Source organism: Equus caballus, chromosome 7 (genome assembly GCF_041296265.1).
Source record: "Equus caballus isolate H_3958 breed thoroughbred chromosome 7, TB-T2T, whole genome shotgun sequence".
Lineage (NCBI taxonomy): Eukaryota > Metazoa > Chordata > Mammalia > Perissodactyla > Equidae > Equus > Equus caballus.
The window spans coordinates 35358035-36511467 of NC_091690.1; the positions used below are offsets into that span (position 1 = coordinate 35358035).

General features: G+C 46.7%; 10 protein-coding genes, 7 long non-coding RNA genes and 1 other non-coding gene across 69 annotated transcripts; 11 read left to right on the forward strand and 7 right to left on the reverse strand.

Annotated features, from left to right (window-relative positions):
- The first annotated feature begins 2673 nt into the window (after positions 1-2673).
- VSIG10L2 (V-set and immunoglobulin domain containing 10 like 2) lies at positions 2674-13033 on the forward strand. Its single transcript, XM_070273522.1, has 12 exons — positions 2674-2740; positions 4329-4679; positions 4953-5228; positions 6883-7158; positions 7699-7947; positions 8641-8901; positions 10232-10522; positions 10970-11266; positions 11959-12081; positions 12364-12388; positions 12494-12546; positions 12687-13033. Exons 1-12 carry the CDS (start codon positions 2674-2676, stop codon positions 12782-12784), a joined length of 2367 nt encoding a protein of 788 aa, XP_070129623.1. The 3' UTR covers positions 12785-13033.
- Positions 13034-14513: 1480 nt separating this feature from the next.
- CDON (cell adhesion associated, oncogene regulated) lies at positions 14514-108312 on the reverse strand. Of its 7 annotated transcripts, XR_011440556.1 has the most exons (23): positions 108016-108312; positions 72622-72758; positions 70791-71063; positions 69370-69516; positions 68344-68487; positions 67087-67374; positions 65523-65792; positions 59413-59766; positions 54365-54654; positions 52777-52951; positions 50620-50748; positions 46886-47089; positions 44937-45118; positions 43569-43674; positions 38893-39015; positions 35625-35846; positions 33304-33584; positions 30548-30627; positions 23701-23765; positions 23581-23607; positions 23296-23494; positions 20261-20292; positions 19092-20174 (listed from the first exon to the last, which is right to left on the reverse strand). XR_011440556.1 is itself a non-coding variant. In XM_023645103.2 (20 exons), the coding sequence occupies exons 2-20, from the start codon at positions 72695-72697 to the stop codon at positions 17556-17558; spliced, it is 3783 nt and encodes a 1260-aa protein (XP_023500871.1). In that variant the 5' UTR covers positions 72698-72758; positions 108016-108312; the 3' UTR covers positions 14514-17555. The 7 variants fall into 7 exon arrangements, 4 of the variants coding, with proteins under 4 accessions (XP_023500871.1, XP_023500872.1, XP_001505145.2 ...); XR_002809120.2 differs by having other exon boundaries at positions 20261-23494; XR_002809121.2 differs by having other exon boundaries at positions 23581-23765.
- A 31678-nt stretch (positions 108313-139990) lies between these two features.
- LOC138925119 (uncharacterized) lies at positions 139991-141314 on the reverse strand. Its single transcript, XR_011440894.1, has 2 exons — positions 140535-141314; positions 139991-140267 (listed from the first exon to the last, which is right to left on the reverse strand). It is a non-coding gene; the product is annotated as an uncharacterized lncRNA (long non-coding RNA).
- A 3021-nt stretch (positions 141315-144335) lies between these two features.
- On the reverse strand, positions 144336-217959 carry LOC111774249 (uncharacterized). 2 transcript variants are annotated; one of them, XR_002809124.2, is made up of 6 exons: positions 217576-217929; positions 168471-168615; positions 166819-167018; positions 162025-162261; positions 160575-161897; positions 144336-144833 (listed from the first exon to the last, which is right to left on the reverse strand). It is a non-coding gene; the product is annotated as an uncharacterized lncRNA (long non-coding RNA). The 2 variants fall into 2 exon arrangements; XR_002809123.2 differs by lacking the exon at positions 144336-144833 and adding an exon at positions 164151-164224 and having other exon boundaries at positions 160819-161897; positions 217576-217959.
- On the forward strand, positions 155632-164249 carry LOC138925118 (uncharacterized). The gene is made up of 2 exons (XR_011440893.1): positions 155632-155766; positions 163847-164249. It is a non-coding gene; the product is annotated as an uncharacterized lncRNA (long non-coding RNA).
- LOC138925120 (uncharacterized) lies at positions 170369-181895 on the forward strand. Its single transcript, XR_011440895.1, has 4 exons — positions 170369-172556; positions 176372-176541; positions 177777-178131; positions 180561-181895. It is a non-coding gene; the product is annotated as an uncharacterized lncRNA (long non-coding RNA).
- A 9308-nt stretch (positions 217960-227267) lies between the features above and the next one.
- Positions 227268-235668, reverse strand: RPUSD4 (RNA pseudouridine synthase D4). Its single transcript, XM_001502365.6, has 7 exons — positions 235472-235668; positions 234931-235096; positions 233452-233653; positions 230074-230167; positions 229856-230000; positions 228387-228484; positions 227268-227846 (listed from the first exon to the last, which is right to left on the reverse strand). Exons 1-7 carry the CDS (start codon positions 235658-235660, stop codon positions 227607-227609), a joined length of 1134 nt encoding a protein of 377 aa, XP_001502415.3. The 5' UTR covers positions 235661-235668; the 3' UTR covers positions 227268-227606.
- A 15-nt stretch (positions 235669-235683) lies between these two features.
- On the forward strand, positions 235684-278142 carry FAM118B (family with sequence similarity 118 member B). Of its 8 annotated transcripts, none has more exons than XM_070273905.1 (9): positions 235773-235851; positions 240788-241023; positions 256072-256164; positions 260087-260339; positions 269660-269887; positions 272971-273099; positions 274656-274941; positions 277285-277341; positions 277618-278142. In XM_070273905.1, exons 3-9 carry the CDS (start codon positions 256079-256081, stop codon positions 277629-277631), a joined length of 1053 nt encoding a protein of 350 aa, XP_070130006.1. In that variant the 5' UTR covers positions 235773-235851; positions 240788-241023; positions 256072-256078; the 3' UTR covers positions 277632-278142. The 8 variants fall into 8 exon arrangements, with proteins under 8 accessions (XP_023500877.1, XP_023500876.1, XP_070130006.1 ...); XM_023645107.2 differs by having other exon boundaries at positions 235804-235851; positions 277282-277341; XM_023645109.2 differs by lacking the exon at positions 240788-241023 and having other exon boundaries at positions 235684-235851; positions 277282-277341.
- A 296-nt stretch (positions 278143-278438) lies between these two features.
- SRPRA (SRP receptor subunit alpha) lies at positions 278439-284518 on the reverse strand. Its single transcript, XM_001505096.7, has 14 exons — positions 284221-284518; positions 283518-283601; positions 283059-283222; positions 282718-282881; positions 282318-282474; positions 282028-282181; positions 281722-281813; positions 281498-281616; positions 281275-281361; positions 280771-280943; positions 280460-280673; positions 279883-280046; positions 279697-279795; positions 278439-279540 (listed from the first exon to the last, which is right to left on the reverse strand). Exons 1-14 carry the CDS (start codon positions 284335-284337, stop codon positions 279412-279414), a joined length of 1917 nt encoding a protein of 638 aa, XP_001505146.3. The 5' UTR covers positions 284338-284518; the 3' UTR covers positions 278439-279411.
- Positions 284519-284520: 2 nt separating this feature from the next.
- Positions 284521-292322, forward strand: FOXRED1 (FAD dependent oxidoreductase domain containing 1). 14 transcript variants are annotated; one of them, XM_001502385.6, is made up of 12 exons: positions 284521-284825; positions 286775-286995; positions 287726-287836; positions 288090-288208; positions 289533-289627; positions 289897-289998; positions 290369-290445; positions 290611-290771; positions 290904-291033; positions 291249-291353; positions 291582-291840; positions 291979-292322. In XM_001502385.6, the coding sequence occupies exons 1-11, from the start codon at positions 284537-284539 to the stop codon at positions 291834-291836; spliced, it is 1665 nt and encodes a 554-aa protein (XP_001502435.3). In that variant the 5' UTR covers positions 284521-284536; the 3' UTR covers positions 291837-291840; positions 291979-292322. The 14 variants fall into 14 exon arrangements, with proteins under 14 accessions (XP_001502435.3, XP_070129975.1, XP_005611751.1 ...); XM_070273874.1 differs by having other exon boundaries at positions 284562-284825; positions 289537-289627; XM_005611694.4 differs by having other exon boundaries at positions 284567-284825; positions 291237-291353.
- A 3397-nt stretch (positions 292323-295719) lies between these two features.
- On the forward strand, positions 295720-309633 carry TIRAP (TIR domain containing adaptor protein). 11 transcript variants are annotated; one of them, XM_070273915.1, is made up of 9 exons: positions 295744-295859; positions 296375-296466; positions 300719-301489; positions 302053-302233; positions 302617-302851; positions 303503-303626; positions 303817-303975; positions 305167-305754; positions 306311-309633. In XM_070273915.1, exons 7-9 carry the CDS (start codon positions 303909-303911, stop codon positions 306328-306330), a joined length of 675 nt encoding a protein of 224 aa, XP_070130016.1. In that variant the 5' UTR covers positions 295744-295859; positions 296375-296466; positions 300719-301489; positions 302053-302233; positions 302617-302851; positions 303503-303626; positions 303817-303908; the 3' UTR covers positions 306331-309633. The 11 variants fall into 11 exon arrangements, with proteins under 11 accessions (XP_070130013.1, XP_070130021.1, XP_070130020.1 ...); XM_070273916.1 differs by having other exon boundaries at positions 301414-301489; XM_070273913.1 differs by lacking the exon at positions 300719-301489 and having other exon boundaries at positions 295736-295859.
- A 2028-nt stretch (positions 309634-311661) lies between these two features.
- Positions 311662-311765, reverse strand: LOC111774493 (U6 spliceosomal RNA). Its single transcript, XR_002809496.1, has one exon. It is a non-coding gene; the product is annotated as a U6 spliceosomal RNA (small nuclear RNA).
- A 4521-nt stretch (positions 311766-316286) lies between these two features.
- On the forward strand, positions 316287-352300 carry DCPS (decapping enzyme, scavenger). 2 transcript variants are annotated; one of them, XM_001505098.5, is made up of 6 exons: positions 316287-316583; positions 317854-318028; positions 339207-339352; positions 344836-344949; positions 349874-349984; positions 351893-352300. In XM_001505098.5, the coding sequence occupies exons 1-6, from the start codon at positions 316383-316385 to the stop codon at positions 352157-352159; spliced, it is 1014 nt and encodes a 337-aa protein (XP_001505148.1). In that variant the 5' UTR covers positions 316287-316382; the 3' UTR covers positions 352160-352300. The 2 variants fall into 2 exon arrangements, with proteins under 2 accessions (XP_001505148.1, XP_005611752.1); XM_005611695.4 differs by lacking the exon at positions 349874-349984 and having other exon boundaries at positions 316345-316583.
- On the forward strand, positions 331542-335918 carry LOC138925121 (uncharacterized). Its single transcript, XR_011440896.1, has 2 exons — positions 331542-331655; positions 335751-335918. It is a non-coding gene; the product is annotated as an uncharacterized lncRNA (long non-coding RNA).
- Positions 352301-358142: 5842 nt separating the features above from the next.
- Positions 358143-392769, forward strand: ST3GAL4 (ST3 beta-galactoside alpha-2,3-sialyltransferase 4). 13 transcript variants are annotated; one of them, XM_023645111.2, is made up of 13 exons: positions 358143-358787; positions 366408-366495; positions 367731-367800; positions 384986-385061; positions 385353-385461; positions 385859-385939; positions 386179-386276; positions 386496-386556; positions 387102-387197; positions 387295-387484; positions 388121-388264; positions 391684-391827; positions 392138-392769. In XM_023645111.2, the coding sequence occupies exons 2-13, from the start codon at positions 366443-366445 to the stop codon at positions 392222-392224; spliced, it is 1209 nt and encodes a 402-aa protein (XP_023500879.1). In that variant the 5' UTR covers positions 358143-358787; positions 366408-366442; the 3' UTR covers positions 392225-392769. The 13 variants fall into 13 exon arrangements, with proteins under 13 accessions (XP_023500879.1, XP_023500882.1, XP_023500883.1 ...); XM_023645112.2 differs by having other exon boundaries at positions 358205-358787; positions 385377-385461; XM_023645115.2 differs by lacking the exon at positions 367731-367800 and having other exon boundaries at positions 358203-358787; positions 385377-385461.
- Positions 392770-398921: 6152 nt separating this feature from the next.
- Positions 398922-934136, reverse strand: KIRREL3 (kirre like nephrin family adhesion molecule 3). Of its 2 annotated transcripts, XM_023645117.2 has the most exons (18): positions 933678-934118; positions 930893-931312; positions 524958-525035; positions 495036-495185; positions 490124-490273; positions 443800-443957; positions 433801-433951; positions 427382-427487; positions 421909-422057; positions 420380-420507; positions 419138-419264; positions 415253-415353; positions 413070-413268; positions 411542-411577; positions 408120-408227; positions 406506-406615; positions 403447-403533; positions 398922-402868 (listed from the first exon to the last, which is right to left on the reverse strand). In XM_023645117.2, exons 2-18 carry the CDS (start codon positions 930945-930947, stop codon positions 402425-402427), a joined length of 2337 nt encoding a protein of 778 aa, XP_023500885.1. In that variant the 5' UTR covers positions 930948-931312; positions 933678-934118; the 3' UTR covers positions 398922-402424. The 2 variants fall into 2 exon arrangements, with proteins under 2 accessions (XP_023500885.1, XP_023500887.1); XM_023645119.2 differs by lacking the exon at positions 411542-411577 and having other exon boundaries at positions 933678-934136.
- On the forward strand, positions 438116-446058 carry LOC111774252 (uncharacterized). The gene is made up of 3 exons (XR_002809129.2): positions 438116-438251; positions 442629-442698; positions 445928-446058. It is a non-coding gene; the product is annotated as an uncharacterized lncRNA (long non-coding RNA).
- Positions 693307-715793, forward strand: LOC138925283 (uncharacterized). Its single transcript, XR_011441212.1, has 2 exons — positions 693307-693422; positions 715562-715793. It is a non-coding gene; the product is annotated as an uncharacterized lncRNA (long non-coding RNA).
- Positions 934137-1153433: the final 219297 nt, after the last annotated feature.

Sequence of the window (1153433 nt, forward strand, 5' to 3'; positions counted from 1 at the left end):
ACCATATACAGCACAGTGCCTTACCTTAGTAGATGCTCAAGAAATGTGTGTTGAATTAATTGTTTACATTCTTCGGGTCAAGGGGCATAAGTAATTTTAATAGGTATGTGCTATATGTACATAAACTCATTTATTCTTCTCAGGAAAATGATTATAGAAATGAAGAAACTTAAGCTCAGAGGGGATAAGCAACATGCTAAGATCCACAGTAATAAAGAGGCAAAGCTGTGTTCTGACCGCTGTGCTCTCTAGTCTCTCAAAAGTGAAAGTCCCCTCACCTTGTCTCCCCTGACCACTGAGCTCCCACAGCAGCAGAGACAGCAGCCCGAGCCAGCAATCCCACTCCAGTCCTGCCTCCTGGTCCCTTCCAGACAGGGGCTGCAGCTCTGCCCTGGGGGGCCTGGTCTGGCAGAGCCAGGGCATAGGATGCAGGACACACTTCGCCTCTGTGATGGTTAACTTTATATCAACTTCTCTGGGCCACGGGGTACTCAGATATTTGGACAAACATTATTCTGGATGTGTCTGTGAGGATGTCTCTGGATGAGACTAACGTTTGAATCAGTGGACTGAGTAAAACAGATCGCTCCCTCGACTCGTGAGGGTGGGCCTCATCAATCAGTTGAAGGCCTGGATAGAACAAAAAGGTTGACCTTCCCCAAAATAAGAGGGAACCCCTCCTGCCTGACTGCTTTGAGCTAGGATTTCGGTCTTTTTCTGCCTTTGGACTCGAACTGAAACATCAGCTCTTCTTGGGTCTCCGGCTTGCCAGCCTTCAGACCCGAACTTATGCCATGGGCTCTCCCAGGTCTCCAGCTTGCCAACTGAAGATCTCGGGACTTGCCAGCCCCCATGATCATGTGAGCCAATTCCTTATAATGAATCTCTTTCTATATATACACACATCCTATTCGTTCTGTTTCTCTGGAGAATCCTGGGTAATACACCTTATTCCCTGACTCCTCCTTCCAGGGTCTCCCTTACTAAGGGGACAGAGTGGGTTGTGGAGAACCCCCCAAGTCATCCATGACCTGATGGCTCTGAGTGAGAAAGAAAAAGAGGCTAATCCCACAAGCAGAATAGAGAACTTCAGGTGCACACAAGCCCTCGCTGCCGGCCAGAGCATCCTTCAAAGGCTTCCCGACTCGCCCTGCGGGATTCTCACATTTTCTCCAGAGCCAGGGCCTGCTGCCCACTCTGAGGCAGATGGCAGTCCCAGATCCCCATTCTTTGCTCCCAAAGGAAGGTCTAATGGAGTGCTGAAAACATTCCCAGTTTGGGGTGAGGGGATCAAAAGGAGTGTGCCGTATGGACTGGTCAGTAGGGTCAGGGGAACATGTGACATCTTCACCACATGGGAGCCCGACTCTCAGGGACCATCTACCATTCGGCTCAAAGCTGAGTTAGAAGGGACTGGGGGCTCAAGACCCAAGGAGGGCATGGAGGGACCTTGGCCATGGGTTGAATGAGAGTAGAACAGGGTCTGTCCACTGTTCCAGGGCAAGTGAAGGGCCGAGAGTGCCATGGTGAGCATCTCTGGGCCCAGGAGGAGCTTGCCTGGCACTCAGTTCTGACAGCTCCTGTCCCAGCTGAGCCGTGACGAACCTGACACCAGATATCAGATCCCCCGTCTCACTGGGGTTCAGGAATCTTACCCTGCCCCCAACCCTGCCCCCAGAGGATGGAAAACTCTGACCTTATCTCAGGCTTCACTCAAAGACAGCTAGGGCAGCAGGACATGCTGAGAGAAAGAGGGAGAGTGCCAGGATTCAGAGAGCCCTGACCAGCAGGAAAGCTGCTCTCCATTCCAGCTGCAGGGTGTAGACTTTGTAGGTCAGATCTAACCAGGAGCATGACTGATGGTGTACTGCCTACATGCTGGACACTTCATCCGTGTGCGTGTGCGTGCGTGCATGTGTGTGAATTTTATCAAGTGTATATAAAAGTATATAAAACATGAATGTGCAGCTTGATGAACTGTGACCCAAGTCAAGAAATAGGACTGTACTAGTACCCAAGAAGACCCCTGATGCTAATATAAGTTTTTTCATTCAATATTCACAATAATCTTTACAAGAAAGAAAGTGTTATCATCCCCATTTGTCTGTGAAGAAGCCAAAGCTCAGAGAGGCTCAGAAATTTCCTAACATTTCGCAGTTTGTCAGTTAGACCCAAACCCTGGGGGTGTTTGACTCCAGAGCTCCTTCCACCACTCCAGCAGCTTCTCCCAACAAAACACGAAGAACAGGGAGGGGCCAGAGGGCATTGAAAGGTGCGTCCGAATCTCCTGACCCCTGTGGTCTGGAGGGCTGCAGGCAGGAGGCCTGCGCTGGGCAGATGGTTGGGCTGGATGAGGTTGGGGCCTTTTCCAGCCCTTTGCTCTGTGACTCTCTAATTTGATCATATCATTAAAATGAAAATGCAGGGAGCTCAGGGTCCTCCCCTTGGTCTGCCCCAGCCTGGTCTTGCCCTCCCCAACTCTGCAATGGATGGAATGAATCGTCTGGTAAATAATTCACCCCTAATCGGAGCAGAGAGGGTAACAGGAGAGCGGGGGTGGAAGTGTCAGAAGGGCTGAGGTTGGCAACCTGAGTCCTTCCAGGGCTGGGCTTTGCCCTGGGGAGAGGGAGCCTGAGAGTCAGACAGGCCTCAGACAGGAGGCCACCCAGGGAGATGGGGCCCTGGTGGGTCAGTCTCCTGCTGCTGACACCCCTCTGCCTTCTGTATCGAGGGGTCTCAGGTGAGTGATACTCAGACCACCTCTCCACGGTGGCCCATTCCCCACTCACCTCTCATTATTTCTTCCTCTTTTTTCCTCGGGATCCTCCTTTTGCACTTGAGTAGCCACTCAATGAAGTCCATTAACTTTGTTCATCTGCTAGACATTAGCCAGCATGCTCTGAGCAACCACTATATGCCAGGTGGGGGAGGCAGGGCTGGAACACAGAGGGCATCCCACATTAATCACCTGAAAAAGCTGGAAGCTATCCCGAGGGCCACTGTCAGGTTGGACGCATGGAGTGATGTGGTCAGGTCTGGGTTTCAGAAAGTTTCCTCCAAGCCAGATGGTTTTCAGGAGCTGAGAGCAGCTGAGAGAGCATCGCAACAGTCTAGGTGAGAGATGCTGGTAGTTGGGCCAAATCAGCATCCACGGGGTTGCAAAGAATCGGTGTCTGGGTAATTGAACACTGGAATTTTGCCTTTGTCCCTTCCTCCGACTCCATGCCTGTCTTCTCCTTGTCTCTCTCTGGAGAAGCTGGTAGCAGTGGGAAGCGTCTGAGACTGGAGCTTCAACGGGGCTCCAATGCCAGCTCCACCTCCTACTGTGTGGTTTTAGACAAAGGGATTTCATGTTTCAGAGTCTCAGGGGGTGTTACCGCAATTAAGGTCAGTAGGCGATGCACGTGAAGAGTCCAGGACAGGGCACCGCACAAAGGAGGCACTTGGCAAGTGGAAGCCGTGTGAATTACTCCTGTAGCTCTATCGTCCTCCGAGATTTATTTTCATAAGTTTGCTGAGGCTCTTTATAGTCTCCTGGCCACAAGGGGCAGCAGACCATGGTGCTCGGGCAGACACTGTGCTTTGTGCTAGGCCCTGAGCAGAAAAGAGCACCTCTTGCCTGCCTCACCCCATAATGACTTTCAATGTCTGACAGACTGAAAGCTCCGTGAGAGCAGGGATGGGGCGTCTCATTGTCACTGTAACCTGGGCGCCTGGCATGGAGCAGGCCCTCCGTAATGAACAGTTGATGAATGAATGAGTGCTGGATGGGCTGATGGCAGGCTGGGGTCGTCCTCCCTTTGCTGCCGTGGGTCTGGAATCCCCCCAGAATCCTTACGCAGAAACCTCCAGAGCCTGAAGTGCCTGAGGCCGTGTAGATCTCCTGAGTCTCAGGGGTCACCATCTGGCTGATCATCAGATTGACTTCTGGATGCATGTTAAAATTACAGATTCCTGACCCCCAGCCCCCTGCCCCGGGGATTCTGACTCAGTAGTCTGGGATGAGCCCCAGGAATCTATATTTTTCTCAAGCTTTCCACGTGGTCTGATGACCCACGAGGATGGGAACCTCTACTCCAGTCCCTTCCCTGGTCTCAGTCAAGGATTCTCCCACCCAGCCCACTCCTACAGCACATCCAAACAGGAAACTCGCAGGCTCCCTCAGAAACTCTCTTGCCCACCAGCTGCAAAAGGGCTTATGCCGTCTTCATCAAGCCCTGTCCTGTTGGCCGGGTCTGCAGAACAATAAAACAGAAGTTCTGGGTGAGGAGGAGGAGCAGGAGAACCCAGAACAGCCCAGACGTCCTGCCTTGCCACTCTGTCCCCAGGGCAGCCCCATCCGACCCTCGGAGCCAGTGCAGAGGAGGCCGCATCCATCCAAGGAGTGAGGGGCAGCTCTGTGGAGCTGGCCTGTGGCTCCCGGCCTGCCCCTCTGGTGGTCTTCTGGAGCTTCACGCCCCTAGGCTCACTGATTCCCCATCCTGTGGCCGTCACCAATGGAGCAGAGTCCAAGGTGGAGGCCGGGGCCTCGGCTCTGGGGGCCGTGAGTCTGCAGAACAGCAGCCTGGTGCTGAGGGAGCTGCGGGAGGGTGCCCGCGGCCACTTCCTGTGCCAGGCCCTGCACGTGGCCGGCGGCCAGCTCCACGCCACCTACTCCTACCTCGCTCTGGCCGTGCTGGGTGAGGAGCCTTGCCGGGACCCTGGCTGACTGGAGCTGCTTTGCATGCTGCTTTGCTTCTATTTGCGTGTGCTTCCCAGTGTATTCTTCTGGGCCCAGGTTCTACAGGGCCCTGCCTCCAGGGAGAGAGGAAACCTGGGATCACGAGGAGGGGATATTTCAGGGCATAGGGGGCAGGCCAGCCCCCAGCCAGCAAGGGTTGGGCAGCTGCACCCAGCCCGGCACAGCCTGGGTCTGCTATAACAAACACAGGGCCTCTCCTTCCTCTGGCCAGTGCCTGTTTCGAAGCCTCAGGTGCGGCTGAGTGACCCGTCCCCAGTGGAGGGGACCTCCGTGGTGGCCACGTGTGCAGTGCGGGAGGGCACCGAGCCCGTGACCTTTGCCTGGCAGCATCAGGCACCCCAAGGCTCTTGGGAAGCGCTGGTGGGGGTCACGAAGAGACTTCTCCACCTGGACCCAGTCAACAGGACACACCTGGGCTGGTACATGTGCAGTGCCCACAACGCTGTCAACCGGCTGAACAGTGAAGGAGCCTTCCTGGATGTCATCTGTGAGTCAGACTGGGGGTGGGGGTCAGGGCTGGCACCCCCCTACCCACCCACCCTCAGCTTCCTGACACACCTCAGGATCCCCAGGAGGGCCCCAGATCTCCAAGAGGCTCCAACAGGCAAGAGCCTCAGGGCACTGTACCTAGGGCACAGGGGCCCAAAAGGCTCCAGTACAAGGGGATTGAAGTTTTTTAAGGTCATGGTCTCCTCTTCTCAGGAACATGCATACATTTATAGTCACAATTTTACCCATAATTTTAGGTGTGGCCCAGAAATTCCGTCTTTGGGTTGAGCCCGAATGACTTTCAGGGACCAAGTGAACCCTGAGGAAATGGGGTGGAAGGCCCCTGGTGGGAAGAGAGGGCAGCAAGTTGGTCGCAAGTCTGAGGCTGAGAGCCTGAAGGTAGAAATCAGAAGTTTGTCTTTAGATCACCTGTAGCAAAGGATTACTTTTTAGACCATGCAAAGAACCAAAACAACCAATGAGGAAGAAGCGGCAACCTCATATAAAAGTGGATGAAAGACCAGACCTGTTATTTCAGTAAAGAGGAGAACATGTAATGCTAATGAACTTCTGAAAATTAAAAAACAAAATTAACTTTACAAATAAAAAGAAATCAGAAGTTTGTGTGAAAGAGGAGGCTAGGACGGTCTAGAGCCACACTGTCCAGCGCGGTAGACACTCGCATGGCTTCGAGCACTTGAGACGTGGCTGGTCAAACTTGAGACAGGCTCAAGTGTGAAACGCACACTGGACTTTCAAGAGCATCTAAAAAATATATAGAAAATAGTTTGTCAATAACTTTATATTGATTATACATTGAAATGACAATATTCTGGGTATTTGGTTAAATAAAATATATTATTAAAACCTACTAGTGTTTTTTGGCTTGGTTGGGTTTGCTTATTTTTCCTCTTTAAGATTTGGCTACTGGAAAATTTAAAACCTCTGTGGCTCGTATATATCTCTTGGACAGTGTCGGTCTGGAGGATTTAAGGAGCAAGGACTAACGGCGTCCTGTCTGTCTTGTCGCAGGCGGTTTGTGGGAATTGTAAACTGAGGGCTGGGGAGCAGACAGTTGAGCAGTTCTTGGGAAAGAGGTGGGAGCAGAATGGAAGCAGGCAGGGAATTCAGTCCTCTCTGGGAGTCAGGGGGAGTGGGGGCTTAGGAGAGAGGGAAAGGTCGGGACTCAAGGAGCTGCGAAGGGCTGGCTGCTGGGATCATGCTCAGGGTACCTTCCCACTCTGTTTTCTTCCCTCTCCAGTCTAGGAGCACCAACCAGCCCAGTTCCAGGAAACCCCTCAATTGCGGGCAAACTGGGAGGGTTGGGCTCCCTGCCGCTCCTCTGCTTAGCCAACTCTGGCCCGTCCCCCTACCTCAGCCCAGCCCGCCAGTCCCTCAGGGAAGCCTCCCAGAGTCACAGCTGCCCTCCTGAGCTCCCACAGCCTATGGTGCTCACCTCCCCGGACTCTGATCACCTACTTAGACTGTGCTCTGGCCACTGGGCTCTGAGTTCCTTGGGGGCTAGCATAATGGTTGGCACAGTTGGTGCATAATACATGCTTGTTGAATGGTGGATGAATTCAGTAGTGATTATATGAGTGAATGAAGGAATGAAGATTGGAGCGGTGTGACAAGACTTCCTTGCCCTCCAGATGGTCCAGACAATCCTGTGATCACCGTAGAGCCGCCGGGCTTCATTGAGGAAGGCTTTTGGGCCAGTGAGAGGGAAGAGGTGACCCTGAACTGCCTGGCTGCATCCAACCCGCCTAGTCACTATGCGTGGCTCCGTGACCACACTCAGGTCCACGCTGGGCCTACCTACATCATCGCCAGCGCTGGCCGCACCCACACAGGCCTATACACCTGCCTGGCCCACAACAGCCGCCTGGACAGCCGCACACAGACCACTGTCCGGCTCACCATCTACTGTGAGTGTGTGGGTAGGGGCCACCACAGGCCTGTGCTCTGGCAGACCCCAGGTGCCTTGTGGAAAGTGGTGTCAAAATTGGTGGGGGAGGGAGGTCTGGGGAACCAAACAGAGTTGCAGAGCCCCGGGGGAGAGGCTAAGAAATCCACAGGAAGGGGTAGGGAGACGGGAAGCCCCAAACCCTATATAGCTCCCTCCCCAAGTAATTATTCCCATAGCCCTGGGGGCTGAACTGAGGCACAGAGAAGGGCAGAGTAATGACAGGGAGGCATAGTGTCCAGGGGCAATGAAGAGAACAGGAGATGGGGGCTTCCCTGGGCGGGGGCGGGGGGGGGGGGGCGGGGGGGGGGCGGCGTGTTCTCTGGGATTCTCCAGGGACTCTGAACTCCTGCCTACCCCATAATCCCCTCCCCTTGACTCAGCCTTTTCCTCACCAGTCCCTCAGAGGGATCAATCTTTCCCCACTCGCCACTTGTCCCTACTTCCCTTACCCTTAACAGCCCCGGCCTCCAGCCCCATCCTCACTCACTTCCCCATGCAGATCCCCCTGAGGGGCGGCCCTCCTGTGCTGTGCTCCCCACCCTTGGGGCTGTGACTTTTGTCTGTGCCTGGCCTGGGGGGCTTCCAGCTGCCCAGCTGCAGTGGGAAGGGCCCCAGGGAACTGGCCCCACTGCCCCCAGCAATGTCACCTGGAGTCGTGCAGCCACAGAGCTCCCCAACAGCAGTGTCTTCACCTGCACTGGCCAGCACCCAGCCCTGGCACTGCCCGCCCTCTGCAGGATCACGCTCTGTGAGTGGACACAGGAAGCAGCAGGTCTCTGACACTCCAGGCAGAGGGGTCGTGGGGGCCAGAGGAGACACCTAGAGGGGCCCTCAGATCTGGGGTGAAGCTCCAGACCACAAACTCTCTGAGACTTGCCATGTTAACAAGGAGGTGGGCAGCACTGAGCTCAGACCTTACCTCCCACCTTCTCTCCACTCCAGCCCTGGTCTCCATCTGCACTGTGCCCTGTCCTCCTCAATTCGGGCTTGGAGCCCTGTGATGCCCTACCTGTCTCCCAGCCTCCAGGGTCAGCAGTCTCTCCTCAACCTCGCACTGTACTTCTACGGCTCGATTGCATGTTGGTCTTGAAATGTGCCTTTAGCTTTATCTCTGCCTTGGAAACTCCCTCCCATCTACCAAGACCAAGTTCAAATGTCATCCTGTCTGCAAAGTCCTCCTCCTCTAGAGTCTGTCTTTCTACCGATACTCTAGCACTCATCAAATTATGTTGTAATTGTTTGCTTAGTGTCTGTTCCCACTGTTTCTCTGGTACGTGATCAGCCCTCAATACATGATGAGTGAGTGAATGAATGAATGAATGAATGAGTACAGGGATGAATGAGTTAGTGAAGCAATAAATTAAGGAGCGAGATATGCGGTAGGCCTGCCAAGCCATTCCTCCACCTGTTGGGTCATGCCGAACCATCATTTCCTATCCAGGGGAACCCCTCTTGAGCCCCACCTGCTGGACCACAGGCACAATCAGAGACCAGTTCATCATGCTGAGGTGTGAGTGGCCTGGAGGTGAGCCCCCTGCCGTGCTGAGCTGGCTTGATGGACAGCAGCAGCCCCTGGGCGGCAGCAGCTCCTCGCTGGCCGTCCACCTCCTGCAGGCCCAGGAAGATCTGACTGGCAGAGAGTTCACCTGCCGAGGCACTCACCCACTCAGGGTCCCTGACCCTCACTGCCGGCTCCAGCTGGGTGAGTGGGGGATGGTGACTCGGTTCTGCGGCTGGTGTGGGAGGAGCAGCCCTTTGGAAGCAGGATGACGGGCTCTGGGGGGCGGCTGTGCTAGAATGCAAAGTGAGTCAAGAGACTGAGTCACCTCACCTCCCAGGGACTCAAGTTTTTTTGATCCGTAAGATCAGGGAGTTTGGACTAGGTCTGTGTTGTCCAGTAAAAATATAAGGTGAACCATATATATAATTTTAAATTTTCTAGTAGCCACATTAAAAAAAGTAAAAAGAAATAAGTGAAACATTTTATTTAACTCAATATTTTCCATATATTATCATTTCAAGATGTAATAAAAAATTATTCATGAGATATTTATATTCTTTTTTTTCACACTGTTTTCAAAATCTGGTGTATTTGCAATTACAGCTCATCTCAGTGTAGACTGGCCACATTTCCAGTGCTCCACAGACACATGCGGCTGGGGGCTTTCATTATTGGATGGTGCCCATCTAGACAATGACAGATTCTGACTGCCGCATTTGCATCACCTTGCTTGAGATGCCTGGTTCTATTCCTGACTTGTGTTAGTGTTTCAGGTGTCAGAGGTGTCTCTCTACCTCTCTCACTCCCTCTATTTGTTTTTGGTCTGGTTTCTTTCCCTGTCTCCATCTGGCCCTGCCAGTCCTATTTATTGCCCACTCAAGAAAAAAAAAGAGTTAAATATTGAAGGAAAAAAATGTGAGAAAAGCAAACAGAGGAGCCGTCGCGTATAACAGATCTCACGAAATGATTTACATCTTGGTCTCCAAAGGCTTGGTGACCAGCATGTTTCCAGCGGCTTTAGGGAGGCCCTCAACCCGAAATATTTCCCTGCCTTATTACTCAGTCTCAGGGCTGGAAATTCCATCCCAGGAGATTCACTGATACCTGAAACTCTGGGTCTTTAGAAGTCAGTCCGTAAAAACTGAGCACCTGCTATGGGCCCACCCTGTGCCCAGGGTGGGGAGGTGAGGGCCATTAGGGAGAAGGAGGTCCTGTGCCAGGGGCTGTGTGGGAGGTGCTTAATGCAGAGGTGAATGAGGCAGGAGCCCTGTCTGTAGGAGCTGAGACTGCGGTGAGGTGGGAGAGGAGCCTGGAGGAACACTGCTATTATCAGTAAACCATGGAGCAGATTGTGACAGGACTCTGGCATAGAATGAGAGCCTGAAAGAGGAGGCTGACTGGCCCAGCCCCTCAGCTGCCCCCCACTCCCCTTCCCATCCGCTCCACCGCTGGCCAGCACCTTACCTCTAAGCCTTCCCCGGAGCCTGGGCGCAGGGGACATCTTCCAGCCTCACTCTCTCTGTCCCTGCAGAAGCTCCACAGCTGGCAGTGGCTGAGCCCCAGGTGTCAGTGCTGGAGGGGGGAGAGGCCTGGCTGGGGTGTGCCCTCCTGGGGGGCATGCCACCTGCCCAGCTCCTCTGGCTGGGCCCCCAGCGACGGCAGGTGGAATCAGGCACTTCTGGATACACGCTGCACCCTGAGGGTGCCCAGCTCCACCTTAGAATCCGGGACGCAGACCCAGCACGCCACAGGGGCACCTACCAGTGCGTAGCCCTCAACGCCTTGGGCAACAGCAGTCAGAGTGTCCTGTTGGAGGTCCTGAGTGAGTGAGGGGTTGTGTGCGTGTGTGTGGTGAGGGAGAGGGGAAACCTTCAGCCACGGCCCTTTAGGCACAGGAATTCCCTGCTCCAAAATTTGGACACGTCAGCTCCCTCAGGCACAGACAGGCCCTCAAAGCAGGAACCCAGATGGTCTGTGTGAGCAGGAATGTGATGCTCTCTTGAATACAGGCAAACGTTACTCCATGCAGTCAGAATAATCTCCTTTCCTCAGTTTATAGATAAGGAAACTGAGGCCCGGAAGTGTAAGTCTAGGGCAAAATAGACCAGAACTACACAGAACTGATCAAGTCTACAAAGCCCAGTCTAGAGCCTTTTCCACACTACCGGCTCTCTCTCAACAAAATTGGAACAGATGCGGGTGCACAGGCACACATCCACGCATGGTTGTAGGTACGCATGAGCCCACGTGTGTCCCCACCCCACCCCAGGGTATCCAGCTCCTCCCAACGTCACCATCAGCCGCCTGACCTACGGGAGACACCGGAGGGAGGTGCAGCTGCAGTGGGCCATCGACGGCCCTGGGAACTGGACGGGCTTCCTGGTGCAGCGGAGGGCCAGGGTCCCAGGCCCAGGAGCTGGGGCTTGGGAGACGGCAGCTAGTGACATCGAGCCAGAGAGCAGAGGCCGGCGGCTGGGGGGCTTGGACCCAGGGGTCCTTTATGCCTTCCGCATCCTAGCTCTGAATCACCGCACAGCCGGATATCCCTCTGAGGTGAAGATACCAGGTGCTGGGGCTAGCGCCACGGAGGGACTCACCCCTTCTCCGCGAAACTGAACCTGGTCATCTTCCTCTTCACAGGGCATCCCCTACTTTGTTCCTTTGCTTCCTTCCTACTGAATTCCTCCATCCCCAGTCTCTGTCCTCTCCTCCACCCTCTCCTCGGGGTCCTCAGGTAATCTCCACTGCTGTCTTTCCATCACTCCCTGGGAGGCTCCGGAGGCCCCAGGTCTAAAGGTAGGAGCCATAGTTCAGCTTGAAGCAGAAGAAACAGGAAGAGGCAGGAACAAGGGGCTGGTGATTAAATAAGGGTAGGGGCCCAACCCTGTGCCTCAGTCTCACTTCCTGGGGCACAGGTGGGTTCTGGGCTTCCTGCTGCTCTCTCTCCATCCTGGGATTTCCTTCATTTATGGCATTCTTCCCTTCAGCCCCATGCTGCCAAGATAACTGGTCTGGGCCAGAAATATGGGACTTGGCAGGGGACTCGGAACCTCAAGAGCACCAGGCATGCAGAGAGCTCTTTCCCTGAGAGACCTGCTCCCCAGATGCTCTGGGTCAAGCCTTGCTCTTGATGGCCCACCTCAGGTGGAGGGGGAACCGGATGAGCAGGATAGCCTGCTTAGGACCTAAAAGCCGCTACTGCCAGGTTCCGGGGCGCCTCTAAACCTACCCCATGCAAGCAGCGTTCTCCCCTCCTAGCGGACCCCCCCTTCAGTGCCTATCCAGCAGTGCTGGGTGCAGCAGGCACGGGAATGGTGGTGGCAACGGTGGCCTCTCTCCTGGTGTTCCAGTATGCTGCCCGGCACCCAGAGACTTTCCCCCGTGAGTGGCAAGCTGCAGGGTGGGGTTGCTGACCCTATAAGGTGGCCAGTTCTAGATCTACCCCAAGGTGAGATGTGGCCTCCCCTAGGCAAGGAACGTGGGCTCTTCCCTCACCGTGACCTCTCCCCAGTGCTAGATGTCTGTTGGGGCTCCAACCCCCAACCAGGCATCTGGCGTCCGCCATTCTGGCTTTCTGAGTCTCTAGTTCAGAGCCTGTCAGAGAAGGGAGGGTTATTCTCCTGGGTTGCTCAAGTAATGTGCCTTTTCCTTTTCTGCTTACAGGCCTTGGTCAGCTGCTTGTTCCCACGTGAGTGTGGAACCCGTCATTTTAGGGGTCACGATCCTCCTCTAACTGGAAAGGAAGGCTGGGAAAGAATAGTTGTCACTAACTACTCTCCCACTTCACCCTCAGGGAGCAAAGTCATCAAATTAGGGCTTTAAGGGAAGGTCCCGAGGCACAGGCAGGTAAGCTGGATTTTATCCCAAAGAAATTACTCCTGTATCAGAACAGTTTTATGTGTGATCCTCAGTCTCTCTTGTCCTCTGAGAACAATCTGAGACACCCCAAGGCGTCGCTCTCCTTTGCTCATGTCTGTTCTTTGCAGGCATTGAAACAGCACCCACCACCCCAAGTTCGGGTCCTGCACAAGAATCCACGGATGCTCCAGTCAACGTCACCACCACAGTGACTGCAACACCATGAGGCCCTAAGACGATGGTGCAATATGCTTGAGGGAGTCAGGTAGGGGACAGAAAGGTCCCCTCTGTCACACTTGGTCTTAAAACTAAGGTAGGTAAGACACCAACTACCCCTCCCCACTTCCTACCCAGCCTTTACGACCAGGGAAGGCTCAGCTGCAGTGCCTCTAAATGACTTGGCTGCAAGAGAAGTCTCAGCCCAGCTTGTGGAAGTTAGAGGTGCAAGGATGAGGAAGACACACCACTGGGGAAAAGACTGGCCGGGTGTCTCAGGGACGATGAAAACAAGGACACTGGGAAGCGCGCCTGGGGCTATGGCAGCACGAGCAAGGCAGCTGCTTCCAGACGAAGCCTGTGAATTGAGCAATTTCGAAATAAATCACACTTGATGTTCTCACTAGCAGAGAGTTATCTCAATTCCAGCTCCTACAGGGAGAGGTTGATCGCAGGTTCAGCTGGGCCCCAGGTTTTCCTACTGGGAGGAAGCTAGGAGATGGGAAGCAAGATATGTCAGCACATGTTCCCCTCATTCAACTGTAGCAAGTGATGTGCTCTTCTAGGAGTTCTTTACTTTCCAAATCTCTAATTCCTTCCCCAAGAACACACTTCCATTCTAGGACCAGGTTAATCACAGGTGGTAGCAGAGCCGGTGCAGATCGCAGGGGCTTCGTCTCTCTTCTACCTTTGGTGGGTCTGCAAGGGTCAAAGGGACGCACGGTGTGCCAGACTCCAGGAGTCTGTGCAACAAGACACGGCAGAGGTGTCCAGACGCAGCTGCTTGCCACCAGGCCTGTGGGGTCTGGCCGACAGGGGACGGGGCTGTTCCCAAGTCATACTCTGTGGGCTGCCAGCATGACTCACTGGCTCCTAGCGTGTGTCTGAAAGCTGGGTAAAACACAAACAGACGTTTGTTCAATTGACTAGAAGAGTCAGGACGCAGAGCTGCCTCTGCAGCGGACTCTGGGGAGAAGGAAAGGCAAGAGAGCCAAGGGACGGTCTTGCCAGGAACAAGGAGAGTGGCGCCTGAGAGGAGACGGAAAGCTGACAGAGACTTAAACTGCTTCTTAGGCTCTCAGAGATTTAGACTTTATTAGGAAAGGGGTTTCAAGTTCCCTCAAAGCTCTCAGGACTGGGGCTAAGGTTTAATGAAGGCTTATTTAAATATGGGGAAGAAAATATAACAAGGCCCCACCCCATGCAAAAGACCCTGTTGGCTTTCTGGTCAAAGCAGCACGTGCACTTTGATTTTTTAGGGCAGTAAAACAAAGCTGCCTCTTGAGGAGGCTGAAGTCCTACGCTGGGGTGCACACAGGTGCTGCACCTGGTCAACAGTAAAACAGACGACGTGCGAGAAGCGACCAGTCCTCCCCATTCTCCTCATCCTTCCCTCCCATCCTCTTCCCTTCCCTCCAAAGAAATCCCGGAAGAATCCCTAAGGGGGTCTGCCTGCTTCCGCACAGCTCCTTGGCTCAGGCTTTTTCCCAGCCTCCCCCTAAGACTTGTCCTAGATCCTGTTCCTTCAGGACTAGGATCTCTGGAGGCAGAACAGAAGGGACTAACTCTCTTGGCTCTTGGGCATGCATAGGGGACTTTCAGGGGACAACAGGGGTGGAGGTTCCAAAGAACTTCAGAGTGAGACACACACCCATCCCCATCTCAAGCCATGAGCAGCTTTAGACAGCCAGGGAGTATCTGAGCATCCCCATCTTCCCACCCTCACGGGCTACTCCACATGAAAGCAGCATTCTCTTTTAATATAAAATCATACAAACCAAATAAAAGCTGTCAGAGCTACATCATTTAAAATATGTACAATTTCAAAACATAATATTACAACTTTACGGGAAACAAAACATACTTTTCAATATGATACAAGAACATGCATCTTTTCAAAGTTATTGCTTTAAAAGAGAGCAACACAGGTGAAATTCAATGACAAAACGAACTTCGTGGCAGTACTGTAGCTGCAGTGAGATCTGCGACATCAGCAGCCTAATATGGATGTATTAGTCTTCACTGACTCAATCCACAAATACAAAACCCAGAGAGAAAGGCTTTTTTAAAAGGTACAAAACACTGCAACTTCACTTACATCCTGTACGGCACCTAGCACCAGACTATCAGTGCATAAGCGAAAGGAGGACAGAAAGCAGAGAGTGACAGGATATCACAGGAGTGGGGGAAGCGCAACGCTAAAACCATCACAGAGAATTCCAAGGCGAGAAGGAACATGAAGGGGCCTGACCAACTACATGATCACTAAGCCGAGAGATCAAATTCCCAGGCGGGGGTGGTGGTGAGGACGGTCACAGGGAGAAATGCGGACTCCGGGAAGACCAGTAATAAGCACAGAGTCCTGTCCACGTAGGACAGAAGGCGGTTCCTCTAGTTGTCGAGTTAGCACGTCAGAGGAATCACGCAGCAGGGTGGACAGGAGCATGTGGAACTGGACTGGCTCCATCCAAACAGCAAACCACAGTGCTCAGGGAAAGCAGTACGGAAAAATGGAAGGAGCTCGGATTATGGCTCCCAATAAACTGGGTTCCAATTCATGCTTTGAGGCTGTGTGACTTTGACACCTACTTTGTAGATCTGCTGTGCGGGTTAATGAGATGGCAGTAACATGCACGGAGCACGGTGCCTGGTACACAGCACTGACCCCACACGTTAGTGCTATCTCCCACACTGTACTATGTCCTCTGACTTTCTGGTGAAGAGACATTAGGCAGGACTGTTTCTGGTGACTGTGCAGGAAACAAAAGTTCAGAACAACTCACGGTTAGGGAGAACTCATAACTCCTACACACAAAGGTAATTATATATATATATTTATATTTATATATCTCAATATATAAAGGCTTTTTTTATAAATAAAATACAATAAAAGGGATAACACTTAAAACAGCGTTACTAATAATATAAATAAAGCAGTCCACAATGAGATTGCCCTAAAGGTAAAGTTGTTTTCTCTTCCTAGTGGACAAATCCCACATTCAAACTCAGTCTTTAAAAGCAGTTTATGACCTAAGGCTCATGCTAATACACCTCTGTTTCCTGAATGAAAATGACTGCCTACGAACATTTACGCCCCAGTTTTCTAAAACTCCCTTTGTGACAGCATTGCCGTGACTTGACTGGCAAACACGGGGCATGTTTTCATATTCTGTGTCCACGGACTTTGTCCTTTGCTAGTCACAGAAGCAAGGGATGCAGCAATCCCCTCCAGAGTTAATTGCATCTAAGCCACATGAAGCATAAATCCAGTATAGCAGAGGCTTGGACATCTGGGATGTGGACCTTGATTCTACAGCATCCCTAACACCCGACTATGAAACGACATTCACTGCATCCTACTCAAGTCATTCTTGCATAGTGACCCAGAATAAACAGCGCATTTCACTAAGAGTTCTATTTATAAAATATATAGACATATGTAAGGGAATACTGATGCATTTATATAGAAAGTTGATTAACATAGTATCACAGTCTATTTCACTGCAATTTCTGGCAAACTGTAAAATTTTTTCATTTATGCTGGAACTGCTTGACTCTACATAAGGAGAATCATTTTGTTTCTTTTCTAAAGGGGATGCACAATCCAAAAGAGAGCAGTGATCCACTAAAGCTGGACTCAAGCTATTAAACACATGGATAGCGTGGGGAAGAAAAGCCTTCCAAAGCAGCTGCAAATGTCCTTGTCACTCAGAGGCAGCAGTACCTGACTGACGAGCTCTGCTAACCAAAGCTTTAGGGGCCTGTTTACAATGAGGACATTCTCAAAAAATCGTCAAGACATTTCAAACCATACCTCTTTCCCTCTAAATTAAGTCTTTTCTAACACTAACATCTTCCAGGTATTGCCCATGTTGGAAGTTAGAAACTGATGCTTTTTGGGTGGTGTGGCACCACGAGCACCGTCCTATACTAATGGGAGAGCTCCTGCCAACAAGGGCTCCCTGGAACCCTCTCTCTTCTTCAAATGTGGATCTTTCTTCTCAAGTCACCACTTCAGTCTTATTTTGTTCCTCCTCTTAGAAACAGTCAAAAAGAGCCCCATGCTGACCATTTTATAAACCAATGCAATTTCGAATTAGTAGGACTTGAAGGCATTCTTTTTCTCTCTGGCCTTGGCTCCCTCTCTGCATACTGCAATGACCCAACTAGACCTTAACCTCCCCCTTGTCCATGACAATGTTTATGATTAGCATCTAGAAAACTGAACATAACTCGTGCCCACACAGAGACAGAGAGTGAGTCAATAGGTCAACTATCACTTTTGTGGAAGGCACTCATAAAACTCATGAGATCTGCTATTATAAACATCAGGTTACAACTGTGGTTGGTTTCAAAATGTTCTCAGAAGGTATAACATGATATTGAAAGGCAGCTTTCATCTGAAAACTTCAAATGGCGTGTGCAGTTCCCTCTCAGCGGAATGAGCCAATAGGCTGGATCCCTGCAGGAGGAGCTCTTACTGTCACTGAGGTTCTTGGAAAACATGGAATGATCTCACTGCTCTCAGATGGTTGAAAACTATGCAAAACTAGGTTGTTTCCTACTGAGTGGGAGGAAGGAATAGGGAGGGAAAATTTTAACGCATAAATAATATAAAAGGGCACACATTTTAAGATACATTCATATGACATTACTACTACAAAAAAATAAATAATGATTTTGTCTGATTTGAATTAATGTCCTTCACATAGTCCGTTCCCAGGCCTGTTTTGTGCAGTTACTGGCTTGAAGCGGGAACACGACTAGTGATTTGCACACCCTCAGGATTCCGGGGGCTGCTGAAGGACCCCTGAAGGGCTGTCTAAAGGAATGCCAGGAGGAGACCATGTTGTCTTTTCAGTACAGTCCTTTGATACAGGTGGCAGAATAAGAGGATTCCAACTTAAAATTCTGTTCTCTGTTTCTGAATGGACACAGCTGTCTCCTGAAAAACACAAAGGTTTTGGAGCATTATGAAATGATAAAGGCTGATTTTTACAAAGCAGTGTAAAAACATTGAGCAATAAAGAAAGAATAATAAGTAAAAGTAGAGCCCAGTTATGTCTGGTGTGGATTTGAGGGAGACAGTTAGGTTTAAAAGGCTTAAAGTAAAACGGAGCTCTCGTGAACAGTTACACAGTTCATCTGAGGGTGCAAGCAAACCCCTGAAGAGCCCCAAAACCTTCAAGCAAGGCTGCAACTCCAGAATCAACTCAAATGAACAAGAGGCCTATGACCACAAAATGCATTCTTCTAGCAAGTCTACTGTTCAGGCACAAACTCACTCAAAGCCTACTTGGACTTATTTTCCCAAAATCTAATGGGATTAACAGCCTGAGATGAAGCATATGAATAATAACAGAATTTCAAAGAATCCTTTATTTAGTCAACTTTTTGGGAAGTATCTAATACCCCTCACCCCGTGTCTAAGAAATACTTGAGCTGATCAGAGAGAGAGCACTCTGAAAGCATCACCTTCGCTTATACAGGTCTTCGATAACTGAAGACTATCCTGAAACTTAAGATTTATAATGTCTCCCTGTACCTCGGTTGAACTCTGCTGTGTCTTCCGTGCAGCCAGAGTTGATCTCATTTCTATCGTCCTGACAGCAAGTGTGCTGAGCAGGTCTTGGTGCCACATCATCCCTGATGCTCTCCTTAGGTGACTGGCTGCAGTCGGGGAGTGTGGAAGCCAGACACACAGGTATCTTCATGTGACTGAGGGGTTTCATTTCCAAACCATCCTGAGGATAAGGTGCTACCACTGGAACCACAGGAAGGGAGCTGCTGCTGAAAGTGCTGTTGGCTTTGGTGAAACACCTACAAAGTGTAAATCAAAAGAAAAGAACTGTGTCTAGAGAGATCAATAATTAGAATACGCTTATTTTGAAATATCATTCGGTATTTTGTATTCAGATTCTTAAGATTGGTGCTTAAAAATAACTAAATGATTCACTATGATTGGAAATATCAAGAACTCAAAAATTACAGTGAAACTGGAATACAACAGGAGAATGCATCACAAGGCAAACCACTTAAAAATGGAACTGTATATGACGACCATCCCACATGCTTCCTTTGCCTTAGTCCACTGTCAGAAGTTGTCTCCCATTCCATCATTAACTGGCGCCTGAACACAGCACACAGAAGGAAAAGGCCATTAGCCCCTGGAAGGAATGAGGGAGAAAAAGAAGAAGACTGAAAGCTAAGAGTCTTACAGCCACTTGACAGAAACGGCCTTATGAAGACCAACAAAAACAATGCTTTGAAATCAGATAATACATCCTGTCCCACCCTTGGAAGAAACACTACAAGGATTAGACATTCAAAATCCAGGTTTTATTTATTTTTCAATTTTTTCTTTGCAAAATTAATTGCTAGAATTTATTAGCACTGAGCATTCACTTCAATTCTGCCCTACTTTTATTTCCTGCCTTCACCCAAGATATGTGTTTTCTTTCATTCTTTTCTTTCTGTTCTTCAGATTGGATAATTTCTATTGATCTTCCTGTTCATTGCCTCTCTTCTGTTGTCTCCAATCTGCTGTTAAGCCCATCCAGTAAATTGTCCATTCCAGTTATCATGCTTGCAGCTTTGGAATTTCCATTTGGTCTTTTTTATAGTTCCTATTTCTCAGCTGAAATTTCCCACTATGTGAATTCAATGTGTGCATATCTTCCTTTAAGTCTTTGAACATATTTATAAAAGCTGTTTTAAAGTCAACGTCTGCTAATTGTGACATCTGGGTCATCTCAGAGTCTGTTTCTATTGACTTTTTTTCCCTTAAGTATCACATTTTCCTATTTCTTCAGATGTATAGTCATTCCTTTACTAGATTTTTCCCTCTAATTTTCCGGGTGTTCTATTGGCTTCAAACTCCATCCTCTGACACCTTTGGTTTGGGTACTTGACCCAAGATTGGAGAATGCCCTCAGGCACAAATCTATAAACAAATGTCACCCAACGTCTTTCAAGGTTAGATTTATTCAGTTTCTTCCTGCTTTTGGTTATTCTCCAATACTTTCAAATTGTCCAGATTTCATCATTATTACCTGTAAATGATCAAGCTATTTATTCCACCATTAACAGAAACTGAAATCTCAGAAATATATTTTTTATTTCTAAAATTAGGAGTAAGAAAGTCTGGAGAAAACATTTCATTTGGCTTTGATTTTGGCATGTTAGGAAACACATAGGACTGACCAGCAGTATTGCTGGAGATAGGCAATGTTAGGGAATAAAGATAAGAATTCTTTGGATTTCTATCCTTCTAACATGGAATAGTATGTTTCTAGGGCATATGAAAGTTAGTAAAAGGTGTCCATGCATCTGTTATTAGCATCTCTGTTGGTTCAAGTTATTGGAAATACCAAATGCTAAGCATGAAGAAAGATCTGAACCTGAAAGAGAGTAAGATATCTGTCAGTAAATCAAATCCTTAATTAAATAAGTCCAACTTTAATTTCAAATAGAGAAATATACTCACTATACATTTAGTGGAATTCAGATACCAGTCATCTGGAATAAAAGCAAAGTATGTCAGGTATTCGTTTGTACCAAATAATTTGAGTACAGTATTATCTAACATGACTGTAATTTTAACTTTTAATAATATAGCAAAAAAACATAAACCTGATTCAAATAAAACCTAAGTATTCACACGCCACTTAACGTCTTAAGCCAATAAAAAGTGAAGGAGGCACTGGTATAGAAGGAAGATTGTTGAAGTCAGAATCAGAGCACTGGGCTGGATGGATCATGACTCCAGGAGAGTATGGCATCCCTTATGTGTTCTGTTGTACATTTTATTCAACTCTGAACTTAAAAAACTTTTCTAGGATGCTGGCAAGGGGTAGCACTAATCTCCTGACAGCCATTTAAAAATGTCCATGTTATCAGTCTCTTCCCTTCTTATATTTTGTCATTAGTCTCTTTCACTGTCTCAATAGCCAGGGAACCTGAAAATCTGCATGTATTCAATTTATGAGAATCAGACTCTAAATGGGGTATTCATCCAAAATGTGGGGCAAGGTCAGAGGCAAAAAAAGAACTTTTCTGAATTCAAACTACTACCAATGAGAATTTAATGGATGTTATCCAGCTCTATAAATAACCTTACTCAGAAGAACCGTCTATTTTAAAAGCATTTGCTGAATATCTTCTAAATGTCAGACACTGTGGTAAGCACTGAAAATATAAAGGTAAATACAGCAGCGTTCCAGCTCCCAGTCCAGCAGAGGAGATGGACAAGTAAGCAAATGGTTACAACATAATGCAGTAAGTGTTATAAAAGAAGATACAAAAGACACTGGGAGCATCCAACTTTGAGATGTATGGCCGAAGAGAATAGGGTGCTTGCCACATTACCAACTACAGACCAGTGTATATTCTTCCATACTATTTCAGACTCAACTGTCTCATAATTGAGGAAATTATACTAGACAACAACTGTGGAATTAGAGAGTAAAAAGAATTCTGATTTCAACAAACCAGAAGTATCTCTGGTCAGGGGAATCTATATGGCTACCCTGACTTGTTGGAAATAATACTTAAAAATTAAATTCCTGGCTCTGGCGATGATTGATTAGTTTGTATCAGCACAACTCTCCTGCCAAGAACAACTGAAAAAGATGGAGGAGTTTTATTTTAAATCTGTTGAAGTCATCAGACAGCTATCAAAGCACTTGTGCGGCTGAGAGTCCAGAGAGAAGGTAAGTGTGAACCTGAGTTTCAGCACCACTCTCCTCTTGAGGCATCTGCCCAATTGAGAGCGGGATGAGACGTTGAGACGTCAAGCAGAAAGTGCTAAGCTAAAGCAGCTCAGCAGAACTTTTGGCAGTTTTCTGGGGCTGAAAGACAGAAATTGGAGTTCACAGCCTACCAAAGAGATAGTAAACACCCCAGGCCTTTAACTTGGACCCCAGAAGGGTTACTTTGTAAAAACAATGGTGAAGCAGGAACAGACAAAGACCAAAACTCAGCACTAAATCAGCTCAATTCCCAATTGGGTTACAGTAATCTGCCTCTTGCCTAATGGTCTGCCCAAAGCAAAAGTCAATCCTTTCTGGAGGAAAAAGCAGCTTCCAGAGCTTCTACGGGGTTTTACATGCAACGTCCAGAATTCAGTTAAAAATTACGAGGCACATCAGGAGAGAGGAACAAGAGAAAAACAGTGATGGAGATATTGCGTTCGGAGACAAAGACTTTAAAAGAGTGGGATGAATATATTCAAGAAAATAGATAAGATGGAGAAATTTAGCAGAGACTTAGAATCTTATAATAATTATTATTTGGAATTTCTAAACTAAAAAGTAGAATAGCTGAAATTAAGAACCCAATACATGGGGTTAAGAGCAAATTGGGCACAGATGGGCAGAGGTTTACTGAACATGAAGCTTGTACAGGATTGCACAGGATTCAGACTGAAGCAGAGAGACAAAAGGATGGAAAATATAGGAATAAGCTTAAAAGACATATGAGGTATAGTGAAAAGTTCAACAATAAGTACAGCTAGAGTCTCTCTGAGGGAGAGAAAAGGGGGAACGGGACAGAAGCCATATTTGGAGAGATAAAGGCTAGGAATTCCCTAAAATGGAGGAAAACTAAAGCCATGGATTCAAGAAGTTCTATGAGCCCCAAGCAGAATAAATACAAAGAAAATTACACTTTCAGATGTGAATAATTAACATGATGGAAGCAAAACACAAAGTGAAAATCATAAAAGCATCCAGGAAAAAAAAGGCATTATTATCTTGAAAAAGCACTAATAACTGTACAGATGATTTGTCAACAGAAATGACAGAAGCAATAAAATAATGGAATGACATCTTTAAAGTACAAAAAGAAAGTAAGTGGCAAAGTAGAATTCAATAAACAGTGATAAATATCCTTCAAAAAGGAAGATGAATTGAAGACATTTTCAGACCAAAAAACTGAGAGGATCTGTCCCTCAGACCTGTACTACAAGAAATACTAAAGGGAGCTCAAGGTGAAGGAAAATGAGGAGCCACAGACAGAAGAAAGGAAATGGAAAAGAAAACTAGCAGCAACAAAAAAAGGTAATTTCAGGAATTCTGAATAATTATTGACTGCAAAAAATGGTAATTGGAATGTCGTAGAGGATTTTAAATATTTGTAGAAAACATATGTAAAAATAACACAAAACACTGGAGACGGAAACGGAGTTAAACCGTTCCAAAGTCTTTTGTCTAGGAAGTGGTAGAAGTACTAATGTAGATTAGACCCTAATTAAAGTCATAATGCCCAGCAGCAAGCGCATAGTAAATGGCATAGAGTAGGACCTCAAAAATACTGAATAAATAAATAATAAACATTAGAACATCAGACCTTTGTTATACGTTTTCTCTTAAGCAAGTAATTATCAGGGAGCAACAGTTAAACTAATTAGCCAAAATACCTTACAAGAGACCATACCCAATACCAAGATAAGACACGTGTATCCCAGTGAGGATGAACTGGTACACCTACTCCTTGAGATTTTTGTATCACAGTAGTTGTTACCTTTGTCCTCGTTCAATATTGGCTCTGCTGTCTGGCTCTTCTTGAATCTGTTGGCTTCCAAGTCGTCTGATGCTTCACTTTCCTGGAGGACAGGCAATGCCTGTCCCGTGGCAGAGGAAGCTCTTAGAACAGTGGGATGTATTATAGCACAGCCAGGCCCTTAATAAAAATCTAGACGTAATTCAGAGATACTGGAAACCTAAAAGACAAAAAAGCATCAGGTCAGAAAGGAAACTTTTCATTTAAAAGAACTGAAGTTAAGCTCTAGAAAAAAAAAATACTTGCCAGGATTTGAAAAACCAAGGCTGTTCCCTAAAAAGAAAATATTCTAAATTAATCATTTGTTTATAAAGATCTAACGTGAGTGAAATTTCATAATGTTGACATAAAATAACGAGGACTTACCAGATAATAAGATGCCTTAAATTCTTCTGTTTCTTTCCTCTTAGTTTCTTTTTCTCTGCTCATTTCTTTAATTTAAAGCAAAGAATGAGATTTTAAAATGAAGTAAGAGGGCAGTCTAACAGTGTGGGTGTGACACACTTTTGTGAAAGTGACAGTGAAGGTGGATCATACGGCTGGGGCAGGATGGAAGGAACGGTCAAGACAGGGCCAGGGCCAACCACAGCGGACAGTAAGGAGCGGACACTGTCACCTGGTTTCATGTGCAGGGAGTCAACAAGCCGATTAAATACACACGTTTTAAAAGAAATTACAGACAACTAAGAAGACAAAAGTACCAACTGTTATTACCTATTCTTCAGCATCTATGTTTCAGATAAGTGAGACAGAAAGCCACAGCAGTGTTTACCTTTATTCTGAAATGAGACGCAATTAGCAGAGGGGTGCTGGTAGTGAGATCACAATTTGAGTTAGACTGTTGCAGTGACGGTAACCCAAATTTCAACACAACAAACCAAACTGACTTACAATGTTCTAGCACACTGATTCCTAAGTCATGATCATCAGGGATTAACCATGTAAATAACCGAATGTCACTAATTCAGTCATATAGTGCAGTTCCAGATGTCTATGTGTCAGCATAAAAAATGGCTTTAAGTTGGGGGTTACATGCTAAGAGATAAGCATAAAGGACACAGTCTATAAAAAAGGAAGATAACACCTGTTCTGAACGTAATTAGGTATATAGCATGTAAAAATAATTTTACTGATAAAGCTTTAATTAAAATTTCTGAAGCCATCAGATAATCACAAAAATAATATCTGTATATCACAAACGTAAGAGAGCCAAATCTACAGGTAGCAAAAGAGAACAGGACAAATGTCCACATCTGCAAATAGATGACGTTCACTGAGACGCTCTTACAATGCACGTTTTACAGTTGATACAATACAGAGTTTGTAATTTCACTTTCTTAGGTTCTCAAACAATCTTTCAGTTGTAGTTAATACTGGCTTAAGGTGGACTGAAAGTTTTCACAGAGTTGTCTCTGGCTCAGTGAAACTACTTTTCTTAATTTTAAAGACACTCAGTAAATAGAACTCCGTGCATCTTGCCACATGCAAAAATTTGTGCTGTTTTCCAAGAATTCAGGTGGTCTGGGACCTGTTAGTTTACAAAGATCTTTTAGTCAACAGGAGAGGCCTGTCTGACCAACCTGTAAGACAGGAAAATGACTGTTACAGTGCCATAAAAAAGACTAAAATAATCTTTGACCAACAATCTGAACAGCACAGACTAGGAAATAAGAGACTGGGACGCTAGCAGAGGATTGTGCTGGGAAGAGCGCTCTATTTAACTCAACACATTTTGGACCTTCCAGTAAAACTATACAGCATCTCTGAAATATTTTCTAGAGAAGTATTCCGTTTCTGATTGCACAACTGAATATTTATTAAGCATGATTATGTAAAGATTTACTCTGATTAGATGATTATATGAATTTTGCATTAAGTTTCCTCTTTTAATTATCCCTGGAGGGCAAGGAGTAACTATTCACGAATCTCTTGCATCTGTGACACTTAAGGTCACGAATATGTTTTTGAGACTTCTGAAACAGTGACATCTTGGTGCCGGGTTGTGTTAACGTTCGGCTCACCTCTGCTGTTTCCTCTCGTCACTGTGTCTCCGTCATTTTGCTGACTTGGCCCTTATTTTTGGGAATTCATCAGTTATTATGCAACAGAACCCTGGTGACCTTCCTCTAGGGCCATGGCTGTCCTCTATTCTCATTGCACATCTTTGTTGGATATTGCAATGACCCCAGCCTGAGAGCGGGAGCTTCCTTTTGGGAATTAGTTTATTGGTGACTGTCACATTATAGGTGATAATAAATGCCGGGTGACAATAAACAACTGAGTACATTACTGAACACGGCAAGCTAACACACACAATCTTACAAACAAAAGACCAAAAGCACTACCCTAACCGCCTGACTCCCAGCAACAGACCCACAGTTACCATGTTATAAGTAGGAGATAGACAACTTCCCCTAAAGGAAGGCACTGATCAATTTAAAAAATTAGACAGTGTTTTGAACTTTTTTCTTAGGGAATTATGCAGATCACCACAGACGGAAGAGAAACCGAATCTTTGGTTTTGTGTGTTTTCTTCCTTTGGCTTTATGGCTGGTTCTGAAGTAGCTAGGTGATCAGGAACAGGAGAGGGCCTGAATCGTAACAGACTGATGGCTGGAGGAGAGTTGAGGTGTCCTAGACAAGTAGTTGTTTTCATACTTAAACCAACTGAGTAGACAGATCAAACCCTAGCCCTACAGAACTACTACTATAATGAAACGTTTTCACGTTCATCTCTACACACTATTGTTATCTCAGTATATCTGACACCAGTAGAAGGTTTCAAGTTGGTGAAAAAGCATCCCAAACCCAACAGTACACAGACTTTTAAGGTTATCATTATGCAAAAACTTAGAGATCATTTGTAATATCTGTGTTTTCTAAGGCACTATTTCCAATAATTTTTCTTCTCTTGACTCTCAGCCATGTATATAGCCTGTGCTTTTTTCCCAGATGGATTATATACATTCTTCCAAGCTGATTTTTACTTGGCTACTTCCTGCCCATTTCCAATCTCTCTAAGACCCTTACAGTTAATTTCTTGTTCCTTCCTGATGGGATCTCCCAGTTCGTTCATCTGTGAATTTCATCAGTGTCCTCTTGACTCTTTTACAAATTATCAAGACTGATGGTAAACAGACCAGATTTAATGTCAATCCCTTCCCATTAAACTAGCCAAGCAACTGAGAAACCACATTTGATTACATATCCAGAACTGCGCCACTGCTTTCTGAATCGAGGAGATGAGAAGAGGAGGGAAAAGATTTTGATTTATTTGATTAAAATCTGTTTAACTCTTGAAATGCCCAAATTGCACAAGGATTTTTCAAATAAGTCTATAGTTAGGGGACAAGCTCTCTGCAAAGCTGCGTTAAATGTGCTCCTGTCTAGCTGTTCATAGTTAGCTATTACACATTACTCTTAAACCTGAAAAGGGTTCAAATTAACTGAACACCGTGAAGCAGACAGTCATTTATAACACGCCACAAAAGCACTTAGAATCACATAAAACTCCAGAGACTGCTACAGTGTGCATTCATTCCCCCTTACCTACTCTCAAGTTTTCATATCGCTACCTCAGTTTCAACAATAAAGGCAAAATTTTCTTTCCAGATAGTTATTACTAAAATAGAGGGATGACAAAAGGGTCTAAGGTCGGCAATGACTCGTTTCTTAAAAGCCCACTCCAAGAAACACATTTAAGTTTAACCCTAAGAAGGCAGAGAAGAAAGAATCCGAGCAGCAGGACTCAGTGTGGGTAAGATTCCCTATGGAAGAGGTCTGAAGCAAGACCTCTTCAGTTTTCAGTCACCTGTGGAATATCCAACTGGCAATCAAAACTCTAAATGCCCCAAACCAAATTTATCACTTTTCCTCAAGGTATCACTTTACTAGGTTTCTTATTTCTGTGACAATCACCACTGCAGTTACCAAGTCATCCACATTTGAAACTTTCTATTCATTTTGAACCTTCCTTTTTTCTAGATCCCTGCCAGTCAATGGTCAAATCCTAAAGATTTCAACTCTAGAATCCCATTCATCTCTTCCTTTCTACCCCCATCCCCATGCAAGAAGGCTAAGGCCTTCACCACAGCAATCATCTAAGTGGCCTCTGTCCTCCGACCCCACCTGTGTAATGCTATCATGAACCAAACCTAAGTACATCTCTGAATCGATGCTGCCCTTCTCAAAAACCTTTGGAAGAATCATGATGCTACTAGCCCAGTGTTTCTCAACATTTAACCCATATCTCCCTCTTTTGATTATGTAAAAATCTCATATCCCTCATAACTGTACTTTATATTACACAAACAACAGGGATTTTTTCCCATTCCTTAAACATAAAATTATATGCTTCAATGGTGTTTCTTAAAACTCTACTCACTATATTCTGAGCTCTGCCTGTGTTATTAGACTGTGGGCTCTGTGGAGGGAGTACTTGGGCCAGGACCTAGGACATGGTAGGCTCTCGATAAATCATTATTAAATACATGATTAAACCGTGACATTCAGGATCATCCATCATATAAACTCAGTCTGGTTTTCCAGTTGTATATCCTACTATTCTACCTGTATTTCACCAACCAGATTATTCCAGTGGTTCTCAAAGCAGCGTCCCAGGACCAGAAGCACCAGCATCACTGGGTACTCACTAGAAATGCACATTCTCAGGCGCCACCCCAGACCTGCTGAATCAGAAACTCTAGGAGTAACGCCTAGTAATTTGTGTTTTCACAAGCGCCCCAAGTGATTCTAGTGAAGGCTGAAGTTTGATAACCACGAACTGTTTACCACTAGGTAAACATTATCCTTTCTACTGCCAGGACTTCTCACAATTCCTCCTGCCTGGAAACACCTCAGAACCTGTTCCAGGACCCGACTAGTGCGCAGCAAATGTTTTTTTGACCGAATAGCCAAAAACTCTAAAATGCTCGCCTGACAGCCCTCATGTAACTTAATTGAAATTAGGCCTCATTTTGTGTACACACTATCTCAGGTGGCATTAGGAAAAGAAAATTCATTCTTAGTAATAATGTTGATATTCTAAAAGTATAAATTGACTAAAATTGTGCATGTTTTGGGGTAAATTGTATATCATCTACCTCTAAGTATTTGAAGCTTATTACAAATTTTGCCATTTTGGGGGATCTTGAAAGTAGACACGTATTCAATTTCAAAGTTAAAAGAGTTAGAAACTTTAAATTGAATGACTCCAATTTTCCAGAGTTGAAGTTGGTACTTATTGACATTTACCAAAATCACACAGTGGCTCCTGGGGGCAGGGAGGCAGGGCAGCAAGTAGACACCACCCTAAACAGGTCTACTCGCATGTCAGAGGAAGGGTTGCGCCAGGGAGAAACAGAAGCTGATTTTCTTGGGCTGAAGAGAATTCACCTATGTTCTCACATAAAAGCAAAACCCCCAAACATAAAATGCAAGAAGTCATTGACTTTAAAATTAAGTGAAATACAATTGTCCATTGTCTTAAAGCAAAAAATTATGTATAATAGAAAACCTCAAATATTATACACACACACTCACTCACACACATACAAATGGCCATGAATGATGATGGTAGAGGTCATTTAAATTCTTTTAAGGAAATGGGATGCGTTTTTGATTCTGGGACGATATCTCACCATGAAGATGTGATTAGCAGCAAATTTCCAAAATCTATAAACAGAGTATGTTGGAGGTGATTTTACATGACCTAGGAAAATTTTCCATTTTTCATATAAGGAAATAGCCTCAGAGAGATTATATAACTTTCCCAAAATCACAGATTTAAGCAGTGACAAAGTCTACAGCTACTTATCCTTAGACCAGCGGTTCTCTCATAACATCATTTGAATGTCTAGGTTGAGTCAAGATCTGCTGACGGCCACAAGAACCACAAAGGAAAACACATCACGTATTTAGGCAATGCCATTTGTTTAATTAAGTCCATCTGATTACTTCCCAGGTGTATGAAGCATCTTTACCAGTTATTTAGCATTTCCCAACAAATTTTGATAAAGCCTTTGACAAGCTCAGGACAGAAATGTAGCTTCAATGTTATGAAGATCTTAAAATTCAGCTAGAGTCATACAGAATTTTAAAATGTAAAATGCACATCTTAGTATACAAAACAGGCAGATGTCTCTTGCTAATACAGAAACCCTAAGATGGGTTAAGTAAACGACAATGAAAAATCTCCAGGAAGCTTTGTGGCTTTTGTTCCGCAGCTCTCAAAACACACGCGGAGAGAAGGTACTTTCAATTCTACGGTTGGCCAGATCCTGCCTCCAGTTCTGGTTTTGATAACTCCCAGACACAACTCCTAATCTTATCATTCATTTTAAAAACATAAATCAAATCTCACTTCAATAATGAAATGTCCAAACTCCAGTTATTTTACGTACTAACTATAACACAATTTTGAAATTGTAGAGTTTTAGAGCTGGAAAGGACTTTTGAGACCATGTAGCCCAAAACCATCATTAAATAAAAGCAAGATCTAAGATTTCTGACAGACACAATTTTAACACAACAGAAAAATGGATAATCCTTTGGAATTGATACACAGAGGGGCAGCATGAAAGCTTTCTGAATGTTGTCAAAATTTAAACGCATATGTTACTCCACATAGTTCTCTATTGTTTGAAATACTGTGAGTACACATTACTTTTGAAATTAAAAACAAAAAATTAAAAGAAAATGAGATTTTCCTACTTAATTATCTTAAGGTTTTAAGAATTTTCAAAAAACAAAAAAACCTGAAAAATGTGGTAAGAAAATTTCAGTAACATTACTATGGAAAAACATTACCGTATACACAGGTCTTTTTCCTAGCCTTCAAATATGCTCTCATTCACAACGCAGATTAGGAAATATCACATAACATAGAGTAGAAAATAACAGGTGAGGAAAGATAAAGTCTGTTATACAGACTGAGTCTAATTTATAGACTTCAAAAACAACAAACCTTTTAATGACATCTCAGTGAGAAACAAAGTCTTTAATATTGCCATTATATAGCTAAAGAAAGCAAAGTACAGAAAGATAAAAATTGTAAAGCAGGGGCAAAAAATTAGTAATGGCCTTAAAATTAAGACTCTGTATTCTGAGATTTATATCTTAGGTAAATCCCAAGAACTTCCTTTGCTAAAGGGAAAGAATAATAGGAGTCATATACCTTACTCACAACAACCTGTGCAAATACATATCAACATACCTATTGTTGTTCCGGCAATTTCGACAGTTAATGCACTCCAACGGGTCAGTCTGAGGTACTGCTGTGTACATTCCACCACCCTTGTCAGGAAGGACATACAGGGAAAGAGAGAAGAAGAAAGAGTGCTGAAGGTGCCAGAGCAGTAACCAAAGACTTTTGAGTGTAAGAACCATGTCAGTAATCAGTGGATACACGGTACCTTTTAACCACCTCCCTGAGCAATGATATGCTTGTCATTATTTACCTGTCTTCACAAATGAGTTCTGAACAATATTAAAACTGTACTTTAAAAACTTAACTGCCATGTTTTTCCATGTATTTTTGTACTGGAAAGAGGCAAATAAATGAAGGGAGAAGTTTAGTCACTTCCCTTCAGTGTTTCAAATCTAATGGACCCAAAATACACTACACATTATAACCTCCTATTCATTTTGACTTTTATAGCAGTCGTGGAAGAATTTTCTGTGATGCCAGTTGGAGAAAAAGGGTGGAAATCTGTTTCAATTATGTCACAAGATAAACCCATCTTCATTTTCCTGTAATTATTTCGATTAGGTCTGTTCACTTGACTACACTAAGTTTTAAAACATGTTATATTTTTCCAGATGGAGTCGATTCTCAGCCAGCAATGACTTGGAGGGGAGTATTAATATTTGGATGTTGCTTTTGGCGGAAACTGCCCAGCAATTAAGAAAAATGCCCAGATTAACACATACCTCATTGTAAAATGTTCACTTGACATATACAATGGCAAGAGTTCTTCAAAATTGAAGTTGGGAATTGAACTAGCCTTATGTCAGAGTCAGAATTCTGCTTTCGGATGAAAAACAGCAGAACTGAACTTGATAAGGGTGGGAGAGGCTGTCACACTATACCCAACCCAGAGCAGGCCCTCAAGGTTAGCAAAAGTTCAGGCAATTGTTTTTCCCAGAATACTTTCCATTTCCATTCATCTCATAACAACAGCCAGAATCTAAGCAAACCAAAAGTACCGAAAATTTCTCTCAACATTCTTGATCCAACTAGCGACAGGAATTTTAAAGAAAACATTGAGAGAAAGAATATTCCTGTACTATACTCAATCCATGAGGGTAAACACCAAAGCTTCAGAAGACGAAGTTAACAACCTACAGGGTGACGCACTTATTTGAATCACTAAACATATTACCATTAATTCAATGATTTTTATGATCACCAGCATTTAAAAAATTTCCCTATTTCCTCCCACCCAGAAGAGGAAGTAAACTAATGAGCTAAAACCACAGATAACATCTAAAATTGTACACCTAACAGGCAACTAGTATTTAAATAGCAATTCATTGTTCAAAAAACCCAAAGTACTATGTTCAAATAGCACGGCAAACATCAGACTTAATTTTTACTTCTTATGTTAACAGCATGTGCTATTCAAACTTTAACGCTCTCTCCTTCAGTTTCTTGGACAATGCTGGCAGTCTAGACTAGGGATGGCGACAAAAAACGTTTAGGAAGTCTGAATATAAGCCACGTCTTTCCACACAAAATAATGAAATCCTTATTCTCTTTTGGTAATGAGATGCACCAAACCAAATTAAAGATTTTTTCCTCAACATACTAAAGCTAGGTCACAAGAAAGCCATTAGGATTTCTAGCTTGAGGACACAAATATATAGTTTTGTTCTCCACGTGTAATATTTTAATAAATCTTATTAAAGTCGAAGATGAAAACAATTCTAAACTTCTTCAAAGTTTAGCACACGGTGGGTTATGGCAAATTTATTTGTAATCAGAACAGTGACAAAAACTAAATGAGTGCTTAATTTGCTCAACTAAACAAATTATCCCTTTGATTAAAAAATAATGTGGCTGCATATCCACACGATGTAATAAATCAGACTTCCCAGTTGCAGGGAACCTCTCTAAGCAGCATAAATCTAAACTACGCTAGTCATTCTATTCTCGTTTCAAAAATTTAACTATATCAGCGAGCTATCCCCCAATAAAGTAGTTGTAAAGGTTTTATCACTCCTTCTGGCTGAAGAATACTAATATTGTAAAATGCAAAAAAATCTTACAGGCAACAACAACACCCATTGGACAAAACAGAAAGAAACTCAGGGAAGGGCAGAAGCCACAATCTGGCAGCCTACGGATATGTTCTGCACGGCCGACGCAATGCTTTCAAAAGTCGGAATTAGTGGTCAACATGTAAAAAATCTGGCGATTTCATGTAGATTTACAGATGTTTTGAAATATCAGAAAACCTGGCCACATGGGCCCCCAGTCCTGCATGCCACCAAGAGGTGAATTCCGGCAGCTGCTCTAAGAGCACGCCGGCCCTCCAGGCTGCTCCCGCCACCTCCACTGTCTCATTGCCAACTCACTTCACTCCATTTCATGATCTGCCTGACTCCTCTAGGCATAGGGGTTTTTAGACTCTACTCTAAACACATCAAATTTAAAGTATCTGGTCTGGTCCACACCCAACGGTATTTCCGTTTCATCTCAAGAATAACTTCCAGTCAGTTTGTTACTGGTGTTCTACTGTCAGTGCTAAATAATTTTTTTCTAAAAAAACCAAATTGATGAATATAACTATTACCCAATAACAGAAAGCTTACAATGATTACTCTGGATCATACCGTGATATATACTATTTCCATTCCAGAGAACCTCTGAGCTTTCTAGATTGAAAAAAGCCAAGCATGGCAACCCTGTTCTTGTAGCTGGCACTGCGGGCCATGGGGAAGGCTTTTATTCATAATTAGGTCTCTTACATTCATTAGATGACGAGGATGTTCAAAATCCACACGTGTCCTGGTTAGAGAGCTCGTGTGCCCAGAGTAAAGGCCTCCATTTAAGCTCCCATTCACAATTCCATTGACTCCGTTAGGGACCTTATGGTGAAGATGGGAGCAGCCATTGCTGAGACCCCCATTGCTTATGAAACTTCCATGAACATTTCCATTTATCCGGTTGGTGCCAGGCAGAGTGGCGTATTCCACCATCTGCCCATTAATATCTGGTCCTTGGCAGAGATACCCCGGTGGGTCATATTCTGTTAAGAGAGAAGAAAAAAAAAAAGAAAAAAAAAAAAAAGAAAAAAAGTAAGAAACTGAAAAGGACAATCTCCTTTCTCAGGCAGTTTTATGAATGAAACCTCCACAACACACTAAAATATAACACTCTGACGGTGTTCACTTACTGCCTACTCGTGAGACGTGCTGTAACAAAGTTACTGCTGTCATTTCCCTTACAGTGTGGAGGGAGCTAGGAAATTTGAGTTAATTATGACTCTGTTAACGGGAAGAGAAATTAACCAGAGAGAAATTACTCAAAAGAGAATTAATAAACTGTGCAAGTCGAAACTATCAAAGTACTGACAACACTTAGAAAAAGTGTTCAAACTCCCACACTTCAAATTGCCAAAAGAAACCATATAAAGCAACAACAACAAAAGGCAAACTTCAGGTAGGATATTCCAAGTAGCAATACACAACACTTGAGTAAAAGGATGGAGTTGTGTATACGTTCACTGACTACTCACATAGTCCCTTGGTTATTACAGCCAATTTGGAAGTTGAGGAGTATTAAAGGCAAAAGTCTAATTATTCCATTTCCTTTTATTAAAGGCATTTAAACAGCTGCCTCAAAATTCTGATTTCCAGAGGTACATCTACCAGATATACTGAGAAAAAGTGAGATATTCCTTAGAAAGTACAGCATCTAAACTGTATGAGATTTGTTGTCAGAGTTTTGATAAATTCTTCAAAGGTATTAGCAAGGTGTATTAGAGCACGCCAAGGTGGGTGAGGTGTCCCCAGCCTGGTTACTGAACCTCTCGCACAGGTGTGTTACTGCCAGTATGTCTGCTCATCTTCTTCACTAAACTATAAACAGAGAGGGCAGAGACCCTGGCACCTTATTTCCCATTGCATCTCCACTGTCTCCCACAGTGCCTGGCACACAGAAGAGAGTCCATGAGGCCCTTTTGAATGAATCACTGAATGAGCACTACTGTGATAAATTTCCATTTTAAAATATACTATCAAGTCACAAAGGAAAATGACTTCAACCAGACTAATCTTGCTCAACCAGATTAAAACCTTTCTTTTAATGATTCAGCATACACTCACAGAATCAACTCATCAACATTGAAATGGTTTAGGAAAGAAAAGATCCAATCAAATGATTTCCAACCGCTTCAGCTGGTGGCACCACCGCACTCCCCCTGCCTATCTCCTGGAAGGCACCAAGTCGACACAGTAAGTCATTTTCCCCCCTGAGCTAATAACTAAAAAGGGACCAAACGTGGGAACCAGCTGCCAGCTGCTGGAAGCGCCTGTCACTGCTGGTGTCTTCCTTTGCTTTCCTTTCATTCCCTTATTCTGGGGGCAAAGGGGAAAGAAAAAACTTCCTCCCACCTGAGACCACAGCCCCTGCTGGCTCTGATTATCCTACTTTATAACAGCTGGAGGAATGGGAAAGGGACGCAGTGAGGGGGAGAGAACTGAGGGAGAAGCAAAAGGAAAAGCAGTCTAGGCTCTTTGTTCCAAAGCAGCGCCATCACTGGCAGCTCAGGTGCGCCTCGTCTAGATGCGGGGGGAAGCTGACGCCGCCCCAGAGCAGTTTGGGGACATCAGGCACCGAACCAGGACCGTGATATCTTCATTTGCGTCATTCAGGGACAGAAACTTAGAAAAGTCTTCACGACCTTCCTTCCCATCATGGCTTTTCTCTTCCCCGTGGACCAGACTGTAGAGTGGAAGGTGTTCCCACAGCAAGTCCAGAGCTCATGCTTGCAGTATCCGTCCTCTTTGGTGGTCCGACAAAGCCCGTTTCCCAGCACCAAGTCAGCTATTTATTTAGAGAGCCGCCTGGTTTTGGCTTTGTTGTTTAGTTCTACTGGGCAATTTAATTTGATGCTCCACTTACTTTGGCTGACAGCTAGAACAGTCTTAAAGTCACCTCCTCTGAATGGAGAGTATCTAATGTGTTTTATACCATGACACCAAAGGTTTGGAAATCAATATTTATTCTGACAATATTTTTCTACCCATCTTTAGAAAAAGAGAAGGAAATGTTCCGAATGACTTACTCTGTATGGTATTCTGCTGGCGATTCTTCCACAGGCACATTGCAATGAAAACCATGAGAATGAGGACCATGACACCTAGCACACAGCCAACTATCAGATACAACATATCGCTGCTTCTGGTGGGGCTGGTTGCAGGCCCAACATTTCCCCCGTTTCCTGAAGAACTGGGAGGGGTACTCAGGTCTCTGACAGGGTACTCAGAAGCTCCAGGAACACGTTTCACTAGTTGAAATATAAAGCAAAACATGATGTCAGAGTGAACGCAGACCCTATGAAATGGTTTACTCTCTGAAGGAGGTCTGGTTAGGAATGCAAGCCAGTCTGTTTACACTTGTTACTGAGATGATCTGACCACCAATGAGTAACAAAGAGGGCTCGAAAGTTGAAAAATCTGATGTGCCAAAGTTTTAGTCCACAAATTCTAGAGAAATCCTAAGAACAGAGAAACATATAGTCTAACCCAAACTGCTGTAGGATTATCTGCTCAATTGTACTTGGAGAAGACTCCCAAAGAGGTGAATTAAAAGTATGTCAGCTTATGTATGGGACAAAAACTCCTTTCTATCTGATACACTTTGAGCTGAATAAGACTTGAAATTACATATTTTATGTCTCTCCCATACGATTAGTATTAGAAGATATGACTTTGGACTAACAGAACAATTATATACAATTCCAAACACCTCACACATAATATTAAGCATTCAAAACCAAAAACTTTTGGAGTCCACATAAATGTAGCACTTTTACCTAACTCATTGGTATTTGGGGTGATAGTGATAACAAAAGTGAACAACACGGGAGACTCAAACCCCATTCTCTCTGTCCCCAAATAATATGCTCTTAACGCTCTAAATGTCATAGAAAAGCAGCAGAGCATAGTGGCTGACAGCCTGGTCTCTGGAACCACACTGCTTAGGTTTCTGTCCCAGCTCCACCACCCATCCTTAGCTCTCTGACTTTAACCTCCATGAACCAGTTTCCACATGTAGAAAATGAAGATAATAACATGATGAAGAGCAAATGAGTTAATCCTTGTAGAGCACTTGGAACAGAGCCTGGCATATGGCAGTATTCAATCAATTTTGTTATTACTATTAGTGATTATACTGTATTTCCTGGTATGGTTCCTAACACCACATAGGAGCAGAGTGGTCTTTAAAAAAATCTACTTCAAGCAACACCATATTGCAGTTCAATTTTCTAGCAACTTCAACTACACAGAACAGAGCTGGGAATCAGTAAAGAAAAGGCCACCTCTCAAAGGAAAGAGCTCTCCTCACTGAAAGGTGGATGAATGCCTGGCAGAGACTAAAGGAAACTTCTCCTTCAGGTGTATGTTGGATTGTACAGTGCTAAGGTTCCTGCCAATTCTAAAGAAAACAAACAAGTTTCTGAGGCAAAGTGGATGTTACAGATCATACACTAACGATCATAATTACTCACAGGAAAGTCTTTCAGGTTTACTCTCTCTTTATTTACTCTTAATTTAGTCGTAATTCTATCAAGCTTGATGCTCTGCTTGCCAACCTCCTGCTGAAGTTGAAAACTGAGGGCAGATGGCTTGTGTTGGAGGGTGAGTGAAACGACCCGTTAACATCAATAAGAAGAGACAGCTAAGAACCCGAAATGAGAAAGGTGAGATGAAGAACATAAAGAGAAATCAAAGAACAAAAGGAAAATCATGACAGTCTATGATCCTGAAGGGGAGGGGTAAATGGCTGGCCTTGCCCTCCTCTGTGACTCTTGAAAACCTTACTGAATGACTAAAGATAAGACAATCATTGTTTACAACAAGAATTTGGGTCATTTCTGTAAAAGGTTAAATTATATATCATACGTTCTAATGAAACAGGCTGGGAATTGTGTAATCCATTTTAGGAACTCATTCAGTATGAACAGTTAACATTTTAAAGAAGTTATTTTGTTTTGCACTGATCTGAAGGTACGCAGGTTGAAACTTTCATTCCCCAGCAAAGTCAATTAATGAGGAATTCTATTATAGATACTGCTATACTATTATACTGTTATAAACAAAACAGTTATCACATTGTTGTCTGTGTTGTTTTCCATTTGGCCTGGCTAAATTCTTAAACGTCTTGGGAACAGAGAAGATAAATTTCACATTTATTTAATTTGACCCCCAGTATCACAGTATTTTAGAGGCAAGTAAGAAAGACTCATTAAACACCACAGCGTGCGGTACAAAAAGACACTCAATTCAAGATAAGTCTCTCTCTCTCTATATATATAAGTCTATATATATGTTTAAATATGGATTTAATATGTGGGTTCTACAGCAGAAAGACACGTGATTTAGAATTAAAAAATGGAATTAAGTCTTGGCTTATAATTCAATCTTTCTGAGCCTCAGTTTCCTCATTTTTAAACTGGGATAATGAAATCTCCTACAGCAGACAGTAACGGCTGCCCGGCCCCTGTGACAGCTGTCTTCCACGCTGGCAGAGCCTCAACTTTGTTTAGGTGTCCACTCAAACCCCACAGAACTCTAGCGTAGACCCCGATCAATCACTCCACTCCAGGGAGTGGTTTGGGAGGGCCAATGACACGGCGGGGGGGGGGGGGAATCTACCAGAGCAATTTGAGAAATTTTCCCATTCTTAAAAACAGACATAGGAAAGGAACAGTCAACAGACAAAGGAAAGGAACAGTCAACAGACAAAGGAAGAAACTGTCTCTTTTTCTGTCAGATGAACTGGGACTGGACATGAGTGCTTTTGCTTTCTAAGTATCCACACTAGCTGATGTTATCACTCACATGTGGTATCTTCTGTTTTTAAAAATGGCAATATTTTACAGTTTACGTATGTAGGCAGAGCTGAGAATTTCAAGTAGACAGTGTTATACATATCTATCATCCAAGAAACCATTTTAAACATATGTAGCACTTTTCCTTAAAATTTTTACACTTTTTTTAGCATTCTAATTCTCATGGCAATCCCAGAAGATAGTTAGTCAGCAAATATTTCTATTCTCTTCATTCAGAAAAAAAAGAAAGGAAGTGAGTGACTTTGAGTCACAGAGAAATTAATGAATAGGATTAACGCTTACTTAAACTATTTTTCAGACAAGTGCTCTAGCCAACATATTATACTCTCTGTTGGGACAGTCTAAACATATGTACCTACAAAACAGGCCAAGGCAGAAATTTTCTTAGATGAATACACCAACAGTCAGAAGGGACAGTCCAGAGTTTAGAATTCTAGCACCGTCCAGGAAAAAGCACAAAGTGTCCCCCGTCTCCTACCTTTAGTTTCACAGATCATCACGTTACTAAACTCGCTTTCTCCTCCCTCATTGAAGCACTGCATCTTAATATCATAGGAGGTTTCTGGCTGCAGATGGCCAATCATGTGCCACTGCTTTGAACCTAGAAAGGAAAAAGAAAAGAGGAGCTTTACATGTCATACAACCTACGTCATGATGTCAATACAATCACGTAATAATTTCACAAGGAGGTTGGAGCAGCATCCGTCACCATATAGTACAGTTTGTTGCAACGAAAATGTACTTAATATAAGTATTTTAGTAATTCAGCACTGGCAAATAGCATTTTTATTGCATAGCAAGAAAAAATGCTAAAGAGAAGAGATAAACTGAATTAAAGTTATACTTCGTTTCACTACAAACAATTAGTGGTGAGTCTTGCATAAAATACATGTTAATTTTATGCATAGGTTTAAAAAAACCCTCAAGTCCTTTGATGCCCAGTTTCAGCCCTGCAAGTCGATCCACTCTGTCCACCCACGAAAAAGCAATACTGTACACAAGGTCAGCAAACAGTGTCCTACCTAGAGCAAGGGACCACTTACAAGACAGGCCCTAGCAAACTCTCCTTTCCACTGTAATGAACGCGACACCAACTGACATATAAACGAAGGCCTGGATAAATGGCTAACAATAATCAAAAAGCAGAATCTACTATGGGAAACTCTCAGCTACTGCTCCCACTATTTCCTTTCTTTTGAGTCAGGGTCTCCAAACCACACCAGCATCTCTAAGAGAACGATTCTGTTATCCATGGCACACAGCCAGCAGTTCATTTAGAAACACTCCTACACCGAACACTCCAGTGCAAATCACTCTCCATTTTTACATCCACGGACCTGTGACAAACTTTAATAAACAGGGACACTTCTGCTAGATTTAATTAACTCTTCAAGCACCTTTAATCCCTCTTTGAAAATACCTCTTCAAACTGTTTCCACTGTTTCTTAGAAACTCAATTACACCACCAACTGATTTCAGAATTAATTAAAGGGGGAGAAAAAAAACCAAAACAAAACCACATATACAAGTCAAATCTACTTGGCTGACAAGACCAGTATCACCAGGCTCCTTTCTAATTCAACACAGACAAAAATATTTCAATGCAGAAGCACGACCCCCTTTCCAGGTCACCAATACAAAACCCTTTATTCATAAAGACCCATATTTCATAATGAAGCGAATCTGCTAGTTTTAGGATCAAGAGACTCTGAAAGGCTCAAGAAGTGAGGAATTCTATGCCCCATTTATAACTGTAAAGAGGACCCTAAAAGAATCTGGACTCAAAACCCGGTTGAGACTAGCATAGACCTATTTTGAAATTCCAAAAACTTTCTAAAAGACTTCTATTTTTTTCTGTGTTCTGAGTCTTTCTTGGCCCAGCCCTTTACTCACCTAACTGTAAACATTCTCTTGAATAATCCCTACACTAGATTTGAAGTTTTTCTTTCACAGTACTAGTAAAAATGGAATTAAACTAAGCTTCTGATGTGTTACTAATAAGAGAAAATAGTTAAAATAACACACATCTTGTTAGATTAATATTCCACTGCTATGGTAATTATTCCAATGACTAAAATTACACGAAAGAGCAGCAGAGAGAACGAGGTTTTACTGATCATTGATAGATGATAAGACAACTAAGTGCATTATTAGGTTTAAAGTCAACCAACCAGCATCACCCCTGCTTAACAGGCAATTTTTTTCCCCTAAAAGGATATTTTAGAAAAGGTGAGAGACTAAAGCACAGATTTAAAAATCAGGATGACTGAAACTTTGATTTATTTGGAACTGAACTAACTTTACAAGATAAAAATATTCGTCGCAAAACAGTAGTATGCTGGAAACATTTAGTTCATCTAAATGTGGAACTTAATGCAGAAGACAGGGTAACAATTGTTCTCTCAATGTATTCTTTAACTATTTAATTGCGTTGCAAACTTTTTTCAAAAGCTTAAACCATTTTGGGTCAATAGACATACGTAATCTAAAACTTTTAAGAAATTTTACAGAAACTTTATGTACAAAGGATAAATACTCCTGTTCCTGGGTTTAGGAGAACAGACCAATAGCTTCCAACTGCCACAAAAAGAATTTCAAATGCATAAACTTGAAAATAAGGAATAAGCAAATTACACAGCACAGTGAAGCCCACTTAAACATGTACTGCTCCGCCTGTGACGTTTATAAACAAGTTCTCCGTGAACCATAAGGCAAACCGCACATTTGCACACATGACTACTGGAGACAAAATCTCCTTGACAGTAGTTTCCCAGTTCCACACGCAATATTCACACCACACAAGCTCGCAAGAGTTCAAAGACTGCACTAGAGAAGAGGGTTCAAAAACTGTTTACCGGCGGATATTTCTTGACAGTAGAACTAGGAAGCGTGGGGGAGAGCGAGAGACAGAGGCAAAGAAGGACATTCATTTTATTTACATTTGCCTTGTTTAGAACCATTTTATAACAAATGTTTAACATCTGTCAGAAGATTTTAAATATAAAAATCTGACAGCTCCACTCTCCTAAACCAGCTGAACTAAAATGAAGACCTCGCTAGGACGAAAACGTGGGAAGAGTCACTAACAATTCTTTCCACTTCCATTCTTCCACAACCCTCCTATGAAGTCAAATATGCACATGGAAAAGGACCCACATCCTGAACAGCCCCCCGCATGTTCACAAACTGCACACACCCAGGTACCAACACCCGGGTCAGGAAAGACAACAGTACTGGCACCCCAAAGGTCCCCTTGCGCTTCTTCCAGTCCCTTCTCTCCCTCCAGACAGCTGCTCTCTTGACTTCCCGGAATAGTTTTGCCACTAGCAATTATCTTTCCACATTTCCCCAATTCTTTATGTTTAAGGCAGATTTTAGGGACCAATTTTTTCCCTACTTTTCCAGAGTAAGAAAAGAGAAACAATCATTCCTTCATTCGAAAAATGTTTACTGAGCTCCTACTATGAGCTGGTATTAAAACTCAGATGATAAACTTTTCATTATATTACAAAAGTAATTTCATTGGATAAACATTAAAAGGAATTCTACAATATTTAAAGAAACATGATACAGCACATTTAAAATAATCTATCACAAGACTATTTACAGCAAAAACTATATGCAGTGTTTGATGTCAACAAGTCATATGAAAATAACCTTGGCCCAGGGCAATTTTCTGACATGACCCATTAGGACATTTAATATTTCAAAGAATCAGAATCTTACAGTGAAAATAGACCTTGGAAGAAACTTTCCTCCCAAAGTCCCAGAAACTTTACGTACAAAGGATAAATACTCCTGTTCCTGGGTTTAGGAGAACAGACCAATAGCTTCCAACTGCCACAAAAAGAATTTCAAATGCATAAACTTGAAAATAAGGAATAAGCAAATTACACAGCACAGTGAAGCCCATCCAACATATTACTGGGAAACAGGCATCCAACTTTGATGGAACGCCTCCAAAATTATGGAGTTTATCATTTTGTGAGAGAACCCCCCCGCAGAAATGCTATGTTAGATGCTTCTTCCTTACACTATTTCCTTTTAACAGCCCCTCCTTCAACCGACTGGCTTCCTCTTTCACGTAACAGTCCTTAAATCCTGGAAGACAGATATCTGGTGCTTCTCTTAGTCATCTTTTTTCCAGCCTGGTCATCCCACACATTGCCTTTCCTTTCGGACTTCATGCTTTTAATAAATACTAAACGCCTCCCCATTGTAGGGGTTGGGGATACAGCAGTGGGCAAAAGGCCTCTTGCCCACGAGGAGGCTGATACTGAGTGGGGGAGACAAACTTTAAGCAAATAATTTCATACCCACACACACATAGATCAAAACTATGATAAATTCTGTAGAATAAACATAAACGGCACAGTTAGAAATTATAAAAGGGTACTTCATGGAAAGGGGCGGAGGTTATCTGAGGAAGTAACGTTTAAGTACACGACCACAGAAGAGCAGAGTGCCGATAAAGCCTTGGGAGAGGAACGCAGCAGGAATTGCCACGTGCCTCAGTCCTGAGGCAGGAAAACTCGTGTTGCGCACACAGAAACTGAGAGAAGGCCAGTGTGTGACAGAAGACCCAGTGAGAAGAGCGGGTGCGTGAGCCATGGCTGAGGTGTAGAAGGGGCCGCCACATCAGTGGGGCCTTCCGGCCATGTGCACAGTTCTGGATCGTGTTTCAAATGCCATAGAAAGGTAGTTTCAACAGCCATCACTGTTTTTCTGTCTACATATATTCCAATTTCTCAGCATCTCTAAAAGTGGATAACATGCTCAAGATGTGCTCTTTCTAGTACAGGCATCAATGAAACTGCTGACTGAGACATTACTTTCTAAACTACAGCTAGAAGTTGCAATTGATTTTTATATTCCTTGAAACAAAACAGAAAACAAACAGTTTTTTCAGATGAACTACTGACAAATATTATCTCCCTGATACTTTTCTGACTGACTTTTTCTATAACCAAAGTGTAAGAGACTATATCTCTATACTAAATAGGAAAAATTGTCTTTTTTGGGAAAAATTCAAAGTAATAGTGCATATACCATTTTTTACTCTATCTTATCCTGGGAAGATGTTTTTCTGAATATTTACAAACCCTCTCGCTTCAAAGCTCCTTTACTGGGGCTCCAGCTGCCAATGGGACTCACCTTCTACAATATCCCTCTTGTAATCACTGTCATTGTCACTGTCTGTTGGCCGGTAGTAGATATAAAATCCTTGAATGGGAGTGTTATTGTTACTTGATGGAATGTACTGGAAAATAGAAGCAAAGATTTGTCAAAGATAAAAATAAATGTAACTTTCACATCCATTAAGATTTATTTATCTGGTAATATATTTCTAGCTTCATTTTGCAAACATCCTTGCTGGCCATTTTTAATTTAATTCAAAAATATTCAAAGGTATTAAGAGTATTTAGGGGCCGGTCCCATGGCCGAGCAGTTAAGTTCATGCGCTCTGCTTTGGCAGCCCAGGGTTTCACCGGTTTGGATCCTGGGCTCCAACATGGCACCGCTCATCAGGCCATGCTGAGGTGGCATCCCAGATGCCACAACTAGAAGGACCCACAACTAAAAATATACAACTATGGGGGCTGGCCCCGTGGCCGAATGGTTAAGTTCGCGCGCTCCGCTGCAGGCAGTCCAGTGTTTCGTTGGTTCGAATCCTGGGCATGGGCATGGCACTGCTCATCAAACCACGCTGAGGCAGTGTCCCACATGCCACAACTAGAAGGACCCACAACAAAGAATATATAACTATGTACTGGGGGGCTTTGGGGAGAAAAAGGAAAAAATTTAAAAAAAAATCTTTAAAAAAAATAAAATTAAATTAAAAAAAATATATACAACTATGTACCGGGAGGCTTTGGGGAGAAAAAGGAAAAATAAAAAAATCTTTAAAAAAAAAAAAAGCACTTAGCTTACTGCTGGGCTAAACAAAAATAAAGCAATATGCTCACTTCATGAGGTTCAAAGACATAAAAGTACATTTGGGGGCTGGCCCCATGGCCACGTGGTTAAGTTCCTGTGCTCTGTTTTGGCGGCCCAGGGTTTTGCCGGTTCAGATCCTGGGCACGGACCTAGCACCGCTCATCAGGCCATGCTGAGGCGGTGTCTCACATAGAAGAGCTGGAATGGCCTGCAATTAGAATATACAACTAGGTGCTGGGGCTTTGGGGAGGAGAAAAAAAAGAAAAAGAAGGAAGATTGGCAATAGATGTTAGCTCAGGGCCAAAAATCATAAAAAAAAAAATGTACATTTGGTTCAATATAAAAACATTATGAAATGGCAATTAAGTTAGGACTTATATGAGAGTTGAGGAGACAGTAATTTTATTTTTAACCCTGCCCCATTTATAATATATGCTTTTAGACAAATATCTGTGCCCTTCAATTTCTCCTCACTTAAAAGTTCAAAAATTTGCTGTTCACAGTATCGTGTCAGGAGAACATGAAACTGCTTGTCAACATGGCCAAACCAGAAAGTCTTCTCCTTAGAGCAGAGGTTCTACTCACCGTCCACTTGAGCATGATCTGAGTGTCACTGACGGCTTCTGTATAGGCAATGTGAGGTCCAGTTATGGGGCGGTTAGAAAACCGATTGGGGAACCCAGCCACCTGGTAAGGACGGGACGCCGAACTCCGGAAACTCTCACCATAATGGTTGATGGCAATGACCCTAAATTTGTATGTTGAACCTTTTGAGAGGGAGAAAATAAACAGAATTTTTAAAGAGCTGTAATAAGACAACTGAAGGCACAACATTCAAAATACGACAATTGTGCTTAAGTATCTCTCTACGATAGCAACAACAGACTCTAAAGCCTGTATGGTAAAGAGAGTGCAAGCCACATGCCAACTTCTACCAACTGGTAGTGGCTGTTCAATGCACTGTGTTCAAGATTCCAAGACCTTCTTAGGAGTCACCGAGAGAGACTGTCATGAAAGATCAATCACATCTGTCTTGGAGGCGGGCAAGTGGAGAACAGGAAAGAGCACCTTTACTCTTTTTACCATCCTGTTCTGAAGTCATTCGCGTCAATACAGTATTAGTTGAAGTATGTGTGCTCTTTTCCCTTTGAAAGGAACGACTGAAGCGAAGTGTAATATGTGAATTCATTTCTGAGGAGGCCCTGTGTGGGTGACAGCAGATGTCATTCTGAGTCCACTAAGAATACGACAAGAGGGAGCAGATTTAAACTACAACAGAAGATATTTATTTGGATTAGATATTAAGAACTTAAAAAAAAAAAAACTCTAAGGATTGTGAGTTTCTGAAAATCTGTATCTAAAGAATAAATTAGAAGCCTAAAGTAATAGGATAGATCAAAAATAACCATTGGGCTTCTGAAGACAATGTTTCCATCTGTAAAAGGTTACTTAGCTTCACCCACATTTCAAACTGCCAACTCCTCCCAGCTCTCCCTCCACGTTCCTTTGCTCATTTTACCTATTCAGACAAACACAGGCATCTGCTACTAAAGTACGTTTAGAGGTCCACAAACAAAAACAGTCATGAAACCTAAACAAATAAAGTAGAGAAAGTTTATCTGTGAGTACTGCTTTGCTCTTTTACGGTTTAATTTCTCTCATACAGTCTCAAGATAGTGAGGGGGAAGAGAGTTCCTCTGCTGAAACAAAACTTACAGAAAAGAGAAGAGGTATGCATTGTCTCATTTCCATTAGACTAAGCAGAGTACAACTGCGCTGAGTCATCATCAAACAGTTGTAGTCAAATAAGCAACCTGCCTCTTGAAATATCCATTCACAGCAAAACACACACACACAAAGATGTCACCACAACATTATTTCTAACTGCAAATAAGTAGAAACAATCTAAAACCCAGAAATTTAAAAAAATGGGTTAAGGAAATTATGGTATACTTAAATATACAGCTACACAGTTTAGATATAAGTTGAGTTTTTAAAGAATTTTTAATGATATTGGAAAACATATAATGATATAATACGGGGAAGATGGGGTCACAAAACAATATTTATGACATGATTCCACTTTGTATTAAAAAGAGAAAAAAGGGGGCTGGCCCCATGGCCCAGTGGTTAAGTTCAGCACAGTCCACTTTGGTGGCCTGGATTTGGTTCCCAGGCACAGACCCTCACCACTCATCAGCAGGCCTGCTGTGGCATTAACCCACATACAGAATAGAGGAAGACTGGCAACAGATGTTAGCTTAGGGCAAATCTTCCTCAGCAAAAAGAAAAAAAAAAAAAAAAGAGACACACACACACACACACAGAAAAAAGGCTAGAAAGAAATATACCAAAATGTAAACAACAGTTATCTCCAGATGGACCGGTTTCAGTTGACCTATTCTCTTCTTTAGATTTTCTTTATTTTCAAATTTTTATCCACTAAACTCATATTACTTAAACAATCAGAAGAACACTAGATGATTACAAATATGCATTGACGGTTAAAAAAGGAAGTGTCTGAATATTACTACCTGGCTCTAAACTACGAACTTCCACAGAAAGTTTGGAAGGAGGGATATCTTCCGCAGCCACCAGCCAATCGCTAGTCCTCATCCGTTTATATTCCACCTTGAAGGCGGTGATTGGAGAACCCCCGTTTGCCCGAGGAATCCAAGTGACGTAGACGGACGTCTCCGAGGCGGTGGAGATGGTGGGCCGATCAGGTGCTTCCGGAACTGAAGATGGAAACATTCATTTCAATACCCCACGGAGTCAGAGACAAGAACAATGCAAATCCACTCAGAAGGATGAGTCCCAAAGCCCATTTATTACAGGTTCTTCACTTGACTTGCTGCCAGTTAATAACACTAAGGCTATCTTCCTGTCCTCCGATAAAAGCTAATGGACAAGGAAATGGCCAAATACAGAAATAAAAGAAAGGAAAATTAAAATAATCTACAAACTTGATAATTAGCTCTGAAAAACTGAGAGGTAATGAGTGTGATCACTGTGACCATGCTATTTTGGATTGACAGCTAAAACAGTGTAGAAGGAATGATTATTTGGTGCTCGTCTGATTGCAGCTATAATTTATAATAAATTTTCATAATTAGAATGTGTGGTCTTATTTAGATGTTTTTCTTCATCCACCCAAGCTACATAAAACACATTCAGCAAACAATCTACAGATTATTACATTAGCTATTACTACCACATGCTATCTTAACACCCCTCAAGGCCACAGGAATGCTACTCCAAAAAAACAGACTGAAGGTGGTAAAAGAGAGAAAATTTGACCAATAAAATCAACACTGATAATAACAGGAAGGGAGCATGCTACTCAGGGTGAAAGCTGGAAGACACAAGTATTAGGAAGGACATGTCGTTAAACAGAGAAAAGCGCTCCTGGAAAATAGCTGATCTACAGGAACATGTAGAAAAAGGGGGTCAGAGAGCTAACGTTCAGCAGTTTTCAGTCGGCCCTGCCAAGCGGTGGGGACACCCTAACCCACAGATCAGACGGTCTGGCTTCTGTGGCAGGTTGAAAGGATCAGGAGCAAGTTCACCAGCCATTTAAACCAGGGACCAAGCAATCTTGTTATAACGCTGACTTCCCACTGGGTTCCTACATGGAAAGAATGCTGATGGCAACGGGCTGGTCTGTATGACAGCCACATCACAAGTTAGTACACTGCCATTCGGGGTGACACCTATGAATGTGGTAGAGGTGAGCTGGTTCTCAAGAGACCGACCATCTTCCGGCATACTGGCAGTCGAGTCTCTAGACCTGGAACAAGGAGGACCAGTGCTGGGCCGTGGTTACACGACTGTGGTGAAGTCACTGAGGGAGCCTTTCTCTGTTGAGACTGTGCCATGCTCCACAATCAACACCCCTTCAACCCGCAAAACACATACAGAAGAACAAACAAAATGATGTTGCATGTGGTACTTGCGTGGAGAAAACTGCGGCATTTTAAAGACAAACTGCTTAATGGATAAAAAGAGGAATATATTCAAAGCAGGTGACTTTGACTGATACTTACTGTATTCCTTTCAAGATAGACAGCAATGGAAACAGAATGAATACAACTGTTAGTGAAACTCTCAATGCCAGACAACCAATCAACTTCCTTATGTAGATTCACGTGAGGCTAAAACTCCTCAAAGAACCGCACAGACCAAACAGGGAAGAAAGTTATTAGGGAAAAAAATCTCTACAGAAGGGTATCTTCAATACCCAAAGAAACAGCATATGACAGTTAAGAGATAAAAGAAAGAACATGCCCCTGGGCTTAAGAAATCTGCATTTGCATAGCAGTTCCACCCCTTTCTGGATGACCTTTGGCAACCACATAACCTCCTTGAATCTCAGTTTCCTAATCTGTAAGAGAGAGACACGACCTTCCTCGCAGGGCTGTTGCGAAGATGAGAGAAATCACTTCTCATGGTTCTCTCTGCTTGGATAACTCCAAACTCACATCTCCAGAACTGAATCCAGGATCTTCACCTAAAGATTCTGTGACCCATCTCAGCAAGCGGACCCTAGCTGCCCAAGTCACCATGTTTCTCTGTCTCATTCGATGTATATTCAGCTCCCTTGATCCGTCACCTAGGTCCCTTTCTCCATTCACGCTGTCACCACCCTCATTAGTTCTCTAACCTTGTCTTCTGCCATTCCTCTTGTCCCCTCTTTAAATTCTTTAGGGTTCTCTACTGCTTTCAGGGAACGACTACATTTTTAAGTACATCACACAAGGCAGCCACTCTAGCGTCATTCCCCACAGCAAGCAGTCACACTAAGTAAAATATCTAATCTCCTAAATCTCTAAATGAAATAAAACATCATTCATCTGTCTCTTTGCACAAGGAGCTGTCTTTGCCTAGATCCTCTTCTCCTGTTCCTTCTTCCGGCGATAGCCTTCTTGTCTTTGAGGCTCAACCCAGGGTGCCTCTCTTCCCAACCCCGTGGCCTCCTCTATATCAAATGGGTGATTTAGATATTTCTATTGTGATCCCACAATACCAAGAGTAGAATCTCAGGCATAATGAATCAAAATCACTGTTCTGCGTTAATTTGTCTACATTATCCACTATGTTGTGATTGGTTCAGTTGTTTATATCACCCACTACACTGTAAACTTCTTGAAGGCAAGGTTTACTTTCTCCCTGCTGCTCCAGCATTTGGTACAGTGTCTACCACAGTGTGCTAAATAAGCCATAAGGTTTCTGTTTTACAAATGTCAGTTTTATTCATATAATGTTGACAGTCATATAAGTAATCTGCTTAAGGTAGCTGAAACGTTCTGCAGAGGTGAAAGCACTCAAGCAAAAGAGGCTCATGATAAGGAAGGCACAGAGGCACACCGGAGGGGCGTTCAAAATGGTACCACGTGCTTTTGTCTGAGACCAATTCATGGAAGACTACAAAAACAGGGAAGAGAAGCTTGAAAATTCTTAGGGCTCAGCAACGAAATTTTAAGCCTTCCCTCGATGTCCTGCTGACACATACACATTAGCACAATCAGAAAAAGCGCATTATGTTGGAACTGTAGAATTAAGTGTGAAATTTAAATACCAAAAAGGAAGTCTTAAAAATTTTACTGCCACATCTGAAAACCGTAAGATTGATAAGATATAGCAATAAAACTGAGTATGACATGTGAATGTTCAATAGAAAAAAAGAAACTAGATCTTACTAAAGGTACCACCATACATTCTGATAAGTCACCAAAAATACCCTCAGACTTTCAGACTTCAAAATATAAATTTGGGGGCCAGCCCCAGTGGCCTAGTGGTGAAGTTCGACACACTCCACTTTGGCGGCCCGGGTTTGGTTCCCGGATGCAGACCTACACCAGTTGTCAGCAGCCGTGCTGCGGTGGCAGCGCATATACAAAATAGAGGAAGATCAGCAAGTGATGTTAGCTCAGGGCGAATCTTCCTCAAGCAAAAGAAATATACACATATAGATACATAAATTTGGTTTCCTTGCCAGAGAGGAGATTGAAAAACCCTTTTTTTGAGTTATAACAACTCAGTACCAGAACATTTTGAATCTGAGTTTATTAACTTAAATACCAATCATGATACTGGCTTACCAAGATTTGAATATAGGACACTAAAAATTGGTTGAAATAGGACCTAAAAGAGTTATGTGGTAGGAAATAATCCAAATCCCTTCTACTTCCCTCCTCAAATAATCTGAAACAGGTCAGTTACGTTTGTAAACAAACAAAATGAATAAAACGCAGGCTCTTCTCTTTACCTCCACTATGCCTGGAGGGATCTGGAAGCACCACCCCGAAGCTGTCTGCAGCCTCTGGAACAACAGGGCGTTTAGGGACGCCCATGGGCGGAGAGGACGCCTGGGTGTTTTTTGATGATGCTATTTTCTCTAGGAAGGTTAAAAAACATACATTGTAACAGAAGCTTCAGTGCATATGTAAAGTAAGAAAAGATACTATGAAACTCAACTGGCATATACATGTAAATATATGAACGTATCTGTTACAGTGTCTAAATTTAAGACCTACATTGCAAATACTTAGATAAACAGAGGAACTGATTTAAAAAATTACTTTGTCTTTTTCATGTACCTTTAAGGGGAAACTAAAATGTGTCTTTATCAGGCTAACATTAATTTGCACAGAGAAAAAACAAGACAAGGGAAAAAGCCAAAAGACTACAGTAAAGGTTTGAAACTGTCCTTTTTTTTCTTTATACTGTACATATTTCTTAATTCTAAAACATAAAATTCACTACTAAAGAACTTTTCTTAAGTTTCTTCATGGGAAAATTGTCAGGTGAAGTTTTAAAATTTCAACAGAGAGAGTGAAATTGGGTAATTATTTTAAAACTGAAATACATGCTTATTATTCAGTATTTATAGGTCAGACTCTATAAACAACTAAGGACTAATTATGAAAACTAATTCAAAATATATTTCAAATAAGAGATACTTGTTATTTTTCTGGCTAGACTCAGTAATGAGACGAAAGGGTCTTTTTCAAGAGCCAAGAGACAATTTCTTCTCACTCAATATACCTCTCTTTTATTACCGTGCCATACTCACTCTTCCACTCAATTCCCCATCTCCACTCACTGAAGACTTTTTGTTCATTTATGGCCAAGCTATGATGGCATCTTTTCAATCAAGCCCACCCTCACACACTACCCTACAGAGAGAATATCCTTTCTTTGTACTCCTCTGGTATTTTCTCTGTAAGTCTTTCTCAGTACTTGTCATATTCTGGTCTCTGCCTACTCTTGCCCTCCTCTAGTATATCCTTACCCTAGAGCCAGAATGGTCCTGTTGAAACATACAACAGATCATGTCACTCCTCCGCTCCAACCCTCTAATGCTACCAGATCACTCAGAGTCAAAGTCAATGTCCTTGCAGGGTCAACAAGGTGCTGTCTGATTTGGCTACTCTGTCATCTCCCTGATCACTCTCCCCCACAGGCCCCTCATTTACTTTGCTCCAGTCCCAGTGGCCCCCGCAGTGTTCTTAGGGTGCACCAGCACACCCCACCCCAGGGCCTTTGCACTTGCTATTCTCTCTGCAGTCATGTTCTTTCCCCAGATATCCACATGGCTTTCCACTTCTAAGTTCTGCTCTGCTGTCAACTGCTCATTGAGGACTTCTCTGGCCACCTGCTTAAACTGTGACACCTACTACCCCATACACTTCCTATTATCCATCCCCTAATTTATTTCTCTTTTAACGTTCATCACCTCCTAATGTACTTATAATTTAGGTGTAAGTCTCTCCCAACTAGAATGTAAACTTCATGAGGGCAAAGAGTTTTGTCTATTTTGCTTACTGCCCAGCACATAGAAATCATTTAGTAGGGTCGGCCCCGTGGCTGAGTGGTTGAGTTCGTGTGCCCTGCTTCGGCGGCCTGGGGTTTTGCCAGTTCGGATCCTGGGTGCAGACATGGCACCGCTCATCAAGCCATGCTGAGGCGGCATCCCACATGCCACAATTAGAAGGACCCACAACTAAAAATATACAACTATGTACCAAAGGGCTTTGGGGAGAAAAACGAAAAAATTAAATCTTTAGAAAGGATTCAGTAAATATTAGCTGAACTGAAATGTTGCCTTGTAGTTGGTGTTTAGGTATATGTCTTACCTTTCTTAGCAAAGTAGAAGCTCCATTAGGATGGATCTCGGCTTGATCATCTTTGTTTTCCCTGTATCACTTACCCTAATGCCTTATGTATCAAAAGCTTTCAAAAATATTTGTGGGATGTTGGATGGAATGGAATAATACAACCATCCAAATGTGGCCAAAAAAGGTACTATAATAGGCTTACTTAATGAATTTATCCATAAGAATCTCTACTACCCACAAGGATGCTTACTAACAAAATGACACCGAGACGTCCAGCTCATTCCTCTCAGGAAAATCCCACTCACCTTTGCTGGTCCGGAAGGTGAGCATGGCAGGCTGCCCTTCGCCGGCTGCGCTGCGTGCCACCATGAGAACTTCATAGAGACTGGACGGCTCCAGTTCCGTTAAATGCAGCTCATTCTCACTTCCTGGGACTCGAACTGTGTGCCAGCTTCCCACCAGGCCAACACCGTCGTCTAGCTACTCAAGAGAAAATAAGCCTTTTTATTAAAAAAAAAAAACAACAAGGAGATAAAGGGTAGAAAAAACTTCTACTGAAATTTAATAAAAACTAGAAGTCATTCAATTCCAGATGAATTTTGGGAAGTGATATACTACTGTAAGTAAGAGACAATATATCTTCACGTTAAGAAATATAAGGAGACCTGTAGCAAGAACTTAGGAATTCTCACTGAAACAGTCCTGGTTTCACTACTTACCACTAACTTATGGCCTCACGCAAGTCACTGGATCTCTCAGAGTTTGTTCCCTGTACTTGTAATGGAAACAATACTCCTTTCTTAACGGGCTAATGTGAGAATAAAGTAAGTATATAATAATATGTATTAATGATAACATATAGTAAACATAAAAAATGTGATAAATTAGAATATATATTATATACGTTTATGTGTAGATGAATTATCTAACTGTGCATTATATATTTCTAGACTTCTTGCTTCATGTCTTGACACTGTTCAACATGTGTTGGAGGAAATAAATTAAAAAGAGATCTAATCAGTTGGGTCTTGGTTAATGGAACCAAGAGACAACAAAGTTGTCATGTGGATAAAAATACCAGTGAAACTTTCTTCATCTAGAATCATCAGGTTAGAAAAAGTGAATAAACTTTCAGATATCACCATGTTAACTCTTCCAGACATTAAAAAATATTACTATTAAATGATGAATACCAAAATGTCTTCGACAAAAAAAATTATTAAAAAAAATTTTTTTTAATCCCCAAATCCCCCCAGCACATAGTTGTGTATAAAAAAATGTTATTTTAAATATGAGTGCATCTCTTTCCATTTCATTCATTTCTTAGCCTCATTAAACAAAGAGAGGAGATTTTCTTCACTTTGCTTTAATATGAGCCTCTAGAGGGAAAACATTATTGGAAAAATCCTGAGAGGACGAGGTTTACCAAGGAGCAAACCATGTAAGATTCTGACACAATTAAGACAACTGCAAATGAAAACAATTGTCAGAGATCATGCCAGAGGCTTTGTTCAAACAGTTGTTTCTAATAAGAAACTGCTTTCTTTGCTAAATAAACTGTATTCTACTATCTTAGAGAGGGAAGCGATCACTTTTTAATAAGTGGTTTATAGAGCTTTACATCCAAGAGGTTAAATTGTTTGCTACAAAATGTCAAGACGTCACTGGGTCTCAGAGTCCCTATTCTGGGGAAATTATTTATACTTCACTCCTACTGCTTTTATGAGACTGGTACAGCCAGCACGATTGCTGGGATCTCTCCTCCAAACTCATCTTCCTGAAACACTCTTGCTCTGTTCCTGCCACTCCACAAACGTCAAAGATAGTAAGCATGTGCGAGGCACACACGGTTAAGGTGCGAGAAGAGAAAGATGATGAACGAGAAGACATTACCTTTCGATACTTCACAAAGTAGGCATTGATGGGCAGGCCGCCATCCTTGCCTGCCCTCCACACCAGGCTGTACGTGTCTGGTGTGCGGGTCTGCGGAGGGCTCAGAATGATGGGGGCATCCGGGACAGAGGCACCACTAGCATTTTTCTCTGAAGTTGACTCCACTGCACTGGAATGTTCCTTCACTGGAAATGAGCTCAGTAATCCAGTTTCTGAATCATCTCTTTCATCATTTTGAGTGGGCTCAGAAGGTATGACTATTTCTGCTTTTGTATTTGTTTCAAAAGGAACTGTAGAGAAAGAGAGAAAGGGAAAGAGAGGAGACAGCTTGAAGAAATTCATCATTCCAGTGTCTTCCATACAGTGACCTAATTGCCCACACTGATATTATTACCACAACGTGAGCCCTAGAAGTTAAAACAGGTAACATTTCACTTTATAATTCATGGAAACCTCTCACCTCCAGTAGCAATCTCTTATTCATGAAGGAGAAATTAATTGTTTGAAAAGTCAATTACATGACGCAGTCGTTTATCGGTTTAAGGAATGTTGTTTTTCCCTTGCTCTACACTAGTATTCTCTCTTTTCCAACAACGATTTGCTAGTTTAACCTCAGAAGATCTTATGTTGGAAAACAGGGAGCTTTAACTCTAGTTGGTAAACGAAACACACGAGCAATGCATTCCCTCGGAAATAGGTGAAATAAATAGTAAGGCAATGGCAAGAGTCAGGCGCCGACCCCCTGGGTGGCTAGCCTCCTGAGATCCCTTCCAGTATCCACACCCCTGCGCAGCCCCGCCCCCGCTGGATCCCCGGCTGGCCCTGTGACTGGCTCTAACCAATGGAAGGCAGAAGTGAGCAGTGCTCTTCCAGGCTGAAGCCTTAAGAAGGCTTGGCCCTTCTACATTTGTGCTGCCACATACAGACGTCCAAGCGAGCCATGTGGAGGGACCACACGGCGGGGTGGGAAGCGGGGGAGAGAGAGAGAGAAGTGGGGGGTAGTTCCAGCCCTCACAAAGGCGCCACAAATGTGAGTGAAGCCACTGTAGAGGTCCCAGTCCCAGGTGCCATCTGATTACAAAGGCACAAGAGACCCCAAGCAAGGCCAGGAGAGCTGCCCAGCTGCATCTAGTTGACCCAGGGACTTGTAAGACATGCCGGACAGACTTCTGTTTTAAGTCATTAATCTTTGCAGGTAGTTATGCAGCAAAGGATAACTAAAATACCTACTCTCTACATGGAAAACAATCTACATTCAACAAGAGGGGAAAAATGAAACAAGACAAGCAAAGGTAAAGGAGGAATTATTTCCAAAAAAGCCCTTTCTGGATAAAACTGAAGGTTGGCTTAAGAAATGCCAACCTAAAGAAAGATAAAACAAGCAGATAGCCTTAATATTTACTACTGAAAACATACAGAGTCCATGGAGAAAGGTAAAAATAATTTATTTGTGTGGAAACAAATAGACAGGTTGCATATTTCCAAAACAATTACTAAGCACATATTATGTGGCAAACATTGTGCTAGACAGTTAATAAACAATCTCATTTAATGCTCCAAACAACATTCTTAGGTAGATAGCAATACTCCCACTTTACAGATGAAGAAGTTAGGGTTCTGAGAGATTAAGCGACAACAGCTGGCAGAAGAATTAGTGGTATCCTGTGAAAAAATGAGAGCAATTTATGAAGACAAATATATGCCACTATGATAAAACCTAAATATTGACAGCTTGGTTTCTCTAAAGTGCTATTAATACTGGCAACAAAAAAAGTCTCCTATTTTTGACTACTTTTGTGGCGGAAGGGAGCAGAGGAAACAACATTCGAGTTTCTTTTCCACAATGAAGTCAGATTCCTGGTAAAAGGTGGGTGTGTTTTCAGAACTATTGCAGTTGAGTTGAAAATGAAAAAAAAATAGGACTAACAGTAAGGTCAGTTCTCCATTTGTTTAAAATAGAGAAAAGGTGTCCCAGAAGCATCCTCCATCAAAGAAAACAAGAAGCTAGTGAGAAAATAATATGGAAGAAAACCAATTAAGTTCACTGAGACAACTTCAAAATATTGCTCCTGGAACAGCCATGTTTACCTAGTGAGTCAGAATGTGGGCGAACGTTAAGGGTGGGATCTGGAGCCGGCCCATGCAGAGAGATGGACTCTAGCAAGTGGAGGTAATTAGCTGTGGCTTCGGGGAGTGGAGAAGGACCTTTTATCATTAGCAGTTTCATGGGTCCTCTGGGCAGGTCACCACTGGGAAGTGGTATTTGGCTGGAGAAGAGTTTAAACACCACAAGCATCCGTTTATACGGAGGCATGATAAAAATGTCATGCTACAGCCTGTGTCCACTGTACTAGCATCAAAATTCTGCTTCTGTTACTCAGGATGCAAGGAGACTTTTCCATAACTTTCATTAAAAAGCGGATTCAATTAACTTTCCTTTACTATTCCTAATAATATAATCTGAGCACAAACAAGATACTAGGTACAATTTATAAGGCCTTAACAGTATGTTCAGAAGTTTGTTTCACATACATTATCTCAATTTATCTTCACAACAACTCCGTGAAATGGTCAGAATAGACATCCAGCATCATTTGAGGTGGAATGTTTTTTGAAGTGGAAAAGAGACTGATAAAACTCCGGTTTCCTAAGTACTGTAACTATGGCCATAAATTTAATGACTCTGAGTTGAAACTAATTAAACAGGGACTATAACCAGATCTGTTAAAGTTGTTCCCACTGTGACCACTCATACCAGCAACCTCTACCCCAAACTATTTAGGAAGCCCAGGCCAACTCCTATTATAGTTTTGGAGAGTTACAACTCACTCTACAAATATTGGTACATCCAGGACCTCAAAACCCAAGCTCTCTGGCATGAAAAAAATGGGTGGGGAGGCAGTCATCCTCTCTTTGACTTTGCTTCCTCTCCTCTTCGCAATAAACAAAGTAAACGGCTGTCAGTATGCTAGAACTTAATAAGGCTCAGATTCCTGGGGAAAGACGTGGGTTGTTATGTACTATTCTGAGCTTTAATAAACTCCGCTGGATCTTAATAATTACCATAGAGCATGCAAAAGAGGTGATGCAGGACCACTGCTGCAAGATGTAGGTGATGGGGTTACTATACATAAAAATGCTACTTATCAAGACATAAAGCCCTGGAGTGGGGGGATCTTAAAGATCTAAGAAGATCTACTCTAAACAACTTAGCTTACATATCTTCTAAGGGCTTCAGATCTCTCATCTTCAAAGTGAGGCAATTAGACAAAATATCTACTTCCATCAGCTACGACTATGACGTCGAAGGCTCCCTCTACCCAATGTTTACATAAAATAATCACTTCAGCTAAATGCTACCCAAGCAGTACCTGCATTACACCTGTGTTACAGCTAACAATTTTGAGCAGAGCCACTCCTATTTTTGCTCGGCAGAATAGATATATAAATACACATACACACATATACATACATATACACATTCATCTATATGTATAAATTTATACAACACTCAACTACCTTCTTTATTTGAGGATTCCTAAGGTTACCAAAATCAGTGACTATTTCTTCCTTCCCTAACCACCACATGGGATAATTATAATGTAATAATAATCAGATAGTAACAGTTACAACCAAACACCTCAGTATTTATTGAAGGCGGTCTATGGCCAGAGCCCATTCTAAGCAGTCTACATGTATGACCTCCTTGAATTCTCACAGCAACCCTAGGAGTGGGGCACCTTCACTGCTCCTGTTACACAGATGAGGAAACAAGCACAGACGAGTTCAGTAACTTGCCCCACGTTACAAAGCTCATCAGTGGCAGAGGCAGGATTCTATACAGCCTACATGCTTAACCTCCACATCATTTACTCCTCTGGCATTCATGGAGCAGCACAAGAGTATAAAAGGAAGTCCCTGGCCTCCCCGATTTCTCTTCCCACCTCCAGCTTCATCCAAAGCTAGAGGGTCCTTGAGTGGATGTGAATGGACACACCAGTGCACACATCCAACTTCTGTTTATTTCACCATTCCTCCTGTGCAAAAGATCACCCCTGGGCCACTCCTCTGGCTTAAGGGCACCTGCACACTCGTGGTGTGGCCCACACTCTAGAGGATGGACCAGGGAAAAGGACCTATGTGGAATCAGACTGTGACCTAATTAAAGCAGGGACTTCCGGAGCCCCAGCCCTGTTGTATAGAAGGAGGAACATGCGCTCCAGGCTCCGGTTAAACACAGCCCCTTGACGCCCCCCAAAGACTCTGACCTGTGGGAGCTGAGGACCCAGGCAGAAGAGGGCCACACAAAGCCCTCGAAAGCAGAGGCCCAGGGCAGGGACCTCAGTTGCCAAGACTAAGGGCAGCACTGCTGTGTGATACTCTGCTTTCACAAGACAAATGTGGTGACAACGTCCACGCAACTGACTACTCGCTGGGAACGCTGCTCTAAATGCCCGCTGATGTAAGGTTTGAATTTGACTTAAGTCAAATTTGAATTAATTTTAATAATATGGATATTCTATATACCAATACTTCAAATTAAGTCACCATCACCAAAAATCAGTTTAATTTAAAGAATTAATATTATACATCTCATTCGAAAAATAACTTTGAATAAGATAAGGGCAAATATACATACAGGTGTCATTTGACAGTACCACGACTCTACATTCTCTGTGAAAGCAAACACTTTAGAGTTTGAAAATTGTACTTATCAAGGGCTCACCTGAAAAATGTCTGCAATGAGATTTTCAGTAGCTCAGAAAACCAAAAACATTAATCACAAAGAGAGGTCATACCTTGGGCTTGCCCCCAAATGAGAGCTTTCTGTGTGACAACCACAAGATCAACAAACACATCACATGTGGAGGCCATGGCTCACCTGGTTCACATAACCAAAAGCAATAGTTCTACATTTCACTGTTAGTGGGAAAAATACACACATTTAGAGACTGCTGGATTCATTGAAGCAACATACTTCAAAGCACTTTATCCCCTACTACGACAGGAAACTGTTCACCTGGGAAAAAATCCTAACAGCAACTCACCAACTGTGAGGACTGCTTCCGACTGGGTGGTGCCATGGTCATTCGTAGCTTCGCAGGTGTACTTCCCAGCATGCTCCTGAGTAACAGCCTGAATATACAGAGAGCTCGAGCCAGCTCGGGACATGACGAAGGAGACGGGCTCCAGGTCAAAGCCCGCAGGTCTTAATAAGTGTGACTTTCGGGATTTAGATCTAAGGACTTGAGACGGATGGCTGGTTATCAATCCATGCCTGTCATACCAGCGAACCACTGGAACCGGCACTCCAGTGGCATTGCAGGACAAAGTAACAAAGTCTCCATCTACCACCTTGGCACTTGCTGGCGCTGTAATTATAACTGGCTTGAGTCCACGGTCTATGAAAAAAGTAATTCACATGCAGAAAATTAAGAATATTATAGTACCTACAATGCAAAATAATTTCATCCTATTGCATCAATGTTCTCAACATCATGCACAAGTAGTAGTCTTAGAAACATCTTTTGTATGTGTGTTTCTAAACAGTGTTTTACACACAGAACACGGCGGAGAACACATTCATTCACTGATACATCAATGATAGTAATGATCAGAACAAAGATAACTCCCTCCTTATTAGTTCCCTTCTCAACTTTCACCAAATAAAACTGTCAATAAAAAGCAGAACTTCTCATGGTTGTGGGCTCCCAGACATTTCCCACCTAGATTTCCTGTGCTTCAGAAAGCAAGGAATGCACATAAAGGAATCTGCTGAGAGCTTCCCAGTAGGTTCCTATACACATTTATCTATACTGTAAATAGAGAACACGTGCAGCCAAAGCCTCAGACTTTAACACGAAAAAGGTGTAAAGTAGCATAAAACAAAATGATATTCCTTTACAAAAACAGTCAATTCCAGGGGGGAAAGTCTGACTATAAAAAGCCTGGAAGAAGACCTGTTCTGGGTAAAAGTTGATAAACATATTTCTTACCACACACATAAACAACACTTTTGTTTCTCTTTTGTGTGTGTGCGGGGAAGATTGGCCCTGAGCTAAGATCTGTGCCAGTCTTCCTCTACTTCGTATGTGGGTGACCACCACAGCATGACATGATGCGGTGCATAGGCCTACACCCAGGATCTGAACCAGCAAACCCTGGGTCACGGAAACAGGGCACGCAAACTTAACCACTACACCATGGGGCCAGCCCCAACATTTTTGTTTCTAAACTAAAGTGGCACCAACTGTTTCCTTCTGGTCCCAGGTATTCCCTGGGGCTATTTTTAAGTGTGCCTACAATGGAACATTGATAACAAATGACATTTTCTCCAGCACGTCTTTCTCCTTCTCCAGTCCTACTTCCTATCTTTGACAAAACCAACCAATAGTTGGTATTATCAGATTTCTGAATTTTTGCCACTCTACTAAGTCTAAAATGCTGTCTCACTGGTCATAACCTGCACTTCCCTGTGTACTAATGAGGTCAAACGTCTGTTCACGGGTCTACCGGTCACTCATATTTTTCCTTCTCTGGGAAAAGCCTCTTGTCCATTTTTCTATTGGGTCATTTATCTTTTCTGTATGGTTCAGAGTTCTCTGTACATACTAGATGCTGTTCTTTTGTTAGTTATATATGTTACTAGTATCATCTTGCAGTTTATTGCTTATTTGGAATGATATCTTTTAATAATGAGCATACTTTAATTTCAATGTAGTCATATCAGCTTTTTTTAATTAGCCTAAAATGTCTTGTTAAAAAGTTTTACCCAGATTATATAGATATTCTCATATATTTCCCTCAAAAACTTTGTCATTTTGACTTTCATATATAGGTCTTTAATCCACTGGGAATTTGTCTTTATATACAATATGAGTTAGAGACAATTTCTTCTTTTGCTCCATTTTGATAAGCAATTATCCCACATGAAAACTTGAAATGGATGTCCTCCCCTTGGTGATCCGCAATGCCACCTAAGTCAGGTCCTTAAGTGCACGTGTCTTTTTCACAGTCTGTCTTGTTCCAAGAGTCCATTTGTCTGTTCCTGCACCAATACAATACCATCTTAATTACTATAGATTTTTGCATATGTTCTAATATCTGGTAAAGCAAGTCCCCCATGCTCCTTTTCTTCTTCTTTTAGAGTGTCTTAGCTATTCTTGGGCCTTTGATCATCCATATAAATTTTAGAATCAGTTTGTCAAGGTCTTCAAAATATTCCAATAGGATTTTAATTAGAATTGCTTGAATCTACAGAAAGTTTTTAGAAAGACCTGACAACTTTATATTTATATACTGAATTTTGGTATCCACGAACTGGTATATCTTTCTATGTACTTGGGTCTTTTTAATGTTGCTAACATAAAAAGGTGACCTGTAAATTATATTTTCTGTTTGTTGCTCGTTGTAATGGTTTACTTTATGTGTCAAATTGACTGGGCTAAGGGATACCCAGATAACTGGGTGTGTCTGTGAGGGTGTTTCTGGAAGAGATTAGCATTTGAATTGGTGAACAGAGTGTAGCAGATGGCCCTCCCCAATGTGGGTGGGCACCATCCAATCTGTTTAGGGCCCCAGGAGAACAAAAATGTGAAGGAAAGGCGAATTCTCTCTCTCTCTCTGCTTGAGCTGAGCCATTCATCTTCTTCTGCCCTCAGACACTGGACATCAGCCTCCTGGTTCTCCGGCTTTTGAACTTAGGTCAAGGCTTACACCATCAGCCCCTCCCCCAGCTGCATGACACCATCCGCTTTCCTCCTCCAGCTTGCACACTTGCAGACAGGACTACAGGACTTCTCAACCTCCGTGCCATGTGATACAACTCCCATCATAAATCTCATCTTATGTATATCTTACATATCACATTGGTTTTGTTTCTCTGGAGAAACTTGGCCAATACACTGTTATATAGAAAGACAACTGATTCTTGTTTATTGGTCTTCATGCAGCCATCTTGCTAAATGCTCTTATTATTTCTAATAATTTGCCAGCAAACTATGGAGGATTCTCTATTGTTGACAATCATAGCAGCTGTAAATTAATAACAATTTGGTTTCTTTCTTTCTTATCCTTACACTTTTATTTCTTTTTCTTGTCATTCTGTGCTTGTTAGAATCTCCAGTATGATGATAAATAAAAGAGATTTTAAAGGGAATGCTTCTAACATTTCACTATCAGAAGTGATGTTTCCTGTAGTTTTTGTTAGATACTCTTTATCAAGTTAGGAAAGTTCCCTTCTGTTTCTATTTTTTCTAAGAGTGTCTAACATGGATACTGACGTATGTCAAATGTTTGTTCTGCTTCTACAGAGATAATCACACTGTTTTTCTCCTTTATTCAATGAATAGGATGAATGACACTTCAAATTTTCTGAGTGATTCCTGGGGTAACTCCTCAGTCAAGATGTATTCCCTTTTTTATATATTGATGACTTGCTATTATATAGGATTCTTGCATCTATGTTCACAAATGCCATGGCCTTTGATTTTCCTTTCTTATACCATTCTTTTGTGATTTTGGAATGAAAATTATAGTAACTGGAGAGTTCTCACTTTTTCCTTTTCTTTGAAGAGTCTGTAATATTTGGAATGGTCTGTTACTTGAAAGTTTGGTGGCGCTCTTCATAAAACCATCTGGCCTAGTGTTTTCTCTGTGGGAAGATAGTTTTAACTCCTAATCAGTTTCCTGAATAGCCACAGGACTACTCAGGCTTTTTCTTTCTTTTGTCAGCCTAAGTTATATATTTCCTAAGAATTTGTCCATTTCTGTCTATACTTGTAAATTATTGGCATTAAGTTTATCATAGTCTTATCTTATTATTTTATTTTTTTTGAGGAAGATTAGCCCTGAGCTAACATCTGCTACCAATCCTCCTCTTTTTGCTGAGGAAGACTGGCCTTGAGCTAATATCCGTGTCCATCTTCCTCTACTTTATATGTGGGATGCCTACCACAGCATGGCTTGCCAAGCGGTGCCATGTCTGCACCCGGGATCCAAACCGGTGAACCCTGGGCCGCTGAAGGGGAATGTGCGCACTTAACCACTGCAACAACAGGCCGGCCCCTTAACTTATTATTTTTAATCTCTACAAGATTTGTACTTTTATTCCTAATATCATTTATTTGTATTTTGCCAAAGATTTGTCCATTTTATTAGACTTCATGAAGAACCAACTTCTATCTTTACTAACCTCTCTAGCTTATCTTCATTTTCTATTTAATTGATCTCTGCCCTTATTTTATCTCCTTTCTTCCGCTTTCTCTAATTCTATTCTGTTATTTCATGTAGCTCATTAACTTTCAGTCTTACTAGTTTTCTTTTATAAGCATTTAAGGCTATAAATTTCCTTCTAAGTTCCATTTTTGCTATATCCCAAACAATTTGATCTAGGCATTTTCATTATTATTCAAAGTATTTTAAATTTCCATCACAATTTTTTTGACCCAGATACTAAGAAGTATAATTTTAAATTTCCAAATACACGCTGATCAAAAATTATTTTTTATTATTAACCTCTAAATCTCTGGCACCAAGGCCAGAGAATTGGCTTGTATTATACCGATTTTTTGAAATTTGAAATATTTATAACTCATAGACTAAAGATTAATTTCCTTTATAAACAGCTCTTATCAATCAATACGAAAAAAGACTAACAACCTAATTTTTGAAATGTGCAAAGACAATGAAAGGTCAATACACAGGAAAAGGACTTTCTTTCTTTTTGAGGAAGATTAGCCCTGAGCTAACATCTGCCACCAATCCTCCTCTTTTTGCTGAGGATGACTGGCCCTGAGCTAATGTCCATGCCCAACTTCCTTTATTTTATATGTGGGATGCCGCCAGCCCAGTGGCACAGCGGTTAAGTGCGCACGTTCCACTTTGGCGGCCCAGGGTTCGCCAGTTCAGATCCCAGGTGTGGACATGGCACCGCTTAGCAAGCCATGCTGTGGTAGGCGTCCCACATATAAAGTAGAGGAAGATGGGCATGGATGTTAGCTCAGGGCCAGTCTTCCTCAGCAAAAAGAGGGGGATTGGCAGCAGCTGTTAGCTCAGGGCTGATCTTCCTCAAAAAAACCACACTATATGTGGGATGCCTGCCACAGCACGGCTTGATAAGCGGTGGATAGGTCCACACCCAGGACCTGAACCAGAACACCCCTGCCCAAAGTGGAACATGCGAACTTAACCACTGCACCCCTGGGCTGGCCCCAGGAAAACTAATTCAAATGGCTCATAAACATATGAAAAGATACGCAATATCACTCATAATAAAATAAATATAAATCAAAAGGTAGGTTTTTTTCAACTTATCAGATTGGCAAAGATTTTTTAAAAAATTGACAACACCTTGCCTCCTTGGTGAGGACATGAAGAAACAGGCAGTTACATGTTGCTGGTGGCAGTGTAAACTGGTAACAATTTTGGAGAGCAAGTCAGTGTTATCTATCAAAATTTCCAACGTATATATGCTTTTATTCAGCAAGTTCATTTCTAGGATTTATTTTTACAGACATTCACACATGTGCAAAATAATCTATATAAAAGGATATTCATTGTAGAACTCTTTGAAATAGCAAAAGATTAGAAACAGCCATCAATAAGGTACTAGTCAACTCAGTACAACTATATAATGAATACTAATTGGCAAACATTTTTAAAAAGGAATGAAAATACTGTTTAGTGTATCATGTGGGAAGATACCCAAGATATATGTTAAGTGAAAAATTCAAGGTAAAGAATGCTACCACCATTTATGAAAAAAACCCAGATACTGTTATTAAATGCACACACACGTTATGTATAACTGACTGTATATGTACATACAAGGATATTCAAGAAACTGCTAAGACTAGTTTTAAAGAGAAATCTGACTGGCTGGGGAACAGGAGTGACAGAGTTTTACCATATACCTTTTAAACTATGTAGTGTTTATTGAAGAAATATTTTTTTAAATGTTTTTAATGAGCTTGATTAAATAAGGTTGCTTCTTCATGGAAATGCCTACCTGCAACCAGAAAGGAAGATGGAAAATGAACACAGTTCTGTTATGGTGATAGCATTATTTCCTTTTTGTAAAAATTATTTAAATTCTAACCACAACAAAAACCTACCTAAAAAGTAAAATTTCCTATGATTACCTGACCCAGAAGCCTACCTTTTTCAATTTCAAGTCTCCCAGTAGACTGCATAAATCCAACCCCGTTGTCAGCTGCACACTGATACAGCCCCGAATCTTCCACGGTCACACCAACGATTTTCAACCCATTTCCTGCAGTGAGATGTCGTGGGGAAGGGTGAATGGGCTGTGCGTTATGAAACCAGGAACGGTTGGGAGCTGGGTTCCCATGAACCTCACAAGTAAATTCTACTGTGGCACCCAGAGACACGGTCTGGTCCTGCAGTCCTTGAGAAATTGAAGCGTGTTCTGAAAATAAAACACATAAATTAAACTCTAGCCTTCAAGATCTACTTTTTAAATTATCATACAAGTCATAAAATCTTCTCTCTACTAATAACTAGTTGAAACCAAACTGTATTGTTTACCCACATTCTCCCATCTGCTGTGGTCATCAAGAAAAACTTAGAAACGTATTTTAACTTTCCTCTAACAGCATAACCATATGTTACTAATATGTTATCGTCTCTTTTCATAGATCTCTCCACAGACTTAACTTCCCCCATCACACGCAAATACACACACACACACACAGTTTCTCATTCTGGGCTTCTCTTAGCATTGGTTTCCGGTGATTTGTTTGAAATAAAGTAATAGTTTCCCTGGATTTCACACTAAACAAGAGCCAAAACAGCAGCATGCCTATTCAGAAGTTAAATTCTTTTTATGGTCAATTCTACTTTGAGGTTAGGTGTATGCTGGGCAAAAAAACCTTCCTTTAGTATGTCACTTTTTACCCAGACAAAGAAAACCATTCATCGACATTTGTAACATATGCCCAAATTAAATGATTATGCATATTAATCTAGCCTTAATTATCATTAAACTTTAAAGCCCACTTACCATACAATTACATTAATTCCAATGTAACCTACATCAGGCCACTGTTGCAAATCAACATGTGCAGGAGGTTTACAAAAACTATGTTTACTATGAAGCCACTTACTAGCTATTTTTTTCTGGTTTTCATGAAAATCTGTTTTGTCAAAGGAAAACGTTTACTGCTGCTACAAATGATAATGAAATAGGCAGCTGGAAGAAAAGAAAGGAACAGCTTTGAGATAAAGAGTCTATATAGAAATGTGGGTAAAAATAATGCAGATGTTATGAGCCAGATAGAGTGAAAGCATTCCAAAAGAGAAAATAAAATGAAATAGATTTCATTTTGAGATGACATTTTCTAGTCAGTACTCTCTTAGTTACTATGACTGGATACTACACACTGACACAGCCCAGAATGTTCCATCCTACTGAATTCCAGTCTCTTTCCTCCATGACATTAAGAAGGAAGAACAAGATGTGCGTTACGTAACCAGGTTAGGCGTGAAGTTTCCAAGAACGTCCCAGGAGAAATGTCCTGTGCCACCCAGAAATACTGCCTAATTCAGCAGTCCTTTAGGAAAATGAAGTTTGTCTATTGGGGTAGATATTTCAAGATAGTCCCTATTTTACTTATAGTTCACAAATAAATCTTCCATTCAAACATCAGTTAGACCAGAAAAATAGACTGACTTGAAAAAAAATTTAATCAGTAACATCTTACCAAGTACATTAACCACGTAAGTCACATGTTTTACATCTCCAGACTTGGTTCCCACCACACAGGAATAGTTCCCAGAGTCCCCTGGGTCAATGCTATCCGTGGCAAGATGAGAGTACAGCCTTCTCCAGCGGCTTCCCAGCACAGCATCCTGACCGTCCTTCAGCCAGTGCACTTGAGAAGCTGGGACCCCGCTCACCACACACTCCAGGGTTACGGGGCTGTGAGAAAGAACAGCTAATGCCTGTGAAAGGGTGGGGTGAAGAATGTGAAAATCATCTGAAGAAGGGCCTGGAAAAAGAAGGAAAAACAGAAAATTATTAAGTATTGATTGTCAATCTTTTCTTTAGAGAATCTGTGAGCTTTTCCATCTTCTCATTTATTCTTTTTTACACTACAAGGCCCTATTTAGTAAGTAAATCTTTTTTTTTTTGACAATTTTTGTTTTTAAAGATTGGCACCTGAGCTAACAACTGTTACCAATCTTTTTTTTTTTTTTTTTTTTTTTTGCTTTTTCTCTCCAAAGCCCCCCAGTACACAGTTGTATATTTTAGTTGTGGGTCCTTCTAGTTGTGGCATGTGGGATGCCTCCTCAATGTGGCCTGACAAGCGGTGCCATGTCGGCGCCCAGGATCCGAACCAGTGAAACCCTGGGCCGCTGTAGCGGAGCGCGCGAACTTAACCACTCGGCCATGGGGCTGGGCCCAGTAGCTAAATCATTTTTAGTTGATAATCAAAATTAAAAGATTTTGGGATCCTTTAGGGTTACTTCTGAACTAGCAGTTTGGAAATGCAGAATTCTCAACAAGTACAGAAAGCACTACTTCAGCGAGCTTTGACTCTTGGAGCTAACTCAAGTCAACTACCATAACCTAAAAATCAGCTATGACTTATCATACGTGAAAGAAACAGACACATTTCTTCATAATTTACAGTAAGCCACCAATGTGATTACCAGTGATATAAAGTTATATTTTCTCTATAATTTCTTTTTATTTGGACAACGGGCAAAGTTCTCCAGATGTATTCCACTCTGTCACCTTGACCAAAATTTTCTTCAAGGAGGTCATTATATTTTTAAAACATGTACAGTACTATCCAATAATGCATTTATGGATTTAATTTTTATAAGATTTTCTTATAATAAATCAATAGGATCTGAAAGAAAAATGAATTCTCATTTCCCAACTTTTCAGGAAGGCTTATGAGGAATGCTTCCAAGGATTCTTCCATGTTACCATTCTTCTCCCAAATACTTACGATTCACAAGGAGCTTTCGGCCGATGGGTTCAACTTTTAACTCATGTGTGACAGGATTAAAAGCTGCACATTTATACGACCCCTTGTCCTCTAAGGATACATTCAAAATCTGAAGATTTCCTGACGGAAGGATTAAGTAATTCTCTGAGGAAGGAAGGGAACGCAGTTAGGGCCTCTCTTGATGATTGACACCAATTAAAACTAACAAAGGTTGATAACGCTTTAAATTTAGACATAAGACTGGCAGCAAATAAGCAATTGGGGAAAATTCATTAAATGAAGGAAAGGGAAAGTCAAGGCAAAGGAAAAAAAAGTCAATAGGACTAAAGTAACAAAATCAAACCCATCAGAAACATTTGACAACATTTGACAAGAGATCTTGTTGCCAGCCACTGAGAACAGCCAGAGCAGGAGAAGCATATTTAGACAAAGATACGAGGACTACAGCTACCACCTTGGGGAAACCTCTACCCACAGCAGCAACCACCAGTTTTCATTCTCGTGTATTCATTCATTCTTTCTCAACAAATACGTACTGACTCCTATTTTATGTCAGCGATGGCCCAGGCATAAGTGGAACAGCCCTGTGGAAAGCAGGCAGGCCCTGCACTCACGCAGCCAACCATCCAGCGCAGGGAGCGGAGTGGCGGAGAAAGGGGTGAATAACGAACAAGCAAATACACATGTATAACACGATACTGTGAGAAAAGATGAAGCTGAATGAAGGGGACTGAGAGTGACGGGGCATATTATTTAAGACACGCCGTGAGGGTGTTCTTCTCAGAGGAAGTACTATCTGAGCAGAGACCTGAATGAACTGAAGGAGTGAGCCCTGGGAGGTGGGACTGCAATCATTTCTATACTGTAACCACTTGCTCTGGTCCCCTCCACTTGACTTCTGAGAGTAGAGACAATACATCTTATGTATTTTTGTATCCACAGTCCCTACCACACAGAGCTTAATAGAAGGTTGTTTAATGGCATTTGTTCTGTGGGTGCCACTGGCTTTTCGTAACAAGGTCTCACCTGTGGAATGTTTCAGCCACTTTCCCCGGATTTTATAGCGCACCTCAGCTTTGGGGTTACTATCTGGTACCTCGCAGCCAATGAAACCAGTACTTTTTTCTTCTGCTGTAATAACATGCTTTGTTGATGAGCCAAAATCACCAAGAACTAAAATAAATAGGTAAATAAGTAGATAGATAAATAAATAAACGCACATTTGAACTCTCTTTCCCAAAAGAAATCTAAAATCTAGAAATGACATCTGCAACATGGCCGTTTGTGGCAGCTAATCCCATTTCACAGGGTAGCTGATCTTATCTCAGAAAACAGTTGGGGTAGAGGAGCGTGGCTGAGGACTGGAGCCAAGTCATGGCCCCCTTTTCCAGAAGTCAATGCTTCCAGGAGACTACAAGAAAAGCAAACTGCTCTTAAAACGTTCAGGAGAACTATAAAGCATAATCATTCCCATTCTGTTGAGATAAATCCTTTTCAATCCAGTTCCTCATCAAAACTCACTTTCCCTATGCATCTTTATTCTGTTTGTAGCCACTCACAATGCTTACAATGGTTTACAGGGAGAAACCTAGGACATGGAAAAACAAAGCAGCATATCATCTGCATCATCTGAATAGACTGACTAGGTCTCAATTGCTCTCCGTTTCGGTTTGCTACAGATGGAGCCTGCTTGGAAGGGCGCTTTATGATCTCTGACGCTGAAAGCACTCAGCAGCCCGCCACCAGGAATCCAGCCCTCCAGCGTGGGTCTCGGAGCCGTCCATGGGTCACAGCTCTACAAAAACATTTACTCTTCTCAGTTATGACAAACTCACTACTCCTGGGGAATCCAGATTTGTTCTGTAAATAGGGGTGCCCTTACAAAGACGTTTTCCATTACTGGAAGACATCACCGTTTGAAAGGCAGATGGCTCAAACTTACTAAGAAAAACACGCCTTCCAGATTTTCCATAAGTTCAATACTCAACATTCCTTTCTTTACAGTCATTCTTTTCCTGCTTCTTTAGCCTGCTTTCAATTAGATAAATTAAAATCACTCAGTAATCAAGGCAAATAAAAGAATTAGATGTGAAAGAAAGATAAAGGACTGCATGAAACAACTGAGTGTCAGAGCAGACAACAGCTTTTTGTTGTTGTTGATATTAAGGACTTTTAAATACTCACAAAGAAATTCCGAATTCACATTAGAAACCTGTCCCGACTGTGTAAAAAGTCATTTCCACAACCTCGCTACAGATGAAGACACAAGCGAGGCTCACCGAGTCGCCCGTACATTTCCCCAAGTTAACCACACAGTAGGAGTCAGGGCCGGGCTGAGAACTCCTATGTGTCTTATTCCAAAGCCCATGCTCTTCCCATTGTTCAAAAATACAAGTACTACAGGAATTCCAGGAAAAGCACGTGTGAAAGGGACAAGTTAAACTCACCTGCAGTGGATACCATGGCAGGGCCACTCACAATGGCACCGATGCTGTTGTTGGCAATGCACTGGTAGTAACCCGTGAGGGAGTGGTTAAGAGAAAGAATAGTCAAAGTCCCCTGATGAATCTTAATCCGTTCCACGTTTCTGTCCAACCTTTTTCCATTATGCAGCCATGAGATATGAGCGGTCACCGGTTTAGCAGAACAATGCAGTACTACAGGTCCACCAAGTTTCTGGACAGCAGACAATGGCTCAGAAATAAAATAAGGTGCCAAGTCTAAAACGGAACATTCCCCGTGTGCAAAGGGGTGGTGGGACAGGGAGAGAAGGGAAGAGAAAAGGAAGAGTACGTGAAATGCATTTCATCTGAATCTGTATAACTAAAGGCAATCCCTTATTTTATCTATATATATAACGGTTCTTAGTGCTTATCAAAGTTCTAGGAACATTCTTATAAGCCCATTTTTGGAAGAAAAAAGGCAACAAGGTAACCTAGGACTTAATAATTAGGGCAGAATAGATGAGACTCCTTATGATATAAATCAGACAAAATACCGATTCTATAAAAGAGAAATGGCAAACTGCTCTTTTAACAGAGCTTTCAAGAAATGGAAGAACCTGAAAAAGAGAAGATGACTTTCAAGACCAAAAGATTCTCACATGCCACCAACAGGATTTGACTTTAAGAGCAAATTATTTCACAAATAAAGGCTATGGCACCTTCTTTACTACTTTCCTTTAATATAAAATAAAGTGCAACTTTTAAGAAAGCAGAAGGGGAAAGTTAGGAAGCCACACTGAAATACCACGTTTATCCTCGTTTGGATATAAGGATAAATAGGGTGCCAATCTTAATATTTCTAATTGATGTTTGAAAGAGTTTCTCATTTATTATGTCTGTTCCTCCAGAACTTGTGGGGAGGGGGGTTCTTGCTCCAAGAACTTAATACTTGAAAGTACCGAAACAGTTCCCTCTCTTCCACCCAAAAAAGGGGGCGGGGCAGGAACGCTGCTGATCTGCTGGAAGGAAATACTCAACAGAAAACCAACAAATTGCCAAAACTACTTTTCCAGGATATTTTATCATTAATGAGATTAAGGGAAGTACCTCTCGTGACGGAATCTGAGGTAGTTGTTTAGCAAAACAAAAACAGAAATACAACCTCGAAATCAATTTTTTCCTTACTAAATCTAGTATAGTTACACAGTATTTTTAACAGAGATAATAAAAAAAATGTTAACAACTAAATATCACTGTATTAGTATATACTTATATAGAAATCTTTACACGAATATAAAACAAGAAGAACTGCAAGTGGCCATGTATCGGGCTCGGGCTTCTAGACACAGTAACAGTGAACCCACTGAAGCTTTTCAGTAACCCAAAAAGTTAGATAGTAAGTTAGGCAAGGGCATGAGAGACCTGAGATCTGAGCCGAGTTCTCTCACTCCAAGCTGAGTACTTTTACATGCTAATTCTAAGATTTCTCTTTGGTAGCATGTAGTCAGCATTTTATTCCTGTTATAATTTCAAATTCAGAAATTTGTAACATATCCTCTTATTAAAGCACGATTGGAAAATATTTATTTTTAAGGCAAGAAAAGGAATAAATTACAAGGACAATGACAGGAAGGCCTGCCAATGCCCAGAAGCACTACTAAGAAATCCTTAATTAATTAATCAATGTTTTTAAATCATTCAGTTGGTCAAACAAATGTTAGAAATGTCTTCAGAAACCATTACTATTGGCAAAGTATTAAAGTCGAAGTTTATTTTTCATGGGATTCGATGAGGAAAAGCTTCAGCCAAAACACTACCATTCTTCCACTCTTACCTGAACTCACAGAAGAGCACAGAATCAGAAGGGTAACAAACAGCAGTGTCTGTAAGGGTCCAGGATCAGGATGCATAGCGCCAGATTACGGAAGTGGGCAGGACAGACTTCCAGAGGAAAATCCAGGCCTTGGCTCACTAAAAGACATCCAAAGAAGCAGAGAAAATCTAAAGCACAAAAACAGTTGAAACCTTTTATCGGAATAGCCAGTGTTGTGAGCATGACGGCTGCCATCTATTTTGAAAGCTCAGTGCTTATAGACAGCACCCAATAAAAGGTACTCGATCCGTATCTTCCCAATTCACAAACTGATCTCTACTCATTAAAGTTAGAAGTTTTGCCCATTCTTCCAAGGTGCTAAGATGCCTCTTATCACATAGAACCAGTCTACCTTTAGTGCATTTCTGTTTGTACATCTCAAAAGTATCAAACTCAACAGAACCAAAAAGCATTCCTCCTCTACATTCCTTAAAATAGAAGTAACAAAAACAACAAAATAACAGCTAACATTTGCTTAGTATGTGCCAGACACCATTTTGGTGTTTTGAATATATTAACTTGATCTTCACAACCACCCTATGAAATAGGTACAGCTGAGTTTCTTCCGTTTTTCAGACAGGGGACTCAGACTCATGAATTGTCCAAACAGAGAGATTCAAGAGCAGGCCTGTGTGGGGACTGAGCTTGGCATGTCTGCAGAGCATCCAAAGACGAGTGCGGTGGGAGTGGGATGAGCCAGGAAAAGAGCACAGAAGATGGCTGGGCCAGATCCTCTCTGGCTTCAAAAGCCATGGTAAAGATTTTGGAATTTATTCCAAATGTGACGGCCAGCACTTAGAGGACTTAGAGAACAGCAGTGATGTGATCTCATTCGTGCTCTAAAAAGATCCCTGGAATGAACTGACATTTTTCCAAAGAAGATACATAGATGGCTAATAGGCACATGAAAAGATGCTCAACATCACTAAGCACCAGGGAAACACAAATTAAAACTATGCTGAGATAGCACCTTATACCTGTTAAAATGGCTATAATCACCAAGAGAAAAAACAACAAATGTTGGAGAGGGTGTGGAGAAAAGGGAACTCTCACCCACTGCTGGTGGGAATGCAAACTGGTGCAGCCACTATGGAAAACAGTATGGAGATTTCTCAAAAAATTAAAAATAGAAATACCATACGACCCAGCTATCCCACTACTGGGTATTTATCCGCTTGAAATCAACAGTTCAAAGAGATTTATGCACCCCTATGTTCACTGCACCATTATTCACAATAGCCATGAAGTGGAAGCAACCCAAGTGCCCACTGACTGAAGAATGGATAAAGAGAATGTGGTATATATATATACAATGGAATGCTACTCAGCCATAAAAAAAGACAAGATCATCCTATTCACAACAACATGAATGGACCTTGAGGATATTATGTTAAGCAAAATAAGCCAGACAGAGAAAAACAAACACTGTATGATTTCACTCACATGTGGAAGATAAACTAACGCATAGACAAAGAGAGCAGTTTAGTGGTTATCAGAGGGGAATGGGGTTGGGGGTAGGCATAAGGGGTAAATGGGCACATTTATATGGTGACTGACAAATAATAATGTACAACAGAAGTTTCACAATGCTATAAACTATTATGACCTCAATAAAAAGAAAGAAAGAAAAAAAGAATGACGAGAGAAAAAATTTAAAAAGATCCCTGGAGACTACACTGAAGTGGGGCAGGAAAGGAAGAGGGAGATGAAGTAGGAGGTAATGGAATCGCTCGGGAGAGAGCAGAGCATGTGGTGGGTTAGACCAGGACGTGGTGAAAGTAACTGGATTCAGAATATACTCTAAAGGTGGAACCAACAGAATTTGCTGAAGGCTTGGATACAGAGTGTGAGATAAAGATGTGTCAAGGATAACTCTTAGCTTTTGGTGTAACAGAATAAATAATAGCCCTGTTGACCGAAATGGGGAAGACTGGAGAGGAGGAGGCAGACTGAAGAGGGGCTTAGTCTGAGCTCTGTTTTGACCAAGGTGAGTCTGAGGTATCTATCAGGCATCCGAGGACTACTGTCAGGTCAACAGCCATCTAGGAGTCTGGAGCTGTGGGGAGAAGTCAGAGCTGGAGATGCAGATGTTAGACCTACTAACACCTAGGCGCCTAGATGCACTCTAAGGAACATAGGTAGAAAGAGGAGAGGAGAGACCAGCTAGGAGCCGTGGGTTACCCTAACCTTCAGACTGAACAGAGGAGAAGGAAGCAGCAATGAAGAGTAAGAAAAAGTAGTCAATGAAATAGTAAGAAATCTAGGAGAATGTTATATCCAGGTAGAAAAATAAAAAATATTTCTAGAAGAATAGAGTGATCAACTGTCCCAAACACTGCTGAGTAGAATAAGATGAGACACCGTGGGAGAGGCATGATGGAGATGGCTGATGACATTGACAAGAGCGGTTTCAATGGAGAAGGGACAAGTCTGATGCTCAGTTCATGGTAGAATGGGAAAGGAGGAGATAAGAGAGCAGGCACAGAAAACCCCTTCAAGGATTTTGTATAAAAGGAAAATAGGGAGGAGTGCTGGAGATGGATGGCAATCAAGTGAAGGTTTGTTTTTGTGGGGTTTTTTAATATAGAGATAGGATACCACATTTAGCAAAACTAAACGTTTCACAAGGGGCCAGCCTGGTAGTAGTTAAGTTCATGCACTCTGCTTAGATGGCCCATGCCATCCCCCAGATAAGGCTCATTCTCCCTTCTCTATGCCACCTCTACACCTGGGACACCCACCGACCACTGCACTCTCCACTCTGTTCTGCAGTTTATCTGGTTACGTAACTATGTCCTCTTTGAAGGCAAGAATGGCTTCATATTCAACTTTGTAAATTCTAACGCCTAGCAGAAAACAGGCACTTAACAGACGGTTCCTAAAATGAAAGAAATACCTTAACACGATGCAATTCCCAGAAGTACCTTAAAGAGTGCTATTTAAAGAGAACTGTCATCTCATCTGAATTCAGCATATTCCAGATATATTGTTTACTCCTTCATTCATATATATGATTTTAAAAATCAGCAAAAATATAGTAAGTGCCTACTCTATGCCAGGCACGATGCTAGGCAAGGGATCCAGAGGGGTGGTTATGTCTGCACATTCTCCCTCACGTTCCTGTTTGGCCAGGGCTGGACATAAAGTCCATGACTATTGAATACAACAAAATGTAATGACAGAGTTACGTTACTGACAGTTTAGAAATGAGAATTTTACATGCAAATTCTTTTATGCAAAGCAAGGTGAATTCTAACCATTGATAAAATTGAGTAATACAAAGCAGGCACCTTAGGTACGCTTTTAATAAAACCAATAATATCTCCCAAGGTCTGCTCACATCTCTATGCCGGGTACTCCAAAATCTACAAGCTGCAAACTCAAGTTTATCTAGATCACAGACTATCAGTTCATGGACTGCCTTTTAAATTTTTTCTTGCTGACCTCTTTGAAAAAGTGGGAGAGGATATTTTGGTACCACTCATTGGCAGAATAGGCCAGCTGTGTGAAAACTCTTTTTGGTTTATTTGAATTCTCACTTGGTTCAAGGGTAAGAACTGACACACCACCGGTAGGCAGTCAGGGCAAAGTCAACATTCAAATAACTTGTTAACAGGAGACGTTTTCCTGAGAGAATGAGGACAAGGAGGAGTAGTTCTTTTTTTCACCAAATCTTTCCTCAGCTATTTATTTATTACAAAGCAGTGAAACAAATTCCAGAGTCAACTTTAACCCTAGCACATGCTGTACCGAGTTCCTTTACAGCTGTCCTTTAAAACTTCACAGCTCATTATTGCTACCTAAATACTAGCACACAGGACTATCCTTTATTAACTCTATCTTTCTATTAGGCTAACATGCTGTCAGTTGATTTTGGAAGTTGGAAAGAACTTATGACCATAACAGGCAACAAATATTTGTTGACTTGGTTTATATTTAACCACAGCAAGCTTGTTGGGCTTGTTTGAGAACTGGGATAATGAGGACAAGGACCTGGGTTCTGTTGCCACGTGGGTCAGGTAGCTTGAAGTTCCGTTCAACAGCCACCAATAGCAACCTAGTCCAACCTACAAATAAACATCACAGACCACAAGGAGGGTGAGATGATGGATGGGTCAGAGTACATCCATTAGCACTACAGGAAAATTTGTCCCATGCTATGTCATTTTTAAAAGGACTATCTTTGTTAAAAAAGGACACTCTTTTTTATTTTTTAAAGATTGGCACCTGAGCTAACAACTGTTGCCAATCTTTTTTTTTTTATTCTTCTCCCGAAAGCCCTCCAGTACACAGTTGTAGAGTCTAGTTGTGAGTGCCTCTGGTGATGCTATGTGGGACGCCACCTCAGTGTGGCCTGATGAGCGGTGCTATGTCAACGCCCAGGATCCAAACTGACAAAACCCTGGGCCGCCAAAGTGGAGCACGCGAACTTAACCACTCGGCCACAGGGCCGGCCCCAAAAGGACACTCTTAATGATATCAGTGTTATTGCTATTTGACTAGTAAGTTACCAGAAAAAATTAAATATATACATATATATATATATATATATATATATATATATATAAATTTCCCCTGCATTGCTCTAGCAAATGAACAATTTTGTTTAGCCAAGTTTACCACAACTGACCAAGATTCCTGCCATCTTCTTATACACAGGTCAGAGGCCTTAATATCTATGTTATTAAGCCTACACACATATAGGCTAGGTGTGTAGTAGACTCTGTCATCCACGTTTGTGTAAGTGTACTCTATGAGGTTCACACAATGATTAAACGGCCTAAAGATGCATTTCTCAGAACACATCCCATCAAGTGACACATAACTGCACTCTCACACAAAAACCAAAAACAGAATTCTGATTTAAATCATATCAGATGGAATAGAATTCTCTCTTAAATCACACTGTCATTTTTCAGACTTCAGTGTTTTTCTTACTTAGAATTTTTTTTAAAGTACCCAGTGTTGTTAACATAATGCTAGGTGATATTTTAAACAAAATATTCAAGTTTTTTTCACATATTCTACAATGAATATGTTATTTTACAAGTAGAAATTGTTAACAGAAGGTTTCTACAAATACTCATTGACAAAAAATACACACTCAGCATAGAAAATGTGGAAAATACCTAAATGTACAAAAAAGAACATGACAATTCCACCATTTACAACACAGCGATATTTTATGCATTTCTTTCTAATCCTTTTCATATATGTGTATACTTACATAACCGAGATCATAACATATATGCAATATAGTTTAAAATCCTGTTTTATTTATTATCTAATGATCATTTTTACTCATTAAAATTATGCATAAACATAATTTGTAACAGCTATGGATACTTTATTGAACAGATGTACTTTAATTGACTTACCTTCCCTCTCAGATAGTTAGGCTACCTTTTTTTATATGTGTGTATACACGTATTTTTTTTGCTATTACAGATAACACTGCTATGAATATCTCTTCTAATTATGTCCTTAGGATAGATTTTTTACAGTGGAATCATTGGGTCAAGAAGTACAAACATTTTTAAGATATATACATTGTCAAGTTGTTTTCCGAAAAGACGACAACAACGTATAGCCCTCTCCCCAACAACCACCATCAAGATATGATGCACAGAGGGGTAAACCCTGTGCACCAGCAAGTGATTGAGACCCTGTGGGGGACTGGAATTGGCTACCCCAACATACACCTCTTTGGCATGAGGATTATCTTGGGCTGGTTACTTTTAAAAACTGCAGACATGAGAGAAACTCTGAAAAGTAGAAGTTACCCTTTCTTAAGAGACAGTTACATTTGTAAAGGAAATCTCCATCTGTAAAGGTATCTCCCTCTCTGTACCAGGAAGAAGCGGGGATGACCTTATCTCTAGAAACTCTTAATCAATGTGGAAGGCAAGGACTTAAATCTGCATGATAACCTTACTCTTGTTTACTGTACTTTTCTGATAATCTCCCATAACTGACTCCCCCCGCCCAACATCTTCCTTTGTCTTTAGTTGAGGATGGTATTTAAGGTGAGAGCTTCTACCACTTTGGTGAGTTACTCAGTCTTTCTGGGTCTCTCCCATGTATACATATTATAAAGCTTTGTTTAATTTTCTCCTGTTATTCTGTCTCACGTGAATTTAATTTGTAGTCCAGCCAGAAGGACCTAGAGTGGGTAGAGGAAATGTCTTCCTCCCCTACAATCCTTACACCGAGGGAAGCAAAGGGTGGATATAAAACATGAATTTGAACAATTAATTAAAATATTTGATAGGGCATAAAGCAACATGTTCTGTCTAATCTATTACGGATTTTTCTAACTATATTCTTACTTTGCGTAAAAGTAACTGCAAAAGGAATGAAAGGAATGGACAATGCAGGTCACATTTCTCAAACTTTGTCAAACTGAACTTTCAGTTACAAAAAACACCATGAACATAAAATCTCTGCTTTTTACCCAAAATTCATTTTAAAGTAGGAATAAGAGGTCACTGTTATACTGTGTGGTTTTGATTTATAATATGTATTTCCCTAAAAATAAATTTGTATGCAAAACTGCTGATACCTTATGGGAATATTTGGTGGCACTGAAAATAGTAAATTACCACTCATTTCAAAACTTTGTTCTCCCTTCTTTCCTGCTTTTCTTGTCCACAAAGCATATATACATACACTTCTACTTCCCTAAACTACTAGAGGTAGTAAAATAACTCAATGGGTTGGATTTTAAATTGGGTTCAATCTTGCCTTAATACTGGATTCTGGCAAAGGCCCAATCAATTCCCTACGTGAAAAACAGAGTGTTAAGGCTTATCCAAGTCACGGTCTCAGAAGGAATTAACATGACCATGAGGAAGTCCTTCTACCTCCTGCATATCTTCAGAGGAAGTTAATGGCCAACATAAACTGCATTTTTTTCACTGCAGTTCTGAATGGCTGATTTAAACATCTGAGAAGATGCTTAGTGGTCCCTTTGCTCCCAGGAAAGTAGCTGGTAGTACAGTCACTCCAGGAAAAAGACTGCAGGGTACAAAATAAATAAAAACAAAACAGAACAGTTAAGTGTAGTACCCATTAAACCTACAAATCAGGGGACAACTCTTTCCTCCATGCAGTAAAGACCTTCGGAGGGCTCCCCCACTTTCACATGGCACATGCTCCTTGAGTCCTGGTCTGCTGCTCCTAAAGAAGGCTGGTCTCTCCTAAGTTACGGGGTTTTCTTTTGCTCTCCTTCACATCTACACAGCAGGCAATCTGTCTTGTATAACAAACTGTACTCTCATGCCATCCCAGCCAGAGGAGCAGTTCTATTGGCAAAGAGAAGCCGAAGGTATGTATGCTTCGTCTTAGAATAAGAAAGGAAATACTTCCCTAACATTTACTTAACTTATTGTTCAGGTTGTGAACCTAATGCTTTTATAACCCCTTCTCAACATGCTGCCAGAATAATCCTTTGGGAAAAGTCTTTCCTGAATTTCGAGATTTGATTCCTTTGTTTTCGAAGCAACGCCTCTGCTTTCCTAAGGATAATCAAAGCTGTCTCTCTGGACCATCCTCCTCCCTAGGCTCCCATATCAAACTTCCTTATAGTTTTCTTTCAGCCTAGGAAATAACTTTGATTAATCTGTGAACCAAAACTTGGCTTTGGGATCAGTACAGTTCTTTAAAATAGAAAATTCTTTAAGTTAGTTTCCTTTTTTAAATGAATCTGCATGAAACAGTAATCACTTGCTTTTAAAAAAAAAGATTGACCCTTATTTTTAAGGAGTCTATTTCAAAACACACTGTCAACTGTTAATTAAAAAAAAAAGTTTTCTGCAGTAACTAAGCAAAAGAAAAAAATAAAACTTACTTAAAACTTTTAAGTACTGATTAATTCAGCACAATTTCAGTTAGGGAAGTCAAACACACCATACGCTTTTTTTAACCCGTCGAATGACCTTGACCTTAATCACATCCAATTTCAAACCTCCTGTCAAAGTTTTCTTCATTCTGAAGATTTGAATAATTTAGCTAAGAAGCTAACATCATTTCTGGCACAGACTTAGCAAACAACTCTACTTTTTCCAGGAAATATTCCATCAATTAATTCTGTACATAGGGCATCCACTTGGGGCAAGATCCTGCGAAGTGTATGAAGAAAAGGAAGAGGAGGAAGGCAAAGTTCCTGAACTAAAGGTTACTCAGGCTGAGAAAAGAGGGCATGAGCACAATCAACCGTGGACGAAAGAAAAGCGTATTCAGAGGGTAAAAAGCATGAAGAGAGGTCAAAGCAGAGGAAGTCATCTTCTATTCCACAAATACTCAGTGCATGCCTACTACGCGTCAGGAAGGACGTCTGCCTTTACGAGGCTTACAGTCAGGCGAGGGAAGGCCACAACTAAAGAAGCTACACAAACACCTACTTATCTAACAGAATGACTGGACTTTTTGCCTTAAGGGCTCCTGCAAAGTTATTCTGCTTTTTGGATGTCTTCTTTTTATTCAGCATAGCAACTTTTTCTATCAGAAACTAAGTGGTACTTTGACATTACAGCTTTGGGCAAAGACATCCCCACCAATTTACATGACACCACGGATTTTAGTCAGAAAATATCATATCGAAGAATTTGAATGGCCTGCTATATTTGGATGAACCCAAAACATTGTGCTTTGTGCATGGATGCCAAGTGAGAGGGAGACAGTGAGCGTTTTCTCTCATCTTCTGTCTGCAGTGTGTGTGCACCATTTCCACGCATTGTGGAGCACTGCTGCATTTAGCCTTTATTTTGCCATAAGGTGTTTTTTTGTGCTGTAACTTTGTCTTTAAGTGCAATGTGAATGCAAGATAACTATGAGCCTTAAAAAGACTTCCCGTCTGGAAGTCCATTTCCTGCCTCTCCACCACCTTCCAAGGACTTTCTCACCAGCCCTCCTTTAGCAGCCACACCCCCTGGTCTTCCCTTCCTCCTTCGCTGAGCACAATAAACTCACTGCATCACATTTAAGAACACAATGTATTTATTTACTTTCAAAATATTGTTTGTCATCTATGTGAATTTGTTCTTATTGCCTGGCTGATTGATTTTTCTCTCTGTGAAAACTGTTCAGCTATCTTGGATTGGGATGGAACATATAATCTTTTCCATCAAAACTGATGGAAACAGCTTTTGCTAAGAGACAAGGCTTTTAGGAAATAAAACTTTTCAGGAATTAAAGTAGTTCCGTTAGGAAGGGATAGGTGAGCCACAGAATAAAGCAAGTAGAGATGCTACAGGAAAAACAGGAGGGTCACTTAACCTAGACTTAGTGGGCTGAAGACTCGTCAGAGGAAACAAGGATCAGGTGAACCAGATGGATAAGCTTGTGGGGTCGAGGGGGAGGGGGGCGAGGGGGGGGAGGGGGGCGAGGGGGGAGGGGGTAGGGGGGAGGGGGGAGGCGGGAGGGGGGAGGGGGGCGAGTGGGGGGAGGGAGGGAGGAAATTCCCAGCAGAAGGAATGGTGTGTGTGCAGAATAGTGTGTGCTGAGGCAGAGAGAGCAAGGAAGCAGGGCTGGAGAGTAAGAAGAGGAGGATAATGAGCAGTGAGAGGTGAGGCCACGTAAGTGAGCAGAAGTCGGAGTGTAAAGAACCACATAAATCAGGGCAGGGTGACTGGCTTTCAGCCTGAGAGGGGAGTATTCATGGCTGGAAGCAAGCAAGGGACAAGATCAGACTCGTACCTTTGAAAAGTCCTTTGCGCTGCAATGTGGAGAATGATGAAGAGAGGAAGAGAGGTTAGAGGACTGTGGGGAAAGAAGATGGGGACCTGTACTAGACAAATAGCAAGGGATGCATTTAAAAGATTTTAAAAAACTTTTTAAGACATGGACGTATTCAGAAGATACTTAAGAGGCAGTACTGATAGGACGTGGACAGTGAATGCTCTGGGCTGGGGAGGAAGACATCTCTCAGACATCTTTGCGATCCATTATCTGACCGCTTCTCTGTTTCCCACTGCTTTGGCCATAAATAAAGGAATGAAGGCTGCTATCCAGATTTCCGCCTTGGACAAGGGAGTGAGTGGATGACGTGCCTTTACTAAGACAGGAAATACATGAGAAGCAGCAGGGTCTTCCCCGGTTTGTTGTTGCTGTTTCGAGGGTGGCGGGGAACGGAGAGAGTGCATCTTAAAGTGTGGACATAATGAGTTAAGTTGGACATAAGTGGAAGTCTAAGAAAGATCTAGCAGGCAAGCAGAAAGAACCCTGAAGCACTTAAAAGGAATTTGGGAGGCAACAGCAGACAGAAAGAACTGCTGCTCCCTATCGAGGAGCAGGTATCAGGCTGAATCCTAAAAAACCCCACTTTGGAAGGGGGAGCAAGTCCTCATTCAAAATAACCCAGGTTACCAACAATACTAATAAAAAAAATTTAAAAACAAAAAAGGAAAAGACAGAAAATGATATTCCAGAGATAGAATCAAACACTCAAGACTTTTTAAAAATGAGTTTCAAAATGTCATTGAATTTCACACTCATATACCTTTCAAAGGTACGACAGTTTAGGGTAATCAGACACATTCCTTAACTATTGACTCGCTCATGCTCACTAAAGCCTTTGATCAGTGACAGCCTTCAGGCTGTGCACATGGGGGTCTTGAAAAATGAGAGCAACAGCTGGCATACATCCTTCAGTGATTTTGCTGGAGGAGTGGGTAGGGGCAGGAGCAGGGTGAGAAAAGGAGAGGCAAAGAAAGCGCTATCCTGAATCCAGTTGCAACAAGTACACCATCTAATAGCTGGCACGTTCATCTCTGGGGTTATTCTCGGTTTCTTTAGAAACTAAAGAACCCCTTAAAGCAGTCACGTGCAATGGACAATGATGCATTCTCTGACCTACCAGGTAGCTTGGAGGCAGTAGGAGGAACATATAAATCTTATAAAGTAGAGCTGCAGGATATCAAATACGGTGTATGTAAATAACTTGCGGTACTCCCTTCTTCCCAGAACCCAGCCCCTCGGGATGAAACGCAGCTCTTCACAATACCCATTTTATGGGCACTTAATGATGGTGCAATCGTTCAGATGAATTTTTAAAAAAATGTTGACATCTACAGATTTCACAACCCTTCCCCCCCTTCTCCAGAGCCTCAATCGAGTCGGCCAAGCATACAAACTGATCCCGTTGCCTGCAAAAGCATTTCCTTTCACTGTGTACCATCAAAAGTAGAGGAAGAAAATGGAAGTGACTGGGAGTTATGGCACCAAAAGGGCTAAATGAGCAAAGAAATAATCAACTCCACATGAGCCACTTCAGCTCCAACACAATGCAAAGGGCCTAGGACTAACCCCAGGAAAGGTCATTGAGATCAAAGGTCACAAGCAGAAAAAGGCAACAGTGAGGGGCTGCCAGCTGCAATAGGAGTCAATGTGGTCCTAATTACACACCGAAAGAGAAGGGGTCTCAGCGAGAGCGGAGTTAGGCTCTAGTCACAATATTTGTGTGTTTTAAAAAAAAGTCAAGTGTTCCTGTTCCACTCTCTTTCAAAGAGACTATTTCTTCCTGCTTCTAGAGCACAGGAAACCAAGAATTGTGGAGATAAGATAATTCTGGCATCTACAGTGAGTTGTACAGGAATATTATGAATATTTAAAAGCACAGCTGCATACAAACAGTGAAATTCTAAAAAAGTGATTTGGGACAGATTATTAAAAAGACAAAATACAGAAGTTTCAAGGGAATTACTCTGCAAGCATCACAGAGTCAACATTTACCACAAATCTGACACTCAGTAGATTTTCCAGTTAGTCACTGGAGTTGGCTTTATGGGAAAAAATAAGAGTTATGGTGACCATAAAGCATGCTAAAAGCAAAATTTTTAAGTTTGCTAAGAACTAGCTAAACTCAAACAGACTGATATTGTAAAGATCCAGACAGACATGTGGCTAACCCTCCTTGATGGAGGAGGAGGAGGAGGAATATGAAAACATGTGAAAAAGAGCTCTAGATAAGTGTTAGGTAATAAAGTGAACGCAGTTGTTAGTAAGGCCAGTGCTTTGCTCAGACATTACCAATTGAAACAAATTCTCTCTGGCAGTTACTAAAGACTCACGCTCACCGGCTTTGGTTCAGATTTCACTTTAATAACAAGGAAATAAACCTCAAGAAGAATCTCATTTCCATGAAATATATTCTAATGTATACAGTCAAACATTTAGGAAAAAGCAAAATAAAAAAAATTAGAAATGTAAGAAAAATATCTTTGCTACAAATAAACTTGAACCAATGCTGGTTGAGGACTGCTCCTCCCTCACACTGACTTTATATTACGTTACCTGCTGAGTTATAAGTTTCCTAGAGACCTGGAAGGAACATAGTGATACCAGTTTCCAAGTACCTTATTCTAATTTTAAATTTGGCTGCATAAAATAATTGAAGGAGTCTAGATTTCTTAGTGGCCCCTGCTTTGTTCAAACTGGTGACGGGAATTAGGTCAGACGTGGCTTCATCAAAGGTGTCATCTTACCATGGAAGAGTGGCTGTGCATTGATAATGCGACTCTTCAAGCATGTTCACAAGCGGACACACAAGTCAATCACAGATTACTATGCAGTCAGTGCATAATCACCACAAACGGATTGAGAAGTCTAAAGATAAGTAAAAATTTATATTGGCCTGTGTGAAGAAAATCTGCACCCCAGAAAACTTTGGTATGCAGTTAAAATAAAAAAGATGATCAACATACAATGTCCTGATGAACCAGAAAATAGAAAAACATATCAAGTAAGATCATGATATCTTTCTAAATGCAGCACAACATAGCATGAAGTTTCAGTCCAACTGGGAGAGCCTGAGACGCAGTTTTAGCAGTAGGTCCAGCCTGTCTACTGCTTCTAGAAATAAAGCAAAGCTTGCTGGAACAACTCTGCTAGGCTGCACATGCACAAAACAAGAGCTGCTGCATGGTGACATTCCACTGGGCAACAGTAAACAGGATGGTCGAAAGAAACAATTCAAGGACACGCTGATACAGGAGATATAGATATATAGATAGATAGAGACACAGACATAGATAAAGACACACACAATACGTACATATACTACTGGAAAACCACAAAAGCAGACAGACTCAACCTTGGAAGATGGAAAAACTCATTCCAAGGACACTTCTCTGTGCAAAACTTTTCAGAAAATCCTTTGTTAATTATTTTCAGTGTCGATGTATAAACCACGCATAAAAATCATTCTCATTATGTTATGATTACACTTGATTTTTAACCCCATAGAGTCTTAACTCCAACATTATCACCCAATTTATTTATTAATGGCTATTTTTTTAAAAATCAAAGAATATCAAAATTAAAAAAAGTGCCATAACGAGTAAAGATAATTCCAGAAGAACTCCAAATATCCTGGCACAGTAACAGCAATGTGAGATTAAATATGCAGCTTCCCAAGGTGATAGACTTCTTTAAAGACAGAATCCTGATGTAGATATATGAGTTCTGGTACAGTTCTGAAGTTTTTTATATTACACTATACTCACATTTCCTCTGTATAGAACACTAGTCGTGCCTTACATCTGCAGAGCACATTTTATATGTTGACATGTCTATACACCCTCATAGCCCGATTCTTCTTTAAGGACTTGTCACCACGGCTTTTATGCACAATATGAAGGGTTTTTGTTTTGTTTTGATTTTTGATGAGATTTAGAAGAGAGTTATAACTTTATTCTTTACATAATGTGATATGATTAACTTGGGTCTTAGAATTACAAGAATGCTGTGGGTTGGATCCTTAGCTTAATTCTCTAAAATCTCTTCATTCAACCCATTTTGTAAGATAGACTATGAGTGGAGTTGGAATCTGCAGCCTAAAAACATAAAAAGCAGTTTCTAATTCATTTATACAATAAAAATGTGTTGAGTACCTATATTCAAGGTAGTTGGGGAAAAAAAGATGGGTGGGGCAGATAAAGTAGAATAAAACAATAGAGACCTTGATCTCACTTCCTAACTCTCTAACATCTCTAACTTTTGGATTACATAAAAACAATGGCATTGAAGACTTTTGAGGTACAAAAAAGTGTCAAAAAGTGACAGGGGCCTGAAGTTTTAAATATTTTAAAAATATTATAAAATATTTAAATATATTTTAATAATTAAATATATTTTAGATATATTTTTTAAAGTTAATAGTTGGTGGTCTAAATTGACGTATTTCTTTTTCCTAGAGAATGTTAGTCAAGTCTAACATTTACTAATTTAGTGTGGCTTAGGTTCTGTCTACGAGCGGAAAAAAACTTCACAATTTTTTTCCAGCTTAGAACTCTATGACAAACATTTTACAAGTGCTATGTTTAAATGAAAAAACACTTAAAAGCTTTTCTATGCACCTCTTACACTAGTTTGCCTCATCTTTGGCAGACTCCAAAAATGACTATACTAACGAAAGAGGAAAGGGGGAGAAAAATAAAACAGCAAAGGTATCCAAAATCAACAAAATTTCAGCTCTAAAAATTAAGTCAAAAGCATATAGTTCAGCACTTCAGTTTGCAAGCAAAAAGAGAGTGTGTTCATTCATTAAAAAAAAAAAGTTGAAACGAAAACTAAGTAGGAGACTAGTTTGCGATGTCATTGTAAGGACCTGAGAGGGAGCCCCTTCACTTTACATTCAGGCAAAGAAATGGGAGAAATTTCCCAAGCAAACTTTCTTGCTTTGAGAAAGCGTCATCCACCATTTTACAGGCAAATTACTGTGAGGTAGTCACAGAATTTTGGAAACACCGTTAGAAACACATATACAATGGAAAAGGTAGGTCTTCTCATGAAAACTCAGTATTTATCTTAAAAAAAGAACCACTGCTTAGGAAGAACACAGCATTGCCAATTTGAAAACTACTTAGTTATGAAGCTTTCCAAGAATTTCCATTTAAAACATTCTGTAACGACACATAATCATCGCCTCTTTGCCCTCCCAGCTTCCCCCCAGCCTTGAGAGCAAAGGCCCAGATGGCAGGTGTGGGTGTTCCAAACATCAGATACTATTTTGTTTATTTGAATTACATTCTTTGCTTGAACAGCCTCAGGGTGCAAATAAAACATACTACTAATTAAAATAACCAAGAGCAGTACTAATAAAACATCTGAAAAACAGCTTTTATATAGAGAGACACTTTTTGGGTGTTTGCCTCCTGCCCTCAGTATATGGAACAATGAAGCTGCACTTAAAATGAAGTGAGGCGTTTCCAGCCCTGCTGGAGAAGGATAAACGCCAGCCAAGTCTGCGGCCTGAGAGAGAATCCTACCTGATCCCGACGCATCAGAACACTTGGGCAGAAATCTCACAGACGGGGAAGCATGTGGTGTGAGAAGGAGCCAAGAAGGCATACCCCAATATGAATCACTGTGTGCTGAAAATTTACGAAATTCAATCTACAGCAATGTGGAAAATTCCAGACTTCTGAACCTCAATAACCAGTAGTATTTAAAAATAAAACAAAACACCTGTATGTCCCATGTAAGACTGCCAACAATTTGCCAAGTAAGAATATTAAAAAAAAAAAAAAATTCAGAACCGCCCTCTATTATCATTGTTTCATTAGAACAGAATAAAAAGTAGGCAAAAAAATAATCTCAGAATAAATTTAGCTTTAGGAAGCAATCACTACATGTCTTTGGTTGGTGGTTTCTCACTTTACTGCAGACAAACATAAAATCTTTCTAAAGCGTGCTGGTTTGAAGACCAATGTTGAGAAACTAATCTAAAGGCTTAAGTTGTCCCTGTCCTAAATCGGTAAATTACAACAGCACAATACCAACACCGGTTATAAAACAGGCCAAATCCAGCGTCCCCTAGCAGAGCACTGGACACAGAGACCGTGGCTTTTCATCCTGAACGTCAACCACGAAACCCCTGGACGCAGCGTTTTCACTCTTAGTATTGACAGGTTCCTGCCACTCAAAAGGACCCAGCCTTGTCCCAGAGCGCCATCCCCACCCTTACTAACATTCTTCTCCAAAACAGGCCAGACTTTTAGGCCTTGCTGGAAAACCGGTGTTTCAGAGGCAGGCACCTTGTCATATACGTCCCTCATTCAACCCCCAAAATTCGTCTCGCCCCTTGTTCTCTCTGCACACTGCTCTAAAACTTCACTTTTTAAACTTCTCTCCTCCTTCAGTAATGGCCTGGATTTTCATTTCCATCTGACTTCCCCTGGGTAAAAACTGTAGCCAAGGAGGAGAAATGAAGGGAAAATGCAGAATTGGATTTTACCTGACTCATTATACAGCAAAAAAGGAACTGGGCTCGATATTTACAGGTCACATAAATGTGAAACATTTCTACCAGACCCGGATTAACCGCTAGTCTGTCAGTTCCACTGGTTCATCACTGGATAGCCAACACCTAGGAAGTGTCTTGCACAAAATGAGTGCTTAATAAATGCTGACGAATGAATAATCATACACTGAGAGAAACTCAGCAATGTTTCCTGGGAATTATAAAGTCACTTAAACTACTAACTTAATAGGTTTAAAAACATTCTAGTAAGCTAAAAAAGAAATGCTAAGAATGGTCTAACATTATTAAACAACTGTTTATTTATTTATTTATTTATTTTTTAAGATTTTATTTTTCCTTTTTCTCCCCAAAGCTCCCCAGTACATAGTTGTGTATTTTTAGTTGTGGGTCCTTCCAGTTTTGGCCTGTGGGATGGCCTGATGATCAGTGCCACGTCCGCGCCCAGGATATGAACTGGCGAAACCCTGGGCTGCCAAGCAGAGCATGTTAACTTAACCACTCGGCCACGGCGCCAGCCCCTAAACAACTGTTTAATAATCAGCACAAATGCTTTACGACCAGTTCACCCAGTTTATTTGGTCTTCTGTGGAAGTGAACATCCATATTTACTTATTTTTTATTAAGTCAATTTTTAAAAATCAATAGCTAATAGTTATATGATACCTAATTTGATAGGTAGTGAAGTCAAATGACTATCAAAAGGCATGACACAGCATCACAGAAAAACCATAGGCTAAAGTGAAAAAAATTTAAATAATGGATATTATCAAAAGGTCCTTTTAAACCTAAGGGAAAAAAGATACTACAGACAACACTAGAAACACTAGCACTTTGCTCACAAACAGAAGTGACTCAGTAGGCTGCAGAACATTCATTCTGATCTTAAACGTTCTACAGGCATAGGACCAAATGCAGATAAACAGAAATCTCCACTTCAGAATCGTTATCAGGATTTGTAGCTAAAACAAATAAAATAGACTCTCTTCGTAAACTTACAACAGAGATCAGCATCACAGGCTAAAACATCAGCGATTTTACTGAACATGGTCATGTTCCCTGAAACATGATATGAACTTCTGCACGGTCAAAATCATGGGACAGTAAGCTATATTAAAACAAAACTCTACCACACAATGCTATTTATTACTAAATAGGAAGATAACTCTCTAGGAGGAATTTCAAATGTACTTGAAGAGTTTTGGCCAAATTAACTGGTAAATAGTTACATAAATTTCCTTAAAACCATCAAATGAATCTGCCTCACCTCTTGCCAACACTCTGGATTAGGATTTTTAAGTTCTGAATTTGGCAAATAAACTTCTAAGAAAAATCAAGTACATTTTCTAAGCAATCTGCCACAATGCTAATTTATACATACACATGAGGTGGATTAATTACTCCCTGTCACTATTAGGCAATAGCAATTTGCTAATTATTTACACAAATAAATAAGCTTGTCTTTATGATATGTAATTATGAACTTAGCATTTTAAAATACCATACAAGTATTTAAATCAGAGCTATCAGAGGAAGACGCACATGTTTTAGTCAGTGGATCTCAGTCATCTTTCTGCTCCGGCACAAGAGAGTAGTGACACATCCCCAGTGGAATCGTGGGTCACCTGGAAATGACTGGAGAAGGTGGGGCTCCACATGCAGCATGAAAAACCTTGCCAGATAATTCTGACATTCTCCTCCAACCTTGCCTCTTGCACCTTTCCTCTCGCTTCTACTAGGCACAGAATAATTGTTTGGTTTGGAAATATCTATGTGTTTATGCATCTTACCAAACATCTATTTTATGAGATTAATTATTCCAAAGAGTAACAATAGCCACCACTTACTAAGTTTCTGAGTGAAAGATTTTACATATATTATTACCAATCTTCACAAAAATTAAAAATAGGTATTATTTCCATTTTACAAATGAAGAAATGGAAATGTAGAAAGCTCAGATAGTGTCCCCAAGATTCCACAGCTAATAAACGACAGGGGTGAGATTTGAACTCACGACAATCCCAGGCCTGTGCTTTCTTCACTCTACACACAGCTTCCTAGATAAAAGAAAGGCCTTGAGTACAGGTCTGTTTTTCTGTGCATTAACTTCAGGGTGAATCCACAGCCACTTCTCATTCTGGAAGGATTCTCAAACATGCCAGGTTTTAGTTCTTTCTCTCTATTTTAATCTGCATAGAGATTTTTGGAGGTATGAAAATCATTTTTTATAAATTTCATTGTGTTTCTGCAGTGCTGAAACTCAAATTATTATAAAAGCTCACTCTGGACCATCAGTGAGACAACGAAGATACGACACAAGACTTCAGTGCCCATATTGCATTTGTGCTTTTGGATCATATCTATGACATGTACTGGTCAAACAATGTTACAGAATACTGTACAAAGAAAGTTCTGAAACAGGTAAAAAGAAAAAAAAGACAAGTGAATTATCTTGTAGCTCATGGCAACATAAGCACGCCAAACTTGAAAAGCATGTGACATAGCAGATGGCGTTAATACATTAGGAACACATGTATTGCAAAGATCCCACATTATTATGGTTCATCAACAAGTAAATATTATTGCATACATACATTTTATGAATGGGTTTTTTAATTTTTCAGTACTATATATTAGGGTACACTTTTAAAATGACTGGCTCACAGAATATTGGACCAGTAGTTAAAAACAACCTCATTATTAAAAAGGAAAAATAATGCTAATCATGCTTAAAATCAAAAGAATCAAATCAAATAAACAAATGAAATACAAAATAAGCAAAAATATCTTCCTACTATTAAACTCAACACTGACAATCTAAAACTTTAAAAAAGGATTATTTTAAATTTTTGAATTATATCTGTTTTGTAGTTTTGCTAGTATTTACTTTGTAAATTTCTTTGTTTTATAAGAAGTTTGCATCTAGTTTATTTTATACATACTTAAATGAGATTAATAATAAAAATTATTTAATAAACACCAGGAGTTTATAAGAATTTTTCCCTTTGAAAAAGTCATACATTATTCAAGTTTGAATGTTAACTCCTTTTTAGCAAAACACAAGACACTATAATCTCCTTAATGTTAGTAATCTACATAGGGCCAGCCCTGTGGCATAGTGGTTAAGTCTGGCGCGCTCCACTTTGGCAGCCTGGGTTTGCAGGTTGGGATCCCAGGCAGGGACGCACACCACTCATCAGCCGTGCTGTGGCAGGGTCCCACATACAAAACAGAGGAAGACTGGCACAGATGTTAGCTCAGGGCTAATCTTCCTCAAGCAAAAAAAAGAGGGGGACTGGCAACAGATGTTGGCTCAGAGCAAATCTTCCTCACCAAAAAAATAAAATAAAAGTAAAAAATAATCTCCATAATGTTAAGATGTTATGTTAACTAATCAAACACACAGTGATTTCCCCGATCACACACATCTTTGCAAATCTGAGCTGGGAATGAGGTTGGGGTAAGAGGACAAGAATTACAGTTTCAAATACAAAATTCACGTTCCCCAAAATCAAAAAAGTTAAAAGAATCTTATAAATGCTACCCAACTCCATAGCCACCGAGACCACTACCCTACGAAAACTCTATAAACACAATACAACCAAGCTTTACCCTCTATTTTATAGGCCCCAGATGGAATATCTTAAAGTCTGGGCATTTGCAGAGTTGTGATACGATGTTTCCTCCTGCAAACATGGTCAGTATCACTACGAAAATTATTGTGCTTCCCTGAAAACCTGCATTCCAATGACAAAAATACAATAATTAGGCCAATCTGTGAGGCAGAAGAAACAGATGGAATTCTCAACACTTACCTAAAAAAATAACAAAAAAATGTAAGACAAGCATCTCCTTCCTGAAATATCATTACTGTTACTGCTGACAACAGAAAGAAAGCAGAGGATAAAGAGGCAACGGTCCGCAGAGAAGCAGGGACTGCAGCCCCCCACTTGGCATGTTCCAATTCCACAAGTGCTGGCTCAAGTCCTCTGGATCTCCCTCCACTGCCAAATTGCAATCTTCAACAGTCACTTGAGGGCGATTTATACCTACCCTGGCCAGCCAGAAACAAAACAGGGGAGTTGCTGGGGTGGGGCTGACTGTTACATAACCGGCCTACCTCCAAGTCAAATATTTGCATCTGATGATCCCACATCTACTCAATTTCTTTTTTTGAAACAACTTGGGAATGGCACTTCATTGGTGGTCTTTAACGCTACCAAGGCCCGTTAATTGTTTATCTGCTCTGACCATACGCAAACCCCCCAAAAAAGTACGAAATTTGAAAGAAGAGACGTAAGAGCCAAGCTCATTACTGAGGTATACATATAAAAATTCTAGAAAGCACTGGGCTTTCCCATAGATGACAACACTTGTAGCCTTGGTGGGAAAATTATCAACAGAAAAGTTAGCACAGGGTTCTGACAAGTTATCCCTTACTGTTAGGAACATGTCAATAAGGCTAGGTAGGAAGCACATCTCTTATCAAGTAAGTTTTATTTTCCTGATATTAAACTAAAGTGTGTTCATATTGAGTTTGGGGGGATGAGAAGGAAAAAGAGGAGATCTCAGAGGAACAGAGCTGAAATGTGGGGCAAGAAAATCAAGATGGTTTTCAGCTGTGTGGGGATACGGGCATTTATCCAAAAGCTCACCATTACCTATTACAACACTCACCTAACTGCGCTCTTTGCTAGGAGCCCCGTCCTAACCAACCCAAGAGCAAAATCCATATCATCAATTCTAGCTTAGTCCCACATTTACAGCTTCCCAAAGTTTAATCCCTACTCATTTTCCTTTGATTCGACAGTGTCTAATTCAGCTATATCACAATAACATCACATTTTGTCAATACAAGCCCCTATCTCCTAGGTAACAGTAACAATGTGAGCAGCAACAGCAACTGCCCACATTCTAGAAGCATCTACCAGCCCCAATCACTCCATCTGTGAGGACTACATGAGATGAGCCAACAGCCCATGAGCTACCAATCCCATTACACAGATGAGGGAAATAAAGCACAAAGAGGCTGTGTCACTAGAATGTGGCGGAGGCTGGCTCTGTCCCCAGGCACTCTGACTCAGGGCTTACCCTAGTCTAAGCCCGTAGGATACACAGCCTGAAAATTTCCAGGTTAAGGCTTCCATTTACAGAAAACTAATTCATTCCCAATTCAAGTGTTTCATTAATCTGGAAATTCCATATGCTAAATTTACTTAAAATAGGAAATAAGAGTTTGTGTGTTGACGGGGGCGGGGGGACTTCCAGCCCTAGATACATTTTTACTAAGCAGCATGTGGATGATAAAAAACAAGAACGGGTCTTCTTTGGTTGGACTCAGCACTATATGTAGACTGATGATTTAAAGTGTTGCCAACAACGCTGGCACATTCCGGTCACACACAGTATCAATCTGTTGGTAATGAGAATGAGATAAGGAACAAATATGTAGCAGAGGTCAGCAGCAACACTCAATGGTCCAGACATGCCTTTACAATTGTCTAAATCATTTTCATATAGTTAGAAAGCAAGGGGTTGAAAATGCCTTAAATGAGAGCCAAAGACTTTGAAATAACTCAGTTTCATTTGAGAATGAAGAGGAAAATTCTTTAAAGGTTAAAAATTCCACTATACTAAAGAATACATAACATCAAAGAAAAGCACGTTTAAAAAGATATTAAGATATGAAGCAGAATCTCTAAAATTTCAAGAATTTAATCATATAAAAGCCAAATTAACCTGCTGACATAAAAATATTATGTTAAAGCCATTTAATTATAACCTAAAAATAACACACAAATTAATACATATTAATCGTTACAGATAAAACTACAGTATAGACTTGGCTTATACTTGGCAATTAGAGAGCTGAACAAGTATTCATTCTTGTTCAGTTTTTCTCCTTTCAAATAAAAAAAAAAAAACTTACAGACAAGCCTCATCAGTCATTAAGAGGGCCTGGTTCTGATATTATACGAGCCCTGTCAACCTTAATCAAATTGCTTGCCAGATCGTAGATAAGTAATGACTTGCTTAGGTTAGGCAAGGCCAGAGTTCTCCTTCTGTAGTATATACATCTCCGGAGTGAAAATAAACAGCCTCACACCTCTTATGGGAGCTGGACTCTGTTGCTATTACAACTCAGTCTTCACTCCAACGAAGGGAGGGGCCAGATCTGCCTTCAAGAATATCTACTTTTCCTTTCTTTCCTTCTCAATCTGGTCGTCAAGACCATTTTTAAACTATTTCATTAAACAGTTAACAGTTGCTTTGATTTATACCAAAATAATACAAATTAGCTATTGTTAAATGTTTCAGCATTAATATTTGTTCCAGCCAACATTATAGTGATGTAAAACAAAAGAGAAGTAGATAACAATTGATGAAAGCAATATGAAAAGAATCACATAAAACTGCAAAGCTTGAATTCATTTTCTAACATATGCAAGAATGAAACACCAAATTATGTTTCCACATCATCTGTCATGTTTTGGATACAGGGCTAACAGGGAACAACTGTTAAGAGAAAGAGCATACCAATTCATATTTTATATTCATTCCACAACCAAAGAAACAAATGTAAAGTGAGATTCATTTCTAAAAAGCTGCCTTTGATATTTTCCTTACTTTACATGTAACTGGAAAGGGCTCTGAAACTTCATTTTCAGCTGGGATGTACTTGAAAGAACTTCAAAGCATCCAAGTATTCTACCTGCTCTCAAGAAATGTGTTAGAAAGCAAGGGTCCTTGGGGCTAGAAAAAAATGAAACGACCTCTTTAGAGGAAAGAGTTTAAAAATACAAGACACCAGGGAGTCAATTTTATCTTAGGTGAAATTCACTTCAATATCTTCCATAAGGTGAATAGAACCTACAATGCAGAATCTGTGGTTTAGAAATGTCAAAGACAAAAAAAAGGAAAAAAAATCTTAGAAGTTAACTATTTCAATCTATTCCTAAGTACAGACAAATGTGCGACTATAACCTAAATTAAGCTTAAAAAGACTATAGTTTCAAATACCCTCCTTTTCCAACATAAGACAGAGAGATTTTAAAGATCACCTAACTTTGAACTATATCAACTCTTGTATCTGATACCAGTGCTTGATCATTTGTCTTCATGACTTCCATTCTCATGAAAATTTTTCCGTTTCATACATTTATTGTAAATAGCAAAAAAAAAAAAAAACCCAACTGTAAAAAACTCTGCAAAGTACAAAGGCTCTATGAAAGTTATTTAAGAAATGATCACCATCAGAAATAGAGGGAAGGAGAAAATTATTCTGTATATGGAATAAAAAGAACCACAAGACAGGAGCTGTCACTGTTAACCAGCAACTCCTCGGCAAGGAACTAAGTGAGCACAGGGAGGGTGGCGTTCCTCCGACGCCTGTCTGTGCGTGCAACCCCAGACAAGAGGGCCTCTCCCAATCCTCCAGAGGCCCACCTATTCTAAGTCTGCAGGGCACCCAAACAGACGAGGGCCCTGCTCTGCAAAAGCAAACTTTACTCCTTTGTCACCATATTATCTATTGTTAAATTGCCCGAGTAGACCCGCAGTCCATTCACTCTAGGTGAATCAGACACAAAAGATGCCAGTCTTTCTCAGAGCATTCGAAAGAACTTTTACATGCAAATGAGGGCTATACTTGCCTACTAAATGTCAAATGAAAGCATTTTTTTTCCAGAGAATTCACATTTCAACATGAAGGAAAAAAATCCTTAATTGCACAAATGAAAACCTCAAAACCCAGTTTCTCACTCTTGGTTGTTGAAGGCCTCAGGAGTCTGACCTCCAGGCTCAGGAGTGGTGCCTGTTAATCTGAATCCACGACCAGCTGACATCCATAATCACAACTGATTAAGTATTCGGTACATACGTACAACTAGCTAAGAAAACGTGACTCTGATCAACCATTCAAGTCTTTGTTCTACAGGGCAGATACTTCCCTTCTCTTTTCCCTAATAATCTACCTATCTGGAAGAGAGACCCCACAATCAGTAAAACATGGACAGTTTTCCTTTAACACAATTTCTATGGTTATTTTCATGTGGGGTGGGATACAGTCTGGACTTACAAGGTTCACATTTAGAGACCCACTTGAGGAGCTGGCAGCAAGACTCCTATCAACATTACTAAGATGCATGAAGCCAAACTCCGAGCTAAAATTTATTTGACGTCACAAAACATTGATATGGAATCTCTGCACAAGCTGTATTGATTAAAATGATTAAAAACCCCATTGTGGCTGCTGTCACAGTAACAAATGTGAAATTATTTTAAGACCTAACCCCTATGACAATAGCTCTTTTAAAATGCATCTTCAAACACAAAAGAAATAACAAATAATGACAACTGTGTTTGCTAGCCTAATAGGAGACTACAGTTAACAACCCATCTTATAATGACTCAAAATTGGCTTTCGTTGGCCATGGAATAAAAAAGCTTTAGCTCTAAAATGTATGATGAAAATTATACGAAAGCCCTATATAGGTCTACAGTCAAAGCGTGAGTATTGTAATTTCTTTTAAAAGAGAAATCCAACTAAAGTACAAAATAATTGAAAACATAATGACTAGAGCTTGGAATCAGGAACTCAGGGTCGAAGTTTGATCTGTTTGTTTTTGTTTTAATCACAAAAAAAGGACTTCATCATAAAAAAGAAAGTATGCCTAATTTTCAATAAATAGGAACAAAAGGACCGATTTAGAGATTGGAACAATTCTAGTCAGATTTAATATGACTTGAAAATACGTTCTTAAGTAGAAATATATATTTATAATTAGGTTTAAAATGTACTTTAGCCCTCCTTACTGTAGGAAAAAACCTGCAATTTCATTTTGAAGGAACATCCAAGATTTAATGGAGGAAAAAATAAAACGACCTTGTTTAGAAAGGTGATCACAGTAAGAGGAACCCACGAGGTAAATCATGGACACAACATAATAATATGACTTTCGTGGGGTCTGCTCAGTTTGATAATCTATTAAGAACTAGGAAAATATCTTTTCAGTATTTAGTAGTCCCAAGATCTAGTGGAACTACTGCTCAGATGCGTGGACACTGAAATCCTGGCATATGAGCTGTCATTAAATCATGGTAACATCTAAAAATCTAATTTCAGAGGCCTGCCCCATGGCCGAGTGGTTAAGTTCACGCACTCCGCGGCGGTGGCCCAGGGTTTCACCGGTTCAGATCCTGGGCATGCACATGGCACTGCTCATCACGCTGAGGCAGAGTCCCACACAGCAGAACCAGAAGCACCTACAATATACAACTATGTACTGGGGGGCTTTGGGTAGAAGGAGGTGGAAAAAAAAGCAGATTGGCAACAGACGTTAGCTCAGGCGCCAATTTTAAAAAAAATTAAAAATCTAATTTCACAGCAAGAGGGAACATGGTAAAATGGGCAGGAGGAAACACCATATTCAATCCAGCCAAATTGATTGGTAACATGATGTTATTTTACTGGTATTTATAAAGAGGAATACATAGCACCTTTTCTATAAAACTGTACTGTCACATTCATAATTACATTCAGATATTCACCCTCACATGACCATTTTATAAGCCAATGATCAAACATTTTCAATATATTGCAAGGTATGTAATATCAAGGTACGTAAGCTGCAAATAATGAAGTTTAACTCCATTTTATAGATGAGGATTCCCCACGCCCACTCTCATCCTCTCAGTCACCAATCTGAGAGGGACAGTTCACACTGCTGACATAGAGGTGAGCCATAAACGGCGCCTCTGCTCCAGCTGAAACTACGTTCATTCTCTAACTCTTGTTGCCTGTTATTCACTCTTATTTTGTTATACACACACCCTGAGGCCAAATGATGAAAATAAGCCAAAATAAATGAGCAAGAAAAATGTCTTATCCCTAGCTTATGATAGTATTTTTCTTTTTATTGGAATAAAAGACACTGCCAAGTTCTGATGTCACTACAGTAATTTCATGGGCTGATAAAAGTAGTATTTTATCCATTAAACACTCGTCCCCCTTGCCAATTTTACCTCCAACCAGGCAGTGTGTACAATTACTCACCGGATAGATCTCAAATTATAGTAAAATAGAGAATACTAATTACTTTTATTCTGATACCATAAAAAGCCAATAACAGTCAGAAATTCCCCTGCCAAGAAACAGAAGCCAGAATGCACTTTTTAGTACCTTTATATCCAGGAGAATTCCTGTAATACTGAGTATTTAAAAAACAGACAAAACATGACATCAGGTCTGGAGATACCAAATAATGTTGCACAGAAAATACACGTATTAAATATACAATCATGCCTCACTTAACTATGGGGATACACTCCGAGAAGTGCGTCGTTAGGCGATGTCGCTGTTGTGCACACATCACAGAGTGCACTTACACAAACCTAGATGGCATAGCCTACCACACACCCAGGCTGTATGGTACTAATCTCATGGGACCACCATCATATATGCGGTCCATCATTGACCAAAACATTGTTATCAGTGCATGACTGCATAAAATTGTTAAAATATTAGGCAAGCGTTCCAGTAATAACGTGACAATAGATGTCCTAGTATCTTCAACTTTTAAGTATTTTTTTCTTTACCTAAAGCTTTCTTTTATCTTCATTATCTGAAGCTGTGGTATACCTAAACTTGACATAGAAAGTCACTGCTTTCACTGGATTTTTAAGAACAGACTTGTTTACTGAAATCGTCCATGGATCTAGAGAAGACAGTTTAGCATCTTGCTACTCAGTGTGGTCCAGTGTCATCAATACCATTTGGAAACTTGTTAGAAAGAAAGACTCTTGGGATTCACCAGATCTAACAAATCAGAATCTACATGGTAACATCCTCCAAGAAATCCAAACGCATACAAAAGTCTGGGGCACTGCATTAGCACTGACAGATTCAGGACATTCGGGTATTTCTATTCCTTAGGCACAGTCCAAGGAAAGGGGCCAGAAGGATGGGGCATATAGGGGAACATCACATCCTCTGTCCTTAAGGAGTAAGACCAGGACGAGACAGACACGCAAACGCCAATGATACAGCATCAGTGCCATGAGAGAGGTGTTCCCAGCCTGCAGGAGAGAAAGGGAGGCACAGTCAAGGAATGCAAAGTCGCTGAGGATGGTGAAGCACCAGGAAGGTAAAGGACCCTGCACCCTGCTGACACCTGGGCTTTAATAAGTGAGAACAGTTTTGGAGAAATCAGTTTTAAGGAGAGTGGTCACATGATCAGATTTATGTTTTAGGAAAATCACTACTCTGGCAAAATGTAGAAAAATGGATGATTTTGAAGGGGGAAACTGAGCCTGGAGACAGGGAGATGAGGTAGCAGCATAAGCAGGAGGCACAAGGATATTTTTTGTCTCACATTCTGAACCTGCTCTCATCCCTCTCCCACATGTTGGAAAAGAGGCAGGAGCGGTGAGGTGACCGTAACAGAGAAGTGCTAAGACAGCCCTGCTTATAGGTTACAGAGAGGGTACAGAGGGTTCTATACACACGGTATGTGTAGACACAAACACAAAACAGTAAAAACTCAGGATACTCTTCTGCTTTATAAAGTAAAGAAAATATTGTTTTGATGATTCAGGATTCCACACTCCCTTCAATCATTCTAAACATCAATTATTAACATACAGACAATATGTTTACACCGTTAAATAACCAAGAACCCCAGAAAATACCCTGAATACAGTTTTGGTGCTTGGCTAAGTCACTGACATTGGACTTTCTCCCCCATATGAGTTATTTCTCTCTTTTGAAATTCAAGCATAGAAAAGTTTAGGTGGAGGAAAGAAGGTAGAGAGACAAGAGGTACATTTATTAATTCTTACTTTACATATAATTTGTTATAGGAGTGAATAAGTAACTAAGCCAACAGATGGCTTCAAGTAAATTCTCAGATGTGTGCCTTTATAAAAAGGTAGCAAATACTATACTTGTAAAGTATTATCATTTCTGATACGGATACACTTAGAATATTGGAAAAGTCCCTATTTTCTATTTAAGTCCCTATTTAAGAAAGAAAGAATACTTGACATTTACTTGTTAGTGATAAACTAAGAATTACACTTAAAGTGAAAAGAGCCAGCAAGTAGAGGCAGTCCTCAACTTTAAACTGGGCTGGGTTGAGAAAATTTATTTATCCAATGGCTGTTTGGAACTTTTTTTGTTTTAAAGATTTTATTTTTTTCCTTTTTCTCCCCAAAGCCCCCCGGTACATAGTTGTATATTCTTAGTTGTGAGTCCTTCTAGTTGTGGCATGTGGGACACCGCCTCAGCATGGCTTAATGAGTGGTACCATGTACTATGTCCACGCCTGGGATTCGAACCGATGAAACACTGGGCCGCCTGCAGCGGAGCACACGAACTTAACCACTCAGCCACGGGGCCAGCCCCTGTTTGGAACTTTTTAATACATTTTCTCCCTCCAAAATTATGTATGCGTAGTTGTGTAGCTTAGCTATTATTTCACGGAGTCTTGGTACTACAAAGGCCCTGAGAGGTCATGTGGTCTAGTCTCTCACCCAAGGAAGAGAGTCTTTCCACGTTAAGTTTTCCAAACGCCACTAGAGCACATCAAGTAATAAGGAGCTCACGCCTCTTCAAAAAGAGCATTTTCTATCATGGGTCAGCTCTATTTGTCAGACAGTTCCTGCTTCTTTTCAAACAAAATTTGCATCTTTTGAAAGCCCCAATGGAACAAAAGATGAACCATATATCACTACTTCAACTCTCCCCACCCCAGTGAAATCTTGGCACTGGTGGTCTGATTTAAGAAGAAATGGGGACAAGCTGCCCCTCTGGAGTCCAGGGGAACCCATCCCTACACACGGCTGTGTGTGAAGAATGCCCTTGTGTCAAGGAGCTATGAATAATAAGATTCAATAAAATTACAAATGCTGAAAAATACAATGTCTCCTGTGAGAGAAGTGGCTTGTGTTCAAGCAGAACATCCAGAAAATCCTTCATCAACATTTCCAGGAACAGAAATGTAAGCTATGAACCTAAAGCACAGCCCCCTCCAAAATTAAAACAACGCACACACAAACTTCTGATTCATCAGCATCATCTTGTATTCTTGTTTCACTATTTGGTGAAATAAATTTTATTTAGCATATTAGGGAATTCCAACAACACAAACAAGAAACTCTAAACCCACAGGCATAGCCGAAGAGCAATTGCTAAGGTTAGGAGCCAAAACTTCTTCCCGATATGTGTTAGGTCCCGTTCTTCAAAAATTTCCTGCAGTATAACAACATCCTAGTTTCATTTTCTTCCATTTTGGTGGATTTTTTTTTTGTCAAAAAAACATTGCATTGTTTCATTTTCTTCTAAGAATATTACACTAATGCTGGGCTAGTGGTTTCTTCTGTACAATTCTAAGTATTGATTATGTCATTAAATCCTAAGCACGAAGGATATAAGCTGCCTTAGATGGTCCTTCTCTATTTTTGAGGCTCTTTTCCTTCTCTTCTAAAAACACACAAAAAATAAAAGCAGTTATCAAAGGATGCAGTTAATAGAATTGTGACAACACAATTACATTACCTTCAACCCAATTTTATGTATAAAAATAAGGTGACGGTTATTTTTCTAAGCTAGCCACTGGGATCTGATTTTCTAATAACTTAGGAAGAAGTGTTGTGATTTTCTTTTGTTCTCAATCACCACAAACCCAATATACCAATAAAATGAACTGCTACGAATCTCAAAACACACAAAAGATGCTACAACAATTTAAAAAGCATCAATTACTACTGTACACAATATCACAGATGAACCTCAAAGACACGAAGAGCAGTGCAAGAAAGCAGATGTGAAAGAGCACATACTGTATGAGTCCATTTTCATAAAGGTCAAGAACAGGCAAAACTAATCTATGCTGAGACTAGGCAGAAGAGCTGCCTGCTGCGGGTGGCCAAGCTGTCTGGAAAGGGGCCTCGGACAGCCTTCGAAGGTAAAAGAAATGTGCGAGATCTTGATCTGGGTCACAGTTACCATGTATATGTGCGTATATAAAACTTTCTCTAGCTACTCCCTTAGCATACGCTAACTGGACGCTTGTATACATTTTTATATTAGATCTCAATTAGAAAAAAAAGCCACACATTGTTTGCAAGTGCCGTTTATGCTTCAACTGCAAAATTAAGAAAACTATGCCATACTGAAACCATAGCAGTTACATGTGCCCACACTACTAGTCACTTCTGAGAATTCCTCCTTATTTAGCACTTCAAAGAAATCATTTCTGGATCAAAGTAGTGGACTAACACGTACAGGAGGAATTACTAAAAATAAGAGCAGCTAACATTTATAGAAGTTTTACCATATGCCAAGTGCTTTTCTTTCATTACCTGGTGTAACCCCCACAACTGTGGTAAGAGATACTTGGTCATCATCTCCATTTTACAGATGAGGAAACCAAGGCTTAGGGCGAGGCCACTGCCCAGCTCACACAAATAAAAAGGGGTGAGCTGGTCTGCAAGAATAGTTGAAAAGCAAGCTATATGTCAACTTCTTAATTCTCTGTATTAGGGTAACATAAAAATAAAATCAACCACACAGTTGTAAGTAACAAAATATAAGCAGAATATATCTAAGTTCAGTAATATAACCTGTATATTTTTCCCCTCTCAAGTAAGATGTAAGGAACTTCACGGTTCCTTAATTCTATGATTAAAAGGCACATCACTGGCTCTCAAGAACTGAAGCCCCTAGTCACATTCCAATTGATATGTAGCAGAACAAAATGTTCTTTGGGGTATTTTTTATCATCTCTGGCCATCAAAATACATCGCACAGCAAAGCGACTGAACAACGGTGAACCAAGACTCGCACAATGCTAACTTTAGTGTTTACCAGAGTGCATTTAAGAGTCCTTTCAATTTGCCCATACTAGAAGAAGGCATACCCAGGATTAAGGTGGAAGGGAATCAAATATATTCTCTAAAAGGCTTCTTTATTTTCTAAACACTCCGTATTGTGAAGAGAATTTGGTAGACGACTACAAGATAACAGGATGGAAAGAACTGTGATTCACAACATGATTTTAATCGGGAACAAAGTATATCAAACGAACCATCAAACAGGCTACTGCATTCTGCATTAATTGCAAACCAGAAGCACTGGAATTCACATTCATTTTTAACTATTCTTGGAAGATGAAAATCAATTACACCATCCAAGATTCAGAAGTGTTCTTCCTTGAAAAGTACACAAGAAACAAACTAGGCTAATATTCTGAAAAATGTTTGTATCCAAAACTTAGACAGGGTAGGGGGCGGGGTATGGGTAGGAAGACACACTAACGTCTCTCAAAAATTTTGCTCCAAAGATTTCACAGAAGATTTTTGGTAGATATATTTTCATTTACTTGTGGCTGTTAGCAAGTCTGCAAAGCAATGCCTTAAAACATACTAGAAATCAGAAAGAATTCTTAAAAATACAAGAGAAAAGACAGACATACCCTAAATGAATTTAAGTTCTATAATAATAATGTAACAAAAACACAGTAAAATCATATAAAAACAAATGAGCAAACTAAAATATACCTATTCAAACAAGCATTTCATCTCTGCAAAACAATTTGCTTCACATAAAAGTCTGATTTGGCTCTCAGTTTAAAAAGTTATTAAAACAATACATCAGCCCTCACAGGCAAGACCAAACTGTAACACAGTTTTACATCTTTATCAAAAGATCATTCAGAGAAAACTTACCAAGTCTGCAACGTGTAGACGCTTGTGCTTCGGAGGGAAAGCAGAGAAGTGACTTTCTGTACTTACAGTGGCGTCACTACAGTGCTAAAAACACATCCCCACAGCCCTGACTGGAAGAAAGTCCTGACTAGCAATCTCTCTTTGGGTTGGGCTTTTCTCTTACAAGATAAGCTGTTAAGTCACGCCTTGATTTTAGATCTGCTAACATATGGAGTCTTCTAACCTAGCCCCTCTCCGTGTGCCCACCCCCACCCGCGCTGCACCCCCCCATCACTACTCTGCTCCACTCCCTCTCCACACACACACACACACACATACAAAAAAGGCACTGCAGGGCAGAAATTCTTCAGGTGCTCGCTAATGGAATTCCCAGGGTCTTGGAGCCGCTTCGGGGATCAAGAGATCTCGTAGCCCCCGCTGGGGTAAGGAGCAGCGAGTCTGTTCCATTTAATCAAATACAGAATGAATTTTCAGCTCTATTCACTAGCTTGTCTCCAGGGCTCTCAAAAGGCACCAGGCAGCTAGAATCACACACATGTGGCTCTTTTAGGCAAGTATAATTAGTTTGATTTTAAAAAGCCACATTAATAATATCACCTCAGGACCATTATTCAGGGGACAGATGACAATGATACTGTATGTTTTAAGCCTAACAATGGGGGAAAGAGGACAAACAATGAGGGAAAACTTGAAGGATTAAAAAAAAACAAAACCAACAAACCAGTTTTTCATTTAATTGTAATCCAATATTTTTAAAGTGACATTGAGTATATTCCACATACCGTCTCTTAATTTTAACTGAAAAGAATGAAGTGAAGCCGTCCTCCTCACTCTCTTGAAAGTGAATTAGCACCACACACACAACAAAAATTTATAAGTGGAATGTTTACAAATAAATGTAATGTTTACATACAATATAAAATTTTAAATAAAAACAATCAAACATACTCTAACTCAATCCAACTTAAAATTTCCTGGGGAAAAAAAAAGCACCAATGAAAAAACACTGTAAAATCAAGTCCTTTAAAGCAATCTATTTAGCAACCAAACTCCAAATTCCCTTTCTAATCTAATTGGTTCCTATTAAGTAATAAGATCATATGTCTACGGACAGACTCCTTGGTAGACAACCCCTCGAGTCTTCCGATGTGTTGTCTTATCTAGGCTTCTACCTGGTGCACACGCTAATAACACTGCGAGAGCTAATGTAATTACATGTTTACAAATAACAAATTTTTCAATTAGTTATTTTTCATTTCCTATCCCCAGCCTGAGTTCACTAAGATAATGTTTAATTCCTGAAATCATTTCCCAGGATTTTACTCAGGAACAATCACCCATTTTCAGTCTAAACTCTGCAAAAGAACCATTTCTAGAGAAGAAAAATTTTACAACTTATATTTTGACAAAACCATACATGAAATTGTCTAGAAAGTCATGAAAGCATAAGAGCAAAGTGGAAAATAACAGGCAAGCAGGAGGACTAGTCAGCAAACTTTACCTGATCTCGAGAGCAAAGCGCTGTGACAGAAGTTCCTATAGCCACACAAAGCTCTCCTCTATATACACCTTGCAGCTCTGGGTTGGGGGGAGTCCTATCTTAAAGTGAACTTAATTCCTTTCATGCAAAGTCAAACCACCTGCAAAGAAGGCAAGGAGTAAGACTGATTTAGAAGCCAACCTACACAAGCTAGATCAGTGCGCTCCAAGTCCTAAGGGTTCTTTGTACTTCGAGGCTGGAGAGTCAGAGCTGTTTAAGTACTTTCCGCAGAAGAGGAGGTTGATGAGAACCAAAGCAATCAATCAAAGCATCCCAAGTGAGTAACCACACAAACAATAGCACAGTACTTCTAGTAACTGATTTCCTGGTTGACTAAACTATTCAAACAAAGACCGGTTTCCCAAATACTATATCCGAGTTTTTGCATGAAAGTTAAACAATATACACTTGTGTGTTTTTTATGGAAATATAAATGTTTCTGCTCTATACACTGCCAAACACACACCCAGGGCACGTCTTTACAAAATGAAACAGGTTTTCTCCATCCTTCTCATATAACTTAAAGTATGAGGCAGTTTATTTCAACATGTGCATAACAGAAACTACAGTATTTGGTGCCTCTCTGGGTTCCTAAGAATGCTTTCTTAGTTAAGCACTAATTTAAAATTTCCAGAAATTTACTGAAATTTTCTTTCATCTTGTCCTAAAAGTTGAACCACCTCCCACATTTTCAGCTAAAATAAACTAGCCCCCAAAAATGAGCTATAAAATGCAACAGAAGTTCAGAATTATGCCAAGAATAAACCCATTTCATCCTCCAGCCCTCTCCCCACCACCTCCTCCCAGACACTGTCCATTAGGTATGCCAAGTGTCAGTTGGGAGTCTGGGGCTTATGGTATCAGTGAGGCATGGAATCAGAATTAGCCTCTTTCATCTTCACTGGCCATTGCCCTGAGAATAAATCTCATGTTACCTTTTAGTCCAACCTTCTGTTTCTCAAGGTGTCTGATTTAGGACACAGAGGCTGACTTTCTGTTAATGAAGTTCCCTAAATTCTAGATCTCAATTGGAAAGCAGCCTGCCCTTAAAGCACCTGCCACCCTCTGTAGTCCAGACCAGGAAAAGCAGGCATTCTGGAGAAGAGCTTTTTTGGAGAGCTTTCCACCTGATTTGGTGGGGTTAGGGAAAACAATGAAGCGAAGGGCGAGAGAGTCTATCTATCCCTCTCAGTGATTTATTACTGAAATTCCTAAATGTGGAGAGAAAGCAACAAAGGTCTGGAAGCTGCAGACCGAAATAAATAGCAAGTCGTAATGTATTTAGCAAATGATAATGCAATCCACAGAAAGCTTTACAGAGGAGAAGGAAAAATACACTCCCTGGGGCTGGGAAGTCACTGAGTCTGTGAAGGCAGAGAAAGATACATTGTGCAGGAAATTTCTCTTGCTTCTCCCTACACATAAATCACTGTCTCTCGCGGGCGCTCTGCGGGGATGGAGGTTGAGAGAGGCGAGGGACCCCGCTCCCTTGGGAAAACGCGCTGGCGTCCCTTGCTCCCTGCTATGCTGCATCTCACCTGCCCCAGTGGATCATTGTCAAAGAGATTTAATCGTGTCACTGACACCTCTTCCCCGCCTCCTCCCACGAAGTGGCTCAGAGTCTCAGAGGACGCGGAACGTCGGAGCTCCCCGCTGGGCATCCATCAGCTGTTCTTCCCAGACCCCGCACGGAGCCCTGGACCCCCACGCCCCCCGGGCATGCTGGCCTGCCCGCTACCCGACCTCCCAATCCCAAGCCGCGTGGCCCCAAAGCGCGGTGTCCCTGGGCCACCCCTCCCTCCGACCCTGCCGTGGGACCCCAGCCCCGCACCTCTCAGCGGGGCAGGCTAAGCCCCCAGACCTCCTGCGCGGCAGCGGGCTGCGACAGCCACCCCCAGGTCATCCCCCGCGCGCTGGCGGCGGCTACGGCGGCGTCGGCGGCTGCGATCCGAACGGGCCCCTCCATGCACCAGGCAGGGCAGCGGGAGGGCGCGGCGCCTCGCACGCCGGGGCGGGGGCGCAGGGGCGGGCGGGTGGGCGACTGGCGCGGGGTCCCGGGTCTCCTCGCACCAAGCCGCGCGAGCCGGGCACCAGGGACTCAGGGGAGGGAAGCTGGCGGGGCGGGGCCACCGGGGTGCGGCCCCGCGGCCGCGCTCCTCCCCGCCAAGGCGCGCGCGCGCGCGCGCAACCCGGCGGGCGCGGGGCCAGCGAGGAGCACGCGAGGAGCGGGTGGGGGGAGCCGGCCGCCGAGGCCGCAGCGCCCGACGCCCCGCGCCCGCGGAGGGTGCGCGCGCAGCCTGCCAAATCAGCGGCGGGGGGATGGGCCGTACCAATCTGCGGAGGGGGGACGCTCTGGGCAGGCCCTTCTCCCGGTTCCCTTCCTGCTCGCTCTACGAGAAAGCCACCCAGGGAAGTAGAGCAGAGTCCCTGCTCTGGTTTAGGACAGGTGAGGATGAGCTGCCCTAGCAGCTCACAGAGATTCCCATCATGCCTGCACTCACTCTCCCTCCCTTCACTTCCCCGGGAGAGGCGGCATTTCTGGCCTGTCTACACGTTCCCCCGTTTCCCCGCCCCGGCCCCGCCCCTCACCCCTCTACCTAAGTTCTCTGCGAAGACGCAGAGTTCTTCCCCTCGCTTGGGTCTCGACTGGGATCTGCCTTAGGCGTCCAGCGTCCCGTCGCTTAGGGTTCTTTGGCCTTTTCACCACTTCCAGTGTTTAGTTCCTTGGGCGGCTCACCTGGTTCCCCAACCCGCCCTGCGCTCAGATACTCGCACGCGCCTAACAAAGCTGCCCAGGGACGAGGAGAGGCTCCGTGTGCTGGTGAAACCAGCGTGGCCTTTGGCCCCAGAGTCTTCCCAGCTCGTCCCTTGGGCCTGCCCCAAGTTATCTGATCCCTCTGAACTCCTGTTGTTCAAACAGAAAAAAGGAAAAATAATTTCTATTTAAATGGTTGTTGTGCAGCATAGATAGGATACTTAGTGAAAAGCACCTGCCACTCTGGGCGTTTGAGGACTCTGACTTCTGTATAATAACTATTATTAGCAGTTAGTTCATTTTTTTTAACATCATCATCGTTACTTACTATTTAACTACAAAAAGAGCCTTACTAATATTTGAAGTTCCCAAGCACTCAGTACCAAACTTCAGGAGAAATATGCCACTCCCCTCACCTTCTCACCTGAATTTCACAAAGAAATGCTTTGAAAGTGTGGTCGTGTTCAGACAATTTAGCTTTCTGCGTTAGCTACATACAGGGTCTTTGTGAAAGCATTAGGTCATAAGAAGGTCAGAACAAGGAAAAAAAGAACTCTAATTCTAGTTCGTTCTCCATTGTTCATATTTTACCTATTCAGACCAAGAATCTGTATGTTATTAACTTAAGGTATGGTAAATGATTTTTCATTCGGCAAACAAGAGGTCCTATAAACATTTGAAGGTTTAACTGAAATGAGATTTGTATGTGAATGGGATGGAAGTCTGGCAGGTTTCTCGTGGCCGTTTGTAAGACTCCCAGCCGTCAGAGTAGAGCAGCTCGGCTACAGACACTCCAGGCTCCTGTCTTGGGGCCCCATTGACTCTGGACACCCCCAAATCTCTCCGTGCCATATGAATATCACTGTGCCTCGTGTTACTCATAATCAGGCCTGAGCAATAATCAAGATGTTTGTTGATACTGATTACTCCCTTTCTGCCTTGTTTGTAAAGTGGAGAAATCATTTCAAGTGCAAAATAGTTTTTCATTAATTAATCGTTCTGTATTTGTTCGACATTTACTTTTTTCTTCTTCTTTTTTTTAAAGATTTTATTTTTTCCTTTTTCTCCCCAAAGCCCCCTGGTACATAGTTGTATATTCTTCGTTGTGGGTTCTTCTAGTTGTGGTATGTGGGACGCTGCCTCAGCATGGTCTGATGAGCAGTGCCATGTCCGCGCCCAGGATTCGAACCAACGAAACATTGGACCGCCTGCAGCGGAGCGCGCGAACTTAACCACTCGGCCACGGGGCCAGCCCCTCGACACTTACTTTAAAAGTATTTATTAAGCACCCACTCTATATCGCTGCTAGACAAAGAGGGACGTGGAGAAATCTGACACAGTCCGAAGCTTCAAAGAGGTCACAGTCTAATTGTGATACGGACACATAAATGGGTAAGTACACTGAGCATCTTTAGTGCTGTGGGAGCACAAGGGCAGTGTTGTTAACCCTGTCTGGAGTTTGAGGGGAGGGAGGGCGGCTTATCAAGAAAGACTTCCCGAAAGAAGTGACCTGTGAACCAAGCCTTAGAGGATAGTAGGAGTTGGCCAGGTAAAGGTGAAGGGGTGGGAGAAGCTGTAGGCAGAGGAGACATGAATAAAGGCATATAGGCAAGAAACAACAAGGCAGCTCTAAGGAACTGCAAGCTTTTCTTTGCGGTTGAAGTGTAAAGGGCCAGTAGGGGATTGGGAAGCGAAGGCGCTGCAGAAAGAAGCTGAAGCCTGATCACTGATAGCCGTCCATGTCATGCCAAGAAGCTGGGACTTTATCCTGTAGGCAATGGGGAGTCAATGCCGGGTTTTAAGTGGGAGTATGATATGATCAGCTTTGTGTCTAGAAAGATCACCTAGCAGCAATGATGAGGATAGATTTGAGGGAGCCAAGCCTGAGGTCAAAAAATTTGGAAGCTTCTGAAGCAGTACAAACGGTCCAGTGGGATCAAGAGACTGAACGAGGACAATACAGTCATGCACCACATAGCGACAGTGCGGTCACGGATGGACTGTGTGTACGGTGGTGGTCCCATAAGGTTAGTACATATGGCCTAGCTGCGTAGTAGGCTCTACCATATAGGTTTGTGTATGCACTGTATGGTGTTCATACAACGATGAAATCGCCTCACAATGCTTTACTGAGGACATATTCCTGCAGTTAAGCGACGTGTGACTAGTAGTAAGGACAGAGAAAAAATGGGAAGTTCCAGAAACAACGAAAATTTGGCAGGACTTGGAAACTGATTGGATGTGGAAAGTAAAGAAGAGAGGGGACTCAAAGATGACATCAGCCTTCTAGTCTGAGTGGATGGTGGTCACGCCCCCCCATTTCCCATGGTACCTGGGAAGAGAGTAATGCCCTGCAGGAGATACAGGTTTTAGGGGAACAATGATGTGTTCAATTTTCACCTATTATTTTATTTATTTATGTATGTATTTATTTATTTATTTGTTTTGTTTTTTTGAAGAAGAAGATTAGCCCTGAGCTAACATCTGCCGCCAGTCCTCCTCTTTTTTGGCTGAGGAAGACTGGCCGTGAGCTAACATCCATGCCCATCTTCCTCTACTTTATATGTGGGATGCCTGCCACAGCATGGCTCAACAAGCGGTGTGTAGGTCCGCACCCGGGATCTGAACCAGCGAACCCTGGGCCACTGAAGTGGCACGTGTGAACTTAAATGCTGCGTCACCAGACCAGCCCCAATTTTGAACCTTTTAAATTTGAAGTGCCTGTGGAATCTCCAAGTACAGGTGTCCACTAGATCAATAAGTCCAAGCTGGAGATATAGATTTGAAAGTTATCAGCATAGAGTATATTTATACCATGAAAATAGAAGTGATCCCTCTGAAAGAACATGGAACTCTAGAAAGTTGTGGCCAAGGATGGATCTCTAAAACCCCAATGACTAAAGCCCTCAATTATCCTGATGAATTTGGAGGGAAGGTTGTTTACTCAGCTTAAGGTGTGGGACTTGAGAAGGATGCTTGAGGAATGTGGTGGGCATTTGGAATAGTCATTAGGAAAAATGAGAGTTGAAAATTGAAAGTTGAAAATCAATCACAGGATTGATGAGTGATGCTCAGGGTCTGGCTGAGGTTGGAGATCATGAATTTGTAGTGATGAAGTCTGCTCGATTGGGTGATTTTCTCTATCAATATGTAACCACTCAGGTGTAAGGGGAAAAGCATAACACTGAGCCAAATTTGGAGTTTTTCTGGGGGATAAGCAAGTAAGGAAAATAATATATGATATTGGTAAGAAAATAATTTAAATCATCAATCAATCACAGAATCCAGGCTGTAGCTGGAAAAGAGTGATAGACTGGAATAAAATGACTGATTTTCAAAAAGGAGATTTCTGTGTGGTTAAAGAGCAATTGTTACAGGATTGAGGAGTGAACAAGCCAAAAGTTCTTTGGTTACGATCACCATTTCCGACGTGCAACAGCTCCAGAAATGATTGGGTCTAGAATGGTAAAGGATAGTGGTGGTTGACGTGGTGTAGAGATTTAAGGTCATCAGAATTTATACCATCAGGGGACACTGGGGCTTGAGAGATGGGCAGACCTTGACGAGACCGAGAGGATGTTAACAGAAATACCATGAACAAGTGCCCAGGTCCACAGTGACTAAGTGGGAAGGTTGACAGATGCTGAGTGACACAGATATACATTCAGTGAATTTTAGGCCTGAATTGGGTGCTTTGATAATACCAAATAAATGTTAAAATGAGTTCTTCAAGAATAACATCATGAGCTGAGTAAAGACAAGCAGACCGGCGTCAAATTGGGACTCCACCTCATTTGACTTAGTCAAGTTAAACTCTTAAAGCCTCGATTTTACTATTTGTAAAATAGGCATGAGACTCATACAGGGTGATAATCCAGCCTACCTCCATAGGGTGGCAGGGGGATTAACTGAGATGACACAAATTAAGTACTTGGTCCTTGGCACATGGCAAGCACTGAATAAAAGTTAGATCCAATAACAGTGATAGTTAACGCTTATGCAGCACTTGCTATATGCCAAGATTATTGTAAGCATTATTCCCATATTACAAGTGAGGAAACAGGCCCAGCAACGTGAGGTCCCAACTAGGGTCACACAGCTAGTTAGTGTCAGAGCTGCTGTTCAAACCCAGGGAGCCTGGCTCCAGAGGCTCCTTTTTTTTTTTTTTTAAAGGTACAAACTTCCAGTTATTTATTTATTTTTTTTTTTGAGGAAGATAAGCTGTGAGCTAACATCTGCTGCCAATCCTCCTCTTTTTGCTGAGGAATATTGGCAGAGGCTAGACTCTTGAGCAGTACACATTAATGTCTCTCCACAACAAGCATATTTATTTTTATTAATATCACTTCAAGTGAATTTATCCCTAAAAACTTTTCTGGAGCACCTTTTAGGTGTAAAGCACTAAAATAGAGCGGTATGAGAAAATACCAGGATTAAATCCATCGAGGGGCCTCCTCGGGATCCTTTGGCCTCCCCTGTCTCTAGGAGCCTCGGCTACCGCAGCGACCACTCGATGCTCCTCCCACCATTCCTGGACACTGCAAAGCTTGGGATCCGGGTCTCCCAGAATCTGCTGACAGGGCCCAGTGACCCAACGCAAAAGTGCCTTGGTTTCCTCATATATAAAATGGAGATAGTGACACCTGTGTTGCACTTTCATGCATTGGTGGTGAGAACAAAAAAATGATACAACCTCCAGGGAAGAAAATTCAACAATATTTATCAAAATTTAACATGCTTTTTACCCTTTGATCCAGCAGTGCCAGTCGTGAAATTCATCCTACAGGCACTCTTACACTCGTGTAAAATGCTGCGCGTAGAAGCCCACATGCTGCAGCATCATTTATAACGGATCAGAACCAACCCAGGTGTCCATCCATAGGAACTGTAGCCACACAGTGGAATACTGTGCAGCTGAAAAAAGGACACTCTTAGCTGCCATGGAAAGTACGCTAGATTCTGCCGTTTGTGACAACATGGATGGACCTTGAGGGCATTAGGTTAAGTGAAATAAGTCAGACAGAGAAAGACAATACCGTATGCTCTCACTTATACGTGGGATCTAAAAAACAGAACTAAGAAAACAGATTGGTGGTTGCCAGAAGCGGGGATGGGGTGTGGACAAAATGGGTGAAGGTGGTCAAAGGATACAAACTTCCAGTTATAAGATGACTTACAAGTTCTGGGGATGTAATGTACAGTGTGATGGCTATAGTTAGCAATACTGCATTATCTATTTGAAAGCTGCTGAGAGTCAATCTTAAAAGTTCTCATCACAAGAAAAAAATTGGTTACTTTGTATATTAACTGAACTTATTGTGGTAATCTTTTCCCAATGTCTACACATAGCAAATAATTATGTTGTATGCTTTAAACTTATACAATGTTATGTGTCGATTACATCTCATTAAAACTGGGGGAAAAAAGAAAGTACTTTAGGGTACTTTGTCAACTGGAAAAAAGAAGGAGAGAGAGGACGATGGAGATGTAGAAACATGTCCATAGTATTACGTCCTACTTTCTAAGAAGGAGAAACTAGGAATATATATTTCTATTTGCTAATGTTTTGCATGAAGAACCACTGGAAGGATCCAAAGAATAACTTTAAAAATGATTACCTCTGATGGAAAGTGGATACTAGAGTTGACAGGAACAGGGATAAGATTGAGACTTTTTAATTTGCTGGCTTTTATAATACTTGATGTTTGAACTATTTAAACAGGTTGCTTATCCAAAACAAAATAAAACAAAAATTTAGGGGCCAGCCTGGTGGCACAGTTGTTAAGTACTCATGTTCCGGTTCGTCAGCCCGTGGTTCGTTGGTTCACATCCCAGGTGTGGACCTCCACACCACTTGTCAAGCCATGCTCTGTCAGGCATCCCACATATAAAGTAGAGGAAGATGGGCACAGATGTTAGCTCAGGGCTAATCTTCCTCAAGAAAAAAAAGAAAAGTAAAGAAAACCAAAAATTGAATATGAAAATAATGCCTGTTTTTCAAGGCTTAAATGAGGTAACATGTCAAACGCCTGGCACAGTACCTGACACACAGTAGGATCTCAGCAAGTGGTAACTACAAAAATAACTTCCAGTTCAAGTGGAAGAAGAAAGGCTTTAAGAAGGAAGGAGAACTTAACCTCAGCCTGGAGACTGAGGAAATCTCAGAGAGAAGTAGAGATACAGGGACCATTCCCAACGAGGGAGTAGGTGGAACAAGGGGAGCAAAGTTGTGAAGGCAGGATTGCAGGTGGAAGGCTCTGGACAGTGAATGGCCCATAGGATTCGAGCAGAGTTCAGTGCAGAGGAGCAGTGGGAGATGAAGTTAGTGGGATAAGCTGGGGCCAGGTAGTGGGAGGTTTGAATTGTTCTTAAGAACTTGGGACTTTATTCTTTGGATCACAGTAATAGTAACTAGTCTTTGTATTTGAATTGCATTTTATGGTAGAAACTCAAATCTTATTACCTAGATTTGATACCAACCCAAACTAGTGTTATGAGCCTCTAACATATTCTTGAGCTAGAAATGATCTAATAGACGTGACAAATGTCAAGAAGTGTCTCTCTTAGCAACAGCAGGATTGGTGAGAGTGGATCCTCACGAAGCTGGCTCAGGCTGTTGAAGGTTTTCAAACAAAACAGGGATTTCACATGTTTTGGTCTTGGTCATGGTTTAGGATTTTATTTGATCTTATTTACATAAGAAAAAGCATTACTCAATTTAAAACTGAAAAAAAGGAAGGGAAAAATGACTCTCTAAAAGTCATTTTAGACCAGGGCCTTTCTTTTTACTCTCTGCGAAAGGTTTCAAAGTTCAAAACAACAACCAAACCCCCACAATAAGTTGGACCCAGAGGGCTACACGATCACAGAAGTCGCTTGTCTCCATTTGGATGATTTCCAAATTTATGCAACAAAGTCCCCGTCAAATATGCAGGAAGTCCTGATTATTTATGATGTAATTCAATATTGACATGTTATTAAATGACCTGACCCTCCCCCAAGCCTTTGGAATTTCGCATCTAATGCCTGCAGGATAACTCCCTGCCAAGGAGAGAAGATTGGTAATCAACAGTTTTCCTCTGCGAGATATTTTTCTTCTTCAAAAAGAAATTCCAATAGGTTGACTGTATTCTCACTGTCTTGTACATTTCCTGAATTGTGTGCAAGAGGATTTCACGGAGACAGAGATTTCTCTGGCTTTTTTATGTTGAGCAGGCTAAGCTCCAGAGACTCACCGCCTAAACCCATGACACATAGATCACCTAACTCTGTGACTGTGTTTGTGATGCTGGGTGAATTTACCCACACACCAGGTCAGGACAAAAGGATTTTACACATCTCTGCTCTAGCAAAGAGTGTGGAGATCATTTTACAGGAAAGAGAAAGAAAGGTCTGTAATGGAGGCTGACACTGAACAGACACGGGTGCCACCTTCCATGTCATACAGTTACGTGCAGCAAAGAGGCCCCTGTTTGAGGTATGAAAGAAAGAGAAGGGCCTGAAAGAAAATGACAAGGAACTGGGGATATTTGCAAAGGGTGGCAGCTAACGAATGAGTTATTTGAGGCTGGATGGCCTCATAGAAAAAGCACTGAACTGAGGATTGGGAAGCCTGTCCAGGATAATTTATTCCCAGCTCCCTCATTATCCTCCTGTCGCTGTGTGATCTTGGGCCAATCAGTCTCGATGGCAGAATTTCCCTTCCTCCTCTCAGAGGGGAAAAATGAACTATAGCATTTCAAGGTCTCTAAGTGGCTGGCATTGTTAGAGCAAATTCTGGCAACTTTAATGGCTCTAGCATAGGTTGGAACAAAAAGGTTTTGACATAATGTCTTAGCTGCTGCTTGAAGGATTTCGTTTTAAGTCCCTCAGGACATCTAACACCTGAGGCCGCTCTGACTAGGCTAGTCTCTGGAGGTGCTGGGGGTCTTCTGTTTGGTCCTGTTGACCATCAGCTGTATGAACTTGGGTAAGTTTCCCCATCAGCAAAACAGGTGCACATATACCATAGGTTGGCAGGTTGTTTTAAGGATTTTAGGTGTATAACGCACCTTGTATGGCAGCCAACACAGAATAGGCGTGCCATACGTGATTGTGCTTACTATTCATCAGCTTGCTTTAGACAACCACCGTTCCTCGTCACTTGTGAATGTTTCTTACATCAGCAGGAAAGAATGTTTTGAAAACTAACTTGCATCTTGGACAAATTACTTACCATGCTTTGTGCATCAGTTTTCCTATCAAAATAGGTACTATTACTGTTTCTCAATGTGAAAATAATACCTATTCTCTGTGACTGTTATGAGGATTAAGTGAAATAATGCATATAAAGAACTTGGCCCAGAAATAGACATAATAATAAAAATTAACTACTGTTATTATTTTTATCATCATCATTGTCGTCATCATCATGGTAAAAATCATTGTGAATTCTCCTCCTATAGAACAAAGTTTTCTCTAATTGTTTTAGTTGTGAGCAATTATCATGCTACATGAGCAATGAAAGATTGACACACATGAATTATTGGTTTGTTTTATAATCTTTCACATGTTAGTAATAAGGATAATGCTTGCTCTACATATTGATGTTTATCCATAAATGACATAAATTTAAAAGACTGTTATGAGGATTCGATAAACTTGGCACATAGTAAGCATTATATTGTGCTTGTTAACAAAATAAACACAAATATATATATTAAAAAAAGGAATCTCATGAGTCATCATCCTTAGTCTTGGATTTACATTACATAATCAAGTGTTCTCTCTCCTCTTGGCCAGTTAAAAGTACTTATAAAGAGCATCAGTGCTGACGCCCCCTAAAACAACAGCTCTGAAACTGAGCCCTCTAAAAGTCCCTGTGTCGACCTCCTCTCATGCCCTGTGCTAGCCACCATGCTTCCCAGTTTTCGCTCTTCTGGGCCCCAGCCTCTCCCCTTGACCACATCCTTGACCAGCTCATTTACTACCTGCCTCTTCCCCAGTTACTGTCTGTCCAGTCCTGGGGGTTCTGGGTACCAAGTTTCCTGGGAGAAATGGAAACTCTTTCTTACTGACTCTGCATCACCGTCTCAGCCTTATCATGTCCTTGGGGGCTAGAGAGACCCTGGCCCTGGGCATGGGCAGGAAGATGATACCGTGAGACGAGACCCTGGAACTCTGGCATCTTGGGGCAGAAGTGGGAGCCTAGAGAAGCTGGTGGCTCATGCCCTGGGCTGCTCTCCTCACAGCAGGCTTGGAGATAGCCTTGATGTTCACATTTATGCCAGAAAAGGAGGGGAAGCAAGTGGGGAGAGAGTACCTGCAAGCTAGATACCTGAATGAGGGAGGCTTAGGAAAGGCTGGCAGGGATTGAGAATGATTGATTGATTGGTTGATTGATCGATTGATTGATTTTAATTTCAGGTGCACATCATTAAATTTTGACTCCTGTATAGACTACATCGTGTTCACTACCAAAGGTCCAGTTGCCATCCGTCACCGTACACTTGTGCCCCTTTACCCCTTTCATCCTCCCCCCACCTCCTTCCCCTCTTTACCCACCAATCTGGAGAGCAGTTTAAATTGAGGGCCATTTCCCTTCCCCATCCAATCCATTCCTCACAGATGAGCCACTGGACTGTCACAAAAGTGTTACTCACTGTCCCTTGCCTCCTTGCATCAGGGACTGCCTTAGTTAATGAAGGGAGTGCCATGGAGAAAGAGACAGAGATTTTCTCCAGCTTTCTCCAGGTTGGAGATGTAAAATGGCCATGGGCTTTTCCACGTGTTTTCAGACTGAAAAGGCATGGGTGAACTAATTCAATCTAAGGTGTCAATAACTGATAACAGCTTTATGTTTAGTTCTCCTGGGACCTAGGGAGATCATTCTCGGGAGCAGACTTTCGGATGCTGTAGCAGCCCCTAGGGAGATATTCAGGGTTTGGGAGACCTTCTGTCTCCTCCATGTTCCGATCACAGTACAGGTGTGGCTCTTTGTGTTGCCTACATTTAAGGCCCAATGCACTTTCTCTGCTGCCCCATGGCCAGTAATCTCCCTGGTGACAAGCAAGGCTCTGGGGCTGAGATTAGCACCCCACACACCTGGCCCCAGCCTGGGAGGAGGCATGAGAAGGCGGTAAAGAGTCCCTTCACATGCCCCCTCCCATCCTTCTCAGACCCCCAGCTCCAGGCAGGAACATCTCTTCTCCCTCTCGTCTGTTGTATTCACTTCACAGATTCGTCAAAAGCTCAGCACTGAGCCAATTAGCCCCTCCTGCAGCCCACTTTCTCTTGGGCCCCTTCACAAAGGGCTTCCACCTTGATTAAAGGACTGTGCCTGAGGAGACACTGAGCTTAACATTCTTCACAAACGCCCGAGGAGGAGGGCAGTGGGGCTTTCCATGGAAGGAAGGAATGGAGGTGGGAGTGTGAAACTTAAGCCCAAAATAAGCCAAACCAACACAAAATTATGGGACTCCTGGACTTTTTTCCAGAGTGAGATAATTTCCTTTCTTACCAGCCATCAGGAGCCATGAGTTTGAGGACAATATGTGCCTCTTAAGCTCATCAGGTCCAGAGTCTTGCCTCCGTGCGTGAGGATGGCTCAGAGAAGTCTTGGTCCTCTCTGCAAGGCCCTAATTTACCTGCCTCTCAATCTCTCTGTCTCTCTGTCTCTCTGTCTCTCTCTCTCGTACGTCAGTATCTCATACTCCTGATCATGAGGCATGTAATCTGAAGGTCACCACCAGCTTGAGAAGGCTGGCCTTATTGTCCTCTAACACAGGAACACTTCAGGACCTCTTTGGGATGTTCAACCTGAGATGTTCAGTCCCATCTGGATTACTGTCCCTGAGCCCAGTGATCTGTCTGCACCAGAAGTCCCCAGGAAGGTGTCACTCTCTGGCTTCTCTTTCAACCAACATTAGCAACCGCAGTTTGGAGATTTAGCCCTGTAGTCTTCTCTGGACCTGACCTACTTCTACCCTAAGGCTGCCCTAGAGATGGCTCAGAAGGTGCTGAACTCAACAGGCACTCGGAAACAACGAGCCAAAGGCGCAAAGGAGCTGGAACAGGTCACCCTCCTCTTCTTCCTCGGTCCTTTGTTTCTCTCTTTGCTTTTAAACACTGAAATTGCCATAGTTCTCAATTTCAATCAGTTTGCTGGTTTCTAAGTATAATTAATGTATTCAATGACATTTACTAAGCACCTATAAGATGTTATCAAGTTTGATGTAATGTTTCCTCACTTCTTTGTGTTTGCCTTCTATTTTGCTGATTTCCTGGGAGGGGTCAGTATATCTTCCAACCATTTTTTTTTTGAGAATCCAAAGATCCAGGCAAGTCAACAAATGCTTATCAAGCGTTTTCTGTTTATCACATGCTATTAGAAGGACACAATAGCATCTCTGCCCTTGAGACACTTAGTCTTCTTTGGTGAAATAAAATATGCACTTACGTAGTACCTATTAAGTGCCAGGCACAGAGTTCTAAGACCTTCCTATAAGCACTCATTTAACAATACTGTGAAATAGGCATTGTTATTCCTACTTTATAGAAGAGAAAACCAAGGCTCAGAGAGGTTGAGTAACTTGTCCAAGTGACACAGCTAGAGAGGATAGAACTGAATTCAGTGCAAAGCCGCTGATCTTCAGAATCCACACACTTAACCCCTACGCTATGCAGCCTTTCAAATGTGTCTCCATGACAATGAGAAAGCGATGCAAAGTGGCATACAAACAAACACTCATTTGTTATGGAGTAGACTGAGGTTATGGGTGTGAAGAGCCAGAAAGAAATGGTTCTTGGGCAAAAGAACCACAGAAAGAGCTGGGTTGAACTGTTTGAAGGCTAATAGAAGACATTGTGCACATGCACAATGAGGGGGACAACATGGAGATCCAAAGAGAAACTAAGGGATAGGGTGGGAGACTTGCCTGATTTAAGAATAAAGAAAATAGGGAAGTTCCTCTCTGCAAAATGACGGTAACGATAGTACCTCCCTCCTGGCTTTTTGAGGATTAGAACAATGCCTTACACGTACTGAGCTCAGTGTAAGCGTTGACTGCACTATTACTGTTACTGTTCTTGGAAGAGCTTATACTTTGGGACTGGCTAGAGTTGGGGAGAGGGGAGCCTGGCTTATATTATGGTGTCTTAGGTTAGTGACTGAAACACACTGAAAACCTTTGTTCCTGGCAAAGCAACATTATGCTCTCATTTCAAACCCACTTATAAATTCTGCAATGGAAAAAGAGGGGCCGCCCCTCAGGGAACTCACTGTAATGGCCTGAGACTTGGGCCACACTCTCACTAAATCCACCGGCAGAAGACTTTCAGGCCACCCAGCCCCACCTGGAGGTGGAAGGTGATTAAATGGGTGATCTCACCTGGTCCCTTTTGACCAAGGAGAGGACCTGAGTCTGTGATCCTGTACACAGACTCCTATGCGTCACAAACCATGGGCGTTTTTGTGGATTGTTCTTTGTTCAGAAAAAGCCAGAGCAGTTGCGAGAAGTCTGCAGAATGTTAGAGCTGTCACTTCTAAAGTAACGTAACTCTGTCTGTTACCCAGCCCATCAGCAAAGCAAAGCAAGGTATACGTCTCCGTGAGTCAGGGTTTATTTAATATTCACAACCCTGGCAGGTTTTTGACTGATGAAAATGTTTTGCAAACAGAACCTGGTCCTGTTTTTCTCCGTGCTCCTTCCCCCTGCCAAATGGAGAGTGAGAGGTTGGCAGAGCCAGTGCTGAACTAGTAGGGCTGACGAGATACTATCTCCATCTCCTTGTAACACGAAACATTTATTTTGCAGCGAGCGAACACAGAATTGAAAGTGGGCCAAGATTTCTGGGAGCAAGAGGCTTGATTTGTCCCTGGCTGGACTGCCTAGTTTGCAGACTTTCTGCCTTTTGTCTCCCCCACAGTGGAGCATGAGCTCCACCTGAGATGTAGGCCAGTCTAGAAGCAAGGCAGTTACTGTAAGGCAGTTCTAGAAGCACCAAACCATTCCCCACCTCAGGCCCAGAAGTTAGGGAAACTGCCTACATGGCCATGAGGATGAGCCAAACGGGATGGGCTGTGATGGGCAAACCAGGTTTGTGACTGCCTCCTCTCCATGCCTGTGCCCTCTGCTGTCTGTCTGGGGACCCGAAGCCCCAGATGCAGACACAGCTAGGGGCCCACACAGCAGCCTCAGCAGAGACACGTGGGGCACTTTGACGAGGGCCTAACTCCCCTGCAGCAAGACGAGCGTCCCTCAAGACCTGAGGACACCAAGGAGGGCTCACAGCACCTAGTTCCCCGGGGCTAGTAGCCTCAGACAGCTTCAGCTGAAATCCTGGCTCTTACTAGGTATGTGGCCCTGGGCAAGTTATTTAATTTCTGTATCTGTAAAATGTGGATAATAATAGTACCTACCCCCTAGGCTGTTGTGAGAATTAGAACAGTAAGCTTAATATGAATGTTGGCTATGCTGTTACTATTATCGTCAGAGTTAAGGTGTGAGTGGAGTTCCCTCTTCACAATCCAAGAGTCCTTGACACCTGTTGTCCACTGCCCCGCGGGGCCCACAGGCCGGGCCCTCTGCCTCTGCCAGGTCTCTCTTCTCAGGAAGCCTCCCCTTCCTCTTACATCAGAGCTGGCTTTTTAAGGTGCTTGGATTCATAACCAGTTTCTTTGGTCCTGCTTCTTGCATGGGGCTCCCAGCACCAGCCTGTACCACTCAGCTTCGGTCTGTTTGTTCAGTTACTTGAAACACGGTTATTGTCCAAACTCTTCCTTTCAAGAAAGGAGAAATCCTTAAAGAGTCAGTTCCGAAGTTGATTTACAAACATACTGCTGTGGTCCTGTTCCAGAAAATGTCCCAGCTCCTCACTTACTTTTTCGTCTAACTCAGGTTTATTGAGTGCTTTTTACCTCAGAGTTTCTCAGCCTGAGCACTATTGATATTTTGGGTCAGATAATTCTTTGTTGTGGGGCTGCCCTGTGCATTGTAGGACACTTAGCAGCATCCCTGGCCTCTACCCACCAGATGCCAGCAGCACTCACTCCTCCAGTTGTGACAACCCAAATGTGTCTAGACATTGCCCATGTCCCCAGGGGTAAGGTTGTCAGATTTTGCAAATAAAAATATAAAGATATATTTTATCTGGTGGCCTTACCGTTGGGGCAGATCACCCCAGAGTGAGAACCACTGGGTTAGGTGCCAGGCCCTGGGCCTAGTGCATTCGCATCCATTTACCCGTGGGGCAGTTATTAGCAACCCATTCTAAAGATGAGGAAAATGGCTTGCCCACCGTCCCAGATAGATAACTAACTTCAGTGCTCTTTGTACTATATTGCAGCAGCTGAACGGAGCACATCCTCTTGGAGCATCTTCCATGGTTATCAACGTGGAGGGGCCCCATTCCTCCCCATTCCAACCCTTCTGAGCCTCCGATAATTGGGACATGGGTTGTAGGAAGGGCCAGACTAGACATTGTCCTACAAACCTCTTCACCCCACCCAGCTCTGAAAGAGTCTCCGGTAGAGAAGGCGCAGGCAGGAGAGGAGGGGACAGGGGCCCAGCGGGCTCAGGGTCCCGCCTCCCACGGCTCTGCAGCCGCAGCCTGCAGAGACAAAAGGCGGCGGGTGTGGTCGTATTTCCCTTGCTCTATCACCCAGCTCAATGGGGCATTCTGGATCCCTGCCCTCCAGTGCTCAGGGACCTTATTAACAGACCTCAGCTGTGGCCCGGAGCACTTACCTCACCCAAGAGGGCTCTATTTGCATGATAATGCCCTCTTTGGGGGAATTATTGCTTAATTAAAGAACAGCAATCACTTTAATTAGCATGTCTCCCCGCTCCCTGGTACTTCATGGATTCAAATGAGCTCCTCATTAGGTATTGGCACTTGGACAAATCTGGGGCCTCCGGCTGCAAAGGGAGGCTCCCAGGGCAGGTGGCCACAGCCAGGACCTCAGCGATGGGGAGGCCCAGCTCTGCCAAGAGCACAACCCAGCCTTTGTGAGGAGAACAGCAGACAGGGCCCAACCAGCACCCTTCCGGGCCCATGACCCGGCACGCAGGGGAGGGCCAGGCCCTGGGTGGTGGCCTTCGCAGGCTTTCTCCTTGCCTCTGCTTGTCTCCTTGAACTGTACTTTTCTTTTCAGCTCTTTTGCCCTTAACGTTCAGCTGCCTTACACCATCCTCCTCCCATGAATGTTTTGAGCTACTTTTGTCACCCCAACCCATCGCTCTTCTTGCTCTTCTTCTCCCCTGCCCCTCACTGTCCCCAACATGAATCTGCTTTAATCTCAGTGCCCCTCAAGTTCTTCCCTCCCAGCTTCGGAGTACAATTTTCTCTTTTAACTGGTAGGGTGCAGGGGGATAGCACATAAAACAAATCAAAAACAAACAGGCAAGAAAAACACCTGTCCTGATCCAGGGACAGTCTCTTTCCCTGGACAAGATCACCACCTCCTTTTAACTTCCCTTCCTTGAGATCTAGAAAACTATCCAGGAACTGCTCTGTGTGCTCAGGCCTGAGAAGGATTTCTAGAAATATGGGCCACTGCGGATCTTACCACAGCTCACCGTTCCCAATTATTAATAAAACATAAGTTATTTTGTAGGCTGCTGGACAACCACTTCCTATATAATAATACAAGTAGTGTCATCCTAACTGTACTTTGATATTTCTCTTGATCTTTTCTGGAAAAATCTTTTCTAGAGTACAATAGCCTTCCTTCCAGGAAAAATCTTCTTTCTTTGCCTGGATGTCAATGTACCCAAAATCACTTGACCTTCATCCTTCCTGCTTCGAATGTGTGCACACACGCATACACACACACACACACACTCACTCTACCCCCAAGGCCTGTATCTATAATATTCTGTCTATCGAAAATAAAGGTGAAAGTACACATTTAAAAAGTGGGAAGGTAGAAATAGCCCCAGGTCTGCATTCAGGAGATCTGGCTTCCAGTGTCACTTGAGCGTCCAGGGCAGAAACATCCCTTTCATCCATTTTCTGGGGCTCTTGGGAAGAGAGTGAGAATAGTGCAGGGCTGTAGCTCCTGAGAGAGACCACCCTCAGCCTCCCACTCAATTCAGGGCTCCCTTCCGCCACCACCCTGCCAGCACACATCCAGCCTTCCGCCCTCTCCATCTGGCTCAGCTTTGTGCCCCCCAGAGGGAGCAGGCATGGGGCTCCCCTACCTTCAGAGTCCCCGACTTTGCCTGTGTGGGAGGAGATTTCAGGGGGATGAGGAGGTAGCAGGGAGCTACTTTGGGGACCCAGGCTGGAGAGAGATGGGGGAGGGAAGAGGAGGGCGAGGTGGGGGTGTCTGGGGAGAAAGGACCTTGCTCCCCCTGGGCATCATCCTGTGGAGAAAGTAACGACAAATCAGAGGTAAATCCACTTCCTGGCAGGAAGCTGAGCCTGAAACTAGATGAAGCCACAGTGGTTCAAAGGCAGAGTGACACCCAAACAAGAGAGCAGCTCTTAATCCCCCATAGAAAGATGAGAATGGAGAGCTCAGGCCCAGGAGGGAGAGCGCTGGGCTTTGTTTAACCAGGATTGAAAACACAGCCCTATTGAGAGCTGGGGCTTTGAGGCACAGACCCCGAGGCGCAGTTGCCAAGTTGAAGGCAGCCTAAGGCTGCCAGCTTTCACCTCTTTAGTTCTGGGCTTGGCAGTAATGAGGCGAAGGGCCAGGACTTTTAACTGGCTGGGTCAAAAAGGTTTCCTTATTAGACAAACAGTGGGAGGGGGTAGGGGATGCATTCGAGTCTCAGCTTAGAACGCGGAACTTCCAGAAAAGAGGCAGAACCGGAGGCCTGTTCTACAGTCTGCTTCACACCCAGCCCACCACTGAGCCCCTGGGCCCTTGACCTCTGTCGCCTCCCCACTCCTGCCATCTTCAGCACAGCTTGAAGGGGAACTTGAAGAAGTGTCAAGTGGGCCAGAAGAGGGCCCAGAGAGACATGAAGTGACAAACAGGTGGCCAGGGGAGGGGCCTGTGTGGAGGCTGGTTCTTGACCTGTAGGTCAGGGCGTGGGATAGGTCAACTTGAAGAGGGCAGCCCTCAGCCAGTGGGCAGACAGGTCCGTGGGAGGGAGGGGTCCCTTTCTCCTGGGTGGTGGCAGAAGGCTCAGTGTGCAGCTGCTGTGTCCCAGCCCTGGCCCCAGGGGTCTGAGGCCCCACACCTTGCTGAGTGTTCTCCAAAGCTGTCTGTCAACCTGCGCTCTGCAGCGACCTCAGGCTTACGAAGTGGTGCACCAGGGCCAATGGAGGTGGGGAAAGGGATGGCCCAAGCTGAGTGAGGGGTCCCCATACTCTCACCCACACATCTCAACCAGAGCAGCTTCTTTTTATCTTCTTGATACGTCTCCCATGTAAGATTTTAGCTGAAGAACCAATCACAGGGCCTAGAAAGTTTGAAAAGCCCTGGCCTGAGGAATAAGAAGATGCCCTGGAAGGGAGATTCATGCATCTCTTTTTTCATGACAATATTTCTGCATAGTTGGCATCCAAATAGAATTCATTAAATGGATGCTTACTAAACACCTTATTTATATGCCCGCTAGTTCCACGGGAGACTTGAGGCAGCTCACCAAGGGATACATATAATGAAGTAGAGGTAAATACCAATGGGAATAGATTACCAGGACCAGAGAAAACATATATAAAGTGAAGTCAAGACTGGGGAAGAGAAGCACACATACGCAGGGGATAAAGTTCTATATATTCGCTGTCACTGGACTCCAGATTGGCTTCTGAGCCTCCTGTGAGGCAGGGAAGGGGCGGGGAGAGAGCTGGTATCTAATTCTCTTCTTCGGAATGGAAGAAGTACACCAACTTCCCAGGTTAGGCAAAGTTTTTTTCCCCCTCTGAAAAAATTCTCAGAAGAAGTTTCTCGCGATGAACTTCATATAGGAACTGCTGAGTAATGCTATTGGTGTTTTTAGCTGGCTTCCTAAGGTAATTGACTCCTGTGGCTGAATCTGGGGTTAGTCAACAAAAACTAAAGGCATTAACATTAAAATGCAACTCAGTAAAAACAGGGTGGTGAAGATACAGGGTAAAACAGCCCAAAAGAATGGTCTGGTGTTGTTTTAATTTTTTCCAAGTGTAGCCTATCTGTCTTAGTTTAGGTTCCCCCAGAGATAAACCTTAAGAAAAGGATCCAAAAGCAAGTCGCTTGTTTGAAATCTGATTTCAGTAAACACCGATAGGGTAGTGGGCAAGTGAGACAGGGAAGGAAAAGAAGCCCCCCAAAAAGGTGCCTTATCAGGCTAGTTACTACTAAGGGAATTAGAGCTGACCCCATTGGGTAGTGGAGTATGAAACAGCCTGAGTTACTCTACCTGAGGAGGTGGGAGCTGGGGCATTTATATACCTACTGCCATCAGTCATTGGTTGAAGGCTGCGCCTGGGGAGCGTTCATTCCCTGGTACTTCTAGCCTGCCAGGCACGTGGGCAGAGCAGGCCCCAGCTGGCAGAAAAATCCTCAGGCAAAGAGATGCAGGTGCTGGCATCAGAATGTGGGCCGGTGGGCCCTGAAATGGTACTGGCCAAGGAGGTGTGGGCAGGGTGCTGACAGCATCTGCTACACCATCCAGCCTGGGGAACACAGAGTGACACCCTAGCAGTAACAGTGCATATTCTCCTGGCTCTTGCTCAGACTTGCTGATGCGGGACTTCCAGTCCTCTAAAAATCTTCTCATAATTATTCCTAGGAGAACCCAAGGAGTGTCTCGCAAGCACTCACAAATCAGTTCAGTCAACTGGGCATCCACTGGGCACTACCAGCTCTGCTGGGAACAGCTCATACCAAGTCCAGGTCCGCTGCCTTTTCTGCTGGACCCCGGCAACACCACAGGTAGTACCGGGGCTGTCCAGTATCATGGCCTATGCTGGACTTCACACTCTTTTCCTTAGGGTTCAGAGTGAGATGGAGCTCTCAGAAGTCCTCAGAATATCACACTGTGTTCTCGACTGAAGAAGAGAAGATGCCTTTCTCTCCACTTAGATTCTTTTCTGTCAGAGGTCCACTAAGGCAATGCAGTCTTGTGTCCTGATATCAACCTAGAGTTGAATGAAGACAACTCTTTTGATTTTTACATGAAGCTACCCCTTTTCCTTCTGTATGCCCAGACAAGGCAGGGACAAGCCCAAAGAATATCGTACACGGGATTATTCCTCCCCTCCGACAAGCTGTATTCAGAAATACACATACAAAGAAACCCTCTCTTCCTCTTCAACAGCAAGCTTTGTTACTGGATCAAACCTGTCTTCCTCTCTTTTCCCTTGGAATTATTTCCTGGGCGGCTCCTTGGTCCTTCATGCAAATAGACTTCTGGAGGACTTGCCCCACCAGTTTGCCAGATTTGCTTAGACATGCCTCAAACTGCAATGGTAGATAGACCTTAGACCAGAACTGGGACCTGCTTCAAAAATTAGAAATTTTAAAATTCAGAGAAATGAATATTTGTATTCTTCAGATAATTTTTCATAAAATTGTCACCTTTGATAGGGGCCAGATGGCAGATAGTTCAATATTATATTCCATAAAGAGACCCTGGGATGCTGACATTCTTTGTTGACAAATGAAAATAGACCCATATGTCTGGAAACCAGTTGAGCAGGTAATAATTTTGATACTGTTTTTCAGGTGTCTAACCAGGACTCTCACCTCTGTGGAGGGTTGTTCCACCTCAGCCCAGAGGAAGGCTGGAGGGGTACCCACAAGTAAAGACAGAATTTTTCCTAAGGAACTCATCTCAGTTTGTGATAGTCCGTGAACAAGTGGTCAATTAGTTTCCCAAAGTTCTATATTATAGAGTGCTTTTCTATTTTTCCCACCAAAGCATCCTTCGTGGCAAAAGCACGTGTGCTGCGATCTTCACTATTTAAGTGCTGTTGTCTGAGTCCTTGCAGTTTCTGAGGCTCTGTAGGGAAGAGAAATGTCATCATAATGTGAAAATATTTTTTAATGAATGGACCACTTATGTAATTAGCCTCCATCTTAACCCTAGCATTCATCTCTACATTCTCCTCCTTGCATCAGCATCATTGTCCGTTAGTCTTCGCCTGGTGGTCTAAGTGGTAGATGTGGTGAATATTTGACAAAACAATACAAAGATGATGGCAAATTTTGAATGCAATGCAGGATTTCATGAAGTCAATGAAAGTGGTGTTAGATTAACTCCTGAAATTCGCGCAAAGCCCTTAGAAAATGACAGATCGCTAACAATTGCAGAGAAAATTGAGAAAGCTGTTAACTCGATAGGTGCTCTGAAAGAGAAGTTTTGAATAAAGAAGGTTTGACTCCCTTGAGGACACTGACAGGCCTTGTGAACATTTTTGCAAAGGTGCCCTTCTTTAAATCACACTGAGAGCAACAAAAGGGAAAGCAAAGGGATGTATCCTGCCTCAGGTTTGGCATATTGCAGCATGCCAGAATCTTCCCCCAAACATTTGTTTGTTAAAGAAATACTGCATGGTTGCAATTATAACTTACATTTTGTTAAACCTAGGGTAATTGGACTTATTTTTCGTATTTTTTGGTATAATTTTCAATAAAAATTCTAATCTACACTTTTTCCCCCTACTATTTACTGTGAAATATTTGGTCCCCATTTTAAGTGGGTTCCCTTTAAGTGACCATTTTCCAGGATCAATCGCTCTCCAATAATGAGAAATTTCTGTGTCGGCTGAGGAGTCTGAGACAGGTACCTGAAGTAGCCTGTCACTAGCATGAAATCCTCTAAAGTTTCACATTTTACCTTGAAATTTCATAAAAATGCTCTTTATACTCTATAATATATTTCTCATACATTACTTATCATTTAAATTACTCACGTTTCACTATAAGTCTTTAATAAGAAGGATACTCTTAGAAAATGAGCCATATTTAGCCTGTGGCTTTATGCACCCCTGAGGCCTGTTGCATATTTCCCTCAGGATATCTGAACTCCATTTGGAAAGCCTGGCATAAAGAACAATCAAAATTACTTGGCCCTTGACAATGTCCAGAGGGGAGTGTTGCCTGCCAGTCAACTACTATACCCAATCAGAGAAAAGTCTCAAAAATATCCCCTTAGATTATGTAGCTTGGAGCAACGGTCTGATCACTCTACGAGGAAAATTAATTGTGAATGTATTCTTAAATTCCTACACCGATTAACCTGATTTATGGGGTTATCCCATGTGAGGAAATTCAGTTTTGGGGACTGTATCTGCCACAGAGGATAACTGTGTCTTAGAAGGACAGTCACTCTTGTAGCATGGTGAGATGCCAGGCCCTGGTCCCCTCAGTATCCTCCTGGATCATGTCAAACAGAAGGCTTGGCGCGTCTCCATTTAGAGGACTCCTTCTCTTCCTATTTCTAAAGTGAGACTATCCATCTAGAGATAATCCTAGAGCAGATTATTAGCGTACATGTTTTTTTAATTTAAAAGGTTGGGAGGACAAAAGAGAAAAAGAGAAACAGAAAAGGAATCAGAATGGTGTTCTGGTTTAGAATGTCCTAAATTGTTCTTTGCTTCGATTCCTGTGGACTTTGATTCTCATGGTAGTACCAAAACCCAGGATTTATATGAACATCCACAACTGGAGATCTCTACTGTTCTCACGGGGTCCGTTTCCTGTCCACTGAGTCAAGGCCGATGAAAGGCTAGTGAAAACCTCGAACGATCTGACGTCGGTTTTGACGGATCCCTTCACCACCACAGAGAGTAGATCAGGGGTCAGTGTGGAGGCAGCGGCTGTGCTTGAAAACCCCGATTGTTCCCCATGTAAAATCTCAGCCTCGGAAACACAAAACTACAGTTTGCTAAGAAAATGTGCACAATAGTATTAAATACGGTTTATTTCATTTTATTTCTGTAACAGAAAGGATATTCCATACCATCAAATGCAGGGTGTAAAAAGCTGAGGATGATGAAAGCTGAAAAAAACCTGTAGGGTCTCCCTTCAGTCAGAGGAGACTGTCAGAGCCCCGGGTACCCACGTGGGAGCTGAACCTTGGGCTGCACTCCAGTTTCTCTCCAGAGCCTGCCCGAGAACGCTGGTATTTGAAGAAGACAGGCTAAAGGGCATGCTGGCCGCTCATACTGTAAACCCAATCCAGGGTTCATGTTTAAGGGGGTCTGGTTTAATGGAAAGGGAATGAGCTTTATGGTGATTCCACCACGTTCTGGCTGTGTGGCCTTGGTAAAATCCTTTACCCTTTCTGTTTTCTCATTTGTAAAAAGAGAATAATAGCACTTACCTTACAGGCTGTCATGAGGATTAGAAAAAATGCCTTTAAATGCCAGCCTTGTTTTTGATAAGAGCGTGGTAAAAGAAACTATCATTTTGATCACCAGAAGATTACATTTCTAGACTTCAGTTCCCAGCGAAATGCCTTCATTAAATAATGTCAGCAGTTTTTGTCGAGGATTGTCGTAAGACGTTAGCATAAGAATTCTACAGCTCTGGAAAAACTCTAGTTGGAGATATTGTTCGTTGTGTTCATTCAGAATCCCCGGTGATACTTTGCTTGGATATGACAAATTGCTTTGAATTTAGCATCAGAAAAAGTTTTTCTATTTTTGTTTGCTTTTTATCAATAAGAATCACAGTGTTTTCAATTTTGTTTAGTTGCCAGGAAGCCCAGAAGTAAAGTAAATGCAATATAAGTCTTTGTTTTCCTCTTCCTCCCTCTATGGTGTTTCGTCTATTTTTATTTTAAGCCTTATCTTATATGTGTATTTTACCATTACTATTACTTTCATCCTACTGCTACTTCTACAAAGCATTTGGACAGTGACAGTGTCGCATTTTACCTGAGCCCTGTGATCCCAGAAAATAGTGAAGGTTAAGAAAGCCCCCATCCTTTGTGTTTCAGAAGAAAGCTTACTGCAAAGAACCACCTTCCCCATAGACTAAGGTGAGACTCCACGATGCACCCTTGTTTACCCGTGACAAGGCCAGACACAGGCCCTCAGGACATCCTTTCTTTGCTTCATAATTTATTCTCTGGACTGCTTGTCCCCACTGATCAATCAGAACAAAATGCCTGTTAATCAGACTTTGGTGAAGCTTCTCTCCTGCCTCCAGGGCCCTGAACTTTGGACCACCCTTCAACCAGCGTACGTACGCTGTCCTGAGACTGGGCTGGCCTCAGGGTAAAACATTCTCTGATCTATTCTGCCTTTATGCTGCCCTTTCATCCATCCCACTTTCCCTATGTGGTTCTTTCCAGCCTTGTTTACTCCTCTCTGTAAGAGAAAGTCCCTTTTTGCTGAACTCTGAAGATGCTTGCTGATCTCATGGTCAAAGATGCTCTGCCTATTGCAGTAGTCCCTTCCCATGCCCCTAACCTTGCAATAATCCTTTCTGAATAAAAGTCTATCCTTACTAAGCCTGGATTTGTTTTTTATCTGAAAATAGTAATTTTCCATATACATACATATGTATGTATACGTATATAAAATCTCATTTAAATTTCATAATAACCCTATAATAAGGTCAATATTCTTACTATCGGCTTCAATTTACTTGTGAGAAAACAGAATCTCAAGAAATAACTTGCATTGCAACAAGTGAAGCAGAGATCTGAAGCCAGATTTTCTGTCTTTAAATCCTGTGACCCTTGCTACAGCATCACTACCCTTTTCTGGAAATGGACCAGGTACAAACAGATGGTGTGCACAGAATGAGGGAGCATGTTTTCCTCTGGTCTTCCTGGGTGCTTGTGCTGCCCAGGTGTGATTACTCACATGCACTGGAAGGGTTGCTGTCTGTGTGTTTGTTTCCCCAGGAACATGCACCTGTTCCGGTAATTAAGAACATTCTGCCTGTCAAGACGAGGGACAATCCCACATGAAGCATTTAGTGCAGAGACCTGACTGGAGTTCAATCTATACACATGAGCGTCTTCACTGGGCGCTATGTTGGATGCGTTACTGAAGTCATATTTGCCTAGTTCCAAATGAGTTTGAGGTCCAATTTAGTCATTTCATTTAATCTTTCAACAACTTAATGAGGCAGCTGATTATCTCCATTGTCCAGATGAGAAAAGCAGGGGCAAGCCTTTGCTGGACTGTCTGTGGTTCCAATAAGAATAGTTACTGTATATCAGAGACAAAGAACACTGTGAGTTATGCTCTGTTATTGCAATTTTTGGAGGAAGAAATCAGAGAAATTAAATAATTTAGATAATTTATCCAAAAGACAGCAGAGCCCAGTCTTTTCTGGACCCTTCTGAACTCTCCTTCTTCTTCTTTTCCTCCTCTTCCTGCTCTCCTTTATCTTGTTTTTCATCTAAAGCAAAATTTTTCTTGCACGTAGTTTAAAGATAGGCTTGATGAGACGTACGACAGGCCCCTGCCGCTGCCAAGTCCTCCTCCTCAGGGGTAACCTCTGCAACTCTTTCTAACTGATTCTTTACCTTCATATTGTAAATAGCAAGCTTATGTTACTACTTCAAATTTTTCAGTGTTAGGCATTTCTTAAATTTCCCTAACGTAGGCGTTGCTTTATTCCCCATTGTGGAAGAGGAGGATTTCTCTCTTCCCCCAAACTTCCCTGCCATCGCCACGCGTCCGCACACGTATTTCCCACCCCACTCAGCCTGCCCTTTCCCCAGTATAGTTAGATCACAATTTTCGTTAGATCAATATTCAACATTTACCTTATCATGAGTATATAAGCACCTTTCACAGCCAAGTCATAAGTATATAATGATTATTTTCCTTTTTCTGCTAAATTTTCCTCCTGGAATTAAAAATCCTTTTGGTTTTGTTTATTTATTTGTTTAGTTTTCTACATATTTGTGACTAATTGAGTCCCAAACTCTCCCCAAATTGAGTGAACGCCTCTCAATCGTCTCAAATGCTGAAACCACTTAGGTGTTTTATCCATCTCATCCTCCTGAAGAGGTGGGTCCTGGAGCTTCTGTCTGGGCCCGTCTGGACTGGGTGCTCCCTAGGCCTGCTGCGAGCTGCTGACTAGGGATCTCCCGGCACTATCGAATCGGGACTTCCCTCTTCTCTCATACAGGGTCCTCTTTTTCCAGGCTGCCATGTCTTCTTTCTTGATTTACTTGCCTATTTTTGGTGGAGCATATTTTCATGGTAGCTTCCTGAGACAGAGTGCATGGAGACACAATGTGGAGACTGCATATCTAAGAACGTCTTCATTCTACCCACACGGCATTGGGGGTGTAGGTGAGTAGAGAATGTGGGTTGGAAGCAGTTGCCTTTCTCCACTGTCTTCTGGCTTCCAGTGCAGTTGGGAGGTTTACTGCCATTCTGACTCCTTTGTATGAAAAATGTTTATTCTCTCCGGAAACTTGTGGGATCCTCTCTTTGTCCCTACTATGCTGAAATTTCATGATGATGTACCTTTCTCTCTTTTTTTTTTTTCCACTGCTTTTTCTGGGCATTCAGTGGGCTCTCCCAATCTAGAAATTCCTGTCTTTAAGACTGGGGAAATCTTCCTGAATTCTCCTTTTGATTACTTTCAACCTTCATTTTTTGCTTTTAGAATTCCTATAATTTAGGTATCAGCTCTCTTGAATACATCATCTAATCTTCTCCTTAACTTTGTTCTCTACCTTCTGAATAATTTCCTCAACTTGTTTTTCAATCATGTATTGATTTTTTTTTTTTTTTGAGGAAGATTAGCGCTGAGCTAACATCTGCTGCCAATCCTCCTCTTTTTGCTGAGGAAGACTGGCCCTGAGCTAACATCCGTGCCCATCTTCCTCTACTTTATATGTGGGACTCCTGCCACAGCATGGCTTGCCAAGCAGTGCGTAGGTCCACATCTGGGATCCGAACCAGCGAACCCCAGGCCACCGAAACAGAGCGTGCAAACTTAACCGCTGTACCACGGGGCCAGCCCCATGTATTGATTTTTTAAAAATTTCCCCTATCACCTTTGATTTCCAGTAGCTCTTTTTTGTTCCCTGAGGATTCCTTTTTTTTTTTTTTTTTTTTACAGCATCTCATTCTTGTCTTTTAGATGCAATATCACATCTAAGTATATGAGTTTTCTTCTCCCTGAATGTTCTCTGTTTTCTCCAAGATTTTTTGTCTTGTATTTGTTTGTTTGTCTGGGCCCTTGCTTTTCCTGTTAGAAGCTTTCTTCAAACGTCCAGCGCTTCTTGGCTGGCTGCTCACGACAGAGAACTAAAAAGCTGTACAGCCACGCTTATCAGTGTATGGGAGGGCTCGGCAACTCTAGGTGTCACTGTAGGGTGATCCGGCTGGGCCATTCCCTTGGGAAACTCCTGGTGTCATTTGATCAAGTTCCCTGGGAAATGTTGTCTGATCACTTGTCTGGAGGGTGTAAGCCTGGCTTCCACCCCTCGGGGAGGAAGGCCGGCGCTCTCAACATTCGGTGCGTAAACTTGCACTCAAGTCCCATGTTTTCATGTACCTCGTGCATGACAACCCTGGGCTAGAAACTATCTGTTTTACCTCCTCTGGAGAGAGAGGCCTCTGCTCTAGAAAGGTCTAGTTGTTGCTGGGAATAGGAGCATGCGGTAGGGGAGAGGATCTGGGTCTACCTGCTCTCTGAGCAAACTTTCAACCAATCTTGTCAGTGCTAACTTTGCGCCTTCCTTTTCTAGAAGTATCTTATATCACTGATTCCTGAGTCTTTTGGGGTTCTGAGATATAACTTGGGGCATTCATGTCTGAGCTGGGATTTAACTTTCACAGGCCTGCTTAGACAGTTTCCACTTATTAATATGGTATTTATTAAATGTGCTTTCAAGCCTCCAGAATTTCGCTGCTGTTGTCTCATTTTATATTTGTGGGTTTACACATTTTCTTTTTAAAATTATTTTTGTTTTAGTGGGGTTTCAGGAAGAGTAAAGTTAAATAATGTGGGGGTTTTTGTTTTTTGTTTTTCGTGAGGAAGATTAGCCCTGTTGCCAATCTTTCTCTTTTTGCTTGAGGAAGCTTGTTGCTGAGCTAACAACTGTGCCAATCCTCCTCCATTTTATGTGGGACGCCGCAACAGCATGGCTTGATGAGCGCTGCTAGGATCCAAACCAGCGAACCCCAGGCCACCTCAGTGGAGCATGCAAACTTAACCACTACACCACTGGGCCAGCCCCTAAAGAATGTGTTTAATCTGCCATCTTTATCCAGAAGTTCAAGCCTGTGCTTGAACGTGAAATCCACTGTTCTATACTGCCTGTCAAAAACAGCCATAGTGATAATAATAATAAACAATTGTTAAGCTTCTATGATCTGTCACCTACTATTTTAAGCACATGCACACCAACTGTCCACGAGCCGGGGTCACTGTGGAAGCTTGGTGGCCACCTTTGGGGCCTTCCCTCCCCCCACCCCAGGGAAGCCTGAGTGAGGACTTGTACAACAGTTCAGGGGTAAGGGTACTGCGTTCTGGAATGACTTGGGTTCAAATTTTGGCTTCACTTCTACTAGCTATGGAACGAACTTCTCTCTGCCTCAGTGTCCACATCTGTAAAACGGAGCTGCTAAACAGTCCCCATCTGCCTTCAGTGCTGCTGTGCAGGTTATATAATACAATGCACATCCAGCTCCCAGCAGTGTCTAGCAAATGGTAAGCATTTAGAAAAACAAAAAACTCACCAGGATAGAGAACAGAAGGACCTCCCCACAGGAAGTCGTGTGTGTGTGCGTGTGTGTGTGTGTGTGTGCGCGTGCATGCACAGGGGTAAGTGTGATTTTGGCAACACTGTCCTGGAGGCAGACCTGGGGTGTGGGAGGAAGCTGATGTTGTGAGGCCCCAGGAACCACCCTGGAACGTCCAAGTCTACACAAGTGTCCCCCTGCCCTATGATTTGACATTTCTCTGTGTCTCTCCCTGGCTCTGCCTTTCTTTTTCTTCTTCTTCTTTTCTTTTTTTTTTTTTTTTGAGGAAGATTAGCCCTGAGCTAACATCTGCTGCCAATCCTCCTCTTTTTGTTGAGGAAGACTGGCCCTGAGCCAACATCCGTGCCCATCTTCCTCTGCTTTATATGTGGTACGCCTGCCACAGCATGGCTTACCAACCGGTGCCATGTCCGCACCCAGGATGTGAACCAGCGAACTCCAGGCTGCCAAAGCAGAGCACGTGAACTTAACTGCTGCGTCACCAGGCTGGCCCCTCTGCCTCTCTTCTTGACTATACAGCTCTCCATGTCCCAATCCCTCTATTAATATCTTACTGTCTCTAAGCATATTTGCTAATTTAACCCACATAGAAACCCTATAAGGAAAGCATTTTTATCTCCCTTTGCAAATAAGGAAACTGAGGCACAGAGAGGAGCCATGCCCGAAGTCACATGGTTGCAACCAGGACTCAAAAGAGGAGATGAGACGTGGGACCTGTGCTCTTCACCCACTCTGGCCTCGTTCTTCCCCAGGGTCTCACTTGTCTGTCTTTAGGATCATCCTCTCTTCCACCACCAAACATACTGACTCTTTTGTTTTCATTCTCGTTAGATTTTTTTCCTTCTAGTGAGCCCTTCTCACGCACAAACCTCTTTTCTCATCCCTTTGCCTTGTTCCTTGCTCCCAATGGGGTTTTCAAACATGTCTTGGACTAGAGCCCGGTATGTAGGCATGGAGCCCTGATGGGGCTGCAGGAAGTCCTCCTCAGAGTACAGTTCAGAAACTGCCATCCTGGAGCAACAGCCTCACCCACCTTACGGGGGAGACAACCAAAGAAGCTCCAGGTCACACAGGGCACACACGGCAGAGCCCTGGCCCTTGCTGCTTCCTCCAGCCCGTTTCCACCATGAGTGGGAACCTCAAAATTTTCCCTTCATTTATGACCTGAGGTGGTCTGACTGCAGAGCTCGCGCCTCTGTCATGCCAGCCTTTATCAGGTTCAGTGTTTGCCTGTCTTGCCCCATCTTACATGCTTGCACCTGCTTAAGACCACTGCATATTCTTTTTTTTTTCTGGAAGATTGGCCCTGAGCTAACATCTGTTGCCAATCTTCTCTTTTTTTTTCTCCCCAAGGTCTCAGTACATAGTTGTATATCCTAGTTGTAGGTCATCCTTGTCCTTCTATGTGGGATGCCACCACAGCGTGGCCTGATGGGCAGTGCCAGGTCCAGCACCCAGGATCAGAACCAGTGAACCCCGGGCCTCTGAAGTGGAGCGCGTGCACTTAACCACTCGGCCATGGGGCAGGCCCCAGACCACTGCATATTCTCTGGTGATCGTGTATCCACCACCTGGAGACTGAGAAAAGAGCTCTTTGCAGGGAGAGCTCTTGCACAGACCCTCTGCCCTCCTCTTCTTTGGGAATAACTGGTCTGTGGTGGAAGCCAGAACTGCTGCCTTCTCTCTCAGTAAATGCCTTCTCCTATTTAAGCTCCCCAGCGGTGTCCTCTCCCCAGCCACTTCCTGTTCTTTGGTGGGTTCTGTTGCTTCCCCTCCTTGCCTGTAGGAATGAGGCACAGAGGAGCAGGAAAGGGACCCCTTACCTCTACTGTGGCCTGAGCTTCACCTGCACCACGTCATTCATTCCTCACTCTAATCCTCATTTTATATTATGAGAAACTGAAACCCAGAAAGTTTGGCAAGACACTTGTCATAAGTGCTATAAGGTCACCCAGCCAGAAAATGCTGGAAGGGGAATTACCTTCACATCTGATTTCAGAGCAAGTGATTCTGGATAAAGTGACAGGATCCCAGGAGTGATCAGAAGGGAAGCTTCTGGTGAGGAGCCAGACCCAGAGGGTACCCAGAAAAAGCGGAATGCTGAAAACGATAATGGAATCAAAACTCTATTAAGCTGGATGGATGCTGTAAATCTGAGTACTCCGAATTGTAGAAACATGACAGTGGGAGTGGTGCTGGGGGCTTCTACTACCATAGCTGCTTGAGCATCTGACGCCTGTTAGAGTGCCCAGATCTCCTTGCCTATCCCTAGGGTACCGGGCAGAGACTCTGGGGCTAGAAGGAGTTAGCACAGGCAATTCTGGCTGCTGAGGGGTTAGTGTCAGCGGAGCAGGAGCAAGGAGGAGGACTGGCTGAGCTGTCAGCGCTCCCCACATGGGGCAGGGCCCCATGGAGCAAACAGCTCTGGCCTCCATAAGGCAGCCGCTCCAAAGGCTGAATTGTTCGCTTTTTCTTGCTCTGGGACTCCAGGACCAGGATGAGGGATGGGGGGCATTGGGTCAGGAACCTGGTTTACATTTCAGATAGAGACTCTAATTGATTCAGACCTGAGCCTCTTCACTTCTCATTACTACTAGGGGCCACTGAGTTCCTTTCATGTTCCAGAAGATCAAGGCCTCTCCCTCTCCAGCAAGGCTTTGGCTTAACCCATTCCTGGCCCTCAGATGTCATATGCTTGAAGAGTAGGGGGTAGTGGGGAGGAGTCCACAGCATCAGCAAGACGCAGAAAGAATTGACACCCACTCCACGCCTCGTGGGCATATCCCTGCTGCCACCTAGCCTGGATTCTCCTTAAATCCCCATCACCCTCCTGTCCTGTCCCTGCAGCTGGACTGGACAGATGTTAACAGAAGTCCACCTCCTGGGCCGTTCGAAGACTGGGGGTCTAAAGACTGCTTGTTTTCCTGTGTGTGATCTTGTGCAGTCATTTCATTACTTTGTACTGTGTATTTCTTACCTATGAAATAAGAGCATTGGACCTTTTCCTTTCCATTTAAATACAAAATCAATCTATACCTTTGGTAAAAAAAAATTTTTTTTTAAAGATTGGCTCTGAGCTAACATCTGTTGCCAATCTTTTTTTTTTTTTTTCCATCTTCTCTTGAAAGCCCCCCAGTACACAGCTGTGTATTCTAGTTGTAGGTCCTTCTAGTTCTGCTATGTGGGACGCCACCTCAGCGTGGCTTGATGAGTGGTGCTAGGTTTGTGTCTGGGATCTGAACCGGCAAAACCCTGGGCCGCTGAAACAGAGTGGGCGAACTTAACCACTGGGCCACGGGGCCGGCCCTGGTAAAAATTTTTTTAAATATATATGAATATATTTTTATATATGTATAAATTTTTTAGAAATATGCATGTATATGTATTAACAGTTTGGTGTATAGCCTTTCAAACTTTTTAAAAGTACACTTAAATACACAAGTACATAAATACATAGGGTTTTATTTTGCTCTGTTTTACATAAATGAGCTAATACTATACAGATTCTTCTGAAACATGCTTTTTTTTTTTTTTTTTTTTGAGGAAGATTAGCCCTGAGCTAACTACTGCCAGTCCTCCTCTTTTTTGCTGAGGAAGCCTGGCCCTGAGCTAACATCCGTGCCCATCTTCCTCTACTTTATACGTGGAACGCCTACCACAGCATGGTGTGCCAAGCAGTGCCATGTCCGCCCCGGGGATCTGAACTGGCGAACCTCGGGCTGCCAAGAAGCAGAATGTGTGCACTTAACCGCTGTGCTACTGGGCCAGCCCCAAACATGCTTTTTTTTTACCTTAATGTATTATGGATATTTTCCATTGAGACATGTATAGTTCTACTTCAATCTTTTTAACAGCTGTGCAGGATTCCATAAGAGGTACCATAATTTATTCACCTGTTTCCATATCAGTAAACACACAGGTGTTTCTGAATGCTGTAATGAACTTGCTTTGTGGTAGACCCAACCTGGGGTGATTGCCTAGCTCACCATGCACACAGTGGCTGTGTCTGCCATATTCCTCTGCCTTGGGGAACCATTTCTCCTTCTGCATCCTTTAGCCTGTAGATCAAATATGCGCTGGGTCATCCTGTTTCCGGGGCCACCGTGACTGGTCCTAGGGTGGTGAGCACCCTCAAGCTGAACCAATGCAGAATTCTTTCCCAGGATCCCTCACACTGGATCCAGGACAGAGAAGGCCTATCTTCTTTCTGGTTAGGAAGTTGGGATGACAAAACCCCAGGAGCTACCAGAGGACCTGAGAGAATGAAACCAACACAAAGAGCAGCAGAGATAAGGGACATTTTCTCTCTCTTTTTTTTAACCAAATGTCTGGATCGTTTCTAAGGTGCCCCCCCTTCTAACATTCCGTGACTCTGGGGGAGGGATTATGGAGGGAACGCCAGGGCTCCTCCTGGGCTTGCTTTCTGCTCCATCGGTCTCCTTCCTATGAATCCTGGCTGGGAGCTTCTGAGCCCCTGGAAGATCAGGGGTCTCTCTGCCCTCTCCCCATCCTCTTTGTGTGGCTCTTCTCATTGTAGAGCGTCTCCGTATCTCCTCACTGAAACCGCACCTGTAACGAACATAAGAACTAACCTCTTTGAGGGGCAGCCTGAAAAGCCGTCATCAGTCATTTACGTCTCTGTGTAGCTTTCAGGTCTTTTCATGAGAGCAAGCCCAAGGCAGGGGGGGATAAAGCAGGCACACACTGGACACGTTCAATTAGTCAACAAACATTTAAGTGCCTCCAGTGCTCCAGGCACCGGAGATAGAAAATTCCCAAGCGCCTGGTCCCCACCTCATGGACTACTTAAGCTCCCGCCCTGACATCCTCACCATCTCCAGTCCTGCCATCCTCTGAGGCAACAGTAACATCAGCAAGCATGCCATCCAGCATCCTTAAACTTCTTGCCTCCAAAGGTTTCCACCCCCTCCCTTCCTCTTCCCATCCTGCACGAAATGAGGATCAGAGTTCTTACTTCATGGCGTTCTTCTGAAGATCACATGATCTGGTGTATGGAAGCTTGCCTTGTAAACTGTAAGGCACTGTTCCTATTCCCACTCAGGAAGAGAGGAAGCACAGGGAGGCTGGAGGAGGCAGCAGGGCAGGGGGCAGCGGATAATTGGGAGGGCAGAGAAGGGCAGGCCCGAGGACCCCACACGGACAGAACTTGCCAGTAGTACTAGATGTGGAGGGTGGGGAGGGGAGGCGAAGAGCTTTGTAATGCAGAAAGCATTCAGCCGTCAAACCTAGGAGTCAGAGCCCCAACCCCAACATTATTCATCTCCCTGGAGGGGGTGGCCTCAAGAGGTTTCTGTGATCTCTTCTGAGCAGCCAGCAGTGGCTGCCTGAGGCCTGGCAGCCTCTCCCATGGGACATCTGTCTGTCCATTCATTGATCTCTCCTAATGCTGAGGAGCAGCTCCCTTCTTCCTCCTGCCTATTTGTCAGACTTCCCGAGATGGATCGAGATGGAAAAGGAGATGTCGGCACCTGGGAACACTAGTGGGGTTAGGGGGGGATGGATCTGGACTCTCCACTCCCCCCACCACCACCTCACGGGCCACAGCAGGGCAGTGGGGGCCAGACAGCTTGGGGATGGGCGGCTCCCCCAAGGCGGGGCTGGGATATCAAAGCTGGAATCGTGGGGGCATGTCAGCCTGGCTTTGTGAGCCCGGCTCCCATCAACGCATGAAAGCCTCGCTGGACAAACTGCATTTGCTGCACTCCCAACCTGCATTCCCGATTGGTCACGGCCTGGCCCCAGCTGCATTCCTGGGCCAGAGGAGGCAGAGGGGCCTGGCCTCTTTGTTCTTCCCAAATCAGGGCTCAGAACCATGACAGGCTGATCGCATTACCGGCCGAGGTCAGCCTGGCAGGAAGGACCCCCTCCGCCCCTCCCGGCCCACCCGCTCCTTACCTGTACCCCTACGACAGGCTGCAGTGGGTCTCAGCTGGGGAAGGAAAATCTCTCAAACCCCAGCTGCGCTGCCTCCTTCCAAGGGCAGATGCTGGGAGCAGCGCCCAGGCCCTCATTCCAGCGCTTGTCCAATCTCGGGCCATCTCCAAGGGCTCGCAGCTGCTCTGGGGTGGCCCAGCTGCTCTGCTCAGGGTTGGACCCATCAGAACGCACACTGCATGCACCCGGGTGGCAGTAGAGACCTGGGCTGAGTACCAGAACAAGCTCAGCTTTCAGAGTTACCCTAGGTAGGACGCATTTCTGTCAGAAGCCCCATTTAAACCACTGCCCACTTCTCACTTAACTTCTCTGGGCCTCAGTTTCCTCATTTATAAAACTAGGATACCAGGAAGATTTTAAAAGATACTGTATGATAGGTTTCTGGCATGTTGGAGATAAATGACAAATGTTACCTTTCCTGCTCTCTTCCCCTCTGCTTGGAATGAGTGGCCGCAAGCAGAGTGTTCATGAGATGGTTACTACCCTTTCCTCCTTTCTCTGAATTCCTAGAGCCCCAAGAGTGAGGCCCAGCTATCTGGAGACAGCTATACACAAGTTATCCTGTGTTGTTCTGAATAGTTTCATATGTCAGTCTTTGTCTGCCCAACAAGCTTGTTGGCATTCCAGCAAAGACCTTTCACTTTGTTACTCAGTCAACAGATACGTGTTGAAGAGAGCTGCACGGGCCACGGGGGACTCAGCCGTGGAGAGAGCCGTCCAGGCCCCTGCTCTCAGGAGGCTCACAGCGGAGTGGGCAGACAGGCCCGATCCCGCACATGGCCAGCGGCAGTGGTTCCCCCCTGGTAGTGAGCACTATGGTGGAAAAGTGTAGGCCGTCCTGAGAATATTCAAGGGACTCTGGGGCTCTGAGTCAGTGACATTTCAGCTGAGATCTGAAATATGACAGGGAACAAGTGGGAGGGAAACAGTCCTGGCCAAGATCGTCTGTGCAGCTGTGAGAGGGGCAGGGCACGTCCCAGCCCCGCGAGGAAGCCGGGTTGTATTCCAAGTGAAATGAGAAGCCATTGTGAGGTTTCGAGCAGAGGGATGGTGTACTCCAGGGTCACTGGGTAGATAAGAGAAAGGAGGTGGGGGTGACCAGGAATGGAAAGTATGGGGATTTGTCGGGCTGCTGGAGCAGCAGTCCAGCCTGGAGGTATAATATCTCTTTTAGTCTTCACGGTTATCCTAGTTTTACAGATGAGAAAACTGAGGCCCAGAGAAGTTAAGTCATCCAGAGTCACCCAGCAGGTAAAGTAGCAGAGCCAGAATTCAAAATAGGCACGTCAAATGTCAAAGCTTGTGTTCTTGTAATAAGGAATAGGAAAGGAAGGGAGGTGGGAAGACGTCAACCCCGGGCAAAGTGGGCAGTGTTGTAAGAGGTATAGATGGGTGGCTTGGGCTTAGGGACAGTGGAGACAGAGAGAGGCAGACAGGCTGGTCGGGGCTGCTCCACAAAGCCCCGTTTGTGACTGGGGGCCTGGTTGGCTGGGAGGATGGAGCATTGGCCTGCCCTGAGTTATGCAGGAAATGTGGACATCCTTGGAAGGGCCCACCCATTGCGACTGAGGGGGTATTTTCAGAGATTGTCAGCACCGCATCGAGGACTCTTTCCTGTTCTCGTTCTCACTCCATGAATTGTTTTGAAGGATTTTTGTCTGCTAAACAAATTGAATTCATTAAATTTCTAATCAACACTGTTGCCTCATGTTTTACTAATCAGCCTACGTGGCTGTCACCCGGGCTTCTGATGGTAGGAGACAACTGCTGTTGCCACCCTGAGATGACTGACTTCTGGCCGAAGCCAGGGAACACAAGGTGCTCAGACAACCTTTTTATCCGTTTTTCCCAGTGAATTTTATTGAGCACGTATGAATAAACCACAGCCCTGCACTCAAGAAGATTTAAGTCTTATAGGAGATACAGCCAAGAAACAGCCAGTTACAACAGAGCGTGAGAACGTTATGTTCTAGGTGAGCACAGGCTCAGCTGGGAGATCCAGGAGACACCAAACACAGCCTTGGGAGCTATTCTGCACTGTTTGTGTCCCCCAAATGCACACGTTGAAGCCCTAACCCCCAGTGTGCTGGTATTTGGAGGTGGGAGGTTAACTAGGGTTAGATGAGATCGTGAGCGTGGGGCCCTCATGATGGGTTAGTGCCCTCATCAGAGGAGACACCAGGGCTGCTTGCTGTCTGTCCACGCGCATGCACCAAGGAAAGGCCACGAGAGGACACAGTGAGAAAGTGGCCATCCACAAGCCAGGAAGAAAGACTTCACCAGGAACCAAATTGGCCAGCACCCGGATCTTGGGCTTTCAGCTTCCAGAACTGTAAGAAATAAATTCCTATTGTTTAAGCCACGCAGTCTATAGTATTTGGTTATGGAAGCTCGAGCACATGAAGACAGGAGGTGTGCTGGATATGCCCCTCCTGTCGCCCCAGATCCACCCCACGCCCGTATCACCCTGCTCAGACTTGAAGGACTGCATCAGAGGGGCTCATCTTCCCTCCAGCTTCCAGTTGGGTTTTGCCAATGGGAGGCCCTGGCCCAAGGAAGTTGAGGTCTGCACCCATCTGAGGTGGCACCTTCTCACTTCCCCTGAGGGCTTTCCTGGGACATGAGGGAAGCCTCTTCCATCTCTACCCCTCCCCAGCCTAGGTCCTGTCCTCTCAGAGAGAGGCAGAAGGCTGGTGAAAAGGATGCCTTGGGAAGGAAGGGCCCATCCATCCCCAGGGCCCTCCCAGGTCTCGGTCCTTCAGGCTGAGGGGGATAGCTGCCTGAAAGATTTGGTTTCAGGAAAAACAGGCCTACCTCCTCCTGCATAGCAATCAGGCATCAGGACACCTGCCGAGGGCCCGCCCCCATCCCAACCCCCTCTGGGCCCGAGATGGGAAAGAGCTGCACCAGGTTGTGGGTCTGTCATGCTCCTCCCCTCCCTCCCGCCCCGAATCTAGTCTCTCCCCCTCCCTGTCACCTCCAATTAGACAATTCATGTTCATGCTTTTCAGAATCCAGCCTTCCCACCAGCTTAATTCAGCACCTGCCCATGCCCTCCCCCCATCCCCCAGCTTCTCAAGGCCTCTGTTTGAGATGTCACACTGACCTCACCCTGTGAGTCTTTGCGGAGAACAAACGGAGCTCATTCCTGCCTCTGGGCTTTTGCCAGGCCTGGTCCTCTTACACCCCATCAGCCTTCTGCCTCCTGACTCCTGCCGCCTCTGCAGGCCAGCTCTCTCCCCTGCCTCGAGGAGGTCCACAGCCTCTGATGCCATCAGCCGCCATCATCTGTACCCCTTGATGAGGAGTTTAACGCTACCTCGTACTGTTCCTTAAATAATGGCACTAGCTACTATTTTTTTCTGTGCCAGACACTTCACTGTGAGCCAGACTTCACAAGAACCCCATCACAGGGCTGGCCCAGTGGCGTGCTGGTGACGTTCGTGCACTCTGCTTCAGCGGCCTTGGGTCTGCAGGTTTGGATCCCAGTGTCGGACCTAGCATGCTCGTCAAGCCATTCTGTGGCGGCATCCCAAATACTATAGAGGAAGACTGGCATAGACATTGGTTCAGCGACAATCTTCCTCACACGCCCACACAAAGCCCACTGGGCAGGTATGGTGAGTACCATGTTACTGTTGAGTAACTGAGCCCTCAGGCATCTTTGCAGGCTGGGCAGTGGTAGTGGGAAGACAAAGCCAGATTCTTCTGCCTTAAGGCCCTGGCTCTCACCGCCACTCCTAGTCTTGTCTCCCCAGGAGAGTGCAAGCTCTTTGTGGACAGAGACCTTATAATGTAGTGCCCCTGCCCCTGTGTCCCATGCACTGCCTGGCAGCCTGGGCACAAACCCTACCCCAGAGGGCAGCGCTGGTTATCATTTAGTACTTAGTGCTCAGAAGCTTCTGTTGTCTTCCCTGTTCCTTCAGGACACAAGCCAAAGTCTTTTCGATGGCCTCCAAGGCCCTGTATGATCTGCTATGCACAGACACACCCCTCACCTACTCTGCTCAAATTGCACTGGCTCCTTGCTGTCCCTCAACGTCCCAAGCACGGCCCAGAGTCCCTCCGTGAGCAACTGCAAAGCCAGCCCCCAGGACTCCTTGCTCTCCGCCGGCGCTCTGTCCTCAATGTGAAGATGCCTCCCAACTATCCTGACGCAGCTTCACATGCTGTCAGAGCCGAGGGAGCTGCATCATTTCCAAAGCAGCTCAGTTCCCGACGCAGCACTGTGAGCTCACAGACCCTCTCCCAGCCCTGCTAATGGGACTTTCAGGGCCTCCAGTCTGACCCCTGCCTCTCTCTTGTACTATGTCCCCCTCCCCTTCTCCCTGACCCCCAAACACCAGGTGCCCTATCCTCTAGCTGCACTTGCCACCCCCGTGCACCAGGACCCTGCCCCACCAGGCTTTGCTTGTGTTGTCCCCTCTGCCCAAAACGTCCTCCTGATTCTTGCCTGGCCAAGTCCTCAAAGTCCTGCTCAAACCACACCTCTCTCCTGAGCTTTCCCATCCTCCCCTCAGCCCCTCCCCACCCTACCAGCAACAGTCTCTCCCTCTCCTGTTCCCCATGGATTGTTGATAACGTCTCCCCCCACCACTGCCACGGTGGCCCTTTTCTCAGCCAGCCTCAACTTATGAATACATCAGTCTCCACCTTTACCCTTGAGACCCTGCAAGGCAGAGAAAGGCTCTTGTGCCTGCTGTGCCCCATGGTGGCTGGAGCCCAATCCATGCACGCGGATTTTAAAGAATAACGTTGTGTTCTCTGAGGGGAAACCGAGGTCGAGAAGAGGAGAGAGTGGCCCCTGGTCATGAGGTGAAGTCCACAGCGGGTCTGACCCCACTAGGGCTGCCAGGAGTGCACAGGGCTCCCAGGTAGTGGCCACTTCAGAGAAACAACAAATAAACACTTAGTATAAGTGTGGGAGGCAGAACTCGAAGATGCCCTCATGACTTTCGTCTCTTGGCGTTACTCCTGAGATTAAGCTAGGCTGTGTGGCAGGAGAGAATTTATCTGGATGGGCCTAATATAATCATGAGCCCTTTAAAAGCAGAGTTTTCTCCCGCTGGTGGCGGCAGGGAAGTGGGAGACTCAAAGCATGAGAAGGGTTCCATGATTGTGAACTGGCTTGAAGATGGCAGGGACACGTGACAAGGAATGTGGACAGCCTCTAGGAGCTGAGAGCACCCCCCGGCTGACAGCCAGCAAGGACACAAGGACTTCAGTCCTATAACCACAAGGAACTGAATTTCGCCAACGACCTGCTGGAGCCGGGAGGCAGATTCATCCCCAAGTCTCCAAAAGGAACCTGGCACGGAACCTCGGGCTCAGCCCGTGAGACCCTGCGCAGAGGACCCAGATGAGCCGCGCCCGAGTTCCCACTGCAGAGCCGTGAGCCAACGCGTTTGCGTGGTTTCAGTCGCTACCTCTGTGGTCACGTCACATAGCAACAGAAAAATAATACAAGTATGTCCCAAATATCCCATGGGACATAATTCTACTAAAAAATTATTCATTGTTCATCTGTAAACCAGATCGAACTGGGCCTTCTGCATTTTTATTTGCTAAACCCAGAAACCCTAAACCCCAGGAAGGTCACAAGGACAGACCAGTTAGAGCTGGGCCAAGGAGCCACTAGAGGTTTCCCCAGGTGGCACAGAGTTCCCCAGCCGGGGAGGGGTCCACACACCCCCAACCACCGCAGCAAAAAGAGAAGGTTTCCAGCCAGCCGGCCTGACACCCAGCACACAGGTCATTACAACCGCCTTTCATGGCAGAGGATCTGACCCTCAGTTCAGTCCCCAGAGGCACCACAGAGAATTATGGGGTCTGGGCACTTCCAGGGGAAATTAATCACACCTTTACTTTCACTGCCCTCTAACTGAAACCTAAAGTTGAAGGACGCTTCAGCTAGGAATATAGGTGTTATCAGTTCCAGTGACTTTGTCACCAACAGAAATCACAAAACAGTTTTGCTGATATCACCAACTATTGTTTGTATTCATTGCTATTTTGAAATTATGATAGTTATTAGATCTTGTTATTTAATGTGTTAATAAAGAAGCACATATATTACTCAATCATACATTCTTAATGTTTTGACAACTGTATTTCAATATAATTGATTTGCTTTGTAAACTAATGTATTTCTTAAAAAACATTATTCTGAGAAGGGGCCCACAGGCTTTACCAGACTGTGTCCATGGCACCAGAAAGTTAACACCTGGTAGAAGCAATGTGGCAGAACAGAAAAGACATCAGATGTCCAATAGCCTGGGCACAAATCCCAGCTCGAATGCTTTTTTGCTGTGAAAACTAGGTAATTCACTTATTCTGTCTGTGCCTCAGTTTCCTCATCTGTAAAATAGAGTTATTGTGAGAATTGAAGAAATAATATACATGAACCACGTAGCACAGGCTGGCCCTCAATAAGTGAATGCTAGTTATTATTATTAACAACAATTATGACCAATAACTATAAACCCGACTCCTCAGTGATTATGATGTAATAATGACAATAACTCTAATCACGCGTCATCAGTTCCTCCTTTCCCTTTTCCTGTACCCTTGCGTGGCTGCCCTTGGGCTCCAGCAGGGAGCGTGGTTTCCTGTGGCCTCCACCTTCCAACATTATCTACCCACTGCTCCAGCCAATAGGACAAAAATGCACACCCACCCCACGGTGGTGTGACGTCCTGCAGTTTGTTAATGAGAAACAAGTGGCTTGCTGCGCTCACTGCACAGGGAGGAGGACAGATCCACCACAGCCCAAACCCACATTCCTGAGGTGGCACAGGGTGACACAGCTGGAAGATGCAAAAGACTTCTCTGCCTAGACATTGCACAGTGAAGCCCGCAGCAGAGGGGAGGCTGGGAGCACCCCCACCCGCACAACCACACCACAGCCCTTCCTGTTATGGGGCACTGGACCCAGCCTTGGGCGTGGGCAGGAGGGCAGCCAAAGCCTGAGTCACTGGGAGGGGACAGTGGGTCTTGAGTTGTGGTCTCCGTGGGGAGGACTAAGAGGACAGGGAGGAGTGGAAAGCCCCTCCCTCGGACCTGAATCCCTGATGCACCCCTGCAGGGTGAGCTGGAACCCTGTCTCCCTGGCTCTGGAGCCCTCTGCAGTGGCCTCTCACCTCACCGCCCTTCTTGTGTCTTCTGTGCTGTCTCCCAGGCCTGCCCCTTCTCCAGGAGCCCCTGTTCCCTCCCCTTCGCAGCTCACTTCTCTCTTACCCTGTGTCACTAGTCCATCAGGAAAACATGACAGAGCAGCATGAGGACGAAAGTCTACAGCTGTGGACTTTGGGTTGAGCTGGAGATGCTGGCTGGACCCTCAGCACTGAAAGAGGGAATGTCCCTGAGGCGGGAAGGACCACGTGTGTCTGTCCAGCCTGGCACATTGGAGGCCCCCACCCAGCGCTGGAGGCACAAGTAGGACAGGCCAGACTCCCAGAATAAGGCCTGCCGGTGCTTGCCCAGAACTCTCTCTGCCAGTCTCAGCTACCTGTCCCATGTTGCCTGCGTCACGTGTCCACCCCCACCACACGCTAGCTCCCTTGATCTCTGGACTCTCTTCTCTAGGCCAGTGGCCTCAGGTTGTCTGTCCACCTGGACTTTAGTATCTTCCCTAGCTTTGGGAGCGGGAACTCCCCTGCACTTGTCAGCCCCAGGAGCCCTGCTTATCAGGCTGGCACAGCCCCATGAGGAGGGGGGTCAATTTGAACACTGTGACTTGGTTTCTGACACTCTGGTAGGAACCCTCCCAGACTACTCCCACTGCCCTCTGTGCTCCCAGGTGGGGGCCAGCCATCCCACCTATCACCCCTGCTCTCAAGGCTCAGTCATGGTCTCCTCTCAGCTATCAGCACCAAACCTCCCACCATAGTCCCAGACAGGTTTTGGACCAATCCTGACAAACACAAGAGGCCTATTGGGCCAGCCTGATGGCGCAATGGTTAAGATTGTCTGCTCCACTTCAGGGGCCTGGAGTTCATGAGTTTGGATCCAGGCACCGACCCACACACTGCTGATCAAGCCATGCTGTGGCAGCGTCCCCCATACAAAGCAGAGGAAGATTGACACAGATGTTAGCTCAGGGCCAATCTTCCTCACCAAAATAAAAATAAAAAACAAACAAAAATCTTTTAAAAACCTCAAAGGACCCACAACTAAAATATACAACTATATACTGGGGGGATTTGGGGAGAAAAAAGCAGGAAAATAAAAAAACCTCAAAAAACAGAAAAACCTAAAAAAAAAAAAAAAAAACAGAAAAGCCTAGAAGCCTATTAGTCTTAGAGGAAGTATATGGAATGATCCCCCTTTCCAGGGAAGGGAGAATGATGTCAAGCACCTTCCTTGTGATCTTAGGCACGGTTCTGGGAACTTACCACAGAACATCTTAGTTATTCCTTACAAGAACCTGCAAGATGGGTATTTTCTCCATTTTACAGATGGGAAAGTGAGGTTGAGAGAGTTCTCCAACTTGCTTGAGGCTAAGTGGTGGAGCTGGACCTCGAGCCATGTCGATCTGGCTCCATGACTCCTGCTCTGCCCACCACAATGGTCACGCTTAGGCCTGCCGACCCACTGTCTCCTCAAGCCTCTGCCCACTTCGTCCTGCCTGGTTCCCACTTGGCCTTGCAGTTCCCCACTGGGACTGGAGCTCACCCATTCTGAATCCCTTCCAATATGACTGGAGCCCCGACATACCACCTAATTCTTGGCAGTCCCTCCCCCTGGGACCGGCCCCTGGCCCCTGTGGCCCCCAAAGCCCCAGGGCCCCTGCATCCCATTGGCTGAGCCCCAGAGGCACGCTGCTGCAGCCTTTTCTGTTTTCCTGCTGCCCTGACTCATCCATAGGCTTGGTCCTGTTGGAATGACACCAGCCCAAAAGAACAGTGACTTTCTGTGCCCTTGTAGATGCTGGCCATGCGGCAATAGGATTCTGCTCTCAGGGCCAGGCCCAGGGGCTGCCCAGTCCAGCCTCTCCCTTCTTGGTCCAGGCCCCATCACACCTAGGGGCTGACAAGTTATGACCCCGCAGGAGTTATGAGGAGGGCAGTGTCTGACTCTGCCACCAGGTACAAGCCTGCTTCTCTGTTCTTCCCCTTTCCTCCCAGCAGTCCCACAGGTGGTCCCAGCCCTGCCTGGAGACCTGGGCTCTTTACAACTTCCAGGCCTACCTTGCTCAGAGAGTGGGGATCAGGCATGATAAGCAGCAGCTGCGGACAAATGTGCAGGCTGGGAAGGTGGTGTGGAAAGGCCTTTCTGAAAGGATGTGGATGCAGGAAACTTGGTAGAGGGGAGCTGGCAAGAGCTGGCCAGGCTTGGCTTCCAGAGCATGAAAGAAGGCAAGGCCTGGGAGGTGGGGAGGGGGACAGGAGACGCCCCCACCTCCCATGTTGCTGCCTGTTTACATTCTGTCTGCTCACATTGCCTTTTCCAGACTGCTGGCCCAGCTCCTTGCACACTGTTGTTGTCAACACCCTCCCTGTTGCCTGGTGCCCCCATGGAGGGACACTGCTGTCTGCGGTGGCTCTGATGCACCCCACAGCCCTGGGAGAAAGGACTAGGAATGGTGAGACCCTTGGGGAGACCAGAGTGCCCAGAAACCTCACTGCCCTTCAGCTGCCAAGCCTCTCCCTTTTGGGGGACTCCTCGTCTTTTCTTTGCTTAAGTGAGTTTTAGCTCCTTCCCCTTCTCTGCCATTCCACACCTATCTCTCCTCCAAAAGCCTATGGAGCAAGGGCTCTGCGAGGAAGACACCACCCACACTCCCACACACAGAGAGAGTCGGATCCAAAGCCTACGTGTCTCCCAGAACCCAAGCCCATCCTTCCCAGGGGGCTGTCAGCAGGTAGTAGCACAGATCTATTTCAACCAACAGCCCGGAGCGTGGCGAGCCCTCTTCCAGCGAAGGCTGCCCTCCTGCGCGTCCCACGCAATGTGGCCTTCTCGTCCATGCTGGGGCATCCCGAGTCAAGGACTTTGGGAGACGCTGAGGGAGGCTTGGGTGGGCAGAGCAGGGCCCTGTCTCCGCCTATGTCACCCAGGGATGCAGGAGCAGCTGCTTCCTGGAAGAAGAAAGTGGAGAGGCACAGAGACAGGCCAGGGAGAGACAGAGACAAAGACAAAAAGACAGAGAGACATGAGCTGGGGGAGACAGAGCAAGCACCAAGACGCCCAAATTGGCACCACATGGCCTCTGTGCCGGACCCCAGGGCCCAGCAAACAAGGTTTCGTGCTGAGTCAGTTGCCATGGTGACAAACATGCAGGAAATATCCAAGATAACTAGAATAGTGGCAATAACATGTGTTTTGGATAAAACTTCCTCCCCACCCCACGCCCTCCAACGTACTCACTGCATTGCTTGGGATAAACTTGGCTTCTGCACAATCACCTTCCCTGAGAGGCCTGGGCTGGGGGTTCCCAGGTCACCGGGTGAAAGGAACAGCAGCCCTCGGGAAACGGATGGGCCTCAGGCAGATTATCGCTCAGGAAAAGGGGTCCATTCTGCCTCTCACCTCACTTCTGCCTTCCTGAGTCTAGGTTTGGGCTCCCATACCATTCTGCCCCAGAGCACAAAGGGCCGGAAGAGTCTGAATTTCTGTTCAAAGTCACATAGTAAGTCTGAGGGCAGGGGGAAGGCACTGGGGGTTCTTTAAGAGCCCAAAGAGCACCCCAATGGAGTTCAGTTTCCATAGTGAAGCCAAAGCTAAAACAAGGTTACATGAGGCAGCAGCGTCCATGCCAAGGGCCCTGAGGATGCTGGCTCCTCCCCTGGGTGACCACCGCCCTCACTCCCAAAGCAAGGGCAGGAACATCTGGGGGGAGAAGGGGAGAAGCAGAGGGGAGCAGGGATTCTTTGGGGCAGGTGACTGTGAGAGAGAAGAAAGGACAAGCTTTGGCCTGATAGACATGCAGGAAGATCTGGGAGTGGAAGGGGGCAGGGCAAGTCGCAGAAGAGAGACATGCCTCTCAGAAAGCCCCTCACCAGCCCCCTCTGCTCCTGAGGAACTGGGAGGGCTGAGGCCACCACATAAGGCCCTGCAGGAAGCCAGTCAAGTCAGTCCCTCCTCGCCCTCCAACCATCTGGAGGGCTCCGACTCCCCCTGCGCATCTCTGGGTTGCTGGCAGAAAGGACTCCATGGAAAGAACCCAAGATTTCAAGTCAGGTCCTGCCGCCTATGGCTTGCACAGTCTCAGGCAGGCCCCGCGACTTCCTTGGGCCTCAGCGCTAGCCTCTGTTGGGTGGAGCTAACAACAACTTATCTCACAGGGCCGTTAGGAGGAGCAAATGTCATCATGCACGTGGGAGTGCTTGGCACATCGTAAAGCTCTGTGTTCCAGTTGTTGATTGCTGTCGTGACTCAGGCAGAGAGGAGTGGACAGGCCAGGGGAGCAGGGAGAGGTTGCAGGCCAAGGTTCATGTGAGGAGACTTTCTGGTTTCTTGAACAACATTACACCCAGATTTTCCGATCTAAACAACCAGCTTCAGTTGTGATTTCCCATCTTGGAAAGTTTCTGGGAAATGATCCGTGGTAGAAATGGGTTTGGGAGTGGTCCACCTGGACACAGTGGACCTCGCTTGGTTTGGGGCATTCCTCTTGGGAATGCTAGGACCAAGTTGTAGCCTGGGAGGATCAAGGGGATAGTTCTATCTGCTGACCCTTCCTCCAGACTCTCCTCAGCAACCATAATGCCAGCCCCTCCTGCATGGAGAGCACTGAGCCAGCCTAGAAGGAGTCCTTAAATGACCCTTGAGGCCTAAATGAGGTGGATGGCACCAGCTCCCTTGGGAATATAGAGATCTCTCAGACTGAGACATATTTACTTCCTCTTTGATGCTAGAAAGGGTGAAACCCACCCCACTCACATCCCCAGTTCAAAGTCTTACTTTGGTACCAGGCTGGAAGGGGTGTAGGTAGAGGTAGGGCAGAAACAGGTAAGGGGAAGCAAGAACAGCCTGACCCCTGGTGCTTTGCTCACCCAGTAAGAGCCACGCATGGGGAGGGATTGGCTTAGGGGCAGGAATCCTGTGTCCTAGATCTGGGACTAGAACAGGACCACTGGAGGATCAGGGGCCTGGCAGACCCTTGCAGGTGGCATGCCAGCTGAGCAAGCAGGGAGAAAGGAAGGCCAAGCCTGGGCCTGGGGCTTGGCCATCCCCCCAGCCGCTGGTTCCCTGGGAAGACAGCAGGAGGTCTGCGGGGCAGACACCACCTCCCCAGCTGGCTGCCTTTTCTGTATCTGGTTTCACTGTCTCCCTTGCTTTTTCCACACTGATTCTCTTTGGCCCTGGGATGATTTTTCCAGCTCTTCATCTGCTTCTATGTGGCACCAATGGAACAGGCAGCCTCAGTGGCAGAAGGCTGACTCTGTGCATTTGTGTGTGTTGGGGCCAGAGGTGCGTGGTGGGGTCACGGCATAAGGAGGAGGAGAAGGAATTAGCAGCCCTGAGCCTGGCAATCCTGGTGGCCTCTCCAAACATTGTCAGGAAAGTCCAAAGGCAAACGGGAGCTAGGGAAGGCTGGAGCCCCAAGGGGGCAAAGTGCCACCTACCCTGTTTCTTCATAACTCTTCAGGGTTTTTAGAGGAACAGGGGTAAGTTACGGGTCACAGAAGAGCCTTAACCTGAAAAGGAAGAGTCCAGGCTCCCTTCCCTATTGAGTAGGCCTGGATGGGATCCTAGCCCAAGCATCCAAGGGGTGTGGGCAGAACACTGAGGCATAAACCCTGCCAATGAAAGACTTTAGAGGACAATGTCCTGTGGCCCTGAAGTAGGAACAGAGCACAGGCAGCCCCTCCTCTCTGTCTGCCAAGGAGCTCTCTCCAAGGGGATTAACAGGGGCTTCCTGCCACCCTCCTGGCTGGTGCAGGAGCCAGAACACCACCCCTGGCTGCCAGCCAGCCTGTGTCTGGGGAGCTAGTGCTCTCTCAGAGACTTGCAGACACACTGCTGGGGCCTTAGGGCAGGGGGCGGGAGGTGGAGGCTCCTGGGGTGTCCCTGGGGCCACCCAGCTGAAATTCAGCTGGCTCCAGCTTCTGGGGAAATGTGCCTTCCGGGCCTGTGGCTGAGGGCGGAGGGAGTCAGGAGGATCTCCTGTTGGTCCCTTCTCTTTCTCACTCTCTCTCTCCATCTTTGTCCTGAGGACAGGGGGTATATAACCAGCATATAACCTGGAAGACAGAGGACGGGGGCCTAGGACTTCACTCTTACACGAATGGATTGCCTGTGGGAAAGGCCAACTCTAAGGTAAGGGGTGAGGATGCTCTTGGGCAGGGATAGGAGAGTGAGGTTAGAGGAGCAGGATCTGTAGGCTTCCAGGTCCAATGGGATGGGAAGAAGCTGGTATAGAGCTGCAGGTCTTCTCGGAAGAAGCAACTGATTAGCTATAAGGAAACTCTGAAGTTACCCTCATTCTACAGATGAGGAACATGAGCCCAGTGAGGTCAAGTGACTTACCAAAGGCCATAGAGTTACTGGTCAGTGGAGCCCAGATTAGCATCCTGTTGTTCTGTCATGATACCACTGTCCCTCCTTTTCCTCCTGTACCTTCTCTCAGGGCCCTGCAGCCAGGAGACCCCCAGCAGGAAGGGAGGATGGACCCTGGTGGGGAATAAGCAATTCTACCCTGCTTGGCAGTGGGGTCAGGAATAGAGCTGCTGGTAGAGAAGGCAGAGCAGAGCCTGAGTCCCCGAAGGGGGCCCTCTGGACCCAGCAGCATCCGTGGAATGGGACCATTCAAAGTGGCCCCAAGAACCCACTCTAAGCCCATGTAGCCTGCACTTGTCTCTCTCCTTGTCCTTCCCTGCACTCTGCTAAGTAAACAAACACGGCACTCAGGCAGCTCTCTGCTGGCAAACACCCCCGACCTAGCAACTGCTCCTAGAATAAATAAACACTCACACACTGCACGCTTCCACACACACTCACTCATATACACTCACTCGTGCTCCCTGCCATCCATGGAGGCCCCGCCGGGCCCCAGCCGCAAACATCCAGGCTACACTCAACATGGTATCTGAGACTGCCACCTTCTGTCAGGGTGTCGGGACAATCCGGGATCTCAGACGTGTGGAGACCCAGACTCTAGGTCCATGAGCCTGAGCAGGAGGGAAGGTGTCTTCCTAAAACCGCTGAGGTCAGCCCCGAGGGACCACTGGAACATGAGAAACAAGGGGACCTTCAGGAGGATCTAGTAACTGTTAACAAACGGAAGCCCTGGAGAGAAGGAGACTTGCCTGAGACCTTAAGAACGGGCCTGATAGAGGCAGGATCAGAACTCTTTCACTTCCTCACAAAGGCCCCTTGCCCTGCCAGCTCTGTGGATTATTTTCACTAGTGGTGGCCTTCCGTGGGCAGGATAGTTTAAAGGGGACAAGCACCCTCCAGATGGCAGAATCTCAAGAGATGACAATTAGATAGTAAAGTCACCTGCCTACTTCTGGAATGATGTTCTCAGCAAGTCCTGGGCAAATGGAGGAAGCGCCTGCTCACCACGTTGTCATGATGGCCTTTGCCTCCACTTCGGAGCTTCCCAGGAGCTGCCTTCCCTTTTCCTTGGGAACGGTGGCTTCCTGTGACATCCAGCTCACAGCTGAGTGCCAGGTACCTCCTCGACAGTAAGTCAGATGGGAATGTCAGTCATCTAGGGCCAGCATCCCAACAGAGGGACTGGAGGTTAACACCAGGAAGTTGTGTTTAAGACACAAAAGCTCACGACACCCTGGTGGGGAGGTGGTGACGTTTAATCCTGCGCTGGAGCCCAGAGTACAGCGGGAGACCACTGGAACCGTGCACAGCCTGCAACAAGGCCCGGCGGTGGGCAGAGGGGCCCAGCAGGAGCACGTAAGCGTTAGCATCCGGCAGACCTGATTTCAGCTCCTGGCTTTTCTGTTATTAGCTGTGGGACAGTGGGCAATTTACCTAACTTCTCCTGTCTCTAAAATGGGGATAATTCCCATCTTTTGTGGTTGCTGGAAAGATTACTCAAATGTTGTATATTAAGTCTCTGGGATTAGTGCTGTTGCCTTCAACAGTGATGGACGAATAGGACGCGATTTTAAATCTGAGCCCTATTCCCCTTTGTTGTATTAAAAAAACTATTTTAACCCAGTTGAAACGAGATGATATGTATGAAAGTGCTTTATAATAAAAATGACTTACAAAATTGAAGCTTTATCATTTAAAATAGTTTCACTGCTCAGATCAATCTGGCCTTATTTCTGAAGTGCAACTCTTACTCATCAAGGACTGCATATTGTTAATATAATAATTAGAGCCAGGTACAAATTATCATTAACATCACAATAAAAGCTGGTCACAAAGTATCAGTCCTGTTAGTCAAGAACACGTCACTGTACTTGCATTGTAACTTTGCCATACTGAGAAACAAACAGTGACTGAGAAGGAAGCATAGCTAGTGGGCCGGTGGCTCCAGAGTTCAGCTGTGAGCTCTCCAACTGCAGGTGTGGGGATGAAGACCTGTAGATGCAGCCCCACCCGTCCCCACAGTCTCAGCACGCCCCTGACTGGCAGTCACAGGCCTTTCTAAGTGGTCCCTCACCTCTCCGCTTCTCCTGCTGTCTGGTCCCTGAGCTGCTGGCAGTGGGAGCAGGGAGCAAGGTCTCAGCTCAGGCAGAGTGACTGACAGCAAGGCAAGGACGGCGCTGGCTGGGGCCCAGCATGCTAAGAGTGCTGGTCTACATGGGAAGCAATCAGATCAGAGCTGGGGATGTGGACTGGGGTGCACACCAAGACAGACCTACTGGCCAGACAAGCCTGAGAAACCAAGCATTGTTGAGTGTTACTGGCTGTAGGTCTGCATGGTCAGGAGGCAGAGCTCTCAGCCAGAAGCCAGGAGACCAGGTGCCAGATCTGGAAGAGTCTGGGCAGCACGGTAGAACTGTAGCAGTGGCAAAGGATTTTGATATGGGAGCAAAGACTGGCTGAACTGGGAATGCTGAAATCTTGTTCACCGAGTGCAAGCCTCAAGGCCCAAGTTAATAGGTAGAGGCCCGTGCAAGCACTGGATGGACTGGTGTCAGACAGACAGTGCGTAAGGCAGCTCCCAAGAGCTGCACCCAGAATCCCTACACTGAACTTTCATCAGCATGAATGGCATAGCAGCTCACACTCGTGCTTAATTAAGAGTATGGTTCACGTCTCTTCTGAGCCACTTACCAGCTTGGGAGAGCTACCTAACCTCTCTATGTCTCAGTTTTCTCATCTTTAAAATAGGGATAATGACACCTACCTAACAGTAATTGTAGTTGTGTGAACTAACTGACACAATGTATGTTAAAGTGCTTAGCACGTTGCCTGGCCTTACCGAAAGTGTTCAATAAAAGCTAGGCGTTAGTGCTAATTAAACATGTATTGAGTGCCTGCTCTATGCCAGGCCCTGTACTTTGTATAGAAGATCCAGAGATGAAAAGATATGAACACTGCTCTCAAGAAGTTTAGACTTAAAGAGAAAATCTACTGTGTTGTGGGAGTTAGAACAATGAATTTCAGTGTTGCCGTAGCATGGAGAGGGGGAACGGGAAGGAGAAATGAGGCTGCACTGACAGACAGGAACTAGATCATACAGGATTTTTTATGTTATACTGAAGAATTTAGATTTTATCCTGAGAGTGATGAGAAGCTTCTGAAGAATTTTAAGTAAAGGAATGATGCACAAGATTTGTTTTATAGAAATATCACTCTTGCTTCTATGTATAGTATGGATTGGGCATGGTCAAGAGTGGCTGAAAGGAAACCATTAGGAGACCATAGCAATAGCCATCAAGAAGTGAGAGCCTGGACCAAGGCAGTAGGAATGGAGCCAGAGCAGAGAGGATGGATGCTTAAGCGGTCAAGTTGGCAGGACTTGGTGACTGATTGAATGCCAGGGATAAGGCAGAGGCCCTAGGGAAACGTTGACATCCTTCCCCAAGATGGGGGTGTTCAGAAAGGTGAGCAGATTCAAGGGTAGACAGAGTCCTGCTAATGAGTCCTGTTTTATCTCATAGAACTTAAGATGGAGTTCAGAAGAGAGACCTTGGCTAGAAGTGCAGATTCAGGTCAGGAGCTTGAGGGAGTAGCTTATCGGGAGTGGGGAGTGTGTAGAGTGAGAAGAGAAGAAGGCACAGACAGCCATGGAGAGATACGGGAAATCCCAACCAACATTTATGGATGTAGTGGGACAGGGGGTGAGGGGGACACAACAGAGACTAAACAGATCTCCTAAGTAGTAGAAAGAGATTCAGAAAAGAACACAAACCAAAGGAGCAAAGGAAGTGGAGATTGAGAGGAAGGTCAATGGCATCAAATATGGCTGACAAGTCAAGCAACGAAGACTGAAAAGCACCTACTGCTGGTGACTTCAAAGAGTCTTTCATTGTTGACAGTGGATGCCGACCACAATGAGTTGAGGAGTAAATGTGAGATGAAGGGAGTAATGACCATCTACTTTCTTGAGAAGCTTGACCAAAAGGGAATATGTATGGGGTAACAGCTGGAGAGGGGCTTCGGGTGAAAGGAAGGTTTAATTTTTGTGTTTTAATGTGGGAAAGACTTGAATAAGTATATACGCTAAGGAGAGGTGGAGTTTGAAGATTCAGCAAAAAAGAGGGGATCATGGAACAAGGTCCCAGAGGACACAGGAAGAAATTGGACGCCATTGCATGTTCCCACTGCCTGAAACACTCTTTCTCATCTTAGTTGGGTTCGCCAAGAAACAGACCGTGTGATTTTCACGTAGGAGAATTACTGGGGGGTGGTCTTGGGAAGAACACCTACTGAGTGAGGGGGCAAAGGAAGCGGAAACGGCGGAGAGGGGAGTTGAAGAATGATGCAACTGGGACCACAGGGAGCTCTGAAGCTGGGCTGGCCCTTCAGAAATGGCCCTAATTGAGCAGGAGGGTGCTGAGGCAGATAGGTTTGTAGAGCGTGACAGGAAGGGGAGAAAATTCTTTCTTGATGGACTCACTTTTCTCTGCAAAAGAGAAAATCATTGAGAAAAGGATTTGGGGTGTTGAGAAGCGTGGTGAAGGTCTGGAATGTCCTTGGAGACTCACCTGATGGGATCTCTCCGTACTCTTGGGGGTGCAACAGAGTCCAGATGCCATAAATCTGTAGTGACACCATCTTCCGCACTGGGTGATTTTCCTCAGTAGGGCACAGCATCGCAGAAGTACAAGCAGAAGGGGAGCTGGGAGATGACTAATAAAGGTATGTTTCTGGGTTCTGGCATGCTCCCTGCCCTGCTGGGCTTCCTGTCCCAGGAGGCCTTGGGGAGGAGCCTACAGGTCATGCCTCTACTTGAAGAGTCCTTCCATCTCTCAGGATGGCTTTTTATTTTGTCTTGGCCAATTCAAGATTCCAAAAGATGAAAAAAAGCAGAGTACATATCAAACCATTCCCAGAATGGAACTTTAGGATAATTTAGGGATGAGTGAGTCAGATACACGTGGATTACATTTTCCTCTAACTATATACTTGGTTAGAAAATCCTAGGCTAGGACTTGGGGGTGATGGGTCCTGTTTGGCACACCCAAGTCATTATAAAGGGGTAAAATGTGTGTTCACGTCCCGGTCTCTGATCATTCGACAAGGTCTAGACACCTCTGCTCAAGACTGCGTATTCCGATGACTGCAGACCCCTGGAACAAACTCCTAGGAGGTGAGACCTCGCACCTTGGTAATAACCCAAGCCAAACCTCTCCTGGGCCAGCCTGGGGTAAAACTGGCCCTGTACATTTGGCTTTGGCTACCCTCACCCATTCTTTCTAAGTGGGGGTAGTCTTGAGGCCACGAGGCAATTGCCAAAATGGACCCAAGGACAGTAAACTCAAGGTTAGTTTAGATCACTTTGGTGCTAACTGGACCCCTGGGTTAGGTAAGGTAGTTTTCTGGAATAAATGAGTTTGAGGTGAATGTGGAGAAGAGGAGACCAACATCTCGTTGAGATCAAAATAGTCAAGAGACCCAAGGCCTCACTCTGGCCCTGTGATCTTAAGGAGGTCACTAAGGTCACGATCCCCTTGGGGGTTTGATGCCCTCTGCTAAAAAAATAAAGGTCTGGATTAGATGATGACTAAGGGACTTTTGAGGTCTTACTTATTTAGTTCTATGTTCTTTATGCCTCAATTTAAACTCATCCTTTTCTGCTTCTTCCATATTCATCTTTCTTCTTCCCAAAGGGCATGAGGGTATTTGGTGGGCTAAATGACGTTGGCCTTGTCTTCCTGTTTCCCGCTCAAACTTCAGTCAGTTCTCTAAGCCGTCGTCCATTCAAGCATTCAGCAAAAACTCTTTGATACCAATTTCCCTCCACCACTCTAGCTTGATGGGCAATTAGACACGTGGCAACCTCTGGGGGGAGAAAACAAGAAGTCCACCTGGGGCCCCAGGTGAGGGTTAGGTTAGGTTAGGTTAGGGCTGGTCCACTAGGACCCCAAGTTTCCTCTTACCCAACTATGTAAGGGAGACATCTCTTTTTCCAGTCCTCACTTCCCCTGCTCTTACCTCGGATAAAAGGAAGGAGTGGCCCACTTCTTGACCCTACACTGAAGATGGACAGGGGAAGGAGACAGGCAAGGGCAATGAGGCTCTGTGTCAGGTGGCAGTAGCTGGCAGCTCTCCACTCCTTGTTCTCAAGGCCACGTTCTCTCAGAGGAATGATGGTAGGAGGGAAGCCAGCAAGAGATCCTTGAAATGGAATGCTGGAGCTTTTGGGATGGCCAGGGCGCCACAACAGCTGTCCTGCAGATGGGGAAGAGCATTTCAACCTTGAGTTTATATTTCTAGAAAAACTCCCCACTCCCCCTCTCCTTCTCCACTCACTCCCTTGCTATATTATGGGGCTTTTGTGAGGTTTAGAAAAATAAACAGAATCTAACCATAACTGTCTGAAAGTGCTAAATTACCAAGAAAGACATAACAGATTAGCAGTGCAAATTAAGCCTGGGTGGGAGATGGCCAGCACACTAGGGAGCAGAGAATCAGCCACAAAAGTGGTGGCTTCTCTGCTCTGTTCCTCCTCTGGGATGAGCCACCTCTGCATGCTGCAGCTTTTCTGGTGCCTCTGAAGGCTGAGTCAAATTGTCTACAGAGATGAGGGTTAGGAATGGGGGCCATACCCACTTTAAAATCACCCATTCCCCCAGACTTGAAAAGATCTGGCTAATGCCATCTAATCCATTTTCAGCTTTCAGATAGGATGGCCCAACTCATCCAGGTTGGAGGTGAAACTTTCTGCTGTTTTACAAGACAAGCTTTTTTATCTCCCCGCCCCAGGAACCTGTTTTGGGAGGAGGGGTTAAGGATTCAAAACTCACAGTATGTCAGAGGTGAAAGGGACCTTGGATTGTCGGTCCAGTCCTTCACTTTACAAATGAATAAACTGAGGCTCACAGAGGAAGCAACTTGCCCAAGATCCCTCAGCTGGTGAGTAACAAAGCTGAGACTAGAACCCAGGTTTCTTTAACCCCAGCAAAGATGCACTTTCTGTCACAGCTACCTCCAAGCCATCTGCCTAATCACCCAATTCCTTTTCCCTTTAAGAGCCTGTCCCTTCATTAGTTTTCCCTGGGTTCTGCTCAATGAGTTTGTGTACTTTTGGCCAGGCTGCAAATGTAGCATCTATGGTTTTGAACCTCATAACTAAATCTTAAAGTTTCCCTTGTTCAAGTCAGTAGCCTACATCTATTGAGCCCCTACTATTTGCCAGGCGCAGTATTAAGCACCAGGAACACAAAGATGAACAAGGCATAGTGCCCATCCTTGAAGATTTACACGCAGCCAGCAAGGGAGCTTCTGGAGTTCTTTCTGCAGGTACCCTGAACCCCCCCTGCCAACTGTCCCTGTTTCCCCCCCACCCCGAATCTTCAGGATATGTGCAGGGCGGGTTAGGAAGCGAAGGTTACCAGGTTAAGCTGCCATCTGTGAGATGTTGTGCTGGGGTCTGGAGGCAAGACTTCTCACCTCCCCACACTCCAGGACACATGTGGAAGAGAGGTTTCTAGTTTACTAACAGACATTAGGGCCAGGTAACCTGGATTTAAATGAGAGGTCTACAACTTACCAGCTACAAGACCATAAGCAAATTATCTAATCTTTCTGAGCCTCAGTTTCTTCTGAACTGAGAATCCTGAAACCCACCTTATAAGACTATTGCACTAATTGAATAAAATAACTAAATTCCCTAACTCGGTGCCTGGCGTACAGGGAGCCTCAATAAACGCCACTTGCCTTCCTTTCTCTCGAGTTCTGGTCCTCTGAGTGTCACCCCTGAAGGGTTTCAATGCTTGTTTGTTGAGAAACTGTTTCACTTTGGATTCCCTTCCAGGAATGAGAAGGAGGTTGAATTCCCCCCTTCTCCCTTCTAAGTGTGACTTCCCACCTCAACTCGACCTAACTTGGACCCTCAGATCTTGGCTCAACACGACACTCCTTCTGCTGGCCATGCTTCCTCGCTTTGAGTCCACCATTGCAGAAGAGTAGGCTGCCCTGATCGCAGCTGCCACTCCTTCAGTCTGAAGAAGGAAAACGAAAGGAAGGCGTGGGGGAGATGTATTCCCAAAAAGAAAAAACTCTCTCCTCCTTGATGTGTCATGAAAGATGCACAGGATTTAATGTCAGAAGACACATACCAGACACGCAACTCTTCACTTATGGTCTGTGTGATCCCAGCCCCACTGAGCCTCAGTTTCCTTCCCTGTAAAAACTAAATACAAAAGCTGTTTCATTTAGTTGTTGTGAAGATTAATTTGAAAAAACATATGAACGATCATAACAAAGAGGCAAATACTACACTGAGGCTACTACTGTTCTTTTCTCTTCCTGTTCCCCTCACACCTCTCAAGCGCAGGCAGGCCCGGGCCAAACCTGGGGAAAGGCAGTTTTATCCTTGCTAAGTCATGGAGTGCTATCTCCCCCTTGCCAATCAGAAAGAGCAGCGTCCTCCTCTCTCCACCTGAGCTGGGGGAGGCAGGAGGTAAAGGGCTGATCCAAGAACGGGGCGCCCAGAGCTGTCTCCTTCTCAGTCTGTCTACGGGGGAGTGCTCTTGGCAAGGAGCAAGGCTCCAAATGCCGAAGGTGAAATCCATCACCAGGGCCCTGGGCTGAGATAAGATAGAGGAACGTAAATCAAGTCTCCCTGAGATAAGAAGGCAGCCTGGGGCCTAAAAAATGCAACTCTTCTGCCAGCTGCCCACTTCTGCAAAGCTGCAGAGCGGAGGCTGTGCTAGGCGGGAAGGAGCCCAGACCCCGGGTGCCTCCCTGGAAAAAGAGGATTCAACCCCAGGCTTCTCTTCTTTCTCGTTCTACCACAAGTCCCAGCCTGAGTGGAAGAACAGGCGTTTTCACTGAGTCCCTCTCAGTCATCAGTCTCTCTCAGGCATAAGAGATTAAGGGCAAAGGTTTTGGGGTCAGGCAGCCTGGGTTCAAATCAGGGCTCTTATACTTACTGTGTGATTTTGAACGGTCTACCTAGCCTCCGGGAGCCTCAGTTTCCAACAGGGATAATACTAACGCTCCTTTACAGGACTGTTTTGAAGACTAACCATGATCATTTTTGTAGAGCATTTAGTAAAGTGTCTGGCTCATAGAAAGTGCTTAATCAATAGTGGCTATGGTTATATATGAGATTGGTAGAGACTGAGGAAACCAACACGTCACTAACCTCCTGTCTATCTCATTCATATAGTCATCTCTTTATAATTCTCTGAAAGACAATCCCAAAAAAAACAAATCTGGCCACATCAGTCCCATTTGTTGAATGTCATCGAAAAGGAGACCTTCTCCTTGCCATCTCTTCCCAGGTCTGTTGTGAGCATCACCCTGTATAAAGAGGTTCTCCTCCCTCGCCCCTCCCCCACAAAGTGTATGTGTTTAAGTGCATGTCTGACTGGCTGAACTTGGAGCGATTACAAGGAGCAATTTTGACCACACTTAGGTCATGAAGGAAAGAAAATCGTTAACAGACACCTAGAAGCCAAAGATAAGTTTCCAGGGAAAGAAGCAGCTGAGAGAGACACGGAGAGGTGAGTGAATCTTGACATAGGAAGAAGCCACCTCTGTCAGAGGGGTCATTTCTGCATCTGAAAGAGGACCTTTATATCCTTAGATGTCCTCCCAACCTTGTTGTCATCTTTCCCTCTTTCATTGTCAATCAAGCATAAATGTTTACTTTGTGCCTGCACTTGGAGAACTGTGGGAGAAGTTCATATCTTGGTCTCTGATCTAAAGGTGACTACAATCTGATTTGAGAGGGAACCACCAAATTTGGGATGTTTCAGGGAGTCAGGGCTTCTGGCCTCATTGCTGCAGAAGCCCATAATAGAATTGCGGCGGTTCATTGGTCGGGGGGCAAGAACTGAAGGGCTCTGAGTCCAAATCTCGGCTCAGACACTTGCTAGCTGTGTGGGAGGCAAGTTACCTAACCTCTCTGGGGAGCTTCCCATTTGGCATAATAAAGCCTAACTTCCAGGTTTGTTATGAAGCTGTGCGGTGACTCTGTGAGGCCACTTCCTGCGAATGTACGGGTTCCAATGACTGGAATGAGTGTGTGAGGGAGATGGTGGCGGCAGGAAGGGAGACTAACTGGGAGTGGGAGGGGGCTGTTATGGCAAGACAGGCGGGCAGTGATGAGGGTGGGCATCGGGGAGTGTTGGGATCATCTTCCTCTTCATTGCTTTCCTCCTGCTGCCCACCTGTGCTGGGGGCCACATAGGAAGAGTCCCATAGACTTAAACCCTCTCTTGGCCTAAAACCGACAGTAAGAGGCAAACAGCTGAGAAGATCGGGCAGTGACAGAACATGAGTGGATATACAAATAGACAAGATTAACTATTCTCATTGTATACACAAGAGGCTTTGCTAACACTCAGCCAATTAGAAAACTAATCTAAACAGCCACTGGCTTCCACATCTCTTTAGAGCTCTTTGAAACAGCTGTTCAGTCTGCACTTGCTGCCATTCCTTGCAAGGGCCCTGAGACTGCTTCTTGGGTCTGGTTCCCCACTTGAGCCTCAAGGGCTCCTCAAGAGCAAAGGAGTGTGTCTCTTCTGTTCCCTGGACTCCCTCTAGGGTCCTGCCGCTGTTATGTACAGTGCTCCTTCCATGTCACCACCTCTGGCCTGCCTTCCCCAGCACCCCCAAACAGAGGGGCCGTTAGAGCACTTTCCATGTTCTATTGCAATTTTTCTGGGAGGCATATAACCAAGGGGGTAAGAGCAAAGCCTTTGAAGTCTGAAAAATTAGAGTTCAAAAACTCCTAGATCTCTCACTACTATGATCTCTCTGAGACTATTCTCTCACCTCAAAAGAAGATAACGGTGGGCTGGCCCTGTGGCCGAGTGGTTAAGTTCGCACGCTCCGCTGCAGGCGGCCCAGTGTTTCGTTGGTTCGCATCCAGGGCACGGACATGGCACCGCTCATCAAACCACGCTGAGGCGGCATCCCACATTCCACATCTAGGAGGACCCACAACGAAGAATATACAACTATGTACCCGGGGGCTTTGGGGAGAAAAAGGAAAAAAAATAATAACAAATCTTTAAAAAAAAAAAAAAGGAGATAACCGTTGTACCCTATCTAACAGAGATTAAAAGCAAATGTATATAAAAGACTCTAGCACAGTTTCTGGCACACTGTAAGCATTCAGTACATTGCATTCGCCATTATTATTATTATAACTGTCATCATTGTTGACTCTGAGTTACCTGAGGGCAGGAAGCAATGCGACTTCTGTGTCAGGCAGACTCTAAGATGGTCCCTGACCATCCTGCATCCTGGTCTTCACAGGCCCGTGTAATCCCCTCCCCTGGAGTGTGGGTGGGATCTGTGACTGCTTCTAACCAATAGAATACGGCAAAGGCGATGAGATGTCATTCTATCAGTAGGTCACATCAAATTGTGACTTCTGACTCACTAGCAGACTCTCTTGTTGCCTCTCTGCTTGCATGCTTTGATGAAGCAAGCTGACACAGAGGAGAGGCCCATGTGGCAAGGAATTGAGGGCAGCCTCTGGCTAACAGCCATCTGGGAACTGAGGCATTCAGTCCAACAGCCTTTGAGGGACTGAATTCTGCCAACTACTGTGTGAGCTTGGAATTAAATCCTTCCCCAACTAAGACTTCAGATGAGACGACAGCCCTGGCCACAGCCTTGATTACAGCTTGGTGAGAGTCCCTGAAGCAGAGGGCCTGGCTAATCTGTGCCCAGACTCCTGGCCCACAGAAACTGTGAGATAATAAACATGTGTTGTTTTAAGCTAGTAAGTTTGACAGTAATTTGTTACACAGAAATAGATAAGTAATACAACTTCTTTGTATTCCTAGCACAGCACTTGGCATAGAGTGGAAGTCAAGTGTGGGTTGAGTGAATGATTGAATGAATGATAGTAGTAGGTAAACTCATCAGGATCTAAGAACAGCCTGGCTGGGCTAGCCCCCACCCAAAAGGAGATGCTTTCCCAGCCCCCTATATCTTTTCTCCCTCGTTTATGGCTCCTGCTCCCTTCTCTAGTCCTCAGGACCTTGCTGTGCTCCTGGTTTCTGCATTTAGTCATTCCTTCTGAATTTTTATTTTCTTCTTTAAAAAGAAAAAACAATCCAGCTCTCTCTGAAATATCTGACCCTAGCGAATTGGAATAATTTCTGATGGAAAGCAGTCTTGTCCAGAAAGCCTCTTACCCACCCTGCTTAGGAATGTGGTTGCTGAAGATATTAAAACAGACCTGCAGGCGTCTGCAGTGAGTGGGGAGCTGGTGCCAGGAATGACCTCAGCCTGCACAGCAGGGTTGTTACCTATGAAAAGCTGCTGCTCTGGGCTGCAACACAATAGGACCCTCCCTTCTCCAAACCCTTCTACTTCTTGGTACTCCATGCAGCCCCCCTAGTTTAATGCCTGAGCCACAACTTCCCACCCAAGGCTGGCACCAAAAGTCAGGAGGACAGTGATCATCAGACCTGCTAGAGAGGATGCTGTGGGTCCCTCTGTCCACGTGGCTTCAAGTGGCTTCGGCTGAAACATGTGGGCCTCATGGCTGGCAGCCCCCTTTCCTCTCCTCTCCTCTTGACTCCACTCTTCCCCACCAGACAGCTGAGAGGGATCCTGTTCAGGTTGAGAAGTATCAGGCTTCATTCCTTCTTGCAAGAGGCGCACTCTCGGGGAAGTCCGGGACTCTTGGGGCAGAAAACGAAGACTGGGAATCCTCATCCTGAAGGCTCCTCACTGAGCGGCTGAACTTCCACTGGGCCTTGGATTGTGCCCTACCTAAGTGAGCTACCTAAGAACACGTCTAAGACGAAGTAGAAACTCTCGTCAATTATTGGATTTCCCTCTTCTACTGAGAAGCTCAGAGAACCAGGAGAATCCCTCCATTACCATTCCAGCCTCCAAACTCAATAGCCTCGCCCTTGATAATCCCAACAATTGTAGTAACAACTAATATTTGTCCATTTCTGTATGCGAAGTATTTTTACATATGCTATTTCTCACAAGAATTCTATAGTATCTTTAGCCCCACTTAACAGATGAATAAACTGTGGCTCAGAAAGATTAAGTAAAGTTTTCCTGGTTACGTAGTGAATGAGTGGTAGAATTGGAACCTTGACCAAGGTCTACTGACTCATAGCTCCCTACTCTTTCCACCACTGCTCACTCCCTCAAATCCTTAATGTTCATTTGCCTCTAGCTGTGCATCTCATCTGTACATTGATCACTTTATGTTGAAATGTACACAGTGTATTGCCCAATTTCTGCCCCTTTCACCTTAGTCTTCACCCCTGCCAGCTTCTGGGGAGCTGGGTTGAGTGGCTTCCTCCAGAGCAGCAAGAGACTGACCACTGGCCTTCAAGTCAAGAGACTCGAGCTTTAAGTTCTGGCTTGGACACTAATGAGGCAGTGCCTTTGAATAGGTTGTCTCACTTTCCTAAGCACTTTAAAGTGAAAGTAATAAATTGGATGATCTTTGAGGTCAGCTCTAGCTCTAAAATTATGTGATTCTGTGATTGAATTCCTGGTTGGGCTCCCTCTCGGGGAGGAACAATTTCCCAAGTCCTCGGGACAATGACTTGGCCTGTTGCACTGTTAATGCCATCTGGAGCTTGGGCTGGGAGTGGGTGGCACTTAGGCAGCTGCTCCAAAGATGATAGGAAGACCCTGTGCCCCAACTCCACCCCGACAGTTCCCTGCATTCTTGGCTCCTTTTCCCAGCCTTCCACAACATGTCATTGGAACCTCTTTTAGGTAAGAATATGAGCTCCTGAAGTCCTCTGTCCTTGATTCTCACTGGCCAGTGATTATTGCCCACACCAGACATGCTGGCTCTTCACTGATCTCACAGGATGTCTGTAAGCCCGGGCTGAAGACTATTCACAATCCCTATGCTCAGGGAGACCCAGGGACCCTGCAGCTGCTCCCAGCTGTCTGGCTGAACAATGCGGATTCTGTCAGGTCTCCCGGCTGAGCCTCCTTTTAGGAGGTATTCGGGTTGCAGTATTAACTGGAGGCATCTCAGCTGCTTCCTGATCCTTGGGTGCCGGCACAGATTCCTTTTGCACAGAGCAAAGACAATCAGCACAGCTCTGCCTGTGACCACAACCTGCAGAAGTCGGGGTGGAGCGCAAACGTTTCACCATCATCTCAGAGCGAGGAGCCAAACTTCCTAGGCTGGGAGGGACCCCAACGACCAAGTGCACCTAGGTTTCTGCTTCCAGGCACAGAGGCAGGAATACAGCTCAGTTTTCAGGGATCTTTGAGTGACTTTATGGCCTCCTAGGTTACATTTTTCAGGATTTAGTCACTCCAATGGAATCTCACAACTGTCCTCCCTACGGTCAAACGACTTGCACAAACCACTTGCACTAGTTTGAACTCTCCACTCCAGCAAGGCGTGTCCTAGCCCAGTCTCCTGAGCTCAGCTGTCCTCCGCCATTACCAAGCACCGCAAATGCTGCCACCAAAGCTCCAGGGGCCCCTCCCCGGGGCATTTCCACCTCAATCCCACGCTTCTCTTGGCTTCAGATCTCAGCTGCCAGATTCCTCTTCTCCTCAAGACTGCAGTGAGTGACACCATGAGATGCTAGCTAGTCCCTTCCTTCCCGCGTTCCTGTCTTTCCAGCTTCCTAAATGCTAAGGGCTTACTTGATCATTTTTGCCAATGTGCTTACCTTTGTAGGTTTTTCTCTCAGTTTGCCTTCATGCTCATGGCAGTGTCTCCCCCCGTACTCCGTAAACCAGGAGCTCCTCCACGGTACAGCCCAGGTCTCCTCCTTCCCTTCTGAACTCTTTTTGGTGCTTGCATTTCTTTTCTTTTTTTTTTTTAATTTCAATCTTCATTTATGTATTTATTTTGAGGAAGATTAGCCCTGAGCTAACATCTGCTGCCAATCCTCCTCTTTTTTTTGCTGAGGAAGACTGACCTGAGCTAACATCCATGCCCATCTTCCTCTATTTTGTATGTGGGATGCCTGCCACAGCATGGCTTGCCAAGCGGTGCCATGTCCGCACCCGGGATCCGAACCGGCAAACCCCAGGCTACCGAAGCGGAACGTGCACATTCAACTGCTGCACCACCGGGCCCTGGTGCTTGCACTTCTGATTATTGACTATCAGGAAGTCCCACCTGAGAGCTAACTCTCTGATGATAGTTTGAGCCCATTTCCTGTTTCATTGGGTCCTGGAAATGTGATAAGGCTTTGGCCAACTGCCAGCAGACTGGCTGGTCCCAATGCCAATTTGGGGATATGAAGGGTGTGAGTCCTATTATGTAAGTAGCGTTTCAGAATGCACCAGAGTGGAAACAATAGTCCTCATTTCACCTGGATTCACTCTAACTTTCTCCCTTGTACCAAGCATCCTGGCCTGCCAAGGCCACAGTACGAGTAAGACATTCCCGGAGGAACGTTATTACTCAAGGGCAGTGAGACCCAGAGACACGTGGAAGGGAAGTGGCTGGGTGTCCAGCTCCATGCTCTGCAGCCTCCACGAATAGGCTGGTTTCTTTAAGGCCTTTCTTGAGGGCTAATGAAAAACAAGTTGGAGCCATGGTGTGGCTGGGGTGGGGGCATTTGCAGAGCAGAGTTTATAGGCACTTGCGTTTTCTTAACAGCTCCCTCCTCACACATTCCTCTGCATTTTTCCCTTTTATTAATGTGGCATCCTTCCCAGGCCACTTTATGGGACCGTGTGTGTTTTTACTTATGCCCTGATCGGGTTTGATCATGTCTCACCCTGTGAAGACCTCCAGATCTTGTTCAAGGCCGCCCCCGCACCTCCTGCCTGGGCACGGGCATTTCAGACCCTGAAGGACTCTTGGGCTCATCTCTCAATCGAATCCTGAGGGCTCCACTTTATTTTCGACAACACTAGGCACTTTTCTGTGTGAGGCTCGCACCTCATTTGGATTCCAAATAATACAACCCAGTTTGATTACACACCCAAATCCGAAATGACTTCTGGCTCTTGCCCCAAAATCAAAACTGCCCCAGAGGGTGAAGAAGAAGATTTGCCACAACTGAAGATTTTCAAAGGGATGTTTGCAAGCCCTGAAGCCATTGCCAAAGAGGGACTCTAAGACTGTTTGATGGAACCCAGCTTTCCAAGGGGCCTGCTTTCAAAGGCATGGCATGCATTTTTGGATAGTCAAGCTTTGGCATGTTTATTAAAAAAGACACTCATGTTACTTTCAGGAACTCTGCTCTTAGCCTTTCTTTTTTCTCTAGACTATCAGTTCCCAGAGGGCCAAGACTGAGGTTTGGGAAATTGACTTCCTGTCTTTGAGCTCAGTTTTATCAACGTTTCCCCATATGGGTCTCCTGGTATCTGGAAGGTGGCTCGACTTCACTTAGGCATCAAGCAGCAGGCATGGTGACAATCCTGTGATCTTTGAAAACCTGCTCCCCGTCTCGAAGCTGCAGTTTCTTCCCCTGTGAAATGAGGAAAGAATACATATTCTGCAGGGTTGTGAGAACTAAGTGAAGTCATGTCTGTAAGACGCCTGGCGTGTTGGAGGCACTCCGCAAGTGGTGGCAATTTTTGCTACAAAGGAGGTAGGGACCTCTTTCTGACAACCTGCTTTTCTTCCCTAATCTTTCACCTTTTTGTCCTGGCCCTCTCCCGCTGCAACCAGTCCTTCCTGGGATGTCTGTGGACAACATCAGACTCTCTACTCTGTTCTCAAAGGCAAGAATCTCTGAGCCCTTTGGGACATGTAGTTCTGGAATCGTTTTGCTGTTGTCAGCGGCTCTGGAAGAGACATTAGCCCCACAAGGCTTGATGTGGGAAGTTTTTACAGGTACTGCTCATCTGGCTGGCAGATGGAGCTTTGCTGCAAGATACAGCTCTGTCTTCCAGATGGGAGGGTGCCTGGGAGTTCTGGGGCGGGGCTGGTTTCTTTGCTTGGAGCCAGTGTGGGGCATACTCATGAGTCTGTTGCCTCCTTCAAAAACCCTGGAGTCCTTGAGCCAACTTAGATGTAGCTGATTATGTCCTTGTCCCCTCAAACCCATGTTCTGGAAATCAGCTGGCTGTCGCTCAGTCATCTCCACCAACCCCACCATCCACACACACACACACACACACACACACACACACATGCACGCACGCACACACACACACACTATGGTATTTCTAGGGGAGAGGAGGAAAATACTGGATACACTGGATGTTTCTCCACCAGGTAAGAGTTACATTCATTCGTACGCTCTCAAGGAGATGAAGCAGGATACAGAGGGCTTCTCAAGTTAGGGTACCACACATCATATGAACATTTTCCCTAAAGGAAGATGGAGGGAAGTAGTAGGGGCCAATGGCTGAGTTCTCCTCCCCTAGTAACATCATATTGGATGGAAGCAGTCCCTAATTCTCTATCCCCAGAAGTCCCATCTCTGCCTTGACAGTGGGAATGTGCCTCGCCCATTAGCAACTGTCATCCAAGCTTATTTGAGTTGGGCTTGTTTGGGGACTTTTATGCTAAAATACTCTCTACCTCATCACTTCTGGTCAAAGTCCTTTTGGTCACAAGGGGCAGAAACCCATTCACATATAAAATGTGGATACGGGGACAGCTATGTAGGAACAAAAAGATTTCAAATAAATGAAGTGCCAGGCCACATAGTTCTCTCTCCTCCTGGGCTATATAGTCTCCTGTCTCAACTCCTCTCTGTGTGTAATTTTGATTTCCCTGTGCTTTCATCAAATGATCTTAACTCAAGTCCTCACTGGAGTTTTAGTCTAGTTTCCTACAACTAAATGGCCACGTAGTTTGTGCTTTTTTTATTTCAAACTCTTAAGAGAGAAAAACCGAATGGCCATTGTCCAGCCAATATATTGGTTGGTCTTGGACGTCTATTCCTTCTCAAATTAGCCGTGGCTGAGGAGTAGAACACGTGGTACGAAACACGTTTAAGGCAGCAGGGGCTGAAACTGGGGAAGCAAGTCCTCTGAGAAGCAGACATTTCTCCCAAAGTATGTCTGATCGCCCCCATGTGGTTCTGGGGTTCATCTGAGGAACGGGTAACATCCATCCACAGTGAATCCATCCCTCTCAGTAGAGGCTAGGAGAGCCGCTCAAAGGCCAGGGAGGCACGAGTCCCATGGAAGCACCTGCCACCTCCCAAGCACTCTGGGGACACGGTGAAATTCTCACAACAGTGCTCAAGAGATAGTGTCCTGTGAAAATAGCACTGGACCGGGAGTCCAGAGTCCCTGCCTCTGTTTCCAGCTCTGCCACTGACCCACAAAACAGCCCCAGGAAAATTGCTTTCATTCTCTGGCTCTTAGACTCTTCACAAGTTAAAACAATCAATAACAAAACTTGAACAGTGTTGAATTAAGTAATCTTTAAGGTCCTTTCCAACCCCTAAGAATCCCCTAAGCCTATCTGCTTGCCAAACCCCCACTCCCGGCAATTTCCAGAAATGCACAGAATGGACTTCTCTGATCCTGGACTTTGGTGGGGGCTCCACCAGCTGCCTCTCTCTCGCGACCAACCACCCATCCCTGGTGATTAGTCCCTACCAGAGGCTTTCCAGCCCGGCCCTGCAGCCATCCAAGAAAGCACAGGCAGGGCCTTCCCGGGTGGAGAGGGGGTCAGGAATCCTCATTTCAAGAAGCGGATCTATTTCTGAGCTTTGTAGAAGCTAAGGATGGGCCTGAGCATGTGCTCTCTGACCACACCAGAGAGGGCAAGCTGGGCATCAAGGACTCATCCAAGTGGGGGTTTTCCCGCTGGACCTTCAGGGCCTGAGAGGGTGGGGCAGCTATAGGAGAAGGGTCAGCAAAGGCCTCAGAGGGCCCGGATAACAAGTCGCATGGAGCTGAAGAGAGAGAACGGAAAATGTTGTGGGTTCCCAGGGGAAGACGGCAGCGGCAGGGGAAATTGTTTGTGTCTTTTGGCAGGAAATGAATAACATTCAAAGAATATGCAAAATGCCATACTAATCAGCACCTGTTCCCTTTGGAGCCTGTGGCTTGGGCCCGTGGCATCTGAGGCTGAGCCTAGCTTTGGGTCTCCCTGGGGGAGGAAATGCAGTACATTGAGACCCACTTGAGTGTTGAAGGAGGCACTGGTCCTAAGTGGGGTGAGGAGAAGAAAGGTGCCCTCAGCCGCCATTGCTCCTTCCTGGCCCCAGATGGTCTGTTACACCCCCCAGCTCAACCCCAGGCAGATGGCTGCAGATTCTGCAGGGGCCTCTGAGCATTCCCTTGGCTAATAGCCACATTCCAGAGCAGCATATGTTTCATCTCAAGCCCATAAGGTTTGCACTTCCAAGTGGAGCCAAAGAGAAAACCTTGGCTCAGGCTGCAGATTTCCTAGGAGAGGTGGGGGTGGGGGAGGCCATCAGGGAGGCTGAGGCTGTCATGTGGTGAAATAGTTGAGTGAATGCAAAGTGAGGTCCAAAATCTATGACACCCTCACTCCTGACTCAAAACTCCTCAAGTCACCTCCCCAGAAGTCTGAGCAAGCAGAGTTGCCTTCCTCTTCTCTCATCCGAAGGCCTCAGGCCGTCCACAGTTCCTCTGCTCCCTATTCCACTCATACCCCTCAGCCTGAACTCAGGCCCCCCAGTCAGCGGTTCATAACCCAGGGCTGCGTGGAGTGAGGAAGAAACAAAGAGGGGACAAATCCTGCTCTCTCGGGACCTCGTCTCCCCTTGCCCCATCTCTCTGCTCTGAGGGGTGAGCTCCTCCACCCTTCAGCAGCTGAGGGACGTCAGGTCTGCAGGGGGATTTAGGAAGGATCCAGGGACGGACGGAAAGAGACAGGAGGAGGAGGAGCGTGGGGGAGAAATATGGAGCAAGAGATAGAGGTAGAGTGTGGGCCGAAGGGCAGAAAGGGACCATGGAAGCGTCTACGGCTGGAGAGAGAAAGGCGGGGTCTCCTCTGGTGGGCAGGGAGTGAGCAGAGGAGGCATGGTGGGGGTCCTGGTCCTCAGGGCTTCTGCTCTGTGGTAAGCTGAGGGGTTCCTGACAGCAAAGTAAACGGTGGCGTGCGGAGTTTACCCGGCTCCAGTGAGCAGTGCTGGGAGTGGTTAGTGTTTCCTCCCACTGAGTCAGTTGACAGGCACTGAACTACAGCCAGCCCCTTGCTCTCCTTTTGGTGGGGAGGGGTGAGGAGGTAAGGAGAGAGCTGTCAGTAAAGCTGAGGTCCCTGACCCCAACCTAGAATGTGGAGACTTGGGTCGAAGCTGGGAAGCCCGGCTGACGTAGGTCTAACGTTCCCCACGGGTGAGGAAGAACCTGAACTACAAGTCACCCCCTCCTTCTGCCTCCTTCCACGTCAGGCCCCGCACAGCGATGCGCACGCAGCCCGCCAGCCCTCTGCGGGGCCTGTTTACTTTCCTCATTGTCCTCTCTTTATTAGGTGACTGCCTGTGGGCTACAGTCTCAAACAGCCGTGCTTATGTGGTTAGATGCAGAGGACACACAGACCACAAAATAAATCAGGAAGACACCAGTGCTCAGCGCCCAAGAGCAAAACAAACGAATCCTGGAGTGACGCCCAGCACAACGTGCCAGTGGGTCTTATGCTAAGTAAGGATGAATGGGTTGAAATATTGGGGAAAAATAGCTTTACTTTCCTTCAATCTAGGGAGGCTCATGGGAAGAAATTGGCTTCCTAAAGGCTCTTAAACTGAAACAGAGGAGAAGTTTTGACAGAAGTGCATTTCAGGGAGCGGTATGGACAGAAGCACAGGAAAGGGGGCAAGAGAACCAGACAGGTGGTACATCTAGACAGTGAGTCTGAAGAAGGACAGGGGACAGGTTAGGAGATGGAGGAGGTGCGGAAGGACAGAGCGGGCTCTGGGCACAGAGCCAGATGCTTGTTCCAGAACTTTCCCAGAGGGCTGGAGTCCTGGGCTGCCGTTGTCCCCTTCCCATCCACATGTGGAGAGTTAGAGGCCACTCTGGACCTAGAGAGTAAGAGGAGGTGGGCATATGATGGGGAGAGGAAGGGGCCGATGATACCAAGAAGCAGCCCAGGCTGCGGAGCAGGACTTGGGATCCCCATTGAGCTGCGGGCATGGAGAGGGAGGAGGCGTGTGGCCATGTCGTAAGGGTGTGCACAGCAAGGCCGGGGAGCAGCCAGGATGAAGAAGGTTAAAAAGGAAAAAAAGTAGGAGGCTGTTTGCTGCTTGAGAGTGAGAGGACTAGAGACAGGCTGAGGACGCAGGTCAGGGAGACAGTGGCGTCTGTGAAGGTGTATAAACAGGACACAGCTGCCAGATAAGTGTGCAATGAACTCAGTCTAATTTAACTCGGATTCCTGGGTCTCAGTTCCTCCGCCTCTCCAAAAGTATTTGAAAATGTCCTCCTAAAAGTGGAAAGGAGGAGTAGATGAGCAGCTTCAAGGAGCTGCTGGGAAGCCACGAGAGGGCAGGGAGAGAGAGGCATGAGGTGGGTGGGAGGGAGGAGCTCACAGCAGGCAGAACCCCAAGTTCCACTGCCCGTTTCAACCAGAGCAGTTCAACGTTAGCTGTTGTATTTGTTTATGCTTTTGTGTAACATTTCCTTGAAAGAAGAGCTTATCAATGTAAGCCTATAAAAGAATAATTTGAAAAGCACAAAGGTCTAATTTCTCTTGGAAGTCCTCACCAGCTTTAGGATCCACGGTGCTATGAGGGAGCATACAGTGAACATATGTACCAGCTTTTGGGCACAGGTCCCAAATTCAAATATTCTAGCCTGTTGTCAGGTCATTTGGTCTCATTCTTTTATTCAGAAAAATATTTTATTCTGTAACTCTCCCCTCTTTTCATTTGGTTCAGGAGGGGGAGAAACAGCACAGAGTCCACCATTCCTGCAACTTGTGCCCACGGCAGCAGAGCAAGTGGATAATAACTCTCTCAGAATAATAATAATAATAATAATAATCACATCAGTCTCGAGATCTGTCTAAACAGAGCACTCCAAGCAGCTTACTCCCAGTCAGGAAGAGTTGGTATATGAGCTGAAACCTCTCTGCCAGCCCAAATTTGATTGGTTGTCTGACTCCAAGAATACCAAGCTAAAAGGACCATCACCATTACCGACCGTCCCAACGTCCTCCTGGCCTCCTGGATCTGCAGGACAAGGTTGGCCCATGTTTCCAAGAGGAGACTAGGACTGCCCTTCACTTAGGAGGTAAGTCTTCCCATGTGCTGATTAGGTGCCCGGGTCCTGGAGAAAGAGGCCTGAGCCTCGGGGAAATATGGCCATTTCCTACACCTTGCAGTCTAGTCAAGGTTCAGGGGCAGTTACCATATATGACTCTGAACTCTAGCTTTCTATCTTCAGACTGTCCCCATCTGTTTATTCTCTACAGTTACCAAGAAAAAGACCCTTAGGAAAAACTTTAAAGGACTTCGAATTTGTTTAAAGGAGAAGTATAAAGAGGCCTGACCTGGATTCCAAACCCAAAGCCTCTCGGGAAAGATCAGTCTCCTTCTAGGGAGGCGTCTGTCCCGTGAGGGGTGCAGGAGCGGAAAGCAAGGAGCCTTGGGATGGTCTGGGAAGGGGGCCCAATAAATGAAAGAAGATGAAAAGATTAAACTGAGGGGGGAGGAGATTAGCTTGATGGTTTTCAATTTTCTAAAATAAGCTGAACTGTCTTTTCAAAAGAAATCAGACTCAGATCCCAAGGATGTAAGCTGGTAAAAGGGAGCTGCTCGGGTTGAATGTGGAGACAGGCCCTCCTGCTGGCTCTGCTCCTCTCTCCCTGGACTCAGAGAAGGGCTGGAATCCCCTGGGGTCACCGGCTAGTAAGCGGTGCATCCAGGTTTAGAATCACACGTGTTGATTACAGACCTGACACCCCTCCCGTCCCCACCCCCTCACTAACAGTAAGGTAACTGCTGCTCCCCACTTATGTCCAGCATCTAGGATAGTGTCTGGCACATAGGAGGCCCTTGGTAAGTATTTGCAGGAGGAGCAAACCTACAGTAACTACCCTTTACACTGACTCAGAGCTTCACAGTTTACAAAGCACTTCCATGGGAGCGTTCTGTGCTGCGTGTCTACCCTGAGCTGGCTGCTTGGCTGCTGTCTCAGCCCAGACCAGTCCCTCTGGAGTTGGGGGTGGGGCAAGCTGAGCATAGGCAGGTGTGATCTCTTACCTCTCGTCTCTGAGGGGGCTCCAGATCCCGGAAACGGGAGGCTGCCTCTGAGAAACTTCATTCCTGCCCTTACTTGGTCACTGAGCTGTGATGCAGCCTAGAGACCCTCCAGTTCCTTGCCTCCGCCCACTCTCGTCTGTGTGTACCTTTTGCACAAACACTCTGGAGAGGTCGTGGAGAGAAGAGTTCCAGCAGGAAACAGAGGGTGCCTTGCGGGGCCCAAGGAGAGATGGCCTGTGTCATTTGTGGGGGTGAAGGGCCTCCACCCAGCTCAGGCCCCCTCCCTCACATTCTCCCCCGTCTTCTGGAAAAAGATGAGTGTATTCACTCCAGTTCCTCCAGGACCCCACTCTCCCTCACACCCCGCCTCCAGCTCCCTTGTCCCTCTGCACAGGCCTGCCAAGTTTGGGACATGAGAACAGGCCAGGTTCCCTAAGGGGAGCCCAGGGGGGCGGAGCCAGACCTGGCTGGGCCTCCAGGTCGGCCTGCCCTGGCCCTGGGGTTTAATAAACTCCGAGAGAGGTTTTCAAAGGCCACTTGATCTTCCCCATCAGGCAGCCCCTGTCTCCCTTTCAGAGCCGCGGGACTGGAAAGAAAAAACCGCTCAATGAACAAGGCGGCCAGAGAAAGCCGAGCTGCGGGGCACCTTCTATGAATTTCTGATGAGCACACGGCCCTGACTCCTGGGTCCCAGCCCAGTGCAGTCAGGGATGTTAGTTTAAGTCATTTCGCACGGTTCACTGGCTCTCTGAGAGCAGCTTGTCTCCAGCCTGGCCCTCTCTAACAAGCTCTTTTTACTCGGGGCTCCTCTGAGCAGAGACCTCAAACAATAGCAGCTTTCAAGGGGCTCGGCCCTCCTCTGGCGGCTGCGCTCTCCCGCCCCCAGCCCCGCTCTCCAGCCTTCTCTCTGGCCTCTCTGTTCGCCCACCTGAACGCCCCAGCCCAGAGGCTGACACGAAGTGGGTATTCAGGGAAAGTTTGCTCCTTCCTTCTCCACTGTCCACACCCTTTCTCCCTGTGAGCAGAGTGAGTGAGTAACCACGCTCTCCAGAGCAGGCCACTTGTCATACAACTCCAGAACACCACATGACTGGCCCCCCAAGGCTGTGCAGTGAGGAAGCCCCGTCAAAAGCTGCTCATCCTGATGCCCCCTGCCTATCGGGCTCCTCAGCCCTCTTGAAACTTCAAGCAATTTCCTCCTCCTTTAATCTGAGGACTGTGCTGGCTTCCTCCACCTTCAAGGACCGTAGGCCTGCCCTCCAGGCCCAGACCTGGGCCTGATGGAGGAGCCTCAAAGAGAGGGAAGCCGTGCGCGGTGTCCCCCTCGGCAAGCCTGAGAGGAGGGCAAAGACAGAGCAGGGTCTGCAGACACAGGAGGCGGCCACGTTTCCCACCAGTCAAGGCATCCCCTTCTTCCCTATCCACTTCCTTTACTCCATTGTCCCCTCTGTCACTCAGGGTGGCTCGGAGCCCACTTCTGCCCTCCCTACCGCTGGTCTCCTCCTTCGGGTGTCTTCAGAAGAGACTTCTGTTGAAGAGGAGATTCATTCATCAGCAGATGAGCCATTTTCATGTTTAGACCAAACCTCCAGCCAAAACAAACAAACAAACAAAGTTCCTATCAAGACAAGTCAGTATGTTGGCTTTACTCTCAGAGCCTTGCCTGGATGTCAGGATCCTTTGATGGTGACCTCCGACCTGGGGAGCTCCGGAAGGCTTTGAGGTGCCATTCCACTGACATTCCACTCTGGGAGGCTCTGCCTCACGCCTAACGCACCTGCCAGCAATTAAAGGTCCCCTCCCCAGCGACCTGGGCTCGCCTGGGGGGCCCAGGGTCTCTTACCTTTCAAGAGTCCCGAGCCACCCGGCTGTATGGGTTCCCACAACCTCCTCCCTTCCCTTCACAGCAGTCACGTCCCTACCCCGTTAATAACCTGCCTTCTTCAGGAAGTGAAGTCCGACCAGGGATAGCACGACACGCCGAAAGAACAGAGAACTGGGGACACAGGACCCACATTCCAGCTCTGCCTCAGCCGCCAACTTGCTCTAGGACTGTGGCAAGTCTCTCCCGTTCTCCAACACCACTTCCTGGCGACAGTGCTGGACTGGATCAGTGTTTCTTAGAGTTTACCCCGAGATGTCCCATATCAGAATCCTCTGGAAGACTCATTAAAAATCCAGGCTCAAACTCTCCACCCCAGATCCACTATGACAGAATTTCTTTTCTTTTCTTTTCTTTCTTTTTTTTTTTTTTTTGAGGAAGATTAGCCCTGAGCTTACTGCTGCCAATCCTCCTCTTTTTACTGAGGAAGACTGGCCCTGAGCTAACATCCATGCCCATCTTCCTCTACTTATATGTGGGACGCCTACCACAGCATGGCATGCCAAGCAGTGCCATGTCCTCACCCAGGATCCAAACTGGTGAACCCTGGGCAGCCGAGAAGCAGAATGCGCAAACTTAACCACTGCGCCACCGGGCCGGCCTCTATGGCAGAATTTCTGGAGGTAAGGCATGGCCTGCATTTCAACACAGGCCCCAGGTGTGTCTTATGCCCACTGAGGGCTGAGCAGCACTGTCCTGCTTTGTTCCAAACTACAGCTGTCCCTGAGAATCCCCCTACGTGCTTAGTCTGAACTCGCTCGGGCTCTACATGGGGGCAGATTTGCCAAGAAGCGAATGACCTTTGTACAGGCTCCTGGCAAGGCTCTGGGAGGAGCCGTGGTAAAGTCACGTTCACACTAGTGAATTCTTTTACTTAAAGAATAAAAGAATATGCTACCACATACTAAAAATTCAGGCCCCAAGAAACCTGGCTTGGCCCCTGGTTGAGCTAGTTGAGTGGTGACTTGTATAGGATCCTAAACCTTTTTCACACCTCCCTCTCCGATGATAGACAGGCTTGTCTCCTCTTCCTCTGGCAATTGCCCATCCTTTGTACTGTCCAATATTCTTTGCACAGTGAGAGCTATAACATCACCTCTAACAATCACTGTGGTGATTCCAGAGGTCAAATTCCAATGATCCCCCTGTGGTCAGAAACGATTCCAGAAATAGAGAGGTGTGTCCCAGGCTGGCTGATGCCACCAAACTCAAATACTATTTTTCAAAAGAGGTTCATTCCCAGGTGTTAGAACAGGACCAGACAGGGCTAGGTGGAGATGGGTAGGCCCAATTTATAAGCTAATCAGCCATTCTTCACATGAGACCAGACTTGGGTTCAAATCTTCACTTGGCCTTTATCAGCTGAGTGATGCTGGAGCTTGAGCCACCTCTGTCATGAGGAGCTGATAACCCTGTGTCCCAGGGCTGTGGAGAGGGTGGCTGAGACAGTAGATATAAAGCACTTTCCTAGCCCATAAATACTAACCAGTTGTAAGATATTGCTAAGTGGGCAATATTTAGGCAGACAGGCCTTGCTATAACTCAGGGTCAAACACTTTGGGATGTTTAATATCGTGGATTAGGCCCAAACCCTTCCAGCGCAGCTCCGTTGCAGAGGGGACCAAGGCCCCCTGCTGGCTAAGCTCCTAGGGGTAAGACTCCTGGCCAGCATCGCCCACCACCCCTCACTGTTGGCGCTAAAAAGACGTCCTGTCATGCACTGCTCTCCCGCCCTTCCTTGGCGTGGGCTGCAGAGCTGGGCAGGGAAGCAGAGCGGGGAGAGCAGGATGTGGGTGGAGAGCCTCTCCTCCCCTACTGCCCCCTGCAGCCCTTGGCAAATAAGGGAAGGAGGAGGAAGAGGAGGAGGAAGCTACATCTGGTTTGAGTGAGGTTCCCAGCAGGGAGAGCAGCCCCGGGATGCCAGAGGAGACAGCCTGCGTCGGAGAGGAAGGGAAGCAGGGAGGGCTGGCATGGGCCGACCGATGTGGGAGAAGAGAGGGAAATTGGTTGGGGCTGGGGAAAGCAAATAAACAGAGCAGTTGAGACAATAATAATAAAAAGAAGAGTCATTAAAGTGAAGAAAGGAGATTGTGTCACACCCAAGACAAACAGAAAATAAACGGCCAGTAGATCTACTCTACAGATGTTTGGCACTGAGACGTCCAATTAGAGATGCACGGGAGATGCCGCAGTCGACCAGGGCTCCACCAGCAGCAGCTGGAGAGCAGGTGGGCAGGAGCCCGAGCCAGAGGGGCCTTCACGCTGGAGGAGAGCCAACCCCAGAGACCATTTCACCCTCCTCCAGCCTCAGGCAAGCCTGCCCTTCCCCGATCTCGGCGTGCACGGGGTGGGAACAGTAGGGGAAAGACAGCGTCCTTCCCTGGGCCAGATTGGGTCCCTCTACCAGGGAGGTCTCCTTCTTCCCAGCCACATTTCCCTCCCTGCAAGGGGACCTAGAGTCTCTCAGTGTTCAGATGGAGTAAGCTCTTCAAGTGGCCTCAGGGAAATACTACCTTTTTACTGGTTGGTGAACATCTTGCCACAGCGCTCATTTTAATGACTCTTCAGGGACTCAAGTCTTTTCCTTCCCAGCAGCTCAGGCTTCTGAGCTGACCTGTGACCTGTACTGGTGTGAGGGGTGGGGGGAGCTCAGTGTATAGGTTATTTACTCCCTCATTTACTCAGCAGTCTACTTTGTGTGCCTGGCACTGCATTAGGTACCTCGGGGATTACAAAGATGAATAAGACTCCATTCTTCTCCTACAGATATTTACAGTTCAGGGATAAAGGAAATTATTTTTTTGAGCATCCATCTCATAATAAGCACACTGCTAGGCACCTTCACATGGTCTGCCTTGTTTGCTCTCACTGTAACCCTTTGGCAGATCTTATTCTCTCATTATTCTTACAGAGGAGGAGGCCGAGGACCACAGAGCTTCCGTAATTTTTCTATGGTCACAAAACCAGGACAGGGGTCATCTGGCATTTAGACCCTGCTTCATCTCATCCCAAAGCCCAGTGCTCTTTGCCTGACATCATAAACAACCATGAGGTGGAGGAGAATTTGACAACTGCCAAATAAAACCACATGCTCTCAAAAGATACAAGAAAGGGGTCTCCCTCCTCATATCCACCCCTGCTCCCTGCCCCCTTAATTGGAACCAAACTTCATCTTTCTGTTCTGTGCACCAGCAGGGAGGAGCCAGCACATCCCATCCCCAGCCAGAGCCAAGTGCCTGCAGGTGTCTGAGGAATGCTAATGGCCGTGAATGGGGGAGCCGCACAAGGCTCTTCTAGGCATTTGCTTCCCATTAAACCCTCTCGCCTTCCTCTCCAGTCCCTCCCTCCCCCTCTAGCAACAGGCAGCTTTCATGAGCCAATTACCATGGCCAGGTTTTTCTGTTCCTCCGAAGCCACTGGCACTGCTAACAAGACACAGATGCAGCAGGGCAAGCCCCTATTGTCCACTTCAGAGTAGGGGCTTTCTTTGCCCCAAAGGACTCCAAGCAGACAGAAGGAAGGTTGGATAGTCAATTTCAACTCCGCCCCCAAAGGATGGGGAGGCATCAGAGGGCAATAAGGTCATCAGCGGTCTCAGGAAGATGAGTGGGGCTGACCTGTTCCTCCCAGGGCTGTGGAGCTGTGGTGGATCTCAGAGACAAAGCTGGGGACCCAAACAGGAGGAGCAAAGACTAGGTATGAGTGAAGGCACAGACCGGGGGGGGTCCCCTAAAATCTTCAGTTAACAGAGAGGTATCCAGAGTCTAGGTAACTTAATTCAAAACAAATTGAATTAAAAATCTACTCAGAAACTAGTCAGACAGGCTGGAGCCTCATATTTAACCACAGTTTCCTAGATCTTCTCACCAGCCTCACCACATTCTCTGCCTCTTAAAGTTCCCCTTGGCCTTTGAGCCTCAGAAATCCATGAAATTTCCCAGGCATTCCTGGGAAAAATTAACCCCTCCTTTCTCTTTAGTCCCTCAATACACTGGTTGTGGTTCTTCGAATTCTCTTTAACATATCTGAGTGTGGGTTTATTTTTATGTGTCTTCCTCAGAACTCCTAATATTTCTTCAGTCTGAGGATGAATGTCTTCCACCAACTCTGGAAAATTGAATATTGCTATTCCCCCATCCTCTCTATTCTCCTTCTGGAACCCCGGGTAGGGGTAGTTTGGGCCCTTTCCTGTACTCTATGCCTTTTAGTTTCTCTTACATCTTTTCTCTCTCTTTATCCTTCGGTGTGCATTTGGGATAATTTCCTCTGATCTGTCTTTCAGTTCACTAATTCTCTGTTCAGCTTTGTCTAATCTGCTCTTTGACACATCTCTTCAGCTTTTATTTCAATGACTATCTTTTTGCATTTCTAGAAAGTTCTATTTGGTTCTTTTTAAAAATTTGCCTATTGTCTTTCAAAATATGCTATCTTTTCTTTATGGTTTGTATTCCTTTTTCATCTTTTTAATCATTTTAAACACAGTTGTTTTAAAGTTTCTTTCAGATTGTTATATTATTTTATGTTATTTGAATGCTAAGCTAGTTTGATATGTTTGCTGACTTTCCCTAACGGCATATCGTTTCCTCATGTGGTTTGTAATTTTTTTATTGTTAGTACAACTTCAAGGGAGATTACATTTTGCTGTGAGAATGCTGCTGCTCTGGGGCACATTCTTCCAGAATAGTCTTGCACTTCCTTCTCTTGAAGCCTGATGAGTTTTACTGGTCTGGAACCTATTTTTACATTAATTTCTCAGCTTGGGAATTCCAACAGTGGAAATTCAGACACTGTAGTCACATATGGTTTGAGCCTGGAGTTTCTATTTCTCACTGGAGACTTTTTTTCTACTCAGAGCCCCAGTAAGGACAAGCTTTATTCTCAGTACCCTAAGACTGTGAGTGATGCTTTTCTAGTCCGGATTTCTCTGAGGATGCATCCCTTACAGTGTCCTAGCTTTTGCAGAGGTCTCAATTTTAGCTGTCTGCCTCTTATGAACTAGGGATCATGTCACCTGCCCCCATGTCAGCATCAAAACCATAGTCCCTAGCTCCTAGGGCTGCATCCACTCTGACATCCCCTGTGGCACCATCATCATGGCTTCAGGTTGGGGAACTTATCATTCAGACTTTAAGCACCACGTTTACCTACTGGTGACTTTTTCATTGTGCTTTGCATTCTAATTCATGAGTTTTTGCAAATAGATCAGGTACTTCTTGAAAAGCCTGTCTAATTCATCTTTGTTTCTCCTGTAGTGCCTAGCACAGGGCTCTGTCACAAGGCTCCTTACTTATCCACTCAAACATACAAAAACCTTAGACACCCATACATGACCCTTTCATCCCTGCAGAATACATAAGCCACGGGGCTTCAGAGGCGATCAGAGGAGGCAGGATGAAGAAGTAAGCACTGGACATTCCCCTCCTCTCTTCCAAGTTACTGGTTCTTTCCTAGGAGGTAGTGAAGGTCATAGGTAGAGATTTAGACCTGGTTCTAGTCTGATCTCTGACACTTATGAGCTGAGCGAACTTGGAAAAGTCACTTCATCTTTCTGGGGCATCAGATTCTGCATCTGTAAAACAGAGGCGGCAGAGTGGCCTGGGCAATCTCCAAGATCCCTTCCAGGTCCGGCAGCCTTTGTAGCTTCAAGGTAAGAACACCACCTGGATAAAGTGGTCAGGCTCTCATCCAGGTATCCCCCAGATTTTCCCCACCCTCAATCACCCACTGGAATTTCTCTCTCTCCCCTGCCTCTTCTTTCCACCTAACCTCCTTTCTCTGTACCCTGCTGTTCCTCCAAGTCCAATCTCTGCTGAGGCCTTCGTCCTATGTCTGTGTCTTAGGAAAGGGGGGCAGAGGTGGTGGTGGCAAATAATATCCCCTCCAGTGGGGAGTGATGAGCTTTATGGGGGATCAGAGGGCAGATGACGCAGGGACCCGGTGCCTGAGTGTACAGAAGCTCCATCTGGCCCCAGCTTTAGGGGTTTCCTGAGCCTTGAACTGGGGACCCTGCATCTTAATGAGCCTCTTGAGCCGGTTCAGAAACAATGAATCAAAACCAGCTGGAAGCTGCCCTCCGACCCAGCTAATGACTTGTTTATTGTCAGAGCAGCAGTGCGTCATATAAGGGAATTTCAAAGTGTCACTAATTGGCAGAGGGCCAGTAAATAGCACCATATAAATCTGAAGGTGCTTCCACTAGGGCTGAGGATTGTGGACCAGATACAGAAGAGGCAAATGGAAGCAGATTACTGGAAGGGCAGGGCAGGGCAGTGGGTGCAGGGGCAGCACCATTACCAGAGGCTGCAGCTTCTGCCCTGGGTCTCAACTACCCTGGGAGATTGGAGTGTTTGTTCTGTCATTGGGAAAGGAAAGACAAAGCCCCATGAGGGTCCTAGTCCCACCTCAGTGACAGTGTACTGCATGTCCCCAACCCCAAGATGCCTGACATCCCCCTATACTTTGGGAGAAGATGTCCTCTTTTTGAGGTAAAGCCTGAGGATCTCATTTCAGGTATGATTAATGGATTCTGTAGACATGAAATTTAAGGCCCTGTTATCCATTACACAGAAATGTTCTGCTTACAGAAGAACCTGGGAAAGACTTTACTCCAGTGGGCCCCTTAGGGACAGAGCTAGGAGGACCAGGAAGGAATGAGTGATGGTATAAAAGGAGTCTCTTCTGACTCGGCATGAGCTCCTACTGGGAGCTGGACCAGAAAATGTGCCAAAGATAGGTGATCAGCAAAAGAAATGGATGTTCCTTCCATGCCCACCCAACTCCTCTCATACACACAAATTCCTGCTGCCTGTCTCTTCCGCATCTGAAGATTGAAGCCAGCGGATGGTTTGGAGAAGAGGAAGCAAGAATGGAGGAAAAGCATAAAGTGGGAAGTGAAAGGTTGGAAAGGGAGACGTGAGGGTGGCATTTCAGAGTGGCAATCACCTGCTCACAAGTGTGTTCTCTAGATGGGCCCCTTGGTGCTGCACCTCTGAGCACTGGCCCTGACGCCCGCAGCAGGCTGGCAGAGGCAGGAAGCTTTGCCTTGGAGCCCTGCTGGGGAGTGATGGGTAAGGGGGCCGAGGGCTGATTCTTTGGGGTACCTACCCTGTGTCTGGGAGTCGTGGGCCCTAAGGTTAGGCCCAGCCTAATGCCAGCTAAGCTTATGAACTGCGACATCAAGAAGCCTTGTGGGGAATGGAAAGACAGCAAAATCTGTATGCAGTAGAGCTGACAGGAAGTCTGAGGACACCTGCAGTCTCATAGTGAGAACTAGCACTGCCCAAATTTATTGGGCATCCATCACCTAAGGTGGATGGGCCAAAAGTGCACCTGAGAACAGCTAGCACAACCTAGCAGATCTCTCACAGGTGGGTTCCACTATTGCAATCTGCAGTTTACAGATGGGAAACTAAGGTTCAAAGAATCAGGACATATCAGGGGCCTGTCTGGGAGGTCATGAGGCCTAAAGCGCCTCACTCTCTCTGCATTCACAAGCATTGATGGAAAGCTGATATGTTTGGGGCCCCAGGCTAGGAACTCTAGAACTAGTGTGAGCATAGTCTATGTCCTCTAGGGTCTCAAGGTTGATAGTGGGGACAAGCATCCAAATGACTAAGAGTAACATAAAACATGATGGAGGAAAGAATGGGAAAACAGGAATGAGCAAAAATAGGTGAAAGGACGGTGGGATGAGTTCTCACCTGGAACAGGGAGGCCTTCACAAAGGGGTAGAATTTGAGCTAAGCCTGGAAGAAAAGACAGACTTTCAACAGATGGGGAAGGCCTGCAGTGGAGAGGGCTCACTGAGGTGGCCTCCTGAGGCAGCGGCTGCCTCTTCCTGTCTCACCCCAACACAGAGCAGTGCTCACAACACACAGATGTTGGGCGTCTGTGTCCCCCTCTCAGAGAGCCGCTGGGACAAGACACTGGGCAAAAAATAATCCTCCGAGGAAACTACTCCAAACACTTACACACAACCTGCCACGGCCTTGGACCCTGTGCCCACTGGTCTCTACATCTTTTCTCCTCTTAAGAACCCTTCAAAACTGGCCCTTTGCCTAACTCTGATAGCCAAATGCCTTGAGGTTCAGGAATTAAGAAAGCTTGAGGGGGGCCGGCTCTGTGGCCGAGTGGTTAAGTTCACGCGCTCCGCTGCAGCGGCCCAGGGTTCCGATCCTGGGCGCGACACGGCACCGCTCGTCAGGCCACGTTGAGGCGGCGTCCCATATCCCACAACTAGAAGGACCTGCAACTAAGATATACAACTGTATACGGGGTGGGGGGGGGGCGGTTTGGGGAAATAAAGCAGAAAAAAAAAAAGAAAGCTTGAGGAATTTCTCTCCCAGCGGGTCACCTTTTTCATTTTTCTAACACTTAAATTTTTAATTTTATTAATTTTTTAAAATTGGTTTTATGTGATGTAGACGTGGACAAAGGAGTCCAAAGGACATGTGATGAAAAGTCCTCCCCGACACAGGGCCGGCCACCGAGTGCCCTTCCCGGTCCCACGGCCCTGTGGATCCTCCCAGACTTGCTCCCTGCGTGTCTCCTTCAGACAGACGAATACCTTTCCCACGGAAACAAACTGGGCTGTTCTGTGACTTCCTGCAAGAGCGCAAGAGGGGAAAGTACCTAATTCCAGCCCCAGGTAGAACAGCAAAGTCGTCTCTCCGTCGCTAGGTGCACATGAGCGGTCGTCCTTGGCACAGTGCTCCCATCCTGAGCATTTCGCACATTCCCTCTTGTCGCGCACAGGAACCTTACGGTCAGTGTTACTTTCATCACCCCCACTTTCCAGACATAGAAACTGAGGCTCAGAGAGGTTCAGAAACATTGTCCGGTCACCCAGCTAGTACGTGGCAGCACCAGGATTTGAACCAAGGCCTGTCCGATGGCAAATCTTTGACTCTTAATCATTACACCATTGTCTCTAGAAAGAGAAAGTGGAGAGCACTTTGGATTTTGCAGACTGAAGTCTATGGGGTGGGGGTGGGGGTTCTGCCCAGAGAAGAGCCTAAAATCCAGTCTCCACTCAGACGCCCAGGGAGAAATCCACCTGCAAAGGGCATACCAAGTTTCCTCCTGAGATTTTTCTCCTCTGGCTCAGGTTTTGTACTAAATTTTATGGAGAGAGAGAGCTGTGCCAAGGAACAGAACCCATGTACACAGAAAAATACACTCTGGGCAACCTGAATTTACAGGTGTCCTGTGGGCAACACCATGAGGAAAAGCATCTCTTCTCAAAGCAGCCGAGAGGGCCTCAGGGTGGAGGCGTGAGCACATCTGATCCAGCAGTAGCTGCCTTCCCGTGGGCCCTGAGAAGACCAAGCTAATCCCGCACACCCACAGCCACTTGACGCTATCACGGCAGGGGACAGATGCCCTGGCCGCTCTGCAGGCTCGGCAGTGTTTTCCAGGGGCCTCGAGGGACCTCTGTGCAGACAGGCCTCCAGAAGCTAAGGCCATCACACCAGGTAGAAATGATTGTGCTAATAAGGAAAGAGGTGGCCTGCAAGAGCCCTGCCTAGGCCCCAAGCCTCCAGTTAATGAGACTTCATGGGGAGAAAGAGCCTCTAGGGTGAGTGGGGGTGGGGCGGACGGGGCGCAGAGCAGCCGGAGGCCGGCAGTGGCTGAGCTGTTTATTAGGAGACAAAGAAAGGACTTTACTCCCTGCACTGAGGTCAAACTCAAGGTATCCCGGGGAAATGGCAGGGGAATTTATGAGGTGAGGAGGCAGCCGGTTTGACAGCTGTCTGCTGGCCTCCACCCCAGCACTGGTGCTTCAGCCCCAAACTGTCCTGGAGAGCATTCACCTTGATGAAGCAAGATTCCTGGCAAATCCCCAGGATTCCAGGCCACTCGAGGGGCTTTCTGGGAAATGATGCTCACACAATGACACAGGTTGTAGAACGGGTTGGAAAGGGAGGAGACAGTGACAGTTACTTCCTGGGTTCCCTCAAAGTCCCAAACCACCTACCACTCACTTCCCCACTCCCTCCGACTCAGACACATGCAGATTTCCTCCGGGGCTGGCCCCTCCCCTGACATCGGGACAGCCTCTGCTCAGAGTACAGGCAACTGGGACCCAGTTTTGCAACCTTGAGGCAGAAACAGGCAGGACTGCCCTCAACCACTCCCACCCTGCAATTCTCAGACATAAAGGGGTGGAGGTGGAGCTTGTGCTGGAGAGGGTGGACATCCTGGGACTAAGCAGGAGGGTTCAAGCACTGCATTTTGGGACATTGGAGAAATGGGTGGGAGGAGAGACATTATTTACATTCAAGAATGTAAATTCAGACACTTTGGTTGTGTTAGTTGCCAGGTTTCCTTGGAAACCAGGTTTCCTTCTTTTTTTGAAAGGAAAGTGTTTGTGTGTGTGTCTGTCAGTCTGCCTGGGGTAGGACAGAGGATGCTGACAAGAAAAGAAATAGCTGCTTTGCCTGCATACTGCATTTGGACCCCGTCCCTCCCTAACATGGACACCCTGAGACCCACACAAATACAGGCATCTTAGTGCTTTTGGAAGACTAGAAACACAACTCAAGATGGTCTTCTGGGCATGTTCCCCTAGAGTGTAACTTAGTCCGATCCCCACAAGGGACCTGTTCTTTCTCCCTCCCCCATAGCTTCTCAACTGGGAACATGCTGATACCCACCTCCCAGTGATGTGGATTAAGGCTGCCCCAGCTAGAGAAGCCCAAGGTGACCTGGCCTACATGCCAAACTGTACGACCCAGTGGACTTTTTTTTTATGGTATGAATTAGGACTGCCCCAGGGAGAGAAGCCCAGGGCATCCTCACCTACATGCCGATCTATATGGCCAGATTCGTATCTAAAGTTATATGACCGCACAATAACCAGACCCCATCTGCACTGAAATCATTTAATGACTTTTTACATCATCTTTTCTTTTTTCCAGTAAAAATAAGTCACGTACCCATGCCTTATAAAATTAGCCCTAACCCTCAACTCAGGGCAGCAGCAGGAGCTCTGACTGCCCGTGGGTCCTGTCCCCACACACCAGCTCTGCCTGCCAATGGGTCCTGTCCCCATGCCAGCGGGGGCAGCAGAAGCGGCAGCAGCAGGAGCTCTGACTGCCCATGGGTCCTGTCCCCATGCTATTCCACACTATTCTCTAAATAAAAGAGCACTATTGCCAGATCTTGAGAGTCCAAGAAATCTTTCTTTCGACTCCTCGGCTCACCGACCCCGCATCACCATCACCAGCCCCTCTTAACCGCCCCCCAGCAGCAACCAGGGAGCTCCTGGTTTTGCTACCATGAGCTCCCTCCGCCCTGAGCCTGACCTTGCTCTGAGAGCCTGAGCCCCATCCCCAGCAGGGTGGCTGAGCTGCTGCCAGCGCCCCATCCATCAGGCCCAGCACAGCTGCCCTCCACCAGCCCCCACCGCACCCAGCCTGTGAATATCAGCGCTGCCATCAGAGGCCCTGCGGGAGGAATCCCAGGGTCGATCTGCCGCCAGTCCCCCCTCGCAGCCCCTTCGGTGTGACAGCTACCGGGCAGAGGAAAGTAATGATTCCTTCCCTCTCATCCTCCTCCTTCTGAGACTGACAGCCCCCCTCCAACCTGGTGACCTGCTGGGACCTATGGAGACCAAAGCTGCCAGTCAAAGATAAAAAATGCCTGGCTATTGACTAAAACACAATAAAGGGCTAATTTGCATGTCATTTACATAACCAGTTAGCCAAAATGCATCGAAGGCCCCCATCCCCACTGCCGCCTTCCTCAGTGGCTCTGGTCCCCAATCTTGTCTCCCCAGGGCTGCCCCCACAGTCTTCCCCACCCTGCAGAGGGCGAGAGCTTCCCTCTCTTCTGCCCTACCTCGCCCTCAGGGTAGGGGCCCGCTCCAGGTATCTCTGTCCATAGCTTGGGTCTGGAAGGCCATCCTGAGCTCTGCCCCACATCTAGGCCTCTCGTCAGGCACGTTTTCACAGTGTCCTAAGAAAAGCCAAAGCCCAGCTTGCTGGCCTCTCACCCGCTCCGGGCCCCTAAAGACCTGCTCTGTTTGTGCAGGAGCAGAGAGAACATAATGAAAAGCCGGTCTTCCTGCAGCTGGGTTGTGTTTGGGCTCTGGCAGGGGTGAGGGGAGGGCAGCAGGGCAGGTCCAGAGAGTGGAGGAGGGCGAGAGGGGCAGCAGTCACAGCTCACACACGATTTTTCTCCCTACGGTGTTCTCTGCTCCTAGCCTGTGGCCCCGCGTCGGAAGCTTCCAGGACCATAACAAGCTTTAGTTTATACACAAACAGCTGCATTTTCCTACTACTGTTTACTGCAAAGGGAGCCAGCCCCAGCATCCACCCAGCTCCACTTGGCCTCGGTAGTGGGTTTTAAGCTTGCTCGGCTGGTCTGGGAGAGCAAGGACTGCATAGTCCAGGAATGGGGAGCAACCCAGGTGGGGCCCCAACTCCTGGGTCCGTTATTCAGTCTCCTCCTCCATTTCCCAGTCCTTCGGGACCTTGGGTTCTCTTGAACATCCCTCATCCCACTCACTTGTAACCACACAGAGGGATAGAGTTTAGGAACAGAGGCCATTGGGCTCAGATTCAGTTAGGTCATTTGTCAGGCAAAGGAACCCCATGTGATGTACTCTGGTGCCTCAGTGTGTGGTCACCTCCACGCGAGGTCAGGTCAGCACACAGGAACTGCCCATCTCCTGCCCCTTCCACACCCTGCTGTCCCCAGGGCCACAGCAAATGCCCTGCACCCTGGGGCTGCTGTAAGATGGGCCAAACTCGGCCCCTCAGTGATGTACTGAGGAAGCCCACAGCCCTGGAATCCTAGCCACCCAGTCACCCTGGTGCTCCTAGGCCCAGAGGGCTGCACAGGGAGGAGGGTACCTCCCTGTCCAGAGCAGGGCTAAGCTTGTCTCTCTTGATCTCTGGGCTGCTGGTAGCTAAGGGAAATGATGCTGCCCTCTGGGGACCAGAGAATAGTGACCCTCCTCCCTCCAACCATAGCATAGACCCCTTAGAGAGGTGACAATGGAGCTGGTGGAAGCATTCCCCTCAGGGCTGTATGGCTAAGTGGTTGGTGCCAGGACCCTGGAGGCAGACCCCGGCTCCCTGAGTGAATGAACAAGTTACTCAGCATCTCCTTGCTTCAGCTTCCCTCTTAAAATTGGGTGAGGAACCCGTCCCTGTGGCTGCAGCAAGGGCTGACTGTGTTACGCATGTGGAGCACTGCGAATAGGCCTGACGTAGCAGGTGCTCAGTGAGGACCCGAGCTCTCAGTGAGGCCAGGCATCGGACGGTGACGGGAGAGGAGGAGTCAGAGGCCCCTCATCACACTGCTAGTGACCATGAGTCAGCGCCAGGAATTTTGTTGTTTTGTTTTGTTTGAGGAAGATTAGCCCTGAGCTAACATCTGCTGCCAATCCTCCTCTTTTTGCTGAGGAAGACTGGCCCTGAACTAATATCCGTGCCCATCTTCCTCTACTTTTTTATACGTGGGACACCTGCCACAGCATGGCTTTTGCCAAGTGGTGCCATGTCCGCACCCAGGATCCAAACCGGCAAACCCTGTGCTGCAGAAGTGGAACGTACGCACTTAACTACTGTGCCACCGGGCCAGCCCAATGCCAGGAATTTCATGTCTTTCTTACAATTTTTCTTCAGAAACAAAGGTAGAAGAAGCAAATTTCCTGTCTCCAGCCTTGTCTGAAAGCCCCGCCCCTCACCCCTTGATTCTGCTTCTCCTTATGGGGAAGCATAGGCTTTGGAGTGAACCTGGGCTGTGTGGCCTTAAGCACATGACTTATGCGACCTAATTGTCCTTGCCTATAAAATCATGGCCAGTAGTCCCTGTCACCTGGGGCGAGACCCTGCACGAGAGCGCACCTGACAGCCAGCAGGCCCCCACTTTCTGTGACCCAGGGCAAGGCACCCGGACTCCTGGAGACAGGGGCCTCTCTTGAATCTGCCCAGATAATAAGCAACAATGTCCACAGGGGTCTCAGGGCAATGGGCAGGGACAGGGGACACGAGGATTCAGATTCGTTACAGCTTTCACTCTCAGACAAAGTCAGAGCCCGGTCAATTCCCTGCTCCCAGGCCAACTCTTCCAAGGCTGCTCCAGGCTGAGACACTGCAGAGCCTTGCCGTGAAGAAGGTGGAGATGAAGAATGGCTCACCAGAATGGCATCTCCTGCCTTCCAGGGAGAGAGAGATGGATGGCATTTCTCAGGCCTCAATAAATCACACACCTACGAGGCAGGCTTAGCCACCTGGCAGGTGGGCTCCACTGTCACTGAGGTCCTGACAATGGCATCTTTCTCACATGCCCAGAGGCACACACACACTTGGCCAAGGGGCTTCCATGGAGGTGCTCAGGACCAAGCCCTGGCCATGTGACTTGCACACACATACGGACCTGCACACTGAACCCTACTGCTGGGCATAACTGCAAGGTGTCCCCAGCCCGAGAGCCAGAGTTCAGAGTGCCCAGTGGACTGCAGGTAGTTGCTCTCATCCTGCCTTCAGGCAGAGTGGAAACAGGGAGGGGCAGCCTGGGGAGAAAACGAACTTCAGACTCATTATCCCCCAGCCCCACTCTTGGCTCCCAGCCCAATTAAAGGTCCCTAATCTGGAATGAAAAGCGAAACACAGCTCTCCTCTTGTCCCCGGCTTTCTCTAATCAGGGCAGTGGGCCCTGGCTCCTGTTTTCAATACAAATATTCAATTAAACTTTCCTGGAGGTTTCAGTAATTGGGTCCCAAAGGGGGAGGTTCCCACAGAGAGAGTGAGACTCAGAGACAGTGAGACCCACGAGGTGCTGACAGAGCTGCAGGCAGAGGGAGACAGAGCTGAGAATAGGGTCCCAGAGAGGCTAGAACTCTGTGCCCACAAATTCTGGTTTTCTCTGAATTGGCCTGAGAGAGGAAATGAATCTTCCAGAACAAGCCTTGGACCTGCCATGAACTCTGTCACATCCTGTTCATCCATGTCACAGCAGCGTTCTCCAGTCAGCAGCTCTCACCCCTAGACCAACAGCCTTTCCTGGGCATTGCCATGATTAAATCAAAACACTACAGTCTAGCTCCATCACTAAATCCTTCGAAGACCCCTTCACCTCTGAGACAAATTGCTCCTAGGAATAATCACTCCTTCTCCGGCAGTCACTTATCTGGAGACCCTTCGAAAGGAGAAGTATTCTTCTCTCTGTGAAACGGGAAATTACAGAGAGGAGAAAAATCTGGTCCAAGGCCACCTGCGAGTTAGGGCCTGAGCCTGACCAGCACGCAGGGCTGCTGGTGCCCTCGGGTTATGTCCACCCTGTTAGCTCCAATCGAGGCTGGAGCATGGAACAGCCTGGGTCCCAGCCCCAGCCCCACAGCCAACCCGCTGCAACACAAAGGAACAAACTTCCCGCCTCGACAACTCCCGGGAATCAGTTTCCTCCATCAGAAACTCTCCTGCAAATCCCAAGGGTACTTAAGGACCCAAGACATCAAGATTCAAGAAGAAAGAAGTAAGACCTTGCACAAGGTTATTTTTAGAACATGGAAAGGAGGTGAGGGTTAGCAGCTCTTCTTTCTTTTTTATTTTTGGTTCTATCTTAAGAAGTCAAGTTACAAGCTGGGCTGAGGGGGACGGGCAGGGGGAGACAAAGAAGGAGCCCAGCTGGCCCTCCTAATTACAAACCCTAAAGCCCTCTTGACAGATCTGCCTGACAGCGTGGGATTGACTCCTCTTATCCCAGCACAGGCTGCACCTGGAGGTCTCTGCTCATGACCTCTAGATGAAGGACAAGGTTGACTGGAAAAGGATGAGGGGAAGGGAGGGGCCAGGAGCCCCCTCATCAGAGTGGAAGAAAGACGCCCAGACAGCTGGCTGGAGCTGGTAGGGATCAGCACCCTAGGATGGGCCACAGAAGGAAGGGATGGACCTGGATGCTGGGGCCTCCACTTAAAGGAAAGGTATGTGTAGGTAGATTTCATCTAAACTTTTCCTGGTTTTCCTCCTCTCTTCACCCCCACTAGTTGGACTGATGGCTGTCTGGGACCTCTCCAAAACCTAGTCTATCAGACCTTCCCCAAAGTGCTGGGTCAGCATCTCTGGATCCAGCAAACCCAAGTTTCAGAAGGACTTGAGGGCTACAGTTCAGCCCAAAGATGCTCATCCATCGTAACCAGAGCAGGCCCAAGGCCTCCAGCCAGGCGGGTAGAGGCTGCCCCATTAGAGCCAAAAGTCACTGTGTGAAGTCTGTTGGGAGAGGAGGAGAGCAGATTGGGAGACGCTCCCCATGGCAGGGAGCCCAGGAGGCAAGAGCGGAGCCAGGAGCTTCCAAGGGAGTCTGGATTTGAGATTTACAAGTCTCTTGTTCCCATTAAACAAGACTCTAGGCCTCAAGTGCTCTGGAGAGCATCGTTATACGGAGCCAAGACACAAGGCAGGAGGAAACCTGGCTTTCTTGCGAGGCACCATCCTTTCCCCCCTGAGGCCAGGCTCCCTGACTCCCTTGTCTCAGGCCGGTGCTTGGAACTTCTCTTTCTATGATTTAGGACAAAGGGTATGCAAAAGAGAGGGAGAGAGCCATGTTTCCTTGGCCTTGAACCCAAGAAGGAGGTTCAAATTCTTGAAAAGTGGCCGTGATGGTGAGACGTGCCCAGACTCTCGGGCCATCTGTCTTGGGGTTGGAAAAACCACTATTTGTAGCTTTGCTGTCTCTCCAGGGTCACTTTTCTCAGTTGTTCTAGAAGTATCTTCCCTGTGACCCACATTGTGCTGGCAGTTCCCCTCTCTCCACAACTCCCTTTTTCACTTCCTACGCTAGTATTTGGGTACCATGTAAGTCCTTTGGTTTAGATTCCACATAAATCCTGATTGGGACGTCAGAATGTCAGACAAAAGAAAACACTGAACTCTGTGGTGTCCAGCGTGGGCCGTGCACAGACGGACGCTGACTGCAGCTGCTGTTGCTGCTAATGATGATTTACCTTGTATTTGTTGGAGAAGTCTTTTGGCCATTGATCCTGCTTAGGGATAGTCCCAGAATAACTGGGACTCTAAGAGAAGAGATGAGAGAAGCCCTAATGCTCAAGTCCATCAGGAAATGAGCTGTGTTAGTGGAGGGAAAAGAGAGATCCTAGAAGGTTCTAGACTAAAAGTGTAAAGAACACTTCTGAGATCAATTTATGGGAGCAGGGGGAGGAGCAAGAAGGAGGGAATTGGTGACAGTTGGGGTGGGCGGATTAATAAACTCCCAGCCATCATCTAGTAGATAAGGTGCAAATCTGGCAGGAGACCAGAGCTACTGCAGGCGATGGTTTTCAAAAGAATAGAAATGTCCTGGAGATGTTTGAAATCCATTTTATAATCAACAGGTATTACTGACTGCAAGACATTTGCAGGAATCTTTTCTTCTGTGACAGAGAAAAAGAAGTGCAGGAAGAGGTATATAGATGCCCAAACTCCATTTGCACATGGTGCTGTCAACAACTTTGCACATGCCATTCCCTCTTCCTGAAATGCCCTCTCTTCCTTCTGTACCTGTTCTTTGCTTCCTACTCCCCACTGAGTTAGGTGGTCCTTCTCTGTGCTCACAGGGTTATTGTGAGAGTTAAGTGAGGAAATTCATGTAAAATCCTTAGACAGAACCTGGAACATAACACTCCAAGATTAGTTGTTATCTTTCATGTTATTCTACTACAGTACCCTTCGCATTCCTCTACAAGGATCATATGGGTTGGTAGTCCTATGCTTGTCCATCACACCCACCTGACAGTGAGTTCTTGGCTAGCAGGAACCATTCATTAAATCCTTTTGTAGCCTAAGAACCTGGGATGTAGGATAGTTTAGAGCGTGGCATACACTAAGTGATCATTAACTGCTGAATGAATATATAAATCAAAAAATGAAAGCCTATGCGCTTTTGAAATATATTAGGAGCAAAACACGTGCCTGCCACCAGAGGTGGTCATATTCCATCAGACATGTCCCTTCACCCCTCACCCGCTGCTTCAGGCACTCAGCCAACAGCCTGTGGTCCACTCTCTTGGGAGAGAGTTCATTTTGCTTTTCTCCAAGGCAGCCAACATCAACAGCAACGTGGAGATGGAAAACAGACCAGGATCAATGAAAGTTGCTCCTTCTCCACTTAAAGGTTCTAACCTTTTTAATTCTGCTAATGAGACCAGCTAGGAGTAATCAGGAGGTGTCTAAAATTAGCTGTTTTAATTTGAGCAACAGGGAAAGGGACTGCCTCAGAAGGGGGCACAGTCTCTAGTGGAGGGGATCCCAGGAAACTCCAGAAAAACCAGAGCAATGTCTGGTGCTCTAGCACTCAGAAGAATGCCCAGGATGGACTCAGGATCCCCGTGACTCAACGCTGGGTCACAAATTAGAACAATTTACTCCTTAATTGGCCCCAAATCCACTATGTTTCAAGTTAGAGGCCCTGGCTACAACCCGGAAAATATTAGCTGGAGTTTGACTATGGGAGACCTTTCTCCTGCCCAACTCACCACTTTCTAGCTTCATTATTTTGGTTCTCATGTCCCACCACTACAAGTGAGGCATTTGGTAGGTGCTCCACTGCCTCTGCCAAACTTTTCCTGACCATTCTGGCCCACAGGGATCCCCATAACCTCTGAACTTCTAAGAGAAACTTGTTGTCTTCACCATCCATTTATTAATCCATCAAACGTTTCTTGAGCACCTAACCTAAGTAGATACTGAGATGGAGAGTAGGGATTCCCATGAAGAGAAAGAGACAGAGTTCTGCCATAGGGAGCTCAGTCCGCTGGGGAGACAGATGGAAACAAACAGCTGCACTATCATGGGATGACTGTTTATATGGAAGGAAATGGGACCAGGAACAATGGGAGCACAGGCAGAGACAGTCTAGTCTGCCTGTGGGAATCAAGGAAGGTTGTATTTGGCACTTAGCACATATTGCCTTGTGTTACAAGTTTGCGTTCTCATTTCCTTACTCCTCAGATATAAGCAACTTGCAGCCAAAGCATATGTCTTCTAATTCTTTATATTCCGATCTGCACAGAACCTTTCACAGGGTAAGAGTCCAGTAAATGTTTCTCATTGGTGATTGCCTAGGAATGTGAGATCTTTCGTTACAGCAAATGGTGACTGTTTCCATTCCTTTGAGAATCTACCAAATAAGTTGAAACTGTAAAAGAAAAGAATTAGGATCAGGGCTTGTGGAGCAACCAACGTGTGGCCCAGCGAGGTTGTAGGATCTCCTTTAAAATGCTTCAAACACAGGGAGGTTTCTCGGATGTCCAGGTCAGTTAAGATCTGGTGCCCTCTAAGGACACGGACTGGATTAGATGAACTTCTAAGGGCCTATTGGCTCCAAGGAATCTCTTGTGTTCAGAGGCTCCCAACAAAAGGCAAGAGACCAAGTCCTGTGAGGAGGAGACTTCACAGGTAGAGGGGTGCTACCAAGGATAAAATCCAGAGCCTTCCCTTGGCCTCCATGCCTCTCAGCTGGTCCCAGCCCATTGCTTCCATCTCAGGCTGGTCATTCTCCCTGACACGCCTACATCACTGCCATCTGAACTTTCCCAGACTCAGTGGGCCCTTAACATCCCTGTGCCCTCTTACCTGCTTAGGATACCTTTCTTCTTCACCTGAGAACATCTACGGATCCTTTAAGAACTAACTTAAATGTCGCCTCCTCAGAATTCCCTGACTTTCCCTGGCAGGATTAGTCCCTCAGGTCTCTCAGCAACCCGAGCATTTTATTTATATCTCCGTGGTGACACTTGCCATGTTGTACTACAAGCATATTAATTACTAGGTTGTTTGGGTTACAAGGACCAAAGTGATCTGGACTTCAAGGCCTGGGCAGTCTTCAGGCCACAGCTCATCTCAATGCTCACATGGAGGCTCTGGTGTTAATAGGAGTGTCAGCATAGCAGTTGCCTCCTAGAAATCACAAATCCCTGGGCCCCTCCTCTGTGGACTCACCGTCAACATCATTTGCTATCCCCTCTTCGTTCTCAACACCTCCTCTGTCCCTCCCTACTGTGTGATACTCCAAATCCTATAAGTCGAAGTCCAAGGTACTTCTCAAGTCTGTCCACTTTTCTTTGCCTCAATTGCCACCACCTCAGCCCCAGTGGTTCTCAACCCTGAAGGCATATTAGAATCACCTGGAGAGCTTTTACAACCTTCCAGTGGTTTCCCTCTGCTCTTAGGTTAGAGTCCACATCCTTGCCTTGGCACCAAGGCCCTCAGGGTCTGGCCCTCGCCAGCCTCTCCAGCCTCACTTTGGGCCCTCTGCTGTGCTTGCCACACTGACCTTCCTTGGGCCATGCCCTTCCCTCCTCGGGGCCTTCCCAGGGGTTGTCTCCTCCACCTGGACAGTTCTTTCGCTTTCTTCCTGCCTAGGTAACACCCCCTCTCCCTCCTCTAAAGGCAGCAGAGGTTCAGAACATGATCTCCAGAGCAAGACAGCCGAGATTCGATCTCAGCTCCAGGACTGGATCCACTGCACAGGTGACCTCGCACATGGCAACCTCTCTGAGCCACAGTCTCTTCATCGTGGTATTGCTGCTTAGGGCTGTAGCCACCGAAGGTGACTTTGGGCAGAGGCATCACCTATAAGAGAACAGGGCAGTAATTTATTTAGACGTCTGTCTTCCCACTTTCCGCTAACACTTAAGGGAGAGAATCATGATTTGTTAACCTGGTATCTGTTACTAGGCTGACACTTACTGAGTGCTCAATGTACATTTTTTTTTTTAATGAGAATGAAGGTCCCTGCCTGGGATCCCAAGTGGAGCCCTGCCTGGAGCTTCCTCCATTCTTCCGGTATTTGGGGTACTGGATCATCTCCAGCTTTCCCCAAACTGGGCTATTTACAGCTAGAGAATCGTGACTTCTTCTCTCTCTCCTCCATAAAAAAAAACCAGAAAGCAAGTTGGACATCAAAAGCCTCTTTAAAACCAACATTTTGATGACTTAAGGGTAAATGAATGAGAAACATACGGCTTAAATTTCCTTTATGATACACAAGGGCTCTTTCTGGACTCACTTTCCATTGCTGCCAAGCTAATGATGAGAGTGGAAGTTGCCCAATTCTCACATCATCAGCAGATGGTTCCCCATATTTGGAAAATTTTCACGTGGCTGGGGAAAGAAACTGCCAGCTCCTCAAATCAGTTCTGCCTAGTGGTGCTTTTGCCTGCTGTCTGTCTTATCTCGGTCTCATCCCCGTCAGAAAGAAATCCCACACCCAGTGGCCCCGAGGCCTGGGCAGCAGAACGTACCATCCTGGAGCCAGCAGCTGGGCATCGCAGGGAGAGCTCAGGGCCTGACAAAGATCGGAGTCTAGACGCTGGTGCGGCCGTGCTGCCGGCAAAACCATGTAACTGCCCTGAGCTTTAGTTTTCTCATTCGCAAGATGGAGAGAATGGTCCTTATTCTACCTACGATAAAGTTCTAAGTATAAAGGAGAAGACGTACAATATAATGTCTGTCACATAGCAAATAGTCAATACTAATTGACTGTGAAAGCAATACAAATATAAGGTCACCAAGAGTCTTAAATATTCTGTGAGTGTAGAAATCAGCAGCTGGCTTCTTTTGTTCCTTTCTAGTTGGAGGGAATCAAGGGACTGCCTCCGTGGGACGGAGGAGAACCCGGGAGACGTGGCCCTTGTTTGGTGCTGTGACCGGAGAAGAACCACTGTGGAGATGCAGAGTTTGGGCAGTAAACTCCCAGGACAGCTTTTTTCTCAATGCCGTGGCGTCCCCCACCCCAAGGCCTGTTCTCCCCTTCCGAGTCATCGGTGAGTGGCTGTGATTTCAGTGTCATTTTAAAACCTCCTCAACACAGACTTGCTCTGGCAGACAAAAAAATATCTGAGAGTCGCAGCTGGATGAAGCTGGCAGGGTTTGAGGCATAAAGCACAGATATCCCACAGCGGAAGCAAGGCTGCGTTTCCATGGGCAGGGCCATGCCCAGGGGGGTGCCGACCTGAACTCCGGGGCCCTCCCTTCCCATTAACATTTGCTGATGGTGAAAACCAGTTCAAGTGCACATCAAGCACAGCCGAGCAAGGCCATGGGGGTGAGGCAGGGTGAGGGCTGGGGAGAGGTGGCACAAGAAAAGGAGTAGCTGGGTGTTGGGTGGCTGGCCGACGAAAGCCTTGGGAGCTGCCTCCTTCCTTCTGCCTCCACCTACTGTTTTCAAAATCTCTTCATTGGTTTTCTAAGAAGAGCCTGCTCTGGGCCAGGCTAGGAGCCGGGTTAGAGTAGAAAACATAATGGATAAGGTCCCTGCCTTCATGGAACTCACAGTCTAGCAGAAGCCAGACAGGGAAATGAGTCACTACAAGGGTGCTAAGCATTTAGGAGATGAGCGGGGTCCTCCGGGAACATATACCAACAGGCCTACCTGGCCTGGGTAATCAGAGAACACCTTCTGGAAAGAGTGATATTAAAGCCAAGACCGAAGGATCAATAGGAGTTTGCTAGGCAAAGAGATATTGGGGGGGTCGGGGGGGTGGGTGGCGGTACTGGGAGGAGTGTTAAGAGCTGTCCAGGTAAAGGGAGCTGCATGTGCAAAGGCCCTGGTCAGTACATTAGCTTCGAGAGATTGTTTTCAGTCTCATTTTGCCTCCCTGCATTTACAGATTTACAGACGGATGTAGGTGTATACGTGGATGTCTGAGTTCTTTTCCATGGGGCTCCTGAGTCCCTTGAAAATGGATATATGTGGCAAGAAACAGTTGGGATAGATGATGTCACCTCACATCACTTGCTTGTATGTTAGAATTTTCACTCTGACCCAGGGAGATCCCTACTTACGTATGCTTTTACACGTTTATCTCCTCGACAGTATTGTCCCTGAGTCTTCCTTTCCATCATTCTGATGAACGATTTGGATGAAAATATAAGGATTATCCACGATAGTAGTTAAAAACCTGTGCTAGAATCAGACAGATGGGTTGAAATCCCTGTTCCACTATATTATTAACTCTTAGAATATTGGGAAGATGAATTTATCTCTCTAATCCTGTTTCTTTACCTGTAAAATGGGGCCAATAAAAGTGCTTACCTCATAGTTGTCATGAGGCTTAAAGGGGACAAAATCCATGTGGAGTGATTAGGTCAGGACTAGCACACACTGAGTACACAGTATGTACTGGCAATTTGGGAGAGAGAGTCAGAGCTGGGTCTGGGTCTGGGTCTAGGAGCAACGGAAAACTCCTTGATCAAGAAAACCCAGCTCTCAGTAGGTTGGACCTGTAGGGCAAACCAGCCAAGATAAAATTTCATAAGAATAAATGCAAGGTCCTGCCCTTAGATTTCTCCCTCTCTCTCTCTCTCTCTCTCTCTCTCTCACACACACACACACACACACACACACACACACACACAGTTTTATTAGGGTGAGACAGGGAAGCAAGCAGGACATATTTGGGAAGAAAACTTTTGAATCTTAGTAAATTGTAGGTACAACAGGAGGCTGTGTTTTCTGTAGCTGCCAAAAATCTCAGGTTGCATCATATAGACTAGAGAATGTGAAAATGCAACTCTGCTCCATGGGTCAAACCACCCCGGAGCGTTGCACTAAGTTCTAGGTGTCACATTTTAAGAAGGATATACTCAAGGCAGACACAAGTCAGGATGATGCAAGCACTGAAAATCATGTGACATAGAAATGTTTGAAGGATCTGAAATTTTTAGCCCAGAGAAGAAAAGGCCCCCAAAATGCTATCTTTCATTTACACAGTCAAATATTTATGGAATGCCTTGTAAGTGTCAGATAATAGCATGGAAACCAAAAAATCTCCATCTTTAAGGCGATACTGTGGTGCTCAGCCCAGGACCCCCTTCAACGCTGACAGACCCATGCCCCAGCCACTGAGAACGTTGAGTGCTGGTGGCTCAAACCATGTCCCTCACTGGGAACTGCCTTGGCCAAGGTCGTGCTTCTTCCCAGAGTGCGTCTGATGTGCCAAGAAAGGCCTGGCCTCCTAGCCTCACCTGGGATAACTCCAAAGGGCAATCCCAACTCCAGAGAGCCTCCTGGGACCAGAAGAGGCCTCAGTTGCAACCACGATGGGATCGACTTCTCCCTGCCCAATCCCACCATTCTCATTTTTTCACAGGGATGTCTCCCCATCAGAGTCTGGATGCTGGGTGGATGGAGAAGAGCAAGCAGCCAACTGCCGTATTTGACAGGCCTAGGGATGGGGGCGGCCCAGGCACTATGGGGGTCCCTGGGAGGGGCACCTAATCCACACATGGGGGATCAGGAGGCTTCTCAGAAGAGGTTACCTGAAATGGAATCCAATATGGGGCATGGCTGGGGCCCAGAAAATGACTTTAACCTCCGGCTAGTCCTAAATGGGAGTGGAAAGACCCCGGCTACTTATTATGAGCCCAGAGCTGGGCAGACAGCCTCAGAGCAGAGGCCTCACTCTGCCTCTGTTCCTCCAGGCCTCTTGGATCTCTGTCCAGCAGCTGTCCAGCGAGGGCCCCTTGTTTTCAGCTGCCGGACACCACCAGCCCCTCAGAGTGCCCCAGGACAGGGAGAAAGGATTCTATGTTTTGAGGATTCAGTTTTCCTGCCCTCCAACCCCCACCCCATCCTAAGTGAGGTTGAGCTCAGAGATTAAAAACTCATTCCCTTGCAGGAAATGAAGAGCAGTTGCCAGGACCGCCCAGCCGAGAAAATAAGAACAAGATGCCTTGTGCTACTGATGAACTTCCAACTCTTACAGCCTTGAGGGACGGCAGGGAGATGGGCTGCTATCCCAGGCACTCCCATATTTGTTCTCAGCTGTGCTTCACCCTGAGTGTGGGAAGTCCCTGGCTGTGGTCACATCCACAGCCATAAAATGTCCTGGCTCCCATGGCTATAAATTGCCCCATTCAAGGGCAGAGAGGCATGGGAGTGATATGGAGGGAGCACTGGGTTCTGGACCAGCTTTGCAACCTACTGGCTGTGTGATGTTGGATGAGTCTGTTCACCTTTCTGGGCCTTGGTTTCTTTACCTCCGTAATGAGATTATTGGGCTTCTGGACTTCTAAGATTTCTTCTACCTAATTGTAATTTCTGAGGAAGGAAACGGAAAAGTTTACCAATATATCCAGAATCTCACAGCCCAACAACTGAGATCTCTGAATCCCCCAGTCCAATTTCTACTCCTCTTCTTCCTAGGAGAGTGGAGGACTCACAGAAATCAGTGAGATATCTTTTCAAAACCAATGTGGTGTTTCCCTCAGGCCTCCAGCTCAAGCTGAAGACTGATGAAACTTTAGACTGAGAAGGCAGATTTTTTCCTTGCAGGTTTAGATGCCAACTTGGGTCATCTCCCGCCTGGGTTCTTTCATGCAGATTCCTCCCCTACATGCATAGAACCATGAGTCCTCTTCCAAGGTCCAACAATGTCCCCACCCTTTTTGTGACAGATGAACTGACCTAAAATTTAGGTAATGCATGCCCTTGATGTAGTCCAGAACTTCTTCATCAGCCCCAATCTAACTTCTGGAATGACTGGATCAAATGAATCAGCAAACATTTATTGAATAACCACTAACTGCAAATCTACATGTCAGACACAGTGGGGCTAGCAAAGAGTATGAAACAGTTCCTACTGTGAGTAGGGGCATAGGGAGTTTGGGGATGTAAGTTTTCTCTCACTCTTTACTGTGTCCCCATTGCCAATTGTCAATGCCTAGGTGTTATCCCCTAGGCTGGAGCTGTCTAGGGGGGGCCACATTTCTCAGGATGGCTGGGTAGCTTAGCTAGGACAAGCCTCCCTCAGACGGGTGCTCCCAAGCCAAGATGTATACTTATGCAGATGGTAACTGACAGTCATTATAGCTACCAGCATCTGAGGATATGCTCCATTGTCTGAGAAAAAATATCCTTTTTGATAGAGTGACACAGCATCAGGAAGGACTAACATGAGAGATGTACTAGTTATCCATTGCTATGTAACAAATTACTACAAACCTAGTGGCTTAAAGCAACATACATTTATTATCTCATGGTTTCTATGGGTCAGGAATTTAGGCACAGCTTAGTTGAGTCCTCTGGTTCAGGTTTTCTCACAAAGCTGCAATCAAGTTGCTGGCCTGGGTTGGGGTCTCATCTGAAGCTGGGAAGGAGTCACTTCCAAGAAAGATTGTTGGCAGGATTCAATTCCTTGCAGACTGTGGGCCTGAAGCAGCCCTCAGTTCCTCACCGTGTGAGCCTCCCCAGCAGGACCACTTGCTTCTGTGCAAGCCAAGAAGGCAATGGAGAGTCTGCTGGCAAGAAGGAAGTTATGATCTTACGTAAAATAAGCAAAGACATGCCATCTCATCACCTTTGCTGCATTCTGTTTGTTAGAAGTTAGATCACAGGTCCTGCCCACACTCAAGCGAAGGGGACTACACAAGGATGTGGATACTAGGAGACTGAAATCATTGGGAGTTATCTTAGTGTCTGCCCACACAAGAGAGGAGGCAGAAAGAGAACACCACCCACTGAGCCTTTGGGAGATTCAGCCAAGGCAAGCAATGTGGGGACAAGTGTCATAGCCAGAGCAGCTTACTCTGAAAGGTGTGTGAGCTGGAAGTGAGAGCCAGAGTGGTGGCACCTCACAATGAAATGATACCACATTGCACACACTGATAATGGGTGTCAGAAGAGACATGGCCAGAGGCAGGGGTGTGATGAATGATTGAGTGCAGCCATGTGCTTTCCTGAAAAAAGGGACAGGATTTAGTCACCATGCCGAGCAAACAGAGGAGGCTATCATATAAAAACTAGGAGGCAATGGTGAAGCCCCACCTTCTCACCAGGTCATTCAATGCCTTTTTCAGGTAAGACCCACCCTGCTACCTCCCAACCAGGAATCAGCCCCACCTATATCTACACAGTGTTGAGATAAGAAACTATCCTCAGAGTTGGAGAACTTTACACATAATTGACCTTTCCCCTAGAACACAGTGTGTCCTTCAGAGACATCCTCATTCTGAGTTCCCTTCCTCAAGCAGCTTCAGTGATCACAAAGCTGTTAGACGCTCTCTCTCCCCTCTTGTGAGTGGCTCCTAGAGCACAATGCCGTGGTTGAAGCTCATGGGATCTGGAGCTCACAAATACCTTGGGACGTCTTAAAGCAGACTTCCCTCTGTCCTCTAAGTAGGGCAACAACTAACAATGTGCAGACTGTGCACTGCAAAAAGGCACCTGTTAAGGAGTAAGTGCAGCTTAGGGCTGCATTGGACCGGAGAAGGGTTGCCCTCTTGAAATTCACATGGAGACCCCACATGGGCTAGTTGTAGCCTTGCTCCCAAGGCCCATCATGCATAGAGCCCCCCAGAGAGTCCAACCTCAGCTAAGACTACAACCAATCACTATCCCTTCATCTTTAGGAGGATCCTGAAGGTATATCATCCCTGCTTTCAAAGGATTGCTAAGAGGCAAAGCAAGCTAGAAGATAAGGGTCAGCTCTCCACTTGGAAAGAAGATCCTCTCCACAGGATGAGATCTTCCCTTCCTACCCTACTTCCTCCAAGTTCTCAGTCCACCTCCCATCCTGTCTTCCTCTATATTCCTAGCCTCAGTGTGGAGCTACCCAGCAAATCAGCCAAACAATTAATGTCATTGTGTCAGAGATAGATGGTCAGTCACAAGAAGGCCCCCAAAGAAAAGTAATGCAGACAGATGAAGGGCAGAAAATAATACTACCCACCATCCACTGGAACACTTAACTTTATCCAAGTTATTATGCAAGTGCTTTACACACACTGTTTCATTAATCCTCACAAGCTCCTATGAGGAAGTTAATCATAGTATCCTTGTTTTACAGATCAGGAAACTGAGGCTTAGAGAGATTAGTGGCTTGGCCAAGGCCCATAACTAACAGAAAGGTGGTCAGACCAGCACTTGATCCAATGTCCATTTTCAACCTTGTATCTTCCTACAGACATCCTCAGACAAAGAGAAGTTCCAGATCACCTGCTTGGGAGACATGCAAGGAACCTGGAAGTTATCCTTGTCATCTCCAGTTTCCAGTCCATCACAAGTCCAGAGGTCCAGAGAGTTTTAGCTCTGCCACTTGTCTGTAAGCTTTATCTGAATAATTAATAGCAAGTGATGAAAATAATCTGATTAGTTAATTGACTGAAGGAGTGGGTGAAGGGGAGGAGGATTAACAGAAGGTGGATAGAGGGATCCTGGCCCGAGGAATCTCCAAGACTCACCTCCAAACTACATAGAGCAGGTGCCTCTACCTGTGCTGTTTACCTCTCCTTGTCTCTCTGAATAAAGTGCAACCCTCTCACTCACAGAAAACATGTTTCAATCCACTGAAGGTTAGAACAGTCCTGAGCCTGGAACAGCCCCAACACATTGGAGAGGCTAAAAAAAAAAAAAAAAAAATGCAAAAGGCTTCTGTCCTCCTGCCAGACTGACTCAAGGCAAAGCATAAAAGGAAGTTCTATTGCTGAGGAAGGGTACCAAAGAGTTGAAAGTGGAAGGGGCCAAGTTGCCAAGGATGTGCACACTAGATCATAAGGAGCAGAAGTGACAGAGAAAGCAGAGGTCCTGACATTTCATCAAACCAAGGGTGGTGCACTTAACAATGAGTGCTCGTGAAATTTTGTCCACAGCTTCCTCTATCACCTAGTTTACTCCTCACAACATATCCTTTGAGATAGGAATTGTGGAGATGCTCATTTTGCAGATTTTTAGAGATGAGAAGACTAGGACTCTGAGACATGGGTGACTCGGCCAAGGTCACATGACTAATCAATGACCCCACATTCCTTCTCATGGGTGGGGGTATGGGCAGGAGAAGAGCAGAAGGAAGGTATAAGGAGGGAGCTTTTCAACAAATGGTGCTGGGACACTGGATATCCATGTGCAAAAGAATGAATTTGGGCCACTACCTCACACCATACACAAAAATTAACTCAAAATAGGTTGAAGACCTAAATGTAAGAGCTAAAACTAGAAAACTCTTAGCAGAAAATATAGGCATAAGTCTTTGTGATCTTCAGTTAGACAGTGGTTTCTTAGATATGACACCAAAACCACAAATAACAAAAGGAAAAATAGATAAATTAGATATCATAAAAATTTAAAACTTCTGTGCTTCAAAGGACACCATGAAGAAAGTGAAAAGACAACCCACAGAATGGGAGAAAATTTTTGCAAATCACATATCTGATAAGGGACTTGTATATAAAGAACTCTTACAACTCAGTAATAAAAAGACAACCTAATTTTAAAATGAGCAAAGGATCTGAAGACATTTCTTTAAAGACATTTCTTTAAAGAGGATATGCAAATGGCCAATAAGCACATGAAAAGTTGCTCAACATCGTTTCTTTTTTTAAAAGATTGGTACCTGAGCTAACAACTTGCCAATCTTTTTTTTCCCCTGCTTTTTCTCCCCAAATCCCCCCAGTACACAGTTGCATATTTTAGTTGTGGGTCCTTCTAGTTGTGGCATTTGGGATGCCACCTCAGCATGGCCTGACGAGTGGTGCCATGTCCGCACCCAGGATTCAAACCAGTGAAACCCTGGGCCACCAAAGCAGAGTGCACGAACTTAACCATTCGGCTAGGTGCCGGCCCCTCAACATCATTATCAATATAAAAATTCAAATCAAAACCACAATGAGATACCACTTCACATCCACTAGGATGTCTAGAATTAAAAAGGCAAATAATAACAAGTGTTGGCAAGGATGTGGAGAAACTGGAACCCTCATACACTTCAGGCAGGAATATAAAATGGTTCAGCCTCTTTGGAAAACAGTCTGCCAGTTCCTCAAAGGCAAAACATAGAATTACCATATGACCCCGCAATTCCACTCCTGAGTATGTACCCAAGAGAAATGAAAACATATGTCTATAAAAGAATTTGTACACAAATGTTAAAAGCAGCATTATTCATAAAAGCCAAAAAGAAGAAACAACAACCCAAATGTCCATCAACCAATGAACGAATAAACAAAATGTGGTAAATCCATACAACGGAATACTATTCTGCAATAAAAAGAAATGAAACCCTGTTACATGCTGCAACAGGATGAGTCTGGAAAACATTATGCTAAGTGAAAGAAGCCAGTCAAAAAGACCACACATTGTATGATTTCATTTATATGAAATGTCCAGAATAGGCCAATCTTTAGAGACAGAACATAGGTCAGTGGTTGCCTGGGGCTGGAGAGAAAGGTGGGGATTGGGAGTGATGACTAAGAAGTGGGAGGGGGCTCTTTTTGAGGTGTTGAAAATGTGCTAAAATTAATTGTGATAGTTGCACAATTCTGTGAATATACTAAAAAAGATTAGATTGCACACTTTAATTTGGGTGAATTTTATGGTATCGTGCATTCTCAATGAAGCTGTTAGAGAGAGAGGGAGAACCTAATTTCCTAGGATAGAGATACTTAACTCGGGGTCCACAAATCCGCTGGAATTGCAAAATCGTATGTTGGAGAGCATTTGTGCGTTTACTAAGGACGCCTGCAGCTTGCATCAGATTCTGCAAAAGTCCAAGCGACAAAACGGAGTCACCGCCCTCGGGCTGACCTGGAGCCCCTGCGTGCCTGGCGACTCGGAAGCGCGGGGAAGCGTCCCTCCAGAAGCCGCTTTGGCTCCGCCCACCGCCCCGTCAGGCGATGCCATTTGCCGGTCTGTTTATTTAATACTCGCTCCGCGGTGTGGAGTCGGGTTAACCGCAGCTCCCCAGTGCAGCCGCTGTGACCACAGCCTGGAGCCCTGGCTCGGAGCCCTTCCCTGCCCCTTCCCCTCTGGGACCCTCTTCCTTCCCCCAGTCGCCCCTCCCGCCTGCCCCTGCGAGGTTCTCCAGGCTGAGGACCGCTGCTTCGAGTCCTCTGCTGCCACTTGCTCTAGCCATTAACTGGGAGCTGGGACATCTGGCTTCTAGTGCCCTAAACTCTGAAGTTGGAGTGACCCCTGAGCAGGGTGACCATAGTCCTGGTTGTCTGGGGAGAGTGTTGGTTTAAACCTGCTGTCCTGGTGTGACTGCTGAGTGCCACCTCTCATTCTCAAAAGTATCGTGGTTTGTAAGAGACATTCCACTGCCCCCTAACCTACAGCGGGAATGGCCATGGCTTCCTGGGGGTGAGGAGCGCTTCAGCCATCCACGGCCATGCCCCGGCCTGCAGGAAGGGTTCATGGTGATCCTCCTCAGCAGACAGGCTTCCGTTCTGTCCTAAGACCTCAGGGGGACAGACATTGCCCCCCTCAAAGCTGAGGCAGCCTCCCCACAGGCACTGTGGCCTTACCTCCCTCTCACCTGTGCTCAGTGGAGGAGCATCTCCAGGCCCCTCCCCACAAATCTCTTTAAGGGCAGCCGTGACATTCCCCTGGACCGCCTGCTACCAGCAGCCTTCTCCTCCCTATCTGGAAGGTCCCAATTTCTCGGCATTTCATTTCTCCCACCCTCCATCAGCTCCCAGTCCTCTGTCCTTAGGATCACAAACCGTGACTTCTCCACCTTATGTCACTAGGGCCTGGGAAGAGAAGATGCTCCACGAATGCCTCTTTTCAATAAATCATTTTTGAATGAATGAAGCACTGGCGAAATTAAGCTAAAGCTGCGAATGTGGTGCACTAGGCCCTGGGCCCTGCGAGCCTGGGCTCCGGATGTGGGCGCGTTGGGAACCCCCTTTCCAGAAGAGTTGCGGGAGGGGGCGGATCCCAGTGAAGCCGGCCTGCTGCTGCAGGCAGGAGGTCGTGGGCAGATGGGAGGGGGGAATTCCTTCTGTTCCTGTGCCTGTGCCCCTCTCGAATTGCATGCCCAGGCTCCTGCCCCAGAACCTTCTCCTTTTTAGCCAAACTCACTTCCTCTGCTCAGAAAAGAGGAAAAACTCTTTTGTTGTATGAAGGGGCATCCAGTGTAGAAGGGGCTGCCTTATACTTTGTATCGAGGATCCTTTTTATTTTATTCTTTTTCACGGTATTTACTACCTATTTAGTGTTTATGAAGCACTCCCTAGGCACCAGGCTGTGCTAGGCACTGGGCATGCAGTCGCGAACAAGACGGGGCAGTGTCTCCACCCGTGTCTTCAATCACAAAGTCCAAAGCTGGCCCGGACAGTATTCAGAATGCAGTCAGACAGTGATTTCTGGCGGCCTACATACTGGACTTGTCAACGTGAACGGTGATCTTTACATAGGTCCCTAAAAGCGATGGGATAGCATCTGCTTAAGAACAGAACTATGGGAGTCAGGTAAAACCATTTTCTTTTCCTTTTTTGAGGAAGATTAGCCCTGAGCTAACATCTGCTGCCAATCCTCCTCTTTTTGCTGAGGAAAACTGGCCCTGAGCTAACATCCATGCCCATCTTCCTCTACTTTGTATGTGGGACACTTGCCACAGCATGGCTTGCCAAGCGGTGCCATGTCCACACCCAGAATCTGGGCCACCAAAGTAGAACGTGTGCACTTAACCACTAGGCCACCTCGCTGGCCCCTAGAACCATTTTCAAATCTCAGTTCTGTGTCCCCTGGGACAGTTATTTAACCTCTGTCCCATTTGTGAAGAGTAGGTAATGCCGTCAACCTTGGAGGATTCTGTGGCGGGCCCCATGTGATAGTGGCTGTAAAGCACTTAGCACGGTGTCTGACGCTTGGGGACACACAGTACATGGAACCAATGATTGTCCCTGAGGACTGGAGTTTCCTATGCCTGTGAGCTGAAGATTCTGTTGCCAGTTGACATAGCCGTGTGTTCCAAGACAGTGGTTGCCAAACTTGGCTGAGTTGAAGAATCACTGTGGGAGCTTTTTAAAAATACAGATTTCTAAGCCCCACCCCAAACCTACTGAACAGAAACTCCAGGGATGGGGCCTGGGAATTTGCATTTTTAGACATCTCCAGGCTTGCAGTCTGCTAGGGAGAGCGAGGTGCAGGGGCTCCGATGAGCCCCGGCCCGCACCTCTGGCCCCAGCCCTGCTTCTCCTCGCTCTGGAGCTGAGCATCCCCAGCCCCAGCTTGCCTTCCCCAGGCTGTGGTGGGTCCCTTCTGGGCCAGGCGGCTGCTCCTGCTCGTAAAGCTCCCGATGAAAGGGGAGACAGACAGGAGAGGTCAAAGTTCACACAAGCTGCTCCGCCTTCTGTTTCATTTACAAGTGGCAGTCACCTCATTAAACCCAGTCTCCCTCCCCCCAGCCCTCGCCCCACAGCCCACCCCACACATGCCACGCTGCCCCCTCCTCCCCTCAGCCCTGGCTGGGCGTCAACATAGACACTTGGTTGGAGAACAAGTGGTCCAGAGGCAGACAGGTGACATTCTGGACATGCCCACCCACACTCCCTTTGGCGAGTCCAGGACCCCAAACTAGCCCAAGGCCTGGGGTAGAGAACTTGCTCAACAAATGTTTGATTTGTGAAACTCGGGCATTTATAAATGCATAAACTGGCATTTTGACAGCCATAAGACAACTCAGGCTTGGAAATGAGAGCTGATTCCTTCAGGAATTCCCGAGGAGGTGGCGTGCAGAAGGCAGGTCACCCACCGGGAGCTGAACCCTGGCTGTGCCGGTGACTTGCTGTCCCCCTCTCGTGCTCGGCTCCCTTCCCCAGACAAGAGGGGCTGCTGAGAGGATCAAATGGGGTAGACCAGGGAGCGATCCCCAGCGATGGGGTGCGCAGAGGACCTAGCAGGTGGAGAGGGGCGGTGGTTCCTGGGGCAGGGACATTTAAACCAGGCCCTGAAGGAGGGGCCCTAGCCAGGCCATGGGGGCATGCCGGTGAGAGAAGCCAAAGAGAGGGCGGGGCCGTGAGTAGGGGCACCAGGCCCCATCTGAGGAGGAAGAAGGTGGAGTGACAGGCGATGAAGGGGTCACAGTTACCCCAGGAGTGGGAGCCAGGCCTACACAGGCCTTCCTGGACAGATTCCAGACTCTGAGGAAGAGTGGAAGCCGCTGAGGGGCTTTAGGCCGGTGGTGAGGCGGCTAGACTTGCCCCTTCCTTTTCAGTCTTCAAGCCAATTTGTGAACCATGGAAGGAATCTGACTCTAAAGTCATCCTCAGGATGGTCCCCAGGAACAGGGCAGACAGAAAGCCCTTCTCCTCAGCCACCCCTCCCCCCACCCCTTCACAACAGAGAGACACAGAACTTGGGACTCAGGACAGGGCTGATGACAGCCCTGAGGGGGTGGAGGCGCCAGTGTTTCCATACAGGGCGCGTGGGGAGGCAGGCCCTGGAAGGAGGGCCAGGGGCCGGCCTGGGAACGCTAGCAGAGCAGGCGTGGCTGGTACTGAGAGGGGTCACTCAGCTGGGGAGCAGTTACAGCTTACAGGGGCCCCAGGCTCGGGGTGCCAGAGAAGAGGGTGCCATCAGTGCTGTGGTCTCTGTGAAGGGTATCCAGTGAGCCTGCCACTAGGCCTCTCCTGGTGAAAGGGAGGCTGAAGCTGCCACCCAGAGGAGAGAAGGGACATTAACACAAAGGAGAGACAGACCCAAGAGAGAAAAAATGAAGGGAAAGAGCACCAGCGAGGGAAAGATTCCAGTCCAAACAGAAAGGAAAAGGCTCTAAATAGGGAAAACAGCAGAGGGATGAACGTATACAAAGGCTGTGAGAGAAAGAGAGAGATGGACAGAGAGACACACACACACAACAGAGAGAAAGAGAGACCATGGCAGAAACTACGACAGAGGCAGACAGACAGACGATGGGCAGCCAGCACTATCTGGAGCTTGACCCTGTTATGAGGGCTCCTGACCTCAGTGCTGGGGGGCAGGCCTGAGTGCTGTGCTATCAGTGGCCTCCCTCTCCCATTCTCCCGCCTGCAACCCCAGACGCAGCGTCAAGCTTCCCCATCCTCTCTGTGAGGTCCCACCTACAGGCAAGGACGCCCTGAGACAGGCCAGTGGGGTCGTGGGGACTGCTAGTGGTCCACCCACAGCAGCCTTGGGCAGGTAGGGGGGGCTGTCCATGGGGTATCAGGAACAAGAGCCTCTGGGAAAGACAAGGTCTGGGAGCCCCCAGGCATCCCACCCATGGGGACATCTCCCCCAGTTCACAGACTCTCCCAGTTCAGCTGCAGTGCTTGGCGGCAGGCTGGTTGGCATCTGTCCGGCGGAGAGCTGACACGAGGGGCCAGGGAGGGCAGGCAGCCGACCAACGCCAGGACGGTCCCTGTCACTTGCTTCACCCTGAAGCTTGTCCCTGTCCTCACACCCTCCAGGATGGGCTCTCTGGAGAGGCTCAGTGCCTGGCCCTGAGTGGGTACCAGGGGAACAGTGCAAAGTCCAAGTGTGGGGAGGAGGACAGGGACAGAGCCCCTCACAGGAAGCAGCCTGTGACCAGCACTGGTCAGCGCACAAAGGCTGCTGTGTTCCCATCTGCCCTCCTCCCCAAGGGGGTCCTGGACCTTGCTCTTCCAGCCCTGCCTTCCCCAGGTGTCCTGAGCTACCTGGTCTTGTCAGCGATGGCTGGGACAGGACACCAGCACTGACAGCTTTTGTCACAGCCCCCAGTCATGCTGGGGAGGTGAGGACAGACAGAGGGCTGCTTGTCAGATAGGCCGTGGGGCCACTGCTAACCCCACCCCACCCTCCCTAAAGGTGGGCACGGGGAACAAAGCCGCTGGCATCCCCCCTGCCCCAGGCTCTCCCCTCTGCTCTCCTTCCTACTCTGCCTCTTGTTCCCCACTCCCTGCTCCAGAGAGCAGCGCTGGCAGCAGCTAAATTGCCCAGGAAGGAGTGATGCTGGTGCTGAGTGAACTTGCTTGGGAGGATGGGAAAGAAATAAAGCTTCTGACGTAGAGCCTCAACCACCCCCTTCCCTGATTTGGGGACACAGAAAGGAACTGATGCCAGATCTGGGAGGTTCCTGTAACCCTGGTATCCTGTGCTTCTGGCCCTCAACTCAGGACCCAAAGAGCCCTGGCTTCATGCCAGCATCTGCAAACCACCCCACACTCCTCAAGCAACCCAGGCCCTTCAGGGCTGTGGCAATGCTGTGTTCTCTCTCACATCTGTTCGCTTCCAGGCCGGGGGCCTTGGCTGGGGGTCTCTGCCATGTCCTCCACTCCCAAGTCTTGGTCTCCAGCTCCATCTTTGGTGGACAATCTGGTCTGGGGAACACCTGTGTTCCCACCGGTCCTCAGGGCCAGCTCCTGAGCTGCCCTGGGGGCTCCTGACATTCACTCCTGGGGCCAAACTGCTTGGGTGTCACTTGGCAACTCCTAAGCCAAGGCGTCCCCACGTCTAGCCTGGAACTGCAGCCTCTGCTCACAGGGGAGGAGCCGGCTCCCCTTTCCCATCCTACTTCTCCCCAAAAGTGTAGTAAGGAAGCATAGTTAGGGCTGTTCTCCATACCCTGGGGACTCTAGGAAAACATACTAATGGCCTAAAGAGCCTAACCTGAGACCTGCTCCCCTCCAGAAAAGTTGGTGGAAATCTATGAGCCAGCTGAGACTAGACAGCTCGATGGCACGATGGACACAAGGGTGTGCTCTGGTCTCAGTCTCCTCCCTTCCAAGCTGCGGGCCGTGGGGCAACCTGCTTCACTCGATTTCCTGGTCTCTAAAATACCCACTTTGGAACGGCTGTGAGGATTCAATCAGATGGCACAGATAAAACACACCGCACAGTGCCCAGGACAGCGTAAGCACTCACGTGAGCAGGTCCTGTTGCTCTCACTGTCCCGCTCAGGAACGATCAGGTCAGAACCTGCTGCCCAGGACTGGGGCGGGGGGCCCATCCCTCCGGGCCCAGGGGCGGGGACCTCCCTTCAGGGAGGTTCCACTCCAACGACAGGGAAGACTCCTGAGCTGGATCCAAATATTGAGTTACTTCACTGCCCTACTCTGCGACGCTGAATTTGTGGGTTCCCGGCAGGGGGCTGAGGCGGCTATTTCTTCTCCGAAATCAGTTTCTTGGCATAATGAGACTCAGGGGCCTGCAACTAGAAAGGCTCTCAGAGAGTGTCTCGAGCTGAGATTGCAGGCGTTGTCTCTTCCCACTCATTTCACAGGCCAGGACACTGAGGCCCAGAGAGGTGGTGACGCCGCTGTCGGCAGAATAAAAATAGCACAAGTGAATCATCTTCCCATCGTAAGACGTTCCTTCTGTTCCAGGCTCACACCCCGCTCTCTTCTCAGGGCTGCTGTCCATCCAGGTCAGGATCCGGAAAGGGTGGAAAGAGGATAACTGGGACTTCTTTGTTGACCTCGAAGATACCTGTACCCCTGGCAAATGCAGGGCAGGGCCAAGGGCTCTGAAGCCTGACAGACGTGGGTCAAAATCTGGTTCTGCTGTGCACCAGACGTGACCTCAGGGAGCCAGAGGGTCCTCCTCTGTAAAACAGAAATGAAAATGAGGGAGAATAGCTTGTTGCTCATAGGCTATCACTGAGAGCTTTAATTAAGCTAATACACTAAGAGGCTCTGTGTGGGCAACAAACGTCGAACGTTGAAGTTACTGTCACTGCTGGGAGGGAGGGAAGGCAGGGTATGCCTTGGGAGGGGTCACAGGCCCTCTGTCCTGCTCTCTTTCCTTTTTGGCTTTTCTTCCCTAGGCCAGAGAAGTAGAGGACAGGGCAAATCTGGTTTATAACTCCAGAAAAAAAAAACACCAGGGAAACTTCTGGAAAATTCTGTAACTTTAGACAGGAAAAAGGCCAGACTCCCTGGCTGGGCCAGGATGAGCTGGCAGCTTTTCAGTCCTGGCTCAAGGAGGTGCTGGTGTGTGTGCGTGCGTGTGTGTGTATGTGTGTGTGACTCCAAGGACTCAAGCTCAGGAGAGCCAGCAGCCCTCCCTCCTGTCTATCCTTCTGTCTTCTGCATCCCTCCCCTCCCTCATCTTCTCTTCCCCACCAGTGAGTGTGGGAACCCTTGGAGGGGGTGAACTCCTTGCAGCATGAGCGTGTCAGACCAGGCCTGGCAGCTGCCGGTTGGAAATATGGTTGAAGGCAGAGCCCATGACCTCTGAGGTCCCTCCCCACACTGAGATTCCTGATTCCAATGAGAGAATCCTCTTCTCTGACTCTCAGAACTGGGTGTTTCCAGCATGAAGTAACTACTACCTGCCCCTTAGAGTCAACTCCAAATGAAGTAGAAGGGTTTGGCCCCCACCCAGATGGTCCCCTCCCAGTGCCACTCCCCCAACCCACTCCCTACTCCCACTGCGAAGAGGGTGGGTAAGCTGGCCCAGGGCGCACCATGAACAGCAGGCCACGGGGGCCACAGGCTGGAGGTTTGGGACAAGGAGCCCAGAGCAGCCCAAAGGCTTAGGTGGAGAACTGGCCCCAGAGGACGGAGAGATGAAAGGGGTGACGAAGACAAGCTGGCGTCTTCCCCACAAAGCCTGTGATGGGAGAGGAGATTGTCTCCCTCCACAGCCCCGCCCCGGCCCTCACCTCTTGCTCCCTCCCTGACCTCCTTACTCACATCAAAGTGGGGACTCCTTCCCCTTCTCCTCTCCCTGAATGGGTCCAGGTCATCACTCCTGGCTCCCTGAAGCTGCTGATGGACAGATGGTAACAGCTCCCAGAGTGCTGAGAGAAGACTTGCTTCGGGTTAGCACAGCTCTCTGCATGGGGAAGGCTGCTGTGCCAGCGGCCTCTTCCTGCATCCCAGCCTCACAGCTCCCTTAGGACAGTTTGGTTAGTGTGCATTGAGAAAACAGGGTATACCACCAGCTCTGATGCTGGGGTTCAGGGGCCTACAGATGCAGGAGGTGGGAGATGCAGGAGGGGTGAGGGGCCCAAGGACTCCTCAATCCATGTCAGAAAGGCTGTGGGAGCAACAGAGGGTCCTGTGGGGAGAGGGGGGTGAGGCCTGCCTTGGAGGAGCTTATCACACCAGTGGAGGAGAAGGGCAGGGAGGGCGGCAGACATCACACGTCTAATGTGCCTAAAACATCACGGTGGCAGAGGCTTCCAAACATGTCACTCTCATGTTCCCTTTGCTGTGTATTAAATAATGTCTCATTTACCTGTTTTTATTAGTCAAAATCATACATGACTATCAATCAGTGCTTCTGATCAACAAAGAAATAGCAATGTTTTTTACTACACTGAACGAAAATAAAATCAGCCAGGAGCTAAGAAGCCTTGACATTGTAGCTGAGCTGTGCCACCCTGTGGCGGGTGAGTTGCACTTCCATCAGGCTTTTTAACAGTTGAGAACAGCTGGATCACATGGTCCGCAGCTCTATAACGAACTTGGAGTACTTTTATAACTGATTCTATTTCACATTCACTCCAGGAGCCCAAACCATGATCCCCCTCCTACCTCACTCTCCACCAGAGAACAGAAAACTCCAGGTTTTTTACTAAAAAGTAGGGGACTAAGATGTGCAACACTGGGGTGGCCAAAGTCAGGGTTATCAGGAGGTTAGAGAAAGACAGTGAAAGATTCTTGTGGAGGATACTTGATTAAAACCACATTTTGGAGTAGCTCAGCGGAAAGGGATAGAATCTGGGAGACTGCTGACATCTCGTGGCCAAGCCAGAGACTGCAGTTATTTCTCGTTTTGCTTCCTTCATGGTAATACTGTAATGAAAGTAAACTGTTCCCTATGAAATTATCTATATTCAACCCAGCATGACCTTCAAAAATGGCAATTTACCAAAAAATTCCATGGGGGAAAGGATAATCAATTCAGCAAATGGTGCTGGGACAACTGGCTACTCCCATGCAAAGGTGGACACCTTCCTTACATCACACACAAAACGTAACTTAAATGGGTCATAGACCTAAATGTACGAGCTAAAACTAGAAAACCATTAGAAGAAAACATAGGAGGAAATCTCCATGACTTTGGATTAGGCAATGTTTTCTTAGACATGACACCAAAAGCACAACCTACAGAAGGAAAAATAAATTAGATTACATCAAAATTAAAAACTTTCGTGTTGTAAATGATATAATCAGGGAGGTGCAAAGACAACCCACAGAAGGGGAGAAAATGTTTGCAAATAACATATCTGATAAGAGACCAGTATTCAGAATATATAAAGAACTCTTACAACTTAATAATAAAAAGACAACCCAATTTAAAAATGGGCAAAGGATTTGAATAGACATTTCTTCAAACAAAATATATAAATGGCTACTAAACACATGAAAAGATGCTCAATAACATTAGCCATCAGTGAAATGCAAATCAAAACCACAATGAGAAACCACTTCACATCCCCTAGGATGTCTACAATCAGAGATAGGTGTTATCACAATCAGAAATAAGTGTTGGTGAGAAAGTAGGACCTTACACATAGTAGCTGGGAAGGCAAAATGGTGCAACCACTTTGGAAAACAGTCTGGCGGTTCTACAAAGAGTTAAGTGGAGTTCTCATATGACCCAGCAATTCCACTCCTAGGTATGTGCCCGAGAGAGAGGAAAACATACACCCACACAAAAACTTGTACATGAATGTTCACAGCAGCATGATTCACAATAGCCAAAAAGTGGAAACAATCATCAACTGATGAGTGGATAAACCAAATCTGGTATATTTATAGAATGGAATATTATTCAGCAATAAAAAGAAATGAAATAGTGATATATGTTACAACATGGATGAACCTTGAAAACATTATGCCGAGTGGAAGAAGCCAGGCACAAAAGATCATATGTCGCCTGATTCTATTTATGTGAAGTATCCAAAGTAGGCAGATCTATAGAGACAGAATATAGATCAGTGGTTGGCTACAGCTGGGTGTAAGCCGGAATGGGGAGGACTGCTCAAAGGGTATAGAGTCTTTTTGTGAGGATGAAGACATTCCAAAAATAGATCATGGTGATACTTGTCCAATTCAGTGAACATGCTAAAACTATTGAATCACACTCTTTAAATGGATGAATTTTAGGTATGTGAATTTTATCTCAATAAAGATCCTTTTTCAATGGCAAATTTAATCTGTTTCAACCTAATATATTACATTAATTGGACCCTTACCGTATGTTAGGAACTCTTCTGGGAACTTAATATGAATTATTTCATTTAATCCTTAAAATATGTCTAATATAGGTACTATTACTATACCCATTTTGCAGGTGAGTGAACTGAGGCTGGGTAAGTAAATTACCTGCGGTCATAGCAAATAGATAGCAGAGCTATGATTTGAATCCAAGCCCATCTGCCACCAGAGCCTGAGAGCCACACCACACTGCTAGGGCTGCCTCTCTGCTCAGTCACCACTTTTTGAGGGTTTACAGGTACAGGGCTTGGGGGCCAAAGACACAAAGATGAAGACTTGAGGCCTGCCCACAAGCAGCTCGCAGCTTGGGAGGAGGTAGATACAGTTAGAGGAAATGATTAAGATACACTGTAGTAAGTGCTGGATGGTAAGGGTGGCACAAGCTCGAGGTGCTCTGGGAACACCAGGTCAATGCCCATCCTCTGGCCTGCCCTCTGTGGAAGCAGGAATGTATAATAGCACTTACAGCAGATGGGGAGGGCTACCCCCAAAACCTGTTCCTCCCCCATTTATTGCCAACTCATCTCATCAACTTGCCTACTCAAACAGAGGCCGTGGGAGTAATCCTACATTCTCCCTTTAGCCCAAAATCCATCGACCTGTCAGTTCTACCCATTCCACTTCCAAGCTGTAATGCAAACCTGTCTACTCGGCCTCCAGTGCCCCACCCTAGTGCAAGCCACAGCCACATCTCACCTAGACACGGCAAGGGCCTCCTCACCAGTCTCCCTACTGCCATGTTTACCTCTCGGCAAAACACTGCACACGTTCATTGAGGAGTTCCGTAGGGTGAGCCGGAAGCTGGCCAACAGCCGTACAGGTATGCAGGGTGGGCATTAGTTCTGGGCATGGGGTGGGGAGTGTTAAAGAGAGGTGATATGAATAGTGTGTGCCCCATCGTGAGCGTGGACATTTCTACATGTGTATGGACATACTGATGTGGGCTCAAAGGCACGGGTTACCTGCGCAGGATATGTTTGGGTGCAGGTCACTGCAACTGCATCTACACAGCATGGGGAAATTCCCGTGAAAGAGCTGCACCCTACTGTGTGATCACCTCTGATTATTATCCCTCCTTCACTGCTTCGGATTGTAGCAAATGAGTGTGCTAAGTGGGGTGCAAGGAAGGAGGTGAATAGAAATGTCCCAAGGCCATTTTCCTGAAAGGACCCTGAGACCCCAGCTGCTGGGAGTGTGTATACAGCCACCAAGGCGGGTCGCTCACTGGGAGTCAGGAAGGTGAAGGGTTCCCTAGATAGGAAGCTTCTGAATCCTTGGAAATTCCCAAGTAATGGAAGTCCTTGTTATTCATGATGGGTCCTGATAGTCTGTGCTAAAGTGGTGACCCACGGTGGACCCCTGGGTGGCTTTAGGATGGGGGCTGGCCACAGCAGAAGACCAGCCATGTGATTAGAGGGCTGGGGCTTTAAGACGGGAAGGGGAGCTGGACTGAGTTCAGTCACGTGGCCGGTGATCTAACCAATCGTGCTACATGATGAAACCCCAATAAAAACTCCAGACACCGAAGCTGAAGGGACCTTCCTGGTTGGTAACATCCATGTCTAGGAGGGTGACATGTCCTACCCCCTGGGACAGGACATGGTAGCTGCATGATTGGGACCCTCCCAGACTGTCCCCATGTGTCTCTTCTCTTGGCTGGTCCTGATTTGTATCCTGTTATGGCTGTAATAAAACAGTAAGTATAGCACTTTCCTGAGTTCTGGGAGTCATTCTAGTAAATTATCAAGCCTGTGTGGGTTGTGGGAACCCCTGAATTTGTGGCTAGTTGGTGACAGGGTTCAGAATATGCTACCCCAAATCACGGCACCTTGGCATATTGAATATTGTAAAGGCAAGAAGTTTGAGAAACAGCAGAAGCAGGAAGGTCCCTCTGTCCTCCTCTGCTTCCATTGCCCCTCTTCCCTGAAGCAGGCCATAAACCCTCCCATGTGAGGTGCCCTCCCTACACCGAGGAAAGAAGCATCTTTGTCCCTAGAAACAACGAGATACCAGAAGAATCCTCAGCGACAGGCCTGGCTGAGCGTCCCCTAGTCTACTAACAACGACCTCCTCCTCCTCAGCCTGCCACACTCCTCCACGACCGGCCACTCTTCCTCAAACCTAGCATGAAAGACTCAGGTCTGTTTCTTTGGATCTTCATTTCCTTATAAAGGCTCCTGGATCATGTAAAACTTCTATTAAATAAATTTGTTTTTGTCCTGTTAATCTGTCAGTTCAATTATTTAGACCCAGCCAGGGACCCTAAGAGGGTCGAGAAGAATTTTCCGTCCTCTACATTGGTCACAAAGGCGAGTGGCCTGGGAACCCCTGAGCTTGTGGCTGGTGTCTGCAGAGGAGTCTCTGGAGGACTGGGCACTTGTGAGGTTTGGCTCAACCCCGGGCAGTTAGTGTCAGAATGTCAGTGCACCGAGGCAGCACTGCTCACCCCATGGGGGAAAGTCGCCTGCGTCCCGGGCCTGCTTTGCACAGCACAGATAGGCTGTTTTTCGTATGTGCTACTAGGCATGCGGGCTGAAAACAGCCCAGAACGCCAAGGGCAGCAGACTTAGAAAACGTGGGGTGGGTTTTGCTGTATCCCTCTGTCCTAGTTCCAAGAGCCCTCCTCCGCTCTGAGCCAGGAACCTGGCAATGGTCTCAACACCTGCTTCTGAGTGTGGTCTCTGGTGGGAACTGGCAGGGTGCCTGTCATCCTATTTCTAACCCACTCTGGCCCTCTCCCTTCCAGATCTATCCCGTCATGGTTGAAGTACAGAGAGAGGGAAGCTGGTGCTCAGGAAGAGGGAGTAGGATTGAAGAGGGAAGTGCCTTTTCAGAGAAGGGTTGGGGGTGGAGTTCAGACTCAATGACTAACTGGACTGGGGATGGGTGCGAGGGAGAAGTTTAGGGTGGTTCCCACGACTCTGGGGAGACCTTTTAACCGAGATAGGTGACAGGAGAGGAGGACCAGGTCTGGAGAGAGATGAGCAGTTTGGGAATGATTCAAGGAGCTCCTAGGGAACTCCAAGGGACAATAGCGACAGGCAGATAGATGTGAAGGTCAAGAGCTCAAGGGAGAGAACAAGGTCAGAGAGAGATTTACAAGGCTTCAGCAAACAGGCAGATGTCCCGAAAGCTGACCCAGCTCTGCTGCAAGGTCACTTGGGTGAAGAGCAGTATAGAAAGATGGAGTCCCTGGAGTATTAAGGCTGAAGCCCTTCAAGGACCCTGGGAGGAAAGCAAACGAGAAGATGCAGCAGGAGCTCATGGAATCAGAGCGAGTGAGGAGCCCAGAGTAGGGGAGGCTGGTTATGACACTTAAAGACAAGGTGTGGTATGAGGATTGAGAAAAGGGCTGTGCCGGCTTAGGTTGACCATGCCCAACTGGAAAAAGCTGCCCTGGTTACCAACGGCCCAGGAGCTGCTTCCTGGAGCAAAACAACCGGCATGCTGCCTCCCAGGTCTGGAGTGAGCCTGTGCTCCAGCCTCCCAGATAAAATAACCAGCAATTCCTAGCGGCACACAGCAGACGTTCGGGGGAAAGCTAAAGACAGGAGTCCCAACGGGGAAGGAATGGAGTCTTTCATTATAAGGCTTTTTGTTCTTGATTTTTTTAATCATGTGCATGTAGAACTTTAACAAAAAGAATGAAAAACCACTTTCACACTAATTATATGACTTACTACTAAATCCAATCTTTTCAGTGGCTCTAACTAGTATTTCATTTTAGGCACATTCCAGCCTCCCTTGCTGTGTAACCCCAGCTTCTCAGGCCACACTGACCCGAAGTAAAAGTTCTCAGATGATTTTCAAGGATTAAGGATAGCTACTATACCCAGCAAGACCAAGAAAACCCAGACAGGAGAAGGCAGAGTGTCCCCACTCCTCGCTGCCCCCACCCTGCAGCAGCTCTGAGCCCTCTGAGCAGATTTCCACAGGCCGTCCCCTTCCCCAGCTGACACCCGCGGTCCTGGGCTGCCCTCCCTCCAGATTGCGTGGGCTGCTGCCTAGTTCCTCTGGGGTGGTTCCCTGGGTACCTGGGGTTTCTCCAAACACTCACAAGACTAGGGGTCCCCTTCATTTGTCTTCCCAAATCAAAGTCAACTACCGATATCTTCTAAGTGTCACCTTTGTCTTGACCAGTGTGGTTTACTAGAAAGAGAAACAGCCAAAATATTTAGGCCTTGTATAAACAAATACAGTTATCTCATTGGTGCTTCTGAAGTTAAATCCATCATGCATGGGAACAGGTACCATGGGGACAGGGAAGGGCTGCCCTCAGGGCTTTCCCCTGCTGTGCTCTCCCTCCCACTTTTCTCAACTCAGCCCACAGTAACAGGGGTGTATCTGTTTGCAAGAAACAAAGCGGGGAGCTGGCCCAGTGGCGCAGCAGTTAAGTGCGCACGTTCCGCTTCGGTGGCCCGGGGTTTGCTGGTTTGGATCCCTGGTGCAGACAGGGCACTACTTGTCAAGCCATGCTGTGGCAGGTATCTCACATATAAAGTAGAGGAAGATGGGCATGGATATTAGCTCAGGGCCAGTCTTCCTCAAAAAAAAAAACAAAAAAAAACAAAAAGAAAACAAAAGAAACAAGCTGGGAGCTAGCTGGACAGCTGAGCAGGGAGGCCAGGAGAACGGCCATCCCTAGTGGTGTTCAGCATGGCCATCTCCTTCCTGAGACTCGAGAACAGGAGGCTTGCCTCCTAAGCTAAGCTTTAAAAAATGGGAGCAGCCTCATAACCACACACTCACAGGTAACTGAAGCACCCCCACCCCCGCCCCCGCCGAGTCTAGAAAGGGCAGAGACTACATGCAGCCAAAACCAAGAACTGATCCAGAACTTCCAGATGGCACCTTCCCCCAAGTCTCTACTCCATTCTTTAGACACAGGTTACAAACAGCCTGCAGACGAAATGCACCCTGCAAAGACGATCTGCACGGCTGCCTCAGTGTCTCTTTAAACTCTGATTTAGTTAGCAATGTAATGGGGGATTTCACACAAACATCCAGGTTTCCTGACTCTCGAAAATAAACTGGAAAACCTGTTCCCACAGAGCAACACCAAGCCGGAGGCCACAGCTGCCTTCTGTGGACAGCGTGAGTGCACCCCGCACAGCCTGTCCCCTGCCCACCTCACCTTTCACACCTGCTTTCCTTGCTTATCAGCACCCCCTCCCGGCTCCGTCACTAGTGCAGTCAGGCTCCCGTGCCGGAGCTGGGGAGGATCCCTGCACCCTACCAAGGGGCCTCTAAAACCCAGGACGACACGAGCGGAGCAGAAAGGTCTGCAATAGCTCCTGCGGCTCCATGCAGACAGCAGCTAACCACTTCTGGATTTCTCTCTACGTTAGAGAACCATCATGCTCTTTCCAGCCACAGGAGAGAACCTTCCTGATAGATCAAGCTTTATTGTCAGATGGAAACAGTTCCTGATCACAGATCCTGTGCTTTAGTTCTCCTTTTCCAATTACTGACCCAGTCTACCTGGTCCTGGGCTCTCCTCCATCTCGGCAAGGGGGCCCCAAGGCAGGAAGACTTCTGCAGGCTCTTCCAGCGTGGGGCCAAAGTATCGGTAAACAGACTTTAGTTTCCAATAAAAGGAGAAGCAGCTGGGTTTCTTCAACTTATCATACCTGGCTGGCTCTTCTGGAGTCTGTCTCAAGTGAGGAGTTACCAGAATCCATTAAACAAAGCGAAAAATTTACAGGCCAAACAGCCCAACGGTCTTTACTGTGCTCCCAGATGTCCAGCATCATCGTTCCCATTTGGATCCTGACTTGGAATCTCTAAGCCCAGACGGTTCAGGGAACGTACAAAGTAGCGAGGAAGCCTGCAGACCAAGTTGAGCTCCTCCTTCCTGGAGCCCAGGGCAGGCAGGATCAGCTGGCGGGCGTGCAGGTGAAGGGGGATGTGGCGAGCCTTGGACTGCTGCAGCCCCAGCTTCTTCAGGGTGCCAACAGACAGCTTCTATACAAAGACAAGACAGCCTCCTGAGTGCAAGGCCAACGGTTCACCCTTGAGCAAAGACAGGGTCAGAAGACTTCCACTTAGCAGCACTAACCCCCGGGAGACGTAGTAATGGAGAGACTGCTGTGGGGCACTTCTTGGAAGGGTTCAGAACCCTGGTAAGGGAAAAACCACAACACCGGGGAAGCTCTTAGTGGCTGATTCTCTGGCCTCCCAAGAGAACGGGCTGTAACATCAAAATACAAAAGTTTCCACCATTGCTCTTTAGCAGTAGCATGAAAGGCTGCTTTGAGCCTTCAGGAAGTCTCCTCGCCCTGCCCACAGCCTCCTAACAAAATCTGGGACTAAAGAAATGAAGCAGAAAGGTCTGCTAATAGATCATGCAGCTCCCAGAGGACAGCAGCTAACCACTTCTGAACCTCTCCATAAGTTAGAGAACTAGCATAGCACCATGTCTGAAGACGATCCTCAGGGTTTCAACCAGGGGAAAGTGTCAGTTCCCCCCTTATTCTGCTGCATATTGGGTCAAACCAGTATTACCTGGGGGGCCAGCCTATTCCAGTCCGAGTACTTGTGGTCACCAAGGATTGGGCAATCCAACCCAAATGACAGGTGAACTCGAAGCTGATGTTTTATCCCTTTGAAAAAATCAGAAAACTTATGAATAGCTACAGAAACAATACCACTGGCGGCCTCTGGTTCTAATCATACTACATCAAAGCACAGTATAGCTGGCAAAGCCCCAACTACCAGAAGGATAGAGAATAACAGAACAAATGATAAGCTACTAGAAAGTAAACACCATCAGTACTGGGAAGCCTCTAAGCCCCCTCCCACTCATGACTCTCCTTCCACCACAGACAGCCAGCAGCAGCAGCTTGGTGTGCACCATTGCCAAGCTTTTTGTTTTTAAATAATTTTGTTATATAACACTTAATACTATTGCTTTGCACATTTATTTGCTTATTTATTTTTGCTGAAGAAGATTTGCCCTGAGCTAACATCCGTTGCCAATCTTCCTCTTTTTGTATGTGAGCCAACGCCACAGAACGGCCACTGACAGGTGAGTGGTGTAGGTCCATGCCCAGAAACCAAACCCAGGCTGCTGAGGCACAGTGTGCCAAACTTCACCACTAGGCCACCGGGGCTGGCCCTGCACATTTATTTTTTACTGTAGCAAAATATACATAACATAAAATTTACCATTTTAACTATTTTTAAATGTACAGCTCAGTGGCATTAAGTACATTCAGATTGTTGTGCAACCATCCACCTCCAGAACTTTTTCTTCACCCCAAACTGAAACTCTGTCCCCATTAAACACTAACTCCCGATGTCCTTCTCTCTCCAGCTCCTGGTAACCACTATTCTACTTTCTGTCTCTATGAATTTGACTATTCTAGGAACATTACATAAACAGAATCATACAATATTTGTCCTGTTGTGTCTAGCTTATTTCATTTAGCATAATGTCCTCAAGGTTCAACCACGTTGTAGCATGTATCAGAATTACCTTCCTTTTAACGCTGAATAATACAATAAATTGTATGGATATACCACATTTTGTTTATCCATTTATCTGTCAACGAACATTTGGGTTGTTTTCACCTTTCGGCTGTTGTGAATGCTGCTGCTATGAACACTGGTGTACAAGTCTCTTTTCCAATCCCTGCTTTCAATTCTTTTGGGTATTTACCCAAGAGTAGAACAGCTGAATCATACGGTTATTCTATGCTTAATTTTTTGAGAAACCACTTTGCAAATTTCTAAATAAATGTAAGCAAACTGTTTATATCCTTCTGCTACCTAGTGTTTTTAACAGTCATCCCTAGTGGAGTTCTGAGCCCCAGATCAGCACCAGAAGCACACTCTCGAACAAGTCAGCTGCGACCCCAGCATCCCCACCACAAGAGCTGCTCAGTAGAGGGGCAGAGCCCAGCAAAAGACCCTGGACAAAGCTGAGCAGCACTGGGGTTTTGCCATCCCACTGCAGAATGGTGGCACCTCACCAGTAACAGGCTGGAGCTCCAGGAGGGCGGAGGAGAGAGTGTTGCTCAGCACCTGGTACTGAGTCACAGCCACATGCGCGTTGCGCCTCATCCGTACTCTCACCATTTTCCCACTGTCCATGCGGTAGCTCGGGGACAGCGTCATCTGAAGCCAAAGAAATCAAGATGTGATTTCAAAGGAAGAGGAGAAAACCCACCCCAGGAGGTGGCTCACTCACCTTGTGGTGGTGCTGCCGGCCCTGCACCTCCTTCTCAATGATGGGGATGTCCACGACTCCTGCTGAGGGCACCGGGACGCGCACAGTGATGGCCCTAGGCGACACATAGACCCCTGCTTCAGCCACAGAGATGAGTGAGGCGCTCCTTGAATTTGGCTACTCACAGGTTTTAACACTGGAGCTTCTGCACTACTGTGGTCAGTTCTTAAGACCAGAGGGTCTTGAATGATCTCTTGGTATAGTGCTTAGCCTGAGCGCTTGATACTATTCTTATAAATATAACCTTTTTACTACTAAGTGCTATATGCTAATGGTAGAATATTTGGGGAAAAAAATAGACAAACAAAATAATTTTATTAATAACATGGTCTTTAATTCCGGCCTTTAAAAATGAGTATGTATAGGGGCCAGCCTGGTGGCATAGCGGTTAAGTTCACATACTCCGCTTCCGTGGCCCAGGGTTTGCGGTTTCAGATCCCACGTGCAGACCTACACACTGCTTGTCAAGACATGCTGTGGTGGCATCCCACATACAAAATAGAGGAAGACTGGCATAGATGTTAGCTCAGGGACAATCTTCCTCACCAAAAAAAAAAAAAAGAGTAAAAGAGTATGTATAGTTTAAAATAAAATTAGGGTAATAAGGTTTTACATCCTATGTTTCTGATTTAAATAACAAAAGATGGTAAGTTCTAATTGCATAGGAAATGAATGAATAAATAAATGAATGAACTGAGTGAAGAATTCACAGGACCAATCCTGCCCGATTTGCCAAGTAGATAAAACAGGGAGTAACTGTGCTCAAAGGAGTCACAGGGCCCAGAACCACAACTTGGGAACTCAGTCCAAATCACTTTTGTTGGAGGTGTCCCTTCATCACCTCAGACAGGGAGAAGGCTGTTTAATCTGTCCTCACGTTTATGCCTCTTCCAGGATAGTCACGGAGGAGTCCTCCTGGGTACCTGGTGGCCTGCCACAGAATCACTGAACAAGGGACCCACGGCCACACAGATGTAACATCTCATACCCTGGTCACCCCACTTCAGGTTGGCAGCAGTTTGGGCAGCTATCTGATATATTCTATGAAACTTAAACTGAGCCGTAACTACTAGATCACTCTTCCTAATGAAATACCACACTGCTCAAAAATGTTCAGTCAGTACATGTTCACTGAATGTAAACCGGCACTGATTTAGGCAGGTATCTGCTCCATACAGACAAACAAGACAAAAATCCCTGCTCTCAAGGAATTCGAAGTCTAGTAAGAAGACTCTCACAAATGACTGCAATGTAACAAGGTGCTCTCACGGCAAGTCAGCAAACGCTCCTCGGCTGCCTGCTGTGTTCTATTTCTACCTTCCACGTCCTGTGCCTGGTGTTCAAGACCATCGTTCACGAGGTTCCGGCCTACCTCTCCAGCATTATCTGCCCCCAACCCCACTCCCAACTGGACTGTATGCCCTACTCTTTCATATGTGCCATTCTCACAACCTAGAACAATTTCTCCATCTCGTCTACCAGATCTTACTCGTTCATCAAGACCCAGTTAACTGATTTCAACTCCTCCATGAAGCCTGATCCTGAGAATGGCTACCAATTCTGAACTTTCATGAACAATTTTCACAAATAACATAACACCTCTTATAGACTTACATTTCATACTTGTATACATAATCGTCTTGATTTTTCTATCTTTCAGCCTTCACTATGAGCCAGGCACTCTGTTAAACACTTTACATGCACTGTCTCACTTAACTCTCTCATCAACTCCATTATTCCCATCTTCCTGAAGAAAAAGCTCAGAGAAGTTTACTAACTTGCCTAAGGTCCCACACTGGTAAATGACACAGCTGAGAGTTGGACGCCAATCTTTTTGAGCTCTTAGCTACTGTGCTACACTTCCCCCATTATCTGTAATCATTTATTACAGTGGTTCTTAAACCTGATTCTCCATCAGAGTCACTTGTGGAGCTTTAAAAAAAATACAGATGCTCAATCCCCACTCCCACTAGACTTATGAATCAGAACCTCTGTGGGTGGGTCTCAAGCATATAGATTTTTTTAAAGGCTCCCAAAATAAAGTAGCTGCAAAATCTGTAGTACAAAAAGGACTAACAATCAAAATATAAAAAGAATACTTACAAATCCAACAGAAAGCAATAAACAACCTAATATAAAATGGGCAAAAGAAATAAACAGTCTGTTCACAAAAAGGGAAACTCAAACAGCTAATAAACACGAAAAGACAGTCAATATCACTAGTACACAGGGAAATAGAAAATAAAATATTTTTTTACCCATCAGGGTGGCAAACCTTTGCAACTGCATTGATCAGGCATAAGGGGAGGTGGACACTCACCACTGCTAGTGGGAGTAAAAACTGACATAACCATTTTGGAGAGCAATCAGGTAGTAACTATTCAAATTTTAAATGTCTGTACCCTTCATCCCAGCAATTCCACTTCTAGGAATCTGTCTTAAAGATATACTCACATATTCTTTTCAATAGGCTCTGCAAAATGGGAAATTACCTAAACATGAATCAGTAAGGAAATTATGACACAGCCATACAGTGGAATACTATAGAGCCATTAAAAAGGAGATAGCTCTAAATGCACAAGACAAAATGTTCTCCAAGGTATACTGCCCAAGTGAGAAAAGCAAGAGCAAAGCAGGGCAAAATATGCTGCCATATGATACTATGCTGCTACAGGCCCAGGGTAACTCTGGAAGTTTACACAAGACAGTAGTAATAGTGATGGCCTCTGGGGAAGGAAATTGAGTAGATGGAGGACAGGCATTTTTGCTCATGTATCTTTCTTGTATTAAAAAAACTGAGGTAAACCTATATGCACTAACATGGAAAGATCGCCAAGACATAGAGTTAAGTGGGAAAACAAAGTACAACATACATTGTGCAACATGATATATATACACTTATGTATGTGTCCGTGTAGATATACACACAAATACACACATACTGTATGTACTAGACACGGTATAAATACATTGAGTAAGGACCAGAGGAATAAAAACCAAACTACCGCAAGGGAAGGGACTAGAATGACAGAGCGGGTGGATTCTCGAGGAGTTTTCTGCTTTATCTTTGTTGTTTGACTGTTTTACCACAGGAATGAAATCATGTTTTATTTGTATAATTAATTTTCAATAATTTTTATGCACAGCCATAATTAGGAGCCAGTATTCTGTGAGACTCTAATATTCTAAGCACCAAATCTGTTTCCTATGCTTTTCATCTGCCCACAGGTCTTCGGACAGTGCCTTCTATTAAAGGAGTTCCTGCTGTATGAATGGATGGATAGATGAAAGGGATGTCTTCATTTATACCACCTCCGCCACCATCAATGGGCTTCATACCAGTACTTCTTTGCCACCTGACGGGTTCTAAACAACTCTTGGACTTGGTGTGCCACTTCCTTCTCCCAAGCCAACACCATTACGCCTGTAGTTTCCTTGTCTAGCCGGTGGCACAGATGAAGGGGATCTGCCTTGTGGCCATGAAGTATCTTTGCCAGGATGGGCAGTACATCACTGATGCAGAGCTGGACCCCAGGGCCACCTAAGGAGGGAAAAGCCAGAAGTTTGAGTCACCAGGAAAAGATCCCACCAAAGAACTCTACTTGGGAAAAAAGCCCTTACTGGATTAACTGACAATGCTTTCTAGATCCTTATTACTGAAGTGTGGTCCAGGGACTAGCAACATCGCTATGCTCAGGGAGCTTGCTAGAAAGGACTCTCAGGCCCCTGATGCAGACTATTAAACCAAAATCTGCATTTTAACAAGATGCCCAAGTGACTCGTATGCATATTAAAGTTTAAGAAGCTTGAGAAGTGCTGTCCTAGAGCATGCAGCTTTTTCCTCATATATATTTTTTTAATCTACTTATATACTCACACTAAAATCAGCAATTAAAATGAGGAAGTCTGATATTTCACTAAATAAACAAAGGTTTGAGAATTTGCCAAGTAAACCCTAGAGAAATGCAAGACCGTGAGGTCCTCCTGAGGCCTTAGAGAAGAGCTACGAGGATGGGCGTCGCGGTGAGGCGGTCCTGGGTTCTACTCTATGTACTCTCCTAACTAGCCACTGACCTCAGGCAGATTACTTAATCTTTCCCACTTTCAGTTGTGTCATCTATAAAATGTAAATATGTGGCCAATAATTATCTCATGGGGAATGGGAAAGCAAGACATTGTTGTGAGGATCAAAAGAGAAAGAAACCCACAAAGCACTCGGCCATGTCTGATTTAATTCCCTGCCTTTATGCACAACCTTCTCCATATGTCCCTAAAAGGCACTCTTCTTCTAGCTAAAATATGCCTTTTCCCTCAGCAAAACCCTTTCCACAAATGCATCTTTTTCTATCAGTCTTTCCCGACTCACTCCAGCTGTCTGACAACTACACTCAACATTTGTTCAAAAACATTCACATGTCCATTAAATTCTTGGCACTCTGGGGTTTTGTTAGGTATACTCCAACACACATACACACACCATCCCCAAATATAGTTTCTTTATATGTTATTTCCTCTTTCCCAGTTTTGATGGAAAATAACCCGAAGACAAGAACCACACAGCCTTTGAACTTCTCTATAGCAGTCCCTGTGGAGGTCTGCACACAGTGCATTCCACAAATCACTGCCAAGTGCAAATGTCTGGAAGGTGGGACTGTCTTATTTCTCTCTCTGTCTCCAGTAGTGCCTTATATAGGACAGTACTCCACAAACTTTAATTATTTTGAACGCAAGGCTTCCGAAAGCCCAAAGGTAACTGTCAGTCGCCCCAGCTGCAACAGAGAGCAGCAGCAGGCCCTCCCTCTCCCAAGCTGTCCTTACCATGCACAGGGAGACCGTAGGGCTTATTGATGACCAGAAGGTCCTTGTCCTGGTGGATAATCCCTCGACTCAGCGCCTTAGCAAGTACGTTGGGGTGGACCCGCTGCAGCTGCTGTGTGAACCGCACTAGTTCTTGCACTCTCCGCTGAACAGGGTTTGTGGGCACCTACGGGGAGAGAGCAGCGACGGGAAATGCCTGGTGGGAAAAACCTTGATTAAGTCTGGATGAGAATTTGGGTAGGGAATGCCCGTATCTTTGCACGAGGCTCGCGCCTTCCCCGAGGAATGTGAGAGCAGGGGTGCGCGTCCGTCTTACCTGTATCCACGTGGTGCTCAGGACGAGCGTGGCAAGAGCCAAAGACCCGGCCCATAGGAACACACCGTACCCTACCGACCTCTCCTCTCCGCTGTCTCCCCATCGTCCCACCACAAGTCCTCGACAGTTACTTGGTATCTATCAGAGGACCCGCCTACCTCACTCCCCGCCTGGGAGACCAGTGAGCGCACTGCCTCTTGGGAGTTGTGGTCCTTCCGGACTCACCGGCTCCTTCTTCGTCTTTTGTTCCTGTTTCTGGGTTCGGAGCCTCTCCGCTAATCGCTGGGCATCCAAGGGCCTAGAGGCAGCAGCGGCGGAACGAAACGGCTTTGGGCTGAGAGTGAAGAGACTCCCAAAACGCCGCCCGGTACGCCGGACCCAGAGGCCCGGAGCACTGCAGGCGGGCGCCGCCATCTTGCCAGGAAGGGAGGAGCGAGCCAAAACCACGTGCAGAAGAATGATAGAGGGAGGAGGAAGTGGGCGGGGTCTGTCGGTCACGTGGGCTGGGCGGGGCCTGGGCCGAGTCACGTGGGGTCGGTGCGCGCTAAGTGCGGCTGCGCAGGCCGGTATCTGCAGCTGGAGCGGTGGTGTTTGGAGGGGACGCGGTGAGTGCGTTGGGAAGCCGGGCTGGGGCTGGGCAATGTCAGTCTCTCAACGTTTAACGTCTTCGCGTCCCCAAGATTTGCGTTCTCAGAGAGCACTGCCCTGGGAAACCGTTTCTCCCTTTGGGAGACGGTCCTACTCAAAAACACCTCCCCGCCCCCGCGCCCCCCGTGGAAGCGATGCCCCGTAAACGTTAGCCCGGAGCCTTCTTGGACGCCTACCTCGTCCCTATTGGCAACCGCATCCCCGGTGTTCAGCCAGTCCCCTCAGGGATGCGTCGTGGCCCCTCTCATTTCCCTGTCGCTCGACCTTCGGAGATGCCCGGATCTCTAGTCTCTCCACCTCTCACCTCCGGGCTCCCAGCCGCTTTGTTTCACATTGTAACCTGTTCTTCTTTCCCAGGGATGATGAGGAGCCCTCCTGTTATTCAGGGGCCCCAGCTCGTATTTCCCACCTAGGAAACACCTTGAATTTCTCTGTCCTTCCTCAAGAAGTCATTTCTTGAAGTCTTCTCTTCCCCTACCCTTTCCCCTACTTCCGAAGGAAAGACAAAGTACAGAGCACAGACGAAGTACCTTCCCCTTTCTGTTTCCTTCATTTTTCCCCTCCATAGTTTGAACTGCCCCAAACCTGCTCTCCCTATCTTACCCTCTTCCCCTGTCTTAAGGTGCAGTGTTGAAACTCTCATGCCCAAACTGCAAGCGATTCCCTCTCGTTTCACTAAGGGGTGACTGGGTAGATGAACATCTGCTTGAGATGGTAATGTTAAAAATACCGTGGGACGTACCTGCCATTTGTTAAGAAGAAAGCTACTGCCGAGTTCTGAAAGGGTGTTCAGAAAAATAATGTATCTGTGCTGACATAGAGGAAACAATTTTTTAAGACCGCTTAGAATGACGGCTGCCTGAGGAGTTCGAGTAGGTAGTAGAATTAGCTTTGCATCCTACCCCTCCAAAAGGAATTGGCAGAAGAAGCCATATTGGGCATGTAATAAGGTTGAGCAGGTAAGTGGAGCCTAGCTTGTAGAAGACTTCAAGTTGAAGAAGAGTTTGAACTACGTGTGATGAGTAGTAAAGAGTCTTTGAAGCTTCTTGAGCAGGAGAGAGACTCTTTGAAAGTGGAATTCTGGAAATGAATCTGGCAGTTGAATGCAGGACAGATTGAACAGGAGAGAGCTTTGATAGCAGGGGAATCAGCTAGGATGCTTCAATCTAGGCGGCCAGTAATGAGGCTATGCTTTATTCAGTGGTCTTTTTTCCCTTCCTGTACTGTCCGTTGAGTTTGAATTGATTTTGAATTGTACAGGTCAAGATGTACCGTTGGCAGCTGCTATGAACTGTGAGTCCCTTAAGGACTCATTCATTTTTTTGTCCCCATATCTGGCACAGAGTAAACTCACATTCATTAGATGGCTGAAGTGCATCATAGACATGTGTTAGAACGTGTCTGAACTTTTGAATTGGAAGAGTGCAGGTAAGAGTAAATGTATTTGTAGAGTGGGAAAGAAGGCTTGTGTGTGTTTCTGTAATAAGACAGGTGTTTGGGATATAGCTGCAAAAAATTCCAAGGAAAGTTGGGAAACAGATCTCCTTTTGTTTTTTTCCCCTGCAAATTCACAGGTAAGACATAGATCTATAAAAGTTGAGAAATTCCGCCCTAAAATAATTCTTACCTTTTACTGATAGGCTCCAGATGCAGGTTGTAATTTCACTAATTAACCAGTTGCACATCACTTGTTCCTTAGGTACATGCAGACTCCTTTAACAAAGACTCTGAAATTTGGGCATCAGGACTTAAATTCTTATCGTTACATTAATTACAAACATGTTTTGTAGTACTTTTATGGTTTTGTGTAGGGGCTGGGAAAACCTGTTGCTATATTAACCTGTCCTTAATTGCATTCAAGAAATGACACCTGTTCTTCCAGAATTGGCCTTCTGTGGCAGGAAACAAAATGAAGAACCAACTCACGTGTCATTGCTAGTGACACAGACCTTGTGTTCTTGGATTTCAGGTTAACCCAAGGCACACACTGTAGTGCCTGAGAATAAAAACCCTGGTCACTTTTTTCTGAAGAAGGAACTTTAGTATCTTCTTGTCGAAACTTTGTAAGAGCAATTTGAAGAATTCAAAGTTTTTGTTTGCTTGGTGTCACGGTACAGCTTTAGTTAATATGGGTACAGAACTTACAACTTCCTTGATGCTTCTCCTCTGAGATGAGGCACTTGGTGATTTAAAGTAAAGTTGCTCTCTGAGTGTACAAGAATTTATGCAAATATGATGACTGTCTTTTGCGTTTTAATGCTACGTTGCCTTCTTCCCCTTCCTCCTTCGATTGATCCTATTTTAGGCAGTTCATTTTTCCACTTCTGCACCAATCTCACATTCTCTTTTTAGTTGGGGGCTCGTCTTATCTCGACTGTTTTCTCAGTACAAGGAAGGAGGTTCTGTTATTGGTGTCTAGTGGTGTCTTCATTCTTATAGAGTACAGACATGGCTTATTTCATTCACATAGATTTTGGTATATGAGAAAATGTGCCCCCCCCAAATTACTCTATAAAGAACTTGATAATTCTATTTTAAGGAAGGATATTTCCTGATCTATGCAAGAACAAAGCCTCCTTTTTATTTCACAGATATACATGAGGACTCACTAATAAAGGAACTTGTGTTTAAATATCACCAATTTAAGGTTAATTGGTGGCACAAGGTACATTCTGGCTTCTTCAACAGTGGTTTGCTAGTTGCAGATTAACCAGAGACTCAGTGCCCTGAAGAGCAGGAAGTGCCTGGCTATTATTTTACGGTTTGAGACAGATTCAAAGGAGCAGTTAGCGGGTGCGCCCTGGAGGCCTCCTGGACAGTGCCCTTCGGAGCCAGCACATCTGGGGACTAGTCCCAGTTCAGCCGCGCCCTTGTGAACTTGAGCAAGTAATTTGGCTTTAGTTTTTTGTCTTTTCAAAGAAGATCCTTACAACTCTAAGCTTCTATTCTGTAAAGATTTTCCACTGACACTTGACACTTAGGTACTCTCTTTCTTAAGGAGTGGAATTTATCTCAGACTTATCTTGAATACATTTAGCATTGGCATGGAGAACCAGGATTCTGCTCTTGTCCCCAGAATTTAACCTTATGTCACTGAGCTAACATTTATATTTGGAAGTTACTTCTTGAATGGTGCTGAATATACCCTAAGATTTCCTAAGTGGGGCATGGCAGAGAGTGCAGTAGAAAAAAATATTAGAAATCAGTGGTACAGACCTATATCATGGGTGTGAATGCTTTTTCCCATACCAGCATTTTAAAGAGATTCTGTTGTACTGATGCCGATCGTTATACTTTATTCAGCTTCTGGGTCATGGTCAAGGCAGGTCTAGCTTAAATCAGTACTTCCCAAACTTTTTTCATATCGTGGCACATGCGGAAATACTTGTTTCATGGGGGAAAACTGGGGGCGGCTCACCAAAGACACCTGGCCCGGAAGCTGTGGCTGTCCCTAGGGCTCACCTGACCATACCACAGGCTGAGGACATCCCTATCCGGTGGCCCGTAAGACTCTGAGGAAGGTCAGCATTACACATTCAAGGTCTTTGATCCAAACTCGGCCTAACTATCAACAGGACGTGTATTATTATTTTTGTTAAATCTATCTCTAATTTGTTTCTCCCTTATGTGCCTTTATACTCTTGGTTAGTTTATATTGAAAGATCATACTTGTCCTTACAAAGTGGCCTTTCTAAAAGTGGGTGAAAAGTAGTTAACTGATAAAGAGATGGGAAATGCTTTCCTCATAATGTTTTTTTTTTTTTAAAGATTTTATTTTTCCTTTTTCTGCCAAAGCCCCCCGGTACATAGTTGTGTATTTTTAGTTGTGGGTCCTTCTAGTTATGGCATATGGGACACCACCTCAACATGGCCTGATGAGCAGTGCCATGTCTGCAACCAGGACTTGAACCGGCGAAACCTGGGCCACCGCAGTGGCGTGTGTGAACTTAACCACTCGGCCACGGGGCCGGCCCCTCTCATAATGTTTTGACCGCAGTAGATTATGGGCAGTCTTGCTCTGCCTGTTTAGAGAAGATAGAGAATTTCTTTAAATAGCTTATTCTATGGTTTCTGTCATAAAAGTAATACAGAAAATGTGAAAAATACAAAAAAGTAGAGTGGGAAAAAGTCATTCACAGTTGTTTCCCAAATACTGTTTATATCCTGGTTTTCCTCAGTCTTTTTTGTCATGCATTTTTTCTTAATTGTAAATTTCAGACATTTACAGAGGTAGAGAAAATAATGAACCCGCGTACCCCTCAGCCAGCTTCTGCTGCCAGCTAGCACAGCGCAGTCCTGTTCTACACCCCACCCTTACCTCTCAGATGGTTTTGAATCCAATCCCAGACATATTTCATCTCTAAACGCTTCAGTATGTATCTGAAAGATAAGGACTTGTTTTTAACATAACCACGATACTGTTATCACACCTTAGGAAAAAAATGCATTCCTTAATATCATCAAGCAACCAGTCGGTGCACAAATTTTCCCGTTGGTCTCTTTTTTTAGCAGTTAATTTGTTTGAATCAGGATCCAGGAAAGGTCCACACTTGATGTGTGCACTTTTAATTACAAGAATAAAACCGTGTGGGCATTCAGAGGAGACGTGGACCCTAAACCTTGAGGATGCTTGAGCACACTGGCTAAGAGCGTGCACTTTGGAGTCGGACAGACTGGGTGTCGGATCCTGGCTCTGCCGCTTGCCAGCCGTGTAACCTTGTGCAAGTTACTTAACCTGTCTCTCACTTTCGTTTGTCCTGTAAAACGGGGACAATACCTACCGTAGGACTGCTGTGAGGATTCAGGGAGGCAGTGCGTGTTAAAGCGCTCGTTAGAGCCCAGTGCATAGTTAGGGCTCAATAAATGTTAGCCGTGCCTAATTCTTCCCCTTAGGTGACTCACTTCAAAGGTTTGCACCTTAAACTTCTCACCCAAAAAAGGAAGTGGGGTGGACAACTAGATGATCTCAAAGTCTCGTGCTGGTGCGAGTGAGGCGGCTTGGTGCTTTAGAAGGAGCCGGACCTTTGAAGGCAGACTGGGGTTTGGATCTGGCTTCGTCATTTACAAGCGTTTCATCTCCTCACCCTCAGTTTCTTCAGATGTGCCGCAGGATTAACAATACCTACCTGGTAAGACTGTTGTGATGAGCAACGAGATAAATAGATGATGCTTAGTGTGTAGTACATACTCAAATTATTAGTAGCATTTTAAGATAATAAGTTAAAATAAGATCATTACGGTAGAGCGTTTTCAAGAATGTAAAGAGCTATGTATTTTATGGTATTTATGTAAATGAAGATGATCAAGGTATCTTATAGGAAAAGGAATATACACTGGAAGGGTGAACATGGAAACCATGTTTCCAGAACATGAACAGTGGAAAATTGAGGGACTGTTCAACTTTGTGATTGGACAAAAACCAGAGGATGTCAGGATCCTTAGAGAAATTGAACAAGGTATTTGCAACAGATAGTTGCTTAAGTTGAATAAACCTATTTTCTGCATTATTTGAACATTTGAACAACAGTATATGAATTGTGTGTGGGGGGGTGTTTTAATTGTTAATGATTGGAACATACTGTGTTTGCTCTAATGATATTGTTAGTTTTACAAAAATAACTTCCACTGGCTGTTATAAGGAAACCTGATTTAGAAAACCAAGTCCACCCTGAGTTTTGATCCCAGTATACAGTACTAGTCAGCATTTCTCCAACTTGCTGGATGATAAGAATTGCCTGAGGTGCCTTTTTTTTTTTTTTTTTTTTTGCTGGGAAAGATTCACCCTGAGTTTACATCTGTTGCCAGTCTTCCTCTTTTTCCCCCTCTCCCCAAAGCCCCAGTGCATAGCTGTGTATCCCAGTTGTAGGTCCTTCCAGTTCTTCTATGTGAGCCGCCACCACAGCATGGCAACTGACAGACAGGTGGTGTGGTTCTGAGACTGGGAAACAAACCCTGGCTGATGAAGCGGTGAGAGCACCGAACTTTAACCGCTGGGCCATCAGGGCTGGCTCCTGAGGTCCTTTTAAATCTACAGAGCACTCCTGCGGAAATCGTGATTCAGTCAGTGCTGAGTTAGGGCCCAGAGTCAATTTCCCTGCCCCCTCCTGCCCAGCAAGCCATCTGGGGGCCTGGGTATACCCCTATGGATATACCAGATGCAATGTGAGGTTTGAAAAATGCAGAGAGAAAAATGGCAAATTTTAAATGTTGCTATTTTTTCCCTTTTTATTTTGTTTTTATCAAAATAATTCATGTTCTGTATGGTTTAAAAAGTCAGCTAGTACTAAAAGAATTCTAAGAGAAAAAAACAAAACAATTGCCTCTAGTCTCCCCACCTTCTAGTCTCATTCTTTAGAGGCAGCCGCTCAGTTACTTTCCTTTTTCCTCAGGCCTCATCTTCGTGTTTCTGAATCATTTGATGTGTTGTTAGTCCTTTTTTTCCCCCGTGTTTGGCCTGGTGATTTCTTGTGGGGATACATTAGAACTTAGCTCCTCCACCTTGCACTCCCTACCTTTCCATGCCCTCCACCCCCTAACAGACCTGTATTGTAATTCCTCCCCACCCCCAAGGAAGACCAGCCCTGAGCTAACATCCGCTGCCAATCCTCCTCTTTTTGCTGGGGAAGATTGGCCCTGAGCCAGCATCCGTGCTCATCTTCCTCTACTTTATATGTGGGATGCCTGCCACAGTACGGCCTGATGAGCGTTGCATTGGTCTGCGCCCAGCATCCGAGCCTGCGAACCCTAGGCCACCAAAGCAGAGCACATGAACTTAACCGCTGTGCCACCGGGCTGGCCCCTAACAGAGCTGTGTTGTCATTTTTGGTGAAAACAGGCAGCTTTTTCGTATTTCTACCTCTGCCAAATACCACTAGTCAGATGATCTGTCTCAGCTCTGCTCTTCCTTGTGTTTAGGTTGACCTTTGCCTGGTTTTTTTCACGTCCCACTGTTAGTTTTTTTCCAAATGCTCCAGCATATTAGTCACATTCCTATCAGTAACATTTTCTGAGCTGAAATTTGTCGCTTCCTTTTTCTCTGGAGCCCTGCATCTTCCTCCCCTCTTTACTGTTTCCCATCAGGAACAGCTCCCGACTATCTTTCAGGTACTGCCCTCCACTGCTCCCAGGCTGGCACCCGTGTTGCCCCTTTGCTTGGTTTATGTGCTTATCTCCTAAGAAATATTTGAATGACTTTATTTTGCCCACAAACGTGGTTGATAGTTTGGCAGTGTTACAGAATTCTAGGCTGGAAATAATTTTCCCTTGGAATTTGGAAGACATTGCTGTGCTGTCTGGTATCTGTGATGCTCTAGTGGCATAGGGGTTCAGATCCTTTCTGTGTGACCGTGTTTTGTTAGTTTGTTTTTTTCTTTTCTCCCTCACTGGAAGTTTTGAGGGTGTTCTCTGTGTCCCTGGTGTTCAGGCATTTCATGGTGATGTACGTGGCGTGGGTGTTTCCCATCAGCTGTCCTCGGTACTCAGGGGATGCTTTCATTTCTGGAAATTTGTGTCTTTCAGTTTTGAGGCATTTCCTGCTATTCTTTCTCTGATTCCCCCCATCTTTTCTTTTTCTTCCATCGTCTCTCCTAATGTTCCTTCTTGTTATGTGGATATGATAACTTCACAGGGGGCCCGTTATCATCTTTCAGTTTTCTGCTCTACATTGGAGCAGGTTTGAGATCTACGGCAGAGTGAATATCAGCCAAGAATAATGGCAGGCCTCTGCACGTTATGAAAACTTTGTGCTTCAGCCCAGTGTTACAGATCGTTAAGTGCTGTCCACGGGGCCTGGGGAGGGGCCAGCCCTCCGCCCGCTCCCTCTTGGTTCCTGCTCACCCCAGCTTCCTCACTGCCCTCAGCCACTGGGGATGTGCGCTGCTTTCTGCGCTCTGCTGTAGAAACGTGTTCTGCTGCTCTTCTGAGCAATCCACATGCTACTTGGGTATTTTAAAAGTTAATTTTATTAAGACACTAAGATAAATGACAGAAGAAAAATTTTTTTAAAAGATGAGAAGGAGGATTTACATATAAGAAAACTTGTGGTGTGAACTCAGGGGTAAAGTGTAGTGAATACAGCTTTTTGAATTGATGTGAATGTGAACGCAGGAGGCTCTGCTTCTTCCAGGAGTTCCTCTTGGAAGCTCCTCTTCTCCACGTAAACTTGAGCATCAGCAGTGGTGGTTTGCGGGTGGGATTACAGGCTGCTCTTCGTTTCCTCGTCCTGCTTCACTGTACCTCGCGTCTCCTGTGGTGCTGACGTGTGGCCTGTGACTTTTCTAGTCAGGGAGGAAGGAGCTGTCTTCCCTGATGAAGCGTCCATGTCCCTCGGGCTCAGGCCGCCCAGCCCTCTGTGGTCACCCCGTGTTCCTCCCTTGGTCTTGCGTTGACCTCCTTCGCTCTTTAAGAAAGTATGTTTTTAGGTCTCCCTAACCTGATTTTCTCTCACCTATTTTTTCCCTCAGTTATTTCCCTGACCACTTGTTAAGACGGACGCTGCCTGCTCCGCTAAGCCGTGCTTTCAAAGCGACTTCTTCCGAGGGTACCTCGTCTTCCTAGTTGTTCTGGTGGCCTCTGTGGCACAGGATACCTTTTTCTGAGCTTTCCGATCCTTGTTTTGGGTCTAAACAGTGCTTTCGTTTCTCACTTCTTTTACAGATCAAAGAGAATATTTTGCAGTTAATTTTTATTAGGGGAAAAAAAAAATCCTGAAGAGACTATCAAGCTAGTTTAAGGTTACAAGCTCGACTGCTTTCCTAAGTTCCCTTTGGTCCATCGTTCTCTTGTTCTTAAGGGATTATTGAAGTTGATCCAAGGAGTGTACTTAGGAGTCCGTTTTTAAAGCATTGACAATTCTTTCAATGTCCATGAATGCTTGTACTGTGCCTGAAACAGAAAGAAGGAAATAGTCACCTGTAATCATGTCGCCCGAGATGGTTTCTCTCTCTGAGGCTTGCGGCATGGGGTAAGGAACAGGTTGTCAGACTGTTTTTTGACCTTTAAGTTTGAAGTACTGTTTAAGTACCGTGGGGTTTGAAGGGCTGCGTAACTGAAGCTGTGACAGGGGCCTCCTGGGTCTGAAGCACAGGCGAGGCCTGAGCTGAAAGCACAGACTTGGGAGTCGTTTGCATTTACTTGGTATTTTAAACTCTCGGAGGAGAAGCAGGGTGGGGAGGGAATCTGAAGTGATTAGACTGAGGCGTCTAAAACGGTGCCCTGAGGAGCCTCCACTTTTCAGGGATGGGTAGAGGAGGAAGAGCTCCACTAGAGGGATGGGGGAAAGCCGGGAAAATACTGCGTCCGGGAGACGAGCATAGAATTGTGTCAGATGCTTCCAAGAGGTGAAGGAAGATAAATACTAACGATTTCATTGAATTTTGACATAAAGATATCTATTTCCCATAAAGCTTTCCTTGATCTCCCTCAAGCACGAATCTCCTCTGTACCTCATACCTGCTTATTAAACTTAGCACAAATGTGTTATCAATATTTGTTTACAGTTCTCTTTCCACTAAAAGTTGGAGACTTTTCAAGGGTGTGGCCCTTATGGGTATGGTCTTAGTCATCTTTGGTGAGATAATGTTGCCGAGTGTCTTCACAGCATGGACTCTGCAGTGCGCGTCCCATGTCTACTGTGTAATAGCTCTGTGACCTTTAGCAAATTACTAACATCTCTGTGCCTTGATTCCATTATCCATGATATCAGTGTTATGTGATGATAATACTATCTACTTCATATAAGAGTGACTGTTTATAAAGTATAGAAAACAGTGCCTGGCTCATTACAAATGCTGTATGGTGTTTGGTGGAGGTGAGCTGGGTGTAGTAGTAGTAATATTGTTAGCACAGTGCCTGGTATGTAACAGATACTTGAACATGAAAATTCAGCAACTTGTGACTAATACAGTTCCTATCATTTTAAACCCTACAAGCATAAACAGAATATAATCATGGCCAGGTCACGGGAAAACCACAGAATGGAAGTGGACTGAGAATTTAGTTCATGTAGCTTTGTTTTATAAAACAAATCTATAGACTTTTACAAAAGTACTGTGTGATCCTAGTTTCTTTTCATGAGTTGGGAAGATGAAAAACCAAAAGGGAGAGAGGACCCCTCCAAAGCAGGTGAGAATTTTTATTTGTAGGGGTAAACATTAACCTGAAACAGGTGAGCAGTGCTATCAGTCGAATAACGTATTTGGCATTAAAAAAAAAATACTGCAAGTTTACCTGTTCGTCCTATTTTTTTTTACAGCTCATAAAATTAAAAGTGTCAGCTGATCTCATAGACTTTAAATTAACTCATGATAGGTGCACACTCATTCACTCAGCAGATATTTGAACATGTACAACACTGTGTAGACACTATAGAACAGAAACTGTGCTAGGGGCCAGGGATGTGCTAACAAATTAGACAGACTATTCTTGTCTTAATGGAGCTTTGATTTTTATGGGAGACACCAATAATTGCAAGTGTTAAGAGATGCAGATAAGAAGCTGGGGTATAAATGTGGGACTTGGGGTGCATGGGGTGGATCCCCGGAACAAGAAGGGTACTGTTGAAGCTGAGACTCAAGGATGGGCTGGGGGCGGAGGAGGTTGTAGAGTCTGTCACTCTAAGCAGAGTTCTGTGTGTGAGCAGGAAAGTGTGCAGTGGGTCCTGGGTGGCTCTGGAGCCTGGGGAACGAGGGGGAGGCTGGGTGGGACGTGGTAGAGAGGACTGCAGAGGCGGATCGTGCCAGGTCTTGTAGCCATGGGGAGGAGTGTAATTTTATTAAATACAGCGAGACGCTATTGAGTGATTTTAAACCATAGCTTAATCTGATTTGTATTCTGAAATCCCTTTTGCTGCTGCATAAGCTTTTCTTCTTCTCTAGTCGTAAAGCACTTTAGATAGATTTAATACGTATAATACGAGAAACTGATTTCTTAGCCCTAAATACTAATGTCCCTTGAGTCATTTGCCAGAAAGAGTTCTTGCCTTAAAAATCCACCCTTAAAAATCATAGATATCTGAAACTTGAGTTATAAAAATAAAATGATTTACATATAAAATGTTCAGTTAGTCTTGAAACCTTAAGCCTGGAATCCTTTTGCCTGCTAGAATCCGATTCCCTTCCCTCACTGCTATGACCATTGGTGGGTCTGAAAAAGGATAGTCTGAATGTTGACTTACCATGCACACAATTTTCAGAGGAATTTGCCTCTTCCTGTTTGTTCCATTTAAAAAATGACATGGCTTTTTATGGTCCTTGTGTTGAAAGCAGTAATGGGGTGTTTCCTTTAATTGGAAACGCTCTTTCTGTTGCACAATAAATTTCTTTCTTGTAATTCTAATTATGAGCAACATCTTGCGTTTGAGTGAGTTCGTTCAGTAAAGATTTAAATGCCTACTATGTGCCGGGCACTGCCCTAGGACAGACAAATATTCCTACTTTGAGGAGCTTACATTCCAGTGGGAGGAGGCAGATGACGAATAGTAAACATAATTAATATATTTATTTTGCTGATAAATATAATGAATATGTTAGAAATAAAAAGTAGAAGAGTTGATGCAGTGAGTGAGGAGGCTGCAGCTTTCGCTAAGGTTGTCAGGGTCGGTGGCATCATTGAGGAGGCGTGTTGAGCGAAGGCTTGGAAACCTGTGCAGACACATAGGGGAGGAGCATCCGGGCAGAAGGAACCGATACCAAGCAAGGCCCCAAGGCCAGAGTGCCCGGCCGTCTGAGGGACAGTCGGAGCCGGCGTGTCCGGGGGAGGAGGCAGCTCCTCAGCTTTGTCGGAACCGGTGTCTCCTCAGTCCGTTTCAAAAAATTCATAAGCCAGAATAGGTGAATAATTAGCGAAGGATTTCCACCCCGTGAATGTTCTGCGCTGGTAATCTGTAAACACCCAGACTCTTGTCTTAACTTGAATTAGGTAATTCCAAAGTAACACGAAAGTTTCTTAAATTCATTTCATGGGGCAGCTAAACTAACGAAAATCTTTTCCTGCGAATAAAAGACTGATGTTGGATCACATGCGTATATGACCTAGAATTTAGTAAAAACTGAGAATTTTGTCATTCCAATTTATAGATCTCTGGTTAGCTTTGTTTCATGACAAAGGATGGCACAGGCACTGATTGCGCTTACCTCTGAGGGGGGCGGTGATGGTGAAGATAGGGCTCTGTCAGGGTGAAACTGCCTGGGAGGAGCGGCTTTGCTTACCTCCGTAATTTCTTTCAAGCTCAGTAGCTCCAAGGCCCGTTAACCTTATTTTTTTTTTTTATTGCTTTTTCTCCCCAAAGCCACCCGGTACATAGTTGTATATTTTAGTTGTGGGTCCTCCCAGTTGTGGCATGTGGGACGCCGCCTCAGCGTGGCCTGATGGGCGGTGCCATGTCCGCGCCCAGGATCCGAACTGGTGAAACCCTGGGCTGCTGAAGTGGAGCGCGAGAACTTAACCACTCAGCCACGGGGCTGGTCCCCCATTAACATTTTTATGTGGTGGTCTACATTTTCTGTTTTTTTGACTCTGAAATTTTCCGTGTGTTTCTTAAGTTTGCAGTCTTAACTCAGGCACACTACTTTCCTAAGGTCCTAATCAATGACTCATATGGTAGGATACTGCCAAGTTACATGCACATCAAGTGTATCACATTGGTGTACGTTCAGTATGTGATCTTGGTCCTGATAGAGCCAGCGTCACCTTTGTTTCAGGTGCACAGTGCTCTTTATAAAGAACCAGGCTCAGTTTGTCCAGGAGATCACTGTAGCTATTCCAGCCGTACTTGCCCGTAACTAATCTGTTCCCATGTTGTTTCTGAATTTTGCTTTATTTCTGGAGTATTTGTGGAGTATCCTTTTGTGGTTTCCTAAACTTCTTTCTTGTCGATTCCTTTCCCGGTTTGTCATGGGCGATTCGTATTTGAGTCCTGTCTGTGATCACCGTTCCTTGTTTCCAGCTTAGTTTCTCAGGAGGTGGAAGCCGAGGTGAGGTCACTCAAGAGAATGCTCAGAAGCACGGGTCGTGGACTTTCTGAGGCAAAACATTCTACTTTCTTCTCACAGTAAAAAGGGAAAACAGTATGAGTTCATGTAACTGCAAGTTAGAAGGGCCCTGGAAAATTTTGGCAGGTGTTTTCTCTCGTTCATCTAGATAGAACTGCATAAGAATCACCCCAAAATTTAGTAGTCTACTCTCTTTTTCTTTAAAAGGAAAGTCTGTGACCTCATAGGACCTCCAGTTCCATTGCCATTCTCAGAGAGAAGGTCAGGAGCCAGCATTTAGTAGACATTTAATAGCTGTTGAATGACAAAATTAAAAGAGAAATTGAATGCCCTCAAAGCAAGCTTATTCTTAAATCCTTCTTTATTGGGTATTCTGATAACTGAGTTTTAAACATAGTTAAGAACCTAAGATAGGTGTCTATTCAATTTTTTTTTATCCATTATATCTGAGGTAGTGTGCACTTAAACATGAACTCAAAAGCAATGAGTAAATGGGACTAGAGTGATTTCTTTTTATCTTAATGTTGCAGAACATTTTATTTATTTTCCTTTTAGTGAACTCTAAGAATAATTGTAAAATTGATCTACTTTGTATCTTTCTTATATTCTGTCCTTGGTTTTGCTGTTAATGGAGTTTGGATTACGTGGCCACAATGTGGGGACCTGTGAGATGTTTCATCTGATGTTGACGGTGAATTCACTTAATCACTATTAATATTCAGCCACACTTGGGGTTTTTAATTTTTAATCATAACATTTGCCAAGCTTCATGTTGTCAAAATATAACTTTTTCTTTTCTTTCTTTCTTTCTTTCTTTTTTTTTTGCTGAGGAAGATTGGCCCTCAACTAACATGTGTGTCAGTCTTCCTCTATTTTGTCCATGGGTGGCTGCCACAGCATGACTCTGATGAGTGATGTAGGTCCATACCCAGGATCTGAACCTGCAAACCTCGGGCCGCTGAAGCAGAGCATGCAAACTTAACCACTACGCCACTGAGCCAGCCACAAAATATAACTCTTTAAAAAATTGTCAAACAATACTGTTTAAGTCAGAAAACCTCAATAAGGTGAAAAGGGGTGAAAATTAGGTGGGATAGTCTTACTCATTTTTATCATGACATAAAGTCTTCCCTTCCTTAAGACTTGTCAGATTTCAGCCCGGAGAGAGATCCTCTCTGACGATGACGTCTTCTGGGATTGCCCAGACTTGGACGAGTCTGCATTTGTACGCAGCACGTTGTGTGTACTCTGTCGGCATGAAAAGTAAACCGACGGTTGCGGATATTGCAATGCCTAACGCACACTGTCTTAATCGGAGGAATTTAGTCTTTAAGGACTCACTAGAACATAAAATCTTGCCCTTGAAGTTCTATTTAATCTTATTTTTAGTGAATAGCCTATGTCATTTGTGATGAAACTGTTTATATGATTGTACTACTTCGTACGTGGAAAATATTTTTATTAGATATTTTAAAAGTCTCCTTCCTTAGCAACGTGTCATTGTTTTCAGGATGTACCTGCTCAGAAGCTTCACAGGAAGGAAGCAGTGACAAAGAAGGAAGTTATCATTCTTTGTTTGGTAAAATCATCAACTTCCGTCACCAACTTCTAATTCAAATCCGGTTTTCATTTGGTGTTCCATTAGTCCTTCTTGAAACAGTTTTCTCTATACGTGCTGTGTTACTTTGGCTTTCTAATTGAAAATAACTGATATAAACAACATCTGAGCTCTTGACCTTAGAATACCAGTGTGGTTTATTTTGGGACTTGAGTTAAAATAAAAGACCTTCTAGCCGGCCCGGTGACGCAGCGGTTAAGTTTGCACATTTTGCTTCAGCGCCGGGGGCTTGCTAGTTCGGATCCCGGGTGCGGACATGGTACCGCTTGGCACGCCATGCTGTGGTAGGCGTCGCACATGTAAAGTAGAGGAAGATGGGCATGGATGTTAGCCCAGGGCCAGTCTTCCTCAGCAAAAAGATGAGGATTGGCAGCAGATGTTAGCTCAGGGCTAATCTTCCTCAAAAGAAATTTTAAAAATAAATAAAAGGCTTTCTAGAATTTGGGGTTATATCACTTGATCCTAAAGTCTTTCAGAAACCATCTCTCTGATGCAGTCATTCTCACATTGTTCACATAAGGGTCATTGTTTGCTGGTAAAATCCCGAGAGTAAGTGGTATCAATCTGGCATTTTTTCACCGACTACATTAAAGCAGCTTTTCAGGAAATGAGTGTGATACAGATGTTCCCTGACAGAAGGTAGAGAATGTCAGGTACATACAGTTTAGAGATCAAAGTAGGAGCGGACTAAGTTAACTAGAGATAGACGAAATACTTGGAGCCTGGAGCACACAGAGGAATCACATCCGGGCACGTCTACCTGTAAGTCCTATGTGTCAGTTCCATCTCTGCGTGTGTTAGAAGGAAGAAATGGAAAATCTGTGTTATACACTGATGGGAAAGGCGGCAGTCTACATTATAGAACTGAATTCATTAACCACCTGAGTAAGATATTTAATTTGTCAGTTGTCAATAAGCTTGTTGAGTGCTCTTTTGTACCTTATACTAGGTATCTTTTCCCTCCTCTCTCCCCTCCACAGTTACTAAAAACCAGATGTGCTGGAATTAGTCCAAAAGCCACAATTAGAGGAGTTTTATTTCTTCCAAGTTCAAGGATGACTATCTTTTTCCCTTAAAAAAATAAGGTTAATCCTTTCCTATATTTATGCTAGAGAAATAAGCCAGTCTTTATTCGTATTTTTTAGAATAGAAGCGGGGAAAGCTTGCTGTAAATAGAGCTGATCTTTTAAAGCAAGAAACGTATGTACCACCTTCTCAAGCTAGTCGTTTGTAGATCTTTTATTTCCAGGCAAAAGTGTCATCAGTAGAACTTACCTCTCCTTTTGATTTCTTCCATCCATCCATATACTGAAATGTGTTGTCCCGCAGTCCTTCTGTTGTGTGATTTGTTTGAGCTGAAGACTGCACAGCGGAAGCGCGGGAAGACGCAGAGGCCAGCGTGAGGGAAGCAGGCTGGGAGACCTCACTCTGCTTCTGCAATGGGAAAAGGAACCAGATTTTGCTATCTTTGCTAGCACCAGGATGCTGTGAAAGCAAGAACGACTGGGATTCTGGGTTTCTTTGATGTTTTCAAATCCATAAGTCCTCTAGTTTGTACCAAGTTAATTTCATTTGTATGAACAGTCTCTTTTCCATGTTTCTTAATAGATTTTTCCTAGAACACTTACCTTGATTTTTCCCTTTTTCATCCACCAATTATAAGCATTCTATTTCCTGCCAAGCTGCCAGGTTTCAAAGTGTGTCCTATCTTATATGAAGACTTAAGCCTTAGAAAATCTGTTAATGAGGTTGCTGTTGCTTTTCTCAGCATTTACTGAGTGTCTGACATTTATGTTGCTGAATTCTGTTAGCTTTGAAGGATTTCTCAGCAGCTTAGCAGTAATTGGAGTGATGAAGTACTGCCACAGGTAATTGCTTTTGTTTTCTCGTGGCAGAAAAGCTTTTTCCACCTCTGCTATACATAGCAAATCTCACTAAAATGACAACTTAAATAGTGATCACGTAAAGAAAGTAATGTGGGAACCAGTTGATGCACGTTTAGGAATTCTCTGTGAGGTTTTCACAGTTGGCTTCGAAGCTCTTTAGCAGTAACTGCGTATTGTTTAGGGTAAATGCTAAAACAGATTTTTTTCCTGAAACAGTGCCCTGGAAGGAATAAGATATGGTTTATACTTAGATGCCAGTGAGGAGTACATGTGAGATTGTATCACACAAGGCATGCTTCAGAGTGAGGAATAGATCTGATCCTGTTAGAAAACAGGATGAGTATGTGATCATATGTTATGCAGGCAAATTGCATTACTTCTCATTCAGTCCCTAAATAAGAGGAGGCAAAACCTTCCAGTAATAACTTGTCAGGAGCTCTTGGCCATATTCTCTTAAATTATATAGTTGGAATGAATGGACCTTCAGAACAGTTGACTCTGTAAAGAAAAAAATTAAAAAACTTAGTATTCAGGTTGTAGACACCCAGAATTGGCCATCTCACAGCAATAGAATCCCATGAAAATGACCTTGCGTATTTTCCAGGAGAAAATGATCGATGTGTTCTAGGGTTCTGGTGGATTAGTGGGTGGGGGGGGGGGGGGTTAACGTAACAAATCATGCTTGTCATCAGAAAATGTTTCATTTGGCTTCTCAATTTAGTTGACTGCCATTGCATCAGCAGAGTGCCTAGTCATACAGCATCTACTAAGCATCACAGAATTATTTCAAGTAAATCTGCTTTCTAGAATGTAGGAGCTTCTTTTTTTTGATAGTTTTGGACTGCAGATTAAAAACAAAAAGGCTGAGAAGCCACTGTTTGGAGAGTGTTTTTAGGTTGTAATAGTGTGGGTAAGAGCCAGAACTTGGGACGTAGAGGCGGATGGCTTGGTTTGACTTATGGCACACAGCCTGTCTGTGCCTCAGTTTTCTCATCACTAAAATAGGGTGATAAGAGTACTTCCTTTGGTTATGGGGATTGCATGAGTTCATATTTGTAAGTAGTGTTTGGCATGTGATAAGCACTATATGAGAGGTTGTTAAAACTTTGGTTTAGTAGCTGAATTGAGCATTGAATTCTGAAGGTGTCTGTCTTCAAAACTTAGTAAACAGTAAATTACTTTCCTCTATACTTTATTTTCATCTTTCTCCATATTATTTTTTACATGGGCATAATTTATTCAGATGATGGATTTATGGAACCGAATTTAAGGAAAGAGCATAAGCATATACACTTTTCCATTGTGTACTTTTAAAAAATATCCCCAAACTAATGGGTTGCCCTGTGTGTGGTGGAAGTACCCACTCTTCTACCGCTACTTCTCCAGTCTAGACTAGACTTTAGAGTGGGACACGACTTCGCGTAAATTAGAACTGCATGGAGATATTTTAATGGCGATCAACTCCTGCCTGTTGGTATTAGCAAACTGGAAGGCTGTGAGATGGTGATCAGTAATGTGTACAGTTAAAGGAAGGGAGGATGGCATATAGTGTGCCTGGTGGGCGTCCTGCGTTTAGCAAAATAGTTTGATTATAGAAAAGTTGTTTGTATTTCATTTAGATGTTTCCTGTTTGCCTCATCATAAGAATCCCCTGAAGATTCTGGCGATTCTGGAGTGGTAATTTGGGATTAGAGCCCAGGAATATATGCTGTCTTTTAAATGAACTAATAGAATTTATCTTTAGGAACATAGACTTTTAACAGGCATCTCAGATAATTATTAAGGCAAGATTCTGAGTTAAGTAATGCATCTGTCTTGTCTGAGCTGCAGCTTTCTCACCAGCAGAATCAAAGATTTGACTAGAAAGATGATCTACATCCTAACTCACTTCTGTGATTTTTTGATTCCTAGTTTCGTAATGATTATGATATGAAAGGAGAATTTCGTTATGTGTGATGGAATGTGGGGTGAGGAACTGAGCCTTCTATTTACCAGAAAAACTAGTTCAGCAAACTTTAAAAAGTGTTTTAATAAAGAAAAAAACCTTTTAATAAAACAGTAAATTTCAAATACTTATTGGTAATTCAGTTCTTTCTAAGAATTGACAATGAAAAGTAATAAAACACCCAAACTCTGGTAATATGTATTGTCTTCTGTTTTTTGTGTGTGTATACACTATTTAAAAGATTGCTCTTTTTTTTTCTGGGAGGGTGAGGAAGATTGGCCCTGAGCTAACATCTGTTGCCAATCTTCCCCCTTTTTTTTTTGCTTAAGGAAGATTATCGCTGAGCTTACATCTGTGCCAGTCCTCCTCTATTTTTTGTGTGTGGGTCACCACCACAGCATGGCTTGACCAGCGGTGTGTAGTTCCATGCCCAGGATCTGAACCCGTGAGCCCTAAGCCACTGAAGCAGAGTGTACAAACTCAACCGCTGTGCCGTCAGTCCAGCCCCAACTATTTATTTATTTATTTATTTATTTAAAGATTGGCACCTGAGCTAATGTCTGTTGCCAGTCCTCTTCCTTTTTTTCCTTCTTCTCCCCAAAGCCCCCCAGTGCATAGTTGTGTATTTTAGTTGTAGGTCCTTCTAGTTCTGCTATGTGGGACGGCACCTCGGCGTGGCCTGATGACTCGTTCTGGGTCTGCGCTCAGGATCTGAACTGGTGAAACCCTGGGCTGCTGAAGCAAAATGTGCGAACTTAACCACTCGGCCATGGGGCTGGCCCCTATTTTTATTTTTTTCTGCTGAGGAGGATTTGCCCTGAGCTAATCTTCGTCTTTTTCTATGTGAACTACCATCACAGCATGGCCACTGACAGGGGAGTGGTGTAGGTCTGTGCCCGGGAACTAAACCCAGGCTATCAAAGCAGAGTGTGCCAAACTTAACCACTAGGCCACGAAGGCTTGCCCCAAACATTGCTATTTTAGAATTAATGGTTTTTAGATTTAGCAAGTTCAGTAAAATTTCGAGCGTCTAAAATGTCTCTTTATAGTTCTCATTCTAATCCATGTTAATTCTTTTACTTTTGCTAATGGTCCCATCACTTGGACATAATTGGTCATTTTTCATACATCCTTGCTTAATAATGCCTTTCCCATTGATCTCAGAGTCTCAGTCCGTTCTGTGTTTAGCTAGAAAGACATGCCTCCCTGCTGCGAGGACACACTTGTCCAGCAACGAGGAATGTCTAACAATCAGCAAATTAGTATTGATTGTTCTGTTCTTGACCCAGTGATTTCTTTAGGTGACAGTAAATGGATAATTGGGGGCTATTAACACACTAATCCATGGGTTGTTTTCATTCCCTGAGTCTTCCCCAAGCCTGCCTCCTGGGAGAGTAACAGGGATTTCTCAAGCTTTACAAAGTGATGGCCAATAATTGATGGGGGTTGACCCTGGTTTTTGGTTTTTTGGTGGTGGGCGGGTAGTGGGGGGGCCTTCAGGAACAGAAGCAAGATGATGGTGTGGAGCACCACAGTCATAATTTCAAGGTTACTTTCTTTTGGATGAATTTAATTCCTTAAGTTTGGGGCACATTAGCTAATGAATTTCCCTTAAGCAGAGGATGCCTCTAAAACACCATTAGGGTGTGCAGCTTCTTAAAACTGCTTAATGTATGTGCTGTTTTAAATGGTCTACTTTACAGATCTAATTGTGGTCCATGGTGTTTAATCTATTTTAGAAACTGGATGGCTTCTACAGGGAGCCAGGCCTCCGATATAGACAAGATTTTTGGATTCTTCAGTGATGGCGCACCCCCCACCAAAAAGCCCAGGTAACCAAGGGAAGGGAATCCAAGCAACGTAGTAAATTACCATTAAGGCTGGATAACGAAAAATAACAAACTTGCCCCATGTCCTAGTTGTTTTCACTAATTAATATTGACCTTCATATAAAATTGAATTATTTTTATTTTGGATTTAATTTTTACTTTTTATCAAGGTCATAAATGTACATAATTTTAAAAGTAAGTACTTCAAGCCTCATAATGCCGTGGGGTGTCTCCTCAGAGACAGTCACTTTCAACTTTTTTATCTGTGTCTTCTAATATTTACATCCATATTTTTAAATACTGTATGTGTACTGCTATTTTCTAGTTTTGAGTTTTGGCGATTTCAAATTGTGGAAGATATAGACTTGCTCTCCTGGGTCCTCCTTCTGTATTGCCCCCCACACACATCATGTACTCTCCCTACAACCCCCAGTCTGTTTTATATCACAATTTTTGGTTATATCAGTTTTTAACATTTACATTATATGACTGAATAAATAGTATTCATAGCTGAGCCTCATGATGTGTTATGGTTATGTTTCTTTTTTTTTTTTTTTTTTTTTTTTAAAGATTTTTTATTATTTCCTTTTTCTCTCCAAAGCCCCCCGGTACATAGTTGTATATTCTTCGTTGTGGGTTCTTCTAGTTGCGGCATGTGGGACGCTGCCTCAGCGTGGTCTGATGAGCAGTGCCATGTCCGCGCCCAGGATTCGAACCAACGAAACACTGGGATGCCTGCAGCAGAGCGCGCGAACTTAACCACTCAGCCACGGGGCCAGCCCCATGGTTATGTTTCTTATCCATTTTTTCCTCCAAGTTATTAAAAATTGCCTCATTTTTTTGGTTTGCTTTGTTTTCTGTGTACTTGTCAATTTATCTTCAAACTCTGTGACAGAAGAATAAATTTCCTCAAATGCTGACACACATCAGTGGTTTACAGTTTCATTTGTTTCATGGATTCTTCGCCTGGCCCACACTCCACACTGGACAGTGGTTCCGCAGGCCTGCTGCTGCACTGCCCATCCTGCCGTTTAACCGTTCCCATTACCCTGAGAACTCCTTTTATGTCTGTCCTGTAGTGAAGGCTCTGTTTCCTGAATCACATGTCTTCCTTTTTGGTGTACTCCTTCATTTTGCTGAAAAATATCCTCATTAGCTTTCTTAGTAAGGACCCATAGGAGGAAAGTTTTTGGAGACATTTGAAAATGTCTGTATCATACTCTTACATTTATTTGATGATTTGGCTGAGTGTAGAATTTTAGGTAGAAAATCATTTTCCTTAGAGTTATAAAGTCATTGCTCATTCTCTGCTAAAATCTAAGTGTTCCCGCCAAAACAGCCACTCTGTTCTGATTCCCAGTCATTTGTATTATATGAACCTCTTTTTCTTTTCTCATTAGAAGCTTATAAGGATGGTTATTTCATTCTCAGTAACCTGAAATTTCAGCATGATGTGTCTTCATATGAGTCTAGATGTTGGATGACTCTCTCAAGCTGGCTACTAATAACTTCACTTTGAAGAAATTTTCCTGTGTTACTTATTTGATAATTCCCTTTACAGTTTTTTCTGTATCCTGTCATTGTAGAACTCTTGTTATTCAGATGTTGGACCTTTTGGATTAAGTCTTTAATTGCTTTATATTTTTCTATCACTTTTGTTTTTATCATTCTACTTTCTCAGGGATTTTCTCAGTTAATCTTCCAGCCTTATGAATTTTTTATTTGTTATATTTTTAATTTCCAAGAAATCTTTTTGTTTGCCCATCCCTTTTTTATAGTGTTCTGTTCATGTTTCATAGATGCCATTTTTAAAAATCTATGTGAGGATGTCATTGTTTTCTTTTCAATTTTTCTTCGCTTTCCTGTGTTGTCTCTTGTTTCCTGTAAGTTCCTTTCTATTGGCTACTTTGTTTTGGTGTAAGTCTCGTGGTGGGGCTTCGTTCAGATGTAAGGTGACCATTATTTGTCTGCTCATACTTAAGAGGAAACACTAAAAAGCCAGTCGGGGACCGTGTGCATCAGGGGCTAGGAGCAGATGGGCATCACTGTGGGTGTCCAGCGCGGACCAGGTTCTGCAGCTGACGAGCTCCTTCCCGTCAGAATCTGTGGGTCTTTTCTCTCGTGCTGGCCGTTTTCCCCAGAGAGCAATCCTCCATCTCCTGATTGGGTGGGGTGTGGGGCAGGTCTATGGCGAGAGTCTTGCTCTGGGAGAGTCTTATATTTCACATGCAGATTTTTACTTAATCCTCCCCTCCCCGAGCTGTGCACAGTGTTCTCAAATACAGAAGGCTTTGGTTCAGCTTCTCCGGAAGGCAAGCCTCCAGTCTGAAGTTCTCACTGCTTCTGATACGGCCTTGCGGTGAATCCTCCTGTGTGGCGCCCCCACCTTCAGATGCGCCTGAACGTTCCCAGAGTTCTACAGAGGGAGTCAGCTCGTACTTTACAGCTTCTCAAATTTTGTTGACTTCTTTGTCTGCTGTCACCTTTTCCTTTTCTACTCTTTATGACTTTATGCCTTCTAAAATAATTACTTTGCTCTTATTTAATGGTTTTAGGAAGAACCAGAAATGAAATACAACTGTTAAATTTTTTCTTTTTAACTGAAAGTCTTAAATTAGGAAAAAATTACACCTCAGATCTGTAAAGTATGAGGTAAAAACTTCAAATAGCCACTATTTACAATCTTGCGAATCCTTCTAGAAATTTCCTATGAGTATATATTTGTTTATGCTTCACTATCTTGATTCCCTGGAACTGAAACTCATTTTTCATCATTTGCTTCTAATATCTATTATCTGTCTTTTCCAGTAGACTCAGCTTCTGAAATCAGGGACTCTTTTGTCCATGGATCCATCACTCGTGCCTGCCATAGTGTCTGCCATAGTTATGGTTTTTCATGTTTGTTGAATGACTGCATGCAGGAGGTGGAGATAGGAAGGGGGTGGTTGGTAGAGGTTATTGCCTCAAAACCAGGTTTCCTAAGGCTGGAAGAACTGTTCCTTTCTTGCGTTATGTATGCCAAAATGCGGATCCCTTTACTGTTCATTTTATTATTTGGGTAAAGTTTGAGAAAGGCAATTTCTTGGGGAAAAACATGCCATCAGCAAAAATTCAAGTGAATGACTACATTTCAAACAGATTTTAATATAGTTTCCAGAATGAAGGCTCGTGGAGACCCAGGACGCAGAACTGTCCCCATGCTCCCTCACATAGACGCTTCAGGACGGCCTCCACCGGCTCATCAGGGAGGAAAGCAATGTTCTCACTTTCTGTCATAGCTGTTGAATAGTTATTTCTTTGTTTATTTAGGTGTGTGAGGCTCCTTTGTTTTCAGAATTCTCTTGGCCACTTTTTTTTCTTTTGGCCTGAGGATATCTGGAACAATACTGAAGGCAGATTTGTTCCCATGTTTGACTATCTCATACTCAGTTTTAGTCATGCTCAAATTTCATCTTAATAGTGTTCACAAAATTTGGGCTTAAATTTTTTATTGGCTTTCTTTCATCTCCGGTCCTACATTTCTCAACAATACCAATTTAATTTGCGTGGGTTTCTTTTCTCTCTGGAATCCAAATCAAACATGTTTTTTGAAAATATAATTTAGTTAGCAGAACTCAGCTGAGCTGTAATATAATTGGACCTTTGCCTCATCTTGGTGGGTTTTCTTAGTTTGAGAGGACTATAAAGGAGAAAACTGACTTTAAGCTTTGTTTTTAGGATTCTTGAAATAGGTTTATTATTTTGTTTTTCAGCAAGCACTGGCACGATATTCTGGTCTTTTTAATTAAGCTACTTTGGAGAGGTGTCAGAAGCTGGTGCTTGTCATCCTTGCAACTCTGAAAGTTAGAGCTGAAAACCATGACGGTCTTTCCCTGTGCCTCATATCTGTTGGATTCCTAACCTCTCATCCGTTTGACTTTCTCAGGAAGCTGCTTCCAAGCTTAAAAGCCAAGAAGCCTCGGGAGCTCGTGCTGGTGATTGGAACAGGCATTAGTGCTGCGGTCGCTCCTCAGGTTCCAGCCCTGAAGTCTTGGAAGGGGTTAATTCAGGCCTTACTAGATGCCGCCATTGATTTTGACCTTCTAGAAGATGAGGAAAGCAAAAAATTTCAGAAATGTCTCCATGAAGACAAGAACCTTATCCATGTTGCCCATGACCTCATCCAGAAACTCTCTCCTGTGAGTACCCTCCCACGTACCCTGGCCTTTGACGTTTCCTGAAATGATGTCACACATGTGTAATGTAATGAGGATATTCGCTTCTAGCTTGTAGATTTGCATAACGTTTGGCTCTTCTGCAAGATGTCTCTTTATAGACCCTGTTCAGGGTCGATATCTTGACCTCATTTCAGTTTGTGTGTGATGATCTTGATGATGTTGAGGCCTTTGTACAAAAATGAGGCCACTGTCCCATTATTGCTGTGTTTTGAATTTACTTTTTCTACACTCACCACTAGAAAAGCTGTGTTGTCTGGCATCCATGCCTTTTAGGGAACCTCAGAAAGATTAGAGATAATTCTTAATCATTTTATGGAGGAAGCCACACCAGTTTTTAATGTTTCTTTTAAAGGCAATCACTCAAAATATTTATAAGGAATTTTGTCTTGTTTTATTCCACTGAGTTGGGTACCAACTCCTGAATGGTTAAGGGGCCTCCGCGTCTTGCTTTGTCTTAAAAATCAGGATTCACTTAAGATACATTTGAAAATAATAGAGTAGCCAAAGCATGTTCTAAATCTTAATAAGTCAAGTGCACCTTAAGAGAAAATAATAACTCTTACTCCTTAAAAAGTCAATCAGTAGTGTTGATGTTTTTTCCCCCAGGCCCTAGGGCCTATAGGAAACAAGTGTCATTAAGAGTTAGCCTAAAAGACAGGCATTTAACAGTAATTTTCTCCTGGTACATGACTCATTTCAGAAACTTAGGGCCTTTTACTTCCTATTTTCATTTTCTTGTCCTTAATTGGGATAAACTGTTACTAACCTAGAACAATGTAAAGAATTAATAGGCTTTAGAGAGCTCATGGGACCTCCACCTCATACCACATACAAAAATAAACACAAAATGGAAGAAGACCTAAATGTAAGAGCTGAAACTATAAAACCCTTAGAAGAAAATATAGGTTTAAAGCTTCATCACTTTGGATCCAACTTTGTTGTTTTTTTTGTGGAAGATTAGCCCTGAGCTAACATCTGCCACCAATCCTCCTCTTTTTGCTGAGGAAGATTGGCTCTTAGCTAACATCCATGCCCATCTTCCTATACTTTATATGTAGGATGCCTGCCACAGCATGGCTTGACAAGCAGTGCATAGGTCTGCACCCGGTATCTGAACCAGCGAACCCCAGGCCACCTAAGTGGAACGTGCAAACTTAACCACTGCACCACCAGGCTGGCCCCCTGACAGTGATTTTCTAAATATGCCACCAAAAGCACAAGCAACAAAAGAAAACATAGATAAATTGTACTTCACCGAAGGTAATGTTGTCAGACTCAAAGAACACTATCAAGAAAGTAAAAAGCCCCCAGAATGGGAGAAAATATTAACAATTCATATATCTGAAAAGGGTGTAGTATCCAGAATATATAAAGAACTGTTAACAATAAAAAGGCAAATAATCCAATTTAAAAATGGCAAAGCATCTGAATAGACATTTCTCCAAGGAAGATATACACATGGCTAATAAGCACATGGAAAGATGCTCGATGTCCTTTTTTTTTTTTGAGGAAGATCAACCCTGAGCTAACATCTGCTGCCAATCCTCCTCTTTTTGCTGGAAGACTGGCCCTGAGCTAACATCCCTGCCCATCTTCCTCTACTTTATATGTGGGACGCCTACCACAGCATGGCTTGCTAAGTGGTGCCATGTCCGCACCTGGGATCCGAACCGGCGAACCCCCAGCCACCAGAAGCAGAATGTGCACACATAACTGCTGAGCCACCGGGCCGGCCCCTCGATGTCTTTAATCATTAGAAAATGCAAATCAAAGCCACATGAGATACTGCTTTACACCCACTAAGATAGAATCAAAAAGTCAGATAATAATTGTTGGCCAGGATGTGGAGAAATTGGAACCCTCATACATGCTGGGATCATGAAATTGTGCAGACAGTGTGGAAACAGTCTCACATTACCTCAAATGATAAAATGAAGAGTTTCCATATGACCCAACAGTTCTGCTCCTAGATATAGACCCAAGAGAAATGAAAACACGTGTCCATACAGAAACTTAAAGCAAATGTTTATAGCGTTATTCATGATAAACAAAGGATGGAAATAACCCAGATGTTGATCAACTTTTAAATGGATAAACAAAATGTGGCGTACTCGTACAATGCAATATTACTTGCCCATGAAGAGGAATTAAGGGCTGATACATGCTGCCACATGAATGAACCTTTAGAACATTATGCTTGGGGCCGGCCCAGTGGTGCAGCAGTTAAGTTCACACATTCTGCTTCAGCAGCCTGGGGTTCACCAGTTCGGATCCTGGGTGTGGACCTACATACCACGTGTTGAGCTTGCTGTGGTAGGCATCCCACATATAAAGTAGAGGAAGATGGGCACAGGTGTTAGCTCAGGGCCAGTCTTCCTCAGCAAAAAGAGGAGGACTGGTGGCAGATGTTAGCTCAGGGCTAATCTTCCTCAAAAAAAAAAACCCTGAAAAACGTTATGCTAAGTGGAAGCCAGTCGCAGAAGACCACATGTCAGATGGTTCCATTCATATGAAATGTCCAGAATAGGGAAATGTGTTAGAGACAGGAAGCAAGATGAGCAGTTGCCTGGGACTGGAACAGGAGGGTGATAGTTACAGGTTATGGGGTTCCTTTTTGAGATGGTGAAAACGTTCTAAAATTGTGGTGACAGTTACACCTATCTGTGAACCTTCAAATAATCACTGAATCATATACTTCATATAGGTCAATTGTGTGTTAATGTGAATTATATCTCAATAAAGCTATTAAAAATAAAGGTAAAGGGGTGGAAAAGGTGTGTAATTCCAACACTAATCAATAGAAAGTGACAGTGGCTATATTAATATCTGATAAAGTATACTTGAGAGCAAAGAGGAGAGAAAACATACATAATATTTTTTAATGTCCAAACAAATGCAAAATTATTGTTATGTAAAAAGATAAAGAGTATTTAGCTAGGGGCCGGCCTACTGGTGCACTGGTTAAGTTCTCACATTCCACTTCAGCAGCCCACAGTTTGCTGGTTTGGATCTTGGGTGCAGACCTACGTACCACTTGGCAAGCTGTGCTGTGGCAGGCGTCCTGCATATGAAGTAGAAGAAGATGGGCACGGATGTTAGCTCAGGGCCAGGCTTCCTCAGCAGAAAAAAGGAGGACTGGCAGTAGTTAGCTCAGGGATAATCTTCCTCAAAAAAAAAAAAGAGTATATAGTTAGCAAATGTAAGAGAAAAATATTAAAGAAATGTGTTTGGCAGTTAATTAACATGTTATCTTTCTGGGAAAAAAAAGAGCTTATGAGGACAAAGAGTGCTGTATTAGTCCAGGAAGAGTAGTCTGTGGATGCAGAAGTCCTGTGTCAAGCTAGGAGTTGTGGTATTGCCGTGCCAGCTTATTATTGTGGCTGCAGCCTTTACTGATCCATTATAGTGGTCTCCTGAGAACAGAAAGCTTGGTTTTGCTAGTTGGGTTGGTTACGATTGAAAGCAGTGAGAAGATTTAAGTCAATGCCAGTAAATGTATACTAACCAGATACATCAAACTGGAGTCACTAATTATCTTTGGGTGAAGATTTATTATTAACCTTAAAGTATAGCTGTGGATTAGTGTCAGTTCCAGTAGAATAGCAATTATCAAATTTTTTGGTCTCAAGGCTCCTTTACACTCTTAAAAATTATTGAGAATCTCCAACAGCTTTTATTTATATGGGTTATATCTGTCAATATGTTCATTGACATTAAAATATTCATTGTATTAAAAATGAGAATTTAGGGGCCAGCCTGGTGGCCTACTGGTTACGTTCACATGCTTCACTTCGGGGAGGCCCCAGGTTCACAGATTTGGATCCCGGGTGCAGACCTACACCCTGCTCATCAAGCCATGCTGTGGTAGGCGTCCCACACACAAAATAGAGGAAGATGGGCACAGATGTTGGCTCAGGGACAATCTTCCTCAAGCAAAAAGAGGAATATTGGCAACAGATGTTAGTTAGGGCCAATCTTCCTCTCCAAAAGAAATCAAATGAGAATTTAAAAATATTAATTCATTTTAAAATAACAGCAATAAACCTATTACATGTTAACATAAATAACAATGCTTATGAAAAATAATTATATTTTCCAAAACAAAGATAAATTAGTGAGAAAAGTAGTATTGTTTCATATTTTTACCAATCTCTAATGTCTAGCTTAATAGAAAACAGCTGGGTTCTCACATCTGCTTTATATAGTCAGCCTGGTGTGTTTATGTTGTTTTGGTTTAAGTCTGAAAAGATCAGGTGTCATAGATACTTGGAAAAGAGAAGTGTTTTAATAGTCTTTCTGGATAATTGTAGATATTCCTTGTTGGTGCTACTCTGTTGCACTGAACTCCATGGTCCAGCTTGCACTCAAAGTGGCTGTTTCACCCATGCGTGCTTTTGTAACTTCATGTGTTGGTCATTTGGACAGTGCTGGTTCACTGGGTTACACATATTTTTCAGATGTTGACGCATTTCACTACACAGTCAAAAAACTGCATTCATTAATATCACCACCAGTCTCATCACAAAGGTGTGTTTGGGAGCTGTCAAGCTCATGGTGGCAGATACAAGTTGTATGAAATTCTGACTCTTGCTGGAAGGTTCAGCTTTTATCGTTGGCGACAGTGGCAGCAGTCATCCATCCACTGTTTTCCTTGAAATGGCAGTCTCGCTTCACTTATTTTTACAAGAATGCCTGAGACTACCCAAATCTGAATAACCATAGTTTGACTGTCATTCTTTCAAGTAAAAATGATGTTCCATGAAAAAAGGCAGCTGGTTCAGCTTACAAATTAAATACTCACACCCATGTTTCACCTCGAGGCCGCCATCCTCTCCAGCCTGCACAAGTGCGATGTGCGTGCTTCCTGTTTCCGCGCACACAATCTTAAAAGGACGTGGACTCAAGGAGCAAGATTTAATGCAAGTAATAACTTTTACTGCTTCATTGAGGACATTCTTGAGTGAAACTGGCATTTTTTCTTTCTGTAAGTCTTGGGTAGTGACGAATATATGAAGACAGCATGCTTGGTTGACTCTCTTGATTCACCCTAAGGCACTGGCAGTTTTCCCACCATTGCTTTTGTACCATCAGTGGAAATATCAACAGAATTTAAAAGACAGATATCACCTTAATATTATGATGACAATAATTTTGATTTTACACACCCCTTAAAGAATCTTAGGGATCCATGGGGTCCAGGGCCACATTTTGAAAACCACTCCAATAGAGGATATGTAAGAAGAAAACACAGACAACCCAAAGGCTTAAAAAAAAAAAAAGAAACAGAGATACGTGTTTGGGGAAATTTGAAGGCTATCTGAGTATTTGATATTGAGGAATTAATGTTACTGTGTCTTTTAGGTGTGGTAGTGGTATTGCAGTTACGTTTTGTTTCACATATAAAGGGGAGTCCTTATCTTTTGGGGAACTCTTGAACTGTTGGAATGAAATGATATGATGCCTGGGAATTGCTTCAGGAAACTTCAGTGAAGGGAGTCGGGGACGGAGTGGGAGGGTGTTTGGATTAGACAGGATTGGCCGCGTGTGATCGTTGTTGAAACTAGAAGATGGGAACGTGGGGGTTTATACTCTTCTTTTTATCTTTGTGTATGTTTGAGCATATCCATATATATACATATTTTTTAAAGAATCTAACGATGCTAATAAGGCAGGGTGAATAGGCCCCTCTACCTGAGCAGTTTCTCAGAGTAGGGAAGTGACATTGTGCCTTCTATGCAAAGAGGGTTTCGGAATCAGAAAGACTGCCGTTTAAATGCACTGGGCCCCGGGGCAGGTCACTTCACTGCTCAGAAGCTGTTTTTGCTCTTGTAAAACTGGGATACTACTGCTTACCTTGTATGAAGAATAAGTGAGTGAATGTGTGTAAAGTGTCTGGCACATGGCGAATGCACTCTCAGTGTTAGTGACTTTGGTGGGAAAGGGTGTCTGAGATCAGGGAGATGGGAGTTACAGGGAAGGAGATGAAGTCCCTTTGGATTCAGCTCACTGTTTCAGGTGAGTGAGAAAACGTCCATAGTTTGTGTGGGAGTTCGGCATTTCCTTTCAACTGTGGAGCCTCCTTGTTTGTTTTCATTCCTTTGTTTTTATTTAGAGAGGCCACTGGTGGGAAATTCAGTTCTAAGGTCACCTGCTTCAAGAGAGAAAAACGTTCACTTTAAGTCTGAGGAAATCACTGCAGCTCCAGAAGCCTCTTTCCTTCTTCTCAGTGTTGATATGCAAGATGTGATCGCTTAAAGAAATCACTCAGATAACTGACTTGTGACATTTATTTCCAGGCCTTCGCCTTCTTTTCTTAGGAGCAAGAAAATATATTCCACGCTTAGGACTGCCTGGTTGTATACACAGGTGTTTTTATCTGTGTGTGGAATGATTAAACTGCTCCTGGAATGTCGTGTTGTATAACTGTGTGTGTGTGAATCCAAGTACAAGACGAAGTTATAAAACACAAGAAAGTTCTTTTTATTTGAGGAAGATTCGCCCTGAGCTAACGTCTGCTCCCAGTCCTCCTCTTTTCACTGAGGAAGTCTGCCCCTGAGCTCACGTCTATGCCCATCTTCCTCTACTTTATATGTGGGACGCCTACCACAGCATGGCTTGCGAAGCTGTGGCATGTCTGCACTTGGGATCTGAACCAGTGAACCCTGGGCCACCGAAGCGGAACGTGCAAACTTAACTGCTGCACCACCAGGCCAGCCCCAGAAAGCTCTTAAAATCACAATTTTAAACTTAGTTTTGCTTTTTTGAATAGGTAGTGTTTATACACATTGCAGATTCAAAATGATGTAAAAAGGTTTACAGACATTGCAACATCTCACTCCCACCCATGTCTTTGTCCACCTCCCCTCCCCAACTGACCCCCCCTTTGATCACCACACTTACTAGCTTTTTGAGTATTCATTCAGTGTTCCTTTTTGCAAAAAACAAGGAAATAGGACTTTATTTATTCTTACCTCACTACCTCCATCGCCCATGTCAACAGGTAGCACTGTAGACATACTGTTCTGCACCTGGTTTGTTTTATTTAACAGAATATCCTGGAGACCTTTCTGTACCAGTCTCATATACGGGTACTTGGCCATACCAGTCTCCTGTAGTAGATACTTGGCTTGTTTCCAGGCTTTTTACCATTACAGATAACAGAGCAGTGATGACCTTGTATATGTCATGTTTTTGATAGCAAATCTAGGAAAGAGCCTGGTATTCAATAGTGGTATAGGGTTATAAATTCTTCACTGTTTGTTTCTGATCAGATTGTTCATCCTGATTGAGTGTTAGAGTCCCCAGTTGGCTGCCTATGGGCTGCTAATATGCTACGTAATTATTTATGCCAGTGTGTAATGAGAACGGACAAAAGTTTAAAAACATGACCCACATTCTCAGCCACGTAAATTATGGGCCATACTGTCTTTTTAGCACTAGAAAAAAATCTGTGAGCCCGCTGACACAGGCTACAGTGAGGAGCCTGTCTAGTGGTAGAGGTGGCACGGATCAAATCGACAGACCAGATGCACTTCTGGGTGTGTCACCATCAGGCAGAGGACTGTTTCACTCTGTCCTCTAATTTTTCTACTGTAAAGATATTTGCCATTTATTTGGTAGGTATAATTAAAGAATTGATAATTTTGTAAAGTACTTTGAAGAATTAGGAGAAGAATTTGGCAAATTGAAGCATGTTTTACGAATCTGCTTATACAGTCCCGTGGAAACAGATCTTTATCTGAGCATTGCGCTATTAGAAAGATATGCCACAGCAAACCAGGAAGGTGCGGGGGATACTTTGAGGAAAAACAGAAGGAGCTAAATATCTACTGTCTAGCAGCTAAGAGCGATGACTGCCCATATTTGCATGGGAAATATTGGGCCCTTTAAGAACTAAATCTGGCTCTGGTGTTATCTAATGGGATGGTATTGCAGGAATAGGTTAGAGATCAGACATTTATTATAACACATTACACAGTTACTTTCTCCCTTCAAATTCCTTCTGTCCCGGGGCCTCTTCACTTTTAAGTTATAAAGCCCACTTCCCACTTGAGGTTGGTATTATAGTTCCTCATTAGTCCTCAGAAGTATTTACATATATTCACAATGAATCTGAGAAAGCAGTTATTTAAAAAACCCTGTTTAAGAAATAGGGAGTCTGGGGCCGGCCTGGTGGTGCAGCGGTTAAGTTCCCACATTCTGCTTCGGCGGCCAGGGGTTCGCCGGTTCGGATCCCGGTTGCGGACATGGCACTGCTTGTCAAACCATGCTGTGGTAGGCATCCCACATAGAAAGTAGAGGAAGATGGGCACAGATGTTAACTCAGGGCCAGTCTTCCTAAAAAAGAGAAAAGAAATAGGGAGTCTGTTTAGAACTGATAAATGCTTTTTAGAACTGATAAATGCTTGGTTTTTGTGGGGGTTTTTTTTGCAAGGAAGATTGGTTCTGATCTAACGTCTATTGCCAATCTTCCTCTTTTGCTTGAGGAAGATTGTCGCTGAGCTAACATCTGTGCCAACCTTCGTCTGTTTTATGTGGGATGCTGCCACAGCATGGGCTGACAAGTGGTGCTAGATCCACACCCAGGATCCGAACCCGTGAACCTGGGCTGCTGAAGCAGAGCACACAAACTTAACCATTATGCCACCAGGCCAGCCCCTGTTTGGTATGTTTAATAGTTGCAAAATGCAGATTTTTTTATAACCTTTATTATATACTAAGTGTTCTTCCTGGCAAACCTATAAACAAATTGCTGAATTATGCCAGGGGAAAAAACAGGTGGGGAGAAGGCGAGCAGTTTTTCCTAAATCCGTAAGCATCTGTACAAAGCACCTCGGATTAGAAGAGCTGCTAAACCACATTTCGAGCTGTCTTACTGGTTATTCCCTAGATAAGGGAAATTTAACAGAAAGTATTGCCTTCTTCCTGGAGGCCTCATTAGAGGGTAATTGGTGCTTTACTTTCTAGCCCAGCATCCGTTTAGTCCAGGTGCTGACTCACAGCTCTTGGCCACGCCCCTTTTTCTTCATTCTATAAAATGCTATTCAGAAAGCTTATGCTTGTTGGTGTATGATGTCATAGGACTGATCTCTGCTATGTGCCAGGCATTGTGCTGAGCCCTTGGCATTATCATCCTCTTTTCCCTGTTAGAACACTGTAGGCAATATTTTATCCTTATTTTAAGTACAAAATATTCTTCAAAAACTTGCTCTTACTGTAACTAAGACAAATCACTACCAAAACACCTAGGATTAATGTTTCTCTTTCAAATCCCTCCCCAGCGTACTAGCAATGTTCGATCCACATTTTTCAAAGACTGTTTATATGAAGTATTTGATGACTTGGAGTCAAAGATGGAAGATTCTGGAAAACAGCTGCTTCAATCAGTTCTCCACCTGATGGAAAATGGAGCGCTGGTATTAACTACAAATTTTGACAATCTCCTGGAACTGTACGCAGCAGATCAGGGAAAACAGCTGGAATCCCTTGACCTTACTGATGAGAAAAAGGTAAAAAGCAAAGGATTGCTGTCCTCTTCAGGCTAGTGGAGTGTATCTTCCTCATCAGAAAAACTGTCTTCTAGTTGGTATATTGTGTAGTACTGGTATTTATGTAGAGGTAGAAAGGAAGATGCTTGTCCCTGGTTGGATTTTTGGTTTTTGGTTTTTGAGATAAAGTCAGTCAGTGTACAGTAAAATGCACAGATCTTAATAGTGTTCAGTTCTGTGTGTTTTGACAGTTGCACCCGATGTTAAAGAAAGAGTATAGAAAGTCGTTTGAACCGTAAGTTCTCTTTAACACTCGCTGATATCAGGTGGGTGTAATATTGATTTAAAATTCTCTCTTAGGATATATTCTTTATGGCCTCTGTTGGGAATGCGGGAGGACTGCCTTATGATGTCTGGAAGAGCAACGTGCAGGCCGCGTGACAGCTGGGTGGGGGTTAACATTAAGTGGAAACCTCAGCAGACTTTTTTATTGTAGCCCATACTATACCTAAGCCATCACCATAATATTGAATTATAGATGTTGATCTCTGTCAACTAATGAGATGAGGCTTTATTAGAATGGTCACCTGAGTTTGTAACTTGAAATCTAGCCCCAGTAGGAGATTCTGTAGATACACCAGCATGTATTTGAGGAGGCCATAAAAGGGAAAATGTTTTCATTGCTGTAAAAAGATGTCAGAGACACAGTAAGTGAAGAAAAAAGAAAACAAAACAGGTTGTAAAACGCCACCAGGTCTCATTTGTCCTGCTCTGTAGTTTTTGTAATTTTCCTTCTACACTTTGTTTTCCCGGGAACCTGCCTTTGGGTCCACCTCAGAGCCCAGCTAGAGTTTGAACAGACAGTGATTCACCCCCTAGCTTTCCTTGTCACTGCCACTGCCAGAGTAGTCACTGTAATACCACTGGTGATTTTGCTGACCTTGAAGCCAGGTTTTAAAAGGCAATCAAGTTTAGAGAAATGGTGCCATGCATGGTTCTCGCTGGCTGGAATATCTTCCACCTGCTACCACCACCACTGTGCTTTGTGTGATCAGCTCCTTCTTCACCTGTAAGTCTCAACTTCAGGATCACCTCCTCTGATAGGCCTTCTCTGACGTCCTATTTAAGAATGGACTCAGGGCTGGCCCGGTGGCGAAGTGGTGAAGTTTGCACGTTCCGCATCTCGGCGGCCCGGGGTTCGGTGGTTCAGATCCTGGATGCGGACGTGGCACAGCTTGGCAAAAGCCATGCTGTGATAGGCGTCCCATGTATAAAGTAGAGGAAGATGGGCATGGATGTTAGCACAGGGCCAGTCTTCCTCAGCAAAAAGAGGAGGATTGGCAGTAGTTACCTCAGGGCTAATCTTCCTCAAAAAAAAAAAAAGAATGGACTCGCCCTTATTTTTTTGTCCATTTCCTTCATGGCACTTACTCTAACTTTCAATTTTTATCTTGGTTTGTTTGTTTTCTGGCTTTTTACCCCACAGGAATAGCAACTCCATTTGGATAGGTACCACATCAGCCTTTCTTACCCCACAGTCTGAGATAGTACCTGGCACATAGTGGGTGCTCAGTAAATATTTTTTGAGTTAATAAATGATGGAACGAAATTCAAAAGCTAATGGCTGGAAACAGCTTCCATGCTGCTTCTAATGTAATCTCCAAGATCACGAGCAGGATCCGAAGCATTAGGGCATTTTCAGAATTAAGGCTGTCTCTCAGACTTGGTATTTTCCTTTTCGTTTTCATCCTGGAGGCTTGAAATTTGCTTTGTATTTTTAGTCCACATTAGGGGCAGTATTGAAGTCTAATGATTAAACCATTGACTGATAGTCAGAATGGGGCCAAGTAATATCAAGTTCTAAATCTCTGTGCCTCTTGACTATTTTTCCTAATTCATACCTTGTTTCTCTAGAACGTTATAAGAATAAATTTATACTGTCTCAAGTCCCTGGGAAAATGGGACCATGGAGTCCAGGCGGCTGTTGTTATCACTGTCATCTAAATGATTGTGCTTCATTGGTAGCCTGTGAGGTAACTCAGAGGTGACTGAAGGGACTCTTATTGGTTATCAATTGCTGCACAAAAAACCACCCTGAGGGGCTGGCCCCGTGGCTGAGTGGTTAAGTTTGTGCGCTCCGCTGCAGGCGGCCCAGTGTTTCATTGGTTCGAATCCTGGGCATGGACATGGCACTGCTCATCAAACCACGCTGAGGCAGCGTCCCACATGCCTCAGCTAGAAGGACCCACAACGAAGAATATACAACTGTGTACCGGGGGGCTTTGGGGAGAAAAAGGAAAAAAATAAAATCTTTAAAAAAAAAAAAAAAGAAACCACCCTGAAACTTTGTGGTTTAGAACAACATTTTATTTGCCCGTGATAACATGAATTAGCAATTTGAGCTAGGCTCAGTGGCTCAGCTGGGCAGTTCTGCTGGTTTGCGGATTTTGCGGGTTACCCACACGGCTGCAATCTTCTGGTGGCCAGACCCAGGCTGGGTGGTGTAAGGTGTCCTCACTTCCATGTCTGTTGCTGCAGGTAGTCAGCTGGGCCATGCATCTCTAGCAGGCTGGCCCAGCCTTCTTCACATGGTAGCTGGGTTCCAAAAGAAGCAAAAGAGACATAAGACTCATGCCAACATTTTTCAAGCTTCTGTTTGTGTTGTATTTGCTAAGGCCCCATTGGCTAAAGCAAGCATATGGCCAAGCCTGGGGGAAGTGTGAGGAGGGAATGCACAAGGAGGATGGAGGGATACAAGGAGGCTTGGTATCTTGGGGACCATTATTGAAACAGTCATCCATAGCTCTCCTGTGTGTCACCAGTGCACAGGACCCTTATTGTTTCTGCAGGTGATGACAAATAAATTCTAATTTTTGATTGTTCCTTTCAAAGTGAAATCACCAGACTTGCTGCCATCGGTCTTGACAGTCATACCTGAAATGCAAACTGAGACCATAGCAGGTTTTGCCTTCTTGCCCTATGATATCATGAAGCTGGAGAGTTACATCAGAAGCCCAGTCTTCAAATCAGCCTCTTGCCCCTTGGGACCCTGCAGCAAGCGCTCAGCCCTGCCAACCTGGTTGAGCTATATTTATGTTGTACAGGTCCTAGAGTGGGCTCAGGAGAAGCGGAAGCTGAGTGTGTTACACATCCATGGGGTCTACACCAACCCTAGTGGCATCGTCCTTCATCCAGCTGGGTATCAGAATGTGCTCAGGAACACTGAAGTTATGGTGAGTGGTGCTGGTCTTGCTGATCTTGGGGAAGCCTTCCTAGGAAACCTCTAAATACACCGTTAGTCATCAGCGGATAACATTTTCTTTTCATTGATTAAAAGTTGGGAGGTCAGGGGCCAGCCCGGTGGCGTAGCAGTTAAGTTCACACATTCCACTTCAGCGGCCCAGGGTTCACCGGTTCAGATCCTGTGTGCAGACATGGCACCGCTTGGCAAGCCATGCTCTGGTAGGCATCCCACATATGGAGGAAGATGGGCACAGATGTTAGCTCAAGGCCTGTCTTCCTCAGCAAAAAGAGGAGGATTGGCAGCAGGTGTTAGCTCGGGGCTAATCTTCCTCAAAAAAAAAAAATTGGGGAGGTCAAACATTCTTTCCTGTGCTTCTTAGCTTATGGGTGTGCATGCCATCTTAGGAAATGTAGAACATCTCTTCAGGTATTAAGCAGTAGGGTTTTCCTTTGTACTTGATTGACAGCCACCAGGTGGCACTCTGTCATTGGCATCATCTTTACATACAAAGAATACACTATTACCATCGTTCATCATTTGGTTTATTACAGTATTAATAACCCTTTCTGTGCCAAAAATAATTTAAGCCGCTTTTTTTGACCAATCACTACTACAACCTAAATTCTAAAAAGATTTTGTCTGAATGATGATAGGCTTATATTGAATTACCACACTTATTCACACTTATTGCTCAATAGAAAAGATTGGAAAAAATGCAGCTAGGGTGATAAAATGGAGGTTTTCCTCTTTGTGAAAAAGCTTATTGATCTTTTGGAATGCACGTTTTAGACTTGCTCATACTACATGTTCAAACCAGAAACACTCCTTGGCCAGGGATCTATGGGGATAATTCCCTGGCCTCCAACTCTGAGAACAGTGTATATTGGCTGTTTTCAGGACTGGGTCACTTAGAAAAGTAGTATCTTTATAGGATGTGGCAAAAGAAAGACCAAGAAAAGGTAATGTTTTCTAAAGCATAAGGGACTTTTTTTCACCTGTTCTTTCCTCGACATCTGTTATGACTGCATCCATCATTGACATTGAGGGCTCCCTTAAGGAAAATCACTTCTAATGTTTTATATTTGTGTATATATAAAATGTTTGTATACACACGCAAACACATGCACACACACGCATATTGATGTTCTAAGTGTCAGACTTTGAGTAATCTGGTGATGAAATTATCTTCTCTGATGATCCATAGTTCAGTTTGTAAGGCAAATATGATCCAGAAAATGGAGAGAATAAGATATAATGAAGACTACTCATTGCCTTATGGCTTCTCAGCACATAGGTCTAACTACATGGCCAGTAGACCGGTGCCAACCCAGTGAAACTGAATAGAGAGCCTGTAGGAGAATGCCAGGTAAAGATAAAATTTTAGACCAATCATCAAGTTATAGTAATAAACAATAAGAACATCAGACTCCTTCCTGGGACGTATTGGTAAATTGGTCATCGAAGTCTATAAAATGTAGCAGTTATGACTGTTGACTTTTTTGTTTCTTCACGGTGTCATTAATATGTTGTTTCTTTTTCTACAAGAGAGAGATTCAGAAACTCTATGAAAACAAGTCATTTCTTTTCCTGGGTTGTGGCTGGACTGTGGATGACACCACTTTCCAAGCCCTTTTTCTGGAGGCAGTCAAGCATAAATCTGACTTAGAACATTTCATGCTGGTTCGGAGAGGAGATGTGGATGAGTTCAAGAAGCTTCGAGAAAACATGCTGGACAAAGGGATTAAGGTTATCTCCTATGGAAATGAATATGCTGATCTTCCAGAATATTTCAAGCGACTGACATGTGAGATCTCCACGAGGGGTAGATCAGGTAAGATGCATTTTGAGACGAGAGGGATCAGAGAGCAACAGCTCTTCAGCCCTTAGGTAAATGATAGGTAAAATCATTATTAAGATAAGGAATATAACCCTAACTAGACTTTGAAAGGAGATCATAGTCTTTAGGTTAGAATAAAATGTCATTTGGATAGTAGGAAATGACTTGGACAGACTCCAGCAGTTCAGTGTACAAGTAGGAAGAATGAAAAATTATTCAGGGGCCGGCCCCGTGGCCGAGTGGTTAAGTTCACACACTCCGCTGCAGCAGCCCAGGGTTTCGCTGGTTCAGATCCTGGGCGCAGACATGGCACCACTCATCAGGCCACGTTGAAGTGGCGTCCTACATGCCACAACTGAAAGGACCCACAACTAAAATATACAACTATGTACTGGGGGGATTTGGGGAGAGAAAGCAGAAAGAAAAAAAAAAACAGATTGGCAATAGTTGTTAGCTCAGGTGCCAATCTTTAAAAAAAGAAAAAAGAAGATTGGCAACAGTTGTTAGCTCAGGTGCCAAACTTTAAAAAAAATAAAACTTTAAAAAATGTTGTGAAGTTATTGATAAAGCTTTTTTTTTAAAAAAAAAAATCCAGCCTCACTTTTTTTTTTGGAGGAAGATTAGCTCTGAGCTAACTACTGCCAATCCTCCTCTTTTTGCTGAGGAAGACTGGCCCTGAGCTAACATCCATGCCCATCTTCCTCTACTTTTATATCTACTTTTATATGTGGGATGCCTACCACAGCATGGCTTGCCAAGTGGTGCCATGTCCGTATACGAGATCCTAACCGGCAAACCCCAGGCTCCCGAGAAGCAGAATGTGCGAACTTAACTGCTGCGCCACTGGGCCTGCCCTCAGCCTCACTTTTGCATAGTGAAAATTACTTGGGTTCAGAAGAACCTGTAGAATCTAGTACATTTATTTCAGAGAAATTAAATAATAGGGAAAAGAAAAATAATTTTTTTTTAAAGATTTTATTTTTTCTTTTTCTCCCCAAAGCTCCCTGGTACATAGCTGTGTATTTTTAGTTGTGGGTGCTTCTAGTTGTGGCATGTGGGACGCCACCTCAGCATGGCTTGACAGGCGGTGCCATGTCCACGCCCAGGATCCGAACCGGTGAAACCCTGGGCTGCTGAAGCAGAGCACATGAACTTAACCACTCAGCCATGGGGCCGGCCCCCCAAAATAATTCTTTTGTGATCTATTACCATAATACAAGCAGTTATTTTGATGTGTTTCCAATGAACAATTTTCCGTATGTGTTTTTTCAGTTGTAAGCAAAGTATACATAGTGTGCTGGTACTTTTTTTTAATTCAGTGGTACATCGTACATTCTCCCACACAGCTACAGTCTTCATTACCACTATTTTTAATGACTGTTATGATCCAGTGTGGAGTTATAGGTTACCTAATTATTCCCTTGTTAGGCAGTTTCTAATTTTTTTCTAGTTTTTTCTATTGTAAGTACTGTTGCAATGAATGGTATCTTCATCCCTACAGTTTTTCCTTTTGCTAGTCATCTCCTTCGGATAGGTTTTCAGTGTAATTATTGGGTCAAAGGGCATGAACATTTTAGTGGTTGATAAATATTGCTAAAGTGCTTTCCAGGAGGGGAATACCAGTTTGTATTTTCAGGTGCTGTCTTTTGTTTATACTCTAATTGGCCATATTTCTGATGACTATTCTTTTCTTCCATGTGGTCAGTTTTAAACTTTTCCCCACACTGTATCTATGACAGTGCTGTCCAACAGAATTTCCTGCAGGGATAGAAATATTCTGTAATCTTCACTGTCCAGCATCATAACCACAAGCCACATGTGGCTATTGAGTACTTGCAACGTGGTTAGTGTGCCTAAGGAATACAGTTTTTAATTTAAAACTGAAGAGCCACATGTGGCTAATGGCACCGTGCAGCACCAGCGCAGAAGTGTGTTACACTTTGGGGTATCTGCTACTTTTCACTCTTGGTTGAATTTCCTCACTTGCATGCTGCTCCCCATCCCTGGTTGGACTGAATTTTTTACCTAAATTTGGCCTTCTAGACTAATTTAGGGACAGCAGACAGTTTGGCCACGTAAACTGTTTTGTTTACAAGCAATGTTAGTGCACTCTGGGGCCTTGCTGCTTCCCATTACTTAATAGAACCATCGAGGATGACTCCAGGTCAGCCTCCCCACCTCCTTACCTTCTCCTCTGTCATGTGTTCACTCCTGAATGCCACACTTGTTAGTCAGACTGTGTGCTTTCATCTCCCTTTAGTTGGTTGATTTTCTTTCTATTAATAGTTTTAGCTTTTCAATCTAATATCTGATACTGATGTACATTCTGTTCAGCAGGGATGGTGAGAGAAGGTCAGCTAAATGGCTCCTCTGCAGCACACGGTGAAATAAGAGGTATACTGTTCCCCATTCTACTATTTGTTGGTTTGTCAGCAGAAAATGTTTTCCTAGGACTTAATTAAGACCTTGGAGAATAATGACTTGCCTCTCCTACCTGTTAAGGATTCTGTATTTTCCTATCAAGTCTATTATAAGATTCTTAGTGTGCCTTATGGCTTGTCTTCTGCAGGGTTGACTGCAGATATTTGACTTCAATATCTTCAGCTGTAGATGTATAAACCTGTTTTGTGAGACTTCATTTTATTCTCTTCCTTTTCCTTCTCTCCACAGACTGTAGTACATGAGAGCACTACACAAATCTCCACCACTAGATCAAGCTCTGAGGCCCTACCGTGGACAGTGTTTAAGAAGTAAACTTACAAGGACCCAACACAGCTCCTAGGAAGTACCAAAACCAGAGGCTGACGGCTGGGGGTGGTGTGGGGAGAAACATTCCAACTTAATCCTTTGTGCCAGCTGGTTCTTGATCTTCTGTGGCCTGCTCCAGTTCAAGAATACCCACGTGACAATGGGACCCAAGGGCAGCCCCCACCCCACCCCCAGCTGGACATGCTTGTGTCCACGCAGCAGACCATGCGACACCTCCACTGACGGGGCTGCTGCTCCGCATGAAGGACTTGGATCTGCACGCCATGCAGGCACCGTGGCCCTGGTTGCAGTTTTGTACTCTCTATGTGGTTTTTCAATTAAGCTTAATGGCTTTTTTAAAACATGACTTGAAGCTCTAGTTTTCTAGATCTTTTACAGTGTACAGTATTTTACATAATTGAGCTGTATTAAAAGCTTGTTCATTTACTTCCCTGGGCCCTGGCTCTACTTCTAGTCACCTTAGAAAACCCCTCATCTGCCCCTAACCAGGCGGATTTTTCTAACCCAATTTAAACTTTAAAAGTTCTGTTCTTTTGGAGTGGGGTGATCTCATTCTCAGGACAGCCGTTAATTTCTCCCAAATTCCTCAGAGCATTATCACTTCCTGCTTTGTCTCTCTTACCATAAACCCTAGCACTATAGCTAGTGTCGTTAGTGCCACAGTGTTAGTGGGATTTTAGTTTTGAATCCTACATAAAATAACTCCAAGACTGAAAAGGCAATTTATTTATGAAATTTATTTTCTTATATAAATTATGTATTTCTCTGGGCAGACAGCCTTCACCTTATTGCACTAATAGCACATCTGTAATACCAAGCTACAGGACAAGTCTGAACAAGAGGTTTGTACTCTCCAACGTAGCACTTGTCTACCAGGCACTGTAGAGAGGAGGAGGAAAAGCCAGGATCTGCTCAGGAGGGGAGAACAGGGTGGGGGAGGGGGCAACGCGTATACCCTTCTGACAGTTGGTTTTCTCCCTGGAAGGGAACATGCAAAGCTTACATCTGGATTCTGGGCGTGGGCAAGTTGGAAGGCTGAGAAGCCCAATGGCAACACTGCAGCCCAGCTCCCTTTATATCTGAGAGAAGCGAGGACTCATTTGTAACAAATCATTCTGGCCTAGCTGATGCTTTGGGAAACGAGGATGGGGTTATTATCAGAATTAGCAGCAATTAAGAACAGGCTGTACACTGCCAGTGTGGTGGGTGTCATCCTGGCCCCAGGGACCTGAAAGCTATATATCCTAGGGAGAGGTGCCACTCAAGACCCAGAGCTGGCTCTGGAAGTCTCTTGATGTAATGAAGCTGGGACTTTAATCTGCTCATTATGCTCAGAGGTCCCTATGACCACACTAATTAATTAGCAAAGCTCTGGTGTTGGATCTTCCAACCATTGGTCAAAGCTGTAATGAGACCGAGTCTGTAGGCAGAGTGAAGGGGAATGCCTGAGTAGGAAGGGGAGGACCATGGGGGAGGGGCAGTGGGCAGTGACTGTAACATGATTAGGCCCTCCGTGCAGATGGAGGCTGGGCTGAACAGGGAGTGGGGTTAGGAGGAGCTGCAAGCCCCTGGAGCTCCTCTCACTCTGCCTTTGTACTATGCTGAAGACAAGATGCTCATACTCTAAAGCACGTCCTTGATACGGGAATAGGGGCTTGGGGGGAAGCGATGATTTGGTATTGGGCAAGAGCCACATTAAGCCTTCATGAGGGCAGCCACCACAGCCTTGGCGTTGAGACTGCGTAGGTCACAGTAGGTCTGGCCAGTGCCCACAAAGACGATGGGTTTGCTTGTGATGTAGGTCATAGAAATAGCAGCTCCCACCTGAAGTGGAGAAAGGAGATACCAGTTGACTCACTTCTTTTCACTTCCTCAGTAACAAGTAGCTCTGGAGCCAACATAGCCTTGTGGCCTCAGCTCCCTTGTGAAGGATGGCCATTCCCCTTCCCAGTCTCACTTTGTCCTGTCATCCATATTTACCTTGTCATCAATGGTATCAAATTTGGTAAGGACAATGCCATCAATGAGCCGAGGTGTTTGAGCCATAGAATGGTCAGCCAAGGCTCTGTTAAACTTGACCTGGAAAGGAGAAACGTGAAATAAGTATGAGAAGCACCTAACTGGCCAAAGTGGAGGTTGGAAAGGGAACCAGGCCCTAGCCCTCACCAGCTGGTCCACGGCCTCGTTGCCTACTAAGGCCTCCCCAACAAACAGCACCAAGTCGGGTGTGTTGACAGTAATGAGCTTGGCCAGGGCAGTCATCAGAGGGGCATTGTCTTGCATGCGGCCAGCTGTGTCCACCAGCACCACATCGAAGCCTTGGTTACGTGCTAGAGAGATAAAAAGTGGTCAACTCAGAACTCCTGGACTGTCACTCATGGTCATTTCCAGCTTCCTCTCAAGAAGTCCTAGCCTGACTATATTGAAAGCCTGTCTGTTTACTTTCTTGGGCTCTGGATCTGGCTACAAGGTAGCATGAGAAAAAATCTATGCTTGGCCATCAAGTATATTCAGGGAAAGGATGGCAATAAGATAAAGATGACCAAATAAGTGGTTTCTTCACTTGGGATATGTTAGCATTGCCTGCAACACCACCTAGTGCCCAAAAGCAGAGCATGGCAAGTCACTAATCCTGACATGAGCACTAAGTCGGTGGTAGAGTAACCCTGATTTCTCTGCAAATCCCAAGAAACCCAAGGAGGAAAGGGGCCCAGACAACTCCCACGCTTTCTGTGAACTGTACCAAAGGCAATGGCTTCCATGGCAATGCCGGCAGCATCCTTGCCATAGCCCTTTTCAAACAAGTACACCATGGTGCGGCCACCGTGATTCTCGGGGGGGTGCAGGGCACTCAAACGCCGGGCGTGTGTGCGCAGCTGTTCCACAGCCCCAGCACGAAATGTGTCGCAGGCAGCAATGAGGACACTGAAGCCATTCTCCAGTAGCCAGAAGGAAATCTGCAAAAGAGGCAAATAAAACTGTCACCTAGAGCCAGTGCTAAGACATGGAGAGTGAAGAAATGATGTCAGAGACAGGCTGGGGAACTGCACTTACCTTGGCGAGATTAGTTGACTTCCCCACTCCGTTAACACCACAGAAGGTGACGACGTAAGGGCGCTGATGACGCTGGGCATCCATGATATCCCGGAGCATGTCTACACGACGCTGTGGCTGCAGAATCTGCACCAGGGACTCTTGGAGGGCTTGCTTTACTGTGGAAGTCACCGCTGAAATGGGGAGGAGAAACCCATTCATGAAACCCAAAGAATGTACTCCAGGAATGCCCACCACCTTTCTGACCTAAGGAAGCTAGGATCAGGATGATATTAGGATCTCGCCCCAGGAATCCACATCACATCTGGTACTGTCCTAAGCACTTGACAAGTATTAACTCAGTTAATCCTACCCATAACTCTTCAAGTCTAAGTTATGTCATAGAGGTTTAGAGATTAAGGAACTTGCCAAGAGTCAAGCACCTAGTCAGAATGGAGGTCAATGCACTTAGCCTCCCCGTATGCATAATGCCCCAAGCGCTTTCTGGTTTCAGGGGATACTTACTGCTGAAAGTCCCCATGACCTTCCCTTCCAACTTGTTGGCCACAGATTCACAGAGCTGGACTGCAATGTCTGCTGCCACATTCTTAGCTGAGGAGAGAGGGGGACAGGTGTCTGAGTGCCATGTCAACAGTGAACCACCCTTACAGTACAGCTGAGAAACTAGGTTCTACTCTCCACCATTCCTACCCCATAAACACGAGTCCAGCTGTTCCTCAGAACTTACCAATGAGATGATCGCGCATCTTGTCCAGCACAGATTCCATGTCTTCACGACTCAAGCTCTTGGAACCCACAAGGCCCTTCAGCATCCCAAACATGCCACCCAGAGTCCCCTTGGTAGCACTGCAGGCACAGGAGATTACAGATACACATAAAGCCAGCAGGCAGGAGTCAAGTCTCATCCATTCTGGAGCCACACATATCACCCACCACCTGAAATCCCCCTACCTAGGTTTGGTGGAGTTCTGAGTGGCCCCTTCATCATCTGAGCTGCTGCAGTCCAGATCCTGAAGCTGCCCCCCAGGCCCAGTCCCTCGGATCTGGAGGGTGTGGGGAAAGGAAAGAAATGGGATCAGGAACACTAACAGCTCAGAGAGGGGAAAACCCAGGAGTTACCCTTTCTACATTGCTCTCTTTGATTTGGGAAGCTCCAAATGTAATTTACCCCCTGGGTCAAAGAAATCAAAGGTACTGCGCCCACCCCCCAGTCTCCCCTTTCTCCCCAGTTTCTTCTTAAACCCTGTTGCCTCTTACCAAGCTGATGTCCTCAGGTGGGGCAACTTCTGGGGCTCCATTGGTGGTGGGTGTGCTATAATCCAAGACCTCCTTGTTAGCAGAGCCACCCAGTGCCCACACCCGGGGCGCTTTTTTGCCCTTGTCCTTTGGAGCATCTGACTTCCCGGGCTTGCTGCAAAGGGTTACAGCACAAAGGTTATGGTGGAGAAGCAGGAGAGGAAACATCAACCCAAGGGCCAGAGACAAGCACTCCCTTGCCCCCAACATGGCTAGTTCACAGTATTTATGACGAAAGTTAAAATGCTCACCTCTTCTCCATACCTTTCCCGTGCTTCTGAATGAACTCCTCTCTCTTCCTGCGTATCAGCTCCTCTTTGGAAAGTTCTACCCCATTCTCAGGCCCCACTGAGAGACCTGACTTTTCTGCAGGGACGGCTTTGCCAGTAGCCAAAGGGCCATCAGAGCCTGTTAGGACAAAAAGGACCAAATTCCAACATAACAGACAATGGGAAAAAGTCTTCCAAATCCTTAAGAGGAAACCAGGAGCAAACATCTTGGGGATCACAGGGACTGGGGATGACAGTGTGGGTGATTGGCATTTGAACAAGGGAGGTAAGCAATGACAAAGGGGAGCACAGGGAGTCTCACTCCTAAGTGCTACATTAATAACTTCTCATTCCCCAATATGTCCAAGGAGCTCAAACTCACCTTCCTTCTTGGCCCCCTTGTTTTTTTTGCTGTTCTTTGTTTTTTCCTTGGGCTTTTCACCCCGTGTCTCAATCATGGACCTCACAGGTTTCTTCGCCTTTTCAGAATCTTCAAATTTCTTCATAGTTGTGGGAGCACGGATCTTACTGCTCTCCTCTGCTTCACTAAAAAGAAAGGTCAAAGCCAGAGAAAGTACCGTCACACCCAGAGGACAATTAGAACTGGGCAGCAAATTTAGGAGTGTCTTTCAATACACAATTTACTACCCCTGAACTGCCCTCAGGAAGGAAGGGAGCTCATCAAGTTATGGACATTGATTTTGGAGAGCAGAGTCCTCTCACCGAAGGAGCCGCAGGAAGTCATTCTGGAAATCAAAAGTGCCATTCAATAGACTTAAAGCACTTTGCTGTTGGATCTCCGTGCGGTACTTGTCCCGAAACAGCCGGTGCACATCATCTATCAATTTATCTACGTACGTCAGTGTTAGGATCTTCTGAAAACCAACCTGTTTAGGGAAAGAAACCAAGCCAAGACATCTGCTTACAGGCCTGCCCAGAACAGAGGGAAGCCAACTCAGCCCAGGCCTCCAGAGATTGGCTGAGCCACCTGGCAGGTGTCCCTGACCTGAGGGGCAGCCAAGCTCTCTGACTGGGCCCAGGAGCTTCTTCCCTTCCCCCTCCACCCTCCCTGTCTTCTCAGTTACTTCATCACAGACACTGGGTGCAATTAATCAGGGTTCTCTTAATAATCAGGACTCTTTGAGAATGGAATCATTGTCCCCCTGAAATACTCCCACTTACCACAAACACCAGCTCAAATTGGTTGTCCAGTTTATACTTGAGTGTGAGCGCCTCATGGGTAAAGGAGTTGTTACCTCCCCTTTCCTGGAAAAAGAGTATGTCTCAGAGTTCAGACTATCTCCAGAGAACCCAGACTTGGGACCCTCCAGGATTACCTTTGGGAAAGAACCAGACATTCCCCCAAAGTCAAACCTGTCCCCAGTACAAGAGGATGCTGGGGCATTGCTCTCTAGCATTCCACCAGGGAGAAAAGGAGATACCAAGTTGGTGGGGAGGGGAAAAGAGGTGAGAGGGAAGGCAAGACGTGGGAGCCAGAAGGGAAGCAGACCCTCATATAAACAATCAGATCTACTAGCAGCTGTACACTATTTACAGTTTTTAAACGGTGTTTTTCACCCATTATCTCACCCAGACTTCCAAACAACAGACATGAAGCTGCTAGGAGTGAATGGAGGGAACGATGGGAAGTCTTAAGAGGCGCCGGAATCCGGCTAGAGTCCCAGAAAGCGGAGGGGGAGGGGGCGTCGCCGCAAAGTTGCGGGATGGTCTGATCCGGGCGGGAGAAAGGGGTGGAGTCCGGGTTACAAGTGAGCGGCCAGTCTAAGGGGGCGACCAGGGTGGGAGGGAGGCGCGGGATCAGTCGAGGGGGACTAGGGATCGGGTCAGAGGGACGAGCCCGGAGTTCTGACCGCGGGGGCGGTACCTGCAGCAACACGGAACGAATCAACGCGTTAACGGGCCCGGTGCATGAGTCGCTCACGCCCTGGAAGCACCAGAGCACAAGCCCGCCCTTGGAGAAAATGGTGAAGAAGTCGAGCATGGCAGCAGCGGGAAAGGAGCCGGGGCGGGCGCCGGGAACTCAGGCCGCGATCGCCGCCGCTTCCTGCTGCGCCAAGCGCGGGACACGTCACACCAGCAGCCCCGGAAACCAGCTCAGCCGCACTTCCGCTCAGAGCCGCGGGGTTCCCTCCCCCACTCCCCCAAGGGCGCGCAGGACTGACGTAACGCCTGGCTCGCCAATGGCGGCTGGGGGCGGGCATGGGCGGGGCTCTTGGGGAAGTCACGGGGAGACTGCCGCCTATGGCGCGGAGGGGCGGGGGCTGGAGGCGCCGCTGGCCAATGGGCGCGCTCGTCTAAACAACTCGCGGCGCGGAGCTGTGACGGCGGAGGGGACCGTATGTGGCATAGAATGCTGTCCTCGCAGGGGTGGCCCTCAGAGGGCCATGCTTCGAAGGGCGCTGCGGCTCGGCTTGGGCCGGGGCCTCTTGGGCCGGGGGCTAGGCACATGGAGAGGAGACTCTACTCTGGGTAAAGTTGAGGGCAGCGGAGGGTGTCGTGGTTCTGGGATGCCCCCAGTCTCCAGCTACAGGATTCAGGATCCCGGCCCACGCTGGGAAGACAGTGGGTCGGCTAGGAGAAGGGGGTAAGCTTGCCTGTAGAGCATGAGCAGTTGTATGGGTCCCAAGGTTGCCCTTCTCAGGTGACAAATGCCGGGTTGTTCTTTGCGTCAGCTTACCACGAGAATAATAGAGCCAAGCTTATTCATTGGTTGCACAGATGTCCATTAAGTCCTGCTCATGTGCAGGATGCTGTGCATAATGCTGTGGCCATGAAGGAGGGAAGAAGAGAGAGGATTCAGTCGGTGTATGTCCTAGAGGTGCCTAACGTGTAGCTGGAGAGGGAAAGCTTCAGTAGACCAGTTCAAGACTGGATAGAACCCAACTTGGAGAATGCCCAGCACTGCTAGTCCCCGAAGCTAGTGCAATTGTAGAAGTACATAGAGCAGGTGGGAACTGAGATCAGCCTTGAAGGATAATGTTTACTGGCTCAAGGAAGGTGTGTGTTCCACGTTCTGGAGAACTGAGCAAAGGTTAAAAGAAGAGTTTTGTTCTTCTGCAATGAACTAGCAAAAGCTAGCTAGATAGTTTGAGGAGGAGTATGAAACGTAGTGTGGACAGGTAAGGTAACCTCAGATCAAGGAAAGCTCCAAATACCACTGAGAAGAGTTTGAACATTGTATTGGAGACAGTGAGAAGACTTGGAGATTTGTGAGATAGGTGTGAAAGACAAAAAGATTCACTTATTCATGACACTTATTGAGCACTTAGGATGTACCAGGTATTGTGCTAGGCTTCAGTGGTGAAGAAGGTAAACATAATGCAGTTATCAAGCAATCACAAACTCCAAGTTGCAAATGTGTTGCATATTGCAAAAGAGGGGTTCACAGAGCTATAAGATAAAGTGACAGGAAAACTTGACATAGTCTAGCGGGTCAGGTAAGGCTTCCCTGAAAAAATGATAACCAAGCTGAGAGCTAAAGGAAGCAAGGAATTTACTAGGCAAAGATGGACACAGAGTTCCAAAGCAGAGAGAACACCTGTGTAAATTCCCTGTGTTGGGAGGAAATAAGGCGCCATCAAGGAACCAAAAGGGCAGGAGAGGGGGGTGGGGAGGACAGGGTGAACAGGAGCCAGATCACCTAGTGCCTCATGGGCCACGTTGCAGACTTTGGACTTTTATCCTTAGAGTAATCAAAAGCAATTGGAGGGTTTTAAGCAAGAAAGTATGTGATTACATTATTGTTTAGAAGAGGTCATTCCAGCTATGATGTAGAAAAGAAATTGGGGTGGGGGGAATTAGTGGGAACAGTTAGGAGGCCTTTGCATTAGTCTCGGTGAGATTATGGTGGTTTGATCTAGGGTGGTGGTGGCAGAGAAGGAAAAAAGGGAGAAATTGAGATATTTAGGAGGCAAAGCCATCAGAACTCGATAATAGATAAGACACCAGTGTAGGTTTGCTGGTCGTGATGGATATCCAGGATAAGGTGCCACTCAGAGGTACCATGTTTGAGAAGGTGTGCAGCTTAGGGTATGCCGGGACCTCTTCAGGAGCCTGGGGCATCCAAGTGGAGATGACAGTGCAGTTGAATATATGAGCCTGGGCCTCGGGAGAGAGAGCTCTGCGCAAGAGATAAATATGTGTAAGTCACCTAGCCTAGGGAGAGAGTATAGAGTGTTAATTTTAGGAAGTTGAATCTTGCAGTGCTGGGCATGAGGTATGAAAAAGAAGAGAGATTAATGGCATACAGACCGTGTAGCAAAGTTGTGGAACACTGCTGGTTGTGAGTTAACCTTATGAGAAGGATGACACTAGGGACTGCCAAATCAGTGTCAATTTAGCCCACCTTTTCTTGTGCCCATCCTCTGACCCCCCTACCACCTGGAAATGAAATGTATGGCCCTCTTTGACCATCACAGACTGGGATGGAAAGGTGTCCGACATTAAGAAGAAGATCCAGTCAGTCCTTCCTGGAGGGGCCTGGAATCCGTTGTATGACACCAGCCACCTACCCCCCGAACACTCGGATGTGGTGATTGTAGGGGGTGGGGTGCTCGGCCTGTCCGTGGCCTATTGGCTGAAGAGGTTGGAGAAGCGACGAGGTGCCATTCAGGTGCTGGTGGTGGAACGGGACTACACGGTGAGGTCTGGGGTAGGGCAGAGTCATGAGTGGGGCACGGACTCATATCTTATTGAGGGGTCTAGGGTCAAGGGAAGGGGAGGAAAGGAAAGACCTCAATCTATGGAGGTCCAAAGGGTAGGGACTGTACTTTGGGCCTTGTTGAGAAATAGTCTCAGGTTCTTCCTCCCTCAATCTAGGGACCTTTGGCAATAAGGTTTTTGCTTTTGAAAGCAAATTTCACAATGTTGGATTTTTTTGAGATCTCACAGTTCTAGCCAGGAGAACCTGCATTCAAGCTATAATTAACAGAGCTATCTCAACCCCCTTTAGGTCCCATTACCTCTAAGGTTTTTGTACTTTAGTTGTCCTATTTATCACAGCCAGCTAGCCACAACTCTTGCTGCTTTGGTCATATCCTTCTATTTTCCAATTAGTAGATCAAATGTTAATCTCCTGCCTATGCACTCCCAGGCCATGAGCATTTGGTATATCACAGCCCAGCCCTTTTTAGGTGACTAACCCTCTCTGATCTGCAAATCTGCTAGTAAGGATTTTAATAACTCTTGTCCTCTTTGGGCTGCTGGTTGACTTGCATATGGGTTTATCCACCTCAAGTCCTCTTAGATTATGAGCTTGCAAGTTGCACTCTCCTTTAACTTAAGCTGTATGACTCACAGCCTCCATTACAGTATTCTGCTCACATGGGACAGGGTACTGGTCTCCCTCAACTTCTCTTGTCTTTCCACAGTATTCCCAGGCCTCCACCGGGCTTTCTGTGGGTGGGATTCGTCAGCAGTTCTCGTTGCCTGAGAACATCCAGCTCTCCCTCTTTTCAGTCGACTTTCTACGGAATATCAATGTATGTGCAGTGAGATTTGGGGGTGGGGGTGGTGACCCCTCCTTTAGCCCAGAGAGAGGAACAGCCCAGCTGGCTGGGGGGAACAGGGAACAGGAGCAGTTCGGAATGAGGAGTCAGAACCCCTGGTTTTCTTCCCCGTGGTGGGGCTTCTTTCTGGGTTGGGGCACTGAGCCCAGGAGCTGTTGGTGAGGAAGCCAGGAAAGCTCTCCCTCCTTTCAGTCAGCTGCTTTGAGGAGCTTTTCTTTGCACACAGGAGTACCTGGCTGTAGTCGATGACCCTCCCCTGGACCTCCAGTTCAACCCCTCAGGTTATCTTTTGCTGGCTTCAGAGAAGGGTGCTGCGATCATGGAGAACAATGTGAAAGTGCAGAGGTGGGTGCCCGGCACGTCCTCTGAGCTGCTTCTCACCACGTGCGCACAGTCAGCTCCGGCACCAAGTCAGGAATGGGGGGGATGGAGTTGAGAAGACACGTCCGTCCTCTCTAGGAGCCCAGTCTCGGGAGAGACAGACACGCAGGCCTCCGGTACCGCGTAATGTAGACAATGCGCTGCTGCAGTGCTTCCTAAATTTACCGATCGTAAGAACCCACAGGCCATCCCAGACCTAATAACCCAGAATCTCTAGGGAGGGGCCCAGGAATCTGCAAACCTTTTATGTAAGGGCTGGAAAGTAAGCATCGGGGCCGGCCCGATGGTGCAGCAGTTAAGTGCACACATTCCACTTTGGCGGCCTCAGGTTCGCCGGTTCGGTCCCGGGTGCAAACATGGCACCGCTTGGCAAGCCATGCTGTGGTAGGCATCCCACGTATAAAGTAGAGGAAGATGGGCACAGATGTTAGCTCAGGGCCAGTCTTCTTCAGCAAAAAGGAGGGGGATTGGCAGCAGATGTTAGTTCAGGGCTCATCTTCCTCAAAAAAAAAAAGAAAGAAAGTAAGCATCTCAGGCTTTGCAGGCCATACACTCTGTTGCAGTCGCTCAACTTTGTGGTTGGAGGACAAAAGCAGCCATAGACAGAAATATAAATGAAGGAGTGGAGCTCGTGTACAAAAGCAGGCAGCAGGCTGGGTTTGGCAGCCCTGCCCTAAGTGATTCTCATGATCAGCCAATAGTGGGCATCTTTAACACTCTACGAGTCTCACTAGTGACACCAAGTAATGTCCTAAATGCATTACAAATATCAACTCATTTAATCCTCAGAATATCCCTGTTGTACACGTGGGGAAATGGAGGCACGGCACGCTAGTGAGAGGTGGTGCTGGGGGATTCGCAGTCTGGCTCATGAGTGTATTCTTTTAGCACCTATGTTGCTGCCTTTGGAGGACAGAGCTCCAGAGGAGATAGTTGTGCTGGTGAACAGGATTGTACTAGAATGTGGACAGGAAGGCCATTCCAGGCAGGAGTGGAGGGAACAAAGTGACTGTGCTATTGTGAAAGGACGTGAAATGGGGATGACAAGGAGTATAATGGCCACAGGGAAACTAGGTTTAGGAAAGGAGAGAAGGGTCAGATGCTGAAGAGCCTTGACTAGGAGGCTTGGTCTTCACCCAGTCAGCAAGGAGGGAAAATTGGGAGTTGGGGACAGAGAAGTGACACGAATGAGGTGAATCCCCACTTGTGCAGCTGGGGTCCGTACTTCTCCCTCTCTGCACACTCACCTGCTCTAACACATGTATATATACCCACACATTTCTCTCAGGCAGGAAGGAGCCAAAGTTTGTCTGATGTCTCCGGAGCAGCTTCGGAACAAGTTCCCCTGGATAAACACAGAGGGAGTGGCTTTGGCATCTTATGGTGAGGCTTGCTTGCAGAGGGGCTCAGGGGTTGAGGGGTGCCTCAGTACCCCATCGCCAAGTCAAGGAGTAGTGCTTCCTTCCTGGCCAGCAGGGCCTCCTCTGAGCCAGGCTAGCTGTCTGTTCTTCTACAGGATTTGACTCTGGTGCAGTTGGTCACCATGACTTTCCCCAGCTTGCAAGCCCTAAAGAAGAATTGGGGGAGCAGGAAATACAATAGGAGAGGAAAGTCCCAGTCCCTCTTCATGAGTCCTCTTTTTCTCAACTCAGGGTTGGAGGACGAAGGTTGGTTTGACCCTTGGTGTCTGCTCCAGGGTCTCCGGCGAAAGGTGCAGTCCATGGGGGTCCTTTTCTGCCATGGAGAGGTGACACGTGAGTCTGAGGCCCATGCCCACTGCTTGTTTCCTCTGCCAGCCAGGGTGCAGGCCTAGACTGAGTCTTCCCTTCACTCACAGGTTAAGCAAGAGCTGGTGGGAGAAGGGGGTTCTCCCCTGATGGCCGGTCCCAGGCATCCTCACTCTAGCTCCTGACTAGGCTTCTGTGTGACTCATGATCTGCCCAAATATTTCAGCGCTCTCCTGGCCTGAGTGCGGCCAAGTTCATCCCGGTTACTCTCTATTTGCTTCAGTGTCTGTGGGAAAGCTCCCGGCCTTCCAGCTTTCTTCCTTATGAAACTAGTGGGATCCCCATCTCCTTCCTCTTCAAGGCCTCAAGGGCCCATTTTGTTTTCTTTTTCCTACAGGTTTCATCTCTTCATCTAACCGCATGGAGACTGCAAGTGGGGAAGAGGTGACTTTGAAAAGGATCCATGAAGTTCATGTAAGTTCCTAGCCTACCTAGACATCTTCCTTACCAAAGTGGAGGGACGAGAAAGGGAATGACTGTCATTTCTGTGGGTAAACTAAGGCTCAGGGAGAATGTACCTCTCATGGTGCCCAGTGTGTGAGCCAGACCCTCCCCCACCCCCCACTCTGGTGCCTGCAGGTGAAGATGGACCGCAGCCTGGAGTACCAGCCTGTGGAGTGTGCCATAGTGATCAACGCAGCAGGGGCCTGGTCTGGGCAAATTGCAGAGCTGGCTGGTATCGGGAAGGGGCCGCCTGGCACCCTGCAGGGCACCAAGCTACCTGTGGAGCCGAGGAAAAGGTGACTTCCCCCAGGGCAGCTGAGGTTGGTGAGAGAAAGAAAGGAACACAAAAGTTTGTTAAGTGTGTGTGCAGGGGAGAGGGGTGTGGGTGGGTTGCTATCTCCCCCTTCCTAACCTGCTGGTTATGGCAGGTATGTGTACTTATGGCACTGCCCCCAGGGACCAGGCCTGGAGACGCCATTCGTTATAGACAGCAGCGGAGCCTATTTCCGCCGAGAAGGATTAGGCAACAACTACCTGGGCAGCTGCAGCCCCACTGAGGTAAGCTGAGTGGGGGCTGGGAAGGAGATAGACCACTTGTCATTACAGTCAGGCTGTTTTGGAGGGCCCAGTGCTGTTACTGATGTTACTGTTTGAATTGGGATCTCTTCTCCCCATTCCCTATCTGCTGAGGAGATTGATTAAAGCTGTCAGTGAGGTCTGGGTCTGCCGTTGTGTCCCAGGCAATATAAACCTGTCCCCAGCTCTCACCCCAGGAGGAGGAACCAGACCCAGGGAACCTGGAAGTGGACCATGGCTTCTTCCAGGACAAGGTGTGGCCCCATCTGGCCCAGAGGGTACCAGCTTTTGAGACTCTGAAGGTAACTAGCAGACAGATGACACTGCAGCACAACGGTCCCCTTGGAAAGGCTGTCCACTGCCTCACTCCCTCCACCCCACAACTGCTAATGACTCTGTTGGTCTAAGGACCCATCCCATCAACCCCCTCAGCAGTGGTAGAGGGGACCGTGTGCTGCCCCCTGGCCAGGAGTGAGGGTGGAGTGATTTGGCAGCCTTCCTGAGAACCCCAGTGTCTTGTGCACCCGCAGGTTCGGAGTGCTTGGGCTGGCTATTACGACTACAACACCTTTGACCAGAATGGCGTGGTGGGCCCCCACCCACTAGTCGTCAACATGTACTTTGCTACGGGCTTCAGTGGCCATGGGCTCCAGCAGGCCCCTGCCGTGGGACGAGCTGTGGCAGAGATGGTGCTGGAGGGCAGCTTCCAAACCATTGACCTGAACCCCTTCCTCTTCAGTCGCTTTTACTTGGGAGAGAAGGTCCAGGAGCACAATATCATCTGAGCCCGTAAGCTCTTCACTGCGCCCCACTGCCCCATCTGTCACCCTTGGCTCTAATTCTGGCCTCCCATGTTCACATCCTCACTGCTGGATTCCCCCCAGCACCATGCTAAGGTCTCCTCCACCCTCCTCTGCTCTCATCCAGGTCAACCTGCCCCCATGTGGCTGGGCATGCAGGCAGACTGCAGACTCTGAGGTTCTGCGCCGGAGGCCCAGGCTAAAAAGAATGATGGCATGGGATCCTAGGACTGATCCCTGACCCAGGCTGCTGCCACCCACCAAGGTAGTCCAGCTGGACAGAACACCTCAGAGCTCCTGAGGACCATGGTCCAAGACTGGCTCCTTCCTAGTGCTGACCCAGAAAGATGGCCTCTGCCCCTCTTGGCAAACCCCAACAGAACCAGGCAGGGAGCACTCTGGGGCAGCTTGGCCCAGATTTACTGACATGTCTACCTTGTTTATCAATCAATAAATGTGATTAACTCCTTCCTTCCAGTCTTCTGTCCCTTCCTCTTGTCACCTCACAACAGTTGCTTTAGGGCACCCACTAGCCTTTGATCCCAGGTTGGGAGGAGCACAGCCTCTTCCTCCCAGGAGTGTTCTTAAATCCTAGGCATCAGGTATCTTGTGTGCAAGCTAGTGCCGCCTTGTCCCAAGTTCCTGCAGGGCTTTGGTTGTAGAGGGAAGGGATGTGTGCGTTCATCTATTCAATGTTTATTCAGCTCCAACTCTTGGTCAGGCCCAGGGCTACATGTTAGAGATATACCAGCAGGCAAAGCAGAGTATATGTCCTCCCTGGAGTGTTCTTATCTGCCCAGCCCCGCGCCCCTGGATGAGACATAGTGCGGTCCCTGCAGTGCAGGGGACAAGCACAGGACATGGACACCTCATCCTGGCTGGGCATTTCTCCATGAAGCTTCCCAGGGAAGTTGACCTCTGAGCTGAACCCAAAGGATGAGGTTTGACAAAGTGAATGCAGGGCGGTGTAGGGAGGAGAGCAAAAGGGGGGTGATTCCAGGCTGAGAGGAAGCCCAGGACCAAGAATTAGCAAGACCCAAAGGACTGCAAGTGATTTGTCCTCGTTAGATCATGGAGTGAGAGACAAGGGGAGTGAGAGGTACAGTGGGCCAGGGGCGAGGAGCCATGCTGTGGAGCTTGGAGTTTATTCTGTGAGCAGGGGACCGCTGAAGAGTTTTCAGCAGGGAAGCTCCATGATCAGATTTTCCTTTTAGAAAAATCACCCTGACTGCCTTGTGGAGAACAGATTCTGATGTCAAAGCAGGAGGCCAGATGGGAGGCTGTCCCTAAAGTCCACATGGCAGAGTCAACGGAGCCTGCACTGTCATGGCAAGAAGCACGTGGATCTAGGAAGCAAGAGTAGCAACAAGAGATGGGGTCAAGTAAGACTCCCAGGTTTCTGGCTTGGACAACTGGACGAGTGTCATGCCTTTTGTAGAGAGGAGGAACACAGGGAGGAACAGTGTGAGAAACAAAATAAGGGGGCCTGTAGGACAATGGGGAAAGATGTCTGATAGGGGCTGAATTAATTGTTGTGGCACTCAGGACGATCTGGGTGTAGGTAGAGATGTGGACATCATGGAAGAGGATGGCATCACCTGGGGAGGGTAGAATAGTGGGGGACCAGGGCAGGGAACTGAGGGAACCCCACCGACAGTTACGGGATGAACCAGAGAAGACAATGCTGAAGAGGTGGCCAGAGAGGCAGGAGAAAAGCCAGGAGAGGAAGGTGCGCAGGAGCCTAGGGCAAATGGTCAGTGGTATAAATGCACACATGGGCCGGGATCCAGGACCAAGTAGGTCAGTGGGGACCTCAGGGAGAGTGTTCCAGGAAGAGATTACCTCAGTGGGGTTTGAGGTGTGGACAGTTGTTCAAAGGGAGAAGTGAGTGCGAGTAGAGACAGCCAGTAAAATGCCCAATGCCCTTCAAAAGTGGCCTTTGGGGAGCAGAATGAAACATAAAAGATGGAGGCGGGCCTCTGATTATCAGCTGGGTGAGGGGGAGGGCAGAGAGGGCAGATGTGCTGCCCCCCCAGAGCTGACATTAGAAGCCTGTGGGGGTGGGGGGAGCCAGGACTAATTAGGTGAGCAGAAGAGGAAGAGCCACCGGAATGCAGAATGGTGCTGAAAGACAGGAAGGAACTTGCAAGGGGCAGGGAGGTAGGGCCGGTCAGGCAGACCTAGCGTTGAGTTACCCCTGTAGGGTGGGCCCAGAATTTGCTCACCCTTCCTTCAGTACAGGCCCCTATCTGTGGGTCAGAGAGAAGGGCCCCACCTGGCTCCTCACCCGGAAGCGATTTCCTTCAGATAACTGATGCTCTACTTGTTAAGAAGGCATTAATGAAGCCTCTGCACTCCCACAAAGCTTTGTTCAAACCCATAGGCGAGCACTTAGCCTTGCATCCACATCTTCCCCATTAAACTGTGAGAGAAGGGTCAGGCCTCTACCATTGCCCCAACACCGAGCCATCACGGCGCTTGTGCACTACCTGGCTCTCAGTCAGCCTTCACCTGAGTGCCTCTGCCCCTCCAGGGAACTTTGGGAAATTGTCAGTCTAATGAGGGGGCTGAGCATCTCACACAAGCTCCAGATACCTTCGGGATTTCCAGGAAGGAGGCAGGAAGGGCAGGGTTAAAAAAGGGTTTTCTGCATAAGCTGTGAAAACAACCCTCGCCAGAAGCAAGCTGTTTTGAAGAGCAGAGTTGAGGAAAGGGGGGCCCTCTGGGTGGAAGGGACAGCAGAGCAGGGCTTAGAGCAGGGAGGCAGAGATGTATCTGATAAAGAGTAAAGAAACCCTCCCCAACACCTGGGCACTGGGCTAGGTGTCTGACAGACTTTATCCCATCTACTCCTTACCACAACGCTATGAACCAGATGCCATAATTTTGATGAGGAAACTGAACCTAGACAGGTCATCCACTTCGCCAAGGTCACACAGCTCGTAAGTGATGAGCCCTGGATGTGAACCTGATGCTCTGACTCCAGAGCCCTGTGTACAGCCTTACAGCACATAGCCTCCCAGGATTAGCCACTAAGTGCTTTTGTCTGGCTGGTGAGAAAAGTTAGAAATCAGAGTGAAAGGGAGATTATGAATCTTAGAATGGCCCTATTAAACTACCTCCACCCTCCAGCATTTCATGTGCATAGCTGTAGGAGTGCTTCCCAACCCACTACCAAGGAACACTGCTCAGGGAGATACTGACATTTCTACAACGAAACAAGTTTGGGAAATGGTATGTTATATCCTCCCCTCCCTGCTTCACAACGCGCTCATCCATGTCTCAGAAGCATGAAGAAGTCAAGAGGTTAAAAATCCCTTCATTTTGTTTAACCCATGACTCGCCAACATCTTGCCCATCGCATTTTGCAGCAGCTCTGTTAGTGCCCTGCAGAACAGTGCTCAGGCATGCCCTTTTGGGAATCTAGCATCGGCTTCAGTGGAGCGTGCCAGGGCCTCGTGTCGCTGGAGGACTGACTTCACAGCTGCCACACAGAACCTGCCTCTCCTGCAAAGAAACTCATGCTGCCACTGGCTGCGTGTGGTGTTTGGAAAAGTTGAATCTCCAAGCGTCATTTTTCTCAATTGTATAAAAGGAAAAAGGTATAAGCTCTTCCTTTGCAGGGTGTTAAGAGGACTCAATGAATGCAATAAGGGTTTCTTTCCCTCTCCCAGAGGCTCCAGCTTTTCCTAGTAGGTTTCGGGGAAATCAGGAGAAAAGGCTCATCGCTAAGTTTCTGCCCAGGGAGCAGCTCCGTGGATGCCCCTGAACCTACCTGTGGGCACGGAAGGCCCCGCCCCACGGGGAGACTCCTGCTTGCAGCGGGGAAGGCGCGCTGGGGCAGCGGCGACTCCCAGCCCGGAGTGGCGGCGGGAGGCGGGGCGGGGGCTGGCGCCTCGCTGCTTCCGGGGGAGCTGGCCGGCAGCGGGCCGCACTTCCCTCGGCTGGGGGCTCGCCGGCGCCCGAGCCCGCGCCTGGCTGCCCGGCGGCCGGGCGCCCCACGCGCAGGTGAGGCTGGGCGCGGCGCGGAGGGGCGGCGCGGGGCCGGGGGCCGGGGGCCGGGGCCGTGGGCGCGGGCGGGGGCGGCCTCGCGGCCGGGCGGGCCTCCGCGCAGCCGGGCCCCAGCGTCCCGGCCTCCCTTAGCGGCGGGAATACCCTGCCCTCCCTCCCGGCTTGCCCCTGCCTGCGGCACGTCTGCCCGATCCACCGCCGCCCTCTCCCCGGCTCCCTTTACCTGGCTCCCTCTGGCACCCAGAACACGGAAACAGAAGGAAATGGACCTCCGAGAAAGCTGTCACTTTCACTGTCGCAAAGAAGCTCGCGCCGGGAGCCCCTCCTTTAGCTTGGGTCGAAGAGCCGGGCTCGGTCAGGTTGTTTCCGTTTAACTGTAGTGTTTCTCCCAGCCTCCTAACATCCTTCTCTGCTCTGGTCCAGCCTCTCTTAATGGTCTATGTGGCAGTGTTTCGGCAAGAACAAGGCTTTATGTAGGTTTAACGACCTATACCGAGGCCTTCCTTCCACAGCCATTGCACGGACATCTCCCAGGGGCTAGGCACCGTGTGAAGTGCTAGAGTGACAGCGTTGACCGGGACAGATTCAGTCCTTCTGGAGACGGGTAAATAAGAATTCACAACACACCGATGAGTGCAGCTGAGCGAGGGGAAGTGTGGAGTAGTCCAGCAGCTGAGACGCCTAAGCCGGGGACGGGGAGGGTCAGGAATGACTGACTGGTGGAGAAAGTCACATCTAGTTATTTTTTAAACTTAAAAAAAAAAAATTGAAATACAACCTACATACAGAAAAGTGCACAAATCGTAAGTGTACGGCTTACTCAGTTTTCACATAGTGAACATTTCCTGTGTAAGCTGCATCCAGAATAGACAAAACATTACTCCAGAAGCCCTCTTATGCCCACCGCCAATCACTGCTTTCCCCTAGTGGTGACTACTCTCCTGGCTTTTAACGTCATAAAGTAGTTGTACTTGGTTTTGAACTTTTGATACCTGGACTCATGAACTTATTCTGTATGGCATTTTATATTCAATATATGAGTTTCACCCATGTTGCATTTAGAGTAATTCATTTATTCTCACTGATGTGTAATTTTGCATGGTATGGATAGACCACAATTTATTTCTACGTTCTACTGACACTTGTGTTGATGGACATGGTTTGTTTCCAGTTTGGGGTTAACCAGTGCTTAACAAGATTCTCATGTTGTCTTTTGGTGAACATATGTAAGCGCTGGATGTGTTTATGTTCGGCTTTAGAATATAGTGCCAGCGTTTTCCAAAGTGGTTTTACCAATTTACACTCCCTTGGGCAGTGTGAGTTCTACTCCTCCACATCCTTACCAATGCTTGATATTGTCTCTCTTTTTCATTGTAGCCATTCCACTCACTGCTTGGGCAGTGGTGTTGCACTGAGGTTTTAATTTGCCTTTCTCTGATGACTAATGCTGCATTGTTCATCTTTTCAAGTCTGTTGGGCATTTGAATATCCTTGTAGTGAAGTGTCCAATTTTCTGCCTATTTTTCTATAGATTGTCTCTCTTTTTCTTAGTAGTTTGAAAGAGTTCTAAAATATTCTGGGTAGGAGACATATTTATTGAATGTGTATTTCTAAATTATCTGCTCTCTCTCAGGAGACTGCCTTTTCACTGTCCTAATGATGTCTTTTGATGAACAGAAGTTCTTCATTTTAATGTTGTCTAATTTATCATTTTTCCCTTATGGTTGTATTATTTTTGTCCAGCTTTTAAAAATCTTTGCCTACCCTGGGGGGTGGGGGATGAGGGTGGGCAAAATGGTTGAAGGTGGTCAAAAGGTACAAACTTCCATTTTAAAATAAGTCAGTCCTGGGGATGTAATGTACAGCCTGGTGACTATAGCTCATAATACTGTATTTGAAAATTGCTAAGAGAGTAGATCTTAAAAGTTCTCACCACAGGAAAAAAAATTTGTAGCTATGTGTGTTGAGGGATGTTAACGAGACTTATTGTGATGGCCATTTCACAGTATATACATAGATCGAATCATTATGTTGTACACGTGAAACTAATATAATGTTATATGTCAATTATATCTCAATTTTAAAAATCAGGAAGGTAATCAAAGTCAGAAAGATCATCACCTATATTTTCCTCTAAAAGCTTTATTGTTATTCTCACCTATATCTACTATCCATTTGAGATTAATTTTTTTGTCTGTTATGAGATATGTGTCAGGATTCGTTTTTTCCAAGGCTATCTAAACTGACCCAGTGCCATGTATTAGAAAGACCTTCTTCCCCCGTTGCACTGCAGTGTCAGCTTTGTCATGAATCAGGAGACTGTACGGATGTGGGTCTGTTTCTGGACCCCCTCTTCTTCCATTCGTCTGTCTGTCCTTGTGCACCCAATATCACGCATGCTGCCCTAATTATTGTTGCTTTATAATAAGTCTTTATTATTCTGGTAGTGGAAGTCCTCAGCATTGTTCTTCTTTAAGATCTTAGGTATTTTTATCTAACCCTGCTGGCAAAGCCTTTTTCAAAAATATATAAAAAGTAGTCATTCTGTAAGCTCAAAACGGGCCTAATGTATAAGGGTATGATTGGCATAATTTGTAAACTCTATCCATCCATAAATTCACTGCTGACAATCTATATTACATTCAATGCCTGCATATTTACATGAGACCTACAGCAAAGTGAATACAAAATAAATTCACATCATTTTAGTGAAAAATGACCTTTAGTACATATAAGATATAGTTTCAAAACAAAGAGAATTTTTTAAAACTAAGAAACTGAAGTTTTCCAAAGGCCAATTTGCTACTTTTGCCAAATACAGCAACGTTAATTATAATGCTTCCCATTCATGTTTGGTTGTAAGATATGTTCCTATGTGACTGAAATGCAGCTGAAGTTTTAGATTTTAATAACCAAAGTAAAGTACTTTTGATTAATAATTAAATTTAAAATAGTAGGTGCTTTTATATGCATACATGCACACATAGATACATATATATATATATTTTTTGGAATATTTTTTGTGTGTGTGAGGAAGAGTGGCCCTGAGCTAACCTCTGTGCCAGTCTTCCTTTATTTTGTATGTGGGACACTGCCACAGCATGACTCGATGAGTGGTGTGCGGGTCCACACCCAGAATCCAAACCCGCAAACCCAAGCCACCAAAGGGGAGTTAGTGAACTCAACCACTTTAACACTGAGCCAGCCTTTGGAAGACTTTGACATTTTTTAAAGTCTTCCAAAATTTACAAATGTAGTGCCGAAAGCATATGTACCTCACTATATACTTAGCAAACATGATTTATTTTAATACAAGTCATAAGACTGCAGTTAATTAACCAGAATGCCATGATTGTTTTCTGCCTGCTAGAGTTCTATCTTAAATCTGAGTTTCTAGCAAAATCAGTAATTTAGAACTTATTTCACAAAATCAGCTCCAAGATTTGCTGGGCACTTTTCCATTATTCCACCACTTATAAACATAAGTAACAGTATATAGAGACTAGTGGCTCCTTGTATCAAAATTACCTGGAGAGCTCTTTAAAAATACAGATTCTTGGGCCCCACTTCTGAACTATTGAATAAGAATTTCCTGAGGTATCTATATTTTTAAAAGCTCTCTAGGTGATAACGATCTGCAGTTTGGTCTGAGAACCACTGACGTAGCTGACAAGACTGATCTTTAGGTACGTCAGAATGCTGGGGTACTGGTTTAACAAGTAGGTTCCCAAGCTTTACGCCCAGAGATCTGATTCAGTCACTTCGGGATGCAGCGCAGGAACAGGCCATCATTGCCGTTGACCCCTGTCTTTGTTTTCTGTGTTGTGTAACAAATTACCACAAGTTTAGCAGCTTAAACCAACACCTATTTATTGTCTCATAGTTTCTGCAGGTCAAGGGCCCAGGCAAGACTGGCTCAGTCTTCTGCTGGGATCTCACGGGGCTGTAGACCAAGTGTTAGCTGGGGCTGCAGTGCTATCAGAGACTCAACTGGGGAGGGATCTACTACCAAGCTCCCTCAGGTTGTTGTTTGTTGTCAAATTCATCTCCTTGGGTGTAGGGCTGAGGTCTGTTTTCTTGCTGGCTGTCAGCTGGAGACTGCTCTCAGCTTTCAGAGCTGCCTGCAGTTCCTGGACCCCTGGCCCTCTTGTGCCATGGCCAATTCTTCAGAGTCAGCAAGGGAGCCTCTCTCTAGTCTGCTAAGATGGACTTATAGACACACATACAAGTGTGCACACACATACATATGCACACGATATTCATATATGCTCTATTTATATATACACGTCTTATAGTAAATATACCTAGTATATGTGTGATATATATACATACATATACACGCACACCATATATAGTAACCTAATCATGTGAGTGACATCCCATAACCTTTGCCACAGTCTGTTGGTTAGAAGTCATGAGTCCTGCCCACACTCACAGGTGTGAATGTGGGGGCCACCCTAGGGTCTCTCCACAGTACGCAAACCACTCTACTGTACTGTGCCTATCGAGCCATTAACAATTAAATTTGGCACTTTAAGTGACATTGTCGTGCAAGTCCTAATGAATCCTGCCCTGACAAGTTTTCAGCAAGTGTTTGAGAAGAAAACTTAGCCTTTGAAACTGATGTTCTTAAAGTCAAAATCAAGTGAAGTGTAGATGATAATTTATTTGTCAAAGAAGTGAAAAACTCTTTCAAATAATTTAAACTTTTAAACAGACCAGTTCTTAGCACTCAAATGCTTTCTCCATTCATTGACCTGAGATACAATCAGAGAAAGTATATTAGTTTCCTATTGCTTCTGTAACAAATTACCACCAACCTAGTGGCTTAATACAACACATTTATTCTCTTACAGTTGTGGCTGTCAGAAGTCTAAAATGGACCAGCAGGGAGGAATCTACGTACTTGCCTTTTCTAGCTTCTAGAGGCACCTGCATTCCTTGCTGGTGGCCCCACATTACACCAATCTCTGCTTCTGTCGTCGGCATCTCCTTCTCTCACTCTGACCCTCCTGCCTTCCTCTTATAACACCTGTGGGATTACATTTGGCCCACCTGGATAATCCAGGATAATCTTCCCATCTCAAGATCCTTAATCACATCTGCACAGTCGTTTTTGCCCTGTAAAGCAGCATATTCACTGGTTCTGAGGATTAGGATGTGGACATCTTTGGGGGACCATTATCCTCTCTACCACAGATAGTAATTCCAGCCTAACAGAAATGTAATATGCATTATATAAGATGCATGTTCTAATCATGTGCCTTTGTAGGCTTCAGTAGACTTTCTGTATAATAGATATTGGAGACCAGTTAGATAGTGGATAATATTAAATACACTTGGGATTTTATACAGTGAAACTTCATAATATTTCCCTCATAGAATAAGTTCCTACATATAATATTGGAAAAGGCTTCTAAAAAACATTAAAGGTCTCATGCTGCTGCTCTTTTTGAAGAAGCTCTTTACTAATTTTTTATCAAGTCTTTGTAATTAGCTACAAAGTAGGTATTTAGGTATATATCATTCCACTTTATGAATTTTTTAAAAGCGCAAGGAAAAGTGACCACATGTAAGACCACTCAGCAAATCAGAGGACAGACAGAGCCGGTGATTAGAGCTTCCAGGTGGGCATTTGGGTTCATGATCTTCGTATCTGCTTGACAACTCTGTCTCCTGTATCTCCATATAGGACTATTACTAAGCCTCGTAGAGATTAAAGCGTATTTGAGTGTGACAGCTGCACAAGAAGTGAAAAGTAATAAGGAAGGTGCAGGGACTCCAGGAAGTAGACCCTGCGTACGGTTAATGAAACTTATCTGCCATCTTGCCCAATTATCCTATGTCAAAGATGCTCTTATTTTCTGTGTTTAAACGTTTCCATAACGTTGGTCACAAGGGGTTATATCAACCCACTTCCAGTGCCATATGCTGTTGGGCAACTGGATTTCTTTTTAACCAAGCAATGGAAAAAGGCAATGACCAAAAATTGTCCTGTATTGCAAAAAGGGCAAGTCATTTCATAAAAGGAGCAACTGAAACTTTTAAATCTATATCTGTTAAGTGGATTAAAGTATTATGTTAATTTTTAACTTTTAGGCTATCATTAAAAATATCAAATGATTCTCCAGTTTCTAAGTGTATCAAGACCAAATAATGAATTTTAAAATTGAAAAAATATTTAATCTAGAAAGCAAGTGGCATTATGTCTACTACTGGGGGAAAAGGACATCTTGAATGGTTGAAATGAAGATATCGAGAGACAGTGACTCCTGACCCGGAAAAGGATTTTGAAACCTAACAGCGGTTAATCAGGCACTGCCTTAACCTCAGCCCACCACTCAGGCTGTCTGAAATCTGAAGAATATTAGGTAGGAAAAGAAACTCATATCCATGCCAACATTTACCTTTGCGTGTCCTCTTGGCTGGCTTTGCAGCTGACTGCTTTTTTCTTTCAAACACCTCTCTGGTTCCTGAGCCCGCTCCAGCTCCCCTTTCTGCCCGCCTTGCCGCTGCCGTTTAAGTTCTCCTTTTTTTTTTTTACTTTTTGAACTTTGGTCTATTTTCATGAATCATCAGTGTCTCTTATGTTCATCAGCTTGGCATAAGAGTACTAAAAATTTAGCAGTGAATGAAACATTATTGTCCCGCGTTGAATGACATCCTATAAATTTTGAAACCCCTTATTTCAGTGTGTCTAACAACCCAAGTTGTTTCCATGTGAGTTTCCAGGGTTTTGTTCTGACCTCTGCAGATCCGTCAGAGTGAAAAGCAGTCCTCTGCCAGTTCCTCCACAGCGCTCGAGCCAAGTTCCCCACCAGCCCTGCATCTGCAGGAGTGTCACCAGATCACTGCAGCTCCAACTTGGATCAGGGCGGGCTCAGCTCCACATAGCGTCCTTCCAGAAACCTGGGCTGAGAGAGCCTCCACCCTAAGGGACACCCCAGTCATCGTGGTGGAAAGAGAGCATGCCAAGTTGCCCATCTAAGGTATTCTTGGTCCTTTGCATTTCCATGTAAATTTAGAAGCAGTTTGACAATCCCTTAACCCCCCAAAACAAAACCCTTCTGGAATTTGGGATAGCACCGATCTAAAGATTAGTTTAGGGAAAATTGATTATAATACTTAGTCTTCTAAACCATATCCCTCCAATATCTAGGTTATTTTAAATATATATAACCCACACTATTTTCTGAGCATTATATACCATGCACCACTAGCACTTTACATAAATTATCTCATGTAATCTTCACAATAATGCTGAGAAGCAGGTTCTAGTGTTATTTCCATTTCACAAATAGAGATCTTAAAGCTTAGGGAGATTAAGTAGCTTGCCTAAGGCCACAGTTAATAAAAGGAGAAAATCCAGGCACTCTGCCTGCAGTCTGCGGTCTTCACCACTGTGTGCCACTACCTCCCTGAGCTGACGGCCAAGGAGGGAGGGAGGGAAGGATGGATGAGGGATGGATGGATGGGTGGGTGGATGGATGGATGGATGGATGATTATTCAGGGGAAGGCAGACTTAGCAGAAAAGTCTCCCATGGTTTCTTGTGTGTGTTCTCTCTCCTGCTCAGCAGTTGTCTACTAGGATACATAATTATTTGCCCAAACAGTAACTGTCCTTTTCTTCCCATTTCAGCATTTATACAGGGAGTCTCTATAAAGAGCTGCCTGCCAGCTGCCCTTCCCCAGATCCTGAATGCACTCCTGGCCAGGTGGAGCAGAGAACAGTCACTCTACTGGTCATGCTGAGCTCATACTCTGTAAGTCTGACCACTCTACACAGATCTGGGTTTATCTAGAAACCAGCTCCAATCACAGTAGTGTCTGTGGGACCCGTTTAGAGACTGAGCCTCTTCAGGTATTAGGAGAGAAAGAACATCCAGAGCCCACCCACTGGGGCTGAGAGTAAGGTAAGTACAGCTTTTGTGATCCTTTCTCTGTCTGTTATAGGATGGCTGTTCCATGAGGTCAAGGCTGGGTCCCTTCCCTTCTCCTGCTTTACCAATGCCTGGTCTCATGGGGTTAGTTTTGAGCCCAACACCATGGCATCGTCATCCTCCTTCCCAGCTCCTCGATCCCGGTCCAGGAAGCCTCTGGGCAAGATGGCTGGTGAGTGGGAGTCAGCTCCTAATTCCGCTCTTTTTTCTGTGAGTGTAGTCCTCAATCTTCCTCTGGGCACGGTGGGAGGCCTGTGTAGCCCAAACACAGGGGAGAGACGCAGGGAGGCTGAAGATGGGCTGGTGCTCCTGCCTTGACCTCAGTGTCCAGATGCTTTGCAGCGACTGAGGAGAGGAGGCATGCATCAGTGGAAACTTCAGTCCTTGTGGCTCACAGGTTTTCCACATGCTCACCTGATGTTCCTATCCTGGAAACCATTGTGCTGAGTGCTTCACTCTGCATTTCTTGTCATCTACATCTTCCAGAACCATTCAGAGGAAGGAGCCGAGCGGAGAGAAAATAAATCAGTCTCTAGAATACCAAGCTTTCTGTCCCCATCAAAAGCTGGGAAACTGAGTTGAAATCATTCTAGAGTACTTACAACATACCAGACACTGGATTATCTCAGTTAATCTTCAACAACAACTAATATGAACCCATTTTACAGATGAGGAAAGGCAGACGTAGACTGACTTGCTTAAGGCCATACGGAAGCAAGCAGCAGGTCCACAATCCCATCTGTGTGCCTGACTCCAGTGTAGGTTCTGAATCACTCACTCTGTGCTCCTGAAGAGCTCTGCACAGTAGCCCTCTTCATTTTTACCCATTTGTTTTACTCCTTTAGCAACAATCTAGGATTTTTCAGGGCTAACCAAATGCCAATTCCTCCTCCTCTTTCTCTCCCAAAATGGGTAGCCCACCTTAATCTAAATCTACCTCCCCTCAGTGCTGAAAATGGGTCTGGGGACTGGTTGATCCTTACTCGGTTAATATAGCGCTACTTACAGACTCACAAATGGTTGACTGGTCAGCTCTAGGGGGAAGTTCTGGTTAGGGTAGGCTGGGGGTACTAGAAATCTAAGGGCCTGGAGCAGGGCAAAGCCGTCTTACCCAATCAGGCTGCTCAAACAGCCAGAGTTCTTATGTATTCCCCAAACCTTTAAAGATAGAGGGAATTTTTAGGCAAATCCTGCAGGATGTACAAAATAGCAGAGCATAGGTCTCTCAGAATAAAGTGGCCTTGTTTGCCAGTGCAGGGGAGATGGGCTGGAGTCTAGCCCCAGCCTGGGCCCCACCCTGCGGGGCCCTGAAGAGGCCACCTGCTGAGAAAACCAGGCCTGAGCAGTGTTTGTCCCCCCGCAGACTGGTTCAGACAGGCCCTGTCGAAGAAGCCCAAGGTACCTGTCTCTCCAGAAAGCACCCCTAGTGATGTGTCACAGCCGAGCTCACAGGACAGCAACCCACCTCAGTGCCTCAGCTCAGTCGTGTCTCCCACTCCACCACCAACAAACACGGGCACCAGCAGTAGCAGCAGCAGCAGCGGCCGCTGGAGCAAGGACTATGACGTCTGCGTGTGCCACAGTGAGCAGGACCTGGTGGCCGCCCAGGAGCTGGTCTCCTACCTGGAGGACAGCCCTGCCGGCCTGCGCTGCTTCCTGCAGCTTCGGGATGCAACCCCAGGCGGTGCCATTGTGTCTGAGCTGTGCCAGGCACTGAGCAATAGTCACTGCTGTGTGCTGCTTATCACCCCAGGCTTCCTCCAGGACCCGTGGTGCAAGTACCAGATGCTGCAGGCCCTGACCCAGTCCCCCGGGGCAGAGGGCTGCACCATCCCCCTGCTGTCAGGCCTCACCAGAGCCGCCTACCCCGCTGAGCTCCGATTCATGTACTTCGTGGACGGCCAGGGCCCTGACCACGGCTTTCGCCAAGTCAAGCAAGCTGTCATGCGTTGTAAGTTATGGGAGGAAGGGAAGGCGGTTTAGCCAGTGTCTGATCTACTTTGGCTTTTAGGAGTCAGCCACTGTAGCCTCATAGTTCAAAGTGCAGCCTCTGGAGGAGATTGTCTGTTACTGGGGCAAATTACTTAACCCCAGTGTCTGGGTTTCCTCATTGGTAAAATGAGAATGACACTATATGCCTCAATAAGTATAAACACTAAGTAAGAGTTCAGGACACAGCCTGGCACGTGTAAAGTACTCCTAACAGGCACGGCCCAGCACAGATCAAGTCCTCCATAAATATTAGCCATTATTATCATTGTTAGTATTAGGTTTCTTTCACTGAGGTCAGGTTCGAGATGTCCCCAAGAGCTGGGAAAATGCCAGGTGCAAAATAATAGGAAAGAATTGCCTACAATACGTGTATCCAGGGGAGGGCCATTATATTACAGTGGGTTTAGAAGTAAAGTAGATAAAAAGGTAGAAGAGGTGGGACCTGTTGGGGGACACAGAGATGCTGGGATTTGGGGAGGGTGACAAGCCCTGTGATTCTGTTTGGTCTCTTTCAGATCTGCAGACCCTCAGCTGACACTTGTTATATCACCAGGGGCCCCAGAAAGTTGGAGCAAAGTTGGAAATCAAGTTAGAAAGCCCAGGGCCCGGCAGGGCCTTGGGTTCCAGCAGATGTGATAAGGTGTAAGGAGCCAGTTAGCAGCACTTTGTATGTGATCCTGGGATCAGATTGTGCCTCAGGCTTGCATTACTGTGGGCTCCCCAGGAAGGCCACGGGGATGCTGGGGACTCCCCCAGGAAGGCCATGGGGATGCTGGGGACTCCCCCAAGAAAGCTGTGGGGAAGCTGGGGACTCCCCAGGAAGGCAGTAAGGAAGCTGGGGACTCCCCAGGAAGGTCATGGGGAAGCCAGAAATTGGAGGTGGGAGGAGGAGGAGGTGCTGATACCAAGATGATTACCAACGTTTTGCCTCCTGCCTAACTGGACATGAAGCCTGGCGTATACCTGTGTCTTCCTCCCCTGGAGTCGGGCGCTGGTGTAGAGAAGCATTTCTCCTCAAGAGGCGACTCACCTGATTAATGAGCTGGAAGCCTGGACTGTGTGCCTCAGCGTGTATGGTTTTCCCAGTCGAGCATCGAGTCCTTCACACTCACTTTACTGCCTTTCTCTTTCCCAGGGACATCATTCATTTCAGTAAGCTACATGAAGATGCATTCAGCACTGTACTCCATTTATTTTTATTGCATGGGTGTCATTGAAGACTCAAACCTAGAAACCGTTCTGAATAGAAGGAGAGGGCAGGGACCAGGTAGGGTGAAGAGGAGGAAAGCTCAGACCTTCACCTGGCATCAAAAGCCCACCCACTGATGCTTTGACTTAGGGGGGCCTCATCAGGGGTCTGGCTGGAGCTCACGCTTTTACCTCTGCACTGAGAGGGACTGGCGTTTTTCTTCTGGCAGCTGACTATGCACCTTGTAGGACAGGCAAGGTTTCATTCATCAGTTCTCAATAAAATTTTTCTTTGCCACAGCCACCTCCCCCTACTCAATAAAAATTTGTTGAACCAAAATGAATTTTATTCCCCCAATGTGTACTTTTATGCCTCTTCTCTCACTTTCCCCACCATGTCCCCTCCTTTTACTGAAAAAATTTATATATATATTTTAAATTCAGATATAATTGACATATAACATATTAGTTTCAGGGGTACAACATCATTTGATATTTGTATATATTGTGAAAAAATTGATATCTTTAATTATGAATTATTTTATTACATGCAAAAGGACTAAGGAATAATGTAATGTACACTCATGTACCTACTACCCAGCTTAAGAAGCAAAACCTTACAATCCCTATGGTGCTCCCTTTGTGCCCTTAATTACATTCTCCTCCCTTCTCCCACCAGAAGTAACCACTGTTCTGAATTGTGAACTTATCATTCTTAGCTTTTCTCCAGAGATTTATTATATGTGTGCATCCCTGGCGACATATTTACTTTTACATGATTTTATACTTTACAGAAATGGTATTATGTTTGTATTCTACACATTCCTTTTTGTTGTTTACCACATTTGTAAGCTTTATCCGTGTTGATGCATGTAACTCTGTAAATTCATTTCCACTCCATTATGTAAATATACAACTATTCAGTCACACAGTCTTTTACAGATGGACATCTGGTTGTTTCTAGTCTTTTGCTATTAAAAACACTGAGCCTATGAACATATTTGTACATGTTTGCATGAGCAAAATTTTCTAGGATTTAGCCTAGATGAGGAACAGCTGGGTAGTAAAAATACACAGCTTTAGTTTTGGTAGAAGATACCAAATTTTCTTCCAAATTGGTTGTGCCAATTTATGTTCTTCCCATTTGTATGTAACATGTCTTTCATGTTCTTGCTAACACTTGGAATTGTCAGGTTTAAAAATTTTTGCTAATCTGGTAGGTGAAAACTGGTATCCTATTGTCATGATGTTCCTCCTTTCCTTTTTACCTTGTTTATGAAAAAACTATAGATCATATACTAAAAAAGAGAAGCGTGTGATGAATCCCCATACAGCCATCACCCAGCTTCAACAATTACCAACTTGTGCTGAGCTTGTTGCAATAACCCCACTTGCTCCCTCACCCCCAGATTCTTTTGGAGCAAATCCCAGGCATTGTTTATTTCTTCATCTTTAAGGCTGTATCTCTAAATTATTGGAAGTTTTAAAAACATTGTGTCTTTTAAAGAACAGAAGTTTTTTTTTTTTAATTTTTTTTTAAGATTTTATTTTTCCTTTTCTCTCCCCAAAGGCCCCCGGGTACATAGTTGCGTATTTGTAGTTGTGGGTCCTTCTAGTTGTGGCATGTGGGATGCCTCCTCAGCGTGGCCTGATGAGTGGTGCCATGTCCACGCCCAGGATTCGAACTGGTGAAACCCTGGGCTGCTGTAGCGGAGCAATGAACTTAACCACTTGGCCACGGGGCCGGCCCCTATTTTCTTTTTTTTCTTAGGAAGATTAGGCCTGAGCTAACTACTGCCAATCCTCCTCTTTCTTTTTGCTGAGGAAGACTGGCCCTGAGCTAACATCCATGCTCATCTTCCTCTACTTTATTATATGTGGGACGCCTGCCACAGCATGGCTTGCCAAGCTGTGCCATGTTTGCACTGGTGAACCCCAGGCTGCCGAAAAGTGGAATGTGCGAACTTAACCACTGTGCCACTGGGCCGGCCCATATTTTTTAATATTAAAAACTTTCATCTATTCCTTCGTAGTCTGTGTTCTTGTGTCTGATTTAGGAAATCCTTCCCCACTCCTGTATTTTCTTCTGGAAGTATTTCACATTTAGGCCTTTAAGCCACTTGGATGTTTTGTTTGGGTTTTTGTTGTTGTTCTTGCCTCCTAACTCAGAGATCCAACTTTGTTTTTCCATTTGTACAGCCATTATTTACCGACTAGTCCATCCTTGCTCCCACTGATTGTGATGTCACTGCTGTCATATACTGTCATATGCAGGGGTCTACTCCTGGGTTCTCCACCCTCCTCCATTTGTGTGTTTGTGTATCCCTGTATCAGTGGCACACTGGCTTACTTACTATGGTTTTTAATAAGCTCTGATAACTTGTAGATTGATTTTTCCCACACTCTTCCTATTCATCGAAATCACTTTGACTTTTCTTGTTCCTTTACTCTTTCATATAAATTGTTTATTCAGTTTGTCAGATTCCAGGAAAATGCCTGTTAGTATTTTTATTACATTACATTGAGTTGAGAGATTAATTTAAGAAGAATAGATGCTTTTATGATATAGAATCTTTCTCTCCATAAAAATGGTATGTCTTCATTTATTGATGTCTTCAAATGTATTTCAATAAAGCTTATAATCTTTTTCCATGTTGGTCAGTCACATCTTTTATTAGATTTATTCCTTGGTACTTCATATTTTCTGTAGCTGTTCTAAAAGTTTGTGAGTTTTTTTTTAATTAAGGTTATGAAAGTTAACATCCTTGTGAAATTACAGTGGTACATCATTATTAGTCATGTTGTAGGTACACCACTTCACCCCTAGTGCCCTCCCACCACCCCCCTTTCCCCTGGCAACCACCGATCAGTTCTCTTTGTCTATATGTTAACTACCACCTATGAGTGGAGTCATACAGAGTTCGTCTCTGTCTGGCTTATTTCACTCAACATAATACCCTCAAGGTCTATCCATGTTGTTGTGAATGGGACGACTTTGTCCTTTTTTATGGCTGAGTAGTATTCCATTGTATATATATACCACATCTTCTTTATCCAATCATCAGTTGCTGGGCACTTAGGTTGGTTCCATGACTTGGCTATTGTGAATAATGCTGTGATGAACATAGGGGTGCATGGAACTTTTGGAATTGCTGATTTCAGGTTCTTAGGATAGATACCCAGTAGTGGGATGGCTGGGTCATAAGGTATTTCTATTTTTAACTTTTTGAGGAATCTCCATACTGTTTTCCATAGTGGCTGCAGCAGTTTGCATTCCCACCAACAGTGTATGAGGGTTCCCTTTCCTCCACAGCCTCTCCAACATTTGTCACTCTTGGTTTTGGATATTTTTGCCATTCTAACAGGTGTAAGGCGATATCTTAGTGTAGTTTTGATTTGCATTTGCCTGATGATTAGTGATGACGAGCATCTTTTCATGTGTCTATTGGTCATCTGTATATCTTCTTTGGAGAAATGTCTGTTCATGTCCCCTGCCCATTTTGTAATTGAGTTGTTTGATTTTTTTATTGTTGAGTTGTGTGAGTTCTTTGTATGTTATGGAGATTACCCCTTTGTTGGATAAATAACTTGTGAATATTTTTTCCCAATTAGTGGGCTGTTTTTTTTTGTTTCAATCCTGTTTTCCCTTGCCTTGAAGAAGCTCTTTAGTCTGATGAAGTCCCATTTGTTTATTCTTTCTATTGTTTCCCTCATGTGAGGGGTTATGGTGTCCGAAAAGATTCTTTTGAAGCTGATGTCAAGAGTGTACTGCCGATATGCTCTTCTAGAAGACTTACTGTTTCAGGCCTAATCTTTAGGTCTTTGATCCATTTTGAGTTTATTTTAGTAAACGGTGTAAAAGAATGGTTGGGTTTTCATTCTTTTACATGTGGCTGTCCAGTTTCCCCAGCACCATTTGTTGAAGAGACTTTCTTTTCTCCATTGTAGGCCCTCAGCTCCTTTGTCAAAGATTAGCTGTCCATAGATGTGTGGTTTTATTTCTGGACTTTCAATTCTGTTCCATTGATCTGTGCACCTGTTTTTGTACCAGTACCATGCTGTTTTCATTACTGTAGCTTTGTAGTATGTTTTGAAGTCAGGGATTGTGATGCCTCCAGCTTTGTTCTTCTTCCTCAGGATTGCTTTAGCAATTCGGGGTCTTTTGTTGCCCCATATGAATTTTAGGATTCTTTGTTCAATTTCTGTAAAGAATGGCATTGGAATTCTGATTGGGATAGCGTTGAATCTGTAAATTGCTTTAGGCAGTAAGGACATTTTAACTATGTTTATTCTTCCAATCCATGTGCATGGAATGTCTTCCCATCTCTTTATGTCGTCGTCGATTTTTCAAGAAGGTCTTGTAGTTTTCATTGTATAGATCTTTCACTTCCTTGGTTAAATTTATCCCAAGGTATTTTATTCTTTTTGTTGCGATCGTGAATGGGATTGAGTTCTTGAGATCTTTTTCTGTTAGTTCATTGTTAGCATATAGAAATGCTACTGATTTATGTATGTTGATTTTATATCCTGCAACTTTGCTGTAGTTGTTGATTGTTTCTAATAGTTTTTCTATGGATTCTTTGGGGTTTTCTATATATAAGATCATGTCGTCTGCAAACAGCCAGAGTTTTACTTCTTTGTTGCCTATTTGTATTCCTTTTCTTTCTTTTTCCTGCCGAAAAATATGGAACGCTTCCCGAATTTGCATGTCATCCTTGTGCAGGGGCCATGCTAATCTCTGTATCATTCCAATTTTAGTATATGTGTTGCCGAAGTGAGCACTCTAAAAGCTATTTTTAAATTACATTTCTTATCTATCACTGGTAGAAAAGATGGCAATTTATTTTGCATAGTGATCTAATATTAAGCAACCTGCTGAATTATTTATTCTTTAAGACATAGAGGGGCTAGCCCCGTGGCCGAGTGGTTAAGTTCGCATGCTACACTGTGGCAGCCCAGGGTTTCGCCAGTTCGGATCCTGGGATCCTGACCACTCATCAGGCCATGCTGAGGTGGCATCCCACGTGCCACAACTAGAAGGACCCACAACGAAAATATACAACTATGTACTGGGGGGATTTTGCAAGAAAAAAGCAGAAAAAAATAAATTAAAAAAAAAGACTGGCAACAGTTTAAGTTCAGGTGCCAATCTTTAAAAACAAAAAAAGACCATAGATTTTGTTGGGTTTCCATTAACCCAATCATATAATTTGCAAAACAAAACAAAAACTTGAGTTCCTTGTCTTTCTGTGCTGCCTGGGACTGCCGGTAAAATGTTGAAAGTGAGAATAGCCACCGCCTGTGTCTCATTTATGATTTTAAAGGGAATGCTTCAAATATTTCACTATTAAATGTGATATTTGTTGTAGGTTTTTGGTTTGGTGTGTTTTTTTAAACAAATTGTAAGTTTCCTGCTGTTTTCAGTTAAGAGTTTTACTTATCTTGAGAAGGTTTTAAATTTAATCTAAAATTTTCACATCTACTGAGATGATATGTTTTTTTCCTTTTGCTCAGTTAATGCAGCGAGTAACATTAGATTTTCTAATGGGAAGCCAGCCTTGCATTCCTGGGGTAAACTCAATTTGACCACGATGTATTGCCTCTGTTATAAATCACAGGATTCAGATTGCTAACACTTTCTGTAGGATTTTACATCTCTGCTCATACGTAGGAATGGCCGATTGTTCTGTCTTGTATTACCCCTGTCCGGTTGTGTTACCAGGGTTATACCAGCTTTATAAACTAGTTGTGGAGTGGTCCCTTTTTTCTATTCATTGAAGAGTTTAAGCTCGGAATTAATTGTTTCTTGCATGTTTGGGAGACTTATCTGTAAATCCATCTGGACCTACCACTTTCCTTACGGGAAGATTTAAAACTGCAATTTCAATGTCTTAAAGAGTTAAAGATCTATTTAGATTTTCCATTTCTTCTGGAGTCAATCTGGCATAGAGTAAGCAGTCAATAAAGAATACAAGACCAGCTTAAATAGCTTCTTCAGTTTGAATTTCCTGCATCATACAGGCAGTATAAATCCAAACTCTAAACCTGCATGAAGATTGGCCTGTGGTTATGAATTTTCAGGGGATTTTTTTTTTCTTCCCTCCAGAGCCAGATGTTGAGGCAGATAAGTTTCCCAAATATCTTGTCTCCTTTAGGGGGCAGCTTTTGTTTTACTTATTTATTTTTTAATAGTTGGCCCTTTCACTGAGGTGGTGAACCTTCAGATATCTTGCCTTTATGGGAAGTTCTCTCTTCTGATTCCTCACCTCGCACAAGCCCAGGTCTTGTCTCCTGTGCCTTAAACATCACATTTAAAGCCCAAGACTCTAGATTTCTAGAAACCAGCAATCTCTCTTAGAACTTCTGCTTCAACATCCACTTATCATTCTCTAAATTTGTGCTCCTACATTTTTCAGTTCTGAAAACCTTATTTTCTTGAGAGAACAGCAATGCAGCCAAAAAGATGTTTTTAATTTTGCATCCAGAATGTTGAGGTGTTTTTAGGAAATCTAGTCTGTTATAATACCTGAAATGGAAGTGTCTAGTCCTTCCTTAAACTAAAAAAAAGATTTGGGAGAAGTTTTGAGATTCTTCAAGAAGAGTGAAAGATAGATACTTATAGACAGACGACAGATCTCCAGTAGTAACCTTCTAATACAGGACTGTCCACTTCAACTTTCTGTAATCATGGAAATGGTCCACATCTGTGCTGTCCAATATGGTAGCCAGTAGCCTTATGTGGCTATCAGGTATTTGAAATGTGGCTGTATGACTGAGGAACTGAATTTTCAATTTTATCTAATTGTAATTAATTCAAATGTAAACAGCTACATGTGGCTAGTGGCTAGCGGCTGTTGGATGGGACGGTGCAGAGCCTTCTAATGTTTCCAAGGAAGGTGAACTAAAAAATTCATCAACAGAGGCTGGCCCTGTGGTGCAGCAGCTAAGTTTGCACATTCCGCTTTGGCAGCCCAGGGTTCGCTGGTTCAGATCCCGGGTGCGGACATGGCACCGCTTGGCAAGCCATGCTGCAGTAGGCGTCCCACATATAAAGTAGAGGAAGATGGGTATGGATGTTAGCTCAGGGCCAGTCTTCCTCAGCAAAAAGAGAAGGATTGGCAGCAGATGTTAGCTCAGGGCTAATCTTCCTCAAAAAAAAAAGAATCGTCAACAGACAAAAACCTCCAAAGCTAAGCGAAGCTCCTTAGTGTCTGCCATAAAGTTCCCTTGCACTCTGCTGTCTTGTATTCTAATAGGTCCTCTATTGCTGAGGCTCCCTGTGAGCTCATCCTCTCCTTGAGCCAGGCCCTCTTAGGAGAATTCTGACCTTATGGAAATTTTAATCAGACTTATATCTGCATTGATGAATTTGCCATTAATGAATAAATTTGTCTACAATTTCATTTTATATCTCTCCTTTGCACACTACATTCTACCCTAAGGGCCATTCCGTTTCTGAAAATGTCAAGCTCATTGCTGCTTTAGGGTCCTTAGCATCTGATATCTACTCTGCCTGAAATACACCTTCCTGGTCTCCACATGGCTGGTTCCTTCTCATCATTCAAGTCTCAGCTCAATGTCACCTCCTGAGAGGGCACATGATCACCTTATCTAAAGTCCTCTCTATCCCCAGGCTCTATCACATTGTCTTGTTTTAGTCTATAAATAATCATTATCTGAAATTACCATTATCTTAATCATTATCAAAAATGATCACATTTGTTTACCTCATCTCCATTTGAATATGAATTCTATGAAAGTAGAGGTCTCCTCCAACTTGTTCAGGACCGACAGTCTGGCACACAGAAAATGGAGGCCTAGAGAGGGTAAGTGACTTCCCCAAAGTTGCAAAGCCAGTCAGTGCTGGGGCCAGACTTCATGGCTCCCAATTCAGGGCTCTTTTTGTTAAAACATAGCTACCCTGCTCAAATTCTCTTCCCAGTAGCAGTTAAGGAAGCAAGCAAGCAGGAGGGAGGGAGAGAGGCAGACAGAAAGAGAAAGAGAGGAAGAGAAGGAGAAAAAGGAAGGAAGAAAAAAAAGAGAAGGCACACCTAGAAATTCTCTTAAGATCAGGACCTCGGGGTTTTGAACAGGTTTTGCTATTGCCATTGACCCCCAAGGACATTTTGTTGTAGTCTTGCATACAGTTTATAACCTCTTACTGTATATCCCCAGAGGGTGAGGGATGCATCCAGAAAATGCGTAGACAGGCAGTAAATGTTTTTGGTTGAAGATAATTATCTCAGATCCTAAGTCTCCCCTATTAATGCGTTCTGCTTCACAAAACAATTAGCCTTTATCCAGCTCATAATATATATTTCTGGTAGAAATAATCAAGCCAAATGCAACTGTCATTGAGATAGATTGAGACCTTACTGACTGACTGAAAGTTGAAAAAACTGCACCTCCATTAGATTTGTCTGAAAAAAAGAAACTCAAAACTGACACTGGTGAAAATGATAAAATTTTTTACTAAACCTTGATGTATCAAGTCTTGACAAAATTTAGATCTGTCAAATAACAAACCACGGAAAAATGGACTCGCCAGAAATAATTGACACAAAGGAAACTTACAAAGGCAGAAATTATAAGCAAAACGTTTATATGACCAAAAAAGAAAGAAAAGGAGAGAAACTCTGATAGGTGAATCATATTCACGCCGCAAGTCCATCCCGAGAGCATAGCAAACGTGTGGGCGACGAAGATAGAGAGAGAGGCTGCCAGCAGGAAGAAAAGAAGCAGGTGACAAAATGGATTTCTGCTGCTGTTCACTTACCTTTCTTTTCCGCAAGAAGTACTGAATCTATAAAGAAAAGAGCTGCACGCGATGAAGATTTCTGTAAAATGAAAATGGGTGAAAAATGGAAATGGTTTAAGTGCTCTCTATAAAAAACCCAAGAAATATCATTTGGCTCAAACAGATTTGTTTCAGAAACATTCCTTCCGCGCTAACGCATCAATGTTGGCACACTTCTTACTAAAATGTCAATATTCAAAGAAGCTGTCGAGGCATTCAGGGTCCAAAGGGTGTCCTCCAGCTCTGGCCCCCAGGGCGGCTGGGGGAGCCCTCTCCACTGCAGCACCACTAGCCTGCCTATTTGGGGACTCACTGCCGTCTTTTTTTTTTTTCCCTCAGCACCGGCCTCAACTCGGGGCCAGCCAGCGCGAGGGGACCAAGGACAGTATCTCGAATTAAAACCGCTCATTCCGGACAGGTCACAAGGACAGGCGCTCCAAGGCTCCGTAGAGTCGGAAGAACGCCGGTCTCGGCGCGGAGCACATCGGGAGTTGTAGTCCAGCCCCGTCGTCACGGAGGCGGGAGGCGGTGGCCCGCGAGCAGCAGGAAGGGGCGGGGCCACGGCTGGGGGTTGCGCAGGCGCACACTTTCTGCCGGGCAGCATGGCGGACGCAGCCCCTCAAGGCAGTAAGAGAAAACGCGATCTGGACGCCGAGGAGGCGGAAGCCCCCAGCACAAAAGAAAAGGAAGCAGGCTTTGGGAATGGTACCGCTGCCCCTGTCCGCCTACCTTTCTCCAGCTTTAGAGTGAAAAAAGTGCTGAGGGAGTCCGCGCGGGACAAAATCATCTTCCTACACGGGAAGGTACCATTTGACAGCCCGGGATGGTGGATGCGGGTAGGAGTGAACCAGTCATAGCCTGGGAGGCGGATCTTTTTCAGAATTCTGCCGGAAAGTACCAGTCGCGTTACTTGCGGGGGAGGAAGAGTGCACCACTACCATGCATGGGGGAGGAGGGCGTGGAAGAGACAAGATCCCCCGTGGAATTAAGGAAATTAACACACATAGGGCTGATTTTCCTAGTTTCTCCTTTACTGTGAATAATTGACCCTTGTACAGTGTATTACAGACTAAAAAATCACGTGTTAAATTCTCCAACCCATTCATTTATTCATTCAACCTATAAAGGTGCTAGGAACCCACTCAATGTTGCTGGACCGTCTTGTTCATCCATGCCTCTGGGAACGACAAAGAGACTGTAGGAGATATGATCCCTGCTGTACAGGACTTCAGCCCTAACAGAGGAGACAGTTTATTACATTGGTAATTCAATTCCACGGATCATGCACTGACAGCCCAGAACTGAGCGAGGTTCTGGGGATGTAGAGATGAAAGTTACCATCCCTGATGTTCAGGAGTGCAGAGTATCTTGGGGTATACAGATACGCACAGCTGGCTCTGATACTATGTGCTCAGCTCTCTAGCAGGGACTGAGGAGACACTGGAGGCCATCCAGAAGCTAGTGAGGAGGCCAGGCCAAGCCAAGGTATTAGGGTTCCCCAGAACTCCTAGCAGGAGCTTTCATTGTGGGGGGATCAGGGGGACCTGGGCCTAGGCTTCTGTGCCTCTCTCTGTGTCTTTTGTTTTTTACAAGGTTCTGTCTGGTTCTCTCAGCCTCACCTGTCTTCAGTCTGCGTCACCCACTAAAGTTTTAACCATGAGAACCTTTGAGCTAAGAGTGAGTTAGGATACTCAAATACTAGTTTCTATGTCAACATCGACTGTTCATGTGACCTTGGGCAAGTCACATAATCCCTCTAGACCTCAGTTTCTTCATCTGTAAAATGGAAGAATTTGACACAGGTCTTGTGAGCCTAAAATAGACGACGGCTGAGAAGCTTTGCATCTTTGAGAAGAAAGATGTGAGCACTGCCACAAAGATTTGGGTTAATGAGGTGCCATCTCTGGGAGAAGAAACATGAGTACCACTGGGTAGACTTGCCCAGAGGGAAGGCTACAGGGAAGGAAATCCCAAGTGTGGGAGTTTCTGGGGCCCCAAGAACTTCAGCCTCTGCTCTCCAGGCCTCACCTGTGGCTCTGCTCCTGAGCCCACTGATGGTGTCTCTGCCCACAGGTGAATGAGGCCGATGGGGATGGGGATGGAGAGGATGCCGTTGTGATCCTGGAGAAGACACCATTTCAGGTGGAACAGGTGGCCCAGCTCCTGAACGGCAGCCCTGAGCTCCAGTTACAGTTCTCCAATGATATCTACAGCACCTATCACCTGTTCCCTCCAAGGCAACTGAGTGGTGAGCTAATCAGGGCTGAGGTGGCTACATGTGGGGAGAGTGGGGTGGTGGGAAATTAGGGGGTGTGGTGGCTGCCCCTGATAACTGATTTGCATATTCTAGTGCAGTAGTTCTTAATGGAAGGAGGAGGGAATTTCGCCACACAGGAGACATTTGGCAATCTCTGAAGACGTTTTTGCTTGTCAGATCTGGGGAGGACGGAGTGCTGCTGGTACCTAGAGAGTAGAGCCCAGGGATGCTGCTAAATGTTCTATAAAACATAGGATGGGCCCCACAACAGAGAAATGCCAACAGTGCTGAGGGGGAGAAACGCTGCTCTGGTGTGGTGTGTTTTGGGGAGGGGGTGTGATTCATGGGCTAGGACAGGTTCCTCTCTTGACTGAGTAGTAATGATTGTCAGCACTTGCTAACCCTTATGTTGTGCAGACCACCATTCTAAGTAGTCTACGTGTATGATCATATTTAATCCACAGAATAGCCTGTCGTGATAGGGTTTTACAAGGGAGGGAACTGAGGTTTTGAAAGGTTAAGTACCTTGTCCAAGATCACACAGCCAGTAGGTGGCAGAGAAACTAAGATTGTGGACTTGCTCAGCACACTGCTGTGGAGTGACCAGTGTGCTGGGTGCTGCAAAGACCAGTTACTTCCCTGAAGGAACTCGGTTCCTAGTCAGGGAGACACTGGATGTGATCGAGGGGTATGTACTTGAGAAGGGCAGGAATTCATGAGTTAAAGGGCAGAGATTTGTTTTTGATTGCAAGTATTTTTTAATATATTAAGAAGAAGACTAGCCCATGCCCAGAGCTGGGCGTGCCGCCAGCGTTCTCCTATCGCTGCTTGGATTGAGTAGGCAGGCTTGTGGGAAGCGTGAGGGAGGCTGCCTGACTGTGGAGGTTCCTTCCCACCAGGAAATTCTGGGATCTGCTTCGCAGCACACGGCAGTTTTGTAAAATCCTTCTGTCTTTTTATTTGTCCTCCAGCATTTAAGAACAGTTTGGCTTTCCAGATATCCTGCCACAGCCTTTTCGATAGATTTAGTGTCTTCTGCACCCCTAAGAAAGGGTGCTGTTGTTGTCCTTGGAAATGTATGTGAACGCTTGAGGTGAGACAAGCAAACCTTTCAGAACTGAAAGCAGAACAGCCTGGCCCTCCATTGAAAGAGAGCCCGACTGATTGGTTCAAGTTGATGGAAGTGGACAGCTGTGTTTCTTTCTCGGGTGTTGACATTTAAGGAAATGTATTCCTCCACACGGGGTGGCAGAGCACAACAGAAGGCCCTGTAGCCCAACACCTCTCAGGGCAGCCCTGAAACCACGGGCTCTGGGGCCACCATTCTGCTGCCGCCTCCTTCCCTTGCCTTCTGCCAGCCCTTTATCCACCTTCCTCACCCCCAGCCAAAATCCAGAAGGTTCTGCTCCACAGAGCAACCCTGTAGAATTCACAGCCTTTCCTTTTTTCCTTCTTTTTTCAGTACTTCTGTGGTACTGCTCGCAGGTGGTGTGACCGCTGCCCTGCCTTTCTCTTTTTGTCGTCTTTCTAAGCTAAGCGCTGAAAGAAGCTGGGGCTGTCGGCTCACCACGGCTCCCCTTCCCTTCCGCATTCAGAACCCCAGGTGTCCCTCTGCCTTTCCCAGCACTGCCTCGCGCGCACTCAGCTCGTCCTTCCAGGGCTCGCCGTCTTCCTGGCATCAGCGTTAGCATACATGCAGAGCATTAGGCTTTTATTGTCCCTGCCCAAACTTGTCCTGTGATTTGGAAGTCATGACGGTTTGCCTCATCTCTCTCTAGTTTGGCTGTTCACCCTGTCCCTGATGATACTCCAGATCAGGGGTTGACAAACTTTTGCTGAAAAGGACCAGAGAGTAAATATTTTAAGCTTTATGAGCCGCAAATGGTCCCTGTTGCATATTCTTTCTTTTCTTTTTTTTAATAACCCCTTTAAAAATGAGAATACCACTCTTAGCTTGCTTGATGTACAACAGGCCATGGGCCAGATTTGACCTTCTGACTAGTTTGTCAACCCCTGTTCCAGATTTTTCCCTTCAAAGTGTGGTCTGTGGACCAGTAGTATTTGTATCACCTGGGAGCTTGTTAGAAAGGCAGGCTCTCAGGCCCCACTCCAGACCTCAGACTCAGAATCTGCATTTTAGCAAACCCCCCAGGTGGGTCCTGTATGTTAAAATTTGAGAGGCAGTGGTCTTTAAACACCACCTGTGTGCAGGTAAAGTCCACATTTATTTCTCCATCCCTGAGCTCTCTGAGAACTGCAGGCTCATGTTGAAATAAACATCTTCTGGACTTCTCCATTTGGAAGTCTCATAGGTACTTCATGGATGAAATGTGAGAATCAGTTGCGCTAATGATTTAAAAGTACTTAGCACATGTTAAATGTGCTGCCATTCTTATTGTGGTGTGCGGGACCCTGTGCTGGATACTGGAACTTCAGAGATGAATAAGACACCATCTCTGCCCTCGCAGTCTTGTTTGGGGAGGGGTATCCCCCAAGTTATTATGAAAAGAGGGAAGTAAACTCAACAGGGTTTGGTCACTGTCTGGATGTAGGGAACAGAGATCCTTGAAAGTTGAAGCCAGGTCTGACCCATTTTCAGTCCTCAGCAGCCGGGCCCCATGTTAGGTGCTCAATAAATGGCCACTGCAGAATGAACCTACAGACTGACCCGTCTGTTTTGTCCTGTGGGCCAAGCATTCCACAGCCACGAGGTGGCAGCATTGCCAAAGTATTACTGTTGCCGGCTCCTTAGGCCTCCGTGCCAGAGCCTTCTCAGCCCTGCTCCTCCAGTCTCAGTCTCCCATCACCAACTCTTAACGCTGCCTGGAGGGGCCTTAAAGCATGGTTCCCGCAGCCTAGGCCCTCTGAGCCACCTTTACAGTTGCCCCTTTGAGTTCTACTGTCTCTGGCTGTTTCTCCAGACCCCCTTCCCAGAATACTTGCCTAGGGGAGCTGCTCCGCCCCACCCCCCCCCAATTCTAAGCTGATTTCTTCTGGTATTTCTCTGGTCATTGGCAAATTTCTTTTCTGGCCTGAAGATTTTGCAGTTTTCTCATTTACCCTTCCAGATCCTCAACTGACCATAAGAGGCTGCTCCTGTGAGCCACTCATGGACCCCACCCCATTGGCATAACAGAGAGCATGGGCATCGGAGTTAGACATGCATGGGTCCTGTCCCAGAGCTAACACTTGCTGGTGGTGTGGCCTGAGGCAGCACAGTGCTGTTTCTGAGCTTTCGTGCATTGCGGGGGTTAAGAGCAAGCCCCGGGTCAGACATCCCCGGGCTGGAATCCTGGCTTTGCCGTTTACTGAGAGGACTTGGGAAGTTTCTGTGTTCATTTAACAAAGTCGAAGCGCCTGCTGTGTACCAGGTGCTGGGCTAGGAACGTACTGGTGAGTGCCTCCAGTATTACCTCTGTCTTTGGAGTCGTCGTGGGAAGGCAGACAGCAAACAAGGGAACAGATATCTAAGTGGCCGTGAACAGGAGAGGGGCTGCTCGGGCTGGGGGTCCAGGGGGGCTCTCTGTGGAGATGACACCCAAGCTGACACCTGAAGGTTGGAAAGGAACCAGCTGTGCAGAAAGCAGGTCAGGAGGGTGGGGAAGATGTTCTGGACTGAGGGAACAGCATCTATTCTGGGGGAAGAAAGAGGAACAGAAAGGATGCTGTTGTGTCAGGAGCTGAGGCGGGGGGGTTGGTGGCTGTGGTGTGGTACAGATGAAGTTGGGGAAGTCACTTCAGCTGTTTTCTTATTAAATTGTTAGTAACTGAACATAACCTCAGGACTGTTGTGAAATAGACGAGAGGAGAAAGATACACTTTTTAGCCTCTACCCACAGTGAGAGATGCATTTTACATTATGACCCAGTACAGGTGAATAAATATACATGGAGATAAGGGGAACAAAGGATTCACAAAGCAATACTTACCCTTACTTTATGGGACACTTGCTAGTGTCCTCAACTTATTCCAATCTTGTCTGTTTCCTTTCCTTAAATGCTGGTCTTAGCCTCCTAAGTTAATTTCATCACTACTGTCATGGGTTGTGACCCATTGAGATAAAGCATATAACACCTGTAGCACAGCAGCTGGCATGTGGGGTATATTCCATGTGTTAGTCATTTTCTGTTACTGTTTTCTCGCCTTTAAAATTATATGAGCCTTAAATGGAACAATATATGTAACATATGGAAAAATGCCTGCCCCTGATCGTGGGCAGGTTTCCTGTCTTCCCCTGTGGCCATGTGGCAAATGTGAGGGCTGAGGGGGCCAGATGGCCGGCATCCTAGAGCTGCTCTGGCTGTCCAGGCAGGGCAGAGCCTGGATCCTCTCCTGCGCTTCAGCCGTCATGCTCTCACGCCTGGGTTATCAATGGGGCCCTTTGATCGGGATGTCTGTTTGCCTCTTACCTGGGGAAGAAGTGGGGAGATAGTAGGGAGAGGGGTGTGACTCAGAAATCCAGACTGCCTCTAAAAAGGCCAATTGTTTTCCCTCATGTGAAGCAGGGGTGTGGAGTCTCCAGTTCTGAAGAGGAGAAGGCGTCTGAGTGGGGCCAGGGCAGGGTGCAGAGGCATCCTGGGCAGCACATCTTCTTTCAGTTGCAGAGAACTCCCAGCACTCGAGCTGCAGGCCGGGTTTTCCTCCCAGTGCCCTTGGCAGCGGCAAAATGTGGGCCTCTGGAGTCCCGAGTGAGGACATGTTTTGGAGGAGCATTTTAGAAACTGGCCATTCCCTTAAGAGTTTCCCTGTAACATTGTTCATGACAGTAAAAACAGATATCAGATAACAATGGAATAGATAAATAAATCAAGGTGTTTTCCTACATTGGGCTACTTCTCTACGGCAGTGAAAATGAATGAACTCTGGCCACGCATGTCAAGAATCTCACCAGGTAGAGCAAGAAAAGCAAGATAGAAAGTACACACAGTGTGAGTCCAACTAGATGAAGTTGAAAAACAAGCAGAACTGCACAATATCCTGCTAAGGGTTGCATACAACATAGCAAAACGAGGAAGACAAAAAGAGAATGATTAACACCTAATTCAGCAAGGTGATTATCCCCAGTGGGGGTGGGACAGTGAGGACGACAAAAGTTCTGTTCTTAGACTGTGTGCTTCATGCATGGGGATCCCTTTAAGTCTTTAAACGGTACATATTTTATACTTATGTATGTGTGCATATAGTCTATGTATGATGTATATGTATATACATACATGTGTACGTAAAAATATGTTTATATGTATGTGTGTATGTATATGTAAATATGTATATGTACATATATACACGCCTTGTTTTATATGTACAATATATTTCTCAATTAAAGTTAAGAAAAACTGGCAGGTCCTTAGAAGAACTAAGAATATTCCGCCACTAAATTGTAGGCCTCTGCCTTCATTCTCAAGTTTGGTTTCTAGTCACTGTTGCTGAAAAGTGTTTAATTAGGGCCTCCTTCCTCTTGGTTTTGGGCATTGTTGGACTTCCATTTCTTTTTTTTTTTTAGGTAATTTTTTTTCTTCCTTGTGTTTGGAATCTTTTTTTCCTTTTTTTTTTTTTGGTGAGGAAGATTGGCCCTGAGCGAATATCTGTTGCCAATCTTCCTCTTTTTTTTTTTTCCCTCCCCAAAGCCCCAGTACATAGTTGAATGTCCTAGTTGTAAGTGCTTTTAGTTCTTCTATGTGGGATCCTGCCACAGCATGGCTTGATGAGTGGTGTGTAGGTCTGCGCCCAGAATCCACACTGGGGAACCTTGGGAGTTCCAAGGTTCCAGAGTTAAGGGGAGCTTGCGACCTTAACTGCTACACCACAGGGTGGGCCCCAGACTTATGTTTCTGCATACTGCCTCTTCTCTGGGGTGGAGGAGTGGTGGGGTCTGGCCCTTTCCTCTCCAGTGGACACGGGAGCCTGTGCTGTGCTAGAGCACACTCCTGGATGGTGCCAGCCCTGGCAGAATAGGGCACTGTGGGGAGATCCCCCAGCACCTGGAGGAGAAGGCCCAGTACCAGTCTCTGGGCTCTGCTCCAGCACAGACTGGCATGGGTCTCTCAACCTCTCCCTGTGGTTGTCCTTGGCAGCCCTCCCGTGGCAGCTGAGCTGAAGGACAAGAGTTCTCTGAACAGTGACCAACAGAGAAAGCCTTGCCAGACAGGTCCTTACCGGAGCAGGGTGTTGAAGAGCCCCATCATCATCTAACAGGGGAATCACCCCAGGCGTGGGGCCACTGGGTGACACCAGGGCAAGTCGTGGAATTGCTCTGAGACTCAGTGTCTCTGAATGAAAAATGAGGAATCCACTAGCTGGCTAGCCCACCTCAGTGGGCTTCTGTGTCATAGGAGATCAGAGAATGATAGTATCTCAGGTTTGAATGGAGCTCCAGTGTTTATTTAGTAATGTGGTTTTTAACTAGAACTATTCATCAGAATTATCTAAGGAGCTCTGTCGAATACAGAATCTGGACCTACTGAATAAGAGTCTCTGGGGTAGGGCTAGGGCATTTATCAAAGTCACACAGTCATGTGGTCAAATAATCAGATAGCATCGAGGCGCTAGATGGACAGGAACAGCCTCTTGTGCCACTCTGCCTACCCTGGTCCTGTTTTCCAGAAGCAACTACTAATTAAGATTTCTAGGGTTAGTGCTCTGGTGGTTTCCTCCAGACACTTAACTGAATAGTATGCTTATGCAACTCTTTGTTGATTTGTCAAATTTTGACATCACTTCCCCACAGTGAAAGTTGAAAGGTGTAGCTCCTTTATGCTTTGCTCACCATCCCTTTCCTCTCCTCCCAATTTTGATGTTTATATTATTATTATTTTTAGAGTTCTTTAAAAATTGCCTTTGGGGGGCTAGCCCTGTGGCTGAATGGTTAAGTTCGCGTGCTCTGCTTCGGCAGCCTGGGTTTTGCAGGTTCAGATACTGGGCATGGATGTGGCACTGCTCATCAGGCCATGCTGTCCCACATACCACAACTAGAAGGACCTACAACTAGAATGTACAACTATGTACTGGGGGGATTTGGGGAGAAGAAGAAGGTGAAAAAAAAGATTGGCTACAGTTGTTAGTTCAGGTGCCAATCTTTAAAAAAAAAATTGCCTTTGGAATCCTAAATATACTGAAGTCTTTAGCCCTTATTCCATCTACTATAGGTTTTGTATCTGTCAGGGGGAGTGTCAGTGCCTTAGCCTTCTCTTTCCACCAGCTCTTCTGTCCTTTGCTGTCTCCCAGCCTCTCTGTCAGCTGCCCCTGTATTTTGTGTCGTCACAGTATGTTAATAAAGTCTTGCGTGCCTTGTCTTGACAGCAGTAAACTGTGTTTGCATTATTGTGGTCATAATGATGTGTGCCACCCACTCACGCAGAGCACGGGGCTTCTAGTTCCTCTTCCACCTGCCCGAGTATAATCCCCTGCCACTCCAGGCAGAATGAGTTGCTGTCTAGGTCAAATGGAGTCTCTTTTCTTACATTCCAACAGTTCCTCCAGGTCATGCTGCTTTGTAGTTTCATATTTGAACCATTATTTTATCCGCTTTTACTTTTTCACGAAGTTTCTGGTTGCCTCTTTTTTAAAATTGTGGTTAAAAGAATACTGTGCCTTTATTCTGTTTTTGAATTATCTGTTTTAATTTATAATTCATTATCTGATATCTCCTTCTTTCCTTCCTGGAAACCTTTCCAGGATGTTCTTTCTCGCTGCTCCAATCTGGAGGGCTAATTCTTTAGGCATGCTCTATAGTTGTCAACCCGAGACTTCTTTTTACAGTGTTTCTTGGTTAGATGCACTCTTTTTTGGATCTGATGTCTTTTTCTTTCTTGTTTTACTTTCTTCTTTAGCTAAAGTACATTCTTAAGTACTTCCTCGGAAAAAATTCATGAGAGGTGAAGTTCAGATCCTTTATTTTGCCCTCACTTTTGAGTGATGATTTGACTGAATACAGAATTTAAATTTACTTTCCCTCAAAACATTAAAGGCATTGATCTGTTGACTTCAAGCATCCGTTGTTGCTAACAAGACATCTGATGCCGGTTTGATTCTCATTTTTTTATAGCTAACTTGGTTTTTTTGTTGTTGTTCTTTTGTTTGTTTTTTGCTTTGTTAATTTTCTTCTTTGGAAGCTTGTAATATATTCTCTTTATCTTTGGTGTGGTGGAATTTTGTGAGGCTGTATCTAGGTTGGATTTTTTTCATCCTTTGCACTGGGTACTTTTGGACCCATTTGATTTAAAGTCTTACGTCTTTCTTCCACTATGTATGTTTTTCGTGTTGTTTCTTTGATAATCCCCTTCCCTCCTTTTCCTTGATTTCCTCTTTCTGGAAATCCTGTTAGTTGTTAGACTTCCTGAATTGATCCTGTGGGCTGCTGCTCTTCTCTCACTTTTCCCATCTACGTCTTTTCTTTCTGCCATCTGGGAGATTGTCTTAACTTTGTCTTCCAGACCTTCTACTGAAGGTTTTAATTTGGCAATCATATTTTTAATTTTCTTTCCTCTGTTTCTCTGATTATTTCATTTTCACAGCATCTTGCTCTTGCTTTTACAGAGGCCAAATTGGGTTGACTTTCTCTGACCACTAATTAGAATTGTTTTAAAAATTATCTCCTGACCCTTAAATGATCTCATTTCCTCTGGGATCTGGTTCTGGTTGTTTATTTTGGTCATTCTTTTTCAGGCTACTGGTTTTCCCTTAATGTCTGGTGAAGGTTAGCTCATTTGTATTTAAAAATGAAGAACCAGGCTGATGGTCTAGTGAGCTGACTGATGTGGATTTCATCCACTATCCACTGGTAGTTCTATTTCCACAATGGGGCCCTCTCCTGGGTGCGTAGCTGCCCTGGTGCAGTGTGGATGGGGAGTGGGGCTGGCTGGCTGGCCTTGCCTAAGTGTGCTGTTGCACTGGCACTCTGGAGCCCCCACACTCTCTAGTCCACTATAGCTCATGGACCACATCTGGCCTGCTTTTTTTGTACGCCCTGTAAGCTAAGAATAGTTTTTACATTTTTAAAGGATTGTATAAAAAAGGAGAAAACTAAGAAGAGTATGGAAAAGAGATTGTATGTGGCCTGCAGTGCCTGAAATATTTACTATCAAACTTTTACAGATAAGTTCGCCTATACCTGCTCTAGTCCAGGGTTTAATATCTTTGGAGGACAGCCCTCCTGTTTTCGTCTGGCCTTAGGTGCCTACCCCTAGGATGAGGGTATGGCAATGGATGGAGACCTTTAATTGATCCCAGTTTCCAGCTTCGTTTGCCTTCCTCTCCTCTGTCCCTGCTTATTTGGAGTCCGGATCCTCTCCTGGGTTCCCTTGGCAAGGCTGGCAGTCACCACCATGTAGCTGTTTGGACACTCCAGACTGCAGCTTCCGTCTGTGTTGCCTCATTCATTCACACGCTGCCTTCCATTTCCTAACTTTGAGAAATGAATGGTAGCCTCATTGTCTGCTGCTTCCCTGAGTTTGTTCCCATCACTGTTACGGGTTTTTTCCTTTTATACCTCATTACTGTCATTGCAGTGGGTTTTTTAAACAGTCTGAGCGTCACCATTAAATAGGAGTTGGGGGCCTTCCACGTATGTCTAGATATGCTGGAGGGGGGCTTTGTAGGTGAAGGTAGCTTAGACCATGAACAGGTTACCCCATTGAGGCCAAACCCAGATAGAGCTGGTGTTGGTAAGCTGCAAAAGACACCTGTTTCTCCCAAACTCTGATGCACGGAGAGATTCCCAGATGTTCGTGCACAGTGGGTGGGCAGTGTAAACTGGGCATGGCCAGATCCATAAGACTGTAAAAACTATGTCCGTTTGACCTAGCATTTCCTCCTCCGGGTATATGACTTAGACAGTTGCTCATACACATGCACAAAGAGATGCAAGAATGTTCATTGTAGCATCATTTGTGATAGAAAATATAAAAACAACCTGAGTGACCCTGTGTAGGGAGATTAGTAAGGCATGGTGCATGCATAGCATGGGCTACTACGCAGTCATTACAAAGGAGGAAGAAGATCTTTATGAACTGTCATGGGAGATCTCAGAGGTCAGAGATAAACCATAAAGGATCATCCCACTTGTGCTTAAAAAAAAGGACCTTTATATAGCTATGTTCATATATATGTCAACTCATTAAAGAAAACACTGGAGTAATGAACACTCAACTATTATTCATATTTACTCCAATGAAAAGGGTTGGAGGTTAGACTTCTGAATTATTGAGAATATATTCATGTGGAGCTTGGATGTTTAATTTTTGAGGATGTTAACTTCATCACCAAGCGAACAAAGAAGCATATCAAAAGATTAGCCTGAAGTGGGGCCTCTGGCTTCTTCCTTTCTTCACAGCCTGAATGAACCTTGTCACATGGGGTTTTTCAGTTCATCAACAAGTATGTACTGCATACCCCCAAGATATGTGGACCCTAACTATGGTGATTTACATCTACCTAGGGAGACATAACTGTGAGTTGCTATGAAGAGCACACGGCCGTGGAGGGTTGTACACTGGGAGCTGGTGAGTTGGAGTATTCAGAGGTGGCTCCTCCCACCCCTGGAGACATGGTGGCCTTCTGGGATGGGCTGGGGTTGGTGATGGGAAGGCAGGAGGTAGAAGAGGTGTTCCAGGTGAGGGCAACAGTGTGGACAGAGCTGTAGAGTGGGCTCCTAGTGTTAGCTGGGCTTTGAAATGGGGCTTTGCGAATGGGGTAGGGGAAAAGGTGAGTGAGCCTGTGGGAGTCTCTCATTACTCCTTTGATTTCGTCAACTGAGGCCACCTAAAGATGGCAGATTTCTGTCCACTTTTCTCTGTGGGTGCTTCAGAGCTCCTGACGCCAATGAGCCAGGGCCCGCTCTAGGGCTTGGAAGGACAGTGGTTTAACAAGCAGAAGTTTCAAGATGGAACGATGCCTACCACCTGAGTCAAATTCTTGACCCAGAATCGGAGTTCTGCCTTTCTCTTAGCTGTCTGATTGGCCCATGCTTTCCTTCCCCTTATCATCTCAGCTCAGAGAGCCCTTGAGTGTTGCCTCTTCCCTTCCCCCCGTCTCCTCCCTTCACCAACTGAGAGCATAGGCCTTCTGTTTGATTCTCCATTTAGACTCAGGGCTTCCATGAGGCCAGGAGAAGCCGTTGCATTCAGATCATATGTAGAATGAATAGATCTCAAGCTATTGAGATGTAGCCACCACCACCACACTAATGTCCTCTCTCTCTCTCAGTTGGGGTAAGGTCCTACAACCCTGTGGCAGTCTTAAGGCTTGAGTCGGCAGAAAAGTCAACTCACTCAGGACCAGCGGGTGAAGGTGGATTACCCGTAGGATAGCTGGTTCCACTTCCATCGCTTGGCTCCGGCTGTGTCTGCCAGCGTGTAGCAGCCTGGTTCTATTTTCCACTTCTGATCCATACTTCTTAGTGAGTGATAGCCGAAAATTCTGGTCATCCTGGACTCCTCTCAGTAGGGGATGTGTTCTATGCCTTTGGCCTTCTCCCTTCTCACCAACATACACAGCATGGCAGTGTCCCCTGGTGTTGGACTGAGACTTGGTTCCTGTGCTCCAAAGTGAATTAAGGAAATACCTTTAGACAGGAGGTTGAAAGAGAGAACATATTTTGGAACTTCTGAACGTTCAGTCTAATGGCTCTTGTAGTCTGGTCTGCTCAATAGTTTCTTCCTGTGTGTAGGTAAGTGAGGGTCTTGCAGCTCTAACGCCAGGACTGTCAGTCAGCCACTCCATTATCTCATTAGATACCAGCTCTCAGTCCTGCTGTTCAAGTGGAACTTTGTGGAGTGCCATAAGCCCCACAGCCGTCCTACAGCGGCATTTCCCATTCCTAAAGGACCGCCTTCTATATGACATAACCAAAGGCTGCCCCAGCCACCCCTGAGGCTGTGTTCAGAGTTACTGAACTTGCTTGTGGGCTCGCAGATCCTGTCATACTCCCTTCCTCTCCATCCTGGGCCTCAGAGGACTAAAGAGAGGGAGGAAAGGAGCCTTGCTCAAATCCAGGGTCTTGCTAAAATCAGCATCTGCCTCTCCTCTGTGCTTTAATAGCAACTCTCTGCTTTCGTTGAGACAGGTAATTAGTGGTTTGGAGGTTTCCTGTGGAGTGGTTGAAGCTTCCAGTAGGATTGTGACCACACCCTTTGGCCCTGTTTATCCTTGATCTGGAGGTCTCTTCAGGCCTCCACTTGAGTACTTTCAGCGTCCCTTCAGATCAGGACAGTGAACTCCCCGCCCTGGGCCTGCACTGGAGCATGACTGACTCCTCGCCAGCCTCTGGCCTGCTCTCTGGTCCCCACGAAGCCAAGGCTGAGGACAGTGTCACTTAGCCAGGGGAGACCCTCCACCAGCCTTCCTCCCTTGCCAGCCCTTCTCTAGGATTTCGTCCTTTGATGGAGTGCCTTGCCAGTCTGGGTCATCTCACCCGTCCTCTGAGTGGCTCTGCTTGGCTTTTGTGGAGGGGAGGTGGGGTCTGGGCTTTACACTCAGATCATGCTTTGTTGTTGCTTCTCCCCTGGGCCTGCACATCTAGGTCAAATAAGTTGAAACTGGCTTGTCGTAATGAAGGGAGAGCAAAAGCCACAGACTGAGCCATAGAAATGACCTCATCGTGTAGAAGTTGTCAGCCACGGCTGGAAAGCAGTCTTGTTTGAACATGTGTATGGGAAGGAGAGCAGACTGTCTGTGGTTTGCATTTTCATGTTTCATGCACGGCAGCGTTTTCCTGGGGATTTGGCTAAGCTAGCTTTGGCAGAGAGCAAGACAGGCAGCTGCTCTTTTCTCGGCATGGCCCACCTCCTACCTCTGAGAGCGGTTGGGCATTCCTGTCTGGGTGGGGGATGGGGTGGCTTTATTTATTGGGGAAGGCCTTTCAGGAGACCCTAAGGGTCTTGATGGGCAGGACAGAGCTGTCCTAGCCAGGGGTACCCCAGCCTGCTCGTCTGAGCTGCAGAGCGAAGGAACATGTGTGCACCACGCCACTGTCCATCTGGGATGCATTGGGATGACCATTCCCACTGCCAAAACTCTCCTGTAGATAAACAGCTGCTGCCCCAAGCCCCACAAGGGCTGCAGCACCACCACAAGGCCCCTGGTCTGGGACCCCCACCCCAGGCCACCTTCCCCACAATCCAGCACTCATATTTGGTGGGGGGCAAGGGTTGCTACCATGCATGTAAGTCGAAACAGCCGTCGTTCCCTCTTGTGAGCAGGATCATCCTCGGTCCCTCTGTGCTCCACACCAGAGCCTGGTGCAGCCCAGTGCCCTGGGGATTCCACCGTTCCTCAGACAGCCCTCAGAGCTGAGGGGAGCGTGCCTCTACTCTGCATTCCCAGGAAGCATTGCCTTGAGCATCGAGCATTGTTGTTGGTCTCTGTCTCCCCATCTGCAGCCCCAGTCGCTCTGCCACCTCGTTATGCCCTTTGGTTTTGCTGACAGCTGTTTATGTGTCTTCAGGAGGGGTTGGAACTAATCATGTTTCTCCTCTCTGATAGGGCTGCTTTTTGGCGAACATGGCTGCAACACAGTTTCTTAGGAAAAGGCCTAAAAGAGGATGGCCCTGTGGCATTGGGAAAACCGTACTGCTTAGAGCAGCCAGATTGTTTGGGTTCAAATCTCAGCTCCACCACTTACTAGGTGTGTGACCTTGGGCAAAATACATAACCTCTCTGAGGGTGAGATTTAAGGAGTGTCTTATTTTTCTTTTTTTAATGTATTTCTTACATAAGTGATCCAAATTTGTTTCAGAAAATGTAATAAATATCCCCCCAAAAACTAACTTATTATTATTTTTTAGTTTTTTCCTGCTTTTTCTCCCCAAATTCCCCCAGTACATAGTTGTATATTTTAGTTGTGGGTCCTTCTAGTTGTAGTGTGTGGCAGGCCACCTCGACATGGCCTAATGAGCAGTGGCATGTCCGCGCCCAGGATCCAATCCGGTGAAACCCTGGGCTGCTGAAGTGGAGCGTGTGAACTTAACCACTCAGCCATGGGGCTGGCCCTCAAAAAAACTAATTTAAAAAATTAGGGGCCGGCCCAGTGGTGCAGTGGTTAAGTGTGCACCTTCCACTTTGGAGGCCCAGGGTTTGCCGGTTCAGATCCTGGTTGCGGACGTGGCACCACTTGGCAAGCTATGCTGTGGTAGGTGTCCTACATATAAAGTAGAGGAAGATGAGCATGGACGTTAGCTCAGGGCCAGTCTTCCACAGCAAAAAGAGGAGGATTGGCAGCAGTTAGCTCAGGGCTAATCTTCCTCAAAAAAATATATATATGATATAATTATGTGTAACTCCACCATCCAGAGATACCTCTTAGCATCTTGGAATATGTCCTGAATTTCAGGCTTTTCTGTGTATGCTTACGTGTATGCAGTTGCGCATGCACGCTCTCTTTTAAAAATAAACGGCATGATATATATTCTGCTGTATAGGCTGTATTCTGAGCCTAATATGTGTCCAGTGCTACTTTAGGCATTACGCACACAGCGTACAAAAACGAAGTCTTTGCTCTCAGGGAGCTTATGTCCAGTGGGAGGAGATGGACCATGAATAGCAAATAAATAGGTCAAGTGGCAATAAACAGCTAAGAAGAGAAGTAAAGCATTGCAGGGCAGACAGAAGGAGAAGGACATGGGCTTCCAGTTAAAAGGGGGCAGTTTGCCCACCTGCTTCCTGTAAAACCCTCGCTAAAAATGACATTAAGGGAATTGCATTTTAAAAACTTATCCCGTAAAGACTAGAGGAAGGGAGAGGAGACAAACCCAGCAAGTGAAGGGAGGAGGAGGAGGAGAACTGACTGAGCAGATCTGAGAGAGTGAGACCAGAGCACAGGCAGAAATCTGAGCAGCAGTCGCTACCAGCCCCTTTCCCACCTCACAGAACTGGTAATTGCTCCTTTCAGAGACGGAGTCTCTGGAGAGGTTAAAACAGAGGGTAGAGGTTCTCGGTGCAGTTGAGGGTGGGGTCTGGTACTGAAACGTAGAGGGGTTAAGTGGAAGTTCACATAGTCAATGTTGAGATGACCCCATGTGCCAGCCCCCTCCCCGCCCACAGCTGCTTCTCTTCTCATCACTCAGAATGCAGTCAACCAGGCTTGCACCTCCATGTGTGAATCTGGATGAGTCATCTGTGGACAATCTGACCAGCCCAAGAGAAAAGACCTAAATTCTTGGAGGTTAATATGCAGAGGAATAGCCTTATTGTCATAAAATGAAGCTCCAGGTAAACACACCTATGCCCACGGAGCTTCCCATCAGCTTTTCAGTGCTTTGCTCTGAAATGAGTGAGTGGAAAGGCCAGGGAATCCAGACTTTGAGCAAAGCCTTAGTTGAAAAAGAAAGAAACTTGGAGGAGAGAGAAACTAAATAAGGAAAGGAAATTTTCAAAAACTGTCTTAATCTCAGGAATTATGTTACCAAATGATAAGATAAAGAACAAGATAACTGTCAATAAGGAGTTTTTTTAAAAGCTCTTGGAAATTAAAAATATAGCAGAAGTGAAAAATTCACTAGAAGAGTAGAAGATGAAGTTGAAGAAAACTTCCTTCAAAGTAGAGCAAAAAGACGTAGAGATGGAAAATGCGAGAGAAAAGAAAACTGGAAGATGAATCAAAGAAGTTAAATATCCAAATAGGTGTTGCAGAAAGAAGGGGCAGAGAAAATGGGGAAGAAAATGATCAAAGAAATAAGACAGTTTCCCAGGACTGAAGAAGGTGATTTTCAAGATTGGAAGCGCCCAACGATTACCCAGCTCCGTGGATGAAAATAAACCTTCTCTGAGTCCCATCAGCACGATCAGGAGATTGGGGACAGCGAGGAAACAACAGATCAGTACAAAGCATTGGGGATCAGACTGACCCTAGACTTCTCGACAGCAGTATTGCAATCTAGAAGGACATAGAGCAATGCTTGCAGATCGTGAGGGTCATTGCTTTCTATCTTTAAATTCTTTAGCCAAACTCTTAATTGTGACAGTAGAATAAAGACATTTTCAGATGTTCCAGGTCTCTAAATTTATCTCCCTTGCACCATATCTCTGGAAGCAACTTGAGTTTGTGCTTTAGCACTGTGTTTCTTGATGTATGATCCCCAGACCAGAGGTAGCAGCTGCATCTGGGAACTTGTTAGAAATGCAAATTCTCAGGCCTCACTGCAGATGTCCTGAGTCAGGTGGTTCTGATGCACACTAGAGTTTGAGAACCACTGCTTTAGCAAAATAAGGGCATAAACGTGGAAGACAAAGATAATGGATCTGGGAAACAAGGGGCCCAGCACAAGAGAGAGGGAGAAGGAGGTCCCCAGGATGATAGTGCCCGAGCTCCCAGGGCACAGGCCTGCACAGGGCACCTGCTGGAGAGGGTCAGAGGAAGACACTGGCTGGGTTTGGAGGGGTTTGGGACTGTGTGGAGCTGGTTTACGGAATTCCAGCAGGAGAGTAGAGTTGGGCGATTCCTCGTTGCTTCTCTAGTCACACGGAAATGCTTCTGTGGGGGGGGCGGGGTGCCAGGTACTGCTTACCCTCGGCAAGTGGCCCCCTGAAGTCAACTTGCTAAACGGGCGGTGGCAGAGAGGGCCCCCACGGGCCGTCAAGCCTCATCTGCTGTCACTGGTGCTGAGGCTGAAGCCCAGCCCTGAGCCAGGTGGAGCTGTGGGACCGGGGCGCCACCATTTCTTCGTGTGTGAAATGGGGATTATAATAATACCCGCCTCACATTGGTTGTGAGGTGTGAATGAGTTAGTAGACCTGTAGGGTTTAGAACACTGCCTAACATACCTGTTCGCAATGTGTGCTGAGGACATGGACACCTTTTTGTAGCTTTTTATTTTGGAAAAAAAAAATTTCAGTCCTCCAGAAAAGTTGTAACAGTACAAAGAACTCCCTAATAAAAGCCCTTCACCTGTTGTTAACATTTTGCCACATGTGCTTTTTCTCTGTTCACATATACATATTTTGTTGCTATTATTGAAAAGTTGCAGGCATCATAACCCTTCATTGCTAAGCACTTCAGTGTGTCTCTCCTAGGAACCAGGGTAAAATGACCAATTTTAGGAAATTTCACATTTATACAAAACTATCACGTAACGTAGAGACCATTGTTAAAGTTTACCATTTGTTTCAGTGCCCTCTTTCAAGCAGTACTCCTCTCCCCTGTCCAGGATCCTGTCCAGACCCTGGTGTCCTTTAACCTGGAGCAGTCCCTTGTCCTTTCTTTGTCTTTCCTAACTGACACTTTTTAAGGGTCACGAAGACTCTTGTTTTGTGGAATGTCCCTGGATTTGGTTTTGCTAACATTTCCTCATGATTGGATTCAGGTTATGCATTTTTGGCCAGAATGCCACAGCACATCCCTCAGGAGGCACATGATGTCAGTTTGTCCCATTAGAAGTGATGTTAACTCTGATCACTTGATGTTTTCCCTTTGTGATTAATAAGTAATCTGTGGGGAGATATTTTTGAGTCTTTGCATGCCTGTTTCCCACCATATTTTCACCCAGTGGTTTGAGCATTTGTGGGGCGTTGACCACGGTCCTCATGAAGTTCAGTTGCAGGTCATTTAGATAAGCACAGAGTTCACTGTTGGCTACCGATGAGAAACTTAGCACTGGGAAATGATTGATTTTTTTTTTTTTTTAAAGATTGGCACCTGAGCTAACATCTGTTGCCAATCTTTTTTTCTTCTTCTTCTTTTTCTCCCCAAAGTCCCCTAATACATAGTGATATATTCTACTTGCAGGTCCTTCTGGCTCTGCCGTGTGGGACACCGCCTCAGCATGGTCTGATGAGTGTTGCTGGGTCCGTGACCAGGATCTGAACCGGCAAAACCCTGGGCCACTGAAGCGGAGCACACAAACTTAACCACTCGGCCCTGGGGCCGGCCCCGGAAATATATTGATTTTTAGCAGAGAGGCTCTATTCCATTTGGGACAAAAATGTTCTTCCTGGGTTTAAAGTCTGAAAAGGCTAGATTCATTTAAACATTTGCTCAGTAAGTATTTGTTGAGTGCTTATTATAGGCCAAGTGCTGGGGATAAAGTGACAAATAAAAAAAGATAGACAAAGTGCCTGTCCTCCTAGAAGGTACGTTCCAGTGGGAGAATCAGCCAGTAACTCTTCTCTATTGTTAGGCAGTCACAGGTGAAGAGAAAGCAGCCAGAAGGAGATAGGCTGATGAGATGAGGGCGCTTCTTTAGCCGGGACTGTCTGCAAGCTCGAGAGCTGACCTCTTGGCAGAGACGTGGGTGGTACAAGGGAGCAAGCACGACTCAGGTGGGAGGCCCCTCAGGAATAGGAGCAGCTGGTGTGGGCTTAATGTGAGTAAGTGCGAGTGTAAGGAGGTCTGCGTGGCTGGAGCAGAGACCTCAAGGGGGAGCACGGCGGTAAATGAAGTTGGAGACGGGGGTTGGGGCATGACAACGGAGGGCCATGTAGACCATGATGGCAAGCCAGTGAAGTGGTCCAGCCTGTCAGGAGGGCACGGAGCCCAGCCAGCCCCTACCCCTGACACCAGCATACGAGGGCCAGCCCTTCTGGTCTGACCAAGGCCGGGCCCCCAGGAGTGATTGGCTCTGAGGGGCCCCTCAGTGCTGCAGTGGGGTTTTTGCATCCAGGCAGGAGTTTCTCAGGAAAGGAAGAAGGACAGCAGGAAGTTTGCAGTGGGAAAATACCTTTTTATTTTTTCCCTGCGGCTGAGGGGGAAGGCAGGAGGGGCCTGACCTGGCGAGGTACCTGTTTCCTCAGCACCCTGGGTTGCTGGGGCAGTCTTTGACAAGACTTGGCAGGCCCAGCAGCTCTCTAATCTGGAACAGCAAGGGAGCCCCAGGCTGTGAGCCCAGTGCTGTGTGTCCGTTGCTAACAGGGCTAGGCTCTTCTCCAACATCAGTTCTGCCTTTGTCCCCAGCCCATCTTCCCCACGCCAAGGGAGCTCCGTTGCTCACAGCTTTCCTCCCACTGCCCAGCCCAGGCAGCTGAAGTAACAATGGCGCAACAAGAATAAGAGCCAACTTTGGAGGAGCACTTCTGTGTGGGGGGCCCTTTCTAAATGCCTCCCATCCACTGCTCACTGACTTCTCACTACAGCCCTGTAAGGTAGATCACCTGCCCAAGGTTACAGAGCTACTAAGTGCAGAGCCAGGATTTGACCCCAGGTTGATTGGTGCCAGAATCTCTGTTCTTCCCCACCAGGCTACACGGCACATGTCGTGGGACTTTCCTGGAGCCCACTGCAAGGGCCAAGGCAGTGCCCTTCAGTTGATTTCAGGCACTGTCTTGCTGCTTGAGATCTTGGTGTGCTGACCTCTGGCCTCTGGCCTGTGAGCCTGGGCTGTCAGAGAGTGGTGGAAGTGAGAAGTGAGAGACTGCTTTTGCTGCTGCCCAGAGGGTTGTTGGAGGCTGCGGTCTCTCTGTCGGGGTCAGATCCAGAGAGTCACAGGAAGTGGGCTGATATTTACTTAACGCCTCCAGTGGACGAGGTGACATGTGTTGTTTAACGTTAGCAACAACTCTTTGGGGCGAATTTTGACTACCTTTTAACAGACGAGGAACCTGAGACTGATAGGTTAAATAACATGCCCAAGGTCACACAGCCAGTAAGGGGAGAGTCACACATCAGCTTGGGTCCAGAGCCTGTGTCTTCATGCCATGCTGCTTTGCCTCCAGAGCTGATGGACCAGAGGCCTGTGGTCCTCACCAGAAGTCACGTGCTCAGTACAGCCCCTTTGGACATCTTCCCAGGCTGTTGGAAGATGAGACTGGGCCTTTAGGCAGGTGTTGAAAGAGCATTGACTTTAGGGTGAGAAGACCTCGGTTCCTGTCTTGCCTCTGCAATGTCTCAGTGGCATGTTGGACAAGTCTCAAGTCCCTGCGACCCTTTTCACTTACCTGTGACATGAGGATTAAAATCACCTAGGTCCTCAGACCAGGTCTGAAAGTAGAGGTTGGTGGTCCTTAGCTGGGTCTCGAGGTACGTGGGTGAGTATGAGAATTTCCTGGAGTGTGGAAATGCTCCTGCAAGGCTGCTCTCGTGGGTTTCCCTGGGAGAGCATATCTGACTCTAGAGTCAGGGAGTCAGGGAGGACTTGGGTCTTTTGAGAAACGTCTCAGCTGATTTTAAAATACCGTTAACCTTTCCAGCCCTTTAGATCGATGTTGAAGTGCTATATATGGATGTTAGGGTCCTGATAACAGTTGTAGCAGTTGTTGTTAGAGACGGGGAAAAGGACTTCACCAAAACCAGGTGGTTTTGGACTAGGCCTCTAGCCTAGAGTCTGTTTAAGGAAAGTACAAGATTTCCTTCTGATGAAAACAGTGGTTCTCAGCCTGGGGCAATTTTATACCCCAGGGAACATCTGGCAATGTCTGGAGACATTTTTGGTTGTCACAACTAGAGAAGGGATCTTATTAGTGTCCTGGTAGAAGCCTGTGATGCTGCAGTGCACAGGATGGCCCCCACAACAAAGTATTATCTAGGCCAAAGTGTTAATGGTGCCAAGGTTGAGAAACCCTGGCTTTAAAATAGCCAGCACTTACGTAGTATTTACCATGTGTCACACATTGTTCTCAGTGCTTCACAGGTATTAACTTGCTTAATCCTCCCAACCCTATAACAGAGGGGCTATTATTATCCTATAACAGATGGGGAAATAGGGGCATGGAGAGGTGAAATAACTGGAATGGGGTCAGGCTCTCACTTGGGGTGAGGAAGGGACAGGTGGGCCTGGACTTACGCTCACACGGCTGGGCTCTGGGCCCATGTCTTTGGCTGCTGGGCTGTGCTGCTGTGCATTAAGGGAGGCTACTGGGCTTTAAACTGGGTTTCCAGCTTTGGGTCCAGAAAGCAACATAGCTAGAAATGTGGTATGTGAGAAGCGTCAAAAATTTCATTCCTGTGCCTGGAACTCGGGGAAAAGGGCTAGAGTTAGGGTGATGAGGGGCCCAGTGACCCATCAGTGAAAACCTTGTGTTCTCCGGATTCTGAGTGTGACTCATGTCATGAATTTAATGGCACGAGGCACCTCGGGGGCACAGATCATGAGTGACTGTAACCTCTTAGCCTTTGGCTCCCTTCGTTAGGGAATCAGAGGCAGGGCGGGGGTCCTCTCCCTTCTGTGGTACCTGTGGTGACCCCCGTGTGATGGGACTGTGCAGAGCTGGGCCTAACTTTGCAGTCCCGGCCCATGTTGTGTCATTGCAGATGTAAAGACAACCGTGGTTTACCCTGCCACAGAGAAGCACCTGCAGAAGTACCTGCGCCAGGACCTCCGCCTGGTCCGAGAAACAGGAGGCGATTACAAGAACATCACCTTACCCCACCTGGAGTCCCAGAGCCTCAGCATCCAGGTGACTGGCCACCGTGTCTTGGACTGGCCCAGAGAGGTCAGACATGGAGTGCTGTCCCCGTGGCCAGTGTATGTTTCTCAAGCATCTGTCCAGGGGCCAGCACTGTTCCACAGGCCGTGGGATACACAGAGAGCACAGTGGACTCCCTGCCTTCATGGAGCTTACCTCCTTTTGCACAAGTCAGACAGCACACAATATATAAGTACACGAGACGTGAGATCATGAGGGCTGTAGAGAAGCATAAACCGAATAAGTGGTGTAGAAGGGCCTGGGGTGAGGTGGTCACTGTCTTATAGAGGATGGTCAGAGAAGGCTTCGTTGATAAGAGAGTTCACTCTGGTCTGGGGCACGCATTAAGGCTCTCTGGGAATCTCAAAGCAGCCCAGTTTGTTGGAAGAATTTGTATCTACTCTACAGTATAGCCCCTATACAGTCTTAGAATGGCTGTGCCCTGCCCAGGGGTCTGTGAATGAGTAGGCTTAGGCCCGCCCCAGTTCACGCTCTCATTCCTGGTTTCGCCTGCAGCAAACCAGCCTCCAGGAGTCGAGTCCCAGCGTGAAAAACTTTCCCTCTCACTTTCCCTCACCCGGTACCTTTCCCTCACCCGGTACCGCTTGCATTCATTCCATAGAGGGCGGGACCCTATTGTCTTGGGTCTTGGTGCTGGGCCTCTTCTCCTAGGGGCTATATTCCTAAGTTGGCAGCTTTTTCTGAGTGTCTTCAGCTGCTGGGCCAGATGTAAGGCCATTTAGCTAAGAGATCCCAACTCCTAGGGTCTACGCCCGGCACCAACCAGAGCTTCTGCCTGGAATTGGCCCCGGGTGAGTGCTCAGAGTTAAATACGATGGATGGGTCGTTTCCTTGCTCACTCACTGGCTTTCACCGTCTCCAACTCTGTACCACTCACTCTTGTTCTCTTTGAGTATTTCTCACTTACTCTTGCCAAGGTTCAGGTTACGGTAGTGTAGTTTCCTAATATGGGAAACGGCCATTTCTCCCAGACCCAGGAGAAGGGTGGGTGTTCTGGCGTAAGGGGCACTGCAAAGTGAATTGTACTTGGGAGGAGTAAGGAAGGGGAGGTTGACACGGCCCATGGGAGGCCTGTGCCGATAGCCCTCTTTCCCGTTGGGGAAGACCTAACCTGGCTACCAGTCACGATCCCCTGTGCAGTATTTGCACAAGGCTCCTCCAGCTCAAACTGGCTTGATTTTTTTTTTTTAAGAAGTCCCAGCACTTGCTCTGTCTTCTAAGTAGAAAGGAAATATGTTTCCATCTTCCTAGACAGGTTCTGCTATTCAGGATCTTGGAGAGCTCTGGAATACACATTCTGCTGCACTGGTTGCATATATATGAGATTCAAAAGAGGAAGCCCTTGATACAGTTAGTGTGAGCCGTATAATGTATATACCTTCTTATACACCATTATACAGTTCCTCTGGGAAAATAATACAACAAAAACCTCAGTGCTCTACCAACTTCTCTTTGACATGAGCATTCAGATACTCTTTCCTAGCTGTTTCTAGCAAGTTTACAAACCCTCAGCTTAACTGGTAACAGTCATTATATTTGTTGAGCGTCTGCTGTGTACCAGGCCCTGTGCTAGGCTCTGGAGGGTTGCCAAGATAAACGCTGATGATGCCCCATAGTCTTGTAGGGAAGATGGACATGTAGGCTGACAATTGCAATAAGACACTTTTGTGTCTATATATGAGGTACACTGGTGACACAAAGAGGGAGTGAGTGATCAGCTCAGACAGTGGCAGGCTTCACAGAGGAGGGGATCTTCCAGCTGGGTCTTAAGGGACAAATAGAAGTTTACCGGGTGATAAGGCAGAAAAGGGCATTCCAGGTAGAGGGAGGAGCAAGTACAGAGGCACAGAGGGCTGGAATCATTGATGCATTTGGGGAGCTGGAGGATCGACAGGAGAAGGCAGGCAGGGGCCAGGAGGAGGCATGTGCACTTTGTCCAGGAGACCAGGAGTTCCCAAACCCTGCTGATCATCGGGATTGCCTGGTAGGATTTTTAAAAATAGTCAGCATGGAGCCCTACTCCATCTCTGCTGAGTCAGAATGTTCAGGGGAAAGCTGGGACATCTGCATTTAAAAAAAAATCTCCCTATGTCTAATGATCATCAGATTTGAGAACGATTGCATTGAGGGTCCTATACACAGTTTTAAGAATGTGGGTGATGTTATTATATTTAAAGAATAGGTTGGAGTGTGGTTAGGGGAAGCTGGAGGACTGAACCAAGGCAGAAGCAGTGGGGAAGGGACTTAAGAGGTAGGGCTCAGAAACTGGTGCGTTTGGAGGTGAGGAGAGTCTGGGATGACTCCAAGTCCAGCTTGGGCGATGAGTAGATGGATAGTAGGGTCATTAACCAGGACGGGGGATGTGGACAGCCAAGAGGGTTGATGTGGAAGACAGTGAGTTCCGTTTGGGACTTAGCGATCACTAGGAGCAGAAACTGCCCGAAGCATTTGACGAGCATCGCCCACTGACTCTTCACAATAGCCCCTTGGAGATGGGCTTCACAGCCAGGAGGCCTGGCTTAGCCTTAGCCCGCTGCCCTGTTTGGCTCCTCAGATTTGAGGTGCTTGTAATTTCTCAGTGAAAAATGCAGTGGATATCTGGATCAGGAGCATTAGAGATCATCAAGCTAAAAATGTCGATTTGTGAGTCATCAAATCAAGGCTTCAGCGTCAGCCTAGAGTTTGGATCCCCATTCTGCTGTGTCAGAGCAGTGTGACATTGTCCTTCACTTCTGAGACCCAGTTTCCTTGTCTGAAAAATACAGCTAACACCACCCCCGTCCTAATGTCCCAGTGGAAATTTACAGACATGCCGTGTATCACATGCCGGTGTTGTTTTCAGCACAGTATAGGTGTGGGGTGGTAGCGTTACACATACACAGGCAGCGCTTTGGGGAACAGGCTGGGAGAGTGCAGTGCTAGGACACCTGGAAAGCATGGGCAGGTAAAGCGTGGCCAGAGGAGAGGGCCAGCAGGCAGGTGAGCAGCAAAGCAGAAGGAGAGTGAAGAGGGAGAGAGATTCCAAAAGAAGGCAAGGGGGTGCAGAGGGAATTGCTAGTGTCACCTATTGCAAGGAGGTCGTGCCAGGTGTGTTGCAGAGCTGTCAGTGCCCACCCACAGCTCCGTTATCAGTGGGGCTGGTCAAGTCCCCCAGGCTTGCTTTCAGATGCTGTCACTCTACATTACATAACTCCCTATGATTTGTTTTGTTCCCTTGTTCTCCTGCCTCCCTTATCTAGACTTCTGGCCTGAGACTTCATGTACATTCAGGTCCTTCCTGCCCTCCCAGGGGCCTTCCCATGTGGCCTGGAGCATGTGATCTGGGGCCAGACTCCAGCTTGGAATTGTGTGCACTTCCTCGTGCCTGCTTTCTCCTTATCTGCAGAATGAGGGTACTAACAGTTTGTCAGGAGTGTTAATCCCTTGGGGTACTTAGAGCAGTGCTGGACTCATCACCATCACGCCTTCGTGGTCGCTTGCCCCTGCAGCTTCGTGCTTGGTTCTCCCTTGCCCTTTATTTGGCACCACCCCCTTTTCTCTCCTCCTTTTTCTCCTTTTTCCCTTGCCCAGTCCCTCCTGTAGACTCCAGCAAACCAGCCTGTTGTCGTCTTCACGAGGCACCAGCCCAACGTGACCTGGTGGTGGAGCTTTCCAAGCACCTTCCTCTGCTTGTGGGGTGCTTGCTCTGTGCTGAGTGCTTCACATGCGTTTTCCCACAAACAATCCTCACTGCAACTTAACATATAGATGTTCTTAGCCCCACTTTACAAAGGAGGAAACCAAGGCTTAGAGAGATGATATCACTTACCCAAGGTGATGGCTAGTTGGCGGTGGAGGTGGAAAATGAAACTGAGGCTTGTTGGGCTCCAGAGCCCATCTGTTCTCTCTGGTGCCACACATTGCTTTCCACTGGGAGGTGGGACCTCCTTATCTGTGGGCAAAGACAGAGCCCCAGGGAGGCCTGCTTACAGTGGCTGCACCAGGGCTCTCTGTGGAGAGTTGCCACCCCTCTCCATGCCTTTTATTTTGGGGATGCTTCAGGTCAGATTCTAGCTGGCTTTTTTCTCCAGTAGCACATTCCCAGAGAGATTTCCAGTTAGCGAGGAAATGCCTCTGTGGGAGTTTGTTGACAGGCTGGGCTGTGCTGTGCATTGCCCTGGCCTCGCTACATGAGGAAGCCACTGCTGGGTGTTGTCCGGAACCCTTCCAGGAAGTGGTATGGCCAGGCTCTTCTTGGGAAGGGCCCCTTTGGAGTGGGTGGACCACATTGTGGCGAACCTCTGGGTCTTACCAGGGGATCTGGGAGGCCCAGATATTCCAGGCGGGTACCCTCTGCTCCCTCCCTCTCCATCTCAGATCGTTGCATTTGACCTCAGCCATGCTGACCCAGAGCCGAGGATGTAGCGCATTGTGCTCAGCCCTCCAAATTCAGGGGATGAAGTGTGCAGGCGCTCAACCAGCCCCCTGCCCCCTGCCTTTGCTGATATTGCTTGTGCCAGTACTTGTGGGGGTGGGCAGAGGAGCCCTATACTGGTCTGGTTGTGTCAGTGCCCTGACCTCCCAATCTGCTCCCCTCAGTGACCTTGGAGGCCCTTCACAACTGAGAGGCAGAAGGGGCAGCAGTGTGATCCCAGCCACTGCCGTGTCTCTGGCTCTCCAGCAGGGTTCTCTCTCGGATTGGGGGAGAGAATTCATGGACCTGGAAGGAAGTTGAGTTTGCAAAGGGCTCTCAGAGCTCTGGGGAAGTGGAGAGGAGTGGAGGTCCTTGGGTTTGAGCCCTGTGAGAACAGGGGCCTTCTTATCTTAACCTCCCTGCAGGCTGGCTTCTTCAGAAAGGCTGTGTCCTTGGGATCCACGCAGTGCCCTAGGAAAGGTCCCCTGAAGACTGTTGACAGCAGCTGATGAAAGGGTGTGAGGAAGGGCCAGAAGCCCTGGGTTGACAGGAAAGGTCTGCATAATCACCGTCTCCAGGTGGGGGTCGGTTCTGCTCTGTCATGTGGGGACTGTGTCATGTGAGATGCTGTGGCTTCAGGCAGGCGGAGGTGCTGATCCCACCCCTAACACCCCTGCGGCCTGAATAAAGTGGGAAGGTGCCACAGACACAGCTTTTCCCGAGTCCTGTGGGCAGTGGAGGGGGAGGGTGCAGAGCAGGCCTGTGAGGCTACAGCAGAGCGTGTACTCAGTGCTGACCAGGAAGAGCCTAAAAAGCTGCCCCATCCAAGCTGCCGTGGCCCCTGTGGGGACTGCTGTGGTGGCCAAGTTTCAGCTGTGCTAGGCCCCCAAGAGCAGATCACTGGGGACAGGACAGCCTGATTGTAGATCCCCTGAGCTTAGTGGCCTTTCGTGACTTGGCTGTCCTTCCTTGAGGGGCCAGCGAGCTCACCTAGCTCAGTCTGGGGTGGCTTGCCAGTGGTGGTGTGTGGTACGTGAACCCTTTCTCCCCCTCCTTCCAGTGGGTGTATAACATTCTCGACAAGAAAGCAGAAGCTGACCGGATTGTTTTTGAGAACCCGGATCCCTCTGACGGCTTTGTTCTCATCCCTGACCTCAAGTGGAACCAACAGCAGGTAAGATTTCTTGCTGGGCCCTCTGGTCTCTGAGTACCCTGCTCCAGGTTGCTGGCCATCCTCAATCCTGCCCTTCTTTCTCCTGTTGGTCTCTCTCTCTAACCAGATTGTAATTAACCAACAAGGGGAGGCCTGAGCTCTGCGGTGAGAGTGCATACCTGTCCTGTTTACACCTTAATGGGTCAGCTTACAGCCCTTCCTGGCTCTCGTCCCATCCACTGGCAAGAATGGGGTGGTGTTTGCATCCAGAACCACTTGGGCTGTTCCTTAACTAACCAAGTGGCTTGGGCTGCCACCCTCACTTCCAGGAGCACCTGCAGCCCTCAGGTGGACTGTGTACATTCTCTCCGTCCCCTGGACACCAGCATGCCCTGGCAGGCCCATGGTCTGAAGTACTGGCAGGCAGGAGCCATGGCGACCAACCCGAAGAGTCCCCTCCACAGCCCGAGTCACAGAGGAGGTCTTCCAGTGGCCCAGGCTTCCACCCAAGCCTCTCAGCTCTGTTTCCTGGCCTCCATGTGCTCCTCACTTCTCCTCACCCTCTAAGGAGCAGGTTTCCCTTGGAGCCGTCTGCACTCACACTGTCCGTCTCCAGTCCTTGGTAGCTTCTCTCTGTCTCTCCACCTTCTTGCTTCCCTTCCTCACTCTCCCACACCGGCTCATCACCAGTCACAGCTTACGTGGCCTCTTTGGGTGGACTCATACCCTGACAGTAATGGGAACAGGCAGAGCACCGTGTGACAGGAAGTGCTATTCCACTACATGCTGGAATCAGGCCGGGCTCCGCCTGCAGCAGGACAGGGGCCAGGATGAGGCCGAAGAAGCCAGACGGGATTGCTGGGTAGGAAGCGGGGAGTAGATTAAGGCCCCCTCTCCTCCAGTTCAAATCTTTGAGTAAGTCAAGCTCAGATTTGCCACTGTGCTCTCAAGTGGGCCCTTCTGGTTTCTGTGCTCCTCATGCGGTCACAAGACTCTCACGCTGAGACGTTGTTCTGGAGTCTGGCCCGGTCCGCCTCTCCGTGGACGCCTTCTCTCTTGCTTTCTCAGTTGCAGCCTGCCCTTTAGGCCTTTGGGTCCTAAACTGAGCTTACCTGCAGTTTGCTTGGTTTTGGTTTGGTGGTTCCTAGACCTGCCATGCCATTCCTTCACTGCCCTAATGGGGCCCTGGGGGCCTGTGGGGTACTGGGCCAGGATTTCGGCTCAGAGGCACACAGGCAACTGAGTGCCGCCTTGGGAGTTCCTGAACACAGTTTGAGGGGTGGTAGGGAATTTGAAGGGTGTTTCCAGAAGTTGCAGCTCTGAGTGATGATTTGTTAGAACCAGCTGATATCAAAGCAGACAGCTCCCCTGTGTGGGGTGTGCAGTGAGAGAGGCTACAAGAACACCGGCCTGCAGCTTACCCCCAGCCCAGGCCTTGAGGGAGGAACCAGGACTGGCTCTGGAGACATTTGGGAGCTGGGACAAGGCCACAGAATAGGAATGCTGGTGGCAGCTCTGGGCGATGCCTGTGTGCATCTCTGCAGCCCCCCTGTCTGTGCCCCTGGGCAGCCCTACTCCTGGAGGTTCTGCGTCTCAAACTGGGTCATGGGAGGTGGATTGTGGGGCAGGAGGAACTTGTGACTCACAAGGTCCTTCAAGACTGAAGAGCTTATGATTTGAAGGAGGATGGTGGTCTGAGGGCTGTGCAGGGACAACAGAAGATTGACTTGTGCAACCCCATTCAAAGAGCCCTGAGCACACTTGAGCCCATGGCCCTGAGAACAGAAGTCTGGCCCTGAGAACAGAAGTGCGTCATCCTTCTGACCTGGTGCTGGCAGGCATCCTGTCTGGCCTGCCAGTGGAACTGCCCTCTCTCTGTCTCCTTTAAGACAGAAAAGGGAGCCAGCCTGGTGGCTTAGTGGTTAAGTTTGCACACACCACTTCAGCGGCCCGGGGTTCACCAGTTCGAGTCCCAGGTGCGGACCTAGCTCCTCTTATCAAGCCATGCTGTGGCAGGCGTCTCACATATAAAATAGAGGAGGATGTGCACAGTGTTAGCTCAGGGCCAGTCTTCCTCAGCAAAAAGAGGAGGATTGGCAGTGGATGTTAGCTCAGGGCTGATCTTTCTTTAAAAAAAAAAAACAGAAAAGGCTTCAGAAAGTCCGTTGGGCTCCCAGCCACAGGCTGAGATGACTCACCCTCAGGGGTTGTGAACTGGCCAGCTTAAATGTGACTTCCCATGATGGCCTACAGGTGCTATTGTTGTTAACCTTTGCTTAATTAGCACTTGTCTCTCAGTAGTGCCATACTTGGCTGACTTGTGACAGAACACAGAGATCATCAGCTTACTTAGAATCAGGCAGTGTATCCTGCAGGCAGACACGCCAGGCCTGGACGGCTGCTCTTTGTCCTTGCACAGGGGAGGACTGAGGAGGGCTGTGCTCTGGCATTTGCTTTCAGGAGCCTTCCTAGCCACCCTGCAATCTCCTGCTGCCACTTCTCCCGGAAGTAAATCTTTATTCCCCCAAGTCGTGGTCCAGGATTAAAGAGACTCTTTGTCCATATGTCCATCCATCTATTCATTCCACAAATATTTATCCAGTGCCTGATGTTTGCTGGGGATGCTGCATCCCTGGAGGTTGTAACATCCCTTCCTCAGTTCTCTTAAGAGATCACCTATATATGCTCTTTTATTTACCTTTTTTTGTGCGTCTAGTTAATACACGCACATGGTAAAAATGCAAATAGTACAGACCGTGCAGTGAAAGTAAGTTCCTCAGCCCACATTCCTCCCTTTCCCTCCCCAGAAGGGACTGTTTCCCCAGAAAAGATCGTTTCTTTGTCTCTCCTTCAGAGGTTGTCTTTGCATATTGGATGTCCAAGCGTCTGTGTATGTGTTTACAGAGACACACATGCCCTTTCAGTGCTGATGAGTTAGGTTCTTTGGTCTAAAGTTCTCAGACCAGGGAACTCTTCCTTTGCGTCTCTCCAGGATTGGAGAGAAGGCTCTCCAAAGCTCCAGCTGTGGCTTTGATTTTACTGTCCTGCCTTAGAGAGAAAGATGGATGGTGTCTGTCTCCCCGAGTGATTGATGGGCCACCTTTTGGGAGGCCAGCCTGAGACTCTCACTAGCCCCTGCTCTAGCTTTTTTCAGATCATTTCTCTGGGCCAGGGGCCCTTTGGCTGCCTGCAGAAAATCTGGGTTCATGTCTGATAGCAATGAGCAGGTTTCTCTTGCCTCTCAGTGGCCTGTGAGCTAACACCCAGCCCAGGCCTTGTGCCTCATTCCATGCCCCTGGAGCAGCGAGGTGTGAGTCAGTGCCACGTTTGGGATTTGTCAGTAGATAGCATCTAAAACAAATGCCACTATTATTTGGGAGTTCTGTGACAGTGACACATAGCCGAAGACACCCGCAGGCGTGCACAAACACATCCTAAATTCAAGTAATTTTGTTTCCTGGCTTCTCCTTGGGCCTGAGGTAGTGAGAGAGTATATATCCTGGACACAGGCCACAAGAAGGGAGTGTCCAGAAGGGATGTGTGGGCAAACTGAGGCCTGGGTGGGCACAGTTCCGCCATCTGCTGGGAGCTTCCCAGCAGGCTCCTCCGTGGCGGGTCTGGGGCAGAGAGCCCAGATTCTTAGAACTCTGGCCGAGAAGAGTATCTGTGGCCTGAAGAGACTGTTGGCATGAAGAGACACAGTTGGACACCAGGCACCATATGGAAAATCTCATTCTCAGTTTTTTAGTCAGAGCCCTTGGGGATTTGGTTGGGTGACTCATGGTCCCCAAATTACCTCCTTGAGGAATCTGGTGGCCCAGACTGCAGGGCTGGTGCTGCCGGCTTCTCTCCCTGCCTTGCCCCTTGGAGCCCTGGTGTCTGGGGCCTGCCCCGCACATGGATGTGGTAACCAGCCAGGGCCAGGGTGTGGGGAGCAGGGAGGGGTGCAGGGTGTTCTGGGAAAGAGGAAAGTTCATTTGATCTCTGGCGCCAGATCTTGTTGATTTTGGTTCTTTGCACTGTTGTGACCTCCAGGTTTTGGGCCAGGTGCTGTTTTCAGGAAGGACAGCAGGAAGGGCCACCTGTGAGACAGAGGAAGACAGAACAAGGTTAAGCGCTCTGGTGCTCATTGCTGAGCTGGCCCCAGGCTTCCTTTCTGTCTTCACATCTCTCTACACCACTTCACACGACAAATCGAGTTGTTTACCCCTTCTGTGCTCTATGCTTTCTTGCCTCTGAGCCTTTGCTTTCACTGTTCCCTTTACCTGAATGCCCTTTCTCCAGACCCTACCTCTTCTTCAAGACCTGGCTCCCCTGCCTCCTCTTCCAGGAAGCCTCCCTGGATCACCCTAGCTAGCTAGTCTTTCCTTCTTCCTCCTGTACTTTTATTGCTTTATGTCTTACGGTAAATACTTATGTACACATGATTAGACCATAAACACTTGGAGGGAAAGAGTTCGTGGCACTTTCTCTGTTTTTTCAATTGGAGATTTCATTTTTTAAAAAAATTTTTTAATTGAAGTTATGAGTTTTATTGAAGTTATATGAAGGTTATGTACAACCTTGTGAAATTTAAGTTGTACATTATTATCTGTCAGTCATCTTCTAGGTGCGCCCCTTCACCCTTTGCCTTGGGACTTTCTTAAACCTCCTTCCTGCCCCCGCCATCAGCCCTGTGAGTATCTAGATACTCTCATATGATCTTCTTTAGCAGGAAGAATAAACGGACATTCTCTTCCTTAGACTATCTCACCCACCCTGGGTACATGGAGGCCCCCAGTGCCTGGGGATTGGTCCTGCCCTGGCGTCTCTGCCAGGGTCTGTGGCTGGCACTGCAGGCCTTGGGGTGGGTGCTTCCTGGCTGCTGTGGGGAATTCTAGGATTGGCACCCTCCCCTGGCTCTGGCCCCTGCTGAGCCTGGGTTCCCCCCTGCCACTCTGCACAGCTCGATGACCTGTACCTGATTGCCATCTGCCATCGCCGGGGCATCAAGTCACTTCGGGACCTTACTCCAGAGCACCTGCCACTGCTCAGGAACATCCTCCGGGAGGGGCAGGTGAGTTGCTTTGGCCAAATCCACACTGAAGCCTGGAGGAATTATATTGCAACTCCAGGGTGTCCCCTGGTCACTTTCCTCACCCTTCGCAGAAGTCCTCCTGGCTTTTCTCTGGATGCCAGTTGTGGGGGCCACATGTAGGCTCTCCAGATGGACTCACAAGGCCCTGTTACCTGGTCCTGCCCTCTTCTCCAGCTCTCAGCCACCCTTCCTCACCCCCATGCCTGTCTTCCTCCACCTAGGTTCCTGCCTTTGCCTCCCTGCCTTTCTCCTGCAGCTCCCATCTGGGACCCCCTGCCAACACACAGGATTACCTGTCTACCACATTGTGCCAGACGTGTTTCTTGGGTAGATGGGTTCACAGCTCTGCTGTATGTATGCACGTACCTCATCTTCCCTGAGGGTGGACGCTGAGTGCTGTAGCACCCGGCATTCTGAGATGCTTTCTATCTGGGATATTTGTTATCAAATGAAATTAATAGGGGCGCTAAAAGGGGCCCATGGGGTAATGGAAGATGGGGAAGAGTCTAGAATCTTGGGTTGTCCTGGTTCTGACATTTGACCTTAACCAACTCAGTGACCTTGAGCAGGTCACTTCACCTCACTCTGGGCCTCAGTATCTGGATGCGGTCCTTGTAAATCCGCCATTCTGTGGCGTGTTTTCAGCCTTCTTTCCACTCTGAAACATTCCAAGATGCTGTTCACTGTGACAGGGACCGGCACTTGCAAGGGTGCCTAGCCAGGAGAGAGGCTCGCCCCCTCTCAACAAGAGCTGCTCTGAGGCTTTGATGCCGACTGGAGGGAGGGCTTTGCCTGGCTCTGTTCTCTGTTCACCTCGGGACCCAGCTCCCTGTCACTACGTCCTAACTTGCCTCCTCCCGTCTTGCCTGCCCATGTCTCCATTCCTCTGGCTGCCATTCTCTTTTTGGAGTGGCTTGTTTCTCTCTTGAAACAGCCTCAGGATGGCAGATTGCATCTTTCTCCCAGGGAGATGCGGAGCCAACACCTTTGCCTGCCCTGGCGGCTTGGGCAGCCTCACCGGGCTGGCCATCCCCACTTATCCCAAGAAGCCCTCTGGTGGTTTGGCCCTGGTCTCACCCTGCTGCAGAGATCCCTGGGGTGAGCTCCAAATGCAGAGTACAATTCCGGGGTGTATCCTGAGCCCACTGAGGCCCCAGTCTTTTTCTCTTCACCTCTGACCTCCTCAGGGATTTGCCACAATGGAAGTCAGAGTCTCCTCTGAATTCCAAGCCTTGGAGGCTCCTGAAGGAGGGTTTGGTGGAAAAAGTCCTACCCCAGAGCAAAGTGGGGGTGGGCAAAGGAGCCAAGGCCAAGGTCAGTGCTTCCTTCCTCCACCAAGAGTCCAGCCAGACCAGCCTTCCTGAGCTTGTCTGGGGGCAGCCCTTCCCACGCCCCCTCCCGCAGCCCTTCTCTGTCACCAAGCCCTTAGCTCAGCCCTGTCAGCTCCACTCTGCTCTATGCTGAGAGAGCGAACAAGGCTCCCTCCCACCTACTTTGTGATTGAAGTGCTTGCAAATCATCCAGGGGGAGGATAGCCCCATAGCCCTGGGAATCTGGGGCCTGTCCTTAGGCGCTGGGACTTCCTAGATTCTCAGCAGCGACTGTTGGAGGAAGCAAATGTTGTATCCAGGGTGGAGTGGGGAACCCTGACTGTGGCCACCGTCCCCTTCTTTTGGGAGAGAGAGCCTCAGCTTCACTGCTGTCACCTGAGTTTGTTGATTTCCTAGAGTGGAAGACAGGGACCCCAAGCAAACGGCGGGCAGAGAGCTGTTTGGAGGGTTTCTGTGAGAGGTTCAGAGGCTGGTCGGGGGTTAGGACAGGAGGAGGTTCCGGTGCTGACTTGTGGGCAGCACGGTGACCACCTTCCTGCCACTCCTGTTTCTTCAGGAAGCCATCCTGCAGCGCTACCAGGTGAAGGGAGACCGCCTCCGAGTGTACCTGCACTACCTGCCCTCCTACTACCACCTGCACGTGCACTTCACCGCCCTGGGCTTCGAGGCCCCTGGCTCAGGGGTGGAGCGGGCTCACCTGCTGGCAGACGTGATTGAGAACCTGGAGTGTGACCCGGAATACTACCAGCAGCGCACCCTCACCTTTGCCCTCAGGGCTGATGACCCCCTGCTCACGCTCTTGCAGGAGGCCCAGAAAAGCTGAGCTGGCCCAGGGGCTCTCGGGAGAAGGGCACAAATATGTGGGATTGAGGGTGGGGGGATGGAATTTTTAGAACCAAGTAAATTTTTTAAAAATACGTTTTGTACTGGCTATCCCTAGTTTGTGAATAAAGTATTGGTCTCATTCGGTGTGGACTGACGACGTGGCCTGGGGAGGGAAAGTGGAGTGGGCAGAAGCGGGTGGGAAGATCTTGCAAAGTGAGGAAAGTCTCCAGGGGTGGTGGCCTCGGCTGGCCTGGAAGGGTGCCAGGGGCTTTTTCCAAATCCCTGCACACATCCTCCTGACTCCGTGTCATTCTGACTGCACCTCTCCTGGTTTTCACTCCTTCCATTCTGCTCTCACGTCTCTCTTTTTCTCATTTTCTATATCTTCCCAATGGTTTTCTAGGTCCGTGTGTCTGGGAGTTCCCCCAAAAAACCAAATGCAAAATAACCTATAGGGATTTTTGATGGCACTTCCTCTTTCCCTCCCCTCCTCACCCCGTGTGTGAGTCAGCCCAAGAAGTTGATAAACTTCTTCTTAACAAGGATGAAGGATTGCTGGCTGGAAGTGGGAGGGTTTTAATAGGAATCAGGCAACGCGAGCCCAAAAGCCTGCTTTGCCTGTTACTTGGTCAGCAAGTCCCTGGCCTTGAGTTTATTATCTAAGCGGGAAGACAAAACAGACTCGCCTGGAGCAGCCAGAGGATCAAATACTAACCAGTGCATCAACGGGGGCACCGAGATATGGTTGCAGTGGAGTACAGAAGCTCAGGGGCTCAGGCTCAAGGTGTGACCAGTGTCAGAGGTCCCCGTTCATAGAATCTGAGGCCAGGAAGAGACTTCAAAGTGTCCAGGGCTGAGGGTATGTAGGGAGCCATCAGGGCCTTATCTGGGAGAGTGACATCTACCACGGCTCCAGCAGAGCAGGGACATAGGCACGCACGTTGAGGGCACACAATTAAACATAAGGCACTTGTCCCAGCACAGAGGACAGCTGTGTTACACTGCCAGGGAGGGGCTCACGTTTGCTAGTCAAGGTGGGGCTTAGGATACTGGACCTTGCTCAGGAAACTTCCTCAGGAGAGGCAGGATGCTGGGTTCTGCTAAGCGATAAGAGAGAAGCATAGGCAGAGGAGAGGGGCAGCTCTTACTCTGCATCCCCTGGACTGAGAAGCAAGTCGAGTTCCTTTCATTCGTTCGTCAAATGTTTATCAAACACGTGCTACAGGCGAGGCAGTGCCCTAGATACTGGTAAATGGTGGACACGAGGTCAGAAGTCTCTCTTCCTGGAGCTCATAGTCATCACAACATTGGACAAGCCCCAAGGCATGCTGAGCCCATTTCTTTGTGAACGGATCCGTGGAGTGCTATCTGCTGTGTAAGTGTACAGTGCGATAGTGTGGCGTTATCGTAAGCTTTGACTTACTGGTTGACTCTCGAGCCAGACAGCTCGGTGTTGGGAATACAGAGATGACTAGAACAAAGCTCCTACCCTCCAGGCTAGTGGGGTAGACAGCCAAGCGAACAGAGGAGTCAAAAGATGACACACAGGAAGCTAAATGGAGTAAGGTGCTGAGGCTGAAGAGGGCTGCGTTAGAGGGAGAGGTGTGCGCTGGGGTGGGACGGCCTTCCTCCCCCAGGTGGAGATTACAGCAGCGGATGCCAGCTGGCCTTTCTTTTTGGTGAGGAAGATTGTCGCTGAGCTGACATCTGTGCCAATCTTCCTCTATTTTATGTGGGACGCTGCCACAGCGTGGCTTGATGAGTGGTGCAGGTCCACGTCCAGGATCCAAACCCAGGAACCCTGGGCCAGAGAAGTGGAGCAGGCCGAACTTAACCACTGTGCCACCAGGCAGCCCCTGGCCTTACCTGACAGTAGGTAAGGGCTATTCTACAAGGAGGCCTCACTTTGCTCCTTTGTAGTGCTGGGAGGTGGAGAGGGTGCTTGTGTGTCAGGACCAACTCTGCTTTCAGAGGGGAAGAGGGTCGATTCTCCCCTCCATGCCAGGAATGGGAGGAGCCAAGACCCAGGGAGCAGCCCTGTGAGCTGGAAACTGCTCTGGGAGAGGACCTCAGGAGTTCAGCTCCCTGTCCCCAAAGAGCCCAGCAGTGGGCAGTGTCACTGACCACAGGGATATTTGCTTTCACTCCAGGAAACAGCTGGTCAGATGTGGGTAGGCTATGTGCGGTGGATCCTGCTGACTCTCCATCTGAGATACACCAACTGGCCTTTGTCATCACCTGAAACACTTCCTTCACTGCAAGCCCATCTTACCTGAATCCTGGGATGCTTGAAGGGCTGCAGGGAAGAACTGGCCAGGTGAAGAGGCCAGTCGCTTTGTCATGCCTTGTCCAGAGGTCCTGGAGCAGGTCTCTTCTCTAAGGTCCAAGCACTCCGCCCACACATTCCACTTCTCCGTCATTTCTAGGGAGTCTCTGTTCCCAGGGGCCACAGGGGGCCAAGAGCAGCTCTGTCCACCATAGGCACTGTGGGCCTGGAGCAGGTGGCAGCAATGGGCCACCACCTGAGGGCTTTCACCTGGAAGGAAAGGAGCTCGACTCTGAATCCAGGTCCTTAGTCCAGGGATACAGATTAAGAGCCACCCTTCTCTGCCTCAGCTTTCCTCCTGCTGTCACTTTGCAGAATCCCCCATCCTGCCTCCCCTAGGAGAGCTTCCTGAGCAAGATCCAGTATCCCTCAGCCCCACCTTGACTAGCAAACTGGAGGCCCTCCCTGGCAGCATGACACAACTGTCCTCTGTGCTGGGATAAGTGCCTTATGTGTTTAACTGTGTGCCCTCAATGTGCGTGCCTGTGTCCCTGCCCGGCTGGAGCCGTGGTAGACGTCATCCTCCCCCCATGAATCCTGGCTTGCTCCACACCTGGCTGTCGGCCCCCAGGACTTGGCCTACTTTCTTCCTGGCTCTGCGGGAGAGGGAAGGAAGCAGTCGCAGGCATGACTGCCATTGTTCCTCGGCTCCTCTCAATCTGCCCAAAAGTTTCCTCATAGAGCAGAGGTGGTGAGTGTTCTATATTTGTCAACCTGCCTTCACGAAACAGAAAAACAACATTTCACAATGAGTTGGACATTTAAGCTCCACTTTGCATGTCCCTGTTGAACACAGATCCCCAAATGAGAAACAAATCAAGAAACAGTTACATACAAAGTAATACTTGAAACTGTTTCTCTTGTAACACTTCCACACCCAAACATTTTCATATATCTATTTTATTTCTGAATAGGTTGATGTAGGTCTACTCACTCTTCCTCAGAAAAGACTAAATCTTTATTACACACGTTTATGGAATGTTAAAATGTCCTTTCTTTTAGAAGAAGACAGTGATAACAGTAGTTGTTTTTTAAATATCCTCACTTAGCAAAATAAATGCTAGCAACACCATATTTGTTCTATTATTATTATTATCTGAATCTAAGTGTTTAATTCAGTAACAGATTTGAACATCTACCCTACTTTTTTTTTTCTTTTTTCTTTTTTAGGAAGATTAGCCCTGAGCTGACATCTGCTGCAATCCTCCTCTTTTTGCTGAAGAAGACTGGCCCTGAGCTAACGTCCGTGCCCATCTTCCTCTAAGGCATGGCAGCCAAGAGATTTTAAGGCAAAAAGCAAGCCATAAACTATCTGTGGTTAATCGATCGTGGCCCCAAACACAAGCAAGGGCTGCATGCAATGACTTCTGGGGATCTCTTCCAGCCTGAAGGTTCCTGGAATGCACTTTAGTGTTGGCCTACTGGCAGGCTTTTTAGACTACAACTGTGATGTCTCCTGCTATTGAGAACCCTGGGAACAGCTCAGCTCCATGGTCCAGCCATATAAATCTGATAAAAATAGGAGCTGAAATACCATCCTGGAGTTGCTATTTTTAAAAGCGTCTGAGATGCTGGATTGGGTTTATTTCTTCCTCAAACGGCATCTTGCTGTTCCCTCCTCCTGGTGGGCAGGATGCTAACGTGGCACTTGTGAGGGACAGGAGCCAGAAGCCGGTGAGGCACATTTGTCAAGGGGCCCTGTGCCTCCTCCCCACAACCACTGCCTGCCAGGAGGAGCCGTGGGGCCGAGGCTTCCCAGCTGGAGAGGCACCTGCTCCTCCAAGCCTGCCCTTCGCTCCTGTCTTCTCGATCTGCTCCTGGGTGCCTCTGGTTGTCTCAGCAGAGAGGTGTCTTTCATTTCCTCCACAGCAGAGGCAGAGCCAGAGAGGTAAAGGAAGGTAGAGGGCACGAGAATGGGGGCAGCACGGCTCAGAAGGGGACCGGGACCCACACTGCTGCTCCTCAGCTTGTCTTCACCCAACCTTGGCACAGCTAGTCTACGGAAGGAACAGCTTCCAGGAGCCAAAGCCCTGCTTGCTCCCTCAAATTGCTTCTTGCCAAGCAACTCGCAGTGTCTTGCAGGCGGGCCAAAGGGGTGCGCTGGAGCTGGAAGGGGTTCAGATGGCCCTAGAACCCAGTACCTGGAATCGAAAAAGCACCAGAATTGCTTCCTTCCTGCACCACAGATGATATGGCTTCTGGGCAGTCAGCTAAGCATCTGGCTGTGCCATTAAGAAACTGGTGGGGAAAGATCATGAGTAAGCACATTGCGGCCTAAGGGGAGGAGTCAGAATTACAGTTAGCTTCTGGGAACCCGGTAACCAGGGGTGGGATAAGCTGGAGAGGGGGAAGGGAGGAGATCTGAATACAGCTTATAGGTCAGAGGATGGATTCCACCTTATCCAGCACGTGACACTTTCAGAGCAAATTCACAGCCATTGCCTAATTTAATACCAACAACACCCATTTAAACAAGCACAGTTATTTCCATTTTTTTTTTCCTAGTAAGAAAACTAAAGCCATTTGGTGACAGAGGCAGAGTTGGAAGTCATGTGTCCAGGAGCGAAAGTTGGCCCTTCAGTTACGTTTTCCGGCAGAGTGGAGTTCACATGGTGCATAGCAAGAATCGCAAACTGCATTTAGATTTAGCTCATCAAAGAGTCAGCGAAGTTGAGGAGCTGGGCTGATGGTCAGTTCAGCTCTGCCAAACTCACCTTGTCGCCTGGGACAGGTGCTTACTCTCTTGGGGCCAGTTTTCCCATCTGTAAAACGCGGAGAGTAGTCCCTCTTCCTCTTGACTTGCCCAGGGCAGGGACCTTAGTCATTCCTCTTTCTACCTAGCTTAGCTCCAGGCCCAGAGGTGAGATGCAATAAGTACCTACTGAATGAATGCTTGACTGACCAAGCCAAAGGCATCATTCAAACATAATTAATTTAGACACTGGTGAAATGCAGAAAGATGACCTCTGCCCATGCCAGGTACGATTTAGGATGGCACAGTCACCTGTGGAAGAACTCGGAGGCCGACTCTCTTCTCTGGTGCCGTCTCCACTTTGCTCACGCGCAGTAGAGCTTCTTAAGTTGTCTTGTATTCAACAGATCAGCCCTCCACTTTCAGCTGAAGGGAAGCTTGAGTTGGCCGTCTCTGAACCACCTTTCCACTTATTGTCACTTACTTACATCTTATACTTAGTCGCTTCCTGTCCTGCCTTATTGCTGGATGGGAGTCCACTGTGAGCCTTCTCTGCAGCTGAATGGTAAGCTCCTGGAGACAGGGACTGGGCATTGCACTTTCCTGGGAGCCCCTGGAGCCCCAACACAAGGCTGTTTACCTACGAAAGAGTGCCTCAGGGGAAACTTCTAGACTGTTCTCCTTCAGCCTGAGTAGTCCCAGGTTTGACTGGGCATGTCTGGGCCCAAGAAACTAGGGTCAGGGGCCTGATGGGGTTTCCCCTGGAGACAAGATGCCTGACGCCTTCAGTAAGGAACAGAAACTGAGAAGCTTTCTCAAGGTCAAGATAGGATGTGCAGAAGAGGGGTGCAGAGGGAGCAGTGTGGGGGCGGCAGGTGCCGACTAGGGCGGACTCCAGGGGACCTGGCACCTGTGCGTTGGTGGGTGGGCTCCCGGAACTAGGCCCTCCCTCTTCTGTGCCTCACTTTCTCAAGTGAGAGAAGGACACGGTTCACCGCGTGGGAGAGCAGAAAACCCTTTGTCGGGTCTCATTGTTCCAGGGAGACCGTGGGGAGGCTGCGCTGGGCATATCCATCGTGGTGCCGCTCACAGGAACTTCCCCCACACCCTGCCGTCCGGCTTTTACCGCCACCCATCCGGCCTCGGCCTGGGCCTCGGCCTCCTCCTCCTCCCCTCCGCGCCTGGCCCCTCGACCCTTCCGCGCCCCCCACACCCTCGCTCCCGGGCACCGCCACCTGCCCTCTCCCTCGGCCTCCGCGCCCCCACCATCCCCGGCTAGCGGGCCTGCTCCCGGCCGCGCGGCGCGCCGGATCGCCCACCCCACAGCGCAAAGCCCTTCCTCCTCCTCCTCCCCGCCCTTCCTCCTCCTGCCCGCCAGTCCCCGGAGTCGGCTCCCCGGCCGTGTGCGCAAGCGTGTCCGGCCCCGTCCCCGCCCCCGCGCGGACCCGCGCCCCCGCCTCCCGGCCCGCGGACTTGTCGGCTCCCAGGCCGGCCCCGCTCCTGGGACAGGGACTGGGCCGAGTGGAGCCGCCGCGCCGCCAGCCGTGCGCCTAGCGGATCGGAGCTGTGCGCCGAACTGTCCTGCCCCGCCCCGCTCCACCCGCGAGGGTGAGTACGCGGCGGCCGGTCCGTGGGGCCCGCGGGGGAGGGCGGGCAGCGCCTCGGGGGCGGCTGCCTGGCCCCCAGCCCGGCGCCGCGGCCAGGGAGGTGGTCGGGCCCAGCACGTGGGCGCAGCGCGGGTCCGGGTCGCGGGGCGGGGGGCGGCCACAGTCCAGGGATCCCTTTCCCTGGACCAGATTTTCGCGGGAAGCCGATTCTCTTCTTTCTCTTGGAGTGAGCAAACAGGACCGTCCTCTTCTCCGGAAAGTTTCTCGCCCCTACCCCTGCGTCGCCACCTTCAGCATCCTCTGAGCCATGTGGTTGTCTCCCACAACTACCCCTATCAAGTCCAGGAGGTCTGTGGGCTGGCTTTGCTGGAGGTGACAGGCTTTGCTGGGTCCATCTGTGTGCAAGAGTCGCAAGGGCGCCAATCTGAGCCCAGAGTTGGGGGTTGCTAGCTGCAGAGCAGGGTGGCCGTGCCCAGGACATCAGGTCCGCGTTGTGGAGATCTTTGGGCCTAGGCCACTGTGCCTCAGAGCTGCCTGGGTGGGCATTGGGGAAGGATGGGCTTGAGGTGAGGGTGGGGTACAGCTGGGGACAGAACCCCTGGGGTTAGCTGTCTGCTATGGGTGCCCCTCTGGGGCCACTGCTGGCAGGGTCCTCCTGGCCAGCCCAGAGCTGCCAACATGTCTGCCAGCACTGCCCCCTCCATTCCCAGTCTTGGGAGCAGGCTCCCTCTCGGCCGTCTGAGGCCTGATGTACTGCCACTGCTTCCTGTTTCACAGAGAGGGGCCTGAGGGCCCGGCTTAGGGGACTCTTGCTGGAGGCTGGGGTTGTGGACAGTGTTCAGGTGCTCAGCTGTGCCTGTTTGACCTCATGGCCACCCACAGGCTGGCACCCCCACTGGCTTCTGGGGGAGGCCTGTACCTCTCACGACCTGAGGGAGGCACAGTGTGGAAGCCAAGTTCAGGCAGACGTATTCTTTGTGGAACCTTGGGAACAGGCCTGGTATGGGCTAAGTTGTCACAAAAGCCACAGACCAATGTCGCTGTCTTCTGAGCTGTGCTCTGCCCCCCGCCTCCTCCAGGCTCTGATCCTGGCATGTGCCAGGGAGATTTTAAATGAGTTGATATGTGTTACATGCTCTGAAAGGTGCCTGCACAGGGGGAGAGGTATGTGTTTGCTGTTCATAGTGTTTCTCTACCCTCTTAGTCTATGAAGCTACCCCACAATTCTAGAGAGGGTCCCTGGGAGGCACCAGCTGTTTAGGGCCTAGAAGTTAACTTCCAGGGCTTTTTCTCTTCTCTGGAAGCTGGTCTGGGAATAACCCCTGCTGAGCTGAGGTGGCCCAGGTCCCTCTGACCTGTTCCCTGTTCTGCTCCTGTCTCAACCAAGATCAGCGCACTGAGTGGGAGATCTTAGGCTGTCCAAGGGGCCCTAGGTCCATCAAGTGGTTGAGGGAGAGCCAGGAGTTGGGGCCAGCCCCCCAGAGTCCAGGTTGACAGGGATTAGCTGGGGAGTGTAGATGGAAGGAAAGTTAGGAAAGTAGAGTGAGAGTCGCCTGCGTGGACTGTGGGCTGAGAGACATCTGCTGCTTGGAGTGGGTTGCTGCTCACAACAGGTCCCCCTTCCCTGTGAGTGGAGGCCCAGGCCAAAGAAGCCCGCAGTGTCTTCTGGGCTGTCTTCCCTTCCCTCCCTCACCCCCTTCCCTACCCAAAGCAGTGACTCACTCCCCACTCCTCAGAAACAGAGTTCCTCGGCCCCTCCACGCTCCCAGCCCTTTTAGACTCTTAGGATCCAGTTTTCCGTGTGGAACCGAGAATCTCCTCCTTTCTGGAATTGTAACAAATCCTGGAAAGGACTCCCCTTCACCAGCAGGAGCAAAGAGGCCAGACCCCCTTTCTCTGCTCCAGCTTAACCTGTGGTTATTCTGTAGTTAACCCACACTGGCCTAGCATCTGTCCTGCACTGGGTGCCAACCCAGGCCCCATCTGGGCACATTCTCTGAGAGGCTATCCCGGTGGAGTATTGTATTCTTCCTTTTAGAGTGGCTCAAAGGCTTGCACCCTCTGCAGTGAGGCAGAGGATCACTCTACCTAGGAATAGTATAAAATGGTTCCAGCCCACAGGGGATGGGGAGCTGCAGCCTCCTGGAAGGGACTCTGCAGATCAGTGTCCCAGAGTCTGAGGGCCAGGCCTGCAGATTGTGACCAAGGCAATCACCAGCACCCAGCTGAGCGCCCTGCAAGATGGACCCTGGTGCGGTGGAGAGGCAAGTCAGGTGGTGAGGGGTGGGGCACTGGAAAGATTACAGGACCGCTCCCTCCCTCCCAGCCTCCCAGCTCCTCGGCTGACCTGTGGATACGCATTCATTCTCTCACCCTCAGGGGCCTCCTTCCTTCTCAAGACTCAGGGCCTCAACCTGAAGCTTTTGGTTCAGGAAATGACTAGGGCAGGTGGGTTTGGGTGGCTGTAGTCATTAGTTGCCTTCTCTCCTTTGTCACCCACTTCCCAGAGGTGCCCAGCACTTCTGCGTGAGTGTTCTGAGTGCCCCCAATGGGCTGCTGGCCGCCCTTGGCTTCAGAATCACCCCTGACCCCTACACATTCTGTGTGTGTGTGTGTGAGTATGAGTGACACTCTTGATTCTACAGATGGAGGAAGTGGACAAATGAAGCTACAAGTGGGAGAGCAGCAGTATGTGCTGCCTGGGCTCCAGCCAGGTGCCACAAGGTTCAGGTTGGTGCTCTCTAGCCCAGTGGGGACTGAGCTCTACTCAGGGGCCACCCTGGGTCTGTTGCTTTTCAGAGTAGGGAAGGGCCATCAGTGTCCAGAGCTGCAGGTATTCTTTTAGTCTCAGCCCCTTGCCTGGGACCTGGAGACCGCCAGCCAGGTCACTGCCCTATGCTGCCCACCCCACCCCCACAAAGCTGTGCTGCAGAAAAATGATGAGATTGCTCTAGAATCTGAAGCCCTGGCTTCTGCCCCAGCCCAGCAGGGAGGAGGGCGCTGCTGCTAGGGCTGAGGTGAGGGGTGGGCCTGGGAGGCCCTCAGTGTCCACCTGGGCCTGGAGTGTGACGAAGACCTGGCTGCAGAGGCCCAGAAGCAGCTGTAGTTGTAGGATCGTCCCTTCCTCCTGCCTGCAGCTTTACTCCAAAGCCGGTGGGTCAGGGGCTCCAGGATCTTGCTTTCCTGCAGAGGACAGTGTGGCTAGAAGAGGACAGGGACCCGTTTGCGGAGTGCTGGGCCAGCACACTCTTCTTTCTGCCTTGGATCCAAACCCTCCTCCAGGGGCTGCAATGCTGGTGCCTTGTGCAGTCTGCCCTCTGTCCGCTGCCCATTGCAGCCTCTGTGAACAACTGTCCTTATGATCAAAAGGGACTTGGCAAATAACAAGGGTAGTTACCATTTATCAATCAAGGGCTTATCAAAAGCCTGGCCCAATAAACTTAAAAAGAGAAAAAGATGTGCTGTAAGCTTCTTGACATCACTTCACGTCAGCCTGCACAGCCCTTTCATTAAGCCCACTTAAAAATGAAGGCGTGGAGGCTTGGAAAGGTTAAACCACTTGGCCAAGGTCACACAGCTCGTAAGCAGCTGAGCTAGGCCTGTTTCCAAAACCTGCACTTTTCAGCCTAGTTATCCGGTGTTCCCAAGCTCATCTTACCTGTTGTGATGGATGAAAAGGCTTGGGGTGTGAGGGGTTTGCTCAAGGCTGCAGTGTGCCGGTGACGAAGGGGGCACACAGACGCCCTGATTCCCAGCCCAGAGCTCCAGGGGGCACGCAGATGCCCTGATTCCCAGCCCAGAGCTCCAGGGGGCACGCAGATGCCCTGTTTCCCAGCCCAGAGCTCCATGTCCTGCCCTCAACCCCACTTCTCGCCCTGCCCATCTTGGCACTCCGTCCCCTGCCCCCTGAGTCCAGGCTCTGGGGTTGTGAACCCTCCTGCAGTGGGCAGGCCAAGGCTCCCCGCTTCTCCCCTCCCCACTCCCACTCCCACTCTGCCGGGGCCCCTCCCAGCCCCCACCTCTCTTGCTTTCCCGCTGGTAATTGCTTCCATCTGGCCCTCCTGCCGGCTCCTATTCCTTTGGAAATGCGGCTCCCCCGGCTGCCTGCCGCCCACATGGCTGCACGGCCTCACTCGGGACACGTGGGGAAGGGGAGGGGCCCTCTGGGATCTGAGCATGGGAACCGGGTCAAGGTGCCTGCTCCTGGTGTCCGGCATCCCCAGATTCCTGCCAGGTGGGAGCACCTTTGCTCCCATGCCCCGTCCTTGCCAGGTTCAAGGGCCAGAGGCTCCTCAAAGCCTGCCTCTCATCCGAGGCAGTGGGGAGCTTTCCTCCCCCACCCCCGCCGGCACAGCACCCACGGCCTGATCCGCCCCTCAGAGGTTGCTCAGGTCAGGAGGGAGGCCTGTTGGAAGGGACAGCAGGGCATGCCCTGGGAACCCACCGCCAAGGGTCATGGGAGGGAAGTGAAGCAGGGCACTCACGGTGGCCGAGGCCGAGGGACCCACCCAGAGCTCTGCACAGGTGAGAATGGAGCCCTTTGGTCCCAAGCGATAGACTCCAAACCAGCAGAATTAGAGACAAAGCTTCAGGTTTTGTCCTGATACAAAATAAAGCTCGCACATGCCAACAGCGTGTTCAATGCTCTGTTGACCCCCTTGTCTCCCACTTTGCCTGGGCTGGGTGGGGAGGGACCAGCATGGTCCTCAGTGTGGCCATCTGGAGATTTTAGTAGCGTGCCTCTGCCTGTGGAGGGGCCAAGTTCCCTGTCATGGAAGATGTTCAGGCATAGACTGGCGACCTTGACAGGGCTGGTCCAGAGGAGATGCAGGCGGCCGGGTCCCCTTTGTGGTATGGAATAGGTGGGGAACTTCTAAGGCATGTTCCTCTCTGAGACTGTAGGGTTTTAGTGTAAGCTCCAGGAACCTGTCTCGCTTGTCTCTGTCTTCCTCATGCCTGGACTGATGTCTAGCAAATAATAAGTGCTCAGTAAATATTGAGTGAATGGCAGATTAGCTCGGCTCTTCTGACTTTGTCTTCACTCTATCCCTCCTTTGCTTCCTCTTTTTCTTGGGACAAAGGGAGGAGAGCTTCCTTTTTGACAGGTGAGCTGTTTGTCAGAGGAGGGCCTGCCCCAGCAGCCTGCTGCCCCCACCCCCCGACCCCGGGGTCTCTTCAGACACCGGAGAGGCAGGCAGGAGCCCCAGGCGGGGAGGGGCATGCCTCTGAGGAGGGCGTCCCCTCCATTGTCAGCTGGTCGCGGCCCTGCTTCTGCCAGCCAGGCCTCCTCAGCCCAGTGCTTGGGTCCTTGCACAGACTGGCTCTAACCTCACCCCCTGGCCCTAACTTCTTATTCGGGGCCAAGAAAGGCACCCCTGGGGGTGGAACCCTCTCTCAGGTGTTATCTCAGCAGTGAGGGCTCAAGAGGAGGGCCTCGCCCCTATTCTTGCTTCAACCCAAACACCTCCACTTTTATTCCTTCTCCATGTTGGGTTTCCACATAAAATTTCATTTGAAACCCATGGGACAGAGGGTTTCTTGGCTTTAAAAATTTTTATTTGAAAACCTCCATTTGGCTCCAGTAGAGACGGTTAGTTTCCCAGTAGCATGCCACATGTGTTCTCACCTCCTCGCCTTTGTGCCCACTGTCCCCCCCATGTGGCTTGGGCACCGTGGGTAGTCAATCACCTTCCTAAATTGCAAGTGTCCTTCAGCATCCAACTCGAGCCTCTGTTGCCTGAAGCCTCCCTGAGCAACCGGCACAGTTGCTTCCTCCTGCACTCCACTCCTCTCAGGTCCCACTCAGGACCTGTGCCGGCGGAGCCCAGAGTGGACCGCAGAGGCGTGCAAGCTGGACCAAAGACAGGTGGGGGGCAGTGCTCCGGCCGGGGGTGGGGCATGATTTGTCTCCTGTTGACAGATTGTATCTTTTTCTCGGCTGCACAGCCTTTCTATAACACGGGGTCCTCGTTTCCTCCTCTGAGAAGCTTAACACTTTTGAACGAGAGCATTTCCTGTAACTTCCCAGTGCCTGGACCCAGTACTTTCTCAGTGCTGGCTGGTGTGTTTTCTGTGATTGGGGGAGCAGACGGGGGCGGGGGTTGGCCAGAGACTGCAGAGTGTCTACCTTCTGGTCCATGCAAGAGGGGCAGGTGGGGCAGGAGCCACTCCTGTTGCCATCCTTTCTCTGCTTCCAGCAATGTGACTTCAGGCAGGTCTCAGATTCGGTTCTCCAGCAGCACGTCTGTTAATCAGGCCAATAGTATCTGCCCACCTCACAGGACTGTGATGACAAGCGAGATCAACATTTGCAAGCTGAAGAGGCCTCAGAGGTTGGCTGATAGCAGACTGTTGGGCAGGCGGGTCCAGCGACTGTCTTACACACCTTGTATCACCAGCACCTGGCACCATGCGGGCACACAGCAGCTGCTTGGGAACGATTTCTTTTTGCAAATGAGGGAGCTGAGGCTCAGAAACTAACTTGCTGTTCAAGATCACAGAACCTCTCTCCCCACCGGGCAGGGGACAGCCTGAGGAGAGACCCACCATCCCACCCCCTACCCCATTGCATTCCTTTCTCTGAGGTCCTGGTGTCATTCAGCCTGTCTGTTCACTCTCCAGGCCCCAAAGATCTGGGATTGTTGAGGCTGAAACCCCTGGGACATGGCTGACACAGGACTGGGTGGGCTCCGATGAGTGCTCTGCTGGTGCCCACCACTGCCCTGCTTCCCCTGGACTGGCTCCATCCACGGGAGGGGGGGGGGGTGTGCTCACGAAGCTGGGGAGCTGTCCCCACAGTGGGGTGGGCCCTTCTCTCCACACGCACTGCCCCCTTCTCCTCCGGTCCCCTCTGTGGTCCTTGTCCTCCTTTTTTTCTTTTTTCCCATCCTTTTCTCCCTTCCTTGCCTTTTCCTCCTTCGGATTTCTCTCACCTCCTTTTTCACTTGTCCCTCTTCTCTCATGTCTGCCTCATCTTCTTTCTCTTCTTTCCCTTCTTGTCCCTCTGCCCCGACCCCACCCAGGCCTCAGCATCTATGTTGTCCTGACAGTGACAGCTGGATGTCAGGGTGGGTGGGACGGGTGCCCTGCAGGTCTGTGCGGGTTTGGGAGCTCCTCCTATTATTGGCAGCTTTGGCATTTTTGAGCAAAATGACTCTCCCAGTGGTTGGGTTTGATGAAGGCACAGTGCCTGCCTGCCTGAGGTACGGACTGCTTTGACCCTTTTTTTTTTCTTTTGAGGAAGATTCGCTCTGAGCTAACATCCACTGCCAATCCTCCTCTTTTTTGCTGAGGAAGACTGGTCCTGAGCTAACATCTGTGCCCATTTTCCTTTACTTTATATGTGAGATGCCTACCACAGCATGGCTTTGCCAGGTGGTGCTGTGTCTGCACCTGGGATCCGAATCAGCGAATCCTGGGCCGCAGAAGCGGAACGTGTGAACTTAACCGCTGCACCACTCGGCCGGCCCCTCTGCTTTGACCTTAAGCTCAGCTCCCTGAGCCCTCATCCCTTCCTTGGACATCTTCCTGGGCAGGAAGGCGGGATCTTGTCTCCAAAGAAGAGCTGGTTGGTGGAGCCTCTGTGGCCTCTGACCTCTGCCCTCCTCCCTCTTCTCTCTAGACCTCGAGCTCTTTGCCCCAGGGTTACCCGCTGGGATGGAGGAGGCTGGCCAGAGCAGGGAAGAGATTTCTGCTCAGACACCTTCCAGGTGAGCAGACACAGCATGCTTCCCTTGGGCTGACTCGTGTGTGTGTGTGCGTGCGTGTGCATGCATGCCGTAAGTTTGCGGATGAGTATGTACACGGGTTGTGTGTGAGAAAGAACAGGCGCATGCATCCATGTGTGGACAAGCACGTGGGGTGCACTTGTGTGGGTCTGCACCCCCCTTCCCCAGGCCTGTCACTGTGCGGCCAGCTCGTAGCCCAGAGCTCTCCTCTATGGTTTTTGTGACCCTGGCTTTGCAATGTGGCTTTGTTCTGTCTTGGGGATCAGCTGGTCCCCTGCTGTGGTCCCACGCAGTGGTGACTGATCCCTGGCCACCCATTCAGCTGCCTGGGGGCCCTGGGGCCAGTGTTTGCCCCCCACCTCCCCAAATGGAGCCATGTGGGGGCTTCCTGCTCGGAGTCTCAACCCTGCCAAGGCGGAGGGAATGGGGAACAGCTGCGTTGGCCGATTCCGGCTCTGATTCCGGCTCCGTATGGATTTGGTTTGACAACAAAGCTCCCTCTGTGTGTTCTCAGGCCCCTTACATAAGCCAGGGGGTGGAGGAAGGGGGTGGGGAGACAGGCAGGAGGAGGTGGAGATGGGGACAAGGAGATACAAGATGGGATGGCTGGAAAGAGGACAGAGACCAGGAGGAGAGGAGAGCGAGAGAGGGAGACCACTGAGAAAACCAGAGAGCAGGAAGAGGGAGGAGAAAAAAATGTGTGTCTTGACCCTCCAAGTCTGCTTCCTGCCTGGGATTGGGAAGGAGATGATCTCCAGGCCTTCTGACCTTTACCCTGTTGGGTCCTTGTCTTCCTCTCCTTGAGCCCCACCTGCCAGCCCTGGACCTGCTGGGGAGGGGGCTGCAGGACCTGTCTTGGAGGGAGGCTGTCCTTAACCCCAGCCTGTAACTGGACACATTCCATAAAGATGGGAATCGTTCTCCTTCCTTGTACTTGGACTTTTCTGCACTCCTCCCAGGCCACAGGCCTGGCTCCAGAAGCCCCTCTGGCCACCCTGTTTGTAGTGCTGCTGAGCAGTGGCCTAAGGCAGCCTTTCCCTGGACCCTGTCAGGCTGCCCCCAAGACCCCCCAGCTCATTCACCCAAGCTCTGGGCCAGGACCTCCCCCAGTGCCAGACCCTCAGCCCACCCCCTTCAGAGGCCCTGTGGCCCTGGTCCCTGCACTCCCCCTCGCTCAGTAATCAGACATTCTCTTCTCACCATCACTGTCCCTGCAGCTGTCCAAATAGAGTGAGAAGAAAATGTTCTCTTTCCGGAACAGCTGGACTGACAGGCCGGGAAGGCCAGGTGAGCTGGCCAGGCTTGGGTGTGTTCTTGGGGGCGGGAGGTACCCTGTCCCAGGGCCCTGATCTTGTCAGCTCCTAGGCCAGGAGGGTCGGTGGGCCTCCGACCTCTCCCACCTTCAGATGGGCCAGGGCCTCTGTGAAGGCTTGGTCTACTGGGATTCCTCAGGGTCTGCATCTTCTCTGTGCCTCAGTTTCTCTGAGACATTTTCTGGCACCAGGCATCCATGGTAGAGCCCCTGGTAGTGGCAGTGCTTGCACCCAGGCTGCAGGGGATTAGAGGGCTGTGGTCTTCCAACTTGAGAACGAGGATGGCTCTTAAAAGGGCAGGGAGGAGGAGCTTCTCCAGGTTTTCCTGGGCATGAGTGACAGAGAACCCAGGGTTCTGGCACTTGGCTTGACCCCTGCCATTGCCCTCAGTTAGGTTTAGGATGTCTGCCCTGGGGATATCCTCTAGGACCCTGGCCAGCAGCTCTGTGGAATGGTGGTGTGGGCAAGGCCCAGACCTGCTGAACCAGCCATAAACCCCGGAAACCTTGGTCCCCAGGCCCAGGTCCTCAGGCCTTGAGTGGCCTGGGTCTTGCTTCCCTCCACCTCCCCGGGTCTGGGTGCCGGTCTGATCCTGAAATTGCTAATGCCCTGGGGCTTGAGCCCAGAAGGTCTGAGCCAGTGGGTGTGGCAGCTGTGGGAGGGCCTAGAAGTTGCCAGGATTTGTGTGCTGGTGGGACTGGAGGACAGTCCCTCTCACCCAGATCAAGATTAGGTGCAGGTGCAGAGAGGCCGGGACGGGCCAGAAAGATGGTGAGTGAGCACTGTGAGGGCGCAGGGCGGGAGTGCCCCAACTCGGGTTGCGGCCACACGCTGCCCCAGGACACTCCCCTGCCCCTCTGGGGACACCCCAGTGAGGCTGTGTATCTTCCTCCCATTTGCTTTCCCGCAGGCCCCCTCCCCCGCAACCTACCTCCCCAAATACCTCTGAGCAGGGCAGGAGCGGGGCTCTCTTCCTGGGAGCTGGGAGCCCAGGGCTCCCCTTTACCTAACTTTTGGAGGTGAAGAAATCCCCAGAGGGCTGGCTTAGCCACTCCCCGCTCCTCTTGACGCTCCAGGCTCCCTGGCCCATAGCTCCAGGGACCTGCAACCTGACAAACAAACTCTGAAGGAAGCTGGTAGACCAGAGGGCAGGCAGAGCAGCAGCAGCAGCTGAGCAGTGCCCTGCACCCAGAGGGATGGGGGATGAGAGCGCCCCGGCAGAGGGGGCCCAGCAGGCCCCAGAAGCTGTATGTTGGCCCGTGGGGCGGGGGTGGGGGGGGGCAGGGAAGGAGGAGGAGCGAGGGGTGTGTGCGTGTGTGGGTGTGTGCGTAGGGGTCACCACGTTCCTGTGTGCTTCCAGCTTTGCTGTGGGATGTATTCGTGCCTGTGTTTGAGCAGGGATCCATGTGTTGTGTACAGAGATGCGTTTGTAGGGTTTTGACACAGGAGGGTCTGAGTGGGCCAGAGCAGGATTGGCCTGAGACAGGGCTCAGAGTACTTTCCTGGTGCTTCCTGGCTCTGGGGTGTGGATGGGGCTGTGGGGGCTCAGACACGTTTCCTCCACATTTTGCCTGTGGGGGCTGGGTGAGCCTTGGGGCAGAGGTGGCCCTGGGTCATCTCTGGTAACCTGAACATCAGCCAGCCGTCCAGCCAGCATTCCCACCTGCTCTGCCCTGCAGAGGGACCGTTGCTCAGCTTGGAGGGTCTCACCTTCCCCAGCAGTACCTAGGTTGCTAGCCACTCTTCCCCTTCTCTCATCTTAACCTTTACTTGGAGGAGAGTTGTAAATCACTGGAAAATCTTACTGATGGGAAACACCCTCAGAAGGGCCTCTCTCACCAGCTTCTCTGTTCCCAGGGGACAGGCTGATGTAGGAAATAGAGGTCTTGATTTTCTTTCTCTTCTAGAGACCCAACCCTGGATGCCACACTGCCCTCCCCACCACCAGCAGGCACAGCACTCCTCTTTTTCCCTAATCCTACCCTTAGCTCCTCTAACCCTATTGGGCCCCTAAGAGGAATTCGAGAATCAACCCTCCCCTGCTGACACAACCTCTGGAACCTCCTTGTTCCAGAACCAGCGTTGCAGGTCAGTTTGCATCGCAGTGCTGACCAGAGGTTCTGGTGAGGGAAGGAGGGAGGTTGAAGTCCTGCAGAAGTGAGGGTCCCTATTGGAACTAGGGGCCAGCGGGGAGGGGTTTCTGTGCCTGAGTCCCTGCTGCTCCCAGATGCTCCAAAGCATAGCCATGCTGATAAGCTGCCATTCATGGGCCAGAGCTGGAATTTTGTCCTCCTCTGTAGGCATTCCAGGACTGAACCGTGCCCTGCACTGTCCCTGCTCGGGGACTTTGGGAGTACCTGCTCTGGAGAGGGGACATTAACTAGCAGAGGGAACATCACTCTGGAAATAAGGCACCGCTCAAGTGAAGCGGGTACTTCCTCTGGGCTGCTGTGGAGAGGGCACATCTCTGCCCCGGCTGCGGGTCTGCCGCCCAGCCCCACTGGGATGGCTGTCAGCTGGAACTGATGAAGCGCCGGGGCACCTTCTCGGGGAGATGCTGCACCCGGAAAGAGAGAGAGCAGCTTCTTCAGTGAGGCCGCCTCCCTCGCCCCCACCCTGTGCTCCTCCCCACCCCAGCGGTGCACCCTGAGTCCGGCCAGGATATGGGATCCACATTTAGTGCAGGGGGGTGGCAGTGCCCCTCCCTCTCTCCCTGGGCAGCTGTGTGTGACGCGTGTAGAGTGTATAGCAGACCCAGCGGCCAGGAGGAGAGGTGAGTGTGGTTGTGATTGTGGTAGCTGGTAGGAGCTGGGGTTGCGGACCCCTCTCTTTGCTGGGATGGGGCAGACCCTGAGCAGAGAGGGGCTGCCACGCGCTGGGGGACACCTAGACCAGGAGTCACCTTCAGCTCCCGGTGGCCGAGTGCTTGCCCTGGGCCCGGCACGGACTAAGGCTGTGGGCTTTCAGTCCTGGGATGTGTTTCGAGGCTCTCATGCCTCCCAGAACATGCTCTTGCCTCCTGCATCTCACAGATGAGGAATCTGAGGCTCTGAGAGATGTAGGACCTTGTCAGGGTTACTGGGCCCATGACCAGAGAGTCCAGATGGACCCCAGACAGCCTGCCCCAAGTCAGTGGGTGCTATGAGTGTAGGGGTTCTGAGCGGTTCAGGCTGCTTGAATTTTTTATTCCTGGCTCTGCCACTTTCCAGCTGTCTGACCTTGGGGCTCTTAATTTAATCTCTCTGTGCCTCAGTTTCCTCATCTGTAAATCAGAATAAAAGAGGACTACCACATAGTGTTTTACAAATTCAATGGGATTATGCACAAAACCGCAGAACAGCCCCAGGGATCTCTTAGAGATGAATCCTGAGTATCACTCCTCTGTTAATACCCTCCAAAGACTTCTCATGGGAGCTTGAATAAAGGCCAAGCTCCCGGGGTGGCCTGTGATGTCCTGCACCACCTGGCCCACTTGGCCTCCCTGGCACCACCGTCGGCCCTTCCTTGCTGTCTCCAGTTACTTTGGGCTTGTTTTTGTTCCTTACATCTAACAAGCCTCAGGGTCTTTGTTCTTTTCTCAATCTGGAACCTTCTGCCCATCTGCCCTGCCTTCCCCCATCTTTGGCCGCTTTTCATTTAGGTCTGAGGTCAGGAGTCAGCTCCTGGGAGACCTGCTGACTCACCGGCCCCAAGGAGCTGCCCCATGTGTCCTGGCTCTTCAGCCCTGTTTGGTTGGCCTCACAGTATGTGTCATCACCGCAGTATCTTATTCATTTATTTATCTATCACATATTGCTCCCCACCTACTCCACACCCCGGGAGCACAGCGCTGTTACCTTGTTTACTGCTGCAGTGAGGTGCTTGAGGCGGTACCCTGAACGCGGGGGGCCTGCAGTCCATCGGTTCCTGTCTCTGCTGTCCTGCCCAGCCTCACCATGTCCCCAGAGGCCTTGGGACAGGGCTCTTCTTCCTGACAAGCCCTTCTCAGGAGGAAGCAGGGGAGGAGGGAGGTTGGCTCTCCTGGGCCCACACAGGGTTAGTCCTCGGGGTGGCCTCTCTTAGAGTGTTGCCCAGCTGCCCTAGATTTAGGAAGTGGGTTCCCATGGGCCAAAGAGGGTGGGAGTCAGTTCCACAGAAACCACACCTGCCAGTAAAGAGGTATTCTTGTGAGGTCAGAGGAAATGATACACAGAAAAAGAAATTCAGATGGGCTGACTGTGCCAGCTTCCCCAGGGCTGCTTCTGGCAACCCCCCATCTGTGCACACCCAGATCTTTGCACTGGGCTCTTTTAAACTTGGTGAGGAGAGGAGGCTTAAACTGCTCTTTGCTAAGTGATGTTGCTGCTAGCCCATACAGAGCTTCTGTGCAATTGGACACAGCCCTGCGCCAGGGTGAATGGTTTGAAGCAGAAGGAGAGTGGAATTTCAGCCCCCGTTCACCCTTAGGCCTGGCTGTGCACGCCCAGTGTGCATAACTGTGCCCTGTGGCCCTGCCCCTGCCAGTCCCTATCCATGGAGTGGGACATAACGAGGGACCAGAGGGCCTGTGTCCACTGGATCTTTGAGAGGGGCAGGTGGTGTGTCCACTTCTCCATGATAATGATCCTGAGAGCTGCTCCTCCTTGGCGTATTCACCACCCCAGGACTAGGCAGTGCCTGGTTTTTATCCCCGTTTGACGCGGCAGAAAACCTGAGACCTGGAGAGGGACTTGTCCAACACTCACACTGCTAGTGAGCAGTGCGTCGGGAATTCAGGTCCAGGTGTGAGACTCCAGAGTTTATATTCCTTGTTTTTAGTCTTTTTTTCTTTTAGCTGAAAGTACATCACAGTCACCAGTTTAAAAAAGTTCAACATACAAAAGGGTATTTGATAAAAAAGAAAGTCTTTCTCCCATTCTAGACCCCGTCCCCAGGGCTGTCCTCTTGAGAGGTAGCCACCTTAGTTTCTTCTGTATCCTTCCAAGTACTCTGTTGCTATGCAGCTGTGGCCATAAGTGTCTTGTAAAAGCACATTTGGAGGTGTACATAACACTGTGATCCATTTTCTTAAATTTTTTAAAATTTTTAAAATTGAGTAATATCCTTGGGAGATGCTTTGGTAGCAACATGCATAGATTTGCATTGTTTTCCACAGCTGTATAATGTTCCATTGTCTGTGTAGCGATGCATCTGGACAGGTCTCTGGATAGATTTTCAAGTTGTTTCCATCTTTTGCTGTCATAAACACTTCTGGCTATAAAGATCTTGATAGAAAAGTTGATGCACCTGTAGGAGACTTTTCTGTGGAATAAACTTTTAGCAATGGAATTTCCAGGCTAAAGGGGACTTTGGTAGATATTGCCAAATCACTTCTAAAAAGGTCGCCCTGGTTTTCACTTCCACCACTGATCTGTGAGACGGCCCATTCCCCCGCCTCCGTGAGCACTGTGGGCTCTCCGGCCTCTGGAGCTTTGCTGTCAAGATCGGTGAAGAATTAGTCTTCCCTCTGTGCCATTATATTTTTTATTGTAAACTGCATATTGATGTCCATAGCCCATTTCTCTATTTCATTTGTTGACTTTTTTCTTATTGTTTGTATGATCACATTATAGGCGAAGGGAGTTCACTGGTCTGTTAAACGTGTATTGCAAATATTTTCCCAGTTTGTCATTTGTCTTTTAACTGTTCATTTTTCTCTCCCCCGCCCGGCCCCACATTTCTTAAATCTTTAATTTGTTGAATTTATCCATCTTTTCTTTTATAGGCTCTAAATTTTTGTCTTAAAATCTGTACTCCTTCTTTTATTTTCAATATAAAAATATTTCAAAATATTAAAGATAATACAATCCCATGTGACAATCAACCAGATTTACAGATGTTAACTTTTTCCCATATTATGTCAGATATTCTTAATGAAATATTAGAAGAATAGAATTAAGCCCTGCCCCCACAATCCCTCCCAGTCTCTTTCATCTCTTCCTAGAATGTAATACTCACCAAAAGTTGGGTGATTCTTCCATTTTTTTTTATTCTTTTAGCTCACACACACTATATATATAGTGTTGTTTTGTGTATTTTTAAAGTTAATGGAATCATACTGTATGTATCTTTTTACAACACTTTGTAAAAACTTACCATGTTTTCCAGTTTATCCAAATTGATCCGTATAGATTAATTTCTTCAGTTTAAATGGCTGGTTAGTATTCACTTGTATGAATGTACCACGGCTCATTCACAGTATTTTCCCTCCACTCCTAGACATTTAAGATATTTCCATCCTTCTGCTGTTGCCACAGTGCTACAGTAAACATACTTAATAGATGTACACATACAAGGGTGAATTACTTTGGGCTGTGCCTGGACTTCGATTTATTGGGATGTAAATTGCACCAGTTCAGCTTTAATAGGTAACTGTGAATTGCTCTCCGAAGCCTTTATATTAGTGAACTCCTACCAGCAACGTGCAAGAAATCCTTTTCGGTTGTGATCGGCACTGCGCTCCTTGCTTAGTGGTGAGGTTGAACATCATTTCATGTTCATTAGATGCTTAGGTGTAATCTGTGATTTGCCTTTTTTTGTCTTTTGCTTTGTTCTCTTTGCTTCCTTGGTCTTTTTCTTAGTGATTTGAAGGAATACTGATATATCAAAGTACTTGTTGATTATATGCCTTATCGGTGACTGGTCCAAGGCCAAAACTCTTAGCACTAGCACCGCTGTCTCTGGCCGTGGCTGAGCTGCTTTGCCAGGTTCTGTTCTGCAGAGGGGGCACTGTTTAAGAGAGGGATCTGATCGGGGGGCTGGGCACCTTCTCTGGGAGATGCTGCACCCAGAAAGAGAGAGAGCAGCTTCTCCACAGGGGTCTCCTCCCTCTCCCCCACCCTGAGCTCCTCTCCACCCCAGTGGTGCACCCTGAGTCTGGCCAGGATGTGGGATCCGAGTTTAGTGCAGGGGGGTGGTACTGCCCCTCTCTCTCTCCCTGGGCAGCTGCGTGTGACCCGTGTAGAGTGTGCAGTGGACCCAGCGGCCAGGAGGAGAGGTGAGTGTGGTTGTGATTGTGGTAGCTGGTAGGAGCTGGGGTTGCGGACCCCTCTCTTTGCTGGGATGGGGCAGACCCTGAGCGGAGAGGGGCTGCTATGCGCTGGGGGACACCTAGACCAGGAGTCACCTTCAGCTCCCGGTGGCCGAGTGCTTGCCCTGGGCCCGGCACGGACTAAGGCTGTGGGCTTTCAGTCCTGGGATGTGTTTCGAGGCTCTCATGCCTCCCAGAACATGCTCTTGCCTCCTGCATCTCACAGATGAGGAATCTGAGGCTCTGAGAGATGTAGGACCTTGTCCGGGGACACCTGGCCCCTGACTGCAAAGGCTGGGTTGGACTTCAGGTCAATGTCTAGACCCTTTTCCTCTGCCTCCAGGAGGCCAAAGGTGCTTTAAGGTCTGGAGACTGGTGGCTTCCTGGTAATAGAGCATCTTCAAGCCTGTAGCTCTCCTGCGACCACATGGGGTTCATTTGTTGACATCAGCTTGTGGTATGGTCCAGCAACCTTGATTAAAATTAGTCGAAGAGCTGGTGATGGCCAATTCTACAGAAACCATACTTTCTTGGTAACAAGGGTGTACTTGTGAGCACAGCGACGTGTTTGGCAAAGGGTCGGGCACTTGCTGGCTCTGCCAGCTCCCAAACTGAGCCTCTAGCAAGCCCTTGGCACCTTGTATGCCCAGGTCTTTACGAAATAAGGGTCTGGGTTGTTTTAACTTGATGAAGCTTCCTGTTCCCACTTGTTCTGCTCCTTTGCTCCTTCATTTAGACATCTGTCCATTTCAGTATTTGTCAGTTACCTGCTGTGCATCAGGTGTTACGTTTGGTGCTGGAGATACTGTAGGCACAAGAAGTGCCTGTTTTCTTGGGGCATACAGTCTCGTGAGTACAGGAGACAGTGTGGTGTAACTGTGCTAAGGAGATTAAACAGGTAACGTGGCGAGACAGGCTGTGGGGAGTGAGGAGGTTTCGAGATTGGGTAGTCTGGGGCCCCGTGCTGGGGGAAGCATGGAAGGGAGAGTGGCCATGGTGTGGGGGGCTGGGAGGGAGGGCTGGGCTTGGGTCCCAGCAATGATTCCACATCCGCCAATGTTATACTGCAGTCAACCCCTGCCTGACGAGGACTCAGGTGTGACATGTTGGCACTGACCCCACCTCTGCCCTGCTTCCATTCTCAAGTGGGGGTCAGAGTGTGGATGGGGGCATGTAGGCTGAAACTCTCATCTTTGGGTGGGGGAGGGTGTGTTTAATAGGAAGTGCTGGGGAGGCTAGAGGTCAGCCAGGACTTTCTCAGTCAATTGTGCATAGTGTGAGGTTCAGTCTGTGCTTCTGTGCTTTTGGTCACAGAACAGACTGACTGAAAAATGGTGTTTTTTTAATGATGTTTTAATCCACCCCCCATTCCACATAGTTGCAGCTTTTGGGTTCCACCTAGCACACGAAGATGGAGTACTGGTGAGAGTTACTATTCACTGAGCATTTCTCACTTCCTTACCTACGTTATCTGGTTAACCACCACAGCGAAACTATGGCAGGGACTCTTTACCTCCATTTTACAGAGTGGGTGGCTGAGGCTTAGGGATGCTAAGTGGTCTCCCCAAAGTCACACGTCTGGCAAGCATCAGAGGCAGGGTTCGGTTCCAGTAGCCAGTCCCCCGGCACAGCTCTTGGCCAGAGGAGCAGAGAAGGCTGTGGTGAGCTAGTTCCATGTGACCTGTTGCCAAGCCAACGTGGCTGTCTGCGGGGGCCAGGGCAAGGTGCCGTGTGCGAGGCATATCCACCAGGCCAGTCCTGTGCAGGCAATGGGGCAAGGTGCCCGCGTCAGGAAGAGGTTGGGTGTGGGCAGAGTAGAGGTTGGCCTGATGGATCAGGTGGCAATGTCACCTTGAACTGTGCCTCCACACCCAGAGCCCTGACAGCCCAGGCGGACGTGGATGGCGGCCAGGGAGGAGGGAGGTCCCCTCGATTCTGACACACTTGAGACCTTAGGACAGTACTCCCTGTGCCTGTGAATCAGAATGACCTCAGACACCTCAGAGCCCTGATTCACCCTCCTGAAGTGGAGTCCAGGAAGCACGGGCAGCTTAATAAACCCTCCAGGTGCTTCCACTGGGGTCTCCAAGATTTTCTAGCCCAGCGCTGCCCAATGGAAATGCAATGGAAACCACAAATGCAAGCCACATATGTAATTTTAAATTAAAAAAATGTTAATTTAGCCATATTTTTAAAAAGTAAAAATAAACAGGTGAAATTAACTTTAATATTTTTAACCCAATATAGCCAAAATATTATTTTAATGTGTTATCACTATAAATAATTTTTAGGTGATGGTTTACTTTTTTTTGTGCTAAGTCTTTGAAATCAAGTATGTGTTTCCACATATAGCACACCTCGTTGTGGACCATCCACACTGCAGGTACTCCACAGCCACATGTGGCTGGCGGCCACCATATGGGACAGGGCAGGGTTCATGCCGCCCACCACTTTCAGAAGAGGCATCTGGACACCAGAGAAGGGAGGGGACTGGCCACACTGGTGGTGAGCTGGGTTCAAGCTCCAATTCCAGTAGTGCCTTTATCTTTGGCTCCTTGGGGCCAAATTCGTCGGCTCCTGGGTGAAAGGTATGAGGAGGGAAACGTACCCTGGAGCCTCTGCCCAGGAAGCTGGGGCAGGTCCTCTGCTGCACCAGAGTTTTCCTTTCTTTATCCTGGGCATAAGCTTGTACTGTTGATTCTCTCCCCTGTCACACCACATCAGCTTTCTTACCCGGGGAATGGAATTCAAAGCTTCCGCCCCACCCCAGCAGACAGCAGAAGTATGATTTTTCAAGTGGCCCCTGTGGTGTCTTGTGACTGGCAGCTGATACAATGTCTCTATACAGGAGGCTGAACTGCCAGGCTGTTTGGGTTGCCTCGTGGTAGGGGGGTGTAGCCTGTGGACCCCAATGGTGGGGAACAGAGAGGCTTCTTGTGCCGCAGTGGGAAGCATATCCGGCCCCTTTTCCTCCAAGCCTGGATAACCAGGGAGACACCCGCATGCACCCACTCGTGGGCCTGGAGGCAGGTGGTCCGTGACTGTGTCCTCTGCTGCCTCACGTGAGCCTCTGGCCTGGGCGAGCCTCGCTCCCCACCGGGCATGCTGTGGTCACGCTGTGCTGTTCACTGATGGAGAGAGGGCACAGTCTGCCTGCCCTGTCCAGATAGGGGCTGTGCCAGAGGGGCTGGAGCGGGAATCGGACCTATTATTGTTGCCTCTTTCCCTCTTGCTCCCCTTCCTTGTAGCAGTAACATCCCCGACAAATAGATCCATTTATTAAGTCAACAAATTTGCATTGAGAGCCTGCGGTGTGCCAGTCACTAGTCTAGACATTGGTGATAGAGCCACAAACAAAACAACAGAAAATTTTTGCAAGCCAGGGAAGGGATCTGAGACGTCGGGTGTGTGTGGAATTTTTGATGGGAGGTGAGAGGGTGAGTAAAGAGCTGAATGAGTAGCCGTCCAGCCTGTGTCTAGGGGAAAAGCATTCCAGGCTGAGAGAACAGCCCACAGGAGGGGGTGTGCCTGCCTAATCAAGAAATGGTGGGGCCCGTGTGGGTGGAGCCGAAGAAGTAGGGGGAGAGTTGGGAAAGGAGGGCAGAGAGGGGCTGGCCGGCGGATCACCTGCATTCTTACAGGTCCAAGCAAGGCCTCAGCTTTTCTCTCTGTGTACATGGGGGGCCCACGGAGGGCTTTTGAGCTGAGGAGAAGTGATTGAGATGATTGATCTGTTCTAGAGAACTGCAGTTAGTTCACCATCTGCACCCAAGAGTGATGGAAGTCGATGGTAACCCCACAGCAGAACTCCCATGGCCTGTGTCCTCATCTTGCCTTACTTAGCAGTCGTATTAACACCATGAAATTCACAGTCCAGCTTGGTCGCCCTGGGATGTTAGCAGCAGACTCTAAGCTGAGAGAAATTGCCGTGAGTTAGCTGACGCCTCTGAGATTCGCACACTTCGACAGGCTGGAAATGTGGCCCTAGGTTCCTGAGCTGGAATGTGTGTAAGCGGATGTAGCGCAGTGCTGCTCTTAGATTCAAAAAGGTAGCCACACAAGTTCAGGGCCTGGGAGACCTCGCTTACCAGCTGAGGGATGTCACTGCCAGCGCCAACGGTTGACAGGACTGTAAGAAAATGAACCCAGCCTGAGACAGTGCTCAGGAAGTCTGGTGTCCAGATGGCAGGCACTAGTCATCCTGTGAGTACAGCTGCGTGCCTTGAAAACATGCTGGCGAGCTGCCAGAGCGGCCCCAGGCCTGTGGGGGCTGTGGGGGCCAGAAACCCTGTTTCCCGAGGCAGCCTCCCTGGGAAGGAGCGCGGGAGGCTCCTTATGGCCGTTGTAAGACTCGAAGGACTTGAGGTGATGGAGGGTCGATCTCCTCTAGTTGCTCCCAAGGCAGCAGGTGGGCAATCTAGGGGTCCTGAAGTCTGGGAACCATTTTATCACAGGGTGGTTTTGAGGCAGGGGTTTTGGGGGTGTGGGCTCTGGAGCTGAGCAGCCTGAGTTCCATCCCTCCTGTCACTAGCTGTGTGACCCTGGGCAAGTTGCTGACCCTCTTTGCACCTCAGCTCCCTCTCTCCACAGGGGAGGTAATCATAGTGTTTAACTCAGACGGTTGTGAAGTCATACTTGGACGGCCCTTCAAAGTGTCTAGCAGAGTAGTTCTCAACATTTGGTAATGTCTGCAGACATTTTGGGTGTCACAGCTGAGGAGTGAGGGGGTCCTACCAGCATCTAGGGGGTAGAGGTCAATGATGCTGCCAGGACAGGCCCCCACAACACTCTCATCTGGTCCCCAAAGCAATGGTGATGAAGTTGAGGCCCCTGGTGTCACACATAGTAAGTGCACAATACGTTTCAGTTATTAATAAGGGATGTGATACATTTTTGATTGTGTCAGATGTTTATAAAACATCTGCTAAATTCTAGGCACTATAATAGAGTCTGGAGATATAAAGAAGTCCTGGACCACAGAGGTCGTAGTCTCATGGGCAAGATATGAAAACACAGAACTAATTATATAATATAACATTATATTATGTGATGAAGCATCTTGTATATTCCAGGTACTCTGACAGACTCTTGCTATAAACAAGTCTCCAGTTTCAGAGGTCAGAGGATAGTGAGGAAGACATGAAAAGCAGTAATTATGAGGCATGAAATTATATTATCTAAGTGCTAAAGTCAAGAAATAAACAATATTTTGTGGGAACAAAAACATCAGTTGCTTAGAGATGTCAGAAAAGATTTCATGGAGGAGGGGCCATTTGAGCCGATGCTGCAGAAGGAGGCAAACAGGGTGGGGAGGGACTTCCAGATGGAGGAAGGCCTGTGCCAAGGTGGGGCACGTGGAAGGAAAAAGTGGCTCCCGTACTGTGCTCCGGAAGAGGGTGGGAGTTGCACCTGCAGAGCATGTGGCTCAAGTTCAAAGGGCCCTGGTAGCGTCAGAGGAGCTTCGGCTTTTCATTTCCACAGTGGGGACCAATTGAAGCAGGAGGGTGGTCTGACCCAGGTTGTTTCTTAGAAAGATGCCACATTGGCAGTTCCGGAGGAGGGGCTCGAGTGAGAGGAGACTTGTGGTAAAGAGAACAGTCAGGAAGCAGACAACTTGGGGTGGGATCTAGAATCAGTCTGTGGCTCGAGAAGAGGAGATGGAGGGCTGCGTTCAGAAGCGTTTCAGAGGCTCTGGGCTGTGTGACCTTTACACTGGGACTCCGTTTTATAAAGCTTTACATCCCAGTGCCTCCCACAATGCCAGGCATTTAGTAGGAGCTCAGCAAGCATTTGCTGGAATGAGGAAATGGGGGGAACAATTGATCACACTTAGTAACTGTTTAGTAGGGTTGGTGTGAAGGGGAGGGAGATGTTGGAAGACTGAGTTGATAGTGTGGGGGCTGGGAGGAGATGGATCCAGTTTTGGACGTGTTAAGTTTGAAGAATTTGAGATCATCCAGGAAGGATGTGCAACAGAAAATTAGAAATATTAGGATGGGATCTCAGAGAGAAATTAAAGGGCTGAAAATAAAGAGCTTGAATCATCAGGGTATGAGTAGTAGTTAAGCCTCTGAAAATGAATGAACTTGTCCTGGGAAACCAAGCTGGGGAGAGCAGAGGTTCAAGGACAGACCTCTGGAGAATGGCAGCACCTAAAGGAGGTAGAGCCAGCACTGAGACCAGCAGGGAGGTAGGAGGAGAACCTGGAGAGTCTTGATGTGGAAGCCAAGGAGGTGGCATTGGCTGACAGTATCAAAGGCTTGAGAGAACAATGAAGAGTAAAAATAGACCTTACTCAGGTTTGACAAGTAGGAGGTCACTGATGGCTTCAACAAGAGTGGGTTCAGCATAAAAATAAGGGTAGGAACTCTGGGTGTTGCGGGGGTGGAGGAGGCAGTGGACAGCCAGGGTGCAGAACAGATAAAGAAGTTTGACCATTGGAAGTAAGGAGGGAGATGCAGGGGTGGGTTGAGGAGGAGACAGAGGCAGGGGCGGGGGAGGTGGGGGCGGTTGGTTTCCTTTTAGGAAGAGGGAGACTTGGGTATGTTTATGAGTCAAAGAGAATAGAGCAGGGTGAGATGGAAGAAACAGGGCAAAAGGGGATCACTGAGGGGCAACAATCCTGGAAAGGTGAGTGGGACCCAGTGTCCAGGGGAGGGATTAAGAGGGGGAAAGAGAGTGGGGTGAGTCTGGAGGTGGCAGGCAGGCAGCTCTAGTTTTTCCCTACAGAACTGAGGGACAGTGACATTGGTTACGGGACTTACTCAAGTCCTCTGAACCAATAAGAACAGAGCCTGTGCTTCTGCCCCTGCTGTCCTCCATGCCCCTTCTCAGGAGCATTAGGCCATATACATTTGATGGGCCCAAGGGCTCTGAAGGGGCTGGCATCATGCTGTGCCCCTGGGGAGATAGCCAGTTCTGCTCCTCTTGGCACAGTGAGCACCTACTGAGTGCTTGCTGTGTGTTTTGCTGTGAGTACTGGGGCAGCAGGAGGCATGGTTGCTGCTTCCATGGGGCCTCATTTCTTCACCCTCTGCCCCCATTCTGCCCTTCGGCAAGTTCTGTGACGGTGCTTGAGACACCATGGTTCTTGGCAGAGCACCAAGAGAATATATAGCCTTCCTGCCCTGGGGTCAGCTTTGCCTGGTGGGTTTGGGTGAGCTGGTCTCCTTGTCAGGTAGAGGTTGGTACCCCTTGGACATGAGTGGATCAGATTTCTGCTCTGCTACCCAGGTACCCAACGGTGACTTTTCTCCTGTCCTTTTTTACCCAGGGGCCCAGTCAGTAATGTGGGACAACTGCTGGGAGAAGGCTGCCAGTTGTCCTGAGACCGCAGCCAGCCCAAGAAGCCAGTGCTCCTGGGATGTCTCGGGGCTGCTGAGTGATCCTCCTGGCTTGGCCCAGCAAGGGGAGGGGGTGGACTAATGAAATCCCTGCTGGGGTATCTTGGAGCAGGCCCTAAGACTAGCCAGTCTCCTCAGCACAACACCAGCACAGTTTGGGAACAAAGACATACCAGTGCAAAACTTTATTGTTCACAGAAGGGCTGGTCATCTTGTCACTCAGGACTGGGACCTGTCAGCTCTGCTCTCTGACCGGTCTCCTCCGTGGAGGTCAGGCCTATAGGGCAGCTGACTATTTGTCTTTCAGTTACTGTGAAATACGGTCTATGTAGTATTTTCCATCTTGGCTGCATGTTAGAATCACAAGGGAGGTAAGTTTCGTTTTTTTCTTACCAATACCTGGGCCCTGCTCCTAACCAGTTAAATAAGAATCTTGGCGAATAGGGCCTAGACATCTCTATTTTTTTTTTTTTTTTTTTTTTGAGGAAGATTAGCCCTGAGCTAACATCTGCTGCCAATCTTCCTCTTTTTGCTGAGGAAGACTGGCCCTGAGCTAACATCTGTGCCCATCTTCCTATACTTTTTTTAATATGTGGGATGCCTACCACAGCATGGCTTGCTGAGCGGTGCCATGTCCACACCCGGGATCCAAACTGGCAAACCCCAGGCCACCAAAGCGGAACGTGCGTACTTAACTGCTGTGCCACCAGGTCAGCCCTATCTGTATATTTTTAAACTTCTCAAGTGATTGCCTTGTGTAACCAATGTTGTGGCCTAGTGTTATGAAGGGAGATGGAGAGAGATGGAGTGAATCCTGGTGATGAAAGGAAGATTGAGAGAGAGCAGAGGGTAGGAGAGGGTGTAGTTCAGAAAGTAATGAAATGTTACAGCTGGAAGGATCCTGGTTTAGAGCTTTGCAACTCAAAGTGTGGTCAGCCCTGCAGCAGGGCAACACCTGGGAGCTGGTTAGAATCTGGATCCACCCACACCCATTGAGTCAGAATCTGTAGGCTAACTTCCCAGTTTTATAGCCAAAGAAACTGAAGGTCAGAGAGGTTTGACTTGCCCGAGGTAATCCAACTTGTTGTTCATTCAATACTTTCTGCGTGCTGGCTGTGTACCAGGCAGTGTGCTAGATGCTGGGGCTGGAGGTGGGAACGAGACAGATCTGGTTCCTACCCTCACAGAGCTCATATTGCCGTGGAGGAGACAGACAGAAAGCAAGCAAATAAGTAACTAAGTTAATTAAAGATCAGAAGTGCTGCAAAGGAGAAAAGGAAGGCGACCGTGCTAGGGAATGCCTGGGCAGTGACCGTGGGTAGGTATGGAAGAAGGCATGCCAATTTCGGAACAGTGCTTGGGGAAGTTACTAGAACCATGGCTTTCATGGGAGTCTTCTGATTACAAATCTAGAACTTTTCTTTCCTGGATAGGGCCATCCTCCATCTCCACTGGGGTTTGGGAATGGGTCTCCTGAACCTACTGAGGACTTCTGACCCTGGTCCCCACCCTGCAACCCCACCTGGCTCTCTACTCCCCCTCAAGACTCTCATTCTTCCACGTTTGTGGACTCAGAGTGGAGCCTGGGGAGCAGAGCATCAACTCCATAATAGGACAGTGTTCAGGATAATTGATTTACTGTTTGTAACAAAACCCAGGCCTCATCCTGATGCTGTCCCCTGCCCTGGAGAAATAATTTGAGGTTTTCCATTTATCCCCAAGAGAGCACAAACACTAGTGCTTCCTTCCCTTTCCTGATCCATCATAAGAGTCACCTGGACTGCTTGTAAAAATGCCTGTCTCAGGTCCCACCCCGGCAAACCACCCTGGAATCTGGGTGATTCTTACGATCCAGATCGTTGGGGAACACGGCATGGATGGCAGAAATCGGTGCTCCTGTGCCTCTTCATGTGGTTGTGGAATCTGCCAAAATTTCTTCCCCGGTGACTCTGAAGCGTGGCCGTGACTGTGATTGTAGGGACCCCTCTGTTTATGTACATATAACAACTCACCCCCTTCCGTAGCCCCATCCTTATCCTGCTGGCCTTTGCTCTTACCCAAAAGGGTCTCCCGTCTCCTCCTCTTTGACCAACCAGACTCTTCCCGCTCCCTGCACTCCCATTCAAGTGCCCTGCCTTCACGGAGTTTCCCCTCGTAGGGCGGTGAGGACTTGCGCGTTGTTTGCATTTAGTCAGAGTCTAGAGGGCTGGAGGAGGCCTCCCAGACCATCCCATAGCCCCCCCCTCACCCGAGCATCTGGGCTGAGTGGACCTGTTTGGCTGGAGTAGTGGGAGATTGATGATGGAGAGGTGGGCCGTGGCCAGAACCAAAGGAATGCCTTGGATGCTGGAGAATAGATAAACTTCAGTTGCTTAAAATATGAATCATGCCTTGGACACTTGGCTTAACTTTCATGTAAAATGTGAGTGGAGGTACCCACCTTCCTCTTCCTGGGTCAAAATGAGGAAGAAGACAGTGAGAAAAACCATGCCAGGGAAGCTGGAGTAGGCCTGGCTGGCATGGGACTTAATCCTTGAAGGGTGGGACTTGGTTTCCCTTTCTGTGGCATAGGACCCCCGTGGACCTCTGAAGATGGCTTTGAGGGGTTAGTGGTATGTCCAGGGTGCAAAGGGCCACTCTCTGGATGGCCACCGCACAAGCAGCTTTGTGCTTTTGGGGGCTGGAAGAGGCAGGTGGCAGGTGTGTCCTGCTTCAGTGTCTAAGTGGGAGGGTTTGGAGAGCCAACCCCTGTGACTCTTACCTCCTAGGTGGCCCGAGGCAGCCGGGATGACAGCTCTCCCCAGGAACCCTACCACCTGCTGAAAAACATGACCAGCAAGTCCCGTGAGTATTGTCCAAGAGCCCCCCCCCCCATCCAAAGGATGGGCCCCCAGAAGCAGTCTTCATTGTCATCCTGGGACAACCTGGGGGTTATGGAGGGACAGACAGGGGGGCAGGGACCCCTCTTTTCATCTTGAAGGACAGTGGAAATGCTCAGGTCCAAGCCCCACACTGGAAAGCTCAGGCCAGGTGAGGGCCACGGACTGGGTCTGCTTGAGATGGGGCTTGGAGGAGCCCAAAACGGGGCAGGTGAGAAGGCAGACTGGGACTGTATCTGCCTGTTTCTGCCTCCAGCTCCTCTGTGCATGTGCCCTGCAGGCTGGAAGCTCCTGGCCATGTTGGCTCTGGTCCTGGTTGTCATGGTGTTGTATTCCATCTCCCGAGAAGACAGATACATTGAACTGTGAGTCCAACTTCCACGTCCTTCCATTGGTTCTTCTCAGGAACAGGGCTCAGGGATGGAGCGTCATGGGGTGGGGGACCTTGTGGGGCAGGAGGGTTCAGGAGCCAGGGCATGACCTCTTCCTTCAACTGCCAGCATGAAATCCTTCCGTGAAGGTAGGGTCTGGGATGACTCCCCCAGACCCTCACCGGGGGAGTTCAGGAAAAGGAAGAGCTGGATCCTCAATGATTTGGTTTTGAAGTGGAGCTTGGATTGAGATGATTCCACGCTGCAAGCCACTCTCCAGCACCTTGGGACCTGTGTGCGAGGGGGGAAGGTGGAGGCTGCCTGGAGTGCCGGCCCCTGGGCCCATGAGGTCTGACTGGAGCTCCTGCCTCCTCTCCTTTTTTGTCTCCAGTTTTTATTTTCCTATCCCAGAGAAGAAGGAGCCGTGCTTCCAGGGTGAGGCAGAGAGGAAGGCCTCTAAGCTCTTTGGCAAGTAAGTATGTGAGGCTGAGGAGGGTGGGGCAGGGCATGCGGTGAGCTGGAATTGAGAGTTTCACAGGGTGGGGGCCGGCTGGAGGGAGGGAACCGTATTGGTGGACATGGGTTAGCTGAAGCCGATGAGGGAAAGAGAGGCCTTGGACATATATATGCTATCAGTCAGGGGCCTCACCCTGGTTCTGGCATGAAGCTTAATCCGCCTCTCATCTTGACCCTGCTTTCACCTCTGTGCAGCTACTCCCGAGATCAGCCCATCTTCCTGCGGCTTAAGGATTATTTCTGGGTCAAGACACCATCTGCCTACGAGCTGCCCTATGGGACCAAGGGGAGTGGTAAGTACCTGCCTGGTGGAGTAGGGCTCACCTTGGCCACACTGCTTCTTGTTCTTTGCCATCCATGGTCCCAGTGCCCAAGTTCTCAGCCAGGCTCAGATGCTGGGGTCAGGAGAGGAAAAGGCAGCCAAGGCTCTGAGGGTCAGAGGAGGGAGAGTTGGCAGCCTTTGGATCGCTAGCTGTTGTCATCAGCCCCTTCCAATCTGGTTCTTCTTGTAGAAGACCTGCTCCTCCGGGTTCTAGCCATCACCAGCTACTCCATTCCAGAGAGCATCCAGAGGTAAGGAGACACTCCCCCCTTGAGCCTGAGCACCTTCTCCTTCCTGCCCCAGTGTGAAACAGTCATGGTCTAGCATCTCCCGTGAGCCTTCCTGCCTCTGGTCCCCTGTGGCCAATTTGACCCTTCTTCCTTGCCTGCCTGTTTCCAGGGGAGTCAGGTACGCCAATCCCACGGCAACTGAGCCTGGGCATCCGGGTGGCAGAGCAGGCAGAGGCTGCTGAGGGTATCACCATGGCAACAGGCAGGGCTGGGCAGCAGGCGAGGGGCCTCTGAATAGAGCTTTTTATTGGTACTCCCCAGGCATCTTCCCTCCTCTCTTCTTCTCCCATGCTCTGCTCAGTTTCCTCTCCCTTGAAAGCCCAGGGCTACAGAGTCAGCATGACCATAAGCAGAACTCCTTGGAGATGCCTGGTCCATGGGGACCAGGGGCTGAGGGGCCCTGGCAAGGGATGCTGAGCTAGGCCTTGGGCTGACCCAGGCAGGAGAGTTAAGTGGAGCAGGAACAGAGGTTACTTCTGGGTCTGATCGCTTTCTTCCCATGGCAGTCTCAAGTGCCGCCGTTGCGTGGTGGTGGGGAACGGGCACCGGCTGCGCAACAGCTCACTGGGAGATGCCATCAACAAGTACGATGTGGTCATCAGGTCTGTATGACTGTCCCTTCCTTCTTCCATTTGGGAGCGACCATAGACAGGCCCAGTGGGGCTCTGGGTGATGGGCATCCTCCTCCCTGCCTCCCAGATTGAACAACGCCCCGGTGACTGGCTATGAGGGTGACGTGGGCTCCAAGACCACCATGCGCCTCTTCTACCCTGAATCCGCCCACTTCAACCCCAAAGTGGAGAACAACCCAGACACACTCCTTGTCCTGGTAGCTTTCAAGGCGATGGACTTCCACTGGATTGAGACCATCCTGAGTGATAAGAAGCGGGTAAGTGGGGAGGCTGGGAGGCCTGCAGATGGGGACACTGCCCAAGTCAGGACCTCCCACTCCATGATGTCTGCCCTGCACTCCTAAAGAGCCGGTGAGGGGAGGGCGTGAATGCAGCGTTCTGTAGGGCTTCTGGGGAGCCCCCCGAGCAGTTGGGTGTGCAAGCCTGCAGGAGTTAGGCAGCAGCCAAGGGCACCCCAAGCTTGAGACTGCCTGGGACAGAAAGCTGCCAAAAGCTGTTTGCCAGTGAGAAACTTGGGAGCAGAGGAACTGGTCAGTAGTCATCTGTAGGCAGGGGACAGGTGAGAACAATCGAGACCTGTGTCCTTCCAGGCAGTCCCTAGAAGGTCCACTATGTCTCTGTGCCGTCCAGTCAAATGCCGAACTGCCAAATCTGGTATTTTTTCCCAGTGTTTAGACAGCCCCAAACTCAAGCCCCTTCCATCTGTTTGGATATCCTTGGACTTGGGCAGTGGTTGGACCCCATACGCTACACATCGTGTCATCTGGCCTCCCTCCTTACCCTGAGGGCCTTTGACATCACATGGACCCCATGCCTGGCTAAGGACCACCAGGCTGGACCTGGGACAGGTCTTCACCCACTCCCACCTCTCCCTTCCAACCCCATCCCCCTAGGTGCGAAAGGGCTTCTGGAAACAGCCTCCCCTCATCTGGGACGTCAACCCCAAACAGATTCGGATTCTCAACCCCTTCTTCATGGAGATTGCAGCTGACAAACTGCTGAGCCTACCAATGCAACAGCCACGCAAGGTGAAGCAGGTAATGATGGGCTGCCCACAGGGAAGCCAGAGGGTTGGGGGCCCGGGTGGGAAGTAGGTGGGACGTTCCTAGAGGCTTAGGAAGCTGTGGAGGACCCCAGGAGAGGAGAAAATAATAACAGAGATCACAGCTGCTGTTTTGCTTTTTATTTTGGAAGATTAGCCCTGAGCTAACTGCTGCCAATTCTCCTCTTTTTGCTGAGGAAGACTGGCCCTGAGCTCACATCCGTGCCCACCTTCCTCTACTTTTCTATGTGGGACGCCTGCCACAGCATGGCTTGCCAAGGTGCCACGTGCACACCCGGGATCCAAACTGGTGAACCCCGGGCCGCCAAAGTGGAACGTGTGCACTTAACTGCTGTGCCACCGGGCCGGCCCAGAGCTTGTATTTGAATAACACCTGGTAAAGCCGTTCAACTGCAGCCTCAGGCACACCTAGAATCAGGTTAGGGTTATGAGCTTGCCGTAGCAAGAGAGGCGCACGCTTTTGAAACTGTGCGACATCTGCAAAGTGGGGAGTGGGGAAAGGGGTTTATAGGGCTTGGGGGCTGGAGTTAGAGGGCCGTGTTGGCAGACACTAGTCAGAATCTGTAAACTGGGGAGTTGCTGGGACAGTCAGTGGTCTTATCTTTAGAACAACTTGAGCCCGTGGTGCAGTTACTGTTAGGTCACTTTGTGATCTTATCTTGGAACATATTGGTCTGAATGAGTCAGGAGTTTGAGCCGACCGCTTGTCTTGCTTATCACGGTTTGGTGCGGTGTGTCAATTTTGGGAGTCATGGTGCAGTTTTGCAAGTTCCAGTTCTGGTTTCGGCTCTCAGTACCCTAGTGGTCTTCAGCTGATGGGCTTCAACACACTTGGTAGCTTCCTAAGTACTTCTACAGGTGTCTTGAGCCCTCGGAGAGGCTGTGTGGGATGGTGGACAGAGGTAACTAGCAGACATAGACGGGACTCGGCTGTACCACTTACTGTGTGGCCTTGGGCAAGTCAGCCATGTGGAGCCTCAGTGTTCCTATCTGTATGGTGAGGATAATATTAGTACTGACCTTTTAAGGCCATTGTAGGATTTAAAAAGATAATTATGTAACATGCCTATCATGGAGATTGGTACACAGTGGATGCTCAGTAAATCTTTGCCAAATTTTAAATAAATCGTTTTATTCTTTACTGAATATCTACTATGATTCAACTTCATATGGTGACTACCTGCTGTTAGGACAGCTCTGTGCCAGGCCCCAGGTTCGCATGCTTAGGGAGTAGGACATACTCCTTGCCCTGAGGAAACTTGGTCTAACGGAATAAACATACAGGTTGCAGCATGTCCGTGGCAGAATGCCCCAACAGAGGGTGTTCTGAGTGCTCTGGGATCTCAGAGTGGCAGGCAGACCTCTGCTTGGGGCCGTCTGGGAGCTCCCCCAGAGAAGGTGGTACTGGAGTTAGGCCTTGAGGGGTCATGGGGCCCATCAGGTGGAGGACTGGGGAGAGGTGTTTCATTTGGCAAGACGGAACAGCTCCCCTGGCACCGAGTTCTAGCACAGGTGGAGCTGAGGGGGCAGCAAGGAGGGGTCGATGCCCCGATGAGGGTGAGGGAGAGGGTGAAGGCTGGAGAGGGAGGCAAGAGGAGGTAAGGACCAGAGCCAGCTCCTCGTGGTGGGAAGGGAAAAGGAAGAGAAGGTCTTGATATCTGTATCCGTTTCCTGCCACTGCCTAACAAATTACCACAGTTGGGTGGCTTAAAATAGCACCCATGTTTTGGCTCATGGTTCTCTAGGTCAGAAATCCAGCACGAGGTGGCTGAGTTCTCTGCTTTGGGTATACAAGGTTGAAATCAAGTTGGCAGCTGGACTGAGTTCGTGTATGGAGGCTCAGGGCCGGGGCAGGGATTTACTTCCAAGCTCATTCTTGTTGGGAGAATTCAGTTCCTTATGGTTGCAGGACCAAGGTCCCGTTTTCTTGCTGGCTTTCCGCCTGGGGTGGGGACGCTCTCAGCTCTTAGAGGCTGCCACCACTCCTTGCCATATGGCCCCCTCATTCTAAGGCCAGCAATGACATGATAAATCCTTCTTGTGTTTCACATCTCTGACTTCTTCCACGGCTGATCCCTAGACCACGTGTAAAAGCTCATGTAATTAGGGCCAGCCCACCAGGATTATCTCCCTATCTTATGGTCAACTGTGCCATATAAAGCAATATAACATAAGGTAATGTATCTCGTCACAGTCCCAGGTTGCACACACACTCAATGGCAAGGGTGATGGGGGATTATCTTAGAAAACTCCTGCTGCAACATTTATTTTACAGGTGGAATTGAGGATTTATGACATTGTATGTTTCTAGCTTGGCCAACTGGGTAGAGGGTGATATGATTAACTGATATAGGGAATGCAGGGGAAGAGGAGAGTTGGGTGAGTTTAAGGGGCCTGTGTCCAAGCAGAGCTGGCTAGAAGGCGATGGAAATGTGGTTCAGCAACGGACAGAACTGGATGAGGTCATGCAGAGGTGGGGAAAACAACTGGGGTGAAATGGAAGGCCCAGGAAGGAAGTGGCAGATGAGACAACAGAGCTCAGAAAGGAAGCTGGGAAAAACCCAGTGTTCAGAGGCCTGCCAAAGCCCAGGGAGTGGCTCCTTTATGGGAGTGGGCAGGTGAGGTGGTCTGGAAGGCAGGGTGTCAGAGTTGAGGAAGGCAAGGTTTATGAGGTTAGAAAATCAGCTGGCCCATCCCCGTGGATGGATTAGGGGTGGAGAAGTGAGGTCCTTGTGGCAGCTCATAAGGTATGGAGCGAAAGCATGGTGTCCCCACTTTACAGAATGGGAGAGCCCACCCTCATAAGGGGGCACACGGCCCGGGAGTGCGGGAGCGAGTCTTCTGAAAGAGGGGAGATTTTCCAAGGTGGAGAACAGAACCTTTCACTCCTTGAGCCAGTTGCTTAACAGTCGTGAGCCTCAGTTTCCCCATCTGTAAAATGGGGCTAGTAATAGTATCCGCCTCACAGTGCTTTTATGAGGATTGGATGAGATAATGTAGTGTCTGGCACATAGTAAGTGCTCAAAAAGTAATAGATATTATGATGATGATGATTATTGTCATCCTGATTGCCAGCATCATCCCTTGAGGCCCGAACCCTTCCCGCAGATGTGTTGAGCTGGACTATCCAGTGTGGTAGCCACAAGCCACATGTGACTATTTAAATTTAAAATGTGATTAATTAAAATTAAATAAAATTAAAAATGCAGCTCCTCATCTGCCCTAGCCCCAGTCACATGCTCCTCAGCCACAGGCGGCGCGTGGCGGCCATGCAGGACGGCACAGATGCAGGCGAGTCTGTGGTCACAGGAAGCTCTGTTTCACAGCCCTGGCCTATGAGATGGTGAAAGGAACGGGGCTCCCTCTAATACCTTCCCACCCCTTGTCCCTTAGAAGCCCACCACAGGCCTCTTGGCCATCACGCTGGCCCTCCACCTCTGCGACTTGGTGCACATTGCTGGCTTTGGCTACCCAGACACCCATAACAAGAAGCAGACCATTCACTACTATGAGCAGATCACGCTCAAGTCCATGGCGGTAAGTGGCCCCTGCTTGCGAGCTGGGTAAGGTGGACTGACCTGGGGACGCTGGGTGAGTGAGTAGTGCCGGGGGCCCAGAGGTGGCTCATGGTGAGGTCACTCAGAGAGTCAGAACTGGAACTGAGGCATCTGGACTCCCAGGCCCGCGTCCTCTGTATTTGGCTCACAGATCCTGTCTTCCTTCCGAGAGCCAGCATGGGGAAGGGAGCACCCAGAAGTGTGAGGTCATGGGGAGGGCCAGGGAGACTGTCCTGGGCCAGGGAGGTCCTTGGGAGTCCCTTAGTTTGCTTCCTTGGCTGTCTCCACAGGGGTCAGGCCACAACGTCTCTCAAGAGGCCCTGGCCATCAAGCGGATGCTGGAAATCGGAGCAGTCAAGAACCTCACTTACTTCTGACTTGGATTAGAGCTGTACCCATTGGTTTGCCCACTCTGCTGCCTGAGCGACCCCCATCCATGGCTGTGGGGGTGCCGGGGCCAGTATGAGCCACTTGGACTCACCCTCTCCTGTGTGGGGAGGGGTCCCAGGACTGGCCAGGTCTAAGATGAGGCTGTGCCCCTGGCTGCCCAGGTGGAGGCCCTGGGGAGCAGAAGCCCAGCCAAGGGGCTCATGGCTGTGGCAGCCGCTCTCCACCAGCACCAGGAGATTATTTAATGGGCTATTTAATTAAGGGGTAGGAAAGTGCTGTGGGCTGGTCCCATGGCATCCAGAGAAGGGGCATAATACAGTGTTCTGCCCACTTTTTATAAAAACACAGAAGTGCTGGGCCCACTAAAGCCTAGACCCAGAGCAGGCATCCCAGGAGGACGGGGGTGTCTGGAGGGGTGCTGCCTCCCAGCAGGCCTGGGAAGAGCAGTGGGATGGGGGGTCCACGGCGAAGGGGACCTCTTCCAGAAAAGAGGTTTCAAACCTATCATTAAACTATTTTTCCTAAAACGGAAGCAGTTGTGATACCCTGTGTCCTTTCAGGTTGGGGAGGACTTGGATGGGCAGTGGGCCCCCTTTCCCAGCAGTGGACAGGCTTGTTAAAGACCAGCCGTGTCTCTGGGTCCTAGGGGGACCAAGAGCAGGCCCTGGTCATTCAGGAAGTAATTCTTTCTTTTGTTTCTTTTTTTCTTTTGTGGTGAGGAACATTGTCCCTGAGCTAACATCTGTGCCAGTGTTCTTCCTCTATTTTGTATGTGGGATGCCACCACAGCATGGCTTGATGAGCAGTGTATAGGTCTGCATCCAGGATCTGAACCTGTGAACCCTGGGCCCCCAAAGTGGAGTGTGCAAACTTGACAACTACACCACTGGGCTGGCCCAGGAAATAATTACTTCTTGAGTACAGTGCTTGGTGCCAAGTCATGCATCCTCACCCTGGTGTGGCAGGCAGCCAAGTGGTGGCTGGAGCAGCCCTGTCTTCCGGACACCCAGCCGGGCATCTTGCATCCTGGTTTACCTTCCAGAAGTAGGGACGGGCAGGAGGATGCCAGATGGGAGTAGCAGAGCCCTATCCGCCTCCCTTCCTCTCCCTCACCAGCCTTCAGTTTCTAAAATCTCATGCTGGGAGGTGTGTGTTTGAGAACAGGGGTGGAGTCACTCAAAGGAAGCCAAGTTTCCCGTCTCAGATTAAGTGGGAGTCATAAAATGGAGTTTACAGAAGGTCCTGCCAGTGGCCCAGGCTGCCAGGATTGGGATGGGCAAGGCTCGGGCAGCATCTAAGGGATCTGGCAAGGCCTGTCCGCCAGTCGCTGGGCCCGCGCCGAAATGCTTTTTCCTCCAGGTCTCTAGAATTGCGATAGCCTGCCATTTGCCTGTCTCCTACCCACTTTGTTCTCCTTCTTCCCAGGCCCCGCCTGGCTGCCAACTGGGCTTCCTGCCACCTCCACAGCTGTTCCTTTACATCTGGAGACTGGAGGGAGAGCTGGAACTCCCCCATAGGGAATGGGACTTGCAGTGGAGTTCCTGGCTTTCTCGGAAGGAGTTGCAGCCTTGATTGAAGTTTTGAGACAGCTAGGCTGAGACAGGACAGATAAAGAGGGGCAGAGATTTGGGAGGAGCAGAGGAAGATGACAGGCTTCTGGACAGAGTGTTAGAGTGGCCTTGAGAACACCCAGTCTCGTCCCACAGAACAGTCTGTCCTGAGGACCACTGCAGAGACTGGACTTGCCTGCTCTCTTGGAAGCCTGGCAGAACTACTTTGCTAGCTGCTCTCTTGCCAGGGCTGAGGGGGCTTCTCAAAGCAAAGAGGGCCCAGCATCTGCAGCCCCAAACCCCTCCCCTCCACATGGGCAAGCTTTGTCTCCCAGGCTTTGTCTTGGAGGGTGGGGTGCTGGGCCTTGCTGACTTGACGTCTCAGCTCTGCTGCTCCCTGACACTGCTTCTCACAAGGATATGCAATGGAGTGTCCATTTCCCCATCCAGGGCCATTGAAAGTGACTGTCAGCACGTATGATCCAGCTGTCCTGGACTGGGGCCACTGCCTGTTACTGAATGTGCCTAAACTAGAGCCAGAATCCAACACACATGGATGGGTCAGACTTCCCCAAAAGCCCCACACGTGCATGTAGACATGGAAGCGTTTGACATTCTTGTTGGATTTTGCCTGTGATGCCATATGCAGACAGTCCTTCATGATCACATATGGACAAGGGCGTGTTTGGGGAAGCGTGTATACGGCCCAACCATCCATTGTTGCCCTGAGGGGCTCAGCCTTCTCCAGGGCGCCCTGCCCCTATGCAGGCTGAGGCGGTACCAGCCAAGGGTCCTCTGTGGGAGTGGAGCTTTGATGTGCAGTTGTTGGATGGGGTTCTTTGGCGTTCTGAGAAAGGGCCTTTCATTCTCCAGTTAGCCCAACCAATGTGAACGAACTGCCTGCCAGCCTGCCTAGTACCAATTAAACCGTGCCCTGGAAAGAAGGCGGGAGGGGAAGGAGGGAACAGTGAGGGAAAGCACTTGAGTGCAAGTCAACAAATCCGGGTTCTACACCAGACTCTGCCACTTAATTCTGTACGATCTTGGCCCAACCATTTCTCCAAGTCTCTGCTCCACTTCCTACATTCGTTAAAACAAGAAGGTGGGTCCAGCCTAGGAGGACCACTTCTATCAGTATTATCTGGGGGTGATTTAAGAACAGCGATTCTTGGGTCTTACCCAGGCTGCTGGCGATGCGGCCCAGGAATCTGGAATTCTAACAAGCACCCAGAGGCACTGTTCTAGTAGTCTATGCTCCAGGATGATCTCACGGGCCTCTTAGTTCCACGATCTACCTGCAAAGCCCACCCTAATCCCCGGTGCCCTTGAGTGGCGGTAACTGGGCGCTCGCGCGTCTTCTCGCGCCAGCGGGGGTGGGAGGAGCCGCTGCGCTCCCGGCGGCGCGGGCGGAGGCCGGGGCGCGCATGCGTCGTCCGCGGGGCGCGGGGCCCCCAGAACCCTGCAGGAAACCGGGCCGGGAAATCCGGGCCGGGAAACCCGCGCCAGAGCGGTGTCCTCGCGCGGTCCGCCCGGGGGCCTCTCGGGGCGCTGACCCCGGCGCCCCGCCTCGTCCGAGGCCAGCGCCTTCCTGGCAGTCGGCTGAGGGCCTGGGGACCGCTGCGGAGGAAGGCGGGGCGGGCTGCGGGGTTCGCGGCCCTCTGCCCGACTTTGCCTGCCGCCCCGGTTCTCTCAGCCGGCGGGGCTGATGGGGCCGGGAGGCGGGGGTGCTGTTCCCTCTACGCCTCCTCCGCGTGACCGACATTGACTGCGTCGCTCAGGCTGGGGTGAAAGACTTCTGCAAGGGAGCGGTCGAGATCTGCCCCATCGTGTGTAGACTCTGGAAGCCCAGCCCTCCTCCGCAGAGGGGAAACCGAGGCCCGGAGAAGTGAAGGGACTCCCAGTCGACCACCTAGCTGGGCAGGACAGAGTCGAGGTCTTTTATCTAGCCCAGGAAGATATTTAAATGATATTCTCTATTCACATCACATGGTGTGCCTTAATTTTGGACTTCGGGTTTTTATTTACCCTTTCCCAGGACCGAAGTACATTCAGTTGGCTTCCCCAGAGACTCTCTAGCCTACGAAAGGTTTGAGCTTGGAAGCGGTCCTGTCTGTGGGGCAGCAACGTGTAGTGCACACGAAATGTGGTCGGTTGGATGGGGGGGGGGGGGGGTTCTCCTCCTTGCTCTGTTCCGTAATTAGCCGAGTAAACCTCTGCTCCTCCGTCTGTAAAAGAGTGATTATGCATGCCTAGCTCACAGTGAGGTTTTACGGATCTAATGGGAATATGGTTGTAAAAACATTGTGTAGACTGTAAAGTATGATATAAATATTAGATTGGAAAGCTGCCTTGCATAATGGAAAACACCGGAAAGTGTATGAAACAGGTGAAGTACATCTGGAGGGCCAGATATTTACCCAGGTCCTGAGTAACATGGCTGATTACAGAAAAGTCTGTTCAAATCGACCACAAGCTAAGTAGGGGAAGGTAAGACATCAGGAAAATGACTCAGACGCGAGCTTTGCATCGTCAAAGAATGAACAGTGAATTCAGATTGCACTCTGGCAGTGGTTTTCAAGTTGAAGTTAGAGGCCTTCAGGGGTTTTTGGAGAAAGTGGTATCTTGGGTACATTAGCTGTTTTGACGGCACACAGCATACCACAGTGGGTTCCAAAACTGGGGTTGAGAAGTACCTCCTCAGAGCTGTAGAGAGGAGTTTGTTAGCTCCCCTCTGACCTTTCTGATGTCTTAATTATAGATTCAGAAAACTATTTGTTCGTTTTGAGCATTCCCATGATTCTGTACCAGATGTGATTCCAGGAAATCTTTGCAACTTAAAAGTTTAAGGAGGGATATGTGTGTGTGTATCTGTAATTATAGCCTGTTTTCCCCTCCAGTTCTTTCTCAACAAGTTTACCTCTCTCATTGGGATCTTGGGGATCCCGTGCCTGAGAAATGAGGTGGGGAGATGAAGCTCGAGTGTCGTTAGACGTCAGGTTTGGGGGGAGCCCAAATATCTTGGAAGGCTCCTCCTCTTCACGTAAAGGGATTGCAGAGAGCTGGGAGCAGGTGGGAGAAACCACAGCCTGTCTAGGAAGGTTAGCACAGAGCATCTGACGAAAGTTTTAGGGAAAAAATGAACTTTGGAAGACAGATTTCAGATACCCAGGGAAAACTCAACAATTTAAAGTATACCCACCCCTCTACAGCGGCACAGCTGCTTCTCAAGAATCTTCTAAGACTGGGAGGGTGGAGCTGGGTGGAGGGAATGAAAGAAGGCTCAGATGTTGAGATCACCCTAGGGTATCAAAGTTGGAATTATTTTGTTGAACTAAGCTATTCCAGAACCGTCTATCATTCTGAGGCTTCCTAAAACACTATCTACATGTATCACCAACTTTAACACTTAAGGAATGTCTTCACTTGCTTACAAGTGTGTTTCTCTCCAGAGGGAAAAATCACCAGAGTACGAGTTAGAGTCTGGTAGGGAGATTCTCTCTAGTTCTGTGCTTTTTTTCTCAAGATCTGTGTTCCACGGGTGCAGCCCTGCCTGTGAGAAGAGCTGGAGAAACTTCTAAAAGTCAGATAGGAGCTTCTAATCTGAAAATTCTGCTGTAGAAGTCCTGAATCCCTATCTATATCACTTTATCTCCACTGCCTTCTTCATTCAGTATTTCTTACCAGTGCCATGCCCATTAGTGTCACAAATATATTTTCTAGTCTCTGGCCCTTTAATTTCCTTACAAAGTTGGTGAAGGTGGTGTCTTTAACTTAGTCCACCTGAGCATGTTTTCCTAAGTGAGGGTGACCGTCAGGGGGATGAGTCCTTTGTTCGGTTCGTATCCTGAGTGGCACTTTTCCTCTTGTATAATTGGGAATAGATTTCAGCAAAGCTCCACCTAGTAAGACTCCAGTTCTCCCAAAGACCGGTTTTCTGAAACTTCACTTACCTTGTCTTTGAACATTAATACTTTAAAGTATGCGCTTTTTTTGGTGGGGAAGATTGACCCTGAGCTAACATCTCTTTCCAATCTTCCTCTTTTGTTTTCCCCTCCCCAGAGCCCCAGTACATAGTTATGTATCTTAGTTGTAGGTCATTCTACTTCTATGTGGGATGCTGCCACAGCATGGCTTGGTGAGCGGTGCATAAGTCTGCGCCCAGGATCTGAACTGGCGAACCCCAGGCTGCTGAAGCAGAGCGCGTGAACTTAACCCCTCAGCCACGGGGCTGGCTCTCTGAACGTTAGTACTTTAGATTCATCACAAAGAAGATGGCTATAAAGGAGCATTATTTGAATGTTCTCATGGCATTCCAAGATATTTCCAAGGGTCATGAGGTCAAGAAGCAGCGGAAGCAGACGCCTTTGTGTGGCTGGGGCTCGCTGATCAGTGAGCCAAAGGGAAGCTTTTGGCCCAGGGGTTGAGGATGTCCCAGCCCCATGGGTGGGCTGAGTACTGTCCCAGAGAGCAGCCTTGGGAACATGGAGTGGCAGGTGGAGATCGGCACCGGGGATCTAGACCACAGTTCAGTGGTGCGTCTTGTGAATGGTGTGTGTTCACAAAACGCCTTTTAAAGATGAGGGCTGGGGTAGGAGTAAAACTGTCGGGCCTGTAGTAATGGAAGCGTTCACTGTGTGTCGGAAACCCAGCCGGCAGAGAGGAGAGGAGACGGATGCAGGAAGAATCGAGAGGGAAAGAACGGCGGTTCCTCCTCTCCCTGCCACAAAAATGTATTCATTCAGGAGAACAAATCCTTATTTTTAAAGAAGAGTAGCTTGAAATTTTCTCATTTTTTCCAGTTTATGACCTAATTGGGAAGATTGAAACATAGGGGGTGGGGGAAAAGATGATCGGAGTCTTACTGAAAATGACAAGTAACTATCAGAGTGAGCACTCTTTATCAGTGATTCTCAAAGATTGCTGGTAGTTTTGATGCTGAAGCTGCAAATGGCTGGTGTGTGGTTACATCTCCTAAAAATAACTTAGTGAGAGACTTCTAAAAGACTTTCTTAAAGGGGAAGTAAAAATTCAAGATTTAGTTGAGATGTCATTGGTTTATGTCTAAATGTTTACGTTTCTTTAAATAGGCACACCAAGTGGTATTTTAAAATAAAAATCTTTATGCAAATTAAGATAGTTTTTATTTAAATATTTATACTTTTATTTTAATAAAGAGTTTATTTTATAGGGAAACTTCCTAGAGAGGAAACTAATTGCAGGACTCCCCTCTGTCTTTTTTTCTGGTGCCGTTATGAGCCGCACACGATACCTGGGAAGAGCTAATTGAACTTGTGGAGTGTGTTCCCTGGGATTTCAATTCTGATTCCGTAAGAGCATACACCCTACCCCGAGTATGTGCCTTCCCATACAGGAAGTGAGAGACGGAAGTCCTGTTGTTTCCTTTTCTCCTGTTCTAAGAAATCTCCTAAGGACTGCATCATAGTTATTTTCATCTGCCCCGGTCCTTTCCACTCCAGAGAGTCAAAGGCAGCTTCAAGGCCTGTGCCTGGATGGCCCGTGGTTCAGTAGGCTCCATCAGGGACAGACTTCATGTGGTATTCTGGCTCTTCCTGTGGGAGCGCTTCCTATTCCGTGAAAGTTGAAGAAGTGGTGGAAATAACCCTGGCCTTTCCAGACTGATAACGAGCCTGAGAGTCAGAAACTGGGCTCCCATCCAGTGACTCGGAGCCAATAATGGATTTTAAAGCTATCAGAAAACTGGATACTGGCCTTGGTAGGGGTGGGGGTGATTTGATACACAGAACAGCTTTGTCTCCCAGGGAGTTGTGGTCTGTCCAGGTCATCTGGGGACTTGAGGTGGAGGATGCCAGTCCCGCCTTCCTAATGGAGCTGTCCTTGCTTGGCCTCCCCCAGAGTGGGTGTTAGCAGATGGCCTTTGCTGTTGGCCATTTTCATCATATTCTAGGATGAAAGTGGCCTTGAGTTTGCACTGTAGGCTGGAAACATTTTACCAAGGAAATCACGTGTGTTTAAATCTCACGTTTGCCACTTGTTAGTTCTGTGACCTTGGGCATGCATGTCTTTTGGCTTCTTTTCAGCCTCAATCCCTCATCTATAAAATGGTGATAGTTTGTACAACTGTGAGGATTAAATAAGATTATAAATGTAAAGCATTCATTTCAGTTAATCTGCGATCACCTACAGTGGAACTCAAGGCTCCCCGCTGCCTTCAATTTTTTTTCACACCTCCCTTTCCCAGCTCTTTTGCACCCTCACTCCTTTGTGAGAAGTAAATAGGGCTGGAGACACTGAGGGATGCACATAGCTCAGTCTGGGCTCCTTCTCAGTGCTCAATGTTCCAGAAGCCCCCAGATGCTACTGATTTTCCCCTCCATGTTCTTGTCTTTTGCCCAGGCCTCACTTATGACCTCCTGTCCCTTCAGCATCTCTTTGCTGTATTTGTACCTTGGAGACAGCTCAGGGGGTTGGGCACTGCATGTCTGAGCCTGGACTGTGCAGCCCCTGTGCTCTCTGCTCATCTTCCTGATAGTCCACGTTCTTCCCCTGGGCAGGGGGGAGGCCCAAAGCTCAGAGGGGAGAAGAGGCCATTCTGCTCTATGGGAAAACGGATTTCTTCCCTTTTCTTCTGGTTATTCTGTGTGATAACCTTGGGTTCCAGGAAAGGATGGGCAACTCCACCCTATTATGAGAGGAAAAGATGGGCACCTCTACCCTATTATGAGAGCTGTGTATGTGTGTAGGGGGCAGGGGGCAGGGGGCAAGAGGCAAGGCAGGCAGGCTGTGGTAAGGATTAGGAAGTAAATCTCCCCCAACCACTGACGTAGGGAAGACCACCTTGGGAGCTAGGGAACTTGGGAGCTTTGAAGCAATAGGAAGCATGGTGGAAGCCGAACAGTTGCCTGAGTGGAGGCGCTATGAAAGCTACGTACAGAATCTATGGTTGGGGCCATCCAAGGAATCGATGTATGGAAGGAAGCACAGAGTTTAGAGATGAAGGTTCCCATGACAGGTAGGACTACTGGGAAAGGTTGGAGAAGAAGGGCCTAAAACTTAGGAGGAACCTCCAACCTTAGGGACAATTTGGGTTCTCCAAAGTTCCATTTGAATTCTGTTCCCTGAACTAGCATTCTAACTTGCCCCGATTTATTCTTCCCATCTGATCTGCCATCACTCCATCAAGCTTGTCATGCAAACAAGGCCATTTGTAGAACATTACTGAGTCTCATAGTAGAGTGTTAGGGTGCTTAGTGGCACAGGCTCTTTGAAGAGGGCCTCCTTCCCTGAAGCCCTAATGCAGGGAGCTTCCCTTGCAGAATATTGCTGAGAGCAAGGCCTGGAATGACCTCTCCAGTGTGCAGCATGACCACTTTGCCGCTGAGCTGTATTCAGCTGAGTCGGGTGGTTGGTGAGTCCTGCTTTTGCACGCCCTCTGGGTTGTACACAACCACAAGGAGAGGCATCTGTCTGTAGGTGCTGTTGTCACCACAACCAGAGCTATCAACTGCCTTCATTATCTAGGAAAATTGAATAAAGAAGGCAAAGAACCTTGGGTTCCCAAAGCCTACTCTGGGCTCTTGGGTTCTTCCTGTGGCTCTGCAGGAACAGAAGGACAGAACGGATTTGTGGAGTGATGGCCCTAACATTTATTCTCAGGTGGTGAGCAGGAGGGGTGAGGTGTAGATACACTTTCTTTCTTACCCATGGAGTCTTCCTGAAGATAGGACCATTGTTCCTCGTGTGAATCAAGGCCCCTGAAGATTCATCAACCCTCCAGCTCTTAGGAAACACTCTCTAGGACTGTTTAAAGGACCCTGACCAGAGAAGCTCCCACACTCCTTGTATTCGCTCTGATTGTGCTGTGGGGGAGGAAGGAGGTACACAGAGCAGCGCGAGGGTGGGGGGGCAGGGGAGGCTCTGAATCCCACAGCCTGCTAAGGGTGAGGGGTTCCCCAAATGCTCATGCCTTCCCTCCTTCCGCTCCCTCCCCTCCCAGTGCACCAGTCTCTGATTGGGCCAGTCCCTCCTCAGAGTTCAGTGGCATCCAGTCCAAGGACAGAACTGCAAGGGTATGGACACAAAACACCAAACAAGTTAGGGGTGGGCTCCTGGCCAGGGCGGGGAGGGACACTCCTTTGGCCAGGGCTGTTTCTGGCTTCTCAGCCTCCAGGGTCTGGGTGCTGAGCAGTGGGGGGGGCGCTGGGGTCTCTGGGGCAGCTTCACCCCCTTCTCCCCAGGGTCGTACAGGAGCACAGGCACAGGGGTAGGGCTTATGGGCAGCCGAGGGCAGAGCTCACGGGGAGACTGGAGAGTGGATGGCAGTTTCATTAAAGCGAAGTGAGAGCTGCCTCTGGCGCCTGTGGGAGGAGCAGGGAGCGGAGGGGCCTCCAGGAAAGGGCTGCAGCTGGCAGGTCCAGCACGGAGCACAGTGTGCTCAGCTGCATCCTCTGACCACTTCCCCACCCGCACGCCTCTGGCACACTGCAGCTGGGGACCCACATTTGTGCTTGATCAGGGCTTCAGAGGAGGGTGGTAGCAGAGGCGCTCAGGGGCTGTCCTGGAGGCAGCCGGTTCTGGGGTCCTCTGCAAAGTATCCATCGTCTCTGGAGAGCCAGAATGCACCTCTCCGCGGCCCTCCCCACCCACAGTTGGGGATCCTTAGACGTGAGTCTGCATCCGCCGCTGCAGGGGCCGGCTGGGGTCGGAGTTCTGGGAAGAGGACTGGGAGTGGTGGGAAGAGGAGGCGGAAGCCTTGCTGGCCTTGTCGAACTGCACGTAGCCATCCTGCTTGCCGCTGCTGCTGACGCTGCTGTCGCACTGCGTGTCCAGGAAGGAGCTGCTGTCGCTGAGGGAGCCTCTCTGGAACTCCCGCTCGCAGAGCTCGATGGACGAACTGCCCATGCCCAGCACGAACCTCTGCCCGTAGTCGTAGAGGCGGCCTTGGCCACTCAGGGTGCTGTAGATGTTGGTGAAGGACATGCCTGTGGGCACCCGCTGCTTGCCCGCGGGACGGAGGTCCGGCTGACAGCTGGAGAGCGAGATGGTGGGGGTCGAGTGGTGCTCTTTGAAGGTGTTGACACTGTAGTAGCCATTGGTGGGGTCCTGGGAGCAAGAGTAAGAGCAGGGTCACTGGCAGACGGAGCCTGCTCTGAGCCGGCTGGGGCTTCCTAGGCTGAGCCAGGCCTGCCTCACACAGGAAGGGATGAGCACAGACAGCTGGGGAGAAATGGGGTGGGGCTGGTGGGGACACTGAGGAGAGAGGGCTGGCAGGTGTTGAGGTGGCAGCAAGGCGAGCAGGTGCTGAAGGGAGGGAAACGGGGGCTCGCCACTGGGTATGTTTCTTCATGTAAGGGCAGTGCGAAGTCACTGGAGAGCCAGACTCCAGTTGTTTTCTGTTTTTGTCCAGAACATGGAAACAATTTTAAAATTGATTTGTGAGGAGGCTGTAGGAGGAGAGAAGTGCCGGCCCTCCACCTGCCCTCTCTCACTCCTTAGTGTGGGGGTGAGAGGGCAGTGCCTTCGGCAGGGGAGTGTCCCACCTTAGGGAGAGGACAGCGCCTGTCCCCAAAGTGGCCTCTGGCCTTTCTTTTTGGCTTGCTGCCAGCATTTGTCTGGCTCTGAGTCTTGGTCCTCAGAGCTGAAGACCAGATTCTCATCTCATACCCTGCGGCTGTTCTTACCTTCAGGTTCTGAAACTCCTTCTCCTCCTCTTTGAGGACCTCCAGCTGCTTCAGCACTGAGTCTTGTTGGAATTCTCCCCGGTCCATCTGCAACCCAAAAATGGCTGCTCAGTGGATAGGAGGTGGGCTAAACGTCCACTTCCCCAAGGAAAGGATGGCAAAATGAACTCAAAAGAGGTTTGCCATCTCTGCCTCCGCTCCCCCCACCTCTCACTCCTGGCCCAGGGGAGGCAGGTGAAGGAGTCAGGAGAGTTCCTGGACCCCTGGGGCAGGTCGCCAAGACCACACTTTCTTCCCTTGGGCTAGAGTATCACCTCCAGAGATCTCACCTGGCTGATTCAATCCAATTCACTGAGCATTTACTGAATTTCAGGTCCCTCACTGTGCCAAGGGTCAGGCATATACAGATTAAGACACAGCTGTGCCCATAGGGAGCAGGCCCTGTAGTTAAATAATTATAGCACCTAGACCACAGGGCACAGGGTGGGGCCCCAGCAGGGCAGTGTTAGGCTTAACTAAGCCTTAAAAAGGAATCACAACCCGTGAGATGCTACACCTGTTATTCAGAGGGATGACATAGATGTACTAAAAGTTATCTTCCTTAACAGAGGCCAAAAAGCCCGAGGGCAAGGATCATTTGTTTCTCTTTCAGTCCCCAGCACACTTGGAACTGTGCCTTGTGTTTTGAGGTCATGAACCAAAATGCTTCTGGAATGGAACCATATTTGTGTTTTATTACTTCTCGGATTCACCGGTGCCCAGCTCAGGGCCTGATATACAGTAGGGCTGTCACAAATGTTATATTTATGTTGGACAAATGAATCAAGTGGCAGAGCTCTGAATTACTGAAAATTAAGATAATAATTAGACCGCAGGTGAAAAATGAAGCACGCTCAGCACACAGCGGGTAGGTTAATCTGAATGACCACAGTGACGGTACCCTGTGGCACGTCAGGCGCTTCCCGGGATCGCTTCTGCACATAACTCCATCTAGGCCACGTTCCCACCCACCCTCTGAGCTGGGGTGTTTCTTCTCCCTGTGACTCACTTTCCTGGTCTCTCTGGAGCCCCAGGGAACCAGCCAGTGCTCCCACACTGTTACCTCCTCACTACTGCTGCTTTTTTCATTTTCCAGTAAAAGCTCTGGCTCTATCTGGATTGGAGTTCTTTTCCATCAGATTCAACTTCTAAGCCTGCCTCTCCCTGAGGTGGGGGCCGTCTGGGGTCAGGGGCTGAAGGGAGTGGGGGGCTGACGACCTCCCCAAGGGGAGGCTTGGCCACAGAGCCCTCAGCAGGTCCCTCTGCCGGAGATGTGTTCGGCTCACTGTTCTTAATTGACTACTGAGTGACCGCCCCTCTTTCCTGAGGGTTTGGATGGGGCTGGAGGGGTGAGTGGAGACAGTCTGAGGCAATCAGAATGTTCCATTGGGAGGGACTTCAAGGTCTCATCTGGGACGAAGGACTGGCCTGGGTGCCTCCTCACCGCAAAAAGCTCATCTACAGGGATGTCCATTCCTTCTCAGGGCTAGGCTGTGGTCTCCTCCCTTGTAAGACCAAACACTCTACTGTGCTGGGCACTTTATTAGCCCAGGGAAGCAGACACGTGTAGATGCAGGAACAGGACCTCTGGGCTAAGTGGGGAGGCTGACAGGTCATTAGAGCAATGCACTATAAAAGAGGAGCATTTCTTCCTGCTTTTTCTCCCCACCCCCACGCCCCCCCCCCCCCCAGTACATAGTTGTATATATTTTTGGTTGTGGGTCCTTCCAGTTGTGGCATGTGGGATGTTCACTCAGCGTGGCCTGACGAGCGGTGCCATGTCCACACCCAGGATCTGAACGAGCGAGACCCTGGGCCGCCGCAACGGAGCGTGAGAACGTAACCACTTGGCCACGAGGCATTTTAAGTAGCACAGAAAGAGGATCATATTTGCATTTTTGAAGGATCCTTTTTGTGCGACTCCGGAGGGGGGCTGAGTGAAGTGGTCAAAGACTAGGATGGTAAGACCACTTAGGAGGCTGCTGTAAGAGTCCGGGCAGCAAGGATGAGGCCGGAACTGAAGTGTAACAGTGGAGTAGAGGTAAGGGCACAAACGTGAGAAACTTTTTGAAGTGGAATTGACAGGACCTGAAAATCAATTGGATAGAAAAAGAGTGGCAGAGGAAACTGAGTTCAGTTCAATAAACATTGGTGAGCATCCACCAGGGACAGTGTAAGGCGCGGAGACACAGGGTGAACGAGGCAGCTTGCTCACCATCTAATGGAGACGGATCAGGAAACAGGTGACTGCAGAGCAATGCAAACGGGTAACCTTTCTGGAGCACTCACTGTGTTCCATGGGCTCGGGGCTCTGTAGGTGTTACCCATTTATCCCCCCAAGGCCTTGTGTACTCATAGTTTCATGCCCATCTCAGAGATGAGGAGACTGAGGCACAGAGAAGCCCATGCTCGTTATCCCTTGCTTGCTGCTGTTTCTCCAACATATGACAACCATGGCATAGCAGGCACTAGAATGTTCTAGCACAGTGTTCTGGTTTCTGCTTGGACAGCTGGCTACATTACAGTCCATCCAGTGTGGATCAGGAAGAGGAGGGGCAGGGTGGGGTTGCTGGAGAAGTTATGAGTTTATTTCTGGGAAGCGATCCACTTCCCGAAGAGGAATCCATGCTGTCTGCAGACCGTTCTTGGGGTGGGGTGGGGCAGGGTACGCACTGAACATCTGTAATATTGACGTGTGTCTGTGTGTAGAATTGCTACGTGACAACAGATTACGGCAATTTATGCGTCTGTCTTCTCTTCCTACTGAACAGCCAGGTTCTTTGAGAGCAGGGACTGCATCTTGGATGTCTCTGAGTCTCCTAGAACACCAAGTGCAGTACAGTAGACACACAATAAATCCCTGTTGGCTGAGAGGACGTGCCTGGCCTATTATGGGGGTGAGGGCGCATCTTGTTGAAGCTCTGCTTCTCGGGAGCACCTAGGGCATCAGGAAGGCTCCAGTCCCAGGACCTTCAGGGCACAGAGGTTGGGGTGGGGTGGGGATAAGACGGCACTCTCACCATCAGCTGCTTGATGGTGGGGTGTTCCTCAGTCTCCCGACCAGAGGCAGGCTCCTTGTGGACAATCTCCACTCGGATATCATTCTTGGCTGACACAACACCTTTGAGATCTGGACATAAGATAGGAAAGTGTGGACGACAGATTCAGTTCTCATCCTCAGGCATTAGGGCCTGAGATGTCAAGCCCTGGCTGCCACCGCCACCCCGAGTTTACCCTTCAGTGCCTGATCTCAGCAGCTTCATGGCCTCCTGCCAAGAGAACACCTGTGTGGACGTGCTATGGGCTGTTGGGGCCTCAGAGCTCTTTCTCCACTGGCTCCTGGCTGCATGCGCCTCAGCCTGTCACTGCTGCTCCCGTGCCTTGAGAAGCTGTCCTCAACCATTCATCCCCCTTACAGAGCTAGGTCCTTTTCATCCTACTAAATTCTCACCTCCTTCTAGAAGTCTTTTCTGACCTCCTCCACCTGGCTATGATCTCTCCATTCAGAGAATCACAAATCTTGCTGTTAGAAAGGACCTTAATGGTCAGCCTCCCACCCAAAACAGAAACATCCCTGACACTTGGTGGTCCAGCTCCTGCATCAATGCTTCCACAATGGAGACTTCACAATTTCTAGAGGAGACAGCCGATTTATAGTTGGAGAGCTCTGTTAGAAAATTCTTACCTAAATATGCTCTCCTGTAATTTCCACTGAGAGGGCAGTGAGGGAGGTCCTGAGACCACATTCTCTGGGGGCAGTCAAGGGAGCCAAGGCTGCTTAGCTTGGAGTGGAGGAAACGCAAGGGGAACACTCAGCTTTCTTCCAATACGGGAAGGCTGCCAAGTGGTGGAGGGAGCAGGTTTACCCTGATTATTCATCTTGTGACTTATGCTCATAGAATGTTGGATGTTCAAGCAAGTGGGGTCATAAAAGTCACCTCATCCAACCCCTTACTATTACACATGAAGAAGCTGAGGCCTGCAATAGAGTGGCTTGCCCAAGGTCCAGTGGCAGAAAAGATTGGACTAGAAGACTGTGTCTCCATTGTTTTCACCTCTACTCTGCCTTCCCATTTTACAGTTCCATGCATCAGTCTATCACACCTAACATCAGGGCCATTCCCAGGATGGAAACTCCAGGCACATGCAATTCTTCAAGAGTGCATAAACACCAGAATTTTATTGCTAACGACTAAAGACCTTTAAAAGTCTACACAAAGCAGTTCCTTGAATGCTTCCCCACCCCCACCATGTGTGGGTGTCCTGCTTTTCTGGTTAGACTAGCAGATCTTGGAGAATAAGGATCAAACCACCTCTTTCCCCCCACTCCACCCCAGATTTCTGTACAGTTCCCGGCAAGAGTGCTACACGTGGTCAATCTCAAGTGCTGGCTGACTGCCCTGTTGGTTGAAGTTCACTTAGTCCAGCTCAGCATCAGCTGAGTGCCCACTGTGTGCTGGCCACCACACGAAGCCACGCACATATAGGATGTGTCGGACTGTCCCTGCCCCAGCGGCTCACAGCACTGTAAGGCCCCCTCTCATTGCACTCCTGCTTACTTGCTCTCTGGGGCAGTCTAAGCCTGGCCCTTTTCTCTGTCCCCCTCCCTGAGATCCCGGGTCTCCCTCCCGTACTTCTCTGGGAGCGGGCACAGCAGAAGGCCACGATGGTTGCCATAAGGACGAGGAAGGCCACACCAGCTCCTACAGCCACCCCGATGATGACGGCCATCGGCACAGACTCTGTGGGAGAGAAGCAAGCACAGCTGATGAGGGACCCGGGGCAGCTCACTCTCTCCCCAGGACCTCACCCAGTTCCCTCCGGTGTAGCCCTTGCCAAGCTGGGGCCAGATCACTGCACGTGGGCCTCCTGGGGAATGCCTTGGGGGCTGGGCAGGCACTGGCAGAGTCCAGCAGAGGTCAGCTCAAGGGGGACAGGTGGTGGAGGAGAGGGTGGGAGGACCAGTGGTGGAGGGAGGGGGAGGCAAGCAGACACAGGGAGGGGAGGGCCAGGGGAGAGGGACACAGAGAAGAGAGGCAAGGCTGGGCACTACTTAGCTCTCTTTGGTATTAAACCAGGAATATTCTATCATGCAGTGGCTGGAGAGTCAGAGGTCCTGGCTCTTCTTTGAAAAACGACTATGGTCACTTCCCTTGTTTGTTGGGTTTGTGCTTCCCTTCTCTGCCCTTTCCCAGGTGCCCAGCGATGGGCATGGACAACCAGCCTGTAGAGAGTTCTCAGGTTGGAGGCAGCTTCCCTTGAGGGGCCTGCTGGGAAGCAGGGGTACTAGCCCCCAGAGGCCCTGGTCTTAGGGGTCAGGGGAGGGGAATCACAGCCCCCTGCCCACGTCTTTAAGGAGAAACGCCCCTTTTGCTTGACTCCCCAGTCCTGCTCCTTCCTCTCCTAGGCCAGTTCTCTGAGTATCCTGGCACCCTCCCCGAGGGAGGCCCAGGACTCCAGCTGGGCAAGCTTTCACTTCCTGCTGAGTTTTTCAGTCTGTCTCCTATCCTAACCTAGTAGAAATGGGGATGGGGAGGCTGATCTGGGTGGGGGGAACTTTTCCAGACAGCCTTGGACCTTCTATGGCTGCATATAGGGCCTGAGCTTATGTTTGGGGCCCTGAATAGGGAATAGAACTAGAGAATGCAGAGGCAGGGAGAGTGAAGGGCCCACTGAGTCCAAGACCTCCATTTATAGATGGAATCACTGAGGTCCAGAGATGTCAAGTAACTTGATCAAAGACACACAGTTGCAGTAGAGTCAGAAGAAATCCAGGTCTCTTCTTATCCACCTCCTGCATCCTGCTTGGCTCCATCCACTGTATCACATAGCATCCTCCAAATCTTACATGCTCTGTACAACCTAGACTGTATCAGTTCTTCTGAGCAACTGACTTTACCTGTCTGATCTGTAAAATGGGATAATTATTGTGCCTGCCTCAGGGGGCTGTTATGGGGTCTAGATGAGTGAGTGTGGGTAGAGGCCTTGGAACAGTCTGGCACCAAGCCCTATTCTAGTACGTGGCCTTATTTCTCTACAGGAAGGAGGATGGTAGCAGATGGAGACCTTAAAGGAGAGGCAAGTGCCATTTAGAGCCTGAGCTCCCTCCCTTCCCATGCCCCACAGTCATCAGTGAGGATGACTGAAGGACAGCCAGCTATTTGTCTTAGGCGTGGTCTCTCATTTTTGTTTTCTTTAAAGAGAGGAAGAAAACCTCGATCCCTGGCCCCTGGAGGTACCACTGGGAGGAGGTGCTGGGTCCCCTCCTCCAGAAGGAGCAGGTGCCTGCTGCTTGGCAGTGTTGGTGGTTATGCTGGTACAGTCCTCCTGCCCCAGGACCTGTACACTAGCTTATTCATCACCTGCCTACTCGTGGCCAGACCACTGCAGGAGTGGCAGGGGAGGGGACAAGGAAAAGGCGGGTGTGGCAAACACTCAGGAATGAAAATGGAGCTGTTGGGCTGGTTTCAGCCTGCACGGTGAGAATGGGGACGTCTCCCAGCCAGCCGGGGAGCTCACTTTGACAATTAGATGATTCTGTCTCCAGGTTTTAATTCCATTCGGAAAGGAAAACAGCTTCAGAAGCTCCTTGGTTCTATGCTTTTGAATTTTATTAATTTGGCTTTGATTTCATTCCTCCTTGGATGCCTAGTAAATTTCCTTGGAAAAACTTGGGCCTTGTCTCAGCTGAACTCAGAGCCAAGGGATGACCATGGAAGGTTCCTTAGCCTCTTTGGGCCTCACTGTCTTCCCTGTGAAAGCAGACGACCAGGGAAGGGGTATCTAAGGTGCCTCCTGTGAGGCTACGTTTCCTTGAGTCCTTAAGAGCTTGGGGAGGGGCATCTTGTCTGGAGAACTGTCCCCAAGAGGGCGGGAGGGGCAGAGGGAGAGGGGACTGGTGGGGCAGGGGCTCCTCTGCTGCCTGCCCATGCACATCTCCTCCTTGCCTGGCTTGCTGAGGTCTGTGTAGGCTGGATGTCTCTGGACAGAACACCCCTCCAAGTCCCCTGGAGAAGGACTGGGCGGGGGACAGGGCACGAGGAGTCTCAGTCACAAAGGAAGGTGCTGGGGACCTCTGATGAGTGTGAACAGACACATGTGAGAGGGAGGTGGGAAGAAGGCACCGCCCCAGCACCAGAAGGGGCTCTGAGGGGCTCAGGGAGAGTGCAGCAGCAGGCAGACAACTGTGTTGCCTCTGAGCTTGCTTCTACTGGGGAGGGCCCGTGTGGGGCCCACAAGGAGCTTGCTGAAGGAGCTGACCGGCTGAGCCTAGCTCCTTCCAGGCCAGTGTGCTGGGAGAGCTAGGGCAGAAGACCCCCACATCTTCCGCAAGGCCTTTGTCAGCCCTGTGGAGTCTGGCTTGCAATGTCCTGATTCTCTTTTCTGGGTTTCTCCTTGGCAGATGGGGCAATCGTCTCCTGTAGCGTCTCAAGATAGAGCAACTCATCCCAGGGAGCCTAATGACCACTTTGCTGCCAGGTGCCTGCAGAGGGAGGCACTGCCCAACAGCCTTGCCTCGGCCTGACAGTGAGATGACAGTTCCATGGGGAGCAGCAGGAGCCGGGGGAGGCAGCGAGCGAGAAAGCGTGGATTAGCATAGGTTACGCAGGCCACAGCACAGGCTGGGAGGCCTGGCATCCTGGGAAGCGATGGCCAAGCTGGTGATGATGTTGAGAAGCAGGGAGAGTCAGGGAGAGCCTGGAAATAGAAGGGGGCCAGGCAAGCACGAGCTGATTCCCGACGGGAGAAGCCAGGGCTCTGAAGGGAAGGGGAGGGACGGACGGAGCAGGAGGAGCAGGACCAGTGTCCTGGGCTGCAAGGAGCTTGGGGGCTCTGGCGGCAGCGACATAGGAGACAGGTCTCTGGGGTCCCTAGACCCACGCTGGCTGGGAACTCCTCTCCCTGCTGCTCTGACTGCGCTAAACTCTCGAGACAGGGGGAGGGCAGAGAAGTTAGCGGCCTGCACAGGCCTCCCTACCCCCTTTTGGGTTCCCTCCCCCACTAGCCCAGAGGTCCCTTCCCCCCATCCCGGGGAGTTCTCATGTCTCCTTCGTACCTGCTTCCAGCCCGGCTCCCGACTTCATTTCCGAACCTGTTTGGAAATAAAGCAAGCGTCCACAGCCAGGGCCTGGCCGGCCAGGGTGGGGTGTGCCTGGGGGCCGGCCCTCTGGAGGGGGCTGGGGTGAGGGGGCTCCCTCCTCCATCATGTCTCCGGAACCACCCAACAGATGCAGGCTAGCCAAACTGAACTTGGCAGTTCGTTCAGACTGACTTAGAGACCCCAGGGGGGTAGGGACCAGAGAGAGAAGTCAAAGCTGGGGGTCTGGGGAGGTTGGGGTGAGAACACCACGGGGAGGGCACAGTGGGTGGGGGCACTGAGGGGAAGACATGGAGGGTAAGCAACAGGTGACTGGGAAGGTTTGGGATGATGTGTGGATGACATTATGCAAATTATGTGCAAAGCATTATGCAAAGCAGCACCTATTAGGGAAGAGGTGTTGGGATCCACAGGGTGGCCCTGTGGCCTGAGGGCCCAGCTGAGACCATCTGCTTGACCTAGAATCTCTGGCCAGGGCCTCACAGCCTGGGGGTGGGCCTTCATCTTGGAGGGTGCCAGAGACTGCCAGGGCCAAGGCCCCCTGGACTGCCCTGTCCACCATGGACTGACTCCTGCTGGCGAAAAGGATAAGACCTGCAGCCCATCTCAGGACCCGGTGGGCTGCCGGCTGTCTGCTGAGCTTCTCTGATCCACCCTTATGCCCCTCCAAGACTCCCCACCCTCTGGTCTCTGTTGAGACCTTCAAGCAGAGACTGGAGTTCTTAGCATCTCCCTGACTAGGAGCTGACGGTCTGCACAAGGGGTCACAGTGGGGTGAGCCCTCCACTTCCCTCCTCCTCCCTCTCACCCGCCCAGCAGCTCTGACCCTTCCGCCCAGCACTGCCCTTCTGACTGGTGTTTCCCTCAGAGCACAGTGGTCCATGTGTCTCCTACGTCCCCTGGGGAACTGTAGACGGTCTGAGCCCAGCCCCCACACACCAGGGGTTGGGACAGCTCAAGCCCTACCTCGTAGCTCAGCATGGGCACCCTCCAGGGACTTTTGGTAGCTGGACTGGCTTGTTGTCTTAACTGGCTGGGCCAGGGTCCTCGCACGCCCATCCTGGTGTCTCCCATTGAGGACACTCAGCAGATCACACACCCCTAAGGACACTAGGGAAATGCTGAGTGCACAGAAGCCGGGGACTTTAGAAGCTGTTGGAGGATTAGCTGGGCTGGCTCTTGTGGTCACCTTTCCCTGAAACATCGCCCTGAAGGGCCACCACCCTGAGCAGTTTTCTTCCCTTCTCACTTCCTGGTGCAGGCTAGTGCCCCTTGTCCTGGGAGGAACTGGGCACAGAAGGGCCGTGGACCTGCCCAAGGCTGTGTGGCAAGTTAGGTGGAGTGCTGTGACTTGTCCTCGGGCCCCAACCTGCCTGTAGCCTTGACTAGGCACTCCATCCCCTCCTGACCCTGGAAGACCTTGCCTGGGGCCCTGCCCTAGGCGGGAGAGGGCCTGCTGGTCCCCTCGTCCCCTGGCAGCCCCCACCTTGCTCCTTGAGCCGGATGATCTCCGTGTCAGAGCCGAAGCTGTTCCAGGCGGTGCAGTTGTAGATGGTCTGGAAGTCAGCCCGCACGATGTTGCTGATGGTCAGGGTGGAGATGACCCCCTCCTCGGTGCTCACTGTCTCTACCGTGTAGCGCCCGGACGTCCCTGACTCCAGCACATTCTCCTTCCAGGACCAGGCCTGTTCGAGGTGTGCAGAATTAGGAGGAGACCCCCACCAGAGCCACCTACACCAGGTGCCTCCCTGGCTCCAGGGCTGACACTGCCAGGCTCACATTCATGCTCACTGCCACGCAGCACCGGCATGTGTATGCACAGGTACACACACACGTCACAATACACAACACAAACATGTGTACACACATAAAGACACATTATAACACATGCACACACACCACAAACACACATACACACACTCACAGATTGGACCACTTCAGAGGGTATTTCCATTGACAAGGTGGCCTTATGTAGCTCTGACTGGAACATTTTTCCAGCCCAACAGGGAACTCTGTGACAGCGATGGGAGCCCCTCCCTGGGCTGGCCTGTGCTGGCACCTGGGCACTGTGTTTCCACCTGGCAGGCAGAGGTTGAAGCCCAGCCCCAGAGTGACTGTCTAGTTTTGTTACTTTGTCCGTTTGTACAAAGGTATGTTCCGAGGGTTGTATTTGTGAAAATCTTAATCTATCTTAGTTATAAGGATGATAGTTTCGTTTTTCTCTGAGCCATTTCACGTGTGCTGTAAGCACCTCAACATGTGAGCACCTTACACACCCAGGCTCACAGTGTGTGTGAGGAGTTGCAATGTAGGTAGGTGCTTGGAGGGCACTGGTGAGCCGAAGGTAGTTTCTCAGACTTGGCACTACTTGATGTTCTGGATCATTCTTGGCTGGGGGGCTGTCCTGAACACTGCAGGTTGTTTAGCAGCATCCTTGGCTTCGACTCACTAGATGCCAGAGTATCCCTCCAGTTGCAACAACCAAAAATGTCTGCACACATCGCCAAATGGCTCCTGGGGGCAAAATCGCCCTGGTTGAGAACCACTGGCCTGGAGTTAGATATTTATGAAGAGTAAGATTGCATGAATATGCTCAAGAGTGAATGGAATATTCTACAATGTGTTGCACTTATCATTAAAAAAAATTAAAGAGTGAAGTGAATGGGGAGGCATAGGTATTAGTTCTACATGTAAATTCTTGCAATTTTCGTGTGATTCTTTGACAGCGAATGAACTGAATGCCTGAGAAAGTGTGTAGCAGTGGCGATGCTGTAACAACATCGTAGTGTACAGGATGACGGGGTTAGCGTGTTCAGCCTCAGTGTCCCAGCCCGGCATGCACACCCACAGGTTTTCAGCGTGTGCCCCCACACCCTCCCTGGCACCCTGCACTGTGAGAGGGTAGACCCGCCCTGTGAAGCCAGCCGGGCAGTCTGCCGGCAGGACTCTCCTAGGCATGGGGGCTTACTAAAAATAATATCTGCCCCCCAGTAATGCTAGAAAACACTCACCTCTCTTTGTTTTCATGCTTGGGCTTCCACCAGTCTCAGATGGACTTGGATGGAAGGCCCTTGCTTTTACAAATGCAGACACTGGGGAGGGCTAAGTGTGAAAACTCTGCCCATTGCCTTCGCTGCATTGCGGGGCTGAGAGTTTTGAGGAAGGGAGGGAGAGCAGAGTGCTGTTTTTAGAGGGGAAGACTTGATAAATGGGGGAGGGCTCTCCATGGATGGCAAGGCAGCGGAGGTCCATAGAGGAGGACTCAGGGATGCGCAGAAAGGAGTTGCCAACTATAAACTGGATTCTGGGTAGGATTTTGCCAAAGACTGGCCTTGTACCCCGTCTATCTTTTCCTCCTGCTGCCCTCACTTGCCCCTCTGCTCCCAGGATGCAGAATTCGGTCAGAAGCATTCATGTTAGCTCACGGCTGACCAGCAGAGCGGAGTTAAATACACCTGCCGATGAACCCTGGGGCTCAGCCTGTTCTGAGAAAGGAGGCTGCCTGTGATTGTCTTCACGATGCCTTTCCAAAAGAGACAAGGTGGGTCTAATTTTCCCCACTGGGGAAAGGAAGCTCAGAGGCGTACACCTACTGGCCCTGTGGTGGCACAGCTGTGGGCCGAGATGACCGTGCCCCCTCCCCTCCCCTCCCCACCTGCAAGCACTCACAATGCGGTCCGGTGGCGGCGTGCTCCGGATGAAGCACTTGATCTGGCCCTTCTCTCCGTGGAGGGCATGCTGGGTCTGGGTGCTGGAGATGATGGGGGGTCCTGTTGGGGAGACAGCATCACTTCAGGGATTTGGGAAGGGCAGGTGCCCGGCTGGGCCCCTCTTGGGTGGGTTCAGAAGTTTATTCATTAATTCAATCATCAGCAAACATTTACTGAGGGCCTGTATGTGTAAGGTAAAGTGCAAGGCATGGGACTCAAAGATAAATTGCGCATTCAGTCATAAAGCTCTCCAGGGATCAGGAGCGAAGACTTCTACGTCAGGATGCCCAGAAGACATACGGAACCGTAACAGGAGGCGGTGAGAGTTCCCAGCACAGGAGGCACACAGATGAAGTGCTAACCGACTTCAGAGGAGCGAGAATCCTACCTGGCCGATGGGGAAAGCTTTGTGAAGGAGGCGCTAAACCTGAGAAGGGAGTCGGGGAGGTGTTGGGGAGGACGGGTGTATGGTGCTAAGTAATGTCACCTCCGCCTTAGCCAGCTGTTCCATTTCAAGACATTTTCTCAGATCTGCCGTAGAGGGCGCGCTTGCCTAACAAACCGGGTGTCCTCAGCAGGGTTGGGCTAACGGGGAGGAAGAGAAAACTAAATGGTGATGTTCTTCTTCCAAGGGGTGATCCCACCCTGGACAGGTGAAATGCGCTGGGCATGTTCATAGCCTTCATCTCACATATGTCTCGGGAGATCCTGGAGTTCATTGCCTTGCCTGCCTCCACGTGCACACCCAGACGGCCCCGGGGAAGCCACGGCTCCGGAGCTGACCCCGACCTTATCCCATGCAGTCTGTGTGCGTGCGCGCATGCATGTACGAGTGTGTGTGTGAGGTGTCTATGGATGTCTCCAGTAGTACCTGCCTCATTTACTGCATCGGATGGCCTAGAGAGTGCACCGGACGGCCTAGAGAGTGCACCTGGAACCAGAAGTCCAACAGTGCTTTGTCCAGTTCTGCCTTATATCTAACCTAAATCTTGCCTGTGTATGCCCACCTGGCAGTGAAAGGGGATGGAGGAGCGGCGAGTTCAGCCATTCGCTCAGCTAACTTCCTGGCTGGGCTGGGCAGCTGAAGCGAGTGGTGTGGGGATGGAGACCCTCGTGCCCCCTTCCCAATCCCAGGGGTGAAGGTTGGGGCTTAGGTTGCAGGAAGGAGAGGAAAGAGAGCTATAGCTAGGGCGGGATCTGGACGACAGGCAAAATTATGCTGGGAACCAAACAAAAATCGCTGCAAACATAATTGCTGTTTATTAGCCACCTTAATTAAAACAGATCTGCATTTCTATGAGTAGCTCTCAGCCAAGGGGAAAAAAGGTACAGGAGACAGAGGTAGAGGATGGCAAATGGCTGGGAGCTGAGTGGGGCAGATGTGGGGATCCTCCAGAGGAGGCTGTAACAGTGGGCTTGCTTTGCTCCAAGAATCCCTCGGCCCAGCACGGGGAGGGCTTGATGTCCGAGGAACTGGGAGGGCTTTGTTTTGCCGCTGGGCTGAAAGTGACGATGCCATCAAACCTTTTCTCCTCCACTACCCAGGAGCGAGGATTCCCTGGGGGGCTCTCAGGCGTTCTAAAGCGATCAGGCAAATGCGTACATGTTTAAGGGCTTCATAAAAGAAAGCAGAAATCAGGATAAAGGTGGACGGGACTGAGGAGTCCCAGTGCAGCAGAGGTATGTGTACCTCCCCCTTCCTGCGGGTGCCAGGTTTGAGCCACGTCACTGAGATCTGGGCCAGTTTATTGCCCGGTGGGCAGCAGCCAGCAGCTGTCTGCTGGCTGGGTTGGTTTGTTGAGAACCCCATCTCATTCTGGGTCCTTTCACGACGTCCGATCCCTTCAGCCCAGGCCAGGCCCCTCTCCGAAGGGCTTCGCCGTCCCTCCAGCTGTTCTCTAGACGCCCGCACAGACAGTTCCACTCCCATGTGGGGTGGCAGGCTCCTTTTCCCTGGCCACTCAATCCACCCCCTGCTTCAGCCTGAGAGGACCCTAGTTCAGCAGAAACAAACGAACAGCCTCCTTGCTTCTTCACTCCAATCCCTTGGGCGTTTCTCTTTCTGGCAACCTAGGGGAGCTTGTGCTGGAAGGATTGGAGGGTCCGCCCAGAAGGATGGACCCTGAGGGTGCAGATTAAACTCTGGGTAGACGCCAGGGCCCAGGCTGGGCGTCCAATCCAAGAGAAATGTCCCTCTCGGTGTGCATTCCCTCCTCAAGAAGCCACTTTAAATCCCTGTTGGGAAATGCCTGGATGTCTAAAGAGAACGGAATGTCAGTCCTTCCTTTATCCACCCCGTTTTTCCCAGAAACGAGGATGCTCATTTAAAAGCTTCAGGCTTGGGGACCCTGGAGGCCACGTGTGAGTCTGAGGGTCCCCATCCCGGCTGGCCATGGGGCCAGGGGACAGAGCTGGCTGCCCAGTGCCCTCTCCGGGCCGGGAGGCGGCTGACTTCACCAGGACCTGGCGCTCGAGCCCAGTGTCAGACCCCAAGCGGCAGGAGAAGGCTGCAGCCTGTGTTGCCATGGATATACGGAGGCACCATCAGATGCTGTTATTTTTAGCCCTGCAGTGCCAGGGTATTGGTGGTGTCCTGGGGACACCCGGGAAAGGCGGGGAGGCTCCTGAGTCAGGGTTCTGCCCAGGACAGGTGGCCTGTGAGCTCTCCGGGCCCCTGTAGAGTCACCTGTCCTCTGGGGCTGCCTCAACCCTTGGGGAGGGGGAGAGGGAAGGAAATAGATGCAGGTGCTGCTTACTGGGGACAGCACAGAGGGGTGGCTCAGGCAGCACCAAGCTGGTATTAGTTTTCTAGCAAAGGAGGAGAGTAGATGAGGCGTCAGTGGGTGGCTTCCTGGGTTCAGAGGAAGCCGGCAGGCCAAATTTCTAGAATTCCGCTCAGCCCTTCTCTGGGCCCCTGATCTGGGGCAGATCGGGCCCTACAAACCCAGAGGCCCTACAAATGTGGGGCTGGATTCCTGCTGGGGCTCAGAGCCTTGGGGCTTTGATCTGGGAAAGGCTGTGTGGGGGCAGGGGGCTCAAAAAGGGAACCCGAAAACCCAGCAGAGTGAAGTTTGGAAGTGGCAGAGGGACTTCGCTGTGGCGTTTCTCACCCTCTCGGCTCAGCAGCCCGGGGTGCCGGCCACGGCCCGGCACATTTCACGGCAGAGACAGGAATTTCTGTCCTGGTACCCCAGGCTTCTTGCTTCTCCGTGACCTTACACATCCCATCATCCGGGCCTGGCCCGATGCCCCATCCTCTGAATGTTTCAGGTAACACTCATCTAGTAACTCTCACTGTGTTCTTGGAGAGATGTGAAAACACTCTCCTGTGTAATTTTTTTTATACAGAGTAAGACACATTCCCTGCCCTCAAGGGGCCCCCTGAACACTTGGTCTCCTGGGGGTGGTGACAGGTCTTCCTGGTTGAGCGGCTCTAATGCGATGGGAAAAGGCCGACCAGGAGTCACAGAGATGCTCCCTTAAATTCCCCACCAGGGCCAAGGTCAAGGTCAAAAGGTAGCTATGGGATCTATGCTGGCTGCTCTGTGGCCCTCTGACTTTTTTTCTTGCCCAGGATAAAATTCATCAGAGACCATTCTCAGGGCTGAGACCCCTTAGAAGTAACAAAGGAAGAAGGAGGTGACCAGAAAACTAGCCAGGTCCTTCCTCTCCTCAGGGCTGGGCTCTGACATGGACTCGAGGAGCTGGATGAAGTTGCCATGGACCCATAGTTGGAGGTGGTAGCAAGGCCAGAAACAACAACAGCCCCTTTGGGGCAATGCCTGGGACCAAGATGCCTTGGGTGCCTCTCCCCGCGCTGCCCTGGTACGAGTGGAGGACTTACCATTGACAGTCAGCGTCACCTCTCGCTCCCCGGCTCCCACCCGGGGCACCACAGCTCGGCACACATACTTCCCAGCATCCTCCTGGCGGACGGTTTTGAGGGTCAGGGTCTTTTCATTGCTCAGGACCTAGGAGAATCAGGGAGGATGGGACGTGAAGACTAGGGGCAGGCCCTCTGTCCCTCAGAACTGAAGGGCTGAGAGGCATGCCTGGAGGTGAGTGACATGTCTCTAGCGTCTCAGTAAAAACCAGGGGTGGGGTAGCAGGCAGAACGTTTCATTACACAGTGAGCCTGGTGAGCTGTCGGGGGAGAGGCCACAGCACAGAGGACTCTCTATAGCTGAAGATGCTACATCCTAGCGGCAGCCCTAAGGGGTGGGCGTATTGGGGGGATGAGCATGGGAGGAGGAGGAGGACTCCCTGGCTGTGGCCCCTGAGGCTTTCTCATACAGGGAGGGGCTGCCAACCAACCTCTAAGAGTCTGGCCATGGGTGAAATTATCCTACAGCTGAACTTCTCTGAGGGTCCCCGGACCTGTCTTTTCCGAGTTGTTTTCAGGATCCCTCTGGGATGTGGTTTGGGATCATGAAAAGAAAGCAGACTTTGGCATTAGCTAGCTCTGAGTTTGGATCCTGCCTTCAGCAGCATCCACCTGGTAGCCTTGGGCAGTTACTATCTTCTCTGATGCTGTTTCCTTATCCCAACAACAGGGTAGTGACGCTCAGAGGGCAGGGCAGCATCTGGCACGGAGTAGGCCTCACAGGGGTCAGAGTCCTTCTGCCTCTCCCCGTCCTGTCCTGCTCGAGGCTCTCACCAGTCTTCCTGAGGGGAGGGATGTCTGACAAACTCTCATGCACACTAAAGAACACACACATTCTAAGAGGAACACAAGCAGGAAGCAAAGCTTAACCCAAGAGCTAAAGGGTAACTTAGCTATTTAGGGAGAGTTGAAAAGCCTTTCCAGTGGCTCATTACTTCCAGCATATTGGTGACCCCTTGCTTTTCTCATCAGGCTCCTGACGGGGCAAAGCTGCAAAGGCTGGTGTGGTTAGGGCCAAGGGGTACATGCAGATACCTGGGGTTCCCTCTTCTCTTTTTGGGATCCTTCTTCCTTCAGCTCACACTGGAGGATATACCTCCAATCTCAGAGTGAGACAGGCCCTGGAAGGCAGTTCCCCCGACTCAGGGCCCATGGTCCCCCCACCCCTGCCAGAGGCCCTTTGGAGTCTGAGTGCGGACTTACCACACCGGAGCCCCGCTTCATCCAGACGATGGTCAGAGATGGGTTGCCTGTCCAGGCGCAGCTGAAGACAGCATCGGAGCCCAGATCCACAAGCAGGGACTGGGGCTCCGTGGTCATCCTGGGCCCAACTGTGATGGGAAGAAGGAGGAGACAGGGCTCTGGTGGGCTGGGAGCTCTGGGGACCCTCCCACGCTTGGAGGAAGGGGGCAGCTGGTACCTATGCCACCTCAGTCCACTCCAGCCCATTCCTTTGCATTTCAGTGCTCTGCCCAGGCTGGGCCTGGGGTCTGGAGTGGGATTCGGGCAGTAAGAAAGAGACTCCCTTCCCGGGAGCCCAGCCTCCCCTGGGCCCACCGCAGACGCAGGCAGCACAACCTCAGGAAAAAGGTGCCCTGGTGCCATTTCCACCTGGATTTGCCGCCAGGGCTTTCTCATCCCCATCCCTCTGTCCTGGTCCCAGGAAGCCCCCACTCCACTGTGTGGGCAGAGGGGCCTTCCTCCTGCCCCAGAAATCTTGGGCCTTGGGATCTTCATGTGCTGGCCTTTGGGTCAACCACCCTCCTCCTAGAGGCCTCAGCTTTGTGACCTGGAATCGAGTTACCCCGTGCACCTGGCCAGCTCCCTGAGCCCTCCCGGGCCCTCCGAGGGCCTCTGAGACAAGGAGTGGGGGAGGCCAGGTCTCTCTGCTCTCAGGCTATCCTCTATTCCAGCCCCACCCAGCCTCTTTTTCAGCCCCACTGAAGTAGACCTGCCCTTGGTTGGTTCCCACGCCCCTGCTGAGTGTCGGTGAGCGTTAGTGAGGCTCTGTCCAGCCTTCCCCCGAAGCTGCCTGTAACTGGAGCCTCCTGCAGACCGAGCCTGGGTCCCCAGAGCGGGGCAGCGGTGGAATTTCAGGCGCGGGGACCCGAGGGTGTGCAGAGAGCTGCTTTCAGGGAGCAGAAGAGCGTAAAATTCGGGGTCAGGAGACCCGGATTACGCCTTCCATGTAAAAAGGGAGTAACGGCACTTTCTGTTGAGGCTGTTGGGAGCGAGTGGAGGGGACAGATATAAAGAAACTTTGTAAAAGTGCTTTTAAAACTGTGACGGGCAGTAGACAAGCTAATGCTTGGCGCTGTGAACTCATCCAGGGGCCCATCAGCAATGGGCCAGCTCCCTGTGGGTCCCCACCAGGCCACCAGGGAGGAAGGTGTTGTATGCCAGCCCCTAACGGGAGGCAGCGAGGGCTATCGGGCAGTGGATTCGCTCAGAGCCTGGTCTCTATTCTCATTCTGCCACTTACTTGCTGTGTGACCTCAGGCCTCCACCACTCATCTTGGTGGTGGACGTGCTAGTTCCTGCCTCCCCAGGTTGTAACGAGGGTCCAGAAAGACACAAAACACCACACGAGGAAGTTTTGTAAGGTGTGCAGCCTCAGGAGCCTGTGAGGCCTGGTTATGTTGTGTGCAATGGGTCAGCAACGGGCCCTCTGGCCCTGAGCAGAGACCAGCCCAGTGCCCGCTCCCCAGGGAGCCCCCACCAGCTGCACTCACAGTAGACATCGACTGTGCGGCTGATGTTGGTGCTGCCCAGGGCATTGGTGACCTCACAGGAGACAGGCTCTGAGAAGTACGTGTAGTCCACGGTGGTCCGATACACTTCTCCAGATGCTTCCTTGATGATCTGGCCCCTCTTGGCCCACCTGCAACACAGGTCCCAAGGCTGGTGTGGACCTCCAACAGCAAGGGTGGCCCTCCCACCCAGGGGAATTTCTCACGGGGGGCTGGATGCATCCATCCCACAGGACCTGGCATGGTCCGTCAGGGGAAATCTCCACAGAGGGGCTACTTCTGGGGCCAGGGGAGGAGTTGGTGGTGGAGACGGTGAGCTTTGGTCCATGAGTCACCAGGCAGTCAGTGGCACTTGACAAGCAGGTTATTCTGCAGAGGTGGGTTGACTCTTCCGGCGAGGCAATGGATAACCCAACTGTCAGTCCCAGACAGCGTGGCCGTCTTGCTCTGAGTTCTACTGGGGGCCCCATCCTGGGCCATGTTGGAAAAGAAGGAGGCTGACTCCATGACCTCAGAGGCCAAGATCTAATGGCACATGCCCATGCATGTACACTTATGCTCACACGCATGCACATGTGTACACACACGCACACAGGGAAATGAGGCTCCAGGAGGCTTAATTTCCAGAGAAGGCAAGAAAGTGATGGAGAAGTGTTAGCCAGTGGTCCTGACTGCCCCTCCCTCCCATTGGCCAGCTCTCTCAGCTCTCTTGTCCTGACTCCTGTCTCCAAGGTGGGTCCCTGCATGATGCCCCCTCTCTCCCTGAAAGCCCTTTCAGCCCTCTATTTTGGGGCATGGCACTGCTCTTTTTCCTGCCCAGCTCCCACCCTTGTACCCTGGCTTCACTCCTCAGAGGGCTTGGCCCATCAGTCCTAGCTTGCAGGACGGCGGGAAGAAGGCTGTGCTGATTGCTTTCATCAGCCACCTGCCCGATGGGTACCACTAGACGGGAGCAGCCAGTAAACCTCAGGCCCGTCTTGTTCCTGGCTTTGGGGTGGCGATCACTCCATGGGAGCAGTGACCAGGCAGCCTCTTATCTGTGGGGCTGTGCTGGGAGCCCCAGGGTGCGTGTGCATGGCCGAGGGTGGGGGATTTCCTTACAGATCCCCAAGGAGAGAGAGTTCATTGCTTCCCTGGTTTAATCCTATTGTGGACAACACATTTTTTTTTTAAATCACGAACTTCCAGCCAGGCTTCTCCTACTACAATTCAAGCCTATTTCAGGGTGTATGTCTTTACCACAGCTGGAGAGTTTCCTCAGCCCCCACGACCGTTACCCCGTGACCATGGCTCCCTGTAACCACAGCTTCCCTCCTGGCCCTGCCTGTGTTCCCAGAGCCTTTCCTGGACCATCTCCTGCCCTTCCCTCCATTAGCGTCCTGCTCAGTCTGGCCTGTCCAGCCCCAAGAGACGGCCATCTCTCAGCATCATGCAGAGCACCCAGGCTGGCACCATGTGGTTATTATTGTGAATTAATATCGGGTAATTATTAAGAACACGATTAATAATAACAATTATAGTCTAACAGCAGAGCAAACCATAGCTCCCTGAGAGCTTAAGGAGCTTCCCAACAAACCAGTATGAGTTATTCATGAATCATTTCAATCTCGAACTTTAATTTAATGACCGGACTTAATAGTCAGGCCCACCCCTGCCTGAGGTGGATTAATTTAGTCCAGACATACACACAGTTGGGGATCTGTGTCCAACCTCCACTCCTTCCACCTGCTGTAGCGGGAGGTCAGGTGGCGGATGCGGGGGGAGGCCAGCTGGCCTGGGAGGAGGGCAGGGCGAGCCCCTCCCAGTCTGCCTGGGTCCCTGCTCCTGGCTGCTCACAGCACCAGATGCTGGGCTGGGGGCGGGTGTGGGCCCGGCCCGCGGGTTCCGATGGGCAGTCCTCTTTCATCCCTGGAGAGGCTCCTGGAGAAAATGCGGCTTTCTCCCCTCTCCATCTGGGGCCTCTCACAGTGGAAGTTGTCGAGGGTGGAAGCTCTACCCGCTCGGCCCTGAGGAGCTCAAGAGAACTGCCGGGGCTCCCGCAGGCCTGGGATCCCAAGGGATGGCTGGCCAACAGCTTTCTTGTCCCCAGCAGAGCAGCACTGTCAGATCCTGCCTGTCTGTGCAGCTGCTGCCCTTAGCTCCCTAGGTTCTGTCCCCACCTTAGAGGCAGAGCGGGGAGCAGGAGAATTCCTACACTATCTTCCCCCAGGGTCGTGGACAGGAGCCGGCTGTGGGGGTTGGGCCCTCAGGTGCCCAAGACCAAGGCCTTTTTGGGACATCCCAAGAATGCCCTGTTCAGATCTCACTCAGCTAGTCTTTTTCTTCCTTTATCCCCCTCCCACACCAAAGAACCCCTCTGTGGGGATCCCTTCCAGAAGCTCCAAGCACTCATTCAAGCAGCTGGCTACAGGATCAAGGGTGGCCCAGAGGGCAAGTCCACCCTCTCCCATCTCTTCTGTCTACTCCCCTGCATTGGGCTTCACTTCCTCCTCCTCCTTCCAATTTGTCCCCTTACCCTAGCCACCCTGGGCCCCCTGCCTCCATTGTGGCTTTCACTACCTCTCCCAGCCCTTGGAAAGGAGTCAGATTAAGCCTTTCCCAATTAATGTCTAATTTGGCCTGAGCCAATGTAAGAGGATTAATTATTTATATCGCAGGATCAGGAGGCCTGGCATGTCACAGCCGACAGGCTGTCCTGAGATAGCCCCGTGTTTCACACTGGGCAGTGGTCCCTGCTCCCGGTACCTGCTGGGGCCCCGAGGGAGCCTCAGAGGAGAGTAGGAGAAGCCGGTGGGGAGGAGCACTTCATGGTGTGCTCGGGCTTGTTCCGCTCACCCAGGCCGTTCTGCTCACCCGGGCCGTTCTGCTCACCCGGGCCCGGGTGCAGCGGGGCAGCCAAAGCTACGGCTAGCCCAACTGGATGCACTCCCATGGCCACCCATGTCCCCTTTCTGGGCTGTGGTGGAGGAGGGCTATCTCTAGTTTCCCAGATCACAGCCTCTCCTGTGAAACAGGGAGGAAGCAATCAAGACAGTGCAAGCAAGAAACAAAGATCCCTGTGAGCTTGTCAGTGTCAGGAGGGAAAAATCAATGTACGCTGTGTTGGGAATTGCTTAAGCGTTGTCCTCTTGGATCCCCACGCTGCATCTAGAAGGACCATTTGCCTGCTGGGGGAGACCCTACCAAAGCGAGGGGGCTGAGGCAGTGAGGTGGGTGCAGGCCGGCTGCCTCCTCTCTCCGCGGCTGCTCGCCCCTCCACCTTCCCAGGTAACCCTGGCTCTCCCACATTTTCTTAGTGGCCAGAAGAGCTCCCAGAAGCCTCTGGACTTCTGGAGGGGGCCTGATCTGGGCGGAAGCGTTTCCAGGGGCTTTGGCTAATCAGAAGGCCACGAGGGAAGGTGATGAGTAAGAAAATGTGCACCTCTGCCCAGCCCATACCTCGCAACTCCTCTGGGTGTGAGGGGCTGGCCTGTGGCTGTGAGCAGCAGGGTGGGAGGGAGATGAGAGAAACCACAGGATACCCACAGCCTAAGGAAACCTGCACGTTCTGTGCTTGTTTGTTTCTTTATTTATTAACTTTTTAGTTTGAAAAAAACACCCTTTGAAATTATAGAAAAGTTGCAAGAATAGTCCAATTAGTTGCCATACTCCCTTCACTGGATTTGCCGGTTGTTAATATCGTGCCATGTTTGCTTTGTGATGACCTCCCCCTGTGTAGATTCATCCCTTATTATTCCCACCATCATTGTTGTTCTGCTTTTTGAGGGTGGTGACCCTGGGGATCAGGCCCAGCAGCCTGGTTTCTTGATGTTTGCCCCCTGTCCCCGTCAGAAGGCAGGTGTGGGAGGGGATGTAGCTAGGTCCGGGAGCCAGGACCTGCCCTCTGCCCGGCCCTCCCATCGCTAGGTCCTCAGATGACTGGAGCCTGGCAGCGAAGAGTAATGGAAGTGGGAAGTTGTATGCTCTGGTCTGTGGGCTCCAATAAGCCTTCCTGGTGGTCTGTGGGAGTGAAGGGCTGCTCAGCATTAGAAGTATGTCTGGGCACAGGGTACCTGGTGTTGAGGATGGTGAGCGGAAAGCTTGGAGCAGACAGCAGAGAGAAGCCGACCTTGTCAAGAGGAGCCGGGCCTCACAGATGAGAAAGAGAGTCTCCTCAGGGGTCTCCTTCTGCATCTTTAGTCACTTTTAGACAGATGCCAGGTCCTGGCCAAACCAGACCTGCCCAGGACTTGCTGGGCTGCACGACTCCACGAAGCCTGGAGGTCGTCTGATCTTTCTCCTGCCTCTAACCCAGTGAACGGCTAAATTGGACAGGGCAGATGGGTTTTCATCTCTTTTAAAGCATCCTCAAGGATAAAGATTCTGTGTCTTTCCTGGGTTTCTGGTTCCAGTGTTGTTTAATTATCTGCACTGCAGGGAGCTCCTCCTTATGTCCAACCTGAATCTCTGGCTGCCTCTCTGGCCCATTTCCTCTCATTCTGCCCTCTGGGTGGCACTGCCTCTTGTCTTCCCTGTCCTCCCCTCCCACTGGCCGGCTTATTTCCTAGCCTGGGACCATTGGCATCTCTGGCACTGGCTGATGCTGCAGCTTAATAACCCGTCTCCATGGCAGGGTGACCTCTGGGCTCCTCCATCAGGTCTGGGATAGTGGAAAGGGATGGGGCAGAATTAGGGCCTTGGCTAGTTCCACAGCCTGTAAGGGAGGCGAGGGTCTGAGTCTGCCCTTGAAACCCTCTGAGGTCATTCGTCTCTGGAAATCTTGTGCAGTGATGCGCACAGGCAGGAAGGTACCCAGAGGAGCCGCTCTGTGTGTTTATCCAGTCAGTCAGCCCACATTATGGAGTACCTAGTACAGGCCACACACTGTGCGCCATGCTGAGAGCTATACGTGACTAAACTGCAGTTCTTGCCTTCAAGAAGCTCAGTCAACAAGGAAGAGAAGCACGTAAAAAGCAGTGATGCTTTTTATCAGTGTTGTGAGCAAGGCTGCACAGGGGCCGTGGGTATGAATGATCCTGGCGTCGCTGGGCAGGGTGGCCGTCCCAGAAATCCTACCCTGCCCAGGTCAACAGTTTGGTGAGCACATGGCTAGAATCCAGGTTCTGATCCTACTGGTTCTTCTGGTTGTTTTAACTTTCTTCCTGAGCCTCAATCACTCTTTTCAGAAATAGGGGTAAACAAGCCACTCAAACAGAAGAGGTGATACCTACTGCCTCCGGAAAGGGAGTGTTTGTGTGCATGAAGGGGAGGGAGTCTACCTGGCTGGGTGGGTGGAGGGGGGAGTTGGGGGAGGTTGAAGGGGGAGGGGTGTGTGGGGAAGGGAGGGGATCTTGGGTACCCACAGTGACCCAAGCTCTGTACTGGATGCCCAGGACCACAAGTGACACCCCAGTAACAGGCAGGGGTGCAGAGGGGTCCAGTGGCCAGGCCATGCCTCCTCAACAGGGACTCTTACCTGTACTGGGTGACAGCCGGGTTGGCCTTTGCAGAGCAGTGGAATGTGACAACATTGTCCTCCAGCACTGGCTGTGGTTCCACCGACAGGTTGACAAGTGGGGGGTCTGCAGAGAGAAGAGATCCCCCTGTAGACTGGGGAGCTCTGTCCGTGGTTTTGGGAATGCGTGGGGCAGGAAGACCCCCTGGGTAATATGGAGGGTAAAGGCCAGAGATTCTACGACCTAGGGACCCTCGGAGCAGCCACCGCCCCTGTGGTCCCCAGAAAGTTGGGAGCCTTAGCAAGGGGCTCCCCCACTCCATGGAGGTGCCAGCTTCAGGCAGTCCTGGTGGTGGGGTCAGGCTCGCTCTGTGGAGTCAAGGCCTGGTGTTTAAATGAACAGCCAGCAAGGAAGCTTGGGCCCCCAGGAGCATGCTGCCTATCTTCCAGCTTTTAGGGAGAGCAGAACACTTCAGAAAGGAGAAGTGGGAAGAGGAGATGCAGGGGGCATGAGGGGGAGGGTGGACACTAAGCCCATTTAAATACAAACTCTCTGCCTTTGAAATGTCATTTCATATCTCTTCATGTAAAGGTTCTAGTGCATCCGTTAGCTTGAAAGTGGCATTTACACCCTTTCATCAGCCTAATCATCTCTGCTGAGTCCTGACTGGTGTCACCCAGCCTGCGGCTCCCCAGGCTGGGCTCGTCTTTCTCATTCAACATGATGAGAAGCCAAGCTCTGAAGAGCTAAATGGTGGGAGGTGAAGGAGACAGGAAATCAGAGAGAGGGAGAGAGAAAGGAAGACAGGAAACAGAGACATAGAGACAGAAGGGATAGGAAGCAGGTAGAGAGATACCTACATAGGAGAGAGACATGGAGACCAGAGACAGAGAGACAGAGAGAGACAGACAGAGGCAGAGAGAGAGATTGAGAAACACAGAGGAAGAATAAGAAAAAGAGACAGAGAAACATAGAGAAACAGAGAGACAGAAAGAGACACACAGAGAAACTGACCTAATCACAGAGACACATAGTCAAAGACTTCAGACTTAAAGCAAAAAGACCAAGGGAGACCAAGCAGATGGAGACAGAAGACGGCAGGGTGTTGGGGAGAAGGACCAAAGAAAATAATGAGGAATAGAGAGAAGAGATAGGGAGAAACAGACGCTGAGAGACATAAAGGTGGAAATACAGCAGAGAGAGAGGTGGAGAAAGGCCTCGAGGCAGCCTGCCCTCTTGAGCACAGGGGAAATTGGCTCGGGACCTTCTCTAAAAGCCGATAACATCCGTGCTCCTGGGCATGCACGGCGAGACTTGGCACCCCCAGGCACCCCGCTCCAGGGGAGGGGAGATGACAACCAGTGCCCATCTCTCTCCTCATGGTCTGGAGGTCTGGCTGCAGTTCAACTCTAGGCTGAGTTAAGAGGGCAGCTTGGTTCCCATGGCCTAGCCAGGTCCCTGGGCCACATCTTCTGGTCAGTCCTCAGCAATAAGCGAGCAAATTGCTGGAAAGTAATGAAGACTTTCTAGGGGTTCAGCCCATTTTCAGAAAAAGAAGTAAAGAAGCCGGTTTCTCAGAGACCATCGAGAAAGATGCTGACCCCTCTGGGTACGTGTGAAGGGCAGTCATGAGGCGGGCAAGATTCTACTCTGCCAGGCTCTGCTTCTGGCTGACATGACAGGGGGCATCCTGAGACACTCAGAGTCATACGCACAGCCCCTCAGCTGTGGACTGAGACAAGCCCACCCCAGAGTTGGGATCATTTGACCACCTGGCCCCCCCACACCCTGCTGGCGCTCAGGCTGGGCTGTGCCTCCCCTCCCATTGCTGGGGCACGGGGGCTGGGCCTGGGAGGTGGCCCACAGGGGCTCGCTGGTTTCTGCAGACAGCCTGTGAAGATATCGGAGGTGGGGGGGGGGAGAACTCTGGTTCCTGAGCAGCAGGTGGCCGACTGTGCTAGGGGCCCGCCCTCCCACGTTAACTCCCAGTTCCTGAGGGGGACCACGATCCTGGGGCAGCCAGCTTGCCTGCCTTCTCTTGGAGAATCACCAGGGAAGTGACAGGTATTTCAGTGATCTCGATCTTGTTTTTAAAGTGGTTCAAGTGGTTACAAAGATGCATACGGCAGGGACTAGCCACGAGAGCTCTCTTCCCAACTCCCGGGAGAGCTCCCATCCCTAGAATCCTGCAGCTTCTCCCCAGCTGCTGCTCATCAGCTGGGTGCATCCTGGCCTACCCAGCCAAGGACCACCAGCTTCCAGGGCCGATCTAATCAGAGTCCCAGCTTTTTTTCCATGCAGGGCTGGCCAGCTAGGCTGGGCGTCTGTGGGTTCCATAGACTTGGAGACCCAGGGAGGAGCTTGCTCCTCCCCGTGGGCTGGAGAAGCAGATCCAGAGGCATAGGCATTTGGTAATTGCCACCTGGATCCAAATGCAGGGCTGACCCATGTGCTCACATTATAAAATTCCATACTGGCAGGTGGAGGGGAGTGCCTCAATTCAGCTATTTGAGGAAGTGATGGTGCCAGTTGATAGAATCTAGAAACCCACTGCAGAACTTGAGGGGGCAGTTCCGGGAGGCCTGTCCCCACCTGGGCATCCTTTATAAAATGATGAGTCTTTGGGAGCAGGGAGATGGAACACACACCTGTTGGAGGACCCCTCTTGCTGCCTGATCCCCTCCTCCATCGGGTACCTGCCATCCTCTGTTTATCCTGTGGCTGCCTCTCTCCTGCAGCTTCCCTACTTCTTTGCAATATCCTTGACACCCAGCCTCTCCTGAAAGGCCTCAGGAGAATGGGCCCCTAGGAAGCTCTCACACTCTCAGTCTCATCTGCACCTCCACCCCAGGCCTAGAGGTGCCGGTGTCCCTCTCTCCACCCCTCTCCTCTGTGTGTGCAGGATATGAATTTTCAGGAGTCCACCAGGTTCCAGAGGCATAAATAGTTTATGTCATATCCAACTATTAAACATGATTTTAATCCCACTTGTGATGTCGGCTGCATAACTTGCAGGAGGGCAGCTTTGATGTAGCTGGTGGAACTGAGATCGCATTGAACAGATGTTACAGCTGAGAGTCTGTTAGTGTTTCCATCAGCAACCTGTGCTCGTGAGCATATGTGTGTGTGTGTGTGCGTGCGTGAGTGTGTTCAGGGGAAGAAGTGCATTGAGGAGGGGTGGGAAAGGAGAGAACTCCATGACTCAGTGAGTTTATGGCACATCCATTTGAAACTTGGCAGCTGGCTGCAGAGTCCAGATGTAGCGAGGCTTTGCGGGTGTTAAGCTTTCTCTCCCATTACTCAATCTGGGGGCTTTGTCTTCCGTTGGGTAACATATACAGACCAAGGGAAACAAACAACAAATGTGCTTTTGCTGAGTTTGGATGCTTCTTGGTTGACTGAGAAAATGAGCAGGTTTGCAAAGGCAGCTCTGATCCAGCCCGTGGTGTCCACAGTAAACAGTTGGACGCTTACTGAATGAGCAAATGAATAAATGGAGGAGGAAGGAGGGGGAGGCGGGGGTGGAGAGAGTGTGTGCTTTTGCTTGGCAGACACATGCAGACACCTTCCGCAAGGGGTCAAGTGGATGGAGACCTCTTCTCTGTTAGGGTTGCGGGGGCACCGGGGGAGGGGCAGCCACATATCCATGACTGTGCCTGCTGACAAGAGCCAGCAGGTGCCCAGTGTTCACCACGTGCCAGGAGCTGTGCTAGGGACGTCCCCCGAATGGTTTAGTTAAATCCTCACAGCCACCGTACCAGGTGAGCACTGTTACCTCCACATACAGATGAGGAAACTGAGGCACAAAGAAGTTAAATAACCAGGTTGACATCACTCAGGCAGAATTCAAACCAGGAAGAATGCTGCACCTTAACCACGACCTGTACTGCCTTGGAGGGGCCGCTGATCTCATTCCTGACGCTCTCTCCTCCCATGGCTGGGCCGTCCATGGAAAGGAAGCCAGCAAGGGCCCAGAGACCTAGCAAGGCTGGCATCCTCTGATGCAGACGTAAACTGACCATTTTTTAGAGTGAATTTAGAAGAATATCTTTTAAAGTCAGGATGGGCTGTTGTTATGATGACTTTCTTGTGACAGGAGAGGTGATAATGGCCTGGAGCAGAAACACTGCTTCTTTCTGATCTCTCCCCATCAGGGCCCAGGCTGCCGCCGCAGGGAGCATCCTGGATGGGTTCTCTTGTGTGGGGTTCCATAGCTGGCACAGGCCTCCTGACTAGACTGAGGAAGGAGGTGGCAGGCTTTGCAGTGGTCACACCAGCAACCTGGCAGAAGGAGGCTTGGATGTCTTGAGTCTCCCACCCTCATTCCCCCCAGACTTGGCTTGTGTCTGGAAAGTGCTCTGGTTCATGGTCAGTTTTGGGCAAGAAGAGACCTTGGATGCCATTCGGTCAAACTAGACGGGAACTGGAGTCCCTGGGGTGAAGTGACATGCTTGGGCCCCCACAGCTCATGGGCAGTGCTGCCTTCCTTGATAAAGGACAACCTGATCCCACAGCATCATGCTTGCTCAGGAGCTGGGCTTACAGCTATGCATCCCAGCTGCCACACAGAAGAAGCAGGTGAGTGTGGAGAGCCAGGCCCTGGACCAGGGCCAGGGGAGGGTGGCATTCCTCTCTAGGCGACCCTGTACTCACATGACTCTCCATGTGAGCACCTCGCTCCCGTCACCCTGGGCCTAGGCCTGGCAAGAGGCCTGCTGTTCTTGGCTCTCATTGAATGAAGGATGGAAGAAGAGCCCTTCTGCCTGGTGTAGGTTGTGAGGGAGAAGGGAGTTAGTAGCTGGTGGCAAGATAAGGAAGATAAAGCCTTCTCCGAGAACTCAGCTTTTGTGTCTGGGTGTCTAGAGCGACCCCATCTGAGGGTTACAACTGTTTCTTCTGCCCTCTGGAATCTGAACGGCACCTGCCAGGGTTCTAGAGGCTGAGTGGGAACTTCTGTTCTCTGGCTCCCAGGATGGGCTCTGGAAACCTTAGGATACCGCTCCCCTGGACTCCAGCTTCCTGGAGAGCCACGCGGAGTGCAGAGTCCAACCAGGGCTGTCGAGAAGTGTTTTCAAATGAATTTGATTTAAAATGAATAAAATGATGAGGTGGAAGTGAATGCCAGTACCTCCAGCCTTGTCATTCAGAGCCTACGACCAAAGCAGCCACCAGCACGTGGTGGCATCATCGCCTCTGGCAGGGAGGGGCCTTCAAAGAAGAACGGTTGACCTTTGACAGCTGATGCTTCAAACCTAAACTAGGCCAGTACTGAGAGGAAGGCCACTGGACCACCTGGGAGCTTCTTGCTCTCTGGGGTGACGGGCACTTTGGGGAGACTGTTAGGAGGCCTTTAGGAGGCTCTTTAGATGACTTTTGGAGCACGATGCTGGTAGAGCTTTAAAGCATCATTATGGTTAGTATTACTCGTAATAACTGACACTTGCTGAGGCTCCCCAAGTGGACATGCAGAAGATGGGTTACCAGTGTGGGAAGCTGGGCTGCCTACATCTGAAACTTACGTGGCCTTGGGCAAGCTAATTAACCTTTGAGTGCCTCGGTTTCCCCAGATAGGGACCACAGTCATACCGACTCCGAATGGCTGTGAAGATTAAGTGAGATAACACATGGAATGTATGGGCTGACTGAATAATTGCTCTTCTTCTTCTTCTTCTTCTCTCCTTGACTGACCTTCCATAGAGGGGCCTCTTTATACCCGCTAGCAGGCATGTGCTGTCTCCGCACTCTGGAGGCCCCGGGTATCCTTCAGCTCCCAGCATCTCTGCTCCAGCTTCCCCTCCAAGGCAGGTATGCGGTCACCTGGCTAGGCCAGCAGGGCCAGGGGCTGACCATGATGTTTATTGATGTGGAGGTTCTACCTCATATAGGTGTGGAAATATGACTTGAACATGCTGTTTGCACAGGACCCTCATCTGTGATTTTTTTTTTGGTGAGGAAGATTCGCCCTGAGCTAACATCTGTTGCCAATCTTCCTCTTTTTTCTTTTTCTTCGCTTGAGGAAGATTAGTCCTGAGCTAACGTCTGTGCCAATCTTCCTCTACTTTGTATGTGGGATGCCTCCACAGCACGGCTGATGAGTGGAGCAGGTCTGCACCCAGGATCTGAACCCACGAACCTGGGCCATCAAAGTGGAGCGTGTCGGACTTTAACTACTCAGCCACAGGGCCGGCCCCTCATCTGTGATGTTTTTACTTCATGTGACAATAAGAAGGATAAGCTGATCCTTTGGGTGCCCATAAACACAAACCTGGCCAGTCCACTGAGCTGGCTGAGCCATCTCGCATCCCATGGGGAGGGAGCCTGAAGATGCTGGGGTGTGGTTCTGGTGAGCTGGTTGTCCAGGCCTGGCCCCTTCCCTCAACCTGTGCTCTGGGCCAGGGGCCATGTGGTCCCCCCCAGGTCCAGGCCGATCAGTACTCACGCTGGATGTCGATGGTGACCGAGGTCTCCTTCCCTCCGGGGATGGCTTTGTTGGTGGCTCGGCACACGATACTCTGCCCGTTCTCCACATCGCCGGGGGAGATGAAGAGGGTACTCACGATGCTCTCCCGCTTGCCATCGCGAAGCAGGGTCTGGGGGGCAGGGAGAGAGGGCCCCACGTCACTCGGCTGGGATGGTCTGAGCAGGTAGGGGAGGACATGCCCCAGCCTCAGAGAGGAGGAGGGAGCCCTGTGGATGGAGGCAGGTCAGTTCAGGACACCTAGGGGCACTGGTCTCTGCACAGAGCCGGGAGTTACCCTTGCTCCCTGGCCTGGCTGAGGGCTGGGCTGGGGAAGGTAAAAGGGACTAGAAAGTTTTCCATCATGCACAAAAATCAGCCTGGGCTTGCATACCCCAAAGCATAAAAGAAACGAGGCTGCGCCCAACAGAAACCAGGCTGCAGGTCCTATGTAGAAATGAGTGAGCATCTATCTGCCTCTGGTCCGGGGGAGTCTCTAGTCTCCAGGAAGCACTAAGATGGGAGCCACAGGTGCTGCTGTGGGACCTGAGGCAGTGATGCAGTCTGTGGCAGGGGGCACACTGTGGGGCCTGGGGGTAAGAGCAGGAGGGGTGGGAGGGGTATGCGGGCAGAATCAATGTACACTGAATGTGTTATTACTTTATCTATATAAACCTCCGCAGCTTTTCGAAGTGTTTCACTTCCTGATCTCATTAGAGCCCTGAACAAGTCATAAGCAGGACAGGCGCCATTATTTTCATCTGACAGCTGAGAAGACAGGTGTGATCAAGAGAGGCTTTGGGGCTTGACCAAACTCACACTTCAAGTTGGGGGTAAAGTAAGTAAGAGGGTCCTGCAGTGGGTTGAACAGTGTCCCCCCAAATTCATGTCCACCCAGAACTTCAGAATGTGACCTTATTTGGGAAGAGGGTCTTCGCAGATTAGTTAAGCAATTAGTAATTAGCTAAGCATCTTGAGACAAGACCATCCTGGATTTAGAGTGGAACCTAAATCCAATGACTGGTGTCCTCATCAGAAGAGGAGAGGACCAGAGAGACAGAGGAGGAGCCATATGGAGGAGGAGGCGGAGATTGGAGTGATGCCGCCACAAGCCAAGGAACGCCAGGAGCCTCCAGGAGCTGGGAGAGGAATGGAGGGATTCCCCAGGGCCTTTGGAGGGAGCAGGGCCATGCCGGCACCTTGACTTCACACTTTTGGCCTCAGAACTGGGAGCCCATAAGCTTCGGTTGTTTTAAGTACCTGTTGTGGTACTCGGTTAGGGCAGCCCTAGGAAACTAATGCGATCCTGAAGCCCTTGGTCTCCTGTCTTCTGTTCCTTTATTTCCTGGGACCATGAGGTCATGGCTCATGGTGGCTATTCTCCCGTCACTGCTGCTCCCCCTTCCCTCTGCTGCACCCCACTCTAGCTACCTTTCCACTAGTTTGGAGCCTGTATCCCGAGCTCACTGGAGACCCACTGAGGTAGGTGCTGCTGGGGAGGGGTGCTGGGCAGGGGGGCCGCTTCTGAATCGCCACCCCTAGAAGGGACTTGACCCCCTCTAGGGAGGTGGGCAGGGTGCAATCTTATTTTCCCGAGACAGGGAATAGATGAACAGACTCTACTTCCTCCAACCTCCCTTAAAATAACAACGGTATCGTCTCATTCTCGCCAGGCCCTGGAAGGAAGGGTGCATTATCTCTATTTAGCATGAGAGAAAACTGAGTTCAGAGTGAGTCAGGAACTTGCTGGGCAGGGCTGGAGTTTGTGCTTGAGCGTGGTGGCCATGATAACGATCAAGGCTGCCCCAGGGAGAGAAGCCCAAGGCGCCCTGCCCTACACACTGATCTATATCACCCTCCGGGAAACAGAGGACTGACGTCCTGACCTGATCTGACCTGATTTCTATCCAAAGTTATAGGACCACCCAATAACCAGACCCTGCCTACAGTGATATCATTTTAATGACTTTTTTCATGATCTTTCCTTTGTCTTGTAAAGAAACAACTCACATATCTATGCCTTATAAGTTTAGCCCTACCCTCAACCCACTGCAACTCTTACTGCCCATGGGTCCTGTCTCCATGCTACTCCATGCTATTCTCTGAATAAAGGAGCACTACTACCAGACCTTGAGAGTCCAAGAAATCTTTCTTTCGACTCCTTGACTCACAAAGCCCACATCAGCCGGAGCCCACGACCCTCCCAGCACAGCTCCCTGAGAGCTGGAGAGTGGTCAGTGATGGGGATTATTTTAGGCTGGTTACTTTTAAAAACTGCAGATGAGAAGGAGGCTCTGAGGAGTGGAATTTGCTTGCCCTTTGATGAGAGACATTTGCATTTGTGAAGGAAGTCTCCATCTGTGGGGGGTATCTTCCTCTCTGCACCAGGAGGAAGGAGGGATGGCCTTATCTCTGGAAACTCTTAATGGGGAAGGCAAGGACTTAAGTTGTTTACTGTCTGATAACCTCATGTAACTGAGCCCCCCGCCCCCCAACAACATCCTCCTTTGTCTTTAGCTGAAGATAATATTTAAGGTGGTGGCTTCTGCCATTTACCTAATCCAGTTTGATTCTTATCTAAAAGTTACAGGACCACCCAATAACCAGACCCCACCTGCACTGATACCATTTTAACATCAGTTTTTACATATTCTTTCCTTTGTCTTGTAAAGAGATAACTCACATACCTATGCCTTAAATTTAGCCCTACTCTCAACCCATGTTTGCAGCAGCTCTTTACTGCCCATTGGTCCTGTCCCCATGCTATTCCACACTATTCTCTAAATAAAAGAGCACTACTGCCAGACCTTGAGAGTTCAAGAGATCTTTCTTTCAACTCTTCGGCTCGCCTATCCCACATCAGTCAGCATGATCCCCGCTTAGAGGTGGGAGCAGTTGTCTCAGTTAAGCAGCCTCCCAGGTCACTGAGCTGGTTGGCAGCAACGTGGAGGCTGCTAGAACCTGCTCTCTGGGCCCACAGTCCAGTGTGGTCCTTCTTAACGTGGGGCAAAGCTTGTGGCCTCCAGCCCTGGGAGAGCGGGACCTGAGTCTCTGTCTAGAGCAGCACAAACTTCTTTAGACGAGGCCAGACTTCGAGATGTCAGAGAGATCCAAGAGCACGCAGAGGCCAGCACGGCTTCTCTTCTATGTTCTCGAACTGCTGGGGCCTACGCCGCCTCCTGCGGCTTGAGGCTTCATAGCCTGTTCTTTCCTGGGATGTGGGGTGGTGGCCTCAGCCCTGGACAGAGGGGTCCTTGGAGAGGGGCTGGGGAAGAGTGATGTGGTCAATCTCAGCAGCCAGTGGGGTAAGGGGCTTCAGATCAGGCTCAGGGCCAGGGCGTTGAACTGGAGGCCAGCCAACAGGGGTGCGGGGAGGGTGTCCCCCAAGCCAAGGCGGAGTAGAAGGAGCAGCGGCTGCACCACAGTAACAGGCGTGGGGGTCAGGGCTCTTCTGCAGAACTCATGTGTCTATAAATAGCCAAGGGATAATAAGAACAATTTCCTGAACGAAAATGAGACCTCAGGGTAGGGTGGAGGGAGCGGGAGGTCGGTATTGTTCTTCGCCATTTCCTTTTCTTTACTTTTCCATGGTGCTAACAAGGTCACATTTACACAAGCTTGACTCTTCCAGGAACTCCCCAGCTGCTCAGCTCTGGGCAGTGGGGCCTGAGGGCCGCCTGGGTGCCTGGGGAAGGGAGGCCGAGCTGAGCTCCTAATTAGGCCTGCTGACTGCTTCCCTGCCCCCGCACCCAGGGTGCTCCTCCGCCTCGAATGATGATTAATGACATATTTACTGTGTCCGGGCGTGAGCTTTTCTGGGAAATAAAAATTCTGGTTCAAGTTGTTTGTTCCACCTAATTAGAGAAAAGGGAGACGTGTTCATTAAGCAAGGGGAGCGTGGGGAAGGCAGGAGCCTAGCGCAGCTCCCGGGGGAGGCCCTGAGCACCTCCCTTGGCCCCAGCCCGAGGGGCCCCAGCTGGGGTGGCAGGTGCGGGGCTAGGATGCTCCTGGGGAGGGAGGCGAGCCCGCAGGGGGAAGAGCTGGCCTTGGCTGAGGGGGGCCTGTCTGCTTGCCAGCGCTTGGCCTGCCGTCTCACCTAGTTTTTCTCCCTTCCTCATTCCTTGCTTAGCCTGTCACTTCCTTCTTCCTTATTTTTCTTCTTTGTCTTTTCTTCTCCTTCATTCCTCTCTTATAAATCTCCCTTTTCCTCATATGCAAATGAAACCTTTGGACTTTGTGGCCTTGAAGGTACTGGCCAGGTGGAACACTCTATCATTTGCTGATTCCTGTCACAGCCCCACTTCCCTTCCCTTCCCAGCTCCTCCTCTCTGTCTTCCCTTCACTGAACTTAGCTCTGGGGACACACTGGGGGCCCCAGCTCCCCCACCTCTGGCTTCAGAAACCTCCATTAGCATGCAAATCAGCTCAGGAGGGTAAGTGGATTATTAATGGCAAGTCACTCCTTTCTGGGGCCACCACCTTCTGGGCCTGGGGCAGCCCTCCCTCCAGTTTGGTCCACCAGGGCACTAGTGTGCTGCCAGATCTCAGCCTCCAAGTTGCCTAGGCCACCCCATGTGACCCTGATGGCAGCTCCTGTGGGTCCACTAGGACCCAGCCTACTGGTTTGTGCAGACGTGACCAGGGGCAGGGTGCATATGCCTCACGTGCACAGGAGTGTGTGCCCGAGCAGGAGCCTTCCTCCACCTGTGTGCATGTCCATGGGCTTCCGTCCACTAACGGCTTCCAGGGAGCATTCCCAACTGTTCCAGGGGCTGAGTGAGGCCTGGGGCTCTTCTCTAAACCCTGCCTGTCCCTGTGCTGCTTCCTGTCTGTGCACCCAGCTCCTGCCCACCAAGGGAGAGCAGGTACTTGGCATTCAATGGGCAGTGGCCTGCGAGGCTGGGCTGGCCGCGGACGTAATGCACTTTGTTCCATTGTCCAGTGTGGGCAGCAGTGGCTGCTCCGCTCTTTCCAAAGCCCCTAGGGCCTCAGTTGAGCAGTAGAGAGCCAGGCTGAGCCCCAAGAGGTGGGAGCCCTGGTGTTGCCTGTGCCAGGGACCACAGGGGAGGGAGGTTGGAGGTTCAGAGGGAATGCAGTGGGTGGGTGCCCCAACCCTGGTGCTAAATATGGGAAGTTTATTGATATGCAAACAGTTTGGAAAGGCCTTTGGAGAGGACTGATTGCCTGGCAACAAGGCCTCTTCTCTCTTCCCCCCCACCACTCACCTCCCCCACCTGCTGTGTCCTTTTTTTTTTTTTTTATCGTCTCTCTGCTTCCCCTTTTTATAGCTGCCTGGGGAATCCATTAAGGCCTGTTGTCATGTGAGTTGCATAAGGGATATAAGAGAAGGTGGAGAACTGCACTGTGCCGTTCTGGAACCACCAGTCTTGTGCCCTGGGGCCAGAGGGGATGCCCTTCACAAAGGAGGCCAGAGTGAGTGGCGGCTACCACACTGAATAGAGCCTTAGGCCCCTAAGATAGACAGCTGGGATGGGGAGGTGCTGGGGTGACTGGTGGGGAGCGAGTGCACAGTGGAGGGGCCCATGGAGGGGGCTGGGCCCCAGTGAGGGCCCCGAGGGGTGTTGTTCAGAGCTCCTCTTAGCATGGGCCCTAATGAGGCCGTTGGTCCTGGTGGTGGGTGGGCGTCCCCTTGGGCAGGCAGCAGCTTGAAGATGGAGGAAGCAGAGAGGTGAGGCTGGAGGGTCAGGGGCTTCAAGGTAGATATGTACATGACTGTGCATTCCACGACCAAGCAACCTCCTGTCTACGCCCCACACCAGGGTCCAGGCCTCACCCCCACCTGGCAGCTGCTGGGAAGTAGCAGATGGAGCAGGGGGCTGGCTCGCAGGAAAGACTTCTCTCTGGGCTCAGCCTATCCTCTCTTCCTTCCTCTTCACAACCTGTCCTGCCTCTCCTGGTTTGTGTATTTGCTGGCTTTCCAAGTGAATCTCCTGTGGCCTCCATGCTGGTGCCAGTCCCAGAGAAGATGGCCTGAGGCTGGTGTCCAGGAACAGAGGACTTGGGGAGAGGCCTTGCCACTGGCTCCCAGGTTTCTGCACCCGCTGGGTGCCCCAGGCACTCAGCAAGCACGCTGGCTCCAGGCGCTCTGGTGACCGTGTTCAAGGAGAGGCACCACCAGCCTGTGCTGGCTGATTGGCCAGAGGTGCCTGCTCTTCCTTGTTCTCCTCCAGGGAAAGGGCCTGGCTGTCCTCAGTCCTACCAGCTCCTCCTTCCCCTGCTGGCCACACAGTGGAACAGCAGAAAGAATGTTCTACAAAGCTACAAAGCCAGGGCTGCTGTGTGACCTCTGGGGAGGGAGCCCTGGGGTGGGTGAGGCAGGGCTCTGGGAGGAGGGACCCAAGAATAGCAGCTAACATTTATGAAGGCCTGACTCCCCTCCACACACAGTGGTCTCAACGTATACTTCCTTTTCAGTCTCAGAGCATCCTAACAGGTGCCCATGGTTATTATCAACCTGTTTTGCAGCTGGGGAAACTGAGGCAGAGGTTAAGTTCCATAATATGTGATGGAGCTCACGTTTGAACACAGGTCTCTAGAGCCATGGGGCCTGCTCTGCTGTGACACGACATTCTCAACTAGGACACGTGGATGGCAAGGTGGACGCTGGGGCCCGTGAGGACTGAGTGAGGGACATGCAGTGGCCCTAACAGCTGTGCTTATTGCGAGCTCACTCTGCCAGGCACTCTTCTCGGTCAGGCCTCACAATCATCCTCTGAGGCAGGTGCTATTGCTGCTCCCGTGGTACAGACGGTGACACTCAGGCACAAGGTTAGGTAGCTTGCCCGCCATCACAGAGCTAGAAGGCAGCAGAGCCTGGATTCTAATTGAAGCTGCCCAGCTCCTGGGCCCACAGGCTTAACCACGCACCATGTGACAAAGACTGAGGGCTGCCCTGCAGGGTCTTTTCCAGACCTCAAACTCCGCTGGACTGTGTGTGCACCTGTGTGCTCTCTCCTTCTGGCTCTCTGTCCCTCTCTCTCTGTCAGCGGTTCATGGCCCGGCCCCTCCCCATGCACGGCCTGTGTGGGGCTACTCTGCCTTCAGGACACCAGCAGAGCCTCTGTTAATGGTCCTCGCAGTCCTGGGGACAGGACAGCAAAGGGCAGGCTCGGAGGAGCACTGCCAGACCACCCGCCCTTCTCCAAGTCCTCCAAGTCACAGGTTTGCAGCTTGTCGGGGCTGGCAGGCAGCTGTTGTGGACTGAATTGTGTTCCCACGGAATTCGTATGGTGAAGCCCTGACCCCCAATGTGATGTATTTGGAGATGGGGCCTTTAAAGAGGTAATTAAGGTTAAATGAGGTCATAAGGGTGGGGCCCTAATCCAATGGGACTGGTGTCCTTATAAGAAGAGGAAGAGTCACCAGAGGTCACAGTCTTTCTCTCTGCACACAGGGAGGAGACAGCGAGAATGTGGCTGTCTGCAAGCCAGGAAGAGAGGTGGCACCAGACACCAACCCTGCTGACACCTTGATCTTGGACTTGTAGCCTCCAGGACTGTGAGAAATAAGTGTCTGCTGTTTAAACCCCTGTCTGTCGTATTTGGTTATGGCAGCCCCGGCAGATTAAGACAGACTGTGTAATCCAGCCCCTTTGTTTTACAGACGAGGAAACTGAGGCCCAGGGAATGACCTTCCTGAGGTTCCACAGAGCAGGGACTGGAGGCAGGCCCCGCTGCCAGGCACCGCATTCCCTCACAGGCGGCAGGGGTGGACCTGGTGGGGGCCGAGGGTGGAGCATGGCTGCCCTGCTCTGGGCTTCGACAGCAGCGTGCCAGGCTCTCTGTGGCGCCTTCCCCATGTGGACGAGGACAGCACGCTGGGGGCAAGGTGGCCCCTGGACAGGTCCAGCAGGCTGACTCCGAGCTCTCTCTCACCTGAGAGGGGGGCATTTCTTCTGTGGGAAATAAGCCTTGGCAGGGGCCAGGCTGGCCCTGCTTCAGGGAGGAACTGGACAGATGCCCAGCCTGGGAGAAATACCCTTTTCTGTCTTTTCATCCTTGTTGGGATGATACATTTAGTGGGTCATATTTTTGTATTTCGTAACACAACAGGGTGGCTCCAGCCCAGGCCATGACTGAGGGATTTCTCTCTCAATTGGCAGCTTCTTTCTGGGTAGACTTACCCCTGAGAGATAGTATTTGTCCTGGGTTCTGGTACCAGGCTCTGTGTGGGGTCAGGGATCCAGGCCTTGATTGGCAGCCCTGGGGCTGACTCCTTGGCAGGTGGTCAGCTTTGGACAGGAAGGGCACACCCTCCGAGAAGGGACAGTCCTGCCTCATATCCTCCACTGATGGTGAAAGCCTTGCTTGTCTTTCCAGGACCCAGGAAGAAAGCTGGTGGTGGGGTGGGTGTGGGGAGCAGGCCATGTAGCTCCCCACTCTCCGAGGCCAAGGAGAGCCACTGGGAGAGGACAGCCGGGGTTCTGGAGGTCTGGACCTCCAGTGCCAGAGCCTGGGGTGCTGGCCTGCCCTCGGCCCTGATACAGCTTCTGAGCAGCTGCCTGTCTGTCTGAGGCCATCCTGAGAGGAGCAGAGGAAGGGCCAGGGCCTGGGCATCATGAGGCCGCAGCTCCTGCCTGCTGGTCAGCTGAGAAGGGCAGTCACTTCGCTTGTCAGGCCTTGGTTTTCTGTCTGCAGATCAAAGGAGCTGGACGGGCTATCCTCCGAGGTCCCATTCATCTTTAAATGCTCTGTGGCACATACACCCTGTTTGGGAGTCTCTTCAGTCTCCTTGAGTGGAGTTTGGTGGGGGCTGTTTTAAAATGTGTCTGGGATTTTGTTTTTATTCAGGTATGGTGAGGCCAACAGAGCAGGAGATGACCACCACTGAAAGGAGTTTGTTACACACAGTTCTGAAGAGGTGGGGCCACATGGGGCCAGAGAGGGATGCACCAGGGTCAGTCAGGAGGCAGAGGGAGGGAGGGAAAGTGTGGGTGCGAGCCTTTATCGTGGTTTTGTGGGAAAGAATGAATGAAGGCAGGGTAAGCAGCTGAACAGGCTTGGATTGGATAGTTTGAATCATTTTGGCAGGCTCTGGGCTATGGGGGAGACCTCTGGTTATCCAGTACCTGGCCTTGGGTGATTTAGGGCAGAGGTTAGTGTCTGGGACTACAGGAGCCTGATGCAAGAGGGTAGTGAGGGTATGGACCTAGGATTGTTTGGTTCACATATCAAGTGTGTTCTCAGCATGGTGTTTGCTGTCTCCAGGAACTAGCCAACCCTGGGAGGGGGAAGTCCCTCCTTTTCTGCAAGGCCTCAGGATGTCAAAGCACCATAAAATATAGAAAAGAAGAAACACGACTAATGCAGGGGCCAGTCCAGGCACTTCCAGCTCGTGGTAGTTTGTGTGGATTAGAGAAAAGTGCCCCTACGGGCGGGCACAGCAGGGCGCAGGGCTTGGTGAAGGATAACGGGCTGGATTTCCCTCCCTGTCCCCTGAGCCAGGCACCATGGGCAGGAAGAACCTAAACAGCCTTACCTGACAGCCCTGGAAAGGTGGCCAGATTTAGCAGATAAAAATGCAGGACAGTCAGTTAAATTTAAATTTCAGATAAACAATGAATAATATTTTAGTATACGTATGACCCATAAGTATGCCCCACGCAATATTTGGGCCTACTTATATATACTAAAAAGTTACTTGTTGTTAATCTGAAATTCCAATTTAACTGGGCATCCTGTGTTTTATCTGGCAACCCCAGGCCACTTCTGCCCCTGTATCTCCTCCTCTGCTCCTAGGGTCCCCACCAAGCCCAGCAATGACCCCAGGAAAGAGAGAGAGAGAGACAGTTACAGTGAGAGAGACAGAAAAGCTCAGATAAACGGAGCTGTAGCACGAGAGAGGAAGTGACAGAGAGAGAAAAAGACAGACAGAGACAGAGAAACAGAGTGAGAAGCAAAGCGACAGAGAGACATGCCCTAGAGAGAGCCAGCCCCTCCCCAGGCCGCCCCCAGGCCTCACCTTGGAGTAGGTGGCCCCGTTGATGACCTCTCCCTTCCGCAGCCAGATGATGGAGGCCGCAGGCTTGGCGTTGTCTGCGTGGCAGGTGAGGTTGAGGGGGTCTCCCGCCCGCAGGCTGATCACAGGCCCCCCCAGGATGACGGGGTCGTCGGGCGGCACTGCGGGGACAGGAGTCGAGAGTTCAGTGAGGGCACCTCCCCTCCCGCGGGGCTGGCAGGCTGGGCTGGGCGGATTTTATGGAGCCAATGACAAACAATAATTATCATACTTTAATAAAATGTGTAATCCCCTTGTATTATAACAGTAGCAACATCAGCAATAATCCCTGACATATGCACTGCGTGTTTATTTGCAGAGGATGTTCATGTCGCCCTCTCATCTGCTGCTCACGACGAGCCTGTGAGGGGACAGGGCGGGCATCATTAGCCTCGTTTCACAGATCAGGAAGCAGAGCTCGCTCGGAAATAACAGCCATATTCCTTTCTTTTTAACTTTATATATTTACTTTTAAACAAAGCACAGTCACATGTGTTGTCTACTTTAATCCTCACAACGATCTTGTGAGGTAAACAGTATCATTATCCTAATTGCACAGACCTGGAAACTAAGGCTCAGCCGGATTAAGTGACTTGCTCAAGGTCACACAGCAAATGAGTGGCAGAGCCAGGACTGGAAGCCAGGTCCTCTGATGCATGGAGCCACAGGTCAGCCCCTTCCCTCGCAGGGGACAGGTGGCAGGCAACTTTTCAAGGCTGGGACAAGGTTTCAGGGGCTGTGAACCCTTCATCTCCTTAGCACTTCCTTCCTCCAGAGCGCCCCAGCCCCTCCTCCCAGAGCCAGCGAGAGTGTCTCCCGTCCTGGTTCTCACACTTCCACTACATTCACATAGCTGGTCTGAGACTCCGGGCTCTTGCTGAGAGGTGGGGAGAGCCAGGAGGAGAGGGATGTCCCCCGTGGGGAGCCTGACTCCCACAGCACCCAGTGGAGAACCTGGTGCCTGACGGAAGCTCCATAAACATTTGCATCTCCAATGGAGTCACCCCTTTGACCCCCATGATGACCATGGGAAGCAAGATGGGCAATGACAGTGGCAGATGACCGTCGTTTGGAGAAGAGGCCCAGAGAAGTTAAGTGGCAGGCCTAAGGTCACAGAGTGTATTCTGATGTTCGTGCTTGTGGACATCGAGGGTCTCAGGCCTCTGCTGCTCCCTGCCTCTCCTTCTTGGACAAACCAGAGATGGGGCAGGGCTCCCCGGAGACCACCTGAGGAATCCATAGTCTTACCCCGCCCAGGGAGGGGCTGGGTCAGTCAGTTCTGGAGGTCTGGGGAGGGCTGAGCCACATGTTTGCTCAGTCAATGGAGGAAGGGGTAATTGAGTGACAAGTTGGGGTCCTGGCGCAAAGGGCCTTCTTTGCCTCATTGCCAGAGAAGGTCCATCCTGGCACCCAGGCCCTGTGCAAGCTCCTGTGGTCGTGGGCTGGGGGAAGACAGATGCAGCAGCTCTGGACAGCTCCAGGCTAGTCCCGCCCTAGGAGCTGCACAGCCCAGGGTCGCCCCCTGCTGCCACTCTCCTGGTGTACCCTGGCGTCTCAGGAAACTCCAGGAGGCTCTGGGGCCAGGTAAGGACCCAAAGCAGTGCACCTCCAGCTGGTGGCTCTGCCCCCGCTCCCGGGCTCCAGGAGGCCTAGTTCAGAACTCCCGTCCAGTGAGTGCCAACCTCCGTTTCTACTTTCTGAGGAAAAACCAACCCTCAGCCTTCCAAGATGCTCTCACCAGCTCCAGGACTCTGCCCGCTCCTGGCCCAGGGAGGAAGTTGGCCTCATCCAACCCTGCCCTGCCTGCCAGGGGGCCTGGGCTCAGGCAGATGGTGGGTGTGGGCTGGACGATAGAGACAGTCCCCACCCCACCCACCCCTTACCCCCTCATTAGTGCCAGAGGCCTCCTTGGTGTGGGTGTGGCCGGAGAGCAAAAGGGAGGCTAATGAGGGCTTTCCATAAATGGGGGTGGGCTGACAGTTGCTGATGAGGGGAATTTTGTCTGCGTGCAGTGGGCCAGGCCACTTGCTAGGCAGGCAGGGCTGAGGCCGGCGCTTCCTCCTTCTTCATCCTGTCGCTTTTTCTCCACCAGGTGCCCAGGGTGGAGGTGCTCCGGCTGAGCTTGCCCAGAGCAGGAGTGTTGGAAAGAACCGTTTGAAGCTTCAGGAATAGAATAAATGCCTGGCCGTGCTTGTCCCATTAGGAAAAAGGGCCTGTCCACCCACTTTTGAAAAACTTGACCATGAAAACCCTATGAATAGCGGAGCGTTGTCTGATACAGCGCCGAAAGGTGAGAGGATGGAGCAAAAAGACCAGGCAGGGTTCTGCTCTGCAGTCCACTGGGCTGCTAGAGTTGGGATCTGCTCAGCGGCACTGACAACAGCAAATCCTTGTCTCCATGGCCTCCCTAGTGATGAGCCAAGTGGTGCCGTATTGTGGACCGTGCCTCAATCAGAGGGCAACCTGCGAAGGCAGTCCCTTCTCCTGGTTTATTTCCTCAGACGTAAAATGTGAAAGTGCAGCAGGGGGGTCTGGAAAGTTTCTCTGGCACTGACATTTGTTGGGTCTCAAACAGCGGTTCTCACCCTTGGCTGCCTACTACCACCTTCTTGGGGAGGTTCTAAAAATCCTGTTGGCTGGCCACACCCTGCCCAGCTCTGTCCCAGCCTCTGCAGGTGGACCCTGAGCACCGGGAGTTTGTAAAGCTCCCCAGAGGGTTCCAGTGTATGACCAAGTTTGAGAACCGTCTCTAGGCCTTGGCTCCGTGGCGTGACGTGCTGTGCTCGCAGTGGAGACAGAGGAGGCCTCTCCCAAAACCACACACAGTGCAGGCCAGGCCCTTCCTTCCCGCCTCTCCAGGGCTGTGTTTTGGAATATTGGATTAGAGGGAGCGCAGATGAGGGGAGGTCTGTGGGACTGTGCTGCGTGTGCCCAGGCGCACACACATGCACACACACAGACATCCACCCTCAGAATGGGTCCTGATTACATCTTCCCAAATAAGTGGTTATGGTGCCGGTTATTCATGTAGCTATGCATTATTGATTGGCCTCCGCCTCGGTGCGCACCAGATGGGGTAGCAGGGTGCGGACGGGCCGGGGTGTGTGGGGAGGGGGTGGGTGAGGAGGAAGGATGTTTGGGGGCCAGTGGGCTGAATAGAAATCAGCAGTCGCCCTTGGCAGCTGTAGTTCCAATGGAAGGGGGGCAACTCATTACCTACACATTCAGACCGGCCCTGGGCTGGGGCAGCCGGGAGGGGAGAGAGTCTGGAGCACCGGAGCCTGGAGATGCATTATTCATCCATCCCCCTCACAGGATTGGTTATTATCCTCAACCAACATAGAGCTTGGTCTCCTAATTTTTAATCACAGGGAAGGTGGAAGCGTGAGCCTTTTGTGATTAATCCGGAGATAAAAATAGTTGACTGTTTTGCTTGTTGTGCTTGTTGTCAGTCAGGAAAAATGCATTAACTGTTGAGTGACTGAAGCCTGGGAAGATCTGAGAGGCTCCCAGACAGAGCGGGTCCCCAGAGCTGGGCGCCGGCCCCAGGAGGCCACAGCCAGCCTCAGACAGGGGCTGGCATGAGTGGGAACCTGGGGTTCTGCTCATGAAAGGGACAGACGGCGCGAATTATCCTCCATCGCAGGGGTGGCGGCCATGTGCAGTCTACTCTCCTGTCATCCAGGACTCAGGCAGGCGGCTGGGGGCCTGCCTCCTTGCTCTGCCCCTCCCCATCACCAGCCCTACAGACTGTCCCACATCTGGGAGGGTGATGTGGGGCACCCGTCTCTCTCCCTGTGTTGGGGGGCCCCTGAGGACTTTCTCTGAGCCCTGCGGCCAAGCGCTAGGGGCTCGTGTGGAGAGGTGGGGCAGGGAGACACAGTCCAGTCCTGCACTGAGAGAGAAGGAAACTGAGGCCAGAGAAGACAAGTGGCTGCCCAAAGCTACCAGTGAGGGAGGATAGGAGTGGGTTTGGGAAGCGCATCCTGGCTCCACCAGGGAGGTAAAGCTTCCACCTATTTATGTAATAAGGTTCTTTACACCAGTTTATGGAAACCAGGGATTCTGCAGCTAAACGCTGTATGGAACCACCACCCAGCTCCGTGGCTGTCTCTGAGAAGTGCTCCCCAGATCAGAAGGCCTTGGCCTTCTGGACTAGAGTATATGCTGGGGGTGATCATCTGACTTTATTTCGCATGGGACATCAGCTGGACAGAGGGCAGAGTGGAGCTGGGTCAGAGGGTTTCCGTCCCATTCCAGAGTTGCTGGTCGACTTGCTTGCTGCTTCTGTGCCCAGTGATTTACAGCGTCAGGCTCACTTGACTCCTTGGTCTTGGTTTGCCGTTGGCCACGCTCGCCTGGACAGGCTGGGAAAATCCTTTTGGTGCCAGGCCACGGGCAGCACTGTGGGGGCTTCCTCCAAAGTCCACCTGGTCACCCAAGTGGGCCCTGGCTGTGCTTCCGGGATTCCTCAGACACTCCATCAGCCAGCTGGTGGGTCTCCAATGATGGCTGACCGGGGCGCGTTGGCTGACACAGCTCAGCAGCACTGACACGGAAGGTTATACTGCCCAGGGCCAGAGGCACCAGAGAGGTGCAGAGGTCAGCTGGGCCATCTGCCTGCTCCCAGCACATGATGGAGCCCCGCGCAGATGCTGAGCTCTTTGGAGGGCGGGACTGTGTTCAACTCACGCACAGTGCATTCTCCACAAAGCTGGCGAGTGGTCTGTTTAACAACTTGAATCTGATCCTGCCGCTCCTCTGCTTCAAACCCTCCAGGGGCTCCGCATTCTACCTGGAATGTCTTTTGAACTCCTCTCCATTCCCCACAAGCACCTGCACCTTGGGCTCGGGAGGGGTCTGCCTCGGGGACCTGAGTTCCTCCGGTCCCGCCTCCCTGCCTGTGCTGCCCGCGGCCTTTCTGTGTGCCAATAAGCCAAGCTCATTCCTGGCACCGGGCCCTGAACCTCACCCTTCTCTCTTTTGGAAAGTCTTTTCTGCGTCCTTGCCTTGCTGGCTTCTTCCTGTCAATGAGGCACCGCTTAAATGTCACATCCTCAGTAAGGCCTGGCTACCCTATATAACAACCCTTCAATTCCTCTCCACTACAGCCCCTCACTTGGTTTTCTTCATCACTGAGTTCATTTATTGTCTGTCTCCCCTTACTAGAAAGAGGGTCCCTGACAACAAGAATGACGTGTCTTGGCCCTGCAGTATGGCTGTGTCTAGATCAGCACCTGCATACAGCAGGTGCTCAGTCAGTATTTGTTGACTGGATAAATGAAAGACCCCCTGGGTGAGGGCTCTGTCATGGGCATCTGCTGCGGAGGTCAGCACTCTTTATACTGTGTGTGGGGGGGTGCGTAGAATTGGGGGTGGCGGATGAGTGAGCCTTGTGGGGGTGGGCAAAGGGGAGAAGTCTCCTTGCTTGCTGGGACAACTGTGCAGAAACTCTTCATGGTGTGACACTGGGGATGGGCTGCTTCCTGCTGGCTCTGGAGAGGGGGTGCCTGGGCTGGGGGGGTTGTGGCGGCTGTTGGGGTAGCTCTCAGCTGCCTTCTCGGCGACACCCGTCCTCTTGGTGGAGGAGGGACCCCAGTCTGATTGGCTGGATCACAGGCTGGGGAGAAGGCTGCAGGCTGAGCATGGGGACAGCTCAGAGACACCTGGCTGAGCCAGGGGGTGGATGTCTGTTGCCGGCATTGTGTTTCTTTGCTTTTAGGCATCACTGTTCTGCTGCGGCCCCAGGACTCAGGCAGGGCCAGAGAGAGGGCTGTGTTCATGCTGGGAGAGCTGACTGGAGCAGAGGGAGGACACCCAGGGGCCTCTGGGCTCATCCTAATCAGCAGCCCTCACACCTGGAATCCTCCTTCGTCCAGTGTCCCGGGGGCAGTCCTGCACAGCCGCATTCCATTCTTCCCTCCGACATTCCTCCTTCCGTTTCTCCCGCTCAGCCTCTTCCATGTCCCAGTCTGTGCATATCACGGCTGAGTAAAGCCAGACACGGCCTGCCCTCTTGAAGCTGATGGGAGACCTCTGTTACTCAGAGCGTGTGCCCGGGATGCACCTGCAGCAGCCACATCACCTGGGAGCTTGTTAGAAATGCAGCCACTGGTGCTCTGCCTCAGGACCGCCGGAACCAGAATCGGCACTGAAGAAAGACCCCAGATAATTTGTATGTACATCAGTGTTTGAGGAGCACTGCTCTAGAGAGCCCCAAGGAATAATTACAAACTAATGAGTGCTTTGAGGGAAAGGCTCATTGGACAAGGAGAGCACACAGAGGGGCCCTTCGCTGGCTCCCTCGGTGACTTCTGAGTTAGGTTGGAGAAGGCACGTACTGCTCACTGGACGTGGGATTTGAAGTTAGTGCTCTTGTTTCATGACAGATTCCTTTGCATATGGGATTTCTTTAGCATGGAATGTGGAGTTCTCTTTCCCCTTCTTTTCCTGGCTCACTCTTACTCAGCCTTCAAGACTTAGCTAAGGGGCTGCCAGTCTATGAGGCCTTTCTGGAATCTCCCAGTTGGGCCAAGTAACTTTTGTCTATGGTCCCATAGCCGTCCGGGCATCCGTCTGTCTCAATATCTAACCCATCCTCTGGGAATGGTCTGCATGTGCTGGCCCTCCCCTAGACTGCAACCTTATCCACCCGTGAGCCTCACCACCTGGCATAGCTCCTGCCACGCTGGGGACAACACAGATTGTTTGCTCAGCCAAACCTGGCTTGAGTCCATTACTTTACGAGCTGTAGGATTGTGGGCAAGTTATATAATCTGACAACCATAGTCCTCTTATCGTGGAAGTGGGTAATAAAGAAATCTGCAGGGTTATTATGAGAATTATCTTAATGATATAACAAATGCTGAGATAGCTTTGTAAAGAGCTATACGAATATTGGTTATGTTCGATTTTTAAGAATATTTAATTTTTCTTAATTATTTAAGAATAATATTCCTGCTTTGTGAAAGGCACTGTGCCAAGGGCCTCTTGTTTTATTCTCAGTATCCTTCGAAGCAGGTACTATTAGGATCTCCATTTGACAGATTAGGAAATTGAGGCTAAGAAAGGGCCAATATTGGCTAAGCCAACACAGCAGGGAAGTGGGAGAGCTGGAATTTAAATCCAGGTTTGTTTGACCCCAGAATACGTTCCGCTAGAGTTAGAGAGCTCACGGACCTGCCCTGAAGCTGCAACAGTCCTGCAGGGCCCTTTACACCAACCCTCCGCCCTCATCCTGATCCTTTGTCCCATAAAGGGGCAGGCTCCATCTGTGCCAGGGGCGTTCAGACCTCGCACCCCCTCAGCCCAACCTGATTTCAGAGCGCTCGAGGAAGCATGGACCTGGCTCGCGGTTGGTGTTTGACAGATGTCTGCTAAGCAGGTGGACAAATGATGTTTATGCTTAGATCCACTCACTGCTCGCTTTTGTGAACTGCCCTGTTTTCAGGTTCTGGGCAACGTGTAACCCGCAGCCTCACGCACATGGCTGCGCCACCCACTGGCCAAAGTGCAGAACTGCAGAATGTAAAGATGGGACTGGGGATGTGCCGGTTTTTGCGGACCTGCTTCTCAGCGCTAGCTCCGCGCTCACTCAGAAGATGAATTAATGCGCCAGGGCCCACTGTGCGCCAAGCCCTGTTCTGAGAACTGTGGATACAAAGCTCCTGCCCCAGTGGAGTTCTTATTCTAGTGGGAGAGACAGACTATACGTGAATAAATATATAATACGATGTTGCGTGTTAAGTACTAAGAGGAAAATGAGACTAGATAGATTCTAAGGTGGTCTCCAGGATCCTCTTCTGTTTTCTCCCGTCGTCTGGCTGTTATTTTCTGTCTTCTTCCCACCCTTACCTGTTGGTCCTCCCTGGGGTTTGCTCTTGCCTGGCACATGTCATTCCACACACTGTCCCCGGAGAAGCTCCTGGCTTTCCTGGGGACTCAATCAACATCTGTGCTGGTAAACCCCAAACACGCATACTCCATATTTTGGGGCTTCGATCACTGCAGCCAGAAATCTGCACGTCTGGACTCCACTCTTCCTCATCTCCTGTTGCTAACCAGCCTGGTTAATTCTCTGAAATATCTTTCAAATTTGTCTCTCCCTTTCCATTCCCAACAGTTTTCCTGGCACAGGCCCTCACCATTTCTTCTTTGGATTGTAAACCTAACACCCACTCCCCATCCTCCACCCTGTCCCGGGGTGAGCTTTACAAAGTCTGGTCGTTCATCCATCCACTCAATCATTCATTCACTCCCTGTTTGCTGAACATCGAGGGTTCCTTTGTTTCAGATCTTTCAAAGGTCCCCTACTGCGATCTTGATAAAATGTCTGAAATTCTTCGCTCCTGCCGACCTCCTGAGTCTCACTTTTCATCACTTTTTAACTCAAATTCTTCTTGTGGACAAGAATCACCTGCCATTCCTGGAATAAGCCTCTCTTCCCCAATTGTCCGGTTCCCTTTGCTTGGCTAACTTGAAGGTCAGGCAGCTTGGATTCAAATCCTGGGTCCTGTATTTTCTAGCCTGTGGCCATGGGCCAGGTCCTTAGCCTCTCTTGCCTCAGTTTCCTCATTTGTAAAATAGGGAATATAGTAAAACCAGATTTGCTGCGTAGCCGCCAGGATCAAGTGAGATGCAGTGTGGGAGAACACCTTATGAATGGTCCAGTGTTGTATGATGTGGTATGTTACTGGTTCTCCAAGCAGACTGAGCTCATTCCCTGAGGGATGATGGCAGAGTGCCGGAGCTCAGAGGCCTGGTGTTCTCTCTCCTTGGGAGAATACAGGACTCTCTTCTTTTCTGCTGCCCTGGCCTCACCAGGCACCGGGTGGAGACCCTGATGTTCCTCAGGGGTGATCCTGTGCTGCCCTCCTGGCTTGGCTTCTCCGCCCTCCAGTCCCCCCACATGTTGTCCCCATGAGAGAGAGGCTCGTAGGCTCGTAGGCTGCACAGGCATGTGTGGGCCCAGCTCCCCATGTGGAGAGGTGAGCCGCCTTGGCTGAGATCAGTCAAACCACTCACACGATCATTACATTTGGGGTGGTTTATTATGCAGCAGGAGCTAACTGATACACTCAGTAACTACTGTCTGCATTGCTCCCGTGTGACTGCCCAAAGCTCTGGGCTCCTGCAGTCATCGCAGAACTGGGCCCACAGCATCGACTCTCTCTCCACTCCAGTCCTCCCTACCTCCGCTATGGCCAGGAGACTCTCCTGCAAGCTCAGTCTCTGCTACTCACAATGTTCATTGGCTCCCCGTTCCTCCAGGTTAAAAACAAATTCCTCAGCCTGGAGGGTGTTCCAGGTTCTCTACAGTTAGGCCTTCTCTCTCTGGTTCTTTCTCCCAGGCTTAGTTGGACTGGTCCGTTCACCATTCTGCAAGGATAGCCTGCCCTTGAGGACCATGTGCTTTGGCTTGTGGGGTTCCCTCTGCCAGGAATGTTCTTTTCCGGCATCTTAATCGGCTGGAATCCCATCCTCTCTTTAGTCAGCTGAAAGGCTACCTTCACCTTGTTAATTTCTTGCTCATTCTTTAAGACTGTCACCTCCTTCAAAAGCTCTCTCTCGGGGCTGGCTCCATGGTGGAGTGGTTAAGTTCGCGTGCTCCGCTGCGGCGGCCCAGGGTTCGGATCCTGGGTGCGGACATGGCACCGCTCATCAGGCCACGTTGAGGCGGCGTCCCACATCCTACAACTAGAAGGACCAGCAGCTAAGATATACAACTGTGTACAGGGAGGGTTTGAAGAGATAAAGCAGGGGAAAAAAAAAGCTCTCTCTCAGTCTCAGCCCCGTCCCTCCCTCGTCCAGCCTCTGCACTGCCCTAAGAGCAAGGGCCACCTCCACGAGCTCATGGGGCCCGTGGGGCCAATGCTGTTGGCCGCCCCACTAGCCATGAGCTCTTGAGGGCTGGTCCTTGCCATGTCTTCTATCTCAGTACTTGGTTCACTGTCTGGCCCATAGTGAGTGCTTAATCAATACTGTTGCCTGGTGCCTCGCCCCATCCCCCTGAGCCAGAAGCAGACCTGGCCCTGTCACCTCACACCAGGCTTGGACCTTTTACACCGGCACTCACACAGTCAGCGTGGCTCAGATTTGTGGGCCCGCTTCAGGCGGCTGACAGTACCAGAGCAGGAGTCCTCAAGCCTCTTTGCATTTTCCACCACTGAGTGTACGACCTTGGACGTAGTAATAAGAAAACAATAATAATAATAATACGAATAATAGCTAACATTGCTATAGGGCTTACAGTACTTCCAGAACTCTTCCAGGCCTCTAAAAACAATCATTTAATCCTCACAACAGCCCCATATGAGGTAGATACAGTTACTCTGTATGTTTTAAAGATGAGGAAATTGAGGCACAAAGAGGGTAAGTTACTTGCCCAGGGTAACACTGCTAGTAAGCAGCAGAGTTGGGATGTGTGCAGGGTTGCCAGCTTTAATGAATAAAAGTACAGGACTCCCACTTATATTAGAATTTCAGATAAACAACAAGTAATTTTTAGTAAAAGGATGTTTATCTGAAATTCAAATTTCCCCGGGCATCCTGTATTTTATCTGGCAATCCTACATATGTGTTAATTACATATATGTAATTTAATTGACATGGGTGTCTTTCTTCCCTCTTCAGACCCTCTCTACCCCCATTAGGTAGATTTACATAAAGAAGCTTTGGGGCAGGATGCAAGTGGGGTTTTTTAAGGAAATGTCATCCTGTGTATTCTGTGGCACAGCAGCACACAGGTCGGGGGCAGAAGGTCAAGAGGAAAGAGCTGGAGGCTGCGTCTCAGCTGTGGGGCTGCCCCCGACCAGGGGACTCTGGACCAGCTGAGCTCAGAGGCCTCTCTGGGACTGGCAGCCTGACTCTAGTGACCAGCAAAGGTTCAGGACGCTGGGGAAGCTCCCACGGAGCTCCACGGAGCTCCCACTGTGCAGGGGACAAGAAGGGAGGCGCAGTGCCTAGCTCTGTTCCTGGCTCCTGGTTGTGTGACTGTGGGCCAATTACTTAATTCCTTGTGCTGGGTAATCTCTATGTCACAGACCTGCAGCATCTGTTTCATGGGGCTGTCATGCTGACTGGGAGCTGATACGAGTTCTTGTCTCAGAGCTCAGCACCAGAGCAGGAACTCGGTACCTGTTAGCTTTCTGTATTGTTACTGTCTGTTCAATAAGTAGCTTCACAAGGAAGCAGAAGCAGCATATCACATGCGGAAGAGCTTGTTCCAATCTCTTGTTCTGTCACCCCTTTGTTCTGTGCTCCAGTCTCAGCCTCCCTAGATGTCACGGTTAGCGCCACAGTGACGAGGTGGAGGTCAGAGGTCAAGGGCACCACCACGAGGGAGATAGGATGGGCAGGGGGCCCTCTAGGGAGGAGGGGCTAGGGTGCTGGGGTGAAGGCAAGGGAGACAGATGCTGGCAAGGACCAGATCAAACAAAGTCACTTGTTTCCCCTCAAATTAGGAAGGGTGAGCATTCTGTTTATTTCCGATTAAACCCTGGAAGAGGGTCTGAGCCATCTCATCAGCGAGGAGCTGTTTGCCAGGAGACGGATGTTTCATTAATACTGAGCAGACAAATGAATCACAGGATGTATGCAGAGCGGAGGGAGGGGAGCGTGGGGCGGGGGAGGGAGACACAGCAGGCTCCCCGCTGTGTGTGTATCCACGTGCATGTCCATGCGAGTGGGTGTGACTGTGTGTGGAGAGCCGCTGTGGGAGGGCTGGAGGCAGCCCCCTTTGGTGGCCAGAGGGAGGAACCAGCAGGGAAAGGGCTGGTGAGAGCAGCTGCCAAAGGAATGGGGTGGTGGGGGGCACGTGGAGAAGCAGAGGGTGTGGGCGGCCCCTCAGGCCACGGGAAGTGGGCCATCCTGCGGAGGAAGGAGGGGCCTTGCTCCTGTCTCCAGCTCGGCTCCTGTGCAGTGGCCACAGGATGATGTGACTGCCCTTCTCAGGTGTCTTTGCAGGAACAACCAGCATTTCACAAAGCTCTCCAGCTAGTTCTGACCTTGACTCGATTTTGGGGTTCTCCTGCTCAACATGGCTGGGTCTGGGGAGAAGCCAATCACGATGGCTTGGGCTCCGATTTACTTGTTTTAACCTCACAGTAACCTTATGCTGTGGGCCCTTATTTTATAGGGGAAACTGAGGCATAGAACGGCCTATCTACTAGTCACACAACTCACAGGTGGTAGGACCAGGACTCCAGCTCTGGCCTGTGCAAGTCCAGCGGCCCTCTCCTAACCTCAGTACACCTGCCTTTGGATGAGATCCGGCTCCGTGCTCTCTATTGCTTTCACAGCTTCAAGGTGGCATCCTGATCGCAAAAGGTTGGCGAGACTCAAGAGTGTCTGGTTGGTCCCATAAATAGAAAGCAGAACTAATATGGTTGGTTTTGCTACGGGCTCTGCAAATCAGCCTCCTTGCCCTCCTCGAGGGCTCTGTGGCTGTCGCTGGAGGGAAACGAGGCCAGTGGAAACCTTCCCTACCGACAGCTGGGGCCTCAGCAGTCTTTACAGGAATTGAGGGGTGCAGGAGAAAGGGTCACCACGTTAGTGGCTTAAAAATAAACATAAGAAATTCAGTAATTGGCTTTTAGAATGAGAGATGAGAAGCATTGCTTTCTGCATTATAAAACCTGCATTGTCCCATATCGTGGTGGCTGAAGCAGAGCAGGGAAGAGCAGAGGAGGACACAGCAGGGACGGTGAGAGAGAAGTGCAGGGGGAGAAGAGCAGAGAGAGACAGGCGGAGAGGAAAAGAGATGAAGCCAGGGAGGTGCAGGTCAGCCCTTGGGAAGAGAGGGATGTGAGGGGAGAAGACATGCCGCCCTGTACCCAGGAACCAAAAACCAAATGGCAGTGTGCCAAGAAACGAAAAAGGCAAAATGCTCTCTCTAGGTCTCTTGCCACAAAAATCCATTTCAGGGAATCCCAGAAAACCACTAACTGTACCTTTCAACTTTATGCAAATCTACCAAATCCACTCTGTGCCAGAATCCTAAGAGGAAAAAGTCAAATTCTTTTCTCATCTGAGTCTTTTTTGAAAAAGTACAAGCCTCTCAATTTGAAAAAGGGCAATGCTTTTAGAATTTGTTATAAAAAAGTGTTGCAATGCTCATCTATAGTTTAGCACTATAGATATTTTTGAAATCTCCTATCTTCCTCATTTTTCACAGAGAGAGACCACGTTTCCCCTCAGAAAGTGATGAGCATTGCATTTCATTTTATGTAGAGAGGGGACATTCTGTAGGTGAGTATTGCTGCTCTGCAGTCTTTCAGGATGCTGCAAGGGAAGACGAGGAAGGCTGTGCCTCTTTGAAACTCCAGGGCATCGCTCTGAGAAAGCAGCTCAGACCCAGCCTGGGGCAGGCTCAGTGGGCTCTGTCGCAGGTTGGGAGCCTGCAAGCCAACCCTGAGACAGAGATCTCAGGAAGCGTAGTGGGGAGAACCACCCCTGATGGGAGTGAAGGAAGCAGGGCTGGGCAGAGGGCCATCTGAACTGCGATGGCGGCGTGTGAAGGTCTCAGCAGATCCTACAGGAGCAGTGGAGCTGGGATGCCCCTTACGGTTGTCCCATTCCGGGGCAGGAGGCTGGCCTTATACCTTGTGGGGACCAGTCACTGGAAGGGGGCTTCCTCCCTTTGGTGGCAGGTGATCCTCAGAGAGAGACCCATCAGAGAGCTGGCCACCTTGACACTCCAGCAGCTGAGGGAATGAGTCCTGTCCTTGGGTCCTGAAGGGGGAAAGGGAAATTCAGGTGGCACTTCGCTGCACCCACTGCAGGGGTGGTGCTCATAGGAGGGGCATCTCTCCCAGAGCGCCCTCTTTTTCTCATCACTATTGGGGTGGGGTGGGGGTGTTTTGGCACCAGAGTGCTCTGTACGAGAATATAGCCCCTTAGGAGAAGAATTGGGTACTTGGCAAGGAGACACTTCCCCTCCTATGTGCTCTGGGCCCTACTCACCAAGCAAGGGACTCTGGCCATCCCCACAGCAACTGTTTACTAGTGTCGGCCAGTGGCTGGGTTTGGGGCCCCCAACCCCTGCATCTCCAGCCCCAGGGGAGCAGTCAGGGGCTGAGGAGGGAGCACAGCATTTGCTCTCAGAGAGACCTGGGAACCTCCTCACGAGGTGACCTTGGACAAGTTCCTAAACCTTCCTGAGCCTCAGTTTCCTCATCTTTAAAGTGGAGCTGCCAGGGGCCTCGCGTGGAGTGGGACTGACGAGAGACGGTCAGTGATGGGATGTAGCAGCGCTCCACAGCCCGAGCAGCGGGCGGCTGTGCTCCAAGACGAGTGAGCCTTGAAGGCCCGTGCCTCCTCTCCTGGCATACGGGTCGCTCCCCTGGGTGCGGGCAGAGTGTCAAGAAAGCTCAAGTCAAATGCTAACATGCAGTGTAAGAGAAGCAATGTGGAAAGAGCCATGGTGTTGGACAGTGACAAGGCCGCGGATGACCGTATGAGGTCTGCCCAGATGCCATCAGGGCAGGTAAGCTGTGACAGGCTGTGGGACTGGGTGGGGGGACCGGTCTGGGGTGGAGAAGGATGCTCCCCAGAGGTTCCTAATGTTTATACTAACTTCTGCTCTACAATATCAGTGATTGCAAACCTACCTGGTGCAGCTGCTGGGCTGGGATCTCTTCCCCTGCTCGCCCCGTGGGGCAGTTACCCTCATAGCCCTGGGGGGTGGTGGGAGGGGCTGGTCCAGTGATGAGGGATCAGCGCTCGGTGTCTGAGGCCTCAGAGCTTTTCAGCAGAAGAAAGAGGAGTTTAACCTCACCTTTCTGATGTCAAGCTCAGGGCCCTTTCCACTTGATTACCCTCCAGCAGGGGCTGGGTGGGCTGGGCTGTGTGAGGGAACAGAGCTCCCAGAATCACAGGGTGACCGGACCCCGCCCTTACCCCCCACCCACCAGCTGTCCCCTAGCCCTGATTCTGACACAAAGACCTCGAGCTCTGCACTCTGGGGTTTCCTTCCGGTCTGGACCCCACGTGCTCCCACTCTCTCCACACTCTGGGGCCCAGGTTGGCCCCTTCAACCCTTTGGGGAAGGCGAATCCTGAAGGGACCCTTGGGGTGCTGTCAGCCCCCAGAATGAGAACTCCGCCTCACTAGTGTGTGGCCCAGACCTCAACTGGAAGAGCCTTTTTTGTTCCAAATCTGAGAGATTATTTCTGACATTTCCTTTGGCTGCCACACTCCTGCTGGCTTTGGGGGAGGCTGGCGCTTGTCTGGGGCATGCGAGGGCAGCGCAGGCCTTCTCCATCCCCGCTCCCTCCCTACACCTACTAGGGGCAGCCACTGCGCTAGGCTCTCTCCCATTTTCCCCTCACGTCCCTCGGAGGTGGGCAGGAGGGGCGCTGTCTCCCTGGAATGCCCATCCCTCCCTTCCTTCCTCACTTGCAGACACCGTGAGACCTTCAGGCTTTGCTCAAATGCCTCCTCTGCCCTCCGTTAGACCATGACGGAGCATCTGCAGGGTGGGGACCAGCCTGGTCCACTTGTGTGCCCTGGCACCCATCATGGGGCCTCACCTGTGCTGTGGGAGGCTCCCCTTTGCCGCTGCAGAGCTGGCTCAGGGGACTCGCGGGGTGGATGGAGGAGCCTGGCCAGGGTGGCTTCTGGAGGGGAGTGGCCCTTTCATGTTCCTCCTGTCTCTCCTGCCTCAGCTGAGAGCTGGCACAGAGCCAGAGCTCAACAGATGAGCGCTGAATACACGGATGGAGGGTGAGAAGAGACACCTAGGGAAGGGGCTGGGTGGGAGGAACAAAGCCTTCAAAGGGGTCCTCTGAGAGGGGCAGGTCTGGAAAACACGATTGAACACTAAATGTCTCCAGTTTCTACTGTGTTCCCGAAGGTCCCCTTTGGCCCTGCTTGTGTTCCACGTTGGACTCACAGGCCAACTGTGGGAGATGCTGGATTTGGGGCTCGTAAGGGCAATGCTGCTTCAGAGACGGCTACGGGCATTTGAATCACTGAGACTGCGACCAGGACAGGTGGTGTCCCTGGCTTTCCTGAGACCTGGCACAAGTCTCTGACTCTCCGTGTTCCCCACTCTCCACCTTCGACCACCCTTTCTCTGGGGCCGTCAGCCAGGCCTCACGACCCTCAGGTCCTTAACCACCTCCCTTCCGCTCACTGTCTCTCCTCCAAGGCTTCCCTTCCCTTTGATTAGCCACGGACTCACCGTGGAAAGTGTTCTGTGCATGGTGGACACTCTATAAAAAGAGACAGGACAGCACTGTGTCCCTGTGAGTGCCCTGGGATCAGCCCGAGTGAGAATATCCGGGTTCCAGCTCAGGCCTCCATCACTGTCACTGTGCAGGAGTCTGGGGGTATAAGCATGGCACATGCTGCCCCACATGAGAATGTGTGGCTCAGGAACAGCCCTCAGCTGCTCTGAGGATGGATGTGGGGAGCCGGCAGGGCTGGTTTGAGGTGAGATATATTGGATGTGTCTTACAGCTGTAGTCAGCTCCCTGTGATGGGCATTAATGTTCGTGGCCAGAGGCATGAATAATCCAAATCTGGTATATAATTGAAAATATCATTTGCATTTGACTTTGGAATGCATTGTGTGCGTGTGTGTGAGGGAGGCGAGGCAGCTTTCCTTTCCGAGTCTGTTTATTTTAGACTCCCATTAGAGGTAATTTGCATTCACTGGACGCAGCCCCGGGAGAGGCGGGCAGAGCTTTCTCTGCAGGAAGCGTTCCTCAGCCTGGGCTCCTTCAGGGGGCAGGTCCGCTGAAATGGACGGTCCAGGCCTGCGTTCTACAGGTGCTCGAATTCCTGGGGGCTAAGCTTCTGCCTCAGTGACGTGCCAGTGGGCCAGGGATGCTGTGTGTGTTTGGAGTCAGACCTGGACTGAATTGGGGCCTCCCAGGTACTGGCCGTGTGGCCTTAATCAGCTCTCCACCCCCGCGTCTTCATCGGGAAACAGGAGGGAGAACACCTGCTCCGAGGGGTTAGTGGCTGACACTCTGAGGTGGCACATGCACAGTGCCTGGAACAGGGCGCCCTCCGTGCTCATTCCCTTTCTTCTCCCTCCTCCCTCATCTCCTAAAGAATGTCCTGCTTCCTACCTCTCCCGCCACATGGTTCCATGAGGCCCAGCAAAGCCAGGAATAGTCATTGGGGTCAGACAGGAAGACCCCCCACTTTCTCCCAGAGCCCGAGCTTGGGCAGACAGGGCCACTTGCTCTTAAAGAAGCAGAGGTGCACAGGGCTGAATAATTCCAGCTCCCTGCCCAGGGAGGCGGTTTAGAGAGGAGAGCAGGTGTCCCCTTGGAGAAGGGTGGGGTTCTGTCTGGACTTTGTGTCCATCCAATGGTGGAAAGGGGCCCCAAGTGGAGAGAAGGGAGGGCCTCAGATAATCCTGCAGCTGGAGTCCCAATGGTGGGACCCCATCTCAGGGCCACCACTTTCCAGCTCTGTGAACTCGGGCGAGTTTCTCTTCTCCGAGTCTCAGTGTCCACATCTGCAGAGTGGGCATTATGGTAAGGGCTGTCAGAGGGTCGTGAAGGCCCCGTGTGAACACAGCTCTGCCTGGATGCCAGAATCACCTGTGAGGGCCGAGGTTGGGGCACGCTGGTTCCAGGGGAAGGTGGGGTGGGGGGGGTGCTTTCCCACGTCTCCCATCGCTCTAAGGTGGGAAAGACGCACCCTCTCTTCCCGCAGGGCTGGTTGAGAGCCAATTCAAGGCCACATGACTCTGCTAAAGGCCACCCCAGGGTCCCCTGCTCTGCCCTGGGCCAAGCTGACAGGCTCCTGTGTTGTCTGTCTCTCCAGTTAACGTCTGTGACTGGTAAGGAGGCACCACATTGTGCTCTGAGAGAAGACCCAGGTGTCTGAGCGTGCGCAGGACCGAGGCCGTAGCGTGCAAAGCCTTCAGAGCTGACTCAATCCCCCATGCCACCCTCATTCGACTGCGAGGGAGCTGCCCCAGAGACGCTGAGTGACATGCCTGAGGCAGCACAGCAAGTTACGATCTCTCTGGGTGTCCTGCGGCACAGATTTGTTTTTTCAAAAAGGTGATTTCAGAATCAGGAGTTTTATTTTCTTGCTTGCCTTCAATGAGCCAAAGGGCCCCCATCCTTGCCTTGCTTCAGTTTGCTCGGGGCTAATCAAGTACAAGCACGACTTACAGACAAACACCCAGTAACAAAGAGGCCATGGATGCACAGAGATGGTCCAGATACAGTCCCCACCTGCGCTGAAAGGGAAGCTGCGCTCGAGCTGCAGCATGAAGGAGTGAGGTCAGACATCAGGAAGAACCACTGTTGGAGACACAGCTAGGGGTCAGGGGTCTGGCCTATTTCTCCAGAGCCTTTTCTTTTCCCTGTCAGGGTGGGTTGAGTCTGGCATGATATGACCCCGAGGCAGGGGATGGGCCTTCTCAAAGCCCTTCGTAGCTCATGCCCACTCGCACACTTGCTCGTTATCTTCCTGAAGTTCCTACCCTGCTCCCAATTAGCCTCTGCCTGTCCAGTTCCCTGAGAGGTGTTTCTATTTGTAGAGGCGGAAGAGAGAAGTGCAGGGCCGAGAGCTCCAGGAAGGACAGGGCTGGAGTGGGGAGAGGGGAGGACGCGGCTGCCCATCCCGGACTCTGCCCCTGGCCTGGCTCCTGCTGTTGGAAGGGGAACAACCAGCGGGCAGTTTTTGTGGCTTCCTATCAAACTTTGCTCAGCTGGCTCTGAAAAGGCCCCTCCAAGCCGTTTAGGCCTCAACAGCTTTTAATGGTGAAATATCAAGATGCTGACGGGGCGCTGAGGTGGGCGGGGCGGAGGGAGACCGGCATCTCACCTGCTCCCACGCCACAGCCCTGAGTCCCCAGCTCCTCCCCACCTCCCGACGCTCAGGAGAGGGATGTTCAGAAGGCAGCCCCGGGAGCCCCGGGGGCACTGGCTGGGAGCCAACGGCCTGGAGGACTAACTGGAGACATCCAGGCAGCACCGGGAGGCTGGCCTTTTAGAAAAGACAGACCAGAGAGTGAAGGTTGAGGAATCAAGTTAGAAATGCCGCAGAACTTTCTGACACTGTGTTGAGCGACCCGAGAGGCCGTGGAATAGCCGCGGGTGCTAAGGCTGACCAGCAGGGGGCGGTCATTCTCACTGCATATTGCAGAGCATTCTCCTGATTCTTTGCCTTGAACCTCACAAGGACCCAGGTGAGGCAGGCTGGGTGGGGCGGCGCGGGGCCCAACAGCCCTGGGACTCGGGAGGAAAGGGCTCGGCAGGGAGCAGAGAATCGGCCAACATCACCCCGCGCGAGTCTGAGCCGCAGCCTGAACTTCAGGTCCAGAGAGGTTTCCCCGCGCAGCCCGCAGCCACCTGCGTCCAGCGCTGCCGGTCCCCAGCTGGCCCCGCCGGGACAGGCGCATGGTGCCCAGTAGCTGACCCCAAGCTGGCTCATGCCTCGTGCTCCCTCCGTTTAGCCCAGAGGCCTGGAGCCCTTTTCTGGTTCGGACCGGGGCAGGCTGTCCAACTCGTCTGCTCCAACTCAGGGCTGGAATTAGGGCTGCCCACCAAACTTAAGGACGTGCCCCAAATCTCAGTAACGGAGAGAAATACCATTTTAATGAAAATTAAACAAAAACAAAACCAAAAAACAAAACTAACGCAAAAATATCCATGATGAACAAAATATCACATTTTAAATAAAGACAGGATTATTAACTTGAAGTTAATTAAAAATTATTTAAGAGGGTCACTTTGTCAAGAGAATTTATCAAACATGGCAATTCTCTCACCTGAAAATGAGATAAGCAAAGAGAAGTAGATTATTATCATTATTGATGTGTTTGCTTCCACCAAAGCCAGGGAAGTAAAACGATAAGTTCTATTTTTGCTGTAAAAAAATATTGAGGCTTAAAATAATGTTGTGAGTTTTAATACGCCTACTTTTAAATGTTTCAATATTTTTTCAAGGACTTTAATGTTCTGAAAAGAAAGTTAACCTTTAACAAAATACATAGAATGTATATAGGGACACACATTAAAAAATTATTTTAAGTTTTTCCAGTTTTATTGCGATACAATTGACAAATAACGTTGCATTAGTTTAAGGTGTACAACATGACGATTGGATATATGTATATATTGCGAAATGTTTACCTCAGAGTTTAGTCAACATCCATCACTTCGCATAGTTACAAAACTTTTGTTTGTGATGAGAACTTTTAAGATCCACCCTCAGAGCAACTTCCAAGATGTGATACAGTGTTGTTAACTACAGTCACTGTGTTGCACATCTCACTGAGGAGCACACATTTCTCCCCTTGCCTTGCTCTAGAGGCTCAGTTCTGTTACTGATCCTGTTTTTATTTAAATTGTGATATTTTGTTCAGAAATTAACGATCTTTTGGTAGTATTTTGGTTTTTAGAAAAATTGCATTGAAACATTTATCTAGATTGCTGGGTTCTTGGATGCCCCTTGAATTTTGTGCCTCCCCCTAACCTCGGTCCTGTTCCAACCACACCCCAGGGAGGGAAGCTGCCCCTCTGTCCTGCCACTGGTGGGGACAAAGGCAGGCCAACCCCTCAGGCTCTTGGGACCCCCCTGGGGCATGTTCAGGCCTAGAATTGTCCCAGAGGACGTGAGCACCAGGGCGGGAGCCGGCTGCCAAGGGAAGATGGATGAGCCCTTGCGGCCCTACAGATAGAGACGGGCAGCCGTTCCCGAGGCCATCCATCAAGTCCCCTGCACGATGACACTCACCTTAATCAGGCCAGGAGGCCCCTGGGCCTCAGGAACAGGGAGGCGGGGAGAAGCCAGGTGAGCAGAGGCTCCTGCAGGCTCTGAGCTGGTGCCTAGAAGGGGCGAGCTTTAGCAAGGGGGGCCTGGATGTGCACTGACCAATTCCAGGGGGTGCCACACACTTGGCTGGTCCTGCCTTAGCCCCTGCCCTCCAGGCAGGCTCCAGCTCTGCTGCTCAGACCCTGGGCAGGGCTGGGGGCTGGGAGGGAGTGCAGGAAGAGAGGGGAGGAGGTGGGGGGAGGACAGCTTAGGGCTGGGCCTGCAAACTTGCTCTTCTTTGCTTTCTCAGAAACCCCTAGTGGCTCCCCTGTCTGCAGAATGGAGTGTGAACATTCAGCTTGATTTCAGGGCCCTTTGTCACTTGTCCTCTGACCCACCAAAGGTTGTCCACATGAATCCCTTCTCTGCTCCCTACCTCCAGAGCCCTCCATCCTTTCTGGCTGACCCCAGAGAGGTTCATCGTCCAGACTCAAGTCCTGCTTCCTCTCTGAAGCCTTCCCTGACTGTGCACATCCCTCACTGTCCCATCCATTCTTGCCAGCCTAGTTTCCATATGGAACCATCTCATGAGTGTGTACGTCACTTCCCCAGCTGACTCTGAATTCCCTGAGGGCCTGGATGACTGCTTATAGCTGGAGTTCCCTCCTCAGAGCCTAGCACCCTGCAGGCAGCAAGGCCTTAGGAATGAGGTGACCCTGTGTGTGCCCTCAGACCTGTGGCTCTCAAAGTTGTGGGGAGGGCGGGAGGCGGGGGTGGCTGCCTGGAGGAGGGGCCCATTCATGTCACAGTCAGGACCTCGGAGCAGGAGGGACGCTCAGAGATCAGGTCTGCTCTCTCTCTGAGCCGTGTGGGCGCTCCCTGCCCCTCTCCTGATGGGAGGCAGTGCCATGCGCCGCCCGAGGCACGGGACACTGGCGTGCTGGTCCTGACGTCTCAGCGAATGGGAACTCCACCATACCACATACCAGCAGCTCGGGCCAGACCCCTTGGTGTGCCCTTGACTTGCTCTGTCTCTCACACCCCAGGTGTTGCAGCTCCACCACTGAAATACACACGGATCTTACCCTTCTCGCATCTGCACGGCCACCACCGCAGTCAGTCACTGTGACCTAACATTCTCAAAACAGCAGCCAGGGTGATCCTTTTCCTATCATGTCTCTCCTGTGCTCAAAGCTTCTGGTGGTTTCCTATCTTCAGCAGAGCAAACCCAGAGTCATTATCTACAAGATCCGGCCCTTGTTCCCTCTCCTCACCTCCATCGCTCTCTCCTTCGTTCACCTGCACAGGCCTCCTTGCTGCTCCTGGAACATGACAAGAGCACTCCCAGCCCCGAGCCTCTGCGCTTGCCACCCCTTCTGTCTGGAAGGCTTTCTCCAAATGTTTGCTTGGCTCGCTCCCTTGCTTTCTCCAGTCTTTGGTTCTATGTAACTGCTCAAAGAGGCCTTCCCTGGTTATCCATATAAAATGGCGCCTCTGCACCAGCCCTCTCTGCCTGCTTGCCCTGCTTTCTGTTACTTTATGCTCTCATGACATTAGAGTATTTGTTTAATGTCTGGCTCCTTCCACTGGTGGAAGCTCCACGAGAACAGTGACTTTCTCTTTGTTCCCTGTTGTACCTTGAGTGCCTGGAATAGCAATGGCACACAGTAGGTGCTAACATGAAGGCCTCAGGCCCTGCAGGCTGCAGGAGGGCGACAAGGGTCTCCCATCTGCACATGGGTGGATGGACTTCCAGCCCAGCAGGGCATGTCCAGCTCTCACGCTCTGGTTGAAGGCCCTCTCTGCACCCCACGGTCCCTACTTCCACTGGGTTAGCACTTTATACTTTCCAATCACTTTCACATCCAGGGTGTTATTTCATCTTCTTGGTGATCCCTAGAGGCTCATAGTGCTGAAGGATGATGTCCAAGTCCATCTTGAGGATGAGTTAGGGGCAGAGCCTGGGTCAGAGCTCGGGCCCCCTGGGGCCCAGCCTTGTCATTCCAGTCCCACAGGGCGGCGGGTGGCCTGACTCATGCGTGCTCTGTGGGGGCCGTGTCCAGGCCAGCCCCTCGGAGGCTGCCAAGCAGATCCCCAGCCTCTCCAGCCTGGGCATGGTTCCAGCTCTGAGTCACAGCTCGGTCACCACTCTTGCTTATTTTGTGATGAAGGGCGATTATAACAAGGGACATTAATTACAGGGAATGGTGGCTCACACTTGTGGGTTCTCCAGCCTGGTTTTGCTAAAGAGCTCAGAGAGCTTTTATTCACTTAAACGGCCTCTCTGAACAGTGGGGACACACCAGAATACTTGTTCCTATGTTATGGGTAGGAAAATAGGGACTCAAGATGGTACAGTGACTGCCTAAGGCCTCAGACTAAGTCGAGGAGGGGCCAGAGCAATGGTGTGCTGGTGAACCAGCTCTCCAAACACAATACGGCACAACACAACACAATGCAATGCAAGACCAAACAAAACCCTGACTTTAGTGTCTGCCCATTTCCATGGTGTAAATATTCTCATTACGGCCAGTTTCAAGCTCCCAACATGGTGTCACTGAGCGCAGGGGTTGGGAAGAGATATGCACAGCTCATGGGCCTGTACAAGCTGCCTGCAGCATATGACGTACCGGGCGGCAGCCTCTAACTTCTCCTCGGAGCCTCACAGTCCAGGAAACACCGTCACATGCAGCACTCACCTGGTTTTCATAACAACCCTTTCAGATGGGCAGCTATTATTATGCCCATTTATCAGATGAGAATATGGGGGCTCAAAAATGAACTGGTTTATTCAAGGTGGGAGGGAAGGGCTGTGAGCCCTTGCTGGGAATGCTGGCCAAACGGGGACAGGGGAGGCCTGGGCAGGGAAGGAGCCATGGAAACATGCCTGGTTTCGTCCTCTAGTCTCTTCTCCATCAGTTGGAGCAGCCTTGGGCTCTAGGATGCACTGGATTTGCTGCTGATGGCAAAGCTCCCTGCACTTGCTGGTGACCTCAGTGGTCATTCATTTATTCCATGAACTTTACTGAGTCCTGTCATCTGCTGGGTCTGGGCTAGGCGCTGGATGCAGAGGGCAAGGAGGCCTGTCTCTGACCACAGGGGACACAGAGTCCAGTTGGGGGGACCCACAGAACACAGGACTAAGTGGTAAGTGCTGTCATGGGAAGGTGCAGGATGCAGGGGAACCTAGAAGGGACCCTAAACCAGACTGGGGAAGTTGGGAAGGCTGAGGCCTGGAGGGGCCTATGGGCATGCGGGGAGGGGAGAGAGAGGAAGGTGAGAGAGAATCATGTGTACAAATGCCTGAGAGAAGATGAGTGAGGTGGGAGCAGGCAGCGAGAGAGCTGAGGCTGGAGGTAGGTGGGTCCTAAGGCAGATGTTTCCCCCCTAGGGCCTCTGTTTCTGCAATGGCCGGTCCCAAATGCCTTTCCAGCTCTGAAATTCCATGGCTCCACGATTCTGAGTGTGCTTAGTCTGCATGAGTTTGCTACTGGGAAACTGGAGCGCCACAAGGCAGGTGCCAGCCTGCTGAGAGCCGTCAAAGCTACATTTGGATTCGGGATCCTGGGAAACTGACCTCTGTTTGCTGGTCCTGGCTCCCCAGAGCCCAGTGGAGGCAGACAAGGTGTCTGCTGCCCTTGCCCTGCCCTGTCTGCCCCCAGCCACGGAGCAACTCCACACAGAGGGCGGGGTGGTATGTGGTTGGCAGGTGCTCACACCTGGATGCTGGTCACAAGAAACCATAGCTGGTGGGCGCCAGCAGGGCAGGCTGTGTGTCAGGAGGGAGGCGGGGCAGGGGCTTCCACATTCACATGGCTGATGGCAGGGCAGATGGGCCCACCCTGCTCTGGGTGCCCCAGGGGTCAACGGGGCACTTCTGGTGCATTTGCCAGTGGGGACTGGACACGCACTTTGGAACCCTAAGCAGCCATGTAAGAAGTTTGCTGCCCTGTAGCCGCTGTGCTGGAGAGACCACATAGAGAAGGAGAGCTGCCGGAGTAGCCCCAGCCCTCCAGCTCCCTGCTGTGCACATCTTCCCAGCCCAGGCATTAGACATTCCAGTGAAGGAAACTTTGACACGACCCCAGCCCCTCCTTCATCCGACTGCAACGAGACCTCCTGAGCCAGAGCCGTCCAGTGGAGCTGGGTTTAGCTTTTAGACATGCAGAAACTGTGAGAGCTACTAAATGATGACTGTTGTTTTAAGCCTCTGAGTTTGGGGCTGATCTGCTATGCAGTGAGAGACAACAGAACAGGTTTTGCAGAAATAGCCAGCCACTCCTCAGAGGTACCTGTGCTCAGAGCCCTGTGAGGCACTGTGCTGTTGGTGACACACTTTCCTTTCCTTACTCATCTTTCTCTTTATGGAAACCCCGAACACTGAGGGCAGGATGCTTTCCTTTCCTTACTCATCTTTCTGTTTATGGAAACCCGGAACACTGGTAGGGCAGGTGTTCTTAATTGTCATTTTATAAATGGAGAAACCGAGAGCCAGAGAGGCCAAGGGATTTGGACGAGGGCACAGAGTACTAGGGCTTAGGAGTCTGATTCTAAGTCCAGTGCCTTCTCCACCACACCATGGCTCCTTTCCAACACACTTCTCACTTCACGAGAACCCTAGTCTTTGGCCAAGTTCAGAGTGAGGCGTAGGTATGATGGAGGCAAGTTCAGAGTGAGGGGTAGGTGTGATGGAGGCAAGTTCAGAGTGAGGGGTAGGTGTGATGGAGGCAGCAGGAAGAACTCTGGGGAGGTAGGGTGGAGGGGGGGTTCCTGGGAAAAAGGGTAAAGTCCATGTGGATATCAAGGGGTTGTGGGCTACCCCTGGCTGCCTGTCTCCACCAGGTCAGCACCCTGAACAGGAGCCCTCAGAAAAGTTGAGGGGCAGGAAACAGTTCTCTGGGCCCCCGGGAGCTAGGGTGGGCCCTCCAAGGCTACAAGCACCCAGAACTGCTTCTCCGAGGCCCGAGAGGGTAGGAGGGCCCTGCTGGTGAGGAGGCGCGCGGTGGAGGGAGGAGGGGGCGCTCGGAGTGGGGTGATGGCAGATGACATGTTCTCCTGGATTCCTCTAGAATCCTTTCAGATATCGGGTCAAATACTTAGCCAGAGCAGCTGCATAAATTAGCATACTTTCCACAGGGGCACGTACTCTGCATGTACCTGGGGTCTGTTTGGCTGTGTGCGCTTGTGCGTCTGTGTGTGTGAGAGTGTGAGAGAGTGTGTGTGTGTGTGTGTGACTGTCTCCCTCTTCACCAAAATGACAGAGGGGGGCCATTTTCTGTGTGCCTGGCCCCTCTGCTGTCTCTCACAGACATAGAGCACGTCAAGGGGGTCCTGCCTGGTAATTTGGGCGGTTTGAACTTGTCACCAGCCCACAGCCACCAGATTGATGGTGTGACAGCCACACTACATGCCTCCCAGGGCTGTCAGGGCTGGCCTCTGCTCTTCAAAACCAGCTCGAGTCGCCTAGAGGACTCTTTATGGATGAGGATGCTTGGGCCCGAGAAGTAAGTTGAATTGCCGCCGGTGGCACAGCCGGCTCCCAGGTTCCCTCTCTTCATGGTGAACCTCTCTGATGGGGAAGTATTCATTTTATTCACCTGGTGGAGAAAGCAGCTGAGTGCGTGTGTGAGAGGGCCCAGGGATGCTTAGCCCAGCCCAGCCGGCCTCCCTTCTCCAGGTGGGGCCTGCTGCCCTTGGGGACGGGAAAGCCCCTGTAGTGGTCCTGGATGGGAGATCAGTGCAATTCCCCTTAGTTACCAGCACTTTCTTTGAGCCATGCCTGGGGCCAAGCCCGGATTCCCATGTGACTAAGCTGTGGTCTCTGGCTCCCAGAAAGCCTGCAGCTCCCGGTGAATAGCCGGCCGTCGTCACCCTCCCCAGAGGTGGCAGGTAACTGGGCCAGCTGTCTGGCTCAGAGACAAGTGTTGTCCCTATTTTACATGGGGAAGCTGAGGCTCAGAGACTTCAGGTGACTTGCCTGAAGTCACACCCTAGTAAGTCTGTTTATCAGGTCCACTGCATCACTCTGGGCTGGTTGAGTAGAAGGGGGCAGAGTTAGGGTGGCCATCAAACCCCAAAAACCCAAGGTGGGGGAAATGAAGGGGAGCCCGAGGCGGAGTTCAGCTTCCTCCCCCATTGATGACATCAGGGGAGACAAAAGGAGATGGTTGAGGGAAAAAATGCACATTTCTGCACTGCAAGTTTCCCCCTCATTAATTTTAATCTAATTTGATCACAACATTCCTCGGTAAACAGCAGCCTCCCCTTAATAAGCCAGGCTCTTCCCGACCCCACAGTTGTGCTCCCAATCAGCCAGGGTATCAGGAAAGACTCACTGCTAATTGTCGCGAGGCCTCGTGCTATCCTGTGTGTCAGGTAAGGGACGGAGCAAGAGATAATTATAATCAGATCTAATTAGTAATTATAACAGATCCCGACTAAAATTGTTTTCAGTTAAATATTCCCAGAGAGGTGCTAATAGTCTCCGGGGCATGCCGAACGCCACCGACACAGGAGATGGGCTGGCGAGGAGCAGGCGGCCTCACACCCCATGATTTTCATCCTCTGACCTCTCAGTGAGGAAAGGAGACTCAGAGAGGAAAGCGCGGCTCATGGGCCAGGAGTGGGTGGGCCCGTGGAGGCAGAGCGGGCTGCTGTCTGGGTCACCTGGCTTCTGTGGGCACCACGTCCCCCCACAGGTGCCTGAGGCTGAGAAGTCGCGAATTCCACAGGGTTGTCCCCAGTGGGCCTTCAAATGCCGATTATAAATGGCTCAGGACTCTGAGAACAGAAACTTCTAGATCATCAAAGAAACTGTACATTGCTTAGGCATCATGGGATATTTGCTGCCAGAATCGCTGTTGAATTGAATGGGATTAAAGGCATTGCTTGGGAGTCGCCCAGCTAACAGAAACCGAGGGGAGTGATGCTCCACCCCACTTTAGCAGCCTCTGCCCTGGCCCTTCCCCTTCCTTTTTTGCCTCTAGCAAGCGCTTTGACAAAATCTTGGTTGTCCTACTTTCTGTTAACCAGGATCCAACTAACCCTCACTTTCCTGCCTTCACATCTATGCCCCTTACATCACATGGTTCTCTTGCTGGGACCATGGGAACAGGTGATGAACTTCCTCAAACACCTACCAAGGCTCCCCACTGCTCACAGCCAAGTCCAAAAGCTTCAGCAAGGCTCATGGCCCTTTCCTGCTGAGCCCCGTCCTCGGGCACTGGCCCACCTCCCACCTGCATCCGCCCCAACCATCCCCGAACACGGCTCTCCCTCCAGGGTGTGGTGCTCCTAGATGTCTCTGTGCCTTTGCTCGTGTTATGATGATGATTTTTCCATCCTCCATCTACTAAAATTCTACCCATTCTACCAAGGGAGAGTTCAACAGCCACTTCCCTTGTGAAGTCTCCCTACATTTTCTCGGCTGAAATGAACACTTTGTGTTTTGCTTATATATTTAAACACTGCCTTGTATGATAGTGAGTGATTTAGATGTTTTCTGTCTCCTGTGGCTGTAAACTCCTTGAGGGCACAGATGATGATTTACTCTTTCTACATCTCCCCTTTGTATCTAACATCACACTTTTACACTTAGTAGGAACTGAATAAAGATTTGGTGGATAAAGGAGTGAGTGGATTACCGGGAAGTTCTGCTCAGTGACTGCGTTATGATATTAAGTTAGCGCTTCCTGGAAGCCGACCTCTGCATCTCCAGGTCCTAGCCTGAGAGCTTGTCCCTACTATTAGATGCTGTTGGGGTGTTGGAGGATGACTAGAAGGAATTTGGCCAGAGGACCCAGGAGTGCCTGAATCCTGTTTAAACCAGCCTTCCCAAAGCCACATGTGGCTACTGAGCGTTTGAAGTGAGGCTAGTGTGACTGAGGAGCTGTGTTTTTGGTTTCATTTAATTTTAATTAATTTGAAATTAAAATCGAATAGCCACTGGAGGCTGGGGGCTGCTGTATTGTGCAGTGTGGCTCTCGAGCCTCCGCAGAGAGTCCTCGGAGACCCCAGCGCCCAGGATAGCACAAAGGGCCTAGAACCAGAGCCTAGTATGTGTCAATGAGGCTGGCCAAACTTATCCCAGAGACTCACATTAGTTCACTTGAAACATGGGATATATTTTTAATGCGTTCTTATATTTTTCAGTACTGATGTGGGTATGATGTTGATCTGATAACTCTCTATTATCCGGAATACAAGGTTAACCAGGGAAATGCCACTCCCTGGCCATGTCAGGGAACGTGAGGGCAATTTTACTTAATTCACTGCCTGCTGAGCAGATCCCAGTCCAGCCTATCCTGGGTCCTGTTTGTGCGCCGCACTCTGTCCAGAGCATTTCATACCAGGCAGTGAGTGGCGAGAGAGAGTGCAGCTCCAGGTCTGGGCTCCTTACAATGGAGCGGCTCTTAGCAGAGAAGCTCACGTAAACCCGCCTCCAGCCTGCTCTTGGAGGTTGCGCGGGAGTGACTGGGTGCTGCTGGCCTTCTGTCCTCCTTCACCTCCCTGTTCTGTTTCTGTTCCTGGTTTAACCCTGGATCTGCACAGTGAGCTCCCTGAAGCAGGGCTAAACCTGGACTTAGCGTGGTCAGGGATGCAGATTTCAATGCAGGTAAAGGGAATGCATCAAGTGGCGGGGGCTGGCGGGCCACACGGCACTGGCAGGAGCAGCCATGGCACAATTGTTGCCTAGCAGGCAAATGGGCCTAATATCGCCAGATTTTGCCAGTGGAGCCAGAAATCTGAATTTTTAATACAAAACCCTCCAGAATCTTAAATGTTGGCAATGAATTTAAACAACTCTAAAGATACTCTGGGAGCTAACCAGACATGCCTGTGTGCCTGAGCTGCTCTGCCAGTTTCCAGCTGCCACTTTGAAACCTGGGTTCAGGGACTCGGGTGGTCTCTGCCCACTCTGATGGTCTCTCCTTTGGCAGACCCCGTGCTGCCTCGCACAGAGCAGGCATTTGACACAGCTTGTTGGATGAATACATCTACTATGGAAGGACAGAGTTCCAGACTCTTCGTGTGTGCGCGGCCCAGAGGCCTATCGTGGGAGTGCTGCCCACAGCCTCCCAGCCCACTCCCCAGGGTAGATAAGACGGGGTGGCTCCTCCATCCAGGGGCAGCCAGAAGACACCGTCCCTTCTGGGTGGGCACAGCTGGGAGGGAAAGCAATTCAATTAAGCACTGGTTCACAGCGAGGCTAGAGTCCTGCCTCCGGAGGACCATTTCCTGCTATGGATTTTTAAGACCAGCGGCTGGAGAATCACTCTCCCTTTTTTTTTCTTTTGGTGCTGTGTCTCTAGTCAATAAATAAGTGGGAAATAAAGGATTTGCGAGAAAACAGAATGCAGTCAAAAGGTAAACTGTGGGCTTAAAAGCCCCTAAGAGACTGGCACAGACTTGGAAATGTTTTCTGATTTGATGTGGCCTTCTCTAAGCCCAGCTTTCGGCTCTCTGATTTTCATCTGGGAGAGGTAATCTTTAAAACTGATTTCCCGCAGTTGCATTTCATTGGTGGAGAAACTAAACAGGCTGTTACCTTACAGGAATAGCATCAACATTTCACCTACCTTCACCTTAATTATTTTTCTGTCTTGCCAACGGAACCCGTTTAATAAGATTTACAGGTGGCAGGGGGCGGGGGGCAGCGGGTGTGTGGCTCAGATAATGGGGCCTCACTGGGCGTCACCGGGACAAAAACATCAACTAAAAGCTCTGCCGCGCTTAAGTAATAATAATGTCAACATTTCACCCACTTCCCCATTAATTATTTTCCTCTCTCACTCTTGCCACCTGAGCCTGTTTAGATAAGATTCCCACACAGATAAAAACTAAGGGCTCTCATTCTCTTAGGCAGATAAGCTGTTGCTTTTCTGTGATTCTGTGTGAAAAGGGAGCTGGGCATGGCAGAAAGGCTCTCTCTCAGATCTTCCAGGGGAGGTTTCAGAGCCTGCAGATCCTGGATGGACCAGAGACAATGGCAAGGAGGGCGGGTGGCTGTGAAGGCAGATGTGGGTGCTGGGAGGGGCACCCTGGGCTGGGAGGCAGGTGGGCACCAGAAGCCAGGAGCAGAGGAGGGGTCATCTCTATACTCCTCCCCTCTCCTCTAGGTGCTCCTAGGCAGGGCTGAGTGGGTCTCAATGGACTCGGGGGGTGAGGTCCCAATTATACATACCACTAGGCAAGACCCCAAGGCAGTGGAAAAAGCACCTGGGATAACCCTAGCTTTACTGCTAGTTTGCTGAGTGGCCTTGAGGAAGTAACCCAACCCTTCTGAGCTATAGTTTCCTAAAAATGAAGAGGTTGGTCTACATGAGTCATTCTTAAGCTTTTGGGAGCTTACTGATTGACTCCTTTGAGAATGTGAAACCTCTCCCCGGAAATGCACGTCTACATGCAGAATTTTGCATCCAACTTTATAGGGACAAAAGGCCTCACACCCAAAACCTTGGCATCATCCTTGACCCTTTCTCATGCCCGCTGTCCACTCCTCCACTGCTACCATCCTGGTCCTAGTCCTCTCATCTGTATTGCTGCAAGAGCCTCCTAATGGGTCTCCTTCCCTTGGCCTCTCACAGTCGGTTCTCAACCCAGCAGTCAGTGTGATCCTTTTAAAATGGAAGTCAGATTACACCACTCCTCTGTTTAGAAGCCTTCATTGACTCTGTTTTTTCACTTCAAGGAGAGATTTCACTCCAAGATTCCAGCTGACTCCTTCACCTTTTCAAGTCTTTGTTCAAAAGCCACCTTCTACAGAGAAAATCTAAACAAAGCCATATCAAGTAAAGAAATTGAATTAATAATGAAAAATCTTCCTACAAGAAAACCCCAGGCCCAGATGGCTTTCTTGATGAATCCCATCAAATATTTAAAGAAGAAATGATATCAATTCTTCCCAACATCTTCCAGAAAGTAGAGGAGGAAGAAACACTTCCCAGTGCATTCTACAAGACCAGCATTACACTGATACTAAAGCCAGACACAGGCATCACAAGAGAATCACAGACCGTTGTCCATCAAGAACATAGATGAAAAGCCCTCAACAAAAAATTAGAAAAACGAATCCAGCAACATAAAAAAAAAAGATTATACATCATGACCAAATGGAATTTTCCCCAGGAATTCAAGGTTGGTTTGACATTTGAAAATCAATTAATGTAATATACTATATTAATAGAACAAAGAACAAAAACCACACGATCACCTCAACAGACGCAGTAAAAGCATTTCACAAAACCCAATGCAATTCACAGTAAAAGCTCTCAACAATGTAGGAACAGATGGAAACTTCCTCAATCTGACATAGGGCATCTGTGAAAAACTTACAGCTAACATTATGCTTTATGGAGAAAGACTGAATGCTTTCCCTAAGACTGGGAATAAAGTGGGATGTCTATTCTCACCACTTCACCTTTCTACTGGAAGTTCTAGCTAGTCTAATAAGGGAAAAAAGGTGTCAGATTGGAAAAGAAGAAGTAAAAGTACCTTTATTCTTAGATAAAATGATCCTATACGCAGAAAATCTTAACGAATTAAAAAAACCCTTAAAATTTAAGAATGAGTTCAGCAAGGTTACAGGATTCAAGATCCATAAAATCAATTGTGTTTCTATCTACTAGCAATAAACAATCTGAAAATAAAAGTATGAAAACAATTTCATTCACAATAGCATCAAAAAGAATAAAATACTTAGGACTAAATTTAACAAAAGAAGTACAAGACATCCACTGAAAACTATAAAATGCTACTGGGAAAAATTAAAAATCTAAATAAATGGAGAAACATTGCATGTTCATAGATTGGAAGACTCACTATTGTTAAGATGGCAATTATCCCCAAATTGGTCTATAGCTTTAACACAATTCCTATAAAAATTTCAGCAACTATTTTTCAGAAATTGACAAGTTGATCCTAAAATCTATATGGAAGTTCAAGAGATCCGAAATAGCTAAAACCATTTTGAAAAAGAATAAAGTTGCGGGGCTGGCCCCGTGGCCAAGTGGTTGGGTTCGCGCGACCCGCTGCAGGCGGCCCAGTGTTTCGTTGGTTCGAATCCTGGGTGTGGACATGGCACTGCTCATCAAACCATGCTGAGGCGGCGTCCCACATGCCGCGGCTGGAGGGACCCACAGCGGAGAATATACAACTACGTGCCAGGGGGCTTTGGGGAGAAAAAGGAAAAAAATAAAAATCTGAAAAAAAAAAAAAAAGAATAAAGTTGGAGGACTTATCTCTTCTGATTTCAAAACTTACTATAAATTATAGTAATTAAGACAGTGTGGTACTGGCATAAGACTAGACATAGAGATCAGTGTATCATAATTGAGAGTCCAGAAATAAACCCTTACATTTTTGGTCAGTTGATTTTTTTTAAAGATTGGCACCTGAGCTAACATCTGTTGCTAATCTTTTTTTTTCCTTCTCCTCCCAAAAGCACCCCCAGCACGTAGTTGTATATTCTAGTTGTGAGCCCTCTGGTTGTGCCGTGTGGGACGCCACCCCAGCATGGCTTGATGAGCAGCACCATGTCCGCGCCCAGGATCTGAACCAGGGAAACCCTGGGCCACCGCAACGGAGTTCACGAACTTAACCACTCGGCCACGGGGCCGGCCCCCTGCTCAGCTGATTTTTGACAAAGGTGTGAAGGCAATTCACTGGGGGAAAATATAGATCTTTTTCAACAAATGATGCTGGGACAACTGGATAACTATAAGCAAAAAGGATGAATTTAGTTCTTTCCTTCACAAATCACCCAGAAATTAACTTAAAGTGAATCATAGGCTAAGTGTAAGAGCTAAAACTGTAAAACTTTTAGAAGAAAATATAGGAGTAAATCTTTGGGACCTTGGGTTAGACAGAGTTCTTAGATACATTACCAAAAGCACAATACACACACACACATACACACACACACACACTACTAAATTGGACTTGATTAAAATTAAAAGCTTTTGTGCTTCAAAAGATACCATTGAGAAGATGAAAAGACAAGCCACAACTGAAAGTATTTGCAAATTATATATCTGATAAAGGATTTGTATCCAGAATACATAAAGAACTCTTACAACACAATAATAATAAAACAAATGATTCTATTTAAAAATAGGCAAAGGATTTGAATAGAATTTCACCAAAGAAGATAAAAAATAATGATCACATCAAAAGATGCACAGCATAATTAGTCCTCAGGGGAATGCAAATTAAAACCTGTAATGGGGGCCGGCCTGGTGGTGCAGTGGTTAAGTTCGCACATTCCGCTTCGGGGGCCCAGGGTTCACCAGTTCAGATCTTGGGTGTGGACATGGCACCACTTGTCACGCCATGCTTTGGCAGGCGTCCCACATATAAAGTAGAGGAAGATGGGCACGGATGTTAGCTCAGGACCAGTCTTCCTCAGCAAAAAAGAGGAGGATTGGTGGCAGATGTTAGCTCAGAGCTAATCTTCCTCAAAAAAAACCCCCCAAAAACCCCAAAACTGTAATGGAATACCACTTCAAATCTATTAGAATGGCCATAATAGAAAAGTCAAATAATAACAAGTGTTGGTGAGGATGTAGAGAAACTGGAACTCTCATACATGACTGGTGGGAGTGGAATAAAATAAGCAGTTTGGCACTTTCTTAAAAGGTTAAATTTCCACATGACCCAGCTATTTCACTCGTAGGAATCTACTCATGAAAAATGAAAAATGAAAACATACACATGGACTTGTATGTGAATGTTCATAGCAGCATTGTTTGTAACAACCCCAAACTGGAAATAATCTGAATGTCCATCAAGAGACGAGGGAATAAACAAAATTTGGTCTTTCCATCCAATGGGACACTACCCAGAAATAAAAAGAGATGAAGTATTTTTTTCTCTCTTTTTTTTGGTAAGGAAGATTGGCCCTGAGCTAGCATCTGTTGCCAATCTTCCTCTTTTGTTATTTTTAATCTCCCCAAAGCCCCAGTACATAGTTGTACATTCTAGTTTTAGGTCATTCTAGTTCTTCTATGTGGGATGCTACCACAGCATGGTATGATGAGCAGTGCTAGGCCTGTGCCCAGGATCCGAACTGGCGAACCCCAGGCTGCTGAAGTAGAGTGCATGAACTTAACCACTTAGCCATGGGGTCGGCCCCCAGGAAATGAACTATTGATACATGGTACAACGCAGAGCTAAGTGAAAGGAGCCAGACACAAAAGGCCACGTGTTGTATGATCCCATTTATATGAAATATCCAGGAAAGGGAAACCCGTAGAGACAGAAAGAGGATCAGCGACTACCTGGGACTCAGGTGGGAGTGGCGATTGACAAGGGATCTTTTTAGGGTGACGGAAAGGGCCTAATGCTGGATTGTGGTGATGGTTGCACAACTCTACAAATTTACTAAAAATCATTGAGTTGCACACTTAAAATGGGTGAATTTAATGGTATATAAACTACACCTTAATAAAGCTCTTAAAAAATAAAGGGAAAGATAAAAAAAGTCACCTCCTCTGGGAGGTCCACCCTGGCCACTCACCTGCCCTTTCCCCAGGAAGCCCAGCTCCTTATCCTCTGCTCTGCTTTCTTTGATGGCACTTACCACCTTCTGATAAACTATAACATTTTCTTCTTATGTGTGCTGTTTACTGTCCAACTCCCTCTGCCAGAACGTAAGTTCCAGGAAGGCAGGAGATTTCAGTCTGTTTTGATCACTGCTGTGTATCCCCAGTGCCCGGAATGGTGCCTGGCATGTGGAAGGTACATACACACATGTCGGAAAATGGAATGAATGGAGAACCGTTGATTGGAAGATTCCTTCCAGCCCTACGCTAATCAAGGTTGTCTTTTGGGGGCTTTTTCCAAGGTGAGGTTTTGGTCCTTAGCAGAACTGTTGGTCTTTGGGGCTAGGGCTAGAGGAGGGACATGACAGGTGGCCCTGGCTCAGAGCCCCACTTTCTCTATCTGGAGTCTGAGAGGACTCGTTTTCCCTCTCCCGTGTGTTGTGCAGCCTCTAGCGTATTTCCTTCCCTTTCTGACCTCAGCAGACCCATCTGCAAGATGAGTTCTCTCCAGCCTCTCAGCGCATGTGTGAGTGTCTCTGCGTGCAGGCAGAGGGGAAGCGAGCCGAGGGGGCAGGCAGCCGTGTGTCTGGGCTAGGGCAGTACCAGCTCTCCCGCCGGGACGGCTGTGTGGCCACCAGCCTGCTCCTCCATTTCTTGCCTTCTACCACGGAGGCTGCAGTGGTGTCCCTGGCACCAGGTGATTTCTCAGCTGCTGACACTGTTCCTGACATATTTACATATGGAAAGTTCTGCTTTTCCATAAACATTTACAAACACCTTGATCGATTTGTGAAAATGTGACACTCTTTTGGAAGCCAGCCTTCTTGGGCTGTGGGGCTCAGCTATTTATTTTTGTGAGAGGGAGGCAGCTGTGTGGGCTTTTGGGCGCCTATGAACCTCCCACTTAGGAAAACCTCTTCCACACGGATGGAATAATTTAGAGGCCCCGAGCGATGGGGAAAGCAGCAGTGGGCAGTCCCCTGATAATGAGACTTAATGAGATGGAAAATGGATGTGTGGGTCTAGGGGCCCTGGCTCCCGAGGTGCATCCGGGAAGCAGGGGCTGCTGGGAAGAGTTTTCCGAAGCTTTCAGTTCATTGTGCAGGCCTCCTCTCTGATTTGGGGCGTCCTGGGACAGTGTGAGGGCTCAGACAGGGCTCCTGGAGTTCCCTGGGGCTGGAAAGAGACCTATATCATAGTCCATGATCTTATGGAGGAGTCACACAGCAGTAAGTCTGAGCAGAATTTTGGAAAAGGAGGGGGGCATGACTTAGCAGAAAGGACAAGGGTTTTGGAGCTAGAAGATCTGAGTTCAGATTCTACCTTTTTTTTCTTGTTGTGTGACCTTTGGCAAGTTAATGGGTCTCTGTGTGTGTGGATTACTCAGGCAATGGGTCAAGGTTCCCAGAATGCCTCTCTCTAGCTGGACCTACAACATAGGTGCCATCCCAACGCAGCATCGAAATGACCAAGCTCTGGCTGTTCCTACTCCCCAGGTAGCTGTGCATCTTTCCTCTGCAGAAAACTGCCTGCAACCAAGAGACTCGGTCCTGGCTCCTGCTGGCGGATAGCGCCTCCTCTGCCACTGTGGAGTCCTATGCTGGCCTGGGGCAGCGGGGCCTCCCACAGGCTCGGGCCCCTGCCCGCTCTCCAGGGCTTCCTATCTGGGCCTGCTCTGGGTCTTGGCCTCTGTGAGTCTGCCTGGGATGTACGACTTGTCTCTGAACTCCCTCCTAAAGCCACACCCCTCCCTCGCCTGCTGGCTGCGGGGGAAGGCTTCCATTTATGGCATTTTCTTTTCTCATTTCATGCTGTAATGGAGATTCATTGCTAGTTTTAAATCCATAATTTGCCATGAAACCCTCGTCTCGGGCCCTGGCTGAGGTCAGAGCCGGGAAGTAGTGAGCTAATTTTAGCTCTTGGAGATCTCCTTGCCCAGCTGGGCCTTACTGGGCTTTCCCAGGGCTGGCCTCCATCAGAGTCCTGGGGCCGACACCCACGACGCCCTGGAGGCTGAAGCCAGCAGAGGGGCAATCGCCCGTGGGACTGGCTGGCCCTGGCCCTCCCTCAGTCGGCTGTGACTCACCTCTCCTTTGTTTCTCTTTAGGGGGAAGCAATCGAGGAGCAGGGCCTCACGCTGAGGACAGCAGGCTCCATTCTTTCCTGGGCCGGACAAGGAAGGACGGTCAATGCTTTTGTTGAGTCACCAAGATTCGTCCACTTCCCAACAGTGACGGAGTCTCTAGACTGAGTGATCTTGTGTCTTTCCACACGGGGACACAGACGATTCGGCCGTGCTCTGAACTGTGTGTGTGCGTGTGTACGTGGGTGCACTCCAGTGCATCTGTCCTTGAGCTAGGGTGTCTGCGTGGTGAATGCATAAACAGGGAGCCTTGTAAATGACCAGTGGCCAGCGGCGACCCCTGACTGAGGACCCAGTAGGGCACCAGCCTGAGGTGGGCTCTCACCTGCGCTTTTTCAGGTGCACAGGGATGTTGGAAGCCATGCCCGGCCCGAGGAAGCAGCCCACGCTGGCAGAGTGAGGGAGGGCCTCCCCGGGCAGCTGCACCCTGACAGTCACAGGAAGTGGCCTGGATTTCACAGGCAGCCCTGGAGTGGCAGCCAGGGGATGAAGGTCTGACTTTTGCAAATCTCCATTGTCTGAGCTCACTCCCCTTTGCTGAGCAGTGGAGCCTGCTCAGCATCTCCCAGGGTTACGCTTGGTTAAAGCAACGGAGGGACATATTCTTGCTCTCAGGACCTAGGGAGGAAGGACTCAGGGAACAGGCCTCTCATGCTCCACCCCCAAACCATGATCCAATGAGGGGGAATCACAGTCAACCTGTGGGGAGATTTGCACCTCGTCTTTCCAGCTCCTGATTTTACCAGGAGAGAGCGGGTCCTGAGAGGTCAAGCCTCATCATCTCATGTCTTATGAGAGGCAGGACTGGGGCAGGAATGCATGCTCCTGATTGCGCTTTGTCCTGCTTGGACCTGGAGAAGTGCCAGAGCCCTGGGTGTGGTGGTGGCACCCTGCAGGACTGCAGGGCTGCCCTGGAGAGCCAAGTCATTTAGTGATGGGGTTGGGGCACTAGGGGCTCAGCAGAACTAGGAATGCAGTGGTGGGGGGGGGGGGGCCAGGATCAGGAGGCTGGGCACCTTGGGTATATAACAGACCCTGGGTGGCCTCTGCAGAACCTCCCTGCCTTCCCTCGTGCTGGTGTTGAAAGCAAGAGATGCTGGAAGGGGGAGGAGAGGGGCTGGCCTGGGGCTGTCCGTTTGGGATGCTCCCTCCAGCTGTAGGTGGTGAGCACTGCCCAAGGCAGCGTCGGGCACATGGGCCAGTCCAGCAAGACCACTTAGTTAGACCAGTTAGCTCTCCTCTCCTTGGCTGAGTCTGTTCCAATGGACCTTGGCGATGCTGGGTGGGGTAAGGCAGGGGAGGTGCATCCATTGTATCAGGTCCTCCCTTCTTGGAGAGGACCCTGCCAGCCCCCTGCCACCTACCCTGGGCTGACAGGGGAAGCACTGAGTTTGCCTCCATCCCTGATGGATTCCAAGCCCCTCTGGAGCCTTGGAAGTCGTTCAGCATCTGTGAGTCTCCTCCTCTCCACCTCATTTCCCACTGTGACGATGGGCCCCAGGTTAGGGAGGGTGGACTCTTCTGACATCCCACCGAGGCTGAGATGAAGAACTGGGGCGGGGGGCAGGCAGAGAGGCTGCTCTGTGCCATGGCAATGTGGCAGCTTAGAGGAACAGGGAGACTGTGTGTGGGGGATGATCTTAGAGTGTAGCAGGAGGGAGGGTCAGAGGGACCCAGCTTCGGAGGCAACACGTCCAACGGCTACAAGGCTACAAGGCTACAAGGACCCCAGGGAGACCCTCCATCTCACTCCCTCCATCAACAACTGCTGCCGGCAGCCACTCGGGGGGCACATGAACCCACACTGTGGACCTCAGAGACCAGGTCCCCTACCTGCTGGGAGCTTATAATATAACTTAGAAGAGAGAGACTATTAGTCAGCTTAAGGTAGCTCAAGGACCCCAAGTAGCGTTACCTTATAACCTGCCTGAGCAGGTAAGCACCGAGTTAAAGCGGAAGGGTGAAGAGGGCAGTGCAGCGGCCAAAGGGAGAGGGAGGAGGGGAGTCTGCTTCTGGCCCCAGGGACACTGGGTGTGGCCTGGGCCACCAAGAAGGGCTGAGGAGCTGCATGGGAGTGGGAAGGAGCTGGCGGCAGGGGCGGGGGGCCGGGTGGCGAGGGGCGCAACAGGAACTGCAGGCGATAAGGATGCTTTTTTCGCTGCTCCCTCACGTCTCTGGCTTGTTTGCTGCCCCTATTTGGGGGTGATTGCAGGGTAATGAATGTGGCAGGAAACAGGCGCACGGCACAAATGAGATGCGGCTCCCAAGACCAGGCTGGGAGGGTGAACACGCTTAATGAGGAGATAAGGAAATCAATTCTGCTCGTCTCCCCAGGCCTGCGAGCCCCGGGGTGGGCGGAGGAGGGAGGTGAGGGGGTGGGGCGGGGGGGTGCCTGCAGGAACCACGCCTCTCTGCCTGCATGCTGGATGAGAAACCTTCTCCAGACACACAGCCTGACCGCCTGGGAAGGAGGAGTTGCTTGTTGCTGTCTCTTAACATTGCAGGAATAATAGTAACAACGACAACACAGTTATGACAATCACAGCCAATGCTTCACTGTCCTGAGACATGCCTGACATACATTATGTCACTAAATGCTCTCTATAAACCTAACAGCGCAGGTGCCATTCTTCCCCCATTTTACACACGAGGGAACCAAGGCACAGAGTGGTGAATAACTTGTCCAGGGTCGCAGCGCTGTGAAGTGACACAGCTAGCTTTCAGGGCTATGCAGGCTGGCCTTCAGAGTCTGAGCTCTTAACTGGGAAGCCACGTTGCCGCTCTAAGTACAACACAACATGATAGAACACAACTCAACACAACTCACAGGGATCTGGGGCATACGATCTGCCAGGTACTGTTCTCTGTGGTGAGGTTCTGTGTAGACGCCCCCTAGTTTGCCCCCAGACCCTGATAATAAGTCATATGCTGCATATTCACTGAGTGCCGAGTGTGTGCTCACAGGCTGCGCTGGGCATGAGAGCCGCAAGATGCCCCGAGAGACCCGGGCGCGGAGACAGACTCGTAAACAGTTACTTTCAATCTAATGTGTCGAGTGCTGTGGTCGAGGCTAAGGGAGCACAGAGACGGACAGTCAGACCCTGAGGGGCTCAGGGAAGGCTTCCTGGAGGAGGTGATGTCTAAGGTGAATCCTGACAGGTGAGGAAGAGTTAGCCAAGGGAAGAAAGGTGGGCAGGGCATTCCAGGCAGAAACAGCCATGAGCGGAGGCACTGCAAACTGGTTGTTGTCTCTGGAGCCAGGGGGGTCGTGGACCCAGGGCTGGAGAGAAAGCAGAGGGCAGGCCTCAGAAGGCCTTCATGCCACAGAGGGGGCTTGGGCTTTGTTCTATGGAGGGGCTTTCTCAGCCCTGAAGATCCGCTCAGACCATCTACTGATAGGGCAACTGTGGGTGGCGTTCTTGCCACCAGTGTCTGGAAGAACAGTCTTGGACGCCGGTGCTCCCGGGCTCTGTGTCAGCTCTGCCTTCCCTTGTTATAGGACCTGAGTTATTCCCTGTCTCTCTCTGGACCCACCCACCCAGAAGATTAGGGGATTGGGGATTGGGGGGTGCTGCCGCCGCTGTGGACAGGGGACCTCTGCCCTGCAGCTCCCCTGGTGGAGGTGTTGCAGAGGGAGCTCGTGGTTTGGGAAAACGCACAAGTTAAGGACACACTGGGACCTTACCTGTAGCCCCTCTCAGTATTTGGGCCTTGACATCATCTTAGAGACGGCCTCTCTTTGACTTGACTTAGTCTCCATCATTAAATAATTCACATTGATTTAGGAAGCTTTGTTTCAAATGGGAGCCACAAGACAGCTGAGTTAATGTTAGAACGGGCCAGGAAGAAGAGGGAAACGGGGAGGAAGACCGGGAAAACACCCTTTTTAATAATTAACCTGACATCCACCCTCCTCCTGCCCGCTTCCAATCCCCCTTACCCTGCTCCACTTTCTCATCTTCATGGCATTTATTACCATCTGACATCCTACACGACTACACGGTGTACTTGTTTAATCTCTATTATTTATTGACTGGCTCGCTCTCGGCTGGAACACAAGCTCCATCAGGTTGGGGGTGGTTATTCTCTTTCATTTCCTGATGAATATCAAGTGCCTAGATGAGTGCTCGGCATGTAACACGTCCTCAGTAAATATCTGTTGATCAAATCCTGGGCACCCATTTCCTCCCTGCTCTGGGTCCCAGAAGTTCTTGCTTCCCAAGTTTTCAGGCAGGTAGCGAGATCAAATGCAATATCACCTATACTGTGGCCCTGGAACACTGTAGAGAGTTTCCAACCCTGGGGCTCCTGCCTGGGGGAGGAGAGCAGTCTGCATGTGTGCGTGTGTGTATGACCTGCAAGTGTGTGGCGTTTCAGTGTGTGTGTGTGTTAGTTTGATGCTCACAACAATTCTAGGAGGTTGGTATTTTTATTATGCCTATGTTTTTTTTAAAAATATTGGCACTTGAGCTAACAACCATTGCCAATCTTCTTTTTTTCCCTTTCTGCTTTTTCTCCCCAAATACCCCCAGCACATAGTTGTATACTCTAGTTATGGGTCTTTCTAGTTGTGGCATGTGGGACGCTGCCTCAGCATGGCCTGACGAGTGGTGCCATGTCCACGCCCAGGATCCGAACCAGCGAAGCCCTGGGCTGCTGCAGCGGAGCGTGCGAACTTAACCACTTGGCCACAGGGCCAGCCCCAATTATGCCCATTTTATAGATGACGAACCAGAAACTTCATTCATTCATTCACTCATTCATTCATTCAAAAACCCCCCCAATATTACTGAGAACCACCCCGTACTAAGTGCTGGTTCTAGAGAAGGGAAGCAGAGGCCCAGTGGGAGCTCTAAGACCTTGCCCAAGTTCATGCAGCAAGTGGGCTGCTGGCAGGTGTTGTACTTCCCAGCCAGGGCCCTTCCTTCCACACCACAGCCCTGCACACATGCCCGGGGTCCTATCACCTCCAGCTAAGCTGAGTCCCGGCAGAGATGCTCAGGATGCTTGGAAGCTGGATACTCTGGGGTTAAGGCATAAAGCCAAGTCCAGAATCCCAGGGCTGGGCGGGACTTTGAGAGGTCCCATCTCCAGCCTCACAGTGGGATGCTATCTAAAAGACCCTACCATTACCTTCTATGCCCCAGTCACCACATGAATTCTGGTTCCAGTGGGGGATGAGCTGGCTATTTTCCTAAAATAGTTGGTGCAGCAAGTTGGACTCCTTATTGTGGAAGTCATGGCTTTCTGGGAGCTGGATACTTCTTTAGAGATAATTTTATTTATTACCACCTTTGTTTTACAGATGAGGAAACTGAGACCCAGAGAGGTTGAGTAACATGGCCAAGGTCACACAGCTGGTCAAAGGCACGACCATGACTATTGCCTCCAAGTCTGCTGCTCTGTCCATGATACCATGATTCCTGAGATGTTCTGGGGGTGGAAAGAAACCTGTCTCCACCTGGCCTGAGTCAAGGCCTGGTCCTCGGCAGCTGGCTGGGTCACAGAGGGAGGGCAGCCTGACAGTTCACCGAGACTGGGGCTCTCCAGTCTTTGCCACTCAGCTTCACAAATTCCACCCCTTCCCTCTCCTCCCCTCCTTGTCCTGTAGCTCCCTCCCTCTGCCTCCGAGGGTAGCAAATGCTCCGCTCAAAGTTACTCCATGCCTGATTGCATCTGAGAGCTGGAAACACAAGGCTAATTAATGTGTCTGTGACTCCAGGCTTGGCTGTCGGGCCTAGGTCCCCTTGCCCTCCCTTGAGCACGGCAGGCTCTCTGAGCTGGCCCCCTGACTTCTCCAAGCAGGCTGCCGGCAGCTGCATATTTTAACAATGCACATCTGTTGGCTATATAAACTCTCGCATTTGCCCTCCCCACTTGGCGCTTTGATGGAAGACCCCTAGGGGTCTCCCTCTGCTCCAGCCAAAGTGTTTGCTTTGCAATTTTGCCGGAATCCTATCTGATTCTGCTCTCACGTCTTCTGCAGGTTCCAATCAGGATCTTACTTTATTTAATTAAAAATCTATCTCAGGCAAATACAGACTAAATTAGGAAGCTCGCTCATTCCTGGAACACAGGGAAGGCAGCCCCCCTCGGGGAACCGGCTGGGACATTTTCCCGGGCTGAGATGTCACAGCAAAGCAGATGGGGTCTTGGTTGGGAAGCCGGCTTCCAGGCTAGAAAAGCCCCTCTCCCCTCTGTTGGAACAGACGCTCTGTTCATCCACCACTGCGAACAGACCAGGGCTCCCTTTCCAGGAGGCTGGTCAGCTTCTCCACGCAGGGCCTCCCTCCAGGGCAGTAAGTGGGACCGTACACCGCAGAGAACTCCGCCAGGCTGGGTACTCCGGCAGAGCCCTGCGGGACCAGCCGAGGGTGGGGACCTAAGTGGCCTTGAGGCGTCGGGGAGGGCGGGAGGTAGAGCCTGGGGAAGCTCTTTCTTGCGGGGCTCAGTGGCTTAGAGGAATGGTGGTTGTGGAGTCTGCAGGAAGGACTGGTGGACGGATGCCTGCTCAGGCTCTGGCTCCGGCTCTTGGGAGCAGGCCACCCTGCTGGGGTCCCCTGGAAACTCCGCCTTCCCCCTCTTCAGCTGGTCTCCAGACTTGTAAAACACTTCCCCCACACAAACCAGCTCTGTGCCCAGCAGGCAGTGGCAGGCCATGCCGCTGGAGAGGGAAAAGGGGGAGAGAATGCCTTTTAGATGTGATCGGAGACAACATTGAGTCTGTTCAGCTCAGATCCCGAGGGCTTGCTCTCAGAAACCTGGCTCTTAACCAACCAGACAGAGGAAATACAGCTGGCATTCAGACATGCGCAGACTGGGCAGTGAGCATTGGTTTGGAGTTGGAAAACCTGGGGTCCAACGTGAGTGTTAATTAAACTGTGTGACCTCCTGTGAGTGCCTTTGCCTCTCTAAGTCTCAATGTCCTTATCTGTAAAATGTCTGGGATAATTTGGACTTCGTTATCTAACCGAGATAGGGAGGACAGGCGGCTGTAAGTGGTTGGGTAGGACCGCGTGAAGCTCTGAGACAAGGACAAGAACTTAAAGATGAGATGTGTCTCCGTCTGTTTTAGGCCGTGCATGGAGTCAGGAGGGGACAATGCTTGGGTTCTTCACATTTTAACATTCTTTGGTACCCTCTAGAGGGGCACAGGGGAGCAGAGGCAGATTCTTCTGAGGATGGGGCTGAATAACCTCTGAAGGTGAAGATCCTACAACTTCACTTAGCAAATCTCTTCTGGCATTTTGCAATCCTCGAAAATCAGAAAATATATTAGGCACTAAATTCTCCTTCTCTCCTCCGTCAGCCCCCACACCAAACTGTGGACCCCTTCCCGCTGTAGCCGCCATCCCAGGCAAGATGAAGACGGCTGCAGCTCCCCTAACATCCCTGATAACTTTTCTGAAGGCCCATGTACGGGCCAGGTAACCCCAGTTTATTGACCCTGCCGGATGCGGTTTATTTTCTCATCCCTTTCATCGCAGGGAAGAGGAGACAAAGGATGAAGGAGTCTGAGGTTGGTCCTGAGTTCCTCCTCTCCCTCTCAGGAAGCCACGCCCCGAGCTTGGGAGGTGGTCCTGAGGCCCTGTCTGCTGCCGCCTGCCTGCGGGGACTGTCTGCCCCGCCTGTTGGCCCCGTAGATCCGAAGATAATCCGGCGCTGTCTTAAACGTTTCCCCTCTGGGCCGCCGTGCGCCTTATCCACCAGGCGAGGAGGCAGCACCCCAGTTGCTGACCCTGCCGTCAAACCTTCACAACAGCTGCCTGGAGGCGCGAGGCGGAACCTCTCCTGGCTGCCGGGCTCCGTCCCACACGCGCAGCAGAGACTCCGGAAGGAGGCGCGGAGGAGGAGCGAGGACCGGAGCCGGGAGACCGCGGGCGGGGCCCTTTGCTTCTCCGAGCCTCAGTTTCTCAACTGGGGCAACAATCCCTGTCTCACAGACCTGTCAGGAAGCTGAGGTGCGTAAGCGAAAGCGCTTTGAGAGTTGCCGTGAGTGCTGTGCAAATGTGAACTTATCACCCCCAGCGAGGCTGGGCCCCCAGCAGGCCTTGCTCCTTAAACATCTGGCTGGAGGACAGGGGCTGAACTCGGAATTAGAAGGAGGTGGGGAAACCCATTGCCAGGTCTTCAGGCAGGTCTGCCCGCGTAAGGGAGCCGGGACCTCTTCAGGCAGATGTCCCAGCCACACTGGGCTCCCGTGGCAGAGACGAAGGAAGACCAAGGGGAAAAGGTCTGGTTTGGAATAAGGGCCTGAAATGAATTTTCCTAGAGAAGCTTAGGCAGGTCTGTTCTCCCCCTGAGAGCCAGAATCCCCAGGGGCAGTGTGTAGAGTGGGAAGGAACGCTATCAGTGGGGGCCCTAAGGATGCTGAATCTGGGGGAGTCAGGCTCCAGGCTGATTCTGATGGGGGAGGTGGCCAGAAGGGGCCGTGTTAGCACTCAGAGGGAGGTCAGCTCAGAAAGAAGCAACTCAAGGATGTGTCACCTTCTTCTCTATCTCCGTCCCCTAGCACAAGGCCTGACATCCATCACGTGTGCAGAACGTGCTCCTGACTGGATATATAAGCATCCAAGAGCCCTAGTCAGCTCCCTAAGCTGGAGTCAAACACACTGGGACACAGGGATTGGACAGGCTCATAGGTCAGTTGGCATTGGCCTTCCGATTTCCAGGGCAGGAACTTCCACTTTCCCCCTTTCGGTGGGGAAGGGGGAACTGATGCCACAGGGCAGCAGTGGCTGGATTCCTGTGGACAAGGCCTGGGGGCTGTGCCCAGCAGGGGGCCCCTCCAGTCTGGCTGGAAGGAGCCCTTCTGGGGCTGAGCCCCTGGTGCTTGCCATAGCATCCTCGGCCCCATGTGTGTGGACGGTCTTACCCAGGACGGTGAGGCGAGCGGGGCGGGACCGGATGGCAGCCTGGATGGCCTGGCACTCGTACACGGCGTCATCTTGCAGCTCTGCCCGCAGGATCTTCAGGTGATGTTCCCCCGACAGGTGGTTCCCTACCACCAGGTACTGTGGGTAACCTGCGGAGACAGCAGGCACATCGAGGGGGCTGGGGCAGGGGTGGAGAGACATTCACGACAAAGGGGCACAGCAGGGGTACCCTGAGCAGGGGCTGCTCTTAGAGGCAGGCAGAGAAGGCAGCTGCCAGGGCCCTGGGCTCCGTGTAAGGGGCATGAAAATGGGAGTTTCGCCTCAGGGGGTCGGGGCAGGGTGTGTGTGTCTAAGAGTACTGTGGGTTTTCAGTTTAGGAAGGTTGGGGGAGCTGTTGTTAGAGAGGGAAAGAGAGAGCAGAGAGGGACATGCTGAGTGTGGGCAGACACCGCGGGGCAATTCCTCTGGAAAGTGGTGTGCAGGGCGCTGGTGTACCAGGTAGGCACACATTTTGATGAGGAGACACGCAGAGACGGAGCAACCCCAGCCGAGCCTCGCAAACAGAGAGAAGATGAGTAAGAGGGAGAGAGAGGGAGAAAGCAGGGAAACATTTGGAAAAGGATCAAGAGTGACTTTTGGGGAAAAGTTTTGTTTCAGCATGGACAGGAAGTAGAAATCTTGGCCCAGCCACCAGCGCCCAGGTACCTCCGGCCACTGTGAACCATAAGCGGCCCTTTTCTAGTCGTTCCTATTGCCCATCCCAGCCCTCCACACCCCCAGGGCCTGAGTAAGCACTTCTGAGGCACTCAGGACCCTGAGGAATGGGGGGCTCCTGTGCCACTGGTGATGGATAATAGATACATAAAGCCTGAGAAGGACCATCATTCTTTGGCCTTCCTGTTGCTCTGCTGGGTGGAGCATAAACGCCGGCGGAAGTCGGCCTGTCAGGCTGGGGTGGTCCTCCCCCTCCTGGGTCTGGGGCCCTAAACCTCCTCAGTGTCCCTCAGCAGGATCTGTGCTCCACCCACCCCCTCCCCTGAGCTCTGCCCTCCCCCACCAGTCCTCACAGGGCACCTCCTCCCTGTCCTGGTCCCCTTCTCTCCTCAGTGGCCCACCCACCTCCCCGCAGCCCAAACTGCTCCTCTTGCTGAACGACCTCCACCAAGACAGTGTGAGTCCTCAGAAATGTGCCGTAGAACAAGGGGATGGCACATGTGCCCTTTGACAGAAAGACGAGGGCTTAAGCAAGTGAGAGACAGAAACAGAGGCAGACAGAGACCTGCAAAAGCTCTCTTCAACTATTTCGAAGTGTCTTAGTGTGGGTTAGACGTGTTCATGTAGCCCCCCAGGACAGCATTAGCACCAACAGGCAGAATTAACATGGGGAATTAACTTAGAATATTCTTAACAGTTTGAGGTGCTTGACAAGGATCTGGGCTGCCAGAAGTGGTAATGAGGTCCCCGTCACTGGCTGTACTCAAACAGAGGCTGATGATCACCTGTCAGGGATACTGCAGAGGAGATTTCTACCCTGGAAGAAATATTGCAGCTCTAAGGCCCTTCCCACCTCCATAAGCTAAGGGTCTTTTGGAGCTGGGGCCGGGCTTCCTGGGGTGGTGGGGTTGCTGCATAGGGGCTACTGGCACCCATTTCTGGTCAATGGAGGTGGCTATGACCCTCCACGAGGCTTCTCAGTATGCTTTCTGGGTGTGTCCTGTGCGGCTGAGCCTTTCAGGCTAGTGTCTTCATGGCGAGCATTGTCCCCATCATGCAGTCAAATGACCCTGCCCTCCACAGCTATTCAGGCCTGGCCAGAGGTGCTCACAGGCAATCACCGCCTCCCCTCCTGCCTGCCCTTCCCGCCCTCTGCTGGGCTTTGGGAAGGAGACCAGGTCAGTTAAGCTGGTTCCCCCCAGGGCCAGGGCGAGGGGCTGGCCATGGGTTCTGGTCCAGTCCTCTCCCTGCTGCTACCCTCAGTGCAGCTGGCTCACCACCCCCATCCCCTCCGGCCCAACCTCTGGATCCCGCTGTCCTTTGATTAGTCCCTGATCTCCTGCAGGCATCTTGGCTGGAGCTTGTGTTTTTGTTGTCTTGCAAGCTATCAGCAGCAGGATTCCGCTCTCATGAGCTGCTGAAAACATCAGTGATGGGTTTGTTTGTATTTGCCTAATTAGGCGGCGAGCTGTGATGCTATCCCAAGGACTGGCAGCATCTTTGGAAAACACAGGCCCAGAAGCATAGATTCTGAGGAAGTTCTAGCTCCTTCCACAGCATCATTACTCTCTCTTGCTACTCCCAGGGGAGGCAAAATTATTGGGAAGCTGGGTTCCACAGTCAAATTGCCTGGGTTCAAATGCCAGCTCTATCACTTCCTGGCTCTGTTGTCTCGGGTGAGCTACTTTAACTGCTTTGTGCTTCCATTTCATCATCAGTAAAATGGGGGCAGTACCCGTACCTCCTGGAGTCATGGTGAAGAGTAGATAGGATAGTCCGTGTAAAGTACCTGGCACATATTAAGCAGTCCATACATGCTAGTTTAAATTAAAATGACAAGGAGGCAGAGTAGACAGAGAGGTCCCCGTCTTTAGAAGTGAGAGCAGACAGGGTCCTGGGCTTGTTGGGGATTAGGAGCCAGGGTCCCAAGCGTTGGGATTGGGTATATGTTTGAATCTGTTTCTTTCTCAACTGTGACTTTGTTTACCTGTCAAATAAAGGAGAAAATCCTTCTTTTTCTCCCTCTGGATCACTGTAGATTTACGAGACAATGTCTGAGAAGTACTTGAGCTTCTTAGAAGGAAAACATTCTAGCAATATGAGGGAGTGTCTTTATAAATCATTTCCTTTGATGTTCTTCCCAGCCTTGGTGACCAGAAAGACAGGTAGGTCTTCAGTTAGGGCACCATTCCTGGCCGCCTGAATGCGGCCTCATGGTTAAAATAGAAGAGGACAGAGCTGCAGCGGGCTGAAGTCCCACAACGCTGGGCCTCAGTTTCCCCGTGAGAAAACTTGTGCAGTATTCAGTGCTCTGCAAATACTTGCTGAATTGAATTGAGATCTATTACTCTCCCTTCCTTACCAAGCAAGCAAACAGTACTTATAAGCGTGTAAGTATCTGTTGTTATTGTCATGATGCTATTTTTGGGACAGGTGACCAAATACAGAGCAAGTACTTTACGAGGAGTTTGTTTATTGGCTTTGCAGGGAGAGGGCCAGCCTTCCTCCCATAAATGTAGAGGAAGCAGACTTGAGTTCCTCAGATCCCACTGTCCTTCAGCACTTAGCAGGACCCAGTCCTGGATCCCAGAAAGCCACTCGTGGAAATGGATGCCAGAGGGTCAATTTTCAACATGGTGATGGCCATTCTGTGAACCATCCATGGGGATCTGGGGCCTTCTCTTGGCCACAGACCCAACAGGACCCCAGTCCCTGACTGAAGGCTGAAAACCACTGGCCAGGGACCCAGAGAGCCTCCTTAACCAGCAACAGTGCTGGGCCAAGCTCAGGGCGTGCAGAGCGTGAGCGATCCTAGTTTGGGAAGGTGGTAGCGTTCCCTCAGTTTCTCCAGGGTAAGGGAGTTCAGAGGCCTTGAAATTGGCTGGTTCCTATCATACTTAACTTTTATGGCAGTGCAGTATATTTTGGGGACATTATTGTGTATTTTATCCACACTCAGCGGGACTGGAGCACTCAAACCCTGCGATGCTATTGACCATTGCTATAACGTTTCAATACACATTTCTGGCAAGACATAACTCACATTTTAAAATATTAATTTCCCAACCATCATGTTCCTGAGTGTGCTTCGATTTTTATTTTCCTGCAGCTGTAAACCATGAGAGAGGCAAAACTACTTCTCAGTTGAATACATATTTTTCTCTCTTTCTCCACCTTCAGCCATTCCCCAATCACAGGGACACCCAGATCCCTTGTTCTGCATTTAACAGTTTATGCCAAGCCCAGTAGACAGCCACAGGCCCACCCTCCCCAGGGGAGAATAATAACAGCTGATGGGGGCTGGGGACCAGGAGGGTGATTCCATTCCTTTTTTTCCCGGGGGAGAGGATGGATTGGAAAGACATCTGTATGGGCTTAAGGGCTGACATTCACAATAGTTAACAAATGACGGGGCATGGCACCCACCAGGGAGCTCAGCTGCCCGCCACGGGGGCCTAGCAGCGCATCTGTGCTGAATACCAGCCTGGGTGGGCTGAACAAAGTTTGAAATTTAAACTTTTCTTTTCTTTCCATCACATGGTGACCCCTAAAATCCATCAAGTTTCTCTGTGAGTTTTCAATCTACGTGGCTCTATTTAATGGATAAGAGCCAAGAAGAACCAGGTTGCACCTTAAGTGGGGAACACATTTTGGACCAAGAAACAGGAATAGTTTACCTCTGGAAATCTGACTTTACATGAATCGTGTTTGACTTTAGAATAGACCGACCAGGACAACAGTGTGTTGGGTTTAGGACTGACCCCCAGAATTGAGGGTTATTTGTAATTCTTTTTGTTTCTGGTGAGGAAGATTGTCCCTGAGCTAACATCTGTGCCAAACTTCCTCTGTTTTGTATGTTGGACGCCACGACAGCATGCCTTGATGAGCAGTGTGTAGGTCTGCACCTGGGATCTGAACATGCAAACCCTGGGCCGATGAAGCGGAGTGCACAAACCTAACCACTACGCCACTGGGCTGGCCCCTGTAATTTTTTACCGGTAGCCGGAGCAGTCCTCAAAGTCCTATAGATCCTGGACCCAGGACTTGCCTAGGCTGACTTTGCCCATGTGATCTGCAGTGAAAGCTGGAGGCTTAATCCCCAAACACCTATGAAAATGGAGTTCCCTAGGAGGGTGGATGGGTAGGTAAGGAAGAGATGGGGGCCAGGCATTTCTGGGGAGATCTGGGGGTACTCACTTGAGAGGTCCCTGCCCACACCCAGAGCCAAGCCGTCTTTGATCCACAGAACGAAGCCATCATATTCCGGGATGGCACACAGCAGCGTCACTGGCTGCCCTGACACCACGGCCTGGTCCTGGGGCTGCTGGCTGAAGGAGTACACTTGACCTAGGAAGGAGACAAGCACAGAGGTCAGTTCCTTGCAGGGAGCAGTGCGCGGAGGGCTTCCCCTCAAGTTATGGAAGCAGAGCCAGGCTGGCCCAGGGAACAGGGTCCCCCAGAGGGCCTCACTTCCTGCCTGGGGTCCAGCAGTGGCTTCCTCACTGCCCCCAGCTTAATCCCCTGCTTTCGGGAGCTGGCTTCCTACTCCAGCCCCCCTGCTCATGAGTCCCTGGTGCACACTCACGCTGTGATCCACCCATCCTCCAGCCCCCAAACGGCCATACCCCGCACACTTCGGACATATTACCCCCTTCCATTTGGGTAACTCCTACTTAACGCCACAACTTCCACAACAGGCCAGAGGCGGGAGAGAGACCCAGGTGGAAGTGTTCTGTGGGGGATGTGCTTCCAGAGGGCAGTGGGCGTGGGGAGTGGTGTGCTTTGGTTAAACCTGAGAATCCAAGAAATACTGCTGTTCTAGAGGCCCCCTTGATGGGCCTCTGGTCAAACTCAGCGGCCCGTGCTGTGGTGGAGCGTGGCAGAGGGTGTGACTGGGGGAGCAGGTAATCGTCTCCACACGTCCTCCCTGTCCCTTCCTACTCCAGCCTCACTGTCACTTGGGAGAAAATTGTCAGTGTGACCCCATCCCTCCCCATACACACCTCAAAGCAAGACTGCGCTGAACCATCTAGCTCGCCAGGTCGTGTTTCACTAAACAAACACAGCACAGTGCGTACAGTATGCCAGGATGGTTCAAGAGTTGAAAATATTAGCTCATTAACATTTTCATCCTCATAACAATGTATCAGTGCATCTTTGCTGAATTCCAGCCTGGGTATTCTTGTCCCCATTTTTCAGATGAGGAGATGAGGCACAAAGAGGTGAGAGTAGTAGCAGGAGCTGTGCTTGTTAACTGCTCACCCAGCACTGAGTGTGCCTTACCTCTAGCTGTCACAGTGCCCCAGACACCCCGTGGAGCCTCAGCAACCCTGTTTTGCAGGGGCCCAGGATGTGGAGTCTTAGCGGTTAACTAAACTGTCCAGGGAGTGGCGAAGGGCAGGACTAGGACTGTGAATTCAAGATTTTCTGGCTCTAAAGACTATGTTCTCATCCACTGTGCTATGCTGCGTGCGGACCCGTAAGCCTGATCCTGGAGGGACTGCTGAAGAGCGGGGTCATGTGATCCGTGTTCCCCGGGAGGCCACAGTTGAGTGGACAACGGGATATTACACTTAGTGAGCTCCCGGCCCGCGGTGTGAACAGGGCTTCACGTGCCCTCCCTTCTGTAACATGTTTGATTACATTTCATGGCAGAAATATCCCCATTTTACAGCAAAGAAACCAGAATCAGAGAGGTAAAGTGACCTGCCAGAGGTCACACAGCTAATGAGTGGTGGAGCTGGGGTCTGATCTAGGGTCTGTGACTTCTGAGTTTGCATTCTTTCCCACCCCCTGCTCTGCAGATACAGGCAAACAACCCAGGAAAACTGGACGTGCTGTGCAGGCTGCTGCCACGGCCTTTCCTCCCCAACCTGAAAGAGCCAGGGATGGCCACAGAGGTCCTGGGCCCTGGCTGTTGCTCATCTGGGGACATGAAGCCTCAGGCTTGGACCATGGATAGAGCCAAGCTCTCGGCAGCAGATGGTTGTAAGAAGGGCATGAGTGGTGTGTGGAACCTGAGGGGATTTGGGGGTGGAGGCAGAGCGTGGGGTGGAACCCCCAAGAGGACAAGACAGGGGTCCACAACAGAGAGCTCGTGGCAGGTGGGAAGGTAGCTGAGTTTACAACCTGATGAAATCTTGGCTGTGTCTCTAAGGAGTCTTATTAAAAATCAAATTGGCCCTGAATTGTGGGAGTAACACTCTTTATTCTGATTTGAGCTTTACAAATTAGATTTCATAGGACATTTTAATCAGCTATGTGTGGTGAGTTTTTTTTTCTCTCTCTCTGTCTCTTCAAGTTCGCTGTTGTAATTAGACTGTTTCTGGCACCAAAACAAGAGAAACAAGGAGAGAAAGGATGAGAGAGGAGGAAGGAGAGGAGGAGAGACCGGAGAAAGAGCAAGAGGGCAGGAAGGAAGTGAGGAGAGCAGAGACACGAGGAGCTGGAGACGGGGGAAGAGCGAGAGAGCAGGGAGAAGGGAAGGAGGAGAGAGGCAAGGAGGTGGAGAGGGGGGCGGTGGGGTGGGAAGCAGGGAGAGCAGGGTGGGTGGGGAGAGAACATTCCATTCCTAGGCCCTCTTCTCCTGGCTCTAATGATGATTTCACAGCTCATTTTTTTTATCTCAAAATCCTTCTTGCGAGAAGGACAGTGTCAAGACAGCCGCAATAGCTGCCAAAGATTGTGTTATCAGAGAGAATTATCAGGTTGTCAGCTGGAGCTGAGGGGTTTATAATGAGAGGGCCCTAAACAATATGGCACCTGAGCCCTCCAAAACGTCCATTAGTGGGAGGGCTGCAGTGGGCGATTGTCCCATTCCTCCCCCATGCCAAACCTGCTTCCTCTCGGTGGGGTGAGGATAACTGGAGAGCTGAGGCACAGGAAGCATCATGAGGAAGGTGTGGGTGGCGGTGAGGGTGAGTCCTGGACTAGCGGAGAGAAACCCGAATGTGACCCGAATGTGGCTTGTGTGGCGGGGCCCTGGGGGAGACGGGGGCTGTCACCATGGAAACGCAGCTCTGGAGGAGAGCTCCGAGCTCTGGGGAAGCAGGCGGTGGAGGTGGACGCGAGTGGTCACTATTTCGCTTTGGAGGGTGTCTGAGAGCCCAGAGTGGAGGCAGGCACAAGATCCCCCAAATAAGGCCTGGGGCCTAGGAACGGAGCCTGCAGGTGCGGGAAGAGCGGGAGCAGGCCTTGAGGGGGCCAGAGGCTCTGGATCCCTCTGAGCAGGTGCAGAGAGAGGTTTCGCTCTCATATTTTGTCTGTTTGGATCCCCTTGGCCTTTCTATGGAAAGAACCTTTCTCGAGAGAGATGGATACACAGGATAGTCTCAAAAACCACCTAAAGGACGTTATTTGAAAATTATTATTATTATTATTATCTTAAAGATTGGCACCTGAACTAGCAACTGTTGCCAATCTTCTCTTTTCTTCTTCTTCTCCCCAAAGCCCCCTAGTACATAGCTGTACATATTCTAGTTGTGAGTGTCTCTGGCTGTACGATGTGGGACGCCGCCTCAGCATGGCCTGAGGAATGGTGGCATGTTGGTGCCAAGGATCCGAACCGGCAATGAATGGTGCCCTGTCTGCGCCCAGGACCTCAACCAGTGAAACCCTGGGCCGCCGAAGCAGAGCGCGCGAACCTAACCACTCCACCATGGGGTGGCCCTTGAAAATTATTTTTTAGGAGGGAATGGTTAAAGCTCGAATTGACTATTTTCTTTTTCAGTCTAATTTTAGTTTTTGTGCATTAAATACAAGCCACTAAAAATGCTTTTCTCTTTTAAATCAATGGTATGCTTTTTCAGACAGACTCGTGAGCTGAATGTCACTCTCTAGAACAGGTAAAGGGTGAGGTGCTGGGATGGAGCGGAGGTGGAGGGATGGGGCCACTTTCTTTCCACCTGAGGGGCAGAACTCGAGGCCTCTCTTCAGGCCGGAGAGCCCCCAGGAACACAGTGTGCAAACCTGCAGTTGGGGTGGCTCTCCCCAAAGACTGCTCCTCGCTGTTCCCTCCCTCCCTGGTTTCTCTTCCTTGTCGTTCCTCCTCCAGAGAAGTGAATGGGATCATTTTCTGTAACCTCCTGGGTATTATGTTAAGTGGACAGGAAGCTCCTTGAGAACATGTGTGTATTCAACGTGCATTTATTGAGACCTGCTCTGAGGCAGGACCTGCATTGTCCTCTGAGAAACGGAAGAATATGAGCTGGGATCTCACGCTGCACCCCGCCCACCTGGACAACTCCGATTTGAGCACAGGGTAGGAGCTGCACCCTAAGGGCCTGCTCTCCTTGTAGAATTAACACACCTTGCAGCATCCATCCCAGGTTTTCTGCCTCAGTTTCCCATTTCATCCAGTGGCGTTGTCCTGGCGTGAAGCCTGGCAGTCAGCGTGACCTCCCTTTTCATGGTTTATTTTTAATCTCTCACCGTCACCCAGTCTGGCCCAGACCTCCTCCCTAATATCACTCAAATTGGCCTTTCCTCTCCATTCTACTGCTCCACCCCGACGTCCAGGCCCTCGCCGCCCCCACCTGTCTTGTCTCAACAGCCTCTGAATGCTGTCGGGTGTTGCTGTTGCCCTGGATTTTTCTTCCTAAGTCACCACTTTCCTCAAGTTTCCCTCTTTCCAAGGGTGGAAACTCTCATGGCCGTCCACTGTTGCAGGACAGCACCCGACCTTCCATCCTGGATTGCGGACTTCTCCCAGATCTGAGCCCCCTTCCCCTGGGTGCTCCGCAGCAGCCCTCTGCTGGCTGTCCATCCACGTTTCCTGGAATGCCGCCCTCCCCCAGGCCTCTCTAACCAGCCCTGCTGGTACTGTCACTGAAGGCCCAGATCTTTGCCTGTGCCTCCAGGCACTTCCCTTCACCAGGGGCATCTTCTCTTTCTCTCCTCCTCCCCGCTTCCCCCTTTCCTCCTTCTCATCTTCCTTAATTTCTTCAAACCTTTCTTGAGCACCTACCATATGTCACATGCCAAAGAAACCAAGAAAGAAACAAAAATAAATAAGAAATAGAGGGAAACTCCTTGAGGGCAGGGCCCGCAGCTGTCTTTTCCATTTTGTATGCTCAGTGCCATGCTTGGTGCATCAGCACTGAATGAATCTGTTTGATGTGATAACTTTCTGTTTGACATGCCTGTGTACCTGTGGCTTGCCTACCCTAGTTTGTCTGCTGAGATCTGCGTTACCTGTAGGAAAGCTGTTTTTACCTTATAAACTACTGACTAGGCAGATCTGTGCTGAACACCCCGACAGGAGTGAGGTAAGAAATTAGCAGGTGGGGCCACTGCCTCAAGGAGGCAGGCTTTACAAGACAGGAATAACCGAGCTCGTCGTGGAAGACCCACTGCATGCCAGGTCCGTGAATGTAACTACAATGCTAGTTAGCTTTTATCACCCACATTTTACAGATGAACTGAGGCTCCTAGAAGTGAAATGACATGCCCAAGGTCACACAATGGGCCCAGGTGTAATTCAGGTCACACAGTGGGCCCAGGTGTAATGCAAGGTCACACAGTGGGCCCAGGTGTAATTCAAGGTCACACAGTGGGCCCAGGGGTAATTCAAGCTCACACAGTGGGCTCAGATATAATTCAGGTCACACAGCGGGCCCAGATGTGATTCAAGGTCACACAGTGGGCCCAGGTGTAATTCAGGTCACACAGCGGGCCCAGATGTGATTCAAAGTCACAGTGGTAATTACACGGGTGTACTTCAAGGCCCAGTGTCTCTGGCTGTAGGCCCTATTTTCTTGCCGTTGTCTCATGTTGGCTATTGAATCAAGGGCCAGGAACCCGGATTTTGATTCTCAGACAAGTGCTCACCCCACCTACAGGGCAGCCCCCTCAAACCATCTAAAGAGAGGCAGGGGATGCTCCGAGTGAAGTGATTTCCTGGTCCTTCCCTAGTTACCCAGCCTCCTCCCAGCTGGTGGTCAGCAACACCAAGTTAGGTGCAGGGCGGAGTCCAGTGCATGGGGGCATGAAAGAAAGGAGGCGTAGCAATTGTTGCAGCTTGTATAGTCATTATGTAATCATTATTATATAACTAGTGATATAGTATAAATAATGTTTTTTATGGTGGAATATAATATTAAAAATAATATTTTTATTGTTAGAGGATTAATAATAGCTAACTTTCATTGAATGTAGAACATCTATTCAGAGCTTTACTGGGTTATTTGATTGAATTCCCTCCACAGTCAGTCCTATGAGATGGGTACCACATCAGACCCACGTGAAGATGAGGTTGTCCAGGGGCCCAGGCACTGAGTGGAGAAGGGACATCAGGCCTAGCAGTGCTGTTCAGGGCCGCATCCTAAGGTTCTTTACTACACGGTCCTCGGCCCTGGGAACTCAGAGAACCCGCCTGAGACCTCCCTCTCCCTTCCCTTGGCCAGAATTGAACAGTCTCCAGGAACCTCTAAGGGAGCGGGCCTGGATGGGAGCACACTTGGGACTCAGCCACATTTGGTGGGTTAGATGGAGTGGAACGTGGCTCTAGTGGTGGCTGCAGGCAAAATTTCCTGTCCACTTCCGAGGAGGATGGTCCTGTCCCAGGAGGGGAGGGCCCTGCAGAACTGCGGTCCCAGGGGCCATCTCAGAGCCCTCAGGGACTGCCCACAGCCTGTGAGCCAGGAGAGCACCTTGCCACCTCTCCAACCGGACTTCCCAACGCGGGGAAGGGCCCGGAGGCTGCTTCTCCACGCTGAGCTCGGAGAGGAGGGTGGAGCCCTCGAGGTTCCATGGAGGCTGGGTCAGGATTAGAGTCTGGCTCTGACGCCCCTAGGGCTGTGCTCTTGGGTCCACCAGTTCAGCAGGTGAGGAGCAGGAACCAGAAGTAAAAGTGCTAGCAGGTGGGGCCTTTTGGAGCCTTCTTTCCAAACTGCGGGAAGCCAGGGTGTTTCTGGCTGGGGGGGGATGAAGAGGAGGGTGGGCTCCGAGGAGCCCCTTCCTGGCGAGCCACGTGTGCATCCTGTGCGGCAGGGCCCTGAGTCAGGATGGCTGGAGCTGGCAGGTGCTGGTGACTGGAGAGTGGGAGGAAGTGTGGGGAGCCTGTGGCAGATGGTGGGAGGACTTTCAGCTCTTCGGTGCTGAAAGGGACAGGGGCAGGTGCAGCCTGGCCAGAGAGGGGGGTGGGCGAGGCGGGCCTTGGGAAGCCCCTGGAGAGTTCTAGTCCTGCAGCCAAGCTGGTCCCCCAACTGTCCCCTGCTCAGCACAGCTTGGAGTCCTCCCCTCCTGCCACCCTGTCTGTCCTGTCCTCTCCCCTCCTGTTTCCCTGGCCTCTGTCTCTGCTCAGGAGCCTGCAGCTCTGCTTCTCTCTCCTCATGACTTCTCCCGACTGCTTTCTCAAAAGCCCCCCAGATCTCCCTCCTTCCTCCATCTCCGTCAGCCCACCAGGCTCCCCGAAGGGGCCACCCCCTCCCAGCCCTGACCACACGACCCTCACCTTAGTCTCTTCTCTGGAACTCGCCATGCACATTAGCATGGAATGAGCCATCATCATCTGGCTCTGGGAGGTCCCCCCCCCAACCCCCCGCCCCGTCTCCAGTGAAACATTTAAAATGCTGAAGACTCCATCATTCTCTCTCAGCTCACACACCTGTAGCCTCTGATCAGAGGTCACCCCTCAATTCCCAGTTGTTTCCTGGGGAGGGAAGAGGTGTTTAGCTCTGGAAGGCTGAGGTTGGAAGGGCCAAATCACCCAAAGTGATGGTTTTACAGCAGGGCTCCAGGGCCTGGCTGCTGCGCGTGTGCACGGGTGAGGGTGTGAGTGTGTGCGTGCATGTGCGCGCGTGTTTGTGTCTGAATAACTTGGCTTCTGGGCCCCATCCCTTCTCCAGCCAGATCTTTTCTGCCTCTATTCTTTGTCAATCACTTAAGATTTTGCTTGAACAAACTCTTCTTATTCTTACAGAATATTTGAAAGCCTCTGGTTTAGAATTTTTGGGACTAATTTCTTTCTGGGACTAAAATGTATGCTGAAGTAGGTCCAGGCCCCACTCTGCTGTCAAGGCCGCTCTGGCAACCTCTGGAAGGGACTGTGGTCTGGACGACATTTAAGGTCCCAGGAGCCCATGGTGCTGTGGCCTGAGCCTGGCTCTGTGTGTGTTTGGGGGAAACAGGTAGGAGGAGGGCCAAGGGGCGCCACGCCCATGGTGGTCAGGGTCCTCCATGCTAGGATCAGAGGAGCCATGGTGCTCACCCATCCCCGCCACCCATAACTGTCAGCCCAAACCTCTTGGGAACACATTCTGGTACCCTGATGTTGCAAGTCTGTTGCCACCCCATAGGAGTATGAGCTTGTGCCTCTCCTGCAGCCACTGATCTGGTGCAGGTGGTTCCGCAGTGGCCATGAGAGACAGCTCCACAGGTCAGTGTGGACTCGTGTGAAGAGCACGGGATTCCGGGTTAGTCAGTGGAACAGTAGAGAGAAAGCCTCGGTGCAAACTCCACACTGGAGCCCCGTGTGGAGCTCCCTGTCCCCTGCAATCTCCCTCTTTCAACCCACGCTCCGAGCTCAGATGGGAGGAGGTGGTGTGGGTGTGCTCACTCTCCTCCTCCCCCTCATAGATGGGCGCTCTGGCCAGGCCCTTGCTCCAGTGGCAGGTTGAGGGGAGGTGGCCACTGCCCTCAGGGTGAATCCCAGCCAGATCTGGACAGGAGTGGCAGGGCCACCTGGAATGCTGGCTCTGCTTCTAAGGAGCCCAGTGCTCAGCAAACACGTCTGCATGGCCACCCTCACTGCTCTTCAGACGGGAGGGAGCTGGCAGGGGAGCAGGGTCCGGAGGGGCCGGTGACACCCCGAGGACGCCCAGCGGTCCAGGAACAGGTGAAGTGAGAACCTCTCCAGCAACTGGGGATGCATGCGCCCGTTCCTTTGCCTGAACGTGGGGCAGCCCAGCTGAAATGCTGCCTGCCTCAGCTCTCAGGACACTCAGCAAACTCACTGAGAGTCTGTGGATGGCCACGCTTGACCACAAACTGCCAGATTACAAGGGAGAAAGTGATTGGTCTCATAAAGCGGTCACACGGAGTTCTTTTGGGGTTTAAGACGGCCTGCTGCATGGGGAGCATGGGGAGAGGAAACAGGGAGGCTTCCTGGAAGAAGAATCATGATTCAGGGAGTGTGCTAGGGGAGAGATGCCACCCTGGGGTAGGAAAAAATACAAGGAAAGGCGTGAGTGATGAGTAACCTTAGGTACCTGCTTTGAGTCCCTACCTGACGGTCACCTACGAGGGCCTGGGTCCTGGACAGTGGAAAGAGCACAGGGTTGGGCAGGCCTGGGCAGGAACTCTGGCCCTGGAACTAGCAGTACGATCTGGGTTACAGTCCTCACCCACTCTGAGCCTTAGTTTCCTCATCAGTAAATTGGGGGTGACACCTCCTTTGCAAAGCTTCTGTGAGGATGAGAGGCCTCATGTGTAAATGATCCTGGCAAGTGGAAGGCGTTTCATAAAGGGTTGTTCTTATTTTCATCACTATGGAGTCTTTTCTGAGCCCAGGACTGTTAAAATGGGGGCCACAACAGCACCTGTCAAGAGGGGTCCCAGAGCTGGCAGAGGAGACCTTGCAAATCTGAAGCTGGACCGATTAGAATCTGCTTCTTCCTCTGAGTCACGGGAGGGATGTGAGCATCTAAGCCCTCCTGTAGCTCTGCCATAGCTGCAGTCCCAGCCAGCGTCAGTCTCCTGGAGCTGCCTGGTCAGCCATGCAGAAAAAGCTCAAATGTCGCCGTCTGCTCGGTTATTAGTGACCAATTGGGGAAGGCTTAAGAATACTTGTACCGGGGATATTTATTGCCAGCTTTCTGCCAGCCCAGAGCACGCAAATTGCCTCTTATGAGATTAAGGGAAGCTGCCTTGGTCCCGAGAAGCAAGCAGATGGGAGGAAGGGAAGCAGGAGAAGGAAGCAGCTCAGCGGCCCTGAGCTGACACCAGAGCAACGCCAGGCAGGTGGGAAGGGACCACATCAGGATGACTCAGATCATATCTAGAAGTCCAAGTCTTGACATCTGCTGTTTCCTTCTGCTCAGCATAGGGCCAGCCCAGAATGCAGGAGAATGAGCTTTGGGAAATTTCCAGAATGCCTGTCATGACCTACATGACATGACGGGGTTGGAGGTGACAGGGTTATGTCCTAGCCCACTGACCACTGAGTAATGTTATGAAGCATGTAGTGGTACCAGTGTTGGTGCCAGCCCCAGAAATGTCATGGTGGCCACAGGCAGGGACAGGTCCCACTCCAACGGTCTCCAAGTCCTGGCCAGGTGTGAGGATGCAGAGGAGGGACTGATGTATCTTCCACGACAAGGAGCTTAGAATCTGGAGGAGACAAGTATGTGTACAAGGAACTGGAATAAAAGGCGCCACACAGTTTGTGCCCAAAGTGAGGTATAAAGAAAGTCTCAAGGAAGAAAGACTTCTCCTTCTGAGGGAACAGGGGAAGAAGTCACAGAAGGGTTGGCTTCTGAAATGGCCTCGAGGGGTAAGCAAGAGGAGGGCAAGCAGAGAATGTCCCCTGGGATGGAGAACAGCCTAAATAAAGTGTGGAGGTCAGAATGTGTTCAGGGAATAATAGCACTGAGGCTAAATGGTCCAGGCTTGATCTCTGGCTCTGCCATTACAGCTGTGTGCCCCTGGGCAAATTTCTTAGTCCCTCAGAGCGTCAGTTTCCCCATAGGGATAGTAATCTGGGCTTGTCGGGTTGTTTGTGAGAGTGAAATAGGACATTTTGCGTGGAGTGCACAGAGCTCCGAATGCCCTCCACAACGGCAACTGATCCCAACACCACAAAGCTTGTACGATTGGTGCATGGCACGTGTGCGTGTGGATGTATTTAGTAGGATGCATATCTGCAGAATCATGCTAGGTCTGACTGTGAGGCCCTTGAATGCATGCTAAGAAGTTTGCACTTAATGAGAAATCATCAAAGGCTTTTGACCCACATGCTCAGATTTGGGTGTTAGAAAGACCACAGTGGCAATAGTGAGGAGGATAATCTGAAGATAGGAAGACTGAGCAGGAAGATTTTGCTGCCATAAGAGCTTAGCCTAAAGCTGGATCAGTGGAAAGAAGAAATGGATTTAGGAGCCATTTGGAGGTAGAATTGATAGCATTTAATTGGACAAAGAAGTTGGAGGCTCACATGGCCCACTCTCTCTGGCCTGCAGGACAAGGTGAATAGGTGACTGGTGGAGCCATCTCTGTCTCAGGAGAAGTGGGTTCAGGTCGGCAGTGAGCTCAGTTGCAGATATGTTGATGGAGAAGGGCCCCGAATCACTCAGGGGAAGATGTCCTGGATGCAGCTGGATCCATGGGTCTGGAGGAAGAAGGTGTGAATAACTCACACTTACTGAGCACTTGCAGTAGGAGAAGTGTTTTCACAATGTGTCCTTCCATTTGGTGTTGACCTAAGAATTCATCTCCAAATACAGAAAGTTACGGACGTTGGTGTGACCACCTAAGAGGGACACAGTTATGCCAGGCTGGGAGTATTGGGAGCAGCTGTCTTGGTGGCACATCTAACTCCTGTTGAAATTTGCACAGGCTTAGAGCTCTGTCAGGATGGTAGGAGGTCATCTAACCCAATCTTCTTCCTTTGGATCACGACTGGAAATACCAACAGAGAAGCCAGAAGAACAAGGCAGTGTGGAAGACAGACCTTCTCTCCATTGCCTGTTTCTCCTAGACTTCTGCTGGGAGAGGATTTGGAAATGATTTCATCCCCAACATCGCCATTTGCAGCCATTGGCAACTTGATTCTCATACACAGGTGAGGAGAAGTTTGCCAATATCATGAACATTCCAGAAATTGTGCTGTATATTTTTTTGGGCTTATGCAGGAGAGCCTGACTGCCCTGCCTAGGTTGGATGTGGGGCAGAAATTCCAAGGGCACATTCTCCGACGCTCGTTCTTTGCCTGAGCTGGGGCAGCCTAGGCAGCCTGTGATTCTCTTGGCCTCACACGTCTCCTCCCAGGACACACAATCCGCCAAGGTTGTCCTGGTCAGCGTGGGTCTTTAGTGAAGAGCAGTGGGGCTGGCCAAGGCAGGGTGAATCCAAGGTCACTACAAATCCTTTGCCTACGATGTCAGCCTGTGGCCCCAGGCAAAGCCTGCATGGTGCTCATTAGTGGCAGTGAGAGGTAATCCCCTATCCATTCGGCCAAGTTGTGGATGCCACGAAGACCTGACAAGTGCTGCTGGAAATACGGGCACATTGGTGCCTGGGAAGGAGCCCATCTATCCTCGACCTGTGGTCATCCTGGAGTCTGACCAAGACGGGAAGGGCAGAGAAGCGTGGGCTTTGGTGTGATGGTGGGGGGGTGGGGGGGAGGGATAGATGGGAGACACTCAGGTGGCCCACGAAGGCTAGGACCCTGATGTCGTCTCAGACCTGCTTCTAGCTCGCCATGGGGCCCAGGCTGAACCCCCTTCTTTCTCTACGTCTCCATCTCTTGTGTCTTCAGCCTTGAATATGTGCTCACTGAGCCATTGTTGGGGGAGGGTGGGGAGCATTAGAGAAGGAAAGTGGTGCTGAAGAGCAGGGATGGAACCATGTCGTTAGCCTGAGAGGCAACTGTGGGCATGGGCGTGGGCAGACAGGGCTTCTGCAGGGCCCTCCTAGAACGCCTCAGCTTGGGAAGCCCTGGGCCAGGCAGCAGGCAGGGCCACGGATCGGTTGACTCCAGGAAGTCCAGCAGCTCTTGTTCCCTTCTGTGAGAGATGCTGTACAGACACAGGAACCTGTGAGCACCCAGGCCCAGAAGGTACCAATCTGGGGCTGCCTCTGCCACCTCTTAGCTGTGTCCTTCGCCTGACTGTTCGCTTCTCTAACTCAGATGCCGCATCTGTAAAATGTAGGTTTAGACTTGCAGTCAGTCTGTTAGCTCCCTCCCTTTTGGCCCTACCATTCTGTGTTCTGATTTACCGAAAGTCTTACTTTTGCGGGGCCCTAAGGCTGAAGAGAATAAAACCGAGGCACAAGGAAATAAAAGCAAATCTGTCAAGGACAGTTGGTCTGTTCGGGGAAGATCTAAGTCCTAAAAATCATTTTTTAAACAAACATCTTAAAATAATTATTGTATGCTAGTATAGGTCTTGCCAGTTGAAAACTGTTCTAAAACTTCCATGTGCATGAGAATTACCTGGAGAATTTGCTAGAAATACAGTTTCTTGGGCTCCAAGCCATAAATTCCGAGATAGGGGGCCTGAGCTGGGCCCAGGAATCTGCATTTTAACAGCTCCCAGTAATCCTGCTGCAGGCGGCTTTTGGTCCATAGCTGAGAAGCACTGCTGTTTGCAAAGAGCATGGGCTCAGGGGCCTGGGTTCTCTCTGGTTTAGGCTCTGCCACTGTGTGGTCTTGCTCAAGCTGCTGTTTCTCTCTGGGTGTGCCCTGGGTTTCTAAACTGCACAGTGAAGGCGTTGGATGAGGCCAGTAGTTCTCAGACTTTCTTTTAGTGCAGGCAACTCTTTTGTCAGTGGACTCTCACGTGGAACCCTAATGTATAAAGTGGGAGGAGGCAGAGCTGGGGTGGAGCTGGAGGCACTGAGTGCAGCCCCTTGGCCTCCCTGCAGTGGACCCCAAGGTCCCTCTGTGAAATGCTCGAGGAGTCAGAAGGTCCTGTGCAGTTTTGATGCTCTCCAGGTGTTCCATGAAGGGCAGCACTGCTGCATCCCACAGACAGGTACAAGAGCAGACCGGGACCCGGGGTGCACGGTGTGCCTAAGGCAGGCTGGCCTTGAAGCACTAGGTAATTTTATGTCACCCACTAACCCTGCACTGGGGACCACAGCTGAGACCTGGTGTCATAGACGAATCTTCTCACGGCTGCTGGAGTCGTTCCCAATTGAAAGTATATCATCTCAGTGTAATGTCCTGAATTCCTCCCCTCTTGGAGCCCAAATACAATCAACTCTCAATCACCTTTGTGAATGGAGAGGAGCGAGGGTGCACATAATCCAAAATGACGGACAGTCCCAAATCATGGGTAGTCCTAAGTAACGTTTATTTTCAACTTTGGAATGCAATTTGCTATTCGTATTTGAATATGGATGTGTTTGATGTTCTGGGAATTTTTAAAACTTAAAAAGACAATGACCCAGTGATGGAGCTCCCTTCTGCCTCCTGCTCAGCCAGGTGGAGAATGTCACCTCTGGTGCTGGCCCACAGCTACAGGGGGGCCACGCCCCACCTCCCCAGCTCGCTCTGTGTGTGGCTCACACCTTCCCCAGGAGGGGATGGGGATATTAGCCGATTTTGCCTTTAAAGGACTTTCATTCCCTTTGGGCCTCATGCAAATAAGAGCAAAATAAGAAGCTGTGAAATGTTGAGAGGACTTCATTAAGCAATCTTGGCCATAGCATTTGCCGGGAATGGGGACAATTTGCCAACAGATAATTGAGAGCTGACTATATATGTGCCCTAATTAAAAAAGCGATTCATCTTCTCCCTGCCCTGGGATTCTAGGTCCCGTCTTCTGGTTGTTTTGGGATATTAACCACAGCTAACTCTTGTACACGCTTTATACTTCACAAAGCACTTCACATGCCTTATTTTACTTAACCCACCCTCAGGACACCCCATGGAGAAGGTTCCATCATCATCCCCAACATAGAGAGTTGAATGCCAAGGCTCAGAGCAATGCTGGGCCCAAAGTTCCCCTGCCCGTGTCCGCCTCCCATTTCAGCCTCTTCCACCTCACTCGGCCTCTTCTGTCACCACCTAACAGTGGCCCTGGCAAGGGCTCGGATTGTTTGTATCAACTCCAAAAATGTAGCAGCAAACAAAACAAAGCAAAACAAAACCAACTTGCAATTACTGCTCTTGTCTTTGTTTTGACTGAAGTGAAAATGTTGGTAAAGGAGAGATTTTGTGCTGGCAGCATCTTGAGAGGAAGGACAGGGACTGCGCACGCTGCTGGGGGCACCCAGGGGGGGCTGAGGGGCTCTCTTACTTTCTGGGAAGCTTAGGCTGGGTCAATGAGCCCATCTCAGAAGCCGCGTTGATGGCAGAAAGGATGGACCCGGCTCTTTGGAAGAGCTCCTTGGGAGAAGGAGTAGCCCCGACACCAAGCTAACCATTTTCACATCAACAATCCTGAGAGACAGAGAGAATCTATCCCATTTTTTTTCCATTTAGGAAATGGAAGGTCAGAGAGATTAAGTAACTCGCCCAAGGTCACAGTGTGTGCTGTGGCTGGGATTCGAAGCATCTGATTCCAGTTCTGGGCCCGTTTGCCTGGCAGTGCCTGGTAAGCACAGAGGGTATGTGAGCTGTGCAGTTTCCGCGTCAGAAAGCAGAGACTGGCAACTATGTCCTCTCGCTGCCCCCAGCTATGCTCCAAACACAGAGAGGAAGCTGGACACCTGCTTCTTGCCGCTGGGCACAGGCACACTGCCATCAGCCAGGAAAACCTCTGACACTGCTAGGTGCCCCTGGGCTCGAGATCAGCTCCATGAACAAAAATTTAGGGCAAAAAGTCATCCCCACCCAGGCAGAGGTACGGCCATTTTTAATCCTACCCCGCTGCATCCCCATCCAGAAGCCCTTTGCAGAGGCTGACTCTCTGCAAGAGCTTTCTCAGCTCAGTCCTGGGCTGGGTGAAGAATGACTTCCATTCCCTGCACAGCTGGAGCCTTGGGCCTTTGCAACAGCCGCGGTGCTGCTGAGCCTCTTATCTGTTGTGAGATGACCCAAGGAGGACCAGCTGGTGCCCCGCTAGGCCCTTCTGCCGGGGCACGGGATAAGGGGGCAGCGAATGGGAGCCCTCTTGGAAGACGAGGCTCCATGTCTGCCTGCCCCTGGGACGTCTCTATCTTCTAGCCTGGAGAGCCATTGGATGTGCCGACAGCTCCCCTAATAGGAGAGTTACTCACGGCTTCACTGGAGGGAACGGAGCAGTTTTCAAGCCTCCTCCCCTAAATGCAACAATATTTGGTAACACTTGGCGTCTTGGGGAGAGAATTCATGTCCGTAATTAGTTACTGTATATCACCGTTAGTACTCTGCTCAGGATTTACTGGGCAAATACCATTTAACTGCGCAATAACTACAGGTCCTTGCTGCTTATTGGGTAATTTACTAAGGCTGGGAGAATGGGGCAGGAGGGACTCTGAATAGGAAGCATTGTAACCCCTTGAATCAAACTTTATGAGTTTGGGTTTGGCAGGGAGGCGGCTGCTGGTAGCCAGCTCTCATTGCTTTGTTTTGCAGAGTTGGCTGGTAGACTGCTTCCTTCCCTTTATTTATTGCAGGAGAGGGCTGGGCCTGTGGTCTGGAGCTGCCCTGGGCTACCCTGGGTTACAGAGGGCCTTTTGGTAGAGAGGGTCTTTGGCTGAGCATAAAGGAACCCAGCAGGAACCCAGGCTGGTGTCCTGGGGGCTCCATCCAACCCTTCCATTCACTCCCTCTATGGAGCCTCTTTTCGTATCTGGGCCAGTGGGTGGGAAGAACAGGGAACTGTCCTTGGCTGGCAGCATCAAGACAGTGCTAAACTCTTTCCTCTCTCGCAAATGCTCTGTTGGTTGGGAAACAGCCATTCCTGGACACTTGGCCAACATTCCCAGCCTTAATCTGCCTGAGCAAAGTCTGTCTTTGTTTGGCATGCACTGTCTAAACTCCTCTAACCTATTTAGACCATGGAGAGGGGAAGAGACACAATAATGAAAAACTCAACGTGCAACATTGCCTAACGCAATCTAATAAATTACTCGGTACCAGGCTGCCAGCTCAGACTAAGCCCAATATTGCCTGCAGTAATTATTTGGATCAAATGCAGTTTATCTGCTTCATATTTGTGCTTCTGTGCTCAGTGGTAACTTATAAATGTCATTGTGGTGTTTATTTCTTATAATGAAACTTAATGGCATCGGAAGCCAGGAGCAGAGCTGGTGGGGCGGCAGGTTTAAAACAATCTCTTCATCTCTGGAGAAGGAATGAGCCAAGATAACACGAAATTGCCCCACAGGGCTGAGATTTGCAGAGATGGTTCTGTCCTTGTGCTGTGTGGTGGACAGGGAGTGTCAGGAGCTGCCTCGAGAGGCATCCATCAAGACTGTTGGGTTTTATCCCGGCACTACCCAATCTGTCCTTGCTCTGTCTTCTAAGGGCGTTTTAGGGGTGGGAGGTGTTCAATCTTCACTCCACCTGATGGCTAGCTCAGATAAGGGATGCAGGTTGCTCAGAGTTGTGAGAGGCCAAGGTCCTGATGGATGGAGATGGAAATTAGAACCCCAGGGTGACTGCGTTATGGAGGACAGACCATCAGAGAAGAGAGCAGGGGTGGAAAACTAAGGGGGGTATTCTGGAGGCCCGAAAGAGGGCATGGTGAGGCTTTCTCCTTTGGATGAGGAAGGGGTGCTGGTGGTAGGAAGCACAGGCGTGAACAGAGCAGGGCAGAGCTGGCAGGGGTTGGGGGCAGGGTGCCCCACTGGCTCTGCAGAAGTACCACGGATGAGGATGGACCATTTAGTGTAGAGTGAGCAGTTCTGGCTTCATACAGCCCTGGACTCTACCATTTAATGGTTGTATGGCTTTGGGCAAGTTGTTTATCTTTCCCTAATTTTATTTCCTTATGTGGAAAACGGGAGTAATAACAGATACCTCTCAGGATTGTGGTGATGATTAAACAAAGTGATGTGGATACAGTGATGAGCATGGTGTTTGGCACACAATAAATGATGAATCAGTGGCTGTGGCAGTGATTGGCACATGGTAGATATTCAATAACTGTCTGTTGAGTGAATAAATGAATAGTAACACTTCCCACCTGTGTGCAGTACAAAGCCCTTCCAAACAGCTGGACTTGGACTGAGACTTCACAGCTGTGCGAGACATCTTCTCATCCTCATCTCACGGTGTGGAGATGGAGGCTCGAGGTGGTTATAGTAACTTACTCAAGGCTACCCAGCTGGGATGCGGCATGGGCCCTGGCTCTCCTGCTTCCCAGGGCAGGACTCCTTCCGTTGGTCCCTGATGGACAGCTCCCCACCTGTGCTGGGAGGCTGAGCTCTTCCCGCCTGGCCCGCTGCCCTGCTCCCTGCAGCCCAGTCACAAAGCCTGTGCTGACCTTCCCAGCTGAACCTGGAGGCAGGGGCAAGGGGGCCCTTCTGTCCATTTCAACTTAACACCACATTTAGCGTTCACTCATGAAATATTCATCTTCTCCCCTCAGCGACATGCTCATACAAGGCTCCTAACATCATACATATGGATGCAAATTATTAGTCATTGTTATTTCTGCCACTAGCCGGTCCCCTCCCCCAACACATTCCTGTTTTGATCTCAGCAAAATGGGACTGAATTGAGGGTATTACCCTGAAACACTAATAATAATGCCTTGCATTTTATGGTAATTTATACTTTTTCAAAGCACCTCTACAGCCATTATGCGTATTTTATCTTTGCAACATATGCATGGAGGAAAGAGGGCTAGCATCATGAGTATTCCCATTTTGCAGATGAGAAGACATAGGTCAAGAGACATCAAGGTCAAGGTCACGTACCTAGTCAGGAATAGAACATTATTTTTAAAAACTTTTACTATTATTTTTTTGTTTTGACTTCTAATGAAATGTTCTCTGGGAAACTGAGTGTGCTTGCTTTGTATAAATAAACAACAGCATCATCTTCCATGTAAATAAATAACAGCACCATTTACTTTATAGTTTAGAAACAATTTTCATCCCTGTGATTTTCTGGTCCTCACAGGGCAGGCTTGTTTTATTCTTATTTGACAAAGCTCAAACAACAAGTTAGTGACAGATTGGGCCTTAAACCATTATTTCCCAAACTGGATTCCACGGAACACATGCTCGAGGAAAAATGTTTTATGGTCAAGTAAGTTTGGGAAACTCCATGAACCATATGCCCCTTTGAGGGGTTTGCCGTGCCCTCTGAGAAGTTCTGCAGGAGAGACCTGTTTAATTAGGGCTAACCCAGCCTCTCAATCATGGAGCCTGTGTTTCACAGAAGGCATATCAGCATGCTTCCAAGATGCAGCCCCCGGGAATGTACATGCGTGATCCCTCCCCCGCTGTGTTTTCAGAAGGAGCAGGGGTGGGAGCAGGGTTGGGAGAGGAGAGCATGGAGGGTGAGGACAGGGCAGAAAGCATGCTTGTGGGGCCATCAGAGCTGAAGGACCTCCTCCCCAGGCTGCCTCTTGCTTCCCGTGCCCCCAGGGTGGTGAATTCCAGGTAATTCACTCAGTGTAAGGTACAATCAGTCCAGCCTACTTCTGGGGCAGGATCAGACAGCCCGGGCCCCTGACTGGCTGAGTGGTGGTCCATAGGCGGTACACTGTGGGGTGGTATGGGAGAGGGCAGTCCTCGGCCACGGGAGAAAGCTACACAGACACACAGTATGGCTCCGTCCTGTCTGCCCTTGAGGGTGACGCGGTAAGTCACCCACCCTCATCTCCCAAACATACAAAGCTCCCTGAGGCAGAGCAGAAGTAAGAAGACCAGGGTTTGAATCTTAGCTCTGCTGGGTAATGGCTGTTTGCCTTTAGGTAGACGACTTGGTTTCTCTGAGCCTCAGTTGCTTGGTTCTCAAGTGGGCCTTGTGATGTGGTGAGGATGAAATGATGAGCGTGTGAAAGTCCCTCCCTAGCCCTGTGCCTTTGTAGGTTAGCTCCTCCACACTTCTGCTTTCTCGAGGCCCCCCAGTATTACTCCAGTCAGAACAAATGGCTCTCCCCACCTCTGTGCTCCAAGAGCATGTCACCTCGTTACCTCTCCCATCACCCTGCCTTCTGCTATTTTATTCCAGGCCTGTCTCCCCACTGGGCTCCAAATTCTCTGAGGGCTGCAGCTAACTCTGTCAGTCAGTGCCCCACCTGTATCCCTCAGGCCTGCCCCCGATGGCCAAGACCCGCAACCCTTCTTCTGAGGTCTCCCTTAAGCTGCAAAGGCCACTCTGCCCTCACAAAGAGCGCATTAGAGGTGCCAGGGAAGTAACCCCCCACCCAGCAGTTCAGCCAGCTACTGACAGGAGCTGGGCTATAGACGCCCACTCCTTGGGTGGCCTGACTTCTAGGCATGAATTCCACAGCACTTCTCGGAGTTCCCACCGGGATCAGGCTCCAGTCGCCCACAGTGGTAGCGGACTTGTGACATCCCCGGTGACAGATGACTTCCCTTTCCTGGGTCAATTCCCTCCCCTCCTTCAGGTGCTCTCTGCCCCTCCCAGATGAGTCCTTGCTTAGGGGCTCCTTCTGGGGGAACCTGAGCTAAGATAAGGGAGTCCTCCCTGAGTTATTCATCTCCATGTCCCCCACAGCACCAGGCACAAGGTAAGTGTCTGAATCAGACAGAAAGGAGCTGTGACAACAGACACAAGGAGCAATTGTCCCACAGCAGGCTGGCCGAGGGCACGGCCTGAGGAGCCCCGGGCTGAGTGGCTGCTCTCTGCCCTCTCCTCACCTCTGAACCTGTCCCGCCTGCCTCTCTGGTTGAAACTTCTGGTGCAGAAGACCCACGGTCTAGCCAACGTCCTTCCTCAATGAGAGGAGAGCAGCCCGGTGTGGTGTAGTGTTTTGAGATTCTTTCATGAATAATGGTTGAGAAGTGCTGCTCTTTAGTACTAAGAATAGTGGTTATTCCTGGTACATTTGACTTGGAGGTGGGGAGTATTACATTGCTCTATTTATCCCACTCTCTGTACGCAGTCACTGAAACTGTCACCGTGTCCTATATTCCATAGGCCATTATGCGTATTTCAAACCATTATATAAATGGACTTGATTTGGTACTTCTGAATGTCATTAAACTCCTCCCATACCAGTAACAACACAGTTTCCATAGAAACTAATACATCTGAGAAGGGAGGCACAGGGAGGAAAGCAGATGGAGCAGGGGGAAATGCGTCTGCCTGATTACTATTTCCAGAGTGCGGGGCCCGGCGATGTGACCTGGCCACTCTGTGGAGACGGGGCAAGCTCCTTCAGGTTTTTATTGACTTTCCTTTGATAAAAAGTCTGGGTGATTCATCTCAGGCCGAACCTGCTCATTCCAGTACACAGCTCTAAAAACTTTGTGGCGCTGCAGGCCATTAACCACACTCATTTATTCAAGGTCTGCCACCCTGGGAAGGGAGCGGAGAGAGGATCTCAGCATTCAGTGATGAGGATGATGCCTTTGAGGCTAGCTGAGGATGTGGGGGCAAGGGGCAGGGTGGCACAGAGAGAAGAAAGAAGGCCTCTTCAGGACACAGCTGGAATAGGGTGAGACCCCAGGATTTTGCCAGAGGCTGCTGCCTAAGTCACTGGGTCCCATTGTCATCAATGCAGTTAGAGTGATAAAACTACAGACTCTTGGAGTTAAAGGGTGTTATGTTGGAAACTCCTTATGAGAGCAGGGCTGGGGAGCTGCCCATGGCCTTGGTAGGCAGCGAGTTTCCTGTCTTTGGAGGGACTCAAGCATAGGTTGCAATGGCCTCTTATAATAAAATTTGCTCCCAGGGCTCACTCACTTTCTCCAGGAGGTTGTCCTGGACACTGCTCACTCGGCCTACAGTTTGCCTGGATTCCCCTTCTCTGTTCCCATAGCTCCTGTACATATCTGGTCACAGCAATTGTGACACTTCATTGTAAGTGCTGTGATATCCTTGGGGGCAGGGACTGTGTTTTACATGCCAAGGGCCTAGGACAGTGCGAGGCACAGAGTAGGCACCTGGGACACAGTTGGTGAGTAAATGAGCACAGAGCACCCCAGTACCCAAAAGTATTTACCTGCGTTGGTACTTGGCAGGGATATTGAGCCATCAGAAGAGGGTGTGGACTAGATGGCCTTTGGTGCTTTCTGGCCTCGAGAATCTTTGATGATACAGTTCTAAACCTGCTGGACTAGGCCTGGGATCTGAATCTAGATTTCCCTGACTCCTAAGCCACAGTGCTTAACCATTCAGCATACTAACCACAATGATAAAAAGAAAACCAAAACCAAAACAACCACAAAATCAATTTGGTATGAAATATATCCAATCTCCCCAAGTAGAGGACAAAGCTCTTGAGGCCAGAGGCTATGCCCAGCCTCTTTGAAGCCTGTACCCGGCACAGTGCTAGGCTCATAGTGGGTTTTACTCTGGATGTTTCATGTCTATATCAAAGAAGCTACTTCTCTTCCTTTTCTCCAGGGGTCCTTGCTTCTTATCTCTTTTAAAACATGGCCTCAAACCCACTTTTATCAGGCAGACTTCCCTGATTGATCCACTCAACGCTGACACTCCCAGACTTCAAGGACTCAGCATAGTGAAGTGGAAAGAGAGCTGGACTGAGGTCCTAAGCCTGGGTTCAAGTGTTGGCTCTGTCGCTTGCTAGCTCTGTTACTCTGGGCAAGTCCCATCACTTTCCTGAGTCTCGTTTTCCTCTTCTCTGGGTGGCTTCTAATGTTTCTTCCAGGAGTCTATGATTCTCAAATCACCAAGTCCCAGCATCTTGAGAGTCACTGACTGGGGGCAGAGAAGGTCTCTGTCCTGCTCTTCTCTCAGTGTTTACTCTGTGCAAACCTTCTGCCAGACTCTGGGGATACAATGGAGACCAAACAGAGCTTACAGACTGGTAGGGATGACAGGTGTTCATTAAATAATGGCGCTATGAACATACATGTACAGACTGAGCTAAGAGCCCTGACGGGAAGAAATGTGGTTCTGTGAGTGCATAGAACAGAGGGGCTTGATCTAGGTTGGGGAGGGGTGGATTTGAGGAGGCTTCCCTAGAGGAGTGAGACTCGAGCTGACATCCGAGGGATGAGCAGGAGTTACTATGTGAAGGGTTTGGGGATGAGGTGTGGAGAGTGTGGCCAGTATCCCAAGAGGTGGGATCAATATAGACAAAGGGCCTGTGACGGATGGGGGCACGCCCTGTTTGAGGAGCTGAAAGAAAGCTGATGTGACTGGAGCATAGAGTGTTAGCAGGGCAAGTTGAGGCCAAAGAGGTGGGTAGGAACCAGATCACATAGAACCCTGTAAAACATGCCAAGGATTTTGGTATTTTTCCTAAAAGCAATAGAAAGCCATTGAAATATTTTCTAGAGGAATGTCGCATTATCACATTTGCATTCTGAAATATTGCTCTGGCTGATGTATGGAAAATGAACTGGGAGGGAAGGGGTTGGGTATGATGGATGCAAGGAACCAGTTAGGAGAACACTGCTGTGGTCCAGGTGTGGGAGGGAGGTGATGGGGATGAGGGCAGTGGCCGTGAGATGGACAGAGGTGGATGGACTCAAGAGATATTTGGGAGGTAACTTTTCTAGGTCTTGGTGGAAATTGGATATGGGTGTGAGGAAAAAGGATGTTTAAAAAGGAGTGTGGTAGGATCTGCGGCTTAGGCGGCCCCCAGCTCGCCTGAGATAAGCAGGTCTCCCAGTAGGAACGGTGGCCAGAGGAATGGGGCTGCGAAAAAGCTCCAGAATCCTCCACCAGACTCGGCAAGAGAGTGGAAATGGCGGGTCCCTTGTTCCAAGATGCTGAGTGAATTAAATAACAATCATAAAGTACCCTGGAAATCTGAGTCTTGCCATAAATAATAAACAGGGATGTTATACAAATAACCAGCTTGCAGCCCCAGTGGAAGAAAACACGTCAATAAGAAAAATGAAATAAAAAAAAAAGCACCCCAAAGCCCCAGCTAACAAAATGACAGTATTAGCCAACATCCTGGGGGCTCTCGCAGGCAGTGGAGGGATGGTCTCAGGAACACGACTGTGGGTCCTCAGCCTGAGCCAGGCTGCAGTGGCTGCCACAGTCAGAAGTGGGAGGAATTCGTGTGGCATCAGACCCGTGCTCTGTGGGGTCAGGTCCCTGGGCCAAGGTCCAGGCCATCTTCCTCTTCCCCTCTGCTCTGAAAACAGTGCAGCTTGTCCCCTAGGCCTGCCTGCCACCCAGGGCATAGCTGACATGGGCTGAACTCACTGTTGGAGGACAGACAGGAAAAAGAAATAGACCTGCCTTCTGAGGCTGCTGAGCAAAGCTGGTCAGTCAGATTCCCGGTACTGCTTCCTCTGATGACTAAAGCATTTAAAATTATGGGATGGGTGGTGGGAGCAGGCTGTGGGTGGGGTGTTGAGAGGCAAGATAGATTTTTGGATCATGACATTTTAAAGGCTTACGGATGATTGTATCCAACATTATTCAATTTTGTACATGAGATGGTTGAAATCCGATGTCCAGGGACTTGCCCAAGGTCCCATGGCTGGCTCTTGACTTTTAGGTGCGCCTTTCAGTACACATGCCAGTAGGGGCACCTCTCTTCTTAATTAGCCCTGTTAGGGGATGGGCAGGAAACAGTGGAGGTTTTAGATTCATTTTTATGGCTTAGAGCACAGGGATGCAGAGAGAAAGGATAGGCTCCACGCCATCACAAAGACTTCAGAGCTGCTGAAGACGCCCAGATTCCCATCCTCTGGGGCCGTGTCTCCCTTACGTGGCTGAGAAGGGAGGACGGCACCATGGTGGAGGTGCGTACCTACAGCCTAGACAAGCAGGGGTGTGCCGCCCGGGAGCTGTGGGGATGCAAGAGCTTGTGCGGGGCCTGCCATCTGCGGAGCTGGCTTTCTCCTTCCTGGGCATGCAGCCCCTCCCACAGAGGCCCCCAGGTCTCCAGCAAACAGAAGCTGCCTTTGCTAATCACCTGCATTTGTTTCTTCCCGGGAAGATGAGAGTGACAGTGCTGGGAGGCATTTCTGCTTTCCCTCCCCTGAGCTGGGAGAAGCAGCCAGTCACTGTGATCCCAAAGGTCCGGGAAAACTGCCGCCCCACCAGATGTGCAGCCGAGAGGGCCCTGTGAGGAGGAAGGGGAGCCTCTTGCACAGGCCCCCCCTTGGCCTCGAAGGGCTGGCGGGGAAGGCAGGCCGGGGCTTTGTTATCTCCCCTCCTCCTTCAAACATCCTCTTCCTCATTTCCCCTTCTCAAGTCTTCTAGGGCCTGAGAGAATTTTCCGGTTCCTTAGAAATGGTCTCCCCTGGCCTTTGTCCCTCACTCTAGGTGTTTCCTAATTTTCTCCCACATCAACTCCAGTCTATTCTGTGTTCTTCCCCATCTTCTCCCTGCCCCTTCCACTTTCTCTATGTTTTCAGCTACCCTGGAAAACCAAACCCAGCTAAAGTGTTAGGGGCTTCCCTCTGCTCACGGTCTTAGCTTCTTCTTTCGGAATCCCCAGATCCCTGGACCGGATGTCAGGAGACCTGGGTTGTGGTCCTGGGTCTTCCAGCAGCTTCCTATTGACCCTAAATGAGTCACTCAATGCTCCTGAGTTGGTGGGTTTGCACGATAATCGCAGGGTTGTTTACAGTTCTAACATAGAGGAATGCTGAGCTTTTCCGGAGGCAGGCAGAGCCCCTTATCTGATTCCACGTGAGAGCTTTCTATTCTGGGGTGAATTGGATCAGCGCTGGGAAAGCAGTGCACATTGAGAAGGTGAGTGGTCCTGGGATCTTTAGGAGAAATGGGTAAGCAGGGACAGAGCCTGGAAAGGGAAGGGAATGGTGTGTATGTGTGTGTGTGTGTGTCTTGGGTGTGTGGGGTAAGGGAAGAGTGGGAACAGTTCCCTTGCAGATCTGATGGGAAATATCTGCCTAGAGTTGCCCTGAGAATGTGGCCCAGCAGTTGATGAGTGAGGAAGGAGAGCTGGTGCAGAAAGGAGGGAGACCACATGTGGGGCTCCCCCCAGGCCTCTTGCTCTGCTAACCTCCTGGGCCCTGGCCCCCTAGGAAGGCGCAATAGTACTGGAATTGGAGGAGAGGCTGAGAGGTAAGACTTGTGGGATTACTGGAGCTGTGGAGACTCCCATTTCATGGGATGCTCTACAGCAGTTTGCTCTGCCTGGTGAGCTCCTTCTCAAGACGCACCTTACACCTGTGGGTGACTTTGCGCGTTCCACTATTGTCACTCATGGAGCTAATTAATTATTTAAATAAAAAAGTTCAACTACTCCAAAGGCCCAGGCATAGACAAGAAAGGAGGGGGCAGGATCTTTGCCTTCCTGAGGCAAACACTCTAGGTGAGACAGACAGTCTAATGAATAATCAACAATTAGGGCAAGTGCCACAAAATAAATAGGCTGGTGGCCACAGTGGAGCAAATGCTGGGGAAGAAGGGTAAGCACTTTAGGTGAGGTGGTCAGGCAGGGTCTCTTCGTGGAGGTGACAGTGGAGATGTCCCTGCATGTTTTTACTGTGAGCTCTTTGAGGGCAGGGCTATGCCTTACTTACGTTCATAGCTCCAGTACTTAGAGCAATGCCTGGCACTTATTATGAAGAATTGGTATTGTTTTTATGGTAGGTATTCAATGAATGTTTGATGAATAAACAAGTGATCTCCTTCCAGCAGTTCCTGTTTAAAGCAACTTGTACTTAATCACACGAAGACGATTATGTCAAATAAATCTGATATTCTTATGCCTAGTCTGTCTTTATTTCCTCCTTTCTTGTCTGCCCTTCATTGATCTTTGTTCAGGTCTCCATTTGATGTGTCAGATGTACTGAGTCCAAACAGACCAATGAACACACACAGACCACCCCCCCCCCCCACCATTACCAACCTCCAACATTCCTGCAAGTGCTGCAGATTTTATCCGAGAAGCCATTAAGTGCTCCCAAATAGAGCAAACCTCTCATTGACTATCATGTGCCTCCTAAACGATCTTTGAATAGTGTTTTCTTTTTATTGCTTTGTGTAGTTTAACAGCACCAATCACAATTACTCCAGCTTATGATAAACCCCAGCTCCATAAAGCTCTTGTTCATTCATTATTTTTCTCTTACTTCTCAAGCTGTTATTTTTTGGGATGTAGCAAGGAGGGGGGAGTAGAGGGAAAAGAAAATAAAAAGATACCAAATTAACAAGGAAACAAATGAAATAGGGGACCACTTCTCCCCGGATGACAGACACCCTATTAGATACTGTTAAACAGAACAAATATGCTTTAATACAACACAAGTAGGTCTTTTATATTTATTCTAAATTGGAAATATAATGATCACCACCTTATCTTTAATGGAAGAAGCAGCTAATTGTTCCAATATCTCACTAATTCCAGCATCTAGGAGAAAAATAATTGTTTTTTACTATTTTACCAATTGTTCAATTTATACCAAGGTGTGTAGTGCAGCATGGACAGAGATTTCTGGTTCTTGATCTATGTCATGGCTGCTATTCCAGTTCAATTATTAATATGTGGAAGTTATAATAATTTTGCGCATGGGTACAAGATAATTATAAACCATAAAACAGCTCTCCATGCTTGCTGGTGTCTTTTCTTATCTGCAGACGTGTTGGAGTTTGGACACATGAGCTTTAGAAAGAGGAAAAAGTGTATAATGTGCCTCTTGGGGCAGGAGGACTGGCTGGAGTGGGAGCAGAGGAGGCCCCCCTCCCCACCAGGTCCATTCCTCTTCTCCTCCTCATGCCTTCCACCCATCCAGAGCCAAAGCTGGCCCATCCCATGCATCTCTCCTTTGCTCCACTGTCCTTCCTATTCTGCCTCCTCTTTGTTACTTGAGATTTGTAAGTCATGACACATGGTGGTTTAGCTTGCTTACCACTCTCTTGTCTCCTTGGTCACCCAGCAGCAGCTGCTACTGTGTGTGTGGTTGTGTATGAGTATGTGCATGAAAGTGTGTGTTGGGGCATTTGGGAGGGGTGAAAACCGTATGCAGAGAGGGAGGTAATTAGCTGCCCCATTACCTCTTGGCCATTGTTGATGCCTCTGTCGCCTCCCTCTTTCTGAAGACCTTGCTTGATTCTCAATTAGCCTTCTCTAGAGGGAGGGTTTAGGTGGGGTAAGGCACCTGGAATCTCTCATTCTTAACCAAGTCAACCATAATCAGTTCAAAGGAATAACCCATTTGTGTGGATTGTATGTGTTTGGAGATGAGGCTCAGAGAGAATAGGCATTGTTTTGGCATCTTCCCATTTTAACAAGAAAAATCTTTTAAAAATGCTGTTTTAGCTTAGTTGTTGCACAAAGTAAGGCTAACTGTCCTCAGAAGTAATCAGGTTTTGGTCTTGTTTCCAAGTCCTCTTCTGGTCCTCTCTGACTCTCTTCCTTTCTTCTTTACCTAAACAATATCTAAGGAGTGCCTCTCCACCTAATGCTGAATTTCTTTTTCTTGTTATTTTCTTAATCCCTGGTTCATTTGCCTTTCTGCTATGGTAAATGCATTCAGACACCATGCTATGGATTGAATTGTGTCCCCTCACCCTGTCCCTATGTTGAAGCCCTAACCCCAATGTGACTGTATTTGGCTATAGGGCCTTTACAGAAGTAATTAAGGTTAAATGAGGTCATAAGTGTCATATGGGATTAATGTCCATATAATAAGAGACACCAGAAAGCTCTCTCTCTTTATCTCTCTGTCATGTGAGGATACAGTAAGAAGACGGCCATCTGCAAGCCAGGAGGAGAGCTCTCACCATAACCTGACCATGATGGCATCCTGACCTCGGACTTACAGTATCTAGAACTGTGAGAAAATAAATTTCTGTTGTCTAAGCCACCCAGTCTATGGTATTTTGTTGTGGCGGCCTGAGCTGACTGATATATCCCTCCCTTAACCACTTGTGAAAGGTCGGGGGAGTCAGATCGTGTTCATCAGCCTCGTGATATGACTCTTTTTAGGCCGCAGGATCTGGAGTCAGTATCCTTCTACTCGGGTCAGATGCTTGGAGTTTGAGGTTTCATATCCAGCCCGGCTCCTGACTTTTTGGCTCCCACAATCCCAGTGAACCTCGTTTCAGCTTCTCTAATGAGCATTGCCAGCAAAGAACATGTCTATTCAGCACCATGGACAGAGGCACCCTGTCAGTTCCCACAAATTAGAAGTTACTGCCTAGCACTCTCATGAAGGCTGTGTTGGGAAAGGAGTGGGTAGGCTGAGAACGAGAAAAGTCAGGGAGGGAGACTGACTGGCAGGATGCAGAAAATGCAGCCCCCAAACCTAGCTGTGCTCAGCTGTGCGGCTCCTTCAAATGGGAAGTGGCTCCTTGATGCTGCTGCCTTCTTACACAGAGGGGTAGCAAAATGGGGGAGGTGCTCACTTGTGCTGGCCTAACTCTTGTCAAACTGTCACCATGATGGGTGCTGGCAACAAACCTATAGCTGGCAAGATATTCGGTCTGGGGAGCACATGGGGATGTGGGTGTCAGGGACTGTGCATTGGAGGAGAGCCAGCTGAGGATCATAGGAAGAGGGCAGAGAAGCTAACTCTGGGGATGGAAATGGTACAGGTGAGCTGCCTCCTCCATGCTTGGAATGGGAATGAGGCTACAGGGGCCCCAGGCCTTGGGAGGGGAGGGGTCCAACCATGGCAAGCTGGGCTAGCGGGAAGCCAGGGCTTCATTTGTCTGACTTTAATGAATAAATGGCATTCTCACAATTGTTTACCTACTTTTGAATCCTGACAAACAGTCTGTGGCATCTGATGGAGAGGGTTATTAGCTGCACAGAGACAGATGGCTGGGGATCGAGAGGATTGGCTCTTTATTACAGCAGGCTCGTAAGTGACAGCACTCCTTTCAAATCCCAGCCTCCACATCAATGTCAATACCTTCCCCAAGCCTTCTGTGACCCAGTCAAGCCTCGGAGGAAAGACCCAGTACAAGAGGAAGGCAGAATGGCCCATGAGTAAGGGAGAGGTGAGGCCAATAGAGTTGGGAAGAGCGTAGGTTTCCAAGTCTAACTCCTTTAAGAATAAAAACTCTGCCTTATTCTTTAGCATTCTCCCAAGTGCCCTGTAAAGTGCTGCTCATTCAATGGGCATTCAAGAAATGTGAATGATTGAAGAGAAAGGTAGAGAGGTCTGGATTAGAAAAGACAATAAAAGCAGATTTAATTGCACTGGAGGGTGGGTGGGGAACAAAAGCTAGGGAAGAGAGAGGAAGAGAGGTGGGGGATACAAAGGAGGAGGGAAGATAGCATGAGGAATCAGCATACAGTGTTTCAGGCATTAGCAACTCTTCCCCACATTGCTACATAAATAGCTTTGTGGAAATCAAACTGATCTACCCACTGTCCTTTCTGAGATGTCCCAGGTTCTTTTCCTGGTACCATGGTTGTAGGGCATAGCTTCCTCCCTCCACATTAACCCTGAGAGGGTGAGCAGGTTCTCACTGACCTTCATTCATTCTCCGAAACTTGTCCTTGGCCATGTAGCCCAGCACCAGACAGCATCCTCTCTTCTGGAGGCCCAGCTCTGGAAGAAAAGCACAGGTGGGTGAGCTGGGAATGGGTCAGGTGTCAGGGAAGGCCCCTTTGCAAGGGATGTGAAGTTTGTTGCTCTTAAAAATAGGGCTACTTATTTCTTTAACAAACATTTACATAGCACTTACTATGGTCCAGGTGTAATTTTAAGCCAATAATTCCTCATTTGATTCTTACCACAACTCTATGAGGAACATACCATTATTATCTCCATTTATAGATGTATTAAGCAAACAGCCTTAGATGGAAGACCTAGTGGGTGGTGGAACCAGGAGTTTGAACCCAGGAAGTCTGGCTCCAGAGTCCATGCTGATAACCTTTACTCTATAGGTTAATGAGGCCCCATATATCGCAGGCTTGGGGACTATGCCCAGATCATGCTGGGATTGTTGTCAGGCCTGCCAGAGAAGAGGCAGAGTCCAGCCAGTGGTGTCCCGGATGCAGCAGTGCAACTAGATACAGTGGGTAATTCAAAAGGATTGGGAAGTGACTGGGTGAATTTGAGGGAAGACACAGGGGTCAAGATATAGGTTGAAGGAGTCTACCTTTGGGGAGAGTAAGTTTCTGGGCCTGTGCATTCTTATATTCAGGTACAATTCAGCACCATCATCAAACACTTATGAGGTGCAGACTCAGTGTGGAACACGGGGGCTGGGATGGCAAAGAGACACAAGACATAGACTCTGGTCCCACAAGACTCTGACCCAACTGGAAAAACAAGGTAGAACAACAATTCTAGGCAGCAAAGGCAAGAGATATTTTTTTTTTTGCACAGTATTTTGTAAATAGTGTCCCTTGTGTGGCTTGGACTGGAGTACATCTGCCCCACAAGAAGGCAAGCTTTCCTCTCTGGCATTTAGATTTAATCCTGATTCTTCTTAAACACTTTATGGTTTGGAAGCAATTCCACACCAGGTTTCTCTTTTGACCCCACAACAACCCCAGGAGGTAGGTAGATAGGTTATTTCTCTTCACATTATGCAGATGAGAAAGTTGAAGTTCAAAGACATTAAACAACTTCCTGTGATTATTTTAGACTCCCTGCCCCCACCTCTTTGCTTGGAAGTCGTACAAATGTGACAGCTGCCATAAACTGGATGAATGGATAAGGGGTATGATTTCTGGAAAAGGAGATGTGGCTGCACCTCCTCCCAGATCTTGCCAAGCTTTCTGGGCACCCAGTTGCTCCCTCCACCAGTTTCTCGGAGAAGGAGGGTCCCACTGAGGGGTGTGTCACAGTGACTTCTCTCATGACACTGGGTGTTTCTCTGAGCTCCAGCCAGTCAGCATCTAGGCTGTTAGAGTGTGGACAGGGTGGGCCAGTCCTCCTCCCTACCTCTTCATCCATCTCTTGTTGCCCAGGTCCACCCTTCATGGGTAACAGGATGAAAGGGCCCACGAGAGTCAGATAAGTTGAGCTTGGGGGCTCCTGCCCTAGAGGAAAACAAAGCGTGTCGGGTGGTGGCAGAATGCCATGGCCCAGGGAGCCCGCTAGCTTTGATCTTTCAATTCTTTAAAGGGGTTTATTGACTATCAGTAAAGAGCAGAGAAGCAGATCTGAGCGTGCCTTTTCCAAAGGCACTCACTTCTCTTCCTTTCCCTCCGCGCTCACTTGTCTGAAGGCACGGCCAAACCGCCCTCACTTCAAACAGCCTTACATCTCAGGCGCCCAAATTGATGATGTTAAGTTCCCTCATCCAAGGCCTTGGCCCTTTCTTCAGGGGCTCCCGCTCTGTTGAGGGGCGCGTGGATCAAAGTCCCTTTGATGTTTACTTACTATATTTGTGGATTCTCTCTAACAACCACCTTCAAGAGGCAGGAATCCAGCATGCCAGGAGGGGGCCAGCGGAAATACAAGCTGTGAGGAGGTGCTGAGCTCCAGCAAACAATAGCCTCTTGCCTGAGCCTCTATTGAAACCTCAACATGCTGACGACAGGCAGAGTTAACCAGCCCATCATAATTGCATGTGTATTGTTCATCATCAGAATGATACAATTGCTAACAATCCCTATTATACTTTCTACTGACTTCTAGTGCCCATCTAAAGCACATCAGCAGTGGCTCCTAAGGAGAAAGGGAGCTTGGGTTCCTGGATTGAGTGAGCCCAGGGAAGCACTGAGGAGTGGGGGCAGAAGATGTTGGATAGATTTAGGCCAATGTTCCCGTTAGTCTTCCTGGACAGGGCCTTAAACTCTCAGGGGCATAATTCTCCTAGAGATTGAGAGAGCGTGCACACCTGCTGGGTCTGGGTTATCTATGTCGGCTGTCTCTGCCACCCTAACCCCCATCTATCCTGTGTTGCCTAACGGGCTGCCCTCCAGGGTGATCGCCCTGGGAAAGAGGCCACCCTTCCAAACAGTTATTATAAGTAAGAGCCTCTCTGACCACGCTTGATTTTTGCAAATGAGCAGGAAAAGAAGTTTAAAAAACCTGATTAATAAAAGAAACGGAAGACGAGGCAATTTCTCAATGTATTTGGTTCATTTAATTTGACACGTGTGGGTTAGTCTTAATTATTTAGGCGGCTACATTACAAGGCGCTGAGAAGCACACTGCAGACATTTATTAAGTGAGAGGCTCTCTGACCAAGTCTTTACTGAGAAGTGGGGCGAAGCCACTGGGATCTTTGCAAGAATGAGCAGGTTGGAGGATTAGTGAAGTGAGAATTACTAGCTATTGTAGACAAAAATGTGGGATGTTCTTGGGAGAGACTTGCAGAGCTGAATTAGAGGTCATTGGGTCCACATGAGGAGGCATGCTAGGGGGGCCGAAGTGGGGGAGTGGAGAAGAATCTGGAAACACAGCTGGGGAGGTGGGGTGTTGTCAAAGATACTGACCAGAGAGAGAACTAGGGGAAAGCAGGAACTGACCACTGGCTTGGGGAAACTCTACCAAGCCAGCCTAACTAGGCTATTAGGGGGGAGATGATAGAACAAGATGGAAAGAACAGGAATCTCTCACTTTATGAGCTAGACCAGCCACCAGACTGCCACCTTCCTTAACACATGGCACTGGGCCTGATGGTGGAGTCAGTCACAGGTGCCCATTTTAGAATAGCAAGATGACGGGGTCTTCTCCACATAGACTTGGGGGCTGCAGCCTTCGGCTAAACACTTATCAGTAACAGAACAATCCAGATGCACTGAAGGTGTCCACAGAAAATGATTAACATGAATGGAGTTGTCCTGCCTTAAAAGGAAAGTTCATAGCAAAGGAGGCCAGGGTCACTTGCAGATGGGGTGTGGGGAACTAAGGTTTGGGAAATACTGCCGGGCAAGGAGACACTGATCGGGCCAGGGTGTGTTACTTAGGGAGAAGGGAAAATTGCACCCCAGAACTCCTGGCCTCTAGACTGTGAACAGGAGAAGGATCAAGATTGGGCCTTTCCCAGTTCTGAGTCCCCATCCTAGGCACAGTGCCTGGTGCATGGCAAGTGCTCAGAAGATGTCTGCTGATTTAATGAAAGGGCTGACTGAAAAAGATCGGGTGGTGATCAGTTCTCCCTCACCCAGGTCCAAATGAAGCCAGGTGGGCTTAAACGTGGCCCAGTGGACCAGGTGAGGGTGGATGGTTGTGGAGTGAATGAAAGTTGGAATTCATCCAAACAGCACTCTGGGAAACGTTGTCAGATTGCCTCTTGAGAGGGATACAAAGGGCTGGCTTTGTACATGGAATGGTTTTCCTCCAGTTTCAGAGGGTGTGGACGGGACACTTTTTCTAGCCTTAGGATTCTTTTATTCTTACTAGTAATAATAATATGTGAGATTACTTCAAATTTGTGGAGTGCTTATTTTTTCACGATGCTGCTGTATTCACTACCACATCAGATGCTCACAGTAGCTCTGTGAAGTAGGCAAGTCAGAAATTATTTCCTATATTTTGGTTTCAGAAACTGAGGCTCAGAGAAGTAAGAGGACCGTTCAAGGCCAGAGCACTAGTTGGTGACGGTGCTCAGGCTAGAATCCAGGTCTGACTTCTGGCTTAGCTCTGAGGGTAACGTCCAGGATCCCAGGGTTGCTGATGCTGTGAATCAAGACAGGCCAGAGAACAGACAACAGGGATCAGTGGTCCTGTTATGGGTTATGGGACAGTGTTATGGGTTGAACTGTGTCCCCTCAAATCCATATGTTGAAGTCCTAACCCCAATACCTCAGAATGTGACTTTATTTGGAGATAGGGACTGGACAGAGGTAATCAAGTAAAAACGGTCATTGGGGGGCCCAAATCCAATATGACAGGTGTCCTCATGCAAAGGGAAGTTTGCAGACAGACACACCCCCAGGGAGAACACCCCATGAACATGAAGATGGCCAAGATCATCAGGCCAAGAAGAGAGACCTGAAACAGATCCTTCCCTCACAGGTCCCAGAGAAAACCAAGCCTGCCGACATTCCGTGTTGGACTTCCAGCCTCCAGAACGGTGAGACAATACATTTCTGATGTTTAAGCCACCCAGTCGGTGGTACTTTGTCACAGCAGCCCTAGCAAACTAATACGGACAGGAAGGGGGAAGGAGCTGGTCTTCTCATAGGACCTGGCTATTTCCATCAGCCAAGGTTCTCTGTAGCTGATCTCTCAGGTCACAGAGCTGCCTGCAGGGAGCGGCATCACATGACTGCCCGAGAGGCTCATGGGGCACTAACTGGCTGGAAAGCCAGTAGGGCTGCTAAGGTGGGACAGTGGGGGTGGTGGCACAAGAGATGATGGGAAGGGGGGAGGGTGGGGAGGAAGGCTGGCTGTGTGTCTGCAAGCCTGGGAGCATCAATGGCAATCCAGGATGCCTTCGACATGCCTGCTTCCAGCGTGAGGAATATGTTGGTCAGGATAGTACTGCTTATTGCCTCAGCCAGAAACTAACACGGTCTCAAGTAACTGCTACCTCACCATTTCTGAGGCTGTCTGGATGCATTTGGGGGCCTTCCTGTCCCCAGCTTGCCTGGTCACAATTGTTCAGGGGTGCTTGCTGAAGACTAACCCTTTCCCTCCTGAAGCTATTAGACTCCAGCATGTCCACAGAAGGCTACTAACAAGAAACAGAGTGTTATTGGCAGGGAGTTTGGTGTGGCTGTAGCAAATACTTCGGGAGCAGAGGAAATGAGATGGGGCAGGAGACATAGCCAGGGACCAGATCCTGGGGGACCTGAGAAGCCTTGCCTAGGACTCTGGACTTTCTCCTACAGGTAGTGGGAAGCCTTGAAGAGTGCTAAGCAGAGGAAAGACAGCCAGACTTGCATCTTGTAAGGATCTTTTCAGCACTGGTGCAGCGATGGACGGGAGGAGATCAGCCAGGCAGAGGAGAGCAGTTGTGAGGCTCTTGCAATACTCCCGGTGAGAGATGGTGGTTGACATCTGCTCCCTCTGCCTGCTCTCTGAAGACATCCTGGGATCAGAGAGCAAGTGAAAGGATGCTGAGCTTTATCAGGGGGACGTTCAGAGCCTCTGTACCCCTGCCACCTGACATAGGAGAGCCGTGGAGGACTGAAAATAGCTCCCCAGTTGGTTCCTGAGACCTTATGGAGAAGATGTCAGCTGGACCTGGCTGGAGTCACAGGGAGGCCACGTGTGCTTCAAAACTACCAGCGCTGGCTGGAGCCCTCCTCCAGCCCTTAACAGCGAGCAATCTTCAGGGCTTCTCTGAGCTTTGATTTTCTCATCTATGAAACATGGATACTACTAGTAAGACCCTCCTCGCATGGTTAATATGAAAATTGAATGAGACAGCACTTGGCAAAAGGCACCCAGAATGAAGTACCTGATAGAGGTGAGCTCAATAACTAGAAACAACGTATCAGATTGGGTTTAGAGGTCATCAAATTCACCCCCACCCTCCAAGCCCCCGCTTTTTTTCACAGATGCAGAAAGGGAGACTCAGAGAAGAGAAATGACTCATCCAAGGTGATATAATAAACTCAGGTGGTGTTCTTTGAAGGTTAGTGTGGCAGCAACATCAGATGGCTTGGAAAAGTGAAGTGAGTCAGGAAGACCAGCCAGGTGGGTGCAGCAGGTGAGGCTCAGGGACTAGTGGTGTTGGGAATGGGGAGAAAATGGTGAATCTAAGAGAGAGTCTAGGAATGAGGCTAAGTGACAGAGTGGCTCAAGCAGAGGAAGGGGGCACAGATGACCACAGTGTCTTTAGTTGGGAAGATTGGAGGAAGAGTGGTGTCTGTGTCAGAGGAGATTGACAAAGGAAGCTGACTGGCCACGGGGTGATGACAGGGCAGTTTGGAACTTCTGTGTTTGGGGTGAAGGGGTTCCAGAGGATTAGATGAGCGTGAGTTTAGTCTGAAGAAATATGTTTTTAACCAGCTTTATTGACCTCAGAATGACCAAGAATGAATGTCTTGGTCTGGAGACCAATTCATTACGTAATGAATTACATAAAAAGCAGTGGGATAAAGCGGCCGGCCCAGTGGCATAGTGGTTAAGTTTGTGCACTCTGCTTCAGTGGCCTGGGGTTTTCAAGTTCGAATCCCAGGCATGGACCTACACATCACTCATCACGCCATGCTGTGGCAGTGTCCCACATAGAAGAACTAGAATGACCTACAACTAGGATATACTACTATGTACTGGGGCTTTGGGTAGAAAAAAAAAGAGGAAGATTGGCAACCGATGTTAGATCAGGACCAATCTTCCTCACCAAAAAAAAAAAAAAAAGCAGTCAAATAATATGGGTAGACTCTGCTACAAGTGTTACTGCCACCCCTTAACAACCAGCACATCTTAATAAAATATGACAGGTATAAAATCCCATCTGGAAACACTCACTGAGGAGCTGGGCACTATGAGCAAGACAAAAATAGTTAAGGTGAGCTTCCTTTCCCAATGAGATTTTAATCCTGTTGCTTATGCATATACTTGTGAAAAGGTACATAGAGTCAAAGGCAAGTAACAGATCAGTAAAAAAATGTGTCATGAGGCAGCATACGACTTATTTCCACATGAATGGCAGTAATTGCTGCAGGAGCCCAGAGGAGGAATAGGAGCTGCAGGTCGTGGGGTGAGGGACGCCCTCATAAAGGGCCCTGAAGGCTGGACATTTGTCCTGGGGTCTTGCCTTTGTGGGGTGTCCGTACCAATGGCCTCACTCACAGGTGATCGTCCCTCTTAAGCCACTCCGCCCAGCGGTGCCTCACCCCTTGCAGGACGCACAGTCTCATGTTTGGAAAGTTCTCCCCTTGACTCTGCTAAACCGCTTTCTGCGTCAGTTCTGCCTAGTCCCGTTTTCAGCATTATCCCTCACATGCCAGGCGATAACGACGCCCATAAATCACGCAAAGATCACAGTTTTCTGATCAACCTCTGGCAAAGAGGCCTGAAGAGAGAGTAAGGAAGGTTTGCTAACCCTGACGAGTGCACGTCAGCCCTCCAGGACAAGCAGTAAATGTTTAATGGCCCAATCAGACCTGTTTCATAATTTCTGAATCTCATTGCTGCTAGTCCTAAGTTTATTGAAGAACTATAAACTTTACATTGTTGTAAAGACATAATTGCTATTTCATTGCTTATTTAATACGAGTTAATTATATGAGAACTAAGTTTTTCCCCAATCATATTATGTATAAATTAGTTGTTTTAAACTATTGATTTGTATTTAATTAACTGTGCTATTATAGACCAATTAAGTTCTTATATGAGAAACCTGAAACAGCTGTGGTCCTAAATTAAGGTTTTAAAATAATGAAGTACATGAAAACTTTATGTCGCATTATTCTGTTTTAGAAAGAGTTAACAATCATTGTGATAATTCCGAGAAGTTTCTGTGACCACCAACCCATCCTCTTTGGCTCCTGTAGAGAACAATGCTGTCTCAGATTCCTGATGGCAAGCAGCTTGCAGCTTCATACAGCAATAGCAAGAACCAACATTGGAACAGCCCTTTGCCAGCGCCTGCCTTCCTCAGCCTGCCACTTCCTGGCTGCCGTAGCCCGATCCCCAGGCAGGCAGTGCAGGAGCAGCTCCTCACCACCAGCTGTGGGCTCCACGATTGTCTGTGTCACTGTTGGCACCAGGTCCCATGTACCTGCAGGAAATCTGGCACCCATGTGGCCACCAATCCTCCGGCTTCTCCAGATCCCTGCTCCCCTGGCCCGAGCCCGTGCCTCATAGGCAGGAGAAACCAGACGTTCACTGAGCCACACTGGGCGTTTTACTTTTCTCACCTTGCTTTCCCCTCACACCAACCTTACAAAGAGAGACAGTATTATTCTCGTCTTTATTTATAAGGAAATGGACGTTTTAGAGGGCTAAGGAGTTTGCCTGGGGTCCCTCAGCTGAGTGGTGAAGCCTGAGTGCACCTGTCTGCCTGACTCCATGCTGGTGCACCTTGCCACGCTCTGCTCTCGGTTCTCTGTGAGAGACAAGCCCTCACCAGTTCTGAGTCTCAGCCCACTGGGCTGGCTCTCTGAGACCTTGCCTGGCTCTTGCCATTTTCCTCTTTGTGGAGAGCTGGGCTCATCCCCTACCCTCACCCTCAGACTCTGCCTGGGGTCTTTCTACACAACTGATTAATTGCTTGGAATTCCAACACAGCCACTAGCTGACTCAGAATGTGGCATGTCTCTGGGCCACTTGGGCATCAATGCGGGTCTCAAGGTTGGCGGAATGTACCACACCCCTCTGCACACTGAAATTGGGACGCTGGCCACTTCCACCCCCAAAAGGGGCTGGATGCAGCCCAGCCTTGCCCCTCTCCATTGGCTGGTATCATCAAGGGTCACCCACCTGGGGTCAAGCCCTCTTAATTCACCATTGCAATTAAAGCTGCCGTTTCCTGATTGCTTATGATTTATTAGTCTCCCAGCTAAGTACTTTGCATGCATTATCTTCTTCAATCACAAAAATTCTATCAGGTAAGTATTATCATTATTCCTATTTGATTGGAGAGGAAACGAAGAATCCAAAGATTAAATAACTTACTCTGGTTCACAGCTGGTAAGTGTCGAGGCCAGTGGGACTGATATAAGCAAGATTCTTTGGACCACCAGTGTAATCTCTCAGTGAGAGGGGCCGGGAGTTGGGGCAGTGCAATAATGCTGGCTGAAGAATTTTAGGGGAAAGAGTTTTATCACATGTACAAGATTACCTCAGCCATCTCTGATTTAGGATATCTAATCCCAGAGGGTTAATTGTTCTGTGAGGAAATATGACAGACAAACAGGATCATGAAGGCCGTTCCCACCACCCTGGCCTGTCATCAATCTACTTATCCTGGGAGGAACAAGGACTGCTGAGGGCCAGATGCCTGCAAGGCTTTCAGACTTTTCCTAAGAGAAAGTTGGAAGTTGGCGACTGATGTTTGAATGGGGCCAGATGCTTGACAGCTGTATGCTCTGCCCCTGGGGAGGCTCAGCCTGGTACAGCCAGTCAATCACAGCTGGGAGGCCAGGCAGAGAGAAAGAATCTCTTTTCTCTTTTTTCTAGAAGGACCAACAGTCCCCAAAGGACTAAGACTGAGGGCAACAGGAGGCCAGCAAAGTCCCCTCTGCCTCCACCCCCATCTCTTGAGGCCCAGACCTTTGGGAAAGCAGAGGCCCAATAAGAGGCTATGAATATGATTGATCCGTGGATTTAATCTTCACACAGATTTGTGAAGATATGGATTGTTAGCCCCATTGTACAGGTGAGGCTCAGGGAAGTCAAATAATTTTTCTAAAGTCACGCAACTGGGGAGTGGAGGAGCCAGGATGCAAACCCAGGCCCATTTGATCCCAGAGCCCAGACTGTGCCCTTCTCCCAGGATGCAGTCTGGATGCTGCACACACAGTCCAGGGGACCCGCAGAGACCCCAGTGGGAAGAAGGGAACCATGTGCCTTCAGAGGGTGTGGGCCAATGGAGTCATGGGCACTGCTGCAAGCTGCTCAGGGGACACTGAGATGCCCTTGTGGGAGCCGGGCCCCTGGTGAGTCCATGCCCAGAGAAGGAAGGACTGCCTCCCAGGAGGTAGGGAGGTGAGGGTGGGGCAGGGAAGCATGGAGAGCAGCTGCCTGCTCGGGGCGGGCGGGCAGCCGGAGCGCTGCTGCTGTTTAGTTATGTGCTTGCAAACCTCCTTGTCACCCATTTATGGCCCCAATAAAATCATAAAATCTGAGGATTAACCAAGAGGGCCCCGTAATGGCCATGAGCTGGCTTTCAAGGATTTATCACTGGAGTCAGGCCGGAATGGCCAGCCCTTGCCCTCCAGCCCACAGCCCACTGAATGGGGTGGGGTGGAGGAAGAGGCCTGCTCTTGCCTGGCACAAGGGACGAGGGCAGAAAGAAGGAAAAAATGTCTTGGGAGTAGGGGGCGATGGAGGGTCTTTTAGGGTCCTTGGGATGGAAGGGGGCGGGCTAAGCCTGAGTGGGCTGGGGGTGCCCCCTCCACTTCCGGGTAGAGAAGCACACAGGCTGGAGGCCAGGTGACGGGATGTCCTTGCCCCTGGCCAAAGATAGTCACAGCTGCCTAGTCACAGTCCAGTGTCCGTGCCTGGTTGCGTGGGCTGTGTCCATTGGGAAGCTGCACAAGATTCCTCTGGAGAAGGAGGGCAGGGCTGTGCGTGAGTGGGTAGCCTCTCCCTGTCCTGCCCTCCTCACCCTCTCCCCAGCCAGGACTGTCAGCCACGGGTGTCACGACTTAGGCAGTCTTGGGAGCTAAGGCTGGGGAGGAGCAGACGCCTGGGGGCTGGCAGACCTCGTCCTCCAGGGCAGTGCAAAGCTTCCCGCACCTTCCCCAGCCCACACAGCAAGGAAGGCAAGGAGGCAGTGGGGTTAGAGCAGAGGCAGCGAAGAAGGCAGGGAACCCCGCTGTCCGCCCATTACGGAGACCTCCCTGAGCTGCACACACCCCATTACAACTCTGTATCTTATAATTAAATTGCACCTGCCAGTTACCTCTCAGCACGGCGGCAATTCAGGCTCATTGGAGTCTTTCTTTGTTTATTTTTATTTATTTATTTCTTTAGTAATTATTTATCTAGCTATCCATGTAGCTGCATGGAGGGCCCAGCCCAATGTTTCTTTTCCTTCAGAAACAAAGTGCAGACCCAGTCTCTCCCACTTGGTGTGTGGGACAGGAGGAGAGGAGGTGGGGATGGCAGGGCGAGGCGGGTCTGTGGGGTGAGCTCTTGCTGAGGGATACCTCTGGGAGTGGGTTAGGTGAATGCCACAGGCTGGTTCTACCCTCTGTTCTTGTCTAAGATGCATTGTGGAGCCCCCTAATTCCAGGAAGCTCCGGGGAAGCCCCTCCCCCTGAGAATCTGGAACATGGGTAGGGGAACGTGCTTGTGACCGGGTACCAGTGACTATCACACCCTCAGGCTTTGCAGTCTTAGAAGCACCATCAAATACAAGTTCTCCTTGAACCCTCACAACACCTGAGATGGTCCCGGAGGAGGGCACTAAGGATCAGAGAGGTTCCACAACTTGCCCAAAGTCACCCAGCTAGTAACGGCAGAGCTGGGATTTCAACACAAGGTTTGGGGTAAAACCAACCCCCTTGCTTGCCCCAGAGGCCCAGATCCAAGCTGGCAGCCCAGCAACAGAAATCAAAGCACCTTTCTTCTTTTTAATGATAACCTTTCAGCAGAGAGGGGGCGAAGGAGAGCCTGAGAGCTTTGATTAAGGAATCAACCTCAAACAGGTCCAGGGGAGTGATTCCGAGCCACCAGCCATCACTTAATAAGAACATGGAAGTTTACTTACCGCGAAGGCAGCCCAGTGGGGAGCTGATTGCTAATAGGCATGCCAGGGAGTGTGCTTGCCCTGCACATCAACAGCTGAGCCCTGGAGAGGTGACCCCATTAGGGGCCATCCAACCTGCAGCCTTCCCACAGCAGAGGACAGGGGCACATGCTCACGTATTCTAGTGGGAGAATGTGAAGGAATTCCAGACTCCACCTGGGACAAATGTGCCCTGAAGAGAAAATGTATTTATTCACCACCTCCCCCTTGCCTGCCTGCCCCCCCCCCCCCCACCTGCTGACCCGGTCATTTGTGGGCTATCTAATACTTCCTGGAGCAGGCATGGGTGGTAACAGAAAAGACCTGGGTCCGCACTGCTGACTGCTGGTCTGTTCTGGAGCAGGGAGCCCACAAGGTTTCAGCGCATGTGAGCGGTGGGGGTCCAGGGGCTTCTGTGACCTGTGTGCCACCAACCTTCAGGGACCTTGACTTGGGCTCTGGCCAGTCTGTAGAGGATGGTCGTAGCAACGTGAAGGAGGCTGGTGACCCAGGCCTGAACCACTGGAGGACTGAGGCCTCTTCTTAGTCTGGAGAAAGTTCTCTGGCTGGAGGACACAGTGAGGTAGCCTGGTCTGAGACACGCCTGCTCCCCTCCATATGTAGCACACCACCAGCCGAGATTTAACGTTTGAGGCGAGAGCTGTTTACCCTGATTCTGGCTTCTAGGCCTTTCGTAGACGTGACTGAGGGCCTCCACCTGTGGTTTCGCTTCATTTCATGTGAGTCACCTCCCTCCATGCCTTGTCCTGTTCTTGCTGCCCACTGAGCTGAAGCGGCTGAGGTCCGGCCAGAGAAGCATGCCAGTGGATGGCCATTGGATCCACAACCTCTCCGTGGGCAGCATCTCCTATTGGCAGCAAGTCCTTCCAGGTGCTTCTGTGGAGGCCTCCTGCTCACTCTGTGGCGAATACTTGGAAGAGCAGGAAGGGAGATTTCTTCTGATGCATTATTACCAGGGTATCAGTAAGTTGCCGGGCGTGAGCTCCTGAGGGTGAGGACTTACTACCCTGGGGACCCCCTGGGCGGTGTGACAAAAACAGCTAAAATGTATTGCCAGCCACGGTGTTAAGCACTTCCTATAAATTACCTCATTTAATTCTTACACCAATTAAAGAGGTACCGTGATGATCCTGGTTGTACAGATGAGGAAACTGAGGCTTGGAAAGGCTAAGACCTTGCCAAATGTCAGCTCACGTGTGAAGTGGCTGAGACGAGATTTGAGTCTGGCCCTGACTTCACTGTCTGAGTTCTATTAAATCCTGCTCCGCCCTGCTCCCAGGTGTAGAGCTTTACAACCCACAAATCCAAATCTCCTGCTCACACTGTGGGGGTGATGCTGTAGGCAGCTCTGGGAATTCCAGTGAGGAAAAAGTCTCCCCAGTTTCCCTTAAGGAGCGTTCTGTGTGGTGAGTGGAATGGAGTCTGCTGGTTGCTCAGAGTGTCGAGTCAGGGAGCCATCGTCCAATCCCTTCTCCATAGGGAAGGTTGGCTGCCATGGACAGAGAGGCAGCAGCAGCCGAAAGCTCTGGGACTGGCCAATTTCCTGAGGCAGAGCCCCTGGCCCCTAGAGCACTCCCTGCCAGAGCTGAGCCGAGCATCTGCAGGGGCTGAGCTCCCAGTCAGACACCAGTGACCCTGTGCCCTGCCGGGTGCCTCTCTGCTTGAAGCAGATGCTGGCCTGATCTTCCTGGGGACCTGACTTTGCTCTAACTAGCTGGGTGACCTTGGGTGAGTCGACTACTCTTTCTGGTCCTCAATTCCCTCATTTGCAAACTAGAGAGTCTGAACTAGGGCAGAAGACTTGACCTGGCATCTGAGGACCACTAGGGGACCTCAGTTAGGGGTTCTTACATTCTTCTGAACTTGCACGTAAAACTGAGCATGGATGCATTTTTCTAGGAGGAGAACTGTGGCTTCCATTGTGTTCTCAAAGGGGCCAATGCTTCCACCACCCCGAACTAATAACCTCTCATCAAGAGGATCACTAAGAGTCCTGCAGCATGAGGATTTGCTGGGTCTGAAGCCCTCCCCTCCTGGATGATGGTGGCGTACAAATGAGGCCGAGCGCAGGGGACTGAGGGCCGGTCAGGGCTCGTTCTACTTTTCACTGAAGCAGTTTTACTGAGAGTCGGGCGCTCTGTGGGGTGATGCGAAATTGCAGCTGCAGCCCCTGGCACCACGCAAGGGCGGGGCAGCCCTCCTGTCTGCTGCTTTCTGTAACACCAGCTGGGGGCACTTAGCTCACCAGGTGAGACCTCCCAAAGGGACAGCGGGGAGCCTCCCCTTTCCTTGAGGGCTGGGGCTGGGGAGGAACCGTGGGGTTCTGGAAGCCTGGTGGTGCCACCTGGGGATGACTCCACAGGTATTTCAGCAGTAGCCAGCGTAGCTATGCTATTCTGTTCTTAGCCTGTTTGCACTGGATTAACCCATGTTTCTTTGTGTATTTTCTTAGGCCTCTGGTCTTGTGTACATATTTGATCTTGTGCATTAGTCAAAAATGTCATACAATGTTAGAACCGGAAGAGAACTTAGAAATCGTCCAATTCAATCTTGTACAGAGGAGACGAAGGCTCAGAGGAGGGAAGTGATCTGCCCGGAGGCAGAGCTGTCTTTGCACCCTGCGAGCACCCTGACTGGGGAGAATGATCACCCCCACCCTCTCCAGTCCTGTTTCCTTACACACCCTAAGGCCAGTCACGGTGACCTGTTCTGAGAACTGGCCCTGCTGATTCCAGTTCTGTGCCTCAGACCTGGCTGTTCCTTCTGCCAGGGATTCTTGCATGCCCTCAAACATCTCAGCCCACTCAGAGTTCAGGAGCCCTCAGGGAGCTCCCTCTCCATGGGGTCTTCTCTCGCCCGTCCATGCAGTTGGGCACCTTATCCTCCGGACACCCCTATGCCTCCCACATACCTTTGCTGGGAGACTTCCCATGGATGCGACAATGGGTTATGATCTTTTGCTCCACCCTTGTCGACTGTGACATGGGGCCCATCTCTATTGATCCTTGCATCTCTACTACCTAGCAAAGAGCCTGGCACATAGTAGGCATTCAATGTGCTTATGTGTGATGAGTGACTTAATGGACTGCGACAATCTATCCTTACGTCCCACGGATTGCCAATTGACTTGGAACCTTAGTTCCCTTCCAAATCTTGGGGGCCGTGGGAGGGCCCAGGTCTGAGAGTTTATCTGATGGTTTGAGAACAGGACTCTGTGTGTAACCATGGGCCCCCTACGACCAGTTCAACAGATCAGTTCAATGGACCCCATCTTATCAACAGAGTAATTAAGAGTGGTTTTTCAGGAGACCCCTTGTCTAGTTCGGGTTGGTTGAGACCACCAACCCGTTAACTGGGCCTGCACAAATTTTCAATAAGTGACCTTTTTGATGTAAAGAGGCTAAAAACTGCACCCTCCTATCATACTAACACCACCATTTTGTGACTGTAGTCCCATGAAGAGGCATGGAGTCTGACTACACTTGCGCAGATCAACAATTCCCTCACTTCTCCTCTCCTCCAATCGTCTATCTCCACACTTCAGACCGCCCTGCCCTTCATCTCGTAAACTGTGCCCTAAGCTCTGGACTGGGGCGACGGATCTGAGGGCGCACGCCCCTGCCTCCTTGCAGGTCCATCGAGCAGTAAAGCTGCTTTCTTTTCCCAGAAGCTGATGCCATAATAGTTGGTTTTTTCATGTGCATCAGGCAAGAGAACCACAATTTGGTGCGGTAGCATGTATCGTCTGTCTTCATTTGCCCTTCTTTTTTCAGAAATGTGTCATAAGTCAGCTTCAGATATGGGTCAGCTTTATGTGGTTAAATTTCAAGTCATTCAGATTTTCATCTTTGTTTTTTTTCTGTTTGTCACTCATTCACTCACTCATTCATTTCACATTTGTTGAGAGCCCACTATGAGTTGGTTCTGGTTGCTATGGATATTGTGGTGAACAAGACAGATGGGTTTTGCCTTCCTGAGCTTCCAGTTTAGACAACATCTATTTAGTTCCTCTCCCTTACACATCACTTGGTGGTTGGAAGTGTCATGTCACTTGGACAAGTCCTGGGCCTCAGCATCTCCACCTGCATAATGCTGTCACTAGAGCCCACCTCAAGCTGGCAGTGTGTCAGTGCCACGCCTGGCCCTGGGTGTGGCTGGGGCTGGCACTGCCGCTGGTCTGAGTATGGGTGCACACGCGTGTGGGAGCTTGTTAATTTGCTTCCCCTCTTCCCTAGTGCCTTGCTCCTGGAGGCACATCAAGAGGGCCCTTTTAATCAGCTGAGGAGCAAGAGACTTCTGAGCCCCAGATTAAGTCCTCTGTGTTGGAAGGCAAAACAAAGGACGAGGGACTAGTGTTTACTGAGTGGCTGCCATGTGCTGAGCACGGTTACATACAGTTATGTCATTTACGCCACATATAACTGGTGAGGGAGCTGTTAGCCTCCTATTTCTCAGATGAGGAAACCAAGGCTCAGAGTGCCTGAAGGGCTGGCTCACAGTCCCACAGCTGGTCAGCAGCAGAGGGGGCTAGAAGCCATGACTTCCCTGCTGATGGCCCCTCCACCTCTGGGGGGGGCACTTCCCACAGGCAGCAGAGGCTCTGACGGCATGGAAGGAAGAGAGAAGTAGGCTGTCACAAAGTCCTGTTTCAATAAAGGGCTCACAGCATGTTTGTCTTGGCAGCATTTGATATCGACCCGGTATGCGGCACATAGATTAAGTATGCAGTTGGGTGGTCTTTAAAGGATGAACATTTTCTCTAGAATCAATAAGCCGAGTGAGTTTGGGTCTAAATTCATCAAAACGTCACCTGAAACAAATTCAGTCTTTGGACTTCTGCACTCAGGTCAATGGCAGGGGGCAGAATTGAGGGGATGTCCGGTCTTGGGGAAGAAAAAGATCTGGGGCACCTGTTGGACCAGGGTCGGGGGGATCCTTCCTGGAGACCAGCATCCTAGACACTGGCTACCCTTCCTCTGTTCTAGACTTCATCCTTGGCTTCAGGCAGAGTAGCTGAGTGAGAAGCTCAAGTGATGACTCCCCCATTCTAGATTCTTCACATTGAAAGGGGCTTTGAGGTCACTCAGCCCCATCCTTGCACCCAGTGCAGGATCCCCTTTACAGCATCTCTGAGAATTTATGTGGTTCCCCCTGGGATCCTTTTAGTGACAGGGATCTCATTACTTTGCAAGGTTGTGCTCTTTGTTTTGGGAGAATTAAAATCATCTTAAAGTTCTTTTATATTGAGCTTAAATATTCTCTACTGTCCTGTAACTTTGACTCAGTCCCAAATCTGCCCCGTGGGGCCACACAGAACAAGACCAATCCTACTTCCATCTGACTGCCCAAAAGTTTAGCAGACAGTCTCCTCTTCTCCAGGAGAGAAACAATCCTTGGGGGTTAGAGGCCTGGGACACTTGCAGCTCAGGAAATGTCCCCTGGTTTCTCTGCACATTTGAAACTCTGTCTTCACTCACTGGTCCTTCCTCAGCATCTCGAGAAGAAGGAGGAAGGCAAAATGGGAATTCACCAGAGGAGATCCTTGCCTCCCGTGTCCAGGAAAAGAAAGACAGGAATCTGAACCTTGGTGTGGACTTCCACAGGGGTGTGACTCCAGTGTGTCTTATACAAGTGGGAGTGTGTATGTGCACATCTGTGAGGATGGGGTGAGAGGTGGAGTGTGCATGTCCCCGTGGGGTGGATGTGTGGTAAGCAGTGAGTGTCTTGCATGTGTGGGACGTGTGGGTGAGCCTGTGTGTGTGTGTATGTGTATGTATGCTGCCTGTGCGGCCCTGGGGGAGGGGTGGTGATAATGCTCACGTGGCTCAGAATCTGCCTCTCCCAGTGGAGGGTTCTCTGCACGTGGTGACAAAATGCTCCTGCCCAATAGGTTTCTGCCCCTCTGACTCAGCACAGGCCCTGCTTTTGCTGTCTCTAAGACTGGACCCCGTTCTTGGAATTGTAGAAGCTCCAGCCTTTCCTATCATGACAGGTCTGGGCTTACTGACTCCGAGAAGGAAAGGGACAGCCACATCCATGAGCAAGTTTCTACCCTGGGAGATGCTTTCATACAATTGATCTCCATTTAACTTGGAAGACACTGAGGATAGGCAAATGGCATAACTGTCTGAGGCCACACAGCTCGAGAGCAGAAGAACCAGGTCTGGATCAAACCAAAGCACGTGCTCTGTCCCCCAACACACACCACCCCCGTGAAGCAACAGCCAGGCAAGGTCTTGGTGCCAGAGCTTGCCAATGTCTCTGAGAGGTCTTCTTCCCAGAGAATGGGCTGGACCAGCCGTCAGTGGTCCTGGAGGATGGACAGGAGGAGACTAAAACAGATGATGGTACAGTGGCCTCCAGTGATTTCCACCAAGAGCCCTTGGAATTTATCACTTGGGAGAGTAGCTGGTTCCTGACACAGGTGAGTATAAAATCCAATTTCTTGAATTCCACTGGGGGCGAGGGGAGTTCAGGCTGCTCCGTCAATTACAACTTCCTCAGGTGAGTACCACAGCCCCTCATTTCCCTAAATCCTCCTGCCTGTTGTCTGAGCTTTTATCCTTTTGATTTGCTTATTAGATTTCTACTGGGTCTTTCCTCAGCAGAGCGCTCCGTGTCCCCAGGACCCGCGCTCTCATTTAACCAGTAACTTCTCTCATGAACAAGACGGGGCACGGGACCAAGCGGGAAGCCAGCAGGAGAGGAGAACTGGAGAGACAGAGCGTGAGGGACGAGGAACGAGTGAACAGGGGGCCGTTCACAGGGGGCCCAAGCAGCTTCGGTTCTGGCGGGGGAAGTTCCCTGAGCGGGACAGCATTTGTGTCTTTCTCAACATCTGGATTTGCACCTGGATCTGGATAATTCTTGCAGGTTACCACCGCCTTCCTCAAACACCCTCTCTGCTCCCACAGGCCCTCCCTCTCTCCACCACTGTGTTGTGGTTATCTGCTCACATGTCTGCCTGTCTCCTTGGATTGTAAGGTCCTTAAAAATAGGTGCCATGTCATCTTTTTATACCTGGTTCTTGTCACTGTGATTGGTCCACAGTAGACATTCAACACTGCTGAATGGGCTGGACATCGGATGAAAGCTGAAAATATAAAGATGTCTGAGGCTCACTTCAACCCTCCAGAGGCCCCATAGTTGGGCTCACAGGATGCAGACACAAAGGACAACCAACAGCCACCATGGCTGGTCTGGCCAGGGGGGTCTTTATGGAGGAGGTGACCTAGAGCTGGGCCACATACGATGCTAGGGACTGGTCAGTAGAGGGGGGAGAACATTCTAGGCAGGAGGAATGGCTTGGGTGAAGGCTCAGAGTAGGAATGGGCAAGGGAAGCACTGAGTGTGGCAGGGAGGCAGGTCTGTGCAGGGGAATCTGGAAAGGTAGGCTGAGGCACACTGTGGAGGGCGGGAGCCTGCAGTTCCCTCTCCTCCAGTGATGGACAGTCTCCAGCTTGCCCAGGCCAAGCCCCACGTGGTTCCTGGCATTCATGCCTTGCCCTTTGGGTGAGCCCGCAGGGAAGGGGGCTGCCAGGGTTTCTGTGCACCCTGGACAAGCAGAGCCATGTGTGGGCTGGGACTGCTCTGCCCGACTTCCCTTCCGAGCCCAGGAGGGGAGAGCCGGCCCTGGACTCCTCTGGTCTGAGGGAACCTCTGTCCCCACCTGGCCATGAGTCTCCTCTTGAGCCAGGATTTGGTCTCAGAATCCAAGTGAGTCACTTAGCACGTCACATGGAGAGCCTTCGGTGTTCTGAGGAGGCAGCGATGGGAACACCCAGACGGAGGGGGAGGAGGGTGCTGGAAAGGGGGCTGTCACTTCCTGAGCATGGACAACAGACGGGACCTGGCCTACTGCTTCCTCGTCGTAGGAGGTAGGTATTCACAGCCCCATTTCACAGATGGGGAAATGGAGACTCTTGGGAGTTAAGCACCTGTCCAAGGTTACACAGTTAAGTGACAGAGGGGTTGGAACCCTAGTCAGTCTGATTCCAAGGCCAGGCTCCTCCCCTTTATTTGGCCCTGGTCTGCCTGTGTGGTTCTCCTGGCTTTACTGTGTGATCTTAACCCAATCACTGAAACTCTCTGAGCTTCGAGTTTCTCATCCCTCCAGCGAGAGGGTGAACTCTCGATGGACCTCCCTGCTCAGGTCAGACCAAGGGCCCTCTCCACAAGTGCGTGCTCCCAGGACGGGCTGTCTGCTAGGCCGCCCGTTTTGTCCCAGCAGCCCCTGTGGCCGCCTCTACCAGCCTCGCTAAGCCCTGGTTTGTGTTTCTGCCTTCGGTGTTTTGCTTTTGTAAGTTGGTATCGAAATGCACTCCCCTGATGCTGCTGGAAGCAAAAATCCAGACACGGTTCGAGGATTTAGTGGAAATCCACCGCCACAGCGGAAGGAAGCGAAGCCCTGCAAAGCGCGGATGTCGGCAGATGCGAAGCTGCCCATTTACCTTCCAAATCCAGGCTGCTTGGCAGGGCCGGCTGAGGCGCAGGCGGGCACCCTGAGCTCCAGGTCCGGGGAAGGGGTGAGAGCTGAAAGTGGAGGTCTCTGAGATCTCCACAGGCCTAAAGTCGTGAGGACGGAAGGGGTGGGTCACCAAGTGCCCCCTGTGCACTCAGATCAGGATCCTATCGCGTGCTGACCGCACAACAGGCAGCGCTGCCTGCAGTCACACGCACTCCTCACAACATTGACACAGAAGCAGGATTATCCTTATTTTCTGTATGAGGCTCAGACAGCTTAAGTGGCTTGCCCAAAGTCACACGATCAGTAAATGATAAAGCAGAGAAGAGCTGCTCAGCAGACGGGGCCGCTGCTGTCTGTTCTTGGCAGTCAGACCCTCCCATCTCTCTCTGCCCCTCACCCCCTTGTCTCCATGGAAAATGCCCCCGACATGTTCAGCCTGCTCTCCTGGCCCTTCACCATCCTGTGCTCAGGAACCTCTGCTGTCTGACCCCCGATCTGTGGTCACAGCCCCTCCTGCTGTCCTCAGCTGTCTGTGGACTTGTTCAGAGCCGAGGGGGCTGTGTGGTCGTGGGGGGAAGCAGGCACCTGCTCTAGGCTTGCCAGCAGCTCTAGCACAGTAAGTGATCTAAAACGAGGGTTCCATTTCTGAGACTCTGAAACCTCCAGATTTGCCAAACAGCAGGCCTTCTTCCCAGGACAGGAGAGCTGGCATCACGGCCAAGGTCGAGCTGCGCACTGACCCCCAACAACCCACCAAATCAGTGATGCAGTCCTGTCCCGAGCCCAGCGCTGGTACACAGCCTAACACACAGGGGCTTCTCGCTCGCACTCCATCTCCATCTTTACCTATGTAGATATAAAGCGAATACACAAAGGAGTTTAGCATAATGAGTGCAGTGTGCGCTGTGGAGTTAGACAGGCCTAGCTTCAAATCCCAGCTCTACCACTTATTAATTGTACAACCCCAGGCAAGACATCTAACTCCTCTCCGTGCCTGCTTCCTTCTTTGTGAAATGGAAACAACAGTACCACCCACCGCAAGGAGCTGCTGTCGGGTAAGATGCGATGGAGCCCTTAGCGCAGCACCTGGAGCGCCCCGCGGCTCCTTACGGGGCTCCTGCTCCCTGGCCCGTGGCTCATGGAAACACCATCTTGTCTTCTCACTTTGGAGAGTGACAGCTGAGGCCGCCAGGAAGGGAGGCTGTCCGTGAGCGGGCGCTGAGGAAGCTGTTGGTGACTGCAGCCTTTCAGAAGGCATTACAGGCCATTGTTTTAATCAATACTGTGTTATTTCCTCCATGGCATCTATCCCCATGTTTATTATGTGTAATAGGGTTTTTCAATGATGTGAATGTGTTAGTTTAATGTAGCTGACATTCAGCAAGTGCAATCTGGTGGCTGCCCCTCAGGACCCCAAGAAAATGAGATGATGTATCTGCCACAAAGCGGACCTCGTGAGTGAAATTTGAGAACTACAGCTCGGTGGTGATCAGGGCACCTGCCGTATGCCTGCAGGCGAGGGCTGCGTGCTTGAGTGAGGAAAAGAAATAATGCGCTTGGGCCCGGGGAGATCGGTCCAGCCATCCTCAAGAAGGTGCTCGTGGCTCTGGCCTAGAGGTCTGGTGTTGGAGCCCTGTCTCTTTGCTACCCAGACCTAGATCCTGTACGACACCTGTCCGTGGTCTGGCCAGCTCCTGTGGATGTCTCCTTTCCTGCTGTCCCTAGACCCTGTCAAGGCTCACCCTCTCTGACACCTGCTCTTCATGCTCCTGGATTCTCAGATGATCCCCTTCCTCCCTTCCTATTATGTGGCCCCCAATGATCTAAAAATCCATTTTGCACCTGTTTCTCTGGCTTGGCCCCAGTCCCGTGGGCCTAGCCCAGCCTTGCCATCCAGGCAGGCAGAGTAAAGCAAGGGTGCCTTTTTCAAATTTTGCATGTGGGCTCAACTCTCCTTTTCTAGTATGAGGGTGCCCAGGATAACAGATGTCAACCCTACCAGCTCCTCCCTTTCCATCCCATGGGACCAAAGCTGATGCAGGAGGGTCTCGTTAAGATTTGGGAAGCGCTTCCTCGCCGTGACAAGATGAAAGTTGCAGATCAGATGTCACTACTACACGTGTCAACCAACAGACCAGAACCACAGTAATGGACACTTAACAATATCAGCCATCAGACAACTGTGGATGCGTTTGCGTAGCTCTCTGGAGAGCATCATAGAGGAACTACCCTTTACCAAGACAGTCTGTGGAGCTCTATCGACAGAACGCGCTTTCATCCCTTGTTTTTGTGACGTGTTTGGAAGCAGAGGCCTGGGCGGGAAGCGGCTGGACTTCCCTGTCATGCCAAATGGCAAAGAGGGCTCGAGGGAGGCCGCCTGGAGAAAGGTGAGAAGGAAGGGATCTGTGCCATGCACTTCCTGCATGTCTGTTCATCTGTCCATAATGATCCTCAAACTCTGGGGGTTCATCCAGCTAAAAGGTACCATACAAATGTAACGGCTGCCGTCGTCATTAAGCTCCGTCTGTGTGTCTTCAACCTTCCACATAAACGTGATGGGAGTTGGGCTTTGGCTTCCTTTCCCTGCCTGAGAGATTCGAGGGAGGTGTTTTTCTTGGCAAATAAATATGATATCATAAGCCCTGGCAGGACTCCAACCTGAGCAATGACCGTCTGCCTTCCTAATTCCCTCAGCAGGTTGGAACGGGGACATTACTCTTTGCTTCCTCTCTTTAAAAACAAACTCTCTATTGGAGAGCATTACTCAGCCGCAGGGTCCCTCCCCGATGGGGCTGCGTTTCCTACGATGGGCTGTGAGGGATGAGCTCGGATTACAGTGCACGTCTGGGAAAACACAGGAAGACACTGGGCCCGGAAAAGGCACTGAGGATCTTGAATTAGAGAGGCCACTTTTCACGTGTCCTTGTTCATGAGGAACACAGAGCCCAAATCAATGAGAATCACATTGCTCAGCGCTGCCATTTCCCTGGTCTAAGTCGTTATGGAGTAACTAGGTAACTAGGTAACCCAGCTGGAACTGGGTAGTCACGATCAAGTACCAGGTTGAATTGCTGAGCCCCCGTGTTGCACATGAGTTGGAGGGGGGTGCCTTGTGGCTTCTCTGCTCACATGGGCACGGCCACGTTGAAGTACGTAACCCCTCACGCTTCGCTGGTCACTTGGTCTTTATAATAACACACTAAGACAGGTAGCAGGCATTGTTACCCTCCGTTTTATAAACCTGAAAACTGAGGCTCAATGAGATTAATTTGATAACTTGTCCCGAGTCACACAATATATGTAGCAGATGTGGGGCTGAACTCAGGTCTTTTGGCTTCAAATCCAATTTTGATGACGCCATGCTGAGCCTCAGCACATTTTCTGGCCCTGAGGACTTGGCGCTGCCACCACCCTATTGAAGTAGCTATTACACGGTGCTGCAGGGGAGGCGCGGGGCTGGCGGCTGGGCCCTGGTTTCACATTGCTGGGCCACTGAGCCGAGGGGACCCATGCGGTCACTGGGTCAGAGCTCACAGAAAAGTCTCGAAGCAAGGATGTGGCAAGGGCTCTGAAAGTGTTCAGAGGAGGGCAAATCTGAGTACAAATGCTCAGGATTGTTGATTCATCCAACACAGTCACGGAGCACCTCCCATGGCTGAGCCTAGGGACACACCATAAATAAGATGGAGGCCCTACCCTCAAGGAGCTGGGAGTCCAGCGGGAGAGACAAGTCAACAGGCGACTATAACACAGTGTGGTGAACGCTCTAATGTTGGAGTCCAGCCACCTGGAAGATGTGCAGGGAGAGCTACCAACCAGACATGGCAGTTCTTGGAGAGCGTTCACAGGGACATGACACCTAAGCTGAAACCTGAGGGACAAACCAGAGCCAGGCAGATGAAGATGGGTTCCAGGTTGAGGAGACAGCCTGTGCAAAGGCCAGGAGGTCAGAAAGAACATAATGCTCAGGTGACAGCATGTTCGGTCTGGACTGGAGCAGAGTTAGAGGGAGCGTGGGAGGGCGGGAGGTAAGCCAGGAGCAGTTAGCCCAGCTCAGCTGGGGGAGTTTTCTATCAGAAGCAGTGGTCCATGGAACCTCCATGTCTCCCAACCCCTCAGGCCTTCCCTCACCCCAACTTCACAGCCTGGAGAGTCTCCATTTTGCTCTGGACTCCCTCAGCCTGTAACTGTGCTTGAAGGAGGAGCAAGAAATGCCCTGAACCAGAGGGGACAGCCCCAACCCCTGAATTAAAATGTCTGCTGTGCTTTGTCTAACTGAAGGAGTGTGATCTGGGAGATGTTCATTTAACATCTTTCTGCCTTCTGAACAGCTTTTACTTTTCACTAAATTGAAACCGCAGTGCAATATATGTGAATGATTAGACTGTGTAATACATTCCTGCAAATTTAGATTAGAAATGATTATGACTTAAGTAAAATAGTTGAACACAATTCTTATTGCCATCTATCTTTTCTCTTCTTTTTAGTGTTCACGGGGTTGATTGAATGCAAGGAATGAATGACTTCAAGGAGAACCAGGGCCTGGGTTCAGAGAGGGGCTGGGGTCTGCCTTTGGGGGTCTTTGAGGGTCTTTGAGGATGGAGGGAGGAGCTGACATAAGAAGATGTGGGATCTGTGGTGCAGGGACGGAGCACTGAGACAGTTGGCAGACCTGGGGTGAGTCCTGGGTCTGCTATTTGCTAGCTGTGTGACCTTAGGCAAGTTACTTACACTCTCTGAGTCTTTGTTTCCCATCAGCAAAATGGGCTTTACCATTCCTGGCTCATGGAATGTTTTGGGTGGTAGATGGGGAGTCAAAGTTCCGGCCAAGTTCTGGCTCTACCTCTTCCTAGAGCTGTGTGACCTTGGCCCTTGTTACTCAGCCTCTCAGCGTCCCAGTTTCCTAATCCACAAAATGGGAGTCAGTGCACTTGGCCACGGGTATCCTTGGGGAGAGGATTAAACAGGACTCTCCATGATAAAAGTGCTTTGCAAAATGGAGGCCACTTGAGAGGGATTCACTGGCTCGGAAGAGTGGCGACCGGGGTCTGCGGGAGGCTGCCACTCCCCTTCCCTGAAGCAGCACCCTGGAGTGGGTGGGTGGAAACTTGTGAGGGTCCCCTGGTGGGGAGGGGAGGGAGGGAGCCCTGGGAGAGTTTCTTTTGGGGTCCCAAGCCCTGCCCCCGCCTGGGCACCCCCACTCCTCCTTCCTCTGCTCTGTCCACCACCCCTCCCCAGCACTTCACACATTGCATTCTGTATAGTTGACTTATTTACTCTCTTTTGTTTAGAGACTGTGCCCCCAGTTCAGGGATCTCTTGTTCCCTGGTATATCCCAAGCACCTCGGACACGACTTGGCAATTAGCACGCACTCAGAACATGTTTCCAATGAGTGGATTCACAGGGAGGCTAGAATCCTGTCTCCTGAGAATAAGGATGAGGTGAGGCTGGGGAGATGGTGGTGGTGGTAGGGGGACCAGGGGGAACCCAGGGCATTAGTCACTCCAGCAGGGAGCTTTCTGCAGGGCGAAAGAAATAACAGCAATTTGGTGCGTGGAGCCCAGCACCCATTCTTCAAGGGAGCCACAAGCCCCCAGGATTTTCCCGGAATTGCTGGGCACCGGTAGCCTTGCTGCATTTCCCTGTCCCTCCCAGCAACGTGCCGAAATGCCTTCCAATCAGAGCAATTACTGCCGCCCTGAACTGCTGCCTCTCGAGGTGTCTGCCTCCTGCGGCTCCGGCTGGAGACAATATTTCTTTTCTGTTCTTCATGACAACAGGGACAACAAATAACATGATGCAGATGAAGGGCCCTCCAAGCCCTCCAGAGCTGAAGGAGTCTGGGCTCTTGGCTGTGTCTGCGTGGAGAGGGACAGAAGCCACAGCCTGCGTGGGGCGCACAGCTGCCCTCTGACTCCTCCAGGACCTGGGTACTGTGGCTGCTTTGTCCAGGTCCAGTGTCACTCCAGGCCGAGGAGGCGCGGCCATGGCAGCCCCCCGCTCTCCCCTCCCCCCACCGCAGGCAGGGGATGGCATCAGCTGCGTCGCTGACGGCTCAGGGGCTTCTGTGCTCTGGTAGCGATCAGCACCATGGAGAGGGGGCTGCCCTTCCGCCAGGTCTAGAGCGTCAGGCGCCTGGCTAAGTGCCTTCCCCTCTTACTGCCCGAGAAGCAGCCACTCTCCTTTTCAAGGGAGGAAAGGGAAACTCAGGGAGGTCGAGTAACTTGCTCTCAGTCACACTGCTTGTCAAGTGGCAGAACTGGGGTAAGAACTCCTGTGTTTCTGAACTCAGAGCACATCTGTTCTCTCGGGCACCCTGGGGCTTGTGTGGGGCGGACGCTCTGGGCTTGGGCTGGTCCAGTCTAGGGCCCCTGCTTCTGGCTGAGGTCCAGTTTCAGTCATCACCTGAGAGCCCCTCTTTCTGCAGTGCCTCATCTTAGGAGAGGGGTCTCCCCTGAATGTCAGCCAGGGTCCAGCAGCAGCCTAGCATATCCTCTGGGTACCCATATTAACACTACTATGAATACAAATACTCATGGTGGCTGATCTTTGTTGCACATTTATTGAGTCCCAGATGTGAATTCAGAAGGTTGGCTCTTGAGAGCTGTGTCTTAACCATTATAAGTCCTGCCTCTTCCTCAAATCACACAGCCCTTTGACCTAAACCACCTTGGTATTCTCTCTCTTGTTAATATCCCTTTTAAAACTGATTTCTAGACCTGAATGCAAAATTCCAGATGTGGCCTGACCAAGCAAAGCTGGGGATGTTCACCTCCCTATGTTTTGAACATCATTTTTGCAATTAACACACTCTAAGATTGCACTCATTTTTTTTGGCTCCTAAGTCCCAGGGTTGACAACTATTAGGCTTTTCAGCCAGTCTTAAGTTCCTAAGTCTTCCAGAAATGAGCCACTGTGGGAAAACCTTTTTTTGTTGCCCTCTTGTGTGGTTGAGGGCTGGAGTGCCCCCCCCCGCCCCCCCGCAGGATGTGTCTCCAAGGGCTGCACCTGGCTCTGCTGTGGCGCTCTGTGTACGCTCCAGATGAAAGAGAACATGGTCTCGGGCACGGAGGGGCCGGATGGAGGTGAAACGGCCTGTGAAGGTCACTGCGCTGCTTGGTGAGCAATCTGTCCCCATTTCAGCCTCCGTGGGAAAGTGATGGAGGGTGTAATGAGGGCCCGAGCTGCGCCTGTGGGGGCTGCTGTCCCCTGCTCAAGGAGGCTGGGGACACAGACAGTGGTCTCTGTCCTCCCGGGTGGTGGGGGGAGGAGGGCGTCACTGGGTGCTTTGTGATCCGCTGACTGCAAATCCCTGATCATTCCTGGGAGGGTGTAGGTGGGAGTAGGGGATGGGCAACGAGAACAGAATGCAGTGCGAGAGGAAATACCCCTGGAAAAGCTTTGAAGGGAGCGGAACTGGCTCTGTTCCCCTCCCATCTTTCCAGCGTTTGTCTCCACCTTGCCCCCTCGCCCCACCAGGCCCCCTCCCTGTTGAGTGCCCTACCAGGTCCTCCTTCCCTGTTCTCTCCACTCCTTCTTGTCACAATTTACTAGTCCTGTGTCTCATTTCACCCCATTCCCTTGAGGACTTGCCTTATTAGAAAGTGACCTCCTGCACTGATGTGGTATTAAGGTGTTTAATTCTACCAGTTGGCTGGATACTTGCAACCAGCCAGGACCAAGTGTACACATACATACTCTTAACAAGAGGATTCCTTAACCCAGAGGCGTCAATCCCAGGGTGAGGTTGCCTGTGTTCTGGCCAGGAGGCAGTCTGGACAGGGAAGCCCAACCGGCTATGCTGTCGGGCGTTCCTTCTCCTGTAACCAGCATGTCACAATGCTCAGGGCATGCTCATTGCTCCTCATGACGACCCTCAAGGTTGACAGGGTGGAGTTTTTCCTTATGATGAGGAAATGGAGGCTCAGAGGTGCTGGTCTTGCTCAAGGTCACACAGCTCACCATTCCTGGAGCTCAAGCAGCCCAGGCCTCTTTCTGGGCCAGCAGCGCCCCACCCCATCACTGCTCTGGGCACTGACAGATCCTGGGAGCCTGTAACGCTAGGGCTGGGGGCTCCTTGCCATTGGAATCTCCAGAGATGACTCCCTGAGAAAGCTAAGGGCTTGTTCACAGCCCTGGGTGGGCTATGAAATAAAATTCCAGAACCTTCTGTTGGGCCTTTTGGATGTGGATGTAAGTGACTGGGGCCTATGATGTCTCAAGCCCTATTCTAGGCTCATGCCCTCTCCCCTACACCACGCAACTCCTCAAGGAAGACTGGGGTCTCAAGGAGGCCGTTTCCTTGAGGAGTCTGCTTCAGGGGGAAGACAGAGCACATCAGGATGAAAGGACCATGGCAAAGAAGACATGGCCCCTCATGTGAGCCTCCTGCACTGTGAGCAGTGTGCCCGGGGCCCAAGTAACCCTTTGTTTGGGCCAGAGTCAAGAAGCCAGGGGAGTGGGCCCGGCAGGCCCATCTGGGGAGGCCTTGGGGGTGAAGTGAGTTTGGAACCAGTCTCAGGGTAGGCCGTGTGTGCTCTGGAAAGTGAAAGCTGCTGTACTGAGCTAGGAGTGGGCAGAGGGCAGGGGCCTGGAGCAAGATAGTCTCAGCTCAGCCGAGAGGGCCATTCAGAGAAGTGAGCACTGCCCAGAGCAGGGGGCCTGCAGGCCTTGGTGTGGGGGCCTGGGAGCGGGCTGGGGCCGGGGGGCCGAAGGGAGGAGGCATGTGGTGCAGCCGCGTAGGACGCCTCACACAGGGCTGCTAGGCCGGAAGGCCGTGGAGGCCCCTTCCATAGACCTGCAGGCTGTCTGGATGGTTCTCCCACAGGAACAATGCCAGGAATTGGGGAAGCAAATGCTGTGGGCTTGGCTCCCCGTGGAGGCAAGACGCCGCTTCCTGCAGGTCACCCTTGCGTGGACATGGCCCATGGGCCAGGTGGCTCTGAGAGCAGTTCCCTGACAGCTTGCCCAGTAATTGACTGACTCTTAGGTCACTGCTCATGCGCTCAGCCATTAACTAGTGACTTGAAAATTCCCTTTATTTAGCCACGTTATCAGGAGGCTGCAGGGGCACGGCGTTTCCACTCCACCAGCTTTCTCCGGCTGACGGTAGTAAGCACGCTCGTCGCACAGCCCCAGCCCCCACTGCAGCCCCGCCCTGCTCCCTGTGGGCAGCGGGGCAGTGTGCTGAGGGCACAGGCCAGACTGCCAGCCTGCTGCATTCCCTCCGGGTTCAGAGTGGCCAATGGAACAGCCCCTGGCCCTGCTTCCTGCGTGTGGCCAGCCTGACTGCTTGCCTGCTGGTCATTTCCCCATGGCCACATTGCCATATGCATGAGACAGTCTAGAACATTGTCCTCGACTGGGGTCTGGGCATGCACAGGGTGGGTGATTTGCAAGACTTGGGCAGATCCTTAATTTTGAGTGAATGTGCACATAATCTTTAGGGAGGGAGGGGGTTCATAGCTTTTAGCAGATTTTCAGAGGATTTGTGACCCCCTCAAAAGCTGGGACGTCATCATTCTTAGGCCGCTTCTCCAGGAAGCTGTGCAGGCCAACCCAACGGATTGTCGTCACGATTGCAAGGGTACTCAGGGTGTCAGGCAACGCGATCTACTGTCCTCCTCGTGGAGGGCAAGGCCAGGTCCATGCTTTGCTCAACTGTGCCCCTGGGGATGGGTGGATGTTTGCTGACTGACTGATGAATCACAAGGAAAGATCGAGGAGACTGTCCTTCTTGTGTTGGCATGTTGTACCTCCCATCCATTCCCAAGACCCCGTCCCCCGCACTAGTCACAGGTCCCGTGTAGGACAGGACTGCAGTAGGACACGGGACTCATTCACCTGGACGAGGAGGAAGGCAGAAGGGGTGGGTCTGGAAGGACGGGGGAGTTGGTAAAAACTAAGGAGGGAGGTGAAGGGCCAGGCTTGGTTGTGGGGAGAGAGGTGAGTCCTTCATTCCTAGGCAGATGGCCGTCCACTGCTGGAGGGCCTGGGCCAGTCACTTCCCCTCTCTGGGCCTCAGAGGCCTCATGAGTGAGACTTTTAAGGATACAAAGCACCAGCAGCAGAAACCCACGCAGGCCCCTGTCAGCTCTAAATTTCTCTGATTTCTAACTCGCTCCTGGCCAATTCCCCTTCTCTGTCCAGCGCCGGGTCCTCATAGAAAGACAAAGACCCTGAATAGAGCACAGAAAAAGTCGCGGTCCTACAGGTCATAAAACAGTCTGGAGCCACAGAGAAGAAGCTTGAGTTTAGCAGCCGTATGGAGTTTCCTGCAAGCCTTCCGCCATGTGTCTCTCAGCCCTCTGTGCCAGTAGAGCCCGGCCCCCGAGACAGGGTGGGGTGGCCTGGCGAAAGCCACTTTGCAGCTGCCCGGGTACCTGGCTGTAGCGGGGCCTCCCTGTTGTAGCCTGTGGCCCTCCTTCCCAGGTAGGCACTGAACATGGACGCAGAGGCCCCTCGGCTGTTTCTGGAGGCCCGGAGGTGCGGGCAGGGTAGGAGGGAGCTGGCAGAAGCTCTCAGGCAGAGCTGAGTCCAGCGATGCCCGGTGGGAGGGGCCTGGGGTGGGAATATACAGGAGCCAGGAGGGGAGGCCGGTTGAGCTGACGCCCCGAGCCTTGGCCTATTTCCCCCCTGTCACGGTCTTCCTAATCATGACACTTGGCCTCTGATCTGAGTCTCTTTCGTTTACCAAGTATTTACATGAATTCTCTCATTTCTTTTTCCCAACAATCCGTCAGTATATATTGTGAGCACCCTCTTACTGATGACGCTGCTGTGACGCAGAGAGATTAAGTGCTTTGCCCAAGGTCACACAGCCAGTGAGCAGCAAAGACAGGACCAGAACGAGGTTTCTTTTTCCAAGGAAGACCCAGTTGACCACCAACCCTCCAGTCCCTTCAGCCAGGCCACACTGCTCTCTTGAGAGTGACAGGGGAATGGCAAGAAATGGCAAGCCCTGATGGCACTTATAGCCTTAGGTGACCAGCAGTGACAGAAGTCTGCTGGGGCCTCCTTGCCAGAACCTTCTCCCACTCTGCAGCCACGGGCATCACCTGCATCATCCTCAAAGGCTCCCTTTGGTGTGCGTGTGGTCTACATAATTGTAATGAATTATGAGTTAAGAGCCAGAGTCAGAGGCTGGCAACGTGTTTCTTCGTTTAGGAGGAGGGGAAGTGGCTGAGGTCTCCCAGGGTGACTCCTGGCCCCTAGGAAGGCAGGAAAAACTTCTCGGATGAGACCACACAGGAAGGCCCACAAGTTGATGTTGGGGATCCCGCCTCGGGCTGAGCTGTCTTCTCCAGAGCCATTCACCAAGTTCAAGATCACCTGCCAGAAAGCCCCAGGAACCCTGACACCCAGCATTCGTGCCCACGAAGCAGTGCGGCGAGAACGCTGTGTTCCCCGCCTTATGCTGAGACCAAATGCAGCGCTGGCATCAGCAGACGCTCAGCAAAGCCTCAAACACACGAATGAAGAGGGAGAAAACCTGGAAGATCATCACCTGCAGAATATTAGTCATCCTGTTTTACAGAGGTGGCACCTGAGGCCAAGAGAGATTAAGTAACTGGTCCAAGGTTGCACAGCCAGTTAGAGTAGGAGAAGCGCCAGAATTGAGGTCTCCTTTCACTATGCACGTACTCTTCCTTCTGAAGGGACGAACGTGGAAATGTGATGACCTTGGCCCCAGGGTCAAGCACTTGATTTGACCTTTGAAAAGTTCTTTCCATGTTTCTTAGCTGCACCGAGTCCACGGACATTGGATGAGATTGGGTAAAGAAGAGCTGGTTTTCATCTGGGAGAGAGCGCCCTCCCGCCTCTTGGCAGGCACACTGGCAATGGGGAGACGCGCCCATCCCACGCCCTGCAGGCTCTTAGGAGCACGCAGTCTTCCCGGTGCACCTACGCACCTTGAGCCCTGCTTTCATCTCTTGGGAAGGGGGAAGAAAAGCCACTACGAATAAAGTAAAAAGAGCTGAGACAACCCTTCCATCTGGGCTTCCAGGTGAGTTTGATGGCCTCTGGTGGTGGGTTCTGGGAGAGAGAGACAGAGCCCGGGGTGCAGTGTCCAGGGCCCAGGGGAAATGAGGAGGGAGCAGGATGGGGGCATCGTCTGGGTTCCAGTCCCTCCACTGAGTCACTCAGAGGGAAGTTGGGACACAGGAGAATTTTGGCCGGTGGCAGCTAGACTGACCTCTGAGAAATTCCCTTGCTCTACACTCGCCACCACCTGAAACCCATGTGGCCCCTGTCCTCTTCCTTTGAGGGCCCTCCCCTGCACAGTGTCCCTGATGGGCTCCTCCCCTCCCCCACACAGCCCTTTGGCTCTCAGTGGCCAGGCAGGCTGTCGCTAAGAGCAGCATCGGTGGTCCTGGGGCCGGGGCCAGAGCCTGCCTGTCGCTCTGTCGCTCTGCAGTGTCAGGACACCAAAGGGCAGTGCCAGCAGCCTGCTGCAGGCTGACAAGGCCGAGTTCACTTCAGAGTCGAGGAGTCGACAGGAGCGTCTGAATTAAGTGGCCAAGTTTAGTTTTTAATTAAGCCCCTGTGGTCTTTTAAAAAGGTCACTGATGACACCATCTTCTTTAAGGCCAATATGAAAAGACATTCAAAGTCAAAGTTCTGAGATGGGAGCCTTGTAACTTGAAATGTCACAGGAAGAAATTTGGAAACGGGGAAGAGGAAGCTGGTGGGAAGGACGACCCTGTCACATTGTTCTGCCATCAGCCTCACAGTTTCCACGTGGCGCTCCAAACTGTTTTGGTCTCAAAGGGCAAGTGGCCCCACCCACCTCTTTCAAGTGCCTTCCCCAACTGGTTATGGGCCGCAGTGAAAAACGGGACCCTTGTGTTCCCTCACATGGAAGAAAAGTTGGTGTCAGTGGGACAGAATGTGGCCACTTGCTGGATCCCTCGTGAATTAATAAAAATACATGCAACTGACCGCTGTTCTTCTGCTCCGATGCCTGCACACGCTTTTCTACATGACTTGACAATACTGTATCATCCGGAAATACAGTTCTGTCTACAGTGGAGCACAACAGCCACTCAGTTCCCTGACAACATCCCCTAATGATCGTCTGATGAAAGCAGAGACCCGCGCCTGGCTCTGCACAGCCCTCGGAGGAGCAGAGGCTCGGGCTCATTGGAGCAGACAGCAGCACACCCTAGAGAGGAGAGCTGGGCTGGCCAACAGCTCACGGGGCTCACAACGGTTTAGCAGGCACCCCAATATCTTTCTGGGGCCCTTGCCTCAGCACCAGTGCTTGGGCGCCGGACACCCTGGATGCTGGATACTTCGGCGTAGCCTGTGACTTTGTGCTTGGGTCAGGGGACATGGTGGTGGGCAGTAGTCTGGGCTACTCTGTCCATGGTCGCCACAGGCAGTATGGGTAGTGAAAAGAACTTTGGATTTAGAGTCAGGAAATTTGGGTCTTGTGGCAAAAAGCACTGTTTGCCTACCTAATATACATTCTCCTGTTTATTCACCATCAGAATCCTTATCTTACTGAGATGGAAATGTAACTAAATTAACAAAATATGCATTTCTTAGCCTCTCTTGAAAAGCTAGAGGTGGCTAATGAGATATAATCAGAAACCCTTGGATGGCTTCTTTAAAGATGGCTGATTCACCTGGGAGGGGCATGACTTTTGATCTTTCCTCATCTATCTTCTTCCTGCCTTAAATGTGGAGCTGATGGCTGGATCTTTGGCAGCCATTTTATGACCATGAAGTATGATTCTCACCACCCCACCGCCCCCCCGCCCCATCCTCCTGCTGAGCACGGAAGCTAGTGCTAAGGATGGACTGCCTACCTATCTCTAGACTTCACATTATGTGAGAGAAAAGTTAACCCCAAGCTTGTTATGCGTTTCTTAGTCTCCCCTGAAAAGCTAGAGGTGGCTAATGAGATATACTCAAAAACCCTTGGATGGGCTTCTTTAAAGATGGCTGATTCACCTGGGAGGGGCACCTCTTTTGCTCTTTCCTCTGGATTTCTGTTATTTACTGCTGAATGCCAAACTGACACATATCGTTTGCCACCTGTGTCATTTATTCCTGTGGTAACTTCGGGCAAGTGGTTAAATGTATTCCAGCTTCCGTTTCCTTAAGTCTACAGTGGAATAATAATTCTTGTTTTTCCTTGTAAACATTATCTCTGACTTCTAGGGCCCACTCACGGCTTCCGAGAACGTTCTCCACCTCAGTGTGGAGATCACGTGGCCTTTGTCTGGGAGCGGTGGCTGCTCCTCTTCCCATTGTTGGGCTGGATAATTGTTCCTGGACTAAGGCCTGTGCCGGCCTTCCAACTTCAATGGCTTGCTCGGGGCTGTTATAAAGTCCCCTTGTGGGCTCCCATTTTCTAGAGACACAATGGCTTTTCCTGGCTCTCCCGGGCCTCGCCCCTCCTTGCCGGGTGCAGAGATGTCTGCTGTTTTAAGCTGCTGAAAAGGAGGCTTCAAAGAGCCCCACATTGGCCTCTCTCAGGCTCTGACTCACAGAGCATTTCTGGAAACCCTCAAAAGCCTTATTAATCTAAGACGTCCCAGAAGCGGGAGTGTGCGCACCCTCTTTCCAGGGCTTTTCAGCTGCTTCAATTGTCCCGGCAGCATTGTTCCTGCCCGGTGTCTCGGCCCCTCATGGACTCTCTGAGGCAGGGCTCTCACGGCTGCGCCTGCTATTTCATTTCCTGACTCTTTTCTTCTTCCCTGTTGCCTTTAACTCCTCAAGTGAAAAGGTGACTGCTCTTCTGGGCTGTGTATTCCTCTCGCCCCTGTGGCTCTCTGCTTCTCCCTTTCTCTCCTGGCATTTGGCTGGATCTGGGTCAGGCACAGAAGGGCCTGCATAGGAGCGGGGGCCCACCTGGCTCTTCCTTCAAATGGAAACCTCCAGGGGTCCTTCGTGCCCGCAAAGGTTCCTGGGGTCCCCCCCAGCCTCTGCAGGGGACCTCGGCCAGCTAGTGAGTGACAAGCCCTGGGTCGGCTTCTCCAGGAAGTTCCCCTGCTCCAGTCCGTCCACTGAGCACCCTTCTGATGTGCCACCTTCTCCGAGGTAGAGGGGCCCTGGGGAGAGAGCCGGAAGACCAGGGCTCTACTCCTGGCTTCAACCCCAGCTGGGCTTCCCTTTCCTAGTCTCCATTCAGTGGGTTTAACTTGATAGCCAGGGCCCTGCGGTAGGCAGTTTCCCAGTGATCCTTGTCTCTGGCTTTTCAAATCTGCATGAACTAGCCTCCTCTCGAGTGTGGGCTGGACCTAGTGACTTGTTTCTAGTGAATAAAATATGGCCAGAATGATGAGATGCCACATCTGTAATCTTTGTTTTAAAGCTTAGAGTATTTTTTTTTCAAAGATTGGCACCTGAGCTAACAACTGTTGCCAATCTTTTTTATTTTTTATGTTTTTTTCTTCCCAAAGCCCCCCGGTATATAGTTGTATATTTTAGTTGTGGGTCCTTCCAGTTGTGGCATGTGGGACGCTGCCTCAACATGGCCTAATGAGCGGTGCCATGTCCGCGCCCAGGATCCAAACCGGCAAAACCCTGGGCCGCCGAATCGGAGCACGTGAACTTAATCACTGGGCCATGGGGCTGGCCCCAATACATCTGTAATTAAGTTATAAAAGACTGTGACCTCTTGTTCTGTCTTGTTGGCACACACACTCTTTCTCTTTGAAGAAGAAAGCCACTGCGTTGGAGAGTTCCATGTGGCAAGAGCTGAGGGTGGCCTTTGGCCAACATCCAGTGAGGAACTGAGGCCCTCAGTCCAACAGCCTGCAAAGAACTGACTTGGGGCAACATCCACGTGAGTGACATCGGAGGAAGACCCTACCCCAGGTGAGCCTTGAGGTGACTGTGGCCTTGGAAATGACCTGGAAGCCGAGGACCCTGGTGAGCCCTGCCAGGATTCCTGATCAACTGAGATTTTGAGAGAATAGACGTGTACTATCTTAAGCTGCTAATTTGGGGATAATTTGTCATACAGCAGTAGATAACTAATACAGGTCCTTACTAGCTTAAAAAATGTTCTTTGTCCTGCTCTTCTATATTTAGACTCAAGAGCTTAAACATTTCATCTCTTGTGGTGCATTTGCACACATGTGCACACACTCAAATCTATGGGCTGCCCAAGCCCCTTCACCCCTAATTCAAAAATAATTATCAGAATAAATGGAAGAAAGATACAGCTGAGATAAAGCTCTATTGCGGTGATTCCTGGTTTCTATTAGTAACCTAAGAAAAATTTAAATTTCTGCCAGAACCCGAAGTGCCAAAAGGGGCTTGAACAAGGATGCCCAGGGGGTCTTCGTGCACTTCTGATAACTCACTTTCATGGCTCACCTTTCAAAGTCTGACTCAAACTTTCTTCCTCCAAAAAAAGTTACCCAACTTCTCCAGTGAGAGTGGCTCTCCCCTGTCTGAGTCCCGCATCGGTTCCCTTCTTCATCAGGGCACATGTCACGTTCGGTTTTAATTATTCACATGTTCCCTCTTCAGTGTCTCATCTTTCCACCGATCCCCTGCCCCCGGAAGCTCAGAATGCAGTGACGTCTACAGGAAATCATCCAGGATTTTGGAACCTTAGTCAAAAGCAAAATTTTAAAACCTTTGCATCCCCCCGCCCCCTCCCCCTCCATGTTCCAGGAAGCCAGAGCGCAGAGCAATTTCTCCAATCTAGGAAGCAATAACGAAATGCATCTATGAACCAGCCTCTATCCAAGGGAGGGAATTTATGTCTCTTCATGCTCTTGTTGACAATAATAACTGTTGCTGCATCAAAGTGATGCAATATAATTTAAAAACCCTCCAGAACGAGGATCAGAAAACAATGGCAGAAGCTGAGCTGTGGGCCCCTACGGTTTGCTGGCCGAGCCCTGGGCCTGCTAATGCCCGGAGGCGATGGGAACACAGCTCTGGAGCACCGCAATTTCATCTTGTGTCTTCCCGGCTCAGGGAAGAAAAGCAATTTGTTTGCTCTCATACTCTAAAGATGAACTTCCCGTGCTCAATCAAACATTATTATCCCAATGTAAGTCAATTTACCTTTGAATCTGAAGGCTATTTTCTTCCTAAATGGCTAATTATGGGAGATAGATGTCTGTAAACAGAAGCCTTCGATTCACCACTCAGCCAGTCCTTCTTCAGGCGGCACCAAAGAGAATCTGGCCAAGTGGGCCTGACATTTCCCACCTCCTCCACCTGGTCTGTGTCCCCTGCCCATTCTTCTCCATCACTGTGCAATGCCACGCACCTTCCACGCACACCCTCCAGCACAGACGCCTGTTCAGAGCTTCATCCCCCTGAACTCTAGCCCCGCTAATCCCCAAATCACAACCTCCCCGCTGCACTCATTTCCCAGGGCCTGTTCCTCTGTGCGCATCTCCCCTCCGTCTACACTGGTGGCCTGCTCATGCTGCAGACGCGAGATGGCAGAATCCCGGGGAGAGAGGATCAGAGCAAGGGACAGCCGGCGCGTGTCCAGGCCTTCCCTGGCACGTGGCCGTCTCCTCCTCTGTCCCACATCCTTCCTGCCAGTCCGCCCTGGCACACAGGTGGTGCTCGATAAAGGCCAGATCTTTTCCTCCCAGCCGCGACCCCCCTTCCTCCGCCCAGGCCCCTCCTGAAGGACTCTGTCTTAAAAGCGGACGTCTCAGCCTGAGAGCTGTGCACATGGGGCGGCTTGAGTTTTAGGGGACAAGGGATGCTGTGAGCGCCTGAGATGAAACAAGGTCACCCGAGGCTGCCTCTTTGATTCTCCCACAAAGTCAGGGACCCGACTCACGATGCTGCGGGCAGCGGCCTTTCCCGCTGCGTGGTCGCCACCATGCAGAAGCTAATTGAATGGCAGACCTTGTTTACTGAGGTGAGGCAGGGCTCCCCTCCCTCCTCACCAAACAAAGCCTCTCCCCAGGAGCGCCGGCAGAGGTCAGCCCGCAGCCTCCCTGCTTGCCTTCTGATGAGGGCCGGCTCTGGAGGGGAGCTCATTGTGTGTGCACTGTCAGTGGCGGCTCCAGCAGGATGACCTGAGCCCTTGGAGCTTCCCAGGTCTGGGGGTTATGAAGCCTATGGTGTGTGGGGTTATTCGGGAGGAAGCAAGCCTTCCAACCGTTCTCCCCGAGGCCTGGGCCAGAGATGCCGTAATAATAGCAGCTCGCCTTTGTCAAGCGCCTCCTGGATCACACAGCGTGTCTACGTCTACATACACTATCTCATTTGATCCTCATACCATCCCGTGAAACCATCCTCATCTGACAGATGGGGGATGGGCTCAGAGACATCAAGCACTTTGCCTGAGGTCATGCAGCTGGTAAGTGACAGGACCTGCATCCAGCCCTTTGACTTCACAGTTCCATCACAGGAGGGAGGGGATGTGGCTTCACGATCAGCTTTGGCCAGGAATCACTGGGGCATGGGTTCCAATCTGTGGCCTGCATTGGACCCTGGAATCATGGCCTTGATACACTCCTTTACCCTGAGCTTGCTGCTCTGTCTGGGGCAGCTCGTGGGGCTGGGAGGACAGGCGAGAGCAGATGAGCTCTTCAGGAGCTGCTCTGGGAAGGCCGTGGTGAGGGTCAGCCCCAGGAAGTGTGGCCAAGGGAGCGGTGGGCCTTTCTCACTCGGCCGTGTCTGCAGGGGTCTCAAGAAATAATTATTGGGGGTCCGACTGGTTGAGGCATGGAGACCAGCATGAGACACTTTCTCTCCTAGCTTAGACCATGGGAACCTAAAAACAGGCTTCGCCGCCCCCACTCCTGGCCGCCCAGGGGTGGGGGATGCACTCTGAGAAGGGAATCCAGTTTGCATTGGATGGACTGATTCTGAGAATCCCTGACAGATTTCCAGAACTGCTGAGCCCCACACCAGGGTGAGGACACTGGGGCTCACTGTTTAGTGATTTGATTAAAACAATATATCCACGTCAAATCTGGGGGGGGCGGGGCAGGCAGGTGGGGGCTCATGCCAGCTCTGGCTCCCCCATGCCTCATCTCTTAGCAGCTGGTTTGGAGAGAAATCTCTCCCTCCCCTGTCGTGACAGCCCAGCTCCTGATAAATAAGGAGCAGGGCTGCCCTGGAGCCAAGGGTGGAGATGTCGCGGGAAAGGGTGGGGCTGGGATTCAGTGCACTGAGGACAGGGGCTTGACAAAGCGAAGAGGGACACAGCAGCAGAGAGGTAAAGCACAGAGACCTCAGTGATCATCCCCACCCGAGCCCCACCTGTTGCCTTTTCTCTGGAGACACGTGGATGGGGAAGGTACGGGCGCAGGTCTGGGCTGTCTGCGCGGCTGTGCTGGAGCCGCACATCAGAGCATTAACATGGCAGCATCTGCTGCTGGCAGCCTGCTGCAGGCTCTCTGGGCCTTGCCTGACACACACAGCCACAGCCCTGGCAGGTGAACGGGGGCTGTCACATTTCCTGGCCCTGGAGGCTGGCAGCTCTGAACTGGCCAGGCCTGCGGATGCAAGAGAAAAGTGGTACAGGCCAGGGAGTAGGGATGGGACTCACACTCCCCCAACACAAGGCCTTCACCCATGTCCCCTAAATAGATACCCTCCTCCCACGGCCCCGAGACTGGGGATCAACCGCATAGTTCTGTCTTGGAGAGGAACCAGAATCTGTTGAGACAGCCAATCGGCCAAAGAATGTCATGATTCTTATCAGACAACCACTTGTTGTTTGTTTGGCATTTTTCCTTCCTCCCTCCCTTCTATCCATCTATTAACATTTATTGATAATCTGTCACATCAGGCAAGATGCTAGCGAGGCAGTGGAAATAAAAGGATGAATAAGCTACAGCCCCTGTCCTTGTGCTGTCTCCTCAGGGTGTCCAGTATTATTACGATGGCATTTCTGAACCAACGATGAGGACACAGAGGTGACAAGGGTGAGTGAACACAGGGGAAGAGGCATGGAGACCATCCCTGAAAGTCTGAGATGTACTGTCCCTAAACCAGGACAAAACTCGAGTATTCAACAAATACGGACCACACTGAGCTCTCATCTAGCAGATTGGCCCTAAACGTTCAAAAGAACACTAAGAGCCATCGTTCATTGAATACCTACTGTGTGCCAGGCCTGCACTAGACAATGTGTGCACAGCATCTCATTTTGTCTCCTCCGCAGACCTGCAGAGTTCTCTGTACAGATAAGGCAATGGGGGGTGAGGAGGACCAGTCACTGGAAGCACTGTCCTTGCCGGCCCGCTCTGATGCCTGTGCTCCTCCGGGCCACTTCTGTGGCCAGAGGCTTCCAGTTCCTCACCACAAGGGGTGGGAGGGTGGGGGTGCGCAGCACACTGCCTGAACCCGTGGTGCACCCAGGAGCAGGTATGAGGCTGCACAGAATGGCTCACTCCAAACAAGAGCATCTTGACTTCGCCAGGCATCGGCGTTCAGAACTTAACAAAAGAAGAGGTCTGTGAGATGAGGTGAAACAGCGAAACAAGGCCAGACGCAGGGTCAGAGGCCAGGCACTCATCCTGGAGCTGCCACTTAGCAACTCCGAAAATTCGCCTGCGTTACTTAACCTCTATGAGCCTCCTCTCATCATCCATACGAAAGGGAAACCAGGCGGATGCCATCTTCCTCACAGCAGGACTAGGCGGAGCAAATGAGATGGTCTACGTAAAAGGGCCTTGTAAACTGCCCAGTGGCAGACACGATCATTACTGCTGCCTGCTTCCTGCACCTCCGCAAAGGCCGTGATTGCAGTGCACAGCGCAGTCCATCAGCCCTGTCTTCCGCCTTCCGCAGAAAGTCCTGCCCTTTCTACTGGGTTCCTCTCATCCTCTTGCCTCTTCTGCGTCTCTGCTCTCCCACCTGCTCTGACTGGGCCCTGTGGATAACTCTATCTAGTAACTGACCCCATTGGCTAGAAAGCTGAGACGCCACCAAGCCACACCTCCAGTGGTGCCTCCTTAGCCACTGGCCAGGATTCTGCTCAGGTTTAATGTCTTGCATTTAATGTGGTCACTCAGGAGCCCAGAGGGCAGCTTCATCTTCAGGGGAAGGCAGTGGGAGTAATGGCGTCTCCTTGGTCTAGGGACATCAGGCTACCTGGGGCTGGGATTTCTGTCTCAGAGGGAGGAGTCCTGTGTTGACTGCTGTAAGGGGAGTAATGTCGGGGCTCAGGAAGGGGCCCACTTCATGGGAAATGATGGATGAGCTGCAGGATGCCAGGAGGGAGGCCCAGCCCACACTCAGCAGCTTGGAGCACGCAAGAGGGGCTCTGCTCACAGCCTGTGCTGGGTACTTCATTTCCCAGAGACAACCGGCGTGTTTTAATGATGTCTACTTGGGTTAATGAAAGTTGTCGGTTTCACTTAATAAATACATCACCATTCTTGGCCATATGTATCTGTCATGCTGGGCCTGGAGCTTCGTATCCCTGACCGGCCTGAACAAGGATGCTGGGATCCGGGGGCAGGGTTGAGGGGGCAAGCGTGGGGCACATCAGTGGAGAGCCGAGGTCTGGGAGGTCAGGGGGACATGGTCTCTCTTGGGAGTTAAGCACCTTTCCTCCAGGGTCAAATCAGAGGCACACAGGCAGAGGGGGCATCTGGAAATAATTTTTGTTTGGCTCAAGGAAAGGAGGCACTCAAACTGTCCCCATTGGAAGGGAGCATGGAGAGGTCACCAAGTGGGCTCAGGCACTGGGCTCTGGCAGACTGGAGAAGGCATCGCAGTCAGCTACTCACTATCTCTGTGACTTTGGGCTAGTGATTTAATCTGTCTGGGCCTCCATTTCTTCATCTGTGAAATGGAGATGATGACAGCCTTTGCCTCAGAAGGCTGTTGTGAGCGTTCCATGCAAAGGCATGCAAGCTTGTAGCACAGTGCCTAGCACACACAGCCCTCAACTCAGAGCCGGTAATACTAATGTTAAAGTATTACTTTTATGAGGAAACCGCTTAGCACAGTATTTATGTGTGTGGGTTCTGGAGTCAGACTGCCTGGGCTCAGATTTCAGCTCTGTTACCTACTACCTGTGTGATATTGGACAACTTACTTCACGTCCGGGCGTTCCAGTTTCGCAGTCCGTAAAATACGGGGGAAACAATAAGCCCTATCTCATAGGGTTGTTGTGGGGACTGAACAAGATGAGATGCGGAAACCCTTTAGAACAGAGCCTGGGACGTAGTCATGAAACGTCAGCATCATCATCACTGACCTCACAGGGCCACGGGGAAGGAGAGTCCAGGCTCCCTGGGAACCCCTTCCCCATTTTACTACCTTGGGTTTGTCCCGGGGCCACATCCCAGGCAGCCCCTAGCGTCTCAGGGCTGATGCCAGGCCAAGACCTAGACAGTGCAGGGTGGGGAGCAAGGTGAGGCTGCTGCAGGGCGGGGCCCAGAGAACTCCAGTCCCAGTTCCCAAGCCCAGTGACTCCGTTCAAGGTTGGCAGTGAGGAGAGGGAACCCAGGGGGCATGTTTCATATTCCAGGGACATTCTGCTCAAACTCTGCAGAGGCCTAGAAACTTCCCTGAACTGCCAAGCATCAACAGGCTCGCTTGCCTCTGCCCTAATTTTTTTCTTTAAAAGCTTAGACTGATCAAAGAAGGGAGGGACTTGGGGGTAGGGGAGGGCTCTGGATGTGGGGAGGAGGAAGCGCAGACAACGCGGGGAGATGGCATAGCCTGCAGGTAATTTCGAGCTGAAGTCAGCAGCTGGACAACCTGCTTGCCAGCTGCCGGGTTCCAGGGTTCGGAATTTGCACGCGGCACGTTTACTCATTAAGCGGTTAGCCCCTTCCGAGGGCTCTCCTGGGCAGCCGCGGAGCAGCCAGACCTCCCAGGAGGCCATCGAGGGGGTGGGGGCTGAGGGCCCATCTCCTCCTCTTACAGCAAAGAAAACCGAGGCGGCAGCGCGAGCGATCACATCGCTTTATCACATTTTGGTATCAGACCCAGTGAGTGTGTGATGGTCGGGCCGTTGTCCGATGCGAATGTGAACACTCCTGGCTGGTGGAGGAAGGGCCGACGGCGACATTGGGAAGGAGAGGTGCGGAGGCGGGAGCTCGCGGACCATACCCGCCGCCTTCCACTGGAGGGAGCAGCCTCTCCACAGGTGGGGCCCTCCTTAGGGAGCAGGAACTCAGCGCCGCCCCCGGAGAAAGGTGGGCTCCGTGCTCAAAGAACCATTATGGCCATTATTAATTGCTTGCTGTTATCATCACGTCGGCATTAAGAGGCTTCCTCTGTCCTTAGAGTGGTAACCCTCGAGCAGCAAGGTCAAAACAAGCCTCCACCACTGCGCGTCTGACCTCCGTCCCTCCCAGAGGCCCTCTGCAGCGAGCCCTTCTACAGACGGAGAAACTGAGCCTCCATCACCTGCTTAAGCGCAGGTCTGCCCAGGCTGGGCCGACGCTCCCTTCCCTTCGGGGTCCCTTCAGCTTCGAGTCCTAGCCTCAGGGGTGCAGAGGTGAACCCAGGGGGGTGGCCCTCAACAGCTGGCAACCGATAAGGGCCCTAGACAGGATCCTCAGGATCGCCACTCACCGGAGGACAAAAGGCACTGCTGGGTGAGCCTGCAGTTGCAAGGCCGGAAAGGGCAGCCCCAGCAAGGCGACGGGGCCCTGACAGCCGCCTGGCCCTCTGCTGAGCCTTTCTCGCCACCAGCTTGCCTACCACCCAGTCTCTTACCAGCCGGGAGGGAGTCTGGTTGCCGCGGCGCTGCTCTGTCCACTCCCTTCAGACCATCCCACAGGGTGGGGCGGGGGTGGGGGCACTTGGAGCCCGGGTGTCAGTGCGAGGAATACTGCGGGGGTGGGGGTGGGGTTGCTGGGCTGGGACAGGTGGGGGAGGGCGGAGGCAGCTGAGTGGGCGGGCTCGGGAGCCCCGGGGAGCCTCCCATCCACCTGGCAGGCTGAGTAACAAAGGCATTTGTGAAACCTAATTAGTACAGCCTTAACTTCTGACTTTCCGCGGGGCTCCTCCTCCAGCCCCAGGCTCTCGAGCCGAATTAAGCTGCCTCACATCACCTCATTAAATTCACTAACCTTGCTTTTCGACTGCATTTAGCCCCGGGTGCCCCCCCTCTGTCTGTGGGAGGTGCAGGCTGGCCTTCCTGGAGTGAGTTCCATGGCAGGTGTTTTAGGAAGCACCTCCTCTCCCCTCCCCTCTCCAAATGGCTTCCTTCAGCAAAGCTCCTTTCTTCGGAGCCAGTAATGTCCTGAACTGATCCATGCACAAGGCCCTGTGGCTGCAGTAGGAGCCGCCCCTTCTCACCCCCTGGCCTAGGGTGATAGTGGTCCCGGTGGTGCACAGAACTCCAGCCGGGGTGGGGAGGCTGGTGCAGAGGCGGTGTGTCAGGCACACTCGCAGGTGGGTAACTAGCACTCACCATCTGCAGCTTCCTGGGGCCTAACTGCAGTGGTGCATGGTGTGTGCCTCTGGTGCAGGATGGAAAATGGGCCTGCACAGGGAGGAGACCAAGGCCTGGGGCAGGGAGGGGGCTGGAAGGGCAGCAGGCTGTGGCCGCTGCGCAGTCAGGCAGTTCATCTGTGTCCCCGATAAACTGAGTCGCTGTCGTGGTAAGTAACAGGAACACTCAAGCCAGGGGGTCAGTTATGGAAGAAAAATGCAATTATTGTAGGAGAACCAGAAACAGCTTCCGCGGAGACGGGGCTAAAGTTCCTCCCAGCTCTAACTCCACAGTTAATTGTGCTAAATTGACAACGCCCATCCACTTTGGGTGTGCAAGACTCCTGCTAAGGCTGGGACTCCAGGAATGGGGCTGGGAGGGAGGGGGCAGCTTCTGAAGGACTGAGGCTTAGCAGCCACACCTGTGCAGCCCTAGGCAGCTTCCATAATGTCTTGGTTTAGCCTGTTGCCAAGAGGGCTGTGTGTTTTCCCTGGGGCTGGTGGCTGGGTTAATTGCACATTGTTTACCTGGCATCTATGATATCTGATTTCCTTTTGTGTGAGTGTGACAACAGGGCTAGCCCACCAGAGTTATCCTGCCTTGGGAGATATGTGAAGAAGGTCTCCTTCTCAACCCACTTGGCGAGACTTTGAGGCCAAGAGTGGCTTCCCGAAAGGCAGAAAGGCAGATGCCAGGGCGTGGGCTCGGAGAGAGGGGTGGTGAACGTGTGTGAAACCAGGGTAAGAGGACGGCTCCATGTTTGGCTCAGCTCCTTTCTGGGGGAGCCTCCGAGGCATGCTCACTTGCATTAAATTCAGCTGAGTAGATGGAGCTGGGAAGGCATGGATCTTGGGTCATCCTGTTCTGGTGGTTCTCAACTTCGCCTGCATACTGGAATCATCTGAGAGAACTCTGGCCCTACTGAGGACTGGTTCTCACTCCAGATTCGGATTTAATTGGCATGGGGCGCGGCCTCGCACCGAGAGGGTTGTAAGTGCCCCAAGTGATTGTAACATGCAGCAGAGGTTGCAGACCACTGTCCATCTCATTCCTATTGTGACTGTTCTTTCTGTTAGTCATTACTAATAATAGCAGCTAACATTAATTGAATACTTACTATGTGACAGGCACAAAGATAAAAATTTTGTGTAGGTAGTTTCAGCAAATCCTCAGAACAACCCGATGCTGTTGGAAGTTGCTATTATTTCTATTTTACTGATGAAGACACTGAGGCTCAGGGGGATTAACTGGCCCAAGGTCACCCATTTATTCAGTTGCAAAGCTAGGCCTGACTCCAAAACCTGTGCTCTTAAACATTTGTACAACCTTGCCTCCCACTTCAGAAGAACATTGGGAGGTGACAAGTTGGTGAGGGGAATTTGATGTCCCTCAAAGAGGATTTAGTTAAACTTCTTCCCAAGCAATGCTTCATATTAACAAATGCATGCTGTGGGTTCAAGGACGAAAGGGACATACCTTGGATAACAGAATAGCCTGGCCTGCGATGGTGGTAATGTGAGATGCCAACCACCATCTCCTCATTGTGGGAGGGTATTTGTGATGGAGGTCTGGGAGCTGTACAGCCCTCCACAAACGCCAGGCTCTGTGCTGTAATCAAATGGGGGCGAAGGAGCCCATGAGAGTCTGGAGGGGCCTGGACTACAGAAGGGGCAAAAGAGAAGAGGGACCTTTGGAGAAATCCCACCTTCCCCGTGGTCACATGGAGGGCTCTCCGTCTCTCTTAGAGCAGTTTCCTTCATGGCCACCTGAAGGTCCCTCAGTGGCCTCCCCAGGAATATCCATTCCTTGCAGAGCCCAAGACATTCTTGGCCTTTGCAGTCTGACGCGGGCGAGAGATTTGAAGGCTGGGACTTTGGGCCATAGATCTCCAAGATTCGGGAGGAATCCAGACACCTCTGACAGCCTTGGACAACCTGGGATGGAGCGGAGGAGGCCATCCTCCTGAGCGGCTGAGGGTGCAGGTACACGTGCAGACTGCCCACAGTAGGGTCTGGCTCCCCTTCCTCCTAGCCATGGGACTCAGGAAAGTTCCTTAAAAGTCACAGTGGCCTTGTCTGAGAGGTGGGGACAATACAGGACCTCCCTCAAAGGGTCATGGGGAAAATTAAATGAGATAATGCATGTAACACACCTAGCCCAGTTCTTGGCTCACAACGCTCGGTGAATACCAGCCATCATAACTGTCGGTTACCACCACCATCGACACCTCCCCAGGACTTTCCTTCTATACCCGATTTACATCTGCAGCTTCCGACACTTTTGAGGGATAATGTCCTTTGTAGAGTTAGGCTTCTTCTGAGCTTCCAGGGTGGTGGTTCTCCAATCAATTTATTCCACAGTCTCTGTTCACTTCGTTCATACCCTGGGCGAGTACCTGCATTGAAGCTACATTCCCTTTCCGCCTACGCTTCTTCAAACTGGACTTTGAGGATACCGCACTGTCTTCATGTTTCCCACCTCATCGTCTTCAGTTTTCACGTTACTATTTTCTAGCTCTCACATCTTTCTTGAAGCTGTGGCAGGCAGATTGACATGCCAGAGTCCAGATGTTGGAATATAATTTGCTCAAGGTTGCTTTCCTCTGCCTTCCCATGAGTATCCCACAGTTGGCTGCTCTTTGGGCCGTGTGCCTGTTGGGGACCTTGGTCCCCAGACCTTTTTTCTGCCTGACAAGACCACAGTAGCTTCCCAGCTGCTTTCTGCATGTCGACGCTGCCTCTCCCGGCGTGCTCCCCAGACCAGCCAGTCTGATGCTTTAGAAACAGATCACATCTCTGCTTGACCCATCAGCTTAGACTAAAGAACTAAACCCTCAACCTGGTCTACAGGGCCCTGCTGTCTCTCTGGAAGCCACCTTGCCCTCTGTCCTTCTCTGGTGCCCCTGGCCACACGGCTCTTCTTCAGTTCCTTAGACATGCTGTGCTCGTTCCTCCTCAGGGAAGCCTCTGTGACCCAGGCCCTGCCAGCCCATTGCTCACCCTGATTTCATCGGTGCTTCTTCACCATGCCTATTGCCATTGTAATTACACAACATGTGTGTATTTGGTGAACTGTCTCCCTCCCAGTGGACCATCAGGCCAAGGGAGTAAGAGTGTGTCTAGTTCATCACTGAGTGTCGGCAGGGCCCAGGCATGCCTGGCGTAAAGAAGCATGCCATCAATATTTGAATGAAGAAATACATGTGACACCAATGTGGATTACTTGCCTCTATCTTATGCTTGTTCTCACTATGCTCTCATTTTATCTGGCCCTGCTACTGTCTGGTGAACTTGTGAGTAAGTTATTGGGGATATTTTTTTTAAGTGCACTCATTTAAAAAATGAGATATAGTGCAGATAACATAAAATTCGCCCTTTCAAAATGTGCAGTTCAGTGCTTTTTAAGGATATTTACAACATTTTGCAACCATCGCCCTTAGCTAATTCTGGAACATTTTCATCACCCTAAAAATAAACTCTGTACCCATTAACAGTCACTCCCCAGTCCTCTCCCGCTGCTGGCAATCACTAATTTACTGTCTGTCTCTATGGATTTGCTTATTCTGAACATTTCATATAAATGGAATCATACAATATGTAGCCTTTCATGACTGCCTTCTGTTACTTAGCATCATGGTTTTAAGATTCATCCATATTGTACTATGCATGGGTACTTCATTCATTTTTGTGGCTGAATAATATTCCCTTGTATGGATGTACCACATTTGGTTTATCTATTCATCATTAGATGGACATTTGGGTTTCTACTTTTTGGCCATTATGAATAAAGCTGCTATGAACATTGTGTACAGTTTTTGTGTGAACATGTGTTTTCAGTTCTCTTGGGTATATACTTAGGAGTGGAATTTCTGGGTCATATGGTAATTCTACATTTAACTTTTTGCAGAACTGCTAAACTTTTCTGGGGACAGTTTTATTTTTATTTACTTTATTTTTAAAATCAAGGGGATGGACCAGTTTAGTGGTTCTTAAGTTTTTATTTTTAATTATTTTGTATAAAGAGTTCCTTTAGAAATATATAAAAACCATGGGATCCCTTTCCAGATGAATGTATATGTGTGAATGCACATAATTTCAGGAGTTTAAGAACCGTCAGAAACTGACTGTGGATCCCAGCATTCCGTGATTACAGGCTCACACATGGCAGCATTTTAAGGTTAGGTTATTTTCTCAAACAAAGAACTCCATCTACATTTTTGGCTTTTCCACATGGATATAGGAAGTGGATAATTTGACTGATGAGTTCCCATCCATGCTCTGATTTCCACCTGGGATGGGAACATTCAACAGCCAATCAGTCGCCTTAATTTTTTCCTCCCACTCTGTAATCATCTGATTGATGTGCAATTATCTCCCCCTGCCTCCACTCACGCTTTCCCCTTCTTGTGTTTACAACCCAATGCCAGATAACCTTCATTTTTTCCCATTTATTTGGTGTGTTGGCCACTGTTTGATATAATTATTTTTGCAATCATCTTCTATTAGGTGAAAGAATATTGCAGTAGGGAAAGAAGGAAAAAGAAAATAAATGCCTTCCCGACAAGTTCTAATATTTTATGTTCACAAATAATCTCCCAATATCAGAGCAATAATATTATTTTCTCACTGTGCATTTATTAAAATGTAAAGTAGCTCCGTCACATGGAGAACTCAAACCTTTGCATTACCTTGGCCAGAAAATAGTACTTATTTCAGATTAAATTTCTAGAATTTTAATACTGTTTCTCTCTCCCCCCGGCTCACCCCCCGCCCCCCCCCCCCCAGCTTTTATGTAGCAGAGGAATGAACCTGAAGGGTTGATTTCTAAAGAGGCATTGCTGAATGCTCAGGACCTTAATTTGGTTTTAGGAATTGCTTTTGGCTCTTGATTTACGATGAGGTTCTTTCCTGTGTAATTCTTTTGGCTGAAAACTGAATAGAGCTCTCCCTTTGTGGATGGCATTTTGACACCACATTTCAAGAGTGGGGTACAGGGTTGAGAGTGGAGTAGAGAAGACTTGGAAAAGAGGAGAGGGATTAACATGGTTGGTTTAGGGGTCGGAAGAGTTAGATCCATTATCTATTTCTCTGTCGCATCTTATGGCACACCCCTCGGATTCTAGTTTGAAGTCAGAATGTTAACCTCCAGGGAGTCCAGTGAAAAAGATACTAGATTGGAAGTCAGGAGCCAGGACTTCTAATCCTGCTTTCTTCTCTAGCTTTGTGACCTTGGACAGATCATTTCTACTGTGGACAGTTTTCTCAAGTGCAAAAGGAAATGATGAGCTGGATGGATGAGTGTTTAATCCTGGCTGTGTATTAGAATGTCCCAGAGAGCTTTGAAAACTGTGTTGATGCCCAAGCCCTTAGATCAATTCAATCAGAATTTCTTGTGAGTGGGTGCATGGGCCTGGACATCGGTGTCTTTATTAAACACTTCCCGGTGATTCTATCATGAAGCCAGGGCTGAGATCCCCTGGTCCAGATGATCTCAAAGGTTCCTCTGGATTTCTGGTTGCCCAGTGCTATGAGCTGGGTGGTGATGTCTCACCAGCCAAAGTTGGTGAGATGTGTTTGCAGTCAGGTGGGCCACAACCGCTGGATGGTGATGCTGAGCTAGGGTTTGAGGCGTCTCAACTGGGGGACTCTGGGGGGGATCCGAAGGCAATTGAATTTCTCGGTGTCAGGCCTGGGTTGGGGCAGGTAAATCTTCCTTTCTTTGTGGGCCCATGGTGCTGAGAAGATGGATGAGCTGGGGCTGGTAAAATAGCTTTTGTTCCTTGGAGAAAGGCATGTGGAGAGATAAGGCAGGCTTATTATTTCGAGAGTGGAACTGGGCCTGTTTAGCCTAGAAAAGAGGGAACTGGGGGGGGGGGGCATGATCTGCAGTCTCCTGGAGGCTGAAGGCTGTCACATGGCAGAGGGATTGGACGATTGCAGATGCTCCGGGGACCGAACTCAGGCCAGCGAGTAGAGAGTTGGGGAAACCGATTGTGTTGCGTCATAAGGAGGAATTGTTGTAATGTCAAGCTGTGCTCCCCCACCCCCTGTGCAAACCTCTGTATCAGCACCTGCTTTTATGGCCATCTTCTCTACCTTGAGACCAAATCTTTTTCATCTCTGTGGTCCTAGTACCTGACCCAGTTCCTGACACAGTCTTAACAAATGTTTATCATCCTTTCTATGATTATTAAGTATTGTCCTTAATGCTCGCTATGCAAAGCACTTTTCTTGCTTTATTCCTTTAACCCTGCTGAAGCGTTATGAGGTAGGTATATTTGTTACCCGCCTCTGCAGTTAAGGAAGCTGGAGCTTCAGGAGGTTAAGTAATGTAACATGCACAGTCACAGCCAGGATGCAGCAGAGGCTGGCTGTGGACTCCAGCCTGTCGGACTCAAAACCTGTGCTCCAAACTGCTCTGTTACCCTGCCTGCTGAGACTCCCAACCCCAGAGGCATTCAGGCGAAAGGGAGACAGCTCCGGGTGATCTGGTCATGCCACGGCAGTGAGTATGAATTGAGTTAGGATGGTCCCGGGTGATGATGGAGCCAGAGGCTGGGCAGATTTTTAAAGTCCTAGATCACCTGGTTACCGCTCCCATCAGCCTCCTACCCCAGGTCCCACCATCAAGGTGCTGGCCTGGTCCAAAGGCAGAACCTCACTATCGTGGGCCACACAGGCTCCAGGACGGAACGGCTCTCTCTCAGCTCCAGGTAACGGATATCATGGCCTCCTCTGCCACCCACCTGCATTTCTCATTAAACCCTATGGTTACACGTCTGGGGAGCAGACTCCCTCATATGCCCCTGGTGACAGGACAGAATGGAGAGGGGTCCTGGGTGTGGAGGGAGATGCATGACTGCTCTGGCCATGAAACATCATGTTAGTCTCTCTGTTCATTTCACACAGACACAATGATTGCATTACTGCATGGCTCAGGGTACAAGGCAGAGGGGTGGAAGAGGCTGATGGAGGAGGGGGTGCTCCAAGGAAGTCTTTCATCAAAGTGATGGCATAGCTAAAGGCACAGAAATAATATTCCACTATTGGTGTTGACAATTAGTGGAAGGCTACAACGAGAACTGTGAAATGGAGGCTTGGGAAAATGGATGGGGCAGGGGGCTAACATGGGTGAGGAGCGACAGGGAAAGGAAAGAGAGGGAGGAGAAGTCGGTGGGATCCATGATTCCCTTGACATGGTGTGCTCTGCTCTAAAGGCTGTGGCATTCTTCTTAAATGTGGCCAAAATCAAGCTTCAAGTAGAAGGGGGAATTTAGTTAGATGCACTGATGGCTCTCCTGTTAGATTGCTTAGGGATAGGGTACAGGGGTCCCGGAAACCTCTTTCTCTGGAGGGGCTGGGGGTGATAGTGATAAGATGGTAAGGACAAAGATGGGAGCAGACATTTCAGAACTGGGTACTTAAAATACATGATCCCATTTGTTGCCGATGACAAACATATGGGACACGTGATAAGATTTCTATTTTACAGATGAGGAAACTGAGGCTCCCAGAGGTTTTGAAGATTAAATTAGAAGCTATGGTGAGGGAGTCTTATCTAAACCTGACTCAGGCCCCTGTGTTCCTTTTACTATATCACGCCATCTTCTAGACGGGATGCGTCAGGGTGGTCTGGCCTGAGGCTGGGGGTTTAGGGGGGAACTTTCAGGCACTCGGCCCTGTGGATTTACTAAGTGCTCTGGGAGGAGGTCATCCTGACTTGCCCAGGCTGAGCTGCAGTCTCAGACCACAGGTCGGGAGTTGCTGGGTTGCTTGCAGGTTGGGAAAGTGCCCTCATCATTAAACAGATGTGGATTTGGTCGGCGGGCATGCCATAAAATTAGATGGCGGGTCATGGAGAAACGTGGCCCCTTCTCTCATCCAGCTCTGAGGGAAGGGGTCGGGGAGGAGAGGGATCCCCAGTGTCACTGTAGAAAACTTCAGAGCTATGTTGAGCGCATGGGTGAACTGGTATTTGGAACAGAAGTGCAAAGCTGGGCATTCATTCTGATTTCTGTTTTTCTGAATTTACACTTACCTACTTTCAAAAAGAATTTGAAGAGCCATATTATTTTTTCTCAGGAAACTAAGATACCATCGAATGGTCTTCTAGCTTGAATGTTGCCGAAAAATGAGCCTTCTTATCAAATGTTGATGGATGGTCGAGCAAATTATGATGCATCCTAGAGCTGCCATTTGTGGCATCCCTACTGGGTGCGTGACACTGTGTTAGGTACATCACACAGGTTGTCTTCTTAAATATGCCCACAACCCAGCAAGAAAGATATTTTTCTTCCCATTTTTTGGATGAGGAGTACACTGAGGTGCAGGGAGGTTAACTGAGTTGCCCAGAGACCCTGTTTATAACAACTAAGATTTAAGCCTAGACCTGTCTCACTTTTTCTACTCTACGACATGAGGCTATGAAATATGCAAGTCTGAGAACTGAAAACCAGCATTCAGCTCAATTTACCTGTCCAACGCAAGGAGCCTTCCCAGAGCATCCCTGATAAGGCCTGTGACTTGGTTCACCCACCTCTACTGATGGGAGCCTCATTCATTATTTCATGAGGCAGAGGTTCCACTATTTGATCCTTCATTTGTTCACCCAAGGAATATTTAATACATGCCTACCATGTGTCAGTCACTATTCCAGAAGCTGACAAGCCAGACAAGAGATGACTCTCAAGGATCTTGATTTCCAGTGGAGGGAGCAAGTATTAGAAAATAAAAAAATAAAGAAACAATCATTTCAGGTTGTAATAAATGTGTGGAGACAATGAAATAGACTGGTAGAGAGTGCCTGGGCATGGGGACCACTTTAGATTGAACTGTTAGGGAAGACCTTGCTAAAGAGGTGACAAATGAGCCAAGACCTAAATGACATGAAGGATCCATCTTCCAAAGATCTAGGGAAGAGCATTTGAAGCAGAGGAAATGGGAGATGGCAAGGTTTTGAGGCAAGACTGAGTTTGTCACATGAAAGAAGGCCAATGGCCTGGAGAACAATCAAGTAGGAGAAGGATGGGAGGAGATGAGCTCAGAGAGGAAGGCGGAAGCCAGATGGTGTAGGTCCACGTGCCATAGTGAGGACTTTGGATTTTATCCTGTGCGTGGTGGGACGCCATTCAATGAGTTTGAATGGGAAAGTGACATAATCTGATTCATATTTTAAAAGGATGCTCTGTGGAGATTGGATTGCAAGCAGGCACTTCTAATTGCTGGAAAGATTATAAGCTCTCCTACTGATCACACTTGGTTTTTCTGGTAATGAGTCCTGCACCAAAACCAAAACCAAGGTTACTTCCCTCTTCAAATTTTATCAGCTATCATATTTCCCTTTAGTTCTTTCTGAACTTCCTCTGTTAGTTCAACTGGTCCTTGGATTCTAGACTCCTCACCATCTTGGTCACTCTTCATTGGCAATCTCTTGTTTGTCCACGTCTTTATTAAAATGTGGTACCCGGATCAAACACACTCTTGACCAACCCAAGAGTCGGTGGGACTGTTAATTCCATGAACATTGATTAATGAAGAGTATTAGACTAAGTCTTTATGGGCCAGGGGTTCTTAATGTGGGGCTTGTGGGTCCATGGATGGGTCCACATATCCCGTACACAATGGTTATGTATGTATGTGCACATGTATCTTGTGTATGCATTTCTGGGAAGAGAGTTAATCACTTTCATTTAAGTCTCAAATTTTCATCATCCTCAAAATTAGAGAACCACTGACCTGGGAAGTTAACCATAAGGATCTCCACACTAAGGAGAAGCTACCATTAGTCCCTTCTCTGGTCCCATATCCATCCTCTTCCTGCCTGCTTCAAATGTCTTTACAGGTTTCTTGATCTCTTTCTGCCTCAAACCCCACTTTAAATTCCTTCTCTAGCTTTTTCAAATCATCCAAACCCGGAGAAGACAACCTCTGCTTTCTTCTTTGAGACAAGACTAGTGAGGAAGGTCAAGTCTGACTAGTGGGAATGAGAACAGAGAGAGAAATGGGCATAGGGCTGAGGGCCGAGGGCTTTTTCTTTTCCCCCCTGGACTCATAGATCTCTGGAACTGACCTGCATGCCTGACTTGCAGATTTCTTAAGAGCAGAGCACAGAGTCTGGTAAAGGGCTTGAATGTAAGCTAATGCAAAGGGCAAAGTCATCTTAAAAGAATTATTATTCATTTCCCATTGCAGTTAATTTTGGCACCTTCATCAGGGTTTAAATTCTAGTACCATATCATATCAAAGGAAAAAAGTATTTGATGTACATGTTAATTACTGCTAAGATGTAGCTACTTAAATCAAGAGTTTAATCTTCATTTGACTATTCAGAACAGCTCTGAGTGGGGGATGGGAGAACCTCTTTTGATTTGGGTTATTTAAATAGGTGATGAGAACTTCAAGTAAAATGGCTTCCTCTTTTCTAAACCAATATTAGGAATTAGTACCCAGCTAAAGGAAAAATAGTTAGGAAAATCAAGTTCCTCTAGGAATTTGTAAGTTGGCCTGTTCTCTGAAGTGGGAGAGGATAGTGAATAACATAATTTTGTATGCTCAAAGACTTAAAAATCTGCAGAGTGATGGCCTAATGGCAAGTGAAATCTTAAAAGCACTTGAGAGGCTTAAAAAGTAGATCCGTGTGGGGGCCAGCGCAGTGGTGTAATGGTTAAGTTCACATGCTCTGTTTTGGCAGCCAGGGGTTCGTGAGTTTGGACCCTGGGCGTAGACCTACAGAGCACTTGTCAAGCCATACTGGGGTGGTGTCCCGCGTACAAAATGGAGGAGGATTGGCACAGATGTTAGCTTAGCGACAATCTTCCTCAAGCAAAAAGAGGAGGATTGGCAAAAGATGTTAGCTTGGGGCCAATCTTCCTCACACACACACAGACAAAAGTAGATCATGTAGAAAATATGTACTAATATGTAAGAGCGTAAATTGCCAAAATGATACTACTCTTGGATACGTTCTTTGTAAGTACTATCTTGGATAAATCCCTAATGTGCATTTTTTTTTATACCATGAAACTATAAAATCCATCGAAATACCAAGTTATTTACCAAGTGATTAAGTCATAGTCATTTATTGTAGTTTTACTAGGACACTGTTTTCTTGGATTTTCAAGGCTTTATCGCCTTCGATATAACACTTTGCTCCTAATAATCCCTATCGATTTTATTATATTACCTTATATTTTTAGATTTGTTTTACCGCCTTGCACTAAATTCTAACCTTAATGAGCTATATAAAATGAGATATATCATCATGTTTCTCAAACCTTATGAAGATAATTATCTTGTCTAACATCGGTGAAAAACGCACATATTTGGCTGCTGACAGAGTTGGGGACCCGGGGCCGGGGAGGGACGTACATTGCAGCCCCTGGGACTGCGGGGTGTGTTATTTCTGGAGGGGACAGCTCTGAGGTGCTGTCCAGGCGCTGGCTGGGCACAGGTGGGCGTGGGAATCAGGGCCTTGGCGCAGATTAGAGGAGGGATCTGGCAGTGCATTTGTGGCACTATTTTGCTAGGGTTGCTAATCTCTCTTGAGATTTGTGGCTCATACTGCATTTTCAGGGTATTTTCCACGTAGTTGTTGTTCATGCACTAAACCAGGCAGTGGAGAACATGATGTTCTTAGAGAAAATTATCACACCTTTGGGTGCTGTTCTAATTACTCTTCTTAAAAGTGCCTTATAAATGTTAAAAATGGTGACACACTTTATCTCATATTGAATCTTGAGTCTCCATTCTCTGGACAAAGGTCTTGGGGTCTGGAGCACAGGGTGAAGAGGGGAGGAGAGTAACTGGTTCTGGTTTGTGAGGGGTGGTGCTACTGGTCCCTCTGGAGGAGGGGCAGCTGCTGATAACCCCTCCGCAGGGCAGGGCGGCAATCAGTGGCCCCTGTGGCCACAGCAAGATCTCGCACACTCTTATCAGGTCCCAATGCAATTAACTTGGCACCTCCATTACACTTTAGGGGAAACTAGATTCTTTACTCCTAGGAGCTCCAATTCTAAAAGAGGAGAATAATCACATCAACCACACTTTTCATAGTGCTAACTACATGCCAGGCACTGTTCTAAGTGCTTTATCTATGTTAATTCTTTTAATCCTTACAATAGGTTTCATAAGGCAGGTACTATTTGGGCCCCATTTTACAGAGAGGAAACTGAGGCACTAAGAAGTTAAGTATTTTGCACAAAGTCACAGAAATAGGGAGCAAGTGGATCCAGAATTCAGATCCAGGTAATTTGACTCCCAGACTCTTACTGAATTATATTTATTTACACTTATAATTTATAAAGTGTTACCTACTAATTATCTCATTTGATCTTCCCAACAACCATTTTAGAGATAAGAAAATAGAAATAGGAGTCATCTGTCTATGATGACACAGCCAAAGTCCCTCGCAGGACAGCTTTCTTCCTCTCTCCCTCTCTTAAACATACCTACACGTGTGGAAGATAGACCAACATGTCACGTGGAAGGAGAGCGAAGGGTCTCTGCACATGTGCAGTCTGCCTGGCCAGAAAACACGTCCCCTCTTGGTGCGTGGGAGACAAGCCAGGGAGCAGCGTCAGGGCAGCGTGGTCTCAGTCTGGATGATGCGTAAGTGGGTGAGGGACTCTTGTTTTCCCGCATCTCCACGGGCACAACCTCCAGTGTGCTCTTCTCCGTTTCTTGCTCCTTCACTGTCATTCCAAGGTCTCTGACGGAGGGGACTAGGTTGGTATTTTATGATGTTGACTGCTCGATGTGCTGATGAGGTTTTGCAGCCAATGGAATGATCAGAGAAGCATCGGTGTGAATCCTGAATGATGAAGAAGGAGGGGACACCAGACGCGAGTGAGAAGGCAGGTAAAAGGGGCATCAGTTGACAAGCCAGTAAGGAAAGAGAGCCCTGTGGTCAGGGCTGGCTGTGTGCCCAGCATTCCCTCTTGCTTTCTTAAAATAAGAGAACAGACCAGCCAAAGGAGGTAAGAGAAAGTCACTGACCAAACGTTAAGCTAGAAGATGAAGACATATGGTGAAATTCTAGATCCTCAAGAAAATGAACAAACCAACCGGAAATGTCCTCCCCATGTAGTGGGGCCTGCGCTGAACCAAGCAATAAAAATTATGCCTTTCCCCCCAGTTCATGCGGGGCTGACAAGGAAGTATTTTAGCCCGTTGAGAAAGCAATAGTGAGCAGTTGTCTGAATTCAGTAAATAGGGCTTGAATGGTCAGAATCAGAGACAGAAGCTTGGAGGAGGACAGCAGACAAGCTCGTCTCTCTTCAGCTGCAGTGACTGCTTTTCCGCCTGTGGCCTGGGAAGGCCCCTCCTTGCCGCTGATGAGCACTGATTTAGTGCTTTGAGATCCCTGGAGGACAGGTCAGGCTACTAACAAGGAAAATGGCATTTTGGGTCAAATCAAGAGGAATGAAGGACAAAGACACCTAGAGGCTGAAAGCCCACAGGAAAGATGGGTGGGTCAGAGAATGAGGGTAAGTTTGTGCAGCTGGAATCATCTGTTATTCTCACTGAGCAGATTATGCTTTTCTTCTCCTCTGATTTCCTCTACGAGAAAAACAAAACCCTGGGTCTTTCTTAGACCATAAAGCATGAATCACTTACACCAGAAAGATGAGGAAAGCACCATCAGGTGATTAAAAAGCAACTATAATTGGAAAGACCAAGAACCTGTGGTTCATTTCTAGCAGGTAAACAAATGCATATTTATCTCAGTATGAGAAGCTGGGTCTCCCCTTCCCGGTCCAGGGCCTGCACAGTAGGCTTGGACCACTCTCCATGGTATTCACCTGACAGATTATGCTCCACAGAGGCAGGCTGCCTGGGCATGTCGTGTAATTCAGCATTAAGTATCCTATTGATTCACTGAAGTGCTGCCATGGATGTTAATGGAGACAAACATTGTGGCTGTGATTTTTCAAAGGGCTGAGTAATTCCCAAACATCAATAACAACTGTCATGATGTAATGCGGCGACCTCAAGATGCTTGACTTGAAGCCAACCTTGAGAGTGGGACTGCTAGAAGGGGCCCTTGGAGGCTGCCCCAGGGCTTAGGGAGGTAGCCTGTACTTTTTCAAGACTGACCAAGGTAAGGATGGTGGGAATTGGGGGGGGGGGGGCAGGGTGCTGGTTGTGAAAGCAGTGCTGACTGTTGACAGCATTTCCTAGTGACTCATCATGCAGGTCACTGATTATTAGAAAGCAGGGGCATCCTACACTCTTGTCATGAAAGCTTGCCAGGCCCTGGAAAGTCAGACCCTACCCTGCTGCACAGAATAGAGGGGTTCCCCCGGACCCAACCAGAAGCACTACACATCCCTATAATAACCAGGCAGAACTCTTCCAATCCTGCAGTAGTAGGCCCTGGATAACAGCTCCTACCCTGTGCCCTGCTTGAGCTGAGCATGTGTTTGCTTTAGTGCAAGATTCCAGTGACTGCTTTCAGAGAAGTTACATTTCTTGCTCAAGGTCACACAGAGAGGTAGTCATGGACTCATGGACTTATGGATCAGGAAATCCAGATCTCAGGATTTTTTACCCAGGTCTATTCCCAGTCACGCTTAGGTAGGATCTCTGGAAACTATCTGAATATATGACCTGAAACAAGTGATATTTCCTTCCAAAAAGGCTCTGTGAAAACCTCAGGGTTAGTAATGGTAAGAAATCAATTACTCACAAACAAATCCCATCTCAGTCAAATTCTGCAGGCTGTCCCATCTTTCCTATATTCCAATTCAGTCTACATGCTGTGACTCACATTATCTGGCTACAAGACAAATCTGATCTTGTCACTTCCTGGCACAAAGACCTCCATCAGCCCCTCTGCTGGCTGGATGAACTCCTTGGCACGATGCTCACAAACTCACCCCCGCCCCCTGCTTCAGTTGGATGTCCCACCCCTCCTGTTCCCAGCCACTCTGGACGCTGCTGACAATTCTATGCCCTCTCATCCTCTGTATATTTTATACATGAAATTCCCTGTGTCTTCAACATCTTTCCTCCATCTACTGCCCAGGAAATTTCTATCCATCCTTAAAAAGAGCCAGTTCTTCTCTCCAGCCCCTGAGAGCCCTCCCCGCCTCTCCTGTGTAGAGTTAGGAGCAGTTCTTTCTCTGAGCTCCCACAGAATGCCACTCACCCTTTATCACATCCTTGTTATAACAGCCTCCTTCTCGTGCTGTATTTATTCGTTTTCTCATGTACTTCCACTGCAGTTTGAATTTCTGTGGGGAAGTGATGTGTCTTTTTCATTTTGTATCCCACTTCTTGGTGCACAGTAGGTGTACCCTGTGGTTATTTGATGAAGGAGGGAATATACTCTGGAAAATAATGCTGTTGGAGTAGGAGCTGTCAGTTGGGTTTAGGGGGAATACGTTGGCCCTGTGAGATACACAATTCTGCAATTCTGGGTCCAGAAAGGACCTCATGGGATTAAGACCTAGAGGGAGAACAGCAGTGCCTCAGCTCAGCAGCATGTGGGGACTTTGGGGGAGGCGTCCTATCATTGAGTTCTTTGAAAACAGTGGTTCTGAGCATATGTGCGACCATGGACCCCTTGGGGAGCAGAGCCGACATTCTAATGGAGGAATAGTGCACCCTACATGGATAGACACCAGAATGATGAGCAGGGTTGACATGCAAATAGTCAATAACTGGCACAGCAGGGGCATCAACCAGTCAGAATGGACACCGGCCATAGGGCTAAAGCAGAGTCCTTTGGGCCAGGCATTAACTCTTTAGGTGCTGGACAGCAGGGGGTCTCTTAGAGGGGTCTGGGAATAGTAGAAGCATGTTGGTTGAGGGGGCTTGGGACAGTGGCTCCTTCCCGGTCAGTGTGAAAACATTTTAGTACTTTAACAACTGGCCCTGCATACTGACCTCTTGATAAGTCACATTAAAGAATAACAAAAGTTTTGAACTCACTCTCAAAGGAAGGTGTGTGTGTGTACACGTGCGTACACGTGTGTGTGAAGGAATGAGGCAAAGCTTTTATAAGAAGGCAGCATTTGAGCTGAATCTTTAACTTCCAGTTGTATTTCAGTATAAGGAGAAGGAGGTGGCGATAAGGGACTTTTGGGCCCAGGGAACTGAACGAGTTCACAGAAGTGAGCAGGGGCCAGTTTGGGAAAGGTGACTGCATGATGCTCAGAATCGCTGGAGGAGCGAGAAAGGAGAAGTAGGTCGAAGCCAGATGGTGAAGGCCTTGAAAGCCGAGTGGAAGCATTGTTATCTTGCCTGTGTTCCCATAGGCAGCCCTCTAGCTAAACCTTGTTGCTCGGGCAGGCTTCAGGGTGGCCCTTGCTGGGACACCAAGTGGTGCTGTCTTTACCAAGTCTGGGCCTGTCACTTGGTGAGGAGGACAAGCTCCTCCTAATTAGGAATGTCATGGAAGCCTCCTTGGCTCCATGGTGACTGACACTGCCCATCCAGCTGCCACGCGGCCCATGTGTCCTACCACGATACATCATCTCCTAATTAACATGTCTTGTCAGGTCCAGTGGTTGGCTTCAGGAAACATGCTCCTAGCAGCTGTCACTGGGACCCTGTGTGGGGCCTGCTGCCTCATTAGCTCCAGAAAAGGGAGATGGCATTGGTGGCAGACTGGAGGGAGAGGAACGTTCTTTGTGGGAGGTGTTGGCAGAATTAGAGAGATGTCACATGCTCAGAGAGAACTTGTGGGGCCCAGGGGAGGCCTTGGCTCAGAGTGCTGTGGGCTTCTCTTCTCCCGGGTGTAGTGACAAGATAGGGTAGGTGGCGGTGCGATCAGAATAATAATCCAGAAGCCTGGATCCTCATGCTGTCTCTCCTGCCACCTAGCAAGGCTAGGTGTCACCCCGAGAGTCACATGTTGAAGCCCCAGTCCTCAGTGTGATGGTATTAAGAGGTGGAACTTTGGGAGGTGATTAGGTTTAGATGAGGTCATGAGGGTGGAGCTCCCATGTTGGGAATAATGCCCTTATAAAAAGAGGAAGAGACAAGAACTCTCTCTGTGTGCACACACCAAGGAAAGGCCAAGTGAGGACATAACCAGGAAGAGGGCCATCACTGAGAATCCAGTGATGCTGGGACCTGAATCTTAGACTCTCTGTCTCAAGAACCACATGTGTTGCTTAAACCACACAGTCCACGGTAAGTTATCACAGCAGCCCGAATGGACTAAGACAAAGGCTCAGTCTTCTCATTTGAAAAACAGCCCAACCCACCTCACAGGCTTGTTGAGTGGGTCTAATGAGAAAACAGAAAATTGGAGGGATAAGAACCATAAATACTAGGAAATAACAAGGCCCAAGCCTGGTTCTAATTTGCGGATATCAGGGAGCATTCTTTGCTCAGGCAAGATTAGTCCTGTGGTGTTTCTCTGAACACACCTCGCCTGTCTTTCCGGGGCTTCCCGCCTGCATTGTCTGATCACTCATTTTATCAAACTCCTTGCCCTCCACTCTCCAATCCTGCCCACAGCCTCTCCCTTCTTGGAGGCCCAGCCCTGCCTCACCTTCTCTGGGAGAAGATCCCAGAAGGCAGTGCTTTGCATCCTCTGCCTGCTGGAGTATTGCCCAGGGCTCTGGGGGCAAACAGCCCACCTCCCCGTGGCTGTGTAGACATACCTTAACCCACCGCACCCCTCTCCTCCAAATCCTGGATTTCGAGCGCATGTTTAAAGGCTGTATCCTTGAAGCACATGCTAGGCAGTTGATAAATGCCTGTTGAGCCAGAAAAGCAGTATGTCTCATTCTCATAGCTCTCACAACAATGGTCTGTGATCTCACCATTTCTTTCAACAACTCCTTCCATTGTCAACTTTTCCTTAGACCTCCTTCTGAGGTCTAACCTACGTCTCCCTTGGGGCATATCAGTTTCCTCTTTGTCTGTCCCCAGCAGAAAATAGAAACTTGATTGCTTTCCTCTCCGCCTATACTGGAAAGATGATACTGAGCACCCCCATTCTCCCCTAGTCTTCAGATTCTCAGAGTCCAGCCTGCCACCTGGAGCCAGTCCCTCATCCCCATTGGCCTCTCTGGGCTCCTAGCTCCTGCACAGGGGCTGTCCTGGGTAAAGTCCGAGCAACTGAGGATGCTGTGAAAGTGTCTGATTGTAGCAGGGAGGCAGACTTTCCCAACCCAGCAGAGGCATAAAACCCACACAATTTGTAAATCTTTGATAATGAGCATTTAAAGGGCACATCCTAATGAAGGGAGCCAGGAATAACTGGCCATGGAAGCAGACTGAAGATTTTAATTAAAATGCTTCTGTCTTTTTAGTTTTCCCCTTTCTTCTCCCTTGCCCCTCCTCAACACCCCACCTCCACCCTCACCCATAATGCATATTTCTTGCTTCTGGACTAGGCCTGTGCAAAAGCTGTGTGTCCATTTTTCTTTTGGTTAAATTGCTCTCTGGGGGTTTTAGAACTCTTCTTTAGCGTGGGCCCACCGTGTAGGCTTGGTTTGACGGAGGATGTGCCCATGTGGGTGGAGGCAGACCAGGAGTGTGCTGCCTGGAGCCAAGCAGATGTCCATACCCCAGGAAGCACAGTGGGGATCCACGCGGGCTCATGAATGAGTGGCAGCTGCCAGCCTCGTGAGCTTCCTGGGGTGAAGCTCTGCAGTGAGGGCTGAGGACCAGCTGAGGGACTTCTGGGCCAAAGGGGTGTTTCTTGGGCCTCTCATGATACTTTTCTTTCCAAATGGCTAAATGGAGTGGAGAGCACAAGCAGCTGTGAGAAAAGGGCTTTGCATTGCTTTCTCTGTTGTGCTAGAAAATAACCTTCTGTTTGTTTCTCCAGGTCTGTTTCCACCCTGCCCTGTGTGCTGGGAATCTCAACTGTGTGGGCTCCATCAGTACAATTCCTTGCCACAGGCTTTGGATTTAGTCTGGCCAATGAGGAGGTCTTAGCAGGACATTGCGGGGGAAATAGAAAAATGAGGGTAGACTATTTCTTCCCCTGGCCTTTCCTCTGTGAGATCATCAGGGGCTGGTCTGTCTCTTGACTGGAGTTCACAGTTCCTTGTTAAGGCAGCTACTCTATGAGATGCTCTCCTTCCTGGTTATCCCACAACCTCCAGCCACTCCTTCCACTCACCCCTGGTTCTAAGCACTCTCTCTTCCCACCCCTATAGGGGTGGGATGATAAGGGCTGCCTCTCTTTCCAGCCCAGGGTACTGTATTATTCTTCCTGTTACTCCCTGAGCACAAGCTTGCAAACAGTCCCTTTGTTAAACTGTCTCCAGATTACCCCATTCAAGTGTGTCATCTTTTTTCTCAGGATCCTGACAGAATCACCTGTCCCAGGTCACTCCTTCTCATTAGACACATGGGTGTCGTGGACATCTTGTGGGTGTCCAGTTATTTCTGGGATGTCAGCTTTGATGTGGAACAGAATGTGAAGTCTTGTGAGGGATAAAGGTCCCCATTTCTAGATAGATGAGTTGGAGAAGTGCTAGTGAGTTTGCTTCCCAGGACCCAATCATAGCCCTCAAACGTATCCAAAGGTCTGTGAGGAGTGGAATAGAGCCCTCTGTGTGTGTGTGTATGGAGTGAGGTGGGAGCGGGGTTCATTCCTCCCCAAGATGTTTTATGGAGGCTATGGTCTATTCTTATTTATGGATAAGGCCACTGCAGTTGAGTGACTTGACGAGAATTTCAGGGGCACATGCTCTGTCATATTTAGCCAAGAATTAAAGCAGGTATTCTAGCAATTGATGGGAATCTCTCCCTCTTTCATTCCTTCCCTCTTTTATTTGCTCCTTGTTGGCTATGAAGATGGATTTCAAGGAATTTGTGGGGAAGTGAGTGGGGCATTGACCTCGGGCTGGGAAACACTCCACTGAGATATAGCCTCTCAGCCAGCCTCCCAGGATCCTTCTTACCCAATGATGCTCTACCTTCCGACCTTTCCCGGGAGCTGACCCCTGAGCAGTGTTTCTGACCTTGGCTTAGCCGACTGACTGCCTCCTACAGGTGCCTCATTCCAGGGGCCTGGACTTTTAGAAGCATGCCCTGCCTCTGCCAAAGAGCTCATCTTTGATCCCTGATTGGCCCTTTGCCTACTGGTTTGGGTTGGTGTTCTTGACCCCATAGGCTCTGGACTCCAGTCAGCACTACCACCCCCAGTGGCTCCACAATGTGAACCTGCCCCTGACCTGACACTGTGACCAGCTGCACTGTAGGTCTGATCATCCCTCAATTACCTCCCTTTCAACCCCACTCCACCCAAGGGGGGGCCCCGACTGGGAGAGAGAGGCACTTTCTCCTTGACGTGGTCTGCCTGAAATGTCAGCTTCCACCCCTGCCCGGTATTCCCCACACCGAAATACGAAATGAACCTTTCTTCTTGTATACGATGACTCAGTGGCTACTTCACTTTCGCTCTTCATTCAGTTGCCTGTGCATCGAGCCAATATTCGTTCATCTGTTCATTCACTCATTCTTTCTGCTATTTATGGAGCAACCTCTAGGTGCCTGAATTTACAAACATTATCTTGTTGAATCTTCACATATCTCTATCAAGTGTGTTCTACGATCATTGCCATTTTACACGGGAGGAAACTGAGTGAGAGGGACTAAGTGGCTTGCTAAGAACCACAAAACTGGTAAATGTTGGAGCCGGGGTTTAAAGCAGGTAGTATGACCCTAGCACTTGAACTCTCAAACTTCAGCACAATGTTTCTATTTGTCTACAGACAATTTGAAATTGTTCATATGTAGAAGTAGAAGGTCCTGAGCAGATTCCATCTCTCTTCCCCAAGCCGCATGTCCACTCACTCTGCTCAGAGCAGGTATAACTGTATGCTAAAAGAACGACAGAAAACCCCAGGGAGAGGTGTGGGGCGGTGCTGGCAGAGCCAATTCACCCTGAGATGATTTGCATCTGTAGCAGAAGGGGGTGCATGTCATGCTGTCACAGCCTTTTCCTGTATTGACATAATAACAATCCCTTAATTTTGTGTAGCATTTTGTAGTTTTCAAAGCACTTTCAAATCCATTAGCTCATTTTATCCCCACAACAATCTTGCTAAGAGGCAGGAATTGTTATCCTTATTTTGCAGATGAGCAGGCTTTTGGGGAGCCTGGATGAAAACCTAGATCCCTGACTCCTGATCTTATGGTCTGGTCTGTGCAGCATTTCTCACTTTCTGCTTCATCACTTTCTGTTTTGAGCCGTTTGGGGGAAGGGCTGGTTTCCCAGACTCCCAGAAATCCCTCACTCCTGGGTTCCAGGCCACCTAGACTATATAAGGCAGCGGTTCTTGTGTTCCCGGGCATCTGAATCACCTGGAAGGCTCTCACACAGATTTCTGGGCCCCACCCTGGAGTCTCTGATTCAGGACGTCTGGGAGGCCCAAGAAGCTGCATTTCTAACAAGTTCCCAGGTGATGTGGATGTTGCTGGTCTGGGGACCACACACTTTGAGAACCACTGTTACCAAGCATTGTCCTTTGGATATTTAGCTGAGTTTCTCTCACCTGGGCTAAAGAAACCCCAGATAGGAAAGGATTGTCCTTGTGAGTCTCTCCCTGAGGTAAAAAATTTGTGCGTGTCTTGTTTCCCTGACTGACTGCTGTGTGGCCCAGAGAATGGGAAGAAAACCTCAGGCTTTTTGGTTCATACACACAAAAGGAAAGTGTCCACACACGAGATTATTAATTCATTGTTCAATTAAGTTATGATCTCTACAATTATCACAATATTTGGCTCTGAGGAAGGCAACATTGAATAGCTTGTTCCACGTAATGTGTGAATAATGTAACTTTATTACTTTTCTCGCTAGTGAGTAATTGTGACTGACACATTGGCAATAACACAGATTACCTTCTTACCCTTCCCCCTCCCTACTGTCTGCACTGAGCGCTTACTTTCTTGTCTCTGCTCCTTTCTTGCTCATCTCCCTCTCTGCTGCCAGCCCCCTTTCCCTGTGAAGCTTCTTTTTTCTTCTGCCTACAAAGCAGGCCTGGGGTGGGGGCAATGTAGTGAGGGACTGTGGGCAAGCAGCATGTCCAGGTCCCTCAGCCAACCTGCCTGCTTAACTCTTGCCCATGGTGTTCCATGTACTTCGCCCTCATCTTCCATTTCTTCCAAGTCCCTTGTATGTCCACTCAGGGGCAGTGCACTACAGCGCAGCTGTCCACTTCACGTGTGAGCTGGCCTGGGCATACATTCTACGCAGGGAGGCAGTTGCTGTTGCGTTGTTGTGGCAGGGTCGATACATCCTGCTGAAGGTAAGAGTCGCTGTGTTTCCTTATTTGCATACCTTTTCAATCCTTCTGAATCTAGCCTCTGTCCCTAGCTGGTCAAATCTGGGCAAACATGTTACTCATCTAAGCCCCTCATTTCTGCCCCTAGGCATTCTGGGCACTCAGGCTATAGACGGCTGCTGTCAGAACCTTGGACAGCTCCTGACCTGCTAAGGGCTGCTCTCTCTGCATTTTTTTCTATCAACCTCCTCAACTGCATATTGGCTACTAGTGTGAGGAATATACTTAGGACTCATCAGTCATTCTTTCACTAGGCCACTTGGAGTCTAAACGTTTTTAAAAAATCATTCTTTAGCTGTTAAAATCCAGTTTAAACACTATAATCCTTCTTTTTCATCATCCATTAGTGCATGGCTTTCTACCAGCAAATATATTTATTTAGGCAGAAGCTGGGTGCTGACAACTTACCTAGAGCATAGACATGGAAAGTACAGGAAGGATATACCCAATAGAGATTTTGTTTCACATGGTTTGGTCGTGTTCCTGCCACAATATCCCTGTTCAGACACCATTTCTAGCCTCCTGCCACCTCTTCAGAAAGTAAAGTCTAGTCCATGTGAATCAGACCTGAGCATCAATGAACACTTCCCTCTTGTTCTGCGGGGCTAGTTTGGTGATCTGGCTTAGTTTCCTCCAAAGCTCCCATTCGAAAGGAAAACAGTTTCTTTTTGTGGGCTGATCCAGTGCAGAAGGCCAATTTGCATGCAGACTGTGTGTTGTCTATATTGTTCTCTCCATGAGTAGGGTGGAATTGTACCCAACTTCACTTTCCCTGACTGAGTGCGGAGCTACCAGTTGAGCATGTACTTTGCACCAGACTCTGAGATAAGCACTTGACATGAATTATTCCATTTAATCTTCACAATAATTGAATGAGGAAGGTGCCTTATTTCTCCCCATTTTACAGATGGCCAGAGAAAGAACCAGGAGTCTCCACTCCAAGCCTTTGCTCATCACAGTATCATAGTTGCCGCTTCCCTGGGCAAATGTCTGCCCTCACTCTCAGTGCCCAGGACACCTCTGGGTCTAATCAGGGTGAAGCAGCTGATGGGCTCAGAGGGTGGGCAAAGTGGGTGGGGGGAGAACAGCTCTCTGTGGGGTTGAGGAGAAGGACCACTTGGCCTGTGGAGGCTGGGAGGCTTCGTGTAGGAATTGATGCTTGACCTTTGGGTCCTGAGGGTTTAAGGTTTGTCTTCCCAAAAAATCTACTAAAGGGAACAGGTGTCTTTGGTTAGCCTTGTCCTGGGTACACTTGGCAGGCAGTGTGTTGGGGATCATAATCCTTCCTCATTCTCCCTCCTCACACCCAATTTCCACCCAGCTGGGACCACTTGTTTGCTGTTCAGTAAAGAATTAGATTTCATAAAAAAGACACCCTCAGCCCTGGGCTCAGGTCTGGGTCCTCTTGGCTACTGCAGCCCTTGCTGGAGTCCTTTCCATTATGCCTCTTGCCTCTCTGATCTCCAAGAAGGGCTCATTGATCTAGGGGAAAAGAAGGGACAGGATCTATGCACCCAGAGAAGAAAGCTAGCCCAGCCCCTCATGCAGACCAGAGTTATAGCTGTGGCGCTCAGGGCGTGGGGACAGTTCCAGCTTCTGGGCCTTACTTGCCCCTAAACTTCTCCCAGATCAGGAGTAATGCTAGGTCTGAGAATGAGCACAAAGAGGACTTTTATTCTGAAGATTGACCTTAAGAGAAATTCTAAATCTCAAAGGCAGGGACCTATCCTCTCCTGGTTCAGAGCAAATCACCATTTCCAGTTATTTCTTCCCTTGTCCCTGGAGGTTGGACTTGAGGGTTACATTAGGCTCATCAGGAACAGAGAAGCCTCCTCACTAGAAGGGCTGAGTGGTTGGGTGGCTCCAAGTACCTCAGCAGCTCTGATTCCTGGGTCATAGGAGAGTGGGGCTGGGAGGCTGAACAGTGACTAAGGGCCTGGTGCAAGAGACGGCTGGAGAAGAGACTGGCAGAGTGGAGAAGGCTGGAGGCTGGGATGCCTTCACAGCTGGCCATTGTGTATCCCCAGCAGTGTGCACCCCTGTCAGATCACAGTGAGCAGGGGTATTGGGTCAAGAATCAGAGAGACCCAGGTCTAAGACGTGGCTCTGACACCAAGTGGATATTTGGTCAAGTTGCCAAACCTCTTAGGGCCTCAGCTTCCTCATCTGTAAAGTGGGGATGGAGATACCTGCTTTACCCACTTCAGGAAGTTGTTGTGAGAGTCCAAAGAGCTAATGGGTACAAAAACAGCTTGTAAAGAGCAAGAGTGTGGCCCAGCTGTTGAGGGGTAAAAGAGAGACCCTGCCTTTCTCCTCTGAGACATCCTCCTTTGTTTCTCATTCCCAATGTGAAAACAATAAAGAATTCTGGGGAATAAGTGACTATTTTCAAGTCACAGGAAGGGCCAGTAGGTCTGCACATAGTGGGAGGAATCAGCAAAGGAAGTGACGTGTGTCCTGTGAGACTCGACTATCCCTGAGTCAAAGTCTGCTCTCAAACACCAGCCCCCGGGACAGACATGGGAGTACATCTCAGCTCTGCCACTTATTAGTATTATGACCTTGGGAAAATCACACAACACTCTGAGTTTCAGTTTTCTCGCTTGTAAAATGGTAATGGAACTATCCTTAGATATTCGTAGAATTATGAGATAATGGATATACAGATATACACAGGGCATGGCATGTATCGATTATTTAATGAATGTGGACCACTGTCATCATTATTTTTATTCTTGAGCTATGGTTTTTGCTTAATATGGAGAAAATACCCATTTGAAAGAGTGGGAGGACAAAATGAGGAGATGTGTAAGCAGCGCCTCATGTATAACAGATGCTCTATAAAGCAGTTGTCTTCCTCCTTCTCCCCTACTCTCTTGTTCTCTTGTGGTCTCAGCAAAGCCCAAACCTGGAAGTGACCCTGATAGGAAAAGTGTATGAAGCCACAGGGTAGGTAGAAGCTCTGCTTTCATATTGGACTTACATTACAGAATATTGCGTGTCTGTACCTCATCCTGCCTACCACATCTCGCTGTCCTCTAGTTCTTGTGTTGGCTTCTTATCTCCTGTGTTGCCCTCCTAGACCCAGCACTACTTCCTGCTCTGGTTCTGCACCCCTACTGGTGCCCTTTTGGTCTTAGTATCTGTCTGGGACCCTTGTGTATTGTCCTGGCCTGATGGGCTGAGCTCTTTGTGCCTCCTCAGTGTGGGATATGGGGATAACACCACACTGGGAGTCCAGATGAGCTGGGCTTGAGTTTGAATCCTGGTTAAACCACTTACTGGGTGATCTTAGACAAGGTGCTTGATATCATCGAATCTGTGTCCTCATCAGTACAATGAAAGTGACATCTATTTCATGGCATTACTGAGGGATAAAAAGACAAATAAAAGCACCTAGGAGGGTAGGCACTTAGTGAATGGTAGGTCACCTCCCTCCCTCCTCTTGTCATTCCTCCTGTTTGGAAGCCTGCTTAGGGGATGGGTTGAGGGCAGGGTGACGCGGTTACCTCGCCTCCAAGATGACTTAGCCCCTACTCCTCATCCCTCACTGCATCACCTGCGTCTTTCATTATACTCTAGAAAACCAAGATCAAGCCTAAAGTAGGATTTTTAGCTGGACCTATTTTCAGGGGTGGAGAATAGAACTTTCTTACTGGTGTGCTCAGTTTTGATTTGCATATGGGCTGATTTCAGAGTAAGTGGGAGTTTTCAGTAACTAGCAGTAGCAGCATTAGTGAATCACGTTGCAACCACCCTCTTCTCACTTCTTCTCTCTTTCGCATGCTCTGGATGGCTTTGGTAACACTGTCTTACCCTCCTCTGGCCCTTGGCCTCATGTTCCCACTGCAGATGTCATGTGCCCTGCTTAGCACTATGGGTTAGTCTCTGGGCAGACTCCTCCCTTCTCTTCTCCAGCCTCCCACCCAAGCCTCTGCCCACTTGTTTGCCCAGAAGCCCGCACGCACACTTAGCTAGCTTGTCCTCTTGCAAATTCCACCTATGGGTTTATTTCAAGTCCTAGTCCGGAAGAAAAGAAAAAATAAATCTTGTCTAAATCCTGATAAAAATATGGCTTAGTGCTGTCTGGGCTGATAAAATCCTACTTGGAGAATGGGTGGTGACCTATTTCTCTCCCTAAGGCTGGCTAGCCTCGCAGGTTGGTCATTTAAAAAAGAATAAAAATTCAGAGAAGAATTTTCCTTAGCAACAACCAATAATGAGTGGCTCCAACATCCATCTATGCATCCATCTGTTCATCCATTCAAGAAACACTTACAGAGTGTCTACAATGTGCCAAGCCTAGTACTGGGCTTTGGGGACACGCAGATAATAGCTGGTAAGATAGGCATGTAGACCGACATTCACTGTCCAGTGTGATACATGCTAAGAGTGCAGAGAGAGTATGAGAAAAGGCATCTGAGTCAGTAGGCAGAAAGGGACGGCTTCTTTGGGGAAGGAACGCTTGAATTAAAGATTGAGGAATGAAGAGAATTTAACTTTGCAGAGTTGGCTTTCATTGGTGCATGTGTGGTACTAAAGACCAGTAAACTCAGGAATCTGTGTAAGGTCTATATCTACTCCAGGGTGTGGGGAGAGCTGTACTGTCCTGAGAGGGGGAGTTCAGAACAGGAGCAGTAACTGACTTTGCTTTGGAGTTTCGCACTGACTTCTCAGAATCAGAGAAGTCAGAACATTTAGGTCATATCACGTCCTCTTGACAGGATTTTCCTAAAACATGCCAGAGAGATGGGAGTAGAAACGCCTCACTTGTTCTTAAAGAGTCCAAATCTCCACAAAATTCCTCTTTCATTGCCTCACCTCCTACAGTTGGAAAAACTTACTTGTCTGTCCTCCGGCTGCAGCTGAAGCCAGTCTTCTCCTTTGGGGAACCAGAAACTCTCCATGTTTCACTGACCTCCTTTCAACTAAGCTCAAGATTATGAGAGTTGTTCTATATTCTATACCAGGTCTGGCCTGGGCTCACAGTCTACACGAGACGTAGAAATGATTACTATGTTGATGTGGAGTCATGTTAGCAAAAGCGGAAGCACTCAGATAAGGGGCAGCCATTTTGCCTTAGATGGACAGGGAGGACAGCCCTTGGTCCATGGATAATTCCTCTTCTTTATCTTTCCCTCACCTATCCTATACATTCTCATCACCATAGTCATTTGGTGGCCAGTCGTGGTCATGGATCATCCGTGGTGAGCGGAAGCCTGTGCTGAGGGCTTGAAATTCATTTAGTGTAGGAACCTTGGTAAGAAGGCTGATGCTGCGGGGGGACCGCTGTGCAGACGGACTTCAGTCCTGAAGAGCCAGGTCTCGCACAGCCCCCACAACAGAAGGCATAGTGTTTGGATGTTGATTTATTACCCATCTCCTGTTCTAGAATATGTAAGCTCTGTTTTGCTTACCACTATATCCCCAGCTCCTGGGACAGTGCAGTTTAATAATTTTTGTTGGATGAATTAAGATTCTCAAGTAACATGAGAGGAATCTCCATTTGTCCTGCTGGTGTCTCTTGGTCCTGGGCTGTGATGCCAAAGTTTGCAGTTTCTTCATGACGTGGCCAGCCCTCAATCATCCCAAAGCCCAGTTAAAAGAAACACTTCAGTGCTAATGGATCTGGAGACTTAAGCTCCGGAGGGCCACTTCTGTCAGATGAGATTTGCCTTCAAAGGCCACTGGCTCTGACCTTTTGATAACATTTTAGAAAAAGAAACCCTATGTATTGACTGAATCAGTCCTGTCTCCAGTGAAGGTCTAGGCAGCTATTTGTATTTCTGTTTGAATTTTTCAGTCCTTTTCTTTTTCTACTTCTGGGTAAGCATAAAGGAAAAAAAAATTCCATTTGCCTGACCAAACCTCATTTAAAAGTTGTTTGTATTTTTTTAATGGAACCCAATCCCTTAAGCCTTGAAAAGTAACCTCCACTGAGCTCAATAAACCATTTCCAGTGTGGCAGCTTCTAATCCAGGAGAGTTCAGAAGGCAGATGCTAAACAACCACCAATTGCATCCCAGGACAGTTGCCGGCGAGTCTCGGGGCTCTGCAAGCTGGAGATGTGATCAGCTAATCCCGACTCTGTTCTCGTGTCCGCTCTGCTGGCTGGCCTGACTGGTGCAATTAGCATTCTCTCCAGTGTTGATTTTGTTTAAATATATTGGGCCCATCAATCACCCACTTTCCAACTCATCTGTCTGGATCAGTCAATTACAAAGTTATTTTTGAGCCACTAGGATTCTTGTGAAATAGACACACGAAGGAGCTAAACTCATTTCAGGTTTGACCTCTGAGGCTGGGATCTGAGAAGACTTAGTTTGCTTACACTTCATGGCTATCCAATCCAATCTGGCCTGTAGAATAGAAAGGCCACTTGCTTAATTGGGAACACTTTAATATAGATATCCATTAACTTATGCTAAATTACAGTAAAACATCTATGGAGGAACTTGATGTGACATCTGCATGAATACTAAATAACTTCATTATGATCAGTACTGTGACAATGAATATGAAATGAACGTGCCCAGAGAAGACAATTAATCTCCCACCTTCCCAAGCCATTACTATTTTATTTTCCCCTGCACTGTACTAAAAAAAGGAAGACATAGAAGCTCTGTGATTTTCTGAGACCATCACTTCCCTTCGGCTGCTGAATGGTCCCTGAGAGCTCCTGTCACTTGCAGATGGGAGATTAGCTTGGGCCACCCTGAGGAATAGCTATGGACAGTGCAGAGGTGGGGTCCTGGGATCCCACTTTGGTTTGGGAGAGGAGGCTGTCAAGACTGACTGAAAACACCATATACACACACACGCGCACGCGTGCACACACAGAATTGAAAGGCGTCCTCATCTGGAACTGGCAAACAGACTGTCAGTTCAGATTAGCAACATCAAAAGCATTCCATCTGCTCCCTGCATACATTACATGCACAGATCTGAGGGAAGAACTTGGCCTCTGAATTAAGTCAGCTTTTCCTTCTGGGCTGCCTGTACCTGAAAAGTGTGGCTAAGAGGGTCCAGCAGGCAGATAAGTCACCCCATGGCGCTTAGTCTGAGCCACACAACTTGGTCTTAAAGATGCACTCTCTCATGTTACTTGGTGCTATTTTACACAGGTTCTTTCTGAGGCTCAGAGTGAAACACAGGGACCTTTACATTTAGGACTATGCCCACCTCTGTGCGAGAAATAGCCTATGAGAGAGACATGCACGAAAGAATATTCCTGGGCTCCCCACTCTGGTCATCTATCCCCAGGTCACAGCCCTCTCCTCATTGCTGGGATCTCCTCCTCTCCTTGCCCTTCATCAGAGTCCCCTGGCTCAGTCTGGGATCTCTTCTCTTGGCCTGGACTCAATCATATGGCTTAAAAACCAACTCTACTCCGATGTCTCTCAAATTTATATCCACAGCCTGGACTACTCCCCTTAACTCCAGACTCATACATCCAACTGCCTACTCCTCACCTCCACTTGGATGTCTAGCAGGCGCCTCCAATATTACATGTCCCAAAGAGAATGCCTCATGTTTCCCTGCAGACCTGCCCCCTCACAGTCTTCCTCATCTTTGTAGTGGCCATTTTATCCTTCCAGTTACTCAGGCCAGAAACCTTGGAGTGATATTAGACCCTTCTCTTTCTTTCATGCCCACAACCACTCTGTGAACATAGGCTGTTGTCTCAAAATATATCCACGGACCAAACACCTTTCACTGCTTCCACCACTCCCACCTGGCCTAAGACCTCATCATTCTTGCCCAGACGATTCCTGTGGCCTATTCATAGTTCTGAGTTTAGCAGGGCCTCTGCTTCAGGCCTTGTCTCAGAGGAGTTTCTTAGTGGTCACAAAGCTGTTCTCTGCCACTCTCATCAGATCAGGGTTCAGAGTCTCATGTGAGTTTTACAAGTTTGGGCCACAAAGATCTGAGGTAAAGGGATACCTTTGATATTGGTAACAATAGGAAAGCAGGAAACTGCTATTCCCGACTAGACTTCAAGGAAAGAAAGTTCCAGCCAGTGGGACATATATCACTAAGACATTTACAGACTATATTCAACATGGGCCTCTTGGCTTCTTATGGGGGCATTGGGACTGCATGATATTCCCCCTTGCTCCGGCAGCTAGCTCCATTTCCCTATTACATAACAAAATTTCTCTCTCTCTCTCTCTCTCCTGCTGGAGTGTCCACCATATTTAAATGGCAGACCACGTAAATATTAATTTATGGGATATTTGAGAACTCAGAGTAAGTCCAGTTCTACACAGAACTATGTAATGCTCATTGGACTCCTCATCACAAGTCCCATTGCTTGGATGAGCATGTCCCTGACTCCCACTCTTTCTTAGGGCAGGAATGTCAATTGTGCGGCTCCAAGTGGCAGTTGTGAAAGGGTCCTCTGTCCATCATACAAGGGGCAGGTACGTGGCAGGGAGCTTCCGTGTGAAATGTACAGATGTCCCTGGATGCTTCTGTTGGAGCCCAGGTCCCAGTGGGCGGCTGCTGGGCTGTTCATGGAGAGGCAAATGCCTCGCTGGACAGGGTAGATCTCCATAACCCATGGGAGGAGAGGGGGCACCAACAACCTTGTTAGCACGTCAAGTTGCAGATTTTCACAGATGCTTCCCTGGCTTCTAGATCCAACTTCAGAATCCTCCCTGCACCCGTCTCACCGGGGTTGGTGATTAGTTCTCACTGTTCCCTCTTCTGAGATCAGCAAGAGCCTCTGTTTGTGCCAAGCCTCCCTGTAAATACTGTGGCTGAAGCCACACTAGGCAAGCATTCCCCGGAGATAACACTGAGTTTGCTTTAGGACTCCCACAGGGAGCAGGAGGGAAATGAAATTGCCTCTCTGTGAGAGCAGATTACCATGCGGCCTAGGCCAGGCTAGACTCACAGAAATGTCAACTCTGACCTCCTCTTTCTAATCTCTCCCTCTCCTCTGCCTTTTCTGAGCAAATTCTCAGTCTGAGAAGAACAGGTCTGATTTCCTTGGGTGACCATCTCCAAGCTAACATCTAGGAATAGGCCATGAACGAACAAGAAGCCACAGAAAAGGAAAGTGGTTATGGACATATTGGAGTTTTAGGGAGTAAGGATACCACAGGGTGTAGGCTGGAACCAGAAAGTAGCATGGGCACAGGGGGATGGATGGAATAATGTCTTTATGTCCCTTCCAGGTTTATGATTTTGTATGTAAAAAATTCTAAGCTGTACATCCAGTTCAACAAAGTAAACATTTATCAAGCCTCTCCTGTGTCAGGCTCTAAGTGAAGAATTCAAAGGTGAACCAAGTATAGTTCTTGGGTTCAAGGATCCTGCAATCTAGTAGGGTAAAAAAAGACATTTGGGCAATACTCTCCCCCTCCCTCCTTCCCCTTCCTCCCTCCCTGCTTCCTTCCTTCCTCTCTCTCTCTTTTTCTTTCCATCCAATGCAAGGCAGATTGTACTAAAGGAGAGGTAACTCTGTGCTGACGTGAAGAGCATTGGAATCAGGTTTGCAAAAGGGCTCTACAACTTACTAACTCTGTGGTATTCGGGAGGAAATTTAAACTCACTTAGCTTCAGTTTCCTTATTTATATAACAAGAATATTAATGATACCTATTTCATAAGGTTAGTATGAGAATTAAAAAAGATAATGTAAATTACAGTCTTTTGCACATAGTATATGCTTAATAAATATTAGTTGAATGAATGAATTATAAGCAAAGAAAATGTTAGGGAATCACAGAGGAGAGCTCATCAAAAGTTGGAGAGATTGGGTTAAAATGCATGGGAGGGACAGTATTTGAGATGGTCTTGAAGGGTGACGAGGATTTTGTCAAGTGCAGATGGAAGCTATTTCAGACAGTGGGAACAGCATGAGCATCGGGGTGAAAAAGAATAAATCACTCTTCCAGGAGAGGAAAGTAGTAGAAAATAAGACTCAAAACGTAGGTTGAGTCTATTGTGGCAAGCCTTGGTGTTATGCTAAGGGGTATGGACTTGATCCTTAGGCAAAAGTGAATCAGAGATTTTAGAGAAAGGAGTGACCATGTTTTAGGAAAATCAATGTGGCAATCAAATGAGTAAGATTGTACTGGAGAGTAATTGGAGACAGAGAGACAAGTTTGGAGGCAACAATAATCTCAGTGACATTAAATGAGAATCTTAACAAAGCTAGCGATAGTCGAAATGAAGGAAAGGGAAAGAAAGAAAATAGGAACTCGTGAACAATAGGATGTAGAGATTAAGGGAGAGAGAGGATCAAAGCTGACCCTGAGAAGTTAGGGAGAGATAAATGAGAAGACCATGATGTCAACCATAGTTCATGGAACAGAGAAAAAGGCAAGAGTTTTTGGAGGAAGGTAAGCTATGCTCTAGATGGTGAGTTATGAATCTTGCAAGAAACCCACCTGCAGATGTTCAATATATAGCTGGAACTAGGTGCCTGAAGGCCAGGCCATTGTCTAGAACTGGAGATAAGGATGTGGAGTCATATTCTTAGGGGTGATGACTGAAAGCTTGGGAAGGACGTGTTTGAGAAGGGGCTAAAGTAACTCTTAGTTTATGGGACTAGCGTGCTAGAATTGAGGTGGATCTAGTGAAGGGTGGGTCCTGAGAATAAAGGACTGGAAAGTCAAGTAGGTAGAAGGACAAAAAGGTGTGGAATTCTTGGGTGTTAGCAATAGTAGAGGTAAAATTTGTGGTCATTGGGTTCAGACTGAGTGAAGCCATGGAGGGAAGTGAGAAAATAGGAAAGGATGAAAAGACTGAAGGCCAAGGGGAAACCAGAGAGTAGGTCAAGAGGGAGTGAGAAAATGAATGAGGACAGAGAGGGATTTTGACAATTGAATCTGAATCTTTAGTAGTTCTGAGTTGTGAGTTTCAAGATGCAAGAGGTAGAGATGCAAGTCACTGGAGTGAAGAAGGCTTAGAAATGAAGAGGTCAGGACCTTGGGAGGATTGGAAGTCATTAAGAATGAAGCAGGTGATGAGAAAGAGAAGGGAAGGCTGAGAGTCTAGTGCTAAAGTCCTAGAGGAATATGGGTTATATCCAGAAAATTTGCAGATGAGGTGAGGATAGAGAGATGGCACAAAGGATAGAATTATTGGGGAAAAGAGCTTAAATTGAAGTGGGTCTGAGGAAAACAATATATGGATCAAATTTATTAATTTACTACTAAATGCCTCAAAGAGTTAAAGTCTTAAGTTGGAGGGTCAGAGGATACCTGTGGAATAGATAAAAATAGGCTATAAAGCTAGCAAATCTTTTAAGGGCTAAAATATGTAGTCCTGGCTACATATAGCTGGAGTCTGGTGCCCTTGACCGGCCCTCTTGACAAATGGCCAATATTCCAAGTCCAGGAGGCACCATTGTAGCCCAGAAGAGTCAAGATACACATAATGGAAGAGGTGGACTTGAGGCGAATTTTGAGGGAGGGGTAGGAACTGAAGGGAGGAGAGCATTCCAGTCAATGGGAGAGAATAAATGAGCAAAAGTGAAATGAACATGGCATATTCTGAAGCTAGTGAAGGAAAGATGCAGTCTGGGAGTTATGAAGGACAAAGTTGGGGATGATAGAGTGGGACCAGAAAATGGAGGCATGCAGACTGATGTTATGAGAATTCAAAAGCAAGTATATCCAACTTGATATTCCTGTGGTCATAGGCTTGGGCCAATTGAAGCATCTAGTTTTTACAAGGACTCCAAACGTCCTCATCTGTGATCCCCAAATACTGAAGACATATCTCTCTCATAGCATTTACCACATGGCGCTGTTGGTTGGTACACCAGTCTTTCTTACTCTGCTGTGAGCCAATGAAGGGCAGAAATCAGCCCTTCTTGGCAGCCCCCTCAGTCTGTAGGGCTCCATGCAATGTGCAGAGTGAGAATTCTACAAATATTTGTGGTATGAATGAATCAATCAATGAGTAATAGTTGGGCATAAATCAGAGGATATGCACTCAAACTGGGCTACAGGGTTTGGCCATAGGTCTCCCAGATCGGAACAGAGAGCATCATGGCACAAGGTAAAATTCTAGGTTTCTAAAGAAAAAAGTGTAGGAAGGGCTCTCACAGCCTTCGTTAATTAAAAACACGAATAGCTCTGCAGGGAACATTCCCTGCCTCCCATTCTCTCTCCTTGCACTGAATGGCAGATAAGGTGGTATCTTTGCCCATGCTATGGACAACATTTAATTAAATGCCTACATTGACTGCTTCCTCACATACCTTGTTTTATTTCCTTTCCTTCCTTCCATGCTAAAGAGGGCCAGGGCTAATACTAATGCATATGCTGTTAAACCTTTTTAATTAACTTCAACTTCTTCCAGAGATTTATGTTTAAACAGTAAATTTTTTGTTGATACTCAAATACATAGGCGGCACTCAGAATGATGAACGAGTACTCTTGTCCTCAAAATGATTCTTCATGAGTTACCACCAGAGACGTTTTCATGAGCCTCTTTTATTAAAATAATAATACTCAGCAAAGCAATAATGCTTTACAACCAGCAGCTAATTAACCCGCCCCACCCCCCACAGGTCAGCATTAGCATCTGCAGGTTAGCGATATGATGATATGATCGCCCAGTGGGTCTCTCTTGTACCTTCGAGTCAGCACTGAATGGGGCTGGGTTTCTGCTCCGGCATCTGTGAGTAATGGTTTTCATTTAAAACACATCTTTGCTCTTGGATGGTAGCTCAATCTGTTATTATCGTTATTTATTTTGTTCTTGTTTAGGACCGTCTCTACATTGAGTATCAGGATGTCTGATCTGCAGTTGACCTCCCAAAACAGACTATAAGCATGCCTTGGAAAAGCCAATGGATTTAAAACTCTTGTTTAATTGTAAAACCCATTTATTTTCCTGTAACTCTAAATTTGTGCTCCAAGTATTTTTAATCATGATCTCTGCTGTCAATTGTAATTGCAACACAGCAACACTCTGCCAACAAAACCAATCTACCTACCCAATTCCTCTTCCATTCTTCATGTTGAGACAACACTTTTCCCCACAAGCTGATGCAGTTATGTTCCACGTTTTGCCATTGACGAGCCAATTATTTCAATTTTGGCATCAGATTCAGAAGAGAGTTTAATGATCCTCAGTAGGATAAACTGAATTTTTATTCCTACAGCAATTTAGTAATGATGATGACATTTAAGCACTTAGAAAGTATTTCTTGTCTTCCCACCACTGACAAACAGGAGGCCAGACGATCCTTTTAGGCACTTTTCTGGGCACCTCCAATGGGGACCTCAGCCTCCACACCATTCCACAACATTTATGAAGCCCAGATTCGTTCCTGCTATTCTGCCAGGGGCTAAAGGAAGAAAATCCCCCAGACCAGGGCCTGTCTGTTGGGATTTCAGTCGGAAGTCAGAACAAGGTCCCAGGTCTGGCACACCTATTTGAATTAATGGGTTTATTCACTTCTTCAACAAATATTTAATGAGTTTCTACTAGGTAAGGAAACAGCCCCAGGAGGGAGACTGAGTGGTACAAGGTGTGCTCTTTTTCCTCTAATCCAGTTGAGCCCCAGCCCCTAACTGAAGCCCACGGTGTTTGAATACTTCCTGTATGCGTACGTTTACTCCCTTCATTCAGCAAACATTTGTCAGGCACCTTCTAGGTAGAAGGTGCTCTTCTGGGAGCTGAGAGGTTTACAAAGAAGATCTAATCTGTCAGCAAATCCCGGCGGCTCTGCCTCCAGAGTAAGCGCACCATCTGATTGTTTCTCCTGCCTGCACTGCTCCACCCGGGCCGAGGGACGATGATCCTGCGCCTAGACTGTGGCCAGAGCCCCTAACCTGCCTCGCTGCTCCTGCCCTTGCCTCCCACACTCTCTTCTCAACAGAGCAGTCTGAGTGATGCTTTCGAAAACTGAAGTCAGATGGTATAATTCCTCCATCCCAAACCACCTCAGAGTAAAAGCCAAACCCCTTTTCCAGATTTACAGCACCCTACATGGTCTTGCCTTCTTGTTCCCTCTTCAACTTCATCCCCGACTCTTCCTTTTGCTGACTCTGTTCCAGTCACTCTGGCCTCTTTGCTGTTCATTCCCTGAACACATCAGGCATGCTTCTGCCCTCAGGGCCTTTGTACTCCCTGTTCCCTCTGCCTGAGATGTTCTGCCCTTAGTTATCCACATGCCTCAATCCCTGACTTTGTTCAGGACATGCCTCAGTTGTCAGCTTCTCAGGGACTGACTACCTTATCTAAAATTTGCACCCCCTCCCGTACTGTATCCCTTTCTCTATATCCTTTCCCTGCTCTGTTTTTCTCTAGAGTGCCAATCCCCGTAGGACATATTATTTACCTTACTTGTTTGTTTATTTTATGTCTCCCCCACTAGAATGTCAACTCCATGAAGCCTTAGATATTTGTCTGGTTTCTTTACTGATGTTAGCAGTGCCTAGCATACGGGTATTTAATAAATATTTGTTTTCTATGTATGTTTATATATGTATATAATAAACAGCACTGTCACAGTCTTTAAGAAATACACAATCAGATAGGAGCTATGTCTAAAGTAAACAATGAGCTATATTTTAAGAAAGCTAGAAATCAAAAGTTATGGTAGTTCAAAGGGTAGACAGTTGCATTTTGCCTGGGTGAATGCGTCTGCTAAGACCCCAGCCCTGACTTTAACACAGGTGTGCAGTATCGGAAAAGAACTGCAATACATGTTGAAAAGACAAAGTGGCTCCTTGCTCCAGGATCCCTCAACCAGACTAAGAATGGCTCTTAGGAATCGGTAACCACATCCGATGTGCAGTGTTTCGCTGGGCCTTGGTGGCTGTTCCAACGGGGGCTCCCTCTCTGTCCTCCCCAGATTTCACAAACAAATCTCAGTCTCATGCAGTGAATATTTCTGAGGCTCGTGGCTGGTTTTTTACAGATGTCACCGGAGACATCAGGGGGATACAAAGTCAGCGTCATTCCTGATGGCTGATTTGACAGGACATGTCAGGTTAGTGCTAGTTATCCCGGAGCCTAACCGGATCTTGAGGATAAATCTCTTATTTTGGTAGCACTTTAAAATAAGTGGCAGCAGTTCATGCATAATTACTTCTGAATTATCTAGGGGATTCATCAGGTTTGATTATAGATGCATAATGAATTTACCAAATTTGTGGATATTAGGGAGGTATTAATTCCATATGAAACCTCACAATTCATTCATGTGCCATTTGTTTTCATTCTTTTTTTATAATACGCTAATTAGTTTAAATTATTTGTACTTGTACAAGGTCTTGAAACACATATAAGGAATGATTATACCAGAGAACCCAATAAATGGAAGCTTTGGAGACAGCATTAATTGTGATAAAGAGTTCATAAAGCAGTAGATGTTCAGTTTTCCCGTTTGGGGTGGTAATAATAGGTCTAATCATGACACCTCCATGAAGTCATGGGAAGTCCCTAATTAACGTTTCTGAATTCAGATATTTAAAAGAGGGTGGGGGAAGCCATTGTGCCAACTGGAGAATGAGGCAGAAAGGAGAGCTCGACCTTGTTCTAACCAGAGAGGAGATGAGGCGGCGAGGGCCTGTGGGCTCTGGGCCAGAAGGAGGGCAGGCACGCGCGATGTCTTATCTGTTGGGAGAATCTCTTTAAGGAGAACTCAAGCTTCTGGGGGTCACCAGAAAGCTGGGATTCCAGCCCCTCACAATGGAAGGGTGGGCTTCTTTGGATTGGGCCCCACTATCTTTGGCCTCTTTTTGTTCTTTATGTGGAATTGACACCCTCTGGCCAATGAGCCTGGGTGGTGTCTGTGTGGGTTGGTGGACAGTCTGTGGGTTGGTGGACAGCGTCTTATTTCCTTAGGGCATGAGCCGGAACCGAGGCAGGAGAGGGAGGCTGGGTCAAGCCCCCAGGGAGTCTGTGGCAGTAGGAACAATAGCTGCCATACCTTGGGCACATTCTACACATCAGGCACAGTGCTAGGTGCTTTACACACATTTTACCTCATAACAGGCCCGCTGCACGAGTCAGGGGACCATGGACAAGAGGTCATGACCCTTGCCCAAAGCCATCCATTCAGTCAATATGCAGCAGGGCTGGGCTTCCGGGGGTGTCTGACTCTGAGCCCTGCACTTAATCCCTGTGCAATACGCATCCTGCATTCCCTGCCTTCCCCCAAACGCCAGTGCTGTTCTAGCCCCATCGTCACCACGCCTATCATTAACCGCCCCAGACTGGGGACTTGGAAGAGTGACTCTTTTTGGAAATCTTAATCCCAAATTTTCACTCCACAGGTCATCCACCAGGGCAGAGGCCTTTAAGATTTTCCTCCCCGAGGTCCGCCTCTGGGGAACAGCAACAAAAGGACCAGCTAGTCGCTGGTCTCCTGCTGCCATTAGAAAAAGCTCCACAGGGGTTAATGCAAAAAGAAGTTCGCTGTGGATGAGACACCGGTTTAATTTATATTTGATTTAAAAAGTCATTCATTCATGTATTCAGCAGCCGGTATTTGTTAAATGTCTCCTACACTCTTGATTGGGTTTTGTTGGGGAGGGGGAGGGGGTAAGGGAGCAAGTATAATAAAGCTTATGCCAGACACTTTGTTTATAATTTTCTTGGGAAGAATATATGTACACACCTGAAACCTTAAGTAAATAAGACAGTGATTGAATAACCAGGCAACTGAGAGATGCAGACAGTGAGCTTCCGACCGTCGAATGGAGGAGATGGCACTGGAGCCTGGCGTGGTCCAGGAAGGCTTCTTAGAGGAAGTGGGATGCAAATTGCCCCCTGAAGGATGGGCAGGGGGACAGGAGGACAAGAGGGGCACCAGCTGGACCCAGTCAGGAAGCCAAGCACCTGGCCTCAGTCAGACACTGGTGTTTGACCTTGGGGGGAATCACTCCCCAGTGCCCCACTAGCTCCCAGTAAGATGGAGATAACGATACCCACAGGGTTGTCGGAAATCCAGCTAAGTAAATGGATATGAAACTGCTCTGAAGGATGTGAAGTGTAATACGAATGCCAGATACTGCGTGAGAAAAAGCACCCCCAGAGACAGGCATTTCCAAACACCAATCTTTTCCAGATCGCCTGGACACGTAGGCCCAGCTCTGTCCTGGCAGCGCTCAGGGTGACATGTGGCTGCCCAGGGCCACGAGCAGAGCCCATCTGACTGCTGGGAGAAGCTGGGTGAGATGTGGTGAGGCCAAGGCCCGGTCCTGGAAGTTCACTGACTTCACAGGGGGTGCACGGTGAGACTTGGGATGAGAAGCATCAAGGGCGGGGAGTCTCCAGAAGTTTCTCTTGTCTCTTTTGCCATCAAAAGGAAAATAATATCTTTTTTCTACTATAGCCAAATTCAGTTGTACTAAGAAGGGTAGATGAAAAAATACTGTGTAAATGCCTATGTGTGGATCCAGGGGGAGACCCCACAACTTCTACCCAGATGGGAACTGCCCTGGGGGTAAGGGCTGAGTCCTCTACATCTTTATTCTCCTCTGCCCACACCAGGCCTACAGCCTGGCACATAGCTCACCCTCAATCACAGGGAGGCCACAGCCCTCAGTTCCAGAGTTTATTGTCCTTGACTCTTCCTACCATGGGCCTCTGGGTCCCAGGGGAGCCTGGGCACGTTAATTCTACTTGAAGAATCTCGTTGACTCTGCATTCAGTTTCACTGGGCTGATGAGCGAGGACTCATGGTTAGGAGACCTGGCGAGAGGCATCTTCTCTATGGGATACTGATTTTATTGCTAAAAGCTGCCAAAAGGGTGACTTTTCCCCTTAGCATCCAGGACTGTTACCACTTCAGAGATAGGATGAAGAATCGGCCCCAAGAAGATGGATCCAGGATATCTAAACTGAAAGGAATTTTAAGTGAATAACTTGTCCTTTTCTTCTACCTCCACATCTGCCTCTAAAATACTGAAGATGGAGATAGGACTGGCCTTTCTGGGAAGACCTCCAAGAAAGGAGTTTCCATTGAGAAGAGACTAGCTACGATAAATTTGACGATGAAGAGGAGCTTGCGTAATCTAGGAAGCTCCCTTGCTTGAGATAGATGCCCTCCCCTCACCCCACTTAGGAACATGATGGCCCTAAAACCCCCTTCCACAACTGTCTGGAGGGGGTGTTTAGCTTGGACCACATCCCTCCAGACCTCTCGGCTGGATGACCACACAGCCTGACATCATGGGAAATCTGAGCCCCTTAGAATCATGGGCTCTTGAACTTCAATGGACTCTCTATACCCTTTCCCTTCCATGCTGTTTCAGTGCTTTTCAATTTTATTTTAAACCTTAGTGTTTTAAGCATTTGCTTCTTTAAAGTTTTTGCCTCCTCTTCCTAAATATTGTTAGTAACCTATTAGGTAAGAGACCAGGGGTCTGTAGGGGGCCATTCATTCACCCCAGAGGGAGCTCCTCGCTCTTTCCTGGCCTTAAAAATGGCCAGATTTTAATTAAGATGGAAGAAGACATTGAGAGACATTCCCAGCTCACCCGCTGCAAAGACCGCACTCAAGTAGGGTCCTCCCCACGTGGACAGTGGGTGGCAGCTCACATCTGTCTGTCTCTGTGCTGGCGGGTTGAGATCTGGCAGCGGTGCCAAAGATGTGTGAAAGGGAGAGGGAGAGGGAAGGGTGCAGGGCTGGCGTTCCGGGAACCGGGTAAGAAAGGGGATCAGTTGTTTGAGTCCGGATAATTTTTCCTGGTGTCAAAGCCTCATCCAGGAGAGCTCTGCTCTTGCTTGCTTTTATCTGGAAACAATATGAGCAGCATCTCTCAAAATTAGGTCACGGCTTGCACAAGCAGGGGCTTGCCAAGGTGCTAACTGCCTGAATTCTCGGTGGGTTTACACAGCTCTCTGCTCTGACAAATGCCTTCTTTGTTTCCCTGAAAAGTCTGTCTTGCGGAAGCATTCACGCCTGCCTCTCTTCTCCTCCATCTTCCAGTCCCCCCACAAACCACAGAAGTTAGAAGGTTAGAAATCACTTCACTTGTCCACTCCAAAGCTCTCCCTCCCCCTTCAAGTTGAGTCACTTCCTAGCCAGGGGAAGGCAGCGACTGCGCCATCTCTGGGGACCGGAAGCCACTTGGAAAAGACCAGATCTGCAATTTTCACAACACAGTTGTCATCTCTGGTACAGGGGTGGCAGTCTGCCCTGGAGAGTTGTGTAAAGGCTACAGAATAGGGGGCAAGTCCTGATGGGTTCAGGTCTCCAGGTGGCAATAACACGATAGAAATTCTGCCCACTCTACTAAAATTGGGGGAAACAATAGCAGCAACAGCAAACATTAGTCTTGTTTGGATTTTAAGGACAAAATTAGCTTTCTTTCATTCTTTTTCTTCCTGACACTGTTTGTTACTGACTAAGCTTTCTTCATAAAAGAACACTGTGACTCTAAAAGGTGGGTGGGCCTGGGGAAGGAGGTGAGAGGAGGTGTTGGAAGTTAATTAGAATCCTTCAGAAATGGGTGGAAATGAGGACCCGAGCTATGCTCTGCCAAAGAGTAAAAAACTGGAGATGTCTCTGGAACCAGAAGCACACAGGTGCTCAGGGGGAAGTGTCTGAAGGTGTGTGGGGTCAGGAGCACTGTAAGGTCCGGATTCTGAAGTCAGGAAGATGCCTGTGGCTTCTGCCATTCATATGGGTGAGATCTTGGGCTAATTTCTTACTATGGTTTCTATGCTTCTTCATTTGCAAAATGAACTCTTTTATTTGCAAAAAGGTTTAAATCAGACAATGTATTGAAATCCCTTGGCTCGCATAAGCCTTCAACAATTGTTAGTTATTATTATGATTGTTTTGTTATGTTTTGGGCAGGAAATAGAATAAAAGATGCTATTACTGGAGTCTCTAGAAAACCTTGAATAATGACTTCCAACCTTTTTATCTTAACTAGTACTTTTTTTCCAGATTAGATTTTCCATGGAATCTCAACATAGGAAATTGGCATCTGTGAGGTAGAAGGCAGTGGGTGGCAGGCGGTGGTTGGATCCTGGGCCCAGTCAGCCTCCCCACCGGTCATCTGTAGAGGTGGTTCAGACCTTCTTGGAACCCCAAGCCTCTGAGGGGCCCAGTTAGAAAAATGCTGGCTTCGAATATTAGAGAAACAGTGGGTTATTTCCAAGAAACAAGAGTCCAGCCTAACATCTGGCTAGTTAACATGTTTTAGTGAAGCAAGCAAATCAACCCAGGGAGAGATGGAGCAGGAGAAGCCTCCAGGTGGGGCAGGGCACAGGTTTGCCAGGTGAGAACTGGTGGAGCCGAAGCCCAGAGATGTGCTCTTTGCAAAAGAGTTTCCTTTTCTCACTCAGAGTGGGGCCAGGAATTGTGGGGACCCAGGGCCTGCAGATGGGTTGGAGATGTGGAGTAAGGGATAGAGACGATAATACAGAGACAGCCTGTCCCCACCCCTGAGGGCTCTGAGTGGGCTCTGGGAAGGAGTGTGAAGCAGGTGCGCTGTCTGCAGATGGGGTTGGGTGGAGCTGCAGCTCTGACTGTGTTGATGAGAAACCTGTTGAGTCGTGGACACGCTTTCCAAATTCTGCTGCTTCTTTCTCTTTAATTCCTCTCAGTTTTCAGCAAAATTCCAATCTGGCTTTGCTTCTATTTACTGGAAAAGACGAATAATTTGACTAGACCAAGGCCCCCAAAGCTGGCAGAAGACAATTAATGATCAATCTACAAAGCTCTCCCGCCGGATGCCCGTGAGTGTAACAGAGAAGATCGGCATTGCCGAAGCCAGAGGCTCACTCGGTCCCCCGTGGCTCAGCACAGCTCTGCCACTTCTGGAGGAGTCTGGCAGGCCCCTTCTCCCCCAGGGGATCCCTTCTCAGGAAAGTGTTTTTAAGACTCGCAGCTTTAATACCCTAATGCTGCCATGTCTGCTATGGTAATGCACAAAATAAGAAGGCACTGTCTTACAAGAATGAGGGAAATTTTGGTGGTCCTGAATCACATGGATACCGACCTCACTCTTGCACATCAGTAAGTATGCCTAGCTTCAAGGAGATCATTATTTTTATACATTTCAAGACTTGGTGCTTTTAATTCTCTGGGGAAACTCATAACCCCAATTTCCTAAGCTACTCCTAAAGAAAAAGCACAGATGCCTCTTTAGTCCAGCGCAGGCTCCCTGGCCTCCTTATTCCCCATCTTAGGGCTGGAGGTCACTCTGGGATGTACCTTGCTATTGTCATGATCCATTGGCACGTCAGTAATGAATGTTCACCACCACGGTGCCCTCATTTAGCCTTATAACCTCAATAAGGTACTATTTGATTTGTGCTAAGTATCTGATTAAACAACATAAAGTATTTAACCTATTGATCTGTTATACCTCATCAGCCCTACCTCCCTGGATGTACTTTAATTACTGACTTGGAGAGCTTTCCTGAATGGGATTTGCATCTCTTTAAGACCTTTCTTTATTTTTAGGGCTCCATATCAGCAGCCTTCTCTTTTTGTTGCCTCTACACCTTATTCTGCTTCCTGGTCCTCCATCAGATCTTGCTTGATTCTGCCTCAAGACGAACAACATTTGGTTAATCTACTGGGAGTAAAGTCCTTGGTGTGACCATGAATCCTACTGCCTGTTTTAGAAAGTCAATGATCACATAAACAACTGGCCTTTTTACTTTGTCCACCCTGATCTTTGGTGCATGGGCAATTGTCCAGAGTGACAACCCCATTTTAGGCAGTTGGTCACAGCTGTTGGATTGACCTAACCCCTACATCTCACAAGGAGAATAGGCCAGTAAGCATCCTTCAAGAGCATCACAGAAAACCATTTTGACTGGTCAATTAGTTAGCTAATTGCTCTAGTCTAAATCACTTCTTGGAAAACTACATAAAAATCATACTTTTCCCCTCTTGCCTGCAAGGATATAATCATGAATGTTGATAATAATTAGTTGATTTACATGCTGTCTTTCCTTCAAGAATCTCAAACATGCCGGGTTTATTTTTTTTGTCTTACTTTAAAATTGGCTCTACAAAGACTGGGATAGCTTCTCCATAGGTCCTCCCCAAACGAGAATAACACCTCACAGGATTAGGAGAATTCACTGAGAAAATTCATGTGGAATACTCACAATAATGCTGGTTGCCTAGTAAGTGCTCAATAAACAGTAGCTATTACAATTGTATCATCTAAGAGGCTCTGTGACTTGTAGGTTGGCCATGCATTTCTGGGTGTGGTTAGGCTGAGAAGAAGGTACTCTGGCTTAAGTGTCTGGACACTTTGCCCAGCCCACCTGGTGAAGCTTGTCCCACCCTACATCTCCGGTCCCTACTGGCCCATCACAAGTCAGACTTGGACCAAAAATAGTGGTTTGTGGAGGAAAAGGCCCTGCAAAGGCCAACGTTCATCCTCACTCAAGCCACTGTCCAAAAGCAGATGAGAAGCAGAGTGAGAATGGTTCTCTAAACAGAGGATCTCAAAGGATGTCTCCCAAAGTGTGGTGTGCTTGAGCGCAATGCAAATTAAAGGAGCACCCCAGACATCTGAACTAGAATTTCTGTGAGTAGGTCCCAGGCACATGCAATTAAAACAAGCTCCGCGGGTTATTCTTATGTTCAATAAAGTTTGAGGACCCCTTCCTGCAAAGCGGTTCCTTTCAAGGTGACCCTCAAGAACGTGCAATAAACTTCCAAGAAAGGCTGGAGGTTGTGAGGTGCTTACTCTGCAGGAGCATCTGACAAGGCCCACATCCCAGGTGGCATTCTGGTGTTGAAGGGGGCTATAAAAACTTAGGGTGACGGGGCCGGCTCTGTGGCCGAGTGGTTAAGTTCGTGCACTCCGCAGCGGCGGCCCAGGGTTCAGATCCTGGGCGAGGACATGGCACCGCTCGTCAGGCCATGTTGAGGCGGCGTCCCACATCCCACAACTAGAAGGACCTGCAACTAAGATATACAACTGTGTACAGGGTGGGTTTGGGGAGATAAAGCGGAAAAAAAAAATTGGCAACAGTTGTTAGCCCAGGTGTCAATCTTTAAAAAAAAAAAATTTAGGGTGGCCACCAAGCAGGTGCAGCTGTGCAGCTTGTAGAGAGGGTGGCTTGGAGTACCTCCCACAGCTCTGATTGGATCTGGGGCAGATGGCGGGCACCAGCCACCCCACAGGGGGCATGCAGGGCAAAGTGGGACCCCTGGTAGGAAGGGGCAAGGCAGACAGTGCCCACAAAACTACTGAAACAGAGGTCCACGGCCCTCTTCATTACCTGTATAAATACCTTAGGAGCATTTTTAACTCCATGCTGCCTTCCCTCCATTACTCATGAGGCAGCTGAGATGCTTACTCTCGCTTTCAAATGATTTTACCTCAGAGAATGCAAACTCTGATACACATCAAACACAGGCAATCCATGGAAAACGTGACTCTGCTGGGACACACACTCATGCATGCGTACTTACATGCACTGCATCGTTGCATTTGTTCCACAGCCAATAAAAACGATTTTCAGATAATCTGCTATTTTGGATGATCTGCTCCACTGCTTACTCCCATTAGCATGGCTGACTGAGGACTGACTGCGTGTCTCGGACCATTTCCAAGAAGGGAACCCATTGCCTGGATGATAAGAGCTCCCTGAGAAAGCCAAGTAAATGTCTAGAAACACCAGGCTGATGCTCATTGGAGGAGGAGCAAACTTTTAAGGATGACCTGACTGTTCCCAGGCCAGAAAAAACAATCTTCTTCGGCATGTCACATTGATTGCCAAGGCAGCAAACCATAAAACCGTCCTACAGCTAGAACATGCACTGACTCTGAGAAAGAGGAGGCTTGGTTAGTAAAGGATGAAGCCGTTCCAAGAACCAATAAAAGATGCAATATGGTTTTCCCTGGACTGTATATAACACCATCTAGGAAGCTACGGGGGATGGAGGTTTGGCAAGCGACTGCTTTTGCTTTGACTTTTGCAAAACAAGGATGAGATACAGGCCATTGGGGAGATCATCTGAGACCAGACGAAAGGCTTGGAAGGAATAAGCCTCTCAGAGACCCACATTAAAGAAACCACCGATGTTTATGTGTCACAGCCACACTCTTCTGTCATTTAACATCTTGGCGAAATACCCCAAATAGATCTCAAATCCAAAACATACTAAGAAAAAAAAGAAAAAAGACAGCACAAAGTTCTAACTGCCTTCTGGGTAACTGTGTTTGGATGGTGTCATTTTTCTTATGACATAAGCTCCCAAATGGCACAGACGCTGTCTCCTAGAATAAATAGCAACCAGCAGTGGGTCATGCCTCGTGCGGGTTTCTGATAAGTATTGTTTGGTTGTATGCTGTTTATCACAAAAGAACAGATAGTATTGTCAGACAGGCTCACGAGCTGCCTTTTGCAAGAAGATGAGAGAAGTCCCCTACAACTTTTACAACTCTGTGTTCTGTCTCAAATAACAATGAGAAATGAATCCTCTGGGCTGAAAGGTAAGTGAAGGGGGTGGCACTTTACTCAGGAGGGTCGGAAAGCCTATGCCTGGTGTTAATCCATACCCACCGGGTCTTTTCCGTGGGTCCCCTATCAGCCAGAGGGTCTGCTGACTCAATTTCTGCCAGTCTGCGCCCGCAGTCCCCAGCCCCAGCCCTGATCAGAACCAGAGGACGTGAACTGTGAAGGTTACACACGCAGGGTTCAGGGCTGTGGGGCCGCTGTGTACAGCTTTGGGGCTAGACATAGTGGTTTTCACTGCTGGCTGCACATGAGGATCCCCTGGGGGACCATAAAAACATGGGGATCTGGGATCTACCTCCAAAGTTTCTGACTTAATTGGTCTTCAGTGGGGCCCCAGTGTGGGTAATTTTAGAAAGTACCTAGGAGGTTCTGTGTGCAAGCCGGGTTGAGCACGCTTGAGAAAACGCCTCTACTATGACAGGACTGAAACAGGAGGCCCTGGTTCACTTCACAAAGCTGAGGACCGAACCCAGTCTTTGGAACAGCAGCCCTCATCCTTACAGGATGCCAGGAAATAAATGGCCGAGGGGAAGGAGGTGCGGCTAGTAAGGAAAGAAGCAAAGAGAGACATGAAGAGCAAGCCCAAACCTACTGAGAAGCGAGGAATAAGATTGATTTTTCCCTCAATAGTTTTTTTGCAACCACGGTCTGAAAGGTGAAAATTGTGCTCATTCTTACGCCTGGAAAATGTTATCACCTAGGAAAACTTAGTGTTTCCCTCCACCATCACAAAGGAGTCAGGCAACAGGTGAAGAGTGGCATGAGGGACTAGTAAGAGGAAAAATGCACTCTGTGACCAGGAGCCTATTACCACAACAGCTGTAAATGACTTTGGGAATCTGCCCACTGGCCATTCAAGGAACCAGAATCCAAAGGCAGGTCCCTTGGAGAACATGGTGATGTTAGAGGTGGCAAAGCAGAGCATGTGACGTAACAAGGAAGGGACATCTGGGCAGGGAAATAAGGACAGACTCATTGCATTACTTCTGCTTCAGGTGGGGTCTCAACAGTAGGGTCTTCAGCTGTCTGGAGTGTAGCATTTTACTTTTTCCAAAGTCTTTTCTCTCTTCTTTGTTCCATCTCTTTTCTTCTTACTCATTTATTTCTGCTCAGAATAGGAGCCAGGGATCCACTGACCTCCCCTTGGCAGAGACGCTGTGATGGCAGGCATCAGGGAACTGCTCAGGCTTGGGCCAGGAAGGACCTGCAAGAAGAGTGCCAGTGTGTCCCCCAAGGGATGGATGAGGACTGCGAGTGTGGAGTGTGAGCCGAGGCGGTGGAGGAAGTTTCCCTGTCACATCTGGCTTTAACAAGACAAAGCCATTGACCTCTTCTTTCCTACAACTCCTGGTTCCCCCTAGGGAGGTGCCAGTTTCTACTACATAGAGATAGATGGAACTGCTTGTCGTAATTAAAGCGTCTCATGGGAGTGTATGCTTCTGTATTTCTTGGGAAGCTCTGCATATAGCTGGTTCCCAGGAAAGTGGATAGTGAGACGCCAGGGCTGCCCAGCAAGGGAAGGGTACAGCTTGCAGCCTCTTGGATTTCTGTCTCTGAACCTACTGCTCCCTGTAGCCAGTTCCAGATTCCATCTGAGCAGCTAAGGGAGAGTGAGAGAAACTGGACACTCCCTTTAGCTCCCTGACAATTCCTCATCTGTGGGACTGCTCTGATCTGGGCGCTCTGAGCGCCACTGCAGTTTTGTATAAAACTCTAGGGTTAGGCTAGCAGAAGAAAGCGTGAGGGTCACTGGCCTGGAGATTGGAGGGAATTTGCTGAGAGTGTGTGTGTGTGTGTTTGAGCCTGTGTCCCTGGCACAAGGGAAATTAACCAGACTCTGCCTAGTGTGGGAATTCTGCATGGCAGCTTAATCAAGGCTTAGTTTTTCATTAAAGTTTCCATTAATACTGGAGCCGTTTAGAGTGAGTTGAGTGGGAATATCTGTCAAGCACCTTCCACCCTCTCCTACCAATCTGAGGATCAGAAGGAGGTTGTGCATTTTGCTTGGGCCATTTGTATTTTTACCACCATTATTATCCTTATCCCAAACACCTATTATACATAGTGGGCAATGTACAACAAGGAGCATACAGAACCTGCCCTTGTCTCATGTGACAGACAGGAAATGAATAAAAGAGGAGGCAGGCAGAGGAGGAGAGGGAAGCAGTGAGACCTCGTGGAGTGGACTTCACTTTTCAGCCTTAAGAAAAGCTTCTCCTTCCTCCCGTGGCCTGCTCTACCTGAGATGGTCCTGGAGTGATCTCAGATGGAGGGAAGGCAGCAGGTCTGCTGGGGCGGGGGATGCTGAAAGGGACAGAGGAGTTCAGGTCTCATCCTCTTGGGGTCATTTCTGTATCAGAGCTACCCGGAGTATGTCCATCGGTACTAGCTCTGCTGTGCCCTTTCTACACCCCAAGGCCAGTGATCTCCTGGAGACGCACGCTGTTGTTTCCCGTGTTCTGGGACACCTTGGAAACTGGTGCGCTGGTTTCAGGTCCCTCAGAGGCTGTTTCAAGGACACCTTGCTGAACCACATCCCTTTCCATCCTCAGATGCAGCCGCATGAAACTGCTTCCCAGTCCAAGAACACTCTGAGCTCTCGGACAGGAATGCCCTCCCTGCTTCACCCCCAGGGACTGGAGCTCGCCCCTCAGCATCCAGCAGAAGCTGCCACCATGCCCCCTCCAGGCCAGCCCTGATCTTCCTTCAGGCTTCCACAGCCTTCAACATATTATTTACCATATTACGATTATTGGGAGGGGTGTCTCTGTTCCCCTTCACACTACGAGCACAGACCATAATTTATTCAGCTTGCATCCTCTGTCAAGTGCAGGGCAAGTCATGTAGTAGTTCCATCTAAAATTCTGTTGAGTTGTTGTGAACTTCCCTCCACCTATCTGGGGGGAGCCCGTCACGTTACCGACAAACCAGTCGACCTGCCGTAACAAGACGATCCAAACACAGCTGAGATGGTCTGCAAACGGTGTCTGTGGGACCACGCAGGTGACGCTTTCTATTTGTGCCACACGTGTGTCTTACTACCTGAGGCTGCCAGCTCTGATGGAAACATTCTACTACGAGAATGTTTAAAATAAGTTTTAGCACAGTGGCTCTCAGCCAGGTATGCGCTTCAGGAGATATTTTAATAGAAACATGATCAAGCCCGAATGGCAAACAGCATAGAGCTGGAAACATACTACATGGGTTTGAGGCCCGCCTCCGCCACTGGCCAGCTGTGAGACCCTGGGAGGTTTCTAAACTCCACTTGGAAAATGGGGGTCATAACAAAACCTATCACTGAGGGTTGTTATGAAGATGACATGAGGTAATTTATACAAAGAGTTCAGAATAGTTTATATTTATGCCATGTCAGCGTAAACTCCTGCTTTCTTATCATTGCTATTACTGAGTCAGTCCCTGCATTGGGACGATCTGGGCATTTTTATTTTGAAAGAATTGCTCAGGAGATTCTGATTTGCACCCTTGGTTCATAACCATCTGTCTTCTATTTTATAAAAGTTGGGGAAACATTAATCAACAGTAAATAAGTGCAGTAGGATCTTGGTTAATCAGAAAGCATGGATTCCTGGAGTCCAATTCTCACTGGCAAATTATTCTGAGTTATCTTGCCGTCCTCCTTCTCACTGTGTCTGTAATGGACGGCCTTGGGTTTCACTCCTGTCCAGGCACCAGCTCCTCTTCCACAGGGAAGAGAGTGAGCAAGGAAAAGCGTGAGAGCCGGGGAAGGGTGGGGGAGGAGAGAGTGCTGTCCAACAACTGGACAAGCAGCTCTGGGGCATCGCGGCCGACAGCCCTTAATGCTCCTCGGAGCTGCTGAGCCTTCCAAGTGTTTACCAAGATGGGACAAATCTAATGAGAAGAAAGTTACCGAAAGCTTATTGAACAATAACCTTTCTCCTTCACATAGAAACAATGAAGAAACATTTTTCTCACTTCCTTGGCACGAGGGAAACAATATCAGTGATTTGTGCTGCCTGCTTATCCAGTGTCTTGACTAACTCGGCTTATGTTCATGCTGCGCAATATTAACACTCAGGGCTGAACATGGCTCTCGTTTTCTCTCTGGTGAGGTTTTTTGCTTTACTCATTTTTATTTGTATTGACTGTGAGGTCTTTCATCAGAAGAAAAAAAAAAAAAAAGACCATGTTCTCGAGGAGCCGGTCACTGAGCTTATGTGTTGATCAGTGATCCATGCTGGCGGGTATGTGCATTTTGGGTCTGGAATGGGAAAATATCTGTTGACAGATTCCTGGAGAGGGAGAGGTCCTGACTGATAGCCTCAGGGTCAGGGTCCTCCAAGTCCTACAGGATTCAGATCCCCACTGTCGGTCCTAGGGAATGCTGGAAGGACCAGGACTCTTGTTGAACAAGACACTTTCATTTGTCAATAGCTGTGCATCTTTTTTGTCCAATCTATTTCTGGGAAAGGTATCACTTTGGGTGAAGAAAACAAAGCAAAGAAACTCCAGATGACTCCATGATGTAGGACAAAGCATCTCAAGAAAATAGCTTTGAAAGTTGAGAGTTACAGGAAATAAAAAAGCACAAAACAGTCAGAGAATGTGCCTCTAATGAATTCAATCACAGCAAAAGTCCATTTCCATCCCCTTGAATTCTAGACAAACAATTTCCAGTTGCAAATATCTTTCAGAAGTACTGTATGCACAAGACTGGATATTAAGTTGCTTGACAAACATTTCAAATCAAAACGGCCTGCCTAGAAGTGGCTGCTGGAACAACCATAATGTGGCTTCAGAGCGAGTGGGGCTGTTTGCACATAGGTGTAGCTGATGTGTTTAATGGAGTTTTGCAGAAAGGAATTGCCTAGAAAGCAGCAGGTTTTTAAGGATGTATTTTCAACTCCTGATGTGAGGTGGAGGGGAGTTTGGGCAGAAGAGAGAGAGAAGTGCAGCCTCTTCATAACCTGTTTTCCCTGGAGGGCCATGGCTCTAATGGCTTCTACTTTGCTGCGATGGACTCAACAAACAATTTAGTCCATGCTTCTGCTCCCAGACAGACTCTCAACTCAGGCTGGCCCAGCTGAATAGTCCTCCTACCTGGATTCTGAGACCCCTCCTGGGGCCTCATTTGAGATAGTCGCAACCAATATTTCAGAGAAGAGTGTGAGCATGCATGTGTGTGTAAGGGGGCATTATTTTAGAGAACAAACAAAACCAATGAGATTTAGAGAACCCTCCTCGCTTTGGGCAGGAGTGCATGCTGCACAAAAGGCCAAAGGTCCTGCATCTGGCTGGTCTGGGGAGGCTGGTGTTACCTGATCTTGGGACAAAGTGGTTAGCGTCCAGGAACCCCTGCATCCTGAAGAGAAAACCTGTAGCCTCCTTTTTCCAGGCTGTGGGGCAGGACTGTTCGGTTACACTCTTTGGTGATCACTAACATCAGGAATCTGGTCTCTGAACAATGTCAGCACCTCATGAGGGGTTGATAGAGAACCCCTAGCAACAGAAGGAGGCTGAACTTTCCCCTCCCAGACACCTTCCCTTTTGCCACAGCCTAACTGGCTGTCCAAGCTTGGGGAGCTTCCCCAAGCGGAAGAGGAGGCCTGTCATCTGGACCCCGGGGAGTGTGGTGGCCTTTCCTCCTGCTCTTCCTCATTAGTTTCTTCCCAACTCTCCAGGATGACAGAAGGGCCCCTTCTTGGTTTTCACTGTGGCTGAGAGTCAGCCGATAACGTGCCATTTGCCATCTCAAATCTATAGAGAGCTGTTGGCAGGCCATTCGTTTTTTTAAATTTAATTCTCCCCAGGTAGCTCACCTGCACTTTTAATAACTTTCATTCCATTTTAATCCTCTAGCTCTGAGTGTGCAGCTGGGAATCTATTCCTGTGGGCGTTTGGTTATTGTAAAGTTAACAAAAATTCCAATCTTCCCCTTCTTGCCCATGGCCGAGGTTGGGTGCACGGAGAGTAAGAGTGTCCTGGACGAAGGAGGGCTTTCCAGTGATGTCCTGAAGTTTTATTCACCTGTTAGGATTTTCTATCTATACTCCCAGCAAAAAGTTTTGCAGTATGGCGTTAACTAAAGAAATTTCCATCACCCAAACTTGCCTACTCTTTTTCTTTTGCTCCTCCTGCATGGGCATGTGGACCTTTCTCTTGTTTGTCTTGGCAAGATTTCTCTCTTTCAACTACGACGGGAAATCAATAGACCCTCTGTACAGATGAAAGTCAAAGGGGCCTGTAGGTCTAGAGGCCTGGCCTTGAGGTGAGCCTTCCCCGGGTGATCGCAAATGCTTACAGGATCTTTCTCCTTCTCAGGGCACTGGTTTGTCCTTTAGCTTTCAGATTTTGGATCACATCCTCCAGGAAACTTTCCCCTCTTGAATCCCATCTAATTTTAACCCACTATCATATTCCCCAATGTTTCCATATATTTAGTTAATTCTTGTAACAGCTATGTGTATTTAAGATCTTCTTTGTTAATTACGGGTGGTTAGATTTTTAAGTCCTGGTTTGGAATTAATCCATCTTTAAGTACACGGCTACAGGTATCAGTGGCACACGCTGAGTACTTGCTAACTCTGTGGTTGACTCATTCAAGCCCTCCTGTGAGTAAGATCACCCAGCCAGCCAGCCAACGTTGGAGGACCCCAGGGCTCTGCTGTGGGCTTTCCCCTCTTTGCCACTTAGATTTTTTCTCCCAAGGTAATTGCATGAAATTCCAAGGCTTTAAATTCCACTGATAGACAAATGATTTTTAAACTTATAAATTCAGCCCTGACCTATCCTCTGAGCTCCAGATTTGTATATTCAACTGCCTTTGTGACTCTTTTCTTGGAGGTCTAATTGTTATTGAAAACTGTAACATGTCCAAAACAGACTTGTAACCTCTCTACCCCTAGTCTGTCTCTGTCTCAGTCTTTGGCATGTTGGTACATTGCAATACCATTCACCCAGCTGCTCAAGCTTCATGCCTAAAAGCCTCTCTTGATTCCTTCTTTTCCTTCTCCCACCATATGCACCATGCCAGTAAGGCCTACTGGCTCTTGATCCAGAATACATCCAGAATCTGTTCACTTCTCTCCACGGCCACCATTCTAGTCTAAGCCACCTCAACTCTGGTGGGCCCTTGTCTTAGTCTTCCCGACTGGCCTCTCTGCTTCTTTTCTTGCTCCCTAAGAACCCATGCTCCACACAGCAGGTACAGTGATCTTCAAACAAATCAGCGTTTGACAAAATTCAACATCCATTCATCATAAAAGCTATCAATAAACTAGGAATAGAAGAGAACTGCAAAGCTTTAATAAAAGGATTATAAGAAAACCCCAGAGCTACCATTGTACTCAATAGTGAGAGACCAAATGCATTTGCCCTCTCATCACTCTGCGTCCACACTGCACTGGAAGCCCTGGCCAGTGCAGGAAGACAAGAAAAAGAAAAAAGTATACAGCTTGGGAAGGAAGAAATAAAACTATCTTTATTTACAGATGACATGATTGCCTATGTATAAAACCCAAAAGAATCTACAAAAAAACTCCTGGAACTAATAAGCAAGTATGGCAAGGTTGCAGAATACAAGGTGAATATACAAAAGTCAACCGCTTTCAATAGGAATTCAGAATCATGGCAAGCTGCATACATTGTCCCACCCTTGAAGACTACATTTCAGCTTTTATAGAAATGTAATCAACAATTTAATGAAAGGAAATAAAAATCTATGTCTTTAGTGGAAAAAAAAAATAATTAACTGCCTTCCTGTATACCAGCAACAAACGATTAGAATTTGAAATTAAAATAAAATACTGGTTACAAGAACACCAAAAAAAAGGAGTACTTAGACATAAACCTAACAAAATTGGTACAGTATCTGCGGAAAACTACAAAATTGTGATGAAAGAAATCAAAGAAGATAGCTAAATAAATGGGGATTCCATCCTTGTGGACTGGAAGATTCAATGTTAAGATGCCAGTTCTTCCCAATTCAATCTATAGATTCTAAGCAATCCCAATAAAAAAAATCCCAACAAGCTATCTGTAGATAGAGGCAAACTGAGTCTAAAATTTATACAGAAGGACAAAGGACCTAGAATAGTTACTACAGTACTAAAAAGGGAGAACAAAGTTGGAAGATTCACGTTACTCAATTTCAAGACTCACTATAGAGCTACAGTAATCAAGACAGCACAGTATTGGTGAAAGAATAGACAAATAGCTCAATGGAACAGAATAGAGAGCCCAGAAATAGACCCACACAAATATATTCAACTGATTTTTTCACAAAGGCACGAAGGCAATCCAATGGAAAAGGACAGTTTTTTTAAACAAATGGTCCTGGCACAATTGGCCATCTTTATGCAAAGAAGAATCTAGATATATCTTAGACCCTACATAAAAATTAACTTAAAATGGATCATAGACCTAAATGTACAGTACGAAACTATGAAATCTTTGGAAGAAAACACAGGAGAAAATCTATATGGCCTTGGGTTTGGTGATGAGTTTTTAGATACAACACCAAAAACAGGAGCCATGAAACTAAAAAAAAGGATAATTTAGACTTTATTAAAATGGAAAACTTTTGCTCCGCTAAAGACACTCTTAGGATATTGATAAGACAATTCACTGACTGGGAGAAAATACTTCCCAATCACATATCAGCTAAAGAACTTGTATCCAAAATATGCAAAGAACTCTTAAAACTCAACAGTAAGAAAACAAACAGCCCAATTAAAAAATGGGCAAAAGATCTGACCAGATACTTCACCAAAGAATATATACAGATGGCTAGTACCCATATGAAAAGATACTCAACATTATCTGTCATTAGGAAAATGAAAATTAAAAATACAACAAGATACTTCAACACACCTATTAGAATGGCTAAAATTGAAAAAACTGACAAGGCAATGCAAAGATGTGGAGCAATAGGAATTCTCATTCCTTGCTGGTGGGCGTGTAAAATGTCATAGCCACTTTGGAAGATGGTTTGCGAGTTTCTTACAAAGCTAAACATATTCTTACCATACGAACTAGAAATTGCACTCTTAGGTATTTACACAACTGATTTGAAAACTGTGTGCACATAAAAACATGTGAATGCTTATGGTAACTTTATTCATAACCATGGAAAACTGAAAGCAACCAAGATGACCTCCAATAGATGAATAGATAAACAAACTTGGGTAAACCCGTATAATGGAATACTATCTGCAATAAAGAGAAATTAGCTATCAGGCTACAACATGGATGAATCTTAGACGCATATTGCTAAGCGAAAGAAGCCAGTCTGAAAAACTACTTACTGTATTATTTCATTTATGTGACTCTGGAGAAAGCAAAACTATAGAGTTGGTAAACAGAGAAGTGGTTACCAGGGACTTGGGTAGGGGACACGGCTGAAGAGATGAAGGACAGGGAATTTTTTTAAGGCAATGAAACCACTATGTATGACACTGCAATGGTGGCGTGGTATAATAAAAATATATATGTTTGATCTTTGTCCTCAGTTCCTGGCACAGGACCTAGCTGGGAGGATACAAACAAGTAAAAAAGCCCAAAAGTACTTACAGAACTTGCTATCTAGCTAGATATGGGATAGAGCATTTCTTTTCTTGTGTCTGTAGTAATGAGCTCCTCCCTTACTTGTCACCTAACAAAATCAACAAACCAGCTAACTAACTAGTTAAGCAACTAATTCTCTCACTCCTATTTGAATCACTGTCTTGTGTCCTAATTGCTTTGTGTTAACTTTTTCTTAAGTCTCCATTTTTTTTTAGCCAATTTTTAGTAATCTGCCCTTCATCAAATTATAGAAAGTAGTATAATAAATAGGCTTTGAGTTCCCTCCTCTCCTTGGCCTCCTCACTCTCCGGGGAAAGTATTAAAGACAGAAATGGTCCCCGGGTGTGCAGCTGGAGCCAGGAAGGAGGGAGGCAGTCAAGGCCTTGAATAGCCAAAGAGGAAGCACTCCGGACAGCGGCTGTGTTCGGCTAACCTGGACAGCCGCACCTGCAAAGACACGCAAGAAAGCAGACGGCTCAGACAAGTGAAGTTCAAGGAAACAAGGCCACGTTTGGCTCGAAGGGCAGAGAGAGAAGTTGTTCAGTGAGAGAGCTGTGCTGCGTGTGCAGAATCTGAGCCGGTCCCATCTGTTATCTGGTCGGGACAGGCGGATTGCAGGCAGAGTTTGGGCTCAGGCAGGCAGCCTGAAGGGACAATTTATGAACAGACCTTTAACTCTGGTCACTTTGTAGCCCAGCAGCTCTGGAAATTAGATCCAGAAGGATAGTATTTTGATAGCTTCTCCTGACCAAGAAATTTATGTTAATTCTTGGGACCCAAGGGGAAGGAGGAAGCATCTAAAGGCAAGGAATCCATAATTGCTTCTTAATACGTTTCCAACATTCATCTGTGTTTTCACTCATTGCCACAGTTGGGCCTGGCACAGGGACTGGGGAAGGAAAAACAAACGGGAGCCCAGGGCCTCACTCATCACATATGTGCCTTATGTGAAATTCCTGGAGCAGAACGGGGAGGAGCTTTTGGAATATTCTCCCAATCCGGGAACAATTCTGGGTCGGGGTCTGTAAGATCTTCCTCCACTGGGAAATTTATTAATCCTTTCTCTGCTCATAGAAGCATTTCAAGAAGCTTTAAACACCAGGACAGATTTTCCTCCCTCCACATTTAGGACTTTCCGTGAGTTAACTACCAGAAGGGTTGAGGAATAACAGCTTAGTATACACCAGCGGGGCTCATCTATTTGAAGGCTTCCCTGAGAAAGAAGCTACTTCCAGTCATGGCTCTGCCATTCAGTAACTGCGTGATCTTGGGTGAAGCCCTTACCCACCACCTCCTCATCTGTTAATGAAGAGGCTCACCTGAGAGGACTGTGAGGACCCTTTCAAGCTCCAGTCTTCAATGCTCGCAGGGTCTGCGTTGGAAATAGTCTGACCTTGCTGGAATGTTGTAGAAAGAAAGGAAGCGCAGTTCTTTTCTGAGCAATGTTTTGGGACTTCTGTAGCTTCGAAAGGATTCAAAGACTATGTGTTCTACCTGTCTGTGAGATTTATCTCCAATTTACATCTAAAGGGGATGGGATTTCACAGGCATACGAGGTAATCTCTGTCCAGGTTTCTGCGGCCTTTCTGAGTACTTATTGCACCCTACTATGTGCCAGACCTCATGCTCGTAGGTCCTGATTCCATACTGAGATGTCGGGACCAAGCAGTGGCACCAAGGAAGGGCTTGCACAGGCTCAGGTCAGCAGCAGTATGAGGGGGGCTGTTGCTCAGTCTACTTAGTGAGACAGAGCTTCCGACAGCCTGCCCAGCTACTTTCAGAATCCAGACACCATGGCCCAGTGCCCAGCCTCTTTCCTGATCCCATGCAAGAAATCACCCCTAAGACAGACGTTTGCCCAAGCCCTGTACTGCTGGGGATCCACAGAAGGAGAACATTCTTTTCATTTCTCTTCTAAATTTTGTGGTAAGGGCATTTGAAAGAGTTAGTGGGGAAGGATGGCAGGGGCTTTCCTTGGGGGCTAAGAATTTTAACTTCTACTTAAGAGATAGTCACCGTTGGTGAATCTAAGGAGCTGATCTGCTTTCTTTGAACACTCTCCGGTCCTCTAGTCTGGGCAGCAATGAAAACATGTTACTCTTGTCTGTGCTATTGGGTGGCTTGAGGAGATGGTATAGCGAATTATATTTCTACTTGAAAAAATGTAGGGGACCAGTGAAGTGGTGCAGATTATGTTAGTCAGTAAACACATGAAGGGGTCTACCTCGGGTCAAGAGGAGGAAGGCGCACCTGGCTCTGCTGGGTCACTTCCAAGTTCAGTGTTTGTGGAAGGCCCTTACCTCTGGGCTTGCTGTCTGCACGCTCCAGCTGGCCTCTTAGATCCTCTGAGGGAATGACATCAGCACCACCCCTCTCCCGCTGGTTTCATTTATCTCTTAAACACTCCATCTCAGCTTTGGGGCCTTTATCTTTATCCACACTAGCCTCATATAATCAAGTCCAACTGAGCCAATGATCTGACCTTTTATGTTTCCAGCTACTGTTCATGTCTTTAGAAATGAATTTCTGCTATTCCCCAGCACTCAGCATGTTTGACCTAATGGGCTGGTCCTTCCTTGTTTTGCTCTGTGATTAGACACTGGGCATATTATTAATTATGGTTCAATTCTATATTTTAAAAGCCCACAATTTTGGATGGAGGCTACAACAAAAACATTCAGCATTGGCTTACATCTGCTTTCATGTGGGGGTTAGATGAAGGAGGAGAGTGGGGAGAGAAGTTTGATATGATAGGATTGAAGCCTGCAGGCAGCAGTATTAGACAATTTGTCTCTAGTTGGGGGCCTGGGGGTGGTAGGGACAAAGGGGTCAATCACCAGCATGTAATGTAGGGGCATCCCAATGCGTACTGTCTGTCTTTGTCATTCTCAAGAACAAAGAGCCTGCTTCCTGGCTGACTGGGAGCTGGTCACGGTGGAGGTAGGGGGTAAAAAGAAGAGCTCACAGGTCAGTTTATGAAAGATTTGTAAGCCATGCATAGGAGTTTGAACTTTATTCTGTAGGCGATAGGAAGCCATTTGAAGCTGGGAAATGATCACTTCAGCAGCTATATGGGTAATGGGTTAATGAGGAGAGACGGGAAGCTTGGAGACCACTTAGGAGGCCACAGCAGTAACCCAAGCAAAGAAGAAGAAGCTCTTTGGTAGGCAGAATGGAATGAACTTGTTGACTGAGAGAGGGAGGTGTTGACGATGACTCCATTCTTTTGTTTTGAGAAAATGAATGATGATGTTAAACACCCAGAATGAGAAACTGGAAGGAGGAAGAAGCTTGAGGAAGGGAGAGGATGATAGGTCCAGTCTGTGACAGTCTGGATTTGAGGTGGTTTGGGGACATCCAGGTAGACGTGTGCAGACTATTTGGCCATATAGGTCTAGCGCACTGGAGAAAGCCCTGACTGGAGATGCAAACAGGGGGTGTCAACAGCATCAGGGTGATGGTGCATCTCATGGGCAAAGGTGGTGTCACCTAAGGAAAGAAGACAAAACCTCGGGGAGCACACCTAAGGCGCAGGCAGGGGTAGAGATGCTCCGGATGGGAGGAGACTGAGAAAATGCTGTTAATATCTCGGAGCTAAGTCTGTCACATCCATCCCTGTCTCCGCCGTGGGAAGAAATCCCCCGCTTCCCTCATACCCTCCGGGCTGCTGGGCTGGCTCTGGAGAATGGCTTCGCTCATGCTGCTCTTAGACCAGCTTTTCTCAAATTAGCATGTGTAGACGTTGTATTTTAGTTGTTGTTGTTTGTTTGGGGGGGGAGTGATGGGGGAGGTGCTGAGAGTTCTCTAAAGAACTTTCCCCAATAGTCTAGGGATGTACATTCTGAGGGTCCCTTGAGTTCTCAAGTTGAAGGGACTCTGATGTGGCCCTGGACTCCATGTGCCTTGTCTTGAGGTGCCTGTCTTGGCCTGCCTAGACCAGAGACATATCTTGGGCTCATATGCAACCCAGTGCTGCCCATGCCACCATGAGGTACCATTTTTGCTACTGTAACATTTTATCTCTATTAGAGCTGATGGTTTTTTTTTTTTAAAAGATTTTATTTTTTCCTTTTTCTCCCCAAAGCCCCCTGGTACATAGTTGTATATTCTTCGTTGTGGGTCCTTCTAGTTGTGGTATGTGGGACGCTGCCTCAGCGTGGTTTGATGAGCAGTGCCATGTCTGCGCCCAGGATTCGAACCAACGAAACACTGGGCCGCCTGCAGCGGAGTGTGTGAACTTAACCACTCGGCCACGGGGCCAGCCCGATGGTTTTGTTTTTTAATAGCTGCATCAAGATATAGTTCTCATAACATACAATTCGCCCACTTAAAGTGTACAATTCAATGGTTTTTAGTATATTCACAGATGGGTACGACTACCAGCACAGTCAATTGTAGAACACTGTCATCACCCCTAAAAGAAGCCCTATACCCTTTAGCTGTCACCCTCCTGTCCCCTTAGACTTAGCTTCCACCCACCTCCCCAGCCCTAGGCAACCACTAATCTATTTTATGTCTCTCTAGATTTCCCTGTTCTGGACATTTCATATAAATGGAACCATGTAATATGTGGTTTACTGTAATTTTTAAAGATTGCATTATCCCATCTGATAACTCCATCTTCACTCTGGAGGAAGGATATTGGCATGAAGCACAGTGCCGGCTGCTTTTCTATCATCTCAGCTAATTCTCTCCACCTCTCCAGAAAGGTGGCCCTTCTTAACCCCATTTTATAGATGAGAGAGCCGAGGTTGGAGAGATTAAATGACTTGTCAGAGGCCCCCGAGACAGTGAACAGTAGTGCTGGATCAACATCCCGCTCTGTCTGGCTGCAAGCACCCGCTGAGTTGCTCAGAGCTGCAGAAGGGACGGGATACGTGGGGGAAGACAGACAATCTACCAGCAGCTGGCATGAGTGGGCACTCCCAGAGTGAGTCCTGCGGAACCTGTGGGACCAGAGCAGGGCGAAGCAGATTCCAGGGACAGCTCCACGTCTGGCCAGGGGCTGGAGTGAACTTCCCTCTGTTACTGCTTCTCCATGTGGGGGTGAGGGGGGGTTGGGGGGGAAGGGGTAGGACTCTGAGCCCCTGGGAACGTTCAGGACCAGATGATTCAGGCTGTTGTCACCACCAAGCCCTGCCCTATCATTGGCTTCAGTGACAGGCCCTGGGACACAGACAGACACCCCATCCCCATGCTCCAGCTTTGTGGAGCATTAGAATCAGAACTCTGCTACAACCACTGCAGGGAACTTATCATCTCATTATGAGGGATAAAGCATATTTTTTCAGTCTGGTTATATGCGGTAATGACGCATGCAGAAAGCCACACAAGATAGATGGCAGCTTTCACTAGTGAAGCTGAAAACTTGGTTAACTTAATAGTCTATTTATTACCTTCACTCTCTGAGCTTACAGCACCTGATTAATATCTCCCATCTTCCCCCTTGCTATACAATTAAAACTAGTAACATGTGATTGCACACTGACTCCAGCACAGATGGGTATGGAATCTGAGGCCAAGAGACAAGTGGAGAGGACTTTTCTTCCTGCGTCTGGGTGATAGAGTCAGGTCCCTTGCAGCTTAAATGAGCACTATGTCTAAGGGAGCAACCTTTCAGAAGTAAATGGACTCAAGGAGAAAAGGACCCTTCTGCTGTCCTTTGCCAGGTCTCACCCATTCTCATGCCTGCAGGCAGGAGAGTGGAAACGCCTGCACACACAGAGGACATCAATGGTAGTGGCCATATACCCTTTAATCAGCAGAAAGAAAGATGGCTGGGTCTAGCCTCACTTACTGAGACACGAATGTGTGAGGCTGAATTAGATGATAATAATCGTATCGCTACTCAAAAGTCACTCCCAGCTTCCTGCTCCTTTGCTCACCTAGTAGTAAAGAGCTGGGCAGATGGTCAAGTTCTGACCAGTGACCAATGGTCAAGTTCTAGGAAAGATATTTTGCTTTCTGAAAAAATGGAAAGGCATGCTATGAGGATTTGCTGGTGCTGCCCCTTCCTCCTTCTTCTTGAAAAGAAAGTGAATGTGATGCTTAAAACTTTGGCAGCCATCTGTGAGTACGAGGATGAAAAGGTAACATGTAGATGTTGCTAATGGGGGAGGCAGTGCACATGAAGGGGTAGGGGGTATATGGGAAATCTCTGTACCTTCCACTCCAGTTTTCCTGTGAGCCTCAAACTGCTCTAAAAAATAAAGTCTATTAAAAATATAGTATTTTTCAAAAAAAAAAAAAAAGAGGTAACGCGCTATGGATGGTAGAATAGTAAAATAGAGGGAGCCTGGGTTCTTGATCACATTGCTCAGCTGGCAGACCAACTCTGAGACCATCCACTCCGGGCTTTTTGTTAAGCAAACAATACATGGCCTTATGGTTTAAGCCACAGTCAGAAGGGCGTTGTGTTACCTGTAGCTGAAAAACATTCCTAAACGATACAGACGACTCCCTCTTATTGAGCCCTGTGTACGTGCCTTTGGTAAGTGCTTTCTGTTCGTTTTGAAGCTTCACAACATCCCTTTGAAGCAGGTGTTATTATTACTTCCATTTTGTAAATGAGGACACTTGGGGTTGAGTATATTAAGGTCACACAGCTAGAAAATAGCAGAGTCTGGATTTGAACTCAAGTCTTTCTCACTCTGGAGAGTTAATACCATTAATCTCTACCCTCTGAGACTCCTTAGACAGTCCACTTGACACTGATGCATGGGAATGAGTGTTGCTTAGAGTCTGGCTGACTTAATAGCATTCAGATAAACCAAGAGGTTTGTCCACAAGACCCACTGAAAGAAGGGGAACTTCAGTCTACCTGGTGATTTGACATAGCATGCTGCCCCCTGCCACAGCCTACGGCGAATAGTCCAATCAAGCCACAGTTATTTACAGGGTGAAATGAGTCAAACTAACCTAACTTGCCCCAGCCAATTGGATGGTCAAATGGATGCAAGTAGAAGAGTGCCCAGAGAGAGCAATGGAGTTAGAAGTCCCCAGTGAGCTGCAGAGCCCATCAGAGCCTACCTCACAGCTTGTGAGCACAGAGCAGGAAGCGCTTCTCCATGGCGTTTGAAAACCGAGAAAGGTTAGGATGGCTTTGAAAACTGGGTCTGCTTCTCCCAGCAACAGTTCTGTTGCCTCTCTTAGTTGGAGGAAACAATCCAAATTTGCAACTGTTCTTTGACAAGAATTTCCCCAAAACATGTGAACGACTTGAGACTGTTCCCGATTCCCTCAGGTGCCTACTCAGTACTGGCTGCACAGCAGATGCTCGTATGTATCCGTTGCTTTTGTGACCAGTCAGGGTAATGAAGAAGAATCTTCTCTTAATGACTATGATTCATCCTCTATTCTCCAATGAAAAGGCAAAAAACAGCCTGCTCTCTTGGCAACATGTGTCAGCCAATGATACTTAGTATGCGAGAGACCACTTATTGATCTCTTCCTGTTAGCCCACCGCGTATCAACTCCTCTATTAGATGTGTGTATACAGCCAGCAGCCAGTGGAGGGAGGTGGCCACACAGCTAATTCTCTCTCCCTTCCCAGGCCATCTGACCATTATTCAGCAGGAGGTAGAGGTTTGCCCACCCTCCTACTATCTCCAGGGCAGAAACTGTCTAGAGAGGGGAAAAAAATCGGAATAAACATATGTAAGAACTGGGGTTTAAACATCCCATGAAGATTAACTTATCTGCAGTAATTGCCTTAACTAGGGGATTTTTAATGCTTTTCAAAGTTTCTTAGAGGAAGAAAAATATGCAGAGTGAGTCTTATAGCAGCCAACAGAGGAGACACTCAGAGCAAAAAAATGTATCACCCATAAGAAGCCCATAGCTAGGAAATTTTAAGGCACTGATTCTAGGGGATTTAATAAGAATGTAATTTATATAATTAACCATTCATCAACGTCAATTTCATTAAATGAATGCCAGAAATATTACCTTCAGCAGCACGACCTAACAGGATTGGAATATATTATATGAAAAATGAACACTTAGTGGTCCCTCCCCCCTGCTCTGTCTGTCACAGCAAGATTTGCAAGGCTGAGAAATAATTTAAAGGGTAGTAAATGAAACCGGCTAAGGCAAATGTGTGCATTTTGGTAACTAAACTCCGCCATGATGTATGAGAGTTCATGTCAAAACGTTTTCCTGCGGCAATGACTAAAGGGACTTGCAGCTCCCTCCTGGGTGGTAAAATGTGAGAAATAATGTCAGGAGCCTGAAAAGGTACCCTTGTCCTCTGCCTGGATGTAGCTTACTCTTCCCCTGGATAGCCTAGCTGGGGTCCAAGCCCCAAGGTCGTGGAGTTTTGTATCCAGAATTTGCAGACATCCCCTAACACCTCCAGAGTAGCCTTGCACAGCATCGCGTACCTATCTGCCCAGGAAAGCGATGATTGATGCTCGGTGGAAGAGAATCAGTCTAAGTTTTATTCATGTTATTGCCTACAGTCATCAGGGGAACGTTGGGCTTGAGGTCGGTGGGCTGATGAAATATTTGTAAATAGGACTTATTTCCAAGGTTGCTCATGAGGGAAGCAGTTTATGAGGATTTATTCATTTCAGTCCACCATGGGAAAAGCAGAGAACTGAGGGGCCAATAACTTGCCCAAATGTGTGCCCTTGGGAGTGTATGCACAGACAGACAGACACACACAGACAAGCCAGATCAGTGATATAACCTGGAGGTCGATGCTTGAGCTTTGCAAGTTCGCTAGAGTTAGCACGTTGCCTTACAGGCAGTAGGTGCTCAATCAACCTCTGTTTAATTGAATGTCTTTTAGTGTTAACCCCACTCTCATTCCGTCTGTTTCAGGGCACCATGAGGCTAATAATATTGGATCAGTATTCCTGAGGAATCTGTCTGTCAGAATCCCAGGTCCTGGGAGACAAGAAATGCCTTGCAAGCAAATCAAATGTACCTTTAAAAAAAATGAAATCATGCAACAGAGAGATTCTTCAGAATTTTTCTTTAAGCTTTAGATTTCAAAAGTCACACAATCTAGTAGGAAGAAAGAAAACATTAGCTTGGGAATCAGACCAGATGTCAAGATTGGACTAACTCTTTACAGTCATTTCCAGATTTAAAATTCTGTGTTATCTAGTATTAGATGCAAACCAATAAAATATTCCTCCTTCCCCAACCACTGAAAAGGTCACATGCAGGCCCAGGGTGAAGGAAGAGAGGGTGTCACCACACTAGTGTGGAGTGTGTGCCCAGATTCTGTGCACCAGGCCCGTGGGCTCTGCATGACTCAGAAGCACGTGCTTCTATTTCTGAAACATTTCTTGAATGGCTCCCTCCTACCCAGCCCGGTCCCTTTGTCTTCTTTCTAGCTTGGAATGGGTGACGTCAGGCAGGTATAGTGTCCTCTCTGAATCACATTGTCCTCATCTGTAAAATGGGGATAAGAATGTTCCCCTCCCAGGGTTGCTGTGAGGATTAAATGAGATGGACATATGGCATCTGGCCCAGTGCCTGGTGAGATGGAGCCGGTGTTCAACCAATATTTGCTTTTTCCTCCCACTCCTCTTACAGGCCCTTTTCCCACAAATGACCAATGATCTCTGAGTGACAACTTCTTTCATCAGTCTTCTCAGAGAGGATGGGAACTCTGGCAAACTGAGTCACCCTAAGATGCTGTGAAGAGACTCTGTTATCCTTTAGGGGTATTGGTATTTTAAGAAAATACAGTAGGAAGAGTTAACATTTACAATAAAAAAAGAAAAGAAAAGAATAGAACTCATGATAGAATTTCAGATTTCTTTCCATGAGATATTTTTAGAAATGAGAATCAATGTCAAGCCCTTTGATCTATATGATATGGGTACCGTGACCCAAATTTTCCAACCCCGAAACTGGGACGGATTGTGTGACAAGATTTCTTGGAGCTACTTCCAAGGGCATGAGCTGAATCTGGAGACAGAAATGGGATTCTGAAGTATTGAAATAGTTTGGTGGTTTGTAAGGGGGACAGACTCTGTGACTTGAGGAGAGTTCCCCCAAATAGTTGTGGTTCACAAGGAGAAATACTTCCAGATCCCACTTGGAGCCGTGGGTCTGGGGCGTCTAGTGGTTTTTACATACAGAGTCTCTGTGTGGTTTTGGGCAGGTCACCAGACCTCTCGAAGCCTCAGTTCTCTGTAGAATGGGAAGCGCAAGGGCAGCTCTCTTGAAGAGGTGCAGGAGGACAACAGGACATTTGACAGGTAGACCGCCTGACACACTTTTAGCGTTCAAGCAACGTTAATGATGAGCGTTAGCTGCAGGACACAGGGACGTCAGGAATGTGGATCTACAGCACAAGAGCTGAAAATAAGCGTGCTGCTGTCAGCCCCTTTTCCGATCTGTCTTTGAGTGATAGAAGTCTCTAATTAGGACCCATTCAGCAGGACTGGCAGCCTCCCCTCTGTCAGGAGGTAAACTTGCTTACGGAGTAGAAACAAGACGCATTCTTGAAACACCAGCCAGGCCCCAGTCAAGCGTGTCTCTGACTGTCGTCAGTCTGTCGGGGTCACGGGGTGATTCCTGCCTGGCCCCTTTCAGGGACTGTGGAGGAGGAGGTCCTTCACAGGGTAGTGGGAGCGGAGCCCAAGTTTGGGCTCTGGGCCTTTGGGCCTCTCTGTCTTCGTTCTGAAGGCAGCTCAGTGTGGTGCGGCCTTGCCTCTGACAGCCATGGGCCTAGCTGACCCTGACGCCTGGTCAGCATCCTGCCATCTCAGGAGAACTCCACGGGCACGGCTGCTCAGCACCCTGGAACAGGACACTCTCTGCGCAGGGCTGAGGGAAGGGGGGTGATATGGTGGAAAGAGCCAGGGCTCACGTTGGCAGACACTGTGGGTGTCTGTGCCCAGTTTTGCCACTCGCCAGCTGTGGGACTCTGGGAAAGCCCCATGACAACAAGGAAGCCAAACTTACTGGCCAAACCAGCTCCCCGTCACCCCCAAATGAGCCTAAGTCACCTCCATTTTTCTCAGGGCCCTGAGGAAGATTAGGGAAACCATCAGTGTCCATTGTGTCATGCTTCTATGACTTCCTCTGACCAACTGTGTCCTCTCCTTATTCTGATGAATATCTCCCACCAGGCAAGACTCACTTTACTCACTGAGGATCAGAAAAGAAAACACTTTAGAATCAAATTCATTTCTTTGTTTGGGTAGGTCTCCTCTTCTGTTTACATTTTCCAAGAAGGCATTTATGATGTCAGAGTGACTTATAGTTATCCTGGTGGGTACTGAAGCTTGTAAAGGCCACCTAATCACTTTGCCTTGATATTCATTAGTCATTTACAGCCATAAAGAGTGGAAAGAGAGAGCAGGTGGTTCTGTGTGTGTGTGTGGGCATGTGGGAAGATGGAGAAGCTTCCTGTCCAGGTCACTGATGATCCTCAAGGACAAGGCTCTTTGCCTTGTTCTCACTACCCCTCTTCCTCTTCTCCTTACCTCCCTCTCTCCTTCCTCTCTTCTCCCTCTGCCTCCTTCCTCTCTTCCTCCTCCAATAATGAAACAATATTAGATAAACATCTCAATAGATGCTGGGATGGAAGAGACGTTGGAGGAAATACAAAGATGAAGGACGTAGTAAATCTCTTCAAGGATCTCATGGCCTAGTCGGGGAGCAGGACCTGCAAACCCGCCCAGTGCAGTAAGGACTGGGGAGGTGTCCTCAGGGGGCCCTGAGAGCAGAGGAAGTGGCCACCAGCTCCGCACAAGGGAGTGAAGGGCAGGGCAGTGGACACATGACCAAACTCAGAACGTCTCTCTCAAACCTAGCACTCAGCAGATTTTGTGCAAGAGAATTTCTGGAAGCAGAGCTGGGAGTAGAAATTCTACAGGAAGGAGAAGGGGTAGCTGCCTTCTAAGAGGGAGAAGGATTTCCCAGGCACTGCTGCGCTTTCCACCTCCACACAAGCTGACGAGACTGGTTCGGGAAAGGGGTCTGCCCCCAGTGCATAATAATAGCAATGATAATTAATAATCTGTACTTAATGAGATTAAATTAATAATTATTTTAATTTTCCTCCTCTCTTCCCCCTGCCAGGGCAGGCTTGGCGCTTCTCAGGATTGCAGTCATAATGGTAACAGATAAACCTTAATTAAAACATCCCCAAATACAATGGCTGAATTAAAATGCTGTGACATGTCGTTTCTATCTCACTTTGATCTCTTGCTTATGACGGTGAATGGTTCCCTGCTGTTGGCAGCATCTTGGCTGCTCAGAGCAGCTGCCCACACGTCATTCAGCGGTAGTTCCCAGAGCCCCTTCACACCCCTTGGGATCAGATGGCAAACTCACCGGAGTCAGGGACCACTCGCGCCTTTTCCTTCATGCTGGCCTCTTCACACAGCATCTGTGCCTGATCAATGTTGAACCTAGACCCCATGTGAAAGCCTCATTCCTCTGGTCCCACCCTACCTCCACCTCCGGTCCACATGATAGCTTGTTCTCATGCCTTCCAGACCTGCGGAAGGTTCTCTGCTCTGGCTCCACTGGCTCCATCCCCTGGGTTTAAGCAAAGCTGGCCTCAGGCATCCCCCGACCTCATGACCTTCTCCTTTCCTCCTGCTCCTGCTTGTTGGCAGGGGTCTCTGCTTTCTGTCTCATTTTGAGCTTCTCCTCCACAGCCTATCTATCTGCTGATGCTTTCTGACTCATGGCTCACGTCTGGAGGCAGGTTTCCATGCACCGGAGCTTCTCCAAGGCCTTCCCCAGACTCTGTGCAGTGTTGAGCATTCTTTCACTAATTCATCCACGTGTTCACTCAGTAAACATTTAAGGGCCATTCTAGGCATTGTGCATGTGTTGGGCTACAGAGACAGAGACATCTTCTTATTCTCATAGACCTTATCAACCAGCAGGGAGGAAGGTACACAGACAAAGGGTGCTGTGTGCTGAGTGTTTGTGGGAGACAGTGCTGGCTGCCATGGTGGTGAGGGTAGGGTAGGGCACTGACCAAGGGGGAGGGCAGGTAAGGGACAGTTTCCTGGGTTTGTGAACGAAAGCTAAAGTTTGAAAGATAAGTGGGAGTTACCCAGATGACAATAGGGGGAAGGTCACCCTGAGAAGAGGAAGTGTCTCATTGAAAAGCACAAAGGCCCAACATGGCATAGCATTCCTGCAATCGCAAGTAATGAGTGTGCCTGGAGATGGGATTCAAGGGGGTGAGAGGCAAGAGACAAGGTTGCAGATGTGGTTAGGGCCAAGACTATCAAGCACCTCGGGACACAACCTGAGAGGGCTCAAGTTCACGAACGGGTGCATCAAAGAGCCATGCCACAGCAAGGGGCTCATTACCTCATATGACCTGACCGCGGATGGATGCTGAGCCCTGCTTTGGACCAGGCGGGGAACTGGTGGTTATTTTCTTTCCTGGCTTCCTTGCCAAAGCTAATTCAGAGTTGCCCTGACTCAGGGGCCATTTGCTCCAAAAAATCTCTTTCAGATTGGCACAGAGAGGGAAGAATTCTCTCTCACACACACATCCTTAACATAACAGCCTTGAATTTACCTAACCCAAAGTTGTTTTTAAAATATTTTAATTTTTGACCATTAAAGCTTGGAAACAAGGTAATCGCACCCAGTTGGAAGCTCTCTTGTGGGGAAACCACATGAATACAGACCAAGCCTTCTAGAAATTTCTCCCACCCTTTGGAGCTGCCAGTTCTGGACGCAATATCAGGGGCACATTACAGAGTTTTCTATGAGCTTCAAGCAGGTTTTACAATATCCTGGGACATTCTCCTGCTGCCATCTCTTATATGCTCAGTTCACTGACATCACTTGATTGATTCATTCATTAATGCATTTTTTTCATTTCTTAATTCAACAAACTTACACTGTTCTTACATGCCAGGCATTGTTTTGGAGGTTGGGGATACACAGATGAATGCCACGAGGCATCCACTCCCGAAGTCTAGTGAGGGAGCTCGAAGAGTCCATGCAGAATGGCAGGCAAAGAGAGATGCAGTGTAACGCTGGCGTGGTCACAGCCTTAGAGAAGAGCAGGCCTGGGTCACAGACTCCACTGCCGGCAGGGGAGAAGCCCCTCCCACCCACAAAACAAGAAAAAAAAAAGCATCTAGAAAGATAAAATAAACAGTTTAATGCCTATAAAAGCTATCCAGGGCACTAGTTAAATTTGAGAGATAATTTTATTTATGAAAATGTCAAGGGGAAGGAGATGCATAACTTCTTTAAGAATAACTCCTGCCTCTGCTAGTATGTCAATACCCAGAAGCCTAAAATAATTTGGGCTTTAAGATGGATGCGGCTGGAGAGCTCAGCGTTATTGCCAACACTGTAAATCAGGAAGGCAGAGAGCATTCTTCTCCCACCTGTCCCTTTTCCGCTGTCTGGCTCCCTCCTCACCCAGCTCTGGCCACAGTCAGATTATCTCGACAAGTGCATTCAATAACCTTCCTCTTCTGTTTAGAACATGATCGCAGCGTGCTGTACATAAGCAATATTGATTGCGGATACGTTGTTGACTGGAAGACATGCCTCTGTGGAGATGCTAGGGGAGGGGAGGGAAATAAAATTAAAGAGAGAGTGAGAAAGCACCCATGGTCTCCAGTTGGACACTGCTCAAATATTTGAAGCTAACGATGTTTTGGTTGCCTTTTTCTCTCTTTCTTATTTTCTAGGGGTTCTAAATGTCAATATTGCATTTACCACTGAACAAACTAAAATCATAACAAATATAATAAAAGGAGAGAGTAAGCCTCAGCTTTCTTCGGAGAATGATTGGCATTTCAGAGCCCTGGATTGGTTGGGCCTTTATCTTGGCTGCGTCAGCTCATAATTAAACAATAAAGGAAGGAATTGTTGTTACTTGCTTTGAATATATGGAATCAGTTTTCTGTAAGAGGACAGTGTGTATTTTATAAGCCCCGTTGCTGTCCCAGTTTCCTGTAAGGAAGGAAATGTGTGTATTTTATAAGCTCCGTTCTTGTCTCTGTCGATGCTGAAAGACTCAGAGATGACATGGTAGCTGTCACAAGAAATTTTTGCTTAATAACATCGAACACTAACTACCCAGAGCTCCCTAGGCCACAAAGAGGAATGGGAAGGTGACGAGGAAGGAAGAGATACAAGCAAGAAAATGGTTGGACAGGCAGATTTTTTTCTGTTCCTAATCTTGTTTTTGTTTGGCTGTTTGTAAAGAGGCTATGTAGAAGTGTGTGTATGTGAGAGGAAGAGGAGAGAGAGAGAGAGAAAGACTGAGAGAGAAAGAAATGTAATCATGTATGGGCGTGAGCTGCCCCATCTTCACCAGGTGATAAACTGACCCTCCGTAATCCTGCTGGAAATGTCAACAATCTGTGGTTTGCTGTTTTAGTGCCTGGAAAGAATCCTGGAAATAGTTAAGAAAGATGATTTTCAAATGAGCCAGTGTGTTCTGCCAGTGGCCTCTGAGATTAACACGTGGTATAGGAATTTGCCCCACGTAGACGTGGAGGAGAATGAGTCTCCTGGAGGAAGAGCCTATTCAGGCCATAGAGTCACATGTTCCACCCGGGGAATTCAGGGACCCGGTCTTCTGACCGGTCACGTAACACCTTCCTCTCTGTGTGTGTGGGAGATCACAGGCTAGGCCACTCCAGCTCCTTCAAGCTCCAAAGATGATGCTTCCTATGTTCTGAAGGAGGAGAAGCCTCAGACTTTCCAGCTGCTCGTCTTGTCACCTAGCTCTGTCTTACCTTGACACTCCCCAGTGTAGACATGTCTAATTATTCCATCCAAACCCAGCTTGGAGATTGGAAAAGATGTCTTGTTAACCAGTTCCTCTGGTAGCTTACATTGCAAAGGTCCAACTTTTAGTTAGTTTGGCTTCAAGTCAGTGCAACTAGCTACCTGGCTGCCTGTCACTTTTCTGTGGCTGCCTGGGTCTCAGCAGAGGATATCCTAGACTGACAGGTTAGCACCAAAGGCATAATCTGCTAGTCAGACTTCACACTACTGCACAGGGAATAGGTACCCTTGACAGGTAAGTGAATAAATTTGGGAAGACACTTGCTATTAACTGCAAATGGCAAGCAACACCTTAGAAAGCTAGTTAGGGAAACAGGGACAGGAGTGTGGGAGCCAACTCTTGTTTTTGTCCCTATTTATCTCTCTGCATCACTGCTTTTCTTTAGCTTGGACCTTCCCTCTCGAAGTCTCTCCTAAGCTACTGGAGGAAGCTCGAGAAGGGAGCCTCAGCTACACTCCAGAACGGACTTATTTTGGCTTTATCTGCAGTGTAGACTATGTTTAAGATTGTTGACAGGTAGTGTCTATTCTTCTTAATTCATTTATTTGCTGCCACTTACACTCCTTCTCTTTACTCTTCACCAGAAACCCACACCCCAGCAGGGAAGTCCCTCGAAGTCTGAATACTTAATTATATCCTTGGCTTCAGGGAATGGTTGAGAGAAATTAGTTCTATGTAGATTTTTTTTGTCATTAGTCTGAGAGCAGTTTTAGTCCAAGAGAAACGGTCCCCCTTTCCTCCGCGCATGGATGGTGATGGGAAGATTCCCTACCCCTCCTGGGAATACTCTGGGAGGGCCTTGATGGGGAAACAGTTACCTGGTCTCTTTGGGAAGGATGGTTATTTCATGCCTGAGTGTTCCTCAGCAACCATCTGTGAGAGTATCTTCGCTTCAAGTTTTCGTCCCTGTGAACACCTTTTCTAGACTCAGATGGATCCTCCAGCTGCCAAGGGAGGAAGCAGCAGCCTTTTCTGACTAATCCCTGAACTAGTTAAGGACAAGACCTTAGAAAGGTGAGTCTACACTAAAAGAAGTTTCCATTTGTTATTAAGAAAATGCCACACTGGGGCCAGCCCCGTGGCCGAGTGGTTGGGTTTGCACACTCTGCTTCGGTGACCCAGGGTTTCGCCGGTTTGGATCCTGGGCACAGACATGGGACCACGCCTCAGGCCATGCTGGGGCAGCGTCCCACATGCCACAGCCAGAGGGACCTAGAACTAGAGTATGCAGCTGTGTGCTGGGGGGCTTTGGGGAGAAAAGAAGAAAAAAAAAGAAAAAAGAAAAGAAGATTGGCAACGGTTGTTAGCTCAGGTGCCAATCTTTGGAAAAAAAAAAAGAAAAAGAAAATCCCACTCTATGACCAGCTGGTGTTATGAATACAAAGAGATCTTTATGGCTAACTGTAATAACTGGGAGGGTTTTCTGTGAAATGCCTGCTATTTCTTTTGCCCATTTTCTGTTAAGTGAGTTTTCTTTTCCTCGTATATGTTCTTCACACGAAAGCTTTGTCAGCTATGTGTGTGGCAAATAACTCGTCTTGGTTTGTAACTTGTTTTTCACTTTCTTTGCAGTGTCTTGATGAACAGAAGTTTTTAATTTGATTAAAGAAACACATATGGCCGACAAACATATGAAGGGACGTTTAATCTCCTTAATGATCAGGGAAGTGCATATCAAGGGCAAGTGAGATACTATCGTCACCCATTTGACTGATAAAAATTAGGAAGTTTGACAATATCAAGTGTTGGAGAGAACGTGGATCTGCAGAACCTTTTGGAAATTGCTGATAGGAGGGTGAAATTGGGAGCCATTTTGGAAACAGTTTGGCATCATCTTGTGAAGTTGAACATTCAAATACCTTATAATCCAGCAATTCCACTCCTAGAAATATGTGCAGTAATCATGCACATGTATATCAGTAGACATGTACGAAAATGCTCATACCAGCACTATTCATAAACGGAAAAAACCTGGAAAGCATACAAATGTACTTTGACAGAAGAATGGATTAATCTATTGTGGTGTTGGTATATAACAGAATAATAAACGTCAGTCAAAATGAATGAACAATAGCTACATGCAACCATATGGGTTAGTCTTAGAAATAGATTTTGAGCAAAAAGCCATGGCCCCAAATAATAAATATTGCATGATACCCTGCATATAAAGTTAAAATCAATCCAAATCAAAAATATTATTTTTTAAAGAAAAGTTGTAGCTGTAATAAAACTTTATTTGAAAAAAAAGGAAAGCAAGGCCATGACAAACACAAGATTCAAGATAGTGCTTAGTTACTTTGGGCAGAGAGGCAGCACACATTGACATCAATGCTCTGGTGTTTGTGTTTGTTGGTGATTTAATGGACATTATAGTATTAAAAAGAAATACATAAATGTAACAACAAAAACAAAATACCCAATAATTCAATTAAAACAAAAAATCCAAATTGAAAAATGAGCAAACCAGCCAGCCCTGATGGCCTAGCAGTTAAAGTTCATCGAACTCTCCTTTGGTGGCCCTGGTTTGGTTTCTAGGCATGGAACCACACCACTTGTCTGTCAGTAGCCATGCTGTGGTGGTGGCTCACATAGAAGAACCAGAAGAACCTACAATTATACACAACTATGTAGTGGGGCTTTGGAGGGGAAAAAGAAAAAGAGGAGGAAGATTGGCAACAGCTGTTAGCTTAGGGCAAATCTTCCCCTCCAAAAAAAAAAAAAAAAGAAAGAAAGAAAAAGAAAAATGAGCAAAAGAACTTGAATAGTTCTCTAAAGAAGATACATGAATGGTCAATAAGCACATGAAGAGATGGTCAACATCAGTAATTATTAGAGGAATGCAAATGAAAACCACAATGAGATATCACCTCACACCCATTAGGGTGGCTACTATCAAAAAACCAGAAAATGCAAGTGTTGACAAGGATGTGGAAAAACTGGAACTTTTGTGCACTGTTAATGGGAATGTAAAATGGTGCAACTGCTATGGAAAACAGTATGGAAGATCCTCAAAAAATTAAAAAATGGAACTAACATAGGATCCAACAATCCTACTTTTGGGTATATATCCAAAACAGTTAAAAGCAGCGGCTTGAAGAGATATTTGCAAACCCACGTTCATAGCAGCATTATTCACCATAGCCAAGAGGTGGAAGCCCCCCGAATGTCAATCTACAGACGAATGGATAAACAAAATACAGCATTTACATACAGTGGAATACTATTTAGCCTTAAAAAGGAAGGAAATTCTGACACATGCTATAGCATGGATAAACTTGAAGGACATTATGCTAAGTGAAATAAGCCAGTCACGAAAAGACCAATACTGCAGGAGTCCACTTATACGAGGTATCTAGAGTAGTCAGTTCTTAGGCACGGAGAGTAGAATGGTGATCGCCGGCAGCTGGAGGGCGGGGGAAAGTGGGAGCTGTTATTTAATGGGTATAGAATTTCAGACTTGCAAGACGCAAAGTTCTGGAGAGCTGTTTCACAACATTGTGAATATACTTAAAGCTACTGAACTGTGCACTTCAAAATGGTTAAGATGATAAATTTTATCGTACATGTTTTTCTTACTACAATAAAAAAAAATAAAAAAAAAGCAGGATACACTGCACTCACTAAATTACTGCCAAATGGTCAAGAGAAGAATCTCAGGTTCGATTTAATATTTAAAAAAATAACACATAGCTGCCAAAACTCTAACATAACAACGTTTCCCCCACCTGTCTGCCCCCCCAAAAAGAAATACATAAGTGAACAAGCACACAGATTAGATATAAATGAAAGAGCCACTCATGGACTAAAGACGAGAGTGTGTGATTGGTTGTTACATTCAGTCTAATTACGTCCGATCTTGAATCACTTGGGACCTATGAAATGGAGTGAGGCCACAAATAGAGGCCTCTCTGGTGGCCTGATCTGAAGAAAACCTTGGCGTCACCTGGTTATTGAGTCTTAGCATGGAGGAGAGAGACTGGCCAGAGGATGGACGCTACAGAGGCTCCTAAGGCCCTTCTTCTTGATCCTTGGGCTGTTCTTTGGGTGATTCGGCCAGTGTTTTTGAAGGAAGATTTGAATGCTGGTTGATTGCTTATTAAAGGAGGTAATGAAACTTACTGGATTCACATTTGATTTACTACCATCCTAGGAATTCCCAGGTTGGCTCAGCTAACAACTTGTGATGGAATTCATCCCTTGATCCTCTTCAGCTGGATGATCTATTTGGCAGTAACAAAGACCTTCTCCCCTGAGCTGTAGCTGGGTCCTGGGATGACCACACTTTGGCCAAACTTGGAAGAGATCAGAACCAGGTACAAAAGAGGATGAGAATGTATAAATGGATAGAGTAACAATAGAACTGATTTTTAGATTTTGGGCTAGTTTATATAATGCATCCATCCAGTAGTGGGTATGGCAGACTGACTGCAGCAATGTCCCAGTTCTCCACTGCATCTCCCCGGATCCACACCCTTTGCATTGTGACTTTGTAGCTCTTCCCCTCAAGGGGTAGAGTCTATTTTCTTATGCCTTGGATCTAAGCTGGCCTTGTGACTTGCTTTGTTTAATAGAACGTGGTGGAAGCGAGGGTGTGCTAGTTCTGAGCTGAGGCCTCAAGAAGCTTTGTGTGCTTCCACTTGCTCCCTTGGAGTCCTGCTACCACTGTGCAAACAGGCCTGTGACGACATGCGGGATGATGGCGGACATACGGCCCAGCCACCATTGCCAACATCCAGACAATCAGGAGACATGTGAATGAGGCCATCCAAGATCAGCCATTCCCTAGACGACCCTCCAGGTGACTACAGTTGATTGAGTCCAGCCAAGTTCAGCTGAGCCTGATCCAGATTAGTAAAATTGCCCAGCCGACACATAGCTAGATGAACAATCAGAAGTGCTTATTGTTTTTTAGCCATTGAGTTTGGCATTACTTCTTACACAGCAATAACTAACTGATATTATGGGGACGATTGAGAAATAATCTGTCTGTGTGTAGTTTTTTGTCTTCAGAGAGCTAACGAACACACATTAAACAACTTGAGAACATAGATGATAACTTAAAATCAAATGTTAAATTGTGTGGTCCACCTATAACAGGGGCCTGCAGCACGGCTATTGAGGGGCACTTCACTGAGCGGCCACTCTGCTGGCATTCTAGGCTCACTAAATAGCCCTAAGAAGGACGGGGAGTCAGGGAAATGGAAAGAAAGGCTTCATCTTAGTAGAAAAATCCGATCTTGGTTAGAGCTGATTCTTTGGTTTTGAGCATGGCAGGAACTCAAGGTGAGGAGCAGAGTCAGAGGAGGTTATCAGCGGGCTGTGATCAAAAGGACTGGGTGCACCGTGGGAAGTCATAACACGGAAAACTCCCCATCGGGAGCTGAAGAATGCCTTAAAAGTCAACAAGGAGAGAGGGAGAGACTATGCTGGGATGCCAAAGGAGTGTGTAACTCATGGCATGGGACCTGGTTCCAAACAGACTGAGCATGCACGTGTATGTTACCTGACACATGGGTGCACACACATATCCACACTCAGGTATGTGCATGTGAACATACACACACACACACATGCACACACACACACACACACACACACACACACACTTGCAGCCAGAGTGGCAGCATTTCAAATCAGGTGAGCTTACAAAGGGAAATTTCATTTGTCCGCCAGGGAGGGCCCCTGTAGCTTTCTGGGTAGGGTAAACTGAGGCAGGGTTACCTCCTAATGATGAAGATACTTCTGACATGGGAGAGGAAGAGAGAGGAAATGGAGACACGTCCGTCCAACCATGCCCTGGCCTGGGCTGCACACCCTCCACTTACCACCCAGATACACCTTCACGGAGTTCAGATTCTCTGGCCTCAATTTCCTCGTCACAGCCCCTGCCCTGCAGCCCACCACTGTCCACCCACTCCATCTCCCTGGACACTTGATGACAGAAGCCTGGGGCAGGTCGGGGGAGGGCAGAGGCAGGCCAGGCAGCCAGGGTCAGAGGTAGGAGGCAGAGGCCCGGCTCGCAGAGTGACACTTGCACAATTGGGAAGTAGAATTTGGCAGGCTGCACAGGCGACGGGGGCGCAGGCTCCATTCCTGAGAGAGCCTCCTTCCTTTTTTCCCTTTCAAAGTCATCAGGCAGTAAAAGAAAATTGCAGGGATGGGGAAATAATGAAAAAGGCTCTTTGTTTTTCCCCCAGTCCGAACTCCCAGCTCATCAAACCTTGGAAATGCTCTCTGCAAATGGCTGTTCCTGTTTTATTGCTTATTTATGGGAATCTATTTAAAGCGAATTGCACTTTTCCATTGTATCCCAGCGAGTGTGTGCTGGGGTTGTGTCTCCCCTGGCTGTGTGGCTGTCTTGACCGGGGATTCTGTCTGATTGTGTCAGCATCACACTCCATGACATTTAAAAGTGGGGAAGGGAAATACTGCAGAGGAAGCAAGGAAAGTGTCCAGAATGATTGCTCAGGCCTTGGTCAGCTCTGGGTGGGTGCAGTGAAGGCTGCTCTGAGGGCAGGTTTGGCGGCGGTGGCCTGGCCTTCGAACAAAGGAGAATCTGCTTCTTGGGATTAATGAATGGTGGTGAGCCATCCGAAGTCTCAGAAGTTTTATCCTGGCTCTACTCTGAGCAATGTGAGCTTAGGACAGTTGCCTAACTTCTATGAGCCACATCTTTTTTTAATCTGTAGAAGAGTTTATTACTACAGGGCTGTTGTTAGTAATAATGATGATAGAGATTTAAGCACGTGTGAAAGGACTCACCTAGTACAGGGTAGGTGCTCACCGAATGTAAAATGCCTTTCTACGGACAGCTGAAGAGAAAGGATGGTGTCCACCCTGCCCTCATCTTCCGAACCAGGACAGCATGCCCACAGACTCTCGAGAGGATCAAGGCCCTCTCACTCCCTCGCTTTGCCTGGAAGATCAGATACGAGGCTCGCTGTGCCCAGGATGCTCTGTATCAGGGGTCAGCAAACAAGGGCCGAATCTGGCCACTGTCAGTTTTTGTAGGTAAAGCTGGACTGGAGCGCAGCCATGCTCGTTTGTCTGTGTTCCGTCTGTGGTGGCTTTCGTGCCGCAAAGGCAGAGATGAGCAGTGGTGAAAGAGGCTGTGGAGCCCGCAGAGCCAAAAATACTTGCGATCCGGTCCTTTACCAGAGAAGTTTGCCAACCTTTGCTCTAATTCATCCATATTTCTGGGGTTTCTCTCATCTGCATGACCAGAGGAATCACAGATGTACGAAATGTTGGAGCTGGAAGGGAGCTGAGGATCAGAGAGAGGAAGTGATTTCTGTTCATGATCACAAAGTTCAGGTCTGAGTTTAGAACTGCAATCAGGGCTCCTGATTCCTGGCCGTGTTTTTCCGTTGTCTGACAGGCACCATTGCACAGAGACCTAAAAGCCACTCGCATTAATTCCCCCACCGTCCCCCAAGACTCTAAGCCGTGTGGCAGCCTGAATTCCTTTTGGCTGGTAAAGTTGGCATCCGTTCCTCCCACATTTCCCAAGGCTCCACCTCCCGCGCCCCTTGTCAATGCACCCCTGTCTCTCCAAGCTCAACAAACACTTCCCGAGACATTGATGTCCCCTTGCCCCAAGTTCTTTATCAGCCAGCTGTGTTAGCCACTGCTCACCCTCCAGGTGGGAGTCAGAGCACTCTGATGAGGGCCGAGCCAGTTCCTTGGTGTGGGGTCTGCATGTCTGTGTGTCTACCTGTGACTGCTTGTCTGTGGGCTTCGATGTCTCAGGGCTCTGTAGCATTGCAAGGAGCCTGGACAGAGATCTAAGACGGATGGGAGCAGGGAGAGGGAGCTCTCGCCCCTAACGAATTCTCCTTTTCTTGTGGAGACATGCAAGCAGATGGCGGAGTGTAGAGTCACACCTCTGGAAAACTTTATTTCTTAATGTGTTTGTGGTGGGGAAGGAGTGAGGTTATCTCTGATTCATAGCAACACCCCCAAATCCTGGGCACCACTGCCTCCTCAGATGCCTTGGCTGAGAAAGACTTGATGGCCTAAAGCTTCCTTGTTGGTTAATTTGCCCTTCTCGCTTTTTTTTCCTTGAACCTTCTCCTACTTGAGTCCCATGCTCGGTTAACAGCAACATCATCCATCCAGTTTTTTAGGCTGCAACTTCCGAGTTGTCTCCATGCCTGCTGATCCCTCATTCCCGATCTCCAAATCTTGCCTCTGCTTGCACAGTCTTAGATCAGGCACATCACCTCTTACCTTGCCCTTTGGGCCCGCCTTCCAACCCACCTCCCTGCCTCCAGGCTGGTTCTCCCTCCTGGCCATCCTCTGCACAGCTGCCAGACATTGCTGATCAACACATCGCAACTTAATCTCCGTAATGATGTCGTATCACCACAGCAGAGTCCAACCCCAATGCGCGGTTCATAAGGCCCTTGGCAAGTTGACATCAGGCTCCTTTCCTGCCCCACAACCACACGAAGCTCCCATGTGCCCTCCTTGCACCACGTGCTGGCCACACCATCTATTCCTCATTGTCTAAACACACTGACGCTCTGTCCAGGCAAAGGACAGGAGCTAGACTCTGGAGTCGGACTGACCAGGGTTCAGATCGTGGCTCCGCTGTGCCACTTCCTCTCGAGGCAAGTTACTCACCCTTCCTGAGCCTCAGTTTCTTCATCTGTATTAATAGAGACAGTGAAGACTACCTAAGGGTTGCCCTGAGGATTACATGGTATAATGTATGTGAGAGAGCTGGACCAAAAAAATGCATTAAAGAAGTGTTGGCTCCTTCCTTTCAACCTCCTGCCTTACACACCTACTGTCCCCATTGCCCAGAAGGTCCTTTCCTGCCATCTCTCCCTGGCAAACTTCTGCTCATGCTTCAGACTGCCACTCCAGCAGCTTCCTCTCTGGCTCCTTGCGTGTGCTCAGTCACTTCCTCCTCCTGGCTCTTGCAGACCTTTGTTCCCCTGGCTTGTGGCTCTCCTCATTTACTATTGTAATTGTTTATGTGCTTGTTTATCCAGAGGATGGCAGGACCACGAGAAGGCAGGGACTATCTCTGTTTTCCTAAGACCAAGGGTATGTTGTAGAGAGCACTGGCCTAGGAGCCGGAGATCCAGGATCTGGCATGACATCTCTGACTTGGGCACATTACTCAACCTCTTGGAGCCTCTTTTCTCATCTAGAATGTGAAGACAATAATTCCTACTGGCCAAGGTACCTTCTGCAGGCCCTGATTCAGAGCAGACATTGAGTAGATGTTGGTTCTCTTCTATCTTTCCAGTGTTAAGTCCTGCAACTGGGACACAGTAAATGCTCAGTGACTCCACGTTGAATGAAAGAATAAATGAATAGGAATTATGAACCAGGCCCTGGGATCCAGAGCCTTGGGCTCGTAAGAGGTCAGAAGACTTGGACCAATCCCAATAACCTGAACTCAGGTAAAATTGGATGGAAAGAGAACACTGGATTTTCCTCCCGCTCTAAACCACGGATTCTAAATGTTCATCCAGACTCGCCTTCCTAGGGGCTCAGCTTCTATGGCTTCCGAGGGGCTCCCGGGGGCAGGAAGCGATGCTGCAGACGGCTCTGATCACCTTCCTATTAGTTCATATTAGATCACGACCTACTCAGCCTGCAGAAAAGCAGCCTTACTCTTGACAGACATTTTCGGATCTCTGCTAGGGGATGAGGGAAGCAGGCGGAAGGGAGAGTGAAGGAGGAAGAGATTGAAAGTGACGAGAAGGGAGAGTACGTGAGTCGGCTCGGAGAGAGCAAGTGCCAAGAAGAGAAGATGGGAATGCTGGTGAAGTCGGAACAAACGCAAAGTCAAGCACAATAATAATTTGGGCAAAATGGCAAATGGCACAGCTGAGGAGGAAATGGCATTGTGAATGTAAAAACTCCTAAATGGAGCGCAGATGGGAGGGAAAAGTGTAATCTTCTGGAAAAGCCTCTAATTGTCTGCCCACACTAATAATTTCAGCAAACGCTCCCTCTCTCCCTCCTGCGTATAATTACACCATTCCATCTGTCTATCAGCAGGTTTTCGCTGTGCCTTACTGCTACCACGTTCTCATCCTCACGGAGAGAGGAGGGCTTTTTTGAAGATTTAAGAATCCTTCTGACACATATCCTGTAGAAAAGACACTCAGGAGAGACAAATCCCTCTCCTAGGCCTGCTAAGACTCCATTTTAAAAAGTCATATAATCTCTTCAAACACTATTATGGAGTCAAAAGGAGGCAGGGGCACACAGTCCCCCAGCTTTGGGTGTTCTCATCTGCCAGCTTGTCTGCGTGGGTCAGCCCTGGATAGGCACTGGCTGCATCTAAGAGGGGCTGGTGGTGATGATCCCATGTGCAGACACTGGCCCATGTGTCCTGAAGATGGCAGCCATGAAACCGTCCGTTCAGGGCTGTCCCTTTAGTGTGCTCCAGGCATGAAAGACAGGGCTATGCTACATGAGGAGAAGAGGAATCCAAATGGAAGGGGAGAAGCTGAGGGGGTTGGGGGACGTGTTGGTGGCCAGTGGTGTTAGCTCAGCTCTGCCAGCCTGGGGAGTGCTGCCCAGCGTCCCCATCCAGTGCTCTGAGTGACTCCAATTGCCTTTGGCTTCTCTCCCTGCTTTGGCAGTGAGGCCCGGAGAAGACAGGTGGCCTCGTGCATGCAGCCCAGTAGGAAGGGCTGCAGGTTTCCCGCCCAAGTCACTGCCTCTTCGCATTCAGGAGGCATAGTGCTTCCCATCCCTTTGCTGCACGAAAAGGGCTTCACGGGGACTGCGATCTTAGGATGCTGCATCTTAGGATGCTGCGAACGCTTGGAGGTGCCTGCAGGTTATTCATCAGTGAGTTTTGCTTTCATGTGAAAAATCACACCTTAATTCGCCTCCCTTTCCCTTCCAGTAAATGGATCCTAACTTGTTAGTGGGAGGGGCGGCCCAAGAGGCAGGACAGGTAAAAGAGCCAGTGGGGCCAGTAACCCTGAGTGTCTCCTGAAGGCTGAGAGGTGCAGTGGTATGACGAGGGCCACTGGGGTGTGACCTACTAGCCACATACAGACCGGGCCCTGGGAAATTCCCGAGGGGACGATTATGGCAGAGCCGAGCGCCGCCACCCAGCCCATCCTCACACAATCCAACATGATAACCAAACCTCCCCAGAATTGCTGAGTGGATGGAGAACAGAGTTTACTCACATCGCAACTCATTCGACAAATACTGATAGTGTTCCCAGAAGGTCCTCCATAGATGAACACAGCACGTTTCCAATTCTCTAGGGCAGCAATGTCCAACAGAAATATAATGTGAGTCACATATGTCATTTTAGATGTCCTAGCAGCCACATTAAACGAGGAAAAAGAATGTGAAATTTATTTTAATAGTGTGTTTTATTTATGCTAATATGTCCAAAGCATTATTAACTCAACATGTGATCATTATAAAAATAAATAAATAGATATTTTATTTTTTTTGGTAATAAGTCTTTAAAATCTGGTCAGTACCTTTACACTTACAGCACTTCTCAATTTGGACCAGCCACATTTCGCATGCTCACTGGCCACATGTGACTAGAGGTTACTATCGGTGCATATCTAGGCACATCCAGTGCTTCACAAGGAGATAAAAATGTATGTATAATAATAATTAAGGTGCATAATAATTATTATAGTTTAATCCCAGACAATTGTTTGCTAAAAACTTTGACATACATGATCTCATTTGATCTTCTCGGCAATTTTGTGAGATAAGGAGAGTTAATATTACTATTTTTCAACAGATGAATAAAAATAAGATTCAGAGAAGTGAAGTAACTTGTGACCACAGCGAAGTAAGCTAACATCCTCCTCTCCTTTCTTAAACACACACAGAGACACACCATCTTTTAGGAATGACCTTATGGCTCTTACAGGAGGTGGCATTCCATCAGCATCTTGACAGACGGGAGGCACTTTGCAACAGAGAGATGAATGAGGGTGGTGGGGAGGAGATTTCGCATTTGAGGAACTACCATGATCAAAGTAAGAGTAGAGGGGGCGGCCCCATGGCCAAGTGGTTAGGTTCGCTTGCTCCGCTTCGGCAGCTCAGGGTTTTGCCGGTTCAAATCCTGGGCGCAGACATGGCACCGCTTGTCAGGCCATGCTGAGGCGGCATCCCACATGCCACAACTAGAAGGACCCACAACTGAAAATACACAACTATGTACTGAGGGGCTGTGGGAGAAAAAGGAAAAATAAAATCTTAAAAAAAAAAAAGTAGAGTAGAAAAGTACAAACTTTATATGGAGAAGAGCACTGGCCCGATTCTCTGCAGAGCAGGCCAACTGTGAGCGAGTGTTGCAGATAAGGCTGAAAAGGTAACTCGGGGCGCGGTTGCAGAAGGTGCTGAATGCAGATGGGGGGCGCTGCACTTCACTGAGTAGGCAGTGTAGACTCACTGAAGACTATTTCATTCACCAAACATTTATTGAGCACTTGTGATGTGCTACGATGGTTTGGATGGAGGAGTGATGTGGCCAGATGTTTGCCTTAGAGCGTGTGCTCTCCTGGGGTCACATAGTGGACTGCAGTGGGAGAAAAGGGACAGAAGGGGAAGCAGAGAAGCCTATTGGTGAATTATAGGTCAAAAGCAGTGCAGTTGTGGTGGAAATGGAAAAGAATGGGTGAATGTAAGAGGTAATAAAAATCCACTGTTGTGACTTAGAGGATGCAGGAGGGAGTGGTCAGACTTGACTTCCAAGGTTTGAGCTTGGATGATAGGAAGACAGTGCCACCATGAACAGAAGCAGGCTGGCCCTAACAGGGATGGTGGCTGGCTCTCAGGGCTCTCCAGGATGGTTAGAGGCAGGAGGATGTGTGCAGTGACATCCTAACATTCCCTTTCTGCTTTACTGTTTCTAGGGTTTAAGAGAAATCGTTTGCAAATTTTACTTGACGGTAATTTGGAGCCATTTATCTGGAACGAGGTGGAGTTCATTTCCTTTTAGGATCAATGTAAAGAATACCTTGGCTACCCAACCCCTCCTCCCCCTTCCCTGTGCCCTCCCGCTCCTGCAGAGGCTCATGAGAGAAGACTACGGATTCTGGCAGCTCCCTCCCCTCCACCCTTCTCATTAGCACTGCAGCTGACGAGCTGTGAATAACCCCAAGCTCGTTACTCATCTGTAGAATGGGGCTAACACCCACAGGGCTGCTCTGAGAATCAAATGAAATCCTGTATGGGAAAGGCTTTGCAGACTCAGGAGCATTATTCAAAGGCTGCTTGGTGGCTGCTGCCTTTCCTTCTTGGAGGCTGACAATGCCAGGGAAGACTGCCACCACTACCCCGCACCTCCGATCGCTTGCTAGTGCCTTGCTTTCTTTTGTCTCCAAGATTTTGTCCATGCTGTCCCTTTTGTCAGGAATATCTTCCCTTCCCCTCTTCCTTACTAGCTCGTATTTATCCTCAAAAACCAGCTCAAAAGTCCCTTGTTCTGTCAAAACTTCCTAGACCCTCCCTCATGCAATGGTTACTGTCACAGCATCTGATTCTCTATTTTATTATAATTCATTATAATGTTATGGTATTGTAATAATTCATGTGTCCACAGCTATTCTTAGCCTGTGAACTCCTCAAGGGCGGGTAAATGTCCCAAGTCCACCCTTTAATTAAGGAACACGGATGGGTCATTGTCATGTTCCCTTCAAATCCTCCTCTGCCAGCTCCAGGGGTCAGCAGAGTATCTCACATGAACTTGAAAATATTTACACTCCAGAGAGGGGAGAGTTGCTTACAGAGAAACATCTTCCTACCACTTGTGTTGAGCTGCTATGAGGTCACCTACCAGAGTGGCTTTGTCCTTAGCTCCTTTAACTCATTCATTTGGTTTGTCTCCCCCATCCTTCCAGTGCCTTTCCTCTTAAGAACCCAGGACAGGTCTTCCAGGCAGCAGAGCTGGAAGACTACTTGAGGTTACTACATTGGCTACATACACCGTGATCTTCCTTTACTGACTTCTGCCTCTGTCCCTGGACCAAGCTAGGGTGTGCTGGCCCTCTTGCCCGGAAAATCCCCTCCCCTGGCTGGACCCTGCCCCTGAGTGTACCTGCTGGGTGCCATTCTAAGAAGGCTGGGGAGTCGGTCTCAGGAAGCAGGCGGGAGCCCCAGGGGCTGGCCATTGTCTTTCTGTGAGGTTCATCCCATCATTCAGCACATTAGATTTCTTCTCCCGCAACCCCTTCCCTGCCCCACAACATCCAACACACCTCAGTCTGTGGTGGCTAAGATCTCCCTGAGGTCTTCTTCACAGGCATAGCCTCCATCCCCAAGCCTTCCTCAGCAGTGTTGGTCTAACGAGTTCAGTCCCTTTAAACCCAGCTCCTGCCTCAGCCCTTCCCAGCAGCTCCTTGCTTTGTGTCAGGCCGTGTAGACAAAGCCCAGAATTAATGCCCTGAGATTCATTTCATTTAACGAAAACCCACAAAAGCCAGCCCAGCAGCCCATTCATCCCAAAATAGCCTCTGAAAGCCTGGGCATATGTCAGTGTCTCTTTGCAGAAACCACACTGCATTGTCATGAAAGGGCCATTTGAACAAGGTAGCTACAAAGAAATTATCTCAAGGCGTTTCAACCACTTTCCAACACCAAGCTTCCTCCCTCAGTAACACAGTCCCTTTGACAACAAATGAACTGCACAACTGATGTGTATGTGTGTTTGCATGTGTGAGGCCCCCCCACTTCATGATAAATTCCTAGATGAGCCGAAGTCACAAGTGATTGGTCTATGTACCCATCTCTCAACATAAATCCCAAACATCAACACGACCTGTTGAGAAACACTGAGCCCCCTGGACTCTCTGTCATGGCGGGAGAGGCAGTGGGGATTGTGTTGCTGCTGCTACAAAAGGACATCCAAGAGAAGCAGCAGGGAGGCAACGGGGCATAAACGCTCTGAATGAATGGCTCTTTCTCCTTGGTGGCTTCGAGCTTGCAACCTGTCATCCCGTGGCCCGTCATCTTGAAATGGAGGACTCCTCGGACAGTCAGTAGATTTAAAAGTAGCTTCTCTCCTGTTGTGCTTAGGAACTCTTACAACATGCTAAAGAGGAAAGGGGAGCAGAGGTCCACAGACCCCACTTCGCCAGAGGAGGGAGATGGAAGGGCAGAAGGTAGAGGAGATGGGCTGGGGTCCCAGCGGCAGCTCCCGGGAGGAGTCCTGCTCCCAGGCTGGTGAGCAGTGGTACCCTCATCGTTACTGGGACAGTTTGGATGAATCTTTTTCTGGCCTGGACTCCAGGTTTTCCATTTATAAAGAGGGAAGGCAAACATCCTGTGAAGATGCCAACAAGATGCTTAGGGTTTTAAAAAATTTGTTAAGATCCTTAGACTAGAAACAACAAGTGTTGGAGAGGATGTGGGGAGAAGGGAACCCTCATACACTGCTGGTGGGAGTGCAAACTGGTGCAGCCACTATGGAAAGCAGTTTGGAGTATCCTCAGAAAATTAAGAGTAGATCTACCACGTGATCCAGCTATCCCACTGCTGGGTATTTATCCAAAGAACTTGAAAACACAAAGGCATAAAGATACATGCACCCCTATGTTCATCGCAGCATCATACACAATAGCCAAGACTTGGAAGCAACCTAGGTGCCCATCAAGGGATGAATGCATAAAGAAGATGTGGTATTTATACATGATGGAATACTACTCAGCCATAAGAAATGATGAAATCCGGCCATTTGTGACAACATGGATGGAACTTGAGGGTATTATGCTGAGTGAAATTAGTCAGAGGGACAAAGTCAAATACTATATGATCTCACTCATAAGTAGAAGATAAAAACAACGACAAGCAAACACATAGCAATGGAGATTGGATTGGTGGTTACCACAGAGGAAGGGGGGGGGGCCACAAATGAGGTGATTAGGCTCACATGTGAGGTGATGGACTATAGTTAGTTTTTGGGTGGTGAACATGATGTAATCTACACAGAATTTGAAATATATTACTATGTACATCTGAAAGCTATATAATGTTATAATCCAATGTTACTGCAATTAAAAAAAAATTAAAAAGATCCTTAGACTAACTAACGCTGGTCAGGCCTGGGATTCTAGACCTGTCGTCAAGTTGCTATGTGGCCTTGGGCAAGTTCTTTAACACTGATTAGGTCTCAATTCTTTTCTTTCTAACAGGGTTATAACATGCCTCCCTATTTAAATTATAAATAAAGCATAATGGCCATGAGTGTGGGCTTGGAGCCAAAGACACCTGACTTGGAATCTGGGCTCCGCCACTGACTAGGTACATTGTCTTGGGAAGCTCCGAGGTTTCTGTTTCCCATCATGATCCTCATCTGTGAAATGGGGAAGAATAATACCTGCTTCATAGATTTGTTGTGAGAATTAAAGATAATGCCTGTAGAATGCTTAGCATGGGGTCTGTCACACAGAATGCACCTACTGATGGTAGCTATGGGTATTTATACAAGCTCCTACTGAAAAGCAAATTAAAGAAAGCAAAATCTCCCTGAGAAGTGCACAGAAACTCACCAATACATGACATTATGATTACCATTATCATTATTGCACACGTCACACCTTCGTGCGAGGTCCAAGTGCGGTGGGCGTCACCACATCACTCAGTGCCCAGATGTGCCACCCACAGGAGCCTCCTGTGACAGGCTGATGCCAGGCAGCGCTGGAGAGAGGAAGAACCCAGCCCTGGCTCTGATCTTCTCCTCTCTCAGCAGCGCCTTAAAGCCTCAGCAGACACACTCTTCAGAACAAAGTCGAGCAGAACAACACACATCATGGCTGCAAGATGGAAAACACTTGCGCTCTGGAAGGCTGGCGGATTCCCTGCCTCCTGCCCCGGCACCCACACAACCCTCCCTGTCCAGTCCCACTTTGGTGTCCAGTCCGCACACACTGTAAATGCTCACCCTAGGAGGCAGGGCTGGGCAGTGCGTGTGCCAGCTGCCATCTTTTATTCTGGCTGGAGCCCCTGAAGGACAATGGTTGCTTTTCCTCTTGAAGAGCCTCTTTATTTTCAGAGTGGCAGGAAGGTGGTTATGGTGAGTGTGGTGGATTGGATGGCACACTCTCCGAGCCATGAATACTGGTCCCACCAGTGGCAGCCAGGCTGGGGCGGCAGGAGCCAGGAGACCTGGCTTCCTTCCAGCTGTGTTGCTTCCTTCCAGTTTACCTTGCCTGGCCTCCCTCACAGGCCAGGCCACCATGGGTGGTTGTGCAGGCTGAGTACTGCACAAGGCCAAGCATTGCCAGTTGCACTGACCATGGATCAATGGTGCCCCACAGTTATACTATGCGGAGCTATACTGTGCAGCAGCTTTGCTCATGGGGCTCTTGTGCGGAGCAAACAAAATCATTGCCATCATGTTTACTAATTATTGATCAGCCTCTGTGTCAAGCACTTAGCATTTTACCCTTCCTGACACCCTACAGGTGGGTATTTTTACTACCTCACCCCCATGTTACAGATAAGAAGACTGAGACCAGAGAGATTAAGCAACCTGTCCAAGGCCAGTCAGACAGCGAGTGATGGAGCTGTCACCTGAATGCAGGGCTGGCTGACTCCCTGGTCCATGCTCTTCATCTTCATCTGTTTTGCAAAGAGACTGCCTGGTAGCAGGTCTGGGCCCTTTGACTGCTGGGGCCAGTGCGACTGTGCCAGCGCCCTGTCTCTCCGAGGGAAGGAAAGAGGACAGGAGCTCTTGCCGAATGTGGCAGAATCCTTCTCCCTTGGCGCTGCCATCCTTGTCTTGGGATTCCTCCCATAATACGGATCATGAGTCTCACTCAGGGGCCGGTGTCAGCAGCGGCTGTGCTGGGGGCACTTACGTTATGTTCTTTGCTTCATTCTCCTTTCTCAAAAAGAAAAAAGAAACGGAGCTGTCTGTCAGATTGCTTGAACCAACTCTCCAGAATCGCCATGCTCATCTTTCCAGAGACGTTGCCACCAGAGTCATTCCTCTCTCTTACACACACACACTTAGATATGACTCTATATTCACATATTTACACTCTTTACACACATGTACTTAGGATCTGTTCCTTGATATGTAGGTCCAGAAAACTGTCACACAGTCCTGCACACACCCATACAGCCAAGCGACATGTATTAACACATCTGTGCACATATATGTTCGCGTGTATGGATGTATAAAACTGCCCCATTTAACTGCAGAAACACATGAGCACAATGCACAGAACAAGAGCCTGGAGGAGGTGTGTGAGGGGAGGAAGAGGTCTGGGGAGGAGGTGGGGGCAGGAAGAAGTGAGAACTGTCAGGACAGAGGCTTGGAAAGGACCACAGGCACCAGCCCCAGTTGACTAGGGGCTCATGGTCTTCTCATTTAGACGGTCTGCCTGAGGGATCTTGGCAGAGTGCAATTTCAGCTTTGGGGCCCCAGCTCTGCAGAGACCTCCTCCGGGAGGCCATCCCCTCCCTGTGCGTGTGCCCATCCATGTGTGTGTCTGGCACAGGCTTACTGTCTATATACAGAGGACACTTTATCTTCAGAAGTCTTGGTTTTCACAGTTGGGGCCAAGTGGGAAGTTGAGTACTTCCTGACGCCCTGGTTTCATGACTTCTGGATGTCTGCACTGGCAAGGCATTTTGGCACCATCACCTAGACATGTCCCAAGGCTTACCACAGAAACCACATTAAAACTGGTGACAAGACAAGCCAGGGGTCCTCCAAAAATAAGGCACCCGGGGTTCACAACAGGCCATCACTCACAGGGAAGCAATATTCTCCTCCTTAAACCATGCCATTGGGACGAAAGCCTCCACCCTTTATGTCTGGCCAGTTTTCTGCCTTTATAGACGATCACTCAACTCCTTGGGGGGTAGAACTACATGATTCAAGTGGGAGGAGTCTTGGGGCAAAACTTTATATGTGGATGGTAAATTGATAGCCTAACCACTGAATATCCACTGCTTCGGCTCAATAAATGGGTTTGGTTTTCTTAAAAAAGTTTTTTTAAAAATCCAAAAGAGGCACATGTTTATAATAAGAATACACAGTACAGAAAGGACAGTGCTTTTCCATTGATGACAAAATTATAAACAGTTTCTTGTGCATCATTCTAGAAACTTTATGTATATCTATGTAATCTCAGTATATATATGTATGTATATGTAGATATATGTGTATGTGTATAAATGGAAAACACACTGTGGAAGATTACAGATGGCCGCAAAGACTTTGCCACTTCTGCCATAGAACATGGAGGAAGCGATGCTGTGTAACTCCTGAGACAAAACCTTAAGTGAAATGCTGTTTTTGCTTTCAGATGCATGGAATACTTACTCTTGGAATTCAGCAGCCATGGAGAGACATCACATGGAGAGACCCATGGAGGGGAACTGAGGCACTTGGCCAACAGCACAAGCTGATGCCCTAGGCAACAGCCAGCACCAATTACTGGTCACGTGAGTGAGCCATCTTGGGCTTTCCAGCCCCATAGAGCCTTTGGATGACTGCAGCAGCCCAGGTGATGCAGACAGAGCAAGTGACCACTGCACTGAACCCCGTCGAACAACCGGACCATGAACGATTGGAAATGGTGGCTTTTGTTTTAAGTTACTACATTTTGAGGTGGCTTGTTACATAGACAGAGAGAACTGAAACATGCAGATTGATTTTGTTCATTTTAATAACTACCTAGTAATTCACTCATTGGTTGTACTATGATTTTTAAAAACAAATATCATATTAAAGGGTATTTATGTTATATCTAGATCCTTGCAGGGACACAGCAAAGGACATCCTGTACATATATATTTGTGCACAAGTATAAATATATATCTCTAGCTGAAATTTCTAGAAATAAAATTCGTATTAAGTGACATATGAATTTAACATTTTGATAGATATTGCCAAATTACCCTCCAAAGTTGTCCTACCACATTTCACACGCCTACTAGAAGTGTATGGTGGTGCCTGAGTCCCTGTACCCTTGTCTACAAGGGCATGGGGGTATAATCAAACTTTTAATCTTTTCTTGTCTGATAGATTAAAAAAAAACCCCATGTTTTAGTTTGCTTTTCTTCAATGATGATTGAAGTGGCTCATCTTTTGATATGTTTATTAGCTATTTTTTCTTTTTCTGTGAATGTCCTTTGCCCATTTTTCTACTGGCTCATAAGAGCTTTTTTCTTTATTGAATTTTAAGAACTCTTTTTCATTATTGAATAGTGAGAACTCTCAGATGACAAATGAAAGAAATTAGCCCTTTGTCATTCGTGTTACAAATATTTTTTCACAGATTATTTTTTAGCCTCTGACTTTGTGTATACACACACACAGACACAAACGTGTATGTGGAATATATTTTCTTTTTCTCTTGTTTTATGGTTTTGTCTATCTTTCATCCAGGTGGAACCTGTTTTGGTGTAAGGAGTGAGGAAGGGATCCTGTTTAATTTTTTTCTTCCCAAATGTTTAGCCAGTTGCCCAATAGCATTTATTGAATAATTGATCTTTCCCCTACTGCTCTGAGCCACCCCTCTATCCTGTACCATCTCCCCATGTATACATTTGGGCCCATTTCTGCACGCTCTGTTTTGTTGCCCTGATCGCTCTATCTGTAGCCTGCTCCTAAAGTCTGCTTCGCAGCTGTTCCCTTTTGCCTGTCCTCTGGGACTGCAGTTTGCTCTTGGAGCCCAGGTCTAAGGCAGTCGCCTGGTTGCCAGACCAGCTGTAACGCCTGCACGCCATTCTAATCTAACCCATTCTTATCTTCCGGAGACTCCTTGCCGCACTTCTTTAGAAAGTCTCCCTGCTCTGGATAATTTCTTCCTGAGTAGAAAAAACCCTTTCAAAAATTGCTCTTAAGCTGTTCCTCTTGGTCACCATGATTAGCTTTTCTTTCTTTCCTGGGACCCCTTCCACCCAGGGCCTAAAACTCCCTCTTCTTGTCTCCTCTGGGAAAATAGTTCTCTCTTGCGGGCCAGCCGCACTCCTTCGTTCTTTTGCTTGCTCCCTCACCTGTGATGTTATATGGAGGAGCTTGGTCGAGTAAATGGAGAGTAACCTAGGAGGTTGATGGACCTCTTGTATGTGTCCCTGAATAAGGTGAAGATTCCCACGGTCCTGGAGAAGCCGTGTACCATTTGATGATCAAGAAATAAACCGTCTCCCGCTTCTACCTCCTTTTCACATGTGAACAAAATCCCTGGTCAGGGAGTCAGGAAATATTCATGCTGCCTGAAAACTCATCTGCCTGTGCTCTTGCCTTTTCTCCCTGGAAGTTTGCAATGTTATATCGCTACTAAAGTAGGCAAAATGAGTCTGTGAAGTCAAGCATCTGAGAAGGCCATGAAAGCCTGAAATAAACAATATTGGACTGACAGTGTCCTACTCACCAAGTGCCTTTAGCCAGAAAAGCACTCCTGTTTAGGAATCCTATTTGTTTTCCTCTTGGAAAATGGGAAAGTGGATCTGTAATTGAGCAGTGAATACCCTATTTTCTTTCTACAGGGAACGGCTGGAGAGGAGGACTGGAAATAGAGTCCTTTATCTCAGGTCTCAAATCCTGCCCAGGGCACACAAGACCAGGAGTCATCGCCATCAGTAACAACAGCTTAATTAACAAGCTGCAGTTCCCAGTTGGGCTTCGTATGTTCCGGAAATTGTTGGGTTCAATGTCCAGGAGAGGCACCGGGGAACTGAGGAGCCAAGAGTGGCAATCTCAGTGGCGCACTCCTTGGTTGATGGATGCAGACCTCTTCTCCCATTTCTCCAGTGCCTCCAGGGCCCTCCCCTCACATTCAGCAGGATCTCTACCGAGATCACCAACCCCCCTCCCTCCACTCTCCAGCTTCCCTTTTCTGTCAAATGTACCGCTTTCCACTAAGCCAGGTCTAAGACCATGGGATCAGCTAGGATCTCTCCCTTTCTTTTTCATTCTCCCCTCCTCATATCCAAAGTGTCCCTAAATTCAGGTTTCCTTCTTCAGGTCTCCCTTGAACGCTTTCTCTTCTTCTTTTATTTTTTCTGCTTTTTCTCCCCTAATCCCCCCAGTATAGTTACATATTTTTTAGTTGTGGATCCTTCTAGTTGTGGCATGTGGGATGCCACCTCAACGTGGCCTGATGAGTGGTGCCATGTCTGTGCCCAAGATCTGAACCAGCGAGACCCTGGGGCACTGAAGCGGAGCGTGTGAACTTAACCACTTGGCCATGGGGCTGGCCCCCGTTTTTTCTTCTTTATGCCACTGTTATTGCCCTGATCCATGTTAACCCAACAGTTTCTGCCCCCACCCTGGTCCAGCCTGTGTTATCAGGGCGAGATGGACCTTTCTATAACATTGTGTTCAGTGTGTCCCTCCTGATTAAGAGACAAGAACAGCATTATTTGAGTGCCTACTGTGTTATTTCATTTAGTACTGTCAACAAACTTACAAAGTGTGTTTTATTATCCCTAAGCAAAAGCATCAAGAAATTATTAGAGCAATTCCAAGTCCTTTTCCTGGCATCCAAAACTCTCCCCATAATATGGCTCTGATTTGACTATTTGGCCTTATTACATATTCTATCTCAAGTTGAACTTGGTTCCAGTCAGCCCCATTTCCTTTCTGGGGGGGTGGGGGAGGGTGGAGGGGCAGCCCCAATGGCAGAAGGTGCTGTCAAACAGGAAGGAGACAGTTCACACCTAACTGGCTAAAGTCCAAACAAGCAGCTGCTAAGGAGTGGTTGTGGTGGTGTAGGGAGCTATTATGGCTTAATTGTGTCCCCCCCAAAATTCATATGTTGACGTCCCAATCCTCAGTACCTCAGAATGTGACTGTATTTGGAGATAAGGTCTTTAAAGATGTTAATTAAGTTCAAACAAGATCATTAGAGTGAGTTCTAACCCAAAATAACTGATGTCCTTATAAGAAGAGGACACAGACACACACAAAGGAAAGACTGTGAGGACACAGGGAAAAGGCAGCCATCTTCAAGCCAAGGAAAGAGGCCTCAGGAGAAACCAACCCTGCTGACACCTCGGTTCTAGACTTCCAGCCTCCATAACAGTGAGAAAAGAAGTGTCTGCTATTTAAGCCATTTAGTCTGTGGTAATTGGTTATGGTAGCCCTAGCAAAACAATGCAGGAGCCCAAGAAGTGGGAGGACTGGGGCAGTGGCACCTGAGGGTGGTAACAATAAGAGCGACCTTTATTGAGCATCTTCTATATGCCAAGCATGCTACTCTATGAGCATTTCACATTCATTATCTCTAATCGTCACAAATACCCTGCAAGGTAGTTATTGTCACAGCCATTTTAGAGAGATGGGATCCAAAGCTAAGAGTGACAGTAAATGTCCCTAGAAGGCACAGATAAAGAACATCAGCTCTGGGATTTGAACCGCAATCTCTTCCCTTCAAAGCCTGTGCTCATTCTACTGGCTACACTGTGTCAATCAGCAGGTGGGCTGGTGACAGTTGACCCCAGACCTGTCCACAGGGCACTGACTACCAGGCGGGCTTCAGGAACAGCGTGTTGTCTTGGAAGACGTGCTCACCAAGCTCATGGGGCAGAAACATAGGGCTTCACGTAGCCAAGAAAAGGAGGACTCACTTAGTGTTCTTGCCACCGAATCACTAGCCCGTCTCCCTTCCTATGCATATTCAGCATGATCCCGGAAGTACCCGAATGGGGAGCCGGCTTTAGCTTCCCAAGACTGTTCAATGTCATTCAAGCAACGCTCCATGGCATACTGACATTCCTAACGAGATGAGGACGCAGACATTAGCTCCCAGGTAACGTGCGCAGGATGCCCACGTGAACCACCGTCACCCTTCATATCCCCCAGGGAGGGTGCCCCCCTCTGGCCTCAGACGCGGGACTCCTTTATCCCACTCTGGACTTAGAGTCTCTGGTGTCCCGAGGGGAAGCAAATCAGCTCACTTATAATTAAGTGTCTCAAATAAAGATTTGGTTTAAGTTTAATAGGAAAAGTGATTCCAAGTCAAACAGATCACAATCGATGATTAAGAACAGAATTACTGAAGTTCGACAACTGCCACAAACACGAAATCTTATTTCGGAGTTGCTAAACCTCAATAAATACCAGTTTAATAATTTATGAAACTGTAATTAATGCACGGCAACCGTCTCAACCCCATGTATCTCTTCACAATGGGCAGGGTGCGACGGGGAAGGAGGCGGTGGGGAAGAGTCACGTGGGAGGATGGGCAAAGGGCCCCCTCAGCGTCCCCCACCCCGACCCCAGCAGTGAGCCCCGCAGCTGCCTCTGCTCACCTGATGATGGGGAGGGACTGGCTGAGTTCACCTTCCCCCAAGAAAAGCTGTGGTCTACACTAATCAAATTAACCACTTAATTGTCAAACACTGAGCATTCAGGGTTCAAACACTAACCCCAAGAGACTGTAAAGTGCTTTCGGATCCTTACAGAAAAGCCTCTGCTCCATCCTTTCACGGACCAAGTGGGTGCCTGAGGGGTAGGTTACTACAAAATAATCATTTCCATCCTGCCTCAGGTGTGAGGAAGAACCACCTGAGTTTAAGGCGAATTCAGTGGTTCCCACATGGTTAGCAGAACTAGCATCATGTTAGCTGTAATGAAAAAAAATGGAAGACTTTGGTCCTGTCCCTGGTCCCAAAGAAATTCAGATTTAGTGGGGATGGGCTCAGACGTCTGATTTAGTAAGGTGGGGATTTCTAACACAGTCTCCACTGCCTGATAATGCTTTGCCAGCAAAGGCCAGGGCTTCTTCAAGCCACAGAGCCTCCCACCCTCCCACATGCGCCACCTCTCCAGGTGATTCTCATGCACAGCCAGCTAAGGAGCATTTCATCATAGAGAAAGCAATAACATCCCTAAGAACATGATCTTCCAGGGACACAAAAGACCTAACACCCCACTGGAAGTACCTCCTTTGGGGTCCAGGAAGGCCGCTTCCCAGTGGCACGGACCTACTGATCCTTAGTGCAGTAGGACCCAGGCTTCCACCATTGCTAGCCAGCTCCTCTCCCAGTGGTCCTCTTTGGATATGAAAGATGCCAGGAATGGGAAAAGCAAAACAGTGTTCCCACTCCAGTAGCATTTTCTTTCTGTGTCTCTGGTGAGTCAGAGTTTGTTTGAATGTGAATTATCTGCAATCATAAAAGTGACAGTACAGCTGGCTGCCGGGAGCCTGGAGGAGGAAATGCGTGTTGCAGATAAGGGGGGATGCGTGTGTGTGGGTGCACATGTGTGTGTGTGCATGCATTCATGCATGTGTGTGCACACTGTGGGGGGTGGCCAGGGCTGTCCTGACTTATTAAAGCACTTCCTAAGGGGGCCTTTCTGAGTGAGGCAAGAGCTGGGGGAGACGAGCCCCTCAGAGTCCCCTCAGTCTGGATAATGCTTTGATAGCAAAAGGCCAGGACCTGTGCAAGCCAGGGAGCCTCTCTTGCCACCTGCCCCACCTCTCCAGCCTTGGCTTTCCATCCAATCTCAGCTTGTCCCCTTGTTTCCTAGGGATGTGGGAGGAGAAGATAAATGGTTGCTACCCTTATTCTCCTGGTGCTGGCACCTCTGTCTCAGATGCTGGGATGCAGGTGAGGGCTTGGGTATGATGCTCTGTACCCCTGAGGTCAGGAGCCGTGGCTTCTGTCTAGTCACCATGTGGGGCTTGTGGGGAGGAGGGAAGGTAGTAGGAGGTCTGCGAATTTGGGACTGTGGCTTTCTAAGGTTGATGACAACCAAAAAGTTGCCAGTAGAGAAGGGAAGCAGGTGGAGATAGTGCTACTTTTTGGCCAAGATCTCTTTTCCATCCTTGCTCCTCCCAAAAAGTAACAGATGGTCCAGAAGCCCCTCAAGTCCCCCTGCCAGTCATATGGAGAGAAACCACAGTTTAGGCATTCCAAGGGGTTTTGGTCATTCATCAGACACTTTCTGAGTGTCTCCTAAGCTCAGGCACGGTGCTGGGTGCTAGATGCTGGGTAATAGATGCTGAGTGCTGGGTGCTAGGTGCTAGGTGCTTGGCTCCTGGTCTTAGGGAGCTCACAGTCGGATAAGAGTGACAGTCAGGTAAACAGTCAGTTGCAATACAGTGTAAGAAATGTGAAATCGGGTAAGCACCGGGGGCTGTGGAGGCCCATGGTGCCAATAGCTAACCCAGACTGGGGGTGTCATGGGTGTGAGGACAAATGGTCTGGGAAGGCCTTTCAGGGGAGCCAAAAGCCTGGACTGATGTTGGGAACTGCAGACAGGGAGGTCTTCTCATTTAGGAAGTCAGAGACAACTGGTAGGTCAGTATGAATGAAGCAAAGGGAACTGGCCGAGGCTGATGGAGGAATGAGGGCTGGATGGGTTCTTAGAAGCTGGGCTGTTCTCCTGAAAGCCAATGGGAGGATCATTCAGGAGGCTACTGCAAGGCCCAGGTGAGGGCCGGTGGGAGCCGGGCCCAGGGCAGTGCTGGTGGAGGCGATGAGGACGGGAAAGACTCCAGATGTATTAGGAAGGACACTTACCAGGCCTTGCTAACTGATGGGAACTCACATTCTGGGGAGGGAGACAGACATTAGACAGCTAATCACACAATTAATTATGTAATTACCACCGTGATAAGAGTTTGAGGGAGAGGGGAGGGTGTGAGGGCCTATTGGGGGAGGATCTGCTCTGGCCGGGGGTGTGGGGAAGGCTCCCTCGAGGAAGTCCTGACCTGAAGGCTGCGTGGGAATGTCCAGCTGAGGCGACGGGTGGGGGCAGGGAACAGCTTATGAAAAGGGGGAGCAGCCACAGTCAAGACTTCAACCTGTAACCCGTCACTCATGACCCACAAATCTCTGTCCCCAGCTCACCTGCCTTTCATGAGATCCAGATGCCTAGACCCCATGCCTGACGGACATCTCCCCTTCGATGGCCCATAGGCAGTTCTAAGTCAATATACCCATAACTGAATTTATTATCTTCTTCCTAAACAAGCTCTTCTTTCCCTACCTGCTTTCCCCATCTGGTCTGCCACACATGACATCATTCTCCTGTCCCCAGTCTCAGGGACCCTCCATGTTTACCTGGCACGGAGTTTATGCTACACTTAAGTGAGGCATCTATGATGGTGGACGGAAACAGCCTTTAGGTCTCTCTCCTCTCCTGACTGTGAGTTGCTTGAGGACAAAGGTCAGGGCTGGCTCCGTATTTACTATGTAGCAGGCAGGTAATGAAAGGTTTCTGAATGAATGAAATAAAAGATTCTATAGAAAAAAAAAAAAGGTGGAACAGGAGGGAGCATGGCACTTTGAGGACCTGACCTGTCTGGCTAGAGCAGGGGTGGGCCAACTATGGTCTGCAGGCCAAATACAGCTGTCTGCTTGTTTTGTCCATGAAGTTTTATTGGAGCACAGCCACACCCATTCATGTACATATTGGGTGTGGCCACTTTTGCACTCACCTGGCCTGGGAAATGAGGTGCCCAAGGTGCAACATCTAAGGAGGCCCTCACATGCAGGGTGAGGCGCAGCCCCAGCCCTGGCAGCCAGCACATCCCCCCATCTTGCACCCTAGCACCACACTTACCCTATGCTACTCCCGGCCCTGCCATGCTACAGTGGCAGAATTGAGTAGTTGCAACAGAGACCACCTGGTTGCAAAGTCTAAAATATTTGCTCTCTGGCCCTTTATGGAAAAAGTTTTCTGCCCCCTGGGCTAGAGCAGTAAGAATGAGGGGCATGTGGTACAGGCTAAGCGCTGATGCTGCTGGAGGGCTGCCCAGCCCCCCAACACTCAACTGGACATGGAGAGACACCTGTGGGAACACATGTGACCCTCTGCGGGGGGCTGGCAGAGTGGGGCATCTTTCCTAGCTGTGGGAACATGCTCAGTCCATATACAGGGCGGGTGGAAAGTGCTGGGTGTTATTGCCCTGGAAGCAGCCCTCAACAAATGATGGATGGAGTTAGTGAGGACAGATATCCCAATTTCTTTGCTTCTCGGTGGGGAAAAGGCCATGCCCCAGAGCTGCCCAGTGGGGCTGAGCACAAGTGCACGCAGTAGTGTCTGACTTGACAATGAACACTTCATTGGCTCCCTTCCTTCTCTTTCTTACTCATATCGCCCCACTGCCCACCGGTGTTTCCCAGGATCAGCCCCCCAACAATCCGCATGCATTTGAATCCCTGCCTCAGAATCTGCTTTGAGGGGAACCCAAACAAGACTGTGGGATGTCTCCAAGCTGCCCCAAGTGGGGGGCACATGCACCAAGTCCTGAGGTAGAGAAAGAAGGCCTTCTGGATAATCAGCAGAGTTTCATTTGTACGATTATTTTGCTTTCCTGCTAGACCTCAAGCCACAGGATGAAGAATTGGGTTCAATTTTTTTTTGTTTGATTCTAAACTCGCACACCACCTTTGTGTGTGACTGCATGGCTGCGGACTCTATACTCTCACAACTTGGTCCTTGTGCAGGCCCTTCCACCCCAGGAACAATGCCCAGATGACTGAAGTAGCTTCTGTTTTGTCATTCCATAATTCTGTTTCCTTCCCCTCTAAAGAAAACTGTCCGGAGGAAGGATCACTGGAGAAAAGCAATCTTGGCCTACTTACGCCATCCATCTGTCTTGTGGAGGAAGGAAACACAACTATTCTGTGCTTTTGTTTCCTTCCCAAAAGTCTCAGTGCATAATCGGCCAATTTGGGCCAGTTCATGGGCTTCCACCCTGCACTGGTCAGCCCCTAATGGGTCCCCAAACTAAAATGCAAGTTTTAAGTCAGTGCTCTCCTTTCCTGGGGATTGTTGACAGCTAAAGACCACATGGGCTCATCAGTGTGATCTTGAAGAGAGAAATGATCAGAGAAAATGGCTCCAAATGGAGATGAAAAAGCTTTTACAGTGACAGGGAAGAGATATCACAGGCTGCTTGAGAAAATGCAGTTTGGGAATATAGGGGAACAGGGGCCATTCTGCAAATCAAAAACAAGAGGAAAGGGACAGAGAGCACATGAAATGATGCAAAAGAGAGAAACAAGTCTTGTTGAGAAGAAGGAAAGGCCAGGGGGCAAAGGGAGAAGGAGGAAGCCAGAGCCCGAGAACATTCGAGTGCATTCAGAGGAGCAGCAGGGAAGACAGGAATGTTCAAACATCATGGAAGAGGAAGATGGTGGTGGAGGGACCAGTGTTCCAGTGTGAAGTGTGCAGGAAAGCTCTTCGTGCCCTCTGAGGAACATGAGAGCAGTCTGCAGTATTAGCGATTAACAGAAAAATGGCTCCTCTCTGACTTAGCACAGGATGCAATTTATCTTTGGAGAGGACCCTCCATATGCCCACTGTTAGTTCTTAGATGCCTTGGCAAGAAGTTGGGTGTGAGAAGGGTGGAGGATGAGGTGCAGAAAAAAGAGGACGATAGGGAGGTGAGGGGAAATGAGGAAGGTGATGAGAAACAAGGGGAAAGAAGAGAGGAGATGGAGAGAGGGAAGAAGACAGGAGGGAGAGAAGGAGGAACAGAGTGGGGGCGGGAGCTAGGAAAGAGAAGAGAAAGGATAGGGTGAGAAACTGGGAAGGAGAGGGAGGGAAAAGAGAAGAAGGGACAGAGGGGAGCTGGAAAGAAAGATTTTGAAAATCTTAAGAAAAGCAAAGTCGCTAACATTTATAGAGGCCCTGCCAGGTGCCACACACTGAGCTAGGTGTCATTTTATCTTATTTAATCCTTACACCCACACCATGTTGGCGCTGTCACCCTCATTTTTATAGGCGAGGAAATGGGGGCTTTGAGAATTTAAATAACTTTGTCCAAATAACAACATTGAGGAAGTGAGGAAGCTGGGATTCAAACTCAGGAATCAAGGGAGTTTAAGACGAGTCAAGATCAGTCCTATCCCAGGTGAACAGGCAAGCATCTGGTTTTACGGATCTCTGGCCTCCAACCTGAAGTGATGCAGATTCAGCACAGAAAAGTCCCATACAGTACCACAGAATGTGAAAACCCAGGCCTCCAACCACCAGGGGGAGCTATCTCCCCAGCAGAAACAGGAACCACTTGAACCAAGAACCAGCCATGTCAGGCAAAGAAGTTATCTGCTGGCTTGTGTTGGGGGGGGATTAGTTGGTGATCAAGGAGGCCAACAACTGAGAAAGTTGATTTGTATCAGCTGATTTTCACTTTATTCTGGACGCCATCTAAATAGGATCTACTTGCTATCCCCAATCAGAATCTGTTTTGCTTCCTTTTCTCAGCTTGTGACCGTGGACTTGATGCTTGCTCTGGTTAGGGGTCTGCCACCTGTGGAAGGCAAGTGCCTGTCTGTTTCATTCAGTCTGTTGGCCTGCGACCAGGCGTAGAGCCTGGAGCATCCTAGCTGTGTAGTACATTTTTTTTTGTTTTTTAAGATTGGCACCTGAGCTAACAACTGTTGCTAATCTTTTTTTTTCCTGCTTTTTCTCCCCAAAACCCCCCAGTACATAGTTGTATATTTTAGTTGTGGGTCCAAGTTGTGGCATGTGGGACGCTGCCTCAACGTGGTGTGACGAGTGGTGCCGTGTCTGCACCCAAGACCCGAACCAGTGAAACCCTGGGCCATGGAAGCAGAGGTGTGAACTCACCCACTCGGCCATGGGGCCGGTCCCTGTGCGGTACATTTTTGATAAATGAATGAACAAATGAGAGATGAATAGCGTCTTGAGCAGGAAGGGATCTTGAAGAAGCATTTAATCCTACCAAACCGCGTTCAGATGATAATCTCAAATGTCGCATTTAAACAAAGAGCTCCATAAAGGGAGCCTTCTTTGCTTTCCATAGACTTTCACATTGAACCCCACCTTCAAGACTGCCTTCTGGTGTTTGCTGTTTATCTACTGGCGTCTTTTTGGGTGAATGCGGTTGGGAGTTAGGAAGGGGGTACCTATCTTGTTTTGTCCTGGTAATGCTAATAATAAAGGCTCCCTTCCAAGGCTGAGTGTAAGCACAGTTTGTAAGCTGAAGCACTTTGAAAGTGGCCACTGTCCTCTGGGTACCACTGTTCTTCATCCTTCTGTAAATTCTCTCATGGGCTCAAGTGGCTGTGTGAACCAGCCAGGGCAGAATATTCCAGCAGTTGGCTATGCCTCAACCTAGACCTATTGACTCAGAATCTCTGGGAGTTCTCTCTGGAAACTGGTCCTTTTAAAGCTTCCCTCAGGCAGGTCTTGGGTGGCGTCATGCTTGGCATCGTGGTTCCCACACACCTTCTGCTCCATCTCTACTCATCTCTGCCCTCAGGTTGCCCAACCACCCCACCCCAGCCTAGTGGCCCTTGTCTTTCTTGGTGACTTCAGGGTCATTGCCAAATTAAGAAATCAGTTTCCATCAATGTCATTCCTCATTTTAAGCCACAATATAAAACACTTTATTGCGATTACAAATAGCAAAGTTATTTTCTGCCGATCCTCAGCATCTGAACTTAATAGCATGCTGTAATGCCACCCTGTGCTGATGTGTGGCATATTTAACATCCATCTTTCTTAGAAATAACAGTGTTTGGAAATTAGAAGGGACTTTAGCAGCGAAATAATTAATGTGGATAACCATCATAAACGCCACAAATGGAACAAATACAGATGGTAGTGAGCCGTGATTGCTAATATGCTAACCTGTTTTGACAGAACTTTAAATTTTTTCCCCAGGAGGTTCGTGGATGGAAGTTAAAACACCCCTTTCCTCATGGCAGGAGCCCAGTCTTTCTGGGTTAGGGCCTCACTGATCTTTTACCTGGCACGGGCGCCTCACAGAGCCTTGGCTGAGGGAGGGCGTGCATCTGGGCCTCTCTCTCACCCTGGCTGCTGGAGGCTGTGTCAGGAGGAAGACGGCCACTTCCTGCAGCCATATTTCTGCCCTCTGTCTCAGGCACAGGCAGGCTGGAACTGAAGCCAGACATCCGCCTCTCCTGACTGCGGCTCTGGGGGAGGGCAGGGGCTCCTGGCTGGGCTCCTGTCAGTGGGAAGCAGCTCTTTGAAGATTCTGGCAGCAAGCAGGTATGGCTTACAGAGCACAGCTCCAAGAGGCTGCACAGACACGAAGAGTTGCCACAGAAAAGTGACTCATCCAACTCACGGGCAAAAATTGACTGAGGCGAATGTAGGGAAGAGGTGTTGGGGGAAGCTCCTGCTTCCAGCTCCAGGCAGCACTGGGAGCAGAAGGGCCATCCAGGTTTCTCCACATAAGTCAGAGGTCCCCGAGAAACTCTGGAGGGCAAACTAGGGCGGGGGGGTCGAAGGAACCTAGTCTTTCCTGGACCCCTGCAATGGGACAAACAATGTGCTCCGCACATACATATTATTTGATGTACTCTTCACAATGATCCTTTGAGGTGTGCACGGTAAGCTAATATGTAAGATAAGGAAGCTGAGAATTAGACAATACGTGATTTGCCAAGTTCACGGGGGCTCTCACAGAGCCTCCTGGGCCCTGGGGAACACCACCCTGGCCGGGCATTCCCATTGGCCTGACCCTAGAGTGGCTTCAGTGAGTCTTCTGCCCCTGAGGCCAAACCTTCCTCTTTGGTGCTGAAACTCAACCCTTCTCTCACCCAAAGACATTGATCCAAATATTTGTCCCTGTCCTTCCAGCACCATCATATCCCCTTCTCTGTTATCGTCTTCTTGCAAATATGCTGTAATCTCTCTAAGTTTTAAAAAATGGAAAAACCTCCCTCAACCTGTGTTTCTCTCCTGCTACAGCTCATTTTCTGTTCTTTTATATAATTCAGATGAGCTGCCTCTCACTGTCTCCAATTCCCCTTCATCCATTCTCTCTTGAACCCACTCACTCAGATTTTGCTCCCAGCACTCCACTGAGAGTTCTTTTCAAGGTTACTGCCAAATCCAACCGTCGGCTCTTAGTTGACAAGGTGGATCGGCTCTTCCCATTTGAACATCTCGTGTTCTTCTCTTAGGACAGTTTCTTCTCTGGGAGGACGATCTCTTTTGAGCCCACTCCTACTTCATGGCTGCTCCTTCTCCAGCTCCTGTGTTGGTTCTCGCCCATCCTTATTATTCCCAATGTTGGAGGACCTCAGGTCTTCTCTGAGCTGTCTACATTCACTCCCTAGGTCATCTCATTTAGTTCCCTGGTTTTCAAGACCATCCACATGCTGAAAACTGGCCCCTTGCTTGACATCTCCATTTGGATGTCTTATGGGCCTCTAAAATGTAACCCATCCCAAACCAAATCCCAAATCCTAAACTCTGGATTCCCAGCCTACCCTCTCCACACCCCACCCACTGCCGCTAACCTGATCCTTTTAAAATCATCCCCGTCTCAGTAAACGGCAGCTTCGTTCTTCCTCTTGCTCAGGCTACAACCTTAGAAGTCATCCTTGACGCCTCATATTCATATTTGTATCTTTTATCCAAAAACGCTTCATATTCAATCTTTTATCCAGAAAATGACCATTTCTCACCACCTCTGGTCCCAGACAGGATCCCAGGATGATGCCAGACAGCATCATCCCAGCCTGGATGAGAGCATTAGCTCCTAAGAGGTGTTCCTGCTTCCTTTCTTGTTCCCTGCAGCCTCTTCTCAGCTCAGCGGCCAGAGCGATCTGGATTCAGTGTGAATCGGGTTCTGTTGCTCCCCTGTTCAAACTCTTCAACGGCTCAGGTCAGGATTTGGCCCCCATACCTCTCTGGTCTCAGCTCCTACTTGTCTCCCCTTTACTGACGCAGCCTCCTTGCTGTTTCTCAAACACACCACGCAGGCTCCCTCCTCAGGAGCTTGCTCCTTACTATTTTTTCCCCGCCTGCTGCTCTCTTTTTTCCTTTGTCTCTTTTTCTTCATTGAAATTATCATCACCTGACAGTTTATATGTATTTGTGGCTTGTCTGTCTCCTCCCACTAGAATGTGAGCTCTCTGACGGCAAGGACTCTTGTCCACTACTGTGTCCCCAGTGCTCGGAATAGGAGATGCCTGATACCAGGCACATGTAGGTGTCCAGTCACTATTTGCTGAGGGATGAATTTAGACCCAGTGTGACTCCAGCCTTTGCGTCTGTCCCCGCCGGCACAGTGGTGCCTGTGTGCAGATGTGGTGCACTGACGTGGTTGGGCCTTGCTTAAGGGCTGTATCTGCCTGGCTCCCTGGTGATACCAAGTTCTACACGCCAATGAGGCCCCAAATCCCTCCTAGAAGGTGTACCACTGTGGTTAAAATTCAGACCCCCAGAAAATGTGCTAGATTGCAGGATGTATGTATGGAAGGAAATAAAAACAGTAGAAGGGTAGAAAGTTGTGATAAACTGAAAATTATTTTCAACTTAGAACCAAGGGATTTAAATTAGTTTTCACTCTCACGCCCAGTCTAGGGGAAGACATTCATCATCTACACAGAGACACTTTGGGGAGTAAATGGGGGGTTATTAATAATGATGCCAGGACAGTAGGCAGAAGCCAGCACTGTCCTGACCAAACTGGTGTGATGACCTTAATTGGAGAGGAAGGGGCTGCTTTCCGATGGGCCTGGTAGGCCTGGGGCGATGCAGAGGGATGTGGCTGAAGAAGGTGCCTGGCAGAAGTGGGAGGAGACAGAGCGGGGCCAGGAGAAGAGGCGCAGTTGGGAGAGGCAAGAGGAGTGCGGGGGCGGGGGGGGGGCTGGTACACACATTAGACGGCAGGGGCTGGAAGCAGCCCCCAGTTCATGTGCCTGGGAGAAAAGGGAGAACTGGGATCCGAACGAAGAAGCTCACTGGGAACCAGCCACACTGGTAAGGAGGGGGCCATGAAATGAGAACAGTTTTGGCTGGGAGCCGACGTGCTTTCTGGGGCTGACTGTGTGAGGGGAATCGTGGGGATGTGGAAAGGATGTCCAGTCCAGACTGACTTAGTCTCACGCCCTGGCACCCACGAACTTGGACTGTGTGGATGTCACTGACTGCTCCGCCTCAGTTTCCTCATCCATAAAGTGAGGGTGCTAGCGCCTTCCTTAAGGAATTCCAAGACACAAAGAAGATGAGGCTTGCAGGGCACCCAGCATGTGACAGGTGCTGCTCTGGCCACAGAGAAGGGGCTGGCTCCTCCGGAAGACAAGTCAGGATGGAAGACAAGCTTTGTGCTGGGCTTGCAGAGAGAAGATGGGGATGAGCCTGGGGGCCTGGCAGGGTGGCCTGTGCACTGAAGGAGGGGTGGTGGCAGGGGTGCTCTGAGGAACAGCGGCAGCTTCACAGAGCCACTTAGGCCACCAGCCCTGTCCCTCACCTAGGACAGCTACCCATGGCTGATACCAGCCTCACAGTTGAGAACCTTGTTTGTCTTCCTGAACCATTTGTGTGTGTTCTGGTCAGAAGGGAAGAATTTGCAGAAAGTCCCTCCCTGTGAATGAGGTCAGACCTCCTTCACGTGGCATCAAGGCTCTGGATAAATTTGTCTGCCTGAACACATCCTCTTCCCAGTCGTCACCTCCTCGCCGACACTTGAACCTGGCTGACTTATTTTGGCCTCCAGGGCTCTGGCCTTGCTGTTCCCTCTGTCTGGAAAGCTCTTCTCCTAGTCACCTGCATGGCTTGCTCCCTTACTTCCTAGAGAAAGTCTCATTCCCCTTCTTGGAGATGCTTCCTCTGGCCACTCTCCTGAAATTTTAACCCCTTCCTCTAACATTTCTTGTACTTATTTTTACTTTTCTGATTTATGTTTTCTCTTTAGCACTTCTGACTGTCTAACATGATATGTCAGGGGTTGGCAAATGACAGCCTGTGGGCCAAATGCCACCCACCCCGTTGCTGTAAATAAAGTTTTATTGGAATAGTCATGCCTGTTCACTTTGCATTGTCTAGGACTGCGTTTGTGCTAAACTGCAGAGCTGAGTAGTTGTGACAGAGACTACAAGGCCCTAAAGATGAAAATATTTACTAACTGACTCTTTCCAGAAAAAATTTGCTGACCCCTGCTCTAGCTTATTTATACGAATTCATTTTCTCTACCAGCATGCAAGCTCTATAAGGTGAGAATCTCTGTCTGTCTTCTAAATTACGGCGTCCCTTCTTACATAGAACACCATGATAGCTACTCAGGAAATATTGGCTAAAGAACAAATGCTGCAACCTCTACCCACTGGGCAAGCCCAGCTCAAACAGCACCTCTTCAGGAAACACTCCTCCATCTTCCGGCCAGACAGATTCTCCTTCCTGTTTGTTCCCATAGTGTTTTGTTTTTATTTTATATCTTATTTCCCCCACTAGAGGGTAAGCTCCAGGTGCCACCTCTGTCATAAAACCGTCCTTTGTCTCCCAAGACAGAGTCAACTCTTTGCCTCTCTGTTCTCTCATGGTCTCCTGGGGCTGCACATCGAATATGTCACTGCAGTGTTTGGCACACTCAATGGCTCCTCCACTTGACTGTGATCCTTGCAGCCAGGGATGGTGGTTTAGTCATCTCCGTCCCAGGCATCTAGCCCAGAGCCTGTGCCCTGGCACATGGCAGGTACCTGGTGGACGCAGCTGGACTTCCCCACTGGAACCTCGGTAGCCCTCCTATTTAGCAGGGCTCAGCTATTTCTGTGGAAGAGAATGGAAGGCAAGGGGAACAGGGCTGAAACAGAGAATGCTGCACTGGTGGGGTTGGGGCGAGGGAGCCAGAAATGGGTAAGCAAAGAAGGGAGGGGACGTGCTCTGTTTCATCCCACTCTGGTATGAAAAGGTAACAACTTTTTAAACCAATTCTCCTTGGCCTCCTGACCCCCATGCTCTGTGGGATCATGAAGCAGCTGGGGCCGGCATTTCCCTTGCACCTCACCTTAGTAGGCAAGAAAGTATTTCCTGGACCCTTCTCCTCCAGGCTTTCAAAATAAAGGCCCTAATAGAGCAACCAAAGCAAAAATAATATTTTCTACTCCTCTATACTGTGTTTTGAGAGTAGTGACTGTGTCTTATGTGTTTATATTATGTGTACCTAGACCAGTGCCTGATCATGTAGTAGATGGTCAATTAATTTTTGTTGAATTATGTAAATGACATGAAAAAGGAGGGGAGGAGGGAAAGGAGAAAGACAGGAACCAGCACAAATGCTTGCTGTGACTTGGAACTTGGGAAAGAAGCCAACAACGGCCAACAAGATACACAAGATATTTTAAGAGAGGGTAAAACCATCACTGTTGTCTCCCCATTTAGGGTTCCTGGGAATTTTCTTCTATTCAAGAACACAGTTTCAGAAAACTAGACTGCCAATCTGATTGCTCTCATGAAGGTCCGTGCTGATTAAAGGGGGTGTGGGCAGCTCCACCGCCATGCATGAAGGAAAGGGAAGAGCTGAGGCTGTCTCTTCTGTGCCTTTGTGTCTTGCCTGGCTCTTTGTCAGAACCAGGCCTCCTGCTGAGGATGGAGATGGAGACCACACCCTACTGACTGGCCCCACGGAGGACCTAAGAGACAAGTGAGGGGACGAACATAATCCCCATCTCACCCTTCAGAGAGAGATTCCCTCTGCTGTGGCAAGGGGAAGATTGGTTCTCATGCAAGATTTCTTGTTTCCATCTCCTTGAGATGGGCTAATTTTCTCTATACCTTGAACACCTGTGCTGTAGTACACTAAAATCATCACAAGACAGGCCCCTGGTCCAGTCCACACACACACACACACACACACACACACAAGCAGACTCATTGTCATAGCTCATTCCTCTTATGGACAAGATGCAGAGTGAAGGAGCTAGCAGATGGGCACCCCGGAGGTTCTGAGCCACGTCACTCCCTATCAGTGCTCTGCAAAGATCCAGGCGGGACCTGGGAGGGGCTGCTGATGAGATGGGTGGGCTCTATGAATTTCTAGCTTGAGCGAGACCTTTCTCTCCCCGAGGGATGGAGAAGTCTCTTCAGTTGCTCAGTAGATCTGTCACGCCAAGATTGAATCCAGGTGTATGCTTTACCTGCCTTCTGTCTTGAGGCCTGCCTTTCCCCTTTGAAGTCCAATAAGACATCTTTTGAATGCTGAGCTTGAAAAGAAAGACCAAGACCTGCTTATATGCCGAGTTCTTACCAGACTTTGAATATCATAATAACAACTTTGCTGGATTTCTCTTTATCATAGATCTACCAGTCAATTAATCATTCATTTGATAAATATTTACAGTGTCTTTACTTTGTCAGGCAGTGTTCTAAGTATAGGAGTAGGTATTTTCATTCCTGTTTTACAGATGAAGAGACTGAGGTTCAGAGAGGTGAGGGATTTGAGGGTAAGGTCACTTGCCTGGACAGTGGCCAGTGGCTGATTCAGGAGTCAAAGGCCTGTCTTCTGGCATCTGCCTAATGGCCTTTTCACTTTGCCAAGGTTTTAACCAATGTGGGTTTTAGGCGAAGGGAGGCCAGAAGAGGGGACGACTTGCGGCTTATTCTCTAAGCCTGTGGGTAACCACTGAGGCAGGAGGCCAGAGGGATGCACGGCTGGGTGTGATGTATGGGAGAGGACAGCGTGGTGCCGGGCATGCCATGAAGAATTAATCTCAAGGAAATGCTATTGAGCTCCAGAAACTTAGCATCAGTGCCGAGAGATCAAAGATATGATATCTCTGGCAGAGTGTGCTATCAGGAGCCATCAGAGCAAAACAAAAGGGTTCATGTCGGTGCCCTGTGCATTAGTGGCCCGATTCACTGACTCTGGGCACAAAGCGAACCATCATGATTTGGGAACTTTCTTTCTATCTTTTTTTTTTCCCCACAACATTTCCTTACATCTCATTGCTGCCTGTCCATAAACAAAAACCTTGTCATGCCTATCCATTTGCCCCACTCACCCACAAGCTGGCTGGTCCCTTCATTTTCTCTGGAGCGTGGATGCGCATGCTCAATAGCTCTCTGCCTTCCTCAGGAGCCAGCCTTATTGGAGGAGGCAGTGGGAGAGACCATCACGGCACACAACTTCAGGGCTGACCGCACCTGCCTTGCCTGCTGGAGGGCCCCAGGAGTGGATTTTGAGGTCTCTGGGGTCCCTGAAGACCACCCCACTGAGGGCCCTCCTTCCCATTCTAAACCCAACACCCTGGAGTGGGTCTCTAAGACCCTTCACGGAACCCTGGGGCTCCATTGAACCCAGTTTGACAACCACAGATACAGGCACTGTTAAGTTTCTTAAAGCTCTGACGTTGTTCAGTGATTCTAGGGGAGCCATTAAGCCTAAAATCCCTCACAACTCTATGAAAGATCTCTGACATGTTTTCTAGAATTTTCTCTCAGAAGTTTCCCTGTGTTTCTTTGGGGACTTCTCTGGGGATAAACTTTCAGCTTTGTGGAAGAGTCCAAAGTTCTCAAGCTGCCTCATTGTGAGTGGCTCCACCCCACCTTTCCAGCCTCCTCTCCCCAACCCTATCATTTCCCTTCTCCCAATGAAACTATGTATTGGACCACATGCTGTTTCTGAACATGCCACGTGTTCTGTGCCTCCATGCCTTTGCTTATGCTGTTCCTGTGCTAGGAACACCCCCTTTCCACCTTCTTCCAGGAAAACTACTCATCCTTCAAAGCCTGGCTCAGATGCCCCCTCTCTTGAAAGGTTTCACCTCTTTCTCACTCACTCACACAAGGCGGTCAGCAGCTTCTTTCCCTGTGGCATCTTATCCTCTGGGACACACCTATCAGACTCCTCATCAGAGACTATTGTGGCTGATTTAGACAAGCTCATCTTCCCCACCAGATTGAGAGCACCTTGAGGACAGGGACTTAGCTTCAAATTCCCAGTGCCCAGCACAGAGCATGATGGGGAGAAACTACTCAAGATGTGTGCATGACGCGGCTGAGACAAACAGCAAAGGGGCGTGTGCCTTCGGGTGTTTCCCCAGGAGAGGCGGCTGCTGAGGCAGCTCCCAAGTGAGGCCAGGCTGCACATTCCTGCACGCAGCAGGCTGGCCGTCCCACGTCGCCACGAGGGTGGACCCACAGAAGCTCAGGCCATCCTTTCTTCTTCACCTCTTGGAAAGTGTTCTCCACCAGAAATGGGGGGTTTTGCCTCTTTGGTGGCCTCAGCCTGAGAAGAAAGGCCTCAGAATTGACAGATCATAAAATTAAAATGAGTAGGTAAATGGACAGCAGTCCCCGGCTTAGTGTTGAGTTTAAATTCAGAGGACTTGGCTTCCGTCTAAGTCGGGATGGCTGTGAACTGCTCAGCTCTCTGCGCGGGCCTGGCCTGCCTGCCGGCATTTGCCCTCTGCCCTGGCCCTCCCTCTGCCCTCAGACTGTCTGGGCACCCCACCCTGGGTGAGCTGTGCTTTTCTGCTCCTTCTTCTAATCTCTCTGTCTCCCTCACAAAGTGGAGAATTTGATTTTCTTTCCAAAGAAAATCAGATTTGACTTAGCTCAATCCATTTCCACAATTGCTACTGACACACTAACCACCTCCATGAGGACAAAGGGCCAAACTAGTGACTTGCAGCAGGGGAGTGGGGCGTCGAGCACAACGGTGTCTGAGCGACTGGTCTGGACAGACCTGGTGGAGACATCTGCAGGCAGCAGGATGCTGGTTGGAAGCCCTGGGTCTAAACTACCTAATCACTTTCTCCCCCACGCCTAGGCTTCCCCTCTTCCCACCATCTCAGTGCCCCTTCAACACCCTCTAGTTGTCCCTCCACAATCTGGAGTCATCCTGGCCTCAGCCCTTTCCCCCTCCCGACACATCTCGTCAGTCACGAGTTCCTCTCAGCTTGACTCCTAAATGTGTCCTGAGTCTGTCCGCATCTTCACATGTCTCTGCTCACACCAAAGTTCAGGATCTCGTCATTTTTTGCTTAGATGAGTAGTTCTCACCTGGGGGTGACTTTGCCCCCTTGGGGATATTTGGTAAGGTCATGACTGAGTGGTTGTTGCTAGCATATAGTGGGTGGAGGCCAGGGCTGCTGCTGAACATCTTGCAATGCACAGGACAGCCCCTGCAACCCAGAGCTAACAGTCCGCGATGTCGACGGCGCAGAGCCACGGAGCCCCTGCCTGAGACAGCGCCATATTTTCCCCGCTGGTTGCTCTGCCATCAGGTTCCCCCTTTAGGCCGCTCTCTTCATTGCCTCCTGAGAGAATTCTTAACTGACAAACAAATCTGTCTGCATTTCTCGATTTCCCAACTTCTCAGCATAGTTTGCAAGCTCCCCATGATCGGGCCCCTGCCCACCACCTATGCAGCCCCATCTTCCATTGCCCTGAGTAAATCATGCTCTTTCACGCCTCAAAGCCCTTGCCCTTGCCTCAGATCACCCCGTCCCAAGGCTGACCCTGCCGTGTCCACTGTAGGTCTCTGGCCAGGGCTTATACTTAATCCTTCAGGACTCAGCTGAATGTCACCTCCACCACAACTTGTATGTATTCTCATGTCTGCCTCTCACGTTTCTGCAGTCTTCTGAGGTCGCAGATGTGATTTTCTTTATTGTTGTAGACCCAGTGCCCCGCACCATGCCTGGTAAATGAACGGGTGAAGGAAGAGGGCTTGGCCAAACTTCACACACCTTGTTGCTAGAAGGACCAGGACTGCACTCAGGTCTTTGGACGTCCAAGCTGTGCTTTGCTCACTGGACCTCATGGCTCTAAGTAGGCCACTTGGAGGTCCTGAGCGACTTGACCCTTCCAGCTGCCAGTTAGGGAAGAACAAGAAACTAATCGGGCCTGGCTACTGCTGCCTCGCTAAGTGTGTCCACTTATTCACAAGCTGAAAGACAAAAGGCTGGGACCCCAGCATATGCCGGATCAAAAGCAAAGAACAAAAGGGCCTGCGAGAGAAAGACGCTGGAAACAGCAGCTACTTTGATGCAGGCAACTCTTTGAGGAAACAACTGAGGACTGAGCCCCCAGCAGGGAGGAGAGGGCGAAGTGGCTGCCAGAGGGTGAATAGAGTCACGAAGGGAGGGGCCGCCCTGGGAAGGGCAGCAGTCTCATTTATCTCACCTCCTGGGTGGGGCCTCAATAATCTGCTCCATTAGGAGACTGAGGATTCCGACAGGAACGGCAACTGGAGCCAGAGATTTGGGAAGGAGGATTATAAGCAATGGCTAGAAAAAATATAGTAATTAATATGAAACTATTATTAACAATAAAATGATTTCACCATTTATAATAATGCAATAATTTAACAAGTTATTGTATGGAGCCAAGGGATACAGGAATAATGTCCAAATCCTGTCCTTGAAGCAGCTCCTCCTCCTCATAAGGTCACTCTGAGAAAACAGCAGCACATAAAGAAGAGCAAAGCCATGCTTTCTGGTCAGCTGGGCTTGGGCTCAAGACCCTGGAGCTCTCTTGTCAGTCGGATGAGACTATTTTTTCTACTAAGCAAGTTAGGCCTATGCAGCTTCAGGACAATGGCCAATCCCGCAACCACCAGCCCCAGGAAGGCCGAAGCCAGAGGGGAAGAGACCATGAAAAGTGAGCGATTGCCTCCAATTCCTCGTCTGGAGTTGGCCTGGGAAGCCTGGCCAGAGCCAGGACTCCACCTCTAGTTTGGCTGTTATCTGGGAGAACATAGGAGAGAAGAGAGGAGACATGTGAGGAAGATGAGCTTTTTTGTTGTTGTTGAGTAAGACTGGCCCTCAGCTAACATCCATTGCCAATCTTCCTCTTTTTACTTGAGGAAGGTTGTTGCTAAGCTAACATCTGTGCCAATCTTCCTCTGTTTTGTATGTGGGATGCTGCCACAGCATGGCTTCATGAGCTGTATGTGGGTCTGTGCCTGGGAACCAAACTGGCGAACCCCAGGGGGCGTAAGCGGAGCACCCTAACTTAACCACTATGCCACAGGGCTGGCCCCAGGAAGGTGACCTTTTAATTCTGGGATGCTGTCCCCTGGAGATTTTGCCTAAGGAGAATCCCAAGGAGAGTATTGGGATCTGACCCCAGAGGGCTTTAGGGCAGAAAAGGCAGCAGTGGGAGCCCCTTACCTCACCAGAAAACCGAGCAAACCAGGAGGCTGGGCCCTCAGGTGAAAAAACGGTGCAGAAGCGTTTCATTTTGGACCCCAGACACCTTGCCTACCTACCCATTGTATTCAGATACTTTTGCTGGAATCCACTGTCAGAGGAGGAAGATTGGCCCCATTGTGAATAGTGAGGAAATGAGCCCTGGGATCCTGGGATATTTGGAGCATTTCACCTCTGAAGTCAGAGCACGACCTCCCAACCCATACCTCTGCTGACAAGCCAGTTACGGGACTTCACAGTCTCACTGTTAGCTCTGGGCTGCGGAACTTCTCAGAAACCTTAAAGCAAGGTGAGAAGGTACTTTGAGAGATGGTGATGACTCCTGGGGCCACACACACAGTAGGAGCTCGGCAGGTGTCCTGGACGAGAAGCTGGAGGACAACAGTCACGGCCAAGGTGCCATGTCCAACCACCTCCCATCCCTCAGACCCGGAGGGAAGTGGCATCTCAAGCTTCGGACATTTGCCCATCCTCCCCAGCCCTCCCTCCATCCTGGGGAGAGACGCAGTGTGCTGGGAAGATCAAACCAGTTTGCATCTTTGGAAGAATCTGGATTCTTTTCTTCTCCCTCTGAGCTGTCACTTGCTGTAAAAATGATCATTGATATTCAGCCATTATACTTCCATAATCATTAATATTCTTAAAAGGCTCTTGGAAACACATTTATACAAGGCTACACGATCAGTTCCTACATTTACTTTCAATTTAAATAACGGTTTTAGCCAGGGTTTTGATGTGCTGTTTACTTTAATTACTGTTCTGCCCCTATCTGTGTCTTGACACAGTGTCATTTAATATTTTATAAATTTCCTTTAGCCCACTTTTCCCCTGATATGTGTGATTCTAAGGGGTTGCTGATGCAATTTTTGTTTAAAATTTGCACTTTTAACTTTTCTGCGGCTCGCTGTAAACAAAACGTGGCATGTCTACAGAGTCGCATCCCCCGGTGATAATGGGAGGGAATAGACAGCTGCTTACCAAGCTGGCACAGGGATGCCAGGCCGCTCGGGCCCTGCTGGGGGCTCCGAGTGACAGGCCAACAGCTTCAGATGAGGTAGGATGCCGCCCAGAAGAAATCAGAATCTGCTTCTTAAAGTGTGGTCCGGCAGCTCGGGGACCACCTGGGAGCCCACCCCAGAACCCCTGAATCAGAATCTCCATTTTAACAAGACCCCCAGGTGCTTGATGTGCACATCAGAGTTTGAGAAGCATGGCTCCAAAGGAAATCAATCAGTGGGTGCGAAGAAAAATAGGCTTTTCCTGCCTCTCTCTCAAAATTCCCGGGCTTTCATGGGGAAAAAAATTCTACTTTCTGGATTGATGGCAGATTCTTGGGGCCATTTCTAGATAAGGACTACTTCAAATACTGCGTTTGTTATTTGCCCCAAGATTTCCCCGTTCATCCATTCATTCATTTAAGAAATCTTCGTTTAGGACTGTTATGTGCTGGGAATTATGGGAAGTGATGAATAAGACACGGAGCGACACCTGCTATAAAAGAGACGTGCACAAAGTGTTAAAGACGCACAGAAGTGGAGACAATGGAGAGGCCAGAGAAGCTTTCATCGAAGAGGTGATTTTTGAACTGCTTCTTAAAGGATGAATAGGAGTTTACCAGGTGGAAGAGAAGGGGTGGCTGGGCAAGAGAATGTTGAGGCCAAGGGAGTGATGACTAAAAGACATGGATGTGTACACGTTCACATGGGGTTTATGGATGGAATGGCATTGTCCTCTGGTCCAACCCCGTTTCTGCCTCTGGTCCAGGGCGGGGCTGACATGCACTGCCTGGAGCAACCACAGCATCTGGAGCACAGAGGCTCATAAGTGGATGTTTTCCCACCCTCAGGAAGCAAGGATTTTCCTGTTGGGACCGTGGCTGCTGCTAGACAGAAGAACAAGTGCTGGAACTCGGACTCAGGAGAGACATGCCAACTCATTTCTACCAACTACTAGTGGTGGCCTTTGATGACACCCTTTATCTCTGTAAAATCTGGGTTCCTGTGAAGGCCAGGTGAGACAGAATATGTGAAAGAAACTGGCACTTAGTAGGTACGCCATAACATTACTGGATCTGAGCTTGGATTTGAGGCTGAAGTAGAGCAAAGAGGTGAATAATAGCAAAGACGAGGAGGAGAGCAAGCATCGTTGGACCCCAACGATGAGCAATGGCGACCACAGGGATGACCAGCCAGGAAGAAAGGAGGGAGAGTGTCCATTGGCCTCATTTCCAGCCTCCACCTACTCTCTATTGGCACTTAATATAGCAACTCGGCCTGTAACCCGGCGACAGATAAAATACTTCCACTGAAGGATTGAACCTCTCGTGGGGCAGGCAGAGCAGGGTAGTGATCTCAGCAATGTGCACTGGAGAATTGGGCTTCCCAGAGAAGGAAGCTTTGGAGGTAATGGACAGCTGTTGGCCTTGGAAAATGGGGGAGGAGAGAAGAGGAAATCGAAACCTGTAACCCAGATTTAAGGACGGATATTATTTCCTTGTCTCTTTCTGTATGAACTGAAGTAAATTGCCCTATGGGTAGAACCAAACCAAGGAGAAGACATGAACTTACTGTGGGCGAACAAATCCAGATAACAATGCCTCTTCCATTTCTTCCCTTCTCATATATGGCATTTATCATGGGTAACCGGTAAGTGGGTACTCTTAATTTAACGGCGAAAGTAAGGGGAATCACTCCTGATACTGCAGGTACATAATAAGCACCCTAGATTTCCAGATCTGGACCTTCTAGGCATCAGCAATCTGACAGTGGTCTGGGTATGTCCATTAGTTGTCTCTGCATTTCTTAGTTCTCGATATTGTTTAAATTCCTCATTTAGCCCAAGAATTTTTATGAAACTGCCTAGCATAGTGCCTAGCACATAGTAGATGTTTAACACAAGTGTTAGTTTCTTTCTTTGCATAACTGTTGCAGCTGGCTGCCTACCTTTGTGTGAATTTGTGTGAATTTGATCACAAGAGGAACTGTCTAGAGAAAGCAGATGGTCTGGTTTACTTTCAATCATAATCGGCAATAATGGCACCATTTATTGGGCAATATGTGCCAGAGTTTTATACATGTTTTCTCATTTAATCCTCCAATCAGCCCTATGAAATAGGTACTAATATCTCCATTGTGCAGATAAGTAAACTGAGGCTCAAAGAAGAGACGTAATTTGACCGGTTATGAAAAGCTAAAATGTGAATGCTAGAGCTGGGATTTGACTGGAGGTCTACCTCTCGTCAGCCAACCCAGTCCAAGCTCTTTTTAGTGCTCATACCACCTTCTGAACAGAGACCTTGAGAGCTGGGAGGACCTCAGAGATCGTCCAGGCCAGTGGTTCTCAACCAGGGGAAATTTTGCTCCCCAGGGGACATTTGACGATGTCTGAAGATGTTTTTGGTTCTCACAACTAGGTAGAGGGATGAGGGCACATGCTACTGGCATCTAGTGGGTGGAGGTCAAGGATGCTGCCAACCATCCTGCAATGCACAGGACAGTCCCCACAACAATGGCTTATCCCACTGGAAATGTCAATAGTGCTGAGATTGAGAAGCCCTGGTCTAGACCAATCTCCTGATTTTACAGATGAGAAAATTGAGGCCAGGGTAGGTTTCACTGGGACAGAGGCCCATGGGGATCACCATAGTCCTCCCACAGTCCTTCCAGCACCCTGTGCTACCCGGGAGAAAGAACTCAGAGGGAGTCCCTACTCTGGCTATCATGGAGTGGCGTGGAAAGACACTATTGAGTTATCCAGGGAGCCAGCAATTTGTCACATCAGAAAACATTATCCTCAGGAGCAGTGCCCTTATTTAGATTTCAGGAAAAAGAAAGGCTAAAGTTTTCTCAAGTAGTATGTTTCCCACTATGCTTCGTTTGGCAATTTTCTACTGCAGGTTCGAAGGACTCTGGTGAGAGTGTGCTGAGTGGGGATGTGCTTGCCGGGGGGAGAAAGAGTGTGGCCTCCTGATCAGGGCGGCTTTGGAGACCCGTGGCTGTCAGCACATGGGGCTGGGGCCCAGGAACGCAGGAGGGATGCATGACTCCTTCAGGGCAGAGTGTGTGGTGGTTGCTCTCAGCTCCAGAGCACTAGGGGCACTGGCCACAGTGGGCAAGGTGACGGCAGAGCAGGGTGTGAGCTGGCCCTTTAGCTCCCTCATGACCCTGTCACCATGCTTTACTGCCCAAGCGAGCCCCATGGTCCCGGGTGGGTAGGGGAGGGGCAGCATGTGGAGGGGAGGGAACAGGGGCTTCTGGGTCACATGTGGATCCTGGCGAAGGCCCTGGGCAAGTTCTCAGCTCTTGAAGTCTGTTTCCTTACTGGTGTAATGATGGCAATCACACCAGTAGTGGATGGAATGAGATCACTTCCACAAACACTTACTGCAGCGACAACACAGGACACATCAGTGTATGTTAGCTTCTCCCATCTCAGACTCCGCCAGCATCGAGGGTGTTTAGCGACATGGTGAGCCAGAAGAGGTTTACTATATGCAGAGTATTGGTCAGGTGAGGAAATTCTAAATACTGTGGTACACCTAAGGCTTCCTGTGTGCTAGTGACAAAGCGTGCGAGGTCAACAGCTAAGCCCAGGAAGAAACCCGGCATATCTTTCATTCCAAGACAAGAAGCCTCCGACAGCGCCCCAGGAGGCCGCCCCAATCACCCCCCCTTATCGGGTCCTCTGCCTTTCCTGGGGGCGGGGAGCTCACTCTCGCCCCTGTCACTCATAGAGTCCCAGACACGGGCCACAGATGGATGTGGGCTTCCCGCAGGGGCCAGGCCAGGCCCGCCTGGCGTGTTGATGTCCTCGGTGCCATGTGCATGAGGGGCAGGGTTTACACAGAGCGCTAATGGAGCCCGTTAGTATTCAGCATGAGTTTCTGGTTTTTTCTAAGAGAACAACATTGTGGTTCAATATTTGCTGGGTGATAATTAATAGCACTTAGTCTGTAAATCTCGAGCTTGTTTCTCATTTGTTAAGAAAGAAAGTCACTGTAGCCCTCCGATTTTTGGCTCCTTCTCTCCTTTTCCTTCCCAGAAATGTCCTTTCCTATTTCAGCCCTGCAGGTCTCAGGAACAGAAGGCCAAAACAAAACAAAATGAAAGAGAAAAACACATAAAAAACGCCCAGAAAGAGGTTTGCTGCTCCATTAGCGAGGCAGTTACCTGAAAAAGGAGTTTCTGAAGAAAGAAACGAACTCCTCCTGCACCCAGCCCCGGGCCTGAGCCGGCGTCACAGGAGAAATCCTTGAAGGTATACAGAAGCTGAAATATCATTATGTACACTTGAAATTTATATAATGTTATAAACCAATGTGACCTCAAAGGAAAAAAAAAGGCAGAGTAGGGTCTCTCGTTTCCTTACTCTTCCAGACACGTTAGGAAACAGCACCGGGGTGAGAAAGCTACCATTTATAGGGCGCCTACTGTCTTCCAGGGGCTTCAATACACCTTTCGTTTAATTCTTGTAACTCTGCAGCAATCTTGAAAGGAGGAATGTGTTATCTCCCTTGTAGAAACGAAGGAACCGTGTTTCAGGAAGACCAAGTAAGCTGCTCGAGGCCACACAGCTCGGAAGTGGCAGAATGGATGCTCAGATCTAGACTGGTCTAGCTCTAAAGCTGAACTCCTCCCACTGTCCCATGTCCCGTCTGAAAGCTGGATTCTGCCTGTGTGCACGGCCTGGCTGCTGCAGGTGCCTGGCCCAGAGCATTAGCTGACAGTCTGATAATACTGATTTGCCCCTACATTGGCATGGTTACGGGCTTCTCCACAAACGACTCATCTTCATCTGCACAATGGCCGCCTGTGATAGGCTGAGCGGGATTACCGAATTACTGACATTTTACAGATGAAGAAACTGAGGCTCGCAGACACTGAGGGACTTGGATGAGGTCCAGCAGCTCTCGAGTAGCATTCGGTCTGTGGGTCAGGGTGCCAGGTGTCAGGCAGCGCCAGGAGCCCCGCCTGGTCTCAAGCCGCTGACGCCCGCGTTCTTCCCCAGCACCGGGCTTGGCTGCTTTGGATGAGAGCATACTAGTGATGGCTGTGTTTCAGGCCGGGGAGAGGAGGAGAAGCAAGCGCCAGTGGAAGGTGTGCGGGGAGCCGGGTGGGCGGGGCAGCCCACCACGAGCACTGCTGTCCCCGGTGCAGACAGAGGTGAGCACCTACAGTAGCAAACCCTGCAAATCAGGCCGCAGGTATCGGACTTCAAAACCCTCAGGGAGTTTATGGCCAGCAAATACATTGTGCTCCCTTCGCCAGAGCTGAGGGGAGTGGGCAGGAAGGAGCACTTAAAAGTTTGCCGCTGCACTTTGACCAGTTTGACGGGTTTAATATGATAGAAATATTTCATTGTTTCAGCAGAGGCGAGGAAATCTACACATGCGTGCAGCCGAACTCTGGATTCGTCAGGATTCACCAGGGGCGGGGAGGGGCAGAGAAAGAAAGAAAGAGAAAGAAAAAGCTGATCTAAACTCCACCTTAACCTGAGGTCATCTGGCCCATTAGATCAAACTGTGTTCCCCCCACTCCTTTTTTAAGTCTTTGCTCTCTTTTCAAGATATTATTTTTAAAAAGTGGCATCTAATTGTATTTTCTCTCCACATTCATTTTGAGCAGGTAATGAAAGCTACAGTGGGGAGCTCTTCTGTGATTAATGGAAGAAAACGCAGACGGGCTGAATGGAAGCAGCGGTGTAAAATATGGTTTATAAATAGGATTGAAAGAAACTAAAGTGTGCTAGTGCTAAATTCAGTGGTGATGGGGTTTGTTCTACTTTGTGCGCAGTTGTCTGGAAGTGGTCTGGAGAAAAGCCCTCCTGGATCCTCCAGACCAGCCTTCAGGGGTCACAGTGTGCTCTGACTTAGGGGTGACACAAAAGCCCCCCACTTATAGATCTCTCTTGTACCTGGGAAGCACATTGCTTAGGTTTGCGATTTATTCTCATGGGTAAAGCACTGGCCTCTCCCAGCATCCTCTTTCATTTTGAGAGAGAAGACTAATAAGATGATAATTCCATAGCTTGACTGAGACTTCAAGATGGAGGGGCTGGCAGAGGGGGCACTTGGTGCCCAGATGGAGGAGGGAGGCAAGGGAAGGGGCCAGGGTATGGGGGATAAAAATGGACTGAAAGACAAATTTAGACAAATTCTTAGTTCTGCCTGGCCAGGCTCAGCTATATCCTCTTCTTGTCAGGAGCAGAGAAGGTAACCCTTGCTAGATTTACATTAAAATGAGGTCATGCTACTTGGAAAAAGCCAGACTCATAGAGCAGAAGACACACATAGTTCCATGAGAGTCCCCCATGGTATAACGAGTGACAAAGCTCTTGGAAATGCCATCAGATAGTGCTGACTTTGGGGCTGTGTGAGCACACAGACAGTGACAGACCACAGAGAAGGTTTCACTACGAGGAGCTCATTTTGGCAGCACTGAATGGAAAACCATCACTGGCAAGTAACACAGGCCAATTCTCTCTTCTCAACAGTAGAAAGGCAATTCAGGTCAAGGACAAGGCGTCCTTTCCCATGCACAGGCCTCTTCTCTCTTTCCTAGTTTCTTTGCTTGAGCTGTACCTTCTCCTCCCCATCTCCAATCTCACCAGCCCTTTGGAGCATAGGTCCAAGTTCCAATCCGGATCCCCATAATGCTGCTCACCCAAGACCTACATATGCATGTCGACATTAACATGTATGTAATTTTACTGATGCTCATTGCGTTTGCTCACCAGTTATTCTGCAAGCACAATGAGCCTTCCAGGGGCTCTGTAATGTAGCCAGATTCTCAACTCTAAACTTTAGGTTCCCCATCAGAGTATGTTGAGGGTGACAAGTGGTGGTTTCTTACATCTAACCAGAGTTCAACAAGTGCATCAAGATTCTTCAAAGAAAACACACGAGGTCCACGACAGGGGTTGTATGATGAATGGGAACTTCTAGCATGTACACGAGTTTTGGAGGCAGGTAGGGAAATATGAGCTGAAAAGGGATACTCAGCAACAATCGTAGAATCTTGTAGGTGGAGAGGAGAGATCCTGACAGATAATCTAGTCTAGCAGTTCTCATACCTGGACACACATCAGAATTACTTGGAGAGCATATGAAAAATTCAGATTCTGGAGCTTCGCTCTTGGAGACTATAATTCAGTAGGTCAGGGTGAGAAGTCCAGAATCTGTTCCTCAGGCAACTCTAACGCCACTGACACTGGGGGACCATGGAGGTCTTGTGTGGGTCCCAGATGAAGAAAGTGAAACCTAGGAAATTAAGCGATTCATTCAATGCCATAAGGCTGGGAAGAAGAGCGAATTACACTGCCATTCCCTTGCTCCTTCCATTACTTCTAACTGCCATCAACTAGTACCTCCCTCCTAGAGAGCCTCTTGGGGTCTGAGGATAGCAGGAGGTTGAATGGAGGACACTTGGGCTAAGAAGGGAGAATATTTAGAACACATGTGAAACTCTATTTACACCAAGTTTAAAATGAACTTTCCATTTTCCAGCTTCAGCTTCCAGAATGCAACCTTAATCTAGTTCATTTGCATAAGCTTTAAAATAAGCCTTTAGAACAAATGTAAATGGATCTTCGAAGAACAATATTATGATGGGTTCAGTGTAAATGACTCAAAACCATATGGACGACTTTTCTTGAGGATTTCCCAGAGTCGTGCTGTCTGTCTGTATGCAAGGGAGTTTTATTATCGAGGCAAAACTGGGGGTTGGGAGAAGGCTGATATTCGTGGAAGGATAACATATCCTAACCTCTCAGCGGTTCTGATTTATTTTCACGCCTCAGTGGGTTGGACTGATAACACGGAATGGCCAACACGAAACACAACTGAATCTCTTCATCAGGCTGAACTTGGATCCTAGGAGCAGCTCACACCCCAGGTCATGGAACACAGAACACAGATATCACAGATTTTCCTTTAGACTCCCCTCACAATAGGGATGAGCAACTGAGGATCAGAGAGGGCAGGTGACTTGTCAAGATCATACATCCAGTATGTGGTTGAATTGGGATACCAACCCAGGTATGTCTAACTCTAAATCCTATTTTCTTTTGAATACATCACCCAGCTGCTAAGAAATCAGCAGACAGTGGCTTTTAGAATGAGATAGGACAAACACAGCTTCAGGGAGAGGCCAGGCAGCCAGAACTTTATTGATCAACAGCTTTGCCACGTCACTGACACACTGGTTGCTAGGTAACGTGGATCCTCTCTGAAGAGGCAAGAAGGAGATTCCGAAGACGATGGATCTGCATTAAGCAGAGCCCAGTAACAAGGCACTTTCAGGTCAAATACTTGGTTTGCTGTGGTTTGGAGTTTCTAGGTCAGCTGCTCAGAGGCTGTCCCCTGCTCAGCTTATCCGAGATGAGGTCTTCGGTAAGAACCCCCTCAGAGGAAAGAGTCAGGAAACCCAATCTAAGATTCCCTTAGACAGGACAGATGGAGATACCAGTTTGTTCTCTGCCCAAAGTTGGTATCTTATCTTACAGTTAGGCTGATAGTAAGAGGAGCTGACTAGAAAAGCCCCAGGCAGAAGAGATGGCTTGGGGTGGGAGGTAGGCTACTAATCTTGGGAAGTCGATTAACTACTGTGAGCCTCAATCTCCCTTTTCAGAAAGTGGGGAGCTGGGCTAGTTTCATCATGTCAGTCTGTGCACAGGTGCTGGCTGGCTGCTTAAGAATCACCTGGACTGTTTGTTAACGTAGAGATTCTCAGGCCCCAATTTCAGCTATTCTGATTCAGAAGGTTTGTCCTGGTGCCCAGCAACAGTTCCATTCATTCATTCACAGGTGTTTATTACTCATGCAGATGTTCTGGACTCTGTGCTAGGTATTGGGAATATAATTGTGAATTCATATTGCATGCAAAGTGCTGTCCAAGGCAATTGGGGTACATAATTATTTAAAGAAGAATTCTCGCTTGATGAATGGCAGTGTAGTATTAACATATGTGAGATTTGATCAAAATTGGGTTTGAATCTTTGTTTTGCCACTCACTGCCTATGTGACCTTATTTGTGCATTTGACCTAACCTCTTTGATCTCATCTGTAACATGGTGATATAATTATGGTGCCTACTTCATAAGAGGGAGGTGATGATTACAGGAGACAATGTGGCAGAGTTGCTTAGCACAGTTCCTGGAGCAGAGCCAGGCTCACCACTGGCAGGTACACGCACGGATTCCTAGGGGTTCTTAGAAGTGTGTATGGCATGTATATGAGTGTGTGAGACATACGCAGGCATGCATGTGCAGTGTGTATGTACCTCAGAATAAATTCAGTGATGGGAGACGCTACTTCTGCACTTTTGCTTGGCTTTATCAGAGAAGGCCTCAGAGAAGAGTGACATGTGATTTGGACCTTAATGATGGGTGGAAATTCAATAAGTAGAAATGGAGAGGGGCAGAGGGCCCAAGAAGGCAGAAGTTGTGCTTGGGGAAATGGTAAACAGGACATTTGTGGAGATGAACCTGGAAAACTGGCCTGTTGGGGGGTGGGGTTTGAGTGCCAGGCTAAGGAGGTTGGACTATCTTTAGTCAAGGGACACATTTAGCATCAGTTTCTTTTTTGAAACTAATATCTGGAGCAAGGCAAGCCTTTTGATAATTACTTGTTGAATAAGTTACTAAACTGTTGAGCAGAGAGCAGCCTTTCTGGGAAGTTCATCTGGAGGAGATGTACAGACCAGAGAGGATGGAAGGGAAGGGGGCCTGAGGCAGGGAGGCCAGAGCTGTTGTAATATTCCAGGTGCCGGTGACAGGCTGCTGAAGTAAGAGGGGCCAGGAGGAGTGGAGAGGAGGGGCAGGTGATGGAGGCGGTGCCAAGACTTGATGATTCATTAGAGGGGAAGATGTGGAAAGAAGAGGCAGGGACCTCAGTTTCCAAAGCGTGTATCTGGAAGAATATTGGGGCCAATGGGGCCGCTACGTGGGGCTGAGGAAGAGGACTCAGAGCCTTGCCAGACCCTCCACACAAAGTCAGGGCTCTGGGTTCAATGTCCCATGGTGCTGGCCATAGTGTCAGCTGGCAATAGTGGAGACAGAAAGGACTCGATGGATGTTACTCATTACTCTTATTTATGAGACTCATGACAATGTCGACAACATTTCAAATCTGCTTTCCCTGATAGAATGCAGGCCTCATTAGGCAGGTATTGTATCTGTCTTGTTGCCCACTGTGACCCCAACACCTAAAATCGTGTCTGCCATATAGTAGACACAAAATAAAGGTTGAAAAAAATAACTGGTTTATTGAGGAAAGCAATTGATTCTGTTCAAAACACATTAGGTCTGAGGTGATGGGATCCATCCTGGTGGAAACGTCCACTGGATAGTTGAATATTCCGGGCTGGAGGTCCAGTTTAAAGCGGGACACCCCTGGTCACCAGTGGGCACCCCCTGCCTCTGGTCATCCCCTGGGAGGATCTTCTGGAACCTTCCCCAAAATCACCCTCCCCCTTCACGAGCCCTGGACCCTGCTTCCTCCCCAGAGACTCTTTGAATTTGAACTGTGGTGAGGTCTCTGAGATACAGGATAGCCTCTTTCACCTAAAGAAAACTACTCTGAAATTGCAGGCTTCCCACTGAAGCTTTGAGGTACACCCTATAGCATTTCAAAAGGAAAAAAAATGAGAGAAGCCTGAACAATTTCCTAGCTCATTAAAAGCAGCATTTGGTTCACATTTCAACATCTGAAGAAAAGACAAAATGGAATTTTACAGTGTGGTCACATGAGCTGAGACAGTGAAACAAGACCAAGACAGGAAAAAAGAAAAGAAAAGAAAAATAAAGAAAACCAAACCAAACAAACAACCCAGTTAACGTGTTGCATGATGGTAAATGCTTGGTCTACTTGGTTTGGCCATTTCCAGTGGTTCTTTGTTTCTTTCACCAAATCCCCAAATACCTGCCTGAAAAAAGCTTACAAGGCCAAGACCAGAGATCAAGGAGACAAGCAAAGAAGTATCTGGGCAGCCTCGGGTGGTCTAACCACTGAACTTCACTCACATGGGAGGTTAAAGTGAGAGTTTAGCCTGCAGTGGCCCTCTGGGTTTTTCTAGCCACTTCATTGCCTGATACAATCTGGGTTTTCATGGCTTCACAACTCACCCTCACGAAGCAAGGGCTGTTTGGACTTGCAAGCAAAGAACCATTTGGAAGTTCCAGAGGCCAGACCTGGTGTTGGGCATTTGTCTTTGCACTAGCCCCAGCCTTACTCCTGAAAGGGACAACACTAATGAAAGTTCCAGAGGCCAGCTAGCACGCTGCTTGGTCTCTTTGTAGTGACTCATGCTGTCAGCTACCCTGCCGTTCCTGAAGGTTCTTCCTCTCTCTTTCCTCCTTGTCATTATTTTCTTTTGCTTTTCCTCCTCCCACGCTAACCACTCTATGTTAGGTTTCTTTGTAATCTTTCTTCTTCTACCCACACTGTCAATGTTGATGGTGCCCGAGATTAGGTCCTCAGCACTTTCCGCAATTTTGTCTACATCCTTTATTCTCTTACACTTGTTCAGCAATATTTTAAAGGAACTCATATGTGTCAGACACTGTGGTGGGCATTTGGGGGTTTGAACGTGAATGATAGGTTCTTGCCCTTAATCAGCCTGTGGTTTAGTAGAGGAGCAGGTACATAAAACAAATAGACACAGCACAGTGTGATCCATGTTGTGCAAGGCGTTATGGAACTGCAGAGGAGTAAGTGATTAACTTTGGTGCGTCAGGATCAACTCTATGCAAGAGGAGCAATAAATCAAGACTCCCAAATTCATATCCTGAGCCGTGACCTGCCTCCTGTCTTCTGAGCTCCACACTCGAGTTTCAGATGACTTGACAGACATCTCTACTGGCTTATCCTGCCGATACTTCAAACTCAAGGTTCTCAAAACTAAACTTCAACCTCCGTGCATCACCATTATCAGCTACTCAGTCACCCAATCTGGAGACCTCAGAGTGATCTTGGACATCTCTCTTTATCTCTCACTCAGCCACATCCTGGTGACTATATCTTGACAACAGTTCTGACCTGCCCCCTTGCACATTACCATGATCACTGCCAAGTTCAGACCCTCGTTCTCTCTAAACTGGAGTGTTCCAAGGATTGCAATCACTCTCCAACTCATTGGTCTCAAACCCCAGTGTGCTTATGAATCAGCTGGGGAGCGTATTACAAGCATACATTCTTCAGCCTCTCGCCTAGAAAGCCTGGGTCAGGAGGTCTCGGGGAAGGGCCTCCAGTGGCACCAAGGCCAGTGGTTTGTGGCCCACACTGTATGTAAGTGGTGTCTCTCTGCCTTCAGTCTCCGCCCTGCTCTAAGGAGCCCTCACTGTCTCCAGAGTATGTTCTGAAACACAGAGGTGCTCATGTCCTGCTTTGGCTTAAAAACCTCCAGGGGTTCTGAACGTCTTAATGTGGCATTGAAGGCATTTCATAAAATGATTAGGATTCTTTCAGCTGTGTACCTAACTTATTTTCCTTCTCTGTAAATGAGCAGGTTGGTCTCGCTGAACTCTGGGGGTCTTTATAGCTCTGGTGCACTAGATTCTAAAATTTCAAACCTCCTGGCCCTTCCTTTAGCAAGCTTGACTTACCGTACAGAACTTGCTGGTGGCTACATCCCAGGTAAGCAGCCCTCACGTCTCTACCCCATCCTGCCAAGCTGTGACCCTCAGCAAGTTCCATGATCATGCTATACTTCAGAGGGTTCTTGTGAGCTCGTTATTATATTAGAGCTCTTGGCCCAGTACCTAGCAGGTAGTAAGACCTCAGTCCTGGAAGGTATTATTATTTCACGCCCTTCCCCATTAGGCACTCTACACCCCAGTTATCCTGGGCCGTTTACTATTCCCTGATTAAGTCATGCCATCTCATTGCAACTATCTAGATTGTCTTTCTCAAATTGGAAAGGCCTTTAAAGGCCTGTTCACAAGTTGCCTCTCTGTAAAGCAGTGCTCTCTGCTGTTGCCACTGTGCTTACAGAGAAGTCTTTGTATATCCCTCTATTGTGCTATTGTGGACCTGATACGATTGGGAATGCCTCTCCCTTGAGCATGTTGAGACTAGAAACTGTCTTATTTATTCTGGAATCTCCAAACCTAGCAAAGTGCCTGGCACAGCATAGGCACTCCATAAAAACAGTGAATGAATGAATGCGGTGAGGGTATAATTATGTGCAGAGAGTAGAGAAAGGACCCCTTCACCCCTTTCTCTGTATCACAGAGGTGGTCTGTTGCAGAAGGTTCTCTCAGAAGCCCTTGCCTCTTAGAGATTGTGGTCAGCCCGAAGCCTCCACTACAGGGGGCACCGCCCTCTTTTCCTGTCACTCCAGCCCTGGATGTGAACTTCTCAAATGACTTTCTGCTCTACCATTTCTCATTATCCAACCCAGCCAGGCCCAGCACTTGGGCCCCTGTAGAGGATGCTCCATTAATAATCGCCTCCCTTGCGACTGATTTATCTGCTCCTTGAATCTGGTGAGGTTAAGCTTTTAAGGCAAAAACAGAAAGTCACTGCGAAGCTGACTTGTTTTATGCCATCCCAGTTCTGGTGACTCAAGAGAGGCCCATGGCCCTCTCATCCTGGGGCAAGATGCTGCCTCGGTACTTTTGGGCTTTCTGGGCATGCAGACAATCTCACCGTCTCCCTGTCCACTTCCTCTGACTCGCTTTTGCAATCAGCTGCCCAGGCTTCTGTGGAAGAAGACCATGTTAGCCCCAGGAAGCTCTGAAAGCAATAAAAGAGCTAAATGTTTTCTAGGTCACTGCCTGATCAAGTCCCCACTTAAACAATAATCTTGCCATTGCATCTGCAAAACCCCAGACTCAGGCCCCAAAAGGTTATTTCATCAATAATTCTTGAGCTAGCCTACGGCTAGAATTATTCCCAGCAGCCGTTTCAGACCATCTCTAAACAGGCTCTGTGGAGGAGAGGTCTGCTCACTCAAGTACTTAGGCAGGAGCCATTAATATTGTTGAAGGGGGAGAGCGGCAGGAAGGGTGAGCAAGTGTGTGTTGTGGGGAGGGGAGAAGAGGATTCTTCCGGAAGGGGGCAGGGGCAGGGAGGCCAAGGTGGTTTGGCCTATGATTGGGCTCCTGCTGTCTGACACCAGAAGCTGCTTTTCATGTTAATAAATGTGGATTAAACCGGGCAAGTGTGCCGTCCAACGTTATGATAAAAAGTCTTGCTGACAAACCCAACTCTGCATGGGATCTCTTTGGAATGTGCAGCCTCCAGTCTGCCCCATCCCCAGCAACTCTGCTGTTGAAATGGCTTCTTTGATTTACTCAGTATATTTACCAAGCAATTTGCAAGAGCGAGTAATTACTCCTCAGTTCATTGACTCATAGGTGAGAGAAACACTTAGGTCATCTCATTTGACCTCCATCTAGCCTTCCTGGCCTCCTTGGACTCTGGTTCCTATTAGCATTTAATCTCGTCCCACCTCCAGTCTCCAGGCAGCCTTGGAGCTCAGCCACTTCCCCTGGAGAGTCCGTTCCTTCGCTCAATTGCTTCTCTCAGCTCTGAACTTTTTGCTGTTGAGCTTTCCATCTCCCTTTCCAAGCTGAGGGCTGCTGCCCCTTGTCCTCCCGGCTCTGGAGACAGTGATTGATTTCCTTACTTTATTTATACTGTTTTTGTGGAGGTATTTATAGATCACGATTGTGTTCCCTTGGAGCCAGATCCTTTCTCAACTATATAAATTTGGCTCTCTCACTCTCTCCTGATACAGCTTATCTGTAATCTCTAGAACATTTGTTGGTATTGACGTTTGGCTTGATTTTCCACCCCTTTGCTAAACTGCACTGACTAGTCTTGCTCAAGTTGCCCCATTCCTCGATGTTCAACAAGAAGGCTTATCCCCCTATTCTTGCCGGCTTCCCCTTGGGGACATCAGTGGCTTAGACCCAGAAAGATCATGCAAGGGGAGAGGAAGTTAACAGATGGCTCATGATTATATTACAAGAGCCTCTCCAAAGGAAATAGGATCATTTTTCCGGTGACTTCTTCGCCAAAGTACTTTGTTTCAATTCTTCCCTCTCTACCAAAAAGCTCTTCTAAAAAAAAAAGTCAACAGTTATTTCCCCAAGAAGGAAATAAAAGAGAACTCCCAAATAGTCTCTACATGGAAAACGAGACAAATTAAGGGGAGGGAGTGAGGGAGATGGAAATTGACTGTTGTGATCATTTCTATACCTCCACCCTCAATGTGCCCAGGTTGGCTGCTGAGGCTGGGAAGAAGTCCAGAACTATATTCATCAACTATCTGGGCTGCAGACAAAGGCCCCCAAGATCTTCGTCTAACCTCATTTTCCACATCAGGAAACTGAGTCAGGGCTGTGCCGTCAAACCAGTGCACGTTCTGATGTCACGCATCTTGGGTTCTGAGTCTGCCCATCTGTTTACTAGCTTTCAGGGGTCCTTGATTAAGTTTCCCAACTTTACTGAACCTCAGTTTCCTCATCTGTAAAATGAAGATTGCACTAGCTACCTTGAGGCTGACTGTGGGTATTGAAAATAATTAATGTAATAAATAGGTCCCTGGCAAATAACCTTTTAGGGCCTGAGTCTGGGGTTTTGCAGATGCAATGGCACGGTAGGCACAGAATAAATAATAATTGCTACTGAGGCCCAGAGCAGTGAGGTGACCTGCCTAAAGTCACCCTGGCAATCCTGGAGCCAGAGCTGGGGTCCTTTATTTCCCAGCTTAGTGCTTCTACAAGGCTGCTACCTCCTCAATATCTACCCAATGAACACACTTGTAGTCCTTGAAGGGACCATTGAAAATGTTCTCAGTTATGGCACATTGGCTGTAAAAATGCTTGATGCTCACACGTGTAGGGACTCAAAACCCACAGTGAAGCTTCAAGTGAGGTTAGTCAGAGAGGAGCACTCCTATCCTCTTGGGAAGTGAGCACCCAGGCTGGAGGGCTGGGCTGAGAGAGACTTAGGAAAGTGGTGTGAACTTGCCGGTGAATGTAGCTGCTAGGCCTTTTAGATGGCTACAGGGCTGGACAAGTGTCACCAGCCCAAGTCAGAATGGAAGAGCTTTTACAGAACAGTTTACGGGGAAAGAACGTACCTGTATTGCCAGGCACTCTGCTGGGTGATTTATAAACACCATCTCATTTAACCTTGTTTCCCCCATACCTGGAAGTAGGTGTAATGTTTACCATTTTATAGATAAGGAAGCAGAGGCTCAGACACATCACATGAATTGTACAGGCAAGCAAACGGGAGTGCAAGAATTTGAACCCAGGACCTTAGTGACTGATGCTCACGCTCTTTCCATTTTCAAGAGTGTGCTAATACAATACATAGGGGCTGCCACTCTTGAGATGGCGTTCATTTACCTGGTACCTATCTCCAAGGAGCTAAAAACAGTTACAGATTTTTATAAATCCAATTAAATCTGCTGTCTTAATATGATCTTGTCTAGCTTCTCCATATGGATGTGTACACATGTGATTTGGACAGGAAAATTAATTTGGATCATTTAGACAAAATATATTTTATCTTATGTCTGTGCTGCAAAATTTACCGGAAAATTGATGAAACTTCCACTCACGTTGACAGTGTAGACAAACTGAATGCATTCTGTAGAACAAGGGGACTCAGACTGGGTGACCCTACTGCTCAGCTCATTCAGTCCACTCCCTGAAGTCTGAAATGCCCCAGGAAGCAAACTGTCTTATTTGGAAAGGTCTTCAAGGGCAACCTGTCTCAGTAAACCATCTCCTTGTCTAACAATCCTTCACAGCCAGAAAGTTCTTATACATGATCAAAATGTCTATTGCTTTGAGCAAACCACTTTTCCTTCTGTTGCATTCTTGCTGGCAATGGAGAACAGCTGGGGCGGTTTCAATATCTCTGTTATGAACTTGAAAGCTGTTTAAAAAACACTGTTCAGGTTTCTCTTCCACTGGCTAAATAAACTTGATTCATTTAGGATTTGTCACAGAGAGAGATCATTTTCTATACATCTAGCCCTTTGATACAAGAGTTAGAATAATTTTGGAAAGAGAGATCTTAGGGGGCAAGAGTGACCATTGGTTAAAACCCTGTGCAAAGTAATTATTATAATACCTACTGCCAGTGGGTTCTTACTAAATATTTTTGTTGAGCACAAAAGAGAAAAGAAAGAGCGAGAGCTCCTGCTAAATCCCGGTGTCTATCAGAATATAATGAGAAGAAAGCCAGAGAGGAGAAAAACTGAAAGGGAAAGAAGACGCATGGAAAAAGATAGCAGAAGTCCATGTTCCTCAATTTGCATTTACCTGTAAGCCAGAGGAGGCAGAGTACTACAGTCAGCCAGAGTGTGGGCTTGAGAGCAAGAAAGAACCGGTTTCAAATCTCATCTGTGCCCAGGTGTGTGACCTTGATCAAGTCACTTCATCTCCTTGTGGCTCAGTTTCTTCTTTTGCAAAAGAGACACCTGCCATCTATTGCTGAGTTGTGAAGACGAAATAAGGTGCTGGACTTAACGTCTCCCGGACTCGTGGTAGGTGTGCAAAACGTTGTGGTTCTCCTTAGCCTCTAAACCAAGCAGCTGGCTACGGGTCTCGGCATTTGAAACTATCTTTAGGAGCCTCCTCACTTTTGGATTTTGTAGATTCCTTTCCCAAGACTTGAAAAGATGGCTTTAAAAAAAATGTCAGGATTCGTTAGGCATTTAGGAGTCCAAGAGATCCTAGGTGCTGACTGGCTGGTGAGTTAATTATGTAGCTGTAGAATTAACATTAGCATTACTGTGCTAATAATAATGATTGCCTAATAGCATTATCCTTACAGCAGAATAAGCCCACTGGGTGTTGTACCTGAAAACACGGATGTAGAACTACCGAACCCTTTCAAGTTTGGGTACAATTTACAAGCATCTACTGTGTAAAGTATCATTGTTGTTCTAATGATGCTATCTTTTTCCCCCCTGAAATGTTCATATGTCAAAGGAATGCAAATTCCATTTCTCCTGACAAAGAAATCTAAACCCCTGGATTCTCCTAGCTGTACCCCTAAAGGAGAACGCTCCCAAAGTGGAGAGTTATGACAAAGAGTAATTGGTTCTGCATGTTTCCTTATGGATTTTAGGAGGAAATGGGGCCAGGTGGGGCCGGGTGGGGTGGTATTGGAGGCCGTGTGATGTTGGTATAGATAAACCCTCTTATTTCTCTAAAATATGTGCCCTTTGTTGAAGGAAGTAGCAATGAATCGCAGCAAATCTAGCTTTCTGTGCTCTTCCAGAGTTTCTTTTGATAGTGTTAAGTTCTATTTTAGCAGAAAAGCCTTGGAGTTTTCATGTGGCCGGTGGGTACAAAGGTGACAGCGGAAATGTAAGCCCTCCACACATGGCTCTGGATCCCTCCAGTCAATGTTTGGGGACGAGAGATTAATGGACACAAGGAACAGCACACATTCAATAAACCTCTATAGAAGCGAGAAGAAAAATAGGCAAAAAAGCTCCCCAGGACACAACATGTTGGTAAATGTTTGCTTGCCCACTATCCACATCAGAGGGGGCCTCTCAAGGCCAAGTGACGCAGCATCAGAGCACCAGAGCATCCCTCACTGCCTCGGAGGGCTTGTGTCTTCCTCTCCAACTCATGGCAGCCAGTCTTTCCAGAACCACACAGGAGGGTCCTGTCATTATCCCGAGGAGCCACTCCATCCTGCACCATGGGGATGTAGGGCCTCCTTCCTAGCTGTTCACACTTGCAAAAGAAAGCTGGTAGCTTAGATTATTTAGGAAAAACAACAAACAAAAAAGACAGCTGAGGAAAAGAGGCAATTTTACTGTATGCTAATTTAAAAAATTAAATTAAATAAAAGACAACTGTGGGACATGAGTCTTCTCCCCAACTTTCCAGATGGCATGTCTATATTGATTCATTTATTCAATAATGACTCAATTTTCTAATTTCTTGGACAGTGTAGACCTAGTTCAGATTATATTACGACCTAGCGAAGGGCTACAAACTGGGAGCATAACCTGATAAAGCAGAGGGTGGAGAAGCCAGCTCTCCACCTGAGCTCCTGCCTCTCATCCCAGCTCCCTGCATGAGGCTGGGTAATCCCATCGCCACCTGTCTCCTGGTCTGTAAGACGGAAATCATCACATCTGTTCCTCTCACGAGGCTCCATGTCTTCATTATGTGCTTGGAAATGATTAGATAGAGGGGACCACAGATAGTCTTAGTCTTAACTATAATGGTCTTAATAAATACTTCCGCTACCAAATAAGGAAGTGTACGGGGTTGCAAGGATTTGCTGGTGTTCTATTTAAGGCCAGGACTGGGAAATGAGGGGAAGGGGCTACCTTGTCACTATTTATCTTTCTTAGTTAACAATGTAAGAAATATGATGGCTGCTAAACAATTTGGTGGCAGAACATCATAAATGAAGTCTGTTTTCCCTGGAAACTGCATAACCATTTGAATTAATTTAATTTGAAATATCAAATTAAATTAAACTGTAGAATAATCCCCAAGGGAGAGCATATTTCATTTGCAATGTCTTTTGATGGAGTATTCCCTGCCAAAAGTTTTGCTTTGCATCTGGCTACAGATCTAAATTTATTGCATTAGCTTTGAGAAGACTTTTAATAGAAAGCAAGATTAAAAGAAAACTTGAGGGAAAATAAAGATGTTCAGTGCTGAAAACAGCATCTCCAGAGCTTACCTCTCTAACTTTATGCTCTCTGTATGTCTGTCTCTGGTCTTCGACTCAGCCGGTGTAGCTGGGCTGGATGTTTGGTTGGAGAGCTTTCTTTTGATAGTACTAATTAACATATACAGAAAATATCATAGGGGGATGGGCAGTCTACTTTGGTTTAAGGGCTACAAACTGGATAATGTCTTCACCAGATACTGGTGAAGCGGATCCACTTCATCTGAGGAGCAAAGAATGGGGATAAGAGATCAATTAAAAAGGTCACCTTTAAAGTCACGGTGAGTCTGTGCATTTAGCGGTGTCCGGTGACTGCGCCGTGTTCTTCCTGAATTGCCTCCTTTCTCAATAATCTCTACTCTAAGTGCAGTTCTCTATTAAGGCTTTGGGTCTACAGGTTGGAAGGAGAGGAGCTGATGGTGAATCCAACAGTTTCCTAAAATATAGGTCACTCCAAATCGCTACTTAGGAAATGACTGGTCTCTTTTTCCATGGCAAGACATTGAAGAAAATTGCACCGAGCAGCTGCCTGAAAGTTGATGCAGTGGGAATAATCTATTTCCTTTTCCTAGTGAGCAAATACACAGCAGGCGAGGCCGATGTGAAGGAAAGTGTTTGCTTGAAACAAACAAGCCTGGCCCTTTAAGGAAGGTGTGAGCCAAGTTTAAATTGGGCCCAAAGAACCCAGATAAGAGTATCTTAATCAAATAAAGAAAAGCATTAGGCTTTAATCTCCACCACTTTAGTGACCTCCTAGTTTGTTTTAAATCTTGATTGGAAGAATTATCCTGACAAGAAAATTAGTAGTAAGTCAATAAGCCTGTGGCCCAAAGATAGGGTATTAAGCAAGCAGAGGGAAAGAAGTGTGTTCCAGCCCAGGGCCCTCGCCTGCCCTCCTGCAGCCACGAGCACGGCCCGCAGCCATTTCGCTCTTGATCCTGAGCAAGCACTGCGGTGGGTGGACAATTTCATTATGATTTTAGCCATGAAGCCCTCAAGGGCAGGTAATCATATTTAAAAAGATAAAGAACAACACAAGAAAAGAACCCTGCTTCATGAAGAAATTCTAATTTTCAGCAGTCATGGGTGGAAAACCAATACTACTCTCCAATGCAGAATGAGAACTGGACTTGAGAAAAGCCACCTCCTCCCCTTGCTCTCTTTGAAAGAGAGACACAGCAGAAAGTTAAAAAAGAGAGAGAGAGAAAAAGCAAAAACAGAGAAGAAGAAGGCCTGCCATAGGAAGATGTCTACATCCTGACAGAATCTACCCACCGCCCATGCTCCCCCCTCCACTCCACTCCTGTGGCCCCAGAGCTTCCCCCTGGCAGCCAGCGAATTCCAGTTCCCCTTGTCAAAACTCGTCTCCCTGACAGCTGTGAGCAACACTTCTCCATGCCACTTATTTGCACTCCTTTCCACCCCCTCATCCCTACCCACGTGTGTGCTTGCCATCTGCCATTCAAGGGGAGAGAGACAGACAGAGGGGCAGACAGACAGACAGGGAGAGAAAACCCAGCACCAGCCTACAGGACCCCACACCCAATTTTGGAGCCTCATTCAGGGATATTAAGTCATATCCAGTTATCATCTTCATATAAGAAAAAGTTTTGTTAATTGACTAGCAATGGAATTGTGGCTGTTTTATGCTCTATCATTAATTTAGGTTTGCAGTTTTAGACATATTGGGAGATTTCTGTTTTAATCACCAATTATGTCTTTGGCCAATAAAGCTCATATTGTTAACATTAATATATACATATTTATAACTTGATGGAGCTAGACATAATTAAGTAGAAATGTTCATAACAATGATGATAATCATTTAAAATAAGATTCCCCTGATATCCTCCAGCAGATAACCCCACACTCCAACACTGTCACGTGAATAGTGTGCTGCAGAGATGTCGTTCTGCCCATCCCACATTTAAATGTAGACCCTTTAAAATGGTCTGTCTAATCTAATAAATGTTCAATAGAATGGTAGTGAATGTCTTAATTGTATTGTATTGGATGTAAACCATGTTCTGGAAACCCCGGATTTGGAGGAGTTCTTGAAGAGGAAGGGGCTTCAGGAAAGTATGGCAGGTCTGTCGGAGGATGTACCCTCTGGATGATCAGGCCAACAGCTGACCAAGACCAGGACACATGTAGTACTGGTTCAAGTCTATGGAATGCCAGTGGCATTATCTCCCATCCCTGGAAGAGAGTGGAGCCATCTGTCATCTTGGCTTCAGCAGTAAAATTCAACAGGTTCCCCAAGGAGGAGTGGGCTGCAGCTCAGTAGGCAGCAGGGGAGACAAGGCAAACATCAAAACTTTCCTTTGGGTCAACCTAACATCTGTCCTCCATTCCACCTCGATTCCCAACATGCTGGTGTAACTTCCCCTTTTCTTTGGTTTGAGCATGTTTACTCTGAATTCAGTTTGGAGTACATCCGCACGTCCCTGCCAATTCGCTGGTGGCATCCTATGTTTTCTTTCCTCAGTTAGATTAGAAGGTTCTCAAGGTGCAAACTCCTCCTCCTTTCACTCCTATAATGCCTAAGCATTTCTGGGCAGGCGCTCAGGAAAGGATGCCGAGAGAGGGGATCAATGAATAAATCTTCCAGAGCTTTCTGGCAGGAAAAGTTGATGGTACTGCCGGTGAGCTGACTTGGGACTGAAGTCTGCTTCTTGAAGGTGTCACCCATACTCAAGGCATTGGTTTCTTTGAGTGTCTGGCCAGACACAGCTACTGAGACACAGGGTCTGTCTCCCAACAAATGCGGCTCCAATTCTCACATTTTTATATGCCATGCTACACACATCATTTCTGAACCTCTCAGAAGCCCATGCATTTCTGAGCACTGGCAATCAAGCATAAAGTTCTGGGGCAAGCTGTGAAATCTCTGAAATGAAAATCAATTCCATCTCCATTTCATGGAGACTAATGTGGCATTTACAACATAAACAATCACTTCTGTTAGAGACGAAAATTAAAAGCTGTGCTACATAAAGGCACAATGTTTAAAGTTCTGGTGGAAATGAGCACTTGGCTTTGAGATGATTACAAAGGAATTGGAAAAAGAAAAAGAATGAAAAAAAAAGGGAAAGAAAAGAAATAGCCAGCCCCAACAATTCAGAAGTGCAGAGGTTTCATAACACAAATTTGCTGTGACTGAAACCATTGGTCTCAGCTCAGACCTCTGGGGGAAAAAGAAAAACCTTGAGTATTTCCTAAGTAACAGGAAAGGTGTTTCAAGGACTCATGAAAGTCATGTCCTTGTCCTTTCCTGATGGTGTTAAAAGACACAGGAATTTTCTCACGGGAAAAGGCTCAAGACCCACATGATGGCAGTGCCTCCAGTGGTTTTAGGGTCGCCTCAAAGTACCGGCCTCTTGAATCCTCGATCTGGTGATACTTCATTATATCAACCTTATTTCCCCGTTATTATAATAGGGTCTCACGAGTTTCTGTGTGGAGAATCCCAAAGTTCACAGGATGAAATAGAAATTAAGGGCAGGAAAAAAAGAGTTTATTAGAAGTTAGCCTGAAATTAAGCTTGGCCTTACCACTAGCTAACTAAGGAAGCCCAGGCAAGGATCCTAATCTCTGAAGACTCAGTTTCCTCATCTATGAATGGAGACGTTAGACCATGTGATCTCTAAAGGAGACTGGCTCTGCAATTTTATCATTCTTTCATTCTGCATTGGACTCCAAACAACCATTCAGTTGGCCTCATTTGCATACGTGGTGGGGAAAGATATAAGCTGTTGCCAATCAGGAGGCGTTCATTTGCATGATGGCTGTGATTCACTAATTAGCCAGAAAGTCTTCCAGTCCAGCCATGCAGGAAGGCACCAGGGTTCCCATTGTGATATTATTTAACCTGGCTCCTGGCTTTGGCTATTAAGACTCTCAAAGTACTAGCCAGTAACTAACTGACTTTTCTATAAAGCTGCCCAGGCAATTAAGAGCATTAGCACAAAGGAATTTTTCTCAATTAGCTATTTTTAGAGTGGGCTGGAAATGCTGTCTTGCAGTCTTTTAAAGATTTTTGTAATAGTATCATGCTTGTTGTATTACCAGTGTCACACGTATATTTTCATTCTATTTTTGTTCTGCATCAAATAATTTGTAGTAATACTATTTTGAGGGGTAGTTATTTTCATACCATTTGAAGAGAAGTCAGGTGAATTTCTGATAAAGGCAGCCTTCGTTAATTCTAATGTGAACATGGGACAACCCAGGGAATGGTTCGTATACATATGTCAGCCAACCAACCCGTCAAACCGCTTGATTTGCCTTGATCAGAGAAGCAATTTGTTAGACATCCCCTCCTCCCACCCCTGAAGTGCTAATCACCTTTCCAAGGTAGAAGATAGAGAGGAGACACTGCACAAATTGCTTGCTGTAGCCCCCAAAATGCTAATCACTTACCAACATCTAAATTATAACTTGAGACCTTGCACGATAAGGTAAGAAAATAGTGTCTGTGCATACAGAACTATTATTTACCAGTGTCAAAAATAACTATCACATTTGCATAACTGTGGGGCTAGATGACAATTTCTCCCTCAAAACTGCTTCTGTGGCAGAAAAAGCTTTGACCGATATGAAGTGTGGCATGTCATTATTTTTTTAACCCTTACAAGATGGAACGGCAACTTTCAGAATGAGATGTTTGAGCACTGATTTGGAAACCGGAGAAAACAATTTAAAATGCTTATTTGATTATATTTACTTTGGGTGCACTGGGTGCTGTCCCGTGTAAGCCAGTGGCATTCCATGTGGGTTGTGGGCACCCCAGGAAGTCAGTTGACCCTTTGGAACACAGGAGGAAAGTATTTTATCTCTTAATTCTGCATTACCTACTTTGCAGATATGGTTTTTAAATGCATATAATACATTAGAACTGAAGTACATGTATATAATTTGCGTAGAAATGCATATATTCTGAGTGTGTGCTAACATTTTTTACTGATGGAGGTTAGTGATAAAATAAAAATCTTTGGCAATCATTAGTAGACAACACATATTGTGGTGCTGGCCAGGAGGATGACCTACTTTTAAAGAGAATTTTCCAGAAGGAAAAGCTCGTTAGCTGTACCAACAAACATAGTGTTAGAGAAGATAATTCTACGACATGACGAAACCTGACTATACGCATTAGACATAAATATACCTAACATTTTATATACCTTTCTATTCAGACAATAAAGAAATAGCTTTCCTGGAAACCTACAGTTGTCAATGTCGTCTCTCAAAGTGAAGAATGATAGATTCACTTCTCTTTGGGGTAGGGAAATACATTTGGAATAAGACAGGGTGAGGTGTTTTCAGAGAAGAGTGACCAAGATGGAGAAGTAGTGGAAATAACACCAGCTAAGAGAGCCCAAGCTTGGCTTAGAGTCCGTGGGCACCTATGTGAACCCTAACCCAGTCCCAGGACTCCCTGCATAGACAGAAGACCTCTGAGGTGTCCATGCAACTGGTTTTTATCTAGCACAGTTCTTATTGGTCTTCTGCTCTTGTCACACATTCATTCAATCACAAATATTTACGAGTGTTTAAGATGTGCCAGGCATGATTCTGACAATTCTGAGATTTTGTCCTCCTCTCTTCTCTGTCTGGGGATCACCTGTAGGACTCCATGCTGGAATTCTGAGAGGCTGCCAACTCATGGCTCCTATGTATTGTTTATTGCTCCCCTGCTGAGAACTCCAGATCATCAGATTTGTTTCTTTGAAACAGAGCTCTAATAGTAGGAGAAGAGGTGAGCACAGCTCTCAGAAAGTGGGAACCTTCTATGCCCAGCCTACCTGCATTGTCTTCACTTCTTCCCCGTACCTGGCTCCTTCAGAAGGTTTCATTATAGTGTGCTCTAGTCTGCATTTATACGGACCATCAACAACTATCCCATTTCTTTTTTGAGAACCTCCTTCATGTTCAATCTTGAGCTTGATGTGGAATGATCCAAAGAAGCGCCTAAGAATCAGTGCCTGTTCTCACTGAGCTTATACCGTGGTTAAACTCATGACTACACAGGGCCACTGTCACTGAGCAGGGACATGGGTATGTGCTAGTGCTCTTTTTAGGGTCTTGCTAGGAATTGGGAGGCCATTGGGATATACTAGAAAGAGACTAGGACTTGAAGTCAGATGGTCATGATTCCAGTCTTAGCTCCATCGCTTATCATCTATGTGACCTTGGGCAAGCTACTTCTATTTCTGAGTCCCAGTTTCCTTATCAACAGAATGGGAATGATAATATCTATTGATAGGATTGTCTTGTAGATTAAATGAAACAATGGGTGGAAATGCTTTTAAGCTGGAAAGTGCTCTTCACATTTTAGGAATTGGTATGAATGGAGGGTGATCGCTCTGGCTTGGGGTAGTTAGGGAAGGCTTTATTCTGTGGTCCATTTACACCCTCCAGGACAGACACTGTGAAACAGGAATGGAGGTGAGAAGCTGAAGGTCAGCTCCTCTGCACGTTCCTGGTGCTGGACCTTGGGGGATGCATGGCATGGGCATGGAGGTGGTCTACTTCCTCCAACCCACCCCCTCTTCTGAAGAATCTGCTAGGGCTTAGAATCCTTGTCCTGACCAGTCTGAGAAGAATGGAAACTCTGGGCAGAAATGGGGTTGACAGGGGCTCAGGGCAGTGCAAGGTCTAAAGGAAGAGGGATGGGAATCAGCCAGTCAAGCCCCTGCGCTCTGCCTTGGCAAAGGCTATCGGCAGACCTCCCCAGAGGCTCGCTGGAGGAGACTGTGATGGACCAGCCTCTCAGGAGAGTTTCCTACCCACCGAGGCTTGCAGGGTATGGTGGTTTGCCTGCCGGTTACCAGCAGAGGGCACTGTCTAGAGTCCATTCTTCCTGCCTCCTCCTGAGCGAGACAACCCCAGTACTACCCTCTCCCGCTGCCCCCCCCCCCCCCCCCCAGGCTGCTCCTTTCTCCTTCAATGGGATGTTAGCAGTTGACAGTTCACTGTAAATGCTCTGACATGTCAAGATTAGTAAATGGGAAGAGGATTTAGACAGTAAATGCAAGCTTAACTCACAGAGCAGATTATATGGTTATACTGTTATTACTTTGGGACATAGTTACTCCTAATGCTAACTAATCTTACAGAAATGTAATTACCACGTAGTTTCTGTATATCACCAGATCTTATGAGGTAGACCAGTGGGCACCCCACTTAACCCCTGGGGGCCAGGGTAGAGTTATGCTCTACTATGCTATTTCTTCTTGGTTTTATCCTCTTTCCTAGAAGATCTCTTGGGGAGCCTCCCCAGGAGGCTGCTCCCTGCTTTCAGTCTCATTTTCTGACATCTAGTTCTGAATTTCCCATAATTGAATTTAGTCTGGGTCTCCTGGCACTTCATTTTGGCTCACTTGCCTTTCCTTTTGCGATGCCCTAGTGAGTGCTGTATCCTGCAACAGGACCCCTTGGCTGGGGAACTGGGTTGCCAAAGCAGATGGGCAATGTTCATTAGAAATAGTGTCCACTGACACAAAAATTACCACCTGTCCTTTAATATCCATTCTTCTACTCTTCTTTAGCTACTACTAAAGGACACCCTCAATATGAGTAGAAAATATGACTGCCCAGAATAAGCCCCACATTCCCCAGCCTCCTTTGCAGCTGGGTGACAAGGTCCTGGCCAACGGGATGTGAGCAGAAGGGATGTGCACAACCTCTGGACTCTGCCCTTAAAGAAAGAGACAAGTGCTTCCCTTCTGTTTCTCCCCTTCCCATTGACCAGAATCTGGGCACAACAGTGGGAGCTGGAGCACCAGTGGGAGTGGAGAGATGGGAGTCCTGCTCTACTGCCCACGTCCTGACTGCCTACGACAGAGAAATGAACTCTTTTTTGGTTTATAACGTTGTTAAGTTAGGCCTCTCTCACATGACCGTTGGTGGACACCTTTGCTATGTAGATCTTCAGAGAAGGATCCGAGAGTGGAGACTCGTGTCATCTTCTCCTTCATCAATCTGCTAGGCAGGCTGTCTGTCGCTAAAAGCTAAAGGGGGAGCTGGGGCAAAACCCCACTGAATTTGGGGCCATCTTTTGCAACAATCCTTTCCAACCTGTACTTGGCCCCAAATTTCTCCTTTGTTTCGTTGTTTCCCTTTGGTTGTGGCTGACAGCTCTGGAGACAGACTCTCAGAGGCCACTCATATTCAGGGCTCTTGGGATTCAAGTTAGAAAGCATGCCAAGGCAGGAAGAGAGGGGCAGGAGCCCAGGAGCATTGTCTCTCAGACTAGGAGAGAAGTCCAGACACACTCCTCTCCTAGTCTGGCAGAGAGGAAAGACGGCTGGGCTGGGTTCGAGGACTGATCCCGCTCTGTCATTAACCAGCTGTGTGGTCTTGAGCAAGTCTCCTCCTCCCAGAGCCAAATGAGGGAGTTAGGCTAGGTGATTTCTGGAATTCCTTCCAACTTCGGCATTCTGTAATGTGCCAATTCCATGACCTGTCTTGTAGCTGCAGGGTCATCTTCAATCCATGAAGCAAATGACCTCAGGAAGGTCCACATCTATGCTAAGGGCTGGGCAGAACAGCTCCAGTCACTTCTCATCATTAGCTCAACACTGAACAGCTTCTGGTGTAGGGAAGAGGGGAGAGGGCATGAGAGTGGAGGAGGTGAGAGGCACTACAGAGGTGACAGACAACAGGGGTCCTTCTCTGGAGGGGTCTAGTCTCTCCAGAGCCACACAACACACACATGGAATGTGTGAGAACAGACTAGTAAGTTACTCAAGAAACGTGCCCCCCTGAGGGGCCAAAGCATAGGTGGGGTTGGGTGGGAGGTGAGCAGTGGGGTCATCAGCACAGGTGGGGCTGGGCGGGAGGTGAGTGGTGGGGCCATAAACACAGGTTTGATGCCTGCTCTCCCCCATTCTTGCAGTGTGACCTTGAAGGAGTTTCCAAGCTTTGAGCTTCAGTTTCCTCACCTGTAAAATTGAGATGCTAGAAACACCCCTCACATGTGCAAAAGTGGGGGGATGTTCGTGAAGCGCTCTCCCTCTCACTCGTTTTCTACCACAGACAAAGTATCCCTCTTAGTTTCCAGCTGACATTCCAGCTTTCCCACCTTCTGCCCCTGAAACTTTCCTCTCTTTTCCTGTACCTTTTTTCCCACAACAACTCTGCACCCCCACCCCCTTCCCCAGCAAAGTTCTCCATCACTCTTCTTTGTACAGGAAAGTAGGGTGGGGTTATACAGGTGCCCAGTGGTACTTCTGAAGCTCTAATAAGGGGAAGACTATGCATGCCATTTGAGTTTTAAAAGGGATTCAGATCAGAATGAATAAAATGCTAACTTTTCCACTGTCTAACCCACTCACCCACATACCCTGGGGCAAAATGAAACATAACTCAGTTTCTTCGCGAAAGGCATCAGAGAACGGGTCACTCTGGTCAACTGGCGACAGCAGCAGCGCCGATGGTCTCGGCAGATCTCAGCTCTGCCGTGCGTCCCGCCTCTGCCCTCTCTTCCTTAGCTAGACATAGATGAAAGTGACTGCACTGCGCCATGCTCTGCCTTCAGTGGAGGCTACAAACGTCTGTCCTGCAAATAGGTGGTAGTGTAGATTCGGGGCTGCATTGCTTCCGATTTGCTCTCTGCAGAGGCACCTTTTCTAGAGGGGTTGAGGACTTCCTTCTGTCAAGCCATCTCTGTGGCCCCCTCACCTCCCACTGCCTCACGTTAGCCCTCTAGGAGCCAATGACAACTGGATCTCCATCCTAAAATAATTCCCCACTCATTCTACGAGTCTTAGTTCATGTGGTCTTTTGTTCGCACTCTCTCTGTCTCTGGAAATGCAGGTCTGAATGCTGGTTTTATGTTATTTCACACGCCAGTGGAATAACTACTCAGCTGTTTAGGGCTTGTGCTGTCAGCCTCGGGGCCCCATAAACATGGCTGCTTCCATGGTCCTCCTTCAGGACTCAAGGGGGTGCTCCCCTTTAGAATGGGCCTCAGGCCAAGAGCCCCACTGTCTGGGCCTGGATCCTGTTCAGTGAACCATCAAGTGTCATTCCCGTCATTCTCAGCTCTTTTTCTCAAGTACAAGGGTTCCTTGCTACAATTTGAAGAATTCTGAGGGGCAATCAAAGAGAATCCAGGTGATAAAGCAAAAAGTATCAGCTTAGAGACAGCACAAGGGAGACAACCATGGCATTCCTAGAGATGGAAGAAGGAAACCATTCATTAAAGATCAGAGGACAATAAAAAGTGTCTAGGATCTTCAAGCCTTCTGTGGCCACAGACTGGTAACCGAGAAGCCCCTGAGGGTCACCAAATACCACTGGTCCAACCATGGTTCTGCAAACTGACTAGGTATCAGTTTTCCCATCTGTAAAATGGAGATCTTGATGATAGACCTGAAATAAGGAGAATCTTGACACGACTGTTTTCCAGTTTATTGACAGATTTAGCTACTTGCTAGAATTCCACACAGCTAAGCCCCTGTGTCCTTGCCCGCTCTCTCCCCTCTGTTTCTCCTTTCTAGGGCAGCTCCCGACTGCAGACAGCGCAGAGCAGAGCAAAGACTGTGCCAATGCGTCAACACTGCCAGACAACCAGGAGGGGCGTCATCAAACAGGCAAGGCCATCGCCACACCTGCTCAACCCTCACAGAGCACAGGGATTGTGATCTTCTTTATCATAGGTGTTCATAATTCTATATCTCAATGAGTTTGTGGCTCCAGCATGTAGCCGTGGAATAAACAACGTTCTGATAATTGCCAGGTTCCCATTACTTACTTTTACAGTTCTTTTTATTTAAGAAAGTCCTTTTCCTTTGGGCTCCAGGAAGAGGGCACTACTATATTGTTCTTCGCTGTCTCCCTTTAATGAGGTCGTAGGTCAGACAAAGGGAGTCAGGCAGTTTTAGAAGGAGTAACACAGCAACAAAGATGACCTCAGCCAGGAGGGTTAGACATAACTCACTCCTCAGGGCGGTTTATTGCTCCTGGCTCTTGCAGCCTGGCTGAACGGTGAGGACGTGATGAGAGGCAGGGATGGCAACTAGGTTCGAATTCATCATTTCTTTTCCCAGTTAAATCTTTTTTTTTTTTTTTAATTTGCTACTTGGATAAAGGAGCATTCCCCCTGCCAAACCCTATAATCCAGTGCTCTATAATTTCCATTTTAACTTTTTGTTACAGACTCTATCGCCAGCATTCTGAGCTTGGCCACACTGGAAGGATGCTTTCAGTGGAGTAAATTCACCTCCTTGTTTTGCTGTTTACTTCCAATTCCCATAACCCATTGCATTCGCCAGCCTCCAGGGGAGGCATCTAGTATCATTTCATCTCTAATGTTGTGAGTGGGTTAAAACGATCATCTTTTAGGATGGCTAAAACTAACTAGAGTCTCTCTCCACCATGTCTTTCCCTGTCTTCCTGGTCCTCGGTTGGCTGAGAACAGTAGGAGCCCATAACAGACAGCATGTCATCCATTCCTGACAGCCTCGGTGCTATAATACAGGCCTGCCAAACCCATTACAGTAATGACAGCATTGCAGAATTAGAACACTCACTCCCACATAAAGAAGAAAAAAATTGGGGGGGGGGGCAGGGTTGGAATCTTGTGCTATTTTTCTTTCTTTCTCCTTTCTCCTCCTAAGACGTGGCATTATTGTCTTTTATTTTCTTTTATTCCATTAAAAAGACAAGCAAGCCCACAACCATATATCCCCATGCCAGCAAACAAGTTTTCAGGGACGGGGATGGCATTAGTTGGGTCTTGGGGAACCGTCCAGAAGAGATTATTGTGGCTCATGGTGGAGCTAGCAGTGTCATTCCATTATCATTTCCTCAAATGGGGCATGTTCTCAGATGCTCTTTGCAGGGGTTTTCATAATCTCAACAGGCACTCACAGAATTAACTCTCTGCCTTGGGCACTGGGGGGAGGGGGTGCTGCAGAATTTAATGATCATCTTTTTGATTGGGGATCACAAAGTGCTATTGATAATTGTGGTAATTAAAGTGATTTGCTTTCAGTAATCAGCCCCTAGGACTCCCATGTGGAGATAAGAGAAAGAGATTGCTCCATCTGGCATATGGGCAAACTGAGGCACAGAGAGCTGGGGTCAAGGACAAAGCAATAGTTCTATCTGGCCACAAGAGACTGGTCCAGGCACATAGCCTGAGGGCTCTCCATGGAGGAGGGGGTGCAGGGGTGTCTGCTTTTGGGTAAAGGGAACATTCAGCATGAGACATACAGGGCTGGTTTAATGGAACAAAGAGATGCCCCTGGCCCAAGGCCCCCAGAGCTCCTGCAGAGTGTGGATGTTTAGGAACAATGCTGGAAGCGTATTAGCGGAAGTGCTGGGTTTCCAGGGAGTGTCAGCTTCAAATGGGGAGATGGGGGGGGGGGGCACCGGTGGCGCACACTAGGACACAGGAAGAGACAGCAAGCCTAGGGAATCAGCTTCCCTTTCTATCCTTCTTCTACCAGGCACTCAGCCCAAGGGTCAAAGGACCTCTTGGGAAGGCCAAGGGCATGTTTTACCAAATCTGACAGGAGGGGGCTGACGGCACCCTCGGGGCAAGAGGCAGAGCTCTCGTCATTGGTGATGAGGCTCCAGAGACCTGAGGAAGCCCTGCTGAGCCCTTGATTCAGTTGTAGCCACTGAGTCTGCTTCTGGGACAGACACGCCCGGGGACTGCTAAGGCCAGCAGTGTGGATGGACAATTGACTGCAGGGCAGCATGGAACAACGGAAGGAGTCCTGAGCCTGAGGTTTGAATCCTGGCCCATGCTTATCCTTGTGGCTGTTAGACCTTGGGCAGCCAGCTTATCCTCTCTCAGCCTGAGTTGTCCATGAATGGGACTAATACCACACCCTGCAGAGGGCAGCTGTGGGGCTGAAGCACGAGCCCAGAGCCCAGAGGCCGTAGTGTTGGATTCATGTTAGTTTCTTTCTTCTTTTTTTAACCAATCAACTTAATTTTTTTTAATATACATATTTTTATTGAGATATAATTGACATATAACATTATGTTAGTTTCAGGCATACAACGTAATGATTAGATATTTGTATATATTGCAAAACGATCACCACAATAAGTCTAGTTAACATCTATCACCGCACTTAGTTACAAATCTCTTTTCTTGTGATGAGAGTTTTTAAGATCAACTATCTTAGCAAATTTTAAATATACAATGCAAATGTTATCATCTATAGTCAGCATTCTGTACATTACATCCCCAGGACTTATTTTATAACTGGAAGTTTGTATCTTTTGACCACCTTCACCTATTTCGCCCACCCTCCACTCCTCACTTCTGGCAACCACCAATCTGTTCTCTTTATCTGTGAGTTTCATTAAAAAAATTTTTTTTTGGTTTGTTTTAGATTTCACATATAAGTGAGATCATATGGTATTTCCCTTTCTCTGTCTCACTTATTTCATTTAACATAATGCCTTCAAGATCCATCTATGTTGTCTCAAATGGCAAGATCTCCTTATTTTTTATGGCTGAATAATATTCCATTGTGTGTGTGTGCGTGCACGTGTGTGTATGTCATATTTATATATGTCATATTTTCTTTATCCATTCATCCATCTATGGGTACTTACGTTGCTTCCATGTCTCAGCTATTGTAAATAATGCTGCAGTGAACATGGGAATGCATATATCTTTTTGAGTTAGTGTTTTCATTTCCTTTGAATAAATTTCCAGAAGTGGAACTTCTGGATAATGTGGTAGTTTTACTTTAATTTCTTGAGGAACCTCCATACTCTTTTCCATACTGGCTGCACCAATGTACATTCCCATCAGCGGTGTACGAGGGTTCCCTTCTCTCCACATCCTCATGAACTCTTGTTATTTAGTTTCCTTCTTTTTACTCTTTTAAAGGACCACTTCAGAAACTTAATCAGCCAACAGATACTTATTGAGAACCTACTGTATTTTCGACCCAGTGCTAGAAAAGTTTAAGTGAGGAACTTGCTCATAAGAATCCAGTAAAATAATGATGTTGAAAGATGATGTACAATTCTCTGCAAAAATTGGCTAAGGCTATGTGGCTGGCAGTTTGATTGGTGACATAAGGGTTAGGCATGAGAAACTCTCAAAAGCCAATGCAAGGCAAGAGATAATCAATGCTAAGTTGTCTGGTGAGAATGATAATTTCCTAGTATCCCCATCAGCTACAGGATGAAGTCCAAATAATCTGTGTGACATTCAAAGCTCCCTGTACGTCTCTCCATTTTAATACTTTGTTTCCTCGCATCAGCCTTGTCTGGTAACTATCATTCATTCATTTCATTCATCCATCCATCCATCTATCCATCCATCCTCCCATCCATCCATCCACTTATTCCACAAATACTGAGTGTCTGTTATGTGCAGGCACTGTGTGTCCCAGGTCTCTGGGAATGCATGTGAATCAGTCAGGCAGGCTGAGGATCTTATGAACTTATGGTTTAGTGTATGTAGAAGAGACAGACAATGTAAAGAAATAAGTAAGATAGATCCAAATAGTGAAAAGGACAAAGGAGAAGGTAATGAGTGACTGGAGGTAGGTTGGAAGACTACTTTGGATGGCGTGGTCTGAGTTGGACTCTTGGGAGATGTGACATTTGAGCTGAGACCTGAATATGAGAGTCCTGTCTCCAAAATGGGGGTGGGGGCGGTGGAGACAGTGATGCTGAGGAAAGAGAGCTGCAGGGGGATGGAACAGCAAGTGTGGCGGTCCTGAGGTGGGAACTAGCTGGCGTCCTTCAGGAACAGAAGGAAGGCTACTGTGGCTGGAGTTCGATGAGCCTGGGGGAAAGATGGCATGGCATGATGTCTGAGCAGAAGGCGGGGCCCAGAATGTGGTGGGCCATGCCAGTGGTGGCAAGGTGTCAAAATTGCTTTCTACGTGTGTGGGAGCCACTGAAGTGTTTAAGCAGAGAAGTAATGTGATCTGCTTTGTGTTTCAAAATCTTTTAAAACCACCAGTACTCGCAGTTTCCAAAATACACATTTCCGTGGCACATTTCCCTACCTCTGCATAGGCTGTCCCCTGGGATCCCCTTTCTACGTCTTGTTTACCTGTCAGTCTCCTACGCAGACTTGGAGATCTAACTCAGGTACATCTTCCTCTGCGAAGCCTTTCCCGACCTTCCCGCAGGCCCCATCTCCTGCCAATCACTCCTTTTTCTTGCTCCTATGCTTCACACACACGTCCAATGTTGCACGAAGCCTAACACATTGTTATTACCTGCTTACATGTGTCTGCCCTAGCGAAGGGCCTGGAACATGGTAGGGGCTTAATAGATTCGATAAGGGCCAGTAGTCAGGGTCGACTCCACAGAAGCAAATCTTGAAGGATGGGTAGAATTTTGATAGATGATAAAGAGAGCCCAGAGTCACACAAATCCTGCAGTATCTGCTGAAGTCAACATGCGACATGATTGAAAAGATATTGTCATCAAGAAGGGGAGCCCACCCCAGTGAAAGCCACACGCCCCTTTCCTCTCTCCAGTTACGGCCAGCACAGGTGTTTAATGGGAATGATAGGTGCTGACTCGCATATGATATCCATGCATTTTGCATATTTCCATTTAACACTGAAATGCATGGACAGACTTCTCAACCCCCTAGTTCCTTCCTTCCTTCATTTAGCAACTTTTAATTAAATGTCTCCCGAATATTGGCATGATGCTAGGCACTGTGAAGGATAAGAAGTAGAAATTTGTCCTTGGGGAGCTCATATGCTATGGCTCCCAGGGGAGAGACAGAAGAATACAATGGTTTCCATCAAGGGTTCTGGAATCAGAACATGTGGGTGTCAATATCGACTCTGACGAGTTGTAGGATCTTGGGCAACTGCACCTCCCTGAGCCTTGATCCCTCATTTATAAAATGAGGGTAATAAGACATGCCCAGTAGGGTTGACTCGGCAGTGTTGGCCACACAGCCAGAGCTGTGTGAATATTAGCTGTTGATTGTTGTTTTGCCCAGCTCCCTCTATGGGAGGATTTGCAGATTCCATTAAAAACTCTTGCTTAGACTCTGTGTCGGTATGTCCAGCTTCCTTCTTTCCCAAATTCCAAGCCTTGAGAGTCTGAAAAACTGCAGCTCAACGTGGCACAGTGCTTGAGCCAGATCGGGGGAGCCTGAGGTGGGGGAGGCACCCCGGACCTCCTTGCTGTGTGCTCACATGGGCCAGCCCAGCTCGCCTCTTCGCTCGTGAGCAGAACCCACCTGTTTACTTCCGTCTTCTTCTCCTGCCTTAAATCCGCCCAGAGAGACCATGAATTGGTTTCTCCTGACCTACAGACGCCTGGAAGAGTCCTCTGGTCGGCTCCCAAGACTGCTGCCCCTTCCCCACCAGCCACTCCCTCCTGCTGTCGCTACAACTGCAGCCGCACTTGGGGTCGGTGAGTGGGCCGAGCGAGCTCAGGCACGACGTCTGTGTGATTCATTTGCGCCAGGGGATTCTGAATAGATAATAATCGTCTGCAAATGGCAATTAACAGAATCTTTTAAAAAATGCCTTGATGGTTATAAAACGGCAGGCGAAGCCCATCATGCCTCTTGTTGCAAGTAATTACGGAGGCGGCCTCTCATGCGTCGGTTCTGAATGACCTGATATTTCCACCCAGTTATGCCGAATGAGAGAGTGTCCCTCCACTTTCATCTGCCGCCCTCGGACCTCCTCCTCACAGATGGCACTGAGGAAGACTCAGTTTTCCTCCTCCCTGAAGCCCCTGCCTTGGCCCCACATTTCATCCCAGGCAGGAAAGGAATTGACAACCAGCACCATTTGAAGGTGGAGGGGCAGAGAGAGGAACTAGCATTTACTACAAAGCGTTAGACACGAAGTCTCTGGGACCTGCTGTTACTCTTGTTATCTCTGTCATCCTTAACCAACGGGGTGAGCGAAGAAATTTTATCCCCTCACTTTATTCTTTATTTTTTCACAAGGGAGGAAACTGAGGTTTGGAGAGGTTAGATGACTGGCTTGAGGCCGTCGAGCTGAAGCGAGGTTTGAAGGCTGAAGAGCCTGGTTAGGGAGCCCACCCTCTTCCCCACTGCAGAATACTCCCTGCACTTCTCCCTCACCGTATTTAAAACTGTTATTCAGGATCCTGTTGTCTAATTATTTGTTTGCCTCTTGTCTAGGCTGTGCTGTAGGCTTTGCTGGGGCAGGGGGACACTGTCCTTTTCAGCGCTGTGTGCCAGGCCGGTCCTGATGCCTGTTGGCAGTTAATCAATATTTGCTGAATGAATTACTGACTTCCTCTGCAGCCATGAATCATTAGAAGTGACCAATGTAAGATCATCTAGTGGTCAATTAACGTCTTTATTAAACAACATTTTCCTGTGAAGCAATAGATTTGGTACTGGCTAATCCACTCAACATGGCTTTTGTCCTGTGGGGATCCACCCCGAAACAGAGATCTGAGGCCCGTCTCTGCATTTCCTTTGTTGACAGACTGAGCATGCAGCAACAGGAGGCAGCATCCTCTGGCCTTAGCTCTATCCTAATATCCTCAAGTGCAGCCACGCCTCCCGAACCCCTTCCTCTCCACCTGCTTTCTGTCTAAGGTGGTGGGGAGGGGTGCTCTGGGGGAACCACCATCTCTGCACCTGCCTGGAGAGCCCCAGGCTCCGGTGATTCCCTGCGCAGGCAGATTCGGTGCAGACTCTCATTGATGGCTTAGCTCTTATCTATCCCAGACTCTGCAACCTGCTGAACCAGGTTTGACGAAACCTCCAAGTGTTAGTTGGAAGGAAAGATGCACTACAGATGCAAACCAGAAAACAATGGTAAAATTTTGGGGAGGGGGGTTCAGGATTTAGTTTTTGGCAAGAACCCTCACACTTGGGGCTGCTAAGACCGTTTCTGGCATAGAGAACAACAGGTGTGCAGGGAAGCGCCAAGCCCAGCAGCACCGCCCCATGCAGGCGTGGCTTGTAATTTGAGGAGGAGGTTGCGGGGGTGGAGCTTCAGCCACCGGGGGACGGGAAGGTGAGCGGGCGGGTAGGTCCAAAGGACCAGCCGGAGCAAGTTGCTGACTGATGTTTTTCAAAAGGCACCTGTCACCTGGCACTCCCCGCCCCCCCCCCCCAACCCTGTACTGCTTCAGCTGGGAAGCTTTGGAGAGGCCAGGCCAGCATTTCTCGAAGTGTGTCCCCAGACCACCCTCGGTGAAGTCACCTGAGGGTTCCTTAATCAAATAGCTTCCTGGGGTGCAGTCACGGTATCTTTGGCTTCTTGCTCCCCTGGAGGTGTTTCTTCTTGGGTCCCAAGTAGCTATCCTCCCTTGCTGGTTAGGTTTCACGGCCCAGCCCCCAACGCCCGTGCCACGTCTAATGAATCAGGATCTTCACAGATGGGCTGGGAATCTGTTTGGCTGAAAGCTCCCCAGGTGGTTCTCATGAACATTAGAACTGGGCCACTGAGCTAAGTTATATCCTGAGGGTTTGTCCTCTGGAGTAAGCTACGGTGGGGGGTGGGGGCCGGTGCTATGCTGTGGCATCATTGATCTTGGGCAAACTGCTAAGGGTATCTCAGTTCTCTAGAAAGTTCCAACAGAGAGAGGACTGTCTGTGTTTCATTTACTGGAGCTGTTAGACCCCTAAAATACTGGAAATGAGGGAATCTTCAGACTGCAGGTCAATCTCTTGATTTTATGAGACGATGATGGTTAATTTCATGTTTTAACTTGGCTGGGCCATGGTGCCCAGACATTTGGTCAAACGTATTCTAGATGTTTCTGTGAAGGGGTTTTGGGATGAGATTAGCTCTTAAGTTAGTGGATTTAGAGTAAAGCAGAGTGCCCTCCAGTCTCTACTTGTGAGTGGGCCTCATCCAGTCAGCTGAAGGCCTTACAGCCGAATGAACACGGAAAGAGAACAAAGACTGAACTCCCCTGAGCAAGAGGCCGTCCCACCAGCAGACAGCCTTTGGACTCGAACTGCACTCTTCGCTGGGTCTGCAGCCTGCCAGCCCACCCTGCAGATTTTGGACTTGCCAGGTTCCACGATTGTGTAAGCCAATTCCCTAAAATAAATCTCCCTCTCTCTACGTCCACCTCCTGTTGCTTCTGTTTCTCTGAAAACCCTAATTCAAGGCTCAACGAGGTAGGAGAACTAAAGCAGAGTCTAGAACCTCGGTCACGGCAGAGGTGTGGAAGCAGTGCATACAACTCACAGCTTCCCTTACAGGGAGAACACTAGCTTCTGCCATAGGAAGGGCATCAAGCTATGTGTGAGCATGAGTGTGCATGCACATGTGTGTGTGCACGCATGCATGTGTGTTTTCTTGCGAGCTCCTTGGAGCCTGAGGCCCACGTGTCTATTTCCCACTATTGTCCCCGTCTCTGACACTGAACTTGGAAGATAGTAAGTATTTAGTGAGTGATTGATGAAGAGTGAAAAATTCTGTGACCCTAAATTATTTGGATACTTCTGGAGACTTTCCAAAGTGCCAGGCAGCAGGACATACTGTAGTCTACTCTCTACTCCCTCTGTCCCCCACCACCCCGAATATTTTGACGCATAGGAACGAGGTTGGGGGGGGTTGTAGGGCCTCTCACTGGAGGTGGAAGTGATGGGGGTCCCAAGGGTGACAGAGTGAACACTGGAGTCTGGAGAGAAAGAGGAGGGGGAGCCCCTTGTACCACAGGCCTCCTACATGGCTGGCACTCTGCTGGCTTCTTGTGTACAGGCTTTTGCATAGAATCTTCATATCAATGTGAAATAGAAAGTAAAGTTTTTTTTTTTTTTTTAAATAAACAAAGAAAGGGTAGGAAGTAGAGATGGGGGTCAGGTATAGGGTCTAAGACCTAACCCTAACCCAGCAGGAAAATAAGCCCTAGGAAGGAATACTTTGTATGCAAGAGGAGAGAGAAAGAACTTGGAGTTCATGCTAGTGGCCACCTCAGTCACCTCTAGCTGGTGCCCAGAGCCTGTGCATTGGGTCCCCTGGGCAGCAGAGTGAGGCCTTGATGGCCTTTGGGATGGGCTATGCCCTCAGATACACAGACGGAGGGGGCCTTGGAATTGAGCTGGTTTGACTTCAGTGATAGAATTTTGCTTTTGTCATCAGAGCTCTGGGCTACCTATATCCAGGACACTGCATGCCGCCACTCAAGCCTAGTGCAGTATGTGTGGACAGTGTGCAAGCGGAGGGGCCAAGAGTGGATTTGGGCTGTATGCTCCTGAGCCCCAACACTGCATTTGTGTAACTTGTGCCTCCCCCAGGGTGGAGGCAGAATGGGGCGCCCGTCAAGTTCTTTCAGCTTCAGTTGGAAAAGCTCTCCTTTGGACAGCTGAGCCCTTGGGCTGGGTTGCTTTCTTCGGGGCAGGGCTCTCTCAGAGATGCTGACCCATCTTCCAAGCCAATTGGATCTGCATCCTCAATGGAAACCAAGCTGACAGTCCTGTACCTACTGCAGCACAGCTTCACACTCTCCCCAGCTTCTATTTTTAAAGTTGCTGCTCCTGCTCCTGGCTGCTCCATAACAAGTCCTGTACATCATCTATAAGCTGTTCCACCCCACGGCACCCCAGGACAGGCCTCCTGCTGGTCCCCAGAACTCCTAAATATGGTTTATCTCAATAAAATAATAGCAGAGTTTACCATTAGGCTTGATAACCAGTTGTCCAGTAGACTTTGGTGTTTCTAAGCAGTTGGGACAATCAAAAATACACAACTCCCCAGGTCCCAGAACGGCTCCTCATTCTTAGAAATCACTGCATTCACTTCCCAGTTGTTCTGCAAAAGAATATGCAAGCCACGGGAGGCAAGCAGACGAAGCTGTTTGCCAGATGCACTCACTTAAGGAGTCGATCGATTTAAAAATTCAGATGGATGCATTGGAAGTCGGTTCCCAAGAGCAAAATGCAATTCTCCCCAGTCCCACTGAGTTAAGCACCAAGTTACATATCTTTCCCGCCAGCATGGCCACTTCCAACAGAGTCAGCTTTGCAGAGAGGATACAGGGCGCTGGTAACTCCCTAACCCAGGTGCCCATCTTGACCCGCAGGAGATAAATGTGAGTCCTGGGACCGTGTTACTTCCTGTTTCCTCCTGTGACAGCCGTGCCCCTCCTTCTGAGCTTCCCCAAAGCATCCCTCTAAGGAGTCTGCACAGCCCAGCTAGGCCCTGCCTGGCTCTCCAGACCACTGAGGCGCCCCCAGCGGTCACGTTTGCCCCGGGGGATCAGGGCCTGCTCTCGTTCCTGAGGCACAGTTAGTGCTCAAGAAATAGTTCCTAACAAAACATTGCCTTTCATGTACCAGGTACTGGAAATTATCTTATAAATATGATTCTTAAAATTTTCATTTTTAAGCCTAATACAAATCTTTGAGGGAGAAATGCTAGTTTTTACATTTTATAGATGATGGAACCAAGCTGGGTTTTGAATTCACTTCTTCTCAAGCCACATTTGGGGCTCTCTCATGCATGACACTGGCAATGCCCCTGCTCTTTTTACCTGAAGAACGTGGAGGAAGAGGCAGCCTCAGGGCTTCTCACTCCTGTGGTTTGACGGAGGTGGGTGGGTGAGGCTGATGGACAATCGTCCTTCCTGTGGGCCAGGGCCCAGGTCCTGAGGCAGCACGTTGGGAGCCTGGGCAGCTCCCCCGGAGAGTGCTCAGGCCTGGCTAGGGGCTGTGGGGTGCCCTTGGCTTCAGGGGCTCCCTGAGTCTCTGCCAGCTCTGCTGCAGCCCTGGCCTCCAGCAGCTGGTCCAGCCTCGTTTACAGGAGCTTCCTTCCCGCCCACGGCAGGGCAGCTCTGGTCTCTCCGAGGCTCTGAGGCTCCATCCCTGCTCGGCGCAGGGCACAGGGAGAGCACTGGGAAGGGAAGGAGTGTTTCAGTGGCTTTTCCTGGGGCACCATGCAGCGGGCACGAGTGAGTCAGAAGACCTGGGCTTGTGGTCCTGGCTCTGTGATGAAATCTTGCAGAACCAGTGTCCCGTTGGTGGTATAAAGACACTGACACCTACTTCTCAGAGTGGTTGTGGGAATCAAATGAGATGCTGTACAAGCGCTATAAAATATATATCTTAGCAGAGGTACGGTGCCACAGGCCATTGGCTGCAAGACCAGGTCCACCTTGGGTTTCAATATTAGGTGAGCGAACATCGGGGTTAATTTAGGTCCCTTTAGAGAGACTGAGTCTTTCTTTAGGAATTCGCCCCAATGCAGCACATCTCTCCAAAGTGTGGGGAAAACACTTGCTTCAGTGAACAAGTCTCTAGGACGCACCAAGGATTTTGGAGCCACAGAAGACAATGGTTAAAACTTTGTGGTAATCCAAAGAGAACAGAGGGACTTAGGGGAATACCCTTTTTCCTTTCACCAAGTCCTCCCTCTGCTGTTCTTTCCCATAGAAGTATTTCAGATGAGCCCTGGGTGATGGGGTTCACACTCAGCCATCAGGGCTCCAGCTTTCCTGGCACTGCCGGGAGCGGTCCAGCGGAAGCCAGGACAGCAATGGCCCCGTGAGGCCTCCATGAGGTCTTGGAAATTTGGGTTTGTAACCAGGGATGCCCCATGTGACTTCTTGAGAGGTGTCAGCACTGCCATCTGTGAGCGGTACCAAACCTTAAACATCAGGAGAGAATCTCTCTCCTTTCCTCAGGGCCCTGGACCAGCAGAACGAGTTGGACTGCAGTGTAGGAACGTGTTGTCAGTGCCTCACAAGTGGACTCAACTCCTCCGCCGCAGTCTGTTGCTTGTTAATTGTTTGATATGTACTGGTTTTGTTTTTCCAGCAACTTGAGAGAGCAGGAACAGGATTTCCTCCAGTGCCCACTTCCCCATAGCACGTGGTGAGCATGGAGGAGGAGCCCAGCAAACACTGGCTGAACTGTGCACCGTCAGAGCCACAGGGACATTAGCTCACATCTATTTCCATGTCCCAACTTTCTGGAAGAGGCTTAGGCCCAGAGATGTTGAGTGACCTCTCCGAGGTCACATGGCTGGTGATGGCAGTGGTTCTCAACCTGGGGTGATTTTGCCCCCCAGGGGACATTTGACAATGTCCAGAGACATTTTTGATGATCATGACTAGAGGGATGCTACTGCCTCTAGTGAGTGGAGGCCAGGGATGCTGCAAACATCCTCCAGCGCACAGGCACAGCACAGCCCGCAACCAAGAATGACCTGGCCCAAAATGTCCATAGTGCTGAGGTGGAGAAACCTGGGGTTAGCGGTAAACAGAACAGTATGTTTAAAACCACTGAGTTGTTCAAGGGTCTGGAAGGTCTAGAGGACAGCGATGGTTCCAGTGCGCAACGGGAATGCAGTTAATGAAGGCAAGGGCAGGAGGTGAGGCTGGAAAGGTAGTTTGGAGGCAGGGAGAGGTCTTGTCACCAAATGGCAGTTTTGCTCCATAGACACAAAGGCTCCCTGGGTTAGTCGAAGGGCCAGTCTAGAGCTGACTCCCAGCACAGTGCTCTTTCCACCCTACCATGCTGCCTTTTCCCAGCCACTTTGTTAGACAAGAACAGATGCATGAAAAACAGACAGAGCAACTAAATGCAAGTCACTTTTTATCACCTACTGGAAAAAATCAGACTCAACTGTGAGCCCATAAACCTACCACACCATGTTACAGCTATTTACCTATTAATCAATTTTCCTCTGAGATTGTGAGCTCCTTGAGGACAGGAACTATGCTTAATGATCCTTGTATCCCTGGTACCTTCCATGATGCCTAGAAATAACAGGTACATCAAGCATGATGGTTGAATAAATGAAGCAATGGGAGAGGGTGGCCTGACACCCTCAAGCACAATTGTAAGGACCGCGATAGGTTTCCTTTGCCTGCTCTCCATTTTTTAAATATAAGCAATATACACTCATTGTACAAAAAGATGAAAAAAAACTATAGACAATTCAAAAGAATAAAATAAAAATTATGCAACCCTTCTGATTCCCCCCCGTGATAAACGCATTTAACATTCCAGTAGATATTCTGCCACCCTTTCTAGGACTGTATATTCATGAGAGTCTCATGTGCATATTTTTCTTTTTAATTAAACTGGGATCATACTATATTTGTTGTTCTGTATCTTGCTTCTTCACTTAAAAATATATTGGAAACTAGTGCAAGGGGAGGCCAAGGGATTTGTCTTGGAGTTGTGTTTGCATAGCAATCACCCTTTTTATTTAGACTGTATCTTTGAAGAGGGACTCAATCAATGCACACATCTTGCCATGTCTACGAGTATACTTCCACACTATGGCATTTAATGACTGAAACTATGCACCTGTGCCATTGTGCTGTCATGTATTAAACTAGTCCTCAATTGTTGCAATTTGTATTACTTTTATATTTTTACTATGACAACAATGCTGCAATAAATATCCTTTTAGCTAAATCTTTGCACACACCCCTAATTTTTCCTTAGTTTGAATTTCTAGAATAGAAATTGCTGGAACAAAAATGGCATATTTTACAGCTTTTGAAAAGTATGACCATGCTGCTCTCCAGAAAGTTTGAACCAACATATCTTCCCAGTGTCTGGAGAGTGCCGTGTTAGCTCTTTTTGAACAAAAGCTATCACACAGTCCACATAAACACCGAGACAAGCTATTTCACTTGCATTCAAGGACCCATCTATATCATTTCAGCATAGAAGAATGGTCATGCTTCTTACGTTACAGTCTACCAGATGTGTGCACTTAGTTTTGGTATGATGAGCTATGAAACTGTTTACATGCTTCTAAACACACACAAGAGGTGATATATATAAAAGCATGTAGCCCAGTGCCTAGTATAGCAGAAGCTCAACAAATGCCCCTGGCAGCTGTGCCCATCACTGCTGCTGTGGTTACAGCCTTTAGCATTTCTTACCTGCATGGTTGTCTCCAGCCACCTGTCTCGGAAACCTATAAGCCAATCTACACACCTGCCAGAGTGATTTGTCAAAAATGCAAATGGATCATGTCATTCCTTAGCTTAACAGTCTTCAGTTGCTCCCCATTGTCCATACACTGAAGTCTGGACTGTTGGTCAGGCTTATAAGGCTCCGTGACCTGCCCTGAGACCCTACAGCTTGATCCCCCACACTCGCCCCTGTCCCAGTCATGCTGTACCAGCGGGTCTCTCGCAGGACTCAGCCCTTTAGTCCTCTGTGACTAAGAACATGGCTATTCTCTTGCCCCGAAACACATGTGTTTCCTTTCTTACCTTGTTTGTCTACAGAACTGCCTCCTGGGAAACCTTTTTAACCCTTTTCTACCTGCCCCACCCAAGCAAGGCTATCTTCTCCCTCTATAGTCCCAGAAAAGCTTGCCCAATCACTATTTATAGGAAGTCTCCCATTGTATTGTAATCACTGTTTCCATGTGTATCTCTGCAGCTAGACTGTTTAGAATCAAAACCTTGTTTTATGGATGCAGACTTTATGTCCATATTCTCAACAGCTGGCACCAAGCTTAGCACACAATAGATGCTTAGTAAATACTTCTTGAATGAATGTATGAATAAAATGATACTGTCCTTCTTTCCTTTCTTCTTTGCTTCCTTCCCTCTGTCCATCTACAGGGCTCCATCCACAATGGTCACTGCAGTAGCAAGCTAGAGTCACTGTAATGTCTTCTCTCTTCCAGATGGCCTCCCAAGTTGCATGAACTCATGACATGCCCTACTACTCCCTTCCTAGGATCAAGCAGAACTGACGGAACCAAGTGCTCTGCCACCATCTGTATGTTCAGGAGGAGACATGGAGCTGGCTGGGATGGAGAGAACAAGCTCTCTGTCAGCGACCACAGGCAGAGCTGGAGGAGGAGGCTGGGCTGAGCCCGGCTTCATGGCATCCACAGGAAGCCCCATGCTGTGTGTGGAAGAGAGGACTGTGCTTCAGGGACCAGAAACAAAAGTCACAACGAAAGGAAGAGAGAGGAAGGGATTAGGAGAGGGAAGAAGGGCAGCAAGCACAGAGACAGACAGGCAGGGAGGGATTCAGATCCGAAGGAAAACAGGGAGAGCCTGCAGACAGGAAGGAAGAAAATGAGGAAACAACATGAACCCAAGCTAGTGTGGGCGTGTGTACTGTGATCGTGTAAGAACAGCATCTTCTGCTGACAACACTCGAGAAGCATTTTGCAGGAGAGCCTTAGCTTTTTGCTTAATGTAATTAATGACTTTGTGGCTTTAAATAAAAACCAGCTATTCATGGGGCAGCCTGACAGGGCTTCTTTTAACTTAATGTTTGCTGAACCATCCCTTCCATCTCACTTACCTGATGTGGAACATATGCTGGGATCAGAATGACAGAGAATAAATCACCAGATTTGCTTGGCTTCTTTGAAAAATGAATTTGGGGGCTGAGATTTCTCATCAGTATATATCTTCCCTGAGCAGCCTCCTGACAGAGCATCAGGCTTGGGGGACGTCCAGTGCAAAGGTAAGTGGGTACCCAGAAGTGCTCAGATGCCCACATCTGGCAACAAAGCCATTGCCTCGGGATGCAGGTCAGGCCACCTGTGCTAGGCTGGCAGGTGTTTCCAGGGTGAGGTTTGAAAGCCTGCTGAAATCTCAGGAACGGGATACAACTGTGGTCTTAAATGAATTCAACAAAAGTATGTGGAGCTTTTAATATACACCTGAAACATGGTACAGGAGGTAGGCTTAGTGGTACTGGCATTCACATGAGGGCCTTGGGGCAGAGAGCCTGCGGTGAGTCTGTGTCCTAACTTGGCCGCTGGTGGCCATGAGTGTGCCTCGATCTCTTCATCTGTAGAATGGGATGGAGCAGCCTTGTGGCTTAGTTTGTAATGGTTCAAATGTTAGTCGTCCTCTCCCCACCCTTGCTTTCCCATTCTTCCTGCTGGGTCTCGGTGAGTCAGGAAGTTCCAGCACAATACCTGCCTATCTCAGATGCTAAGTAAAAGTTCCTCTCCCTCGATAGAGATTGTAAGAGCTCCCAGGCCTCCGGGCTGAAAGAGAGGGAGGGTCTGGGAACCACTTTTAACTCTGGCTATTTTGGATCAGGGTGAAGAGGGCAGGTGTGGATGTGTGTGTGGTGTGGGTATGAGTGGGGTGACGTTTCCCCAGGGCCCAGCCCACATCTGCTCTGCTCTCTGACTGGAGCTGTGGAGAAGACCAAGCTCTATGTTGGCACTTTGGTTCCTGATCTTTCAATTTAACATTTGGGTGATGTTGACAAATCACTCAACCTCTCAGGGGGTGGGTTTCCTCATCTCTCCAATGGGGAGGCGAGCTGGATTGAAGATCTTCCTAATTTTTCTTAGCATTCCCTTTATTATAAAAGTAACATATACTTATTATAGAAAGCTTGGAATATACACAAAAGTATAAACAAGATCATTAAACACACCCATTATTCCTCCAATCAGAGAAAACCATTAATATCTTGGTGTATTCTGCTCTCTCTGTTGACAGAGTATTGCAGAGTGAAATCATACTGTGTCTGTAATTTTGTCTCATGCTTTTTCTCCCCCTTGATGTTAAATTATCATAAGCATTCTCTCTGCGTCATTAAAAAATTATTTGGACCTCATTTTAAGGTTCCCTCTCACACCAAAATTCTGTGAAGAATGGGACTCATCTCCTTTCCTATTAAAAACAATTGTTCTCCTGCAGCAGCAGAAGTCATCTGGAGGAAGGTGCCTTTGAACGGTGCCTCTCAAGTCCCTTTGACCCATGCATCGTGCAAGGACACCAAAGGGCTGCATGGCCCACCTGGCCCATCCACTGTCATTTGCCAGTGCAGCTCTGGAGAGTAAGAGGGAATTGTGGAGCTGCTTTCATGAGTCATCAACAGGGATGATGCTTTACAAAAATTAAATACCATCCAGAAGTTTGACCATATGTATTGATAGAAAAAGGAGCTACTTATGATAGGATAGCTTTTCAGGGGAGGGAGTAAGAAAATTTCCTAAATCGCCCTTTTCTTTCTCCTTGATTACAAATTTTCAAAATTCCTTTATCATAAAATAAGACCTTTGTTAAAAAGTTAAGATTTAAAATAAAACTGGTTTGGGGAAAGTTAACACTGACCCAAATTCACACACAGATTAAGGCAGAGACAAGGCTCTTCTGGGGCTCACGGAGGGAGGCTGCTGCCCAGCCTTCCTGGAAATTAGCTTCAGGCCATGACACAGTTCTGGCTATTGGCATGTGGGCAGGAGGAATGTAAGGGACTTCCCGACCTGGCTCTTGAAAAACTCTTGCATGACCTTTCAGCCCTCCTGCCCCCTCCTGTCCCCACTTTGGAGGCCATCAGTTCAAAGTGATAAAGCCAAAGGTGGAGGAAGGCTGCCCAAGTGCACCAGAATGTGATGTGAATAAGAAATCCAGCTTTGCTGTGCTAAGCAAAGCTGAGATGTTGACGTTCATTTGTTCCTGTAGCTTAGCCTAGTTTATTCTGACTCATACAAAGATATGAATAACTGATAACAGGTCCTTTTGAGAGTCTAGGTTTGGTATTAGAGAAGATGAGGAAGAAAGTACAGAGGTTGCAGGCTCTTCAACTTGGCTGGGAGGAAACTCAGTTTGGAGGGGATTCAGGGTTGCTACTAGCCCACATAGCACCTTTGTGTGAATTTAAAAAGGAATCCCCAGGTTAATAATTCTGATATGCTATACTTGTTCCCTGGAGTTGAACAAGTGAGTAAACGGGTGGCAGACCGTGGGAGCCAGGTTTCTCACTGTTGGAGTGGGAGTTACAGGTAAGCAAAAGGAGGCAGCTAGAATGAGGTAATGCATCCACGTGGCAATGGATTAGAGCTGGACACATCACAATGAACTCATGTTTAGCTTAATATGATACAGATGGCTGCTATGGAAATATTTATAAATATGCATATATGTGAGGGTTAGTATACACATATATATTTCCTTCTCTGTGTTCCAAGAGGGCCTAGAAGCAACAACACTCTGGTGGCAATAAACACATCCAGAATCCAGATTTTGGTTTCTAATGCCATTCCCTAAAAAATGAATCGGGGCTCTTTGAAGAAATGGCTGATTCTATGACTGGCGAGGTCATATACAAGATGAGTCCAGAGCATCTTGTAGTGCCAGAAAATAAAGAAGTGCTCTGTGTTAGTTTCCTGCGGCTGCCATAACAAATTACTACACATTGGGTGGCTTAAAACAGTATGAATTTATTCTCTCACTGTGTGGAAGCCAGAAGTCTAAAATCAGGCTCAGTGGGGCCATGCTGCCTCTGAAACATGGGAGAACCCTTTCCTGCCTCGTTCTAGTTTCTGGTGTTACGTGCAGTCCTTGGCTTGTAGGTACATCACTCCAATCTCCCCCTCCATCATCACGTGGCCATCTTCTCCCTGTGTCTCTTTTCTTTTTATACGTACACCAGTCGTATTGGCTTAATTGGCCACCCTACTCCAATATGACTTCATCTTACCTAGTTACATCTGCAACAACTCTATTTCAAACTGAGATCATATTCTGAGAAACATATTTTGTTTCGGGGACGCACTTCCATATAGTCCAAACAAAAATCCACCATGATGGGGATATACCAAAGGGACAGAATACAACTGAAGGAGCTCCTAATGTGCAAAGATGGAACAATTTAAGCAACAAAATAAATAAAGTGGTGTTGGATTATAACCTAAATTATGAAATAAATATCCATGAGTCTATATTGATGTGTGGATTCAGTATGGACTCAGACCGTAAGCAAATGATTGAATAGATAAATAAGCAAAATTAAATAGAGGAGAACAGACAAATCTTCAGTGAAGAAGAATCCAAAATAATTTGTGTGGATACTCTGCTCTCAAGGCGATGGAACACAATTCCCTACTCTTTAAGTATGGGCTGCACATAGTGACACAGTCCTTCTAAAAATGCAGTGTGAGAAGGGGGTAAAAAGAGTAACTTTACAGTGGAGAAACTTGACAAACACGACCTCAGCCAGGTGATCCAGGTCAACCTCAGTAGTGACAAGTCATCTTGACAGAACGTACTCTTGATGTGATGTGATGAAAATGGGACTTTACCTTTGTGTCTTCCTCCAAAACTCATAACCCTGATCTAATCACGAGAAAATACCAGATAAATTCCAAGTGAGGGATATTCTACAGGATGCTTGACCAGAACACCTCAAAACTGTCAAGGTCATCAAAAACAAACAAAATCTCAGAAACTGTCACGGTCAAGATGAGGCCAAGGAGACAAGACAACTAAATGTAATGTGGTATCCTGGAGAGGATTCTTCAACAGAAAAAAAACATCAAGTGAAAATGAAGGAAATCTAAATGAAGTATGGGTTTAAGTTAATGATAACATATCAATATTGATTCATTAATTATAGCAAATGTACCATACTAATGTAAGATGTTAACAACAAAGGAAACTGGGATATATGAGAACTCTATGTACAACTTTGGAACTTTTCTGTAAATTTAAAACTGTTCTCAAATAAAAAGTTCATTTTTTTTTTTTGAGGAAGATTGGCCCTGAGCTAACATCTGTGCCCACATTCCTCTACTTTATATGTGGGACGCCTGCCACAGCTTGGCTTGACAAGTGGTGTGTAGGTCCACACCCAGGATCCAAACTGGTGAATCCCAGGCCACCAAAGCAGAGTGTGCAAACTTAAACTCTATGTCACCAGGCTGGTCCCGAAAAGTTCATTTTTAAAAGACAGTACTCCTAGAATAATAGTAGTAAGTGGACATAGCCTCATGCTAGGGAACATGACTTGGATAGTGGCTAGTAGGCTGGGTATCAGTCTCAACTTATCTACCTGCCCCCCCCGCCACCCCGATCCCAAGCCAGGTACCCTTGTGCAGTGCACAACCCTGAGTGGTAGTCCTATAGGTAGAATTACCATCTATCACCCCTTTTACTCAGTGCTTATCCCACACCTGAACATAGTACTAATTTGTGCTAGAAATAAAAGAATAGTCAGTTGCATCATAAATGGATATACTACAGAGGATCACGTATCAGTTTCCAGGAGAAACCTCATGAATCACCAATGGTCAACAGATTTGTCTTCAAGAAGCACTCCTTCCAAGCCTGGACAATTACAGCTCTGGTTTTCTATCTGTTTGAAGGTAGAAAAGCCAAGTGTGTCACGGGAGATGATGTTCTTACGGGGAAGACATTCTCAAATTACATTTTGCCCACAAAGATAAAGTAGGGGGAGAATCTCATACCAAACTCCACTGAACCCCCATGGGGGCAAAGACGTGTGGCAGGCACTGGGTGGGTAAGGAGTGGTGGAGAGCAGGGGAATCCGTCCAGAGCTTTGCCCTCAGGGAGCTGTTTTTCATTCTTTACATGTGACCTGGTGACAGCTAGCCAGGTGCATCTCTATAAAGAAAGCTCTTAATACAGCAGAAACAAGGATTTTCAGTTATGCACGACAAGTCTGACATTAATTCTCTGCTTTTCACCCTAACAAAGAAATGTACTGATATGTTTCTTCCAAGGCTGCCTCCGCCCCCAGCACAGTCAGAGGCCTCGTGTGTTCCTGCCTTGTCCATCACGTGCCCTGTGGTGTGAAGTGCGCCAGGGGAGTTGGGAGGGGCTTCTCCAGAGTCCTGCTCTTTAAGGGGCAACACAGCCTGGATTGTCACCATTTCAATGCGATGCCCGGGTCATATACTCCCCCAGACATAAAACAACACCGCTGATCAAAAAGCCTACAGAACAGGGTTAGACTAAAATGCAGATAGAACGCAATTTGGTGGTGTGTATCAGCAGTGAAAAAAACCTTCATACCCTTTGACTTGGTAATCCCACTTTCGTGAGTCTCTTATAAGAAAATAATTCTAAACACCAGACTATCTATAAGTGTAATAGCAAAAACAGCCTAAATGTTCAACAGTTGAGAAATGATTAAATAAATTATGATCCATAGATGATGGAATATTATGAAATCCTTAAAATGATCATTTATGAGAATTATATAACACAGAAATTGCAAAAGATAACTATGTTAAGTGAAAAAATGGGAAGATAAAAAATATAAGTAAAGATAATTACTGCTATGTTAAAATATACATAAGAAAAACACTCAAAGGAAATTCACCAAAACGCTAACAGTGTTTGTATTAGACTGGTGGGATTATAGTTGATTCTTTTTCTTTTCTCTAGTTTCCGAATTTTCTGTGATGTGGTAACATTATACTCTAATGGAACAAATTATTTAAAAACTATGTCAAGTCCTGTCCCCTGGTGCATATGAATAGTGGAAGGGGGTTCCATTGTTATGTGTAGAAAAACATAATAATAATGATCATTAATAATAAAATAACCTTAATAAAAATTAAGAACATAAAAAGAAACACAGCCTGGGAAAGAATGGTGTAATGATTTCCCAACCCAGACACACCGACTTCCTCTAGGATCAGTTTTGGGGGCCTTTTTCTTAACGAAGTGATTGGAGTTTTTGAGCCTTGGCTGGTTGAGGAAGCTGGCCAGCTCTGGGCTCGAATGCTCACAGCTGGGCAGCCAAGGAGCAAAAGCCCCGCCTACCCATGTGCCAACGGACCTGCCCCAAGGCTCCTCAGCTGAAGCCATGGAGCACTACTTGGGCTGCTCTGGCTTGCAGAGTGCCTTGGATGATGCCCTAGCTTGATTTCCTAATTGGGCCAGGGATCCTGGACAGGTGGCCAGTTGTGATGGAAGCCCAGTAGGAAAGGAGGACAGGGAATGGAGCTGGTCCTTCCTCGTGAGCAACCAGCAGCTGCTCTTCCTGTGAGTGAGGTTCTGAAGGGAGAGGCGGTGGCTCTCTCTGCATCCTCTTATCTGCAGTTGGAGGAAATCCAGGCTAATAGAGTCTGCTTGGCTTTGGGCTTTTGCCTGCATTAACAGCAAGGGAAGGGCCAGCACGGGGGCCAGTTATGCTGTCAGTAGGAGGATGGGCCGGATGCAATTTTAGCTGAGCCAGGGGGCCACTCACAGGAAAGAATAGCTGACAGAATGAATGACAGAATGATGAAATGATGGAGCCAATCAACCTCCAGTTGGATGGACTTTTGTCATCCCCCATTGTGCATGTTCTTGTAATTCTCTTTGATTTGCGATGTGTGGACCACAAGGAAACAGTCTGCTTTACGTGTGAAGAATTTGCACAATTACTAATATCACAAGGGCTAGCGGCCTTGCGGTGTCTGTTATTCACATAATTTAAATCCTTGCCAAACGCTGAGAACAATAAACTCGAACCAGCCCCACCCAAATCAACATAAACACATCGCAAACACACAGCAGATCCCACACTATTCTTATTCCCAAAGCTAAAGAAGAACTAAGTTTTCATCCCATCTTCTGGCAACTTATTTTCATGTTTTTCACTAGAGGAAAAAAAAAGACTGGTCCTTTTTTCCTGGAAAGATAAATTTTTAATGAATGTAAATATTCTCTCAGCTCCTCAGTTTGCAGAAGGGATGGCACGGCTTGGACAGCCAGTCTCAGGAATACAATCGACTTGCTGCTTGTTATTTCCTTTCCCTTTCACCACCCAGTGAAGCACGAATGCTCCCCGCCTGGGCCTTTGTTTCCGAGGCTGCCATGCCCTCAGCCAGCAGAGACAGCTCGCCCTAGAAGGGAACGCTCCTGATGAATTGGCCTCACTGGATTGTCTCCAAACAATGGAAGCGGGTCTGCTCTGACACATCCACTCTTCACCTGGCTTCCTCTCGGCATTCTTCCGGTTTTTATGTATTCAATATCTACTATGTGCCAGGCACTATTCTATTTCATCCCCATAACCACCCGATGATATAGCTGCTAGTTTATCATCATCCCCATTTTACAGATGGGGAAACCGAGGCATGGAGAGGTCAATACTTGCTGTAGCTGATATGTGACAGACTTGACAGTCTGGCCCCAGGGCCCATACTCTTAGCCATGACAATATTCTGCCTCTGCTAGCATCTAACCTCTGCTAGGCATTGTGGGTGTTGGGGAGTTGGGGATGGAGTTGGGGTTGGGACAAGGATGAGAAATGCACAGTTGCTGCCCTTACAGTCTGGAAGGAAACTGTTCCTTTTCCTTTCTTAAGGACATTATCTCCCAGGGCTGCTCTCCAGGTCAGTTCTTTTGCACTCATCTTGGTCTCACTGGGCTTCCACTTCCTCTGGCTGAGATGATTCTTTACACTGTGCTGACTCAGAGAGGGTTATTCAAATTGCATTCTGCATTTCTGCAGGGTCTGTAGCCCTTGGCTTTGAGACTGAGACAGAGATGGGCTCCTTTTCATGCCTCCCCATCTGTTTCCTAACAAGAGCTCTGCAGAGTACAGACAGTTCTGTCAAAGAGGTCCAAGGCAATAGTACAGCCACTTCTTGGGGCATTGGGCTGGGGAAACTTGCAATGTTAAGTTCACCTCGTAGGGGCCTTCTTTAAGCTGTAGGGAGGACCTACGTTCTGCCAGACCATGCTGTAGTTTCTATGATGCTTGGGTTAAAAGCCAGCTATAGCCTCCCTAGAACCATCGTCAGCAGTTCTCCACATTATTGACCACAAAGGACTTATAATCACTATCAAAGGAACAGATTGTTTTCATCTGGGGACAGGGTTCCATCTGGAGTCATCCGGGCAACTGCACATTATGTGACCAGTGTCATAGGAAAAGGAGGGAGAGATAATGGGCTGTTTTGTAGATTTCAGTTCCTAAATCATGACCTTTATTTGTAGAAAATCAGAATTCTAAATAATCATCATCATCAAAGAGTGACATCTATTAAGCACCTATTGGTGCATGAGGCTGGCCACCCTGTCAAGGAAACCCAGCAGCTTTCTGTGACTCGATGGTTGGCTGGGTTGTGCTGCTCCTCTGCACCCCGAGTTCTGTGAGTAACTATCTTGTAATGAGGTTGTAATACGGGTGTCTGTCTCCTCCATGCGACCATGAGCTATTTAGGGGCAAAAACTACTCTTCTTCCCCTTTGCAACCCCAATACACAGTAGGCACTTAACATAGGTTTGTTAAATGTTGATGACTCCCACACTTCGTAGAGAAACTAGGTACTTCCACCACCAAATCTACAACCCTACCATATCTGCATTCGTCTTTTCCTTCTTCAGTCCTCTTACGTTTAGTGTCTCTCATGAAAAATCAATTCTTCACTGTGTGCTCTGTGTTCCATCTCCTGCCTTCTCAAGGATTCCTTCAGTTATCCTCTCTTTCCTGCATCCTAAAGCTCTTTCTCTCTTCCCTGGATCATTCCCATTAGGCAAAGAGCAAGCAAACCCGTACTCCATTATCTCCCGTGTTTGAAATCTCCCGGTATTCCCTCTACACTGTATTCTGATCATTGTCATTGTCTGGTGATCGTCTCAGGCAAGCTTCTGGAAAAAGTTTCCATACACTTTAGCTCTACCTCACTCTTGAACCTACCTTTTTTGGTTTATAGCCTATGGTTACAAAAACTTGTTCTTGTCAAGACCACTGTCAACCTTTAAGTTGCTAAATCTTGGGATCCATCTGCCATCTGTCTCCATCTTCCTTGAGCTCCAGGAAACATTCCACACAGTTGCCTGCTCCCAGCTTCTCCAGATGCGTTCCTCTTCAGCTTCAGTGACAGTGTACTCTGCTGTTTTCCACTCATACTTCTCTTTCAGCTTCTTCTCAGTCTCCCTGGCAGGTTCCTACTCCCCAAATATAGGACTTTGACCTTGACCTTTCTATGCTGTACTCTCTTTAATGACCTCAGCAATTCCATCATATATGGTTGACAGTTCCCATATTTATATCTCCAGCCCAAAACTTTCTACTATATCCCACTGCCTGCTTGACATCCTCCCTTTAATGTCTCACAGCAACCTCAAACTGAACCCATTCCAAACCAAGCTCTTTATCCCCATTGCTCCCCGCAGACCACATTCTTTTCTCATCTTCTCTATCTTAGTAACTAAAATCTCTGTCCACCTAGGTGCCTAAGCCAGAAACCTCAGCATCATCTCTAATTCCCCTTACCCACTCTGTTTGAGTGGTCCTCTCACTGGCCCCACAGATTTGTTCACTGTTTCTTGTCCACTTGTCTCTCCTCCCCAATCTGAGATTGTCAGGCATTGCGCTGGGTCCTAGGCAGTTATTGATTAATTAGACGGACTTGGTCCACATGCTCAGTAAATATGTGTTGGATGCTGAATGGATAAAAGAATGGGTGGATAATAAAAGGAAAAGCCCAGAGTCTTGGATTCCCAGTCAAAGTTGTAGCCTCACAGTCCTCATGGAAAGAGGCTCGCCTACGATTGGTTTGGTGCCATTGGTCATAGAACTTAATTTTGTTAAAACTCAGTTTCTTGGTCTATAAAATGAGACTAGTAACACCTAAATCATAGGGTTATTGTAAGGATTCAATAGCATAATACTTAGCATATGGTTCAATTCACGCTTTACTAAAAAAAATCTGTAATACAAACAATCCAACCATTTCATCAATTATTTTTTCCTATTGTTTTGGCACGTGTTACACCCAGCATGAGGTAAACTTAAACAGCATATGAAGGAATGAATAAATAATGAGTACACATCATCACCAATGAGTCAGAGGAAAGAGTGATCTCAGCCCCGACCCCAGATGTGGTGAGAACCTTGCTAGCTCGGGTGTAGGTCAGTGGCGCCCCTCTGTCATCCCCGCCCGTGTCTCCACCATCAGTCAGGCTTTGCCTCTGTCTCCTGTTCCTGCTCCTGATCCCAGGAGGGGAAATGATGGATGGAAACATCATAAACAAGAACAATGCCTATTGTGCTCTGCTTAGAAATGGTCTGTGTTCTTTTGAAAATTATGAATAAAATAATATACTGACTAAATTGGGTAGTGTGGAGGATTTGCAAATAAGAATGCAAATAAAAATGAGGTTGCTTTTTACGTTTGGAAAGAAAAAAAAAGTGGTCCCCAGAATGGCCTTTTTCTCCTGCTAGGATGGTAAGAGGAAAACCATCTTTGTGAACAAAAGATCAGAAATCGCCTCCTGAGCACTGTCTGTCTGCTTCAGAAGAAAGGTCTGTGTTTAGAACACATCTTAGTGAGGAAAGAGTACACTTTTGGGGGGCCTGTACTAATAATTTGGTTGTTATTTGTTGACTTGATGAGATGGGAAATAGCTGAGGTATTAAATCCTGAAAGGAGGGCAGAGAGAGTTATAACAAAAAGCCCAATTCATCCTCCGGCTCCCGGCTCCCAGCTCACCAGGCTTCTGCTTGCAGGGGTTTCATCTGGGCCTTAGCTTATGGAAAATGAAAGGCCAGCCACTCCTGATGTTTATGGGATTTTCAGAAAATTGTACATATCATGCGGATCCATTTCCTTTTCTTGCCCTTCTCTCAAAAGAAATGAATTCTTAGGGCACTTATGAAAATGAGTGACAGAGGAGAGGAGGCTGGAGCCAAGCCTTTGTAGGCAAAGGGATGTGAGAGCAGTTTCTGAGCTGGGTGGATAAGGCTGTGGTCCTGGCCAGGCCAGCCCACCCCTCCTCAGCCCGCTACTAGGCCCCAGGTTGGGCTGAGGGAGGGTTGACTTTGCCCTTTCAAACCTGCATTAGTTCCCTTGGAGCACCAAGTCAAGGGTCCTGAGTCAAGCATCTGTTGAGTTAGCCAGAGGGTGAAAGAGAAAGAGAGAGGGAGAGACAGATGACGGTGAGGTAGACCAGCCCCAGATGTCACCAGGGCGCTCCGCGGAAGGTTTATGGCAGCACCAGGAGGACACCACTGCTCACCAACAGTGACCCTCACTGAAGAGTCAGCCCAAGGCCGGTGTGTGTCCTTCCTAAGAGGATGCGGTAGCGAGGAGCTGCAGGAAGAGGGCGCAATTTGAGAGACTAAACACTTCACCCAAAGGGACAGAGAATTAACTAAGGGAAATGTGTGCATCACTACCTTGGACTGAGACTACGGGAGTGGACCGAGCACCCGCTCATGAGAAGTTCAGATAAGGAATAGGCAGATACGAGTAACTCCAGTTCCTCTCATATCTGAGCACTACTGGGAATAAATTTGCAATCCAAATACACATGTTGCTTCTCTTCACTCTCAGTCAATACCTGGATTTTAATGGGTACCTGATGAAACTCTGGAAAGTTATACAAAGGCCTAAATGAATGTGTTTTTCATAGTTGAGCTTCCAATGCTGGTCATAGGCTGAGAGATTTCTTGCATAGGGAGAAACTAGAGCTGAACTGAAACCTTTAAAGAGTGCTAAGCACTGAAAATATTACAGTGTGCCTTCCTGTTTTATTTAAAAATAAAAGGAATTCTAATTTCCTGGGGAATTCTACCAAACTTTCAGAGAGGATTTAATACCTATCCTTTTCAAGCTATTCCAAAAAATTAGGGAGGATGGAACATTTCCTAACACATTCTACGAGGCCAACATCACGCTGATACCAAAGCCTGACAAGGACATCACGAAAAAAGAGAACTACAGGCCAATATCGCTGATGAACATAGATGCAAAAATTCTAAACAAAATTTTGGCAACCAGAATTCAGCAACTCATCAAAAGGATCATACATCAGGATCAAGTGGGATTCATACCAGGGACACAGGGATGGTTCATCATCTGCAAATCAATCAATGTGATACACCACATCAACAAACTGAGGAATAAAAACCACATGATCATCTCAATAGATGTAGAGAAAGCATTTGACAAGATCCAACAGACATTTATGATAAAAACTCTGAACAAAATGGGCATAGAAGGTAACTACCTCAACATAATAAAGGCCATATATGACAAACCCACAGCCAACATCATACCCAATGGGCAAAAACCAAGCGCCATCCCCCTGAAAGCAGGAACGAAACAAGGATGCCCTCTATCACCACTCTTATTTAACATAGTACTGGAGGTCCCGGCCAGAGCAATCAGGCAAGAAAAAGGAATAAAAGGAATCCAAATAGGGAGGGAAGAAGTGAAACTCTCGCTGTTTGCAGATGACATGATCTTATATATAGAAAACCCCAAAGAATCCATTGGAAAACTCTTAGAAGTAATCAACAACTACAGCAAAGTTGCAGGGTATAAAATCAATTTGCATAAATCAGTAGCATTTCTATATTCTAATAACGAGCTAACAGAAAAAGAACTCAAGAACACAATACCATTCACAATCGCAACAAAAAGAATAAAATACCTTGGGATAAATTTAACTAGGGAAGTGAAGGACCTATACAATGAAAATTACAAGGCCTTTCTGAGAGAATTGGATGACGACATAAGGAGATGGAAAGACATTCCATGTGCATGGATTGGAAGAATAAACATAGTTAAAATGTCCATTCTACCTAAAGCAATCTACAGATTCAACGCTATCCCAATCAGAATCCCAATGACATTCTTTACAGAATTAGAACAAAGAATCCTAAAATTCATATGGGGCAGCAAAAGACCCTGAATTGCTAAAGCAATCCTGAGAAAAAAGAACAAAACGGGAGGCATCATAATCCCTGACTTCAAAACATACTACAAATCTACAGTAATCAAAACAGCATGGTACTGGTACAAAAACAGGTGCACAGATCAATGGAACAGAATTGAAAGCCCAGAAAAAACCCCACACGTCTATGGACAGCTAATCTTCGACAAAGGAGCTGAGGGCCTACAATGGAGAAAAGAAAGTCTTTTCAACAAATGGTGCTGGGAAAACTGGAAAGCCACATGTAAAAGAATGAAAATTGACCATTCTTTCTCACCGTTCACCAAAATAAATTCAAAATGGATCAAAGACCTAAAGGTGAGACCTGAAACCACAAGGCTTCTAGAAGAAAACGTAGGCAGTACACTCTTTGACATCAGTATTAAAAGGATCTTTTCGGACACCATGTCTTCTCAGAGAAGGGAAACAATAGAAAGAATAAACAAATGGGACTTCATAAGACTAAAGAGCTTCTTCAAGGCAAATGAAAACAGGATTGAAACAAAAAAACAACCCACTAACTGGGAAAAAATATTTGCAAGTCATATATCTGACAAAGGCTTAATATCCATAATATATAAAGAACTCTCACAACTCTACAACAAAAAATCAAACAACCCAATCAAAAAATGGGCTGGAGACATGAACAGACATTTCTCCAAAGAAGATATACAGATGGCCAATAGGCACATGAAAAGATGTTCATCATCGCTGATCATCAGGGAAATGGAAATCAAAACTACATTAAGATGTCACCTTACACCCATTAGAATGACAAAAATATCTAAAAATAATAGTAACAAATGTTGGAGAGGTTGTGGAGAAAAAGGAACTCTCATACACTGCTGGTGGGAATGCAAACTGGTGCAGCCACTATGGAAAACAGTATGGAGATTCCTCAAAAAATTAAAAATAGAACTACCATATGACCCAGCTATTCCACTACTGGGTATCTATCCAAAGAGCTTGAAGTCAGCAATTCCTAAAGTCCTATGCACCCCAATGTTCATTGCAGCATTATTTACAATAGCCAAGACATGGAAGCAACCCAAGTGCCCATCAACAGATGACTGGATAAGAAGACGTGGTACATATATACAATGGAATACTACTCAGCCATAAAAAAGAACAAAATCATTCCATTTGCAATAATATGGATGGAGCTTGAGGGAATTATGTTAAGTGAAATAAGCCAGTTAGAGAAGGACAATCTCTGTATGACTCCACTCATATGAGGAATTTAAAAATGTGGACAAAGAGAACAGGTTGGTGGCTACCAGGGGTGAGGTGAGGTGGGGGGTGGGCACAAGGGGTGGAGTGGTGTACCTGCAACACGACTGACAATCAATAATGTACAACTGAAATTTTACAAGTTTGTAACCTATCATTAACTCAATAAAAAAATAAAATAAAATAAAATAAAAATAAATAAAAATAAATGGAATTCTAAGACGTAAAACAATGGTGTGGAAGTACAACAAAGTTCTGATGTTTCTCATAAAGGTTGGAGTTAATATTTTTGAACATCAAATGTCAAATTTTATACAAAAATTGTCTACAAAATTTATACAAAAAATTTTATACAAATTTTATACAAAAATTTTAGGTGCCCCTTAGGACATGTTCAGTCCGTCTCCTGGGTAATTTACATCTGGTTGAGCTTGGTAGAACCTGCTGGCCGGGGTCTACAGCTCCTTCTGGGTACCATTTCCTTTGCCGGTTCAGTGGCACAGGAAAAGCAAGAGAACACGGACTTTGTGCTCAGAAGACTAGATTTCAGTCCCTGCTCTTGTCACTTAGTGTGTGACCTTGGGCTTTTCTGAGTCTCAGTTTCCTCATCTATAAAATGGGGATAATAAGAGCTCCCTCACAGGGTGGTAACAAAAATCAAATGATGAGAGACTGCATGTGAAAATGTTGCATAATGTTGCTTTGTATGATTACAAAGATATTCTAACTGGGTGTTTTCTAAAGGTAAATTACAACAAAATGCTAGTGAGGATGTGGAGCATCAGGAACTCTCATTCATTGATGGTGGGAATGCAAAATGGTACAGCTGCCCTGGAAGACAGATTGGCAGTTTCTTATAAAGCAAGACATATTCTTACCATATGATCCAGCAATTATTCTCCTAGGTGTTTACTGAAATGAACTGAAAAATTATGTCCTCACAAAAACCTGCACATGAATGTCTATAGAAGCTTTATCCATAATTGCCAAACACTGGAATCATCCAAGATGCCCTTCAGTAGGTGAATGGATAAACTGTGGTACATCCAGACAATGGAATATTATACAGAAATAAAAAGAAATGAGCTATAAAGTCATAAAAAGACATGGAGGAACCTTAAGTGCATTTTACTAAGTGAAAGAAGCCAATCTGAAAAGGTTACATATTGTATGACCCAACCATTGACATTCCGGAAAAGGCAAAACTATACAGAGACGGTAGAAAGATGAGTGGTTGCCAGGGGTTGGGAGTTTGGAGGGCGAGATGAACAGGTGGAGGACAGGGATTTTGAGGGCAGTGAAGCTATTCCGTCTATATGGTAATGGTGGATACATGACATCACGCATTGGCAAAACCCATAGGATGCGCAACAGAGAGAGTGAACCCTAATGTAAACTAGAGACTTTAATTAATAATAATGTATTAATATTAGATTACCCATAGTAACAAATACGCCATACTGATGCAAGATGTTAATAATAGGGGAAACGGGCTGGGCAAGAATACAGGGGAATATCTGTAGTTTCTGTTCAGTTTTCCTGTAAACTTGAAACTGCTCTAAGAAATAAAGTATATTAATTAAAAAAATTAATTACAGAGCTGCTTGAACCACCGATTCTTCTTCCCCACCCTGTACCCCAAGAGAATTAACTCTTAAGAGGGAGCATGTCTGCTATTTCCCCCGCCAGCCCAGCCTCGGTAATGCCAGGCTCATTCCCACCCTGGGAAAAGGCTCACACAGGCACTGGAAAAAGCATGAATCAAGAATGACAGCACATTTTTCATGCTGAACTATTACCTTATCTGGTTATTTTGCTATTCATACAGCCAATAATAAGCCACTCCACTATCATGTCTTCATTTAATTTGTTATTTAGACTAACCTTTCACTGGGACACTTTTGTATCCATGGGGGGACATAGGTTTTATTTTATTTTTGCTAATGCAATAAAGTTGGAATCTTGAACATACTCTTCAGTCTCTAGAGGTGACCTGGGGAGCGGTGGGGGGAGGGAAAAAAGGTGAGACACAAAATAAGAACTGACTGATTATATATTAAAATGGTGAGCAAAAACCCAAACTCCCTAAAAAGGGAGGGGCTCCATCTGTGTCAGTTCCCTGGCTTCCTGGTCCAAGCCTGGGCTGGCCCAGGGCACAGGGTTTGAAGATTCTCTTGGACGGAGGGATTTCATTCTGCTGGCCCTGTCCTGCTGCGGTGGGCGTAGAGGGGAAGGTGGGAAGTAGAGGGAGGGAGGTGAGCACATGGAGAGCCAATTAAGAAGGAGGGGATTTCACAACTGTGGTAGCTAACCAGGGCAGGTTGCCTACATGGTGTGAATCGAAAAGCCCCAATGTCTCTGCCACTGAAATGGAAATACTCCTCCTTCCTGTGCTAAGTGCTGAGCAGGCGCCACTGGGTAATAGGGCACTAGATGTTGGCAAGGGTTCCCTCTTGTGTCAAGTATTGCCCTCTCCCCTGCTCTTTTTAAGTGCCACTGCTCCGGAGTATGGCTGCAGCTTAGAGTGCATGAGTGTCTGACAGAGCACCGGGACCCAGAACAAGGCCTGCCTGACAGTGGGGTGAACCAGCACAGAGGTGGGAGTGGGAAAGAGATCAAAGACGATGTTCCTGGGTGCCGGGGTCGTGTAGGGCTGGGGCCAAAAGGCTAGTACTGTGCAAACCTTCTGTACACTGTTAGGGATGGGGCACGTGCCTGCAGGGCAAGGGAAGGAGAAAGCATCACTCAGATTCCCTGAAGCCCACATCCAGGACCACTTGGAATTAGCAGACCAGGACTCTGGGGGTGTTACTTCAGCTTCTGAATCCTGTGTCACCGAATCTGGGGGATGCAGCACAGTTCAGGGAACACGGGCCTGGGCTCTGAAGGCCTGACTGATTCGACTTTAACCCCTGCCTCTGCCACCTAGTTAAGTTAACCTCTCCGAGACGCAGTTTCTCATCCCTAAAATAGACTAAAAATAACCTTGTTTCATAGATCTGTTGTGAGTATGAAACACATCAAGCTCTTAGCACAACGTCTGGCCTAGAGGAGCACTCGATCCTGAAGTTTTGCTGGTGTGGCTCTTGCTGACGGGAAGAATCGCCCAGTGCCCTCCAACTTCCACGTCAGATGCCTCGTGCATCTGTTACCTGGGAAGCTCAGCCACACCCTCCTCCCTGCTCATCCCCAGAAGCAAGCCCTGATGGGAGCTCCAGTTTTATTAGGGGCTTACTGTGGAGTTTAGTCCTAATCTGCCCGGTGGCCTGCGGCAGCTGGGGTTCTGTAACGGGGCTGCTGATGGGGCCCTGGCAGCGTGAGTCTCAGCCTCCACGCACAGTCAGCACTGGGCTGCTGGAGATGAGAAATGCACAGAATCATATGGTTGAAAAGAACTGTAATTGTAATGGAAATTCAAATCACTCCACTGAACCTGTTTTCTGCATTCGCATTTTGTCCTTGTAAATCAGAAGCACCGGGAGCAATTTATTTCTAAACATCAACAATTCGGAATGGGAAGGAAAATGAAATAATTGCATTCCGACTCACTTGAAACAATTCATCTGCCTGTACATACAAATCCTGAGGCCTGTGGACACCGCAAAGCAACCCATGGGTTTGTTGTGTGTTTTCCATCCCCGTGTGTGCCTGGAAAGGAGGAGGACGGCAAGTATCCTGGAGCCAGGTGGATTTCTACTCCCCACTGTGCGAATCTGATGACTATGGAAGCGAAGGCTCATTGCGCCCACCACAGCCAGGTGGAGAGGAAAGATCTCCCTGTGCTGGGGGCCTAGGCAGGCATCCGTGCAGCCCCCTTCTGCTTCCCTAATTCATGTGCCCCCCAGGGTGGCCTAGAGAGACCCTCAGTGGCCCCACTCTGACTTCCCAGACACAAAAGCTTCTTTCTCTCTTAAAATGTGCCTATTCTTCCTTTTCTGTCCCAGCCTTCTCCTTTGCCTGAACCTTGGCTTATCGCTTGCTGGGTTCTTCACCTACTGACTGATGTTCAGGGAACCTCCCAACAGGCCCACCCAGGGCTCGGTCTCTAGAGGGCACCAGAAGCAGATGCTCTGGGTTCCAGAAAAATAAGGGGTAACTAAACAATTAGAAAATTTTTGTTTTTTGGAAGAATATGCCATTTGATATTTCATTAGAAGTATTGAATAGATCATCATTAGAGAAAATGAGCACTGCCAGTTTTCCTTTTACTGGATTTACGGATTAGTATCATTTATAAGTCCATATTGGCCTGGGGCTCAAGGTGGGAGGTGTATGGGGGCCTCGCGTAATCTTTTTTTTTTTTTTTTAAGATTTTATTTTTTCCTTTTTCTCCCCAAAGCCCCCCGGTACATAGTTGTGTATTCTTCATTGTGGGTTCCTCTAGTTGTGGCATGTGGGACGCCGCCTCAGCGTGGTCTGACGAGCAGTGCCATGTCCGCGCCCAGGATTCGAACCGACGAAACACTGGGCCGCTGCAGCGGAGCGCGCGAACTTAACCACTCGGCCACGGGGCCAGCCCCTCGCGTAATCTTTTTAACACATAGAGCCTCTAAATATCTCACTCTGGTCCTGCCCTTCCAGGGTCTCACAGGTCCTTTGGTTTCTACGGTTCTAACTGGACGGATGGATATCTTCTTCAGGTTAGCATGTGGGATCTCTTTAGAGAAATGTGTGGAGTAGCGTTACCCTAAGAAATGCTTTTGACTGAGGAGGCAAAATGCTATAAGGGAAGGAGCATGGGTCTGGAGTCTAAAGCTGGGTTCAAATTCTCAGCGGTTTTGTGATTTTAATCATGCTGTGCCTCAGTTTCTCCATCTGTAAAATGAAGATTACAATATGGCCTCCCAAAGAGGAGCACCTGTAAGGTCTTACGTGAAAGTACTCTGAACTGCAAAGTGGTGTGTGTGTGTGTGTGTGTTTAAAGAAGAGGAAACATTAGTATATTAAGCTGCCCCCAAGGTTCCTCTTGGGTATGTATGGTTTTTGTTGGAAAAATAAGGTGATTAGGGCTTGGGGAAAGATGAGACTCCTAGGAAGTTGAGCTGGAACTAACTGTTCAGCAGAAAGCTGGGGGAGAATCTGGTATTGCCCTGGAGAGAGACGGGGGCCAAGAGGATGGGTAGGATCCTCTTGTTGGGTAGGATGAGAGGAAAGGAGAGGAGAGGGCCAGCGAGATGGCAGGATCTTTTCCTTGTCCCTGGAAACCCCTCTGCCCCTAATTTTGATAAACTTCCAGTAGAATGATGGGCGACTTGCCAAAGGAGCTGAGCCTGCCGTCCAGGGGGTCACAGGGCAAACAGCACCTGGGGATGCAGGAGCTGGGCATGAGAAAGTGAGCAGCCGGCTCTTGGGGAAGGCTTCTGAGGAGTGGGCTCCACTCTGCTGTTCTTTAGAATCACATGAGGAGCTAAAACAAACGACAATCCCCAGGCCCCACTCTAGACCAATTTTCAGCATCTCTGTTGGAGGGACTCCACACCCTGGAGTTATTTGGACACTCCCATGGTGATCGGAATGTGAGCCAGCATCAGGACCATTTTTCACTCTGCCACAGGTCACCTGTAACCAGCTCTCAAGGGGTTGGGACCCCGCTGCATCTGGGGCACATCCATTATTCTCACGGGTTTGGCATCATTAAGAATTTCCTGGGAGATCTCAGGGAAGTGGACTAGGCCAATAGAAAACTAATTAAATTAGGCCATTTAGAGTCTGACCAGAGCAGGCCGAGAGCCTCCATCTGCGTCTACCAGAGCCTCGGCCGTCGCTAGGTCCTCATCGGAGCTCTCAGTGCTCTCCTGAGCTCCTGCTCCACCGTCTTGTCTGTGGAAAGACAGGTGTCCACAGGGAGGCAGGGCCTGCGCTAGAGGAGCGAGAGGCCCAGCTGGGGTGCTTGTATAAACGGCCGGATGCAGTCCCCTCCCTGGATTAAGATTCAACTGCGGCGGAATATCAGAAACCTTATACTTCTCATATGTACCAAAAAAAAAAGTGCCAGATCTCTCCCGCCTCTTCTGCCTGCCAACAGTGTTTGTGGGACTCTGACCTTCAGGAATACCTCAAGAACAATGCGCCCCAGGCACATTTTCAGCTCCATTAGTGACTGGGATGCAACACTCTGTCCCCAGCATAGAAACAGGCCACCTCCGAGGCCTGGCATGAACTCCAGGCTTTCTGACTGAACAGAACTATTCAACCCCGGGACAATGCGGGAGCCAGCGGAAGCCAGGTATCACTGCAGAGCAGAGGCAGCTGTGATAGGGGATAATGGGCCGGCACGGCCGAGTGGCTGGGTTCTAAGCTACAGCTTTAGGAAGCTCCAGTTAATAGGATGTTTGCGGACTGTTGGGGGCTGGTGAGGGACAGGGACATTTAGGAGTGAGGACACTGGGCACACTGTTTTGCACCTAACATCTCTGGTGCATGCATGCCCACAGACCCGACATTTGCAAAACTTCAATCTCATTGGACTTGCTGATTTTTAGTAAAATGCTAACTTGAGTGCTTGAAAAAGATGTGGACTTACGGTTAACAACGTTTATTCTGTATAATTGAAGACTAACTAGAAACTTCACCCCTTTTAAGCTTCAATTTTTATAGAGAATCTTCATTAAAAAATGTACTTGTTTGGCTGGCCCCGTGGCTGAGTGGTTAAGATCATGTGCTCCACTTTGGCGGCCTAGGGTTTCGCTGGTTGGAATTCTGGGGGAGGACATGGCACTGCTCATCAAGCTATGCTGAGGCCGGGTCCCACATGCCACAGCTAGAAGGACCCACAACTAAAAATACACAACTATGTACCCAGGGGCTTTGGGAGGAAAAGGAAAAATAAAAAATGGAAAAAATCTTGAAAAAAAATGTACTTGCTTTCTTTTCCATCCTAAGAACTAGAGTTAACCTAATTGACTGTTTCAGAGTCTTTAGGGACAGCAGACAATACAGTATTTCTCATCAATTCATTTATGCAAGCATTTCTCCAACTTCCACTTTAAGTCAAACCCCATGCAAAGCACTGGAATATTGCTGCCATAGGAACCAGGGTGGAAGTGGATGACATGGCACCTGCGCACACAGCCCAAGACAAACCCCACGCTTCATGGGGTTTTCTGTGCAGAGTATTCATCCCTGACTCTCTAAGATGTGGAAGTCAGATGAGAGAACGATGCTCCCCAAATACAAGCCATGTTAGCACTGGGATGCGGTGCAAAGAACACAAGGTTCTGGGTCAGAGGTTCTGGCTTCAATTCCTCGCTCTGCACGACCTGGCCAGTACTTTATCTCCCTGATCTATTTCTCATCTGTAAGATGGAATCGTAGTAGCCGCCCTACAACATAGAACAGGAATAAGAGAAAGACACTCGCGCCTGCATAATGCCTGTCATGGGATACATTCTTAGTTAACATTTGTTTAAAACAAAAAGTTAAATTATTCCAAAATCCAAGAGAAGCAAAAATAAAACAAGATTCCACTCCATTGCCTCCAACACCCCAAATCACCAACTGAGTGGTTACCATCTGATGAATTGCTATTCCACAGGCAAATGATGCCCCCCATCAGTTTTCTGTGGCAGTGATGGAGAAGAATAGCAAAGACAGCAGCCATTCAGAAATTCAGCTTCAATGTCATGGTTACTATTCCCCTTTACCTGCTGCCTTAACCATCTGCTTGTGGTTTCTCTTGCTTTCTTTGTCTCGGCCCTGCCTCAACTGGAGAGCTTAGCCGATGAGGAGTTAAACATCCTGCACATGAAGAGGGCATGGTTAAGGCAGGTGGGAGCTGAAACAAGGGAAGGCCAGCCTAGGGAGGCAGCATTAGCACTTGAGCTCAGCATGCACATGGAGTGGAGGAATGGCTTCTCTGCATAAAGGAGCTGTGTTCCCCGGGAGCTTCCTAAATGAGTATTACAGAGTTACCTGATTCCTTCTTTCATCAACTCAGAAACACTGAGTGCACGAAAACAAACCACCAGCCAGACAGGAGGCCAGGTGCTGTGAGGCACAGAGAAGAGTCTGAGGGGCACACCTGGTCTCTGAAATGCATGGACCAAGGAGTCCCGGTTTACCTGATTAAATGTAACATATGCTCCCATGGTGGCATGCTCCTAGTGCAGTGGGACCACATAAGAAAGTGTAGTACATCCATTATGTTTAGAGGAATGAGTAAAGGCTTCACAGAAATGAACACAACTAAGCAGGGCCTCGAAAATGCAAAACAGAGATCACCAGGCACAGAATTGAAGGAACAGCATTATTAACCTAGGAACAGCTATGCAAAAGCACAGAGGTATGAAAGCTCCTGATTCTCTCTAGGAAAGGTGCCTAGTTCCATGAGTGTCAACAGAAGATTGAGGTTAGGAAACTCTTAGCTTCTGCCAAAGGATTGGAAGAATATATATTATAAATCCCACTGTTAGTGAAATTTATAATACCTAAAAATCCCACTAACAGTGAAATTTACAATGCATAAAAATTATAATATCTGGCTACTATGAAATTCTCCCATAAATGATTAGGTCCCCAGGTTAACGTAAGCTGGAGCAGATGATTTCTTAATCACAGGGCGCCTTCCATCCTAGTACGATCCGAGCTAACTTTCCACATGCACTCCTTGGGCAATTGCTGGCTGTCAGCTGTGCTATCCCCTGGACAGTAGGAGGCTCTTACCTGTTTTCTAATCTGCTTGTTTTATGTTCACTTTGTCTCAGCTATCAACTGGATACACTCAAGGGCAAGAGGTCCATAGGGACCTGGGATCATACTGCCACACGTACAACATCTGTACCTGCTGCCAAGGCAATGGCTAATAACATCAAATTGGAACAGAGCCCTTTGTGGTAGGACATAGCTGGGTGGTACACTGAAGAGTTATCCAAACTGAAAAGAGCGAAGACAACTGGTGTGAGTGCTTGTGTGTGTGTCTATGTTTGTGTGATGCATGTGTGTGTGTCTGTGTTTGTAAGTATGCCTGTATGGATGTTTGCTTGGAGTATGCATGTATGTGTGTGTGGATGCGTGTGTGTGTGTGAGTTTCAGACACTCTGCCTGTATTTCGATGAAGGCACATGAGATACAACTTAGATCCCAGTCAATAGGCAGCAATATGCTAGGAAATAAACCTACTAAAACCAAAACCTGTGACCACTGAGGTCTTAATCCGTGAAGGAAATTACAGTTTAGGAGCGTGTGATTTCTCTACTTGCTGTCAAGAATCTCTGAGCTCCGTGGAGTGCAAAAGTCTGAAGATGACCTTTTCCTGGCAGAGACAAGAGTGGAGAAGCCTGTTATGGAGCATAAGCCAATTTACTTTGTACAAATAAGTGGCAATTTTCTTCCTTAAATACATAAAGGTGGAAGGAAAATGTCTATAAACTGAAAGATGCTCTCCTACGGCAAATCTCCTCTTGTCTGTGGAAAGCGAAGGGTAGCAATCCATTTAGTGGCTTAGGGAAAGATGGCAGAGGAAGCGAGTCTGAGTCCTCTGGTGAACTTCACCTTGGGAAGTTGGTCTGAAACTAGTTTTTGGTTGGGGAGGCGGGGGAGGTAATATATGAGTGAATATCTTTCGACAAAAGCATTTCAGTGAAGGAGAAAGAAACTATGAAATATATCTCCCTGCTTTAATTCATCGCTTCCTTTTGTTTAACAAATATACAGAGATTTGTAAGCTGAACAAAACTAAGAGTCATGGACAAAGCACATTTACAACAACATTTACTAACAGAAATCGGAACGTCACTGGTATATGACAACCTCCTCTCAGTGCGGGGGCCCCAGCCTGGGAATGCACAGATCCCCAGAAGCGGATGAACTACTTGAAACCATCTGTAAATGTTGGGTGCATTTTTCTAGGGAGTGGGTTCCAGGATTTAACTGGGTTTTCAAAGGGATCGCTGATACTAGAGAGGTCAAGGGTCACATTCGAGGGACTGGTTGAACATTTCTTGGCTCCGGGTGGAGATGGGAGGGTGGGTGAGGTTGGATGATGTTTGGTTGTGGGAAGGGTTACGAGCGGATTGAGATGTAAAAAGGCTGGCTTATCATTTAAGGAGCACAGTTCATAACGTCTGAGGAGTTTTAGTGGATGAGTCTTAACCTGTAACGAAAGAGTTATACATGCGTGTGTGTATATATTTATATATTAATGTACTAAAACAGCATCTTTGTGTTCAGATTAATTCCTTCATAAATGAATACACAAAACAATGCAGCAGTGACAAGTGTTATAAAAACCATAAAGGACTTGTTGATAAATTCAGGTCTCATACTGAAGTTTGGGAGAAGGGCTGCCTCTCATTAACAAACAGAGCTGGAGGGGAAGGAGATTAACCTATTAGAAGCCATACTGGATGGAGGGGCTTTCCTTACCCACCTGTCCGGCTCATCTTCCTCGAAGGTGTGCGGGCACTGTTTGGACAGTTTCCCCACCAGTGTCACTCCACCTCCTCTGGTTTTGCTCTGAACTCCAGTGTTTAGTGTGGTTTGGTGTGGTGTCCCACCAAAAGAAAAGAAACCTTGGTCTGATTGCAGACTGTAGTCTCTAAGTTGCCATTCATTAATTAATGAATCAATTAAACAATACTTTCCCACCCTGTCATCTTGTCATCTGAAGAACATTTATTTTCAAGGTGATTGCTAATCTCCGCAGTACAAAGTATCTAATAGACAATATAAATGAAAGAAAGACAGAGAGAAGGAAGGGAGCAAGATGGAGGGAGAGAAGCAAGGAATAAAACCTAAGAGAGGAAGGAAGGAAGGGAGGAAGGAAGAAAAGGAAGAAGGAAGGAAGGAAAGGAGAGTTACTGGTACCTTTGCCCTTTCATGGTTTTTCAGCTCAGCTTCTCCATCCACACCCCCACCCCACCTCCCTGGGACAGAGGCTCAAACCCAACCCACTGGGCAGAGGTGGGATGGGTGGCCTCGGTGTCCTAGTGCCGCTTGCTCCTTGGCTGTCCTCTTAATGTGCTTGTGCCCAAATTCCTCCCTTCAACTATTTCAACAAATTTGAAAAATCCACACCGAACCCGTCACGTGCCAAATTAAATGCCTGAACAGTCACCAGCCCAGCAGTTGTACAAACAGCCAGACCTTGTATCCCAATTTGAGTTCAAACTGCAGAAAGACAAAAAGAGAGGCTGGGGAATGAATAAGATGAAAACCAAGCTAGCATCTCCAGGGAAAGCTATTGTCTTGATTCTTCAGCCTTGATGAGCCTCATGGAGGTAATAAAAACATGAGTAATATTCTCCCTTATGTACTCACAACAACAATATGAGTACTAATAGTGATGGCAATGAAAAAGGATATATTGCCTTCAAATACAATCCTTTGCCTAGCATTGCCCCCCAAGTAGCCTCGGGGCCCCAGGCTAGCAGTCCCTTATTCCTGCAGATCTCCATCTGTAAAGTGGGGGGGGGGGGGGGGGTGGGGGGGTGGTGGTAGGAGCATAAGTTCTTTCCAGTCCTCAGATTGTATATCCGTGACAGGAGCTCCACCAGTCTTAGTGATTAGAGAAGCCCTTTATCCAGCCAGAGTCAGAGCTCTGGGTACCAGTCACTTCTCACGGGTTTTTGAGCGCTGCTCCCTGAGTTGAACTCCTAGTTCTGTGGTGTTTTTGCTTTGTATAGCTTCAGGCAAGTCATACGGCCACTCCTATACCTCAGACTCCTTGCCTATATGTTAGGAATAATCATAGCATTATTAGGTAAGGGTCAGATAGTAACCACCTTGCTTTCTGCAGAGGAGTTGACACTGAGACCCCGAGAGAGTAATGACCGTTTCCAGTACACAGGCGTGTTTGTGAGTAGATGGAATACGGGAGGCTGGAAGGACTGACTGCCCAGCCCCCACCCCCTGCCGGAGTTTCAGTTCTTCTGACCACACTGACCCCCACTGATAAAACCCTATATTTCTCATCTAATGAAGGAACTTTTCACACTGAAATTTCACAATGCCGCACAGGAAAGCATCAGATTGCTGGGGTGAATTACGGTTGCATTTCCATGCAGCGGGAAAGATGTCAGGAGAAAGGATAGTCCTGGTATGAGACGGCCCAGCCCTGCCACCCCGTCTCTGCAGCGTACAGATGTTCTAACCTGCAGGCAGCTCTCAGACCTACCCGCAGCCTCTAGTATTTGAGACCTCCGTAGCTATACGCTTAACCATTCAAACACACATAGAACTATTAAAAATTTTAAATGTTTCAATTAAAAAATTTAAACAGTCACCTCGAGCCCTCCTGTGATGTGTACACAACACAATAGGGAACATGAGGTTCTCCCCATTCATAGTCACAGGAAATCACCTGCAGGCACCCGATGACACTGTGCCCTTTCCCACTTGCTTGTCCTTGAACTTGTTGCTTCTTCTGCCTGGAATGTCTTTCCCCTTCACCAATCACCTGGGTTTTGCAAAATGATCTTTCAAGCCATTTCTAGAAGGTTTTGAGAATATTCCACATGTCTACTCTGTGATACAGGTTGGGACCCATTTTACGAGGTCCCATAACTCTTATTTGGTACAGATATGGCTCCCGTTTATCAGTGTTCACTAAGTAACAAGCACTCTATTAGACGGTTCACACATATTGTCTCAGATAGCACTCATCATAGGTCTCTGAGGGAGACGATGAAGGAAACTCAAGTTAAGTACGCAAGTAACTTGCCCAAGGACACAGAACCTCTATAGGTCAGGGTCAGAATCTGAACCAATTTCTGATTCCAAAGTCTCATGTCACAGACTCTAGCTCAGTGCTCTGCGTGCCTGTTCACGTGCCGGTCTCCCTCCTTAGACCTCCGGGGTGCACAGTGTATCCGCTTATCTGTGTCCCTGGGGGCCTGGTGTGGTGCTGGGCTCACAGCTAGCACTGGATATATGCGGAACAAAAGAATGTCTGAGCTGGCGTGGATCAGGAGGAAGGTGAGCCAAGGGGATTCCCTGCAAAGTGTGGGTGCCCTCCACTTCACGCAGGTGGCAGGGACGCACTGCCCGGGGTGACCGCTGCCCACAGTCTGGAGAATGAAGCTCCTCCTGAGGCTGCCGGGTAAAGGGACAGAGCATCAGTGTAGTGACAATCTCTGCACGGGAGTCATTAGCAAAGGAGAAGACTTACTTAAGAATTAAATGTCCTAAATTCTTTTTCATGATCTGCTTTTGGCAAGCTGTGATCAGAGGCAGCTTCCCAGGGGTCCCTCTCCCCACTGTATCCTTGCCCAGGGCTGACCGGCCACCCTCTCCTGCTGTGTGTGTGTGTGTGTGTGTGTGTGTGTGTGTGTGTTGGGTGGCGGAGGGCTTCTGCCAAGTTGCACAGAGTCACCAAGGCCTTACAGTAAAGGCAGGTTCTCCTGGGGTTTGTTGTCCCCATGGCCTCTGAGGTAGCGAGGCTCAGGTTCACTGTGGCGCTATCCAAGGAGGTATTTCGTGCCCTTAGCCTTGTAAATCAATTTTAATTGTAACAACAGAAACATCAGCAGCAAAACGGAGCCAAACGGGCTGGGGCGCTTTCAGCACTCTCTAACGAGCTCAAATTAAATGCTGAATTGTATTTTGGGGTCTGAGTTTTGTCATGCAAACGAAGAAAAACAACTTGCTTTCCAATTTCCACATGCAAATATAGAGTGAATTGTTGAGACAGAGAATATATTTTGCCATCTCAGTGGTTCTAGAAAAGATAAGGGGCTCTTGCAAAAAGTTCCACAATTTGTCAGCTGGCAGCTTATTAAATACCCCAAACAAATGTTTATATAGCATTAGAGGGACACTGTCAAGGTCGGGAGGTTCCCAAATGGACCAATTCGGCCTTTTTCATAACTGTTTGCAAAATCTCTTGTTCTTTTTTCCCCCCTCAAAACAAATGCAACTATTCTGTTTTCAGCTGCCTTAGGAAAGAAACAGGCAAGGAGCCAGCCCTTGTGTACAGGCCTCTAATAATAAACCCGAATGCACGGCTAGCTGCTCAGCAGTCATAAGCAACACTACAATAACAGTTTCACAACACGGAGCCCTTGGCTTCAGCCGAACCTTCATTAAGGGGTAGTGGAGGAGAAGAGGTTTACCCAGTCTTGAAAACAAGCCCTGACTCACATGCCCTAGGAGCAAATGAAATTAGGCAGGACGCTGAAGGGAAAAAGCAATATTCTCCATGCTCAAGAAGGGGCACTGTAAAGCCATGGGCCTTATTCTCAGCCGGGACCCTAATTTGATCCAGTGACCATTTAGTTAAGGGCATGCTAAGTGCAACATATGAAGACAACAAATAAGGCACTGACCCTGCCACCTAAGGATTTTATAATCCAGGGGGCAGACAGGAGAGACAGACACTTAAGTCATTGCAGGACCAGATGCAATAGTAAGTGTTCTAAGTGCGATGCTGATACAAAGGAGGGAGAAGCAGGGGTGAAAAATTAAATTGCTTCATCCCTTGTCTGTAGACTGATGATTTATTAATAACCCCATTTGAGAGATTTGTTCGTTAACTAATTAATTAACTCAATTCCTCCATGCTAACTGGAGAAGTCAGAGGACTCACAGAGGTCACCAGCCTACTCAGAGGTCAAGGACAAAGTGCTTCGGGTCCTGCCCCGGAAAAGCTTTGCTATCATGCCTGCTTCTCCAGAACAGCTGTGCTGTCCCCAAGGTGTAAGTGGCCAGCGAAGGAGGAAGACACACAAAACATCGCTGACATCACCTCCCATCTCATTGCATGTCCCTCCCTCCCTTCTCCACCCAACCTCAGAATCCTTTCTCACATCCAGTTAATTTGAGATGGTCTCAATTTTGGCAAAGAAGGTTCTCCTGGGGCTCTGGGGCCTAGGCATGAACAAGTTCTCTTTCTGTGATGACACGTCAGTTGCCTCAGCTTGTTTCATGGCTGGAAATAGATTTCTGTCATTCTTAATAATGGCCCCACTGGGTTGGGAAGGGCAGGCTGTTGAGTCTCTGATCTATAGGGTACCGAGTGGTGAGGTGAAGGGAGGGAGAGAGCTGTCAGCCCCTCGCTCACACTGGACTAAAAGCATGTAATTCACAACTTCTGTAAGCCCGGGAAGTTATCATTTGAAAGTTGTTGCTCTAGAGTGCCTTGACAGTCGAACAATACAAAATAAATCTTCTATTCACGCCTCTCCAGCAAGCAAGGATTGCAGGAATATGCAGCAACAGCGGAAAACAGCGATAAGTTCCTTGTTACGTTGTCGAAACTTACAGCCGCTCCACACTTCCCTGATTTCCATACATTAGCTTTCTGCAGATACATGAGGACTTTCCAGAGGTCTTTTTTCTGGAGCACTTTAAAAACATTCTGTGTAAACCCCCAAGTCCCGTAGGGGCCCTCCAAAATGTCTGATTTCCATGTTTCCAAGCTGTAAGATGTTTCCTCTCGTTAGGTTAAGGAGCTTGCAACCATCCCATAAACGGGCGTATGGAACCACAAGGAAAACGATCAGCCCAGAGATCTTTTCTGTGCTCAGCTCTCCACCTGGGCATCGCTACCATTTTGGAGGCTGGTTGAAGCCAGAGGCATGAATGTGGAGGAGGGGGACCTGGCTCCCAAGGAAGAGCTCCGGAATGGCTCATAAAATGGGCATCTGTTTGGAGGAGTAACTGATAGAGATGAAGACCTCATGGGCCACTGAGTCTGAAACACGAAATTAATTACGGAGGCTGAGCAAGAGGAAGCAGTTTCCACCTTTAGTTGTGGTCCTGGCTGCAACCCTGTGAGTGTGATGGCTGTTCCGGAGGTTGTCTCAAGCCCCCAAGCCCCACGCGCTCTCCCTGATAGCTGAGGGTCTTTGTGTGCACGTGGGAGAGTGTGAGGGAAGGACAGAGCTCTGATGAGCCATGCAGCCTTGTGGACAAACCCCATCTGCTCTATTCTATCAGCCACCCAGGCTCTCGGCCTGCTCAGGCTACACCCCTGGGCACGTGCTGGTTCCTGCTGAGGGCAGAACAGAAGTGTTTCAATCCCCACTTCTAAGCTCCTGCTGTGGCCAAGCTCCAGGAAGCCAGCAAGGCACTCCATGCCTGGTGTACCACCAGGGCCCATTAGGCACCTGAGGATTCACAGTTGCCTCTTTTCTCCTGTTTTGAGAAATGTGCTCTTCTTAGTACTCTCCTCCACTTTCTACCATCTTCCTATTTCTCCAGGGAGAACTTTAACCCAGAAACCAGATGACTTTGTTACTGAACCACATGGTCCTAGTCAGAATTTTCCACGTGGTTGCTGTCTTGTAAGCTCCAATAGGGGTAGGGGGACTACGTCTGGGTTGTTTATTGCTGTGTCCTTAGAACCTTGCAAAGTGCCTGGCACACAGAGAAGTCTCCATAAACAGTTGTTGACTGACTGGATGGGTGGATGGGTAAATGAATGAGGAAATGAATAGGAACCAGTGTGCATTAGACAGGAACAGTGCCAGCTACAGCTAAGTCTTCTTTGATAGCACTCAACATTAGCAATGAACTTCTTTAAGCCCAGGAGAAGCAGACCAAGTCACAAAACGTTACTTTCCATTCAAGAGACTATTTCTGAATCCAGCCCTGCCACTCCTCCAGCATTGACAGTGACACATCACAGACCTTCCATTGTCACTGGTAAATATGAGAAGGTTGAGGCACTTTCAGGATTGGAGCATTTTCAAACTTGATTTACATGAGAGCCATTTATCCTGGTGACCAGAAATAATAGATTCTACCTATTGAGCAAGCAATTTGCCATTGTCTACTATTTAACCTATTCTTTCTATTGTCATCAAGGAAATGGAAGGCCAAAGAACTTTATTCTCCCTACTTGGACCTTGATGGCATTTATGGTAGAGCATAGAGCAGGTTCTCACTACCATTGTTTTGAAGGTGCAGCTGACATTGACGTGGCTTGGAGCGGGGCATGAGAAGCTGCCCAGGCTGACCATTTCTGGTTTGGGCGGCAGTGCTCCTTTCAGAACTTATTCACACTTCCTGACAGCCCTTGTGATGAACTCTGACAGCACTCCACAGTGAACACTGCCCAGTGTCCAGATGTGAAGGAGGCGCTCCAAGTGTCCTGCCCACTAGAAAGATAAAGCAACACGTCCACGTGAGTCAATTCTGCATCTCCAGTACTCAGCACAGTGTCTGCACACAGTAGACACTTCACAAATGCTGGCAACGGTTCGATGACTAGATTCCAACCTGGGAGATTTCAGGTGAAAGGCAACGGCTGGTAACTAGGCTTTCTTAGTTTGCTCTGACTTTGAGCCTCTGTGGTGGAAACTCGGGTTCTTTTTGTTGGGATGAGCTGCATGTCACTGTTTTACTGGGACCTAGGTCAAGCAATCAGCCAATGCGTTTCAAGAAACCTCTACTCTAATCCAGGTTCTGAGCTGGGAGCTGTCTCCGATCTTGTGTGAACAATCTCCATTCACCTTCCCAAGAGCATGGCTCTGTCCTGAAGGAAGAGCACTATGGGAGCCTGCTCACCTCGACTCAGAGGAAGCTGGGGCTTTCACTGGAGCTCACAGCCAGGTGGGACCACCCTGCAGAATGTGCTGAGCAGATTGAGGCAACCATGCCTGTTTCTCCATTTCATTAGCCTCAGCTCCCTATGTTTCAGGTCCTGTTTTCCCCAGTTCAGACTCATAAACTGACTTCCATCATTGAAATAGGACTTGCCTCTCTTTGTAATAACGGCAGGACTTTAGGGAGGTGGTAGAAACTTAGTGAAAATAATTCAGCAATGGGTTTGAGCTGATTATAACTTGATTCAAGGACTGTGCCTTCAGATACTCAGGACTCAGGGAGATGAAGGCCTTTGCAGACGTGTTTCCCTTTGTGACTGGAGCATTAACAAGGCTTTGGGATTCACTTCAAAATCATTAAAATCATGTTGACTAGTCCAAAGCACCTCTCACCACCTGTGTATGAAGCAAATAAATTGGTGGAGCCTCTGATCCCTGTTGCTTGCTGCTCCTTGGGTAGTCGCTCACTTATCGCCTTATCCCACATTCACACTGCCAAGATTGTTTTTTTTGGTTAAAAAATTAAAGATATTGTGGACCAAAATACTACCTTGAAAGTTTGCCCACCTGACTTCCACTGCAGTGAGTGGGAATTCTGCCTAAAGGGTGACTGAAGAATGAGCTCCCTTTACCATTTAGAGCTTCCTATCTTCCCAAGCATCTTCACTAACATTAACCCTTTTGTCATTAGGACCCATGAGCGTAGATAACTGGTATTGAGGTTTGCATATATGATGAATTTCCAGCAAACAGGCCTCAATTATGAGTAAGTGGATAAAGTCCTTAACTCAAAGCTTATTCAGAATCTACAAGTGATGAAACAAAGCCAAAAAAGCAAAACAAAAGAAGGTTTTCTTTTCTTTTTGCCGAGGAAGATTCACCCTGAGCTAATATCTGTGCCAATCTTCCTCTATTTTTATGTGAGTCACTGCCACACCATGGCCACCGACAAGTGATGTAGGTCCACAACTGGGAACCGATCCCGGGCTGCCAAAGCAGAGCGCGCTGAACTTAAGCACTAGGCCCCGGGGCTGGCCCCAAAGTGGGGTCTTTTAAGTTACGTTCCTGCAATTGTACCCTAAATGCAGAGGATTAATCACTGACACAGAAGGATATAAACCGTTGACCTATTCCTTCAGCTGTAAAGCCTTATGAAAATGGAAGTCTACTCTAATGGTATTGGCTTACTTGAAACAGATGACAAAAGTTTCTGGTTTGTACTTTTGACATTCTTTTCCAGGACCACAAGGAGCAAGTAGCCCTCACGAGCTCATTTCCATAACAACCCTTAGCATTACATTTCCTGACTGAAAAGTCTCGGGGCATCAAGATTCCAGCTGGGCCACTGAGATGCCTTGGGTCTCTTCTCCATTCCAGGTGGAAGGGACAAGGTATGGAACCAGACAGACCCTGCTTCTGTTGTTGGTTCTCCGTCCTCTCACTGTGTGACCTCAGGCACATCACTAACTTATCTGAACCCTCGATTTACTTCTGTAACATGGGGCAAGGACAGAGCCTGTTTTGTAGAGGTATTGAAGGAATAATGAGGACAATTTTTGAAACCACACACTACCTGACACATAATAAAGATTCAATAAATGTGAGCTATTATTTTCGTAATAAAGTATCCTTGTTGTTCTATTTCTCCTTTGATACAGCTCTTATCAGCTCTCAATAAATAAGGGCCACACAGTAACAGAGTTTTTAACTGGCTTATGTAAAGTTCTTACAAAACCCAAAGCTGAGCTCATCCACCATAAAAGAGGAGAAATTAGTTGTTTTGAATATTAATGAATAAATGACCTCCTTCCTTATTATGTATCTGTATTCAAAATGCCACAGCTAGTTCTAGTGATAATTATTGAATTTTCAGCGTTTATAGAAAAACAGCACATACAGTATAGAGATAATTGCCCCATTGGATTCTTAAGAAAGAATCAGTTTTCTATAAATATAGAATTTGGTAATTATCACTAGTGTTCTGTGTTAAAATTAGAAAGTAGGTAAATAACAAATAAGAACCGTATTATTCATTATCATTCAAATGTATGTCAGCTCAATTATCCTAAAATTACACAGACAACAGGAAAATTGTTCTTCTCCTTTTGGGGGAAGACTTCTTTTTGAGTTTCCGTTTCCTGAGGTTGAGTGACGAGCCCACTGTTTGACAAGCTCAGTCTTACAGTGGCCACTGGGTTTAGGAGTGGGACGGCGGCAGGTTCCATCTCTCCGCGCTCTGAATTCATTGCCTCACCTCTGAAGAAGTGTGTTGGAACTGCTTAGAATTGTACAGTTAGTGACCTACAGTGGAAACAGAAAGTTCTGGCAATGTTTTCGTTTATAATCCCCAGTGCTGAATTTTAAGGTCAGACCCAAGTACAAATGTCCAAAGTCGGGGGCTCCCAGTGCCCACGAAGTTTCAGGGCTGCCTGTCAATCTCCATTTCATGCACCGCCCGCCCCCAACACCCCCCACTCCCCGCACCCGAGCGGGGAGGGCAGTGGCCACAGGAAAACAAAATCTAAGGTCCTCTTTGCCCCAGGGCCTGCTCTCCACATCCCTACAGACTGAAGCCACTCCCGGAGCTGCGGGAGGCCCACGGCAATCAATAACTGTCCAGGAAACAAACGCAGAGAAGAGAAATAAGTAATTTATTGAAAAGGCACCTGGAAATGGCACCGGCGTGGCATTCCTTCTAATCATAGGCTCGGCATTAAAGGGGAGCAGCTGAGCAGAGCCTCGTTACGCAAATGTGGATGTATGGGGCCCCGTCTCAAGCAGTTACAGGGAACATTGTACGTGATGAAAGGGAGAACTTGCTGCATTAAAAAGAGGGCTCAGGCAAAGAGCATGTAACTGTAGGAGGACAGGGAAAAAAGGACCAAACAGGGAAAAGACAACGCTACTGAAATTAACAGGAGAGAGAGAAAAATAAACGGCTGGACTATCGATTCAAAGTAAAAAAGCCAAGTGTATAAAACAGCCTGACTAGGCCCAGAGGAGGCAGAGGGGATAAACAGCTCACACTGTGTTGAAGACGTTTGCTTTTGCATCTGCCAACTGAAAGAGAAGGGAACGAGGATTTGCCTGAGTCGGAATGGGTTTCCAAGGAGCGAGGATGCAGTGTGCCGAGAGCAGCCATGGCAGCAGAGCCAGTTAGCAAAAGCTGATGGTGACTTAGACGACACTGCTGGCCAAAGGTTGCAGGTGACTAAGGGCTTCCCTCCTGGTCTCCAGAGGCAGAAAAGGATGGGGTAGCAGTGCTGCTTGCTGGTCTGTTCAATGGAAGGGCTGAGGGAGAGGGGACAATTCTGCCCACTCCTCTGACCAATCAGGCATCCACATCACCAGGCCTCTGATGTCCACTGGTTGGAACCCCTTCATCAGTTAACAACCCACCCCCGACCTCCCAAACCAGGAGAAGATGCCTTGCTTTCTCATCCTTCTAGTCTAAGGGACAGCAAAATGACACTCATGGAATGACATGCAGAAGAGCAGTCAGACCCAATGTCAGGTCTCAAAGGGACCAGAAAGCTCCACTGAGCTCCATGTTGAGAGCTCCCCAAACTTGTTCACGTCCTGACACACACAGAAAATGACAATATTTTATGGCTCATGGAGTAAACAGGTGATGGGCCCATCTCTAGATTTGACTCTCTGTGGCTCTGGCTGCCTCGCCCTGACCTGAGGGTTGAGGGGGTCATTATGTTGACCCACTGGTAACCCACAGGGAGAAGCTCTGATGTCCAAGGGTGCAGACTCCAGATCTCGTGCCTCTCTGCCCTGCTCTGGGCATTCTCTTCACCAACGCCTCTGAGGAGCCGGTCAGCTCTCTCTTCAGCAGCTTCAGCAGGAGGAGCGCCTTGACAAAGCCCAAGCTCATTAAGGACAGTCACTGCTCTACAGAGCACCGATCAGTCTCCATGAGAGTATGAGGAGCCAATCGAGGCCGCCGAGGCTCAGCAGACCGCGGGCAGGTGCTTTCTCCCGTGGGCCAGAGCGTCTGCTAAAGACCAGCTTGTAAGGCGAGTCTGTGTCCAGGAGCAGGAACGCTGCCCAGCCAGGGGAGTGATCAGCTGTGTGCCAGGTGAGGCATTTTCATGGTGCGAGAGGTGGAGGGGCCTTCAGTAGGAGGAAGAGAGGCAGATTATAGGGCAGCTCTTTGCAGTTGCTTCTGGTTCATCAAAAAAGTGAATAACAACTTAGGAAGGGTGAACAGTGAATACAGTAAGTGTCTTTTGGGAGGCCATGTGGCAGAGTATGAGAAGCTCAGCAAGCTTTGGCGTAAGGCAGAAGACACTTGAATCCTGCCTCTGCCATTTACTAGCTGTGTGGCTTTGGGCAAGTTCCATAACCTCTCTGAGCCTCAGTTTTCTCACCTAATTATGATGACTTCTCTCTCACAGAGTTGTTGCATTTATTAAATAAAAGCATGTATGCAAAGCACATAGAATGCTGTAGGGTTTCAATAAAATGTTAACCACTCCACTTTACTATGTGTGTGTTTAAACCAGAAATTGGCTTGAAGTGTGTGTGTGTGTGTTAGGTCCTTTAGACTCATCTGGAGGCTTAGAAAATACTACAGAGAAACAAATCCTTGTTGATTGTCAGGATTCCCCCCATTGTATGGATGCTACAAAGCAGGTGTAATTGTTGATTCCAGGTCTGCCTCAATCTGGAGTCTGTCACCCGGTCTCTGGTTCCCAAATTCTACAGAGAAGTTCACAGCCATTCAGCTTCCTTGGCTAGGAGACACTTATTAGCTGGTAAGCCCTCTGATGGCAAGGAATGCAGCTCTATGTCCCGACACTGGCCCAGGGCTCAGTCCAGGGTGAACACTCAGGACTGAACTGAACTGAACCTACGTGACGGGCCAGGGAAATGGAGAAGGAAGATGGCAGAGAACCTGGTGAGGACACATGAGTGCTTTAGGTGTCTAGATCCCCACCAGCCTGGTCGAAGGAGCAGAAGGAGGGGAAGAGAGGCAGGGCCCCAAGGAGACGACATCAACAGAAGGGTGGGAAGGAAATCTGGGGTCCCTAGCATGCTGGCCAGCGCAGGGTGATGGGGCAGTCAGCCCGGCTCAGCCTGTCCCCAGAGGCTCGCTTAGTGTGCACTGCTCTCTGCTAAGCTGAGGGCCAGTAAAGCGTTCCGAGTACAGGTCCAGTCCCACCTGCCGCTCAGGGTGACATGCAGAAACAGGACAGAGAAACAGGAAGCAACTACCTGACGTCACTCCACCCAGCTCGTTAAGACAAAACAACATGAATATTAATTTCTCAGGCATAATGAGGTGTGGGTGAGCAGGAGTGGGCAGACCCACTGTGGGGGAGGCTGCTCCTTCCTGCCATTTGTCACAGGCAGAATTGATAGATGGCTCTTCCAGGCAGCTCCCAATTAGACATGAGCAACCGCCCCAATTAAGACCGCGTCGGCGGACCTCCTCCTGCAGTTAGGAGGGCACAGAGCCTTTGGGTGGTGCTCAGGTCTGACTTCGGCAGACTGACTGGAGGTTGCCGGCCTCCAGACCCCTCTCTGAGCATGAGAGTGGAAGGTCATTTGGCTGCTCCTCAGCCTGTCGAAAGAATTTTGCCTGCAGACAACCTATCAATGTAACTGAGAGCCTTTCGCCAGATTCGGATCCAACCACTAACAAGTCTCCTAGAAAGCAGCGGTTCTTGAACTTTGGAGCATATCAGAATTACCCAGGAAGGGTGCTAAGAATATTATGATCTAGACCCCGCTCCAAACATTCAGAGTTGGACTCTACTTGATTGGGGTCTAGAACACCAGGATTCCATCTGATCAGGCTAATTAAGTTAGTCATTGAATTAATAGCTAATTAAGGTACTCATCTGAAATTTGTATTCAAAATATTTTCAACAATTTTCATTTATTCTTTCATTCATTCATCCACTGTTTTTGGAGAGCCTACCATGTGCCACATATCGTTCTAGGTGCTGGGGGTACTCCAGTGAACAAACCATAAAAATCCCTGCCCCATTTTATTCACGTGGTAATTTTCTTTAAGAAAAAGGTTGTAGCTCGCCCATGGGTCAGGGGGGATGCTACAGCGGGAGTCAGGACACCTGAGTTTCAGGTTTAACCCAGCAATGAACCGGCTGTGGATGCTAGACGTGCTCCTTAATTTTTTGAATGAAACTTTATAGTAAGCCTCTTTAAAATAATACCCAAGAAGTTCTGAAGATAAAGTAAGTCAACCTGCAGAGCAGGATGTCCCAAGGGAGACATTTCATAAGGCATGAATTCTGTCCCAGACAAGTTCACAACCTGTCCTGGGAAAATGAATAAAACCCAGGGCGAGAGATGACGAAAGACACACAGTTACGGGCTACTGCACCGTAGGGGGAAGAGGATTTTGGTCAAGGGAGGGAGCAGACAAAGTTGGAGCAGCAGGGGCAGACTTCAGGCAGGCTGGGCAGGGGGGAAGGCCTGGGAGGGTGTGACAGGAGATGCGGAGAGAGCCCTCTGGGAGGACAAGCAATGATCGAGGTTCTGCAGGCGGGGCCAGCGGGTTCACGGCAGGAGGCTGAGTGGGCAGAGCATGGGGTTGGGGCCAAATGGTCCTAAGTTGGAATTCTACTTTTGTCACTTACTAGCTGTTGACAGCTTACTTATCCCCATTTTTCAGACATGAAAATGAAGGGTAAAAGAGGTTAATACCTACCTCCGGGGTTTTGTGAAGATTAAAGGTCACATATCTCAAGTGCCTGGCTTGCTGCCAGCGCTCAAGGAACGGCTGCCATTTCACAGTGTGTGCAGGACAGTAGCAGCCTAGCTGGAGTGAGGTCCTGCGCCCGGACAGGGCCAGCTGAGTGCCATGGGGGACACGCTTTGAACTTTCTAGGTCTGAGATACCATGGGCACTCAAAGGTTTTGAAGAGCTCCAAAACATTCTCTGTTTATCTCTCTTGGGATTGAAAGGGTTGATGCACCGAACGACGTGTGGCTTCACCGTGAATGGAGTTCCCTTATCTCAGAGTTCATTACTGGAAGGCTTTGCTGGGTATGAGAAACGTTGTTTCTTCAATTCTCGGGGACTGATAAGCGAGTAATCTCAGAGGGGTTTTCCTAGACAAGGTGTCTCTCCCTTTTGTTAGCGCTGGAGAAGCTGGCAGGGTAAAACCCCCCAATAATGCTTCTCCCGACTACAAAGCTGAGAGAAAATTGTATTTCCATGGGTTGGTGAGAAGGCATAGCAATTTTCCTAGTTCACTTCCAAACAACATCCCTGCCTTTAGGAAGGACTTACCTGGCCATTTTCCAGAATACTCCTGCTTTTTAGCCTGAGACCTTAAAGTTTTCGAGTGAAGTGGCATTTGGTATGCGTGACCTCAGAAAAATTTTTTAACTACCGTGATCCTCAGCTCCCTCATTTATAAAAGGGGAGACACAATCATTTCCATCTTATAGCATGTGGTAGGCAGAATAATGCCCCCCCTCCAAAAACAAAATGATGACCTTGTCTTAATTCCTAGAATATGTGAATATGTTATGTTACATGGCAAGGGGGGGTTAAGGTTGCAGATGGAATTAAGGTGACTAATCAGCTGGCCTTGAGATAGGGACATTATCCTGTATTATCCACATGGCCTAATGTAACACGAGGGTACTTACAAGCGAGCAAGGGAGGCAGGAGAGTTCATGCGGGAATGATGAAGTGTGAGAAAGACTCGACTGGTCATTGTTGGCTTTGAAGATGAAGTTAGGGGGCCATGAGCCAAGGAATGTGGGCAGCCCCTAGAAGCTGGAAAAGGCAAGGAAATCAATTCTTCCCTAGAGCCTCGAGAAGGGACGCAGCCTTGCTGACATTTTGAATTTAGCCCCGTGAGACCCATTGCGGACTTCTGATCTCCGGAACTATAAGATAATAAATTCGTGTTGTTTTAAGCCACTAAGTTTCTAGTAATTTGTTACAGCAATAGGAAACTGAAATATAGAGTTAATGAGAGAATTAAATATTATAATGTACTTCTAGATTTGTAAACTTGGACAAGTCTCTTGACATCTCTGTTTCTCAGTTTTCTCAAGTGTAAAATGGGGATGACGATAACAGTTACCCTGTGGGGCTGCAGTCAGGAGTAAACAACTAATATATGTGTGCATTGGAACGCTGCCTGACACATGGCAAGGGCCGCGTAAGTGTTTGCTAACGGTTTTACTAGTACATAAAGCACACAGCCTGGCCAAGTAGTATGTTCTTAAATGTGACAACAATGATCACTTTTGTTCTGTGGGAAGGAGAAGGGAGAAGGGACTGTGGCCACCACTCGAGGACTTCCCTTCCCCTAATTGCAATACCTCCGGATACTATCCAGGCACACATCACAGATTTCAGCAAGTCCTGCACCTGTATACTTTGCCTAGTTCTTGTTTTAATTTAATGTTAACGTATATGTCTTAAAGAAGATAGTCTGACCCTGGGTACTTTTTGTAACTCATACAGTGCTGTGGTTTTTATTGTTGCACAACAAACTGTGCCTTTGTTCTCAGTGCCTTCAAGGGGATTCTGACTCCTCATGACCCCACGTACAGCAGAGCAGGACCCTCCTGGTCTTTTTGCCCCATCCTCTCACCTAGTGGCGCTCTATCAGACAATGCTCTGCTGCTATTCACAGGCTTTTCATGGCCAATTTTTTTGGAAGTGGGTGGCCAGGTCCTTCTTCCTAGTCTGTCTTAGACAGCAAGGTCCACTGAAACCTGTCCACCATGAGTGATCCTGTTGGTATTTGAAATACTGGTGGCATAGCTTTCAGCATCACAGCAACACACAGCTGCCATATTCTGACAACCGACAGATGGGTGTATGGTTCTCTGACTAGGAAATGGACCCAGACTTCAAAGGAGAGAGCACAGAATCTTAACCACTAAACCACTAATCCCATCACTTTATTGTAGCTCATGAGTCATGGGTCAGGAATTCAGACAGGACTTGGTTGAGTGGTTCTTCTGCCCACATGGTATCAACTGAGGCCACTCAGAGTTAGTCAGCAGGCCTATAGTGGAGGGTCCAAGCCAGCTTCACTCTGGTGTCTGGTGCCTGGGTTGGACTGGCTGGGAGAGACGGGGGCTGGCCAGCATCCCTCTTTCTCCGTGGCCTTTCCAGATGGCTAGCTTAAATTTCTTCAGAAGAGTGCTTCCAGAGAGAGTGTTTACAGAAACAGTCTCTTAAAGGGCTGGGCCAGGAAATACAGAGCATTATGTCTGCCATTTCCTATGGGTCGAGGCAGTCAGAGGTCCTGGCCAGATTCAGTGCTATCCAATGACCCCACCTCTCAATGGGAAAAATGTTGAGGACTTTGTGGCCCTCTTAATCCACTACACATCTCTATATTCACTAGAGAAGACCCAGAGAGAGAGAAATGGGGGTCGGATGTAAGGGACTAAACTGTCCATCCTGGGCAACACAAAGCACTCAACCCATCAGCCTGCATCACTCTAACATTCTGGATGCAACTAACATTTATTGAGTATCTACTATTTGCAATACATTGTGCTTGGTGCTTTCATATTCATGATTTCTTTTGATCTTTTGAAAAGAAAGCGTTATGCTTTAGCTAAGGCACAAACCAAAGCCTGGAAGACATGGGGGGCCAATTGAAAATCGCTCATCTAACCTCCAGGGTATTTGCTTTTCATTACAGGTTCATCTAACTTGGGCTTTATGCCTCCATTTTTCTGACTCTAGGCAGACAGAATGGCCTCAGCAGGAATGCAGGCTGTCTTAGATGTGTGTCCTGGGAGGATCCTGGGGCACTTTGAATCCAGGTCAGAACGGACCCGAACGAGCTCATGTTTCTAAAGTGCTTTGAGTTCCTCAGAGAACAGAAGCTATTTAACTCCAGAGCCTGGCTGGTCTCATTGGTGGGTCCCTGCAACGGGGAACATGCTTTGTCACTGCTAGCACCAGCCTGGTGCCTTGGATAAATAGGGGGAAATCAGTCTCCAGGGTTCTCTGTCTGCCGTCTTTTCAGCCACAATAAATTAATTTTCAGAAAAATGGAACTCAACAAAAGAAGAGAGAGGAGGAAAAAAACCCAATCCACCCGCCAAGCCTGAAAAGGAAAACAAAATTTCTGTTGCCTTGCTGCCCCCAGCTGAAGCATGGAGGCGAATGCTGACAATTGGGTCTCGAACAGCAGTCCAGGCACCCAGTGCCAACAGGGCTTCAGGAGGGCAGGGAGGGGTGGCCTGGGGCCAGGTAGAGAGCCGGGGGTGTCTGGCTGGAGCTACCTGTAGATACTCTGGATTCGTTAGCATCTCTTAAAATAAGATCAACTTGATGCTGATTGAAGCTGAAAAACCCCACAAGCCCAGCGTGCTAAGTGTCTGACTCTAGGGCCCCTGAACAAATTGTTTTCTCTTTCCATGCTGAACTCTTTGGCTCAGCATGGCTCGCCCATGGGGACAGGGCTGGAAATGGAAGCACAGGTTTTCTCTTGGCACCTAGCTGTCAGAACCATCCCCAAGCATCCCAGTGGCCCCCAGGTCCCAGCAGGAGGGAGACAAAAAAGCATTCCCATCCTACAAGCTGACGTCCACATATGCAAATGACTGAAGAGCCCACAGCCTTGAACCAGATTCAAAAACATTTACGGAGGGCCTACCTGCACCAGGTGCTTTCACATAAATGGTTTCATTTCATACTCATGACAACCCCGTGAGGCAGGTATTATATTACCTCCGACTTATTATGAGGCCACTTAGGCCCAGGGAGAGTAAATATCTTGTCCAAAGTCACACATCTAGCCGGGCGCAGTTTCCAGGGATAAATATGGGCCTTTTGACTCTTAGTCTAGTATACTTTCCCCCATCCAGTAGCTACAGATTCTTTTGCTCTATGTAGACCAATAAAAACAGGTCTCTTGGGGGCTGGCCCCGTGGCCGAGTGGTTAAGTTCGCGCGCTCCGCTGCAGGCGGCCCAGTGTTTTGTTGGTTTGAATCCTGGGCGCGGACATGGCACTGCTCATCAAAACCACGCTGAGGCAGCGTCCCACATGCCACAACTGGAGGGACCCACAACGAAGAATATACAACTATGTGCCGGGGAGCTTTGGGGAGAAAAAAAAAAAAAACAGGTCTCTTGGGTATGAAAAACCTTCAAAATTAAACTTAGAATCTAAACACTTGACCCAGAACAAGGATTCTTAAGCTTTGGCAGTCTGGTGACACTATGGACCCCTTCTCAGAACAATGCTTTTAAATATAAAACAAAAGATATACGAGTGCCAAAGAAAGCAATTACATTAAAATACAATTATAAAAACAATTAAAAAAGAAATTTGTGATATAGTAAAGTATGTGCTTCTTTGTCAACACAATGACTAGCAAGATCTAGCAAGGGTCTAATAGCTACTGTAATTTCAAGCAGTGATGAGCATGAACAGTCTTTTGAGATTTCTGCAGAAACAGTAACGTGATAGGAAAATAACTGAGATTTTAATTGGTAGCAAAGTGGCAGGTAACTGCCTGTTACCCCTGCGACTGTTGTCTATGTTTATAATTAAAGGGAATACTAAATTCCAGTTAGAAGTTAGTGAAAATAAAATGTGATTTTCCCCCCACCCAAGTTCATTGGCCCCTTGCATTGCCCCAGCCTAAGCACACTACCTATATTTCCACACGTAATGCCCATAACAACTCAGTGAGGGAGGTACTCTAACTCTTCCTATCCTCATTTTACAGATGAAAAGACTTGGGTCACAGAGAGATTAAGAAACTTGCTCAAGGTCACACAAGGTCATCGTGTTGATACGGCTCATCAGTTTCTCTTCCTCTCTGCAAGTGGGGATTCTGCAGCCTCTTGGGAAATATTGTTTGAGAGAAAATCTTCCTTTTGGATTTTCCCCCGTTGAGTTCAGCCTGACAGGTGCATCTCAGGCTCTGAGCCCCCAGTCCTCTGCTGCCCAGTTCACCAGGGCAGGGACCCATGAGGAGAATGGTGGAATGGACTCTGAGGGCCCCTGCCCGATCCGGGTGAAGCTGCCTCCTGCTTTGTCACCTCCAAGGTCTTTTCTGTCCTTCATCTTCTTTACTCTTCATTTCCCCTCCGGCGGATGTTTTGAGCGCTGTTCCCTCTCCTAGGCCTGGTTAACTCCTAGTCATCCTTCAGATTCTCATTCATCACAGCAGCCTTCCCTGAACAGACACCCACCCTTTACATCCGTCCTTAGCTCCAAATGTCTCTTCCTCCCAGGCCTTACTACCGTGGCAAGTGAGCGTCTCTTTGTGTGATCATTAAGTGAACATCTGTTTCTCTTGCCAGAGAGCGAGAGCCATGAGCGGGGACTCTGCCTGTTTTTGATCACCTTTATAACCCCAAGCTCTAGCCTGTGCGCCTGGCACAGTGTAGATGCTCAGTAACTGCAGAATGAATGAGTGGAAAATGAATGAATCTCTGGTTCTAGAGATATCCCCTATGTCCTAACTACGATTACTGACTCACTTGACCCCTCCCCCACCTTACCGTGTAATCACTCATTAAATAGATTCTTCTATGGCTATTTATTAAATGGGTCCTTTTGTCTCCCTGGCCTTCAGATCATCATTCTTTCTCTCCTCTGAATCTCCTCCAATTTTTTCAAACGTTATTTTTGCTTTAAACTTCCAGGACTCAGATGTTCTGGGAAATATCTGTTTGAGGTGCTGGGAGACATCACTCAGCACAGATGCCGGCACTCTTCCAAAGGTGTGTGTTCTGCTCGGCCGTGAGGGGGGCCCGGAGCTTTCTACCTGCTGCCGCCATTCCTACTCACCTCTAGGAACCTACGACAGGATGAGAACAAACGGGTATCTATCACAGTGCCCAAAGTGCTTCCCCCAAAACAGAACGCTTTCACTGGGACGTTTCCTCTGATCCCAGAGTCTCCTGCAGAGGAGAGACTTTCCGCCGCAGCCTCTCCGTCGCTGTGTTGAAAGTGAAGCTGTTGACGCAGTGATCACCCCCTTTCCAAGTCTGCTTGGGGGTGTGGGCTTCCCTTTGTCTGTTTTTGGGGTGCTCCCCACCCAAATTGCCCTTAGTTTAGTCTGTATTTTCCCATTTTACTGCACAGTATTTAGATAAATAGAGAAGAACCAAATGTCATTCACGCCTCTATGCCCCCAAATGTTGAGAACAGATCTGAGGAGACAGTCAGCTGGTGGGCCTCCCAGAGTTAGGGGCTTCATTAACTGCCTTGTTTTGGGCAATCGGGATTATTTTAAAGGCTAGTAGTATTGCCTTTTCTGGAGGAGAGGTAAACAGCAATGTACTTTAGAGGACATTCATTTGGAGGAGTTTGGAAAATAATGCTAAAAGATTTCTACACTGTGTAAGGGTGTGGCTGCGCCCCTACACACGAGAGCATATCCCAAAGGGACTGCTTTCGAGTGGGTGTACCCGCCTTGGCATGTGTCATTTTCTTTGACTTCTGCATGAGTAAGTTAAAGGGGTGCCACGTGTGGGAAGGAGACCCTCAAGTCACAGGAAGTAGAGAGGGGCAATTTCCCCCTATCTTTACCTGAACTACTCCAGAAGAGGGGCTGGCACTGCCTTGTCACATGGTCTCCACTGAATGAAATGCCAGCGAGTTACACAATGTTGACAACACTGGGCTTCAGATTTAGTAATGTGCTTTGTAAACAGCAGGACCAGGAAGAGGAGAGGCACACAAAGAACCCAAGGAGACCCCGAGCCCCCTCCCGGGCCCAGGTGTCCTTACATTGGGCACTCTAGTGCTTCCCTGCCTCACCCTGCCCTGCCCTGTAAAGAGGCTCTGCAGGCACTCTCAGGCATGCTGGGGCCAACGGAGGCTCGTGGAATGAGGGGACAGCCTATAAGGGGGGGACTTTGAAAAGCATCCTCATTTGGACATCTACATTCTGAGACTTTTAATTAATCAATTTATATTTCTTTTTTTCAGATCAGAGCTGAGCCAGACTGACTAGTTTAGTTCCCCTGGAAGTTGTGTCCGGGACCAGGACCTGAGTGCAGGGAGTTTACTGGGAGGGGTCTCCAAGAAGCAGGTATGAAGGAGGGTGGAAAGTGAGATGGGGCCAGAGGAAAAGCCATTCTGAGAGAGGTTATGGAGGGCACGGCTCTGAGTACTGCTCTGGGCTCTCCCTGAAGTATACAGAATGCCTCCCGGATTGTGCCCAAACGAAACGAGCCTGGAGGGTTTATCCACCGGCTCCTGCCCCTCCTTGGTGGAGGGTGGCCCAGGAGTGGTGACTTCCTGACACTTCCTGGCACACTTGTGTGCAGGCTGAGGAGACTCCCATGGTATTGGCAAAGGCTCCGAGGCCTCTTCTACTCTGAATAGCCATCTAGTAGCATGGAAGCAGAGGGAGAGTAGGAGCAATCACGGGACTGTTCAGGCCACTTTGGGCTAAATTCAGAGATGGACAGATGGGATGGGTCACAGGGCGCTGACGAACGGCAAGCTAAGAGAATGTTCCTCCACCCCAGAAAAGGCAAAGAGTGAAAGTCACAAGACAAGGAAACAGATGCAAAAAGAAATAAATTTGCGTGTAAGTCGTTCATAAATTAACAGCGTTTGCTAATCACTCCTAGGTAATTGAAAGATCTTGGTAAATCTTTTTGATGGAAAGTCATCCCCTAGATTCCACAGGCATTAAGAATCCAGGTTCAGAGGCAGCATAAGTTGTGCCTTCAAGGTTGATTTCAAGAACCTCAAGGTCCAAGCTACTTCCTTACCTGTCCTGCAGTTACTGACAGTCCTTGGCTTGTAGGTCAGCTCCTGGCACTGGGAAGGCTACTTGCTCACGTGTCCATTTACACAGTTATTTACAACTATTTCATTTAAGAAATAGTTAAATAAGACCTGGGGCTATGGTGGGGTCAAGATGGGAAGAGAAGAGGCAAAAATGGATACCCTTTAAGAACTTGCAGTATACGTAGGAAGGTAATAAATGTACAAGTGAAAGACTTTACTCTAAATGGCCAAAAAAGGATTAAATGCTATATGAGTGGAACAGAGTCAGACGAGTGCAGTGGGAACTTGGAGGTGGGGTTCTAGAAGGCTGGAGTTGCCAAGAACGGCTGTTGGGAAGAAGTGAGTTTTGATCTGAGCCTTGAAAGATGTGCATAGTCTTTCCACAGTTCATTTCCCAAAACATGCAGACACTTCTGCTTCTTTTATTTTTTTCTTCCAGACTAAACCTCTCCAGATACAAAAAGAGAGCCAAGAGTGTGGCAATGACGGCCATGTTATGATCTTAAGCCCCTGGTGGCCTTGCAAAAGAAAAAAAATACATGCTATTACTGGTGGAAATCAAATAGCTGGTTTGCTTGTAAGTCACTCATGAATTAACAACCTTCACTAATCACTCTAAGTTGATATTTATCATAGGTACATTTTACAAGATGACTTCTGTCACCGACGCTGGCAGATACTCACTAAGTCCCACCAGCAGCTGCAAATATTCATTAATAATATTTTGTTTGGGTTCCCACTCTCCACTTCCCATCCTCCTGCTTCATAAGCATGAACAGCATCATTACCAAGTGGCTCCCAAAGAATGGAACACAAAGGCAACTTGGAAATTTTAAATGAAAACAGATGTTGAGAAATGCCATTATCCCATGCATGCTACAATAAATAGCATTAACATTTCTAAGTGACGGCCCTACGAATTGGACTGCAAGGAGTTCACATTTACAATTAAATGAGGGACTTATCCTCTTGCATCCCTAGATTCTACAGGTGGCTTGGTGACAGTCATCTCTTAGTGGTTTGATTTTAGTGCGGCTGTTAAAAGGCAGCTAAGCAGGGATTGGTCAGGCAGGCATTCAGAAAGGTGTTGGTGCCAGATGCATTCATTGTCTAACTGCCTGGATGCAAAACTAGCTTACCATAGCAGCTGAAGTGTGAGAGCTCTTGAAATGATTTCTTCCCGAACAGTGCACCTCTCTGTGCCAAGGGGTGGCATTACTGTTTATGTCACTGATGACTGAATCCTGGGGGCCTCCATGTATTTTGTTACCCCTAATCTTTCATTAGAGCATCAGAAGAAAGACCACATCATAATTACTGGAATGTTGCTTTATGGCCAAAGAGTACATCCATATATGTCTTCACATATGTGAATACTACTACCTGGGTATTATTATCACCCAGACATTATAGAGGCTAAACCTCAGCATAGTCGCTAAGAGTACAGATTGTGGATCATACAAGATGGGGATTGAATCCTGGCACTGTCACTGACTAGTTCTTTGGTCTTAAGCAAATTGTTTATTCTGTATGGGTCTCACTGTTTGCATCTGTAGAACAGGGACAGTGATATTTACTGTAGGGTTGTATATTTACTGTTGTAGGTATCAAATACCTGGCATGATGTTACTGATAGCTCTTGGCTTAAGCTCAGTTTTCAGATCACCATTATCCCATCTATTCACTGGTGCAAAATCATTTTTACCAAGATAATATTCTAGGAGAATGGCGGCTAGAGAAATGTTGGGCTCAATAAATTAAGTCAGAGCACAGCTTCCTTGGAGGGTGTGCTCATTATTTGTTAAATCACTCTCTCTCCCAATCCATCCATCTATCCATCCATGCATCCATCCACCCGTCTATCCTCTTCTATTCTGAACAGCCATCTAGGCCATCAGGTGACCTACACATAGTCTGAAAACATTCTCTTGAGCCATTTTTTTCAAACAAATAGGTACATACAATTTTGAGAGTCTCAAGGCACCTTGGAAGCAACAAATGCAACCTTCTTTAAATGGCTCAGCAATTGTTGAATGCATCCCTGGATAATTTTTACCCCACTTTTATAAGTTGGGGTTACTCACAACAGAGAGTATGCATTTTCTGTTTGGTTTTTGAAGGGTGCAGGGCCTGAAATGTTTCCTAAGGGGATTCTAATACCTTTCTATTAAAGCAGCAACATCAAGTTTTATGTTGAGAAAAATAATTCAAGGTGATGGTTAGACAGAGGAGGTAATCAAATGACTAATGACAAGTTTATATTATTGTTTGAACATTTGAAATATCTTATTATTTGTAAAACATTTAGAAATTGCCTCCATGGCATATAACTGGTTGACACACAGATATTGATGCATTTATCTATCTGTCATCTATCTGTCTATCTTCTATCTATCTATCTATCTATCTACCTACCTACCTAGCTATCATCATGTATCTGTATCAACTGTACAAATAATTTACTCTTTAAGTCTTTATATTTAATTGGTTTTATACTATTTGAACCTTGGAAACTCTGAAAAATTAAGTGTTATTTCCCCATCAAATATTTCTGCATTTTCTGTGAAAATGGACCACATGTCCCAGATTCCAGCGCAAGAAGGCATCTGAATGGAAAAATAGGGTCAAGCTATTCTCACGCTTGATAGTACGTTTAGAATCACCACAGGTAGGTACGCTGTGTGAATGGATGTCTCTCCCTTGGCTCAGTGTTGCATTAAATGAGAATAAACAGCATCTACTAATGTAAGGCCGAGGGGTCGACGTATGTTTGTTTTGAAAGTGAAGCTCACACAATGATCAAACAATATACACTAGACATTATACACAATGGGAGATAAATGTGATGGAGAAAATAAATAAGTGAACATGTGAAAATGATAACTGCTTTAAAATAAACCTGTTCCTATAAGGAGATCCCTGGAAGAGCATGTACGTGAAGACAACCCTCCTCCCTCTCCCAGGAGCTGAAATTATCCACGGGAAAGCTTGAGGCAGGAGTCTATTTCAAGACACCAGATTCCTTGCACATTCAAAACTCCTCAGAGCTAGAGCTGTGTATCTCATTAGGGTAGACCCAAATTGAGAGAGAAACTCATGGTGCCACAATACTACTCTTGCAAATGTCTGCTGCTAATGGCGCTTCTGTTCGAAGGCCCTGCTCTCAGAGGGGGCGTTGGGCTTGCATGCTAGGGATGTCTTAATGGGCAGATGTGGATTCTGAAAGGGTCAGCATGGCCCAGGCTGCAGCCACTGGGAAATAGAAAACCTCTTCCTTTTCAGTCTGGACTCTTTCCTGCACTCTTACTCTTCAAGGACCTAACAGCGCTTATTTTTGTGTTTCTGTTTGGTTCACAGACAGCACATTCCTTTTAACATGGATTTGTTCAAGTGGGCTTCACTGTGGTGCACAGATCAAGCTATGTTAAAATGATGTTAAAAGTCTGTATTGAGGAGTCCAAAGCAGAGAATCCTGTTTTAGGCTGCCATACCACCTTTAAATCAACTAAATCTGCCCATGTACAGCTGTCCATAGACTCTTCTCACTGCTGTTATCCCTATAATAGGATCATTCAAGTTCTCTTATCTAGTCTCCTAGATGCTTGGCTCCAACTATTTCAAACAGAAATGATTTGTCATCCAGCACCACCTTTCCTCCTGCAAACAGCGCAAGGATGAAGCAAGCTTGCTTTAATGCGGGGCCCCATCTTCCCTTTTCTCTGTTAAGTATTTTATTTACAGAAGTAATGAGCCTTTAAAAGCGTGAAATAGGCACGCTCACATGTTACAAAAAGGCACACACAAGGACAAGCTCAGATCACCTAGGCAGACGGGATTCACTGGTAGTCCCAAGACCAGTTTGCCCACTGTGGGTCCGCATGGCCACTTCCCTGTTGACAGAGAAATGCCTTTGATTGCCTCTACCTATCCGCACAGTATTTGGTATTAGTTAAATTTTGCCTGGTGTTCTACTCTCAGTGGCTCCCACTTGATAAGCACCCTTCTGAATATTAGCAGCATTCTGTTTGGAGAGCCATAGAATGAGTCACAAAAGTGTTTCCTTACCCAGAAACAGGCAAACTGGAATTCCTTTGTGACGACAGTTGGTGACATGTTACTGTGTATGAAGAACGTGTGCCCTCACCCCTTTGGCCCCCCTGAGTACAGCGTGTCTCCAGATAGACAAACGGGCTGTTGACACATGGACCTCTCTGCCATGTTCAACAAACCCTGATCTGAAATCCTGCACAGACTGCCTCATCTTCCTGAGTTCTACATTTCTGTTTGCTCCTTGTTTTTACAGGTCTCATTAGGTCTTATACTCTTGAAAATGAATTCAGCCTACATCTGACTCCAGACTTGTGAAGAAGAATTAACACCCTGCCGCTTCCTGGGGTTTTATTCCCTTAAAGTCTACACTTTGTTTCAGCCTTCAGGGTCCACTACATTTTTTCTCTCAACTCCTATCGCCCTCAGCCTCTGCTCCCCTAAATGCATGCACCCAAATGTACAAGTATTTGGGAGAAGGTTTGTTTTCTGTCTACTTAAGATTTTTTTCTACATGGTAATTTTGAACCAAGGATACCCAAAATGCAACCATTAAATCTATGGCAATATATACAGAATTTATCATCTATGATCCCCAGAGCCACTCTGTAGGGCCTTACGATCCCATCACATGATATCCTATTGCTGGCTGGGTGGGTGGGGGGCTCCCAAAGCTCACATGACCTGGAATTTGGGTGGGGACTGATTTCTTTCAAGAGTTTACCTTCCAGATGACTGTAGCCAACAGAGCAGGCCAAAGTTAGAGTGCAACTGTTTCCTGGCATAACAGTTAACACCTTATCCAATCTGGGACTAAGAGAAAAGCCTGAGTCATAGACACAGTGTTGGAAGTTACTTTCAGAAGCCCCAAGAATCTCCTCTATTAGACTCCAGCTTTTGGCAGGACAGGAAACAAATCGATGACACTGGAGGTCATTTCAGTAGCTCACTATTGAGGAAAAATTAGAAATTAGATCACTCAGGGGCACTCTGAATGCTATTACTAAACATTATTTTGAGATGCTTTTGGTTTGAAATTCTGCCATCTAAGAGTCTTGCTCTAGTGCAATTTGTAAAGAAAAGAATTCTCATGACAGCAGTCTCAGCACCACCGACTTGCAGCCTTCTCACTAACGCACACCATGGCAGGCTGCACGGTGTAGCGCTGCCAATAGCACTTTCAAATGTGCAGCTGGCAGAGTGGCCCCTAGTCTGTGCCACCACTCCAGACACATTAGGAACACTCCACAGCTGGCACATAATTAGAAGCTTAGTGCAAGCACATCGCTGCTTTTTTTGCAAGCGTTCCTCCTATTGATCATGCTCAGAGCATAGCAGCTCCACCCGCATGACAACAGACATATGACAACAAACAGATATCAGGGGAAAAAAAACAGGTGCATCCAGTTGTGCATTTCTCAGTGGCTTCCCTGCCACTTCTCTACTTTCGTATTTTGTTTGAAATTGTCTGTTTCTACCATAGTGGAATTTTCTAACCAAAGTCCTGTGATTGATTCCCAGTGGGCTGAATTCCTTTGCAGACTTATCTTTAATAATGTCACAACATGGAGAAATAATACAAAGCAAGGAATAGTTGCTTTTGACTCGATACCTCCCAGAGTTGAGAAATAATTTTCTCCTATAAACATCATTGACATGCCCAGGAAGGTATATCGTACTTGCTAACGCTTAAGAAGGTTCTCTGACCGTTAATGGAAGTCAAGATGCAGTCAAGGATTTTACAGGCTGGTGGAAACTTTGAAAATGTGTGATGTCCTATACTTTGATGTAGGGGAAGAATTACATTTTAAAAAAAGTAAGTGTCAGCCAGAAAGCAAAAGAAAAGCAGCCAACAAGATCTAAACTCCTTACAAATCCAAACAAAGATGGATTTCCCCATCAAATAGAAAAATTCAACCCAACTAAAATTTATTACACATCTATGCACTTGACCCTATAGGTTCTGAGTGTTGGATGCAGAATGAGTATTTAGACACGGTCCCCAGCTCCAAGGAGTTTACAACATAATCCGTGCAAATAGAGGCTTAGACAAGGTGCCGTGGGGCTGCAGAGGGGAAAGCAGACTCTGCATGGAGGAGTGCACCTATGAGCTGGTACTGAGGATGGTATTGTAAAGAATTCAACCTTGTCCCCAAACAGTCTGACCTTTGACAGTCTCTGGTGTCTTCATTTGCCTGGGGGCTTTGGTTTCCACTGGATAGTCGAACGACGTGATTTAAGGTGGGGACTTTGGGTTGCATGGCATCAGTGGACATGGAGACTGAGATCAACTATGTGAGCAATCAATCAATCAATCAATCACGCCTACGTAATGGAGCCCCAATAAAAACTCTGAATATTGAGGCTCAGCTCCCTGATTGGCAATACTCCAGGTGTATTGTTACACATTGGCACCAGAAAAGTAAGGCATCCTGGCTCCATAGGAGGAGGACAGAGAAGTTCTGCACTGGGTGCTTCCTCAGATTCTGCCCTGTGCTCTTCTTGTCTGCCAATTTTAATCCTTTCCCTGTAATAAACATTAATCACGAGTATAATAGCATTCAGTGAGTTCTGGTAGTCCTTCTAGAAAATGATCAAACCTGAGGGTGGTTTTGGGAACCCTCTTGAACTTGCAGTTAATGTAAGAAGCGAGGAGATCTCCTGTGGGGACCCTTACCTCTAACTGTACAGTTGCTCTAACTCACAAGGATGAATGGGAGTTTGGTAGGCAGAGAGTAAAGGTGTCACAGAAAAACTATTAAATCTGATATCATTAAAGTTCTTGCCTGGTATAAATCTTGACTCCAACAAAGCCTTGATAAACAGCCTTCATTCTCCCTACCAGGATTTGAAGGTGTATGAGAAGGATCTGAGCCAAGCAGATATAAGGAAGATGAACAGACTGCCTAAGCTGAAGTTAAACCAACGGTTCAAAAAGTCTTTACTGTATTGACAACCTGGTTAGAGATGTCTGTCTGAGACTCCTAGAGGATGGAGTTGTTTTACTTTTTCTCTTTTTTTCAGCTTCATGGAAGAACACGGGAGCAAGAAGACCAGCCTACTCCTTGTGCATATGACTTGTGTGGGGAAGAGAAAACATTCAGAGACTTTTTCTTGACCTCCTTATTGCAGAATGGGTCAACAGACCTCCTAGTTATGAGTTATGGCCTCCTAGGGCACAAGATGGACATTGTCCAGAGGGAGGAAGCGTGCAAGCGTTTCATGACAAGGTTTGACGTATGGCCACCTCCTCCAGAAAGCTATCCCTGAGCCTCATGGTCACAGAGACCTCAGATATGCTCTCATGACACCTGTGCATGCCTCAGCTCTAGTTCCTCTAACAGCACAGCAAACTTATCTCTGTTCTGCCTCCTCACAAAACCCGAAATCCCTAATAGCAGGTCAGTGGGTTGTTGCTTTGGTATCCTCAGCATCTTGGACATTGATGGGCCTGACACATAGAATGTATTCAGTAAGCAGTTTTTGGTTAAATGAATGAATGAAAAAGATCTTCAGAATAGTGTGGTATAGACGAAAGAACAGAAGTTTTGGAGTAAAAAACCACTTGAGGTCGAACCTAATGTCAGTCGTTGATAAGTGTGTGACTTTGGCTGAATGACAACTTTGTCTAAATCCCAGCTTCTTCAGTTGTGAAAAGGGTTTAATCCAACCAGTCTCATGAGACTGAGGGAGACAACATACGTGAAAATGCTTGCTCAGTGTGAAAAAAAAACCACACCTTACAAATACAGCTCAGATAACATTTCAAAACCCTGAATGACAAGCCATGAACCTCATATATAAGGATGCTCCTGATCTCAGAGTAGGAATAGAAACCTAGTGAATTGGCGGGTTGGAGTCTCTATCATTGGATTACTTCCATAATATTATGAGAGAACCAGATCTTGTCAAGGACATGGGTCCAGATTTGAAAGTGCTCCCCTTCCCACCCTTTCCAATCTGAGCAATCATCAAGGAATCACTCTGGTGTGAAAATATCAAAGCAACATGGGGAATTATGGCTCCATTTCCTCTGATCTGAAGCACAAGTGGCTTAACCAAAAGTAATTTTACAAAAGATGCCAGCAGTCTGGCAATGGTATCTCAATGACACACTATTGAGGTTAAAGGCGATTTTGTCAAGCACAACACAATGTCCCACACTGGAAGCTTTGTTTATTTCATGTGGGACAGTAACTTGCTACTCATTTCCAGCAACTTGCAGTCTATGGCCAGGATTACACCCTATCTCTACACTCCTGAAGCCCGAAAAAACTGCCACTTACAGAAATACATCTATAGAATAAAATCCATAGTTAAATACGCGCTTGATTTATCCTTATCTTGGGTTATTTGGAATTCACATTATTTATGTTTCTAATCCTGTCCCCAGACCTCTAAGTCACTGCCTATCATTCCTCCAACAAAAAATAATAATAAAAAAAATCATACTCAACATTACATTTGGACATCATCTTTCTGAAAGGTAATAAGATACAGCAACTACAATGATTGAAATGAAGGGAAAGATTGTTAATATAAACGAGGTTTCTACTGGGCATGCTTTAAATCAATGTGCAGAAGCAATTTAAACAACTCATCCTGTCCTCATGTTTAAAACACATTGATTTCTCTCTTTTTCCCCTTGTGGTTTTTATCTCTTAGGCTGTTTTCCCCTTTCTGTTGGATTCGGATAGCAAGCCAAAGGAAAAGAAACTTCAGCAAGAGGACTGGCTGAAATAACCTGAGTGACAGACTGCCCCTTTTAGACCATTTCTAATAAATCAAGGGGAAAAATAAATCTCTGCCATAGTGCCACGTTTGACAAATTGAAATTAAATTGCACCAACTCTGGGGAAACCAAGATGACCTGTTCTGATATTTCTTCCCCAAGTTAATAGTTCACAGGTAAGAGAGGATGTTGGAGGGTTATGTTTTTCAAAGAATCCCCCTGAACTCTAATCAAAATGTGATTCCCAAATCCATATTCAGTGTGGAGTATGCATTCGGGGGGCTAAAAATAAATATGGATGTTTTTGCCTATAGATATATACGTATTTTTTTCCCTTTAATTCTAAACGTATTATCTTGGAGAGAGTGGTAAATGGAATTTTTTGCTAGCAGTGAATTTTGGGTGTTATCAGCTGTCAGGCAGGAAAAATGTATGGCAGTAATAAAGGGGGGAAATATATGATCCATAAATAAAGAAAAACGGGACTTGTTTGGCATTGTAAAGTTTTAATGCCTTTAGGAAGCAATGACTCCAAGCAAATCCATTTCCTTTAAATCTTCTAACGCTCTCTTCAGACTGTGTCTCTCCAGTTCCTCCTCCAATGCCTGGAAGCTGTGCTTCGGCTCCAGAGACCTTGCAGACCAAGCAGCAGCGGGCGCACCTTGGCCCTCTGTGCGAGAAGTGGGCTTTTCTCCTTTTGTAGCAGTCAGCGCAGAGAAGACGCCAGGCTCACAGCCGGCGAGAAGCCACGAGAAAGTTTTCAAGAAAAAAGCTTCCATGGAGAGTTACTTTTTATCTCTCTGTCTAACAATTTCATATGCTCCTGAAAATAGTGACAGAGATCATTAACAGCATTTATTGATTGATCACCTACAATAGGCAAGGGTCAGGGGTGGGCACTGTAATGCCAGGGTGACCGGGACACAGCACCTTCCTTGAGAGGGCCCACTCTCTCGTGGGAGAGACAGACAAGGAACTCTAAGAGGCTGCTGAAACAGTCTAGAATAGTCTTTATAGGCAACAAGTGGACAACGAGCATTAGTTGGATGAATGAATAAATGAATGAGAATATAAGGTTGTCATCAGTCGACTGGAAATGTAGACAGCATTGAAATATGCTGTTTTATTTTGTTTGGGGCTGGGGGAGGAGAAGGGGTTGGCTGTATAACAATGAAAGAAGCGACTCCTGACCAGGGAAAAGAGGAGAAAGTACAACATTGGTTCCAGAAAGCTGTTCTTCAACATCACTTTATATTATATACATTTTCGTTTTTGATGAGAGTTTGCATTGAGCAAAAAGATACTGATGAGTCAGCGTATCACAGGCAAACAGTCCCAGGCCATTGTGCTGAGGTCTTTGCTCTGGTGGAATTGTGTTATCTCCCTAAAACATCCAGGCGGTTTCACTGCTGTCACTGTACAATTTGCATGCCTCGGTGATGTTTTATGTATTATGCTACTTATACACTAAAATGTACACGCACGCTCCTGCAAATTTAGGTAAATTATGAATAAATTAAATCTTATCTAAATAAACAAGTGTCTTTTTGAACCAAAATGTAAGCTGTCATGAATATTTAAGTGGACAAGGACGAATCCTCTTCCTGCTGTGTCTTACAGAATGCTTCCCTTAGTCTTGATTTCAGGAAGAAAGTGCACGCAGCTAGAGCAGCAAAATCAGCTTCTCACTGGGGACACGGACACCGAGGAGTCTGGCCTGGAAGGCTGACACATTAAAGAAGAAGATCCGCTTCAGGGACTGAAGTATATGGGTGTCAACTGACACTGGTCGTCACTGCCTTTTCATGCCATTTCGGAGACAGTTTAAGGAGAGACTTATTTTCATCCTTTCTATCAGCAGAAAGAGACAACTCATGCAAATCACAACTCTAGTACTTACTGAAATCCAGACTAGTTTCTCCTCAGTTTGTATATGATTTCTGTAGGAATGTCATAAACACGAGGACTGGCTCATCTTAATCAAAATTTTCAAGAACATTCCAGTGCCCAGGATCAATGATTTCAGGCTGCGCCTCAGCAACGTCATTGTGGTTTCCATTACTCATAGAAGCCAAGGATCTGAGGTGAAGGGCAGATGGGGCTGGGCTTACAAAACAAGGAACTGAGAAGTTCTTCTAACTTCCCCACATAGGCCATGCTTTTGCACCTCTATACTCTGGAAGTTTCTGTCCCTTCTGTCTAGACAGCCCTCGTTCCCCTTGGCCAGTCTGTGGAATAACTAAAGCTCTCTTCTTGAAGACTCAGGTCCTCTCGTTCCTGGAGCCTTGTCTCAGCTCCCCGGGCAGAGTGAGGTGCGTCCACCTGAGCGGGAGATTCATGAGGGCAAGGTCTACATCTGCTTCTTCACCATGTGTCCCCGGCGCCCGGCGCAGCGCCAGGCATATAGAAGGCCCTCAGAAACGAATCCCGCCTCTGGGCTCCACAGCTTATTGAGTAGATCTCTTTATAGCACTTACAAGATTACTACACTTTGCTCTTTGCTTACCTGTCAGTCTGGCTCGCTAGATGGCTGGGCCCTCAAAGGTAGAAGTTCTACCTTATTGATCTGTATTTCCAGGACCAAGCACCATGAGAGCTTGATAAATGTTTGTTTATTGAAGAAAAGTTCTATTCATTACATTTCAATTAATTGCAGTAATAAACTTAGAACTTATTACCTCCTGTGCCCCCTACAATATCATCTTTGTCCCTCAGAGCCATGCTCAGTGCCTAGGTGCCCTTTTTAATTATTGCTCACAGTGGTCGTCCTGAATCTCTCTCAGTTGACCAAAAAGCTTTTATTCTTATGCGCACCTACCCAAATTGCCTTTTTTTCTAGTTAGGTCCTACAGGAAAAGACAAAGGCTCCATATATGGTCAACGCCAGCCTTTGGGGTGAAATAAGGAAGAATGAGAAGCAGTCCCGGGAGGTAAGCTGACCCCCTTCCCTTCTCCCCCAGCTCTGTATCCCCCTGGGCAGGCTCGGGGCTGGGGAAGGATGGGGCAGGTGAGGACTGGTTGGGCATGTCCTGGCTCCACTGAGCTCGGCAGCAGTGAAGAGGAAGCACAGAGGAGACAAGAGGGCACTCTCAGGAGGAGGTGGGTGGAAGGGGAGAGGAATCGCTGAGTCTGCCTTGATGGGGCTGCTGTGTGATGGAGGCTCAGCTATGTCAGGAACTGTATCCAGGCTCTGCGTCCAGGACAACCGACTGAGACAGCACATCTAGCCCATGATGTGGAGTCCAGTCTGCCCCTTGCCGTGTGGACATTTCTGCTCCATCGTCTATGTATGAAATTCTAAAGAACGTCTATGAACTTGTTTTAGGACCTAACTCTCTTAGTCATGAGAAAACTGCCCCTTGAATCAAGTCTAAATCTCTCAGGATTCTGTGATGCAAATTCTTTTCTATCTACTCTGTTCCCAGTGGAAAGGACCAACATCTGGGCCCCTTCCTTCATGTAATAGGGGCTTATCTGCCGGAAGATCATGATTATATTAGGGCTCACTCTCTTCTTCTTTAGACTAAGTCCCCTAATATCTTCCGTGGTTGCCTTTTCTTGGGATCTAATCCTGGGAACACAGTGCTAGTGTGGGACTGGTGGTGCCTCCTCCTCAGACAGAAGGGTCTGTAGACCTTCAGTCTGACCTGGCTCTGGCCCACATGTGATGATTCGCACACGAGGCTAAAGAACTTATTCCACAAGAGGTGGTACAGAGATGATGGAGCCACAATTAAGGGGCCGTGAAGGGCAAGTTATTGGTGATCAGGATGCATATTTATTCTCAGAAAGTGACTACCATCTGCCAAAGGGCCAATGTCCTTTGGCCCCTGTCGCAGACAGACACAGGGCTGACCATGAGTTTGACTCAGTATGGCATCCTCTCAGTCAGACTGAGAGCTGGCCTCTCAATCAGAAGAGAATATGGGTCAAGTTCAGAAGGACCACGCATCACAGATTTTTTTTTTCTGCAAAAGCCAGGCCTTTACTTGGTGCTATGAAGAACGGGGGAGTTCCAAGTTCATCTGATCTGCGGACTCCCTGCCTAACTGCACACAATCCACAGCTGAACGGAGGGGCCGGCCTGCATTTCTGTACAGCAGTGTCCTCGTTCCCTCCTGCCCTTTAGGACAATATCCAGCATGATGAGAGCAGCAAGAGGTGACAGGGAACAGCTCTCTGGGAGGGAGATACAGTCTCTGAGAAGACAAAAACAAGAAAAAACACTAATGGAATACCCACCGGTGCAGCTCACACCGCGTCCCCGCCATAGGGAAGGCAGCGTGCAGGCCTAGAGATGGCGTTTGATCCTGCCTGGAAGTCGAGGACAGTTTGGAAGCTCTCCAAATGGGAAGGTGCTGGTGAAAGGCTCACAGTGAGGGAGTTTTCACGGCAGGTGATGGAGGGGTGAGCTCTTCACTCCACCGTTTATTACAACAGGGAGTGACTCCTGCCCCCATTTCCTGCATTCAGTTTGGATCTGCACAGTCTCATCCCACAGGGACTTTGCACAACACATCAGTTGTCCTACGAACCCGAAGTGAGGCAAACTGATGACCGGAGTGCTGACCACCATGAGTGACACCACGGAGTCTGGCAAAGAAACGAGGGTTGCAAGGGTGGCCTGCTCACAGGTCTTCCTAGTTACTCCGTCCCTCCCGACAGGTGGGCAGCCTCCATCAGCTGTGGAAGGAGACAGGCTTGGGAACCCCAGTCACGAACACTTGATTAAAGGGGGGTGCCCGAGGGAGGAGAGCTAGGGTGCGGTGGGGGCCCTGCAGAGAAGGGAAGAGACCAAAGGTGGAGGGGGACGGGAGTGGGCAGCACCCACCAAGACAGTCAGTGAGGCTTTAATGTGTGGCTGCTTCCACGGTCACCTCTCTTGAAGACCGTGGGCGGGGTGCACAGTCGCCACAGTGCAGTGGGCTGTGACACCCATCCGTTATCGGGAGACTGACAGCACACCAGTAGCCTGTCTCAGAATTTGACTTAATAAATCAGAGCTGACAACTCCTCCCCAGCTGATATTAAAAGGCTCTTTAGTGTTCATGAACTGCATACGTTTTATTCATCCCACTTTCTAAAGTAAGAGGTGACTATAATCAAGAACAACCCGTTTCTGCGAGGTAGCAACAGTACCTCTTTCCTTCGGCACCAGGAAGAGGTGAGGCCCTGCACTCCGGCCGGACCTGGGTTGTAGGAGTTGGAGCTAAACAGCTAACGACACAGGTACACCAGCCACCGTCTGCGTCGCACTCAGGACTTTCCGAAGAGGCTTTGCCCGCATTATCTCATTTGAGCTGCACAACCGTCCTGTCAGGTGGATTTCACTCTCTCCACCTCTGGGAGGAGGAAGTGAAGTTGGAGAGTGGAGAGACTGGTGTTCTAGCCCGGCAGCCATTGCCTGGGGTGGGCTCTGCAGCAGGAGTGCCTGGCCTTCCGCAGCCAGGCCTCCTGGTGGGAATGAACCCCCAGTGGGAGGCTCCTTTGGGTGGGGAGTGGAGGTGAAGGTCACCCAGGCCTGTCCCCCTGGGTGCTCCCAAGCCCTCTTCCGCCCACACTGCTGCTGCCTCTTGCATCCCTGTGCCTTCATCCCTTCATGGTGATCATGAGCTAACTAATAAGGGTCAGAGGTGGAGAGCGAGTACACTGCCCTGGTACCATCTCTGCTGCCAACAGGGAAATGCTTCAGTCAGGAACTTCAGAGAACAATGTTTCAGCCAATGTGTATTATCAAAGTCAAAGGATGAAGGTGGTCAGAAGGTACAAACTTCCAGTTACAAGGTAAATAAGTACTAGGGATGTAATGTACAGCGTGATGACTATTGTTACCACTGCCCTATGATATATAGGAAAGTTGTTAGGAAAGTAGATGCTAAGAGTTCTCATCACAGATAACCAGTATGGTCAGCCCACACGGGGGCCCTGGGTGCCCCTCTCTGAAGGTGACGGGGCATTGGGCTGTCTCTAGTAGGATTTCCGAGGGTTGGGAAGGAGAAGAATTCTGCACAGAGAAGACTGTGAGCTCAAATCATTTTGCCCATGTTCAATTACATACAGGACCAGACTGCCAGTGTGTGCATGTGTTGTTTCATGGTGACTTGAATGAACGGGCTGTGTTTTGGATATCTGAGTGTGTGGGTGATTGGGCTGTGGTGCCCTAGATGACACGCTGGTGGTACACTGGAAAAGGTCCTCGTCTACGGGTTAGGAAATCACTGATAAACTACTGGACCTAAAAAGGCTGTTCAAGGCATGTGCGTGTATACGCAATGAGTCCATGTGGGGGAGGCACCTCTCTAGATGGCCGCATGGAAGCTTTCTCAGCGATATCGCTTTGATGCTGCACAATCAAATATTTATGGTTGAATTAGAGGAAGTGATTAACTGTTGGAACTACTGAGGGGCATGCTATGGGAGTCACTCTGGGTAGTATGTAGTCCCTTCCCCAGTCCCCAAGCCACACAGTTGGTTTCAGTCAGAGAGAACATACTCAGCGTCCTCTCCCCACGGCCTGGGAACCGCATACTTAGCCCCGCCAAGGCCAAGGAGGCTTTAGTCAGGTCACCCACTCTATCTTTGCAGTGTGGTTCTCTCTGTTCTCTGGCCGGCAGGATGCGATTTGTGGACTCAGGCCCCCAGTGAGAACGGTTAAGGCATCCTGGCAGGGAGGCGAGCTCTTTATTTGCTCCTATTTTACGGAACAGTGTAAAGCTGGATTGTTCCTTTGAGATCCCTCGGGGCCATCAAAGTCTACACGGGCAGGAAGCTCCAATAAACAGGCCGAGGGACTCCCAAGCAGCCATAATGCAGGCCATGACCCTGGGGAGGGCGGGTTGGCAGAGGCCTCCACAGCCACCACCTCCTCGCCTGACCCCACTGGCTTCCATTTGCCACTCTTCCATGAAGCACAACTTTTCAGGAATTTTAGAGAAAAGGGAGGGGAGAAAGTGAGTGGAACAAATACTGAGCTTGGTTGGATTCAGAAGATTGTGGTTCTAGTTCCAGATCTGCTATTTGTTAGCTCTCCGGCCTGAGAACAATCATCTAATCTCCCCTAAGCCCATCTGTAAAATAAAATGATATTCAGTTTGCATGTAGGAAAGGGGCAAACCGACTATTCCGGAGCAGCTACCATGTGCCAGACACCATGTGCAGTCATCTGCTGCACAACAACGTTTTGGTCAACGACGGACAGCATGTATGCTGGTGGCCCCACAAGATTAGTACCATATAGCCTAGGTGCGTAGTAGGCTGTACCATCTAGGTGTGTAAGTACACTCTATGATGTTCACATAATGACAAAATCGCCTAATGATGCATTTCTCAGAACGTATCCCTGTCATTAAATGACGCATGACTGTATATATTTTCTCTCTTCCCACCACAACTAGGAAACTCATTCTCGAGACGAGAAGTCACTTTTGTAAGGTCACCCCGCTTTGTGACTCCAAAGCCTGAGCTCCCTCTACTTTGATACGATGAGTTGGGAGCATGGATGACGCAATGACATGACGACAGCAGAGACAGCATCTGATGAATTCTAAATCCCTAAACAAGCTTACAACATTATCTCTGAGCTCAAAATATTTGTGTGCTCTCATGCATTAATTTTCAAGGCAGAAACTGAAGCATGAGGGTCAAGACACTGTGCTAAAGGTCCCACAGCAAAGCAATGGCAGGCTCTGAGCCTGGACCTCTGCGTCCTTTGCTCCCTGTCCAGTTCTGGGAGGCAGGTGACTCCAGGAGCAGAATCAGCAAGTCCTGAGGCTGGATTGGACCAAAGACTCCCTCAGAGAATGTCCAGGGGCAGAAGCTCTTTCCACGTCCTTTGCCAAGTGCACCTGTGAACAGAGGAGGTAACTCCCTCGGGGAAGGGGGGTGTTACTCCTCCCAAAGAAAGTGTCGGCTCCATTCTAGAGTCAATAAAACTCACCGACAACAAAAACTTCATGTAACTCTGGCAAGTTTTTTGCGTTGTTGCTGTTTTTTTTCTTTTAATGGAAAAATATTTCCTTTTTCCAAATGCTATCAATTTCAATCAAATTATGTATATTGCAGAACTAAAAAAGGATGCTTAAATTGCTGTGTTGTGGGTTTTTTTCTTTGCTTTCTCTCAATCCTTCCACTCAGCTTCTTGAAGAATTAAGGTTTGGTCCTTTCAAATGTAAATTAAGTAATTTGCAAAATATGTATTTTGGCATATAGGCAACTTGGCTTTCTAAACAAACTGGAGTTTATTGATTCTGCGAACTGCCATCTCATGGAGTTATCTTGTGGCTATCATTTGAGCTCCTAATAAGAGGACACAGTTTTCATTTATAATAAGCAGTACATTCTGCTTTTTTCTCATCCCACTCCCATTTCAGCGTTTTTAAATGGGTAAAAGAAGTGATATCAGTCTTAATATGCTTCTCATGCATTTAATTTCTCAAATGTTATTTTTATAGTTTTGTTGATTTATTTGTTATTAAAACAATACTTGATACTACTAAAGAAATTAAAACATAAAAATCACCCACCCACAGTTCTGCTAGCCTGACAGCTCTTCACATTTACTTAAGATTCTCTCCAAGTTTTTGTCTCCATGCATTATGCTTTTTATGGAGTTGTAAGAATACTGTAAAAATAATTTTCAAAATAATTTTTACATAAACACACCAAAAACCTTTCTTGACCTCCTTTCAAGATCTTGGGACCAATTTTGCAGAAAACATGACTCTAGATATATGACAGGGACTTTATATGTCAGAGATGGACAATGTATTTCTCAGTCTTTACTTAATGATATTCATAGTGGGGCAAAAATAAATACATGGTGATTGATACCCAAGGTCAATTAGTTCAACCCTCTACATCAACAAACAATGCACAGACATCGTCTCACACAAGTCTTCTCTGAAAGCGCTTGAGGACAGGGGGCCCTCCAGTCTCAGAGGTGGAGCAGGAGAAACTCCTTCCCACGGGTGACCTCAACTCCTCATGCATTCGGTTTTGTTTTTTTTTTTTAGACTCTATTTTTAATGTTGATACTTCTCTTTTTTTTTATTGTGATAAATATATATGACATAACACTTACTATTTTAACCATTTTTAAGTGTACAATTCAGTGGCATTAAGGACATTCACATTGTTGTGCAAACATCACCATCTGTATCCAGAACTTTTTCTTTCTCCCAAACTGAAACTCTATACCCGTTAAACAGTTACTCGCCATTGTCCGCTTTGCTCATCCCCAGCACCTGGCACCCTTATTCTACTTCCTGTCTCTATGAATTTGCCTATTCTGGGTACCTCTTTTAAGTGGAATCGTACGATATTTCTCCTTTTGTGTCTGGCTTATTTCACTTAGCATAATGTCTTCAAGGTTCATCCATGTTGTAGCATGTGTCAGAATTTCTTTCTTTTTAAGGCTGAATAATATTCCATTCTGTGGATATAGCACATTTTATTGATCAATTCATCCATCAGTGACACTTTGGTTGCTTCCATTCTTAGCTATTGTCAATAATGCTGCTATGAACGGTGGTGTGCAAACATCGGTTCAAGTCCCTGCTTTCAATTCTTTTGGGTATAGACCCGTAAGTGGAATTGCTGGATCATATGGTTATTCTATGCTTAATTTTTTGTGGAACTTCCATACTGCCTTCCATAGTGGGTACACTACTTTACATTCCTACCAGCAATGCACTGAGGTTCCAATTTGTTCCCAGCAATCATTTCAATCTCTCTTTCTCTCCACATGGATTATCCACAGCGCTCATTAAAATGATCCTCCACAGATGGAGATTCATCCTTGTCTTTAAGTAATGCCCCTGTTACAGATGAGGAGTCCCAGGCAGAGAAGTTTGGCTCTGCCCAAGGGCCCGGAGCATGGTGGAGGCAGGATTCAGCCCAGGGCGCTGGTCGGGAGCTTGGGCACATCATCACCATCATTGTGTTATACTGGCTCGCAGAGAAACTGATCTTAGAACAGCCCTTCTTGCAACCTAATTTTACAAATTCACTACTTTACCCTCAGAACTGCTTTGTAAATAAGCAGCATTATGCACACAGTTTGTGGTCAACCTCAGTGAAAGCTAAGGCTCTGCCCGCCAGTGGGTCATGCTGTCCCACTAGTCCTGTTGCCTGCCTTTCCAGTCCTGCAGCCTCATCCTCCATCTACTCCATCTACTTTCTCTGGCCACCTTTGAGTGAGGTCCAGCATCCAGACATGATACCATCGGACTCATTTTTTCTCAGGGTCAATGGCCCATTTTTTCTTCCCTTCAACCCACTTTGTTGGCACATCATCTCTATGTGCTCATGGCTCTCCTGTCAGAGCTTCTCAGGGTCTGGGCTCTCCTGGACCTGGCCTCAGCTGTGGGCAGAGGCAGGGCCTGTGGACCCAGCAGACACCAACATGGGGAGATTCGGAGGCACAGAAAGATATCCGTGCCTCAAAAAATCTCCTGAAAGGGCATCTGGAAGCCCTGCCTTCCCTTTGCCTTAAGCCTAGCATTTCCCAAAGTTGGTCCTTAGGGGAAAAGTTCTTCAAATGCTGCTTGAAAAAGGGGTTCCAGTGCTAAGTAAGTTTGGGGAGCACTTCATAGGCTGTCTATCTCCAGGAGGATCACGGGGCACGTTAACACACTGAAGGCCTGGGAAGTTCAACAGTAAAGAAACCTGTTTAACTTTATTTGAGCCATAGTATCCACTGCGACCTCTGTTAAAACACAAATATGCAACTGGGATAGGAATTCAGAGCCAAAGATAAAATCTATCAACCTCACAACTTTGCCTCTGCATCTGAATGTGGGAGTTGGGAAGAAGAAAAGACAAGATGACTTTTAAATTTTGTCTTACAGTTTAATTAAACTACTTGATCTTTCTAAGCCTTGGGATTTAAAAATATCTTTTTAAAATAAAAATTACACCTTTTTATGATAGAGAAGTCAGGAAAGTATAAAGATAGAATAACAAATAACTCATAATTCCTATACCCAGACATAATCACTATTAGCATGTTGAGTATTTCCTAGTAATATTTTCCAAGTCCATATATGTTTTTTATATTTTTATAAAATGGTGAGCATATCAGGAACATAGTTTCATATCCTGCATTTTTTCCACTTAGCAGTATGTCATGAGCATTCAGCTTCTTAACCGAATGGAGTTGTCGAAGGGAGGCGGGAAACCTGATAGGTGTATGGAAAAGAAGGGAGCTGACATTTATGTGCACCTACAGGTGTCGGGTCATTTGCATTTGTGGCTGCCTTTTATTCTTGCCTCAATTTTAAGGTATACCTATCTGGATCTTCCATTTTCACAGAGGGCCATGATGCTCAGCGGGCTTGGGGTGGAAGGGACACGATTGGTGCTCCACCCAGACCCCCTGCATGCTTCTGCTGCTCCCATGTGCTCATCCCTCCTCACCTGCATGCTTTGTTTCCGCTTGCCTCCCCTCTGACTCTCCTGGCACTACAGAATGAGCATGTGTTTGTGCCCTCGGGCCAGTGGAGATGCTTTGCCTAGCTGTTTGCCCCAACTTGCAGAGAGTGGGAAATGCCTGAGCGTGTTTATGCCCTCTCCCCTTGGCCAATGACTGGTGTGGGAGATGAGTATCTGCTTAGAGTCAGATACACTCAAAGGAGACCTTACACTCCAGGCTTCTCTCTCTGCAGGATCCACTGAGACTGAGGCTCTGCCTAAAATCACACTCTTGCTTGGCTTCATCTCATCTCTATCCTGCTGCCCTTTCTCCTTCTGTTTCTCCCGGGAGCACTTGCTCAGGAATCCTTGCTCGGGGCCTGCATCTGGGACTCTGACCTGAGACAGGTGTTTCCTCCATGGTCACACCTCACATGAGCAGCAGATCTAGGACCTGAATGCAGGCCTTCCATACCCCAGAGCAGACACTTTTTCTATCACAATCCCTTGCCTGATTCCAAAGGAGCAAGCAGATGTGAGTGGGGGGAGAGTCTCTGGGCAGCCCTGGTCATCCCGGCTGCAGGGAGGAGCCTGGGCCCTCTAGCTCAGCCTGGGACCTGAATGGAAGGCCTGCAGGCAGCCATAGGCAGGGGAGGCTCCGGGAGGAGGCAGAGAAACCCTCCTCTCCTGCCCTCCCTCTGCCGCCTCGGGGAAACTAACCCAAGTGGGTGTCCCAGCCCTGCTTCAGACGGTGGAAGGGCAGAGCACAGGCTGAAGATGAAATAAGCAATAGACACGCAGCTAGACCACGCTGGCGCCCAGCCAGCGCCCCACTTACCACATGAACCGCCCCAGCCAAACAGGCCAGGAGGCTCATGTGCGAAAGCCTGAGAAATATTACTGTGAACTCGTGCTGGGAAGCAATTTGGTCCATTTCAGCTATCATGTCATGGCAGCAAAATACACAAATATAGACCAGACTTGTCCAAAGGAGCTTTTCTCTCATTAACCTTGAAGGACAACGCACATCCCGTCGAAGGCTGCTCTAGAGTTGGCCATTAGGAGAGGCTGCTGGGCCAGATTTGATGAAGCAATAGGACTTAAACAGCAGACGTTAGCACTGCCAAATGCATTTTCCCTCTTAATACACTAGAGATCCATCATAAATGCTGAGCAGGGCATGTGTGGAAGGGGAAGAAGGGCTGGGATGATGTGGCAAGGTGCACACTACTTGCTACTGGGTGCTGTTTGTCATCAGCAAAAGAGATTAATCTCTCAGTTCTGACTTCTTAAGAGGTTAACACATTTGTTCTTTCTCTCTCTCACACACAGACACACACACACACAGACACACACACATACACACTCAGAGCCGTTGTGAATCTTCATCTGTTATCCACAAGGCTGACTCATATTTTGGCTTCGATCTCCTAGGAGGTCAAGTCAGTAGCAGTGTGTGTGTGCGTGTGTGTGTGTGTGTGTTTCTGTTCTGGCTCTGAGAAGGAAGAGGGCAGGATTGCTAGTGTTGGAGGACATGCAAACAGGTCTGTGTAGACACAGCTGATATGCAGATCCGTCTGCAAAGTGATGCTGAGGGAAAGATTGTCTTCAAAACCATCTCAGTCATAGTTCTACTTATGGCTGGAAAGACAGGGCGCTCCAGCTAGATGTCAGGCTGCTAGAAGGGCTGTGGTTTTTTGCTGGGGAAAAGAATTTAGGAGGGAAGCAATCTTTGTTTAAACAAGGCTGTCACACTGCTCCTGCCTGGGGCTCCTGGAGCTGGCTAGAGGGCCACAATCTCTTAGGACAGAGGTCTCAGTCACTGAGGACTCAAGCTACGGACAGTGATCCTGACTTCCTTCAGATTTACATGATGAGCTGCTGGGGCAAAACTAACCTTTGAAAGAAGTTATGCAAGGACAACAGTGGGTTTTCGCTGAGCTACGCCTAGAGGCAGAGCCTTGTAAAGGAGATGTTATGAAATGTCAAAGAGAAAGCAGCCCATGTCCCCAGCCCTCAGATGGAAGGAGAGAGCACAGGCCGCGTGCAGGTGAAAAATCATCATCATCATAACGGCCAATATTTACACACTGCTGTTCTGCGTTAGGTGCTCTTCTCAGCACTTACACATATCAGCTCATTTAATCCCCACAACGGGCCCATGAGGGGGCTCCCGCCACTATCCCCACGTTTACTCATGAAGGAACCAGACGTGGAAATTCATCCAAAGCCACACAGCTCTGGTTAGCAGAGCTGGGCCTGGGACGTGGGTAATCTGGTTCCAGAGTCTCTGCTTCTAACCATGGTGTCATATAACCTCTCTAAGAACAAAGAGAGAAGTGGACTGGACAGCAGAGAGCAGTCTCAGGGGACAGGGAGGGAGCCATACCCTGAGGGAGAAGGAAGGCACTGTCCCCAAAGGGCCTCTCTGCTGGGGGAGTTCATTAATAACCTAAAGGGGGAAGCCACACACACATAAATACACGTGGAAGAGACTTAAAACTTTTACTAAAACATGAATAAATCGAATTGCCGTTAGAGATAAAACTACTACCCAATCCTGAGAAGGAACATAATTGTGGAAAGAAATTTCTGCTTAAGGTGTAGTGCAGCTCCCTGGAAGAGGAAGCGGTTTCCAGAAGAGGCAGAGTAAGGAGAGAACGGAGGACGGCCACAGTGGCGGGGAGCGTTACAGCGCCAGCCTCAGCCCGAGTCTGCGACTTCTGTTTCCGACAACCCATCACCTCTTCCCAGCCCACTCGTCTTACCCCATTTTATGTCTACGTATCTCAGTTGAAAACGAATCTTTTTCTTTTTGGAATTTTCTCCTTAATTCCCTTCTTCCCTGATATCATTTAACTTGATAGCTGTGTTTAACTGACAATGTCCTGTTGTATGAAAAGCACAACTCAAAACAAAGCTGCGCTTGTGTCATGGCATTCTCATCACCCAACCCCACGGATGCTTCCGAGACAGCCCAGCACAGTCTCATGTCACAGGCCTATAACTTTGACCTATGGGTGAAGTGGGAGGATTCAGGAAAGGAGCACGGAGATAAAGAGGAGGGATGACGCTGGGATTAATTCCAGCGCAAAGAACATTTAACAAGCATTTCTTACGTGCCAGGTGCTCGGTGCCTGGTGCTGGGAATGCAGGGGACAAGCTCTCGCCCACCAGGCTGTGAGTTCCTCCAGCGTGGGAACTGACACATAAATGTATAGCGATATGACAATTGGATAAAATTTAATAAAAGTGTGGGCAACAGGCTCTGGGAGCACAGAGAAGGGCGCCGTTGTTTATGTCTCAGGCAGACGGGCCAGGGAGAGTCACAGAAGTGATATCACTTAAGAGCATTAAACGACGGAAAAGGAAGGAAGTTGCTGGATGAAAAAGGGAGGAGGGGCATTCCAGGCAGAGGGAAGAGTTTGAGCAAAGGCAGAGAAGCGCATGACCCATGCAAGACTCAGTGATTGCTCCCTGTGTGGCCAGACGGCAGGCTGTATGGAGGCAGAAGAGCCAGGCTGAAGGGCCTTGGATCCAGGGCTCGGGAGCTGGGGCCGATCCTATAAGCACCAGGGAGTTGTCCAAGCTTTCTAGACAGGAGACTGGGGTGGTGGGGCGTGTGTTCTAGAGAGAACCTCTTGACAGCGGTGGAGAATGGACAGGCCGACCAGTGAGGAGGCTGCTGCCTTGGTCCAAGTGAGAGAGGATGAGGATCTTGGAAGCCACAAGGCAGGAGGCATAGGCAGAAAAGCAGGACAGTCCCCAGGGACACTTCGAAAGCAGAGTGATCCTACACTTGATCCATCTCTGAGGTTGGGAAATAGTCCCTCCTTCACACCAATTTCGGCATATTCATATCCTACCCAGCTCAAATGCCGCCTCCACCACAATGATGCTCCCGGCTGCAAATTCTGCCTCTCTGTGCTCTCCGGCTCTGTGTCTGTGCTTTCCCTCGGGGCTCCCTAGATTTGTATTAATCTGAATACTCCCTTTCTTTGCCCTCACATGGGTTGGGAAAGGGCAGGGTTCTGGAAGTGCGAGGACTTGTTTTCCACTGAGGACCCAGCACTCGGTAGCTATGTTGCCCTGGGCTTGGCTTTATCGTAAACAGAGCCCGTCTCAGGTAGTCTAATAGGGGAGAGTGAGGGCATCCCAAAGCTAGCAGCAGAGGGCAGCTGGGCTAGGCTGGAGGCACACGGGAAGCATTCTTTAAAGTCAGGAGCCAGAGCCACCCTGGGGGAACTGGGACCACCAAGAAGACACAACTGCCATCTTAGAGACCATCAAAAGCTGAGAAAGAAGGGTGAAATGCTCTGGCTTCTCTCCTTTACCCTCTCACCCCTTACAGAGCCTCCACTGGCAGAACATACACAGAAGCCAGTGGAAGGAAGTTTGGGAGGTGTGGTTTGCAGGGGAAGGCTGAGGAATGGATCTGAACATGTAAATAGGCAAATAACCAATACAGGAAATTCACAAAACATCTCTAGCCTGACTTACCTCACAGGATATTGGTGAGAATCCAGTGGAATGATATACGTCAAAGCCCTTTGTAAATTACAGAAAGCTACCCAAATGTAGCTCTGAACTTATTCATGCTTATGCTTTGGAGTCTTGTCTGGCAGTCAAAGAAAATCCACATTTAATTTTTCAGTCATTAATTCTCTCCCATCTTGGATCTGGAGCGGAGATGGACTGAGGGTATTTCCCTGGGGCTAGTCAATCTATGGGACATCCATGGGATATTTCTGTCCAACAGGCTGTCACGGGAGTCTAGAACCACTTGGATTGTACTGGGGGTAAGAAGTCCTTCTGCAGAAGATGAGAACTCTAGTCCCGTGTGTCTAAACCTTTAGTATCAGAACTGTTTAATACACATGGGCAGGTGGGCATCAGCCTTGGAGAGAGGTCTCCTCAGCCCCTACCCTTCTTGGCAGTGGGCAGCCCTCATGAGCAAAGCCACAGCCAAGTGAAGAGCTTCGATGCCATCCAGGTGATGGAGGGAGAGAGAAGAGAAAACTCTTGTGAATTCCCTGAGTAGCAGTCCTACCCTGAGCATCGTACTTGGCCCTATACAATGTCGTTTTGCTCCTGATAACAGAGGAGATGCCTGGGTAATAGAGCTGACGCAATTGAACCCTTTAGTCTCTTCAGCCCCATTAACCCACATCCACCCAAATGGATTCTCAGCCAGTCCCATTAAGACATCCTGTCAGAACCATCCCACGTCATTTGCAGAGTGAAGTGAATATCAATAAAATTGTAATGAGTAATTTTCCCAGCTTCACTGACTCTTACTGGAAATCAAGCCAGCCCTCTGCTGTGGGTATTGACAAAAACTCCATTCCTCTGGGAGCTGCTTTTCTTCCACTGGGTAAATCTGAACCCATCTGAGCAAACACCAGGTGTGCTTGTTTAAAGGACGTGGGTACATGGGCAGCAAGCTTGGACAGGGGACTCTAGCCCCTGTTCCTTGCTGGCGGTGAGCAGCCCTGATGAATGAAGGGGTTCAATGCTCTCCATGCTAAGGCAACAGAAAGAGCCTTGCACCAGGAAGCAGGCACCTGACTTCTGGTCCCCAGTTACTATCAACTACTCCTACCATCTATTGCAACCCCACTGGACCTCATTATTTCATCAATAACACAAAGGTCCCTTCCAGCTCTGCATTCTATGATTCTGAGAGAGAGAGAAGGCACAGAGAAATCAACCTGCCAGAGAGTGATGCATCCGACAGTGTAGACCCTTGAGGCTGAGTCTACACTACCAGGCATTCAAGAAACAGACAGAGTGGGAGATTTGCTAGCAGTTGCTCTCTGACCATGGAGAGCCTGGCATCACACCTGCTCTGTGGCCATGACAGCTAGCACTGGCAGAACTGAGCTGTGAGTGACAAGGCGTTAATTCAAGGCATAGGAAGTGTGATGGTTAGGGACTGGCCTTGCCCTTTCCTGTTTGCTCCCTTCTGGCTGAAAGGCTGTCAGCAGCTCCTGTTGAAGCCTGGCTGCCATGGCTTTGCTGTCTTCCTACCTACACGGAGGTGTGGAAGAAAGCACTGAGGTGTTTCTCCAGCGCCTGAGCTGCTGGTTTAGAACGTGCAACCGGGGAGAAAAGACCGGAAGACTGCTCAGCTGCTGTTCTGCACTGGGGTCCAGCCTGCTTCTCCCAGCTGCCTGGGAAAAGACAGTACAGCCTAAGCCAGGAGTCTAGAAGTATAGATAGAGGGGGAATGTGTGTGTGTGTGTGTATGTATGTATGTGTGTGTGTGTAGTGGAGGAGAGAGGAAGAGGAATAGTCATTGAAGCTCAGATCCTTGTAGTCACTTAAAATTGGAGTTTTGGGGGAGATTTTGCTGGCTTTTCAGATACCCCAAGCAGCTGCTATTCCTCCACCCTGCAGCCCTCCTGTGCCAAAGCTCGGCCAACACAGGGAGGTCACAGCCCTCGAGTGGCTGCCAAAGCTCTCCTGGAGCCAGGTCCAAGAGCAGGTTCTGTGTGGACTGTGTTCCTGGGCTGCATCCCGTGGTGACCCACTGACAGCCTGGTTGGTTCTGATGCTAGAGGTGGTGAAGTGGGTACTGACTTTCCTCCCCCTCCTTCTTTCCTGTGCATATGACCTGAAACTGAGCACTTGGCTGAAGAGAAAGTCTGACCAGATAAGGTATATTGCAAAGTGTAGAGCATGTTGCAGTTTATAAAACCTCCTCCTTACCTATTTCTCTTGTGAAGTTGAGAAGATGGGGTTATCATTCCCACTTTATGGATGAGGAAATTGAGGTCCGGTGAGGAACTAATAGCACCTAAGAGTCTCCCAGTCTATCCCAGGATCTCTGTCTCCTGCATGGGGGCCAGTGGCTTCCAGAATGATCTTAAGAATGTTGATAATGGAGCATCACCCCTCCCCTTACCCTGTGAAATTTGGAGAAAGGCAAGTGTGGGGCCAGGATGGCCATGTGCCTTGTATGATATCTGCCTTGTCATGGTGACATGTGATGGCCACATGGTGGAAGTGAGAGAGTGGCAGAGTTCTAGAATTCTTATTATTTGGGAAAGTACCTGGCCCCTGTCCTTTTAGAAACAGATATGAGACTTAAGCTGACTATGTGGGAACTGGTATTGGGTAGATGCCATTTCCACTCCGATCAGCCGTCCCTCCACTTGCTCTTTTCCCTGTAAGACATAGTGATATCTGCTTAATTGAAGTACGTGCTTTATACATATTTGTCCCTCAAAGTTAGCCTGTGAGTTTGGTACAGAATTATCCTCACTTTACGGATAAGGAAACCAAGGGACAGAGGAGAAATAAATTGACTGGTGCATGCCCCTAAAGCTGGTGGAGCCAAGTCTCAAATATGGGCAGTGTGGCGGCAGAGTGCCTGTGCTGAGCCCTCGGGACCTCACTCTCCGGCACAGCATGGGCATTGTTTGTGTTCACGCACGATTTTGCACTCCCCTGCCAGCCAGTAGGCAGGTGCATGTCATTTTCATGACCACGCCCAGCGCTACCACAGAGCCACCCTCGCCCCCGCCTCACCCTCTCTGCAAGCGTGTATGAGCCCTCAGCACGCACCTGGGGGAGGGAAAAGAGGAAGCATGTGACTGGCCTCCGGGCACACAGCGGATCTAGCTTCCACAAGTTTCCTGGATCCCAAGGCCTCTTTGTCTTCTGCCCCTTGGCCTCGTTGCTAAATATATCCCGGGATGAGCCCATTTACCATCTATAGCTAAAATGCCTCCTAACTGTTCTGAGCCAAGATTAGAAGTCCGTCTAAATGTCAATGATTGTTTCATTGGCTAAAAGCAAATTGATCAAGCTGCCCTCCCTGCAGATTAAGGAGGCTCTCAGTCTATTTGTAGCTCAGTCTGAGAGGCCAGAGGCGGCTGCTCTGACTTGAGGATGCCTGTTGCTTTCTGTGCTGATGGAGTTCACAGAGTGAGTCGAGGATGCATTTAGCTTGGGATCAGCAGATCCTGGAGTACAGGCCAGGTGGACAATTGTGTCCCTGGCTTCTTAAATCAGACCTGGTTGCCACAGCAACAACCATCTGCACACCCTCAGGGTCACAGCGCAGGATCCCTGGTGGGAGAGGCAATCTGGGCAAAGCCACTGTGGACTGTCCCTCCCAGCCTGACCATCCTGAACTGCTCACACGAAGAGGTCAACCCAAAAACTGTTGTTGAGAAACGGACAGAAATACTCTCAATTGTCCAGAACTCTGAAGTGGTTGACAATGTTTGTTTCTGTCGTTTGGGGAAGTTAAGGAATGAGAGCAGGAACTTGGGTGGGAAAAAAAAGCACAGGAAGTAGAGAAAAAGTTTTCCTTTCTACATAGCTTTAGCAGAGACTAAAAAAAAAAAGGAGAAGGTGAGAGCCAGAGAGAAAGACTTGTATGTATTTCAGTAGATACTTCTCTTTCCATTTTTTAATTTTGACTTTGTTTTTCTTTGTGGTCCCAAGCTTCTCACCTCCACTGAGTTCCTGGCTGCCTCAGAGCTGAATAATACAGCAGCAAGCCCAGCAGAGACAACCCATTGCGAGGTAGGAGGCTCCCAAAACACAGGGAAGGGAGTTTTCATTTCATACATCATTTAAAGCCTGCTGCAGTGATTTACCAATGTCAGGCCATCTTTGGTGCACAAAAAGAAAAGAAAGAGAAATATGTATGCTTCCGTGTGTATCTGAACTGGGACCCCAGGAGAGTGATTGAGGGCGGTTGGTGGCTTGGGGTTTTTCCCCTGTTTAAACACTATGGAGAAGCCAAAGATTGACCAGCATTTAGGAAGAAGGAGAATGAGACGAGAGTGACCTGGCCAGGCAGGATGAGGTGCCCTTCCCAAAGCCTGTGCCTGTGCGGTCTCCTCACTCCCAGGTTCTGACTCTCAGACCTACCCCTCATCCCCGTAAGAATTACCTTCTTGAAATCCCACCATTATCATGCTGTTCCCCTGCTTCAGTACTTAAACCCGTTTCTCAAGGCAAATGGAGTCACTTCCTGCTGGGCGTGCCAGGCGTCCAGGACCTGCACTCCTGACTCTCTTTCCACTTACCCTGCACTCCCGCAGGTCCAGCTGCCTCGAGATGTCCGCACACTGCGTGCCTTAGCCATTGAGCTTCCCATCCAACTGTTCTTCCTGCCTGGGAGGCTCTTTCTTCTCTCTCCTATTCCTAAAACTCTTTCAAGGACCAACCCAGCACCCACTTCATCCACTACTCTCTCTTTGACTAAGCCAGCCCTTTCTGCTATTCTCTTCCCCAAACTTCCAGAGCACTTTGAGTCAGCAGTGACTTGAATCCAATGATAGATAATGCTAATATTAGATAATAATACTAACATATTTCATTGTATAACATGTATAACATGTTTCATTGTTCATGTTGTTCATGTTGGGTGCCATGTGGTTTCCATGCAATACCTCTTTCTACTCTTACAACAGCTCCATCAGGATGCACTGTTAACATTTCCAGGTTATGGAAACAGAGGCTTTTAACCTCTGCTAGGTAATTATTTAAAGCTACATTCAACTGGGAGGTAAGCTGGCCAGAATCTGAACCCAGACTTTCTGCCTTTTTTATGAGCCTTTAACCACTACCTTACTGCCTCTCAGTCCATTATTACTTCTGAGGTAATTGATTCTAGATTTTAGTTTAGTTCCGCAATAAAACTGTGGACTCCCTAAGGAGGCCACGCATGCCTTGTATGTCTGTCTCCCTCCAGCATCTAACCTCAGAGCTAGATATGCAAGAAGCATTCAATATAAACTTGATCATCCATTGATTAGCCAGCAGCTTCCAGACTTGGGCACTTCTTTCTCTTCTCATTAGGGAAAAGCCTAAGTAACATAGCACTCAAGGAAGACTGGTGGGGTGCAGGTGGGAGAGCATACCCGGTTTCTCTTTAGGAAAGTCTACTATCGGACTACTTCAAATTAATCAAACAGATGTCTATTCCACACATATGTTGACATGCCAGACATGTGGAGGACAGGAGACAATTAAAAACCTTCCTGTTACAAAGGAGGCAAAGCTCAGACTGGAGGAAGATGCAACCAGAGATAAAAGCAAGGCGGCCGTCGGTGAGAGCTTGGTTGTGTGGTTCAGAGCGTGGGAAAGGGGAATTAAAGGGCCCCGCAGATCAGTGCAGGTCCTCAGCGTGCCTGGAGAGAGCTTCAGGAGGAGGTGGGGCCAGAGCGGGCTTTAGGATGGGCAACATTCCCCAGGTGGAGAGAGAGGAGGGTATGGTCATGAAAGAGAGGCTGGCCCTGATTCATGGCCTTCACTCTTTAGCGATCGCATAATGGTGGAGTTGGGATCTGTTTAGGCTTTGCCACTATTCACGATGGCTACTAAGCTACAGTGCTTGCTCAGTCTTTCTTATAGGTTGGTCATGAGGGTAAAGTATGATGAATACAGGAGTATAGTGCAAGAGTGGAGATCCTATATACATGTAGGGTCTGATACTAATTTACTGTCCTTGATGTTGTTAGTGTCCTGCTCTGTCCTCTTAGCTGCATTCAGCTCTACATGCAGAAGGCTGCTTGCGGTGGGACCTTCAACCTGAGGGATTTTTTTCTAGCAGGACAAGGCAGAAGCAGTTTTCAACCAATGACAGATGAGGAGAAGGAGATAAATACCCCACTTCCTTGCTCCTTGGCTGGGATGATTCTGAGGTCTGTTCTGTGCAGACTTGAGCTCTGGCTGCCCCATTGGAGGCTTGCTGGATGGTGTACTCTTTATCGGCTGCCTTCCCTTCTCCAGCTTCCTTCCCACTCGCCCACAGTGTTTCTAGGGGTGGCCTCCCAGATGAACTACTTGCATTTGAATCGTGGAGTCTATTTCTGGGACAACCCAAAGTAGGGCTTGTAGTCTTTATTAATTGCAGAGATATGAATATTTGCTAATAGATAAATTCCCCCAATTGTCCAAAAGAGATCTGCTCAAATATAGTAAACCAGGTTAACCCATTCATAACGTCTGGACTCTTAGCTTTGAGTGTCTTACCTGTTCATAGGAGGCTGACGGTACCCCTCTCAGGGTATACTCATCTGGGGGTTTGACTTGTCAGCCCCCTACCGCACCCCCATCCCAAGTAGGACTAGAAAGTCTTTGAAAGCAGAGGCTGAGCCACACCGAGTCTTTACTGTCAGTCCTTCTCACAGAACGGGTGCTCAATGAATAGTCTTCAGATTCGATCGTGTTAAGCAGGAAAAAATACCCCTCTGTCCAAAAGCAAGCTAATCCTTATGCTTTTCTCTGGCTTCCGAAGTGATGAAAGTTCAGTTCCCTAAACCACAGTGGTTCACAAGTGCCTTGCAACAGGTCATTATTTTATTTATGCTGCACTAACCCCAAGGGGCCTTTCAAATGGTCTCACCAGTGCCCTTTCCTCAATCAGTTTCAAACGCCCCTGAACAGTCCTCTCATCTGAGGTAAAGCTCATCTGGTCCAGGTGCAGACAGGCACTCCTTTGAAACTGGGGCCTGGGAACACCGCGATTAATGAGCAGGAGTGAGTGTTGGCGAGTATGCTGCTGAGGTGGTCACTGTTCTGGGGCAGGGCTCCTGTCCATGGTCCAAGGCCAAGGCCACGGCCTCTCTACCCCAGCCTCCCCCTCTGCCAGGGCAGCAGAGAGCATCTTCCTCCTTGCCCAGCAGCGCAGCCCACACTGCACACACTCCTCAGATGCCAGGGCTGCCTGTGCCATACACTTGACACTTGGTCCATGAGGCGCCTGGCTATTGCCGAGGACATGTTTATCAAAGGTGGCAACTGAGCCAGGCTGGCGTCCGGGGCCGAGGCCAGCTGGAGGCCCCATCCAGTCAAGTGGATTGCCACTCTGAGATGGCTTGCCACGAGTGGGTCCGACCCAAACTGCTGAACCGGAACTGGAGCACTCTCCCCAAGGCTCCCTCCCTGGGCCCTAGACATGCACGTCTCACAGAAGGTGGATCCTTCATGAAAATCAGACACCACCTTGTCAGGGGCAAACAACTCACCAGAATGCAGCCTCCTGGGCCAGCCCATGCCACCACCTCCACAGTGAGCCCTCCTGGCTCCACCACACCCTCATTGTGCCAGGCTTGGCAGGCCCCAAATTGGACAGACAGATGCTCTCACAACCTCTCTTCCAATTCCACTCATTGCGAACGCAGCAGCAATAACGTGGGTGTGAACTCCAGGAGGCCTGGGGCAGACCCGCCTCCTGCTGTCACCGAGGAGGAGTGCTGTGGAGAACACCCCGGTCTGTGCTCACTCTCTACAGTCGATGTTCAGTCGAGGCTTTGGAGCTCTGCCCACCAAACACAAAGGCCTGTGCAGAGAACAAAGGAGGGCTTGGAGGCACAGCACTGCGTGGACCACAGGATCCACATGGTGTCAACTGGGAGGTGTGTTTTCTGCATGGAGCAAGGGGACATTTTTCCTGCCTCAGAGAGAGATCAGACTGTTCCATGTGGCCTCCCGAGGCATGGAGCACATTTCTCCAGACACTCAGCTCTGCCTATGACCTGGAAGCCAGCCTGAGGTGGGGTCTGGAGCCAGGGGCAGACATCGAGAGCACCTGCAGAGCCTTCTTTGGTAAAGGGAGCAAATGATGCCTAAATGGTCTAAATAAGCTCTTGAGAAGCAGCCTCCATTCCTCACACAGCCCCTATCTGCCGGCCAGGTATGCTCAGCACACTGCCGTCTGCTCCGATGCCTGGATTTGGGTTGTGTGTTCTTGGGAGAAAAGAATAAGCAAAAATCAGTGATTCTCCCCTCCATTCATAAAGGATCTATAAGTCTGAGTGGAAGGGGAACGTGCAGGGCCACCTTTGGCCCCAAAGGAAATCAAAGGGGTGGCCCATGGCACGAATGGTAGGCAAGCTGGGTTGTTTAGGTCATTTGATGCTACAATACGCTGTGTGACTTTGGGTAAGTCACCTATCTGCTCTGAACCTTCAACTGTCCCAGGTAGGGATACACCTCATAGGGTTTGGAAGACATGAGAAAGAAGGGAATAAAATCTTTTACCTCAGGGAAGGTATGAGACTTCCTAATAAAGCTCAAAATAGTCATTCTCCTGGCCTCTCATCAAGAGAGCTGAGTTACCATGTAGACCTGCTATGAGAGAAGGTAGGTTATCAGATGGGAAAAGGGCCTTTTCGGTCATTTGCAAACCTCTGTCTAGAAGAAATCCATCTGCAGCATCTGCCCGAGCACCTCCATGAGGACCAGCTGCCTCTGTCAGAGCAAGAGTATGGGGGGTGCTGCCACAGGAGAGCGCCGTCCTCAGTAGGAAGAGGCAAAGAAGAAAGGAGGGGAGGCCCGAGCCCAGCAGAGACAGAGAGCCCTGTGTGCCTGCAGCCGAAATCAGCTCTGCCTCCATCAACACATGTCACCAAGGGCCCGCCACGTGCCGGGCACCGTGCGGACGCTGGAGACACAGGTGAACAGAATATCCCCCTGCCTGCCTTCACAGAGCTCACGCCCCTGGGACACCCTGCCACCAGGGAGCGGAGCAGGAGGCATGGTCTGAGTGATTCAGGGTATCCCCAGTCCCATCAGGCTGCCTGGAGAGGCCACAGTGGCCCCACTTTGCACTGAATGTAGAGAACAGCTACATCAAAGACCCCAACAGCCCCTCTAAGGACCTCAGGCCATGTCACCCCTGAAAAAGTTTTATAGAGCATCCAGCTTTTCTTTCTCTGTCTCCATCCCCACCCGCCAGCCCAGCCTTGTCTGCAGCCTCTCTATGAGTGTGGGCACTGCCCTATGCAGAGCTGCCAGAAGCATGCTGAATAGGAACAAGACAGCAAACTAGATACTGGTCAGCTCTCCATGTTCTTGATGTGCACAATGCTACCCCAGCGACAATGGTGGTCATTTGAAAGGCAGCCTAACTCCACGAGGAGGCCTTGCTGGTACCCAGGAGAGGGCCAGTGCTCATCTGCTGGAGCTGAGTCATCAAGCAGCTGGAGATCAGCTAATCCTGGCCACCACTCCTGAAGGCCAATGGCGATGTGCCTCCTCCTGTAATCACCTGCACGGAAAATTAAGGCAGCCTGCTCCATCAATGGGTACACACTCCAGCGTGTAAATTAACGAATTCCTCAGAATCCATCACAGACACATCTTTGTTCAGCCAAAGAACTTTGATATAAATTGCAGCTTTTTAGGACGGCTCTGTCAAAAGTGTAATATATCATGGAATAGCGGATACAAGTTCAAAAGTACATATAATAATATAATTAAGATAGCTTGACAAGAATGTATTTTAAAAGTATAAAATACCTGCAGGTGTAATAGCTTCATAAAGTCTGTCAGATTTACTTCTGCTGCGAAGAAATTTAAAATGTTTTACTTTAATGTGATGCAAATGAAGGCTGGGGTATGCGTATAACACAGTCCTTAAAAAACAGGGAGAGGGAAAAGAATAAAAGTCGGGCTCAGGCCAAACAAGACATTCAGCTTTGCAGGTGACTGGATGATAGATCAAGCAAACAGACTGGGGAGCGGTGCGGGGCTGTTTGTAGAAAACACCAATTTCCCATTTCCCTCCATGGTTGGCTACAGGAAAGTAAGTGTTTTTATTCAAAATTAATGATTCCCTCTGCACATTTTTCTTCTTGCTAAAAAGGTTCAAGCATAATTCTTGTTTAAAGAAAAGCAATTTTTATATAATTACCAGCCTATGGAAAATTATTTTTCAACGTACTAAAAGCCAAGGAGAGCAGTATTGACACCCAGAACAAAGGCCTTTGGGACACTTCTGTGTCCTCAAGGACCGGCTGCCTCCCAGAGAGGAGGGGTCCAAGAAGCTTTCCAGCTTCGCTCAGCTACCTGTGAGCTTGGACAGAAATGCCTTTTCAAGCAAAGAAGCAGTAACAGTTTACATAGTATAAAGGGATGCCAAATATGAAATTATAAAGTTAATGCAATCAGCAGGGCCACAGATGGGGACACACACACCATCTCTCTCCCTCTCCCTGCAAACAAGTACCCTGAAGGAATCCCAGCTCTCCAGCATGGTGGTTTGCACCGTCAAGATTAACCCAATAATGTGCACAGCTTCGCATCTCCCTGTGCTGCGTATATCTGCTGTACCAAGGTGACACAGGGGACCCGCCCCCAGACAGTACTTAAATGAGACCCTCTGGCCTGATCGCATTTGCCGAAGCTTAGTTTCACTCTCATTTTCCTATTCGCAGCCGGCATCGGAGAGGTAGGAGTCTGAGATAAAGTAGCTACATGGCCTCCAGGACCTTCCCTGACCTCCTGGGCCTCAGTCGTGGTTTAGAGTCAGGGCAGAGGTCCTTTCCTTTGAGACACAACAGAACATCCTGTATTTCAGATCTCTGACTGCTTGTGAGCAAGGCAAGGTGCTTGCCAGAGCAAAAAGAGTTAAAAAATGGAGTAGGGGATGGCGTTCAAGAACAGGCAGCTGTTCTCCAAGGTGAAAATTACGTGCTTGAATCATGAAGCTGCGTGGTTTTAGGAACCCACGCTCCCGGCGCCTCTGTCGCTGATGACTGCCCCCAAAAGAACTTTCAGAGTAAATGTACTTTTCACCATCATCTCGCTCATTTGCATTCTGCTCCATTTGGATTCTGAAAATCGACTAGACACTTTATTTTCAGGGTAGGTCTGTGTGATGGCAAACAAACAGTTTGGGAAGGAATTAGCCATATGGGCTTGGGCATTATTTTCTTAATGTGGGAATTGGGTCAACCCTACAAAATGTTTCCACAAATACTTAAACTGGCACATTTTCTCTTTGAGAGGGGAGGTTTTCAGAATTAAGCCTCCCAGTTGGCTGTGCTTGGAGTCCTAGCTGCACAGTTTCAGCCCCCAGAGGCTCAGGAAATGTTAAAGGCGAAGCCACCTCAGAGAAGCCCCAGCCCAGCCTTGTCGTTTTGTAGCTGAGATACAGAGGTTCAGAGAGGTGTAGCAACCTGAGCAAGGTCACACAGCTAACCATTCGTCTACACTATGCTCTCCTGTTACCTTACTGCCCCTAAATTGGCAGAGGTCCGTGTCTGCTTATTCCGTTTTCTCCCTATGTCTAGGAACACCGACTGTCCTCTAGGGGACCACATGCCAATGGCTCAGGCCTTTTCACATTCTCTCAACACTATGTGAATTCAGAGGTTGTGAATTTATATCCACCAATCAATCAGTTGATCAGCCAATCAACCAATATATTCTCCAGCACACCTCCATGTGTGCCCTTATGTTCAGGGCATAGGAACACTGGCTCACTTCTCCCTCATCTTATCTGTCCCTCAGAATCAGAGGCAAAGTGGAAAAGCACAGATGATACCCCAGAAACTGCTATTCTCCCCTAACAACTAATGGGAGACGCAGTATTGAGAACAGCACCGTCAGGGGTGTCACAAGTGAAGGATAACAATATACAAAACAGACCTTTTAAGGGCAACCCATTATTTTTGTAATTTGTTTAAACAAAACCAAATGACTCTTTAAACTCTAATTCACATCTCAGAAATCCAATGCTGCTATCTCTCGTTCCTCTCTCTGGAGTCGAGGCAATAATTTTAATGCCAGTAGAAGGCAATAGACATTAGAGGTGAGCAAGGCAGAGGGTTCTGGCTTTTATCAGATAATTAAGATGCTTCCAAAGTCAAACCTTTATCAACATTAGACTAAAAATAAGCCACTTCCATCCAAGGGCCTTCTGCGGAGCACTCACAGTGACAGTGTTCTGGATAAGGTTTAGCTTTAAAAATGGTTCATTGTTTTCCAACTTTTATTGGCAATCTATTCTCATTATGCCCAATGCATTTGTCTTCATAATATGTACTTCACAATTACAATATCAAAGAGTTTGTATCTACATAATAAAAATGATCTACAGACTAGTACAGGAAAAACATAACAACACAGCATGATCATTAATGAAATGAATACCTTGAGAGAAAAGTTGGCATCTCATGGGAGAACTTGTCCCTATCTTGTAAGATGTTAGAAACAGGTGAAGGCTTGATGGTGAAACTGAAATTCAATCTCTGATTCCCCAGAGGTAGTGAGCTCAGCATGGCATCGCATGACCTTGGTGATGGGAGGGGCACACAGCGGCATGTTGGGCGCCCTCAGGTTGGAAATAGTCACTTCAAAGTGTATTTGTTCTGTCTCTCCTTCAGAACGTCTCAGGCCTAAATACTCGTGGCTCAACAGACAAGGGAGATCAGGCTTAGGGGCTTTTCTCTCAGGAAAAAGACTGGCAAGTTCTCTCCATTGACCAAGATTTGGTACCTCTGGCCAGCAGAGGCACCGTCTGGGAAGAAACGTGTCTGCTCCATGCAGGATCACTAGGATCAGTTTCCTGGGCTGAAGGCATTGACTAGAGAAAAGAAAAACCTAGAAGAGGGGTATCAGTTTGATAAAAAGAGGCTTGGCGACCATCTGGATAGTTTAATCTCATATCACATTCAGGGAAAAGTAAGCACATAGCTGGTCAGTTTGCACAGTCTGTGTCATGCTGTTCATTACTGTACCTACAGCATCCATCATAGTGCTTGGCTCACAGTATACACTCAGTAAATAGTTTTCAATGAATTAAAAAAAGAGAACGAATGGCTCTGTCATTAAGCCAAAATATTTCATAACTGATCAACCTTATAGTAGATTATGGAAAGCTCTAAGACATACTAACACTGAATTGACGAAAACCGGTTGTATTAATGAGGACCGAGGAAAAGGAACAACAGATAAGGAAGGGGTGGGAGGCTGCTTGAGTTTGCACAAACATAAAAGCTGGTGGTGGCGCTTGGCCAAGGCAGGGCTGGGACCCCATGCTGGGCAGATAGGAGGCTTGGCAGATGTTCTGACTGGGAAGGGGGAAACCAGCAGATGTCCACCTCTGTTAAGAGACCGTGGACTGAGAAGGAGCACTGTCACGTGTCTTAGCTGACAGCAAGCAGCAAGGATCCACTGGAGGGAAGAGTTCTTTTCCTGGGACTGCCAGGCAAGAAACGAGTTATACTGGAACTGGGCTCAGATATGGAAATTGGATTTCACATGTACATGTATTTTCCAAATCTTTCTGTAGCATCTGTAGGTCCAAATCACATGTAAGTCTGAACAGAGAGGGTTTGGTCAGTAAAGGGGCAGAGGAAGCAGACCATCTGATCTACAAAACCCAAGTATTCTCAAGTTGTCTGCAATCCTGCAATGGAAAGTACCTCCCTCCGTCACTCACCTGCCTCCTCAACCTCCCAGACACACCTACTTGCACACAAGGTCTACCCCAGAAAAACGAAGAAAATTCACTGAGAGCCAAAATAATTTTGGCAGCAACTGATTTAGATGAAAGCGTTCTGACTTAGGCTATTTGGCAAATTATCCTAACTTATCAAGTTTATTTGGCTAGCATAACTCGTGTATGTGCAAGTATAATTTTGAACAGGAAGAGAACTTGGTTGAACTGTCAATGAAATATCTCTGGGCACAAGATGCTATACAAAAAATGCAGGGGTGACAGAAACAATATAATATACAGGAAGTGACAACAACAGTATGCAATAACAGAGAGATCCTGAGTTCACCAGTCCCATTTTTATGCATGAGAGAGCAGAATATTCATATACTAGGTGCTAAATAGTTGCACTGTCAAGGCTGGACTAGATCTCTATTTTCCTTAGAGATGAGAATCCAAGGTGCTCACTTCCAGATGGCTCCAAGATGTGGAGATGACTTGCTCAAGGTCTTAGAGATGGGATTAAAATCGGGATACCCTTGGCTCCTAACCCAGTGCTTTTCTACTCCATATATGACCTTTCCTTCATAGAGAGAGAGATAGAAAGGTATGTGGACGAGAGAGAGATGGATAAATACATGTTCTCTAGTTTTTAGACACAATTGTTCTGTCTTTAGCTTGAACATCCCATAGGCACATCAAAAACTCCCTACAGGACATTTAAACTTTACTACAGAGTTAAAAACTGTGCAGAGTTAAAAGTCCTCTGTAGCTATTAAAATGGTGTGTAGTGAGAAGAACTGTGTTACAGGTGACTAATGGGGCTTCACTACATCCTACCCCCGTTATATATAGACACTCATATAGATATGGATGTGTACTATTGCATTTCTAAGCAAGGTGTCCAGCAGTGTTACTCCTGGGGGGAGGGAGTAACTGCTGACCACTTTTTTCCCCCCAAAACTGCATTAAAACTTTCTGTTGTAAGAAAAATGAGAGAAAAAATCAATAGAGCATGAAAGGACATGAAAAATGCATTTTAACTCATATTTTTTTTTCTAACAGTGCAATTTTTTAAAGCTCTCTGAAAAAAAAAAAGAGTCAATGTGATTCTCAAGGAAAAAATGCAACACAGCCCTGAATTCAGGAGCAAAGGCAAAAAAATCCCACAAGAATAATGAAGATCTAAAGATCTGACCTAGTAATTTGAAGCACAGATGAAAAATGGTGTAAACCTTGGGCATCTTTGGGATTGACAGGTCAAAGGGTACATTAAATGTGGTGGGGAACAAATTCTGTTTTCGGATAGTTCAGCATACATCCATGTTAAGGCTTTAAGCCTCGCAACTCTGTAAAATTACTCCCAAGGAACCAAGTGTTCCCTTGCGGACCTCACTGCACTCCTTTTTTCTCCCTCAAAGAGAAATGGCATGGCAAAGAATGTGAGACATCCCTTACAGGGCTCAGGTGAAAGAAAAGGGGAAGAAAGAGTCCAGGTTAAATGCAATATTAAAGACGATCTCTCCTAATCAGTGTATCTTTCTTCCTTGCAACCAAGCAATCTTTGTCAATTACAGGGCATTACTCTGCAGGCCAACTGGCAATTACAATGGCATCATTCTTCTCATCACTGACAGCAAAAGGAGGAAATTTTCTGAGTCCAGCTAAATGTAAAGTGGGAACGTGGAGCTTATTTCAGAGGTAATGTAGAGGGAACCTATAACCAGGATGCAGATGCTATATGCAGCTGTTATGCAAAGAAGCTCCTGCTCAAAGAGCTGATGTGTTTATTTAGACTACAGCTAAAGCCGAGTTAATGCCAATTTCCAGAGAAGATTAATATACACTAACGTGGAATTATTGAACCGCTACACACATCTGGAAATGCATGTTTTAACTATTTCTTTTTTGTGGCTGCCAGCTGCACTGGAGAAGCAGCTGATAAAGTTGCCATTGCTCTTGAGGCCCAGCTGAATGGATGTCATGCTGTTGGGATAACTATAAGCTCTTGTGATCAAGACCATGGACCTCACTCCCTTCTGATCATTTCACTCTGCTTTATCTTTGTCTAAATGTGAATTTCCCACCTTCATTATTCAAGATCAGGCTGCAATCTCTTCTATTTCTCTCAATTCTCTTACTGCCAAACCACTTTCCATGCAGCCGTGAGTTCTCCCAATAGAACAGAGAAACAGCCCGAGAATCGAAAGCCTCCGGATTTCACCTAGATTTCGGGGGTTTAGTCATTTAACCTGACACAATACTGAGTGAGTTGTTTGAGAGAATAATCCTTTGGCAAGAGACCACTTAGATTAATGGTAAAGACCATCTCAAGGACTCAATTGATCTCATGACCCAAAAGCTTCTATCTCCAGAGATCCACAATACCATGCCCTTACTGAGTGGATGGCCTACTTTCGTGCTTCCATCTCAGAATAGAGCATTGCCCCCACTCTCTATCTCAGTTATTCAAAAAGGAAGCCATGGTATTTACTGGGAAGTGTCCTGCCTAAGGAGACGGCTTGAGGTAGACAAGGCGAAAGTATGGGCTATTGTGAAAGTAATCTGGCCCACCCCACCCTTCTCTATCACTTCTCTGCGCCTGGTCTTTCTTGGATGGAGGCTAATCCAGATGTGCAGATGATCATGAAGCCTCCTAGAAAGGCTTTGCCTATGTGACTTTGGCTGCAGCTGTAAGGATTTGCTCATCAATAATTACAAAGCACATGACAATGCAAAGTGTCCTACCAATATCAGCCATAAAAGCAATTTATATTTGGAGATGCCGTTGGGGGCTTGTAACAACTGTTTGCTTCGGCCCATCAGCTTCCATCTTTTGCTCCCTGGATGTCTAGCTGTTCAGACAGATCCCACTGCATGAACATCAGTCAAACCGTCCCTTCGTCTCTGGCTCTCAAGCACCCTGCAATCATTCGTGCTTTCCTTCAGAACACCTCTCTCAGAGCCACATCAGAAGAGCTCTTTAAACGCTAACAAGAACCAATATTTTAGATTCTACTGCTAGGCGCTTCAGCTCAAGTCACTTTATTGTAAAATTAGATGTCATTGTGAAAAGCATGGATATAAATATAAGAGCAAAAGGCCCTTTTCTTAATGCGGAAACCAAGGTAACAATATCCTATTTTTCCTTTCCGTCAAAAAGTTCCTTTTTTTTTTTTTTTTGATAGCTCAGCCAAGATAATGCACTGCATATTTACACTTAGCATTAAATAACTATTATGCAAAAGTACTCCACAGTAATATCGAAGTATATTTATGGAAAGCTAAATTATATTGCCAAGTTTATTTTAGACCAAGGAAGCCCCTGGGAAGGGATATTGTGTATTTTAAAGAGTAAATGTAAACTATTAAATAGAGAGAGCCTTTGTGGAATGTAACACATTCTACCTGGGTAAATCACAGAGCAATTACACAGTAAACTTTTCTTTGATGAAGCACTGAAGTGATGACACGTAATTACTTTTCCAATGCTGCACCGTGTGTTTATCAAAATGTTAATGCAAGCATAATAACAGGCTGTATGTTTGCGCCGAGAATGTCAGAGCCATCCAGCTGTCAATCACATCTGAAAATAAAATCACAAATAAGCAGGCAGCTTGATAACAGGAGTGACAGCCAATACTCACCCAGCTGACAAGCACTTTGCTCCCTCCACCCATCACAGTGTCAGTGTAATGTACCTAATAGGACGAGTATATCTTTTCTTAGCCAGAATGGGACCAAGTGGCACAAATGGGCTGAACTTTGCGTGTGGCCCCCTCTCCCTCCTGCCCACGTTCTGCTAATGGGGCCTCTTTCAGGTGCCAGCTGATCCCATTTCCTTTCTTCATGCTCTTTCAGAGCAGTGCCCTTGTGGAAGGCTGCAGAGCCCACAAACAAACTGGCATTACGAAAACTCAATTCAGACCACGCTTTCCAGCCAAGAGGCCTGGCTCAGTCAGTTAGGAACAAGCCCTGCTGTACTCTCCTCAGTCATGGTCACGGAGACAGGAAGGCCTAGGCTAGGATCTCTCTCAGCAATTGGCTAAGCTGGTTTTGCTTAAAGCTCTTAATGCAACTTAAAAAACCCCCAAAAAACATGGCGCCTAGATTTGAAAAACAAATGCCAGAACTGCTAGGGAAAATCTATTTATTACTTTTAACCAAAAGCAGGATGCGCTAAGCAGTCTTGGAGAATAGAAGATCCCCTCAGGAGCTTTCCCAGGGTGAGAGGGTGGGGTCAGCTCCTCAATAGGTCCCTGATAAAGTCATTTTCCATATTATTTCCTTGTACTCTGGAACATCTTGGAAATGAGCACTTCAGTTCTGGAAACTTTGTGTTCACCCTGACTCATGCCCTCTTGACATTCTCTGAGAACGCTTTTCACTGAAGGATCTTTTCAAATGTATCTAAAAATTGCCAGCCACTTGTGAAAGTATGAGCAGGTGCACAGATCATCTTCTCATTCAGATTAGTAATTCCAGGCCTTCTTTTCCACAGGGAGCACATTTTAGGATTTCATCTTGCTTATGCACACTAGGGCATCTGGTGTGAATAAATCTAACCCTATAGGTTCACTACTCACTTCCCTGGTTAACTGAACTCACAACACAAATCACACCCATGCATTTGCTTTTCGCTTTTACAGAATACTGGGATGGCCTGTCCACCCTGCCCTTTATGCAAGTGTGCGATTGTAACCACGGGAAATGCTCTGGTTCTTGGTACAAAGAGAAACTGGGTAGGCAGCCCAGCAGGAAGAAGAAGGCAGGGAGAAACTCTCCCTAAACGCTCTGCTCTTCAGCAGTCTTATTTCCATTATTTTCATGCTTTCTGGTGATGCCAACAAATGTTGCAGTGGCAACAGCCAATGTTCGACGTTCTTGACTGCCTGAAGTGCAGCAAAAGCTGATTTTACCCGCCTCTCGTGCCCACACTGACTGGTGGAAAATCTCCTATCCCATGCTTGGACTGACTGATGGATGTACTTTCAATGGTAGCTTTCCAATTCTGAAGAAACTTTAAAAGTCATCCAAACAAAGAAACCTTTGGAGTTTCTAGATTCAGGGACTATGAATTCAAAGACCCTCACCTCCCCGGATAAGATCTGTTGGACACTCAATGACTGTGCGGTAGAGACGAGAGGTGAAAGTTGAGACAGACCCTGAAGGTCTGCCTGCCGGGCCCATCTGCTAATACCCTCACTGAAGTGGAAGTGTATGCTTCTCCCGTTAGAGCAAATATCATTTTCATTTGAAGTAATAAATCTCCTCCTGTTTAAGTGAAAGTGTGTAGGGTTTGTTACTTTAATTTACTTTGCTCTTCTCTTCCAAAAAGGGACCGAGTGAGATACTGCATCTGGGGCCTAACTCCTCGGCAGCTGAGCGAGAGAGAGGAGAGTCATCACATGCCAGAGAGAGTCCTTGAGAAGCCAGCCATGGTTAAGAGGAAAGTGAGGTGACTTGGAGAGGAAGAGCAGGTCACCAGAGGTGGTAGGAGAGACATCTTCAAACAGCACAGCATTTAAAGCCCTTACAATCTGGTCCCAACAAATGCCTTTACTCTCACTTCCTGTCGCCTCCCCCTCCGGTATCCCTGCCTACCCGTTTTCTATGCACATAGAACGTTGCACCAGTCCCTAAGCTCATGGGCACTATCACAATTGCCATGACCCTAATCATGCTGGTGCCTCTGCTTGGAATGTCCTTTTCTCATTTTCTCCGCTTGGAAAAACTCCAACACTCTCTTCAAGTTTCACAGAGAGTACTTTTTCTGTGGTGAGGAATTCATCGCTATTACTTTAGCACTCCCGTAACACCTCTGTTTTAGCATTTACTTCCCTTCACATATAGTTTTCTCTTCCCCACATCACACTAGGAAACTCTCAGGGACAAGCATTAGGCCCCAAACTTAGGTTTGGAACTCCAGCACCTAACATAGGTTGGCTTATGGATTCATAAAAGGTGCTCAAAAACACTTGCTGATTTGAATTTACGATCCAATATTAGAAAACAAGCTGTGTAAGAGAAGGGCCCTTATGTATTTATCCAGAGTCAAAACTGGAACTGAGAGGTGAAGATGTAGGTTTTGAATCAGTACAAAGGAGCTTCCAGTCATGAGAGCGGCTCAACAATGGAAATCTCTTGAAGTCATGAGCTCCCGTCTCTGCAGGCATTAAAGTGGGGGATGTCTGGCTTCCTTGGGAGGTTGACAAATGACCTCAATGATCCTCATGATACTTTTCAATTTTAAGATTCTATGAAGCATTAGGCCTTTGGAGGTGAATAAACAATAGTTTGAGTCTAGTTAGAAAAGAGTTCTCTAGCATCATAGTTCTCAGTGTGTATAGGATTCACTTGTGTAGCTTGCTAAAAATCCTGGGCTCCTCTCCCAGAAATTCTGCTCAGCAATGTGGCAGTGGTCACAGGGAATTGGAATTTGCATTTTAAACAATTGCTGTAGATGATTTTGTTGGAAGTAGCTCCAAGGATAGCATTAGAGAAACATTGTTCTAGAGGGCACCAATCAATGGCCCCTGAACCGTGCCATTCTAAAATCTTTCTTTATGTTGACATGAAGTCAACCCAACCTTCAGGTATCTTCCAATACATGTGTGTGAAAAAGTTTGTAATTTGGGCTCAAAGTCCAAGCACAGGGAGAAACGTAAGTCTACCACGCCAGATTGTTAGGATGAAGGGCTAGCCCAAGGAAAAGATACCTGGAGAGTTCTGAGGAGGCCTGAGCAGGTTGGTAACAGACACACACACAAACATGATACAGGTTTCATGTCTCTAAAGTCAAACACAGCATAGCGTTCTATGGAGCAAAGTAACAAATGAGCAGACAAGCAAGGATCACAACCTAGGACACTAATTAATTGATCAACTAGGTGACAGATTTTGTGGCATATTCCTAGAGAAATGAGACAAGGAGATTTGCCAAGGTTGTGAAAGAGCTCAAAAGCAATGATGTCACCTCTCAGTAGAGATTAATGAAGTGGAAAAGGTCATCTAGAAAAGCACAACAACCATATTTTAGCACAGAGGTGGAGTGGCCAGTAAATTTCTGAGAAATACAACTAGTGGTTGCCTGGCAATGGGATATCTTCAAATTACACAATCACCACATGACAGTGTTTGCAATAACATCATCTGGAGTTGATAATTTAACTCAACCCTTTTTGCATAAATGTTGGGTGAAGGGGTAGCAGCTTAAGAGGCTAATATATTGTTTTTAAATATAAAAGCCTTTCCACGCATTCAATGTTAATACAGAAGCTCCACGCTGAGATTGGGCAGTGGTAGGAAATAGGGTCATTTCAGAATCTGCTAAGATCTTGAATATGGAAGAGAAAGCTCATGCCAACAGATGACCATGGGTGCTATATTCTTCAGTCTTGGACAATAATAACTTCACTTTTACATTCCAGCAGTGAGAAAGATCCTAAATGCAGAGATGTGTCAAGTCTGAAAAGATTTACTTTCAAGTGTACCTGGATCCCAGAATAGGAATATAGTGGGCAACATAAGGAATCTTAGTACGGTGACATCTTTTGCAATGTCCGTGCTGGCTTCATTATTGGCACCGCCTTCTCAAAGAAAGGATGGCGACATGAAAACGTAGGCTGTGCTCCCGAAATGGATATTCGGAGAAATTTTCAGGCATATTTTTATCAAATGTACTGAATTTCTTAGGAAAGACAGATTAAGTACAGATCATCCTAGAATCCCAGCATCCCTTAGATCTATTTAAGTTCTGTTTGCATTGTTTGTGAATGCCAATGATCATGTTAATCATTATCACCTTCATTGCCAGCATCATCATCCTTACCATCATCAAACATTCTTCTCCCAACTGAGAAAAAGCCAGCAATACTGAACCTGCCTTGTTATTTTCTTGCAAGAAATTCTTTCATGGTAACTGAGTCCCTTCTTTTCTGAATAAGACCACTTCAGTTAGCTAGAGCACAGAGCAGAGGGCAGCCGGCTGGCTCCCAAGCTACCTCAGGTTGTACGCCTCGGGCATGCCCCATTGTGCTGTCTAATTCTAGAGTATTTGGGGCTTTGAAAAGAGGTCTCATTTTTCTATTTGGCAACAAATGTTTCATCTGAATATTGTGAGGCTCACAGGATAAGCACCATTTCACCACTGTCTGAATTCACTGATTATGGGTTATTGAAGCTAATCAGTAAAAACGAGGAATGGGACTGAAGAAGAGTTTCTTTTCTTCCCATGTTCAGACTGCTTCTCCTCTTAATTCTGTGTTCTCTCTTCTCTCTCAGCCCTTGCTCTTCTCCAGCTCAAGACCCTGACTCATTTACACCCTCTCCTCCTCATTGTTCTTTGACACTTCTTGCCCCCATCTTGCTTTCCCTAGTGTTAATGAAGATACTAAGTGGTTCTGACCCATTAATAGCATTTAGATGGTGGTGCAAATCCAGTTTGAGGGAGCGAGCCAGATGTACCGGATGCAGAAATGTGGTGATGTCCAGGCACAGCCCTGAAATACACAAATCCTGGCATTGCCCCTCCATGATATCATGTACTTATTAATATCCATTTTAAGCAGTTCCTTTTGTCCCCTTAAGACTCTCCCCTGAGGTTTAAGTGCATGGATATTTCATTTACTCACTTAATTTGTAATTACATGCCTCAGCCCCCACTTTATCTCCTACTAGTGCCAATAAAAGGGTATGGTTCATTGGACAAAAAGTAGGCTTCACTTTTCTCACTAAAGACACACTTTTTTCATAAACTGAAGGTCTTCTGACTCAAAACAGAGCCATGTTTCAGCTCTACATTCAACAACAGGTGTTGGATAATTCAGTAATTAGTATGCACATCTAACTCCATGCAGCCTCTGTTGATCTCTCAATTATAGTTAGCTGGGTCCTCTGAAGTTTGCAGTAGTTAATTAGAGCATTATTGAACAGTTGGGCTGGAGAGCCAGGCTCTGCAATCAGTCGACAGCTTGGTCCCATGCACAAAGAATTGGGCTGGTCCTTGACAGGGGAAGGCCACTCTGCAGGGTGACCCCGGGCCAGGAAGGCTTAGATTGTCTTTTGAATAACAGCTGGAGGGAGGCCTCCTTTATGAGCAGTGAATAATGGTCACATTCTTTATTGTGTCCCACCCTTGACAGGAAAATTCACATTCCAATGGTGATCAGTTTCATAAATGCCTCCTCAGGGGAAAAGAGAAACCTTCAACATCCAGAAAAGAGGATAATGCTTCTGAGTAGGCTCAGGAAAGTCAAAATCTAAGGTTAGCACATGAGTTAGAGATCATTCTCCCTGTCTCACGCTACTTCACGTTGACTACCGTCCCAGGAGAATTTGGGAAGGGCAGAGGGTGATGGTGGAAGGCAGCACGTAGGGATCCATGCAAGGTGAACTACACACAAAACTGTACAAGGTAACTGGGGAGCGGTTGCATCTGAATAATTGAGGTATCATGTCATCTGCAACATCTGAGTCTGACTTCCCAAAACTCCTGATAATTGCTGAGGTTCAGTTTTGTATGTAGCCCATGAATATTGGAGCAAGCACACATTCATCACTCTAAGACTGAAAGACAAGCGTGTCTCATCACTGCAACAGTGGGGAGACGCTTTGGGGATGGAGGCTAAGGAGGAAGGAGCATTACCATAAGGTCATGGTCACTGTACTTTCCAAGGAGGATTCTCCTATCCGCCCAAATTTAGCTTCCATGCTATTCTTTTTCCAAATTCATGAAGTCAAAGGGTCACTGCTCTTTTCTCAGCAAGCTGTGAGCATGTTATTCTGCAACCCATGCATCCCCAAAGGGACGGAAAGGGAGAGGCAGGGATCTGCGTGGTCTGCTGAGCAGGTTTTCATTTCCCAGGCCCTCCCACCACCCCCAGGGTCCCCAACCCTGGTAAGGAATGTAAAGGCAACAGAATGACACACAGCCGAAATAATGTTTGAAATGAACCAAATATTGGAGATGAAATTGATACAATGGAAAGAAGGCTACATTTGATGGGATCTAACCTCTACTCAGCCATTGTGTGACCTTATGTAAGTCACGCTACTTCTTTCCTTCACATCTGAAAAATTGGAACAGGTATAGTGTTGCCTTCAAAATCGGTTAACCAGAGGTGAGGTCATCCATCTCCCTGGGGATGGCATGAGGAGAAAGAGGATGGGAACAGACATGAGAAGGTTGAGGACTGATTCTTCTCTCCACCCTGTTCAGTGAGGGATCTTGACAAATCTTGTATTGACATGGGCTCCAATTCCTTTAACCATAAATAAGAATCCTAACAGGCCCTGCCCCACACACCCCAGAGGACTGAATGTCATGACTGAGGGAAAGTACTTTGGAATCTGCAGAGGGTGACAAAACAAACATACAGTACAGGCTGGAGTGAGGCAGGTGTGTGATCGAGTGGGCTGAATTGATCGCCAGGAAGCTGGGGAGAAAATTTTGAGAGTTTGGGACACTAATCTACAGAGCAGCCACAAAGGCTAGCATCAGACTATTTACAATTTAGAGCTCTCTGGGGCCTGGAAGAGTCTTTGAAGTGAGGGAGCTCAGTTCAGCTCCCCCACCTCAATTCCACTTTGCTGTGCTGTGAATTTAAAGGGCTCTTACCAGGTTCTTACCAGGCTCTCTACAGATCAATTCCTACAGAGAGGAAGAGACTAGAAGAGCACACAGAAATTCTAGAACTTTCGCCTTGATTACCCTCACCACTCTCTCCTTCATTAAGAATGTTTTTTAAAGGTGGGACCAGAGGCCCCAAATCAGGCATTAGATGTCATCATGTCTCGTGTATCTGAAGCTAGGATGCGGTGCCAAGGCTCTCTTGATGTCCTCCCATTTTAAGATGTACCAGTTGAAGATTCTATGATTCCCAAATCATGACATTGACACAAAGATGCAACATTCCCAGAAGTTCAATGAATTGATAATAATTAGACTCTGGTGCCAATTAAAATTTACTGAATGTTAAATACCAGATGTCCTCCTTCAGTTCAATTAAACCAAGACTGAGTACCAGCTATGTGCAAAGTAACAGGCTACAGTGATTAAAGTTGATGAAGTCCATTTGTGAATTTACTGGTATGCAAATACTTGGATTATTGTTTTCTCATGTGGCTGTTCATAACATCCCTATGGGGTAGGCAGGGAAGAGCTTATCATTCCCATTTTACACATGAGTAAACTACTGCACAGAGAGCTTAAGGTCACACACCTAATAAATGGTGAAGCCAAGACTCAACTAACACGTCTGTGTCTGCTTTAACAGGTTTATCGAGGTATAATTGCCATACAGGAAACTGCACGTATTTAAAGTCTACTGTTATTGATAAGTTTTGACATGTTGTCACCCATGAAGCTATCATCACTGAATATTTCCATCAGCCCTCCAAGTTTTCTCATGCCCCTTGGTAATCCTATCCTTTTGCTCTTGTCCACACAAGCAGCTACTTGATCTGCTTTCTGTTTCCAAAAACGAATTTGCTTTTTCTAGTACTTTATATAAACAGAATCACATAGTATGAACTCCTCTTTGGCTGGCTTCTTTCACTTAGCATAACTATTTTGGGATTCCTTTGTGTTGTTCCGTGTATCTGTCGTTCCTTCCCCTCTATGCTGAGGAGTATTCCATCACGTGGATGCACCACAACTTGTTTTGATTTGATGTCCAGTGATTTTTTTTTTTAAAACTGCTCCTCTTAGAAAAAGGAAAAGAAAATTAAAAAAAAAAGGTCAGTTCCCTCTCTGCCTCCTACAACTGTAGATGATAACAATTCAAGTCTTGTTTCTCAAATATTTCCTGATTAAATGGACAAATGATTTAGAGGCTGCATAGGACTTCTGAGCAGAGAATCGAGAAGAATCATCTCGAGTAGGTTTTCCTGTGACCTGCACATCGCAATGACAGCTTCTTTGCTTGTAGACAAGGAGAACTCACTAAGGCATAAACAATAGAGAATGTTGGAAAAATTATAAGAGCAATTTAGGAGTGGATAATTAGATATCTTTTGCAGAGTATTTGGGAAATTAAATCAGCTTTTTTTTTAAACAAAGGTTTGGGGGGATCACTTCATAAAAAATATCACGGTGACTGATTATTTTTCTAATATTCTTTGCCTTTCTTTCTTGCATATCCATAAGGGCACTTTTAGCCCTTAGCTGTGGCAGCCAATCATAGTCCATAATTGCATTCACTGCATAAATTGTCAGTGTCATGAATAATAAAATTAGTTTAAATAAACCCCCAGTCACAATTACAAATAACTATAGGGGAAGACCCTACATCCTTTCATTCTAGGGGAAAGGGTCAATGTAATCTCTGTAGTTAAATTCTTGAATTAAAATGAAGATATAATTATTAGAGGGGGCAGGGCTAGGAGAGAAGTCTGCGGAGTGGAAGTGGGCGGAGAATGATCTGTGGTGCTCGCAGGCTGCCAACAGAGAACTGGCCTCCCCACCGAGAAGCCTTCAGAGAATGCCTGTATTCATGATGGTTGGCCCTGACTAGCAATGATGACCGAGAAGGGGTCTGCACTGGCCATCCCAGAGGGAAAGCCCTCACTTCCCAGTGCCCTCGGCTCTTGTGCGGGAGGAGTCCAAGGGAGAGCATGGGGCCCAGTCGCTGAGCAGTCTCTTCTTCATGCTCCCGCTGCGTCCTAATGTAACCTCTCCATAGATTACCCAGCGGCCCCAATCTACTTCTGAGAACTCCAAGCACTGGTCTGGCACTGTGATTGTCCAATGTGCTGGTCAGTTTTCAACTGAATCCCGTGAAGAACTTTCCCCTTTACTAGTGACCCACTCCCTAAGTTTCCTGCTCCCTGGCCGTGCACAGAGGTACCTTGAGGGAGGCAGAAGCCCTTGTCCAGCTTTGGTTTGACAGAGCGACTGTGCATACTGGCAAAGGGCTTCAGGGAGTTCATTTTGATGGCCAAGTCATTTCCATTAGCTTCTCTCTTCCTTCACAGGCCCTGCTCAAAACCTCTGCCTTCTTTAGGCGTGACTGATGCCGCTGCGGTACGTAAAAGAGGAGCCAGTGATCCCAGCTGTTAAACTCAGAGCACCTCTCAGCCCACAGCTCTGCTCCTGCTATGAGGCCAGCCTGTCACCGCAGCAGCCTGTGTGTGCCCTGTGCTCTCCCAGCATCCTCCTGCCAACTTTCCTCAGCGTTGCTCCTATTTGGGCCACGTGATTTCCAAAACACAATCCTTTCAACCCCAACCCCAGCTCCCTGACGGAGTCCATTCTCAGGCTGATTCTTGCCCCTTTCTGTCCCTCACTTGCCTTATTACATTTCTGAGCCCACTCTGCTGACTTTATTTAATGAGGTTTATTGTTTGTGCTTAGTAATTTTCAAAGGCCCATCACCCTCTCTGAGTTCACCCTTAGATCTTCAGCCTGCCAAAGAGGTGGGCTTTTGAAGCTACCTTCATTAATTCAGAACCCAGCTTCTGCATTTAACGGCACCTGGGTTTGAAGTGTACGTAAGCCAGGGTGGAAACTGTGAGAAGCATCCCAAGATACTGCAAATTATAAAGAGTGATTAGGAAATAGCATGGCGCTCTATCTTCTCCTGCCTTAGAACTTTATTCCTTATATCAAAAACATTCTGGGATATCAAAATATCACTGCCTGGCTCTGATAATGACTTCCCAGAGTTTCAGACACCAGTGGAACAAAGATTTAATTTTAATTATCAGCAGCTCCATTTTTTTTTTTTTAATCTTCAGCTATTGTAAAGGACAGAGGAACTGGGAGGAAGGACACGGAGGAGGGGCAGGGAGGCGAGGAAGCAGTGCTGTGGGAGTCCTGCGTTGAGGCTGCCTGTGACAGGTCCCACCATCCCTGGGTGGAGGGCCTCCTGGTCTGAAGACAGAGGGGCTGCTCCAGCTGTTAGTCTGTATTGCTGGCACCAACACAGTTAGGCAGCAAATGGCAGGAGCCTGTCCCAGAGAAGCCAAGCGGCCTAACAATCCAGGCAAATGGACAGACTCCAGAAATCACACTGAAGCAACTGAACTCCTAAAATCCAGCCTGAGCAGCTGAGTCAAAGAAGAAGGGCTTCCAGGACCTGCCATCCTTAGAGTGGTGGCAGTGGTGGCGCTGGTGGAGGTGAGATTGGGGGAGCAGCAGCAGGCAGAGTCTAAACCCTCCCAGTGAGGTCCCTGTCATCTTGAAAGGTACAGAGGAGCATGGTCCCCCAAAAATCTAGCCCAGGGAAAGGAATCTCATCTAAGAACACCTGCAAAAGTAGGGCTGGAGTTTGACACCCTTTGGGGAGTCACCTGTTACAGATTCTAAGCCATCACCAACTTTGGGAGTGGCTGGCCCTCCTCCCAGTCCTTCCACCCCAACCTGGAGACGCAACACTGAACTCAGGAGGCCGGGCTCCTGTCCTGGCCCTACCAGTCTCTGGGTGCAGCCCTGGGACAGTCATATGGCCTCCCTGGTCCTCAATGGCCTCTTGACGATTTTCCAGTGATTTTTAGCAGTAAATGCTTTTGCTTTTCCAAATGAAATTTCCATGCAAATTCCATATTTAAAATAGCTAAGTGGGGCTGCCCTGATGGAAGGAGGTCCCTGTCCAAGCTGTTTTGATTTGTTCCCCTCCTACCCTCCTATCCCCCCAGAGGCTCTTGGACCTTGGAGGACCCCTCGCCCTCCCCAGCACCCAACATGAAAGCAAAGCTCTAAACCATCTTCACAACTGCTTCTGGCTGTAAAATGTTATGACTTGATTTTAATCTGTACCATTTAGGATACACTCAGGAGGGACTCTGAGAGAGGCACAAGTGACAGACTTTCTTTTCGAAAAATCAGCTATCATTTATCCTTAAGGAGGAAAAAAAACGACAATCCTGAGAAGATGATTTCCCTTTCACAACAATCTTACTACTAATGCTGAGCACAGCTGGAAGCAAGGCGTGTGTGTGTGTATCCGGTGCATGGGTGTGGTTGGAGGTTCAGCCCTTTTTGCTATTTTTGGTCTCATCTGCAGTAGCAGGTGAAGAGAGACTGAGACCTGAGCTGAGTCTTGCATTCCCGGCACTGTGGCCACAACAGCCCCCAGGCATCAGAGGGCTAGGAGTTTCTTGACATCCCCATGGGAGTGTGGGTAGCACCCTGGACCTCCTTGCGAGGGGACGCAAGAGACTAACGTAGAGCTCATGCAGTGGATGGATCTCCTGGACACAGAGCACTGCCAGACACCCCAGCTGCAGGTTTGAGCTGGGATTTCTTGAATATTCTAAACTGCCTGTGGGATATGATTTCACTGTATCCCTGCACAGCTGTTTTCATGCTGGGGATGGATTTTGGTGCTAGAGTAATTTTCCCCTATTGTTTGGCATCCCTGCATTCACATTAGAGAAGGGTAGGAGAAGAAAGTGTTCTTGGGAGGAAATTTCAACATTTAGGATACACACAAATAAATACACGGACTGCCCATACCTCCCCCACTGCCTTCCAATTACTCACAACAGTTCAGATAAACACCTTTCAAACAGCTCTCCTATAATTTCACTTCCTTTAGAAACGGTGACGGGGTTATAGCTGATGCCCAGAACGTCCATCATGCATCTCTTTTATCCAGTTCAGTGCTAGGCAGCAATTAGCAAAGGTAACACTAATTAGGTTTTACAATGTAATATGTGTCCCTCTAAACTTAAGTCATAGCATTTTAAGCTTCTAACGACTTCAAGGTCATTTTGCTATTCTTCATAATTTCAGGGATGCTAATGAGTGTATTTGTATGCATGGGGATGCCCCTGTTTCCTCTTGGGGCTTATTAGCATTTATTGGGGACACTTTACTTAATTGGTTGCTGAGCTCATGCCCTAAACAGAACCTGTGAAGCGGCCACCTGAAAGGCTAGAAGTTTTAGACCCTAGTGACATCGACCCTCTCTAAGGCCTGGCTATCTAAGTTATGGTGAGATAATCATTGGTCTTTCCCTGCACTCAGAAGCTTCACATCCTCTTTGTCCAATTGGCCAATCTTCATCTCCCACCTCCAAATGCACTTAAACTTGCTCCTTCTCGCTAAGAAAAACTCTGTGTTACTAAACTACGTATGTTATAAATACAGTAACATTCATAGTTCTCTGTTTCAATCGTGCTGCCAGCATATTCTGAATGTATTTACTGGAACCAGTTACGGTTTCTCAGACTGTAGGTTCTTGGGAGGCAGAACATAAACCCATGAGGTGCTCTCTGTAAATATCTATCCCAGAGCCACATGTGACTCAGTCTTTTATGTGGGCTTTTGGATGCCGCTGTAGATAATGAGATGGTGGGAATGACAATGATGAGATTCAAGTAATCTAGGCAGAATTTTCCCCTGGTGCAGCTGGAAGACACGATAAAATATATTTCCCTGGCTGACACGTCTAAATCATCATGTCTGAGGTGACCTCGTAGGATGATGTGGTTTGGAGAGACACTGGTGGGAATTAGGCTTCCTGCCTTCCTTCTAAGGGAGTGAAGGAAAGTGAAGAATTGAGGGATATATATGCAAACTAGAGAAAGCTAGGTTGTCTTAATTTATTTATTCACTCGGTAATTCTTTATCCTGGTGTAGGGATACAGCGGTGACCAAGTATGATCCCAGCCTCTGCAGCTTACTGGAAAAGTGTGGGGAGGTGATAGCAAGCAGCAAACTCCCCAACTGATTCTTTACTTTCAACCCCATTAAGTAAAATAAAGAGGTGCAGGGTGCTACGAAAAAATAGTTGTCCTGATCTACTCAGTGGGGCCCAGGGATTCCTTGAGGAAGACTACTTCAGCTGAGCTCTGAGGGATAAGCAGGAATTATGAGACAAACGGGGATGAAAGGGCAGTCTAGGCAGAGAGAGTAGCACGCTTAAGGGTCCCAGGGCAGAAAATAGCAAAGAGCTCAAAGAACAAGAGGAGGTCATCCAGTCAGGCTGGGGTTGGAGCATGGAGAACTCTGCAGGCCCTATCACAGGATTCCGTTTTTACCTTGGCCATGGGAAGCCATGGGAGCATTAAAGCAGGACAGGGATGTGATGACTTATCTGCCCCCCAGCCTCCATGTTTTCTTGACCAGTGATCAGAGAGGAGCTCTTGAGCTTTCTAGGTACTAAGGTGGGAGTCATTTTACCCACCAAGACCAGGAGATAAAAAGATCATTCATAATGTTCTCCATCTTCTCTGGGAATCTGCAGGGTGTAGGACTCCAAAGCAGCCTGTGAGAATCAACAGACCAGCACAGGAAAAACGGAGCCTCAAAGAAAGTAACTCCCAGAAGCAGAGATTCTCAGGTGTTGCAGCTTGTGACCATTCCTAGTGCATCCACGATACCTGCCTCCCGACAAGGACCTTCCTTCTGGTCAAAGGAGGAAGAAAAGGGAGGAAGGAAAGCAGAGGGGGCTTGAGGGGAAGGGAGGGAGGAAGAAAGGAACTTCCAAAGCAATGCTCTCTGACAAGCCCTTGTAATTTTCCTGCCATCCCTTTAAGGGAACCGAATGTCAGACCCTGAAAGAGAGAGATTAGTCTCAGGTCTCAGAGCGAGCAAGCCACTGAGTTACGGCTCTTCTGTTTATTGAAAACCTGTGTGAACAGAGCGCTGGGTTCTTCAGCCTCTGGAGCAGGTGGAGGTTGGACATTCGTTCTGTCACTTCCTTAAGGCTCCCTTTTACTGCTGTCCTGAGTCTGACACAGAACTCATGCTGTCAAGAGCCGCAGAGGCCACACCACGAAGCTGCCCCCATTGGGCGGGCTGCCTCAGACCCCAGGCAATAAACACTACTTGCAGTACACACTTAATATGACATAAAGAGAAGAAACTGCAGTGGTTTTGTCACTAGAGCAAATGGCACATTCTCATAGACAGATAATGCAGAAATAAAGTGCATTTGTAATAGACAACAGAAGGATTATCCCCCATTCATTTCAAAGCACCCTTCATTCCACTCAGGGATTATATTTCTCTTTACTTATCTTACAAATAGTTTTTTTATTCTTGTTTTCTCTGAAGAGCACATGCATGGCTTATGGCAAATGAGAAATGTGGCTGGGCCTTTTGAAGCAAGGCCTCCGTTAATCACAGAGAAGTCATTCTCCAGGACGCTGTGAGTCCTCTAATCCACTGTGAGGCAGCTGGAGCGCTAAGAAACTAACCCCATTCCACCCAATGCAGAACTGCCTCTTTGCTAGTCTGCAAGCAGGAAAATAATCCCCGGGAAATAGGAGCATCTCACAGCAAATCGGAGCTGGTCGAGTGGTTTCTCTGAGTCTTCCCCATATCGGGCTTGGGCTCTGCGACATGCTGCGTGGCTCTCCTCCACATCCCCTCCAGGCACCCGTGTCCCTCACAGAACCACTGACAGACACTCTTTTTAAAGAATTCTCCTGCTCTTTATTTGGAATGGAGAAAACATCAAAACCTGAGAAGCAGGCAGAGCTGAGGGTGTTCCCAGTGGATGGAATACTGGCACAGATGCCCTGGAAAACTGTGTGGAGAATGTGGCGCCTGTCCCTGGGCTTCAATGCCTACTCTTCAGGATATGGCAGACTGAATGAACTTGCTGGGACTTTAATGCCATCAAGAGCCCTGACTTTGCTCAGACCAGCAGGCGACGGGTATACGATCACAGCGTTCACTCTAGCATCTCTGACACTTGGGTATTCACCCTGACCATATGTTTCATCTCATCTCTACAATTATTTCCCTACTTAGGTCTTATCCAAGTACATTTTCTCCCTCTTTTTTATTGTTTCCACCCCTAGCCCCAATCACATATAATCATGTACTCCACACAGTGGGTAATTTAATAAGCATTGCCATGGCTTTTGTTTGACATTTTTGGGCTCCTTCATTGGTTCCTCTAGACTGTGCAGTCACAGGACACTAGGAAGCGGTCAAGAAAGTAAAGCAGTCATGGGTAATGGGCCCCAAGCACCTTTCTTGTGCTGAAGTCTCCCAACCATGCTGCCTCGTAACTCTCCAAGTTATCAACATAAGAAAAATATCTCACAAGCATGGACTGCAAACAACTCCACAACTGAAAAACCCTCTGGACACACTGGGTCAGATGAGCACATGCGACCCCACTGGGAAGAGCAGCAATTTGGCCTGAAACCCACCAGGATGTGGGCGGAGCTCGTGGAGTGTTCTTCCAAGGCTGGGGGGGAATCCTACGATGAGGAGGTCAGTCTTAAAATGAGGCCAGTCTTGCACTACACAGTTTAGGAAGACTTCGTTTTAAGGTGCTCAGACCTTCATAGAAAATCAAAAGCCTTCTCCAAGCATTCTCTTATTTTGGAAAAAAAATAACAAATGAATGTGCCATTCAACTGGACCTCAGCACCTTCTGTCATGAGCTCTAGATCTCTGTCATTCACGTATCAAACTCCTAACCTACCGCACTCTGCCCCTTGCTGCCAACGGGAAGGAGAGTGAGTCCCTGCTTCCACAGAGTTAAATTCATAGCCTCCTCCTGTTTGTGTCTAACAGGACCATCAGGGTATTTTTATTTCTGCTCTCTCTGTGTTGCACAATACCACATCAAAAATACATTTGCAGTGGAGCTTATTTTCTGAAGATGGATAATTTGGTTAAATCTCTTCCACTTTGATTTCATCTCCAGTTTCAGATGAGCAGCAGTACAACACGCCGCAGCAAAAGCCCATTTTATTCTCATGAAAAAGAACTTAATGACCCTCTGATATAAAATTGATCCTCTGACAAAATGGCGCTTGTGGGCTACTTTGACAGAAACGTTCAACTAAGTGAGTCCGCACATATCCACTGACGTACAACACCTAGAGTCACAGCCGGGACTGGGGAGGACATGTAACTTCGCCTCTGCTTGGGAAGGGAGAGTGGACGCTTGGGTTGTCCAAGCCAGTCACACATTACTGAGTCCTCGATTTCCTACAGATCTGAGCAGTCATTCTGAGACCTGCGGCTCACATAGGCTGGGAGGGTTGAGCAGTTGCCTTACAGAGCCAAGCTTTTTATTTCAGGCATTCCCAGGTTGTTTTTGTCCTGGTTCTATTCTCTGATGTCACACTTTCCTGTCTCGTGGACAGCTGAGAGTAAAGATTTAGCATCAAATTTATTAGTAATGAGGGAAATGAAAATAACAATGAAATACTACTCTGTAGCAATTAGGTTAGCAAGAATTAGAAAAGTGGAGAATAACAAGGGTTAGTGAACCTGTGGGAAAACTGGAACCCCCATGAACTAGTGGCAACAATGTAAACGGGTGAATTGTTTTAGAATACACCTGGCAGTACTTAAGGAAATTATCTATCCTAAGATCTAGAAATCTTGTCTGCTGGTATGAATGCCAGAACTCTCAAATAGGTCATGGGAGTAGGGAACAGAATAGAAGCAACCCAGAGATCCATCAAAAGGGAATGGATTGGAGTTCGCCTTGTGGCCGAGTGGTTAAGTTCACGTGCTCCACTTTGGCAGCCCAGGGTTTCGATGGTTTGGATCCTGGGTGCGGACCAAGCACTGCTCATCAGGCCCTGCTGAGGTGGTGTCCCACACAGCAGACCCATAACGACCTACGACTAGGATATACAACTATGTGCTGGAGGGCTTTGGGGAGAAGGAAAAAAAGAAGACTGGCAACAGATGTTAGCTCAGGTGCCAATCTTTAAAAAAAAAAGGAATGGATAAATAAAACTTTGTAAAGGCATCAATTAGAAACAATAACTGGGTAAATATATAACAATATGAACAATTCTTAAAAGCAGAATTGGGTGGAAGAAGAAACATGTAGCATAACCTGCTCATCTTACAGCATCCCTGCTGACCGTACAAGACAAGTAGGTTCAGAGGACAGTTGGAAAAGGGAGCCTGGACTCTAGCCATCAGAATCACCACTTATGTTGGCATTTCCTCTGTGTTCTAAACTGTGTCCTATTTTTAAAATTGAATTTAAGCTGCGAAGACTTAGGTTAATCACAATGCATATAGCACAATGTCATGTAGGTAAATTAAAATCATTCACATAGAAAATGCTACATATTTTACATGTATGTTCAAAGACATATATCAAACATACAATAGCTACCCAGGGGCAGAGGAAGGAAAATAGCAGTGAGGTCCAGGGATAAAGGTATAAAAATATAGAAAAGAGAGTTCTTCTTAGATGGGTGATAACGTGCTGTAAGCTGAGAAATATGATTAACCCACGTCTTTGCAGCTTACATTCAATTTAAAAAATAGGAGACAACTTAGAATACAGAGCAAATACCAACATCAATGGTGATTCTGATGCTTACAATCCAGGCTCCCTTTTCCAACCGTCCTCTGAAACTACTTGTCTTGTCCAATCAGTAGGGCTGCTGTAAGATGAGGGGATTCAGAAGCAGGTGGAAGATCTCTCCCATTCCTGAGTTTCCAGTGACTGTAGGCAAAAAGGCTAAAAGAAGGAGGAAGGTCAATTAGAGTCAAGCACAAACTAACTGACCCACCAGGATGGAAAAATACCCAAGAGATGCACTACAATCTTGTAAAATGGAGATTTCCTATATATATGACTCCATTGTCGGAAGTGCACTGACTTTTCGACTTGGGTATAATGATCATCTGGAGATGCTGATCAAAACAAGAGCCTGTCTGAATTTTTTATAGCCCTTTACTCCTTGTATACATGAAGATAGCTAAGAAGGAGTGGATGGAGGTCATCAAAGTCGTTTGCACTTGTAAAATGTGACCCAGTAACCATTAAACACAAAATCTCTGATAATAGCAGTAAAACAAAAAAAGGTGTCACTTATCCTAACTGACAAAGGAATGGAAGGAGCTGAAGTCAGATGTGGAATTCTGATCGGTTTCCTGTTCCTGGAATTATAATGCTGCCTACCTCTCTCCCTCCATCTAACCAATTTGCGAGAATGTAGTGGAAGACAAAACTTCCTCAAAGCTGGATCACCTCGAAAGATTTGGAAGGCCATGCTATTCTCACCAACTAGCGTGTCTGACTAGATGATTCCTAGGGCTGAGGTTCTGGAAGCAGGTGTAGTGGAAAGTGCTATCAAACAAAAGGGCTAAGGAGGTTGATTAAGTCTCAGGCTGGCAAAGCAGCTGCTTCTGAAGTTCTCTAACATTTAGATACATCAGTTTGTTAAAAGCTATCCCCAAACCTGGCCCACAGTGTGTCATGGAAGCCTAGTGGTTGGGTTTTACATATTAGAACAGAAAAAATAAGCAAGTAGCAGCCCTGGAAGAGGTCCTAAACGTATGGTATCTTCTTAGTGACTCTCTTAGGGCTCAAATCTCCTTCTACAAAGTCCAAACCACTCTTCAGTCAAGGAAATTTGCTGCTGGGGGAAGCAACAAACAGTCAAATTAATTGCTTGGTGGTTGGTGTTTTGTAAAAGTAATAGTCAGTTGATAGATCATTTTCTCTGCTTTTCAAATCAGTTGTTTTGCCCACTGCCAGAGTCAAGGAGCTAAATGCAAGTGTATCTGTTCGCATGTGTGTGAACATACAGCTCTCATGTGCCTATTCTTCTTTTTTTAAGATTGGCACCTGAGCTAACATCTATTGCCAATGTTGTCTTTTTTTTTTTTTTTTCCTCTCCAAAGTCCCCCAGTACATAGTTGTATATTCTAGTTGTAGGTCATTTTGGCTTTGCTATGTGGGATACCACCCCAGCATGGCTTGATGAGCTGTGCTAGGTATGCACCCAGGATCCGAACCAGCGAAACCCCAGGCCGCCGAAGTGGAGAGTGTGAACCCAACCACTCAGCCATGGGGCTGGCCCCTCTCGTGTGCCTAATTTATAGCAAGTAGCTAATACCAGAACATTCCTCCCTCAGTTACCAGTTGCTTGCATTCTTCAAACCAAAGACCTCTTCATCACCAATGATCAAGGGGAAACTGGATTCAGTTGGTGCTCAGAACTACTCAAAGGTTCCCTTGACTGCAGGGTTCTTGCATGTGAGAAATGCAGAGAAGTACAGAAACAGAAATGACAAAAAAAGAAAGTCTATTGAAGGCAACCCAATAGGAATGCATATTCATTTTCCAATAATGCCTTCCCATTCCCTCTCCTTCTGCAAAGGGTTAAACAAAAAAGTAATTAAACAATGATTTCTTTATATGTGCTGGACTTCTGAGGCCTGTTTTCTCTGTTGAAAAAAAAAATAGATTTAAGATAATGGCCCTATTCTCCTCAGAATAAATTAAGCTCAGAGATAAAGAATTCCATTACTAATGCCTTTCAGCAAAGCCCAGGCATCCTTTAAAGTCAAACTTTAAAGTATAATGTGCCGTGATCTTGTTGAAATCTTTCCTGTAATGATATTTAAGTGATGGGCAAGGGTATCAATGGTTCAGGCAAAGTATTGATTGTATATCTTGAGGCTGTTGAGCTCTCAGAGAGAATTCTGTTGGAGGGAATGCACTGCGCTTATTTAAAGATGCTTTTGGAACAAGTTAAATCAAGTAACTGCTTTTTCTTGGAAGCTATAAGAAAAGAGGGCAAGTTAGGAGGAGAAGAGAGAAAAGAAAGGAACCTGGAGGAGACTCAAGGTAGAAATCAATGGCAAAGAATGAAATATGGGGCCAAAAGGCAGGCTCCGGGATATCGGCTCAAACCAGCCCGCGACACCTGCTTCAAGCCACATACTCTTTTTAGTGTTCAGGTCTCATCATTTTTCTTTTCTGTGGGAAGAGCTGACAAAGGAGTCATCTTCGTCCTTGTGGCAAGAAGTTGTCCCCTTTCCCTTGGGGAGCAGGGGGCTTCTTGAAGAGGAGACCGCTAGTTGCCAGTCTGAAAAATCTGCACAGTCTCGGCAAATCTAGCCCCATTCTCTTGGGAAGGCAATGTGAAGAGTCAGAAGGAGCCTGGGGACAATTTGATTAGCAGTGAAATAGGATATTGACAGAGAAAGAATGCGTGATGGCTTGGGACAGTCATGGCCCTGCAGGGAGTCTCTTAATGGGGCTAAAAGCCCTTGATACCCCGTCCAATCATTTGAATCATGGCCCTATTCAAGTCACAATTTGAGTGTCTAAAGCCATCATATGTGACATTGACAAATTGATGACCAGCCCCCAACACAGATTTGTAATTCTAATTCATCTCCCCTATGTGACTGTAGTTTTCTTGAGGGTAGAGATTGAGAAAGTCCTTTTCTCGCTTGACAGTCTCAATAAAATACACTTATCTTGAGGGTGCCCAGTACAAACTCCTTCAATAGCTCTTTGTCCTTGAAACAGAGAAACAACCAATGAGTTTGCCTGGCACTGATGCCATCCAAGAGGTCACAGCTAAGGGGACCCCAGCTGGTTGCTGGGTGGCTTCAGGCATACCCTCACTGCAGTGTGAAATGTCTCAAGAATGGTGGAGCAGAGACTCTGCAGCTCTACACTTCTCTTCCACAGGAAATGAATAACACCTCCCAGTGTCTAGCGCTCTGAGGTCTGCAAAGCATATCCTGGCTCGTGGGTGTCACCCTTCCATCAGAAATACCCACAGAGCCTTGCTTCGGTGGTGGTGTTACTATCATGGAGCATACACAGGGCACCGGGGATGCTTGGTCAACCAACTGGCCCACCTAAAGGTGCTGTGGTCGACACTGGCAAGGAAACACCCACTGTGCGGAGGGGGTCTAGATAACTGACAAAAGAGACCCAGTTCCTGGCCAGGTGGAACACACTTTTGGGTCTTTACTATAGAGGAAGAGGTTTCTTCCCATCATTTAAAATGTCTGGCTTACTCTTAGTTTGATTCCTTGGATCAGATTAATCTGACTATTTGAAATACGTGTGTGCACACACATATACATGTATTTATGTAACATATATTCGCTTATGACTTTAAAGTCTAGATTTCTTATGAAATTAGTTTAAGGCTTTATAAATGGGAATTGAAAAGAAATGTACTCATAACTCTACTACCCACATGCCTCAAATTTAGTAAACATTTGTTTGATACCAGCTACATGTCAGGCGAGCTGCTAATAGCTGTTGACACAGAAGTGAAGGGAACACTCCTCTTCCTCAAGAGCCCGTAGTCTATTGGGGCACATGAATGAGCAAACCCACAGCTACAGTGGGGAGTGTTAGGAAGCGGACAGAATGCTGGCAAGTACGAACACATGGCTCCCTTCCAACATTCTGTACAGAAAAACCTAGCTCTCACACGGCTGTCACTGTGGAAGAGATGTAGTTTGCATTCTATTCTCCTTCTCCTCGTGTTTTCACCACATTCCTTCTCAGGACCGTGGATGTGCCTTCCTTCCCTCCTGGAGGCTTTTCTTTAAAGAAACAGAAATCTGGTTACCAAAATGCTACCACTCAATGTCTTTGCCTATATTTATTTCATTACTTCATCCGAATAACAATTTTTTTAAAAAAGGAAGCCCAGGATTCTCCGACCTTGTGAAATAAGCAAAAAATAGTATCTTCATTCACCCAGCAACATATTGTACTTCCGCCTTGCTGCCTAATTATCCCCCCAAAAATAGCTAGGTAAAGCGCTCTCTTATTGGCAAACATGCTTTTGATTTAAGAAATTATTATAGAAAAATGCTGGAGGCCTTGTAGTCATCTTTGCTATATTTAGAGGGAAAATAGCGTTCCTCTGCAATTACCATTTGGTGTGGAGTTTAGGCACTCGCATTTCTCTTTTCTTTTTTTTTAATAAACTTTTTCCTCTCTTTTTCTGAGTTAACAATGCAGGGGTCATAGTTGCGCAATTACTAAGAAGAGGCCACTTAAATTCCACCCTCTGCAGATACAGTGTTTGTGGCGGTGTTTAATTAGAGATTAAAATTGAGGAATTGAATAATTGAGGTTGCTAATGAATTTGAAAACTCAGCAAAGCAAGGGGAGCTGAGTATTTTTCTGGCCTTGTTTTTTTTTTTTCTCTCTCTCCCTTTTCCTATTTCCCCCTATTACCACATTTCTGGCCTTGACTGCTGAGTTTATTACTACTCATAACCCTGGCCTAAGTAGAAACAAAAAAGCTGAGCCTCTTTGCTGAGCTCCTGGAGCCATTCAGTCTATTGGATTGATGACATGTTCAGAAGGTTGCAATTGCAGGAGACTGGCAGTGATGAAAATGAGATATGTTGGGCCACCAACACTTTCTGTAATCACCTTAATAGGTCAACATAACAATGGAGGTTGCTGGCTGGAAAGATAAGATGGTCCTAAATCAAAGAGAATTCAATATATCACAAGTCCTACTGCCACCGCCTCTGGGGAGCCTGGGTTACATGGGCACCTTGCTTGATAGGCTTGTATCAGTTTCAGGTGGGCACCAATGAACCTAGTCCCTTGGTTCACCCTGGAAAAGAGCGAACCCTCCCCAAGGTGACCTGTAGCCAACCTTCCCTGGGTAGACAGCCCATTTCAAACCTGGCCTGGAGGTAATTCTCAAGCAGGGATTTCTGCATTGGGAAGAAAGGAGGCTGGATTATAAGACCCTAAAGGTCCTTCACAACTTTAAAATGCTACGATTTTATAAAGATGGCATAGGGCAAACTGTCTGGCTCTAAGAGGACCATCCCCTTTGAAACCTCCTTTTAATACAAAGGCAGAGCTTTTAGGACTATTTTTATCAGTTAGACACTGTACTTCACATGATACGTTTCAAGCTTCATTTGGCACAAAATCTAGGTGGTTAAATCAACATTCAAGGTAAATGTCTGCATTTTTATGGCCAAAGGCCCCCACATTTGTGATTATTTGCTATATTTCTGTTGCTGGTTAAATTGTGCCTTGATCTTCACTGCATCTCTGACTCCAATCAGACTGATTACTTGGAGGGATATTACAGCTGATAAAAGGGACTTGGTCTGAAGCAACATCAACGTAACTGGCTTTCCGTCACAAAATCTTTTATGAACAAGGGGTCATTCCTAATAACATTTCCTTAAAACTTCTTAGCCACACTTCTTAGCTCAGCCGCTGATGGCTTTCTACCGATGACTTTAAACATATGCTTTTGACAGCAGGGAAAGAAATAATCTGTCTTGTAAGATTGTTCTTACTTGGACCAAGAAAATCTGTCTCCTGCTATTGCATAGCACATCTACAGCTTGGGGGAAACGGGGTCAAGGGAGGACATATTTAATGGACATATTTAATCTTGCCTTATCTACTTCTATTCCATGTTCACTCAATATTTGTAACATTTCCTTTGGTGTGTAAGCATCAATGCTATCCCTCTGAGACATGAAGACCCCAGAGAACAGAGACTGTGAACATGTTCTTTGAAGGTATCTAGGACAGCTCCAAGAATAGTTAAGTACATAATAAATCAGCTATAGATGATGGTGATGGTGATGACAATGATGCAGAAATAGCAGGTAACATAGAAACCCATCTTCTGATGGGTATTGGTAGCAATGCTTCAGAGGAGAAAGCAATATGGAGGAGTCCGGGTCATTCCCTGGTTTGTCAAAAAAGGGCAGTATAATCCTTGGTGTCTGCGACGTGTTGTGAAGACAACTTTGTATCACCAATGGAAGGCTGTGATGCCACAACGCTCAGTTTGTAGAGGGGGACAAGGCTTGATTTGGAGAGTTCTCTCCTTGAAGGCGGGGCTTGGCTTACTTCAGTAAACTGCCATGCACAGGTGAGGCCATAGGAAGGATGGTTAATGTTTTCTAGTGAAGGAGATGCTCACATAAGGGGCTGCTAGCTGAGGGTCTTAGCTAGGTATACAGGCTTCCTGTGAGATTAACGGAAAACCTCTAGCCTTCAACTGCCTTGTTTTCTCATTTGCAAAATGACGTCATGGGGTAAACAGCCTGAAATAACTGCAATTCATCAACTTGATGGAGGGGCACATGTGAGGTAGGTGCTTCTGTAATGCCCTTTCTCCTGGGGATTCTAAGCCTAGCAGACAATGTGTGGCATTTACTGTGCGTTACTCAAGGGTCAGAGGGTGGGGAGAGAGGGTCTTCCTTCCTAGGCCTTATCGGAGCTGCCCCATTGTGACCTGCAAACACATTGCAACCACAGCTCCCAGGGTGGATCAGCGTGTGATTTGGTGTGCTGACCGGCACCTCACCATTGTCCAACCTGTGAACCCCTAACAAAGCACCAGAGACTTATGTGAAATGGAGTTATCGCCCACTCCCACAGCCTGACACGCAGAGCCCTGTCTGCCAGCTGTCAGTCCGCACTGGACGGCGAAGGAGCGCAGTGCAGAGCCGCTGCAGCGGGGATGTGACTCCCTAAGGTGCTCTGGGGTTCCCTTGTCCACCGCAGGCAGTGCTAACTTCCTAGTGCAGCAGAGCCCAGTGGGGGAGCACGGTGGAGATGAAACCAGCTGACGCGCAGAGGGATTCTGTTTGGAGTTTGTGCACAAAGTTGTCGGTTCAGGTCTCCAGGTCAAAAATCATTTTAGCTGCTAAACCAGATGCTTTGTAGAACAAAATGCCAGGCCGACTTCAAGGCTGGGAGGTGTGCAGAGCTCCAGGCTCTGAGCACACTGCAGCAGGCTCCAGCCTGGGCCTGCCCCTCTCCAGATTCTCTCACAGCAGACGCCAGGCCCTCTTTCCCCCTACGCTCTCCATTTCCTTTGAGGACTTTTTGACGGGCCCTCTTTCTGCCCGCTGACCACTCAAGAGGCAAGAGGTTCAAAGACGGGGCTCTGAGTCTCTGAAATCAAAGTTAGCCTGCCTCGCACAGCTGCAGGGGCACACTTTATTGTTGGTGTTGATTTTGTTAAAGAGAAGCATTAAGGGTAGAGAAGAGGCAGGGAAAAGAACTGGGATCCTTAGTCTTAATCAATAAAGGGAAACTGAGGCTGAGAAAAGGGACGTCTTAACAGCAAGATTACCCCCAGAGACACAAGTTACGGACCTTACTCAATGGCAAGGGCCTTAAAAATGATCTCCTCGCTGCCGCTGCCCAATAGCTTGAATCTCCTTCCAGCAGCTCAGTGGGTGGGGATCCTCCTGCCACAGGAAACAGTGTTTTCCCTTCAGATCTCGTTTTCTTTCACTTCTTTTAGCATGGATGGGAACATTATATTTGCTAATAATAGGGAATAGTATTAAAAACAGAAGACATGAATTGCACACATTATAAAACAAATTAGATCTGAAAGTTTATAATCCCTTCAGACCTTAAAGCTGCCCTGTGTCACCCCAAGGGTGAGGCTGCATTTGGCTTCCCCCTGGGATGTCTGCCTCGTCCTGGATTGTGCTGCCTTTCTGAGGTCCATGGAGGGAAGTCCGAGTGGTTTGGCTGAACTCCAATTTTCTGTTTCTGAGACATTCTATTTGACAGAGGAAAAGCATGAAGAAAGGTTCATTGTTCAGACATCCAAAGAAAAGAAGGAGGCAAACCAATGAGGGAATCCTCTGTCCTCTTATTTTTTCAAAAAAGGGCACCTCTCTGACTGATACATGTCAAATTACTCCACATGCGGTTCGACCCACAATCAATGACTCAATCAGTAAATGGAGTCACTATCATGGTGGTTGTTGGAGCACTTGGACTTTGATACTTGGTCAAAATGTAAAGCTACCTCTCTTCCGATTGGAAATATCCCTTAAACTCTTTCCCCAGATGTCCCATTGATGGAGTATGGTGGCTGAGCTCCACATGCCTCCCATGCCCACAGTGAGTTCCCTCTGAACACTGTCCTACCTCCGGAGAGGTGGGGCCCTGTGCTGTATCATATCATTATCTGTGTCAAATGTAGTTATGATTATTTCTCCAAAGAATGTCAGAGTTTCCCCAACATTTGGTGATGGTTGCTATAGAGGAAATTGAAATGGAAGGTCATTCCCAACTGCACATAACACAGCAAAATATAAGAAAAAGATGTCTTGCAGATGCCAGGCCAGGCAAGGAACCTTTCTCTGGAAGCACAGGTTGAAAAGCCTAAGGGAACTTTGGCAAAAAACGTATAGGACTGGAGCTCTTCCAGCACTTCTGGTATTTGTTCAAAAAGCAACTGGATATCAGCTATGGCAAGCTTAGAGCTGAAATCTGGAGCCAGAAAGATGAATGTGTCTCGGGGCTGGCCCCGTGGCCGAGTGGTTAAGTTCGCGCGCTCCGCTGCAGGAGGCCCAGTGTTTTGTTAGTTCGAATCCTGGGCGCGGACATGGCACTGCTCATCAGACCACGCTGAGGCAGCGTCCCACATGCCACAACTAGAAGAACCCACAACGAAGAATACACAACTATGTACCGGGGGGCTTTGGGGAGAAAAAGGAAAAAATTAAAAAAATCTTTAAAAAAAAAAAAAAAGATGAATGTGTCTTTCCCTTAGTCTAAAGGAATGATGAACCAGACTTGTAAACAGAAAATTAGAATAAAGTGGCAGAGATGAACCAAAGCCAGCAGGATCTGACTTCTGCTACCCCTCAACCTCATCTCTCCCCACTCGCCCCCTTGCTCATTTTGCTCCAGCAGTTTCTCCATCAGGTGCATCCCTTCCCTCTGCTCTTGCTTGCTCTTCTCCTGGGATGCCTTTCCCCCAGGTGTCTGCATGGCTTGCTCCCTCACTGTCTTCAGCTCTTTTCTCATGTGTCACCTTTTGATGCAGCTTTCCTTGACCACCTTATATGAAATTCCAGCCCCACCCACAAGCCCACCTAAACCTCTTCTCTGCTTTATCTTCCTCAAGAGCACTTATCATTATCTAACCTACGACACCTGTTATTTCCTCTGTTTATTATCTGACTGCCCCCATCAGAATGTAAGTTCCATGAAGGCAGAGATCTTGGTTTTGTTTACTGTGGTATCTCTAACTCCCGGACACATAATAGACATTTGATAAATATTTATTAAATAAATGAATCTGGGTGGACATTCCAATTGGTAGCCTCTACATTCATGGATACCAAGAACTAAAGAGATCTTTGCGATCATTTTGTCCAACCAAAGCAGGGGTTCTGGAGCCAGCCTGCCTGGGTTCAAACCAGGGCTCTATCATTTACTAGCTGTGTGACCTTGGCCAAGTCACTTAACCTCTCAGCCAGTTTTTTCATATGTAATATGGGGAAAATAATAGTCACCCTCTCATGGTGTTGTTATGAAGATTAATCAAATCATTATGTAAAATACTTAGAACAGGTATGGCATGGGGTAAGCATTATCCAAGTATTAGCTATTATTATTATTAAGAAAACTGAAGGCTACAAGAGATAAGTAATTTGCTCAAAATCACTCATTCATTCATTCATTCAACAAATATTTAAGTGCCTCCTTATATACTTAAAAACTAGAAACTAGGGATTCTGCAACAGATTAAATAGAATAGTTCCCACTTTTATGGAATCTGTAATCTAAGTAAGGGGATGAATGGTGAACAAAGAGTCATATAGATATATAATTACAATCAAGATGAGTGCTATGAAGACATAGGGCACCATGACCCTGAAGGAGGGGAGACCCAGTCTGTGTTCTCAAGGGGCTGAGGGGAAACGGGAAAGCATCCTCAGGGAAATGGCATGCACAATGAGACCTGAAGCCTGAGCAGAAATTAGCCATGGAAGGGCAGGAAGGGATGGGACTGGAGAGGAAGGAGTTAAGGGGAATCGTCAAACTAAAGCCTAGGTCCTGGCCTAGGGCTGTACGTCACAGGTATCTGGCCAAGGGATTCAGTGTGACTTCTTCACTAGCCTGATATTTGCTCAAGACAAGAAGGCAAATACTCTTTGTAGCCATGAAAGACTCTTTCTAGTTGTAGAAAATGCCTGGCACAGTGCCCAGTGCACCCGGGGTGCCCAGAGTGAAGGCAGTACCTGTCCCCTCCGCACTTGCTAAGCACCAGCTCGCAGGCGTGGCTCTGATAATGAGATACTGTTCTACATTCAGACGTGCACCCTCCTCCACACACACCCCCTGGGTGATCTACAACTGAGAATGAGCTCTGCCGACTGGGGTCATAACAGCACCGTCTCTGTGGTGTCTTCCAGTCTTTCAATAGGCCAGGAGTCTCCTGGGAAGCCTGCCAGAGGAGGAGGACATGCTCTTCATTCTTCATAAACTCAGAAGAGGCAGTATCGTGATCTCAGAGATGACCTTTTGCTATTATTGTCTCAGCATTCGTGGAAATAGTTGTGCATGGGGCCAAAGCATTGCCATTATAAAACACTTGGTTAAAATATGGATTAATCCCTGGGAGAGTGTTATGCAAGATTCAGATATATGGTCTGTGATATGGATAGGATATATTTTTTTATTGCAATAATAAGTTTCTCAACTCCTAATGGACCCTGTATTAACTGAAGATGACAGGGAGCGAGGAATGGAAAGCCGGCAATTTGTTAAGGTTGCAGAGCAGCAGTTCCAAGGTTGTAAAAGATAAAACATTTCAGAGTCATTAAAATCACCCTAAATTGTCTATCTGAATTCAAAGCAACAAACCTAACTCAGTCCCGAGTCTATCATCAGATATCTTTTTCTTTACAGTGTTTGGACTCCCCTGGACCTGGCACACGGTTTAATCTTCTCCTCCCAGGAGCACCCGCGCTTTGAAAAGACCAATCTCAGACCTTCCTGGAGGAGGTGGACTTTGGATGCTCAAGCGTGGAAAGGCAGTGGCCTTTGATGGATACACAGCCCTTGTATAAAGGCTCTCATTTAAAAGAAGAGGCAGGAGTTAACCAGGGAGTATTGGTCTGACTCTAGGGAATGGCTCACCTGCGGATTCTTAAAGCCTTTTAGAAGTGGGTGGCTAGCAAGTAGAAAAAGTCTTTAAATCCTTGATTGGGACTTTGTAGTTGTCTATATGGTGACAAGGGGTGTAACATGGATTTGAGAAGGGCTATGGTCAGATTCATGAATCAGCAGATAGTTTTAATGATAAATCTTGCTGCTATTTACTCAGAGCTTACTAAGGCCCGGACCCCACATTGAGGGATTTTCGTAAACTAACCCATTCAATTCTTGTAAGAGTCCCATGAGGTAAATAATAATATCCCCATTTTATGGATGAAGAAATTGGGCAAGTTTCTTGGCTTTTCCAAGACTCAAAATCACATGGTTAATAGGGGAGCTGGCTGAGGCCCAAACTCCAATGAACCAATCTATATTAATACATTAGCCAGAACACGCCCCTCTTCCCAGGAAACAGTATTTTTTCACTGATATAATGCAGTAAGTTCTCAACACTTTAGGCCCCATTCAGCTGGTACAGGCAACACTTCCAATGTAGTATCCTTGCTATCAGATGATGTGAGGAGCAGAGGCAGCCCAGCAGTGATGCTGGACTGGATCCTTGGGCTTAGCAGTGAGCAAGACAGAAAGATTCCAACCACCAGGAGGAAGGAAGGGTGGGCTTTGTAATACCCCTCTCCAACTGACCTGGGCCACAGTGGTTCTTCCTGTATTTTATCCTCTGCAGAGAAGAAAGTCACTGTGATAAGAAGGAAGTGGGGGGTGGGGGTGGAAGGCAGGGAAAGCAACAAGAAGCATGAAGCTCCAAGGGATGATGGAGAGAGAGGGTGGTGTTGGTGATGACCAAGATGATCACATATTTCCAGATCCTCCATGAGAGGGTAAGGAGGCAACCAAAGAAAAGGCAGTCATCATGCTGAAATTTTTCTTTGAAAATGGCATTACTGTCAAATTCAGGAAACAGATTCTCACCCTGAATGAAACACTGACATTTGTCTAATTAAAAATCCTAATGGAGATTTTGCAGACAAAGGGAAGTGGCCAGTGCATCTGCCGGTAAGGTCTCCATATGGCCCAATGTGATGTGGATTCTGTTGCAGAGATAGAGCAGGGCACTCTAGTATGAGAGCTGCCCAGCCATTAAATTACCTCCACAGCCTTGCTGGCCCCTGGCAGCCAGAGAAGGGAATGCTCAGCCCAGATTTCTGTTTGCACCCACCTCTCCCCACAAGAGGAGTGATTTGACATGTGGACAAGTCCCCAGGAAGCGGTAGGGGTAGGAGGTGGAGGGGGGTGGGTGGGTAGAGGGACTATTATGAAGGAATTTCCTCTTCTGGACCCTGGAGGATGGTAGGTGTTTTAATAAGAACAGGATGTGGAACGACCCAGTGGAGACTGGGAAAGAAGGTGTGCAGAGCTGCTGCCAGCTCTAGATACCTGTGGAGAGGCCTAGATCACTGTTCAGACCCCTAGCAAGAGCTGGGCTAAGTCTGGAGGCCCAGAAGAAGTGAATCAAGCCTCTGGAAGGTCAGTCTGGAGACCAACTTTCCTTTCAGGAAGACGAGGTAGGATGAAAGCACAGGTAGTCAGTAGTTTGGCCACCTTCCCCAGAGATGCGCTCATAACCTGCACCTCCAAGCAAGCAAACCTGGCCCCAAGTGGCTCTGAGGACCTAAAGGGACTGCCTGCATGTGCCTCAAACTAGTCTTCCCTCCTTGCCCCTTCTATCTCTTCCCATCTCTGGACCATGCCTGTCACCTCTGAGCATTTTTCACTTCTCTCCACACTAATCATCCCTTCCCAGCTCCAGAGAGTTTGGTTAAAGATTTCAGCATTTTCAACAGCCCCAGCCCTGAGCACCTCTCACGCTAGGCATCAACCAAGAAGACATCACAAGACACACAAAACAAGTGACCCACCATGAACTGTGAGATAGAAATAACTCATCTTGTCTGTTAGTTTGGAATAAGATCCTGATGAACAGAGGAAGGGAGAAGAGCTTTGCCTTCTTCCACGAGGCCATGCTGAGTAGCTACGGGACTCCTGCCCCTGAAATTCATTATGTTTCCAGGGTCTTCAATTCAAATCTACAGCAGCACAAAGCATCCTGCTGTATCAACCTAATTACCAGCCTCTCTCTCCGTTCCCACTGGTGTGACAGGTGAAGCATAGCCAAGAAGGACTTGATGTGATAACGTAACCTAGTGATGAACTTCATTCGTTATCATAATTACCAATACTGTTTTATCATGATGACACATGAGGGAGCGCTGAGTCGTGACAGTGGAGGTGCACCAATCGGTCAAAACAGGCAAGAGAGGTGATGCCTTAGGGAACCACCAGCTCCCATGAAAAGGCTCTCAGCCGAGCAAATGTAGTTAACGAAAGTGGTTGGTAGGCAGGTGAAATTTAGAATGCACCTCAGATCTTAACCACAAAATGAGAGTAGAATACTGCTCTTCTCCAGCACCTGGAACAGGGGCCAGAAAGGCTGGGCTCATCTCTCCCATCTTCGAGCGTCCTTTCTCCATGAGTAATCTGGGATTGGCGTGACTGCAAGGGAGACTAGATTTGCAAAGTGTGTTTGTAGAATGTAGTTCAATCCCCCAAATCCACTCTACTTCTCCTCCATTGAATAGCAGCAATACTATTTAGAGAAATCGCCAGCTTGCTGGATGAGCCTGAGTGGTCTAAGGGCTATCCAAGCCCCCTTGTTAGTAATTAGTTCAGAACTGGGGTAGTGAACCTATTTACACCAATGGGATGCAAGAGAGGATTGCTGAAGGGTGTTTGGGAACTCATCTCATTCTTAAGAGAGAGTGATGGAAAGCTACATACACTCTCCCACTGGATGTGAACCCAGAAGCACATTGCCTAGGTTGCTGGTGGCAGCTATCTTATTGCCAAGAAGGAGGCTAGTTTGGGGGAAAAGGCAACCCATGAAAGAAGAAGGGACTAAGACAAAGATAGAAAAATAGACCCAGTGCCTTCATTCAACAGTGCCTAACGCTGGATTTCTGGTTATGTTAGCCAACAACATTTCTTATGGCTTTAGCCAATTAGAGTTTCCATTATTTGAAGCCCAAAGAATACTTTCTGTAAAAAAAGGTTCCTCGTCTCTAGCCTGCTTAGGAAGAGACCATCACCTAAGAGCTGCTTGAAGAACACTAGGAGTGACCTGGGAGGGTAGAGTGCTTGTGGATTGTGAGGGTCGCAAAGCAGGAGAGGTCTCTATGATTAACATATCTATCTCTATCTCTATCTCTATCTATATATCTGTATAGCCCTCTCCACGTTGAGTACAATGAATCAACAGTACTTGGGTAGACCATATTTTGTTCCTATTCAAACTTCAAACCCTCTCCCCCACCCCATTGCCATGTGACTTATGGTGTTCCCTCTGGGTGGAGTTTCTTCCTCATCTTTTGGTCAGGCTTGCTTTGGCCTTTGCTTTGTGACTTGCTTTGGCCAAGGGAATATGAGTGAATGGGATGGATGCCTCATGTGAGAGGATGCTTCTAATGCAGCTGTCTGCTTTGGTTTGGTCACTTTCTGCCCTCTGTCATGAGAAACGAAGGCCTCAAATGGGTGTTACTCCTTCAACAAAAATGAAAAGTCATGTGGAGTACAGCCACAGCCTGCTTGTGACACGAATGAGAGGTAAATATTTCTTGTTGTAGGCCACTGAGATTCTGGAGTTGTTTGTTATGGCAGCCAAGCTAATACAAGTATATATCAAGCACGACTATATTCTTAGGACTCTGCAGAGTGATTTGAAAGACAGAATTATGAGGCATGATTTCTGTTCTCAGAGAGCTTACAAACACAGTAAGTACCAGAAAGAATTATGGAGAGTACAGAATTGAGGGGTACTTGTGTACACAGCCTGAGGGGGCCACCAGAATTCAGAGGCGAGGAAACCAGAGGCGAGTGCACTAGCTGGGACAAACTTCAAGAATGGGTGGGACTTGGATGTAGCGGACAGGGTTAACAAGAGGTTGATGCCGAGATCTGAACAGCTAAAGATTCTCCACTCACCCTGTGAACGGGCCTCAGTGCAAGGAGGGACATTGCAAATACCTGGGGAGCACACACCACTTCACTTTTTCTTCTGCCTGCCAGAGGCAAAGATGCCGAGACTTCCACTTTCATGTTTGAATGAAAATATCTTAGTGCACAAATTATCACTTTACAATTAATTATGCAGAGCAAGCAATACACACGAGACTTCAATATTATGACAGCTTGCAAATTTACTGTTTTCGAACTTAACATGCAACAAGTCTTGCCAAATGTATGCTGAAAAGTAGCATGAGAATTAGACAATTAACATTTTAATTTTGTATATTCATGGCACATCTGTGGGTCAGTGTAAACATCACCAACAACTCAGCGTATAACTTGACACCCCCCGAAGACTCTGACCTTAAAAACCAACGCTCCTTAATTAGGCCTTTCCTTCCCTTTCTGCCTTTGGGGAGAAGGGATTGTTATGAAGAAGATATGATTACACCATATTGGTGTTCACCAGGCATCTCAAATGGTTTGAGTTTGATAAAAAAACAGCAGATTTCATTGCTGGCATCTTCCCTCCAGAATCTGTAAGCACCATGTGGATGTCAAGGGGAATTTCATCAGTATGTTTCTGATTCCTTTACACTTAAATCATTAAAAGATTTTTGAGGGTTTTTGAAGTCCAAAATCTCTCCTGAGCCACTCTTTTCCCCCCAGCATATTTTTTTATTTCTTTTCATAAAATTTAGGAAATTGAATTTTAGCTGTGGATTTAAAAAAAAAGCAGCTGCTTGTCAATGATAGTGGCTAAGGAGTAAAACCTCTCTAAAAATTTGTCCCAGGGTCCATCCGTCTGATGAACATTTATCTATTCTCATTGGGCCCATATCTCAGATGGTAGAGATTTGGCCAATTATGATTCCAGAAAAGAACTCAGGAAGCACATGTTTTGCTTTACTCTTTATAGTACAGAGTTTTGTGCAAGACAAGCCAGAATAGTTGACTGGCATGAAGAGGGTAAAGCTGTAGTAACATTAGCTGGATGCGACCGAGCACCATCCCTCCCAGGCTCCTGCCTCGTTGAGGCAAGGCCAAGCTCGACAAGTTTAACATCTCTTCCTAGGTTCCATGCAGGGAGCTCATCCTGCTGTAGCCACATGGCAGTCTACTCATTCTTTGTTACACCTGACATAACCTGATCTTATGCTCAGGGAAAAGCATCTCACATTTTCTCATTCCCTTGAGAGACCTGAACCTAATCTTGAAATGGATCATATAACTGTTTGCAAATATCCAAAGTGGATTCCTGAAGAATCCAGTCTAGAATGTAGGCTCCACGCCAGCAAGGACTTCATCTGTCTTCTTCATGCCACATCCTCCAGATGCAGAACAGTGTCTGGCACACAGAGATGATCAACAATATTTGTTAAGTGAAGGAATGAATAAAAGTCTAGTCATATGTAAGATGTACTCCACCTTTTCACAGCACTTCCATACCTTCTCATGAAGTGTATTCTGTTGAGACTCAGAATGGATAACAAAGGTAAAGCCATTCTTAGTTTATTTATAAAGCAACTGAGGCCCAGATATTAAGTGAGTAACTTAAGATCTTACAGCTGGTCAGTGGGAAAACTGGAGTAGATCTGAGGCCACCTCATTCTCAGCATGTGCTGCTTCTCATGTAGATCAGTGGCTCTGAAGGTTTAGCATGCCTCAGAATCACCTGGAGCATGTATTAAAAACACAAATTGGGATTCCACCCCCAGAGTATCAATTCAATAGGTCTAGGGGGCCACTATAATCGGCATTTCTAATAAGTTCCCAGGTGACTTTGATACTGCTGGTGCTGGGGCCACACTTTGGGGACCACTCACTAAGATCTTATCAAAAGCAAAACAAAGGCACGTGAGAAGGACAGACACTTCTGAACATTCCCTGAGACTACGAAGGCATTATCATACTCAACTGATCACTGTAGAAAGCCAGACTGTACGTTTTAATTGCAGAAGTCTTTTTTCTTCTTCATTAAAAAGTAAAACAAATCAACAAACTTACTGATATAGATCATGGAATGGGAGATTCCAACTTAGCAATATTCCAACTTAGAATGAGTGTTAACTGGAATTTTTCTGAATATGATTTGAGGTCTTAAATAGGAATTTTGGAGCTAGAAAGGACATTAGCGATTACCTGGTCCAATCGTCTCATTTTTACATCTGTAAAAAGAAAATGAAGGTTTAGAAGGTGGCTACGCTCTCCTTATGCTGGAGGCTTCAGCTGCAGGCCATTACCAAAGGGAGGCAGGGCGTCCCCCAGCCTGCTGCTCTTTTAGCTGTTCCTGTGGGGACAGTTGGTCACCAACAGATGTAAGTTTTGTGGGTAATGGTTAATGATGCACTGGAGCAATCTAGTTCCCAGTATGAGATTTTTGGTGGTTGCCACAATTTCTGGTGCCTTCTACTAATTTCCTAAGCTTAGGGATGGACTTCAGAGTTGGGGCGAAGTTTCTGGAGAATAGGATGATAGAAGCAGTGGGGTGTCTATTCCTCCCTCCAACCCAGGAACCCAGGCACACGTTCCCCGCTGTGCCTCTGGTAATTGCTAAACTTCCTATTTCACTCAGAGTGTGAGTACACAACTTACGGGGATGGGGCAGAATTTACATTCTGTGACTCATTTCCCCAAGCTGAGCTTCCATAAAGACTCCACAGATCTCTGGCATGTTTATCACGCATTCTCAGAAATATGAGGTTAGCACATAATAATATACACACCTCTCAGAGGGAAGACAGAGATCCATGGCACAGTAGTTGAAGGACACACGACTTGAGTGAGATGGATGTTGCTGAGGCAAAAGAAATGTCTGTCATGCATTTGCTCGTAATGCTGTTCCCTCTCCCCCGCGTGTGTCCAGCTGAGCCTCAGTAACACCACTGAATGCTGGGGACATCCAGTGAATTGCAAGTAAGCAAATAAACATGATTTAATAGTAGAAGAGAAGAATTTGCCACACCACAAAACTTCCTCCTTCATTTATTTTGACAATTTGGTGTCTAATATTTATGAGAGTGCTTTAGACTATCCAAGTAGTTTTAGTGTAAGGAGTGAAGTCTTTGTAAACTGAGTTGCTTATTCTCTGACAAAATGATGAGCAAGCTTATGGGGTAGAGGGCAATCACCAGATTTTAGCTAACCGGTTAAATTACTGTATTTCTGCATAAATATTCTTCACCGTCATCAATAACTCATGACATATGTTAAGTACATTTACATAGAGAACTAAAATGATACATTCCCTGCCTCCCAGAAGTTTCTAATCTAAGATAGGGATTGCAAACACATAGAAAAGATACTGCCATTCTTCATTTCTGTGCCCATGGCAGACATTACTAATCAAGCGTAATGTTCTTTTCCAGCATTTTTTCCTAATTGGATGCCAGGCAGCTACTACCAATTGACTGCAGCAAGTGTGTGCAAGGCCTTCCTGGTCTATGTACATTAGAGAGAGTGGAGAGACAGCAGACCCGCAAGACATTCCTAGGACACTAGATGGGGGAAGGAGTGTACTATTACAGACCAAAGGACACAAAATTTTATAGTATCAACTTAGGTTTTCATACCTTCCAAGTGGTAAATGAACGCGTGGCTTGTAGAAGCGAAGCATAGGAGCTTTTTGGGTTTGAGTAAGTCTGCTCCCTCAGTGTGGACGCTCTCGTGTTGTGGGCGGGAGAGAGCACTGTGGTGGGTATACCATCACCAATGTCTTTGCTCCTAAGATAGGAGAATTCTGAACCTTTTGGTTAAACACTGATCACAGCCACATACTCTTCCCACTTCCTCCTCTCTGTCGTTCCAGCCGAGTAATTAAAATCACTTCTGTTCAACTAGTGCGGTTGTCTCAACAAACCAAGGACAAGTTTATGGATCTAGAGGACGGAAACTACTTTAAACCTCGGCAGTTCTGGCTATGATGAGGAATAACAATTAGAATAATTGATAACCAGGCCCTTGAGGTTGAGGCCCCCAGCCAAGGCCTCCACACATCAGTGACTGGGGTAGAGAAGCGCTGAGATCAGGCTGTTCTGGCTGCTCGAGCTGCAGTGGTGGAGAACATGCTTCTCTTTAGTGAGGCCAGTTGTGCAGAAGCTTTTTGAACTCACACAGTCAGTTGTGGTTTGGAAGTGACACGCTTTCCCTGATAGGGGCTAAATAGGAGCACATGACTTTCAGATTAGATGCTGAGAAAGTTTAGAGTTTAAGGGTTCCAAAGAGGACAGACAGGAGCTGCTGGAGCAGGCTTGGGTAAACTGGCAACTGGCTTAATTGGCAATGGCGCATGCAGCCGTAGATCTTGATACCTAGAGACGTACCCTAGAGTCTACTTGTCCTTCTGCCTTAAGCAGTAACAATACTACTACTATCACTAACTGCCATTTATTGAACAGTTACTACATGCCTGAAATGATGCTAAATGTGTTTATAATTGTATCATTTAATTATACCATTTAGTCTTCATATCAGTCTCATGAAGTACTTATCATTCTCTCTATTGTATGGAGGAAAGATCTGAAAGATTAAATAACTTTCCTAAAGTTCAACAGACAATAAGTGGCTAATTTAGGAATTTGACCCCAAAATTCATGCTCCTAACTATCACGCTTTATTGCCTTTACACAGTCTAATACGCTCTCCCACTGCTAACTCTACTTAGAAAATGTCTTTTTTATCACGATAAGATGCATCTGTAGATCTCGAGACCTATCGATTAGACGAAAATAAAGGCACAGCACTATAATAACGCCGTCAAACCTCTGCACCGATGAACAAAAGGTGGAGTAAATCTCTCTGACTGCAAAGATCCTCACATCCCTGTGGGATGGAATCCATTTGATCTGGGTTTGGGATTCCCGTTAAAGAAGTCTTCGTGGGAAGAGACACTACTGGCCTTCATTATTTTCTTGTAGGGCAGTGCCATGACCCTTTTTTTCTGGAAAGATAAATTTAGACAATTTCCTGTCCACAGCTTCCAAATTTTCCTTGCTTGGCTATTTCTCAGAATATGTTTTAAGACAGACATGTTTTTGGATATCATTGGAACCTCCCCTCTTTGACCCCTTTACTTTCTTGCTATCCTACTGACCTCTGCACATCGACTTTCTTCCCTCTCCTGCTCAGACCCCATGGTCCATCACTTCACCCACTACAGTTACCCTGTCATCCTTACATCTTACCCTCCCGCAGAAACCCAACCCCAGATCACTTCAGGATCTGCCTTCTCTCTGTCTAATTCAGGGATGCTGAGAGTTGCTAGACAAAATTACCGCAACACTCAGACTGGCCCCATCTGTATATATGATCTCCAACCTCAACTGCTCCTCCCCTCCCCACCCCTCCACCCCGCCCCGGTCTCCAACACCACTGTGCTTCTGCATTCAGATCTGTTTGCCATTCCCCACAAAAGCTAAATCAAACCTTCTCCACTCTCCCTCAACTTCACTGCCACCTTCTCTGGCTCCCTCCCTCAGCAGAGGATCTCTCCCTACTTCTCAGAGAAAATAAAAGCCAACAGATAAGTATTTTCTCAATGTCCTGTCTCCAAATTCATCATCTTGAGTTTCTCTTTACTCATTCTTTCCACTATCCCTCCTGTTACAGCTCATCCTTTCTCCTCTCTGCAGAGAGACAGTGATCTTTCAAAACACAGATTGGCTCTTCTAACTCTCCTGCTTACACCCTTCAGAGAGCTCTCTCACACCTAGCATAGTACTTGGCACTTACTGAGTGTTTTGAAAATATTTCTTAAATGAAAAGAATGATTGGGATCTAAAACAAAGAGGATTTCCAGGCACGCAGGAAGTCTAATGCCCATTAATTTTATGTCATGATTGTATTTGTCCATTTGCAATAAGTTTTCCCACATCAGACCCACAGAGGGTCTTCAGCTTCTGTTCACCCGCCCCAGGACCTGGCCCCAGAGCAGCATTCCCTCAAGGGCAGGGTCATTTGGGGATTTGGAAGAAGAGTTAAAGAAAAGGAGCAGCTTGCTCGACTGAAATCTCTGTCTCTCCAAGCAAAAGTGGTTGCTCCTATGTCACTCTCACTCCTGCTATTGCTTGGCTATAGTGACTAACTGGATACCGTCTGTGTGCTCGTCCCTGTCCCACTGACACTCTCACGTCATTCCTCATCCCTCCTGGTTAGCTTCCCTGGATGTCGAGAATGGAAGTTGTTATTAGCTTCATTCACTCCTAACAGCAGGGACATGCTGTGTGACTGTGGCTCTGCACAGGCGTGTGCGTGTGCATTTGTACGTAGTGTGGTAGAGAAGACAGGGGAAGGATAAAAAAATCCTTAGGAGCTGTGCTCTTAGGGAAAAGGGAAAGGGGTGCACACACTGTGGAAAGGACTGTCCTAGGGAGAGATGCGTGCTTTTTCACAGCTCCCTCCTTCCACAAGAAAGAAAGGCGTGATGGTCTATAGGATCGGGCAAGCCCTTCAAAGGTTGGGCCAAAGCACCTCTGCCATCCTCCGCCTGCCACACACCATCGCAATCTGCTGGTGATGGAAGGCTCTCCTGCCCTGGCCCCAGGCTGTCAAGGCCGCTGGGATCTGCTGCGCATGTGCACGTGTCTTGACTGATGGGATGAGGGCCCCAGAGGCATGACGTGGCTGCCAGGCAGCAGCAGGCCTCCGCTTTTCTCAGCAGACCTGTCAGTGGAGGGAGCCTGGGAATGAAGAAGGGATGAAGCGGAGAGCTGGAGAATTCGGTGGCTGCCCCGTGACACAGGCATGGCGTCATAGAGGCTGCCTGAGGCACACAGAGGGGATTTACAGATTAAATGTTAGAGGTTGTCAGGCCCAAGCTGGGCTCAACATGAAGGCTGAGCTGGAGAGCAGATGGCAGTGACTGGGGGCTTGCCCAGCCTGCTCTCTCCTCCTTGGCACTATGTCTTCCTGCTGTCAATGACCGCCAGTCCCTCAGCTTCATTCTCCACACGGCCCATGACGGCCAACACCCTGGAGTCACCACCAGGGACTTGGCTAAGGCGAGAGCATTAAAATCACATAGCTGCCCTCCTACCCTCCCATCCCCTCCACTGCTCCTGGCCGGGGCTGGGCAGTGGTGGGGATGCAGCAGCCTCCCCACCAGTGCAGGCACCTGCCTCTGCCCCCTCTGCCACTGTGCTCCCAGACACTGCCTCCTCTTCACTGTGTCTGCAGCGGTCAGAGAACAGAGCTCTCTGCCAGGGTGAGGCCGACAGAAAACAGACGCGCCTGGATCTGGGACATCCATGTCCCGAAGGGTAACCTGTCCTATGCACGGCATCACAGGGCTGAGATGCCCTGCCTCTCTTCCTCTAGGGTCCTTTATATGACCCTGACCTTGCCCCCTGCCCACCCCAGTTCCCCATGCCTCAGACTCCTTGTCCACACGTCGCATCAGGCCCCAGTCCGCTCTCCAGGAGTGGAGGAGATATTGGCAAACAGAACACTGGGGGTCCACACTGCCCCATCAGTGATGAAGGACAAGAGCCTGGCACACCTGAGTTTGAAATCTGGATCGACCACCTGCTAGTGTGCATGTCCGCTAAGCAATCCGGTTTCCTCTTCTGTAAGACGAGGAGAATATCCAGCTGGTGGGCTGTGAGGATGAAGGTTCACAGCGAGCATTCCTGACAGTCCCCAGTATGGTCATTGGACGTAGTCACGTTAGCCTGAGGATTTCCTTGCCATGTGGTGACCCGTGCGGCTCTCTGGGAGCCAGCCTAAAGTCAGCACCTTCGATCCCACGTTCTGCCACCGTAGATCCACGGCTCTGAGGGACTGTGGAAAGACTCCCCCGAGTAGCCTGCACAGTCAGGCTCCTCCCCACCTCGTTCATCTCTCCACATGCCCTCTTCGCCTCCACAGAAGGCCCCCAACCATCACCATCACTGCCCCTGTGACTTTCTGCCAGAATCACGCCTGCAAGTGTGACGGAAGCCACCTGGCATCGGCCTGAAAGGAACTGCAGTCTCCAGCGAGCATTTCTTTTCCCACTCTGTGGTTGGGATGCTGTGCACAGCCGAGCATCAGGGAAACCTCTGATGTTTGGGTGGCTTCTGAATACTAAAGAGAGTGGGGAAAAAATGAAAGAAAAAGGAGAAAGATGTCTCTTTCAGAAGTTTTTCTAATCACTATGGATTTTCCCCCATTTTAGTGGATGTGAGAGAGGGTGCAGGAAAAGCAAGGGAAAAAATCAAAAGCAGATTATTACCCCGAGCCGCTCTTGCTTTTCATCCTGCGCCGTGACAGCAGCTTTCAGCTGCCCTATCTGCATGGCAAAGGCTGAGGGACGAGGCAGGCAGCATATTGACAGCTGAGCCGAGATTACAGGGTACTTGGATCTTGAAAGATAGAATCAATTAAAATGGAGCTTTCCACTCACCAGGTAAATTAGCTTCTGAAAAGAAATCTGCTGCCCTTCCCCCACACAACCCAGGGTCCAGAATGTACTCAAGATGGATGAGATGGGGTCATACAAATTACTAAAAGGAGAAGTTGCCTGTTGCAGCACATGGCACGTGTGTGTGCATCACACACACACACTGCATACTCGGTACACAGTGGCCACGTAATAAATACTGGTTGAATTTGTGATTGCATGTGTACACACTTATATATTTACATGTACTATCCAATTATGTACATCGTTCCATGTTTGTTTCAATGCTAGGCATGAGATCTGTCAGACTCCTATGAGATTCTACCAGGTTTACGGTTTTTTTCTCTCTTACAGTTCTCTTTTCTATTTTTATCATACAAATAATACATTATTTTAATAAACGAAAAATGAAAGTTCTCCTTTGACACTCTCCTTTTGGACTACTTTTACAGGAAAACGTGGATGTGACTTTCACTACAGCCACCTAAGAACAGAGTAGAAAGAAACCAGAATTCCAGTGTTTTTGCCAGCCTCCCCCTGCCCTCTAACCCCTGAACCTCAGGCAACCTTCCCCGAGGGGCCTGGCCCAGGAGCTTGCTTAGCCATCCACCTGAGATGGCACATGTTCTCAAAAGCTCAGCGTCTTCATTCCAGACTGTGTGGCCTTGGAGAGGGGCTCTCATCCACAGGAGACGTCTGAGCAGTATTTCCAGTACTTCCTCCTCTTAGTTCACGTGGGTTGCCACCTTTGGCATCTATGGTCTTCAGTAGGTTGCGATGAATCCCCAGAACTTTTCCATTTATAAGTGGAGAGTTTAGTTTAGGAAAAGAATAAAACATGAAAGAATAAAACACAGAATAAGCTTCCCCAACTTGGATGAAGGTTCAAAAATGGTGCCTCTCAAGGAGTTCAGAACTGAATGGAGGAGCCAGAATGTGCACAATGAAACACAATGCTTGTGACAAGTGCTACGGTAAAGGCATTTTTCACAAGAGTCCAAAGAAGGGAGATTCACTCTTCAGGGGGTTTCAGTGGATAAGTAGGAGTTTGCTCCTTCAGGGCTTGAGGATGAGTAGGAATTTGCTGGGTAGAGAAGAGATAAGATGGATTCCATCAGGAGCAAAGGCTCAGACATGTGGAAGTGCACAGAGCATGCAAGGAACAGCAGCTAGATCACAGGGGAGCAGCCAGATATGAAGGTGGGAAAGTTGACTGAGGCCAGATTTCACTGGGCCTTGAAGTGCTTCCTACCTCATCCCCTGGGAAACGGGAAGCCTTCCAGGTCCACAGGTAGGGAATGCCCTAATCAGTTCTGGATTCTGCAAAGACCACTCTGAAATCAGTGTAGAGAATGGACTAGGGAAAGGAGACCCTTAGGGAAGGAAGATGGTTCCTGAGAGAGCTGTGAAGGAGCCGCAGAGGACGGAGCTGGAGCCGCAGCAGTGACAGCCGCGCACGAGGCCCGGGAGGGCTGTGAGTATTTCAGAAGTATTATCTGCGTCCGGGGAGAGGAGGGTGAGGTCCTGGCAAACTCAGGGGCCCCTCACCTGCACAACCAGCTGGAAGATGCCGTGGTCTTTTGTTTGTTTTCATGAGGAAGATTGTCCCCGAGCTAACATCTGTGCCAGTCTTCCTCTATTCTGTATGTGGGACGCCACCACAGTGTGGGTTGACAAATAGTATGTAGGTCCACACCCGGAACCCGAATCCGTGAACCCCAGGCCGCCAAAACAGATCGTGTGGAAGATGCTATATTTTAATGGCACTAAGAAATAAAGGAGAAGTAGAGTTGTTTTGCTTTTTAAATATATACATATTGCTTTGTTTTGTTTCATTTGTTTGCTCGAGAAAGGTGAAAGGAGGAGAAGGGGCCACTCAGGAGTGGAAACATTGAGTTTGGTTTTAAAACAAATGGCCTTGTGGTGCTTACGAGCTACGAGGGTGGTGATATCTAGTTGGTTTCTCTGAGCTCGGGTAAAGATTAAGGTCAAACTATGGGCTTGGGAGTCATGAGCAGATCCCTGATGGGTAAAACTGTGAGAAAGAAGGAATGAAGTCACCCAGAGAAAACATGGAGAGAGAGAGAGAGAATGGGAGAGAGGTCGAGTTCAGATGCACAGATCCCTTAGGAGCTTTTAAGAATGTAGGCAGGGAGCAGGGTTCAGAGAGTGGGCAGGAGGCACAGACACCTCTGCCTCAGTGTGGTCAGAGAGAGGAGAAAAGGCACACGAGAGGAAATTATCTTACAAGCAAAAGAGAAGCCAGTTTCAAGGAAGACAGCAAGGTCAGGCCCCAGGAAGTCAAGGGAGATGACCACAGTGTAGGGCTGAGTCCTGGCTGCTCCTTCCAAGTCTGCAACGCTCCTGATGACCTGCATGCCACCCAGATAGGGAGTGAGGTGGGTGATGAGGTGTTCAGGACGTGGGATGGAGGCTCAGGGTGAGAGGGAGACCTTTTGTGTATAGGATAAAGGAGGTCAATTCCACTCATGACACCATCTGGAATGCAGAATTTTCTGACTTGCCCTAAAAGATGCAAAGCAAAACAACAACAACAACAAAAAGGAAGTTTAAAAAGACACAACAAAACCACACAGCAAAATCTCTTCAGACTGGAGCAGCACATGACCCAGTTTCGCAGCCGGGAGACCCAGAGCTGGAGCAGGGAAATAGGCTGCCGGAATGAGTCAACCAGGCCCAGAAACCGAAAACCCAGCCTGCCCCAAGGCCCCTTGGGTATGAAAGTTCCTGGAGAATCTATTCATGGCTTCCAATTTCCCCTCATCAGACTGCACATTTGCCTAAGAGCAATTCCACACTAAACACAACGCAGCCCAGAAAAATGTCCCTGTGTGCTTTCTTTCCAGCACTGAGTTTCAGCTCAGCTTAAGTAACACCACATGACATACACAAAGAAGCAAAATGAGAGCTCGTAATGGCATCAGAGGGCTGTGGGAGAGGCACCTCCCCTCCACCCGTCCAATCGAGGGAGGAGGGAGGAGGGGCGTGTTATTTGTTCATTTCTTAACATTTTATGGAACACTTCACTTTGCTTTCAGCATAATTACTGTTGTACTTTTTGCTGTTTCCCATTTACTGTGTTTAAAAGAACCCCTTCACTCCCCCTGCACACTTTTCTTAATGCATTAAAATTAATAACTCGTAACAGTGACCTAATTTGCTTTGAGTACTGTAACTCAGGGGTTTTTCTTTCCTCCCAGATCTGCAAAACCCTTGACATGTTACTGTGGTAACAGGAGCAACTTGGTGAGTTCGTGAATGAACCCCATTGTGCTTCCAGTGCCGTTTCTTCCTCACTCTTTGCAATATTTGGCTTTCCTCGGGGCCTGTGGAGCTCTGGTCAATGCATTGGAATTGGGCGGCTCCCAGCTGTCTCCACATCCGTGCCTAACGCCCACCACCTCGCTGCCCTGCTCCAGAGGTGGTGCCGGCCTTCCCTGGCTTTCCTCAGCCCTCCACAGCTCCGTGGCAGGAGCTGCCCCTTCCTTCCTCAACATTTCTCCAAACTCGAAGGCTTTCTCTATCATCCATCCGCCTTCTTGGGTTGAACCTTCTGCCCTTCCCTGCCATAACTGTCTGGGCCTGCCGAGGCCCAGGGCTGGGTTCCTGGATTCTCTTCATCCCCAGGCCACCACTTGGGCTGGGCTACTGTCTTCCTTCACAACAGCCTCCTCATCATGGCTCTGCATTCCGCCCTGCTCCCCAGAAGCCTTCCATACCCAGTGCACTCAGAGGGGTCTTAGTAAGTTGCCTGTCTGGTCATGTCGCTCCCCTGCTCAAAAGCCCTGATGGCCCTCCTTGCTCTCAGGATAGTGACCCAAATCCTCCCCACAGGCTCCTCACCATCTACAGTCTGGGTGTCACACTAGCCTCAGGCCCGCCACACTCCTCCACACACACTCTTTCCCAGCTACCCTGAACAACGCAGAATTGCCAGACTACGCCAGTCATTTCTCTCCAGGCTTTGTTCATTTTGTTCCCTCTGCCCAGTTCCCCCACCCATCTTGCACTCTCACACATGGTGAGTGTGGATGTCACCTTGTCTCAAACCTTTGGGGAGTTGAACACTCTCCCTGAGCTCCCACAGCTCTCTGTGCTCATCCCAGCACAGAACTTGTGGGCGCCATCTCTGCTTGTCTGCTCGCACCCGTTGTCTGCCTCCCCAGCTCGTCAACAAGCTCCGTGAGGGAAGGGCCTATTTCCTGGGCGCTGCTCTATCTCCAGCACCTATTGCAGCGCCTGGCACACGGTATGTGCTGAAATCAAGATCGAATGAAGGATGAATATACTGGAATCTATTACCCATCGTTCCTTCCTCTCTCCCTCCTCCCTTCCCTCCCTCCGGCTCACCTCCCTCCCCTCTTCTCCCCTTTTCCCTCCTTGCCTGTCCATCACTCCACAAGCATTCATTGGTAGTTATGTGAAAGAGAAGGGGGTTGCAGAGAAGCATCTCCCTCTCCTCTTGGAGCCCACGGTGTCCTGGGATCCAGGCTTGGGACAATCTGATGACACATTTCTTTTGAATGCTCCCCTACGTAAGCCCTCTAGGATGACCATCCTAGAGAATGAACTCGTTTTATGTCCAAATGTGCTTTCTAGCAGCAACTGTAAGACCCTGAGTAGTACTAGTTGTCTAAATAATTCAAATGCAGAAGGGAAATAGTCATATACCTGTTTTCATTCTTCCTTATAACATCCTAGGAAAGACTGTCACCAGTTTCCAGATGGTAGCAATGAGGCAGAAAAGGTGGATTCAATCTCCTTACAGCAGAGAGAAAAGATGATGACAAATGATGCAGAGAACTGAGGCGTGCCAATGCCCTGGGAGCACTGTGCACGCGCGCTGTGTTCTCACCTGGCTGGGTGTGCACAGGGCGCATGCGTACCAAGGAGAGTATAAGGATTTTATTTTCACAGCCACCTGGAGAAGGAAATTCATCATCACCCTCAGCAGACAGCAAGGAAAGAAGAAAAAGAATAAGAATGTATCGAGGAGGCTTGGTATTGATTTTAAAATCCTGGCTGACAAGAAAATGATTTGAGTCCATTTCCATTTTGCAGCTGAAGCCTGGTGCTTTCTCTGCCTCTGTCTGACCTCCCAGAGCAGAGTTCATCAAGAATCTCCCTGGCTGCCAGTCTAATTCTGATTTTCAAATAGCCTTTCTCCTGTTTGTCTAGAATAAGCAAGGACATGCGTGTGAGGGTGCAGTGTGGCTTCCTGGGTCTCATCTGGGAAGCAGTCAAGCGGGCCAATTTAGGGGGCCCTATTTCAAGACTGGTTTAGAATAATACATTTTGAAAGCCCCGCTTAGCCTCACACAGATAGGACCATGACCGGCAACATCCTGTCCTGGTGGAGTTTTCAGCCCACACAGAAGGGCAGGGCTCAATGCCTTCAGCCTAACAAGCAGCAGCCCCTCGCCTTGGGCAGTCCCCGCTGAGGTCTGCGCCCTGAAGGTTCCTCCCACCAGGACCTGGGCATCTGCTGTGAGTTCCTCCTCTTTTCATGGCCAGAATTCTAAGTAAGGGCAACAGCCTATGTATTTAATTTACTTGTAAGTGAACAGCTTCTGCGTGTGAGAAAAAAATGAACTCAACCTACGAATTTGTAATTGCTTGAGATTTCACCTCCTGGCCATGCTTCTCTTCCTATGGAGTTATTAAAACCCACACAATATGGTCTAATAATTTATTAATAGTCAACATAAATAGATAACAGCTCACGTAATGGCCACTGCATGTTAAATAATGAGGGATTGTTTAAAAGGCACTTCGCTGAAGAGGAGGCGGCATGGTTGTGAAAGTTGGGAGTTACTGCTGCGGTGGCAGATAAGCTCATGTACACAGGCCTTCTAGATTGTTCTACTGGCTATCTTTGCATCACTATTTCCCCACCTTCATTTGGAAGGGGCAGGGTACCAGCCAGTCTCTGCTTGGCAGAAATGGATGTCCAGATTAATGGGAAGGGAACAAAGCACTTCTTCATGGAACCAAGGAAAAATATTGGAGTAGTTCAATTTCTCTGAAAAGGGCTCAACAATAAAATATCTTCTGTCTCACCATCAAAGCCCCTACCATCACACCTGGGCATGCCTTTCTCAGGGCAGTTCCTTCATCCAAGCACCTTGGAAAAGGAATAAGAAAGCCTTAACTCATTGCAGCTTAACGAGGGACTCCCTGGACCCTTCTGCTACTCCAGCCCCCATTTGGAAGCCCTGCCTCCTCCAAGTCATCACATTATCTTCCCCTGGGACCTCCTCTATGGAAATTTGAGTGTTTAATAAAATTTCAAATTCAATAACAGACACTTGGCAACCAGATTGGAAGAAAGATGGAAAGAAAACTGTTTGTAATTGTAGGTGATCCTACATCTAAAAAAATCCTAAGAAATCTACAAAAAAATTACTAGAACTAATAGACGAATTCAGCAAGGTCACAAGATACAAGACTAATATACAAAAATGAATTTTGTTTCTATATATTGGCAAGAACCTAAATATGAAATTAGGAAAACAACTCCATTTACAATAGCATCAAAAATCATAAAACACTTCAGAATAAGTTTAACAAAAGAAGTGAAAAATTCATACACTACCAACTAAAAAACATTGTTGAAAGTAATTAAAGAAGTGCTAAATAAATGGAGACATTTCACGTTCACAAATAAGAAGACTCAAAAATGTCAAATAGCGATTCTTCTCAAATTATCTTTAGATTCAACACAATTCCTATTAAAATCTTAGTAGGTTTCTTTTTTCCAGAAATTGACAATCAAATCCCAACATTTATATAGAAAGGCAAGGAATCCAGAATAGCCAAAACAATTTTGAAAAAGAACAGAGTTGGAGTTCTTACATATCCTGATTTTAAAACATGCTATAAAGCTACAATAACCCAGTGTGGTTTTGGCATAAGGATAGATAAATAGCTCAATGGAACAGAATTGAGAGTCCAGAACTAAACTCTTACATTTATGGTCAATTGATTTTTTTAAAAAGGTGCCAAGATAATTCAGTGGGAGAAGAATAGTCTTTCAACAACTGGTGCTGGAACAATTGAATAGTCAGATGCAAAAAATGTAAATTTAGACCCTTGCCTCATACCACACACACAAATTAACCAAAAATTGATATAGACCTAAATGAAAAAATGAGAAAGCTAAAACTATTAGAAGAAAATAGTAGAAAACCATTGTGACCTTGGGTTAGGCAAAGTGTTTTCAATACATACAAAAAGCATGATCCGCACAGGAACACATTAAGAATTTGGGTTTCATCAAAATAAAAATTTCTGCACTTCAAGAGACACCATTAAGAAAATGAAAAGATAAGCCCCACACTGAAAGAAAATTTTGCAAATGATATACTCAATAAATAACTTGTATCCAGAACATTTTAAGAACTCTCTAAAAAATTCAATAATAAGAGAACAAACAACCTAATTAAAAAATGGGCAAAAGTTAAGAGAATGAGAAGACAAGTTACAGACTGAGAGAAAATATTTGCAAAAGACATATTTGATAAAGGACTATTATCCAAAATACACCAAGAACTTTTAAAACTCAACAGTAAGAATATGAAAAATCTGATTAAAAAAGGGGCAAAAGACCTGAAATCTCACCTAAGAAGATATACTGAGGGCAAAGGAGCATGTGAAAAGATGCTCAATGTCATATGTCATTAGGGAATTTCAAATGAAAACAATAATGAATACACTATACATCTATTAGAATGGTCGAAATCCAAAATACTAATAACACCAAGTGCTGGCGAGGATGTGGTGCAATAGAAACTTTCATTCATTGCTGGTGGGAGTACAAAATGGTAAGCCACTTTATAAGACAGTGTGCAGTTTCCTAGGAAACTAAACATACTCCTACGCTTGATATGATCAGCAATCACACTCCTTGGTATTTACCCAAATGAGCTGAAAACTAATGTTCACACAAAAACCTGCATATGGATGTTTATAGCAGCAACTTTACACATAACGGCCAAAACTCGGAAGCAACCAAGATGTCCTTCAAGAGAAGAATGAATAAATAAACTGTAGTACATTCAGACAATAGAATATTATTCAGTGCTAAAAACAAATGAGCTATTAAGCCATGAAAAGTCATGGGAGATGCTTAAATGCATATTACTAAGTGAAAGAAGCCAATCTGAAAAGGCTACATACTTTATGGTTGACTATAAGACATTTTGGAAAAGGCAAAATTATGGAGACGGTAAAAAGATCGGTGGTTGCCAGGGCTTAGGAGGGAGGGAGGGATGAAAAGGTGGAGCACAGCGGAGTTTCAGGGCAGTGAAACTATTCTGCGTGATGCTGTAATGGTGAATACAAGCCATTTTACATTTGTCAAAACCCATAGAATGTACAACACCAGGAATGAACCTTAATGTCAACTATGGACTTTGGGTGACTATGACGAGTCAGTGTAGATTCACTGATTGTAAGGACTGTACCACCCTAAGTAAAATGTGGAAAATTGTTGGGCAGTTTCTTAAAATAGTAAACATATATTTATCATATGATCCTGCAGTTCTACTCCTAGATATCTACTAAAGAGAAATGAAAATACAAAGTCCACAAAAGACACGTGCATGAATGTCCATAGCAATGTTATTCACAATAAGCAGAAAGTGGAAGGAATTTAAATGTTCATCAACTGTACATCCATACAATGAAATGCTGCTTGTCAATAAAACCTAACCAGTGATACGTGCTACAACAGGGATGAACTTCAACAACATGCAGCCTGAAAGAAGCCGGATGCAAAAGACCACATACCGTGCAATTCCATTGACATGAAATGTCCAGAAAAGACAAGTCTGGAGACGGAAAGCAGCTTAGTAATTGCCCGGAGCAGGGCAGGGCGAGCGGTTGTGAGACGGTAATTGGGTATGAGGCATCTTTTTGGGGAGATGGAATTATTCTAAAACTAAGTTGTAGTGATGGTTGCGCAACTTTGTCAGTTTACTAAAACTCATGCAATTGTACACCTAGTGAATTTTACAATATGTAAATTATACCTCAATAAAGCTGTTAAAAATAGCTGATGTTTGTCAAGGATGCCATGAGGGTACATGAACAGGAGGGCACACATTAAGGAGACTCCCTATGATTAACATCACCCTATTACTGGAGAATGAGTCTTCCAGGAATACCTCCCGCTGGTACTAGAAATTTGCTGTATTTATCTAGACATAGCCTCATACTTATATCAAGCAGAGACAATTGAAGCCATCAAGCCCAATTCAAACATCATCTCACTGGCAGAATGAAATAGCATAACCTTCAGCTTGGTCATAAAGAGGATATGACCTGTAGGCTAGAACTAAAACAACCAGCACCTTCCAGATGCCTTCCATTTATCTCAGCACAGGTTAACAAGCCTGAACAGTCTAGTTATCACTTATCAGTTGACCGGCCTCTCCTTCGTACAGGGCTAGGATAAGGATGACATCTTTTGTAAAGCTCTTACAAAACGCTTTAATATACACTAGCTCATCTGTTCTCACTGTGACCCTATTAGCAGATGTGGCCAACACTGTTAGCTGACTGGCCCGGCCCTCACCCCAGTGTGGTCAATGAGATGTGAGCACAGATTCGCTGGGTGGGCTTTGGGGAAAGCTTTTGCTTTTCTGACACAAAGAGGCATATATTCTGTCCCTTATTTTCCCCCTTTCTCTGTGCCTAGAACAAGGATGATGCCTTAAAGGGACAGCAGTATATTGGGACCATGAAGGGAGGGGCAGGTAGAAAAGGCCAAGAGAACTCCAGAGTCACGGAGACGCTGGTCCTGACATGGTTAAGCTGTGGAAACAACTCCAGCAGCATCTCCCTGGAAGGCTTGTTAAGTGACATGAATGAACTCCCACTTGTTTAAACCATTGTGGTTGGGTTTTCTGTTTGTTTTTCCCAAACCTGTTACTATCGGTAAGGTGGAAGTTATGAGCTGCACGACACAGATGCCAAAACCAAGGCTTTGAAAACTAATCAGCTTACCCAAGGTCAAATGGCCAGCACGCAGAAGGGCAGAGATTTCTCCTCAGCTTTCTGAACATAGTTATATAACAGTATAAGAGTGACGACAACAACAAAAAACACCTATTGAGCACCGAGTAAGTACCACGCCTTCCACTGCACTAGGCCCATGACTTTAATATTTTCTCTAATTCTTACAACTCTGCAAGCTAGGTATTATTATACCCATTTTATGGGTGAGCACCTTGAGGTTAAGAAAGGTTAAGTAAACCGCTCATGGTCACATAGCTAGTAAGTGGTGGGTCCAGGATTCTAAACTGGCATGTATGTTGTCTGCTGTGAGGGAAGTCTAAAAAAATAGTCTCCACCAATTAAAAACATTATGTACTAGGAAATGGGTCCGGATGGTCCCTAGTGGGATTCAGGTTAGCTAGCAAAACTCATAACGCTTGTGTATGTGTTGTGATGTTCATATTTCAGACTGTAACATAAAGAAACTTTCAACCGCTTTTGTACATCAAAGCTCACCTCTTCCAGGAAACCCACACTGATTACCGTATGTAGAGAGCATTAAGGGAGTTCTCCATGGGAGATGTGAGATTCTACTTTCTAGAGGGGCAGGTAAAATTAAAGCACCACTTTTTGGCAGCACCAGGCATAAGGACAGCAGTCTGGGGCCCAGAACAAGCAAGAGGAAAGAGTCTCCATGTGGAGGGTAAAGAACAGCCTAGATGCCTGCCTGGGCAAAGCCTTCAGTGAGAGAAGCAGCTCTTAGCCAGCACCAGGCACGTCCTGCATGCACCACTGGCAGTGGTCAATATTGCCATTCTGGGTATAATATGGGTAGTTTGTAGCACGCTTGAGCTGTCATGGGGGTCTGTGCATGTTGGGTTGGAATTGCAGAAGGGTGGTAGAAAGTAGTTCAGAGGGATTTAGAGATGCTAATTAGTAACTGCTGTCTCTTCACAAGAAGTAATCTCCCCCTTCTGAGATGGGCTGCAATATCATTCATCTCCATCAGGCCCAAATGGGCTGCTCAACCTTTAAGAGCTTAATTAGTTTTTCTTTCTGGGTTCCCTGCCTCCCCAACAACGACTGAATAATCGAATCACTTAAACAAGGGGCAGTTGGAATTGATGGCTTTTCAAGGGATCATTGTATCCTGGGCTAGGGAGCAGACAGACCCAGGGACCAGCTCAGCAAGGGCTTGCATAGTGCCCCCGAGAGGACAGTTGGATTTCACAGGCTCCAACGCTCGCGGGGCCTCTACTGCCCACACTGACTGCTGCCTCCTAGAGACAGGCCCTCTGACAGGCTGTGAGTGTTTCTCTGATTTGTGAAATGAGACACAACAGAAAGCTGGACTTGGAGAACTGTGCTGTGCCTTTGCGAGCAGTGTCTCTCCCTCCCTCGGACACAGTTGTGTAGACAAACCTGACCTCACTCCTCCCAGATGGTGCTATTTCCCTATATGTGATTGATTCAGTATTTCCACTTTACAAGAAACTGAGAGTATAGCAAATCTTATCTCCATGAAAGCAATGAATCTTCCTGGCCAAGTTATCATCCTGTGTCCTTCAGAGGCGCATCTTCTTCCCCAGGGTCACTCTGGGTGAGCCACAGGGTCAGATGAGGGCCTTGAGAAAATCATTAGGAGAAACCCAGTAAAAAGAAAAATCTGATTATGCTCCTGGGAGCTTCGCCGCCTCTGACTTCTCACCGCCCCCTTCACTGCCACCCTTCCCAAATCTCCTGCCCCTTCCAGCTTGAAGCTTTTCCCAGAGTCCACCTCTAGGGATAAAAATGGGCTCTTTGAGCTTATTGAACAGACTATCAAATGCCCACTCCCCCAGGACAAGAAGCAGTTTGGACCACAGGCAGATCAGAACGTCCCAGCACTTCTGCAGACAGCTTTCCCCCAAAGGAACATCAACCACGAAACAAGCCAGCGTGCTCCCGTCAAAAGGATCCTCACTCATTTGACACTGAGGGTATTTCTGTTAATCCTTTTTCTTAGATTAGAAAAACAATAGTTGTTTCTTTTTCCTTTTATTTCAGCAGGGCTCCAGATAATAAAAAGATTTATAATTAAGCCAGTAGATTTACTTTTGCTACGCCGCCCTAGATTATGAAAAAGTATAATTATATGCAATTAAAAAATGAACAGTATTTCTTACCCGAGTGAAGCTTTAAAAGTCATTATGAATCCATTAGCTCAGCAGACCTTACAAATGGCCTTCACTACTCTGGACTTCATTTAAATTTACAGCAGAGGGAAGTAACTTTTTCCCGTTTCTATGGGGGGGTGTGTGTGTGTGTGTGTGTGTGATGTGTACATGTGTGTGTTCACCCTCCTCTGCTGCACCAAAGTGGCCAGACATTCATTTTATGTGCTAAGGCCATGTTCTCAGTATTGAAGTTGCCATGTTCTTCCAGTCACATGGTTCCTAATGCTTTGCTGTGGAGCTTGCCAGCTGGAAAACCGAGAGAGGACCTCAGCACTCTTCTAACCTACCCTTGTCCCTACCTCTTTGCTCCCATAGGCAGTAACTTCGGCCTTTAGTGCAAACAGCACCAGAAGAGGCCATGGTTGTCATGAAGGTATTTGTTCTGTGCTCCGGTTCGCTCCTCTCCTCCAACTCCATCAGCCTGAGCTGTCCCAGCGAACTCCCTTACGGCTGGGTTGCTGTGGGATTGGTTTGGGCTATTATTACTTGCCTCACTTATCCAGATAATTACCTAGCACGATGGAAGCTTTATCTGTTGACTACCAGGGATAACGCATATAGGAGAATTGATCTAGATAATTCAGACACCATTCATGATTTTATTTCAATTGAGCCTTCGTGTTTGACAAGAGGTTGTAATTATTAAAAACTTCATCTGCATTAAAATAATGGATCATACCCATAAGTCTGTTTTCTCTTGTTCGTCAATATTGGAATCAGCCTCAGTGGCATTCTTGGCAATAGCCCAGGAATTACAGTAAAAAAACCAAAGAACCCCCCCAAACCCTACATCAGCTTCTTTCATTTAACTGGTCATCACTGTCACCTGATCTTTCTAGCCTCCACTGTGTTTGCCTGATAACGTTAGCGGCCTCAATAGTGGCTCCAAGTCTGACCAATAATCAGAATCGCCTGGGAAGCAATTTTTAAAAATATAGATAAATTGTACCCTAGACTTACTGAATCAGAAGTTCCGGGAGTAGGGCTTAGGAATCTGCCTTTAAATTGCTCTCCAAGAGATTCTTAGGCAGCCAGCCCAGCATGGTGCATAAACTGGCATTTTCATCACTCCTGCCCTCAGCATGGGCTGGGCACGCTCAGGTGGATAAGAGAGCAGGCCTCATCTCCCGTCATTTTCCTGCTCTTTCCTCTTCATCCTTTTTAGTCTTCAGATACAAGCTTGGATGAACAAGGATCCCAGGACCAGACCAGATACCTATAAGCTCGCAGCCTTCCCCGAGTGGGCTGGGTGGAGGTGTCTGCCCCATGTCAGGTGGTGCAGACGTGGAGAAGGGGGCAGGCTCAGTGGACACAAGCTTTCCCCCTTGGTTATTTTCCAATTTTTAGATGTTCTAGTTCCATTGTGCACTTAACTCACTACAAGCCATCAACAGTTACTTAAAAACTAAAATGCTGCAGCACTCCGAACTGAAAGGCACTGAGACAATGTGTGTGCTAAAGTGAAAAGAAGGAAGGACTAGGATTCAGAGGAACTGGCCGTTAATGCCAGCTTTGCCATTTTTTGGTGGGTTAGCCTTGTAGCAGTCATCTCAATTTCTCAGGCTTCAGCTTTTCACCTGAGTAATAAGAAAGGCTGGGCCAGGGGATATGTAAATTCCCTTCTGGTCCAAGCATTCTGTAATATGACATTCTCCAAGGGAGTTCTGCACATGTTCTTCTCATGATTCATACTTTTGCACTCTACATCACTATGGAGCTTCATAACGGTGATCAAGTGATTACTCTCTTTGAGCCTTAGTTTACTCATTAATAAAAATGGAATAATAGTGTTATCAAGCACAGAGCTGGGTAAGGGTTAAATGATACATGCATCTAAAACCCCTGGTGCTATGCTGGCACGTGGTATGCACATCTTCCATGTTCTGTGACGGTATCACCATCATCAGCATCATCATCACCATCATCATTGCCATCAAAATGACCCCCAGTGTTCCAAAGGGCCCAGTTTGTGCTAGCCACCATATCACCTTGTCAAGGTAACAAAGTAACCTCAAGAACCTGGTACCAAGGGATCAGGGCATAACCCTAACCCTGGATTCAGAATACAGGCTGCCTCACTCTGTCAAAGCCCAGGTTCTATGCCCTTCCCTATTTTCCCTGCTGGAAGGGGTCTCTCAAGCACTGTAGAGGGCGATCAGATGGGGACAGTGACCTGCATTCATCCTGAGAGTCTTGTGGTGTGTGCTGGAAGGTGTTTTGTATATTAATTTAATGAATGGAGTCCTTCAGTGGAATGAAATCTCAGAGATCTGCCCTGGCTCTCTTTGTGTGGCCACTCCAAGAGCAGAGACTCCCGGGGGGCTCGCCTTCAGTCCTGTGGCTCACAGGGAGACGGCCTCCTCCTCCCGGCTTGCTGCTCTTGATGCAACCTCATCTTCCTTCTCTCTCTCTGAGTATCTCAAAGCCAAGTTTGTAAACCGCCCCCACAAATGGCTCCTACATGGGCTTGGCTCATTAACACGCAGGCAGTAAAGTACAACAGGAGCTCCGATTTGTCATATCAAGGAGGCTATATTGCTGTGGAGAAGAACATTAAAAGAATTTATTCTAAGCTATTTCATCCAACCCCCCAGCCCCTGCAGACAAAGTCTCTTGGGACAAACCTCTGCTCCGGCACTCTCATTTGCACAGATTTCTGATAAATGTTCCCATCAGTGCCATCAGCCCTGGTGCTGCTCCACTGGGCCTTTCCCTTGGGGTCTCGGGGATTGGCTTTTGAGATGGCTTTGGGCCTTGAGCAGCCCCCATGGTAAAACATTCATCTTCATCCTTTCTCTCCTTGCACCCGCTCACTTACAGTGAAAGCCCTGGCCCAGGGAGGGATGGAGGGAGATTCCATCTCTGCCACTGAATGCCTCCCTCTTGAAACGGATCACAGCTTTTCTCTGCCCTTCTTGGTACAATCTGATATCATTGTCACCAACACCATCAAAAGAAAGCCCCTTTATAGATTGTATTGTACAAATGGAATTGCCTAGATATGGCCGACTTCGCCTATTTGGAGCATACAGCATATTTACACAGTGCCATGGAGCATGGGTGAAGGACAAGCCCAGGACAAGATTAAATCAGCAGACCAAAAGTTAAATGAACAGCAATGCATTAATATCGAATACATCTCTGAGCGTAAGTGCCACGTGGGGTGGAAGGCAGGGAAAAGGGCATGAATGCAGGGTCAGTGGGACCAGAATGACTGATGTGGGGGTCAAGGGCAGGCATTTCCTCCAAGGTTAGCACCAAAGAGCAATCTCCATAAGTGAAAGGAAGGCCGTCCATGGTCCTCGCTGTTCTCTTAGTGTCATTAACATCCTGTTTGAATCAGTGAAAACAAAATGGGGAAACGGCCAGTTGCAAGGTTTGGGGGGTATACATTATCATTGAATTCAGGCTGGGTGGGGACTTCTTAATTTAGATATCAAGTGCCAGGCCAGGGAACTTTGTCCAGGGCTCACTCTAAAAAAAGAGTTATGCTCAAGGTTGGCAGGAGGAAGCCGAGAGAATGAAACCAAATTCTCTCAGAGGGGATGGGGCTCCTTTGCCACTGAAACCTTCCAGAAGAGGTGGGGCTCAATGTGGCCTCGGAGCTGGCTGAGCTGAGACAAGGCACGACTGAGGCCCACACTCTAAGACTTCAATGGGGAAGCCCAAGCGGGGTACCCTGTATCCCGCCACCCCCTCCCAACACCTGCATGCCTGGAGAGAGGATGTCAGCCTCCCGTGGCTCCTTTCTCAGTCTAGGCTGGAGCAGAGTCTGAGAGAATTGAATTCCCTCCTCCATTGCTCCTGGGGCTGCTAATTCATAGTTGCATTAGCTTTCATTTGGATAACAGCATGGGGGATTGTCAGATACCGGCTCTGACCAAATTTAATCTACAGGCTGTGCTCTGCCCTCTCTCCACTCGTCTTTTATTCAAAACCCTAATGAAGAGATTTATCCGATTGGTTTACCAGAGTCCTATCTGGAATGAATAGCTCCAGCCCTCCTCGCTTCCGCCGCTCTGCTGTCCACTCCAATCAAGGGTGGGGGCCCTCGCAACTCTCTCAGTTGTGAAACAAATTAAATCTCGCTGACAGACTCTATCTGCCTCGAGTTCTCCATTATGCTTCGCTTTTGGTTTGCTTTCACAATGACAAAACTGCTTTGACACGTTCGCAGATTCTCAGGGCCGTGTTCTCTGCCGCCCCCAGCCCCACCTCACTGCTGTCCAGTGTAATTTTTGTAGTGACAAAACCATGGCGATCCTTCTCAGGCATCCCAGCGTCTATAGCTCTTCCTCTACATATCAGCAACATTCAGCCATGAGTGCGGATCGGATGGGCTGTGTGGGAGGCGCGAGAACACCTCCACTTATTTCCTGGAGGGATGGCAGAATGATCTCTGTGCCTTCTTGCTTCACTCTCCTTCCAGCCAGGCCACCCAGGCTTTTAGAAGGAAGCCCTTCTCCCTCTGAGTCTCCAGAAGGTCCCTAGAAGAATGCGGCCTGGGGCCATTCAGTAACATTTTAATCTGTACTTGCAATTTAGCAAATCTTCAGATATGTTCCCCCAGGCTGTGGGGAAACACATCTCAGGTTCCCCCTGGTGCCTTCAGGGGAAGCTGCTAACCTACCTCCACCCTGATGGCCTCATTAGACTCACAACGGATGTTCCCCTCCTCCACTGGGGTTCCTCTATTTAAGCCTTCCCATCCTCTCAGGACAGCTGAAAAAGGAGGGGAAAAAATCCTGGGCACATCATCATCATCACAATGGTGACAACATAAGCATGTTGATGATTACAAATTCTGCATTCTCAGGCTTCTGTTAGTGCTTTGAGAGTTGCTTTATTGGAATTAATAATTGCAACGATATTGGTCATATTCATCACTTGAGGTCCATTTTTTTTTTTTTTTTTGAGGAAGATTAGCCCTGAGCTAACATCTGTGTCCATCCTCCTCTATTTTATACGTGAGCTGCTGCCTCACCATGGCTTGATGAGTGGTGCTAGGTCTATGGTCAGGATCCAAACCAGCACACCCCGGTCTGCCGAAGCAGGGTCCACAAACTTAACCACTGTGCCACCTGGTTGACCCCCATTAAGGTCCCTTTTAGCTCTAAAACTCTATTCATTCATGAGTTCATTCATTCATTCATTCATCAAACACATATTGAGTACTTGTCATGTGTCAGACCTTCTGCTAAGAGTTCCCTGGACTAAAGTCCTGAGGCAATGGGGCTGCAGTAAACCAGGGTAGAGGGGAAATGAGACCAAATGCTTCCTGGGTGCAGGTCCTCACACACCCTTCTCACTTCTTGCTTTGGTGTCCCCCACAGTCACCATATCTTCTCTACCCTGGTCCCTGTTCCTACGTAAATTCCCTTTGACCAACCCAGCATATCAACCAGAAAACAGAGAGATGTGCTGTTCAAGGAGAACTACCACTCCCCTCCCCAAATGGCCCTGACCTCTTTCATCGTGTTCCTGGCCCCCTTCCTGTACCCTTCCCATAACCCATGGCAATGCTGCTACATTGGGACCTCCTCAAATCTCAAATTCTGAGCTGGCATTCTAGAAATTCAGATAGAATCCGGAATCCTAACCAGAACTAATGAGAATTCTGAACTGAAACCCAGAGTCCTAGAACTGGGGCTCAAGCCTCTGTGAGCACAGAACACTTAGCTTAGAGCCAGCACTCAGGCTCCTGTTCTTCCCCTGAAATGACGGTAAAGCCCCTGAAACTGCAAGATAAGTCACCCCCTCAGACAGTGGCCTCCAGGCTCTGCAACTGGCCATCCTGCCTTGTCCCTTGGAAGGGAAGTTTTGGTTGATATGACATGCTACCATACTGGGAATTACAAGACCTGGCTACATGCACTGGGTCCCCTAGCCCAAACCACCTAACCTCTCTGGGTCCCAGCTTCCTCTTGAATAAAATGCTATTCTCCTTTATTTATGCATGCGTGATCAGAAAAGGATTTATAGGCTGTGCCTAGGAAATCTACAGGCTAGACTAGATGTTCAGTCAGGTGACTTTCCACTCTAAAATTCTACAAATTAATTGATTGATTTCTTTAACATATCTTGAGAACATGGTTTATGTCAGTCACTATGATAAGAGCTCACAGAATATGTTCCAATATCCATAACAGGAAGGACATCACTTAGCAATAAGATTAGATGACTATAAAATATCAAATGCTTGGATATCTTAATAATAGGTATAATAACAATTATTGCTATTATTAATGTTATAGTAATTATGTACCAGGCATAACATATTAAATGTTCTACATGGCCTTTTGCGATTTATCTGCACAAAATAACCATATAAGGTAGATGTTATTGTACAGACGTTATTCAACCAACATTTATTGTGAGACGAGGATGTGACAAGTCTTGTACTAGGGACTGGGTATAACCACACAGATATGGCATCTCCAGGCATAGAGGGATTAAATAACTTCCCAGCACAGAGCTAGCAAGTGGCAGAAAGAATCATAAATCTGGTCTGTCAGGCTCCAGAGCCCAGGTTCCTAACTGTTAACCATCCTCCCTACCTCAGCTTGGTTGATGAGCTTTATACTGTCTGCCAAAGCCAGTGTTCGTGAGTCAATAGCTTACTCACTCCTATTGTCCTTTCCCCACTGAGATTCTCCCACTCGCGAGCTTAACTTCCCCACAGTGGCCCTCTACTTATGAAATAGCCACTTTGTATTCTCCCCGCTTCACTGGCTCTCGCTTTCAATTGCCACCTGAACACTGCTATTTTCTTCTTGTCTTCCACTCTTTGCTCTCTCCTTCACCTCTCCTATAACTCTGTAAAATATCTGTGAATTGGCTAAACTGAAGGCCTCTACCGTGGTCTGATTCTGGAGGTGCAAACTGTGAACTCCTTTGAAGATACCAGCGGCACATTACAGAGCCCAGAGCAGAAGTAGAGACAGAGAATTCCAGAAAACCTTTCAATGAAGCCAAACATGTGGGTGCCTTAGTAGGTTTTGAAATTGGATGTCCCCTTCCTGTCTTGAAACCACATTCGATTGGACAGTGTAGTGAAAAGGAAAAGCATGAATAACAACTGAGTTGAGTTACACATGCACACAGTGCATACCAATGCCTTTTAAAGATACAGAGCTCTGAGACAGCTTCTCACATATGTGGGAGATGATATGGCAGACAATGGAGAGATGGGTCTTGTGGGGGACTGGTCTTGGCCATGCCAAGATATATCTCTTTGGCATGAGGATTATTTGAAGCTGATTGCTTTGGATAAACTGGGACAGGGAAGGAGGCTCTGAGGGGTGGAACTTGCTTGCCCTTTGTTAGGAGACATTTACACTGTAAAGGAAATGTCTATCTGTAAAGGCGCCTCCCTCTCTGTACCAGGAAGAAGAAAGGGGATGACCCTCTCTCTAGAAACTCTTAATCAATGCCAAAGGCAGGGACTTAAATCTGCATTTTGTTTACTGTACTTGTGTGGTAATCTCCCATGATGACTACCCCTCCACCCCCAACATCCTCCTTTGTCGTTGGCTGAGACGATTTAAGGTGAGGGCTTCAGCCATTTTGGCAAGTTGCTCAGCTTGCCTGAGCCTTCCTTGTATACGTGTTATAAACCTTTGTTTAATTTTCTCCTGCTATTCTGTCTCATGTGAATTTAATTCATTCTCCGGCCAGACGAACCCACATTAGATAGAGGAAAAGTCTTCCTCCCCTACAGTCTCTATAGACTGGAATAAGACCGAAAAACTATCTCATGGCTCTTTGCATTACTTAAAGAAATCTGGAAATGTTAATTTCATAATGCACAGCATCATCTTAGTGAGTTTTTCAAAAAAATGCCTTGCTCTTTCAGACCAATCTGATGTTGCTGCAGTCTTTGATCCCAGTCCAGATGGATGACTTTTAGAAGCTCTGCAGTTGTTTAAGCTGTTGGGAAGCATGATGCTAGAATGGGAAGTGGACCAGCCCTCACATATCATGAAGCTAGGAGATGTTACTTGACCAAACATGGCATCAAGCTCCTCAAGAGTTAACTCAGATATCCCAACTTCTACTTGGCTATCCCAAAACTCCAACACAGCTCATTATTTCATAAGAGGTGTTAAATATGAATTGTTCATTAAAACACATATTATTATTGGATGTTTAACTACCATATAATTGATTTTCTATCCATTGCCTGGTGGTTAACCCTCAATAAATGCTTTTCGTAATCAACTTAAAGTGCAATACCTAGCACGCTTGATATCTTTCTCCTTTGATTTAGCAAGAAACCAATTCTATATTATTGAAATTGTATTTGATCATTAAGAAAACCCATCAAGTTTCAAGAACAGCATAAGAAACCTCTCTGGCATGAATCTGTCCCCCTTCATAGAAGGATCCCAGTGCAATTGAGAGCTCAGGGGGACCTAGATCCTGTTCCAACCATTGTGATGTTAGCTAAGGTCCAGGACAGTCAGATACTATGCTCATAGCTAGAAAGACAGTGGAGCAGGACTAGAGCTACCAGGCTGAGAGCCTGGTTCACAGTCCCACATCCTGATGGAAGGAGCAGCTCCTCCCCAGCGTTGAGAGATCAAGGCCACTAGGAGGGTTTCAGGCTTCCCAAAGAACGTCAAAAACAATTAAGGATTAATATGCATTTAAAAGACCCATTGGGTTCAGTTTTCCTTCTTCAGAGCTTTGTCCAATCGTATTTCCCCCTTTCTTCAAAATCCTCCTAAAAATCCCACCTCCTCAGGAAGCCTGCTTTGACTGAGTGGGAGTAAAAGTTGACTGACCCCATCCATAGGGTAAACAAAGTGGAGATGTTTTGTTCAACTCCAGGGAGGCAGATGGCTGGGGGTGGGGACAGCAATTTAGAAGCCAATGTAGGGGATGGGAGAGAGGAGACATCTCTAGCTGGTCCTCAAAAACTCTAAAGCGTTCACAGACTAGCCAACCCTTCCAGCTTCCAAAACACACTCACATACCCATACATACCACAAAACACGCAGGGCCGAGTAAATAATAAATGAAATAATACATGTAAACCTCTCAGAAAAGGCACAGAGCAAGTGCTGAAAACGTTAGCTATTACTGGTTTTCTATATTAATATTTATTATTAGACAACATGGTTTTCCATTCATTTAATCTCCTTACTGCACACTGAGAAGAATGTTATACATTTATTTATTAATTGGCTGATTCATTTATTTCCTTAGATAAACTGCGAAATACAAATTTGCTGATCAGCAGGTGTGATTTTTGGTGAGTTTTAAGACATCTAAGTCAATCTCTCTAGAAGTGCTATACATAAGTGGTATATGAGCTTACTGGGTGCCATGGATTAGGATTCTTTGTAAGGTGGTGAGTCTCCTGTCAGAAGAAGCTAGCATGAAGCAGCAGAATGACTCCCAACTGGAATTGTTGTAAAAGGAGTTTAGTGATTTGTAGGCAGTTGGACTCTCAGGTCTCTTACAGTTCTTAAATTTTATGATTCGGATTCTTTTGGAACACTGAAATGGTGATCCACATGCATCTTCAGGCGGAGTGACCTACAGGTGTATTTCAGATTCAAACCATAACAGGCAGCTTAGCTTCCTCCCTGGATGCTCTCACCCTTGGAGATCAAAGGCTGAGCATTTCCTCATTCAGTCTGTGACAAAAGAGAAAGATTGCCTGAGCAGCATGTCGTTATTAGACAAATAGGAATCCTCTTCTCAAAAGGCATTCTCTTCTGCATGGTGAGTGGGAAGCCCGCAGTATTTAGGACACATTCCTAAAATAAAATTCAGTGGCCACCAAATGAGTCAGTGTAGGAGCCTTCTTTCTCCACGAGAGAAGAAGGGCTGCTAAGAATGGCAGGAACCACCCACAGATGGTCTGGGTACCAGTTGCATCAACAGATGCATATACAACACAGCCCTTTTCTTTGAAGCATCCAGCCAAGCTCACATCGAGTTCTCCACTGTGTACATTAAACCAAAATAAATAATCCAAGAAAATCTGCATATGTCTATGTGTTTGAGGTCCAGGATAAATCATGCAATAGGCTCAAGAGGAATTTAAGACATTTGGCCACTGTTTTCTTCTTCCTTCTGGTTTGTTATTTATGGAAATCTAAGCATTAGATCACTTTCCAGCTTTAAAATATACAAGGGTACCCACCGTTCCTAATACCAAAGCTAATCTCTGCTGGCTGGTGGTCAAGATCCTATCCAATCTGACCCCCTTTACTTAACTAATTTCATGTCTTATAAATGCTCCAGCTCAACCAGGCTGGTCTCCTTACTATAGTCACCTTTCTCCCATCATTCATTCTTATTTCTACCTTCAGGTCCCTACTCATGCTTGGTGCATTACAAAAGAAGCCTACACTTTCCTCCTCCATGTAGGAAAATATAGCCTTCTCTAAAATCCAGCTGGTGATGCCTTTGCCAGCTGGCGCTTATCTGGGCTGATCTCTCTCCTCTCCCATCTCACATTACACAGATAAGTGTAGGGGTGGGGAACCACACATCTGCATACTTATCTTAGGAATTCTGGAAAGCTTGGACTAGTTACCAGGCGTACCATTTGCATAGAGTACCTAAACTTCATCACCTAAAGTGATGAAGCAGACCTAGGCTCAAGGACTCTTGGAGAACAAAGATCAACTCTCCCAAATGAAGGGGAGTTTCCAAGACTAGTCCAGTTTAGAGAGAGGATTCCTGCCCCATGAGGGTGGAGAAGTTACTCAGAGTGGGAGAAAGTTCAAAGATATCTGTACTCTTCACAAAAAACAGCTTCTGGATGGCAGAGAAAAGTGTTCCCAAGTACAATACAGACATTATTCAAATCATCTTTGGCAAAGCCCTAGAATTCTGTTCCCAGATATCTGGGTTTGAGATGGATGTGGACAAAAATGTTTACTATATAGTCCCTAAAACCCATAGTTCAGAAAAGGGGCGATTTCTTCTGTGTGAGCTTGGTCTGGAAAACCTCGTGTGCACAGAGGCATTTCAGTTGAACACTGAAGGAAGGGTAAGTTTTAAACAAATGAAAGAACAGAGAGTGTCTCACTTTGACAAAAGCTGGTATTTTCTCTTGGACAGCTCATCTTTGAGATGTACACACTTAAATACATTCACTCTTTGTTTTAATAAGAAACATAGGCATGATAATGGACTTGGACCCTCAGAACCCCAAAAGAAGGACGTCAGCTCCCTATATAGATAGATTCTGAAAACCTGTCAAAAGAAGAATTGAGAATTCTAATGGCTAATGGAATGTTGAAGGTGCATTTTAAATCTGGTTCACAAGGAGATAAAGATGACCTCCGGCTGGTTGCCTAAGCTCCATGAGCCTAAGTCTGACCATTTGTGAAAACAAGGTTTAGATTTTGTGGGGTTGTTATGAAGCCTAAAAACATGCAACAAATGGTGGCTATTACATAGAAGAGTCTAGTATTCAGTTGCGAAAACCATGCTGGAGTTGCAAGAGAGGTCAGAGCAGAAGGTACAAAGTTTAGAAGTTGTCCACACAGGGGAAGGCATGACACTGTGGTGCCTGAGAACAGCTGAGCTCTGTGAAAGAGAGAGGAGATTAATAATGAAGTACTAAAGATAGATAGATAGATAGATTTGACAACTCATCTTTAAGGTTAGGAAGAAAAATAAATGAGCAATTAGGGAGAAATTAGGAGAGCTGGACTAGTGAAGGGACCTGGAAGCCAAGAGAGAACCTCCAGAAAGAAGTTGATCAGCACGATTAAATGTAGCAGAGTTTCAGAGCATGCAGACTGAGGAAAAGCCAATGGATTTAGTGTGGTAGGTGCCAAAGATCAGTGAGTAGATGAGGGGACCCAATTTAGCAGATCCACGGAGGAGCCTGGGGAGACGTATGATTTAAAAATTCCTTGGCTGATTTTGGTGGTAGACAGATTTGAGAATCACTGCCACAGACTATTTTTAAAGTAATTTGGCTATAAACGGTTGAAAAAAGATAGAAGATAGAGGAACGATGAGGATTTAGAAAAAAATGGAGTTTTGTTTGTTTATGACCCAAACACGTTGACAGCCCATAGCCTATAGCAAAGATCAGAGATCGAAGATGCCAATGTGGGCCCGGTGACCAGGGATGGCATGATTAGTGTGTTAGTTTCCTATTGATGCTCTAACAAATGACAACAAATTAAGTAGCTGAAAACAATAGCAACTTATTATCTTACAGTTCTGGAGATCCCAAAACAGAAAATGGATTGGCAGGGCTGTGTTCCTTCTGGAAGTTCTAGGAAGAATCTATTTCCTTGATTTTCCCAACCTCTAGAGGCTGCCTGCATTCCTTGCCTCGTGGCCCCACATCACGCCAACCTCTTCTCTGACTCTGTCCCTCTTGCCTCTCTCGTATAATGACTCTTGTAGTTACATTGGGCCCACTCACATAATCCAGGATAATCTGCCGATTTTAAGATCCTTAACCAAATCTCATCTGCAAAGTCACTTTTGACATGTATGGTAAAGATTCACAGGCTCTGGCGATAGGATGTGGACATCTTTGAGGGCCATCATCTGTCTACTACAAGAGGTAAAGCCTTGGAAGGTATAAGGATAGCCTTGGAAGAGAAGAGCCACATGTACCTTTTTCTTTAAGATAAAATAAAAGAAACAGAAAAGGCCTGACAATCCAGAGATCTGAGTTTAAAAAAAAGAGACAGGTACATCAAGAGAAATGCTTTGGACATTTGATAATGGACTCTCATATATTTGGATTTCCTCTAATCAGAAGCTTCAGAGGGGCAGGAACTGTCTTACATTTTCCAGTTTATGGCCCATAGCATCAGGCTTATTGCAGAACACACAGCGGATGCTCAGGAGCGCCTTACGGACCAGCGTGAGTGTTGGGCATAAGGAGGAAGTTATGGGGGTATCTGCTACTGGCAGATGTGTGTATTCTACATAGGAATGATTCAGAGAGTAGTAGGCAATCCTGAACAAAAAGATTTTGTTGTGTCAGGGCACTATGATTTGAGGCCAAGATCCCAACGAGGAATACATGCCTACCTCATCATCATCATGGAAGGACTAATGCACTCCACGCATCAAGACAGATGTGCCAGTCATTATGTTGGCATATGAGACACTGTAGACAAAACAACCCAAAGGAAAACCAAGCCTCTGAACAATGGAAGAGAAGGCGGGAGCCACAAATTGACTGGGATCCAATCCATCCTGCAGAGAGGCAGAGGAATTGGCCAAATGCTCCCTGGATATCCTTTCCGCTTTACTAAAGTCTGCAGCAATGAACTCATCTTGGGGAAAGGAGCAATTGACCCAAGGAAAAAGCAAAGAAGAACCAAAACTATACTTAAAAAATAAGCCGATGATGAGCTAAAGATTCAAAATTAGCTAGGACAAGTATAAATGTATTTTCCTATATATTTGTTCTATAGGACATGGTTGAAAAAAGATAGGAGATACAGAAACAATTAGAACAAATAGAGTTTTGTTTATTTATTTATGATTTAAACTTATTGATAGTCCAAAGAGAAGAGCCTGTAGGAAGATCAAAGAGGCAAGTGGAAGTTAAACACACATATTTGAGAGAGAGAGAGAGATGCACCAATCCACTAACTCTGATGACAAGACCAAAAGGCTGATTGCTAACAAAAAATAATCAAATTGGTCACCGATTTTTCACAAAAGAGTAATTCTTACACATTTAAACCACAGGCTAGCAAGAAAGAGTTTTCATGAGTTCTGCCTCTCACAGGTCTCTCAAATGGCTTTTCTGATATACTGTTTTTATATAAATTCTGCAGTAACTTTTCCCCGGTGTTATTAGTTGTTTGGGTTTTTCTCTGCCTGCCAGGGGCTTATTTATGTTATCCTGATTTAGATCTTTTCTGTCCCCTTTCTTTCTTTGCTGGGGCTGATTTCATAGTACAACCCACTGAGTGTCATACAGACAAGATGCAGGTCTGCCAGACGTGTGTGTGTGTGTGTGTGTGCGTGTGTGCATTTGTATGCGTGCATGTGCATGCGTGCGTGCATGTTTGTATGGAGTCTAAATTCTCACCAGGGCTGTGAACATCTCCCGAATCTTACGTAATTCCTCGAGGTTTCCGAATGAGGGGACCGAGGTATGGAAGTCATCACCGGAGGTACAGGAGAAGGTAGAGTGGGCCACTGCCTGGGCCCAAGGGAGGGTTAGAGAGGAAGTCGGGAAGTTCCTATCAGTTCTCTCAAAAAAAAAAGGTTGCCTCAGATTTCACATTTTATTTTATGGTCACATTAGAATTGAGTTCAGACATATTTTGTGCTATTACAGCTGATTGATTATTTATCACTTCAATGGAGAATTTATTGATTTACTTAATATTCATTGCTGATAACATAAGGATCTGCAAAATACAAATTGCCTGGGGGCTCAGAACTGCTTAATTCTGCCCTGCCTTTCTTGCACTCTCCTAGCTGTCTCCCACCCCATCCCCATGTCCCCATCCAGCCCTGCAGACAGGCCAGGCAGAGCAGATGGCGCAAGACCTTGCCTTTCAGTCCCTGGAGGAAGGGAGATAGTCTTCTCACCTCAGCTCAAACCTCAAAAGACAGCTTAATTTACATTACATTTCAACCTAGGAAAGGGCCTTAGAGGTCATCTGCTTCAACATCACTGGCAGTTCATTTTAACAGTCATATACTGAGTGCCTACATGGTAGGCTTCACCTATATATTCGGCCTGGCTGACCCTTGAACAGCTCTATCAGAACGTTCTTTCTCATAGGAGGCAGAAATGTCTCTCCTGGTGTGCTCACTGTCATGGAGTGAGCCATTCAGGCAATGGACACAAAAAAGAAGAGTCAGCTGAGACACAATATGTAGGAAACAGTCCTGTCTTTTGCTTTCTCCCTCATCGGCACACCTAAACGTGGTTGATATAAATATGATATATGTGCCTCAACTCAGCCAAAGCTGAGAGGTCAGCAGGAGCAGAGGAATTGACCGCTCACTGCACTGGCCTTGCTCTGATTACATCAGCACCCAGAGCCATGTCTGTCTGTGGGGGACTGCTGCGGCCACGTGGCATTTCGCTATAGTCTTCCTGTTGCCCTTGGCTGGAAGCATGAATTAGGGGAAGGGGCCAGCAGGGTAATGAGGTAACGGAGGAGATGGAAAACTGAAAAGCAAGTTGCCTTAACCCCTAAAGAAAGAATTTCTCTAGCAAATAGCAATCGCTTTGAAGGCAATTGACAGAAAGCTGGCTTAATCCTTGCTCTGGAGATCCTTAGAGCTGCCCGTGGTTTTTAATTAATACACTGGGCTCCCTAACAAAGGGGAGGAGGTTGGAGAGCATTAACAGATTTACTTACCCAAGCCCAGGAAAGCGCTTTGCAGGAAATGGCCTGGCTGCCTGTGGACCTGCCTCTGCCTTCACCCTCCCTTCCCCGTGTTTCAAGGCCCTGGGTGGTCCTTCGTGGACCCCAGGGGAAGGCAGGTTGTCCTGTAGTTTGGGTAGGCCAGGGAAACTTCCCTGTCTACACTTCGTTCCACTCTCTCCCAACCCATTCCTTCCTTACATAATGCATTCACTGATTCCACAAATATTTATTGAGTAGCTACTGCACACTGAGCAGGCACGGTGTCTAAATTGAGGAACTATGCTTGCATCAAAGCCTTGACTCAGGTGCCGAGGCTTTATTGAGTATAAAAACAAACATGATCCTCATCTTCAGAAAGCTTAGGCTAGTGAGAGAGATGCATTCAGAGCTTATATTCTGGATGGCTGTATTGGGTTCTTAGCTGTTGTCCATTCCAACTGTCTGTTCTGGTTGGTCAGTGCCATCGATACACCAGTTACTAAATAGTTTGAATATCACCCTGGAAACATGAATTGAATAATTACACAAATAAAAGCAAAATGTACAAAGTTCTATGAAGAAGGGGACATGGAGCTATGGGCCCATGATGCCACCAGGGACACATGCCAAAGCCTCCAGGCTGTGCTCTGTGTTGAGTCCCACATACGCTCATCTGCTTGCAAGTCCTGCATCCCATTGCCACCAGCTCCCCAGACTCTGGCTTGCCTCTCTGCTTCAGTCATTCATCTGTCCTGTTCCTTCGTTTATACATTCATTCATTCATTCCTCATTCCCTCACTCAGCCAATGAGCACTGGTGAGAAGCCGGGCACTGAGCTGTGCCCTGGGAGCACAATGTCTCCCGGACCCTTTCAGAGCCGGGGCACAGCTCTCCTCCCCACCCTTCCGTGGCAGGATCTTTCTCTTTTGGTTAGTGAATCTGATGTCAGAGTCATTCCGTCTGACAAAGTCTCTCCTCGTCTGAAACTCCCTGTCTCCTCATATCTTCATCAGTCCATTTCCACATGTCTAAGCATTTTAATGGCATATGGTTCCAGGGGGGAATCTCCAAATGAGAGAAAATTAGCAACTGTGCTTATTGGGCTAAAGAAAACGACTGGAGGGGAAGTTTTCTTTAAAAATACCCAGAAGAAGCAGCAGCCCAAGAAGATGTGACTGCAATAAAAATGATGATTTTTGTTAGAGGTGGTTGTGGGGGTGGATTATCAGCTGCATTTTCTTTCCCCTGGAATGCGTCACAGTCATTAATTTGTTTAATTTATTTTTTGCCTCTTCCCTAGTGAAGCAGCCCAATTCACTGTCGGCCTACCCATCAGAACAAATTGCACTTTGGAAATATCCGAGCGCTTCAACTTTCCATTAAATATAATAAGAAATCACAATGTGCTGTTCTGGCCTGATGAGTCCTCGCCAAGGATCTACAAGCACTTTTTACAATTGCTACCAGGCAATTGCTGCTGTCACCCTCGGTGTCACAGAGGCAGGAAAACAGGCCCATGACCACCAGGCACTGTATTAATTTGTGCTCGTGTGGGAGCCTCTTGGGTGGCGTTCTTACTCTGCTTCACGTGTGTATGATCTGATTCTGCAGAACAATTTCAGAGTCTTCATAGAAGGGGCCACCTTTTCTGCTTCTTTGGTATCTACCCCCGTGCCTCAGTTAACCCCACTGGGGCCCAGCCAATGGCTGCTGTCGACTGATGAATTCACAGAGCTGAGCCCCATGAGGACAGAGGTGTCAGTGGTTCATGGAAGCTGGCCTTCTACCTTCCAGCCTCTGTGACTTATCACGTGCTCATCTCTCTTCCTCCCCCGACTCTCCTGCTTCTTGCGTATAAGATGGTAAAAACTGCTCACTACTGCAGATCAGTCTTTGCTAAGGAACACCGCTAATTGATAATTACATTTCATTTTCAGGATGTTATCTTACTTGCGGAGATTGGAAATTGAAATGTCCAGGGGTTACACATATGGTATATATGGTTCTTTCCAGTCAGAGATTAATTGTCAAGTATTAATATTTAATTTTTTTTTATTGCAAAAGCTTGTCAAAGGTTTCCAGGAGAAGGTGAGAGCTCAGAGTCATCTTACCTGATGCTCAGCATATCCAAGAACAGCACTGCCGCTGTGCAATTTCTGAGTCCAAGAAAGAGAATGAGATGCAAAGAAAGGTTGGACCATGACAGTCTAGTGAGTTATTAGATGGGAGAAGTTTCTAAGAAACAGGAGACAGATTGGCCCTGTTGCAGGTCACGGGCTGCCTGCTGAGTCAGTGCTGGCTTCTGCCTGGACAGGAGACAGACGTGAGGCCAATCCTTGACCTCTTCCTACACAGGCGGTTAGGGGTAACCTGGAGGACCAGGTTGGCATCAACAGACCTGGGTTTCCTGGCAGCTTTACCACTCAGCAGCAAATCAACCTCAAGGAACTTTTGTTGCCTCTTCTGTAAAATGGGCAGGGTGCCATCTGTCTGGAGGACCGCTGTGTCCCTCACTAATGACATTGGTCAATGGTGTGCTACTTCACAGTTTACGAAGAGCAGTGAAGAACAAGAGACCTCTATCATCTCTAAAGCATTGCGGCTTCTCGTGATCTCAAGCGGATTGAAGTTTTCGGCTTGTTGGACGGTCTCAAAGGATTGCGGGAGGAGTGAGAGGAGATGACGCACGTGGAGGACAGGGCCTGGCACTTAAATGTTAACTTACCCCTCTCCTAGTTGCAGTTTAGAATTTTAAAAAATAAAGTAAAAGGACATCTGGGAATATGATTATGAAAGAATAATTGTGGGATCATGACCATTCATCAAGCACAAAGACAGCATGTTGGAAATGTGGGGATGTCCCCAGAGGAGCCCAGATCCTAAGTGAAGTTGACAGGGGCTGGTGCTCCGTGGAAATACCTTCCTTCTGACATTGGGCAAATGTCTATAAGAAGCTCCTCTACTGGAGCCCACTTCTCATTCTCAGGCTTGAGGGACCTCTCCCTCACCGGCCAAATTAAGTGATGTTGTGTAAGAGGAACCCACATTCAGGACCCTGAGACTGGCCAGCACTTTCACCAGCCCCATCTCTACCCACGGGCACGTTCATTCACTTGTCCATTTTATCCCGGGACATGCCTGCCTCTTTCACTAAATTTGATGATGTGGAATCATCTTCGTCTGTGAACTCTCCTACAACACCTAGCACAGCACCTTTCACACTGAGCTTTTGCTCAATCATGTTAATGTGTGCACACGAATGCAAACACTCATGCAAAACCTCCCCAGAAAAGGTGGTTAAGGTGGTTTTGGGGATTATTCACACAAATGAGAGAATTTCTCCTATCTCTGTTACCTTCTCTGTTCTGTGCTCCTTCCTTTTCCTCTGCATGCCCCCTGTGATGGTTAATTTAATGTGTAGCAATCTTATTGGTCCACACGGTGCCCAGATATTTGGTTAAACAGTAGTCTGGGTATGTCTGTGAGGGGGTTGCTGGCTGAGATTAATATTTAAATCAGTAGACGGAGTCAAGCAGATTTCCCTCCCTAATGTGTGTGGGCCTCATCCAATCAGTTGAAGGCCTGACTAGAACAAAAAGGCTGACCCTCCCACGAGGAACAGGGAACTCCTCCTACCTGACTGCTTGAACAGAACATCAATTTTTTCCTGCCTTTGGTGTCGAACTGAAGCTTTGGCTCTTCCTGGGTCTCATCTTGCTGACTTTTGGACTGGAACTCACACCATGGCTCTACTGGGTGTCTAGCTGATACATGGCAGATTGTGGAACTTCTCGGCCTCCATAACTGCATGAGTCAATTTCTCCTAATAATTCTCATTCTCTCCCTCCCTTTCTCTCTCTCTCTCTCTATATATATATCTTCTATTGGTTCTGTTTTTCTGGATAATCCTAATAGACCCCTAAACGTTGGTTTTTATTAGGGTTTTCTCTTGGCATCTTTTCTCCTTACTCCACATGCTGTACTTGGGTAATCTCATTTACTCCCATGGCTCCAACCACAACCCTTATGTGGAAAAGTCCAAACCCTTCTCTTTAGTTCAGATCCCTTCCAAGCTCCAAGCTCCAATATCATACATTCAACTATCAACCTGCTACCCCTCCCTGGACATCTCCAAGGTGCCCCACAGGCAGCCTGCCCAAAGGAGATGACAGCACTCTCTGCACAAACCTACCTCCCCTCTACTAGTCCCTAATTCACGGAACGCCCCACTTTCTACTCTGTTACCCGCACTTGGGGCCAGCCAGCTGACACTCCCTAAACCCAACTAGTGCTCAAGGACTGCAGACTTGACCTCCTGTGTCCCCTCACATCTAAACCCTCCCCTCCCTGTCCATCAGCACTGCTTCAGGTCATTCTTCATTGCCTCTTGTAAGTGATTATTGCACATGGTTGTATGAGCCTGTCTTTCCGTGCTAGATTCTGTCCTCCTTCTGGGCAGGATTCCCAATTGATCCATTTTTTTTCGAATCCCTTAGTTCCTAGCAAAGTACTTGGCGAATATCAGATACTTAATAAATGGTTGTTTGAACAAGTGATTGAATGAATGAATGACTTCCCTTAGAAGTCCATGGGGAGTAGAGAAGGCAGAGCATCTGATGATAACGTGGTATGACTGAAGAGACAAGAAACAGACAAAGAAGTTAATTTATTTGCCATAAATAAATAAAAGGCAAATTCTCCTTGAAGAAATCTGAAATGAGGAAAACAGCGACAAGCAGTTATTTTAAGAGCAGGCTAGCTAATACCCTAAATACCCCCCGTGGGACAGGACAAACTCCACTATAAAAGGTTTTGTTTGTTTATTTGTTTTTCTTTTTGTTTGCCATTTTCAGAAACGGAGCTTGGGACAGCGAGACAAACCCAATCTTCCTAAAGAGGCCCTAGGGTATATTTAAAGCTCTCCCAGCACGCGCTGCTTGGGATCTCAAGGCTTCGATTCAAAGGACCAGTACAGGGCAAGACTCCTGAAGCTCGATTCATCAAACTCATTTAAGATGGATTTGGTTTGAATTGTGGTTCCAGGCAGCTGCTAACAGTCCAGAGACCAGACTGCTGAGTTGGCTCCTGGATGGAAACAACTCAGTCCAGGATACCTAGAAAAATGTGGGATAGAAAGCTGACAATGAAGCTAAAAATTGAGACAACACAGACCCTATTGTGAATAACTGCAAAGCCCCCTTCCCTTTCACCTTCTCATTAAGGTATTGTCCTCAGCTATTTGGAAAAATCTAGGTTAAAAAAAAATATAGGTTTTTCTAGCCTGAATTACTGACAGGACTGACAAAATAATGGAGAAGAGAGGGGGAGCCGTAGGAGAGATCTTGCCTTCCAACACTTAGTTTTCTGAAATGAATGAACTGCAAGCCTTCTCCCTTACCATTCTTCATCAAACAGACACACACACACACACACAAACATCCTTGAAAGTTTGGAAGCACTGCTGCTTGCAAATGGGCCCATTAAAAGCAGATAAATCAATGGAAAACGCATAAAAAAGTCTCATTTATCATAAGATGTGTTGGACAGTGTTTTGAGTTTTACATACATTTATTCTAGAAATCTGTTTATCTGTGCAACATTTCTGAACAAAATACTTTGTGATGAACTGTTCTCTCTACTTGAATCTATATGGAAAGCAATTAAATTCAAACCCCAAAGACAAAACGTGATGAACGCAGCAGCCACACTATTGATTTGGCATCTCGCCACTGCCCTTCTCCCTCTTGTGTCTCATCTCCATAGGCCCTAAAAGGCAGACACCTCCTACTCTTATGAATCTTGTTTCTTGTGTCTTCTACCAAGACAAATTCCCCGACTATTCTCTGAAGACTGCAGATGATGAGATGCTGGCAAAATCTCTGGAGGTGGTTAGAAATGCTGTCCCTGGAGACAATGACCTTCCTCAGTCCTGTCAGCATGTGACCCAAATGCTAAAGACGTACAATGCACTGTCTCCCAGTCTGGACGTGTTCATAGTGGGAGAGGTGTGGCAGTGAGTACTCGAGTGAGGGGAGATAGAGGAAAACTGAGGAAGCAGTTCAACTGTGTCCACACTATAGTCAAAGTTGCCTCAGTGTGAGTGCCATGTCCCACGCCCTTTTCTATTCTCAGCCCTTATCAGGTGGTGGGCAACTGTGGAGCCCAAGAGAGAGCAAGAATTTCATTTGTGCAAAGGGCCTGGCACATTAGTTTCTTAAAAGATATTCAGCAAACACGGCTACTGAATGACTAAATCTGCACATGTAAAACAATAGCTCCAGCCCCGTTGATAGACTGTTCCGGCATGTTCACAGTTGGGAGTGAAAGCTACATGGTCTCTTTGGTGATGAAGACCATTATTGATTACAGTCAGCAGGTTCAGATGAAGGTCCAAGGCCCAACGTCTACACAAGGCTGGCTGCATGTATGCAGCTCCCCCTTCTCCCAAATAGGTAGCTAGCCTTGGAATAATCAGTGATGCAATTGTCCGGTTTCATAGACTCCATTAGGAATTTGCCTAGGCAGCACTTTATTCCACATTGGGTAGGCCCTCCTAGAAAGCCCCTCCCTGCAAGAAGAGAAGCATGGACATGAAATCAGGAATTCTCTTAGAAGCACTCTGACAGGTTCACTTCAGCTTTTCTGCAAAGTGCCCAGGGATACACCTAGTAACTTCACACCCGAGGGCATGCGAACAGCTTGTGTTATAAACTCCTGCAAATAAGGATTTATTAGAAGAGAATCAAGTGACAGACTCGGAACTAAGGCAGCAGATGAAGAAGATCCTGAGGTTGGGAGAGATCTTGACTTTTATCAAGGTCAACACTGAGATGTATTGATCCAAGAGGTAAATATTGATGGAGACTCAGGAGGTCAATATTTGCCCCAAGGAAAAATAAATCTTCCCAGTGACCCCCACACTGAAATCTGTATTCAGTAGACTCAGTTCCAAAATGAATTAGCTGTGACATAGATTAAGATACCGTTTCATTAGCTGTCTGGGGCATTGGAAAGCAATATTAATACCAAGCACTTCATGTTCAAAGTACTTTCCAAACATTCATTAAAGTGTACCATCCTCTGCCAGATGCATGAGAGTGTTGCTCTCCCAACTCAACAGATGGGTCGTTAGAGCCAAGAACAGGTTAAATAATTTTACCTAGGCTACAGAAAAAGCAGCACAAGAATGGGAAGATGGATTGGGAATAAGGAGGGGTTGGGAATTCTGGGGGGAGTAGCAAATGTCTATAGGTCAGTGCCTTAATTAAAGTTCCTGGTAAAATCATAAGTCCACTTTATTTAATTATTTTAATTTAGTTAACTTAGTTCCCACTGTTGACAAATCTATTTGGGCCAATCAATTGAATTGCTTATTTACAGGAACGGATTTGGGGTTTTATACACCATAAGCTCTATCTTTTGAACACTGGCATTGGACTCTTAAGCAGTGAAGGATACACTGGTGGTCCCAGGGAGGGAGCAGAGTCATGGTCTATTCTTCTATTTGCACAATAGTCATCATCAGACTGCAATTTCCAGGAATTCCTTGGCTTTCATGGTGGGGTCCTGGGATGCTGGTACTGAGACACATCAGAAAATGCTAACATACAAGCAATCAGCATTTGAATGCATGGATCCAATTATTCTTTTTTTGTATTATCTCAAAAGTGAATTTTAAATATTATAAAGTTTTGATTATCTTTGCTAACGGAGAGGACAGAGATACAGATAATTCCAAAACATCAGCCAAGCCAACTATCTTATTTCCTTCTGACTTTGGAACACATTATTTTCCCACATAGCACGTTGGCCTCATTATGGTTTTCTTTGGATAGTTACCATTGGGAAATAACGAGCAATTCCAGAGCACCAGCAAATGAGAGCCAGAAAAGAGGCAGAAAGCAACATGTTCTGGGTATCGAGACAGTGGCCTTGATGATGTGCTCTGTGTAATCTGCAGACAGGTACTCGAGTTGATGGGGCTCAACTTTCAGAATTTCGACTTTTCAAAGTTATTTCAATCGACTTTAAATCTGCTGGAGGGAAGGAGTGGGGTCTTAATAGCATGTGCACTCCATTCACTTGGAAAGAAACAATTTGACTTCAATAGATATAAATGGTTAGCCGCTGCCAGGGTCTGAAAAAAGAATTAGGAGTCCTGACCCCCACCAGTTTAGGTACATCATTGTTTTACCCTCCAATAGGATTTTAGAATTGCCCAGGGAAGTAGGTGATACCAACACAATTTGGTACTGTTACAACAGGGTAATTTGACTGACAATATGGTGCAGACAAATGAAAGTGTTTACAGGGTTTAATATTTAATAATGTAAAATGAAAAAGTCGGCAAGAGCAGGCAGGAGATGAAAAGATCTGTAGCGAGTCAGAATTTCTGCCGACTGTCAGAGCAGCCATGTCTCCTGGGGGTCTGGATGAGCAAGGAGCTGTTCTGCAGAAATTGTTATCTTGGGCGTATTGATTGTGTGTGCTCCAGTCAAACCATCAGCTTCTCCCTCCTGCCTTTATTTTATTTTTTCTTTTTTACATCACAGCATCCTCCTAAACCTCACACCGCTTGGCCTTCAAACTCTAGGCTGCAGGGCTGTGGAGTGCTCAGCGGAGGCGGTGGGGGTGTGCCTGGACAGGCTAGTTCTGTCTGCGAGTGGCAGCTCGATGGCCAGCCTCTCGGTACAGTTCTGGGCTCCTTCCCCAGGTGCCTGTGTGTGGGGAGGCCAGAGGAACGCCACAGAGCCTTCCCTTAACCAACTCAGATGAGATACTGACAGACTTGCTCTTACAAATGGCACTTGCTTGTTCCATGGCAAGTTACTTGCACCTGTAAACACCTCAGCTTTCTCATTTGTAAAATGGGAATACAGAACTGTCTGGAAGACTAAATGAGATAATAAACAAAACGCTCAGCACACTTTCAGGCACAGAGCCATCTTCAGTGAGTGGCAGCTGCTGCTATCAACACTTTCCCCAGAAATCTGTGGATTAAACAAGGGAGTGTCTGAATTCTAGATTGTCTAGCCCTCAACCCAGACTCCTGGAATTCTTGAGCTAAAAGGGCCCTCGCAAGGTTATCTCATCCATTCACCTGCCTTCCCTCGGCTCAGACAGATGACAGTCTCTTTACTACATTAGAAAAGATTCTGGAACTTTCTCTGATCTAGAGACTCGTGTTTGCACACCCCCACAGTGCCTTGAGTACCTCCTACACCTTTCCACCTGTTATGGGGATCCGAGAGGCTATGGAGAAGACACTGGAACCGCCCTACAGAGCTCCCTCTTGTGTATGTAGAATTATTCCATCGCCATTAGCCGTTCCTCAGCAACTGTATTTTCCTCAGTGCTCTTTCACCACACCCGCAGATGTCTCCAAGGAACACTGCAACTTCTACCTGCCCCTCAAGCCTTGGAGTGCCGGACAGCTCTGTGCTAAGGAGGGAGGTCAAAGTCCCAACAGGGAGTGGCTTCCCACGTTGGCCTCCAGACACTTCAGGAGCCATCTTGCAATAATAACAACAATGATAAAACACACCTTCATACTGCCCTTTTCTATATTTGAAAATCTCCCACATTTCATTGGATCTTCCCAGCACCCCATCTCAGAGATGAGGAAGCAGGTATACAGAAAAGTCAGGTGCTTTGGCCAAGGTCATATGATTAGAATGAGGAAATGGCCACTTAAACCCAAGTCTTCTGAGGCCAAGCCCTCTGCTCTTTTCTTCATCTTACACAGCAAACGAAAATGACGGTGGTTCTCAGCTGGAGGCTGTTTTCCCCCACTCCTTCCCCAGGGATGTTTGGCAATGTCTGGAGACATTTTTGTTTGTCACAATTGTGGGGGGGGGCGGTGGTTGCTACTGGCATCTAGTGAGCAGAGGCCGAAGATGCTGCTAAACATCCTACAATGCACGAGACACATCACAACAAACAATTATCCAGCCCAAAATACCAACAGCGCCTAGGTTGACAAACGCTGCCCTAGACTTATCATAAGGGGCAAGTAACAGGCCCCAGTGACCTGTCGTCAGCCCAGCCCTGCCTTGCCTACTGTCCCAGTGGGCCCATCTGCTGTCCCCAGAGGAACTTCATGGACGTTTGCAAAGGACTTCGGCATACTCAGAAGAAAGTTAATAGTTAAATGCAGAGTTGTTGGATTTTGTAAAGCTGCTGGGAAAGTTATTTTCATTTTGCTTTTTAAATTAGTTTGGGAGTTGGTGTTCTTTACATAATTACAAGCTGACAAACATGCTTCTGTATTTTTTTTTAATTAACAGATATTTGTATTCAAGTTCTCCAAATTACACACCGCAGCTTGCACATTACAGGACAGCTGCCACGCTCCAGATGTGGGCAATAACCAGAACATGGTAATGGCAAAATGCAAAAGAAAGGAAGGAAAAGAGAAGAAAAAGTTAATGTATCTGGATGGAGAAGAGCAATTTTAGTCAACGTGTTTGGATTTTTTACGGAGATGAATATCTTAGATTCTCCCAAATTTTCGGCTCCGTTTGAACACTCGGGATGAAGCGTCTGGGTCATTCGTTGCTGCCATCAAAGGCTCACCAGTGCCTTGTAAAAGCAGATTACAGATAAAATGGGGCACATATAAATGTTAACAGTGCGCCGGAGAAACTATTCAAATTGCTCCTGTTTACAAGCACCTATTAAACGCGCTCAGCTCCTCATGAAGAACGCTGCTGTAAGATGGGAAGCTGTCGTATTTATTCATTTGGCCCATTTATAAGACTGCACCCCTTTGGTTCACTTTATCCCAGGAGTAGGCTCTCCGGAGCCCATGAATCAGGAATTGTACACAAAAGGAATTGGCAATATAAAAGGGGCAGGGGGGTAGAAGATGAGAATTCCAGCTGCCAGCCTGATAGCAAGCTTGCTGTGTGACTCTAGGAGACAGACTGCACCTCTCTGGGACTCAGTTCCCTCATCTGTGAAAAGAGAGGGTGTGACTGGACAACCTCTAAGGTCCCTTCAGCTCTAACAGGTAACAATTAGATGTGTTTTTGACACTCTTGGCAGACACAGAAAAACTCTGCCTCATCCTTAACTAAGTCTCTGAAGGGAGGAAGTAACTTCAGGCTGAGGTGTCTGAGAACCGATGCTCTGCCGTCTGCGTTTGAGAGGACCAGGCATCCAGCACAGCAAACTTGTGCTCAGACAGAAGAGGGCGCTCAGGTGCCAATTAAGCCACTTCTAAACCTTGAACAACAGGTTGGGGTCAAACGGGTCAGTAGACAGTGTGGTTAAGGTAGGTTAATTTCATTCATCTATTCAATAAACTCTTGCCGAGTGCTTCCCATGAACACAGGGAATGCAGAGATAAGCCCGATTTCTATTTTTAGGAACACCAGTCTTCTAGGGAAAGGGGTTGTCTGTCGGGGAAAACGTATTGTGAATTCAGTATGGTGTGGCAAGTACTAAGATGGAAGGAAGCATGGAGCGCTTTGGGAACTCACAGAAAGAGTGAAAGGAAGCTACTGAGGAGGTGCCACCCAATCAGAATCTGGAAGAACAAGTAGGTGTGAACCAGGGCAGAGGGAGTAAGAAGATCTTGTCAGGGTCATGGGCTGTGAGTATGGTGATGACACAGCACGGTGTGCTCATGCAAGCAACCCCACTTAGAATATAAGAAATGTCCACATGGGCAAATTCTACCCAAGGAAATAAAGAGAAGAAAGACCTTTAAGTAGCCAAAGAGCCTCCAGTGAACTGTGACGGTGACCTTGATGCTCCTTCGTACCACTGACAGCACAAGGCTAATTTGAATAATTTAGTAATGGCCGTGTCGCCCCTGAATATGGCTCCCTTCTGCAGATCTCTTCAAAGTTGGAGACAGGGCCCTTCCAGGATGCTTTTCTTGGGTGGAGGAAAGAGGATGCAGGAGAGTCTTTCTATGTTTGCCCCTCCCCTTCTATTGACTGCCTGAGGACTCAGAACTCTGGGGTCCAAGCACATAAACAAAATAGTTATGAAGGGTTGGTATTTAGCTCCAGTAAGACCAATGAGGGAAAATGAAGTTTTGTGTTAACGCGATCCATGTGAGTCTCCACCTGAGTTAAGACAACACAGCACAGAAGAAACCCTGGCTGAAATTAGTCTCCTTTCACCGTCACAGAACAGCCACGCTGCCCTAGCTTGACGCCTTCTCCTAGACACGGGAGGGGGACCCGACCATCTCCCTCTCCCTCGGTGACACGCTACATTGGAAAAATTCCCTCTTCTTCCAGTTTTCACTATTCACAGCTCAGCTAATTCTACTTCAGGCACGCTGCTTTCCATATTTATACGCATGTCTCTTTGGCTCCCTTTTAATTTTTTTAATTTAGTTGAGTTTTCTAAGAAGTCCTCTCCTTTTTCTTCTTTTCTTCCCTTCTATTCTCTCACATTCTCTTTATTAAACAACATTCTACATATTGCTGATAGATAAGAAGAAAGCTAACTGATACAGCTGTATCAATTATCTCGAAAACCATAAGTCTGCAGCAAAATCAGACATAAAGAAACCAGAACCATTAACCTTTAAAACCCTTAAAAGTGCCCTGTCCACCTCTCAGAGGGTCCGGAAAAGTCATGTATTGCACCAATATACTGTCATCTAAAGCAACCTGATTTTTACTAAGTTCCAAATTACACCTATCTTGATGGAGTGTTTTCTACTATAAGTAAAATTATCAACTTATAACATTTCAGCTGCATTCCTAGTTAAGTAAAATTTTGTGGATTGGCTAAGAAATCCAGTTTAATTTAGAACACTGCTTCCATGAAAACTATGTTTGCTGAGTTCCAAATAAGTGACATCTAAGGAGGAGTAGAAAGACTTGCGTGACTTGCGTTAGTATCTGATGAATATCTAGTAGGAGTCTGCACAGCAGGAGAGGGACAAATGGGCACTGTGGCCTTGCTGGGGCCTCTACCTTGCATTCGGATTCAAGTCTCCCTTCCTTCCCTCACTTATGGAGGCTGCGACGGGCTCAGGTAGTTTTAGGATTTGAAATATTAAACAAATATTGCTTTTCAATTTCCCTTTAATTCATCCTTTATCCCCCCAACTCACAGATTTTGCCTTCTTTCGGATCTCTTTATTGTTATCTCCCGCTAAGAAGCAGATTCTTATTTGGGTTGCTGTTGACTATTTATGAGTAGAATGTATTATCTACATTTCTGGTGACATAAATTCCAGAAACAAAACTGGGTAAACATCATGAAAACTGCAACGCTTTGGAGGTTAAACCATTAGTGGAAAATCCTCATGGTATGTTTCTGATTGTTGAATGAATAGGGGCTGCAGAGGCCACACATTCTGCGCCCCGTCTTCCCAGCCACAACCTGAGAACAACGATCTCTCTCTAAAAGATTGGAATCATTACAAATTGCTGGAAAATTCTCAAGAGATAGCAGCTAGATGTGAAAATGAGAGTTAGAAGCCACTGGGAACTGGAGAGGCGGTTTATGGTCTGTTCTGGAGGCTATCTTCCCCTTATGTCACGTGACCTTTGGTGTATCATTCAGACTCTTTTTTGCACCCATAAAAATAGGATCACATTACCTTAACTCAGTGATCCTCGGAGGAGGGGTTACTTTCAGTAAAAGCCTGAAAGGAACCAAGGAAGTGAAAAAAAACCTGTCGGATTCTCTGCTTTGAGCTCAACCTCAGGTGTTAGAAAGAAAGGCACTCATCATAAATCAACATCTCTAACCCAAATTAGCAAAGGGCACTGAGGCAGGCCTTATGCATCTTTCCTGTAGTCCATCCTGTAAAGCTTGCAAATAAGAGGCAGGGAAATCCTATCTTTTTTTTTTTTTTTTTGAGGAAGATAAGCCCTGAGCTAACATCTGCCACCAATCCTCCTCTTTTTGCTGAGGCAGATTGGCCCTGAGCTAACCTTTGTGCCCATCTTCCTCTATTTTATATGTGGGACACCTGCCACAGCATGGCTTGACAAGTGGTACATAGGTCTGCACCCGGGATCTGAACCAGCGAACCCCCGGCTGCCGAAGTGGAACGTGCACATTTAACTGCTGCACCACCGGGCTGGCCCCCTGTTATTTATCTTAAAAGACTCTAGTAATTCACTTGCAGTGATTTTCCAAATATGCCTTTTCTGTGTGACTTGGGCGCAGTACATTGTACAGACAGGATGACCAGCAACTGAACCCAACGAGGTAAGAGCAATGTCTGAAAATTCAATCAGTCTAGCACAGACACACGGTAGAGAATTTACACAGCCCCTTCTCCAATTTACGATTATATTCCCACTGCTGCGGAAGTAACACAGAAGCTTGTCTGGTTTCTCTTGTTTGGAAAGTTGAGAACTCCAGATGAGTTAGATGGTATGACACCTTAGAGCCTTTTTCACTAAAAAAATATCTCCAGGTATAATCAACGTGTACACGATTCCCAGACTGGGCGATTGTGCAAGAAAAACCTGGTAGGGAGAGAAGGCTTGTGCATGCATGTTCCTTCCAGGCTGCGTTTCCCCCAAGGGGAAATTTTTAGGAATTTCAGAGTGAAAGCCCCACCTGGTGTGCTTGTTATTCTTTTTGGCTGCCCAGCAGTAACAACCCTTCCTACATTGGGGGGAAATTCATCACTCTATGAGTCTTGGGAAACAATGGCTCCTTCCTGCTCCCGGGAGAAACTGTAAAATCCCAGATCCTGGTCCTCCCAGCCTCCCTTGCAGCTAGAGTGCAGGCCCAGGACCCAGTCACTGCTGATCTGAGCTACTTCCCAGACTCAGCCTCGAGAGTCAGTGACGCTGAGAGAGGTTAAGCAGAGCCTCCCTTCCAGCAGGGCTGGCAGCTGTGGTAAGACTGATATGGAGCTCAGCCATGTTTGCTGGAAGCAGTAGGGTTCTAACAATGGTTTGGGGTATTATTTTAACCACTTCAAAGCCTGGTTCATCAGCCCTTCTGGCAATTCTGTGATCTGCCCAATATTCTCTTCTGTTAATGTGAGCCAAATGGCTCCTGTTGCTTGCCACTAAGGTCCTTGGCTGATACAGTGCTCACACATGCATGCACAAATGTCACATGTATGTACACACCACACCACACCCACCCTCTCCTCCTTCCCTGCATGTGTGTTTTTCACTTACCCTAAAAAATGTTATGGTACAGCTAGCCGAAAACAACTGCAGAGGAGTGGAAAGAAAGCCCTTTATTCATTTCCCCCCACCAGCCACATAAAAAGTGACAAAGAAGAAAGAACGATATGCTGCTCTGATTGAGTTGATAGCCTTAAATCTACCTCTTCTTTCACTCAACAGGACGCTGGCCAAAGTCAATGGAAATTATATTTGTATAACTAAGGGCAGAGCTGAACCCATAGAGGCTGGAGGACAATTTAGCATATAACTTATTTCACTGCCAACTCTAGGTTTTGGAAAAAAAGAGGCAAAAATTGAGTCCTGAGGCCAATCTACATGAGTATGTTAGTCACGGGCTTCTCAATAACAGGCCGAATGTCCCCTGGCATAAAAATCTGCTCATTTTTATGGTGGAGGAGTCTTCTTAGGAATTCTGTATCACCACAATTACCAGCCCCACATTGCCAAGTTCAAACTGATCCAAGCAATGTCGAGGTAGCCTCAGGGGCCCCGTGTTGCAAAGAAAGAGCTGGCTAAGGCACACGCTCCTCTATGTGAAGGCCGAGGGCCTGCAGGGCCAGTGGGTGGAACAAGGTCAGCTGCTGGCATGTGAAGAGCTCTGGCTGCTGCTGAAATCATGGTTCAGAGCTTAGGTCTGGACCCAGTTCTGTTACAAACTGTCAGGATGACCCTGAACAAGTCGTTTCACCCTCTGACTCTCAATCCACTTGTCTGGAAACAGAGCTATCTAGACTAGCATAGGGTAGCAGAAATGGCAGGAGTTTAGAAGGCAGATAACTCAAGTTCAGGAACTTTGGCTCTGTCATTTACAAGCTGTATGATCCTGGGCAAGTAACTCAACAGTGCTTCCACTTTGACATCTGTAAAACAAGGGTAGTAACACTTTTTACAGAATTTGGAAGCATTAAGGGTAATGACATATACAAAGTAGGAAATACACTGTCTGGCAAGGAGGGATTCAATAAATGCTAGTTTCATTCATTCATTAATTCAACTCAACAAATATTTATTGATGCTCCAATGTGCCAGGTACTTTCTAAGTGCTGGGGATATGGTGATTTACATGACAGAAAATGTCCTTCCCTTGTGGTACTCGCATTTTCCTTCCCTACTAGAAGAGTTGGGTTCACGTTCTGTGATTCTAGGGGCAGAACTAGGGCCCGTGACCTCTTCTGTTATCCTGGGAGTTCCTCGAGGGCAGAGGGCAATTCTAACTCTGCTTCCCATCCAGCCATAGGAGGTGATCAATGAATGTTTGGGGTTGAATCAAGTTACACACGACGTACAGTATTGCAGGTGTCATATCCACCACTAAAACATTCAGTGCTTTATGTTAAGTGCTTCTTCAGACTGATGATCTCTTCATATTTCGAATGTGTGCTTCTTACTCTTTTCTCTAGTACTCACCACCATCTTTCCTCTCCTATCTGTACCTCTCTGACTCCATTATCTCTGTACTGCAGTCAAATAATTTTTTCAATACATTGTATTTCTTTAACTGAGTTTTAAGAATGGGGAAAGTGCTGGAGGTCCCCTAAGTTGAACCTTTCTTCCAACACAGCAATGTCCTTTATGCCATCTCTTACATTTATTATCCAGTCTCCCCATAAAGATGGTTGTTGATGGCAGGCTGGCTGGCTGACAAGGCCACCTGCTTCATTTTCAAGAAGCTTTCATTCTTACAAGGTTCTTTCCTCTACTTTCTTGTAATTTCATTAAAGTATTTGCTGATCACCTACTGTGTGCCAGACACCATATTCAGAACTAGAGATACAGAAATGAGTATGCTGGGGTTCCCACCCTCCAAGGGCTGACAGGAGAGTTAAGGTCTTGTTGATTAGGGTTCTGTCCTCTAAACCACGTGGGAGAGTCTACCTTTTATACCTGAGGGCAGTTATTTTGTTCCTTCTAAGTCATGTTTCTTAAAATATGGTCCTTGGACCACTGGAATGAGAATCATCTGGAATGTCTGTTCAATTGTAATTTCCAGGGCTCTCCTGGGAATAAAGAATCAGGATCTCTACAAATCTAGGGATTGGAGTCACTGGAATCTGCAATTGAAACAAGCACCCCAGGTGATTCTCATGCATGATAAAGCTGCAGAACCCCTAAGTCTTGCCTTTCTTGCCTAAACAATGCCAAGTTTCTTCACTCTCTCATATTACATAATGGCCAGGCTCTTCACCATCCTGGCTCTCTAAGCCTTCTGCATAAGCCCTCCTTTGTTAACGGCTCTGTAACATGTGGCCCTCAGGGTGAGCCCTGTCATCCTAGATGTGGTCACATCAGCAGAGAGTACCATGGAGTTGCCAGTGTCCCCAGTATGAACACAGAGCTGTCCACCGAGGGAGCCAAAGAGTCCATTATTTGTAACCGTGTCAGGCCATTAGTTCATACTGAGATTTCAACAAATAAAACTTCTCCAATTAAGACTCTGAGAGTAAGCCTGAAGGAGGAAGATTTGTTTATCAAATTTGTGAATAATACATCATAAAGGAGAGACAGATTATGAAATTATAATGCCAATTCTTTTCCTTAAATGAGATGTTAGCATGACTTTGCTCTTAGCACGCCCAAGGTAGTTTCTAAAGACCATGGATGACTTTCTGGGTTTCAAGACCATCAAATTAATCTCTTGCAAATTTTTTTTCTGGGGTCTATATGAAGTCTACCTGTCTACTGTTTCCAGAATATACTACCATCTACTACTCCACTTTAAAAAAATATGGCATTTTTCCAGACTCTCCAATTTTCCAATATTTCTTGACTATTGTTCACCCAGAATGGTTTCAGGATCATATCTTCAAAGTGTCTCAGTATCCTGAGGTTAATTTTGTTGAGCCTAGTACTCAGATTTGTTTCAAACATCTGATCATCATTATCATCATGATAGCTAACATTTATTGAATTATTTTACGTGTCAGACATTGAGTGTTTTACTTGCATCATATCTTTTAATCTATACAACAGATCTATGACATAGGACTCTGGTTATCTCTATTACAGAAGAGTAAGCTGAGCCAGGAGAGCCTACTACTGGCACAAGTTTATTAGATGGCAGAGCCGGCACTTAATCCTTGATCTGGGTGACTCTAAACCACTATCTTATATGGTCTCTCATCATCGCATCGCCTATCTCAGGTTTCAATTCTTTCTCAACCAAGTTTGTTCTCCCTCAAATATGAAAAGCATAATAGGAAAGACAGCACCAAGACAGAAGTTGAGGAGAAGTTCTCTGCAACTGATTACTATTATGCTCATTTCTCAAAGAGTACTGTCCTTTTTATTCTTCCTCTTTCTTGGAGCCTAAAAATCTCCAGTCTGTCATTTCTTGTGGTTCTCTTTTTATTTTTGCTTTTTCTGAAAGCTTAGCTCATTCTGGGTCTTATGTCACCTAGCACCTTTGTCACAAGTCCTTTCTCCTCTCTTGCCTTCACCCTGTGCCTTCTATCCTTTGTCCACAGCTTTTTACAACCTGAGCTCCTTGGAGAGCTGTCCGTGTGGCCTCGTGGGCTTCCTTTGATGCTGCCCCATTCCTTCTTCACCAGGGTAATTCATTTGTACCATCAAAGTAAGTTTTCTTTTTGGAGTTCCCATCTTTCTGGAGCCACTTTTCCTTTCGATCGCCCATCTTCCATCTTGCTTTTCCTTGCATTTCTGTGATAGTCCTAAGGCCTAGGATAGGTGTCTGACCATGCCCAGAGTCCTATTTTTATTGTAATTCCTAATGTTAGCATTCATTTTCCATCGAGGTTCCCATTACCTTCGTTCATTCATTCCTGCATTCTTCCAATGAACATTTATTGAATGCCCATTATGTGCCTGTCGACATCATCAAGAGGTTTGTGCTTTGTTGGCACAATGCCTGGTGCATTTGGGTGTTCGACAAATATTTGTCAAAAAAGTGAAAATTAGTTAGATTTGAGCCCAGAGCGGCAGAATCCTTCACTTATTAATTTTCCCCAAACTTGCGCAATCAAGCTGCTTAAAAGGCAATTAAAAATATGTCAAGAACTCTGCTTTTTGCAGGACTAGACTTCCAGCCAATGTCCAGAGAGTTGAAATCTCCACTATGGCTGTAACTTACTTCTGTAACGATTTATACTTTGTATTAGGAAAGAGCATCCACAACTTGTATACATACATACATAGTCATACATACATGTATATATACATACCCGCCCCCTGGAACATGGATTTTCTGTACTATGGCCATGATTCCTGGATGCCCAGTCTATTGACAGCCATCTTCCCCCTCACTGTGGCCCACTCAAAAGTGCCTCCCATCAAGCCTGTGACATCAAGCCCAGGGGATAATTGTTAACACTTTGGGGTGTTAGATTTTAATGCTTTCTTTGTTTATTATTACGCACTGTGCATAGATAATAAATCATGTGGTTCTTTCATTATTGCTTCTGACCCTCTCCACTATGTTCTTTGGAGGGTTACTATGTACTTCTTGTTCCACTAACATTCTTTCTGTGTCATATCTCTTGTCCTCTCAGGTGTGTATGTTCTTCATCCTCCTCTTCAAATTTCAGTTTAAATGACTGTTAATTAGGTTTCTTCTACCCCTGTGTATGGATTCTCTGTAACCAACCTGCACTGGTTTACTTCCTTTACATCCTAAAGGAAAGCACCCTGGCAACCTTGCACGGGTTACTGCTTCTTCTAGCCAACATAATAGTTACGTTCCCTGGCCAGGAAGCTCCCTGACCCCTGGTTCTGTGTACAGTGCATTATACCACTCCTGCTACTAGTGGCCTCAATATCCCTTGGTTCTGGCCACACCAAGCTCCTTGCAGCTCCCCCATTGGGCTGCATTCTCTCATGCCTCCAGGCATTAGCACATGTCATTCCCTCTGCCTAGAAGCCTTTTCCTTCCGCTAGGCACTAGGCTCCCTCCCCTGTCTTCCACCCCACCCCTGTTCATCTTCTTAGCCAACTTCGACCCATCCTCGGAGCTTTGCTTCACGGAGGAATTTTTCTCTGTGAGCTCTTCCCACAAGTCACCCCTCCTGACTGCTCCCACAAAAATAACTCTGTGCAGACCTCCCCCGGGTCCCCTCTCTCCGCAGTTGAGTTTGTTTTCTTATCTGTGTTCCCTTTATGCCCTGCACTCCTGGATACATCGGGGTACATAGGGGTTTACCTGTCTCTCTGAGCATCGGCACACTTTCCAGTGTGTACTGAGAAAACAACAGGGGCTTACCAGAGGAGGGAAACACAATTTCAAAGGAGCAAATGGCAAATGCACAACTCTCAAACAAAACTGAGCTCCCCAAACACAGTCAAAAGCACAAACGTGCACACATGTAGCTATTAAGGACATAGAGTCCAAATTCACACGGAACAAAAGACCCGTCTGTAACCATTATTTATCACCCAGAAAACACTCTCTTTCTGTTCCATTGTCAATGCTCCACAGACCACATTTGCTTTTGGACAGAGGAGGAAGAGAGAGAGGGAGAGAGAAATGAATAGAAATGAGAGTATGAGTTTCATTTATTTATTTATTTTACATATAAATCAGCTAATCTGTTTAACATTCATATTAAAGTTGTAATCACCTTTGCACACATTAAAATACAAACTAGCACAAGTAATAGGCCTTAAGAACAACATTACAATAGCTATTAACATATAACAGCTACCTTATCAACTTACAACATCCCCATAAAATAATAACTGCATCCGGGATTGATTTGAGGGAAACTCATTCTCCCCGAGCACTGAAGCCTGACACAGAGTCTGGAGAAGCTGAGAGTCTGGCTGCATTTGGCTGACTCAGGAGGCAGCCTTGGGGTGGCGGGAGGAACACCAGACAGGGAGTCAGAGGCTTGAGCTGTCCTTTTGGCTCTATCATCCACTGGAGATATGACCTGGGACAAACTCCTTAACCTCACCGAGACTCAGTTTCCTCACCTGCAAAATGGAAATATGGATCTTTTCATCACAGCGCTTTTTGTGGAGAATTAAATGAGATCATGGGAAAACACCTGGCGCAGGTAGCAGTGCTTAATGAATGTGAGTGTCTCTGGCAGACAGCCAGGTGCTAGAGGGGCAAGGGCTGAACGGGCTGCTGCAGAGAACTGGACAAGCTCCAAACAACACTGTGTCTTTTCCACTCATTCATTTCATTCATTCACTTATTAAACGTTTGTTGAGCACTGTCATAGATGATCAGATGATATAAAAATGTTAAAACATTAGAGTTTCTCTCCTTATGGGACTCACAATTGAGTTGGTAAGATATCAAGTAAACAAGAAGCTGGACAAGACTGAACACATGATGCAATAGAAAATATACATCATATTGAGGGAGGACAAAGAAAAGAGTAACTCTGAGCTGGAAACAGGAAATGACTTCACGGAAATGGTGATGTTTGGGCCGAGCCTTGAAATGTGAAGAGTATTTCAACAAATGATGAGAAAGGAATATTTTAGGTTGAGGGAATAGCATAAGCAAAGACATGAAGGCATGGTATATCCAGGGAACATCATTTTTTATTTTGTGGCTAACGCTTGGAGAGCAAGGAGAAATGCAGAGAAGATGATGCAGAAAAGACAGTTGGTGTGAGAGGGTAGAGGACTCTAAATGTGAGGTGCTGGCGTAGACCTTAGACACCAGGTGGAGGTGTTTGGGTTCTGTTGTATAGACAAAGGGTAGCCATTGGACTTGTCTAAGATGGGGAGGAGGAAATCTGACTTGCACCCTAGGAAGATACAAGTAGTGAAGAATGATGGTGGTGAAGGATGGCGTTGGAAAAATGTGAGGAACTTGATACGACGCCATAATGTTTTGAGAGAAAATGACAAGGCTCAGTCATGACAAGAGACATGATCGGATATGGGAGGTGAGAAAGAGGCTGGTGATGACTCAGGTTTCAGAACCAGGTCTCGGGGACATGGGGGTACCCTTTACTGAGATTAGGACCATAACAGGGGGTAAAACTATTTTAGTTTTCAGATTGTTGAACTGGAAGTGACAATGGGATATACATGATAGCCTCATGGAGTAGGAAACTAAATGACTCACAAGTATATTTTCATTGTTACTTGCTCTCATAATTAGCTATTAGAATGGGTGCTAGGAGCGTAAACTTGGAACTAACCATGATTCAGTTAGGATAAAATAAAGTAAATTTTGGATCACTTAGAAATGTTGATTCCCAGTGTTTTAGCAATGAATTATGGTATGTCTAGAGCTCTATACAACGGACTACTGTCAACCATTGTTGTAAATTTGTAAGAATTTGCAGCCTCATTGTGATGAACCTACAAATTTTGATGCTGTGTTTTAAACATTTGAAGCCCGGTACCGCAGGACCTCCTTTGTTACTTGGGTTTCTAGACAACGAGAGGAAAAATGGCCAGGTGAACCCTAGTTGGGGCTTTCCCATGTTTACAAGCCGTTCTATCTTATTTATTCTTAAAGTTAGCCCAGGGCCAACACAGGATATAGATGTTAATGCTGATGTTCTGAGGGGATGAGTATCAAGTGATTTCCTACTAGAGCCTTGAGAAGGACTGATGGCCTTCAGGCCCACTGAGAGCATGTTGACTAATTGCCGTTATCCTGTAGGAAAATAACCAGGAAGTGTGATATGTGCTACAGCTATAGGACTCCAGGCAGAAAATAGGCCAGCACCTTCCTGGGTCACTGGGGAAGGGCTCCGTGAACCTGTAACCCTCTGGCTGAAATGTGACTCTGCCCCTTTCTACCCAATTCTAGGAGGGAAAGGCAATTAGTCTTTTCTCAACGTGGGAAAACATCTTGCCTTTTATGGCATTCTTAAAACCGTGTGTCCTGATGCCTGAGGAGACCTCAAGCCGTACACGCTTGGGGGGCTGTTTCCAGTGCACCCCCTCAGTGGAGTAGGCTCTGGGCTTGGTCCCTAGGGAGCCGTGGGGAAGCCTCCATCTCTACCCCAGAGGGCGTCCCTCCACCCGGCCCTGGGCCCTCCTCGACCTCTGGTGGCGGTGCCTGGTGGTGCTGGTGCCTGGGGAGATTTCTGAGCTTCTGCACCACACACTCCCTTTCCAGGGGACTCTGCCAGGGATGGCAGCCTTTAAACACCTTATTAATATTCAAATCTATTCAAGTCATTTCAATTTGAATTCTGTGCATATTATCAGATAGAACAAAATGCAAATATATACAAATTTACCCATATGAAGAAATAAATAGGGGGAGCTCTGCATAATGGGATTATAATCACTCGTGGGGCTTGTCTCTCGTTTAGTTCCCCAGAGCCCCGAGGCCCAGGGCTGGCTGTGGTGCTCCCCACAGGACTTTATAGCAGCAACATAACCCATAACCTTCCCTGGACATAAGATCTTTGAGGGGTGAACATTTGATAAACCTATTCAGAGATGCTATCATTGTCCACTGACTGTGTCTCTCCCTGGGCTTCCAAGGTAGAGTTGCTGGGATTGGCAGGGCACGCGTGGGATGGCGGCAGACTCAGAGGCCCATCTGGGGCCTCACATCTTGCCCCTCCTGGAGGCCCGGGAGCTGGGTCAGTCACTCTGGCACTCGCCGTGTACCAGGCAAGGGGTCTAACAGTGCCAAGGCTTCCACGGGGTCTTGAGGCATCTGGTGGTGGGATGGGTGGGGAGGGGCTAAGCTTCCAAATTTCTTAAATCTCTAACCTGGGGGAGACCTCATACAGCCTTCAAAGTGCATTAATGGAATATCCAGACCCTGGGGATCCAATGGTGTTAATACTATCCATACTATCAGTACAATGGTGGCTCACACTGTCACAATATACACTCTCCTTTGCTCTGCACATGGTAGGACACACAAACTTACCCTCGAGCCTGTAACCCCACGTTCACTTCACGCACTGTTGGCACTACTCCCTGTGCCTCCTTCCTAGCCAGACCCTCGGTCAAATGCCAGAAACTCAACCAGGCAGGAAGCGAAGAGAAAAACATCAGAATTCAGGCACTAACCCTCCTACCCTCCAGCAAATCACACGGAGAGCAACACAGTGCCCCTTTCTCCTTTGTCTTGCACTATTGTGGCTGTTGGTATCTCTGTTTCATTTCAATTACTCCAGACAGGAGGAAGGAGGCCCAGCTCTATGGTATTTTAAAGGAGAGTTACCCATACTCCATGCTAATGAAGGCAAAGTGGATCACTATTAAGAATTATTTAGTGAGGCTTAACTACAGAATCTAATAGATGCTCCCCCTAATCTCTCCCCACGGGATCCAGTGATTGTTGCATCCAGCAGTAGCTCCATTGATTAATGTAAGTGTAATTTATACCAAGTGATAGTATAATATTATAATAACCATTTCATACTAAGCACCTCTTACTTGATAATCCCAAGTACTTTATAAATATAAACAGGAGAAAGATCATTCTCCCTAATTTAAACATACGGAGACTGAGGCACAGATTCTTCTCACTGAGAGGTAGGATAGGAATGCCTACCTTTACCTGAAAGGGAGGGGTGCCCAGCTCCACTCTGTCTTTGATCCCTGTGGTAGGAAGAATGATGAGCCCCTAAAGACGCCCATGTCCTAATCTGTGAATATATTACCTTACAAGGCAAAAAGGACTTTGCAGTTGTGATGAAGCTAAATGATCCTGAGATGCGGAAACGATCCTGGACTCCCTGGGTGGGCCTGATGTCACCACAAGGATCCTTAGCAGAGGGGCAGGGGGATCAGATTCAGTGGTAGTAGATGTGACAACAGAAGCAAGAGGCTGAACTGATGCAAGGAAGGAACCACAAGCCAAGGGATGTGGGTGGGCTTCCTCTGGAAGCCAGAAAAGACAAGGAAACGGATTTTCCGTAGATCCTCCAGAAAGACCTATTTAGACTTCAGCCCAGTGAGGCCCATTTCAGACTGCTGACTCCCAGAGCTGTCAGGCATCCGTGTTGTTTTAAGCCACTAACGTTTGCGATAATTTGTACAGTAGCCATCGGACACTAATGTAGTCCCCATACAGCCTTTCTCAACTGAGCTGTTCCTGTGAACCAAAGAAGCCAGAAAATGATACAAAGAACTATTTTTCCCCTTTTTCCAAGGATAGCATATAACTAGCACCATTTTCGATGCACAGGAAATAATGTAATTCATTAATACAGTGGATGCCTTTATGGCATTAGAGCGTCATTCTCCTGCTGAAGCCTGCTGAGAAAGGTTAGCTGGCATCACGCAGAAAGCAACAAAGTCTCTTGCCTTGAGAAGAGACTGAAGATGCTGAGCAGATCTAGTCTGACCTTGGGCACCAGCCCAACACATGTGGAAGTATGGAACCAGAGGATGGCAAACACCTCAGCTTTGCATAGCGCCCTTCGCACGGTCTCAAAGCACCGCTCAGCACGTCACAGCTTTGTGAGGCAGGTGCCAGAGAAGGCCTGCTTCCCTTTTGCCTTAGGAGGGCCACGCCCAGAGCCATGCCACAGGCACGTGATGGAGCAAGGGCCTCCTGGCTCTAGTCCAGGGCCCGTGTCACGTGCTGGGAGGACGAGGAGTGGTGGTGGGTGCTCTGGACACTCAACAAGTTCTTTCTCGACTGACAGGCTGACAGACTGACACTTCCTGGCAGATGCACTGTGTGGGAAGGGCATGGCCACCATGTCCAATGAGAGGCTGCCCTGGGAAGAGCTTCCAGGCTACTGGCAGGCTCTGTTAAGTCCTTACCCTAATGGAGCTACTGTGTTCTCTTTATTATGCCTCATTTACAACAGATGGCCTCAGTCAAGGGCAATTTTTTCACCAGCCTCTGCAGAGAGATCTTTGTGCTTTTGTTAGAACCAGCCCTCACTTGACGAGGATCCCTGCCCGAGCTCCCCTCACAAGTTGCCATCCTGCCTCTAAATGGACGTGCTCACCCCATCATGCTCCAGGTGAGGACGCAGGAAATAACCTGAGGGGCCCACTCAGCCAAGCACCCTCTAAGTGTATACTCCTCTGGGGCAGGAACCAGAGGGACACGTGGAGGAGGGGGCTGCAGGAACCCCTGGGCCTGGATTTGGAGCTCCTGGGTTTTCCTTTTACCTTCACCCTTACTACTGCTGTGTCCTTGTAGAGGCCACTTAACATAACTTGGTTTCATTTTCCTTAGTTTCTAAAGTGAGGATGAGAGTTGACTGTAATAAATGTGAAAGGGCTCTGGAAACCATAAAGTATTACATAAATGTAAGGAGGGATGAAATTATTACCACCTTTTCCCCCAGGAATACTTGGTGTTCACAGGTGCTCTCGTTGCAGAAGGCAATAATAATGATAAGTAGAGCATATTCTCTGATAAAGCACTTTCACGGGTCGGCCAGTGAAACACCGGGCACAGAAGGTGGAAGCCATCCAGAATCGCTGACACGTTACATTCGCTCCCTGCATAAGAAACCCTGGTCGGGTGCCGACTATGTACCCAAGTCCAACAGAGGCCCTGCTCAAACTGAGATCAACAGGACCCAGCCCTTGCCTTCCAGAAGCTCAGAGTCTAGAAGCGAAGGAAGAAGCCACTTCAACATGTTGAACTACAACGGGTTTCCACGGACGGCTGTGGAAAGAGGGAGAAAGGGCACTTAAATTGGCTTGTGAGGATGGAAGTCAAAGAAACTTCCTCCAAGAGGCAAAGGGAGTTGGTCCTTAGGGTAGAAGTTAGCCAGACCAATATGGCAGAGAGGGGAGGTCCTTCCAGAGGGGAAGAAAGATAGGTGAGAAAGCCAGGAGGCATAAGGGAGCAGAGCACACTCAGGGAGGTCAGCAGCTCCGTTTGGCTGGAGTGAAGGGTATGTGTGAGAGTGTGGGGGAGAAGAGAGGGGCGAGACCTCTGGCCTGAAGACCTTTATCCTGGAGGTGTTGGGATGCTGTCAAAGGAACAGACAACCATCCAAAGACAGAAACCTCTGTGCCCTGAATTTGGCACATTTGGCTATCTTCATGGCTAAGCTACTGAAGTATTTCACTGATTAATGGAAACTTCAAGACCTTCTTGTATATAAGGAGTGTGCCTTCACGGTCCCCATCTGGATCGGGGAGAGTTAAAGCTGTTGTTGTTTTGAGCCCTACAGTCTTAAGATGTCCAGGAGACTTAAATATCTGTCTCCCACACACATCTCAGCGTGCTCAATCTTTCTGTCTGTCCATCTGTTTCTCCTCGCTAGCCTGACAGTCACACACACCTGTGCCTCCCCCCGTCCCCTCTCATCTAACACTACATTATTCAGACATCTGGGAATGTGCGCAACGCGTACACAGCAGCCACGGGTGGGTGGTTGAGGGAGCCTTGAAATCTGCCACTGGCTCCGCCTCTCTCCTCTCCACCGCTGTATTCCTCAGCTCCGGCATTTGGTTTCCCATTGGCTATTTGGGTTGAATAAAGAGGCCCAGAGGCCTAGTGATGAGAAGATCTTTTTTTATGAATTGAAAAATAAAAGGACAGTAAGCAGCTAGCAGATCCCGGTTCACAACGAAGTGAATATCAACTTCTGTGGTTGTACTGACCTTGAAGATTTTTTTTAAAAGAACAAGAATTCTCAGGGTGCATTATTATATACGTTCTGAATGTCTTCACTGTACAAAGCAGAAAATCCATCCTTTATGGACATGAACATCTCTGGTGGACAGTGTTGACTTTAAAATAAAACTCCTAAAGTGCACATGGAAGGAAACCTGTGGCCGTTCTTAGCGACATTCTTCCCTGTCTGCACAGACGGCCGCATGGCTTTCCTGGGCCCTCCTGAGGTGGCACAGGGCTGAAAGTCGCATGGAAAGGAGTGACTCTCAGAGTTCTTCTCAGCTATGAGGAAGGTGGTGATGTCAGCGACAGAAGGCAGTGCCGCCAAGTTCCAAATTGTATGTTCCACCACGTTTGGTTTCCTCTGCGCTGGACCCACTTAGTGACTCCCAAACCCATCCTCTCTGTGCAAGGCATCCTAAGATGACACGACGTGAAAACTCTTAGAGGCCCCATGAGTCACCTCAACTCCCCTGTTAAAAATTGCTCTCAGACCCTGCGTACAGCCCACGTTTATATGAGCGGTATTCACAGGACGGGGAGCAAGATGTGGCGAAGAGGAGCCACGTGGGATAGAGCAGTGTTCTCAGCATTAAGTGTGTCTCAAAATCAGCTGGAAGGCTTGTTAAAACATGGGCTGCTGGGACAAGCCCCTGAGTACCTGATTCAGGAGGCCCGGAAAGGGGCCGGAGAATCTGCATTTCTAACCCTTTCTCAGGTGATTGTTAATGCTGCTGATACTGCTGATCTGCCCATCACACTTTGAGAAGCACTATGACAGAGAACCCACGAATTCAAATAACCTGGGGACCACATTAAGGCCTAACATGCCTTTGATACAGGAAACAGTTACAGGTCCATGCTTAGAGGTGGGGTACATATGACCTGCTGAGACGCCCTTCCCACCATCACTGGGAATGAGCAAATCTGGTAGCGTCCATATCATGTTTAATATAGAATTACGTCTAACACAGAATTGCATCTAATATATAATTTTTTAATTGAATAAATATTTATTACGTACCTACTTTGTTCCAGTCACTGTGCTAGGCATCCTCACTGGATGCTGTTCCCATAGCCTGCCATCTGCTCAGAAATTAAAACCAAGAAGAGGAACATTGTCGCAATCCTTCAAACTGGGGACAAGGGAAGGAGGCTGAGCGGATGCAGGTGCTCCCGTGCCACAAGATGCACCCACCGGAAACTTGTTTTCTTTCTCTGGACAAGTCTCTACTAAGTGCTTGTTTGAAAGCATCTCAGTATTTACTGAGAGGGAAGCCGTGACCTCTGTGCCCCATGCACTGGTGCCTGGTGGACATGCGAACACTCTGAACGCTAGTCAATAAACGGAGCAAAAGGGGCTGGTGTCAAAGAGATTCCTATTTGGGTTAGAAAATACTATTCAGTTCATACGAATTGCAACAGCCCTTAGGAAACATCCCTGCCCTGACTGTGTAAACATTGAAGGTGGACGACACAACATAACGTAGGAAGACTGAGACTACGACTGCCACAACCTAAGAAGACTAGGACAACTGAACTTAAAAATACAGCAATGTATGCATTTTTTATTTTCCGTGGTACAGATCTTAGAAAATAAACATCTGTTGATGATGAGAAGGAAACGTCGATTTCCGATTATCATTAGCAGAAAAATGGGAGGAAAGTAATATGTTTTTCTGGACAGTATTTTCTGATTCTGGTCAGTTCAGGTGTTTTCACCTATTATGTATGGATTTCCAACTGTGAACGCCTCTGCTCTAGCTTGATGAAGAGAAAGCCCAAAGCAGAGCTCAAGCCCAGAGGAAGGGGCCCCCACGTGGATCTGGAGCCCCGGCAGCAGCTGACAATGCCCCACTGATAGGATCCGTGCGTTCCACTCAGGGGCTCAGACTGCGGAATAAAGGGAAGGAATTTCATGTCTCCCACACAGAGATCTATCTGCCTTGCATTTTCCTCCATATTCCTCTGATTCAATCTAAAGGAGCTTTGAAAACTTCAAAGAACTTTTATGTTTTACTAGTTTATCATAAGTGTCTATCTTAAACCAATATTATGATTTTAAGCATGGCCTGGGAAGATACATGCCATCTTCAGAAATGATTTCTGACACAAGGTAAGATGCACCTGCTGGAGCCAAAGTAAAGAGACTCGAAGGCTGGACGATATCAGACTCTCCGACGTTCTGAGAGGCCTTTTCATTTCTCCCTAACGACCATTATTAATCATTTCAGAACCATGTGGTCTCTTGACATTTTTCCTATTCTAGACTTGACAAAAAGGAGGGTTTTGATGTCCTGGAATGCCTTTTTATGTAGAGCAGCTCCATTCTTACAGCTAACACCAGGCCAACCTCTCCCTAAGCAGAATGAGGTTTAAATTTTTTTTTTTAATCCACTGAAGGAAAGTTAGGTGGTGATGAATTCTTGTTAAGAAATCAGTATTTGACTCTCAAAACGTTAAGCCAAACTGGAGCTGGGTTGTGGAGGTACAGAGCAGCCGCGAGCCGTGTAGCAAAGCTTCTCAAATTCTTCCTCGGCTTTTGTGTTAGGGGAGATGTTTCCTTCCATTTTTATCAGCTCTTCTGCCCAAGCCTTACAGGTTACGAAGGAGGAGGACCAGAGGCCAGGCCACGCGGCTCACTGACAGTCACACAGCTGTTGAGGCACCGGCGTGACGGGAATTCCTCCTGAAGGGCCCAGCAGCAAAGGCTTTGGGACTGCACACAGGGGTTTGAATGGTGGTTCTACCACTTGCCAGGTAGGAGAGCTGAGGGCCGGTTATGGGATCTGTCTGAGCCTCAGTAGTTTTCGTCGGCAAATGGGGGTGACAGTCCCTGCTCTGTTAGACTGTTGACAGAATAGGGGAATGCAGGCGAAGCTCTGTAGAGGACCCGGGTGTTGCCTCAATAACCCTCCCCATGGCTGCCTCCGATCCAGCAAGCACAAGGCGTTCGCAGTGGAGAGAAACACAACGAGGCCAGCGTATAGAGACATTATAGGTTTGAATCCTTTCTATTCTCACTATTTCCTCTCTCCCCGGTGCAGCTTTCTATGGAGGGATCCCAAAGCACTAACGAAGGTCACTTGTGAAAGGAGAAAGGGGAGAAGGAGGCCAAATCAAGGGGCCAGCAAGGCACCAGGACCAACAGCACACACCACGTTGGTGTAACAGCTTTTTATATGGGGAGGAGCTCAATCTCGATTATTTTTAGCAAATTCTCAAATTATGCAGTTCTATTTTTCCCCTCTGACCTGTGCAGCATCAGATCCACAGTTTGAAATAAGGTTTGGCAAGCCTTATGCAAAAAGTTTTCATCTGTGTCGTGAGATGCTCTGGAAGTCACCTGCCATTTGCCAGTGGAACTAATAGTAAAATGGACAGAGCAATCCTACCTTCTCTCCAACTCCACTGCACCCCACCCCCAGAAAGACAGACAGTGTGAGGACAGACAGATGGATTGGGCAGGTGGCAGCTCACCCTGCTCCTGAGAAAGCAGAGAGGACTCCGATGGTGAGTCCAGGTGGGGGAGGCTGCTTGGGTTAAGCAAAGCCATCTAAAATCCTACTGGCAACCAAAACCTGATGTATCATCAAATAATGTCTGATGGCTTCAGGCAACAGAAATGGCCAGATCTACCAGCCGCTCAGGCCACACAGAGCAGACAAGGAGTGGACTGCTCCCACGACGGCCTCATCCTTCCTTCGTCCTCCGTCCCACCAACTTAGTTTATGCTGCACGTGGATCCACCCCAGGGTCTTGGACACATCTCATTGGTAATTCTCAAGTGGTGAAAAAGGCAAGCTGCTACCCCCTAGGAGACAGAGGAAGATGTAAGGTGTTCTTGGGGCCAAGAGGACCCCTTCACCTTCCTCCCCGCACAGTGCAGGGCAGCCTCGGCTTCTAGCGCCTGCCTCAGGATCTGGTTACTTTTCCCGGAAAGATGCACTTGCAAACAAACAGCCACGATGCATGGCAATCTGTTCTAATGGTGCCTGTTCCTGTCCAGAGGTGAAAACGGAGGAGCACCTCTTCAGCCTGTCCGGGAGCTCAGGAATAATGAGCACTAATTTTAGCATCTGTTTGTTTTGCTTTTTCAGTATGAGAGGGGAGCGGCAGCAGAAACAGTGGCTTCTGTACCATTAAAGGGGCAAACACTAGGGAGAGGGGCAGTGGCCCAAGGCCTGGGAGTGGGCTCGGGGAGAAGGGGGACTCCTGGCTGCCAGCTGCCCTCCTGGGGAGGACCGCCACATTCATCACCCCCAGGGACACAGACCCGCAGGGAAACCCACATGCTAGCTAAGGTTTTTCTTGCTCCCTCTCGCTGTAGCTCTTTAAGCCCCTTGTGCATTTTAATTGTACCCATCTACCTCTTGCCGCTCTTCACAGACACTCCTCTTAACACTCTGCCCTCACATCATCAGACAGAGGAGGAAGGAACTAAGCCCCCTGGAAGCTGCTGCCATTCGAAAGGCCTTCTCTGCCCTCCCATGCCCCCTGCCTCATGCTCGGCTGCCCCAGCCCCGCTGTCTGGGCAGAGAAGGGCCCAGGCATTCTGGCCAGAGCCCAACTCTCTTCCTACTACTCAGGGCCTCCCTGGGCCTCTGGCTCTCGGCTCACTCCTGGGCTTTGCAAGCGCTGCTGCTGCCACCATCAGGCGGACGTAGGAAGTCCCCTGTCTTCTATCCCAATCGTTCGGCCAGCTCCGGACTGATGTGTTCCCAAGGAGAGAACAGGCCCTCTCTCCTGTCACCCTAACACAGGTGTAGCATCCTATGTAAGAAAAAGGCTTCAGAGTGTAGCTCCCTGATGAGATGCAACTCCCTGTGGACATGGGGTAGACCCCAGCGTCACTAAGAGAGATGTAGAAGAGGGCAGGTCTTAGGACACAGAGAACAAAGCCACTGAGAGATTATTCGATGATTTTTCTGTCAACGAAGGGCACTGTCATTGTCAGGGCAGTGAGGCTGGGAAGAGTGGCAGTCACTTCTTGTGTGGCACCTGGGATGGGTCTCCAGGAGAGAGCTCTAAGTTTCTGTCCTCCGAAAGTCTGCATGATGAGCCAGCCAGGTCCCAGTGTCAGTCTGAAGCTGTCATAGCTCCCAGCATCGCCAAGGGTGACAGGTGGACTGTCACACTGTACCAGCGCTGAGTCACCTGTGACATTTGCAGGTGACTGACAGAGATGGGAACTGACATGCATTAAAGAACAGAAGGACGTGACTGTTTCCTGCTGAAACCGAGGCTTGCCAGAGGATGTTTCTCTTGGCAGTGTTCCTGCTGACCCAATGGTCACTCAGAGCCTTACTTGGAGAGGAACCACTTCCTACAGGGCAAGATCACACTTTAAATAGTTGAGTTCTTTCCTCTGCCTCCTGGGGAGCCCTCTTAGCATCTGCAAGTGGTGAGTGAGAGCACTGCTTTCTTCTCCTCCTTTCATTGTTCCTCACATTTCATTCCAATATCTCAACATTTATTCATAGCCTTCCACATGCCAAATAGTGTTCTAGGCACAGGGGGGATGAAAGAAATGGCTTTAATCAACCAATTAAGAGAAGCAAAGTCCTTGCCCTTGCTTTCTCTCTCTCTTTTTTTTTTTTTTGTCCGAACAGCCATAAAAGGATCTATCCAAGTGACATCTCCCTGACTGCTCTTCACTCCCAAAGGCTGGCCTGTCACTTCCCCTGGAAACCATGTGCCCTCAAGGTAAAGCTGGATGCCAGAAAAATGAAGGAAACAACTCAGAAAGAATCTGGAATCAGAAAGAGACAGAGCTACAATGTGGGGTCACTGTTCAAAGGTCAGCTCCCAGATATTCATGGGGAACTGCTGAAACTCCTTCTATGCCTAGACACTGGGATTCCCACCAATTACAAGAACACGAGTCACCTTATGCCACAGCTTAAGATCTTCTCATGCACTTTTCATTGTTGAGGATTTGGAGCAGCTGGATCTGTCAGCATCTTGAGAAGCATCAAGGCACATGAAAAAGTAAACCTGATTGGGAGAGATGTTGGTCAAGCAACGTAACCTTTGCGAAGGTACGACATTGCTGATGGTTGCCCCTCAGTGCTATCACGGTGATGAAATGAATCGCTCGTGAATGGCACTCTGCAACCTGTGAAGCTTCAAATAAATGCTAATTATCCTCATAGTCATCATGAGAAGAACGTTATTATTGCCACCATGACCACCACCAACAACCAAAAGAATGTGCCTGGCACCTACAAGAAAATGTGCTGGACAAAGAGATCTATAACATATCATCGACCTTCTAGGAATTTATTATGCAGAACAAATAGATTGTTGCTAACAGATAATATTCAGGGAATCTTAAAATTGGAGAGAATTTGGATGTCATCTGGTGTACTCTTCAATCCATTTCTGAGGCACTGACTCTTCCATTCTTGATGACCCGAACTCCACTCTCAGTCAGAACACTTTCAGTGACGGGAGACTGTTCAATGGGCCAGCCGTAGACACAATGGGCAGCCACAGTCTTCGAAATGTCGCTGTCTATTTCTTGCAGAACAACTGAAGCTCTTGTTTCACTACTGAGCTCGTCCTGCCAACCCCCTCACCAATTCCAGAAGAGAACAGGCCAAAGTGTGGGACACATGGGTGGATCTGATGATGTTCTTTACTCTTGAATGAAAGGTTACTTGGCCCTGGAGACTTGTAAACATTTCTAACATCTTCTGAGTAGAATCACTTAGCTTGTAACCTTGTTTTCCCCAAAGTCAGTGTAGCTTAGCTTCCTCTTGAGAACAGCAAAGAAATCATCAGCAAAATGTCCCTAGGCATCTCTTGCTTATCTCATCCTTGTCGTTGTCTCCCTTTCTGGGTTATCATTTATCCTCGATGTTAGGCTACCTCTATCTCTGGCTAGCCTTCCAGGAGCCCTAGAAACCGGCAAATCCCATCCCTCAGTGACCCCGTCCGACTAACCGTCCAGTGTGCACTCAGCCATCTCTGCTCCTGTGTGCTCTGTATTCCCTTCCACATTCTCTACCCAGCACATCACTCTTACGTCTACCTGCTATCCTTCTCTGCCTTCCCTCTGGAGTGTAGACCAACAGTGAAGGTCAACTCCTCAATACTTACTCTCTGGCTCACTTTTCCATCCCTTTACACACTAGCTATGAAGGAAGATGAACTGGACAGAGCAAGTATACTTCCATTCAATTCTACATTTTTTAAAGCCCCATGTGAAACACAAGGAATATCAAGAAGAATGAATAACATGTTGATCCTTCTTTTTTTTTTGGTCCATGGAACCCATGGTATAGAGAGGACTACAGACTCATAAGCTGCTAACAATGTTTCTAAAGAATGGACTTAATTCTGACAATCCATCCTCAAAACATTTAGCATGGTCTGCACGATCCTTCACAAGCTGACCCTTCCCTCCCCCAGCTTCCTCTCTCACTGCCCTGAACACAGTGACATTCCAGCCACCCACACTGCCCGTCGCTTCTGACCGTATTGCATTCTGTCCTGCCTTTGCATGCACTCTAAGGCACAGCCAGGAACATCTTTTGACTGTTTATCTGGAGAACTCCTAGACATCCTTTAAAATCAAGTCACCTCCTCTGTGTAGCCTTTTCTGATGCCCCTAGCCATTCCTGCTGCTCTCAAAACACTGACAGCTCTGAGTCCACCATATTGTAGCCATGAGTCAGTGCCTGCTACCCTGGACCGGACTGAGAGCAGATCCATGGTCTTAGTCATCTTTGCATTAAAAGGCCCTGGCACAGTGCCTACTACATAGTAGGCCTACCATGAGTGTTGGCTGAGTGGCCAAGGGCTGAGCTTTGGTGCCATAAAATGCTATTTGATCACAAAGGAAGGAGTAATAAATGTGACCCGCTGAGACACCAGACTATATGGAGCCCCTGGGGAAAAGGTGCGGGAAGGAGAAAGTGATGCTTGGTTGTCATTGCTGAAACTTTTGGCGTCAGATTCCAAATTCTTGTCTTCTAGGCATAAGTCAGAAAGAAAGTGAACTTGCAACAAGTGTCCAGTGAACATAGGCCAAGTAAGCAGACCATCTAGATAATTCAGCCTGATATGCACACATCCTTTTAATACCGACAAAGAATGCCATTGCAATTAGTTTCAATTATCAAAAAAACAAAACAACAAAAAATGGCCTCAGGTAATCTACTTCACTTTGCCTGTGAGGACACCAGCACCAGATGGAAGATCAGAGGCAGAGCTCACCTCCCTTTGGAGGAAAATGGTGATTTGTGCTAAGTTCTGGACATCACTGTACTTCAGCAATAAGTGGTGTGTGTGTGCGGAGTGGGGTGGCGGATGGATGGAGGCTTGGAGAGGGGATGATAGGGCTTCTAGACCGCCAGGAAAAATCCCCCCATGACATGTGGGGAGAGGCCTCCATTGGCCAGCTCTTTGCCTCCACTTCCAGGAAGGAGATGGATGGTGTTTACCTCCCGATTTCCACGCCCTGGCCGGGACTGTACCAGAACAACTCTACAAGGAACAGGATTCACCCATGCTGGCCACTATTTCCATGGCTTTAACTTGTCACCAGTGTACCAGGGAAAGCTGACACTTATTTAATCCTCACAGTGGTCTTGACTGTGTACTCACGAAAACATTGTATGCTTTTGGAAGACGTTTGTTTCCAAGCAGCTTATGTTAAATTGCAGTGATATAAAGGAAACTCTTATCCAGTATTGACATTTACTGACTTCTAGAAGTATACAGCCAGAATACTCATTTTTAACACTGGGAGAGAAGGAAAAGAAAAAAAAGCATAATGTTTGATCCCTGGCTCCTTCAGTGGGTCAGAAACATAAAGTGAATGAAAGTGAATGTTCAGCGGGGTGGTGGAGATCCTCTGTGACAACAGTATGGGCTCTGAGAGAGCGTGGCATGCTCAAGTCCTTCCATGCTTGATTCTCAAGCTTTAGCAGAAAGCAGGATGTAGGTTTCTTTGCATGAATGTGAGAGGAGTATTCCAATGATCTGTAAGGTATCTATATTCTTACTTGACGTGCACAACTAACTGGGTAGATTCTGGCTTTCCCTTGGGGAAAAGAAGATGGCATGTGATGACATATGGCACAGCACTGTCTCAATGCACTACTCTGTCTGCATCATTCCTCTAACTCAAAGTAAAATCCCACTCCGTTTGGAATTCAGGGTGAAGCTATCATCCTGGGCACGGGATGCTGGCTGGCTTTGCTCCTCACTCCCTGTGGATAGCAGGCATGTGATACGAAACCTAAGGGAGCAGACAGCCCCCAGAGCAGCAGCTCTAGCTGGACCCTGCTCCGTGAATGCTGAGGTGTCCACTGGCCTGAGAGAAAACTGGGGCCCCAATCACTCTGTCCAAGAACCACCATTAAAGTCAGGATCGCTGCAGTGCTGAGTCCAAGCGTGGACTCCAGCCTGCTCACAATCTTCTGCCCCTCTCCGCTGCTGAATTCGAACGTCCCTGTTCCCAGGCCCAGGAGGAATTTAGCACCTCACTGTTTCTAGGTTGACCCCTATTAAAAATGCCTGCACTATTTTTTTTGCCTAAAAGTCATTTTGACATTTTAGAAGGATAAGGACTGTAGCTGAAAAATGATGCCTATGCCCGTGGAACTCCCTCCCCACCCCCGATTTACATCAAGATCCTAAAATGAATGCTCTTGGCCCTCCTCCCCACTCCTCCATCACAGGCAATTTTCTTTTCTGCGTTCATGTTTCCAAAACAGTTTATCTTTTTATCTCCTTAGAAGAAAAGTACTCTGCAAATCAAAGGTATCATTAGTATTGTTATTATTTTGCTATTGAAATCTCTTGAATTCACTCTGGATTATTCATGTGCTTTTTTGGGTCTGCAATATAATGCTGCCTAAGTCCCCCCCACTGGGCTGAACAAAAAAGAAAAATTGCATCTTCAGGCCTAATCCCCTGCTCCACCCCGTCTCCTGCTGGCCCTGGCTCCTACCAGCACAGGCACGCCAGGCAGAGCTGCTCCTTGGTACCATGCCTAGCTCACTGCTGCCATGTTCCAAGCAAGAGCCTCCTTTGTAACCCAAGAGGGAGGCCCTGTGGTATCCTCCAAGTGCAATGTGAAGGCGTTGACCCTAGCCCACACCCCTCTCCCCCTGGAGAGTTTCTCTTCCCTCCTCAATAGGTCTGGCTGGCAACTGAGAACTCCCTGCTGGGCAGCAGATACTGTGACAACCCCCATGCCCAACAGCCATGTCCCAGTTCCCCTCACCCAGAAGATGTGTGAAAGAAGTCGTCCCACACCCTTGGCAGCTATGCATTGACCTTCCAGGACAAAAGAAGTGATTCTTCCTCCTCTAGACAAGACGTCATACCACTCGGGGTGCTGGTGGGGGGAGCATCACACTTATTACTTGCCTCCTCTTTTGTTATATGACATTTCTGGGTAAGGACAAATGTTCCCAAAATTACTGTTCACTCTCAATTTCCTTTCCTAATGCCTTCTCAGCCTGTACCCACTATGATCCCCTCCATCCTTAGGCAGCCCCTGACATGCTTATACTATCTTTTGATGCCCCTTCTCCCTTCCCAAGGGAGCTTCTTGCGAGTGAAAGCCTCTTGTAGTTGCTCTTCCCTTTCCGTGCTTCCCATCATCCCCATGGCTCCCCTCGCCCTGGCCACTCTCTCCACTCACACTCTGCTTTACCCTTCTGTCTGCTCTTGTATTCCCTTGGAGTAGATGCTCTTCTACTCCCTGGGGGATTCATGCCACCATGAACCTCTGCCCCTCTGATGGCCATCCAACAGCCCCTTTTGGTGATTCCTGCCAGCAAGTCAAGAGAGCAAGTTGCTTAGTTTCTTCCCAATAGGGAGATGATGCCCCAGATCAATCCTCAACTCAGGGATGTCGTTGACAAGTAAATGCAAGTTTTCACTTTCACCCCAACACATTCAGAGCAGTGTGGCACACATGCAAACCCAACAAGAGATCTGAGTTCACCAGAATTAGAACTTTCAGACCACGAAGTTACCAGGCAGGACAGGACACTGGGAAAGCAAAACCTCAGAGAATGGGGGAGAGGACACTTTCCTAAGAGCATCTGAGTAGAAGACACCAAGTTTGTATCACTACACCTTTCCCGAACTCGCCAAACTCGAGGTCTGATGGGAGCAGGGAGTCTTCAGTCCTGCTAGAACATCATCCCTCCAAAGCTACTCAAGATGTGCATCTGCAGGCTTGGATGGGATGGGTCTCAAAGATGAAGGAGGGCACAGAAGGAAATAGTTGTGGGCAAACTGGAATGATAAAGGGAAAAAATACAGCAAGTTCTAAGTTTATGGATGACAAGAGAATCTATTCCTTTTTACCTAGGGGCAGAACATGCCTCTTCTCTGCAGGAGGTAAATTGTGCTGTGACATTATCCCTCTCTGTATAAAGCACGCGGTCCTGACAGCTGAAGGAAGAGGCATCCCCAGCAAGAGAGAAACCCATGAGCAGCCCACACTGGCAGCTCTCCATCTCCTTGTGGGAGCCAGGCCCAGGGAGGGAGGGAGGGGAAGCAGCAGAGGACTGTCATTCGGCCTTTTTACTGTCACCTTAAGAAAGATAAATAAATATTTAATCTCAATCTATTTGAAAAGCCCAAACTTTAAAAGAATAGGGGTACAGCATATCACTGACATTAATTATACTTTAATTTTACTCTCTAACAGGTTATGGAAAAAAGTAAAGGTGAATAAATGTTTGACAAATTAGGAGAGAAGAGATGATTGAAATGGACGTTAACAGTTTACCTAAACGTTTTGCTCTTCAAGTCTTCAGAGCGCTGGTGGAGCACTCCCTCTGTATAGGAAGGAACACAGCCAGGAGCAGGAAGTGTGAGAATTGTATTTCCAGAAACTCTAAAATGACATGCAGCTTCCCACTGCAAGAGGTTTTGGGCAGCAGATGGACATGTCACCAGAGTGCCAGATAAGGCCCTAAAAAGAACCCTGGACATTTGTTTTCTCTGAGCGGAGGGCCATCCCCGAGTCTCTGCACATTTCCTTGGAAAGCATCCCAGGAGGAAGAGCATGCGGACGGCCAGGGTCAGACGGGCTGCTCCGTGGGGCATGTCAGCTTGGGTGAACCTCACTCAGGAGGACGACAGCGGGAGCCATCTAGAGCCTGGGGGCTAGTCCTCTCACGACCTGTTGGAAGTGGATATGCCCTATCCAATAACCTTATAAATACATGGCACCAGGTAGAGGTTGGACAAAATATATGAACTAAGCACACGTGTGCAAAGGGTCAAGCAGAATACTCTGGGGAATTCACAATACTCAAAACAACATCCACATTGAAATAAATGTCCATGGATCGAGTTAAAAGATATTCTATCACAAAGAAGTTGATAAAACATCACTCCACTTGACCCTTAATCCCTATGGTCAGATGCTGTCTATTCAAGGCCCCTTCAATGTCGAGTGACGGGGTATTCTGACTGGCTATGTCCACTTGGGTCTCATCGTCTTTCTTTAGACCTGTTTTGGAGTCCCGTGTACCATACCTCTCCATCTGGTAAGGTGGGCAGTGGTGACCAAGCTCAGAACACTCAGGAATAACAAGGAACCATGAACTGCATGATGCTGTGGTTTCTTCCTAGTGCCCCCAGGGCTAAGGGTAGATGAAACAGAGCATTTAGCCTCCATAGGTAAATATTTAAAGATTCATATGAGGCAGTCAAGAAATAGCTCTGTACTGAGACAAGATTGAGCACAGTGGAAGAAGCACACTGTGATGATTCAGACAGCCAGAGAGGCACTTAGACACCTATCGGCTCCTTATGCCAATCCAGAGAGCAATCGCGGCTCAAGCTTCTAAGAGCACAAAAGACTGATGAAAACGTGCACTGGTCCTAGGAATACGTGTGTTGGGGGGATGGCTGGATCCTCCTTTCGGCGATTAGGCATGTGACTTCTTGAGTGAATTGGTAAGAGGCAAAGGAGAATGGGAGTGAGTGTGTGTGCTGTGTATGTGTATGTGTGTGTCCATAGGCAAGCACACACACATGCAAGACAGAGGGTAACCTCACCAAATAGTAACATCACCCAAACTGTTTCTATAGCAGTGTTCTGGGAGAGTTCTTATTCATTCAGCCTGAGAACTCTGGGGAAGACAATTTATCTTCCTGCTGCTATACGGAGCCCTAGTGAGACGCGCACAACCACACGAATACATGGGGGTTGTGTGTGTGTGTGTGTACAGCATAATTATACACAGGCATAGGGAGATAAACACTCACAGGGGGGAAGGGCCCCTGGTCTAATCAGCATAGTCATCAGCAAAGTTTGACACGGGGAAAGATCTGCCTTGACCACAGCACCGGTGGAAAAGCTGAGGAAGGAGGCGTGGGGTTTGCTTACATTTGGCTTCTCCCTGGCAAGGAGGGAATGGCAGGCACACTGTTTGCTTGCAAAGCCAGCCACTCATGGCGGTGCTCTGCTTTCTCGAAAACTTTTACCCTTCATTTAATCAACAGATGGACGTGCTCTGCTGTGGATTTTTTCTGAGAGAATCCTGTCCCTCTCAGAGCTGTGCTGGCTGGCACCACGCTGCCTCAGATGGCACAGGCAGCACTGGCATTCCAAAAGAGTGGGAAGGAACCGACTCACTTCTCCCCTTCAAACTCAATTCCACAGGTGACGCTGGATACCTCTGGCTAAGTAGGCATTCAGAATCCCTCTCCTGAGTTTCCCCTTCCCTCCCTCCACCACGCCAGGAGCCCAGAGGTGGCAAAGTTCTTTTTGGAATGTCCACTAGCTTCTCTGCCCCTGCTAGGCTGCAGAAAGAAACAGTCAGCACCAGGGGCGAAATTTCATTTTATATCCTGAATCCAGTGCTGTGTAGGACTCAGAACTCAGCCTTATTCAGAGAACTCGATTAAATTCAATAGAACTCCTTACAAGCTTTTCCCAAGCACTGCAAATTACCCCCACGGTACATTCGGTAATTGCAGCCCCTTCTGCAACTGTGTGAAGGCACACACATTAGCTTTCCATACACTCAGGCAAGGCAGACCTCATTCGAGCTGAAACATCCACCTAAACACACCTCTCCTTCCCTACCCTCTCCTTCTCCAACCTGGGTCAGAGGGAGAGGAAGCGCCCAGAAGTTGAGAGCGGTATATCCACACAGATCCTGCCCAATTAAAATCCCGGGAGCATAAAGAACGCATTTGCATTAGAGAGTTTGAGCTGGATGTTGACAAGTGAGAGGAGAAAGTATTCCCCCCAGCCCCCATACCCTTCCTTCCAAAGGACATAAACAGTACCATTTTGTTGCATTTTCAAAGGCAAAGAAGCAATGCCAGTGCATCTCGGCCGGGCACCGAGAGAGGCATCAATCAGGACGAGTTTCCGAAGCCTGCCACATTCCTGCCCTCAGCCTCCCGCGCCCTGACAACCCAGCCGACTTTCTTCGCAACTCCGGCCGCGCAGGGGTCCTACCTTGACTGAAGAGGAAGAAGCAGACGAAGAGCAGATCGAGCTGGAAGGGTCTCATTCCTCAGCGCCGCGAAGCAAAGCCGGCAGGGCAACTTGGGGTGGCAGTTACTTTCTCCTCCTCGGCGGCTCGCGGTGCTCAGCCTCCGCCGCGGTCCTCTCCGGCTCGCGCCGACCATCTGTCTGTCCGCCGGTCCCTCCGGGTGGCCTCGGTCTCTCCGTGCCTCCCGGTATCAGCAGCCAGCCAAGACAAGTTGCCTGTTTGTAGCCGCCTCAGGAAGCCGGGATCGTCAGCAGCGTGCCCTCTCGGAGCAGATCCGTTCTCCGGTTCTCGGCAGCCCAGGCACACAGCTTCCTCCGGCGGGCTCCTCCCACAGCGAGCGAGCGGGCGAGTGACGAGCGACAGAAGGGCTCCTTTCACTGAAGCTGGGGCGGGGGGCGGGGGGCAGGGAGGGGAAGCAGGTCATAATTAAAGAGGAAACACTTGGAAAAAGGCGATCTGCAAAACGGAGGGTGGGGGGAAAGGCTCTGTTCTTTCTTTCCTTCTTCTTTTACCCCCTAAACAGGGGAAAATTCAGCTTTTGTCACCATTATTGACCAAAAGGCATCTTGAACAGGGACCAGAGCTGTGACTTTTTGTGCACACGACATAATGTTGTTTAACGGGAGTGAAGTTAAGGATGACTGTATGCATATGCATGTATTAAATATGCATGCATTAAATATGCATGCCTCGCCTTTGCACAAGGGACTGGAAATTGGGCTGAAAAGGGAAAAAGGAAGAGGTGGGGGGGAGGGGGGCATGCATCTTTCTCCAGGAAGGACTTGGCCAATGTGTGCAGCAGGAGTCTCCGAGTTGGGGAAGAGAGAAGCATGCTCTGCATTTTTGAGACTTCCCGGGGAGGGGTAGGAAGGTAATAAAACGTGAATGTTTAGACCTCAGTTTGCTTAGAAAACAAAATGAAGGAACCAAAGGGAAACCGAGTGGAGCTGTGACACATGCCCATTTATTATTATTATCCTGGTTTGTGCATTTCCTAACAAGGAAGGAGAGTAGCCTGTCTTTGCATGTGGAGCCTCCCTCTAATGCACGCTCCATCCCTCGGAGCGTGTCTTTCTCCAGGAGGTGCTGTGAGTCCAATTGCGAAGGAGAGGCCAAGGTCATAGGCAACTGCCTTCCAAGAACCTTCAGGTCTTTTACCTGTAGTGAAACCCACACTCAAATCAAACTCTATTTCCTCCAAGATATCAACGTGAATTTATCTAGGTCTATACACTTGATAGACATTTAGATGTGCTTGATATAAGCAGGGCCATGGGGGAAATAAAATCGTAGGCACACCCCATGCCTTGAGGAGCTCATAATTTAGTGTGGAGGCAGAGTATACACAGAAGATACAAACTATAAGGATAGTTACAAGTATAAGATATGCAACCTTACATGCAGAAGACTGGGAGGTAAAGAGTAAAGAGAGGAAAATGAAAGCTACTCTCCATTTGTGCCATCCAATTATAAAATCAGCCATTACTTTCTTCCCTCACCGGACCTTGGGGAGGTCTTTTGGGAAACTCTTGGCCTTTCTTCCATCAGTGTTACATATTTTGGAGACTTTGCTGACTGTAAGGCACCTTCCAAGTTTCCATGTGGATGTTAACTTTAAAAACGCCTCCCTTGGTATTTACGAACAAGGAAGAGAGCAGTCGAGGCACACGTGCAAGGGTGTGCTGGTAGGAGGTGACATCTGGTTGCTGACAAGATCTACAAATTAGTAGGTGTCTGCTTTGTTGACTTTTCTATTCTTAACTTAATAGTTTATTTAACCGCATCCCTTAGAGGCTGTTAAACATATCAAAGGGAAATTTGTAAGCAAGCTTTAGGGATAAAAAGAAACGCTGAGCAACAGAAACTAGGAGGACCCACAAGAGGCACCCCATCAGCTAAACTAGCAAACAAGGGACGGAGCAAAGTGCCAGCACACCCTTCGTCCACTGACTTGCTGCCACAGTCAATGCAATGAAACAAAAGAGGCAAATCAGAACACATGCAAAGGTGAATAATAATTCTAAACAACATATGCCAAATACCATATCAGCAGTGAAAATATGGCATGTAGAGTGCTGTAACTTCACTGGTGGCTTTTTGTTAAATCCATGGGGGCAGGCAGAAATTTAAGGCTTAGGTACATTCCTAAGGCCAACCTCTCGGTGAATAAAACTAATAATCTCAGAATGTACAATGTATCACACAAAGAGACATCTGAGGTTTTAACAAAACATTTATCTTTTACGCTGTTTAATTTTGATTGCTAATTCCTGAGTGGCCTGGGGCCCAGATCTGCTTAATTCTGTCCAGGGGGGAAATATTACAAAACCAGGGTCAGGAGGCTAGTGAACTGTGCAATACACCAGAATCAGGCCCATGTACAGGCACGTGCACACCACACACACTCACTCTTGTAAAGAAGAGGGGTGGTGGGAATCCGAGGTTGGAAGGACCTTGCTTTGCTCTCCCACTGGTCCCTGTGACTGGCTTGATGATCCCCAAACTGGCTCCGATCCCCCTAGTCAGCTGGGCCTGTTCCCTTCTCCACCCCCGCCGCCCCCTCCTCCCCCCGCCCAGGCCCTCCATTCACCCCAGCCTCCTGTCTCCAGCAGAAAGGAAAAAAGCTTGGATTAAGTGATGAGCTGCCTGCCTCTAAAAGGACCAGGAGGCGTTTCAACCCTGAGTGCCGGAAAAACCACGGCAATCTTCGGCAGCCACCACGTGGGGCAGCGAGAACGACAGCGGTACCTGCAGGACCCACAGCCAGCTGCGCTCTGGCGCCAGCCCCGACGGCGGCCTCGCCATCTCCGCTCGGGCTGGTCCTTGGCCTCACCTCCTCCGGGGCCTCGGTTAACCTCCAGGCGCTGCGAGGTGCCTGCGCGCAGTTCGCTGGCGAGGAGGGAGGTGGGAGGCGGCGAGGAGCGTACGGCTCCACCTGATGGAGAAGAGCGGAGAGTCTTAGACCTCGGAGCGCGGCGAGGGGAGGGGTCGGGGAGAGGAAGACCGCCGCCCCTGGTGGGAACCTCTGCGTCCGGAGCACGGCGCGCGGGCGACTGGGTCTCTGGGCACGGGCCGTGGAGGCGGCAGCCCTAAAGAGACAGCAGAAGACCAGCCACTTGGAAAACGGCCCAAATTCTTGTTCCCTGCACATCCAGGCTCCAGGTCTGTTGCGCCCACCGTGCAAGCCAGGGTCCCTCACCAGCAGGTGGCATCCTCTCCAGCGTTTTTTCTGGCTGGTAGCCCAGGAGGCCAAGTTCATCAGTCCCCAGCCCCCTTAATCCAGGCCTTCAGTGCCAAGTGCTGTGTGCTTTGAACCACCTCACCCCGGCGGGCCGGCGGGAGAGGATCGCCAAGAGCTTTACGGAGGCGGGAGGCCACAGAGAGTGAGGGCTGGCTCCAGATTCTGCGGCTTGCCGGCCAAAAAGTTTCAGAAGGGCAGGTCTCCACCTGAGAGTTTCCAAGTCCTGCTCTCCTGGCAGCAAGCATTTCCCTGGAGTTTTCTGAGCTCTGGGACAAGAGAGAGAGACAGGAGTTTCTGGGTCCAGATACAGGAGTGTGGGGGTACTGCTGTTCAGTGCCTGGAGCCACCTCTGCTCATTGCTACTTTCCAGTGACCTTCCTCTTGGCTGTTAGTCCAATGTCTGTGATATTTATTACTTCTTTGATCTGTGCAAAGGTCTGTTTTGGGTACTTTAATAAAAATGTGTGGAATGAATACATCAATTCTTGTTCTTAGAAAGTTTGTCCTCTAGTTGTGGAGAAGTATACACAGGTGTACACAAGGAAAAAGATTGATGAAGCATCTCATTCGCTTTTTAATAAGACAGAAATTGCTCTGGAGGTCATCTGTCTGGGCGAATCCTTTCTAGATGGGTCCTTCTAGGCCCACCTGCCTGAAGCACTACAGGAAGCTGCGGGGCTGAGGTGCAGCCCAGGGCCCAGCCTTCAATCCAGGCTTTCTGCTGTCCTACCCTCCTCGTGGTCTCACAGTGCTCATGATGGCCTGGCGCCCTCTCACTGTCTTCCTGTGTTCACGAGGTACCATTACCACGAGGAAGAAGGGAGAGAGGCTATTTTATGAGATGGCGGTCATCATAAGTGGAGAATTTCCTGTTTAATGCCTCCTCACAATATTTGTTGCACAGATACATTATAAACCACATTTCCTTTCATTTTTCGTATATCCTGCCATTGCTGGTTAAAACCTCCTTGTCCAGGGGTTTAAATACATTTTGAACAGCCCCTCCCGGGAGTTCAGGGAAACCTGACTCTTGCTCCAAAGTGCATCTGCATCCCGAGACCAAATGTTCTTCAGAGGTCCCCCCTGGGTGGCAGCCTGGCTGACCTGGGCACTCACAATCTTCTAGCTTATTTCTTTTTCATTTATCTGAACCAAATTTCTTGCTCACATCTGTGTAGGTGGATTATAAGACTTTAACCCCTGCTCGCTGTGGTCAGTCTCTCCATAGTAGTGTGGAAGGTCCCGAAGAATCAGGTATTCAGCTTTCACAAGCAGCCCCTAAAGACAGGGCCAGTCTGCCCCACTGATTCACTCAAGGCCAGGCCTGAAGGGGGGGGTCATGGCGACCTTTGACCTGAGCTCTGGCCTGGACACTGCTAACTTTTGTAGCCACTTCATGTACCTGGGCATATCTTTCCTCATCTATAAAAATGACTGGTTGGAGGCAGCGGCTCTCTGGGATCCCTCCCAATCCCACAGTCCTCGTGTCTGTTTTCCAGAGGCCACACTCCTCAGGCTGGAGAGATTTGAAAGTGCTTCCCAGCAACCTGAGTGCTAGGCAGATTATTGCTGGAGGCTGATCCCTATCCCCAAGAGAACCAGCAATGGCCCTCGAATCTTCATGGACCCCTCTCCTCTCATCGGTTACGACTTTTCCCCAAACTATTTCATACTCATCCTATTTTGAGTGCCCTCGGTCTTCGCCCAACTTGCTTAACTTGTGATTTCCCCCCTTTCTTTATTTTTCCCAGAACCGTACCCCACATCCAGCCTTGACTTCAGGTTCCAGAACAGATTATCTTCAACATCTGTTCTATAATTGTGTTGGATACAAACCTTTTATCAAAGTAAGGGGATGCTGATGCCAGGGGGGCTAATTGTAAAGACTCCCTTTAAAGGCAATAAGCACCAGGGCGCCTTGTATTTTAACTCAGTCTTAACATGAATCGTACCCGACTGTAAAGTTTCTCTGTCTGTGCCTCTTTGTCCATATCCTGGCAGCTCCTCGAAGGCTGGAGCCACGCCGGTCCACTTCACAGCTGTGCTCCCAGCCCTGGTCCTCATAGGCATGAGGCTCTCAATACATATTGTCGAATGAATGGTAAAGTTTTACCTAGTGCCCCACATCCCATTTCCTGTTTTCTGAATCCAATTTAACTTATTCTTCGCTCTATTATTAAACCATTGTCAAACATCTGGCATGTGCTTGCCACTGCTCCGTCTCTGTGTTTTATGGGGATGGGTAATGAATCGAGCCTATATATAGTTTGCAAAATGTGGAACACACTTTAAGATGCATAGCACTATAGAAATGAAAGATATTTTTATCTCTTCAGCATCATTCTGCACAAGGAGACAATTTTCTGGTAGCACTGTTTAAGAACAATAGACCTGTTTAGCCTTGACACACTCGTGCATGCAGGGCCCTGGGTATTCAATACACATGGGAGCAGCATTATCTCTCTCAGCAAAGGCTGAAGAGTGTATAATTTACAGGAAAGAAAAGATATGAGAAACATTATGAAACGAGGTAGCAGTGCCCCATGCCTTGTCTCACCACAGGCTGAGTGCACAGGCCAGGACCTTCGTCCATGCTCCAGGGATGGCACCGAAGGCAAGCCTCAGCACGCCTCTTCAGTGCTTGGCACAAGTCTGTGTCATTTCGTAATATGTCATGTGCTTTTTTTGTGTATATGAATAGGCTGATTGTGTGGAAAATATTGGAACATAAAGCAAAATTCCAGTTTATGATTCACTTGTGGTATTCAAAGTCTTAGAAATTATATTGATTTTTCTTTTTCTCCATGATTTTTTTAATTGTCCCCTCCCCCAACGCACGTACACACACGTTCCCCCGCCCCAGGCCTGTGTCATAAATTAGTAAACCTTTACAGCAGCCAAGGGAGCAGTTGCATCTCGCTTGAAGTCTCTTTAAGCTTTCTTCCTAGATGACAAACTACTTTCTCTTTTCTGTTTGTTGCATACAGTATTTTTCTTTCCTTCCTTCCTCTCTCCCTCCTTCTCTTCCTTCTTTTCTTTCTTCCTTCCTTCCTTCTCTCCATATGATAAACTTATATATCTGTAAGTATAACTTGTATATTTATCTATCTTTGTAAAGTTATTTAACTTTATGAATACACAAAACTTTACACACACACACAGCTTTTCTTTTCTATTAACATGCTAGCAATAGGCCTCCTATTCAAATATTCTGAACTACTGACCCCTAGACCAGGTTTTCATCATCTCTGCCTGAACTCATAGCCTTCTCAACTCATTGCCTAATCTGCAGACTAAGAAAACCCTTCTCCATTGTCTAACCCACTTTTCCACCACATCTGTCTGTTTGAAGTTCAGTTCTGTAGTATTTTCCCCATGCTTAAAAATGTGGATGGTCCCCCAAGACAGAGTATAAACTTTCTGTCATGAAATAAGGGGCAAGTCAAACAAACATACATTTCTCCATGGCCAGGACCCTCCTTCTCAGCCCACACCTCAGTCCTGTCGAATTACTCTTTCTTGATGAGAGACAGCAGGCAATTTTACTTTTCCATACTTTCTTATCCTGTTTCCTCTCCTGGCATGACTCTCCCCGCTCGCATACCCCTTTGCCTAATAAACAGGTGTGCATTGCTCAAGAATCAGTTGGACTGTCACCCCACGAGAAGTTTGCTTCAACTCATCCTCCCCTCAGTGAAAATGAACGGTTTATTCATGGGAGTTTCCATAATATTCTTATGCTGTTTTATTATATAACTGTTAATATTATATTACAATTATTTATTTATATGTATATCTTCCAAACTATATGTGAGATCTTCAAGGTCAAGGACTATTTTTGGGGTTTTTTTTTGCATATCCCAGAGTATATTGCTCAATTCCTGGCGTATAGTAATTGTTTGCTAAATGACATGTAAATAAAATAAAATTAGACCCAAAGTCTTGATGTCTCTCCTGTGGCCATCCGATCTCAAGCTTGAGATTTTCTTTTTTTATCATGGACGACTTTAGACCCAACTAGATCCAGGAAATTCCACATTTATCTTCTGGAACTAGACTCATTTGAAGGACTGGAGGAAAAGATTTCTGACTCTATATATTGCACCCAGATCTCAAGCAAATATGGGAAGTGGTGCCATCAATCTGTATAAATCACCAGCTAACTCTAGCTCTTGTATTAAAAGAACAGTTTGAAGTCCTGGTTCTTCATATTGCTAATGGCACAGTCCAAGACCAGTTGAGAATCTAGCACATTTCATAACACTTCTGTGGACATAGGTTCAAAGTAAATAAGGAAAACCAACTGATTTTTCCCAAACTTGGTCCAATTTAGATTGAGTTGATGGTTCAATACTTTTTCTGTTATCTGTGTCTCTTTTCCATCTTTTTCTGCTGTCATCTGTCTGAGATTGTGAGCAGACAGAGATAGACACTGCTCCTCCTCCTCCTTGGTTTGTTGTGTCAGCCCAGTTCAGATCCACTTAATTTTTTGTTACTCATATAAAAACAGGCAGTATAGTCTAACACAGTGGCTCTTGATGTGGGATTCCTGGGCCCTGAGAACTTGTTAGAAATGCAAATCCTCTGGCCCCACCTAGACCTCCTGAGTCAGAATCTTTAAGGCAGAGTCCAGCTACCTGTGTTTTAACAAGGCTTCCAGATAATTCAGATGCCCGCTAACATTTGAGAACCACTGCTTTTAGAAATTCCACATACGATCACTCAGCCTCAACAATGGTCAAGTCATGGCCAGTTCTGTTTCATCTATCCTCCTTGCTTCCTCCCATCTCACTGGGTTGTTTTGAAGCAAATTCAGACATTAGATCCTTTCATCCATAAGTATTTCAGTATGCGATAAGGGCTTTTAATGTGGATAAAAATAATAGCTTATAGTACACATTTGTTAGATATCTGAGCCAGGCCATTCATCTTTAGACAATTCATCCTTAAAATACACTCAACAGCCTTCATATGGTAGTTTTTGGCCAAAAAAGAGAGCTCAGCTAGATAAGACAGAGAAAGATTCATTTTCTTTTTTGGATTAAGGATTTGTTATTCAGAAAAGGATGAATCTGCTCATTATGATAGGAAAGAAGAATTAACATGAAAGGAGCAAGCTCCAGTTGAGGCCCCCAATGAATTGATGCCCACCTTCACCTTGAAAGAGTATGACTCCTTATAGTTTATAAAGATTTCATGCTGCATCCTTTTCATAGGGTACGTGGCCTGTTTTCCAAGAGTTATGATAGATTCAAAATTTTTATCCGTACCCTTTTGCTTGATCTTCCTTATGGTCCCCTTGCATTTGTATGAAAATTGGCCAGAGTTAAGATGCAACTCATGACCATGACCTGCTCTTACTTGAAGAGGACAGGGAGTACACTCATGACCTTGTTCTTATCAGCTGAGTGTGCTAACCTTCCAAATCAACCAGCCAGTCTCATCATAGGGGTTTGTCATTTTCTGGTCTCCTCAAGTCCTGTTATACCCCGTGAGTACTTATTAGACTCTGAGAAACCCAAAAGAATATTTGCTCCCCTCTTAAAATGTCTGTGGCAAAAACTGACACTTTCATGGAGCACGATTTGATAGCAATATCTGCAAAGTGTCAGAAAGGGGAGGGGATCAATATACTTAATTTACTTGGAATAATTCATTGCCTAACCAGAGTTTTCAGCGAGGGCAGACAAATTCCACACTAAACTAACTCACTCACCTGGAGCATGAGGAGCACAGTGAATCCATCTTTTGAATGAAATGTAAAACTGAGTTTCTTGCTTTCATTAATGACTCCCTTGGCCCTTCCTTTCTTGAGACTGGATGTTCGTTCCATCAGCCATTTTTCGAAGTGGGTGATGTATGCTATTGACTGGAAGTCCCCTTGTCATTCCCACCTGAGCTGATTGTTTCACTCTCTGCCCTAATATTTGGGTGTGTCGCTTGCTCAGAGGCTGTCAGTTTGGAGCCATATCTCACCTCAAGAGGAAGAAAAAGTAGAGATATTTTTCCTTGGTGGAGGGTGGTGGTGGTGATTTTTCTTTCCTTCTAAGGCTTAACCAATAGGAAATCTGTTTGTCATGGGACTGGATGTTACAAGGAAAGAATTATATATGGCAGTGAGGAAGGATCCTCAGCATGGTATATGGATGTCACAGCATCCCTTTGAGATAAATATTGAAGAGGCATCTAGATTTAACGGCTTCACAACGCTCTCTCAACTCTCATCTCATTTATCCAGCACCATGGGCAAAATAATTTGAAGTAGTTATCCACGTAGTAACAATGATCAGCCATGAGTTCTGAGTTTTTGAGAGAATCCATTGGAGGGTTCCTACCTTATTAAGAGACAATCATCTCTGATAAATACTTAATATTGGCCCAGTGGCATTGCATTGACACAGGACAGGAAGGGGACAGGAACCAGAGATCCCAGCTGAAGCAGCTAAAGGAGCTTGGGGAGGAGGGATGTAATTATAAGGCACCTTCAAATAATTATGTTATTACTATCTAATTATGAAGTGCCACTTTCTGCTTTAACTACCTCAAATTCAGAGATTGCTCAGCAATGGGCTCTCTACCGGTCCTAGGTGGGCTCCCTGAAGGGGAGGGAAAGCACGCAGCAAGAAAACACTGAGTTCTTGAGGGGGTCAGGAAGGCCCTGAGAGAGTAGCCTGCAAAGGCCAGGAGGTGAATCTCCGCTCTCCTCATTTGTCAGACCTTCTCACCTTTCTGTGCAGTACTTGAGTTATCTACAAAATGAGGGAAAGAATACATTTCTCTTCCCCTAGCTTGTCAAATAGGCTGGCAAAAAAAAAAAAAAAATCAAGATATAAGTGTCTGTGAATATTTCATATCACTCTTTAAGACAGGAGAAATCACTCAACAAACAGTCATTGAATGCTTGCTTTTCTTAGGGCACCATAGGGGATGTAGATTTAAGACATAGGGTTCTGTCCTCAAGCACCTTCCAATGCAGTTGAAGACACAAAACAGACACACTGCTTCAGCCAACCATTTTTTTATTCATTCAATGTTCATCCAACACATATTTATTGAGCACCTACTTTGTGTCAGGCATGAGATGCAGGCACTGGCAACACAGAGATGGAAACGATTTACATTCTGTTCTCAAGGATCCTGTTACGGTCTAGCGAGACATAAGGAAAACAGTGTAAGCTTTGGAGATAAGCTGAAAGTGATCCAGTGACGCAGACGCTCTGAGAAGGGAGCATTTGCCATGGGCTGGGTGGACAGGGAAGTTTCACAAAGGGCCTCAGCTGGAACAGTAAGGGACAGGGCTCACATCTGACAGGAATCCCTGGTAAGTTAGAGACCCAATGCCCCCTTATTCTCCACTTGATGCTCCGTCTCCCAGAACACAGGCTATAAAACTCAATAGGAGAAGCATAATTGTGGTAATAGAGGAGGAAATTAATTCCTAATTTTGATTTCCTTTGAGCCATTTTTACTTGACTGAGTCAAACTTGCTGTGGAAGATGATTCATTACTGTCTATTTTAAATCATAATCAGGAAGCACAATGACACCCCAAAATGATAGAGAATGTATTTCAAGAGAAGAAATCTCAATTTTTTTAAATTTTAAAGTAATTAATTTGGTTCTTCCCTGTAGAGCATAAGGGAAAGAGAAAAAATTAAACAAATTGTTAAAGAATTCACTACTGGTGATTAAATCCATATATTACTTACGTAAGCAAAAACTAAAAAGAGAATCTCATTTTAAAAGATCAAACACTGCAAAAGCAAATAGAGTAAAACGTGAACACCTTCTTTCCCTAACTCTCACCCCAAATCTACTCCCAGAGGTAGCCACAATTGACAGCTTTGTGTGGACCCTTCTAGTTTTTTGTTATGTGTTTATATACACATATAAGAACAAGCATTCTATATATGTGTACATAAATGAAATCATACATGACATAATTTATTCTGCAATTATATCTTCTTTGAATTTAACAATATAGCTCATAGATTTTTCCAACGATAGTCTGTTTTAATATGCCTGCAGGAAACAGAAATTGAAGAATTCATTTCCTTTTGTCCTCTGCTTTTAAAGGGAAGACTTGCTTCTTTCATCCATATCTGATCCCGGCTCTCTGGGAAGCAGTCATTGCTGTCCTAGTCAGGGAAAGGGGCAGGAGGGAAAGGTGAGGGCACAGGAGAAAACATGAGCCACCCTGAGTCTCCAGGTTTTCAAATCCAGCCCAAATAGAGCGAATGGAAACAGGACAAAGAATTAACTCTTGAAACTTTCAGGCAAATGATCAGCTGGCCTCAGGGAGCAAGACAACTCTGACCTCAAACGGATCACCATCAAGCCCACGTTTGTTCATCACTTTCTATGTGCAAAAATGCACAAGTATTCTTTCCACCACTAACCCTTTTCTGCAGAAATAAAGAAGGAAAGAAAGGATGAAAGGAAGAAAGAAAGGAAGGAAGGAAGAAAGGAAGAAAGAAAGAAATTGAGAGAGAAAGAGACAAAGGAAGGAAGAAAAGAAGGAAGGTGGGAAGGGAGAATGAAAGGAGGGAGGGAGGAAAGGAGGAGAGAGAGAGAGAAAGGCAAAAGCCAGATGTCCCTGCTCTCTACAGGCTGAGGATGAGTTTCCCTGGTGCCCCTCTTGGGGGAGTTTGCAGGCTTCCACTCTCTCAGCCCATCCCCGAGCAGACAGACAAAGCAGAAAGGGGTTTATTCTGGGTTCACAGTGTGCCCTTCTGACGTTTATTAGATCAGCTCTCCACACTCAAACCTTTCAACTCTGGAGAGGGATGAAGTCTTTGGGGAAGCTCTCTTTAATTTATTGGGTTTTAGATCCAATTAACCAGAGACTTTAATATCCTATGGGCCCTTATCCCCCACCCGCCTCCCCATCTCCCTAAACGTAAACAACCAGATCTGACAGGACAAGTGTCGTTTTAGGTCAGAGAAGGAGATTCATTTTGAAATGGGCAAGTTGCAGTGCAGTTGTAGAAACAAACAGAACATCAGAGTCTTTGGTGAAGCTTCACTCAGTCCTCAGAGAGTGCAAGGAAAACACTACCCAGGGTTTCTCTGGAGACTGTCATAGAGAGAGTGTTTGTGGAGCCAGTTCAAAATTCTGAACAGTCCTTCTCATGTTGAGCAAGTTTAATGCAGGACATGGAGCAAGGGCCTTTGCAAGCATACCAGTCTGTATCCTGGCATAAAATAAGGCACAGTCAGAGGGGAATCTGGAGGAAATTTCATAGACTATGTATAAGAGGTATGGGCAGGGTTAAGGGAGCGAATAAGAGGTGATGTTGAGGCACCCGCGGGGGAGGAATTGCGGTTAAGTCATTACCACCTCTAGCCCTGAAGCAGTGAGGGGAGGGACCAGTGTAAGGGGAGCCTTTGAGAACTGAAGCCATGGTGGAGTCGACACCTGGCAAGAGCTGTAATCCTAGAGGGACAGGATGCCACCAAGGCCAGAACCCAGCAGGGAGGCACAAAAGGAGCCTTCTCATTTCTCTTTCTCCTCTTGTACTCCCATCTCTTTCTGTGACTTTTGATGGCTGAACCCAACTGAAAATCAGAAGGAAAAGGAATCTGGAGATGAATTCCACAGTCAGCACCTCAGGGCATGGAGCAGAGCGGAGAAGGTCAAAGAATGGATCCTGGTGGTGGTGATGGTGGGGAGAGGATGCAGAAAATAGCCAAGACTTCAGCCTAATGGAGATTCAGACTGGAAATTAAGCAGGTCAGGACAGAAGAACTTGGCAGAGTTTCATGAGGCTCAGGATCACATCAAAAGGGCAAAGAAACTGTTGTCCATGTCACCCTAGTGTGCTTAGAACTTGAAGGGTGCAGAGCAAACCACCAGTCACTGAATCTGCAGAGTCCTGATCCTTGGGATGTTAATACCATCATAGACTCCACAGGCTGAAGGAGAATTCCAGAATCCATCCTTCTGCCTCCAAGGAGGGTAGTATTAGATTATCTCAGGGAGATAGGAGGTCACAACCTTTTTACTTACACAGCTTTATGGGATGTTCATTTTCATTTATCATTAGCCATGCAAGTAAAATGAAAAATATAAGTTCAATTATAAACACTTGGGCATTTACTATGGCATGTACAGCATTTTAAACTTTTTACTGGATATGGAGATAAATAAGATATGGTCCTTGTTCTTCTGAAGCTTACATTCTGCTGAATGAGGCAGATATGTGTACAGCAAATTATAATTCGAAATGGGATGTGATTAGTGCTTTAATAGAGATAAATACAATATGTTATGGGAGAATAGAAAAGTTGGAGGTTAACTTTGACTGTGAGCATTAGGAAAATTTGAGTGTTGTTTCAGCTGAGTTTTAAAGAAGAGGGGAGGAGGAGTTCTCGTCAAGATGGCGCTGTGAGCAGATGTTGAACTCGCCTCCTCCCACGAACACAACCAGGTTACAAAAATTTTGGGAAGAATCATCCTGGACTGAAAACTGAAAACTGGATAAAAAGAACCCCCACGACAAGGGACAGTCCTGAAGAAAGCAGAAGGGGCAGTAACTCCGGCCGGAGAGGAAAAAAGCCACCTTTGGGAGCAGCAGAGCTTCTCAGCTGGCTAGGTGGAAGCCAACCTAAGGTACACAGCCCTCCCTGGAAGAGTGAGGTCCGGAGCAGGGGCAATACTCCTATAACCATCCTTCGGACTCAGCCCAACTGAGATGGGGGTCTTACTATCTGGCTTTGCTGGCTATTAACTGCAGCGAGGACACCCCAGAAAAGCTATCGGCCAAAACCCGAAAAGATCCGGGTCTTAAAGGGCCCATGCACAAACTCACTCATTGCAGCAACCTAAAATCACCAGAGAGAAGGCTGACTGTCCTTTGGTGAAACAAGACTCACCTGGTGGGCTCTGGGGGCATCTTGGTGAGAGGAGGATCCTCTCCTGAGACTGAGACATTGGTGGGGGCCGTTGTTCTGAGCTGGTCCAGGCATACTGATACGGACACCGGTGGGGGCCATTGAGGTGCATGCCTTGGGCTGTTAGCCCAGGGGTCTGCCACACCCACTAGAGAACAGATTTAATCCAGTTCAGCCAGGGCAGGCAACCCGCCCTAGGGACTGGCCCCACCTAACAGCAAGCCCTCAGGCTACTTTTCAGCCTGCATTGACTGAGTGCCTTGATCCTCTACAGGCAGGCAAAGGTGTCTGCCTCCGTGGGGCAGGGCTTGTGTGAGGACCTGGTGAACTGTGGGGGGCATTGGGGCAGAGGTGGGGGCCTCTGCAGCGTGGCGGTGGGGTACACTCCAGGGGGTTGAGAAGTATGCACGGACCAGGACTGTGTTGACAGTGTATGTGGTCCAGAGGCGGGTGAGGCTTATCAGCCACAGAAGACTTATGCTTCACAAATAGCCATAAAAAGGATCAGCCCCACCTTCCAAAGCCTGAAATAACTGAGTGCCTCCATGCCAAGGGCTAGCCCCACTCAGCTGCACTCCTAAGAGAACTGACATCAGCCTTGTTGGCCTCAGGCCTATCACAACTGTACGCCCCTGAACCTAGCAACCAGCTACACTGGGTACCAACCCAATTAAGAGGACACTTGCAATAAGAGTGTGCTAATAGACTTTGTAGCCAACAGTGCTGAGGCCCCTCCAAACCGGATTTACAAACAGCTGGCCAGGGAAGGAAAGATCAGACTCCCTGGGTACCTGCAGTGGGAGCAATCCTGCCACAGCAGAAGAACACAAGTAGCCCACAAAGGGGTCACTCCTGGTTCTTATGGTCTGGTGATGAGAGGGAAGCACACTGTTGGGCCTCATAAGGCATCTCATACATAAGGCCACTTCTCCAAGATCAGGAGACACAGCTGACTCACCTAGTACAAAGAAAATAGTACAGAGAAAGAGGCATAATGAGGAGGCAAAGGAATACTTTCCAAGCAAGGGAACACTACAAAACACCAGAAAAAGAACTAAGTGAAACAGAAACTAGCGACCCCCTTGACAAGGAATTCAAACAAAATATAATGAGGATGCTCACAGATATGCAGAGAAGAATGGATGAACAGTGAGCACATCAGCAACGAATTGGAAGATATAAAAAAGAACCAATCAGAAATGAAGAATACAATACTCGAAATGAGAAATTCACTAGAGGGGCTCAATAGCAGAGTAGAGGAAGCAGAAGAATGGATCAGCGAGCTAGACGAAAGACTAGAGGAAATCACCCAAGCAGAACAGAAAAGAGAAAAAAGAATTAGACAGAATGAGAACAGTGTAAGGGAATTCTGGGACAATATCAAGCATGCTAACATTCGGATTATAGGTGTTCCAGAAGGAGAAGAGAGAGACAAAGGGGCTGAAAATTTATTTGCCGAAATAATAAAGGAAAATTTTCCTCACCTGAGGAAGGAAACAGACATCCAAGTTCAGGAAGCACAGAGAGCTCCAAACAAGAGAAGCCCAAAGAGGCCCACACCAAGACATATTATAATCAAAATGTCTAAAATTAAAGACAAAGAGAGAATCCTAAAAGCAGCAAGAGAAAGGCCACAAGTGACATATAAAGGGAAGCCCATCAGGCTGTCAGCAGACTTCTCAGCTGAGACCCTACAGGTGAGAAGAGAATGGCACGACATATTTGAAGTGCTAAAAGGAAAAAACCTACAACCAAGTATACTCTATCCATCAAGGCTGTCATTCAGAATGGAAGGAGAGATAAAGAGCTTTCCAGACAAGCAAAAATTAAAGGAGTTTATCACTAAGAAACCAGTTCTACAAGAAATGCTGAAGGGACTTATTTAAGTGGGAAAGTAATGACCACAAATAGAGATAAAAGAAAAAAATTATCAAAAAACCCAAAACAGCAAGAAGAAAAAACAGGCAATAAAATCACTTGTAAGGTAAAAGTATAGTAAAGGCAGGAGATCAACTACCTGTGAAGATAATATGAAGGTTAAAAGACAAATGTACTAAAATTGCCTATTTCAATGATAAGAGGGTAATGGATATGCACACACTAAACAAAAGACTATATATGATGTGAAAAACATATAATGTGGGAGGAGGGGAGTGAAAAAGTAGAGCTTTTAGAAAGAGGTCAAGCTAAAGAGTATATCTACTCAATATAGACTGTTATATGCATAGTATATTAAATAGGATCCTCATGGTAACCACAAACCAGAAACCCATAACAAGCAGGAAAAAAAGTAAGACAAAAGAAATCAAACATATTAGTAAAGATAGCCATCAAACCACAAGTGAAGAGAGCAAGAGAAAAAGAAAGGAACTGAGAAGAACTACTAAAACACCCCCAAAAAAAGAAAAAGTGACAAAATGGCAATAAATACATATTTATCAATAGCTACTTTAAATGTCAATGAATTAGATGCTCCAATCAAATGCCATAGGGTGTCCAACTGGATAAAAAAACAAGATCCATGTATATGCTGCATACAAGAGACACACTTCAGACCTACAGACACTCACAAACCGAAAGTGAAAGGATGGAAAAAGATATTCCACGCAAATGGCAAAGAAAAGAAATCGGGGTAGCAATACTTATATCAGACAAAATAGACTTTAAATCAAAAACTGTAACAAGAGACAAAGACGGGCACTACATAATGATAAAGGGAACAATCCAAGAAAATATAACACTTGTAAATATCTACGCACCCAACATAGGAGCACCTAAATATATAAAGCAATTATTATCAGACACAAGAGGAGAAATAGACAGTAACACAATAATAGTAGGGGACTTTAACACTCCACTTACACCAATGGATACATCATCCAAACAGAAGATCAATAAGGAAACACTCGCCTTAAAGGACACATTAGACCAGATGGACTTAGTAGATATATACAGAACATTCCATCCAAAAGCCACAGAATACACATTCTTTTCAAATGCCCATGGAACATTCTCCAGGATTGATCACATATTAGGCCACAATACAAGTCTCAATAAATTTAAGAAGATCAAAATAATACCATGCACCTTTTCTGACCACAAAGGTATGAAACTGGAAATCAACTACAGAAAGAAAACCAGAAAAGCCACAAAAATGTGGAGATTGAACAAAATGCTACTGAACAATGATTGGGTCAATGAAGAAATCAAAGAAGAAATCAAAAAATTCCTGGAGACAAATGAAAATGATAATATTACATGCCAAAATCTGTGGGATACAGCAAAAGTGGTTCTATGAGGGAAGTTTATAGCAATTCAGGCCTACCTCAACACAGAAGAAAAATCCCAAATAGACAATCTAAAAGTGCACCTAAAGGTACTGGAAAAAGAACAACAAACAAAGCCCAAAATCAGCAGAAGGAAGGAACTAATAAAAATCAGAGCAGAAATAAACTAAATAGAGACCAAAAAAAAATGGAAAAAGTTAATGAAACCAAGAGCTGGTTCTTCGAAAAGATAAACAAAATTGACAAACTCTTAGCTAAACTCGCCAAGAAAAAAAGAGAGAAGGCTCGAATAAATAAAATCAGAAACGAAAAAGGAGAGATTACAATGAACACCTCAGAAATACAAAAGATAATAAGAGAATACTATGAAAAGCTATATGCCAACAAATTGGATAATCTAGAAGAAATGGATAAATTCTTAGAAACATACAACCTTCCAAAACTGGACCAAGAAGATGTAGAAAATTTGAATAGACTGATCACCAGTAAGGAGATTGAAACAGCAATTAAAAACCTCCCAAAAAATAAAAGTCCAGGACCAGATGGCTTCCTGGGTGAATTCTACCAAACACTCAAAGAAGACTTACTACCTATCCTTGTCAAACTCTTCCAAAAAATTGAAGAGGAGGGGAGGCTTCCTAACTCCTTCTATGAAGCAAACATTATCCTGATACCAAAACCAGACAAGGACAACACAAAAAAAGAAAATTACAGGCCAATATCACTGATGAACATCGATGCAAAAATCCTCAACAAAATACTAGCAAATCGAATACAACAATACATTAAAAAGATCATACATCATGATCAAGTGGGTTTCATTCCGGGGATGTAGGGATGGTTCAACATCCGCAAATCTATCAATGTGATACACCACATTAACAAAATGAAGAATAAAAATCACGTGATTATCTCAATAGATGCAGAGAAAGCATTTGACAAGATACAGCATCCATTTATGATAAAAACTCTAAATAAATTGGGTATAGAAGGAAAACACCTCAACATAATAAAGGCCATATATGACAAACCCAAGCAAATATCATTCTCAATGGAGAAAAACTGAAGGCTATCCCTCTAAGAACAGGAACCAGACAAGGATGCCCACTGTCACCACTCTTATTCAACATAGTATTGGAAGTCCTAGCCAGAGCAATCAGGCAAGAAAAAGAAATAAAAGGGATCCACAATGGAAAAGAAGTGAAACTGTCACTCTTTGCAGATGACGTGATTTTATATCTAGAAAACCCTAAAGAGTCCACTAAAAAACTTTTAGAAATAATAAAGGAATACAGTCAAGTTGTGGGATACAAAATCAATGTACAAAAATCCGTTGCGTTTCTATACACTAACAATGAAGTAGAAGAAAGAGAAATTAAGAATACAATCCCATTTACAACTGCAACAAAAAAAATAAAATACCTAGGAATAAACTTAACGAAAGAGGTGAAAGATCTGTACACAGAAAACTATAAAACATTGTTGAAAGAAATCGAAGAAAACACAAAGAAATAGAAAGATATTCCATGCTCTTGGATTGGAAGAATTAACATTGTTAAAATGTCCATACTTCCTAAAGCAATCTACAGATTCAACGCAATCCCTATCAAAGTTCCAACAACATTTTTTACAGAAATAGAACAAAGAATCCTAAAATTTATATGGAACAACAAAAGACCCTGAATAGCCAAAGGATTCCTGAGAAAAAAGAACAAAGCTGGAGGTATCACACTCCCCAATTTCAAATTATACTACAAAGCCATAGTAACCAAAACAGCATGGTACTGGCACAAAAACAGACACACAGATCAATGGAACAAAATTGAGAGCCCAGAAGTAAACCCACACGTTTATGGACAGCTAATATTCGACAAGGGAGACAAGAGCATACGATGGAGAAAGGAGAGGCTCTTCAATAAATGGTGTTGGGAAAACTGGACAGCCACATGCAAAAGAATGAAAGTAGACCATTACCTTACACCATGCACAAAAATCAACTCAAAATGGATTAAAGACTTGAATGTAAGACCCGAAACCATGAGACTTCTAGAAGAAAAAATAGGCAGTACGCTCTATGACATTGGTTTTAGCAGCATATTTTCAAGTCCCATGTCTGACCGGGCAAGGGAAACAAACGAAAAAATGAACAAATGGGACTACATCAAACTAAAAAGTTTCTGCACAGCAAAGGAAACCATCAACAAAACGAAAAGACAACCTAACAATTGGGAGAAGATATTTGCAAACCATATATCAGATAAGGGGTTAATATCTGAAATATACAAAGAACTCATACAGCTCAACAACAAAAAAACCAACAACCCAATTAGAAAATGGGCAAAAGATCTGAACAGAGATTTCTCCAAAGAAGATATACAGATGGCCAACAGGCAAATGAAAAGATGCTCAACATCATTAGCTATCAGGGAAATGCAAATCAAAACTACAATGAGGTATCACCTCACTCCGGTCAGAATGGCTATAATTAACAAGACCGGAAACAACAAATGTTGGAGAGGGTGTGGAGAGAAGGGAACCCTTGTTCACAGCTGGTGGCAGTGCAAACTGGTGCAGCCACTATGGTAAGCAGTTTGGAGTATCCTCAGAAAATTAAGGATAGATCATACCATATGATCCAGCTATTCCACTGCTGGGTATTTATCCAAAGAACTTGAAAACACAAAGGCATAAAGATACTTGCACCCCTATGTTCATTGCAGCATTATACATAATAGCAAAGACTTGGAAGCAACCTAGGTGCCCATCAAGGGATGAATGGATAAAGAAGATGTGGTATTTATACATGAGGGACTACTACTCAGCCATAAGAAATGACAAAATCCAGCCATTTGTGACAACATGGATGGACCTTGAGGGTATTATGGTGAGTGAAATAAGTCAGAGGGAGAAAGTCAAATACCGTATGATCTCACTCATAAGTAGAAGATAAAAACGACAAAAAAAAAAACACATAGCATTAGAGATTGGACTGGTGGTTACCATTGGGGAAGGGGGGAGGGGGGAAGGCAAAAGCGGTGATTAGGGTCACATGTGAGGGGATGCACTATCATTAGTGTTCGGGTGGTGAACATGATGTAATGTATCCAGAATTTGAAATATGATGTACGTCCTAAAAAAATAAAAATTAAAAAATAAATAAATAAATAAAGAAGAGGGGAGCTTAAGAAGTGGTGGGCAAGGAGGTGGGTAGAAGCAGGAAGGTGGAAAAGCACCACGCCTGCTTGGGAGGGCCTGGAGAGCTCTGGGACAGTGGGAATATGGAGTGAGGGGCTGGGCCAGTCAGAAGCAGGACTGGAAAAGAGCTGGGGTGGAACTGTAGAGTGTCTGCATGACAGAGTAAGGTATTTGAGCCGAGATTGCCTGTTCATTATTCAATCTCCTCTTTGTTCTTACTAACAGAACCTCAATTCTTTTCAGAGTGGCATTATGTCCACTTAGAACTGTTAACTTCCTCAGCTCCCTTGCAGTTAGAGGGGCATCACGTGACCTAACTCTCTCCTGCAATGTGTAAACAGAAGTCTCCCAGATGGGCTTTCTGGGAAAGCTGTTTTATGACGGATCAAAAGGGACTCACCTGGCCCATGCCTTTTGCCCTTTGCTGTTCTCTCCTTCTTCCCGTTTAGAATGTGAATTTGAGGCTCAGAGGTGGAGCAGACATTTTGAGACAATGAAGCAGAGACCCACACTTGGGCAGGCAGAGAAGGCATGAGAAAGAACCTGAGTGCATGATGACTTTCGGGAACAGCAGCGTTAGACCTGGTATTAGGGGACTTTGCTTCTAGTCCAGCTGCATCCCTGGGCTTGATAAGTAGTAATATAGACCTGATATTCAGTGATCTTGTCCAGCTTCTGGTCCAGCTCTACCCCTGGTTAGCAAGGTTAGAGGGGTCACTTAGTTTTTCTGGGAATGGTGTCCTCATTTTAAAATATAGGCTTCCTTAGAACATCTCTGAAGGACCATTGAGCTCCATGGTTTCCTCACTAGTGCCACCTATTAGAAAGATGGCAGGAGGTAACGTGGAAGCTGGCGCAGAAGTAAGAGCCCAGAGGAGGAAAGCCAGTTATGTGGTTGTTACAACTGGAGAGAAAGAAGCCAGTGAGGACTTGAACCAGAGACACAGAGACACAGGAAAAGCAGTTGGCTGTGCGGTCAGTAAGTCCCCCGGATTGGTGGATGGAGGCTGTGTGGTGGAGAGGAAGTTGTAGCTGACTGATGTAAAAGGTGAATAAAACACAAAGGATATGAAAAGGCTGAGTATCCTTCAATATTACAGAGATTTCAAAGAGATTTTTGGAGCTGCTGAAACAGTGTGGCCTCATCTAACACTCTTAGGAAATCATAGATGCAGAAGCCAAAGATAATAAAAATAACTTCGATTCATGTCACACTCTCCCCCTCAAGAACCCAAAGCATGTGTGTATAGTTGTTACAAGTTTATCACTGTGACGGCCTTGCACAGTGAAAAGGGAAGAGCAGGTCATGTCTCCCCAGCAGACTGACAGACAAACCGCAATCTGAAGGAGTAAGGATCTGCTTATGGTGCCAGGGCAAGTTACGGGCAGAGCTGGCACTGGAAATTGTCACTCTCACCCCGGACCTGGGCTCCTCAGGGCCTGAGAGAGGGGAGAAAACCTAGGATATGGGTGCTCCCACCACCAACACATTACTAGTTCCAGAACGCATACTTAAAACTACCTCTTCTTGTTTCTCATGAAACATTGTGTTTCTCTCTGAGTCAGACCTGGAGGCACTGGAACACTGACATCTTAGCCAAAGCTTGAAAGTTCTACATGGAAAACAAGAGCCAGGTGTCTTGACCTCAGTTTCCCCACTGGCGGGTGCTGAGGCAGTACTGTGATCCCTGGGGTGTGTTTCTCTTCGGTTTGCTCTTCTGGGTTGCATACCTGCTGGCTTTGCCTATTCTGAAAATTTGAGTCTCTATTCCCTTTTTTTTTAAACCCAGATTTCAATTCGGTCCAATCTCAGACACATTCTTTCGTAGATCTCTCTTACAAACAATGGGGGCATAACTGGTATATTTTAATCCCAAAATGGCATCCAAAAGCGTTCTGCAATGCCGCCAAGCCAGCACTTTTAGAAGCATCTGACGATATTAATTTCAGTCTATTTCCTGAGGTTTGCAGGAAACTAAAATGTAGAAAGTGCTGTGGCAAAGAATTAAAGCTTCGTGGAAAAAAAGGGAAGATTGACAGGAAACGAGGCTTCAATAGGACAGCTTGCACCAAGTAGTGCTGTCCTCTTTCTGCATATCAACATATGTGTAGGGAAAAATAGCTCTCTCCTGTTTGCAGCTCTGCAATTGGGAGCGGGCCTTGTCTACATGCCATAGGTGTGTAATGATTGGAGAAATAGACACAGGATGCTGTGCACCAGGTCATTTGCACTAGGCTGTAAATCATTGCTGGTGGCCAGACTTTTCCATAAAAATAAAGTTACATCCAATTTTCATCCATGTAAAAAAAATCTAAGGGGACAAGAACATCAGTTCTCTAAAATCCATGATTATTTTGTGCTCCTTTATTTCTCCACTTTTATTTTATCTTTTATTTTCTTTACATTTGAATCTGATGTTTTAAATTCCAGGCCTTTCTGGAAAGAAATTCCTTCGAAATCTCCCATGTGCAATGATAATTTGTAGCAAATTCTCCCCCCAAACATACTATCTTTCCTTTTAAAAGCCCTTTCCTTTGTCTGGTATCCTTTCTCCTGATGACTGAGTGCGGGTTTTCTTGACTGTCGCCTGCCTGGCAGCGTTAGCCTCGCCTTGCTGGGCTCCATCAGAGGGTCTCTTCCTGTTTCTCACCAGTAGGTGGACACAGTCCTGCTCAGCACAGACAGGATTTCTAGCATGCTCACTAGCAGGCCCTGCATAGGCTTAGGAATCTCCAGGAAGAGTTAACAAGAGGCCATCGGGGGGTTACTCCCAAAACCTGTGATAGGAGGTGGGAGGACAAGTGTGAAGTCTTCAGAAGGAAGAACAGTTCCACCGCTCACCACCACTGGGACATGAGGCCCAGCCTCCCATCTTCCCCAGCTGTCTTTGCTTGTTGCTATGACATCAGCAAGGGCGAGAGGACAAAGCCTAGAGGTGCTCGTGGGTGGGCAAATTTGTGGGTAAGATGAGGACACCTTGGACTTTAGAGAAAAGTCAAGAAGTCCGTGTGAACTGTGGAAGAGGCTGAGGGTCCTGTGAGGCAGGACCTTGTGAGTCCACACTGATGGGCAGGGGAGTTTGAAGAGCAAGTTAGTAAGGGATCAGGGAAGGGAGAGATGCAGAAGGCACCCAGACTGGGCTCAATGGAGAGCCTGCACACCCCTGACTCTTCTCTGCCCGTTCGTGTTACAGCCCCAGTGAGACTTTTTCTTTTCTTTTTTCAAATTTATAGGTGCAAGACATGCCCAAATGTCACCACGGATAGTGTTAAGCCTATTATGATTTGTTGTTATTGAGACTAGGTGAGAGATGAGGTGGTGAGAAAACAGTGCTACCTCACTCTTTGCTGTGAGTTTTAATATAGATGGAATCAAGTGCAGCAAACCCTTGTGCTTGTGGCGGTCCCTCTAAGGAGAATTCTCTTCCAAATATCCCAGTAACCATATGAGATCTGTTACTGGTATGATGACCATGGTACAGATGAGAAATAGAAGCTGGGAGAGGTTTAAGTGATGTTCCCAAGGCCAAACGTGGACCCAATGGAGTGGCTGCTAGAATCCATTCTCAGCAAAGCGTGCTGTTAATTGTAGATCACTCCACAACTTCGCTTGTTATTCTTCTTAGATAGGGCCCTGGAATGCACTGGGAGGAATAACAATAGCAATTGGACCCACTGAGTGAATAATAGGACAAGAACAAGACTTTTGAAAAGTCATTGGGATTCCTCCGAGCTTCGTTCCTCTCTAATGTGAGCTCAGATTGTGTTACTGTGGTAACCTGGATCCTGACGTGGCCCTGGAGAGCCAGAATGACATGTGAGACCTGTGGCAAGGACGCGGGGTGGCCCTCAGAAGTGTCTGCAGAATCAAGGGGGGTGTGGAGGAGTGATTTCATTAAAGGTAGGGTTTCCCCTGGGACCACTGAAACTTTACGACTCTGGCGAGTCATACGAAGATGTACACACTCACGTGGCTCCTGTCCCATCTCCCTGCTCAGGCTCTGGGACATTTAGTCCTGGCTTCATGATTATTGGCACTGATGTTAAAGGCCATTAGGGGGGCAAAATAGAAAGCTTTTTCTGAGCTAAAAAGTCAGTGTGGGTTTGGCTTATTGATCTGAGCACAACAGATAGTTCTCATAATTTGAACTCCTGTGTTGTCAGACCCACAAAGTCATTTGCCAAATCGCAAACACAGTAAATACAATTTAGAAGTGCGTGAGGGGCAGGGGTGAGCCAAGGAGAAGAGACAGTGAGTGAGAGTTCAGGTCCAGTGTTTAGAGAAGTAGCTTTCAAGATCCTAAACACAGGATCAAAAAGTTGATATTTTCAAGCCTGCTTTTCCAGAGCAGATTTGGACTACTCTATCTTCTGCTTTGACTAATCATTGAGAATCATGGCTTCCAATAATTATCTCTGATGTTGTGCTGTCTCATCAATGAGCCTAGGAGACAGCGCTCGTTTGAACTAATTGTTCTTACTTACAGACACTCTGGGAATTTGCATTTGTTGCCCTTCCATGGAGTATCCTTGTAAGAGCTGGGGAGCAGAATACTGAGCCTGAAGTGGATAGGCTCAGTGAAGGCAGGTCTGGCAGTCTAACTAGTGATTGAATCGTCTATGCTCCATGATCCCCTGGTGTGAGCTGTTCCTATTTGGGACCCAGGGAAAATCATTTTAAAAGCTGAAACCTTTTGAAGTAAGAAGTGGCTGCTTTTTTCTCTTCTCATTTCAGGCATGCTGAGTTTTAGTTCAGAGTGGTTGCAAAGGGACCTCTCCATCATAAATCCGGAAACCCTCGATCATGAAGGATTATTTCTCAGATTTCCTGAAAGTGAAAGAAAAATGGGAAAGGTAAAAACTTGATGTTTTCCAAATGCTTGACCTTTGAAGCATATGCCAGTGCCGCACTTTCTATAGGAGTGTTTTCCTCAGAATGTGTTCCTTCCTTACTTCATCTTGCTCCTGTTTGATGCCATTCTCTGACTTCCTAAGCTTCAGACCATCCATGCCCTTACCCCAGTCTGGAATTCTGATGTGAACTCCAAACTTCCATTCTTTTCCCTTTTTGTCATCAGATATTCCTGTTAGATATGAAGGAGACACTGGCATCATCTTCTCCAGAGTCTGGGATCCAAGACCACATAATGAAAGAGGAGAAATCAGAGGCTGGAATCGTCACATCATGACCGGGAGGCACGGATGGTCTGGATCTGCACTCTTCATGCAGTCGCCGCATGTGACTCTTCAAGTTTCAATTAATTAAAATTAAATAAAATTAAAAATATACTTCTTCAGTCATGCTAGTCACATGTCAAGTGCCCCGTAGCCATGTGTGGACAGTGTAGATTTTATTTCTAACATCCCAGAAAGTTCTTTTGGATCATATTGATCTAGTCTCTTTAGTCAGTTTTAAGCTGGCACTGCATGAGAAAAAGACTAACAATCAGGGTTTGTCCCTTATGAATGATAGTTACAGAAATGGTCAAATTTTGGTTTGATAACAAAATTACTTTTGATTAGAGCAATCCAGAGATAACTTCACAAAATCAGTGGTATTCCCGTCTAGTCTCCAAGCCCTGATGAAAGATTAAGAAACTCAGATCCCTTTTAAAATAAAGGAGTGAACACCAATGTACCATGACTGCTATGGCCCGAATTCTTGTGTTGAAGCCCTAACCCGCGATGTGACTATATTTGGAGATGGGGCCTTTGAGGAGGTGATAAAGATTAAATGAAGTCATAAGTGTAGGACCCTAATCTGATAGGGCAGGTCCCCTTATGAAAAGAGGATGAGACACCAGTACTCACTCTCTCTATCATGTGAGGACACATCAAGAAAGTGACCGTCTACAAGCCAGGAAGAGAGCTCTCACCAGAAATAGACCATGCTGGCACTCTGATCTTGAACTTCTAGCCTCCAGAACTGTGAGAGAATATATTTCTATTGTTTAAGCCCCCTAGTCTATGGTATTCTGTTATGGCGGCCCAGCAGACTAATGCATGCCCTTGTATTTGAGTTGCTGCTACTAATAATGGCTAGCATTTGTATAGGATTTTCAAAGGTGATTTTATGTATCTTATTTGCTTTTCACAAAAGCTCTGGAGGCTGGTATTAATATTGTGATTTCACAGAAGAAAAAGAGGCCTGAGAAGTCTCAGATAATCAAGGCTCAAAGTGAGTCTAGAAACCAAGGCTTCTGAATTCAAGCCCAGTGCTCCAGCCTCTCTGCCATATTGCTTTACAGATGTGTTGTGATTGCTCAACATAGACTGCGCCTGGGCAACTCCGAACACAAGGGCTTAGCTATGGCTGTGCTCACATTAGCGTCTGCCGAGTGGAAATAACTAAGGATTCATGGAATAAGGAAATTCACATTGCATAGTCAAGAAGGGATTAGTTTCCAGAATCTTAAGAATATTTTCTACAAAAATGTTAAAAAAAAAAGCAACAGAGAAACTAGCAAAGGACGTGCACAAGAAATATACAAAGAGGAAATTCAAAGAGCCAATAAACGTTTTCAAATATGCCAACTTTTTAGTAAAAAAGAAGATACTTGTTAAGACAAAGAGAGGTCAATTTTACACCTATCGAATTAGGGAAAAAAATTAAAAGTCTTGTAATATCAAGCACTGAAGAGGAAACAGAAATTGTCATAAATTGGACAAAGGAGTATAAATTAGTGCAGCCTCTTTGGTGAACAATTTGTCAATATCTAGTAAAGTTGAAGATATACACACCCTGTGACCCAAGAATTGACTTCTAGATATATACCCTAGAGAAAATCTTGCACATGTACGTGCAGATATGATCGAGGATATTCATTGCAGTCTTACTTGTAATTGCAAAAGCTCGGAAATGAGCTAAATGTCCGTCAATAATGTAACGGATAAAGTGTAGTCTATTCATACAAAGAAATATTTTCTAGTAGTTAAAACAAAATGAACTAGATTTAAATGTACCAACATATATAAATCTCAAAAAAACGATGTTGAGTGAAAGGGCAAGTTATGAAAATATATATGCTGATGATACTATTTATATAAAATTTAAGAACAAATTAATATTACATATTGTTTGTGAATACATAAATAGTAAAAACATAAAAAATAGAAAGATAAAATCCAACTTTAAGATGGTGATTACCTTTGAGGTAGGAGGGAAATCATATGAGGAGTTTCAAATATATCTAAATTTTGGCTTTAAATTTTTTTCTAAAGCAGATAGAAAAAAAACCTAATGTGTCAAATCTGGGTGGTACATGGGTATCTGTTAAATGATTCTCTGCACTTTATATATATGTAACTTTTCATAATTTAAAAGCTCAATTCATTTTGCAAGATCAGAATTATCCTGATGGTTTAGTGTCAGCCCCCATCTAAGCCTTATATTCCCCAGAGCGGACAGACAGGGGAAGAATGAGGCACCCAGTGAGACTAATTCCAAGGGCCTCCAGCAAGTCACAGGCAGAGCTGGGGCATGACATCATCGCCTTGGGACAAGGGACAGTGCTCGCCACATGCTAACAGGGACCCAGCAAGGAGACTGAGACCTTAAATTCCATGGTGTGAAAGGGTCCAGAGCAACCCCTCTCCCTCCCTTCTGGATTAGAACTCGCCACCTGACTTACGTATGGCTTGGCTCTAACACTCACTTAACATCTTGAAAAACAAAGCTGAAAACAAAACTCAAAACTAATTTTGAAAGCAATTAATGCTAGACTCAGGCAATTATTTTCTTGGGTTTCCAGAAAGCTCAACAACGCTAAAAGTGGTTTGTTTGTTTTACAAGGATAAAAAGAATAAAAAATTTAATTAGTGTTTCACGAGTCACCCAGCTGACACACAGCTTTTCCTTTTAAAAACAAACCACTGAAACACCTTCGCCATTAAACGTCTCCCCTTCACTGCTGCCTCTCTCTCCCCACCCTGATTTCAAGGCTTTCTCAGATGTTCAGAAACTTTGCACGATTAGGCTCAAGGTTTCAGTCATCTTCTTAAAATACGTCTTTTCTAGATTATTCTTGGAAGTCAGCTGACTTAACCATTGGAGTGAAAACTGAGTATCTATTGAGCAACTATTATGTGTTAGATGCTTGCTCACTACTTATTTCATCTGAGTTATTTGATTCTTAGGACAATCCTTCAAAATAGGTATAATTTAGAAAACTGAATCCTAGGGAGAGTAAGTGACTTGTCCATGTTACAAGGGTGTGACTCTTTTAAATGGAGCCAGGATTTAGAATCTGCACTGGGATTCAAAGTCCAGGTTCCAATTCCAGATTTGCCACTAATTATGTGACCCTATGTGGGTCACTTTACATATCAGAGCCTTAGCTTCGTCATATCTGAAATGAAGGGGTGGGACTAGATGATGCCTAAGTTTCCTTCTAATTCTAAGGTCTTTCTCTGTGGCCTTTTTTAATGCAAAAAGACCAGAAGAGACAGCTTATCTTTACCATCTCTATTTCTTTTCCTACTTCTCTGTGGACAACTCAAAGAATGAGCTGACCAATTGAAAAAAGATCAGTGACCAAAAAATGTTCTGGTTGACCAAATACTCAATGAAGCCATGATTTCTCTGGGAAGGACTCCTGTCTGACTCTCTGAAACACTGGCACATTTGGAAATCAATCTGTGTTATTATAATTACTGAGTGTCTATTGAACACGAAGCTGAAAAAGGTCCTGTGCTCATACAAAGCTGGCAAGCAATGTCTTTAACTGCCTCCACTTGCATTACTTTGAAATGTTCTTAATTCAGAGATGAAGGGACTTCCTGTTTATAGGGTGGAGGTGTTGGGTTTTTTCCTTCTAGCCATCTGCCCACAGTGCCAGGTTAATGTCAAGACTGGAGCTGGACAGTTCAGTGCTTCAGAAAATAAGTTTTGGATCTGGAAGGACAGCCATCTATTTACTCCAGTGGTAATTCTGGCTTTAGTGAAATAGTGACACTATGATGGGTTGAACTTGACCTGGGTCCTAAAGGAGAGGTACAATTTGGATATTGTTTCAGAAGGTGGTGTGCACATGTGTGGGAGGGGTAGAATATTAAGACCCAGGTGGATCTTGATAAGGGCCCAATATATGCAAGAATGAGACTCACTAAATGAAGAAGAGAAAGGAAATAGAACAGAGGACATGAAGATGATATGTAATTGGAAATAATGACAATGTTAAATTTATCAATAGGCAGTGTAGAGTAAAGATGCTGGCATTAGGCTACTTGGGATGGAATTTTGGCTCTGCTACTTACTAACTCTTGGCAAGTCATTTAACTTCTACACTTTAGATTCCTCATCTATAGCATCTACCTCATAGGGTTGTCATGAGGATTGAATAAGTAAATTCCCGCAAGCCTTTTAGCACAGAAACCTCAATAAATGATAGCCATTAGTAGCATGGGTTTAGGAATCTTGGGTGTGGCCTTCAGGGGAAGCTACTGAAAGTTTTGAACACAGCAATGATGATTTCAAAGTGACGGCAGAACGCAACTGAATGTAGACGGAGACGGGAGAATAGTTTGGAGATCATTGCAATGATCTGGGTATCAGGTAATTGGGTCATGGCTTGGAATGATGTTAATGAGAATAAAAGGGAAAGGGTAAGTGTGACAGCCATTTCAGGATTTAAAAGGTTAGTGAATAAAGGGGACAAAAGAGAGAGAGGAATGAAAGATGATGTCCAGGTGTTGGACTTGGCCTTCTAGAATAGCGGCATCATTGAATAAATGAAGGGTATGGTTTTAGGGGAAAAATTCACTTGAGATTTATTTATTAATTTTGAGGGTAGGATGGAGTATGCAAATGGAACTCTCCAGGAGCCCATCAGGAGTATTCATCCACCAAAGAGAACTGACTATATTTAATATTTGAGGGTCCATGCTTGTTTCCTAAACTTCATTTGTGTACTACTTACATTTTTCCCTATTTCACACTATCTATAGTATTGTATATTTAATACTTTACTTTAATTTGACTTAAACTTATTTATTTGGCTTCACTAAGTAATAATGTCTATGAAATCTCAGACTTTATGTGCTAGTTATATTTTGTCTAATACACATTATCATAAAGTCACAACTGCTAAAATAGGAATATTCATCCATATACCTTCTAAAATGATTCCCAATGCCATCATTGTACATACATTTTGTAAAATGTGGATAAAAATGAAAACTAAAGCCATAAGAAGCAGTGATTTTCTCATGGAGATAGAAAGAAAATCGGGAAGCTAAAGTGAGGGAGAGAAAGTGGCCAGCAAACTACAAAGAAAGGAAGAAGTAAGGGAGAACCAGGGCAGTGTAACGTCAGGGCAAATATCGGTGGCAGAATGAGAGGGGCTGTCGTGAGAAAATTTCAAAGAAAGGATGGTAAAAATGCTGTCTAGGAGAATGGATTCTTGAAAAAGCCATGCTATCTAGAATTAGATGACCAAAGGAGGGTCAGATTCTGGATGTATTTTGAAAGTAAAGTCAGCATGCATGCTTTGCAATGGAGTCAACATGGAGTATAAGAGAAAGAGAAGAGACAAGAATACTCCCAAGGCTTTTGGCCTGACTCATGGGAATATTGTAGCTGCTATTAACTGAGATATGGAACATTGTGGGTGGTCCAGGTTTGGGGGAGGGGAGATCAGGAATTCCATTTTGGACACATCTAGTTTGAAATGTATATTAGTTTTCCAAGAGAGGACTTAGAGATAGTAGGATAAATGGACGTTCAGGGCTCAGGATCAGCCAAGATATAAAATTTGGAAACTGTCAAAATTTCGGTTATAACGAAATTCACAAAAATAAATGTTTTCATTGTACGAGTTAGAGTGGGCTTGGCTGTACTAGGCAACAAAGTCATGCACTGCTTAATGGCAGGGATACGTTCTGAGAAATGCATTGTTAGACGATTTTGCCGTTGTGCGAATATCAGAGTGTACTTATACAAACCTGGATGGTAGAACCTACTACATGCCTAGGCTATATGACACTAATCTTATGGGACCAGCTTTGTATATGTGATTTGTCATTGACCAAAACATCATTGTGTGGTGTATGAGTGTACTCTCCCCCACCTTCCCAGATCTTAGTGACTTATAACTTCAACCCTTTCTTTCTTGTTTATGCTACATGTCATCGTGGGTCAACTGTGAGCTCTGCTCCACTTTTTGTCACTCCAGGACTCAGGCTGACAAAGCAGGCAGAGGGAAAGAGAGCTCTGGAGAGGCTTGCTTTGGCAGTGAAATGTCTGGCTCAGAGGAGACACATGTCACTTCTGCTCTCGATCACTGGCCAGAACTAGGCACACAGCCTCACTCAAGTATAAGAAGTGTCAGGAAGTACAGCAAGCACAGACCATGTGCCTGGAAGTCAGAGAGACAGAAACTTCTGGAGTACCGGGCGTTCAGAGTCTCCACAAACACTGAAGGAGAAGGAAAGGTGGACAAAGCATGAGCCCTGGGCACTTCACAGTCAGAATTTGATGGGGTGGGAAGGGACAGCAAAGACTGAGGAGGAAGGCAAGGAGAATGTCGTTCCCTGGAAGTCAAGTGAAGCTTTGGTTCCTTGGATTTAGACGCTTCAGAGAATGAAGATGATTGTTAGGGGTGAGTAAAGCTGACAACCCCACAACATGAGACAAAGAAAGGAGCCTGGGAGTTCCATTAAGAACAAGATGCATTCGGTACCTGACACCAAATCAAATACCTGGGAGGCCATGAGCACAGAGAATAAAAACTCCAGCTTCCAGGTGACAAGGGCCTGGGCTGGAGCCCCAGCTAGTACTTTGTATTATCTTGGGAAGTGTCTTAACCTCACTTTCCTCATCTGAAAATGGGTCTGCTGTGAAGATTAAGGAATAGACTGCCTGGTCCAGACCATGTGGGGAGCATTCAAGTGGTAACTAGCGTCACTATGCTGGTGGGAAGGGAAATTGCTACAGCCATGTTGGCAAACTGTGTGGCAGCATCTATGAGAGCTGAACATACACGTAACCTATGAACCTCGAATGACAACGCTACGTGCAGACCAAGTAGGCCTGTGAACATGTTTCACCAAAAGGCGTGTACTGGGATGTTAACGGCAGCACTGCTTATAATAGCCCTAAACGGGAAACAACTTGAATACCAACAGTAGGATGGATCAGCGATTATCTGGGTAGGGTCACACAGTCATAGTACCCAGCCATAAGAAAGAACAAGGTAAAGCATAGCACTGCAGGTGAATCTCACAGCATGCTGAGTAAAGAAGACAGATGAAGGGTACATTCCCTGTGATTCCATTTATATAGTGGACAAAAATAGGTAAAACTAAGTTCTGTGGATAGAAGTCAGGACAGTGGTTACTCTTGGGAGGAGAGTGCTGTGTTACTGGAAGGGGTAAGATGTGGACCTCAGGAGAGCTGGACATGTTCTGTTATTGGTGCTGGTAAATGGATGTACGCAACACGGGGAAACTGATCAAGTCACATATTTATGATATACGCATTTTCATTAAAAAGAGAAGATTCTTTTAAAGGAAAAATAAAAGAATCAGATGTAGCTGCGAAGTAAAGCTCAGGCCCTTTGCTTACTTTGTGGAGACCCCAGATCTCACTTGTGTTTTAAGCATCAGTTGCTGCCTCCTCTGCCAAAAGGGCTGGTTCAAGCTACAGGAGTAAACATTTGTGTACATAGGGTGTGTATCGTTTTGGCTTGATTGGCAGTTTAATTAAGCACACGTCTTTTCTCTGCATTCTAATTAGATTGGTGGAGAATCCAGAAATTCCAGGTTGTTGCATTCGTCTTTTGATTGCTGGATTTTTTTAAGGATTTATCGTGCTTATGAACATGATGATGGTCTTGGCATAGAGCAGTCCACACTCACTGCAATGAGAGGCTGATCTTGCTATGTCAACGAGAAAATTGTGATGCTAAACAAAGAGGCAGAATAGGGGGAAATTGCCCCCTAATCCCATACCTTTTCTGCTCAGTGTCAGTCAGTAACAAAACAAGGCTCCTGGAACATGAAAACCAGCCTTGGATTTAAGAGCCCCCGCGAAAAAACAAGTGAAAGTCCTTGCCCATTTTACAAGGCAACCTCTGCTCCCTCTCGCTTGTTTTTTTCTTCTTTTACTGCAGCTAGTTTTAAAGTGATGCTGTAACTCTAATGGTTACTAGGAATAAACACCACCCAGATCCAGCAGGGCTTATCCAAGAGGGTGAATGTAGACTCAGAAAAAAAATTGAGGGGTGGTCTGTTCATGCCCCTGGCTCTGGGCTAGATTGTTTGCACATCACCGCTCAGGAGCCGGGTCACCTGAGTTGAGAAGGCAGGCTGGTGTGCTCGCTCTCTTTGCCCGCTCTGACCCTTAGGGATTCAGCCTAGATTGTCTCAACTACTTAATTTTGATTTTGCCTAATTAGGAATTAGGGAATGTCTTTTTGTTTTTTTAAACAAGAATTTCTTTTTCTCTTAAGATAGTTTTACTTAATTTAGGGTAGGTAATTAGAATTCCATTTTCTTCCAGAGTGACCTAACAGGTAAGTTTGAGTATAAGTATATGTTTGTGTTTGAGATTTCTATGGAGACTTCAACTTAAACCTATACACTTTATAAATATATGTTTTTCAGATATTAGTCACAATATACTACTTCTAATGCAAAAATCAAGCATGGTAAGCCTTACATGCTAAATTAAGTAATCTTTAGGAGAAGACATCAACATGTGGGTAAATTTTATCACTAATGCTTGGCTATTATCTATCACATCCAAACCTAATTCTGATCTTATCCCTGATTATCTACTGACTTGGAAATAAAGGCAATCAGTTAAATTCACTGAACATTTTCCCAGCGCTTACTATACGTCAGGCAGTGTACTTGGTATTAGAGATGGGGAATGAGTAAGAACTGGCCCATCTCAAAGAGGTTCAAATTTAGACAGAAGGGCATACATGTAACAGAATGTTAGGGGATAAAAGTGAGTAGAAATTATAGATATAGTGCAGAGGAGGGAGGAAGTGGCTTTAAAAGTCAGAGGATTCTAGGAAACTCTCCTGAAAGAAGGGAATATCTGAATTTGGTTTCGAAGATGAAGAGGAGTTTTCCTAGTAGGCTTCAAGACAGAAAGAATGCAATTAGCAAAGGCAGAAATACTTGAAACAGCCCAGCACATGCTGGGAACTAGATGTAGAGGCTTGCCAGGCAGGTAGAGGCCAATGCACCTCGGCAGAAATCTGGGACTGTATTCCGAGGGGGCAAGTGTGAAGGTTTCTAAGCAGGTCATACAACTGGATCACCCTGGTGTGGACCAACTGAGGGGATGCCTGGACGTGGGAAGGCTGTTTGTTCAAGATAGGAAGAACAATTAAGAGTTTGTTGCATTAGTTTAGGCTATTGATGATAAGAATTCAGACAAAAGTGTTAGAATGTTTAGAAACGAGAGGACAATTTGAGAGACATTTAGAAGAGGGGCCAACGGTCCTTAGTGAGAGACAGCTTTAGTTTAACAAGCTAGCCTTCAGCTCACCTCACAACTTTTGCAAGATTTTCTTGGCCCCGCTTCATCTGTGATTCCCAATCACACAGTTGTACTATCCAGAAGGTGAAAACCCCCAACCCAGTCTCTTCAAACGTAGCCATTTTCTGAGGCACTTGTTAGAAGACTGGTAGAACAACCTGGACTATTTCTCTCCATCTGCTCTTTGAGCCTTTAGCTGGCGCTGCTGACTCGGTGGAGCATCATTTAAATACTTAACCGAAGAACATCTTGGGCTCGTAATCTGACTTACTTTACAGGATTCCATTTATACACCTAAAGACATGTTAGAATAAAAGCTCTAAGAAATCCATTTTCGCAAAACAGGAAACTGAGCAATTCATGAACAGATATTAATGGGTTTACTTATTTTTTAATCACAAAAGGAAATACTCTTGAAAAAAATCCATTTTAGGTGTTGTTGTTAGGACACTTTGGGTTTCAAATAACAGAAAAGTTAACTCAAAGTGGAATAGACCCCAAAGGGAATTTATTAGTGTGTGTGGTAGGGATAAAGGCACGGCTTCATCCAGGCAAACAGTGTGGTCAGACGCAGTCTCTGCTTCCTGGCTCTCTTTTCCAGGCTGGCTTTATCCTTAGTCCCCTTCCGTTGGTCACAAGATGGCAGTCAACAGCTCCATGTCCACATACACACCTGGTTTAAGTCCAAGGGTAAACTAGCAGTCAGGTAGATTTGGTGTTCCAGGGAAAGTAGAAGATTTCTGCCAGACAACATGGACCGAATGTGGTAGAGAAGTTGTTCCTCAAAAGAAGTTCTGAGTACTGGTATCAGAAGGAAGCGTGGATGAAAGCAGGTAAAGACAAGAAATATCTCCTCTACTAGGAAATCCAAAAATTCTGAAAGGAGCTCAAGATTTTGAGTTTATTGTGTCTACTGCTTCAGCATGTATGAATGAACGAATAAATGAATGAACAATCAATTGAGAGGCAGCTCTTCAGAATACTACAGTTTCTCTCTGAACTCAATCCCCAGACTCGATGTACCCTATAGCAGTGAATCCCAAACGTGTTTGCAAATTAGAATCACCTTGGGGGGAGGGTTGGGGTCTTTAAAAAAATTCTAAAGCCCTAGACACACTTCAGATAAATCAAGCCACTGTATTTTGGGGTTACACAGGGCATCAGCAATTTTTGAAGCTCCCCAGGTGACCCCAACGAACAGATAAACTTGAAAAGCACTGTTCTATATGTTTACTCAGAAACTCGGTGAACTGTAAAGGATATCTATGATCATCTTTCCTGGTGGGTACCAGAGGTTGTGGTAGAGTAGTCCCTGTGCCCTCTGGGACCAGGTGAGAAATCTCTTAAGCTTTTCCAACAGAGACGAGGGTGTATCTCCATGGATATGGAAAGGTAGAGAAGGGATGTATATTAGGTTTTAAAATTTAAACTCGTGGTTGCCTTAATCATCTGCTTCCCTTTATTTATGTCAGTGCAGAAGAGTGAGCTGGGACAGACCACTTATTATAATAGCCAGCAAATTGGATGCCTTCTCTTGATCTCACTGGCCTCTTAAAAGCTCGGGAGATGTTAAGAGCCCGCATGAACGGAGTCAGGGTTTTGCATTTCTCAAACACCCCCTGTGCCAAGGTGAGGTGGCCTACACCCATTCACAAATCTTCGAATTTAAACTTCAGCTGTCAATGAACCTGCACAAACCGCAGATCCGATCTCGTTGCCATTATATCCTTGCTGTTTGAAGTGTAGTCAGTGGACTAGCAGTGTGGGCTTCCACTAGGAGCTTTTTGGAAACGTAGACTCTCAAGCCGCGTCCAACACCTACCGAATAAGAATCAACACTTTAACAAGACCCTCAGGTGACATGTGTGCACATTTCCATTTGAGAAACACAGCTATAGACTACCTTGATGGGAAAAAGAAAAAATGTTATGACATTTTCCCCATTGCTCAGAAAAAGTCTAAAAATCTGCTTTTGTGGGACTTTGACTGCATGGTGTCTCTACTGAAAAATGCCCAAGGTACCTATATCATTTGCTTGTGAAAAATAGGCTTACCTTTAGGGCTCTCAAAACAGCGGCAATTCTTGTGTCAATGTTTTGAAGCCTGAGTTTTTGCATATGACTGGAGGAATTCTAGAATCCTTATTTCTAGCTGCATTACACTAGCAACTACAGTGCAGTGAGGGAAATAATGGAGCGCACCTACAGTGGAGGGTTCATGTCCTCATCATCTGTCTCCTTTATATTTGCACTATGATGGTAACTGCGTTTAGCCGAGAAAAAAATGATCTGAATAAATGCGTAAATGCAAATCTATTCTTGGGCAAAGGGATTATGAAACAACCAGGAGCAAGGTGTAGAAGTGTAATTTGCTTGATTTGTGAAAACAGGGAGGTAAGGAGATCAGAGGTCAGAGATCAAAATTTAACGCTAAATCCAGGAGGGGTGAGAGGGGCTGGTCTGAGTAGGGGGTGTAGTAGTGACAATTAGACTGGGGAAAGCTGGGTGAGCGTTCACTGGTAAACGAGGGCACCATGGTTCTTGAGTGTGGCATCCAGGGAAATGAATTTACACCAGCATAGGTATTGCCTAGAAAACCTGCGAGATTGCCTGTGGAAAGCCCTGCTGTTCTAGGAGAACCTGCCTACAGGAGCTCATCTGTTTGAAATGAAATAAGTTGTCTAAAAGTCATATTTCCGTGTTTAGGATTTAATCTGGATTTAGGTACAAAGCTCACTACGTGTGTATTAGTCTGCTAGGGCTGGCGTAACAAAGCACCACAGACGGGTGGTGACTTAAACAACAGAGGTTTCTTTCCTCACAGTGTTGGAGGCTGGAAGTCACAGATCGAGAGGTCGGCGGGGTGGGTTTCTTCTGAGGCCTCTCTCGTTGTCTAGTCGATGGCCACCTTCTCACTGTGTCCTCTCATGGTCTTCTCTCTGTGCGTGTCTGTGTCTTAATCTCCTCCTCTTGTAAGGAGGCCAGTCATATTGGATTGGGCTTCCCCAAAGACTCCGTTTAACCTTAATCACCTCTTCAAAGACTGTACCTCCAAATGTGGTCACATTCTGAGGCAATTGGGGTTAGGACTTCAGCATATGTATTTTGAGGGGGACACAGTTCAACTCAAAACAATGTATAAATTACCAAATTAGAATCATAGGAGAGAATGAAAGGAGTCTAAAAGATTACTTAGCCCAATATCTCCATTTTATTTATAAGGAACTGGAAACCATTATAGACAGTGATTTATTTTCTCACAAAGGTTACAGTAGTGTTACTGGGACTAGAAGCCAGGTCTTCCCCACAGCTTTCCACTCCCTCAGGTCTCCTCCCCCTGGAATAGTACTCAAGGCACCAGAGGTAAGACTTATAGGGCAGCGCTTCACAAACTAATGAGCACACAGATCACTAGGGCATCTAGTTAAATGCAGTTTCTGATTCATTAGGTCTGAGGTGGAACTTAGGATTCTGCATTTCCGCAAGCTCCCAGGTGTTGATGGTGCTGGTGCTGGGGCAATGGTCCTCAAGGTGTGGCTCTGGACAAGCATCGCCAGGGAGCTTATTAGAACTGCAGATTCTCAGGCTCACCCCAGATTTAATGAAGCAGAAGCTATTGTGGTGGGGCCTAGCAATCTGTGTTTTAATAAGCCCCAGGGTGATTCTGTTGCAGGTTGAAGTTTGAGAACCTCTGCTCTAGAAAAATTTTCCTTAACCTTGCTCTGTCTCAGAGTTACCTGATGGATTGGTTAAAAAGGCAGACCAACTAAATCAGAATCCATGGTGACTGTGTATGTTTGGGGGGTGATGGTGAGGAAGAGGAAATATTTATATATTTCTAAAAAACACTACAGGTTATATGGTTAAGCAGCTAAGTCTGGGAACCACTATTCTTCACCATACCCTGGAATCGTCCAGGTTGAAATCAATCATTATAAAATGTTCTATTTATATCCAGCTGTCCAGTGAGCAATTTGATTAACTGAGAGAACTTCCTTTTTCCTCCCTCATCGTTCCATAAGCCCCCAACCCTCTTCCTCCAACTGGGTCATTCTGGACTTCAATTAACACCTGCCAGTAGCAGAATGTCACCGAGCTGAATCTCATTATGTTCTGACACATTTGTTCTGCCAGTCTGTGGTGTTCTGTGGCTCACCTTTATGTTAAATTAGTTCCTATCCACCTGAGTTATGAATAACTTGCCCTTTTCCATTCTTTGTCCTTTACCATCCAGAGTGTCCCCTCCCCACTTCCACATGCACCTCGGCCCCATGGGTTTGCCAGCTGGGACTCGCCACACTCGGGATAGCTCTCTCACACTGCATACAGGCGGGCACATCATGCAAAGACAGAGACAATATCAGAATGGCAAAGATGAAAAGTTCGATAACACCCAGTTTTGGTGAGGTTGCAGGGAAACAGGCTCTCTGATGTACCATCAGGAAAAGTCTAAATGGGCATAGCCTATTTGGAGGGAAATTTGGTAATATCTATCAAAAAATTTATTTAAAAATCACACATTCTTTGGTTCAGCAATGCGAAACACCCATATGAAAGATGTATAGGTAAGAATGTTTATTGCTGGTTCTTTTCTAGTGACAAAAAGCTGGAAGTACTAAATAGTTATCTTTAGCAGAGTGGTTATCTGTGCAGTGGCACACGTTAACTAAGAGAGGCAGCTATGTAAGTCCTGGAGAAGCTGAAGATCGGCCCCGTTGGGACCGTTGCCTGCAGTGCTGGAGTGAATGCAGCCTCTCCAGCAGGGTGTCTCAGGGAAGCTGAACTTCTTACCTAGCAGCTCAGGGCTCCCTGAGAGTGTTGGATGAACCAGGTGGATGCTGCGTGGCCATCATGCCTTAGCCTTGGAGACACACATGGTCCCTTCTGTACTTCTCTATGGGTGGAAGTTGTAAACCTGCTCAAATTCAAGGTGAGGGATAGAAACTCCCCCTTTCAGAGGGAGATGTGCGGAGAATTTGTGACTGTGTTTTCACAACCACATTGTTGTTAACTGTAGGGAGTGGCAGGTGGAGGGAGAAGATTTCTCTTTTCATTTTATATTCTTCTATATCATTTGATTTATTTAAAAATTGTTTGCATTACTTTAGAGATTAAAAGACAGAGAAAATCAGAAGGAAGTAATTGGAGGAAAAGGGAGGCCAGTGGTAGAAATTTGCAAGTGGAGGGAGGGATGGGAAAAAGAAGAAGAATGACAAGTAGACCTGGAGAAAGAGGCAGCAGAGGAGACAAATATGGGCTTGGGGCACGTGGAGAGTAGCAATATGGCCTTGTGCTTGTGCTAGATGCACGTGGGAAAGACTCTGCCAACCGCCCCATGTTGTCTGCCCTTGGAAATACCACTCATCCTTTGGGGAACAATTCAAATATCACCTCCTCTCTGTACCCTTCTTGGTCCCCTCCCAGCCAGAGCGGTCCCTCTCTCCCCTGTACCTCCAGGGTGTTTGTGTGAGCAGACCTGCGTATAGCACATAGCAGCCTTACCTCCTCGGTTATTTATACAAACTTCTGTGCCTCTCTAGAAACTGTCCTTAAAGGATGACATATTTTGTAAATTTTCTGCATTCCCACATTGCTTGACACTACAGTGGACAGTGGGTATTCCATAAATATTTCTTAAATTAAAAAATCTCTTAGTTAACAAATACTTACACAGCATTTACAACGTGCTAGGTATGCTTTCAAATATTAGCTCATTTACTCTCTCATAACAACCTTCTTCACAGATAAGATCATCACTCCTATTTTACAGAAGACAAAGTGGATGCATAGAGAGGTTAAAGAAGAAGGTCACAAACCTAATGAATGGTGGAGCTTGGAGTCAACTCAAACAACTCGACTCTAGATTCTGTCCTCTTATCACTGCACTTTCCTTCATCCATGCATCTTATGGCACATGTCTAGGTTTCCGCATTTCAGAGTCAAGAAGAGTGTCTCTTTGTGTTTTGTAAAAAGTACCAGCAACCTAAAGAAATTGAAATTCCTTAGACAGACGTCTCTCTGGATGGCCGTGCAGTAAAGGAAGTAGGATGGCACTCGAGTAGTTGATTAGAGCTTGAGTCATTTAACCTTCTGTCTCTTCATTGACTTCTGACTCCCAGAAAGCGTGCAAACTCCCGGCACTGTGATCAATGGCCCAGAAGAGTCTACAGAGAGAACATTATAGAAATGTCTGAAGAAGCTGCTTAAAAGAGGGGAACAGAGGTTTAGAATAGTGCTAGGATGTGAGTAGGAAATAATTTGAAGGAAATAATCATGAGGAAAACGTGAAACAGTCCTGTGGTTGAAAACTCTAAAATAATAAGGTCACAAATTTATTTTTACCAACCTATCCTTCTAAGGATTGCAGAGCTACCATTATATGAAGAAAGAGCAAAAGTAATCAATTTCAATATTTGTTATCATGGCCTGTATTAAAAATGGAGTAGGGAACGTGGGCAAGCTGCGCACTGTCAAGTGTTACGGCGTTGGAAGGAAACAGGGTAGTCAGATGGTTGCGTGGAGCTGGACTCAGCTTCATTTGGAAGGGAGCTTACCTGAGAGGCTGGGATTGGTACAAACGTTACATCAAACATGGAGGTGCTGTGTGTGAAGTTTTAGTTCCTCTTTGCCATGAGGTTCCACAAAGACAATAAAAATATAGGAGAGTTGAATATTAGCCCTCTTGCTTGCTTACCACTTTTTATCATCTAAACAACTCAGTGCTAATTTCTAACATTCAACATTTATGGACTTCCAGGAACTCATAAATGTCACATCAGGCTGCCTCTTGGTGAATTTTTAATCAAGAGGGAGAATTTCAGCTACAAATAGACCAAGAATCAAGAGGCCCAATATTGATCGGTCAAAGTGGCACTTATGAACCTGAGGTTGAAGCAGTTTGGATAAAAGGATGCTGGGCTTTCGATGGCCCCTGAGCCATCTTTTTCCATCAAGCCCAGGTGAGTATCAGATATCCCCTTATAGTTACTAAATAGCAGCAAATAATATGAGGTCTACTGAATGCCCATACTAATAGCTGTAAATATGAGAAGGCAAAGCTGGATCTCTGACCCAGGCCAAATATCATCTCAGTTAGAAATCTTCCAGCTGTCACACTCTAATCCCAAAGAGGACTGTACCATTCTTCCCCACTTAGGGCAGAAGTTCTTCTTAGACGGAATAGGCCAAGGCCAAGATGCTCTGGTTACTCTGCTCTGTACTGGGTCTGGCCTCTGAGTCTGAGGCCTTGAATTGTCCCCGCAGAGATACAGAGCAGTGCTTGTTATGTCAGGGATCAGTCAGCCCGGTGAATGATGTCTCTCACTAATGCCAAGCCATGAATCACCGGTCTGTGGTACTGTAAAATTAACATGCGCCGCTATAAATAACTCATCTGTAATGGGCTGTCATTGATGGCTTTTTGGAAAGGCTTGACTCAGGAGTAAGGGTTTTAATGACTGTAATTGAAATTAGATGAAAAGCATCAGTATTGGGCTTTTTTTCTGACCCATGCGAGGACAAATTCCATCATATGTCAAAACAATTATGCTGTGTCAAACCTGAGTGACATGATGCCCCAGCGCCTCTCCTCCAGCACCTTCTGACAGCGGTCCCCTGAGATGTGTCCTGGTGAGTGACAGGGCGCAGGCTGGTCACTCCTCAGTGCTGTTCTTTCACAAAGGGCCTTAATAGAGCCGGGCAGTGCTGGAGGAGCAACCCCCACCCCCCCAACTCCCAGACTAGAGCTATTACCAGCAGGAAGAGTCATTACTATTAATAACAAGGACTTTCCTTTGTATAGCGGAATATGGTTTACAAAGCTCTTTCATGTCCATTATCTCATTTGATCCTCACCAAGGCCCTGAGAGCTAGGTCAGACATTATTGCTATTATCATCCTCAGATGTCTGAAGAGAGAGAGGCTCAGAGAGCTAATGACTTGCCCAAGGTCACACAGCTAGTAAGTGATGAAGCAGGAACCAGGAACCTCTGATCCAAAGCATGTCCACACTCTAGGGCCTTCGAACCACTGTCTAGTGCTTTGCCGTCAAATATCTCTCTCCTCCTGTCTGACCAGCATGCTTCTCGCCTCTGTGAAATACTCGACCAAGTAATCCCGGCAGACCCTGCTTCTCCATCACCAGCAAGAGATAAAGACAGCTGAGGACAAATGCAAATGTAGTAGGTTTTCCACTGACCGACTCAAATTCTGAGAAGCTTTTTCTAGTACAATTTGAGTCATGAGTGGAGATGCCAAGCCAGTTAGTGGAGAGTTTTTGAAACAGGCTGGACGGTGCTTCAGAGCTCTCTTCATTTTGCTTCTAGTGTGATAGAGAGCTTTGAGAGTTTCATTTCAGGTGACACTGAGTATTATGGGAGATCGGGCTTTCACACGGAAAAGCCCCAACATGGGAGCTTAAGGCCCCGAGGGACACTCATTCTCCAAAGCCCAGCCACCTCTCGGTTCCCTGAAATCAGATGCAGCTCTACATAGATTTCTGGATCCCCTGCTGGTGTCCTAGGAAGGGGGCTCTGAAGTTGCAGCCAGGTCCTTCAGCCCCAAGGTAGCTGCTGCTGGCCTTGCTCCCAGGAGGCAGAAAACCTTAGAAGCAGTAGAAACCATATGCTTCAACCATAACCTTCGGAACCTCCAGGCCCCAGACAATTAGTCGGAGGTGCTGAGCCCACGTGTGCCTGCAGCCCTAACATCGCCTCAACTGGGCCTGTGCCATGCCAGCAGAGGTTTGCAAATGAACACGCAGCATACCTTTGTTCCTACAGCATGTCACCATTCCCTACCTGGAGACAACTCCGCAATCCTCCTGTGCAAACATAACAAGTCCCACACAGGATTGCGTACATGGTCTAATTACACGTAACAAAACATCCCCTCTCAGGAGAGAAGGAATCTTTGCTGGTAAATTAAGAGATACAAAAACCACTGCGAGCTATGCTGATTAATCCAGTTCTCTAGCCATGGGGAAGGATCCTTGAGAAATGGGTTTGCAGTTTGATGATAATTATACGCCCACTATGGGGGCTTTTCACGTGCACTGGCTTTGTGTTGGAGGGAGGGAGCATGACAGGGACGAGGACTGCAGAGCGGATTCACTCAGTGTTGTGTTGATGGAATGGAAATGGCTCCAAAAAACATAGGAACTTATTAAATGAGTAAAGCGCTGGGAGCCCCCTGCACAGCTTTCAGTACCTCTCGCGCTGTTTCAAATAGGACAGCATCTGTGCAAGTCCAAACCTCTGTCCAGCTTTGCTCTTCAGACTTGTGGGTTTATTTGGCTTTCCCTGTCCCTTTCAGCACCAAGCTCAGAGAGCCATTCTGGGCTCCAGTCTATGGGGACCTTATCGATGAAAGGGAAGACAGAACAAACACATGAGAAAAACTGAGAAAAACATGCTTACAGCGACAAAGATAGATTGCACGTGTTTGGTGGGGGGCTGGGGGAGGGGCACGTGCATGTGCACATACATAAAGCTTTATGGTTAATACAAAGTGCCTAAGGTTTCAAAGAAGATCTCCGTTTGAGTTTTTGAGTTTGTCACTTCCTAGCAGCCACCTGACCTCGTTGGGTCTTGGTTTTCTAATCTGCAACATGGGATTAGTAATTATTTCTGCCCTTCTTACTTTAGGAGTTACTGTGGAGATCATATAGAAAACAGATGTGAAAATGCCTTGCAAACTGTGAAGCATTACACAAATGTCATTTTTCCTCATATTAGCACTGTGTCTAGCCATAGCAAATGTCTAATAAATATGCTAGTTGATGGATGGGTAGACATATGCTAAAGGGTGAGAATGGAGTTATTTGAAACATTTGAAAACTCAAGGGAGATTTGCTATAAATCATGGATTTTTAACAAAAGTTTTAAATGAGAAGGGGTGTAGAGGCTTGCTAGGAAGAGCAGAGGAATATTCCTGACTGTAGAGATGAGACAATCTGAGTGGGAACAGCATATTTCCTTGGCAAGAATCTGAGTAGAGTGGAAGTTGAAGGGAGTTAGGTAAAGGATGGAGAAAAGGAGGAGAATTAAGGGAAGATGAGGAGATCAGAGGTTAGGAGCTGGGGTGGAGCTTGTCTTTGAGGAGACAGCTGATTGCATGAGCATCTATGCAAAGGCGGGCATGCATGCAAAGATGGGCTCCCATGGAAAAACTTGCATCCATGTAAAGATGGGCATTCATGCAAAGCCTACAGCATCCTTGCAAAAGAAGTGTAAGTTTTCAGTTGGTGATCAAAAAGTAGATAGAATGTGCACATGTCTGGCTCAAGTACAGAATCCAGAATTCTAGTGCCTCCAAAATCTTTTGTGGTGGCAACAGTTGAGGTGGTGGAGAGGGGATAGGATAGGAATAGGTAGGACTGATCATGGACTAGAACTCTGCCATGTACTGATGAAGTGCCTGTTGGAGAATCCCAACCCAATCAAATATTTCAGTATCTCAAAGAATGGAGCAGTTCAATGATCTTAGTCCAGAAACAGTAAAATCCCCAGGGAAACAGGAAAACAGACTGTGAACTTCCCAGGGGAGCTGCACCCCCACTCCTCCATCCCCTTTATCATGTGTACTTCTACAGAGTTGTAATCCCTAAAGATGAGAAAAAACACATTTCCACTACAATAGAAGGAACTTCTGTGAGAACAGAGCTGTGGTTTGAATGTTTTAATATACAGAAATTGACACTCATCTACTTCGGTATTCAAAACCGCTCTCTCCGGAATAGAATAACAATGCTCTCTCCTCTATATTTTCCTTGCATGCTGCCGCAAACTGCTGCTGTGAAGCAAATCCTTCTGTTGCAATCCTTTATTTTTACCTCCCCCCCACTTTGTAAATCACTTTCTTTCTCTAAAAGATTAAAGTGTGGTAAAAGCTGCTAAGTGACTAAGAAACAGACTCTTCTGAGTCAACAGATCTGCCCCCCATGTATCTTTGAGTCATAGCTGCTAACGTTTCTTGACACAATCCAGTTTTTCTTCTCATTTTTTTTTTCTCTCCCGGTAGCAGGCTTACAGAAACATTCCCAAGTGTTTAGGGATGGGAGATTTTGCCCTGGTGCATGAACTGCCCTTACCGTCATGGGGAGCTCCCCGTCAAGGAGCACATGAAGATGACATGACGTGTTTATTTCTTGGCACAACTTGGATATCGCTTTGCTCCTACTGCCAAGACATTTCTGGGAACTATCAACACTGCTTCGTGTGCCTCCAAGAGTTCCAAACAGCCATTTATATACATGTGGTGACCACCCACTCCCTGCGTGTGCACATCCTGGCACAGAAAGAACGTGTAGATTCAAATCCAGGTCCTCCCCTTGCTAGCTGAGATCTTTGGAAACGTCGCTTTCTCTTCTGAATCTCAATTTCTCTTCTGTAAAATGGAATGAAAATATGGAACTTTTGGAAGGTACAGATCGTTGGCAGATAAACAGTGACATCTTGTGCATTCTTGACAATTAAGGGTCAATAGGTATGAATTCAGTTTCTTCCTCTTTCATTTAAAGCAACTCTCTCTCTTACTTTTTCTCCGTCTGCACAGGCATATACTATGTGGATCGATTTGTAAGAAACTGACAGCAATGGCGGCTTCTGGAGAGGCTGTAATCTGATATAGGAGGATGATTTTACTTTTCACTGTACAATTTTTTTAACTATTTGAAATTTTTGTCATTATCTTGTATTTCTTAAAACTATTCAGCAAAATATGTATATTTAGAAACTCTGGTTTACTAACTCTTGGTCGCTTTTTTTCAGTGTCTTCCCTTCATTTCAGGGTTTGGCAGTATCACATTGAACAGGCAAGAAAGAAAATTCTGTGTCTGCTGGTTTCTGCTTAGATGTGCCTAATGTTGACTGTAAGACTTGTTTAGTGTAGAAACCTTCCAAATTCAAGAAGCTCTGGGAAATAGATGGATTTTCTTTTTTTTGCTGAGGAAGATATACCCTGAGATGCTACTGGTCTTCTTCTTTTTGTGTGTGAGCCACCACCACAGCATGGCAACTGACAACAAGTGGTGTAGGTCCTCACCTGGGAACCAGGTGGGGCCGCTTAAGTGGTGCATGCCAAATTTAACCACTAGGCCACTGGGGCTGGCCCTACATGGACTTTTTAATAAAGGCTTGGACAATTGGAAAGCCATTTTGGAAAAGGTAAAAGTGGATCCATATCTCATACCGTCTCCCAAAATGTACACCAAATGGATCAGAGATTTGAATGTAAAAACAAAAAAAAAAGAAACTGTACAAGTACTAGAAGAAGCATGGGTGAATTTCTTTATAATCCAGGTATGGAGAAAGCTTTTCTAATCATGACTCAAAATCCAGATTTAATAATAAAAAGATTGATAAATTTGACCATATTTTAAAAAACCAAAACTTCTGCCTGACAAAAAAATTACAAAGTCAAAAGACAAGTAATGAACTTGGAGAAAGTATGTGCAATTACATCATAGATAAAGGGCTAATATCTCCCTAATGCATAAAGAACATTTGAAAATCAAGAGATGAAAGTCCAAAAACCTGAAAGAAACATGAGCAGAAGGAACAGACACTTCAGAGGAAAATATACAAATGGTCTTAAAACATATAAAAACCTGCTCAAACTTACTCTTCATAAGAGAAATGCAAAATAAAACTCTACTTTGATACTATTTTTCACCTATCACATTGGCAGAATTCAAAAGGTTGAGAACACATACTTTTAAGCAGGCTGTGGGGAGACAGGCACTCAGAGATTGCTAATAAGAGAGAGAAATGATCAGTTTCCATGGAGGAGAATCCGGCGTATTGAGCAAAACTAAGCATTTACCTTTAGGGCTACCAGTTATTCTTGTTGAGATTTACCCTGAGATGTATTTCTACAAATATAGACCACTTGCGATAAGGTTAGTTATTGTGATGTTGTCTATTGTAAGAACACATTGGAATCAACTTAAATGCCCTTCTATTGTAGGATAATCTATGGTACATCCAACAAGAGGGTACACACAATGTAAAAAACAGAAGCAGCTGTCTACGAACTGTTATAGAATAATTTCCAGGATAGATTGTTAAGAGCAAAAAGTAAGGTGTGAAAGAGTAGATACAGTATGTTACCTTTTATAAAAGAAAGAAAAAAGAAAACACGTCCTATTTCCTCGTTTTTGCAAAAAGAGATGCAGGAAGCATGAACCAGGAACTGATGGAAATGGTCACCATTTGGGGGTATGCGGGAATAGGGGAGCAGCGATCGTCAGGAATGATAGTGAGACTTCTCTGAATATACCTTCTCATATAGTTTTGACTTATAAATCATATAAGTGTTTCATATATTTTAAAATAAAATTAAATCAAATGAGTAAGACGAATACAAAGCAAATCTTAAAATTGAATACAAAATGAAACAAAAGAAGCCAACCACATATCAAACTGGGAACATAACCATACCGAACATAAATAATTAATTCAGAAACTCTTGAGCACAGTGTTCCAACTGTATATCCTGGACGAGTTGTTAAAAACAGGACTGTAAGGACACCTTGAGTTTACTTAGTAGGTTTGTTGTTGGTAGTGGTATGGGTTCAGTAATTCCAATAATTTTGAATCTGTTGTAGGACTGAGCAAATGAGTTAAATATTTTGATGGTGAGAGGAGCCAGGGAGAAGGTGTATAGAAATATAGGATAGGAAAAGATGAGGAAGAATCCCATGATGTTGGATTTGAATAAAGGAATCAGTCTGAAATCAGTTTTGTCCACTGAAAAGGCCTTGAAGCAATAAATTCCAGTAGCAATTAGCTCATCTAGCACCCAGATCTTATACTTAAATATTATTCCCCACTAACAGAAACTGGCGCTTGGAATCAGGATCAAGATTCCAAGAAAAAACAAAAAAGAGGAAGAAACCAGGGCTGCTTGGAGAAATGGCTAATCACAGGTCTGGAGCCTGAGATGTCCTGTTGTACCAGAAACCAAAGAATAGCTCAAAGACCAATGGTGGCTTATCAACAAGATACATGAGCTGGCTTGAAGAGGTTCTCATTAGCCAAAGTGGAGCCAATTTCAGCACCAAAAAGAATAATAATGGTTATAGATTATACCACGATGAAAAAAAATGAGTCCAAAGTGATGCTAAAAAATTAAAATAAATTTAAAAACTAAAAAAAGTTGTGAAGTCCATGTATAGTCTGTAGCCTAGTTAACCATAATGTGCCAGTCTCGATTTCCTAGTTTTGATAATGTGCCACACAGGATGTTATCATTGGGGGAAAGTAGATTTTGGGTACACTGAGCATCTCTGTAATATGTTTGCAACTTATTGTGCATCTATAATTATTTCAAGACAAAAAGTTAACAGATAAGCATATGGGTGGTGGGTGGTGGGGTGGTGGTCATTAGAGAAGGATGCTAGCCTATGAATGCAGAAGAAATGATAGAATTAGAAAAATCACCATTTGCAATCACCAATGCAGTAATCCCTTCACAAAAGATCATCGAAGGATGGTAAAACCATTGGATGATGCCATTAGAGAATGGGATATTCACATAGTCTCACTCCACAGATTACTTATTATCTACAAAGGGTACAGGAGCTTTTACGGCGGAGAAATCTGACACACATCACCCTGACCAAGCGACAGAAAGGAGTGTGCTACCTGACTGCTTCCTTCATTCTTGCTCCTGAGCCTTCAGCGCCCGTGGGAGCATGATCAATATTGAAACAAAATGACATTTGGGGTTTCCTGATATGCTGTGATGAGAAGGGTACAACATCACCTATGTAATGCTTACCAAAAATCTCTAATGTGAATTCAATAGGGAAAAAACAAACACTCAAATTTAGACCATAGGATATTCTACAAGACACTAGCCTGACTCCAAAACTCTCAGTCATAAAAGACCAAAAAAAAAAAAAAAAAAAAGTAGGAGACTGTCCTAGATTAAAGAGACTAACCAGACTAAAGAGAATGACAATTACATGGAGTAGATGATTCTTGGTTGAATCCCGAATAAGAAAAAATCTTATAAAGAACATTACTAAGATAACTGAGAAATTTTTATATGAGAAATATATTAGATATTATGAGAAATTTTTATATGAGAAATATATTAGATATTATTACTGTATCAATGTCTTGGGAGTAAAAAAAACCATGTACTTATGTAGGATAATGCCTAGTTTTTAGGAGATACATGATAAAGTATTTCAGGGGTTGAATTTCAAGATGTCTGTAACTAATTTTCAAATAGCTTAGCAAAATAAGAAAGAGATCTCTATCAAATAGAGCAAAATATTAGCAATTGGTGAACCAAGTGGAAAGCAAGGTATATGCATTTTCTTTAGTATTATGCTTTCAACCATCTGTAGGTTTGAAAATTTTAAAAATAAAAACTTGGGGAAAATACAGTTGGCCGATTTTGGTTCATCCATAAATTCTCCTTTTCCTACACCTGAATTGGAATTCCTCCCCTTTCTGCTTATCCCTTCCCCAATCTCAGCATGATGTAGCAAGAGTTGCTTGGGGCCTAATGATCCATGGAGGCCAAGGCTTCGAACAACTCTGCAGAGAGGGCTCCTTAACTGCTGCCACCTCTGGGCTTTGCTGCTGCACCAGCAGGCACCAATAGTGAAAGCTGTTTGGCTCATCACTGAACCTAAGAGAGTGTCTGGGGAGTTACGGGGCCTCGGTGGCCGAAGGCTTACTGAGCCCGTTAGCCTTAGAGAGCTGTTTCCCGAGACTATGACGGGTGTAACACAATGGATTTCTGCCGAACAGCAAAAGCTGCCTCCGTCTTCCTTTTAAAATGGGAGACTGCAAATGGAGTTGCTTGTCTTCAGGAGGAGTATCTACACTAGTTACTGTTGGATGGATATTTTGGCTTACTATGGATGATTCAAATAAGGAGTCACAATCATCTAACCAGCCGAGAAATGCTCCCGTTCATTCAACAAATCTGTCCTGGGGGTTTTGCATGGCGTTCTATATTGAGGCTGCAAGGATACATACATCATAGGCCATGCCAGGGAAGAGTTTATCGTGTTTTGGGGGAATGTAGATTTCAGATTACTGCCACACAATGATTGGTAAACGCCTGATAACAGTTTTCATAGCATGCACTGAGGTGGTGCAGCTAAATTAGGAGCAGAGGGCGGGAGAGAAAGCTTCTTGGAGAGGGTGGAACATTTTTCTTCAGTTGTAAAGCCATTTCCTTTTGTCCTAAAAGGAGAAAATAAATCAGAGCTAAGGTCTACAGTGGGGGAGTGGTGGGGAGTGGTTCTAAGAGCTTCCTTTGGCTGCCTTCAGTTTTCTCCACCTCTTCACTAGGGCTACCGTGACCATCTCGTCCCTATTTGCCTGACACTTTCCCAGTGTTAGTCCGAGAAACCATTACTTCCAGGCAAACTGGGACTGTTGGTCACCCTATGACCCTCCCACCCTGGCCCTAGCACCTTTGGTTATGAAGGATCATGTGTGAAGAGCAAATCAGATAACAGGCCAGCCCTGAGAAATCTGAAGTGGATACACAGGAAGGAAGAGTACAAGAGGCCACCACATTTCTCTGTTGTCCATACAGATCAGACATAGGAAACAAACCTGGCTGCCAGTGGGACTCTTTGTCAACTCACCCTTTCTCCGGCACTTCCTTCCTCCTGGAAAGTCGCCCCTCTCCATCAATATAAGCGAGTCCTGCACATTCTCCAGTCCCAGCTGAAATCACATTTCTCTTTAGAAACTTTCCCAGCCATTCTAGCTGAAAGTGATCTTCCCTCCTGAGAGCAGTAATGGCGCTTATTGTCTGTGCGCTCATGTGGTACACAGTGACTCTTATTTTAGAATCAGAAAGAGCCTCAGAGAGATCATAGGGAATTCAGAGAGATGGTCATTCATGTGTAATTCACTTGCTCTATCATTTGGTCATAACTAGGTACCAAGCACTGTGCTTGGCACTGGGGATTCCAAGATGAATCAGGTCCTCGCCTTAAGGAGCCCACAGTCGGCAAGGTGAGATGGCCGATACATAAGAAATTGAAACACAGGTAAATTGTGCTGTGATGGAGACTAAGCATTGGAAACTAGGTGTCGTTAAAGCATCTACTGAGTGGCAGACACTGTGTTATATGCTAAAGGGTTGCAAAGCCCTTTGAGAGGTTACCACCCGTTTAGTCTCAGAGGCAGATGCAAAAGCACATTGTTTTACTACCATATGGTAAGTGCTATAAAAAATGCAAACCCAGGGGCTCTGAGGACACAGATGAGAAACATTGAGCGAAGCCCTGGGTTGGGTCAGGGTGGTTTCTTGGAGGACCTGGCAGCTGAGCTGACCAGTTGGAGGTCTGGGAAAAAGATGACAAGGGCGATGGGGGCGGGGAGGGATTGGCAGGTTAGAGAGAGATTCAGCAGAGCGAATCAGCAGAGCTTGGCGCCTGAGTGTAGTTGCAGAGAAAATAATCTCGACCTCCCTTTATCTTCTGGAAAGTCTCATAGGACACCGTGCATGGCGGTCATTTAACATATATCTGCTGATTGATTCAGGCCAGACATTGGGCAGAATCTAGAAAGATGTCTGACTTGATTGTCCAGGGGGATTGTGTAACCAGGGTTTCCTGAAGTTTATTTCTATGACAAGCTGTAAGATAGAAGGTGAGGCAAACAATGTGTCCTCAAACTGAGAAACGTTACTTAAATCTTGTGTGTGTGTGTGTATAAGTATTATAAAATAGAACAAGTTTAGGAAATGCTGTTGTAGGTTCTTCCTGGGAGATCTCTACACCATGAGGGAAAGTATGAGGGTCCAATTGAAAAATCCTTCTCTTTCTGCCTTTGTTTTATTTTTTTATTCTCTCCAAGTTCCATTCTCATTCTTTTAACAATGATTAAGAAGTAAAATCAAATTAAAATGTATGTGTCCTATCTTCTCATCTCTTCTATCCCAATACATGCTCACACTTGCATACGTGCACAAATGAAGACACATGCGCAAACACAGATTTATTATCTGTTTGTTTTGTCATCTGTGCAAAACTCATCTGTGCTTTCTACAGCCAGATTATATGTTCCTGTAGTTGGGGGTGGCGTGGACCTCCATACAGGGGCTTCAATAAATATGCCTTGATGTCGACCTCCAGGGTCACAGCCTCAATTGCCTGAATTTGAAGAGGAGGTACTAGACATTGCTGGATTCAAACGAACATCTCCAGTCTGAAATTCTTCGCTCCCATCCTTGAATTGCTGGGAGGGTTGGGAAGATGGAGCACAGGAAAGAGTTTCCCTTCTGCCTTGGCATCTGTGCCAGAGACTTCCCGAAGCCCTCCTCAATCTGTTCTCTCTTGTGAGGGCCTCCCGCCCGCACACCTGCCTGCTGGGCGCTGCTGCACCGTCAGCAACCCTGGAGGCTGGTCTTCTGGAGACGGCTGGGGCAAAGCCTGGCTGGAGTGGGGCTAGAAGGCTGACTCTGGGTGCTCCAGCAGAATTTGGGCTGGGGGAGGGCAACTGCTTTTGTTTGATCCTCTTGCCTTGTATTTTGAGAAATACAGAAATCTTAGGTTGTTACTATAACATCTGCATCTTGGGGTACTGTGGCTGGGACTCAGCTGCAGCTAAATGATGTTTGGGACTTTGATGAAGAGCATTGTGCTGATCTAGGAATCAGAGGAGCCCAATACTCCCTTCTGTGCAGCCCCTGACTTCCCGGATGGCTTCCCACTATACCCTTGATCATAAGCACCATCCACAACACATACAGAGTATTAATAGCTATTGAGCATTTCCAGTGTGGGGGGCACTATGCACCATACATGACCATTTCATTTAGTTGCACTAACACTGCAAGATAGGCATTGTTATCCGCGCTTCACAGTGGAGGAAATCATGGCTCAGGAATGTAAAGGTACCTTATCCAGCGCCTCAAGGTCATTAAGCAGCGGAGTCAGGATTTAATCGCAGTTTGCCTGGCTCCAAAGCCTCTGCTCTCCTGTCTCCCACCACACAGAGAGCACTGTGTTAGCACTGGGCGGGATAGGGAGGTTATTTGTATCGCAGTGCTATTGTATGGACCCTATTAGATTGTCAACTGGGCGAGAGTGGAGACCGTGCCTTCTAGTCGTTGTAGGACACAGTCTCATCACCTGTGAGAGAGGGGTAATCTTTCCATTTCTGTGTAAATGAGTTAATTCAAGTAAGGTCCATAGAAGCCTTTGGAATTTAATGGAGAAAGTGGGACTGGAGCCCCAGCACGAAGATGAGCCCGGCGGTCCCCCCAGAAGCACACCTCTGTCTTCTGAATGCCCAACTGGAGCTCATTCAGTTCTGAAGATTCCTCCTGGAGCTCAGTGCCAAATAAACAGTCTCTCAAATTTCTTACATGTTATGAGGCGTTGCAGATGACTCTGTATAATCAAATATGCCATTCCACATCTCATTTGTAATTTCACAATTTAGCTCTCTGCGCCATTTAAGCACATATAGAGCCTCTAGAGAAATCCTTATTTTTTCCTAAAGCTTTTATACGTGAGCTTTGTGCTGATTTTGGTCTTTGCTGTGTCTAATAAGATTCTTACAAAGTTTTCTCACTACAGAAGATTTTATAAAATTTAAGGAACTATGGAAATAAGCCCTGGTCTAATGTAAGCCAAGGGAGGCCAAGGAAACATCAGGTAGGAGGCCCAGAAGAGGGGTTAAATGTTCTTTTCCTCTTCTGTCTATTCCTTTTGTGTTTGGTTTGACTGGGTCTCTGGAGAACACTATGGCTGCTTTACAATTATGCAATGCTTGACAATTTACAAAGCACATCTCGTGTATCATGTGTTATTTGAGCTTAACAACTACCCAGTAAGTGAGGCAGGGCAATTATTATTATCCCCACTTTATAGCTGAGGAAACCAAGGGCTGGAGAGGTTAAGTGACTTGCCCAAATCCATGAAGCTAATTTTAATTATTAATTAATGAATTAATTGCAAGGCTGGGCATCAAACACAGATCTTTTGATTTGAAGTCCAGTTTCTTTCTGCTAATCCAGTCTGCCTTCCAAGAGGTTGTCCTTTGTAGTCACCGAGTTGAGGTTTCAGAGATGAGATCGTGACCTATGCACTCTACTGCCCATTTAGCTCTTGAATCCACCCACCGCCCTGCAGCCCCACTCTCCAAGCCCCAGCCACTGCCCTCCCTCACTTGGGTCACTGCCACAGAGTCCTAAATTGGCTTCCTTACCTGCAGTCTTGACCCACTCCGGTCCAAAATCCACACTGCAGCATAAATGATTTTCTTCAACGAAAACTTTATCATGATACTCCTCTGCCTAAAACACTTTTATTGCTCCCGTGGTCTTCAGAAAAATCTCCAAACTCCCTATCGTGGCCTCCAATGGTCTGCATGAACTAATGTGCTTACATACCCATAACAGCCTCCTGTCACCCCCAGCCCCAGAATCTGTGTGCCAGCCCCTTCCCATCACCAAACTCTCTTGTTGTAGGGCCTTTGTCATCTTTTTTTGTTTTTTATTGGCACCTGAGCTAACATCTGTTGCCAATGTGTTTTTCTTCTTCTTCTTCTCCCCAAAGCCCCCTAGTATGTAGTTGTATATTCTAGTTGCAGGTCCTCTGGCTCTGCTAGGTGGGGCGCTGCCTCAGTATGGCCTGATGAGCGGTGCTGCGTCCGTGCCCAGGATCCGAACTGGGAAAACCCTCGGTCGCCAAAGTGGAGCACGAGAACTTAACTACTTGGCCACGAGGCCGGCCGCTGTCATCTTCTTTTTCTCACTCATTGTCACTTTCCCTCTACTTCACCTTCTTCTCTTTATAATGTTTTATGATTTTGGAGTAGTTTGCAGCCAGCTCTGAAAAAGAAAAACTTGTTTATAACTAATTAGTGTTATTAGTAGTAGTAACCTTTTTTTTTCAGCATGATTTAGATTTTATAAAATGCTGACATTATTTCCAATAATTAGCATAGGAACTGAGGTAGGCAGGGATCTGTTTATAAACGAAGACGCGGAGGGTTGGAGATGTTAAGTAACTTGACCACCTTCATGTCACAGGAAGTGGCATACCTAGCACTTGAAAATCAAGTCTTGATGTTCTAGTTCACACAGAATTATGCAACCTGTCCTCATTGTTTATCAGCTCCTGTAAAGCACTTGGGAATGTGTAGTACAAAGACGCGCTGTGGAGAACTGAGGCGCATATCACAGACTGGAAGGACTCTCACATGGGAAGTGTTCCTAGGCTGAAGGAGGAGAGGCAAAAAGAAAGGGAGAAAAACGATGCTGCTGGCACAGCCTGCGCGCGGGCTCATTAACCTCTCCCAAACACTCAGTAACCTCTCCTGTCTCCCTGGTGACCAGAAATAAGTCAGAGGGGAATTTGTGTCGTAAACTTTCACCTGCAGGGACACGATCTCTGGAGGGAAGAAAACATCACGAGTGGACAGAGTTTGCTGCTCTATGCTGAGTCATGGGGGTAGTTCCTCCTTCTTGGAATAATTGGGAATCATTCTCTTGGGGAAAATACCAGTGTCCCCAACAGCACTGCCTAAATGACATGAACGCCAAGGGCAATATAGCTGGGGGTAAAATGCTTGACTTACCCAGAGCTTTTCCTAACTCACTCACTCATTTATCACTTTCTCCTGCCACTCACACAGCAACACGTAGTAATACACTGTCGGAGAGTCGAAGAAGACTGGGACATACTCCTCAAGGTTGTTAAACGTAAGCCATTTGAGAAGAGGAGGAAACGTACACAAGCAGAGGGAAAAGGTTGTGTGAAGACACTGAAATAGTCAAAAACACGGCAGGTATGATAATTTGGAGGATGGAAGTTATAGGACTTAAGAATTGATTGAGCTGTGGGAGGATGTGAGGGAGGGAGGAGTGAGGGATGGTTCCCGGGTGTCTGGCTCAAGCAGCTGGGTGGGTGACTGTGTCATTGCATGAGATAGGGGATTAAAAAGCAAATTCTTTGTTTGTTTCTTTCCTTTGTTCTTTCAGACCTGATGATCAGTGCAGTTGAGAACACCCTGAATTTGATGTGCCCGTGGATATTTGAGTCTGAAACACTGAAGACAACTTTGGTCTAGAGATACAGATTTGGGATGCCTCAGCACACGGATGGTAATTGAAACCATGGGGCAATGAGATCACCTGGGAGAGAGTCTAGAGTGGGAGGAGTCTCACCTGAGGTGGCTGAAGGACATATTTCTCATTCCAAAGTCAGAAATGGAGATAAGAGAAACCAAAGTTACACAGTTGTAATTGGGAAGGCAACAGAATGTGTGATATCTGAAGGGTGAAGCAAGGACAAAATAACAAACAACTGGAAAAATCCAGACGAGAAAGAGGCAGTTAAGTGTCTAGGAGAGGAGAGAAAAGACTAGTAAGGGGAAAAGAGCTGGGTGGATTAAGTGGTTCTATTTATTGTTCTTGAGAATGCTCTAGACTCAAGAGACCCTTTCACGTGGTGCCTGGTATATGCTTGGAAGGTGGTCATGGGCACTTTGAAAAGCAGTGCTGGGCTGGGCACTATTATTCCTAACAGTGTCAGGGGATCATTGTGAGGCTAGATTAAAAAAAAGGGCTTCAGTTTTGTGCTCTGGTGAATACCTTATGCCCTGATGATCTTAGTTTCCCCAAGATCATCAGTCTTTGGGATGCTATTGACAAAGTCATTTGTTGATGTCAAAGGGGAAAGAAAGCATAAGGTTCTTTGGCCTCCTTTGCTTGGGAGGTCCCCTGCAAGCAGAACTCTCCACAGGTCAATCTACAACGAAGAGTCACCTGCTCATAGCCTGCATAAAGTCAACGGTGCCTCTTGGAAACAACGAATCCATCCTCACCTTGATATGGCATGGGTGGTTCATTTGTCAGAGTGCTCTGACTTCAAATATGCCTTGAACTCATGACCTTTTGAGGTGCAGGGAGCAGCAATCTTAAAAGTCACCGGGTCTTCCATCCAAGGTCCTGATTGCATGCTAGATCATGCTCTAACAAACATACATTCAAGTCTCAGTTGCTTAAGGCAATCCACAATTATTTGTCAACGATATCAAGGTGAAGGTGTGGTCCATGGATCAGCAGCACTGACATTACCTGAAAGCTCATAAGAATTCAGAATCTCAGACCTACCCCAGACCTACTGAATCGGGATCTACATTTTAACAAGATCCCCAAGTTACATGTATGCACATTAACATTTGGGAAGCACTGTCCTAGATTGCCAAGTTTCCTTGATGGGTGAATAAGATAAGAGGGAGAGGATGGAATCAGACTCAATGCCATAGAAACAGGAAAAGAAAAAGAAGTAGTCTGACCCACTGGGAAATCATTGAATTATACCAAACCATGTACAGTCTATTCCTAAAATCCCAACACACTGGTGCTCGGTGATGGGCTATAGGAGCCAGCCTTGGTTCACAACCTACAGCATCGTTGATTTCGATTGGCCCTGTCCCACGCCTGGCTCCCAGGGGACAGACACCAGGGTAGGTGGATTTCCACTTCTCCAGCTTGCCTTGTTGCTTTTGCTGCCCGGGCATGCAGGTGGGAAGAGGAGGCGCCAATCAGCTACAGTAAGTCTGATTATAAAATTGGGAAATCTAGCACAGTTTTTTTCCCATGTGGCACCCCAAAATGCTAACATTAAGGGGGTGATTACTGGCCCTTTATTATTCTCATTTTGGTAAAGCTGTTTTTTCACCCCCACACCTATGTTCAAGGTTAATTCTGTGTTATTTTCTCCCCGCAGGCCTGTGCTGAACCCACAGGGAACATCATTTAGCGACACCAGGCAGGAGAGGCAGAGAGAACAGCGTTAACTCCACACGCGACTGGGAAACCCGTTTTGTCTGATGGCAGGAGAATCTGTGTTTTTATGGTGTTAACTGTGAAGGGGTAAAAAGCAGCCGGTGCTCAGGAGCGCCCACGCAGCTCCCTCCCAGGAGCCCCGGTGCACGGAGGCTGCCACTGGGGGGCTCCTGGCTGCCTCCTCACTGAGGGAGATTCTGCTGAAAAGAGTGCTAAGGGGGAAAGGTGAGATGCTTTGCTTTAGTAGGATGGGCTCTTGGGGAATGAGGTGAGAGTGAGCTTGCAGAGGGCTCCGGCTGAATGCAAGGCATGAGTGGGGAATGCATCACATCTCAGAGGTAATCAGGAAAGGGAGGTGGGTGGGTGCCTCCTAGGGCAGAGCCATTTTAGACACTCATCCCTTTACCCCATAGGCCACTAGAGCCAGAAACAGCGTTAATAGGGAGCCAGCAATCACATAACTGGTCCGGGCAGTATCTTCTGATTCAAAAATACTATCCCCTCCCTTCTTTTAACAAAGACTCCTGGTTTCCCACCAGTATCCCTTCTCTCTTCCTTCATTACTAATGGAATCCTGATTTTATCCTGGGGAGCAAGATACCAAGTAAGAGGATGATGTTATCCAGTCTCCTTTGCAAGGAGGCGTGGCCCATCAGATGTGAACAGAGATCTCTAGGTGGAGCTTTTGGGCAAGCCCTTCAGTGGGCTGACTCAGCTGGCCGACACTTCTCTTGTGCTCTTCCTCTTTCTTTCTGCCTGAAATGCGTATCTCTGCTTGGATGTGGAGGCAAGATTGATGACAGAATCACATACTAGAGATAGTAAAACAGACGTTTAGGAGGACACTGATTCATGGATAACTGCCACACCTGCCTATTTCTGGACTTCTGCCTAAGAAGGCACTTGTTGGAATCTTCTGTGTATGTGGGAAACTCAGTTCTAGGTTGTTTACTCTCCTCCACGCTCCCTGTATTAGGTGGGGCAAGGAAATCTTAGCTACTGTAACAAACAAACTTCCAAATCCCAATAGCTTCACCCAATAAAACTTTGTCATTCACATCGAGCCCAGTGCAGAAATAATGGGTTGGCAGGCAGGTTTCCGGGGACCCAAGGGCCTGTGCTCCTTCCATCTGTGTCTCCACTGACCTGTACACCCTCCACGCTCTCTTCACACAGGCAGCAGGCGGGGACAGCGAGCAAAAATAGCAGGTGGCATTTTTTATGGGCCAAGCCCAGACGAGATACAGCCTACTTTCACGTAGACCTCCCTGGCCAGAATTCAGGGCATGGTGACAAACAGAGCTAGGAAATATTACTTAGCCATGTGCACAGGAGGAAAAGGGAATGAGTTCGAGAATACTCAGAGTTTGCCAAACATACCCTTTCATGAGAAAGAAAGAAAGGTGAGAGGGAGGGAGGGAGGGAGAGAAGGAAGGGAGGGAGAAAGGAAAGAGAAAGAAAAAAAGGAAAAAATCAGCAAATGCTCAATTGTTCTCTAGAGCTAATTAAAGCCTGTTTCCTGGGACACACAATATGCCAATGAGTAGAAAGAATGGAACCCTGTCACCAGATTCCCAAATGGATGTATGTGTTACCCAGTCTTCTCTTCCTTCAGCAGGGTTTTGTCCAGTCCCCACCCTGTTGGGTGCACGGTAGCGCTGGCTCTCTGTGGAAGCCTGTGTGGAGCCACAGCCCCAGAGGGTCAGACTGCAAGAGGCTGCCTCACCCAAGCAGGCTGCTGGCTCAGGTACTGGGTAGATCTGCACTTGAATCTGGATCCTTTGTTGGAACCATGCCTCTGGCTGGCCTTAGGGGAGCAGCTCCCCTTTTCTTGGTTTCCCAGTTTCCTCATGTGTAAAGCAGAAATCGTAAGGGCTGCCCTCTGGGTTTCTGTCTCTTTTGAGAATGAGAGGAAATGTGAGGCATCCAGCCCAAAGTAGAGACTCAGTAGGTGACAGCTGTTATTTTCATCTACTTCAGCCTTCTCTTTAATTAGCTCCTTGTTATCTATGAGCAAAACTTCATAGTTTGGTGGGCGAGACCTCTCTCTCTCTGGCTCAAACATACACTTCCAGCATCATCTCCTGCCATTGCCTTCATTTACTCTATGTTTCTGCTTCACACTTGAACTTCCACAACTCGATGCCTTTTTACATGGTGTTCCCTTTACTTCGAATGTGGGGTCGCTCAACCTCAGCCCTACTGACATCTGGGGCCGGGTAGTTGTTTGCTGGGGGACTGTTCTGTACATTGTAGGATATTTAGCAACATCCCTGACCTCTCCCAGTAGAAACCAGTAACATCCCCCTCCCCCAGCCACGGCAAGCAAAAATGTCTCCAGACTTCATCAAACGTTCCGCTGAGACAAAATCACCATCATCGAGAATGCTTTCATTCCCTTCTTTCTCTGGTAAACTCCTACTCATCCTTCAACGCCTAACTGTGATGTCACTGCCCACTGCAAAACCTCCTTGTGTTCTCCAGGAAGAATTAAAAATTAATGACTTTGTCGCCTGTGCTCTCATGGTTAGCATTTACTTTTTCTATCATAACTTATCTGCCCAGTAGACCTGGTGCTTGCTGAGGGAACGGGTCTTGTTCATCTTTTTATCCCTAGCATCTAGCACAGTGTCTAACACATAGTAGATTAAACACGAAGTTGATGAATAAATTGAAGAAGGCTGAGTGAATAAACGCTCTCTCACAAAAGGTGGATTAGTGCTTAAGATTAATTTGAACAGTGGAACCATTGTCTAATTGAAGTTAAACTAAGAATGCACGAGCTCCTGGGTACTGAGTGTGTTCACGGGAACATGCAACTGCCAAGGTGCGGTTCTTTCACAACACTGGGTTTCAAGGGGGCAATGGAGAGACGCCCAGGACATCAGAGAGGAGGGATGGATGGGATGACCATGGGGCTTAGGAAAGATACAGAAATCTGGAAGGAAATCTGGGGACCCTTCATCTGCTGTAGGTAAAGAAAACACAAGTGCATAAAATGATGAAGCTACAAAAGAGGTGTCAATAAGGTCCAAATGAGCCACTTCAGTTGAGGCCAATATAGGAGTTTAAAAAAGGGTGGTCCAGTGGGGCTGCACCAGCTGGAGAAGGAAAGGCTTCTGCTTAGAGGCAAGGCAACCTCTGTGACCACATATATCACCATGACAACACTCGCTCTGTGCTGGCTCCGGTCCAACCAAATTGGCCTTGCTGTTTCTCAACACTGAGTGTTTTCCTGCCTCAGGGCCTTTGTACTGGCTGGTCCTTCTGCCTGTGATATTTTTCCCTGGCTGCCTAACTTACTCTCTCATTATTCAGATTTCTGCTCAGATATCAGGCCATTGGACCACTAAAGCTATAATAATATTCTTCCCAAGTACTCTCTACCCTTTACCCAGCATTATTTTTATTCATAGTACTAAATATTTATCTACTTATTGTGTGTCTACCTCCTCATTGAACGTAAGTTACGTGAGGGCAGGAATTTTTTTTTTTCTGTTTCACTCACTGCTGTATCTTCAGTGCCTAAAACAGAGCCTGGCGCAAAGTAGGTGCTCAAGAAATATTTGTGGAATGAATAAATGCATGAATTAATGGATGGAGATTGTCTTGAGCTGGTCTTGAAATGTGGGCAGAGGAGTGGGAGAAGAAGTGAGTGTGGAGCCAGCAAGCTGGTGTGGACAGCTGAGGCTGCAAACTCAGGGACTCCACAGGCCCCCTAAGTTCCTCTCCAGGTGGCCGAGGGAGCCAGGACCACTTCGTGAAAGGCAGGCAGGCATCGGGGAGGGCAGAAGGATTTACATTTGGCGTGCTACTCCTGCCGAGGCAGACGTGTTAGAAGAGATAATTGCAAAATATCAAGTGCCATGGAAACACTTATTAATACTGGGGGCTGGTGCTCCAATGGAGCCGGAGGCTTGCTCTGGCTCCGATAAACAGCCAGCAGTTCTGAAGCGTGTCCAAAGCACTTGGTTTCTTGGACCAAAAATCACAATCCTCCGTATACAATGATTTAGTGCCTTCTGTCAGAGCGCCTCAAAGCATGCCACCGCCAGTACTCCGCCCACGTCCCTGGGAGGAGGTGGCACTGAGCAGCAGGTGCTCAGTCCAGTTTGTTTTTGACGAATATGTGTGTCGGAAGCTTGTGCCCCCTTTTCTGCTATCACAGACCTGATTTTCCTTTCACTTCAGCCTATCCCTGGGCCATCTCTTTGCTCTGCCCCCCAACATCAAAACCTGCCCCCCACCGGCCATTCTAGAAGTTCACAGCCCCCATAGGACGAGGAAGCGGGCACTGAGTGCAGCTGGCCCGGACACTTTGGTCCTCGTATTGCCAGCAGGAGGGGTCAGACTGGTACCCTCCCCAACAGGACTCAGGTAGGGGTGGAGGCAGGAGAAGGGGTGGGGAGACGCCCGGGGGGGGGGCAGTGTGCTCCTGTGTGGCGCTTTGCGGATGCACACACGCTTACTTCATTTGCCAGCCAGGCTGCACTCCATCAGTGGAGGTGGGAGAGCTGGTAGGTGGGAGACAGAGGGGTGGGTGATGCCAGAAATAGGAGCCACTCAGGACAGCGGTGAGTCATACCGGCCTCTCACATTTTTCCCTGAGGAAGGAAGGAAGGAGGAAAGACACATTCACACAGGTTCTGCACTCAGAAATCAGAAATCTCCAAGTATTTTAGCCTTTCCCCATGGATGCTTGTTTCTCTTAAGGTAACTCCTGTGTTCTTTTGCTTTGATGGTTCAACAGTGAGCAAATCTGTTGCCTTTCTTGAAAATGTTTGAGAGCTCCACCTCCCTCATATCCATTCCTAGCATATATGGCCCATTTCTTGAATCCTTATAGAACTGGGAAGCTGTGTGGCCACCAGATTCTGGAGAGGTGCTCCAAAACTACTCCTGATTCGGTCTGGTTCCGGAATAGGTTGCGCGGTATTTGCAGGGTCCTGGACTCTGCGCCTCTCCGGGCCAGTTCTCAGCTCTGATCAGAGGAGTTGGGAGGTGGGCTGAGCAGACAGTGGAATCAGGTGCAGGGAACCCAGGGTCCCTGCCAGGACTGACTTAGGTGACCTGCTGCTCACGCCAGGAGCCCCGGGCATGCTCTCCGAGGGCCAGTGTCGGCTCAATGTGGGCACCACGTAATACCTGTCATCACCTCGGTTTGGTTTTAGTTTTAGAGGCCAAAGGCGGGAGGTGGAGGGAGGAGAGACTGAGGACTCCAGGAGGACAGTGAGAGCGTGCTGGAAAGTCGTTAAGAGCGGACCGGTGGGTGGCTTATCTGACTTGCTCAGGCGCCCCTTACTCTGCGCCTGCCCTCCGTCTCCTTTATCCCCAGGCCAGCCCCTTTCAGCCTGAAAACAGCTCCCCCGCCTCGTCCCCCTCTCCCTCTCTACCTGCTCCAAAACCCATCTCCCGCTATTCCTTTTGATGACTTCCCCTTAGTTGCCAGGAAGAAGTGCTCGTATCAGCAAACAGATGGCGGCTGAGGCATGTAGCATAAAATATATTTATCAAGGCAAACAGCTGTAGCCCATTTCATTCCGCAGATTTCTATTAAAAGTTCTCCAGAGCTCCCAGCCGCTCGGCGGCGGCGAGCGCAGCGGGCTTTGTGGCGCCCTCCTCCCGGCCCTTCATCGGTGGCCCTGCCTTCTCCACCGCGGCGGCGGGGGCGCCTCCAAAGCGCTCTTTCAGGCCCGGGACAAGCACTGGGGATGGCGGCCATGCAGCTACCGTGTGTTGTGAGGCCGTGTGGCCGCTCTGGACTCCTGTCCTGTCCTGTGCCCGGCAGAGCAAAAGTCGGCTCGGACGGCACCCCAGCCGTGCTGGGAACCATTACGTGTTCTCCGTGCCAGCCGTCCTCGCGATCTTTGCCCCTGTGCTCCAGGATTTTTTGTTTTTGTTTTTTTCCCTGATGGCAGGATGCTGCTGTGGTTCCCCCTTCATTGTGGTTTGGAAGCACACTGGTCCGGGAGTTGGGGGAGCTGGAATCTATTCCAGACTCTGCCGTTGATTTGCTTTGGACCTGGGCAATCCGTGTCGTTTGTTTGGGCTCTGTTTCCTCTTGGAGGGCGGGGCTGCCTAAGGAGCAAACTCCAGCACCGTGAGGGGCCAGGCAGGCAGTACGAGTGTGAAAAGGCCAAGTGTGGTCAATGCCGGAGTGGACAGGGCGCCATTTCTGAAAGGCACTCCTCAACACGACGTGGGGGGACTACATTAGGTACACAGGCCTCTAGGTCGACACCCCCAGACTCAGTTTGTCAACATGCTATCAAGCATAATATTCTGCAATAACTGTTATGAAAATAACTATTTCGGGTAAGGCTGACCTCCATAGAGGGCAAAGGGATGTCAATAGAGCAGTCTATAGGAAAACCGCTACCGTCTACATTTTTATTTTAACAGGCTTTACTTTTCTAGGGAAGTTTTAGGTTCACAGAAAAATTGAAGGGACGGTACAGAGAGTTGCCATCTACCCCCTCCCCTACACGCACAGCCCCCTCCGCTATCAACATCCCCACAAAGCGGGGCCTTTGCTACCTTCTAGGAACCTTCACTGACACATCGTTATCACTACGGTTCACAGTTACACTAAAGTTCGCTCCGGTGTTGTACATTCTGTGGGTTTGGACAAGTGTGTAATGACGTGGATCCACCACTGTAGCATCATACAGAGTAGTTTCACTGCCCAGAACATTCCCTGTGAGCTGCCTGTTCATCCCTTCTGCTCACCCATTTTGCATTTTTTAAGAGGGGAAAGGGAGTAAATAACTGGAAACCCTGGATGTTCTGCCCATCGTCATGATGCTCACCCATCACCGTGAGAAAGAGTGTGGTTTAGTGGCTCAGAAATAGGGACTATGGAGTCAGACTGCCGGGGTTCAAAGTCTACCTCTACTCCTTAATAGATGTGTGACCTCTCACACGTTATTTAACTAAATCTCATTATACTTGGGGAGGTTATTTAAATATACCTCTGTTATATCTCAGTTTCCTCAACTAAAAAATGGTAATACAAATAGTATCTATTTCATGGAGCTGTTGTGAGGATTAAATTGGTCAGTCTGAATAATTCATCTAGAATTATGCCTGACGTAGAGTAAGTGCTCAATAAATGCTAACTGTTATTTATCGAGATGCCCTTCTGGCTTTGGTGTGTTGGCACAAAATAGGACAAACATGCAATGAATGGGTTTTTGTTTTTTTTTTTTGGTGAGGAAGAGTGGCCCCGAGCTAACGTCTGTTGCCAGTCTTCTTCTATTTTGTATGTGGGATGCCTCCACAACGTGGCTTGATAAGCAGTGTGTAGATCTGCACCCACAATCTGAACCTTGGGCTGCTGAAGTGGAGCATGCAAACTTAACCACTATGCCACCAGGCCAACCCCAAGCAGTGGGTGGTTTTGTGAGCTAATATTTACGAATAACTGGCAACTGTAGCAAACCTTATCTCCTCCATCAAATAGATAATTTTATGGCTTTTGCTTCCAGTCAAGACATCAAACTGAAAATTCCTCCCGTAGACGATTCACTTCTACATGCATCATGTAATTAGATTCCTTGAAGGGAAAGAGGCAAGTAGTACCTTCGTTATTTTACAAAGGCAGAAGCACTTGTTCAAAGAGGCTACATAATTTGTTCAAAGCCACCCAGCAAGCATTAGAGTCAGGATCTGAGTCCAAGATGTTCGGCTCCCTTGATAGTGGTCTCTGCACTTCACAGGACTGCTTGTCTACATGCTAACTGGTAGCCTGAGATTCTGGTTAATTAACAGGTTCTAGCCAGGACAGCTCTGTTGATCTGCAGGGTTTCTCAAACTTGCCCAAGGAGTGATTTCAGATGCTTGTTCATAACTGTGATTTCTGGACCCCAATCCAAGCCTGCGAGTCAAGATTGCCAAAGGAGAGACCCAGTAATCTGTGTATTTAACAAGCAGCCCCGCTGATTCTCAGGATCAGGTTAGTTTGAGAAACCAAGAACTCCCATCAGCCAGCTTTGTGCCTGGTCAGACAGAATAGCGAGCGGTCTTAGGAATGTGTGATAAGGTCCCGAGGGGGTAGACAGAAGAGGGTTTGAGGGACCAGAAGAACAAAAAAGCAAAGTCCAGGGCTTATTGATGCAATTTGCCAAATAGGTATTGAGTTCTTATTTATGAGCGAGGCACCTTGTCGGGTCCTGCATGTTGGGTCAGGAACGTCATTATGGAAAACAAAAAAAGTCAGTTATCAGAGCTGCAGAGCAGTTAGGGGTTTAAAGCAATTGAAGGCATTCATTGGCCTGACCTACTTCTAAGGAAAGGCACTGGCCCCAGGTAAGGGTGCGATCTCTCAGTGTCTGGTAGATTATGTTCAATCGAACTTTGCAATTAGCTGTAAGCTGTCTTTTGGTCAATGAGCCCTTTGGGAATATGCATAGAATGAAGGACAATATGCCAAGAGCTTGGTATACAGAATAAAGGCTGTGCTCGGTCGCAAGGAGCCTTCAGTTCAGTAGGTAAGAAAACACTTGGAGTCTGCCATTCCAAGATGTCATTCAGGACAATCTTCATTCCGTAACTGTAGCACTGCAGGTGATGGTTAGCTCCCTCTTCAGTCAGTGGCGGATCGACACTTCGGGAAGCATGAACGAGTTTCCCCACTCACCAGTCCCTTGACACTAGTGCCTTCCTGCTTCTGCCCTTTTGCTCATGCCCTTTTTATTTGGTATCTGTTCCCTCATGCTCAAACTCCACTCGTGAAAATTCTACCCATGCTTTAAGGCTCAAGGTAAATCCCACCAAAATGAAATTATTTCTATTCCTTGTAGTAAGGCACGACCAGCCCATCCTCTGAAGCACCCCGTGGTTTCTTTCTCCTGTGTCCTGCCCTACAGTTTGTTTTCTGTGCTCTAAGCTTCTAGAAGCCTGGAGCTGGTCATATGGGAGTTGTACCAGCAGATCTTAGCACATAACCTCACTCACAGCAGGTGTTAGACAGTCATATAGTTTATCAATTCGCTTATGTGCAGATGCTATAGGTATGATGGGCCCCAGGCTGTGAGTTGCGTTCTTGAGGGTGGCTGTTAACTGGACATTTCAGGTTGTATCTGATAGAGACCTAATTCACATCATTTTAAGTAATAAAGGAGTTTCGTGATTCATATAACTGAAAAATCTGAGGGGGTAGTTTTGTTTGCTTCAGGCACAGGTAGATCAGAATTTATAAATGTCGTCAAGAATCTATCCATCTCCATCTCTTAGCTCTGCTTTTTTCCATGTCAACTTGATACTTGGGTGGACTCTTCCCCTGTTGGGGCAAGGATCAGTCATAGCATCTCTGGGCTTGTGTTCCCCCCACTCAGCAATCTCAGAGGAAAGAGAGAGCCCTAATGAAAGTCCAAGTCCTAATGAAATTCCAAGTCCTGCGTCTCATTGGGAATATAACTGACCCCTCCTGGATCCAAAGGTGCTCGGATACTAGCTCCACCGGAGCCGCAGGAAGGGCGAGTGGGGATAACTGCACATTTCTTATAGAGAAAAGGGGGGTGGATGCTGAGCAGGCAAAAACAACAGATGTCCAATCCAGGGTTAGTTAGCTTTCCATAGGAAAATGCTCAACAAACAAATTACTTTCTTAAACACTGATTTCACTTCTGATGCTAAACAGGCATTGTAAAAAATGCACGCATTAATCATAAGATGAACCAGTCCCGAAGCACGTGAAAAGCTCAGTGCAACTTGTCTTCACTATTGAATATACACCTCAAATCACAAACCATGCACATCTATCCTAAGGATGCAATCAGAGGAGCATACAAAGTCAAAGCTGTTAATTGCAGAAACATTTATATAAGGATAGCAACAAAATTGGAAATAACGTAAATATCCCAAATAGAGAAATGGTTAAATACATTATAGTATATCCATTAAAAGGGATGTTCCTGAAATGTACTTGAAATAGCAAAATTCTCAGGAAATTATGATACAATGTTTAACAAAAATGCTGAGATACAGAAGTATTATGTTATGATCCCAAATCTGTGTGCCTCTCCTCAGTTGCAGTAAAGGCCCAAAGGAAATATGCTGAGATGTTAGCAGAGTTTATCTTTGAATAGTAAAATGACCAATGAATTTTCCCCTCCTTTATACTTTTTCTATTTCCCAATTTTTGTCCAAGAACAGAATTATTTCATGATTGAAAAAAAACGTTTTAAATTCCTAAATTCATGCCTCAGTGTCAGTGCAGTTGAAAACACATCCCTTTGAATTTATGGTGACCGCAAAGTGGGACAACCCATTCTCTCTGGGACAGAGCCCAGAATACACACAGAGAAGAGCTTTGCAGCTCGCCCTGCCCCAGGCTAGGCAGGAGGGCGCCACTTGCTTCTATTTCTCCCGGGCCAGCTTCCCTGTTATTTCCGTAGGGGTTGTTCTTCATCTGCTGCTCACTCAGCCTTCAGGGCAGATACTCACTACCCTCCTTATTTATTAAGGGATGGAAGGAAAGAGGGAGGAAGGAAAATAAAGAGAGAGAGACAGAGACAACCGACATCTTTCCCCCCATAGGACTGCAATAAAGGAGCATATGTATCAACTAAAAAAATTCCTTGGCAACAAAAGCTTTTTAATTGAACACAGTCTCTTCAGCCAACTTATGTAAATTCTATCCCAATTTTGGGCATCTATTTTGAGCACAGAGAGAAGCGGTATGAATCTTGCCCTAAAATTGTGCTCAACAGAAGGGGTGACGCCATATGGATGCCATGTTATGGGAGCCTGTCACCTGCTAACAGAGATGAGAAATTACAGGTTATAATCGCCTTCCTGCTGCCTGAGCAGCCCTGGAGGGTGGGGAGCGCTTTGGGCATCAAAGTACGGTGTGACAACCTACCACTTGCCTGGGGCTTTGTAGCCACAGGTGTCTGGGAAGTCGCAGGGTGAAGGGTAAGGGAAACAGCAGTCATGGCTTGGGGGAAAGTTCTTGCTTCTGCCTCAAAAGGAGCTGGCTGGATTTCCTTTTCCTCAGCTTAAGTGGGAATCTGGCTCATCCTGTAAACTGTTACCAGCTGAGAGCCAATGGGTAACACACACAACCCTGAACAATTGTCTTGCATGGAAGTTGGGAAGTGGGAAGAGAGCAGTGTACCTACTAGTGGAGAAGATGGGAAGGACATCCAGGAGGACGGTGGACCCACTCTGAGCAACCTCATCTCTGGGGAGTTCTGAACACAAACAACCCCTCCCTCAGTGTCTTGGGAGAAAGACGAGTTTTTTCATGTGGCCATGGGATCTGCAGGAGGTTGGCGGCAAGTCAGATAACAGAATATGGGAGGGAGCGACTGCAGGTTGCTTATCTTTTATCTATAGATAGCTTCTAATAAATTGAGATTTTCTCTTGAGAGGCATTTATCATAGATGAGGTAATTGTTTTTGTGTTTGTTTGTTTACTTTTTGAATAATTCTTAAATATGATGAAGGAAAAAGATCAAGTGGGCACATTTTGCATTTATTTTCTATGCATAATTTTTTTTCCCAAAGTCACTCCAATTCTTAGGCTGAAGTCAGAGGCCAATTCAATTTCAGGTGTCTATTATTTCTCTCTCCTTGCTCCTTCAGTAGGCTTAAAAGCTTTATTGGCTGGTTGAATACACAGATGTTACCACCATTGATATTCTGACCTTGGATGGTTTAAGTAGTAGGATGCATGAAGATGGTGGTATGGTCACCTGTTCTAACATAGGAGCTCTCAGAGAACAGGACCCTGTGTGCGCAGTGTCTAGTAGGGAACCTGGAACAGAATGGGTAGTAGAAAAGGTTATTAAATAAATGGATACACGATTTCCATTGGTCCTACCCACTCTTGCTGGAGGAAATAGAGCACACAAGGAGCCAATGGGAATGTCCTTAAGAAGCGTTGGGTCCATTAGTTAAAACAATGGGCTAGAAGTAAAAGATCTCTTTACCTAAAGTCAACTGAGGATTTAAAGGCCATTTATTTCACCAAGATTCCTTAGTCTTCTCTTTATAGTGGGGGTGCTACATCAAGTAACTGGTTAGCCTAGTAATTCCAGACTCCAGTATACTCACTGATCTTGCTTTTCCTTTGCCTGTCTGGAGAGTAGCTGGGTTTTATGAGGAATAATATTTTCTATCTAAACAACACAGCTGGTCTGTGGCAGATATTGTCCTTCCTTCATTTGTTCGTTCCTTCCTTCCTCTTAACCATAAATACTCATTGAACACTTACTGTATTCTAGGCACCATGATGTTAATTGGGCTAAAAAATGAACGAGGCATGCCTGACTTCAAGGAATTTACAGTCTAATGAAGACAGCAAACAATCAAATCAATGATATGTGTTCACATGGACATATGCAGGGTACTATGGGAATACAGACTTGAGCTATCTAAGTCAGATTATCAACTCCAGAATGGTAAAAGAGGTTCAAAGATGGCTTATAAGATTCTGCATGTGTGTGTGTGTCTGTGCGTGTGTGTATGTGTGAAAGAGAGCGACAGATAAAGAGTGGAGGAAAAGTATTAATTCATACAATACATTCTTTGTGTAGGGTATCTCTTACTGGAGAAGCCATCTGTGTTACTTCCTGCTTTTGAAGTTGTTTTGAGGAAAAACTAAGGAAATGTATGTGAAGTAGTTATCATAATGCTTGGTTCATAAAAATACTCAATAATAGTAGTTATGGTGGTGGTTGTAGTAGTAATACCATTATATCTTATACACAGTTCTGTTCAAGGAACACTTAAGAATATCTAGTATGGGCTAGGCACTGTATTAAGCCCTAAAGAAAATATGGTCTAGTAAAGAATGTGGATATGCAACTAATTCATCAGAGTATAGAATAATAAGTGCAAAAAGAGAAATGTGAAAAAGATAGAGAAGAAGTATGGGAAAGGAAAGCTTAAAATGATTGGGGTAGTCTGGAAAGGGTTTTGAAAGATAAATAGGAGCTTGCTATATGGATAAGGAGTGGGAGGGAAAAGGATGGCAGGTGAAGGAATTAATCAATATGGTATGTCTAAGGAACTTCTGGAGAATAGTTGTTAAGGATGGAAAGCCTGTCAGCAATGGAATAACATTTTTAACAAATTACTCTGCAGTAAGGAGATGCTGAATGCATATTTCTATTATCAAACTCATCCATCTGTATTATAAGCTCTCCACATTTGTCTTCCCTACAGGATTGTGAACCCTTTGAATGAAGAGATGTTTCTTCTTCTTCTTTTTACTTCTGGTGCCCAGCATATACTACGTACTCAATATTTGGTGAATGATGGATCAATTAAAGTTAATTCCTAAGAGGAATCCCAGACTTTCCTTTGTATGTGTATGGCATTTCAGAGAGTTGTGCCCCACTCCCAGGGTTATCCACTGGGGAGGCTGAGTGGCTTTACTCTATGTCTGAAGAGAAGGCGACCAGGCGGAGGTGCTGTAGCTGCTGTAGGGAGATTGGCCATTTAACGTCAGTTCATCACTTAGCAATAAGGTTCGATGGGGTGTCAAAAATGAGGTGATTGAGGGTGGCTGTGAGCTAATTTTCTCAGTGTTTTTTTTTTCACTCATTTCTTAGAGACAAAGAACAATTTTACTGAAAGTGTTGGGTTGGGGATCAATTCTAAGTGGAATGGCTCTGCTAGGAAATGGACTCGGGAGGCCTTGAGGAAAGGGAGCTTTCTCAGCAGGTAAATAGATTGAAACAAAGTAGGGTAGGCTTCCAGCCTAAGGGACCATCTTTGACACCTGTGCCTTAGAGAGCCCAAGGGGAGGCTCGGAGGTGGGTTTGAGCGACCTGTCTCACATACCACCTTGGAAAGTGGGGATTTGAGTGACTGCTCTTCCCACCTCATAGGGCAGGTTTCTATGCTCTGGAGAAGGTCCTCAATGATGCCCATGGATTCCTCCCATAAAGTCTAAGCATCTCAAGGGCAGGAAGGATGTATCATTACCCTCTGATACATCTCCAGTGCCTGACTCGGTATCTGGCACATAGTAGGGGCTCCCTAAGTATTCATTGGATTGAATGGATAAAAATAACAATTAATACTTGTATAGAGCTTACTCTGTGCCAGACACTATTTTACGGGCTTTGAATGAATGAATGAATTTTATCTGCACAACAAACCTATGAGGCAGGTACTATTGTGAATAAATGCCAGTGAGATGATGGTAGATGCCACAACCTGAGCGTCGTCTGAGTGCAGTTACAGTGACGGTGCCCACGACCTCGTGCCTTCTCTTTGGGTAAGTACAGGGCAGCCTGTGGTGGAGATGACATCATTATGGTTGCTCCCTGACTCTAACCACTTGTTAAGTAGGGAAGGTTATCCTATGGCTCCAGGTGATCTGGGCCAGACAGAAAGAAGTTTATGACAGCCATTCACACAGCTGCAGCAGAAGCCAGGCATGTCTCAGGCTCCCTGTCGTGTGATCACATCAATGGTAAACACGCTCCTTTCCTTGAAAGCGAAGCCTTACCTGAGCAGAGCCATGGGGCTGCGTGCGCGCGGGAGCCTCTGGGGAGGCAGGTCACCCTAGACAGTTCCTGCAAACACAGCTGCTATCCCCAGCCAAGAATGGTCTCTTAGTAGCAATTGCTGGGCCAGCAGCTGATGGATCTCTTCCAGTGCAGCTGATGGGAGAGTGTCAGTTATCTGAAGTATCTCCTCCTCCAGGATAAGCCCCTTCTGGACCTGAGGGGCAGAGATGGACTGGCCTCTGAGCAGGCTCCTGGGAGAAAACGCAGGCTCTGGGTCTTGCACCTGCTTCCCTCTCCCCAGGAGACCAATGGAGCTCAGAGAGTTTTGAAGCATCTTTGTTTGGCACGAATGTTTTCTCCCTGTGGCTGACCTTACTACCATGACCTCACCTTGGTGGACAGCAGAAATGTACTGCCAGCTTTTGATTACCCAAACCAAGGGAGGGAAGCAGACATGTATGTTATCCAAGAGTGGGCAACCCAAGGCCACTTTTGCCTTTGGGGTGCATTAGCTGTTTTATTTCACGTATATAGCACAGAAATTTAGAGATGGATGCGACCATAGAGATAATTTATTCCAAGGTCATTATTTTACAATGGAGGAAAGAAGGGTTAGACATGAATTGATAGGGTAACATTGCTTCGTTGAGTAGAGGCTGACTCCAGTCCATTGTTCATTCCAGTAAGCTATGATATTTTCCAGATGTAAACAAATGTGTCTATGGCAAACTTATTTGGAATCGCTTCCCTAGATGATTAGGGTGAAGAAGTTTCCCTGAATTCCTCAGCTGGAAGAACCCAGAAGTCTGCATTTCCCTTGTAGAGGAAACAGGTTTACCAACTGGGCAAAGGCTGGCCAGGGAGTGGTGCCTCCGCTCTGTAGAGCCCTGGGTGGCACAGAGGTTTGGGCAGGGCCTTTGGAGTTAGCTAAGCCCAGGTTTGTATTCCACTTCTGTCGCTTCCTCACCTCCCTTGTGACTTTGGGCAAGTGAGTTCACTTTTCTGAGCCTCAGGCTCATCTTTTGAAAAAGTCAGCGACATATGCCATGGCCCTGTTCCCTTTGTCTGTCAACACTGGTCATGTACAGCACAAGTGCTGAGCTGGGTTGTTTCTATGCAGTGTCTTACTTTATCCTCACAATTTTTTTAATGAGATAGGTATTATTATAATCTCCATTGTACAGAAGAGGAGAGCCTGAAGTTTGGAGAACTAAGATTCAGAGCCAGGTCTTAAAGGCAGGCTTTTATTTTAACTTGGATGTTCTCCTTTGATGCTCTGGGCACTGGGATTCCTGCAGTGAGTGACAAGGCCCTCTGCTTGAGGGACTCACACTCGGCCACAGACAGACAAGGAAGCAAAGGGTTATAATACAGTGCGATAAGGATTTTAATACAGTCTTCAGGACTCAGAAAGGAGCAGCTATCCCAGCATGGAAGACCAGGAAAGGCTTCCGGGAGTAGGCACTGTCTCTACTCACTCGAAGAACGAAGGGAAGTTATCCAGCTGAGGAGGTATGATATTGATACTGATACTCGAGGGAGAAGAAATAATTTCAAAGACCTGGTGGTGCGGACTAGCTGAGCCTAGGCTGAGAGCCTGCAAACAGCTGCAGTGACTGGGGGGTGGGGGTGCTGCTGTGAGGGGAGCTAGCCAGCAGTCTGCTCATAAAGTGCCACATGTACTATGTTAAGGAGGGATCTGGAGCCCAAAGCATCGGGAACCCATGGGGATTCTTAGTGGGGACATCATCAGATTTGAGTTTTAGAAAGATCACTACCTACCTACAAGATCTCTGCAGGAATAGTCACAGCCTAACCACAAACCTGTTTCTGATTTTGGCTGAGCGTGAAGCAAAATAAAATACAGGCAACTAATTAACAGTGTGTTCCACATCCCCTTTCTAGATGTTCCTACCTTCGCTACCTGAGATGTCCCATCCCTTCCGGCCTCATCAGAGCCCAGTCTGAGGGCCACTGTAGAAACTGAGGTTGGACTGGGAAAGAGCAGGAAGGTGGGAAACCACACCGGTGGACCCTGACATCTCCATGGCTCCTCCCCTCCTGGCGCAGGGGAGCCTGAAGGTATTGACTCGTAGGTGAGGACCTCTGGTGTCTGGGCTCTTATCCATCCTACAGGGGACAGCCCCATTGTCCTACTTGCTGGAGGTGCTTCTTCATCTGTGCTTAATTGGATTCTCATCCTTATAAAAACATATTTTTGACTGTTGCCTAGAGGCATTCGGGTAATGGGTGCATTTTTAATAAACCCAATATGTAAATAAGTGTATTTTCTCCCCAGGAAATCCAGAGGGACTTGAGTTCTATTGCAGCTTTGAAAACAATACCAGGAATGGGACTGGGAGACATTCACTCGCTGACTCTCTGGGTGATTCTCATCGTTATTCTCCGATCGGATGAAACTCAGCTGTCCCCAAACACATGCACGAGTCAGCCCGGGGGTGAGCTGTGCTGGGGATGCCCTTTCCCAGACACCTGTGGGTTCACACGCTGGCAGCTAACCCCCTCTAGTGTTGATGAAAATAGATAATTTGCAGCTGTGAGAACAAAACCTTCATGCTTGGGTGGTAGACTTTCAGTGGGCTCCCCACCCCCACACTCCACTCCTTGCATCTTAGACACACAGCTGAGACCCACAGTTTAGGATGTTTTAAACGTGTCTTCTGTGCTGACTTCATTACACTTTTGCTAACCTGCCCCTGATTGCTTCTCTACACCCAAGCCCTCCGCCTCCCCCCATGCTGTGCAGCTCTGCATATGCACCTTCTTCTGGCTGCACCTCCGTCCGGGTCCCGTGGTCCTATCCTGTTATACTCATTCTTATACCACTTTTGTTCACGTCACTCTTTCTGCCGGGAATGCCCTCTCCTACTTCCACTCCACTTCCTTCCATTCCAGGTTGACTTTCACCTCCTCTCAGCCTCACACTATGATAAGTTCTCCTTCCCTGGAAACCCTGCAGCATTCAAGGCACCAACATCTTGCATTTGGGACATGTTACCTTGTGCTTTTTTGGCTTTCATGGCTATGAAAAGTCTTTGAGGGGGATGATGACTGGTGTCTTGCACATAGCAGATGCCCCAGGCTTGTTTATCCCACAGAGCTGACATCCTGCAGCAGCAACCTTTGCTTAAACCCTTGAGATAGGAGCCTCTTAGATATAAACTGGCCTCTCTTATCCACAGCCTGCACCCCCAGCTTGTTGTCCCAAATCTTCTCTGCAACTTTTCAGAAAATTCTGAGTTACCAGCATGCCAAACCAGTGTGAACTCCGTGGCTTGGCCTAAAGAATTCCAGCCTCATCCCAAACCTGTTTTCAGTTGTGAGAAGCATGCAGCTCATATGACAATAAAAGGGTAGTGATTGTCTTCAGGGCTGTGTCCCAGGGCCATGTAGTGTTTGATGCTGTGCCCTACACATTGTTTCAGGGAACGAAACAATAATACACAGCACAGCTCTCCCAAAAGAACCTCTCCAGGCCAGGCACCTCAGTAGATGGTTTGCATCCATTCCACAGATGTGCCAACTGAGGCAGCTGTGCCCTGACTGCATTTCAGGAGACATCCTTAGGACCACAGAAGTCAAGGAACTCAGCTTTAGAACTAGCCATGCCTCCACCACTACTCCTCACAGGCCGAGCTTTCACCTTTCCTATTTTGCCTTTGGAAGTAGGTTAATTCAGGGTCACAAGAGCAACTCTTTGAAGGGGAGGGTTGTCTGAGGTGGGGATTATAGACTTAGGTTCTCATGGACATTAACAGAGCCCTTCTTCTTGGTAAGATGTAGCGCAGACCTTCCAGAACTCTCCGTTCAGACCTCTGCAAAAGCTGCGAGCCATAGCTGTAGAAGCAGATCTAAGAACGCTTCTTTGGTGCCTTTTGCCTAATAAATGCCCTCTCTCCCTCCCTCCCTGCTCTGCCTCAGGCTTCTGCTCCACTTTAACCCCCTCTAATTCCTTCTTGCCGGATTTAACGATGTCCCTCTGGATCCTTCTCTCAGAGAACAGAAGCCAGTCCAGGGGATGGTGCAAGGTTCCAGCACCCACAGAACCTCCTCTGTTGAATTCCAAAGAAAGCTCCGTGGCTGATGGGGAAGCGATTTACAATCCCAAACACAGTTTCTTTCACTGTTGGTTCTGGTTTCCTGCATCAACAATTGCTTTGCATATTAGCATTATATTGACGACATTCAGAACAGGTGCAGCTGCCTTGAGACCAGCCGCTGAGGCCCCTGAAAGCTTCCGGCAGAGACCCCGGTGCGTGAACCCTCCTTCTGATAAGCTTCAGAGCAAGTAAAATGATCATTAAAGGAAAATTGACTTGTAAGGATGTGCAAGATTCTAGTCATTGCGTGTAATCACAAAGAAGAGCGAGGCAGCAGCGGCCAAGGGAATCTTCTTTGAAAATGCATTCAACAGAACAACAGAAAAGAAATTGTCATCTCAGGAGAGTGGCATGACACAGCTTTAAGATGCCAAGAAATCAGACTGTCGGTGTTCTCCTGCAGCCGGGGGTCACAACCTGGAGCTGGTGCCTCGGGGACAGCTTGGCTCAGAAGACTAGGGAGAGGCAGGGCGTAAGGTCCTACTTTAGGAAAAACGGGGTAAGAACTTGTATTAGAGGGGAAAAGAAGAGCATAAAGTGTCCTGGGACATCAGATTTGGAGCCAGCCTTGCTAACACAGGACTCAAGATGTCACCCCTCATAATGTGGGATCCTGAAGAATAATTTTGAAGATTTCTTCCATTTAAAACAAAATAACCTGAAAAACTTCACAAAAACAGGCTGGAACTCAGAAGCAGGGTAACATTTAAGGTGGTCCTGGGTATGACTTCCGCGTGCAGTTCAGACCTCTGCTTTAATCCCTGAACCACTGCTGACTGAGTAGCTGCAGTATGCTGGGCCAAGGGCATAACTCAGTCCTCAGCATGTCACTTCTGACAGGCGTACTCATCCGTCTTACCGCTGAGTAAACTGAGCATCAGGACAACATCACCTGGCCCGAATCATTCAGCTTGTAAGAGGCCAAGTCATGATTGGAACACAAGCTGCCGACCCTAAACTCAAGGCATAGCCCTCATTTTCGTTTTTCCCAGAATAATTTATTTCAGAGCCACAACAAAGCAAGAGAACAGAGCATAGACAAGGCCTCCCTCATAATCCCCTACTGTTTCTTTTCTGTGTATAAACAGCAAAAGGACACTGCAAAAATGGGGAAAGAAAAGTAGATGTTTTCTTATAAGCCATATTTTTTCAAATTTTAACAGCTTTTTTGAGGTATAATTGACGAATAATAAAAGGCATGCTTGTAAAGCAGTGTGTAAAACTTGAGTTGGTATGATTGTTCTATAGTAAGAGGACCCACCCCCTGCTGGTTCAGATCCAGCTGCTCAGCTCTCGTCATCCCGTCTTTGCTACCCGGGCTGTCCTTGCTGATGGTTAGGAAACGGACTGGGATGGAGACGTCTGCAGAACTGAAGCCTGGTGTGTGGGGACAGACTCTGAGCTTAACCATCTTCATGTAATTCCTGGCTGCTCTCTGGTCATCCTTGGTGGACTGTAGTGTCTTAGAAGTGAGAGGGACTGCTGGGGTCCCCTGGCCCAGGCCCTTTATATTAGAGATGCAGAAATCAAGACCCAGAGAGATAAAGAGAATGATAACCTGGTTTTGCTGACTTGAGGGTGCATCTTTGTATGACAACCTCCTTATACGTCTACATTGCAAAGCCCTGTCCTGGTCCTTTCTCTGGTAGGTGTGGGCAGTTGGGGAAAGATGTCACTTCTCTTCAAGAGGAGATGATCAGTGAGGGGCTCTTGGTCCTCTTAGCCTGGCCCTGGTAGTGATAGAACACAAGAGTCCTGGTCGGGGTTGGGGTGGGGGCCTCAGCAAGCTTCCTGCAGGCAGGTAGAGCCATAGAGCAGTGGGGCTTAGGAAATGAAGAAGCCAGGGGCTCCTCGCAAAGCCAGGCACTGAGACAACTGGGGAGAACACCGCTCATTCGGTCAATCTCTGCTTTCGAGCCCTCTATATGCACCAGGTCGCGGGCACTCTGCTATGAGGGCACTCAGAACACAAAGCAGTGTACTGCAGAGTGTTTCGGAGAGCTCGCTGTGCGTGTGAGGAGGCAAGACATCTACACATCAGGAAGAAAACGGACGGTACGTTGGTGGAGAGCGCGTGGTACTGACAGTGAGTTCTGTGACCACTGTGGGGAGGGAGGCAGGGCTTCTTGTGGACAGGATCCTCAGGGCGGCATCATCGAGGGGTGGGGCTTAAAGATCTCCACGGGGACAGCATCCTCACCATAAGAAAGAAGGGCTGAGGTGGGCTGGTCCTGCGCTCTGCCTAATAACACACTTCTACAGCTGTGGCTAGAGAAATTCAGCGTGAACCCAACTGCCACTTTAGACAGGGACTTGCCCCTCCCTACTGTACCAAGACTTGCACTGAGTGCAGTCGTGTTGCTGGATCGATTTTCCACTTCTCTTGTGTCTCTGAGAACCTTCCAGATAATCACATTGTGCAAGGCTTTGGGGTTTAGAAGGCTCTTTAGTTTCCATTACCATAGTTCTTACCCGGCACAAGCTTGCGGGATGGGTTGGTCAGTATCAGTATTATTATCACAGTAGAGGATGTGAAGGTTAGGCAGCCTGTCCAGTAAAAGACAAAGCTGGCCTTAAACTTGAGTCTTCTAGGTGCCTGCGTGAGATCACACGGCCTCTTTGTCCCTGTCCTTCCTCGGCACTGATCACACCCTCCGTGTTATGAGACCAGGTGAAACCTGAGTCAGGGTCTCAGGTGACAGATTAGCCTGAGGGATAGACATGGGATGGAGACGGGATCATGCAACCTACTTCTCTGTGCCTCTTTTGTCAGACAGCTGCCCTAGCACGAGTGCTTGCCAAAAGCCCATTGGACACTCGGGGGTCACTGGGGAGCACAGAGGGTTTTACTCAAGAAGCTGAAGTAGATTTGCTTTCGCAATAATCCCCATATTAATTAGTGACCTTTGAAAGATGGCCCACTGCACACGTGCTTCTGCTGGAGCCCCAGTTCACAGTCCAGGAGGCTGTGATGCAACCTCATTCCTGCAGGCTAAGTCTGCCCAGCTGCAGGAAAAAGGGTAATTTTGTTTCAAAGCCTTGGGGAGGTCTCGAGGTCTCTCTGATGGAGAGAAAAGCAAAGAGAAGATGGGCTACAAGGTGCCTTCTCCCTTGTGCCTTCGCCCAGCGGCAGTAATTACACAGGTTAGAAATCATGTTTAAAAAATCGGCTTTCTCAGGGGCTCCCTTCCTTGTACCCCACTGGGCTCCCGTTCACCCTCCTGACAAATAAACACAGCTGGGGGCCCTGCCCTGGCTACCCTATTCGCGCCTCACTGTGGCATCTCCTCTCTCTGCCAGACTGAACAAATTCAGCTTCCATACCTCCCCTGGACTATTTTCATGACCCCCTTCCCCAGGGGCTGAATGCAGCATTTGGGGGGCTTACAAGTGAGAAGTGCCAGATAACAGCAATTGGGAGCGGAGGGGAGCAGTTCTAACAATAATAGCTATGTGAAAATAGTCATACTAATAGTGTTTGCTAATTAGGGTAAGACGCTGCCAGGCACCATTCTAAGCACTTGCCTTGAGCTAACAGCTTGAGTCCTCGCTCTGAGTTTGGTTCTGTGATTGTTCCCATCTTAGAAATGAGGAAGGTGAGTCGCAGGGGAGTTAAGTAAGCTGCCCAAAGACACACAGGTCACCCTGCTGGAGCTGGGATTAGATCCAGGTTCGCATCCGCTCAGCGGCAGTGGTCCCTCCCTACGATATGCTTATCTTCTCCCTTGTCCTTTTGCTGCTCCTTTCCCTGCCTCCTCCATTTCTCCCTGGGTTCAGTGCCCTCATCATCCTGGCTTGTGCCCGAGGCCTTCTCTGACCTCCTACCTTGGCAGGAATCGGCATTTTAAACCTTTCCCCTCCCCTGTCTCTGGATATCACCCCTGGCACCTGCTAGAAGTTTAGACGGAGCAGTTGCTGTCAAGTCAGAGTCCCCATCCCTCTTCCTCAGTGGAAGCTGCTGGGCGTGGGGTAGGGGTGGAGGCCTGAGGGGGCAGAGTTCTGCCCACAGCACCATATATCCACTGCTTTCTACGATGCGGTGGTTCATGTAAGAGAACGCACATCCACTACTAAAAGCAAATGTAAAAACAATCGCAATAGATCACTCACGAATTAACCTAGCCTGTATGATTAATGTTAATAAGGAGGCCCTCCCAAAGAACGTCTCCCTTTTAGTGGAGACCTTTAGTTTAATGAGTTAGGCCAAACAGAAGTTTCATCTGTAAATTTCAGATACAGTGGTGAATCCCAGAGGGTGTGATGTTCATGGTTATGAGGCGTTTGGGGAATCCTGCAAATTGTGCTCCCCTTGCTGAGGCCGGTGCTGTGGCCCTCCCATTTCCCTCCTGGGTGGGCAGAAGGTGCGTGGAGGCGGGGAAGACGGAGGGGAACAGCTTTCTCCCTGGTATCGTACCATTAGCTTCGGTCTCTGTTCTCCGACTTCATGCTTCCTGGGCGCTCTGGGTACACACCTGTTTATCTCCCTCTGTCCTCTCCCCCAAGCAGTTTCCCATGGGCCGCTGAGCTCCGCCTCTCCACCTTGTCAAAGAAGAAAGCTGCAGCTGTGAAATTATGACATCCTGGGGGTAATTTTAACCATAAGTCATTATTCTGAAACAATCCATGCAATCCCCATTTGCCAGCACAAAGAGATGATTCTCACTAGCCTGAACTCACTGTCAAACATGCCAGGAGAAATAAAAAGGTGCTAATGCAATATAGCCCAGAAATAGAAAATAAGATTAGAGGCGATGCTTGAGATTTCAGGCTGCGGGGGGAAAAATAGCACAGGGTTTAGTTACCAGCAGAACTGTCAGACAAAAAGCCTCTGAGGTCATTAATACCGGAACCTTCATTAAGCCAAGTGGATAAAATTAAAGGGTGTTTGGTGAGGATTTCATTTTTCCTGGAGGTTTGCTGTCTCTGAAGGGTGTTTGGGGCTGGCGGTGAGGCCAAGGCAGCAGGCCCTGGTGTGGGGAATCAAGATATTGGAGTTCTCCTTTTTTGTTGTCTTCTCGGTGAACCCACTGAGAATAGGCTGTGGGAGGAGAGGCTGCTCACCTCAGAGCTGCTGCAAGATCAGGGGACTGAGTCTCCCAGGCCCTAGGCCATGTCCTTGGAAAAGCATGGAGGCTCCAAGGCCCCCAGCCTGCACCATTCCTAGCTCAGTCGGAGCACGGGGGGGGGGGGGGGGGGGGGAAGGGAGAAGAAGGAATCTGTTCGGCCAGGAGCCTTTGGAGACCTCGGGAATGTTTGAGGTCAGTCCAGGCCCCCAGCATGGGTGCTGCACGGTATGGGTGGAAAGGCTGAACCAGGCCTGGCCTTTGGCAAAGCTGGGAAGTGGGCATGGTAGCCTCTGGTGGCTTCTCACCACTGCTTTGAGGGGTCCTACCCCTCCTGCCCATCCTCCCCCATTCTAGTAGTGCCTTTGTATCATCTGGTTGTCACAAGAAGCCCAGTATATAACTTCCCTCATCGTTGTTAAATGATTCAAGTATACAGGTGTTCAACAGTCCTCCCAGGGAGGTTTAGAGTTTTACAGAAACGTTTCCCCTTATTTTTTATTGTAATAAAATACACATACCATAAGATTTACTATCTTCACTGCTTTTGAGTGTACAATTCAGTGGCATTAAACACATTCATGTGCTGTGCCGTCATTACCGCCATCCATCCACAGAACTCTTTTCATCTTGCAGAACTGAAACTCTGTTCCCAGGAAATCCTGACTCCCCTTCCTTCTCTCTCCAGCCCCTCGCAACCGCCATCCTACTTTCTGTCTCTATGGATTTGACAGCTCTAGGTGCCTCATATAAGTGGAATCACACAGTATGTGTCTTTTTGTGACTGGCTTATTTCACTTAGCACAATGTCCTCCAGGCTCATCCATGTTGTACCATGTGTCAGAATTTCCTTCCTTTTTATATCTGAATAATGCTACATTGCATGTCTATACCAAAGTTTGAAGCTACAGAGGACTTACAATCCCAAAGGGATATGTTTTAAATGATAAAATGCAGGCGTCATGTGCAGTCGGCGAGGATGGGAAAGAGAACTGGCCTTTTCTCTACACACTGAACTAAGTTGGGGTGAGAAGTTGGGGCATTGAGGTCCCATCCTGACCTCACTCCAGACTGGAGTAAAATGCCCTCTCTCCTTATGCCAGCCTTCTTCCTCAGGAGAGACTGGGGTAGTGGTACCTGTCTGCTCTTACACTAGGAGGGGCGTGAATATGGTGGCTAAGTGTGTTGAGATTCTTGAAGGAAAATGAGGAGTCAAATTTTCCTTGTGTCATAGTGCAAATGAGCTTCCTTTGGAACTTCAGTGTTCCAGGACTTTTGGGGGGCTTTTTAAGAGCCAAATCAATCGAAACAAGGAGTCTCTGAGGGCTCCTTCAGCTGGGCAATGCTGAGGTACAGGAGAGGACTTGCTTTGATCTTGCTCACATGAAGAAACAGAGACCTAGCGAGGGCCTGTGACCTTTGCAGGTCACAGAGTCAGGTATGGGAAGGCATCTCCTCTATTGTCATGTGTGTCAGAGCTAAAGACCACTCAGAACTCACTAGGAGCTACTTGTGACATCTCTTCTACAATTGTAGTAGTGTGAATTAAATAATACCCTGTCAAATGAAGAGCCAATAGTTTGACTTACTGAGACAAGTCTTTCACACCCAGCCCCTTAGATATGACGGCTAAAGCCATGCTACTCAAAGCGTGATCCCCAACTGGCAGGATTGGCCTTATTTGGGAGCGTGTTAAAACACGGTAATCTCAGACCCCACCTCAGACTGGCAGAGTTAGAATCTGAATTTCGCTATGTTCTCCAGGTGACATTTGCATTAAAGGCCTAGAGGTATCAGCCTAAAGCTCTGGATCAGGCCTAACAGAGATGGACGCCAGTCTGGGCATCTCTTGGGCCTCGGTTAACTTCTTCCCTGGAGCAGGAACAATGGCACCTGTGCTGCCTTTCACTGCGGTGCTTGGAAGATCAAATGACACAATAAATGGAAAGGCGCTCTGAACAGTACAAAGTGATTGGGAAATGTGTGGCATTTTTATGCCCATTGGCAGCTGGTCTGTCCCCACCCCTTTAGCCAGTGAGTCCCCTTCATCCAGCCAGCCAAATTAATCTATTTCTCTGCTTTTGCTTCTATACCCTCTTTGAAACAGCATCAATTTTGGTTGCTTTCATCCAAACTGCAAAGAGTATTTGAATTCACATTATTGCCTTTAGTGGGATTCTCTTCTTTGCCTCCATTTTTTTTTTCTTTTTTTGACACACATTTGCTGTGGTGCCTGGGACCCGGTGCAGAGGAGATTAGCGTGGTGTTCAGCCACTGGCCATGCCTCTGAGGAGCAGAGCTTTCTGTTTATCTCTTAGAAGCAGACGTTTGGATTTTATCCCAGGGGGAATTTATCAGGGTGCCCTGAATTCATTCATTCATTCATTCCCATATTCCTCCCGCCCCCACTCCCCCACACACACGTGCACAGCTACATGTCAGCCATGTCAATGTTGTTTGCCATATATTTGGGAGGCTGTTTTTCATACAGAGCCATTTTGGGATTGTCTGAAGTCTAGTTTTCTTCCTCTGAGCACATTCTTGGGCATGGTTTCTTTACCCCATCAGAGGCACCTTGGGTTGGCCCCAGTCCTTGCTTTCATATCTAGCCAATGCATATGTATTCTTCCAGTCTCAGCAGCTTTTTCATCTGGCCCGGCATTTTCAGAGCAACACAAGAGTTTTTATTTTCTTTCTTATAGGTGCCCATGCTAGGGTGACTTGCAGGTACTCAGAGGAAGAGTCATTGCCCATTTGTTCAAAGAGCTAGTTTTTCTGTTTTTTTAAGGATGAGTACACATGGGCATGCAATTATATACACACAGCTCTCACCAAGGGAACATTGTAAATTTATGGCTAAGTGATTGATTTATACAGTGATTGATTCATATATTTGTTGCCATGACTGGTTGAATGTTTAGTGAACAGGTACTAGCATTCATACACCTGTATTTATTCATACATGTATCCATTAGTTCAGTGCATATTAAGCATTTACTGTGTCGAAGGCACTAGGCTAAGTGTTGTGTGATAAACAATTGTTATGTGTGTAAAGATATTGACTTTGCTTTCAAGGACTCAGTTTTCTAAAAGAGATGAGATCCTATCATACAACTTTAATACAACGTTGAAAGCAATAAGGGTCATGAAAAATACAGATAAATGAGATCAGATAAATATAACATTACTTTCAGCTGAAGACCAGGGATGACTTCTAGGAGGAGATGGCATTTGGGTAAGAGATTTGTATCTGTGGAGGTGGGCATTGCATTTCAGGCTGAGAGAGCCCCAGGAATGAAGGCATGGAGATAGAAATGGGAGTGTGCAGTCAATAGCAAGTGATTTGGTCTGGCTGAAATGTCTAGGGTAGGTGAAGGGATCAGTGGGAGGTGTGGTCAGGTTATGTTAGATTGTGGGGGGTTGTGGATATAGATTAAGGAATTTATTTTTGGACTGAATGAATCAGGAGACTTGGAAGTTTTTTAGGAGGGTAAGTAAGATAATCAGAGCAGTGCTTTAGGAAGTCACTAGATGTGGAAGACTAGAGGCATCCAAACCAGTGAAGGGGCTGTTACTGTGACCCTGAAGGGGTTAAGTGTCTGAATAGGTAGGAGCAGAGGCAGATACAGGAAATATCATGGAGCAAACACTGACAAAGCTCAAAAATGTGTCAGCTGCACAATGGAAGAGGAAGGACAATGATGAGGGTTTGGGGCCTGAAATGAAGGAGGTATCATAACAGACGCAGACATTAAGCTGAGAAGTTCATTGCTTTTTTGATGGGTGGAGGAGGAATGGTGAGTTTAGATTGGGATGTTTTGAGTTTAACGAATTGGTGGGAAAATCCAGATGGAGAAGTTCAGCAAGTCATTGGACATTTGGGCATTTGGAAGTGGTTCTTGGGACTGATTTCAGGACTGAAGTTAAATTTCATAATCAGATTTAGAAAGGTGATGGTTGAAGCCTTATAAATGAATGCAGTTGTCATGAGAGAGCATACAGAAAAAGGGTTAAAAGGCTGATGGAGGCAAATTTCTATATTTAGGAAGACGGAAGAGAAAAAGGAGAATAAGGAGACAGAAATACATCTGAGTATCCTTAACTAGCATGAACAAACACACACACACACACACACACACACACACACACACACACACACACAGTTAAGATTAAAATGCAATAAGACCCAAATGTTGGTTTGTTCAATACCACATGGTTGGAAGAAAACAGGAGAGGTAGTGTCTCAGTAACAAAGGGAAGAGGGATGCTCAAAAATGTCGAATACAGAGAAGAGCAATGTGGAAAGATGGACAAACAGCTGGTTTTGAGGTCAAGGTGGTATGCCCACAGGGACACAAGCACATGCATGTGTCTGCATGTACATCTGTTTGTTTGGAGGGGGAAGAATTATATAAGCAGAGAATACGAAAGAAATGGGGTAAAACTGTTAATGTGGAGACAGCTTTAAGTGGAATCATCATGTATCAGAATAGATGTATATCCAACTGAATATTTTCTTGATTGTTATGTTGATTCCTCAAACTCTTAACTTGGTTCTGAACCTCGATTAGATTCTGTCTGGTGTGTTCGGCTAATTTTGCTTCATTTTAGGCTCCTAGGCTTTTATTAGGTATGGAATTGTCAGGTCACTTGCTTTGCCCTAGTTCTCATCTCATGTCAATGAGAGCTTTTCAGTAATTAGGCCTTGATTATGAAATTCACTTTGAATAGAATGCTGGTCAGAATATTCAGCTTGTTCCAGCCTATACACTGAATGGTGGGAATGGTGCTCTGTTGCCGATTTGAATTAGTCCCTTTAAAGGGGGTGGCTGTGTTCCACTTATTTTCCTGGGTTAGGAATCTCCTTGCCTAAATTTAGTCAAGTACAAAACTCATATTGAATGTGGAGGGGGTCTATTTTGGGGACAAGAAACCAAGGCAAAGAATGATTATGAGCAACAAACAGGATAATGGACATAATTCTCAATAATGTCTCATTAGTTTTCTTCCATTATATTCCATCTGATTTCTTTTCTCTTTCATACTCTGATTTTCTTAAAGTTTAGTTAACATTACATGCTCAGAACCAAATCCCCATGAGCAATGGCTCAAAGGATGTACCTCCAGTCAGTCTTTAAATGCCACTGCTCCAAAGATGATGAGAGGGAGAATGAAAGAAGGTGAGATGACTTAGCCTATATATTGGTCATATGAACTTTATCCCATAATTATTATTTTTCATTAACAGCTTTTTATTGAGCTCACAGTTCTCTGTGTCTGCAAGAGTACCTTTCTTCCCCTCCTCCCCTTCCTTCTTTAATTATAAACAGCATGTTAAAGATTCTGGTCCTGAAACTTCATTCCAGTTTATAGAAAAAGTAAATTCAAAAAACCTTGATTTTTTTCTCTCTTTTCAGGGACTTTTTCAGGAATTCTTAGCTGATTTCCCTTGTGGCATGCCAGAGTCACATGGGGTGTGTGTGTGTGTGTGTGTGTGTGTGTGTGTGTGTAGGAGATGAAAACAGGCTTTTTTTTTTTTTAATAAGGTATGGAACAGGTACAGAATTTCACAGCCTGCTGACTAGTAATGAAATTCTTGTATGGGAAGCTACTTTTCTGGATCCTGAACTGATTAGCAGATGCAAATCCTACACTGCATGCTGATGAAACTAAACCACACATGTGTGCATATCTCTAGATGGCACGCGCACGCGCGCACACACACAAACACACATACTATTTTCATTAAAAGCCACATACAGTCATGTCACTGATATATTCACATCTATATAGTTGGAAATCCTTCGCTTTGCACTTTCAAAAAATAGTTAGTCAGGAGTTATTTAAAAGGATGAAAGGGGTTTCTAAGGGACCAAACAATAAAAGGGGGAATTAGAAGTCCATCGCTCTCTTTTCAATAGAGAAAAGGCTCCATCAACCATGGCTGTGTGTGTGTGTGGTGGCAGGGGTAGGGTGGGGAAGGGGGAATGATGTTCATTCCTGCCAGCTTCCTTTATGTATCTAAGTATCTCAAATGCATATGTATGTGTTTCTCTGGGCTAGAAATGGGGCTTTGTTCCAGGATTGTCCCCCAACTCCTTCTCCAACATAATTCTTTTAGCAATTCAAACTCCAATTATGATTCTGTAATAATTTGATTGTAGGACTGTTTCCATCGCCTCCTGCCCTCCTTGGAAAGGTGAACAGCCAGAAGCCAGGTCCTGGTGGCAGCTTCCACAGAAGCTCCATGCTCAGAGATGAAGGCTGATTCAGCACTGTCCCTGCGGGACAGCTCCAGGCTGATGCCTCTCACCCAAACTTTCCCTGGGCTTCAGCTCCCTTTCTCTGGTCAGGCTCCTGCCTGAGGGGCAGTGGCCCCAATGCCTCCACAGGCCAGTGAATGAGCAATGATACAGCTGTGTAGCCTCAGCTTCTCATTCTGTCTTTGTCCAGACCAATTAGTGAAATAAATGACACATCCAATCATGGCATTATGCTCAGGCCCCTGAATGTAGGAATTAGGTAAATTTGGGATTTCACCTTCCATGACCATCGTGTACTTCTCACAGACATTCAGCTCAGGGCTGTCCCTTCCTACCTCAACCATGGCTCCTCTACCTTGTCCTTCTTCCCTTCCAGGATGGAGGGGAGGTTTGGGGTCCAGAAAAATGGGGGCCTAAAGGGAAAATTTACTGCCAAAATAATTTGTGAGTGTAAGCCAGCTTGCCCTCCTCACCCTACATATTTTGTCCACCTTGTTAACCCCTCACCAATTTTGCTCCTGGCTAGTTTGAGGTAAAACATGGTTTGTATAAAAGGGAGGCACCGTGAGGCAAACTTCTATATAGCTGTTGCCAGGCCTGGGATTTCCAAACCTTTTCCATGACTAAGAGTCTCTTTATATCTTTGACCTACCCATTATTCATAACAGTCCTCAGAAACACTCAGCACACTACCTGTTGCTCTAGCAGAGCCAACAACTCAAATGAGTCATCATTGTTATGTGGACAACCCAAGCTAATGCACTCATTTATGGAAGTACAGAATCTTGACTGAGAAAGGTCATTTCCATTTTTCATTATGATAGTTAGAACATAGCCATTCACATATTTTAAGGGCGATGGAAAGAGGCTGAATTTCCTTCAGTCAACAGGATACTGAAGGGATACAAATGCATTCTCCATGAGAATGGTTGAACGAATTGGAATGTCTGGCACTGCCATGTTAATTGTGAAGCATCAGGTGGGCTGACCTGTGGAAGAGGTTGGCTTACTTTCTATGACTCTACAAGTAGAGTAGTTGGGGGAAAAGGTGGTGAGGAAGATATTTTGAAAGGAACGGATTTAGGCTCAGTGTGAAGAAGAATTTCTAATAGTTGGAGCTGCCCAGAGATGGAATGTTGGTAAGAGTGTCCCTGCAGGGAAAATGTCTGAAATTAGGTTGCACGGCCAGTTGATAGAGACATGTGAGCATCAGCTGAGTGGCTATGCTTCCAGTCCTGAGGGTCTAACTAAAGTCACTAACAAGCACTCAATCTAAAGAACAGACACATGCCAGCTCCCTCTCCTTAGGGTCATCATATTCATTCCAAAATGAGGCCTTAAGATGGGATTTTCATTCCCTGACATTTCAGGTCCATGTGGAACTTATTCCCATAGCCAACGGTTTGATCTTTTCTAAGAAGAACTCACAGAAAGTGTTTGCCAGATAGCTGGACCAAAAATTGGGTGAGCAGAGGTGAGGCCTAATCCCACAGACAGCAAAACTTCACCTTCCATTAGCTCCACATTCCAGAGTGAGAAATCAATGTGCTCAGCTGCAATTCAAAGCAATTAGTCTTTCTTCCCACATGTTCTCAAAGAATGACTTAAAGAAGCCCAGATAAATATTTTCAGAAAAGAGAGCAAATTTGTATTACTTAACCCAAGGAATGCAAACAAGTGTAATTAAAGTGAATACCCATAAATAAAATAAATACGTTAGTTAGAAAATGAATTAATTAGTGTTTAATTACTATCAATTACTAAAATCACTACAGAATTACTTGTAGAATGGATTGAATCTCTTGCTCCTATTAATAATTTCCATTGCTAATTGTATGCAATTGTATTTTCTTTTCTTTGGGTGCATCTTAGCAGAGCTAATGGGAGGAAGGAACAGCACAGTGAACAATGACAGGAACATTTTTTTTCTTTGTTCAGTAAAAAACAAAACTGGTTTCAAAAATATCTGCCTGATTGTCAAAAGCCAAAGTGAGTGAGAAAGGTGGGGTGGGGTGAGGGAGGGCAGCTGATGTCTGATGTCTTAGGGAAAGGCCTAAGGTGGGGGTGCATGCATGCATGTGTGTGTGTGTAGTGGGGAGAAAGGTAGGAGTTGGGGGGCTCAGTGGCTGAGCTCACTTCTATCATGCTTTGAAGAACCCTTGGACCAACTGGCAGAGGGATGTCTTTATACACTGGGCTTGCCAGGTAGGGGAATAGATTTGACATTTACCTGAAGGACAGAGTACACCAGCAGCTGCTTCCAGGTGGAGAGCAGGTCTCTGATGTCATGCTCCCTAACAAGCATACGACTGGGCAATGAATGGGAGAAACAGATACAGGTAAATTAGAGGTTGAAGGCAAAGAGAGTAGCTTTCCAGGGGCCCACGCTGCCCGCTCAAGGACATCATTTTCCTGTTTACACACCATCCCTTCTCCCTTTTCCTGCCCTCTCTTCCTCTGTCTCCCGGGAGCACAGACTCTCAAGCCAGGCTGCTTGGGTTTGATTTCAGGCTTCTCCATCTGTGTGACCCTGAGCTACTTAAGCTCTCTGTGCCTCAGTTTCCTCATCTGTAAAAAGGGGAGAATAATAGTACCTACCTCAGAGGGTTGTTCTGGGAACTCAGATCAGGACCCAACACATAATGATCTCTATTTACATTAGCTTTTATTGTTATTGCTGCCACATACTGCTTTGCAGAGCAAAGAGCCTGAGGGGAAGCGTGCATGTGGAGGTGAACTAGTTGGGGGGTTGGAGGAGCACTTTGGGAGGGAAAGGAAGGTGGAGGGGGATTGGCTGTTACGTGGCTGCTTTGCTTGCATGGAGGCAACACGGATTCTTGCAGGACGGGCAGTGGCAACAGAGCGTGTTCCGTGCTGACCCTCCGTCCCCACCCAACTCCCCCACACCTTCCTGGGATGCTTTTTGTGGGTTCTTACTTTTCAGAAAGTGTCAGGGCCTTAGCTGAATAGCTCTGTGCATCAGAGCCTTCCCACAGACTCACCTGTATCCACTTTCACAGAGCCTGCACTTGACTCCTGGCAGGGCTGTGGTTATTCCTTCACAGAAGAGCTATGTTCTCTCAACTTTGCTGCCAACACCTCTGCTTTGGCTCAGAATGAGATTAGTGTCCCGATGAACACATGGACCAAGGGAGGAATGCCGCCTCTTCAAGTCAATTCAACATTCACTGAGTGACTGATAAATGCAAGGCTGAAGAAGACCTGGTTGTCTTGGAGAAACTCAACTCTTTGAGCACCACTTTGCTCCTGCGCCAGACACTTCTGCTCTAGACCAAACGCCAGAAAGACAAACCTTGGGAAATATTAAAAATAAAAATATCTTTGTCCTGGATGGCTGTTACCTTACGTTAGAAAAGCACATAGTGATTCTGAGCCTTAACAATGAAGCTGACCCTGGGCAAAATTGCCAAAGGGGCAATGTCTTGAATCTCTTCTGTGTTCTAGGTTATTTTGCTCCTTATTGCTAGTTCATTCATTCATTCATTCACGTTTATGAGGTACTGAGGCTATAACAGTGGACAGGACACATTCTCTGCCTTTAAAGAATATACTTGAGTGGGTGCTAAAACGGTGTGATGTGCACACTGCATAAGTCATATATTCACAAGAGGGTAAAATAGGTGTGGGGTGAAAGGTCAGTGAGGCTTCCAAGAAAAAGAAATCCCTAAACAAAGACCTGAAAATAGGTGGGTGAATGGGGATATCATCTCCCTGTTTATCAGATAAGGAAATCAGAGACAAGTGAGTTGCCTGAGATCATACAAAGCAAGGAGATGATGTGAGAATTGCGAGTCAAATGGGGGTCTGTGTCACTCTGAGGACATTAATTGTTCACTCACATCATGCTCTCTTTTGTTACTCTCCAGCTCCCCTGGAAGCAAAATTTCCTCACCTCTTATGTCCCTGTTCCCCCAACTTTTGCTGCGACCCTAAGTACATGTAGCAGAGGGTGAGACGGTCAGAATACCTTGGTCTGGCTGCTGACTCTGACTTATTTGGTGTGTAACCCTGGATACACTGCTGATCCTTTGAGTGTAAAATGTAATACCTGCCTCCAAGCTGCAGCGAGGATTAAAAAAAAAAAAGAAAGGAAGAAAGATACGGTTTGCAGAGAGCTTAGCATAGCTCCTGGTACATAGTAAGTATTCAATAGATGATAGATAATATCATTATTGTGGATGCTAAGCCTCATTTTTAGTCTCAGTTGATTGTTATTAAGCCAAGCTAATGTGCCGCCTGATGAGGCATTGGCCTGAGTTGCATTTGTATTTGAGGAGACACTTGAGACACAATGTATACCACCCTCAGTGAGGGCAGTCATCTTCCGCTCTCCCTGAGATGGATATACAAAGACCCATACACCCTTGCTGTGGAGTCAGGAAAGAGAGTAGAGATGTTTCTAACCTTTCCAAATAGAAAGCTCAGAAAGGTGACATTGCACCGGGACAAGGTTAACAGATGTGTTGCTCATGTAAAAGCCTGCAAGACACGCCTAGAGTAACAGTTCCTGAGAAGCCTGGCTCTCGTCTTCACCCTTTGTGTCCCCTCTATGCCCACACAGGAAGAAAAGCAGCCCCAGCAAGAGCCTTGTCCTTTGAAATGTCAGAGTCTAAGAGGTAAGGCTGAGTTGCCCTAAAGCATCGTCAGCCCCAGAAGCTTATTTAAACCCTCATCCCGTTGTTCAAGCCCCTCACTGGGGAGGCTGAATTACCTCTGCAGGTGCCCCCTGCAATGGGAGACCAGTGGCCATTAGTTTTCATTTGCTGAAATCAGCAATTTAATCCTAACTTAACAAGAGCGTGAATCTTCCCCTTCCTGGGCAAAGGCCCTCCCTGGAAATGATCGAATTTCACCTGGTGCAATAAAACAAAGGGCTTCTGCTGAATCAGGGACTCCCAGGCCTGTAAATCACCCCTCCTGCTCTTCAGGTTGGAGATGTTATCTCCACCACAGCCATCCCTTCCTGCTCACTGCTATTTCCACAACCTCTCCTAGTAAAGAGATGACCCCAGGTAACTCGACCTCTACAAACTCAAAATCCAGCACGACACGGGGTCCTCGTTCATCAAACCTGCGGCAGCAGGGAGTTAAGTCTGCACCTCCCTCCTCATTGCCAGACTGGGTCAGTCTCCAGATAGCCCCAAGTTGCCCATTGCTGCACATTGGCGGATGGGGTGGGGAAGAGGAATGCAGAAAGCAGACCATCTACAGAAATTCCAGTCCAGGTGTTCCCAAAGACTCAGTCCCTTGAAGAGGAGAGCAAGGATTGTACAATCAATTCTCCAGAGACCTTTAGCTTAGCAGGGTGTGTTCAATAAAGCCTGTTGGTTAGGATAAAGCACAGAGCTAATCAACCAAGAGAGATTTCCTTTAAATGGGAGTTTTCAGAATCTGGCGTTCAGTGAATGTCAGGCTTGGGAAAGAGGTGAGATTGACAGAAGCTAAGCCCCCGGAATCAGTGCCCCTCTATTTATCCCCAGTTTGACCTAACAGATAGAACATGCTAAAGCCAGTCACTCACCTTAAGAAGTCCGACTTTGCATTTGTTTGGGAAGCTCCAGTTGGGGAAATAGCAGAGAGGTGGAATGCAGGGGCCCAGGGCTGGGGCTCCTGCTTTGCCTCTGAGTATGACCCACGATAAGCTGACCTCTGCCTCAGTTTCCTTTCCTGTAAACTGGGGGCTGGAAGTGGACTAGTTAACTAGATTATCTCTAAGGCCCCTCCTAGTTTAAATGTTTATCTCGCCTCTAGGAGGCACCGAGCCTGGGGTATCTGGGAAGCCAGGGAGTAAGAAATAGCTCTATTCTTGGACACAGAGGCCAATCCAACCAGAACATCTTTTTGTCCCATGTGTAAGCTGGCCTAGGAAAGCTGCCAGGTCTTTTTGGTGGAGCATCGTGAAGCAGCTCTCAAAAACCACCTGGCAGAGATTGTGGCAGTTGAAGAGATGGCTCCTTTCTCTGAACTGCCGCTGCACTCTCTTGACACCTCCATCCCACCTTCTGCCTCAGGATCTCGTTATCTGTGTTCAGTGTGTGGCTGAGAGCAACAGCTCTGCTGGCAGAGAACCAGCTTCAGCAAACCGTGTGACCTTGGGCCACTTAGCACCCGCCTCATAGGCTCTGAGTTAGGACGTGACATCTGTGAAGCACAAAGGACAGTGACTGGAGCCTTCTTCGCAAAGATGAGTTCCTGGAGAGAAAGGGTGATGCCTTCGCCTCTGTTGAATGGTGAGCTTCTGCTGGGCAGGGTCTGGTCCGGGTCATCTCTGCGCCCCCACCGGGCCCGCATAGTCAGCCCAGCTGTGCTCAGCTCCAGCAAACAGAGGAACGTATAGATGAATAGACACAGGTGGCTTGGCACCGTGAGTTTCAGCACCTGTCTCAAGATAGAGATCACTTGTAGGAGGAGAAGCAACTGTGAAAAATGTCTTTTTTGGTCCCCAAGAAAAGTTGCTGTAGAAGCTCCACTATGTCTCTTCAACAAGGCTGATGCTCTTCCCGCTTCCCAGTACTCTGCCCCCTGCAGAGCCTCGACCAACCGCAGCCTGATGAGGGCCTCTGTCGGCCTCCTCCTCCTCAGAAACTGAGCATGTCTTCTCGGCAGGAGCAGCCTCTCTGTCCTGTTCCCTGGGAGTTATCTAAGCCCTAAAAAAAGAGAACAGGGCTTCGTAGAATCTCGGCCGTCGGAGGAGAAAGACCAGAGTCCTGGCACTCTCTTCTATCCCTGAGAAAATCCTGTAGCTGCTCGGCATCTTACTTACCTCATCTGTAAAAGAAAAATAATCATAATAAGGATCTTTCCTGCCTGAGTGCAGGTCCAATCAATGTCATCTGGCCGTGAGAAGGGCTTAAGCCTGGCCGTTGATCCATGTGACTGTCAACCCCTACCCCGGAAATTCTACTAATCCATCTGGCAAATCCGAAATTCTTTCAATGGCCCACCAGATGGTGAGGGGCAGGGATGGCAACCTTCCTGGGACATTCCAAATGGACTCCTGTCACCAACATGCCACCATCCTCTGACAATGGGCATTTTCCCGTGTACGACACCGCAACACAGCTAAATGTTTCAAAGTCCTGTGTAACAAAGACAGAACTCAGAATTTGTTTCTCCGAAGAAACAAATGGAACAAAGAGCTTTCTATGGGGCAGACGCAGTGACACGAGAAGCTGTCCTGTTGAGAAGGTACTGTTTTTTGTAGTGAATTTTCCAGGCTGATAAACATGTGCCACCAGCTCCCCTCCACCTCGCACCACCCCCCAGTGAGTTCTGATTCATCTCTTCAGAAAGCCCAAGATGGGATGCTTCCTGGGGTTCTTTCACATAAACTGCCCTCCCCCTGCTCCTCATGGAGCCTGCCCTCCCCACAGCCCAGTCACCCACCTGACCCTCCCTCCGCGCTCCCCTGCTTGTCTCCAGCAGCCACTAGGAGGGGTTTATGGGAACTCCTGGGCCCCCAGGCAATGCAGGTGTGATACATGCCAGCTCCAAAAGTAATTACCAGGACCAATGGTGGCAGGAGGACATCAGTCAGCACTGGGCCAAGGCGTCTGTCCCTGTGACCCACCTGGGCGCCTGTCAGAAATAGAAATAATCTTAATGAAAAGGCACATTCTTCGGTCCTTCATGTGCTGACCAAGCAAACTAGAGGGGAGATTTTAATAAGAGGATGGAACTCTCGATTTAGCAGCGAAGCAGCCCTGGGTTTGGGGGTGGAGGAGACTCGAAAAATAAAAGCCGGTGGCCGGGGGCCGGTTGCTGGTTCCTTTCCCTCCCTCCTGCTCTCCTTTCAATGATAGCAGGATAAGGACAGGAGCCTTACATCCCCAGGAGTCAAGCAGGGAGCCATTTATCAGGGACAGGGCCAGCCCGTGATAAAAACAGAAGATCATAAAAATGTCATAAAAATGTGTCTTCTTTTTTTTTGCTCTTCTCCCCCCTTCACAAAGCACAAATGCTCTTTCTCCCCTGTGCGCCCTCTTACCTTACCCTAAGCAGCAAAACCCACTGGCCAACTGCAGATTTCTCCAGGCCAGGCCCCGCCATGTTCACTGTGGCCTTCCCCGAAGCTTTCACAAGTCCTGTTTGGCCACGTCCGCTTTTCAAATATTTGTGAAAGGAAGGAAAACCTCTCCTGAAAGCCCCCAGTCATAGCCAGATGTCACCGACGGACAAGAGGTTAGAGTTTTACCTCTTTTGAGACACCTGTAGTTTAAAAACAGATCAAAGCAACATGGTAAGAGGTTCAATTCATTTGAATGCCAGATCAATTGAATGGCAGAATTCCAGACTGCGCTCCATCCTTTTCTTTGAGCAAAGGACCTTCTCCATACCTGAAACCAAACTACAGAAGCCTGTGGTCTGTCAGGGCCACCGGCAGTAGGTGAGTGTTGCCCTCTGCATTTGAGAAGAGCAGCTGTCAGGTTTTTTCTTTTTTTTAATGAGGAAGATTAGCCCTGAGCTAACATCCATGCCCATCTTCCTCTACTTTATATATGGGATGCCTACCACAGCATGGCTTGCCATGCAGTGAGGTGTCCGCACCCAGGATCCGAACCGGCAAACCCCGGGCCGCAGTAGCGGAACGTGTGAACTTAACCGCTGCGCCACCAGGCTGGGCCTCAGCTGTCAGTTTTAATGCCTCTAAGGCCTTCTTCTGGAGGGAGAGGTGAAGAGCCTACACTCTATTCTTTGCTTCCAGAAATCATTCCATTTAAATGCAGATTGGGAGCCTTCCTTCCTCTAAGTGGTCACAGAGAAGACAGAGCAAAGTTGAAATGATAATTTCTTCAGAAGAAAGGGAATCCTTTGGTTCTTTTCCCCATGGCACCGGCTGCCATTTCTTTTTACTGTGGCACTCCCAGGCCCGACTGTGCCCCCATCCCTTAGTAGCCTTTCTCTTCCCATCACCCCGGTTTTTTGTGCATCAAGAGGCTCCTTTAATTATGCAAATCCCCCAAGCAGCTAGTATCTTCATAGTTTAAATGGAAAGGAATGGAAAGGATCCAGCCCCGAAGTCCTGTGGTTAGGTTATCTCCTTCCTCCTATCTTTCTCAGCCCAACCCAAGCCCTTTTATATTGAACCCAGGGTAAGATGAAAGACCACGTTGCTGGGAAATTAACCCCACGTTGCTGGGAAATTAACCGGAGGGGGCCAAGATCATTAAAAAGACCTTTCCCAGCTTTCAATTTTCAAGAGACATTTGAAAAACCTGAACAGCTGACCAAGGCAAAGGAAACCTCTCCCTGAACACAGAGGGAACTTGCTCCCGTTGCCTGGGAATCTGGACCTGTGGGTTGTATTCTGGACTCTCCCATGTCTTGTGCTGGAGACAGGCTCGGCTGGTTTCCACTGGCTATTTTCATCATATTTAGGGGCTAGTTGGGTAGTTTGGCCCCATGTCTGTCTGCAGGGGCTAATGAAGATTTTGATACAAGTCAGGCCCCTGGCTGAGACATCTACTGACTAGCTAGCCGACTCTAAGCTGACTGATGGTTATAGTGTGAGAACTGGACAGGTGTCCAAGAGCAGAGTCAGACCAGATCACTCTTTACATCTCTGTCTGTTGCCAACCTCTGTCTGTGGGAGGAATGATAACTCACTTCCTGGGAAATTCTAGCAGCTTGCTGTGAGGCCTCTCCCAAAACAAAGTCCTTCACCTCCAGCTCTCTCTCCTAAGTTGCAAGGCCTCTGACTCTCAGAAGGAAAGAGGTCCTGAATCTGAGAGATTACAAAAATAAAACTCTTCATATTTCCATCATTCTCTGTCCTGTGGCTTCAGGCTCTTGCTTGGGAACAGAACGCTGAAAACAGAAATAGCTTCAAGAAGACTTCAGACAAGTCACAGATAATAGAGCCAAAAATGATTACTAAAGGGAAAGTCAGAAAGATTCAGAGCTTCATCTTTAGATGGGTTGGTGGAAAGAACACTGAAAAACGGGAGTCAGGATGCTGAGAGTCTAGTCCTGGTTTAAACATGAGCTGGTTTTATAATCTTAATCAAGTCACTTTGCTTCTCTGGGCCTTAGTTTCTTCATCTCCAAAATGAATGGGCTGGTCTACATGATTTCATGACTTTCCAACTGTGACATTTCTGGAGTCTATGAAATGCTCGTGTACAAAACACTGCTCTGTTGCTGCTGTAGGGGAGGAGAAAGAATTTTCCTCTACCTCTTGTTCCGTGGCTGGGGCCTATAGACTGGGCTAACAAATACAGATTAGTAGAAGAAAAGCAGACAAACTTTGCCGAATATTTTAACATAAATATGGGAGCTGTCATAAGAAAAATGAAGACCAGAAAGAGCAGTTGGTGTTCCCGAGCCCTAAGGGACCAGTGACCAGCAAGTGGATCCTTTTGCCCAGAGCCACCTGCACCAATAGAATGAGACCAGGTTCCGAAGAGCAGAGCAGAAACATTATTCACTGATTAACAAATAGAGGAGGCAGAACTCATGCTCCAAAACACCTTCTCCCAGAATTGAAGGTGAGCAGGGTTCTTATGGGATGTGAAGGGAGAGGGGTCTCCGCATCGTTGCTTAGGGTGGGGGCATTCAGGGCATGCACAGATCTTCCCTTCTTGCACATGGCATCTTTTGCACACATTTCCTTTTGTGCATGGCACTCCATTGCCATCTTGGACCTTTCTGGTTTGGGTTGGTTCTGTCATTCAGCCACCTGGCATTGTTCTGCCTTGGTTCCTGTAAGCAAGTACAACTTAAAAAACAAAGCATTATATGTGGAAAATGTTTCAGGGACTTCCCTGGGTGACATTAGGACTGAGAACTCATATACCTTTGTAAGAAAGAAAGAAATATAAATTTGTGGAGAAGGGGCAAGATGAAGGAAAAGGGGGTTAATCTTCTGGGGGTGGCAAATTGTGGGAAAGTGACTGGGAGGTATACGGGGAAACTGGTGACAGATGAGCGTAACCGTAGCAGGTCTGTCTGCACAGACCCATTGGGTGGGGACTCCAGTCTCTGGTGATGAGTGCTCCTCTCTCCTGGCACAGGGAGGGCACCTTTCTCGGGAAATGCTATGACCCACTTTTAGGTCGAGGGGGCAGGCAGAGAGGCCTTGCTGCATCTGCTGTTTCTCCAGCGCCTTCAGCTCAAAATAATCAATATGCCAAAGTGGCATATTTTGGGGTGGCATGTCCTGAATTTCTTCCCTACCCACCTCCTTCTCTCCTAAAGGAATACGAAGGACTGAATACTGAATAGTCCTGAGAATGGTCTAGGGCCTGCTTTCTAAGAGTCTGGCTTTTCTGCAAAAGTTTTCTCTCTTTTCTTTCTTCTTCCCTCTTTAGCTGGAAACCCAACCATCAGAATTGTGAAATAGAGAAAGGGGAATGAAGATGCTCTGAAATGCTTATTTAGACAGTGCCAACATATCAAAAGAGCATTTGACACAAATAGGGTATCTAGTTACCATACATCTTATGAAGCTCATTCAAAGAATGTAATGAAAAAAATCAAATAATGAATCATTCAGGGAGATGCAAAGGATCTCTCCCATTCTCATTCTTTTGTTCTGTCTGCTATCTCAGGAAAGAAAAATAGATGGGAAATTAGAGCAAGAAATAAGAGAATATTATAGGAAAGAAAAGGGGTAATAGTGAGAAGGATGGAAAAAGATCCAAGCTTAGGAAAAGAGCATAAACAAAGCCATGAACCTCTAACACAATACAGTGTTGATGGAAAGAACATAGACGAAGATTCTCCTGGGGATGTATCTTTAAAACAATGGTGGGGAGGGATGATTGTAGGGAAAGAGAAGGTAGTGAGACGGGTGGAAGGGCACACCAAGGCCAAACTTTCCTCCATCACTATTTTGCTGAAGACCAAAGGAGCTGGGTCTCTGGCCAGAAGTGCATCAGTGTGACCCAACAGGGCGTTTCAGAGGCCCCAGGACACTGCTGGAGCCAGCCTCACTGGTCTGCCCCAAACCTTCAGCTCAGGAGCCGGTTCTGCTTCTACATGAATCAGCCTACGCCGAATGCTGGACTCAGCAAACCAGCACTTTCTGGACGTCCCTTTTCTAAACTGCTTGCCAAAGAGCATGCTTCTCTTCACACTATCTGTGCTCTGGGATCAGCGTTCTTGTCTTTGCAGCGTGCTGTGCTGGGAAGTCTGGGGCGTGGGTCAGACTGATCTGCCCTTGAAGCAAACCCCTATTGGCTGTTTGGTTTTAGGCAAGGCAGTTTCTCCGTGATAAAGTAATGATAATAATAATACTGTCTACCCCGAAGGTTTGTTGTAAGGATTACGTGAGATCATGAATGTGGAAGGGTTTAATGCAGAGAGGTATTCAGTAAACCTGGGTAGCCATCTCTCCCCAAGTCAGATGTAGCTACCGAGATGAGAGAGGAGCAAGAAGCACCGTGAAGACAACAAGTGTCTAAATATACTGGAATCCAGAACCTCCCATTCTGGTCACCAGCATCCCAATGCCTTCCTGTAGGGTTTGGATCCATACCTCTAAGTGCCTTTGATTATGTACATGTGAAATGAGAAGATTAAAGGCAATTTCCTCAAGGTAGTGGGAGGCTTCCTGATGAAAGTTTTAAAGCCTGTGAGCCCTCAGGTTTATTTGCTGATCATAAAATCAAGTTGTTCTCAGGAGAGTGAGAACGCAGAGCCAAACCAGCATCCCTCCTGCCCTTCGAAAGGCTCCTTGCTACATGTTTTCACTCCCTTCTTCAGAGTTGACAGGTTTGAGCAAGAGACAGAGGCACCTGTAGACACGATGCCATCTCTTAGGTTCACCTTTTATCCTTTTCCAAGTAAGAGTCAGCACAGGTACAACTTCAAAACAATGTCGGGTCAGAAACAGGCGCCCTGCGTGTGCCTCCTGCTGAGCTCTTCTGGGCCTGACGTGGGCTCTGAAGAAGCCAGAACAGGAAGCCAAGGGAGGGCAAAACCCCAGCCTTTGTCTGGGGCCTTTTCCTTCTTTTTCAGAGTAGTCCTTCCCCTGGGAGGCAGGTAGGGAGAAAAAGGTCGTGGAGAAAACAAAAGTTAGAATGGCATATTATAGGATGCCTTATATTGTTTGCTTTAGTTTTTCTTTTATTAATGTGGATTACAGTAGCTCCCTCTTATCCATGGTTTTGCTTTCTGCAGTTTTAGTTATGTGCAGTCAAGTGTGGTCTGAAAATATTAAATGGAAAATTCCAGAAATAAGCAATTCATAGGTTTTAAATTGCCCGCTGTTCTGAGTAGCTTGATGAAATCACATGCTGTCCTGCTCTGTCCTGCCAGGACATGAATCATCCCTTTGTCCAGCAGACCCACACTGTATGCACTACAATGTCTCAGTTGTCAGATGGACTGTCACGGTATCTCAGTGTTTGTGTTCAAGGACACCTTTATTTTACTTAATTGTAGCCCTAAAGTGCAAGAGTAGTGATGCTGGCAATTCAGAAACGCCAAAGAGAAGCCACAAAGTGCCTCCTTTATGTGAAAAAGTGAAAATTCTTGACTTAATAAGGAAAGAAAAAAATAGTATGGTTGCTGAGATCTACAGTAAGAATGAATCTTCTATCTGTGAAATTGTAAAGCAGGAAAAAAGAAAGTCAGGCTAGTTTTGCTGTCGTACCTCAAATATGTATGTTTAGGTAAAAACAACACATAGAGGATTAAGCACAATTCTCAGTTTCAGGCATCCACTGGGGTCTTGGAACATATCCCTCGTGGATAACGGGGACTACTGTATTTATTCATCCTCAGCTAAATTGTAAACGTATCAAAACTTACGTTCCATATTCTGCCTGATTCATTACTGCTTGATGGTTACTTCTCATTGTGGGAGTGTTCATTTTGTTTTCTCTCTCCTCCGTTCAAAATGCGCTTATAAATCATCTCCTTCCATAAGTACAATCTCTTCAAATAACTTTAAATGGCTACCATTCCTGTAATTTGTCCCATCCTCTTAGTACATCTGCACATTTTATGCTAAATAATTAGTATTATTAATATATATCATATATACATGTGTACATATGTTCCTTGTATGCACTGACATCTCATTTTATTTTCTATATGTGTATTTATGCATTTGCCCTGTCCATCAAACTGTACACAAAGCCCTTTTTAGCAGATTGTGAGGGGCCTGGGAAATTACTCAATGATTTTCTTATAGGTGAAATCCGATTAAACAACGACTGTCTTAATCGAGGGAGCCTGGGCAGTAAAGGGCAGGAAAGCAGTCATCTAGCAAACATGTTGGAGGAAGAAAATATTACAAAAGGGTAAGAAGCCTGAGGGGTTGCCAGGAAGAGCGGAGGCTGCAGCATCTCCTAGCCTGCTTGCTGGCTGACCTCTCTCCCTTTTCTATGGGGAGTGCTGTGGGGGCGAGGACGTGTAAAGCCATGTCCACCACTTAGGTTTGCTTTTCTGGAATAGTTTTGATAGTAAGTTTTTTGCGATGAGGCATGACAGCCTCTGGGGCTGCAGAGAGATTGCTAAGAGCCTAATGGAGGTAAGTGCATACCAAGTATGGCCTGCAGACTGCACTCATGAAAATGCAACTTCTTTTTTGTAAAATTTCTAGAATTTCTTTGGGGGTGGATATAGAAATAAGTCTTCGTATTTGAAAAGAGTTGTGAATTATTCAGTAAGTAAAGGAGGAAAGCCTTTGTACTTAGCAGGTCTGAGGTAGATTCTGGGTCTTGCCCAGGCTGGCATGCAGTAAATACTCAATGGTAGCTGTTGCTACTATCTCCCCATTGTACAAGGTCCCCAGCACACTTCAGTTTGTACTGACGGCCTTCCATCACACTGATATATTAACAATAGTAACAAATGCACATCACTGCATTAAAATCTTGGCCTACCCTGAGTCCTTGATCTTGCTCTCATGGTGTTGTATCCACTCCTATTTTCTCACAGGCATTCTTTGTGCTCCTGCATCCTGCTGTCCACATGGGGCCCTCTGTGAGGCTAATCCTGGCCTGGTCTTGAGAGTGAAGATCTGAACCCTAGGGGCCAGCAGGAGAGGTGCCCACCTCCTTCTCAGCCCTTGTTGGTTCTCTCCATGCACCTACTCGTGCCTCATGGATTGTCTCTACTCTCTCTCTTTCTTTTCAAAATCATATATAAAATGAATCAAAATAAGAAAATGGGGACAGTCGACAGCAAGCAAGCGGAGAACAGAGCCTGGTGAGAGCAGTCCAGTTCTCCAGGCTATCTGACTTGCCGTGCTATTTAAGTCCTGTCTCGTACCCACTATAGTGAGTAAATTGGATTGCTGAGCGAGAGAAAAAATGACATATTTCTCTTTTCTTGGAAGAACCTAAAAGGCTCTTTTCTGATTTTCAGATTCTGATCATGCAGCTAAAACCTCTTCTTATCTGCTTTTGTATATTTTTTTAACATCTCGTGATTAGGTTTGATCTGCTTAAAGGCTTTGATTAAATAGTCTTTGCACTTCCCGATGTGCAAGTTCATCATTTTCTATGGGAAGATGTCTTGAAGCCTCATGTAGACTTTACAATGAAAATGTTATTTTCACCCTCAAGCCATAATGGGCCTTTCATCATCAACATTATTATTATTATTTTATTTTTTGACAGAGAGACAGTGGGGAACGCCTCTCCCCGCCCAGCCGGGCCCTGCAGGCGCCCCTCGGCAACCCTAAGGCGGGAGGCCACGGCGGTACGGAGTCCTACGCCACCTCTGCCCCTCGGTTTGACGCGCGGGCTCGTTAATGGAAGAACCGCGGCCTGCAAGTTCACGGGATGAAGCGCGCCCTCGCAGCTGGAGGCCGTCAGCTGCCCACCCAGAACATGTAGGGGCTCCAACTGCAGCTCTGAGGGGTCATCAGCAGTTTCCAGGACACGCGTTTGTCCTTGTGGTATTTGGGCTGGAGGACTCCTAGGGGATCCAGAGTTCTAGAGTTTCAAAAACAGAACCACTCAAGTCTCACTGTTGTTGAAGTCGTGACAGAAGTCCCGTACAGGAGTCCACACATCCCAGATGGTTGATTTGTGGCATCAAAAAACGACGACAACAGTCTCCTAGCAAGGTCTGGCCTAGAGGCCCAAAACATGAGGATGTCAGCAGCCATTATAGTTCCTACCCAGTATTCCCACATGGGTACAGGTTGTCCTCTTTGCTTCTTTGACTGTTTTACATACGTATATTGCTTTGTCTCTTTACTTAAAAGTGTTGGATCCTCCGGAAGAAGGGCTGTGTCTCCCATTTTCCCCATATGTCTATTTCACTCAGAACAATTTGAGGTGCACAGTAGGGATTAATCCTTATTTGTCACTCAGATCTTAGCGAATCAAGGGAAACAAGTCACTCAGCACTCGTGACTTTCTCTGAGGGTTTGCACAAGTCTACTCCTGAGGTTGACCTTCAGTGCATGTGAAATAAGCATCAGAGCTTTCCACCTGCCTCACAAGGCTGCATGAGCAAAGGTCTAAGAAGCACCTAGTCCATATAAGATATATATACACACACAGCAGTGGGCTATTACTATTCCCACCTCTTGGGCTTGCTAAAACGGAAGTTTCATAAGCTCTCTCTGGCATTTCCTCCTGGAAATAGTCTGAGGATTTGCTCCCTGCCCTTCATCCAGCTTTCAGCTTCCAATTTCATTGTCCGAAATCAGAAAGCAGGGTCAGAAATAATGAAGGGAAGGTTAGCCAGACTTCAAGGAACCTCAGATAATTAAGAGACCCACACATGAGGAATTATTCATCTCTCTGGTCTCCATCAAACTTCAGTTCTGTATTTTTTCTGTAAGCCTTCCACTATAATTGGATAAACAAAGAGTACTGTTGTCTTCTTAACCTGCAACAACTGTCCCCAAACAGAGGCTGATTCAGTTGTGGTAATGGAAGAAAGCTAATGACCAGTCAAGTCCATTCTTCTGATGGCCATGAGGCTCTTTGGGCATCAGAACCTTGTCTCTCATCCTCATTCATAGGTTTACCCTGGGGTGAGGCTCCAGAGCCTTGCAGCTTGATCTTCCAAACCATGAATGTGCAAGACCATTGATAGGGCCACTGGGAGACATGCACTTGAATGATCAGGATACTTGTTTTCCCTGACTTGGGTTTCAGACCTGACTTGGGATTCAGAGAAGGTCAAGAGCATAGATTTACCAACTCACATGCTTATAAAGCACATGTCATCCAGCACAAAGAATGACTTTGGAATAGTTTAATTCCTAGTCTGTGTGTATTTGTGTGTAGGGATATGTGTGTGTGTGTGTGTGCGTGCATGTGAGAGAGGGAGGGAGAGAGAGAGAGGGAGGGAGAGAAAGAGAGTGATTGCTGGTTTTGAAGCAACACAATGCCACGGCCTTTTATCCTGGCCTGTGTCTCATATCACATTCCAGCTGTTCAGAGCCACAACTTGAAAAGATGGGCTGATTGAAATGCTGGCTGTACACTAGACAGGCAGTGAGCCCCATACAATTAACAAAGAAAAGGGCCCCTCCCTGCTTTTCCTATGGTTCTTATTTTTCCCCAAACTATTTCTTTCCTTCCAGAGAAAAAGTAAATGTGCAGAGAAGCAATTAATTATAATTATATATGTGCTGGAGTATGAGAGAAGTAGTCACAAAGAATTTTCAAGTCCCAAAATTGTCTAATAAAGACTACCTAACAACGTCATAATTTTTGGAGGAAGTTAAATTTTTATAGAGTTTGGTGATAAGAAAAATTTGCTAAAAGCCAGTGTTCTTAATCACTACACTGTCACTTGGCAAAGTAATTGTGGAATTAGGAATAATTACACTCTAAAGAAGGAAAATGAAACAATCTGCCTTATGATATTTTAAAATAGAATGATGATTCTGGTTTGTCCCATAAATCAAAAAGAAGCAAAGTGCGAATTTGTGGGTGAGGTAGTAACCTAAGGCCTTAGAAACTTCGGTTTAATGGATGATGGACTTGACTTATTCAGTTATGTGTAGCTACGCCACCCAAGAGAATAGAGAGAACTTTGTGTGCAGAAATGTAGAGGATGTGGAGTCTTCAGGATGGAGGCCCTATCTGCTGGGGCGGCGCTGTGGGATCCTCTACGAATCGTGAACGTGAACTGCGTGATGAATCTGTTTACACGCTCTTCTGGCAAGATGTCCAGACATCTACCAATTAAATTGCACTATAACCGGTCCCAGCCAATCCAAGATGACGAGTGTATTAGCCAGGATTCCTCAGAGAAATAGAACCTAGGGGGTTTATATAGATATATATGGAGAGATTTATTAGGGGAATTGGCTCACGTGGTAACGGGGGACAAGAAGTCCCGCAATCTGCCCTCTGCAAGCTGGAGAACCAGGAGAGCCGGTTGTGACACTCAGTCCAAGGCTGAAGGCCTGAAAACTGAGGGGCCACTGGTGTCATGTCCTGAAGTCCAAAAGCCTGAGAACCAGGAGCTCCGATGTCTGAGGGCAGAGCAGATGGTGGTCAGCCTAAGAGGAGAAAGAGCAAATTCACCCTTCCTCTGCTGTTTTGTTTTGTTTGTGCCCTCAGTGGACCGGGTGAGGTCCACTCACACTGGTGACGGTAGATCTTCTTTACTCAGTCTATTCATTCAAATGCTGATCTCTTCCAGAAATACCTTCATAGATGCACCCAGAAATAACGTTCCCCGGCTATCTGGGCATCCTTTAGCCAAGTCAGATTGAAACATAAAATGAACCGTCACAATGAGTTACAGTCAGAACAGCGCTGGAAGTTATTCTGAGGGTCCCTGTGTATAGAGCTAAAAAGTTCAATTTGTTCTTATACTGTGAAAATGACATAAATATTATGGGGATTATGCCTGAAAAAATATTTCATCCCTAATAATTCCCACCACCATGGAGCGAAAATCAGGACCATTTAGAAACTTAGATCTCTTTCACTCACACTAAGATATGGTTTCTAGAAATCTCCCTAAAGTATGGTACTGACTCTTGGTAGTAAACGTGGAGAGGCTTAAAACTACAACCTGTCAGCAGAAGACCAAGGGTTAACAGTGGACAGTTGGCCCATTGAATGAAAGCCCCCGGCAGGAAATAAAGAGACAAAAATATAGGCATTAAGGGAATAATAGCTGAATAGTAATAATAATACATTATGTCAACAGCAGTGACAAAAGAAACACTCAATGTATTTATAGAGCTAAATAAAAGACAGATCCAGGTCCCACGTTTTGACTCTGAACAACCTTCTCAGTTGGATTTTGCTTCTGCCTAAGGATTATTTTGGAAAGAGCTATTATTATCCGTGATTTATCACGCTGCACTAGGGGGAACTCGTACTTTCCACAGAGACAATTATTGAATTCTCACTGGAGGCTCTTAAAGGAGCCAAGACCTGTTCCAGGGGTTCAACTGGAAAGGATGCTCCAACAGGGGGCCGGAATCTAGCATCGCGGAATCTAGCGTCATGTGCACTACAGACCCCTTCCTCTGCTGTGATGCCTCGGGTTCTTTCTCATTAAATATACTCTTCAGTCTCCTCATTATGAGAACAGGACAGAAGAGGAATTCATATTTATCCTGAGTCTCATGCAACAAGTCCCTTCAACAGGTGCTTATCAGTGCAAGGAGTCACAGCTACAGTAAGTTCTGAAGCATCATTGAAATGGAAACCACGTCAAAGCCATGACCTAGAAAGACAAGAGTCTGGCAGAATCCTGGAAGTGGAGTCTTCATTTGAGTAGATGGGTACTTGAACAAGCCCAGTGATGCAGCTGTGTTTGGGTGGAGGTCATCAGAGATTTAGAAAAAGAGAGAAGTCATTGTTAATGTTAGAAAAGAGCTCTGAGGATCTGGAGGAATAAAAATGCAGGATTAGGTCTAAGCAATAACTGTGGAAACAAACAATGATAAATACCATGTTAAATCTAAAGTGCTATGTTAGTAGATAATAACAAGTATGAGAGCTAATAGCCAGCCGTTAATACAGGCCAATTTATTATTTAAAACATTTATTAAGATTTAACAAGAGCCAAATAATTTTTCTTTAAATAGTTATTAAACTGAAGCCCTGTATACGTTAATCAACTAATATTTATCATTCAGATTGTATCTCATTATATCCCAAGGGGTGTATACACTTCCAAAGCAAACTTGGAAATTTAAAGTGAACCGTATTTCATTTTTGCCAAGCGTAGATGCGTAAAGATTATTGCATCTGACAGCTGGGTAGCCAGACAGTGGAGTGGACTTGTCTAATTAGAAACAATTGCTGATAAATCAATTCTTTCCTTTTATAGAACAATTAGAATTTGTGTATGTATGTGTGTGTTTTAAATTCTAATTTGATTTTGCACATTGTTCTGCAACCAAGTTAATTCTTTAAGCCCATTTAGATTGTGCACATTTTCCATAAAATATAAAAAGGGTTATTGCTGTTATATCAGTCATGAAAATAACCCAAGGTCCATCTATTCATTTATTCACATAATTCAGGCATAAACCTCATATAATTGCTCATATGATGCCCTCAATCTAGCTTACTATACTGAACCCCAAACTTGACTGTTAATTATTCGCCTAGTATTTTCTTACTTATACTATTTCCTCCCAAGAAATGTCCTCTCTTTCGTCTTTGCCTATTAAAATCCTTCTTCATTTTCAAGCACAGCTCAAAGATCAATTCCCTGATTTCTCTCATTTAGATGCCATCACTCTAACACTTGCATCTCTGCTTTTATCTCTCAATGTGTCTAGCACAGTGCTTTGCACAGGGATGTTGAAACAATAGATTTTTTGACTAAATGAGTGAGTGAGTGAATAAGACAAGTTCCCTGAGGATGAACGTGTCTAGTCTCCCTGCTCTGGCTACCCTGGAAGAGAGAACTGGAGACAACATGGGCGCTGAACGAAGCTCAAATCCACTTGTGGCCAAATGAACTCAGGGGAGGGCGATTCACTCCCATGGAGAGGGGAAGATGTGGTCAACATCTTTCTTCCCAAAGCCTGTGATTTGATTGCCCATAATTGCCTGGGGGAAGTGTTTTTATTTTTTGGTTTGCAAATCTTAATCTTCAATAATTAGGGAGGTGAACATCTGCCTCCCACAGTATGGGGCAGCAAGGTCTCCATCTGATAGATAAAGCACAGGGCCTCCCTGTGCACGCGTGCCTACCAGAGACAGCGGTGGGGAGCAATCTCTGTGCCAAGAATCCAGGTCAGGAGGCCTAGAGAGCCCGCTGCCCCCTGAGTAATTATACTTACAACACCACATGCTGTACGTTAGCCAATTAGTCTGCAAGAGAGCAGAGGCCCAGGACTTTAATTGCTCTGAGGGCCTGTTTGTGTGCTGTGAGGGGAGTCATTTTGAGTATGGTTTCTGGTTTGCAGAGCCTTGAATTCTAAGTGAGTCGTGTTTCGGGGACCCTCATAGATACTGACAGCCACAATTGTCAAGGAAGAGAAATGGACATCGGATTTCAGCTCTACCTCCTGGTCAATTTCACCCACTAATCACCTTTTGGGGGATCAGAAGAGTCTCATTATCTAGTCACATTCCGTGTCACTGGTTCCTGCCAGTGAAGTCTTCCGTTGTGAGAATTTACATGCCTGTCCATTAGCAGCTTGATCATGTTGTCTCAGTTCACACTATGCTGAGAATAACATAAGCTAGGGTCAGTCTTGCAAAATCAATATATACAACTTGACCACTTATGACTATGAAAAGATGTCACTCAATGTGATGAAACGTACAGAAGCTGTCAAATCACCTAGATTTTATCTCCAAAATGTTTCAGCACCAACTTTTTACTAGCAGCTTTCTTAGTTCAGGACATATTACTTCTTGCTGAGATTATGAGATAACCTTTGTCTGGTCTTCCCACCTCCTAACTTTCCCTGCTCCAATCCAGTCTTCACACTTTCTCAGAATTTTCTTCTTGGAGTGCAGATCAGTCCCTGTTCAAACACCTCTAATGACTCTGCTGTGGGTTTCGTGCTGCTCCATAGCATGGCTCCACCCAATCTCTCTGATTTTGTTCCCCTTGTATTGTCTACAAACATTTTATTAGCTAATTCCATGGAGCCAATTCATTGTTCCACACTTTTAACTTCATTCCTTGCCTGATTTGTGCTAGTCTTACCACCTGGAATTCTCTTGCCTGTGTATGAATCACACGACATTTTATCCATCCCGAAGGCCCACCTCAAATCTCATTCCTTCCCTGAAGCCTTCCCAGACTCTCACTAACTAGAGCATTTGCTCTCTCTATCCAACTTTTATAACATGTTGAACTATACTCAACCTGTCTCACAGTCATTTGTGTATTTGTAGTAATTCTCTAATCTAATATCTCCCAAAGTGTCTTCCTGGAGCAATAGACCTGTGAGATTCCATACTAGTAAAGAGTTCCATGGTTCCATAAGCTTGGAAAGTGCTGCAAACTATTTTTTTTCCTCTTAGAGCTTTGTAAAGCAAATCAGCATTATAAAGTTTCTGAGAAATTGTATAGTCAAGAAATCTGTTGACTTTTGTTTAACCTGAAGCTTCTGAAATTTATTTGTCCATAGAACACCTTTTTCATGAAACACCTACTAACTCTCATTCCATGGGAAGAATTCATTTTGAGAAATCTACTCTGGTTCATTATCAGCTCTTTGAAAGCAGAGAATCTCTGTTATCTTTGACTCCTCCAGAGCAGCCAGCAAAGTGCCTGTATGTGGTAGGTGCTCAATAAGAGTTGAAATAAATTTTATCGACACCATGAACTATTTGGGCCCTCCAGTAACATAATTCACAGTTCTGGTTTTGTAATTCACTTGTTGTATCAACTAGAGCAAGTCATTTTTCATTTCTGTTCTTAATTCTATGGCATATTTTTCCATTTACATATAAGATAATTACAAAATTATAATAGTTATAATGACGTGCTAATAAAAGACATGAGAAGCATTGGGGCCAAGGCGTCATGAGATGCTGAGGAAAGCATCACATTTCACTGAGCTGGTCTGAAATTTTTTTTTTCTGGTTTAGTGGTAAGAGCTACTGTTCACAGAGCAGTTGTGATGTGCCCGATATCACACACTTTACATGCATTATCCCATTTTGTCTTCATAAAAACCCCAAGAGAAAGGCACTGCCATTCTTATTCTGTAAGTGAGGAAACTGAGGCTTGCGGTGTTTAAGTAACGAGCCTCAGGGTCACGGGCTTAGTCAGGAGTAAAGCCTTTGACTTCCGAAGCCCACTTTTTAACCACCAGGCTAGACTCAGTCCCTGTGCTGAGCTGGGTGCCTGGTGGACATCTCTGCTTTGTCCTCATCCTTTGCTGTCACTCCCCGTCATCCTGAACCCGTTTCCCACCTGATTACTAAGGTGCAGTCCGCCAGTGTGGGCGCCGCTCGGCTCTAAACTCTACAGGTACCAACTCCCTCTTCTCGTTCTACTTATGGGCTAGTTGTGAGGTAGTCCTGGGCTTTTGTTATTTAAATAGAGCTGAATTATAGACCCCAGAATACTCTGAAATCCTTTTATACACGACGTAGATGTAGGTCTTGTGATGTCTGAAACGTATATCATTTAGAGGATTCTCTTCAAAAAAGAAGAATGCAAAAGTACAAACAGAAAATCAGTTGTAGGGCCTACAACTGGGTTCCTGCAAGGGAGAGGCACTGAAACTTAAGATTTATTATCTCCTTATTCTCTTCACCTCTGTCTGCCCCAAATACAGAATTCAGAAATCTACATTGGGAATTCTGCAGAGTTTGAAAAAGTAGAAGGCACTTCCTTTGCCTGTTGAGAGTGAATTTACTGTTCTTGTGTAAACATGGTTTGGGAAGAGCTATAAAGCAAAAGGTCAATGAGTGATCATTGACTTAGTGCCCTTGAAGAGATGTTAAGTAAAAGTTGGATAATTTGTCAGATTAGATAATCTCTCTGCTAAGAATAGAACTAAACTATTTTAGACGCGGGTGGTGGACAAGTGATAACATAAGAAAACAATGTCATAACCCTATTAAGAACTGATAGTTTCTATTAGCCTTCCATACTGTGATTATGAATCTTGGTATCACAATCAGAAATGCAGAAACTTGACCTTAGATATAGTGTTCACAGAGCGATTTGCTGTTTCAGGAGAGGGCCACTGGGGTTGGCTTTCCATGACTGTGGAAGATGATCTAAGCCTCTAGGAGCTCTGTGGCCTATTTGGAGGCATCTCTGAGATATTACGCTCTGACTTCTCAGGGTTTTCCTTCTAAGCCATTTCCATTGATGCCCATGTACGAGAAAGATGACCATCGTGGGACACTCCAACTCTCATTTCAAGAACTAAGGCACCAGTGGCAACTTCTACAGGGATGTCTCAAAAGCAAATAGTTTTGCCCAGCCCTATTCTAAATCTCCAGGACCTTTCTGAAAGTCATGGAAATGTTGCAGAAGATGGATCGGATGAAGCCAGAGGGTAAAAATGACTGTTCCTACTGTGGGGGGCTTCATTGCAACTTTGCCATGCTTCTCTTGTTTCACTCTCACCAGCCCAGTTTTCTTAAAGCATGAGTCTTACAGGCTTGACATGGATCCTGTGGACTGTTATTCATAGTTGTAGGATCATTTTAATATTAAAAGAAGAGAGAGATTGACAACAAGATTGTAGGCTCATAAAACATCCAACAGAACTTGGAGATTGTCTGGTTCACCCCACATTTTACCTTATTTTTAAAAATTTTATTTGATTGCTCTTATGCTAAAAAGATGTATGTTCAATCTGGCCATAATACAGAACTTCAGGAAATGGAGAAAATAAAAGGAAAATCATTCATCATCCTAATGTCCTATTATAGCCGACATTGTCAATTACCATATTCATATTTTACCAACTTGTAATCATAGTATACAGATAAGGTTGCTTCCCTTTATTTTTTATTTAATTAGTTAATTTTTTTCGTGAGGAAGATTGGTCTGACCTGAGCTAGTATCTGTTGGCAATCTTTTGCTTGCACACCCAGCCACTTCCAAACAGTGCGGCAGTGGACACTTACACTAGTTTAACTCTGTTTCCACATCTGTAAAACGGGGATCATATGGGGCTGGCGTAAGGAGCAAATGATATAATACCTGTCAACACACATCCACTGGATTCATCCCCATTCCCATGCTTTCTGGCTTGCAGTTGGGTTTGGTCTCTGTGGGACTGAACGGAGTCCAACTTTGCACTTCGTTGGGAGCTCTGGCAGATGATGGAGGAAGGCAGGAGAGTGAGTAATAATTCCCAAGGCTTTCTTTCTGCCGGGTAGCCTATGGCTAGTTGTGTTTCTTGATCAAAGATTACTGCTTTCAAGGCAGATGACTAGAAAGAATTCTTTCTCCCCAGGCTCCAATAACTGTTTCTTCCCTCCTCATTCCTTCTGGGCTGGGAGTGACATCAGCTTGAATGCTATCAAGCCCCAGGTTACCGTACTATCCCTCGTGGTTCCCAGACACCCACACGTTATGAACAGCCCCTTTGTAAATAAACCCTCCTGGAACTTTCCTATTTCGAGTGCACCATCTGTTTCCTGTTGGGACCCTGGCTGATACAACATGTTAGCATTACTGCATCCCCTTTTCAATGAAAAATGAAATTACAGACTTTAAAAGACATAAAATTATGATGATCCCTTTAACTCTTGCAGGATTTGATGGTAAAGTTCCTTAAAGGACACAAAGCTGGGTCTGCAGAGGACAGGGTGTCCGCACACATAACAGCCACCACAGCGCTTCCTGTGGTCCAGGTCCCAGTCTGAGGCCCTTGTGTGTGCTACACTGTTTCTATCCTCAGAGAAAGTCTACAAGGTAGAGATTAGTACTATTTTCATTTTGTAGATGAAAAGACTGAGACACAGCAAACTTGTTAAGTCAGCAGTGGGCAAAATTGACTTCTGATTCCAAGACTGTGTTTTTAACCGCTACGCCAGTGCTCAAACTGTGGTCCTGGCCCCGACATCAGCTTCACCTGGGAACTTATGAGAAATGCAAATTCTCGGGCCCCACCCAGACCTACCGAAGCAGAAGCTTTGGCTGGGGGCCCAGTCATCTGTGTTTCAGGACCCCTGCAGGAGATTCTGAAGGGCACTGAAGCTCGAGCGTTGCTGCGTTGCACAAAATCCTCTGCCGGGGCCTCATGGTTCCTCCTTCTCTGCTAGGTTTATTCTGAGGTCATTTCAAGAGCCGGGAACTATACTCAGGATGCCACATATTGATACAGACAATACAAATAACCACTTTTGTGCTGTCCTTTGGAATTTACAAAGCGCTCTCACAGCCGTTGCTTCAGGAGGCAGTGTATTCCACTGCTGGCGCATGGGCTCCGAGCTGTACCAGCTGGGAAACAGACACTGTTGTTCTCTTGGGCAGACAATTATCTAATCTCTGTAAACCTCAGCTTCCTCCTCTGGAAAATGAGGACAATGACAGTGTGTGCCCCTGTAATGGCTCAGGTTAAATGAGAGACTCGCTTAAAGCGCAGTGTTTGGCACATCGTAAGCACTCAAGAAATGACAGCTATCATTATTTTCATAAAAACCTGAAGAAGTACAAATTAATACCCCCATTTTATAGGTGAGGAAACACCAGCTCAGGAATATTGACTTGTCTAAACTGGAGCTGGGATTCTAAGCCAGATTTTCAGACTTAAAATCCTCACTCTTTTTCCGTACTCTGTCCAGAGCTGCCTGGAAAACCTAGTTGAGCAGTATCCTTGCTAACTGCCGGGTGATGAATCTGAAGGGACATGTGCCCAAGGATATTTGAGGCCTAAATTATATTCTTCGGCCACGTGAACAGCATTCCCTTGTGAGTCGGCGCTCAGATCCTGAGACCCCTAGTCCAGGCTGCTCCCTCCCAGGAGGCTGGGTAGCATCAGTGTCCTTTCTGAAGTTTGCCCTTTTCCCATCCTGCCCTGCGCTCTATGGTAACTTCTCAGACCAGGGCACCTTGTCTCCCAAGGGAGAAAGTGGAGGGCTCAGAGCAAACGGTCAAGGAGGAAAAGGTTTGCGTGGCTGCCTCAATTCCGGAGCTTCTTAGATGTTTAGTCCCGAAGAGATTTCCAGAACCACTGAGAAGGCGCCTAACAGGAATGTAAAAGTTATTAACTTCCTTATTTGAAAGCTAAACTTTCTAAACCTACCACATGCACTTTTTCTCGTGGAGGATTAACAGCCTGACAAGGCTGAACTTTGAAAGAAAAGCTGTTTGTGACTTATGGGGAGCTCGGGAAAAAAGGTCTTGACTTTTTAAAAACAAAACAAAACAAGCAAACCAAAACACGTTAACTTTTCTCAGACCTGTAACTCACAAAGGGCACCTCTGCTTCGGCTGAAACTTCCAAAATGACTCTCCTCTGAGCCTGTGAGGCGGGGGCAAGCGGCATCCCCACAGAATTGACCTGGTAGTATTTACAAAAGTTGAAAATAAAAGTTCACAGGGGAATTGTTTTCAAAGACTAAAATGATGGAGCCATTTCCAGAAATTCTTTCCTTTATTTCCAATAGCCCCAGGCAGTTATGGTAACATTTCAGCAGGTCTGACCACTCGCCTTCCAAATTCTTAATGATTTGGGTAAGGGTTTGGAATTAAGTTTATTTCTACAAAGGATTCAAAGCAAGCTGATAAAATAAATAAAGTTTTAGGAAGTGAGGTTGAGGGCTGGGGCTCCGTCCAGTATTCAGCTGTGCACCTCTGGGCCGGTTGCTTCTCCACATCTCAGTCGTCTCCCCTGTAAATGGGCATGATTCTAATGCGTTGTAGTTAGGCTCCAATGAGGCAATCCATATAAACATCTGATAAGAGTTAGCTATTTCCGTTACTGCCTATGAAAACTGACGTTTAAAATTGCTTTAGGATCAGATGTGAAATGCTAGGTATATAGCATTTATTTATGTTAAAACAGGTCCAATTCAGTTTTTAAAGAATATGTTATTCTTTTTCCAATCCTCTAGTCTAAAATAAGGAGAGTTTTCCGTATATAGTATTTTTGTAAGCTTGGGGCATCCCCAGATGCCGGAGCGGAGATTGAAATAAATTGAATGTATCATCATCAGCAGCAGCATTTCTAACATTATTATTTAGCAAGGTGAAGTTATTGTTCCTGACTCCTTGAGCTTTACAACACGAAGGGTGGATAGAAGAATCAAAAGGGAGCAGGCAGACGAGCACAGCTCATAGTGCACAGGGCACGGGAGAAGGATGGGAAGTGAAGAGAAAAGATTTGCGGCAGTTGGTTTGGACAGAATCTGTCTGGCTAAGACTTTGCAGAATAGGTAGGAATGAGAGAGAGTTCCAGAGGAGAGAGGTGACATTAAAAGGGACATCACTGCCTATTTGACAGGAATGACTCACAAATGAGAAGACGGTGCAGTGAACATCGGTAGAGAACACAAATGGTATATTACAGCACATAAAGCCCCTGGTCAGAGGCAGCTCCCCTCTGGTCTTCGCAGAGTAAATACAACCTGAGAAGCCTGAGTCCAAGGGGACAGAGGAGACGGCCTAAGCAGCAGGGAGGCTGTGGGGGGGAGCTAGGAGAATTGTGAGGTTTTTCAAGTTAATAAGTTAATAGTGCTCTGAACAGTCAAACATTGTGACGAGCATTTCTTTTTATCCAAAGTGCTTGAAGCAGTTTCATAAATCCACTAGCACCTCGTAATTTGAGCCCGTTTTCTAAATTTTGGGTTTAAAAAAATGTGGTTTTGTTCTTTTCAAGTACTTATAATCCCTAGGATAACAAGCAGGGCTGTGGGGGAGTGGCTAGTTTAGGGTTTTCAAACCACAGGCTGCATCTTAGTAGTGGGTCACAAAATCAACGTTTATGAGTTTTTACTAAAATATGCATATATTGTTTATTTGGGCTATTTATATTTTATTTGACATTTAAAATTTGATTAGATCAATATCATACTTAATATCAATTGCATTTTTACTTTATCATTTTATTTTGTGAATTTTCTATTGGTTTATACACACGCATGCCCACATGTGTATACGCACATGCATACTGGAATGCAATGTAAAATATATTTCTTCCTGTGGAGCATATTAAAAAACAAGTTTGACTTTATTTAATAAGAATATGTAAAAATTAATTGATCAGAAGTTCGAATAAACAGAATTCCGATTCTTGAAAACGGATTGTATGATATAGTTTAAACTAAATTACAGACTCATTTACACTATTACTATATGTATGTGACCCAGCCCTGGGGGGATTTCCAGGAGTCTGTATTTTAACAAGAATCTTGGGTGATTCCACTGCATGGCCAGGCCTGTATGCCCCCTCGCGCAGGAAGCAATTTCTCCAAATAGTGGTAAAGTCAACATTATCTTGGTGCGTTCCCAAAGTTCCTTAAAGTTAATTTAAGAATGTCCAAATCAATAAGCTTCAATTCTAAAAGTGAGGCAACTTTGCAAATAAATGAAGTGAAACTGAGAAAGAAGGACCGGCGTTATCAGCAGGGCAGTCTGCAAACCTCACCACGGTCTCCACTCTTGGTCAATCTTTTCCTGTTTTACTTCAGCCAATAAACCTCCAGTGAGTTCGCGTTTGGGATGATTTATATTTTTTCATAAGTTTCATAAGTTTTGTGGGAGGAAAAGATGGATGCTGGAGGGGAAATAGGAAAGAACGTAAACCAGCAGTTTGCACAGACAATGCTATGCAAATAAATGAGGAGCGTAATAGAAAAATGTCAGAAAACCCACCCAGGCTGTAAATGACTCAAACTTTCATCTCTCAAACCTACATCTGTTAAAAGTTATTTTCTTATCGAAGCCTAATATTGGCTATTTAGGATTTGCATTTATCTTTCTGTTTTTTCTTTATTTAGGTTTTTGTTTCTTTCCACCTGTATGATAAGGTCACCAAACATTTCAAAGATAGCACTGCTAATCTCACGTATGGTTAATGTCTGTATTGATACAATGTCAGAAAACCAATAATCTTAATAATGTTCCTACTTACTGCTAATAAAGCAATTTCTTCATGATTCAGGGAATTTTTATCAAGCGTCTGCTTTGGATGATATCCTGTTCTAGGTTACAGCAGTAAAGAAGACAGGCAAGGTCTCTGCCCACGAGGAGTTCACTGTCTAGTGGGGGAGACAGAAAACAATGAAGATAATGGTAGATAAGGTAGCTGCATGAAAGTGATAAAACAGAGTGATGCGATCGAGCGTAGCAGAGCAGTCAGGGAAGCCTTCCATCTGCGTAATGGGACAATAATACAAACGAGGACTGTGAAAGCAGCTATCACTTTAGTCAGTCCTCTTACTTCTCTCTTTCATTTACTCGGTAAATCCTTGCACAGTGCACAACAGAGAGCAATCTTGCCACTGGAGTAACTCAGTGTGGCACAGGAGGCAGACGTCAAACAAATAGTCATTCTGTGCCAAATACTATGAATGAGATGTGAATGCTGTGCTGAGAGATTACACATAGGAACCCCAGTGAGACGGAAGGATTAGGGAGACTTAAAATGAGGTTAAGAGTTGAACAAATAAGTAAATGGATTTTAGATGATGGGAGAGAACTGTCAGAGAAAGAAGATTCCAGTAAGTAAGGGGTAGAGGAAGCCTAGCATAAACCCTGTGCTCCTGGATTTATGCCTGAGACACCAGTATTAACTCTTATATATCTATAGACATACACACACACACATATACAGATAGACAGAGATATGTGTGCATACATGGGTTAGTATACATACATATATTTCCTAGTTCAGTTCATGGAGACGTCCTAGATGCAGTTACATCCCAGTGGCAGGAAGCACATTTAACACCAAGATTTGGTTTCTATACACCATTCTCCAATAAAAGGAATGGGATTTCTCAGAGAAATGCCTGCTGATAGGGCTGAGGCAGGGAAAATGCGAGAGGAGCTTGGAACATATTGTAGTGACAGAAAGTAAGGAAATGCTAAAAATTTTAAAAAGAAGGAGAGAGACTGAGAGAGAGATTGAAATAAGGAAGAAAAATGGAGGTATATCAAAAGAACATACGAATCAATCTGAAAGAGCTCCCAATGGCCAAGGCTGGAACACTGTGAGCAAGAAAATAAATACCATGGTATTGAATTATAACCCAAAGCCTAAAACAAATATACATAAGTCGATACTAACATAAATAAAGAAATGGTGGTGAAGGGACAGCTCTACCTTACCAAAGAATTCCAAGTAACATATGTAAATACCCTCTCCAGAAGGTGGAGCTTAATTCCCTGCTTCCTGAGTGTGGACTAGATCTCCAAAGAATAGAGTATGGAAATCAAAGGATGGAAACTTTACAGCGAAGAGACTGGAAGACACCACCTAAACCACATGACCAAGGTCCCCATCGCCAGTGATAGGTCATGTTGGTACCACACATCCCCTGATGCGTGGTGAGAGGGGTGATTCACCTCTTGCGACATTCATTCCTAAAACCCATACCTCCAGTCTAATCATGAGAGAACATCAGATGAATCCAAATTGAGGAACATTCCATAAAATACCTGACTAGTACTCTAAAACTGTCAAGGTCATGATAAACGGGAAAGACAGAAATTGTCACAGATTGGAGGAGACTACGGAGGCATGACAACTAAATGCAGTGTGGTACCTTTGAACATAAAAGGATATGAATGGGAAAACTGGTGAAAAAAAAAAAAGATTAGAAAAGAACACCATCCCAGGAAGAAGTCATGATTCCCCAATTTCCTTTCAAAGGGAAACTGACCTCCAAATGATATTTGCAAGTCATTAAGGACTTGACCATACTTATGTTCTATTTACCCATGGACTATGCCAGCCCCTGGAACAGAGAATGAGGAAGAGGTCCACTGCTCCTCGAAATACTCAGAGGGCCTCTGAGTCAGCCTTGCACAGGTGTGAGACAAGTCCCCTGGGACTATGTAGGGAAGGACATGAGTGTTAATGTGTCTGAGTGGTGTGTGAGAGTTTGTAGCCAGAAGTGAGGAGTTCCAGGCTGATAGACTGCTGTGGCCGGCCCTGCTGCTTCTTTCCTATCCAATATCATCCTGCGTATGCAAACACCACAGGACTGTTCATATCGGCAAATAAATAGCCTAATGTTATTTAGCCCTTCCTGTTTGCCATGTCCATTTCTCTCCTTCCAAATAAGCAAATAGCTCCTAGAGGGCAGAAAAAGCGTACTCACGGCCTCAGACCCCCCCCGATCCAGAGACACTGGTGCCTGTGAGGTCACTCACCGCACCCACAGACTGGGCTTTGACAAGTTGACCATTATGTAGATTTTCCTAAGATCAATGTTTGTCTCTCTGGGTTGATTAAAATACCGAAAGGATTTGAGTATAATTAGCAGTAAATTGGAGAAAGTGGAACCCTAAAAAGACAAGAGCCTTGTTTAGGTCAGAGGAAAGTACATCGCTGAATGAGGAACAAATTTCCTGGATGCTTAATCCACCCCTTCTCTGCGGCCCTATTCCACCTCTCTCTGTGTTTACAGGAGCGGCTTATCCATCCTTCCTGGGGTTTCTATGACTTTCTTATCCTGGTGGCTTTTTAAATAAGTGTGTTCAAATGGGAAGAGATTATATGTTTTCGGTCCCCAGACCAATAGCAGTACTCCCTAAATGTTACATGTTATTAGAGGCAACAATAATAATAATGATGGCAATGGTGGTGGGTGATGATAATGATGATAATGGGTCCCACAGAACTTTGTTACAAAACCATCACCATTATTATTATTGCATATCCCTCAGAACAAAAATGATTTCAAGCGCGGCAGCCTTAGAAAGATCCCCATTCTCTCCCCACTTTGAGGAGCCAGAGAGAAACCTAACAAAAAGATGTTGAAGGGAACCCTCCATGTGGTCCCCCATTACAACACAAAGCTGCAGAGCTCTAACAGGCACTCATCGCAGCAGACGTTCAGTCACCATGTCTCTGTGGCCGGTGTAGCACTTGGTCATTTGGGAAGCTCATTAGACCCCAGGGCAGAAATGAAGGAAGGCGTGAAGGAAATGACCAAACTCAGGAAAAGCTGGAGATGCTAAACTCTAGATGGGGCCTAATAATAGCTGTGGAATTTTCAAGAGATACATCCTTTCTGCCCATCTGTTCCAGTCCGGACACCCTAAGTTGTACGATGATAACTAGCAACTCCCTGGATCACGCTCCTACCACATATCGCTTGTATGTCATCTGGGGGCTCTGCTCCATGTCATCCTCACCTCCAGCCCTGGGCTGATGGCGCTTCTGCCATCTGGAACGTCTCTCGATGTAGGGGTAGAGAGATGAGAAGATACTAAGAATCACTCACTGGCTCATCAATGCTTTCATCTGGAATGGACACGCGTCTGCAGGCATATTATTGGCCAGAGCGAGTTACGTGGCTGCACCTGTCTTCCCATGGTAAAGAAGTACTGTCCCTCAGTGTGGCCAGAAGGGGAGAACAACTGGGAATATTTATGAGCAGTAATAATGCCTACCCACTCGCTTACTCTGTGTACCTGAGACAGGTAAAGCTACAGGCCAGAGGAGGGAGGGGGCCATACTTGCAGCTTCACAGCCTGTGGCAGACGTTGCAGGTTGACTCAGCACCCACCTCGACACCCTTCTGCTCTGCCCCCTCTTCTACAGAGGCTGGAAAATGAAACAATTGACTTCCCAGCTTCTCTTCCACCCGTGAATGGCCAAGTTCAGCTTCTGGGGAAACCAGATGTAGAGGGGAAAGCTGCTGAGAGAGCATCTCTTTCCTAAAAAAGACAAAGCCTGAGGAAGAGGAGGTCCCTTGCTTATCTCTGTTCTTGTGTGGAACATATCAGACCTAAAAGCCAGCAGCCATCTGGGTGACCATCAGGTGGCAAGATGAGAAAAAGCCCAAAAGAATTGCAGAGATGCTGATCTTGGTGACTACAAACTGCTGAACCAATGTCAAAAGCCACTTATCTCTAGATTTCTCGTGATGTGACACAAACCCTGTCCTGTAACTTGCAGCAAAAGCATTCCTAACTGTTACAGAGTAAGCAGGAACTTTTGAGATCACAAGGACCTTATCTAACAGATGAGAAAACGGAGAAGAGACCTAGGAGGTTAAACGACGTACCTGAGGCTCACAGCCAAATTAGCAGAAATGTCGGCCCAGAGATTCGAAATTTTGTGATTCTTTGATGGCACTTGCTTCTTGTTCTCCTTGGTTCTCTGGGTCCACACTGACCCTGCCATAACACAACAGACATCTGTCCTCACATCTCACGTCATGTTTGCGTTTCTCCTCCCATGCCTCATCTCCCAGCCCATCATAACCCTCTCCCCGACTCCTGGACCTTTCCATTCTGGTTAAAAATCCATCTACAGAAGGAACACCATCTTCCCCGTCAGAAGCGAAGTCATATGTGGCTCCATTCCCATCGGGCAAAGGCATTCGGTCTGAGACAGGATGTGTCATAATGCTCTGAGAAGTTTTCCACTTTCAAATTATACTCAAATGTCAAGGGCAAGAAGAAAAGGCAACTAAATTCAGTATGCTGAGGTGTATCTCATGCCACAACAGCATATGCAATATAGCAGAGAATCATAATTGATTTCTAATGGCAGAGAACATTTAACCTGGCCGTGTGCAGAGAGAGGAACGGAGCTAGGAGGAGAATAGAAGCCAAGCTCCAGCTCCCACTTAAAAACTTCTTGAAGTCTAAATTAATTTGGTCCTATCTCACTTACAAGGAATGTATCTATTTCACTTGCAGTCAAAGTGAGCGTTTGTTTAACCTCTTGGGGGATAGGCTATAGCTGCACGTAGACCTCTGCAAGAAGTGGCACGGTTATCCAATTTCCCTCTAATTGCCCTAACAAGGATGAATTAGGACTTTCATCAGCAGGCCTGAGTGATCAGTTTGGAGTCAGCCATGGGCGGTGAAGCCAGTTATTAAACAAAACTACAGTGTTAACTCCTAATAATACACAGTGAGGGCAAATTAAGCAGAAGACAAATATGCCATGCTGGTGACACTGGAGAATATGCTCTCTCGACTTTATGTTTTAAAGTGATGCTATTATTAGTGCTGTCTAAGGCATAATAGGGAAGTAAATGTTCACTTGGGTTTTCTATGCAGTTAAAAAGAAACCATCTGACAAGGGAACACGGTATACTGTTTAAACATCCACTTGGGCTAGGCTCCACTTTGATATACATTAATTATTTCAGTAACATCACATCAGGAGAACTTACAGAAAGTCTGGGCAACACCAGGCTCCCCAGATAATTGTTCCTGGCTGAGGAGGACTGTGGCTACTACTGACATTGTTGTCTTTGCTCAAAATGTCACCGTGCTTATGCAAGGTAGCATACAAGAAAACTCTTCTCTTTCTACCCGGCTTGTCTCTGGCCACACCATCCTGTCATTGAATTCCTTTCTCAAGTATAAGTTACAGCAGACATGCTGATTCTGGGAAGAGAGGGCTATTGAAAATGCAATTTGAGTTAAAGAAATTGATCCTGTATCAGGAGAGTGGAGAAGGGGAGAGAGAACCATTCTCATGTCTCATCAAAACCTCAGAAGCCCCTTCTGAAAGAGCCTCGCTAATCTGCACTAAGGGCTGGGATCGACCCGACTAATTACCAAGCAGCGAGCAGCGTGGATCCGAGTGGACGGGAGCAAACACAATTTAGAAGACTGGCTTCATGGATCAAACAAATGGACTTTATTGTACAGTTAAAAACCCGCTGCACACTGACTGGAATGAAATCCGATAGGAGAAGAAGTGCTTTCATAATAACACTTTCCAGAGAGAGGTCTGAGGACAAGCGTAGCGCCTTTGGCAACCAGTGTCTCGGCATGGTAGACCTTTCCCAATCACTGAGTCCTTGTGACTTGCCAAAAATGACTGGCCTCCTCTGTGCCCCTCTTTTCAATCCTCTGGGAAGGGCAGGTGTGTGCACACCTTCCCTCCTTCTAATTACTCTTCAGTATTTGTGAATTAATGCAGGGAGAACACGTTGAGTTTGGCAAAGTCCAGTATATGCAAGAAGCTCCTCCCCGGAGAATATGTTTTTCTTTCCCTGTTTTATTTTTCATGCTCGCAGAAAGATCAGGATTAGAGTTGTTTGTCTGTTTCAGACACACCTGCTGGCCATTCGCCACCTGAACCCACAATTGGGTATTTGGACACTGCAGTGAGTCTCGCCACAGAGGCGGGCATGATGCGGGCAGCAGAGGATTAGCACTTCAGGCAGGGAAAGCAGCAGGAGCAGATGAAAATCTTAAGCAGCAAAGATCTTGTTTTCATCTTCAGAACTCCAGTAACAAAGGCCACTGGCAATACTTTCACTGGTACTGATGTCTTGATATGGATTACTTTCCCCCCAAACTTTTCAACCTTCACTCAGCAATAGCTGTCTGCTTTGTCCTCCCACTTCTTTTACCCATTTGTGTATATACACTTGGCTTGGAGGTCACCAAGAGCTAGACTGTGTTACATACAAAAAGTCACTTTATTGACCCTACTTGCTTGCTTGTGTGTTGAACTCTCAAACTTCCAGAATTGTGCTGGGCCAAGTACAGGCGGTGGGCAGCATGCTTAAACTTCTTGGGTATGGGTGTGACATTCACTGGACTTCCTAGATACTTGGTCAAGCTCCATGAGAAGATGGCACGCTGTGGGGATGGAGTAAATGGGATAGAATTATACATCCATGTGACTTTGCAGTGCAGAATATACATCCCCTACCTACTGACTTTGGGTTTGGCCATGTGACATGCTTTGACCAATGGCTTGGGAGTGAACATGACATGAGCAGGAGCTTTAAATGCACTTGCATGGCTTTGACTGATCTCTTGCTCCCCTGCTGTTCACCAAAGGAAAAGCTGGCCCCAGGTAGCTGCTGCTTCTTCAGCCTGGGCCCCAGATTGAAAGAACTGTGGAACAGACCTGAACTCAGCCCCTGGAAGAGTTGCCCCAGCTGATCGTTGGACTCACAGGGAATGAAAAGCAATGTTTGTTATAAGCCAGTGAAACATTGGGCATATTTGTTATACATCATTAGAACAGCAAACTAATAGCCAAAGAAACTGACTAATACAGGAGGAGACCAAAATAAATCAGACATGTAAACCTTGCCCTCAATGAGTTTACAAATGAGCTGGGAAAATAAAACAAATACATTTAATAGCAAAATATGAGATAAAAGATGATAAGCGCCCAAGAGAGGCAGTGCTCATGGGAGGTTTCCTCAGTGTGGGAGTGGGGATGAGGGGGAGGGAAGAGGATAAGAGAACACTTCATGGTGGGTGTGGCATTTGAGCTGGATTGTGAAGCATGGAGGGGTGAGAACATATGGAAAGGCAAGGAACAGCATCCTGAGCAGAGGGAATAGCATGAATTTAGAGAAGGCACAAGGGTGAGAAATTCCCAAGAAAGATTGTGATGACCAGCTCCATCGACCAGCAAACTCAAAAGACAGTGGTCAGTCTAAAGCTTTCTATGCCTCCTTTGCCATTCAGATTTCCTAAATACTCTCCCAAGTTTGAGCCCAAGTCTCATTGAAATGGAGAAGTGGGATGGACATGGAACACTTTAGATACCTAAGTCGTTATATCTTTAAAGAGAAGTATGTTTTTCCCTTCCATTTTGTTCAGTGTATGGAATATGAAATTCATCTCAGAAAGCCCCAGAGATGACTCTATTGACTGTCCTTTAAATAGAATTAAAATCGACTCAAGACGTATCTGCGAATCTATTGAATTATGTGGTCCACAATTGAGCTGCAGCTGGTCTTGCAGGAGGAAATGAAACAGATGAGAAGAGAAACAGAGTGGACAGGCTGCCACCGGACACTGAGGTTTCTCGTAGAAGGGATGGAGGGAACAAGTTGAGTCAAGTGTGAAACTTGTATCTCACTGGGAGACTTCAGTCAATTTGCTGAACTGATGGAGCCAGGTAATTTTCCTTCAATTATATGAAGAGATACAGCATTCATCATTTTGCATTCTTCCCCTCAGATTTCAGGCAGGTGTGGTTGAGTCTAGAGTGGAAATCTCCTTCAATATTCTCCCTTTGTAACACTGCATTCTTTCCATGTTCTGCCTCCTGCCACAGGACTGGAGACAAAGTAAGCAAGACATTGTCTCTGTCACCACTCATTTATATTCTTCCTTCAATCATTATCTTTTCTTATCTCCTCCCACTCTCCATCAACTCCATATCTTGAACTCCCGCTCAGCGATGGGCGCTCTTCTAGGCTTTGGGGATGCCTGTCATGACGGATGCCCTCTCTGAGAAGAGCTCAGCCTCCCCAGTCAGGCACAGACCTGGACTTGCACTCCATGCACTTTATAGCAGGGTAGGCATAGACTTAAGATCCTTGAAATGGGTCCAGCCAGTCCTTGCCTTGACTGATGACACAATGGAGAGTGACAGGCCTTCCCCAAATATCCTTTGCTATGAGGATGGTGGCTCTGCCCTGAGATAGGATGAAACTTCTACCTTATACTTTGTTGGCATGTAGAAGGCACTCAACTTTCTCACTATAACTATTATTACTACTATTAGATGTAACAGTGTTATTCATGGTAATCGAAATTGAGATTGGGGTTGCAGGGTGGGTTGGGGGCAGTTTTTGCCTGTGGAGGAGGAACTACAAGTTTCCTGGGTTTCCTGTTGTAGAGAGAAGGAATGCTTTACTGAGATAGCTCAGTTTAAGCACTCCCAGCACCATGCCATGACATCCGTAGATTTTTCTTCTTAATTTGTTCATTCAATTCAACAAATATTTATAGAATGCGTCAGGCACTGTTCCAGGCATTGTGTATGAAAGCAAGGTGTGAACAAACCTGTGATCACACCTGGCCCTCCTGAAGCTTACAACAGCAAGTGACAGATATTAAACAAGCAAGAGATCATTAATTACAACTATGATAAGTATTGTGATGCTTTGGTTTGTGCAAGAATAGATAGAAATACAGATAGTGTCTACACGTTGTGCTTTTGGCTCCAAGAGGGATCCAACCTGGGTAACTGGGTTAGTTTTCCCATGAAGGAAATTTTGTTGGTATGACACGTCCTTGGAAGAGGTTCTGACAGTGCTCAGCTTTTTAAGCTTTTTTAGATTAGATAGATTTTATTACAAGGAGTGTGTGTGTTGGAGTGACCAAGTGTCCTGGTGTGACCAAGTCTGAGAGGTTTCCCAGGACATAAGACTTTGAGTGCTAAAACCAAGATAGTCCTGGGCAAACTGAGACAGTTGGTCATCCTCGTGTCTGTATGTGTGCACACACATTTTTACATGTGCATGTACATATGTGTGTATGCGTTTATGCATAAATTTGGAAGTCTCAGTTTCCTTATCTGTAAAATAAGAGGTGGGAAAACTCAGCTTGCTTTCAGGTATAAACATATACACTTCCTTATGAGTACATGAGGATGCTGTTTAGGTGTCTGTGTATTCCCTAAGCCAGTTAGGAGAACACCTCTGTAGTTTTAGGTGTATGCAGGTTGGTTGAGTATGGCCTGCATCCACATGGGAGTGTGTGGTACCTAGTGTGTGCAACACAAAAGACAACCCCTCGCCATCAATTTCTATGAATTGCAATTGAGCGTAATTTCTATGGGAGCTTTGAGCCCAATGCTAAACTGTTTAGCTCTCTTTGTGCCATGCTAATCTACCGTATGAGAGTGCACATGGGCTGCCATTAGCCTTGTTGTGAAAGCTGAAAAATCTGTGTAATTGCTTAGTAATTTTTTTAAACTTTTGAATGGTGTGTATGCATGTGTGGTTGTGCAGAGCCCATCTATCTATAGGCCGTCTAATGGGTTCCAGTGGGAGCATGCACAGCATACCTCGAAACTGGCAACTCGCAAACTCATCAGTGCTTCAGGCATGAGTGGCATTTTAAAGGACCTTTACCATGAGTGGAATTAGCATGCACTGTCCCTCTGGATCCTGTTAGCTTTTCGATTCTGACCCCCATGGTGAAAAATAAATGCACGTAATTTAGTTGGAAAAAATGTCTTTAGGGCATTTCTGCTACTCTTGGTTCTGCTCTATAGAACAGATACTTTTTAAAAAAATTTTTTTATCAAGTTCCCAAATGGCAGTGGCCAAAACTGGCATAGGTCACCATCCAGGAGGATAGGAATTTATGGCAGTGCTGACCTGTCACCCTCTTCCAGGGCACTTACAATGGCCTTTGGGTGTCTGTCACCCAGCTTCTACAGATTTGGGCCTCTGCTGATGTCCTCCTGTGTGTGGTCATGAATCTATAGCTGGTTCCAACTGACGGGTGATGAATACAATTTTTCAGAATTCCACAGTTGGGAAAAGATGCTTAGTTTTTAAAACCGATTATTTCCGAGAATGCTCAGGCCTGGAGTAGGGATCAGGCATCATGGAACTGGGAGTTTCTAGTACCATTTAGGATACGGCTCAAGCCTTCCACCTTTGAATTCCTAAAGTGATTGTCCTGCTTATTTAGCACATTTTCATAGATTGCCTGTGGTCAACTCTTTTTAAGTTCTTGTTGAACTCTTATAATATTTAACTATTGGAATTCATGCCACACATCAGAGCCAGAGTGCTTCTAAAACTATTTACCACCTGCCTCACCCCTAGCCTTCTTAAGACCTAGGGTCATCCCATCTATTACAGACTGGGGCATAAAGTAAGTTAGCTCCATTCCCAACTTTTCATTCTCTTATTAATACTTTGTGGTTTTTTTTGAATGTTGGTACCTGAGCTAACATCTGTTACCAATCTTCTTCTTTTTCTTCCTCCTTCTTCTCCCCAAAGCCCCCCCAGTACACATTTGTATATTCTAGTTGTGAGTGCCTCTGGTTGTGCTATGTGGGACACCACCTTAGCATGGCTTGATGTCCGTGCCCAGGATCTGAACCAGCGAAACCCCTGGCCGCCAAAGCAGACGGCGTGAACTTAACCATTCAGCTATGGGGCTGGCCCCTTATTAATACTTTCTTGAATGATGAAATGATCGAGGAGAGACGAAATATCAGATGGCAAATGTTAAACAGTTTTGGAATGTCTTCCTTCCCTGGGACAAATCCTTTACTGAATATATTTTCCTTACAACTTTCTAAGACATTAAGGAAAACAAAACGTTACCCACCAAGCTGTGATTGTATAGAATCCTTGTCATCCCAGAATCCATTAGCATAGTCACCAAAATGGTGCTTACACATGATAGCTCTGAGAATTTCGAACGTATTATACCGAAGTGGCCTTCTCTGGCTTAGTATTTTATTTTTATGCACTTTATCAATAATTTTATTACTTTTTTCTTCCAAACCCTTTTGTCCCATCTGGCCTTTAGTGGAGGGAAACAGGACTAAGATTACAATGCACCCAGATTTATATCCAAATACAATCTAGTCACATTTGGAGCCCTAGAGAGTCAGTCAAGGCTATTATTGGCTGCCAGGATTTTTAGAAAATACATAAATCTCCCTTTGTGCCATAAATACATTTCTGCATTCGGAGCTCAGAGAGAGACCTCATTATACCACATCCTGAGAGAGGGAGATGCACGTCTCATTCCGAGTGACAGGTGACATGTTCTCTAGGAACATGTAAAAAGATTGCAAACTAATTTAATTCCCTTCTCATTTTTAACCTTGGTTGAAATAATTGTAGCTGTGCCAATGATGCTCAGTAGCCTGGAATACAAGAGTTTTTAAGCTAGGTATGTCTAAAACCCAGGTTGACTTTGTGACCATACCTCAGTGGCATAGGTCTTTGATGACATGACTCTGTTTGCAAATGACTTGCCGATTCTTGGATGACAGTTTGCATAGAAGTATGTGAAGCTAGGTCTATAAAACTAAGATTATCCAGCATCGAGGTTCTCAGCCCCCGGCTGCATTTTAGAACCAGCTGGGGAGCTTTAAAATCTACTGAGAAGCTTGGGCTCCACCTCAATGGGTTGTTGTCTTAATTAGTCTAAGGTGGGTCTTGCATCCAGGATTGAAAACCAATGATCTAGTGCAGTGGTGCTCAAATTCATTGTTCTTCAGAATCATCTTGTTGAAACACAGATTGCTGGGCCCTGCCCCCAGAGATTTTGATCTAGTATGATGCGCGGTCTGAGAATTTGCATTTGTGACAAGTTTCTGAGTGATGTTGATGCTGCTGGGCAGGGGTCTGTACTTCGAGAACCACTGATGTAGTGGACTGAGATTTTAAGGCAATAATTCTGGTGCACATTTGGGTTGAATTATAAATTATCTTGATAATTCCCTGCTTTCCACCTTGATTTATGTCAACCTGTTCTATTACTAATGACTCTAATCAAATAATTAGTTATTTTGCTAAAAACGGACTTTCTGGAACATGTCTTCCTACTCTGAATATCAAAACAAAAACTCAATCTCCCAAATGTCTTTACTTGGTTTTGAATTGGAGAACGCAGATGACAAATCCTGTACTTTTGAGAACAAATATAAATAAAGTTCTTACAAAAGATAAAAATGAGGAAATGTCAAAAATAACCTTTCTGCCTTACCTAGATCAGAAGAGGTATCTGTGGCAGAAGAAGATAATTTTCTAAGGCCTGAGGTCAATTCCTTTTGATCCTTCTGAAAACCTCAGCATCAAGTACTCAATAGGTTGGAAGAAGCCTGTCTAAAATGTGGAATCTTCAAAGTCAGTGCCTTCATTTTCTTACAGGGTGTTTGTACTTCTCTCTACCTTTCCTCATTTAGGGATCTGTGTTTTGGAGTCATGACAGTCAGGGGAACTGTTTCATATCTTAGGGCCTCTTAATATCCTTCTAAAGTCCCTGTAGCACTCTTAATGTTGCCTAGCAGCAGGGTCCTCCAATAATAGACACCCTTTAGCTCAGAATCATAGCCCTGATCAATGTTGTAATGTTTTCAGTAACTGGAGTCCAGGGCCTATGACTCAAGGATATTTTGGAATAAAGTAGGCCTCTCTCTACCTGCACTTACTGAAAGGAATTAAACAGGAGACAAGCCTGCATTTGCAAACCATTATGGGGTATCTGGGAGCTGGATTCCCAATTTAAAACACTTTGATTATCTTTGAGTTTCTTGACCTACTTTGCATTGGAGTCACAAAGGAAGGCACGTTCTTTGATATTGAAGTTGTGTTTCTTGTGATAATCTCTGAGGTGCTCCCACATCCATTCAAGGGCCAGGAAAATGGACTTGAAATAACTGGGTAGCCTCATTTGCGGCTGAATGACTCACACCTGAAATCAGGTTTATCATTAGCCGCCAACCAGTAACCGGGGGTGGTCAGGCAACAAGGGAAGGATCCTAGGTCATTGATTTTGTACTCCATGTACATCTTTGGGATGATAGGAGAAGGATAGAGGGATACACACTGCTTATGGCCAGTACTGACCTTAGACCTGGGCAACAGAGGCCTCTTTTGGACTCCATCACAGTGCATTCAATTCATCTGGAGATTCCATGAAAATACTACTTGAATTTCCCAGGCAATGTGGATGATGCTAATCCATGGACCCCTTTTTGAGGAAGTAGATAGTCCCACCTCTCCCCGTGGGGCAAGAAGTCTGTGGGGCCAAGGGACTGTGTATACTTGGAGACTTCACCCCTCTTCTAGATCATTCTCTGGGTACCCAGGACCCCAAAATTCTCCTCCCAAATGGCTCTTAACTCACTTACTGCATCTGAAACGGCCTCTTTCCTGGTCCATCCTTCTGAAGATGTACTATGCCACCAATGTGCACGCTGCTAGGCCTGTAGGGAACTGAGGGATGTTGTTGGCAGTAGGAAAGGATGATGCTTGGGTGTGCAGACTGTGGGCCCACAGATTTGTGTTTGAGGCTCTTTATGTTGTGGGTCAGAGCCAGAGGTAGGAAGAGAAGGGGTCCAGGCCACCCACTGGTTTTCTCTTTACTGCCACTTTGCATCATAGAACTCAGAGGATCCCCACAATTCTAAATTCAAATCTGATCTTTAGGTCATTATCAATTATGTTTGTTAAGGTAGGAGAATAGAACAGATTTTACTTAATAGTTTATTATTTGGTTTAAAGCTTTTAAATATTTAGGCACACATGTGGGTCTCCTCTTGCATAGGGACCCAAGATACTTAGAGGCAAGCCTACTTCGGGCTGATGTAACTTGTATCTTGTTTATGTGAGTGCATGGGAGTGTGTGTGTGTGAAGTTGACATATATCTAACTAGTATTTTCCAATTCAGGAAAATAAAATAAATCCAATGAGTATTTTCTGACCTGCACACACATCTCACACTCATTGGTAGGAAATAAGCTGTCATTTTTTCCCTTTTCAAAATCAGCCTTCTTAATTGGTCCTTAAGCCTCTTGTCCTAGTCACTGTCTAGCCTGACAGGCATTCTTTGTTCTACTGAACTAATTCATTTTTAAAATTTTGTTGAGGTCATAATGGTTTATAACTTTGTGAAATTTCAAGTATACATTATTATTTATCATTTTCTGCATAGACTGCATTGTACTCCCCACCAATAGTCCAATTTTTATCTGTCACCATATATATATGCCCTTTTACCCCTTTTGCAAACTCCTCAACCCCTTTCCTCTCTGGTAACCACTAGTCTTGAACCTCATTCTTTCTCAGCTTTATTTGTTAGGAGATTTAATTCATGTGTAAGCACAACACAAACCAGAGTTAAAGTGACCACAAAGAAAAGAGCAAATCTAGATCCTCTGTCCTTTCCAAGAAAAACAGAAATGAGAGAGAGAGAGAAGGCAGTGAGGTAATAGGAACGCAGTCCAGTGTTCGGGGACCACTGTGCTATGACTCTCTGTGTTTGTGATGCTAAGCTAGTGTGCAGAGCAAACAAAGGGGAGATGTCAAACTATTCTGAACAGAGCAGAGGAAAGACGTCAGCAGAGAACAGCTGGAAAACATCAGCGGACCATGTTGAGATACATCCCAAGCACTCAGATATGTGCCAATGTGGGCAAAGGCTCAAAGAACAGGGTGGGTGAGTGTAAGGAACAGGTCCAATGGACCATGTGGGAACAGAAAGCCTGTTTTGGGGGCAATATGGGCCCACCCTGTAGGAAAGAGGCTCAGAGAGGCTGAGTACCTTGTCCAAGTTGAGTGTTAGCTTGCCTTCCCCTCACCCTAAGATGGCAAACTCCTTGAGGACAAAGACTGTCTTCTTCTACTTTTATATCTTGAGGACTGTATTAGGCTCAAAAAATACTTGCTGAATTGAATTGAATTGAGAGTAGAATTTGTCTCTACTTTTTCCCTCTGGGCTTACTGACAGAGCTAATGCTTCTTCTTAATTCCTCTGAGATCATTCTTTCTAAAGGCAGTTCCCAGGAGGGAATCAATGACTCCAGTCCCTGTGGGGAATTGATGATTTCCTAAGGATTTCTAGGACTGAGAGCTATCCATGCTTCATTGGCATTCTGCTGTGTATTATGCAAGACTATGCTAAGAGAGAGGTCTTGTCAAAAGCAAATAAAGCCTAAATGGAAGATAAGCAGATTAAAAAGAAAAATCTCTCTTCCAATCATTATACAATAGATTGTAATTGCCCCTAGTATGAAAGACCTGCTACCACTCCCTTCCATCTAAATATAGCTGGCTTCTGCTTTTCCTAGTGTGTGTCCCAATAGCTACAGCCTGTGTAAATTACAAAACATCATTGTCACAAATTTTGCAATTTCTTTAAGGTGTATCAAAAAATAAAAGAAGAAAAAAATTAGACTGATGCTTATCATAGAGTGCTGCTGTAAGGGTTCCATGAGCTACAATATCAGACACAGTCTAGGTTAGAGGCAGGTTTAGAGAAAGTATTTAATATCTAATTGAAGGTGCTCATTCATCAGAAAGGATTTTAGTCATTAACAATTACCCTAGGCATACCAACACATACTCATGATTATCATCCCTGGATATTAACCGGGTCTCGGGTCTTTGCTAGTTTTTTAATGTTGCATGTTTTTAACAGTTAGGAAGACAGGACTAGTTAGAAATTTGATTTAAATCTTTTATTGATGTAGTTCAGCTTAGCATCAAGGGATGTAAAAAGGTCACTATTAATCTAGAATATTTGCAATGCACATACTGTCATTTTGGATAATTTAGGCTCCTTTTACCATCACTATTACTCTCCTTATACTGTTTGATATAAAACCGTCTGAAAATTTCAGGCCAAAACATCTTAGGATAGATTCCGATATATTAAAATAAAATCTAGCTTCAAGATCTTGTTTTCCATGTTTTAGCTATGCATACTTGTTGAGATTGATCTTCAGTGTTCTGATGATAAAATGAGAAGAATAACAAGTCCAAACTCATAGAATTGTTTAGAGAGGACCTAAGTAAAATATTGGGTGAGAAAGCATTTTATAAACTTTGGTAAGGTGCTAAAGAAAATGCCAGGTTATTATTGCTGTAAATGACATTTGTCAGAAACTAGTATGTCTTTAAAAGACCTTGATATTGCTGGAGGAGAGGTTCCATATAAACACAAGACCTCTTTCTTGAGTTTGGGTCAGAAATTCATGTGATCCAAAGTTTATTTGGGGGCCTGAAAACCCAGCCAATTTCTATCACTAATTGGTTGATATCACTGTGCTATGAAGTTTCACACTTTCATAGGACTCCTGGCAGGATAAATTCCCTGGCTCTGATCAGAATCATTTAGTGAAAGTACACACAAAAATGTAAATTGCTTCCAGTGTTTAAAAAAACCCCTCATTTATTCAAACCTTTGAAGTGACTATTTCTAATAAAAGATGATTCCCTTGGGAAAGCGTGAAGTTTGAAAGTTTAGTTTTGTTTGAATTATTTGTATGCAGAGATCCCTGTGGGCGAAACAGAAAATAGCTATTTCCCTGCTTGTTATTAGAGGGGAAAAGAGTATATTTTCTGTAAATCCAAAATAACTGATTATACATGAGAATTTTTTTTCCAGGTTTGGTCAACTCCATAGCTTCTTAACAATTTTCTGCCTTTAATTAGCTGATCTGTTCAATATCTACCTCTTCAAGCTTCTAGACAGCAGGTACTGCACATCCTCTGGGTTATAAACTCTTTAAGGGTTTTGGGTTAATACAAGATGCCCAGTGGTTGCTCCATAAATATTTATTGATGACAGTGACAGTAGCAATGATGACACCAATTAAATGGAAATTATTAAGAATGAGAAGCCTGAAATTAAGCTGAGCATCTGATAGTGGAATGAGACCTGGGCCTAGGATTCTGCATTTATTAAAATGAAGGCAAAATATTCAAGGAAAGAGAGGGTATAGAGTCTGCTTAGCTGAGATTTTCAATCTATGAGGTTCGATTTCATTAGATAGGCTGAACTCTCGAATCAAGTTCATTGAGGAACAAGGCTGTACAACTATTTTGAGTTTGCAAACCCAATAAATTTTTAGTGAGTGAATTAATTAATGCAAAAATGTTCAGTGTTGTCCATGTGTCATGTTTCTTCTCCATTCTTCTGTCACTTTCACAATAATCCATAAATAATCCAATCATGGAAAAGCACCAATGTTGAGTGTGAACTGTGCGTGTGTGTGTGTATGTATGTGCATGTAAGTGTGTATTATGTCTCCCAACTGAACTAAGCAGGTGACTTCTAGGATTTCTAGTGACAGGTCTCTTGGCAATCTCATGGATATATGAGTATAAAAGCATCCTCCTATGTAGCTTACTCTTGGAGACACAGATAGAATCTAATTGGCAGAGACAAGGTTATGAGATGACATTGAAAAGAAACTCTTCAGCTAAGGGTAACAAGGTGAAGGGCAGTCTAGGTGAAAATGGATGTTTAAGGAGTATAAGGAAACCTGGCCAAATATGAGCTAGAAGGGAAAATAATGACCCTATAGCTTAAAAAATTATGATGACCTTTTTCAAGAGGTCAGTGTTATCTGAGACTGCTTCTTCTCTGACTTCCGATCCGTTGTTTCACACCAGAAAGTCTAACTTCAGCTACCCAGAACTGCAGATGGGAAGAAGTGAAAACGGCAATAACTAACAGGTTGTTCTCTTGTCCCTGGGGAAGGAGGGTTGGTGTGTCCCTGAGTTTAGGTTTAAATCACACCAGTGATGGAGACTGCTTTGGGGAACTACATGCCATTTACAGCACATCCAAGGTCATATGTATACATCCAGCTAGATTCTGTGCAGTTTCTGCCAGCTCTTTGCATCCTCTCCCCTTTGAGTCTCACTAATCAATCCCTCTCCTCCTGGCATTGGTACCCTTGGCATGTCTCAAATATTTGTCATTTAGCAAGCTGCCACACATACATCCCCTCTCCCACTCTCCCCTTGGAAGCCAGCTCCTCCATCGGTGATGAATGGAGAGAGCAGGATATTCTCTGAGGATTGGCAGAATGCCCTTGAGCCAAGTTATAGTTTGTGTCTCAGTTTGCCCTAACTGGGTAGAAACTTTAATGATTTTTTTCCCTTATAAAGCACTTTGCAATTACTGAGTAAAACAAAACAAAACAAAACAAAACAAACAACAACAACCAAATCTCCAAATGGCCGCATTGTTGCAACTGCTTTTATGACAGCACTTTAAGGAAAAGGTACCTGAACCCTGATGACTATTTACTCTTTGAAGTTTCTGTGCTTAGAAGGAATGTTTTCTTTCAATGTTAATAATTAAAGTAAATTCCAAGTGCATAATACAAGCTCTTCAAATAAGCATATGCAGAGAGGGTTTTTAAAAACTTTTTTTGATGACTTGGTTTTTTCACTTTCCTTTTTTTAGTATTCTATGGAGCACTCTAATCTTTGTACTACAAAACAGCTCTCTTTAAGATTCAGAACTTGCCAACAGTTGGATAAGATGTAATAAAGTCTCTTGTAATAGTACCCTGCTGACACAGGCACTGATCTAAAGGACTAGGGGAGAATGAAAGTCCTCTGGTGGAAGGTTGATATTCTTTACTGGAAGCTGAAGTCAGTACCAGGAACCCATTGCAGCTTGCGACTGCTTCTGAAGACAAGAGAAAGCACTAAGGTTCATTTTTTGGGTGAGGTGGGTAGAGATAAAATTACGTTGAACATAATTTCAGATATGTAGACGAAACAGCTGATCTTCTTGTCATTGCTGTTAGCATCTGGTGATAAAATTTATCTTGAAACAGAAAAACAAGAGATCAGAGAAAGCTGTAAAGCCCAAACTGCAGCCTTCCTCCTCAAAAGGAGAACTAGAGGAAGTGATCATAGGCAGCCACCTTGGGGCTGTGACATCTGCTAACTGCCCATGTTGATTGGATTTTTGAATGCAAAGTTAGTTTGGCTTCTGTAGCTCTCTTCTTCCTTGTCCTGTGAGCCTCAGTGGAACAATGGAAGGGACAACTATCAAGTTTAGAAACTTGAGTTTAGAAACAGACCCTTAGAGGGTCTGTAAGGAGCTGCAGATATGGAATTCGCTCCAACATCTTTTCATCCAAACAGGTCTTCTTTTTAATATTCTCTGCTACAATCAGTAGAATCCTTTTACTCCAACACTCACATTTGAAATCTTGGCATTAGGCTTGAGATTTCCATCTTCTTCCTGTGTGGTAGTGCGTTTGGGCCTATCCATTGGTCCTGTGTGAGTTCCCCCCAGGTTCTCCCCTTCCATTTCCACCATCATCACTCTTGTCCTCCCCCTCAGAGTCTCATGCTAGGATTATTAAAATGATTCCCTCTTTTTTCTTCCAATTTTTGAGTTTCTCCTCCTCTGGTTGGTCCTGAATACCACCACCAGCCTCTGTTTCTTTCTGCTCAGTTCCATTGTAGGCCAGTTCCACCATGGTGGGCCTATGATGGTTTTCTGTAACCCATGTCAATGATTTTCAGTTTTCTTTTTATAGTAGAATCCTTGTAAAACAATATATTAGCACAGAACACAAGTTTTTAAAAGTGCAGAGCTGTTGTGCTTAGGGGTTTTGAGGGGAAGTCTGGAATATTTATGGCTTGGTAGCCTACATTCTCTACTGCCTCTTTAGTGGTCCCTGAGATGCTTGAAGAAGCCAATAACTCAGGATGGTACGTGTGAGAACCATTGTCTAGCCAGGGGTTGGCAAACTTTTCATAAAGGAACAGAGAGTAAATATTTTAGGCTTTGCAGGTCACACACCAATACCGTTTGTCACTCTATCATATATTATTATTATTATTATTATTATTTTATAACCCCTTAAAATATAAAGGTCCATTCTTAGGTCATGCCTTGTACAAAAGTAGGCCATAGTTTTCCAACTCCTAAAGAGGAAATCCTAAATTTCTTATAGCAAAAGGGACCTTCCACAGTCTGTCTGTGAATTTCTACTACTTTACCTATGACGGGGAGATGAGTGAGGCTCTTCCAAGCATAGGTTCTGGAGCCAAACTGCCTGCTCTCCACTTGCTACCTATGTGACTTTTGGCAAGTTAGGTGGATACTCTGTGCCTCGGTGTTCTCATCTGCAAAATGGAGTTAGAGCAGAGATCTCCTTGGAGAGTTGAGGGAGTTCAATAAATTACTGCATGTAGAGTGCCCAGAGCAATGTCTGGCAGATAAATATTTGATAAAAGTCAGCTGTGAAGGTGGTATTGAGTTACTGCTCCCCTGTCAAACCTCCTCTGTAGGTCATACTTCTCCCTACCCAAGAGCTTTGCTCATGTTATTTTCCTGCTTTCTTGCTTCTCTCCACCTTCTAGATTCTAGAACCATAAAATGGGTAGCCCCTACCTCACCCACCTAGTTGGTGGTTAGAAGCATGGACAATACTGATGTCCAAGAGCAGACAGTCAGCCTCCCCTGGAGAGCCGCTCAGAGGTGGTTCTTAGCCTGGTATTACTGGGGTAGAGGGACCAGAATCACAGTGCTGGAATCAACTTCCCCACCAGGGGAAACCTTGGTTGAGAGCAGATGTTAAGAATTCGGAGTACATTCGGAGTACGGTAGTGAAAGGGACTGGCCCATAGCTACCTGGGGCATTTACTTTCAAGAGTGAGGTAGTGTTGCCACTAATGGTTAAATATGTGTGCTTGGGAGCAGGGAGAGTCTTACATACAAATGTGTGACAGGATGGTAGAATGTGACTCCTTGTGGCTCAATTTTCCCCAACACCTGATAAGCTGAGAACAATAAGATAGGGGCCAAGTGGCTCTGCTTCCAGAAGGGAGTTTCCTGCTAGCAGGTTCCGAAACTCCTTCTTCATAGGTGGGGGTCACCCTTGTCTAGCCCATAGGAGCAGCGAAGGTTAGAGAGGCTGGGAGAGAGTTTTTGGAGTACTGAGCATTTCTCTTTCTTCTGATCTCAAGGCAGATGAGAAAAGCTTCAAGGGGCCTATGCAGAGAGCCTGTCAGGAGCCCTCTAGAGCTTGGGAAACCCAAGGTCTGGTATTTAATTTCTGCCCGAGAAAGACTAAAGCTGAGGCTGGAGCTGGTTGCCTGGTACCAGCACAAGGAGGCTCTTGGAATAAATTCTCTTCTTCTAATACAAATGGAGATGTGTCCCAGGGCCCAAATGTGGACTCCACAGAGGGAGCTGGCTTGAGGATGTTTAAGTGGGATTTTGCTTAAGGGAGCAAAACCCCCACAGTGAGAGCTGGTTGGGCTGGGTTTCTGGAAGGGAAATTCTAGGTGGTCCTGGGAAGAGAGACCTTGCTTATACCAGGGAAGATGCAGTGAGTGGTCCCAGCAGGAAGTTTTTAAAAACAAAAGACAACAAACAAAATACAGCAAAAAGGTTAGCAATCGTTCATCTGCTACCCAGAGGGTGCTCATCTCCAGATTATAACTGTATATCCTATGAAAAATAGTGTCTTTTCCTTTTCATTCCCTCTCATCCTGGGCAAGGGTTGGGGCTTAGGAAGAGGAGAGCAGGGTGGGGGAACAGAGAAGAAGCTGTGCACACCCACTGCCCCACTTCAGGCTGCGAGCCTAAAGGAGCTCAGATTTGGGCTTAAGGAGAATCCAAAAGTTGAACGAAGTTTGGCATTTTGATGATTACAGCGTACTGGATGGTTTTGGACCCAACTACTGAATTGAGTCTGCTTTTGTGATTAAAAGGAGCTTGGACACTAGCTTTAGCACTTTCTGAAATCTTATCCTAGGCATAGAGAAGACTAATTCAGAGTGATTTTGTAGGGACTATGGAAGAAAGAATAAATTTACTCTTTTGGTTGTACTTTATCAAGTCCAGTTCATTCAATAAAATAGTTACACATGTGAGACTGTTTTTAAAGCAACATAGAAGTTATTGTCACTAAAATATAAATTCAGCCTAAAATGTGTGTGTGTGTGTGTGAGAGAGAGAGAGAGAGAGAGAAATAGGGAGAGAAAGAGAGGGGAAGAGAGAGGCAGAAAAATAGTGCTCTAGAATGAGAAAGATTTTCCTGATTCTTTTGCTTTGCTAGTAACTTAATTACTTTGAGTCTGGGTTGGTTTCTTCATCTGTAATGTGGGCATAATAATGATGTCTATTTCATAGAGGTCTTGTGAGATTTCAGATGATCCTTGTAAAGCATTCAGTAAGGCACCTGTTACACGGTAAGCACTCAAAAAGCATATTATTATAATAATAATGATTATCTACTTCTCATCCATTTCTACCCACTGCCCTCACCTTTCGACTCGGGTGCACATGCTCTCCCAGCACCACCTCCAACCAACAGCCTGCTGGAGAAAACAGCATGAACCTAATTTATCACTTTACTTTCTAAAACTCTTAGATCATTTAGCATTCAATAAGCACGTGTCGAAAGAGTGATATAAAGATAAAACAAGCACAGATTCTGCTCTAAAGAGCTCATTACTAAGTTAAAAATAACTAGCTAAAATATAATAAATCATAATGACAACTACCATATAAACTATAGACAAAGTGGGAGTTCAGAGGGATGATATTCCATCCAGCTCTGGTTAGACTGTGAGATGGTGAATTCAAGATTTCTGGAGTGGTTTACAGTTGAATGTCACAGGAATTTTCATTCATTCATTCATTCATTCATTCATGAAACATTTCAGTACCTAGTCTGTGTTTACAAGTCTTCTAACCACTGAGTATAATTGAACAAGCCAGATGCAGTCTGCTTCTTGCTCAGGGAGGTTTCCTTGCTCAGGGAGGTGAGTTAGGAGCCTCAGGCTGGAAGAACACAGCTCAGTAATGCAGGCCACAAGTTCACGGTGAAGTTCATGCTTCTGGGGCGTGCCTGGGTCAGCTAGGAGAAGGCGGGAAGAGGTCAAGGCCTGAGCCACCCACAGTGTGACTGGTTGGATGATTAGCAGCGCATACTGGTCCGCAGACTGTAAAACAGCCCTAGGTCAAGGTCATCCTAGCAGGAGAGCCCAAATCTGACTCACCTCAAAGTCAAGGAAGGGCAGGGTTCAAACCAGAGCAAATTCTGTGGCTGTGTTTTTAAGAAAAGTGTTCCTCCCTCTTTTCTTTCCTTTGCTTCCTGTAAGAGACTTTCCGTGTCTTCTCTAAAAGTGCTGACGGATAACCACTGAGGCGTCAGGGCTTGGTGTCTGTGCTGTCAATAGATGAGCCATCTGTCTGTCAAGCTGTCAGTCCTTGTGAAGGTATCTTGGAGTCCGCCCAGGCCAGGTTGAAGGCCTCTGAGCGCACGCAGGCCTCTTTGGAGTTGCTGGGTGCTGGAGAGGATTCGCCCACAGCAGTCAGTGAACCAGATGACCTCAATAATTTTAACTTTCCTTCCTCATCTGTCAATCGGCTGATCATCTTCCCCTGCTTAACTCTGTCCTTCAGTCTCAGAAACACTTGTGGCCCAAGTCACATCAGTTTTCTTTGCTCTTTGTCATCCATCCTTTGGTTTAAACAATCTTTTTTCCTTGAAGAAGAACATAGTTTTTAGGTCAAAATTTCAGAGTTTTGAATGACTCCAGGCAATTCTCTATTAGGCATAATGCAAACCTTTCTTCTTGGTGCCAAATAGGCTTGATAGATAATCATTTTTCTGCCATTTGTATGTGCTTTAGAAAAATGTATATTTATTGACTGTTCTTTAAGAATATAGTGTCATGCAAAAGTTTTGTTTAAAGGGTGCATTATCCGTCATACATTGGCATCTGCATTAGGAAACAAAAAGATATAAATACTCCAAACACAGAGCTACAGGGTCGCTAATGGAACACCTGCACTGCTAGATTCACAAATTCCCTGACACCTTTCTAGCCGGGGAGAGGCCCTGGGTTGATGGAGAGCCCACTGGCCCTGGAGTCAGCGACCTGGGTTCTTTCCCTGTCTCTTCCCTTGTCTGGGTGACTTTGATTTAGAGCACATGAAGATGACAAGTGACATCATGGTACAAGGAAGATGATGAATTGAATTGAGTTTTCTTACTGCATTAAAACTGTTGGACTACGTTAAACAATGCTTAGTACCTTTGTCCTCTAAACTGTAAAAGTATAGAATTGACATTTTCAACAATTCAACTGATTAATTATAGTCTATTCTACTTTGTTTGCTGTTTTCTTTTGTGTATTCATTCATGCATTCATTTATGTGCTTATTTGCTCACTGACTCGATTATTCATTCATTTGAGAAACAAAGATATCATTTGTTTTTTGATCAAATAATGGAGGCACCCATAAAAGGGAAGTTGTGAGATCAGAAACTCAAGTTTCCTGCCTTCCCTGAAAGGTGCAGTAAGAGTGCAGCCCTTGGGTTGGAGGGACACACGTCTCAAGGCCTTTAAGGAAGCCCCGGCTCTATTGGCATCCTGCAGTTTGGCTAGTGAAGGGTACCAAGCTGAAGATTGTATAATTAACAACAAAAAAACTGAACTCTTGACAAATTGCCAGCAACTTAGGTGCCAAGATGGGTATTTAACAGGTGATACCAGAGATGAAGCCAGTTAAGTCTCAGGTCAAAGTTTGAATAAGATTATTTGCTTCAGCTGAGATTTGACAAAAGGAAAACAATTCTTTGTGATCCTTTCAAAGGTAATAGACTTGAATTGTGGATCAGGTGGTGAATTGTGAGAACAGAAGAGAGAAAAGGCGCTATTACCTTTCTTCCAACCTGGTGGAACTTGATGAATGCGGGAAAGGTCAGAAGGACCCCGATGGAAAAGTTCATTTGGGTTCAGAACATTTACCAGGGGCTCGATATATAAAGGAACAATGACATCCCAAAGCCAGTGCAAGGGAGGCAATGGTGCTGTCAGAATTTCTAGGCAGAAAATGACTCAGTTCTTAGCACAGAACTAAAAACCTTGGAGGACTAGAAGAAATAATACAGATATTTATTTAGAAGAAGGAACACATCATGATCGAAGGCACCCTAAAGAAAAAGCATCGCTGCCTCTACTCTCTGGGACTTGGTGTCCCCATCAATTAAAGAAAAAGGAACTGGAGTTGAATCACAATGATAACAGGCTCACATACCTACAATGCCCAGCAGGTGAATAATGTACAATATGGAATGGTGGGGACTCTGCTGAAGTGGAAGATGGGGAGATGCATGCCATATAGATAGGATTCTGAAGCCATTTTCACTTTTTCCCTGGGCCATTAATTTACAACTCTTGGACTAAGTTTATTTTTTTTTAACAAATATTTATGTTTCCCTATTTCTCTAACTTTTCATCATTAGAAATCTATCAAGTTTCTCTAAATTTAAGATGGTGGGTTTGTCAGCACATTGCTGGAAGTAATCTACTGATCAGAGTTAGATTTTATGGGCTGCAAACAACTTCCCTGTAGTATCCTTCCCCAGGAAAATCATTCTACAACCCCAACACTTTCCTTCTCTTGCCGAATAATCCAGAGGACGATTCCAGGTATGCAGTCAGTCACTGAACACTTAGTCTAAGTGGGCATTTGGTTGCCAAAATTCATCCAGGAGCCTGGTTTGTGTTCTCACCCAGAAACCTCAGCTGTGACTCCCCTCTGTATCACAACAGCTGCACTACCAGCTATCGCTTCATGAATGGAGTCTTCCCTCCTTCCCCTCTCCCTCCCTGATCTCCAGTGGTTTAGTTTCCACCACTGGTATCCGCCTTCCAGATTAACGTGCTCTTTCTAGCTCAGCCCTGTGTATATCTCTGGGAGCTCAGCAGCCACACGGCCCATATATCCTGGTCTAGGTACAAGGAATCCACTTCAGTGTGGACTCGCCTTTGGTTTCATGGCCACAGTTCTGTCACTCATCTAAGTTTTGCAAAAAGACTCACAGATCTTTAAGTGTCCCTGGGATTTCTCATTGTTGGGGCTGCTCATGTTCTCCACCATAGGGGCCCTGGGCTCCGTGACCCCAGCACTGAGGGGCCATCTTTCTTACTGCCATTTCTCACACAGAGGCTGGAAGGTACAGGCAAGGAGGGGTTGGTGCAGCACTTCCGTGTTTGAATCCTCTAGATTTCCCAGAACAGTCAATGGGAGATCGATGAGCTAGTTTTTTCCACCTAGGAACCCCAGAGGTCTGGGCAGCTTCTCAGTAAATAAATATTTTCCTTAGATTCAATGGGCAAGCAGAAATGCCTCATTATTCTCCTCTGGATAGGAGACCCTTTTCTTTACTCTCCCTAGCAGGGCCTCACATCTTTGTTTTCCTAGCTTGGATATCAGCCAAAACATCTCACCTTTCTCCTTTCTTTCCATTTGAAAAGCTAAAAGAGATGGGAGGAAAAGGTTGGCACTTTAACCTTCTCCCTACCCCCACTTCTTTTTCTCAAGTCTGGAGGTGAGGAGCCTGAATGATTGAAAATACCCTCTGGGCGTCTTCATCTTCCCAGCAGTTGGAACAAAGAAGGAGGGCTCAGCCTGGAGCAGTGCTGTTGGTCCTCACCAGCGAGAAAGGGGGTAGCAGGAATCTGGGTACCATCAGTGAAGCCAGGCAAGTTGTTATATATGAGGTCTCATTTGCATCTTTAGATGTAACACTAGGGATTTTTTTTTGGTAATCTTTCCTATTTGGAGAATTTCTGTCCCTTATTGTTGAATTGTTCTAGGGGGAGTTTGCAATTTTTTATAGTTCAGGATGGGTTTTCTCTGGAGGTGGAATTGATGGGAATGTAAGACTTGATTAGTTTTATGTTGGTCCTACAATCTCTGCTCTTTGAAAATATGTTGCTTTGTTCTCAAGATGGTACCCAGTGCTTCTTGTGGGAAGCCTGCTCATAAGAGTGTAAGGACCCATTCACGGGTATGTAACCAGGAGACAGGGGCTTCAGGATTGGCCCATGGGCAAATCTTTGGGTAGGACTCTAGATAATTTTCTGTACCTATAAAATGGGCATGGTACATTATGTCTCCATAAATCTGATGTTTGGAACAATATTCTTGGGTAACATTGTTCTGTATATGCCCTGCCTGCCTGTGTTCACACATGCAGGAACAAAGTCATTTTGTATTGAAGAACTTGCCTACATATAACACCAAGGCATAGGGCTCTGAGGAAGAACAGCTGGCAGACGTTTGTAGGCTACACAGCTGCTGACAATAGTAGTAGTAGTTGCAGCTTGAATTCCTGGCATGGGGCTCTGGGCTCTCACTGAGAAAGTGGGAACAGTTCTGTCCTTCTTCGTTGAGGGCCACACTGCACAAGAGGCTCTCAGTCTTTCTGCTCAACTCATTTGACAGATGAGGAAATGGAAAGCCAGAGAGTCAGAAGGCTAGCTTCCAAAGTAAAACCAGGAGACTGGATTTTTATCCCAACAGCTGGCAAGTCTGAACTTAGGTACAATTTTAAATTCAAACAAGTTAGCTTATTAAATGAGCTTATGGCTTATTAGAAATGAAAACACATTAGAAATCATGTAGGCCAGCCACTTCCTTTTATAAATGAAAGAACTGAACCCCATAAGTTTGGCTTTATCCCTCTAGTCATCACCTTTCTCTAACGGTTTCTATCTCTGTGCTGTCTCCTCTCGCCAAGGTTCTCAGGGTTTCCATTCTGCCTACAGAAAAACCATATTAAAAACCCAAACTTAGCAAGGTTTTAGAGACTTAAGGTGTTTCTCCACCTAGAGGTTTTATTTTCAAAATGATCAGCAAGTAAAGGAAAATTTTTTTGCAAAAGATATTTAATCTTTATGTAGAATTCTTATTTCAGTGAGGGAAATACATTAAAATAGGGGATCTTCATAGATGTTCTTAAAAATCACATTTTTAAATAAAAGATCAATTGTGATGATCCAATTTAATAATATTAAAAATAACTAGTATAATAACGAATAGCACTTGGATATTTACAATGGCATGGCACTGATTTAAATGTTTAAATGCATTTAATATACCATAACAGTGAGATCCTGTGAGTTAAGTATTTTAATTATCCCTGTTTAAAGATGAGGAAACCAAGGCACAAATCTAGTAAGAGACTCATATTGTGCGCTAAGTGCCACGCTCTGTATTGCCAGACACAAAGGAAGCAAGGGTGAGTTAGCAGAATCTCTATCTTCATGGAGCTCATAATCTGGTCATGGAGTGAGACCGGAAGTAAGCCATGTCCCTCTGTTGAAGTGACCCCACCCCGGGGGTGTGGAGGCTTCAGGGAAGTTAGGGTAAAAGGGATTCAGAATGCATCTCTTCTCCCTCCTGGGGCTATTTAATAAAGAATAAAGGCTCACCAGTCAAGTTCCAGGAGAGGCTGAAGGGAACACTCAGCTGCCTTGTCGCCTGTACATCCAGACAAGGTGTGGGGGGCAGAGTTGTGGGGTTGTGGTGTGGGGGCAGTGTGCAGCAATTAACCTGCTCCTGTTCTGCTCTTGCTTTTGTCCCACCTTTGCCTCTCCTTCGGCCCCTAAATCCCGTCCTTAACTTATAGAGGTTTATTAAAAACCACTTGCCTTCAATCAAGCCAACCCTGGCATGAAGAGGTAAAGTGAGGCTTGGAGACTTCTCTGTGTCTTAAGACCTCTTTCCATTCATTGCAAGAGAGGGTGAAGTGTTGTGTGTGTCTGTAGCTTTAGAACAAGCTCTGTCAAACTGTCAGCTAGTTATGGGCTTTTCTCATAGGGGACTCCAGCTGTTCTCTCCATTGGCCTCACTGGGAGTTCTTCAGGGCTCTGTGATTCACGGCACCTTGGCTTTCCTTTCTGTTACTATTGCTTTGGGGTTTTCTGCTGTTTCAATTCGCTGCCTCCTGGGAACTTTCCAAAAGTACAGAACCTTCATTTATTATAATTTTGCATTTTGTCACTTATACTAAGAAGCCTTTGGGTGTGAGCAGATGCATATTAACATTTATTATGCCTGCAATTTAGTGCATCAACATTTTTAAGAGCTGCACAGGATTTTCTATGCACCAGTACCAACAGGTAAGGGCCAAAGGGAGTGCCCTATGGCTACAGACAGTGATTTTCTTTCGTTCCCCTTCTTCCTGATGGAAGACAGACAGGCATAGTATTGCTAGTGCCATTCTCTAGGGACATATTTACCAGTCCAGTATATTTCCTTAGGTCTTTAGCTACTCGAAAAGAACAGTTCTCTCTTCTTAGTATAATATTGCTTTGGTCCCTTTAAAATGAGCAACTTCGGCAAAACCTGATATTATAAACTGATCAGCAAACTTGATAGCAAGAGTAGCAATTCTTTCTGAGACGAGATTCAGCAAGTATTAAGAAAGCGCGGTGAGGATTAGAGATGTTTAGGAGCTATTTCTCTATTATCAGAGACACTGTGAGGTGAGATCAGTGGGAGAATCAATTAATCAAAAAGAATTTACCTACTCCTTGATAGGCCCTATGATTATATGATGACACATAAAGCATGTTTTCAATTTCAGAGAGCTTGAAATCAATCGGACAGTGTAAGGCATATACTCCACAAAACCCTATATAACCCAAGGCATTGCCTGCTTGATATTTTGTGGAAATGAGAAATGGTGGACTGGCCAAGGAACCTTGAGCTGTGCCTGGAAGGATGAATTGGCTTTTTATGTGTGCTGAGGAGAGGAAGGCTTTCCTGATAAGAAACACTGTGTGTGTATATTTGATTTGTCCTTTACTCCCTTATTGCTAATTAGTTGATAGTTTTGTCAATTTAATCCCTGCAATGTTATTCAATCCATTCTCGAATGACTGGTTTTATATTTGTTTGTTTGTTTTTCCTGAGCACAGACCCCAGTACATACTAGGCAAAGTGGGAAAAACTTAGAAAGAAGACTATGATCATATGGTCCTAAAGAATCAGAGGACAGAGTTTAGGGCATTCACAGCAGCTGGAAAGTGAAAAGGAGGGGAATGCTTGAAAGGAGAGCACCAGAGAGGGGGAGTCCCACATTCTGTATATAGTCAGACTTTGCCCAAATCTGTGACTAACCTCTGAAACATGCATGCACAGATTCCAAGCATCCCAGCTGAGGCATGAAGATTGGACAGAGATTTTAGCCACTTCCCACCAAAAAGTAGACTGAACTTTGAGTCTGTGTCTACTTACGTTAATTGGCTCTAAAACAAAAAATTTAAGACTTTGGAGGGATATAACTGAATCCAGAGTTTCTACAATATTTCACATGTAGTGTTTAGAAGACAGTTCAGATTTACTAGGCATAGACAAAAACAGTAGAATAGGAGACCCTAGCCTCCATTCCCCTACAAAGATCAACAATCGGAGAGCTATCCATGAACAAAAACAGCTCTGGGAGAACCTGGGGTCCACTTAAGAAACTTCAGCAATACTGTAGAACTAAGAACCTGAGAATAACTGCACAAGAAGAGAAGAAAGACAGCTTCATTTTGCCTGCATCATCTCACTCTCCAAGCCATCATCACTCAGTGCCAAGAGGAAACTTCCTAGCTAGAAAGTGTTCCCTTCTCCAGGAAAGGAAGGGTGGGATGAGCAACCAGATTCCTCAGCCTTTTGGGTCACTGCATGAAGGTCCCGCTTTGGTTTCATCCTACCCAGACCAGCAAACCTGAGATGTATAGAGACAGCTAGGAACAAGGAAGAAAAGCATGGGCCACCACTTGGAACCATGCAACGTAAGCAATTGCAGTTCACAGTGACCTGCTCTGCAGACACTCTGCAGCAGACTTCACCACCAAAGAAGCCAGTGACCAGCACAGCTGTCATGGACTCCCACACATTTCACCGGTTTTTACCCCACAGATATTTGCATTTGCTGATGTCAGTCTGAGTCCCTCCCTGCTCCCTATTCCCCAACCCAAGGATTTGTACTAGCAGCCTGCTCAGGTCTCTGCAGCTGTGCAAGTATAAAATGTCAGCCTAGATCCCAACAATTGACCCCCACTGCCATACCTGTGTTTGGAGCTAGCCTCTCCAGTGTTTGCTTGCACACTGCTGGCCTGATGCCTATCTCCAGCCTCCACTGCAGTGCACACAAAGGGGTAGGGGAGCCTACGCAGCCATGGGAGAACATACTGATAGCTAGGGACCCCGCAGAGGCTTTTGGACTCAGATCAGGCTCTGTCTTCCGTTACTGGCCTGCACTACTGCGCTCACCTGCAGTTAGCTCCACGAGCTATGCACCAGCACACTCCTGGCCCAACCCTTGTCACTGACCTCCACTGCTATGCACCCATGGTGAGACCTAGCAGCCATAGTAGTGCACACTGACAGCCAAGACCCGTGAAGCTATCAGTGAGCCTGTAGTTGGCCACAGCCCTTGCTGCCTCTCCTGGTTCTCACCACTACATACATGTCTACAACTGGATTTAGTCACTACATAGCCACTTGCAGCTAGCCACCACAACTAAGTGTGTGGACACCAATAGCTCTAGCTGCCACCACTGCCTTCTCTGGTCCCAAGCCACTGGGCCTGGAGTCACCACTGAGGGCCCCCTACAATGCTTACAAAGGACCACATAGTTGTTGATGCTGCGGATCACAGTGGCCTTGAGCCAAAGAGACATCATGGCCACATGTCCCCTCATCCCCTGAATCCAGTACTGCCACACATGCCAGCACTTAGTGCCCCATAGCACTAGACCCGGGATCACAGCATGCTCCAGCATGCCATGATCTGCAGGTGAAAGTCTTCCCTTACTGAACTCAGTCCATTAGGTTTGGAAGAAGTGACTGCTTCTTCCAATGTGTGTATATTACACAAGGCTATAGGGATGACACAGAATTTGGGAAACATGACTCCATCAAAAGAATACGGTGACCTCAAGTAACTGGCCTCAAAGAAATGGAGATCCAGGAATTGCCTCTCAAAGAATTCAAAATAATTGTTCTAAAGATGCTCAGAGAGCTACAAGAGACCACAGATAAACAATTTAACAATATCAGGAAAACAATATAAGAATAAAATGAGAAGTGCAACAAAGAAAAAAGAACCAAACAGAAGTTTTGGAGCTGAGGAATATAATGACTGCACTGAAGAATTCAATGGAGAGCTTCAACCAAGCAGAAGACAGAATCAGTGAGCTAGAAGGCAGATCAATTAAAATTTTTTAAAGCAGCAAAAAGAAAAAAGAATGAAAAGAAATGGACTTATGGGACATCATTAAAATAAACAATGTACACATCATTGGAGTCCCAGAAAGAGATGAGAGAGGGAAAAGGGTAGAAAGCTTATTTAAAGAAATAATGGTTGAAATCTTCCCAAACCTGGGGAGAGACTTTGACATCCAATTTCATGAAGTTAATATGTCATCCCCAAATTTCAATCCAAAACAATCTCTAAGACATATCATAGCAAAGCTGCCTAAAATCAAAGACAAAGTGAGAATTTTAAAAGCAACAAGAGAAAAAAATTATCTCAGACAAGGGAACCCGATAAGGCTATTAGAGAATTTCTCAGCAGAGACCTTGCAGGCCAGGAGAAGCGGGAGGATATATTCAAAGTGCTGAAAGAAAGAAACTGCCAGACAAGAATACTTTACCCAGCAAAGCTCTCCTTCATAAATGAAGATGAGATAAAGACTTTCCCTAATGAACACAAGCTGAGGGAGTTAGTGACCACTAGAACTTCCTTACAATAAATACTGAAAGGAGTTCTTCAAGCTAAAATGAAAGGATCCTAATTAGTAAAATGAAAACATATAAAAATATACAACACACTGGTAAAGATATGCATATAGTCAGATTCAAAATACTCAAATACTGTAATATGGTGGTGTGTTAATCACTTAACTGTAGTATAAAGGTTAAAAGACAAAAGCATTAAAATAGTTATAGCTATAATAACTTGTTAATGGATGCACAATATAAAAAGATGTAAATTGTGACATCAATAACATAAAAGGAAGGGGAATGAGAGAGTAGAGTTTTGGTATGCAATTAAAGTTAAGTTGTCATCAGTGTAACATAAGCTGTTATATCTATAAGATGTTACATATAAGCTTTATGGAAACTACAAAGCAAAAACCTACAGTAGATACCCAAAAGATGAAGAGAAGGAAATCAAAGCATAGCAGTACAGAAAATCATCAATTCACAAAGAAAGGCAGAAAGAGAGTAAGAAAGGAGCAAAGAAACTGCAAAACAGCCAGAAAACAGTAAGATGGCATCAGTAAGTTCTTATCTATCAATAATTACTCTGAATGTAAATGGATTGAATTCTCCAATCAAAAGACTTACAGTGGCTGGATTGATAAAAACATAAGACCCAACTAAATGCTGCCTATAAGAGTCTCACTTCAGCTTTAGAAACAGGCATAGGCTCAAAGTGAAGGGATGGAAAAAATACTCCATGCAAGTGGAAACTAAAAGAAAGCAGGAGTAGCTATACTGATATCAAACAAAATAGACTTTAAGCCAAAAACGATAATAAGAGACAAACAAGGTCATCATATAACAATAAAGGAATCGATTCATCAAGAAAATATAACAATTGTAAACATAAATGCACCCAATGTGAGAAACCCTAAAAATATTCAGCAAATACTAACAGATCTGAAGGGATAAATAGACAACAATACAATAATAGTAGAGGACTTCAGTACTCCGCTTTCAGCAATGGGTAGATCATCAAGACAGAAAATTAACAAGGAATGTTAGATTTGAACCATATTTCAAACCAAATGGACCTAAAAAATATATACAGAACATTTCATCCAACAGCAGTAGAATACACATATTCTCAAGTGCACATGGATCCATCTCCAGGATACAACATAAGATAGGACACGAAACAAATCTTAGAAGTTTGAAATCACACCAAGTATCTTTTCTGACACAATGGCATGAAATAGAAATGAATAACAGGAGGAAAGCTGGAAAATCCACAAATATGTGGAAATTAAACAGCACACTCCTGAAAAATCGATGAGACAAAGGAGAAATCAAAAAAAACTGGAAACAGATGAAAATGGAAAGACAGCATATCAAAACATCTAGGAAACCAAAAAAATGTTCTGAGAAAGTTTATAGTGATAAGCACTTGCATTAAGAAAAATTTCAAATACAGTAAAAACATAAATTACAGATTCAAGAAGATCTGAAAACTCTGAGAATAAAGACCAACTATACACATCAAAGACACACTATCAAAAACCAAAGGTTAAGAGAAAATCTTGAAAACAACCCGAGAAAAATGACACAATACTTTGAACAATTATAAAGTGCCTACAAAATTATCGTCAGAAACATGCCATAAGACAAAGAATGACAGCCTGAAAGTGTTGAAGGCAAAATCTGCCAACTCAGAATTCTATACTCACTAAAAACATCCTTCTAAAATGAGACAAAATAAAGATTATTTTCAGATAAACAAAAACTAAGGGAATTTATCCCCAACAGATCTGCATGATAAAAAATACTAAGTGCAGTTCTTCAGGCTGAATGAAAATTACATCAGGTAGAAACATGGATTTCAGCATGAATTGAAGGGCATAGGAAATGCTAAATACATGAATCAGTATAAAAGATTAATTTTCGATCTAAATTTTAAAAATACGCATCACTATGTAAGCAGAAATGTAAGCAAAAATTGAGGTTTATAACATATGTCATATGTGATACATATGACATATGACAATCAAAGCATAAAAGACTAGCAGTTTGTAAACACATCCATATAGTTACAATATTCTTATATTTTATATGACGTGGTCCAATATTAACTCTAAGTACATGGTGAAAAATTAAAGATACAGTCGTGTGTTATTTAACAATAGGAAAAGTGTCTGAGAAATGTGTCATTAGGTGATTTTGTCATGGTACAAACATCATAGAGTGCATTTACACAAACCTAGATAGTATAGCCTACTACAACACCTAGGCTGTATGGTAATAAATTTACGAGAGCACCTTTTTATATGTAGTGCATCATTAACTGAACATCATAATGTAGCACATGACTTTATGTATATTGTAATTCCTACCAATTACTAAAAAATGAAGAGGCATAGCTTAAAGAATTAATAGACAAAAAAATTTGAATCTAAAACAAAAATAATAATAAAAAGTGTAGAAAGGAGAAAGTGAGAAACAAGAAACAAGGAATCAATGGGAAGAAATATAATAATATAGTAGACAAATCCAACTTATTAATATATACATTAGATGTAAATGGACTATAAATACTCTGAGTAAAAGGCAGAGATTATCAGAATGGATTAAAAAAAGCAAAGTATAATTATTGCTATTTATCAGAGATGCACTTTTAATGTAAAGATACAGATGGGCTGAGAGAAAACGTATGGATAAAGATATAACATATAAAGAGTAGTCATGAGAAGGCTGGAGTGGGGATATTAATATCAGATAAAGTAGATTTCAAAACAAAGAGTATTATTAGAGTTAAGATAGCACATTTCATAATTATAAAAGGGTCAATTTATGCATACTGCAACAGATAGTTATAAAAGGTTATGCACCTAAAAATAGGGCTTTAAAAGGTATGAATACAATACTGACAGAATTTAAAGGAGATATAGAAAAATCCACAATATTGGATGATGATTTTAATATTCTTCTCTAGGTTATTGATAGAAAAATTTGACCAAAAAAACATATTAAAGATATAGAATATATGAGCAGCATAATCAACCACCTTAATCTAATTAATATCCATAGACTACTCTACTCAACAAGTGCAGATAACATTCTTTTCAAATGCAGATGATCTATACCCCAAGACGGATCATACCCTGGGTCATAGATAAACTCTCAATAATTTAAAAAGATTGAAATCATATGGAGCATGTTCTCTGACTACAATGAATTAAATTTTAAATCAATAATAGTATATCTAGGAAACTTGAATATTTGTTAAACAGCTAATTTCTAAATGATCCATGGGTCAAAGAAGAATTCACAGAGAAAATTAGAAAATATAACTAAATGATAATGAAAAGACAATATATTAGAATTTGTTTCTAAAGCAGTACCTAGAAGAAATTTATGATATTAAAATACCCCTACAGTTGTGCATCACATAGCTATGTTTTGGTCAGTGATGGACCACCTATGTGACGGTCCCCTAAGATTATAATGGATCTGAAAAATTCCTATCACCCAATGACATAGTAGCCATTGTAATGCCATAATGCAACACATTACTCACGTGTTTGTGGTGATGCTGGTGTAAACAAACCTACTACATTGTTGGTCGTATAAAAGTATAGCACATACAATTATCTACAGTACATATTACTTGATGATGATAATAAATGATCATGTCACTTGTTTATGTATTTGCTGTACCATACTTTTTATCATTATTTTAGAGAGTACTCTTTCTACTTACTAAAAAAAAAATTACTGTAAAATAATACACCGTGTTACACCAGCAGCAGCCTCATAAATTTTGTGTTTGCTACATCTCTTGATTGCATCATTTTCTCTTGTGTGTGATTTAATCTCATGTTGTTTTTTTATTATGGCCCCTAAGCATACAAAATCCACTGCTAACGTTGCCAATAAGCAGCCACATTGAGTGATTGAAAAAAAATTAAAAGTGATTAAGGATTACAAAGGTGGAAAATCAGTGATGGTTATTGCTCGCCAGTCAGGCATATCCTATTCCACCGTACCTATGATCTTGAAGAACAAGAACAAAGTGACAGAAGCTATTAAAGGATCTGCTTCATTGAAGGCAACAAGACTAACAAAAATTCGTGAAGGGCCTATATCGGACTTGGAGAAATTTCTAGTGACCTAAATTGAAGACCAGGCATAGAAGAGTATTCCTGTCAGCACCATGATGATCTCGGCCAAAGCAAAATTTTGTTTTCAATGTTGAAAGAAAAGGCTACGCCCAACTGCTATATTGAACTTTCTGATTACTCTGGGTGATTTAAATGATTCAAAAATTGTTCTTCATTGCGTAATGTGAAAGTAAGTGATGCATCTGAGAGTGCTGATGTAAAGGCAGCTGAAGAACTTTTGGAAAATCTAGATAAGGTGTTTGTGAAGGAAAATTACTTGCCAGATCAAATATGTAATATGGATGAAAGCTCCCTATTCTGGAAACGGATGCCTGAAAGGACTTTCACCCATAAAGAGGCCAAGTCAATGCCAGATTTCAAGGCTTTTAAAGGGCAAGATAACAGTCTTGATTGGGGACAATGGTAAAAGCTACAAATTGAATCCCTTTGTGATCCCGCACAGTGAAAACACCAGGGCCTTCAAGCATATCAGTAAGCACACCCTGCCAGTGTACTACAGAACAATAAGAAGTCATGGATGACTCAGCTCATCTTCCAAGATGCCCTCCTGAATTGCCATGCCAGTAAAATGGAGAAGTACTATTTGGAGAATAACATACATTTCAAGATTTTGCATATTGTTGATAATGCTCTTGACATCCTCCTTTTATTGGTGATCTTTTTCCCAATATCAAAGCAATGTTTCTCCCTCCAAACACCACTTCTTTGATCCATCAATGGATTGAAGAGTTATAGCAGCTTTTAAGGCCTACTATCTGAGGAAGACCTTTGCCCAGGCTATTGCTGCAACTGAGGAAAACACTGAGAAGACACTGATGCAATTCTGAAAAGATTACAACATCTATGACTGCGTCAAAAACCTTGCTTGGGCTTGAGATGATGTCACCAAGGAGTGTATGAATGGCATCTGGAAGAAGATGCTCAAGAGGTTCATCCATGACTTCAAAGGATTTGCCAAGGACAAGGAGTCTGCAAAAATCAACAAGGCTGTGGTTGAGATGGCAAACAGCTTTAACCTGGGTGTGGATGAGGATGACATTTAGGAGCTCCTAGAGGTGGTTCCTGAAGAATTGGCTGATGAGGAGTTGTTGGAAGTGGAACAGGCACACATAACTGAAGGGTGAGCAAGAGAAAAGGAAACTGCAAGAGAAGAAAAAGGAGAACCTTGAAGAAAATTCACAGTGGAGGGTTTAGCAGCAGTTTTTGCAGACCTCACCAAGCTCCTTAAAAAGTTTGAAAACATGGACCCCAACAGTGAAAAGTTTTCATTAATAGAGAGGAATATTCATGGAGTATTATCTGCTTTTAGCAAATCTATGGAGAGAAAAAGAAACAAACCAAGCAAAGCACCAAGGACATATTTCTGAAAAGAGTGACACCTCCTCAAGAAGAGCCTCAGCCAGGTCCTTCAGGAGGTGTCCAGAAGAAGGCATTGTTACCCTAGGAGATAGCTCCATGTGCGTTATCACTCCTGAAGGCCTTCCTGTGAGACAAGATGTGAAGGTGGAAGACAGTAACACGATGATACTGACCCTGTGTCAGCCTAGGCTAATGCGTGTGTCTGTGTCCTAGTTTTTAACGAAAACTTGAAAATTACAAAAATTTAAAAATAGAAAAAACTTTTAGAATAATGATGTAAAGAAAAAAGTTTTTTTGTAGCTATACAATGTATTTGTGTTTTTAAGCTGTGTTATTATAAAAGAGTCAAAAAGTTAAAGAAATTAAAAAATTTATGAGGTGAAAAAGTTACAATAAGCTAAGGTTAATTTAGCATAAGAAAGAAAAACATGTTTTTAATAAGTGTGATGTAGCCTAAACATACAGTGTGTACAAAGTCTAGAGTAGTAATAATGTCCTAAGCCGTCACATTCGCTCACCACTCACTCACTGATTCACCCAGAGCAACTTCAGTCCTGCAGGCTCCATTTGTAGTAAGTGACCTGTACAGGTGCACCACTTTTTATCTTTTAGACCGTGTTTTTATTGTGTCATTTTTATGTTTAGGTACACAAATACTTGCCTCGAGTATTCAGTACAGTAACGTGCTGTAAAGATCTGTAGCCTAGGAGCAATAGCTTATACCATATAGCCTATTATATGTGTATATATATATATACACATATAGTGTAGTAGTATAGCATGTAGATTTGTGTAAGTGCACTCCATGATGTTCACACAAAGACGAAATCACCCAGTGAAACATTTCTCAGAAGATATCCCCATTGTTAAGCTACACATGACTGTACTAGAAAAAAGAAAGGCACAATAACAATGGCCTAAGATTGTCTCTTAAGAAGCTAAAAGAAAAAGAGCAAAGTAAACCAAAAATAAATAGAAGGAGGAAAATAATAGATAAGAGCAGAAATCAGTGAAATAGAAAATCACAGATAGAGGAAATAAAGCCGAAAGTTGATTCTATGAAGAAAATAAACAAAATTGATAGACTTATAGCTAGACTCATCAAGAAAAAGAGATAAAACAAGTTAACAACATTAGGAATACGAATGGATATCATCATAGATCATATTTACACATACACATATATATGCACACACATATAGAATATATATCGTATAAAATATGTATATATATAAAGAATAAGGCAATATTATGAACAACTTAATAAATTCAACGACTTAGTTGAAAGTAAGAAATATTTTGAAAAATATAATTACCAAAGTTGATAAAAGATGAAATAGAAAATCTTAATAACCTTATATTTATTAAAGCAATTAAATTTATTATCCCAGAAAGAAAACTCCAGACCCAGGTTGTTTCACTGGTAATTTCTCTCAATATTTAAAGAAAAAATAATACCCTTCTTCACAAACTCTTTCAGAAAATAAAAAGTAACTTTTATATAGTACTTCTTTACCAGATGCCGTGCTAAGACTTGCATATATATTCTCTTATCTTATTCTCCAAATATTCCTGTGAAGTAGGTCACATATCATCGCCATTTTACAGGTGAGGAAATAGGCTTAGAGAGGCTAGGGAGATTACCTCAATTTACATAATTAATAAATGGAACAGCCCAGACTTGCCCTCAAGAAGTTCAACTTTGAACCTTGTTCTCAACAATCGTGCCACCCTGTTTTCCCTATGGATCCCCATCACGCTTTGCACAATATATTGTCTGACACATAGTAGACTCGCAGTATATATTTGTTATATGAATGAACAATGGACACAGCTGAAATCCTTTGGCAAGGAAATGTTTATTCTATGACTTATAAGAATGCAATATACAAGGAGCATAATACCCAGTGAGAACCTTGAATTCTCTCTCATGACTCACTCTTATTTCTTGACATTTTGAAGTAATTTCTAGCCTCGAGGCTCTTTTGTTCTTTGTACCTGAGACGCCTCTGCTGTTCCATCTGCTTATCCCCAGAACACAAGAAGGTCTCTCTGTTGCCAGCATAGCCTGATCGCACGTGCTTCCTGCATCCTCCCTCCCCCTGCTCAAGTCAGGGGAGCTCCGCTTAAAGAAACTATAGCTAGTTATTTAGAGTTTGATCGCAGAGAGGGGGTTGTGGTGTCATGTGTTAACGGTGGAGGCACTCACTCAAAAATTTATCTATGTTATTTAAGGCCAAAAGGTGATACAATATAGCTCTTTACCAATTTGGTAAATATAAAATTAGAAAAATGCCAACTATACAAACAGGATTTTTTTATATGTTACTGCTTAAAAATCCCTATTTCTGGGAAACACTTGCTCTTCCTGCGGGCCTTATAAATCGCAACTACAACTCATTTACTTTGGGTTTATGTTACAGCAATAGACGTGCCAAGTGTCAGTGAAAGGGAAGAGCCAAAAAAAGTGATGAGCTAAGCATGATGCCACTGGAATTGGAAAACCTGTGGATTTCTGACTGAAGGAAAAATAAGTCAACTCAGTTAGTTAGTTAAAAATAGAAAGGAGTCCATATCCCAAAGTAGGCATTACTTGAGAGTGGTTTTCAAGTGCTTTCACTGGGGTTGATTTGTGGGGAGAGAGAAGGGTGGCAAGTAGATCTTTTCATTTTTTAAATTTTATCAAGGAGTAATTTATGTATCATATAATTCACCTATTTTAAGTGTACACTTAACTATTTTTTTCTAAGTTTACCAACTTGTACAACCATCAACATAATCCAGTTTTAGAACAGTTTTATTATCCCGATAAGATCCCTCATGCCCGTTTCTAGTTAATTTCTGTTTTTACCCCAGCCCCAGGCAACCACTAATCTACTTTCTGTCTCTATAAATTCACCTATTCTGGACATTTAATATAAGTGGCATTTATACAGTATGTGGTCCTTTATATCTCACTTCATGTTTCAAATTCAGCACCATGTTTTTGAGGTTCATCCATGTTGAAGCATGTATGAGCATTTCATTCCTTTTTATTGCTGAATAATATTCCACTCTAAAAATATGCCACATTTTGTTTATCCACTTACCAGTTGTAGATATTTAGGTTGTTTCCACATTTGGCTATTATGAGTAATGTCTTACACTGGAGTTTAACTTGTTGTTTGTTTCCCAGGCTAGAGGGCCAATAAAGCTCAAACATACATTTAAGTGTAAGGGAATATTTGGACAAGTGGTTTACCAGAAATGAAAATGCCTTCCACAAGCAACATTCAACAAACATATACTGAGTGCTTAATGTGTACTGAACACTGTTTGGTATTGTGGGGAATATGCTTAAGATAAAAATGGTGTGTATTCATACAGAGATTCCATTTTATTTGGGGAGACAGACAATAAGAAAAGAGAAGAAAAAGTAAAGAAAGAAAGAGAGAGAGAAAGGAAGGAAGGAAGGAAAGAGGGAAGGAAGGAAAAGTGCTATGGAGACAATAAAATTAAGAGTAGTGAGTAAGTCAGTGGCTACTTTAGAATGGTGGTCAAGGAAGGCCTCTTTGAGGAAGGAATATCTGAGCTAAAGTCCAAATAATATAGAGGAGTTAGCCTGGAATAATTGGAAGAAGAGTAGTAGAACAGAGGCATAGTTAGTGTAAAGGCCCTAAAGCAAGTATGAGCTTGTCTTACTTGAAGAATAGAAAGAAGGCCAGCCAGGCTGCAGTGTAGTGGGCAAATAAGATGTGAAGTGTGAGAGGTAGGTGGAGGCCAAATTACATAGGGTTTTGCAAGGCAGCGTTATGAATTTAGATTATAGTCTAAATTTAAGTGAAGACCATTGATTTTAGGCAGGAAAATCTCATGACATTCTTTAGGTTTAAATTACATCTCTGGCTTCTATGTGTGGAGAATGAACTGTCGGGGGCAAGAGTGGCAGCAAGAAGACCAGTTAAGAGTTATTGCCGTCATTGTGTAGTGGAAATGAGGGTGGGCTGGATGAAAGTGATGGTGGTGGAGTTTCAGATAGGTTTTGGGAGTAGAGGAGAGAACTTACACATCACAATATGGGAGTGAGTGGATTCAGTGAATAGAAGAATTAAGGATAACCTGTAGTTTTAAGGCTTGAGCAATTGTTTGAAGAGTGGTGTCATTTATTTCAATAGGAAAGGTTGGGGGAGGGAGAAGATTTCTACAAGGGGAAGAATGACAGGAGCAGAAATGAGTTCTGTTTGGTTACTTTGTGTTTAAATGGCTATTAGACATCGGTGTGGAGATACCAAGAAGGCAGTTGGAGTAGGAATCCGAACTAGGGAGGGGTCAAGGTTGAAGTTATAGATTTGAGAATCACTGGCAGGTAGAGTGAGAATCACTCAGAACAGGATTATTTTAGCTGGGGAGAGAAGGTAGATAAGAGAAGAGAAGGGGAAGGAAGATGGAGCAGGCCCTCCCATCATTTAGACTTAGCGGTCTTCTCTTTTCCCAAGGGAGCCTACTCATAAAAAGTCAGACAGCTCCATTCTCATTCACCATCGTCCTGGTAATAAGACCATTTGCTTAGAGAAATCTGATATAATTGGATTAATTCTTTTAGAATTTGGGACAATTAGCCATTTAGTTCACTGACTGGGGGGAGGTGGTTGGGGTTCTCCCTCAGGCTGTATGATGCCAGTTATAGGTAATTTCTAAGGTCTCCAAATGGGAAAGCCCAGGGCCTATGTGTTGAAACCTAAACCATAGCCACAGAGGCAATGTCAGCCTGAATGTACCATGAAACCACAGGTGAAGAGATGGTCTTTCTTCATCAGGCATGTTTTTGCTATTGACTTTAAAATCTACTCCATCATTAATTAATTAATGTGTCTATTGATTTGTTCACTTATTCTTTCCGCTCACTTAAAAATTTATTTATTTATTTATTGTGGAAAAATATACATAGCATAAAATTAACCATTTTAATCCTTTTTAAGTGTACAGTTCTGTGGCATTAAGTATATTCCCATTGTTGTGCAGCTATCACTACCACCATCCATCTCTGGGACTTTTTCACCTTCCCAAGCTGAAACTCCATACCCATTAAACAGGAACTCCCCATTCCCTCCTCCTCCCAGCCCCTGGACACCACCATTCTACTTTCTGTGAATTTGATATCATCTGAATGGAATCATATAATGTTTGCCATTTTGTGACCAGCTTACTTCACTAGCACGATGTCCTCAAGGTTCATCCATGCTGTAACATGTGTCAGAATCTCCTTCCTTTTTGTTTCCACTCATTTTAATGAAGAATGCATGTTACGGTGGTTAAAAGCACGTGCTTTGGAGCCAGAATGGTGGGCTTGAAGCCTGTCTTGCCGTTTACTAGCTGTGTGACCTTGAGTAAATTACTCGGGCCTCAATTCCTTCTCTTTGAAATGGACATTGTAGCAGGTGTAACATCTAAAGTTTGTTGGAGGATGGAACAAGTTCATAGACACAAGGGGCATAGAACAGTAACTGCAGAACAGAAATAATTAAAGGCAGGTAGTATTATTATTTATCAGCAGCTTGACAAGGCAAATTAAGGATAAAAATAAGAATTAGACATGAATATTGCCCACAAGAAGCTTATTGGTTGAGAAAGGAAATACATCATGTTTAGAAATAGCAACAATACAAGGAAAAAATTGCTAAGAAACATAAAAGAGGTATAGAGGCAGGAAAGTATGGCTCAGGGAGGGATAAATCACTGCAGTTGCAGGAACAGGGAAGCATCATTTCAAAACTGATTTCTAAGTTGGGCTTTGAAGGATGAGCAGGCAGGCAATCTGAGCAGAGGGGATGGCGTGAATAAAAAGCGCTGTGGCGAGAAAGCATGAAACCGGAAAGTGCATCAGTCAGGGTCCTGGAAGGAATTAGCCCACTCAGACAGGACAACTGAGGAAAGTTCAATGTTATGGGCAGGGTTATATGAAGTCAGCAAGGGCTGCGATGCATACCTTGGGGTCAGCAACAATAGGGAGCCATGATCACCTCTGAGCCTGAAGGAGCAAGAGGAGGGAGCAGTTATTGGAACCCAGAGAGGGAAACCGCAGGGAAGGGCTGCCTGACAGGAAGAGTAACTTTCTGTAGATGGATGGCGTTACCAGTGGCAGCCTTGATCTAGCATCCTTAGAATCTGCTTTCATACATTTTTTATACAGTCTGCAATACAAACGAGTAAAGTCCTCCACTCTTTCTGTGCATAAACTAAGTCTTCCAGGATCAGGCCTCATGCTTCTCCGTCTAGGATCTAATTCTTGTTATGGTCCAGGACGCAATGCAGGGGGTGGTGGTGGGAGGGCATGGTTCTTCAGGAGAATCAGTACTTCTTGGTAAAGTAATGGCCTCGTGTAAGTCACTAAAATTTTTCACTTGGGGACAGCAGGTTCTATCAGATAAGGGTGGGAGTGAGGGGAGCTGCTTCTGCTGCTGAGGGAGGTTCAGAGGGATTTGAAGATTCAGAGTTCTCAGACTCTTCTGACTCATCTGCCTAAACGTGCCCATCTCATGTCATGGGATTCCACTCCTTCCCCACCAGTGTCCTCACCTTAACATCAGATACCTGGCAAATTTTGAGGTTTAATTGTCGCTGCGACTCTTCTCAGCCATATCTGCTCTGCAACTATAGGGATGCGGGCCTCCTTCAAAGCTGTCATGGAGCCATTCTGATTTTCCACTCAAGCACTAAGCTGAACATTGAAGGACTTCAATATGCCTTTTTCCCTGGGGACTCTCTCTATGGCTGGTAGAAGCAGCAGCATCTGACCTCACGGCTTTAGAATTGCTGTTGTCAATATATTCTCACAGCTCCCTGACTGCTACCTGTCGTATGCTACCATGGTTATTAATTTGAATAATTTAATGCCATTGGAAGCCAGATAACCAGTGTCCAATTTTCCTCTTTCAAGGTTATCCATGTTTTCTTCAAATCCATCCCCTGAATCACACTTGAGGGTTGGTTTTTTGAAGTCACTCCTGGTAGCTGTTACTGTATCAGCCAGAGTCCCAGCAGGAAACAAATGAATGCAAACTACTCAAACGGTGTAATTGAAGAGAGTTTAATAAAGGGATAGTCTACACAAGTGTTGTCAGGCTTTAGCAAAACCAGCAAGGGATGGTCTCGTATCCTGGGTCTTACCTGAAGAGCAAGCAGAGGAATAGTTAGTTTCTAGAACATGAATAGGGAGAGCTGTGTGGAGAAGGCTTCCTGACAGCACCTGCGGCTTTTAGTAAGGGGACCCTGTACTAACTTCGTTCAGCTCTCTGATCTCTTGTTTGTCTTCCCAATGGCCAATCCCAGCTAGAAACCAGAGAGCAAGAAACCCCCCATGGGTCAGCTTCCTAGTGCACAGAGCAGGGTGGAGAAGGCAAAGGGTGCATTTGGATGTATTGCACAAATACGCAAAGTTAAAGTATTCAACACAGCCTGAAAATCTGGTTTGGCTACCAGAGAAAGTTAGTGAAGAGAGCAGTGGAAGATAAGTTTGGAAAAGTAATTTAGGACCAGCACATGGGGTTTTTTAAATGCAAGAACGTGTCCCCCACCCCTGCCTTCAGTAGGTAATGACGTATCATAGAAGACTTTTGAACAAGGAAATGACATACCAGAGATATGCCTTTAATAGATTAATATGATAATAATGTGGAGGATCAATTTAAGTATTAACAGACCACACAGAGCCTTTGTTGGAGGCTACGATAGTCGTCCAGACAAGAGTTAGTCTGTGGAGTGGTATAGAGAACAGAGAATAAGAAGTTGATATAAAGGCAGAATTGACAAGCACCAGAAACTGATTGGTTGTAAATGGCAACAAAAAGGAAGGAGTCCAAGAGGACGCTGATACATTCTCCAAAAAAGCAGCTTTGAGAGGTTGTCTGATTCATGCCATGTGCAGGCTAAGCTGGCTGTTAGCATTCTCATTAGGAAGAAAACTGAAGTCTTTACTAGACAAAGTTAATGTGGTTTGATGCGAAATTTCTACCAGCCTAATGTGATTTTCCTAACACATTATTAAGATATTAAAGAAAACGATTAATAATAGAGAATCCTATAATGTGGAAGACATCTCAGCTTAGAGGAAACAGTCACACAATGATTTTAATCCCTTGATATGGAGATGACATCTTTTCTAGAACTGAATGAACATATTCAAACATGGGCTGTTAATATTTGACATTCCAATTGAAATATTTGCAACCTATGCTCTGAATATGCTATGAATATGATAGTTTCTAGACATTTTTCTAGTTTAGGAGGGCCATATGTTCACTGACATTTACGGGGTCACTAGCTGGGTCTTTCAGTTTTAAAAGTTAACAGACCTTTGAAAGCAAAACTTCCTGCTTTTTTCCCACACTGTTGATGTTGAAAAATAACAATAACAACAATAATAAAATGATAAAAATTAATTAATGCTTATCGACTATTTACTATATGCCAGGCACTATGCTAAGGACTTTCTTACTTAATCCTCAAACATCTCTCTGATGTAGGTACCATTTTTAGTCCAATTTTACACGTAAAGGAATCAGGCACAGAGAAGTTAATTAGTTACCCAGGGTCACACAGCTAAAAAGTGGTGAAGCCTAACTAAGAACCCCAAGTGATGGTACTTTACACTATCCTGATGGTGATTGGGCTTTCCTTGAGATCAAGGTATGAAGCTAGAGAGAGCAGGTGTCTGAAGAGGATGACCAACAAGAATAGTGAGCTTAGGTAGAGGGAGATAGTCAACCAGTGGAGGGAGCTGGAGAAATTAATACTCTGGTTGCAGTCTCCTCCTGTCTCCTGGATCTTCTGTTCATTCCTCCCATTGGCTGAACCCAGCTAGAAGCTGGAAGGGAAGGGGGTCAATTGATACAGCCCATCCAAGTCAACTTTTTGTAGCACAGGGCATCTCTGGAAACACCTAAGCCTTCCTAAGACTTTAGTGAGTTGCTGGAGAGGTGTGAACTTTTGAGTTCCTTTCCCTCAGAACTCCTGCCTTGCCACTGTCTCTAAATGATGGAGACCCAGGAATGAAACTGAGCACTTCCACAAGTTCTTACCAAAGACTCTACCCCTACACAAGCATTAGGGTGCAACATAAGAATAAACATCTTCTTAGATAAATCTGTTTTCTTAAGTATCTACCTTTACTCCATTCAGCCCCCAGGCTCTTCAGGGATTCTCCTTCCATTCTGGGTCCCCCGCCCCTCCCACTTCGATGTCTGCTTACTATTTTATTCAGTGCAATCCAGGTCTCTCTGGCTTCAAATCCTGGACTCACACTCCTGAGAAGTAGCTTATCAGGTGAAAATTCCATCTGCCTCCACATTCATTCTCTTTAGAGTTACAGAACATTTCCCTGCTACTTATGGGATGCAGCATATATGTGTGGGAAGTTGATATATGGCATCTCCACTACAGCAGGACCGAAGGAAGGGTGGTGACCGGAAGGTATGATTTAATAGGTGTAGAGATGCTCATTGTCCTCATATATTGCCTTGATCTTGGACAGGCAGCATGGAATAGTAGAATATGGTTTGCAGAGTGAAAAGTCATGGATTTAAATCTTGACCTAACCACTTAATACTTTTTGTCATGTGGAACAGCTTGCTTAAACTTGAGCAAACCATAATTCCTGATCAACTTAGTATGGTGAGACAATTCTCCATCAGTCTCTTATATTTCTGCACATCTTGTAAACAGAAGTACTGACTATCTTTGTTCTAAATTTCCTTTTAAAGGATGTATGTGTAGCAAACATCCCTCTGGAGAGAATGAGAGTTTTCTTACTGACCAGTATAATAAAGATAATGTCTCCTTCCAGAGAAAATGGCAGGCTTGCTAGACGCACATTATAAAAAGCTTGTCTTCCCTATAGTTAGGGTTACTCTTCTATAATGGAGCTTATTGCTTGTTCAGGAATCATCTGGCCCAGTTTACTGCGGGAACTGTGCCGTGGGAACTGGGGATAAAATGCTGTTACTCTGGCTATGGCAGTTGCTCTAATAGTCCTTTGTCTCTGAACCAGGAGTTTCATGTCTTCTCCCAGCATCCATGAGACTCTGGCAATCTAACTTGTCAGCTTGCAAATAGGGTAAAACATGTACCATTTGATTTCACAATTCTTGACATTCAGCGTCTAGGAATGTCACAAGAGATTGTAGCAGAGAGAGCACTGGACCAGGAATCAGAATAGCTGGCTGTGATACTCCCTAGCAGTGTGACCTTGGACAAGTCACATAAGTGCACTAACCTTCAGTTTCATTGCCAGGAGTGTGGGGATAAGCAAATATGCCTTATATACCTGAGAGTATAACTGTGAGAATCAAATATGGTAATGCATGTGCAAGTATTTTGAAAAGTAATGAAAATACTTTATTATATTGAAAAAGTGTAGTTTTCCTAACGTACTCTTCAAAGGAACGTGCTTCCTCTAGTGCAGATTTTGGGAAGAACTACACTAGCTGCATAGTGCGCGCAAATGAGAATGGACCTTTCTTAATATTGCATTTGATTTGCCTCCTATTAGATTTAACAATAATGTCCAATTAATTCCACTTCCACTTAAAAGTCTGAAGTAATAATGTCAAAGAATAAATAAAAGTGAACTGCGCAGGACACTTCAAAAATGAGCGGAAGAGATTTTTATGATTTAATTGCTTATAGTTCCTAAGGAGAAATGTGCATGAGTATATATCAGCCTGGAAGAGTGAAGCGCCCCCGTGCTAAGGATCAAGGGGGTTGCATTTCGCTTAGAAGCTCAAAATGTATCCATTTTTGAGTGAAGACGTGCTGTGTAGAGTATCCTGGTGACCAAGCCACTATCTGAGGAGTAAGTCTAGAGACGCATGATTAAAAAAAAAAAACTGGTTTGGAATGGAGAGAAAGGCCAGATCTACACACTGAAAATTAATTGGGATAGTGTAGATGTTCAAATAAACCTATACTATCCCAATTAATTTCTCAATGATAGATATGATCATCAACAAATTAACTAAATTCAGGATCAGTTTTGACGTCCCTGTTGCTTCCCTTTCCTATCTAGGAACAATAACATTAGCTTGTGGCCTCTTGTTTTTGTACCTGCTTATGCATTCTATTGCTTTCTGATTATTTTTGTGGTCTACATTTTATCCCCACAAATAGACTAAATTTCTTGATTACATAGGTTATGCCTTATACTTGGCTTATAACTCTCGAAATGACTTGCACAACACGGGGAATATCACAGGTTCTGTATTGTTCAGTTGAAGGGAACTGTGTAAAAGAAAAGCTGCTGGAGAAACACAGAAGCTCCTCTTAAGCTCAAACAGGAGAACCGCGATGAGCAATGCTAGAGAAGGTGCTAGAGAAATACAAAGGAGCCAGAGTGATCACAGGAGTGCTGGCTCTGGCTGCAATCCAAGTGGAGTAATTGCATCCTATCTACCGAAAGCCCCCCGCAGTTCCAATCAGATATGGTCCTCAGCTTCATTTCTCTTCTAAAATCTATGCTCTGATAAATAGCGGCTGCACGCGAGGAGTGGGTGAAAGGCCCAGGAAGGTGAGTAAGCATGACAGGGAACCTCCATGTGTCCCTGCAGTTCCCTCCATCCCCACCTCGAATGGCGTGTCCTGAATTCCTCATTCTTATCTTCAGGGAGGTGGCCTGCATCATCCCCTGAAGAGAGGGAACAAAAACAAGGGTAAAAATTCTTGAAGACCCAATTTTGCCTAAACAATCTCTCTTCCTGCAAGATAGGATAGTGCAATTATCTGATGAACTGTGAGCCATACAGATAGATATTAGGGTTTGGAAATTCAAGGCCTCCCACCAATTGACTTTTGCCTAAATTATTTAGCCATTTTATCTAGTTCTGGTCACAATGCTGCTTTCAAAGAGCTGGAAGAGAGGAGGTGGGGAAATGGACTCCCTCATCCCCACAACACCCCCGTTACACTGAGGTCCATTAGGAACAAGCTCCTCAATGATTTCCTCTTCTTGGCCCATAATGAAGTCAAATTGACTCTGATTGTCATCAATAATTAATGAGGCCAATGGTTCTCTGCATCTCCAGGCCATTTGGCAGATGACATTGTCAATTTACTATTGTGCTGGCCATTCTGGAAGCTTCTCAAAGTGGTTTATATTGTGAAATCTAGTTATAAAAGGCTTTGCACTTCAGGCATTCTCCAGGTTTTGACATACCCTGTGTTACTTTTTCTTCCCGTGACTGTGGCAGAAGAGGAATAACCAAGTTATACTGTCAGAGTTCATTTTTTCCCCCTACTGCAAGGTGACTAAAACAAGAAAACAGATATGTATTTACACAGCTGAGGAGAAAATGCAGTGGTTAAGACGAATGGCATTGTAGGAGGGTATGAAGTACCTAGTGACCCAATATCAAAAAGAAAGATTTATTTTAAAGGTTGAGATGTGTCCAAGGAGCCATATTCAACCAAAATTTGGAAGCTTATAAGCTTAAAAATTCTTTTGGAGGACAAGCTAAGATAAATGGCTCAGGTATTAATGAGAGCTGAGTGAACCCAGGTAAAAGTTTGAAATAAAAATAATACATCAGAAGTGGTATATATGTAAGGTGTTAGATAACCTAAGGGAAAATGAGTACCATACCTCCTATTGTCATCAGGGCTGGGATCCTGGCATAGGATATTTGTTTGGCTTCACATAACGTTAATTCAGTGTTGGAAAACGATCAGGTGAGGTGGGGTGCCCAGTGGAACGCAGCAAACCTGAAGCCATACCACACAAAAATGTGCCTTGCAAATGTAAAGAAGCATCTTGGGTCCATATTACAAGCCTATGTTTCCTTTCCAAAGTTCTTTCGGGAAATTAAAATTTGTGAAATGCTCACATACACCATAGAGTATTACCTGAGATTTTCTGTTCAGAGGTGTTCTTCTGGTTATAAGACATGAGTCTGTGGCTAACACTTTTGCTTAGATGCTTTAAAAAACATCTTCCAGATTTTATTTAGAGTTTCAGAGACAGCAGGTCCAAGAATAGTATTTTCTCTGCCCAGGTCCTCCCTCTGTGGAGCAGGTTCAGTCCTGTTCCTGGAGTACAAGAAGTTTCTCTTTATCTTCTGAGCACTTGCTTAAATTTGGCAAGCACTAGCTTCCCATTAGGTAGTTGAATTAAATTTAAAGTCATAGCTTCATAGGAGACCTACTTTCTGACCATGATGTCATATTGCAGTTCCTTTGGATTCAGCCCACAATGTTTGGAAGGTTTAAAATACTTAACCTTCCTCTGTAGGAGGATACGGTTTACTTTTCTCAAAGCAGAAACCTTCAGTATACCTCACCTGACATAGGAAATGTCCAGACAAGCAGATGGAAGCACAAATAATGGGACTGAGATGATAGGATTGAGAGGATTGAAGCTTCTAGTATATAAAAAATATAAAACAAGTGTAAGGGAGCTTTCGCCATTGTTTTTGGGAAGGTTGGGAGCTTGGTATTGGATGCGTCAGTGTTTGGATAGAGGTTGTATCTTTTAGAACAGCGAGCACGTAAAAGTACAGATTTAGCATGGAAAGGAGGTGTTTTTCATAAACCTTACCTCCTCTTTGTCCATTACCAGGTGCCACACTCTCCTCAGGTCATCCTTCTTTGGCACAGTTCCATCAAGGCCTTGACTTGTCAGCTCTGTCAATTCCGCACTGGTTAAAACAACTGGGTAAACCTCCCGCAGTAATCAGGGAGCACATCTCCTTCAAGAAGAGGTAGAAATGAGTTGCCTGTAGACCTTTGTTGTCAGATGATTGAGAGAAGATGTTAGGAAGTCATGTGAATTATGACTGTGAACACTTCTTCCTCTGGCTTCTCCTGTGTGGTAACCCAACTTTGGACTCACTAACATGAAGCTTGGTCCAAATTTTCTGCATGGAGAGATGAACTTTTGGGTATTTTGGAGAATGCAGACATTAGGATTTTAGATGTGATCTCCTAAAAATAAAGTGACTCATATGCTTATCAGTGTCTTATGGGTTTTCTGTCCCAACACTCTCTCATCATCTTAGAAGACCTCAGTACTATTGGTAAGGTGGGAGTGGGGAAGGGTACATATAGTTGTTCCTGGCCATTGTAATCTTTGTTTAAAATAGTATTTTATGCTTTTTTTAAATTATGAAAATATTACTTAATCATTATTGAAAACTCCTAAAGGCAAAAAATTATCAAAATCAACCATAACCTCACAATTCAGAAATAACTGCTACCAATATTTTGGAGTACGAATATTTTGGAGTACTAATATTTTAGATATTAATATTAATATTTGGAATACAATAAGGTGTGACATGGCAACATTTCAGTCAATGACAGACCACATGTGTGATGGTGGTCCCATAAGTTTAGTACCGTGTAGCCTAGGTGTGTAGTAGGCCATACCATCTAGATTTATACCATCTATGATGTTCCCACAATAACATTGCCTAACAAAGCATTTCTCAGAGTGTATCTTCAATGTTAAGTGATGCATGACTGTGTATATACGTGTACAATACAAATAATTGAACTCATACTATATAGGCAATTTTGAATCTTGCTTTTAAACCTTAACAATATAAGAAGAGGACTTTGTCAGGCTATTCAAAATCATTAAAAAGTAGTTTTTAAGGGCTGCACAGGAGGTATTTCCATAGAGGGCAGTAACATGTTTTATTTAGTCCTGGTAATTTTGAGAGGTAGAAGAAATGGCTATTGTTGAAACAAAACATTTAGAAAGGTTCTAGAGTATGTGAGAAGAATGGGAATTCAATTCAATTAATTTTATTCCCCAACGCTTCATTGATTGCCTACCACATGCAAGGTCATCTGTTGATTCTGCGGCCAAAAGGATGAGTAAACACATATCTTGTCCTCAAAAAAGATTCCTTAAGTGGGGCTGGCCCAGTGGTGCAGCGGTTAAAGTTCGCACTTTCTGCTCTGGCAGCCGGGGGTTCACCGATTCAGATCCCGGGTGCAGACCCATGCACCGCTTGGCCAAGCCATGCTGTGGCAGGCGTCCCACATTTAAAGTAGAGGAAGATGAGCATGGATGTTAGCTCAGGGCCAGTCTTCCTCAGCAAAAAGAAGAGAATTGGTGGCAGATGTTAGCTCAGGGCTAATTTTCCTCAAAAAAAAAAAAAGTTCCTCAAGAATAATAACAACTACCTTATTTTGTATAGCAGCTTGTAGTTATATTAACTTCCACATACCATTCATTTGATCCTCACAAAGGCTAAGAGGTAGGTAGAGTTCGTGATGCCCATTTTACAGGTGAGGGACACAGTGTTTAACGACCTGTATATAGTAGCTCAACGGTAACTCAATGGCAGAACTTCTCTCCTAGCCAAATATTTTTCCACACACCTTGCTGCCTCAATCCTGTGCTTTTTGCTTTCCCCGGGAGGGTTCTCTGTCCCCATTCCTGCTTTTTACTTATCTTTCATCATCTGTTTCCTCTGGCTAATGGGTTGCTGTGAGGAGGAATAGCTAGTCTCCTAATTCCTCTGGTCTTCATTCCCCACCATAGTCACCATGTCCTCAGGATGTTGCTCTTGCTGAGAATTAATAGCATGTGGACTCTGTAACAACAGCTTATGAAATGGCTGAAAGGAAAAGAGGCTGAGGCTGTGAAAATCTTTTAGGGAAGGAGGGAAGGAGAGAAGAATGGGACGACAGAAGGAAAGAAAAGAGAATATGGGAACCCAGGCAGACAGATGGGGAAAATAAAAACATCAAGGAAAAGGGAGAAAGGAGGAGATTGATTTGGCGGGGAAGGTGGCTGAAGAAGAGAGATAATGAGAACGGGCAGGAGGACTTCTTTAAGCCACCTCAGCATTCTGAGCCTTGGGTTATTTTGTTGTTATATTTTAATAGGCTTTGGCTCTTTTTTCTTTCTCTCTCACTGCATTAGTGATACTATTCAGACGGGAAGGAAAAAAAATAGGAAAATTATAATAGTCAATTTAGGGGGAAAAAAGGAAACCACAAACACAGGGAAAAATCACCAGACACCAGCACAAAGATGTACTCACCTTTTTATACAGGTCTCTGCCAGCTGGTACAGAGCTGACACGGCTCTCCTCAAAAAGCAGCCACAGCACAGCAAGACAGGGGCCTGATGGGAGCTGGGAAAAGGGGCAGAAATGGGGGTGTCAGGGCAGCAAGGGCAGGCGAGGCAGCATGAGATTGGAAGGGTCCAACTGCAGATTGTCGAGATTGTCTGACTGCCTTCTACTCAAAATGTAGAGCTGTGATAAATTAAGTGCACAGAAGAGGATGGAGGAGAAGGCACACCCTTTGACATGCGCTGGGGGATTTCCTGTCTGAATTCCTGGTGGTTGTCACTGATTTCTCCTTCCTCACTGACTTTGTCATCATTGTTATCACCTTTTGGTCTCCACTGCTAGAGACTTTCATTGCCAGCTGAGTGACCTTATTTATCCCTTCAGATGCCCTGTGCCCAAGAGGGCCTGTGGTGTGCCTGATGTTAAAGTCTGTCATTTTAGAAATAAGTGGACAGAGAGGAGAACAAATTTCCTAGTTTTATTTTTAGGTCTTATAATTTGTAGACACACAATATTATTGATCTTATTGATTAAATATATTATTAATATATGCATGATGAGATGATGATAGTTTACGTTTCTGTTCTTTTAGAACATCCTGGGAACTCTCCTGAGTAAGCTACAAACATTATTGAATTTACTTTGTATAGTTATCTTATGAGGTAGGTACCATTGTTGTCATCATTTCATAAATGCATAAACAGAGTCCTGAAAATGATAACCTGACTCATCCATTAAGCAAAGTTGGAAGTCATTAGAAGGTTTGAGCAGAATAGTCACCTGATCTAGTATATTTTTAAAGGATTGGTTTGGCTGCTATATGGACTGTAAAAGATAGGGACAGAAACCCAGAGTCATTTAGGAAGTGAGAAATGATGATGGCTTGGACCAAGGTGGGAACATTATAGTTGATGAGAAGTGGTTCCATTCTCAGTGGTTTAATGGTAAATACAGTAAAAGTTCTGATGAATTGGCTATGGGGTGTGAGAGAAGGAAAGAAGTCATGGATGAAAACATGGTTTTGGCCTGAGTGAATAAAGGATGAGTTGCCTTCAACTGAAATGGAAACAGTTGTGGGAGGAGTAGCTTTGAGGAGAAAGATAAAGATGTTAGTTTGGGACATATTAAGTTTGAAATGCATATTAGATATACAAGACTGGGAGTAAAAGGTAGGTGTCAGGGATGTCTATATAAACTTGGGAGTCATCCATGAACATGACATTTAACGCTGTCATGCTGAATGACATCACCAAGGGAATGAATGTAAGAGAGAGTGAGACGACTAAGGCTCAAGTCCAGGGACACTAAATGTTTAAAGATCAGAGAACTGAGGAGGAACCAGAAAAGGAAACCAAGAAGGACCCACCAGTGAGGTAAAAAAAAAATATATTCTTTTGAGTCCTGGAACCAAGTGAAGAGAGTGTATCAAAGAGGAAGAAGTGATGAATCTTTTCAAATGCTTTTTTATTTTCTATATTTGACGCTAATTATTTTACAGTATGAAATATACCATAGAAATTAAGCATGAAGATCTTTTTCTTTTGAGTCAGATGCATTTGGACTTTTTTCCACTGGTAAGCATACGCAGTTGACATATTGTGTTACCCTTCACCGCATGCCACTGTTTCTTATGAGCCCAAGTGTAAAGCCTGTGGATTTGATTGCATCACAAGAAGACCCCATCAAGTTACTGCTGCAAAATGCTCTTATGGCAAAGGGCCTTCAGGGTCCAGGTATGAGAACTGTGTAGCATTCTCTTGGGCCTTTAGCTCTTTTTTGGTTTTGGATTGAGTTGGGCATTTCATATTTGAGATTCCTGTGGCTTTCACAATGGTAAGTGTGAAGCACAACTTAAACAAAGATGTAAAAGGCTGTAGGGAAAAGCAAATACTAAGAACCCAAATGCGTTGCAAGGAGACACCTCTGGGAGCAGCTGCTACTGAATTTTAAAGTGCCACTTATTTTAATTGAGGGGCAATAGGATAATAATACAGTTCAATAATGGTGCACTTTTGTGTGGGGCCCTTGGAGACCTCCCCATGCAGGATGCAATATGGCCCCCTATCTCCAAGGGAAAGAGCCAGGTAGAGTTGCCTTATTTTTGCAAAACAAATGAAACTGGGTCATAGACTGAGCATGCCTTTCCCAAGAACATTCTGAGAGAACTGTTTCTCCGGATTCCAGAAAAAGCAGTTCAAATAAAAGAGACCATGTAGAGACAATTGCTATTGGATGACTCTCCAGGTAACAGCAGTCAGAAGTAGTCAAGAGAGCAATCAGCTATGCATGTAAATTTATCCCCAGGTAAGTAGGTTAGCAGGTAAATTTATCCTCAGGTAAATATCTGACACATAGGGAAGTGTCAGAGATTAGGGCAAGCACAAGTTCTGAAAGCTACATGGAATAAGGAACTTAAACCAAGAATGCAATAACAGGACCACGGGATTTTAGGAATGCAAGAGACCCTTAAGATGACCTAGGTTAGGTCTAGTTCATTCCTTTTCCGGCTCTGTGAAGTCTGTTTCTGAAGCGAAGATTTCCCCTAACCGTGGTATCTTTGTATATGTTCTGTCAAAGAAGGAGTCAGCTGGGATTGAAGTCAACAGATTGATATAAGCAATTGGATGGATGCACTCAGCAAGGGGGTGAGTGTAGATACTCAGGTGGGTAGATCCTAAAAGTCATCTTGGTCCTAGAGGGTAAAGTAGAGCTCTCCTCTGATAAGGTGAATTCAAGACTATATCTATGGCAAAATGATTTCTTATCTGATTTGTTCTAGACCACTGCTTCTCAAATATTAATCTGCATAAGAATCACCTGGGAAACTTGTTAAAATGCAGATTCTGATTTAGTGGGTCTGGAGTGGACCCAAAGATTCTGCATTTCTTACAAGCACACAAGAGACATGGTGCTGTTAGTTTGAGGACCATACTTTGAGTGGGGAGAGGAGAGGCAATTTTCTGGTCTCCATTTTCATGTTAACTGTATTTACTCCCCCACTAATTGGTTCTGTATTCTTTTCCTCAAGGAAAATTCATTTGGATGAGATATTTTTAGCCAAGAGGTTCCTCTTGATACAGTACAAGTAGCAACCTTTCTCTTTCCAAAGGGATGGCAATGGCGGGGAGTGATCACATCCTCTGTTGTGGATCTGGAACCATTTACTAACTGCCACCTACTGATTGCATGGCCTTGCATAACCTTGGGCAGGTCACAACCTCCCTGGGCCTCAGGCTTCTCATGTATGAGAATGAGAAGAATAGTCCCTGCACCATTTACTTTACTGCTTGGAAGTGATCATGTTAGGTAATGGGCGTGAAACTACTTCACCAAGTGAAAATATGTTCTATAAAGAGAGTAAGTAGCCTTATCATTCTGTCATTTATGCCCAGTATCCAAAGTCTAAGGCCCTTCCTGATTGGAAGCTCTTGATAAGTTTGTAATGTGTGACACAGATGTTAGACAAAATGGTTATCGCTGTGTTCTGGATGCTGCATATTTCCTTAATTTGACTCATTCCTGCTTTCAGAGGTGAGGTCCTGATCCTTTGCCATCTTCATCTCTGTCATTTCCAGTCTTTTCTGTGGTGGCATACCCATCAGGACCCAGACCCCACATTCCCAGGAGGGCTGTGATTGTGATGAATCAGCATTAGTCCACAAGCTACCTAAGAGCTGCCAGATGTTTTGCATAAAACATGCATTTTTCTAATTATCTTAGAATACTAAGTGTTATTCCCATTTCCCAGACGAGGCAGCAGAGGCCTCAGAGAGTTTAACTACAGCTAATCTACACTGCGACAGAATTTCAAGTCTTAGCATGGCTGACTTCAAAGCCTGCCTTGATTTCATCATGACACACTACTGTCCCTCTCTCTTGTCCAAGGATTTTCACAGTAAAATCTGGAGATGAGCCTGAAGACAAAACCTCGATCCTGATGACCCTGTGGTAAGGCAGTGAGAGAGCTTCTGGGGAAAGGAGAAATAGTTGTGTGATGACAAACGCTGTATTCGAAGTCACTTACCTCCATGTGACAAGGCCTGGATTTGGGAATAAGAGCCCAGTGCTCTGGCTTTTTCCCAAGGATCAGTTATCAGTGATAGAAGGAGAGCAATGTCTCTCCTAAGGGGCCCTAGCCCACCTCTCACTTACAAAGTAAATGAGAGCTACTATCAGGAAAGGCAGAGATGACTTCCACTCACAGACTGAATAGAAAGAGGCTGGAGAACAGCCCAAGAGAAGCGTTTAGGGAAGTGCATGTCAGCTGGATTCCCTATGGAAGGCCAGGTCAGCGTAACTTCGGGTGTTTATCGTCCCAACAGTGTGTTTCATCCTTGCCACGCTATCTATATGTGTGAACCGCATTGCATTTGTCTTACTGGTGCAGGCTTACTTTGTGGGATGTGTTTTATTCACAATCCTTCTCAGAAGTGTGATTTCTGTGATTTATTGCCTTTGATTATCTTACTCTCCCAGTTTTACCTTTTCTTCAACCATTGTCTAACATTTTAGAGTTTTACTCTCTGTAGGGCCCAAATTTGTCTTCTTTTCATATTTATTTCAGCATTTGTCTTGTTCTCCCAACACGTTTCACTCTCAGAATTTACCTTTCTTATTTTGAAAATATATCTCAGAATATGATCTTTTTCTTTTCCATCTTGGTCTTTATTTGTTTACTATTTTGTCTTTTCTGTGTTTTGTCCCTAGCCTGAAGCTGGGACTGTCTGCAGGGCAATCTCTCGGGTAGGGAAGGCCTGGCTGCTCCCAGCAGACGCGGGTGTGGTACAGCCGCTTAATATTTCTGTGCACCTCAAATTTTCAGTCCATACAAATGGGGGATATTAAAACCCAAGAGATAAACCATGATCTCTGCTTTGTCTCCAAATAGCTTTGAGAGCTGGCAAGAATGAATATTTAGTTTGAAGGCAGCAAAAGGGACATTCCTGCTAAGGATACAGTCCATTCTTCATTTCTCTTATCTGCACTAGGAGGAGGGCAGTTCTGCCTCAGTCATGTTTCTATAATTTTCTTTCCGACAGATCTAGACGGCTACGGGGTTCCTCAGCAATGACTACAGTTATAACATCAGCATTTTCATAGCTTTTAATGATATGCAAATTTACGTGCCAGAATCACCTTTTTATCAAACATGATGATAATACCAATTATCAACATTAACATTTGAATAGGTACATTTATAGCTTACTAGGCAGATTCAGGGGCCTTCTCTCCTTGATGCTCACAATAATCCTGTGAGTAGGATTATTATCCCATTTTCTAGGGGAAACTGAGATGCAAGGAGATCAAGCAACAGTTAGTAAGTGGCAAAGCCGGAACTTAAACCAATTTCTTCTAATCTCCAGTTCTGTGCTTTTTCCCTGAAATCATGTTGTATTTGCATTTATTTTGATCTGTGATGTTGGATATAATTTTTAAAATTACTTTTCATACTTTGGACTTTCTTTTATGGACTTCCTTTTCTGGTTCCACTTAGCCTAGTCTTTTTTTCTTCTCTCTGCCCCTGGTCAGACCCTCTCCCTGGAGCCTAGCAGCTTTCTCTATTGGGCACGTCTGGTGAAGATGCTGGAATGGGTGATAGGGGCTGTTCCCGCCTTTGACCATCATTTATTTCCAATCTCTTTTCACACTCCCCACACTAGAAAATTCTTCATCCTTTCCTGATCATCCAGGGTTTTTTTCTGATGGCTAACTGTAAAAAAGATTCCAAGTAGGGGAAAATAAATAAAACATTTCATTCTAAAAGCAGCCCACTTCCCAGCTCACAGTGACCAGGTTATAAGAGTTCAGCCTGACTTTCTGGGGACACTGGCTGCCCAGACCTGGCCTCCCTTTTGTTCTATGCCTTTAAAATTTCTCCGAGCTCGGACCTGAGCTTTCCTAGGGATTGGTACTCTACTAGAGACCCTGCTGATGTTTAATAAATATCAAACTGCTGCTCTGATATCCCTGAGCAGTTGAAAGGGTCTGCGCACTGTGATCAGACCCTTCAATCCCGGCTATGTTTTTAACACTTGACCTTACTCCTGGGACAGCTGTGAGAGGAGTTCTGTCATCACGCCAACAGGGGCAGTGATGTTCAAACTCGTAGTGCATCTGCCTAAACCTCTAGTCCTTTCAGAGTGAAGCCTGGCTGAGAATGTCTCAGGGCTGCTTTGGTTTTCCTGGTCATGCTACAGTGAGCTCACTGTTCACTGGAGCTCTGACGTGGTAGGTCTCCACCCTCGGGGCTCCTGTCACTGCCCCCATCCCACCTCCAGGCTTCCTGACATGACTTTGGAGCAGTTTGCAGAGGAGCCTCCCTGCCTTTCCCTTCTCCTTTCCTCCCCTGTACCCTCTATTGCGCCCCCTCTCCTTCCCTTCCCATTGCTCCCTTTTTCCAAGAAAGAGAGAGAGGAAGAAAAAAATGTATTTCAAACAAATAAAACATATTCACATTTAGGATACTTTCGCTTACACGTAGGAATATTCTCTTCCCTAAATTCATCTTCCAAAGATATTGTTTTGCTTTCTTGCTCTAGGAGTTGATACCATATAACCCTCTGAATATCATCTGTTATCTTCATCTGCTTACTTTCCGTCTCCAAACCTAATTCAAAATTGTGCCCTAGGTTCACAGAACTCTACACAGAAATGCTCTCCCTAGCATTTGTCTTTAGGCGGAAATGCTTCTAAGCCTCAACTCCCTTCTTCCTTCACTCCTTCCTCTCCCTTTTGTTTATTTGTTTCTTTAATTCCATTTATATCCTTAGCATTTCCCTCAACTTATCAAACTGATAATGAATGTAATAACGCTTTGTAAATATTGAGTGCTGTATATAGAGAACTATAACATTGATATATTATTACATTGATTATACATATTATTATATTCAGGACACTTTGATCTGACAGCACTTACTCCTTTTAACAGTCTGGCTGCACGAGCAACTATTACTCAAGAAAGACTCAGAGCACAGCACATGCCCCCAGTCAACCCAAGGGTGTTAGTAGTTACTAGATTAGGTTACAGATCATACCTGCGTTGTCATTAAGACTTTACAGGCCTGTTTTGCAAACGTTAGACTGACTGCATTAATTGTCCCAATTAATGTCCTCCCAGGATCCATACCTTTTGCAATTGACTTTGTCACCCTTCCCACTGAGGAATGGAGTCTAGTTTCCCACCCCTTGAATCCAGTCTGCGCTTGTGACTCATTTTGGCCAACAGAATGTGGTGGGAGTGATGTTGTGCTGGTTCTGCGTCTAGGCCTCAGGAGGTCCTCCATTCCTTCTTTTGCTTCTTAACCTTCACTGTTATAACATGCCTGTAATGCTCTGAGAACAAACCTGTGCTAGACTGCTAGAGAAGGAGAGCAGCCTGCACGCATCTGACACTCACACATGTGAGAGACCTCAGTGGAACTAAGCCCTGAAGAATCACACACGTATCTAACCATGTGTTAGCGAGAGTTCTATGAAGAAATAGAACATCTCTCTATATCTGAATCCCCCTGTCTGTTTCTCCGTCTATCTAGCTATTGAGAGAGGGAGACAGATTTTAAGGAAGTGGCTCATGTGATTGTGGCAGCTGGCAAGTCTGAAATCTGTAGGGCAGAATTGCAGGCTGGAAATTCAGGTAAGAGTCCATACTGTGGTCTTGAGTTCAAAAATTTCTAGGGCAGGCCAGCAGACGGGAAACTCAGGCAGGGTTTCTATGTTGCAGTCTTGGGGCAGAATTCCCTCTTCCTCAGGAGACCTTGGTATTTGCTCTTAAAGCCTTCAACTGGCTGGGTGAGGCCCATTCACATTAAACAGGGTAATCTACTGTACTTAAAGCCTACTGATTGTAAATTTTAATCACACTTACAGAATAACTTCACAGCAACATCTAGACTACTGTTTGACCAAGCAACTGGACACCATCGCCTAGCCAAGGTGACACATAATTAAATCTGTGAGCAATGGTAAAAGTTTAAGTTCCTGAATTTGTTATATAGCTTTATCGTGACAAAGGACAACTGAGATACTAAGCCAAAACACTTCCTTTCTTTTTATAAGCTAATTTGATTCTCATTAAAAAGCTGATTCCTACTGACACAGAGTTCAGTGTCAAGTCAAGCCTGTACCTAAGTTTTGTCTACTAAAACTAAATCAGGGCAAGAGCCGTTGGTTGCTTGTTTTACTTTCTAGCAGAGGAATCTGGCACCAGGAGGAATGCCATTTTGCCTTTCCAGCCCAATACACAAAGCAGGAACTGCCAGCCTGGGATTGACCCTGTCTCCTCTTTCATTGCCTTTCTGAGCATGAGAGTCTAACTACCTGTTCTCAGCAGTATCTTTTGGACCTGCAGAACCTAATGTCTTATCCTTCCTTTTCCTTCTACCACAATTAGCTTCTAAGACTGAGTTATCGTTTACTCCTTACTTTCATCTTCAAGTATATAGTAGAGGTCAACTGTTTTTCTGGACAGCTCACCTCTTTTCTCCTGGGAAACTTATTTGAAATTCCATCTATGGGCAACTACGCTATTGAGTCCTACTGGCCACAGGGCTGGTCATATGACCGAGGCCAGGCTAATCAGAATCTTCCTCTGGGCACTTCCTTCAAAATGAATCCAAAGAAAGAGATTATCTCACACCCTGGCAATAAAGATGAGAAGACATGAGCCCTGGGACTGACAGTGGCTATAGTCCAGGCCATGGAGAAACCTATCATGAAATACTGAAAGTGATATTCATAAAGAAACATGGTGAGAGCAGGAGTCCAGCTGGCATCCAGTCTCTGGATGAGTTGACTAGCATCAGTCCCCAAACATGCTCTATCTGTGGTCTTATGACGGGCCAATGACTTCCCCATTCTGCCTAAGCCTGTCTATCTTAAGTTCTTTGGAAAACAAAAGAATTTGATCCATACAAGGTCTGACCCATTAGTTTTCCTCCCAATCTGCCAATACCTCATTTTCTAAGAGCCCACTTCACACCTTAAGTGTCAGAGGACATGCACTCTTTTTACTGAATATTTGATAGGGATGAATATTTTATATCTTCTTTTTTTGTGGACTTTAATTGTGTCAGGCTTAGGTTAAATGGTATATTACAGGGTCTATGATAGAGTGTCATTTAGCTCTTAAATTGTTTGTGGAACAATGAAATATGAGCAGGAGAATTCTTGGATTTGATTTGTGGATTTCAAAAGAATTAGGCTTTTCAGCTTAGAAGACAAGTTCTTGAGAGCAGAGAAGCAGACATATCAATATTTTTGATTACCTAGCCACAGAGAAGGGAGAGCACAGGACATCCTCAGTTGATATTGAGGAAAAAAGAAAAAGGGAGTATGGAACTTAAAAAAACTAAACTAACAAAAAATTTATATTTAAACAGTGAGTATCACTGCAAGTAAATGTCTCTAGTTCGACTGCTATCCCTTCTTCAGTACCATGGAGTAATTTACAGCAGCTTAGGTATCTTAATTTGAACATTAGATGCATTACATTCTGAATTTATGATTATGTAAGCCTAGTTTTATTATTATCATCTCCAGCCCCACCAAGTTATTGAATTCTTACTGTTTGCCTAGCTCTATTTCAGGAATGGTCATGTAGAAAGAAATATAAGGCATGGTTTGTGCTGCCATATTTCTTTCCATAGCATTAAGAAGACCAGACCCACACTAAAATAGGTAAAGGAATTTTCAAGGAAGGGTAAACTAAATGGCAAAGAGATCTTAGCTGCAAAAATGTTGAAAAGAGTGGTCCAGGGAAGCCAATGGAAGTAAAACTTGAAGAGTGGGGTTTGGCTAGGCAGAATGCAAGAGAAATGGCCTCTTAGCTTGGGACATAAAGCATGTAAATACATGGAATGGAGCTGTCCATGGTATACTTGAGGACTAATGAGAAGACTAATTTGGCTGGAGCAAAGTGCAGTATTTGGATAACGGGTTAATGAGAAATTACGTTAGTGAGGCTGAATTGGGTCAGATTGTTAAGTATCTTGAATGCCAGACTCAGTCATTAGGATTTTATCATGAAAGACAAATAGCTGTTATCTCATGTAGTAACTCTAACTGGCTCTGGGGAGGTAAACGCAACAAGACGTGGGCCCTCGCCTCATGATGCTTACAGGCTGGTGGTATATATAGAGAGAAATGATTAAACAAACAACCTAATTAGCTGACATATAGTCCAAATCATGTTATAGTTGTTAATCCATGTATTTATTGGGTGATTATCATGTGCCAGGCACAGTGTGACATTATGAGCACGCTAGATCAGAGCTCACAGTCTAGCAGGCACTGTAGGCAAACAGGCACATACATATTTCAGAATAGGAGAATAACTGTGCAAATCATTTACCTGCTTAGGACTATAATTTTTTTTTAAAAGAATATTTTAATAATTATGACACCTAATGTACAATATTTAAAAACTGTTTGCTCACTGAAATAGGTTACAAAGCTGCTCCAGATTTTCTTCTGTTTCATTGTCCTTTCTATGGTGTTATCAGAGCCCACTGTGGGTCCTTTTATTCATCCAGTTCAATTCTGGCCACTTTTGGCTTGCTATCACCCAGTAAAACAGGCTGAGTCCTCCCCAAGCCCTCTTCTCTCTTCCTCTTTGATTCTGTTTACATTATTCATTTGCTTAACAGATTTTCTTCTTCATAGGTGGTACTAAGGTAATTTTCAGGTCTTCCGACCTTGGAATAATCACACATTTTTAATCGGTGGCGTCCAAATTTAAGGTCTTAATACTTCATTAGAATCTGAACCCTGTGAGACTGGCTGAGCATTTTGGAGTCTCTCATTGCTCTGTGTCTGGAAACAAAGTCCCCGCTGTGCAGAGTCAACACAGTGCAGGAGGACGAGCCTGGGATCTGGAGCTGGACAGCGGGATTTGGGTCCTGCTTCAGCTGGAGTCCAGGAACCCGTACTCTTCTGGCTGGTGCTCTGGGACCCAGGGCTGGGGGGCAAAGGAGCTGGTATGTGGACTCTTGGCTGCTACAGAGGGAACCAAAAGAAATTGAAGGCACATCACAAGTGAGGGTGGGCTTTGAATCAAAGCAGTGATGAATCTATAGGAGGCCAGCAGATGCAAATAGGTCCCAAGTGAAGATCGTAGCAGGCGTCTGCAAGCCAGCAGGACCAGGAGGCTCAGAGAGTAAGTAGGAAGAGGTACCAGGAGAGGTGACTTGATCACTCTATAAAGAAAGAAACAGCTTTTTAAGGACGGCTGTAGCCTACTCAAGTTGAGGGATGGGGGTCTTTCTGAAGACTGTGACCTTGGGCAGGCCGCTCTGGTCTCTCAGTGCTTTTGTATCTGCAAAACAAAGGTTATGCTGCCTACTTCACAGACTCAGATGAAGTTATCTAGCACACAGTAGGTATTAAAATAAACAAAATAATCTCCCTCAAGCAATTCTACATGGTTCTTCTTGGCAATTTGAGAAGCTTCCTACACATGCAGTGGGCTGATGAGCGTCTCATTGAAAATCCCCAGAGGCGCTCAGAACCTCCTAATGGCCTGAATCTGCTCAGCGCCATCGCTGATATGTTTCAACTAGTTGGGCACAGGTTCCTGCTCCAAGTCTCTTCTGTCCTTTCAGGACTTTCCTTTTATATTTCTTCCTTAAACTTTTCACCCTCGTTAAATTAAGCTTCAGTTTTTAGCAAAATCCTGTTCCTGGGGGAATTCTTAAAAAGTCACACGTTGAGTTAAAATAAAATATTTCTTCTGCAAGTACTATGGTAGCAGATCTTGTCTGTATTGAGGGACCCAGAGTCCACACAGCCTTACGTAGCCCAGGATGCTTTGGTTTGAGATCCAAAATTATCCTTTCACTGAAAACACTGGGGAGGCTGAATTGTAACTAGTAGGTCCTTTGAAATTTGCTTTGCTTCTTGGACAGAAGCAGCTCATTATAAATCCATTCCTTATCGTGCATTTGAAGGCAAGAGGGGGAGATCATGCCTCCCAAACCAAAGCTGCTTCTTTCCTTTCAGTCATTTGAGCTTTCTGAGGTTCTGTCTTGTATCTCTGCCTGCACCTGCCAGAGCTGAGAGAAAGGGCTCTCTCTTAAAGGCACAGATCCATTAGGATAACAATGTCATATGCTTTCAAACAAGCCTGTCCTAATATCTGTCTCTTCGCCTTTCTTCTTTTTCCCTAGTAACTGTTGTGTTGGCTAAGCTTATCTTTTGTTATTTATTGTATTTTTGTAACACCCACACATCTTGTGGCAAGTGGACATTACCAATGAATAGTTACTATAACAATGTGTTACTGGGTCATAAAGCCAGGGGCAATTTATACAACTGCTAAGAAATGTGAGGAAGCTTGAAACTGGTTATCTTTGCAGTGCATTGGAGCAATATTGGGTAGGAGCCTGCGACTCCTCTTCCTACCAACTCCTTTGTATCCTGCTGATGAAACACCCAAGTGCTCAACCCTAAATTACCTCTTGTCCCTTCTGAGACTCCAGCGATATATTCCTGGAGCCATAAATAGAGGATCATGGTTGACAACTCAGAGGTGAATTTATTCACTCAGATATTTATTCTTTCATTCACTCAAAAGTTTCTCTAGCACCAGCATTTGCCTGACTCAGTGCTGAGGATACACAAAGAACAGTATCTTAGTCTAATAGGGAAATGAAACTGAATTCCAATATAATGTGAAATTAGGGAGATAATAAAAAATTGCCTTGGAAAGCATTGAATACAGCACAATGATCTGGAAGGGAGTGATTGGAAGGGAGTGGTAGGCAGGGGTAAGAAACGTGTTCCCAGAGAAGTTGATTTCTGAATTGGGTTTTGGGGAATGAATAGGAGTTTGGGACATAGCTTGGAGATGATTTGTGATTGAGAGGTCTGAGAGCCGGGACCAAGTGCCCAGCCTCAGATGTAATGAGGGAGAAATTCCCAAACTTGTATGTGGATGTAAGTCACTTGGGGATCTTGTTAAAACGTAGCTTCTGATTCTGTGGGTCTGAGAGTCTGTCGTTCTAATAAATTGCTGGTTAAAGGCCCATTCTTTTTTCTTATATATCTCTTGTCTTTTTTCGCTTTCTTTTCTTATTTTGGAACAAATATTTTCATGTTAATTTAAAACTTACAGAAAAGTTGCAAGAATGGTACAATAAAAACTACGTATTTTTATCCAAATTGAAATTTAACAGTTGTTTACATTTGGCCTTATTGGCTTTATTAGTCTCTCTCTACACATTTATATATGATATATTTTGTTTTCTGAACCATTTGGAAGTTGGTGACATAGTGCCTCTCTACCCCTAAATTCTTCAGTGTATATTTCCTAAGAAAAAGGATATTCTCTTACATTTATCAAAATTAGGAAATTTGACATTGATACAATACTATAATATGGGCCACATCTGAAATTTTTCAATTGTTTCAATAATGTCTTTTACAGCCCTTTTCTCCCTTGGTCCAAGATCTAATCCCAGGTAGTGTGTTGCGTTTGGTTGCTGTGTCTCCTGCAATCTGGAACAATTGCTCAGCTATCTTTGTCTTTCTTGACCTTGACAATTTTGAATAGTACAGGCCAGTTATTTTGTAGAATGCACCTCAATTTGAGACTGTCTCATGTTTCCTCATAATTAGATTCAGATTATGTATTATTGATGGGAATACCAGAGAGGTGATGTTATGTCCCAGACCAAGTCTTGAATAGCAAAAATGTAGTGAATGCAGGGACTCTGATACTGGCCACCAGTTTGTCTACCAAGGGTTGCCTCTCTGCCAGGAGCTTTGTGCTACCTAACTCTTTGCTTGGTTGATCCTGGCTGGGGCAGACATGCTGTATCTTGGATTCATTTTGAATCTTTGAATAATAGATCTTATGTTAAGCCAGTTCTTTCCACTTCCAGACTGGCTTTTGCATTTTCCCCTGTGGCTCTGTGTACCCTTTCTCAGGTACATTTTTATGTGACCTCTGGCTTATTTTTATGTGACCTGCAGTCTTCGTGGTCAGACCTTGTCTTTATCTCTTCCCTCATCTGGATAGTCTGGTTTTGGCAATCTAGGATGTTATTGGGATGGGAACTATGGGAAGACTGACTCAATGCCAGACAGGCTGTGCTATGTGAAGGTTTTCCAATGGTTATGTTCCTCTTGTCTGTAGTTCTTGATTCCTACTGTTCTCACTGCCTGGAATGCCCTTCTTACTCCCCTCCATCACCACTTCTCTAGGAAGCCCTTCTCTTCCCAAGTCGCCCACAAGTAATTCATATGCACCTTAAAGTTTGAGGAGGTCTGTATAGATTTCAAGATCAAGAAGTCCAACCCTGAATAAGACTACAGTGTTGGGTAGAACAGGTTGCAGGAAAACCAAAGTCAGAGCTGGGAGACAGCAGTGCGTAAGGGGTTAAAAGTAAAGCCTCCTGTATCTGACCCATTGGCTCCAATGCTTCCTGGCTATGGGGTCCCTACAAGAGATTTACCCTCTCGGAGCCTTAGTTTCTTCATAAGTAAAGTAGGAGTCACACATGCAGGCTTGGCAAGCCGAGGAGTTGAAAGAAAGATGTCTTGGATTCTCAAGGTCTGGCAGTAGTGCTCTTTTATTTAGAGAATAGTATGGAATAGCATGGGGACAGGACACATGGGCAGTAAAGAGCTGCTGCAGCATGTTGAGGGTTAGAGCTAAATTTATAAGGCATAGGTATGTGAGTTATCTCTTTACAAGACAAAGGAAAGAATATGTAAAACAGTCGTTAAAATGGTACCAGTACAGGTGGGGTCTGGTTATTGGGTGGTCCTATAACTTTAGATAAGAATCAGATCAGACTAAGTCAGGGCGTCCTTGCCTTCCCCGTTAACAATTTCTAGAGATAAGGTCATCCCCCCTTCCTCCTGGTGCAGAGAGGGAGACACCCCCACAGATGGAGACTTCCTTCACAAATGTGAATGCCTCCCAACAAAGGGCAAGCAAATTCCGTTCCTCAAAACCTCCTTCCCATCAGCAGTTTTTAAAAGTAACCAGCCCCAAATAAGCCTCATCAACACTACTACCAATCTTACAGGGTTGGTGAGAAGAATAAATGAGATAATGAAGGTCACTTGTTTACAGACTAGATCAATAATTGTTAGGATGGAAATTGCAGAAAACTGTGACTTGATGCTGAATTAGAGAACTTGTATTATTCCCCCTGCCTGAGGACAGGATCAGTCTCTGAGGCTGGGGTAGGGCTGAAGCTGCAGGTAGTGGCAAAGAGGCCCTAGTTTCACAGATCAGGGATATCCCCGCCTGGGAGAAAAACCAACCCTTATGAAACCGTCAGTCTCAGCTGCAAGGTGATCAGAGCCGGACAGTGCACATGTTGGGACACAAGCACTTGTATGGCTTATTGTCATCAGGAACAATGTTTTGGACCAGAAATGCAGGGGCAACAGAAGAAATATTTCAACGTGATTTTTATGAGAACCACTGATAACTGTGTCAATCTGTTGTGAGAGTAAACTTCCTGCCATGCCTAAGAGTAGTGCAAAGGAAAACAATCCTGATCAAAGCCTGGATTCCTTTGTCACAGGCGCTTTCTCTGCAACGCACCCAAAGGCATTTTATAAAATAGCAGCAGCTTCTGAAAGGAAGATGTGTTAATAGGATACGGTTTGAGTGTCATCAGCTCATTCCCAGAATGGGTTTTGCATCAAGACAGACATCAAAACGGAGAGTAGAGACGAATTCACTCACATGCTAGAACTTGATGGAGAAAAGGAAAAAATCAAATGTTTTAGTGGCCTGGATACTAAAAATCTTGACATGAACATTTTTAGCTCCATTTAGCTCTCTCAAACTAATGGGGTTATAAAATCATTCTACAAGAATGACACCATTAGTGGGTACAGTTCTGTTCTGCCTTGAAGCTTGAAAGTATACCGATTAGCAAATATTTACTGAGTGCCTACTATATGCCAACACTGTGCTCGGCATTAAAGGGGATCGACATGTATGCAAAATTCATTCCTCGGTGGTAGTTAGTAATGACAGTAGAAGCTATCACTTTTGGAATACATGTGTTAAGCTATTTCAAATCATCATCTTATTTCATCCAAGGTAGATAGTGCTAATCCTCACTTTACAGATGAGAAAGCTGAAACACAAAGAAGTAAAACAACTTGCCCAAGGTCATACAACAAAGAGCTGAGCCGGTTTTCTCTTCTAGCTTATTTTCACTACAATGTGCTGCCTTGGAATATACTGCACATACTAAAAGAAGCCAAAGAATTCAAAACAGTGTATGCTGAATATGAAAAAAATGAATGTTATTCTTTCAGGTAGGAGTCATCCCATTTAACAGACAGAGAAAATAAGACTGGCAAATGTGCTCAGTGACTTAGGAGAGTTTATTATCAAAAGAGGAGAACTCAGGTGCTTTCATGCCCAGCACTGCCTCCCTCAAATTAACCCTTGGCACCACTTTGACTGCTTGCAGGATGAGCTGTCTACTTTCTGGATATCTGTGTTCTGCACACATGGTGTCTGGAGAATTTAGGGTGACTTCACTCAACCATAGCTTGGAGGAGGCCAATGTCATCACTCATTCTAGGTGGCCCACCTCCTGCCAGGGTTCCTCGAGGTGCTGGAAGCAAGGCAGCTAAACATTGCCAGAGAAACACTATCTGCATCACTGTAAAGTGGATGGAAATGTTTTAAGGATTGGGAACAGACTGCTGGGAGATTGATGTATGCCGTCCACCCCTGCACAGAAAGGAATAGGCACCCTGCTGTCACACCCTCCTCTCTGCTCCCTGATGAGTGTAGCTTGGCTGTTTGGGGCAGCATTGAAGGAAAGTGTCTGAGCTGATTCAATGGGAGCATGGCTCTGAGATGGAACATTTTTTTCCAGAAGGGATGAGAGAGACATGCCAAGGAGCTGTGGTGGAGACATACTGCTGTTCAATGAATTTATCACTAAGCATCTTATTCCCATTCCCTAGAAGAAGAAAGAGAAGGAAAAAAGTTAAACACCAGGCAAAGAGAGTTAATCCCTGTTCAGAAAATTTTGAAAGAATCAAATCAGAGCAGGCTCACTGGATACCATCCATTTCCATTTCACGCTCTCAGAGCCTGAAGACAGACCCATGAGTTTCGCTGGCAGAGTTTTTTCTTTCTTTCTTTGGCTAACTATCTAACTTAGTTTTTCTTCCTGGAATGGTGGAAAGAAGCCTGAGGGTCCTGGAAGTTTGAGTGAGGAAAACAGCCTTCCAGGAGTCCACACCCTTCCTCTGGCATTGGGTGAAGCCATTTGGGAAATTTCAACTTCCCTCTTCTCCTCTCGGTCTTCCTTAGACCCTTCCAGCTGGTCTGGAAGGAGACTGTCCCCAAGGGCACCACCACGTAGGGCTCCTTGTTCTGATAATTCCTATGAGTCATGGCGGACAAACTGTCAACGGAAGCGTGACTTGTGTGCGAGCTGCTCGCGTCCGGCTCAGGCACAGCTTTCCCTGGTGCCCAGGCCTGCCTGAAGTCACAGAGTCTGCCATTCCTTGGTGCACTCAAGTTCTCTGGTCTTCTGGGACTAGTGGGAAAGGCATAACCCATTTGCTTCACAGGATCCAGGCAATTTTGGTTCCACAGCCCAAGGAGAAATGGAATAATAAGAAAAATAATGACATCCAAATCCTCCTTAATCAAAGCATTTGAAAGGACCTGACATGCAGTCATCGTGCTTCAAATTTATTACTACAACAGAAGTTGGGTAATACTAATGAAATAGCGATCTATGGGAACACAATGCACCAGTTATGGAAATGCAGTCCTGCGCCTCAAGGAGAATACAATGGGGTCTGAGTGTGGTGAAGGACTATTATGCTTTAGGGTTTGCTGTGTTCCATCATCATCATCAGGCCCAGATCAATAGCAGTAATGTGGTCTTGGGGGAAGGACCCTCCCTTCAGACTTTGAGGGACGCCAGGCCCTTGAGCAGACTTTGTTGTCGGTAGTCACTGCCTCTGGCCTCCAAGGGCATTTGTGCATTTAGGGAAGGGATGGAGGAGGTACTGATAATTATCATTAATTGAGGACTACCATGGGCGAAGATTTACACATTTTGTTTTATTTGATCCTCACAATATTTCCACCATCCCAATTTTGCACGTGACACAATTCAAGTTCATAGGTGTTAATTCCTACCCAAAGTCACAGAACTTGCAGCTAGACAGAAATTTGAATTCTGGCTTGTCTAATTTCAAAGCTTATGCATTTTTCTTTTCTCTACAGATCATATGACAAGTTTGGTTCAAGATTTCGGGGGCCCCTTTCAATAAGTGAATGAAGGATTTCTTGTGAAATCCTCCTGTCTCCTATTTGTGCTGTTGTCTTGGGAATGGAAATCTTGTCCTTCAAATTCCTTTTCATGCTGGGGTTCTTTCTACATGAATGGCAGGGTTAATTAGTTAATTAATTAAACAATTAAACAAATGTTTATTGAGTACCTGAAATTTGCCAAGGGCTGTGCTATGTGCTGGCACTATCACATAAAAGAAGACACAGTTCTATTTTGGTAAAAGAAATAGCATTTAAAAAAAGACATTGAGAACGTAGAATCAAAACAAATAATTACAGCTTATGAGTAGTGCTACTTGAAAAAAATAAAACAGGGTGCTGTAATAAATAATGGAAATAGGGAAAACATTTTTAAATTGTATGCTTGGGAAGCTAAGGCAAGGCCTGTAGGACAAGAGACAGCCAGGCAGTTGCAACATGTGGGTAAACCGATACTAGGCAGAAGGAATAGCAAGTGCAAAGGGCCTGCAGTGGGGAAGAGCTTGTCATGTTTCATCTGTAAAAGCTGGGCAGAGTGAACCAGAGGGGGAGATGCACACTGCACCAGGAGAAGGCACAGTTCAGGTGGGACCTTGTTGACTATGCTATGGAGTCTGGAGTTGGCTTGTCTAAGTGCAATAGGAAGCGGTTAAAGGTTTCCAGCAGGAAAGTGATATGAACTGATTCAGTGTTTATAATTATGTTTTTAATAGGAAAACATGTCTATGGTCCAAAATTCAAAAAATAAGTTTTTATGGTACAAGTATTTCCTCCTCATGCCTGTCCTTTAGTTCCCCTACCAGGTTGTGCATCCTTCTGAATATATTTTATACATATCCAAGATATATATACATAGAACATTTATTTATCTATTACATGTAATATTAATTCACACACATATCATTCTGTAACTTGCCCTGTTTTTTTTTTTTCTCATTTTATAATATATCTTGGGGCTCATTATAAACTGGTATGTATAGAACCACATCGTTCTCGTAACAGCTGCAGAGTTGTCAGCGTAGCATAATGGTTAAGAACAGACTCTGGAGCCAGGCTGCCTGAGTCAAAATCCTGTCTGTATGACCTTGGGCAACTTAACCTCTCAGTGCCTAGTTCGTTGATATGGTGAACATACTCACATCATAAGAGTATTACCAGGATTAAACGAGTTAGTACACGTAAAGCATCTAGAACAGTAAGCGGTACGCGTGGTATTAACGTGACCCTGTGGTTATGGACGCCCCAGTCCTCTGTTGACGGTCATTTAGGTCGTTCCCAGTGCTTTGCTCTCAGAACTGTGCCAATGAATATCCTCATATGTATGCCATTTCACTCATGGGTTTATGTCTGCATAATAAATATGTAGGAAAAAATGTCGAATCAAGGAGAGGTGTCTTTGTAATTTTGATAGATATTGTCAAACTCCCCTTCACAGAAGATTTTTCAATTTACAAGTTCACCTACGATGTATATTACCAAACTTTTTGATATTTGCCAACCAGATAAGTAAATAATAAGGTTATCTAATTGCAATTTGTTTTCTATTTCCCTTAATTTTATTGAGTCTGAGCATCCTTTTGAGATTAAGAGTTATTGCGCTTCTTTTCTTTGTAAACTCTCTGCTCAGGTTCTCTGTCCATTTCCTTCTGTGTTGCTGATCTTTTCCTATCCAACTGTATTAGTGTAGCGGATGAGGGTCTGGGTTCTGGAGGAAACTCTGGTTGGAATCATGGTTCTGCCTCTTTCTGGCTATGTGATTCTGGGCAGGTTAATTAATCTCTCTATGCCTCAGTTTTCTCTGGCTAAAATAGTGTCTACATCATATGATTGTTTTAATGTTTATGTCAATTATGAGAGGCTGAGCAGACAAAGGGACAACGACCAGACTAGACATAAAAATAGAACACCCACAATCTTCGGTGACTAGTCCAGGAAGTCAAACCACAACCTCTGTGGCAATCAGCCCCAAATGACCAAGACTTAATCAATAACCAGTCCCTGGGGGTGTCCCACTTCTATTTAGCCCCCTCCAGCTTGCTCCTGCCAGCAGCCTCCAATCAGAGCACACCTGGAGTCTTCTGTTTCTTCCCCTGTAAAACTTTCCCACCCTCCGCCTGTCTTTGAGTCTCTGCCAAATGCAAGCAGTGATGACTGACTTTCTTGCCACAGCAAGCCCTGGATAAATTGCTTTTTCTCATTTGGTGATCTTCATTTATTTCCACAACTAGGATATGTAGAATACTTAGAAGAGAGTTTGGTATATAGTAAACACAGTAAATGTTTAATACCACAGATTCTTGTCATCTGTCTGTGATACATGATATTATAAATATTTTTTCCTAGTTTGTCTCTCTTTCTAGAGTGTAAGCTTCATGAAGGAAGATACTGCCACTAACACATTTTTAAATAATCCACAAAGCCTAAAATAATGCCTTACACATAGTGTAAGCATGTGCATTGAAGGGCTGAATGAATCATGCCTGAATCTGGGAGTTCAGAGCACAGTAGTTATACTGCAGTTTAAAGCTTTAAGCCCCGAGGTGAACCACAGGGAGAAGGAGAGTCAGGGCCAATGGCTCCATTTATATCAGGGTGGGGACAGAAAACAGACGAAAAGAGTTGAACGATAAAAAGGGATTGTGAATCCAGATGTGTGACCTCTGGCAAATATAAAAACTATCTTTAGTTTCCTTCTGTGTAAATTGAGGATAATACTAAATACACAGAGGTATTGTGGGAAGTGGATGAGATTATTCAGCTGTCGAGCAAAAACAGTCCCTAATAGTGTAGTAGACCACTGTCCTTGTTTTGTAAATATTTGTTAATTCAACTACATTTATATGATACTTTGCTGTTTTTAACATCCTCAAACTGATTTCTACTCCTAGTGACCCTGCATCCAGCAGATCAGGACCCTGCCCAGTCTTTTTACATCATCTTCTCACCTCTGGCTCTATATCACACAATACTCTGCTGCTATTCATAGGGTTTTCATGGCCAATTTTTTCAGAAGCGGGTAACCAGGTCCTTCTTCCTAGTCTGTCTTGTTCTGGAAGTTCCACTGAAACCTGTCCACCATGGGAGATCCTGCTGGTATTTGAAATACTGGAGGCATAGCTTTCAGCATTACAGCAACATGGGGCTGCCACAGTATGATAACCGACAGATGGGTAATATGATTCCTTGACTAGGAAACAAGTCCAGGCCACAATGGTGAGAGGGCCAGGGCTTAACCACTTGATCACCAGGGCTAGCTGTATGATACGTTACTCTTTACTAAACACTTATCTGTACATGACCTCATTTGATAACTGCAATATACCAAGGTAAGTAAGACCAGAATTGTCATTCGCATTAAACAGGTTAGAAAACGAAGGCTCTAAGCCATGAAGGGAGTAACTTAAGGGCTCAAGGCTAGTGTTTGCAGATGGAGTCAAGGGTTAAATTCAGTCTTTTGATTCCAAATTCTATGTTTAGTCCACTAAACTATGCTGCTTTATAGCTTCTCTTTGAATATTTGTGTGAGAACAAAAAAGAAGGAAGTTTCCTGGGCTCCCAAGACCCTCTTGGAGAAAATCTAAAGGCCAGTGTGCTAGGGGCTATGTGTCTCTGCATCTCTGACGTCACTTCCATGGGGTCAAAATCAGTGGAGTAGGGAGAGGTCTGCAGAGCCCATCTGTGCCCACCACTCTTCGCTCACTGCCCCTTTGATTCATTTTGTGCTTATTGCTGCTATTTCCCCCCAGGCCCTTGGCCACAGCAAGAAACAGCAGCTGTGGCCATCTAGTTCATGTCACTAATTAAATGGAATTTATGCTTCAAATTTGGAAATAGATACATTCTTGCCAAGGCACAACAGCTATCTGAAATCAAGCAATTGAGCTCATTGAGCTTCAAAAGACCCTTCTTTGGCCACACACCCCTCATTCCATTCCAACCAGCATTTATTGATTATGTGCTATGTGGCAAAAGCACAAAGACTAGCCATCTTTGCAAAATCAGCCCCATAAATGTTTCTTGAGTACCCACAAAGTATAAGGCCATGTGCTGTGTTCACATATAGAGAGTGGAAGGAGAAATGGCTGAGGAATTTCAGAATACAGAGAAAATAGTACCCTGGACTAGAAAATGAGCCCAATGAAGAGTGAGACGTTGGGCTATGACAGTGCCAGAAAGGTCAGGGGAAGTCGAGAAGTGACCCAGATCCTTACTTTCCATCCATGTGTTAAGAATTTTAATAGAAATGCAGCCCACATCATTTTAATGAACCTCTAAATTGTGCTGCTTCCCTTTGCCTTTGAACCCCTGAGGACCATTCCAGATGGGGAAGCTGAGCTGCAGAGAGCTCAGAGATTCTGGAATCCTGTCACTCTGCTCTCTCGCCATCACATCCCTCACTTGTGCCAGATCCCAGCTATTGTTTTTGTTATTTTCTCTCCTCTTCCCCAGTTATTCTGCCTGAAGCTATTGGAACTACCCGTTTTAGCCCTTAGTCATATGTCACCATGAGTCTCCTCATTAACTCGTGAAGACAGACCCCCTTCTTTGGGTTACCTGCACTATGCAACAAGACTTACTGCATTAACTTGACCTGTGGATGAGGGAGGAACTTGGGGATCCCATCCTCTCCCGCCATCCTCGATGGACGAAGTGCTGCTCCGTGCTCCATGCTATCTGCTGTTGTGAATGTCTGCAGGGCTTTAAATAGAATCCTCTGGGAATAACTCCTTTTGAAGGGAAGTTGAAAGCATTTGACTCGGCTAGGTCTCAGTATGCATCAAAGGTTTGTGTCTGCTCTGTGGGGGATGTCCTTTTAGTTCTGCTCCGGTCAGAATTAACCACAAATGTCCTTTCACTAAGTGTTTGTTAAAAGCTTTATTTTTGAAAGAGAAGGAGGAAAAAGAATATAAAGAAGAAATGATTCTGAAAATTTCTTCAGAGGCTACATAATTCCAAAATTATAGGAGTGCTTTCCTAAAATTATGAGAATGTAAGGACAAGGGAGGAGGTAAGGGGGGTAATTGTATTAGTTGGGGTTTTCCAGAGAAACAGAACCAGAATGTATATATATATATATATATATATATATATAATCTGAGGAATTGGCTCCTGCAATTATGGAGGCTGAGAAGTTCCACAATCTGCCGTTTGCAAGCTGGAGACCCAGGAAAACTGTTATTCCAGTTCAAGCCTGAAGGCCTGAGAACAGGAGAGCTGATGGTGTAAATGGACGGGTGCAAGGGCAGAGAAGAGGGGATGAGATGGTTCAGCTCAAGCAATGAAGCAGGAAGAAAAAGGAGTGAATTCCTTCTTCCTCATCCTTTTGTCCGATCCAGGCCCTGAATGGACTGGACAATGCCCACCCACATCGGGGAGGGCCATCTTCTTCACTGAGTCCACAGATGGAGTGCTAACTCATCCACAAACACCCTCACAGACACCACCGGAAATAATGTTTACTCTGGACATCCTGTGGCCCAGTCAAGTTGACACATAAAATTCACTATTACAGTAATTATGGTAGTCTTAATATTATTTCTGAAGAAAAATAACTTGGTTAAAATCCATATTCTTGCTGTTCCCAGCTATGTGACTTTGGGTAGTAATTTGACATCTCTGAGCCTCAATTCTGTAATCCATTAAGTGAAGAGAATAATTGCAACTACTGCATAAGTTTACTGAGTGAATTCAATGAGATAAGCCATATAAAGAACCCAGGAATAAGGTCTGACACACTGTAATGTTTAATTAGAGTTAATTGCTCATTATCATCATCATCACTGCTGTCATGATTTTCATTCATGTCATGAATATTTGTTTAGCCTTCATTATATGTTAGTCACTTTGTGTGGTTCCATCAGGCTATATTCTATCAGGATACCAGTGTGTTTCCCACCCTCAGGGAAGTTTAGATCTAAAAGGGAAGATGAGAGACATACAGAAATAGCATTAATACAAGAAAGAAAACGAGAGTGCAGCAAGAAACGTGAGGTGCAATGAGAGACCGGAGCAGGAAAGTTTAAGTCAGCTGGCAGTGGGATGGGAGGTGGGCATTCCCGGGAAAGTCTGATGGAAAGTGTTTGATCTGGGTCTTGTTGGATGGATAGAATTTGAAGTAGCAAAAGGAAAAAGTCATCCTGTAGGGAGAAAACAGCAGGTTGTAAGCCATGGAAATTCAAGAACAAATGGAAGAAAAATCAAATAATTCAATTTGGATTGAGTATAGAATGTTTAAGGAGAAGTGAACGGTGGGACAGAATAGAGAGGCGGACAGGGAACAAATCACAGAAGCACCACAGTAATTTTTAATAATCAAATTTTCATCAAAGATGCTCAGCTTTCTATATAGGCGCTCAGAAGGCTTGGAACCAGAAACCCTGTGCGGTTGTCCACTCCATTGTCTGGTTTCTGGGGAGAGACATCCCTTCAGCCCTTAGATGTGAAATCATGGCCGTCCTCTTCCTGGAGCTCTGTGGGGAGGATAAGCCACGTGGCTCTGAGACACCTGTTCAGGTGTCTGCCCCGGGGGAAGACAACACCCAGTCTCCCTCGCGGAGATGCTGTTATTTTCTGATGAGGCATCCAATCACCGTGCTTCTCCCATCTATTCCTCCTTCGTTTGCTTTTCATAGGACTTTATGTCTGTGGAGAAAATCAGGGTGCTTGCCATTGACTTTTAGGATGGGAAGTAAAAAAGGGAAGGAACGTAGTTTTCTGAGCTCCTGTTATGCGATAGGCCATACCTTCTAAGCTTTCTTGTATCAAAGCTCATTTAATTGTCATTATCCTCAACATGTACATTATATCCCAATTTGTTTAGATGATGAAACTGATGCTCAGAAAGGGTAAACTTCCTGACATTCGCAAGGTCTTTTAGCCAACCAGTGGTAGAGGACAGATTTGCACGAAAATCTGCCTGGTGACAAAGCCCAAGCCCTTCCCATTTGAAAGTCTATCACTGGGTCCTTTGAGGGTTTATAGGCTTTTTCAAAATATTTAAAATGGATTCTCTAACTGTGCTGTTGAGAAGTGAGCAATGTGTCTTTGTCCTTTTCCAGCCTATAGCTCTCTAACAACTTTACCTGGGGCAGTAATTATGTTTGATTTGTTTATCATTATATATTTATTGCCTAGCATGTACCTAGTGAATATTAATTGAATGGATGGGTCCTGGTCTCAATCCAGCGTCTGTAGTCACAGAAGACAGTGTGGCATTTTGGTAAGTGCATTGACTTTGGGACAAAGGTCAATGGTTCAAAACTTAACTTTACCACTATTTACCAAGTACACTTTGGCAATATTTAACCTTTCAGAGCCTTCATATCCTGTTCTGTAAAATAAAAATACCTAAATCTGTTGTATCTACCACCCAGAATGGTAGTCGTGTGGGTTAAATGAGGTAATTCCATTCAAGAAATATTTTCCAAGCTCTTGCTCTGTACAGGATCAGGTCCCAAGCCTGGACAATGATTACAAATGATTGAACCTGTGAAGAAAACTATTTTTATACAAATAAAAGTCAAGGGGCTGTTATACACACAAGGCATCATCAGCTTAATATTGAGAAAATCTCACCCCCAAGACCTGACAGAGTTCCCTACTGGAGTTTTTTTCTCCCTGTTGAAAAATTGAGCACATTCTTTTTCTCATGACATTTCATCTAAATCAAGTTGTCAGGAAGGTGTAATTTCTTCTAGGTGTGCGTATGAAAATAGATAGGCTGCTTTTTCCTTGGGGTCATTAGCACTTACCTATTTTCTGGATCCCTGGTTTGCTGAAAGCAACAATGGATGACATTCACAAGCAGGAAGACTGGCTGAATGTGTTCTCTGGGATATCATGGCTGTGTTCCTTGGCTTCTAGTATGCTTAGTAACTCTATCCTTGGCAATAGCATAATTTTTATCCTGAACATGCCCATATTCTTGTTTTTAAGGTTGGAACATAGATGGAAATCAGTGCTAAATACAAACCCCGGGGTAATATAGGTCAAGATTTCAAAATTAAATGAGAACTTGGTAATCGTTTAGTTCAACTCTCTCATTTCATAGATTAGGAAATCCAGAATCCTCCATCCATTCATCTATCCATCCATTTATTTAAGCATTAATTCAACCCATATTTAACGAACTCCTACAATGTGCCAGGCACTGAAGAGAAAATATTGAATAAGTTGGGGGGGGTCTCAATCCTCAGAAACCTTAATAATATTTGATTATCATTATAACAATAACAGCAATTTATTGAGTAATCCATATGGTTCAGAGGGGTGCTTTTTACATGCGTTATTTTATTTGATTCTCCTAAGTATGTAGAGACAGGTACTATTACTGCTTCTATTTTATAGATGGTAAATATGAAACTGAGGAAGATTAAGCAACATGCCAAAGATCACATAATTAGTATTGCAACCCAGCTCTGACTCCAAATCCACACTTTCTACATTACACAGAGAAGTCTGATGGTGCAGAGACGCAGAGTGATTGCCCGTGAAATCATAGAACAGTTTATTACAAGATTCAACATCTTTTGAACCAAATTACTATGTAAGTAAATGTGAATATGTGTGTTTATGCTTATATTTTCCTTAAAGATTGCACTTCTCAATCTGTTGAGAATTTGGTACTTGTTACTGACGCAGAGAAAGTTGATAATCTTATTTTTCCTTTATATAACCTGTTAAACTATTCAAAGTGTTCCTTTGAGTGTGAGAAGAGTAAGAAGGAGTCAAGTTTGAAATATACTGAAGTGATAATGCAATTTCTAAATATTTCCATAGAGAAATCATGTAGGAGTAGAAAATCCTTTGAGGAGTGCTGGAGGGCACATGTGATGCTGTCTTTGAGAAATGATTACTCTGAAAATTGCAGCCCCATCAATATCTGGGCAATCATAGGGCAAATCATTAGCCTATCAATTTACAATCATCTAGGAAAGCATAGGATACTTTATCAAAGAATAAACCATCTAGAGCACTGGTTCTCAAACTTGAATGTGCATATGGATCATCAAGATTTTGTTAAATGCAGATTTTTAGTCAGGAGTTCTGAGGTGGTGCTTGCAATTCCACATTTCTTAGAAGCTGCCAGATGATGCTGATGCTGCTTCTCTATGGACCACACTTTGACAAGTGAGGCTTCTAGACCAACAAGGTTTCCTCTTACGACTCTTAGATGAAGTAGACAGCAATCTGTCTTAATCTCAATAGGGCTTTTTTTTTTTTATTGTGCTGAAATGATATTTCCAGCTATAGGCTTAAAAGTTATGATCTTGATTGTTAGTTGGATGAATGATTCTTTTCAAGACAATTCCAAAAAGGTAGTTGATGTCAACTTGAAAGCAGACAAGAGGTGTGTTTCAAGTGGCATTTCACAGAGAGGTCCCAGATGATAGTCTGGGCATTGCAGATTCCAAGTACAGAGTGAGAAAATGTGAAAATAATCCTACCATGCACCTGGTTGTAAAGAAAAAGAAAATACAAAATGACCTTGACAAGTTAAAGCTGTAGTAAAACTAGAAAGAGGTACAAAGTAGTACATTTAAGGCCAGAAAACCCAAATATAAATATAAGTGTTGTAAGACTGGGAAGTATCTAAGGAAATCTCTTAAGGACACACTGAATCACAAGCTGCAGATGAATCAGCAATAAGATGCTACAGGATGGAAATAAAAGTACTAAGATATTGCAGCAGTTTAAAGTAATCTTTCTACAAGAGCTTGCCTACGTTATTGGATTTTACATATTGCATTTTAAAGGAGACATAGAAAAATTGGAGAAGATTTGAAAAGTAGCAACCTCACATATCTTTGGGTCAGAGGAATTTCCTCCATCCCTGGAGAGTCCTCAACTCTACTTTCTTTGCTTGGATGGTTTATTCCCCTCCTCTTGTCATTTATAACATTATATAAAACTGAGCTGCAGAAAAACAGCTATCCAACAGGAGCCACTGTTAAACTTGTTGGCTCGCTTTTAAAGTACACACACTGAAATTCAAGTTATTTAAGCTAGGAAGTTTCCTACTTTGACAATGCAAAGAGTTTGAAATGTAGTATGTTGAGTCTACTAAAAAAGAGCAGTGCTTTTTGTAGAATTGTCTCTTTACAACAGAGACTCACAAAATTGGCCCAATGTCTCCAACAGAACCAGCCTGGGAGCAAATCCCTTTGTATCAACTGACTGACACTTGACATTCATTTAGGACTTTTGGGCAGAAATGCATCAGTGAATAGAGGGCCATTGGACAGCAGGGAATTTACCTGGAAAGCCAAAACTTGTGAAAGACCTTAGGGTTTCCCATAGCACTTTTTGTTTGCAATTTATTTTGGTCTGGTTCTGGGTCGTTGATGGAACACTCTCAGTGAATGAATTTGAAGATAAGAGCTTAATGGTTGAGTTGATTTAATTTGGTTTTAGGCAGCAAATGTGGACTTCTTTCTGCTCTTCCTGTCCAGCCAGAGGTTCCTTTGGGTTCTGTACACGTCTAAAATTTCCCTCCCTGGATAAAATTAGCTGGGTAGCAAAGGCATCAGTTATGCAAGTAGCATATTCATTTACTGAAGATAATTCATTCATTTATCTGTCCACCCATTCCTTCCTTCATTCAGTCATCTGAAGAAGAAATATCGCTGGGCTTGTGTTCTTTACCAGGAAGAATGTGTTTCCATCCACATATCTTTAACATCTTACTTTCTCCCTTCCTGCTCAGACAAGAAGAAAGCAGCATTTTTCCTTCCTGGAGACAAACACAAGCACCCATGGACAGATCTATCCATGGGGGCCACATAATGGTGGTGTTAGACTCAGGAATAGGTCTAGAAAATTGACTAGATTAGAGTTTTAAATGTTTTCAGTTCCTGAAAGGCAGTGGCAATGTGGAGACAATGGATGAATAGATAAATGAACACTTTTATTTGCCTTCAGGATGTCAACTACTGTGCTAGGAGCCTGCACTTTTCTTTCCTCATTTAGTATTCTCAAGATTCATGTGAACCTTGATATTATTCTCTTCATTTTACTAATAAGGATGTTGAGACCCAGAGAAGCTATAAGTTGCCCAAGATCATATAATGACAAAACTTAGGTACTCATATTGTCTCATTTACTCCTTCCTTCCTTCTTTCTTTTCTTCTTTCCTTCCTTTCTTCTTTCTTTCCTTCCTTCATTCAAGTCCTTGTTGAGTTCTGTTATACAACAGATTCTCTTAACTGATGCGAATAAAAAGATAATTAAGACGTGTATCTTGCTCTTTAGGAACTTAGAATCCAGTGCTAAAGAGAATCATTATTGCACTATTTTAAGTGCTATTAATAAGAGTAGATATTACACTAGGAGTCCAGAGGAGCGGTCAGGAAGGGTTTCATAGAAAGATGGACGTTTGTGTTGAATCTTGTGAGATGGGTTATTGTTTGCAGATTGATGGTAAACAAACAGGTGAGAATAAGAAGGATATTTTGGGCAAGGAATATAAGGTTAGAAAAGAGATAGAGGCTTAAAACATGGTTTATTGTGTAAATTGCTAGTGATTTCACATGGCTAGGGATTGGGATGGAGAGCAGGCAAAGTCCAGCCAAGGGAGCACCTTGGAGACCACATGATGGACTTTGGCTTTCAAGACTGGGTTTCTCAGACTTGAATAATCTATGTTCCACTTTTAAAAGGAAAAATTAAAATCCCCATTATTCTGGTTATTCTTCCTTCCCTCACCCCCATCCAGTCCTGACCCTTCTTTGCCTTGCTCTGTGGCCCAGAGGCTGTTGGCTGTGGACTGCATCTTCCAGGTTCCTTGCCCTCTGGCCTTGGGTAAGTGGGCCACCAGGAAGGCAATGGGGTGAGCAGAGGGTGGTGGGAAGAGAGAAGAGTATTTATTCCCTTTTCCCTCCCTGCTGCAGTGCTGTCTTCTGGAAGTCGTTCACTTTCTCTAGGCTGTAGCTCCTGTTCAGCCATCCTTCTTCCAGCTGCTCTGCCCCTTTCTGCTCTCCAGGAGACTTCCTTTGCCCTTTCAGGCCACTGCTGCTAGTTCTTAGGTTCCTCACCAACCTTTGCTGGTTCCCTTAACCCTGCCCACACCTCTGTTAATGGCCTTCATTAAATTCTTCTCAGGTAAACTCTTCTCCAGTGTCATCTATTTCCTGTGGGGGACCTCATCGATGTACCCATCAACTCTCAAAGTTGATTAAAATATTTTTATGATAGCATAGCTTTATATGTACAAACATATTAAACATGCAGTCCTTGTACCTCTAATAAAACTAAAAAATAAAAGGAAATGTATAACAAAACATACATGAAACTAAAAGCCAATGCAATAAAAACTAACAACATATTATAATATAGTGTGCTAGGTTGATTGCCTAAATTGTGGTCACGTGTGGGTTACTGATTGCCACGTACAGGCTCCTTTGTGTTTGTCACACAGTGCAGGCTGTGTGATGACTCAATTCTTCTCCTGTATCTTTCTGTTCAAGCTACTGGGAAATCTTCATTCAAACAGTGAACACTGAGGTCATTTGACCTTCACTTCGAAAGAAAGCATAATTTATGTATTCAGTCGACCTCTGTTCTTTTCTCATTAGTTTTCAGTATTAAAGAAGCACAACTTGTCACCATCATTATTGTAAACACAAACACAAGCACTTTAATTGCTTGCAGTATTCTGTTAGAAGGTGAGGATCTTGGTGACTCAGAAAACGCTTCTGTTAGTTTTTATATTATCAGAAATAAAAGCATGCATTAAAAAGTATCCCTAATATTATTGAATAATGTCTGAAGACACCCAGGTGTCAGGCAGCTGGGTTCAAATGTGCAGCCACTAAAGATCGATACACTGAGGAGAGAGGGGATCAGATTGGCATATGGTGTGGCGGGAGAGGAAACTGGAGGCAAGAGAACTAGGTGGGAAAGCATCCAGTCCAGGACCCTTCCAGTGCATCTCAGCTATCATTTTAAAATGTGATTGAGGGAGAAAACTAGAATTTCATCCTCTCTCCCCACCACCCCAGCCCAAACTTATCAGGCCACACCCCTCATCTCCTTGCTGAGTGCGGAGGAGTACTGCGTATCAGGGGAGCAGGAACTCCAGGACTGATGATCGGGCAACACTGCAGAATAAGTAAGACACAAATCTCTCAAAAATAGGAAATTACATACCAAAAGGTAATAATGAAAGAGAGAGAGAGAGAGATTGGTTCACCAACAAGGCAGCAGGGAAAACATTCCACAGGGTTTAGAAAACCTGCACCTTTGAGGATTTGTTCATTTCTCTTGTCTGTAAAATGGGGAGGACCGAGAACTAGAGGGTCTTTAAGATGTAGCTGTAGCACTCCCACTCGAGTTTCAGTTAGAAAAATAAAAGATGATGCAGGTTTTGTGTGTGAGCAGGTGTGCCAATCAGGAGGTTCTCCCTAAATTAACCTTTGGATTGGTTCCCAAACAAACCAGAGCGATTGTGAAATTTCAGAGTCTTCCCGGTGCTGGCTGTGTGTGCTCCTCTCCCCACGCTCTCTTCTTGCCTGCACAGCTAAAGCACTTCAAAAGGAGGTAAGGGGTTCAAGCTGGTAGAGGAGGTCAGAAGGCACTGAATCCTGAAATAGTTCCAAAAGCAGCAAAGCCTCCTCAGCATTCCCTTCCTGGGGTGGCCCAGTAGAAAAGGAAGCTCTAGATGAACCCACATCTTCTGAATTGCCCACGTGTTGGGGGGATCACGTTGGACAGGGAAACTCATTTTCCTGCTTTCCATTTCTAGAAAGAAGAGAATGTTTGCTGCCTCTCCCCACACCAGGGAAATGTTGGAGACATCACTTCCAATGCCTCTGTCCATTTCCTCCCTCCCCATGGGAGGAGAAGTAGTTAAGCCAAATGTTCAGTGTTGAGGTCTACCAGCTCTTATTTTCTAGTGGGTGGAGTTACATACCTAGAAGGTAGGGATCAGTCCAGCAGCAACCTTTTTCCTGATTGTGGTCAGCTGCAGTGGGCTTTTTCATTTCCTATTCCTTCAAGGTAAGCACACCTGGATAAGGTGTAGCTTTAGGGTGGGAAGTAGGATGCTACATTTTGACCTCAGCGACAACAAAACAGCCATATTGTACAATGGAGTTTACCAAAAGCCCTGCGTTGTGGTGGCTCGGAGGTAATTTCCCAGATTAATAAGGTGCTATTCAGTTCGCAGTTTGCTGGTGATCTGTGTGTGTCCCCAAGTCTCTGGAGGGGACAAGGTGAAGGATAGATTAGGAGACTTCAAAGCCCTAGCACCTCATTGCTCCTCTCCATGGATCAGTCCCACCCCGACTCCCCATCTGTCCAGTGCTGTTGCTACCATATGGGACCAAGTACACCTCCAAACCCCCCATGCATAGTCTAAGCCCCTGTGCCTTGGCAGTTGGTGCTGCTCTGTGCTAATGGGGGCCGCAGAGCACCTTGGTAAGCAGAGCTTGGACTGGCTGAGCATTGCTAGCTGTCCACTGCTACCTCTTCTAGGAAAAAAGAAGCATATTATTGCTGTGCCTGATCTGCTCCCGGATGAAGAGCTAGCAATTACCATTCACCAGGTGGCCCTAAGCTTTTTCTTTGCTTTTAGAGGCAGAAGCAACTGACTGAAGTGTTAAGCTCATTAAATTTACCCCATGTGGTATGGGCATGCCATGGGTCTTTTTCTAGCTACTTTCAGGGCGCAAACGTCTCCCCCCTCTGCAAAGCTCAGATGAGATTAACTGGCTCCATGGCCTTCGCACGGGTATTTTCCTGGTCTCTTGTACATCCTGACTTCTGTTGCTGATGGGGGCGGTGCACTCAGTCTCCCAGCTATGTTCATGGGGCCCTGTGCCCGTCAGTGGAGGGGATTAACTTGTGCTTTTCCAAAGTATCAAACCCTCCTGAGGGGTAAGTGAGTCAGGTGGTGAATTCTGTTTCCCACATTTCAAAACTGTATCCTTTTAACCTGACCTGATATACATATATGCAAATAAATCCAGAACATTCTACTAGCTACATTCATCTATGTATTGAACCGCTGAATCTTTAGAACACTAATCTCCAGGGTCTTCACATAGCACCTATTCAGATTATTTTTTGGTTTGTTTTTCTAAACTTTCTCCCTCCCCTGTCTCTCCAACCACACTGTCAAAAATAATCATTATTAAAATGATAAATATGGTCCCCCAAGTTTTTCTATGTGAAAACACATCTCATCTCTATGTCTGTCTGTCTATCTATCTATCTATGTCTAGCTATATCTGTCACCTATTTCTACATACACACACACACACACACTAAAAACAGTTGTCCAGGGTTCAAAGCTTCTAGTTTATCAATATAGGACTCTAGGCTTCTGGAAATTAAGGGCCAGATCCATTTCCAACTATTTGTCTATGAAATGTCAGCCCTCTGCCCACTTTGAGGTTGGTCAGACTGAGCGCCAGTGATAAAGCTGCCCTCAGGTCCTGTGCTGCTTGCCTCCTACGGCTCCTCTCCTTACTCATCACGGCTCTGTGACAGAGTTGCTGTTAGTATTTCTATTGTGTGGAGGGAACAACAGGCTTGGAGCACCCTGCCTGAGGTCACACAGTTGGAAGAGGTTGGGCAAAGGGTCCACCCTGGAGATCAGACAGCGTGGCCGGTACTCTTGTGTATCGCTGCTTACTCCCTCTTGACTAGATTGTAATTCCTTGGGAGAAACCTAGATTTTACGTAATTTTGTTTCTTATACTTACACCAGGGAGCTGTAGGCTCTCATTTTCGGTCACTCTATGCTTCATGATTGAGCCTAGAACTAAAATTTATCTGTGGCAAATAGTTTCCCAAGTATTAGGAAAAAAACACAGCAAAAATGAAGACGGCCCTCAAATATATGCTTGCTTGCACAAAGAGCATTTACTTGAACCTAAATCATAAAAATCTTACATTTTTTCCTTTTACAGATGTAATTGTCACATGTGTTCATTATGAATTCATAATGTGGGCCCGGAACAGATGGTACAGACTTAAAACGACATACACTGCAAGCAACGCTTGCCAGTAATGGGGCTGCTGCTGCCCTCACAGGCACTGGGGCTCGGAGGTCTGCAGAGAGACCCTGAGTCTGGCTTGGCTTGCCCAGGGTCTGGGCAAGAAATTGCTGGGCACGGGGCCATATGTTGCTGAATCTTGGAGTAGGATTTGTAGGTAGTCCCTATACTTGTCACAACCTTCTTGGTGTCCTAAGAAATACTCTAGTGGCCAGAGGAGTAGGAGTCTGGGGATTTATTTAGTCAGAATTAGCTCAGGCAGAGCCATAGAGGAGACAGGCAAAGCTCTGTCTGGTGTCAGAGATCCCTCACCAAGGTCTCTCTCCTCTTTGCCCCACATAGGGGTGCTACAACATGTGCCGTGGGCTTGGCCCAGCTCCTCTCAACTCATCTCTTCTCCCAGTGACAATATTCTGCTCTTTCTTTTATACCCAGGGTTGGGGAGAGGATGGGGCACTGACATCAGTGATTTGATGTATTAGTTCATGCTAATATTTTGGAGTGGAGTGTTACTTGTTGCTACATGAGTTACGCCACTTAATCCATACAAGGTTCAAATTACGTGTAATTGTATGCATTTTAAATCTCATTCCAAGTGGGAGACACAGGATTTGAAGTGAGGTCCACTTGATTGCAAAGCCCACGAATTGTCTACTGTAGTCTATTACTAGTGTTAAGTTTTGTTAAAGATTAAATTTGTAATCCTCTTCTCTGAGAATATTAATGGTTTTTTCAGGAGACTCTAAGAAGTGAAAATCTGAGATTAGACAGGTGACTTTTGAATGGCGGCCCTTCAGTTTTGCAGGATGAGAGTTATCGCTGGCCGGAGACTATCCAGATGTAATCCTCAAATCACATCACAAACACTGTGGTACTTACACTTCATGATGAGTTTCTGTGAGCTCTTCCGCACACCTCCTCTCTCCTTCGGGCTCCCTATAAATGGCCGTGATGTGCAGTGGGAGGACTAGAGAACCTTGCAGGGAAGTCCTGGTGCACTGGGGACATGAAAAAGCACCACGAGTTTCTCCAGGTTCTCACTTAACTCCTCAGGCAGGGTGTGTGGGGGCTGGTTAAAGAAAAGCACAATTTGGGGAGGGGGCTGTGACCACAACGGCCACGTACTCAGGCTTCCTTCAAACCTGAAGGTCCTTTAGCAGGTGGGAATTTTAAAAAATCAGATAAATAGATGAATACTGTTTCTCCCATCTGCCAGTACTTAGTGCTACTGAAAGAAGAAAGGGCACTAGTACATTGGTGTGCTTGCTGTTAAGGTTGTATTCATTGACCTAAAGGATAAATTATAGGACTTTTATTTATATAAGATATGCCTCACAAACTTCAAATTATTAGGCTCTATCTTATCATTGAGAAGGAAATAAACAGTTGGTCCCTGCTATTTTCATAGGCTGTTGGAATGGTTGTAACAACATAAACTTTCCTGGAAAGAAGCAGCAATATCACATCTAACGTGTGTAACAGTGTGGCTCTATAACAGCATTGGCTGTACGACAGCGTGGCCAGATGATAGTGAGGCCGTACGACAGCGTGGCCGTACAGCAGCATGCCTCTACGCTCGAGGCAGTGGAGTGGATGTTAGTTCCCATGGCTTCTGCTGTTGGCGTGGCATCTGTGCCACCTCAGACTAGTCACCACCACTTGTCTCGTGTTTATGAAACAAATGAACGTGGTGAAATCTCTTCTTCTTACTTCAGAGAAATGTTGTAAGATCAAATGAGAGAACATGGTTAAAAGCCTTTTGCAAATTTTAAAGTGCTTTACAAATATCTGCAGTTTCTAGAATATTATATTAATACAGGGTTTCACAATTTTAGTACTGTTGACAGTTTGGGCCAAATATTTCTGTTTGGAGAAAGAGGGCTGTCCTGCGCATTATAGGATTTTGAACGGCATCCCTGTCCTTAACCTGCTAGATACCAGTAGCACCCTTCCGCTGAACACCCTCCTCCACCTAGTTGTGACAACCAAAAGTGTTTCCAGACATTGCCAAGCATTCCCTGGGGAGCAAAGTCTCCCCCGCCAATTATGTGTGACCTTGGATAAGGTACGTAAACTCCCTGAGCCTTGGTCTCCTCATCTGTGCACTAGGATAATAATAATCATACCTACGTCCTAGGTATTATTTAATCCTCACTGGGAGGATTAAGTGAATTAATGCACGTAAAGCAGTGAACAGAGTGCGTGGTACACATGGTGATACATGGTCAGTAAATATTTGCTATTTGAAGAGCATGAGCTTAATGCTACTTTTGAATATGAAGATAATCCTGCTCAGCCACTATCCATAGAATATGCAGCCCAAGCGTCTAGTTAAGAAACAGTGATAGATTTTCTCCAAAGCACCCACAGACACAAGATGAGGAACAGGCATCGGCCTGTGGCTTGCCTGAGTCAAGCTATCTTTTTTGAGTCCTCTGGCCTCCCCTTCCTTGTCTCTCTCCTTTTGCTGAGTAGCATCATCTATTCCAATCTCCCCAATATCCTTCCAGTGCTTGGTTACTTTCTTCTCTTCCAGAGCTGCTTGTAGGACAGAATCTGGTCTGCTCATTCATGTCAGAGCAGAGATGGCTATAGAGCTGAATATCTACTCTCCACAGGTGCATTTGAAAAATTTTAAAGGATTTTAAGTCAAAGAACTTACTTTAAACTTTACTAGGCCAGTGAGCTATGTATTTAATTAGCAAAGTTGCCTTGGAGCTCTTTCCATGTGCTCTTCCCACACTTTGGTCCTGAGAGCATTCTGCGGTTATGAAAAGAACCCAGGCTGTGTGGTGCAGCCTTGAAGGGAGCGCAATACTGCAGTATCCACATTTTTGGCTTTAGGGAGGAAAAAGCACTTCTGTTCTAGTTAAATTTAGGGGCCCAATAAATTACCCTTCCATTCTCCCGAGTTTGGGACCATTTGAAGGATAGATACAGAGGTCAGAAATGAAGTTCAAAAACATCGTCTGTTTGGAGATGCAACAGTGTGGAGACTGTAGCTTTAGCCTGACTGCCAAGGGCACTTTCTAAAACTTCACCCCAGTACCAGGCCGACTTCATGTCCCTCAGCCGCAGTCTTTGCCGTAGCTTCTCCAACAGGGCCGTGAAAGAGAGCAGATCCAGGGAGAGGAGGCGGGGAGGCCAGATGGCTTTCTCTAGTATAAGACCCTCTGCACAGAAACCCAAGCTAGGGAGGCGGATGTTGCCTCCTCCACACTGCAGCCTCTTGTGGTGACCTTGGCCCCAACCCTGTTATACTCCGTGTCGTGTGCACGCAGACTTTATGCCAGCATTGTCTAGATATGCTCCATGAATAATTGTCATGTTAGGAAAACAGTTAAGGTCAGAGTGGGAAATACTAAATACTGTGGTGAAATAAGTTTGGGAAAGTCCGTGTTTTCCTTTTGCAGGATTGATGTCTGGGAGCTGTGAGTGTGCAAATAGGCACAAGTGTTCAACCAGTTGGTACACCACGCAGACTTCCCCACACTCATGTGCCTGTTCTACTGCAGCATCGAACACACAGTGAGAAATGCTGTCTTAAGCTGCATGTGGAGGAGGGGTTTTTGTTATTCTTTAAACTAGCAAACCATTCAGAGAAGATTGGAACTCTACTAATAGAAAAAAAGTCATGCAAACTTAGCTAAATTGCCCCCATTCAGAGTGAGGGAAAGACTGAGACCCACAGCTTTTGGTGCAGTATTCTGTTAGAGCGAGAGAATATTTGTATAAGCACATGCAGTGTGCAAACTTGCTTATAGCTTTGAACCAAATATATATATTATGTGTGTATGTACACACACACACAGTTTTCTGATGACTATGAGGTAATTTTTATTTTCTGTTAGCTTTAGTCTACCAGATGTCTCATGTGATCATGTGATTTCAATTTTTCCCTCTGTGACTTTGGACTTTTTTTTACCAATTTGATGAAATTCCATATGATCTTGGTATATGGCATATGGGAGCAGATCAATGAGGCAGTTTTCATGAGTGTTGGAGAAAGATCCTCCTTTTGTGTCAGTGTTGGCTGCAGCTTCTTTGCAAAGAGATGCATTTTATGCTGTGCTAATAGGAGAGCCAAATCCTGTCACCTTGATTCTGAACCCGAGTGGAATGTTAAGATAACTGGCTCTGGGACGATACCTGGGAATTGCTGGGAGAGGCTCAGGGGCTGGCCAGGGGGGAATTGAACCCTGGTGAACTCTGCAAGAGCCCTGAGGTTGTCATCGCCTCCTGTGACAATTGCCTCAAGTCAGAGACCAGCGTCCTTCATAATTGACTTTTCCCGGTTACAAAACTTCCTGTTCTTGCACTAAGTTTTTCCCCGTGGAACTTGTGTGTCTTTTTAGCTGGAAGTGGAAGAGACTGAGAGAGGTGATGATCTAGAAAAAGACAACTCCACATCCCGGTTGTCCTTCCAAGCATCATTTAAATGCTTCTTCTTATTATAGTGCTTGTACTTGAGGACAGTGTCACACTTCTGCGGCAACGTAGTTACAGTTGCAACGGCACTTCCATTATAAACCCCTGTTTTCAGGTGCTCATGACAGCCTTGGGGGAAAATCACTCTTTGGGCTGAAATTTCTCACATCCGTTCTCACCTCCGAGGTGAAATTCTTGTTTTAAAGTCTGGCAGAAAGCTCCATATCTATGACTGTGTAAGTCCTCTCAAATGACCCATGGGCACAGGAATGGGGACAGGGCTTAGATTCTGTATAGGAGCGAGATTTAGGAAATTCAGGGTCCTCATCTGTGTGATATTTGGGAGTCGGGACCCCGTGATCACTTTGTGGATTCTGCCTTGGAGTGATAAGATGATTTTGCAAGTGGAATTCATTTATTTCTTTGACTCCTGGCTGTTGAAGGGAGTTTGTTAATTCTAGAAGCAGGCAAGTGCAGTCATTCTGCAGGGAAAACTTGGACTGGATTGTCCCCACATCCATCTAGGCACCCTGCATCAAAGCAGATACTTGTCTACCCGCTGTAGTCTGGCCTCCCCCTCACTTTCTCCTCTCTGCGCGATTGTTCATCCAGCTTTCTGAGCCTAGAATTCCATTCCTGCCCCATTCTGCCAGAGCCCTCATCTTTCCATGACAGAGCCCTCATCTTTCCATGAAATCCAACTCACGTGGCACTTCTCTGTGAAGCCCTCCATGTAATCCCAGTCAGATTCCTTCTTACTCTGTATTCTTACAGCAGGTTATTTGTAGCATTAACGTGGCACTCATGTTATTCTACCTCTATTATAGTTATGTGCATGTCTTCTGCTTATGCCCCTCCCTTCCATTAGCTTTCAAGCTTCCTGAAGGTAAGGACTCTTGAACTTTGCAAACATTGCGGTATCTCATGCATATTGGGTACTCAGTAAGTGTTTGTTAGATCCATCCATTTCATGATCACCACTTATTGAACATCAGCCGTATGCCTAGCACGCTTCAAAGTGATAGTACTCTTTGAGATTTTGAACAAAAAAACCCTACATGGATATCATTCTTGCTCTCTGCAAATATCTGATTTGGTATGTGTAGCAAGGAGGCAGAAAAAATGGAAAAAATATTTAATATAGAAAGCTAGAAGACCAATATGGAGCCTGAGAGAGGAGTGTCAGCATCAGACCCGTCATGTCATAGGTGGTACCTTTGTGAGTGGAAGGGGTGGGATAGGTTTGTGGTTGGGGAAAGAACCTGTGGGGAGGTCTGTTCTGGATCTCTCTGCTTCGCTAAGGTCATGGAAAGATTTTTTAAAAAACTGTCAGGAGAGGTTAATCCAAACCATTTTCTATGATGCTTTTCAACTTGTTCATGAAATAAATGAACTTGCTGTTAGACCTATGGCAAAAGTTGGTCTTTTTAGCAGCAATATACCTCAGGAGGGCCGATTTTCTTCTTTAAAATGGGCCTACACTATACCCTTGAAAAATAGTAATAACTCTAAATACAAAGTGTGTCTAAAAGTGAGGTTTAAAATATCTTCCCTTCCCCATTTTCAGCATCTCTATTATTAATGTCTCCCCATCAATTGATTGTAGATGTTTCTTGTCTCTTCTTGTGTCTCTGTTGTATTGAATTTGGTTTGTTCTGCTGAGAAGACCCAGCCTGACAGGGAGGATGTGGAAAAATGATCAGAGCCAGCCCTTGCGCCTTAATTCTGCCTGCTGTGTTGTTCCCTAGAATGACACCAGGAGCCAGCACACAGATGAGCCATTGTAAGTTCCCATCTCTGTGCAATTGTTGCATTTGTTACCCTATTACTCAGTAAGCTATCTCTTTGGATAGAGTGCCCCTCCGGTCAATTTTCAAATGGATTTGGATGTTGGAAGATCTTCTCAGCTACTGTGATTAAATCCAACTCAGGATTTAAAAGCAGGCATTCTGCACATTGGGATAATTAATCAAAGCTTATCCCACTTTATCCCAAATCCCCGGTGACCTATTTTAGGTGTAATGTTTCAAGAGTTGCGATCCAAAGGTGGAAACAGAGTCAGTCAGTGGCGTCTTGCCACCCTCCCATTCCTTGTTCTCCTCCCAAATCTCCTTCTTTAATGCCTAACTATCCCACCTGGAAGTTAAACCGAGTTCAATGCTCTTTTTTTAGAAAGCCCGCCAGATGCAAACTTGGCACTAGGACTCTGGTATAGAGAGCACTGAGACCCAGGGAATCAGAGAGGTGCAGGTTCACCTTGAAGACACTAAATGCTTCCATCTGCCCGACCTTGAAAATCTTAGGCGTGCACACTCGAAACAGCACAAGAAAAGCGTCCCATTCTCCAGTGGTGTTAACTGTTACTACACTGAAAACTCCCTCTCTCCTTCTTTCTCTATCCTTCCCCACCTCTCTCTCTCTTTTTCTATCACACACACACACACACACACACACCCCTAAGCACACGTGCATGTGCAGAGTCAAGGAAAGAGACAGAAAAGAAGTAACAAAGGAATCCAACAGGAATGCCAGAACACTCAGATAAAACAATGTCCTTCCACTATGCTGTCTCTTCTATCCTTAACTCCGGAAGGGAAAATAAAAAGCAAACAAATGACCCGCCGAAACATACAATATGAAATAGGATGAAATGGTATGTAAACGGGCGTAGAAAACTGCTCTCTGCACAAAAAGTTTTACTGTTGTATGGTGAGCACGCTTTCTTTTTCTTCCTTTCCACTTTTTTGACCTCTGCTGTTTATCTCTAGATTTATCAGCAATACTAGATGGCTTTTTCACGTCAGTAAGCACCATCCAAAATATAACAATCAGAAAGAATCAGAGAAAATAAATCAATGTCCACAAACAACCAACCAATTTTGGCAAGTACAATTTATTCATAAAAGCTACAGTTCACTGGGGATTCTCTTGTCTTGCATCCACAATGCCCTTGATTCAGACGCCAGCGTGGTGAGGGCCAGGTGGCAGCCAAGATGGGAAGACACGCATTGTTCCATCCACCTGCTTTCTTCCCCTAATGCCTCTGGATGCCTCTGCTTCCCTCTCTTTAATCTCAGAGGCGCACTTTATTGTAGCAATTCTATAGGATTGTTATCCTTACTAATTAAAGATAGAAATTAGGGTTGTGCTGGCCTTGTTTCTTTTTGGGAGGGAGTGCTGGGGGAGGGGTTTGCAAAAAGGACTCCTGTTCCTGTCAATAGGCTCCCTGATCTGAGAATTTCCCTCGCTGTCTTCTGATCATGCACATCATTGCCCCTTGGAGGTCATAATCATGCACCAGCAGAAACCTTCTTAGCAGAAAGACTTCCATATTTAAGCTCTATATTCTGTCTAGGATTAATTGCGTATTTTTCCCAAAGGAACTCTGTGTTTCCTAGCCAACACTGTAGATATCTTGTCTCAGATCCCCTCTTATTTTCCAGCTTACATTTACATTCATAAGGATTTTTCTTCCTCTCTTTATGAAAGCCTGTTTATGTCTGGGGTGCAAATGGGGGGCTAAATGCTTTGCTTTCCAGGTAGGACATGAGAAAGGTGAAGAGGAAGAAAGGGAGAGGAGAAAGACTCAGACAGATCATAGCCCATCACTGTGGGTGGGAGAAGAGGATGGAAAATATACAGCAAAACCATTCTTTTATCAGTAAATAAGAGCTCCTAGACCTGAAAACACAAAGTAAATAATTCCACTGACAATAATTAATTAACAATAATAGTTTGCACTCAGAGCTCAGCTTTCATCTGGCAACCTCAGAGCACTTTACAAACCACACTTAATTAAAGCACCCAGCCCCCTGTCGAAGGTAAGCAGGTATTAATAACACTCTTTCTGTAGCGAGGAAACAAAGGCATAGTGGAGTTCAGTGGCTTCAATGGCTTGTTACTCTGAAATTGCTGCTCAGTGGGGAAGAAAGGAACCTTCAGTCAGGTTACTAGGGTCCACGCTGGTGTCACCCGAAGTGGCGGGCAGTGACCTGTCTGGGTGACAGGAGGGTACCGTTGGTAATTACTGCCAACCTGACACAAACCTGCTGTGAGTGTGATTCTCGCATCTTGTTCTAACCTAGGCTGACTAGCTGGCTTGCAGCATCTTATCTGGTCAGAGCACGAAAAATCTCAGCTTCCTGTTCCCAAAGCAAGCTGGGAGGTGAGCTCTGCTGCACAGGCAGTATTTAATTTGTGACGGCTTGATGAGGTTAGTCACCTTGCTCTTTACCGCTGTGTTCTCCTGGCCGCATGTTCGCCAGACTTAGTTTCTGCTGGTGCCTTGTCAAGGGGGCTGATGGAGAGGGATCTGGGAGGAACAGAGGAGAGATGCTCGCGTCTGTCTGGGTGGCACTGCCGTTGCCCTTTTCTGCTCATCCTCCTGTTGGCCCTCGGCTGGCAGCTGCTGCTGCGCTCCCTCCCGGGCCCCCCAGATGGAAGGAAAAAAGATGAGCTCTCCCTGCATCTCGTGCCAGGGCTGTGTGGTGGATTAGGTTGGCAAAGAGACCTGAATAGCTTCATCTTCGGGAGCAGGAAGATCTTTCTCAAGGTCACTCTGCAACATGCGTATGTTTTTGAGTTGCTCTGGGAAGCCTCCTCCCGGGTCCACTCACATCCTGGATTCTGACTTATGAGAGTGATTCCTAAACTATTCTAGTATTGGCGTTGCTTTTCATGTCAAACATTTTGCAGAACACACCCCTTGCCAATTCTGCCACTATAAAATTCTATTATTGTTAATCCTTTTGATACTTACTTTGTAGGAAAATGCATAATGATGAGCAGCTATTATAAATTCAGTAATGATCTTATATAGATATAAATTTAATTGTACACTTGAAAATAAAGTAAGTGTAGGTATATTTACACAGCAGTAATTTTTTTAGGTGACAGACAACATTTGATGTACACTCAAATTTGAAACTGCTTACCCTAACTCCATATCCTTCAAAGCCCCTTGGATGGTAGGTTGGAAACTTTTGGTTTATAATATAAGGTATATAAAAGCTGGAGTGACTAAGCCTGTGAAAATTTCCAGAAATAGACCTAATACTTTCCCGCATGCTTGGACCATTTGGATGAATTTCTAATGCCAAGAGCACACCGGCCCCTTCCTTAAGAGAAACATAAAAACTATGGAATCCACACAGGCTCCTTTGGGGGAATGCATTGAACCCTCAGGAAACGCCTCTTCCTCACATCTCCTTTACCTCTTATTGCTCTTGGGTTTCCCTTGCAATGTCTTTTAGTCTGAGGGTATCAAAATATTTTGCTAAAAGTGACCACAATAATGATCCAAAAAGCTATTTAAAACAGGACCATGGTGGATCTACAGTATATCAGAGGAGGCTGTAAATATTTTCTTTATTTGAATTTGAATTCTTCCTGTGTAGTATCAAGGCCTTGGAGGCCGAAAAAAAGAGCTAAGGAGGATTCAGGGCTCAGAGAAATCATTGAAAAGAGAACAGATTGTATAGACCAAGCATAGCTTGATGCCACTCATGGTGAGCATTTATTGGGCTCCTGTTATGTCAATATATTCACAGACATACAATAACAAGGTATTTGAAAAATGTCTATACCACTGCTCTTGTTGTTATCTGTGTTCTGCACAACAATTGTAATGGGCAGTTATTTTTAGTCTCCTTGTTGAGAAAACACAAGCTGAGTGCAATATGTGACTTGCCCAAGGTCACAAAGTTGATAAATGGCAGAGCCAGAGTCAAATGCAGGTTCAACTCAAGATTAGAAGCTCAGGCTGCGGCTCGGTGTATCTGTCAGGAGGCTTACTTGTTCCTAAGAGTAATTTGAAAGTATAACTTGCCACACAGCTGTAAGAGCTGTCAGTACCTGATGGCCCTTGCTGTAGACGGCTGCCTGCCCTGTGTGCAATGGGATGTGAATCCACTGGAGGTTCTGATACCCAAGAAAAGGAGTGAAGCCCTGTGGAGTTTTCACAGAAGTGGTGCTGTGTATTGGAATCAGAGATGCTAGTTTTGGCTTTAAAGGAAAAATCTATGAATTTCAGTCCCAGATATACCAGTGTTTGACTTTTCACAAGATGCTCGCCTTCTCCAAACTTCAGTTTTCCTTTCTGTAAATTGATGATTCCTTCATCCATCAGATAATTTTTTGAGTCTCAACCTTGAACTAGCTACAGTGTTAAGTGTTTGTTCTCTACCCTTTAGGAACTCAAGCCAGCGGCAGATGAATAAAAAAAGGTATTAATAATTCAGTGTAACAAGAATAACAGAGACCTGAAAAAACTTCTATAAATGCCTGGTGGTGTCAAGGAAGGCTTCACAGAAGAGATGACATTTGAATCAGATCTTGAAGACATTTGAATTGACCGGATGATGAATCCAATTCAACTGATATATATGTTTCTATTATGTACCAGTTTCTGTACTAGGCTTGGGTATATAGCCTGGGTCTTGGGTGAATGAGACAAATATCCTATCCTCAAGATGCTCAGTCTGATTAGGGAGGGAGGTCACCACAACAATGGAACATTGAAAACTGCAATGAACACACACAGGAGGACCTTCAACTCAGTCTGGGTGGGGTGGGGGGGGGGATTTCAAGCAGAGACAACAGGCTGTGTCCAAGTGACAGATCATGAGAGGCCACCACATACCCCAGTGCAGCATCTGTGTGTGAAAATGTGGATGGGAAGGCTGGAGAACAACGCAAGGGGTGGTAAAGGGCACTCGTGCCTAGTTAAAAATGTGGATTTTAACCTGAGGCAATGGAGAACTTTAATCAGGGGAATGGCCCAAATGAGAGCTGTTTTGAAGGGAGGAGGGGAGATTTCTTCTGCAACTGGAAATGGTCGTCTAGGGGAGAGAGCACAGGTAGTAAGACATTTACACAGGAAGCTCTTGCATAGGGACAGCAGGTGGGTTGGCAGAGTGAGAAGAGCTGATCTAGCAAATGGCTCTGAATTAGAAGAGACAATTTATGGATTATGAGGTTTAGGAGTGTAAGGACTCAAGAGTAACTTAGAGTTTTCCATCTTGAAAGAGTGGACAGAGTAAGAATGGGACCTAGTCTTCCAAAGCAGATAATACTGCAGCTGGGAGAGAAGGTCTGATGGAAGATTGTAAATTCACATCTGGACATATTCAGTGAGGTGTCTGGACAGATTCAGGTGGAGGGGTCCACTTGGTCAGTTGGGGATTCATGAGCAGACCTCAGGAGAAAGGTAGGAGCTGGGGGTTTGGATTTGATAATCATAGAGATATGGATGCAACTGTAGTGATTGGAATGATGAGAAAGGAGGACCAAGGCTAAATCCTCAGAGAAAAGAGCTTTTGGGGGTAACACTGAAGTGGATTGGCTGTTGAGAAGATTGAGAGGGGAAACCAGAGAGCTATGAGGAAGCTCAGGAATGAGGAAGATCCTGGATGTTGAAAGAGGATGGGCGGTGGGCAAGGCAGCCTGTGCTGCAGAGCAGGACAGAGATGGAGAATGAATCATCCGGTTGACACAGGGGACCACTGGTGGACTCAGAAAGGACTAGCATCTCCCCAGTAAACTTTCTGAGGTTGCTCTGTGGGGCTGATGAGACAATACATGCAAAAGTAATAGATTGGGAGATGCTAGACACATGTAAGTATGTGTTCTCTGCTTGCATCTCTTCTCCTTCCACTTCACCCCTCACACACACCCAAACACTATTTTCAGCTGCTGACCGCTTCTCAGAAACGAAACCACCTGTATTGCTTATCCACCCCTCTCCCGTGCTTCTGTTTTTCATTTTTTTGTTTATGCTGTTCTCTCTGCCAAGAAAGACTTTCCAATCCCACCTTGTGTCTTATTAGCTTCTCTCTATCCTTTGGGACTCATTTGTAACATGTCCTCTCCAGGAAGCCTTCCCTGATTCTCAGCAATGAAAACCACTTCCCAGCCCCCTCCCACCACACACCCAAGGCTGTGTAAAATGCTCCTCCTCTGGTCTTCCATAAGACCCCGTGCATCTCTGTCATCAGACGTCCACGTTTACCATCCATTATCTGTTTATAACATTTTCATTTAATGTCCATTATGAGCAGCAGCCATGTCTTATTTCTTTTAGAATTCCCACATTCTAGCTGAATGCCTGACACTTAATAGATCCTTGATAAATAGTTGTTGAACATGAATGAGCAAATAAGATGCAGACACCCAGGTGTTGTTTTTCGTTCCTGGAAATCAGAGCGCTCAGCCTCTGAATAACAGTCTTCGACCACTCACCTAAAAAGCAAAGCAGTTGGTGGGGAGTTGTGACCAGACTCGCTGATGGCACTAATTAAAACATCCAGCCCATGTGTACGCAAATCCAGAAACAGCGTGTCACGGAAGATAACTCCTGATCCCCACTCATCCCCAGAGCTTTTCCTGAGCCCAGCTGTTTAGAAGCCATCTGCAGTGTGGCCACTTGATAAAAGTACTTTTGTTTGGTAAGTGTGGGTGGGTGTGCGGGTGTGGGAAACCAGGAAATTTGGGGCAGGAGCTGGTGGGAAGTCAAATTGCAGAGGTTTCAGGAATGAAATCACCGTGGAAAACATCCCTCAAGACCTCATCAAGTTTGGGGTTAGAGAGCATGAACAAGGGAAGAAATACCTGATTGTTTTACTTCCTTTAGACTGCCTGACTTTAATGTTCAATGCAGCATCGAGCCACAAACACAAATTCATAGGCACAAACCTTAGACAAATGATCTCAGCAGCCCTTGGCCTGCTAGAGCTGGTGCTTAACTCCTTCTGGTCACTAGATTCAACACAGAGTAAGACCGAGAGTTTATTTGGCACAAAGAGTCGAATCTAAAATGCTGTTCAGAGGAAACGTGGTTATGGAGAGACGGAAAGGGAGATTTGGGTTCTTGTCCCAGCTCTATTACAAACTGGCTGTGTGATCCTATGCAAATTGCTTCGCTTCTCTGAGTCTTTGTCACCTCATCCTTAAAATTAGGGATTTGGGACTAATAGATCTCTAGAGTTCCTTCTTAGACTGTGACTATAAAATGCTACCCTCCTGACTCTGTAAAATAGGATACACGCTCCATCCAAGTTCAGCCAGAGAGGGAGACTCAGACCCTGGCATAGCTACAGGGGCACGGTCTCCCAGGCTACCGGTTTGGACCACTCTCTTCTCTGTAGACTCAGCCCCGGTTTTGTCACATCCATGCATCCCCAATGTGTTGTTTGTACAGCTGAGTCTTTGTTATCTTCCTCTGCTTGGGCTTCGAGGAATCGCCCTTTTCCTGATCTGGCTTTCGGCAATGCTGCTGGGCAGTTGTGAGCATCTGCTCAGGTGACTGCCTCGTCTTGTCATGGAATATGTAAGAGAAAAGAAAAGGGAAAATGGAAGTTCAGTGCATTTATGCCTTGCACCCTCATGGAACTCACGAGCTCTCTGCAGCTGCACACGAGCTGGGCCAGGATTACCATCCAAAGTGCCTCCTGGAAGCGCCTACAATAATATTCCCTCACAGTGTCAGACCTGGAGGAATTCACCTTTCCATACACGGGCTCTGTGCTGCTGTCTTCAGGCTGACTCAGCCAATGGGGATGCCATGCTCTGCTCTGTGTGCTATTGGCCAAGGTGGCACTCCATTCTCTTTAGCTGCAAAGTGGGTGCCCAGAGTTTTCAGGGAGCTGGAAAGAATTGAAATCCCTCCTGCTCACAAGGGACAATACACTGAATTGGTAACTCTCTGAGCTTCTTTCCAGACTCGCAATTGCTATCACTCTAACACTTCAGCCTTCATTATCTGTGTTCAAGGGAGTCAGCAGGGGATCAATAAATAATGGGAATCCACGAGCTTTATTCAATAGCCTCAATTCATTTAACAAATATTTATTAAATGCCTACTATGTGCCAGTCCTCCTGCTGGATGCCAAGAATACAAAAATGAATAAGCCATAAACTCTGGCACTCAAGATTCTGAATCTAGTAAGAAAGCAAGTCAAATAAAAAGAGAATTTGTGCTCAGAGATATGGAGTAGTGAGTGACTGTTGGAGCAAAGGAAGACGATGCCCAGCTGTTCTTGGGAAAATAGGGCAAGTTGCTTATCAGAGGAAGTTTTTTAAAATGGCCAGTGGCGAAAGTGGCTGGAGGGAAGAGAGGATTGCCCAACGGAGCCTGCACAGATGGAACGGGCAGCTTGGGGACTGGCCAGAAGCTCGTCATGGCTGCAGCCTGGGGTGTGAGGGCTGTGGCTGGGGAGACAGGGCAGGTAAGATTTTCAGCAAGACCACCTCCACACACTGGTTGCCTCTGAGGTGACAATAGAAGGGAAAAGATCAGATTACGGAGGTTGTGTGTGCCAGCATTGTGTGAGGCAATGCCCAGGGCTCCTTCCCCACCACTCAAGTCATGCACCCGAGGACAAACTGCTAAATCAGACGAAGCTCTGAAAAATCCTTGTAGGGGCTGGCCCCGTGGCTGAGTAGTTAAGTTGGTGCACTCCGCTTCAGCAGCCCGGGGTTTGCCGGTTCAGGTCCTGGGCACAGAACTGGCACCACTCATCAATCCATGTTGAGGTGGCATCCCACACAGCACAACCAGAAGGACCCACAACTAGAATATACAACTATGCACTGGGGGGCTTTGGGGAGAAGAAGAAGAAGAAGAAAAAAAGGAAGATTGGCAACAGATGTTAGCTCACGTGCCAATAA

Coding starts and splice junctions, on each gene's coding strand:
- VSIG10L2 (XM_070273522.1), top strand. CDS start 2,674: ATGGGGCCCTGGTGGGTCAGTCTCCTGCTGCTGACACCCCTCTGCCTT. Junction 12,082..12,363: donor GCACCCAGAGACTTTCCCCC/GTGAGTGGCAAG, acceptor TTCTGCTTACAG/GCCTTGGTCAGCTGCTTGTT. Junction 12,389..12,493: donor GGTCAGCTGCTTGTTCCCAC/GTGAGTGTGGAA, acceptor CTTCACCCTCAG/GGAGCAAAGTCATCAAATTA.
- CDON (XM_023645103.2), bottom strand. CDS start 72,697: ATGCATCCTGATCCTGGACCCTTACAGACACTGCTGTTTGTTACCCTT. Junction 69,517..70,790: donor TGCCATGGTATCCACTGCAG/GTGAGTTTAACT, acceptor TATTTATTTTAG/TTCTTGGTGATTTTGGCTCA. Junction 43,675..44,936: donor AGATCATGCTCAAGTGGACG/GTGAGTAGAACC, acceptor TCTATTTTCCAG/TACATTCCATCAAGTAACAA.
- RPUSD4 (XM_001502365.6), bottom strand. CDS start 235,660: ATGGCGGCGCCCGCCTGCAGTGCTCCGGGCCTCTGGGTCCGGCGTACC. Junction 230,168..233,451: donor CAGGTGGCAAAGAAGTACTG/GTATGAAGCCCA, acceptor TGTGTCGCCTAG/GGCCATCACTGTGCGCGTCC. Junction 228,485..229,855: donor GGAGCTCCAGCCTGTTACTG/GTGAGGTGCCAC, acceptor ATTTTTTCAAAG/GGATAAAACATCAGCTTCGA.
- FAM118B (XM_023645109.2), top strand. CDS start 256,079: ATGGCTTCTACAGGGAGCCAGGCCTCCGATATAGACAAGATTTTTGGA. Junction 260,340..269,659: donor TCATCCAGAAACTCTCTCCT/GTGAGTACCCTC, acceptor ATCCCTCCCCAG/CGTACTAGCAATGTTCGATC. Junction 269,888..272,970: donor ACCTTACTGATGAGAAAAAG/GTAAAAAGCAAA, acceptor TATGTTGTACAG/GTCCTAGAGTGGGCTCAGGA.
- SRPRA (XM_001505096.7), bottom strand. CDS start 284,337: ATGCTCGACTTCTTCACCATTTTCTCCAAGGGCGGGCTTGTGCTCTGG. Junction 282,182..282,317: donor GGGAAAGGTATGGAGAAGAG/GTGAGCATTTTA, acceptor AACCCTTTGCAG/CAAGCCCGGGAAGTCAGATG. Junction 280,944..281,274: donor GGTCATGGGGACTTTCAGCA/GTAAGTATCCCC, acceptor TCCCCATTTCAG/CGGTGACTTCCACAGTAAAG.
- FOXRED1 (XM_001502385.6), top strand. CDS start 284,537: ATGGCGGCTGGGGGCGGGCATGGGCGGGGCTCTTGGGGAAGTCACGGG. Junction 289,628..289,896: donor AGTGGCTTTGGCATCTTATG/GTGAGGCTTGCT, acceptor TTCTCAACTCAG/GGTTGGAGGACGAAGGTTGG. Junction 291,354..291,581: donor CAGCTTTTGAGACTCTGAAG/GTAACTAGCAGA, acceptor GTGCACCCGCAG/GTTCGGAGTGCTTGGGCTGG.
- TIRAP (XM_070273912.1), top strand. CDS start 303,909: ATGGCATCGTCATCCTCCTTCCCAGCTCCTCGATCCCGGTCCAGGAAG. Junction 303,976..305,166: donor GCCTCTGGGCAAGATGGCTG/GTGAGTGGGAGT, acceptor GTCCCCCCGCAG/ACTGGTTCAGACAGGCCCTG. Junction 305,755..306,310: donor CAAGCAAGCTGTCATGCGTT/GTAAGTTATGGG, acceptor GGTCTCTTTCAG/ATCTGCAGACCCTCAGCTGA.
- DCPS (XM_001505098.5), top strand. CDS start 316,383: ATGGCGGACGCAGCCCCTCAAGGCAGTAAGAGAAAACGCGATCTGGAC. Junction 339,353..344,835: donor CCCAGAGCCTCAGCATCCAG/GTGACTGGCCAC, acceptor CCCTCCTTCCAG/TGGGTGTATAACATTCTCGA. Junction 344,950..349,873: donor TCAAGTGGAACCAACAGCAG/GTAAGATTTCTT, acceptor CACTCTGCACAG/CTCGATGACCTGTACCTGAT.
- ST3GAL4 (XM_023645111.2), top strand. CDS start 366,443: ATGGAGGAGGCTGGCCAGAGCAGGGAAGAGATTTCTGCTCAGACACCT. Junction 366,496..367,730: donor TCTGCTCAGACACCTTCCAG/GTGAGCAGACAC, acceptor CTGTCCCTGCAG/CTGTCCAAATAGAGTGAGAA. Junction 387,198..387,294: donor AAGTACGATGTGGTCATCAG/GTCTGTATGACT, acceptor CCTGCCTCCCAG/ATTGAACAACGCCCCGGTGA.
- KIRREL3 (XM_023645117.2), bottom strand. CDS start 930,947: ATGAGACCCTTCCAGCTCGATCTGCTCTTCGTCTGCTTCTTCCTCTTC. Junction 490,274..495,035: donor TGTGGGCAGGGACCTCTCAA/GTGAGTACCCCC, acceptor CTGTCTCCGCAG/GTTACCCACAGTACCTGGTG. Junction 420,508..421,908: donor CCGCACAGTCGATGTCTACT/GTGAGTGCAGCT, acceptor TTCCCATCACAG/TTGGGCCCAGGATGACCACG.